Here is a 1,150,539-nt window from a genome sequence, read left to right as displayed (position 1 = left end):
TTTTTTTAATGGTCTTTTTAAAAAAGGTAAATTGATTGGGGTGACATTGGTCAACATGAACACAGGTTTCAGGTGTGGGTTTCTGTGTGACAAGGTCTGTATCTTACACGTGTGCCCACTCCCCCCCCCCCCAAGTCAGGTCTTCTCCGGTCACCTTATATGAGGACCCCTTCTCCCACTGCCCCCTCCCTCTGGCCACCCCACCCGCTGTTTGTGTTCCTGAGCTCCCTGAGTCACGTCGGATGGGTCTCAGCTTTCTCTGACCGGCTTGTTTCACTCAGCACACTGTTCTCAAGCTCCGTCCTGTTGTTGCAAATGGCGCAGTTTCACCCGTGCTCAGGGCGGAGAGAATCCCATTGTGTCACATGGACCGCATCTCCCGTGTCCAGTCCTTTATTCTCTGTGAAATGGGTCTTCTCTACTGTGTTTTGAGATCGTCTTCCTCCATTTTTGGAAAGATCATCTATAATCGTTCGTCTACAATTGAATGGCAAAAAATCTAGGGCTTGTTACTAAAAAAATTATGTGGATGAATCTTGGTCATTTTAGGCAACATCCTTTGCAAGGAGCAATCCAGAGAGGAGAGGGTGTGGCTGCGTGGCCTGTGGGGAGAGAGGGCAGGTCAGCGTTTCTGTGAGAATCAGGAGGTGGGGGGGGGGGGGCGTAAGGGAGGGGGTGAGACACTCTCAGCAGGCACTGCCTGCAGCGATTCGAGAGCCGCGTTGCCGGGGCAACTGGGAACTCTGAAAGCACTGCTGGTCCTGTTTTACTTGGAACGTGGACTCAAAACTATGCGACAGAGTTCAGTCCCATGAAATACCAGGTCACAGTGACAGAAATGGTGGCTCCGGATCCGCAGAGAGGAGGAGAGCCGTGTGCAGCGCGGCCGTGGCCGGGAGGCCCGGGTGCCCGCGAGTGGCTGTGCCATCAGGGGCGTGTGCCCCTCTGTGCCTCAGGGTTCTCGTTATTAAAGGGGGCAGCAATAGCACTTCTCCCGTGGGGTGTGTGTGCGGATTAGGTAAACGGTCAGAAAGGCCGGTAGACAGCAGTGGGCGTGAATTAATTCTCAGCAGCTGCTGGGCCTTGGGATGCTGACCGCCTGCAGCTGACTATTCCTCGCCGAGCAAAGCCCTAGGCTACGTGGGAGCTGGGGCCGCGAGTCCACTCCCGACTCATCAGGACCCAGCCGGAGCGTCGCTGGCAGCGGCTCAGTTACTCAGAGGTCGGGCTTGGGCCCGTCTTGCATTGAGACTGGAGGGAGGAGGCTGGGATGGGGGAGCCAATCAGGCCTTGGCACTGGCGCCTCCCACCGGCCGTCTTGAGTCCGTGTGGACACAGGGAGCTGGTGTGATGGCGCCCAGCTCTGGGTGAGGTAACTCACCAGGAGGCAGCCGGCCATTCACTCCCAGGAGCGGAGGAGCAAAGCCCAGCGGTTCACCTCCGGGCGCCCAGGCCGCTGAGGGCGGGGCAGGTAGGAGCCGGCGGGCGGGGGGTGGGGGGTGCCAGGCCTCCCAGTGAAGCCACCTCGCCCCCTTCCTTTTGCTTCTGGAAGACGACAGAGCACAGGTGAGAAACGGGGGAGTCCAAAGCCAGCGTCAACCCAGAGAGCAGCCCTGAAGGGCGTCCTTGGTGGATGAGACAGGAACCCGGGACAGAGGGAGACGCCGCGTGTTGTCAAGCCCCGGTTTCAGTAAGAGGCCCTCTGCCTCGTCAGCTCCACGGCTCAGCCCAGAACAGCCCTCGGGCCACGGGAGCCGCTCAGGGCCCAGCCACACGGCTGTGCGGGCCCAGCATCGGGAATGGTCCCTCCTGGAAGGCTTTACATTTTGTTTTGACGGTAAATTTCATGCCGGCTCACCCGGGGTGCACACAGCCCGGCACAGCCACCCCCCAAACCCACTCTCGGCCACAGGAGACGGGCGGCACATTGACCAGCCGCTTCCTGGCCACCTGCGTCCGTGTCACCCGGCACTTACACTCAGCAGGTACCTGGCCCCTGCAGGCCCCCTGGACGCCCAGCAGCCCACGCCCTCCAGGCGATCCATGTGAGCTCAGGCGGGAGCCACGGCACATCCGGAAAGATCGGCTGCTCTGGGCACTCCATCAGGCACTGTTTAGTGTGAGTCCTGCCTGTAGGCCACGTGTCACTAAGCTTTCCAGCCGCCACATTTTAAACAGTGAGGGAGCCGGGCTGGGTAGCTCAGCTGGTCGGGGCATCACCCCCATAGACCAAGGTTGCCCGTTCCATGTCCAGTCGGGCACACACAGGAAGCAACCGCTGAGAGTGAGTAAACGGAACAACAAGTCGATGCTTCTCTCTCAAATCAATGACAAACATAAAGGAAAACCCAGGTGAAATCAGTTTTACTAGCACCATGGTTGGCAACGTGCGGCTTGCGAGCTACATGCGGCTCTTTGGCCCCTTGAGTGTGGCTCTTCCATAAAATACCACGTGCGGGCGCGCGTACCGTGTGATTGAAACTTCATGGCCCAGGCGCAGAAGTCAGTTTTCGGCCTGGGCGAGTCTATTTTGAAGAAGTCCTGTTGATATTTGCTAGCACGTTCCATTTCACACGTTATACTCGAATTATCACTCCAACATGTGATCGGCATTAACATGTTTCCGGATGTCTTACGGGTTGTGTGTACACTGTCATGGAGATGCAGCGTGTTTCACACGTACAGCTTACATGCATTCATTATGCTAATGAGCAGAGCTCTCCCTGCTCCGTTTTATTCTGTAGGATAGGACTGGTCTCTGTCAGGAAGGGAGCACCTACACTCCTGATATCCCGCGTCTCCCGCGGTGGAGCTGGTCTTACTCGTTCCGCCACTGGGTCTGTCGCCGGCTTTCAGGGAAGTCGTTCCTCTCCCACTGCACCCCCCTCCACCTCGGGTCCCGTGCCCCCCCCCATCCTCACAGAGGGGGCGCCTCCCAGGCAAGGTCTCGGGGCTCAGACGTGTTCCTTCGCCTTCACATGCAAATGGCAGCTCAGCGCGGGTCAGTTCTGCCTTCCCCGTCCTGCACATACGTGGACGTGGGCAAGTGACTTCTCGCCCATGTGCTCGGTGGCGTCTCCTCTGAGGCCGGCTTGGTGTGCCGAGCGTTTCATCTATAAAAGATCACTTGCCCGTGTCGCGGATTCTTGGGTCACATCGTTCCCTGTCGAGGCTCAGATCTGCCTGGGTTGTCTCCTTATGTTTGGGCCTGAGAGCAGGCGGGTTTCTCTCCCTCTGTGGGTAACGTTTGATTAACGCCTGGATGTTTTAAAAATATTTTCTGCGTCCTTGAATCCAACCACTTCCAGGCTGCGTTTGGCTGGCATTAACTTTCTCATTATTTTTCTGGAACTTGGAGATCACGCTAGATCTGAACGCGGAGAGCATTTGCCAGAGCCGGTGTGGGTGTGAGTCTGGCGCCTTCAAAGGTGTCTTTGAAGTCCCTCCCCCTTCCCCCACCCGCACCCCACCACAGTCTCTCAGGTAAAACCCTGGCCTGGTCCTGGCCGCTTCCTCGCTCACCCACCCGGCCAGCAGCAAGTGCGGCTCCTTTCTCGGCACATGGGGACCCGCTGCCTCGGACCTGCTCACTCAGGGGGCTCCCCTCCCTGCTGACAAGACCTCAGACGCGTTCCCTGATTAGTCTCCTATCTTTTCCCCGGAGTTGGTTTTCGCCGTGCAAACATAGTTCGCTTTCATGGTCAGTCTTCACTTTCACGGCGTCTAAACCGAGGGTCTTACTCAGGAATGACTTCTCTCGGAGGCTGTCACGCACTGCGTGCTTTGCTAAGACCCTGTGTCTCCCTTCTCACGCTGTCTGTCTGTCCAGCTGGTGGTGCTGGGTGTCCCTGGGGCTATGACTCCCCCGGTGTTTATCTGGTTATCGTAACAGCTTTATCGGCACGTTCCCCACCGACCTGAAGTGGTGTCTTTGTTGCTAGCGTTGTCTCTGGACGACACCTGTGTCTCGGGGTCCCGTCTGCTTCCGGGGTGTCTGTCTAACCGGCTGTGCTCACGCAGTGCCAGGAGAGGAGCGGCGTTACCGTAACGATCGGGACGCACTGGCGGTTTACCATGTTGGTTCCTGGCCTTCGCGGGCTCGCCTTTTACGTATGTGAGGCCCCTCCCCCGGCGTTCCCCACGGCTCGGCCGCTTTCCTCAGTTTCCTGTTGGCTTTGTTGGCAGTGTTTTCAGCGATACTTGTGTGAATGGGATGTTTTTCGTTGTGATTTCCTGATTATAATTTCTGGTGCGAAGGGAAGCTATTGATTTCTTGTGTCATCTGTGGAGCCCTCTGAGCCCTCACATGCGTTTCCACTTGCTCTCTTGAAGGTGGCTGGCGTCCAAGCAACCCGTCCGCGTTTGGATGGGTTTTCCATGTGTTGTTTCTCTAAGTGTAGACGCGCCATGGGTTGTGTGACGGGGCCCTTTCTGCCCATCAGCTTCTCATTTTAAACAAATCAGACTTTGCGTGATATGTTTCCACGATATCTCTATGTGTTAGCATCATACAGTCGTGTGGCACATACATGGGGTGGGCAGAGGCAGGTTTCCCATGCTGCTGAGAATCCTTTGAGTTAATAAGTTATTCTAACAGCCCTAACTGGTTTTGCTCAGTGGATAGAGCGTTGGCCTGCGGACTGAAGGGTCCCAGGTTCGATTCTGGTCAAGGGCATGTACTTGGTTGTGGGCACATCCCTAGTAGGGAGGTGTGCAGGAGGCAGCTGATCGATGTTTCTCTCTCATCGATGTTTCTAACTCTCTATTCCTCTCCTTTCCTCTCTGTAAAAAAATCAATAAAATGTATTTTAAAAAGTAATTAAAAAGAAGTTATTCTAATAATCAACCTGCACGCCTTTTCCCATGAGAGCGACTGTCAACCACCCCTGCGTTTGGGGCAACACAGACTCCTGTGGCATCTCCCGGCTAGGCCACGCCCATGCACATAGAATCTTTCTGTTTAACTTTGACTTCTGTCTGTCATTCTTGACACTGGCGATCCTGCTCTCATTTGGTGATCATGGCCTGACCCAGCGTAGGACCAGTTTGCTTTAGCTTTTGTAAGTTGTTCTGCTTGGGCGTTGGTGTTGACTAAGTTTGGAAACCAAATAATACAACGTGAGATATTTGCCCTTGAACGGCTCCCGGCTCAGGAGGTTCCTAATCAATATTTGCTGAACAAAAGAATAAACAATAAAGCTCTATGGGAGGAAGGAGAGTGGACGGAGGAGACACGTGGAAGTGGCTGGGCCGGTGCCCGGATGGCGAGGGGAGGGCATCTATCCGTTTATTGCCCGATAGCTACTCCGTTTTAGGAATTGCAGCCCATTTTCCTTCGATTGCAAACCCTTCCCTCACATGAAAATGCAGGAGGCACAGCCGAGAGAGCTGACTCACCCTCCGTGGAAGGGCAGCGTCTGGTGCGCACCGGGCTGGTCAGGATCTGCCCGGGACTCTGATTTTGGGTGGGATGACAGGGCCTGACAAGCAGCGGCCTGTTCGTCCGGACGGCGGCTGAGGAAGCCACTCCGCAGCCACAGGCCCCTCCGACCTCGGCGTTTGCTGAATCCGGGATGCTCTCTGCCTTGTCTCAGTTCTCCTCGCTACGCAGACCCTGCCAGCCGTTTACGTATTAGCCCGCGTTCGCTTCTATTGCTTTCGAATTCAGTAGCCCTACAGGCCTCGGCAGATTGTTACAAAGCTCACCAACCCTCTGCGCTGATTAGAAGCCACTCAGGAAGGTCTGTGGGGACCGGGTGAGCGGGTACGTTTGAATTTCCCGACCATCACTCCATTGATTCCTGCAACAAATACTTATTGCACGTCCGTCGGAAGCGCCCACGATGCTCTGCATTTACATGAAAAGCTGTTCTTTTTCTTAAGCGTCTCCGAGCCTGATGGGTTGAGTCAAGTTGAAGCAAGTCTGTGCTGGTCCCAGTGTGGGTACAGAGACAGGAGTGGCTGCGCCGACCAGGAGGCTGGGTGGGGGTCGGGGAGGGGGCCCCGCCTGGAGCTGGGCCTGGAAGGTGAGTGGACATTGGCCGGTAACGGGGAAAGGCAGGACCGGAGGGGTCGGGAGGTGTTCAGGGCGGCGTCCCTCTGAGGAGGTGGGAGTTCCAGGGGTGCCGGCAGCTGAAGCGAGGTTCTGAGATGGCGGCATCTCTTTATTGTCTCATTATTCTCCATGGAAGATGGGGATGGTCTTGAAACGACTTGGAAATTCAGCGTCCATCCCCTCCCCGCCCTCCAGGTCGCCGCGTGCACGTGAGGCGCGGGCGGAAGCCTGGAAGGGCGGGCGGGAAGGCAAACGCCCATCGCTCAGTGTCTGGACGCTTCCAGGAGGAAAGGAACTTCGTGAAATTCTCTCTCAAGGGCGTTCTTCCCGAGGATGTTTAAGAGGAGGGGCAGGTGCTGTGAGCGGCCGGGACCCCGAAACGGAGAACTGAGCAGCAGGAGGCGGCTGCCCGCCCGTCCCTCAGTCCAGCTCAGAACGAGCAGCTGTGCTGGGGGGGATGGGTCCACACAGCCCTCATCTTGCTGGACTGACTTGGTGTGTAAGTTCATGACTAAACAGGGCCAACGTTCACACACCACGCAGGAGAGCATGCGGGAGGCACCTCTTGGTGAGAAGAGCAGCGCACCCAGTCCGGGCCATTGCAATAAACACTCCCCCCCCTTTTTTTAACAATCTGTAGAAAATTGAGGACCTTGGGGACCACACCAAACAGTGCAAAGAGGGAAGCCTAGAAACACAGAGATCAGCGTCAGGGTTTTCCTCTTCAGGCAGTTGGCTGAGCAGCAGCCAAGGAATTAGGTGCAACAATTTTTAGCGGATCTCCCGGACCCTTTCAGGACCCACATGCCGAGCCCGTGAAGAACAGGAAGACCAACGTCTGGCTCCCGTTGAACGTCTCTGGCTTCAGAGCGACAGGTCAGCTGAGGGCCAACATTTCCTGTGAAGTGTGGGTGACCTCCTCCAGGAAAAGAAAGCAAATATCGATGTGAATCGCCAATCATGTGGTCTAACCCAGAATACTAAGCGCGGACCCATTCTAGACGCAGCGTCCAGGGTACAGGAACTAGAGGAGCGAGAGGGGACGCTCAGTGACACCACAGGACACGATAGAACAACCACGTGAAGGTGGGATGGAGAGGGTGAATGTGTTCTGACCCAGTAAAGGGTGCGTCACCCACCTGTGAGCGCCTGCAGGTGCACAACTGGCTTCAGCTGATGAGCCACCTGTGCTAACGTTGGCGTCCTTCACAAGAAGCCTGGATTATACTCTTGTATGAGAACATGCGAGACTTACCCTGTAGCCCAGTGGTCGGCAAACTGCAGCTTGAGAGCCACATGTGGCTCTTTGGCTCCTTGAGTGTGGCTCTTCCACAAAATACCACGTGCGGGCGCGCACGTACAGTGCGATTGAAACTTCATGGCCCACGCGCAGAAGTCGGTATTTTGTGGAAGAGCCACAGTCAAGGGGCCACAGAGCCACATGTGGCTCTCGAGCCTCAGTTTTCCGAGCCGCAGTTGCCAACCACTGCTCTAGCCCATGCCAATCGTGTAGTGCACAGTGTTACCAGCTGCAGTGGCCGTGGCTCACAGCGGACAGACGCTTGGACCTTGGTCACCGCTTCACGATGCAGCTGGAAGTTTACCTTTCCCTGGCCTCTCCTGGCTCCCCGCCCTGGCAGCCACTACACCCTCGGTGCTTGTACTAAGTTTGGCTTTGTTTTTAGATTCCACATCCAAGGGCGCAGTGCGGTGTTGGGCTTGTTTTGCTTAGCACAGTGCCCTCAAGGTCATGGTTGAACAGCACGGGGGGGGGGGCGTGCGGGGGGGGGGGTCCGCCTGCAGGTGACCAGGCCTGGCTCTGGCCTTTACACGGCACCAGCACCACCAGGACCCCCCTCCCCACCACCCCTAGCTCCACTCTGGTCTGGAGTCGGGGAAACCCTTGTAAAGGGCCGTCTCCTGAGCAGCTCCCAGATCTCGAAATCGATGTCGGACACATGGCGGTTCGGAAATAAAGACACTGTTTCACTCGCACTGCCCGCTTCGGCGCCGGAGAGTTTGCGCAGTAAGGAGGTGATGGCGTGACGGTCCATGTGGACACATGACCTGCGGGGCTGGCGGGCTTTTGTGTGTGAGAACGAGGACCTCGGAGAAACCGGCTCAGCTGCTCAGCGAGGAAGCGAAGCTCTTCCCATCCCAACGGCGGCCTTTGTTCTGAGGCAGGAGGTGTTGCCAGGGATGCTGGGCCTCTCGGTGGGGCTCACACTCACCCAGAGCAAGGCTCTTCCTGCTCCTACAGTTAGAGAATTGCCGGGTGCTCGTCACACTCAAGAATTCTCGTTTCTGTTTTTAAAAATATGTTTTTATTGATGTCAGAGAGGAAGGGAGAGGGAGAGAGCGAGAGACATCCATGATGAGAGAGATGCATGGATCAGCGGCCTCCTGCACGCTCCCTACTGGGATGGAGCCCACGACCCGGGCACATGCCCTTGACCGGGAATCGAACCTTGACCTCCTGGTTCATAGGTGAATGCTCAACCACTGAGCTAATGAGCTAAATGAGTCTGTTGAATCTTGGCAAATCAGCAAGCGTGGATCAAGTCATGCGCGTGGGTGGAAATACTCTGCCCACAAAAGGTGGCACGGGGTCCTTGGCATCTGTCCTTGCGTCAGCGTTATGCCAGCCTGTGTAGTGTGTCCTAGAGGGCTGCGTGTGTGTGTGTGTGTGTGTTGTAGAGGGCTGTGTCTGTGTGTGTAGAGGGCTGTGTGTGTGTGTGTAGAGGGCTGTGTGTGTGTGTGTGTGTAGAGGGCTATGTGTGTGTGTGTGTGTGTAGAGGGCTGTGTGTGTGTGTGTGTTGTAGAGGGCTGTGTGTGTGTGTGTGTGTAGAGGGCTGTGTGTGTGTGTGTGTAGAGGGCTGTGTGTGTGTGTAGAGGGCTGTGTGTGTGTGTGTAGAGGGCTGTGTGTGTGTGTGTGTAGAGGGCTGTGTGTGTGTGTGTGTGTAGAGGGCTGTGTGTGTGTGTAGAGGGCTCTGTGTGTGTGTGTAGAGGGCTGTGTGTGTGTGTGTAGAGGGCTGTGTGTGTGTGTGTGTGTAGAGGGCTGTGTGTGTGTGTGTGTTGTAGAGGGCTGTGTGTGTGTGTGTGTGTAGAGGGCTGTGTGTGTGTGTGTAGAGGGCTGTGTGTGTAGAGGGCTGTGTGTGTGTGTGTGTGTGTGTAGAGGGCTGTGTGTGTGTGTGTGTAGAGGGCTGTGTGTGTGTGTGTGTGTGTGTAGAGGGCTGTGTGTGTGTGTGTAGAGGGCTGTGTGTGTAGAGGGCTGTGTGTGTGTGTGTGTGTGTGTGTAGAGGGCTGTGTGTGTGTGTGTGTGTAGAGGGCTGTGTGTGTGTGTGTGTAGAGGGCTGTGTGTGTGTGTGTGTAGAGGGCTGTGTGTGTGTGTGTGTAGAGGGCTGTGTGTGTGTGTAGAGGGCTGTGTGTGTGTGTAGAGGGCTGTGTGTGTGTGTGTGTGTGTGTAGAGGGCTGTGTCTGTGTGTGTGTAGAGGGCTGTGTGTGTAGAGGGCAGTGTGTGTGTGTGTAGAAGGCTCTGTGTGTGTGTGGGAGCAGAGGGGCATAGCTGGGACGGGACTTCAGAGTCTCAGAGGGAAGCTGCCCTGCAGGCAGATGGCAGACAGGCCACCTGATGCCGGGGAGATCAGTTTAAACAAGAGCACCAGGACGGTTAAGGCATTTGGAGGGACATCAGAATTCCATTGCTCCATTAAAATCTCAGTGTATTGTATCCTATGAATTCTCATTGTGAGGAAATAGCCAACATAAACTTTAATACCATTAGGTACATGTGGCATAATTTAAAATTTCGATATTGGATTTTAATCGTGCGTTTTTCCTTCTAAACTCAAAACCCCGACTCAGTGTAATGACGGGATAGCATCCCCCTTTGCGTCTCGTGCAGCCTGTTGAGAAGGTCACGCAGGCACCCCTCTGACCCTGCGGGGGGAGTCCTTTCACTCAGGGTGCTGTGCCATTGGTGAGTGAAATAGACAGTGCGGGGGGAGGGACACAGGATGCTCACGGCACAGGCAGCAGCACCTGCCCATCTGCTGGGCCCCCCGGGAGCTCCCGCAGCCGAGAGGAGCGCTGGACCATGTCCAGGGAGGCTCCAACTGCTCGGTGCAGTCCTCCGGGGATGCTCACTCCCCGACATCTGCCGGCTACGGAGACAGCGACCAGATGCTCCCAAGTCACGTCAAGGGCAGCTTTATGGTGGAGCCGGCGAGGGGGGACCTGGGGGAGTCGCTCCGACCAGCCTGGAGGAGGACAGGGAGCATTGGCTTCAGAGTGTGGGGTCCCCGGAGAGGGCGGGTGGGCTCAGCAGGCGAGGTGGGGGCTGGGCAGCGCCGGAGCCCAGGTGTGGGTCAAGCAAGCGCCTGCAGACACGTCTCCCGCGGGTTCTGACATACGTGCACCTGTGGGACGTGTTGACGGGGACAGAGCTGCCCTTGTCTCATGAGGATCATGAATGTTAATAAGTCAACTGTTCAAAAATATAAAGATTGAAGAAAGGCCTTTATCTGACAAAGGAGGCAAAAGCATACCTTGGAGCAGAGACTGTCTCCTCCGTAAATGGTGGTGGGAAAATCGGACAGGTTCATGCAAGAAAAAAGATAATGGAACTAGACCACCCACTCACACCGTACCCAGGAGCCAACTCAAAATGGATAAAAGACTTACATTTAAGATGTGAGACCATAAAAGTCCTAGAAGAAACCATAGCAATATGTGAGCCGACACATCTCCTAGGACAAAGGAAACCAAAGGGGAAATAAACAAATGGGACTAAATCAAAAGAAAAAGCGTGTGCACAGCAAGAGAAACCGTCAACAACAGGAAAGAGAATCCACTGCCTGGGAGAACGTATTTGCCAACGTTACATCCGATAAAGGTTAATCTTTTTAATATGTTTTTATTGATTTCAGAGAGGAAAGGAGAGGGAGAGAGAGAGAGAAACATCCATGCTGAGGGAGAATCATGGATCGGTTGCCTCCTGCACGCCCCACACTGGGGATGGAGCCCACAACCCGGGCCTGTGTCCTGAGCCAGAATCGAGCCATGACCTTCTGGTTCATAGATCGACGCTACACGGAGCTCGCAGGCCAGGCAAGGGGTTAACATTGTTGGACGATTTCAAGGGGAGACACTTACCTCTAAGGAGCAGATACTTCTGTTCTGGACCCAGACGTGAATGACGAGGGCTTCGTTCCGAGGAGCTTGGCAAAGATTTAGGAGAGTCTCTCCCAGGACAGACGTTAAGATGCATCATGAGGAGAAGAGGGTCATTTCTGTGTCCCTGACAGCGTGGCTTCCATCCGGCTGTTTTCTCTCCTCTCTGGTCATCCCCTTCGTCCATGCATCTCAGACTCCTTCCCGGTGTGGCCGTTATGTAGCTGATTTCTAGCTGCAGGTGTCTTCGCGTCCACTGGCTGAACTCAGGATGCTGGGCCTGGAGGAGGAGAGATCCCAGCTACTGGGAGCCTGGCCCTCGCTGACCAGGTGGCAGGCTACCCCCTCGCCCCCATCCCCCTCCCTCCCCTTAAGGAAACCCCCCCGCCCCCACCACGGACACCCCTCGGAGCTTCCTGCGGCCTGACGTGATGACCACGTGTTGCAGCGGTTGGCGTGTTCCTGTTACTATTCTGGTCAGAACTGTTCATGCGAAGGATGATCAATGACTGACAATCATCTATTAGGTCAAGGACACGATCACGTTAGTTCTACACTCACTTTATCTGTTTATTTCACCTGGCGCTCGGAGAGCGGTTCAGGCCAGTAATGTTCATGAAGGGCTTTTCTCGGGAGGCGCTGTCCTTGGGGCTGGGAAGGTGGCATTGGAGGGGCTGGTCACGTCGGGGTCAGAGGGTCTGAGAGTTGCGAGAGCGAAGGCGTGAGTGAGCCTCCGGGCACGTCTCCACGGCCTGCGAACGGGGCAGGAGTATGTCCGCGGGTCTTCGCGGCCCTGGCCCCTCCTCAGCTCGTGGCCTTTTCTGTGCCGTTGTTTTATGTGCACTCTCCGTACATCGCGCTTTGTGGTGCCACGTCCTGCTTTCTGAATTAAAAAAATTGTATTTTTTCCCCTGCAAAACATCCAGAAATCACAGCTATTTATGTTCCTTTGCTTTGAACGGACGGGGGATCTCGGAGAGTGAGCGCTGCTCCTAGATTGTCAGGAGACCACGCCCGCCAAGGCCGCTGCTCACGTGTTATAAGACTCCCTACGGGGGTCAGTGGTGAAAGGCGCACAGCACCTGAGCATCTGCGCGAGCTGGATGAGAGTCAGGCTTGGGCCCTTGATCTCTAAGAGGCTGTGAGTCACGTCTGAGCTCCTGGAACAGAACTGAGGAGCTCCTGTTGCGTGCGACGCTCACTGTCAGGCCTCACGGGGGTGCGAGGCGAATCAGAACCACATCTTCTCTGAACGCGATCCCCTAGGGATTGTGCGTCTTCAACACACGATGTTAAGTGCACGGAAATAAAGAAACAATTCTCTGGGTATTTATTTGTGCTTGACTTTTTATTCATTGACTTTTAGGGAGAGAGAGAAAGAGATTTGTCGTTCCACTTCTGTAGGCATTTATTGGTTGACTCTTGCCTGTGCCCTGACCAGGGATCGAACCTGCAACCCTGGTGGATTGGGACGACGCTGTAACCCACTGAGCTGCCCGGCCAGGGCTCTCTGGGTTTGAAAGCAGGAGAGCTGAACTCTGCCACGCCACGACATAAGAAAGAGCTCACCCTGCGAGCTGTTCCCGCCCCGGAGGAGGGAGTGCCGCCCACAGACCCCACACGGACAGGCGTCCTGCAGGCAGCCTGGCCTTCAGTGGTGCAGGGCTACTTCCCACACAGACAGTCCGAGAGCAGCACGTCCCCATGCAGTCATGTCAGCCCAGGGCGCAGGGGCTGACCCCACAGGCCTCTCACCCCCAGAGGGGGCTCAGCACTCCCCAGGTGGTAGCTTTTGTCAGACTTGCCCCCCCACCCCGGGGCGGGGCCTGCGGGACAGCCAGTGGAGCACAGGGCAGTGTTATCAGCTCACTTCCCCTGTGTCATGCGGGCGAGTCAGCAGCAGCGGGAAACCCGCCTGCACTGGATGTTGCTGGGGAAGAGGCAGGACTTGCTGAGAGCGCGTGGAGGCCAGGCCTCTCCAGACGCGGCGAGCAGTTGGCTTTGTTGACGTTGGGAAGAAATTTCTAGAATTCAGCTGTATGCATAGTCATAGAAATGAGATGACACTCTAAGAATTTCCCCGCACGCTGACTCCTAGCTGATGCGGGCATCTCAGAGCTCAGGACTATTTCCGCGCTGAGTCCCGTCAGTGAGAGTCAAGAGTGGCGAGAAGCCAGGCGAATGTGTGTCATAAGTGGGACATTTTGTTTGAATTATTTTCATTCACGAACCAGATTAATGCTGCCTCACACACTAGAAATTGCACTGTCGTAAGACACTTAAAATTTTTGCACTGTTTTCGCTGGAATCATGTGAGGCGAAGTGCTCACATCTTGCTGAAAGGGGTGATTGCTCTAGAAGCCGTGGGTCCACGGAGGGCGGTCTCTCCAGTGGTATCTAGGAATGTCTGTGGAGGAGTCAGGACGTACCACTCTTATTAGTCTTAGCAGAGACGTTTCCTCTGAGTACGTGGCTCAGGCAGTTCCATCAGTTTATTCGGTGTAACCGTCCCACGTCGCCTGCACCTCGTCCTGTGCACTCCTCGGGAAGTGTAGTTACCGGCGGTGTCAGCGCGTAAAGCACAGCTGCATCTCTTAGGGAATCTAGGCAGTGTCTCTGATCTTTCAGGGAAACGTGACGAAAGCGATGGACGCGAAGCAAGCGCCCTTTTCGAAAGGACGCTCTCCCGCCTCTGTTGTTATCAGCCAATGTGCTTGTCCGGTTTGTATTTGCTCTTTATGTTCATCATATTAGCTGTCACCATATCGCTTAAGGGAGCAGGGGTGGTTTTGTTCAGAGAAGATGGATATCTACCCTTTGACTAGCTCTTACTTAGCAGAGTAAACAGCTCTACCGCATGCAGCAGGCGGCCAGCATCCCAGCCAACCTCGCCGCCTGCCTTCCCCGGTTCACCACGGCCAGGGACCGTCTGCAGCAGGCCAGTGGCTGCTCATCACAGCCTCCCTCACAGGCCGTGCTCTGCCCGTTCTTCTTGTGGCGTTTCCCCGGGGCATTTTCAGATAAATTTTCCAGGCAGAGTCTAGCCTGACTGTACCCCGGGCTCTGGGTCGGCGGGGGAGCCAGAGGAGAGAGAGCGCAGCGTCTTTGTTTCTTGGCTCATCCCCTTTCCCTTCCCACCTCACGTGGCCGTTTAATAAGGGGACTCCCTTTCTGAGCTTTGCTCCCCTTTCATACATTGTCCTTGGATGTACTGGCTCTTAATTTCCTTCTCGTCGCGTCTTATCGTCCAAAAGATATGCATGAAGCCACTACAGGAGGCCAGGCACTGTACATGTGATGGAGGTGCGGCCCTGAGCAAGATACACATGGTGCCTGGTCTCGGGGGATGTCTGTCTATGGGAGAATTCCCGTTTCCTGTTCTCTTGTAGGAAGAGTTCAATTGAACGTCTGGGCGCCATTGATGACTCTGAAAGCGTCCAATCGAGGTCTGTGGAGAAATTTTTAACGTAGCCTTTGTGTTTGTTTGCTTAATATCCTATATAATAAAAGCCTAATATGCACATTGTCCCCTTGACCAGGAGTTTGACCAGGGGTTGGGGCTGGCCAGCCAACTGCCCGAAGCCCCTGCCTGGGGCGGGGTGGCTGGGTCCCACCTGTCCACAAATTCATGTACCAGGCCTCTAGTCCTATATAATAAAAGGCTAATATGCAAATTGACCAGTCGCTATGATGCACACTGACCACCAGGGGGCAGATGCTCAACGCAGGAGCTTCGCCCCGGTGGTCAGTGTGCTCCCCAGACAGAACCTAGGCTTACAGCTGGCAAGCACAGTGATGGTGGCACTAAGGATGTCCGACTAACGGCTTAGGACCGCTCCCCATGGGAAGCAGGCCTAAGCCAGCAGTTGGACATTCCCCGGGGGCTCCCGGACAGTGAGAGGGAGCAGGCCAGGCTGAGGGACACCCCCCTACACACCCGTCAGTGCATGGTTTTCATGCACTGGGCCTCTAGTCCTATATAATAAAAGTCTAATATGCTAAGTGTCTGGTTGTCTAGTCATCCATTCAACCACTCAAAGCGGAATATGCTAATGATATGCTAAGGTCACTCAACTGCTCGCTATGACGTGCACTGACCGCCAGGGGGCAGACGTCCAACCAGTAGGTTAGCTTGCTGCTGGGGTCCGGCCAATCGGAACTGAGTGAGATGGGCTGGACACACCCTGGAGCCCTCCCGCAGTCCCTCCCTAGCTGGCCAAACTCCCGTGTCCCTCCCTGGCCCCAATCGTGCACCAGTGGGGTCCCTCAGCCTGGCCTGTGCCCTCTCACAATCCAGGACCCCTCAGGGGGTGTCAGAGAGCCGGTTTCAGCCCAATCTCACAGGCCAGGCTGAGGGACCCCAGCAGGCCTCTAGTATTTTTATTGATTTCAGAGCAGAAGGGAGGGGGAGAGAGAACGATAGAAACATCCATGATAAGAGAGAATCATGGATCAGCTGCCTCCTATACACCCCCTCCTGGGATTGAGCCCACAACCCAGGCATGTGCCCTGACCTGGAATTGAACCATGACCTCCTGGCTCATAGGTTGATGCTCAACCACTGAACCACACCGGCCGGGCTGACCTAGCCTTCATTGTAATGTACGGTGTATTGTTTGCTATATTCTGAGACCCGCCTGGTGCCAACAGAAGAGGAGTTAGCAGCAGACCCCTGCCCCCCTTGCTCCCCAGTCTGTGTGTGGAAGGGCTGTGAGGTGTGGTGAGGCCGGGGGCTGTGTGGGCTCCAGTTCCCTCTGTCTGTAAGACCCGGTGGCCTCTCCCTGGTCCTGCTCACGTCGGGTCTCTGGCCCTCACTCCTGACATGGAGCTCCTACAGCCTTTGCCATTTTCTCCTTCACGGTGATGATGAGCATCTTCAGCCAATCTCCCCAATCCGTGGCCCGTCCAGGTCAGGAGCAGCTGTGGTCCAAGAGCCGCCTCTGGCTGGGCTGCGGGGGAGGGGGTGGGGGTGGAGGGGGGGGAGCTGGTCCCAGGAAAGGTCACGGGCTTCCTTATCATAATAGTGAATATTTTCCTTAAAGCTGGATACAGTGACCCAATAAGAGAATATTATGTAAAAAGCTCTTTGTACAGACAGACACACACACACATGCACACACACATACAAATATACATACACATATACACACATACGCATACAAATACACACATACACATGCACACATACACATACACACATGAACACACATACACATACATACACGTGTGTGCAAAGCACTCACACATAATATTTTCTCATTGGGTCATTGTAACAAAGTTAATAAATATGTTTATATATAAATAAACATATCTTTAATATATACTTATGATTTATTTTAAAGTATATATATAAATGCATATTTTAATATATAAACATTTAAAATATATTTCATTCATGCATTTATTTCTATATATTATATATTTTCTATTTTCTGTAAAAATAAATGTCTATTTATGTAAAACACTAGCAGCACAATGCACAAAATTCGTGCATGGGTAGGGTCCCTAGGCCTGGCCTGTGATCAGGGCTGATCTTCCCCGGCTGCCGGCTGCTGGCCCCATCCCCCACCGCTGATGCTGGTCGCCTTCTGTGTGTGGGGCGACTGGCGGGGTGATTGGGGCCCCACTTGCTTGCACCCTCTTTGGCCTGGCGTCGCCTGTGTCCGCCGCCACCACCACCCACCCCTGGTTCCCCGTTTCCCATCGGGCAATTGGGGCCTGCAGGCTGGGTACAGCTCCTGCATTGAGTGTCTGCCTCCTGGTGGTCAGTGCTCATCATAGCGACTGGTCGTTCCACCGTCCAGTCAATTTGCATATTACGCTTTTATATATATAGGTAGATATTTGTCTATTTATCTTCTTGTTTACAAAGCACAAATGTTCTCATTGTAATACCTGTTATATATTCCATATGTTAGTATATGTTACACATATAATATATATTTCATATACGTGTGTATATTGTACATACATGGCAATATGGATGTATGTATGTGTATGTATATGTACGCCTTTTCTTAGGGTTTATTTATGTGCAATGACACATGCAAAGGAGAGAAAGGGAAACGCAGTGAGCCGCCATCTGTCAAGCGGGAACACAGAGGAAACAGATCAGGGGCCGGGCATCCATCTCTCACCTGCGTCTCTGCTTCTATGCAAATGACTGCCTGGGCTCTTCCTTCTTTCCCACGCGTCTCCTCAACGTGGGGATGAGTTACAGGCCTTCCTCCAGGAGCACCAGCCCAGGCAGTAAATCAGCCGCCTGCACGCTTCTCCGCTTTTCTCTCTGTTTGTTGTAGGGATGCCTCCCACAGGCAGCAAAGACACTCTCCGTGGTGGGCAGGAGGGGGGCTGAGAGCCGCTGCCTGGTGCACGCGGGGCAGCTCCTGTCTGCCGGGCGCCCGCCAGGGGCCAGCAGGGGGCTGCCCAGGGGCCAGCAGGGGACCTACCCAGGGGCCAGCAGGGGACCCATCCAGGGGCCAGGAGGGGCCACCCAGGGGCCAGCAGGGGGCCGCCCAGGGGCCAGGAGGGGCCACCCAGGGGCCAGCAGGGGACCTGCCCAGGGGCCAGCAGGGGTCACCCAGAGGCCAGCTGGGGGCCGCCCAGGGGCCAGCCGGGAATGCTGGGCTCATGGTGTCTGTCTTCCCTGCTGTTCACTGAGCCTCGCGGGACCTGTGCCTCAGGCTTAAGCACTGTCTTGCATCCGAGGTTCACGTGGAAGCGTGAAGAATGGGGCGCAGACAAGCAAATGCAGTACTTGGGGGGGGGTACACCTCTGCACTGGGGGCCTCTGTGTGTGCGTGATGGCGACTGAAGAGGTCGCTCAGAAGTTTTTATTTTGTGATTTTCTTCTTTTGTTCTTTGCTATGTCCAGACAGACACGGATATTGGACATGCAAGTTACAGACAGGATACATTGTGTGCTACACGCATGTCCACATCATCTAGGCACGTCCATAGGACGTCTTCCCATCACTCTTGTATTTCCGTGATTTTCAAACGTGCGCCTATAGCCAGCACATCCGGGACAGGTTTCCGCTGCTGTAAACGCTCGAGGTCAGGGGATGAGGCTGGGCTGCTAGAGGCCATAGTAAACCCCAATTTTAGTGCAGAGCCGGGAACTGTGAATTCCTGTCCTGCCTCCCCGCTGTTCCGCAGCACACGCTGCCGCGGCTGCTTAGAGACTAGAGGCTCGGAGAAGGCGATGATAACTTTGTCGTGTCTGAGGCACAATTTAACATTAGCTTTCACGGGCGTTGTACTGCGGTCGCTGCTTTTCAGAGAGGTGCCCTTTGGCAAACGGGCTGCAGAGCTTCCTGTGCTCTGAGCGGGAGAGAATCCGACCGTTTGAGTGACAGGCGCGGGTGGGACGCGACGTCACCGTCATTGCAAGAACTGATGGAAGTTGTGTTCAAGTCAATATGTTGCCCGCTTTCCTGAACTTTCCAGGCTGTTCCGGAACATTCACAGCAATGTTGCTGTGTGCGTGAATCTCGAGGATTTACTGGGCCGTTAAGCATGGCCTTTCAGACGGCTAAGCCCAGCAGGAGGGAGAGACCGCCTCTTTGCCAGCACCGTTATCTGTCTTTCTCGCACCACCAATTTCTCTAAAACCTAAAAGCAGTTTCCACAAACAAAAACCCATTCGAGGTCAACTCCGTCCTCATAATGACAGGGGAAATGTTAAATATAAAGATCATCAGGTCAGTTAAAATTTTGGAACTTTTGCCAAGCATTTAGGCAAAGACTGCAACCAGCCTGCCTTCACAATTACATAGAGTCACTGATCGGCTGCCTCCCGCACACCCCACATGGAGGATCGAGCTCACAACCCGGGCATGTGCCCTGACCGGGACTGGAGCTGTGACCCCCTGGTTCATAGGTCAACGCTCAATCACTGAGCCACACCAGCCCCTGCTTCTTTATAAACAAATGAATCGAGTAGAAAAGCAGCCGTACACCCACTGAAGGTCACGGTGCAGCTCTAAGGTGCTGACGTGGTGGTGGTGGCTTCCTGTCTTTGTAGACGTCTACAAATCGATTGGTTCTGTGCATGGATCCTTTTTCCAAGGCGGATGGTCTGCGGGCTGAGCCTTGGTCACAGCAGTTAGTGGATGAAATGTGTTTGCGTTTGCACCTGTGTTTACGTTACTCCAGTCCCGCTTCCTCACCAGAGAGCCCTAAGTTCACAGTTGTGCTCAAGGTCAGCGACATCAGTACCCCTCAGGCGTGGCTGCACAGGCAGCCCATGTTCCCTGCTGGGGAAGTGAGGCTGGTTCTCCCAGCTGCTATTTCATTTAGAAAATTAGTTCATAAACAATAGCCTCACTCCAAGACCGTGGTGAATAGGAAGCACCCTTCCTACCTTCTTTCTTCCTTCCTTCCTTCCTTCCTTCTTTCTTTCTTCCCTTCCTTCCTTCCTTCCTTCCTTCCTTCCTTCCTTCCTTCCTTCCTTCCTTCCTTCCTTCCTTCCTTCCTTCCTTTATTTTTAATATATTTTTATTGATATCAGGGAGGAAGTGAGAGAGAGATAGACACATCCTGATGAGAGAGAATGACGGATCGGCTGCCTCCTGCATGCCCCCTACTGGGATCGAGCCCGCAACCTGGGCATGTGCCCTGACCAGAAATCAAACCCAGGACCCTTCAGTCCACAGGCTGACGCTCTATCCACTGAGCCAAACCAGCCAGGGATATTTCATATTTATTTATTTTGTGTTGCAGTGGACATTCCATATTCTGTTAGTTTGGGTGTACAGCATGGTGGTTAGGTATTTATATAACTTATGAAGTGATCCCCCTGGTAAGTCTTATACCCACCTGGCAACATAAATAGTTCTGACTCTACTAGAGGCCTGGTGCATGAAATGCATGCACAGGTGTGCATCCCCCTTGGCCTGGCGCCACCCACTCACCTGCTCCACCATCCCACTGCGGTCCCGCTCTCATCAGGGCCCATCGGGGCCGGCAGTGTCTCCACTGCCACCCGCTGCCAGTGCCGCATCGCCGACACCCACCATGTTCTCTGCCGCCCCCTGGTGGTCAGTGCATGTCATAGCGAGCGGTAGAACTCCCGGTCTCCTGGTCGAACTCCCAGTTGAACAACCGCCTGAGGGGACAATTTGCATATTAGGCTTTTATTAAATAGGATGCCGTGTGCTGTGCTTTGCATCCCCATGACTATTTTTATAATTGCCAATCTGTGCTCCCTAACCCCTTCACCCTCTTCACTCAGCCCTGCGGTTCCCCTCCCCTCTGGAAGCCGTCAGTTTGTTCTCTGTGTCTATGAGTCCGTTTCTGTTTTGTTTGTTTTGTTTTATAGATTCCACACACAAGTGAAATCACGTGGTATTTGCCTTTCCCTGTCTGACTGATTTCACTTAGCGTAACACCCTCCATGCTGTCACAGCGGTTTCATTCTATGCTATGGCCGAGGAATATTCCATTGTACGTATGTAACACTCCTTCTTTAACTTTAACACACTCTTGCCTGTGGATGGACCCCTGGCTGCTCTCGTATCGTGGCTGTTGTAAATAATGCTCCCGTGAGCATAGGGCTGCATGGATCTTTTAGGATTAGTGTTTTGGATTTCTTCAGATAAAGACCCAGAAGTGGAATTGCTGGGTCATAAACTAGACAAACTAAAAGGTTACTTCAGACCTCATGCGTCCCTTGCAGCTGACATGAAATTTAAAGATTGTGTCGCATGTACTGCTTTCAGAGGCATGCACAGGGGCGGCCTCCTCACGTGTTTTTCTACCTGTTCTCAAGGAAAGATGACACATTTAACAAAAGAAAGTTAAGAGAAAACAGTGGCTGTTTTAAGATAGTAGAATCACATTAAATTATCATCGATTTACTCTTTTCTTTCTTTATGAGCTACCTAGAGGCCTGGTGCACAAATTCGTGCACAGGTAGGGTCCCTAGTCCTGGCCAATGATCAGGGACCATCAGGTTCCCCGCCTCCCCGCCTCCCCACCTCCTTTTTCCCTTGCTCTCTCAACTCCCCACCACCACTGCTGGTCCCCTGCCATGTTCCATGTCGCCCCCTAGTGGTCTGCACACGTCATAGCAAGCGATCGAATTCCTGGTCTCTTGGTCGACCTCCCGAGGGGACACCTTGCATATTAGCCATGTATATCTATAGATGCCTGCGAATTGCCTGAGTTTCCAGTGTCTCCTGCAGAACAATGAGCTGTGCCGTCTGCTTGACGGTGGTCCCTGAGCATTGTGTCGGGGACCAGTGTGCAGGGGCCCCATGGACGTGCCAGGAGGGTCGTACACAGTGGAACGGCTCTCCTCTGACAGAAACAAGCAAAACAAAGAAAAACCCCAAATTTAAATGAAAGGAGCCTTTTCCTCCCCAGATCCAGTGCAGTAACCCCACCTGGGCTTCCTGAGGGATGGACCCCAGTTCTCGGAGGTTGGGGGGCTGTGGGTAGTAGAGCTGGCGGCTCCTGGGGAACCACCTGCCGCAGTACTCCGACTGCTTGGAGGCTACAGAGCAGCTGTTCCAGCCCCAACCATCAGATTCCCAAGACACACTGTATGGCGGGGAGGGGGGGGGGCAAAAGTTCCTTTATATTTGTGATGTGAACAAACAATACAACAATGAATAAACAGGACAAGAATATTGCCCTCTTTATTAATAATTAATATTAATAATTGGACACTGGCTTTTGCCCGCCCGTATAACACGTTCCGTGGAAGGGTAACCTATCGTAGTTTTTGTGTCAATATCTAAACGGGGCTTTCAAATTATTCTTTCCTTTTCCCACCTCAGGCCCTCGCCACCCTATTGTCTGTGTCCATGGGCCATACATATAAGTCTGTAAATTATTTAGTTAATCTCTTCCCATCCCTCTCAGATTAGTTCCTTATGTAACTCAAGGCCGTCCAGTCTTCCATCTCTGAACTCCCATTTGAATGCAGCCTCAAGGGCGTGTGTGTAAACACACACACACACACACACACACACACACACACACACGCTTTCTCTCTCTCCTTTAACTCAGTCACTGCTGAATGAGGCCGGCAGGGTTATGTTCAGCAGGGAAGTCACTGTGCAATGGCATTTTGAATTATTCTGGTGCTACATGGGCCTCACACGTACTGGAGAGAGGGATGCTGGGAAGCGACTTAGCCCGAGACTCAGGCTGGAGTTTGCGGGTGATGCCACGCTTGGTCTAAAAAGAACCATTTGAGTTTATCTGCCAGCACAGCACATGACGGAAATGAGGGGTATGGAGAATGGCGCCAAGAGAGACGGCACAGGAATACTAACAGGTGTCCCATGAATACAGACAGGAACTGTTATAACTTACTTCCTATGCTTATTTTTTTAATAAAACATTTTTTTAACGATTTTCATTAACGCATCCTTGCCCTCCTTGGTTATCGTGTTATACTGTAAATCAGCGAGCTGGACAAGACGCCTTAATGAGCCAATTAGTTTGGAGTCACCTTTATTGCGCGTGGGTTCAGAGCAGAATACCTCTGACAAATTCAGAACCAAAACATAGAGGAAGTTCTCTCTATTTATACCTTTTGATCTCTTTGTCTCTGTGGGAGTTATTCTTTCAGAATGTTTGTAACTTTGGATTCATAATGAACAAACACTTGGCATGAGAATATGGGAATTATGATCAGTATCGCCTATTATGTTAGACGGCTAGCTTGCAAGGTCAGACAGTTAAGTTTTTATCTTTTCCTATTATTCAAACTAAAACAGTTATTTAACAGCATAAGGGAATATGGAAACATTACAGAGTTGACCTATACAACGAGGGGCTAAGAATAGCAGAGTCGTTCGAACAGCAGTTTCTGACAGCAGTTTCCCAAAGGAGGGATGGCTGTGCTTCAGTCGGCCGGGCTGCCGTGTGTCTGGCAGTGGGAGTGCGGCATGGAGACGAGAGTGGGATCCACAGCAGGGGGAGGCTGTGGGCTCCGTGGCTCTGGGCTGGGTGTGGCGGCACACGCTGACTTTCCTGTGTCTGATAAAGTGGGTTTGTATGGTCTCCAATTTTAACCAAACCAGCCCTCAGAGAATGACACGGTGAAGTGAAAACATCGTCCCAGGAGGACTCCATGGGATGAAAATAAATCCAGCGAGGCCAGAGCTCGTGAGGACCAAGAAAATAAACAGAAACAAAACAGAAGAGCAGGAGCTCATCGGAAGCCCCCGGCGACCTCCAGCCCTTGGGGTAGCCACGCGTTAGGGTGCGTCCGAGAGCCAGCGCAGTGGGCAGGGCACAGGCATTGGAGGGGGCATTAGTTAGGAAAGAACTTTGAAATTGGATCCATTTTTTCCCATGATTTGTGTTTTAGAAAATGATGCCAGCCTGTCTACTCTAAAAGCTTGTTATATTTACACGCTGGAAACAGTAACCTTGACAAGAAACTTCAAAATCTTTGCCTGGCAGCTTCAGTGGTTGAGCGTCAACCTATGAGCCAGGAGGTCACGGTTCGATTCTGGGTCAGGGCATGTGCCCGGGTTGTGGGCTCCATCCCCAGTAGGGGGCGTGCAGGAGGCAGCCGATCCATGATGTTTCTATCTACCCCTCTCCCTTCCTCTCTCTGTTAAAGTCAATAAAATCATATTTATAAAAATAAATTTTAAAATCTTTGAAATGAAGAGCTATATTAAATATTTTTATTACTTAATTGGTTTAGATCTACAAAAAACTGCCCCCATAGTGCAGAGGGTTCCATATATCTGACCAGCTCCCCCTGTCGGCACAGCTGGCGTCAGTACCAGCATTCATTACCATGAATGGGTAGTAGTGGCACATTGTTGTTAACTGAGGTCCCTACTCATCACGTTTCCCAGCGTTCACCAACGTTCTTCATTCTGCCCAGGATTCCACCCGAAATACCACCCCGAGCGTAGTTGTCAGTCTCCTCCAGGTCCAGTGGCCACGAGCAACCTCAGCTGGTTTGTTTCGACACCTGGACAGTGTGAGGCCTCCCGGCCAGGTGCCCCTCAACCGGGAGTCACTGGATGGTGTTTCATGATGAGATTTTATTCGTTAAAATGTATTTTCTTTTACGTATGTATTTCATTTGTTGAATTTATTAATTAAGCAAAACCATGTTATGTTTCTGAACGAGGTGAAATAGCCCTAGTTTTGAAGACTTCTCTGTCTACCCCTTGACAAGGCGCCGAGTCGGCCGCGTGGCTGTAAATCAGGGCTGCGCCATCACGGCACCCGCGGCCGTAGCCTCTGCCGCCTCAGGGCGGAAGGAGGGGTATCCGCTCACGGCTATCCCATCAGCCAAGCGCGCAGTTTATGAGGGTGGCTCCTCAGAGAGCGTCGTCCCTCATGGACATCAGTTGTTCTGACAAGTGGGCTCAGGTCTGTTATTTCATGTTTGTCAGCAACGTGTTCGAGGGGGGTGTACACTCACTCGGCGGTCAGGGTGGGTGTCAGCAGGGGTACGTCCGTGGGCCGGACAGGGAATCGGACGGTGACCTTTCCATGCACAGGACGACCCTCAGCCAACCGAGCCAACTGGCCAGGCCTACAGGATTTCTTTAAAAATGTTTATAACAGATGATTTTAAAATGTATTGCTTTAGGGTAACTTTATTGTTAAAACAACACTGGCTTGGCGTTTGTGGGCTATCTTCGTGTGGTTTTGGTTGATTCCTGGGGATTTAAATGACTGGCAAACATTCTCACTTCCATGGGAGATGAAAATCCATTAAAAAACAATCTCATCTGACAGTGAACCGCATGGGTTTAGCGTTACGATGCGCGATCCCAGAGAGAAGAGGGCATTAAGCAGGCTCTCCCGCGGGGGCTGGGATTGGGGCACCCTGAGACGCCCCGTAAACACGGACTCCATTTCCACCTCCGCCCGCCCTCGGAGATGAGGCTCCGTGTGGCTTCTCACGCCCCTGGAGACAACACCTCTGGGCGCATCTCCTCGGAATGTGTGCCGGTCGCTAGCCTGAGCCCCGGTTTCTGGGCCTGTGGTGAGGCGTTTAGACGGCACCTCCGTCTTCCAGGTGGGCTGGGTCCCTCCAGGGAAACGGCAGTCACCTTCCCCGCCCCGAGGACACCGCACTCACCCGCTCTTACTGCCGATCTGAGCCTGACAGGAGACGTCGAACGGGTGGCAGTCAGGTAACACGTCTCTCTAAGTAGCTGTGGCCGCTGCATCTCGTCACGTGGCAGTGACACACGCCTTTGCTTTATCCACTCACCATCCCCCCTGAGACTTTCAGAGTGTCTCGAACCTCTGTTCTCTGTAATTTCGTGGGAAATGGGTCTTTAGAAACTTGCAGCGAGGCGAGGGGCCTCTCGGAGTTGACAGAGCTACTTCTCCTCGTTCTGCTCTCCTCTCGCAAGCGCAGCCACCCTGACGTTCGGGGTCGGGCCTCCAGACAGCAGATTCCGCCCTTAGTTGTGGCCGTTGGAGGTCCCCGAGTGCCGTCCACGTTGGGGAGTCGGTGGTTTTAAAACATGCGGATGCCCCCGTCCTCGCGGGAAGAGCCCAGTGGCTCCGCGCAGGCGAGATGAATGAACGGCGTCGATACCAGTCCGTCCGAGGCCATAAATACCGACAGTGCCAGTTGCTCCCTTAGAGCGAGTGGCCTCCACAGACGCTCACTGGCCTCCAGCCCGCGTGGGGGATGAGGAGACAATGTCCCCTTTTCCTTCCTCGTCACTTCTGTGTCTGTGAAGAGGCATTTCTCTCATCTGGGTGACGCTCAGCCTCACCCCATGGGGACGTGCCCGAATGGAGACTCAGGAAAGTGTAGCGAGAAGCGTGGCGCCGCCTTAGGAAGGAAAACCCCGCTGGTTCACTGGGACGTGGCTCTGGGCGTCTGAGCCTGCATTTTGCATTTGACCCTCAGCTTCAGGGACGTGAGCTCCAAGCACAGGGTTGTCGCATCAAGAGCAAAATGGAAACCCGCTGGGACTGGAGGGACCGGGCCGCGAGGCCTGTCCTCTGAGCCGGCGGGAGCCGTGTCCGGCAGGTGGGAGGGCTGGCTGAGCAGAGCGCTGCTGTCTCCGCAGAGGAAGGTCCCTAGTGGCGCGGGGACGGCACTGGAAAAGCTGCAGACGCCTCGCCTTCCTCCTCAGGCAGGTCGCGCGTCCTTTCCCCTCTCATCCGTTTTAATCTTCGATTCTGCTTCATCTTGGGCTCCACTTGGCTTCACAGGCGGCCTCTTACCTGCCTCCGACTTTATTCACACGGAGCCACGGAGCCATCTCCACCCGGGGACCAGGCCTCCCCCTGTGAGCCCCGCGGCGGCATCAAGAAGGCAAACGGTGGGCTGATTGCTTGTGGAGCTGGATCCGGAAGGCCCTCTGTGGGCCGCAGCAGGTCCCCGCTGCTGCCCGGAATGAGGACCCTGACAGGGCAGGAGGCAACCTGGGCTAAGGGCTGCCCTCTGCTCCTTGGCTTGTGTAGTCAGACCCTGTGCTCCTAGAGGTTGTGTGGTCACATCATGTGCTCCTTGGGTGGTGATGGTGATGATGATGATGGCGATGGTGATGATGGTGATGATGGTGATGGTGATGACAATGATCACAATGATGATGATGTTGATGTCGACATTGAGGATGCTGATGATGCTGATGGCATAATGATTAGTGGCAGCAGTAGAATAGTGACAACTCCCTTACTGAGTGTTTATGATGTTCCGAATCCTATTCTAGGCGCTAAGCATATATTAGCCGTTACTTTAAAATAATCGATGTGGTTGTGATCTCCACCTTCCTGATGACAAAATGGACCACAAATCAGGTGGTAACTTGGCCAGGGTTGCGCTGCTTGTAGAAGGTTAAGACAGGATTTCCCCCGATGCCCTGGTTCCGGAGTTAGCGCCTTTACCCAGCACGCTGACATCTCACCAGATTTATTTCAAATTTTATTCCTTCCCGTGTCTAATGGTTATTGAGTACCTTCTATGACACATAAACATAAATGACCTCTACGTTCAGAGACCTCATTTTCTAGGAGAAGAAAAATATCTTGCTGTCCTGGAAATTTTAATAGCTGCACAAGGCAATAAAAGTTGGGTGCCTGACTCTTTTTTACTGCCCTGAGCCTCGGGTGAGGCATTTAACCTCCCTAAACCGCACTTTCTCAGCTGTCAAGCGGACTCCCTGCCATGTTGTCACTGAGTGACACACTGTAGGCGCAAGCACTTTGCAAACTGAAAAGCCACACATACGACCGGGCATGTCAGGAGGCTCTGTTTAACCCAAACACACAGGTTGCTGTCCTTGTTCAACACTCGAGTTTGTTTTTATGTTCATTCATTCAGAAGTAGCCGAGTCCCACATAGAGGTAGTCCGTTACATATCTTGTCATTTAATCTTCATAACACCAGGGCTTCTGTTATTACTCAACTCTTAAGATTAGGGTACTGAGGGCCACAGGGGTTAATTAATTCGTACACGATGACGCTGCTATTAAATGAAGGAGTAAAGGAATCCAGTGCTTTTATCCCAAAGCTGTGCTTTTTCTATGTAAATCTTTCTTAAAATTATCAATAATACACATTTTTAACCTTCAGGAATCTCACTTTTTTTTTTTTTAAATCATTGGATAATGGTATGATTGGAATACGTGTAATATGTTAGCAACAGGGCAGTGACCGAACCGTGCCCTGGTGCAGGTTGTCGGTTAGAGCATCTCCCTGAGGCCTGTTTTCTTGGTTCAAGCACAGAAGCGGTGCCAACATGGAGTTGGGGCCCCAGGCATGGCAAAGGGCAGCCCCGAGAGTGTTATGCAGAGTCAGGCGCCCGAGGTGCCCCCAGCCGGGGAGCCTCGGGGAGAGCGGCCATGGTACTGCAGGGGCGGAGCTGCCATGGAAACGACCTCTAGCCCTTCCACGGTCCTGGCACTCCCCCCAAGAGTTTACGTCTCGGGGTAGAAGGTCTGTCACATGCCCACTCCTTCCATTCGGGGCTGGTCGAGAGGGTGCCTGGCTCTCCCGGCATCCACAGCGGGGACTGGGCTTGCAGTTTACTGCCAACAAGGCAGGAGGGAATGAGGGTGGCAATTCTTCTTTTTTTTTTTTAATGTATTTTATTGATTTCAGAGAAGAAGGGAGATGGGGAGAGATAGAAACTTCAATGATGAGAGAATCACTAACTGGCTGCCTCCTGCACACCCCACACTGGGGATCGAGACCACAACCCAGGCACGTGCCCTGACAGGGAATGGAACCGTGACCTCCTGGCTCATAGGTTGAGGCTCAACCACTGAGCCACACTGCTGGGCAAGGGGACAATTCTTTAATGGGGTTGGCATGCTATTAGGAGGATTGTAGATGCAAGACAGAGGCCAACCGACGCCACCACATTGTAAGAAAATGAGGGAGAGCCCTAAATGGTTTGGCTCAGTCGATAGAGCGTCAGCCTGCGGACTGCAGGGTCCAGGTTTGATTCCAGTCAAGGGCATGTACCTTGGTTGCGGGCACATCCCCAGCAGGAGGTGTGTGGGAGGCAGCTGATCGATGTTTCTCTCTCATCGATATTTCTAACTCTCTATCCCTCTCCCTCCTTCTCTGTAAAAAAACAATATAATATATTTAAAAAAAGAAAGAAAAGAAAATGAGGGAGAGCCGTCCCGTGGAGGAGAAAGTCGTGTGTTCCCGGGAGAGGGCCAGGAAGGAGAGGGAGCAGGAGTCTGGAGGTGGTGGACTGCAGGCGGGCAGGCTGGGTTTGGGTCTGGGAAGGTGAATGGATTTGGGAGACGAAACCTTGTATCCTCCTGCCTTTCAGGCACCGTGATGACAGGCCTGGGAGAGGCGTGAGCATGGACATGGCTGTGGGCCGATCGCTGGGCTGTGTCCCACCAAGGTTCATGTGTGGAAATCCTAACGCCCCATGTGATGGTGGTGGAGGCGGGGCCTGTGGGTCACGATCACACCATGCGGGTGCGCCCCCTGGAGGGGTTAGTGTCCTTATAAAAAGGTTCAATTGCAGGACACGTGAAGGAATAGCTGCATGATGAGCGAATGGATGTACAAACACACTCGGGTGTTGAACAGGGAAAGCAACCGACGTGTTTTGGGTCTAGAGACCCCAGAGCTCTTGCCACGCGAGGACAGTGAGAAGGTGGCGCCTCCGCCCGGGAAAGCTCTCACCAACGTGGAATCTGCCAGCGCCGTGGCCCTGGGCTCCCAGCCTCCCGACCGTGAGGGATCACCCTCTCTTCTGGGGGAAGCAGCCAGTCTGTGGGGCTTTTGTTTCAGCAGCTCAGACGGACGGAGACAGGCTCTTGCTTCACTTCTTCCTCTGCAGGGGATGGTTGAACGCCGTCTCCCCTGGCAGGTCAGGGAGCGGCCTGCACTGAGACCAGCCCGAAGGTGTGGGGTCGGCCTGCACACGGGTCATTCACCCCCAGGAAGTGCTCCTCACAGCAGAGGAGACGCAGCAGGTGCTCCCGGGAGCCGGAGTGGAACTCAAAGTGAGTCCACACGCAAAACATGCACAGCATTCCTTTACGCCTCCTGCTGGATCTTAAATTTTATGTGAGTTTTGAAGTTTTCATGGATTTCTTTCTTCTCCTCCCAAATGTCTTTTAATTCCTGAGACCATAAATTCTAATTCTGTAGAATGAGAGGGAGTATGGTTACTTACTCAGCATCCATTTCCTCCTTCTTTACTGATAAATCCGTAGCTCTGTCCCCGAGCCTGCCCGCCCAACACAGCCGTGTACAGAGGAATTCTGTTTCCCAGGAGCAATAAATATTCGTCTTACCCCGTCACAGGCGCCCAGCACTGCCAGGCACAAATGGAGGGGGGCCCTGCTACCGGAAGGGCAATGCTGAACATTTGTCCTTTTTATTTTAAAATACATTTTTATCAATTTCAGAGAGGAGAGGGAGAGAGAGATAGCAACATCGATGATGAGAGAGAATCATTGATCGGCTGCCTCCTGCACGCCCCCTACTGGGGATCGAGCCCACAACCAGGGCCTGTGCCCTTGACCAGAATCAAACCTGGGACCCTTCAGTCTGCAGGCCGACGCTCTATCCACTGAGCACACCAGCCAGGGCTTCCTGGTTCTTCAAAGAAGATGGTGACAGGCCAGTCTCATTGCCCAGACGCTCTGGGGGGAGCCAAGAACGGAAGGAATCCAGGGGTTCGATTGTTCATGACACCCCGAGCCTGTGGGGAGCCACCTGGGAGCCACGGCCCTGAGGCCTGCTGCTCCGGGAGGGGATGGGATAACATCCGAGGCCATGAGCTCGGTTCTCAGACCCCACAGGAGGCCGTGTTCTGACTGGCCCGGAGCTCCCAGAGAAGCGGGGGGAGGCGCAGGACGATGCCCAGCATTAGCCACAGGCATGTGTCCCCCCACAGCCTCTGAACCCCGAGATTCTCACACCCGCACGCGGGAGCGCAAACCTCCCCTCCTCACGGTGCCGGGCCTGTGGGTGGAAGGCGTGCACGGCCTCGTGATGAGTGAGCAGGAGGCAGACGAGCGGGAGACGCCCCGTGGGGCGGTCACGATAAAGTAACCGCCCGGCACGCCCACTGACCCGTCCCTCCCGCGTGAGCCTGTCTTGGGGTTCATCAGTGCTGGCAGCTTCTGTCCGTTCACACCGTGTCTAACCGGACCCTCCCTCATTTTATGTCCCCGTGTCTTTTCCTAAACGGCCGGTTCCCCCCTTTTCTGTCCGGTATCAGTTTCAAGGTTCCCAAGCTCACCTGGCGCGACCCCCTCCCCCCTCCCCTCCCCTCCCCTCCCCTCCCCTCCCCTCCCCTCTGCGCTGTCCCCCTTCTCTCCTGACATCCATCGGGCTGTGGGAGCTGCATGATGCAGTCCTGTCCCACAGACCCTCCCCTCACTGCCTCTCTTCTCTCTGGATCAGAGGTTCTCAACCTGTGGGTCGCGACCCCTTTGGGGGTCGAACGACCCTTTCATAGGGGTCGCCTAAGACCATCGGAAAACACATATATAATTCCATATTGTTTTTGTGATTAATCACTGTGCTTTAATTATGTTCAATGTGTAACAATGAAAATACATCCTGCACATCAGATATTTACATTACGATTCATAACAGTAGCGACATTACAGTGATGAAGTAGCAACGAAAATAACTTTATGGTCGAGGGTGACCACAACATGAGGAACCGGTTAAAGGGTCGCGGCGTTAGGAAGGTTGAGAACCGCTGCCCTAGTAGCTCAGACAAGTTGTGTTCCGCACGCTGAGAAGGAAGGCATCTGGGTTTGAGATGGTCGCTGTTTATTTATGAAAACCACCACCAAACCCTCCAGCATTTCTGAGCAGCAAGCAGCTCACCCCTCAATAAGGGAGGGGCGCCTTTTCGTTCTGTGGAAATTTGGAGCCATCTGTTCCTTATCACATTGTGTCGAATTCATCTGTGAGGCCGTTGGACGCAGCGTGGGAAGTTTTATGCAATTTCTGTTCCAATCTTGTCAGTGGAAGTCGTTTCACTCAGACGTTCTTTTTCCTCTTAGCTAGCAGTCCTGCGATTTCATTTTCTCTGATGTCTCCCTTTTACCATTAAACTACACACAAGTCCAAGTGGCATTGTCTTAGCAGCCGGAGATTTGGCTGCACCAGAGCAGAAATGAACTCTTTTGTTGTTAATCTTCACCCGAGGGTATTTTTTCCGTTCATTTTCGGAGAGAGTGGAAGAGAGGGAGGGAGGGTGGGAGAGAGAGGAGAATGAACACTCCTAAGCCAGGGCCTGAGCGGCCGGCCGCCTGCCTTTCCCAGGGTCCGTGAAATCAGGGGGTGGGGGGAGGGCGCACCCCAGAGCCAGGGCCCCGGCGCCCAGAGCCTAGTCGTGATGTGGACAGGCCGCCGGGTCCTGCGGGGAGTCCTGCGTGAGGAGATGCAGAGGCTAAGGAAGGAAAGGCCACCCCCAGGAGCGGCAAGGAGGGAAGGGGCATCCACCCAGGGATGAGGTCACCTGTTAGGGGGTCAGAGCGGGGCCTGAACTGCTGCGTCTCACAGCACCCCCCCCCTTTGTTCCGCCTGCACCTGCTGCTTCTGCATCTGCACCTGCACCGGGGAGCCCTTCCAGCACGAATGTTACTCCTTCGTCTCACGGCGCGAACACTTCAATAGCAGGGTCCTGCTCTTTTACTTTTTTATACATTTTCATTGACTTCAGAGAGGAAGGGAGAGGGAGAGGGAGAAGCATCAATGCTGAGAGAGAGTCATGGATCAGCTGCCTCCTGCACGCCCCACACTGGGGATTGAGCCCGCAACCCAGGCCTGTGCCCTTGATGGGAATCGAACTGTGACCTCCTGGTTCTTGGGTCCATGTTCAACCACTGAGTCGCACCAGCTGTGCCCTTACTTTTTAATGCTGTTAAGCAATTGTGATCTTTACCCTAACTGACTTTTAGTTTCACATCACATATATTTTACAATAGAATCTTGTTTACTTTCCTCTTGCAGACAGCACAGCCAGCTTCTCCGACGTAAACGGTGCGAGTGGCTGAACGCCCATGAAATGAACATGGTTTTATGTTTCCCTCACGTGAGGAGGCTCCCAGTGAGCGCAGCCAGCGTCCTCACTGTTCCTGAGAACCCAGGGGCCGGGGGGCCACAAGTGAGCTTTTCCGATTTCTTCGGGGGGTTTTAAAGGAAGAGAAACATTCTCGAAGCACAAAAGCAGACACTCCTCACACCAGGAAGCAAAGCATGCGGGTTCCGTGTGACAGGCCATCGAGGGAGCCGAGTGGGTCCCGTGTGACAGGCCATCGAGGGAGCCGAGTGGGTCCCGTGTGACAGGCCATCGAGGGGGCCGAGTGGGCCCCGTGTGACACACCATCGAGGGAGCCGAGTGGGTCCTGTGTGACACGCCATCGAGGGAGCCAAGTGGGTCCCGTGTGACACGCCATCGAGGGAGCCGAGTGGGTCCCGTGTGACACGCCATCGAGGGAGCCGAGTGGGTCCCGTGTGACACGCCATCGAGGGAGCCGAGTGGGTCCCGTGTGACACGCCATCGAGGGAGCCGAGTGGGTCCCGTGTGACACGCCATCGAGGGAGCCGAGTGGGCCCCGTGTGACACGCCATCGAGGGAGCCGAGTGGGCCCCGTGTGACACGCCATCGAGGGAGCCGAGTGGGTCCCGTGTGACACGCCATCGAGGGAGCCGAGTGGGTCCCGTGTGACAGGCCATCGAGGGAGCCGAGTGGGTCCCGTGTGACACGCCATCGAGGGAGCCGAGTGGGTCCCGTGTGACACGCCATCGAGGGAGCCGAGTGGGTCCCGTGTGACACGCCATTGAGGCTGCAAAATGAAAAGCACGTGACCACCCACAGAGGTCTGTGTGTGCGGCTTTGCTGATCTGTTTTCTTTCCGAGGAACAGGCAGACTGTCACATAAGGTCTTCAATGTGTGTAGAAAAAGACGTAACTTATGGGAGTCAGTATCCAAAGCTGATAGACTCACATCATCGAGTTTCACAGGCAGCTGGTCGGCTCATTTTAATGTCTTAGCGACTTTTCCTGACGGGAAAACTGTGAGAAAGAGCCAAGTGGGAACCCCACAGCGAACCGTCCAGTAGCTGAACAGGAACTGCAGTGGGCGGGGGAACGTCAGGGTGGATGCTGCTGAGCACGAGCAGATGAAAAGACCTGATCCCAGAAAAAGGGCAAGAAAAATAGTGGGGAACCTGGGCCATAGGAGCCAGTGGGACGGTCTGGGATGGTCAGCATGTGTGTGATTGCGGGTTTAGTGTGTGTGTGTGTGTGAGACTGTGGGCCTGGGGTGTCTGTGACTGTGGGCCTGGGGTGTCTGTGATTGTGGGCCTGGGGTGTCTGTGATTGTGGGCCTGGGGTGTATGTGATTGTGGGCCTGGGGTATATGTGATTGTGGGCCTGGGGTGTGTGTGATTGCGGGTCCGGCATGTGTGTGATTGTGGGTCCAGCATGTATGTGATTGCGGGTCTGGCGTGTGTGATTGCGGGTCTGGTATGTGTATGATTGCAGGTCCGGCTCACTCAGGGGGAGAAATGGAGGAGTCCGAGGAAATATTGTGAATAACGGTGGGTGGATCATACTGAACTAATTTTCAAAAGTCAACTTATAAAGCCAAGAAGCCCAACCATGATAAACACCAAACATAAATACAGGCTGAGGCACATGTGAACTTACAGCTGTTCATCTGGAAAATAACACAATAATTAGTAAGTAATAATATCAGAATACACTCTGGGTTTCGCCTACTCACAACTGTAAACCTACTTTTGCCCAACCTTGTATATCTAAACCAATATAAATACAAAATGCAAGAATTAGCAGCCTTGGCATAGCATAGTCCTGTTGTTGTCAAAAGAAAAAGAAAGATTTAATTTAAAAAGCAGCCAGAGAAAAGTAACACGTTTCATCCGAAAGAAAGCGATGAAAGTGATGGATGACTTGTCACCAGGGACAATGGATGCCAAGTGACGTATGCAAAGAGCTGAAAGGAAAAAAGCAAAACCCCTGAAACGTACTATTTATTTCACTCGGTGGAATTTTCTTCAGGAGGAAATGGAGAGGAGATGTGCTGGAAGAGGACGGGGGTGCAGGGTGAGCACACGCACGCTGGGTGGGAGCAGCAGGCAGTTCTTCAGGATGAAAGGAAATACACAACACCCACGGGCGCTCAGACCGCATGATAAGTGGGTGAATGTGAAATAAAATATATTTGAACAAGAACGGAGTGCCTGATCCTATACAATAAAAGCCTAATATGCAAATCGACCGAACGGCAGAACGACCGGTCGCTATGACGTGCACTGACCACCAGGGGGCAGACCCTCAATGCAGGAGCTGCCCCCAGCCCGCAGGCCCCAGGCCAGCCAAGGCGGGTGCCAGCGGGCCCCCTGATTGCCCTGCCAGTCGCCCCACAGAGTGGCCCTGATCACCAGCCAGACCTAGGGACCCTCCTGTGCACGATTGTCATGAAGGCTCCACTACCTTCAGACAAAGGATCTCCAGCAAGTTCCTTAGCTTTTCTGAGCCTCTGTTTTCTTCTATTTCACCAAAAACAACCCCCCCCCAAAAAAAAACCCCCATAAAATCTCTATGGGGAGGCTTGGTTAGATCCTGCGTATAAAGTGCCACTACTGTGACCAAGGGGACTCGGTCTGTGAGGGCATTAATTTTACATATCATTATTTTCTCACGGACCCTTTGGCTGCACTTAAACCGTTGCTGGTGAGCTGAAGACATAACCGGGAGGAACATCCTGGCTTACGTGGATCCTTAATCCTCGGGCGTCAGCGAGATGCTATCACACGTGGGCATCGCGAGTCCACGGCCCTTTCCGGCTTTAAATCTTGGGGTTTTAAGTGCATTTGAAGCTGCCTCCCACCGACGCGATGAGTGAGAGCTGGCTCAGTTCTCCAGGGCCATGCGGTGAGGCCTGCAGAGTCAGCGTTTGAACTCAGTGGCCTGATGGCTGGTCCCAGGCATTCGCGCTAAAACCTCTTCTCAGAGTTTTAAGGCTCTGAATGCCTACAGAGCCGCTCACCCACCCTCCCAAGGGACCAGGAGTGAATGCTGCCCCCTTGGAGGTATGTGCCCCACCAGCTGTGTGCCCCCCATGGGGCTGTGTGCCCCCCGGGGCTGTGTGCCCCCTGAGAGGCTGTGTCCCCAGAGAGGCTGTGTGCCCCCCATGGGGCTGTGTGTCCCCTGAGAGGCTGTGTGCCCCCCATGGGGCTGTGTGTCCCCTGAGAGGCTGTGTGCCCCCCATGGGGCTGTGTGTCCCCTGAGAGGCTGTGTGACCCCGTGGGGCTGTGTGTCCCCCCATGGGGCCGTGTGCCCCCCCAGGGATGGTCTGTAACGGGCTGGGTTCCCGGTCCGTCCTTCTCTGGGAACCCGCCGGGGCTCATCCTTTGCTTTGGTCTGAAGCAGTTGGTCTCGTCTCGGTTCTCAAAGTATCACAGGGTTTCTGTCTCGCTCACATTCCCTATACTGGGGGTGACTGTTCATTTCATAGTTTACTTAGGTCCTTAAAAAACCACAGTTGATTGACTTTCCCAAATGTAGTGCTTACTCGCCTGAGTGTGTGCGCCGGACTCCTTCACCGCCCTGGGAACAGGGCAGGACCTGCCGCTGTCTCGCACGTTTCATACGCACTCAGTACCTGTGGCCCAGATGCCCTTGTTAGGCACGGACAGTCTCGTGCTGGTGCTCTGAGGATCCCACGGCTCCCCTCTCCTTGTGGGTGAAAATAGTCAGCAGGTGCCGGCCGGTGTGGCTCAGGGGTGCAGCATCGACCAAAGCAGGAGGTTAGGGTTCGATTCCCGGCCAGGATTCAGGTCGGGTTGCAGGCTCGATCCCCAGTGGGGGGCTTGCAGGAGGCAGCCAATCCATGATTCTCATCACTGATGTTCCTATCTCTCTCTCCCTCTTCCTTCCTCTCTGACATCAATAAAAATGTATTAAAAAATACTTGCTAGAAAGAAAAGAGAATTACCATTTATACTGCCTCTCTCATGTGGGCAGAACTCTACGAAGAGTTCCCCATGTGTTGCTCATTATACACCCATGTCACCAGGGGCAACTACTCACATTGTGTAGAGGAAGGCCTGGCTCACAGCAGCTGTCCTGTCTTCAGGTGAAATGTCTGCTTGGTGAAAACCGGCAGTCACAGCCCTCCCCTTCCGCTCTTGTCCCCAGGAGAGGCATGCGGCCTGCTTCAGCGCTCAGGGTGCCGTGTTGTAAGTACGGAGTATTGTCACCAGGAAACCCAGGAGGGGCTCGGGCTGCTGTCTCTGTGTCCAATCACGAAGGCAGGGTTGAATCCTATAAGTCATTTACTGAGAAGGCCAGCCCACCAAGAAGACAGGTGCTCACAGGCATCAAATCCTGCCTCCCAGTGGGTGCAGGGGACGGGACTATAAAGGGGAAGGGGCTGGGGTGAGGCTGGGAACTAGGTGCAGGCCTGGGGTCCGCAGACGTCAGCTACTCTCTTCAGGCACCAGGTGATGAGATGGTGTGGACAAGATGATGGTGAGGAGATGATGTGGATGAGATGATGGTGAGGAGATGATGTGGACGAGATGATGGTGAGGAGATGATGTGGATGAGATGATGGTGAGGAGATGATGTGGATGAGATGATGGTGAGGAGATGATGTGGACGAGATGATGGTGATGAGATGATGTGGATGAGATGATGGTGAGGAGATGATGTGGACGAGATGATGGTGATGAGATGATGTGGATGAGATGATGGTGAGGAGATGATGGTGATGAGATGATGGTGAGGAGATGATGTGGATGAGATGATGGTGAGGAGATGATGTAAATGAGATGCACCACACAATGCACCACACACATGCACTCACACATGCACCACACATACACCACACACATGCACCCACACATGCACCCACACATGCACCCACACATGCACCACATCCACACACCCACACATGCACCACACATGCACCACACACACACACCCACACATGCACCTCACAATGCACCACACACACACACACATGCACCACATATGCACCCACACACACACACCCACACATGCACCACACACAGTGAGGAAGAAGGAAACCCCGCCATCCCCAACAACATGGATGCATCTTGAGGACATTCCGCTGCGTGAAGTGAGTCTGACAGAGAAACACAAACCCTGAGACACCAGTTCCAGGTAGATCCTGAAACGCCCAACTCAGACACAGAGAGTGACAGGCCCGTCACCCAGGGACGGGGCGGGGAATGGGGAGATGCTGTTTTAGGGGCCACAGTTGCAGCCAGTGGGTAAGTGAGTCCCAGAGGCCTGAGCACAGCGTGGCGGTGGCGGTCGGCAACGCTGGCCTCCACTGGGGCTGCTGGTTTGGAGGAAAGACTGCTCAGTCGGTCACCCGCACATTCATGCTGCCCCCCGCCCCCGCCCTGCGGTTCACTGGACTTGGGCAGAGCCTCTCTGTCCTGCCCGATCCAGTTTTCCCTCTGATACCCGCCGTCTCCCGACCTTCTCAGTGCCCTGCGTCCAGCTTTTAAGTCGGACATAAAACGCACCTTTCCTAGAGGGCTGCCCCCACCCCCCCGGGGGGTTATTGAGTTCTGTCTATTGATCTAATTTGCATACACAATCCTGGAGGCCTTCAAATGGTGACGGGTTTTAAAAGAGAGAAGGATTAAGAGGAGAACGTTTATGTTATTCTCGTTCTTATTGTTTTCATGCCCAAGTCTTTTCCTGGGGCCTGTTTCCCTGGGCAGCCAGCCTTGGCACAGGAAGCATTTCTTTTAAAGGCGACCGCACCTGTGTGTCTCTCAGTGCATATGGCGACTCCCGGAAAGGACGCCTGTAGGACTTGGGAGGGAAGTAAGCTACCTGTGAGCTGTCAGGTAGAGGGAGGGTCCGCTACCTGCGTGTCCGAGGTGCTGACTGTGAATACAAGAACGTTCAGGTGAAGCCAGTGGGATAACCGGGCGTGTCCTAGAAGCGAGGCCGGGTGAGGTGTGGGTGGCGCGGCTCTGCCCGGGGACCTGGGGGTCCTGAGACCGAGTGGGGGAGCCAGGCGTTTGCTGATGGACAGGAAGTGAAATGTCACAGCTCAATGCAGGCTGTGACGTAAAAGTCATGGACACGTGTCCTGTCTCCGGGAAGCTGATCTGAGCGATAAACGAAGTGTGACAGGGAGGGAGGCGCCCGCAGGCTCCATGATGGGAGGGAGGAAGCCACGCCCACGCCCTGTGTCTTCTCTAACAAACCTCTCCCAGCCCTGGCCCTGGCCCGTGCCCTCCTGGTTCACAGGTCCACACTCAGCCACTGCGCCACGCGGGACAGGCTGGAGGACTCTGCTAACAGCCTGGGCGGCACTGCCTTCTCCCACCGGCCCCCGAGCAGCAAGAGGGAAGTGGTGGCAGCCCCCCGGGGGGCCTGACTACGGGCTGCCTCTCTGAGTCCCGAGTCCCAAGTTGACAGGCTCTGCTCTGTGGCCTGGACCGAGCTCCGCGTGCAGATTTGCGACGCACAGTCAAGGAGCCGGAAGGACGGGCTGCGCAGACCCGAATCATCACAGATTCCCAGAGGGAAGGGCCAGTGCTCTGGGACGGAGGGCCGTGGAGCCGGCGGCCGGGTGCTGTGCGGGGCTGGCCGGTCCTGCCAGGGGCACCCCAGTCTGTGGCACCCGGGGCCCCGGTTTCCACCTGCTTCCCCAGCTCACAGGGATGGAAACGATGACTTTCTCCCGCCAAGTGTAGGAGCCACGGAAAGTCGCCAGAAAGTCTGATTTCTTTTTTCTGCACGAAAAGCGCCGTCAGCGGGGACTCGGCGCTCTGTGCTTCACGAGGTGGGGGCGGCGCGTTTCGGCCCCTGCATGTTCCCGTCGTCGTCATGGGTGTGACAGCTGATTGGAGAGACGTGCAGTGGACAGCACCCCCGGCAGCTGTCGTAAGGCCTTTATCGCAGGTCATAGACCGGGCCCGTGATGGCTGTGCTAAGAGAGAGAGAGAGAGAGAGAGAGAGAGAGAGAGAGAGAGAGAGAGAGGAGAGAGAGAATGCCAATTGGCAGGTGAGGGACGGAGACGGGCCACAGGGCTGGGAGAGGAGAGCCTGGGGGAGGCACGTTTTCCCGGAGGGGCTTCTCGGGTCCTCCCCCGCCTTCCGTGTAAAAGAGTGAGAATGAAAGCAAGCGCCTCCCTTTAGCTCAGACCCTGTAACCCCCCGAATCTGACCTAGAATTTCCAGAGCCGTTTCCAAAGAGGTTCCTTGGGACCAGGACCCAGGTCACACACCACAGTCCACCTAGTTTTTAAAATAGTTTTGTATTGAGTTTAGAGAGGAAGGGAGAGGGAAAGGGAGATAGAAACACCAGTGATGACAGAGAATCATGGATCGTCTGCCCCCTGCACGCACCACACTGGGGATGGAGCCCTCAACCCGGGCCTGTGGCCTGACCGGGAATCGAACTGTGGCCTCCTGGTTCCTAGGTCGACGCTCAGCCCCTGAGCCAGGCGGGCTGGGCAGTGGGAGGTCCTATCTTCTCCTTTACTCCCGCGTGGGAGCCGGACCAGACCTCCGGTCACGCAGCCCCGTCTTATTTTGCAGCGAATTTAATTCGGGCGGGAGTTAGGAGGGAGGAAGGAAAACGTTTACTCAGGTTGTTGGGGGAAAGACAGACTCTGGTAGCAGCGAGGAGCACGCATGGAGGAGTTACTTCAGGTCCTGGGGACGGGGAAGCCGGGCGCTCCGCTTGGGGACGTGCCCTGTGGGTGGAGGAACCTGCAGGGGTGCGTAGCTTTCGTAGGTGATGAGCCAGGGAGCAGGCGAACCTTGTTTCTCCAAAGCGAAAGTCTGAGCCCCAGGGACACCTGCCCTCATGATGAGATGAGGGCCAGGACCGCACTGGGCCCCTGTCCCCAGGAAGCCGACAGCAATGGACGGGCATCTTCCATGGCCTTCGCCTGGGTCTTCCCGACACGCAGGGATGTGGCTGCTGCAGACTTGCTCTGCCCTCGGGGCCTGCCGGTTTCCAGGGCGACTGCCTGCTTGTCCCAGAGGCTCCCTAGTCACTCCCCCAGGGCCGCGCGGCTGTTTGCAGAGATGAGACCACGTGGCTCTGGGGTGGAGGCCGGTGGCCTGTGAGACCTCTTACAGTTAAAGGCAGCTCTGGCTGCACAGTCACTATGATCAGGAATCTTCGAAGGAGAATTAAACCAGGAGGCACCACAGGCCCTTCACGGAGATGAAATCAGCCGGCGGATCCATCGCGGCACTTTAGGACGCGCGAGGACCAGACGGGCTGCGAGGTGTTCCCTCGCCTCCTGGGAGGCGGCCCGAGCCGACAGCCTCACGTGGAACCCACAGCGCGAGCTGCGCCTGTGCTTGTCCCGTGTGGCGGCTGGCTTGTGGCCGGCGTGCGTTTACGAAGGTTTCCCTTCTCAGTGCGCGGTGCGCCCTGTTCCGCCTCTACAGCGGGTAAGACGCTCAGGCTCCTCTGGGTGGTGACGTGGCGACGTGGCGCCGGGGGATTCGTGGTGGAAAATGAAGACAATGTCATGTTTTACAGGTTTTTCCCTCCAGTGATTGATTTACACAATCTTATGTATCAGAAGTGAACACTGCACTTTGAAGTTTAAAACAATGCTTCTACTGATCTATCCGAATCCCACTTTGTCCCAAATATGCCCCAATTAGTTAATTATCTGCCTAGATTTAGTCCAGTGATGGCGAACCTTTTGAGCTCGGCGTGTCAGCATTTTAAGAAACCCTAACTTAACTCTGGTGCCGTGTCACACAGAGACATTTTTTGATATTTGCAACCACAGTAAAACAAAGACTTATATTTTTGACATTTATTTTATATATTTAAATGCCATTTAACAAAGAAAAATCGACCAAAAAATGAGTTCGCGTGTCACCTCTGACATGCGTGTCATAGGTTCGCCATCACTGACTTAGTGGGACAAACGCAGGTGACCAGGGGTCAGCAATAACGTCCTGTCCCCTGGTGCTTCAATGTCTAGACTGCCGAGCTGACCCAACCACAGACAGAGTTAGTGTGCAGTCGCACAGGGTTTATTTACCTGTTCCTAGTTGGTCCTAGGCTCCGGCAAAGGCCATGCGGCGGTGCACACCGAAAGACGGACGACAAAGTCGGAGACAGACAGGCGGCCGCATTGGGTCAGGCTCACACCGCACAGGAGTCATCAGGGGCTCGTCTCACGGAGGACGTGGAGTCCTCCTCTGAGGCAGGAGACGTCCCCTGAAGAAAACCTGGTGCTTCTATAGCCGGTGGTAAACAATTTGTGTCTTATCCGTGTGGGCCAGACGGTGTGTCTTATGCTAGGAGCAGGGTGTTTACGCTTTAAGGGCTCAGAGCATTCACATCAAGATAGTGGGGAGTTCACCAGATTTCGGAAGTTACAGAGTATTGGGGTCTCCACACAGCAAACATTTCACACAATAATCATTTCACACAATAATCAGAGGGGTTTCCTTATGACCATAACATTATAACACACTTGTTTCTGGGTCCATTTTGGGGGGGGGGGGTGTTGCAGGAAATTTGGGAAAATGGCGCCACCTCCTTTCTGGGCTGGTTTCAGGCCAGTGAGAGGAAGATGCTGGGACGGGCTCCTCGTCCCCCTCCTTCTCCGGGGGTCGGTGAATCACACTCTCTTCCGAGCGGCAGCCCCGAACAGGTCAGGGACCTCTGGGTGACCTCCAATCGCCGCGGGTTTCCGTGTGATGAGCTCACAGCAAGGGAAGATGCCGGTGACACGGTGAGCGAGTTCAGGACGCGCACTGGGTAACAGAGGCAACGCTATTGGGAGAAACGTGGTGACCTTATTGAATAGCTGCCTTTTAAAGTGTCTGATAGAAACGAGCAGAACTTGGCAGGAGCTCAGATTCACGGGATGGCATTTCCGCTCTCGTTTTCAGCTGAGGTTCCACCAGCGGTTAGGACCTGGGGGATGGAGGAGGAGCACCACTGACATAGTGATGAGCACAAGTGGGAGTCGCAGGTCATTTTTATTCATTTATTTTCTAAGTCTTTTATTTTTATTTTTGTTAATCCTCAACTGCTGATGTTTTCCCATTGGTTTTAGGGAGAGTAGAAGGAGGGAGGGAGGAAGAGAGAGAGAGAGAGAGAGAGAGAGAGAGAGAGAGAGAGAGAGAGAGAGAGAAACAGAAACATCACGCATCAGTTGGTTGCTTCCCACACTCGCCCCAACAGGGCCAGGGATTGAGCCTGCAATCAAGGTTCGTGCCCTTGACCACAATCGAACCCAGGACCCTTCAGTCTCAGGCCTATGCTCTGCCCACTGAGCAAACTGGCCAAGGCACAGGCTGTGTGTAGACCCGAGGTCATCTTGGTTTTAGATTGCTCTGTGTGTGCGTGTGTGTATGTGCATACGTGTGTGCGTGTGTATGTATTTATGTGTGTGTGTGTGTGTGTGTGTGTGTGTGTGGCGTGTGCAAGGCTGCCCCATATAGAGGACCCTTGGTGAGCTGGGGGGAATCCAGGAGGGCCCAAGAGCGCCTATGGCTCCCCAAGTTATGGGGTCACCCAATCGACCGCGTTTCAGACCCTCCTGGGCTAGGACCCTTCCAGTGGAGGATGCTGAGACGGAGGATACCGAGAGCAGGAATGAGCACCTCTTCCCAGTCCCCACACTTGGGGTCACTCAGGCATTGACGGAAGCTCGGGCTGCCCGGCTCCTGCTCTCCTACGCCCCCTGCAGGGTTGCCGCAGCAGTGACCACAGTGAGCGTGAACAGTGACCCGCAGACACTCCACCCCATCCCGGCCTGCAGAGATTTCACGCAGACGGACGTCCGCCCTGTCGTTGCCAAAGGTACTTTGTTCTCTGGTATCTTACATGCTCTTATCACAGCAAAGAATAGAACCCCAGGGGCTCACAAAACCGTTTCCTCTATGAATAGGTGCGTGTGTGTGATACATGTCCGTGGCGCTACCCAACCCCAAATAGAGGGCATTGCAGGAAGTGGGGGTGACCTACCCTGACCTCATGCCCCTCACTTTGCTTCGAAGAATCCGTGGTGTGTCTCTAGGTGGTTTGAAACGCCTGCAGTCCCCGGGGAACGGCGACGCGTGTGCCCTCAGTCGGCCTTGCTTTGCTGTGCAGTTTCCATGGAAAGCCGGCGTTCGGGAAGCGAGCCAGAAAGAGGCAGGAGGCTCCGTGTGGCCTCCGTGGGTCAGTGTGCTCAGCATGTTGTCTGTCGGGAGGGATTGATGTAAAGATGATGTAGGAACATTCCTTCAGTTTAATGTTACGAAATCTTTTTAAAGTTGGTAGTTTTAACACATAAGTGACTTTCATCTAGAAATCGTCCCGTCATCCAAGCACACTCAGCTTGCAGTCTCAGGACCGACGCTGTGTTTAGGAGCAGAGGAGGGCTTAGCACTAGTGTTTGCAAAAAACCCCAAAACTTAAAAATAAAGTAACTCTGTAGTCTAAAGCCGAATAACCGTCCCTGTGGGGCTTAGAACGTATAATGTTGTTCGTGAGATTCCACACAGGAGTGAGACCTTGTGAGACTTGTCTCCTCTGACTGGCGATTTCACTCAGCACGATGCTCTCCAGGCCCCTCCGTGCTGCCTCAGAGGGTCAGAGATTCTTCTTTTTTACAGCTGCATAGTGTTCCCTGGTGTAGATGTACCACAGGTTTTTGATTCACTCGTCTCCTGCTGGGCACGTGGGCTGTTTCCAGATCTTAGCTCTTGTAGATTGTGCTGCTATGAACACAGGGGTGCACATATCCTTTCTGATCGGTGTTTCTGGTTTCTTGGGATTTATTCCTAGAAGTGGGATCACTGGGTCAAATGGCAGTTCCATTTTTAGTTTTTAAAGAAAACTCCATACTGTTCTCCACAGTGGCTGCACCAGTCTGCATTCCCGCCAGCAGTGAACAAGGGTTCCTTTTTCTCTGCATCCTCGCCGGCGCTTGTCATTTGTTGATTTGTTGATGGTAGCTATTCTGACAGGGGTGAGATGGTACCTCATTGTTGTTTTAATTTGCATCTCTCTGATGGTCAGTGACAGTGAGCATGTTTTCATGTCTCTGGGCCTTCTGTATGTCCTCTTTGGAGAGGTGTCTATTTAGGTCCTTTGCCCATTTTTTTAATTGGATTGTCTTCCTTTTGTTGAGTTGTATGAGTACTTGATATATTTTGCAAATTAACCCCTTGTCACATGTATCATTTGCAAATACGTTTTCCCATGCAGTGGGCTCCCTTTTCATTTTGATGCTGGTTTCTTTTGCTGTGCAGAAGCCTTTTAGTTAGATGCCCAGTTACGAAGGCACCGTAATCCAAACAGCCTGGCACTGGCACCAGAACAGGCATGTGGAACAGAACAGAGACCCCAGAAATCGACCAGAGCCGTTACGCCTCCATTAATACTTGACAGAGGAGGCAAGAGCACGCGTGGAGTCAGGACAGTCTCCGCGTTCTCGTACTTCTTCACTCCCGTGCATCCCACATGTGTACACAGAGCTATAGGGCCCACGAAGGTCTCAGTAAACCTCTCTGATGTGGCTCGAGCACCGCCACGGAAAGGCGCACTTTGGGGCCAGCCTATCGCCAGCCTCCTCCTTCTACCTCCACATGTTCCAGCGCAAGGCAGAGCCGTGCGGTCAGGAGCTCTCCTTGGCCAGGATCGAGTCTGATTACATCACTGACGTTAACATCCATTCATCCTGCTCGATGCTTGTTGTTGCTCCCATGGGGGACAAGCCAGACGGGTCACTGCTCAATCAGATCAACAAGGTCACCGGCAAATGGACTCTCCACCCTGCGGTTATTGAATGAGAACCAGAAACGCTGCTTCGATTCTGTCTGGGCGTCTCTTCACCCGCCGATCGGGTCAGCACAGCGTGGCAAGGGGCCCGGCGGGCCGCCGGCGGAAGGAGAAAGTCTTTTTGGCCCCCAGAGCAGTCACTCTCTTCATTCGGTAAGAACTGCCGATCCAAAAACAGAAACAGAGAACTAAAGGCAAACCCCAGCAACAACCCTCTGTGATGCTCGTCCGGTGACAGACGGCCGTGTGAGATCCAGGTGGGGCCAGGAGCATGGAACGGGGCTTTGGGGTGACAGGGAAACCTGTGTTTTCCACAGTTTTTCGAGTTGATAGGGAGGTACTCAGCCCTCGTCCGGGTTGGACCTGGACGTGACCTTGAGGAGGAGGCAGAGCTGCCCTGGGGAGCCCCGGGGGCCTGCACAGCCGAGCAGCGCCTGCAGCACCGAGGATGCGTGACGCTGATCGAAGGTGGCAGGTGGCACTCGGGGCCTCTGAACACAGACCCCTGAGACGCATGGAGGACGGGAGGCGGCGGAGAAAATAGAATCTCTCCGCTCCACTTCCCGGAGGCCGATTTCATTGCGGACCCAAATCCAACTCTCTCTGTCTCTGTCTCTGTCTCTCTCTCTCTCTCTCTTATTTACTTATTTTATTGTGTCAGCTGGTTCTTTGTATCGACATAGAATCACAGAGGCCCACATGGGAGGTTTGGGAAGCTGAGTCGGAACCAGACAGGGAGGCCTGTGCTGTGATCACAGCAGGGGGTCGTGCCTCCTTACCAGGTTAATGCCTGGTCGTGGTGGCGTGGAAGTGAGGGGCGTGGGCCGGGTATGGGCGCCCAGCAGAGGGTCCAGGGAGACCTCAGGTGGGGCGGGAAGAGCAGCTCTCAGCTCTGTCTGGAAGAGAGGCTGGTGGGACGTGGAGTCACAGCAAAGTCCTCACTGACGTGTGCATGGTCTGTTGTGCTCCCCGTCACAGCGCACCTGTGTGTCCTTAAGGAGGCGGGTGTGGCTGAGTTTCCGACGAGTGGCGCTCTGTGCCCATGAACTGCTCTCCGGACCATGGAGGCCTCCGCACGATGACTCTCTTTACAGCTGTCATAATCAGACGCACTCACCAACAGCCCTGCTGCACATCTATATGTATACAAGCCTAAGCGACCATTATGACTGGTTGACCAAACAACTGTTCAACCAGTTGCTATGACGTGCACTGACCACCAGGGGGCAGACACTCAATGCAGGAGCATTGATCACAATCAGCCCTGATCACAACTAGATGAGACAGCCCCTATTGGCCCCGATTGCTGGCCAGGCTGGGGGACCCCACCCCTGCACGAATTCGTGCACCGGCCGCTAGTGTTCTAATAACATAAAATGGCAACACAAGCTGAGCTTTATTCCTGAAGGGCCAGCGTTCAGGTCATGGAGGTAGAGGGTCCCCCTCCGTGGGACGCTGACATTGTGGGCGCCAGTCCTGTGGAACACGAGTGCTCCCACCTGGGTGTTAGCGGCCGGCCACGGGGAGGGCAGGTGCGCACTGGGGAAGGCAGGCCTTGGCCGGGACTCCCCTCTGCCACCATCTCAGCTTCTGAAAAACAATTACCAAGAATTAGGACGTGCTTCTGGGTGTACGGGGTCCCCCTCACCAGCACCCCACGTGGTGGGAGAACCTCCTCCTGGCGGTGCAGGAGGCTTCCCCGGGCGGCCCTGGGTTCTGTGTGCTCAGTCAAGGCAGACAGAGCCCGGCTGGTCCCATTGCAACGCCCCTCGTGCTTCTCTGCAGAGCATCCTGGGTGGGGCCTAGAGAGCACCACAGTGCGGCCTTTGGAGCTGAGTGTCAGCAGCGGGCATCCGCAGGCCAGGGGCAGGTGGTTTCCAGCCCCAGGTGTCTGATCCGAGGCCCCAGGTGCCTGCGTTGTGGGTGGGCGTTTCCATCGCGGCTTCTCGGAGGTTCGGATGCTGAGAAGGACGCGCAGTGGCTGAGACCACATCCCGAGGCTGCCAGACCCGCTGACCGAGCACCCATGATGGGGTCCGGGGAGCTGTCTGGTCCAGATGCTCTGCTTACTGTTCTCAGAAAACTGTGAGGAGCCAGGCTGTGTGCCAACTGCAGAGGGGTCTCTCTAGGTGGCTAGGGAGCCAACACCCTCTCCTGTCCTGGAGGGGCCAGCGAGGGGAGGGCTCCTGTCCTGAGGCTTTGAGCCCCACCCTCCCCACCACTCCCCCTCCACCTCCCCCCGCCTGGCCTCTGCTGCTGGTAACATCCCTGCACAGGCCAAGGGCCTCTTCCTCCTCCCAGTGCGGGGCAGGGAAGCCAGGGGTACCTGCCATCAAAGGGGAAGGCAAGAGCAGACAGAGCGAGAGAAAGCCTCTCATTAGAATTCCTGGTGGGTCACAGGCCTCGCGGCTCCGAGACCACAGGCTGCGTCAGGCTCTCACACTCTCCTCTTCTGAGACCCAGAGCTCCTCTCTCCACGAGGTCAGAGCCGCGCAGCGAAGGCGGGGCAGGCGGAGGGAGCCGAGCTGGGCAGGAGCCGCTTCAGGTGCGACCCAGCTCAGATCCCTGGTGGCCACCAACCAGGAGGTCAGGGTTCGATTCCTGGTCAGGGCACAGGCCGGGGTTGTGGGCTCCATCCCCAGTGAGGGGCGTGCAGGAGGCAGCCGGTCCAGGCCTCTCTCATCACTGATGTTTCCCTCTCCCTCTCCCTTCCTCTCTGACACCAATATCTTTTTTTTTTTTTAAAGAAACTAGCAGATCCAGTGCCGCCGGCTGTTTCTGGCGAACGTGGTGAGAATCTCTTCATCACGCTCCCCGTCGGGAGGACGGGGCTGTGGGTCCCGCACAGCAAAACACCCCGAGTTCACAGCGCGTTTGCTCAGAGGAACACTGCCTTCCACCGCCTGGCAGGGAGCTGCTGGGGGGACGTGGGGAGGGGCAGGAGCAAAAGAATCTTAAACATGAAAGGGGAGATGGGGAGGCAGGCAGGGAGGAGAGAGAATACAAACCGATATTCAGGAAAGAAGTGGATTAGAGAGAGGGTGGGGGGAGCAAGCAGGAGAGTCATCAGCTGCAGGGAGCACACCCCTCGCTGTCCCTCTGTGTCACGTGGGCACACCCCTCGCTGTCCCTCTGTGTCACGTGGGCACACCCCTCGCTGTCCCTCTGAGTCACGCGGGCACACCCCTCGCTGTCCCTCTGTGTCACGTGGGCACACCCCTGGCTGTCCCTCTGCATGCAGGTGGTGGGCAAGGAGAATGATCACCCGTTGTCACTCCTGTCGAGTTCAGACGAGCTCTCTTGCGTGTGGAACCACTCTCTGTGCCATGCAAGGTAGGTTCTCCGACGTCCACGTTCAACCGTCACGTGCTTGGAGACAAAGGTTTGTTTCTGCCTGGAAATCCGTGAGCCTCTGCCGGTGCCGAGGTGAGGGGTTCACGTGACACTGCGGGAGACGTCCCGGCGGCGCCTGCCTCTCCTTAGAATGGAGCTGACTTCCCTCCCAAGGTTTATGTGCCTCTTGCTTTTCTTTTAAAGCTTTTAATCGACTGCTGAGTAAATTTGGAAATGCAATTTAAAAAATCTGCACTATTGGAAATAAAATAGAAAAATGACAGAAGTTCTCAGTGGAAGTACCTTTAAAATGGAATATTTAGCCCTGGCCAGTGTGCTCAGTGGATAGAGCTTTGGTCCATGGACTGAAGGGCCTTGGGTTCGATTCTGGTAGAGGGCATGTACCTCGGTTGCGGGCTAGATCCCCAGTCCTGGCGGGGGCATGTGCGGGAGGCAGCCAATTGATGTGTCTCTCATATTGATGTTTCTCTCTTGTGTCTCCCCTATCTTTCTCTAAAAAAAAATAAAAAAAATATTTGATCAATTTCTTAAAAAACACACACAGAACATTTATAATCTTGACCACTCTTCTCTAACAAAGCACCACTGAGCCCAGGGTCCAGGGGAGGGGCAGGCGGCCTCCGCTCTGAGTCATCTGAATGAACGCGGGCGTGTGACATGGGATGAGGCTGGGTGAACGCGGGTGTGTGACACGGGACGAGGCTGGGTGAACGCGGGCGTGTGACACGGGACGAGCCTGGGTGAACGCGGGCGTGTGACACGGGACGAGGCTGGGTGAATGCGGGCGTGTGACACGGGACGAGGCTGGGTGAACGCGGGCGTGTGACACGGGGACGAGGCTGGGTGAACGCGGGCGTGTGACACGGGACGAGGCTGGGTGAACGCGGGTGTGTGACACGGGGACGAGCCTGGGTGAACGCGGGCGTGTGACACGGGACGAGCCTGGGTGAACGCGGGCGTGTGACACGGGACGAGCCTGGGTGAACGCGGGCGTGTGACACGGGACGAGCCTGGGTGAACGCGGGCGTGTGACACGGGACGAGGCTGGGTGAACGCGGGCGTGTGACACGGGACGAGGCTGGGTGAACGCGGGCGTGTGACACGGGACGAGGCTGGGTGAACGTGGGCGTGTGACATGGGATGAGGCTGGGTGAACGCGGGCGTGTGACTGGGGACGAGGCTGGGTGAACGCGGGCGTGTGACACGGGACGAGGCTGGGTGAACGCGGGCGTGTGACACGGGACGAGGCTGGACAGGAGCAGGCTGTGCCGCCCGTGAGATGCACTTCGTCGTGGGTAGAAGACAATGAGCGTCGCTCCCCAAGGACTTCGGTCGGGATGGCTCACGACGAGGAGGAAACCCGGGAAGACAGCTCAGGCAGGTGTGTCCCCCCCCATCTGCACCTGGACTCGGTTTATCCATCCCAGGCCCCCCCCGCCCCCCCGCATCCTGTGGTTAACGTCGTCCACCTGCTGGTGTGGGGCCTGTGGGTGCACCTTGGATGACGTGATGATGTTCTGGACAAAAACAAGGGCGCCCTGGCTTCCTGCCCACGTTCGAGGTCCGTGCCCCCCGCCTGTGTTTAGTGTGGAGGTGAGTCTGCGGGTCAGGATAACGAGTCTGGAACTGCCATCGCGGCTGACGCGGGTGAAGGCCCTGGGCCGCGCGGTGGTCGGGCGTCTGTGTACTGAGTAGCCGTGGCATGCCTTCGACTGGCAGCTGGCCTGGCAGCACTTGCATTTCACCACCAGAGAGCTAACTCCTGAAGTCCATTTCCCAGGCCGTGCTCGGTGTAGAACTCCTTCCTGCCTGTAGTTTCGATATGTGCCTGGCGCGGTGCCTTCTCTGCCCCTTGGCAGGGGCTCATGTGATGGGAAGGTATTGGGGATGGCGGATGCTGACACCGTCGCTCCACACCCTGCCTCCGCTCCGGAGACACCCGATCGATAACGTCTCCTCCGATTGATTCTGGACAGAGGTGCACGGTAGGCGCAGACACACATCTGCTTGTTTTGAGAAGTCAGATGGAAATATTGGGCTTGAGGAAGCGCAGAAACAAAGCATGCGGGTGAGGGGCCTGGTGTCGCTGGGCACGGGATCTCGGGTGGCTCTGACGGCACGCAGCGGCTGCAGCCATGGGAGGTCAACCTGTGGAAACACAATGAAACAAGGCTGCGTGCACACCTCTCACTGAGCCCCACTCTGCACCGCGCGCCAGGGGTCGCGGGAGGGCTGCTGGGGACCGGGGACGGTGCTTGGTCCGGGCCGTGCCTGATCGGCCATCCCCGGAAGCCTCACCGCCTGTGGGTGCCGAGCCCTTGCTCAGCTCCCTGCCCCGGAGGGTGCGGCCGCCTTCCTGATGTTTATTCCTAAGAGAGTGAGGCTGACCCAGCCCAGGACCAGCATCTGTCCCTTGATTGCCACGCGTTGCCTGAGAGCTGTTCACAGGGCGTCGGAGGTAGTAGCTGCTGGTGTATTGGGGGTAGGGGTGGGGGGTCCTGCAGCCACGAGGCCTGATCTGGTGCACTGAGCTCCCCGGGGACCCTGTGCGTTGCTGTTGGCTGCCACCTGGTGTGTCTGGCTGACGGCGGCCCCAGTGCCCCTGAAGTGCTCTGCGGCGGATATAAAAGACGCACACGGCGTTCCTCACGGTGGAATGGTTGCTTGGGGAAGAGGGTGAGGTGCCACGTCTCACAGCCACAGCTGCTGTCCGGGGCCTGGCTCAGTCCCTCCTGGCTCGCGGGATAGTTCCAGCTGCTCGTGCAGATGTTTCTTCGTCGCAGGCCACTGTGGCGGGCGATGGGCCATTCCTTCCTGACGCGGGGCATCGAGTGCGAAACACGGTATCGCTCCAGAAAGTCTCGTCGGCACGGTGGCCGGGCCCGGAGGACCTGCTCCCCCGGCAGCTGGACCATCCCAGGGACAGGGCTTCCGCCCAGCAGCCCCCAGGCCCCAGGACACACACACAGAGGGGCCCGCTGTCCCCTGTGGCTCCGCGTGACGGCGACCGGTCAGTGCAGGTGTGTCGGTGTCCCCGGGGCATCGGGAGCAGGCGACTCAGGCTCCAGCTGGAGGTGAGATCCTTTGTCTTCACAGAAACAGGCCCAGGAAGGTCATTGGGCGGCGCAGGAGACGTGGAGTCTGAGTTTTTTTCTGGACTGAGAGGCGACCCCTTGGGAATCCGCATCGTGCCTGACCCCTGGCAGCCGTGTGACTGTCAGACACGGGGAGAGGACGGGGAAGACCTGGACCCAGACTGGGACTGGGTTTATGTCGCCATTTAAAACACACCCATGAGGCCCGGCTGGTGTGGCTCAGTGGGTGAGTGTTGACCTATGAACCAGGAGGTTGTAGTTCGATTCCCGGCCAGGGCACCTGCCCGGGTTGTGGACTTGATCCCCAGTGTGGGGCGTGCGGGAGGCAGCTGGTCCGTGACTCTCTCTCATCACTGATGTCTCTCTCCCTGTCCCTTCCTCTCTGACATCAGCAGGAATCTATTTAAAATGCTCTCCTGTCGACTAGTCGGAGGGTCTGAACAGGCAGGCACAGGGGAGTCACTGTAGACAGGGGACCAGGCTGAGGCTGTGACTTGGGGACCCCCTCAGATCAGTCATTTCCTGGACTGGGGACCACAGTGCTGGGATTGGGGTCCCCATCCTCTGAGCGACACATGGAGGTGAAGGGGGGGCCCTGTGATGTTCCGAGGGCACGGAAGAGCCTGCTCGTGTGGGAAGAGGAATGTTTCTTCGTTTCCTGGTTTCTTTCTGAAATCCACTCGCAAGGGGCCCTGGGAGTCCGTCTCTCATAGCTTCCTGGGCCTCCCTGCACACGCCCTCCGGTCACCGCCCACAGCCCCGACGCCAGCCTTCCCTGGCCAGTCAGCCCTCATCTTGGCTTTTCAGACATTAACGTTCGACCAAACCCCTTCCGCCCCCCTCGGCCCCGTTGGTTCTGGTCCCTGCAGTGAACACACTCACGGGCCTCCCAGCTCGGCTGGGCGGGAGCCGGTGGGAGGGAGGTCTGGCTAATCCTCACTGATCCCTGTGAGAATCGGTTTCTCTGCAGGAGTTCCAGCCCTGCCTTTGAAGTGAGGACAGGGGGGCGAACAGGACCCCGAGCAGGGATCGGCTCGGTTCTGGGCGAGGCTGCAGGACGCGGGCCGCTCTTCGCCTTCGCGCAGGGAGAGGACGGAGCCATGCAGGGAGAGGACGGAGCCACGCAGGGAGAGGACGGAGCAGCCTCAGTGGCTCCTCCTTTTCCCCCGGTGTAAGCTGTGCAGGCCTGGGAGGCGTCACTCATGCCCGAGCGATGGGGGCACCTTAGGGAGAAGGAGAGGCACGCGGAGGACCCGCCTGGACACTTTTCAAGGGAGAAACGGGGAGAAATGGCGGCAGGATCGTCCCCACGGCAGGTCCCTGGGTCAGCGAGGAGCTAGGAGTCTCAGGCCTCCTGACGCTGGATTTTAAAGGGCATGGGGTGCCCTGGCCGGTGCGGCTCAGTGAATAGAGCATCGGCCTGCAGATGGAAGGGTCCCGGGTTCGATTCGGTCAAGGGCACAAGCATGGGTTGCAGGCTCCTCCCTGGCCCAGGCCCAGGCCCTGGTCAGGGCTCATGCGGAAGGCAACCAATCACTGTGTTTCTCTCACATCGATGTCTCTCTCTGTCTCTCCCTCTCTCTTCCACTCTCCCTAAAAATCAGTGGAAAACATCCTCGGGTGAGGATAAAAATAAATAAATAAACAAAATATTTTTCCTTGGACACAACTGTTAGGAGGCCCGTGTGCCCGCTCTATGTCTGGGTGGGAGTCTCCACAGGACACGGGTTTGTGGTTTAAAACTTCTTTAAAAATATGTTTTTTTTGATGTCAGAGAGGGAGAGATAGAAAAATCAGTGATGAGAGAGAGCCATGGATCAGCTGCCTCCTGCACCCCCCACATTGGGGATCGAGTCCATAGCCCAGGCATGTGCCCTGAATGGGAGTCGAACAATGGCCTCCTGGTTCCTAGGTCAACACTCAACCACTGAGCCACGCCGGCTGGGCTTAAGGCTTGTTTTTGACCAGAAGATGGAATTCTGTCAGGCCTCTGCCTTCGCTCTCCGCCCTCGCTCTTGCTGCTCCCTCTGCTCTCTAATCACCGTCTCCCTTCTCTCTCTCTCTCTGAGCACAGCCATGAGGAGGGCTAAGAGCTCATTAGACCGCAGTCTCCTCGGAGTAAATCCAAGATGCACAGACGCATGTGAGCCATCACAAAAATTTCCGCTGAATTGCAAGTTCTTTGAGGATGAAGTAGCTGTTCCTTTGTCTCTGTTGGAATCTGAATTCTCCTGTCAGTGCAGGGTCCTCTTGCATATGCAACAGCAGAGCCGGGAGCCCTTCCCTTCCCACGCTGACCACTCCCCGAAGTGGGGCCAGGCCAACCCCCACAGACCACATTCAAGCGCCCCTGCCCTGCCACTGGGCTGCCCGTGGCCTCGCCTCCCACAATATCCACATCGAAAGGTTTCTTGAAAGCTACTTAAATTTTCTAATATTTCTTGAGAAAAGAACAAGGGGTTGTGATTTATTTTCTTATTTATTTTTGTATTTTAAGCATATATTTTTATTGATTTCAGAGAGGAAGGGAGAGAGAGAGAGATACAAACATCAATGATGACAGAGAATCATGGATCGGCTGCCTCCTGCACGCCCCCTCCTGGGGATCGAGCCCACAACCCAGGCATGTGCCCTGACCGGGAATCCAACCCTGACCTCCTGGTTCATAGGTGGATGCTCAATCCCTGAGCCACACTGGCCGGGCAGACTATGATTTTAAAAATAGGTCTGTATAGAGAAGTGATGGAGAGTCTGGGAGACTGAACTTTAATGAACCAGGAAGGGGAAGGATGCGTGAGGAGACGATCGTGATGAGTGGGGGATGCAGAGTTTAGCAGCTCTCAGAGCTCCTGGCTCCAGCCCCAGCCTAGGGGGACGGAGGCCTGATGCTGCACGTGAGCACGGGGCCCCGGGGACCCACCTTCTTGCTCCGTGGACATAACTCTCGGCAGAATGTTCAGCACTAGTGGGTCTTCCATTCGTTTTTGCCCCTGAGGGTCCTCTCGGTGCCGTGCAGCGTGATTTCCCTGCAGGAAACCTGAGCAGGAGGCTCTCAGGCTGCGGGAAAATGACTCAAAGTGGGCTGGGTCTGGGAGACCAAGCTTGCAGCCCAGAGATGCAGTTTCGACCACTGAGCAAGACGCGGTCGGGTCTGCGAAGGGAGGGGTGGGAAACAGACGTGTGAACCATAAATGGGAATATGCCCGTGAACTGGAAGTGGGTTCGGTGCGCAGACAAACTCTATGTCATGCAGAATCAGTGCCTGGAAGTCACACTGGCAACAAGAAAACAAGGGAATTATAGCGTCATCCTTGCTCCCGGGCAGGTGCACAGAGAGATCCCAGGGACGTCCGGGCATTTTCATGAATGGATGTCCTGACGTGACACCTGCTGAGGTTCCAGTAACAGCCCCGAGAAAGTGCCTGTGGGGTCAGTGGGCAGTGGGACCTCCCGGCTGTGACACACAGGGACTCCGTAGGCCTCTCAGGACGCTGCTCAGGTGCCCACGCGCAGTTATGTAACAGGGAGTTGGGAGCCTGCCCCAGCCTCGCTGCCTCTTCTCTGAAGTGTGGGCGCTGACCGTGGCAAGTCCCACGGTTGTTTCCAGCGCTCCGTCTCGAACATCAAGGCACAGCCCCTCTCGGGCACCCCAGGCTTCTCCCCTGCCTGCCCGCTGGCCACTGACACGGGTCTTGGTATTACCGCTTAGTTACCAATTGTAACTAAGTTACCGATTTCTCAGTGCACTTTTCCTGAGTACCTTCCCATGACCTACTTTCCTCATGTTAATATCGAGCACCCGTGTGTCGAGGTCTCCTAGGAGGCAGAGCCCAGGCCCAGGCGGCCTCCCCTCCTCCAGGCTCCGGTGCCCCCTCTAGGTGAGAGGGCCGGTGTGGGTCCCTTCATCTACGACGGGACAGGCAGGGCGTCATAAGTCCACAGGACCTCAGGGAGCTTCCTCAGGCGTCAGGGCCAGCTCCAGGGTTCCCAGCAGGCACGGCCTCCCCAGTCCCGGGAGTGTCCCCCGGGGTTGAGTCTCCCCACGCAGTCCTGCACCCTCTCCCTGCTGCCCGCGTCCTGCCCCTGTGCCACGGAGGCGAGTCCTGGTGCCGTGGATGCTCTTCCTTCTGGAGCAGGGCTAGGGCCTCCCTCCCCCAGGTCTTAGGTTCCGGGCTCTTTTCCTCAGAAATGACGTGAATAAAGAGGCAGCTGGAAACGCTGGAGGCGAGGGAGATGTGCAGATTGTGGTGATGGTTCCGCGGTGCCGCTCCGTCTTCAAGCCACCACGCTGTGTGCACTGAATGTGCCGGCGTTCGGAGCCTTCACCCTGGAAATTGTGACAGTCACACGGGCCAGCGAGTCTCCGTGTGAAGCCTGGGGGTGAGACGTGTGAGGGTTAGGGGAGTCACCATCCTCCCCTGCCTCCGTGACTCTTTGCAGCTCAGAGGGGAGCCCCAACCCCGGATTTCCTGCAGGTTCCGTAACCGATGCATATGTGCTTATATGCTCTTGGTGCCAATGTGCCCTCAAATGCTTCTCTCTATTTGGCCACGTTTTAAGCTCATAACAGGCTGCACCTAAGAATAAATATGGTTTTGTGCAATAATGTTAATCCTCACCTGAGGATGTTTTTCCATCGATTTTTAGGGAGAGTGGAAGGGAGAGGAAGGCACAGAGAGAAACATGGATGGGAGAGAAACACATTGACTGGTTGCCTCCTGCACGAGCCCCGACCAGGGCCCGGGCTGGGGAGAAGCCTGCAACCGAGGTACGTGCCCTTGACCAGAACCAAACCCAGAACCTTTTGGTCTGCAGGCCGATGCTCTATCCACTGAACAAAACTGGCTAGGGCTTGTGCAATAATTTTAAACAAATGAAGTAACTAGCTTAGAAAACAACATAACCAGTTTTCAGAGACCTTTTGTCACTTGTCGCACAATTATAGAGCACGCTCTTTCTTTTCCCATTTTTCTATCACCTTTTTCTTTCTTTTATTTCCCCAAACACCATTTATGCCCCCTGCACCCTCTCCCACCTTCAGCCCCTCTCCTTCTGCAGCCACCACACTGTGGCTGTGCCCACGAGTTCTTAGAGCAGCTCTTTTCAACAGATGACACTCCTTTCACTCATCCAACCCCACATCCGCGATGCCCGTGTTCTGGTTGTCAGAGATGTTAAGTGCCTTCCTGAATACCTTCCCATGATCTACTGTTTCCTTGCGTTAATATTGAGCACACATGTGCCACACAGGCGACACTGCAGACTAACATGTGTTGATAAATACACGCATCACTGCACATACCCTGGCCAAATAGATACCTGGAGGGCTGGATGACAGGTGATAGGTAGATGGGTGAATAGATGACTGATGGATTAACATAGATAGGAGATAGATAAGCTTACCATTTCTCAGAGCCGAATGGGCGTACAGAGTCCATGTGCGCACATGCGTGTTTGTGTGTGTGCGTAGATATTGTAGATCAACCACTAATGAGATGTGCGTTGTTGGAGCCTCATATGGAGTCAGAAGGAGAGAAGAGGCCACGTTAATGTTTTGAGCTTAAACCACGACCGATAGTCCACGTTTCCTGTGCAGTGGAACTAAGGAGCGAAGGGGCCAATACACGGCGAGGGGTGGAGACTGGCCTCGGGCGTGACCCGCAGCAGCATGTGCAGACCCTGATTAGAGAGGGGGCGCCTGAGGAACGGAAGCTGCTGACCTGGGGTCTGGGGTTGGCCCTGGACGGTCAGGCGTCCGACTGATCTGGCGCGTGGACAGCTCACCCTCGGGGCGCCTCTCCGCATTGCTTCAGGCAGCACTGTCCTCAGGCCCACGTCGACCCAGACGCCCACCGAGTGCCGAGTGTTCACCGATGGCGAGAGGCCATGCCCCGCTTTGCTCCACCGCCAGCAAACGTCAGCCGCGGCAGGGCCTTGTCCGGGCTCCAGGCTCTGCTCACGGCGTAGTGAGGGCTCGTTTCTCTGTGTCGCTGGGCAGTGAGGAGGGTGAGCCTGGAGCTGGCCGCCTTCTCCCTGTACTGGTCCCGTGGCCTTGGGCTGTCCCCCCCTCCCCATGTCCTCATGTGTAGGATGAGGGTGACGGCGGCCTCTCCTCACCGGCCGGAGGAGGGAGTGCTGAGTCCGTGCGCCCGTGCCCCGAGGAAGACTCGGGAAGTTCCGTGCCTGTGGCCACGGCTGGGACTCCGGGAAGGTGCTCAGGCCCAGGTGGCACCTCACACAGAGGTGCCTGCTGCCGGGCCGTCGGAGCAAAGCGAGCCCAGGTCGTGTTCCCGCATCCTGCTCCCCAAAGAGACGCCGGGGTGTCTCCTAGCGCAGAGGTCACTTCGCGCTGTTGTTGGAGAAGCGGTGATGCGTGTACACAGATTCTGGGGGGCTGCCCAGTGTCCATCGGGGTGACATGAGGGTCGTGCCCCATCCCTGGGCCACTGGCATCTCCCCGAAGGCGACAGTGGCCTTCCTCAACTCCCGCGTGTTTCAGGCCCCTTCACGTCCTGGATGATTTGAGAAACAGGATTCTCAAGCTGAGCTGACGGGAGGGGAAGGGCGAGTGCCCCGTGCAGACCGCGTGGCTGTCCTATTTATACGGCGGGGAAGGGACGCCTTGCTCTCCTGCCCAGCCGCCCGCCGCCATCCACTCTCCTGCCAGCAGGGAGCCCCTTTTCCACCTTCCACCGGACACACCATCTCCACTGGGAGGGAGAGGAGAGAGCACCTGCCAGCTCCTGATCGGTGGCAGCCTCCATGCAGGCAGGCGGGCAGGGGAGAGGGCTTGCCTGTGCCCTCCCTTCCCTGGATCTGAATTGCAAAATGTAAACACTTTAAGGCAACCTGGCAGGAGGGAGCGGAGTTTGATTTTAGTAAACAAGGACCAGGGTTCCTAGCAATCCCCCTCCTCCCGCCTCCCCATCCTTCTCCAGCGGGCAAGGTCCCTGCTGGGCAGCTGCTCTCCTTGCTGAGTGGGGGTGGGGAGTGGGGGTGGGCGTCCAGCCACGGCAATTCTGAGTGCTCAGCAGGCCTGGCTCCGTGCAGAGGGAGCTGGAGCAGAGAGGGGCCTGGGCAGAGAGAAATAGACAAGTCAGGAGGGTGTGCACTGTCCACCGGGCAGTGTGGGTAGCTGCTCAGCTGTCCTTGCATTGGGCTGGGAGCCCGTGTGAGAAGCCTGCTGCACGTGTGTGCACTGCAGAGCCGTGTGAGAAGCCTGCTGCATGTGTGTGCACTGCAGAGCCATGTGAGAAGCCTCCTGCACGTGTGTGCACTGCAGAGCCGTGTGAGAAGCCTGCTGCATGTGTGTGCTGCAATCCCATGTGAGAAGCCTCCTGCATGTGTGTGCACTGCAGAGCCATGTGAGAAGCCTGCTGCACGCGTGTGCACTGCAGAGCCGTGTGAGAAGCCTGCTGCATGTGTGTGGGCTGCAGGAGCTGCCTTGCTCCGTGGGGCGACTTGCGCTGCTCCCAGGCCCCTGTATGTGAAGTGCCTGCACGTTAGTGGCTTTCGTTGTCTCCCTTCCCATCCACGGGCCTCGGTGGCTCGTTGTGTCTGACTGTTCTGGCCCCTCCAGGACTTCGTTCTCCCTCCTGGGAGGATTTCCCAGACCCTGAGCCCGTCGGGTGCAGGATGGGCCGCCTTCTGCAGTTCCCTGGTGAGTCCTAGGAGGTGTGGTGCCTGCTGCCCCACCCCCAGCGACGAGGGCAGCGACGACATGACACTCACCATCCCCCTCACAGCCCTCACGTTCCCACTGCTTTTTGCCTGTCATTTCCCTGCATCTCGCTGACCCCCCGGGTTGAAGGCAGGTGGCAGGCTCACCAAGCCACCTGGAGCTGAAGCCACAGCCTGGCGCCTGCACAAGGTCAGACAGCTGCTGGGAAACTCCCGGACCCTAGCTGCCCGCACCCCCGCTTAGATGATCGGAGAAGAGCCATGTGCGGAGAAAGCTACCGTGTGTCTCCCCTGCAGACTGCAATAGTTGACGCCCGGGTATGACGGCCGCAGGTAAACAATCCCTTAGTGATGCAGCGTTCATGACCTTGGCCAGAGTGAGCCCCTGAGGTCTGAGCGCCCACTGTGCCCTCAGAGTTTTCTCGTCGGCTGGCTTAGCTGTAAGGCCATGAGTGCTGGTAGCAGGCGGATCTGACGGGTTTGCTCTCATTCACCCTGATTAGCACGGATTCTGAAGGCCACGCTGGCATTTTAAATGCACGCTGTATTTTGCCTGTACGTGTTCAGACAAGAAGGCAATTCTGAAACACGGAGGCCTCGTTTCTGCACACCCTCATGCCCGCGGGACGGAACGCTGTTCCCACAAGAACCGAATCCCATGGAGGAGATAATCCCCCGCCGTGTCCGCAGCCGACAGCCACGCTCCTGGCTAAGCCGGCGGCCGGGGCCTCTCGGTGGGAGAGGGGAGATAAGGGCTGACAGTGTCAGCTCCGCCAGTGCCTCCTCTTGGCAAAGCCCACAGCTCCAGCTCCTCACGCGCCGGCCGGGCTCCATCTTCCTCAAGGACACGGGTCCGTGGCTTCCCGTCCCCGCAAGGAACGGGGCTGTCCACGTTGTTCCCGAGGTCCCTTTTGTCTGCCGCGTGGACTGTCTGTCCTGGTCTTAATCCCTGAGCATATCTTGACTCGCTGTGATGAAGGGAATCCTGGAATTGCATCTGTCAGACCTACAGGCTTTCTCTCTAGGAACCTGAAATATAGAAACAAAATTGTTAGCAGTGTTTCAGGAGAACTCGGAGATGAGTATGCTTTTGTTTCTGCCTGAAAAACTGTCTGTGAAACACCCTTCTAAGGTGACCTTCCATGTGTCCATTGTACAGTTTTCAGCGTTTGGGCGGCATTACTGTCAGTCTTCAATCACACACACACACACACACACACACACACACACACACACCCCTACCTATTAATGTGCTTCCCATGTAAGCCCAGCCCCACACATGTACAACCTCCCCCTTCACCCTTGACCCCACCAGGTGGTACATGTGTTGCAATCATGAACCTACATGGGCGTGTCGTCGTCAGCCCGTGGCTTCCACTGGGGTCCACCCTAGTGCTGTGCGTCCCGTGGGCTTGGACAGACGTATAATGACGTGTCCACCATGTTAGTATCATGCGAGTAGCCACTGCCCTAACCCTCTGGGCTCTGCTCGCCCCTCCCCCCTCCCTCCCAGTCTCTCCCTTAAGCCCATCAAGTCGGAAGGAAACCCATCAGAGAAAAAGACTTTGTGCCACAAAGAAGTGGCCAGAAAGAGCTATGAAAACGCGGCTCTGCTTTTAGGAATCAGAGGGAGCCTCAGAATCGGTCGTGTCTACGTCGGACGGTAGAGAAAAAGGGAGGGATCCCAGGTCGTGAACGCTGTACCCCAGACTGTACCCAGAAAGCGCTTTAGGGGGTCCTGGTGTTCAGAGAACGTGGACCATGCAGGGCAGTTTCCTGCAAGAAAGGGGGGGGGCGGCTGGGGAGGAAGGAAGAGGTTAGGGGGCCAAGGGGGAGGGGTCCGCGCCCCACACGCAGGCGGCAGCCACGGAGAGACGGGGGAGCTTGGGCAGAAGGATGTGAGGACAGTTCAATGGGGAGAATCCAGAGGTGAGAAACTCGAAGCAGATGATCCGACAGAAGTGAGGACAGCAGAGCCGGGAGAGCTCTCACTCCAGAGACGAGCCCACACCCACTGTGACGGTTATTTCCGCTACAGTCTGCACGGCGGGCGGGGACGCACGGCTGTGGGTGCAATGGGAGCGTTTGGCTGCGGGTTCGCCTTTCCCTGCATATTTCTCTGCTCTCAATGACCCCTACGCACCTGAAGAGAATGTCAGACACCGTCGTTCAGGATAAAAAATGCAAAACCCCCAACACCAAACAAAGCAACCTAGACCCTGAGATACACCAGGGGCACCGGCTAGTAAGGTGGGATTTTCCCAATAGATGGAGTCACACGTATGTTCATATCCATGCGATGTGATGTGTGTGCTGTTTTGTTGTATGGACAACAAGCTTCAAAACTTCATATGTCAAATTTGCTGAAGGGGTTAACATCATAGATGTTTTTACACTTAAAAATGTCGAATTTCATGCCAAAAAAAGAGAGCATTTGTGGGAAGTTTTAATTCATTACTTTATTTTGAAGAAAAGTGCTGCTGAAAGTGATCGTATACTTTGGGAAGCTTATGGTGAACATGCTCCATCTCCAGATACTTGTGAATGTTGGTGTAGACGCTTTGAAAGGGATGATTTCGATGTGAAAGACAAAGAACGTCCAGGTCAACCGAAAAAGTGTGACGACCAACAATGACAAGCATTACTGGATGAAGGTGCATGTCAGACTCAAAAACAACTCGCAGAAAGATGAAACGTTGCTCAGCAAACAATTTCCGATCGTTTACAAGCAATGGGAATGGTTTTAAAGGAAGGAAAACGGGTGCCACATCAACTGGACGAAAGACAAATGGAAAACCGAAAAGTCATCAGTAAAATGGTGCTTCAGCGGCAAGAAAGAAAGTCTTTTTTGCATCGAATTGTGACTGGGGCTGAAAAGTGGATTTATTTTGAGAATCCCAAACGCACAGAATCATGGGTTGAGGAGGGAGAGAGAGAAACATCAATGCACACATCGACTCGTTGCCTCCCTGCACGCACCCCGACCAGGGATGGAGATTGTACCCACAACCCAGGTGCATGCCCTTGAGCCTGTGACCCTTCAGTCTGAGGGCCGACACTCTAACCACTGAGCTCACCAGCTAGGGCAACACCCACCCCCTTTCTTACTGCTTTACTGGCTGTGGACACTGGTGGGATTAGGGGCGCCTGCATTGCATCTGAAGACACCGTGTCTCATGTGCACCTCAGCCAGTGAGGAGCAGAGTTACCACCCCAACACCGACAGCACCAGGGACGCCGTGGCCCAGCAGAGGGCGCTGCAGGGACTAGGGCACAGTTCCATGTCCCACTGTTCCTCTGGAATGGTTTCTGGGTTGACTCTGCCATCTTCCAAGGTCTCTTGTTGATGAGCAGATATTAGTGGTGTTTGCTTTCTTCTCATATAGGGGCCTGGTGCACGGATTCGTGCATGGGTGGGGTCCCTCTGCCTGGCCTGCTCTCCAGGCTGAAACCGGATCTCCAACATCCCCCAAGGGGTCCCGGATTGGGAAAGGGTGCTGGCCAGGCTGAGGGACCCCACTGGTGCACTACTGGGGCCAGGGAGGGACCACAGGAGGGCTCCAGGGTGTGTCCAGTCCCCATCAATCGGATCCCAGCAGCAAGCTAACCTACTGGTTGGAGCGTCTGCCCCCTGGTAGTCTGTGTGCATCATAGCAACTGGTTGAACGGTCAAACGGTTGGACACCTAGCACATTAGGCTTTTATTATATAGGAAATATTTTTATTGATTTCAGAGAGGGCAAGGGAGAAAGAGATAGAAACATCAATGATAAGAGTCATTGATCAGCTGCCTCCTGCACGCCCCCTACTGGGGATCAAGCCCACAACCCAGGCATGTGCCCTGACCAGGAATCAAACCATGACCTCCTGGTTCATAGGTCACACTCAACCACTGAGCCGCACGGGCTGGGCTGCTTTCTTATTAAGGACAGTTTTTTGCCTCAGGGGTGATTTTAATGAAAGTGTAAAATTCTTAGTCCAGGATGGAGTGTAGGTTTAGTGTTCTCGGTACAATGACCGGCTCTCAAGCCACCCAAATCCTCGTGGATACTGACTGTCGAGAATTCAGTGGCGTCTAACAATCTGACATAAATAAGCCGAACGGTGGCAAAGCTACTATTGCTGTAACCCCGGACGTCTATGTAGACCAGTGATGGCGAAGCTGACACGCGTGTCAGAGGTGACACGCGAACTCATTTTTTTGGTTGTTTTTTCTTTGTTAAATGGCATTTAAATATATAAAATAAATATCAAAAATATAAATCTTTGTTTTACTATGGTTACAAATATCAAAAAATGTCTATATGTGACACAGCACCAGAGTTAAGTTAGGGTTTTTCCAAATGCTGACACGCCGAGCTCAAAAGGTTCGCCAGCACTGATGTAGACTGTACATTACTTGGTAGGCTTGGGCTGTTTGATAAGAGCCTAGAATTTAGAAATTGGGGTCTGTTCAGGAAAAAGCAAAGCCTGATAACACGTGTTCTCTCCTCTCGCCTCCCGCATCCGTGGCCTCTGGTTTTTCTAATGACTCTCGCCGTTTGCCCATCGATTCTCCATGACAGCGTCACGTGGATCCTTGTCAGACGCCCTGTTTTTCTAGTCCCTCAGCCGTTCCTTCATGGTCTTTTCGTCGTGTATTTATGCTGCGTTTCCCGCTCCCAGCACCGGGCGGGGCTGTGGACATGCCAAGACGTGTGAATCACAGCATCCGGCGAGCACCTCAGCGTCCAAAGGCTTCACCGGCCAGCGGGGCCAGGGGCACTTGACAATGAGCAGGTGACTTAATAAATACCGTCTGCCCCCCGGCTCCGGCCCTGCAAATAGCGGGGGTCAGTCACTCAGTAAATGAGCGCTGGCTGGCCCGCCCCTGGGTAGCCTCTTGCTACTGAAATGTACAGAGTGCTTTCGATGGAAGAACGTCGCTGGGCATCTGCTAATAGAAATGGGGAACCGCAGGAAAGACGAGCTGACACTGGTCACGGGTGTCCCCCGCGCATGTGGATCCGCCGATAGAACCCTGCTCCGGCGCCTGACACAGTTTCCTGAGAAAGACTTATTCCGGCGAGGTCTGGGGTTTCCCGTTTGTCCCTTGGGACCCAGGAGCGCGCTCACCCGTGTCCTGCCGGGACCACGCTCTGCTCCGAGCGCTCTGTGTGCGGATACGCACCACGCGGATGGCCGACCTCCTGTTATTTTTGTAACCTGATTAGGCAGCACTCAATATGAACTCTTCTTACTCACGTTAATACATTCGATTCACAAATTAGTGTCAGCTCTGACCTGCAAATGGGAGTTAATTAGAAAGTCCGAATTCAAGCCTCAGAAAAAGGCCAAAGCACTTTGCATAGAAATAGCCAATTTAGAAGCCAAGGTCTCCCAAGGCTCTTTGCAAACAACAATTCCCCCGAGCTGTCCTCCATCAGAGCGAGGAGAGAACGTTCATGGAGGTGGGAGGCCTTAGGCAGTGAGCGCAGCGCCTTTCTCCTAGCACAGTGATGGCAAACCTATGGCACGTGTGTCAGAGGTGACACGCGAACTCATTTCTTTTTGGTTGGTTTTCCTTTGTTAAATGGCATTTAAATATATAAAATACATATCAAAAATATAAATCTTTGTTTTACTATGGTTTCAAATATCAAAAAATTTCTATATATGACACGGCACCAGAGTTAATTTAGGGTTTTTCAAAATGCTGACACGCCGAGCTCAAAAGGTTCGCCATCACTGGTAAAGTCTGTGCTGGAGAAGATTTCATGACCCTTGAAAGGCATTTTTACCTGCTGTTGTTGGCAGAATGCTCTGTAGATAGTTAGATCAAGTTTCATGATCTATATATTTATCTTTCTTGGTCTTTTTTGTCTTAACTATGTCGATCATTTCTGAGAGGGGTACAAGACCATCCAAGTATAACTGTGTTGATGATGCCTTCGTTTCGATTCTTACTGATTCTGTCTTATGGACGGGGTCCTTTGCCAGGCTTTTCTGCAGATATCATTGCCTTTCTGATGCATTAGCCCAAGGCTTTCTAATGGTCTGAGTCCGGTGGCCTCACGAATTCATGCCTCCTGCCCACTCTCTGAAGGCGCGTGGACTCCCGCGGCATTCTCTGTAACGCGTGGACTCTGGTCCAGTGGCGGGCACATCGCCTGGGAGTCGAGTTCACAGGTAGAAACACCACGGTACATTGGAATGTCGATGTGCAGGAAAGAAAGTTGTGTCTTTCATTGAGAATCTGAAATTCAAATGCACCTGCAGGCCTTGCGTTGACCTGCTGGCCTTACCTGGGAGCATGTTAGAGACTCAGACTCAGAGCTCCACCTCCCACAGAATGGAGCCTGCGCATCAGGGAGTCAGGGGCTCTGTATGATAAGGCCCATTAGCAAGCAGCCCTGGTGGTGACCTGGGAGACCCCGCAGGAGGGCTTGGAGGGAACAGGAGGGGGGGCCCACGGCAGGGGCAGGGGAGTGCGAGCCTGGCATTGGCTGTGAGTGTCCCTGCAGCTCTCCAACTAAACACATAATTACCGAGTTGGTTAATGGCACATTAAGTCAGAACAACCCCCCAATTAGCGTTGGCTCTTGCATCAGTAAGTGCCATGACAGGGAAACAGCTCAGGACGCAGCTACTGGGACACCATTGGTTTGAACAGGTCTGTTTCAACTTTAACATTTTTGTGTCTCTAAGTCGACATTTAATGGAATTGCACACGCAGACGAGAATGTACACGGGGTTAATGCTCTAGATGTGTGTGATGTTGGTTTACTTACACATCAAATCACACTTACTTCCCACTATGTCAGGGGTTCTCAACCTGTGGGTCGCAATCCCTTTGGCGGTCGAACGACCCTTTCACAGGGGTCGCCTAAGACCATCCTGCATATCAGATATTTACATTACGAGTCATAACAGTAGCAGCATGACAGTTATGCAGTAGCAACGAAAATTTTATGGTTGGGTCACAACATGAGGAACGGTATTTAAAGGGCCAGAAGGTTGAGAACCACTGCACGATGTCCTGCAGGTGGGCATTTCTGCATTTGGGTTGTAAACCAAGATTAATGTGAAACCCGTTTGAGCCAGTGTCTGGACCGGACCCCTCCTCTCTCCTACGCCTTCAGCAGTGCTGCGATCAGCGGTATTTGTTCTCTCTTATCACCTCTTGACACATTGTGAACAGAATAAGGAGAAATCAATTAGCTTCAGAGAACAAGATTTCCTTTGCAAGCGTTTTTTCTGAGTAATTGCTTTCCGCGGCTAGATTTATAAATGCTGGTTGTTTCTACATCTTATACATCAAATGCTAAACTACGATATAGTTTTACAACTTTTTTGTTGTTAACATATTCCAGTGCTACCCTTCAACATTTCCCCTCCTCCCCCTCCCCCTCCCCCTCCTCCTCCTCCTCCTCCTCCTCCTCCTCCTCCTCCTCCTCCTCCTCCTCCTCCTCCTCCTCCTCCTTCTTCTTCTTCTTCTTCTTCTTCTTCTTCTTCTTCTTCTTCTTCTTCTTCTTCTTCTTCTTCTTCTTCTTCTTCTTCTTCTCCTTCTCTCTCTCTCTCTCTCTCTCTCTCTCTCTCTCTCTCTCTCTCTCTCTCTCAGTGGGGTGTTGATGCCTTGGGTACATCTATTAGGATTGCAGGCAGGGGCTGTGTGCTCTGAGAGATTAGCCTTTGTATGTGACATTTAATTTGTGGGTGTGCTAATGAAATCTGGGCAGTTCCAGTTGGAAACAGAGCTATTTTCCTTTTTAACGTCTATATCCTTTAAAGAGATTGGGACAAAATGTGAGACCATACCCATCATTTAAAAATTTTTCTTTATTTTAGAGGGACAAAACATTATTTTCCCTCTTCCCTTCTGGGTTCCTAGCTGGGACCCCTGTACTAACAGGCAGAAGAGGAAGAATAAAACAAACAGCTGTTTGATAGACGTGTGTGCCTCCTGTGGAGTGGGGGACACGCAGAGACAAACGAGGACCTCAAAGAGGCGGCTTGGAATTCAGGCTTAGCTCCCATCTCAACGGGGAAAGGCCCTGAGGTGAGAGATTAAAAGCCTGGACAGGCCCTGGCCGGTGTGGCTCAGTGGGTAGAGCGTCGGCCTGCGGACCAAAGGGTCCCGGGTTCGATTCTGGTCAAGGGCACGTACCGTGGTTGCAGGTTCCTTCCCGGCCTGGGCTCTGGTCAGGGCTCACGCAGGAGGCGACCCATCGATGTGACTCTCTCACATCGATGTTTCTCTCTGTCTCTCCTCTCTCTTCTCCTCTCCCTGATCATCGATGGGAAAATATTCTCCGGTGAGGATTAAAAAAAAAAAGTGCACACGGCAAGACCCATCCCGGGGAATTAGGAGCCGAGCGGCGCCCCCTCTTGCCCCTGGAATCAGCACACTCCTTCAGCAGCTCCCCAGGCTGAGACGGGAGACAGGCGTGCAGCGCACTCTTCGGAATAAATCATCCTGGGCCCGAAGCCGCCGGGAAATAATTAGCCGTGTCCTGGCTAAGTGGAATAAAAAGCTGGAAGCAGAAGAATCAATAAATAACAAGGGCGGTGAAGCCAGCTCAGCACGGAGGCCTGAGACCCGCCTCTGCTCCCTGTGAGTCCAGGGCCAGGGTCCTCATTAGCAATTAGCTGTTGGCTCATCTGCCCCCTGGGCCTGCCTCAGGGCCTCAGCTCTGTCAGCCTGGGCACCGTCTGCATGGAGGGTGGCCGAGGTGTCTGTGGGCTTGGTTTCTTCCTTCTTTCCTTTCTTGGGCTGTTAACTGCTTTTGCCAACAAAACCTTTGCCAAGGAGTTGGATGGTTTCAGGCCCTCACATGGTCCTGCTCACTGCGTTGCCCTCAGGCAACACCTATTTCACTGCAATTGTCACGTAGACGTGTGGGGAGTCGCAGCTAAAATGCGCACCTGAGCACAGAGGCGGTGACTGTGGGTGAGGGGCTGGTCCCTCACGCTCGGGCGACCGTGGCTTGATATGCATTCTGGCAAGAAGGGGTGCATTCCTTGGTTGGGTGGGGGCTTCATTTTGTCCTCTCTCTCAGCCATAGCTTTTCACGCCGAACTGGAGAGGGTTTCGCGGCGGCTGCTGTTAGCGTGCACTCTGACGATGGGCCACAAAAGAATTTCGCGGCGGCATGCCGTTGTCCGGAGCGTTCTGTTTGCACAGCCGTCGTCCCAGGACCCAGGAGGACGGAGGCGTCGTCCCGGGTGAGCAGCAAGCGGGCAGGCGGGGGACGGAGAGGAGGGGCCGCCGGGTGTCCCGAGGGGCCCGGGGACCCTGAGCCCAGCCCTCTCTCCTCTGCCTTTACCAGGAGGGGCCCGTCCCGAAAGCAAGGTTTCCGTGAACCTCCCAGACGGACGGTGTGCGACATCTCCCTCTTTTGCTTGTTTGTCTGACGGCCTCAGACTCCAGGTTGCTCTGCCGGCTGCTTTGCCCTCAGGTAACACGTATATTTTACTGTGACCGTCAAGTCTGGGAAACGCGAGTCCATCGTCCTCGTTATGGGACCCACTTTGGCTGAGAAAAGCACCTACAGTTCAACCCAGGAGGGTTTCATTTTAAAGCCTCGGGGGCTCCTGAAGCACGGGAGCAGTTTCTAGAAGAGTCTGACGGGTGGTCGATAGATGCCAGAGCGGAGAAATGGGTCTCCTTCGGGTAAGTATGTGGGCCCAGGGAGGGGAAGCCCAGCCGAGGAGGACACAGGAGGACCTGTTCGCTCTGAAAGAAGAGCTGGTTCCTGTTTTAAATGGAAACGCTGAGTCCAAACAGCCATTTGACAGGGACTCAGATTTCACGGAATATAGTCAGAGACGGCGTAGCCGCTGCGTTAAATCCCGATGCCGGCGATGTCAGGAATCGCGCCCTTTGCGACTATGTCCGTGTGTCACAACATCTTGGATCTGAATGAAGAGTGTGAATGGACAGGTCGTTTTTCAAATTCTTTTCGGTTATGAGAGTAGAACAATTTGATGGCCCTTATTGTAGAGAAAAGCGGTCTCAACAATATGCAATACTCAGGGCCCTGGCTGGTCTCACATGAGTGATGCATGAAGTGTCAACCAGTGTTGTGAAAATAGTGTGATGTCGGAGACAGTGTGTTAGTGTGTGTGTGAGTGTGTGTATGTGTATGTGTGTGAGTGTGTATGTGAGTGTGTGAATGTGTGTGAGTGAGTGTGTGTGTGTGAGTGTGTGTGTGAGTGTGTATGTGAGTGTGTGTGTTTGTGAGAGAGTGTGTGTGAGTGTGAGTGTGTGTGAGTGTGAGTGTGTGTGTGTATGTGTGTGTGTGAGTGTGTATGTGAGTGTGTGAGTGTATGAATGTGTGTGAATGTGTGTGTGTGTGTGAAAGAGAGAGAGAGAGAGGATAAGGTTGTCTGAGTACATAGTCCCCAAGGCAGGTGAGGTCAAAACCTAGGCTGTGTGGTGCCTCTCCTGTTGGCATGGTTACGAGCCACAGGTGGACATTTCGATGTAAATCAACAGATAACGGAAAATACAACTCAGTTCTGCTGTCACACCAGTGAGTTTCAAGGTCCCTGTAGCCACATGTGTCGGTGGCGCCCCCGAGGGTGGCAGAGAAGACACTTTTCTCACTACAGACAGGCGTGTGGGAGGCAAGTACCCTGAGGGGGGCTGGGTTGTGTGAGGGTCACCGTCCCCAGATGGGTCTGACCTCAGCGGAGGCCGCGGGACCCATCGATCCCCACAGTGAGGGCCTGTGCAGGGCAGTGAGGAGGCATCGTGTACTGCGCCCGGGGAGGGCCCGCGACCTGCCAGCCGTTCTGCGCACATGGAAGGTGGACGGACTTCGAGGAGGAGGCAAGAACCTGACATCGGGCAGATTTGGAATTTGCCAAGTGGGGCGTTCCCGGAGGCCTGACCTTAAGGATGCGATGGCTCCCAAGATAGCACTTTGCTTTTGGTAGAATCAGAGAAACGTAAGCATTAAACTTCCACATTTGTACTGATAAATTATTCACTGTTCTTAACACAATCTTAATACTGGCCCTCGAAAGACAGGCCTTGAGTCTGCTCATCAAATGTATGATTCTTTGATTTATTATTGATTCATCTCCTTGGTTGAATTTTGTCTTAGGGTAAAGGTGGTACAATGTATTCCAATTTGACACCAATTATACTCATTTAATTTTAGAGAAATGTTTCCAGCTTTCCATGAGCTATTATGAAAATTAGTAATTTCAGAATACTTAGCTTTGAAGCCTCTCATTTTAAAAGGTGCAAATGAATATAATTAATTGAGCATATTAGCAGTGATTAGAATGAAAACTTTTGTACGTCACACAAAAGTGAATCCACGCGGTTTTTAAATGAATGAATTTGAAGAATTGGAAATATCATTTATAATAGCAAATTTCAGAAAATAAGCAGAAAGCGTGGTTGACACGCTCTACAGAAAACGGCTACTGACTGGAGCGACACGGACATCTCGTTGATTTGTACCAAAGGGGAGATTGATTGAGGTTATTAAGGTCAGCACTTACCTCGAGTGAAAAATAAGTCTTGAGTTTTCCATTGAGCCGAAATGTCAATGCATGTTTTGTCACCAAAACACTAAAGCCCCACTGTGGTCACATGCTAATATTTTCTCAGGCCAGTGGTGTTCAGGGACGGCCACTATTTCTCTCCCTGTAGTTTTGAAATAAATAAATAAAATCTATGAAAATATCGGTGAGGAATTTCCAGGGCCGATGTAAATGCACCTGTCTTTGCTCTGCCCCCGTTTATTTCTTCTTAGTTGTCCCCTCTGAGAAGCATCTTTGTGCCACCCCTGGGGAAGTGTCCTCCACGAAAGAGCAGAGAAAGGCCTGTGATTTTAACTACGTCTTGAATTTCCTCCCTCAGGTGAAAGCTAGTGCTGTAGGTGGGCTGTCATGTGTGCAAAGGGTGTGCATTAGTGTGCGCATAGATATGCACACGTGTTGTGTGTAGGCATGCACACAGATGTGCATGTATGTGTATTTGCATGCACAGCCATGTACACCTGTGTGTGGGCGTGTGTGCACATGTTCATGTATGTGCATGTGGGTACACACAGATGTGTACATGTGTGTACTTGAGTGCACATGTGCGCAGACATTTGCAGATATACATACATGTGTTTGAATGCATTTGTGCAACATGCTTGTGCAGGTATGATGTGCACGTGTGTGCGGGTTTGCGCACACATCTGTATACACGTGTGCGTGCGTGTGAGTGCAGGCATGCACGGGTGTATGAACTGGTGTGTATAGGCATTGTGCATGTGCATGCATGTGTGTGTAGGTGTGTGTGCAGGTGTGAGTGTGTGTCAGGCACACAGGGGAGGAGTATGGGACGGATTAGAAATCCCTGCCTCCTGGAGGCCTGTTGGCTTGCCCAATGGCTTGTTTGTTTGGGAGATGAGTCAGGGGTGGAGTGTATGGCAGGGGGTGGGCTGTGAGACAGAGGGAGCGGGTGCTCCTCAGGGTGAGGCTGGGGAATCCGCAGCCCTGCCAGGCCCCTCCTGACCTGGAGCCGCACACTCCCGTCGGGGCTCAAGGCTCTGTTTCCGCACTTTGCTCTGCGCTCAGGCCCCGCTGGGGAGGGACCGGCATGTATGACCTCCTCATATTTTAAAGGATTTTCCACCCGGACAGGCGGGGAGCAGACTCGCCCACTGCGGCCTGGAGATGGCAGGTGCTATGAGCACCGCTCGGGGGAGACTGGGAGGTACATCAGGGTCTTGGTATTAAGTAGCTTTCAAATGCCTTTTCATTAATTTTTTAAACAAGGAAAGGACCGACTAGATCTACACACAATTCGATTCCCCAGGAAAATGGAAGTTTCACCCAGTTACAGCCAGGCTGACGGAGTCACGGGGGATGGCTTTGCACTCGGACCCCAGTCCTCACGGCGGGTCATCTTCAGGGCTCAGGGGTCGCCATGGGCTGAGTATTGTTTATTATTATTTATGTTTTACAACCCGATTCTAACTTGAGAAAACGAAAGTGAGGTTTCTGCAAGGTTTTAATAAGTGTAGTTTTTTCTCTGCAAATTTTAAAGGCATTACCTTAAGTTCTGTAAGTAGGGAAAGTAGAGACGATTGCGGAGCAGGTGGGCAGTTCGGTTTCTGGGATAAATCGCCGCGTCTTGCTCCTTCAAGGCAGCTTCTGTTAGTCCTGGAATCGTCTGAGCTGCTCTCCTCCCTCCCCCACCCCCATGTCTTCCCCTCAGGCCTCCGCCCCACCCCACCCCACCCCACTCTCCACACGGTTCCTTGGAGGACTTTTAATCCCATGGCAGATGGACATGTGTACATGTTCCAGCCCGTCCACCACCTCCCCGCGGCCGCGTGGCTCCTCATGGCTGTGGGGGTGGCGCAGGGATGGTGGCCTGCCCGTCACTGCTCTCCCCCATCTACTGGGGTTTGGTGGGAAAGACCCAGGGTTACTATCCGGGGAGTCTAACGGAGCCAGGGATGTTCTCAGGGAAGGTGGGAGGTAGCTAAGGAGACAGGTGCGGGAGTTGATGCAATAATGGACCATACAGGGCGTCCCCCCAACAAATGTACACACTGCAGCGGCTGATGGCTCAGTTTTCAACATGAAATGTCTTTTAATAAACGCTGCCTTTAATCACCCACAGTGCATGTCTACATTGGGGGGGGGGGCACCCTATGTATCGCATATGTTTGTCTGGCTGCACCATTCTTGTCTCAAACTTGAGTTCCATTTCTAACAGATGAAACAATACATACATCCAGCGGGTGACATAACCCAGCACCTGAAATTAAAATACAGTCCAGCACATTCTCTCGCTCGCTCTCTCTCTCACTCTCTCTCTCTCTCTCTCACACACTTTGTGAACAAAGGTAGCCAACATATCCACAATTAAAATTATATAATTTATTCTGTCTTCAAGCATATATGTACATGTAAGGTATATATATACACGTGTAAAGTATATACATGTACTTCACATGTGCATACTTTTATGTGTATGTATACAAATAAACTAGACATGTAGATTTATCTGAACTGTGTCACATGCCATAGCAAGTGTTGGGAGCCTGCCTCAGGGACTTCTGGAGGGTCCCGCTGGGGCAGCTGAGATATTTTAATCCACTCGGTGTCTGTTAGGTCCGACGGGATTTTGCTGAGACGGCTTTTGTTATCAGCAGGATTATTTTGTGTCAGTGTCACATTTCAAGGACAGTTGGGTCGCCCGTGAACGACAGTCAGGAAAAAATATGTCCCATAAGCAATGTATCTGCAGGGTCCATGGAGGAGTCCAGCACCCCTTCTCTCTGTGACACAGAACAGCCCAGGACCACAGCCCCCCCCCCCCCCACACACACACACCGGAGCCGGGAACACACCCGCGCTGAGCCCAGCCAACGGTGGGCATGCATCGGGGGATCTGATCTTCAGCGACATGCGGACTGTTGTTTCAGAAGCAACGCCGCTGTGCGGAATCCGTACCCGGTCGCTGAAACAGAGGGTCTGGAACCCCGTGAGGCTGGCCTTCCCCTGGACGCCGTTTCCTAAGGGCCCGAGGGGCATGAGCGCGGAACGGCCGCAGGAGCCCTGGCCGCGGGTCTGGGAGTCGGTGTGGCAGCGTGGTGCCCGCTCCCGGGCAGGAGAAACGTGGCGATCTGCACATTTTCTGCTCGGTGGGCCCTGCAGGACGGTCGGGTGGTTGGCACCGACGGACGCTGACCCAACAGGACATCGTAAACAAAAGGAGCTGCGAAGCCAAAATTATGTGTTCCAGCTGGCTGGTCCCGCTCTCTCCCGCCGTCATTTTTGCTCGAATTTGACAGCTAATCATTGGGACGCATATGTTGCTTGTGCGTCTCGATCTTAGAGTGACGAGGCCGGCGCCAAATTGACAGCGATTGCATTTTAAGTGCCTGTCAGCTCAAGAATCCGCACATGTCCACACGGTTCTGCGGAGATGCTGACCGTATGAGGCCGAAGTGCTTTGGAGCGTAACGGCGTTCGTGAACTCGGAGGGACAGCAGGCGGGTGATGGAGCCAGAGCCCAAAGCTGGTCCTGTTCTACGGACCCGCAGAGGCCTGCCCTGCCGCGTGCTGGCTGAGAGCTGAGACCGGGCACGCATGTCACTACCAGGCAGGCATGTGCGGTGAGCACGGTAAGAGCTGCTGCGGGCCGCGCTGACCCCAGTGGACAGCGGGCCATCTGGTCCAGGCGGGAATGAGAGGAGATGATTTATTCACGAGGCGGCAGCAGGACCGAGCCAGAAGCACCCGTCGGTGCATTGACTGCTGATAAAAGCAAGAGGAGGTGTTGGTGAAAGCCCGGATGGAGGCGCGAGGGCAGTCATTCGAAAGCGTTGAGTCGTTCCGGGCAGGTGTCTGAAGACAGTGACAGAAGTGAAACCTGAACAAAGTGCAAGCAAATTCAGGAGAGAAAGGGGGGTGCCGAGCAATTGTGTGTGGTGAGGCGGAGAGATTTGGAAGGGATTGTAAAGGATGGAAACGGGGAGACAATCCAATGGCAGGAAGCTGTGCAGACAGAGAGGGAGAGGGAGTTATCTGAGGAGTGTTTGATTGAACGTCTACCGTGACCATTCATACCCACAGTGTTGCTGTACCCACTGTCTAGAGGCAGATGGCAGGTTTTTGAAAAGGAAGGAGAATGCTATTAGCAGTCACACTGTGCGCACAGCACACACGGCGCCCTCCTGACCTATGTGGTCCTTTGATTGAGGGCCCACGGAGCCCCGACAGTCATCCATGAGCAAGAACTGAATCATGTTTTCCGAAGGGCAGGAAAGGAACAGTCCCCCACACCATCTAGGCAGTGAGGTCGAGAATCCCACTCTTGTCTCGAAGCAACGATGGAAAGAAGGAGATGGTAAACCCTTTGGTTTCTGTTAAAATCAGCACCTTGTTCCTATCCTGCCATGTTGGTGATAAAACCACCTTAGAACAAGGCATCTGGATTGCTCTGGGGGGACAAATGAAAGGGAACACGAAGGAACCCCCATAGCTCTTTACACCCCTGGAGGAGTGGCAGCAGCGTGTTCAGAAACGAAGTCCGACCCAGAACGCTGGGCGGGTGGCAATGAGCATAGCTTTCAACGGATGAGTCATCGAAGTGTGGCAGCAGTGCTGGGTTGGGTATAAGAGAAGGTAAGGTGGTTCCAGTGGGCACTGCTGGCTCCAGCCGGGGCAGGGGGTGGAGGGTACAGTGCGAAGATATCGATGGGAGACAGGAGGATGGACTGTTGGCCACATTCCTAACAGCAGCATGAAAGGAGAAGAAAAGCAAACCAAGGTCGAAAGAGCAAAGTCAAAGGTGCGGAGGGTGGGGGAGGCAGGAGGCACGCAGCCGGAGAAGCCAACACTGGGCATTCCCCGGTCCCCCCCTGTTCTGCCCTTGGTACCTGTGTCCTGGAGGCTGACCTGCCATGTGTGAGGGGGACGAAGCAGAAACATCGGGGACCTACAGGGTGGGAACGTCAGAGCGAGAGGCACCAGGTAGGACAGCGATGTCCACAGTGGAGACTGGAAGAGACCACTGAGCTAGAAAAAGCTCCTTTTCTTGATAAAAACACGAATTGGCAAGGACGCGTTTCCATTTTTTATCTCCAAAATGGAAATAGTAATCCTCGCATCCGTTGCACCACTCGAAATGTTCAGGAGAAAGTAATTTATGGGGAAAACTTTATAACGTGACAGAGAAACAGTCTTCTGAGCTAGAAAACAGACGTTCCGCTCTCAGACCCCTCCTTCCCGAAGGCACAGGTTTGTGTGAGCACCTGTCTTCTGGTTGAAACAAAATAAAATAAAAGAGGGAGGTGTCGCTGGGGGAATTCCGAGATGCTGCCGCTGCCTCGTTCAGTGACATTAGACAAGGAAGCGAAGCCGCTGGGACTCAGTTTCCTCAGCTGGAAAATGAGGACGCTGTTCCCTGACGCTCCTGGAGCGGGGAGAGGACCCACGTACATGCCTGACACACGGGGAATCCAGGTACAGAGGCAATTAGGACGGTTCTTTAAACACACACACACACACACACACACACACACACACACACACACACACACACATATATATATATATATGGATGTCAGAGAGGAAGGGAGAGGGAGAGAGAGAAACACCAGTGATGAGAGAGAATCATGGACCGGCTGCCTCCTGCGCATCCCCACTGGGGATCGAGCCTGCAAGTTGCGCCTGTGCCCTGACTGGGAATCCAACTGGTGACCTCCTGGTTCCTGGGTTGAAGCTTAGCCACTGAGCCTCACCCGCTGGGCGAGGATGGGTCTTTCCAGATGGCTTGTCCCCCGCACTGTGGAGGGCACCTGAGCTGGCTCACCCGTGCCTCCTGTTCGCCACTTGAGGGGCCAGGTAAGACACTGGGGGTGTCTCAGTGGAGCCCCATTGCCGAGTGGGGGCTGCGACGAGCAGGAGACTCGAGGTTGGTTTGGTGTGAGGGATGCGTGTGCCAACGGACAAGTACAGACACTGGTGACATGTTTTGCTTAATATGCAAAAGCTTTGCAGACTGTTTGGTGGAAGCGCAGGCCCAGAATCAGAGGCACCGTCAGTGAGCTCCTCGGCTCCAGGCGATGACACGCCATGTGGCAATGTTAATGGAGGGGGGCTTACATGGAAACGCACCACACACGCCACCGTGGCCTGAGTGCGGGGGGAACGGGCTCAGGATCTAGTACAGACACTGAGCTTCTTATCCGCTGTCTGCGAGCACAGGAGGTCCTCACACAGCGGGAGCCTTTCTGCAGGGAGCTCCCAAGTCAGCAAAATCCAGGGGCTGGTGAACTGGTGAGCGCTGCGTCAGCAGCTGGAAACAGGGCCGCTGACCGTTCTGAGGGACACGGTGCGCAGGGTTCTTTAAAAAACAAAACAAAACGGGGATTTGAAGGACCAGAAGGTACCGGCAAGGATCTCTGTGTCTAGGAAATGTGTGAATTTCAGCAGTTGTTCTCCCGTCCTCAGTGAGGGAATGCTGGGAGCCGGTCCATCCTTAATGTTTCAAGGGACCTGGCATATATGGCATACTGTTCTTAATATGTTTGCTCACCTTCTTGGCACTATGTGTTTTAACCAAGGTCACCTCTCTGAGAAAGGTTGTTTCCCCAGGTAGGGATTTTTCCCTGAAGTTAGGGAAGGAATAAAACCCCTCAACTAAGTGCCAGGCGGGTAATTAATCACTTTAACTATGAACAATCACGCTTAAGCTACATAATCTTTACTCCCTGGAATGGAGATAAGAAATGCCCTAACCTTTGGAATAGAGATTGATAGGATTGGAATCAACTGGTATAAATACAGATGTAACAAGACAGCAAGACACAGAACCTAGAGACAGAACCTACACAGAACCTAGAGACAGAAGAACTTCGCTGGAGAGAACATGGCAAAAGATCCTGGACTGAACCTGACTACAGAAATTGGCAAGAGAACCTGACTAGAACCTGGTGACTGAACCTGGCAAAAGATACTGGACAGGACCTCGCCACAGAACTTGGCTGGAGAACCTACAGAACCTGGCAATAGAACCAGGCAAGAGAACCCAACTATGCTGGTCAACTGAACGCTGCCTCCATGTCCTTCCTTCTTTGCCGACTCCGTCCACACCTTTGGGGACCCCTGGACCTGCTGGGGTTGGACCCCAGCATCTGGCGCCCAAACAGGGACCCTTAGGTAAGTCCCCCCGTACTTGGAACGGATAGGACTGCACTGTAGGGTGCTGCAGACCCCCCCCCCATATAGGATAAGTAGGGTAAGCGGGTAGTTAGTACAGAACTTAGATTGACAAGATGGGTCATACTGAGTCTAAAGAAAAAAGAGTGTCATTCCTTCTTCGCCGACTCCGTCCACACCTTTGGGGACCCCTGGACCTGCTGGGGTTGGACCTCAGGGCCTCATCCTGAGGAAGTGAGAATGAGCAGCCTGCACAGCACGCCTCCCGCTTAAGCAGTAAGAGGCAGTGGGCTCTTTATTTAAAAAAAAAAAATTGATTAGAGAGAGAGAGAGAGAGAGGAAGGGAGGAAGAGAGGAAGAGAGGAAGGGAGAGGGAGGGAGACGGAAACATCATTGATGAGAGAGAAGCATTGATTGGCTGCCTCCTGCATGCCCCACACTGGGGATTGAGCCCACAACCCGGGTATGTGCTCTGACCTCCTGGTTCATAGGTTGATGCTCAACCACTGAGCCATGCTGGCCGAGCTTATGAATTTATTTAAATTCCTTAATGAAAATCGCCCTTCCTGGTTCACCATGTTGAGAATTAGGCATATTACTTAACCCAACTCTTGAAAGCTCTGCTACTAAAATGGGGTGATGTGTTAGAAATATTTGCACAAATGAGCACATACACTAGACTCGTGTAGAGGGACATTTGAACGTCTGCATGTTGAGAAACTGAAATCAGCCTTGGTCTGTGGGAAATTAATAAACCCAGTCATCATTCATCTTCATTAAGGACGTCTCTGGTGAGTATTTGAGATTCAGATCAGATATCGCCTGACCCTCATCATCTTACTAAAAACCAGTCCAAGCACTGAGGTGGAAATACGTTTTTGTCCAAATAAGTTCTCTCCAGTGGTTTTACATGTACGGGCAGCAGGTTTTAAACTCTATTTGTTTCTATTACCCCAAAAAGGGTCCTCACCGATCTGGTTTTTTCAGTGTAAACAGAACTAGCACCTCATGCCAAGGAAAGAGTGAAGGAGGAGGAGCGGGCACTGTGATTTGCTGACCCAAGACCCATTTGCAGAGCCCGGAGGTACTCTGTTTCTTGGGTCTCGACGACCTCTCACTGGACACGCTCTGTCAGGCAAGGGTCTCCATGTCCTTGTCAAGGCGAGTGTTTTCCCTCCCACTTCCGTGCACGGCTGTTCCGTGAAGACCCCCAATCCTTGCAGAATGGGGAGACATGAGGTGGGTGGTTGCACCACGTCTGCTGGTAGGACTTTCTTCTCGGTTCCGCCTCTGCTGAGGGGCTCGGAGCAAACATTTGAGAAAGGACGAGGCAGTGGGCGTGGTCACTGGGAGGCGAGAACTGGGGTCCCAGGTGGCTTCCCACTGGAGACAGGGGTCCCCTTACCCAGGACTCAGGTTGTAGCAAAGAGCAGAACTGGGGGGCAAATGGGATTCTTAGTGCATGAGCAGGCCGGCAACAATCACCCCAAATTTATGGGAATCCAAGACAATGACGGGAGCTGTAGGAAACTCACAGAGAGTACATATGCCACGCACATTTCTGTGCATTTAAAAACACCGGAGAAGAGATTGATAGATTTCAGCACAGAAGGAGGGCCATGGCCCACAGAACACTAAGACATTCTGATGGAGAGATCCACGCGAAAAACACTGAACCCAAAAAAGTGAAGCATGAAAGAAGAAATGTCATCCAAATATAACCTAACTGACGAATTAAGTTTTCAATGTTCAGTAAGGACCAATAATAACAAAGACTATAAATGAATTAAATATGCCCAATGACAGGGATTCTCAGTCTGGATTTAAAATCTAGCTATGTGTCATTTATAAGCAACACAGACGAGTCTAATGGCATAAGAAGACTGGGAAGAAGAGACAAATCCAACCCAGGAAAATGCAAGTGAGAGCACATTTCTTTGTTGTTGTTAATCCTCACCCGAGGATGTTTTCCATTGATTTTTAGGGAGAGTGGAAGAGAGAGGGAGAGACAGAGAGAAACATCGATGTGAGAGAAACACATCCATTGGTTATCTCCTGCATGAGCCCTGACCAGAGCCTGGGCCCAGGAGGAGCCTGCAATCGACGTACGTTCCCTTGATTGGAATCAACTGGTATAAATACAGATGTAACAAGACAACAGGACAACAGAACACAGAACCTAGACACAGAACCTACACAGAACCTAGAGACAGAAGAACTGACCCTTTGATCTGCAGGCCAATGCTTTATCCACTGAGCAACACCGTCCAGGGCGAGAGCGAATGTTAAGATGAGCCCCAGGAGGCCTAGGGGGGAGCCTCCCCATCCTGATTGGAGCACAACTCAGGTCACGTAACGATATGAAGCCGCATCCCCACGTCTTGTCGGGGGCAATCGCACCTGATTTCGTCTAAGTGTGTGTGTGCCCTGTGACCCCCAACTCCATGCCAGCACAGGGCTCAGCGAGTTGCCTCAAACGCGCTCAGAAGGCAGGTTCCTAGGGCAGTGGTTTGCAAACTGCGGCTCTCGAGCCACATGAGGCTCTTTGGCCCCTTTAGTATGGTTCTTCCACAAAATACCGACTTCTGCACATGGGCTACGAAGTTTCAATCGCATTGTACGTACGCGCCCGCATGTGGTATTTTGTGGAAGAGCCACACTCCAGGGGCCAAAGAGCTGCATGTGGCTCACGAGCCGCAGTTTGCCAACCACTGTCCTAGAGCCTTTTACCCACACATCCGTGGGGTGGGAGGGGGTCGTCGCTGGGGGAACGGAGCAACTGAAGGTGATGGGAAGTGGAAAGGCCAGGAGGTCTCAGGATACCCAGACTGAGTGCACGCAGATATAACTAGACGCTAGGAACACAGAGCTTAAAGAAACAACACCCAGGAACTGAGGGAGGACAGTAATGTCACGCCATGTCCATGAACTGAAAGCCCACGAACTCCAGAGCAGAATGAGGGGTGGGAAGAGACAGTGGGTTCGAATGGGCTCCTTCATGCGTCTGCAGAGAAAATGCTCACAGACCAGTGCTCTCGTGTTTGTGATGGTGAAAGTGTGGGGTGGAGGCACCCCTACACCTGAGGACAGACAGATGGGGCGTGAACCTGGCCCCACTTGGGCCTGAAGCAGCTGGCTCCTAGCAGGGCAGCTTTTCAATGAAACCTACGGCAGCAGAACAATAAACAGAGAAACTCCAGAGGCCCTGGAGAGGGACCGGGGCAGCGATGGTGAACCTTTTGAGCTCGGCGTGTCCGCATTTTCAAAAACCCTATCTTGACTCTGGTGCCGTGTCACATATAGAAATTTTTTGATATTTGCAACCATAGTAAAACAAAGACTTATATTTTTGATATTTATTGTATATATTTAAATGCCATTTAACAAAGAAAAATCAACCAAAAAATTGAGTTCACATGTCACCTCTGACACACGGGTCATAGGTTCGCCATCACTGGACTAGGGGCAGGAAGTTTTTTTTTGGTGGCACGTGGGGAGGGTTGGTTCAAAGTTGGAACATTCGATCTACAGTGGAAAGCTGTTCCTGTTCTGCGGCTTTTTCTCTGGGTGGGTCTGTCTTCACAGCACAGCCTGGGACCAACTGGAGAGTCCAGGAGAGGGAGCCAGGGTAAGAAATGACACACTGATGAGGAGAGAGAGAGAGAGAGAGAGAGAGAGAGAGAGAGAGAGAGAGAGAGATATTATTATTGAATCCATAGCATAGCTCTGTTAGAGAGTAAGGGAGCCACAATAAAATGCTACTGCACCCCTAGTAAGATGACTAAGATGACAAAGGCCACGTGCGCTGGGATATTTATAAAACCTTCATTCACAAAAGCCAACCACTGAAAATGCCTGAGTGTCTATCTGAAGGTGAATTGATTATTAACAGAATAAGGCACCCCGGACCCTTTCTTTATCCACAGAATGAAAAGGAGCTACTGGTACCTGCAAACATCTGGATGAATCTCTGAACCATTGCGCTCAACTGAAGCAATGCCACAGGGAACAGCCATGTGTGTGAGTGCGTTTCTAAAAGGTTCTAGGAGGTGAGAGGTAACCTGAACTGAAACAAGCAAATCATTCGTTGTTGACGGCACGAGGGTGGGGTACACGTTGACCTGGGAGGGAGACTGGGGGTGGTGTTGGGGGTTTCTGATTTGTATTGTGGTTTCATGGACACACTTATCTGTCAGAGCGATTGGCTTGTGCACTTAAATAGCTGCGTCTCAGCACATCCATGGCACCCAGTGAAGAGGACTTTGAAAGGGACCCAAAACAGGATTACTTCCAGCAGATTCTAAAAACACATAATCCTGTTATGTGCAGATGTTTAATATTTCCTACAACTTTTGGGATACTACACTATGTTAGTACAGTTTTGGTAATATTATTATACTTAAAATCTTTTTTTCTTGGACTATTAATGTTATTGCATGTAATATTATTATGTTTAAAATTGTTTTTCTTGAAATATGCATGCTTATTGCATGTAAATGGCTAATTATTTTCTATCTACAATCTGGTAATAGATTTATTTTGTATATTGAAAAAATAAAATAAAAAAGACAAAAGACTATGAAAATCATTAAAAATTTGTAGTCATTAAAAAAAAAAAAAGGCATCTAAAAGTATGTACAACAGCCTGGACAGGATATAAAGTTACAGCGAAATTCGCTTGACCCTTCTCCCAGAAGTGGATAATGTATGCCAGAAAGAGCACGTATGGGAAACTTGAATTATCACTCTAACGCGATCTGAGCATCTCTGTGTGCGTTTGTGTATCAGATCTAGAGGGTCGCCAAGCAGTCTCACTCCATTTGAAAGCATCGACAAAACAAACTTGTTTTTAGTCACGAAGCAATAGAGTGAGAAATACATGATTCAAAATAGCACAAACCACCTAAGTTTTGAAACTTGAATAAAGTGGTTCTAATTAAGTTCTGGATTTAAAAATGTTTTAAAAATAATATGTTTTTCAGAATTTAATGATCATGGAGATCCTAAGTATCAAAATGAGCAGGATTCTGTTTGTATGATGTGAAAGGATGTTAAAGGATTGAAACCAAGGAGGAGAAAAAAGAGCAAATATTAACCACCAAAGAGTGTTAAGTTAGGGAAACAACACCTAACCAAGGCAAGTTGGACAGCAATAATGATTATGATAAATCAATGAGGCAGGAAACAAAGAGATGATAGTCAAGATCAATAATACCACAAGGCCATTTGTTTAAAAAATGATAAAATATGTAAATGTAAAAATCTGGGAAAACTGAAAAGGAAAAGAGAAAAATCTATATGCATGCAAAGTAGACACATGCTCTAAGAGAGTAAAGCTGTAAAATAATAACCAAGAACAGATTTCAACTTTTTCACTCTAATTAAAAAAGATGAATGCTTTTGTACAAAATCATGACAGACACATAGAATTTGATTAAACTACTATCTATCGAAATTATGGAATGGTAATAAATTAACTTCTGACTCCTCCACTCTCAGCTATAACAAAACTAATCAGGCTCAGATGGTGTGATAGAAACATTGCACCAAAACTCCAAGAACAATGTTTATGGAAGACAAATGATTCGGGTGACCCTAAAAGAATAAACTTCATAGAGATATTGTGTGATAATGTATCATAAAATGTATGTTTTTTTAAGTACTTTAAAATTTAAAATACAGCTCTACCATTAATATTTTGAAGGTAAAAATTGTATTGTTTTTTCAATAGATACAGAAAATGAAGTTTAGAAATCCATCAGGAATCCACTTAGATGTATGTTTCATCTGCGGCCAGAAAATTACAGACCTTTCCCGCCTAAGGCTCAGGGGTGCGTGAGGGTCACATGAAGAATGCAGGTGCCAGGACTCGGGAAGCCGCCAGGTGGGGCCGATGGGATGGTGCCTTATTATCAGAACCCGGTGGTTACATTTCCTTCAAAACATATCAAGTGTTTATTACCCACAGTCCTCTGTGCAGTTCCAGTTTCCTGCTTAAAAGCCAGCGGGTCAGGCCTCTTCAAAGCTAAGATAATTACACTCGCAAGTGCAAGCCCTTCTCCCCGATGGTCACTTCCTCATCCTGGGCCCTTTTCCCATCACTCACCGGAAGCCTCTCCTGGCTTTGAGAATCCCTTTTAAAAGCCATGAAAAGCTCCCGCACAAATCAGGCAGCCCTGTGGCTCTGACAGCATAACTGTCCCAGGCATCAGAAAAGCGCATTAAGGCTACCCAGGCGGCCACGCAGACACCACCCCACAGAGCAGGCTCCGCTTTTGCTCAGCGCACCCGGTAGGGAGGGCCCCTGCGCGCCGCCCCCTGGATGTGGGAGCCCCCCAGATGTGGGGGCCCCTGCCCCACGCTGAGGACCGGGAGGGTTTCATGAGCACAGGGAGCCCAGGGCCCGGGCTGTGCGAACAGCCCTCCAGGGAACGTGGGGATGGTGGTCGGGGGCGGATCAAATGGTGTCTTCACTCTGGCTTCCAGATTTTAATTTTAAGAAAACAATCACCTTTTGAGTTTTACTTTTTATTTTAAGATAGTTCTCAGTATTCTTCCCCCCCCCCCAAATACATGTTTTTATTGATTTCAGAGGGTGAAGCAGAGAGCGAGAGAAACGTCAATGTTGAGAATCATTGATTAGCTGCCTCCTGCCCGCCCCCTCCTGGGGGCTGAGCCTGCAATCTGGGCATGTGCCCTGAGCAGGAGTCAACCAGGGGCCTCTGGGTGCATCGGACAATGGTCAACACCGAGCCCCCTGGCCAGGCTTTGGAGAGTGACTTTAAAGCCGTGTCCCAGGAATGGGCGCAGCGGACACGCTCACTGTGGGGTGATAACTGAATGAATGCAACCTGTTTCCGTGATGCGGCGTGTGGACACACTGCTTGGCTTTCCCTTCCTCAGGCTCACGGAGACGTCTCCGATCTGAAACACGCATTTCCTGGGGAAGCGCTGAGCGCTCGTCAGCCCTGGGAGGGCAGAGGGCAGAGAGGAGCCTGCTTTCCCTGTCCTGTCCCAAGGCCCGTCGGCCTGTGCAGCGTTTGGAAACCACCGTGGTGTGTGGGGACTTGAAAGGGTTTTGCAGTTACGACTGGAGACCCACCTCCCTGCCTCCCACAATGGATCGGAGTTCCACCCCAGCTCAGAACCGGGCCAGGAGCCCACCAGGAGCCACTGTTCCTGGGATCTTCCCATTGGACTGTGCCACGTGGAAGAGCAGGCAGCGGGCACACAGTGGGTGCAGGGAGCAGCTAAAGCAGCGGGCACACAGTGGGTGCTCCATCTGAATGAACAGGGAGGGATGTCAGCACCAGGGACAGCGTCCCCGCCCTGGCAGCAGGCGTCTCCTGGCCTGGAAATGCTGGTTCCACAAAGGCCCAAACAAGAAGGGCCTCTGATCAAGGGAGAGCAAAGGAGAGGAGGGTGTGCAGGAAGCTGAAGGGATTAGTGCCCCCTCCTGCCCACACACAAGTCACACAGACAGGACAGCGGGGTGGTGCTAGCCAGCGGGAAGGCCTGGGAGGGGTGGAGGTGGGCAGGGGGTCAGGGATGGAAAGAGATTTGCCTGGGTGGTGGGCGCACGGCGCAGGGTGCTGATGAGGCTGGTTGAGTTGGGCACTTGGAACCTGTATGGTTCTGTGAACCAGTGTCACCCCAATAAATCCAATGGAAAAGATGCTTGGGAGATTCATTCATTTAGTTATTTATTTCTTATTTTTCGTTGGTCAATGCTTATAAGTAAGACTTTAAAAAAATATTTTTGAAAGCATTACATATATTCTCCCTCCCCCATTGACCTCTCCTGCCCACCCCTCTGACTATTCTACAGGAGCGTATTTTAAATATGTTTTTATTGATTTCAGAGAGGAAGGGGGAAGGAGAGCGAGACTGAAATAACAGCGTTGAGAGAGAATCATTGACTGGCTGCCTCCTGCATGCCCCCTACTGGGGATGGAGCCCACAACACGGGCATGTGCCCTGACCAAGACTTGAACCCTGACCTTCTGGTTCATAGGTTTATGCTCAACCACTGAGCCACACCGCCTGGGGGATGCTTGTGAGAGTTAGATCCCAGGAAACTCTTTGTGAAGATCTGTTTTGCAAGACACCATCACCTCTCCTCAGTTGACCTTCAATATCCCTTCTTCTTGGATGTGGGCTCTGGGACTCCACGGTGCAGCAGACACACAGGGTGTCCCCCAAAAGGTACACACGCTGGAATGCTTCATTCTGTGGGCTAAAGTGGAAAAGAAAGAAACATCCATTGAGCTGTCAGCCGCTGAAGTGTGTCTACATTTTTGGGGGGACACCCTGCACTTAAAACTGTAGGAAGTCACTTCTGACTTGTATTTCACCCCCAACGGGGTCATGGGCCTTCCGGTGTTTCCAGGGCTGTCCTGGGTTTAGTCCTAACAACCCCAGGTCTGGGGCAATTTCCTTCTGGGATGTAAAACGTCCCGGGTTGGGGGAATGATGACCAAACCCGTACGAAGGCCCTAAAACGAGGTGCTGGAAGCCACGCTTTGCGAGGTGTGGGGTGGGGTCTTCCCTGGGCCCTGTGGCCGCGTGTCGGGACCACGGATGCTGACGGGCACAGTGGCCTCCTTGCCGCGTGGGGCACACCCCGTGGCCCTACAAGTGAAGCAAAGGACGTGCCCTGGTCGCAGGGGCGGGGGCTCTCCTTGTCGGTGCTGAGCCGCGGGCTTTGTGTCGACATCACGCCGGTTTAACGTCAACGCTGGGCACAGTGGAACTATTTTGTGAGAGTTCAGATGCAGACAGCAACCATGAGCACAGCGACACCCCCTGCGTGACCCAGACATCGGGGAAAAGAAGTCGGGACGCCTGTGTTATTCTCATGGTGGACAGAGGCCATGGGGGCCTGACCAGGGAGGGCAATGACCCAGAGGAACTCACTGCCCGGTGGGCGCAGGAGGGATTGGGGGCTGGGCATGGAGGGGAAGCGAAGATGGGGACTCACAGTACAAGGAGACCCGCCAGGACTTCAAAATTAACCAAACCCGGCCCTGTGGCTCGGTGGTTGAGCACCCACCCATGAACCAGGAGGTCACGGGTTTGATTCCTGGTCAGGCCACAGGCCCGGGTTGCAGGCTCGATTCCCAGTGTGGGGCGTGCAGGAGGCAGCCGATCCATGATTCTCTCTCATCATTGATGTTCCCATTTCTCTCTCCGTCTCCTTTCCTCTCTCTCTAAAAATCAATAGAAATATATTTAAAAACAAAGACTGACCGGCCATAGAAATCCGATAGTCACAGTGTAGCAAAACTCGACGAGTACTTTCCTCCTGTTTATCAGCACATTGAGGTCGACGGTGGAGAAATGGTAGAAACCAGGGATTTATGTGCTCTGTCTCCAAACATTAAATGATCGCCGAGGAGACCTTCGGGGCTCGGGGAAGCGGTGGACGGGCTGCCCTTGAATTACCAGTTCAGGGTGATGTCTGTGTTGCAGCAGAAACTCCCAGGGCAGAGCACACCCCTCACCTGAGGGAATGAGATCGGGCCCCTGAGGCCACACGGGGCCGGGTACTTAGAGACCAGGGACCCTAACGCTGACCACCTGCTCTCCCCGGAGGGCGGGCCCTCTCGCCTGGGAGGGATGCTCTTACAGAAACCAGGGGCCCATTAAGCCTTCGCGGCTTTGCAGTGCACAGCTCCTAACAAGCCTGTGCGGTGTGGCTGTGTGCACCGTGTGAGCCGGGCGCCCGATCCCACAGGCCCCTTCCTGGGCTCGGGGACTCGCGCCTCCTCTGCCTGTGACCTTGCTTCTGTCGGTGAGTTTCTTTCGTTGCTTCTTCTCCTCCTCCTTTTTTTTTTTTTTTTTTTTTTTTTTGCTGCAAAAAGCATTATTGTTTCCATTTGGCCCCTTGCATGGGAGAGGGCCCCAGGGGGTTAAAGAATGGCTAGTAGTTTCGGGGAGAGGCTCAGGCAAAGTCAGACACCAGGGGGTGCAAGGGGCCCCGCAAAGGCCTCGGGCTCCACAGGCTCCTGGTCGTGCTTGAGGGGGAGCCTTTCTAAGAGACACTCGCCCCCCAGCCTGGGGCCGGCAGCCTGTCGGGGGGGAGGCAGGTGCTGCCCATCTCCTGGATGAGTCTCACCTGCTCGTCCGGGAAGCGGTTCTGCAGGAGTCACAGGATGAGCGTCTGCGGAGCCAGAACCTGGGGGTCAGCTCCGAGGGGTCCGGCTCAGGCTCTCTCCCAGCCAGGGCGGCCTCCATGGCGGCCTGAGGGTCACCCCTCACCTGGGGAGGCCTCAGCACGTCCTGAAGAGAGTGCGGCCACCGCGCTGGTTTCACAGCTTTAAGACGCTCAGCGCTCTCGGCTTCTTCTCCGCCAGCTCACGCGGACGTGCCCCCCACCCCCACCCGAGCCACGTCATCCCGGTGGGAACAGAAGCCCCGAGAGAGGTGGGTGTGGAGGCCGCAAGGCCGGGCCAGGCGGTGACGCAGCCCGCCTGGGGAAGAACTCTGACGGGGTTGGGAAGTCATGGGTGTTGGGCCCTGAGGAGTTAAGGTAGGAAACCGTGTGTTGGCTGGTCTGGGAGGTGGGTCTGAGGGTGGTGACTGTTTAAGACGCTGGAGGGTGGTCGGGGCTGGAGAAGGGGCGTCCCTGGGTCCGTTCCGTCCACACCCGCTGAAGCAGGAGGCAGACCAGGGGCCGCCGAAGGCACTGCCTTCCGTAGCTTGTTGACGTGATTCTGAAACGGTCAGCGTCTCTTTGCGGTCTCTTAGCTCCGGGAACTGTTCCAAACACTCAGGACTCAAACCATTTCACAAGAAAAGGGCAGCCAATGGAACAGGACACTCTAAACCTGCCGTTCTCAACCTGTGGGTCGCAACCCCTTTGGCGGTCGAACGACCCTTTCACAGGGGTCGCCTAAGACCATCCTGCATATCAGATATTTACATTACAATTCATAACAGTAGCAACATTACAGTTAGGAGGTAGCAACGGAAATAATGTTATGGTTGGGTCACAACATGAGGATCTGTATTTAAAGGGCCAGAAGGTTGAGAACCGCTGCAAACGCTTTCATTAAAACTGAAATAGTTGGAAACCCACATTAGTCTCGCCAACCCAGGTCACATCTGTGTTTTAAAAGCATTTTCCCGGAGAAAGAGGGGGTTTGCTGTCGACAACGCCCAGTGAGCTTTGGGGTGCTCCCAGGTGAGGGCCGTCTGGACACGGACGGTGGCTGTGGTGCATGTAGGCGCCACGGCTGTTCTCCCTGAACAGTCCTGCAGCGGAGACGTGAGCTCGGGGCGTTTCTGGGGAGGAGGATGCTAGCTCTTCCCTTAACACACTGCACACCAGTGGTTTCATTGCCAGCTTTACCCAGCGGCCAGATAAGTTTCTATTGAGCGAGTACAGAAAATGTTTTACATAAATGTTAAAGGCAGGCTTTAAAGCTAAATACCCATTGCATTTCGAAGTTATTTATTACGTGTTCTTACAAGCGAATGTCTTTCTTAAAGCATGATCTTTGTAAAACACTGTGTGATATGGGCGAGAATTCTCGTGATCCGTCCGCAGTTTAACAGGCTGGGCTCTGGTTGGTCAATTCCTAAGTTCTTGCTGCTCAGACACGCATTTTTTAAAATATGTTTTTATTGGTGTCAGAGAGGAAGGGAGAGAGAGAGAGAGAGAGAAACATCCACGATGAGAGAGAATCATGGGTCGGCTGCCTCCTGCACGCCCCCTATTGGGGATGGAGCCTGCAATCTGGGCATGTGCCCTTGACTGGGAATCGAGCCATGACCTCCTGGTTCATAGGTCGGTGCTCAACCACTGAGCACACTGGCCGGGATCAGATGCTCTTCTGAGCATTTCGCTAGCTGTCGCTGGGGCGGACCCAGGAGTCGGATAAGGGCCTGGCTGTCCCACTGCGTGCAACGTTGGGCTGGTTCTGGTTCTGGCCGCATCCAAGGTCGGGGCGGCCCACAGTCACCCAGCGGGAGACCAGGTCAACCTGCTGAGGGTCCCGGGCCAGCGAGACACGGCCATTGTCCCTTGGTCGTTAAATGCTTACATACCTCCTCAGTGACTCCAGTCGTCCCTATATTCTTGTTTAGAAAGGCACGCTTATGGAAAGATCATGCAAAAATACAGCCGGCAAATGTCTAATGGGGAGTTTAGAGAGTTAAACCAAGCGTGTGTATCCGAGGACAGAAAGAAGACGATAAACTATGCTATGCTTTCCCCATGTTATTAGCTTAGGCTTGCTATTGTGCTCCGAATAGCAGCCTCAGTGCACAAAGAAAGCCACTCCTGAGAACGATGGATGGTTTCAAGTGAATTTCCTTTATGTTCATTTGATAACTGGGTGTGTCACTTATCACTGTTGCGATTCTCTGGTCTGTTGTGATATGGCCGGGTAATTATTCAAGCCTGGACTCAGGTGTGTGAAGTGTCACGTTGGTTGCGACTCGAAAGGACGGTTCGGCTCTGGGAGCCCCTGTGGGCGCCTGGGCAACCCTCACTCGGTGGACCCGCCTCCACTGCCCGCCTGGTGGCCCCGGATCATCCCTCAGAGTCCAGCGCTCCCGGCCCCGAGGGCCGCCTGGCCCTCCCAGGCTCTGAACGGGAGCTCTGAGTTCTCTGTCCAGACTCATCGCCAGGCGGACCCCGGCTCTCCTGCCTCTGCTCCCCCCTCGACGGCGTGGGCTCGTTTGCTTCTGGCTTATGGGGCGTTCCTCCAGGATTGTCCGGGGCTGCCCAGCGCAGCTTCTTGCTGAGCAGCGTGTAAGACCCCCAGGGCTTCTCCTCCGCCCTGTTTGTCCTGCTGTGTGATGAGCCTCAGGGTTCCCCCTTCATGCTCATGTGGCTCCTCATGGATGCAGGCATGTTTGCCTCTGCACCGTGTGGCATACGTAGACGTTACATATGAAGGGTTTCCTTGCTGGGTGCCTGGAAGTGAGCCAGGCAGGTAGCGAGGGGAGGTGACATTGCGGCCTGATGGAGTCTGAAAGGTTTCATTCTCTGTGGTCAATACTGATTGGAATGAGGTGAACGGGGGTGAGACCTTCAGGGTTCGGGTGGACACTGCTGTGTGGAGCCCCAAGTCTGTGGTCAGCCCACTGACCTGGGCCGTCCCCCTGGTGGGCGTTGGGGTGAAGCGGGGTGCCCTGTGCCCCCAGTGCCCAAGCAGGCCTGTTTAGAAAGGAAGAAGGTGGCAGAAGGACACAGGAGAGGGAACTCACCTCACATGGCTGAGTTTTGGGCTCACACGAGCACGCAGGAGGAATTTCAGAATCCCAGTTCTGGAGCCCCCGCTGAGGGGAGTAAACCCAAGTCGCTGGGCACACTGTTCATTTGGGATTTGGAAACACTGGCTCCTCACTTTACTCTAAAAGCGTAAACAATTGGATATTAAAATGATGGGGTGTGTCCTGGCCGGTGGCGCTTTTGGTTGGAGCATTGTCCCGCCACCAAGAGGTTGTGGGTTCGATTCCTGGCCAGGGCACGTATCGAAGTTGTGTGATTGATCCCTGGTCAGGACGTGCACAGGAGACAACTGACCAGGGTTTCTCTCTCACATCAATGTTTCTCTCCCTCTCCTCTCTCTCAAATCAATAAAAACACAATCCTCGGTGAGGATTAAAAAAAAAAGATGTGATGTTGAGAGTTCAGAGATAGTGCGGCCTGTGGATGGTCACTGGGATGAATCTGGGCAATAAAACATTGGCTATATTCTGTTTTTAATTTTTAGAAGTTTTTATTGTAACGGTGGTAGCGTCACCTCCAGGAAGAAGGGGGAGGAAGTGACACGTTTTGTTATTGCTCATCTCCTGATGAGAGAGGAGAAAGTTCCTCAGCCACCTTCCACCGAACCCCCTAAAGGCTGTGGACATAAACCACATTTGGTGCGTTTTTTGAGAGACATCTAATACATGTACTAACCAATTTACATACATGTAACTAAGTATATTTACATACATTTTATATGTTCATCATAAGTTCACTGCATGCATATGAACTGTCCTCTACACACATACATTTGCACATAATAAATGTGTACATATGAATTTGCATATAATGACTTTATTATTTAGTCGGTTTTAATAAGCAGAATCAATTAGGAGCATTCATTTAATTAACATCAGGTATGTATCTCATGACTTTTTAGTGTACTTATGCATAATCTATATCATATGCGACATGCATATACAATATGCACATACTCCTCTCCTGGTTAAAAAGTGGTAACGGCCTGTAGCCGCTCCCGGGTCCCCGTGTTCAATGAGCGGTTCTTGGAGGTCACCCATCCATGGACTGTCCTGCTTGCTCTCCTGTGAGGCCGTCGCGTCTCGGCCAGGTTGTCCTCTTTCAGTTCCCAGTGTCCTGCTATTGTCAACAACGCTGCAAGGAACAAGCGTGCGTGTGCGTGCGTGTGCATGTGTGTGCACATGTGTGTAACTTGTAATTATGGCTTTATGCCGGGGCACGGTTGGCTCTCTGTGGCTTTCTCTTTGCTCGTCTATGAAGTCGGGGTAACAGTACCCCCTGTGCATGCTGGCTGTGCAGCAGACACAGCATGAGCTGTCTATAAATCAGACTGGAACGTGCCTGATAACAGCCATTAATGTGCACGAGGAGAATCCTGCAGCACATGGGTTTGAAGTCTTCCCAGCGGGGCAAACCCAGGCATTTGCTTGTTGGAAGAATGAAGCGGAATTTGAGGCTTTCATAGAGCGTGAGGCTGCTGTGGGCCCACCTGGGTAGGAGTCACACCAGCTACAGTCCGAGGGGGGAGAAGTCCCAGGTGAATGTGGGCTGTGTGAGGCTGTGCATCTGAGGGACCGCCTTGGCTCTCATCACTGTATTCACTCCCAGGCTGACCTCAATCTGGACTGTTTACATCATGTTCTTGAGTGAATTAAAGGTGGCTTTACTTCATATCTGATGCTCAGTGTGAAGGTGAATGATGTTTCCACCGCTGCTCCTTGCTTTCTGGAAAGAAAGGCAGCTGAAATAGGAAGCACTACATGGGAATTTTAGGATTAGAAATACAGGACGCAAGCCGGTTTGTGCTTATTCATGGGATCATAGACATGAAAAGGTCTATTAACTCTCTGGTTCCTTCTTTTCAGTCCTATGCGATGAAGATCACAGGGTTAGTATTAATGTGGAAAAACAACTTACCGAGAAAATGTAATTTGGAAAGTTCACTAATATGAGCCAGTACTTTCCAGGCTGTCCTTAATATCCTCTGAAAGAGGAAAAAAGGTCTCCAACTCTATTTAGCTTCAAAACATTTAATCAACTTCCCCCAAAAGAAAACTACCCAGTCATCAGTTGCTCCCTGTTCTTACTCCTCACTCTCCCCCGACCCCAGCTCCTGGCAGCCACCGACCTGTGTTTTCTCTCTCTCTCTGATTTCAACTCCCTGGACATTGAGCATCAAGGGAATCACCTGCTGACGCCTGACTTCTGTCACTTCGCATAAAGCTTTGCTAAGTCCACCCCAGCTGTGGCCTGAATCAATGCTGCATCCATGTCTATGGCTCCCTAACATCCCCCTGTGTGCATGGGCCAACATGTGTTTATCCAGCCATCCCCGATGGACTCTTGGGGCCATTGGAAAGAGGCCACTATGAACATTCGTGTATCATTTGCTTGAACCCCCGTTTGCAGTTCTTCCGCGGAGTCGTGTGGTGGTTCTATGTGTAACTGGCTGAGGAGCCATCCCGTGGCTGACCACGGTACATTTCTAGGGTGCAGTGACCACTTCCCCAATTTCCCTCCATCCTCAGCCAGCCCTTTCCGAGGGGGGGAAATGGGTGCATCAGGGGCTGGGGTGTTTACTGCACATTGTGCATCCCAAAGGCAAGGAACTTCTCAATGTGAAAGAAAATGAAGAATGCATTGACCCTTTGACCCCGTGGTCTTTCTTGTAGGAACTGATTCTGTAGAAATCCCTTTACAAATTGAAAAAGTGACAAACAAATTTAATTCTTGTATTTGGTATTCAAAAATAAAGGATTGAAAACAATACAAATTATGATATATTTACAACTTATACAAAGAAATACATTTCCATAATATAAATACAATGCAGCTTTTATATCAGGCTTTATATTTCATTTCAGTTTTATAATTTTACTGATTTTACATCTGTCTTATCAGTTGAGAACTGAGGGACATGGGTTTAAATTTCTTGCTAAACTAATAGTTTGTGTGTCTTGGGGTTAGAAATGCAATGGATTTTTTAAAAGAATTAAGTGGCCTTGACAATTTATCTTATTAGTTTAATTACTCATGGAATACTCTGGAGTTTTTATATAGTAACTAGAGGCCCAGTGCACAAAATTCATGCACTTGCGGCAGGGGGGTGGGGGGGGGCGGTCCCTCACCCTGGCCTGTGCCCTCTCACAGTTCCAGAGCCTTAGGTCGGGGGATGTCCAACTGCCAGCTTAGGCCCGCTACCCACAGAGGCAGGAGAGGCACCTGCCACTACCATTGCACTCACCAGCCATGGGCCCGCACTGACCACCAGGGGGCAGCTCCTATGTTGAGAGTCTGCCCTCTGGTGGTCAGTGCGCATCACAACGACTGGTTGTTCCGCCATTAGATTGATTTGCATATTAGCCTTTTATTATATAGGATATGCAAATAATGCATTCTATCTTCTGTGATAATTAGATGTATATGTCAACTGGGCTAGGCTCTCGTACCCAGTTGTTTGGGCAACCACAAGTCCAGATGTGGCTGTAAAGGTATCTTTAATATGTTTTTACTTATTTTAGAGAGAGACTTATTTTATAGAGAGAGGAAGGGAGAAGGATAGAAACATTGGAATTTCCTAATCATAATGCAGTTGACTTAGTGAATCATTTTCGTTCTAAACGATCTGAGCTTATGTTATATTCTGTAGTTTGTATTCCACTGAAAGCACCCGGATGTCTAGTTCCTTATCTTAAAGAAAGTGTCTTCAGACATTTTGTAAAGTAACTAGTGGAGAAATTCTTTGCAAGTTTGAAGTGGCTTTGCAAATACATTTATAATTCATATGTATGACAAAAACTGTTCAATGGTCTACTCTTAATTTGATACTATAGTCATCATTTTTGTTGGGGTCATCATCATCCTCCTCCTCCTCCTCATCATCATCCTCATCATTATCATCATCCTCATCGTGTAATGAGGCCCCATCTTTCATCGGTATCCGCATCCTGAAGGCCATTTTCAGTCCTTTATTGCAGGATCACTTCTATTTTTTAAAAAATACATTTTTATTGATTTCAGGGAGGGAGGGAGGGAGAGAGAGAGAGAGAGAGAGAGAGAGAGAGAGAGAGAGAGAGAGAAACATCCATGATGAGAGAGAATCATGGATCGGCTGCCTCCTGCATGCCCCACACTAGGGATGGAGTCCTCAAAACAGGCATGTGCCCTTGACTGGACTTGAACCCTGACCTCTGGTTCATAGTTTGATGCTCAACCTCTGAGCCACACAGGCCAGGTGTATCTTTTGCTTTTTTAAGCAATGTAGGCTGAAGCAACGTATACGCTGGAACTGTGGGGATGATCTGTCACCATCAAAGGTGCTGAGTCTTCAGGGAGGAGCCGAGTGGGAAGGACCAGGAGAGGAGCGTGGCAGGGAGGACAGTGCGCCCGTCAGAGATGGAGAGACTTGCTGCCGGGCACGGTCACCAGGGACCGTGCACAGATGTCCAGGAGCAACTCGCTCTGCCTTCTGAACGTCAGGGTATCTTCAGAGCCCTAAGCGCACAATTAGTTTTAGGCGACTGACCGTTACGACCAGCCTAGAGCGTTTCCCCTGCATCAAGCATTTAATAGGAAGATTTCACAGGACGGTTTCACTGCTGAGTTCCCGGAGCAGAGAACGGGGAACGGGAAGCAACGAGGACCGTGGAGCAGGAGGTTGTGTAGACTCGCTGGTAAAATACTTGTAGAACCAGGAGGAGGGCTGGGGCTCACACGGAGGGGTCGGTGAGTTAGCATCCTCGCATCTCCTCTCCTCTCATAGATACGCTGTGGCACTACCTATCTTTCTCCTCTGTTTCAAAAATTAGATTTTTGCTCTGGCTGGTGTGGCTCAGTGGATAGAGCATCAGCCTGAGGACTGAAGGGTCCCGGGTTCCATTCCAGGGAAGGGCACATGCCTGGGTTGGGGGCTCAATTCCCAGTGGGGTACGTGCAGGAGGCAGCCGATCCATGATTCTCTCATCATTGATGTTTCTATCTCTCTCTCCCTCTCCATTCCTCTCTGAAATCAATAAAAATACTTTAAAAAATAGATTTACTGGGGGAGACATTGGTTAATAGGATCACATAGGATTCAAGTGCACACGTCACTGATACGTTGTCTGCATTTGGCATTGTGTGTCCGCCACCCAGAGGCCAGTCTCCTTCTGTCACCACATATGTGACCCCCTGTACCCTTCACTCTGGTGCCCCTGCCTTCCCTCTCGTGACCGCCATGCTGCTGTCCGTGCCTGTGAGTTATTGTTTCTCGTTTGTGCACTTGTTGCTTTCGGTTTTCTATCCCACACTAGTGGCCCGGTGCACAGAATTTGTGCGGGGGGGGGGTGTCCCTCAGCCCAGCTTGCACCCTCTCCAATCTGGGATCCCTCGGGGGACATCCCTCTCACAATCCGGGACTGCTGGCTCCTAACTGCTCACCTGCCAGCCTACCTGATTGCCCCTAACCACTCTGCCTGCTGGCCTGCTCACCCTCAACTCCCCTCCTCCCCGCCCCCCGCCAGCCTGATCACCCCCAACTGCCCTCCCCTCTTGGCCCCTAACTGCCTCTACCTCGGCCCCGCCACCATGGCTTTGTCCAGAAGAATGTCCGGAAGGTCTCCTGGAAGGTCTCCCAGTCTAATTAGCATATTACCCTTATATTAGTATAGATCAGAGTGAAATCACGTGGTTCTCAAGACTTTCTGTCTGACTCACCACGGAGAGGTGAGAGGATGGTCAGGGACGATGGAATGTCCTGCATCTCAGTGTGTGTGACAGGGTGACTGTGTGTTGTTAAAAGCTCAGAGTGTGTGACGGGCCCGTGGTGATGGTGTGTGTTGTGCAAAGCTAAGCGGAGGCATATTGAGATTTCCTTGAGCAAACACTGGTTTGATCGGGGCAGCCCCGCAGATAAGAAAGAGAGCTCCAAGGAGCTGTACACATGGGAGAACTTTATAGGCAAAAGGGAGCAGATTAAGGCGTTTACTCCAGGCAAGAGATGCCGGCGGTTATTTCAAGGTTGGTTTCCTTCAGGAGCCGGTGGCGGTCCCTTGGGCAGTGGCCTTCCCGGCGCTGGCCAGGGGGGTCAGCTTCGCGGCTGGGAGAGCAGGACTACGATTTAGTTGCAGTTTGGGGACATGGGGCTTACATAAGTGACTCCATTTTGGGCCTGTGGTCTTGGTTTTAACAATTGTCAAAACTCATTGAAATGAACCCTGGAGAGCAGCATTTTATTGACTATAGAGTATACCACAAGGACATGTTTTAAAAATACAAAACTTCAGAACTAAAGCCGTAGGTTGTTTTCATATCCTCGTTACCATCGAAGCTTCCCAATGTAGTAATTATCCACCTAGATACGCGCGATGATGGAATCATCTGTTTAAGGATTTCTGTTTCCCGTTCAGGTCAGAGAATGGAGGCGGAATATTTTTAAGCTCTTTGATCAATTAGAGCCACGAATGTCAAGTGTAAAGATGTTAAAAAAAAAAAAAGAGAGAAAAACTTGTTTCCATTATTAAAAACGGCAGCACACAGCGACATTCAGATTTTAACTGCACACACTTTACTTTGCCATCATTCTTTTGCCTCCGACCAAGCAACCCCCGTGGATGGAGCGGAGTCATTACTAATGAGTTAGCGCTTCATTCGCGCTGACAAGGACAGATGCGGGCTGAGCTGTGAACGGAGAGTTAATGATGGCTCGCCAATTACCACCCGGTCTGTCAGCGGCGGCAGCGCCAGCCTGCCTGCTTGGGATACGCATCATACCTGCTCATTAAACTTCCTCCTCTTCTTCTTCTTCTTCACTTTTTCTCTTTCCCAGCAGACTTCACTTCACTTCTCGCCAGCCTGCACGGAGGCAAAACCTATCCCTTCTCTAGAGATTGGATTTGTCTTCCGTGAAATCAGAGCCTCGGCCCATGTCAGTGAGCATGGCAGGCCTGTCCCCAGGTGAAGCGAGGGGCTGGGACAGTCCCCTCACCACGGAGCCCGGGGGTGGGTGGGTGGGGGGGGGACGAAGCAAATACAGGGTCCAGTGAAGGGTCCAGGACAGGGCTAGTGCAAGGCGGGAGGTGAGCTGCCTGGAGCCCACACCTGACATCGCTCACACCATGTGGCCTCAGACAAACACTAGCAAACACAACAGGCTCCATCGTTTGGCTTCCCGGCTCCTGAGGTCACATCGCAGCTCAGATCTGTCTGCTTTTCTTGACAAAGAACAGCAAGTCCAGCGGATCTAACAGGAATCTCAGACCAGGTAGAGGTGAGCAGTACCCGTCCAGGGAAAGGAAGACAGGCTACAGGGCAGATAAAATCGTGCTGTTTCAGCCTCCTCCACGTGCCTGTGGGCCATTCGGTTCCTTCAGCAAACACGTAGTCACACCTGCAGAGGCCAGAGCGCGCTGGGAGCTGGGCGAGGGGAGAGGCAGGTAGGGAGGACCTCCACGGGGAACTACATACAGCACCCCCGTCGGAACAGCAGGGAGAGCAAGAGCCTTACCTCCCAGGAGTCCGTGGAGCTCACAGAGGAGGTGGGCTGACCGGGAGGGAAATGTGCTCACGACGTCCCCGCAGGAAGGCCCTGCCCGGACTTCGCGTGACTCACAAGCTCACAGGAGCATAAGCACACGTCGTGTGCTGGGGAATGTCAGTGAGTTCCTGTGGGCATGGAACATCCCGGAACGCTGAGGGGCCTTGAGATGAGGCTGGAGAGGTCATCAGTCCATTTGAATAGGTCCCGAGAGACTGATGTTTTGTTTGTGTTTCATCGGATTCCATAACTAGCATCTAAGCGTGTGCCCATACTCCCCGTCTCAGAACAGATTCGCGTAGGAAAGTCTCGCCGTTGCTGTCGTCTTCCACGTTAACCTTTTGCTAAACCACAGACGTTCATCTCTCCTTTAAGAGACGGTTTCCCTCCCTCTCGTTTAGTCCCGCCGGGACCCTCTCACCCGGGACATCGCCCTCCATACCCTGTCTGGCCTGTTCTGTGAGAGCTGCCACCACCCCCAGCTTTTACCTTCTGTTTCTTCTCCTTCCCTGGAACTTACCGTCCTGGTGTCTTATGCCCATCAGACTGCGTTCTGTAAACCAGTCTTGCCATGACTTCAATTACTCAATATGGAAGTCTTCAATACCTTCACACGTCCTGTCCTGCTATTGGTATCTTTTATTTCCAGGATTGCAGGCGTCTTTGCTGACCAGAGTTCTGATGCGTAAATGGTAGAAACTGTGGGCGTCCCTGGGTAGATGATGAAGGAGAGATTTTTCATCTCATCTCACATTGCCATTCAACGCTCGTGGCTCAAACAGCTGTCTCTGTGTCTATAGAAGGCGGCCCAGCTTGTTGACCAAGGAAGGTCACTTGTAATTCTGGTATAATTTGGAATTATTTTTAGAGGCCTATCTATTTTGGGGCTAGTGGTAGATTTCCATAAAATTAATCTTCCGTGTGAAGTGGGGAATGTGTTCTGTGCCATTCGTCATTACAGCCAGGCGCCCTGGGCAGGGTGAGTGTGGTAATGAATGCCCGTGGGGTAACCGTGTCCTGGGCTTTGCTACCTACTTCATGTAGTAGAGACACATCCTTCACCACCAATGAGCGCGTTGCCTGCTGTATTTTATTTCTTAATTACATTTCAGCTTTTGCGAGCTTCGATTGTAACTCAAAAGAGAAATTTGAAATTAGAAACTTTCAGAGCATATAAAAACCACTTGATTTGTATACAGAACCCATCTGGCCATCTTCTGAAGCAATAAAACACGCCTGGAACTCAAGAGACCGGAGTCCATATCTCTAGATTGCTCTGTTCCCTGAAGATATTAGTATTCCCAATGCAAAGGATTTTACTTATAATGAAGCTGCACTTTTTCTATGCGTGGGAACTGGAGTCCAAAAGCGTGAATAATAACCTTAACAAAAAGCAGCTTTCAACTCCAGCCGCTGTACTGTAAGTCACCATTATTAACCTTGGAATTAATTTTCCTTGCAAACCTATTGAGATGTGCATCACTTCAAATGTTAATTTTGGTTAACGGTGTAAGTGAGGACTGCCTTTGGGGTATAGCTAAAGCTTGGTGGATGGAGCTCAGTTACCTTAATTAAAAATATGCAATTAACTCAAACCCAGTTGACTATGAGTCCAGACAACATTAAATTTCTGATTAATAATTACTAAGTAAATAAATAATAAATGGAGGATGATTGATTTTTCCCCTGGAAACCTGAAGTCAGATAAATTGCTCTTTGCATTTTCTTTTCAAGTAATTAGTTCGTTAAGAAAACACCAAGTTTACAAAGAAACTCACTTTAGAATCAGAAGACAAACTTGGAAATACAAGGAGAAAACATAGATTCCGCTGTCAAATTGGAATGGGACTTTTAAAAGTGAGTTTGTACTCTATCCCTGAAAGGCTAAAACATGAGCAACTAGTGGCTATACCAAAGAAATAATTGCTAATAAACATAAATAATATTAATTGAAAAGAGAAACACTGTTTAATGCATGTTAATACACAGTCAGAAATGTGTAATCATGGCATGTGGTCTGGGGGGAGGGAGTCCGCGTGGAGAACGGGGTGTCTGAGGGACTAGTCTGCGGGGTCAGTGCCTAAGACAAGGGGGGCATTCGGATAGAGGTTGCGTCTAGGACTTCCATGGGGAGCTCCACTGGGCCCCTGGCTAAGTGTGAAGCTTCAAACCTTCGACTGAAATCCAAGCTGGGCAGGCAAAAGAATTTCTAGGAAAGAAAAATCGCCAAGTAGCTGTGAGACAACAACTCCCAGAGCTCACACCTGGTCAGACATTTTCAAATTCTGAAAAGTCTGAGTAGAGAGACCTCTTGATACCAGAGACATTGAGGAGCGCCCCCATGTGGATGTGACATAAAGTGTGGCCCAACGAAGCTAGGAGTGATGCTACTCCAGCTGCATCAAAAAGAGCATAAAAACAAGGTTTCGTGGGATGGAACGTATCTGCAAGTAACTCCAATTCCTGGTAGAACAATGTACAGTATTAAAAAATACAGCAAAACCCGAATTTCAAAACATTAAAAACTGTCAAGCATCTAACAAAAATTAATGGGCACCTGAAGAAGGAGGGAATGGAGACACATAACCTGGGGAAAAATCAGTCATTAAAAATGGAACCAGAAATAGAAGAAGATGGATAGACATAATTATGCTCCAACTACTCAAGAATGTGCAGAAAAATATGAACATAAATAAGAGTTAAATATATATATATGGAATTTCAGGCGTTGAACACTATAATATATGAAATGAAGGTATCATTGAATGATATTAGCAGCAGAATTGATAGGACAATAAGTGAAAATTAGTGACCTTGAAGACAACAAAACAGAAACTCTTTAAAATGAGACACATCAAGAAAAGGAACTAAAAATGCAGTAAGAGGAAGAAAAAAAAAGAAAGGGAGAATTTCAGGGAGCTATGGGAAATATCAAGTATTGCAACTTCCATATAAGCGGAGTCACAGAGCAGGAAACTAGGAATAAGATGGAAGAAATAATTGTCAAATTTTCCAAACATGATTGAAACAATAGCTCACAGGTCCTAGCTTCTCAATGACACATAAGTAGAGGGAACACACAGACACACAGACACACATGGTTATCCTTGAATTCTATGCCTGGTTAAAATATCCTTCAAACATTATGTGACATAAACACATTTAAGATGTGTAATATTTATGATCATTTTTCATTGATACACTTGCCCTATAAGAAATGCTAATAAAGTTCATTAGGCAAAATTAAAATTATACCAGATGTAAACTTGACTCTAAATCAAAGAATGAAAGTTTCTGAATATAGCAAACATGTGATATTCATATAATTTTAAAATTTCTTCTAAAAATAATACTTAAAGCAAAATAATAATGTTTTCTACATGGTCTGTAGAACACACAGAAGTACAAGTATTCCAATAGTTACAAAAGCTGAGCTTAGAAAATATATGTATACTTTGTAAGCTTCTGATGTTTTACATAGAAAGGTATAACATCATTTAAGGGTGAGCTAAGTTAACATGATGCATATTATAAATCCTAGAACAATCACTACAAAACTAAACAAGAAAGAGTAGTCAGTAAGACATTAGTATAAAGAAAAGGGAGTCACACAACTTATCAAATCCAAGCAAAGCAGAAATCAAGAATATATTAGCCCTAACCGGTTTGGCTCAGTGGATGGAGGGTCGGCCTGCGGACTGAGGGGTCCCAGGTTCGATTCCGGTCAGGGGCATGTGCCTTGGCTGCGGGCACATCCCCAGTGGGTGGTGTGCAGGAAGCGGCTGATCGATGTTTCTCTCTCATCGATGTTTCTAGCTCTCTGTCCCTCTCCCTTCCTCTCTGTAAAAAATCAATAAAATATATTTTTAAAAAAAGAATATATTAATATGGCATATTTAAGCCAACCATATCAATAATAGCATAAAATCTCTATATAAAATCCTAATATGCAAATTATCTCCACGGGAGTTCGACCTGGAGACCGATTGCTCACTATGACATGTGATGACCACCAGGGGGCGGTGCAGAACGAAGGAAGGCCCTGATTGGCCCTGACTGCCAGCCAGGCCTAGGGACCCTACCCATGCATGAATTTCGTGCACCGGGCCTCTAGTGTAAATATAAACACTTCTGTTTCAAGATAGTTAGATTATAAAGGGAACCCTTGCCCTAGCCAGTTTGGCTCAGTGGATAGACCATCGGCCTGCGAACCGAAGGGTCCTGGGTTTGATTCTGGTCAAGGGCATGTACCTCGGTTGCAGGCTCCTCCCCAGCCCAGGGCTTGTGCAGGAGACAACCAATCAATGTGCTTCTCTCACATTGATGTTTCCCTCTGTGTCTTTCCCTCTCTCTTCCACTCTCTCTAAAAATCAATGAAAAAATATCCTTGGGTGAGGATTAAAAAAAAAAAAAAAAAAGGGAACGCTAACTATATACTTGCTCAAAGAAACCTACTTACATTTAAAACTAGTAGATTCATGCACATTGAAAGGAAATTAATTAGAAGAAAGGTTCGTGCGGTAATTATATTACTGCAAAAAATTACATTTCAAAATAGCATATATAATATAGTGTTATAAAATTAAAATACAAAATATTTTAATATCACTATTTGCCCTTTCTCTATAATAGGAGTGTCAGAGATGAAAGAAAAATAGTAAAATGTATATGAAAATAATATATCAATTGATTAATAAATAATAACAACATGACATAAAAACAAAGACATGGTATAAAAACAACATTGATAAAATCTGTGACTGATAAATTGATTAAGCTAATTCTAATATCTCCCTGTATACCACAGTAAGAGTGAAAACACTTTCAGAGTGCTTGACTAATTTCCCTTGCGATGAAGTATTTACAACTTTAACATCACATGCTCTTTGGACTCGAGAGAAAGCAACATATAACTGACCATGTGGGGAAATGGGTTCAGGTAGGAATATTCCTTCTCTGTCTAGAGTTTGTCCTTGTGATTTATTAATAGTCATCACAGGTGCTGGCATCACGGGAAACTGTCGTAGAATTAATTTCAATGGGAGGCCAGTGTCAGATGGGGACAAATCAATTCTTGGAATCAGAACAACGTCTCCCTCTGCAGATCCTGTTAATATTTCAGCTTCTGTTATGTTAGGTTGCAATCTGTTGTGTCAATAGTTGGTCTTCAGACATATTCTGTCGATGATACCACTTTCTTTCAGCTTCAGAGGTACGTGTGCCAATAGTTGGTCTTCAGATACATTCTGGCTTCACATGCGATTGGTGCCAGCAAGAGCTATATATGTATCGTGCATGCGTGAGTCAACGTTTACTTTTAAATTGCCAGTGTGTGTCATATGTGCTGGTCAGTCGGTCAGATGGTCAAATGGACGATCGGTTAGCCTTTTATATATATACTAGGGGCCCGGTGCACGAAATTCATGCACTGGGTGTGTGTGGGGGAGTGTCCCTCAGCCCAGCCTGCCCCCTCTCACATACTGGGAGCCCTCAGGCGTTGACCCCCATCACCCTCCGATCGCCTGATCGGCCCCTTGCCCAGGCCTGACGCCTCCTCCAGAGGTGTCAGGCTTGGACAGGGGACTCCCATCTCCCCCCGATCACTGGCTCTGGCCCCCACCCAGGCCTGAGGCCTCTGGCCCAGGAATCATGCCTGGGCAGGGGACCCCCATCTCCCTCTGATCGCTTGCTCCACCCCCCGCCCAAGCCTGACGCCTCTGACCCAGGCTTCAGGCCTGGGCAAGGGGACCATCATATCCCCCCAATCCCCGGCTCCGCCCCCCGCCCAGGCCTGATGCCTCGGCCAGAGGAGTTGACCCTCATCACCCTCCGATCACCAATCACCGGATCGGCCCCTTGACCAGGCCTGAGGCCTCTGGCCTAGGCGTCCGGCCCGGGCAGCGGGGACCCGCAGCTGCAGCGGCCCCGTGATCGTGGGCTACGCTTTAGGCTCAGGCAAGGGACCCCTAGCTCCCGGGACTGCCAGCTTCGACCGTGCCCAGCTCCCATCGCTGGCTCCATCCCTACTTCCTGCTATCACTGGCCAGGGCGGCAAAGGCGCCTGATTCTCTGATCATGGCTGGGGGGCAGGGCAAAGGCGGCCCCAGGGCCGCCTTTGCCCTGCCCCCCAGCTCTTAGCTCCCCCCTGGGTTTCCGATCACTGTCAGTGGCAGGGGGCTTCTTCCTGCTTTCCCTTTCGCCTCCCTGCATTGTGCCTACATATGCAAATTAACCGCCATCTTGTTGGCAGTTAACTGCCAATCTTAGTTGGCAGTTAACTGCCAATCATAGTTGGCAGTTAATTTGCATATAGCCCTGATTAGCCAATGAAAAGGGTATCATCGTACGCCAATTACCATTTTTCTCTTTTATTAGATAGGATAGATACAACTAGGTTGCCCATCTGGCATGGCTCAGTGGTTGAGCACCGACCTATATATCAGATGTCAAGGTTCAATTCCTGGTCAGGGCACATGCCCAGCTGTGGGCTGGATCCCCAGTGGGGGGTGTGCAGGAGGCAGCCGATCTATGATTCTCTCTCATCCTTGATGTTTCTATCTCTCCGTCTTCCTTCCTCTCTGAGATCAATATAAATATATTTAAAAATAAATAAAAATAAAACACAGGTAGGTAAGTCATTACAGGATGAAAAAGATTTGCCAATGCAGCTAGTCATCATGAGAAAACTCAGGGGCCGATGTCAACATCAAACATAGCATCGTCAGAACTGGGAATGTATTTTGGTTTTGCAAAGCACGTTCCATGATTATAGGGCCAGCAATTCATCAGAAAGTCATAGCACCTATAACCACCTCCCCCAAAAGGAGGAAAATAATTATTCTGATTGAAAGAAGCCAGATGAAATAAGTGACACACTGCATGATTTCATGAATATGAAAATCTAGGAAATGCAAAGTAACCACTCGAGGCAGGAATCTGGTTGCCTGAGGATGAGGTGAGTGTTGAGATGGATCACCCAGGGCATAAGAAAATTTGGGGGAAGACGGATGTTATTTTAAGTATGATGATGGCTTCCCAAGTAAATAATATGTCCAAACCCATAATATTGGGCATTTTAAATGTATGTAGTTTACTTATTGTTAATTACAACTATAGTGACATACCATTACACACCCATTCCAATGGCTAAATTACAAATACGGACAATACCACATACAAAGATTTGAGCAATGAGAAATTTTATAGATTGCTGGTGCCTAATGATGTGGGCACTTTGTACAGAAGATTGACAATCTATAATAATAAAAGCATAATATGCTAATGAGACCAGACGTCCTTCTGGATGACCTTCCGGACGAAGGTTGTGAGGAAAGCCCGGGTCCTGGGTGCAGAGGAAAGCCGGTGCCGGTAGCCGGGGGAAGGAAGGCCTATTCTTGCAGGAATTTTGTGCCTCAGGCCTCTAGTGTCTTATAAAAAGACACACGTTTACAGTATAATTCAGCAGTTCTGCTTCTGGGTATGGTGGTAGCTATGAAAATTACCTCTCAAATCTCCTATAGTGACGAGTATGACTGCCCGGTGGCCCCAGCTGCTCAGAAGCCCAGCCCTGTGTGTGTGGACACCACGTGTCCTACCAGTTGGTTCTAGGCGGTGGGAGTGAGACGCACCTGCAGGCTCATTCCCAGGGTTGCGGGCCCTGGGCAGAGATGGCCGCCTCCCTGGGGGACTGGCTCACAGACTTCTTGTCGCCTGCCCACCAGACTCCCTGCTCTCCTCCCCTCTCTCTCGCACAGAGACAGGCCCTGCTCTGGGACTGGCTGGCTTTCTCCATCCGCAGTGTGTTTTTCATGTGTTTCCACCTGTTAATCTTTTGTGCATCTTGCACTTCCCCTGGTGCTTGCTTCTCCGTGGCCCTGGATCCACGCGGGTCACTTCCCAAGGCTGGTTTCACAATGCTTACAGCAGCTTCACGGGTAATAACCCCACGCCGGGAGCAGCCCGTGTCCCCCAGTAGGCAAGTGGGTGAACCATCGGTGCCAGACAGCACAGTGGAGCACTACTCAGCAACGGGTGAGAGTGGGAGTCAGCTGCCAAGACACGCAAGTCGTGGGTGGATATAAAACATGTTATGTGAACTGGAAGGTACAGAAGAGTGCCGATGGCGTGACCTCACGAGTATGAAACCCCATCACAGACGGCTGGTCTATAGCGACTGCAGGAGACTGGTGCCGGGGACAGACACTCTAGGCTTAGCGACGATTCTTTGTCTTGACGGGACCGTGACTTCTGGGTAAGACACATTTGGGCCAAACTCACCCAAATGTATGCAAATTATCCCTGAAGTTAATTTTAAACATCTACACAACAAGCAAAGTGGACTTAAACCAACTTTAGGTGAGATATTGAGAGGAACTTTCTTACATAGTTCACTGTCCCAGTCCTATTGTTTCATACTTGGTCAATAAAACACACGCATGTCATCCATCCACGCCCACCGTTTCCCCACCGACTGATGAGCCCCGAATCACTCATCTGCGCCCGTTCCCCTCCCGACGGCGGGTTCTCTCTGAAACGTAACAAACGTCCCTTCGCGTTTCCTCTTGGTTTCTCGGCTCAAGGCCTCACCTTCTTGCTCCCGGGTGACCGTGGCTTCCAGCGAAGTGAGTCAGCCTCTCAGGGGGATTCACCAAGTGAAAGTCCGAGACGAAAAGGGTTCCTTATCTTTGGCAGAGAATGGGGGGCCCTGTGAGGGGGCCTCCCTGGGCCCAGGTTAAAGGTTAAGTCTAAGCTACAAGGGGAAACCTTGGCCTCAGGGGATGAAGCCGGGACACCGAGAAGCCGACAGGAGATGCTGGTGCGGACCCAGCGTCCTGGGGCCCTACGTCCGTGGCAGCCACCCGTGCCCGGACCTGCCGAGGGCGTGATGCGCGAACGTCACTGACAAGGCGGCCTGTGGGCAGGAGCGCTCTCCGCCCGCTCCACAGGAGGAGAACGCAGCCCGGGCTCAAGCACCCTGCCCGCCGCAGACTGGGAGGGGGGACACGCCCCTGCCCAGTGTCTGAGTCTCAGAGCTGGTGGTGTCCAGCCCAGAGCGGCCACTGGCGGGCAGGGCTCATCAGCAGGCCGACGGGCCCGTCCTCGGGGAGTGGGTGGAGGTCAGGCGTGGCCACCCCACAGGCATCTTAGAAATGGGCTCTGCGGGCCTCGCCTCTCCTCTCCCCCATCACCTTTCCCCTAAGGCGGCATCACTCTTGGGTAATTTGTCTTGTCAACTCCGCTTCCTTTCTCCAGAGGGTGTACCCTTCCTCACAGCCTTTCTCCTCTCCCTGCACATGTAAGAATGGCATAACCCCCCCCCCCCCTGCCCAAACGTGTGTCCATTGGAAATAGACATTTGCCAAGAAAGATATTATAGAATCTCCCATTCACCTCCCTCCACTGTACACTTACAGCCAGGTCACCTCTGCGCACGCGGAGCGGATTGTCCCCAGGCACCTCCCCTGTGCAGGACCAGTCCCCAGGACTGAGAAGGAGGAGGGGAAGGAGGGGGAGGAGGAGGAGGAGGGCATCCCAGCGCTTGCCTGCAGGGGGCGCGGTGCCAGGCGGGAGTACCCTGAGGGACAGTCCTCCTGGAAGAATCCCAGCAGTGGACTCCACTCAACAGAAACAGGTCTCACTTGACCACTTGGAAAGAAGTGACACTTCAGGAAAGCACGCGTTCACGTGACAGGGCTGCTTTACGGATGGAGAGAGAAAGGTGACTGCCATGCACGTGGGGAATGTGCATCCGTTCCCAAATAGGCTCAGTGCTGCGCTGGGCCCTGGAACGCCACAGTCTTCCCGCCCTCCGCATCAGGGTGGCACCCTCAGGGGTTTCAGGGCAGACGCTGCCCTGCACAGGGGATTGGGCCTAAACTGGCAGTTGGACATCCCCTGAGGGGTCCCAGATTAGAGAGGGTGCAGGCCGGGCTGAGGGATACCCCCTTCCATGCACGAATTTTGTGCACTGGGCCACTAGTATATATAAAAGGCTAATATGCAAAGTGTCCCCTCGGGAGTTTGACCAGAGACCAGGAGTTCAATTGCTCGCTATGATGTGCGCTGACCACCAGGGGTTGGCGCAGAATGAAGGAAGGCCCTGGCCAGCAGCCAGAAGGCTCCAATTGGCCCTGGTCGCCGGCCAGACCTACCCTTGCACAAATTTCGTGCACCAGGCCTCTAGTGAGTGAATAATATATAAACACACGGATGGACTTTAATAGGATAATGCGAACATTTCTGGTTCTTTCTTGGCAGTTTTCATTGGCACCTGTTTGGAGGAAATCAATGAGCCATCAAGCAAACAAATACTAAAGCTCACCTAATCCACATTTAATAAGAATGTTCTGAACAAACAGATTATCATAGATTAATTCTGCAACAGTCTGTATACTTTAATGTCATATGATATTGAATAAAATTAACACGTTCACTGTAATAGAAGAAACATACCTACGTCTCTTCTGTTAGTGGATGTAGGAAAATGCATGGATTTCATGTTTTAGCTGCGTCCTAAGGCTGTCCGCTCACATGTGACCATGGCAACGTACTTCTGAAACCCAGCCTCGTTTCTTTCTTTTTTTTTTTTTTAAATATATTTTTATTGATTTCAGAGAGGAAGGAAGAGGGAGAGAGAGATAGAAACATCCATGGTGAGAGAGAATCATGGATTGGCTGCCTCCTGCAAGTCCCCCCACCAGGAATCGAGCCCACAACCCGAGCATGTACCCTTGAACCGGAATCGAACCTGGGACCTTTCAGTTCACAGGCCGACGCTCTATCCACTGAGCCAAACAGGTGAGGGCGAAACCCAGCCTCTTTTCTAACTCCGTGGTGTCTGCACCCCCAAAACAGCATGACAGTGAAGGTTACTTTTTCTTGGGAGGAAAAGGATTGCACCTTCACGCTGGTGCTATTCTTGGCCATCGGCCATTGGAAGTCCTCCTCTGTTATTAAACGCTTGACTTTAAAGCATCTGATGAATCCGACTGGCAAAGGGCGTCTGCAGCCACAGATGTTCTGCACACAAGGCTCCCTTGAGGACCACGGTCTGGTCTCCACACTGACTTCCCAGACCAGCCTGGCATAGGTACCACACCTCTTCTTTATTTGCTGAATGAGGCTTCTTTTGTCCAAACATTTTATTTTGTTTTTAAAGCTTGTTTGCATTTCATACAGTTAACATTGTAGGGTGGCCACGGGAAAGCACGTGCTAATCACAGGACGATGAACTTACCCCAAGGATTTTAAAGACTCAACGAATTTGTTGGCGAGTAAGAAGTAAGAGTTGTGCCTTTGTTCAAAGTACCTCATTTAATTTTCGAGTAAACTGGAGTGTCTGAGGCAATCCAATCCACAAAACTAAGTGAATGAGATCAGCATGTGCAGTAAATATTTTAGGAGAAACAAGCAAAATAGAAACCTCACCCTGTTTCATATGAATGATGCTTTTATTAGTATTAGTATATTAGACTTAACATTCTGGGGGATTTGATATGAGCTCCGTCGAAAAGCATCCCTAAGAGACATGGGACATGGAGAAGGATGGATGCCTTCCGCTCTGAAGCTAGAGCCGAGATTGAAATGCCAGTGTTTGAATTTTATTAAAAAGTAAAATACTAGTTTTTCTTTTTATGTTCTAAGTGTATGTCTTCTACAGCTAACATCCCCCATTCATTTGAGAAAGAAACAACTGTTATGAATATCACAAACACATTTTCCCAGGGCGTGGTGTTTATGAGATGTGTGGTTTACACTGGCACATACGCTACTCAATATTGATTTCCATTATTACTCTTTCTTGGCACTTCAGTATAACTTTCGGAGCTATTGGCCAGTTCGAAGTAAGGAAATCTGTCCTTGACTTCAATACATTCTTTTTAAAAAGCAATTTAAGACGCTTATGACTTGCGTAACTCAGAGCCAATAGAAAGTTTGGATTTTCAGACGCTGGGAAGACGCTGCCCACCGTTCACGATGTGTTAGGAGATGGCCTTTTACTCCGAACCCCACTTGTGCTCGACGATATCCTGACTTCACTTGAGAGGGCACGTCTCTCAGGCTGATCTGGGTCGGGCACATCCGTTCAGGGACGGTGTCCGTCCTTAGAAGTAGCCTGGAGTCACTTTTTCCTACCCCGTGGGTGAAGTCTGCACTACGGTTCAGGACGCCTAAATGTGAGCATCTTCTTCTTTAAAAAATTATAAAAAATATTTTATTTTCACATTAAACATTTTTTACATTTAAGATCATTAGAAAAAGATAATTATTTGGTTATGCTGTTTGAAGTATCTAGCTTTTCTTATAGTTAGTAAAGCCTTCCCCATTTTATATTAAATGAAAACGATGAATAAGGGAAGTAGAGGAAATACCTGATAAGAGAATGAATCCCCATCTACATCCTCCTGTGGGCACATGGCCACGGTGGACACGCTAGTCGCTTCGTTTCGCTGTTTAGAAACGAATCTCTATTTACCACGTGCTGACCTGTGTGTATCGATCTGGGTAATTGGAACAGGGGACAATATTGCTTAGTGTTTTCCCTGACGTAGCCCGGGTGACGCTCAGGCGGGAGGCTGTGCTGTCCCAGCCGGCGCGGCATCCACGCTGCCGGGGCTTGTGGCCGTCTTCCTGGCCGTCGTTAACTTCTTCCTCTTGCTCTTTCTTTCTCTGCTTCTTCCTCTTTTGTCTTAGTCGAGTCCCCGGTCAACACAGAGGCTCAGCTGCAAAAAGAAATGAGAGATTTTCAAGTGAATTCAATGTTCCCTTTGTAGGCGCCGGTCAAACTTGAGGCAGAGTGTGACAAGGACAGGCTGACTTCTTTAAAAGGTAGAAAGACATTTATCCAAATTAGTCGTCTCTTCAGTTAGTTGGGGAAGGTGTGCTACTCATTGCAAAGAGTATTCCAGAAGAAACAGAGTCACCACCCACAGGAAGGAGGCAGGGGGTGCAGAGCCAAGGAGACCGAGCATTTCCCTGCCGGGAGGGTGCCCCCCCGCCACCCCACGGCCACAGGGAGACGGGCTGGCGTTGAGCGGGCCCCATCGAATGAAGAACTGCTCTTAGCTCAGGGCGTCGTTCCTCCACACCGGAGGCGTGAGGCAGGTACCTGACTCCACACACAGGGCCGGCGAGCTCTGGATCTGCCCGAAGCGTGAGGAAAACGTGTTCTGTTCATGTCATGCTAGAACGTTCTCTGGGTGAGAGTTCACATCTTCCCTCAGGTTCTTGCATGGCCCCAAGGCCAAGGAGGGTCAGGGGCCCCCATCTGTCCGACTGGCAAACCCCTTGACATGGCTGCAGCTGGACCCACGGTGACGTGGCTGCAGCTTCCCCGGCCTTTGTGGTAACTGACCGTCTCCCTCCTGCCAGCTGTCGCCACGGCCTCATGGCTGCGGGTCTGCTGGGAGCCGGGGCCTGAGGCCCGCACGTATGTCCACCCCAGGACATGAGAAGGAGTAAGTGTAGAGTGAGAGAGTGTGGGCCTCACGGGACGGGAGTGTGTGGACTTCAGGACATTTAACTTTAAATGTAACTAGTTTAGCGGGGGCCCTAAGTATTGTAAACGTGCTCCCAGAATCCGCACTGCAATCTGCTCATTCCCCACACCTTTGATTCATTTTTGAAATGATTTAATGTTCATGTAAAAATATAAAACTCTAAAAGAATCTTTGTGTTTTCTATGAATAGAAAATATATTACAATATACCCGGCTGGCGTGGCTCAGTGGTTGAGCGTTGACCTATGAGCCAGGAGGTCACGGTTTGATTCCCGGTTGGGGCATAGGCCCCGGGTTGCAGGCTCGATCCCCAGTGTGAGGCATGCAGGAGGCAGCCGAACAATGATTCTCTCTCATCATTGATGTTCCTGTCCCTCTCTCCCTCTCCCTTCCTCTCTGAAATAAATAAAAATATATTTAAAAATATATTAAAATATCCAGTTATGGATAGGAAGTTCCTATCCTCCTCCCGACAATAACCATCACTGAAGTGGGAAACGAGATGGACCCTCACATTTACCTGCGGGACTTATTTCTTTTTTTAAACCTTCATTGTTGAAAGCATTACAGATGTCCCCTCCCCACCCCCGCCCTTTGACCCCTTCTAGCCAGAACAAAATAAACCGACGGACTTTTTTTTTCTCTTAAAAGCAAAAAAGAAAAAAAAAGGGCAAGCCAAAGATGCAAGGAAACTATCAATTCTGAGGGAGAGTAGATATTTCTTCAAGAGCAATTCCAGCGATTATTAAACTTCTAAATGTCTCCTTTTCATGAACATGTGAGTGCTCTGAGATTTAAGATGCAAATACAAACAATACCTCATAACGAAAACCCCGATGTCTTCCCGTGCTCCCCGCCCTCAGGGAGGGAGGCAGGCCCTCTCCACCGAGAGCTGATAGGTGCGTGCCCACCGCCTTCCAGAACTCGGCGATGTTGCCAGGATCGCTGGTGAGTGAGGTCTCTGTTAACAGGCACAAGCCCCTTTCGTACCTGCGGTGAATGACACCCTGTCTTCCATTCTTTTTCCTTTCTTAATGGATCCTTAGAAGGACAATAGAGTTAATTTTGAAAAAGTTCAATTTATTTTTTTTCTTTGTGCTTGAGAGTTTGGTATTATATCTAAGAATTTGCTGGATTTAATTTTAACTGGTTCCTGTGACATCATTTATGTAAATCAATGCATATTCATTAAAAGATTAATTTCCTATTCCACATAGGAGATCTCATTGGACTTTTCTCTATGAAATAACAACGATGAGATCCATAACAGTGTACCTGTGAGGAAACCCTTCACCTCGGTGTAAATTATGGAGAATTGCTCAATGGACAGGTAGACTGTGAGGCATGATTGCCTGGAAAGCGTATTTCCCGGGCACTTCCATGTTTGCATCAGTGCCATTTAGGCAGCAGGACTCAATATATAGCAATAGTGGACTGTTTCTTATTTTGTTTTCCATTCGGAACACAAGTTTTTCCTCGAACCTATTTTTCCATGTAAGACATTTTCAACATCTCCCCATCCTGATTACATATTAAAAGCAATTGAAACCCTATCCTTTATATTCTATTGAGAGAATTTCCTCCTGAATTTTATTTTCCTAAGAGCACAGCAATGACCTCCTATTTTTACAATTATTCATCTAATGATCTTTATCTTGGTCCTGCGATATCATTCCTGAATTTTGCCCAAGAAATACTATTTAATCAGGTTGAAATAAAGTTGTGAATGCCATTTACAGGCAATGGTCACCTGGAAAGTTGGTACGTGTCTTGCAAGATCTGATAGATTGTGCGTTGCTGTTAAATGAGAATTGGATTTGCAGCCAACATTCCATATTGGGGCTACTTCCTCTGTCACTCCCCAGCCATGTGACTTGGGTCCTCAGCTGTAGGAGCGAAGGTGAAAATAACTTTATCATGTGATTCCGTAGAGATTGCCCCAAATACCGCCTGGTAGGTGAGGGCTTAAAAACACGTGTTTAATGGGGATTGCCAACCCAGTGCCCAAGGGTGTCCATCACACCGTCCATACAGTTTCAGTCAGAGACTGAGAGGGTTCTAATGTTATAGTTGCTGTGGCTACAGCAGCTCTAGATGCCAACCCTGAATATAGGGCAGGATACAGAACTAGGAAAGATGCTCTTTGAGTCTTTAAATCACGCCCTTTACGGGGAAGATCATTTAGAAATCAGACTGCATCTGTGCTCGCTGTCGACTGTGAGTCTGTATGGACACTGTTTGCTTACACAAATATGTAGTGTTAATTTCAGAAGCTGAATTACTGACAAACCACAGCTACACATCAAATTACTAACCACCTGTATATCCAACATATAAAGTGACGCTGCTAGGAACCAGTGAAGGACGTTTGTGCCTTCTATTTTCATAGGAAAACCTGGCCTTTACTCATCCAATCAGGTGTGACTTCTGCTGTGAGGGAAGAGCCAGAAATCATGGTCCCTGAGGTTACGTGCATCTGGTATACCTGACCGTCCGAGTGTGTGCCCCCCGTCACTTCTTTCACAAGTGTGTCCTGAGTGAGCGAGGAAATGGTCCCAGGGCCACTCGGGAGTGGCTGCCCTGGGAGAGAACCATCTCACTGTCGTGTTTGGGGCGAATGGCAGGCTGTTTAACAAAACCCTCACTCCCCCCGTGAAAGGAGGGGATACTCTACCTGGTGGGGTTTGGAGGAGAATTAGCTGCTGTGGAACGATCCCCGGTCTCCAGGCTTCCCTGTGCCGAGAGGGTCACTTTTCCTCGTCTTCATCTTCTCCAGCTTTTCACTGTCTATGTCCAGCAGCCAAGGGCTCATCCTCCTGTGCACACATGTGTGTGCGCGAGCACGTCTGTGTGCATGTGTGTGTGTGTGTGTGTGTTCGTCCCTAAACTGTCAAGCATCTATCAAGCCATATATTTTTTATTCCCAAAGGAATTATTTCACCCTCAGCTATATTGGATTTAAATGGCATTGATCTCAGTAGACAGAACAGAGTTTTTGGTCTTCTTACTAGTACACAGTGGGGGAGACAGTCCTGGCTGCTTAGAGATACACAGATGCCGTGGCCACCCTCCCTTGTAATAGACTAACAATCGTCATCTTCTTTAATATATAATTACATATATGATTATATATATATTTACAGATATGATTACACACACACACACACACACACACACACACACACACACACTGAGTGGCCCGATTATTATGGCCACCCCATCAGTTCTTCATTGACACTTCCAAAAATACTGAATATTGAAAACTTCCTAAGTAAACACTCTCAAGGTTTTATTATTGTTATTATTTGCATAACTAATTCACTTCATTGTACTGATGGGGTGGTCATAATAATCTGGCCGGTCATAATAATCTAGCCACTTAGTGTATACACTGAGTGGCCAGATTATCATGACCACCTGGCGTTTGTAGGCAAATTAGCTATAATTACGCACTGAAGTTGTTAGAGGGCCAGACCATTGTAAATAGGGAAGCAGGTTGTTTACCACGACAGTAGAAGTGATGTTTTTTCTGAAGATATGGGTAAACAACGTGATTTAATAGCCTTTGAACGTGGGATATATTTGAACGTGAGAGGCCAGATTATTATGACCACCCCATCAGTACTTTGTTGGGCCACCTTTTGCCTTCAATACTGCGGTGATTCTTCTTGGCATTGACTCCAGGAGATGTTGAAAGGTGATGTGAGGAATGTGACACCATGCCTGATGAATAGCACTGTCCAGTTCTGTGAGATTTGATGGTTGTGGAACGAGCTGCCTGATGGCTCTTTTAACTTCGTCCCACAAATGCTCAATTGGATTGAGATCTGACAATTGTGGGGGCCACCTAAGCAAGGTAAAGTCTCCCTCATGTTCTTGAAACCACTCCTGCACAATACGAGCACTGTGGCATGGCGCGTTGTCTTGTTGGAAGAAGCTATCTCCATTGTGATATGCCATCAACATGATAGGATGAACTTGATCAGCAACAATACTTAGGTATGTTGTGCTATTCAGACGTTGTTCCAGATGAATTAAAGGACCCAAATAATGCCAGGAAAACATGCTCCAAACCATAACACTGTCCTCACCAGCTTGAAGGGCTGTACTCATGCATGTGGAGTGCATGCTTTCTTGCTGTTTCCCCCAAATTCTCACTATGCCATCTGCATGATGCAACTGGAAACATGATTCATCAGACCACATGACTTTTTTCCAATGCTCGACTGTCCAATCCTTGTGTTCCTGTGTGAATTGAAGGATGCAGTGATGGACTGAATGCTGTGTCCCCTCCTCCCACCCCCACATATTCCTCTGTGGGAGCCCTAACCCCCAGGGTGGCTGTACTTGCAGATGGAACATTGTCTGAGGAAGTAATTAAAGGTGAATGAGGTCACAAGGGTGGGGCCCTGGCCCCATAGGGTTAGTGTCCTGCAGACCAGGCTCCCGGGAGCTCTCTCTTTGCCTCTGTCTCTCTCTGTCTCTGTCCCTATCTCTCTGTGTTTCTCTACCTTTGACTGTCTCCCTGCCATTTGAGGGCATAGCAGACAGGGTCTATCTGGACAATAGGAAGAGTCCTCATCAGAGCCTTACCCCGCGGACACCCTGACCTGGGGCTTCCAACCTCAGGAGCTGTGAGACATAAGTTTCCGTTGTCTGAGCCCCCTGTCTGTAGACCAAGCCCAGCTCTCTCCTCCTCTGTCATTCCTCTGTGCAGCCCTTCTCCGGAGACACAACGATTCTTTCCCAATTGCCCATGCAGCGGTTCTGGCTACGGCAATTCTCCTCTGATTATATATTCCTGGGGAAGTTGAAAAATAATAATGTTTCTGATACTATCAACTTTCTTCATTTAGTGATGCTCTTTTGCAGATTAGAGAGAGCTTCTCTCTGCTTTCTCTCCCTTTCTCGTCTCTTGCCTTTAGTTCCCCTTCCTCCTCTCCCTTTCTCTCTCCATCAATAGCACCCTGGGCTCTGGACTCACTTTCCTCCTGTGAATTCTACCCCTTTAACAACAGGATTGTTTCGTTGCTGAAATTGGCCCATGTGTTGATAGAAGAGACCACTTCAGGCCGGTGCCTGTGAGCTTAGTTCTCATCCAAAACAGGGAGGAGAGATGCCAGCAGCCCCGAGGGGTGAGCCAGGATAAGAAAACACGCCTGTAAACATGGCTCTTTATATGCAGGTTTGTCCTATGTTTACTACACGGCACCGCGACGGATGTGTGACACTCTCACCATGGTAATTCACTCTGGGAAATGCCTCAATAGCTCCATGGGGCTGACTCCATGGCCAGCGCCTGAGGGCAGGGAAGGGAGGCCACTGGGCTGAGGCCTGTGCACCAGGCGCCACAGCCACGCCTGCAGGGTGTCCCAGGCACCTGCTGCTCTGACTTCTCATTGCATCCAAATCTGCGCATTTCCCAGCACTCAGCCCCCGTCCACATGACCGTGGGCCCCTCTCCAAGCTCATTGCATTCGAGGTCGGTCCGTTCAGATCTATTGGTCATGCCGTGCGGAGGCGAGCTCACAAAAAATACACACGGTTATCGACGGCAGCACTGCACACGTGGTTTCCACTTAATGACCACAGGAAGCCACGGCACGTGGTCACTGTTCAGGATGCCCTGGCTGGGTCGCCCGACACCCTAATGCCCTGAACTGTTTGGTGGCGGCAGGGTCCTCTCTGTGGCCGCTGCTCTCTGTCTGCCCGGTTCCCTCGGCCTCCAAGGAGGGCGCTCACTGCACACTCTGTGCACCGTTCCCAGCAGCCTCACCACCCGCGGCCCTGCTTTTGCAGAAATGCGTGGGTTATAGGGAGACACGGCCACTAGGACATTCGGCAGAGCTCTGTCACTGTTCCTTTCCGCTCTCTGTTCCTTGCGGTTCTCTGGGTCTGTGCTCGGTGCTCAGAGCAGAAGCGCTGCAGGAAAGAGGTTTTCTGCTCCATCAGGTGGTGTGAACGGCGCTGTGATCAGCACAAAGGCCTCTCCTCGGCCACAGGTCCCCCCGGGGTGAGAGGCACCGCGGCTCCGGCCTCCCATCACCCGATATGCATACTTCCCTGCACTTTTTCAATAATATTTACTTTGACAAAAGCTTTAGGACTTCACACGCTGCTGTGAGGAAGGAGACAGGCAGTGCAGGGGGACCAATCACCCTCTAAGTGCAGGGAGGGGCGGCCTCATCCTCTGATTTGGGTCCTGCTCCAGCGAGAAGCCGTGCAGCCTCGGGCCACAGGCGCCTCTGATGAGGTAGATACAGATGCTTGTCAGGCTACGCAGGGGTGGGCAAAAGTGGGTCTGCAGCTGTGATACCAATAGATAGTACAGTGATTCATCAATAATAATATAGTACCTGGAAAATGTGAAGCTCAGTGAAATAAGCCAAAATGAGAAAGACAGTATCACAGGACCTCACATACTTGCGGGATCTAATGAACAAGATGAATTGACCAACAAAATAAGACCCAAAGCAGGGAGTCATGGAACAGACTGACATACCTCGATGTGGGGGCGGGAGGACGAGAAGAGATAAACCAAAAAACTTATATACTTATGGGCACAGTCCATGGACACGGGCAATAGGGTGGTGAAGAGCTGGGGTGGTGCGCTGGGAGGATAAGGGGCCAGGGGTAATGGGAGAGATCTATAATACTGTCAACAATAAAAATATATATATTAAAAATAACCTATATATATATAAAAAGCCAATGTCTGTGACGACCAGGGCGACCAAATGACCAGTCACAATGAGGTGACGAGGTACATTGAGCACCTCTTGGTACCCCCCACCCCTCCCCGGCCCAAGCAGCGGCTCTCACAGCACAGTGTGGTGGGGCAGCTCTCACTGCGGCGAGTAGCAGCTCTCGTGGCGGCAAGCAGTGGCGGGCTATTGTGTGCGATTTCGCACGCTGGGCCTCTAGTAATCATATAATAAACCCTGTGCTTTGCATACTCATCACCATAAGCCTACTTTTTCCGACCCCTCTACTTCTCATTCTAGGATGGCATTGATACTAATACTAGAGGCCCAGTGCACGAAAATCATGCACTTGGGGTGGTCACTCAGCCCAGCCTGCGCCCTCTCACAGTCTGGGAGCCCTCGGGGGATGTCCAACTGACGGCTTAGGCCTGCTCCCTCAGGAGGCGACCGGTGGGCTGATCAGGAATGGCACTGGCCATCACTGCCCTGCCACCACCACTGGTGGCTTCCCTCTGCCGGAGGTGACCGGCGGGCCAATTGGGGGATAGTGCCGGCTGGCAAGCGGACAGCCCCACCCCCCATTGCCCCACCGCTGCCGGTCACTGCCGCCCCCCGATTGTCGTCCATTCCCTCTGCCCACTGGCACCCGCCTTGGCTAGCCTGGCGCTGCCTGCTTGCCAGCCCCACCTCCTGCCAACTGATGGTTCTGCCATTTGGTCTATTTGCATATTAGGCTTTTATTACATAGGATTATTGAATTTAGAAATAGGAGGAAAACATGTCTTATAAACTATGTTTCATTGTTTTCAACCTAAGTGTTTGTAATCACTTCTCAAACAGTGTCCATTTAGAATTGTCTTAAACGTTATTTCCATGTAGAATCTCCATCGAACAACACAGAAGTCAGATTCTGTTAACATGGATACCTTTCCCAATACTGACGTGTTCCAGGTCTCCGTTAGATGAATCCCGTGGTAACTACAAAGGCTTCTTATAAACAAGAAAGGCGGGTCCTGTGTCTCCACGGGACTAAAGGTTAACATGAGCCACGGTAACGTCTTTGAATCTATCCAGGGTGGTGGAGGGACTATAACTTCGAGTTTCCGCCCAATGGAAATTGTAGCACAAAACCACCCCAGGCAGCATTTCATATCCTAACGCAGGAAGAAAGGTCATTCCACCTTCTCTCTGCTGTCTGTTTGCCGGCAAACTACCTGGAGGCATGATCATTTAAATAACAAAACTATAGTGGGGGTTCCTTTAAGGTTTTGAGGAAACTTGAATCATCCAGGGGGATATTATATCATAAATATTATTTTAACACGTAACCTGGTTAATGAATATGATCACTGGATGTGTCATAATATGTATTGTCGTCAATGGCAGTTGGAAAAAGAGGAGAGCAAGCGAGGGGGTGAGCACTACTGAGAGTCACACACAGCACAGCCTGAGGCACAGCCACCCTATTGTTTAATTAACCTGCTCATTAATTTACATGAAAGCGCTTTTCGTCTTTTTGCATACAGTTATGCAGCTCTCCACACAGCATGACCGGAATTCCATAACAGTGTTTACTTTGCAGTGTTCTCCCGGCCTCCTCTTCCCAGGTGACTGGGTCAGCCTCGCTCTGGGCAGTTCAACTTGACCTTGCAACGGGCATCAAGGTCAAAGTAAAGGCAAATGTGTGTCTCCAGGCCTGGGCTCGGGGTCCCGCAGCGTCTCCTCCCTGGCATCCCTCATCCAGCCCAGCCACACGCTCGCCCAGCACAGCAGGAGGCACATGGGCTCCAGCTCTTTTTTTTTTCCAGCTCTTTTTTTTTTAAATATGTTTTTATTAAATTCTTCATTGAATAATTTCTTCAGCACTAGTTACTCTCCAACCAAGAATCTTAGCTCATTCAGGACAAGAACATGTACTGCTCTTCGTCCATAAAGAGGCCTGCAGGCCAGGACTGTGTGTCTCCTGGCATTTGGTTTGTGGGGCCCGTGGGAATAGACATGGACAGCCTGTGTGATGTGCTTGACACTGTATTTGGCTCAACAGAAAAAAGAAAAAAAGAGTTCCTTCAGGAGGGAGTTGCAAGAAATTTTCAATCACATCCAAAGCTAACAACCTAGAAAAATCATACTTAGGCATACTTATGTCCCCAAAGGCATGTGTATCCTTATAATGCTTTATTACATACTTATGCACAGTTTATCCATTTAATTACCAATATTTAAAGTATGAGTATATAAAGTTTTAAGAGTATATAATACATCACGATATTCACTATAATATAAACAATTTGTCATAATTGAGCATTCATGTTGTTTCAAATGTCTCAATTTTCTATCTTTAACTATATTATCTTTGTTTCCAAGAATTTGTTTTAAGATAGAGTTTGATAAGTAGAATTATCAAATAAAAGGCATGAATTTTTATGAGACTACTGATATAGAACATTAAATTATTCATCTGTGAATATTCCCCTCACATCATATCCTACCAGCATTATGCATATACACACACCCATGCATTACCAATCGTTATTATTTTAATTTGCCTGTAAATTTTATCAAAGTAGTTTCATATTGCTTTGCCCAATTCAGATGGCAAATATCACCTAGAATTTTAAGTAATAATGTTGCCAGGAAAAGTACAGTAATCTTTAAAAGAGGTTAAAATCTACTTCAAACCATAGTCCCGTGTTTAGTTTTCTGCACAGAACTTGGTTCCTGTGCTTCCCGTAAGCAATCACGTCTCGGCAGCCTTCACCTTTGAGGACACAAGTTTATCCTTTAGGGAGTGAGCATGTTCCCAAGGCCCCAGCTCGGGTGGGAGTGGGAAGTCACTGACCTCGTCTCTCTCTGCTGTGAACTCTTGGTCACTCAGAGGCAGGGCACTTCTCAGAATGTCTGTTTGCTTCATTTTTTAAAAATAGGTTTTTATTGACTCCAGAGAGAAAGAAACATCTACGAGAGAGAAACCTTCCGATTGGCTGCCTCCTGCATGCCTTCCCCACCCCCCTCCATTGGAATCAAGCCCACAGCCCTGGGTAGGAATGAACCCTGACCTCCTGGTTCATAGGTTGATGCTCAGCCACCGAGCCACGCCGGCCAGGCTGCTTGGTTCTTTCCCTAGAGAACAGGTGCCTGGTCAGGAGGCGGTTTACGAAGAAACCAAATTTTCAACTAACAGTCTCCTGTGGGAAAGGAGTGTAGAGAGTGGAGCAGGAGCTAGCCTGCTATTCGAGCGTCCAGGTCCCGGGAAGGGCCTTCCCTCCGTGTTGAGATGTGATTCCCACGCTGAATCGCAGTGCGCTGTGTCTGCGAGCTGGTCCCGGCTGTACAGTAAGTCACCTTTTCTGAATGAGCCGTGCACGTCACCGTCTCGGGAAAAGAGGTCCAGTCACGCCGTCTTTTCATTTTCTTATTGAACCAAACCGGAGCCCAGGGCTCGTAAACCCCACCCCACCGGGCGACCTTGGAAGGCACAGACTTGCTTTATTTCTGTGGTGCCCATCCTCTCGTGTGCGGGTGGCTTCCATTGGCCCCAGTTCAGAAGAACAAGCAGGTCCCTGCACCCAGAGACAAGGGTACAGCCGCGCTCCATGCGTTCTGTCCCGGAGTTTCCATCTCGCCGATGATCCATGGGGAGAGCTCAGTGGGAGCCTCCGTGATGAATCTGGGCTGGGAAATACATAGGGTGCCACCAGCCTCAGATAGGGTGGAGTCATAGGCATGGAGAGAGGCATTTGGGGCAACACACCGACTGGGATGCACATGAAGGTAGACCCAGAGGTGCTCTTGGGTGAGAATAAAGGACAGAAGAGTTCATCTGTGAGACTGCAACTGAACGGATGGAGAAGAAGGTGAGACACACAGGAGGGCGGCCTGAGATGCCAAAGGAGAGGGATTTCCGGCCGGGGTCAGTGTTGTCAACGTGTCTGTGGGGAAAGACCGAAAACACCCATTGACTTTGGCAACAAGCCAGCTGTCATCCTTCAGGTTTAGTCAGTGGGAGCTGGAGATGGAGCCCCAGGGAGGCAGGCTGAAGGGTGATTGGTCCAGGGGTCGCAACTCTCCATATCTGATGTATCATAAGAACCTACTGATGAAACATTTGTGCACAATTCTCAGCTCCGTTCTCTTTTCTCCTTTCCACCTCAATACAATTGACCCAGGTTATTGTTTCTAATTGGGAGTGCTGCAGCATCTCGCCAACTGGTCTACCCGCCATCTCTCTGCCCCCCTTCCCCCAGGTACACGGAGCTGAGTCAGGCTATCTATGCTGCTTGCACATCTCTCCGGCAGATATATCTTTAGAGAATCATATATCCAACTGAAATGCTTCCAGGAGTTCCTCTTGACTTCTCTCCTCAACTTGGCTTAGAGACAAGGGTTTTTCATGGTCTGAAAACACCACTTCGGTAACTTTTCACGAGAATATGGCTTTTGAACGGAAAGGAAGCTCGCCGGTCTGAGAACTCTGAGATGTTGGGAGGAAGTTTCCCGTAACGGTTGAGAGCACGCTGTGAAGGGAGCCCTACGTCCACCGTTACTCACCGTGTTATCTTGAGGAGGTCAATTTCTAGCCTGTAAGCGGTACGCTTTCTACCTCTTTAGGTTGCTAACAGTTTATTAAAGTAAAATAAATAATATGTGAAATTTCCTAAAATAGTTAACGGCTCCTAATGATTGTTTCACAGGGCCTGGTAGTGGGGAGGCAGGTAGATTTGGGAAGAGAGGTCTTGTAGCACCTTTAACCACATTTAGAAATTAAACACCCTTTTCCTTATAGCTCCTGTTCAGCATTTTTTAAAAGGAGATTTGAAGGTGAAATAGTGAATTCTAGTGGAAGCAAATACTAGAGAAAATTACTACTGCTCTGAACATTCAGGGGAAAGCCCTACTTGTCCTGGTTTCCTCCGAGCTCTTGCCTTCCTGGCCACAGGGAGCTCACAGGGCCCTGCAATTGCCATTGCAGGACACAGCCCTGGGTTTGAAGACAATTACAGACTCTCAGGAGTCCATCCCCGTGATAATGAGCTGTGAACACCTTCCTCAGAAACCACAGACTCGCCAGAAGGGCAATTTAACACCTCTTGAAGGGACAGATGCGCCATGAATTATTCACGGGAGCCCAGCCAGACTCCCTGTCCACCGGCCTCCTGCAGGACACCCAGGGGGTGACAGGAACTCCCTCTCCTGGAATGTATGGGTCTTCACCCCCAGGCAAAGGTCATGTCTTCAATCCACTCAATACTCTTAGAGCAAGGGTGCTGAGCGCTCCCTCTCTCAAGTTCACTGTCTCCTGTACCATTTCATCTGGGACGTCCGTGTGCATGTGCACCCATGCAGATGCCATGTACAGAGCACATCCCACATTTGAACCCAAAGATCGGCAGCATTTCCTGTTGCGTCTTCCATCCTTCAGGTCTGCCTCCCGCATGCTCTTGACTCATGATTCTGTGCATAAGATGAAGCTCAGAGGGAAAGCACAGCTCTTTGTTCCCACCAGCCGGGCTGTGTCGGGCCCACCCGGGGTCCACGGAGAGGCAGCCGTGGCCGTGAGGCAGCCGCTTACCCCAGTGCCTCTGAGCGTGGGAAATGCTTTACTGTGTTGAGTCGGTTGATGGATACGCGGCCAGGGTCTACTCTAACACTGTGTTTGTCAAACAATTTCATGGAATCCCAACGGTGCCACGCAAACGACGTGCCCAGAGTTATTTTGCAAATAACGTTTAGTTTTAGATGATGAGGTGAAATACATTTTTTACTTCACTGGTAGCTTTGTATGAGGTCCTTCTTTATTATTATTCTAGTCTCTTATCCCTCTGAAGCAAAACTCATTGTATCTAGTAGTTTTTCCCCGATGAACTTAAAATTAGGCTAGAATATATATGTTGGAAATATATCAGCACCACTAAGATGGACATTCAGATGTTACCTTTCCTGAGATCTGTCTATTTTAAGGAATTCTGAAATACACATTGAACAAAACTGTTTGTCTTTAATGATACATAAAATTGAAGTCATAGTTTTCTTTTAAGGCTCTTGTAATTTTTTATTTGTCAACTATATTCACATTCAATATTATTTTATATTTGTTTCAGGTTAGGCTTTTATATAATTTACGAAGTGATTCCACCGATAAGCAGTAGCCCCCTGACACCATGTACAGTTATTGCCATGTTTATTGCCTGTATTCCCTGTGCTGCACTGTACATCCCGGGACTGTTCTGTAGCTACCAATTAGTACTTCTTAGTCCCTTCACCTTTTTCCAGCCCCCCAACCCCCTCCTACCTGGCAACCATCAGTCTGTTCTCTGTGTCAATGAGTCTGTTTCTGTCTTGTTTTATTCCTTTATTTTGTTCTTTAGATTCCACATGTAAGTGAAATTACTGTCTCTGTCTGCCTCATTTCACTTGGCATAATGCCCCCTGGTCCACCCATGTTGTCACAAACGGTAGGAGTTTGCTCTTCTTTATGGCCGAGCACTATTCCCTTTCCTGTATGCACCACACTGTCTATGACGGCGCATAGTTCGCCCCCACATCTCAGTTATTGTAAACAATGCTGCAGTGGTCACAGCGGTGCATACCTCTCTTCAGGTCAGCTCTATGGAGTTCTTCAGAAATTGTGCCCAGAAATGGTCATTTTTAGTATTGGTACATTATGCCAACTTTGTTTTTTTATTTTGAATTTTAGGGTCCTGTTGGGAGAACAGCTAGAACATTGATGCACAGAGAAGGCGTGAGAAGCAGAGCTCAGCGACAGGGCGAGGCCAGCTCACCTGAGATGCAGCATCCTGTGCATCCAGAGCTGCTTCGAACCGAGGACAGCCTCACCCTGAGCCTCCATCTCTCCCTCCCTGTTTTCCAGGTAAAAGTCAGCTTCCTTCATCACATCGAAATTCCATGTGTAGCCGAGGGAACCTCTCTCTTGCAATTAATCTATTGACCAAAACTCTGTAACTGCTTCTGTTTTTGTCATGTTTAATTTTGTTCGTGTGTTCTCTTTTTTGCTCATTATAGTAATGTTTTCATGTCAAGACACCTCCAACTTTAAGGAAACCCATGTTTTAAAGAGTAGATTGGGGAGGGGAAATAATTCATTATCAATTAAACATACACGTATACATTGCATGGCGCCCCCTGACTTTTGAAAAAGGAAACTTTAGTGAGAAAACATGCATCCTGGAATTCAGAATATAACGATATTGCCCTAGAAGTTTGACTTGCAGATTTTTAATTTTAAAAAGAGTAAATTATTGTGACAATTTTCCGATTATATTATTTTTAACATATTTCAAAAAGGTATGATTTTGCTTGTTCAGCTTTCCCCGGCCTGGCTGGTTTGATCTGTCTTCTTACAGGAGCTCTTCTGTAGGTTAATTTGACTCATTTTAGTTAATTAAGGAAGCAGCCAAGGACACAGGCTTGTTGCTGCGTGAAATGTTTCCTGGATTTCAAAAGTGACGCTAGGAAGTGTCCCTGTTTTTATCGAGATGAGCGTGTCCGTGCATCTATTAAAGGGGAGTGGTCCCCGCCTCCCACAGGGGAGGTGCTACTCCGGGTGCTCGGGGTACAGCTCGGAGCTCGAATAAAACCCGACAGGACGTCCGGCAGGGCTCACAGCCATGGCCCTGTCACCTGAGGACGTAAAGCTGAAATGTGGCGGTGCTGCCGGGAAGAAAGGCCGGGCCCGGGACCATTCTGCGCGTAATTGAACCCAGGGGGTCCCCTTTCAACAGGCGACGGAGGGTCGGCGGGAGGAGCTCAGGCCGTTGAAGCAGAATTTATGACTTCCATTTCTCTCCTTTTTTTAAGTTACTGAATTTATTGGGGTGACATTGGCTAATAAAATCATATAGGTTCCAGGTGTACAATCCCATAATGCATCATCTGTGGATTGTATGTGTGTTCACCACCCTACGTCAAGCCTCCCTCCGTCACCATTTATCCCCTTTTACCTGCTTCTACCTCCCCCCCGGCCCTCCCCCCAGCAATCACCACGCTGCTGTGTCCACGAGGCTTTCATTCTTGGCTCAATCCCTTCACCTGTGTCACCCAGCGCCCCATCCGCCCTTCAGCGGTCAGTCCGTCCTCTGTGTCCATGAGTGTGTTTCCATTTTGTTTGTTTGTTTATGATGTTGGTGACATCTGCGGGACAGTGGGACCGCGTGGCACTTGTCTTTTTCCGCCTGGCTTGTGTCACTTAGCACAAGGCTCTCCCGGTCCCTCCTGCTGCAAAGGGCAGCATTTCCTCCGTGTTTAGGTCCGCGCAGTCTCCCACTCCGTAAACGTGCCTCTGCTTTCGTCCCCACTCGCCCTCTGATGGGCACAGTCTGCTTCCAGGCCTTGGCCGTTGTAAACAATGTCGCCGTGAGCGTAGGGGTGCATGCATCCTATGAATCAGTGTTCCGGGGTTCTTTTACGCGTTCTCAGACGTGGAATGGCTGGGTCGGGACTAGCGTTGCTGGAAGGAGGGGGAGGCCATGGCGGCGGCCATGGGGGAGGCACAGGGTGATCCAGGAGGCGGCAGGGATGTGGGGAGTGTGTCCCCGGCAAGACAGGAGGGGCAGGTTAGGCCCGGCTAGTGTGGCTGGCGCCGCAGGCTTTGGGCGACGGGTGACGTCCGTGCCTGTCACCAGCCTGGTCTGCGTCTGTGCAGCCCGTTTCCATTCTGTTCTGAACTCCACGCGCATCTCAGTGGGAAGTGGCGAGGCTGGAGCATTTTCGACGGCGATGCGAGAATGGCGATTGAGTCGGACAAGTGTACATATGCTGCTTGAGAGGAAATAATTCCCAATTCCATGTCTCTGTTGCAAACGAATGGTTTCAGGTAAATTTATACAGAGCGGTATCTTAAAAAGATAACTGAGCCCCACCCCCACCGGTGTGGCTCAGTGGGTGAGCATTGACCTATGAACCAGGAGGTCACGGTTCGATTTCGGGTGGGGGGAATGGGAGATGGCTGTAACCGTGTCAACAATAAGAAATGTTTTTAAGAAGCGATGGGAGACCCCGGCACATAAGACTGTGTTCATGTTGTGAGTAAAGGGAGAAGTCCCGAGTGAGCCACGGGCACCCCGGCCTCTGAGGGCTGGTGGGAGCCCTGTGCACGCTGAGGAGGGGATGATGGGGGGCAGGAAGCACATTCTGTGCTGAACGGAGCATTGCATTCTGTAGCCAGAGAACGTGACTCAGAGTAGGAGTGGGTGCGGGTGGAGGACGCTGAGAGGGTTACAAGCAGAGCTCTGAGAGCTACCCGTTCGCTTCAGCAATGAGGGGACGAAGGGGCAGGAGGAGGCCACGGGGAGGCCTGATGTGTGCACGTTCCAGAGGGGAGAGGCGGGGAGTGGAAGCCAAGACTGTGGGTACAGACCCCGAGAGTGAAGGACGGAGTGAAGGGGCCGGTGACAGTGGTCAGCTCTTCAGTTTACTTAGATATTTGTTCAGAGAGGGTGTGTTACTGCGTGTGGGTTTGCTGATGGCGGGGATGATGATGCCAGAGATCAGAGAAAAGGCCCGCGTGCTTTTAGCTGGTTGAGCAGGTAAGGGCGCACCTGACCCAGGACATGTCGTTGTTATTTATTTGTTTTAATTTTTCTTATTGTCGTGGAACCTTTCTTAATATCTCGGCGGCTCATAGATTGCCAGTGTGGTCTTGAATTTTTCTGGTCGAAGAAATGATGTTTAGAAAGCTTTATGATGATTTAAAGCAGGGGGAGAGGGGAGGTGATCATCTTTAACTGACACGAACAGGCAATTGAAATTACAGCTCACCGATGACTCTGCCTGAAGTTATGTGTGAAGGAGGCTTTATAAACGTGCGTCTCTTACTATATTTCTCCAGTCAAGGAATGTTTTCCCTTAATGACCTGATTGCATGCAAATTCACCAAATGTAAGCCGCGTCCCCGCATGAATAAATAATATAAACCGCCTCTTTGGTGAGAGGAGCCGGGACATATATGCTGCCCAGGGCATTATGAACGAGTCGTTCTGATGATAAAGAGACCCACGCACGGGAGCACGGTCCCACGTGTCCCCTACCAGCCATCCCTGCCATGAGTCTGGAGAGGAAACAGAACATACGCAGGAGAGGCGCTGAGCCAAACATCAGCTGTCGCCTCCCACGGCGGAGAAACGTCTGCTTATCAGAATTCCATGTTCTAAATTAAGGTCTCAGTTTTGATAAAGGCCTCACAGCTTTAAAAACCCTTTTATTCACTAATTACATTCATTTATTTAAAACTGTATTGCATAGAGATCACAATTGAATTAAGGTTTAATTGATTTGTAAGCTCTTGAGATTGGACTATGTGTATAACGAACTGGGGCCCAGCTGGTGTGGCTCAGGGCTTGAGCATTGATCCATGATCCAGAAGTCCTGGTTCAGTTCCCGGTCAGGGCACATGCCTGGGCTGCGGGCTTGATCCCCAGGAGGGGGTGTGGAGGAGGCAGGGATGGATGATTCTCTCTCATCATGGAAGTTTCTATCTCCCGCCCCCTCTCCCTTCCTCTCTGAAATCAATAAAAAACAACAACAACAACAAAACGTTTAAAAAATGAGCCAGAATGGGTTGGAAGCACTGAAAGTGAGACTAGACTACATATCTTCTGTCCACAAACATTAAAGATGGGTGACTTTGCGGTCAATATCAGCATCTTTCCAAATAATTCTTTCCCGTAAACCACAAAATATGTGGGATTCCCCGAGCGGTTTCATTGCGGCCCTCCCCCGATGGTGAAGGAAGACGGGCTTCTGCTGGCTGTACGCGCTCCCCTTCTGCCCCCCCACCGCCCCCTGGGGCCTGCCTGGACCTCCGCGGTCTCCCCGTGTTCGAATGGGGGTGAACCCCGTGCTGACTCACGTCTGTGATGGTCCCAGTGCGCTCCTAGCTCAGCTCTTCCACCTTCTGCACACGAGGGCCTCCTGTTCTGCTAAGAGCTCTCCGCTGTCACCCCCGCAGGCGCTGGAGAAGACGTAAGTTTTCTGTGGAGCCACAGTAGCAACATCGTTGACGTCTCCAACGCTATCTTCGTGTTGCCTAAGGGAAAGCCAGACACCGTTTGAAGGAAAGGATGGACTCTCCCGAGCTGTGTAATTTTGGACTCAAAATGAAAACCATCTCATTTATATTCACTTATTTTTTCCAGCAACAACAGTTTACTCAATTCCTACGATGTGGGAGGCAAGGTATTAACGTTGGTTGCTATAGTGATGAAGCAACGCCCTTCTCGCCAACGGGGAAGTGAGGGACCACAGGAGAGAGCTGTGAACGAGCCATCACACAGCCAAGCAGCACAGAGCGAAACGGCGCTAATGGCAGGACGGCCGGCACGTGCAGTGACGGTGCGATGAGGGGAGATCTGACCTGGCCTAGGGGCTAGATGAGACTCATTAAAGGTGCGACGGTTAATGTACATCCTGGGCACAGGACACTGCTCACTCAGACGCCCCAAGTCACATGGAGCGTGACACACCTCGGTGTGTGTGTGTGTGTGTGTGTGTGTGTGTGTGTGTGTGTGTGGTGGGGGGGGAGTGAGAAGAGATAAACCAAAGAACTCAGATCCTCACTGGAGGCCCGGTGCACGAAGCTCATGCAAGGGCCTTGGCCTCTGCCCGTGGTGGCTTTGTCTAGACCAGCGGTTCTCAACCTGTGGGTCGCGACCCCTTTGGGGGTCAAATGACCCTTTCACAGGGGTCGCCTAAATACATCCTGCATATCAGATATGTACATGACGATTCATAACAGCAGCAACATTACAGTGATGAAGAAGCAATGAAAATAATTTTATGGTTGGGGGTCACCACAACATGAGGAGCTGTATTAAAGGGTCGCGGCATTGGGAAGGTTGAGAACCACTGGACGTCCGGAAGGATGTCTGGTCTAATTAGCATATTACGCTTTTATTAGTATAGATAGGCACTGCCCATGGACAGGGGCAATAGGGTGCTGAGGACCTGGGGGGAGGGGAGGGGCTGGGAGGAGGGGGCAGGTGCTGGAGGCTAAGGGCAGTCGTTAGCATAATAAATTTGAGAAGCTCTCAGAGGGCTGATGGGCAGCCTGGGTTTTACCCTCGGCCGTGGTTCTAGCCGTGGGTCTGATGAGTGTGCCTGGAGGTACCAGACCACCACGCGGGGAAGAGGGGCTTGGACTGAACGGCGGGGGTCCTGGTGTTCGCTGCCTGGGAGGAGAGGGCACGTTTCCCATGGAGCTGGGCAGGAGGGGCCACAGAGGGAGGCGGTGAGCGTGAGTCCTGCGAGAAAGCCGTGTGGAAGGAACACCGGACATTGTCCCAGACCCTTCCCCCAGGGCAGCACTGCACCGTCAGGGCAGGACGCAGACCTGGACCCACGAGGGCGGGTGGGGAAGCAAGTGGGAGCGGGAGATGGAGAGAGTGATGTCGGAGGGAATAGGATGTGAACGGAGGGGCGGGGGGGGGCAGAGACAAGTCGAATTTTTAAAATAATAATTGGAGCCACTTGAGCAGATTAAACAGCTCAGGGAAGCCTAGCACTGACAGGATGTTAAAGAAAAAGGGCCGACCCGCCCTGTCCTGTCCAGACGCAGCAGATGGGAACCTTGACCTGGAGCAGGTGCTCTGAGGAGCTGAGAGTCTCAGTGTATGAATCTGCTTTTGTTCTTTTATCTTTTAACTGTTTTAAAGGTGTGTGTGTGTGTGTGTGTTAGAGTGAGAGAGAGAGACAGAGAGAGAGAGAGAGAGAGAGAGAGAGAGAGAGAGAGAGACAGAGAGAAGGAGAGACAGAGAGAGACAGAGGAGGAGAGACAGAGAGAGACAGAGGAGGAGAGACAGAGAGAGACAGAGAGACAGAGAGAGACAGAGAGAGACAGGGAGAGGAGAGACAGGGAGAAGATGTGAGTGATGCGCTAAGACGCACACAGTGCCACGCGGACAATCGAGCCCGAGCCCTGGCCACGTCCCTCTGTTGTCCCTTCCGCACCCGCTTTGCTGCTGGAAACACTTTGAGAAGCACATTCTCTGTTTCTAACTGAGGCCGGCAGCAAGGCTGTCTCCGTCTTCAGCTCCAAGAACACGCTCATGCTTGTGCAGACAGCCCTGCACACAGGCCTCCGACCCCCCGAGGTGCCGGGTCTGGAATTACTTCTGGCTTCAAGGGCCCTGGATGCGGCCCCGGCCCTGACATCCCCGTAACCACCGGGGAAGGCATTGCTCACCGCAGGCGTTGTCTGGCACCTGGTGCGCATCGTGGTGTTGAACCCATTTCCCTCGCTCTGTGCAGAGGAACAGCTTGGCTGCCAGACGTGAGGCGCCATGATTTCCCGGGGAATGTGAGCAGTGACAGCCTCCGGCCGATGCACGTGGCCGCCTGGGAAACCAGGGCGTGGGCTCCTGCCCCCTCAGCCTGGCGCCGGGAACGAGATCAGGCCTGGAGAGCGGCTGCCAAAGTGGGAGGGACGATGGACATAAGATGCTCAGAGAGACAGGGTGCCAGCCATTCATCCACCCCCTCAGACATGCGCTCAGACAACGGAAATCTGGGAACCCTTTGGCCCAATACTCATCCCCAGCCATAAGGTGTTGGGGATGGAAAATAATTGAGCCCATGTTTCTGCTCGCAGCCGATGAGCAGTCTCTTGGGCACACAGGGAAGTCAATAGATAGCAGAGCCCGGTGGGCGACCTGATGGTAGTTTGGCCAGGTTTCTGGAGCATTCCAGGAGGGTGACCCCACCACCCTCCGCAAACCAGCCATTCTTCGTAAGAGGGCAAAGCTGGTGCAGAAAAACACAGCGGCTCAGCTGTGTGCTCACATTCACTCACGCCGATCCCGGCAGACAGTTACCTCTCATCCGAGCAGCGTGCACCCAGCCTCTCCAGGCTGTGGCTCTGCCGTCGCTTGAGACCTCGACACCATCGCACCCGTTGGCTGAATGTGAAAACCGCGCCAGCGCTGGGCTGGGTTCGGCTGAGCCCGCCCTGGATGTGGCCCCGGCCCCGACATCCCAGAAGTCAGCCCCCCCGCCCCCGGCTGCCTACCTGTCGGGGGAGCAGGAGAGCCCGCCTGGCCCTGGAAGAAGGAGAAGCGGACTCGCGGACCAGCTAGCTGTTTCGGTGTGTTGTTCATGGCACAGAGGCTGAGAGGAAAAGTGCTTGGAATAAAAGTAGGCACGAATGCGTGGCGTTGGAAGTCAGAATCCAACACGGCCGTTTTCCTAATTACAATGCACGTGTGCAGCGGCAAGCTGTTCAACAAACACGTTACCAGGAGTTAGAACCGCAGATGAGGAGAGTGATTTAGGTTATGGGCTTCAGATTAATTCTGAGCATAAGGAGTGATTAATCAACACACTGTATGCTAATGAGTTATCGCTGGCCCTGGTAGAAATCTCATGAATAAAATAACCAATTAGAGGATGGCTGTCATCGTTTCATCGAGTAGAAGCGTCGATCCAGAAGCATAGATCCTTCAGTCCACGCACGTGGTCGCATGCATGGGCCAACGGGGAGCACACGTGGAGAGCCTGCCCCTAGTGTCATGTGGCTAGGGGTGGCAGCAGTGGATTCCGACTCGCGGTTCTTGAGCTCTGATCATTCTCCTAGCATATGAGACCTTGCACGCCCTGGCTGGTGTGGTTCAGTGGGCAGAGCACAGGCCTTCAGACGGAAGGGTCTCAGGTTCAATTCCAGTCAAGGGCACGTATCCAGGTTGCGGGCTTGATCCCTGGCCCTGGTTGGGGTGCGTGTGAGAGGCAACCAATCGATGTGTCTCTTCCACGTCAATATTTCTCTCCCCTTCCCTTCCACTCTCTAAATATCAATGGGAAAATGTCCTTGGGTGAGTATTAACCAAAATAAGAAAAAAGGGAAGGAAGGAAGGAAGGAAGGAAGGAAGGAAGGAAGGAAGGAAGGAAGGGAGGGAGGGAGGGAGGGAGGGAGGGAGGGAGGGAGGAAGGGAGGAAATGAGAAAAAGAGAGAGAGAGAGAGAGAGAGAGAGAGAGAGAGAGAGAGAGAGAGAGGAGAGAGAGAGAGAGAGAGAAAGAAAGAAAGAAAGAAAGAAAGAAAGAAAGAAAGAAAGAAAGAAAGAAAGAGGAATTGCAGAGTAACAGGCCTCTAGAGCTGCCAAAAACTAGAAACAGAAATGGGCGCTGCTCTGCGTGACCCCACGGGTTTGGCGAGCGTGGTGCCGAGTTCCGCTCAGTGATCAGGGTCTGCTATTTGTAAAGTTTCCTTACATACAGGCGCACACATTGTCAGTAGAAGTTCTTCCAGCAAAGACACGGAGAACCCATGTGTAACGGCTCCTCTGGTCTCCCAGGTCTAGCGAGGCTCGGCCACAGATGGAGACCTCGGCCACTGAGCCCGTTTGGTCTGGGGGCCGGGCACAGCCCGAGGCTGGCACTAGGCCCTGCCTACGGCAGCTGGTATTCTAACGTTTTTGTTTTGTTTTTAATCCTCACCCAGGGAGGAGATTTTTCCATTGATTTCTGGAAAGAGTGGGAGAGACAGGGAAAGACAGAGAGACCTCGATGTGAGAGAAACACATGGATTTGTTGCCTCCTGTAGGCGCCCTGACCAGGGTCCAAGCAGGGGAGGAGCCTGCAACTGAGATACATGCCCTTGACTGGACTCAAACCCGAGACCCTTCAGTCCGCAGGCTGAGGCTCTATCCACTGGGCCACACTGGCCAGGGCTATTCTGAGAAAGTGTTGATTTCTTGACTAATTAAAAAGAAGTTTAAGTGTAACCTTTTGGGGCGTGCATGGAGTCTTTATCAGAACACACAGCCCACTTCAGGCTCTATGTGAGCATAGCATTCATGGTTGTTTATCTTTCCAAGTATTTCTCTGCCATCAGTGTACCCGGGGGAGTCACAGTGGACATTGTCATGTGACCATCAGCATCTCCTCTTGCTGTCAGCTTCAGTAAGGGACCCACAGTTTGCTCAGAAAGGTAATAGAACCAGCGTTTTTAAAAAATAGAACAACTTGGTTTGGGGGAACTTCAGTTTTTGGGGTACATTCTCCCACAGCCCATGTGAAAGGAAGCCTGTCCATGAGGGGGTAGGAGGTGTCTGGAGTAGGCCCGATCCTGGGGACCTCCTAACTGCTCACCTGCCTGCCTGATCACCCCAACCCCTCTGTCTGCCTGCCTGATCACCCCTAACTGCCCCCCCTCCCGCCTGCCTGATCGCCCCTAACCCCTCTGTCTGCCTGCCTGATCGCCCCTAACCGCCCTCCCCTGCTGGCTTGATCGCCTCTAACCGCCCTTCCCTGCTGGCCTGATCTCCCCTAACCACCCTCCCCTGCCTGCCTGATCGCCCCTAACCGCCCTCCCCTGCCGGCCTGATCGCCCCTAACCTCCTCTGCCTCACCCCCACCACCATGGCTTTGTCCGGAAGGAAGGCAGGACAACCAGAAGATGTCTGGTTGACCCTGTCTAATTAGCATATTACCCTTTTATTAGTATAGATTGGGAATTTGCATCTTCTATTTTACTTGCTTAGTGTGTTTAGGGGTTTATTACACTGATGTTTGCAATGGAAAACTATATTGATGTTGATATTCTTTATTGTCTTTCTGTTTGTAATTTCATATATTTCTTCTTTATTGTTTATTATTTCCCCATTTGCTTTAAGCATAAATTGCTCTTATTTCTCTAATTTTCAGAAAAAGATGTTTACATTATTGATTTTAGATTTTTTCTTTTTTTTTTTAACATATTCATTTAGTGCTTTAAATTTTCTACACACTGTTTTCCAAGCACCTTCCATATTTTGATGGGTTGCATTTTCATTTTAAATTAGTACAACATATTTTTATTACTCTTGGGACTTCTTTGACTCCTGGGTTTTTAGAAGTATTTTGTTTAATATTCAAATATTTCAAATTTTCCTGGTTTCCTTATGCTGTTATTTTCGACGTTATTCCCGCTGTGGTATGAGAACACACTTTGTATGACTTCTATTCTTTTAAATTTGTTGAGGTGTGTGCCATAACCTGCAATTCGTCCGACCTGGTGAATGTTTCAAGTGGTCTTAAGAAGTGGGTGTTATGCGCCAAATTGGTTTGGCTCCGTGGATAGAGCGTAGGCCTGCGGACTTGAAGGGTCCCAGGTTCGATCCTGGTCAAGGGCATGTCATGTACCTTGGTTGGGGGCATATCCCCAGTAGGGAGTGTGCAGGAGGCAGCTGATCAATGTTTCTCTCTCATCGATGTTTCTAACTCTCTATCCCTCTCCCTTCCTCTCTGTAGAAAGTCAATAAAATATATTTTTTTTAAAAGAAGTGGGTGTTCTGTTGTTGGATGGAGTGTTCTGTGAGTATCGCTACATCCAGCTGAACGATATTCCTCTTCATCCGTATCCTCACTGGTGTTTTTTACCTGCTTTCTCTGTTGCTTCTTAAAGGAAGGCTTTAGAAACCTCCCAGTCCAGTAGCTTCTATTTCTCCTCCCTGTTGTGTAAGGTTTTACCTCACCTGGTAGGTAGATGCTCTGTTGTTGGGTGAGGATTCCCAGGTATTCTTGGATAATTGACCCTCTTTATCATATGTAACAAAACCCTTCTTTGTCCCTGATGTCTGCTTTTTGTGATATTAATAATACAACTTCATGCCACTTTAGATTAATTTTAGCATGATATATCTTTTGACTATTTTCCTATCTTTTACTATTAACCTATTGAGCGTTTATATTTAAAGTGGGTTTCTGGCAGACATTTAATTTGGTGTAGATTTTTTAAATGGTGCTATGACAATCTCTGTTTTTCATTGCTGTATTTAGACCATTCACATTTAAAATGATTGTATTTTAGGAACATGGGTACCATGTTCATAACCATGTTTTCCATCCATGACATTTTTTCTTTCTTCCTTTCTTCCCTAATTTTCTACCTTCTCTGCGTTTACTTGAGCATTTTATGATTCAATGTTATCTCTTCTCTTGGCATATTAGCTCTACACTCTGTAAAATCATTTCATTGGTTCTTCAATATACATTTGTATCTAATCTAAGTCCACCTACAAATGACCCCATACTGCTTCCTGGGTAGGGCAGGCCTCTGACCGCATTGTACTCCCTCCCTCTGGTCTCCATGGCATCCTGTCATCCATGTCACTCATCCAGGCTCCTTCTGCTTGCACTGAGTGGCTCTCTCCGGTGCCTCCTTTATAGTGTGTGGATCTGAGTTTAAATGGGTGAGATTTTCAATCTCCCTGTGGATTTCTCCTAAATCTCTCATAGGGCAGATCGCTCCTTTAGAATTCCTTCAGTTTTTGTTGAAATAAGAGCGTCTTTACTTCCCTTGTTTCTTTGAAGAATAACTTCTCTGAATATAGATTCCTGGGTTGTTGTTTTATTATTTTAATTTTCACATTTAACCTTTTAAATATGTTGCTTCTCTCCTCTTCCTGACATGGTGTCTGATGAGAAGGTCTCTGGCGTCCACGTGGTTACCGGGTGCAGATCACCCGAGTGTTCCCAGGGCCCTGCCTCCGGGCTGAGCAGCCTTGACCTTGAATCCTATGGGCCTCTCCTTCCCCACGGCTGTGGGCCTGGTGTTCTGACGCCTCCTAGTTAACGTTTTATTGCTGTTATTTGAGACGAGGCACTTGCCCTCTCTGACCTTCCCTCTCTTCTCCTGTTGAATGACAGCGTTGATTGTATAATTTCCAGGATCCTATACTTTTCTAAAATTAACCTCAGGATTTGCATTTAAACTAGAGAGACTTGCAGCCTCAGGCTGAGTCACCTCAGTTCATCGGCTACAACACGAGTCCTCCGTAGCGGTTTTGAATAAACCGTGTGCATGCTAGACGTGGGTTGGGGAGCACCTGTGGGGCAGCCCGGCCTCCTCCCACGTGTCCTCCGACAGACTCGTCAGCAGTCGGACCAGTAGGACCGTGTGGAATGGACAGAACCTAGGAGAGTGGAGGACATGTACCCGTTGCGACGGGAGGGCCGTGGGCCAGCCAACGCCGCCTTTCATTCTTGCTTTCATCACCTGTTGTGACTACTTGGAGCCAAAATATAAAAATTCTGTGTGTTCACGTGTACCTACAAAATCAACTCCGGAACGTGAGTGGCTAACGTCTCTGTCTGTCTAACTCGTGTTTGACTTTTGCATGCTTGCTGCTAACTGACTTTTAATTATTATTTTTGTCATTCACATTCTCTTTTAGCTTCTTTTTAAAATTTTTAAAAGATCATCCATTATCACCTGACTTTCTCCTTTTTTAAAAAAATATGTTTTTATTGATTTCAGAAAGGAAGGGAGAAGGGGAGAGAGAAAGATCAATGATAAGAGAGTACCATGGATCAGCTGCCTCCCGCACACTCCCTACTGGGGATCAAGCCCACAACCCAGGCATGCGCCCTGACCAGGAATTGAACCTTGACCTTTTGGTTCATGGGTCAACCCTCCACCACTGAGCCACGTCGGCCGGGCTCTTTTAGCTTCTTGCTGACTAATGTGTTTTTCTGTTTCCTCCTCTTCCCACATTGCATTCTGTTTTACAGTAACCCTATGCTAGAGGCCTGGTGCATGACATTCGTGCACGGGGGAGGGTCCCTCAGCCCGGCCTGCACCGTCTCGCAGTCTGGGACCCCTTGTCAGCCATCCCCTGAGGGGTGCTTAGCGTATGCAAATCAACTGAACAGCAGAACTACTGCTCGCTATGATGTGCACTGACCACCGGGGGCAGATGCTCAACACAGGAGCTGCCTCCTGGTTGTCAGTGTGCTCCCACAGGGGAGCCCCGCTCAGCCAGAGGCCGGGCTCATGGCTGACAAGCACAGTGGCGGTGGGAAGGAGAGAGGGGTCCCGGACTGCGAGAGGAATGTCTGACCTAAGCTGGCAGGCAGACATCCCCGAGGGGTCCCCGACTGCGAGAGGGTGCAGGCCAGGCTCATGGCTGACAAACACAGTGGCGGAGGTAAGGAGAGAGAGGTCCCAGACTGCGAGAGGGTGCAGGCCGGGCGGAGGGACCCCCCACCCCAGCGCAAGAATTTCATGCACCAGGCCTCTAGTTTAGTCATAATTAGCTCAGAACCTTGCTACGACTCTGCCCTTTCTCCTCTCCTCAGAGGCTAATGGGTGAATGTATATAATTTAAGTTGTTGGAGCTCTTTGCTGAGCCACAGAGGTACCTGCCACGAAGGCGGATGCAGTACGGCTCCTGATTGCTATGCTGTGGACAGCACTTACCCAAACACGTCTTCACAACTGACGGGCAGCCACCGAGTATAGGATTGTGGAAATTATATAATGAACACTGTCATTCAACAGGAGAAGAGAGGGAAGGTCTGAGAGAGCAAGTGCCTCAGGGGAGGGGGGGGTGGGCGGGCATCTCTTCTTTCAAAATAAATATAAACGATAATTGTCCTGGAAAAAAGTGTGTCCTAAGAGCTATGGACACGTGGATGTGTGTTCTGGGGCACGTGACCTGAAGGGCCCTCGTCTTCCCGGCTTGGGGGCGTGGCACATTTCCTCTTCGGCCTGCTGTGGGCAGGGGCAGCGGTGGGCATCTCAGTGGGCGGGTTGGAGGCGAGGGGGCATTGTGGGGGGGCGGGCGGAGCTGGGTCTGGACCCTGATGCAGTGGCTCATGAGTGTGCATCTGAGGTCAAAATCCCAGCACAACCTCTGGCTTCACAGAGTGCGTGGCTGCCACTAGCCTGGAGCAGCCAGTGCCATTCACAGCGCAGTTCAGTGAGCGGCCCATCCATCAGCGCCAGTGGTGAGGGCGCCAGGCCCTGGCTCCAGGCGCCGTGAGCATTGCTGTCCTTCTCCACACCCTGTGTGTTTCCTCCCACCCGGCAAGGAGGCCCGCGGCCTGGGCCGCCCAGGGCCAGAGGCCGTAGCACTTGCAGAAGTGGCCATGGGTGGCCGAGAACATGAACCATGTGAGTAGTGATGCCATGGACATTGCAAAAGGGAAGGCCACGCGTCCTCTGGCCAGTGATGGGGAATTCAGCTGAGGGCTGAGCCCGGCCAGCTCCGGATGTTCAGGTTGCAGCCCGCGATCCTGTGAGGCTTGGGTGCCACACACCGTCCTTCTCCGTGCAGATGACAGTGCACAGAGGGAACTGAGCCCGGCCCGTGGCTCCGTGGCTGAGCGTCGGCCTATGACCCAGGAGGTCAGGGTTCGATTCCCGGTCAGGGCACAGGCCCGGGTTGTAGGCTCGGTCCCCAGTGTGGGGCGTGCAGGAGGCGGCCGGCCCATGATTCTCTCTCATCATGGATGCTTCTATCTCCCTCCCCTCTCCCTTCCTCTCTGAAATCAATATGTACATATACACGCTTTTCAAAAGGTACAGGAATCACACTAAGCCGTCATTTATGGAAGCGAATCAGCTTTCAAATATTGCGACGGGCTCGCGGCAGCCGGCGGACAGGACGGCACGTGCACTCCGGTGGCCGGTGTCGCAGGATCTGGGCGCTCTTTGAGGGTCTCTGAAAACCCGCCCACCTTCTTGGTCCTTAAAGAAGCTTCTTTGGCCGAAACTCAGGCGAGTTCAACGGATCCCACATCTCTTAAAACAATTACACACGTTTGTACGGGAAGGTACCCTCGGACTGAGCCCCGGGACTCAGGGACCACGACCGCAGCGCTGGCTCGGCCCTCGGTGGCCTCGGGCTCCCCGCGTTACCTTCCCAGGGACTGATCGGCAGGCAGACCTCTCGCTCTAAAACCGATACAAACATATTTAAAAAACACAGTTATGCGATCTGCAGGTAGTTTACAAACTAAAGTAAGTTTTAACAAAGAAATCCTCGGCCCTTGGCCTCTTCCGCCACCGCAGGCTCCCTCGCCTGTGGGCTGATCCCACGCGTTAGCTGTTGCGAAGCTCGAAGAGCGGTTCCCGTTCTCATGTTGTGAAAAACACCCGAAGTCTAGACAAGGCCTCTCCCTCTCCGACAACGTGAGCAGCACCGACACCTGCTGTGTAAAACGGAAGGGGCGCCCAGGCCTCACATCAGGCCACCTTCCTACGGACGGCGACAGCCCTGCACCCTCTACGAAAATTCCAAGTAATTAACTCCATTCTCTGATTAAGCTAAGGGCTGGTAGGCTTAGTTTGCTTAAAGGTTATAGCATTATTTTCAAGTGCCATTAAATTTTTCTGGAGTTTTATAATCTTTTATCGATCAAGTATTACTTTGTTGGTGGATAAATAAGACTCTACTTACAGTAGATGGAACTGGCATTTTAATTCTCCGCTCAAAGCTGGCAGATGCAGCCCTGTTAACAACATGGGACGGGCGAGACATGAGAAAACATCACTGAGTTGTAGAGAGTGCTAACCACATGCTATACTCTAACACAGTTTTACTACTTATTTAACCTTCACAGCAACTCTATTATGCTATTTTGGTTTTATTTTAATATTGCAAAAGATAAGGCTGAGTGTGGAAGACTTATAATAAAACTATAACACACGGCAATGCCTCCTGAATAACCTGAATTAGTAGAAGTGGTTTGGGATCTTCTAGAATCTATTGCTCATGTTCTTTCCAGAACGTGCCTTTTATACACATACGATCACAAAATGTAAACACAGTATTATAAACGCATTTTAAGTGAAAAAAAGTAGTCCTGGCTGGTAGCTCAGTTGGTTAAAGTGTCTTCCTGATAAGCCAAGGTTGCAGGTCAACGCCCAACCACTGAGCAGATAACTGTGCTTTTAATGTACTTCCTTAAATTAAGTTACAGATGTCCTAAGATGGACACTATGATAAGAGTCAATTTCCAAAAAAGGAAACATTGATTTTCCAATTATGTGTTTATCATCCAGTCAGCCTTGTCTCTAATTCCAAACTGTGTGTTGCTGCTAAACTGTAATTTTGCTTCAGCAAATACCGCATACCCGTAACATGATCATATTCTGTGATTCTTTTTTAAAAAATATATCTTTATTGATTCCAGAGAGGAAGGGAGAGAGAGAGAGAAACATCAATGATAAGAGAGAGTGGTTGATCAGCTGCCTCCTGCACACCCCCCACTGGGGATCGAGCCCAAAACCTGGGCATGCGCCCTGACTGGAATCAAACCGTGACCTCCTGGTTCATAGCTCGACGCTCAACCACTGAGCCACACCGGCTGGGCTGCAACCCATTGTCTAAAGTCACGGTGCTCCGAGAAGGAAAGGAGAAAGTGAGGCGGGGTGAGCGTGTGAATACTAAGGAGGCAAACCGAGGGAATGAAGAGCTGGAGGAGAGGCGGGAACAGGGGCAGGAGGAGGTCGGAGCGCCAGGGGGCGTGGAGGGTGTTCCTGAAGAGCTAAGCGAAGCCCTTTGCTCTCCTCGCTCGGTCATTGCCATCAAGGGCTCTCGTCCTTAAGAACCCTTTACTGCTCTCGTGGTAATTTTCCTGTCAAACTATTGTCTCTGAACACAGGCTCTCCTCATAGAAATAAATGCACCCAAAGCCGCGCTCACCACTGGGTCACGCTGCGCTGTGCGGGTCATCAGAAATGTGGGTCAGCCCTGGCCGGTGTGGTACAGTGGATAGAGCGTCGGCCTGCAGACCAGAGGGTCCCAGGTTCGATTCTGGTCAAGGGCATGCACCTTGGTTGCAGGCTCCTCCCTGGCCCCAGGACCCTGGGTGGGCGAGTGCAGGAGGCAACCTATCGATGTGTTTCTCTCACATCAGTGTTTCTCTCTGTCTCTCCCTCTGTCTTCTGCTCTCTCTAAAAATCGATGGGAACATAGCCTCGGGTGAGGATTAACAGGCAAAAAAGAAAGGTGGTTCATCTACATGGTAATGACTCTGACACAGCTGAACGACTGTCTTTGCAGAAGTTTCGCATTTTCCGCTTTTATCCTCTTACACGCCAACTGGGGAGTTGACTTCCTGTAGAAAAGGCACCTCGGGTCCTGCCAGTGTGGCTCAGTGGTTGAGCAGGGACCCATGAACCAGGAGGCCACGGTTCGATTCCTAGTCAGGGCACAGGCCCGGGTTGTGGGCTCCATCCCCAGTGTGGGGCATGCAGGAGGCAGCCGATCCATGATTCCCTCTCATCATTGATGTTTCTATCTCTATTCCCCTCTCCCCTCCTCTCTGAAATGAATAAAAATATATTTAAAAATCAAAAAGTTAAAGGGAACATCCTTTTATCAAGACTCTGAGCCACCAGACTGGCCAGGAGAGCCGTCCACACCGCCTGGCGCGTAGGAAGGCCGGGCACAGAGGGAATGGCCTCGTGGGCTCCGTGCAGGCCCATCTCCACCTGAGGGCATGGGCTCCGCAGGCCTCTGTTTCACCTGCACCATTGTCCTGCCTGCGGAGAGCCTGGGCCATGGCAGCCTTCCAGCCACGGATGCTGGGGCCCGGCCCCTGTGCAGGTGCAGGTCAGGTCAGGTCAGGTGCAGGTGCAGGAAGGCGCAGGTGCAGGTGCAGGTGCAGGTGCAGGAAGGCGCAGGTGCAGGTGCAGGTGCAGGTGCAGGCGCAGGTGCAGGTGCAGGAAGGCGCAGGTGCAGGTGCAGGTGCAGGAAGGCGACTCCTTCCTGGTGGACAGTCCTGAGCTGAGCAGGGTCAGCCTCACCGCGGAGGCCCTTCCTGGAGGCATACGCAGTGTGTGCAGGTTCCGCTATTTTAAAGCCACTGGAGGGCCAAGTGCATTATGGGGGTTGGCGTGGTGTCAGGGACTCGGTAAACAGGCACGTTCCTTAAATCACAGGGGAAACGCCCGAAGCTTCGCTGAGATTTCCTCGTCATTCCGCCGCCGTGGCGTTTCAGGAAGCAGTTACATGCCTCCCAGCGCAGGAGGCGAGGCGCGGGCTGGCTTCCCCGCCAGGAGGCCGGGCACGGCTCATCGAACAGTCCGGACGTTCCTGGGACCCGCAGCGACCTGGGACCCCATCTCCTGGGCGTGTAAAGTCAGTTACACGTGGAAACGAAGGCGCCCTTGAAAAGGAAACATGCAGAAACCTAGTGGGAGGGGCGGTGTTTACCTCTGAAGGGGTGTTCGCACTTTTACACGCTCCTGACTGCGCAGAGGCTAACAGTGCCAAGTGCAGGCGCAGTGGGTGAGTCCACCAGGAGATTCAGTAGCTCCTGCTGCGCCCATGCGTTTCCTTACACACACACACACACACACACGCAGGCACATATACACACACACAGAGACACACATGCAGGGACACACACATGCACACAGAGACATACATGCACACATGCACACACACATATATGCAGGCACATATACACACACAGACACACATGCAGGGACATACACATACACACAGAGACATACACTCACACACGCACACACGCACACACACACAGGCACATATACACACACAGACACACATGCAGGGACATACACATACACGCAGAGACACAGAGACATACACGCACACACACTCACACATATATGCAGGCACATATACATACACACATAGACACATGCAGGGACACACATACACACAGAGACATACATACACACACATGCACATATACATACACACAGACACACATGCAGGGACATACACATACACACAGAGACACACACGCACACATGCACACACACATATATGCAGGCACATATACATATACACAGAGACACACACAGACACACAGAGACACATGCAGGCACATACACAGACAGACACACAGAGACACACACACTTTCACACACAGAGAGACACACACATACATACACAGACACACACACACAGACACACATAGACACACACTCACACACAGAGAGACACATACATACACACATGCATACACCTCACAGACAGACACGCATACATACACACACAGCAGATGCAGAGAGATGGACACACATGCACACAGACACACACACACATGCACACACAGAGAGACACACATACATACACACATAAACACACACTCACACACAGAGAGACACATACATACACACATGCATACACCTCACAGACAGACACGCATACATACACACACAGCAGATGCAGAGAGATGGACACACATGCACACAGACACACACACGCACATGCACACACAGAGAGACACACATACATACACACATAGACACACACTCACACACAGAGAGACACATGCATACACCTCACAGACAGACACACATACATACACACAGACACACACTCATACACACACACACACACAGACACACTCTCACACACTCACAATGTGTTCTGTCTTCACTACCTCTTTCTACTGTCTTTGAATTTAAATTACTATGTTTTCAGGTTCCGGGGGAAAATGTTGATTGTTGATCTGCCTTTCCTTTAAACAAACTGAGCTACAGCCACCAGGAAGTGGAGGCCCTCGTCTCACTCCCTCCAACTGGAGTGCCCGCTGTCTGTTTCGGAGAACTCCGCACCCACTCCATCGTTTGGCGGTTTTTTGCCCAATTTCTACACATTTGATGATTTACTAGTTACATTTTATTTACCGCGTCTAGCTTATTTGCACTTGGTCAGATTGCAAGCTCTTAGTCCAATATTTGACATTCGAAATTTTCTGGGATTTGATTTATTCCGCAATAAATGATTCATTTTAGAAAATGACTCATATCCATTCAAAACAAGTTGTACTTCTATTTGGTGCATTTGGTGACTAAAAGTCAATCAAGTCAGTTGCACTTTTCAATTTATTAAAATCTTTTATGTATTTTTTCTATTAATTAATTACAAAGAGGGGGCTGGTCACTCCTTCCCACTGTCATGATTACTTCCTATAGTTTTTGTTTTAATTTGTCACTTTCCACTTCCCAGTCTAATTTGCATAACATTATAATGGCTGCACCAGTTCTGTTACGACTGGAGATTAAAATGAACATCCTTTTGGGGTTTGCTTGTACTTCCAGCATCTCCGTGTCCCCATATCATGGTGTGTCGCTTTTCAGCAGAATAAAGTGGATCGTTATTGGAAATTAAGTCAGTAATAAGGTGTTTACCATTTAATTGACAAATTGAGGTTATTTACCTTTAATGTAATTATTGATGTATTTGGGCTGAAAGACGTGATCAAAATTTTGATTTGTATTCGTTGGAACTGCTTTTTTTCAAGTATTTGTCAAGTGTTTTCTCTTGCTTTGTTATATACACACTGTTGAATGGCCCTTTTTATAATTTTTCTTGAGATTAAACATGCATCTTTGACTTATTATGCCTGGCACACAATATGTCTTCACATCTCAATCACTAGGATTAGTTTCCCGAGTTCCAGAAATGAATAATAAAAAATAGACTGTAATTTATTCAGTGAGTCACCTTCATACAACTGCATTTCCCATGAAACTTGACAGTAGTATTTCATGTTTTGGAGTGAAAGGAAGTCATAAAACACGACAGAGATATGTGAACACAAAGCAGAAAAAAAATATAATGCACAGCCCATTTCCATCCTAATTTTAGTGTGTGTGTGTGTGTGTGTGTGTGTGCGCACGCGCTCTCTAGCAATCAATATGGAAAATGACCAAGTATGAACCCCTATTAAAGCACAATCCACAAGACATGGTGGGTCTGTAAGGGCATTAAATGCTAAACTATTCCAACCTAATGTTTTTCTAACTTTCCGAACATTAGTGCGGGCGGTTTTCTGCTCTGTGCACCTAAAATGCTTTTAAGCAAAAACATTATCTCCCCCATAATGTTTGCAAGATCAATGCTGCACTCTGTGGCGGCTCCTCCCCAGGGCCAGGGTGTCTGTGGTGCTTTCGATTCCTGACTATTATTTCTCTTGTCCACGGACATCGTGTCTCGTCACTGCCCTGGGACTGACAGCCATTCCTGGGAATTCTGCTCAGCGATCTATCGTCTTCGGTGCCTGATCAGCTGTATTGATTTTCTCCTCACCCACAGGTGTCCCTTCCGTGGCCTCCTGTGACACCAGGTCAACATCCTCCTCCTCCTCACCAGCGAGCTTTGCAAAGGCGTCGGGACTGTGAGTACCACGTTCATGGAAATATTTCCGTTTTTCCATTTAAAAATGTTAAAGGCCATGAAATTTGGGGCAAGAAAATAAACAAGTGTTCAGATATGAAAGGACATGAGTTCTTACCTGAGAGTAATGTACCAATTTGCCGAAACTCAGGGGAGCGGGGGAGAGCCGAAACCTTCCACAAACATTTTAAAGGGGCAAACTAAGAATCAAACATATTGTTTATCTGTGAATGTAATCCACTGGACACCCAGAATATGTCAGAAAGAGTCATAACCTTTATAAATACCCAAAGAGAAATTCGAGAACGCTGCAACCAATGAAGGTCTTGTTTCTTGGGCAGGAAGTTAAGCAACAATTACAATATGACAGAAGTCCTCCCATCGCACGTACCTGGGCGGGAGAGCTCAGGGGGCCCTTACCACCTGCCTCGCCTGGTGACGGAGGACAGGAAACACCGAAGTTACAGGTTTTGGATGAAGTGGGATGATTACAATCCCACCATGTCTCAATCGGCTAGTATGTGTGTGTGTTTTTCACAATAATCTTTCAAATGACAATGTTTTTAATAGGTCAAGAGGAATATCTTTAAATTTCTTTTAAATTAAATCTTTATTGTCGAAAGCATTACAGATGTCCCCCCCTTTTCCCCATTGACCCCTCTAGCCTGCCCCACCCCCACCCCAGGCCTTCACCACCCCATTGTCTGTGTCCACCTGTTACGCCTACATGCATACAAGTTCTTTGGTTGATCTCTTCCCACCCGCCCTCCCCCACCTTCCCTCTGAGGTTTGAAAGTCTGTTCCATGCTTCTATGTCTCTGGATCTATTTTGTTCGTCTGTTTATTTCGTTCATTGGATTCCATGTATGAGTGAGATCCTGTGGTACTTGTCTTTCTCTGACTGGCTTGTTTTGCTCAGCATAATGCTCTCCAGGTCCCTCCATATTGTCTCAAAGGGACAAGAGAGCCTTTTTTTACTGTTGCATCCGATTCCCTGGTGTAGATGTTCCTCAGCTTTTATCCACTCCTCTGCTGATGGCCGTGTCTAAATCTTAGCCATTGTAAACTGCGCTGCTATGCACACTGGGCAGCGCGTGTCCTCTCTGGCTGGTGTTTCTGATTTCTTCGGACATATTCCTCGAGGCATGGTCCTGGCTCAAATCCGACGCCGTCTTTAACGGAGCTGTATCTGAACCTCTCAGCCGTTGTTTCCCGAAAGGCGCTCTGCACTTCAGCCGCCGTCCCCTCTGTGTCCTGCGGATGCCTCGGACTCCTCCTAACGTCCGTGTTTCACTGGCTCGTTCTACTTGCCTGATGGTTCCTCTCGCATCCCTTCACATACGTGCCCAGCTCTCCTCAAAGCCCCACTCACCAGCCAACCAGCAAACTGGTTGTCCCCACCTAGGAGTCCTTTCCACGTTGTAAAGTATTCCAACAGTTAGAGTGGAACTACAAAACATGTGTAACACACGTGTAACATGTGTGAAACACACGTGTAACACAGTGTAATACATGTGGTTACATGCCATCTGAAACCTTCTGTTGTGTTGGAGAGGATGCCCCCTCAGTGCATGCAGGCGTATGAAGGGCAGAGGCCATGTTCTGTGTCCATGCGTTACCCCGAGGAAGCAGAATATTGCGGTGACTTAGACGCATTCCTAAGGGGCAGATCCCTAAGAAAATCAGAATCTCCGCAGCTCTCGGAGCCAGGAGCTGTGCTTGTCTGATATTTTACTGCCCTACAAGCTAACGACTTTGCCTGCCTGGATTTCATGGCTCTTGGAGGAAGGTATGAGACTTCGACGTCAGAATCGGAAACAAAGAACTATTACTCATCGAGGCAGCATAGACGCAGGCTGTCTGTCCAGAGCCCTGAATTTACGGTGGTGCCACACTCTTTCTTTCTCCCGGCTACATCCATTATCGGAGTCTCACAATATCTCTTCGAAGTGGTGACATCTGTCTCCTCAAAAAAGTAGTTAAGCTTCTATTACTTGTTACTTCAAATATCACACAAGCTCCCCCCAACGGATCTCTCTAGATTCATTTCCTCTTCAATTCTACATGTGCCTGTCAATGATCTTTCATTTTTAAAATTATTTTTATGTTTTCAGTTACAGTTGACGTGCAATGTTATATTAATTTCAGGTGTCCAGACAGTGGAGGGGCCATGGGTGGATGATCAGCAGGCTCCGCCCCCTGGTTAAACTCCGGGTCGAGGGGACAAGTTACATATTAGCCTTTTATTATATAGGGCTAGAGGCCCGGTGATTCGTGCACCGGTGGGGTCCCTCGGCCTGGCCTGCACCCTCTCGCCATCTGGGACCCCTTGGGGGATGTCGGAGACCCGGTATATGGATGCGGCCCGATACCTGCAGGCCAGGCCGAGGGACCCCACTGGTGCATGAGCCAGGGCACTGGGCCTCAGGTGCCTGCACTTCAGATGATGTACCACCAAGTGGTAAAATATTTATAAGAAAAAATATTAGAAAGTATTCTGTTTTTAACAATATGCTAACCTTTAGGGGAGTCTGTGGTGGATGACACTATTCCGCAGTTTGTTAAGAAATGTGTGGGCCTGTAGTGATTTGCTGTTCAACACGTATCTTAGGTTCCTTTAAATGTGAATATGATATCGATGTGCCCAGGAGGTTGTGATTTCAAATTAAAGATATTAGCTTCACAAAGAAGCCCGAAGCTCATCGGCTCGCAGAAGCCTCTCGGGTCCTCTCCCCAGCTTTGTCGCTCCTTAAATCTAAATTACATTAAACCTCTAAGTCTCCATCCTCATAAAGCCGACCGCGGGAGGACGGTGCCCTGGAAATAAACACGCTTTCCACGCTTCCTCCAAAACCACCTGTGCTATCTCTCCTTGTTCAGCGGGATGGAGAGTGCTTTATGCAAGCGACTCCTGCTTCTATACATGTGATCGAAAGAGATGATCGATCTATCTAGATACGCATCTTCCCCTTTCACACGTGTTGCTTTGTGCCTGATCCTAGAAGGAAAGCTTGAAATTTCTCACCAGAAAGTGTGATGTTAGCTGTTGGGTGTTTGTCGATGCACGTGATCAAATTGAGGAAGTTCCCCTCATTCCTGGGGCGGAAGTATTTCAGCACGAAGGCCGCTAGACCCAGGCGGCCTATGGGATGTCCTGGCAATCTCTGTAATCAAAGCAAAACCCAAGCGGAAGCCACTGCACTCCAATATGAGGCAGGGACACTTAAGACCAACCAGTTACCGTGCAGCCAGCATGGCTCAGTGGTTGAGTGTCACCCTATGAACCAGGAGGTCACAGTTGGAGTCCTGTTAAGGGCACAGGCCTGGGTTGCGGGCTTGATCCCCAGTGTGGGGTGTGCAGGAGGCAGCAGATCAATGATTCTCTCTCATCATTGATGTTTCTATCTCTCTCTCCCTCTCCCTTCTTATCTGAAATCAATAAAAATATATTGGAAAAAAAGAACAACCAGTTACAAACAGCAAAGTAGACTTTCCAAAACAGTGTCACCGCTGAAGCTATAACCAATCAAATGTGTTTGCTTTGCTTCAGTGTAGAAACCTTCCCCCTCGCCACTTTCAGGGGAACGTGCCTAACTACCTTTGGACCAGTTTGAATCCATGCAATTCATATAAACTCTTGAAAATTTTAATGCTCCTCAGTTTATCTTTTCATTCTAGTTTACTGAGAGTCTTTGTCATGGATGGGTATTAGCTCTTGTGAGATTGTTCCATGTATTGATATGATCATGTGATTTTTCTAGGTTAGGTGATTGGTGGGATGCATTTTAGTAATTGACTTTTCACTCTTGAACCAGCCATGCACACCTGGAGCAGATCCCACTTGGTTATCGTTTACAATTCTCTTTCTGAGGAGCATTTTTGGGTGTGACTTACTAGCATTTAATAGAGCACTTTTGCATCCATGTTCATGAGAGATAGGGTCTACGGTTTTCTCTTCCCATAATGCTGTACCTGGTTTGGGTACTAGAGTAATGCTGGCCTCAGGTGATGAGTTAAGAAGTAGTTCCTGTGCTTCTATCCTCTGGGAGGCATTGTAGAGAATTGGTATAATTCTCCCCTAAAGTTTTATAGACTTCATCAGAGAACCCATCTGGGCATGGTTCTTTCTGTTCTAAGAAGTCATCAATTATTGATTCAATTTCTTTAATCAATATCAATCTATTTCGACGTTCTATTTCTTCTTTTGTAAGTTTTGGCAAATATTATCTTTTGAGAAATCGGTCCACTTCAGCTGGGTTATCAAATTTGTGGAAATAGAGTTGCTTATAGTATTCAATTATTATCCTCTCAATGGACATGGAGTCCATGGTGAGATCAGCTATCATTACTGCTACTAGTAATTTGTGTTCTCTCTCTCTCTCTCTCTCTCTCTCTCTCTCTCTCTCTCTCTCTCTCATCCTGGTTTAAAGCATATTGAATTTATTAATCTTCTCAGAGAACCAAATTTGGGGTCAATTGATTGTCTCTCTTGATTTTATAGTTCAAATTTCACTGAATTCTTCTCTAATTTATTTATTTTCCTCTTCCTTGGATTTATCTTGCTCTTCTTTTTTTATTTTCTCAAGGTAGCAATTTAGATTATTGATGTTAGAGCTTTCTTCATTTCTAATATGTGCAATAACTAATATAGATTTCCTTTTAAGCACTGCTTTTGCTGTGTTCCATAAAATTTGTTAAGTTGTGTTTTCATTTATATTTAGTTCAAAATATTTTTAGTTTCACTTGAAATTTGTTTCTTTGACCCACATGTTATGTAGAAGTATGTTTTTAATCTCCATGTATCTTTGGGATGTTTAGGTTATCTTTTTGTTATTAACGTCTAGTTAAATGCCATTGCATTCTGTGAGCTATGTATGATTTCTGTCTTTAGATTTGTCAAGATGTATTTTTATTGCCCAAGAATGTGGTCTTTCTTGATGAATGTTCATTGTGAGTTTGGGAAGAATGTGTATTTGGCTGTTTTTGGATGAAGGTGTCTGTAGACATCAATTACATTCAGTTGATTGATGGTGTTGTTGAGTTCAACTCCGTCCTTACGGATTCTGCCCTCTGGAGCTGTCCGTTGCTGATAGATGGTTGTTGGAGTCTCCAACTATGGGGATGGATTTACCTAGTTCTCTTTGCAATTCTATCATCTTTTGCCTCAGACAGTTTGATGCTCTGTTGTTGGGCACATACGTGTTAAGGGTCGTTAAGTCTTCTTTCAGAGAATCAACCTCTTTATCATTATGTACTGGCCTTCATTTCTGGCCACATCCCTTGCTGTTGAGGCCTCTCTGTCTGAAATTAATACAGCTACGACTGCTTCCTTTTCATTAGTGTCGTGATGGCATGCTTTCTCTATTAATTAGTTTTAGTCTGTAGATGCCCATATTAAAGTGGACTTTCTGTTGATTTAACAATCTGTCAATTTAACTCGTGTTTAAAGGGATAAACCTCCTGACCACATGTACTTTTATGTTTAACATGTACCAACAATTTCTTTTCTTTTTTTTAAAAAAATATTTTTATTGATTTCAAAGAGGAAGGGAGTGGGGGAGAGATAGAAACATCAATGATGAGAGGGAATCATTGATTGGTTGCCTCCTGCACGGCCCCCTACTGGGGATTGAGCCCACACCCTGGGCATGTGTCCTTGACTGGAATCAAACTCTGGACCCTTCCGTCTGCAGGCCGACGCTCTGTCCACTGAGCCAAACTGTCCAGGGCCCAACAACAATTTCTTTAAGGGAAAAAATGCATAGGAAGTCATCCACTTTCTAGTTGCTGTATTTCCTGGCCTCAGAAGTCACATGTAAATGCTTAATATTTGAATCTGTCACATAAAGGGAAAAACGCTGGCCTTCACGGTCAACCTAAAAAGATAAATAAATAAAGTAATATCATACCTATGATTTTCTATCACAGAAAATATTCTCTAACTATAGAATGCCTCAGAGAAAGGGCACACAGTGTGTGTTCGGGACACAGAGGGTCTTTTTTTTTAATTTTTAAACTCTAATGCAGGGAAGGTCTTCTATTTCACCCACAAATTAAAAAAGCAAACAAACACAATTATTTAAAAAAAAATTTACGATTTTAGAACCAACCTTGAGTACCAGGAGATGGTGCCTGGATGCTAAGATAACACTTATAAGTCATAGGAAATACTGTGATTTTTATCATCACTTTGCTAAACAATTTTTCCTGGTCTAGTTTCATTATTATTTTTACTGTTCAATAAGTAATAAAAAAATCTGAGGGTTTTTATATTTTGGTATTTTATTTTCTATTGCACAGTTTGGGGTTTGGATCAAGTTTTCATGGAAAGATCTAGAAAGGTGACAAGCAGCGAGAGGTGATTGTGCTACAGAGGAGGCACTCTGCTTGGGTTAGTTAACTCGATGCTGGTCAAGGAGCGCTAAGTTGTTTTTGAAGAAAACTCTACTCAGGAAATCGTAATTTTTGGTGCGGGAACAGCTCAGCTAGATCAAAACCAACGTTTTCAAATAAAAGGTCTGTTGCTATTTTCAGTCCTGGTCCAATTCTGTGCTTTCCATGTCTTGCCTCTCATGAGCCTTCCTTTCTAAATGGATACTTTCTCTGTGACCATCGCCACTTGATCAAAGCTGGCGTTTGCAATGTGAGCCGCGATGCATCTGCTATTTTTAGACTCTGCCCACTTTCCTATTTTCCTTTTTAACGAGTCTGTCTTTATAGAAGTGGGTTAACTTTAGAGCATTTTGTCTGGAATTGCAGAGTATTTAAGCTGTTTAATAAATGAAGAACCATGGCTGCTCTGAAAATTCATGGGTAGCTGTCAAAAATAAACCTCAGAAGATATGTAACAAAACTCATGGCATTATTCAAATGTTTTAGACACTTTACATCTATGCAGACACATGGAAAGTGATTGAAGAAAACAGCAGGAATCCAAGCTTGTGACCGTATCTTCTACAAAGACATGGTGTGCCATACGCTCCTGAAAACGGCACAGGTACATGGTGGTGGCGCAGTCGTGGCCTTTGGCACGGGGCCCTGCTTAGGACTTCATGGCTGCTGCCCGCGGCTGGCTGTTCACAGCACACATGTCCCTCGACGTCCCTCCTGGCCCCTCGCCACCTGCACTCGGGACGCCGCGCATTAGCTCTTGTCCTTGATGGTCCCGGGGTCTATATCCTGCCACCGAGGGCTATCAGCAAACACGAGGGTCGTCCGGCAAACGTGCCTAAATTCCCAGTCGCTGCATTCATGCCGATAGGTGTGAGATCAGATGAGCCTGAGGGGCGGAGCCAAGGAGTGACCCCCTCGCAGCCAAAGGCCCTGCTCTGTGCCTGTCACCTCCTCAGAGGAGGGCCACGGGCAGTGAGCAGCGTGTCGGGGGGATGGTTTGCTCAGCCATCGGGGCTCGGGTGGCCTCTGTCACGCTCCGCCGCTGTAACTGGAATAGGGGGAGCGATGATGTCCCTAAAACATACCAGCATTTCCCTTTCTCCCATGTGTGCTGCTATGTCATTATCCATTTATTTATTTGTATCTTGTGAAAATACATAAGTGGGTTTGTAAAGCGAGCTGATATAGCTTGTTCGTGCTGTGGGAAAAAATTACTCTGGCTGGTCAGCATCGACCTATGAACCAGGAGGTCACGGGCCAATTCCCAGTGAGGGCACACGCCAGGGTTGTGGGCTGAATACCCATTAAGGGGGCGTGCAGGAGGCAGCGGATCAGTGATTCTCCCTCATCACTGATGTTTCTCGCTCCCCCTCTCCCTTCCTCTCTGAAATAAATAAAATATATTTGTAAAAATAAAATAAAAAAGAAGATAAATGACCATATTGATCTTGTTTCTCATTACCTAATATCAAGGGCTACATGCTTCCAAGTAGTTTTCATCAAATCCACCAAATCGGAGAGTCATATGTCCCTTTAATTGTATCATCTGGAAAATCATCTTTTTTCCCCTGTCGCCTGGCCATGCTCACAGCGCTATCTATCGTTAAAACGCCAGCAGACCCTGAACCTGTGTTCTGGCAAGAGGAACTTTGGGGTACACCTGCAGATGCCTAAGGAGACGGACTCTCTGTGGACACCATTTGCCACTAACCTGCATCTACGTCCAAGCCCACGTCTCCGTCTCCATCTCTCGGTGTCTACCGCTTGTCTCTGTCCATCCGCCGTCTATGCCATCTGTCATGTAACTGGCACCATTTATAGTAGATACGTTGAAGGTCTACCTAGCTGAGGCGAGATTGCACCTGCCAGCCCTGTAGCTTGCTATTCTCTCTGTCTTCATCTCTACCACGTCAGTCAGTAATATTGGGATAACATCTCCTGCCCAAATCACAGGATTTTAGTAGTATTTCAGTTTTTCATATTTATTTTTTTGTGTGTGAGAGAGAGAGAAAGAGAAAGAGAGAGATACGTAGATCCACTGTTGATGCATTCATTGGTTGATTCTTATATGTGCCCTGACCGGGGATCAAACCCACAACCTTGGCGTATCAGGACGCTGCTTTAAGCTACTGACCTACCCGGCCAGGGCTCACATGACAACATTTTATTGCACTTTCAAAGCACTTTCATGACCTTTCCTGGGAGACAGCGTATTTGAATCGGCTTTGAGATATGCAAACGCAGCGACATGATTGAGAAAAAATAAGTGCAATTACCTTATAACCTCGAATGTTGCTCTTAAAACTGTGAGCTATTTTGCTTGGAGGCATTTTCCTCGTTCTCTAATGGGCGTTCTCCCTCCGAGGAACAGGGGTTTGGAACTGGAATTGGCAGTTATGACTTGATGAAATCTGAAATGAATGGGTGTTTGGGGACGTTACGTTAATGCCTTGTCAAGTGGCGAAGACACATGCTCTTACCCTTTAATCATCCTCTTTATGGATTAACTGGAGAGGCCTTGCGCTGTACATAAATTACATGTTAATATCAAATAGTCTCTGTGATTTTATTAGAAATCCCTCTCTATGTGCTGTTTGCACTAATTTTCATCAGAACAGTATCATATTTCATCCACTCAAATCCCAATAAATTATAGTGGAGGCTGCAATTCTCTCTCACTACTGTTTATAGGGATTTGAAGTTTACAGAGGATTTTATTTTTTTATATATTTTATTGATATTTTACAGAGAGGAAGGGGGAGGGATAGAGAGTTAGAAACATCAATGAGAGAGAAACATTGATCAGCTGCCTCCTGCACACCCCCTGCTGGGAATGTGCCCGCAACCAAGGTACATGCCCTTGACCGGAATCAAACCTGGGACCGTTAAGTCCGCAGGCCGATGCTCTATCCACTGAGCCAAACTGGTCAGGGCTTTAAAGAAGATTTTAAATATGCGCCATATAGTAGAATATGTTATGAAAGTAAAAATATGTGTGTAAAGCACTAAAGGATGCAACTCCGTGTCTCTCTGTGTCCCATATGTGAGCCCAGTGACCCTGCTGCTCCCGGTTCCCACTGATGATCTTTCATTTATTCCCAAAGGGGGGCAGGGTCCCTTTTTAGGAAAGATCAGGAGTTCCTTAGCACGATGGGTAGATGTGGAAATACACTTCTGATGAGCTTACTACACCTGCCAACGTTACAACAAAACAACTGAGGATTTATGACCAGATAAACCTAGAAAAGCTATGAAATCAACCAGTTGTCTGATTGTCTCAGTCCTTCTTTATTTGCTTAAGGCTTTATTTTAAAACTAGAGGCTCAGAGCATGAATTCGTGCACGGGTGGGGTCCCTTGGCCTGGCTGGCAATCAGGGCCAGCTGGGGGGAGGGACCATGGGAGGTTGGCTGTGGGAGTGCATTGACCACCAGGGGCCAGCTCCTGCATTGAGCATCTGCCCCCTGGTGGTGAGTGCACGCCTTAGCTACCATCCAGCTGGCCGGTCGTCCGGTCGTAACAGTAGCTTAGGCTTTTATATATATAGCTAAACTAAGTCCCCTAAAATGTTGAAAAATAATACCAAGAATCCCCGTGTCAACTCAACCAGGTTCCCCAAATGGGAGCATGTTGCCACATTTCCTTTATTTCCTTATCATTTTCAGCGTCATTCTATTGACTTGTCTCTGTCTCTCATTCTCTCTTCATCCATGTGTCTGACCCAGGGGAGCCCCTGGCTCCTGGGCACTGCCCACCTGCCATCCAGCCTGTGAGGGCAGGCGAGTGGCACAGCACGGCTCTCTAAAAGGGCTGGGCCTGGCCTGGCCGGCATGGCTCAGTGGCTGAGCCTTGACCGAGGAACCATGAGTTCATGGGTTTGATTCTCAGTTAAAGCACTTGCCTAGGTTGTGGGCTCGATTCCTAGTAAAGGGCATACAGGTGGCAGCTGATCGATGTTTCTCTTCCTTTTTCTCTCCCTTCCCTTATCTCTAAAATCAATAAAAACACATTTTTTTTTTTTTAAAAAAAGGGGCTGAAGCCTGTTCAGAGACGTGAGGCTCCTGGTCCCGACTGGCCCTGAGCTGGTGAGCAGGTTCTGATTGTGGGCTTGTGTGAGGTGCCCCCGGAGGTGCACCTGGGCATGGCCTCCACCTGACGCTCTGAGATCTCCTGCTGGTGTCCCCAGGGGTTCCGGAAGGTTGTAGAGACGCCTCCTAGATTTCGGGGCTGATTGATGGAGCTCCACTGCCGGGAGCCCCTGGGCAGGAGCCTGCAGACCTGGGCTCCCGCCAACATCGCTTCAGGAAGCCTGCTGGGCCTCACGTCTCTGCGTGACGGAAAGGGCGAGTCAATTGCTTCCCATTAGCTATGTCGTTAATTGCACTCACGGCCGCAAACATCTAACTGAATCTTCAGGAATCTGCCCCAGCCTTTCCCTTCGCGGGGCCAGTTCTCTGCCTGCCCCATCTCTTCGTTCTTTGCGTTCCTGGCACAGGACTGTCCTCAGAGCCAATTCCAGTTCTTCATTTTTAGGTGGAATTTCGAGGAACTCCTCACATTTGCCCACTTTCACCAACGTGAATGAGGCTGACTGATTCCAATTCCGTTTTAATGGCGCATTGCATCTCCCCTGTTTGCTCCTTTTGTAAACATCTCTTTCCTTTTCTCTCAGTCAGGTGTCTTATGACCCCAGTCTGTTACCTTCTCCTGCCATTTTAAATTTGCTGTTGGTCAAGGTATACTATATATTTTAACATTTTGTGTGCATAGCAGATTGTCTCTCCAATATACTTTAATGGGAATTTGTTAGAATATGCTGCTGAAGGCTTTGAAAATACTGCATTGCCTTTCATCACACGTGCACGAGGTCTCTGCTTTCTTTCTGTCGATGTTCACTTGCTTCCCCTATAGTGATACCCACCCACCGAGCAGCTAAAGAGAGAAGCCTGACAACAGCAGGTGCTGGTGAAAGTGGCCCAGTTGCAACGTCTATGCTGTGGGGCTGAGTGTGTGTTTCCACAGTGAATTCTGTCTGAGAGTGAATCGTCACAGGCTCCAGGTCCCCCAGATCCTGTTTCTTGAAATATGTGTGTAGATTCACCATAAAACATGTGCAGTATGTTCATGGCAGGACAATCTGAAGTGCTTGAAATGCACACAGCTCAAATGTCCATCAACAGGAGGACGGATAAAGACATGTGGGCCCTGATGGTGTGGCTCAGTGAGCGCTGACCCAAGAGCTGGAGGTGAGGGTTCAATTCTCGGTCAAGGGCACATGCCCAGGTTGTGCGCTTGATTCCTAGTAGGGGGTGTACAGGAGGCACTAATCCATGATTCTCTCTCATCATTGATGTTTCTATCTCTCTCTCCCTCTCCCTTCCTCTCTGAGATCAATAAGAATATATAAAAAGAATATATATATATGAGGCCCAGTGCATGAAAATTTGTGCACTGGGGGGGGGGTCCCTCAGCCTGGCCTGCCCCCACTCACAGTCTGGGAGCCCTCAGGGGATGCCCTACTGATGGCTTAGGCCCTCTCCTCGTGGCCTCCCTTTGCAGGAGGCAACCAAACCAATCAGGGGAAGGCACCGCCCCCATTACCCCACTGCTGCTGCCACTGCCAGCTGCTGCAGCTGCCTGCCTTCCTTGGCCCTTGAAGCCGCTGTGTCTTTGTCCGGAGGGACATTTGGAAAACGTCCGGTCTATCCGGTCTAATTAGCATAGTACCCTACTCATAAAAGGGTACTATGCTAATTAGACCGGATGTCTTCCAGACATCCCTCCGGACAAAGCCACGGTGGCAGGGGCCGAGGCAGAGTGGTTAGAGGCGATCAAGCCAGCAGGGGAGAGTGGTTAGGGGCTATCAGGCAGGCAGGGGAGAGCAGTTAAGGGTGATCAGGCAGGCAGGCAGGCAGAGTAGTTAGGGGCAATCAGGCAGGCAGGCAGGTGAGTGGTTAGGAGCCAGAGGTCCTGGATTGTGAGAGGGTGCAGGCCAAGCTGAGGGACCCCCCATGCATGAATTTTGTGCACCAAGCCTCTAGTATATATATTGGCCCGCTCCTCATGGATATACATGTAACATCTACGTCTCTGAGAAGCTGTGGCTTGAGAATGGGTATGGATAGTCTCCACACAGATGACATACCCACGTGGCACACCTGGGCTCCTGCCTAACAGTCCACTCAGGAGGCAAACAGTGTGCATACCACGGCTGGGCACAGCCAGGTTAGATTCGACCCACATATGCAAATAGCAGAGGAAGAAAAGAGAGTGCAGAGAGGAAATGCTACCTGTGACACGGGGTCTGAGACGCTGTAAAGGCTGAGCCTGCACCTGTGTTAGGAGATGCGGCAGATGCAGATGTCATCATTGCCTCGCTGTGAGCACGTGGGCGTGTCCTCAACATCGGTTCCCTAGGAGGAATTTTGTGCAAATTCAATGTGGCAAGTGTCTCCAGTGGCTGTAGATTCTTTTTTAAAAAATATGTTTTTATTGATTTCAGAGAGGAAGGGGCGAGAGAGAGAGAAACATCAATGAGAGAGAGTCATGGATCGGCTGCCTCCTGCACGCCCCACACTGGGGATGGAGCCCGCAACCCAGACACGTGCCCTGACCAGAAATCAATCCCTGACCTCCTGGTTCATAGGTCGCTGCTCAACCATTGAGCCATGCTGACTGGGCTATAGATTCTTTTTTTTTAAATAAGTCTTTATTGTTGAAAGTATTACATATGTCCCCCTTTCTACCCCACTGGACCCCTCCAGCCCCCTCCGCCCCCGCCCCAGGCCCTCACCACTCCCCACTGTCTGGGTCCGTGGGCCATGCATATATGCACACCAGGTTCTTTGTTGATTACTTCCCAGCCACTCCCGCCTTCCCTCTGAGAGTCCGCACTCTGTTCCCTGCTTCCCTGTCTCCTGATCCATCTGTTCATCAGTTTACTTTGTTCCTTAGATTCCACACATGAGTGAGATCCTGTGATACTTGTCTTCTCTGACTGGCTAATTTCACTCAGCACGATGCTCTCCAGGCCCCTCCGTGCTGCCTCAGAGGGTCAGGGACCCTGCTTTTTACTGGTGCCTAGGATTCCCTGGTGTCCCTGTCCCACAGCTTTTTACCCATTCGTCTGCTGATGGGCACTCGGGCTGTTTCCAGATCTTGGCTGTTGTACATTGTGCTGCTATGAACTTCTTAATGAATGTTAGACTCCTTCCCTTTAACACCAGGCAGTGATCCCAGATCCTCAGGGGCCACGTGCGAAATGGAAGGCACTTACAGATAATCCAGAACGTGCACAAATGCATAGCCACAGAGGCTGAACCCCGAGGACGCCTGGCCCAGAGGCGAGGGCTCTCTGTGCCCGTGAGCCTGTGCTGGGGCAGACTAGGGACCGGCCGCAACCAGAGCAGCGACAAGGATCTCGTTGTAACATTTAGTTTCAGTTCTTCCGCGTGTGCATTGTCTGGGACGCATTTTCTCTTTGCTGCTTAAAAACGCAGAGTAGGAGCTGCCCCGCAGCAACCGCCCCCCTAAGGACTGCGGGCCCTTATTTGGGTTCCTCTGAAGCAAGGAGGCCGGGGAATCAGTGCGGCTGGTTGTCTGCAGGGCACAGACATTGATTTTCTCATCCTTCATCTTGTCGTGTAAAGATTACTAGGATGCTCTTTGGACAGAGCCGCCCCGCCGGCCATGCCGCGGTATTGGCAGGAGCAGTCGGAATGCGGGCTCCGTGCGAGGCCTGGGACAGGAGAACCGCCGCTTCCGGGGTTGACGAACGGTGGCTTGAATGTGCCCCCGACTCCGTGTAATGCCAGGGTGCGTTTGTTTTGCAAATCAAATCATCTCCTAAACCCTGTGTTTAACATCCATACTTACTGTGTCGGCAGCGTGCCAGCCTTCCTAACACGGCGGCCTGTGTTTATGTCTCTAATAATAGCGGAATCTTTGTTTAGGAGACAACAGGATACTTCCACCCGGCAGGCGTGGCTCAGGGGTTGAGCACGGACCTATGAACAGGAGGTCACACTTTGATTCCCGGTCAGGGCACATGCCTGGGTTGTGGGCTTGATCCCCAGTAGGGGGCGTGCAGGAGGCAGCGGATCCATGATTCTCTCTCATCATTGATGTTTCTCTCTCTCTCTCTCCCTCTCCCTTCCTCTTTGAAATCAATAAAAATATATTTAAAAACAACAACAACAACAAAATACGTCCCCTCTGTCACTGTCCTTAGCTCGCTGCGTCGTAGAGGAAGCGGAACGCGCCATGTCTGTGCTGTCGATCCTGATGTCAGTCGTTACACGGGGAGCGTGTCCACGTGTGTCTCCCTTAATGCCGAGCTCCCAGGTGAGCGGACGTCCCAGGCCACCCTCTGGTCCTGTCCAGGTCACACCGAGCCTCCCCCCTGAGAGAGTGGGTGACAGGAGAGCCGGGCTTCGTGGGAACAGGGCGATTTTGTTGACTGACAATGCACTCAGCGCTCTCTTCCCTCCTTTTGAACTGCGGACGTCACAGCAGGTCCCTCAGCCCTGTGGTCAGTGAGAACCACCTGAACCCCTGTGCTTTCAGAAACCAGTTTGGACCCTCCCATCCTGTGCCTACAGCGTCTTCAGACCCAGACGTGTGGGAGGACATTCGTCATCCCTTCCTGTGATCTCTGGGGTTAGAGCTCAGTGAATTCCCTCCCAGCAGGCGCCGAGCACAAAATAAACCCAGCTTCGGAAGGTCTCACACCTGACACACATGACGAAAGAACCCCAGAGCTCTTTAGTTTGTCCAACTATTTATAAATTATATTTACCGAGTCGCTGAAGTGAGCCCCCACCACTAATGATGGTGAATCTCAAAGATGCAGAGTGTGAGCTTTATTGCTTTAGTGGATATTCACTTGCTTCCATCCCATGTCACCAAATAGTCTCATATCTATGTATAAGTTCATTAAGTACGTGATATTTTCAAATATTCAATCTGCCTGCATTTTATGAAATCAAACAGAATAATTTTATGCTCTTCAGAATGTATGCCAGATCTCCGTGCCTAAGTGACACAATCTGTTCCACATTAAGTACATGTTCTAATCAAGAAATTCCGAGATGTTGATTTTGGAAAGCCGCGCGGCTTATATAAAACAACGAATAAACTACGTGAAGATATAAAATGTGTTAGAAGATTTAAAAATGTTTGGGGAATGTACCCCGACCGACACCTGAGAGGCAGACAACGGGGCGGGGGTGTCGGGGGGGGGCGGAGCGTGAGCCCCTGAACTAACACTGGAGGCCTCCCTGGAGAAGGAGGGCCTCTGAGCTGGGAGGCGACTCCTAGAGTGAAGACACAGGAATGACCAGATCACGGGCAGTGACGTCTCTGCCTCCTGAGCCGGAGGACCAGGGAGGGGCTGACACAGCCCCCGTGCAGGCTGCCTGCCGGTCCAGACCTGGCTTCTCACCCAGATGGCCCCTGGGAGGATGAAGGGAGCTTTGTGACTATGCAAGTGTCAGAGACGGTGATGCCTGACTGAGGAACCACAGTGGGGGGAGGTGGGGCGGGAAGAGATGAACCCTAGATGGTATGTGGGCATGTGCCTGGCCCATGGGCCCAGAGGATCGTGTGGGGAAGGCCTAGTGGGTTGGGGGCGGGGGGCTGGGAGCAGGGTAGAGGGAGGCCATGGAGGGGGGGAATGGGTGGGGACATCTATAATACTCTCAGCAATAAAGATTAAAAAAAGAAAAGGAGAGGAATGGGAAACAAACAATAAAATAACGATAATAGAACAGCAGGCAAGTTCTAACATACCAAGAGTTAGCGTTAAGTATAAATGACCTGAATGTTCAGACAGATTTGTAGTGTGACATAAAGGAGTGCCCATTGGATCTCTAAAACGTGTTCCTCTCACATAACTGACACTTTGACCAACACCTTCCCATCTGCCCCCCTCCCACCACACCTGTACTCACCACCCTCGGCCTCTATAATGTGATGTGTGTACGTACAGGTGAGAGCAGCTAGGGGAGAGCCGGGTAACGACAGTTAGTATGCTCTGCTGTGCACGTGGAATTTGCTGGGAGAGCGGGTCTTAGGTGTCTCGGCTCCCAGAATGGACGTGCACATTAGCTTGACTGTGGTAATCACTTCACAACATATGTGTACATCAATGCATCATGCTATCCACCTTACAGATGTACATTTTATGCAATCATTTTAAAAGTAAATAACAACTTAGGTGAGAAAATAAAAGACCCCACCGTATGGGGTTGATAAGAAATGAATGGCGAAGGCAACACGGACAGTTTGAACATAACAGGAAGACAAGTTCGTGCAACGCTAACTCCAACCAGAGCAGCAGGAGGGGCTGGGCTCGCATCCAACGCCAAGCAGCCTCCGCAGAACAGAAAGGACTGTACAGCGATGGCTGAGGGTGGAGGCTCAGGAAGGCAGGGCAATCCTGTGTCCTCACCCAGCAGGAGAGCGTCAGAGACAGGCAGGAGCTGACGGTGTTTGCAGGAGAAACAGGACATTCCCGTTAGATCTGGGGAGTCACTGCATCAGTGTTAGCAATACATATAAAGTCAGCCAGGGCACCAAGTAACCAAGCAACACAGCCCACTGCCATCATGGGGCTGACACACACAGCGCACCCCACCCGCAGCAGCAGGTGAGGGATGGACTGCATTCTGGCATAAACCAAACCTCAACCAACGAGAAGACGTGAAGTCATTCCAGTGTTTGCCAGTCATGGGGTCGACCTAGAAAGCAACAGCAGAAAAGGGACAGTTCAATCTCTGAACGTTGGAAATTAAACGAGACACAGCTAAGTCAGTCATTAGTCTACAGGAAAGTCTGAAAGAAAATTTAAACAAAGAAAGTACATAGGACCACATGAAAACAAAACCATAGCCTCTCCTAGTATAAGGGAGGCAGTCAACACAGTGTAGAGAATAGAAATTATTGCACAAAATGCTCAACTTAGAAATGAGGGACTGGATGAAACTAATAAAGTAAGGTTCTAGCTCAGGGGTGGGCAAACTTTTTGACTCGAGGGCCACAATGGGTTCTTAAACTGGACCGGAGGGCCGGAACAAAAGCATGGATGGAGTGTTTGTGTGAACTAATATAAATTCAAAGTAAACATCATTACACAAAAGGGTACGGTCTTTTTTTTTTTAGTTTTATTCATTTCAAACGGGCCGGATCCGGCCCGTGGGCCATAGTTTGCCCACGGCTGTTCTAGCTACATCAGAAAACTACACAAAGATGTTAAACTCAAATAGATGGAATAATGAGAAATGAAGACAGGAGCAGAAGTCAATGAAATTGAAACGAGGAAAGTAATAAAGAAACTAAAACAATAAAGCTGATTATTCTAAAAAAAAGTCAATAAAATTGGCAAACATCCTGAGAAACAGTCGCAGGAATGACCTGGGAGAGCTCTCTGCACTCCGTCATCATCAGAAAGAGAATAAGGCAGCCCTACGGGCACTTCGTGCTGGTGACGGAGCTCACACAGGACAGGCCCCTTCTTCAGACCCACAGACCGCCCGACTCAGGCGGCACACAATGGACACTCTGAAGAGCCCCATGGATATTAAGGCGACGGAATCCATCATTTAAAAAAGCAGTTTGGCCGTTTCATAAACACACTAGACACACAGTGACCCGGTGGCCCAGCGGTTACACTCCGGGCATTTTTCCCAGAAAAAAGGATGACTTATGTTCACCCCCAAACCTGCAGAGAAGCGTTACAGCAGCTTTATGCGTGATAACCGTCGCAGAAGCAAGCCCGACGCCTGTCCCCAGGAGGTGGCTGTGTGCACCCTGGCGCCTTGGCAGCGGGAATGGTGCCCGGCCGAGTGAGGGAACCGCGGGTTAGAGGGACCGGGATGCGCTCCAAAGAGTCCTGCGAAGGGAGTGAAAAGGCCACGCTCAAGTGTTAACCACTGTGTGATTCCGTTTGCATAACATGCGAAAATAACAAATTAATCTTATGGACAGAGGTTAGAGATTGCCAGGATTATTTTAAGAAGGGGGAGGGGGTGGGAGGACAGGGCAGCTAGTGTGGCTCAGTGGTTGAACATTGGCCCACACACCAAGAGGTCACCGGTTCCCTTCCCGGTCAGGGCACATGCCTGGGTTTCGGGCTCCATCTCCAGTAGGGGGTGTGCAGGAGGCAGCCGTTCGATGTCGATGTTTCTCTCTCATTGATGCTTCTATCTCTCCTTCCCTCTCCCTTCTTCTCTCTCTAATAACCAATAAAAACATTAAAAAAAAAAGGGGGGGGTAGGAGGGCGATGGGTGTGGCTGTGCAGCGCGGTCGGGTTGAAATTGCTCTGCCCTGACTGTGTCCGGTCTGGTTTGATTTTGTTCTATGGTTCTGTGAGACACTGACACTGGGGGGGGGAGGAGGAGGGGGAGAGAAATGGGTAAAGGCCTGGGATTTCTGGATTATTTTTGACAACCACATGTGAATCTACAATTATCTCAAAGTTTCATTAAAAATGAAGGAGGTGAGACTCAGAGACATTCTGGCATTTGATCAAAGAAAACCTTGTGCAAAATACCCAGACATCACAGAAGAGGCGGCACGAATTAAAAACCACCAAACTTACCAAGTTCCTCATTCCCAAGCCAGTGAGGGCTGGATGGACATTGAGAGGAACAGCACAGACCAGAGAGAAAAGAGCCTTAAATCACCTGAAGGTCCAAGTAAACAACTGAACAGAGAAAAACCGTCCACGCCGAGTAAGAGAATGGAGACTCGGCGAGTGATCCGTGCTCCTGGTATATTTTTATCAAGTCGATCATATCTGGGCTTTTCTTATTATTTTTTAAATTGCTTGGTTCTTTTGCTTAAAGGAGACGCACTGAACCTCCCACTGATAAACACAAGTCAACACACGTAGGGACAGGTCACCAGAAGGCACTGGGCTCAGGTAAAAGAACTCCCGTGAGGTTCGTGTGGGAGCACACGCCCCTTTCCTACAGAATTGAGGGGCGGATCCTTATACGTCGGGAGTAGCACCCCGTATGATGTCATGTGTCGTCACACCCCGTGTGCTCGGACCCGGGAAGGTGCCACCACGTGATGAGGAAACTGACCCGCCCGGGATGCTCGGACATCGACTGTGATCAGTAGGGGAACGTGCCACCATCTAGACCAGTGGTTCTCAACCTTCTGGCCCTTTAATACAGCTCCTCATGTTGTGACCCAACCATAACATTATTTCCGTTGCTACTTCATAACTGTCATGTTGCTACTGTGATGAATCGTCATGTAAATATCTGATATGCAGGATGGTCTTAGGCGACCCCTGTGAAAGGGTTGTTCAACCGCCAAAGGGGTCGCGACCCACAGGTTGAGAACCGCTGATCTAGACCTTTTCCAATGAAAATCCTGCTTTTGATTCACTTTCACGTGGGAAGTGCAGCGAAGTGACTCCGAGGTCATCGCTGAAAGGTGGTCAGGAGGCAGAGGAAGAGAAACTCCAACGGCCACGCGGCCAGCGTTTCGGCCTTGGCTTCAGCCCTGCCCCGGGTTCCGTGCGTTTCAACCAACCCTGTAAGGTCCGCTTCGTCTTTAAATTGTGGTCACTTTTACTAAAGATTTCGTTGATTTGTGTGGAGGAAGCCAACCATGAGGAGCAGTGCACACATCATCCCAGCGTCCCCCTCCGTCTGGGTCCTGGCTCCGGCCTCAGGCAGCCCAAGACGGTGCTGAGCTGGAGGGGCCACTGTGAACCCACCTATGGGTTTAGGGCCACAGGGGGAGGAAGGAACCTTCAGACAAAACTGGGTTCTGACCTGGGTTCTGACCCTGCTTCCATGTGCCCTGTGCCCATCACTGCTCCCTGGGCTCGGACCCCTCACCTAGAAACAGGGACAGGCACCCTGTCTTAGGAAGTGTGAGGATGGAAGACGGAGGGGCTTCTCTTCCCCAGCTGGCCTGGCCTCGCCCTCGGGCTGATGTGGAACGGGGCCCTCCTGTTCCTAGCTGTGCCGATCCCCTCACAGCTGTGTCTGCGCAAAAGCCAGACACATCAGCGGAGCCGGTGCAGCATGTAACACTCTCTACGTGTTTCCCGTCATTATCACCATCACTGTGACACGGGCACAGCGGGAGCAAAGGCCAAGGGAATGTGGGATCCCGAGAAGCTGCAGGGTCAGAGGCTCATGAGCGAGGGCGCCACCTAGGAGAGCCCCCCCTGCTTTGGGGAGCCCCCCCCCCATGCCCCACCCTCAGCACTTTCTCTCTTGACGGTTGGATAATCCGGCCTATATCTTTGAGAGGAGAGTGTGGGTAGCAACGTAGGAGAAGTTAGTTTCTATCAGGGAACAATGAGAGCAACCATACTGCGTGTTACACCCCCCAGAGAAGACACACACATGCATGCACACACGCACATACATGTACACACGCATGCACAAACGTGCACACGCACACACGCACATGCGCACACACGGTCCTAGGTCATCACTAGCCTTTCTGGGCGTAGCAGGTGTCGCCGCACAGAATTACCAGGTGGCTTTTAAACTTCAGCTTTAAGGAGCAGATGACAGTGTCTGCTCCCTGCCAGTGACACTGTGGGCGCCGAGGCCTGTGGCCGAGCCATTCTGGGGGGACGGTGCCATCCGCACGCCAGCCTGGCCTGTGACGGTGCAAACAAGGGGTGGCCATGAGACGCCGGAGGAGAAGCCACCACGAGAGAACGGTGCGAGGGGGCGCGGCTTCTCCATGTCATCTCCCTCTGGGGCCGGGCTCACGGTGCGAGGGGGCATCAGCGCCCGCCTCCGGGAAACATGCTGTTTGAACCGCCGAAGCTGCGGCCTGAGGCAGCGACGACCGTATTGATCGACGCGCTCACAAGTAAACAGTCTGGGAGAGGAGCGGCGGGCGCTCCGCGCGCTGACTCTGTGGGAACTAAAAAAGGAGACGTAAACATGGCAATTAAAGGGCTGCTCTCGTCCTTCCTAGTCAAGAAGGTTGTTGCTCGAGATCACCCTCATGCAGGCGTGAGCGGATCAGGGGGAGAGCTTTGACCTGCTGCTGCGCTACCGGGCATCGTGGCCGGGGTGCCTGACCACGTGGAGGTGGGCATGGCGGCTGGGGAACGGCACCACCCCTGCCTCTGCGCGCTCAGGGCGGGAGCTCACCTCCGTCCCACAGTCCCTCCTTCCCTCCGTCCCTCCATCCCTCCGTCCCTCCGTCCCTCCGTCCCTCCGTCCCTCCGTCCCTCCGTCTCTCCGTCCCTCCTTCCCTCCGTCCCTCCGTCCCTCCGTCTCTCTGTCCCTCCGTCCCTCCGTCCCTCCGTCCCTCCGTCTCTCTGTCCCTCCGTCCCTCCGTCCCTCCGTCCCTCCGTCTCTCCGTGCAGCTTCATCCCCCGTCAGCGCCAGACACTCCGAGTTCTGAGGCTGCAGGTGACAGGTGTGCACCCAGGACCGCGACGGCAGCTCCCACATTGGCTGCACCCACTGAGGTCACTGTTTCTCTACTGACCCCGAGGGTTAGTCTCCCCTTCAGACGTGAGGAGGCAGCGGGTGATGTGAGCGGTGAAATGGAGCGAGGGTGACAGCTGTAGCTCCTCACAGTCGCTTGCAACGCCTGAGACAGAAACACAGCCCGGATGTGACCCGGGGGGCTGGGAGCGGCTCGCCCACAGGGCACTGCTGAGTACCAGCGCGTGTCTGTTCTACGCGGCGTCCACGGCTGGCCCTTCCCCCTGGTTTGCCCTCTGCCATTCTGAACCCCAGGGCTCGGGCGCTGCTGGTAGCCAAACCGTGAATAATGGGCGCCTGGGACAGAGACGTCCGTGCTCCTACTTCCCAGCTGGTGGTATCGCACCAGCAGCTGCTCCGGGAGGCACGTCGGTCAGTGTGGTCCTCCCACCTGACCCTCATGTTGTGTCTCAGACCCCGCTGAGGAGTAACACAGAACGCACATCAGCAAGTGCACGCTTCTGTTTGTTGTTTAAGCCCACGTTTTGATGAGCCTGAAAAATTCCAGGAACATAGATCGGCTGCATTACGGAAATCACTCCTTCTTTCTAACCGTGCGGGTCTGCCCTGCGTGACTCTGCGACGCTGTAAGAACTCCAGGACGGGGATGCCACGCCAAGAGAGGGGCTGGCCGTCACTCCCCCTCCGACGGTTGGGGGTGCTCCTCGCTTCCTAAAGACCGAGCTGCTGGAGGAAGCTCTCTGGTGGATGAGCTTGTTTTAGACGAAAGGAAGTCTCCATCGCTGCAGGATGAGGGGCCCGTTAGGTGTAACGTTCCCTCCACCCTCAACTGAAACGAGTGGGTGAATATCAATGTGGTGGATTATGATGGCATGTTTCCTGAGGTTGAACTGTCCCTACAGGCCTGGCCTAAAACCAACCTGCCAAAATGGTGTGTGCGCACCTGTGTATGTGCGTGCATGCGCGTGCGTGCATGCGCGTGTGTGTGTGCGCATGTGTGTGTATGCATGTGTGTGTGCATGTGCGTGTGTGTGTGTGTGTGTGTGTGTGTGTGTGTGTGTGTGATACGTGTGCTGACTGTGCTGTATTTAACACCGTGTGGCTTGGACTACGGAGAGCCGGGACCTGCATAAATGACTCTGCTCCCGCCTGGTGGGATGCGCGTTTGGCCTCAATGGGGCGGCTCCGGTAGGTGAAGGTCACCTCTCCGTGTGCTGTGGAGGAAGCAGGAGAACAAACCCTATCATAGCAGTGACGCCTGGACTTAACGTTGACGTGGCAGGAGGGCTGGCCTGAGGTGACGACCCCCGACCTGTGCATGAAGTCATAGAAACGCGACGAGCGGGATTTTTTGAAATCATATGAACAAGCAAGGAAGCTGAACCTAACGGCCCATCTTTGAAAGCGGCCCATGATATGAACTTGCCACACATGCCACTCAGAGGGCCTCCGAGGTGACAGGGACTTACCTGCTAAAGCCACAGCCGCACCTGAAGCAACCAGAGTACCAGGCTGTCCTGGGGGCCCCGCTGAATCGTCGGGGAAGCCCTGGGTGATAGCTGAGCTGGACGAATGCCTCAGAGTAAGGTGTTTGATTTCTCAGCAGCCGCCCATGCCCAGCGGTTACTGCCTCTCACACCAGCATTTAGAGCTGGTCAAATGGGAACCTGACAGAAAGCCATTTCTTCCCGAATCACAGCCACTTAGGATATCCCAGGAGGCCACTTGTGAATAAATAATCTGGGAAGGATACTGAGTGAGGCTCAATTCTCTGAGTTTCAAGATAACAGGCCAGAAATCTTACAGTTTTTAAACTGTGAACAAAGCGATATTTTCAGAGCAAAGAAATAAACCGATATACATATTGTTATAATTAGTGTCTATAATTAGGGTCTATGCTATCACGTCTGATATTGATTGTAACGATAGACTCTCTCACAGCTACATACAGAGGCACCTCTATATATAAATACCACTGCCTTTCAGGCTATGGGGTTACTCAGAATTTTACTTTTATTGCTGGAAAATAAAGGGTTATTTTTACTTTTAAAAAATAAGATTTCAAGTAATCTTACCTTTCTGTTTTAGAATGAAAATAAAACACATTTAACAAGAAGGATGAGAAATGAAGTCTGTGGCATCGTAGCAAACGGCCTGAGCGTCTGAGATTATAGATGTACAAACACCTTATTTTGGCTTAATTTCTTTGGATATTTTACTGTCGACGCAGATTTTGCCCACTATGGCTAGACTCCCACATCCTCCTGCCCTTCCCACATTGTACAGTTGGCCCTGCTGTGATGCCACAGATCTGTCCCCCAAATCACCAAATCATACAAATAACACACACACACACACACACACACACACACACACACACACACGTCAGGGGTCCTGATGTTTATGGCATGTGTCTGGCTGGCTGTGTCCAGGACACTGGGGTACACGGCCGAGGTCCCCCCTGCACTGGGGTCCTGTGGATGGCCCCCAATCTGGTGCCATCTGACGCCAATTGAACGGGCTTTGTCGCGCCTCCAGAGGTCCTGTCCATCAGTGGCTTCGGAGTGGCTGACTCTTGGGAACTGCCAGCCAGGACGGCGAACAAATGAGCGGTTCATCATGAGCGACCATCCCCCGTGGCCTCTCGGATTCCTGCTTGTCCTGCACTAACGCCGAGCCCTTGTTCCATATCATCTTCCCTCCCGAAGGCCACGGCTGCTTTCCCCCGACCCGTCTAGGGAGAGAGCCAGTGTCTCCATCCAGAACCAGAGGCGGTTTGCTCACTGGCCACGAGGAAGCAGTGATGGTCCCAGAGAGCGACCTCTCTCCGGGGAGGCCACCCACTTCCTGGGTGCCGCCTCCACTGCTCCCGGGGAGTGAGGGCTTGGCACCCTTTGCAAAAAAGCCAGCCGACCTTCTGGCTGTTCCTGTGAGCTGTTCCTGCGCGCCACCAGCCCTTTCTCTCTGACCTGGACTCTCACGTGTCAGCCAGCATTCCTGCCCCGGCAGCTGAGTTGCAGCTTGTGAGGAGGATAAACTAGCAGACCTCTCACAGTTCTGCACATGGGTTCCTCTGTTTCTTGTAACTTTCCCCCATCCACTCATTTCAACTCTTTGCTTTTGCTAACAAGCGAGGAGCAGGAGCGGATAATGCATTGGGGTGTGCAGGCGATGCAAAATATCAGAGAGAACACTCCTTTTCTGTAGGCGCTCGCTGTACCGAACATGTATTTATTGGGTCAGGTAGCAAACAGCTGTAGGTTACCAGCAATGCACCAGAAGTTATAGGAACACATGCAGTGCAGCCCCATGGAGTTAGGCACGTCCTGTCTTCACTGCATTAGAGCCGCGTTGATAACGGGTCCGTGTGAGCGCTGCACACACTCACCTGACTGCAGGGGCTCGCTCAGTCTGGTTGGGCAGCAGACAGATTTGTGCTTAAAGAGATAAACCACTGATGCTTCTATCTCTCTCTCCCTCTCCCTCCTTCACATCCTCTTAGCCTCACTAGACTCTGTTTGTTTTTTGAATATATTTTTATTGATTTCAGAGAGGGAGGGAGAGGGAGAGAGATAGAAGCATCAATGATGAGAGAGAATCCTGGATCAGCTGCCTCCTGCAAGGCCCACACTGGGAGTTGAGCCCACAACCCGAGCCTGTGCCCTGACCGGGAATCGAACCGTGACCTCCTGGTTCATAGGTCGATGCTCACCCACTGAGCCACGCCGGCTGAGCAGACACCCAGGTATTTTAACCCCATTCACACACGTGGGTCTCACTATCGATACACCGACGCTTTCGCCGTAAATATAATCGCGGTTTCCATGTCAGGACGTTCCAGGAAGACTCCTCAGCTATGCAGGAGGCCTCTGTGGGGCATCAATATTTCACGACGCCATCAGATGCACTTAGGCGCTCCGCTCTGGTGTTCAGCATCCCTGCCACTGTGTCTCCTCCTGATAAGAAGATTATTTTTGCCCTGCTATTAAGTTTTCTTCGTCATTAAATTTTTATGAATGATGGATGAGAATTGATGGTTTGCCTTAAAGTAGGAAATGGAACATGGAAGGCATCCGTCCACTTTTGGAAGGTAAGATCCTGGCAATATCCAGGCAACATGTATGTGAAGACGCAGGAGGAAAAATGAAAGCCAGGACTAAGGTGCGAACCCACGGGAGGTGGCGTATGTTGTGGAGTGGACTCCTCTAGACATAAGGACGTCGGGGACCATGCAGTTCAGAGTGAAGAAGGTAGATTTAAAAAACTCTCCTGGCATCAGCGGCTTAATTCAATATTCTACTGAGGATCGATGGAGCGAGCTCGGGAAGCTTCAGTTTAATATAATTATATCCAACTCCCCCCAAAATTGGTGGGTGATGTCCTGACTGCAGGCCATGTTCAAAACTGTGTTGCTCTAATTCTGTTAGACTCGGTCAGTGAGAGGAGAGGAGCGTGAATTAAGAAGAAGAATGAGATCCGAGGAGCACGCTGCTAGTTGAGAATTTCAGAAGACCCACCAGCCTGAGGACACAGGACAGAAAGTGAGAAAGCGTCGTTGCTGAGAAACAAGAGTCTGTGTCCCTCCAGAACGCGCTGACAGCCTCGGGCCTGGCCTGACGTGGCCGGCCACCTCCGTGTCCCACAGCCCCCGGGCTCTGTCCTGGCGCTGGGACCATCCTGAAAGCAGGGAGGCACAGGTGTGCACTGAGCCCATCTTTGCTGCCCGGCTCGAGGGCTGGGCCCTGGTCCCGGGGTGTTTCCGGGACCCACTGCCCAGTCCCCCGCATGTGCTGACAGTCATTCCTGACCCAGGGCCCCCGCTTCTCCCTCAAACTGACGGCATTTTCTTGTCCAGAGAGTCATGTCCACGCCCTCTCCTGGCCTTTGCTGCTTCGGTAAGGAACAGGTCTGGGGCTAGTCTCCTAAACTGCCTCGACCCCTTCCCCGGTTCGGGCCCGGCCGCTGGCTGACAGGCGGAGGGAGCCGTGGAGACGGCCAGGGCCCCAGTGGGACATGTCCATGCGTCGTCACCTCCCCCGCGTCTACATGTGTGTTCATCCCTGTCCTCTCCCACGCCCCATCGTGGTGAACAGGTGTCCACGCAGGACGGGTCCCTTGCCACCTGAGCAGACGGGAGCAGGGCCTTTGCTGTGGCCACGAGAGGACTGCAGTCTCCACTCTGAGACCCTCAGCTGTGAGGCCCGGGCCACCCTGACAGCGTGGGTGCAGCCCGGCCAGCGAGGCTCAGGGGGTGAGTGTCCACCTAGGAGCCAGGTCACAGTCCGATTCCCGGTCAGGGCACAGGCCCCGGTTGCGGGCTCCATCCCCAGTGTGAGGAGGCGGCTGATCCATGATTCTCTCTCATCACTGATGCTTCTATCTCTCTCTCCCTCTCCCTTCCTTTCTGAAATCAATAAAAAATTAAAAATAAAGCAGATTTTCAGGTATTTAAAAACATCCATCCCTGGAGTCTATTGGGGCAGATTTGTAAATTTCCTACATTTTCTTAAAGCTCATTTCTCACCAAATCAAAAATCTAAAGGAAAGGTACCTTGTGAAATTGACAATTCAGGTGCAGGTTCCATTCCTGATGTCGGAACAGGGCCTGAGATCCACACACTCCAGGAGCGAGGACACACCACGCCCCGACGCTGACCCACAGCCAGGCAAAGCGCTGGGCAGCGGACTCACCACCGGCCAGGAGCAGAGGGCGGGCAGCGTCTCACCCAGAGCCAGGCCTTGGGTAAGAGATGCCCTGAGAGCCTAATGAGCAGGGTGGGAACTGTTCTTCCTTCTGCGAGAGGCAGGCAAATCAATCCACCATTTCCTGTGACGAGTTAGAAAGGGGAGCCCATAGTTCAGGGGAGCAATTGTGTTTTATTGTGAGTGACACGTGGGTCATACAGAAAGATCAGGGGAAACAACATTGAAACAGCAACTTGTCTCACGTTACAGGGTTCGTGTGCGGTTCCCTCGCTGAAGATACTATTAATTTCTAGCCAATAACTGCGTGTGAGGTCTAATAAATCCAGGGATGGTCTCGCTTTAATTCTCCAATTATTGTGGTCTTCCATTCTAATGGCTGCCATTCCTGAAGGAATGAAAGTACAATACTCGGGGTGCTGAGCTATGACATGGAAACACTGAAGAAGCTAGACACGTAGCTCCCAGTCCCCCTTATTCTGTCGCTCTGTGGCCTCTTGCTGGTGTCTGCTGAGTCTGCGCCTGTCACTCAGGGTGCCCCATCCCCCCACACGATGGCCACCTGATACCCCAGTGGCTAGTGTCATAGAAATTCAGTAACAAAATCAACCTCACAGACAAACTCCCAGCGTCCCTCAGAGATCAGACAAAGGGCCCGTAAGAAGGCACAGTGACTTCCTACTTCACATGGAGAAGTAACAGGCGACCTGAGGCTAGACGTGTCTTACGCTGGGCCTTTGGGCCATTCAGGAAAAGCACTTAAAATCCCGACGATCTCCCCCGCCCCACCTCCCACTGCCAATGTTAAGATGCGACACATTTAAGAATCGATGCCTGAGTGTAGGAGACGGTCAGGTTCTATTTTGTGCTCAGAAACTAGGAAAGTGCGAATATGGAACCTTCTCTTTGGTTGAGGAAGCAGGTGCACATTCGCAGTGTTTCCTGGTCCCGCATAACCGTGTTGAGGTGTGTTTCCTGGTCCCGCATAACCGCGTTGAGGTGTGTTTCCTGGTCCGGCATAACCGCGTTGAGGTGTGTTTCCTGGTCCGGCATAACCGCGTTGAGATGTGTTTCCTGGTCCCGCATAACCGTGTTGAGGTGTGTTTCCTGGTACCGCATAACCGTGTTGAGGTGTGTTTCCTGGTCTGGCATAACCGTGTTGAGGTGTGTTTCCTGGTCCCGCATAACTGTGTTGAGGTGTGTTTCCTGGTCTGGCATAACCATGTTGAGGTGTGTTTCCTGGTCTGGCATAACCGCGTTGAGGTGTGTTTCCTGGTCCCGCATAACCGTGTTGAGGTGTGTTTCCTGGTCCCGCATAACGTGTTGAGGTGTGTTTCCTGGTCCGGCATAACTGTGTTGAGGTGTGTTTCCTGGTCTGGCATAACCGTGTTGAGGTGTGTTTCCTGGTCTGGCATAACTGTGTTGAGGTGTGTTTCCTGGTCTGGCATAACCATGTTGAGGTGTGTTTCCTGGTCCGGCATAACCGCGTTGAGGTGTGTTTCCTGGTCCCGCATAACCGTGTTGAGGTGTGTTTCCTGGTCTGGCATAACCGCGTTGAGGTGTGTTTCCTGGTCCCGCATAACCGTGTTGAGGTGTGTTTCCTGGTCTGGCATAACCATGTTGAGGTGTGTTTCCTGGTCCGGCATAACCGCGTTGAGGTGTGTTTCCTGGTCTGGCATAACCACGTTGAGGTGTGTTTCCTGGTCCCGCATAACCGTGTTGAGGTGTGTTTCCTGGTCCCGCATAACCGTGTTGAGGTGTGTTTCCTGGTCCGGCATAACCGCGTTGAGGTGTGTTTCCTGGTCTGGCATAACCGCGTTGAGGTGTGTTTCCTGGTCCCGCATAACCGTGTTGAGGTGTGTTTCCTGGTCCCGCATAACCGTGTTGAGGTGTGTTTCCTGGTCCGGCATAACTGTGTTGAGGTGTGTTTCCTGGTCTGGCATAACCGTGTTGAGGTGTGTTTCCTGGTCCCGCATAACCGTGTTGAGGTGTGTTTCCTGGTCCCGCATAACTGTGTTGAGGTGTGTTTCCTGGTCTGGCATAACCATGTTGAGGTGTGTTTCCTGGTCCGGCATAACCGCGTTGAGGTGTGTTTCCTGGTCCCGCATAACCGTGTTGAGTTGTGTTTCCTGGTCTGGCATAACCGTGTTGAGGTGTGTTTCCTGGTCCCGCATAACCGTGTTGAGGTATGTTTCCTGGTCCCGCATAACCGTGTTGAGGTGTGTTTCCTGGTCCCGCATAACCGTGTTGAGGTGTGTTTCCTGGTCTGGCATAACCGCGTTGAGTTGTGTTTCCTGGTCCCGCATAACCGTGTTGAGGTGTGTTTCCTGGTCCCGCATAACCGTGTTGAGGTATGTTTCCTGGTCCCGCATAACCGTGTTGAGGTGTGTTTCCTGGTCTGGCATAACCACGTTGAGGTGTGTTTCCTGGTCCCGCATAACCGTGTTGAGGTGTGTTTCCTGGTCTGGCATAACCGTGTTGAGGTGTGTTTCCTGGTCTGGCATAACCACGTTGAAGTGTGTGGGAGGCAACCAATGGACGTGTCTCTCTCACATCAATGCTCCTCTCTCCCTGCTTCTCCCCCTCCCTTCCACTTGCTCAAAAAATCAATGGGAAAAAATATCCTCGGTGTGGATGAACAAAAAACATAAACAAACAATAAACAAACAATAAAAATGCACCCAGTTTCGGAAGCTGGAGGGCGCACTCCTGGAGGCAAAGCACAGGTTGCCCATCGTGCGGGGGCTCTAGGGAGAGATTTAGATGACACCTCATTCTGTCAGCGTGCACCCCACAGGGACACGCCTGCACTTCCATTAAAGGCCTTTCCGTGTGGCTGCTGCAGCCCCCTGTGTCCGCAGACGCACGTGGACGAAACCCTGACCAGGACCAAGTCCTCGCGGTGACGGTGCAAATGTCCCACCATCAGGCCCAGTTTCCAGATACAGACCCTGAGCCCGTTCACCGGACGTCTCAGGAGAACAGCAGGTGGGGACCGGATGCGAGACCACGTCCCAGACCCGGCTTCTCCGTGCCCAGCTCACGGCCGCCTCCCTCCCGAATGGCTCCCCACTTCAGAGGCCTCTCACTTTGTTGGCAACGCATCTCCGGGAACATGTAGGTGCAGATCCCAGATCACTGATGTGCAAGAGACCATTTGTAAGCAGATGGAGAACTGAGGGAGCTGCTTTGATTTCACGATTCCCTCTTCCCTGACTTGTGCGCAGTCGAGTGTTTTGCCATTATCGCTGCGATGTTCAAGGTTGACTTGGCCTTTTCAGTGCGGGCGGTGTGGTTGTCCGAGTAAAACGCCCCGGTCATTTGTTTGAATAAGTGCGATGTCAGCCTTTGCTCTGAGGTCAGACGCAGCCTGTCCTTCTCCTAGAAAGTCTCCACTTGGAAGGCTTTGTAAGGCTTCCCAGCTGAGGTAGAAACTATTGTAAGGAAAACCATTTTGAGGGAAGGATCAAAGATTGAACCACGGTGACGTCATGTTTAGCTTTTGCACATGACGGCTGGCAAGCCCGTGAGCTGAGACTAAACACGGCCTCTCGCTCTCCTCTCCTTTCTAAGCATTAGACGTTGGGGGGTGGGGGTGGGGGGGGGAGAGCAGGGCGATGAGAAAGCCACATGTTAGAAAGGCAGGAAGGTCTTCCCTCGCTCTGCTGTCCAGGGGGCTTGATGGCTTAGGGTCAGGACGGGAGGAGAGTTGGCGTGTCCCTGGGACGCACATGTCTCCCGAGACTCAGGGTTCATTGGTACGTGAATTAAAGGCCCCGTTGGGTTGGCATGTTGCCCCTTCATGGGGCACCCAGAGGGTGAATCTTCAGTTTTTCAAAAGATAAGAGACTCCTGGGTAAACTAATTACAGAGTTGTTATTCATTTAACCTGATACGGCACACAGTGTCCAATAGAATAGAAATAGAAAGTTCTGGGCTTATTTCCAACTCAGTCTTCGGCCACGATGTTGATCACCATGGGCACCTTTGTTCCGTTCCTAGGAAACCGACCCCCCGCCGAAGGGTACCCACACATCACCGAGCTGCCAGGGAGCCCACGGGCAGGGCGCCCCAGAGGGGCGATGAGCGGCACACACACAGACGGACACAGGGCTGGGATTATGCACGTGAATGTGCTGTATCTGCTCCCCACTTTCCTGTGAACAGGGGCACCACACAAAATGCCGCGACCGGTCTGCTAATCCTGCTTTTGACTGTCGCCGTGTGGAGCCCTGGGCTGCGAGCTTTCGCCTCAGCAGGAAGCAGTAAATAACCCCAAACCCCAGCGTTTCCCACGGCCCTGCTCCCGGCTGCTTGCAGATCAGGCATGAGCGGGTTGTGTCTGAAACCCAGACAGACGGGGGACAAAGACACACTTGCCCGGGATGCTTTTCGGGATCCGTGTGCACCTCCCCAGGGATGACATGTGTGGCAGTTGCGGGGGGAGCATGTGTGGGAAGCAGAACGGGTGGCGGGGCAGAGGGGGGCCCAGGGTTGCTGCTCTGTGTCTGGGAGGCGCGGCATGCCCAGGCCTGGCGCTGGGCGAAGCTGGCTGTGACCGCCGTGGCCTACTGCTCCGTGGCTGACACCCCTAAGCTAATGGCTGTGCCTTCAAGTTGTGAGTCAACGAATGCTAATGAGGCTGTGAACTGGCTGGTTCCGGATCTCCAACTCAGTACCCGAAACCACTGCTGCCCTGCAAGGCTTGCTGTCTCCACGTCTCTTTACAGCTGTGCACCCACAGGATTCCGTTATGTGTCTGGGTTTGAGGCAGGACAGTAGGAAGTTGGGGACATTCCTTGGGAAGTGGAAATGGGGGAACTGAGATGATGGCTGATTCAACTGGCCCAACAGCACCGGACTCGCCTGCCCCCTTCTTTCTTGATGACCCTCCCTGAAGCGTTGAGCCTTCGGACGATGAGGTTCTGATCAGCACCAATGCTCTTAGGAACAAAGCCCCGGGTCTGCTGACAGAGGCAGAGCTTGGTCAAACTAGACGTACATCTAGGCCTCAGCTGTGTTTTAGCTCCAGGCCCAGAAGAGCAGCAAAGCCAGATGGAGCGACACCCCGGCTGCCTCCGGACCGGCTGCGCTGACTAAGGACCCCTCTCCGTTCGCACCAACCAATGAGTGGAGACCACAACTCTGAAAACACACACCTGGAAAGCTGATGAATATTCTACTGAGACCCTTTCCTGAGATCTCCCCTAAAATTCCTGCCTTTAGAAAACATAAAAACCCTTAAGGCAAGGAACCCAATGTGCTCTCTCTCATCTACAAAACACCTAAAGTTAAGACCGTATTTCTTGGTGAGAAAGAGGACACTTTCTTCCTAAAACAAGAAAAATGTCAAGAATGTTCAATCTCAGCACTCTGACATTACACTAATGGTCCTGGGTGGCACCATGAACCAAGGGAAGGAAATTCAATGTGGAATGTTGGGACGGGGGAGGTAAAACAGGCCTTGCTTGCAGATGGCATAGCAGTCCATGTAGAGAACCCCCAAGATCAAGAGCAACAACAAAAATTTCTGAACCTAATAAGTGGGCACAGCAATATCACAGGATCCAAGGTTAATATACATGAGTCAGTTACTTCCTACATACCATCAGCGAACAATCCGAATTTACAATTAAACGTATGACTTACAGTAGCACCAAAAATGGAAGCTCCTCTCCAATAGAACAATGGTTACAAATGCTGTAGTACATCCATACAAGGGAGTGGTTTTTCAGTTATAAAAAGAAATGAGCTATCGGACCACAGAACACGGAGGAATCTTAAATGCATGTGACTGAGCGAACGAAGCCAATCTGAAAAGGCTCATGCTGGATGATTCCTACTACATGGCGTTCTGGAAAAGGCAGAATTACAGAGACCGGAAAAGCATCAATGGTGGCCAGGGACCAGAGGAGGGAAGAGGGGTGAAGAGGGGGAGCCCAGGGAAGTTTGCAGGGTGGTGTCTATTTTGTCTGATATTGCAATGTTGGAGACATGGCATCATTCATTTTTAAGCCCAAAGAAATTTATAAATTTACAGCACAGCAGATCTTGTTGTTTGTACGTGTGTGTGTGTGTGTGTGTGTGTGTGTGTGTGTGTGTGTGTGTTTACAGGATTTCAGGATGGAATGCAGAGTGAGACTTTAACTCTATTACAAATGCAAGAAACGAACTCACTCTATGTGTGGAGGAAAATGGTGCTGACCTGGGTAACTTTGGATATGACCATAGTGTATAAGCGAAATGCACAGGGAATTTGACATAAGCAACATATTCTCATGGAAGAAGTTGTTTCGCAGGGGTTGGGCGTTAATTCTGGTTCTGCCTACATGTGTGCTGGTACACGGATGGCTGCTGATCGGGGTGAGTCCTCAGTGGGAGTGGGAGTCTCTAGGTGAGCAGAGGAAGAGACCAGCACCACCCATTCGCTTCTGGGTTAGAGTTGGGCTCAGTAGGAACTCATGTGGAATTTTACATAGATACCGTGGTTACATATAGAAATATCTGTAGACACGTGCATAATACATAGGTTAGTAACACACTTGGATTTTCTTCTGAGACGTCCTAGAAGCAATGAGCACACCCAGTTCTCAGTTCTTGACTTTTCTTGTCCAAGAAAAATGACCAGGACTCCTGGAGGGTTGGCTGACTTTAGGGCAGGGGGAGTGTATATCCAATGAGCCTGGAGTACCTTGTAGTGCGAGAAAGAAGGAAATACTCATTAAAAACAGCACACACACACACACATAATGATGGAAGTGTGTTAAAAGGACACAGGTGCCAACTAAAAACCTCTCCATAGTCAATGCTGAAATAATCTAAGCATAATAATAATAATCTATAATAATAAAAGCATAATATGCTAATTAGACTGGACGTCCTTCTGGACAACCTTCCAGACAAAGCCGGGGCTGAGAGGGAAGTCCGGGTCCCAGGTGCCAGAGGGAAGCCCGCCGGCTAAGTTATCCTTGTTATGCTGACTGGAGACTTGCAATGAAAGGGATGAAACAGTCTCCCCAGGACACGGCCAAGAGGGTGCGCAGCTTCAGTTCGGACGGACGTGGCCTGGAAGTCTTCTCACCACTAAACTGGACCGCACCAGCCCCACGGCTCCATGGCAACATCAGCAGTCCCCGGCTCCTCGTCTCCATAACCCATTTCTGCTGAGGAGCTACAGCCCCCCGCCCCCCGCCATCCTGGCACGTGTCTCCCCAGCTCTCCCGCTCCCTGTCCCCTGCGTCCACTCTGCATCTCAGCATCTTTCCCAGTCACATGTTCCCACCCTTCCTGTCGCCTCCACTCCCCAGGCTGTGCCGTTGTTCACTCTCCCCGAGGTGTGAACTCACGGGCGCATCGCAGGGGGATGCTGGCCGCACCTCAACGCGCCATCTTCGTCGCGTCCCAGGAAACTTGCTCCCCTGGCCTGTGCGGCGCTCGGTGGGGTGTAGATGTGAGGAGTTTTGCAGGAGAGAAATGGAGACGGGACATACTGAATCCTGTGCCTGCCACAGGCACCAGTGAGTGGACAAGTGGGATGAAACCTGGCAGGTGCAGATGTTTGAAAAGACTCTGCGGGTGACATCGTTTCTGAGTGTCCCTGCGCGTGTCGCAGGGGAATCCCCGGGGACCATGGCCTGCACAGGGCTGGGGTATAGGAACGCGGGGTGGAGCGTTACAAACGGTAATGAGAGTGAGCCCGGCGCCCTGGATGGTTACATTCTCAATTGTCTGGAACTCTTCCCAGGACCCCTGTGAGGTCGTAGTGAATGGTTATGGACACATTTGGATGATGTGTCTCTAAGGGCCAGTGGGGAAAGACATCCCCGATGCTGCATGGAGTGAGCAGGGAGAGAGCCTGTTCAACGAGCATGACACGGACAGATGATCCATAAAACGGGAGAAGACGAAAGTCCCTTTTAAGTCGTGAAACTAGCGCTCGGTGATAAAATGTGAAATGCATAGAAAGGAGCCCAAACTCAGGCGCTCACACGACAGGAAATCATGACAGAGGGTCTGTAGCCCCGAGAGGAATTGCTCATCCACCCCCTGTGCTTTGCGTTTTCGTAATTTCCTTGGCGTCATGTCGTCTTTATCCTGCTGACTGTTGTCGTTGGAGATCCCAGGAACAGATGAACGCTGGCGAGCTGCACTCAGATGCCTGCGACCTCGCTTCATCCTCTCGCTTCATCCTCTGTGTCTGAGTCGTGGGCCTTAAAGGAAGTCCTTCGCGCTAGGATGAGGGGAGTCGCAGGGGTTTCAGTCACACCTGGTGCCTGTGATTGCAGGAATTCTGGGTCAAGAGGAGCTTTAATGTTTTAGACTTGACACTCGAGTAAGTGAATGGATTTGCACTTAATCGCGGCGGCCGCCTCATCTCCAGAAACATCGTCTGCTCAACCCGCCTTCATTACCCGCCGTGCCAGGCAGAGGGGGGCTGGAGGCCGCCGGTTGGAGGAGGGGTCCCTGAAGATTTCCTTCAAGGAGCCGAAGCACATTTCCGAGGAGCAGCCACGACAAAGGCGACGCGAGTTAATAGAGGAGCAGGTTCCGACTCTGTATTCCTAGAAGATTCAATCCCTTGAGGTCCTCCCTCCATTTGTGACAAAGACAAAGTTAGGTCCCCCCAACGTGAAAGTATATTTACAATATTCTTATTAAATGATAATGAGCGTCTAAGAGCATCACAAGGGGGTAATATGGACAACGTACGACAATCAATCCAACACCAGAGATGGAACAGGCGCGTGTCCTCGGGGGCACAGCCCGTGTAAGCTCACGCGAGAAGGAGTGGGCCCTCTGAATGGCTCTGCGTCTACTAGAGAAATGGGATTTCGTGTTAAAAACCTTCCCCTGAAAAATAAGCACATCCAGGGCTTTGCTGGTGAATTCTATGAACCTCTCAGAAAACCGAAGAAAAGGGAAAATTCACAGCTCATTCTATGAGGGCGACGTTCCTCTGATATCAAAAGCCGAAATAATGTTACAAGAGAAACATTAAAACAAAAACAGAAACGGTGCCTCTGTCATTGGGTTCCACAGCCTCGGGCTGCCTGCTGGCTGAAGGATGAGAATAATAATCTCACAGGTTCTCTGAGGGGAGGAGCTGTTCCCTGCGGGAGTCGTGCCCACCACAGCGGTTGGTGGTGAGTGTAGAGGCCATGCTGATGCGTTCTGACGAGATGCACTGAGTCACACTCCCCAGGCTGTTGCCCCCGGTTGGCACGAGAGACAATAGCACCATGACCTCCCCATGCATGTCTCCTCCTGCAGGTCCCTCAGAGTCGCTGTTCATGTGTCACTGGGCAGTGGCACCCTGGCTGGGGGATAGAACCCTCCTCAACATCACTCACTTTCACCAAATTTCTCCCCAAAACGTCGGTCCTCATTCCACTGCCCCTGGCAGAGTTGGAAGGTTCTTTCTGCTCTGTCCTGCGGCCCATGTTCAGGTCTGTCCTTCCCAGGGGTGTGCAAGCCCACCTGGTGTGCGGAGGACAGAGGGAGCATCTCCATGGCCGGTGCGCTGCCAAGGAGATTGAATAAGTTGCGACGTCATGAGGACCCAGACATTAATGGGGTGCAGTCGAAGGTGTTACTAAAAACAGAAAGAGGGGGGAGGTAGTCCCGCTAAGGGGACAAGGTGACAATATATGGGGGGACATCAGTCCTGTGACTAAGGAGTGGAGGTGAGTAGCAGTGTTATCAAACCACACGTGGAGGACGGAGGACGGAGGGGGAGCAGGTACAGGCTGTGCTCAGCAGGTTTATTTTTAAATTATGTTTTTATTGATTCCAGAGAGGAAGGGAGAGGGGGAGAGAGAGAGAAACATCAATGATGAGAGAGTCATGGATCAGCTGCCTCCTGCACGTCCCACACTGGGGATTGAGCCCATAACCCGGGCATGTGCCCTGACCGGGAGTCGAACCAGTGACCTCCAGGTTCACAGGTCGACGCTCTACCACTGAGCCACGCTGGCTGGGCGAGGGGTTTGTTTTTGAAGAAAAGTATGTATGTTCTGGGGGCCCTGAGTGTCTCTTCACCCCTAGAGCCCATAGAACTCAGCACGAGTGCCCAGCACGCCTACGTTTTTAGAATCGGTCTGTTGTCGGTGGAGGCCCCTCCTCCCTGCCCAGGGGGCTCTTCAGAGGAAAGTGGGGGGGGGAGTTCTGACTGTGGAGGTGCCCCGTCCATAGGACCCACAGACAGCCCTGAACCTGAACCCGCGCTCCCCTTGCTCCCCCGCCCGGGGCGCGGCTCGTGGGGGAAATAAATAGAGCCATGATCTGCGAGGCTCATTATGCGAGCTCTCTCGGTAATTATCAGAAAATTATCAGCTACAGTGATGCTCGGGGCGCCGAGGGGAAATGAAGTTGCTCTGAATCATAATGCAAATGAGATGATAGCAAACATGGGGGGCCTAGTGATCGGGGTCGCTGCTGTGTGTGCTGTGTCATCATCCGGTTACTAAGGCCTCCGGGCCCATGTTTGTCGGGAGAATAGGCAACGGGCCCAGGGGGTGACAGAGTGATGGCACGCGTCCCGCCCTCGCAAAGGAAGGGTCCTGGGCCGGTCCCAGTGGGCGGGGCTGAGTGTGTCCCCCTGGCTGTGGTGTAGGGGACCCCCTGGGAGTACTGGCTGGGAGGCTGGGGTATGGGGGACCCCCTGGGGGACCAGGCTCACTGAATGGGGTATAGGGGACCCCCTGGGGGCACTGTCTAGGAGACTGGGGTGTAGGGGACCCCCTGGGAGTACTAGCTGGGAGGCTGGGGTATGGGGGACCCCCTAGGGGCCCAGACCCACTGGCTGGGGTGTAGGGGACCCCCTGGGCTCAGAGGCAGGTGGTTTCTGGGATGGACAGCGGGTCCCAGCGGCAGGCGGGACCCCTTAGGGCCAGCTCTGCGAACCCTCAGTGAAAGCCAAGCGGAGGAGGTTCCTGACTTCGGGGAAGCAAATGGTGGTTTTACTGGGAGGAGCCACCGAGTGAGCCCCGGGCACACAGTTCTCTCCGGGTCTCACATTCTCGATCTCGAGCCTGGGTTAAACGCCCGCTTCCCGGAGCTGCTGGGGCACTGGGACTGCCACGTGTGGGTAAAGGCCCCCCACACTCTTACTGTCTGTGTGTTTACAATCCACATCATCTCGTGTGTATTGATCGGCTCCCAGACTAACCCTGGGTGAGGGTGTCCGTGAAGCGCGATCTGATTGGAAGCAGTTCCCAGACTCGAAGCCGCCCTGGGGCGCTGAGCGATGCTGAGTGACGCCAGCGAGGGCCGTGAGCAGCCTCCCGGTGCGCGGAGGCCGCGTGCCATCAGGCCCGGGAGGTCGGGGTGTGTCTGGGCCGTCTCAGCCTCTGAGCAGCTGCTCGCCGAGCGCGTGGATCCAGCGCCTCCGCGGGGACACCCATGGGGGGGTCTGTGGGAGGGGTCCCAGGGCATGTGGACACCTTGGACCTTTCTCTCAGTTTTGCCATAAACCTAAACCCTAACATATCAAGGCTTTAGAAGCGCCAAAGCATAGGACCCATTTGCCGTCCTAACCCCTGTGTGGGGTTTGCATCTTCTCCTGCCCTGGACATAATCCAGGACCCCAACCAGCAGACTGTGTGGCTGCTATCATGAATGATAAACTATTTATTAGGCGAAGAAATGCAATCAACAAATCATGTTACTAGAACTAATTAACATTTGCTGAGCCAATTACATCTAAACCCTGAAACGAATTAGTTTATTTATTTCAAATGATGTATTTATTTTCCAAATGTCAAAATATAGATAGACCCGCCCCTCCTGGTGTAGCTGTGATTAAAGACTCAATCGGAGCGAGCGGTTCCATGGGGAGAGTACAGGCCTCGCAGAAGCAGGAGGCCAGGGGCAGGCGCTGCAGAGCTCAGTGACCACTGACCATTTGGAGGACACTGAGGACAGAGTGATGCTAATTTCATGAAGGATTGTGGTTGCTGTTTCCATGAGAAAAGGTGTAAAAGCATAAAAGGATGAAAGAGGGAGGATGTGTGCGATGCTTCGTAGACGTTGCAAACACATGGTCAGGACTCGGGGCTGCGGAGCTATGGCAGGTGCCACGGCGTCAGAGTGGAAAGAGCAGATGCCACGGCTGCGTGGGGATAGCCTGGGGGACGATCTTGACCTCACAGACCAGCTGTGTGATGGGACCACTTCCTCTCTTTGTGCCTCAACGGCCTGCCCAGCTCACCCCGATCCCTGGGAGGGACCCCAGGAGGCCTGAGGACGTGCCTGGCATTTGGCCTGGGCTCAGGGACCTGCTCCCTAGGCTGGGGTTCACCCATGAACCATCACATCCCCCAGGGAAGGGGTCCCGGCTATTTGGGAGTCAGCAGGTCTTCATCGCAGTGTGGTTGTCTCAGTCCGTTCTCCTTCAGCAGGAAGTACGGTGCGATCCCCTCCCGCCTCTTCATCCTGGGAGAGGCCGCGGGCCGCGATGTCGCTCCCCTCTGCACGCCTGCCCGGCCGAACAGCTTGTTCAATCAGCTCCGCGATTTGCCGGGTCACGTTCTAATATGTCAGCTCCATCCTTGGTTCTTACTCCCACGCGTAGTGCCCACAGCCTCCTCTCATCGCTGCTCCTTGTTTCTGTTCCACTGGAGTAACTTACGGAAACGGTTAGACTCCAGCCCCAGTCTTTTTTTTTTTTTTTTTTTTTTTTTTTATTGCTTAAAGTATTACAAAGAGTATTACATATGTCTCCTTTTTTTCACCCGCCCTTGACAATCCCCTGGCCTCCCTGACCCCCCAGTGTCTTATGTCCATTGGTTATGCTTATATGCATGCATACAAGTCCTTTGGTTGATCTCTTACCCACCCCCCTCCTGCCCTCCCACCCTCCCCGGCCTTCCTGCTTTAGTTTGACAATCTGTTTGAGGCAGCTCTGCCTCTGTATCTATTTTTGTTCATAAGTTTATAATAGTCTTTATTATCCAGAAATGAGTGAGATCATGTGGTATTTTTCCTTCATTGACTGGCTTATTTCACTTAGCATGATGCTCTCCAGTTCCATCCATGCCGTTGCAAATGGTAAGAGTTCCTTCTTTTTTACAGCAGCATAGTATTCCATCGTGTAGGTGTACCACAGTTTTCTAATCCATTCATCTACAGATGGGCACTTAGGCTGTTTCCAGATCTTAGCTATGGTGAATTGTTCCAGCCCCAGTCTTGACCATTTCGGAACCACGAGAAAATGTAGCTGACGGATGCCATCACCGTCAAAGAGAAAGCAAACCGATTAGGAACTTAAACACTGTGGCCTCAGCCAAATATGCCAGGACCTGGGCGACCTGCTCGCTGTTCCCTCCTCAGTCACCCCTTGTGACAGTTCCCCTGCGACTGGCATGGTGACCCCCTGTTTTTGGTCCCCCCTGGTTCTGTGGTCACCTCTTCGTGCTGTGGTTAAGGACACACGTCATTTTCACAAGTATCCTCCTGGCTCCATTCCTCAGTCTGAGTTGGGTTTTCTCTGCTCCCCTTACTCCCTGGGCATCGTCTAGCCATGTCCTTGGCATCTGTCATCATCACCTGTTGTGTCCGTTCATCTGACCAGGCGTGAGGGAGGCCCTCTGCGGGCAGGGGCCATGTGCTGCGTTTCCTGCGGCGTCCGTAGCCCCCGCCCGAGGAGCCAGTCCACACCCGGTGAGGAAATACAGCATTTTGCCCTCCACCTGATCACTGGGGGACATTTCACTTGCTTACAAGGGTGTTTGGGATCCTTTGTGAATGTTCTAGAAAATAATTCTCAGAAAATTGTGGCATCCACGGGAATGAAAGTAACTTTGAGTTTCTGTACATCCATTTGCTAAGCTTCAGAGTGTTATAGTCACATGGGACGTGCAAAGAGAAGAGCTTATTGTCGGAGATATGAATATTCGTGACACACGCGTGTTAGAGTGGTCAGGCCCCTTCCTGCTGGGCAGTCATCTCAGGGGCGGGGACCTCCCCAGCCGGGCGGGGTATCCGGCTCAACTCTGGAGGCGGGTGGGAAGGCGGCTCTATCAACACAGAGCAGGGCGGGGCCGGGGGGACTGTTACTGAAAGAAGCACTTGGAGTGGATCCTCCCTGCGCTGACTCAGCAGGAGTCTTGCTGCCCACGGGCCCTTGAGGAGGCCCCCAAGGACGGTGCAGAGTTAAAGGGGGCTCGGGGCCCTGAGGGGCCCGGGTGAGAATCCAGGGGGTCGGTGTCCATGTGCCGTTGGCCATCCTCATTATTACACACAAGGAGGCACACGCATGTCTCTGTAGGAGAAACTTTCCCCAAGAAGCCGAGTTCAGGTTACACAGAGACCGGGATTTGGTTCATCTTCCCTCAACTCTACAAACATGCTTTCGACCAATGACGATATAGCACAGACCATCTTCCCGAAGGAGACTTAAAAGTTCAGAGGCAGCGATCCTCCTGCAACGCCAGGGGCTCCCATTCCCCCGGGTTCTCCGGGCTCCTTCGGTGAGTGGAGTGAATTCAGGCTAATATTTTCACTTGCTGAAGAGTGAGCAGGGCCCGGTATACAACCATTAACCTTAGCTTCCTGCGTGGACCTGCTGTGATTGGAGAACAGAGGCCAGAGCCCCACTCCTCTGTCGGCTGGGATGACAACGTTATTCATAAACAAGCCCTGAACAGCTGTTGGCCTGATGATAAATGTAACAGTCAATTCATCATCAGTTATTCAAGGAAAATGCCCCTGGTTAAGACTAATGTGGGGGAGTTTAACAGTATGATCTGTAAACATTCCTGTTCGATCTGCTCAGATGTTTTCTTCCACGTCTTTGCTTAAACCTCTGTGAGGAGAGCAGGCGCCGAGACCCGCTCTCTCTGGTGATGTCCTCTCTCCATGCCCAGCCCTCAGTGGAAATCACACAGGATGGAAAAGAGAGTTTGGCTGGAGAGGAGCAGCAGCCCAGCCTCAATGTTGTCCCTCGTCTGGAAAGCGCCGGGGTGGCACGCGGTTCGTTGTGTTTCCTGAAAACATTTTGCCGTCGCGGGAGATCCCATACAATTGATTTAGACCACACGATGGCTGGGGAGTGATTGGGACTCACTCCAAATCTAAGAAGTAACAGGACATGCAAAATGGAAACTCACTGACTCGTTTTATGACAATTGAATTTCATTCGGATTCAGTCATGAAGAATGAGCAATAAAAGAACTGTTTCCAATGGCAATTTCCAGAAATGACTGGGATGGTGGGAATCCAAAACACACGTTTCCCACCTACACTCGGCACCAATTTTGTCTTCAGCTTTAATCACATGGCAACACGTATCCCCTTATTTTCAGAAGAAATCTCCAGACGTAAGCCTGTCAAACACGTGATTACAGAGGAGAAAGGCTTTTCAAGGTTTCGTGTCTCCACGGCAGCAAACTCTCCAGGGACCTTTTTGACAGATGCCACCTGAGCGTCAGTGACACCACCACCTTCCCTGCGGCCGATGCTGGGCACAGGTCTCCTCGGCAGCCCTGTTGTGTTGGCTCATACACTCGATCGGCCAAAGGGACACGCCCTGGCCTCGTAACAGCAGCCCTGGCTGTGCCGCGCCGGCGTGTTTCCGAGGGTGAGCGCCGCGTCTGCTTCTAGTGGGAGCGTGTCTGCTTGTTTATAGCTCAGATTCACGCTGACACGTTCAACGATAGTTCTAGAGCATCTGCCTTTGCTTTATTTTTAAAAATATATTTTTATTGATTTCAGAGAGGAAGGGAAAGAGAGAGACAGAAACATCAATGATGAGAGAGAATCATTGATCAGCTGCCTCCTGCACACCCCGCACTGGGGATCGAACTGGCAGCCCGGAAATCGAACCGTGACCTCCTGGTTCATAGGTCAACACTCGACCACTGAGCCACACCGGCTGGGCCAGAGCATCTGCCTTTGGAAGTGATGGTGGCTGCGGAGGCCATTGTTCTCTACTGAGAGCACTAGAACACATGACACGTTTTATCACGGATCTGCACGCACCTGAGCAGACCTGCCGTGACACAGAGTGTCTGTGGGGACAATATGCTTCAGGGGTTCTCGTAGTATGAACTGTTACTGTCACCTCATCCCTTCGTCCATTGTCACCCTCTACTTCCCCTTTAAATGGTTAATCAAATACATAGAAGGGTTGTGGGGATGACACTAGACAAGCCCGTTCACCAGTAAGTGCACCGCCCAGGCAGACTCCCGGCTGTCCGGAGGGCCATTCAGACAGGAAGCGCGCGCTCGTGTCCAGCTGTGGGCACGCGCAATCGAACCCGCCCCCAGGAGCCGGGCGTCTGGCAGCTGCTGGGAGGAGCAGCACTGAGACGTTCAGCCCTGAGCCGCCATCGAGAGGAGCGAAGCGGTCATTTCAGCTCTTGGCTCGCTTCCCTGGGAAGTGGCGCAACAGCAAACTGCATTCTTCAATTTTCCAAATGAAACCAACTTTTACCAAAACTGCCATTACTTCTATTAAAGCAAGAGGCACCCAGAAATGTCCGTAAAAAGATGACACTCCAGATCTTTCCAAACTTGCAGTTATTTTCGTTGTAGACTTTTCTGTGTTTTATGAGCCTGGTGCTGGCTTTAAGATGTGGGCACTCTGTTATACATTAGGAAAGAATTCCCGATTTCACAGTAATAGATGGGCAGCAGGTGCTGACCCCTCACAATGTTCTTCATGGACCAATACGCGCTCATTTTCACGGGCAGATACAGAGAGCACCCGCAAAAGAGAATGTCCCCCGACCGGCGTGGCTCAGTGGCTGAGCCTCGACCTATGAACCAGGAGGTCATGGTTCAATTCCCGGTCAGGGCACATGGGTGGGGGGGGTGCGGGAGGCAGCCGATCAATAATTCTCTCTCATATGATTCTCTCTCATTGGTGTCTCTATCTCTCTCTTCCTCTCCCTTCCTCTCTGAAAGCGATAAAAATATATTTAAAAAATAAAACCTACCCGTGGCTTGAAACCTCTTAAGCTCTCGGGGGTCTTTCCACCAGGAGCAGGTTGTGAGGCCCAGGGCGCCCCCACCCTCACTTCTCTCTGACCTTTCACAGCCCCCTCTCCCTCCCCCGGAGCCCAAGAGCGAGAAAGGGTTTTGTCTGACCCTCCTAAGAAGGGAGGAGCTGGCCTGTTTCCCACTGCGCCCCCCAAGGCCGGGGGTCACAGTGCAGAGGCCACGCTCAGCCCCAGGCTCCTCTCTCCTGAGTCAGAGCCCAGCCCTGGGGTTCTTTTCTCTCGAGTCTCATTGGGTGTCGTCTCTCCTGGTGCTTTTAAACGTCCACTTCAGAAGCGAAAGGCGAGCAGTGACCTCTCTCCCGGCAGGAGTCCGCCTCTCCCAGGCGATGTCTAGTGCTTCACCAGGGGCTGGTGTTGGGCCCAGGACTGGACTGTTTGGATCCTGTTCTGCTCCATATCAGCCATATTTTTAGATATTTTCACCCAAGGAGCTCCCAATGGCAGAATAACTGCAAGCTTGACTCAGCCTCAAGGCCTTTGGGGTTATTTTCTAGTTGGTAGGGATACAGGCATTTCATATGCCGATGGGTAATGGCAGCTCAATGCGGTGCTGTTATTACATGACACGGAACCAAATTGGCAAAGGTGTGAACGGCCATCACTGTGGTGTCTGTAAGTTCTGTGTGGCCACGATGTGTTCCTGAGGATACAGCCACACGGTGCCCACTCTAATCTAGGACTGAAGAGGTCATGCCGCCATCATTTGTGAAATGACAGTGAGTCATTCTTCAAGCGTCACAGAGGGATTGGGGTGCGTGGTGATGAGAAATCCTTGTCAGCGAGGTCTGTTCCAAAGGCCGTGGTGCTTGGACTCCAGCATAGATGGTTTCCCGGGATGGACACGATAAGTAGTTCATTTCCTGTTCCTCTCAGAGAATCCCACGGGGCCTGACAAGATAGGGAGCGAGCAGGTGACCCTGTACATGGTGGGAAATCGGGGCCAAGCTTTCTAACCCTTTTGTAAATTCAACCCTAAACACCAGCTTCAAGATTGCACTTTATTTGTAAACTAGGGGCCCAGTGCACAAATGTGTGCACCTTGAAAGGAACTGTGTGCCCCGAGGCTGCGGTGGGCACAGGGGCGGGTCTCCACCCGTCCTCTGCGCCCCCACCCGGCCCCTCCCACCACAGCCCCAGGTCCCCCCTCTGCCAGCAGCCCCACTCCCGCTGCCGCGGCTCCCAGATGCTGACAGCTCCGCCCCGCTCACACCCACTGATGGCGTGGAGCGGTTGGGGCCAGCGCCATCAGCAGGTGCGAGCGGCTGCTGCTGCCCCGATCACCCTTCAGGAGCAGGGGGAGGTGGAGAAGCCCTGAGGGGTGATCGGGGCTGGCAGCCCCCACTCGCACCCACTGACAGCACTGAGCGATCGGGGCTGGCACTGGGTGCCGGCAGCAGGTGCAAGTGGGGGCTCCAGCACCAGCAGCGGATGTGAGCAGCCAACACCAGCAGCAGGTGCAAGTGCCTGGCAGGACTACGGTGAATGGGAGCGAAGAATTTTCAGTAACCACCAGAGGCTCACACCAATGACAGTGACTGGTGCCCCGCCTCGGTCTGGCACCTTTGCTCACCTGCTCCACCATCCCACTGCAGCCAATGCCCACCATGTTCCTCGCTCTGCCGCCCGCTGCAATGCCTGCCGTGTTCCGCACATGCCCCCTGGTCGTCAGCGCACATCATAGTGACCGATTGTGTGGTTGTTCCGCCGTTCAGTCCATTTGCATATCCGGGTTTTATATATATAGATGGAAACAGAGCATTTTACATGACCGTGAACATAAAACCAGCTCTTATAGGAGAAACGCCGGCCACCTTCATGTGTAAGACAGCCAGTAGAGGTGGGCTCACCTTGATAAACAGGGCTGAAGTTCACCCTTTCCTCTACATAGAAAACAGATAACTAAGACAGTTAATAATGAAGATAATGAGGGAACTTAAAAATTGGAAGAGCTACAAATTGCTCTGTAATCCCCAAGACTCTGCCAGTGAACATTTAAGGGGCAAAGCCATGGTGTGCAGCCAGTTTTTGCTGGTCATTCAAGAGTCAAGGCCACTTCTTAGGTTGATTTGAATTCTGGCTTTTGACACTCATAGATTGTCGGGGCTGGAATCTCTGACCATCTCCCTCCATTTGGTGAAGGAGAAACCCATTTCCGCTGGGTTTTAGTTTGAGATCCAAGTCGAGCTCATCTAGACATTGGAGATACAGATGAGATTCAAACAGACCAAAGGACTGTGATGACATGAGCCCAGACAGTCCCAGCTACTCATCTACAGATACAGAAACCACATCCCTATAAGGTGGGGAGTTTCTGAATATCTCACAGCCCATCACTCATGTTCTGGAAAAGACTAAAAGGTGAGCCCCAGTTTCTAATTCGTTGTCCAACGAATCTTTCATCATTAGCATCTCCCAGGGGATATGGATTCCTATTGGCTACGTGGTGTTTCGTCAACATGGACCTTCTTGCCATAAAACACAGCTGTTGATTTCGTGTTTGTGTGAGCCACTCAATGATACTTTCAACCACGTGATTCCTGTTGATGCTGAGACAATATGGTAGAATGTACTTCTTTGGAAACATTCTAACCGTATATATGATGCTCAGTTGGGTAAGGGCTGACAGCTTCCGACAGCAAAGACTCACACATTCTCAAATTCCATTGGAATTTCCTTGTAAATGGCACATTCTGACATTAATAAAGAATTAAATATTTTTAGATTATATTTTGGATTGTATAGAGTACATGTCATTATGATTCGGTGCAAGGTACGTGGAATTGCCAAGCCACATTTTATTCTATTCAATGAACCCTAAAAGACTTCCTAAAGGCACCAGGACATACTTAGCGAAGGGTATTTTTTGCCTGAAATTTTCATTTGGGAAACTAATTAGAGAGATGTTTGGTGGTACACAGGTGGTGCCTTAGAATAATAAATCAGGGGTAGGGACATCATTGTAGTTTATTTGATTTTGTCTTGACTTCTGAATATTTTCAGCTGATGGGGAATCTGCTATGAGGGTGATTTCTACAAAAGCATACTTCCTGGAATTTATGTATTTACTGGCTTGTTTCTCTACAATAATTTACACTCTTGTGGGTTGTGACTTTCACCCGCATGTCGGGGGAATTTGCAGGCGAGACCACCGTTTTCTGGGGAGGAAGGGAGAGACGCGGAATTCCCGGGAAGCATGAGAGAGCAAGGTCGCAGAGGAGTTCAGAGTGATGTCCGGTTGTTGCAAAAGCACATGGACCCTGACTCAGCTTTGGAACGTGTTGATCTGTATTATCGTCAAGATGACCTGAAAACGACCCCTTAGACATCTTAGAGCAAAAGACACTCGAGAGCCGTAACCGGTGTGGCTCAGTGGATAGAGCGTTGGCCTGCGGATTGAAGGGTCCGGGTTCGATTCTGGTCAAGGGCATGTGACTTGGTTGTGGGCACATCCCCAGTGGGGGGTGTGCAGGAGGCGGCTGATCGATGTTTCTCTCTCATTGATGTTTCTAACTCTCTATCTCTCTCCCTTCCTCTCTGTAAAAAATCAATAAAAATATTAAAAAAAGATACTCGAGAGCCAGGCCTTGTCTGCACCCCTGGGTGGCGTCCCCAGCAGTCAGTACCGATACTTTTCGGCTCCTCTGGGGAGACCGGTATCCGGTCACATTTCCAGGAATTAGGGGCAAAGAACGTGTCTTTACCAAAGAAGATGGCAGAAGCGGGAAAGCTCGAGTGTTCCTATTCCTTAAACCCCTGGGAACGATGGCTCCCGGGGACGCTTAGTACGCAGCTGCTGTTTGTGTTGATCTGAACGCGTTTGAAGGAACGGGTCGCAGAAGCATTCTTAGGTCAGCCTTTCTCGTCAGGGGAGAGCAAGTCTGTCCATGGCACTTCAATAAGCTCACCCGTCACGGTGAGTCGCTGAGGTACACAATAGAACCGCAACCCGGTGGACATAGCAAATAGAATGCAACGCCCGGAAGGACAGACTGTGGGACTCACGCAGCGTGAACGGGATCCCGAGACTACGCCCTCCCCCCCACCCCCCAAATGCTTCGCCGGGAGAACGGCGTGTGTAGGCATCACACTTGATGGCGATGTCAGGCACCGCGGAGGAGAAGCGCTGATGAATGTGATAAGTTGGATAAAAGGTTCCATTTGCACTCAGACCCTCATGTTCCAAGAACTGACTGCAGAGGGAAAGTCGTGAGTGATGATGATTGTGCTGAGGACACGTTAGTGTTTGTATCTTTATGAACTGCTTCATGGACAGAGAGTCAGGGGAGACTCTGCAGAGAGAGGGTCCTTATAAATATGTTACTGGGAAACGTTCCCCCGAGAGCCACTTTTCACTCTCAGGGCGATGAAAAGGGGAGACCCTTCATAAACACGGCAGATGGAAATATCTTTTCTTCTTTCCTTGCTGGCCGTAATATTTTTTCTTCATCACGGAAAAGTACACATTAATGGGAAAACCTAGACATGAAGACAGACGTAACTGCATGAGCTAAAGAGAACCATGCATAACCTTCCAACATGTAATTCCAGCAAATACCAAACATGTACTTGCATATTAATTTTGATGGCATTGTAGTGTATAAATAATTTTACAAGCATGTCAGTTTCTTCTATAATGGCTTTAGCATACTTCTTATGTTAAGTGGATTTATTACAATATATTCAACAACATTTTTAAAATTTGCATCTCCCTATCAAATAAGAAAAAAACAATCTTGATGGGCATTCCTGTGAGTATATATTTGCTCCCTTGTTGAACTTACATGTTGACCAATGACTGGCATGTTCACACATAGTAAGGAGGCCTACAAGTTAATGGTGCTGTTTCGGCCGTGGTTTCCTCGTTATCAGTGGTGTATAACAGAAAAGAGAGCAGGTGTGAGCTGGCATTTCTGGACTTAAATCTCTGCTGGGATCCATTCTAGCTTTGGAGACTTTATTTATTTATTTTAAAATATATTTTTATTGATTTCAGAGAGGAAGGGAGAGGGAGAGAGAGACAGAAACATCAATGATGAGAGAGAATCATGGGTGGGTTGCCTCCTGCACGCCTCCTATTGAGGATCAAGCCCAAACCCGGGCATGAGCCCTCACGGAGAATCCAACCATGACCGCCTGGTTTACAGGTTGATGCTCAAGCACTGAGCCACGCCGGTCAGGCTGAAGACTTCACTTAGAGACTTTCTTTCTCAGCTTATTTGGACATAAACCTAGTGTGATGTGGTGATTTATAAGAAATACTCTGTATTTGTTCATTCAGGTGACCAAAATATATATCCCATAAATATTTGGACTTAGTCCACAGTTCTTGGCTCACAGCTCCCACGCCCTTGGGATTTCCTGCGTGGTCAGAGCACTGGGAGCACCTTCTGTCATAGTATTTGGTCCCTCGGGCCTCAGCTCAAACTTCGGTCACAAGGAGAAGCCCCCTCCAGCACAGCTGGGTTTATGCTAGTGAGAAGACTTTGGGGAAGCACCTAAGGATGGTGGCTGGTTGCCAAGAAACCATCAGGGATAGGAGGATAGAACTCCCCTAGTCCTTAACTGCCTTTTCTAATAAAGAAAACAGATCTGACAGGTCGCATGGCTCAGTGGTTGAGTGTCGATCTATGAACCAGGAGGTCACAGTTCGATTCCCGGTCAGGACATATGCCTGGGTTGCAGGCTCAATTCCCAGTAGGGGGCGTGCAAGAGGCAGCCAATCCATCCATGATTCTCTCTCATCATGTCTCTCTCTCTCTCTCTCTCTCCCCCCCCCTCCCTCTCCCTTCCTTTCTCTCTAAAAAAGTCAACAAAAACAGAAGGGTTGACCTTTCAACCCAACCCCTTGGCCTCCGGTGAGGGAGAGGGGCTGGGGGTTGAATCAATGACCCATGGAGAACCCACCAGCCTGTGTGATGAAGCTGCCACAACGCCCAGTAGGCGGGGCCAGAGAGCTTCGGGCGGGGGAACCAGAGCGCTTCCCGTGCCCCGTGCCCAGCCCCGGACTCCGCAGGGAAGGCAGCTGCTTTGTGGGGACTCACCCTCTGAATCTCTTCATCTGGCTGTGGATTTGCTTCCTTTACTATCCTTTGCAATCAGTCAGTAAATTAGTGAGTGGGCGTGTTTTCTGAGTTCCATGAGCTGTCCTAGAAAATTAGTCAAACTCAAGGAGGGGTCCTGGGAACCGCTGACTCACAGCCAGGGGGTCAGAGCGCAGGTGAGAACGTGCAGGTAGGGTGGTGCCTGAGTGGAGAGCAGTCTGTGGAACTGCGCCCTCTGCCTGTGGGCCTGAGGCCACCCCAGGCAGGCGGTGTCAGCAGTGCCTGGAGCTGAGATGGAGTCTTGGAGGCACTGCCCGGGGGCGGGTGTTCGAGGACGGCTCGGAGGTGGGTGACTCCACACTCGGTGCAACGGGTCCAGGCGCCAACGACCCAGGGCTTCAGGTACTTACTCTCAGGACCCGTCTCGACTCGCCATCCACCTCGACTTCCGCCTTTTGTGAAACAATGTCTTTGGAAATGCTTTTCTGGTTGTAACCACGCATCTTCCTTGCGCTCTGTCCCAGGCCTTCTCCTCCGCGCCTTGGGCGACGTCACCCTCGTTCACACCTCTCCGCAGCTCCCACCTTCTCTCTCCTCCTCACGCACCTGGTGGCCTGAGCTCGCTGGACGTCGTCTCTTCCCAGCATCCTTCGCTTTCCTGCTCGGTGACCCTCTTCCCAGGGAAATTCAGAGAAGGTCCAGCTCAGGCGACTCTGGCTTCCCACCTCCTTTCCCACCCACAACAAAGTGTTCCAAGAGACAATGTTGCTTGTGTGCTTTACCCTGAAACCTAACCAACCGCCACGAACACCACCAAGTCCCCCCTAATCCCCTCCCCCTGCTCGCCTCCCGCCCTTCCTCCTCACAGTGGCCATGAGCACTCCACTCTCCTGCGAACTCTGGGCCCCTCCCTCCCCGCCATCTCCAGAGGTGCCATAGGCCAGAGAAAGTGAAAACCAGCGTGTTTTCCTTATAACTTTCTGTCCGTCTAAAAGCATTCCAGGTTCCATCGTTAATTCCCATCCTGAGCCCTCCGCCTCCTGTGCTGTGAAGCTGTGCCCGCCCGGAGTGGGGAGCACCGGCCGTCCCTTCTGGGTTTGGTCATCCCGTCTCCATCGCGAGGACTAGTCGGGGACTGGGCCGGATTGCAGAGCTGGTCACAGAGGTAGCAGCTCTCCCCGTCTCCCTGGATGTGCAGGGAGCTCCCTGACCCCTGAAAGGGTGTGGGTGGCAGGAGCTGAACGGATTCAGTGACCGGTGTCCCCATCAGTGAATCATCATCGGATCCCACGCACTCCCAAAACCCCAGCGCCTTCGCATTGAGGAAAACATCTTCAGAAAGAGAAACTGTAGACTCCCCAGCAGTTCCTGGGAGAGATGGTGCTTTAGCGAAGTAAGATGCTAGTTTCATCCAGTGCATACCATGCGGGTCCTATCAGATAAGGAGCTTCCTGGAAATGCGTGAGGTCATACTTTAAAATAAACAAACAGCGACAATGACATCTGTGCCTTTACATGTGGCCACACCACGGCCACACCTCAGCCCCACCCCTCTCTCCTGTCTCCTTTCCGTCTTTTCTCTGTCTCTCTCTCTGCGGCCCGGAAACCAGAGCTGTACGTCTAGACGTAACATCATTGATTATCCTGCCGAGTAGTAATGCATGGACCACTTAGGGAGGCACGGAGGCGTCCGACGCACCTCAGGCCCCCGCGCACCTGCCTATAACCCTTTCAGCTGCCTTGTGTATTGGATTTCTACCTGTGGGCTCCGTGAGTACCTTTTCAGTGCCTCATCTAAAGCTCATTTGTGCATCGAGGACTGAGGTGCAAAGAGGCACCTTGGGGCATGCAGTTATTTGTCGGAAAAGGATGATTCCAGGATGATCAGGGAAATCCCTGGGAGATGGAATGAAACCAAAATAGATACGGTGATGGGGCGAACGAGACATCGGGGTGGGGAGTGTCAGCGTGTGCTCAGTACATACCACAGAGGCTAAGAATTCCTCCCCCCCCCATTTCCTGGGTGCCCTCGCCCAGGCGTCCCCTCCAGAGTCAGGGTCCATGGCTCTCACGGGGACTCTGCGGTGACTGGGACTCAGGGAGACCGGCCAGGATCTGCTGGTCCTCCTTCCGGGCCTGAGATGCCCACGCACCGTTCAGGGGGGAACCGCAGACCCTGCTCAGGTGGCTGTGGGTTCCATCCTGAGGGGCCTCTGGGGCGTGTTTATGTCTTTTACCGATTGGACTTGTAAGCAAGAATGTTCTTTAAAAGGAGCGACATGGCTGAACTTGGTGCACACTGCTCCTCAAAACACGATTATTTTGGATACACTGTTATTTCAGATATTATGAAACTGAGGTTAAAGAGGTGACATACCACGAATCATGTAGTTTATTCATTATATTTAATTTTACTTAAAAATTGGATCAAGCAAGAACATCTACAGGGCAGACCAAATGCATGCACAGAAATGCCAAGCCTTCCGGGTTAGAAACACATGGCGAGAGTGGTTGGCTTGGTTTCTGATGGCTCCCGATGCAGATCTCAACCAAACACTCTGCCCTCTGCTTTCTGGAGGTGCCCAGATGCCTTATAATTAATTCTCCTTGAGCTAATCAAAGCATCTGATTGGTCGTCTGGCAGCCATATATATATAAATAAAAGCCCAGCGACCAAATGGCAGAACGACTGGAACAACTGGAATGACTGGTTGACCAGTTGCTATGACGCACACTGACCACCAGGGGGCAGACGCTCAACGCAGGAGCTGCCCCCTGGTGGTCAGTGCGCTCCCACAGCGGGAGCAGCTGCTCAGAGGGAGGGTCCATAGCTGCTTGGCTGACCGGCCATGGCCTGTGCATGAATCCGTCCACCGGGCCTCTAGTTATTAACTAAAGATACAAGGGAATCTTATGGAACCAAAGAGAAAGAGTAAATGGAGTCAGTTACATCGTCCTTACTTGGTTTAATTGTTCACAGTGAGCACAGTTATTCTTTATAATCATAAGGGATCCCCTGGGACAATTCAGAGAATAACCTTGATGTAATACGGTGAATATCATCCCCAGGAAAATCCTCACCATCGCACCAGTGAGCTTCGCGGGGATCGTTAGTAAATGTATGAACATAACCAGGCACCAATCCATGCCTCAGGGAAGGTGACACAGGTGGTTCCGAGAGCTGCTCTAGGCACACATCCTCGGTGGAGCTCACGATGGCGCCTGATCCCCCCACCACGCCCCACACCGAGGAGAAGCCACGGGCATGTATGACAGATATGGCTGTGTATATAGGTGTGAGCCGTGTGTGTGTGTGTGTGTGTGTGTGTGTGTGTGTGTGTGTGTGTGTGTCACGCATATGCTATAGCAGGGAGAGTCAGAGATTGACTTCCACATGCTAGTCACATGCCACGATACATTATTTTTAAAATGTATTTTTATTGATTTCAGAGAGGAAGGGAGAGGGACAGAGAGAGAGAAACATAGATGTGAGAGCGAAATACCAATCGGCTGCCTCCTGCACGCCCCACCCTGGGGATGGAGCCAGCAGCCCAGGCATGGGACTTGAACTGTGACCTCCTGGTTCCTAGGTCCGTGCTGAACCACGGAGCCATGCCAGCGGGCACTTTTATTTTTTCCTTGGCAGCTCGTACTGGATCTTCCATTTAACCCCCCCAGGTGCTAACTCCCAGGAAGCGCTGGTGTTGCTGCACCCAGTTCTAAGGGTTGGCCTGTGGGACCGACAGGGGCATTGTAGGTGGTTGTCACAGATGTGCTCCTGGGAGGGGGCGGGGGGGTGCGCAGACACCTGCAAACTGGATTCAGCAAGGACCTCTGACGGCGACAAAGCGGAGGGTCTGGGAGGGAGGCCTTGGCCTGGCTTTGGCAGCATGGGGGGAGGTGCCGACCGCGCCTCACTCTCTAGAACCGCGCTGGCAGCGACTGCCCAGCCTCCGGCTCCTGTTCAAAGGGCCCTTTCTCCCGCGCTGCTTGTCATGCTGCCCGCACTCCCTCGGGGCACGCACAGGCTCCCTTTCTCTCGCGTGGCATTTCATCAGCACCCACTTCGCCCTCCTTCTTCCCTCAGCCTGAGAGAGAGGCACGGAGCCCCCAGCTCCTCATGCCCCCCACGCCCACGGCTGCGCATGGCCTTGCTCTCCTGGGACGTGAATGGAAGACCCAGGTTTAGGTCCACACCTCGCAGTCCCTGGCATCCCCTCCGCCTCTGACCCTCCGATCGCCCCCTGGAAGCCTCCTCTCTCCTGGGGGGGCGGGGGTAGTTGGGGGCATTGAGTCTTGCTTCACCCCTCACCTGGGCTGTGGCTCCCCGATCTGCCCCTGCAGGTGGGGATGCACAGTTTCCCTTTCAGTGGTGGCTTCCTGTCCTCTCCTCAGAGTTCCCACCCGCGGCCTTGCATTAAGCAGCACTGCACACAGAGGAGCCTTTGTGATGGACACAGCGTCTTCGTTACCGCCTTAGCCGGTGTGGCCCAGTGGTTGAGCATCGACCTATGAACCAGGAGGTCACGGTTCGATTCCCGACCAGCCTCCTCTCTCTTGGGATGACAGCTGTCATTTCTGTGTTCTCAGTCCCATACCTGCTCTGCTGAATTGCGTCTCAGGTACAGCGGTGCCTCAGGGCAGTGCCGCTGTTTCAGAAAATGCCAGGAAGCGGGATCGCCTATCATGTCTCAAGATGTTGGTGAATTGTAAAGGCAAAATGGTCGATTTATCACTATTTTTCCCCGAACGCGACCCCTCTGAGCAGACAGCGCCATGCCTGGAGCCCCTCTCCGCCCCCCATTCTTGGAGCAGGTGTGTGGGCTGCACATCTTACAGAACCTCCTGGAAACACAGCACCCTGCAGGGCAGGGGGCAGGTCCCCAAAGGCATGTACAGGCAGAGAAGCCACTTTGTCCCGCACTTGGGACGTGAGCAAAGCGGCGATTACTTCTGAGCTGCACACGGGGTCCTATCCAGCCCCCAGTCCCGTGCTCCGTCTAATGATCCCAGTAGATAAGTGACTTGCAGACACCAGTCGGGCTCAAGAGCAGATGTGTGTGAGGCCCTGGGCATGAGAAGGGGGTTTGCCACCCCCACCGGGGACCGAGCCTTCACCCGGGGTCCCCGCGGGCTGTGGTCATGGGCAGCTCTGTCCCCGGGTCCCTGGCTCCCAGACGAGCCCACTGTCCCCGCAGGGTCCTTAGAAAGATGCAGAGTCCGACCAGCTCCGCCCGCTCTGAGGCCGCGTTTTTGTTTCTGTTTTTTTAAAAAAATTAAATATATTTATTAATTTCAGAGAGGAAGAGAGAAGGAGAGAGAGAGATAGAAACATCAATGATGGGAGAGAATCATTGATCGGCTGCCTCCTGCACATCCCCACTGGGGATCGAGCCACAACCCAGGAATGTGCCCTTGGCTGGAATCAAACCTGGGACCCTTCAGTCTGCAGGCTGGTGCTCTATCCACTGAGCCAAGCCAGCGAGGGCTGAGGCCGCGTTTTAACCCTGTTCATGAAGGTGGTGATGCTGCCGGTGGAAAAGGCGGGTGTTAGGAAGAATGGTTAGACTCCACGCGAATTTCATAACCAATCTCCACCGAGTCCCAGTTTCTGTCCCGGCTGATCCATTCCAGTCCACGTTGGGAAATTATCCCTGAGAAGAAAGGCAGCTTGAGAGATCCTCAATCCCGAGACGTACCCAGGCGTCCTCTCTGTTTTAGGGACTATAAAACTCCAGCATGGTTTCCGCCGACTCCAAAATTATGTTAGCTTTTTGGTAAAGTTAAAAATAAATAATATTTAATGCCAGAGGCAGGGCTCTCTGGGTGACGATAAATTGCAGACTCTCTAGTGACCCCCTCCGCCTTTTAGAAATGCAAAGAGGAGAAGCCGAGGCCAAGCAGAAGGCGCTCACCGCAGGGTCGGCAGGAATTTACTGCCGAGCAAATCTGTGGTAACCGGTTGGAATGGGGGTGAGAGGAAGCCGTCCCGCCAGCCGCACTGGCTTACTCCACGTCTGGGAACCCCATCACGACCAGAGCTGAGCAATGGCCCCCAACACCCAGGAGTCTAAGTCTGACGCCTAACAACTCAGCAAACAAAGGCTTTGGGGTCTCTCCATAAAGGGCCAACGTTGGCCTAAGGCCCCCTGCTCTCTTTTTTCAGCTTAATAAACATTGAAGTACCTACTATGTGCAAAGCATTATAACAGGCACAAAAGTGAACAAGATATATTTCTCTTTTTTAATGTATATTTTTTCTTGTTGATAGTATTTCAGATGTCTCCCATTTACCCTTCATTTACTCCCCTCCTCCCAGCCCCTACCCACCCCCCAGGCTCACCATCCTGTTGCCCATGGCCATGGGCTGTGCATATCCTGTATAATAAAAGGCTAATATGCAGATTGACCGAACAGTGGAACGACCGGTTGTTTTGACACACACTGACCACCGGGGGGCAGACGCTCAATGCAGGAGCTGCCCCCGGTGGTCAGTGCGCTCCCACAGCGGGGAGTGCCGCTCAACCAGAAGCCAGGCTCATGGTGCAATGGTGGCAGGAGCCTCTCCCACCTCTGTGACAGCGCTAAGGATGTCCGACTGCCAGCTTAGGCCTGTGGGGAGCAGGCCTAAGCCGTCAGTCAGACATCCCCGAGGGCTCCCAGACCGTGAGAGGGCACAGGCTGGGCTGAGGGCCCCCTGAGTGCATGAATTTCGTGCACGGGGCCTCTAGTAGGTCTATAAGTTCTCTGGTTTATCTCTTCTCGTCCCCCCGCTCCCACATTGAGGTATGTCAGTCTGTTCCATGCCTCTCTGCTTCGGGTCTTATTTTGTTGGTCAATTCATTTTGTTCATTAGACCCCCACAGATAAAAGCCGAGGGTCATTTACACAATGGGATGCTATGCAGCTATAAACAGGAGAGGTCCCTTACCCTCTGGGAGGACGGCCTGGATGGACCTGGAGAGTATCGTGCGCAGTGAATAAGCCCATCAGAGCACGTCCCCCTGCTCTGAGCTTAGCTTTCAGGATGACCTTTTCTTGGGGAAAGAGAGGGCATCCTCCAGAGCCTGAGAGGTGGGGACAGTCTCTCACCTCCACAAAACTGCGAGCCAAAGCCTCCGTCTATCAAAGAGGAAGTGGTCCCACTTGTAGAGATAGCTCCTAAGAATCATGAAACACTATCAGAAAGGATATATGCGCCCCTGTGTTCATAGCAGCACAATTTACAACAGCTGAGCGCCATCAGCAGACGCGTGGATAAAAAACTGGTACATCTGCACCAGGGGTCCTCAAACTTTTTAAACAGGGGCCAGTTCACTGTCCCTCAGACCATTGGAGGGCCGGACTATAGTTTCAAAAAAAACTGGGAAGAAATTCCTATGCACACTGCACATATCTTATTTTGAAGTAAAAAAAACAAAACGGGAACAAATACAATATTTGTATTTGCATGTGGCCCGCGGGCCGTAGTTTGAGGACCCCTGGTCTACACCATGGAATACTACCCGGCAGTGAAAATGAAAGGACTCTCACTATTTGCAACATGGAGGGACCCGGAGAGCATGATGCTGAGTGAGATAAGCCAGTCGGAGAAAGACAAGTGTCACAGGATCTCACTCATATGTGGGACCTAATGAACAACAGGAACTGATGAACAAAATAGGTCCAGAGACACAGAAGCACAGAACTGAGCGCAGAGTCTCAGAGGGAAGGTGGGGGAGGGTGAGTGGGAGGAGATCGATGAACTTGTGTGCAGATATGCAACCCATGGTCACAGACAGTGGGGTCGGGAGGGCCTGGGGCGGGGGGGGGGGGGGCACAGGAGCGGCTGGGAGAGGTTAATGCGGGGAAAGGGGAACCTATGTGATACTTTCAACAATAAAGATTTTTTTTAGGGGAAGTGATGACAGAGAGTTGCCTACAGCCGATTGTCTGCCCAGGAATGGGTGTGTTTGGGCAAAAGAAGGAATCGATTTCAATGGGCGCGGAGACTGGCGGATGCTGTAAAGGGACGTTTAACCCAGTAAATGCATCGCTCATTTGGGAAAAGCGACTTTGCACGCGTGTGATCGCTGTAACATGCGTACCTTTGAGAACACACTGCGAAGGGCGTCCATTTGAATAAGCAGAGCGACCCTCCCCACCAGCGAGTCGTTCACAGCACTTTGTGCTGGGTCCATGGGTGTTATAAACGAGACGCCGTTGGAATACGCCATCTCTCTACGTTCTCCACGAAGTCCTTAGCGTTGCTCGTGGCCAGCGAAACCTCATTTTTTTTTTTTAATGGTGCGTGATGGAACCTGGAAAAGCCAGCTTGGGACTTCGAGACAAATCACCGTGTTCCATGCCGTTCCCCCTGGGCCTGTGTGTGTGGGAGGGCTCCTCCTCTCCAGCCTCAGGAGGAGAGGAGTGGGTCTGGGCCCGAAGGAGGCCTTGGGGATGGGGCCTCCGGGCCGGCCGGGAGGAGAGGCTGCCAGACATGTAGGAAGTGATTTTCAAGAAAAATCCTCAAGAGGGTGATTTCCCGGTATTTCCGGCGCCTGGAGGGAGGGAGGAGGGGGCACGGTTTGTGTTGGGGTTTATTTCCCTCGGGAGATGGCGTTGTATGGGGAGCGGTTGTCCCTGAGGGACACAGGGCGGCTTTTCCAGCCGGGCGTGGGTGAGGACTTGTTGACTTTGCAGGAAACCTGTGCTGGTTCTGGCCGCTGAGGGCGGGGCAGCTAACGGGCGCCTCTGGGAGGCAGCTGGCTGGTGGGTGCATCAGTTCTGTGTGTCGGCCTGGATGCCAGTGCCATGGTCCATGGCGGTCTATCGGCCACACCCACTGGGCGCCAGTGAGAAACCCAGATGCTTACGCTTCTCACTCGGGAATGTACCCTCCGCTGGTTCCGGCTGAAATCGGGAGACGATGTCATTGCCATCGTACGTCTCTCTTCCTGGCGTCCAAGGAGCGAAAGATAAACTCTGGTGTTGTTCTCCCGGTAGCTACAGAGCTGCCTGGCATACAAAATGGAAAATGCAGGTATGGCTACTTAGTGTATGAGATATTGTATGTATTACACACACACAGAAATGTGCTTGTTTTACATTAAATTTTATAGAGTGATAACATGATTAGAAATTACTTTGAACAGATTTCAGTAAGAGGAAAGAGATGCAGAGACGAACAGGAAATTTCAATCATATAACCCCTCGCATTAGCCATGCCAACCTGGCCATGATCTCGTTTTTGTGTGTGACGTGATCCCTGAGATTTTGAGTTTAGGGTAAGTGTTCCTGGGGGATGTAGTTGGTTCGAGTTGAAGCTGTGTGGGAACAGTATGTGACATATTTACTTCCTGATTATAGTTATGTGTGACTTGCGTAGGTTAGAATGAAATAATAAATCCCCATATAAACCCAAGTGTTTCTGAGAAAGTAGTCAAAATTCAGAGTTTTGTAAAGGGACATGCAATCTTTAAAGTGGATTATGATACTGGGTTATTTGTCATGTCTAAAAGCAAATTATTGGAGCAAAGCTTTGCTGTGGAATGCTTGTATGATCTATATATCTATATATACATCTCAAAATCTAAGGGGAGAGAGGAAGAGAGGAGAGAGAGAGAGAGAGAGGTCTTTGTCCTTCCATCAGCGATGACACAGAGTCCCCGTGCAACGGAAATGGAACCATCACATCCGATGACCGGTGAGAAGATGTGGCCTGTGGTGAACTGCCTGCCTCTCGGCTGAAGGATGTCGTAGGCACAGACGGGGTGGGGTTCTGAGGAAAGCGGAGGCCAGAAGGGAGTTGGAAAGAGGGAGAGAGTGAGCAGGGGCGTCGGGATGAGTATGTGGGGAGGAGGAGGAGCGAGGCTCGGGCCTGGGCTCCGGAGCAGAGGGTGTGTGTCTGACTGAGCTCTCTCCCTCTCCGGCCTCTGTGTCTGATGGCCCCTACGTGGGTCTTTGCTCTTGGCGCAGGGCTGGCCCTTGGCAGCTCTCACCTGCCCACAGGTGAGCGTCTCTGAACGCTCCTCTCACCAGTCCCTCCCCACCTCCTTCCTGCGCGCACACCACGCGTCCTCGGTACCTGCCGCTCCGTCCACTCGTGTCCCTTGCACATTCTATTGTGTCTATGGGCTACTTTGACTCGTCGGATGATGGGCACTCGGGCAGCTCCCATGGCGTGGCTGTTGCAAACGACCCTGCCGTGGACACGGGGTGCCTCTGTTCTCTCACAGGGTGTCTGGGGCTCTTAGGGTACATCCCCAAGAATGCAGGTGATGGGTCTGAGGACTGTCCATTGTGGCTGCCCAGGGTGCTGACTTAGAACAGAAAACAGGGTGAAAGGGGCGCCAACGCAGAGACTGCAGAGGGGAGACGCCCCAACAGCTGCTGGGCTTCTGCGAAGAGGGAGAAACCGGGTCGTTGGCATCTTCGGGTAAACAGCCCGCGGTGAGTTATAGCCCAGGAGACAGCTTTTGTGTGTTTTCTGTTTTTTTGAAAGAGCAGCCATTTCATTAGTGAGCACACCTTCCAACCTTTGTGTGTTAATACCCGTGAATATAAACATAGGAAGGAAGGAAACAAAAGACAGAAGTGCAAGGGAACCAAGAACATTTTACGTTTAGAGATGGGATTCAGGAGCATAAAACGGCCAAAGTGAAGTATGGACACAGCATGTCCATGGAAAACTGGGTTCAAAGTAAAAAATGAAAAAGGAGTTAAGACGTGATCTCAGCTGCAGGGTGAGGCTGTGGCAGCTGAGACTGTGGGGGGCCCCTGTGGGGCGAGGCTGTGGGGCTGAGACTGTGGGGGGCTCTGCAGGGTGAGGCTGTGGCAGCTGAGACTGTGGGGGGCCCTGTGGAGCAAGGCTGTGGGGCTGAGACTGTGGGGGGCTCTGCAGGGTGAGGCTGTGGCAGCTGAGACTGTGGGGGGCCCCTGTGGGGCGAGGCTGTGGCGGCTGACACCTTGGGGGGCAGCTGCAGATCTCCCCGCCCAGGGCAAGGCCACAAGCAGAGATTGAAACACATTTGCTCGAATTGAGCTTTTAAACAATGTTTGCAAATGTGTGTTGAATAATACAAGCCGCATGGATTTCATTTGGCTCATGAATATAGAAGACGAGCTTTCATGGCAATTAGCTGATACAGAAGGCCAAGGTGTTGGATGATAACAGAGACGACGACACCCTGTTAAATGAGACCGAACGCTCCAAGGAGCACCCCCATGCGGGAGGATGCAGCACCACTGGGTCAAGTTAGTCCGTGTTGTTGGTCACTTTTTGAAAACTAGGAAACACACATATTTCAGAAGAAACACATCGAGCACCATGACCGGGTCACTTACATAAGCCACGTTTACACGACCTGACGCACAGCATCAGTCCCATCCCAGACGTGGGACAAGATCACTGTCACCACCACGTCTCTTCAAAACTACATTCGGCAAAATACACAGGCCTGGTCATGACACCTGGCTTCCTGAGAGCTTACTGACAAGTGGACACGCCCCCTCCTCCTCCCTCAGTGACAGTGGACACGCCACCTCCTCTTCCCTCAGTGACAGTGGACACGCCACCTCCTCCTCCCTCAGTGACAGGTTGACACGCCCCCTCCTCCTCCCTCAGTGACAGGTGGACATGCCCCCTCCTCCTCCCTCAGTGACAGTGGACACGCCACCTCCTCCTCCCTCAGTGACAGTGGACACGTCCCCTCCTCCTCCCTCAGTGACAAGTGGACACGCCCCCTCCTCCTCCCTCAGTGACAGTGGACACGCCCCCTCCTCCTCCCTCAGTGACAGGTGGACACGCCCCCTCCTGCCTCAGTGACAGGTGGACACGCCCCTCCTCCCTCAGTGACAATTGGACACGCCCCCTCCTCCTCCCTCAGTGACAGGTGGACATGCCCCCTCCTGCCTCAGTGACAGGTGGACAAGCCCCTCCTCCCTCAGTGACCAGTGGACACACCCCTCCTACTCCCTCAGTGACCAGTGGACACCCACTCCTCCTCCCTCAGTGACAGTGGACACGCCCCCTCCTCCCTCAGTGACAGTGGACACGCCCCCCTCCTCCCTCTGTGACAATTGGACACGCCCCCTCCTCCTCCCTCAGTGACAGGTGGACACGCCCCTCCTCCTCCCTCAGTGACAGGTGAACACGCCCCCTCCTCCTCCCTCAGTGACAGGTGGACACGCCCCCTCCTCCCTCAGTGACAGTGGACACGCCCCCCTCCTCCCTCAGTGACAGTGGACACGCCCCCCTCCTCCCTCTGTGACAATTGGACACGCCCCCTCCTCCTCCCTCAGTGACAGGTGGACACGCCCCTCCTCCCTCAGTGACAAGTGGATGCACCCCCTCCTCCTCCCTCAGTGACAGGTGAACACGCCCCCTCCTCCTCCCTCAGTGACAGGTGGACATGCCTCCTCCTGCCTCAGTGACAGGTGGACACGCCCCGTCTCCCTCAGTGACAAGTGGATACACCCCCTCCTCCTCCCTCAATGACAAGTGGACACGTCCCATCCCGCTGTCCTCACTGTGTGTCCAGCTCCATCCACTCAGAGCAGCGGCTGGGCGGTCATCGACAGAAAGGGCCCCTGAGCCCCGGCCTGTGTGCACCCCCTAAAGGGAGTGAAGTGGGAGGCCCTGCCCCTGATCTTCTCCAGGAAGAAGACCTCAGACATAACTAATGGAACCCAGATGCCAGGAACTGTGAGCCGAGCCACCTGAAGCTCTAACCACAGGGAGAACGCTTTTGAGGAATGTGTCCAACTCCCACTTCACAGGTGTGGGTCCTGGAAGCCATGGTTTTAGCTTTCCCCTCCCCCCCTGCCCTACAGATAACAAATCAAGGTGTTTATCATCATGACCCGTTGAATATACGTTCTTTTAAAATTCATGGTAATCACTTGTACTTGAGCCAAACCATGAGAATCAGAAAGTGTATCATGGCTGGCAATTTCCATGCATGTGATAGAGAACCAGTTCTTCTATAGTAAAAATGAAAAATACGTCTTTCCTGTCATTCCTGTGCAGGCCCTAAAATAGCCATAAAATGGTGCTACCGCAGTGGATGGCACTACAATAGGAGCTTCACAGGAAGCTCCGCTGACCACCTCCCGGGAGGAGGCGCTGGCCCTGTGGGAGGGAGGGATGTGTCGCGTGATCCTTGGCGTTTATAGCAAGTTCTTTGGCTGATCATTCTCACTTCTCTGCACATGAAGTAGAATCAAAGTCTCCTGGAGGCATCTAACCCACTCGGGGCCAGCAGGTGGGAATGAATGATTCTATCTAATAAAGAGGTAATATGCAAATTGACCATCACTCCAACACCCAAGGTGGATGCCCCCATGTGGTCAAAAATGGCCGCCCCATGTGGACACAAGATGGCCAGCAGGGGAGGGTAGTTGTGGGTGATCAGGCCTGCAGGGGAGGGCAGTTAGGGGTAACCAGACCAGCAGGGGAGGGCAGTTAGGGGCAATCGGGCTGGCAGGGGAGCAGTTTGGCATTGATCAGGCTGGCAGGCAGAAGCGGTTAGGGGCAATCGGGCTGGCAGGCAGGCAGGTGAGCGGTTGGGAGCCAGCAGTCCCGGATTGTGAGTGGGATGTCCTAGATTGGAAAGGGTGAAGGCTGGGCTGAGGGACACACCCCCCATGCACGAATTTCATGCACCGGGCCTCTAGTTAGCAATAAAACATAACGGAAGATATAGACGTCCCAGCATCCCACTGTCCTTTAAGGAGATGGGATCTCGATTTGGAGACTACCATCCATGCTCACTCTTCCCTGAGGACCCAGTCATACGGCGTCTCCCATCACTCTCTCAGATAATACTCCTCTCTCTGGCAGCTACACAACTGCTCATCTTCATGCCACACAAAATGGGCTCAAGAGTCCTTACGTGACTGGCATTTCTGACAGGAGGAAAAGATCTGGAATGCAATCTTTATCTCTAGGTCACTGTGAGGCATGATTTTAATTAATGACATGATGTTTGTAGGTGTTATCATCCTAGTGCGCTCATTATGAATATTAATGATAGGAAGAAAGCAAAGGGGGGAGATGGACTCGTGGGCAGTGCAGTCGGGTGATGTAAGGATGCACTTGCCTGGGAACAAGGTCATTGGCTGGGGGCGTGGAGCCCCCCGCCCCCCGCAAGGGGCAGACTCCGGAAGAGCTCACCGGCTGAACTACACTCATCGTCCCCAGACAAGGACTTCTCTCTCTCTTGCCTCTGGCTTCGCTCTGCCCGCTCACTCCTGTCTTGCTCTGTGACCCAGTGCGCTCACCCATGTGCTGACCCGCCAGGTGGCCTTAAGCAGCTGCGTGGCCCGTGGCCCCGTGGCCCCCCACGCCACTGCCTGCAGCTGGGAACACAGCTACGCTGGCCAGATGCGGGACCGGACTGGGCTTTGTTGTTGTTTTAATATCTTTTTATTGGTTTCAGAGAGGAAGGGAGAGGGAGAGAGAGAGAAGCATTAATCAGCTGCCCCCTGCATGCCCCCCACCAGGGATCGAACCCACAACCTGGACATGTGTCCTTAACAAATCTCGGAACTGACCACATCGCTGAGTCACCTTCCATGGTGACTGGGGTTCCTTTGGCGGCAGCTGTGCACATGGCTCCTGTCTTGTTTTGTCCCCACAGCTCCTCCCCACGGCTCTGGCCTCCCCCTCCCTGTCCTGCACAGAATAGACCAGCTTCTCAGGGACCCTCTCAGGCAGGGGTCACAGGGGTTGCAGAGGTTACAGGGGTTGCAGGGGTCACAGGGGTTGCAGGGGTCACAGAGGTCGCAGGGGTTGCAGAGGTCACAGGGGTCGCAGGTGAGACCCCCGGCAGAGCCAGGGGAACAGCTTCCTTCCTTCAGAGCTGAGCAAGTCCCTTGATGTTGGGGCTACTTTTCAGAATGCAGTCGCTGTCCTCTCTAAATTAAAACTTTTCTTTTTTTATGGATTTCAGAGAGGAAGGGAGAGGGAGAGAGAGAAACATCCATGATGAGAGAAAATCATGGATCGGCTGCCTCCTGCACGCCCCACACTGGGGATGGAGCCCGCACCCAGGCCTGTGCCCTGACGGGACTGGAACCCTGACCTCCTGGTTCCTGGGTCGATGCTCAGCCGCCGAGCCGGGCGGCATCGTCTGTGTCCAACTGAGAAAACAACGCACAGAGTTCCTGGGCCTCACCCACCCGGGGACGCAGTGGTAGATTATTTTTGTATGAAAACGTCTTTCATGATGAAGAGGAGCCCTGACTCCCGGGAGTGGAAAGCTCAGCTTTCAGGAAAGTCTGTGCCCGTGGGGTGCGTGGGGTCGGAGAAAGACCTGATGACACAGCTCGGCCTGGAGCTACACCAATGGCCAAACAAAGATGTTTCCCGAGAGGGAGTGGCATCAGGCTCCCTGGAGGGGCAGCGTCCTCTCTCCTTTCCTCCCAGGCGCAGACAGGCTACCCGTATGCACCCTCCATGCAGCGCGACTTGAAAAAACTAACGAGAACATCAAAACGAAGCACTTGGTTTATCCCAAGAGCTGTTATTTTTTCTTAAGAAAAAGGCGAGCGGTGCTGAGGGAAGTCGGTGCGAGTGGAAGGCAGTGGAGCTTCAGGAACTCGGCCTTGAAGGCCCCCAATTAGCGCTGCAGCCTCCCTCCTGCCTGTGGGGGACCCGGTGTCTGACCCAGAGGAAGAGGACTTGGTGGGGTGCAGCTGCCCCTGGCACCCCACCGCCTCGCCTGGCAGTCCTGGGGAGGGGGGGAGGATTGTGTGATGACCGGACCAGACCGGACCGAGCAGCAGGGAGGCTCTGACCTGAGCCCTAGTCCGGTTGGAGGAGGATGGCTTCCCGGCCTGAGACTGAGTGGGGGAAGCACAGCAAACACCAGGGCCGCCTCCAGGGGACAGCTGCGGTGTGGGCTCCGGGGCTTCTGGTTGCAACCTGCACCCCAGCAGCTGCTGGCCTGGGGGAGCCCCCCCCCCGCCCCTCTCACACCCCCACCCTGCCCTGCACTGTAATGGGACTCAGGGCGGTGCCCACACCTGGGTCTGTGAGGCTGCATTCCTGTCCACAGGGCGCTGAGCAGCCCCTGGGACCTGGCTCAGCCTTAGCCCACTCAGCGCCTGCACACGCAAGGCCTCCCCCCAGGGCACAGGCCTCCCTGCAGCCACAGCTCCGCACGGGGAGTGCGTGGTTTCCCCTCCTGATGCGTGTCCGGGGCCTGTGGCCCTGAGCGCCGCTTAGGGGAGGCCTGTCCTCACTCAGCATCAGCGACTCCACTCAGGAAGTTAGGGTTCCAGCGCCCCAGCTCCCCGGCTGCCCTGGGAGCCCGAGGCCCTTCCTGCCTTTCACTGGGTCCCCCACCTTCACTGAGAGCCGCGTGGACGGCAGGGGAGGTGCTGGACAGGAGGAGGCTTTGCCTGTTTGGCTTCTGCGTCGCCAGGAACCGGGCAGACCCCAGCCAGCCTCCCCCGTGGACGCAGGGAGGGGCCCCTCTCAGCCCCTGGTTCCTGAACAACGTGTGGTATCAGCCTGCAGCCGCCTGTGCTGCACATCATCTGAGAGGCGTCCCCCGTTTCTCCCTGGCTCCCCCCCTCCCCTCCTTCCTCCTCTCAGGGCGTGAGACACCAACTCTCCACCAAGACCCTTGTCCCCCAGCCAGTGATGGTCCCTGATGGCAGCCCTGAGTGACACAGGCTTGTTCTACCCTCACATGAGGATATGCTTATTGATTTTAGAGAGAGGAAGGAAGAGAGAGAGAGAGAGAGAGAGAGAGAGAGAGAGAGAGAGAGAGAGAGAGAGAGAGAGAAGACATGGCTGTGAGAGAGAGAGACATGGCTGTGAGAGAGAAACACTGATCGGTTGCCTCCCACATGCATCCCAACCAGGATTGAACCTGCAACCTAAGTGTGCCCCCTGATTGGGAATCGAACCCTCAACCTTTTGGTGTAAGGGGTGATGCTCCAGCCAACTGAGCAGCTGGCCAGGCCACACACATGCTCTGAGAGCGAATTAGGCACCAAGAGGTCTCAGGCATCAAAAGCAAAAGTCTAAAGAAGGCCTGGAAGACCCAAGAACAGAAGACTGGCCGCCAGTCCGCCCATTAATCCAGTTTCTAGCTGATGCTCCGTGCACACGTCTGCGTGCGGGAGGGTCAGTGTCCAGGGTGCTGCCCACGACACTGCTGTTCGGCCACCACGACCGACCGAGAGGATGTGATGGAGCCCCTTGCAGAGACGGAATGGACAAGGGCTGTTCCAAGCATCCATGTGCCCAGGGCCACCCACAGGTGGTCATTAATCCCCGTGTAACCCTGTTCTCTCCTCACCTTCTCCTGAGTCTCACCTAGAGGGGGCTCGACCACCAGGCGTGGTTGGGTCACACTTGGCGTTCTGGTCCGCACAGAAAGGTGGGGAGTCCAGGACTGAGTTTAGGAGAAGCGCAGAGCTCTCCCTCCATGGGGGCACCGTGTCTGGGCTGTGCTTTTCTCTTGTTCTGTCTGTCCCGAGGACGTGGCTGCCATTGCGGCCGTTTGTCGGGAGGAGTAACAGAGGGCCTACTCCTCAGAACATTGAAGCTAAGCGTCTGCTGTCAGACTGTGGAGAGAGCGGGTCCTGAGAGGGGCAGCGTGAAGTCCCGCGGAGGATCAGAGAGGACAGGCGTGGCTGACCGGCCTGGGGGGAGGTGGGCCTGAGCTGCCTCTGCAGTGGCCGCCCTCCCATCTCCACCTCCAACAGCCCTCACTGTCATTCATGAGTGATTCTCAGCTTCCCAACCTCTGCGCTCCCCTGTGCGTGTGTGGGGCCTCCCGGGGTCAGGAAGTCCCAGTCCCTGTCCTTCGTCCCTCAGCTCAGCTTGGCTGTCTGCCCTCACCAGCCACGGCCCCTGCTCTCTCGTCATGGCTGCACCTTCACCCTCTGATTACCTCCCGGAGGCACGAGGATGCACACAGTCAGGCCTTTACGAAGAGCAGAGTCTGTCTTTCCAGGAACCTGTGGCTTTGACCGGGCTGCCTTGTATGTTGGGATCCAGCTGTTCAGTGTCTCTGTTCACTCTGTTTACTTCTGAAAGGAGGGACTGGCCCCTTTCATTTCTCACGTGTGTAATAGAAGTCTTCTTTGTTTTCCTTTTTCTTTTCTTTTTTTTCTTTATTATTATTATTATTATTATTGCCAGTAGATGCAGGTTTGTTGATTTTTGTTAATCATTTCAAAAATACCTATTTTCTTTATTCACAATTTGGTCTGTATTTCATTATTTTTTATGCTAATTATTTTTCCTCCATTCTCCTTTCATTCTGTGCACAGGACGGCATGCCAACCCACTGAGCCACACTGGCCAGGGCTGATTTTACATTCTTTGTCATACAGGTGTTTTAAGCTAAAACTTCCCTCTCAGCGTGTATTAATGTGGTTAAAATACACTTTGGTATTTTGAAAACTCATCTTTAATTACTTTCTAATTATTTCTTATCTCCTTTTTAATCTTTATTCGACTACTAAATATGCAGTGTGTCTCATAGTTTTTAAATAGTTTCAAATGTCCTGTTATTCATTTCTATTTTCATTCCACGGAGGCCAGAGAAGATGCACTTTAGGAGTCAATCTTTTTAAAGTCAGGAGGGCTGTCTCCCTAAGGTCTGGTCGGTGCTGGAGAACCTTTCAGGATCACGGCGAGGCCTACCCCTGCCGGGTACTTCCAGTCCGTGTGGAGTCTTCTCTTTCTAGAAGACGTTCTACCGGGATTTCTGTCTACGACTGGAACTGTGACAGGGAGGTCTCTGAGTATTATTGCTGAAATGTTTCTCTATTTGTGTCCGTTTTGCTCTGTGTTTTGGTCTGGGTTGGTAGTTGTGTATGAGTCGATGGTTGTCACAGCTGCCTGGTGGAATGGAACCGTGATAATTATGAGAGGCCCTTCCTTTCCTTGCTGGTGTTATTTTGCAGCCTGTTTTCATGGTATTAGTAACCACCTTCGTGACTGTTGCCTGGCGCGTCTATTGTCTGTACTTCACCTCTGCTTAACCTATTCGTGCCTTGGACTCTGAAACTGGTCTGTTGTGAACATCATACAGTTGGGTCGTGGTTTTCATCCATCTCATCGGTCTCTTTTTAATTGGTGCATTTAACTCATTGTGCTTAATGCAATTACAAGCCAAGTGGGTTTACATCTTTTGTTACTTGCCATATATATCTCTCCTGTGTGTTCTTGTTATTCGTCCATTCACCCATTGCCGGGAGCCAATTCCAGCGTGACAGCAGGGCTGAATCTGGAGCAGCAAGGGCATTTCCCCAGACCTGGAAAGGGATGATTGTGGCTGCCAGACAGCTCAGAGCATCTTCATCTACATGTTATTGCCTCCTACTGGCCAAACACCTGAACAGCAGAAGGCAGTTTCTCCAAAACCTGATAATCTGACAATGGACTCTGTACAGAAACCTGACCCTTTGATGTGTATATCTCTGCCTCGCCTCAGGACAGATTGTGTTAATAAAAAGCAAGGGGTCCTGAGATGAGGACATCTTAGTTTCTTTAGCTAGGCTCCTCTGACCCCCAAATGCCTTTCAAAATTATGCTTCGTCTCTGGGCTCTTTAGTAAGTTACACACCGCCCTTCTCCAGATTGCTGAGCCCTTCTAGATGCTGGAACAAGAACCCCGAGAGTCCATCACTACCTTATATTTTATACATAGACATATTCTTATGTAGCTTTTTAATTTCCTAGTTGTTTATTTTACTACATACTTTTATTAATTTTTGTCCTCACTCAGAGGATTGCAATTGCATTTTAAAATAATCTTGCTCAGATTAATACCAACGTTATTTAAAAATATACAGAGTATTGCCTGATATAGCTCCCTCCTCTCCTCTCCTGTGCTGTTGTTGTTAGTCAAATCACACATTCATACCTTTTACACCCAACAGCGCTAGTTTATAATTCTTGCTTTGTGCAGTTGTGTTTAAATAAGATGGGAGAAAACAGCTACAAACCAATGTGCATCTATAGTGCTATCACGCTCACCTGTACCCCTTTACCGAGCTCTCCAGTTCTCTGTGTCAATGCGAATTGCTGGCGACGGTGCTTTCATCTCGCCCTGGAGGAGCCCGGGTGCTTATGGGAAGGCAGGGCTGCAAGAGACACATCTCCCCTGTGTTTGTTTATCTGGGAATGTCTTAATTTCTCCTTTATCCTCAGAGAACGGTTCTGCTGACTGTGGAGTTTCTGGTACGCAGACCTTCCCTCTCAGCACTTTGAACATGTCATCCACGGCCTTCCGACTGCACGGGCTCGGAGGAAATCCATGGTTACTCCCACCGAGGACCCGTCTATGTGACGGGTTGTTTTCTTGGGCTGCCTTCATTTCTGTCTCTTAATCTTTGGCCCCGGACGATGTGGCTACCTTCACCCAAGAAGAGGGCCAGCGATCACCGAGAACAAAGGCCTTTCTGCGAGCAAACGCGTTGCGGCTGAGCGATGCAGATTCAGGGTCACAGCGCCATTGTGCTCTGGAGGGAGATGAGAGGCCACGTGGATAAAGGCAAATCGACAAAATATCATCTTTTCATTCAAAGAAAGGACTGCTGGCTGGTTGACAGGGATGGCTCTTTCATGGCCAAGTGCCGGGGGTGAAAGCTACAGGACGTGTCCATGGGCCGTTATATTTTCCCATATTCCTTCTGCCTCGTACTCTTGCCTCCTTCCTGGGACTTCACATGCTAACCCTGACAACGTCCTTCACGGTCCCCTTCCTCCTGACTTGCCGACTTCTGTTACTCAGGCTGTACACCGTATCTTTCCGTGTGTAAGACACTATTTTTTTCTAAAATCCTTAGACTGAACATCGAGGGGCATCTTACACAGGGAAGTCAGCCAAGGAGGGAACGTGTAGGTGCACAGCTACTTATACCTTGTCAAACAGGCTTCCTCCAATCATGAGCCTGATTGTTGCTGACGTCAGCTGATGCCGTAATTGGAGGTGGAGGCAGAGAGTGCGCAGCAGCAACAGGGACCGGAGCGTTCTGAGCCCATAAAGATAAAAAAATAAAAAGATAAACACCGGTAAGCGATGGTCTTACTCTGCAAAATTCAAACTGAATGCAATCTGCTCTGCAAAAGAGCATGGAAATAGAGCTGCAGAGAGACAATCTGACCTCTTCCCCCTGAGGGTGTGAGCAGACAGGGGAGAGAACAGGAAGAACAGCTCCTGAAGATGCCAAAAAAGAAAAAGCCTTCAGAGGAGAACCAGCAAAATGTTTAAAATATTGATTTCTTAATGTTGGGTTGGAAAAGTGGGGGTATCTTATACACAGAAAAATACAGTATTCACTTTGCCTGTCATGGGGTTGAGTGACTTGCTCTTCTTCCACTTAAATGTGCTAGTGAGTCGCTCTGGTGAACACTGAATTTTAGTTATTGTGCTTCCCACACCAGTGTTTTAAGAATTTTATGTCTTTATTTCTGTCTCCTTATGCTCTTTCCCTCCTTGGCCCTTTGGAAGTTGTGTCCTGTAGGTTATTGAACGTATTTAAATAAGCTGATTTAATGTCTTTAACAAATTCAGCAGCTGGGCTTGGTCAAGAACAGTTTCCGTTGACTTTCTCTTTTCTTTTCTTCTGTGAATGAGCTACCGTTCTTGCTCCTGCGTGAGGCTGACAGTTGTTGCTGGAAAGGGGACGTTTGGATGGTCTGATGTGGCAACACTGGACGTGAGTGTTGTCATCGCCGCTGCTCTTCGTTTGGTTAATGTCTTTGCTGATCTCCTTTGGTCAGTCTGTGTCTTGTCACGTGACGTCTCTCACCTCTGCCTGGTGACCTTGGTGGGCGTTAGCTGATGGGACCCCAATGTCCCCAGCAGCGTGCGCTCTTTGCCGCGGTGCTTTGCGCGTGTGTGGTGTGTGCCCTCAGGGCTGTGGGTGTGTGCTGGTCTGCCTCAGCCTTGACTTTCAGCTCCTGCACAGACTCAGGGTCAGCCAGGCAGGAAGCGTAGGTCCACCCCAGGCTTCTCCCAGGAATGCCTGAAGCCCCCACTCACATGTGACTTTCTGGGCTCCCAGAACTTTTTAAAGCCCCACTGATACCCAATTTCCACAATTTCCCTTTCGTTTGTTGCAAGTGTTTTGTTTGCCATCTTAGGGAGCTTCCACGTTAGACAATTGCCACTTGTTTATTTCAACAAGGGCCTCGGGCATAGAGTTTCTCAGTGAGCAAACGCTCAGTGAAAAGCCCACGTGAATAAATAACTCGAACCCAGGCTCTTCTCTCTCTCTGATCGTTTACCAAAATCAAATGAGTAGCAGAGACACAGGAGCCCAGGGACCCCTCCTCACAGGTCAGCCCGGTCACAGAGCCCAACAGCGCTGGCCCTGCACACCTACCCACCACGGAGCACAGCTGTCACCAACGTGCACGCCCAAATCAGGCTACAGTTTGATCACGCAAAACGGAGAAACACAGAATAACAGGAACAGACTTGTATGTATCACTCCTCATTAATAACACATAAGTGGACCAGAAACCAGGTTAGGATGTGGAAGGTTGAAGCTGCATACGTTCACATGATACCCCGTGACAGCATGCACTCATTGTAGGCATTATGCTTGGTTAGAAAACATGCAAAGGAGAAAACCTACAAATAATATTTAGTTGCCAAATAAATCCTGACAAAATAGATCAAGGAGGAAAATTTTACACACACACACTAACCTGTTAAGACAATCAATCAATACAGTATAGGAGCACACAACAAAACCACACATTGATGACCAAGCAGTGTTTGTTCAAGTCAGGAATACAAGGCAGGATGCATGAAGGGAATCCAAAGGTACCATCTTCCAGTGATAACATAGCTAAGTCCTGGGGGTGGGGGTGCAGCAGGGACCATGGTTACCAAGGCAGTGCTGCCTGTTGGAAATTTGCTAAGAGAATAGATCTGAACCGTTCTCATCACAAGGAAAATAACTAGACTTATAGTGATGATTGTTTTGCAATATATACAAATATTGAATCATTATATTAAAGAAAGAAAAAAGAATGCAAGGGTGATTTGGTATATAGACAACTAGATAACACTATATAATGACATAATTTGAATAATTAAATTTAATTTAGTTGCAAAGCAGCTAATACTTCTGTCCAGATGTGTGAATATAATTACATTATGCATAGTAATTAGACAGAGAGGTGTCACCATATGATTGCTTGAACAGATGTAAAAAATGCCCTTGGCTACATTTAACATGAATTTTAATGAATCCTGGTCGACTCGGAGAAGACTGATGCATGGGCTGAGCAGGGACACTTCTTTGCCTCTCACGGTTCGTTATTTCATGTGTATCCATGGTGTCATCATTCTGAAACAATCCCAGGCTTATATACGGGTTGGGATTACTCTAAGATTTGCAGCAGTGAGGGTAAGAGAATTTATGAAAAAAATTGTGATTGTTTGCTCACAGAAATAACCCTGACGTATTAATTCAAGTGGATCAAAAATCAATATAATTAAAACATATAAGATATCAAAGAGAGTAGAAACATATGTGCACACACACATATTCTTTGGATTAAAGTTCTATTAATAGTAATAAAGTCTAAAGAACATTTAGTACATGTTATCAATCATGAATTATTCTAATTATTCTAAGGACTTTAACATTAAAAATATTCAATGTCTTTTAGACGATACCATTGCTAACACAGTGCCTGGGGAAAAGTTCATAAATGACATGAATTGCATGATAGGTATTACCATTAATTCCCTTCAGTGACAACAAACGTATGCAAATCTGTGAAGAAAAGAAACGGCTGAACAGAAAACTGAGCAATTTGTGTGACTGGACGTTCTCAGGGCAGACAGGCGGACAGGCAGACAGGCAGACAGGCAGGCCGACGCCCAGTAGACACACGGAGCGGTGCCAACCTCGGGCAGACCACGTCTCCGGACACCAGTGAGGGCTCACCCTGCCCCCCGGGCCGAGGGACGCCTGCGAGTGTGGGGCCAGCGCCGCGCCCTGCACTTCAGGCAGGAAGCTAGCCTGGCCAAGCGCTGTGGACAGCGGCCATTAGATCTCTGCATTTAAATGCACATTAAACTTGGATGAGCGATTCCAGGGTCAGGGATTTAAATTATGGATACACTTTGTAAAACCGCGAGATGGGAGCAAGGGTGTGAGCAGAGCGCGGTGGGAGAGTCTAAAAAGATGACAGCAAAGTGATGCCCATGAAGAAGCAAGTGGGCTTCAGGAGTGTTTGCCCCGAGACCGCGTCACGAAACACCGTGCAGACGGCAAAGGCCTGAGCCGGAATTTGAGAGAGGAGTTTGGGACCCTATCGGCAGGAAATAAAGACAAGGCCAAGGAATGGTGTGTGTGTGTGTGTGTGTCCCTGGGGTGCACTGTGAGTGGGAAAGTGTGATTGTGTGGATTTCTTAGGCGTGTACTTTCCCACTATCAGGAGAGGCCATCACATGGACGGACCATCAAATTACTGAACATATTGTAGGGCCCCCACCTAGTTTTCTATTTAAAAAAATGCTATTTCTAAAAAGTGGGTGTGGCTCAGTGGATAGAGCATCGCTCTGTGGACTGACAGGTTCTGGGTCTGACTCAGGTCAGGGCCAGGCCTGGGCTGCAGGCTCGATCCCCAGTGTGGGGCCTGCAGGAGGCAGCTGATTAATGACTCTGTCATCATTGATGTTTCTATCTCTCTCCCTCTGCCTTCCTCTCTGACATCAATAAAAACATGTATTAAAAAATAAATAAATATAAATAAAAAGTGCGAGACAAAAGATACAGAATAACCCATCAGCAGTAGGACAGCCCCAGCAGAAGGGACCGGGCAGCGAGTCAGGGCCCAGGCCAGCAAACCGGAGCTACACACCCATGTGTCCCTGCACCAGCTGAGTGCCCTGTGCCTCGTGCTGTGATCCTTTAAGAACATGTATGTGCAGAAAGTGCTGATCCGCACAGACATGTGTCCTGTCTGATGTTCTGGGCCGGACCTTCACGCCTACGGCTTTGTGCAGCCTGGGGGCCCTGTGAGCAAGGACACCCCTTCGCGGGCCAGGCCTGTGGTTCCTCCCCTCGGCTCGCGTCGGCCTGACCGTGCGGGGCAATGAGTGTGGAAGGTGCAGAAACCCTGAGGGAGACATTAGGGTGCGGTGAGGCGGGCGTGCCTGCCCCTTGGGGCTCGCCCACGCTCTCAGGAAGGGCAGGGCGGGGGTCCTTCGCGTCTGTTTTTATTGGTGAGTGAAAGCAGGTCGGCATGTGAAGACAGGAAAATCCAGACAAGAACAACATGGGAAATCCTATTTTTAGGGAGAGATCAGAATCTTGATAAGTAATGAATCACCGGTGTTCTCTCGTTCATCAGGCATAACATTCGATTCTATTTCCACCTCATTCACACGCTCCTCCCTCCCTCTAACTCATCTTTCAAACGTGCGCCTGCGGAATCCACCATCTTTGAAACTCAGAGACTCTACAGGCCCCGTTCAGCCGAAAGGTGCAGGTGTTTCCAAAGGCGCGGACAGGGAGCCCAGCGACTGCTTTCTCTCCGTCCTGCTTGCTCCCGGGGAGCCGCATGTCACTGCCCACCCAATTGTTTATAATATTCTGCAATATGAGGGACTATTGCTGAAATATTCCACCTGACTAAATTCCTATTTTATTTTTGACCATAATTCTCCAAAAAATTTTTTTTTTTTAGATTTTGTAGGCTTTGCAGGAGAACATGCATGCCTATGCATTTACAGTGAAAAGCAGTTCCAGTAAAATTTACATTAACTTTGCCCTTTTCAGCGTCACAAAAATGCACCAAATACATTTAAAGGGAGTGCCTACACTTGGCGTGTGGAACCTTAATTTTCAGTGTAAACATCTTCAGTGGTCGGCAAACTGCGGCTCGCGAGCCACAGGCGGCTCTTTGGCCCCTTGAGTGTGGCTCTTCCTAAGCCTGAGGAGGACCCTCATTAAGTTACTAACACTGTACCGACCTATATAGTTTAAGTTTAAAAGATTTGGCTCTCAGAAGAAATTTCAATCGCTGTCCTGTTGATATTTGGCTCTGTGGACTAATGAGTTTGCCGACCACTGCTTTAGCTCATTTCTTTCCGTGGCTCTGACTTGGCGTGAGTTTTCCTGGCCGGTTCCGGGGCCCAGAGCGAGGCTCCCAGCCCGCTCACCGCACCCCACGCATCGGGCAGAGGCAGCCGCCGGCCACCGGGAAGCTGTTCCCCACACACTCGGTGTCTGAGAAACAGAAAACGCGCTCCTCCGGGTCTGCTCCTTTCACGTCACATCCCCCTCTCCCCCTGCCAGTCCCCGGGGGACATCACTGGGGAGGCCAGGCAGCGGGTGGAAGGGCGGGCGTCCCGCAGGCTCTGTGGGGGGCGTCCTCCCCGGGGAGGGCCTCTGACCCGCGGGGCCAGGGCAGCGGTTCCCTGGTTGTCAACTGAGGGCCCTGCTGGTCCTTGGCCTTCTGAGTGGTGTCTGCCTTTCCGTCCCCACTACACGCCCCTGACCTTGGAGGTGGAGCGGCTCCTCCTTGGTCCTCACTCCTGACAGCCGCCCCCCTCCCCGTGGGCCCTCCTTCCCTCTGAGTCCCACATGGCCAGGCCACACTAAGAGGCCCAGCTGGGCGCAGTCGCTCCCCCCACCCCCCTGCGTCCCCCCAGTCCTGCTCCCCCTCCCTGTCTGAGGGTTAAGGAGCTGGCCAAGCCTTTGTTTATCACCAGGGCTGCTGTCCTTGTTGGGGGAGACAGTGGCCCAGCAGACAGCCTGTCTCTCCCGGGCCTTTTAGCTCCTGCCCTGCGCACTCCTATCGATTTTGTCTTAAGTTCCCCTCTCCCAGGGGTGAACCTCCGAGACTGAACCAGACTCTCCAACGTCCTCAGCTCCCGCAGAGAGGATGGCGTCCTGGCCACAGCCGCCGGCCCCTCAGCCACTCCTCACGTCCCCTGATTCCAACAAACATTTAACCCGCAGTCTCCCAGCCCACTGAGCAGTCTTGCCTACTCATCTACTTTCTCTCTCTTTTTAAAAAATATATTTTTATTGATTTCAGAGAGGAAGGGAGAGGGAGAGATAGAAACATCAATGATGAGAGAGAATCATGGATCGGCTGCCTCCTGCACGCCCCCCACTGGGGATCGAGCCCACAACCCGGGCCTGTGCCCTGACTGGGAATCGAAAGGTGACCTCCTGTTCACAGGTGGACGCTGGCAATACCTCCTTTCTTTACTCACTGCCCAGGCGGTACCAGGCCCCTCTGCACCCAACCTGGACTCCAGGCCGCATACCTGGAGGGCCCCTCTTCCCTGCATGAAATCGACATTGGCCAACTGTGTCCGCATCAAAACACCTGAAAACGACTGGGGGGAAATACACACCTGTGCTGACTGTGCTCACAGGCATGACACACCTGTGCTGACTGCGCTCACGGGCACGAGACACCTGTGCTGACTGCGCTCACGGGTATGACACACCTGTGCTGACTGCGCTCACGGGCATGACACACCTGTGCTGACTGCGCTCACGGGCATGACACACCTGTGCTGACTGCGCTCACGGGTACGACACACCTGTGCTGACTGCGCTCACGGGTATGACACACCTGTGCTGACTGCGCTCACGGGCACGACACACCTGTGCTGACTGTGCTCACGGGCACGACACACCTGTGCTGACTGCGCTCATGGGTATGACACACCTGTGCTGACTGCGCTCACGGGCACGAGACACCTGTGCTGACTGCGCTCACGGGCACGACACACCTGTGCTGACTGTGCTCACAGGTATGACACACGTGCACTGGCCCCTCGCTGCCCACCTGCTTTCCTGGTCACCTTCCCGCTGAAGTAACTGTTCACATGTGGTCTCTGTCCTAATGACCAGCCCCCTTGGCGCTCCCAGCGGATGGCCTGCTTCTCCTTTTTCTTTCAGTTCTTTAGTGTTGAAAGTATTACATATGCCCTTTCCCCCCTTGACCCTCCTGAGAAAATGAGAAAACAAGAGCATTCCTGTCACTCATTTAACTTCTCGGCCTCCCTCTCTCACAGCAACCGTTCCATTTCTGCAATTGCTTCCTGAGTCCTGGATCCGACTGCACAGAGGCTTGTGTGTGTGTGGGGGGGGGGGGGGGGGAGGAGGTGTGTGTGTCCTCATACCAACAAGGGAATCTCTGGCCACCAGCTGGGTGCTGACAGTTCAGCTCCATTGGGACAGTTTACCCAGATTCCACAGGTGCAGGGCAACCCCACCCCCTCCTGCAGATGCCAATCACAGGGGCAGGACAACCCCACCCCCTAGGGCAGATGCCAATCACAGGTCCAGGGCTAGCCCCACCCCCTCCTGCAGATGCCAATCACAGAGGCAGGACAACCCCACCCCCTAAGGCAGATGCCAATCAGAGGTCCAGGGATAGCCCCACCCCCTCCTGCAGATGCCAATCACAGGTCCAAGTTGTCACCTGGGATCCTGACAGACCCTATAGATGGAAGGTTCAGGTCCCCCCGGGGCTGGAATACTTTTCTAGAAGAGGCTCACAGGACTCGGGAAACCAGCTTGCTCACTGGTGTGCTGGTTTATGGGGGAAGGATGTCACCCGGAGCAGTGGGTGGAGGGGTGCACAGGGCAGGGTGTGGGCACAGGTGGGGTGCAGAGCTCCCCTGTCCCCTCCTGCTCTCCCAGCATCTTCACAGGCCCCCAGCCCGGGAGCTCCCAGGGCCTCCTTTCTGGCTTTGCTGGAGGCTTCGTTACCTGGGCAGGGTGGCTAGTCATTGGCCACTGGTGATTGGTTGACGCTCTAGCCCAGTGGTCCCCAACCTTTTTGTGGCCACGCCCCACCTAAGCATCTCTAACATCCGGATCCCCCCCTCCCCCCCCCCCCCCCCCCCCGCCACACACACACACACTGTGACATATAATTCTTATTATTCCAAAAGTGACCTCCTGGTCACATGGAGGAAGCGCAAAAGGCCATGAACTTGGTCTAAACAAGCTTCCAGGGAACATGGCATCCATGAAAGAGAAAAATAAAGAACGAAAGGACAGCTGACATACTGAGGAAGAAGTCATTAAGAAATTGTTAAATAATAATAATAATATGAAGTGATATGAAAAAATAGCAAATACGGTTTCAAAACACATAATAGAGAACTGAAATGCATAAATGGCACAATATGTATTTATATACTGTATACGATACCCCTAGAACCATTAGAAATGCAAAAAATTCACTGTGAATAACTCATTCTCGAATGGCCCCCTTAAACATCCAATTGCCCCCTGTGGGGCAGGTGCCCCATGTTGGGAACCACTGCTCCAGCCCCTCTGCCATGCCCGTGGCCCAGGGGGTGGGACTGACAGTCTGATCCTCCAATCACATGGTTAGATCCCAGGGCAGCCCTCCCCCACCCATGGGGGCAGTCCCAAAGCCAGCTCATTAACACAACAAACACACTTCACAGTTTCACACACAGGAAATGCCAGTGGCCCGGGAGCTCTGTGCCAGGACAGGGGTGAAGCCCACACTCACTTCTTATAGATCAGTCTCCTGGGTCCTCTCCAGGCGTGGCTCCTCCTTCATGACCCTCGTCTCCACCATCAGCTTCCCTTTCTATGGGCTCACCCCGCAGCCCTGCTCCAATAGCTCCCGTAGCTTAGGAACTCCTCTGCCCACATGCCCCGGAAGCAGGGACCCCATTTCTTTTCTCCTTTACAGCAAAGCCTCTCCCCGCAGGTGCCTAGACTTCCTGTCTCAGCTGCCTCACTTCCTGTGGTGCTGTTTTTTTCTCTTGAACTCACACTGATTCCGATTAGGGTCTGACCTTGGAATTCCACAGGGAAACCTATTTCCGAGTTCACTGGAGAACTGCCTGTGGTCAAGTCCAACGATGAATTCTGCTTTATTCTACTCCGCCTTTCACCATTGAGCACAGGTAACCGCATGTTATTTTCTTGAAAGACGTGGTTACCCTGCCTGCTGGGGCAATACATGCTCTCCGTCTGCCTCCTGTCCCCCTGCCCCTACCTTCCCACAGCCCTTTTTCAGCTTCTTCAGCGTTTCCCGCTCCCTAGATGTTGAGGTGCCCAAGGGCTCTTTGCTTGGTTCTCTTTTCTCTTCTCTGCCTACACTCCTGTTCTTTGTAAGCCCAAAGCAATGCGGGGGCTTTCAATGCCAGCTTTACACCGACAGCTCCCAAGTTTTACGTTTTAAATTTCCATCAGTTTCCTAAATTTCATCCTAGAAATTCCAGGTGCCCTCAGACATATCTAGCTGGATCTTTAAGAAGCTTCTTGATGATAACTTGCCAGTAAGGTACAGTGTACCCTCACCCCACCAAGGAGATGAATGGGATTGGAGGTCTGCCTGGGGCCCCTTCAACTGAGCCACAGCCCATGAAGCCACCGAAGGCTGGGCATCAGCCACTCTCTGGCTCCCCACTCCCGAAATACACTCCTCTCCGTCCAGTTTCTCCCCCTGGACGCCCCTCACACATAACAATGTCCTTTGTGATAGACTCTTCCACCATCTCAACAGCCTCAGAGGGAGGGAGTTTCTTCCATCCTGCAGATGGGAGAACTGAGGCCTCAAGGACTTTACCTGGTTGCCTCATTTCTGCAGCTCATTAGTGGAAAGGCAGAAAGAGAAGGTGAGAATGTGGCTCCCGCTGCCTGCCTCCAGGCCCAGAGTTCTCCTCACCCCACAGCCCAGTGGTTCTTGCTGGGGTGGACTTGGTGGTGGGACCTTCATGCTGCTGGATCACAGGGTCAACCCAGCAAGCCCCAGGGTTTCCTCTCGCGGACTCTCATGTAGCAGCCAGATTCTCCATCCTCCTCCCTCATGAGGGAGTCCCGCTGACCAAGCAGAGGAAACCTTCAGATACTGTGGAGTGACCATCATTTAGTGGCTGCATGACCTCGGGAAAGAGGTGTTTCTTTTGGGCCTTCAGTTTACCCAGAAGTAGAAAGAGGTGAGATGGATGGATGGATGGATGGATGGATGGATGGATGGATGGATGGATGGATTGGTGGATGGATGGATGAATGGATGGATGGATGGATGGATGGATGGATGGATGGATGGATGGATGGATTGGTGGATGGATGGATGGATGGATGGATGGATGGATGGATGGATGGATGGATTGGTGGATGGATGGATGGATGGATGGATGGATGGATGGATGGATGGATGGATTGGTGGGTGAATGGGTGGGTGAATGGATGGATGGATAGGTGGTGGATGGATGGATGGATGGATGGATGGATGGATGGATGGATGGATTGGTGGGTGGATGGATGGATGGATGGATGGATGGATTGGTGGGTGGATGGATGGATGAATGGATGGATGGATGGGTGGATGGATGAGGACTCTCTGAACTTGGAAATCCTTTTGCTCAGCTCATGTTCTTGAGGTTGTTCTGAGTCCCTGGTTGCTGACAAATGCAGACATTCTGTCCTTACTCAGCTCCATTCAGCCCTATGTTCTGCCCCTGACTGTCTCTGATCTCATCTCCTGTCCCTCTCTCTCACCCTTGGCCCTCCACCCGCCTCACCACCCGCCTCGCATCTGCCTTGCTGGTCCTCACTCACTTCAAGGCTGCGCCCAGGACGTCTTGTGAACTGGCTGTGCCCTCAGGCCGATGCTCCCAGCTGGGGAGGTTAATGCCACTTAATTCCTCAAAACATTTCTGCTCCTGTTCAAATATCATCTTTCTAGACAAATCTTTGTAAATCTTACCTAAAAAAGCACTCCTGCCTTTCTTTAAAAAATATTTCTTCATAGCATTTATGGCTACCATAACTTACATATCTGCTTACTTTTATTGTCTGTCCCTTTTTATATCATTCCATAAACATAAAGTTTTTATTTTTATTCTCAGCTATTTCCTGAAGAAATTTCAATAACTTCTCAATAAATATTTGTTGAATGGATGAATAAATATTAGAACCCTTACTGACCTTTACACTATTCTGTACTCATGAAAATTAATCTGGCCGGCACAGACCAGAAGGGAGGAGGCAGTATCAGCAGGGGTCCGGTCAGAGAATTACTGCAGAAACGCACAATGAGGTAGATCAACCAAAATCAGGGTGGTAGGAGAAATAATGTCAAAGAGACCTGGGGCTTTAAAAAAATGGAAGCACAAACATTTCTGTTAGTTTTATTTTATTTCTTTGTTTTTACTGCATTCTCTTTCTTCCAAACTGGGGGAAAAAATCAAAATAGGAAAAGAGAAAAACAACCCCTTTTTTCAATGAAAAAATGGGATACGCCACAACCCCCAGCCACTGTGATGCGCAGCCCCTACTATTGTGAAATGTCGCCTGAAACAAAAGGTATGGGGGCTCAATTGCTAAATCCCCAACCCTCAGGCCTAGTGAAATGCATTTATTGAAAAATAAGAACCGAAGTCTTTAAGGTGATCTTCGGTGAAAAAGTGTCTTAACTGTATGGATAGACCAGCCGTGGGCAAACTACGGCCCGCGGACCGGATCCGCCCGTTTGAAATGAATAAAACTGAAAAAAAAAAGACCGTACCCTTTTATGTAATGATGTTTACTTTGAATTTATATTAGTTCACACAAACACTCCATCCATGCTTTTGTTCCGGCCCTCCGGTCCAGTGTAAGAACCCATTGTGGCCCTCGAGTCAGAAAGTTTGCCCACCCCTGGGACCCTCCCAGAAATGTGTGTTTTCCCTCTAGAGCAGGGGAGAGGTTCCCCACCCCTGCTCTGGAGTTTGACTGGGACGCAGGGAGAAGAGAAGTTACGCTACGTCCACCTCTAGGTTCTCAGGCCACAGCTGTGAGGCCCGGGAGCCCCTAAGGTGATGGGGAAGATGCACAGACATGAGGAGACATCGGTCCTTTCCTCGAGGGGGCTGCTGTAGACCTCACCTTTTTAATTTAGGTTCATAGTTTTTTTAAAATAATTCTTTAGTGTTGAAAGTATTACATATGTCCCCCTTCCTCCCCCATTGACCGCCACCCTCGCCCCAGGCCTTCGCCATCCCATGTCTGTGTCCATGGTGTATGCATTTCTGCATACAAGGGCTTTGGTTGGTTACCCCCCTCCCTCCCTGTCTACCCCTCCATCCTCTGTGTATGTGAGGTAATGGTGCTTGGAGCTGTTTGCGGGTCACACATGCCTCTCCCCTGCCCCTCCCCTAACCCTGCCCCTCTTGTCTCTACCTCCTTCCCTTGGGGTCCTGGCTGGGCTACCGTACAGCACGCCCTCAACGGCTTTTCCTGCTTGTGCTGGGCCTGGGGTCAGCGTGGGGCCTTCTCGGGTCATGTCTGAGGGTGCCACGTGTCTGGGCGTGGCCGTGGCTTTCCGAGTCCCGCAGCGCACACGGATGCTCCTGGGGCCCTGTCCCCAGAGGAGCCTCCCCTAACCGTCCTCTGCCCACGTGGCTGCAGGTTTCCCTCGGCTGGACGGGGCTTTCCAGGACGTCCCACATGTCCCGCCCTAAGTGGGCTCTGAGTTGTGTGAAATGTGAGCGAGAGGCTTGTATCCAGCCTCCAGAGACCCCACCCGGGTCAGGCCAGACGTGCACAGTCATTAGTGGGAGTTTCCTCCGTTTCCCCCTGAACTGGAGACCGGGCCCACCTGACATGTGGGACCCGGGGGTTGGGGGTAGGGGGGAGGTAGACCCAGGCAACTGGACCTGCTACCCAGCACGCTGCCATGTGCGGCGGCCTCCCCTGACTCCGCACGGCTGTGCTGTGAACGCTGCCTGTGTTCATTCCTGGCACATGGGGGCTGACAGCTTCTGCTGCCGGCTCCATGGCTCTGTGACGTGGCTGGAGCTTTCACCAGCATTTTAAGGTCATGCCCTTTGCTCTCACCGTCAAACCCCAAGTACCAGGAGCTTCGCCCCAGCTCCCTGGGCTTCCTCTGCTCCCCGCAGGAGTCACCTGTCAGGCCCGCCTGATGCTCTTCCCAACAAGCACCAACACGCTGTACGGCGCTCCCGGCGACGGGGCTCCGCAGTCCTTGCCGAAGCACCATCTCCCGAGTCAGGCAGTTCCAGGTGCTTCTGCAATGTCCCTCGGGGGCTTAGCAGTTAAACATGCATCTCGGCTTCACCGTCAAACATGACCTCCAGGGCAGACATGATCTGAGTCATTCCTTGTTTATTTTGCGTGTTTGCTTGCTTCTTTAGTGAAATATAATAAAAGGCTAATATGCAAATCGACCGAACGGCAGAAGGACTGGTCGCTATGACGTGCACTGACCACCAGGGGGCAGACGCCCAACACAGGAACTGCCCCCTGGTGGTCAGTGCACTCTGATAGGGGGAACGCCATTCAGCTACAAGCCGGGCTGACAGCTAGTGAGCACAGCGGTGGTGGCGGGAGCCTCTCCCACCTCCGTGGCAGCACTAAGGATGTTCAACTGCCAGCTTAGGCCTCTCCCTGTGGGCCTAAGCCATCAGTCAGACATCCCCCGAGGGCTCCCGGACTGCTAAAGGTGCAGGCCAGGCTGAGGGGACTGCCCCGCCCCCCTGAATATACGAATGTCGTGCACCAGGCCTCTAGTTGACATATAACACTATATTGGTTTCTGGTATTTGCATAATGACCTGATATTTGCCTATGTTGTAAAATGACCACCATAAGCCTCGTAAACATCCGTGTTGCTCTGTTTTATTTTAACATGCAGAAAAAACATGGTCTCACTGTCTCTCCTTCTTCCTGCTCAGCTCCCTGCCAGGTGAGTGGATCTGACCTTGAACGTAGGGACACACGCAGACACGTGCCGTCATACACGTATATCCCAGTGTCTGACTCAATTCCGTCAGTGACCTAAGGGAGTGGCTTTTGGTCACGGGGAGTGTTCGCCCTCACGACTTGCCTCATCAGCGTTGTTTAGATGTGGCTTCGCCCCCATGCGGTACAACTGGCAGGTACCACGGGGCGAAGGGAGAACATGTTCTGAGAAACAGCTAAGCTGGGGTATCGTCATCGGCTACCTGAGCTCCCCTCTGTCAGGTGCGATCCTCAGTGAAAGACTGAAGGAAGCCAGGGGTTGCCTTTTCAGGAAATTAAATTATCATCTCGAGACTCTTTCAAAACTCTGACTTGGAAGGGCAGATGCAGACGCGCGGGCTCTCGGCTCTCGGTGGCTCTCGCGGGACCCCGCGCGAGATCAATGAGCTGTTGTGCTTGTCTCGTGTCTACCTGTCCTCCTGATCAGTCAGGAAGGCACTCCCCTGGGCAGAGGCCCCGCTCAGAGCCGGCGAGTGGCTGCGCCCGCTTTGCAGGGTGACGGTCGTGCAGGACCTCCTGGGCTCTCAGAGCCGCACGCGGGGGTCCCTCTGCGTCTCACGGTTTGGCTGTGCGATAACTAAGACAGTGACGAGCACTCATTTCTCGGCACCCGCCCAGGCCTCCGCTCCTGGTGTGGTGACGGGATGAGTGAGGTCTGGCGTGCTTCCTCAGTGGGCCAATGTCAGGTGCAGAATACCCGAGTTCTGGATTCATTGGAACACGATGGACAACGCGCCACGTTGGCACTGAGACGGGAAACGGGACGCCAGGGAGCCTGCTGGGGGCAGAGGAGGGGGGTCGCTGAGCCCGTGTCGCTGCGTGGAACGGCGTTTGCATGTACGTCTCCCGAAGTCTCTGAATTGAAGGCCTCGGGCATTAAGGTTCTTTTCAGCCGGCATTTCGCATCTTGTTTGGCTCATGCTGTTTATGCAGAAGCCAAGGGACAGTTAACCTTTGAGAAACCTGCCTTAAATCAGTATCACATTACCGTCCTAATGCCATCCGCTCAACAGCCATCTGCCCAGATATAGTCTCCACTCGGGAGGTTACCGACCAGTAAATAAAAGTGAGATAATGAGTGCTGCATCCCTGCGACTCACCTCACTCTCACACGACATGACCTCATTCCACTCAGAGCTTGGCATCAGCACCCGTCATTCCAGATGTGGGCGCTGGGGTGGAGGAGGCCTCGGACCAGGAGGGTGGCTGGAGCTGCGCCAGGGGCGGACCACCCATTCCTGTCAGTGACCGTGTCTCACCTGCATTTCCACACCTTCCCTGGGACACAGTGGGACCCAGGCCGCCCTCCTATACAAACATGGTCCCTCCTCGGTGACTGCAAACTCATGTGAGGATAAACAAAGCTGGGTTTGTGCATAGAAACATTTTTTAAAAGTCACATGACTCCCGGCCGGCGTGGCTCAGTGGTTGAGCCTAGACCTATGAACCAGGAGGTCACAGTTTGATTCCTGGTCAGGGCACATGCCCAGGATGCAGGCTCGATCCCCAGTGGGGGGCGTGCAGGAGGCAGCTGATCAATGACTCTCTCATCATTGATGTTTCTATCTCTCGCTCCTTCTCCCTTCCTCTCTGGAATCAATAAAAAAAAATTGTTTTTAGTGTCATGGCAAAATATAAGTTTACTAGAAGACCTGTGCACAAAATTCATGCACTCAGGGGTTGGGGTGGGGGGGGGGGTTCCTCAGCCTGGCCTGTGCCCTCTCGTGGTCTGGGAGCCCTCTGGGGATGTCTGACTGCTGCAGAGGTGAGAGAGGTTCCCACCACCGCCACTCCGCTAGCCAGCCATGAGCCCGGCTTCTGGCTGAGCAGCGCTCCCCCTGTGGGAGCGCACTGACCACCATGGGCAGCTCTTACACTGAGCGGGATGGGGCCCAAACTGGCTCTCCCACATCCCCCGAGGGGTCCCGGATTGCAAGAGGGTGCAGACCAGGCCGAGAGATCCCACTGGTACATGATCAGGGCTGGGGAGGGACGAGGGAAGTTGGCCAGCCAGGGAGGGACCGTGGTAGGGCTCCAGGGCATGTCCGGCTGTCTCGCTCAGTCCTGATTGGCCGAAACCCAGCAGCAAGCTAACCTACCAACTGGAGCATCTGCCCCCTGGTGATCAGTGCACCTCATAGCAACCGGTCAACCAGTTGACTGTCTGCCCCCTGGTGGTCAGTGCATGTCATAGTGAGTGGTTGAGCAGTCTTAGCATATCATTAGCATATTACACTTCGATTGGTTGAACGGACGACCAGATGACCGGACACTTAGCATATTAGGCTCTTATTCTGTAGGGTCTGAGAATTCATATGTATGTATCCCTCTGCGTGTGCTTTCCTCCTGCCTGAATGCAGCCCCCCCCCCCCAAGTCCATGTGTAACTCTCCTCGCCCTTTGGGTCCCTGAGACCCTGGTGGAGCCCAGCCCCCGAAGCAGCTTTTAGAACCTGCATAAGGGAGTATGCGACACACAGTAGGGATGTTATTGAGGCATCTTCCCTCTGCTAACTACGGGGAAAGGACCCCGGCTCCGGCCTCGGCCATGGCACACTCAGAAGCCTACACTTTCTGAAGCTCCGCTGAGAGGCTGAGAGGCTGAGAGGCCGTCCTGGCCGCTGCTGGGGGCGAGGTCAGAGCGGCTGCTATTTGAGACCGGAGGCTGCGGGAAAGGGGAGGCCAAGCCGTGCTGCTGTGGCGCCCCAAGGGCGTCGCCGCCGCTTTAAAAAGGCTGTTCCGATGGGAAAGGCTTTGTACGCGCAGTTTCAGGAAATACTTTAACGGATGTTATTTCAATCGATGAGAAAGAAAGGACCATCTTTCAGGGCAAGATATCAGAATGTATTTAGACTCGGCAGCAAGGACAGAGCGAATGGGGAGGGAGGGGCTGGCCTTGCTTTTCCCTCATCCAGGGTCCCCATGAGCCCTCACAGGGTCCTGAGAGGGAGAGATAGACACTCCAGGGGCTGGGCACCTGCGGCCGGGGGCTGCTCAGGCTCCGGCAGGAAAGGGATTGGTGGGGCCCTGTCCGAGGCCAGTGAGGAGCCGCATCTCCCACAGGAGCCTCCCAGCCACAGGTGGGACCCCGGCAGCTATGAAGGGCGGGGGCAGGGCGTGCGAGGTCCCTGACTAGGGCGTCTTGTCCGTTCTTGACCTTGGGACGCCCTCGTGGGTGTGCTTTTACTGGACGAAAGGTCAGGTAGGTCACAGGAGTCGACCATCTCAACTCAAAACCCTACAGGCATCTGCAGCCCACAGGGCGCCTTCAACACCAAACCCTCCCGGACTCAGGGGACAAGGCTGACACGCACAGAGTGGGTCTTCCCATGTACAGTGCAGAGGCAATCGCATGAGCTGCCTGCCTTCAAGGTCAGTCACGAGAGAAGTGGGCGAGGACAGAAGAGAACTCATCGGTGGTGGAGGCAACAAGGGGGCGTGCTGAGCGGCCCATGTCTCCCCATGAGTGGGCTGGGCAGCCCCAGGCCCTCCCCTCACGGCACCCAGAGTCCCTCTGCTGACCACAGGGTCTATGAAATCGATCGGGGGGAGGGGAAGAAGACGGGGCCATTCCATCTCCTCTGGGCTCCTCTCCCACGTCAGACCTGCAGGATGACAAGTGGGTGATGCAGACACATGTCCACGGTGACAGCCACAGGGTCCGCCTGCGAAGCCACCGGGTCCGAATGCCTGCTTTCCAGCGGAATGATGGCTGTGCCCACGCGTCCCAGAACCTAGACGAGGGGAACATGGTCCTTAAAGATTTTCTCAGATGAGGGAAACCGTCAAGTAGGCACCGCTGGCGAGGAGAAATGGACGCCACTCAGTGGATGAGGTCACAGCCCCTCTGGGCTTCTGAATCTGAGACATTTCTGGGCAAAAAGGCTGTGTGCAGCATTGTGATCACTGCACAGCTCGCTGACTTTTTATGAAGAAAATACAAAAAAAACCAGAAGGCTTTTATTTTACGGATGAAAACAAATGCAACAATCTGCATTCAAAAGCTACTGCAGAGACCACATGCACGCGTGTGTGTATGTATGTGTATGCGCATGCATGTGTATATGTGTGTGCACGTGTGTGCATGCATGTGGTGCGTGCATGTGTGTGTGGGGAGGACTGCTCCTTCGCAGCCCGTTCTGGTAAGTACAGATTTTTTAATATTATAAGTTTGGAATGCCTGTCCCTTAAATAACTCCCTGAGCCTAAACAGAGACAGGCAACACAGGTGCTTCTATCGTGACTGAGGGGCGGGGCAACGCTGCAGAGAGGAATGCAGGAGGGAAGAGAGCAGCCTTTAGAGCAGCGGTTCCCAGCCTTGGCTGCACATTAGAACCACCCGGGGATCTTTTAAAAGCCTGATTTCTGGGCCTCGTCCTCCGGAAATTCTGTTACTCTGTTACTCATGTTGTGGCCCCACCCCATAACAAAGACACAGAATTTCCAAAGGGTGAGGCCCAGAAATCAGGATTTTGAAAAGATCCCCGGGTGATTCTAATGTGCAGCCAAGGCTGGGAACCGCTGCTTTAGAGGCAGCATCCACATTAGCACAAACTCTGCCCACAGGTGAGGGGCGGAGCCTCGAGGGGCAGGGTTTCCCCAGAGCACCAGCCCCAGCGCCCAGGGACCGCCCTGGCCCCGCCCCGCGATGAGGAGAGACCTTCCCCAGCTCTCCAGTCCCCATCCATGTCCAGGGTGCGCACCAGACAAGCCACACAAGGCCCATTTAGCGATCACGGCTCCCGCCATATTCTCCGAGGTTCCCACACACGCGTTACGGCTTTTCTGGATGATTAGCGTCCTCTTCTGTGCAAAGTTTTTAAATTTCTAATTAAAAAAATATTTTTATTGATTTCAGAGAGGAAGGGAGAGGGAGAGAGAGACAGAAACATCCATGATGAGAGGGAATCGTGGATCCGCTGCCTCCTGCACGCCCCCGACCGGGGGGAAAGCCCACACACAACCCGGGCACGACTGGGAACCCAACTCCTGGCTCCTAGGTCGATGCTCGACCACTGAGCCGCACCAGCCGGGCTTAAGTTCTAATTTTATCTGTGGAACCGGCTCATGTTTCGGCTCCCTCCTTAGATGAGGCCACTAAAATAGAACCACGCTCCCCCGTCAGTCACGGCGCTTTCTCCCTCCGGCTGAGGGAGTCTGGCTTCAGCCCTTGCAGGACTGCCTCTCCTTCCCTGCGCTCCGCTTTCGTTCATCCACCTCAGCTCTCCCGGAGCCGGCATGTTTCCAGTCCTGCTCAGCCAGACCGCGAGGCCACAGCAGTAACGCCTGAGCCCAGCACAGGAGCCGACCGGGGTCCCACAGCGCCCGGCGGGCATTCCTGGGGCACCCACCCGCCCCGACCCCTTCGGTTCAGATGCCTCTACATGCCTGGCATTGAGCTGGCTTTCACGTCCATTCAACATCAAAAGGGGACGCCCCTGGGAAGCTGGCAGGCGTTCCCACGCCCCAGCCCCACCTGTACAGGGCCCAGGAGAGGCCAGGGGCCCTGGGAGGGCGGGCAGGGGGCTCAGGGCAGGTGGGAGAGGTCAGGCCCTGGACCACCAACTTCTGTGCCAAGGCCCAACCAGAAAGCCTGGCCACTAGATGGCAGCAGGGCCCCACGCTTTCCTGCACAGGAACCTGCAGGGAGATCCCAGGGAAATGTGGGAATATTAACGCAGATTCAACCAGTTACCAGATCAGAAGGGCTTATTTGACACCCGCCTCCCCCCCTCCCCACCCAGCGTCCCTAGACGAAGAACACTCCGGCTTCAATCACCGTGACTCTCTGACCTACAATCTGGTTAAAGAAAACACCTCCCGCAAATAATCGCAAAAATGGGTGTTTACCGGTTACTTGGGTCATTTTTCTCAAAGAGGGGAGCCAAGTGGACGCTTTGCCCAGCAGAGAGGAGGGGGCATCGGAGAAGTGACCCAGAGCCCAGGGTGGGCCCGAGCCACCTGCAGCGGGTCCCGTTTGCTGGCAGGAGCTGGGTGCCCGGTGACAGGCGCCTTGGCTGCGCCTGGCAGTGGAAACCCCTGTGCGTCCCCCAGGGCGGGCGGTGCTGGGAAGGGTTTCCTGGCAGAGGCCCCCCCCCCCTCACCCGCCAACGTCATCCTCGAGGAGAAGCCGGCTCGGCTCCTGCAGCTCAATGGCCTTGTCTCCGGAGGGGAGCTGGAACTGGGGGGGTCCCTTCATGGGCCTCCAAACGCATTGTGCTCAGGTGCTGAGTTCCAGGGACCTTCTGGCCTGATGTGAAGGCACAGAGGGGGACCCTCCCTCTGCAGGCCTGGTCCAGCCTCAGGGCGGGGTCCCCGGGCTCCCCCTGCTGTCTCCCTCCCTGTCCCCCCCTCACCCCCAGGCTGGGGAGGCAGAGAAAGGCCCTTCAGCAGCCTCAGAAGCTCCCTCCGTGCGCAGAGAGGAGGCCTCGTGCACACAGCCTTTCCTGGGGGTGTGAGGTCAGAGGGAGACAGGCATTGGAGCTGACATTCAAGGTTGTCTGCATCCACCATGGCCCTTTGGGAGCCTAGAGACCCGGGGACAAAGGGACTCCAGGAAAAACAAGACGGAAGTAACACAGGATGGACTGGTCAGCTGTTTCCTCTTGAAGACTGGGACACATGCAGGTGGATTGAGGCGCCAGGACCTTCGCCCACCCAGGTGGGGTCTTTGTGCCGCCCACCGCGCCCAGTGTCCAGTGGAGCAGAGGACAGGGTTGCACTCAAGGGCCCTCCTGGGCCTGCTCCCTCCCCCCCAGGGGGTCACCTGGACCTTTGGGAGAAGAAGGCAAAGGCTTTGCTCTCCCTCTGAAAGCCAGCACTCACCTTGCCTCCTCTCTTCCTGAGAAGGTGCCACCTGACCCCAAGATTGCCCTGCCTCCTGCCGTCACTGTTCCCCAGAGACTGCATCTGGGGGGGGCCTCCTCTACTGGAGAGAAGCTGGGGTGACCCGGTTCCTGCCATCAACTTCTGGGGCGTCCCCTTCTGTTCCCGGGCTGCGGGTCAGGCCCTTGCAGATCCAGAGAGCTTGGCCTCTTTGCTGCCAAAGCCCCCACCCCGTGGCCTGTGGGTGGAGTTCAGCTCAGGGGGTGCCCTGGCCGCCCCCATCCCAGCCAGACCGCCAGCACTCCCGGACTCTCTTCCCCATCTGAATGGAAGGTAACCTGCGTGTGCAGAGAGCGCCCCCAACCCCAGTCGGGAAGGGAAAGGCGCTAACTCCTGCACACAGTCCCCTGGCGAACCTGGCCAATAATAATAATAATAATAAAAATAATAATAATAACAACAACAACAATAATAATAATAATAGTTTTAAGGCACGTTTCCCTGGGGCTGGGGCGGGGCTGCGCCCTGCCCGCCCGGCTGGCTAAGTTATGCAGGGACCTCTTGGTGGTCAGCAGGGAGCAGAGGTGGCGAGACGGGGGCACAGCGCTGCCCCCCAGGTCCCTCCCGTTTGCAGGAGTGGCCGCTCCCGGTGTGGCTTGGGGGTCTCCCCCGCGCACCCAACAAGTCCGCCTCCCCAGCCGGCTCGCGGCGGCGCAGGGGCGGGATGGGCGCAGCGGGCGCGGGGCCGGCGCCGGGCCGGGCGTCTGGGTAGCGAGCCCGGCCTCCCGCCCGCTCCCTCCCTCCCCCGCCCCCTCTCCGCGGGGAGGGATGGTTGAGTCCGGCCGCCGCGGCAGCGGCTCCGTGCGCGCCGGCAGCCCGTCGCCTGCGCTCCCCGCCTTCCCCGCGCCGGCTCTCCTCCCCCCGCCCCTCCTCCCGCCCCCCGCGCTCGCCGCCTCGCTCTCCAGCTGCCTCCTCCGGGCTCCGGGCTCCGGGCGGCGCGAGCTCCTCTCTCCGCGCGCCCCTCCCGCCGCCTCGGCCGCGGCGCCTCCCGCCGCTCGCCCCGCCGCCCGCAGCCCGGCGTCCGCGCCCGCAGCTCAGCCCGCAGCGGCTCGGACCGGCGATGCTATGAGAGCGACGCAGCCCGGCGCCCAGAGCTGCGGGAGGCGCCGGCGGCGCGGGGCCGGGGCCGGGAACCGGGCCCCCTGCGCTGCCCGCCGTGCCCGCCGGTGACTGCCCGGCTCGTCCGCCGCCGCGCCCGGGAGCGGCGCCTGGAAGCGCCCTCGGCCGCCGCTCGCCGCCCCGGGGACCATCTGCAGCCATGACGGCGCGGAGGGAGCGCCGGCCGCCGCGCCCGCTGCCGCTCCCGCTCCCGGGGCCCGCGCTGCTGGTGCTCTGCGCGGGGCTCCTCGCCGCAGCGAAGGGTAAGGAGGCGCCGGCCGCGGGGAGACCGCGAGCCCCGCGGGGGAGGCGGGGGGCCGGGGCGCAGGTGTCTGCGGGGAGGACCGGGACCCGGCGCCGCGTGCGGAGGCGCGGAGGCCGGGGAGGCAGAGCCGGGCAGGAGCCTCCATCGCGGGCGGGCCGACCCCTCCCCCGCCCACCCCGGCCTCCCCCTCGCGGGCCGAAGGGAACGTGGCTGCGCTCGGGGTGCGGGTTGTTGGGCAGGAGAAGCCGGAGCGCGGGGCTGCCTGCGCCGTGGCCGCCTCGCCTCCATGGAGACGTGGGCGCAGCGGGTTGGGCGGCGGGGGCTGGTGCCCAGGACTTTCTCCGCCCGGGACGGCGGCGGGGACAGCGGTGCCGGGAAGCCGGCCTCTCAAGTCGGGGCGCTCGTGGGCGGGGGTGCCCCCTGCAGCGCAGCAGCTGGCCCAGCTCCCCGCGCCCTGCGAGCGCCCCGCGGTTGCTCCCCCCGGCCCCCCATCCCGGGGGTGAGGGGCCGCCTCTGCGAGGTCGCCCCCTGTGCTCCCAGCACTTTGCTCCCTGCGAGTTGGAGGGAGCGGGAGCTGGCGGGGATCCTCCTCGGGGGTTCGCTGCGCACTTGGGGTTCTCCCCGCTTGGGGTCGCGCCCGGGCCGGGAGCCCCGCGAACTTGTTTTTCTCCTTGGAACGAGTTGGGGTGTTTCCCACCCACCAGCCCCCAGGCGTGAGTGCGGGCAGGGCCCGGCCCGGTCCATTCCCGGCGGAAAACAAGCCCCTTTGATTGGGGGGGGGGGGGCGGGGGAGGGGGGAGGGGGAGCGGTCACTCCGCATGGTGGAAGTGCGTGCCCGCTCCGCCCGCGGGGCTCCTGGATGGGGCCCGTCCCTCTCGCCGGCACCCGCGCCGGGGAACAGCTGTCGGAGGTCTGTCTTCCCTGTGAAGCTCCGAGCCAGTCCTGTGTGTCCTGATCGCTGGTCACGGCTGTTTCCCACTCGAAGTTCCCGTCCTCCCGCTTCTCCCGTCCTCTGCTCCGTCCATGTTCTGCCCCGTCCGTGTCCGGGTGTCGGGGTGTTGGGGTGTCCCCGCGTCTAGGCGAAGGGCTGTCCCTGTGCCTCCAGGGCCGCCCGGGTGGCCGGCCTGGGGGATGGACAGGAGGGCAGATGAGGCGCTCCCTCCACGGCTCCTCTCTCTGGGCGCGGGCTGGGGAGAGCTGGCCACTGGGGACCGGCCCGCCTGCCATCGCTCAGCCCCCCAAAGGGCTGTCGGAGGGAATGCGTCTGTCCCGGCCCCCAGCACCGGGGGAGCCAGGGGCTGGATGGTGGCCCTGTTCCCATGCCCTGGGGAGGAGGAGCTGCTCTGGACACTGGCCTCTGCCCACCCACCTGCTGGGTCCCCAGGCCCCAGGCCAGCCCAGGGCGCGGGTGCTGGCGTCACTGGGAGGCACAGCGGGGCACCGCAGGCCGGTGGGCGGCAGGGCCGCGGGGAGCCCGCCTTGGCCGGGCAGGGACACCAAGCTGCAACCCGGAGAGCGCCCAGGGGTCGTCCCGGGAGGGTCCGCCCATCTGCGTGGAGGTGGGGCCGTGGAGGTGGGGCCGAGGCCGGGATGGACCGGGCTTGGCCCAGCGCAGCCCCTGGTGGAGAGGAAACACTTGCTAAGCAACCGCAACTCCACCAAACTTCCCGCCCCTCCCCCGCACCCTCAGCCCGGCCCAGCCTCGGGCCTTGGGCCCTTGGTCCCAGCTGTTCCTGCCCAGCACCTTCCGGGCGGCGATTAGCAGGAGCTGCTGCTCAGAGCAGGCAGCGGCCGCCAGCGCTGCTTGGTAATCCGCACACGTGTGCGGGAGGAGGCTGCCCCCTCGCGGGTGGGCCCGCGCTTCCTGGGGGCGGGCGGGGGCGGGAGCAGTAGGGGGGGCTCTCTGGGTCCGGGGGGGGGAGGCAAAGTCCTGGGCTACCCTGAAGCCTGGAGAGGGGCTGCAGGCCAAGAGCGCCCTCTGCTCCAGGGAGTCCCGTCCCGGCTGCAGGAGCCCTCACTGCACCTTGGGGCTGCTTGGCACGCAGGGTGCATAGCAGGGCATGCGTGCCACCTTTGTGCGTGTGTGCGTGTGCATATGTGCGCGTGTGTGCATGTTCCTGTGTGTGTGCATGTTCCTGTGTGTGTATGTGTGTGCGCAGGCGTGCGCGCTCTAGTGCCTGGCCCAGGCTGAGGTGGGTGTGCAAGTGCCTTCATCTCCCCAGTGATGGGGCCTGGTCTCTGCTCCTCCAGGGTGGGGGGGGGGTCAGTGTCCCCCTGGCAGTGGCTGCAGGCAGGAGGCTAGTGACGCCAGCGCAAGGGTCTCCCCTGTTCTCTCTGGCTCCTGGGGCGGGGCTGCACCCCTTCTCCAATCATGAATCCCTGGTGACCAGGTCCAGCCCTGCTGGGGGCATGGGCAGTGCTGGGGGCTGGGCCGGCAAGCACAGGGCTTCCAGGGGGAGGGGGAACGAGGCTGGGGGGCCACTCAGGCTGCAGCTGCTGCCACAGGAACTGCGCAGCTTGGCCTGGGTGGCGGCTCCCACTGTGGCAAAGGCCCTGGTGAGTTTCTGGTGCGCGGGGCGTCCTTCGTGATCTGCTGGGGAGTCCCGCGGGGCTGGAGGCAGCTGCAGCTGTGGCCACTGGAACCTGTGCCCTCCACCCCTGGCCATGGCTCTGGTCATCAGTGGTTCTCAACCTTCTGGCCCTTTAAATACAGCTCCTCATGTTGTGACCCAACCATGAAATTATTTTCGTTGCTACTTCATAACTGTCATGTTGCTGCTGTTAGGAATCGTCATGTAAATATCTGATCTGCAGGATGGTCTTAGGCGACCTGTGAAAGGGTCATTCGACCGCCAAGGGGGTCGCGACCCACAGGTTGAGAACCGCTGCTCTACTGCTCTAGTTGCTTGTGTGTTAAGCTTCACTAAGGCGTTGGGAGCGTCCGGAACCTGCTTTTTCCTTTTGGCATTAACGCCATCGGAAATGAGCCCCGGCACATCCTAGTTCTGCCTTAGCAGAGACCAAGAAGAGGGGGAAAGGGGAGGAGGCAGCCAGCAGTTTCCTCCAGTTCCTAGGAGGAGGGATTCTCTCTCAAGAGCTCAGATTCAAGCCCCTCAGTCCCTCAGCCCCTCACCTGAGGCTGATCTGAGGACTGAGGCCAGTTGGGGAAACTGCTTCTTAGCTGCTTGGGTGCAGGGAATGGTGAGGGTGCAGGGGATGGTGAGGGTGCAGGGGATGGTGAGGGTGCAGGGGATGGTGAGGGTGCAGGGGATGGTGAGGGTGCAGGGGATAGGGAGGGTGCAGGGGATGGTGAGGGTGCAGGGGATGGTGAGGGTGCAGGGGATGGTGAGGGTGCAGGGGATGGTGAGGGTGCAGGGGATAGGGAGGGTGCAGGGGATGGTGAGGGTGCAGGGGATGGTGAGGGTGCAGGGGATGGTGAGGGTGCAGGGGATGGTGAGGGTGCAGGGGATAGGGAGGGTGCAGGGGATGGTGAGGGTATAGGGGATGGTGAGGGTGCAGGGGATGGTGAGGGTGCAGGGGATGGTGAGGGTGCAGGGGATGGTGAGGGTGCAGGGGATGGTGAGGGTGCAGGGGATAGGGAGGGTGCAGGGGATGGTGAGGGTATAGGGGATGGTGAGGGTGCAGGGGATGGTGAGGGTGCAGGGGATGGTGAGGGTGCAGGGGAAGGTGAGGGTGCAGGGGATGGTGAGGGTGCCCCTGTTAGCAGCATCACTCAGACGGCCTCCCAGAAAGGACCAAGTAGTCCCCTGGCAGCCTGGACAGAAAGGTGTGTCACAATTCACAGTCCCAAAACTCCCAACCCTCCTAGCAAAGAGATGTAGCCATGCATTCACCACATTTCCACAGAAACCAGGTAACCCTCCCCCCCGCCCCCTCCCCCCCACACACAGAGGGAGGGAGAACATCCAAGCAGCCAACCGACCTGCGTGCTTCCACATGTCACCTTTTGACAGTTCATGTCTCCGAGGAGATCCCAGACCTCTCAGTGCCCAACCCTATCCTCAAGGCCAGTCACGCCACACTCTCCCTCCCCTGGGGCAGCTGGGAACCGCCCCTAAGTGTCTGTCCAGGAAACCCCTAGCCCGTTGGACTGAAAAGGTGGGCCCTGCTGAGGAGGCCGGAGTTTCTGCAGCCATGTCTGCCTTGGCAGGTCCTTCTGATCGCGTGTCGGGGGAGTGTGTTTCTCAGAGCGGCTCGGCCAGAACACGCTGCTGTGCCCCCGGGGCCTCTGCGGCTCTTGGTTTGGGCTTTTACGCCTTTAAAAGGGAAGAAAAGGGGAGGCCTTCTAACCACGTGGCAGGTTTTGTAAACTGAACCCTGTGACTGTGGGTGGGGAGAAGCCAGGGGTGGAGAGGCCGGGGCAGGCGAGGCCATGGCGGTGGACGCCCTGGTCATGGCCTCTGGGCCGGCTCAGGCCTGCGGAGAAGGGGAACCCCCAATTCACATGGGCTCTCAGGCCGCCAGCTCAGATGTCCGGCCACAGGAGGGGACTCGGAAGTCCCTGCTGGGAAAACAGCCCCTCCCGGGCCTCAGGGGACTGCGGACACGAACAGGGCTTTGAAAATGTCAAGAAAACGCTGCTGCTTCCTTTAAGAAATAGATCAGCTCCGCTCGGGGCTGGTGCGGCTCCCTGCAGGCCAGACAGCAGCGCCTGTAGACATTCCTAAGCCGTCCACATGCAAACCGCATGCTAAGTGCTCCGTGCTGGGCTGGCGCTCCGTGTGTCTCCAGTAGGTGTTCTGCTGAGCTCTGGTGGGAGTCAGCCACACCCCTGGCATACATGTAAGTTTCTCTCCGTTAATCCTCACCCAAGGCTATTTTTCCATTGTTTTCTAGGGAGAGTGGGAGAGAGAGGGAAAGACAGAGAGAAACATCCATGTGAGAGAAACACATTGATTGGTTGCCTCCTGCTTGTGCCCCAACTAGGGCCCTGGCTGGGGAGGAGCCTGCATCCAAGGTAGGTGCCCTTGATGGGAATCGAACCCGGGACCGTTTGGTCTGCAGGCTGACGCTCTATCCACTGAGCCGCACCGGCCAGGGCCTACATCCACCCATTTAAACTCGACGTTCCCTCCGGCTTTTTGTATTTCTTCTGGTCGGGTGCACTGCCTTCTCCTATGAGTAGCTGAGAGGTACTCCTTGCTCAGAGTGGGCACACACCGTGCCATCTTTTATGTTAATTGTCCTTGTTTGGCTCATCAGTCAGAGGGAGATGCTTGAGCAAAGGCGTAGACGTGCCAGGCCTGCTGCTCCCGCCCCTCGCGTCCCTGGGTCCCTGGGGGCTGTGTCCCAGCCTCGCCCCCTGCGCTGGTGGAGCTGGAACTGGGCTGCTGGACAGCAGGGGTGCCTCATGGAACAAAACCAGTGCCTCCCTGTGGCAGGGCCACTGCAGGGACCACAGACGGATCTTGTTTCAGACCTTGGGACGGGCTTGGATCCCCCACCTGAGGCACAGAAAGCAGTTGTCGGCTGGACTGCAGGCACAGCGGGTCCCGAAGGCCGTCAGCCCGAACCTTGCCTTCGGCCGTGCAGCCCTGCGCTCAGACCACCGACGTGCAGCTCAGGACAGCCGGCAGTGTGAGACCCCGTCCTCCTCGGTGTTTGCCGGAGTGCAGGACCACGGCGCTCTGCCACAGTGACCTTTCAGTGACCAAGTGACCTCTGACTAAGGAGGAATTCCTTGCCTAGCACTGCGGTTGCTAAGCAACAGGATGAAGCCTCCCTTTATGTACACAAACTAGAGGCCCGGTGCACAAAATGCGTGCCCTCAGCCCAGCCTGCACTCTCTCCAATCCGGGACATCCCTCTCACAATCCTGGACCGCTGGCTCCTAATCGCTCACCTGCCTGCCGGCCTGGTCGCCCCACGCAGCCTGCTTGTTCAGTCGTTTGGTCGTCCCTCACTAACCCCCCTGCCGGCCTGGTTTAGGCAGCCATCTTGTGAGGGCGTGAGGGTTAATTTGCATATTACCTCTTTATTATACAGGAGAGGTGAGAGTTGTTTCATTGGATTGGCTAAAAAGGGCATTGTAGGCGCTTGGTGGAGATAATTCACATCTTGTAAGCCATTGTTTTCCCCCAAAAGATCACCCTTACTTTTGCAGAGCACGAAACACTTTCCCCCCTTTGTGAGTTCAGCGGCAATGTCTTGAAACCCTGTGAGTCAAACACTAATTTTTGCGAGAGGAGAACGCCATCAGCTTTAGGGAAACCGCCCAATCTTTCTTTCCCCTCAGGCATCCAGCCGGCTGCGAGGTTTCATCATCCACACACAGGGTCTCATGTTCCAAAACCTACTTCTGAAAATGCGCTAAACGTTCGCCAGAGGAATTAGATTTCAGCAAGTTCACTGGAATTAGAGCCAGTGTAGAAGCTGACCCGCCGTCGCAACTTTTACCTCCACTAACACTTCCTCTTGTAAAGGAGAAAACTCACAGGCGCGAACACCTATTAAAAATCACTACCGAACCTTTTATTTCTCTCAAACGTTTTGTAATTTACTGATAGAAATCTCCGTGTTTATCTTACGCTGGTGTTGGCTCGAAGGCCATGAGAGGGAGAGGGCTTTCACTGTTGTCATTCTCTCCAAACGTAAGTAGAGTGAAGGGCAGACTTCCTGCCGATGCTGGTGTCTGAATGGAGATTTGCCCGCGTGGTTTCGAAAGAAGCAAGTCCTGAGTGATGCTTCGGGAGTTAAACATTATTCCTGTTACTCACATGAGATCAAGGGGAAGAGGGGCATGAGGGAGTCCAGTTGTTGGTGGCACTTAGCAGTGTGATCGGCCACGGATTGCTTTTAGAATATGATTGCAGCCTGAGATGTAAATTACATAAAATAGTGGCTCAGTTCCACGTACCTTTTATTTACTTTTTGTTTTATGTGTTTTGAAGACCCTTGATCTCAGTAAAATTCAAGGAACATGAACACCCGGATCAAGGAAAATCTGACTTTCTATCTGAACTATCCAGGGAATTGTAGCCACAGGAGTCCCAGCAGAATCCAGCAGGTCCCCAGTGTACGGTGGCCACACTCTGTCTTATGTACTAAACATGCCCTCCTTGTCAGTGGAGATGCTGGCATTATGACCATGGTGTCAAGCCTTTGAATACTCTCTTGCAAACGTTGTGTGCATAAGAATCACTTGAGGCCTGGCCAGTGTGGCTCAGTGATTGAGTGTCGATCTATAAACCAGGAGGTCACAGTTCGAGTCCTGGTCAGGGCACATGCCCAGGTTGTGGGCTTGATCCCCAGGGTGGGGTGTGCAGGACACAGCCTATCAATGATTCTCTTTCAGCACTGATGTTTCTCTCTCCCTCTCCCTTCCTCTCTGATATCAATAAAGTTAATATTAAACATTTTTTAAAAAGAATCACTTGAGGTCTTGTTTTAATGTAAATTCCAATGCCTCTCCCCCAAGTGATTCTCAGTAAGTGGGTTTGGATGGTGTTAGAAATCTGGATACGTATGTATGTATATGTATGTGTATATATATGTATGCACAGTGGGCCCTTGACTTACGAGTTTAATTCGTTCTGAGACCAAGCTCGTTAAGGAGCTCGTTAAGGGGCTCGTTAACTCAAATTTCTCTGTCAACTCAAGGCAAAAAATCGGCCCAGAGACAGCTGGTATCTCAAAACACTCGTTAGTCTGGACACTCGTAAGTCAAGGCCACACTGTATATGTATATATACATATATACATATATACATATATACATATATACATATATACATATATACATATATACATATATACATATATACATATATACATATATACATCCACCCACCCACTTATCCACCTGTTTATTCACCTCTCCATCCATCTATCCATTTGTTTTGTCTATCCATCTACCTACTCATTTATCTATCCATCTATCTCTCACTCCCTTTCAATAAAAACTATCAAAATCTAATACCCTATTTATTGAGCCTTCACAGGCTACTTTCCCCATGTTGATTTCATGACGAATGTACTATATTATGAAATTGTGCAATTATTTCCAAAGATTTCTTCATCATCATTAGTGCCTCCATTATCAGTGTTCATCATTCTATGTTATTTAATCTTTTTTTTTTTTTTAAGAAAAAACACGATTTAACAACGAAGTTGAGATTCAAACTTCTCTGTCCATAATGCTTATATCTTAGGATGTTTTCAAGGGATAGTTATGCGCTTTCATATAAAAACACTGTACCAATGAACTTTTTCTTTTACTGTTTCTTATACTCTGATTTGATTGGTCTTATGTTAGGAAGAGCTCAATGTTGGATTAAAATTATAATTATTTGGGGAGTGATCGCTAATGTATTAAAAGCCTTTGAAACTAATTGTGAATTCTGCGCTGTCTTCTCCCAGATGCTTGGTGCATTCCTATGCCCTGATTCAGAGAAACGTCTTTATTTCTCCTCTTGTCTTTAGTGGAAAGCATCTTTATTGATCTTTCACAAGAGAGTAATTTTCTACGTGAAGTTGACACTCATGTAAAATGTATGGGGAACTCTCCTCATTCATGTTCCTATAAACTCCCACACCCTCCACGTGCCTGTGGTTCTTAACACCTCGCTCCTCGACTCTCTTGAACTTTCACTTCTTCTGCCGTCAGTGGATGGATGGGTGACACCACAGACATTCCACTTCGGGGCCCAGGGTCACCCTCAGGGTCGCCGAGGGTTCGGCACAGCTCCTTCTGGGGAAGGCTTCGGTTTCCCTGAACTCACGGCACTGGGCACTGGGCGTTCTTTCAGGAAGCGAACGGGAGTGCGTGCAAAGGCCGTGTCTCCGTGTCACAGGGCCTCCTTTCACGTGCTGGTTAGGAAAGTGGCGCACTGGCCGCGGTGCATAACACAGCTGTGCAGGTTGCAGGCACGATGGGCGCTTCCTACAGCCAAGAAGAGGGGCCCTGGGCACCTCGCAGGTCCTGTTTCTGGGAGATGCTAACTGCACTGACAGACGCTTCTCTGTGGTGGAAATGGGAATTCCTTCCGCGTCCACCCTGCATTTCTTTCTTTTTTTTTAAAAATATATTTTATTGATTTTTTACAGAGAGGAAGGGAGAGGGATAGAGAGTTAGAAACATCGAAGTGAGAGAAACATCGATCAGCTGCCTCCTGCACACTCCCTACTGGGGATGTGCCCGCAACCAAGGTACATGCCCTTGACCGGAATCGAACCTGGGACCCTTGAGTCTGCAGGCCGACGCTCTATCCACTGAGCCACACCGGTTAGGGCTACCTTGCATTTCTTCTTCTATCGCATTCGTTTCCTCCTTCCTTTGCAGAATGTAATGATTGTGAACAACCTAAGACGGATCTGGCCATTAGGAGTGTGTTTTTGTGCTCTTGGCTACAGACATGAGGTAGCTGGTCACTAGCTCCTGATGCCTGCTCCATTTTACATGAACATGATGCACAATTTTTAAACATAAATCCTAGTACTTTTAATAAAGTTGTAGATGCTATCAAGAGAAAGTCAAGTGAAAGAAAAATCATCTCGTTACCGTTAAGTGGAATTACTTTTATTTAGTGATCTATTTAAGTGTCTATGTTGAGCCACTATCATTTGGAGGAAACAGACATCTGTTTAGTCTCAGCATCCTTACCAATGAAGACCTGGGAACCAAAGAAGAGATGTGCGAAGTCTAGCCTCTTAAACACGATTATAGTCGCCTGCTCACTTGAAGAATTAGGCCATGGGCGCTAGGCCGGGGTAGTGCAGTGGTTGAGTGTTGGCCCATGAGCCAAGAGGTCAGGGTTCAATTCCTGGTCAGGGCACATGCTAGGCTTGTGGGCTCTATCCCCATTAGGGGGTGTGCAGGCGGCAGCCAGTCAATGATTCTCTCTCATTCATGTTTCTCTCTCTCTTCTCCCTTCCTCTCTCCCTAAAAAGCACAATCAAAACATACTTTTTTTCTTAAAAAAAAAAAAAAAAGAATTATGCCCTGGACTTACTAGAATCGCTCAAGTCAGTAAAACAGCAATTCGAGATCCCTTACTGTTTCCCTGCATACTTTAATAAAGAAGTTGAAATGTGATTTCATTCTTCCATAAAACAAAACAAAAAACACGTAGTCACTTGACTTAATTAGTATTTATAATCAGCATTTCTTGAAATACTAGACTGTGATGGAGACGTTAAATGCCATGCAGGTATCAGAGTGGAGTTCCTGTAAGAGGCGCCCAGCTGGTCGTCCCAGGGAATGAGGAGAAAGGGGCAGGGGCCGCAGGCAGGAGGGTGTAGATGAGAGCTGGCCGAGGACAGACGGGAGTAGATAGCCCTACAGACACTTCCTCAGTGACCACCTGGCACGCGTTCCTGCAGGGCTCCAACCTGCCCCTGCCCCAGGCCTTCCCTCCTCCTCCCCTGCAGGGCAGTGGGCCAGGCCCTGCTTGGATTGGGAATCTGTTTCTTAGAAACAGACGTTTTGTCACGTTAAACTGTCTTCAAGTTCCATGCCCTTCCTTCCATCTTTGCTGCAAGTCGCTAATGGAACAAACAAACACACAACACACCACACACAGCCCTGCCTGGCCCCTGGCCTCCTGGCGGCGTGTCCCTGCCTTCAGTGCCGTGTGCCTCGCACCCTGTGCACAACACCCCTGCTTCCTCACGGACCTTCACAGCTCTTCCTCACTGGCCCGGCCTCTCCTCCAGCTTCTAGCCTGAGCTTCCTGCTAGTGACACGCCAGCGTCCGGCTCACCCTAAAGTCATCTCCTTGGATCTTCAAGTCCCCACGAGTGAAAGACATTCCTGCCACCAAAAAACACCATAGGGCTTCCCTCACTGCCCGAGTCTCCACGTGCTCTCATGACCTGGTTCTGTCCCTTCATTTAATGAGCCAAAGGCACGTGTTGTCAACGATTCGTGAAAAAATTCATAGAGAGAGAGAGGACCTGCGGAAGGCGTCAGGTGCAAGACCTTCCAGTCACTGTTCATGATGCATTTGTCTATTCACACACCTGGGTGAGGACTTGATTGGCTTTGAAACCTACATCCAAGCTATTACTCTGCTGCACGTATCGGATTCGTTTGTGTTTCCTTTTCCCATTTTTTTTTTTTTTTTTAGATTCCAAGCAAGGTATCTGGTGTTGGCATTTTCTTCTCGTGAAAATGATGTCATGCTGTCAGAGCTGGCTCAGATGCGTCAACCGACCTACCACTTGGATCTTCATGACTGTTTTATCTCGCAGCTTTTAATTTAAGAGACTTACATAAGAGGATTATGGCACAAAGGAGAACTAATCAGTCTCTTTCTTCTACCCCTGCAATTACAAAAAGTACCTTTCCGGCATTTTTTTAGTGGCAACGGGAGATGAAGACAGGACGGGCTGTCTGAGCGTGTAACCGATGGGGGGGTCTCCTGACCTGGACGCACGGGCTGGACTCCCCGGGATGATTGATGTGTCCTGGCAAATGTGTTTTCTTCCGTTTTTATGATGGATGGACGACAGGAGGCCTTTTAAGGAAGAGGGTGCCACATACCGTCAAGTGAGAGAGGACAAGGTGAAGTGCTGTCACTCCCACTGGGCGGTGGGTTCCCTTTTACATGCGAGAACGGGACGGTGAGCGGGACGAACACAGAGCTGCTCGCCTTAGAGACCGGGCGTCCCTGACTGTAGCCTTAGCTCGATTGCAGAGATCCGAGCTTCTGTCCTCGGGCCTTTTCGTGGCCGCTTATTTTTTGCCCCACGTTGAGGAGAGGGAGGGCAGGAGCCAGAGGCACTTAGGGCAGATTGTGTTGTTCTGTCTTCTGTTCCCTTGTGGACCCCCTGCAGGAGCTGCACCACCCGGAGCCACTGAAGGGCTAGGGCACAGTTACAGGAGGGAGAGGAGGGGTGGCCTTCATCCGGTGCCGTCTGCACTAGCTGCCTGTTGCTGCTGCGTAACAACACACGCCAGCTTCCAGCAGCGCACAGTAGGGCCTCCCAGATTCTGTGTGTCCTGTGAGTCCCCTGTTGCTGGCCTCCCAGGCTGGGACATTATTCTCACCCGAAGCTCAGCTGGGGAGGGACCCATCCCCCCAGGGTGCCTCATCTCCAGTGGTGGCAGGCATCCCCCTCCTTGTGGCTCACATTCACTGCTTCAGGCCACCTCAAGTTCCTGATGGCCATCCACATGACCTCTTTACATGGGGCTTCCTAATGTGGCTCCCATCCCGGGGCAGAGAGAGAGACTTGGGGAAGTCAGGAGCCACAGCGTGTTTGTAATCACATGATTATGGACACATGATTCTGTTACCCTTTTCTATTGGTTAGAAGCAAGGCTCAGCCCAGTGGGCGTGGCTCAGTGGTTGAGCATTGACCTATGAACCAGGAGGTCATGGTTTGATTCCCCATCAGGGCACATGCCCAGGTCTCCGTTTCGATTCCCAGTAGGGGGAGTGCAGGAGGTAGCCGATTCATGATTCTCTCTAATCATTGATATTTCTCTCTCTCTCTCTCTCTCTCTCTCTCTCTCTCTCTCTCCCCCCCCTTCCTTGCTGAAATTGATAAAAAGATATTTCTAAAAAATAAAGAAGCAAGGCCCCAGTCCTGCCCACCTCAAGCAGAGGAGAGTTACATGGGGGGTGGCCACAGGGGGCTGGGATGGTGGGGCCACCTGCCCACATGAACGTCCTAGAATGTGTCCACATAGAAAGAGCCTCATAGTCAACAGGCAAAGGGCCCTGGACCTGAGTGAAAACAGTTAAGTTGTATTTTGCAGAGAGAACGAACCTAAGCAATAAAGGTAGGAAAAGATCCCCAAGCTTGTTATTTATCTAAGACTTGTAAATGAAACAATGCTGTTGTTTCTCCAGTGCAGTCTGGAAACAACTGATGCATCAGGTGTTAGCAAGGGCGTGGGGAGGGCCTCCTGCAGGGTCCTGCTGTGTATGGAGAGCAGGTGTCTGTGGGGCTGCAGATTACTGGTCCACGCCCGTAAGTATTCTTCACAGCCGCTGTATTAGCCCAGACACTAGCATCGCCTGCAGTGACCAGTGCAAGCGTTTTAGCTCTCTCCCTCGTAGTGAAAAGTTGGGCAGAGCTTACACGCCCATCGTCCTAAAATAGCTAAGCAGACTGTGTGACACGCTGCACTGCCCACATGAGAGGGCTTCCGTGGTGAAAGCTTGAGTTGAACATTCACACGAGCATGTGTATTTCATTTTCGTTTCTCGGTCAGGAACAGGCAAGCTACACCGATGCACAGGTAAAACTAGCTATGAAGCGAAGGCAAAACTGTGGAGAGCGAGCGGCTACAGAGTTCGGACAGGATCAAGCCTCGGACTGACTTGTGGCCAAGCCACACCCACGCCCCAGCTTGGAGGGTAAAGCCAGCGGGATGGCTATGGTTGTGAGCTTCGCCTTACGGCCCAACCCTGCAGTCCCAGGGAGCTAGGGATGTGGGCTGCAGGGGATGGTGGGGGGTGAGCAGGGAGCGCTGCCTAAACAAGGCTTGGTAAAGTTCAGAGAATGGCAACAACAGGAAAGAAGCAGATTGGAAATTCGCGAGAACATTGTAAACATCTTGCCCTTGCTTTGCTTCCTGTGCTCTGACTACAACATAAAGCGTTGGCTTGCAGACCGTGTCCCTGTGTCCTCATCCAGGCACAGTGGTCCACCTGGCCCCAACAGCATTCTCTTGTCTGACTTCTTCAACCCTTCACCGCCCTCCTCAGGCTCACCCCTGGCCGGGCTGGACGCCGTCCATAAAACTAAGTTCACACACAAGGCAGCGTCGGCATTTCAGTGTGTTTCCATCCTTTGAAAACTGTCGTACTTTTTACCTAAAATAATTGTTCTTAGAAAGGATTCCTTGAAACAACCACGACAAGAAAGACAGTAGCTCTCCGTGAGCGAGTTGATGCGCAGGCCACAGACGCGTGATACAGTTTTTGAACGTGCAGTGACCTTCAAGTTTCTAGGTCCAAGGGGCTGGCTTTACTTGTGTCCAGAGGAGTGGTGTGCCTTGCACAAATGCTTTGGGACAAATGCTTTGGGACAATTCAGACCGAGCTCAGCCCAAGTAACTGATCTTCTCGTGGGAGCCCAAATGCCTCTTTAAAAATAATACTGATTTTAGAGAGAGAGGAAAGGAGAGGGATAGAGAGAGAGACGTTGATGAGAGAAAACATGGATGGGCTGCCTCCTGCACGCCCCCTACTGGGGATCAAGCCGGAAACCCAGGCATGTGCCCTGACCGGGAATCCAGCCCGTGACCTGCTGGTGCATGAGGGGATGCTCAACCGCTGAGCCAGGCTGCCGGCCCAGATGCCTCTTGATGACCCTCCGCACCTGCCTCCCTCCGGCCTCTCGATTCCCTCTCTGCTGCACCCGAGTCCTGGGGAGGATGGGATGGCTAGGAGAGCGCTGGGTGCACATTTCAAGCCTGAAGTCCTGGCAGCTGGGGAAGTGGAGTTGGCACCTGTGAGCTGCTGAGGTGGAGAGGACCACAGGGCCTCAGGACCCCCTGGTAGGGGAGACTGTATTTCGTATCAATACGGATCGAATGGCATGTTTGTCGCTGCAGAATACTTCATTCGAAAGGGCCAACGCTGAACTGTTTTACGTGAGGGCGGCTCAGACTAGGACCCTTAGCCGCTGCAGGTTCAAGCTTCTGAATGATTGAGGCCTTGCATTAGGAGATCGCTTTCAGGAGGGAAACCAGCTCATCACGTAGATGGCAGCTGGTGTTGGGAGAGGCGTGATCAGTCTCCGTGGTCATGAGCTCGGGGTTCGTTCCGGCGAGGACAGCCCCTCAGAAACGCTGTGTTTTGTGGGTTTGGAGGCCTCCTCGGGGCCGCTGGACAGTCAGGTTCGGTTCCTGCGTCTGCCATTCACAGCGGGAAACAGAACTTGGAAAATAGAAGCTCCACACCGTCGTCTCCTCTTCGCAGAGCGCTTGTCAGCCAGGCCCAACACTGTCAGGACTTGATGCATTGGCACCAGGAAAGGCTCGCACTGCGGCCGCCAGTGACTCACCTTAAACCATGTTATCAGCCGTTTCCTTGTGGCGACTAGAGGGTCAGACCCTCCCTTCCAGAGGCGATGACCTGGGGATGTGGGGGAAGCCCTGTGTCCGGAGAGCCGTGTGCCGTAAGTGGACACTAATCTTTCTATTTGGATCTGACTGGGTGTCTTGTGTTTGGACGGATAATCCTGACACTAGGCCCTAGACTTCTGTAGGGAGTGTACAGTGCTGTCGCGTTCCTTACCGTGTTTACAGGTAAAAATAGAGATCGCCCGTGAGGCCCAGTGATCATCTGACCTTGTGGGTCACATTCGTGTCAATACAATTAGATGCTCAGTCATGTCACCTGGAGAAGGTGCCCTCTCGGGCCAGGAAGCCGTGGGCATTTGAGGTGGCCCTGAGGGGCCAATGGCAGGGAATAGGGAACTTTCCCGGGGAGGTTGCTCTGGAGACGACGCTGTCGCACGGCCGTTGTGCTGGTGTGCGCATCGCACAGCCCGTGGTGCTCCTGTGCCTGGGAGAGTTCACCTGTGTCTCTCACGGCTTCTTGTTGCCCAAGAGAAGTGGCTGCGGCTGTTTTTAGGAAGAAGGTTGGATGGTGGGGCCTGCTGACGGAGCCGGGGAGAACGGCTCCGTGAGGGTCCACCGGGCGGCGTGGTGAGCTGTGACCTCTGACCGTGCGGGACGGTGGGTCAGTGGGCCTGGCGTCATTGGAATCTTTAAAGTGCGGAGGGCCTTGCCCTGACCCCAGCTCCCTGCCCGTCCCAATGAAGCTGGCGTGTCCCTCAGCACTCAGGCAGGAGCGTCTGGCATTCTCCTGGTGTGGGTGTCCCGGCCCAGGGGCTCCCGACTCAGGGATGGTTGACTTGGCATTGAAAAGCCGCCCATCCCGCACCTGCCTGCTCACGAGAGTCCGAGGACCTGAGTGGAGATGTTAACGGGCAGGGCCATACGCCATACGTGTGAAATGCCAAGTTGTAGCATCGTAAAACCCCCCACATTGTGACTTTAGGAGGAGATGGTCTTTGCAGGGTTGCATGATGGAGAGATGGGGAGAGCTTCAGAGCAGATTACCTAGAACGGAGTGCAGGAGTCAGTGCAGACTCCCCAGGCCCAGGCTCAGGGAGGGGGCTGGGGTGGCTCCGTGGTTGAGCATTTACCTAGGAACCAGGAGGTCGAAGTTCAATTCCCAGTCAGGGCACATGCCTGGGTTGTGGGCTTGATCCCCAGTGTGGGGCGTGCAGGACGCAGCCGATCCATGATTCTCTCTTATCATTGATGTTTCTCTCTCTCTCTCTCTCTGTCTCTCTCTCTGTTTCTCTCTCTCTCTTTCCTCTCCCCCTGAAGTCAATAATAAAAAATAATAGTGTGAGACAAGGGATTGCTGCCCCTTTGGAGGCAGTTAGCACAATATTTGTAGTTAAATTGTTGGCGAGAAAACCAGGGTTTGGGTAGCTCCATCATAACTAGGGCCTGATAACTCACCCTGACATTTAAGAAATTCTTACTTGAAACTAAACAGGAGTTCCGTTCCGTCTACTCACAAGGCCCCTTTCTGAGCCGATGCCTCCTGGTAAATGCAGTGACACTGTTCAGCGATGGCCGTCTGAGCCAATCAGGAGACAGTATCCACCCTTCCCCTCAGCCCACCGCAGGCCACTCTGGGCGCCCCAGGCAGTATCTGCTTCCCCCCCCCTTTTCTGTGCACATAACACTCACAGGTTGCCCTGGTCTCTGCTCCTGGCCATTCGGCTGCTGTCCTGTCACATGGTCCCTCAGGCGGAGCCTCCAGGAGCCCAGGATGGTGGCTGCCCTTCGGCCCACATCTTGAGTCTCCATCCATCCCACGGAGTGTCACCTGTTCCTCCAGAGGCAGCACCTGCACCTGGGGCCTGCAGGGTGTGTGTGTGTGTGTGTGTGTGTGTGTGTGTGTGTGTTGGGGGCGGGGTTCTGGTCCAGGCTCTGTTCCCTTCTGGGTGGAGACTCCCGGGCGTGAATGTCTTCATCGGAACAGGAAGTGGTTTGAACCTCCCCCCCCCCCCACTCCCTTACTCCTAAGGCCAGCAGCGATCAGCGAATCGATACGCACTTAGAGGGTCACAGCCGAGTGGCCTGGAATTCAATAAGGCCACTCGCCGCCAGGAGGGAGAATTAATCCATGTTGTGTGTGTGCTTAATTTTCCCTTTCCCGTCCTTGTTTCCAATGCACTGGCCTCAGCACTCTGCAGTTTTTCTCCTCGAATGACATAAAGTAGATACTTATTTTAATTAGTAGAAGTTGAAATTAATTACTCTTGGAGCCCATTTCTCCTGATATTTCACTGCGCCTTCCAACGATAAGTCACCTTGGTGTGTAACCATCTCACTTCGCGGGGCCCGGGGTCACACGGATTATCTCTGTTCCACGATCTTGCCCTTCTGGGAAGGTACGTGTCACTGAGCTCTGGGGAGAAGCCTCCGTTCGCAGCCTTATCACTCCACGTGAAGACGCGCCGGGAAACGTGTCTGTTTTCTCAAAGCATTTGCCCTCCATCAGTTTTGGAGTTGAATCTACTGCCTAATAACTTTCTCCTCCTTTTCCAAACCCCAGTGCCGACTGAGCAGCTACTTAATTCTGTGGGAAGGTTGGCACCATCGCACAGTTCTGCTGCGGAGCGGCACGCGGCACCTCGGGGTCGGCTGGGCGCCGTGTCTTGGCTACTGGTCTCCCGACAAGGGCTTGAGGCCCCTCATCGCTGCGTTGTGTTGGAGAATGAAGAGCGCGGACGCTATTCCTGTCTCTGCCTTGATCGTGGGTCTAAGTCTCATCGCTCTTCTCCTTGCCTTCCCCATGTCGCCGCGAGAGACCTCCAACCGGTAGAGAATCTTTACAGGAGTTCATTTGGGGCAAACGGAGGCCCTGCTGGGGAGAAAATTCTTGAATGGATCAGAGAATGGCAGTTTTGCAGCTTCTTTTATGCATTTGGAATGAAGGAGGGATCATAAGGAAGAGGAACAAGCAAGGCTGGGAGTCTCTCATTGGATGACAGGCTGGGAGTCTCTGTGATTGGATGACAGGCTGGGAGTCTCTGTGATTGGGCGACAGGCTGGGAGTCTCTGTGATTGGATGACAGGCTGGGAGTCTCTGTGATTGGAAGACAGGCTGGGAGTCTCTGTGATTGGGTGACAGGCTGGGAGTCTCTGTGATTGGGTGGCAGGCTGGGAGTCTCTCTGATTGGAAGACAGGCTGGAAGTCTCTGTGATTGGGTGGCAGGCTGGGAGTCTCTGTGATTGGGTGGCAGACTGGGAGTCTCTGTGATTAGATGACAGGCTGGAAGTCTCTGTGATTGGATGACAGGCTGGGAGTCTCTGTGATTGGGTGACAGGCTGGGAGTCTCTGTGATTGGGTGACAGGCTGGGAGTCTCTGTGATTGGGTGACAGGCTAGGAGTCTCTGTGATTGGATGACAGGCTGGAGTCTCTGTGATTGGATGGCAGGCTGGGAGTCTCTGTGATTGGATGACAGGCTGGGAGTCTCTGTGATTGGGTGACAGGCTGGGAGTCTCTGTGATTGGATGACAGGCTGGAGTCTCTGTGATTGGGTAACAGGCTGAGAGCCTCTGATTGGATGACAGGCTGGGAGTCTCTGTGATTGGATGACAGGCTGGGAGTCTCTGTGATTGGATGACAGGCTGGAGTCTCTGTGATTGGGTGACAGGCTGGGAGTCTCTGTGATTGGGTGACAGGCTGGGAGTCTCTGTGATTGGGTGGCAGGCTGGGAGTCTCTGTGATTGGATGACAGGCTGGAGTCTCTGTGATTGGATGGCAGGCTGGTAGTCTCTCTGATTGGATGACAGGCTGGGAGTCTCTGTGATTGGGTGACAGGCTGGGAATCTCTGTGATTGGGTGACAGGCTGGGAGTCTCTGTGATTGGGTGGCAGGCTCATCAACAAGATCTCTTGCTGTCTTGAGGGATGGTTCCCTTCTGAGGGTCTGAAAAAAAGGCATTTCAAAGGGGTATTTGCCTGGCTGCAGAAACAGTGATCAGGGCTGGCTCAAAGCAGAGAAACCTTTCATGGGCCTGGGGTGGGACTGCCCACCCAGCCCTGCCCAGGGAGGAATTCGTGATCAGACCACCTGGTTAGCTTGACCACAGAGCCGCTTCCTGTCTGCATACAGACGGTGAAGCTCTACGTTGTTGGTTTTATTTGTTAGACAGTTAGCTACACAATGTCCACTAGGGTTTTCCTGAAGAATCCTGCACAGAGAACTGCCTCTCAGGGGAACTCATTTTTCTTTGGTGATCATTCCCTTCAGCACCGAATGGTGCATATACATACCTGCAGAACCGTCTAATGTCCAATCAGAAGCTGTAAATAGCCCGCCAGTGTTGCTCAGTGGTTGAGCATCGGTTCGATTCCTGGTGAGGGCACATGGGTTGGACTCGATCCCCAGCGTGGGGCATGCAGGAGGCAGCCAATCAATGATTCTCTCTCATCATTGATGTTTCTATCTCCCTCTCCCTTCCTCTCTGAAATCAATGAAAAAATATATTTTTAAAAAGCTGTCAATATGTCTAAGTTTTAACCATGCAGACTGGACATGGTCAAAGGCCCTTCCTCCCCCTTTAATACCGCAGCTCAGCTCTGTGTCCGCAGGCGTGGGGGTCAGCTCCGCGTCCGCAGGCGTGGGGGTCGGCTCCGCGTCCTCAGGCGTGGGGGTCGGCTCCGCGTCCGCAGGCGTGGGGGTCGGCTCCGCGTCCGCAGGCGTGGGGGTCGGCTCCGCGTCCGCAGGCGTGGGGGTCGGCTCCGTGTCCGCAGGCGTGGGGGTCGGCTCCGTGGCCGCAGGCGTGGGGGTCGGCTCTGTGGCGTGGAGCGTGTCCCTACAGCCATGGGCGGCTTCATGTTAAATCCTTATCTTTTTTTTTTTTTTTAAAGATTACATTTCCTTTTATTTCAGGAAACAGGTAGACTTTGGGACAGAAGGTTTGAGCGGGTTGATGGGGTTGGATTTCCTTTTGGTGGGAAAGGCAGAGGTCTGAGCCTCCTCATGGAACCCCCAGATTCTCTGTTCAATCCGGGGTGAATATCAGGGAGGTGTGGGCCGGTGCAGCCAGCCCGTCGCCATGAGGGCTGAGGTTACAGGGCAGGCGGGGAAGGGGTGCCCTTCCCGGGAGAGGGTGCTGAGACGCCTCGCAGGGGGGTATCTGTGGGGACAGGAATTAAAGGCTTTGCCCATCTTACGTCTGATCCCGGAGGCGCTCTGATTTCTTGCCGCGTTCCGCAGGAAGGACCCTTCAGGTTTCAGAAGTTTTCGCGTGTTTATGTTGGTTTTTAAAGTCACATGCGTCACTTCAGTGCAAGAAAGATTCCGTAATCTGAACTGGGGAAAGCGATGCCTCAGTACAACCAAATCTCATTTTCCGTTCAAGGAACTTTCACATCGGCTGCTGAAATTAATTTAAATATTGATTCGGTTAACCTCACTGCGCACCCCCTGTAAGTCATGTCCTCTGCTAGCGGCAATAGATCAAACGTGAATGAGGTGAAGTCCCTGCCCTCAGGCATTTACAATTACAATAAGGAGACTTTCTTCTCGGTAATACGATCAGAGCAATCAAACAAACTCTAAAAAGATTATGAAGTGTGCGACAAGACGCCGGCTCTTCAGAGTCAGTGATGTGTTTCTCCGGGGGCTGTTCCGCTGAGTGAACACCAGACAGCCTGCGCGTCCTGTGACTGCCCGAGCGTCCCCGGTCCTGGAGGTTTCACGCACTCTCCTGTCTTCTTTGTAAAGAGGAAAGTTGTGGAACCGCAGGATCAAATCCCAGAGAAAATCCAAGTGATTTGTAATTTGTAATAATGGTAGCTGAACGGACGAGTTAACCACAGGATACTTACAAAAACGCCCTCCAAAATGAGGCGTCAGTACCGCCATTGATGGAACAAACATCCATGCAGTATCATTTTCCCCAGACATCAGGGGCAAAAATCCGGGGGAGAGTGTGGTTCACAGGGCGGAGTAGAGCTCCTGACCTCGCGGTTCCTATCACGTAGATAGACGACGTGTCATCGTCACGGCTCCTCAGGAACAAGGCTCCCTACCTGAGGCCAGACTCCACGCAGGGTCCTGTGACCATCTTATTCCTGCTGCGGAATATGAGGGTGCTACTCCTTTTGTCAGATAGGCCCCAAACACCTGGGAACAGGCTGTCTGTTGCTCACCCACCTTGTCTTAGCTTTTTTCTTCTTCTCACATTTCCCCCCAAGTCCCTCCAGACGTCTTCCCGTTGTTGGCTTCTGCTTCGGAGCCAAATGCTGGTCACTAACAGCTCATTATCGGATGGAGGACGTGTCATGTCTGCTCCCCGTGCATTGCTTTTATGGGAAATTCGTTATAAACAACCACGCACTCACGTGTCGGACTTCACAAGGGTTTCACGGCGATTTCCTCCCTAAGAGGAGCCAATGGAAGCAGTCACCTCGCCTCTGAGTTCTGTGTGTCGCCGTCCAGGAACGATGATGCGATGAGTTCCAGAGGAAAGATAACTTGCGAAGGTTGATAGCGTTTGAACAGAGTCTAATCATAGAGCACAATTCGTCTCAAAAAGTGTCCTTCAGCCGTAGATGTGCAAGGAAGTAAGAATAATACTGTATATACATTTTCAGTGCGTGCCTCTGCCACTAGAAATTACAGTCTTAAGGGGGTGATTAGCATAGCCTACTGCTAAATCCATTGCTGACGGAAAACTCGAGAAATCATGTCAGATAAAAATAAGTCCCCTTCCTTTCCTTCTTGAGTTTCATAATTACGGCAGCGAGCACCTGCCAGCCAACTTCACTCCAGAGACCAGATTACGGCAGCTTGAGTCAGTAGATGGGGAGCGGGAGGAGGCCCTCCTCAGTCAGCCCCCGGGGGGTGTCGGCCGGGACGGTTCTGTGGGGTCGGAGTTCATTCCAGATCGAGGATGAATGTGGAGGAAATCCACGTTGCAGTCATTCCTAAGAGGTTATGTAAAAAGTTTTAATCATTTTATCAACATATAGGTACATGATGGTATTAAATCTCTCTCTCTCTCTCTCTCTCCCTCTCTCTCTCTCTCTCTCTCTCTCTCTCTCTCTCTCTATATATATATATATATATATATATATATATATATATATATATATATATATATAATCTCAGAGAGGAAGGGAGAGGGAGAGAGGGATAGAAACATCCATGATGAGAGAATCATGAATCAGCGGCCTCCTGCACGCCCCACACTGGGGGTGGAGCCCACAAGCCGGGCCTGTGCCCTGACCGGGATTCGAACCCTGACCTCCCGGTTCATAGGTCCACGCTCACCACGGAGCCACGCCGGCCGGGTCCGTCTCACAGGCTCGGCATCGCCTCACGCTCTGGGGCTGCTTCTCGTGACAGAACCACAGTCTCTGGTCCCCGTTCACGTCGCCTGTCGCCAGCCTCGTGGTGTTGCAGCACCTTTCTGACGACACGGCAGAGGCACCGAGTGGGTCCTGGTGGCTCGCTGTGCTGTTCATACAGGGCAGGGCGGAGAGCACCCGGCCCGCGGGCCTATAGGACCCACAGAGGCTTGCGGTCTGGCCCTGCCAGGGCTTGGGGTGCGCTCATGGAATGTCTGACCCAACAGAGCAGTAGTTTTTAGGGGGTGATGGTGTGCGGCCCGTGACGGATGTAAATGCCCACATGGCCCTGGGCGGGAGCAGGTGCCCTGGTAAAGCCCTGCATCCGCGGGTCTCCTTCGTGTTAAGCCTTTTCTGGGGGTTCGCCGGCGAGCGCGTTGTCTAGCGTTGCCGCCCTTACGCACAGTACAAGGCGCTTGCCTCACGAAGCCTCCGTGTCTCTCCTGGTTTGTCAGAACCGTCCCCCCTTCACCTGGGACCGGAGCTGCATCACCAGCCGCTGCCCCCCCGCTGCCCGGGGCTCTCACTGGGTGGCTGGCTGCTTCGTCAGATGCAGTTACACGAAACGGTGCCACTTCACAGCTCTGGCTGCGTCTGCGCGAGGACAAGGCATCCCTTTCGATCATCCGGGGGAGGTTAGGTGCCCTGCTCTCGTGTGTGCCGTAAGGAGCCGTGGCACCTGCGTGTCTTCCCAGTGTCACCTTGTTAGTCCTCGGTCTGTGCTTTGGGCCTGGCCCCGTCGGGTCCAGTTCTAGCCGCTCCTCAGCTGGCGAGTCCTGCAGCCTCGACGGCGGGTGAGACAAGCACCCAGCTCAGCTCCTGGAGGCGCAGACCGCAGGCCCGCAGGCCGGTGCAGGTCTGGCCTGGAGGCTGTCGGGTGGTAAGCTCCGCGGCAAGTACAGGTGCTTCTCGTTGTGGGTATCCCTCACCCGCGGGTATCTTCCCGTTGGCTTTCAGAGCGATTGGAAGGAGGAGGAGAGACGGAGAAACATCACGTGAGAGGGACACACGGATTGGTTGCTTCCACAGGCGCCTGGACCAGGGCCTGGGATCCAGCCTGCCACCGAGGTCCCAGGTACATGCTCTTGACCCGAATTGAACCCAGGACCCTTCGAGGGTCTGTGGGCTGACGCTCTATCCACGGAGCCAAACCGGCCAGGGCCAATAGGGACTTCCAACTTGCGGTGGGGAAAAGCGTTGTTCTAAGCTGTAGATGCGATGGTGGGAGGAGGATTTTATGAGAGCGCGTTCAGGAAACACCGGGCGAATTCCCTGGCACGGCCTGGGCTGACAATTAGTCATAAACTAATGAAGTTGTCGCAGAACCGGTTGTCAACATGTGCTGTGGCCACAGCGGCTGTCACGGCGGAGACCAGTGCTGCCTTCTCCGAATCGCTGACCGACGGCAGGACTAACCATTCCGCGGGGGCTCATTTGAAGATAATTAAAAGGCGACAGGAAACCGCAGCATCGATCACGAGATCCGAGCGCGTGTAGCTTCGGTTCTCCCGCACGGCCGTGCCCTTTCTCTGCAAACAGGTGAGGAGGAGCAGTTCTTCGTCTTTAAAACCACTCCCTGAATGCAGCAGCCTCTTCCTTTGATTGGTTCCACAAATTTTTTGGAAGGAAGTTCATCATCGGCTCAACCACTTCCAACCAAGGACGTCTCGCACTCGCCGGTACCCCCGAGAACGCGGGGTGTCTGCTCAGCGTCTCTCCGTGCGATCACATCCCGGGGCCAAAACCACATGGAATGGAGCCTCCATCTGTAGAAGGCAACGCCTGCCCAAGGGGGTTTGCAGCCTTGACTGCCAGCGCCCCCGTCGCCCGCGTTGGTTTTATAGCTCCCGGCGCATCAGGGGAAATGCTCTCACGCGGCCCCTGCAGTCACGTGAAGGGCGTGCTGACCGTGTGCCGTGTGCCCCCTGCATGTCTTACAGTGTAAGTGCATCCGAGTTATTTTCAATCAAGGGCCATGTTAGCCAATCCCACGGTTCCTTTAGGTTTTCTTCCAGGTACAGTCGTCGCAAGGGTGGGGTGTGGGCCTTTGTTATACGTGTGCTGAGAACATCTATGTGATTGCTCTCTCACAGCTCGTCTGCTTCCACAGGGAGCATCAGACTCCATCTCTCAGCCCCAGTTCTCGGTGTGTGAGCCTTGGGAATGTCCCGCTGGGGTCTGGAGATGAGAGTTCCTGTGAGTGTCATTAGCTTCGTAGGTGAACTTGGTCCAAATACCAGGTCGCTGGGCACTCTTCCGTTCCAATTCGGGTCATCGCGTTGTAGCTCAGTTAAACGTATTTGAATCATAGGGTCCATCAGCCTGACCTGCATCCGGGCACCAGGCTGGTGGTGAGCTACGCGCACGGGGCCTGGGGTCACGCTCACATGGCCTGCGGTCCTGGGTCAGGTTGCCGTTGTGTGTGTCCACATGTCCGGGATGGGGCAGAAGTCGGTTCCCAGTTGTGAGTGCAGGAGGCACCGCGTGCTCTTGTATTGTTACTTATGGTTATTGTATTACTTTCCACATGAACAGCTGGGCCCTCTGGTTGCCCTGCCCTTGCATCCTCTCTGTTGTAACCTGTTACTCTCTCTTCTAGTAAATGGGCAAATGCATTTATTTTGTCCTCGATGTCTGTGAAAGCTCATAAAAGTAGATTCACATCCAGGCATTTTTCCTTCCTAAATAGCCATAAAGTTAAAAAGTTCATTGTCTTCCATCACGTTCTCGGAGCTTCCAGAGGACCTCCGGGGAGAACTGGGAGCCTGTGGTCCATTCCATTTATACAGAAAACAAAAGGGGATTTCAGGAAACCCCAGGGGTAAACCCGATCCTCTCATTCATGAATGAAAAAAATACTGAGTCTCAAATAAATGAAGTAGCTTGGCAGGGCCCGTGGGGTGGGGCAGACACAGCCATCCCTGTGGCTCTGAAGGCTCTAATCTCTCCCTCAGACAAACCCTCTGTTTTCCAAATCATTTGGATGGATAACCAGAGTGATTAGAGAGGCGGGTGATGTTTCATTGCTTTAAGTAGAGACTTGGCTTCATAGAGGTTATGTGTGTAAAGCGTGTGTAACTGTGTCTGACACGCAGTAGACCCCTGGTTAGTGTTAGCTAATATTTATCAATGGTGGCCTCATTTCACTTCAAATATTTTTGAATCCTTTTTTCAGAGACACCACACACACACACACACACACACACACACACACACACACACATAATTGACTTCAGAGAGGAAGGGAGAGGGAGAGAGAACTAGAAACATCCATGATGAGAGAGAATCATGGATTGGCTGCCTCCTGCGTGCCACACTGGAGATTAAACCCACAACCCAGGCATGTGTCCTGCCCGGGAATCCAACTCTGACCTCCTGGTTCATAGGTCCAAGCTCCATCACTGAGCCCCGCGGGCTGGGCAGCCCTTAATGTATATTTAAGTCAGATCCATAACTCATGACTTTCTGTCCATGATATAAAAATACTTGCGAGTGCCCCCACATGGAATGTAGGCTCCCATTATGGTCTGTTTCCCGACAGTAGATCCTTGGAGGCCATTGGCAGACACTGGGCTCCTTGTTCTGAAATGAAGAGAAGGTAGCTGTGGAAGGTCGTTTTTGAGGTGAGGAAACACCCCAAAGAGCCAGGAGGTAACCGGGCCTGGTGTGAGGAGGGACTGGGACGGGTTGTCAAGGCCCAGGCGAGGGGCATCCCGGCCCCCAGATGCCACACGCCAACAGTCAAGGGCGGCTGCATCAATCAAGTCAGGAGACACTGGCATTGAACGGAGGCTGTGCTGGGTGCCAGATGGGTGCGGAGATGATGGAGAAGAATTTCATTCGCTAAGTAATTTTTTCTCTGATTGAAAGACAATTTTTTTTTAAATTTATTGATTTCATAGAGGAAGGGAGAGGGAATGAGAGATAGCAACATCAATGATGAGAGAGCTGCCTCATGGATCAGCTGTCTCCTACACGCCCCTCAGTGGGGATCGAGCCCACAACTGGGCATGTGCCCTGACCAGGAATCGAACCTGGTTCATAGGTCAATGCTCAACCATTGAGCCACCACAGCTGGGCTATTTTTTTTATCGTGGCTTTGGGGCCACAATGGGGTTCTAGAGCCCAGAGAACGGAGTGGCTCCGAGGAGCTTTTACCGAGTGTCAGAGACGTTCTCCGGTGGGTGCCACACACCTCAGAGCAGCTCAGTGAGCAGGAGGGTCCCTGCCCAGCACAGGTGCGAGCAGGTGACTCAGGTGTGAGCAGGTGACTCACGTGCTCCCCATTTATTTCCCTTGAATCTGCGTCTTGGTCCCCGCCTTGGAAATCATGAGGAGATGAAGAGAGGCTGTGCCCCTTGAGCCAGCAAAGAGCCAAACCAGACAAGCCAGAAATCAAGACACGGGCTGCCAGCTGCACCCCAGAAATGGTTCATTCTTCGCGTGGCCCCCGGGGCGGCCCTGTGATTCCAGAGTGCTCCCTGCGCAGGCACACACTCCTCTCACTGGAGGAAGCTTAGGGTAGGAGCCATTCCGCAGGAGCTGGAACGTGGAGAAGGCGCTATAATCTCCTGGTTAGGTAGGACCCACCCCAGGGAAAACACCGTCATTAGTGGCAGATTCATTAATTGGATTTCTCATTATTTGGAGATTGCCATGCAAATCCTGTTCTTTTTTTTTAAGTGACCAAAAGAAGCTTAGTTGAGTATTGAAACTACCTGGTCAATAAGTGTTTTCTGAAACTCCCGGCTACACAAAGCAATTTCATCACAAACGCACTCTGTTCACGTTAACTCTCACCCAGAGCACTACCTTAGAGCCAACAAATGATGACAGTAAAAAGAAGTGTGTGAACTCACGAGTACCAGTGAGCTTGGGTAGGAAGAACCGCCAGGGTCGTTGTATTTCTGGAAGGTGGACAGTGAATGAAGGACTCAGAGGATTTAGCCAAGCATATGGCAGGCGAGGACGTGCCTGCAGGTGGGGACACCCTGGAACTAAGCCTGTGACCCAGGGAGGCCTGGAGATGCTCAGCAGCTGGAGGGGACTGGGGAGTGGCAGGTGAGGGAGGAGGCGGGGACTGGTGAGTGGCAGGTGAGGGAGGAGGCGGGGACTGGTGAGTGGCAGGTGAGGGAGGAGGCGGGGACTGGTGAGTCCCCCCCCCCCCCCCAAGCTGAGAAGATGGAAGTGCCCAGTGCCCCCCATCCTACTTGTCTCCCTGGGGAACTGGAAAAGCCTTCAGTGGTAAAGGCGGAAATCACACAAGCAGAACAAAGACCACAAACACAACGAAATAAACAAGAAAACTCCAAAATGCTTATTAATCTCCGAGATAAGAGGACTCTATCCACGAGCAAGAACTGGCCACGGTAACAGGACGGTCAGAATAGGGAGCAGCCACGGGCAAGGAGTAGTGTGGCCGAGGAAAGCAGCGGAGAGGTGGAAGCAGCATCCACAGAACTCGCTCAGATGGTGCACAGGTGGAGACCCTGGGCGAGGCCGGGGCGGGTGGGTGAGGGTGGGGGGGGCCACGGGGGAAATGGATTGCAATTAAGTCAAAGCATGTGAAAAGTATGAACCAAACAGGAAGAAGAAATCAGAAGCAGAAAAACATCGGAAATGAAGTCAGGGAACAGGCAGTAGGGAATAGAGGATATGAGAGGGACTGTATTAATCAAGTCAACGGCACAAACAGATCTGAGAACTACGGGACAGAAGCGACCCGATTGAAAATACCACCCGAATTAACCCAAAATGTCCCAGCCGCATAGAACCACACTGTTAGGAAGTTTAAAGAAGTGAAGAGAGACAGGAACATGTTTAGGGAAAGCTGGGCAGACCCCGGGGTGTGGGTGACAGTGGCACTGACTTTATGGCAGAAGCGGGAGCGCCAGGTGGCAATGAGCAGAGCCGTCCGCGCTCCGGGAAGACACGCACGACCGCAGAGGAGCGCTTGCTGGGGGTGCACACCCGAGACCTATGGGAGGAGGCCTTCCGTCGCGTGGAAGGGCTGCAGACCAGAAGGGGCCCTTCCAGGACACGGAGCCTCTGAGGGACCATCAACCGTGGCCTGTGACACGTGTGTGTTTCCATGTGTTGAGGGCGAGAGTGTCATTTAAAAAGGAAAGTCCAGGGCAGGAGAAGGGGAGGTGGTTGCCTTTTGAATGAGGCAGGTCATCGCTTTGGAAAACGGTTTAAATGAGTCGTCGAAGGTCACGTGTTTGGTGCTGCCGATGCCGGGACAAGCAGCCTACGGGAGAAGCGGCTGCCAAAGCCAAGGCCGCCTGCAGATGCTGGTGCAGGTGAGGGTTCTGCTGTTCAGGGGACGGCGAGGCCAGGGGAGTGTTTCAGGCAGGTCGACGAGATGGCTGCATGTCCAGAGCAGAGTATTGTCTGAGGAGACCCGGTGGCATCCCGCTGGGAGCCGTGCCTTCTCGGTAAATGCTGAGTGACATGGCCCTGAGAGGTCCTGCAGTGGGCGATGGTTTCCCTTAGCTGTGCTAAACCTACGGCCTCAGTCCTTTCAAAAAGTGCTTCATGTTCCCTCACGTCGATGTTCCTCTCTCCCTGCCTCCCTTCCTCGCTCTCTCAGATCAGTAAACATATCCTCGGGTGAGGATTAAACAAGGTGACTGTTAGGTTGTGGCACTAACGCTGCACAGGCCATGTTTGGAAATGCGGTCATAGAAGCCAGGACACACGCAGAAGGCAGCATGGCCCGTGTCTGCAGAAGCGTGTTCCACGTGACGTGAGACCTGCTGTGTAACGCAGCTCCGTAGTTTCAGCAACACATGCAACTAGGATTCCACATGTTCTTCATTTCAATTTTGTAATTTTCCCAAAAGAAGCAAAGTACAGCTCTTCATATTTTTTTCCCCTAAAAAATAGTCTTTTCTCTTTATCGAGTGAATGAGAAGTCAATCAGTTATCTACTTTCTTTGACTAAAGGACATGCATTTTTCAGATACTTGTCAAGAGCAGGAGGTACTTTTCTCTGCACGACAGGCCTGTTTCACTTCTGGTTAAAAAAGGGATAATTGCTGATGGCTTATAGAAAGTTTCATTTATTTATTGAGTCACTAAATCTAATTAGGTCTATTCTTCTTAAAGACTCCATGGTAACCCACAGAAAGGGGAGGACCGACGCGCATGGATCCCAGGCTCGGAGCGCTGATTGTCACCCGGCAGAGCGTGGCGCGGCCTGCTCAGGAGCTGTCAGCCCGCTATTCATCGCGGGAGCGTATAAATTAACTATGGGGGTATTTCTGGCTGTGGCGCGGTTGGTTCTGAAAGCCTTGGTGTCTTCAGTATCTACTGCATCTCCCCCGAACAGTTTTATCCTTCGTGGGCCCTTATTACAGATTCACATCTTTGAGCGAAGCTCACCAGCCACCCAATTCATTAATTGCGGTTTTCAAGTAAATGGGCGAGGCCCAGCCGCGTCAACCTTTCAGCTGGCAGCGGCCGTCGGAAATGTTTCCAACAGATGACAACATCCGTGTCGATGCGTCAAGTGTGTGGACTTTTGCTGAACCCGGTTTTCTGACCTCAGAGTGAATATGTGGACTGTGAATGGGCAATAGGAGGAGCCTGGTATGGAGACAGCATGGGTGACGCAAAGCAGATCCCAGGGGAACTCTGTATATTTAGGGGCATGGATTTGATGTGCACAAGAGCCCTCCCAGAGCTCCAGGGCTGCCGTCTGTGGGTTAAGAAATAGCAAGTGCTCACAGGGCTGCAGTATCACATGGATGCTAAGACTCTCTCTCTTCAGCTTTGTGACTGTGCCATCTGTTGACATCACCCAGGGATGGGAAAATAGCATTTACTCAGGAGAGAGGAGCAGGGGACTCCTCAGGCGGTGACTAAGGGTCTGCCACACCCGCTTCATCACGCGGCACACGTGTGCTCCCAGGTGATGGCATGCGTGTCCTGTGCAGTTTGCTTGTGAGTTTTACATGTAGCACCATTGGCCCTTCCACAGAAGGGGGAGGGGAAAGCAGGTGAAGAAAGGTAACCCTGTCTTGCCCCTGCCACGACACAGCGCGCCCACCGCCCCGCCCCCAGCCTGCGGACCCCATGGAGAGCCTGAAGCCGGGGAGGCGGGCGGTGAGTGCTGCCTCTGGCTGTTCGGTGAAACCTGTTCCTTCGTCGTCTCATGAACTTGTTCTTGAAAATCACTGAGCTCACAAGTGGCGGGCAGTTTCTGAAGCGTCTCTGCAGTGGGAGCCCTTGGCACAGAGTGGGGGGTCCAGCCGGCTCCCCAGGCAGCAAGTTGGGTGTCAGCCCCCGAGTCCCCTCCGCAGGGTGCTGACCCTGCTTGTCCCAGGCCCCCCTGAGCGCCCCCCACAGCCACTGCAGTTCAGGGAAGGAAGTGGGGTCTTTTCTGAAACAGGGCGGGCAGGGGCGGGGGGCCCAGGGAATGAGAGGGGACCCTCTCGGAGCGGAGGGTGAAGGCAGTGAAGCGGGGCTCCACGTCTTCCCTGGGCTGTGCATCCTAAAGATCTCCGGTTCCCCCACGCGCCGGCCGGGGTACAAACTCGCCAGTTCCCAAAGCCAAAAGCACGCGTTTTCTCCTTCCAGTCGGGTCCGGAACCTGAGCCAGTCCCGCACCCACTGCCCCGGCGCCCCTGGGATTGCCAGGACGCTGGGTGGGCCACAGGCGGGAGGGAGCTCACAGGGAGCCGGGGAGGAGACCTGGCCCTTGCAGGGTTCTGTCCTGTGGCTCCCCTTCTTTCAACAGACAAAGTTCAACACAGGCCAAATGCACTGACTTCCAAAAGATACTGTGTGGAAACAGGCCAGCCACGGATACGTTAGGGCTACTCTCTGCTCTCTCTTCTGTGCAAAGTGAATGGATTTAACCACCTAAGTCACACATGTCCACTCCCTCCCTGAACCCAGCAGCTTCCCTCAGAAACAGCCGAACCCCAGAGGCAGGGACTGGCATCTTCAGTTACAAATGGAAATGTCACCTTTTGTTTGTTATTACTTTTTTGGTAATGAGCTTCCTCTATTTAGAACCTGCGATTGGCACTTCTGTGGTGACACTTACCGCATCGCACCGTCTTGTAGCTGGTCATTGTCTAAAGTCAGCCCTGAAGCCATGACTCACGGAGGTTGGGGAACCTGTCACGCGCTTTCTGTTTGCTCGTTTTACTTTTTCTCGCCAAATAATACGTCCTTTTAAAAAATATTTATTTATTATAAATGGATCGGGGTGACATTGGTCAACATGAATGTAGAGGTGTCAGGTGTGGGTTTCCATGTCACAAGATCTGTATATTGACTGGAATTCGTGTGATTTTGTGGACGGAATAAGTTAATGAAATTGGGAAAGAAAAAAGCGACCTTGGTGTCTCAGTGCCCTTTGGCCGAGGGGTGGGAGGATGAAACCTTCATTTATGCCACACCCCTCTGAGCCGCACCCCTCTGAGCCACACCCCTCTGAGCCACACCCCTCTGAGCCACACCCCTCTGAGCCACACCCCTCTGAGCCGCACCCCTCTGAGCCGCGCCCCTCTGAGCCACACCCCTCTGAGCCGCACCCCTCTGAGCCACACCCCTCTGAGCCACACCGCTCTGAGCCACACCCCTCTGAGCTGCACCCCTCTGAGCCGTGCCCCTCTGAGCCACACCCCTCTGAGCCACACCCCTCTGAGCCACACCCCTCTAAGCCATACCCCTCTGAGCCGCACCCCTCTGAACCAGGAACCCCTCTGAGCCATGAACCTGCCTCTGATCTCACGGGGCCCCCAGGCTGCAGGAGCTGTTAGAATATCGGAAGCCTGGCCCGGGCCCCAGGCAGCCTCCTTCGCTCAGCCCAGGGAGTTGACATTTTAATAAGAATCCCAGGTAGTATTCCTGACGCAGGCCTTTCAGATCCCAGCTTTGGGGAAGTTACTGAAGATGGGGAGACGTCGAGGGCAGCAAACAGGTGTTGCCTGTCGCTGGGGTCTGGATACATACAGGCAGACGGAGCACCATGTGAAAACGGTGATAGCTCCTTTGAAACACAAGATTGAGATGTAATCGGATGGTGTTAATGTTTCCCACGAGTATTACCAACCTTTTCTTCACTGAATCTTCTGGCGGGGGAGGAAGCGCTTGTCACTGGTCACCAAGGGATGACGATGCGGCTTTATCAGGACCCTTAGTGTCCGTCCCTCAGCAGCTCGGATGGACGGACGGACGGGCAGGTGTGTTCAGCGCCGCTCGGAACACATGTGTTTCTGAGTTTTAAGTGGTGGCGCCCACGGGAAAGGGGCCATCGGCCAGTCCTGTTGTGACGGCATTTCAACAGAAGATGCTCCGCGGTTTCGTATTTGTGAGTGGAGCCTCACCCACAGTTCAGTTCTGAATGGGCATTGCGCTGTCTGACTCGGTGACCCGCTGAGAAGTAGATATTCTACACACAGGACTGGAGACGTCGGCCAAAGTCTTCAGGGCAAAGTCGGTACCAAGCGGCCAGCTGACACGGGAACACATTCCCTGTTCCCCACCCTCACAGCTGTAAGGCTGCGCTGGCCGCCCTGTACCCAGGGCCCTGCAGTGAGTTTATTCACCGTGGGCACCGCTCTCAGCGCCTGTTTGGGGTGGGTGGGCAAAGCCCCCAGGTCTGTTCTGCAGACGGGAGGGTCCAGGGCTCAGGGGGACCCGCAAAGCCCACTGATAACACAGAGGGCGCAGGCGGCCCCACGGCCGGGGAGTGCGCGTTTCCTGCTAAATGTGAGAAAAGCTCATAAAACTGCTCAACACCTGGCAGCCACTCAGGGCCTCTGCAGGCGCTCTGGGCCGTTTTGTTTTTCTCAGCACTCGGTGCAGGGCATTCTCTCCCCCACCCCCGCCCGGAGCAATTAGCACTGAAGCTGAAATAGCTCGAGTGACAGGAACATGTTCGTGCCGTCAGTTCTTCAAACACGGGGCTCAGAGAGCGACTTCAGACGGAGACTCGGGGTCCTCATCGGCGATGACAGGACGGGGCCCGGTGCTGCCGAAGGTGACTGCACTGCTGCGGATCAGCAGGCACCAAGGCCCAGGGCAGGCGTGGGTGGGGCGGAGGCCACGGAGCAGGTGCCTCCTCAGCAAGCCACCGGGCAGCATCTCGGGGAGAGGCGGTGCCCAGGGCATCCCCCGGTAGGAGCCATCTCCATGTGTGACTTGTATCCGTTGGAGCCAGTGTTCAGGTTACACTGCAGCAGCCCATCCTCCATGATCACGCTGTCTATGCTAATAACAGGGTAATATGCTAATTAGACCGGGAGACCTTCCAGACGTCCTTCCAGACAAAGCCATGGTGGTTGGGCTGAGGCAGAGGCGGTTAGGGGCAATCAGGCCAGGAGGGGAGGGCAGTTGAGGGTGATCAGGCTGGCAGGGGGTGCATTTGGGGGCGAGCAGGCCAGCAGTTGGGGGCCAGTTTAAGTAACAATATATTTAAAAATTAAAAAAAAAAAAGACAAGCATTGCCACAAAAATGATGTCATTTCCCCCTTAAATGGAGTAATGTGCTTTAGAGTAATGGGAGTTTTACTTTAAAAAGTACATGTTCATCTTAAAAATTATGTATGTTTAATAGATTGAAGACGATTGGTCTTTTTTTATTGCTACTGCATAGCTGTTTTATTTTTCAATCAAGTTGAATTGATATGTCTAAAATGATAGAATTCTAAAACTTATTTTTATAAGTTACATTGGCTTTAAATTATCTATTTTTTTGCTTAATTTTTTAAAAGAACTTTCTTTGTAAATACTATCCCTTTCAAACATTCACTCACAGATCATAATTAACAAGAAAATAATGGGAATATTTGGGTAAACTATTGATTTTGTGTTTTTGATTGATTTTTAAAAATCATCAAATGCTACTCAGAATACATTTTTATAAGAAACGGTGGTAACACCATTCTGCCCCCAAGCAGCCTGCATGCCAGGAGCCTGGACACATGAGAGCATTTTCATGGCAGTAAGTTGTGAATTCTTCACCTCTGGGGGTCTTGCTGTTGTCATTCTTCCAGCCATTCGCTTCCATCGTAATCTTCATGATGAATAAATCAAGACAGTCTCCGCCAGTTGTTTGCAGGACTATTGACGCATATATAATCTATATTGCAATAATGTTGTAGACCATTAGTGAGAAACATTCATACTGTACATTCTAACATTAATTCATGCAGAATTTGTCCACCTTGGCGCTCTGACACGCTGGGCCACACTTCAACGTTAACTTAAAGAAAGCAGTGGCTGCACTTCTTTTTTCACAAAGAAAACGACATCCCAAATAGTTTTCTAGATTCATTTCACCAAGTGATGAGGGCACAGATGACTGCAATTTTATACAAATGCTTCCAAAGAATTGGAAAAGAGATGTCAACTTATGAGGTCAAGATCACTTTGATACAAAATCAACACGAGTAATATGAAAAAGGAAATATCTCAGACCATGGTCAGCTATGAAGGTGGAGCAAGAATCCTGAACACAATTATTTACAAATCAGATGCAACGGGGTACGAGACACGATGACACAATGGAGTTGGTCCCCCAAACACAAGCAGGTTTAATCCTAGAAAACTATTAACAGTTCCCACATTTACGGATTGAAGCAGCTCACGGAAGTCACGCGGTCATCCCCACGGGAGCAGAAACGGCAGGTGAGGAATCGCCATGCTCGTGGGATGAAGACATTTGGCACACCAGGACCGAGGAAGCCTCCTTCGGTGATGAATTGCTGGTAGATCAGGCCTGCTGTGCGAAGTCTCTGCAAAAGCGTGTCTACAAATTCTACAGGAAACATCATTCATTGTAGAAAAACACGACCTTTTATTTGGAACAGAATAAAAAAGATCTATGCCATCACCTTTTATACAAATATTTTTATTGATTTCAGAGAGGAAGGGAGAGGGAGAGAGAGAGAGAAATATAAATGATGGGAGAGAATCATTGATCGGCTGCCTCCTGCACGCCCCACACTGGGGATGGAGCCCGCAACCTGGGCCTGTGCCCTGACTGGAAATCGAACCCTCACCTCCTGGTTCATAGGTCGATGCTCAGCCACGGAGCCACGCCACTGCCGGGGTCCAGCCCCAGCAGGTCCAGGGATCCCCAAAGGTGTGGACAGAGTCGGCGAAGAAGGGATGGCACGGAGACAGTGTTCAGTTGATCAGCAGCCTAGCCAGGATCTCCAGCCAGGATCTCCAGCCAAGTTCTGGTCTGGATCTCCAGAGAGGTTCTGCTTCGGATCTCCAGCCAGGTTCTGTGGCCATGTTCCCTCGCTAGGTTCTCCAGCCAGGTTCTGTCCAGGTTCTCCAGCCAGGTTCAGTCACCAGGTTCTAGTCAGGTTCTCTTGCCAATTTCTGTAGTCAGGTTCAGTCCAGGATCTTTTGCCATGTTCTCTCCAGCGAAGTTCTTCTGTCTGTAGGTTCTGTGTAGGTTCTGTCTTCTTGGCTCTCTTCTTAAGTTCTGTCTTCCAAGCCCTGTCTCCTAAGTTCTGTGTCTTTCTGTCTTCTGAATTCTGTCTGTTGTTGTCTTGTTGCATCTGTATTTATACCAGTTGATTCCAATCCTATCAATCTCTATTCCAAAGGTTAGGGCGTTTCTTATCTCCATTCCAGGGAGTAAAGATTATGTAGCTTAAGCATGATTGTTCATAGTTAAAGTGATTAATTACCCGCCTGGCACTTAGTTGAGGGGTTTTATTCCCTCCCTAACTTCAGGGGAAAATCCCTACCTGGGGATTCAACCTTTCTCGGAGAGGTGACCTTGGTTAAAACACAGCGCCAAGAAGGTGAGCAAACATATTAAGAACCGTATGCCATATATGCCAGGTCCCTTGAAACAGCAAGGATGGACCGGCTCCCGGCACGCCACCTGGGCAACCATCACCTTTTCTAAACAACCTCATGCGGCAGCCCGCCCCAGGGCAATGGGGAGATACACAAACACGCAGAGTTCAGGACTATAGAGGAAGAAATCAAACCGGTCTTACTCTTAAAGGATATTGTTGCCTACCTTGGAAATCCAGAAGATCATACACTGGCTATTAGAAATAGAAGAGATTTTAGCAAGCAAGTGACAGACATGTGTTCGTCATTCTGTACTTCAGCAATAACTTTACAATTGCAATTTTGAAAGGCACCTTTCAGATGGCAATGAAACAAAGTAGGATTACATCTGACAATACATTTACAAGACCATGACTTTAATGAAAGTCATTTAAAAATCGGAGGAGATGGGAACATTGCCAGTGGTCTCATATAAGAACGCTCAGTATGAAAACATATCAGCAGGCGTCATTTCCTCATTAAACCATCCAAAACCTGGGACCACTTTCCTCTATTTATCTGTGTTGTTGCCAGTCTACCTGCACAATACTCATTGCCTCAAGTTCCTGCAAATATTTAAATTTCCCCAATTTGCATTTATCTCTTCAGACGTTCGTTCTGGTTATTCTAGTCTTCACTTTCCTCTGGCGCTTCTACTCAGTGCCACATACTGTTTTGCCTTTGAATTTTCTCCAGGTTTTAATTAACTCTTTAATTATTGTATTTATTATTTACTTACTTAGTTGTGACTGGCCTTGTTTAAGTTTTGGTAGAATATACATGACACAGAATGTACCATCCGACCACTGTGAGGTAGGCTGTTCACTAGCATTAAGCACATCCACACTGTTGGGCAGCTGTCACCCCGCCACCATCTCCAGAAGCCGTTCATCTTGAAAGCTGGAACTCTGTACCCATCGCACACTCTCCTCTGAGCAGCCCCCGCCAACAGCCATGCTCCCTTCCGTGTCCATCAATGTGACGGCTCTCCACACGGTACACACGTGGAATCACATCCTATTTGTCTTTTTGTGGTGGGCTTATTTCACTTAGCATAATGCCCTCGAGGTTTACCCCTGTCGTAGCATCTGTCAGGATGTTCTTCCCTTTTAAAGATGGGTAATATTCCATGATTTCATTACATACTCGAGGCCTGGTGCATGAAATTCATGCATGGTTAGGGTCCCTAGCCTGGCTGGCTATCAGGGCCAATCTGTGGGGCAACTGGTTGGGCGATGGGAATGGGGGCGGGGGGGCCCTCTGGCACCCACCTCGCTGGCCTGGGGCCTGTGGGCTGGGGGCAGCTCCTGCGTTGAGCGTCTGCCCCCTGGTGGTCAGTGCACGTCATAGAGACTGGTCATTCCACCGGTTGTTCTGCTGTTCGGTTGATTTGCATATTAGGCTTTTATTATGTAGGATACATACCAGCCTTTGCTCATTCATTCATCTGCAGAGTGTCGTTGGGGTTGTGTCCGCCTCTCGGCTGTCGTGAATCATGTTGCTATGAACATGCGTGTGCAAATACTGCTTTGTGCTTCTGCCTTTGAATCTTTGGGGGATATGCCCCAGAGTGAAATTCCTGGGTCTTATGCTAATTGTATTTATGCTAATTGTCCCTTCCCTAAGGATGAAGAATGTTTAGCATCTTTTCATGTGCTGCTGGCCAGTGTCACCTGGAGTTTTTAATTGGCCTTTTTGTGTATTTCTTGTGTGAGTTTTGTCCCCTCAGGTGGACTGCAAACTCCTTTCAGTAACTGCCTCTCATCCTGGCACCTCTGGTAGAGTCGCTAAGTCTTCACAAGCTGAGAGAGGTGTTCAGTTAGTCAGTGAGGGTGTCAAAGGGAAGAAAACTGTATTCCAGAAGCTTCTTACCAGAGCATTTCTGTGCCATCTGACCAGGTTGTGTGTTAGTTGGTGACCCTTGTGCCTGACCTTGGGAGTCACCGACAGGCCTCTCCTGATCTCCGCAGACTTTGCATTTACCCCCCAAACCCTCCCGGGCTGAGCCGTCCGAGCTCTGTCAGGTCTTCCCGCTTGTACACAACCTCCTGGTTTTAAACCATCAGATCTACCGAGGACGTCCCACGCTCAGATCCTGGATCTGTCTTTGGCGAGACGTCCCAGTAATCCAGACGCTTAAAACTCAACAGAATTCTCCTACCCCACCGTCCCCAGGGGTGTCAAACCCTCCCTTGGAAGACTCCAACGTTTTGACCTTATTTTTGTCTCCCTCTTCCTGGTTTTCCGGATTAACTCCTGTGCATCCCTACTGCCCCATCAGATGGGCAGGAAACAGGCAGTGTTCTCACAGTTCCGATACATTAACCCACATTTGTTAAATGAGTTGTTTTTAAAATGTTAAATGCATTGTTTTATTTCTTGAGAAATAAAATGGCCCACAACTCTTGTTCATATTCCTTCCTGAATACACGTTCTCTTTTCCACAATGGAGATCCCAGCCCCGTCCTCCGTGACCTCGATTCTGTGTGCCTGTAAGAGTCTCCGGCTCGTCCGTCTATTTGTGGTTGTATCTTGGCTTTGATTTGCTCCAAATACTGCCGCTGCCAAGTCTCCCTTCCTGAGGGATGGTGTTTATCATGTAATTTTCTTGAAGAACAACTTACTGGCATCCTTTATTTGCCTATGGTATCGAGATAGAGATTTCAAATATTTCTAAGAAGTGACATCAGGCAGAGATAGGATATATAGTCTTTAAAGTTCTAGGCTGATAACTTGGACCACATTGTAGAAACCACAGAGCCAATTTTCACTTGATATGTGGACTTTATTTGGAATTATTGGAGATATTTATCAAGGTAATTGGTTCCAGAAAAGGGTACATTTTCGAACCAAAGGCTAACTGGTCCTGGCAAACATGGGCCGTAGGAAGAGCTTACTGAGTGAACAGAAGTGGGACTAACGCTCTAGGGTTCCTTCGAATTATGAAGTTTACAGAGTCGTGCGGGGAGGCCACTGATGCCATCACGAAGCCCCGCATCCCATATTCCTGCCTTGACCCTGCTCGGGGAAGCCAGGCTCTGCTCAGCATCCGGGAAGCCCTCGCCCCCTCAGGACATGCCTTCCGCACTCCACCCCCTTCTCCATGTGACCTGCCCCCTGCCCTGCTTCACTCTCAGACCTTCCCAGACACTTCTCGTAGGACAGCTTGGACGCGAGTCCACCGCTGACTCTCTCGGATTCTCTTACACGTATCATCCCCCCTTCCTCCGTGTTGCCGTTTGTAATGGCCCAGCGCGGTCATACGTGTGCGGCGTTTCTCCCTCGCCACGCTTGTCGGGGTCAGCGGCAGGCGCTGTGTGTTGTGTCAGCCGCCCCCTCCCCATCGCAGCGACGCACGGTGCCCCACATGTGCCATGGGGTGGGGAGACGGAGAGACACAGCGAAATGCGCGTCAGAACCTGAGTTATCAGTGACTTGTTCGTCAGAGCGGAGGCACGCGTTTAGAGAGGTGAGAATGACGAATCCCTCGTTTACTAGTCGGGGGGGGGGAACATTTTAAAACAATGCGTTTAACAGTTGTGGACTGACTGTCGGAACTTGGAGAACGCTGTCTGTGTCTGCCCATCTGATGAGGACGGTAGGGGTGCGTAGGAGTGAATCTGGCAAACAGCGTGAGCGTAACGAACGCCAGCAAGCGAGCGGTGGATGTGAGGGTGCAAAGCAAGTAGGGGTCCTTCTCTGTGTGGGCGTCAGGCACGGCTTAAGAGAGAAATTATGTTGAATTGAAGGAGGTTTATTCAGGTAGAGGAGGGAAGAAGTGGTCTCTCTCTCTCTCTCTCTCGGATGAAAATAGTGGCTTGAAAACTAAATAGGGGATATGTTATAATTTTGTTATGATTGTAATCTTGGAATAGAGTACTTAGGAGGTTTGAGGTGTTAATGGTGAAAATTGAAAACTAAGAAAGATGTTTAAAATAAACAAGTGGCACGTCTTATATATGGAGAAGGACACTGAGGACTACAACGCTTGGAATCCTGTTTATTTGGGATTTAAAAGCGACGGGTAAGACACACACTCACACCTTCACGCGAGCAGCCCGTGGCCTGTCCTGTTTGCACATTCAGTGTGATCAGATTTTTGGTGGATTTCACAGGCAGAATAGAAATGAGAAAATGAAAAAGGGCTGCAGAAAAATAACGCATACATACGGACAGCTGATTTTTGAAAAAAAAAAAAAAAACAACCTCAAGTGTCCACTTTTGCGGTCGTGAGAAGTTCATTGGCCAGCGTGGCGTGCGTGTGAGCCGGGCTGGCACAGAGTCTGCGGAACCGCTCCGACCGTGGGGAGAGGCGGGGTTACCGCGAGCATCCTGCCGTAGCGCGCGCACAGCCCCGATGCTGGACCCGCTGCAGAGGGCACTGCGCCTCTCGTCAGAGGGACTTGCTGGAACAGGCCAGAGCTTACTGGTTTTCAGCATTTTTTGTGTTTAATTATTGGGTAATATGAGTGCGTAGATTATAATAGCAATTAAGCCCCAGCCAACTGTCCCCGTTCAATGACCTCTCAACTGCTCACCCTGTTTCACTTCTGTCCTCTCAAGTGCGCCCTGAACAGGGTGGCCGAGGATTAATAGATGAATCTTAATTAACTTAAAATATAAAACAAAATAATTCAGCTCACTGACCCCACAAACAGGCCCTCTGTGCTCAAAGTGGGAACCGGTGGGTGAATTTCTCGCTTCAGATGCTCCCGTGGCCCCCGTGGCCTCACTGAGACCCAGGGCAGCGGGGTGGGTGCTGGTCCGGTCTCTGTAGGTCCCCCCTCTCCCCCCTCCCCAGCCTCATCTCCCAAGCTTACTTCCCCACAGGCCTGCTCTGAGGGTTTTGCAGGCTCCCCCTTCTTGGCATATGCCTCATCCGCCTCCCTCCACAGGCTCAGATGTCACCTCCAACACCCTCTGCAAGTCCTTTCGCCCCCATCCCACCCCCGCCCACATGACGACACCTGTGGGTTTGCGTAAAGTCATGTTGGTATAAATGTGTCTATGCATGTGCCTGTTCCCACAAGAATGGACGTCCTATGGGGGTAGGGCACATCTCTATCTTTTCAACAAGGGTCCCGGCAAGGAATTAACTTTCTGAAAACCCTTAGAAGACGGTCCTTCTATCCCCGGAGACGACTCGGCGTGCACACCTCGCTCGCTGGAGGGGAGTGGGCGGCTGTGATGCCAGGCAGATGGCAAGGACGGGGTGGGGGCATTGGGCTGGGAAGCCTCGGCAAGTTTCCTGAGGTTTCTCATACATTAACCCATCGCCCTCCACTGCAGGGGACTGTGACAAAAGCCCTGACTTGCCCCATCTTCGGAGAAGCTGCTGGAAGGGGCGAGCACTCCCTGTTCTGAGAGACGGGGTAACATCCCTGAGCCTCTGCTGGGGACCAGGTGCTGCGAATAGGGGGGTCTCCCCATTCTCTGGCCTTCGAACCTGAGTTTGGTAAACAGCAGACCGAGCCCCTGCATGGCCGCTCCTGCTCTCTGTTCTTTATTCTGAATCACAGAGGCATTTCTGAGGACTCATTTTTCCCATCAAATTACCTTCAGTTCATTAAAGAAATGTAAGTGATTCTTATATTTATACTAGGGGCCCGGTGCACGAAATTCGTGCACTGGGTGTGTGTGGGGGGAGTGTCCCGCAGCCCAGCCTGCCCCCTCTCACATACTGGGAGCCCTCAGGCGTTGACCCCCATCACCCTCCAAACGCAGGCTCCGCCCCTGCCCAGGCCTAACGCCTCTGGCCTAGGCGTCCGGCCCGGGCAGCGGGGACCCACAGCTGCAGTGGCCCCGCGATCGTGGGCTTCGCTTTAGGCCCAGGCAAGGGACCCCTAGCTCCTGGGACTGCCAGCTTCGACCGTGCCCCGGTCCCATCGCTGGCTCCACCCCTACTTCCTGCTATCACTGGCCAGGGCGGAAAAGGCGCCTGATTCTCTGATCATGGCTCGGGGGCAGGGCAAAGGCGGCCCCAGGGCCGCCTTTGCCCTGCCCCCCAGCTCTTAGCTCCCCCCTGGGTTTCCAATCACTGTCAGTGGCAGGGGGCTTCTTCCTGCTTTCCCTTTCATCTCCCTGCATTGTGCCTACATATGCAAATTAACCACCATCTTGTTGGCAGTTAACTGCCAATCTTAGTTGGCAGTTAATTTGCATATAGCCCTGATTAGCCAATGAAAAGGGTAGCTCGTATGCCAATTACCATTTTTCTCTTTTATTAGTGTTGATAAAATACCTACGGAGTATAAACAGTGATTGTCAGAGGTTAGACCATTTCCATACACACATAGAAATATAGTCACTCTCTTTTCATTGTTGACACTATTGCAGATGTTCACAAACCCCCTTTGCCCACTCACCCACCCACCCATCTATCCATCCACCCACCCACCTATCCATCTATCCTTCCATCCATCCATCCATCTACCCACCCACCCACCCACCCACCCACCCACCCATCGATCCACCCACCCACCCACCCATCGATCCACCCACCCACCCACCCATCGATCCACCCACCCACCCATCGATCCACCCACCCATTGATCCACCCACCCACCCATCCATCCACCCACCCATCCATCCATCCACCCACCCACCCATCCATCCACCCACCCATCCACCCACCCACCCATCCACTCACCCACCCACCCATCCACCCATCCATCCATCCTTCCATCCATCCACCCACCCATCCATCCACCCACCCATCCATCCACCCATCCATCCATCCATCCATCCACCCATCCATCCATCCATCCATCCACCCATCCATCCATCCACCCACCCATCCGTCCGTCCATCCATCCGTCCATCCATCCGGCACACTAGGCTGCCTGACACGAGGCAGGTGCTGCTCAGCTTAGTGGACTCGGGGTGCCAAGTGCTCCCTTCTGACCACGGGTGCTCCCCCTGGGGGAAGCATGGGCACAGAGCGGGGGCGTGGTCTCGCCAGGACCCTGTGGATCACCGCAGTCACCACGCTGCAGGTGGGCTGTCTAGACCATTCATCCCACACAGCCGATTCTTTGTGCATGTTTATAGCAAATACGCTTAGCCGACAGACACAGGGGCCTGGCCTCCCGGTGCACTGCGGACAGAGGGGGGCATCTGAGGATCCCCATGAGTCAGGAGGTCTTCCCCTCGCCGTGCGCCCTCTGTCCCTTCCTTCCCCACAGGCTCAGTGCTCAGCAGGGCCTGGTGGGGCCCCGGGGAGGCGCTGGGCAGGGCCCCCTGCTGGACAGCTCCTGTGTGATTTTTAAGGAAGTGCCGTCTTCGGAAAGTGTTTTTCTTTCTGTCTTGAAGGCCCAGAGCAGCTGCTGGCATTTACTTACCTTCTGCGCTGGCAGCTTCCTCCTGGTCGGCTTTGCAATTCATTTTCTTTATCTTGACACAAAGACCCAAAATATGATGATTTTTCCCCAGAGGAACAGACGGTGAGGAGGCAGCAGAACTTATAATTTACCAAAAGGGGGGGGTGCCTCTCCATCCCGGCAGATTAACGCGCGATTGTGCAGCTGGGCAGCCCCTGTGCCGGGACGGGAGGTGCTGTGGCTTCTCCAAATCCACTGGTGCCTTCCCAGCAGGCCCAGTGGGAGCGGCTGGTGGGAAGGTGGGAGGGAAGGAGGAGGCGGGAGGAGGGAAGAAGGGAAGGAGGGAGGGACGAGGGAAGGAGGGAGGGAAGGATGAGGAAGGGAGGAGAGCAGGAGAGAAGGAGAGAAAGACAATCTGGGCTGGACAGTGGACAAATCAAGGCGAGGATGAAAGTGAGGCAATGCTTATGCCCCCAAAGAAAGCTGTGCTCCTCGCCTGATTCCTTAGCGTGGAAACTCGCCAACTCCTCAGCCACGGGCGGTGTTTCTAGGGTTTAAGACCCGTCTTTCCTGTGCCCCTGCCTCTCAGGCCTCAGTGCCGGCCCCAGCTGGGAGCCGCAGCAGAGCTGATGTGAGTGCCCGTGGGGGAGGGCATGGCGGTGGGGATGGTCTGAGCCCCTGTGCAGGGCGGGAGGACAAGAGACCGACTGGACGTCTCGCAGGCGTCCTTCCTCCACGATGGAGACAGTCGCTTACGGTGGCACCCAGGCTGCCGCGTCGGTGTGAGCCCCCGTGTGCTGCTGGCGCTGACCCCTCCGAGCCAGGCGTCCCGTGACCTTGCCCACAGCCCCCCAAAGTGTAGAGAAAGACGTCACCTGGGGACAGGCTGGGCCAGCGCCTCCCAGCCACAGGGGGTGACAAACCCGGGTTTATTCAGTCAGCTCCCGGCACACGCTTTCGTGTGTATTTCGTGCTAATTGAGCGAGGCTTCCTGAGGGAGCGGGTTATTTTTTCAGGACAGACGGGCAGAGAGGGGAAGCTGGGTCTCCTCGACCCCTGGCTGCTCTGGCTCCTGACGTCGGACCCTGGGGCTCACTGTTCTCTCCTGGAAGAAACCTGGCAAGTGCCTAGTGACTCGGCACCAAATGCTGCTTCTTAGAACAATTTTATGCGAAAGTCACATTTCCCACTGAGACAAGTTCTATTTAAGAGGCCTCCCAAAATAAAACGGAGGCAACCCATGCAGTTCGCACTTCTGATCAGAGCGAGTTCTCTCTCCACTGACCTACGGGCCGGCCCTGGGTGTGGCCGGGAGGATTGACAGCGGGCGGTCCCGGTGCCAGCGGCGTGAGCGCGATCGCGCCTTGTTTACTTGTGACACGCAGCTTATTAATGCGTCAGCCGCACACGCTCTCGTCACGCGTAGCCGTGTTGCGTGGCCCTTCAGAGGAGAAGGGTTTGAACTGCGCTGTGGCTTTGAACAGCGAGTTGCGCGCATGGGAGGCTGTGGGATTTAAGCATCCCGGGGCCCCGGCGCATTGGACAGACACACATGCCCACAAGCCGGTCAGCAGACTCGGCTTCCGGAAACGCCCTGAACATCGACGGCCTTTTACCACGTCTAACGGGCCAGACCACCTGCCGGTGTGCCCGGCGGGTCTCCCTGGCTTCGCAGGACACCTGACTCCACAGCCGCTCACATGTGAGACTGTCCCGGGAGCAGCTCCCTCGTGAGCGGTTGGTGAGCGTCGCTGCACAGGGTCCTGAGCAGGAAGGTCATCTACCCCTTTCTCCAAGGGGGATGGATCAGAGGTTCGTGGGAGCACGAGGAAGCTGGCTGAGGGGGGAGCAGCAGGTGGTCCCCAGACGCTTCAGGTGAGAAGAGCCACCCACCGCTGGGCGCATCTCCGCGGCGACCCGTCCCCTGGAAGGCCTAGTGTCGGGCAGTTTCCAGGGTCCTGAGCGGAAAGAGCAGGGGCTGGGGATGGACATGGGTGAGGAGAGGCAGGGAGGACTCAGTCACTCTCATCTCATTGGCTGGAATGAGACACGTGGCCGTGCCTGTCACCCAGGGGGCGGGAGGTGTGTTCCTCACCCTCACCCCCGGGGAGGGACCCGTGTCTGCGCCCAGGAGTGAGGTCCGCACAGAAACGTTCAGCATCGGAGGAGAAAGCAGTGCTCCGAGGCCAGGGGTGCAGACTCCGCTCTGCTAGCTCCGGGCCCATCGTTTCAGGGCAGACACAGGTGAAGAGAAAATAAACGACTCAGCGAGGCCGATGGGCGGGTTAGGTCAAGGATATTTAATGGCAAAGTCACTCCTCCTCCTGCCTCCCATTGGCGATGCCATATAATCGTAATGGGTTTTTACTTTTAACTCACAGTCCAATAAACATCTATGACGCGGGGTTCTGTAGGAGGCTGAGCTCGGCGCGAGAGGGCGGGGTGCATAAAGGGACTAGACACGGCATCAAGGAAACTGTACTAAGAAAGTCACGACGTAGCTTGGACGCATGCTGCTGTCCAGTCAAAGAAATGGGAATGTTGCTGTTGGAATCTCTCTCTCTCTCTTTCTCTCTGTCTCTCTCTCTACACACACACACACACACACACACACACACACACACACACTGTATTTATACATATATGTGCACATATGTATGTGTCTACCTATCTATACAAATAAAAGGCTAAGTGTCTGTTCATCTGACCGGTTGCTATGACACACACTGACCGCCAGCGGTAGGTGCTCAACACAGGAGCTGCCATGACACGCAATGGCCATTTAAAAATAAATGGCACCACGAACCTGATGCTGACAAACCAACACTCGGCGTCCCCCAAGTGGGACACAGGCCCCCCACCATCCGGGAGCGACAGCCCACCAAATCACAGCCAACGCTGCCAGGACCTGATGGCACAAAATGCGGCCCAGAGCCCAGCCCAGCCCAGAAATGGTGGCTGTGGGCAGCAGGTAATGATGTCACGTAGCAACGTGTGGCTCCCTCTCCCTAGCGACTAGCCTCCTTGGAGTTTCTTCAGCCCAGGAACCCAGCTTGCTATATAGCCAGGTGCAAACATTTCACACTCTAACCAAACGTCTGTGAAGCGTTTTCCCTGCCTCATCTCGTGTGATCCTCACAGAAGTCCGGGAGGAGGTAGATGGGAGACTCGGTGGAATCCTATTTTCTTTTCATTAGCCAGACGTGAATAGTGATATTAAAATATTTCTCCTAATTAATTTCCTTTCAATGTGCACAAATCCGTGCACCAGGACACCAGTGCACATATATACACACACAAACACAGAGATGTACTCACTTTTCTAGAACCTGTGCCCTTCCTGTGTGCAACGTAAGAATTAGCTCGTATCACTCACAATATCAGTGACCTAAAAGGTGGTCCCCAGGCAGGAAATGTTAGCTTTTCCGGGTTTGTATCCTTGCCAGTCACGGTGGGGGATCGTAAGCTGGGTGGAGACTGTGCTGGGCTTGGGATTGGCTCACCCAGCTGCCTACCGACCGCAGCTCCCAACCATGGTCAGCACAGCTGTGCGGACCCCGCTGACACCTGGGCGCATGTCACAGCCCTCTCTCTGGCGGGTCCCAGTAGGAACATGTGCACGCTCACTCACACCGCCTCTCCCGCCTCTCACCAAGAGCTTCTGTGTTATTCTGTGCAACACACACTTTTCTGCATTTAAGGTAAATACAGGTACTCAAAGATAAGAGAGAGCTTATATGTCAAAATCGTGTGTGCACATGCAGTAACATATATGTGTGTATATACACACATGTATGCACACATATCACCTATATATGTATAAAATCAGGGTTATTACCATTTTGTTATATCACTAGGTTACAGTGGTCAGAATGCTGTGCGCATTAGTTACACTTGGTATTTTTTGGGTGAAACCCATGACTTTGGTGTTGTTACGAATGACGAGTAGAAAGCTGGGGCGCTGGTCGCATGTGGAATCGGGGGCCTCGCGTCCTCTTCTGTGTTTTCCGTGACCTGAGTGTGGACCCTAAAGCGCGTGTGTGAGCTGCACACAAGGTCCCAGAGAGGCAGTGACCCCTGGCACTGGGGCTTGCCCAGTGGCGTTGCTTGGCCGCCATGTCTCCCGTCCCGCCCCCATCCTGCTCGCAGTTACTCACATTGTCACGCTGACCGTTGCGCCTCCACTCAGCAGGATCGCTTTTCTAGGAGCCAATCGCCCTGGAAACGCACCTGCACACGTGGCTGGCCCTCGCTGCTGCTCGAGGCTGCCGCTTGCCTGACCTCATCCTCCCCGCGGGGCCCTCCTGGCCCCTGGCTGCGCAGCTGTGGGTGGCGGGCTCCTCCTGCCCACTCCCCTTTGCTCCCTCGTGGCCGTGGCCTGTGGGTGGACATGCACAGGGGGAAACAGCGCCCCAGCCGGGCCTGGGCGATGGGCAGAGAGGTGTGTCCATCAAGGGGACCAGATGGAAGAGGTGACTCTGAGGTGCATAACAGGCGGGGTTCGCAGGAGGCGCTGATGGGACTGGAGGAGGATTCGAGCCCGAATCCAGGGCGGTGGGTCTGAGCAGATGGACGCGTGCCCTTGCATCGTCCTGTTCATCTCACCTCCCAGACCCGTCAGCCTGGCACCGTCTCCATTCCCTGCCGTGGCCTCGGCTCACCATCTCGGTGCCCCTTCTCGGCCAGGTCACCGGAGGGCGGGGTCCCTCTCGTCAGGTGGGCGCCGCCGGGACGTCCCCAGGGCGCCTCTCTGGCAGGCGGCCCCCCCTTTCCGGGCCTGGTCTCTGAGAAGCCTTTGGAGGCGGCAGGAAGGCAGCAGCGCACTGTCCTGCGTGTGAACAGGACCTGCTGTCACTCCGCGCTGGGTCACCCGGCCGGGCTTCTGTCGCGCTGTTTCGGGTGTTTCTGTGAGTTCACTGCTGCGGCAGGGGTCGCGGCAGGGGTGCCCCTGAGCCTGAGAAGTGCTCAGGCAGCAGTGGGGGCACCGCGGGGGGGGGAGGCTCTGTTTCAGGACACACCTGGCCTGTGCCTGCTGGGAACTGGGGGAGGGGGGGGGAGCGAGAACTGGGGATGGAGAGAAGGCTCCGTGGGACCCAGTGGCAGGAGGACTTAGCGCGGGAACTGGAGTCGCGGCCCCTGTGGGAGCAAGCTCTGCTGGGTGATCGGGCGCTGGGTAGCCTCCCGAGGACACGGCTCGTTAATAACAGGACCCCGAAGTCTCAGCGTGGATAATGCGTGAGGGGCGGCTCTAACCCGAGGGTCTGGGCCCCCAGGGCGGCCCCGCAGACGGTGATGTGTTAGACAGGGACAGGGCGTGGCGCTCCCCGTGCGTGCACAGCTGCTCCCCAGAACGTGCACGCCGCCCCGCAGGAAGCAGGTGTGGTCTGGGTGCTGGAACCCGCAGGATAAGTGAGTGTGTGGCGGTCCTTTAAAATAAGGCCGTTTAAGAAGAGGGCGGAGCCTGGGCGGCGTGGCTCAGCAGGAGAATCGTACCCGGAACCAGGAGGTCACAGTTCAATTCCCGGTCGGGGCACAGGCCTGGGTGTGGGCTCCATCCCCAGTGGGGGCGTGCAGGAGGCAGCCGGTCCATGGTTCTCTCTCATCATGGATGTTTCTATCTCCCTTTCCCTCTCCCTTCCTCTCTCTCTGAAAATTAATAAAGAAAAACATGTGAAAGAGAGATGAGGGAAGACTATGAAAGATTTAATGTCAGGCCACTGAATGCTCTTATCGCTGAATGTCTCCTTAGCCTGCACGTCCTCATGTGTGTCACCGCATTTGGAACACGATTTGGCGCCTATAATTACATACAGTCAGACGCCCTGGCGAGGCGGCGAGGAGCGGAATCAAGGATGAATGTGCCCATGCGTGCGCGTGTCCTGCTGGTGCTCACAGCCCCTGTCCCGTGTGGATCCTCTGCCGTTAGAACTGAAGGCAAGTGCACAGACACACAGCTCTGGCCCTTCTAGAATTTACTGTCCAGTGGGAGACAGATTCACGTCGATGGGTAATGGCAACGGAAAGGTGTCCTTCTAGAATACGCTACCGGGTGGGGGATGGATTCACGTCAGTGGTGATGACCATGGGAAGGTGCTCAGGACTGTGGTACAGAAGCCCGGAGCTCGGGGGAGGGGGCGGGGGGTAGTGTGTTCACGCTGGGGCGTCTCAGGGGCCTTTCCGTGGGAGGGAGGCTGAGATTGGAGCCGAGGCAGAGCTGGGAGGCGAGGGAGCAGACAGGTGTGCCAGGCCGAGGGCAGGCGTGCGCAGCGGCCGGGGGCTTGCTACCTGCCTGAGGTGCCCCTTTAGGCCGCGTTCAGTCCTCCGGGGGCTGTTCCCGGGCGAGCGCCTTCCTCCCAACCTGGGAGGCCTCTGTGGGGTCTGTGAGATCCGCGCGGGGGAACGGCAGGCGGAGAGGAGTGGCTATTGAGGGCAGCAGCGAGAAACACACTTCTCCAGTGTGAGCACACATGACCTCCGCCCCCCGCTCACTCACACACACACGCACGCGCTCACTCACACACACACACGCACGCGCACACTCACACACACACGCACGCGCTCACACACACACGCTCACACTCACTCTCACACACTCACACACACACACTCTTGCACACACACGCACACAGTCACACAAAAACACACACACACACACTCTCACACACACACGCACCCGCAGTCACACAAAAACACACATTCACACACACACACCCACAGTCACAGAAAAACACACATTCACACACACACAGTCACACAAAAACACACATTCACACACACTCATGCACACACACACACACACTCATGCACACACACCCACAGTCACACAAAACACACATTCACACACACTCACACACACTCACACACACCCACAGTCACACAAAATCACACATTCACACACACTCATGCGCACACACACACACACACACACTCACTCCCACACATGCTCCCACGGTCACATACACTCTCACACACACACATTCACATACACACACACACAGCACTCACACTCATGCACACTCATTCACACACACTCATACACACACGCTCACAGTCACTCTCACACACACACACACACACACACTCCCACAGTCACACAAAAACACACATTCACACCCCACACTCATGCACTCACACACACTCACACTCACACTCATGCACTCACACACACACACATACTGCCACCCACACGAGGAATTAATATTCCTTAGCTATCCTTCAGTTATCTGAGTGAAATAAAATGCATTTTTGAAAATACATATTGCGCATTAGTATGCATCTCCATTTCCACATTCACAGTTTGAGGTATTGTTTTAACAGTTCTTAGTGAGTTTGGTTTTATAAGTACACTAGAGGCCAAGGGCATGAAAATTCATGCACTGGTTAGGGTCCCTAGTGGCTGCCCGCCAGGGCCTCCCTCCCTTCCCCTGGCCGGCCCCGCCCCCGGGTCAAACTCCCAGACGCACTCCCGGTTGAGGGGACAGTGTGCATGCTGCCCTTGTATTACATAGGGTGTATTTATACATAACACACGTCTATAGGTACACGCACAGGCGTGTGAAGAACACTGTGTTGTCAGGGGACAGGGCATAGTAATTCCTTCTTTAAAAAATACATTTGTATTGATTTCAGAGAGGAAGGGGGTGATAGAAACATTAACAGAATCATAGATCGCTGCCTCCTGCACGCCCCCTACTGGGGATCGAGCCAGCAACCCGGGCACGTGCCCTGACTGGGAATCGAACTGGACCTCCTGGTTCCTAGGTCGATGCTCAGCCACTGAGCCACGCCGGCCGGGCAGGGCGTAGTAAATCTTATTTAGAAATGACCATGAAGAACATACCCTCCCATAGACTCACACTATACGTAAGTTTAGTGTAAGACAGTCATGCGTTGTGGAAGCTTAAAGAGTTTACGCTCGCGTTAGAATTGTCCTGAGCTGGCTCTTGCACGTGGCCACGCCCATCGATGGGCTGGCTGTCCAGGCCCCGTCGCTGGTGGCGGCCGCTCAGTGGACAGGAGGAGGAAGCAGGTGAAAGCCGGCTGTGTCGGACCCTCCATCGCAGGCCGGTCTGAGACGAGGTCCCACGTGGCTTCCTTCATGGGCCCGGAGAGAAAACGATCTTCCTGGAGGAACGTATTTCTCTGTTGAAAAATAGATTTTATTAGACTTCATTTTCAAAATACGACCGAATATTACGGACTCATCATAGCCTTCCGGGCACATTTCCTCTCTAAGACTCTGTTACAATTTTAAAATTTCCCCCAGTGTGGGCTCCGCCAGTCATTGACCGAGGCGATTGGAACAGTTATGGCGATAACGTTATTTGTAATAAATGGGAGTGTAGTCGGGGCAAAGCTGCGGCCGCTGAAGGCTGTGCTGATTAGCGTGTGATGCTCAGAGGCACCGGCTCAGCTGACAGCCTCGCAGACGCCGGCGGGTCTGTCTCCACGCTGCCGTTCCCCTTCGTTCCCCCCCTGAGCTGCGGAGGCGGGTGTCAGGGTCTTGCCGGGGCTCACGGAGGAAACGTACCCTTGGTTTCTAAGAGAATAAGGGATGACGTGCGCTCAGGGGCCAGAGGAGGCTCGGAGGGAGTGCTCGCTGAGCCTCCGTCGTCGTTGTTGTTAAACTGAGGATATGGCCATTTTTCTACTCTTCCAAAACGGTTAGTACATTCGTTTCTGCGAAGCCTGAGAGCCAGCGCCTTGGTTAGCGAGACAGATAACTTGGCACTTTTATCTAAGTTTTGGTTCTGAATATACTTAAATTAGCAGGATTATTGTTGTTGTTTATTGGGTGGTCATATAGTTCTGGATTATAGTTATGCCTGAATTACAATGCGTGTGTGTTTTAAGTGTAATAACCTTTGTGAGATGTGACTGTCACACCAGAGACTCTAACTCAGTAGATGCATTTCTGGGTTAGCCTTTCCTCCGCGAACTCCCAGGCCTCGCTTCGCAGCTGCGTACGCCGTCAGCTTCTCCATGGAAGCGTCGCTCTGTGGAGGCAGCAGCTCTGTTCTTCGGCCCCTGTGTGGCAGGACGCGCACTCAGGTGCCCGAGTGATAGATTCAGGTTGTAAAGACCCAAAGAAAACAAAGGAGCCAAAACCACACTCACTCCCACACGAGAGGCTCACTCATCTCCTCTGGGCATCACTTTGTTGCCTTTAATATGTGGGTTTTTTAAGTCGCCTTCGATTGAGTTATAGAAAGTTGCATTTCGTAGGCTAGTCTGTGTGAGATGGTCTTATGCATCATGTACATACTAGAGGCTCAATGCACGAAATTCATACAAGAGCAGGCCTTCCTTCCCCTCCTGCTGGCACCAGCTTCCCTCTCGCCTCCCTCTGGCTGCCAGCAGGCACCTGGGAGCCATGCTTCCCTCGCAGCCCTGGCTTCGTCCAGAAGGTCGTCTGGAAGGACATTCGGTCTAATTAGCATATTATGCTTTTATTATTATAGATAACTCACAGAACATGTAAAATACATGTTGCATGTCCATGTGTGTGCACACAGTAACATACATGCATGTGCACCCCCCCCCCACACACACACATTGTAGAACAAAGCGTGTGCCAGGCTAGTCCCTGTGTCCCGGACTGAGTGATGAGTGGGTGCAGGAAGCCGTGGGCGAGGTCGCTGCTCTCAGCTGTGAGATTGGTGAGGGGAGGGCGCGCTCGTCGCTGGAGGGACCTGCCTCTGCCTGGGTTTCACCCCGGGGCCTGGTGAGCCCGGCCACGGGTCCGTGTGGGCAGGGCGGGTGGCCTGTGCTCGCTGCCCATCTCCCCCTCCGAGAGCTCAGAGCGGAGGTGCAGGCCGTGCCACGCGTTAGGAAGGGGTGACGTCCAGGTGGCTGGCAGGGCAGGAGGGGGGCGGCTCCCGGCGCTGACGCCCCGAGGGCAGGCCCGGTCACCGGTTGCTCAGAGGCACCTCCCCTCTAGCTGCTGCCACTGGAAACATGCTGTTGTCTGTTATATTGTGCAAGTTCCCGTCACCCTGAAAGGCTCACAGCCGGCTTCGTTTCACGGCTGCGGCCCGCGGTGCTGCCTGGAGGTGCCGCCCTGGAGAAACGCCACTTTCTTTTATGGGAACAGTTCTACGCCCCGAGGTGGCTCCCGACTTCATCAGCCGCCTGCCTGCCGAGGCGCCACCTGCCTGCTGGCACCGCCCGCTCTGCCCTCCAGGCGCATCCGTCTGTCCCGCGAACCAGTGTCAACAGGTGCTGCGCAGCGTGGGGCCACGGCGGGGAGCGGGCGGGAAACGGGCTTCCCGGCGGGTCGGTGACACTGTGGTCAGACACGCTCCCCGCGAAGACCCGGCCTGCCTGGCCCCACGCCCGCCGCAGGGACCAGCCCTCGCGGAACAGGCCGGCTGCCGCCGACAGATGGGCCCCAGCGTGGCCTCGCTGCCAAGGTTCTGAGCATCAAGTGTCTCCACGAAGCGTCTGCGTCCCGCCAGGCGTTTCCGGGCGCACGTCTGCCTCCTGGGCCGGGTGAGCGTGGCGGGAGGCTCTCAGGGTCCCCCTGGCGCCAGGCGTGACTCCCACTGTTGAAAGCTCTGGGCGGGCACCGGGCCGTAACCCAGCATGGAGCTGCCGCAGACCCCGCCGCTGTTCCGCCTCCTGCCCTTGGCCCGCCGGAGGCCCTGAGACGCAGAGCTGTGCCCCCGGGTGAGATCTGTTCTCGCAGACACAGAAGGAAGTGCGTGCTGAGGAGGGGGCTGTGTGCAGACACGTGGTTTTTCTGTGTTTGACAGCTCAGCGTGGACACTTTCATATGTAAAACACGGGCAGCACCAGTGACAGACGGTCGGGGACACAGCTCACCAGCAAACGGCCTTTTCCCTGACGGTGAGCCAGGCAGGGGAGGCTGCTGGTTGGGGGGTGGATTATGTCCATGGACAGGAGTGTGTGTGCCCTACACTCAGACACACACACGCACACGCACACACATGCACACACAATTGCACACATGCACACACACGCATATCCTATAGGTTTCTTTGGTGCTCACGTTACATATATTTACATATATTTACATATAAACATAATGAGCAGACAGGCTCCATATCTTTGTCCTGCAACCCCCTCCCGCTCCCCCCAGCCTCAGCGCTGATGGAGCACAGCCTCGTTAGCGTCAGGACCGACCGCGCCTTCGAACATTTACCAAAACGAAGCGAAGCCGTTGCCTGGTAACGGGACGTGAAGCACAAAAGCCGTTGTCTTCTCTGCATCAAATGCTCTTGTCAGATTTTCTTTGACTTGGGATGGGGTGACAGGCACACGGCCGCCTCCTGTGCGCCTGTCTGGGTGTGTCCCGGGCAGTGGGTCAAGCTCGGCGAGGCCGCGGGCCTGGCCGGCACTCTCCCCACGCGAGGCTGGGAGCGGGCGCTGACTCGGCAGTTTCATAGGCTGAGAGGGTACCTGACGCTGTGGACACGGGGCGTCCAAGCTGCTGTGAGTCGTGCGTCCTCAGGTTCTCCGTCGCGGATTAGTGTCTGCACAGAGAACCTGTGAGAGAACATGCACGAGGTAAAGGTGGCTGCTTCATTTTATTTTTCGAAATGAAACGTCCCTCCCCCCCCTCCATACACGCATATGTGTCACTCTGTCCGGTGTTCAAGCCAGTCATCCAATCGCACTACTACAGTCGACTTATTTTCTCTTTATTTTTTAAAATATGTTTTTGTTGATTTTGGGGAGGGCGGAAGGGGGAGGGAGAGAGAGAGAGAAAAACGGATGAGAGAGAGTCATGGATCGGCTGCCTCCTGCACGCCCCCTACTGGGGATGGAGCCGCAACCCGGGCAGGTGCCCTTGATCAGGATCGAACGTGACCTCCTGGGTCCTGGGTCGATGCTCCACCACGGAGCCACGCCGGCCGGGCGAGTCTCGCTACTTAAATTTATTGAGCCTTCAAGCTCCAGGCTGGAGGAAGCTCCTCAGGAAATCAGTTCGAGGCGGCACTGTGGTTCCCGGGCCCCGCCCTGCCCCTGGCGGTGTCCTGTCCTCACCTGTCAGCACTCTGAGTGTTTTATAGGAAACCCGCGTGGCACCGCCTCCCGCAGTGGCAGTCACTGGATTGATCATTGGCAGCCTTGATTGGATGCAGTTAATTGGAGCCCCCGTGCACGGGGGCCCCTGAAACCACATTCGCTGGGGAGGACTCACAGCCGTTGGGCTCCAGCTCCTGGTCAGGGGCCCGCAGGCTGGGCGGGAGGCGGCTGCTTGTTGGCAGTGGCACCTCCTCCCATGGGCTGTCCCTGGCGCCCAGGCTTGGCCGTGGCTCTTCCCAAGATTAATTACCTTCGGGAAAGCTCGGGCAGGAGTCCTGATCTGTGCCGTGCAGCTGGCGGACCCCGGCGTGTCCCGCCCGGCAGCGGGCCCGGACGCCTTCGGTGGGGACCTCACGCGGTGAGCGGTGACGGGTGGTGAGCGGTGACGGGTGGGGACGTGTCCCCCGGAGCCTGGGAGGCCGGCCTGTGTCAGTGAGGCTCCGGGAGTTTCCATTCTCTCATGCTGACTCACAACCCGTCATTCATGACGTCGGGAAGCATCTTTGCGGGCGTCTGCCGGGCACCATACTTCGTCCTGGGAAGGAACCGGGGGCAGGAAGGGGCAACCCCTGGGAGCTGCTCTGGGAAGGGACTGGGGCTGTAGACAGATGTTTTAAAAAATATATTTTTATTGATTTCAGAGAGGAAGGGAGAGGGAGAGAGATAGAAACATCAATGATGAGAATCATTGATCCGCTGCCTCCTGCACGCCCCCCACCAGGGATGGAGCCCAAAACCTGGGCATGTGCCCTGATTGGGAATCGAACCGTGACCTCCTGGTTCATAGGTCAACGCTCAACCATTGAGCCAAGAATTGTCGTTGGATCCCACGTGTGGCCGTGTTATTCTTCCGTTGACGCGATGGGCCTGCGTGGGGGCAGCTGGGTCACAGTCGCCATCCTTCATTTCTGAGTTGAAGACCCGCTTCTCAAGCATTGAGCAGCCATGGGGCCGCCACCGCCTGTCCCTGTGTGTGGACGGAGCAGGTGGCAGAGGAGGCACGCGGCCCAGGGGTGATGCGGGCTGTGGGGCACACGGAGCCGAGGCTCCTCTCAGCGCGGTGATGCCCGGGTGACCCTCACCTCTCTCCATCTCATCTCATCGTCCAAGCAGGAGCCGGGCTAAGACAGCCTCTGACCCCCGCCCCCCCGCCCCCCCGGTGCTCCGAGGCCCTGGCGTTAAAGGGGGGCAGTGCGGCCGAGGACTGAGGGTGCTGATAACTGATAAAGCCCAGGCACAGACACACGTGGGTCACGTCACAGCGGGCACATGTGCTCCCGGGACCTGTGGGCTTGGTCAGAGGTCAAGGGCGTTGCCTCCCACATCTGTGACCCCAGAACTTCCCTGGAGGCTTCAGGGGCAGGGGCAGCATCCGGGTGTCTGTGAGGCCGTCCCCTCAGCACCTCAGGGGCCCGCGACCCAGACAGCCCTGCAGAGGGATCCCCACAAGTTGACAAGGTCGTTTGAAACGGAGGGAGCAGCCCTGAAGCCCGTACCCTTCGTATACAGTGACCACATGTTTATGAACGTGGGAATATGCACTTCACTTCTGTGTGTCCACATCACATGCGTATGTAAGTCACACATATTTAAATGACATATGTAAGTATATATGTGAATATGCGTAAATATTAATACAGTAAATCCATGGGAAACAGCCGTGGGCGAACGCAGGTTTGCAGTGGAGCTTATATTTTTGTTCATTCGCTGCCGTGTAAGGATTGCGTTGTTACCTGTGAGCCTACTTTTGCCCGCCTTTGCTCGCTCACTGTCGTCTCATTGTTTCCAATGTCAACAGCTCAGAAAGAGTCGAGGGTCAGAGCTCGGGGTTGTTTCGTGAGGTGTCGATCGTGGCGATGGGCCCCACGTCCTGAGACCTGGTGTGTGTGGGGCGGGACTTTCTGACCTTCCGGGGAGGGTCTACCTGCAGCTCAGGTGTGACTTCCTTCTGCGCTCGGGGTGGGGACGCAGGCGCCCCCACAGGTGGTGGCCCTCAGAGCTGTGGGCTCTGAGAGTCCCTGTCCTCGCCAAAGAGCCCATGTAACTCGCTTTAGAGAGCGGAGTTCCTGCCCCAGTGGTCGAGCATTGACCTGCGAACCAGGGGGTCAGGGTTCGATTCCCAGGCAGGGCACATGCCCAGGTCGCAGGCTCAATCCCCAGTGCGGGGTGTCAGGAGGCAGCCGACCCATGATTCTCTCTCATCATTGGTGTTTCTCTCTCTCTCTCTCTCTCCCTGTCTGTGAAGTCAGTAAGAATATATTTTAAAGAAAGAACAACGTTCCTAATCAAATTGTAGTTTACTTCAAAACGTATGATCGTGGAGCCAGGGGGTGCTGACAGGTATTCTTTAAAATTTGCTTTTTTTTAAATTAATATATTTTTTTATTGCTTAAAGTATTACAAAGAGTATTACATATGCCTCCTTTTATTTTTTCCCCTGCCCTTGACAATCCCCTGGCCTCCCCTACCCCCCATTGTCTTGCTTTTATTGATTTTTAGAGCGAGAGGAAGGGACAGGGACGGAGAGACACATCAGTGAGAGAAACATCACCAACAGCCACAGACCGACATGACGGGGCTCGGGGTAAAAGCGGTCACTTCGTCCGCAGAGCGATGGCTTAATGGAGAGGAAAACAGCTGCGGTTCTCGCCGGGACTCCGGCTTCAAGCGCTCACCGTGGCCGCAGGGCTCCGTTAGGCGCGGGAACAGGATGCTTTTAATTAAATCAGGCGTCTTTCTGCGGGAATGTGGCCTGAAATCCAGGCCCATCGGACTGGAGGGCCACCCTCCCTCCGGGTCCTCAGCGGGGTCCCGGCCTCCGGCGCTGAGGATCCGGAGGGAGGCGTCGGGGACCAGGGCAGCCAGGTCACAGGGCAGTGGGCGTGGCAGTTACGAGTGACAGGCATGACCGCGCCCCGTCAGCATCCTGGGTCTTCGCTGGCTGTGGCACATCCATCGGGTTCGCTTTATGGCTCCCTGGTCATCAGCGGGTAACGGGCGTCCGTACGGAGCTGAGCCTTAGGGCACGGTGGTTGCATTTCTGTAGTTTCTGTTCCTTCAGGCTACACTCTAATGTCTTCGGGGCTGTTGTGACCGTGGAGATCAGCGGATTCTCAGTCTCATAAAATACCACAGATCCCCCTTCTCCCGTTGGCCCCTTGTCGCCCGTATCTGCCCCCACCCCAGGCCTCACCACGCTGTGCTCCACGTGCACGGCTGTGCTCACAGGCCCACGAGTTCTTGGTTGATCCCTTCCCTCCCACCCACCCACCCGCTTCCCCACCTTCCCTCTGAGATTCTACCGTCCGCTCCATGCTTCCCTGTCTCTGGATCTGTGTTATTCGTTCATTTTGTTCTTTAGATTCCACACATGGGTGAGATCCTGGGGCAGGTGTCTTCTCTGACTGGCATCATGCTCCCCAGGTCCCTCCGTGCTGTCTCAAAGGTATGAGATTCACTTAACTTGCAAGTTTGGCTCTGGTTTCCGGTTTCATGCTTCAGGACTATACATTTTTAAAGACACCTGTAGGTCCTATCAAAATACCACTTGGATGGCTATAGCGTTACCTATACCAACTTCATTTTGCGTTCATTTCCTGTGGTAACACAAACAAAAGCATATATTATGGCCTTTGTGTGAGACCTGAGCCTGGGTTTTTTTGAACATTGATTTTTTTTTTTTTTTTTTTTTTGGTAGGAAAGTAGGTTGTTGACTTTTTAAAAGTGGATGTGATTTTGACTTGGTTTCTGAAATTGAGATGCCTTTTAATATTTGTCCTCAATGAGAGGGATTTTTTTTTCTTTGTCCTAAGTAATAAAATAGACATTTGTTAAAAAAAATTCCAGTGTTATGGGCATATGATTGACATACAATTGTATTAGTTTAAGGCATACAAATTAATGATTTGATATATGTGTATACTGTGAACTGATTACCACAGTAACCTAGTCTAATATTTTAGTTTTCTCTAATTTACAATTTTTGGAAGATCATTCCAGTCACTCACATGCCACTGGAAGAGGCTTGATTTTGACATTTTTCTGCGAGTCTCGAGCACTAACAAGGGTTGTGTTCCAATTCCTTTATCCATAGAAACGTGGGGGGACAACGTGGACGTGGGAGCCGGGGTGTGTGACATGAGAGGAGGCGGGGCGGGTGGCAGGGGACGGCCGGAGTCACCGTCTGTGTCCAGGGAAATGCTCGGGCCGGGCTGACAGGAAGCGACACGGCTCGGCAGGGGGTGGTGAGGAGGGGCCAGGAAGGGAGAGAAACTACATTGTCCTGTAGGAATTTAGGGGCGACCGTGGTGGGACCTGGTGACGGCTGAGACGTGGGGACGTGGCAGGAGGATGGTCAGGGACACACCTGACGCTTCTGTATGGAGACTGACCGGTGACGTGACTGTTCGTGGGGATGTAAGACATGGCGCCACGAGCGGCCCATGCCCGCTTTACCGTGCCAAAGCCAGGCAGCAGCTGGGCAGCAGCTGGGCGAGCGGGGCTCAGGGTGGAGGGCAGACCAGGGAAACCCTCGGGGCCAGTGCAGTCCTGCGCAGTGAGAGGTCCGGGGTGAGGGGCCCGCCAGAAGCTTGCGCGTGAAGAGGACACGATGCCGGAGAGGGAGGACGCACCTGCGGGGGGAGCAGAGGTGCGGGGCGCACAGAGACCTGCGTCGTTTGGAGAAGAGAGAGGGACTGTTTTAAGGAGAGAGGTGCTGTGGGAGGACCAAGAAGAGCCCTTCATTCTGCAGCTGTTGTGTCTGAACAGAACCCTGGTCACGGGAACGGCCAGCATCCCAGCGGCTGAAATGCGTGTCCCCGAGGACACGCCAGGGAGAGGTGACCTGAAGGCACACGGGCTCGTCCACCGCACGGGGCCCTGTGCTGCACCATACACCGCGGGAGGACCGTGCGCACGGCTTTCTCCCCCGGATGGAGTGGGTGTCCCGTGACATGGTTCTAAATGCTTACATCACTGACTTTAAAGTGCACTGGGGAGCCCTGGCTGGTGTGGCTCAGTGGATAGAGTGGCAGCCTGTGGACTGAAGGGTCCCTGGTTTGATTCAGGTCAAGGGCACGTGCCTGGGTTGTGGCTCGATCCCCAGTGTGGGGCGTGCAGGAGGCAGCCGATCCATGATTCTCTCTCATCATTGATGTTTCTCTCTCTCTCTCCCTCTCCCTTCCTCTCTGAAATCAATAAAAACATATTTTTTAAAAAGATAGAATGTGATTGGAGAGATGATCACACCGTATTTCGGCAAAGCTGCGGATGACACGGTCCATTACGGAAGCAGAGGCCACTGAACTGGGAGGACGGGTGCTGACTGTCCGTGTGCGAACAGCCTGGACAGGGAAGTGTGACTGAGTTCCTCTTTCGTCAGGTAACGAGACCTGACATCCCCGCTCTTTCTTTTCTGTTGGTGTCAGATACGCCGCCCAGTGTGGCTCCCAGTTGCATAAAATACGTGTTGGGAGAAGTACCTTCATCTCCCTCTAAATAATTCTCAATATTCTAAACTTTATTTTGACGGACACACGCCTTTATGACCGTGAGCCATGCCAATTTTAGAAGCAAGAAAAAACAGTTATCGATCAATTCCTGCTTCGGAAATGATGTGTGCAGGGCAATGTCTTCCTGTTTCAGCCAAAATTTCTTGGAAGCATTTGCCTCCGATGATATTTCCCCCAAAGGCACACACCTTCCCCGACATAAGTGCAGCGAAGAGAAAGGTTCCAGCCCAGGGCAACGTGTCGTTATTACGCGTGTGGCCACACTAGCATGTCAGAGCGAGGGAGTCATCGCGTTGTACTGTTGATGTTTGGCTCTGTTGACCAATGAGTTTGCCGACCACTGCTGTAAGCCAATACGTGGGATGATACCCTGCATGTCTGTCAGCAGGTGAAGGGGTCAAGAGCAGGCGGCGTGGGGACCCAATACCAGGTGTTCCGCCGTGAAAGTGGAAGCCCCGCCCTTTGCAATTACATGGGTGAGCCTGTAGGTTGCTGTGCTAAGAGGAGTAAGACGGGCAGCTGTGCACGCTCCCACTTCCATGTGGACTCTCTTCAAAGAGTCAAAGTCATGCAGGCCGAGAGCAGAAGGGGGTTGCCAGGGGCGGGGGCAGGGACGTGGGGAGGGGCTGGTGGAGGCAAAGTTGGACGCATGCAGGATGGAAGCGCTCTGGAGGCCTGATGTTCAGCCCCGTGAGCATAGGGGACAGTAGCATGTGGCATCCTTGGAACCTGCTGGGAAGGTAGATGGTGAGCGTTCATACACACACATACATGCACACATGTGCTTACACACATGCGCATGTGCGCACACACAAATAAGCGGCAACTGTGTGAGGTGATGGGTATGTCCATTATTGTGCGTGTGGCATCATCTTATAACATGTGCCTATGTCGCAACATCCAGTGGTATATTTAAAATAAACGCCATTCCCGTGTATCAGTTTTAACTCAATAATTCAAGCTAAAAAAATTAAACAAGCGAAGGTCAGACCAGATGTTCTAAAATGGGGCAGTGTATTTAGTGCAAAACTCACGCTTCTCAATTTTCAATCAGATGTGATTATCCCAATGTGTGAAAATAATTTTATAATTGTATTCTCAGAATAATGGTCATTAAATCTAACTTCATCAAACTGCAACGGACATGTCTTACTTATCCTAAAACCTCGCTAAATGAAACATACTAGGATTTGTATTCAGCCCCAACTTCTAATAATATTGGTATAAAATATATTATTTGCTATTCAATTTGGATTTGGTCACTTCCCACCTCCTCTGACAATGAACTACATTAACACTCCACGGAGAGCCGTTTCAAAGGACTAGGGTGGAATCTGTTTCCTGCGTGTTTCTCAGACGTCCCTGCTTGTATAACGTGACAATTCTTGCATAAACATTTTCATTTTGCCGATGGTCTTTGTTAGGCATTCAGAACACTCGGGTGTGATCCGGGAGCGGTGCCCGCGGTGGGTGTAGCAAACACAGGCACTGTGGCCCGTGGCACCGCCTGCTGGCACGGGGACAGCACAGCCCTGCAGCGGGAGTGGGTCAGCCTCACTCCGCACCTACCTGGTCCCCTGGCGTCGCTCACAGGGTCACGGTGGGGCCTGGCCCGCTGCGCTTGAATGCATCCAGTGGCAGGTGTGACATGCAGCTACGACCATTATAACTATAATGGACGCTGTCGCTAGCTGATGGGTGTCTTGCATGCAACCTGAGCCACCTGGCACGTGTTCACACGTGTGTGGCAGTCGTCCACGGGCAATGTGGAGATGCGTGTTGGGCTCCCCATTCCACATCTTCCAGGCAAAGGACACATGCAGAGCGAGGTACACTATGTAGGTACTTATTTACTTATTTGTCGGTTTACTTTTGTTTACAAATAATCTATGCGTACATATTCTCAGTGAAGAAAACTAAAATTTCGTAAGTTTTCTTTGGCTTCGTAAGCAGGAGCTGTTCTTCCAAGATGGAGCCAGCAGAGCCTGTTCTGGAATCACTGACTACCAGGCAGGCTGTCACAAACAGAGTCATACCACGGAGTGCAGTGTCCGCACTGAAACCCTCGCTGCTGCTGCCAGGGGCTGACGTGTGGACGGCCCGGGCGTTCACACTGAAGGCAGATGTTGTAAGTTGAAAGGCAGAGACTCCACAACCCAGACTCTGTGTTTGTTGCAGCGTTAGCAAGAACGTGAAGTCTCCCCTCACCTGTTCATCACCACGTGTCAGCCACCTCTCTCTCTGCATCTGCCCGTCCGTCTAGGATGGGAATCGCACAGTGTCGCTGGGCATTCTTCTCTTATGGAGGCTGCACAGGCGGCCCATGTCACAAACACTCAGGTCACATCAAGAATGGGATTTAAACGGTTTGTGACTCGGGTTTCTAAGGACGAGCAGCAAATCGCACTCCACGAAACATCACCAAGTGCATACTTACATTTGCGAGGACAAGTGCATGGGAGGTTAGAACCGGAGTCCGTAATGCGCCCAACGGCTTTTTAAAGATGCTCTTCTCAGTGAGAGGAGAACAGTTATTTATTTTTTGGTTTCTTAGTTGTCGTCGTAACTTTATCTTGTTGAAAGGGACTCAGTGATTCCTGTCTTGATCCTGGCTTATAGAAATCATGGATATTGCTATGCTTGATAAAATGCTATTTGTGGTACCTTTTAAAAAATACTCCTTTCTTCCCTTCCCTAAATAAAGCCTTATATTTTGGGTTGACCTTTCCCACGGATTTGGGCACATAGGAATGAGACAGCCCTGGTGTGACTGCTGCTCTCCCTCCACTGGCACTGAGCAGCGTCCTTGTCTGCACACTAGAGACGTCAATAGGTCTTGTCTTGGTCATCGATATATTTACATAAAGTTCCCAAAGTCAAGCCTGACATTGCAGGCCCTCTGTGAAGGCCGGTCATGAGTTTGCTCCCTTCTATCTTTAACTAATGGATAAAACCTCCTGTAAGCGGAGAGGGTGGAGTATGAGGAAAGGAAAGATCAATTAAACGTTAGGAATATGGATCCAGCGTGTCCCTGGTCTCTGAGCTCCCGGGGCATCTGGTCGACCCTGGAGGAGGGGCAGCCTGGAGACCAGAGAGGCCAGAAGGTCTGTCACTCCTCGCTGCCTCGCCAGCGTCCCCAGAGCTGCTGCCACCAGGCCTCCGGCTCCCGCAGGACACTGTCCTCTGCCTGCCCTGGCTCCGCCTGCCCCTCCCTCTCCTCACCCAGTGGGCAGGGAGCTTCCTGGAGCCTAGACCTGAGGGGGGCTTGCCACCCGTGCTTTGCTGCGGGTATCCTCCCCCACCTGTCTAAGCAAACCCTGACCCGCCCCCCCCCGGCCCGCCCCCCCGCTGACAGACTTAGGGTGGCTGCTGTTCTCCTGTTGGGGCTCACAATGAATAATTAATAAATATGCCAGGCCGGCGTGGCTCAGTGGCTGAGCGTCAACCTCTGAACCAGGAGGTCACAGTTCGATTCCCGGTCAGGGCACGTGCCCGAGTTGGGGGCTCGGTCCCCAGTGTGGGGCATGCAGGAGGCAGCCGATCAAAGATTCTCATCATTGATGTTTCTATCTCTCTCTCCCTCTCCCTTCCTCTCTGAAATCAATGAAAATATATTTAAAAAATAAAATAAATAAAAGGAATGAAGAGCTGTCTGAAAGCAGACCCTGACCTGTATGTAAGGGGAGGAAGTGTGGGTGTTTGTGGAAGTGAAAGGAAGATAAAGGACGTCCCGCGGAAACCCCAGCTTCTGGGGGGACAGTCACATTGACCGAATGCCTCTGCCCATCAGTTTCAAAAAGTGTTAATATGTGTGTTAAAACTAAAGCAATTACCTGAAGCATAGAAAGGGTGTGTAAGCAGCAAAAATAACAGGATCAAAAAGCTAAACCACAGCAATAAAACAGCAGGAAAGAGGGTAGCTTTTTGGAAAACAGAGCCTCAACAATGCAGCAGCCGCACAAGGTGGGAATACAGCAGCCCAGCGCACCCGGGACCATCCCCTGTGAGCCAGCACAGCCTTCACCATCGGCTCACTCTCAACCTGGGTTGAAAACAGAACGACTTTCGTCATGTGTGTGCGGTATCTATGTGGGCCAGCACCGGCTCGCTTGTTTTTAGATAAGACGCATGTCCTCAGAAACCGATCAGAGGGCTCACACGGAAGGAAGACCACCTCTGGACAGGTGTTAATAATTGTAAGGCAGGATGGGCATCGATATCAGGGTATATAGAGAAAAGAAGGTACTTAGGAAAATCTGTAAGAACTAGAGGCCCGGTGCATGAAATTCGTGCACGGGTAGGGTCCCTAGGTCTGGCCGGTGATCAGGGCCAATCGGGGCCTTCCGGCTGCTGGCCGAGGCCTCTCTTTCCCGACTGCCACCTGCCAGCTGGGGCCTTCCTTCGCTCCATGCCGCCCCCTGGTGATCAGCGCACGTGACAGCGAGCGATAGAACTCCAGGTCTCCTGGTCGAACTCTGGAGGGGACACTTTGCACATTAGGCTTTTATTTATGTATAGATGTAGCCAGGCGATTGAAATCAGAAATACCAATACCAGCACAACTATTTTATTGATTTTATTGGGTTTATTGAGGCGATAAACCCAGTCCACGTCCAGGAAAGGTGAATAATAAACCCCCAGGGCCCTTTCCAGCCGTCACAGGATGAGGATGAAGGGGACGGACAGGACCCGGTGCTGAGGAAGGCGGAGGGGTCGCTGCCATCGCCTCGGTCCCTGGAAGCCAAGGTCTCAGCAAGGACGTGGCTTTGGAAGGAGCCGGTAATGGAGCATCCGGCAGCTTCACTCCCAGGAAAGCTTCCCAGACGGCGCTCCTATTCATGCAGAGGTGATAGCACAGGTGGAAACCACACCCACATTTCACAGAGCGAAAGGGACCACGCCTCTTGCCTCTGCATAGAGGGGCCGTGCGTCGTTAAGGGGAGTTCACGCCACGACACCGCACACGGCAGCCAAGAGGCGCCTCCAGGCGCCGTTACTGGATCTAAGGATGCGGAGAAGATGCCCATCGGAAAATGAACTTAATGGTGATTCATCAGCAGATGTCCAATCATGTATGCAGGTGCCCGAGGGGATGCCCCAGGAAGGGCAAGCCTGAGGGAGGAATAGGAGGCGGGTACGGGAGGGTTATAATGGGGACCTTCACGTTCCTTTGTCTTTATGTTAGGGTTTTGTTTGGCGATTAGGCAATATCTATGTAACTATTCTAAATGCTGCCCTAATGCGACCATCTTATCGGTGCTCACCCTTCCTGCTCTAGCCCTACGCTGCGGGGGGCAGGGCAGACCTGGGGCCCCCAGCAGGTGCTGTGTGGGGAAACCGAGGCTGAGAGGCATCCCGTGCTCGGTCACCTGCCTCCCTGTGTGCTACCCGGAGGGCTCTGCGTCCCAGGAGGCGTGGCTACACCCCCACTTCGGGGCGCACCGTCCTCTGTGGGCGTGGTTGCATCGCACACGTGGAGAAGGAAACTATCACGTTTACCACCAACCAGTGCGCGTGGCTGATTCCTCCTCATGGGGACGGAGGCCGCCTGGCTGGCACGCCCCCTCGCCGCCTTAGAAGAGCGTGTTCGTCGACAGCGTATGTCGGTGCCCCCGAAGGCTTTTGCGGCGCTGCTCCCGTTAGTGGGAATGAAAGGCTGCGTTCAGGCTGCAGGGGAGAGATGGAAGAGCCACGCTGTGACAGGGACTCAGACGGGCTTCCTCCTGCCTCCCGCACCTTCCAGCGACGCAGACGGGTCACTCCCACGTGGGGTGCCGGGCGGGCGCCCCCCTCATCCCGTCCCACTCTATTTCCATCCACCCCTCTTCCGCAGGCAGCCCCCCCTTCGATAACCTGCATCTCTGCATTTGCTAAAGGAGAACCTGATGGAGGGGGTGCGGACTGACACAGCCGATGGGTCAGGAAAGGCGGCGTCTACTCAGATCATGCCAATGGACGTCACTCACTCGGCCGTCATAGCTCGCTGACCAAACGCTTGACTCAAATAGCTGGGAGCTTTAGGACACAACGGGGTCTCAGTTCTAATCATTATTAAAGTGCCGTGTCCACTGATAGGAGCCTTAAAGGAAAGACATGCGTGTCCACTGATATGAGCCTTAAAGGAAAGACATGCGTGTCCACTGATAGGAGCCTTAAAGGAAAGACATGTCATGCTTGCTATTTGAAGAAACTTGAACCCAGCATCTTTCAACCACCAACTGGTTAATGCAGTAAAGGCAGGTCCTAGAAGAGACGATAAATAAATAGTACGAGGCTATGAGTTCAAGACAGACTGCGTGGAAAAATACAGTGTGGTCTATATTTTACATATAAACTTAAAAACATGTAAATACCGTCGGAAACTTCAGGTATGTTCACGCACAGTAGGACAACTCAGGATATTAAAAATCAACCTACACACCTGATGGTTACTAAGTCTTCAGGGGATAAAACGCTCTTCGCTAAGATGCAACCCTCGTCTTTGAAGTCAGGTCATGCTGTTGGCTGGGTGTCTTCGCTTCTAAGGTTTTGTTCTTTTCCATCGGGACATAGAATTTCACGTGTAAGCAGCTGCTGATGGGGCAGCAAGATGGTCACGTGTGCGGATCACAGACACGTGTTCGGGACACTGGTTGCCTTGGATGCAGCTCGCGTGCAATGGCGGAGACAGCCCTGGGCCAGGGCCCTCCTAGTCCGGAGCTGGAGTTTCCCGTCATCTGTTAATCCTACTCATGTGGGTGTTTCATGACGAGAGCCACGTCCAGGTTTCTATGTTGGAGGGTTTCCATCTCCAGCCGTCTTCCTTGCTCCGATCCACTGGAGCCTGCGTGCTCTCCTCCTCCTCCCCCTGCCTGCCCCGTGTCCCTCTGGGCCAGCTCACCCTGCATTCGCCCACCTCGTTCTTTCTAAAGCAGAAGCTACCCCAGGCGGAGGCTGTCTTCGCCGGGGTGAGCCGAGACCAGCCAGGCTTACGAAATTGTAATTAAGTGACTTAGATGATTTCCTCAACAGGGATTTATGGGAAAATGACATTCTATGTAGGTCATCCAAAAAACCACATTTTCAATTTTCAAACCAGTTTCTGAAATAGTTGCAGGCGGTTTCAGCACTCTGCCTTTCCGACGTGGGAGCCCGCGTCCCGTGTTCACTGCTAGTTAACGCGCGGACACGGTGCCCTCCTCCCATCTGACGCTCTGGTTCCCCACCTTGTGGCCAGGCGAGCACAGGGGCTCCGACCGCGGTTCTGCCGTCCAGTCTCCACAGACGCCCCCCACCCCCCGAGTCCCGCCGCAGCCGCGTTCCTCCGGCATTTCTGTTTCCACCACAGACTCGCTCTCAGCGTGCGGCGCGCTGTTCCGTCCTTGCCGGCGGCCCTCGCTGGGCGTCTGCCGTGTTAAACCCCACCCCTCAGCCCTGGACTCTGCGCGGGGCCTGATGTGCCCGCGGCTCCCCCGCATCCCCGCTCCCACGGGCACGCACTCTGCTCTGATGGGCCTCCCTACAGCCATGGTTCCCTGTGCCCGGGACACGACCCTGTGGTGTGTACAGGTGATGCCTTCTCAGCCCTCGGTTCTGTCACCTGGGAGCGTCCTCCCCCCTGCCTTTCAGTCCAAGATACGACCCTGAAATGACAGGTCACGGTGGGTGTCCCTGAGGCAGAGGCACTGTGCTGTCTGGGACGCACAGATGTTGTCACCCAGAGCAGAGGGCCCCACACGTGCAGTGGCCGTTCCCTCCAGACACGGCTGAGAGCGTTCCGGACGCGGGGAAAGCGGTGCTCTGTCGGGGGTCATGTCTGAGCACCTCCAGCGCATTCCTGGGCAGTGCACACCGAAAGGCGTGCAGAACTGGGTGGAATACAAGAAGCCGTGTTCCCCCACCAGTCTTCTGCCTGCCTTTCTAACAGTGGTTCTCAACCGTCTGGCCCTTTACATACAGTTCCTCATGTTGCGACCCAACCATAACATTATTTTCGTTGCTGCTTCATAACTGTCATGTTGCTACTGTGATGAATCATCATGTAAATATCTGATATGCAGGATGGTCTTAGGCGACCCCTGTGAAAGGGTCATTCGACCGCCAAAGGGGTCGCGGCCCACAGGTTGAGAACCGCTGCTCTAGAAGATGGAAGACGTAGCTAAGTGTGGTCTTTAGTCCTCTGTGGGGTGACTGAGGCATAAGCCGACCGGCTCCCAGAGCTGCCAGTCAGCCTGCCCTCTGGGTCCCCTGCGGCCACGCCCTTCAACAGCACCCTGCTCTCCCCTCCCCTCCTTCCTCCCTCCTGCTTCTTAGCAGCACCTCAGGGTGACTCCTCACTCAGGTCCCTTCCTGGAACCTGTTCTGGAGCAAACCCAGAGCAGCACCGCGGAGCAGCTGGTCCCGACGGGGTTGCTCCCAGGCAGGGCGCACGCCCGGGTTGCGGGTTGCGGGCTCCAACCCCAGTAGGGGGCGGTCAGGCGGCAGCCGATCCATGATTCCATGATTCGCTCTCATCATTGATATTTCTCTCTCTCTCTCCCTTCCACTCAGTAATCAAAAATATATTTATAAAAAAAGCATAGCTGGTAATACCCTCAGACACTGGTAGCGTATCATAGGGGTTTTATCCTCCAGAAAGTAAGTGGTGTGTTCCCCTGTGATGGGAAGTTAGCAGGTAGTATTTGTCGGGGACAGGAGCTCATGCTGCGTGTGTGTGTGTGTGTGTGTGTGCGTGTGTCGGATTTTATTGATCTGTTAGAGTGGTGGCTTTTCCAAGTTAGTCAGTGATACCCGTGTGCCCCGCCTGGAAAGCTGTGCTGGTCAGAGCAGCTGGGTGGTGTACGCCATTCACTGGGAGCAGAGAAGGTGGGCCTGTTAGCGCGAAGGTCTGAGCCTCCAAGTCGTTGGAGTGTCCTGTGCAGCGAGCGCCGGCACCTTTCAAAGAGCAGGCACGTGGCCCTGGCTGGTGCAGCTCAGTGGATAGAGCGTCGGCCTGTGGACCCAAGGGTCCCGGGTTCGAGTCCAGTTGAGGGCACGTACCTTGGTTGCAGGGCCGGGCCCTGGTCAGGGTCCGTGCAGGAGGCAGCCCATCGATGTGTCTCTCTCTGTCTTTCCCTCTCTCCTCCACTCTCACTAAAAATCAGTGGGCAGATATCCTCGGGTGAGGATGAACAGAAAACCAACCCATCGATCAATCAATGAAACGAAGAGGACGCGCAGCCAGTCCGTGGTCCTCTTTGCAGATTCTGGTTAAATGCTTCCTCCCTCTGGCCCTGCAGTTCCTCCTCAGGACCAAGTCTGCCAGGAGCCCGATTTCCCCGGTTTGCAGGATGAAGTGGTTCCCAGTGCAGCGGGTTCCGCCTTCCTGTGGCCACAACTCCGGCACAGAGCGGCTCTCCTCCCATCCCGGCCTCTGCGGGGACCAGCTGCAGCCAGGCTGGCGGGCGGGCGGGCGGGCGTGGCGGGCAGGGTGGCCCTGCCTGGGAAGGCTGCGCCCTTGGAACAGGAGGAAGATAAGGAACAGCTTAATCCTCCCGGTGAGGCAGCGAGCACCTGCGGCTGAAACAGCTGCTCAGACTAATCCTCAGGCGGGAAGAGGAGAGCTGGGCCTCCTGTCTGTGAACGTCTTTGATCTTCTCTCCCCGCCTTTTATTCTTAATTTATTTATTTGTCATAAGTTTATGCAACGGGTAAGCGTGTCTGCGTGAGCATTAGGAGGAAGCGAGCCTCCTCGGAGCCTTTGTTCTTAGTCTTGGCTCACCCTCCCCACTGGGCTGCTAATAGCTCCTTCCTCTCACACTCGCTGCCTGGATTCCTTCAGACATAAGAAGGAGGGAGCCACTCCCAGGAAGGAAGAGGGGCCCCGGGGGCCTGGAGCCTCAGCCCACAGTGGGGGGGCTCAGGCTGCTCACTCAGACACAGCGCAGGAGCGGCACTTACCGACACGCACGTGTCCAACACAGACCCCGCGCTGTGCTTCCCTCAGTGACCAGTGACCAGCAGGCTGCAGAATGGAAACAGACAGATGAACTGAGGACGCACTGGGACAGGCCCGTTTCTTTCTGTGTCTATGCGGACCCCAAAGAAACCGCGTCGGAAAAATTGAAGCATAAACACACGAGAAGAGTTTCGAGTCTGTGAAGTAAAGGTCTGCCCAGAAGCAGGCGGCTCACACTCCCTTGACAGTGTTTTCCGTGTGGGTCCTGGCGCGTCCTTTCTGGTGGATCTCGGTGAGGGTGGTGCCCGGAAGGCGCCTTGCAGCCTGTGAGCTCCTGTCCTGGAGGGGGGACCGCATCCCAGTCACTGCGATGGGGAGACTGCGGAGGGGAGGGGCCCGCGCGTCCGGGGGGAGTCATGGTTGCCCAGCGGGAGGAGAGCCAGGGCCCTCATTGGCGGCCCCACTTCCGCCATCGCTGGCGCCCGCTGGACTGACTGCACTTTCCTTACAGCCCTTGAACTATGTGCTACTTTCCTGATGGACTGCAGTGAATAGTTTTCTTCAATTAACCAAAACTCATATTTTTGACTCTAGATTATCATAATAAGAATTTATTCAAAGAGAAATATGAAATAAGGTGCCCTGTGAGTGAAGTACATTCTTCTTCGAATCTTAAAACAAAACAAAAACTTACTCTGATCAACCAGATGTTGTTTTCTTTATAATCCTCACCCAAGGATATTTTCTGTTGATTTTTAGAGAGAGGGGGAGGGAGAAGGAAAGACAGAGAGAGGCTCCAATGTGAGAGAGATGCCCATGGGTCGCCTCCCACACCCCCCCGAGTAGAGCCAGGAGCCTGCAACCTCCGTGCATGTCCTCGACGGACTCGAACCCGGAGCCCTGTGGTGGAAGGCCGATGCTCTAGCCACTGAGCCAAAATGGCTGGGGCAAGCAGATGTTTTTCAATGCCATTCACCCGTTATTTAAGGCTGTACTTCTGTGTGCGCGCGTGTGTGTATGTGTGCGTGCACGCGTGTGTGCGTGCGCGTGTACGTCTGAATGTTTACACACACAAAACACTATATTTAGAGGTTCTTGACCTCTCAGTTTATGGTTTTTTTAATGTGTGTTGGGGTGTGTGTGTGTGTGTGTATCTTAGTCCCTCCACTTTTGCTCATGGCCCCTTCGGTTTTCCAGTGCCATTGCGTCTAATTTCTCCTTCCCCCACACAGCCTGTTGCCAACTGCTTAGGCCAGGACACAGGGCTGCCCATAAGGGAGGCATGCCTGTTTCTGTGGCGTGGGCAGCAGGTGGCGCTAGACAGATGCGAAGCTCCTGCCGGAGGCTCCCTGCCAGGCCTGCAGCCACACGCCATCGCTCTGCGCTGTCATCGCACTGGAAGTGACACCTGCGTCCGGTCCGGGCATTCGTTTTGGTGAAACGGAGGCTTTGGTGGAAGGCAGCGGGTCAGGTTTTAATTCGAAACTATTAAACCACTGTCACGTATGTTAAGGTGAAAGCAGGTTTTCAAATTGAGCCTGTGGGCTTGTGGGTTGTGGGGTGACTTGGGGTAACACGGCCCGTGGGCAGCTCTGATGCTCATGCAAAGCCAAGCTGCTGAGGGCTCAGTGTACAGAGAGGAGGGGTGCGTTCCAGGCCTGCAGGCAGGGCACGGAGCGCCCCACAGCGAGGGAGGGGGCGCGGGACCTGCTGTGAGCTCTTAGCATCAGGGCAGAGCGCCTTCCCCCCTCCCTCCCTCCCTCCCTCCTGCCCTCCCTCCATCCCCTTCTCCCTTCTTTCCAGCTACCATTTCTGAAAGCCATAGCAACTGAAAAAAATTCTTCAACTACACATCTTTGTTCGGAATAAAATATTAGGTCACTTATAGGAAACGCCCTTCATGGTGCTCCAAGCTTCCAGCATGGCACAGCTTTCTACAGAAGAGGTGGCGTGGTCTTTGAAAATCTGCCTCCCCCGAACCTGGGCTTTCGCCCACGTGACTTCCCCCGAGCACCGTGTGGCCGTGTGGCCGTAGCGATGGGCACAAGGTGGTCCCAGATGCCGCGGGGACGGACGGAAAGGCCCCGTGACGGCTGCGGGGGGGAGGGGGGCTGCCTGCACTTCGCGCCTGCAGAAGGGAAGGCGTTTTACACCTGAGTGTGGCTTGGAGAGGGCGGGCTGGCCTCACTGCTCGCTGCCTGGGAACGGCTCCCGCTCACGGGGAGGGGATGTCGGGGCTGCATGTGGTAGGACCTGTCGTGGAAGATGGTCAGGTGTTGGTCCTCTGTGTAAAGAGGGGCCTCGGGGGACAGGACGTGCACCGCGGGCCACCCACTTCCCAGACGCGGATTGCCGGGTGGGGAGCGTCCGTCTATTTGCAGAGGACCCGGCGGCCCAGCTCTGGGACGTGGTTAGAAGGCCCGTCCACAGCTCCAGCTGTAACAGTGGTTGTAACAGATGAACGTCAAGGGCGTGTGTACACGTGTTACTGTCTTAAGTTCCAAGCAAAATGCTGTTTTCCAGATGGTGTATTTTTAATTTAAAAAGTTTAGCAACTGGCCCAGCCAGTGTGGCTCAGTGGTTGAGCCTAGACCTATGAACCAGGAGGTCACAGTTCGATTCAAAGTCTGGGCACATGCCCTGGTTTCACGCTTGATCCCCAGTCGGGGGTGTGCAGGAGGCAGCCGATCCATGATTCTCTCTCATTATTGATGTTTCTAGCTCTCTCCCCCTCTCCCTTCCTCTCTCTGAAATCTACAAAATAAAAAAAATGAGAGAAACGTATTTTGCCAAGTTTAGCAACTTGTTTTCAGACACTTGATTAATAGTCCAACATCTGAAATCTCCCTACTATTCAGCATGTTCCATATTCAATACTAAGAAAAGCGCAGAATACCAGGGTCTCTGTGAGGACGAGGGTTAGAATAATAAGATCATGAGACGAGGATTCTGTGTGGGGACTGGGTACCCCTCTCGTCGCGCTTGGCCTTCGGTTGTAAGAGCTGGAGAGGAAGGACTGGAAGCCAGGCTTTGGGAGGATTTGCCAACATTGAAAGTTGCGTCTTTGTGTGCGTTGCTTTACGCATTGGGAAGGGAAGCGCATGGAGATGGTGGGGGTGGGGACTGTGTTTCACGCTCAGACTCCGCTGCAGAGAAGTGGGCGTGTGGGTGGGAGAGCACTTCAGCTTCTCTGGCTGCTGTTCGCCCAGAGGTGACTGTTCGGGTGCTCATCTGTGGGGTGGGCGTGTCTCCCCGGAACGGGGGTGGGGAGAGAGGCCTCTCTTGAAGGAAGGAAGGAAGGAGGAAGGCAGGGGCTGGCTCCCCCTTCGCTCCGGGGCACCGTGGAGGAGCGAGTAGGAAGCGTGGTCCTGGGGTCCCCCTAAAGGGAGCAGCCTGTCAGCTGTGTGTTCCGTCCTTTGGGAACGAACCCGGTGAGTTCGGTCGATTATTGGGTATTGACAGTATCTGCAGAGCAGCTGAGAGCCCAGGGAGGGAAGCTGGTCCTGTGCTCTTCTGATGTTTGCTTATCTTCTCCTTGGTCTCCTTTGCCCCGGGCGACATGTTGGCAAACATTTGCTGGGGAGATGCCTGCCGTTTCGCTGCCTGTGGTGTCTGCCACTTTCCTTTAAGGCTTCTGTCCATTTTGAGTTTGTCCTTGTGTGTGGTGCCGGCTGGTGGTCTCATTTTATTTCTGTGCCTGTACCTGTCCGATGGGACCCAGGGATCCCGCTTCTGGGAGTACAGCCTAAAGATCCTGAAACACCGACCGGAAGGAATGCATGCACCCCTGTGTTCATAGCAGCACAGCTTACAATGGCTGAGATCTGCAAACAGCCCAGTGCCCATCAGCAGACGAGTGGATAAAAGGCTGTGGTACATCCACACCATGGAACTCTATGCAGCTGTAACAAAGAAGGATCTCTTACCCTTTGAGACAGCACGGAGGGGCCTGGAGAGCATCGTGCTGAGTGAAGTAATTCAGTCAGAGAAGACAAGTATCACATGGTCTCACTCATGGGTGGAATCTAATGAACAAAATAAATTGACGAACAGAATAGATCCAGAGACAAAGAAGCGTGCAACAGACTGTGGGATCTCAGAGGGAAGCGGGGGAGGGAGGGATGGAGGGAGGGAGTGGGGAGCGATTAACCAAAGACCTCCCATGCGTGTAGACGTAACCCAGGAGCACGGACGATAATGTGACGAAGGCTGGGGGTGCGGCAGGTTGGAGGTGGAGGGGTCAATGGAGGAAACATAAGGAACATCTGTAATACTTTGAACAATGAAGACAGATTTTAAAAATAGGGAAAAAGAATCAAGGAAGGAGGGAATTTCAAGAAATCCTAGGAAACTGCGTTTTTGTGGGAAGCTTTTCATTTGAGGTGAAATGGCGCCGTCCACCTCTCCAACCCGTGTCGGGACCCGGCCGTGGAGGGTGTCACAGCTCCGGCCCCTTCCTGGTCGCCGCGCCGGGGGAGCCGCTCCCGATGGCACCGCGGGCAGGGAGGGCCCCGTTAGGGCTCCGGGTCCTCGGGGGCCTGTATGACAGGCGGCCAGTCCTCTCCGTTTAGCTGTGGCGGCTCTGCTCCATCTCAGGGATTTCCTGGGTAAATATAAACTGACAGGCACAATTTTCGTGAAAGAATCCTCACATTATCTGCACGGGGAGATGAAAGGCCTTCATAACGATTTTCCTCCAAGCTCATGATTGAGTTTTGTGAAAATTAAGTGGGAAGTCTCACCCCCAGCCTCAGGGAGGGAGGGAGGGGAGCTGGGGGGAGTGGATGGGGAGCCCTCACCGAGGCCTGTGACCCAGCCCACCGGCCTGTGCAAGGAGCCCCTTAGAGCCCCAAAGCAGGTGGGCGGCCGCCGGGGGCCGGCCAGCGACTCCTGGCAGAGGGGGTGGACACGCGGCCCCTCCCCCGACCTCCGGACTCCTGCCTCTGCCTTTATAAGAGACGGGTGACAGACACGGTCACACTGAAAGGGAAAATGCCTGCTATGCCTGAAGTGGAGAACGGTGGGTCACGGTGCCTTCGGAAGACCTGGGCCCCTGGGAGTGAGGCTCTGGGGGAGGTGGGGGGACCCCGGCTCCCTGGGAAGGAAGGGAAGGCCCTGCCTCCACCATGACAGCAAGAGTGCCCTGGACTTCATCCATGTTCAGGCGTGTCACACGGGCACTGCCGCCATCGGTAACAGCGGCCGCTGCTGTGTTCTGCGGTTGGCGTGATATGCGACCGTCTCATACGTCGGAGCACCGTTCGGTCAGTGGGAGAGTCACTATGGAGCTGCATGTTTATGGCCAGGCCCTCAGTTCAACTCATCGGGGGAGGAGAGTAGGGGAACGATCGCAGTGTAAGCAGCGGCTGCTGTGGCCGTAAATTCACAGTGAGAGTCCCTCTTCATTCAGGGGCAGGAGGCGTGCTTTTCCTGGTGACTCTAAACCAGGCACTTTCTGTATCTGCGAGTATTTTAATTTTCCAGATAACGGGTTCATGTTCATGGGTGGCAACCATTTAAGTTCAGGTCACTGAGATATAACCAGAGTTAGGCAAATGGTGTGCAGATGTTGATTTTAAAATATCAACGTACATTCAGATTACACACACACACACACACACACACACACACACACATATGCAACTCATAAAACACATGTATGATTGTTGGGTGATATTAATTATGCTTTGCAGGACGCCCGTGTGCTGTGATGGGGTGCCAAATCTGAAAGGTGTGTGTTGTGTGTATGCATGTGTACACATGTATATCTTTGTGCATATGTGTACATGTGTGCGCAAATATGCATATGTGTATGCATGTGTGTTTGTGGGGCTGTGTACATGTATGTACGTTGTGCACTTATCTGCATGAGTCTGTGTTTGTGTTTTGTGCACATGTGTGCATGTGTCTCTCTGTGTGACTATGTTTATATGTGTGGTTGTGTTCATGTGTGTTTTCATGTGTGTGGTATGTGCACGTGTGCCAATGTTTATGTGCACACACATGTACACATGTCCTCTATTTTCATATGTGTTTGTGTGTTTATGGTTTTGCGTACGTGTGAATGTTTGTGTGGGGGGGGTGCGTGTGTGTGTGTGAGTGTGTGGAGACAGGTTGAGTCTGATGTTTCTAGGACAGTAGGTCCTCCCTTTAAAAATGTTACGTGAATTGAAGCTTCGCAGGGAGGGAAGTTGCATGTTTTAGCTGATGCAGGGACACGGCAACTCTGGCTTCTCCGCCTGAGAGTCAGTCTGGGGGTTTTCTGCTCCCAGGGCCGGTGCTCTTGGTCCTGCAGAGGCATTTGCTGACCCAATTCCGGCCCACAGGCCTGCTGGGGACTCCTCCTGGCGGAGCGCTGAGAGTAGGAAAGCCAGTACCTTAGAGATGGCAGCGATGATGGGTGACCTCAGCGCGACGGAATTATGATGACTCTGCCCGTGAAGATCACCTGGGCAAAAGCTGAACAGAAGTTAGACACTGTGTGGGTTTTCTGAGAACCGAGTCCTGCAGGTCTACGGGCAGCACAGCCACGAAAAGCACACCGTTCATCCAATGGGGAGATGACGCATTGTAAGTCATTGTTTGTGAAGTTACACTCAACATGTATCAGGCATTTGCATAATCATTCAGAGTGTGTGTGTGCGTGTGGGTGTGCTCGCGCGCGCGTGTGTGTGTGTGTGTGTGCATGCCCTCACGCCGGCCGTGTGTTACTTTGGACACTTCCGTGGCGACGTGGGGCTTGGCGGCTTTGTGTGCGCTGTCATCACCTGGGATTTAGAAAGCACAGGTGCAGGTTGAACGCCCAGGGGTGTAGGCTGAACTCTGCAGTCACATCACTCTCTGCAGGTGCAGGCAGAGGTGGGCTTGCAGTTGTGATAAAACGAGTGGTACCATCACACAAACCACCCGAGAGCAGGCTCCGTCTTGCGTGCTCACAGCTGTCACCCCCTTCCGCGCCCCGAATGTAACATGGAGACATGAGGCCAACTGCCCAGGAAGGAGAACCCTGTGAGCAGGAAGCGTAACAATGTTGGAGGAGCAGGAAGGTGGGAGGCGGGATAGGAGCCGTTTCTGAATGATGCCTCGACATTTATTTTGGGATCCAATCAGGAAGAGAAGCAGCATCTCCATTGCTTTTTGCTTTTATTTTAATTTGCACCTTTATCAAAAGGCAGCTTTAGATTAGGAAAGATTTCTTCTTGATGCCTTTTCCCACAGGGCTGCGTATTCTATTCAAAATTACCCCAAAGAAAGGAGACGCACAAAATAACCTTCTTATCAGATGCATCAGTTGTGTGGTACATATGTGCATGGATTCAACATTAATTTCAGTGAACTGTGATACGGCTCTTACTATTGATCAGTCACATTCTCCGATCCAGACGCGACACTTGCCGGGTTTCCTCAGTGGAGACACGGAGGGCGTGCTGCTCTGAGACTCTGAAACGGCTGGAGAAGTGGTTGCCAACCGTGGCGAGAACGAGAAGATGCGATAAAAACAGAAGCGAGTTACGTTTTTCACTGGAACCCTCAGCAGGGCCTGAGTGTTCCTGGACTTTGTCGGTGACTTGAGCCCGATGCTCCGGAACCCGGCGTGGGTTCTAGATCATCGCTCCCGGGGGGAGGGTGCCCCCCGACTCCTCCGGGCGCCCCGGCCTTGGTGCGGGCCAGGGTCCCCGGGACTTTGCAGACGCGTTATGGGGAGCACCCTCTCTGCCCCTCGCTAGGCATTTTCCATGTCTTTGCTCAGCTGATTCTCAAGTCACATTTCGCTCTCACTTCCCTCCTGTTGTGGAGATTGGAGCCCTGAGGCGCAGAGAAAGGAGGGAGGTTCTGAGGGGGTGTAGCCGCCTCTGAGCGGGACCAGGTCATTGGAGATGCCGCTTCCATGGCCTCACCCCTGCGCTTCGGACTGAGCCACACGGTGTCCGCCCCGAGGCTCACGCACCCCTCCCTTTGCTCTCCGAGAAGCGCATGCGGTTCCCCCCTTCCCAACACGCCATTGCCCTGGCTCCTCTGCTCCAGGCCCTCACCTTCCAGCTCACCCTCCTCAGCTTCCTGACTCCTGAGCAGGCCAAGTCTCTGGGCTCAGAACTGGGGGTTCTCCCCCTTTCGAGCTGCTCTCTGTCCCCCTGTAAGTCACCCGATGTCATGGCTTCAGCCCCTCATCCACGGGCACCTGTCACACGTCGACACCTGCAGGCACACACCTGCCCAAACGCTCCCTCCCCCGCCCTCCTCATGCCCGTCAGTGGCAACTCAGGGTCGTCAGTCAAGAAAGTTGAGTTTCCATATTTCTCTAAAACTGTGCTTGGAATCTTCCGTCTTACCTTGTTGGTTCTCACATGAAATATACCCATCATCTATAGCCACTTTCATAGGGTCCCCGTCCAAACCATTACCTTTCACGGTTAATTACTAATGAGGTTTTTTTTTTTATTATTTGTTTTCAATTACAGTTGACATTCAGCATTAACTTGTACTCATGTCAGGGGCACAGCTTGGTGGGCAGACAGTCACATGCGTTACAAAGTGCTCCCCCTGACGTGCCCCCTGTCAGCCTGGCACTGTGCGTAGTCTCTGCAGTGCTGTTGTTGATCACTGTAGACTCTTGACCTGTCTTCTTTGAACTCGCACTCCCCACTGTGAAGAGGCCTGAATATTTGTGCTCGCCTCCCCTCCCCGCCCCCCCCCGCCCCCGCCATTCATATGTTGAAACCCTAACTCCCAAGGTGCTATGTCAGGAGGTTTCTTTAGAAGGAAAAGCAGGAGTGGGAAGGTGTTTAAAGGGAAGATTAAGTTAATGAGAACAGGTAGCTGTGACTTGGTATCATGACAGTGTGGTGAGTAATGAGAGGGGAGGTATGCAGGGCCTGACCGCGGGGAACATCGTGAGCCCTGCGAAGGTACTTGTTTTACCCTGAATACAGGGAGGGGCACCCAAACAGGACGCGTTGTTTACTATCGGAGCATTACTCTGGCGGCAGTAGATGGGAGAGGGGAGATTTACGGTGTGCCCCGGTCGGTCGGAGAAAGGAACAGTAACACAGGTAATAGCAAAGGAAAGTCCTCACTAAGGAAGTCAGTAGATTTAAGGCGCATGGAGGGGGGATATGGGTTAGATCTAGAGGCAGATTAAATGTCAGGAGGGAGAGTAAATCTCCAGGGAAACGAGATGGATTGGGGTCCCCTGGCGTGGGGGGAGGGGTGATGGAGAACGTGGCCATAGAAAACGGGGACAGGCTTTCTTTTGGGATGGTGAAAGCGTTCCGGGATTGGGGACGCGAAGGTGGCCCCTCTCTGTGAATATGCAGAAAGAAATTTAATTGCACATTCTTTTTTAAGGCGGAATTTCAAAGTGTGTTAATCTTGATGAAGTGATTTAGAAAAATGTCTTAACAGGGTGCTCGCTTAGTCATATGGGCGATTGGTGGAGCCAGTCACTGGAGATCTCAGCTCAGGGGAGGACGAGGGGGGTTAGGACTCGGTGATGTCAGAGCTGATGGAGGACCACCCAGGTGGAGCTGGAACAGGCATGGAAGCCCAGGCCCAGGCATCAGAAGTGCCATCTAAGGATGCCAGCCGCCGGTGTGGTCCACGGGAGTGGATTACCTCGCCCTGAGAGTCTGCAGACGAGCAAAGAGAAGCTCTTTAAGAGGGAGACTCGAAGATTGTTAGGAAACAGGGACCAGCAAGGGAAGAAGGACTGAGGAGAGTAAGGAGCAGGCAGAGAGCCAAAGGCAGAGCAGGGGTCAGGGGTGCCACTGGTTGCATTTTTAAGAGCAATTTTGACAAAATGGGGGCCTGCCGCTGGGTTTAGAGTTGAATGGGAATGGAGGGAAGGGAGCAGCTTTCGTCTGTAATTCATCCAAGGAGAGGGGGCGTTGCTGGTAAAAGGTTCGGCAAATGAAGATGACGTCCTGAGCAGGAGTCATGGACGAGGAGCGGGTGGTGGAGACACAGAGATCAATAAGGCAGGCTCCCAGGCTCTAATGCACTGAGAGACGTCTGCCTGTGGTGAGAAGTGTTGGGTGAAAGGGGAGAAGGGGGTGGGGGAGGGATGGGAAAGCATAAGGTAATGACCTAGGCTTGAAATAGATATTGATTGAAAAGAGAGTGGGCTTCCTGGGACAATCAGTGAAAAAGAGAAAAGATGTTTATATCTAAAGCACAAGAAAAAATAGATACAGTAAACCTCATCCAAATTAAAATAACATTGTCCTTCAAAGGGCGCCCTCAAGAAAGTACAAAGACAACCACAGAATGGGAGGAAGTATTTACAAATTACTTGTCTGATAAGGGACTTATGTTCAGAAGGTAGAAAGGAAAAAAAGGGCACATATGTAATACCCTTTGTAATACTTTAAGCAATAAAAAAAAGAAGGTAGAAAGAACTGTTATCTCACAATAATAATAATAATAATAATAATAATAATAAAGGGAAATTATGTAATTTAAAAATTGGGAAAGGATCTTAAGAAATCATTCTCGAAGGAAGGTCTACAGAGGGCTGGTAAGCACACAAAGAGACGCTTGGCGTCATTTGTCATCAGGGAAATGCAGGGCAAAACCGCAGGGAGGCACCACTTCCTAGCCCCGAGGATGGATGAGGCAAAGAGGGAGATAACAATAAGTGTTGACGAGGACGAGGGCATGAGGATTGAAACCTCAATCGGCTGGTGGAGTGGAGTGTAAGAGGAGCAAGGCCTAGGAAAACAGCTGCTTAGCTTAAACAGGCACCCCCTGCCCAGCAGCACCACGCCAGATTCATGCCCTAGAGAAATGAAAGCAGGCATCCACACACACACTTATTTGACAGGTGTTTAAAGAGACATTACTCATGATAGCCAAGAGGTGGGAGCATCCCAGTAGCCCGCCCATGGGTGAAGGGCTGGACAAGGGTGGTGTGGCCACACGAAGGAGAAGCATTCAGCCATAAAAGCCATGAGCTACTGTGAGGCCTGGGTGAGAAGCCTGAACTCGGGGTTCTCGTTCCGGGTCCCCACTGGGGGGCCTTGCCTGCCTGACACAAACCCTGTGCCCTGTGGCCAGCGGCACGGCAGGTGTGAGGGCTGCGGCCAGAGACTCCCAGCCCCGAGGCTAAGATGTGGGCTCCCGCCCTGCCTTCAGAGGCCCAACGAGGGCAACAAGAAATGAAGCACAGCCTATGTCAGCACATGGATGACTGTGCACAACACTGTGCCAAGCAAAGCAAGCCAGTCCCAAAGGAAGACCACACACTCTCCGATTGGGCGATGATTGGGTTATGAAACGAGCAGCCCAGGGAAATCTGCAGACGGGTCGGGGCTTGGCGGCTGCCCGGTGGCAGGGAGGACGGGGGACGGGGGACGGGGGGCCAGGAGGGAGCAATGGGAGGGTGTGGTTTCTGTCAGTGGATGAACATAATTTACAGTTGATGGTGGTGATGGTTGTACCAGTCTGTAAACCCACTTAAACCCTTGACGTGTAGGGCTTCCCTGGTCAGGCGTACGGTGTGTGGTTTATATGGCAGTGATGCTGTTAAAAATTCTCAGGGCAGGGCATTCTACTAGAGACCTGGCCAGAGCCCTTCAAACCTGCCAAGGTCGCGGCAAACAAGAACATTCTGAGAGCTGTCCCAGCCAGGGGACCCCGCGAAGCCACGCTGCTAAACGTAAGGTGGTAACATAGACGAAATCCTGAACAGAAAAGAAGAAAATGGGTAAAAGACATCTGAGTGGAGTATGGGCCCTGGTTGTAAAATGTATCAGCGTGGCCCGGCCGGCGTGGCTCAGTGGTTGAGCGTCGAACTAGGAACCAGGAGGTCACGGTTCGATTCCGGTCAGGGCACAGGCCCGGGTTGAGGGCTCCATTCCCAGTGGGGGGCGTGCAGGAGGCAGCTGATCCATGATTCTCTCTCATCACTGATGTTTCTGTCTCTCCCTCCCTCTCTCTTCCTCTCTGAAATCAATACAAAAATATTTTTAAAAATATTATCGGTATTGGTCTATTAACCATATTATAACAATGTTTCCATGCCAACGGAAGATATTCATAGTAGGGGAAACTGGCTATGAGGTACATAGGACTTTTTCTGTAAATCCAGATTTTCTGTAAACACAAAAGTGTTCAAAAGTAAAAAGTTTATTTTATGAAAGATTTATTTTTTTAATTTTTCTGTTTTAAAATGTGACGTTCGAGTCTGTCTCTAGAATTAAGCATCCAAGCTCTGTGGTCAGAAATTGCTGTCGGCAGTTAATTCCCTTAGGGCCCTCTCCGCACTCTGCAGGGGCTGCGGCGATGGCCCCCCCTCACGCCCCTGAGTGGTGTGCGCCCACGGGCGGGCCTTGGATTCGCGTACGGAACCAGAGGCTATGGCCTCTCTGGTCCTTTGGGGACTCGCTCCGTGTCCTAACGTAGCCGATTATTAGGACAAAACTGCCTCTTTAACAAATGCTGCTGCCTCTACTGACAGACCGTCGGACGATATAATTAATACGGACCTTGAAGAAAACCACCCTATAACTTCTTTTTCTGGACAAGTGGTCTATTTTAGAAGCACGTGCTTCCTAGGTTCCATTCCATTTCAGTACTATTCTGCCGTGTATGGATCCATTTCAGATACGCTAACAGCCAGAGCCGACATGCAAGTATGCTTTACTCTGTAAACCTACAGGTCAGTGGAGCTGTGTGGACACACTTCCTCTCTAACTTGATTACTTCTTGACCTGGAGGTGTGTAAGATCAGAGCCGGGTGACACACCTGAAATGCCACCAAGGTCACACGGGGGCCTGTGACGGGCTTTGTCCCTGCTGAGCTATTGGCACGTCTGGGGCAGCCGGGGTGCAGCAGGAGAGGAGCTTGGAGCCCCAGCAGCCCCCCGAGAGCGGGGGCACAAGGGCAGGCTGCCATGTGGGAATGGCCCCAGGAGGCGGGAGGGACCTGGCACCGCCTAAGGACAGCCCAGCAGAGGCCTGGCTGCCTCTGAGAGCTGAGGAAGCCGAGGGCATCGGCCAGGGTGAGGACCCACGTCTGTACCCACCTGTTCCTGTGACTGCAGGGCCCACAGCAGGTGACACACTAGAGGTCTCCACTCATGTGTTCCCCAATCTGAAAGGAAGGGCTCCCCTCGCTGCCCCCACCAGAGGAGATACCCCTCAGGAGCTGGAGGTCGGGTGGGTGCGGGCCTTCCCGCAGGGCAGGGCCTGGAGCAGGAGAAGGAATAGCCGCTCAGCGGCCACGTGTCTGTTCCGGCGGCCGCAGGTCTTTGACATGGAGGTCACAGGTGACGGTCAGGTTCCTCATTCTGGAAAATGGAAATGAGGAGGGGGCTGTGGCATGTAATGTTCTTCCTGACTGAGGACATCCACGGAGATCCTCTGTCGGCTTGGACATGTGTGCACACGAGGCCATTGGGGTCACCCAAGAAGACTGAGAAAGTGCAGTTCTGTCCTGGGAAAGCTCAGCTACAAATGCCATTTAAATGTCGATGTGAGTATCCACGTTCTACAGCCGAGTCCGCCTTCCGGACACAATTTAACTCAGGTCCTGAGTGGCTCCTGACAGACTTGCTCACGTGACTTCCTCCTCCGAGAACCTTCAGCCCACGGCATATGGTTCCATCCCAACAGGACTCGAACTTGAACGCAGTCCCTCACTTAGCATTGTCGGGAACTTGACCGTGAAGCAGGGCCATGCTTTCTCAACTTCAAACTCAAAGCTCCTAATATAGTGCCTGACAGTCAGAAGAAACCCGGTCAATTTGACGGATTAGTCAAAACCCAAGACGCAAACGCAACTGGCTGCCAACGTTGAACCGTGGCCACACGATGTCGGTGGGAGTCTTGGTTCAGAGTGATCTGCCACTCAGACTTACTGCGTCTTGTACATGCATGTCACTGGCTGATTCAAATTCTTTGTGACTGCGAAGGGAATGCAAACATGTAACAAAGATGATAATGTGTACATGTGTGTGTACATGTATGTGTACAGGCATGTGTATGGGTCTTTTGGGTACATATGCCCCAGTTAGATAGTCTCTACCTCCAGAAAACCAACCAGTGCTGTAATGATTCCATGTTCATTTTGTGTTAATGCGAAAAAGTCTTATTTTATTGCATGCAATAATGACAAGCACTATTACCAAAATATATAGTCAACATGCTTGTATAACAATTTTTAGTACTTTACTTATGAGACAGAATCATTATTTTAGTGACAGTTTAATATGCTAATAGGGCCTCGTGAGAGAGTCGTATATAGTTGTTCATGTTTTCATGATCTAATAAAATGCATATCCTAAATTTCATGGAAAATGCCAGGTATTCTGTGAAAGATTTTTAAAAACGCCTTGGGGCTGTGTCTACTTACGAAGCTTCACAAGTTTCCAGTGGACTCCTGTGAATGGGGGTGCAGAGCTAAAGAGGACCCCTGAGCCGTGCGTATTGTTAACTACGGGAAACACCCGGTACCTCTCACCATACTGAGCCTAAAGGGCTGTTCTGGACCGCCCGGCAAATCAGACGGCTTTTGCCAATCGGTGGATTTGCGTGAGAAATCTATGAGGACATCATTGATTAAATGTGTAAGTCGGATATTATAGAATATTACTATCATTATTATTCAGTCTTTATAGTCTAGACCAGTGGTTCTCAACCTTCCTGATGCCGCGACCCTTTAATACAGTTCCTCATGTGGTGGTGACCCCCAACCATAAAATTATTTTCGTTGCTACTTCATCACTGTAATGTTGCTACTGTTATGAATCGTCATGTAAATATCTGGTATGCAGGATGTATTTTCATTGTTACACATTGAACATAATTAAAGCATAGTGATTAGTCACAAAAACAATATGTAACTATATATGTGTTTTCCCATGGTCTTAGGCGACCCCTGTGAAAGGGTCGTTTGGCCCCCAAAGGGGTCGCGACTCACAGGTTGAGAACCGCTGGTCTAGACTAATAATGAGGAAAGGCTACTTCTTTTTGGTTCTAAGAAAGACTGTCTTGGGTGTGAGTTGTTCGGAAGGGATGCTGTTAAATGGAGATACAGGAAAAGCGATCTGTGTCCATCTATTTGCGAACCCCCCCCACACACACCCCATGTTGCTCAGTGAACTGCCAGGGCATCTCAGCAGGCGGCCCAGCCTCGAAGCAGCAGGAGCTGATTGAAGCGATGATGAGCCGAAAGATGGCATTCTGCTGAGTAAATAAGAATCCAAAATAAAAGGGGTGGTGAGAGCTCCAGCATCCATGTGCAGATCCACTCCTTTCCTCTGGGACGGCCAGAGTCCCTGCCCATTGATCTTTTCTGCCATAAATGATTCAATCAGCGGCCTGTGCACGGCTGCTGGGGGCGTTTAGGTAAACACTGGGTCCCAACAGCGCTAGTTTGGGTAGGAAATGCAACCTTGGAGAGCTGCTGGAAATTACCAGGTGGCCACAATTAATGCCTTTTTTCCAGCGCCATATATAGCTCAGAACATGATTCATATTTGGTGGAAAAAATAGAACTTGTAAATCAGGATCAGAGATTACATAAACACTGCGTGGACCCGTTTCTCCTCCGAGGATGAGAATCTGAAGCGTGTATGTGCCCGCAGTGAGCTTAGTCTGCGGGGGAAGATCACCTTCTCAGACGCCTGGCCATCTCCTCCCTCCTCTTCCTCACAAGAGGCCCCCGCTTCCTCCTCCGTGGCCTTTGAACCTCCCCTCTGTGCACCCAGAGCACCGCTGGCTGGGGGAGCTGTGCGAAGGCCTCCTGAACCTCGTGGCTCCACACTCAGTGTCATGTCTTCCGTGCTTTCCTTGTCAGTTTTTACTGTATTGCTCATTCGGCAGGTGCTTCGTGGACACACTGTGTGCCGGCTCAAGGCGCTGCAGCCGGCAGTGATAAGAGCCGAGCATCCTGCTCAGGTTGAGTTGGTAGAACATGTACCTAAGAAACCAAGGGATAGCGAGGCAGTCAGCCCCTTAGGCTGGGACGTAGGGCTGGCTCCGTGGGGGTGGGAAGCTCGGTTTCACTGGGACTTGAAGACACCGAGGATTTGGGTCTGCAGAGATGGGGGGTGAGATGGAACTGCTGGATGCAGTTTCCTTCTCTTTCTTGTTCTAATGGATCAAACTGCACTTTCAGGACAGAACCATGTGAACACTGCAAAGCAGCACGGGTTCGTAAGGTCTTCCTCTTCTCCTGTGCATGTGCATTTAATAAGCTATAAGTTCGCAAACCTCAGGAGTGAATCTCTGATGGTAGAAATACTAGCCCAAGTAATAGGACCTGCCTGGGTTATTTCTGGTGAGGAAGACATTATCATAGTCCCTGCAATTACAATAGTCAATGTAGTGGTGTGGGTGTTCCTACCCAGAGAGCAGAGTGGGGGTCTAGCTTTGAGTGTGCTTATGAATTTCTTTGACTCAACTGCCCACACCCTTACCAATTAGGAAGGTCCTATTTATCCCTGGGACGGTAAGCTAGCATCCCCTCTCTTCGTTGCCTCAACAGGTAGTGGACTCCTGAAGTGCAGGTTAAGATCTCTGACCACACAGGACAGGGCAGTTCACTTGTTTTCATGCCCAGGGGTCCCATTTCCTGTGTATTTGCTAACCGTGGATTACATCAAGTTCTACGTTTCTTGTGTTCTGCTGGCGAGACAGCAAAGTAGAAAATGCTCTGAGTTAAAAGCTATGCATTTTGAGGAAGTTACTTAACTTTGTTGAAATTCAGTTAATATTTATGTATAATGCAACTATTAATTGCTGCTTTTCAAGGTTTTACAAGGGATAAATATCCTATATAATAAAAGGGTAACATGCAAATCCATCGGAGGAATGACCAGTTGCTATGATGCGCACTGACCACCAGGGGCAGACGCTCAACGGAGGAGCGGAAACCACAGGCATGGAAACATGGGACAGACTGATGAATCTCAGAGGGAAAAAGGGAGCGGGAGGGCTGGAAGAGATTAACAAAGATCTTACATGCATACTAGGGTCCCTCAGCCTGGCCTGTGCCCTCTCGCCATCCAGGACCCCTCGGGGCCTCTAGTTAGTATATATTAGGGAAAGCTAAGGACAGTGGCAGGCATCTACAAGGTATTCCAGAAGTGGCTGGCACTTTCCTTCCTCCCCTCCCCCCCCCAGGGTTCCTGTGGGCTGTGGGTGCTCCTGGCCACGGAGAGAGGCAGCCATCCAGGCTTGGCGTTGCCTGAAGCAGCCCAGTCCTGCAGCAAGGCCCACGGAAACTGCCTGTGACTCCTTTCCCCTGGTCCTCAGCAGCTCCCTCAGGAGGTTTCTGTGCTGATCCGTGTAGTGCACCATGTAAACACTTGATATCCATTTCAGTGAGGCTTTTCCTTGGGTGATCCATCGCATCTGGAAACTTATGAAAGGTTAATAAAAAGCAGTTTAGGAGATAAAAATCATTAAAATTGGCTTGTACTCGAAGTCCTACGGATTGCAAAGGGGGTAAAAAGCTGCGAAGAAGAGACTTTAATTTAAACGAGAGTCAAATATGAAAATTCCATTATAGAATCTTGGCAAATAGCTTCCAACCAAAGTGAAAATTCAATCCATTTGGAAGGTTCACATTTACATGAAAATTAGCTTTGACTCCTTTCCCCCTCGTACTCAATAACTCACCTTTTCCTGTTGCTACAGATCTTTTCATATGTATATGTCTTATCTCCCAATAATGCAGGCTTGCCTCCCTTTACTTGCTGTTGCTTTATTATGCTTCGCAGACGCTGAGGTTTTCACAAACTGAAGGTTGTGGCAGCCCTGTGTCAGACACGCCTCTCGGGCCCTTTTCCGACAGCATCTCCCACTTCCTGTCTCTGCGTCACATTTTGGCAATTCTCGCTATGTTTCAAATGTATCTCGATGTATTTCAATATATAGTTCAGTATTTTTCATTATTATGTTCTTAGTGATCAGTGACCTTTAACGTTGCTACTGTATGTGTTTGGGGTGCCAGGATCAGTGCGAGCGTAATGGGTGAATGTTGTGTGTGTTCTGACTGTCCCACCGATCAGCTCTACCCCCCCATCCCCGTCCCTCTCTCTCCTCGGCACCCCTATTCCCTGAGACACACACTATTCCCTGAAATCGGCCAGTTCATAAACCCACTGTGGCCTCTCAGTGTTCAAGGGAAGGGAAGGGAAGAGGCACAGGTCTCTCACGTTACATCAACAACTAGGAAGGCCAGGCCGGCGTGGCTCAGTGGTTGAGTGTCAACCTATGAACCAGGTCACAGTTCAATTCCCGGTCAGGGCACACGCCCAGGTTGCGGGCTGTATCCCCAGTGTGGGGCGTGCAGGAGGCAGCCGATCAATAATTCTCTCATCGTTGATGTTTCTATCTCTCTCTCCCTCTCCCTTCCTCTCTAAAGTCACTAAACACACACACACACACACACACACACGCACCCCCCCCCACACACACACACACCAACACCTAGACATGCTTAGGCTCAGCGAGGGCGGGACGTGGAAGCTGAGACAGGCCGAAAGCGAGGCCCCTTGTACGGGAGCCACACTGTGACGCAAAGGCAAGTCCTCGAAGGAACCGGACCCGCTGCTCCGGGAACCTGCCTGTCCCGTGCGGACATGGAACCCTTGGGCTTGGTGAGACGTGAGAATATCAGTGAAGCCCCAGTGATTCCTGTCCTTCTGTCCCACACCCTGGTCGTCTCCAGCCCCCACCCTCATGACCTCTGCTGATTGCTGCTTTCTTTCCCAGAAAATGCAGGTGTGGCGCAGAGAGAACAGTCCTAATGGAAAAATCCGTCTGTGACGTGGAGGGTTTGCTCGGATGATGTCCAGGCAGGTCGTGTGGACAGGGCGGCAGCCTGGATCTCACCGGGAGTGCCCTTCCCCGCGCCTCTGGCTGCAGGTGGCACCCGCCTCCCGCACCGCAGACCCTCCTGTCTCAAGATCCGCGCCAGCGGCCGCGTGGCATCCGTGTGCCGTGTGCCCAGGTGGCCGCTGGGACTCCTGGGCTCTGGGTAGAGGAGCGCAGAGGGCGAGCTGAGTTGTAAGGTTCAGCGTCGGTTCGTAGTGACTGGCTTGTTGGGGTGCGAACAGAAGCAGAGGGTGCCGCTGGGGATCAACATTGATTCACAGAGTTCAAGTTCAAGCCTCTCGTGTCTCAATATTTCCGCGATCACATTAGCACCTGCATGACTCACGGTACCTGCCTTCCTTATTCACGTGCGCCCGCCCGTGGGAGCGCAGGTCAGCGGGATCTGGACACGCCTGTCCCCCAACGGTGACCCCAGCCCTGCCCAGCTCCCCCCCTGCCCCCCCACCCCCCGCGGAGGCTGTGCCGTCCCCAGGGGCAGGGTCCACGCACCCGATGGTGGTGCCTCGCGCCGATGGATTAATTAGGATCTTAGAGGCAGAGGTAAGGAAAGTGCGTCGTGTTATAATTTGAAGAATGAGTCAGGTAGTTAATTAACCTATCTGATGCCTCGAGGTAAATGAAAGCCTGAATCAGCTCACAATTAACAACGAAAATAACTCCCCTTTGAAAGGAGCCTCGTTAGGTCGAGACTGAGCGTTGGCACCGGGAGCTCGGGTCCGTCCTCTCTGGTTCCCTGCGCAGGTGTCAGCCCTGGGCCCTGGCCCCTGGGGAGTCGGAACCCCCGCCTCCTGTCATTGCTCACCTCCCGCTGGGGCAGCTGGATGCTCAGGGCCTGGGAGGCGCTTCATGAATTCCCCATAAATGAACTCTGTGTGCCTTCTTTATACTCGTGGTTTGGGATGAAAATCTCTAAAAAAACACTAAAAAAAATAAATAAAAAAGAAAGAAAGACAGAACAAGACATGGCCTTTAAGCCAACCAGCACTGTGCGCGTGGCCGTGGGCCGGCTGGGTTGTGCATGTCGCCTGAGTCCCCAGGCGGTTTAGGTGGTCGAGAGTCACCCGTTGGTCAGGCCTCCGTGCCCAGCACAGTGCGTGCCCCCTGGAGGGTGGGGTGAATGTCGGACTGGTAAACTGACCGCATCGAAGGAAATCCAGGGGCCAAGAAAGGCAACCGCGTTTACTTGTTCACCGTAAACTCAGACGCGGGTGAAGTGTTCCTGGGCCCGGCGGTCATTCGGGTGTGAAGTTGGGAGATTTGTATCTGGGTGATTTCCAGACCCTCCGCCCGCCTTGCCGTCTCTCAGTGGCTCCGCCTGGGAGTGTGCACCTGTGTCCGCAGGTGTGGCGACTTCCCACAGGGGAGCCAGCCCGCGGCCCACCCACTTCCCCAGTCTCCGGTTCCGGGTCTTGTTCCCTTCGCCTCCGTCAGTGGTGTCGCTTCCTAACTTGGTGCGTCCGGTCTTCCCAGACGCCAGCTCTCGGCCTCCCCCTGCTCATGACCGCCTGCCCCCCCCCGCCCCGCCCCTGCAGTGCCGTCCTGTGCCCACCTGTTGTCCTTCACGCGAGCCCCCACCCCCTTGGGCCCACCCCTCCCTGAGTAATCTTCTTATAAAACACGCGACTCCCAGTCCCCCAGTATCTCCAGGACAATGTGTAAATGTCTGTTTGGAATGTCAGAAATTTCATCTTTTCCCAGATGCTGTTTTTTCCCCTTTTTCCATCCTCCACCCACTTCCTCCGCCTCCTTCCCCGAGCCCCGTAGTCCTGGCCCCGCTGGGACGGGGCGTGCCTCTCCCTCCTCCGTGGCTGCTCCTCACCCTCTTCCCCATTCATCCTTCACGGCTGAGCTCCAACTCCCCTTCTTCTGTGCAAATTCCGGCGGATCTAGAGGCAGGCACCTTCTCCGTTGTTTTTGTGTGTTCTCCCCACTGTTGTTAGGGTTTGCACCTACGAGTGTACTGATTGTATTCCTCGCCGTGTGGCTGTCACCCATAGATCCTGCACCTTTACTCTCCGGTAAAATGCTTCCCTAGCCTTTAGCCCCGGGGCCCAGTGCGTCCGGTACGTAGTGTGCACTCATCGATGTGTCCCTTCCTGCCTCCTCACTGTTGTTCCTTCCGCTCTCTTCACCAGGAGGCAATCTGAACTCTTCTCTGGGATACAGGTTGGAATCTGGCCTCCCCTCAACCCGGCTTTATCTGTATGGATTCGATGTCTATAAAAAGGAATCGTTGCTTCATGCCATTTGCATAGACATGAGAATAATTCATTTCAGAAATCTCCAGGATCCCAATGTTAAAATCGTGTGGCTGAGGGTGGCGCCTACTGGCCAGAGGTGGAGGTGCACCCCGGAGCTATTTTCCTAAACAGGAGGCCCAAGGACACAGCCTTCTGGGCTCCAGGACAGGGAGCTGTGGGGACTGTGGGGTGAGGGTCCCCCGGGAAGGCTCTGCACGGCTGCAGGTGCCGCATCGCCCGCCTCCTGTGCTGTCGGCACGGCCACCTTCACAGGTGCAGGTGGGCTGGAGGCTCCGTCCTGCTCAGTTGACGTTTCCCTTCGTGGGCCCCTGTTAGGTCCACGCGGCAGCCAGGTCAGTCGGACGCGCTAACTGGTGCCTGTGAAGCGCTCCCTCCCCCCAGGCGGTGCCGGCTGGGCGCTTGCTATCAGGTGCACCAGCTGCGCCTCAGGACCCGCCATCACCGTGCCACATCCTTGCTCCGATCACCTGATAAGCCGCGTGGAACACAGCAGTGAGACCCCTGCTGTGGTCGCCGGCCATGGAGGGTTTCAGTTCCACTCCTGTCACGAGGGACCCGGGAGAACTCGCCTGCCTGTCCAAATGCAGCGGAACCAGACGACGCTACGCTCTTCCCACCTGGCGTTTTATCCTGTGAACCGAGGAGGTGCGGGTCCGCTCAGGCCTCTGCAGTCGGAGACGGTGAGCAAGACGGGCCCAGCAAGTTCCTCCCTGAGGTCAGAACAGAACCTTCCGGAGCGAGGACCTGGGCCCGGAAGCACGAGAAAGGAGCTCGGAGCTGCCCACGACCCAGCAAACCTCCACTCCCCCCCTCCCCAGGTGCCCTGTCCACCGCGGGGTCCGCCCCTCACAGGGGTGAGCCTGCCGGTGAGGGGCCCTCTCGGCTCTGGTTCCCGGTCAGTGCAATGGCGATAGCGGTGACGTCCGCTGGCGAGTAGGGAGAATGCATGCGGTCATGGAGGTAGAACATAGAAGGGAAGGCTGGCACGTCCTCTGTGCTCAGGAAGCCTTACCTGTGGGCACGGCTCTCTCCAGTGAAGCCGCAGGTCCACCCCTAAAGTCTAGGACCCTCCGGCCCCGGGCCCGGCTCCTGCAGTCCGACTGCCCCGTCAGCTCCCCTGAGACCCAGTCCTTCCCCCAGCAGGATCCTCTCCCCACGACCATCCGGCATCCTGGCATCCTGGGCGACGTCTCCCATCGCGGGGTTTGGGTTGATGCCTGAAACCACCCCGCCTGGAGCCCGTGGCTGAGTCCAGGAGCCTCACTGCCTGTGCCGCCCCCACTTGTCTGAGCTCCTGCGGGCCTTTCATGCGGGCCTGACCATGGTACCGCCTCCCGCCCAGCGCCAGCCTCTCCCTCCACGGCCGAGCAGGGGCCGAGTGTGAGCCAAGCATGAGCGGAGCCCTGGGTGGGCTGCTGATGGACTCGCGTTGAACGCAGGCGCACAAGCGGGGAAACAAGCCAGGCGCGGAGCGGGGCACTCCAGGTTTTGGGGGGGAGAAACAGCAGCTGGCTTGGTGATGGGGTGACACAGGAAGTAGCTCCCAGGGGCCCCCTTTCTTTCGGAAACGACTGGACCTGCAGAGGTTTGGGGCTCCCGTGGCTCAGGTCTCGGGGCCTGGCCCTTCGGGGAGCTGTCTGCTGTGTAAGCAGCCTCGACGTCCCCTCAGTGCCCTCTCTGCTCTCTGTGTGTGGGCATGGGGGTGCCCTGTGTGGGGGTGCACGGGGGGCAGTTGGTGTCAGCACAGCGCCTGCGACAGCACCTCCCACAGACCAGCCTGTAGGCCCAGGGCAGGAGCGGCCTCGGCCCCAAATCTGTCCTGGTGACCGTTGCACTAATGCGTGCAGGACCCCAGTGCCCTCCCTCCATCCTCTGACAGTGAGGACGAAAGGGCCGCCACAGGGCCACGCAGACCTCGGTCCCAACCCTGAACGGTAGCCTCTTTGGGGAACGTTCCCTGGGCCCCCGTGACCCGTTTGCTTCTCTGCGAGCGGGGGGTGATGGGATGTACAGGGTTTGACACACGGCGTAGGAGGGAGCACGCGTCGCCGCTGGCAGGCGTCCGTAAGCGGCAGCTGCTCTCATTGTCACTAACAATGCGGACGCTGATTGAAGGGCCTTCGAGCCTGTGAGGATGCGAGTGATAATGGGAATGAAAGACCGCGCGGCCGGCTCCGGGCTGGGACCTGCTGCCCCTGTGCTGAGGCAGGAGGCCGCGCACCGGGCGCTGGCAGACTCCACGCCCTGTCCGCGAAGCGCTGACGCTCCATGGAGATCGGGCAGGTGCTCTGGATTCAGGGCCCAGACAGGGTGGGACGCCCCGCCTCTGCTGGGCGTGCTTGCGGGGCGAGGGCCGGCTGGGCCCTCAATGCTGCCTGATGAGCCGCTCCTCTGCTCGGCCCCCCTCGCCCAGGAACAGCGAGTTCACCGGAAGGTCACCAGACTCCCTTCCAGCGCAACTTTGAGGATGTTTACTTTCCCAGAATTCTCGTCTCGAGTATAACTGTCTCCGTAAAATGCAGAGTCAGCTCTGCAGCCGCTTCGCGGTGACGTGGCCTCCTGTCACGGTCCCCAGCTGCCCCAGCGCGTGCAGGGATGTCGGTGCTGGGGTCAGCGGGCAGGGGGCAGGAAGGAGCCGTGACCTCGCAGGTGCCTGGGGCCGAGTCTGAGGCAGGGAGGCCAGCAGGGGACGCTGTCGGAAGGGCGTTTCCTCTCACAAGCCCACGGGGAAGCAAGGCTGCGCGGCTGGACACGGCAGATATTTGGAAGACCCAGCACAGGTTGTTTTTCTGCGTCTCTAACCCACACAGGGTGGCCTCTGCGTGGGGCCACGGCGGCCTTGCCCGCAGGATGGGCTCAGGGAAAGCCCTCGCACGCCCTTGGCCGGCCCCTGGTCCCCAAGCAGAGAGACCGCCTGCTCTGGGTGCCTTGGCCCAGCTGCACGCGTGTGAGCTTCCGGGCTGGGCTGCAGCTTCCGGCAGTGAAGTTGGTGACCCCGTCGTCCCTGCGTCTCTGTCCCGTGAGCTTTAGCATAGGGCTGCCCCCTGCAGATATTTAATACAGGCCGTCGATGAAATAAAGAGCAGGTTGTCATGTGAGGTTGGCAGGTTATAGCTTATGAGTGGACGTCCTATATAATAACAGCCTAATATGCAAATTGACCAACTGGCAGAACAACAGGTGGAATGACCAGCCGCTGTCTTGCACACTGACCACCAGGGGGAAGATGCTTAACGCAGGAGCTGCCCCCAGCCCGCAGGTCCCAGGCCAGCCAAGGTGGGTGCCAGCGGACGCCCCCTGATCACCCCACAAGTCACCCCACTGATCAGCCCTGATCGCTGGCCAGGCCTAGGGATCCTACCCGTGCATGACTTTTGTTCACCGGGCCTCTAGTTGCAACGTAAACTCTGAACTGAAAACAATGAGAATGACCATTGTGCCTGACAAAGTTCTCATCGGACGACGTTGAGAAATCTGTTAAACGGTGTAAAGGTGACGTTATGTTGGATTCAGGTCTCAATAGGCAAGATCAGTCATCCACCAAAAGGATGAAGCATCACTGAACTCCTAGTCCATCCCTCTGTTAACTTCAAAAGTCATGGAGACACTGCTGTTAATCAGCGTCCTACCGTCACCTGAAGGAAATTAATGGTGCAGTTTTGGAGGCGTCGTGACTCCTGAGGCTGATGTTGCAGGAAGCTCCCCCGTTCCACAGTCATCTTCTCCGTCCTCCACGGCTGACAAGCCCGGGGCCCTGGGCTCATTCATTCACTCTTGCCCGTGGGCCGGGTGGCAGGTGTGCAGGGGGTGCTGGTCACCGGCCGAGCCTCGCACTCTGCAGGCATTCCCATCCCGTGTTAGGGGACGGGAACCGAGGCACGGGGGTATGGGTAACGTACCACGGACAGCCGCGTTGCGATGGTCAGCCGTGTCGCTGTGACTTCTGTGCCCCTGAGCTCTCCTACCCTGTGTTTGGCCGAGCCCATGCCATGCGCCCAGGCGGTGCCCATGGCTCGGAGGCGGCAGCTTGGGGAGAGGTTTTGGAGGAAAGGTGCAGCGGGGTCTGGGGTGTCTCATTCCTCAGACGGGCAGGGAACAGCACCCTGAGCCCGGGGCCCGCAGGTGCTGGGTTGGACACCAAGACGGGAGGAACTCCATGGACAGAGCACCGCTTCCTCTCCGATTTGACTGAGAGATGGCGCGTCAGGTCACCTGCCTGGGGGCCTGAACTTGCTCATATTCCACAGGTAACTGTAGGCAAAGCATCTCTTCTTCCATGTGCAGGCTCACAGTTGGGCGTACGCTGTCTTGCTTTCTTGTGCCTAAACGAAGACAGAACATCTGTGGGCGTCATGGAAGTTAACAGCGGTATAGAGCAGTGATGGCGAACCTTTTGAGCTCGGCGTGTCAGCATTTGGAAAAACCCTAATGTAACTCTGGTGCCGAGTCACATATAGAAATTTTTTATATTTTCAACCATACTAAAACAAAGACTTATATTTTTGATATTTATTTTATACATTTAAATGCCATTTAACAAAGAAAAATCAACCAAAAAAATGAGTTTGCGTGTCACCTCTGACAACGCGTGTCATAGGTTCGCCATCACTGGATAGAGGGCAGGAGGCCCAGTTTCCCCCATGACTCCGGCTTAGCGTGGCGGGTGTCTAGGGACCGTAGCACTGGTTTTTGTTTGTTTGTTTGTTAATTAGTTACAATGGAACTTTATTTACTTATTTTTAAATTAAGATGTATTGGTTGGCATTGGCCAACAAGAGCACACAGGTTCCATGTGTGGGTGTCTGAGTTACAAAACCTGTAAGACACTCAGATGCCCTCCGTGCTCGTGACCGGACGTCAGCCGCCTTATGGAGTAACCTGCCGTGTTGGAAATCCAGCTTCATATAGTTTCGTCATAAAAGCTGAAGTACGTTTTCTTCATACAACACAGACAAACAGACGATGACCCAGTAGGCTGTTTGCAAACCTGTCTTAAATATTTGACATACGTTTCATGGTACAAAGTTTAATATTGTGCGAGCGCTGAGATCCCGTGTTTCCATCCCCGAGGTTAAACCCGAAACACAGCATCCGCCTCCCTTCCTGGCTTTCAGTTGCTTGAGGGGAAGAGAAAGATCTTAGATGTCGGAGCTCAGGTCGGTGAAGAGTTTGAGTGGCTTTTGCCTGGAAGGAGCTGAGAGGGTTCAGGGGGCCTCGCAGCAGCTCAGACTGCGGGCAGGAAGGGAAGGAGCCGTGGGGACGTGCGCGCCTCCCCCTGGAGCGAAACGCGTTCCCGGTGACGCTGCCCCTGGAACAGACGTGCCCGACGCGGTTTCTCGTAAATGAGGTGCAGACAATGGCGGTGCCTCCCGTTGCCCTGGCAGCGACGCCCCCGAGACGTTGCTGAGCACGAGACGGGCGGGTTTCATGGGCAGTTGAGGCCTTGATGGCTGCCGGCAGCTCCCAGGGTCCTGGGAGAAAAGTGTTAGACTGTGAACTATTCGGCTCATCGAGGAGCCCCTTATTTTTACGGAGTGAAGAGGCTTCTGCGAATTAAAGATAATTCCTTCCGTGGGGCCTGGCTACTCGCCCACCAGTGGTGGGTCCGGACGAGGACGGGGCCCTCCTGTGACCCAGTGAGACCTCGAGGCCGCGGACTCGTCGGGCGCCAGGCCCCCGGTTTGCTATCTAACCAAGTAGGTTTCCCGAACGTGTATGTTAAACAGTTAACAGGTGGTTAGTTCACCTGTTTTTACTTTGAAGACACGTCTTTGTAACTAAGATTCCGCGTGCATGACGAGTGTGATTTCCCAGTGTAACTTCCTGTGTGTGTGACTGTGACTGTAAGTGAATACTGACAGGGCTAGTGAGTGTGTGCGTGCACCTGGCCGGCCGCAGGCTCCGCACTCGCTGAGCACTGATTCTGAGCGGCGACTCTTGGGGTTAATATGCAGAATATGGTTGTGGATACGTAATGTTTACTCACGTCCGCGAACTCACTGCAGCGTTTTCTCCAACATACGGCCTCTTTGCTAAAATTTGTTAAAAAATAACAGTGAATCGATAGAGAAAATAACTTGTTCATTTAATGATAAGCAAATCTTGGTTAGAGGCATGTTAGGATTAATAGCGTATTAATTTTCACATATGACAAACGGACCAGAACTGTTGTCCCTTAGATCCAAAGCCCGTTACCGCAGGCCTCAGAACCGGGGGCTTCCTGACGGCCGGTCCTCCGGCTCTGAGCTCAGAGGGACGCGCCACCCTCACGCGCCTGGACCCCGAGTGGCCGGCGAACCTCAGGCCGGGATGGACTGCGCTGCAGACTAAATGCAGAGAAGCGCTGCTCCTCCCAGGCCTGTGCATCGCGGGGCAGGTGAGCCTCTGCCGGGACAGCTGGTCTCGTCAGGGTCTCTGATGGTCCAAGCAGGTGGGACTCTTCATTTCCGGAGAGAGGGCGGGCCCGTCCATGGCCTTGGGAAACGTCCCCCTCACTACCCCACCAGGAAGGGGGACAGCACTGCGTGCGGGGACGAGAGCCCGCCCGGGAGCTGCGTGTCCTCCGCTCACTGTCCTCAGGCACACAGACCAGCATCCGGCTCAGAGGGCCCGTGACGAGCCCACGGGGTGAGCGCTCACATTCGGGGGGCGTCCCACGCGCTCTCAGGCTTGTCCTCCTCCTGTGCACACTGACTCTGAGAACATACATGTCGCAGTGGGTGGAGGGTTGGATGCGTGTAAACCCGGCGTGTCCGAACAGCAGACCGAGCACCTGCATTTAAAACAGAACTAACTGCCTCTCGGTGTGAACTAAGGTCTGAGATATAGGGGGCGGCACCGGGGGCCCAAGGAGAGAGAATTACAGCAGGAGGGGCGTGTATGTGGTGTCATCAGGAAGAATGAGTTCTGGAAAAACCTGATTGACACACTCAGAGGCAAGAACACTATTATTGCCACAAAATTAAATTACCTGTGGAAAGCCAACATGCAGGAAGCTGTCTATAGTTTAGATATTTCCTGGAAACCTTGGGCAAAGGCTCCCAAGGACCCTTCTATGTTCCTATTGGTGCGTTGCCAAAAGCAAGCTTCACCTGACCCTTCCGGTGCCTTTTCCCTGCAAATGGTTTGCTAAGCCAGGAGCCGCCAGTTGCCCGGCAATCCCCGTCCATGCAAACATGAAACACGTTGCTGAAGTTCTAGTCCGCGTATGCTGGCTGCTCCATTTTTTAAATCCTCCCGAACTCCTGTAGAAGATGCATTTTAAAACCCTTGAACTATCAGAGTGAACTGAAGGTGGCAGAAGCAACGGGCACACTTTGTGTCGTCACTACACACACGCCTGTGATGTGAGGTCTGACCCGGCGAGTTTCAGTGGGGCCTGGGGTGTGGCTCAGCCGGTTCATAACTGGCTCTCGCTTCAGCGTTTGCTCTGATGAAAATGAGTCAGGGACCCCCCTCACCTGGCATAGCTGTAGTTGTCTTTTCTGTGCAGACCTCGAGGCAGAGGGAAGTTCCGGGGTGCGGTGTTCAACGTGGGGAAGGGGAGACAGGCGCATCTGGCAGTGGGAATGTCACCCCGTGAACAGGAAGAGGGAGAGTGATGGGGGTGAGCACAGCGATGCCTCAGGAGCCCCCGCACTGAGCAGCGTTTTTTATTTTACGTCGTAGTCGTACTCGCACTTTTTGAGATGCTTTGTTCAGAAGGATTCTGTGAAGAGCCCTGGGGCAGCCGGGCAGATGGGGTCCCCTGCTCTGTATGGTCACAGACGCTGCGCTGCGGGGCCGCGACTCGGGCGTTCTGACTGTGCGCCGGCCGCTCGCTGTGCAGTAACACAGTGTGTCACACACCCCGTGCTCACGTCGGCGTGAGTGTCAGGAGCCATCCTGTCCCTCAGTTCACAGAGATGCCCCCCGTGCTGGGATTTCGCCGTAACTTATATGGCTCTTTCTCTGAGGAAATGGACTCCATCATTTCCTCCTGCAAAATACAAATTCCTTTCGGGTGGTGAACCTGCCTGTGTTTCTGAAAAGCAGGGGTTTCGGGAGACCCCGTGGGAATCGCCTTGCTTGCCGGGAGTTCGACGATGATCTGGACTTTATTTGCGTATTGCGTCCCGGGCTCACTAATGCATGTGCAGTGTGCGTGGGAGAGGAGAGGACGTGTGTTATCTGAGCGGGTTGATTGCCTGGGATGAGGTTTTAAAATGAAATCTCCATGGAAACACGCAGGGAGCGGCCCCCGAGAGCTTTCTGGGGGCGGCCTGCACTCAGGAGCGAGCTGGGTCCTGATGGTGCTGAGCTCATTAACGGGCCTGCTTCCCTCAGTTCAGCGGCATTTCTACATGGGAATGGGAGCTGACCCTCCACCTGACGGAGAGCTCTCCCCACCCCCTGGTTACCTGGGACAGGGGGATGTCACATGACCTGGTTACCTGTGAGGACAGAGGGATGTCACATGACCTGGTTACCTGTGAGGACAGAGGGATGTCACATGACCTGGTTACCTGTGAGGACAGAGGTCGCGTGGCTGGGGGCCCGTGTCCTGCCTGGGGCAGCCCAGCCCTGACGCTGCCAGGCCGTGTCTGTTTTCACGCTGTGGGAGGCCCCCGGTGTGAGATGCAGACCACGGGCGTGCGTGAGGGACTGGCTCCCACGTCCCAGCATCAGGAGAGGGAGCCCCGGGAGGGAGGAGCCGGGAGATGAGACAGCACCTAGCGAAGAACGGAGCCAGGAAAGCACTAGAGACAGGAACGTGGCTGAGGTCCCGGAACCGCCCAGGTGCCCTGGAAATTCAGAACAGCCCAGGTTGCACACTAGCCCTTCACGCGTCTCCCCCGCTGCCTGACGGAGGCTGATGGCCATGTACGCGTGGCTCCTCCGTGGGCTCTGGGCGACCGTGGGCAGGGGGCCGGGGGAGATAGTTATCCTTTCACTTGGCCGCGTCTGTATTTGCATCGCGATGTTTCTATATTCCTCTCCGCACCCAGGCTTTGCCGGTCCGATCATGGTGGTCGGGACTCTGTCTTCGCTTGGTGTGGCCAGACCAGGCCACTGCCGATCCGCATCCTTCCGGCCGCTGGGGAGGACGGAGGCCAAGACAGGGAGTGTGAAGGGGAGTCCGGTTCTCAGAGAAGGGGGGGCATGCCCATCCCCCGCCTCCCACCCCTATCCCCCATCCCCCACCCCCATCCCGCATCCCGACTGGACTCCCACACGTTTCTCTGGTGGTTTTCCTGGGGCCAAAGGCAGGAGGCCGGGGGAAGCTCCCACCACTCAGGCCTGTAGTTTGGGAACAGACGGCTCCGTAAGCCTGATTGCATCAGACGGACGTGCTGGTCAGTGAGGACCTTTCAGCCGCTCAGGGTGTGTCTGATTCTTCACACACGGGGCAGCCCCCAACCAAAGCGCCCCCCACCCCACCCCGGGCATCTGCCTGCTCCTCTCCTCGCAGCTCCGGAGCGTCTCCTCCTCCAAGCAGACGCTCAGCCCCGTAGCATTGAACCCTGTGCCCAAGCAGCCGGCGCCTCAGTGAGTGAATGTGAGGGGATCCCACAGAGACCCTGCCCCCCACCCCCACGCTCCTGTCAGTCACTCACATACGGACCGAGGGCCGGGGAGAGGCCTGTGTTGGTTGGATGCTTGACATTCCAATCTGAAGAGGAGAAAATTTGAAGACACAAACCAGGGTACGTCCTTTTCATGCCACAGGGACCAAAACATAAAAGTTGAGTGCGCCGGCCGGTGTGGCTCAGCGCTGAGTTGTCCCATGTCCCAGGAGGTCACGGTTAGATTCCCAGTCAGGGCACGTGGGTTGCGGGCTCCATCCCCAGTCGGGGGTGTGCAGGAGGCAGCCGGTCAATGGTTCTCTCTCAGCACTGATGTTTCTATCCCTTTTCTCCTCTCCCTTCCTCTCTCTGAAATCAATAGAAACATATTAAAATGTTTTAAAAAGTCTAACATAAAGACAATCAGAGACCAGAATAACATAGGACAATATATACCATATAATTATATGTTGGCCATGAATTTGGCAACAATATTCTTGGAAGTTAATCAGGAAATTTTATTTGCTCTACAAACCTGGCAAAATAAGTACATAAAGTGAAACAAATTTGGGAAACCTATGTCCATATCAAATAAATGGACACAACAAATAAACTCTCCACTCAGGCATGAGGTGTGTTTGATGTAATCCTATGTAATAAAAGCCTAATGTGCTAAGTGTTCAGTCATTTCAGTCGTTTGTTCAACCAATCAACGCGTAATATGCTAATGATATGCTAAGGCCACTCATCTGCTTGCTATGATGTGCACTGACCACCAGGGGGAAGATGCTCCAATCAGTAGGTTAGCTTGATGCTGGGGTCCGGCTGATTGGGACTGAACGAGATGGGTCAGACATGCCCTGGAGCCCTCCTGTGGCCCCTCCCTGGCTGGCCAACCTCCCATGTCCCTCCCCTGCCCGGATTGTGCACCGGTGGGGTCACTTGGCCTGGCCTGAACCCTCTCGCAATCCAGGAACCCCCTGGGGATGTCGGAGAGCCGGTTCCGACCCAATCCCACAGGCCAGGCCAAGGGACCTCACTGGTGCAAGAATTTGTGCACCGGGCCTCTAGTTGTTCTATAATATAACTTTTCCTTAATTAGTTTCACTTTTATTTTAAAATGTCTAATATCAGTGGGCATTGTGACCATCATTATTAGTATTTCTTCCATCAAGAAAGGAAAGCTGCCGAAATCGGTTTGGCTCAGTGGATAGAGCATCGGCCTGCGGACTGAAAGGTCCCAGGTTCGATTCCGGTCAAGGGCATGTACCTGGGTTGCGGGCACATCCCCAGTGGGAAGTGTGCAGGAGGCAGCTGATCGATGTTTCTCTCTCATCGATGTTTCTAACTCTCTATCTCTCTCCCTTCCTCTCTGTAAAAAATCAATAAAATGTATTAAAAAAAAAAAAAAGAAAGGAAAGCTGTCCTCGTGGCACAGATGGGCAGCCGTGCAACGGAGGGCAATGCAGTCCACGCGCCAGGATGCATTTCAGGGTCAGGGCAGCAGGTGCCACGGAGGCGGCCGTGTCCTCAGGCGTGGCCTCGTGCGTGTGTCTCCTACGCCGTCTATTTCTCACCAGCCGGGCGCGTGACTCGGGTCGTTTCCCCACTTCGGGACCGAGGTGCTGAGGCCCCGTCGTCACGGAGATGACAGGCTTCGGGCTCAGAGACCGAGTCCCGAGCTGTTCTCTCACTAACAACCTGGGCCTTTCGGCCTGATTCCTGCCTGGAGGGGAGGCTCAGGCACCTGCATGCGTGGTGGGGAGAGGGAGGCTCAGGGCGAGGGACTGCGTTGTTGGAGATAAAGCGACAAAGCGAAACGGAGACTTTACTGTCATATCAGACCAGGGCTTACCGCTGCACCGGCAGCTCCTCGCCACGTAGCGATGGTTTTTCTATAAGCATGTATTTATTTATTTATCTATAGCTTTGATCTTTTTCTAAAGATATTACCTTGTTTTTAAATATCATATTCCCCCAAGCGTTAGCATGTGCCCTGATACAAGATTATTCAAGGAAACATGTATCCATATATATTTTATTCATCTAAAGTTGATATGTAAATATGAACAACATGTATGTATGTATATATATGGAATTACACATGGTATATACATGTGTAATCCCATATATTTATATCTGAACATACATAGTAAATGAGTATTTTATATGGCAATCTATATGAAAAATATATCCATGCACATATTTCATTATTTTTCCATGTATACACATGTGTCTGTGTGTATCCATGCAGGCATTTAGTTGTATTCCCATGTACACATATGTGTGTATACTTGTGCATGTATTTCATGGTATTTCCACACACACATGTGTATACACGTGTGTATAAGTATGGAGATCATGGCTAGTGGAAGTGAAAACATGAACAACAATGTTAAAACTTAACCTTGCTGCTAAAAGTGAATCTAATTTTGTGTTCTCTCGGTTTTCTGGTTATCAGGCTGTAGAGAAAAAACTCAATATTATGGGGCATTTGTACTTTATTTAAAAAATGAATTACCGAAGGAAAAAATTAACATAGAATTTATTTAAGTGCCATCATGATGTACCAGGCAATGTACAAAGCTATGGTTTTGTGGTTTAACTGTAGTCCATTTTGTAAAGCCATTAGCCGACTCCTAGAATAGATCAGGCTCACATGGAAACATCGTTAGGAAGTGAGAATGATTTTCCGATCACTGTCCGTTTAAACACACTTGGTCAGGACGTGCACGGTGCTGGGAGAGATTATGAACTTGTAAATCTCATTTGTCACGTAAGCTGTGCAACCCCGCGAATAGGTCTGAGCCCTTAGTCATGTGTTATGTAATGTCCTTGATTGCTTATGACACATTATTATTCAGATATGGACGAGGCCAGCCACGGAGTCGCTGCCTGGATGCCATTACGGTGAGCGACGCATACTATCTGGACGTGACGGTTAGTTTTCCAGCGCCGTGGTAATGGGAGAGCTGACAGGTGAGAGTATAGTGTTGGAGCAGACACTCTCTGTGGCTGATTGTTCTAATTTTCTTTGCCAACATTTCATCAAGTCATTAACTATTTTCAATTTTCACCGAATGATCCCACAGTCATAAGCTGCCTGCATTACCATATTATCCCTGATGACTTACTTCTAATCATATTGCGCGCACATATTTAGTGTGAGAGCCGAATTAGATTAATTTGCCTACAAACACGATGCAATTTAAGATATTGATTGCAGTAGCATTCTCTTTTCCCAAATCTGCCTTGTAATTCCATCAGTTTTGAGTATGTGAGTAAATTGTTTGGTTTGGTTTAGAAATTGTATTTTGACGTGAGGAAACTCACAACGTGGGACATTATACTTTTTTTAAAATACGTTTTTATTTATTTTTTAAAAAAATTCTTTACTGTTGAAAGTATTACGCATGTCCCCTTTTCCCTCCATGTAACTCTCCCATGCCCACCCCCACCCGTGCCCCCAGCCCAGGCCTTCACACCCCCCCGCCCCCGTATTGTCTGTGTCTACTGGTTATGCTTATTGCATACAAGTTCTTTGGTTGATATCAACCTCCTCTCCCCGCCTTCCCTATGTCTCTGGATCTATTTTTGTTCATCAGTTTATGTTGTTCCTTATATTCCACAAATGAGTGAGATCATGTGGTATTTTTCCTTCATTGACTGGCTTCTTTCACTTAGCATAATGCTCTCCAGTTCCATCCATGCTGTTGCAAATGGTAAGAGTTCCTTCTTTTTTATAGCAGCGTAGTATTCCATCATGTAGATGTACCACAGTTTTCTAATCCATTCATCTACTGATGGGCACTTAGGCTGTTTCCAGATCTTAGCTATGGTGAATTGTGCTGCTATGAACATAGGAGTGCATATATCCTTTCTGATCGGTGTTTCCGGTTTCTTGGGATATATTCCTAGAAGTGGGATCACAGGGTCAAATGGGAGTTCCATTTCTAGTTTTTTGAGGAAACTCCATACTGTCTTCCATAGTGGCTGCACCAGTCTGCATTCCCACCAGCAGTGCAGGAGGGTTCCTTTTTCTCCGCATCCTCCCAGCACTTGTCGTTTGTTGATTTGTTGATGACAGCCAGTCTGACAGGTGTGAGATGGCACCTCATTGTCGTTTTGGAGAGGCATGGAGAGATAGAAGCATCAATGATCAGAAAGACACACCATTGATCAGCTGCCTCCTGCACGCCCCCTACTGGGGATCGTGCCTGGAACCTGGGCATGTGCCCTGACCCAGAATTGAACTGTGACCTCTTGGCTCCTGGGTCAATACTCAACCACTGAGCCACCAGCCAGGCAGGTCATGATAATTTTGAGATGAAAAGTGAACCACACCCACTGAGGCAGAGCAGGGGCCTGGCATGTGTGTGATTGGGTCGCCCCGGGGTGACCTGGACAAGCCTTCGGTCACCTGCAAAGCGGCATCTCCATCGTCCTCCGGGTGACACTGTCCTCACGGGGGCAGGAGGCAGGGACATTCCCACGCAGATTCCATCTCCATTTTATGGCACGTTTTTCCTTTGCCTGCGAGGATGCGAGTTTAAAGAAAATAACAAACTCGCAAATGCCTAGGGGCCCCTGCACGTACCTTGTGGAATGAGTCCTCATCTGCTCTCGCTAACCACGATTCTAGTTAACATCACAGTCCCACAGAGATCAAGCATGTATGTGTGTGTGTGTATTTGTGTATGTATTACAACACGTTTACGTGCTCATAGACCAATATGCCCACAGTGTATAAGTACATAGTAAAGCTACACAAACAAGCGGTAACTCTGTGTACGGGATCGTCAAACTGATGGGAGCTTTCCATTCCAGAGCCTCGGAGCCCTGTCCCATCTGCGTGGTGCGGCAGTTCTTGGCCTTTACATGGGCGTGCGTTGGCTGGTGGTAGACGGGCGTTTGGTATGCTGGACACCCAGGGCCACACGTGTTCCTTTCTGAGGCTCCCACGCTCCGTTCCGTGGTCACCAGCGGCCCAGTCCATCAACGTGGCTGTGGCCCATGTCCATCCCTCGTTCCTCTGCCCCACCCTCGGCCTCCTGAGTCCCGCCCTGGCCCCACCCTGACTGCCTCCGGGGACTGGTCCCTTGTGGAAGGTGTTGTCTCGCTGTCTGGTGGAATTTCACCTGAAAGCTTAGGGTGATGGAGGCAGGGGACACATGCCCTCTCTCCCGCCTGTCCCAGTCTGAGGCATTCAGAAGGCCATGGGTGCTGAGTTAAAAAGGAAGGGAACCTGGCTGGCGTGTCTCCCCTGGACCCGTCCAGGAAATGCCTGGGCTGCCTTTCAGCTTCCTGACCCCCCTCTGTGGCCTCCGTGCTCCGGCCCCTTCTCCATCCATCTCCCCGATTCCACGTGCACACCCTCAGGGGTCTGGCCCCCCAGGCCCGGCCCTCCAGCTGCGTGGGGTGGCCCTTTTCCCTCATGAGAGTCCGTCACACTTTCCCACACCCACCTCCATCACCTGCAAGGCCGGGCTCAGAGCACCTGGAGGTCGTTCTGGGTCAGCAAAGCCGTCTCCTTGCCTCAGTCACAGCACTGCCCTGCTCAGGAGCCAGGGCCCAGGACTGACATATTCTTTTAAATATATTATTATTTATTTCAGAGAGGACGGGAGGGGGGGAGAGAGAGAAAGAGAGAGAGATAGATATATATATAGAGAGAGATCAACCATGAGGAGAATCATCGATCCGCTGCCTCCTGCACGCCCCCTACTGGGGATGGAGCCCGCAACCCCGGCATGTGCCCTGACCGGGAATCGAACCGTGACCTCCTGGTTTATAGGTTGACGCTCAGCCACTGAACCATGCTTGCCGGCCATGACTTAGATATTCTTAACACAAAATGACTAATATCCAGAATACGTGTCCTCATCTACCAGTTCCTGCAAGGAAAGACTTACCCCGGGCCTGCTCCCTGGGCTGGCCTCACCCTGGGCGGAAGGGCAGGAGGCTGGCTGTTGAGGAGAAGGATGAGCAGGCGGAAACACATCCAGGTGGGCCGGCTCCCTGTGTGCCTTAGCCACACCCCTCCCTGCCCCACAGATGGCAAATCCCAGCATTAGCTCAGATGGCCACCTCGTCTACAACATCCCTTCACTCCTTTTCCGGCCCCAGGGCCCCAGCAGTTGTATCGATGCCAACACCCATCTTCCCTTGTTAGCAGAGGGCCACGCACAGACCCGGCCAAGGCCTGTGTCCACAGGGCTCGGTCCACCGGGGACTGTCATGACGCGCCCTGTGCCTCATTCAGGAGGCGGAGAGGCCCGTGCCCAACATCAAATGGATCAATCTGCAGCCAATTAAAGAGGATTGCGGATGCAGTTGCTCAAATGGTGAAACCACAGAGCTCTGCCCTGACACGCTCACCTCTATTGATCGGAAGGCCCACATTGTGACGCCCTCCGACCCTGGGAGGGACTGACGTGGGTGCCATTGATCGGCTCAGACCCATCGGTCAGATCGAGGTCTCCCCGGGGAGCAGGGCTGGCTTGCCTGCCTGGCCGAGTCATGATGGAGAAGGAGATGTAAACCACACCTACTTAATTAATACATTTCAAAATAGAAAGCGATTATCTATGAAGTAGGAAGATCAATCAAGAGCAATAATATACAGATAAAATGACCTTGAAATTATCAATGTATTGAACAAAACATGGTTATGTGACTAAATATTTGTATCAGTTTCATATTGATTAATAATGGTTAAGAGTTCCAACACTATGGTTTTGGAGGATCTTTATTCAATGAGCTGAAGTTAATACAGGCAGACTCTGCTATTTTAGGGTATTTTGTCACCAATAATAGCTATGCTGATACAAAACACTGAAAATATGTCGCAGGGCACGCCTGCAGGACCTGGTTACCTGCTGTGTTCACCGGGATGTGCCCGACCTCCTGGGGGTGCCTGGCAGCTGGTAGCACTTCATGGCTATTTACTAAAGGAAAACAATAAGGCCCATCATCTGCACACAGAGGCCTTCTGTAGAACTGAGTATTTGAAACATAGAGTAAGTCTAATTTCCTGCAATTTCCAGGAAATGCGTGATATATTCTAGGAACTAGGCTGCAGCTGCCATTCATGTCATTCAAATGCTGTTTGAATTATTTTCTAAAGGCGAGTGCCCTGGGAGCTTTCCATCAGGCCCGCGGTGGCCTGTGGTGGAGGGGCTTGGCAGTGGTTGGGTGCAGCCATACAGGCACCACCGAGCGCGTCATCACCTCGTGATCACAAACATCTAAGACACCAGAGAAGGGGGAATCGATCGCGCGCCTCGCAGACACCTGCCCGCTGTGGCTGACGGGGTGAGACTGGCCGGACGGGAAGGCTTCTCTCTGTTCCGGAGAAGTTCTCGTGCCTGATGAAACTCAGTGCCGCCCTAGACCTTTCCAGACCGCGGTGTGGCTCCTCCCAGCACAGTTCCCCACGGCTGCGTGTCAGGGGTCATCTCGGCCGTTTTCGTCCTGAGTCCCGAGGCTTCTCCCATCTGCTCACAGGGCGCCTTTCTCTCCTGCGTGGGGCCCATGGAAGGTCTGAGAGCCGGAGACCCGCTCAGAGGCTGGGCGGGCGCTCGGGGACCTGGACTGGGACCGGCCCGTCCCTCAGGTGCCGGGGAAGAGCGAACACCGTCACATTATTTATGATGAGAGCCAAGAGCCAGTCAGAGAGCCCCTGGCGCTTATTTTTAGAAACTCCCTTGTGAGCAGGAAACACAGGGGAGCAGGCGCGTCTGTAGGCCATCGATTAAACGTTTGTTTTCGGAAAGCGTGGCGGCAGGTTTACCTCCCTCCGGTTTTTATTTTAAGAATCCGAGCAAGCTTTATTTCCCTTCCAAACCCGGCTCCGTGCGAAGGGCCTTTGTTTAGGGGAAAGGCTTCCCGCGCAGCCTGGGCGTGTGCTCCCGGCCGCGTTTCTTCGAGAGGCTCTTCCCAGGACCACACTCACAGCTCTCCTCCCGCCGCTGCACCGTCAGTGACGTGTGCGTCCGCGTGTCAGTGACTTCGAGTGAAGTAGACGTCGCTTTAAAAACCGTTTTCTCAACCGTGTAAATCACACGTCAGTACCGAGGTCTGCTAGCGAGATCTTAAAAGCAGGTACCGTCTCTCCCTGCTGGAGCCCGGCGGATGTGAGTTCGGCAGATGCACAGACAAGGCTGTTTTGGGAGGAGTGCGCATGCTTGGGATGGCGTCCAGGAAGGTTTGATGTGCTGTCTTCTGACATGAGCAGCCCCGTCCGCTGCTCAGGGGTCCGAAGAGCCTGGGGGCGCCCATCGATGGCGGAGCTGCCCTGCAGACGGGGGGGTGGGGTGGAAATGTGTCTTCTTCTCCAGGAATCCACGAGAGCAGACACTGTGGCCTTTATCCCGACTCCTTTAGGGAGAAAGGCCGTTTCTGAAATAGCGTCGCCCTTTCTGTTCACGTTACGGCTTATTTCCCTGAGGGCCTGGGTGTGCAGAGTAATTAGGCCCTTTCTCTGTTGGTCTGCAGGGTGCCCAGGCGCGTGGGAGTCCCGTCACAGGGACCAGAAGCCCCTCGTCTTCGATGGGAGGCAGGCAGGATCCCAAAGAGAGAAAGGAAACCCCCTCTCCCCCCAACTCAGAGATGATCCTGTGTGAAAGGTCGACTGGGCCATGGCAGCGTCTGGCTCAGACACGCAGGGCGGGGGCCGAGGGCAGTGGGTTTACTCATGTGCACACGTGGGCGCCCACTGAGCCCCCCCCCCCCCCCGGCAGAAAGCCACAGGCCCCGTCCCATCGCTGATAGGCCGTCTAGCTGTGCACGGATCGTCAGGATGTCAGTGTCGAAATTGTGCGAGTGAGCCCTGGCTGGTGGCTCAGTGGTTAGGGCGTCGGCCCTGGGACTGGAGGGTCCCGGATTCGATTCTGATCAAGGACAGGTCCCTCTGTTGCAGGTTCCCCAACCCAGATTGGGGTGCGTGCTGGAGGCAGCCACCCCATGTGTCTCCCCGCATCAGTGTGTCTGTCTTCCTCCCCTCCCTCCCATTCGCTCTAGAAAATGAACGCCTGGCTCTGCGGTGACTGAAAGCACCAGCTGTCGCTGTAGCTGAGCCGACGCCCCGTGAACCAGAGTCTGAGGGCCGTGCCCGCGACCAGACACATCGTGGCAGAGGCTCCTGGCTCTGTGGGGAGAGAGGTTTCCGGGGAGCAGTCGGCGCATTTGTGTGTACTGCCGATAGAACGGTTACTGGAGAGGTGTGTTTGGACACGGCTATCGTGTGTAGCGTGTTATTCTTTAAGAAACACCCAGAGAAACAGTAGCCGTGGGCTCTGACACTTAATACATGAAAATGCTGAGGACTGGTCGCCACAGAGTGGTCACGGGGATGTGAAGACGGCCGAGGATGGATGTCCAGTGACACTGTGACCACTGAGTGCGGTGCCAGGCGGGCCCCGGAGTCATGGGGGCAGCCACTGTGCAGGCACAGGACTCTCTAGCCCAGCCGTGGGCAAACTGCGGCCTGTGGGCCGGATCCGGCCCGTTTGAAATGAATAAAACTAAAAAAAAAAAAAGACCGTACCCTTTTATGTAATGATGTTGACTTTGAATTTATATTAGTTCACACAAACACTCCATCCATGCTTTTGTTCCGGCCCTCCGGTCCAGTTTAAGAGCCCATTGTGGCCCTCGAGTCAAAAAGTTTGCCCACCCCTGCTCTAACCCCATCCTGTGCACCTGAAACTAATGCAGGGTCATATCCAATGTCAACTGGAAATAAACATTAAAAAGGCTGACAGGACAGCAACGCACATGGCATTATTAACCGAGTGAATTAGCAGCAGCTACGAGTTGGGAGGTTTCCGCAGGGCCTGGGGGATCAGGCTTGCGTCTGGAAAGACCCAGCGTAGCTGTTGGGCGGAAGGAGGTGAGAGGAGGGAGGCCCTGGCCGGCGAGGCTCAGGTGGTGGCCGTCATCCGGGCACCGAGAGGGGGCAGGTTGGTTCCTGGTCAGGGCACCTGCCTGGGCTGCAGGCTCCATCCCAGCAGGGGCTGTGCAGGGGCTGTGCAGGAGCAGCCAGTGGGCGGCGTTTCACACTCACATCAATGTTTCTCTCGCTCCCTCTTCCTTCCTCTCTCTCTAAACATCAATTTAAAAACGGGATGAAACAGGAGGTCTCATTAGGAAGTCCAGGGGGGAAACGCCTCAGATGCATCACCCTGCTTCCTGCCTCTGTCTGCACCGGTGCTCGACCTGCACGTGTGTGCCTGTGTGTATGTGTGTGCATGTGCATGTGTGTGCCTTTGTATGTGCCTGTGTGTGCATGTGTGGTGTGCCTGTGTGTGCCTGTGTGTGCATGTGTGGTGTGCCTGTGTGTGCCTGTGTGTATGTGCGTGCGTGTGTGTGTGTGTGTGTGTGTGTGCAACTCTGTGTCCAAATTTTCCTCATTTATGGGGACATCGTCCTAGTGGACTGAGACCCACCATGATGGCTTCATTTGCCCTAGCTGACCTCTGTGAGGAGCCTGATAAAGCCACATGCTGAGGCGCTAGGGTTGCGACTTCTACATGTAGTTTTGGGGGGCACAGTTCAACACATAAGGAGTCGATGAGATGGAAGATGCTACGTCGATGAGAACGATCCCGTTACCAGGAATCAGTAGACGGATGGTGCAGGGGAGAGGAAGAATAGGAAAGGAGATGTATGCAGCTGGTAGAAGGAGCTCTGTGTGAGTCCGTAGCTCTTCAGCACACCGTCCGCTCAGCCTGGGTGAGGTTTGGGGGTTCATGTGACGCTCCCCTCGGCGCCAGGGCCAGGGGTTGCCTGGGAGACTGTTGAAGCGCTGCTTGATTCGTGGTGATGCCCTGGAAACTCTCCGTCTGGTGCATAAGGGGATTGACATGCACTCCATCCACTGAGCCAACCCTGCTGGGGCCAAAGTCCAACTTTCTAACTTCCTCCCCCTCCTCCATCCCCTTTCCTCCCCCATCTTCCCTCCTCCTCCCTCCCTTCCTCCCTCCTCCTTCCCCCCTCTTCCCCATCTCTCCCTCTCCCCCTCCTCCCTCCCTCCTTCTTCCCCCCTCTTTCCCATCTCTCCCCCTCCTCCCTCCCTTCCTCCCCCCTTCTCCCGCCCTCTTTCCCATCTCTCCCTTCCCCCCTCCTCCCTCCCTCCCTCCTCCCCTCCTCATCCATTTTTCTGTTGAAAACACAAAATAAGTCAGGAATTCCTTCTTACATTTAAAAAAAATCACATTTACGCTGAAAGAAGTACATGATTGGCAATTTATTGAGTAAATGCACAAAAAATAGTGATATGCCTTCTTAGAATATTTTAAACTCAATTGAGGTTAGACTCCAGCAATTTTCAGCTGGTGTGGCCGCAAGAATTTTTCTATCACACGCAACCCCTGAAGAGTCAGAGACACTGACCCCTGTTCCCTTAGATTGTCAAATAAAACAATGACAACGGCCAAAACAACAATGTAACTATTGCATGAATCAAAAGTATATCTATTTTTTTCAGTTCCGCAAAACTATATTTTCTGGTGAGCCGTAGTCATGAGTTTCTGTGTGCCACGAGGTGAAAAAGGTTGAAAATAGCTGTTCCAGTCTGTTGGTTTTTAATCTCTGGATACCTCCCAGAATGGCTTTCCCTCGTTCACTGCTTTGGTTCTGTTGGTTTTCCAATGTGGATGGTTGGAGGCCCCATAGCCAACGAGTTGTATTTCCTTTTTTTAAAGATATGTATATGTGACTTCAGAGAGGAAGGGAGAGGGAGAGAGAAACATCCATGATGAGAGAGAATCCTGGATCGGCTGCCTCCTGCTCGCCCCACACTGGGGATGGAGCCTGCAACCCAGGCCTGTGCCCTGACCAGGAATCAGACCGTGACCTCCTGGTTCCTAGGTCAACACTCAACCACGGAGCCATGCCAGCCGGGCTGACAAGTTGTATTTTCACTCACCCAGCTAAGCCTGGCCTGAATTTCGTGGAAACTCACTCATTACTGATGTCCATTCAGAATCCAGGCTGCAATGGAAACAGTTTTCCATCATTATAGGCATAAGATTAACTGTTAAACAAAACACGGAGGCCCCGTGCAATCAAACCCCTCCCCCGCGCCCTTTTTCGCACGTCGGGGCTGTAGCTCTGCTTACGTGAGGACGGCGGAGTCTCTGGCCGAGATCCAGGGCCTTTGACATTTGGAGCACTCACTGCAGACGTGTGCTGAGTGGGTGAGAGGCTGAGTCTGAGCTGGTGACTCTCAGGCAGGTGACACCTTGCTCTGGGGAGACCCTCCCTGCACCCAGCGCCTGGGGGGTGGGGGGAGCCCAGCCCACAGGAGACCAGGCCCTGGGGGAGCAGAGCTCCCCAGCCCTGGGTGGCTCCCCTCACTCAGCGCGTCAGTCACTAGAACAGGCATCAGTGGGAGAATGAGAAAGAGCCTATCTCACTGAAGGTGAGTTTCATTTCTCATTTTGAACTAAAGGAAGTGCCCTTGGAAATGTGGGTCTTCTCAGTTATTCAAATGCAGAAGGGGCCGGTAGAAAGCAGGGCTTTAGTTTGTTGTGTTTTATTTTTTAATTGATTTTGGAAAGAGAGAAGGGGGGAGAGAGAGAGAGAGAGAGAGAGAGAGAGAGAGAGAGAGAGAGAGGCTGTCCCGCCCACGTGTGCACTCATTGGTTGATTCTTGGATGTGCTGACTGGGGATTGGACCTGTGACCGTGGTGATGGGCTGAGCTTCCAGGGCCGGATATGCTCTCTTTTGTGAAGAGAAGGACCGAGATGGAATGAGTCCAACTTGTTCCTGATGAGTTTGGTCTAGTGAGTGTCAGGGTCAGATTTCAACGCTGGGCGGCCAGGCCCGTGAACAACACCCCTCCTTAGAAGAGAGACAAGAGCTAGCGTGTTGAATATTTAATAACTTGTATTGAGTGGACAATTAGTACTCCGTAGGGAATGCCACCGAATGGATGTTGCGAAGGTCGTTTCCGTCAATGCGTCACTGTCCGCTAGGCACCGCCTCCCGTCAGTCTGTGGGGAGGGATTGGAGGCGGCCCTTATCCATCACTCCAGACCCAAAATCGGGAGTGATCCTCACCTTGGGACGGGCCACGGTCTCCAGAATGTGTGTAACAATGAGCCGGTGTCAGCGACTCGTCCATGTCCCGGTAGGAAATCATCCCACACTTGGCCTTTAAGTGAGGGCACGCACACGCACCTGTCGGTGAGCTGTGACTGGCCTGTGTGCAGACGTCACAGGCCCTTTTCGTTGGCCGGGGAGGGAACCGAGGGACATCTGGTGGCCTCGGAGCTCGCTCTGCCGACAGCAGGCTCCGGAAATAGAACCCAGCGCGTCAGCGGCATTCGGGTCGCTGGATCCTTCCTGGTTGGTGCCAGGCATTTGCAGCATGTGCAGCTGGCATCGTGTCTGCGTCCGGAAGGACATGGGACATGTTCCCAGAGCCATGTTGGTTCCAGCCCCGCTCTCCCTGCAACGCCATGGACACGCCTGTGTCGGGAAGCGAGGACCACAAGGGCCTCGCGGGTGTTCAGACACCCACATGCCTCTTGGCAAGAAAAGGTCAGAAGTGAGGAGAGCCCTTCCCCAGAGCGATGAGGCGTTGACGGCTCACAGCAGTGACCGCCTCGCCGGGCCCTGCGAGCGGCCCTGTGGGCACCGTGAGTTCGAAGCGCTGGTACAGTGGAGTCCGAGGTGCCGGGCTGCTGGGCAGCCCGGGGAGCAGCGCCTGGAGCGATGGCGTATGACTGAGCAGGCGTGAGGTCCCGCTGCGGTACTGTCATGTGCGTTTCTCTGATTGTGCGTGAAGGCGAGTCTCGCTCACAGACTTCCTGGCTGATTTACCGCCCTTTTCGGAATGGGCCGGCTCCATCTGCTCTATCATCTGCCGTTTTTATGGCTGCAATTTTCATCTCTTTTCTTATTGATCTGTGCGGCCCTATCATATGGGAACCTTATTAAAGCGCATCTTCCACGTTTTAAATTCGTCGGGATCCCGGGGGGGGTGAAAGCAGAGGTTCAAGTGGCTGATGGGAGGGAGCCTGATGGATGCTGAGCAGCACTGTCAGTCCCCCTGCGGGGAGGCAGCCCTATGAGGAGGGAGGGCAGGCTGCAGGGGTGAGTGCCCCAGCCACGCAGAGAGCCAGGGGCTGGGGTGGGAGCCTGCAGGAGCTGAGACACACAGGGCTCGGCGACGCCCCCCAGTGGCCCGACAGGGAAGGGGCTGGGCTGTGGATTGCCTGGGCTTCCCTGCCCCCCCCCCACCCCCAGCCTGGTTCTCCTGCCCCGCCTGGGAATCCTCTGGAAACCAGGGGCACAGGGCGGAGTGGGGAGCCCTGGGAGGGGCAGTGGCAGGTGGGGAGTGAGCAGAGTGGATGGGGAGGGCAGACCAAGGTTTCCCAGTACCAGCACCAGGAGGGTTTCCTTGTCTGAGCTGCTTCGTCCTTAGTTTTGTTCACGGCATCTAGATACGCAGAGGTTACGTGCCATGGTCGGTGGTCTCCACGAAGAATCTTTCCCTCCCAGCTTCTTGTCTTGATGTTTCACTAATGAGGTCTTTATCAGCATGATCCTACAGAAATATTAATTTGCTAGAGGCCCAGTGCACAAAATTCATGCATGGGGGGTGTCCCTCAGCCCGGCCTGCACCCTCTCCAATCTGGGACCCCTTGGGGGATGTCCGACTGCTGGTTTAGGCCTGATCCCACAGGGCATCCCTCTCACAATCCAGGACCACTGGTTCCTAACTGCTCACCTGTCTGCCTACCTGATCACCCCTAACCACTCTGCATGCTGGCCTGCTCACCCCCAACTTCCCCTCCACCCCGCCAGCCTGATCACCCCTAACTGCCTTCCCCTCCTGGCCTAATCACCCCTAACCGCCCCTGCCTCGGCTCCGCCACCATGGCTTTGTCCAGAAGGACGTCCGGAAGGTCTCCAAGAAGGCCTCCCTGTCTAATTAGCATATTACCCTTTTATCAGTATGGATGGAAGTTTCTAGTACTTTCAAAGATGCTCTTTTTCCAGAAAGTTCTTTTGGAGTCCACCTTAACTGGTGTGTGTTCCCCGAAGTGCAGCCAGTGTTTAGACGCACTGTGTAGTCACGTCCCCGTCTCCACAGGCTCACGGGTGCCCTTTTGGTTGGCTGTCCCCTCAGCCCCGCCCACACCTGGGCAGGCGCTGACTTGTCTGTGAAAATTCCAGGACCGACCTGTGTTTGGTTCCATATGTTTTAAAACTGATTTTACATATTTGGGCATAAAATCTCTTTTTCTTTTATAAAATTCTTCCTTTAAAAATAGGAAAAAATATATGGCAATACACTCTGAAACCAGATGGGATCACTGGGAGCGTGTGGGCTCACGTGGAAAAGGGCCTCCTGGGAGCCCTGCGCCCTCGTTTACTCAGACCTTTCACGCACTCCCGCATCAGCGCACATCCAGGGCCGTGTCTGGCCGGTTTTTAGGCCCTAATTCCCTATGGGGAAGGGGAGGGGAGAGAGAGGAGGAAAGAAATTAAGAAAGAAAGCAATTGCCCAGCCAGTGGGTCGATGGCTCCGTGGTTGAGCATCGACCATGTAACAAGAGGTCACGGTCTGATTCCTGGTCACGGCACAGGCCTGGGTTGCTGCAGGCTCAGTCCCCAGTGTGTGTGTGTGTCGGGGGGCGGGGGGGTGCAGGAGGCAATGGATCCATGTTTCTATCTCTCTCTTCCTCTCCCTTCCTCTCTCTCTAAAATCACTACAAGCATATTTTTAAAAAGAAAGAAAGATCCCGGGCTGGTGTTGCTCAGTGGATAGGGCATCGGCCTGCAGACTGAGGGGCTCCAGGTTTGATTCTGGTCAGGGCACTTGCCCAGGTTGTGGGCTTGATCCTCAGTAGGGGGCGTGCAAGAGGCAGCAGGTCAATGGTTCTCTCTCATCATTGATGTTTTTCTCTCTCTTTCCCTCTCCTTACCTCTCTCTCTCAAATCAACAAAATCATATTTTTTTAAAAAAGAAAGAAAGAGGAAGGAAGGGAGGTTAGAAGGGAGGGGAGGAATGGGGCTCCCTTAGGAAGGACAGAGAAAAATATCTGCAAATATTAAGTGAAAACACACTTGATCTTGGCTGAGATGGATGGTCCCTCGTTGTCTAGTGAGGGCAGGATCCAGCAGTCACCTGAGGCCTCCCTGGGAAACCTGTAAGAAGAACAAACCAGCAAACAGAGAAACTCGCTAAGCCACTGGGAAAGCGAGAGGAGTCACTCCTGCTCAATGAGACCGCAGAACGGAATAGCGTCACGGACGGGTCGAAGGTGTATCTCTTAGGAACTTTTTCCAGGTCAAGGGAGAGGAGAGCCCACCCAGTTCGAGTGGATCTTAGCAGCGGATCACAGCACCCTCCAGGCTTCCCCTCTCTCACGTCCGGCAGGAGGGCTGCCAGGTGAGCAGAAGGGAGCTTTACCAACAGGTGCGCCCTTTCCCCGGCCACCACCCAGCCCACCCTTCCCTCCAGGAAACCAGTTCCATGTGCGGCGCTTGTGCTGATGGCGGGAGGTGCTGAAGGTGAGTCCTCTGGGCCTCAGGTCGGGGTCATGCTGGACCCACAGGTGGGACAGGTGGCCGCGCCCGGACTGTCATGAGCCTAAGAAGGAAACCACTTGCGAGGAGCAGCAGTAGCGTAGACACGGCTCCGACTGGTCCTTCTAGGAATCGGGTTTTACCTAAAACGCCTTCGCTCATTAAGTATATTCCTCTGCTGAGACATTTATGTGGTCGTGTCCAATTCAAGCTGCACACTGACCCTCAAACTCAAGCTTTAAAACTCCCAAAGCTCGGATGTTCCTCCTGGGCCCGTCCCCGTGACTGACCGGTCGCGGCCGGTGTGGGTGTGGTCCACGCTGGGATCGGTTTAGTTTCACTGACGGGGGAGCTGCCACAGGAAGGGGTGCCCTCGAGCCTCTCGCTGTGAGCGAAGCACAGCGCCTGGCACATCGTGACGATCAGAGCAGCTCCTGGGGGACGCGCTCCACGCTGCTGCCTGCTGCTGCCGAGCCTTCCACTGGGAGACGCGCCGCGGTCTCGTGTGGATCTCCCGTGACCTCAGTGAGCGAGATGCGTGCTGCCGGGAAACGTCGCCAGGTCCAGGCGTGCTTCCTGGACGGGGAAGAGACTGAACACATTTAAAGAAGAAGAAATAAATAGAAGCCCCATGTCCTACTCTAAAAGCCGTCTCCTGTTTGGAAGAAGACCAGATAGGACAGGGTTTTTAGAGAACACATTCCAGGTGGGATTCAGACTCAGGTCAGAGCGGCCCGAGCATCATGATGGCACTGACGCTTGAGCCGCTGCGTTTTCCGTGGCCTCTAAGTGCGACTGTCTTCTCTGAAAGGAAAACAAACGCCCTCCCAGCCCCCCGTGCCCTGTCATGGCCCAGAAGGCAAGACGAGGCGGGGAGGGGGGGGCCTCGGGCAGCACATCGGAATGTCCGTGAACCTTCCTAGCCAACGCCTCTGCCGCACACACCACCCTAACCTAAAGCTTTGCAACCAAATCTGTGCATTTTTAAAAATAATGGGATTCCAGGAGTGTTTCCTTTTTAAAACAAAGAAAGATGAAACAACGTCTAAGTGGGTATTGTTTAGCTCCTGGGAATGGGATCGGGTCATGTTTAAAAGCAAGGTGGTCTCCCGGCCGGTGTTCCCGAGTGGTTAGAGTGTTAGCCCGAGCACCAAAGGGTGTTGGATTTGATTCCTGATCAAGGGCACTTACCTGGGTTACAGGTTCATAAATGGTGTTCCGACAATTCCTGCCAATCAGGCCCTCACTCTGTAGGCACTGCCGAGCCTGAGTGTGTGTTGCTCACCTATAGCATCTCCGGTGGGAGGTGGACCTGCTGACCTATAGCATCTCCGGTGGGAGGTGGACCTGCTGACCTATAGCATCTCAGGTGGGAGGTGGACCTGCTCATCTATAGCATCTCAGGTGGGAGGTGGACCTGCTCATCTATAGCATCTCAGGTGGGAGGTGGACTTGCTGACCTATAGCATCTCAGGTGGGAGGTGGACTTGCTGACCTAAAGCATCTCAGGTGGGAGGTGGACTTGCTGACCTAAAGCATCGCAGGTGGGAGGTGAACCTGCTGACCTACAGCATCTCAGGTGGGATGTGGACCTGCTCACCTATAGCATCTCAGGTGGGAGGTGGACCTGCTGACCTATAGCATCTCAGGTGGGATGTGGACCTGCTCACCTATAGCATCTCAGGTGGGAGGTGGACTTGCTGACCTATAGCATCTCAGGTGGGAGGTGGACTTGCTGACCTATAGCATCGCAGGTGGGAGGTGGACTTGCTGACCTATAGCATCTCAGGTGGGAGGTGGACTTGCTCACCTATAGCATCGCAGGTGGGAGGTGGACTTGCTCACCTATAGCATCTCAGGTGGGAGGTGGACTTGCTCACCTATAGCATCGCAGGTGGGAGGTGGACTTGCTCACCTATAGCATCTCAGGTGGGAGGTGGACTTGCTGACCTATAGCATCGCAGGTGGGAGGTGGACTTGCTGACCTATAGCATCTCAGGTGGGAGGTGGACTTGCTCACCTATAGCATCGCAGGTGGGAGGTGGACTTGCTCACCTATAGCATCTCAGGTGGGAGGTGGACTTGCTCACCTATAGCATCGCAGGTGGGAGGTGGACTTGCTCACCTATAGCATCTCAGGTGGGAGGTGGACTTGCTCACCTATAGCATCTCAGGTGGGAGGTGGACTTGCTCACCTATAGCATCTCAGGTGGGAGGTGGACCTGCTGATCAGCAATAACGTTAACTTTGTGCATGAAAAGCTCTGCGTTTGATTGGCTTAATGGCCACTCCTGTCATGTCTGAGGGCCCACCCCTGTTATCAGAGCAAATGAGCAGCTTCCAGGTGGCCACCCATGTGGGCCTCACACTCGGGCCAATTCCTTCTCATCTGAAGTCCTTGTTCTCCTTCAAAAGAGAAAAGAAATCAGATTTTTTAAAGCATCTTTTGTTGGTAAAAATCCACATATGGTCCTTTGTCCTTTTTCTGGAATCAGAATATGTATGTCCTCACACTTGTTGGGGGGGCGGTGCTCATCGAACAAAGGGCTTACGTGTTTCTAGGTTCAGCTGGGGGGCCGTGTGGGATGCACGGAGGCAGGGACCCGGTCGCCAGGATTAGCCAGCAATCGTGTCAGAGTCTCTGCACTTTCATTTTTTCGTTTGAAATTAACTAGAGAGAAGGCTGAGCTCCTCATCGGCAAGAGCGTGAGTCACGGAAGGGCCCCCATGCAAAACCCAGTAAAAATAGCTGCGCGCGCATTTCAGCATCGACAGGAGCACGGGAGGCAGGTGTTCCTCAGCTCGCGGGTGCAAAGTGAGGGGCTGAGAATGTGCGGACGGTGTCATTACAGACAGAAGCCTCCAGTTCCAGTCCTCGGACGAGATTTCTCTAAACCAGAACTGTTCACCGTGCTGCGAGCCGGGCAGAGGGGACTCTGGGAAGCCGTGGCCTCCGTGGTGCCGCTGTGGTGCGGAGGGGTGGGTGGTTAGTGGCTCCACTGAGGGACGCGGGAGCCCGGTGCGGAGGCGAGAGTGGGCATGCTGGACTCCCAGGATCAGTCGCCTTTGCCATAGTTTGTACGTTTTCTTAAAAAGCTGGTGTGTGGTTTTTTTTATTGGTAGTTTGTTTTTATTAAGAATTTACTTTTAGTCTGGCCAGCGTGGCTCAGTGGCCGAGCATCAACCTATGAACCAGGAGTTCACAGTTCAATTCCCGGTCAGTGCCCAGGATGCGGGCTCGATCCCCAGTGTGGGGCCTGCAGGAGGCAGCCGGTCTATGATTCTCTCTCATCATGGATGTTTCTGTCTCTCTCCCCCTCTCCCTTCCTCTCTGAAATCAATAAAAATGTGTTAAATAAAAGACAGGGCACGGTGGTCAATTGTGCAGTGAGTCTAGGCCTCCAGTAACGTTCGCGAGCTGTAGTTCACAGGTGCCTCGTTGGGGGTGGACAAGTCGCGGGTGGTAAACACACGCAGGCCCAGTGTGGCCTCAGCGCCAATGGCTTTTCATCCTTGTTGCCAACACAGAGGAGAAACAGTTTTCTGATTAAAACGCAGCGCTGCCCTGACCGGTTTGGCTCAGTGGACGGAGTGTCGGCCTGCGGACTGGAGGGTCCCGGGCTTGATTCCAGTCAGGGGCATGTGCCTTGGTTGCAGGCACATCCCCAGTGGGGGGTGTGCAGGAGGCAGCTGATCGATGTTTCTCTCTCACCGATGTTTCTAACTCTCTATCCCTCCCCCTTCCTCTCTGCAAAAAATCAATAAAATATATTTAAAAATAAATAAATAAATACAACGCAAGCGCTCCCTGCACACCTGCGTGGGGCGCGGGTATATTCACTTTCTTGGTAAAAATAAAGAGCAAAGCACTAGCGGGGGGCGCCTGGGGGGAGCCATATCCCTGAGCTGTTGGGGTGAAGCTGGCGGACTCCTCCGCCTTCCTGCCTGGAACCCCGGGTCCGCGCTGCCCGGACTCCGGCGTCACAAACCCCAGAAAGCAGGGTTATTGGTGTTTGCTCTCTGCTTGCCCACACTCACGTCTGGGCGTTCCCAGCGATGGGTGCGGGGCGGAGACTATTTATGAACCTCTTGCCCCGCTCCCGGGACACCCACAGGCTGCAGGCCGCGCCCCATGTCGCCCGTGTTCCCCCCAGAATGAACCTGAGGCCCCGGGTTCTGACTGGACCCTGGAGCGGTGCGCCCGTGCTCTGCGTGCCCGGCGCTGGGGAAAGACACTGTCCGTGCGCCCTGCCTGCACCTTCGGGGAGCGCTGTCTTTCGTCTTGAGTCGGGAAGTCCCCTGAGCCCCTTGGGCGGCCGCACGGACTGTTTAGGGAATAACAGCGGTGGACCCTGGAACCATCGCAAAGGCTACGCCCCGAAGTCCACTGTGCGTGGAAGGGAGGCGAGTGATGTGGGACCCGGGAGCTGGGCGCTCGGGGATGAAGATATTAAGGAGCCCATGGGCGTGTGTCGGCCACCCCTGGGGGAGGGGTCGGTGACCTCCTGGGAAGGTTCTGGAAGTCTAGAGGGCTAACGCGGTTTGGGAAATCACACGCCACTCACAGCGACCTCGTCTGCGCGCCTCGGGCCAGCCCTTGGGGTGTTGGTTGGGAATGGCGCCTGGTAGGGTCTCTGCACCCACCACCCCCGCGTGCAGATGCGCTCCGAGCAGGGAGAGCAGCCTTCTGGTGGCTTAAAGCTCACAAGGAAACCCGTTTCTTCAAATAGCATGATGCTTACGGGCCTTGTCTTTTCTCACGTGCATCTGGACTTCGTTGCAGCCCCTGCTACCCCGGGGTTGTCCATCATACCATCACCTCTGCCACAGACATGGCTCAGATAGAGGGCCCAGGATCCCCGAGAGTCCGGTGCGGGGGACGCCCAGCCCGCAGCCATGTGAGGCCCCCGATCATGTGGCCTGGCCCAGCCAAGGCACTCACATGCGTTAATCAGCGCCGGGCCCAGTCGAGCGGGCTCACGTTTAAGCGGATAAATGTGCGCGGCCTGAGGAGGGTGCTCTAAATCTCCACGTGGCCCTTGGCAGGAGAGAGGTCCCCACCCGCCCTGGGCCAGCCACAGCGAGCCTTTCCTCCAAGTGAGGTGCGGCCGGCCGGTCTAGACCCCTCCAAGCGGTTCCGGTGGTGCTGCCGCTGGAGGTTCTGGGACCCAGACGGCCCGGTTCCCCCGAAGGCCCCTGCCACGTCCTGGCGCAGAGCTGCCTGCACCGGGCACAGCCGCCGGAGCTCCTGCGGAAAGCGTCCCTGACGTGAGATGCTGGTGTGCCCGGCGCCTGCCCCCTGCGCCCGCGGGTGCCCGTCCTCACAGGGCGTGGACGGGACTCCAGGGATCCCACAGAAACTCCAGGTGTTCCCGGGGCTCCAGGGGCGCCAAGAGGCATCCATCAAAAGGGACTGAAACACACACACAAAACAACAGCAATAGAATCAGGGTGTTTAGCAAAATAATCAAAAGGCTGCAGTCTTGGAGGGCAGACACAGTGCCGTGGGATGGCTCTGGGCTTTGTATGCAAAAGCTGCCGCCACCCAGCATGTCCAGCCTCGACCCGGGTGCTTCCGTAAGACGGCCACTGCGAACATTAGTTCCCATTAGCGATTTCAACAGCGTGAGGGTCACTGCATAATAACTGGCTGATATTCGGTGCATTTAAACATATTTTATGTTTTCTGTTTGGAGAGAGGGAGAGCGGGGGAGGGAGAGAGGGAAACACTGAGTGAACATGGAGCGGCTGCCTCCTGCACGCCCCCTCCCCCCCACACCCCTCCCCACCCCGGGGTGGAGCTCGCTGGGAACGGAACGGGACTGGCAGCCTCTGAGCACGGGATGCCGCCCAACCACCGCAGCCCCGGCCAGGCTCGTCCAGGACAACCCTGTGTGCATTACAGGTAGTTACGGCGTCCCTGGCACAGCACCAGTCCCCCCATGGCGGCGGCCGCCGGGGGCTCGGCCATTCCAGATTGGCAGCCACGCTGCTACCTGCTCTTTGCCGCTGACATCCGTTCCGGAAGGCCTTGACATGCAGGTGGTTTTCTCCTTCAGGAGGCATTTATGGAAACGCCTGCCCCATGGCCACGGCCACGGCTTTCTCCGGCCCCTGGCTCTCCCGGTGCCTCTCCGTCTCCGCGTGCCGGCCGGGCCCTGACTGTCCCCCAGCCCAAGCTGGGTCCTTCCGCCCAGAGTCCGAGGTCTGAGGGCTCCCTTCCAGGACCATCACGTCCTAGAAGCTCAGGGCTTGAGGCACCAGGTTCCTCATGGGGTTGCCTGGCGCCCTCCTCCCCGTCCCTGTGGAATGCAGGGTATTGGCTAGAACTGTGTTTGCCAACCCAGAGTGGCTGTGCGGTTTGCCCCTCTCTCTCTCTCTCAATCTCTCTCTCTCTCCCCTTCCCTCCTGCCCCCCCCCCCCGCCTTCCTGTGCCTCTGTCACTCATTCTGTGCTGCCTTAGAGGAAAGGGATATTGTCCCACCAAATTCTTACGACTTTTGGTGGATTCCCATCACCCACTCTACACGGGGGTGGACAGAACAGGGACGGTGTGGCGTCTCCTAGGAGGGAACCTGTGTGTCCCTTGGGTCACATCACACCCCACCTTCCTTCAGAATCTGTCCTCTTACACCGTCTCAAGGAAACTTGAGAAAAATTAGAGTGTTATCTAAAGTGTTCTTTTAATTAACACTGATTAGCTAGCTGTGAAATTGCATCTGGTGTCTGTGCGTGTTTCTATCATTCATAAAGCGATTCTCATCCAAAATTCTTGATCCTCCAGGCAGAGGCCTCTGGGGTCCTGCAGGCACACCGAAGTGTGTGTCTGCTTCATGTCCTCCTGTGGCACGATTTTATTTCGAACTAAATGCAGGAAGAAAATGGAGATGAGCAGCAGGTAGTGGTGTGACCTGTGGAAGCACTTTCTAGACCAGCCGTGGGCAAACTACGGCCCGTGGGCCGGATCCGGCCTGTTTGAAATGAATAAAATTAAAAAAAAAGACTGTACCCTCTTATGTAATGATGTTTACTTTGAATTTATATGAGTTCACACACACACTCCATCCATGCTTTTGTTCCGGCCCTCCGGTCCAGTTTAAGAACCCAGTGTGGCCCTCGAGTCACAAAGTTTGCCCACCCCTGGGCTAGACCCGTGGCTTCTTGTTCTGTCATTCATGACATTCAGAAACGCCAAACACAGTGTCGTTAGTAACATCTCCGTTTAAAATTGCAGTGACTCCTGCATCTCCGTTCTGGGACATGAGACCTTATTCCCCTCGAGATTTTATATTTGTGTGGATTTAGCCTCCCTGTTTCCCTCTGGCTTCTCTTCACGCTCTCTCTTTCCTGACTCAGTTACGTGTCCCCACGTTGGAAAAGCAGTGAAATTCCAGCGCGTGAAGAGAATAGGGGAGCACCACGGCAGGGTTCCCTGGGCTGACCGTGTCTGCACGTACGGTTTTAATGCTCCCTCCTGCTCGTTCTCGTATAGGAAGACATCTCACAGGCCTTGATGTAGATACTCACTTAACCCCCAGCCTTATAGTGTATATTTGTTCCGTATTGCTTATACATATCGCCCTAGGGGAAGGCATTTTTGAATTCTTTTAAGTTATTTGCTATCTGCAAATAAATCTCCAACCTGTCGCCCTAAATGGCATTAGTTGATTCCTGTTACTAACGTGATTAACCTCTACGTCTCTGCTGATCTTTTCACATGGAGCCCGAGCTGAATGACGTTGCGGCTTTCTGCTCTCGCCCCCTCGCTTCCTTGCTGAGCGGTTTGAGCGCGTCCCCCGTAGACCCGGTTGCTGTGACTCACCCAGAAGACCAGCGCCCCAGTGGCCATGTGACTTTTCCTAACAAACACTCAGTGTTTGAGAGGCAAACACAGCTCCTATTGGGCGGCTCAGCAGAGGCGGGCAGCGGGCTTTTCTAACAGCCACGGATGCCGTCAGGATCCTCGTTGTTGTGCATGTTTTGAATGTGTTGAGTTTCTGTGTTGGAACTCCTGGCATCGCTGCAGGTTAATTGTACTAATTCCACCATGAATATTGTGGCGTCGGTATTTAGAGGAGAGGGTGATGCCCACATGCGAGGGTGCGTACACACCCATGCGCTAAGGAGGGCTGTACCATAGCCGTTCGGTGCCGGTGCAGTGAGCGCAAAGCCACCGGCAGGAAGGCTCATCAATGAACCCTTGGTTCCCGCTGGTGTGGGCGACAAAGGTCTTCAGTGTGAACGCAGAAGGGACTTGCTTTCCGTGGAATCAAGAAAACGGTGCGGAAGCGGCCCCACAGGCGTCTCTATCCGGGAACAGAGGGCGTCTGTGCGGCTGCCCAGCCCCCCCGCGGGGCCGGCATCAGGGAGCCACTGTTCCCGGGACAACGGGAGGCTGTGGGGATGCGGGCGGCCACAGACTCCCTGGGACCCAAACACACCAGTTCGCTCTGAGGCAGGACTTCCAGTGATCGCGTCACTGGCAGTGCGGTGTGGGTTTCTCAGCCGCCAGCCAGCGCTAGTGATTTGGAAACATGCACCTCTGAACACTAAATGTTTTCTGTGCTCACAGTGTGTGTGTGGGGGGGGGGGAGTTTTTTTAAGGAAAAATAAAAACAACACTTTTTTTTTTACTTTATCTATTGTCAAATCTGGATTTATAATCCAGCCTTCATTGAATGAGTCCCAACTGGCCATGTGTCAAATCCACAGACTCGCTTCGGAAACAGTGTCACCCCAACTCACGGAGTGCGGGCACCCACACCAGGGGGGGCTGGCATCCTTCCCAGGGGACCCCGCGGCCCATAGCAGAGACCCAACAAGATCTGGAAGCCCCCCCCCCAACTCCGACACCCAAACACGTTCGATTCCGGGACAACCTCTTCCATAGAAACGTTTTGTTTTAATGGTTTCTTTCCTGCTCCTGCACATCCTGTGTCTTACATGTTGTCTATTATGAAAATACGTAGTAAGGAAAGTTTTCAATATTAAAAGCTTCTTTAAGGTTTCGCAGTGCACCTTCTTCAGTGACGTGTGTGCTGGTGGCGATGGCCCCTAAGCCGCGTGGACAGAGTTTGCACATTTACTGAGATCCCAGCTCTACCCAGGGCTCCTGATGGAGCTCGATATTTATTGTAATCAACACAGCTTGTCATGTCCCCAAATATCTTCAGTAAAGTTCACACCTTGGAAGCAGCCCGGCCAGGGTGGCTCAGTGGTTGAGCGTCGACCTACGAACCAGGAGGTCATGGTTTGATGGTCAGGGCACATGCCCGGGTTGCAGGCTCCATCCCCAGGGTGGGGCGTGCAGGAGGCAGCCGATCAGTGATTCTGTCTCATCATGGATGTTTCTATCTCCCTCTGTCTTCTTCTCTGAGGCTGCAGGTGAAAAATAAATAAATCTGTCAGTTTATAGGTTGTATGGTATAAGATTTTAAATAATTGGAGAATAAACATGCTTAGTAAGTCATTTTGAGATTAAAGTATTTTTGTTGATATTTGTGTTAAGATATTGAGTCAGTAACAGTTATTGCCAAGGAGGGACAGTACTCCAGACCTGGCGGATATTAAATGAAAAATATCTGGGAAAATTGACATAATTTAATCAAAAAAGAATATTACTTTTTTCTTTAGAGGCCATTACATATGTGAAATTTCTTTATTCGTTTTTATTTAATTTATGTCATATTTATTTTTCATTGTTGAAATTAAATACGGAAACTTCAGCCCCAGCTGGTTTGGCTCAGTGGATAGAATGTCGACCTGTGGACTGAAGGGTCCCAGGTTCGATTCCTGTCAAGGGCACATGCCCAGGTTGTGGCTTCGATCCCCAGTAGGGGATGTGCAGGAGGCAACTGATCAATTATTCTCTCTTATCATTGATGTTTCTCTTTCTCTCTCCTTCTTCCTTCCTCTCTGAAATCAATATAAAAAATATAGATACTGCATTTTCTTTATTAAAAATATCATATGTAACCTTAAATATAGGTGAGTAAGCCACACAATTAAAAATCTGTTTTGGGATTTTAGCAGGAATTAAATCATGAAGTACATGTGCTAGGGCAGTGTGGTTCCTGGTACCTCTCCACAGAACAGTTCAGTTATAAGGACTTCTTGTGTTTTCTGTTGTTGATTATTTAATTTTTTGTTTTGTTTTGTTTTTCTTAATCCTCTCCCAAGGATTTTTATTTTTATTTTTTGCTATTGATTTTTAGACAGAGGGGAAGGGAGGGGAGGAGAGAGAGACATCCATGTGAGAGAGATCATTAAAACATGGTCCTGCACACACCCCAACTGGAGCCGGAGATAGAACCTGTTACCCAGGCACATGCCCTTGCCTGGAAATTGAACCCACAACCCTTCAGTGCATGGACCGTCACTCTAACCACTGAGCAACACCCGCCAGGGCAGGACTTCTAGTCTTTTTAACCATCGTTTCAAATGATGGAACATGCTATCCTGGCACCTGTTATGCATGTGCTGTACATGTCTGTGGGAGACATGTGCACAAATGATATGCTGTCCTCACGCCACTGTCACCCAGGTCAGAAGGAAACAGGTGTTAGTTATAACATCGTTAAAGTTAATAGGACCACTGGTGTCGCTCAGTGGTTGACCATTGACCCATAAACCTGGAGGTCAAGGCTTGATTCCCAGTCAGGGCACCTGCCCAGTTGAGGCCTCGATCCCATGTGGGGCATGCAGGAGGCAGCCGATCCATGATTCTCTCTCATCATTGATGTTTCTCTCTCTCTCTCCCTTCCTCTCGGAAATAAATAAATAAATAAATAAATATGAAAACACAACGGTGGTCGCTGTTTAAGGAAATACACTCAGACCTCAAGAACATGAGGAGGTGGGGTCAGGGAACTCCCACGCATGGGGAGAGGCGCGGGGCTCTCCGGTGTAACTGCTCTTTGTCCGCTCACATGCTGGGTGCGGGGCGGGCGCCAGACTTCCCACTGGGCTCAGCTCTTCCTTTGGGCTGACGCGCCGTGTCCTCAGCCCCCGCGTCCCCGCGCCCCCGCGTCCCCGCGCCCGTCCCTCACTGCGCACATGTCCCAAGGGTCCCCGGCTTCTCGTGGGCTGGAAAGCGCCTGGCGACAAACTGGACCTTCTGCGTGAACCGGGGACGCTCGGTCCCTGCGGCTCCCGGACGGCTCCTCGGTGAGACTGCTCGTTTCAATCACACTTGGATTCCCGACTTTGCAGAGAAACCCACGTGTCCCTGTGACCGGCAGGGAGTTTCCCACAATACAGTCCAGGGTGTGGTCTTCTTTTCTTTCTTTAAAAACTATTTACATATATTTCAGAGAAGGAGGGAGAGGGAGGGAGAGAGAGAAACATCAATGTGGAGAGAGAATCCTTAACTGGCCGCCCCGCACGGGGGACCGAGCTGCACCCGGGCCTGTGCCCTGACCGAGAATGGAACTGTGACCTCCTGGCTCCTAGTGACGCTCACCCACGGAGCCGCACCGGCCAGGCCAGGCTTGGTATTCGCCTGAATCAACTCACCTGCCACCAGCGAGCCTAGGGCTTCGTGCTGGGGTCGTGTGGCCGGGGTGTTGGGTGAGAGGGTGGTTGGGTGAGAGGGTGGATGTGCAGGGCGTCTTCTCCTCGGCCGTGGCCGTGCCTCCAGCTCTCGGCATGATCGTAGTCTGAGCAGCAGATGCCGGGTGTCTGTCTGCTCCCTGTGAGGTGGGGTCCCCGAGGAAGTCTGAGGAGCCTGCCCAGGCACCGTCGGCCTGCGTTCGCCGGGCAGATGCCGTCTGAGAGCCGTGCAGTGTACAATGTGCAGATTTGGGTCCGTCCATCTTCCTGGTGCTCAGAGTCCTGAGAGAGGCATCGATCAACAAGATAAATACCAGCTGGACGTCCAGGCCCTGCCGCTAAGTGCCGTAGGTCACCCGGGAGCTGATGTGCGAGGGGAGACGTCAGCCAAGTCAGTGGGCAGGTGGGGACGGTGTGGGGACAGAAGCGCCTACAGGGGCCAGGCCCTGTCCCGGGGGTGCAGGGACCCCGCCCTGTGCCAGGTCCATGGGGCGCATGCTCCGGGGCCCGATGAGATGGGCCAGCAGGAGGGGGTGGTGTTTGCCAGGCACGGAATGCTCTGCCAATGGAGCACACGGTCCTATCAGGGTTCCGGGAACCTCTGACTCCAGAAGGAATGAGCAAATGTATGGAGGAAGGAACATGCTCCCCACAGGTGCTGTTGAGGGGCTCCTGAGGGCTTTCGTGGGGAGCGTGGCAACGTGGCCTGGCGTGGAGTGGGGCGTGTGGCAGCGTGGCTTGGCGTGGAGTGGGGCGTGTGGCAGCGTGGCCTGGCGTGGTGTAGGGAGCGGGAAATGAATTGGAAAGCGGACGGAGATGGCAGGTGCGTAGTGGGGCGGGGAGGGCGGAGGCCCAGGAGGCCCTCAGGGGCAGAAAGGACCCAGGAGTCTCCCTCTGCACACAGCGAGGGGCGTTCCCGTGCGCGCTGGGTTTCTGGAGTAAATAATGTTTTGAAAATCGCAGTGAACACATCATGGGAAGCCTTGACGTTGAACAAAGAAGCAGAAGCTGAGGGCAGATGTCCTTTAAGAGAACACGTGGGTCACAAGGAGACGTCCTTGTTCATGTGGACGTTGGCCGTGGCCGTGACTCTGTGCCTGCGCCGCTGGAAGCAGCTCTGGGGCAGCACTCGCCTGGGTGTCCTGGGGGAGGGCAGACTCCACGCTGCTCCCCGTCTGAGGGCCGAGACTCCGATGCGCGTCGATGGTCACGGTCGGACAGCTCTGTCCTCCCATCGACCTTCCTGGGCCCGTTGCCTCTCAGCCGGTGAGTGACGGTCACACGCCTCCTCGGCTCCTGCAGATCCACGGTCCCATGTAACTGTCCAGGATTAATTCATAGACATTGGTGTTTCATAAAGGAGCTTCTAGAGTATTCTAGAGAGTAACTCTGCATACAGTGGACCCCAAGATGCCGTGTGGTAAATTTCAGTTTAGTTGTCCTGTTTGCAGAAGCCCTTCCCTTAATACAGCGGTTCTCAACCTGTGGGTCGCGACCCCTTTGGGGGCCGAACGACCCTTTCACAGGGGTCGCCTAAGACCATCGGAAAACACATATATAATTACATATTGTTTTTGTGGTTAATCGCTATGCTTTAATTATGTTCAATTTGTAACAATGAAATTGGGGGTCACCACCACATGAGGAACGGTATTAAAGGGTCGCGGCGTTAGGAAGGTTGAGAACCACTGACTTCACACATTGTTTGCGGGTAGTTTTTATCGCGCTAACAGGTGGCGCGGGCCATTTTTGCAGTTGAATAGCTTGATTACCGTTATACCTGGAAGTACATACACATAATTCACCATTGTATGTGTTAGAGACCCAAATTTTGTCCTTTGGAATTCGTATATCTGCCTGTTAGCATCCCTTTAGAGCAATAAAAAAGTATAAAAATAAACGTATTTATACGTTACCCGCATTCTACCGCTAGTCTATAAAAAACGTATAAATCCGTTTCCCGCATACAATGTGTTAATAGAAATGCTCGCTGCTCACTGTCTCCACGGTCGCTAGCAAGCATGTTGCCGACTAGTCCCAGCGACGAAGCGTCCCCCAGGCCCAGCGCAGGGCACTGGGACGTGTGGAAGCCACCCTCCCGCCCCTCTGAGCACGTGACCGGAATCATTTGCTTCGTCTTCTCTGTCAGCCCCTGCGGCGTGTGATGCTGTTACCCTCCTCCGAACACTGGAATCCTGGGGCGAGAGGAACGGTCACGGGCACAGAACAACCCAAGCTATTAAGCGTTTGGCCTCCGGGCGTCTGAATATACACGTGCACTGGCTCTGTTCATAGCCTCACGCGCTGGGTCTGCCATATGCATTCTCCACAGGAAATAATAACGTAGCCACAAATGAACCCATGTACGTAATTTCCAGGTAAGAGATGGGGAATCAGAAACCTGTCATTGTGGCTAGAATTGGAGGCGGGGCCGGTCACAAAATCAGGGACGGAGCCTATCCCTTCGCTCCCAGCCCTTCCCCGTGAATAAGGACTGTGCACACCCCGCTGGTCTGTCAGCCTCTCGCTGACCACGGGCTGAGGCCAGACAGCGAGTCCTGTCCGCGCGCCCAGGACGCAGGCGGAGGGCCGCCCTGGGCAGCCACAGCCCCCCTCCCGCAGGATGGGGGCTTCCCAGCAGACACCCCGATCTCCACGCTGAGAAGAGCAGACAAACCGAGCAAAGAGAACGGCCGTTTTCCTCTGTGTCCCAACAACCGTGGGCCAGGCCCCGCGCCGGGCAAGGCAGTGGCTGGAACTGCGCCTGCTCCTTGCCCTTGTGCTTCTCCGTCACCTGCGTGTGCACGCAGACATGCTCATTCACATGAAGACTCGAGGAGGGCATTTCTCTTAAAGACTAAGCCATGTGAGCTTGGAAGAGTTACACCGTTTACTCAGAGTCCATTTGTCTCGTTTGTAACGTGAAGAATTTACTCCTCTGTACCCAGTGCCTGGAGACAATCACACAGAGTTGGCCCTTAGACATCTGTTGAATGAATGATGATGCACTAAAGTCTTTTTAATGACCACCGTGTGGTTCTGTTTCATAAAAGCAAAACTATTTAAGCAGTAGAATATTTCTGGAGAATGTGTTTATGAATAGAATAGCCCTCTTAGGAATAATAAAGAAAATAAGAATGATGAAGGCATTCCTTTCTAACATACGGCTCTCGGCATTCTCCAAGCCGTTTTAACCTCGCATCCCACCAGGGCAACTGACGGACACTGAGCCCACACCTCTGCCGTGGGTGCCCTCACGGTCCCTCGGATGCTTGTTCTGCGAGAGTCACTGTGAAACGGAGTAAACACTGTTCGTCAAAGACACGGAGATAAGAACTCAGGGCTGGCGTCTGCGCATGGTTAATGAGTAGTAACCACACTGAGGCAGGTTGTCACAGGAATTGGCATCCAGTGTCTGTAAGCATGAACTAGGTAGCCGCAGGTAAATATCCAAGATGGGTACTCGGACCTGCTACTGTTCTTTCTAGTCCTGGCCAACACCTGTCTGTTGCTAGGCAACCAGGGAGCACCAGTGGACACCGCATCTGGCCGACAGGACCAACACGGCATCATCCTGCATTTTAACAAAACCGAATCGGGTGTCAAATATTGAATTGTGTTCAGGAAAAATGTCTTTTTTGAAGCTGTTTTTCAGATAGCTTCAAAAGATTAAGATAAAGATGGACACATGTTTTTATACATTGCTTAGCATTCATTCAAATATACATTAAATGTTTTACTTTAAATACTATTAAATAGTTCAAGAAATAGATGTTGAGAGCTTGATTTTTTAAAACTGTCTTTGCATTTGATCACATAACATGTTTTTATTTTTAATTTTTTCATGTTTATTGTTGAAAGTATTACATATGCCCCTTCCTTCCCCCACGGACCCCCTCTAGCCTGCCCCCGCCTCCCTCAGGCCCTCACCACCCTATTGTCTGTGTCCATGGGTCATGCATAGACGCAGAAAAGGTCTTTGGTTGGTTACCTCCCACCCTCCCTGCCTTCATGTTTTTATTTAAAGCAACAACACCAAAAATGTTAAGTTGTCGGTATGAATCTGTGTTACCTGAAGGTCTGTCAAACTTGTTTGGGGCTGAAGAGCAAGCAGCCCAATTTCTAAGCTCCCGGGGGAAGTCTAAAGGTGGTTAGCTCACCTGGCTGGTGTGGCTCGGTAGTTTCAACATTGACCTATGAACCAGGAGGTCACAGTTTAATTCCTGGTTAGGGCACATGCCCAGGTTGCAGGCTCGATCCCCAGTAGGGGGCGTGCAGGAGGCAGTTGATCCATGATTCTCTCTCATCATTGATGTTTTTCTCTCTCTCTTCCTCTCTTTCCTCTTTGAAATCAATAAAAATATTTTAAAAACACAGATGGCTAGCTGGATATTCAACTAGCTGTCCCTGAACTCTGCCGTCTGCCTCCATGAGGGGAACAGATGAGCATTCACAGCCCGATGGGGCGCCCCGTGCTCGGCGCCCGGCTCGCTGGGCACACCCTGCCCATGGACAGCTGTTCAGAAGCTCCTCTCTCGGCTCCCCACTCTCCCTCGTGTTCTTTTTGTTCTCGCCTGCTCATTTGGTTGATCTTATTATCTATGTTTTAATTAACTAATCAGCTAGTTAATTGCATTCCTCTCTTTCCCTTGCATTTTCTTCCCGATATTATAATTTTGAACACAGTAGGTATCCAGCGAACACCACTGAACTGCACTGAACTGTGCTAAATTGAATTATGCATTGCAACTCTGCATAGTCAATTATCTTGAAAAAATGATCTCCAGCGATTCATCACCCGCCAGTCTGATGGCGTCTTCTTTCAATTTCATGGAAAACAATGAGCTTAAGACGAACTGACTCTCAGGAGGCTCTGCTCCCCCGAAATTAGAGCCATTTATCATCCGAGCCCTTTGCTTGGCACGTCGACAGCCATCACCGTGTGACTCAAGAGAGGTGGGCAGCGTGTCATTTTTTTTTTTTTTTTTTTTGCAAAATGGAAGAAGTTAAAAACAAGATAACGAACAAAAGTATGAGATAAACATTATGGCGCTGTCTCGGGCAAATTGAGTTTAGAATAAACATGTGCAGAAGGCCACGGAAATGATTCTCTAAGTTCTCCTCCTCTCTGTGCTGGGAGGTCTTCAGGGGGCCCAGGCACCGGGCTCCCTCATGGCCAGGGTGGGGCTGTGCCATCCGAGGAGGAAATGTAGGGCGAGATGTGGGCTTTCGGAGCTCACCTGCTGTGAGGGGAGCAGCACCGGGTGCCCATTAATCACAGGCTAAGCCGCCCGTTACCGAATGAACAGAAAAGAGATGGTTGGCGAGGGAAATTCGGAAAATAAATTGGAGAATGGTTTTAGAAACAGGGTTTCGAATGGGCTTTCCAAGGGGCAGAGCGGGAATCGGCTCGGAGGCGAGGACACAGGCTGAGCTGCGGCAGGCGAGCGTGGCCGGTGAGTGGGCAGAGAGAATTGTTGATCCGATGGAAGGAGAAGGCCTGTCTGCTGGAAAGAGAAGCCTTAGCCCAGTGGTTCTCAACCTTCTGGCCCTTTAAATACAGTTCCTCATGTTGTGACCCAACCATAACATTATTTCCGTTGCTACTTCATCACTGTAATGTTGCTACTGTTATGCATCATCATGTAAATATCTGATATGCAGGATGGTCTTAGGCGACCCCTGGGAAAGGGTCCTTCGACCCCCAAAGGGGTCGCGGCCCACAGGTTGAGAACCGCTGCCTTAGAGGAAGCCAGGGGGTGGCTGGTGGTGGGGGCCCAGGGGCGCAGAGAGACAGGAGTGACATGGCACACCTCCATCGTGCTGAGAAACCCCCACTTGAGTGAGAGCATCTCCACTGGAGATAATTACTTTCCATCCGTTTAACCCCCGGGTGGGGAAGGAGGCGAACCGGAGGCCGATGGAGCCTGGGAGTGATGCGGGCACCGGCGTGGACGGGGCCTCCCCAGGGGCCTCCGTCACAATAGGATCCTTTACTGGGCGCATCGCTGGGTCAGGGGCTGCCCAGCAACCCCTCTGAGGACATCCCGGCTTTCAGGTTATTTTTGTTCGAAAGCTGAGAAGACGGAGGCTCTTTGCCTGTGTGGTTGCGGGGCCAGCGGGCGCGATGCCTGGCACAGCCGAGCTCAGGCAGCGGTGGGCAGTGCCTTCCTTCCGCACCAGGACCCCCTGCAGGAAGGGCCGCGCACGGCAGCTCTCGGGCGTGGGTAGAAGAGTCGCAATGAAAAGGTCTCCTTCGCATGACAACCTGGGCCCAGATGTTTCTTAACACGGACCCTTGTGAGGAGCCGCTGCCTCCGCTGCGTGGAGAAACGCCATTTCAGTTCTGTTTCTGTTGCCGATAGGACTGGCAGGTGGACGGGAAGACCGTGCTGCGGCCTTGGCCTGGCCTCGGCCTCCCCTGTCTGCATCCAAGGACAAAGATAGGGGTTTCCGAGGGCGGGGTTCGCAGGGGCGGCTGGGGGTTTGGGCAGCCGGGTGGGTGGGGAGAGAAGATGCACTTCGTGGGCCACGTCCATTTGTGTGCTGATGGCCGACGGGCGCTGCCATTTGAACCTAGCGGCGCCTGGTGCCTGCCCTGTTAGAGCCTTCTCCTGGCTGGGGGAGGAGGACCTGCTGTGACCCACATGGAACTTTGGGGGGGCCTTGGCGAGGGGGCTCCCCGCCTTCCTCTCCCTGCAGGGCACGGTCGGCAGCACTGCCCAGTGTGGCTGTGGCCTGTGCTTTTCTCTCTGTGGATTTAGTTACTGACGGATCCTCACCGGGGTCTGAACTCTGGTTATTGGAAAGGGCACCTGCTGTCAACGTTTGCTCCATCGAGCACGGATTTATTTTTAAAATCCTGACAACAGTGCCTTGCGCATCCTGGGGAATATTCCCACTTCCCGTGGGGACCCTCCCCCGGCTCCTCCCACCCAGAGAGGCGGGCCCCCACACAGAGGCGGTTCCCACAGGATGAGCTGCGGCCGCAGGAGGGAAATGGTTTCAGGGCCTGAGTTACAGGAGCGAGGACACCATCAGGACACACATCCCGGCGACGTTCTCCCCGTCTCTCTCTGTGGACACGTCCTGGTGAGAGTGGAGGGTCCAGTGGACGCGTGGGCTTAGGCGTGCACCTGAAGGGACTGAAAATTAAAGAAGAGAAAACAAACAAAAAAACAATAGAAGCTGAGAAACCTGGACCTCCAGGCCTCTCACACCACTGAGGCCTGACACCCCCAGGCGCTCAGGGGTGCCCGCGGTGGGAACAGGGAGACACCTCCACCCAGGACAGAGCCCTCCCCGCGCAGAGAACGGGAGTTTCAGAGGCTGTTTTTAGGGAGCCGCTTGGCCGGCTCCCAGCCCGCTTGGCCGGCACTTAATTTGAAAAATGCCTGCTCCCTGGAATGGTAATTGTCTTTCCAACTGAATACTCCAAAGAACACAGAGGAGAATGTAGACTTACCTTCCGTTTCCTCGGACCCAGGCTCCCTAGCGTGTGGGATGGGAACACGTGAGGACGCCATCAATCCCGGCTGCTCCTCCGGGCCCTGGCGCTCATCTCTGGGTTTCGGAATCTGTGGGCGGACGGCGATCTGCTGTGTCCTCCAAGGAGGGACGCCTGCCCCCCGGATGCCCGCGGCAGCAAAGGCCTCCCTCGAACCCGTGCGCGAGGCCAGCGCTTACTGACGTCTGTCCGGCGCCTCCCGGAGGCAGGGCCGCCCGCCCTGAGCTCCTGACCTCGCAGCGCTGTTTCCCAGAAGCAGGAGAGGCCACAGGGCCTGTGACAGCGTCTGGCTCCCGTGGAGACGGGAAGAGGATGACTTCACGGGGCCGACATGCCGCGTGGGGGCCCTTCCAGGGGGGCTGCTGGTTAGAGATGGAAGGGAACACGTAGACGCCGCCTTTCTCCGCGTGTCTACCGTGTCTAACATTTGGCCCTCGTAAATCGCCCGAGGAACGTGATGGCTTTCGGAGCCCAGTGCTGTGGCGACAGCGGGTCTCCTGCCTCATATGTGTGTGCGTGTGTGTGTGTGTGAGTGTGAGTGTGTGTGTGCGCGCGTGTGTGTGAGTGTGAGTGTGTGTGAGTGTGTGTGTGTGAATGTGTGCGTGTGTGTGTGTGTGTGTGTTCTCCTCAGGGAAGGCCCTCCAGTGGGAAGGAAAGGGCTCTCCTCCAATAGCATCGATTCTAGTGCTTCCGGTACATGAGCATCTATGACACACGGTTGCATGGGAACTCTTCAGCTAGTATTGCATCGCGTGCTTTCTATGTCATTAATAACATATATGTATATACTTCCATCGGGATTCCCTTGCAAGATGCCGTATCATGCACCTCCCAAGGACCATTCATCTTTTCAATGCCGTCGGTTAAAAAGGAGTCAGAAAGTAGAGAAATGAGTTATTTGGAAAGTGAACAAGTGGTGAGAGAACGTATCTTCGTCCCCGTGTTAACCCGCCGCACAGGAAATGACTGGCCTGGTACCGTGACCACCAGCAAGTGCTGGGAAGGGGAGGGGCCCTCTAACCCCCTTACGATGATGCTGCCCTGAAGACTGGCCCGCATTTCCCTCTCAGGCGATGGAATGAGGTCTGGACACCACAACGGGAAGGACTCTGGACAGAAGAGGGAACCGTGGTGATAGGGGTGAAAGGAGCAGGAGGGAAAGCGAGGCGCATTTTATGTGGATTTTGAACCCGCAACTTTGTGTATCGGGAAGACACTCTTAACCAACTGAGCTACCGGCCAGGCCCCAGATCAACATTTTAAAAATGGAAGTGCCGACTTAGTAAAGTGGTGAATTGAAGGGATTAAGTCGGGTTTGCTACGCTGAAATGCTCTATGGTGATGCGTTCCGCGGACGTGACTTTTCCTTTGTCCGGATCACTGGCACCGTCCTGGGTAAGGGCCCCGCTGTGGGAGGCAGAGAGGAAGTGAGGACCGAGTAAGCCGGCGGCCGACCTGTCGCAGTGAGGGGCGATTCGGGGATTTCCATTCTCAAAGGCTTAACTGTGTTCCCACGGCCGCCTGCCGGCTCTTCTGACCGGCTGATGTGTGCCCCTTCGCTCCGTCGAGGCCGCTGGTAACGGTGCTCAGCATTTAAGGGGCTTTTATCTTTAATCCCAGATTGGATTGCACTTCAGGGGAACTAAGACCAACCGGGATTATTCCACAGTCAAGTGTGTAAACTGTTCCCGAGCATTTCCTCCGCAGACCGAGACATTAACCCCTTCCCGTGTGAAACGGGTTCAGTCTTCTAATCCGGGCCTGCGACAGAGCCCCTCTCTGTATCAGCCCGTGGCTCCGAGCGTGTCTGCGTGGCCGTGGATTCAGGAAGCAAAGCCCGGGAAAGCCGAGCGAGCACGCCCGGTCCAGGCTCAGAGCCGGTGGCCTGGGGCAGAGGCCAAGGCTCCTTCATGTCAGCGGCTCGTTACTTGTCTTTTCCTGCAGCCCCTGCACTTGATCCTGCTTTTTACTTTGCCAGTTTAAGTGAAATATGGCCTCTGTTAGCGTAAAAGCATTCAGGCCTGTAAAGCACGTTTGTGTTTATTTGTCGGCAATTGCCGGGAAGCAGTATCTCAGCGGACTGGGATAGCGCTCTGGAGAATGCTGGGTTTTTACCTTGTTTTTATAAATTACCATCAAAGGGGAGCCATAAGTGGTTTACATGAACTCCATTGGTGATAGATTGGGGGGGTGGGGGTGGGGGGGAGAAAATAAAAGTGAAATGATGGACACATATTTAGCTACTAGTACAGCGATGGCGAACCCTTTGAGCTCAGCATGTCAGCGTTTTGAAAAACCCTAACTTAACTCTGGTGCCATGTCACATATAGGAATTTTTTGATATTTGCAACCATAGTAAAACAAAGACTTATATTTTTGATATTTATTTTATATATTTAAATGCCATTTAACAAAGAAAAATCAACCAAAAAAATGAGTTTGCTTCACACTTCTGACACGCGTGTCATAGGTTCGCCATCACTGGACTAGTAGGTGCGTAGTTAACAGTCAACAGTTAACATGATAACATTTACAGTGAGGGAGTTAGTGGTGTCTGTCTTGGTCTGTTTGTTGTGCCCTGAGGGGTCCTGGAAAATGGAAGTTAAAGTTCCCTTTCCTGTATTCCACAGGTGTGTTATCTTAGATGCAGGAAAACACCAGGCTCAGTAAAGATCAAAGTTGGTTTTTGTCAGGGAAGATGCTGGCTTAGGACATGACTACCCACCATAAGTGGCTTTCAGTTAAACTTTTAATTTCAGGCCATCCTTTGTGGTTATGTTAGGTCTTTGAGTTTGCACGGCCACCACACGGGCCTCCCCTGAGCTGGTCAGGTCAGCAGTGGCCTTTTTTTCCATCCACACATCTTATATGGTCTTGATGTATAGATTTAAAGTTTTGTTTTCTCGTGTGCTCATACCACTTTTTATTTAAATTTATTTTAACTGGAGTTGATATACAGTATTATAGTATTTTCAGTTGTATGCAGCGTAGAGATTCCACATACATGCCTGTCACCCAACACGGCTGGTAACCACCTGCCACCGTGCGTGGCTACTGCCCTGTTGTGGACAGCATTCCCTGTGCTGTACGCACACCCTCGTGACTTATTTCGTAGCTGAAAGTTTGCATTCCTTAATCCCCTTCCCTGTTCGGCCAACCCCTCCCTCCCCTCTGGCCACCACCAGTTTGTTCTCTGTATCGTTGACTCTGTTTCTGTTTTGTTTTATTCGTTTACTTTGTTCTTAAGTGAAATCATATGATATTTGTCCTTCTCTGTCCAACTTATTTCACTTAACCCAATACCCTCTAGGTTCATCCACGTTGTCACAAATGACCAGATTCTACTTTGATGGCTGAGTCGTATTCCACTGCACACATGTGCCACCACTTTCTTATCCACTCATCTGCTGATGGGCGTCGCTTCCATATCATGACTATTGTAGATTTCCGGGGCTGGCCAGCAGCCCCTGAGCGGCGGATGAGCAGGTCACTCCGACACGGTGTGACTGTGGGGAGAGGACACGGTGTGACTGTGGGGAGAGGACACGGTGTGACTGTGGGGAGAGGACACGGTGTGACTGTGGGGAGAGGACACGGTGTGACTGTGGGGAGAGGACACGGTGTGACTGTGGGGAGAGGACACGGTGTGACTGTGGGGAGAGGACACGGTGTGACTGTGGGGAGAGGACACGGTGTGACTGTGGGGAGAGGACACGGTGTGACTGTGGGGAGAGGACACGGTGTGACTGTGGGGAGAGGACACGGTGTGACTGTGGGGAGAGGACACGGTGTGACTGTGGGGAGAGGACACGGTGTGACTGTGAGGAGAGGGCTAAGGGACGGCCCAGGCCAAGGAGCCCGGCAGCCTCGATCGCCTGCCTCCTTAGGCTTTTTTTGGAATTTTTATCTTCAGATGCAGTCGGTAGGGTGAGTCATCTCGGGAAGACCCGTGTGTTTACATTGTCCTCCAGGCAGGGCATCCAGGGTTTAAGATTAAGGATCCCAGTAAACACCCAGGGTCTGCACGGGCACAGACTTCTTGAAAGGTCAAGGAGTAATTAGGGCGCCGCCTTCGACACTCCCCTAGAGGCTGTTCCTGAACGCTGGCAAAGCCCGGGTTTTGTCCGATCCAAAGAAAACTAATTCCTATGCACGTGCATTTCCAGCTAAGACGACGCGCTCTCCGTTCTTGTGTAGAAAGTGACTTCTATATACTAGACAATACATGCTTTATATGCTTAAAAAACACACACACATTTTTATTGATTTCAGAGAGGAAAGGAGAGGGAGAGAGGGATAGAAATATCAATGATGAGAGAGAATCATGGATCGGCTGCCTCCTGCACGCCCCCCAGTGGGGTCAAGCCCGAAACCCAGGCCTGTGCCCTGACCAGGAATCCAACCGTGACCTCCTGGTTCATAGGTTGATGCTCAGCCACTGAGCCTTGCTGGCCAGGCTGCTTCTCTGCTTTTTAAGCTGTTTTGCTGACGGATCTTTTTGTTCCTTTATTCCCATTACAGCAAAAGCAACCTGGGGTGCTGTCCGTGAGCCAAGGTGACTCAGTAGACTTAGTGGAGGAGGCGGTGGGGCTTAGCGGGGCTCCGTCTCCTGGGCCCGTGAAGAAGGGGTTCACCCATACCTGCCAACAGGGGTGGGGCCTGGCCGAGCCCTGTGTGTCTGCTCTCGCTCTGAAGAGTGGTAGGGAAGCTGGATAAGTGGACTCAGTGATAAAAAGTACCAGCAGAGCCAGCCCAGGGCGTGGCGAGTAGAAGGCGGGACATATGGTGGGCACAGCAAGAAGTGGCTGGCGTGTCACTGATCATTCCTTCCCGAGAGCAACAGCAAATCCTGGTGTGTGTCATGACAGGAGCCACCTGCCCACGCCAGGAGCTGGGGCGCTCACAGACGAAGCTTGGCTGCCGTCGGGAGCCTGGGATTAGCCTGTGACTCGGTCTTTTAAATGGTGTTGATGTGCGTGGCTCCGAACCCTGGCGTCTCCTTCATCGTCGGCCAGCGGGACGGTGGGTGGGAAACCAGCATGTGATACAGTGCGTACAACCCAGAAAGCTGAGCCCGGCCGGCGTGGCTCCGTGGTTGATTATCGACCTATGAACCAGGAGATCCCAGTTCGAGTCCTGGTCAGGGCACAGGCCCGGGTTGCAGGCTCGATCCCCAGTGGGGGCCGTGCCCGAGGCAGCGATTGATGTTTCTCAGCCAGGTTTCCATCTCTCTCTCCTCCCTTTCCCTCTCTCTCAAAAATCAATAAAAAATTATTTAAAGTAAATAAATAGCTGCCTGTAAAGGGCAGCGCGATGCTAACTCTGGGAGAGATGTCTGGTGAGAACCACAATGTTCGGGGGACTGAGCAGCGACGGAGAATCTGGGGGCCCCCGCAGCCTCACGCATCACCCCGCGTCGGTGTAGACTGACCTGCTGGGAGCTGACCACGGGGACAGTACCCCCGCGTCCCTGCTTGATGTTCCCCAGGATCCACACCACCCCTTCACACACTTTGCTTATTTATGTTGGGAATTGTCTATCTCCCTCAAGGAGACCTTATTCTAAAATACTAACCTGCCTGCACTGGACTCCGTGCACATTCCTGAAATGAGTGACCTCATGAGTGAATGAGGGAATGAGCAGAGTGTGTCATATTCTGATTTTAAAAAGCAGGGCATGTTCCATGTTTTCGGTTCTATTCATGAAGGAGGTATGTGCCAATGTAGCACTGTTGTGTGGTTTTTTTTCAGATATATATATGATAGATAGATAGATTAATTTCAGAGAAGAAGCGAGAGGGAGAGAAAGATAGAAACATCAATGATGAGAGGGAATCATTGATCGGCTGCCTCCTGCGCGCCCCACCCTTGGGATCGAGCCTACAACCTAGGCATGGGCTTTTGCCCGGAATCGAACCCGGGACCCTTCAGTCGGCAGGCCGATGCTCTATCCACTGAGCCAAACTGGCTAGGGCAGCATAAATTATGTTTTTTCATTCCTAGAACCTAAGAACTGGCAGCTTTATTTAAATAAGTGAATATTCAAATGAGCAAGTAAAAGCGGAAATGGGTGTTAAGCAATGTGAAAATGGGTAAGGGCTGCGTGCAGTTCACACCCAGCGGTGAATGGTGCCCGCAGCTCCCCGCAGCTGTGCACACTCTCACCCAGAGTGTCTGCCCTCCTTTAATGCTCATTAAAGCCTCCGTGCTGCTTACCATTCATTTTTACCAAAATCGCCTTCAGAAAGGAAAGGAGTAAAACCCATTAGGCCGCACAGACTTTCAAAAAGCCTTCATTGTTCTTCCAGACCAAAAAAAAAAAAAAAAAAAAAGGATTCTGTGTAGGAGCCGCCAAGTGCTGAGGAAATTAAATATATATGACTTTTATGGGCCTGTCACATTAACACTTGATTGGTTAGAAGTTATGTGCATAGTTAAATCTGATTTTAAAAGTATGCGTTAACGTTTCGTATGGAAATTCTATGTCTGTATTAAGATTTGAGTCACAAAATATAGGCTGCGTTTGCATAAAAAAAGAGTTATCAGAGCCTCAGTTCTGTTTAACAATAGTTTATTACAAAGTGCTGATGTTGAAATAATCGTATGCCTTTAAATTTGTCTAATTTGAAGTAGTTGAAGGAGAGTTTTTCTAATTTTAATTTTAATTTTTATATAGGCTGAACCATTAGAATTACATTTTTAAAATTTGGTTCAATTTGAATGCTTGACAATATGAAATATATATTGGGAAAATATATTTTCTTAAATAAATTATATACCTTTTTAATTCCTGGAAGTTAATCAATGAAGACATTCTACAAGATTTCATTGAATAACAATCCTGCGTTCAGGTACGAACTGGCACAATGATTATCGTTAAAATGTGACCTGGGAAAAGTATTCCATGAGACGATTTCTGATAAGGTCCAAATGTTCATTCTTGTAAAAACTGGAAATCACAATATTGTTAGAAATGCTTCTGTCAGAAGTGAAGTCCTTTTGCTGCCACGGCCACAGGTGACTGCCGTGGCTTGTGTCTGTAAGTCACAGAACTAGCCGCTTTGATAAGAGATGGCATAGTTACATACAGTTATCACAAGGAAGGTCTAGACCAGCGGTTCTCAACCTGTGGGTCGCAACCCCTTTGGGGCCTGAATGACCCTTTCACAGGGGTCGCCGAAGACCATCAGAAAACACATATATAATTACCTGTTGTTTTTGTGATTAATCACTATGCTTTAATTATGTTCAATGTGTAACAATGAAAATACATCCTGCATATCAGATATTTACATGATGATTCTTAACAGCAGCAACACTACAGTCATGAAGTAGCAACGAAAACAATTTTATGGTTGGGGGTCACCACAACATGAGGAACTGTATTAAAGGGTCTCGGCATTAGGAAGGTTGAGAACCGCTGGTCTATATGAAGGAACTACAGACCCCCACTCACACGGCACTTGAGCATGTGTTGTCCTGTGGACCAGGCACAGAATTGAATTGCGAGTTGGCTTGGCGTTGTTTGGAACTAAACTGAAATGTCTGAGGGACAACCTTAAATATATGAAAAGGTGGTGAGTGAAAAGTGGGATCCGGCCGGCATGACTCAGCGGTTGAGCGTGGACCCCTGAGCCAGGAGGTCAAGGTTGAATTCCTGGTCAGGGCACATGCCCGGTTTGGGCTCAATCCCCAATAGGAGGCGTGCAGCCGATAGATGATTCTCTCTCATCATGGATGTTTCTCTCTCTCCCTCCCCCTCCCTTCTTCTCTGAAATCAATAAAACAGATTTTAAAAAAGAAAGAAAAGTTGTAACCTAAAAATAAACGAAAATTTAAAAAGTGGAAGTAACTTATTTGTAATGTAGCAGGGAAATGAAGATGACCAGGGGAGGGGGATGGAGGAGGACAGTAAAGTCCTGAGAAGGGCTTTCTGAGTGGGTGTTGTGAGTGCCCCCACACCCTGCGGTTGTGACCTCAGGCAGGCCTGGCATGAGCCTCATCGGAAATGCTCTGTAAGGAAACCCGGGCACTGGCCACATTGAGCATCTTCCTGTGTCACCCACTGAAGGTGCCCTGCTCCGCGCTCTGGCATTGCACCATCATGACAGAGCCCTGGCCGGGGTGGTGCTGTAGGCGGGCATCATCCCTGGGGTGGGAGGTTGCTGGTTGGATTCCGGGTCAGGGCACCTGCCTTGGGTGAGGCTAGATCCCCAGTAGGGGCGTGCAGGAGGCAGCCAATCCATGTTTTGCTCTTACTGGTACACGCATGTTTTTCCTCCCTCTCCTTCTACCTTTCTCTCTCTCTCTCTCTCTCTCAAAACAAAACAAAGAAATCTTTTTTAAAAAAGTATCTTAAGAGCCCCATTGCAAAAACGAGGCTTTTCTGGAGGCTGTGGGCCTCTAAGCCGCCTCTCCAAGCCTGTGGTCACCCGGTGGGATCAGGCAGTGGGCGTGGCAGGGTCCTGCGGTGGGCGTGGCAGGGTCCTGCGGTGAGCATGGCAGGGCCAGGCGGTGGGCGTGGCAGGGTCCTGCGGTGGGCGTGGCAGGGTTCTGCGGTGAGCATGGCAGGGCCAGGCGGTGGGCGTGGCAGGGTCCGGCGGTGGGCGTGGCAGGGTCAGGCGGTGGGCGTGGCAGGGCCAGGCGGTGGGCGTGGCAGGGTCCGGTGGTGGGCGTGGCAGGGTCAGGCGGTGGGCGTGGCAGGGTCAGGTGGTGGGCGTGGCAGGGTCAGGCGGTTGGCGTGGCAGGGTACGGTGGTGGGCATGGCAGGGTACGGTGGTGGGCGTGGCAGGGTCCGGCGGTGGGCGTGGCAGAACCAGGTGGTGGGCGTGGCAGGGCCAGGTGGTGGGCGTGGCAGGGTCCGGCGGTGGGCGTGGCAGGGTCAGGTGGTGGGCGTGGCAGGGTCAGGCGGTGGGCGTTGCAGGGTCCGGCAGTGGGCGTGGCAGGGTCAGGCGGTGGGCGTGGCAGGGTCAGGTGGTGGGCGTGGCAGGGTCAGGTGGTTGGCGAGGCAGGGTACGGTGGTGGGCATGGCAGGGTACGGTGGTGGGCGTGGCAGGGCCAGGTGGTGGGCGTGGCAGGGTCCGGCAGTGGGCGTGGCAGGACCAGGTGGTGGGCGTGGCAGGGCCAGGTGGTGGGCGTGGCAGGGTCAGGTGGTGGGCGTGGCAGGGTCAGGCGGTGGGCGTGGCAGGGCCAGGCGGTGGGCGTGGCAGGGTCCTGCGGTGGGCGTGGCAGGTCAGGCGGTGGGCGTGGCAGGGTCAGGCGGTTGGCGTGGCAGGGTACGGTGGTGGGCATGGCAGGGTACGGTGGTGGGCGTGGCAGGGCCAGGTGGTGGGCGTGGCAGGGCCAGGCGGTGGGCGTGACGGGGTCCGGCGGTGGGCGTGGCAAGGGGGAAAGGGCAGGGAGAACAGGCCATGATTTATGAAATTCTATCCTATGGACCTGCCTGGATGCAGGGAGAGGAGCGAGCCTGTGCGTGGATAGGACGTAAGTGGAGCCTGAGTGGCTGCACAGAGCGAGGGGGGGGGCAGCGCTGGGTTTTGTCTCGGAGCTGAAGCCTTAGAACAGCACGTGAGGGCCTCGGGCGGCCCGGCTGTGGGACCGGGCAGGTGTGATGTTCGCGGTCCAGCTGCAGACCGAGAGGCCCAGGGACAGCCAGTCACGCACCAGGAGCTGGGAGGTCAGGGGAGAGCTTTGACTGGGAGCAGCTACACTCGCAGGTGATTAGTGTTCACAACTGATGACCATGCACACACCCCTCCCAACACACGGCTGTCGGGGAGGCCCCGTGTCAGCGAACAGCGTCTGGCAGGAAGGTCACGAGTTCCCGATGTTTCCCCCCCAAGTGGGTCAGGTGGGAGCACGCTGGACTCTGGCCATTCTTCAGACACACTCACTCACGTACTCACACACACAAACACACACACACACTCACACACTCACATACACTCACACTCACTCACGTACTCACACACACACACACACACACTCACACACTCACATACACTCACACTCACGTACTCACACACACACACACTCACATACACTCACACTCACATACTCACACACACAAACACACACACACACTCACATACACATACACTCACACTCACACACACACTCACACTCACTCACATACACACACAAACACACACACACTCACATACACTCACACACACACATACACTCACACTCACATACTCACACACACAAACACACACACACATACACTCACACATACTCACACACAAACACATACACACACTCACACACACAAATACACTCATTCAGACAAACACTCCGATACACACTCACATATACACACATACATACTCTCACACATACTCACATACACAAAGACACTCATTCAGACACACTCAGACACACATTCACACACTCACACTCACACACACACTCACACACACATACACTGACACATACACACACAAACACACTCACACACTCATACTCACCCATACGCAGACACACACACACTCATACTCACACATACACTCACACACACGTTCTTGATTTGGAGACACCGTTTCCTGGTTCTGTGTTCCCCCTCCCAGGTCTCTGGAACTTGTCTCACTGGCTTACCTGCTCCCTGTCCGTCCGCTTCTCAGAGTGTAACAGAGATGGACCTGGGACGTTTCCTTCACTGGCACGTGGGTCTTCCTCAAATTCCTCAGACATTAAAAAAATTACTTCTAAGCATGTTTTCTACCACACTTGTTGTGTTTATCCTCATTTTGGATATAAAATACCAGATACATTTTTCAACCTTCCATCCTTTAAGAATAACAAGATGCTATTGACACCTGGTCATTTATCATCGAAGTTACTTTGTGGGGTGAGCAGCGATTGGTTCACAATATCACACAGTCGCGTGGAACGGAAACGGTTGTGACTGAGGGACATTGCGAGCTTCTGAATTGCAGTACGGATCCTCATTATGCTACGACGACAACAGTGAAATTCCACAGTGATGCTCCCCTCTGCGCCCACGTAGAGGGAGGTGAGTGGACCGTGTGGGTCACTGGGGCTTTCTACTCCAGCTGCCTTCTGCCAGCGACACAGGCCCACGCACGTGAAGAGCCACATCCACCTGGTGGGGAGGCATCTCCGGGAAGAGGGGGAGAACGGACGTGAGGAGCGGCGTTTTTATTCCTTGACTCTCACTCAGGAATGACGAGTTGTTGAGGCCGGGCTGGCAGTTCCCGGGTTCCAGTAAATCATTTTCTGTGCATTCCCTTATGCTTATTTGTGTAAGAAATAGCGCTAAATGAGGATATGCGTAGTCCCTGCTAAGAACTTTATCATGTTCACTTCAAACGTCGTGCGTGACATGAGGTGCTTGTCTAGCAGAAAAGAATGAAAAAGCCGCTGTGTTGGGGTAGGAAGTTGATGCAAGTTTAAGTGTGATGACCCGTCCAGGGGCCTCCAGCAGAGGGCGCTGCGCCTGTGTCCCAGTGTGCCTAGAAGAGACCTGGTTCTGGTTCTGCATGAGGTTCTGGTCTCTCTCTGGGTAGAGAGCGCCTCATGGTCGCCATGGACACATCTCCACTCCCTCCCCTCACTGGGGCTCCTTCTTCCATCTGAGATGCTAATGAAAAGGAGTCGATGTATCGCTTCCCCACCGCCATCTTGCACACAACTGGAGACAGAAAGCAGACCCCTGCCATCCACTGTCCTGCTCTTCTCCCAGCGCACCCCCTGGCCTCTGTCCCAGGACTCACCGCGCTCAGACACCGAGGGGCCCACGCCCTGTAGACGGGGCCGCTCAGTCCTCCTGAGCCTGCGTTTCTGCGGCGGCTGGAAACAGCTGTCTGATCGCTCCGTCCCACACGCGGGAATGGCCGAGTGGGCATTTCCCCTTTCAAAGCCAAACTCCCTCCGGCGTTGGTGCATTTTAAATGATTAAAGTGCCTTTTGCTGTGGAAAACATGGAAACGACAAAGGCCGCCAGGTACAGTAATGGGAGTCCAGGCAGCCGTTCCAGCCCCTGAACTGGGGGCACGTCCGTGACAGGAAGAAGGAATGCTGGTCCCAAGGGGGAGCATGACGGAGTGACCGCACCCAGAACGAGAGGCACAGGGGAGCCAATTCTAACTGCACCCGGAGGCGGGACCGGTCCTCCATGCGGGTGATGCTGAACGCAGAGCCCTGCTCTAAGCCATGGGGTGCGTTTCTCCTACAAACACATCAAAGCCAGGTGACCAGGAGCCGGTGCAGCAGGCACAGACCCCGGGCGGGTCCCCTGCCATAGAGCATCTGTAGTCATCTTTCCTTCCAGTCGAGACAAGACTGTAAACCAAGAGTAAAACGCCAAAGCTCTCTGAGCGACTGGACTCCAGTCACCACCACGCGCCAGGCCCGAGCCCTGCTCAGCTCAGAGGTCTGACGAGGGAGCCCGAGTCGCTCTCAGGAAACTTCGCTCAAGGTCCATTTCCCACCATGGCTCATAGGTCTCCAGGTGTGGAATTGGGCATAGAAATTAGGGAAATCGGTGATTGCCCCACCCGCTCACTTCCTTTATTCTACCTCCCCCCCTCCCCCGTTTTTATTGGTTTGAGAGAAAGAGGGCGGGGGAGAGAGAGGGAAGAAAGACACATTGACCGGTTGCCCTCTGCACCCCAGGCCCGGGGTGGAGCCCTAAGCCTTCTGGTGCCTGGATGACGCTCCAATCAGCCAGCCCACCCGGCCAGGCCCGTCCTATATTCTGGGTCCTGGAGTTCTTGGAACCGCCCCACCTGACTCTGCTGCCGCTATCCTCAAGGTTACCATTGATTTTAGATACATTTTCATCTCCCAGGGCTTTGCGGCGCAGCCTCAACTATTTCTGTTGGGCGTAGTGTGTCTTCTGATTAATGAAATGTCTCCCAAATTGTTCTGAGTTTCCTCCAAAGGAGCTGTTCTCCTCCGTCTCCCTCCTCCCCACCCCTGTCTTCTCTGCACTGTGGCCGCACTCGGCGTTCTGGGAAGCCGTCCAAGTAATTTCCGAGGCCTGGGAAGGGGAGAAGAAAGGGGTGATAAAGATGTCATCCCCTTGTCCCTGCCCCCTGGGCCCTGCGAGCGCCACTGAGACATGATTGCGGTGGCCGCTCCTTCCGGAAGCAGGTGGCTCAGGATCTGGCTGTGACGGGCACCGTGACCCGCCCTGCAGGGCACGCCCGGAACGCAGCCTCTTCAAACGCTGGGCATCGAAGCCTCCCGGAGTCTCCGATGGGCGACGAGGTGGATGACGGTTCGGACTTGGGAGAGTGGATTCGCGCCGAAGAAGAGCTCGTGTTCTCAGGGCGACTGCTTGGGGCGAGTCTCGCTCCATTAGCTGCCATCCGTTCCCTGTTCCAGTTACTCATGACCCACCCCCCAAATCTTGTAGGAAGTCATGTGTGAGCACAGCTTTTTAAAATATTTGTATTGGTTATATTGATTTCAGAGAGAAAGGGAGGAGAAGGGGAGAGAGAAAAACATCAACGGTGAGAGAGAATCATGGATCGGCTGCCTCCTGCACACCCCACACTGGGGATCAAGCCTGAAACCCCGACATGTGCCCTGACCTGGATTCGAACCATGACCTCCTGGTTCATAGGTTGATGCTCAACCACGGAGCCATGCCGGTCGGCCCGGCAGAGCACAGCCTTCAGTAGCCACTGGCACCTGAACGCCCTGGTCAGTCTCTGTCACGGGGGGCTTCCCAGTGGGATGCACAGGCCCCGGGGTGGCCTCCGCGCCCTCGGCTCCGCTCTCTCCTGCTGCGACCCTGGGAGAAGCAGTCAGTCCTGCTTCCCGTGTTCATTCCCCCTCATCCTCTCCCCGCCCCACTCCCACGGGGAAACCACCCTCGGTGGCCCGCGGGGACCACGTTCCCGAGTAACGATCCTGCCCCGTGCGTCTCCTTTCCTCCCACCTGGCTCGGAGGAGCTGGAATTCCTCCTTCCACAGTGTGGCCGTTGGTCCTCTGGGGCCCCTGGCTCTTGTCCTGCCGCCTCGCCACTCTGAGTTCACCGCCGAGTCCTCCTGTCTGTCCAGTTCCCTGGCGGAGTGACCGCGGGCTGCAGACTCACCTCCTCTCCATCTCCATTCGCTCCTAGGGGGCGGCTACCTGGTTCCTTACCCAGGTCTAATGGCTTCCGCGGTCACCGCTCCCTGGTCATCCTCACCCTTCAACTCCAGCTGCCCATTGAGCCTCCACATGGGGTCAGGCAGGCCCCGCGTTGCCCTCAGACCTCACCCGCTGCAGGCCCCCTGCCCGCGCTCCCCCTGCAGTGACCCGCCTCCCCTTCTTTCCTGAACCCCCGCCCACCCAGCCCTTTCTCTCCAGGCGGTTCCAACGGAAGGAGTTTGACTCTTTTCTAGCGGCCGGCGAGCGTCCAGGGTTCTGTCCAGTGGACACTTGGGAGTGCTCACTGAGCACGGACTGAATCCGCCACGAGCAGGACCGTGTAGAACCGCAAAGCCAGGGGTCCCTTCCCTCGGACAGAGACTTCACTCGTGCCTAGTTAGGGTTTTCTAACCTGGACGGGCCTGGAACCTTGCTGTGGAGTCGGGAGGGCGTACGTGAACGGTTAGAGGGATAGAGAGTAGATATGAAGGCCGGACGGTGGCGTTCATTATCAGCTATCCATACGGCAGGAGGAATGAGCCCTGTGTGTGAATCCTCGAGCCGATGTGGCATCGAGTAGAAGGCTCTCTTCTGATGAGGGATCATGGCTAGCGCCTCAGGGACCTGCAGTCCTCTTGGTCCGGGTGATAAATGCGCTGACACACACTTTGGATGCTGCCTTTAAAACGGCCCCGTATATCCGTGCTGATTTTCCGACCTGCGGTTCCCAGCCTGCAAGATTCCTCCTCTTGTTACAGCTGCCGAGGCCAATCTGTGGCTGTGGGATGCTGGCCATTCTCATTAAAAAGTCATGGAATGGGTTCTGAAGCTGCATCTTTCTTCTGTTTTATTTTCCCGCGAGGAGGTCTGTTAGGAAAATGCCAAATGATGGAGTCTCACTCATATGAGAGGTTTTCTTTCCCGTTCAGTGTCCCACAAAACGACTCACCGTGCTCCTGGGGGACCCGAGGCAGGGGGCGCGGGTGAGAAGGAGGCCCTCTGTCCTCGGAGGCTGCCGGTCAATCGCACCCCGAGGCAGCCCCCCGGCTCCCCCGGGACAGTGGGCGTGTGCCTGGCCAGGAGGAACCACGCTGCCCTCCGCCCTTTGACCCTTTGTCTGGGAAGACGGGGTCCCCTTTGGCCCCCTCCAGGGCTGCGGGGGGCATACACCGCCTCTGTGGACTCCTCACACTCAGGTGTCAGGTTCTTAGAGGAATTACCACAATTCTTTGGATGATTTTCAAATATGTCCATTTTCTGGGCATTTTCACTAGAATTAGAAAAAGGTGTGGTGCAGCTCTGGCCGGTGTGGCTCAGTGGCATCAGCCTGCGGACGGAGGGTCCCGGGTTCGAGTCCCGGTCAGGGCACAGGCCTGGGTTGTGGGCTCCATTCCCAGGGTGGGGTGTGCAGGAGGCAGCCGATCCATGATTCTCTCTCATTGTTGATGCTTCTCTCTCTCTCCCTCTCCCTTCGTCTCTGAAATCAATAAAAATATATATATTTTTTAAAAGTGTGGTGAAAGTGGACACAAATATTTGACCTTTAGCTAAGCAAACGGCTAAATCAATACTTATTTGCTTTGAAAAGTTTTTTTTTCATGAACTGTCTAATATTAGGCATTTATATTGGTTTTATATCCTACAGGCAATTACATCCAAATTGAAAAAGTCATGCTCCAGAAAGGAATTTTTGTGATGAGAAGCGGTTTCTTTGCCTCTCTTTATCCCACTCTGTGATTCTGTGCCGCAGTTAAGAATAGCGTTCAAACCATTTTATCAGAAAAAAAAAAAAAGACTGAAGAGAAGGGGTCCTGTCTGGAGAGCCACCGGCTCTGCCCGCGGTGCCGGTCTCGCTCGGGGATATTGTGTTTGGGTCCCCGTGGCCAGCGAGGACGAGGTGAGGGCCGGCAGGGACATGGCCCGAGATGCCCGTAAAGTGGGCCTGCAGCCCCTCTCGCCGCCCGCGGGTCCCTCAGGAGCCGTGTCACGGATCCCGTCCCCACTAATGCGCTCGGTAGGTCCTAATGGTGTTGGTGTCCGCGTCCGAGGGAAGGCTGGCAGGTCCCTGGCGGAAAGGAGATCGATGTTGTTGGGCCAGAAACCACCCCCCGAGTCCCCCGACACCGGCGATGCCTCAGGAAGGAGGCAGGACCCGCACTCCCGGCTGATAGCCCGGAGCTGGGGCTGCGAGCTCAGCTGGGCACAGAGTGGAGAACGCGGGGCCTGTGCGGACAGGGCGGCCCAGTGCGTCTCTCTCCCCGTGGCTGCGGGTCCTGAAGGAGGACAGGGTGGCAGGAGCCGTGGGTGTGTGAGGAGGCGGGAGGAAGGAGTGTCCTGGAATGTTCCAGGCCTGGAGTTGAAGTCAGTGTCATTTTCCTGACTGAGTGCTGTTGCTGCTGTCGCTGTTCTGTGAATTGAGCCGATTCATCACATTTAAATCAAGAAGGTTTCTTCCCAGGGCAGACAGTGAGGGGACACCGAGACTCTCCTCGCCTTCCCGGCGGGCGTGTGCCCCGGGCTGGGCTGCTCCTGGAAGGAGGCGCACCTGTTCCCTGTGGTTCGGGGCGTCCCACCTGTCAGGGCGCCGCCCGTCTAACCGGTCCCCAGGGAATCAGGGCTGGCCACTCGGGAAGGAGGACAAACGGGTCCCCCTGTGTTTAGAGGAGGGGCAGGATTCTGACTCAGTCCGCAGGCTGCTTTTCTTTGGATGCGACTGAAATCTGTATCTATTAAATACACTCGGTGATCTTCTTCCCTCAGCATAATGTATATATTTCATAATCGTCCAAAAGCCAGTAAATTACACGAGTCAGAGATACATTGGTTTCCATTGGATCACAGTTCAGTATGTGATATTCCTGCCCCCAAGCAGCTGCATAAAAATAGAATGTTTCTCTTCATCTCCACCGCCCACACTTTTATTACATAAGGATGACAGCAGATGCAGCTATGTCTTCACTCAACATGGTGAGCACGACACAGGCGCGGAGCTACACGGGTGGTGAAAACACCGGCCCACGTGTGAGCTGTTCCACGTCTGGGGACAAACCATACAGAGGTCAGTGCAGCTGGGCAGCTTGTGCTCGGAGACAACCGTTCCAGTGGCATGGAGACTTTCCAAGCCCTTCTCATCCCCCCGGGCCCACCCGTGCTGACCGGAGAAGGTGCTCACAGCACAGGCTCAGAGACAAACCGAGAACCTGAGACCTGACTCTGAACTGGAACTCTCTCTGCGTAGAGCTAGTCCTCCTGCCACGCAGGAAGGCCGGCTGTCGGGCTGGGGACCGGCTCCTGGAGATTCACGCACTGCGCCCCGGCCTCGCGGGATGTCCCGGCCGCGATGGCTCCAAACCTCGCTCCCTGTGGGCTCGGGGTGTTTCTCTGCTCTCCCATAATGCCCTACTCATGTTTACCACAATCCCAAATCACAAGATATTGGCCGAGATGATTTTTCTGCAGTTTATAAACACAGAGATTTAGACGATTTTTTTGATGTTATACTTTGGGTAAGAAATTATTAGTTTTGCGTTTAGTCTGATGCCTCATGTTTTCTTTAAGAGAATAGATTCACCATGTTATTCTGGTGAAATATACTTTTTTAAAAAGAAGGAACCCCACAGGCCTGTTTTCTATGACATTCGTGAAAAGAAAGCCCTTCGGATCGTCCAAAAACTTTATATTCCATTTATATACTAATTACTAAAACACGGCAGGAGGCCGAGTTCCCTTTTAAATATATGCGTGTGCCTGCCTTTGAGGACCCGGAAGATTAAAACCCTGAACCCTGCACTAAGGGGTGGGATTCACATTATAAAAATTTTTCCGTTTCATAAGAAGGTTCGCCCCAGGAATTCTTCCTTTAAAAGGTTTAATGATCCGTAAGTAAGCACTTAAATTCAGTAAGAATGGCTCATTATTTTCCAGGTAAAATATGGGAGAGAAACAGCTCCAGTGGAGGCGGGAGTCGCTGCAGCAGCTGGGGGAGCCCGTCGCAGGGCCCGGCTGTGTATACGCGAGGTTGTTCCCTGGGCTGTCCTCTTCCCTGCCCTGGACTGCTGCCCATGAGGTAGAATTTTACTTACAAAAGCGAAAGGCAAGGGCCAAGGTCTGGAAGGCCAAAGGCAATGTATCCTTTCAAAGTCCCCAGTGCACTGAGACTGTTGTAAGGGGTGTGAAGCTCCCTGGCTTTTAATAACATGTAAGTCGAGTGACTTTATCTGGGAAGTACAACATAAACGGAAAGCGGGCTTTTGAATGTGATAGGAAAAGGAGACGAACTTTTCTTTACCTCCCCCTCTAAAAGGAAACTCACCCATCCAGGTACGAACCAGGCCCGGCCCGGCCTGATCCAGAGACGGAGAGGCATTGATTGGACTGTCGGGCCTTGGAGGGAAGGTAGGGGAGGGTGGGGTAAGAGGGAGAGATCAACCAAAGGACTTGTATGCAAGCCTATAGGCCTAACCAATGGACACGGACAACAGGGGGGCGGGGGGGGTGAGGGCATGAGCGGGGGGTAGGGGATAATGTGGGGATAAGGATACATATGTAATATCTTAATCAATAAAAATATATTACAAAAATAAAAGCAAACTCACCCCAGATTGCTAGGGTACCTTGGAAATGTTTTGATAATTCTTGAAAATCATGACAGAAGTTGGCTGTCAGCTTTTTTGTTTGCTTGTTTGTGTAAGGACACATTTACTTACATTTGAAGAAAATGAAATACCCAGTTTCAGAAGAAATGAAACAATAAATGCATGAACCTTATAAGAATACTTTTAGTTAATTGGGGGGGGGGAAAAAAACATGAGGAAGGGGGGGAAAGAGGGAGATGACAGAGCTAGAGAGAAAGAGAGAGACACAAGGAGAGAGAAAGAAAGTATTATCACAAAGTTAACGTTTTTATTAAAATTCATTGATTCATTCCCTCAGTCATGGCAGTAACATGCACAAATTGCCAGATTTTAGATTTTAAAATGTGTGTTGTGTGGTCCCCTTCCCACCCCCCAGCCTTCTGCACCTGCAGGGAACTAACACCAGTTCTCACTCATCCCTCTTGGTGCAGAAACAAACTGCTTTATAAAAAACGTTCGAAATCGCCCTCTCTCTCCATAAATGATAACATAGGGTAAACGTTCTCTTTACCATGTTTTCTCGGAATATCTTGTTTGGGAAGCATTTTAAATATCGATATTAGGAACATTCTGGCACTTTCATAAAGTTGTATAGTTTCCAAAAAGCGTCTCTTCCTTCACTGATATCTTGGTGTCTCTAGGGAGGGTTTTAAAGGTGCGGAAATTCGCGCTTGCACATTTCTCCTTAAGTTTATCACCTCCTATTTTAAGTTTTTATAGCGATTGTAAACGGGCTCTTTTTCCATGAAATCTCCTAACTGGTTGTTGATTTTTATGTAAAAGCTAAAATTTTTTCATAATAATGGGGTACCTGTTATCTTGTTAATTTTTTCTTAGTTTGTAGTAGCTATTTTTAAAATTGATTTTATTTGCCTTTTTGGTATATAATCATATCATAAGCAAATAGAGCTATATGTTTCTCATTTTCGTGGCTGACAAATTCGGTTTGTTTTATTATCTAGTTGCCTGACTACTGATCCCTGTGAAACAGTAAGGGATGCAGAGGCATTAGCAGGACTTGCCTAATGCCCTTTTTAGCAGCGATGCCTCGAAGATCTCACTATATAACATGAGATGGGGTTTGGAGGTGAATGAGGTATTTTTATCATGGAAAATGCGTGCCAGTCTGTGAATACCTGCGAGAATGCCAGCAAAAATAATTGTGGGATTCTGATAACGTAAGAAGTAAACCCAGCCCTCTGCCCGTAAGTCGACGGATTTGTAAACTTGCTGTTTCCCACCCTTTTCCTCCTACTATGTTTGTGTCACTATTTAGTGGACCTATTTGTTATTCATAATTGAGGAATGAGGCGTTGGGTGGGCGTGGACCCACCGAGCGATTCCTGGATGGGTGAGACCTGGGGGAGCCAGGGTGGGTGAGACCTGGGGGAGCCAGGGTGGGTGAGACCTGGGGGAGCCAGGGTGGGTGAGACCTGGGGGAGCCAGGGTGGGTGAGACCTGGGGGAGCCAGGGTGGGTGAGACCTGGGGGAGCCAGGGTGGGAACCCTAATCAGAGTTCGCCGGGCATTCAAGGCCAGTTTGCCACACGCGTGTGCAAGGCAGTGACGCGGCAGTTTCACTGCGCACACTGGGCAGGCGCCTCTCTGTACCCAGATCCGGACGCCCCGTGGGCAAGAAGCCGCCTTGTCTGTGTTGGTGTGAAGGTGTGTGACCGACTGGCTGTGCGCGTGCTCGGGGGCTGCTGGGAGGAGCTGCCTTGTCTGATGGCTCCTCGCTGGCTGTGCTGCTTTGTGCGTATTACGGTCTCTCCCCCACGCCTGCGACCACTCCTGCCGGCTCATACCCAGCGTCCACGGGGTTCAGTTCCCGGCCGGGGCCTGAGCCCGACAGCCAATCTCCTGGTCGGATGATATCCACAGACTGGAGCCCTGCTCTCTGCAGACTGACTGCTTCCTCCCAGGATGGCCGCCCTGTGGGACTCAGGTCACCCAGCACCGTGGGTCACACAGACCTGTGTGCCAGCCTCCCCACCCGCCCCGTCCCTTCACCATCAGCTGGTCTCCCCTGGCCCCTCCCCACACAGGTGTGTAGGTACGTGTTCCCTGGCACGTTCTCGGTCTTCTCACTGGTGGACCATCTCCCACTCTGTGCCTCTCCTCTGTCTCTGCCTCCATCTCCCAATCTGTGCCTCTCCTCCATCTCTCTGCCTCCATCTCCCACTCTGTGCCTCTCCTCTGTCTCTGCCTCCATCTCCCACTCTGTGCCTCTCCTCCGTCTCTGCCTCCATCTCCCACTCTGTGCCTCTCCTCCGTCTTTCTGCCTCCATCTCCCACACTGTGCCTCTCCTCCGTCTCTGCTTCCATCTCCCACTCTGTGCCTCTCCTATGTCTCTGCCTCCATCTCCCACTCTGTGCCTCTCCTCCGTCTCTGCTTCCATCTCCCACTCTGTGTCTCTCCTCCATCTCTCTGCCTCCATCTCCCACTCTGTGCCTCTCCTCTGTCTCTGCCTCCATCTCCCACTCTGTGCCTCTCCTCCGTCTCTCTGCCTCCATCTCCCACTCTGTGCCTCTCCTCCATCTCTGCCTCCATCTCCCACTCTGTGCCTCTCCTCCATCTCTCTGCCTCCATCTCCCACTCTGTGCCTCTCCTCCGTCTTTCTGCCTCCATCTCCCACTCTGTGCCTCTCCTCCGTCTCTGCCTCCATCTCCCACTCTGTGCCTCTCCTCCGTCTCTGCCTCCATCTCCCACTCTGTGCCTCTCCTCCATCTCTCTGCCTCCATCTCCCACTCTGTGCCTCTCCTCCGTCTCTGCCTCCATCTCCCACTCTGTGTCTCTCCTCCGTCTCTGCCTCCATCTCCCACTCTGTGCCTCTCCTCCGTCTCTGCCTCCATCTCCCACTCTGTGCCTCTCCTCCGTCTCTGCCTCCATCTCCCACTCTGTGTCTCTCCTCCGTCTCTGCCTCCATCTCCCACTCTGTGCCTCTCCTCCATCTCTGCCTCCATCTCCCACTCTGTGCCTCTCCTCTGTCTCTGCCTCCATCTCCCACTCTGTGCCTCTCCTCCGTCTCTGCCTCCATCTCCCACTCTGTGCCTCTCCTCTGTCTCTGCCTCCATCTCCCACTCTGTGCCTCTCCTCCGTCTTTCTGCCTCCATCTCCCACACTGTGCCTCTCCTCCGTCTCTGCTTCCATCTCCCACTCTGTGCCTCTCCTATGTCTCTGCCTCCATCTCCCACTCTGTGCCTCTCCTCCGTCTCTGCTTCCATCTCCCACTCTGTGTCTCTCCTCCATCTCTCTGCCTCCATCTCCCACTCTGTGCCTCTCCTCCGTCTCTGCCTCCATCTCCCACTCTGTGCCTCTCCTCCGTCTCTGCCTCCATCTCCCACTCTGTGCCTCTCCTCCGTCTCTGCCTCCATCTCCCACTCTGTGCCTCTCCTCCGTCTCTGCCTCCATCTCCCACTCTGTGCCTCTCCTCTGTCTCTGCCTCCATCTCCCACTCTGTGCCTCTCCTCCGTCTCTGCCTCCATCTCCCACTCTGTGTCTCTCCTCCGTCTCTGCCTCCATCTCCCACTCTGTGCCTCTCCTCTGTCTCTGCCTCCATCTCCCACTCTGTGCCTCTCCTCTGTCTCTGCCTCCATCTCCCACTCTGTGCCTCTCCTCTGTCTCTGCCTCCATCTCCCACTCTGTGCCTCTCCTCTGTCTCTGCCGCAGCTTCCAAATACCTCATCGCAAACATGTTTTCCTGGAAGATGCGTCCCCGTGTTTTGATGGAAATGGCACGTGGAGGCAGGGAGGTGAGAGGGTGGGTTTTCTTTGCCTCGTTGATGTGTGTGTGACGTTCACAATTAGACAAAAACCCTGTCTCCTGCCTCATGCCCATACCCCAGAAGTCTGCCTTTTCCCCGAGTTAGAATTATTTAAATGAAGGTTTCTTTGACCCCTGGAATCTCATTTTTATAACCTAGATGCCAGTTCTTCTCCCGCGTTCCTGGAGAACGAATTCCAATCTGCACGCAGGCAGGATCTGGTTGCTTCACAAATGTTGAGTTGCTAAGAGATTTCTGAAAATGGCACAGAAAATAGCAAGGCACTGACTTTTTTCCCTTATTTATTCAGACCTCATTTTTTTAGTTAATTCTCCTAAAATGACAGAATTAACTCCTCTTGAGTGGAGCTCTAATTATGCAGACTTCTCCTGAATTTAAAGTAACCGCTTTCCGCAGATCTCGGGCGGCTTCGGAGACTGAGGCTCACCCTCCCGCCTCCACGCCGTGGCTGTAGGCATGTAGACGGTGATCCAGTGACCCCTTAGACCCCAGCGCCTGTGCTGCCAGGGAACCACCCTTCTCGGCCCCTGGTGGGCGTGGGGTTCGGGGGCGTCTCTGGAGGGAGCGCTTCCTGAGGCCCCACGGGAGGAGGGGATGTGGCAAAGGCTTTGCTTTCTGGGCGTTGCTTTCCTGGGGTTCGCCGTCCCGCTCCCCTGGGCCCCATCCTGGAAAAGGTGCGGCTGGGGCTGTGGAGCCCGAAGCAGAGCCAGCGCCCGAGCTCCTGCTCCCGGGCAGCTGGTCCCGGAGCATCAGGCTGGACTCAGACCATCGGCCCCTGTGTGGGCCCAGCGTGCCGGGAGCCGCGTGGGGAGGGCAGGGGGTGTCCCTGCACCAGGAGAGCCAGGAGCCCGTGGGCAAGGGAGACAAGCGCTGGAGGGAGAACGCCTCTGGTCAGGGGTGTAAATGCTTTAGACCAGCAGTTCTCAACCTTCCTGATGCCGCGACCCTTTAATACAGGTCCTCATGTGGTGGTGACCCCCAACCATAAAATTATTCTCGTTGCTACTTCCTAACTGTAATGTTGCTGCTGTTGTGAATCGTCATGTAAATATCTGATATGCAGGATGTATTTTCATTGTTACACATTGGACATAATTAAGGCATAGTGATTAACCACAAAAACAATATGTAATTATATATATGTTTTCCGATGGTCTTAGGCGACCCCTGTGAAAGGGTCGTTCGACCCCCAGAGGGGTTGCGACCCACAGCTTGAGAACCGCTGCTTTAGACGTTGTGCCCTGGCAGTGGCCATGCCTCCTCTGGCCACTGACTGGCTCCCAGGGGTGACTGACAGGTGAGGCTTTTCCCACGTCATCAGCCCTTGCCGGGCACCCTCTCAGCTGCCTTTGTCCACCCCCCCCCCCCATCGCTCTGCGGGGAGTGGACGTGACGGGTTAAGTGCAGCTTCCTGGCAAAGCCGTGTCGATGGCGGCCTCCATCACTAGTCTCCCCTTCACTGCTTTCCGGTGGTTAACAACCAGGCGACGAATGGCGTCACTTGGACTTGGAATTTTCAGTTCTCTTTTGATAACATTTATTCTCTCATCCTGGCACAGCTTTTCCTGACACGCGTGTGCGTGTCTTCGTGGCATGTACTTGCGTGCCTCTTCGTATCCCCACCCCGATGTAGGCTGTGTAAGAACGACTTAGGTTTCCTTTCAGAGCCCCTCGGCACTCGACCTGCATCAGATGTTGGTCTGCTGACACCTTATGAGAGGAACCGTTCTGGGTCTGAGATCACAGTTCTGCTGCCTATGGGTGAGCGTCCCTGTGAGCTGGCTGAGGAAGGGGGACCTTAGCCGGACGTTGAACTAGTCAGGCGGCTCCAAAGAATCTGTTTGCAGCTCCTTTCGACTCTCCTCCTCCTCCTCTTCTTCTTCTTCTTCTTCCTTCTAGAATGTTCCGGGTGCAGGCCCGCCCGTCGGAGCATTTAGCAACACTGCCTTCTCTGCTTGGTGAGGCTGGGATGGGCGTCCGGGATAGTGTAGAAGAGGAAGGGCTGCGACATTCACTCGGTGTGTCTGTGTGTTCTGGCTCCTGGAGGTGACTGAGCAGCTCTCAGCCCAGCGAAGGCGAGGGGCTTCGCCACGGGACCCCGCACTCCTGGTGCCCTTCGGAGCCCACATCCAAGCCCTACCTCCGCCTCCACCTTTGGCTTCTGTTCAATGAGTGGTAAAAGGGGGGCACAGGGGGCGTGGCCACGGGAACAAATGCATTAACAGAATGATTTTCAAAGACCTTTCTCAGAGGACCCTTCTCTGGACTTGCCTCAGAAGCCACGTGGGCGGTGGGGGCGGGGGTGCCCCCAGAGCTCAGGGGCCTGACCCTGGTTTTGTCTAGAGACGTCCCACTTTTTTATTTTTTTGGTGAGAATTTTGCATGCCCCAAACTACTGAATAACAACAAGATCAGAAGCCGTGGCAAGACCTCCGGTGGTCTGTCCATCTCTCAGTTCCCTTCAGACCAACTGAGACCAACCTGGCCGGCCTGGCGTTCTTGCTGTGCTGTACTTTGAGTAATTGGCTAATAAATCTGAAACTAATTTGGACTAAAGTGTTAATGGCTGATAATGATTTAACGTGTTTTCCCGCCCAGGGAACACATTTGCATTTTAATGGAGGTCTTACTGGCAATTTTCTTAACTCAAGTGAATGACTTTAACGGTGGGCACTTGGGGGGCAGCAGGGACCGATCGTGGCAGAACTGTGTCCCCGACATCACGCCACGTGGTCCAGGCAGCCAGTGTCACTGCACCGGTGCCTCCGGGCTCACTCCTGTGGGAACTGTTACTCTTTTTGGAGCCTAGCATGTCGGTCAAGTGCGGTTTCTGAGAATTGCATGGTCTCGTCTGGTACACGTCGGTGTAATGAACCTACATCCAGATTAAACCGCTTCCAAATACGCAGTTAGGGGTGATAGTCCTCTGTGCACCTCAACACGGGGACAGAGGCCAACAGAACAGAAAGAGACAGAGAAAGAAGACAAAGGGGATATTACAACTTACAATGGAGGAAAGGGTCGCCTACCAGCCCTCAGACCTGTGACATTTCACCTCCTGCTGTTAGAGAAGGCAGTTCTGTGTCCACGTCTCAGAAATAAGTCATTCCTCGTTCCGAATGCCCTGCTGTTCCAAAGCTGCCTCCTGCTGCCCACTGTTCTCCCTTCTTCACTCGTGGGGCAAACTTCCCCGCGAGCAACCGGCCGCTTCTGATTGGACATGGAAACAGAATGAATTAACACTCACTTCAGAGCGAGAGCTGGTGTCTGTGTGAGCCTTCCTCTGGGTCCTCACGGGGAGGTCATGATGGCGGATCCGCGGTGAGCCTTCTCTTAGACCCTCGGTTGGCAAACTGCGGCTCTTTGGCCCCTTGGGTGTGGCTCTTCCTAAGCCTTAGGAGTCCCCTAATTAAGTTAATAACAATGTACCTACCTATATAGTTTAAGTTTAAAAAATTTGGCTCTCAAAAGAAATTTCAATCGTTGTCCTGTTGATATTTGGCTCTGTTGATAATGAGTTTGCCGACCACTGTCTTAGGCCCGTGAACGCTGGGAGAGGGTGGGAGTGACCGCGGGAAAGCGATGCTCCCGGCACTCGGGCACCCGCAGCCCCCGTGGGCCTCAGCGACGTTGAATAATGAGGTGGTGCTGGAAGCCGTGAGTGGAGGGCAAGGACGGGTGGGTTCACAGGCAGTTGAGCCCAAAGAAATGAAATGGAAGAGGCTCAGGGGCCCCTGTCACCCACGTCGGTCATGGCCAGGCCCCTCTGGTGGGCTCCGGGAGGCGGTCATCTCCTCTTCATGGCGCTTCATGTGCATTTTGTATCGTTCCTCGTGGGAACAGGTCCTCTAGGCACCTCCCTGAGGCGCATCATCTAAGTCAGCGGCTGGAGGTGGCGTGTCCCTGGAATGAGGTGGGTTTGCTCAGCGCCGAGCCCCTGGCAGGCCCTCATGACCCCCTGCCGCCATCTGTGGCCTCCTCACCCCCTGTGCCCAGTCATAGTTGTTGGCACAGAACATCCCCCCGCGGCCAAGGTGCTTTTGTAGCTGCTTGCATCCTGTCCTGGGGGTGAGGTGGGGGTGGGTGAAGAAATTTCTAGGAGAATTCTTTCAGAATGGTTCTAGGCTCAAAGCCTGTACAGAATCTAAAAAGGAAAAACAACAACAACAACATACCACCATCAGGAGTCAGAGGTGCATTAACGCTCTCCCCACGGTGAGCACAGTTTGTAATATTTCTCATCTCACATTTAGAACGAGCTTTGTTCTGTTCCCGCTTTTCTGCTCTTGGTTGAAAAACGAGCACATTTTTCTCTTGTACCTATTTTAGGATGGTTGTCCCAGAATAGCTTCTCTTGAAGTCAATTTTGCTTTGCAGAAATGAAAAGTACTATTCATATCTCTTTTTAAAATATATGTTATTGAATTTTTACAGAGAGGAAGGGAGAAGGATAGAGAGTTAGAAACATCGATGAGAGAGAAACATCGACCAGCTGCCCCCTGCACACCCCCTACTGGGGACGTGCCTGCAACCCAGGTACATGCCCTTGGCCCTTCAGTCCACAGGCTGACGCTCTATCCACTGAGCCAAACCGCTTAGAGCTATTCATATCGTTTTTAACAAATGCAGCGAACCCCAATCCTTTTACCTTAGAGTCAATGCGAGTAAAACCTCCGGCACTGTGGCTGCAGCTTCTTGGGGACGGTCAACTCCGAGGTGTCCTCCGGCCTCAGTTCGTAGGATAAAGGGAAAACGACTTAAACGCAAATGACCTTATGAGTGGGATCATTCCTGCAGCCTGATTTATAGTGAGAGTTGCATCTTTTCCTGCCGGGAGCCGGTCCATCCTTGCTGTCAAGGGACCTGGCATATATGGCATACTGTTCTTAATATGTTTGCTCACCTTCTTGGCGCTGTGTTTTAACCAAGGTCACCTCTCCGAGAAAGGTTGAATCCCCAGGTAGGGATTTTCCCCTGAAGTTAGGGAGGGAATAAAAGCCCTCAACTAAGTGCCAGGTGGGTAATTAATCACTTTAACTACAAACAATCATGCTTAAGCTACATAATCTTTACTCCCTGGAATGGAGGCAAGAAATGCCCTAACCTTTGTAATAGAGATTGATAGGATTGAATCAACTGGTATAAATACAGATGTAACAAGACAGTCAGACAGAACTTAGAACACAGAACTTAGAACACAGAACTTAGAAGAGAGCCAAGAAGACAGAACCTACACAGAACCTACAGACAGAAGAACTTCGCTGGAGAGAACATGGCAAAAGATCCTGGACTGAACCTGACTACAGAAATTGGCAAGAGAACCTGACTAGAACCTGGTGACTGAACCTGGCTGGAGAACCTGGACAGAACCTGGCTGGAGAACCTAGCAAGGGAACATGGCCACAGAACCTGGCTGGAGATCCGAAGCAGAACCTCTCTGGAGATCGAGACCAGAACTTGGCTGGAGATCCTGGCTAGGCTGCTGATCAACTGAACGCTGTCTCCGTGTCATTCCTTCTTCGCCGACTCCGTCCACACCTTTGGGGACCCCTGGACCTGCTGGGGTTGGACCCCGGCATTTTCCTTCATCTTTGACTTCTGGGACGGGGCTAATGAAAGAGTCGTATGGCAAACATGGAACAGAATTTTTTTCCGTTTTCCAAAGACTTCTCTTATACTAACATGAGAGGCCCAGTGCCCAGATTCGTGCACTGGTGGGGTCCTTCAGCCTGGCCTGCACCCCTCGCCATCCGGGACCCCTTGGGGGATGCAGTAGTACGCGAAGCGGCCGGTGGCCGGGGAGGAGCCAAGCCTGGACTGGGCTCCACACAGCTCCCCCTCATCCTGGCCCTGCCTGCTTCCACCACTGGGTAGCACTGCCGTGGAGGCAGGAGAGGCCCGCACCGCCGCAGCTGCGCCTGCCAGCCGTGAGCTCGGCATCTGGCGCCCGTCGGTCAGCTGAGCGGCGCTTCTGCTGTGGGAGTGCATTGACCACCACGGAGCATCTCCGGCACTGAGCATCTGCCCTCTGGTGGTCAGTGCGCATCATAGCAACCGGTCAACCAGTCTTTCCGTTGTTCGGTCGGTTAGGCTTTTTTATATATGTATACATACACACATATTATATATATATGAAATTGTTTTCTGAAACACCATGCCACTGTTCTCCTGAGTTTTCTGTTTTCAAATAAATTAAATTCTTTATTGTTTAAAGCGTTACATATGTCTCCTTTCCCCCGTGGACCTCGATGGTTAAGGAGCGCCAATGCCTGAGGCCCACTTCCCGTCAAAGCAGATGTTCAGGCTCACGCCCCAGGCCTCGGGGCCAGGCGGGGCTGCCGTGCGAGGACACGGGCATTTCATGGGAATAAACCGTGTTTTAGCCGTTTCACCTTTACCTATATGTGCCCTGGCACTCTCAGGGGACGCATTTAGAAATTTCTCATTTTCGCCTCCATGCCTTCTGACATGTTTTCAAAAATTACGTTCTACCTCATGATCTCCCTGGGATGCATGTTCTGGGCTTTTCTCAAAATTCTCCAAATGCCTACATGTCTAGCCAGCTGGGTTGCCTATGCGACTCTCCAGCGGCGTTTATGTCATTAACCACGTTCTTATCACTAGGATTCCTCCATGAACCTGGCACTTTCTTCGAAGGCTTTTGTTTCTTCTTACGGTTTCCAGCCTTTCAAGGCTTGGGCAATGCGAGTATATTTATTTTCAGTTTTGTTCAGATTTCGTCTTGAGTCTGTGCTTTAGTCTGCGGCCTGGGAGGACGGTGTCTTTATTTCCCCAGCTGCTACCTCCCAGCCGGGCCTTTTCTCTCTCGGGCGGTCAGGGCACTGGCTGGGCGCCCCTGCCGTGGGGGCCTGGCTGTGTGACCCACGTTCACCTTAGCCCTTGGCCTAGGGAACGCCCCCCCAGCTCAGGGAAACGTTTATCTTTGCTGGGTCTCCAGGAGCTCATTGCTCCCTGCGTGTCCAACTCACTGCCTCCTGCATGAGTGTCTTCCTTAGTCCTGGAACCTCCACGCCGCCCTGTGAACCTTCACTTCCAGCCGGTGTTGCTCAGTGGTTGAGCACCGACCTAGGAACCAGGAGGTCAGGGTTCGAGTCCCGGTCCGGGCACACGCCCAGGTTGCCGGCTTCATCCCCAGTGTGGGGCGAGCAGGAGGCCGCCGATCCATGACTCTCTCTCATCATTGATGTTTCTCTCTCTCTCTCCCTCTCCCTTCCTCTCTGTCATCAATACCAATATTTTAAAATAAACGAGGACTTAATGCTCTTACCGCCTGGGATTGCTGTGAGACCTGAAGTCAGACAGCAGGTGCACACTTTCGGGGGGCTGGTGCCCCGAGTGGAAGCTGTTGTTCGGTGACGATGCTGACCCAGGCCCCTCTGCTGCTGGTACTTCGTGTCTGACTCGTGTTCACAGACCTGCTGGCCTCTGTCCCGTTCAGACCTGACCATGCCAGGTCCCAATGTCAAGGCCAGTTCCTCTGCAGCAGCTCTGACTCCTCAGCCCCACCCCCAGCCTCACCTCCCCGAGCCCTGCCCCCAAGCCCCACCTCCCTGAGTCCTGGGTTCTGCCTCCTGAGCCCTCCTGGCCCTGCTTGCTCCCTGCAGGCGCCCACCCGGGGCCCTGCCTCACACCCATGGCCGCTGTGGGCTCCCGGGCTCTGCACGGGGCACTATCTGGATGCTGGCGGCGGCGCATGTGGCAGCAGATGGGCTAAATGCCATCCATCGGCATAAACCTGTTCTCTCCGGCTCCGTCCAGTGCAGGGTGGACCCCGCATGGGGAGGGCCCTCACGCGGAGAGGACTTGTTGACTCCGCGTGTTCCAGAGGCAGGTGGGTGGAAAGGGAAGGGAGAGTAGCCAGAGAGATGTAACTGCAGGGTGTTGTGAAACAATGACCACCATCCACACACCCAGAGCCAAGTGGGCCGGGCTGAAGAAATGAATGAGGCTTAGTAGCGATGGGTAGGCCCCGGCAGAGGTTGAGAGGGGATCCCTGTGGGCACGGGAGGCACCCCTCGCCTGGGTTCCTCGTCTCCCACTGAGCCAGGAGCCTGCAGGTTCCAAGTGCACCCAGATTCTCACTACTGCAATGAGTGCTCCGATCCAGGGCTCCTATTGGCAGTAATTGGGTGCAGGGGCTCGGAGAGCACATTCAGAAAAGTATTCCTTCATGCGATGAGTGATGGCTGGTCGCCTGCTGAATTCAGTCGGATAGGAGCTGCTGGACGGGCTAGACAGTAAGAAAACAATCCGTGCCCCAGGCGTGCCTGGGGAGAACACAGGGTTACGGATGGGAAGTGTTTACATTGCCTGTGAGGCATGGCCAGCACGCTGACCGGCACAGTGGGTGGACTGTAAAGCTCTGTGGGGGGCGGCGGGGGGAGAGATGAATGAGCAACGAGGACTGGAACTCCAGGCAAATGGTCAGGTCACTTCTTATCCTAACACCTTCTTGTATCCGCATGCGTTCAGGCTGAGTGGGGCTACATTGGGGTTTCTTAGGCAATCTTTTAAATCGAGGCTGTGGGAAAGCTAAGCCACCTGTTCCTCATCCTTACTATTCCCTTCTCTATAAATACACTAGAGGACTGGTGCACGAAATCCGTGCACTTGGGGGGCGGTCCCTCAGCCCGGATTGTGAGATGGCGCAGGCCAGGCCGAGGGACCCCACTGGTGCATGATCGGGGCCAGGGAGGAACAAAGGAAGTTGGTCAGCCGAGGATGAACTGCGAGAGGGCTCCAGGGTGTGTCCGGCCCATCTCGCTCAGTTCCGATTGGCAGGACCCCAGCAACAAGCTAACCTGGTCAGATCATCTGCCCCTGGTGGTCAGTGCATGTCATAGCGACTGGTCGACTGGCTGACTGTCTGCCCCCTGGTGGTCAGTACACGTCATCGCAAGCGTTCGAGCGGCCTTAGCATATCATTAGCATATTACGCTTTGATTGGTTGAATGGCCGACCAGACAGCTGGACACTTAGCATGTTAGGCTTTTATTATATAAGATAGAAACCCCTAGTCTGAACTGACTAAAATACTTCCTGAATATCAAGCATCGTTCACTGAGTATACTTTATTCCTAATTCATGACCAAGTGGATAGAGAGAGATGTCGATTTTAATAACGGTGATGAAGCGCCGCCCTTTAAGGAATTATGACCCCACATGCTGCTGCCTGCAGGAAGCCTTGTCACGCCCAGGCTGTAAGGGACTGCAGGCGCCTGGGCACAGTTCACGTCCTGCCCCTCTCCGCCTGCCCCCAGACCTGTGCGTCCTTCAGAAGGGGTACGGTGTCCTTCACGCACCCCTCTGCTCCCCAGGTGATGGTGACACACACCCTTTCCCTGTTCTCCCCACGCCCTCCCCGCACTGCGCCAGCACTCGGAACCGTGGGCTCACACCACGCAGGCAAGGGCATCGAGCTCTCCGTTTTGCAGAGAAATGTGGAATCTCTTTCGATGGTTGTGTGCACGTTTCTCGTGTGTTTTATTTTTCCTGCCAGATTTGTCATCTAATTGATATCACTTATTCTGGCACGGCCCGCAGATGCGCATTATACATGGTATGCAGTGATTCAGACCATCACCATGTGTGACCATCAGAAATAGAAACATCACCAGATTTTCCCCCAGGATTTCAAATGCCAGTCCATTTTGGGAAACACATATTTTCACGGCATATTTTGAAATCCTGGGGGCAATTTCTCATTTTTAAAATATTTTTGAAACTATACAATCCACGATGAGAACGTGTCATTAGTTTTCAAGATACGTTCTACCGACGATAATACACCTGTTTCAATGCTGCCTCCGTTGAACGTATGACAGTGAAAGAGGGTATGATGGATCCCTAACATATCGTACACTTTGCCCCCTGTCATTTTTTTTTCTGGACATGACGCCCTTTCGTTTATCAGAATGGACAGAAGTCCCGCATTAAGGGATTCCGAGTATCGGCCTCCGGAAGAGGCCACGTTGATGGTGATTAGCAGTGTTTCCTGGGAAGCCCTCCTCGTGATTCTAAGTGTGCTGTGGACTAGGAGTGGCGCTCATTCAGTGACGGGCAGGGCGTCCTCGTGCTAAACCGACCAGGTACGTCGTCAGTCAGGGACGAACGCCCTGTGATGTTTTAAGCCCCGGAATATTCCTATTTCTCGAGTCACTAAAGTGAAGTGACTTCACGGGAGGAGGCTGGTCGCCCGGCCCCGTCACCTCCCATTCGGCTGAATCTCTGTGGGCCCCACGTGGCTGCGGGTTCGTGGCGGTCCCCACTTTCCTTGGGAACTTTCTCCGATCCCCTACGTCCCGTGATGCTCCGTTAGCCACCTGCCATTGTGCCATTTCTGTCCATCGTTAAGATGGAATAAACGTATTTGAAATTTTAAAGGCGCCTGTTTCATGGTGTCCTCTGACGAAAATGTCAAGACTTCAGGTCCGTGTAAAAAGGCGGCCAAATAATCATTCCGTTGGTAAAGTCAGATTGCAGACGTTGGCCTGACTCTGCTGACTGCATGCCTGGTTCACAGGCATGCATACTTCTGCTAATCGCAGACCCCTGGATTTAGTATGTACCCTGTTTCTGGAATTCTCCACCATCACATAGATAACATTTTCCAAGGAGTGTCAGACAAAAGATCCTAACGTACTAACCCATACAAATCTAAAAATCAAAGAGTCTGGCATTTCCTCAAATTCTGAGACCATCTTGTCTCTTTAATCACTTAAGATTCTGAGCATGCTAGCAACACTCCTCTGTGTAGTCTGTGCCGCAGGAGAGAGAGTGGGCAGTAGCCGCTTTAATTTTCACGTAGCTTTTTACTTTAATTAGGCCGTAAAGTGCTGAATAGCCCACTCCAGGAGGGGCCAGGGCGCCTCTGTCAGTGTTTATGATTTCCTGGTGCCCTGGAAAGGGCGGCAGGCCTGGACTGGGACCGAGCGAAGGGGACGTGTGATGCGTGGACCAGTGACTGCCCTGCAGGGTGCGCCTCAGTTATGCGCATGGCTGTCAGTGTGTCGCTGTGGAAGGAAACCCTGAAACGGAGCCAGGGACCGCGGGCTCTGCCCTCCTCGCCACGGACCTGCGCTGTGCCTCAGGCATGGTCTGTCCTCTGAACCCGTTACTTTTGTTCATTTATTTTTAATTTGTTTGCTTTACGTTTGATGTGATGATGAGACCCACGTCCTGAAGAGGGCAGGTGACGATGTTTGTAGCGAGTCCTTGAGTGGAGGTTTCCCCTTCAATCTGCCTAATGGTCTCAATCATCCTTGTAGACCTACTAGAGGCCCAGTGCATGGAGTTTGTGTATGGGGTGGGGGTCCCCTCAGCCCAGCCTGCACCCTCTCCAATCCGGGACTCCACGGGCGATGTCCAACTGCAGGCCCAATCCCTGGGCCTAAACTGGCAGTTGGGCATCCCTCTCACAATCCAGGACCACTGGCTCCTAATAGCTCGCCTGCCTGCTGGCCTGATCGCCCCTAACCACCTCTGCCTACTGGCCTGATCGCCCCTTAACTGCTTTCCTTCCAGCCTGATTGCCCCTAACTGCTCTCCCCTGCCGGCCTGATGGCCCCTCACTGCTCTCCCCTGCCGGCCTGATGGCCCCTCACTGCTTTCCCCTGCCGGCCTGATTCTCCCTAACCACCTCTGCCTCAGCCCCGCCACCATGGCTTTGTCCAGAAGGATGTCTGGAAGGTTGTCCAGAAGATGGCTGGTCTAATTAGCATATTACCCTTTTATTAGTATAGATGACGACTAGTAAGGAAGGCGCCGTAAGAGGCCCCAGTGGGATTCCATAGAGCAGTCCCCGCGTTGTCAGCTGGAAGCCTCTAGCAGGTTAACGGGAGACAAACGTGAGGTAGAGGTACGCCTAGCAGAGACGCTCCCTGGGGTCTCATGGGGCCGGGAAGCCAGACGAAGGTATTTGTCAAGGAAAAGATGGCTTTGTTTTGTTGCATCCGACCTGTTGTACCCCTTACATCTTATTTATTTATTTATTTGTTTGTTTCCTGAACTACAAAGGATCTGATGGAATGTGTCCTTCAGCTTTTCAAAAACTATACTGTACCATGAATATTCATAATAATGCAGATGGCGCTTTCAACATTGTCCAAGAATGTGTCTGGGAGACATCTCAGCAAGAAAGCTGTGGACCAGCCCTTTGCTGCTATCATTTATATGCAGTAAGACATGCTTCCTCGCTTCTGATGAAATATGCAGACACGTTAAAACTGGCACTGTGGCTCTTCAAAGTTATCCCCAGTGCCCAAAAGCGCTTTCCTTCCTATCCAAAGTGGAGAAGCCAGTGAATCGTGTTTCTGTTGATGCTGCCATCCTCCGGTGATTACGTGCAAAATCCCCCAACAGCTAGGACTGAGGAGACCCCATATTCATCCCCAAAGTCCAAGATTCGGAGCCTGCTACGCATGTTCGCTGAACCCAGGAATCACGAGATTAATAAATTATCTCGCGTTTAGAGCAAGTTTATCAGTGCCTGCTCAGTGCATTCATGCGCTGCTTACAAGGGGATTGTTTTGTGGACACCAGGATGTTGTATTCATGTGATCAGAGGATTTAGTTCCGTCCCTTCCCACGGGTCATTGAAATCGATTGAGGAAATGGCTGTTTCTTGGAAAACTGGAATGTGAGTGCTTGAATGGCCACCACTTTGGGGTGTGCTGTGGAACGCTGTCATAAGCTAACTAGTGTCTATCCAACTGTATTTCCCAACTGAAACCCATGGGACACGAGGCCGCTGGTGCTGTGGAGAGAGCCAATGGCAGGGAGCTCCAAGGCCCGGCTCCACCCCCGGCTCCGTGATTGACAGGCTGTGTGAGGTGGTAGGTGGCATTTGTAAAGCACTGCAGGGATCTCCTGTGGAAGGAACCATGTAAACAGGAAGCATTGTTGCTGGGAACAGTCCCCGTGGGCGTCGCAGTCAAAATGGCATTCAGGTGAATGGAATCGAGGGAAAGCTCGTGTTTTGAAGGTTGCTTAGCTGGAGACCATCCCACTAAGAACCATTTCAGAGGGTCTCCCTCGGTCTTTTATGAAATTCAGTCTCGCGGGCTTACAGTCACAGTGCGCACGCTCCTCCCCGTGGGCACAGGGGGCAGGGATCGCCCCTCCCTGGCCGGGCACCATGGGCGCATGGCACTGGGCCAGGCCCAGCATCACGTCCAGTCTGTGTCCACGTCGAGCTCCTCAGCCCGAGCCCAGCCTTTTCATTCCCGTGGAGGTGGGTGCGCCTGTTAGGCCTACGTGCACCAGGGAACCTGCATCTACGTCGAAAGTTAAGACCTAAGGACTGTTATTGAGCACCAGGGCGTGGCTCGGGCTCCAGCATCAGCTTAGGAACCAGGAGGCACCGTTTGATTCCTGGTCAGGGCACTTGCCCAGGTTGCGGGCTCGATTCCCAGTGGAGGGTGGGGTGTGTAGGAGGCAGCCGATCCTTGATTCTTTCTCCCTCTCTGAAATCAATAAAAATATACTTTTTAAAGAACTGTTATTTAGGCTCCGAAGAACAAAGACCCTTCCAGGTGACCTCAGAGCAGGCTCCTAGCGTCAGTGCTTGGGAAAGGGTAGTTCAGTCCCCCTGTTTCTGGTGATTTTTAGGAGAACGAAGACCTGGGGGAGAAAGTGAACGGACCTCAGGAAACCTAATAATCAGTGAAATATCGTCCCGTAACGGGGCAGCATTTTGAAATGCCCAGCAGATGGAACCACGCAGAGGGGAAGGAGAGCTTCGCACGGACAGGGTGGCACTGTCGGGGTGTCAGGCATCAGCCCTCCCATTTCACACAAGGCCTACACTCTCCCAGGTGGGCCTGCCTCAAGGCCTCCGGAGAGAGGAGTGCGTGCGTGCGTGTGTGTGTGTGTGTGTGTGTGTGTGTGTGTACATGCGTATGTGCATGTGTGTGTGCCAAAGGCACTAGTGAGGAGGAGAGGACACGGTGAGAGAGCCAGAAACTGCAGAGGAGCCCAAAGTGAAAAGGGAAGAGGACTCACCCTCTGCAGGGTCAGGAGTGGGAATCTGCTTTGGCCGACACTGACTGAGGTCCGAGGAACTTCGTTACACATCACGGAGGAAAGTAGCTGAGATGGAGTGCCCTCTGGTTCCGTCCGTACACGGCTGCTGATGCGCACTTTTTGCAGATTTTATTCCCGTTGCCCCAGAGCTGGTGCCTGAGCCCATGTCGTCTGGAACGGCCTCCACACTTTGCTTCTAACTCGCTGGTTGGAATCAGGATTGATATCAATCCACACGTTTGTATGACGGCTCTTTATTTCCTCTCAATTTGAATACGTCTTTTTCCTCTGCCAGTTGCAGGATAGAGCGTATTACTGAAAATCCTGAGTCCAGTTAAATCTGGCTTCGTCATCACCCCCACCCCCACCTGACTGACAGTGTTTGCATAACGAGTCTTCGGTGAGGCCCCCACCCCCTTTATTCAACATGCAAGTTTCCTATGGGGGCAGGGGCCAGAACCAGGGTCTGCAGGGGGCCCATCCTGGCTTCTGGGTGCCCCGCCGTGGCCTCCGCCTCTTTGGGTGCTCATTCCTGCTGAACCCCCATCATCTCTTGTTACTGAAACTCTTGGAGAGCAGAGAGCTGGCCTTGATGGGAATGGGCCATGGGAGCCCAGCTCAGGAGACACTTTTCACACAGCTTAGAATTCTAGCGTCAGCCACCTGCCAGTCCCACCAGTTCACGGCCATGTCCTCCGGGGCCGCCCAGGACTGGGCACAGGTGACCTCCACCTCCACGCGCTTCTCCACTGGCCGGCCCAGTGTTGGGAGGGCACAGCCGCTCCTCCGACTTGGGCCACAGTCCCCTCATCGGTCCCCTCCCACCCTCATCCACACCAAGGGCCCCTGTCCTCCCCTTCCAAAGAGCACAGGCTGGGAAGGGTGTTTGCAGGCACGTTTGTCCTAAGCAGCCCCTGGGAAGAAGGGTCTGTTAACCTTTATAATCTTCATACCTGCCACCAGGAAGCACACGGCCCCTCAGGGAGCAAGGCTTTCCTCCTGTGCACGTGGAGGGAGAAGCCCGTGCGGGGGGGGAGGGGGGAAGAGGGGTCAATAGCTTATTCCCACAGGAAGCTCCGAAGGACAAGGTGAATGAGGCCCCGGAGTATCCCGGGTGGAATGGAATTGCTAATTCCTTCCCTTTGGAAAGTGACCTGCGGGAGTTAGATCGACAAAGTCAGGTTATGAAATGCACAGGCTCTGCCGTCTTCACTCTTGGTGATAAAGAGCTTCGCTGGGAGAGGCCCACCATCCGCTCCCACATCCGGGCACCCGTGGGAGAACCGAATGCCCCAGCCCAAGGAACCTGCCTCCTTACCAAACTAGAGATCAGGTGCTGTTCTCACCCACAGGTCGGAAATCCCATTCTTTAAATTTATCCTCACTGTCGAGATTTTACAGATGTCCCCTTTAAATAAAAAAAAGTGTGTTAGAGTTTCAATGAGGATTTCAATTCATTAGACTAAATTTAAAATGTAATTGGTCTTATCATCCTCTCTCAGCTTAAAATATTGACCAGGTGGTCATCATATATTACATTATATAATGTTCATGTTATATTGTTTTCATTTTATACACACACACACACACACACACTAGAGGCCCGGTGCATGAATTTGTACACAGGTGGGGTCCGGCCGGCCAGGGGGAGGGGCGGCGGGTGGTTGGCCGGCTGGCCCCGCCCCCTGGTCGAACTCCCGGTCGGACTCCCTGTCGAGGGGACAATTTGCATATTAGCCTTTTATTATATAGGATATATGTTTTTCCCACCTGTCCATTATGTTCTTACCTGCTTCTATTTCCACTTGAGATCCCATCCCTTTCTCCTCACTAAGCGTTTCTGGGGTTCCCGTGGTAGGTTTTGTTTTTACTGACATTTGCGGCAGTGAATGTGGGGGGAGTAGACAAGGGTTGTTCAGTGACCCCTGAGGCGCCCCTGGTTCTCCCTGTGCTGGTTCCCCACTGTTCCCCACTGGGGGGACTCACTTTTATTTCAGCAATTGGAGGTAATTGGTAAAATTTAAAAGGTGTTATTAGTACTGAATTTTATAATTTTGTGAAGTGATGGATTAAGGTAAGAAGAAGAAAACTTTTGGTCTGTTATTTTCTTTTACATAAATAAGCAATTATTGTTTTTTTCACTTAATGTTTTCAAGAGCTAAGACGCAGAGTCAACTCACCAGGAGTTTATGATGAGTTCTTCGCAGTTCAAGGCAGGTTTACATGGCCACCCTTCCCCGGAAGGAGGAAGGAGGCCAGTGTGAAGGCATTTTACTTACATTCTGCTACTTCGTCGCTTTAACAATCCTTAGACTCTGGTCCTGTCAGCCTTCATTTACACAAAAGTGTTAAGTGGGTTATAGATTAACTAGGACAGAGCCCTGAGTGTGTCCATGGCAAAACCTGGGCTTGAAAATAGCTCTCTCTGTACAGACAGCTCATCTTTGAAAACCATGGCAATGTGGGGGCGGGGGGGAGGTATTATGTCTTACCTTCAACAATAAAGATAAATTTAAAAAGAAAAAGAAAAGAAAAATCACTACAAAAAACATTGCAAATGAATCTAATCCTTAGGGAACATACATGACATGGGGACCCCGTCATTGGCAACAGGCCCATCATGGTAAAAGCTTTGGAAAGTCACAGAAACGAGATGCGAAAAGGCAGCCTGTGTGTGACACAGACAGAAAACCCATGTTGCCAAGTCATCTTTCCTATGTTTTTTTTATTAAAAATCAATAGAAGCTTTTTATGGAAAGATTTTCAAAATATTAAGCAGAAAACAAGTTGTATCTGCAATGTTCTCCCTCAGAAGCAGCGTGCTGGTCCCTCAGGTACGTGTTTCCTTTCGGTCCCGGACCTCGGGAGACGGGAAAAGCGCTTTCATAGTTTGCTTTTTCCTGTAAACTTTGTAAGCTTCCCCAGATTTCGCCTTTTTGAAAACATTAGTTTAAGCCTTCTCACATGCTCCCGCGGCGATGCCCAGGACTGTGTTTAGGCGACTTCTAGTCGGCGACGTGAGCATTGCCCCGGATTTCCCCTAATAAAGAGCCGTCTGGTGGAGGCCTGTGCGTGGCGCTCTGCTTGCATCACCGACGATTTCTTCGGCTCCTGAATGGGATCAGTGATCCCCAGGGCATAGGTTCATGGTCTGGAAAGCCGGTCTCTACTCGTTCTGGTTTTCTCTGTCATTCTGCAAATGTTTCAGTAAACTTAGGATCTAGAGCAGAGGTTTTCAACCTTGGCTGCACATTAGAATCGCCTGGAAATCTTTTTAAAATCTTGATTTCTGGGCCTCATCCTCCGGAAATTCTGTTTCTTTGTTACTAATGTTGTGGCCTCACCCCATAACAAAGAAACAGAATTTCCGGAGGATGGGGCCCAGAAATCAGGATTTTAAAAAGATTCCCAGGTGATTCTCACGTGCAGCCAAGGTTGAGAACCACTGCTTTAGAGCAGCCGTGGGCAAACTACAGCCCGCGGGCCGGATCAGGCCCGTTTGAAATGAATAAAACTATTGAAATAAAAGACCGTACCCTTTTATGTAATGATGTTTACTTTGAATTTATATTAGTTCACACAAACACTCCATCCATGCTTTTGTTCCGGCCCTCCGGTCCAGTTTAAGAACCCATGTGGCCCTCGAGTCAGAAAGTTTGCCCACCCCTGCTTTAGAGGAACCTGGACAACAGGAACAGGTCTGAGCAAATTGCACAGGAAGCAGGGGCCCTGACTCAGCGCACCAGGCTGCCCGGGCACCTGAAGGAGACTGTGTGCTGGCCGCCTGCTAGTCCCAGCCTCAGGCGGCCTCGTGTCGGGGTGAGGGTGGGGTCATGACCTTGGCCCTCAGCTCCTCTGAGAGTGGTCTGATGGGCCTTGGTTGCTTCGGTTTAGTCTCTCGTGGAAGTGGGGCTTCTGGGTCTTGACTCCGCCCCTCCAGCCTGGAGGCTGGCAGCCTGGGATCAGGTGTGTCCTGGGTCCATGTTTGCGTGTGGACACAGGGCTGCACTCGGAGCCGCTCAGGGAGAGGGTGCTGGCCTGGAAAGCACCTCCCACTCACCTGGTGGGACGCCAATGAGCCGTCCCGTCTGCCGTGGGTCTGCGTGTTTGGTTTGCAAGGACACTGCATTCGCCGGCATGACTTTTCATCTGTCTTTTGCTCTTTTGATGAGTGGCCTGGGAAGGAGACCGGGGTAATTACACTCTTTTCAGCAATAATAGCTGTTCCTGGGCCTAGACCCGCAGAAGGAATGACAGCGGCTGAGACTCGTCGCCAGCTCAGAAGGCGCACCCTCAGTCATGGCCTTGGTCACATGCCAGTGAAAACCTTCTGGAGGAGTTAGCCCTTCCCTTTCTTCCTAGGGCTCCCACACGGAGGCCTTGGGCAACTTGATTCGTTTACAGCCGAGGAGCGTTGAGGGAGCTTGGGTGTGTGTGATGTGTGAAAATCAGCATCTGTTAAAGAATACTCCACTTCTAGGAGACATGGGAAGGACTCTCTCTGAATAACTCCCAAAGTTATTAGAAATATTAGTGAAATATGCATTTAATACTTATTAGACTTTAAATAGAATATTTGAATATATTTGACACAGTGAAAAATCATTATTTTATACATATTAACTTAAATGCATGTATTGAAACCTTAAAGATTTTTTTTTTTTTTAGAACAAGGCATGCATTGAGCCAATATTACCAAATTCAGGAATCTTTTCATCGGAATGAAGCGCTGCACACAGTTCTGACCTATAGCACCCTGCAGTCCGAAATGGACAAACTTTCTCAAAGCCTTTACATTTACATAAAGGGGCCTTACAGGCAGTGCGTGCTCATGTATTACCTTGTTTGCTTTTAAATGTTTCTAGATAGGAAGTCCAAAAACCATGATAGGAAATAAATAATTCTAATTTGGAAAGTACCAAATGTGTAATTCAGGTCATAAATATATAAACCAGCCATTTCCTTGCAACTGTCTGACCAATCAGGGGATGTGTTTCTCAGGAAAGGCAGCTTGAACAGCCAGTCCATGGCTGGGTCTCCACGGGGAGCAGGGAGGGAGGAGGGGAGTCACGGTGGACGGGGCCCCGCCGCGTGGCAGGGGTGCGCCCACAGTGATGCCGGTGTGGGGGCAGAGGTCATTGTCTCCCACTCCCCACGGCCCCGTGACCACCTCAGCACTGACATCTGCTCTGTCTTTCCCAAGGACCTGCCTTTCTTGGACCTTCCGCCTTAACGTGTGGGGTCTGTTTGGGGAGAAGGACAGGGAGGCAGCAGGACTGGGCTGCGGGCGACCGGTGGCTCAGGGAGGGCCCCCGGGCTCTCAGGCCACCCTGGCACCGGCAGGAATCAGAGGACACGCCTGGCACTGGCAGGAATCAGAGGACACGCCTGGCACCGGCAGGAATCAGAGGACACGCCTGGCACCGGCTTACACAGCAAGGGCACACGTCAGCTTACCTGACAGCCGGGCTTCAGGCAGGGCTGGGGCCGGAGGATCGGGGTGTTCAGGGTGCCTCCGGGCTGTTTCCCTGGGTCCCTCAGCTCTGCCCTCTGCGTCGGCCAAGGGCCACTCCTCCGGCTCTGCTCACAGTGGGGAGGGGCTGCTGGAAGCTCCAAGAGCCACAAGACACCACACACACGGCCACACAGTAGGACCAGTTTAGGCTGGACTCGCGGTCACAGGCACAACCATGGTGGGGCCAGCTCAGATCACAACTAGTCACATGGCACCCAACCCCTGCAATGGGGAGCTTGTGGCATCTTGACGGAGTAGAGACACCATAGCACCAGCGGAAGGTGTGTCTGTTGCTGATTGGCTGACACTCTCTCAGGCCTCTGTACCTGGGCACGAGGGTGTTCATTTCACCCAGGCCCACTGACGGGAGAAGGGGGGTTTGGGTGAAAAGAAAAAAGAGGGAACTAAATGCAGGGAGGCAGCAGGGATGCCCACAGACATCAGCAAATCGTTGGGCGGCTTCAGCTGTTCCTAAGTCAGACATGTCGTGCCTCTCACCAAATCCAAGAAGACCGAGGAGGAGCAGACAGCAAAGCGCGGTAGCTTTATTCATCTGGACGTCGAGGGTCTTGTAGCAAATGACCTCTCATTTCTTAACAATAATTCATTCGTCAAGGGCAGATTGCCTTTAGAAGACATCTTGCTGGAAGTCATGCCTTTGTCAAAAGTTTTTGTTTTCAGAGGAGACTTTCATTGCTTCTGATAACATAGTCACAAGATAATGTTTCTGAACTTAAAAAACAAAACATGAATATGTGTGTGCATTCCTGTATCCACTCTATTTATTTTTAAATATATATATTGATGGATTTCAGCAAGGAAGGGAGCGGGAGAGAGAGATAGAAACATCAATGATGGGATAATCATGGATTGGCTGCCTCCTGCACACCCCCTACTGGGGATCCATCCAGCGACCAGGGCGTGTGCCCTGACCTGGAATCGAACCATGACCTCCTGGTTCATAGGTCCATGTTCAACCACTGAGCCATGCTGGCTAGAACTGTATCCACTTTCAAAAGGCTGTAGACACATGTTGGCCACTGTCAGTGGCTCAACAAGTCCCTTCCTCCTCCCGCCCACGCCCCGTAATTGCACACACTTACCCAGGTGGAGTTGAGGGACCCAGCTCTCAGCGTCCTGTTACTTCCCCACTCTCTGGGAGGTGGCCTTCTCCTGTGAAACTCAGGGACGGTGTAGCCTGCTGTCGGAGGTGGCCGATGGCAGGCCCCTGCGTGCTGGGTGCCCAGGCTGCTCTGAGTGGAGGCTGAGCTCAGGGCCGGCTCAGAACCCACCCTGGTGCCTAGGACTGCCCTTCACCACACACTGTGCACCTCACAATCATTAGAAACACGTGTGTCCTCTTCATGGCGTGTCTTGTATTCACATCACTTGCGTGTGTGGTCAGTGTCGGAAGTCGCCGAAGAATCTTCAAACAGCTCGCAAGCTCCTATATGTACTGTTCAGGAAATGCGATTCTAAACCCACCTTTTGTAGATAAAATCCCTAGTCATTACTTTGAGAAATGGCCACAATATATAGATAAAATTAGGAATTAATGGAGGAATGGCCATCTACTTTTGAAGTCAGGCAGTGAGCATTTCCACCTCTTATGCATTTTGTATAATTTACACGCATGTTATTTACGCATAAAACTTCACTTGCGGACATCGAGAAGGCGGGACGTTTCCGGACGTTTCTGGTCCAGCAGCATTTGCGGAGCGCGGGGCTCTTTAGGTAGCGAGGGGCCCTCTGAACAGGGCAGCAGGAGGACATGGTCCCAGCCCACGGTGGGTTCAGGGCCGCTCGGCCGTGACTCTAGGACAGTGACGCGTATGTGTGGGGGGAGGAAGGATGGTCTGAGAGTAAACGGCTGAGTTACTTTCATTGTAGGTAAACATGACATCTTTCAGATTTGGAATTTCAACAGCACTCAGGAAATGTTTAACTTTTTTTTTTTTAATTTACATTTTATTTATTTATTTTTAAAATATGTTTTGTTGATTTTCCACAGAGAGGAAGGGAGAGAGATAGAGTCAGAAACATCCATGAGAGAGAAACATCGATCAGCTGCCTCCTGCACACCCCCCACTGGGGATGTGCCCGCAACCCAGGCACGTGCCCTTGACCGGAACCGAACCCGGGACCCCTCAGTCCGCAGGCCGACGCTCCATCCACCAAGCCAAACCGGTTTCGGCACGTTTAACATTTTAATGTTTATCAAAAGTGAGGATGCGCTAAAGACAGTGGTAAAGCATCAATCACTAAGAAGTTCGGTTTTTTAAAATATATTCTTACTGGAGGCCCGGTGCTCGAATTCGTGCATGGGTAGGGTCCCTAGGCCTGGCCAGTGATCAGGGCCGACCTGTGGGGCCACTGGCGGGGCAACTGGCTGGGCGATCAGGGGTGGGTGGGTGCTATCACCCTCCTTGGCTGGCCTGGGGCCTGTGGGCTGGGGGCAGCTCCTGTGTTGAGCATCTGCTCCCTGGCGGTCAGGGTGCATCATAGCGACCGGTCAATCCACTGGTCATTCCGCCGTCTGGTTGATTTGCATATTAGGCTTTTATTATATAGGATTGATTTCACAGAGGAAAGGAGAGGGAGAGAGAGATAGAAACATCCATGATGAGAGAATCATTGATCAGCTGCCTCCTGCACGCCCCACGCTGAGGATTGAACCTTCAACCCAGGCATGTGCCCTGACCGGGTCTCAAACCATGACCTCCTGGTTCGTAGGTTGATGCTCAACCACTGAGCCACGCCGGCCAGGCAGTAAGAAGGTTGTTCTGACATGAACACTGTTTACCCAGCAAGTGCGCACACGGCTGCTAATGTGGCTGCTGAGGGCAGGGCTGGGGACCTGCGAGGCCCGCACCTCCTGCTCGCTAAGGAACACCTCTTTGCTCGTGTTGAGCAGTGGGGTGCGTGTGTCCTGAGAGACCCCTGCACAGGGACCAGGGAAGCGAGGTCACAGCAGAGCGCTCCTAGCCGATCCCGGCTGCCCCAGGTCAGGGTGAGGGGCCGGTGGTGCCGGCTCCCCTGTCCCTTTACTGGTTGGTGGTGTCCTCTGGTCCAGGCCCTTGGTTCCTGCATGGAGCATCGTGGTTCTTGCCTGTTGTCGAGGAGAGGATGACGCCCACGCTGTGACTGGGTACCCCCTGAGCAGCCAGACCCTCGTCCCATATGTATCAAAAGTAACTAAAAATCTGCTGAGAGACAGTCCTGCTGTTGATATTATTTTTTAATTTAAATTCTTTATTGTTTTAAGTATTACCTGTGTCTCCTTCTCCCCCATTGACCTCTCCCCGGCCACTCCCACCCCCAGCACATGCCCTCACTCCCTACTGCCTGTGTCCATGGGTTATGCTCACATGCATACAAGTCCTTTGGCTGATCTCTTACTCACACCCCTCCCCGCCCCACCCACCTTCCCTCTGAGGTTTGACAATCCATTCGATGCTTCTCTGCCTCTGGTTCTATTTTTATTCATCAGTTTATGTTGTTCATTAGATGCCACAAATGAGTGCGATCACGTGGTATTTATCTTCCTCCGACTGGCTTATTTCGCGCAGCATAATGCTGTTATTTTTGAATTAACTCTGTGGTTAACGATGGGCTTCCTCACAAAGTCTTTTCTCCAAATGCTTGATGTTGAAACGTCGTCACATTATCCGTTTCCAGAATAAGTCTGTAGGCAGCCAATGTCTTTAATGGCGATCTCTGTACTTGATTTATTGCTACACTCTTGTTTCTGGCTGTATTATCTGATTCCTACCACGAAAAGCATTCTTTCTAAATTCACTGGTCATGGCTTTACAATAGCATAAGAACTACCATGTGTAGTTGTCCGGCTTCATATGAGACGGTAAGCACATGGTAGTTCTTAAACTGCTAAAACATTTCCTCTCCCTAGATATGGTGACTTCATCCAGCCTGACAAGATAGTTTATTCAATGCACGTATGTGCATGTGTATATTTGTGTGTGTGCATGTATGTGCATGTGGGTGCGTGTGTATACTATTACTAGTATAGTCATCATGTATTCTTATAGTCATTCACTTATTATTGCCAATGAGATGGAAGGATTGTGTCTTATTCGATTGCCTCTAGTGCTCTATACCTAGGGAAACAATATATAGTTTCATCAATCTCTAGTTACTGTGCAACATCGCAACGATAAATGATAATATATCATTTTAGAGACTTTCTTTAATTTGCATTCGTTCTCCTTCTTGTCCAGCTATCCTTCTCCTTCCTAACATCTTTCCTTGCATTATTCTTTTCTTCTTCCCTCCCCCATCCTCCCCTCCCTCCTTCCTTTCCTCTCTCCCTCCTTCCTGCCCTCCCTCCCTTCCTCTTTCCCCTCCCTCCCCTCTTCTCTCATTTTTCTCTCTCCCTTCCTCTTTCCTCCTTCCCCCCTCCCTTCCTCACCCTCCCTCCTTCCCCCCCTCCCTCCTGCTCTCCCTCCCTCTCTCACTCCCTCCCTCCCCCTTCCCTCCTCTCCCCACAGGAATTTCATGAGTGTCTGTCACCCCAGTGGGGCCCAGGATACAATGCTGATTAAAAGCAGGTCTCATGGAATTTACGGTCTAGCTGGAGAGACACTGATTGATGATCACAGGGAGGAATGTAATGTTGCCGCCGTGATGATGTGATAAAGACAAAATATGCAGCCTATGGAGGCATCAGAGCAGGTGGACTCGATGGGGTCTGGGCTCTAAGGGGACCTGCACTCAGAAACGATGTGTATGGGAATGGGGGGGTGGAGAGAGAGCCAGGGAGATGTGGTAGGGAGGAGAGAGACAGGGACAGTGAGAGATGGAGACAGAGATGGGGGGAGAGAGAGAGGAAGAGAGAGACAAAGAGAGGGACAGAGACATAGGTGGGGAGGGAGAGAGACACAGATGGGGAAGGAGAGAGACACAGAGATGGGGAGGGAGAGAGACACAGAGATGGAGGAGGGACAGAGACATAGGTGGGGAGGGAGAGAGACACAGAGATGGGGAGGGAGAGAGACACAGAGATGGGGAGGGAGAGAGACACAGAGATGGAGGAGGGAGGGAGACACAGAGATTGAGGAGGGAGAGAGACACAGAGATGGGGAAGGAGAGAGACACAGAGATGGGGAGGGAGAGAGACACAGGGGTGGAGGAGAGAGAGACAGAGATGGAGGAGGGAGGGAGACACAGAGATGGGGAGGGAGAGAGACACAGAGATGGGGAGGGAGAGAGACACAGAGATGGAGGAGGGAGGGAGACACAGAGATGGAGGAGGGAGAGAGACACAGAGATGGGGAAGGAAGAGAGACACAGAGATGGGGAGGGAGAGAGACACAGAGATGGGGAGGGAGAGAGACACAGGGGTGGAGGAGAGAGAGACACAGAGATGGGGAGGGAGAGAGACACAGGGGTGGAGGAGAGAGAGACACAGAGATGGGAAGGAAGAGAGACACAGAGATGGGGAGGGAGAGAGACACAGAGATAGGGAAGGAGAGAGACACAGAGATGGGGGAGAGAGAGACACAGGCCTTTCATAAAGTGGACAGTGTGGGAAAAGGGGAACAGGCAGTGTTAGTGCTCAGAGAATAACACAGTAAAGGAACACGGAGGGGGGTAGCCCTGGAGACACAGAGGAGACAGACAGGGGAATGGCCTTGGTGGGCTGTGTAACCACAGAACACCGTTCCCATCCTCTGCCTGTGGCTTCGATGGCGGAGTCTGCAGGTGAGGAGCAGGGACGCGGTGTGTCGCTGTCCCTCACTCAGAGGACTGGGAGCCTCCTCGTGGGCCAGCTGGGACGACTGAGGCTTAGAGACCATGAGCTCCAACATCTGCAACCAGGAGCCAGGAAGGACAGGTGCCGCCAAACCCGGGCGCCCAGGACACAGCTGGCTCACCTCAGCCCGGACCTCGCCTCCCGGCTCTTCCTTTTGGCCTGACCATGCAGCGCCTTGGCCTTGAATCCGTTAGGCACCTTCATAGGCTGCCCAAGGGCACTGGCCGCGCAGCTCTGACCCCCACTAGGAGGGGCTGTGGGTCACGGACAGCCGGGGCCAGAGGAGGTTACGGCCAAACGTGAAAACACACAGGGCCTGGCTGGGGCTCAGTGGTTAGAGCACCGTCCCATGGACTGAAGGGTATCGAGTTTGATTCCTGTTCAAGGGCACGTACCTGGGCTGCAGGCTGGATCCCTGGCCCTGGCCAGGGTGCTAATGGAGCCAACCAATCATGTGTCTCTCTCACATCGATGTTTCCCTCTCTCCTCTCCCTTCTCCTCCCTCCCTTCCACTCTAAAAAAAAAAAAAAATCAATGGAAATCCTTGGGTGAGGATCAAAAAAGAAAGCGACTCAGCGCCATCAAGTAAGTCAAGAGTGACCGGCTACTCATAAACCGCGCAATCAAGAGAGAACGACACATAGAAACGAACAAACGAAATTGAAAAAGACTCGGGGACACGGAGAGCAGACTGTTGCTTGCCCGGGTGGGGGACAGTCACAGGACGTGAAGGCCAGCGATGGAGTCGAGCCCGTAGCATAGTGATAGCCGCTCACGCTGCCGGGCGGGGGGGTGGGGGGGGTGGGCTGGGGGATGCTTTGCAAGGTTTGTGATTGCCTGACCGCGATGCCGTGCCCCCGAACTAACAGAATAACATGGACTGTGAACTGTCATTGGACCAAGACCATTTGAATTGCCTACCAATATATCCCCCGCCCCCCGTGTCCAAGTGGCCAGCAGCCGCCCGCTGCCCCAGAGCACGCTGGGAGCAGGCTGGCTCCACGCTTCGCAGGGTGTCAGTGGGTCTGCCTCCTGCGTGGGGAGCAGGAACTCACCCTGAGTAACCTTCCCTTCTGGGAACTTCTTGGTCTCCCTCCTGCCTCTCATTTTGGAGGCACACTGTCCCCAGGTTTCGGCCCCACCAGGCGTCCTGCCACAGAGCGCGAGCTGCGGGCTGGTCTGCTTCAGGAGCCTGCGTCCCCGGGCCGGGCCAGAGGGCTCCTGGGGGACAGGGAGGCGGGTGTCTGTGCAGGGCCGGGGGGTGGGGATGTCCCTGAAACAGGACACAGGGCAGGGGGTAGGGGGCCGGGGAGGGGGCCGGGCCCCAGTGACCCTGGGTGCTGAGCCCATCCTCACATTAGCATCGCCAGGCCCCCGGGCAGTGCTGGGCACAGATGGGCTTTCCAGGATGGGAAGGCACCAGGCTCGAGGCAGAAAGTGCGGGAAGAGGGAATAAAAGAGAGGAGGGTCATTAAAGGCAAAGTGTGTCCACGTGGGCTTTCTGGGAACCCTAGTCCTTGTCCTCAGCAATTTCCAGAGCAACACCTGCTCCTAACAAGGCCCTGTGTCTGCACTGCCCTCCTCGGGCCACGGGGGCTCCTGTGCTCAGAAGCCCCGTTGTTGTCTGCCAGGTGAGGGGTCCCTACCATTCGCTGTTAACCATGGAGCAGTAGTTCCCCTGTGACTCTGAAAGCGCCAGGGATTGGAGGCCTGCAGAGGGAGGGAGGGAGGGAGGGCCTGGCCTTTGCGCATTGCATCCCCATCTGCTTGGGAAGTCAGGGAGTTGGTTGTGGGGCTTGTCCCGCCCCCAGTTCCTCTCTTACAGTCTAAACACATGATTTGTTTGCTGATGAAGTGTGAGCCCACCTAGCAGAGAAGCGATGGCGCGATGTCACAAGGACAGTTAGTGTGAGTGTAGAACTGCTGTCTGCTCACGTGACCGCCTGAGAGGAAGCGCTTGTGAGCATCCACATTCATTCTTACGGAGACGGCACTCTTTTTCCGTCTCGGGGCTCACACTGCGCCCAGGCCATCTCTGTCGCCTGCCAGCACGTTCCCAACCCCCACGCTGTCTTTAGGGTGAGCAAACTCAATGTTCTTGGGAGAAAGAAATCCGCCTTCGTCTGCACTACCCGTCCTGGTCAAAATGGCTGTTTTGAGAAAGATTAGGCCACAGGTCGTTACATCTACAGCTATAATTTGCCGATGACCACTGCTTTCATTGTTCCATATTTTTCTGGTGTGTTGTGTGTTTGTGTGTGTGTGTTTCATTCATCCCTAGGTATTTTTAAATTTCCCTTAAGATTTGACCGGTTGGATACATTTCATGTTTTTAAATCAGTTGTTTTATTTGTACCTATTTGTGGATTCCTGTTTTCCTTCTGTTATTGATTCTAGCTTAAATCCATGATTACTTGAGCAGAGACTTTTAATTATTTCAATCATTTCAACTTACGTAGACTTCCTTGTGGCTTAATGTACGGTTTGTCCTGAAAAGGATTCCATTGGCACGTGAGAAGAAAGCCGTTCCGGGTCGGGGGCTCTGCAGAAGCCACTGCATCTCCCTGATTCACAGGCTGTTCGACGCTCCGTCTCCTCATTGGTCTTCTGTCTCGCTGTCCTGTTCATTATTCAGTCTCCACGCGTCACTGTGTGACTGCCTCTCTCTTTTCATCCCGTCAATATTTGCTGCATATGTTTTACAGCTCTTGTGTTTGGTGCGTATATGCCTATAATTGCTGTATCTCGATGAATTGCCACTTTTATTAAAGGTTTTATTTGTCTCATAACAGCTTTTGAATTAAAGTCTATTTTTGCTGACATTAGTATCTGCTGCCATCAGTTCCCTTTTAGTCGCTATTTGTATGGGATATCTTTTCTCATCCTTTTATTTTTCAACCCATTCTTGTCTTTGGGCATCAGTTGAGTCTCTTATAGGTTGGATATAATCTGGTCAGTTTACTCTTAAAAATCCATTTTGTCAGTCTCTCCCTTTTGAACAGCAGAGTTTAATCCATTTGCATTTAAAGAAATCAGCAGTAAAAATAATTTGCTTTTGACATTTACCATTTATGCTTTATTATGAGTTATAACTTTTTGGTTCCCCACTTCCTTCACTACTGCCTTCTCTTATGTTTGATGAATGTCTGTACCATATCATTGTGATTTCCCTCTCATTTAATTTATCTGTGTATATTTTTTGGTTGTTTTCTTAATGATAACTGTAGAGATTATAATTAACATCTTAAAAAGTTAGCTATCTAGTTGGAATTGATGCCAACTTAGCTTCAATAGCGTGTACCAGTTTTTGCTCTTACACAGTTCTGAAACTTCCCTTCTCACAAACTATGTCTTCATGCATTGTTTGATGCTTAAATTTATAATTGTTTTATACATTTGTATTTTACATCATGTAGTAAAAAGGACTACAAAACCAAAAATAGAATAATAGTAACTTTAACATCCTATATAATAAAAGCCTAATATGCAAAGTGTCTGGCTGTATGTTCAACCAATCAAAGCATAATATGCTAATGATATGCTAAGGCTGCTCACCTGCTCACTATGACGTGCACTGACCACCAGGGGGCAGACACTGAATGCAGGTCCTGCCCCCAGATGATCAGTGTGCTCCCACAAGGGGAGCACCACTCAGCCAGAAGCCGGGCTCACAGATGGTGAGTGCAGTGGTGGTGGCAGGAGCCTCTCTCACCTTCGAGTCAGTGCTAAGGATATCCGACTGACGGCTTAAGGATGTCAGGGGAGCGGGCCTAAGCCGGTAGTCAGACACCCCCTATGGCTCCTGGACTGTGAGAAGGCACAAATTGGGCTGAGGAACCCCCCCCCCCAGTGAATGAATTTTGTGCACCGGGCCTCTTGTTTAGTTATATACCTTTACTAAAATTCTTTATTTCTTTGTATGACTTACTGTCTAGCTTCTTTTTATTTTACCCTGAAGGCCTCCCATGGGCATTTCTCCTGATGTTTGCTTATTTGTAATTTTTTTTAATTTCTACATTTTGAAGGGCATTGTGCTGTAAGAGCACACGTTGTTGTCAAGTTGTTTTACGTTCCCCAGCCGCTTCCTGGTCCTCTGGCTCCTGGGGAGACAGACGCTGCTTTCGGTCGTGGTGAGGCGTCTGTGTCTCTAACGGGTTTCTGGTCTCGTGCTGCTCTTGAGATTCACTTTGGCTCTCAGCAGCTTGAGGATGATGTGCCTCCGCGGGAATCTCTTTGAATTTATCCTCCTTGGCGCTGGCTCAGGTTCTCGAACGTGTGGATTCACTTCTGTGAGCAAATCTTGGGAAGTTTTGTCATTGTTTCTTCAAATATCCTTTCCCCCTTTTCTCCCTCCTCCTGGGTCTTCACTGCACGTCCTGCAGTGCCTGGTGGTGTCCATCTGCCTCTCTGTTAGGTGTGTTCTCTGAAGGCTTTGTCTCTGCAGCTTGTGTCCAACTCCCGCTTTGTCAGAGATTTCCCTGAATGCAGGGAGGGAGGGAGTCAGACAGGGAAGGAGGGAAGAGAAAAGAAAGGAAAGGAACAGTAAAGAACAGAAAAATGAGAAAAGACAGCCGCTCCCAGTCTGCAGATCGGCACTGTCTGGCTGGGGTACCCCTTCACTGCTCACCCACACCACTGCTTACTCTCTGTCTTTGCTTTCCCTTCTTGCATTGACTCTAACGACCAATAGAACATGGAAGACAGGGGTCTCCTCCGGTGTTTCCCGAGACGGCACCTGCCCAGCCACAGCACGACTTCCTACATCCCGTTACGCATAGACTTCTGAACGTGCCCACTTTCCGAAGACACTCTCTGCAGCCCCTCTTCCCGGCCTTTTCACGGGGTGTTGTTCGCCTCAATATAGCATTTCCCCAGGTGCCTTTGGTTGTTCACTTGCCTTAAAACGGTTTGACATTTCTCCATCCTTTTTCTGCCTTGAGAGTAAGTTTGGCAAAACAAAGACCAGCCCTGCAGGTCAGTCCTCAGGTAAGCCCCCTTGTAGAGTCAGACAGAAAAAATAATAATCTGTTTGATGTGTTCGATGATTATTGACTCTCTCAGTACACATTAAAGCCAAAGGTATTAGAGACTGTTATTGATTTGTTCTGTAATACATTCAAGTAATTTTCTATTTTCAACACTCAGATTTTAATGAAATGATTACTAGGTGTTCTCTTTAATTAGGCTACTGGCGGACAATGGAGTTGGCATCTACAGACACTTGAACTTTCCAATAGGAAGCTCTTGCATTAGCCCATCGTCCTTTCTCTCGCCCTCATTAAATTCCACCAGCACCTTTACAAGAGCACACACCCTCCTGGCCCAGCACAGAGGAAAGCGTGCTGCCTGGAGGGGGAGGGGAAGGAGCGGTGCTCCAAATTTCTAACTCCCCCTGGCAACCCCATCAAGCAAATACTTACCCGACTTTTCCTGGGGCCGCATGTGTGAGGGAGGGAGAGGAGAGAGACCAGGGATCCATACTGTTACAGAATTTACCAGGCGACCGGAAAATACCCAGGAGCACTTGGAGATACAGGAAAACCCATGTATTTTCAGATGTTCCGCATGTACTAGTACAGTGACTCAGGGGAGACTGTTTCTCTCCAAATCCTGAGCAAACCAATATGGAGGAAGCTCCCCCTTTATCCCCTTTGGTTTCTTTGTCCCCCAAATATGGGTGGGACTTCCGGACCTTTCTCAGGCTTTGCAAAAAGCCCCGTGTGTGGGGATGGGGGCCGTGAGACCATATCTAAGGGCCTGGCCTGGCGCCAGCGCTGATAACCCCTCCGGGGGTTGTGTGTTGTTCACGGACTGTGGCCTCTGTGAAATGGGAGCATTTAGGTAACAGGCCTCGCAAGACCAGACTGTGGGAAAGGGGCAGTGACTTCACTATAGGCCATCGAGAGTGTGCACTCGGCTCCTGCCCAGACTCGGATTGCCAGCCCCCCAAAATGTCTTATTTCCCCATCAGTACGAATGGGGTCCCCTCCATGCAAGGAAGAGGCATCCCAGAAGCTCTGGTGTCCTCAGCACCTGCGTCTGCATTTGTTCGAGTTTTGCCTGAGCCGCTCTCCGGCTGAATTCCTGAGGATGTTTGTAGATGCTTCCGGAGTCCTAGACCCAGGCCAGCCGAGAGCAATAGTTTAAAGAGGGGACGTCAGGCAGTGCCATGGACACAGAGAAATGCACCCAGGAAATGAGCGTTCTCCCAGTTTGCCCAGGGAGAGGGAGGAGCTTCTGAGCTTTGCGATGGGATATGGATGGGGTTTGTGAACCTGGGTGATTGCAGACACATGCTGGGCAGCACCCACCTTAAACCTTCGCCATCAAAACCCTGATCTCGATGAAAGGCACCCAGCTCAACCCTAAAATGCCCTCAAGGGCATCCTTGGAGAAAAGGGGCCCTGAGGGGTTGTGTATGAAGAGCTACATGAAACACGTGAGCCTTCGTCAGGGTCCTGCAAGCCTACGTCAGGGTCCTACAAGCCTGGCAGTTGACAAAGACCCCTGGTTTGCAAATGTTTCCATTCACTTTCAGAATGCTATTTACCAGGCTCTGGAGTCCCACAGAGATGTGTTTGCAAATAGGTTCCCCCCATCGTTCCTTTTTGCCATTTGCCATGATCGTCTTCAGCCCGGGGCCACTTCTCCACCCGAATACCGATTGGGATCAGGACCCTGCGGAGGAGCGACTTCACTGAGCTGTTATCTGGGTCCGTTTTAATGTCTGTCATCAATCACAGAGAAAACGCTCTATTTTGAGACAAATAGAAACAATCCTTGTCCATTGGTTGTGAAGGTCTATTTCAGAACGTCTGCTGCCTGTAAGTCTCTGCTGCTTTTAAAACAGATTTTAGAACTCGCCCGGAGAGAAAATGGCAAGTTGCTGTTGGGCATCAAACCACAATTACACTGTTTCAGTCCCAGGAAGAAAATCCTGCATTTCATGTGTTTTCGGTTTTTGTTTTTAAATATATCTTTATTGATGTCAGAGAGGAAGGGAGAGGAAAAGAGAGATAGAAACATCCATGATGAGAGAGAATCATTGATCGGCTGCCTCCTGCGCGCTCCTCACTGGGGATCGAGCTGCAACCTGGGTGTGTGCCCTGACCAGGATCAAACCTGGGACCCTTCAGTCCCCAGGCCGACGCTCTCCCACTGAGCACACCAGCCAGGGCCATTTCATGTGTTTTCGCTGCTGCGTGAAAAAGGACCATTAATCCTCGTAATGATCTACTGAAAGCGGAACTTGTCCCCTCCTTCGATGGCCGTGGTTCATTGGAAGGTTCTTAGTACAGCAGCCTCTTCTTCATTATTGGGGGCAGAAGGCATCCTTCTCCCCACTGGCTGAGCATTGACCTATGAACCCGGAGGGCACGGTTTGATTCTTGGTCGGGGCATATGCCCGAGTTTCAGGCTGGATCCCCAGTGTGGGGCGTGCAGGAGGCAGCCGATCAATGATTCTCATCATTGATGTTTCTCTCTCCCTCTCCCTCTCCCTTCCTCTCTGAAATCAATACGAATATATATTTTACAGAAACACGGAGACAAAACAGCCCAGCAGGACAGAACGCATCCTCATTCCCGTGGGTGGGCGCTGAGGCGGTTGACCAGGCCATGTTCCATCCCCCACGTCCCGAGTGGTCCGTGCTGGGAAGTGGCCACGGCTTTGTTTGGTTGGACCCAAAGCTCAGGGTCCCTCTGCACCGTGTTCCTCCCACGTGTCTCCTGGGAGGGGTAGTCGCTGAATGACTGGGGCTGTGAGCTGTGAACGGACCATTTCTCAGTGGATGGGAGCAAGGTGGGGCCGCAATTAACTCGAGACCCTCCCGGGTGCAGTTCCGAGGAGCCATGGGCGTCACCACACGGCTCTGTTCAGGCTGCTGGCCAGGCTCCTGCCCGCCCTCCAGGGGCGCAGGTGGAGACGGTGGGCTGCAAGGACACCTGGGAGGAAGGGGCTTGAATAATGCAGAGACTATGGATGTCTCTAAGGAGTTGCCAGCGATCAGGCTGCTCACCCTGCGGACTGAGGTTGCCAGCTCCCTTTTCTGGGATGAGAATGGCAACCCCAGGCTCTGAGTGTTCTAGGTCACCCCTGACTCAGCGCAAAGAAGTCCCCGCCAGGCCCACTCTGTGGTATTTTTACAGATGCTTTCCACACGTGTGCACTTAGATTTAATTCAAGCCACCGTCATCGCTACCTCCCCGCACACGCCCTGACTCAGCCGCTGGCCTCGGTAATTAAATCTGAGTGCTGGGCGCTATTTCAGGCCCCTTGTGAGAATAAAGATTGTATCTCCACTCTTGGAAGGGCGGCATAAGAGTTACAGAGCAGGAAAACAGTCCTATATAATAAAAGCCTAATATGCAAATCAACTGAACTGTGGGACACCCGGCAGAATGACCGGTCACTATGACGCATACTGACCACCAGGGGGCAGATGCTCAATGCAGGAGCTGCCCCCAGTCCGCAGGCCCCAGGCCAGCCAAGGTGGGTGCCAATGGGGGCCCCCCGATTGCCCTGCTGGTTGCCCCGCAGAGGGAGGCGACCAGCAGTGTTGGCGTGGCCAGCACTGACAGGCCAGCCAAGGCAGGTGCCAGCAGAGGCCCCCCAACTGCCTCTCCGATGGCCCCAGAGATCCGCCCTGATTGCTGTCCAGGCCTAGGGACCCGACCTGTGCACGAATTTCATGCACTGGGCCTCTAGAGCAGTGGTCGGCAACCTCATTAGTCAACAGAGCCAAATATCAACAGGACAACGATTGAAATTTCTTTTGAGAGCCAAATTTTTTAAACTTAAACTATATAGGTAGGTGCATTGTTATTAACTTAATTAGGGTGCTCCTAAGGCTTAGGAAGAGCCACACTCAAGGATCAAAGAGCCACATGTGGCTTGCTAGCCGTAGTTTGCCGACCACGGCTCTAGTGAGTAAATAAGCCAGTGAGATATTTTCACAAAATGACTGCAAGGGCACAGCAGGGAGCAGGATGGGGAGCAGGGAGGGAGGTCGGGGGCAGTCAGCCTGCCACCCGAGGGGGAGATGTCAGAAGGAGACCAATGGGGAGGAGTGTATGCATAGGCCCTGAGTGGGGCCACGCTCAGTGTGCTCCAGGCAAGGAAGGAAGGCAAGCAGATCAAACCTGAGTGTGGGGACCACAGGCTCTCGTCTTGTGGCATGAATAGAGGCTGCTGCTATCCACACGGTCTGGAAGAAACCCCATTTGCTTTGACCAGCAATAGAAACGAGGTGTTCCTGGCTCATTCGCAGCATAAGCGCTCCCCGCAGGGCCTCGCGGGGACAGCCGGGGCCTCAGGGAGGACTGGCCCTGGTCCCTCTCTGCCCAGTGCTGCTGGCTTCTCCACCTTCTCCACCTTCTCCGCTGCTCGGGTGTGAGCCATCCTCCCGTGGGTGCGGGGATAGACCTGAGCCAGGCACCCTGAGGCGCCAGCCACCTGGTCACCTGAGAGACAAAAGCGTTCAGCCTCCCTCGGGGGTGCTTCCTGGGAAATGCCGGAGACATCAGTTCTGAAAGACGTCATGCAGGGTCTAGGACGCGCATTGCACGTGCGATTCCTCTGCAATTCGCCGTTTCCCCCAAAAGGCAGACCCCGAAGTCATCGACAGACCCGGCGGAGACAGTGCCCAGCTTCCTGCACGTTGGCTTGGCTGACTGATTCCCGAAGTCCTGCCGGGAACATGGAAAGATCCACGTCCATCTGTGCGCGAGGGGAGTCGGACGGACCCACCTAACCGCAGGGCCTCTCCTTCGTCCTTAGAGCAGACGGACAGTTCACGTGGAGAACACAGGGCCCTTTCCTCCAGGGGAGGTGTCTGCAGTGGCACAGCCACAGGAGCCACGGGAGCCACGGGAGCGGCCACTTCCACCCGTGGCCAACCTGCAGCGTTCGCATAGCTTTGTCACAAAGGTCAGAACAGGGGGCGCGTCGGGGGTCAGAAGCAGCCCTTCATCTGCGTGGACGTCTTCCTAAACATGAAGAATGTGAAGGGTTGCTTTTGCAGAGCGGGTGTGGGAGCAGGACGGCCTCTGAGTGTCACGGCTCGCCGTTCTCCCCTGAGTGTGTTGCTTTCTGAATAAGCCCGGGCGGCCCCCAGGCCTGCTGCAAGCGGGTTGTGAGATGGTTCATCTTCTGCGTCTCCCACGAGAGACAGTGGTGCCGACAGTGTCACTCTTCACACCCTGTACTCACACCCGGGTCTACTTGCTCCTTCAAATATCCGTCAGGCGCTGGCGGGGGCTCCGCTGATGGGAACATTCTCCCATAGACCAAAGGGCTGCCGTTCAATGCCCAGTCAGGGCACACACAGGAGACCACAGACGGGTGTTTCTCTCTCACATCAATGCTCCCCTCTCTCCCCCGCCTGCTTCTCTCTAATGTATATCTCATCGGGTGAGGCTTACAAAGAAAGAAGTAAACGTCACTCAGGCTGCGGGAGGCCGTGGCATGCTCCCCGGCTCTGCTCACCCCCGGACCCTCTTCCGTGGCCCCTTCAGCACGGGCCGTGCGACTCGTCCCCTTGTGGGAGGGTTGGGCATGAGGACCCTCTCCTGCGGGCTCCCTTCACCTGCTGGGCAGCACCGACCACATCTTCCTGCAGCCGCTGGGCCAAGCCACGTGGTCGTGTATCCCCGAGAGCAGACCCCGTCATCTCAGAGAGATGGGGTTCCCCCAGGAAAGGCCCCGCGCTGTCACCAGGCTCCGCCGGAATAACAGCCGGCCCCGTATGTGTGACCCCTTCGCCACTGACCACCCCCAACTCCTTCCCTCGGGTGACCCCTCACTGCGGCCAGGTCTGTGAGCTTCTGTTTTTATTGTTTGTGCACTTGTTGCTCTCAGTGTCCGACCCCACGCAGGAGTGAGGTCACGTGGTTCTTAGCTTTCCTGTGCGCCTCACGTGACTCAGCGTGATGTTCTCACGATGCGTCCTTGCTGGCACACGTGGCAGTGTTCCGGCTTTCCTTACGGCCGAGTGGCAACCCAGCGTGTCTATGGGCCACACGAGACTGACGTTCCAAGCAGGGACTCCTCAAGGGACACGGGGAACCTGTCCTTCCTGAAATGTGTTCCCGGCCTTGTGGGGGGGCAGCCCTGTCCAGCCGCCGGAGCCCCCTGCTCCCCAGGACTCGTGGTGGCCACCGCGGCAGGGCGAGCTGTCGACCTTCTCAGAATAAACCCAGCACCAACCAGCCGCCCAGCACGACCCTCCCGGATCAGCCCTCGGGCGTCCTGCTCCTCCCGCGGGGCTGGCCGACCTGTGGCCTGGACACGCTGCCCCCCCTTGTACATCAGGGAGGCAGCATCATTGAAAAGCGATAAGTGTGGCCCGGCCGGTGTGGCTCGGTGGTTTGATTCCAGGTCAGGGCACATGCCTGGGTTGTGGGCTCGATCCCCAGTGTGGGCGTGCAGGAGGTAGCTGGTCGATGACTCTCTCTCATCATTGATGTTTCTGTCTCTCTCTCACTCTCATTTCCTCTCTGAAATCAATTAAAATGTTTTTAAAAAGCGGTGAGTGCAGATTAGAAACGTGGTCAGGAGGCTGATGGCACCATTGTCTCTGGGCTGGGGCACGAGTGTTTTCATATTCTCGGGTGGGGCTGTACCCTTTTCCCTGCCAGGCGCTGATTGTTAGAAAGAAGGGCTGCTGTAGAGTTCCTGAACCCCAGGGTCCATCCTGGTCGTGTGGGGGCATCTGAGCTGGTCACTTTGATGGACACGGGGGTTGGGTGAGTCCTTGCAGGGGAGGATGGCTTGTGGGCCATGCGGTGCTTGTCTCTGGTGACACAGCTGTGATTTGGTGGAACAGACACTAGTATTTGGTGTCAGAAGACCCCACTTTCCTTCTTGGAATCGTGGGCCAACCACTGCGCTGCCTCCTGCACGCCTCAGCTGCTGTTCATCAGGGAGGGCAGCATCCTTCCGTGTGCATATCACATCTATGCGGTCACGTGGGCCTGCAGCCGTGGGTGACTGGGACTCTGGGGGAATCGCATGTGGAAGCACCGCCTTGCTCTGAAGTATGAGGCAGCAGGGAGATGATGCCGGAATCCTGTGTATCGGGAGCTGTGGGGCTGGGAGCTCTGGGATCGGCGGAATCTAGGCTGAGTTAACTCTGTATGAGTCCCCGGAGCCTAATGTTCTGTTCATCACGTCAGAGATAGACCAAGTATCTCATCAGGTGCAATTCAACTGCTGGGCGATTTAGACAGCAATTTCCCGGCTTCGCTGAGACAGAATCTATATATACAAAAGGATAATATGCAAAGTGTCCCCTCCGGAGTTTGACCAGGAGACCAGGAGTTCGATCACTCACTATGACGTGTGCTGACCACCAGGGGGTGGCGCATAACAAAGGGAGGCCTCTACCAGCAGGCGGCAGCTGGGGAAGGGAGGCCCCAGCCAGCAGCCAGAAGGCCATGATTGGTCCTGATGGCCGGCCAGGCCTAGGGACCCTAACTGTGCATGAATTGTGTGCACCAGGCCTCTAGTTGATATATAATACGGTGACACCAACTTCTAAAAATTACGCCAGGTACTGAAATGTTCTGATAACAATTTGCTTGAATGATAGCAAGTGAACACAAACATGCATACACTTCTGTGTGATGTGTATATCTGGTGCACGTGCAGTTTACACGCAGACTGCACGTATGCTTCCTGTTCTCCCAATGGCTTTGATGTTCCAAGGCAGCTTCCATCCTCAGAACTTGTAGAAAGACCATTAGGCATTTCCTTCCATAATACTTGGGTTTCCAGGCCTGCGAAAAGAACACGAGTTTCACTGAAATATTAAAATTCTCCCAGGAGCCCTGCGGATTCGTTCCTTGCCCTTAGGAAATGTAACAGGCAAAGGCCCTGCCTGCAGATTCCTGGTGGGCAGTGTGTTAACGCAAGGTTATAATTGCAGGATCTAAAGGTCTGTTCATTAAAAGTGTTTCCAGCTCCAATAATCAGCTTACTTGAAGCTGTGTTTCAGGCCAACATGGAAATGGAGCATAGATGTCAGCCACTTGGAAAACATCTGTAGGAGGTCTGAGGGCTCTCTGCCTCGGGAGGGCCCTTAGAGTGCAAGTACCGAGGGGACGGTCATAGAAGGAGACCTGCTGGGGACCTGTGCCGAAAACCCAACCTTGGCATTTGCTGGGGTCGGGGGAGCAAGCCCCATACTCTGTGTGAAAGTGCATGTAAAATAGGAAACTGTACACCCATGTCATCTATAATCTCCTTGCCTATGGATTTATTTATTCAACTAAAATTCCTTATCTCCATGGAAGCAGTCTTTTTAAATATATATATATATATATATATATATATATATATATATATATATATATATATATATTGATTTCAGAGAGGAAGGGAGAGGGAGAGAGAGATAGAGACATCAATGCTGAGAGGGAATCACTGATCGGCTGCCCTCTGCACGCCCCCCACTGGGGATTGAGCCTGTGACCCCGGTATGTACCCTGACTGCGAATGAACCATGACCTTCTGGTTCAGAGGTTGACACTCAACCACTGAGCCATGTCGGCCAAGAGCAATCTTTCATCTCAGACATACATTAGCATGCTCTCTGGATTCAGTTCTGGGCCCAAGAAAGAAGCTAAGTGCTACCTCATTTACATTCATTAATTACAATCACTTTACCTCTTGGGACTTCCATTTGGAGACCATTTTCATTGAACTATCAATGGCCTCAGCCACGATTTTTGCGAGTGTCTTAGGCAGCGTGAACCTTATATGGATGCTAACGATGCTGAGAGCCACGGCTTTGGGGTAATTGTAATGAAGGAGGCGTCCTCCAAGTCAATTCGGTATAGATTTTCACTAATGCGGCTCACGCTAATGGACGCCGGTCAATGCCGCTGTAGGACTATTGCTTATACAAGTGATGATTTCATGAGGCTCGATCTTTTTTGAAGCCGTGACACTATCTTGAGTCTGAAGATACCAAGTTGCCGGAACATCCGCATTTTCCTGGTGGGTCCGAAAGTCACAAGGAGTGAGCAGAGCCACGAGGCGGGCTTGTTGTTTCACACAAATCCGGCTTTGCCTTCCTGTCGTACACGGTCAGGACAGGTAGGGCCTGCTGGGCCCTGCCCCGGGGACGAAGCTTTGGGATCATTTCCGTTTCGTGATCCATCTGTCTCTTTCCAATTTTAGAAAAGTCATTCTCCGACGCTGAATCTCCAGCGGCGTGTGATCTTTGCTTTCTGTTCTGTTGCCTTTTTCCTATTGATTTGCAAGCTTTCTCCATCACGTTATGGCCGTGTCCCTGGTTGGATCTGTGGACTGTGAATGCGTCCTAGTTTCCTGGAGTTCCTTTCACTCTTACTTTCATGATGGTCACTCGGTGTGTTCCCTGCAAGGCACCCTGACTTACCACCCGGTTCCGAAGACACTTTCTAATGGGTTCCCATCCGGAGGTTTCATTGCTTCGCATTTCATTGGCACCTGGGTCTGCAGTTCCTCGGGAAGAGATGTGTGTCTACCTTGTGAGGTAGGGACCAGCCTTCCTCGCCCGTCTGGCTGTCTAGTTGGCGGCACCGTCGGTGAGAAGACGGCTGCTTCCCGCACTGAGCCGGCTTTTCATCAGCCCGCCATCTGCCTCTGTGCGGCTCTAGCTGAGGGCTTTATTTTTTTAAAGATATCTTTTTATTGATTTTTAGAGAGAGAGGAAGGGAGAGAAAGATAGGGAACATCGATGAGAGAGAAACATCGAGATTGATCGGCTGCCTCCTGCGCGCTGCCTGTTGGGGATCAAGCCCACAACCAGGCATACGCCCTGACCCGGAATTGAACCATGACCTCCTGGTGCAGGGGTCGATGCTCAACCACTGAGCCACACTAGCCGGTTGCGGGGCCTTTCTGTTCTGTCCCACTGGCTCTTTGTCGAGGTTTGCACCCACTAAACGCTGTGTGCATTGCTACAGCTTTGTAGTCAGGCATGATATTAAGTAGCATAAGATCTCCCTGTTCGTCTTCTTCAACCTCGTCTGGGATGTTCTTGACCCAGACCATCTACCTCAGATCTATCTCAGGAACAGACACCCGCACACTCTGCCGCGGTTGACTGCCATGTGCAGCCAAGCCAGAGAGTCCCCGTCTAAGAACTTGGGAGAAGTTTGCCAAGTTTCTAACAGGCCCCGTGGAAAAGTCTACCTACTGATCAAAAGTGACTCATCTGCAAAGTGCATTGTGCTAATTGGTCCCCAGAGACAGCCTGGGCGTTATTCCCTGGAGAAAATCTCATTGATCACCTGGTTCACCATCACGGCCTGTCACCATGAGCTGCTCCCAGCGGACACCTCTTCTCTTCAAGGCATTCATTTACTTCCTTCCGTTTATCATCACATCTTCCCTCTCTGACTCACGTCGAAGTGAGAATTGCTAGGTAAACCAGGAAAGCTCTTTTCCTGAAAGCCCTTTCAAACCCCACAGCTTTAACATCCACTTGCTACTGAGTTATTGTCAGATTTAGATTTAGTGGAAAATGGGCTTCCTATTAGTCCTTTGGTTTTTAAGCTCATAAATCCCTTTCATTAAACCCTTTTTATGAAGATTTAGCGCACTCCCACAGCACTTGATAATATCGCTGTGAACAGCTCGAGCTCACCGAGAGCTACTGTTGTGAAATGGGTTCTAAGAGCAAAACGTCCTTGGCAATCATTTCCTGTTTGAAGTGGGAGAATAAAAGCCTGGATGATACTTGTGCTCAGGTACCTCCACTACACGCAATCAGCCAAGTGTCCCGGGCTCTCTGAAACTTTCTTATTCTTACCGTCAGACATTTCCATTCAGATCCTTTGCCCATTTTTTAAATTGGCTTCTTTTTGTGTGTGTGTGTGTGTGTGTGTTGAGTTGTAAAAGTTCTTTATATAAATTTTGGATATTAACCCCAAACAAATAAAAAACACTAATTTGAAAGAATATATGCACCCCTGTGTTCATTGCAGTGTTATTTACACTAGCCAAGATGTGGAAACAGCCCACCTGCCCATCAGTAGACGATTGGATAAAATGGCTGTGGTACCTCTACACCATGGCGGTAGAAAAGTAGGGTCTCGCCCTAACCCGTTTGGCTCAGTGGATAGAGCGTTGGCCTGCAGACTGAAGGGTCCCAGGTTCGATTCTGGTCAAGGGCATGTGCCTTGATTGCGGGCACATCCCCAGTTGGAGATGTGCAGGAGGCAACTGATCGATGTTTCTCTGTCATTGATGTTTCTAATTCTCTATCCCTCTCCTTTCCTCTCTGTCAAAAATCAATAAAATATATTTAAAAAAAAAGAAAAAGAGAAGGGTCTCTTACCCTTTGTGATAGGAGGGACCTGGAGAGCCTCACGTCAGAGAAAGACAAGCACCATGTGACTTCACCTGTAGGCAGAATCTAATGAACAAAATAAATGAATGAACAAAATAGAAAGAGACTTAACAGATACAGAGAGCAGACAGGCAGCTGTCAGAGGGGAGGCGGGAGGGGGCTGGGTGTGAAAGGTAAAGGGATTCGGAGAAAACATACACAAAGAAACCTCCTAGACACAGACTGCATTGCAGAGATTACCAGAAGGAAAGGGGGGGTGGGTAGGAGGGTAAAGGTGGCTTAAATGGTGATGGAAGGAAACTTGACTTTGGGTGGTGAACACACAATGTAATATACAGAGACGTGTTTGAGAAGTGTACATCTGAAAACCTGTATGTTTTTATCAAGCAATGCTCACCAATATATTCAGCACATCCTATATAATAAAAGCCTAATATGCAAATAGACCAACCGGCAGAACAACCAGCTGCTATGACATGCACTGACCACCAGGGGGCAGACACTTAACATGGGAGCTGCCCCCAGCCCTCAGGCCCCAGGCCAGCCAAGGTGGTTACCAGCAGGGCCCCCCCCCCCCCATCACCCTGCTGGTCACCCCACAGAGGGAGGAGACCAGCGGTAGTGGTAGGGGGTGGGCCCAGCGAGCGGGTAGCACCAAGCTGGCCCAGGTGGGTGCTAGTGGCGGGGGGGGGGTAGGCCCTGATCGCCCCGCCGGCCGCCCCACAGATCAGCTCTGATTGCCAGCCAGGCCTAGAGACCCAACCTGTGCATGAATTTCATGCACCGGGCTTCTAGTTTTTTTATAAAATTAAACACACACACACACACACACACACATTTTACTTCATTTAAACCTATTGGTGGGAAATGGCCAGATGCAGAAAATAAAACCCAGCTAACAGTGTTTGGTGGCTACTTAATGCTAACCTCAGACGGAGAGAAGTGGGAGTGGTGTGACAGCTGTTGTTCTGTCCCCTCCCATGACGGCTGTAATTCCAGCTGACGGCGAGTCAGGTGTGTTAATTTGACAGCACCGATGGTCACGCTGTCTCAGCTATGGTCTCCACTCGGGCGTCAGCCTAGTTGACCCCGGTGTGGCCCTGACAGGCACACGGGGAGGTAACAGTGGGTCAGAACACATTCCGGAAACACAGGGACCAGATTCCCCTGTCCTGAGCTTATCCTCAGGAAGTGGTACCTGGGCAGAGGAGGGGGAAAGCAATAAGCAGGGCACAGCGCTGGCTGGTGTCGCTCAGTGGATAGAGCGTCGGCCTGTGGACCGAAGGGTCCCCAGTTTGATTCTGGTTGAGGGCACATGCCTGTGTTTCAGGCTTCATCCCCAGTGGGGAGCGTACAGGAGGCAGTCGATCCATGATTCTCTCTCATTGCTGATGTTTCTATCTCTCCCTCTTCCTTCCTCTCTGAAATCAATAAAAATATGTATTTTTTAAAAAGCAGGGGATAATGGCACAAAAGAGGCAGCTGTGGGAATATTTCCCCAGTTCTCCCCAAGGTTAGGTCCTAACCTGCTTCTTGGTGTAGGGGCTTCTGGCACCCAGCTGCCCTCCCCCCTTCCCCCCTCCATGGACTTATTATTTGGGTTTTGTACCCGATTCTACCCTGGAGTGAGGGGAGGGGTCCCCACATCCACCCACCAACAGGCAATGGTCAGGACACCAGCTGCGGGTCCTACAAGGCATTTGGTTGAGGGAGCATGAGATTCCCCAGGTCAATGGCTCAGTCCCCCAAGACCCGCCTCCACCTCAGAGACCCATGGTCAGGCCAGCCCAGGCGGGACGCTGTGCCCTGACCAGCGGGTTATAAATCAGGGGTCGCCACGGCCCCTCCTCAGGCTCCCCCAACTTGCTGGAGTGACTCACAGAGCTCAGGACCCCCCCTGACTCGCTGGTTCATTACCGAGGATGTGCAAGGACATGCGGTGACATAGGGAGACGGGGGCAGCGTGTCCCTTCCTCAGAGCCTCCACCTGCTCACCCGCCGAGGCTCCCCAGCCTGCCCCTCCGTCTTCCCAGGGGATCCATGGCACGTCATGGCCATTCCTGCCTCCGCCTTCTCGTTAACGGTGCCCTCAGGGGGACACGCATCTCTCTTCTCCACAAGGAAATCTCACCCCTGCCAACAGGAAGTCGTTGATGGGGTGGTCCCTTATCGTTCTGGGCTGCTCCTTCATGTGGGGGTAATTTGATTTCTCTTCACACCTTTCATTTTAAACTAGACTACATCCCGGTGGTCTTGTTTTATTCCTCGTCTTTGTGGGACCTCAGCCTGCAGAGCTGCAAATCGATAGTTTGCGTATGGTGTGGGTTTCCTTAATTATTCAAAACAACGCCGAGGGCAGCCATTGAGGTGAATTAGTGTGTGTGCATGTGTGTGTGTGCGTGTGTGTGTATATGTGTGTGTGTGTGTGTGTGAATAGTTTTATGATGTTTATTTTATCTGCCAACTTCGTTACCCCCAGAAACTGAGGGGCTGAGTTACAAGGTGAGAGTCTGCAGGTGGGCGGCCGGGCCAGGTCCTCGCACAGGCGGCCTGGTGGGACGGAGCAGCGTTGGAAAGACAGAACCGGTCCCCCCGTGCCACCATGAGCCTGCAGGTGTGGGGCGCGCCCCCTTGTCTTCTGTGTGCGTGCCGTTCCCTCTCGCTCAGGCCGGGAACACCATCGCGGTTCACCACGCGGCGCAGGGCGGGCGAGGCAGGTTCGCAGTGGGCACAGGGACAAGAAAACGACGACTCCTCAGCAACAGGAGGAGATGACAGTGCTTCTCTGTTCACACTGTGAACCTACTTTTGCCCCGTCTGAATGATCACAAATAGGTCATCTAACATTTGGCCAAAATGGTTGGGAATTAAAAAAAAAAAAAAATCACAGATCAACAACAGCCAAACTAAGATGCTGGCTTTTGTGTTTGTGTTTCCAGGTCAGAACTGCGGAGGCTTAGTCCAGGGCCCCAACGGCACCATCGAGAGCCCCGGGTTCCCGCACGGGTACCCCAACTACGCCAACTGCACGTGGATCGTGCTGACGGGCGAGCGCAGCCGCGTCCAGCTGTCCTTCCTGGCCTTCGCGCTGGAGGAGGACTTCGACATCCTGGCGGTCTACGACGGGCAGCTGCAGCAGGGCAACCTGAAAGTCAGGTAAGGCTGGCGCTGCGCGGCCAGGGCCGGGGCCCTGGGTGACCTCCGTCCCGAAACCTGATTGCAATGCGTAGCTGAATGCCATTCTGAGCAGGAAACTTTCCTGCAGGCGCGCCAAAGGGGGATGGAGACTGTAGCTGCAATCACAAGTCTCCCGGTAGTTAAAAACCTGACTCCTCCTGAAAGCAGCCATTGACTGCATTTATGAGCCCCAAATTGCTCAGGATCTGGTAAACAGGGTTGTCAAGGTAATTGAAGGAACATGATCACACGCCATTGTTTTTAAGCAACTGTGGATCTAAGAGAAAAGGCACAAAGATAAATGAGTAAAATCGAGTGCTTATTCAGAGTGCAATTCAGAAAAACACACAAAAGGAACCTTTATATTGTCAGAGAAAACATTCAATAAGAAGAACATGAAAGAATACTGCAGTCTTTGAAGAACTTTTGTCTTACACAATCATAATATACTGCATCCCCCATTGGTTTTCTCTGTTGCTGTATGATTTGTACGATGGAGAAATGGAAATAAGTTCTGGAGGATTTTAACTTACATTTTTCATTTATCCACATAGAAAAATTGCAGCTGTACAACTATTCCATTTTTTAATTATTTTGCAAAGGGAAGACAAATATCTTTTCAAAGAAACTGGAATTTCTTAGCTAGCCTGATGAACATATTTAAATGCATACATATCTATATATAAAGAGCCAGGGGCTGTCACATCCGAAACAACCAAACAGATGACCGAACAGGCTGCGTGGTTAGTGAGGGACGACCAAACGACTGAGCAGCAGGCTGTGTGGGGTGACCAGGCCGGCAGGGGGCAGTGAGGGCTACCAGGCTGGCAGAGGGGGCAGTGAGGGGCGACCAGGCCGGCAGGCAGGTGAGCAGTTAGGAGCCAGCGGTCCTGGATTGTGAGAGGGATGTCTGACTGCCGGTTTAGGCCAGATTCCCAGCAGTCGGACATCCTCCGAGGGGTCCCAGATTGGAGAGGGTGCAGGCTGGGCTGAGGAGATCCCCTCCCATGCATAAATGTCATGCACCGGCCCTCTAGTCTATATATATAAACGCCTAAGCGGCCGTTATAACCAGTGAACCTGGTTGACTGGTCGCTATGATGCGCGCTGACCCTCAGGCAGCAGATCTCAACGCAGGGGCTGCCTCCTGGTGGTCAGTGCGCTCCCACAGCTAACCTTCCATGACTGGCCAACCTCCTGAGATCCCTCCCCCTAGACTGGGCGAGACGGCCCCCACAGGCCCCACTCACCAGCCAGGCCGAGGGACCCCACCCGTGCACGAATTCATGCACAGGGCCTCTAGTATGCAAATAAAGCTTAATCCTCCGGTTTTAAATGTTTGTATTAATTAGAAGTTAAGTCTTTGACTAAGTCACATAGAAAATCGGGTAATAGGCAGAAGAAATTATACTGCTCAGACAAATAACCTGCTGTTAATGCCAAGTTTAGCAGTAATGCACACCATCTTGTATTTTGTTCAAGATTGTGTGGACTGAGAAGGTCTCTAGCTATAAAATTATGCAAGTATCCCTGTATGTCTAGTTAATATAAATATATATTAACAGTATATGAACTACATTATATTACTATATTCCAAATATATTTTATTTGCATTTTCTTTTCTAATTAAATTTTATTGGGGCGACATTAGTCCACATGAACATATAGGTTTCATGACATTTTCAAATGTCAAGCATCTTCTAGTGTTTTCTGGACCCTCGGAGATACCTGCTGTCTGTTCTGAGAAGCACGTTTCCGTTTTCCCTGCCCTCTGTCCTGCACTGCGCACGGCTATGTCCGTGTGAATTAGGTGAACGTTGTCCTCCTGTCTGACATGCAGGGTCTGCATTCAGTGTTTGGACAGAGCATCTGCCTACACAACCCTGGCTCATTGGAGGCAAGCGTTCTCCTCTTTGCTGCTCTTCTAAATACAAGTCACTCATTTGCTTTTATTTTACATACAGGATGCCGGTAGGGAACAGCGGTGCATTGTAATAATAAAAAGAATTGTGAGAGGAACTGCATAGAGTTATGATGAAAGGGGGGTATCGTTTATTCACTTATCAAGGCAGGCCTGGCTGGGTGCTTTTTGGTTGGTTGGCACATCACCCTGATAGGCTGAGGTTTCAGGTTTGATGTCCGGTCAGGGCACATACAAGAACACAAGAATCAACCAATGCGTGCATCAATAAGTGGAACATCAAGCCAGTGTTTCCCTCTCCCCGTCTCTCTCTCTCTCTCTCTCTCTCTCTCTCTCTCTCTCTCTCTCTCTCTCTCTCTCCCATCAATGAACAGAGCTCAAGGCAGATGACTCCGGGTCAACAGTAACTCTCTTTGCAGCTCACAAACACACCTAGCAAAGACGTGCTCTTAGAAATTCTTCTTTGTCACTATTTTCATGTCCTAGAATTCGATCCTAGTCTCAAGGAAACTTGTCGTAAATATTAATTTGATTGACAACTGTTTTAAAATAATGCCCTATCCTCTTTTGTTCTCATGATGATATGCTTGCTTTATATGGTAACGACCGTAAAGCTGAGCAAACAGTGATCCTGAACACAGTTGGTGTTACGACGAGGTCAGCCCCGGGAATGTGAAGGTTAGAACCATCCGGTTCACCACACGTTAGCGGAGGCTCTGGGGACGGAGTATAAACTGACACCGGGCCTCAGCGAGCTTTACAAATATCGGGGAGCTACAGGGTGGCACCGTGATTCCTTTACTCGCTGATATTTATTCCAGAGAAAGCAAGGGAGGCTGATAGGAAAGACACTGCTGGGTTCATATAAATTCCTGCCAACTACAATTTCTCATTTGAGACAGAGGACAAAGATGCCATATTTCTGCCTGTTTCATGTCCTTAAATTAAGGAAGATGCTCTCATCCCTACATGACACTATATAGCTTGTGCCCAGTGGCATGGCTCTGTGGTTGATGAACCAGGAGGTGACAGTTCCATTCCCCGTTAGGGCACAGGCCCGGGCTGTGGGCTCGATCCCCAGTGTGGGGTGTGCAGGAGGCAGCAGATCCATGATTCTCTCTCGTCATTGATGTTTCTCTCTCTCTCCCTCCCTCTGCCTCTCTAAAATCAATGGAAATATATTTTAAAAATTAAAAATTAAAAAATCAATATAAAACCACATTAACCCCCCCTAAGCTATATAAATTCTCCTCCTTGTCTGCACTTAGAACCCCTTTTGGAGTGGACGCTCCGTGCGTGGGGAGCGGCTCTGGGCACGGTGTTCACTGGCCGGGCTGCCATAGCACCTGGGGGAGCAGCTCAGAGCAGGTCCCTCCAGGGCGCTGAGAGCAGGGTCTTCACTCATAAACGCGTGGATCAGCCACGATGGGGACTGAGGTCTGAGTGCTGAGGGCGCACGCCTTGGAGGCCGCAGCACGCCCACGTCAGCCGGGGCCGGGACTCAGGACCGGCAGTGCAGCCGCTGCACGGAGACCCTGCGGGATGTGTTCCCACCCTGCGGGATGTGTTCCCGCCCTGCCCTGCAGCAGCGGCTGGTCTCTAAAGGCAGCTCGCTCAGAGCGCCTCCAGGGCCGGAGGGCAGCGAGGGCCTTCCACGGAGGCTGGTGCAGGAGCCGCTGGCCCTGAGCTGCCCCCAAAGCCCTTCCTGAGACGGTCGCCGGCTCCTGTGTGTGTCACTGCTGCTCTGACGTGTTTTCAGCAGCGAAAGGTGCACCGACAGCCAAGTGAACACCAGCTGTGTCTGAAACAACTCGAGCGTTTCTGTTACAACGCATTTCTCCTGTCTCGCCACAGGAAGACGAATTTTTCCAAATTACATACGATTTAGATCCGATCCCCAAATCACAAAACATGGAATTTGGAGATTAGAATGATTGATGTTTACATGGCGACTTGGTGTTTACTGAGAAATGGATTCTTTACCCTAATTTTAAAAAAATCTTTAAAGGGAAAACAGTCATGCACAGGTCATGTTGTCGTCTTGGATCGTTCTGTTAGGAGCACACGAAGGCAGAGTGGTGTGCGCCCGTCACTGAAGTCAGTGCTAACACGTGGGGTGTGCAGGAGGCAGCTAATTGGGAGGCTAACTAAGACCTCCCTGACGCACAAGAAGGCTGCGACCCACAAAGAGAAATAGGAATCTGTCGAGTTACCTGCAATTAATGCCACTGATTGGATGAGCTGTCACAGCACTGCTGTTTTTTTAAAATATGTTTTTATGGATTTCATAGAGGAAGGGAGAGGGAGACAGAGAGAGACATCAGTGATGAGAGAGAACCATCCATCAGCTGCCTCCTGCACACCCCACACTGGGGATCGAGCCTGCAACCCCGGGCATGTGTCCTGACTGAGAATAGAACTGTGACCTCCTGGTTCATAGCTTGATGCTCAACCACTGAGCCACACTGGCCGGGCTCCTGCTGTTGTTTAAATCTCTGGCCTTTATTGACCCTGCGCCTGCTCTTGCTTCTCAAATATCCACAGAGGTCCAGCCGTGTGGCCATAAAATCCTACACTTTCGATTCTGCAGCATCTGACAGTGTTCTCTGGCAGGTGGACCGATGCACGTGGGTTGACCAGAACGCCAGCACCTTGCCGTTCCGGCCCACGGCTCACCCCTCTCTGACCCTGAGACGCTTGCCACAGTCCCGTCTCCATTCTGTTTTGCCTGTAAGAGGACCGTTCCTAGCAAGCAGGGCCCTGATATTGAAGGAACTCGCCGTCTCACTGCAAGCGGCACTCCTGGCCTTCCCTCTCGCCCGTGTCGTCCCTCTGTGCCCCGCCCGCGTGGCTGCGCTAACAGACTGCTGTAGCCGAGGCGTCTTGTTTATTTCTCTCTCAGAGCTCTGGAGGCTGGGAGCCGACCAGGGCCCTTCCCATGGTCCATAGGCGGCATCTGCTCAGAGTCTCCCCCGGCCAGAAGGGCAACGGGACTCTCCGGCTCATTAATTCCCAGGAATGAGGACTTCACCCTCCTGGCCCACCACCTCTAGGCAGTGACCTTGACTGTGCCTCTCTAACTTTCCCCAAATTTCCCCTCAATTCCTGCAGTGATGGCCAGGCTCCCCCTTCAAGTCCCAACCCATTGGGTGAGGGTTTCCGGCTGTGAGTGTGGGAGGGAGGCAGACCTGGAGTCTCTAGCCTGGGGGACAGCTCACGTTTTGGATGGATGGATGGATGGATGGATGGTCTAGTCCAATATGTCAAACTCAGAGGCTAACATGGGCCAAATAAATGAGGCATGCGGCCCGGGGGCTGCGAGTTTGACACGCGTGGTCTAGTCCAGCGGTCGGCAAACTACGGCTCGCAAGCCACATGCAGCTCTTTGGCCCCTTGAGTGTGGCCACGAAGTTTCAGTCGCACTGTACGTGTGCTCCCGCACGTGGTATTTTGTGGAAGAGCCACACTCAAGGGGCCGCCGTTTGCCGGCCACTGGTCTCGTCCTTGACCTGCCCTTACAGAGAGCAAGCTTCGCCCCTCTGCTTCCCTGTCCTTCCCGCTGCCACTGAGCCTGGAAGCCTGTGCTCCTGGAAATAGGACGGTCTCTGCAGTGGCCTCTGGGGGGGGGCTGCCTGGCCCCCTGTTCTGCGTGTCGAGCGGCTCACTCATCCTCTGAGGCAGACGACGTGCCCCGAGAGGCCTCCTCTGGGAGGCAGGCACCTGACTTTCAAACAGCAGTGATCTCGAGGGCGAGCTTGACCCAAAATACTCTTGACCCGAGCGGCTTGGCTCAGGGGACAGAGCGTAGCCTGCAGGCTGAAGGGTCCTGGGTTGGATTCCCGTCAAGGGCACATGCCCAGGTTGCAGGCTCGCTCCCCACTGGGGGTTGTACAGGAGGCAGCTGATCGATGATTCTCTCTCATCATTGGTGTTTCTAGCTCTCTCTTCCTTCGTCTCTAAAATCAAAACAAATATATTTTATAAAAATAAAATACATAAATAAATAAAACAGTCTTGATTCAGGGACCTGGCTGGTGAGCTCAGTGGATAGCACATTGGCCCACAGACTGAGGGGTCTCCGGTTTGATTCCGGGTCAAGGGCATGGACCTCGGCTGCAGACTTGATCCCTGGTCGGAGTGCATGCGGGAGGCAACCAGTAGATGTGTCTCTCACCTCCATGTTTCTCTCTCTGTGTCTCTCACCCTCCCTTCCACTCTCTCTAAAAATCAGTGGGAAAGTTATCCTCAGGTGAGGACTAACTAGAAATAAAAGAGTAAAATACTCTTGATTCAGGGCTACACACCCCTGGCCTCTGTGTCTGTGTGTGTGTGACCCGACAGGACCTAGTAGAACCATCTAGAAGGGCATGAGCATCTGTCCCACACGGCGCCTGCTGCCCAGACCACCTTCTCTCCCGGTGAAGTGGGGTGGAGGTGGTTCAAAATCAGAAAGTGATTGACGACGACCTCGCTTTCCCACTGCGATGACGTTATCATGTCAGACTGACAACGGGAACTCTGCTTGTGGCTCAGACCGTGGAAAAGGCGGCCGAGGGAGGAAGGTCCTGCCACGGGACGTGGGAGACCAGCGTGCCGGCCCCACGTGGCTGTGGAGCGCGAGCCCAGGAAATGGCTGGCAGGCACTTATCCTGCCTCTCGGCCTCTCTCACGTTCCCAAAATTACCCCTAAAGGTCTGCCGTGAAGGTGATGAAGAGCCGACAGAGGAGCGTGAGAGGGCCGTTAGCACCAGGACGTTATGAGCACATATTGCTAAAATATCACAGTTTTCTTCCCAATATTTTTATAAGCCGCAATAATGTGTTTGAATGCATTAATACCTAACTTCGCAGCCTATGTATTATTAATGACGGCTGGTGATGTTTATAACTTGCCAACTGTTAAGGGCCAGGACGGGTCTGAGTTGCATTCCGATGAGATGGGAGGCCTGGCCATGCTGACTTCTGCCTTCCTGCCCCCACGCTGGTGCAGGCCCGAGGGAGCCATTCGCAGGTCAATAGTGAGACAGAAATGAAAGCGCCCTTTTATTTTTAGCTCAGCTGGTGACTAAGGCCCCAATTAAGATCCCAGAAATGTAGGGTGAAGTGTGGCTAAAGCTTCTATAGGAGCAGGTCTCATCCTAACCACAGGCACGTCTCTGACATCTTATCACACCCCCGCTGCGGGGAAGGAAGGAATGAGCAGTGACTGGGCCAGCATGCGGAGTGGGCGGGTGCAGAGGGATGGATCTCGGAGCCTGAGTGGGGACGCCCTGCTCCCCGCACAGAGGGGGTGTCTCAGCCTAGAAAGCCAGAGCCCACCAGGACCTCGGCTTCTGGCTGGGGAGGTCCCGGACCCTCGTGAGGACACTGGGGGGCGGGAGGCAGGGGCCGTGCTTGGTCCTCTCATCCCAAACTGTCGCATTCCCATCATCACGTGACTGTGTCAGCCATGCTCACTATTCTGCGTACACGTTTCAAGATGATGAAATTAAAAAATAATTTTCTTTGATGCATCATTCATCTTCCCTTTTCTCAAATAGGCTTTAAAATTAACAACTCATAGGCAAGCCCAGTAGTTACTGGGTAAGGCTGAGTGGCTTGTTTTTACGTTGTCTCTCTACAGTTGACTAGATGGGAGATACGACCAATTAAAGGAGGCATTTAAGGCCTAGACAATTGATAAATGTAGTAGAGATATAGATAGAGATATAGACATAGGTATATAGATTAGATATAGATATGGATATGGGTATAGATATAGATAGATATGGATATGGATATGTATATAAATATGGATATGGATATAGATATAGATGATATAGATATAGATATGGGTATGGATATGTACATGCATATAGATATGGATATGGATATAAATGATATAGATATAGATATAGATATGGATATCAACACTAATAAAAGAGAAAAATGGTAATTGGCATACGAGCTAACCTTTTCATTGGCTAATCAGGGCTATATGCAAATTAACTGCCAACTAAGATTGGCAGTTAACTGCCAACAAGATGGCGGTTAATTTGCATACGTAGGCACAATGCAGGGAGGCGAAAGGGAAAGCAGGAAGAAGCCCCCTGCCACTGACAGTGATCGGAAACCCAGGGGGGAGCTAAGAGCTGGGGGGCAGGGCAGAGGCGGCCCTGGGGCCGCCTTTGCCCTGCCCCCCAGCCATGATCGGAGAATCAGGTGCCTTTTCTGCCCTGGCCAGTGATAGCAGGAAGTAGGGGTGGAGCCAGCGATGGGAGCTGGGCACGGTCGAAGCTGGCAGTCCCGGGAGCTAGGGGTCCCTTGCCTGGGCCTAAAGCGAAGCCCACGATCGCGGGGCCGCTGCAGCTGCGGGTCCCCGCTGCCCGGACCAGATGCCTAGGCCAGAGGCATTAGGCCTGGGCAAGGGGCCAATCCTGCGATTGGAGGGTGATGGGGGTCAACGCCTGAGGGCTCCCAGTATGTGAGAGGGGGCAGGCTGGGCTGAGGGACACTCCCCCCCACACACACACCCAGTGCACGAATTTCGTGCACCGGGCCCCTAGTAGATATATATATAGCTATGGCTATGGATATGCATATAGATATGGATATGGATATAGATATAGATGATATAGATATATATGTAGGTATAGATATAGACATAGTCATAGATATGGATATATGGTTAGAGATAGATAGATGATAGATTTCTCTCCCCAGCTGATTTGAATATTCAGCTTTGATTGAGACCAACTATATATATTTTTCATAAAAGTCTTATTTATTAACAAAAATGATGAAAATGCTAGTAATTAGAGATCTTGGAGATAAAGTAATAAAACATGTAGGAGTGAGGCAGGACTGTCCGAAACACTGCAAGCGGATCTTAACGTGGACTTGAGTTCTGACGCCTCCTCTTCGTGTGTGGGTGTTCTTTCGCAGTCGCCAAACACGGATGGTTCTTTGAAATGTCCTGCCATTTTCAAAGCAGCAGAGCATAGTCACCTGGGCAGACAAGCCAGGGTAGTGCCACTTGTATGTGTAGAGAGACTCAAAAACTCCCCCTTTCTGTGACGTCACATACCCATCCCCCTTCTTTTCACATATACATAGGACTTAGCATCTGACTGTCCTAACAGTAATCCACAAGGCACGTGTTTACCTTAGGAGGAGTCTCAGTGCAGCCTTTTAAAATGTTGCTGTTATTCTGGCACAGTTTTGATATCTAGACATGCTGTGAGTTTGCACATTTAACCGGCTAATAGGACTTTAAGGACGAATCGCAGGAGCAGTGAGGAGTGGTGGCAGCCCACACCTTTACACCTAGAAACGTCCCCCAACCTTGGCTTCGGGGAGAGAACCTGCCCCTCTCCCCAAGCCCCCTCCTCGGGCCTCCACCTGCCCTGCAGCTCTGAGAACCCAAAGCTTCAGGCAGCAGGTCCAGGGGTCAGCGCTGGGCATCCGGGGTGGTGGGCGGAAGTGACGCAGCCTCCACAGCTTTTTGGAGGATGGATGACGCCGTGGAAGGGCAGGCTGCCTCTCGGCCTCGGGAGTGGCGTCGGCCACACCGTCCGCTGGAACCGGTGGGTCCCGGGTGACCTCGGGCGTGAGTGTTCTCCTTGGTTCATGGAGGGGTGAGGCGGGGAGGGTGACGCGGTCTGTGGGGGTGTGGGCCTCGGGGAGGTGGTGTTTGGGGAGTCAGAGCTCAGGTCTGGAGGAGGGGAGGGGGGTGGACGGGGTGGAGGCCCGGAGGTTGACAGCCTGGAGGGGGGGGTATCAGGCAGGCCTCCAGGCAGGTCCCCGCAGGCCCACGGCCTCCATCTCTGACTGACAAATAAAGAAGCAGCGCAGGCCCAGGAGAGGCGAGCAGACAGCGCAGCCAGTGAGCCCCGCACAGTGAGGTTAACTGACATGTGCGCCCGTCAGCTCCAGGTGGTGCCAATTCCAGGAAAGGCCCCGCCACAGCTGCCCCAGCGTGGCTGCCACGGTTCCAGGTTGTTCCTTCAATTGGGAAACAGATCAGATGCTCTCAGAGGTGTTTCTGGAAGGAGCTCAGCTTGCCCATTTGACCTGCTGTCCTGAGGGTGTGGTCGGATGGACCAAGAGTGGGCGCGCTTGCTGTCCGTCTCTCTCAGGACGTGTGAATGGCGGTGAGGGAGGTGATGGGCCGCGTTTGGTGAACACCTGCCCTTGGGGTTTCCTGACTAGGACCTGGTGTGTGAATGGACCTGCGGAGGGTGACCTGCAGGTCTGTGCACAAGACACAGGGGGTTGTACTGCGGGTGTGGCTTTAAGATGCGCCCCAACTCGGCCTGAACTGGGTGCGTCTGGCCCTTTAAATTGTCACCCTTCTATTGGATGTAGAAAGAAGTTATCTTACTGAGGCTTAAGTTCGCATTTCCCCGATGATTAGTGATGTTAGCGTCTTTTCCTGTGCCTGCTGGTCACTTGGAGAGCTGCCTTTGCCACGGTCTGTGAACGTCTTTCCCACTGATCTACGTGTGACAGGTCATTCCTCCCAGATTCATTCTCTCCGTGGAGCATTTTGAATGATAAGTGGTTCTTTTAATCCTAATAAAGTCCAGTTTACTAACATTTTTGTTTTTATGATTTTCTGCAAAATAGAAGAAATATGTGCATATTCTGAAACCACAAATACTTTCCTCTATGTTTTCTTCTAAACGTTTAGTAGTTGAGCTCATTGTTGGCCCGTGTTCCATCCTGAGTTAATTTTTCTACGTGATCTGCATTAGGTCAGACATTGATCTGTTTGCCCGTGGCCATCCAGCCCTGTCCGGACCATTTTGACAATCAGTGTTCCCTATGAAGTTGACTTTTTGCGTGTGAGGTACGTGTTGACGCTGGGGGTTTGGAATTCAGGTGCCTGGCATCGTGTTGGAAAGGGCTTGTTTCCCTCCCTGAGTTGGCTGGACACCTTTGTTGAATCGATTCCTGGTCCGTGGGGGGGACTCTGTGCTCTCTGCTGTCCCGTTTATCTGTTTGTCCTTTTGCTGGGTTGATTGTCATAGCTACAGACTCATGCTTGTTCAGGGAAATAAGAAATAAAAATGTAAACATGAAAATAAATTTACATTTTCCTGCCTCCTGACACAAAATAATGCTCATGCAAGAAATGCTGCTTAGAAATTGATCTTTCTAGTACCTTTTCCCCATCAAATTGCTGGGGTGGCTTCTATCTCCCGATGGATCTTGGCTGACATGTTGATGGTACATTTTTTCATAAATGTTCTTTATCAGTTTGAGGGAGTTCTCCACTGTCACTGGCTTGCTGAGGGTTTTATTATGAACGTGTTAAACTTGTGAAATGGTGATCCTGCATCCACTAAAATCGTGGTGCCTTTTAATATTTCTATTAACACGGTCAGTTACATTGATTTGTGTTTTTGTTTTATGTTGGTCCAAACTTTCTAGGATAAGGGTCATAGATGATTTTGTATATCTTTGGGTTGAACATCTTACATTTTATCATGAATTTATGTGTATGTATGTGAGGGATTGTGGTTTTTGATATTTTGGTAACCTTTTCCAGGTTTTGCTGGGAGGATTGGGGCAATCTCTACAAAATGGAATAGGACAGTTTCTTAAAATGTTTGTGCAGTTGGTGTTGTTTTGACAAATTTCAACAGGGAAACACCTGTGTCTGGACTTTGCTTTTTGGGAACCTTTTTATAAAAAATTCATTGTATTTTATTAATGTAGTGCTATTTAGATTTTCTATTTCTTCTGGTGTCAATTTTGGTAAATGGTATTTTTCAAGATATTTACCCACTTAATTTCCTTCATAAAAAATTTATTAATAGCACTAATTTAAATCTTCTTAAGGTCTATAGAGTCTGGGGTGCTAAACCATTTTTCATGTTGATATTGAGAATTTGTATTCTCTCCCTTTTAAAAAATTTCTTGATTTTTCAAAGACCACACTTTAGCTTTGTTATATTCCCAATTATCTTTTTTTTGTTTCACTCATTTTATTTTCCCAATTCCACTCCTTCTACCCATTTTGGTTTATTCTGCTTTTTTTTTCTCTCTAGCAATTTAAGGTAGAATATGAGGCCGCTGATTTAGCTCTTTCTTCTTTTATAACATGAATATAAGCTTGTAACCATGCACTATTTTATCTGTGCCATATATTTTCTATTAATTTCACATAATACATTTTTCAGTTTATCTTAAAATTCCATCTCTGACAGATGAAATATTAAGAAGAGTGTTGTTTGATTCAGAATATTTGGGAGTCCTGACAATTTTACTGTAGTTCACTCCTCATTTGAGACTGTCAGAGAATACACTGTGCTTGATTTCCATCCTTTTATATTCATTGAAGCATGTGTATTTCATCAACTCGGGGTAGCTTTTTCATACTCGAGCCATCACTACAGAGAGGAAACCATCACCCATGACCATTTACTACATTTCAGACTGTACAAGTCGCTTAACTTTTCAAAGAATACTATACATAAATATGAATTTTTGTTTTAATCTTATGTATGTGTATATGTATGTATGCAAATATGTATATATAATCTATATTTATTGAAAGAGAATGGGTCTTTCTATAGGGTATTTGTCATTAGCATAATTTTATTCGGTACTTGGTTTTTCAAACATTTCTGGGTAGTGTCTAAAATTACTTTTTGAACACCAAACACAATTGATACAGGATTTTATAGATTTACTATTACAAAAGGAAAAACTCAATAATATAAATCTTCTATTAACTCGCCCTTAGTGATTATAAGTTAATAAAATGTACGTGGGAAATAAGTGTTTATGAACATATTTACAATGCTGACTCTTTTGGCTGTCTATGCAAATATCCCAGTGTATAAAGTATAAATCTATTAAGTCATTTAACATTTTTATGTTATTACCTTGATAATATTTATACTATTACTATTATTTGTCCCCAAATAAGGAAGCAAATAATGTAGCTTTATTATGCAGGTACTTAGTCCCTAACAATAGTGTTCCGCACCAAATCCGCCATGTTGCGTCCTGTGGAGGCCAAGGTGGTTAGAACATGCCTGGTTTTCCATGAGCTTCCGTGTGAGGAGGGAGCGAGAGGACACGCGGTCACGCAGAGGCAGGAGCCGAGACTGTGTACCTGGCATGTCTGTCACTGAGTCCACATGGAGTCCCTGTGGCAAGAGCACAGCTCCCTGGGGGCCGAGAGCAGGAAATACCGCAGCTCGATGCATCTAGCCCGGTGGTTCCCAGCGTGGGGCACACGCTGCACAGGGGGCAGTTGGGTTTTTAAGGGGGCAATTCGAGAATGAGTTATTCACAGTGAATTTTTTGCATTTCTTAAACCGGGCCGTAGATGCCAGTGTGGCTCAGCAGTTGAGCATTGACCCAGGAACCAAGAGGTCGCTGGTTTGATGCCTGGTCAGGGCACATGCCAGGGTGTGGGCTCGATCCCCAGTAGGGGGTGTGCAGGAGGCACCCCATTGGTGATGTTCCTCTCTCATCGATGTTTCTATCTATTCCTTTCCCTTCCTCTCTCTCTAAATATCAATAAAAACATTTTAAAAAATAAATGCCCATCATTTCAAATAAAATAAAATGGGCCATAGTCGGGTCGTATCTTAATGGGCCATAGTCGGGTCCTATCTTAATGGGCCATAGTCGGGTCACACATACACTGGGCCTTCGATGGGGAGGAGGGGACATGGTGGTGCCAGAAGAGGCAGAGCCAGGGAGCAGCTCAGCGCTGGAGTCCGGTTGACACATGTCCACCTGATGTTTGGGTCCCATGTTCACGGATAGGCATTTGCTTGCCCGGAGGTCAGTCTCATTGATAACAGGGTCTCAGTCTGGATGCTGTTCAGTGGCATCGGAAACGGGTCTAGTTTCCATTTAATCTGAGTAGTGTTTTCTTAAATATCAACGTTTGTACTTTATCAAAGGAGAGAAATTAAAGATGATAGCCGCTCTTAAAGGATTTTGTTCATATTGCCTTTCTCCAACTCTTTTTATACCAAAGTGCAGCAGTTGATGAAATAAATCAAAATGGCAAAGGAGCAGATGGCGATAAAAAAAATACAGCTCGCCTTAGGTCCTGTAAGAATTCTTAAACACGTTTCAAAAAATTTATAAACAACAACAAGAGCACAAGTTACCAGTCTGTTTCTAAAATAACAAGCCTAAACGATAATCGATTAACAAAAATTAAAACCCTGGTAGGAGTCATTTATGGAATGTTCAGGAGAACATCAGCTAAAATACATACAACTAGTACTGCTTTGAGTCGGTTTGCAGTCAGCCTTACATAGGCCTATTGTATTTTTAGTGGCCAACACAAAATCAAAACAAGGTCAGCTGAAAGTCAATCAAATGTCAGAGAAAAGAATGAACCAGCTCAAAGACGAGAATGCGTTTCTTGTCTCTCACCTTTTCCCTTGGTGCATTCACATCGGGGAGAGGGACAGGTGTTGTGGGAAGGCAGTGATGGCGGTGGCCACGTGGACATGACCGGGGCAAGCCCACGTAATCCACCGTCAGTGACTCTCGGGCCATGTGATGGCCACCCTAGGCTGGTGTTAGTTGCTAGACCCTGTTTCTTACACTTTAGGTTTTTTTAAAACCAGAGTCCACGAACATGTCACACGAAAACACCATTTTATCAAAAACAGGACTTTGCTGGTGTAGGAAGGAGGCCGTCTTGTTATTTCGTGTTGCTTAATGTCTTCAGCACCGAGCATGCGTGGAGGGCGGCTGCAGCCCGCTCTAAGGTGCTTTGCACACAGATGGAGGAGCCAGGCCCTCCAGCTGCACCGAGCAGGGGGCGTCCTTCGCCTCCTCCGTCCTGGTTCCTTCCCCTGGGACAGGCAGAGGCGTGGGAGGAGGGGGCGCCGGCGTCTCTGCCCATTTCCTGACCGAGGTCTTCATTCCCTCAGAAGCTCAGGGTGAGCCCATGGGGGGCTCAGCTGCTCCTCTTGCTCTTCCGGGCGCACCCACTCCTGTGCCGAATGGGGAACTTCCCGGAGAAAGCAGGACGGGGGGGGGGGGGCCTGCTTGCTTCGGAGATGATGTTACCTCCGACCCCAGGCGCCCCTGGCAGGAGGCCTGTGCAGCCCCGCTCAGACACGCCCCCTGGGAGCTGAGAACACTTAGCATTTCTGCTTCTCCCTTCGACTGTTCTTCCCATCTTACGACTGTTTGGTTTTGCTAAATGTGAGCTATGTCTTGGCTATTTTGGAATATCTTGTACATTAAGACCCCTGAGAATTTATAGCAGCTAATTCCATTAAACTCACAAGATGTTTAGAGCAAATAAACCAGCTCAATAATTAAAAAAAAAAAAAAAAGAAAGAAATCCCACAGAAATCCTCCTGATCTGGAGATGGGTGTGAAGTCCTTAGGCCTCTCCAGTTTAATTTCCAGGCGTAATTACTTTGTGCTCCAAATACCATTGCTTTACAGATAAATCAGAGGAAACTAGAAACATTTTGTGAATTCTCTGAGGTTGGACAGTTTTTACTTTAAAGGAAAGATTCAGCTTTTAGTTTCATGTGAGACTAAATTACTTTGTTAAAAGCTGAGTGTTGGATGTTGGAAGACGGATGCCCTGTAGGTGCCGTCGATGCGGCGGGTTTCACATGTTCTTAGGAGAGAGACTTTCATCTTCCAGCCCATCGAGGGCTTTAAGGAAGTGTCGGCCACATTATCTGGGGCTGAGCGCCTGAGAGTGTAAGTGTGTAAGCCTGAGTGTAAGCGCATGTGTGTGTGCGTGGGGGGGGTGTTGTGTGTGTGTGCATTATGTGTTTGTGTGTGAGTATGAGCATGTGTGTGCGCGCCCATGTGTGCGTTATATGTTTTCATGTGAGTATGTCTGAGCATGTGTGTATGAGGGTATAAACCTGTGTGTGCATATGTGTGTTGTGTGTTATGTGTTTGTATGTGAGTGTGCGAATGATCATGTGTGTATGTAAGCATGTGTGCTATGTGTTTGCATGTGAGTGTGACTGTGTGAGTGTGACCATGTGTGTGGTGTTAGCCCCTGTGTGTGAGTGTATGTGGATGTGTGTAAGATGCATGTGCATGTGTGTGTAGTCATGTTCAGCTCACTTCCAGCTGGTGGTCTCCATGGCCTGCGCCTCCATGTTCTGGGTGCTCCCACACGGACTGTCCTACAAAACCCTCACTAGTGTCTCAGTGACAATGAGGAGCTCAGGTTGGAGGCAGAAGCAGGTAGACAGCAGGTGATGGGGGGTCAGGCTCGCTCTCTGACGTCAGGCCTTGTTCTTGTCAACATGCCCACCCCCTCCAAAAGCCGCAGCGCAGGCGGGGTGCTCCCGGCCGACGGGGCTCTCTGCGGGCTTCTAGCCTTCGGTTCCGTCTGTCCAGGCCCACACTCGACTGTCAGGAGACCATTGCGGAGCCTGGCTGACCCTGGGCCCCACCCCTCACACACGCGTTTCTCCCGCGCCCGCTTTCCTGCAGTCACTGCCTCTGAGGGTCATTGCCCTGTTGCCTCTCACGTGGGCCCCAGTGAAGTCCACGCTCTGATAGTTCTAGTTTCACACCCGCGGCTTTCCGGCTTCCCCTCCCTGTCCTCCAGGACTCGGTAATTAACTCCAGTCACGTCAGGCCCAGACGGGGAGGATGGGGGGTTCAGGGCGCGAGATGGCCCCTGCCTCAGAAGTGGTACCCTCTCCCCCCACTTCCTGTGGGACCCCCCCTGTGGCCCCATGCTGGGCGGAGACCGGTCAGCTAGGACTCACTCAGGCTCCCACTCTTCCCTCCTGGGGACGATCCCCTGCCCATGGACAGGACATCCACTCTTGGTTTCACCTTTTGTGTTGAATGTATTGGGGTGACGCCAGTTTATACAGGTTTCAGGTACACAATTCCACATCATGTCACCTGTACACGGTACTGTGTGTCCACGCCCCAAGTCAAGTCTCCGTCCATCACCACTTATCTCCCCGTACCCTCCTCCACCTCCCCCATCCCCACCCCTGGCAGTTGCCACACCATCATCCACGTCCCTGCTTCTCTCTCTTTTTCTTTCCTTTGCAAGCAGCAGGAGCGGAAAGGCAAATGGGCCCAATCCAGGGCTGCAGGCACAGTAGCTCACTCACAGCCAGAGGGAGGATGGGTCCAGGTGACGCGTAAGCTGCAAACCCAGCGTGCCCGGCGCCCCGTGCCTGGCGAGGAGCCACCCTTTAGCTGGGATTGAACTAGCCCAGTGCTGGCGAACCTTCTGAGCTCGGCGTGTCGGCATTTTGAAAACCCTAACTTAACTCTGGTGCCGTGTCACATAGAGACATTTTTTGATATTTGCCACCATAGTAAAACAAAGACTTATATTTTTATATTTAGTTTATATATTTAAATGCCATTTAACAAAGAAAAATCAACCAAAAACATGAGTTCGCGTGTCACTCTGACACACGTGTCATAGGTTCGCCATCACTGAACTAGCGCATTGGGCCCCAGCAGAGGGAGTGACCTTACGGAGAAGGCAGAACCATCTTTAGTTCTGGTGGAAACGCCCCGAGAGGACTCTAAGAGCCTGTTTTCCTCAATAAAACGATGTACCTTCCTCAGAGGAGAAAGGGGGTGGGGGGAGGCGTTGATGGAGAGACCTCGGCAGCAGGGGGGAAAGTCGTCCTGAATTTGTAGTTTCACCCGGTTCCTCGCTCCGGCCTCCACTAGAACCGCGGCCCCTGCGGGCACAGATCCCGCGTCTCTCCTCACCGCATCCCCAGGGCTCACAGCCGGAGTCCCAGTGCGCGGCCCTCGATACCGGCCCAGTGAGCGGACAGATGTACCAACGAGCGGAAATGATGCCGGAGCGGAGCGTCCTAGTTTCAGACATTCCCTTGAGTGGCTGCCCTGGGGCCCAGCACAGAAACTCAACTTGCACTTCCGCGAGTTTCCAAAAGGCAGGCCCCGCACATGCAGGGCGGAGGGAGCAGGTGGACAGTTGCGAGTCTGCGGAGCACAGAGTTCATTCTGCATTATTATTTGTTAATTATTGTACTATGTCCTTTTTCCGTTGATTTTTGATGCTAATATAATGGGAAGGACGATCAGGATTTGAGATATTTTTGTAAGTTCCTTTTTCTATTTTTAAAATATTTTTATTGATTTCAGACAGGAAGGGAGAGAGAGAGAAACATCAATGATGAGAGAATCATGGATCGGCTGCCCCCTGCACGTCCCCTCCTGGGGATCAAGCCCACTACACGGGCATATGCCCTTGACTGGGAATCAAACCCGGGACCCTTCAGTCCTCAGGGCGAGGCTCTCTCCACTGAGCCACACCAGTGAGTTCCTTTTTAATTGGAGGGTATTATGTCTGGATTTATCCAAGTGGTTTTCCACGTGGGGTGGGAGGTGCTATGGTTTCCGTTAGGGCTGCTGTCGATGCTGTTTGTGCACCAGGAGTGAACCTGAAGGAAAGGTCAGATCAATAGGAAAGGGTCACGGGCAAGGCCCGAGTGAGCAAAGCCGGGCATGGCTCATTCCACCTTCAGCGCATCTGCCTCCGCCTCCCACATGGCAAGGTGCCCCCGGGCTGCCTGGCCCTGCGAGAGCCGAACTGACTTATCAGCTGACAGCCGGCTGCCCTCGCCCCTCTCGGCCTCGGCCTCAGCCCCAGGGAACTGGCATCGGGTGATGTCATGACAGTGAGGACCGCAGTGCCCATCACCATGGCGACACAGGGCCAGGGGGAGCCAGAGCCCTGCCCGGCACAGGGAGCGTCTGTCTTCCTCCTTCGTGTCCTTGTGTCCTTCCCACTTCACGATGCGCCAACTCCACACAGACCCTGGTTTTAGACACCACCTTTGTCTGAGGCTCCGTTTATTTCTAAGTTCCTTTCTTTCCTGTTATCCTCACCGGAAAATATTTTCCTTTGATTTTTAGAGAGAGTGGAAGGGGGGTGCAGAGAGAGAAACATTGATGTGAGAGAGACACATCGATTGATTGCCTCTCTCACGAGCCCCGACCAGGGCCTGGGATCGAGCCTGCCACCGAGGTACGTGCCCTTGACCAGAATCGAACCCGGGGCCCTTCAGTCCGAGGGCTGGCGCTCTATCCACTGAACCAGACCAGCCAGGGCTGAGCTATTTCTGGATGAGGCCTGTTCTCCCCTCCTGGTGCTCCGACATGCAAGCGCGCCCCGGCGAGTGGGGCGCCCGGCGTCCTGGATTCAGAAGATGCACAGGAGAGGGACTTGCTTCTGCGTCGCCACTGTGACTGCGACGGGCCGCACCCCTTCCCCTCGTGCCCCCGGGATGGGAAGGCCCTGGCCTTTCGGGACCCGCGGGGCACTGGAGTCTGGTTTGCCCGTTGGCGTGGCCGCTGTCCACCTGGGACATGCCGGTCACAGGCATGTTCCCCTCTGTCATCTCTGCCGGGGGAATAGCCCCCACGCAGCTGCCCAGCCTCACGTGGCTGCGCTCCGACTCGCAGCAAAGACACGCAGCTTCGCCCGGGCTGGTGTTGCTCAGTGGATAGAGCGTCGGCCTGCGGACTGAAGGGTCCCGGGTTTGATTCCAGGTCAGGGCACATGCCCGGTTGTGGGCTCCATCCCCAGTTGGGAGGTGTGCAGGAGGCAGCCGATCCATGATTCCCTCTCATCATTGAGGTTTCTATCTCTCGCTCCTTCCTCTCTAAAATCAATTAAAAAAATTTTTAAAAATAAAATAACAAATAACAAAATAAAGTCGAAAATAAAAAAAAATAAAACGCGCAGCCTCCCCAGCGTGGACTCCCTCCTCCTGCCGCCATGTCTGGGAGTGGTGGGCGCTCTGAGCAGAGCCGGACTTTGTGCCCAGATTTAGAGGCACCAGCCTCCGGGAGGAGGGAACCGCCCCGTGTTGAATTCCAGAGACGGAAAAGCAGGTATTGATAAGTGATCGGAAACATCCTGAGAGTGTCTGTGAAGGCAGCCAGGGTCCTGGGCGCCTTGGGTGGACTGTTCCCGTTTAGCTTCCCGTCCCGTGTGGCTGGGTCCCTGAGGGGACTTTCCTGGGGCCGCTGTCCAGCGCAGTTCGCTCAGACCCCTCATCATGCAGGGGGCTGTGCGGCGGGGGGCGAAGTGAAGGTGGGGCCACGGCCGGGGTCATGCTGGGGCCACTGCGGCTCATTCCAGATCCGGGTGCCGTCCTGTTTCTGACAGACGGAGTCAGGTCTGCGGGCTCAGCCCCCACGTGGCGCTGAGCCACAGACGCTCTGCGTGAAAACATGAGAAGGCAAAGCCGCCCATGCGTGTCCTCTGCTCCCTCACGGCACCCCTGCCCGGAGAGAAGGCTTCCCCTCCCTCACAGGATCCTCCTGGTGGTGGGACTGACCCACTCGTGCCAAACACGGGCTGCCAGACAGAGCAGATTGTTGCTGCCGGTGCCACGGCCCGGAGCAGCTGTCCCGTTCCCATGGCCACCTCCACCCCCTGGTCCTTGACTGGGGACGCCTCGCAGAGCTCAGCCTTGGTCAGAGAGTTCCGTTTGGCTTCATTGGTTCAAGGAGCCAACCCTGTGAAAATACCCTGTTTTCTTATTTCTTTCCTGTTTTCTGTAAATAAGCTCCGTTAGGCTAACATTACTAGTTAGGACCATTGCCCTATTTGTGAAGTTACCATGCCCATAATTATTGTCATTAATTCAGAGCATATTTGTAAGCACTCTCACTTTGTTTTCTTACAAGTTGTGATGCCAATGATATGATAATTATTTCTGTCATTGTGTGTGTGTGTGTGTGTGTGGCAAGCACTTGCTAAGGCCCTGTTAGCTTAGCGGAGCGAGGTGGGGGCTGATAGCCGGCCACTGCACATGCTGCTCAGGACAGCGCCGCTGCAGGGGCCTTCGTCATTCCTGGCGCAGAGCCTCGAGGACAAATTGCCTATTTGGCAAAGAGCTGACAAGTGTAGGCATGACTGAGCCCCAAACATAGTCAACAGTAAATCTTGAATAATTACCCTTTACTATCAAGAATATTCTGTTCTTAACATATCGTTGGCTGAGCAAAAGAGACATAACTCTTTATCAAGAAGCATATTTGTATCAGAACTTCAGAGTTAGCTGCAAACCATGTTTTGTGCATAAATGTTCCTATTAAACCCATATTGTGATCAGTCCCGACGCAGGGTCCTCCTCTGGGAGGTTGAGACCAGAGGGAATGGTTTCGATTAACTTTCTGTCTGAGATGACTTTAGTTTCATTTATAAGCGAACAGGGGCATCTTCTAGAAAATGCTCATGGTGCACTTAGCTCCATTTTCCATCGACACATTGACGATGTAAAGACTTTCATTCAACTATAGCTATCACCATCATCATCATCACCATCTTCGTCATCACCATCATTATCACCACCATCACCATCACCACCATCCCCACCACCATCACCATTACCATCACCACCATCACCATCACCACCATCACCACTGTCATCACCATCACCATCACTGTCATCACCATCACCATCACCACCATCATATCATCACCACCACCATCATCATCATTATCACTACCATTATCATCATCACCATCATCACCGCCATCACCATTATCATCATCACCACCATCACCACCACCACCATCATCACCAGCACCACCAGCACCACCATCACCATCATCACCACCATCACCATCATCACCATCACCACCATCAACATCGCCATCATCATCACCATCTTTATCATACATCACCACCATTACCATCACCATCATCACCATCACCATCATAACCACCATCACCATCATAACCACCATCATCACCATCACCACCATCACCATCATCATCAAGGCAGAGCTAATGACCACAAAAAAAACCCTACACAAAAGTATCTGCAGAAACACATGGACTTGCCCATCGCCTTCCTTCCTGGAGGCGTCAGTCTTTAGTCTCCACATCTAAGGCCATCCCCGTGGAGAATGTTTCATGAAGATTCCTATTTTGTCATTGAGACATCTGGGTTTTGTGTCCACTGGACTTCATATGCACTCGTGATAAAGATGTCAATCAATCCAAGCCCGAAGCTGCAGGACAGGGCACTCGGGGCTCAGGCATGCTTTTCTGATTATCTGAGGGATTGGTCATTGATTTACTACTGGAAAACTACATTTGGGATATAAACGTAAGTATGAAGAAATTAAAAGCATTTATGTACCCATGACCCAAAGTTAACAGTTGTCAGTAAAATTAATATGTGGCCTCTGGTTCCTATAAAATAATTTACATAATTAATGGATTATAAAATAGGCCAACTTTTTAGATTATTTAGATACATATATAAATACAGTATTTAGAAAATATAATCACTTTGGAAATTCAGTGATACCTGAAATTCTCAAAAGCAGGATTTTTAAATGAGAAACCACTCCCCCAAAGATGTTAAAAATGTGCTTTTTTCTATCAAACACAAAAAATTAGTCTGTTTTATTCCAAGGTCACTGCCGCCAAAATTCTCCTTCACCTCCTTCCTGAAGAAGAACCTTCCTGATAAGCTTGCTACCCAATACTTAGAAACTGAAAAAAATCACAGCATTTGAGACCCAAAACATTTTGAGGTCATTTTGACTGAGGTGGTGGTGATTTTCATTTCGTTTTTACATTTCACACTAAATATTTTGCAAAGCTAAACTGTGAGGTCCCTGAACATGTTTTCTTTTCTGTCTACTGAACTCCTTATGACTGGGCCGATGCTTACCTTTATCTCTCATGCGGTCTTTCTAGGGATCACACAGGTTAGCTCATGTACATTTTGAATGGAGAGTTGCTTTCATGTATAAGCTTTTGGTATCAGTTATTAAAAAGCTGATGCACTAGAATTTTAAAATGAAAATGAATAAAAAAAGAATTGATTGACAGTAATCATAAAAAGAAAATGACAAATAAACCTGCATGGTAGACCCTGAGTCAAATTATAGAGCTTCCCTCTGCGTCCCAGGGGTGTTAGTACACGTTGTAAAGCCTGCGATTGGGATTCATATTTGTTTAAACTCATAAATGCAATCAGAATTCAGATATTTGCCTTAATTCGGAAATATAGCAATATGTTTCCATAAAAATTTTTGGCCCAAACTAGTCTTATTAGAGTTCTCCTTTCATTAGTTACTTAGAATAAGAATCATGCATTTAGTTAATTCTTTAGAATTTTAACTGTAGAATCAATAATATTTAATTATTAAACTACTTCATTAAATTATCCAATCATTCCAATAGACTAGTGTTGCATTCTCTTCCACCAATCTGCATAATTCTCCCAGTAATATGAGGAAAGGATGGTCCTTCTCACCATTCTCCATTAATGCAGGATAAAGTTGACATTTTTATACCAAAACAGTGATTCCGGGGGTATCCTCTAGAAAATGCTTATTCTAGATTTTTCTACAGCAGCTCTCTCTAAATGCTGGGCACTTCTTTGTGGGTTACAAGAACAATAAATATATTAAAACAAGACATTTCAAATCAAGAAGTATTTGCAAGTAAAAATAATATCTTTACGAAAAAAACCACCAGTATTTGCATGAAAATAAAGTAGATTTTCCAATTCCTCAGCGTGTCATACAAGTCCCTTTCCTTGTGAGGTTTACTTCCATCCTGTCTCAACGGCTGTAATAACAAAGGCATCCCCTGATACTGAGCATTGCGTTACACGCGTGCCTACGAGCTCCGTGACTTTCCTGACGTTTCCGGCTGAATTAACTAGGACCTCCTGCGTGCTCCTTATAACAGCCAACACCCTGCTCCCCTGGCTGCCGAGACCAAGATGCACAGTCATTCCCCGTCTTTACAGAGTGAGCACTGGCTCTGCCAGGAGGCATCTTCAGGGCCCACTTACAGCCCCTCTTCTTCCCTCAGGAGCATGCCAGCCCCTGCGCCTCCCCAGCCACACCCCTCACAGCGGCCTGGGGAGCTCAGGGCCCGGGATGTCACTTCACAGGAGCAGCTCTCCTTCGGGGCGGGACCAGCAGCGCCTGTCTCTGCTCTTCTCTCTGAAGGCCATTGGTCTCTGTGCTGCTCAGCCCTTATCTGGCCCCGGATCGGGCTTCTTTGGGATGCCTGCCAGCGCGTGTCATCTCGAAGGAAGGGCCACACTTCCAGGGCGAAGGTGCTGGCTCTAAGGCGGCCCCTCCACCCTGGACCGGCCTGCTCAGACCCGTGGACTGGTCTTCACGGCCCTTCAGACTGGCCTGCACGGCCCCGTGGACCGGCCTGCTCGGACCTGTGGACTGGTCTTCACGGCCCTTCAGACTGGCCTGCACGGACCGCCTTGCTCATGAGCTGTCTGGATGGCACTGCTCCAGGCTGGTCTTGCTCCACGTGCTTGTTGTTCAGAACCAGGGACGAAGCCCTACCCTGAGCAGGGATGAGCCCTGGGGACGTGCCAGGCCTGGGACAAAGACAGAGAGGGGACACATTGGCAGAAACTCACAGTGTCTCCCATGGGTTTTTGCTCAGATGTGGACAAATCCAGTCACTCACTCCCCAGGGGGCAGCATTAAAGGGGCCCAGGTATCTTCTCAGCCTCCGGGAGGCGCTGTGAGCCCCATGTGATGAGCGCAGGTTGTCTCCCTTCACAGGGAAGAGTGGGAGACACTGTGAAATCGCTCACTTAGGAATCCTGCCATGTTGAGCTCTGGTGGAAAGGACTGCACCCAAATTCAGCAGCTAGGACGCCAGTAGATCCGCCGTGGGACCCGGAAGGCCACTCACCACCCCTCTACCTCCTCCTCTCCGGCCATGGCACGCCCGTCTATGGGTTCGCCAGGCCCAGGGCAGATGAGATGAAGGCTATGGAGACGCACCAGAACAGCGGTGCCTGCAAATTACAGAAATGTCAGCGGGAGCGGTACTTCCAGGACCCACGGCGGGGGGGGGGGGAGGGGGGGGGCGCTGCTGGAGTCTGGACCCCAGAGACTGTGAGGGCCTTGAAATTCAGGGTGCAGAATGGAGGTGAGGACGAGGGTGCGGCCTTCTGGGGCACCCACAGAGCGATTTCATCGGGGTCCAGTCATCCAAAGGGACAGGGCTCAGGCGCTGAGCTTTGGAGATTGCTAGAACTCCCCGATCAGAACAACTGTCTGTGTGCAAATTATGAAAATGTATCTCATTTGTGATATCTCTCTTCTCCCTGAGTTGTCCTTGTACTTTTAATCTAATTAAGAGGGAAATTGTCTTGGGGAGCATTTGCCGTGGTGCATTAATTTTTTTCTTATTAGGAGAACCTCCTTAAAAATGAATTTATGTGCGGTGATAAGGAAATGTTTGCTTAAAAGTGAGATAGAATATCTTTCTTCCGAACATCTAAACTGGTCCATTTGGGGAAAATATTTCTCCCAAAATTTCAGACTACTAACCACTTATCTTACGCATGGATTTTCATAAAGAGCTGATAAGACCACTTTTATCTTTCCCTGAATAGAAAAGAACGCGTCCCCCATCTTTGTGAAATAGTTTTCTTAGCTTCTCATTTAGTTTATGGTAATGTTTGGTATTTAATTTGACAAATACTATGTGATGTTGAATTCAGGCCATAGAATTGCTTTCTTTGGGATGAAAAGCACATTAAGAAGTAGTTATAATCCACTGCGTTCAGTTAGAATACACACACTAAAGTGGGTATGCTGTATATTTGGCCTGTTATATATATTAACAGAATTTAGGGAAAGGAATTTAGGGAAAGGCACTGATGATCAGCTGAATTGCCTTCTGAAAAAACAACAACGAACATATCTATTGATAGCTATTCCTCCCTATAAAATTGACTGCTCTTTAGAGCTCACGTTTTGCAGCAAATTTCTAGCTGTAATCACATCCGCATCTATACCCGTTCCTCTCAGCTACGTGAGCTCCCAGGGAAATCCTGGAGGTGAAACCCAGCGGCGGAAGGGAAGGGGCAGCGGGTGGGGGTCACTGGGAAACAGAAAAGGTGCAAAGGACCCAGGGATGAGACCGGATGAGAACAGGATTCTGCTGGGTGTTTCTAGGAAAAGCTGTGATGTTTAGGAAGAACATGGAGAAGGTTCAACCGCTGCACCCCCAGGGTAGCCTGTAACCTGGGAAACATCTGCTGTTGGAGAGGCTTCCAGAAGGAGGTCCCAGAGTCAAAACGGCCCCAGCAAGCTCCCATCCCTGTAGCACAAGGTGATGGTTTAGGAAACAGAGGGAAGGAGGGAGGGATGGATGGATGGACAGATGGGCGGGTGGATGGACAGAGAAATGAAAGCAACCACAGTAGGTGATGAGAAGTAAATAGATATTTGAACCTATTCTTTCAGCTGTGGCGGATGTATGGAAGGTTGGGTGGATGGATAGATGGATGTTAGATGGACTGGTGGATGGACAGATGGACAGATGGGTGGATGAATGGAAGGATGGGTAGATGAGTGGATATGTGGGTGGAAAGATGGGTGGATGATTGGATGGACAGACAGATGGGTGGATAGATGGATGGATGGGTGGTTGAATGGATAGATGGATGGATGGGTAGATGGATAGATGGACTGGTGCATGGATGGGTGGATGGGAGGATGGATGATTGGATGGATGAAAAGAAAATTAAAGTAATGCATGAATAAATAAATGAAAAGGTATCTGGAGAAATTGTCAAAGCAACACAATTACATTTTACTATAGGATTTGTGTTTTGGAGAGTCCTGCCTTCTTATTTCTCGCCGTATCTCCTGTCTTGGAGTTACAGAGTCATAACCAACTCAAGCCAGATGAGCTCTGTTCTCACGTACCTATGTGCTGCCTGTTTCGCAATCAATCACCAACACTGACTGTGGGAGCCAAGCAAGGGCTGTCAGAACGCCTCGGGCCTTTTCAGTGCGAGCTCCATGCTAGCTGTAAGGAGGGCCACACCCACGCTGACTGCTCTCAGCTTGTGAAACGGTTCCAAGCAAGAATCCCAGAACAGATTCCACACTGTGTCCCCGTCGTCTCGTTTCTTTGGCATCTATTTCAAACAGACCCAGTCACTGAGGTATAATCTGTAATTTCAATGCAACATTCAAACTACCATCTCTACTGGATTCATTTACATTTTTGCCAAATAACAGTTCTGTTCGGCACAATAAACAGTTACAAAAGGATGCCCTGGGCCTCCTCTGTGGGGTGCGGTGCTCCCCTCACTAAGATGGTAGACCTTCCTGGGAGTCTCAGGAGGAAGGACAGCCAAGTGCGTGGGCACTGAGCAGCTGAACTGAAAGATATGCCCTCGTAGACTTTACGGCTAGAGTGTGGCAGGGGCAGCAGAACAAAATACAGGTTCTGAAGCTGAAAGAACAGGTTCAAATATATATTTGCTTCTCGTCACCTACTGTGGTTGATTTCATTCCCCTTAAAAGCCCCGTGTGCAGGTCTGAACACTGGAGACTCGGAATGTGATCCTGTTCGGAAGGAAGTCTGATGGAGGTGGTCATGTTAACGTGAGGTGGTGAGCCTGTGGCCTCGCCCAGCAGGACTGGGTCCTCGTGAAAAGGGACCAGCGGGCAGAGAGGGAAGACGGCCAGTGGATCAGGCAGAGCGGGTGATGCATCTACGGGCTGTGGGATGCCACAGGTGCAGGCACACCAGCTGCCAGAGCGAGCGTGGCCCTGCTCACACCTGACTTTGGATGTCAGCGTCCAGATGACCTGGTTCGGTTGCTTTAAGCCAAGTCGCCTGTGGTGCTTTGCTATGGCAGCCCCGGCAAATAGCCCGTTTTCTGAAACCTTTTCCATGATGTCACGTAAGCTCCTCCATGTTCCGTAACCTCCCCGAGGGTGCTGACTTCTCTGTAAACTGGACACCTGTGCGCGATAGCGATGGGGTTCGGGTGAGATGAGGAGACCCCGCCTGTGAGGGAGCCGGTACCCACCGGGCTCGACATGTGGGAGTCGTCACCGGGACACTTTCCAAATAAGATCTTCTCAGAGCTCCCTGAGCCCTGGCCATCGCCACTCCTGGACATGTTTCTGCCATTGGCTATCCGTGTCCCATTAGGAAGGGAAGTGTGATCGTACACAGACTTTTATTGCCACAAATAATCGCTGCACGAGCTATTTGTGATTGAAAATGAACCCGAGACTGAAAGCATTCACTTTTATTTTGCGATTCCATTAAATAACCATTTCCTGTGCTTAGGGATATTTCTAGTGAGAGAAAGAGGATGCCATAGATATATAATTGGCACCAACATTATTATGCTAAATGTCTTATCGTGGCAATAACGAAGAGTCCGCGGTGCCTCGCGGTGTTTAATTAATCTGCGATGTGCGTGTTAGAAGGAGGGGAACGAGTGGGGAAGGCATACGAATGCTCAGGAACCTGTGGAAATTCTATGAACCTGATTTTCGGGGATGTAGCAGCTTTTCCCGCCATTTGCATTCACTCAGATGAACACCTGCCCCCCCCCCCCACACACACACCTGAGAAAGGATCATCCCTGCCCCCCTCCCCCGCCCTGCAAGGGTGGGTCTGGGTGAATTCCTGAAGGCAGCTCTGGTTTCCAAAAACTCCTCCAGCACAGAAACTACAAGAACACTTCTCTACATACATTTCTCAATTTAAAAGATTTAATAAAAACCTGAGAAAATGCTCCTAAGAAGAGAATTATAGCCAGTGTCACATATACATGCTGACTCAAAATAGCTAGAGATTAATCTAAAATTTGGGAGTAAATTAAACAATGAATGTATAAAAAGTAAAGGAGATTCAATTTAGTAAAATTGCAGTGGGTTCAATGTTAGAAAATTAAATATATCAGTAGATTATAAAAGCCAAATTGTTAATGATATATAATACTTTATTAATTTATACATATAAACCCTAAAAATAGTAAATAAAATTTAGCACTCATTTCTAGCTTATAAACTTAGTCAAATATAAGATGTAAGATACTTTTCAAGAACTTACTATCATTTTCGTAGAATATTTTCAAAGCATTCTAACCAAAGAAAATATACCACTTTTGCTGCTATTCTTTATTAATCATCCAGAAATGTTAATTAATGCAGCCAATAAGAGTATAAAATAAGAGTATAACTTTTTTAATTTTTATTTTTATTGGGAGCTTTAAATTCACCCTCCTTGGATCGTGTTCTTTCAAATTGTTTCATATGTATTGAGGTGTAATTGCCACACAGGACTGCACACACGTACGGTTCACAGTGTCATGTTTCAGCTGGAGCGGAGTTTACACCACAGTGCTGGGGCTCAGGGCCTGGCCCCCGGGGAGGGTGCTGGGTGAACACTGCAGGCCTCGCTGTGGGTGGGCAGCGGGGCCTGTGTGACCCGGGACCTCAGATGCTGCGTCAGTAAAAATCCCTCCTCATCCGGCCACATCACAGCACCTGCGTGGGTGCTGCCATCACTGCCCTCGCCACCCACCTGGGCTCGGGCACTGGCATCTGCCTTTCTCACCTCATGAATCTCTGAGAAATGCCTGCCTGCCTCAGCCCCCTTCCTCTGTCCTGCTGTCAGTGCACTGTGGCCGATGTCTCTCTCGTGGCTTCCCTGCAGCCGCGGCCTCCTTCCCGAAGGCCATCCACGCGACACCGTCCCAAGTGTGCACTCAACCCCCGTAACTGTCCGAGGACATTTGCACACGTGCAGGCCTGCCCCCGCCTGAGGCCCCTCTCCTCACCGAGCCGCCTCCTGCTGCCGGCAGAGCCCAAACCTGCCCTCGCTGCCCGTGGGCCGTTCACTCGGCTGCCCGTCCAGCGGCTTCTCCTGTAACGGTCCCTCTCTGTCCCCTCAACCTATGAACCAGGAGGTCACACATAGTTCCATTCCTGGTCAGGGCACATGCCCGGGTTGTGGGCTCCACCTCCAGTGTGGGGCCTGCAGGAGGCAGCTGATCAATGATTCTCTCTCATCATTGATGTTTCTCTCTCCCTCTCCCATCCTCTCTGAAATCAATAAAGATGTTAAAAATAAAAGATATGGCACTAGTGGGAATAGAGGAGGGATAAGTGTTAACGTGATGGGTTCGACATTTTATAACTTTTATATAAATGCCCCCCCCCCCCGGTTTTATTTAAGAATCATTGTGCGAACATGAAGAGTGGAGGTCCTTCAGGGAATATGACTTGCTACACCATATTTTCAAAACGGTTGTGTGATTTCATAAGCAGATATGGGGAGACATTGTCTTGAGACTAAGGTCTCTGGTGTGAGCACCTAACTGTGGAGTGAAGGCCCTGTAAAATAGTCCATATTTACACAGGAAATGAGCCAGCCGCCTGGGGCAGGGATATTGACAAGTTTGCTGAAGGAGTTTTAATTCTTTTAATGTGTCTAAACCCACAAACAGGACTTCCATCGTTGCATGTCCTTGAAGTCCCTCCATATTTCCCATCGGCGTATTCACTGTTCCCACTTCCTCCCCGTATCTCCCCCCTTCGCCGGGCATCATCTTTCTCCCCCTGGAAGGCCCCCTAAGGATTTTCTGTTTTGGTTGATCTGACAATGTCTTCATTTCTCAAAGGTGCTGTCGGAGGTGTAAGCTTCCCGGTTGGCAGTCATTTCATTACAGTTCTTTCAAGATCTCCTCCTCCTCCTTCCACCTTCCATTTTTCTGTGGAGAAATCAGCCATCAGCCTTATTGTTGCTGTTCGGACTGAGTTTTCTGTGACTGATGCCGAGATTGGCCTGGGAAATTGGATTTTCTCTGTGTCTCTCCTGCCTTTTCACGTCGGTGACCAGATGTCTTTAATCAATTATGATAAACGATCTGCCGCCGTCTCTTCAAACAGCGCCCTTCTCCATTTTTCCGTGTCTCTCGTGGAGAGATGTTATATTTGCTGTTTCCTCTAATGTCCCGGGTTTCCCTGCCAATCACTCTTCATTTCCGACTGTTCATCTCCCCGTTCGGTACGTACCTGTCCTCTGGCTCGCGATCCTCGCTCAGGCACAGGTGGGCGCAGACACACAGCCTGACCGGGGAGCCTGCACCCTGGCTTCGCCAGGTTGTCATCGCGATGTCCGTGGATTGGCAGGCCCTCTGGGCCTCACTGTCCTCACCTGTAAGCGAAACGGTGACTCAGGTTACCTCGGGAGCTGGCAGAGCTTCAGGAGGGAGGGAAGGGCACGGGGCGAGGATAATATGTCTTCCTCTGCTGAGACAGGAGGCAGGGTTCCCGCCCGAGGGGACAGAAGGCTGGGCCACGGGCCAGGGTGGGGCTCGATGGGCTGCAGGAAGTACGCTGGCCAACTTGGCAGCCAGCAAACAAGGAGGGGAGGGTGGGCCAGGGTCCCCATGGATCCTGGAGTTAGATGGGTCACTGCGGGCAAGGAGTCTGTGTCCAAAACGAAAAGCTGCCCTCACAGACAGAAGACCCCGACTTGGGGGAGATTTAAAACATCCACAGGCTTGGAAGGTGATTCAGGAATAACGACTCCAAAGTATTCAGGGGCCTCGTTGTTATAATCAATTATAGTGTCTCCCAGGAGGACAGCTGTGAACTCTGCCCATTTGACGAGCTTAATTAACACATTGTGGATGGATCACGAGAATTCTCGTGTTTTCTGTTCTAAGGCTTGTGGCCAACCACGAGAATTCTTTAAAAAGGTATTAGCTTGTAAGAACACGTAATAAATAACTTCAAAATGCAATGGGTATTTAATCTTAAAGCGTGCCTTTAACATTTATGTACTAGTAAAATGTTTTTTGTACTCATTCAATAGAAACTTATCTGGCCACTGGGTAAAGCTAGCAATAAAACTCCTGGTCCACAGTGTGTTAAGAATATTAAGTGAAGCCCTAGCCAGTTTGGCTCAGTGGATAAGAGCGTCGGCCTGCGGACTGAAGGGTCCCAGGTTCTATTCCGGCCAAGGGCACATGCCCGGGTTGTGGGCTTGATTCCCTGTAGGGGGCGTGCAGGAGGCAGCCGATCAATGATTCTCTCTCATCGTTGATGTTTCTATCTCTCTATTCTTCTCCCTTCCTCTCTGAAATCAATGAAAATGTATATTTTCAAAAAAGAATATTAAGTGAAAATGTCCCCTCTTCCCTCATTTGGCTTTGAGACATTAAAAAAAAATCAAATCTAAGAAATTAAGTGCAAAATAAAACAATGAAAACTTAGAGATTAGCATATAGTTTATGCACATGGTATATAGAGTACGAATTATCCTGAAATTCTTGTTGACCCGTTCATAATAATCAAAGCAATACGGAAGAAGTGAATACCCATGATCTAATATCTGTCACCATGGAGACAGGGCCCCCTGTGCCCACTGGATTAGGACACTTAGCGAGGGCCTTGGAGGCTTGTACATGCATAAATCTAAATAATCATCCTGTTAATTATCGAAGAAGTCTTTAAACGTAACTGAAATATGTGCCTCAAAACACAAAATACATGAAACAAAAGTAGGTTGTTTTATGTATTAATATTTAAGTAAATTTCTACAAATATCTTAATATCACTGGAAATGGAATGTATTTGGATAGATATTATCATATTTATTAAAACTTTAGGATAAAGTTTGGGAAGCAATTTTCAGTCTCCTAGCTATTGTGCTTAAACATACATGAAACAATTAAGCAATCGTTTCGTGTATTTTTCCTTTTATGTATTCAACACTGTGTATTGAGGACCTACTGCATGTAAAGTTGAAGCTCAACACTAATATAGAGCGACCCCACTCCCATCGCAGCCGAAAGCCAGCGGCCAGTTGTGGTCTCACTCTCTCCGTAGAGTGGGGTGGGGTCACGGGTCAGAAACTATAGGAGTAACCATGTCCTTCCCACCCACGATGAGGCCTGTGAAGGGACGGCTGCCAGAGGGTTTGCCAGAAGACATCCAGTCTGGGCTGGGGTGAGGAAAGGTCCCTCCTGGCCAAGCGTGTCTCTCTCTAGACTGAGCATGGGCAAGAAAGAATTTTGGAGAAAGGCAGGAGGACACAGACTCGCAGGCCAAACCCCGTGGCAGGAGGAAGGTTGGGACTTTCGTAGAAGACCCGGAAAGACCCCTGGCCCTCAGATGGTCAGGAGGAGAGCGGAGCAATAGTCTTGAGCGTTCGAGGGGCACAGCATGCACAGCTCCAGGGCCCTCTGTAGCCTGACCAGGATTCTAAGAACAGCGATAGGACGACAGGAAGTGGAGACTGCCTCGTGGAGAATCAACGAGAAAACGAGAGTGGGTGTGGGGAGGTCACTCAATGAATGAATGCAGGTGTTCACCCAAGAGATCATGGCAGAGGTGATGGTGGAGGTAGATAGAAGCAAACGGACTGAGAAATTGAAGTGTCGGTGTGGTGGAGGATTGTGTGATGTGTGTATCCACAAGACCATGGTGGCTGGTATAGGGAGGAATCAGACTGCAAGCAGTTAGAAAGCTGTTGAGCTTGTTTAGCCTAAAGACATCAATGGCTGTGGATCAAGGTGATGGTGAAGGAAGAGGTCAAGAGGAATTGTTGATAAGGGTTGTGGAGTAGAAGAAAAAGAGGAAAGTCAGGAAATAGCACTTAACCATGTAATGAGTTAATCAGAAAACTTAGCTAATATTATAGCGGCATTAAGGAGAGTTTATGTTGCCTGGCTGGGTGGCTCAGTGGTTGAGCATCCACCTATGAAGCAGAAGATCACAGTTGATTCCCTGTTAGGGGACATGCCCTGGTTATGGGCTTGATCCCCCGTAGGAGGCGTGCAGGAGGCAGCCCATCAATGATTCCCTCTCGTCATTGATGTTTCTATCTCTCCATCACCCTTCCTCTCTGAAATCAATAAAAAACATATTTTAAAAGGAACAGCTCATGCACAGTAAATGCTGACATGCTCTCCTAAAAGTGCACATCGTAGTTTATCCCAGAGAAGCATCCTTCAGATGACACCGTGGGCCAAGACGCGCTGGGATAGCAACCGTGTTTGTTGTTTCCATTCTGTTTTGGTTGGAGGTGGCCCAGCACGGAGACTCCGGGCCCCTGTCACTGAGACTCTTCCTGAGGAAGGGCTGCTCCTGGGTGAGCTGGGAGGGGGGACGATTTCCCCACAAATCTGGGAGAGTTTGTGCCGTGAGCTAGTCCTGACATCTGTGATCCTTTAGCTCACCCCTGCTGACGCATTCATAAACACATCCTTAAGGCACAGAGAACGTCCTCAACGTGAGCAGGCTTTTGCATATGACTATTTTATTAAGGAAGAGTTGCGTGTTACAAACTGGTACCCGTGTTCGGAACAGGCTCTGAAGGGACCGCGCGGCGCCAGCACCCAAGGCTGAGTAGGAGCCCCCGTGCTCTGGGCCCCTCAGCTGGGAATGAAAGGTCGCTTCAGGTCACTGCATAGTTGAGCGCATTAAAAATTAATAGAATGAGAACTCTGAGCAAGCACATTGACGGAGTCTGGATTGATGGCAATTGCTAATTGGCCCGTGCAGTCTCATTTCCCCTTCCTGGCATATCACAATTTCATGGCCAGCAGTAATTTAAAGTAAGTGCGCTGTAGACTGTGCACACCATTCACGGTATAATCCACCCAGCTGACCGGGTTGGGCAGTCAACGCTGCCCATGGCAACCTTCCCCTCCTCGGGGAAGCGCGGGGATTACGTTCGCACGATCATTGCCCAGGGCGCTCTTTCTGGGGGTTTTATGCTCAGTTTAGGGATGAATTTGGATACTGAGTGTACAAATCCAGGTGTATTTTCACAGTCTGCCTGTGATCTGTGAGGCGTAGGTGGAAGATAAAGTGGGTTGGAAGTGTACGTTTTTCTCCTTCTAAGACTCCGGGTTTGGGAAGGGATACAGACCCTCCCTTATCTCCACTCCTGACCCCACTGTGTCTAGTTTCTGGGACAACTCAGGTCTCTTCCAAGTGAATGTTTGTCCTTGTTGGTTTCATTTTTAATAAACATTGTACGATATTACAGGCTCTGAGAAATCTATAATAATAAAAGCATAATATGCTAATTAGACCGGATATCCTTCCAGACAGCCTTCTGGATGAAGCCTGGGCTGCGAGGCAAGCCCGGGTCCCAGGTGCCTGCCCAGGTCCAGAGGGAAGCCGATGCTGGCAGCTGGGGGAAGGAAGGCCTGCTCCTGCATGAATTCCGTGCATCGGGCCTCTAGTAACACAATAATTTATTGTAGTTAATAAAATAAACTATTCCCTCAGTCATTTGTACATCTCCTCACTTATTTAGTACATTAGAGGCCCGGTGCATGAAATTCGTGCACCGGTAGGTCCCTAAGCCTGGCCGGTGATCAGGGCTGACCAGGGCCTTCCAGCTGCTGGCCAGGGCTTCCCTTCCCCGACTGCCAGCCGCCGGCCAGGGCCCTCCTTTCTTCCCGCCACACCCCGGTGGTCAGCCCACATCATCATGAGCGATCAAACTCCCAGTCTCCTGATCAAACTCCTGAGGGGATAATTTGCATTATTAGGCTTTTATATAGAGATTGTGAAATAAATAAAAAGTGGCTGCACAAGTAATGTTATATGTATCCATGGACCCCTCTGCGCATCACCACGATGCTGGGATGTATCTTTAACATCATATATTTGTGAGTGTTGGTTAAGTTTTGTAAGTTTTTCCTAATACTTTCACCACCAGGCACCTCTTAGTTGCTTGACTACTAAGGCACACAGGGTTTGATTTGGGAAAACTGTGCTTTTTCTAAGGTTTGCTCCAGTCTTGCTTTTGCTGGAGTTAGCTGAGTTTTAGATATCCCCCAAGTCATATTTTTGGAAAGACTTTTAGGCCAGTCAGTATTTGTGAGAGAAATTGTTGACCTGTGTTTAAACAACAAGACCCAGGGACACTTGATACAATAATTTGCAAAGCAATTTATACCCAGATTTTTTTTAATTGTAATATTTATTAAACCGTTGGGTTCATCAAAAATATTTGGACTAGTCTTTTTCATTATTCTAAATTTTAATACTAAGATTAAATTTCTCATAAAATATTCCACTTCCATGGACTCTTGTCATACCTTTGATAACAGACATGTCCCTATTTTTTTTTTAAGGAAATCTATTTTCTCATTATCTTACTAGAGGCCATGTGCATGAAATCCATGCACGTGGCGGGGGACCCTCAGCCTGGCCTGCGCCCTCTCACAGCCCAGAAGCCTTTGGGGGATGTTTGCCTGCCGTGGAGGTGGGAGAGGCTCACGCCACCGCCACCATGCTAGCCAGACATGAGCCCGGCTCAGGTCTTCTGGCTGAGCGGAGCTCCACCTGTGGGAGCGCACTGACCACCAGGGGGCAGCTCCTGCATTGAGTGTCTGCCCCCTGGTGGTCAGTGTGCGTCATAGCAACCGGTTGTTCTGCTGTTCGTTCAATTTGCATATTAGCCTTTTATTATATAGGATTGGACAGCACCAGCTACCAGTGTGGTAGAGCAGCTTTCGTGTCCATGTGGTGGAAAATCTCTACGTAGACTAGGCTGTTTATTGAAGATCAATTTTCCATATCATTCAGGAAGCATAACACAGTGCTTGCTTATGTCCAGGTAATGTCATGCATATTCTTAGAAATCACAATTTTGGATAATTACCTTAAAGAACATTGTAGTTAACATAATAGGCAAAATACCTTATAACAGTGTTCCTAAATCTCCTATATGAAAATTTAAATTAAAAATTCAGAGTTGGGTCGACCGCACTATAGACGATGCTGTGAAAATGTGGGCCTTTAAAGACTAATAATTTTCTACTCAGTGTAACAATGGCACTGATTCTAACATGAAAAATTAATGTCTTCCAACAGAAGAAGAAGATCTCGAATGACTAAATCACTTTTAAAATCTGTTTTCCTGGGAAAATTCTCAGAGAATGGCTCCCCCTGCGATGTAACATGCAGGGTGTGTGGGCAGCACCCCAGCCGGGCTGGTGTGGTGCTGGCCACCCCGAGGCCAACTGGGTCCCACAGCTGCCTCAGGCTGGCTCAGAAAATCACAGCCCTCCATCCCCTCTCCACTCCATCTTCGGCCAAAATCCTGAGACTGAAGCGTTCTTAGTGTATGTTCCCTGACTTTATTACAGAGGACACAGGCCCTCCTTGTTTTCATCACGTTGAGACCGAGTGATAAGGGCTCTGCTTAGAAGAAAACTAAGAGGTAAGACGGTTGCTGGGCAGGAAGCACAGTGAGCGTTCTTCTCTCCTGCGTATCTCAGCTGTGGGCCCCAGGGCCTCTTCTCCACGAGGAAACACCTCTACACAGTCCCTCCCAGGCTGCCTGTGGGCCCGCCCTCCATCTGGGCGTAGCTTTCCCGTGCCTTCGGACCTCGGGGACCGGCCTGGTGTCCCATCGTGGGCCGTGTCTCTCCTCCCGTGGGGGTAGGGGGGGCATGGGTGTCCTCCGTGGAAACTGTGTGACTCTCGGGGCCCAGCCCAGGTCTCTCCTGCGTTCCCCCTGCTGTGCTCACCCGGGCCTCCCTGCTCCCCAGCTCTGATGGGGTGTCCCTGTCCTGCGCAGCCCACACCCCTTCACAGTGGCCTTCCTGCTTCCCTGTGATTGTAGATCAGCTCTGATTCTCTGCCTTTCCCGGGGGCACCGGGCGGGGCTGACAGGCATGAGTGAGCACCTGGTGTTTGCCACTAACAGCGCTGGCTGTGGTCCTGGCTCACCTCGCTGGCTGCGTGGCTTTGAATAAGTCCCCGCATTTCTCCCTGCCCCGCCCCGTCCCTGGGGGCCAGGCACGCGCCCCTGCCGCCGGCTGGACCAGAGCATCCAGGTCGGTCCGGGACAGGGAGCGGGGCTGGTGTTCGCTGTTGCTGGCATCACCTCCTTTCTCGCATCGTCCTGGGCGACCCACGTGCACGATGGGAGTGAGTGCTACACACCAAGCCCTGGGCGAGGCCCTGGAATTACAGGCTGGGAAGAGCGAGCCTTTACGCCCCAGAAACGTCCCAGGGAAACGGGCCTTAGTTGTGTGGATCCGCCTGGGTCTCCTGAGACCTGAACCCCAGGACCGGGATAGAGGTGCAGCGGGGACCCCTGTGCAGGACAGAGGGGAGCGAAGGCCGTGGGGCGTGCCTAGACCCCGGCAGCTCTCCTAGGGGCCGGGGGTGGGGTGAGGAAGGACTGGGGGGATGTCTCAACCACAGCCCAGCACAGAGGGGCCCGGTCAGACCCGCTCCCAATGCTGAGCCCTGAGTGAGGGAACCAGCGTCAGCCCCGGGAGGGACCGGCCTCTGCTCTGCAGGATGGGTACCTGCTGGGCCCAGGGGGGCGGGGGCGCTGTCTGTCCAGGATATCCCACCACAGGCGGGAGGGGCCTCCCTGGCAGAGACATTTCATCACCGGGTGGCTGGTGGTTCACGCCCGGAAACCCGGTGCTGAGGGCCCTGCGTTCTTCGGGGAGAGAAGGGGAGGTGATCGGGTTCAGTCCAGTAAAAGGAGGTTCAGGGCGTCTCAGGCAGAGAACAGGCCACGTGGGGAGGCGTGGTGTCCCTGTGGGAGCTGCTGGTGGGGACGCCCGGGGCCAGCCAGGTGTCCTGAGCCCCTCCCGCTGTCGCCCCTGCTGTCTCCCCTGCAGGAGGGGTGGAGGATGAGGGTGCCAAGGGCCTGTATCTTGGATCAGGGCAGGAAGGGGGAGATGAAGTCTTGGGGGGCTGGCCGTGCCAGGGCTTGCAGACCATGTTAGGGACGTTGAACTTTGAACCACAGACAAGGAAGGGTGCTCTGGGAGGCGTTCATCTTGGAAACTCGGGGTCCTTGGTTTGGAAAGGGTGCTCGCAGGGTCCGCGGAGAAGGGGTCACAGGAATGAGACCGAAGGGCGGAGTTCGGGTTCACGGAAGTGAGAGTGGCTTGTGCTTTGGAATTAGGAGATGGATTTGAAATGAACTGTGTTGCTGCCCAGCCGGGCAGCTCAGTGGTTGAGGGGCGACCTATGAACCAGGAGGTCAGGGTTCAATTCCTGGTCAGGGCACGTGCCCGGTTATGGGCTCCATCCCCAGTGGGGGGCGTGCAGGGGGCAGCCGATCCATGATTCTCTCCCACCACTGATATCTCTCTCTCCCTCTCCCGTCCTCTCTGAAATAAACTACGTGCGTTTTGTCGTTGGGGTATACGACCTGGGTGGGTCCAGGGGTGCAGGTATTTCTGCCAGGAACACGGATCCTCCCAGATGAGAAGGGGGGGAAGCTGGTGATGAGGGGCCGCTCCCTGGCCTGTGAGCTGTTAACTCAGCGGACGGGAGGCTGTTTGTGGGAGACAGACTGACGGGAATCTCTACTCAGCATCCCTGCTCTTTAATTCCCCGACCTTCAGGTCCGGGTTACATAAATGTGAATTATTTATAACTTCCTGTATCCTTGGAATCTGAGGGGACAACCTTTATACAACATTGAGGCAACTGTGCAGTTTCCTGTCTGTGACTTGAAGAGGAAAACACACGAATCTAACAAAACTGGATATAATGTCCCAGAACTTTAATATGAACTCTCGTCTTCCACTTCCCTAACAGTATTTTACTTATTTTGTTATTTTCAGGGCATATTTCTCAGCCCCTTCTTTCTTCATATGACCTCCCGAATGTTACACTGTATTGTATTGATCTCAGACAATCTCAGGATTTTAAATATGATCTTATAAAATAGTGAATTAATGACATAAATGAAGAGTGGGGAACAGGCAACTGAAAAACAAATGCCCAATAATTTCACAGCTCAGCTCAAACCGGTCATTTGTAAATGCCTTTCTGGACTTCTCCCCCTCGTGTGCATTTATCCAATTTAAGAAAATAACAAAGACAGACTATGCTCATAAGGTGACACTATGGAGACTGCCTCGGTCAGAAGCAAGTGCTTATGTAAATGTTAAGCGTTTGCTTAGCACCCGCCTGGCGGGCTCTGTGGTTGAGCACCGACCTATGAACCAGGAGGTCACGGTTTGATTCCCGGTCAGGAAATCGAAGGTGGAACGAAGCATTTATTGTTCTTTGCCTCTCAAGACAAGAGGCCGCCTCAGAGTGTGTGGGGTGCAGGTGATGCTGAAGTGCAGGTGGGTGAGACCCTGCCAGACACGCGGGTGGGTCCTCGCTGGCTCGCAGAGAAGAGGCCAGGCCGCCCTGTAGCTGCGGTTCGGTCTCCCTAAGCCCTTGGCAGGTGCCGGGGCCTGGGAAGTAGCCGGTTGGGTGTGGTCTGCCCGGCCCCACCTGGCTCCCTGCTCGTCTTATCTGCTCTCAACACATTTCAAATGGTTATGAAACCACCTCGACCACTTTCCTGCCCTCCAGTGCTATTCTAAAGGAGTTGTTATAAACCGTTTGGCTGTTGAGATTTGTGAAGATGGCTGAGATGCGATTTTAGAGAAAAGTATGGCGGGATGAGTTTTTTCCCCAAGAGAAATCATAACTTCGCTGTGACTTATTTTAAAAAGGTCTGTGATACAAGGTCCCCAATTCAGACGCGTGAATGGAAGCGCAGCCCCAGAGATAACGCCCTGACGCAGAAGGAGGGCGTGCTCTCTCCTCTGAGCGGGACACGGGCGCACAACAGGCAAACCCGTTTCATCGCAGCGTGGCTTTCATCCGTGGCTCTCGTGGAAACGGTGTGGTCACGAGCGCTTTGGTCTAGAAAGGGACTAGCTTCACATATTTTAAAAAACAGCTTTTACTTGGTTAAAGGAAGTCCCTTTCAAAGCTTGGCTTCATAGTCTATGCAACAAGCACGTTCATGGAAACTCCTTCCGATGAAATTGCTGTTTTGGACACAGCTTTTGTTGTCCGTCGCTGGTTGGAATCATAGGATAGCCAGTGGGCATTTCCTTGTCTTTTCCAGGCTCGGAGCACCTTGAGCCTCTGGGACCGGACACAGGCCCTGGGTTAGCCTCACCCCGAGTGCGGCCACAGAGCAGGCACCGCTGCCGAAGAGCCCTGTCCCAGCGGGTCGTGTCTCTCTCGTGGCTGAGGGAATTCTCTTTTTAAAAAATATTTTCATTGATTTCAGAGAGGAAGGGCGAGGGAGAGAGAGAGAGAGAAACATCAATGATGAGCGAGAATCACGGATCGGCTGCCTCCCGCACACCCCCCACTGTGCATGTGCCCTGGGTGGGAATCGAACCATGGCCTCCTGGTTCACGGGTAGGTGCTGAGCCAGGCCGGCCGGGTGCCGACGGGATTTTAGAAACATTCCCCCTGAACCTGGCGTTGGGAGTTGGTGTCCATGAGCTGCTCCTGGAGCCGCGCTCTGTGCTCCCGCTGAGAGCCTCAGACTCCGTTCGGGGCTTCTCTGCTGGGGGACCTGCTGGGGAGCCTCCCGCTCAGCCGCCCTGAGCTCCCCTGGCCTGAGCCCTGGCTCCCCGCCCTCCGATGTGAGGGGACAGGATCCCGCTCCTCCCGGAGAGCAGCCTCCCCCTTCCTGCGCCTGGGCCCGTCCCTGTGGCTGCGGGCGGACTGCGTGGAGAACGGCCATGGGCCGCCTCCGGGCTCAGGGGAAAGTGTCCACATTGATTCTAAGTGTTTGACACCGTGGGCGGGAGAATGGAGAAGGCGGGGGAGGGTGGGGAGGGGGGGGTCCCATCTATCTGCCATCCTGGGCTCATCTATTGAGTTCCTTTTCCGTCCAGATACCTATGGTGCAGCCCTTACTTACAAACAGTACTGACTCTCATGGCCTCTGACATATAAAAACGCCCGAGAAATGGAGCGAACTGTCTCCTGCGAAAGCAGTGGGAGTGTTTAGCGAAAACCTCTCCCGTGTGGGGAAGGGAGTGAAGCTGCTCTGTCACAGAGCACCAAACATGCCCTGGGTTTCATGTGTGTTCCCTCCAAACAGCCGTGCAGGGCGGGCAGGCCAGGCTGGGGCGGGCGCTCGGCCAGGAACCTTCCCGGGACCCGGGACTCCAGACCCTTCTCTGTGGCGTTTCTTCTCCTCCCAAAGGGCGCTGCGCTCCAGTGACCCCACCGCGGGCCCCCGGCCACAGCCAGGAGGTGGAGGCTCCGTTCCCTCAGAGGTGATGTAGAGCTGTTGTCAGCCCCAGCCGGTTTGGCTCAGTGGATAGAGCGTCGGCCTGTGAACTGAAAGGTCCCAGGTTCGATTCTGGGCAAGGGCACATGTCCTGGTTGTGGGCTTGATCCCCAGTGGGGGACTTGCAGGAAGCAGCCAAACCATGATTCTCTCTCACCATGGATGTTTCTATCTCTCTCGCCCTCTTCCTTCCTCTCTGAAATCAATATATATATATATATATATATATATATATATATATATATATATATATATATATATATATATATATATATATATATATATAGCTGTAGCCAGTCTCCTGGCCATGCCTGGGCCACACGGCCACGCCCAGCGGGAAGGCAGAGCTGGGAAAATCAGTTCCTAGTGGGTGGCCCTTAGCCTATCCGGACATGGAGATGCTCTGGGACTAAAGAAAGATCTAAAGATGGCTCCCGCCCCACCAGCATGACTCAATGGTTGAGCGTCCACCTATGAACCAGGAGGTCACAGCTCGGTTCTGGTCAAGAGCACATGCACGGGTTGTATATGGGCCCGATCCCCCGTAGGGAGCGTGCAGGAGGCAGCCGGTCAATGTGTATCTCTCCCTCTCCCTTCCTCTCTGAAATCAGTCCTATATAATAAAAGCCCACATGGCATCACGCCCCTGTGCAACATCTTCACAAGGTGGCTGCCGCGCAGGGATCGGGCCTAAACCGGCAGTTGGACATCCCCCAGGGGGTCCCAGATTGGAGAGGGTGCAGGCCGGATTGAGGGGCACCTCCCCCATGCATGATTTCGTGCACCGGGCCGCTAGTAAAAAATATATTTTTAGAAAAATAAATAAATAAATAAATAATATATAACAAAAAACGCTCCAGCCATCATTCTGCTCCACTCTTGTGCTAGACGAACACAGACACAGGACTCGAAAGCTACTATAGCTGCAGGGTGCGGTCAGTGGCCCGCCAGCACGGGCTCGTGTCTCGGGGAGACCCAGAGGATGGGCACAGCTGGCTGCCCCTGGGGTGGGTGGGGATGAGCACACTCCGCTGGGGGTTGACGCCGTGGGAAGGGCGGTCGTGAATAGACAGTGAACAGGGAGGAGAGGGGACTTGTGTCTTATGGTGACGTTATTAACATTGACGTGAGATGTTACAGGAGGAAACAGGAGAGCATTGCCCTCTCAAAGGCTGTCATGGGAGGAATTGCTCATTGCTGTTTTGTTTTTTAACTCAGCGTGAAGTAATTATTAGATGCCAGTGTTGGACGGGTGCCGGAAGCCGGTCCATCCTTGCTGCTTGACACAGTCGCTGCAGGAAAGAAACATCTGCACAGCATATGTTTCAAGGGACCTGGCGTATATAGCATACTGTTCTTAATATGTTTGCTCCCCTTAGCGCTGTGTGTTTTAACCAAGGTCACCTCTCCGAGAAAAGTTGTTTCCCCAGGTAGGAATTTTTCCCTGAAGTCAGGGAGGGGATGAAACTCCTTAACTAAGTGCCAGGGGGGTAGTTAATCACTACAAACAATCATGCTTAAGCTACATAATCTTTACTCCCTGGAATGGAGATAAGAAACGCCCTAACCTTTGTAATAGAAATTGACAGGATTAAAATCAACTGGGATAAATACGGATGTAACAAGACAATAAACAGCAGAACCTCTCTGGAGATCCAGACCAGAACTTGGCTGGAGATCCTGGCTAGAGATCCTGGCCTGGCTGCTGATCAACTGAACACTGTCTCCGTGTCCTTCCTTCTTCGCCGACTCCGTCTACGCCTTTGGGGACCCCTGGACCCGCTGGGGTTGGACCCCGGCAGACGGGGTTATGTCAGGCCCCACATGAGCTTTCTTAGGAGCCTACAGTCCTAGCGATGCAGTACTTTCCAATCCATCATCCTCACAGCAGATAAGCCAAAAGTAGCCCGGCCCGTGTGGCTCAATGTTTGAGCATCAACCCACGAACCAGGAGGTCACAGTTCTGTTCCAGTTGGGGCACAAGCTTGGGTTGTGGGCTTGATCCCCAATAGGGGGCATGCAGGGGGCAGCCCATCAGTGATTCTCTCATCATTGATGCTTCTATCTCTCTCTCTCCCCCTTCCTCTCTGAAATCAATAAAAGTATATTTTTTAAAAACAGAGTTATTGATATGCCACACTGTAAGCACAGGAGTTTCTCTTCATTCTACAGTGATTTCCGCCTTCCCCTCCCTCCCCTCTCTCCCCAGGAACGCTGGTGTCTGGTCTTTTTTGTCCTGGCGGGCGGGGGTTCTGAAAATGACATGATGCATGAGATGACGTGGCTCCCAACAGGACGTTTTCAAATCTCCATCCCACTCAGAGGCCTCCCTGGCTCCTCTGTGTGGAGGAGACACAGGCACCTGTTTCATTTCTTTAATGTCCATTTACTCTTATTAAACTACAAAGTCAGGGCAAGTTCTATTAAAAAGGTTTTTGAAATTTAGAGCAGTGAATGAAGAATAGAAGAGAATAAAACTTACTTAACCACTTGTAAGCTCACAAATATACAAGCTAAAACCCGATCTACACGCTAGAATCATGTCTCAGAGCTTCATGCAGAATTAACGCCCAGGTCACACCTGGGCCCAGCATGCCGGTCTGAGACATGCGTTTCCTCTGGCCCAGGGCACAGTCGGCTTCCCCTGCCCCCGTGTGGCCTCATCTCGGGGAAACTATGTGACCGCACCTGGGGACACACCTGCTTTCCTGTAGGCCCTGAGATCGCACTCCCCATCGGGGGCCCGATAAGATGGGGAAGTGCTATGTAGACAGGTAGACGGGGAATCAAGCACCTAATTGCAGTGTTTTGTAAACCATTGGGTGGGGAAAGCCATTTGCATCCATTACTGATCTCTTCCCATTTAATTGCACATCTGAAAGGAGAGCGAGCGCTTGGAAATCGCGTGAAGCAGAGGCAGTGTTGGCGGCATCTCCTGTCGGGCTCCCCGCTGCGTTCCGGGAGCACAATTAGAGGGGCCGTGTGTTTACGTGAGAGTGAAATGTTATAGGAAAACAGAGCCATAGTCGGCCCCGCCCTCGGCACCGTAAACACTCAGGAACAGGGCCAAGGGGCGGGAGTGCCGCTCAGGGTGACGGGATTACAGTGAAAATGAGACGTTTAGGGGCGTAAACATGAGTGTGCTGCTCAGTGGCTTGCGCAGGGGGAGGTGCTGGGCTTGCACTGGGCATGGAGGGTTTGTTTATTAAACGCCAGGGCCCGGTGGGCTATACTCGGCCCCACACGCTCTCCTGGGCCCCCGCTCCTGGAGGGGCCATGCTCTCCCACCCGTCCCCCTCACAGCAAACAGCCCGCAAACAGCTCCCGCCGGCTCTCCGCGGCTGCACCCTCATGGACGGAGCCTGGCCACCGTCCACGCGTGACACGGGGAGCGACGCGGCGTTGGGCGTGCGTGGCCTGCATTCGCTCCATAAATGTACTTACTTGGCCGTTTCCCTCTCCCGGCCCGAAGCACGCTCTCTCAGCCGTCACTGAGTCATGACTGAATCACCTCAGGTTCTGCGGGGACGCCCCGTCCAATCTCCCCAGGATGACAACAGCCACAGCACAGCGAGCCTGCGTGCCCGGCGCCCCTGCCCTCAGCGTGGTCCCAGAAGGTGGCTTGCTGGTGAGTCAGCTGCTCACTTTCAAGAGCGCTTTCACATGAGTCACCTGCTCAGAGCTCCCCCTCGAGAGAGGACCCCGTTTTTATGTCATTTCTTCTTCTTTTTTTTTTTTAGAACTTTTTACTGATTTCAATTAGGAAGGGAGAGGGAGAGAGAGGAATAGAGACATCAATGATGAGAGAGAATCATCGACCAGCTGCCTCCTGCACAGCCCCACACTGGGAATCGAGCCTGCAACCTGGGCCTGTGCCCTGACTGGAATTGAACCCTGACCTCCTGGTTCCTAGGTTGATGCTCAACCACTGAGCCTCGCCGGCCGAGCTGAGCCATTTCTTCAGCAGAACCCAGCCACTCATTTTACAAACACGCTTTGAGTGTAACGCGTCCAAGTGTACGTTTTAACCCTGAGAGACGGCGATGAGTGAAACTGACATCATTTCAGAGCTCATCCTTTATTCAAGGGTCTACAAGCAGCTCCGCCCACTGGGCCAGCGCTCGCGCAGGGCCGCCGACCAGAGGGACCGCGATGGGGGCCAGCGCAGGGAATGAGGGCTTGTCCTGTTGTGCTAAGAAATCGCATTTTATCCTCCAGTCAGTGACAAGTGTGCTAGCAGGAGGGTGGGGCTTTGTATGGGTTTAGGAGGGCCATGCTGTGGGATGGGGACGGGGACTGGACAGAGGCATGGCATGGCTTTCTTAAAAAATTATCTTTATTGTTGAGCGTTACAGGTGTCCCTTTGTTTTTTCCCCGTTGACTCCCTCCACCCGCACCCACCCGGCGCCACTCAACTGCCTGTGGCCATGGGCTATGCATGTATGCGTACAAGTTCCCCAGTTAATCGCTCCCCACCTACCCTCCACACACCCCTGTCCCCTGAAATTCATCAGTCTGTCCCATGCTTCCATGTATCTGGATCTATTCTGTTCATCAGTTTAATTTGTTCATTAGATTCCACATATGAGTGAGGTCCTGTGATACTTGTCTTTCTCTGACTTGTTTCACTTTGCATGATGCTCTCCAGGCCCCTCCATGCTGTTGCAAATAGTGAGAGTTACTTATTTTTCACAGCTGCATAGTATTCCACTGTGTAGATCTACCACAGTTTTCTAATCCACTCGTCTGCTGATGGGCACTTAGGCTGTTTCCAAATCTTAGCTATTGTAAATTGTGCTCCTATGAACATAGGGGTGCATATATCCTTTCTGTTGGTGCTTTTGGTTTCTTGGGATATATTCCTAGCAGTGGGATCAATGGGTCAAATGGCAGTTCCATTTTTATTTTTTTGAGGAAACTCCATACTGTTCTCCACAGTGGCTGCACCAGCCTGCATTCCCACCAGCAATGCAGGAGGGTTCCTTTCTCTCTGCATCCTCACCAGAACTTGTCTTTGAGAGTTCATTATTGGTGTATAAAATGCCATCAATTTCTGGGTGCTAATCTTGTATCCTGCTATGTTGCCAAATTCATTTATTAAATCTAGTAGTTTCTTTATGGAGTCTTTAGAGTTTTCTAAATAATGTCATCTGCAAATAATGACAGTTCCACTTCGTCCTTTCTAATTTGAATCCGTTTGTTTTTTCTCGTCTGATCGGCATGGCTAGGACTTCCAGTACTATGTTGAATATGAGTGGTGAGAGTGGACAGCCCTGTCTTGTTCCTGTTCTTAGGGGAAATGGTTTTAGTTTTTGCTCATTGAGTATGATGTTGGGTATAGGTTTGTCATATAAGGCCTTTATTATGAACTTTCTATCCCCACTTTGCTGAGAATTTTTATAAAAAAAAAAAAGGATGTTGGATCTTGTCAAATGCTTTTTCTGCATCAATTGATATGATCATGTGGTTTTTTGTCTCTCAGTTTGTTTATGTGATGTATCATGTTTATTGATTCGCGGGCATTGTACCAGCCTTGCATCCCTGGAATAAATCCCACTTGGTCATGGTGTATGATGTATTTAATGCATTGCTGGATCTGATTTGATAGAATTTTATTGAGTATTTTAGCATCTACGTTCACCAGGGATATTGGCCTATACTTCTTTCTTTGTAGGATCTTTATCTGGTTTTGGAATTAGGGTAATGCTGGCTTCATAGAAAGAGCTTGGAAGTGTGCCTTCCTCTTGGGTTTTTTGGAGCAGTTTGAGGAGGATAGCCCTGATAGTATACGTACACCATTGGACCAAAAGGGCACCACCCTTTATACTCTCATTTAGAATGCACCATCCTCACTGCGTTCTGTAGGACTGTGTCTCAGGGAGAAACCCTGTGAACGTGACAGGCAGTCTATTCAGCTTCTCCTTTCTTGCTCTGTCTCCCTGCGGGATACTCTATATCCCATCGTTCATCAAACTGTGAGATACTTTTAACGATTATTCTTCAGGAAGGAAAAGCCACTTAAATTATCTTAAAGTGTCGCCATACTTACTCTCTTTTGGAGAATGACAACTTATATTCACGTGTTGATGGCTCTACTTGACTTGGTTTAGCTTAATCTTTCCCCCTAAAAAAGTATTGAGAGGAAGGATTGAGAAGTACAGACTGGCGGTTACAGAGGAGTCCTGGGATGGAGAGTACGGCACAGGGAATACAGTCAGTGACGCTGCAGTGACTGTGGATGGTGCCAGATGGATATGAGCTTTAGCTGGATGATCACTCAGCAAGTTATATTTGGTCTGATCACTGGGTTGTGTACCTTAAACTAATATAATATTATATGAACTGCAATTGGGAAATAAAAAAATTATTTAATGTAAAAAATATTTGAATTTGAATGTCTTTGCCATGAATTGTGTTGTGGAAGGGAAGAGGCAGAGAAAGATAGAAACACCAGTGATGAGAGAGAATCATGGATCAGCTGCCTCCTGCACGCCCCCAACTGGGGATCGAGCCCACAACCCAGGCATGTGCCCTGACAGGGAATCGAACTGTGACCTCCTGGTTCATAGGCCAATGCTCAACCACTGAGCCACACTGGCCAGGCTATTCAGAAACGCAGTTTGGGAGGGACTGAGAGCTAATTGCTGTCAGGATTTGGGTTCTGAACGGTGAGTTCAGTTCTAAGCAGGGCATTGATTTCAGGGGTGGGACCTGGAGAGGGCGCTGTGGACACCGGCTTCCCTCCCGGGACCACCCTGCTCCCGGGGCCCTGCAGCTCTGCCCACTCACGCAGTCGGGCACAGCCTTCAGCCTTCGGCCACTGTCAGCCTTCTGAGAACAGATGGCGGCGACTGCAGGCGTGTCCCTCCGCCTCGCAGGGCTGGCTGTGCAGTTCCGTCAGGATTTACTGGGAACGATGCTGGCGTGTGTCATACCAAGTGACAGGGAAGTGATTTCTCACAGCGCGAGGCACGCTGGTCGCAGGAGAGCCCACGGGGCAGTGAAGGGGACAGGCTCAGGCCCACAATAAACAACACCAGCGCATGTTAGATGCTGACAGGCGGAGCCTCCCCCACGCCACTGTCACAACAACACACAGAGGGCTTCAGGGACAGCCGTCACTTCAGGTTAAGAGACTGAGCATGACACGGAGTCACCTGTTCATCCTAAATCTCACCCAGGTTGCGGCAAAGCGGGGGCCTGGACGCCCGGAGATTCGCAGTCAGAGACTCGTTTCATTTCATGGACTTGCCCTGGCCCCTGTTGGCTCATTCTGAGGGCAGAAAATCAATTCACCTCCTTCGCGGTCTCCGGGCAGTCATCTGTTCTAGTGGCCAGTCGTAGAAAGTGCTGTGTGACATGAGGCATCGAAGAGTTTCAGCTTCTGCGTTCCAGATCCCCAGACCTTTCCTAGGAGGGGACTGCCCCTTATGCAGGGACTGCAGCCACTCATGTTAATCCTCACCCGAAGATAGATATAGATGTATAGACATATAGATGTATAGACATGTAGACATATAGATATATAGATGTATAGATATATATACAAATAGACATATAGACATATAGACGTATAGACAAATAAACAAATATACATATAGACATATATACACATAGACAATAGACATATATACAAATAGACATATAGACATATATACAAATAGACATTTAGACGTATAGACAAATAACAAATAGACATATAGACACATAGACATATATACAAATAGACATATAGACACATAGACATATATACAAATAGACATATAGACACATAGACAAATAGACATATATACAAATAGACATGTAGATGTATAGACATATAGACATATAGACAGACATGTAGACATATAGACAGACATATAGACAAATATACAAATAGATGTATAGACTTATAGACATAGACATATAGACATATAGACATTAGACACATAGACGTATAGACATATAGACGTATAGACATATAGACATATAGAGAGAGAGAGGTTACATGAGGTCAGTGAGGCGCTTAGTGCCGGCCTGTGACAGGTGATTGACACGCCAGCAATGCCGGGGACGGGATTCCTCAGTGCCCCCGCAGCCTTTCCCACCTCCTGAGGTTGCCATTTGCTCCCCTTCTTGGCGCTCCCAACGCGTCTTTCCTCTGTTATGAGGACACTCGCATCTGTCATTGGAACCGTCCGTTCCGTTTCTGCCGCAGGCCTGTAGGTTTGAGAATTCCGTGCTCCAGGGTCACAGCTCACACTGTGTCACCAGGACCTATCGCACTGTCTGCCATGGAGCTGAGCTCCAGCCCATTGAGTCCTGCTGGCTCCTGCCCTGACCCGAGCCTAGCTGTCACCCCCTCCCGCCACCTCCGAAGTGCGTGTCCTCATGAGCTCACACCTGGGAGAAGGTGAGCACCCTCGGGAAGCACACGGGAAGGTGTCAGGTACATGTCCATCCTCCACACGAACACCTTCCAAGGAACACGGGTGCGCCCGTGTCTACAGAGGGACACACGCTAAGGAGGTGCGTTTTTGTTTCTTCTGCTTGGTGTCGGCATGATATTTTTTAAGAACTGAGACAGGGAGGGGTCTGAGGAAGAGTGATTCTGTCTGGGGATGGGGGGGAGGGGATGGAGAATGCGCGTGGCCTGATTGGGCTAGAGCCAGTTTGCGGAGAGAAGTAACTGAGCACCCCAGACCCACCCCGGCGGTGGATGCCTTGGGCGTCTGATTGGCACGTGGTAGACAGCATGGTGCTGTTGGATGCAGACAGCCAGCACCTCGGCCGGGTCCAAGGATCAGGGCTTAGAAACATGGGCGCTCAGGGCTGGGCCCTCCCGGCCCCTAACCCGAGGCAGAAGCTGACCCCGGAAAGGCCGTGCGAAAAGCTAGGCCACATCCTCCTTCAGAGGAACTAGATATATAGACATATAGACGTATAGACATTAGACACATAGACATATAGACGTATAGACATATAGACGTATAGACATTAGACACATAGACATATAGACGTATAGACATATAGACGTATATGTCAGTTCCTTGTCAGGGTGAGTCTCACCCTGAACCTGCACGGGAGACAGAACGAAAACATCCCCAAACATCGGAGATGAGGTGACTAAAGGGAACCATTAACCTCTGGTACCTCAGCGATTCGGGGAAAGAGGAGGCGATTTTTCCCTCTAACGCCTTCGTAAGCAGCAGCCCCGGTGCTCCCATCACTCAGGTTTACTGCGCACTTAGGATTTTATCGCTTCACCTTTGGAGTCTCCTTAGCACCGCCCCCCGGTGTGATGCTGGGGAAATGTCAGGTTTGCTAACTATCCTGGCAGCTCCTCCCATAAGGCAGCAGCACTGAAATGTCATGGGCAGAGCAGTTGGGGGGAAGCTCTTTGCTTCCCTGTCCCCCACCACGTGGAGGTGAGTGTTTGGAGGTTGATTAATAGTGGGGTCCGTCGCGCATGATGTGACTTCTCTGTGGCCCCTCCGAGCGCATCACTGCGGGCCCAGGGCTCAGCCAGAGGGGTTGGGGGGCCATTTAGTCTCGGGATGTCTCCAGATGCAGGTTCCATCCCACACACGCATGCCACCTTCCGGAAATAGAGCTGGTGAGAGCCTGAGGCTATATTTGCCGTCTGGTAACTTACGTCACCGGCAACCTGGACAGCACCCACGGCAAAGTGGTTCAGGCTGTGTGCGAACTCACAGAAGCGCGTGTCCAGCCTCTTTTCACAAATGCACTGAGCAAAGGTCACCATACAACATTCCTTACAGCAAAAGAAGCCAGACCTCCTACACCCTGGTCAGAAGGGATACGGACATCTGGGCTGGTTCTTGCTTTATTCTAACTAGATTTAATTTTTAAAAATATATATGTTTATTGATTTCAGAGAGGAAGGGAGAGGGAGAGAGATAGAAACATCAATGATGAGAGAGAATCATGGATCGGCTGCCTTCTGCACACCCCACACTGGGGATCAAGCCAGCAACCCGGGCCTGTGCCCTGACCGGGAATGGAACTGTGACCTCCTGGTTCATAGGTCATGCTCACCCACTGAGCCACACCGGCCAGGCTATTCTAACTAGATGTAGAACTGAAGCCAGAATTTGCTTTATTTTTTTTTTTAATCCGAGCAAGTAAAGCTTTCTATATTCATTATGAATTTTAGGATCCACATACAATTTTCAAACATTACCATAAAATCATATATACATAACACACAGACACAGGGAATGGGGCGGTGACAGCCAGAGGGAAAGGGGGTGGGTGCAGGTGGAGGTGGGAGGAAGGGGGGGACCGGGATGGGAAGAGACTTGCTCAGGGCGGTGGGTGCAGGTGCAGGTGACATTTTATTGACTTGGACACTTGAAACCTCTGTAGTTTTGTGAATCAATGTCACCCCATTACATTCAATCAATAAATGGAAATAAATAAACAAAGGGGGACTCTGGCCACGGACAGACATGCATTAGAAAGTCATTCCTGCTCCCCAAGTCCCCGCGCTGAGCCCTTCCTGCCCTGCCCCACGGGGTGGACGGAAGCAGCACGCAGGGCTGGGAGGGGGCCGGCGGGGGTGTGAGCTTCTCACCCAGCGGCCGGCGCCAGGCGGGATGCCGTGGCTCTGTCTGGATTCTAGACCCGCAGAGACCCCCTGAGCCCGGGGAGGTGGGCCTGGCGATCTGGTGGTGGTGGGATCAGGACTTGAACTCAGAACACGAGAGGCAGAGAGGGGTCGGGACACCCCTAACCACGTCCTAAATAACAGGAGAGGCGAGAGCGGCACCGCCAGTGCCCAGCGGCCACTCCCCAGGCTCATGGTCACTAGAGAAGATGCACTGACACGCAGCACACACCCCTCCTGGCGTCGCTGGCAGTGGGAGGAGAGGGAGGCCCATCGGTTCCCCGAGAAGCGGTTTCCATGGAGAGCAGGGCTGGAGCGGGATCTGGCTATGGGGACAGCGGTTGAGAGCCCAGGGGCCTGTCAGGACACGTTGGAGACGTCGGCTTCCTCCCAGAGAGAACAGCTGATGAGAGGACCAGCATGGCGGACCCCACGCGCTCACCGTGCGATGCAGATGCTCGGAGTGGCAGGCGGCCTTGCAGGACGTGCTGGCCCAGGGGTCGCACCCACCCGCCTCCTCTTCCCAGAGCCCCCGTGGCCTTGCTGAGCCATCGATGCTTTGGGGGAACATAAGCCGGTTGAGTCTGCAGGGAGGAAGGAAGGAAGGAGGGCCGTGCAGCTCCGGCCCCAGGAGCTCAGGGACCAGGGCAGCATCGGTCCAGGCAAAGCCGCTCAGAGCGTCTCTAGGCTCCGATAGGGGGTTTGTTACCAAATGAAACACTTTCCTGAGCTCGCCCACAGGAGCTCTGGGAAATGCCAACATTAGCCACACAGTAGTAATGAGACTATCGTGAGTGATCGCAGGAATGGGAATAGTGATGATACAGACACAGGGGCTGCGGAACCTGTTAACACTTCCCTCCAGCAAACAGGACCCAGCTTCCCCACACGCTGCTCTTTCCTTGAACACGTACCGGCCGCGTCAGCGATAGCCTTCGTTGCTGTGACACAGCCCCCACAGCGAGGTCCTGGGCAGAATACTTACTTTTCACAAACACACGTTGCAATCACGCTAAGTTGCTTCTAAATCAATATCTGTCAGTAAATTGCATTTCCCTTGAGTTACTATTCTTAAATAATGTTTTACTTTTGGATCCAAAGTATAATAAAATGACGCCTATGCATAAATGCACCTTTAAAAGGCAGTCATATGTCCTTATTTTCATCGACCTGCCTTTCCTTGCCAAGTCTGGCTTCAACAATCCACTACCGGTATGTAAAGAACTTACCAACACGTATGCGATGTGTTAAGAGAAATCAAAATTAAAATTGGCAGGTTGCCTCTCACTTGTCAATTGGGGATACTGTCTATGGGATGAAACCGCCCATCTAGGAAAGCTGGGGGATATCTATGTCTTATCTATAGCTGTATCTATATCTATATCTATATCTAATCTATATCTATATCTATATCTATATCTATATCTAATCTATATCTATATCTATATCTAATCTATATCTATATCTATATCTATATCTATATCTATATCTATATCTATATCTATATCTATATCTATATCTATATCTATATCTAATCTATATCTATATCTATATCTAATCTATATCTATATCTATATCTATATCTATATCTATATCTATATCTAATCTATATCTATATCTATATCTATATCTATATCTATATCTATATCTATATCTATATCTATATCTATATCTATATCTAATCTATATCTATATCTATATCTATATCTATATCTATATCTATATCTATCTATATCTAATCTATATCTATATCTATATCTATATCTATATCTATATCTATATCTAATCTATATCTATATCTATATCATCTATATCTATATCTAATCTATATCTATATCTATATCATCTATATCTATATCTAATCTATATCTATATCTATATCATCTATATCTATATCTAATCTATATCTAATCTATATCTATATCTATATCTATATCTATATCTATATCTAAAAATACATGAATGCAGATGCCTCAGGATACCAAGGCAAGAATTATTAACCATACTTTGAAGAGAGTTGAACATTTCCCTAAAGTCTTCCTATTTGGGGGCGGTGCCTCAGTCAGCCAATCTGGTTGTGGTGTGTACAAGGCCTTGGACAAGATGCCTCTGGGAGTTTGCGCCCCAGCCCCCCGCTCTCTGGGCGCTGTGTTTCTCTGGTTTGCAGCCCCCAGCGTGCTTTTCATTGTCACGTGCCGGTGCTCTATGGTCACGTAAGATAAGTCATGTGATTCCACGTGAGATCGACAAAGCAAGGTCTGTTAAGAGAAAGCCAGATCCCATCCATTCCCTGCGTAATATCTTTTGTGGTTGCTGATTTTATTTATCCTTTCAATTTTATACTTCCCTGAATAAACATACAGGTATAGATTCAGGTGTAGATACAGATATAGATATAGATGTAGAGCTATAGATAGAGATATAAATATAGGTATAGGTATAGGTGTAGGTGTAGCTATAGGTGTAGGTATAGGTACAGGTGTAGATAGAGATAGAGCTAGAGATAGATAGATATAGATATATAGATATAGATATAGATATAGATATAGATATAGATATAGATATAGATATAGATATAGATATAGATATAGATATAGATACAGATATAGATAAGACATAGATATCCCCCAGCTTTCCTAGATGGGCGGTTTCATCCCATAAACAGTAACCCCAATTGACAAGTGAGAGGCAACCTGTCAATTTTAATTTTGATTTCTCTTAACACATCGCATACGTGTTGGTAAGTTCTTTACATACCGGTAGTGGATTATTGAAGCCAGACTTGGCAAGGAAAGGCAGATCAATGAAAATACGGATCTTCGTGCCTAAAGACCTCCTTCTACACGGAGGGACCAGCTCCTTGGAAATGCCTGGATCCAGGGCTTTGGCAGAAAAATGAACAGTGTGACCCAGGAATCTCTGATCACTTCGCCAAGCACAGCTGTCGGGGGGGTAGGGCAGGGGCACTGGGCTAACTTCGAGGACACCCCGTTGCCCCCAAATAAAACAGATTGAGCGTCTGAAGGTCAAGGACGGAGGGTGGAAGCCCATCGAGTGCATCCACGATTCTCCTGAAACCTTCCCGCCTGCTCACGTGGGTCTCTGTGCCTTGGGGTGGCGGAGAGAAGGAGACCGCGATTCTGGGCGAGTTCCTGAGGCTCCGGCCACAGCCCTTTCCTGTGGCCTCAGAAGATGACCTGCGGGAGAGCCTCCCTAGCGAGGGCCTGTGAGGGGGGGCGGGTCAGAGCCCGGGGGGGCGGGTCAGAGCCCCGGGGTTCGGACTCCCAGACACCATCTGTGAACCCGGGCATTTGCTGCAAGAGCAGGGCGGCGGCTCACCGCACCCAGGCGTCCTGAGTGTCCGCGGTGCCTTTGCCCCAGTGAACAGTCATTCCCCAGGACCTACTGGAGAACGGCGGGGCCACGTGCCTGGAAGACGTCCGCCACCTGCCAAGGGCCGGATCCCCGCCCTGATGGCTCCCGTGGGGTTTTAGTGACGGAGACTCCCCAAACCCAGGCTCCTGCCTCTGCAGGTGGAGGCCGGCGAAGGCTGGGCATTGCTGCTGCAAGTCCAAGGCACGGGCGGGAATATCTGCCTCCAGAATATGAAGTAAATCCCAGCTCCATTGGCAGCTCGGCCGGTGTGGCACAGTGGTTGAGCATCTGCCTAGAAACCAGGAGGTCAGGGTTCGATTCCCGGTCAGGGCACAGGCCCGGGTTGTGGGCTCCATCCCCAGTGGGGCGTGTAGAAGGCAGCCAGTCCATGGTTCTCTCTCATCATTGATGTTTCTCCTCTCTCGCCCTCTCCCTCCCTCTCTGACATCAATAAAAATGGATTAAATAAATTCGTTGACAGTTGCCTATAGCAAATCCTCTAAGGCAGAAGGTGTGGAACTTAAATGTTGGGTCTTGTCCTGCAGTTACTGCCACGTGCGATCGACCCCACAGCCTGGATAAGACAGGAAGGAGGCCAGTTATCTCGGTGCGTGTGTGCGGACACGGACCCAGAGCCGAGCCCGATGACTTCAGCTCTGCCACTTCTACTCTTTCAGAAGAACGTAAAAATAAAAACCAGAACATCGTGGGCAAATGTGGTTTATTCTAAACTTAACTGAAAAAAGATCTTTGAGTGTTGAAGGGTAGAATATATTCCAGTTTATTTCTGGCCATTCTCTGCGTTATTTCCCTGAGTGGCCTGTGGTGGAATGAAATCTGTACAGACAGGAGTATAGGGTGTGAGAGAAGACATCTGCCTGGCATTCTCTTCCCCGTGACTCGAACTCGAGAGCAGCTCACCCTCAAGGTCTCTCCCACTGCCCGACCACGTGCCCAGGCTTGGCCCAGAGAGCGGCACACCCCCTTTAAAGTCCTTCCCATGGCTTGTAAACGATCGGAAAGTGTTTGCTGAGCAGCGTTTCACCTTTCTGCGAGTTGTTTTTGAGTCTGACACGCATCTTCACCCAATACTGCTTGTCATTGTTGGGCTTCAAACTTTTTCGGTTGACCTGGACGTTCTTTGTCTTTCACATCGAAATCATCCCTTTTAAAGCGTCTACACCAACATTCACAAGTGTCTTGAGATGGAGCGTGTTCACCATAAGCTTCCCAAAGTATACGATCACTTTCAGCAGCACTTTTCTTCAAAATAAAGTAATGAATTAAAAGTTTTCGCAAATGCTCTCTTTTTTTGGCACGAAATTGGACATTTTTAAGCCTTCATCATAAAATGCAGAAAAACTGAGATCAGAATCGTGAGTGTCCCCAATCCCGGACCACATCTGGGGCTCCCATTTTCCACGGGAAAAGCCACAGCAGCTGAACCATTAACTGTGTCATGAGATCCGTGTTCATATGACGACGTTCCATCTATGTTCACCCTGCGGTTACAGGAAAGGAGAGGATTTTGCTCCTCGTGCTGCAAATAACCAAAACAAATGCATTTAATAAGTATTCCCTGGGCTGATCAGCACCACATTTGCATGAATTTATGCAAATGCAAAGGTGCCTTGGTAGCCAGACGCTAATTTGCACAGATTCCAGACAGGGTGTGTGAGGGACTGGGGGCAGTTGAGAAGAACAGGGGTGACCAGGAGGCGTCATGGCACAGTCTTCAGGGCTGCAGCTCAGACGGGTTGCAGGAGGGGGCGTCCTGCACCTCAGGAGATGGTCCAGGGCCCAGAGCAGTGACCAGAGGCCCAACCGAGAGGGAGGAGCCCGAGGAATTCCTGCGGGAAGGAGGTGGCGGGGTCACCTGTCCAGGTGCTGTTCTGTGATGTTCTTATTCAGGAGGGAGGGATGGCCCCAGAGGGCCCACCCTGGGTGCGAGGGCCCCCACCCGCTGCCTTCAGTGTGTCTGTGAGAAGGAGGCTGCAGAGAGAGGCCTGTGGGCACATTTGTGAAGCGTCATGTTAAACGTGCCCTGGCTGTGCCCACATCCGCAGCCCTCCCCAGAGAACCGCGCCCCCCCCCGCCCCGGAGGCTTGGCCCTGGGTCCAGCCGGGGTGGTGGCGGGGTCCGAGTTGTTCCTCAGTCCCGGCCCCTCTGGCGCCATCTCTCCCATCCCCGCTCTCCCATCTCTGCGACGTCTCCATTTATTGGAGTGGCCTCTCACTCACCCGGGTCTCCTGAATGCACAGCTGGCCTCCGCTTGCAAATGCAGAGGGCATGGGTGATCTGGCTAAAAAAGAAAGGGACAATCGCTGAATTACATTCTAGAATAAAGCGTGTTACTGATTTCATTGCACTGGGTCCTGTTGACTTGGGAGCGTAGGGAAGCCTTGTATGTTGAACTCTGCTCCACAGTCATGGGAGCTGGGATTTGAACTCCGGGGAGGTCCTGGCCCTTACAATCTGGTCGCTGCCTTGAAGAATAAACATCCTGGGTTCTGTACCTGCCTCCCCACCCCCACCCCTCACCCCCACGCACCCCCACCCCTCACCCCCACGCACCCCCACCCCTCACCCCCACGCACCCCCACCCCTCACCCCCACCCACCCTCCACCCCCACCCCCCACCCCCGCGCACCCCCTACCCCCACCCCTCACCCCCACCCCTCACCCCCACCCCCACCCCCACCCCTCACCCCCACCCCTCACCCCCACCCACCCCTCATCCCCACCCACCCCCACCCCCACCCCCGCACATGGGCAGGAGAGGCGCAGCTGATGGAAAACACTTTCCTTCAGGAACCGAGTTGAAGCAGCGTCGAGAGACCATAGCAATGGCGCCTCCTGGGGACACAGTGATTCGTTTTCACTGCGTCCTGGGTGGCAGGGTCACTGCTTCTTCTCCCTCCAGCCGCTCCCCGTCTCCAGGAGGCTGTTCCATGAGAACGGCTACGTCCTCTCTGTGGCCGCGGACAGTTGGACAGTTCAGTTCTCTCCAAGTTCTTAGTGTCCTTGCTCCGTCACTCCGTGTGCTCCCTTCTGCTGACCCCGTGTCCCCCTTCACAGTCCCGGGATCTCGCCTCACAGGTCGCAGCTGTTAGCCCAGAGCAGGCTGATGTCCACCGCCCTCCCTCCTTCCCAGAGGAGCCCTGACCACTGAGACCCGTGGCTGCAGTGAGGGTGCTGTCCGTTACAGTGCGTGCTGACCATCGGCACGAGGCCTGTGGACAAGGGGCCTACACCTCTCAGCTTGAAATTGCCTCCTCCTCTTCTGCCCAGCAAATACTTACCCATCTTTGATTGCCCTGCTCAACTATATCTATCTATCTATCTATCTATCTAGGTAGATAGATAGATGATAGATGATATATAGATAGGTAATAGGTAGATAGATGATAGATAGATGATAGCTAGATAGCCAGCCAGCTAGATATATGATAGAATGATGATAGCTAGCTAGCTAGATAGATAGGTAGATAGATAGATAGGTAGGTAGATTGATAGGTAGATAGCTAGATGATAGATAGATAGATGATAGATATATAGATAGATAGATGATAGCTAGATAGATAGGTAGATAGATAGATGATAGATGATAGATAGATGATAGATATATAGATAGATAGATGATAGATAGATATAGATGACAGATAGATAGATATGATAGATAGATATAGATACATAGATAGATAATAGATAGATGATAGATAGATGATAGATAGGTAATCACCACTTCTATGAAACTGACTTATTTGTTTCAGTTGGAAATCGATGTTCCCTCCCATGAGCCTGCCTCTAAGCCAGGAGGACAACACACATCTCCAGGCTGGGCACTTAACGATGTGTGGTCGGTCCCCAGCCCTGCTATGAGCTTCCGCGGGGAGAGTGAGCCTGGTGCTGGTGTGGTCACGGACAGAGTGGGGCGAGTCCGCCACCTGCTGAGGTTGCAGAACACACCCATTTGGGCATGTACTGCGTGTAGCGCCACCGTCATCTGAGAGGAAGCCTCGTGAAAGGCTGGGGCAGCGTTGACTCGACAGTTGTTCCTCAGGAGCTCGGCATGTGCAGGGGCTGGAAGGGACGCATTTGCAGAGGGCAGAGGGGCCCTGGGTTAACTTTACAGGGGTGTCTGCTAGCGCGGGCTCTTGCATTGGAGAGCTGTGAACACATGGCAATAATTCACTTCAGAAAACTTGCAGAAATTGGGTCACTATCAAAGGGCAGTCTTATGAAATGCATTGAAGTATAAGGTAGAAATTAACACAGGACCAGGGTGAGAGTCATGTAATATGTGCTGTTTCCTCGTAAGCAGGCATGCACATATGAGGATGTCTAGAAGAGCACTCTACAGACCTTGTCATGGGTGCCATTTGGTTTAGGACCAAAAGGGGTTTGATCATTCACCTCCCTATCATCTAAAGACAGAAAAACAACCTCACAGACGGACATGGAATGTGTCCGTGTTATTGTATGGAGTTATTTTCTTACAAATATCAGACCTGACTTTCTCGATTAAAAAGATGTGTGGTTAGTCTGTAAGTCAGAGGTTGCCCTTTGGGGAGCGGTTGCTGGGAGTGTGGATGGTTATGTAACCACTATAGGCCCAGTGCATGAAATTCATGCATAGGAGGGGTCCCCCAAACCCAGCCTGCACCCTTTCCAATCCAGGACTCCTCGGGGGATGTCCAACTGCTGGTTTAGGCCCGATCTTGGGGGATGTCCTGCCTGCCTGCCCGATCACCCCTAACTTCCCCCCCTGCTGATCTGGTCACCCTTTACTGCCCCCCCACTGGCCTGGTCTCCCCACACAGCCTGCTGTTTAGTGGTTTAGTCGTCCCTCCTAACCCCTCTGCTGGCCTGGTCACCCCACACAGCCTGCTGTTTGGTCATTACTGTTAATGTGACAGCGCCCCAGACAATTTGCATATTCCTCTATTATTAGTATAGATGGTTACTGAGCAGTGCATTCTGGGGAACAGGGGGAAGCGGCCCTATGACTCAGAGACCAGGGACCCCACAGGAAGCTGGGGGGTCTGGCCTCGCTCAGCGAGGATGGGCCTTGGGTCACGGATGAGGCCTGGACTGTGTTTAGATCCGAGGAGCCTCCCTCCTCCAGGCACCACTTGCTCAGTGGCCTCCACACACACTCCGGCCCGGGTTCAAACCTGCAACCTTTTCAAGCACAGGACGAAGCTCCAACCAACGGAGCCACCCGGCCAGAGCAGTTACTCTTGGCTTTTATTTTATGGTCTTTTATTTTAGTTTTTAATTTAATTTTTTACTCTTTTTATTCAATCTTTGTTGAAAGGTTTACGTAGGTCCCCTTTCCCCCCATTAACCTTTCTAGCCTACCCCCCCCCAGGCCCTCACCGCCCCATTGTCTGTGTCCAGGGGTGATGCATGTATGCACACAGGCCATTGGCTATCTCTTCCCGCCCTCCCGCCCCCCCCGCCTTCCCTCTCAGGTCCCACAGTCTGTTCATGCGTCTCGGTCTCTGGGCCTGTTCTTGTTTGTCAGCATATTTGGCTCATCAGGTGTTAAAAGTGCTCTGGTTGTGAGCACTTGGGTTTTCTGAAGATGCAGTCACATCACATACAAACCTTTCTCCTTTCTGCAAATGTACTTGTGGGCACACTGGGAATGTAGATACCAGAAGCAGAAGTCTGTGGGTAAGTTGGGAATAGGATGCTTTTTCCTTCGTGACGTGGTGTACGTGACCCTGTGCTCCCGCCGTGCTGAGAACACCGAGTCCTGCGGCTGCAGGGAAGCTCTCATGGGCAGCTCACCCCATGGAGCCCTCGCCTCCCTCTCCATCAGCCGCAGCTCCCAGGACAGACGCATGCGCCCCTCAGCAGAGGTGGGGGCACTGGGCCACCTCCCGCAGGCTCGCCCCCTGTCATCACCGGTGGGGCCCACCTTCCGCATATCACCCTCTCGTTCCTACTCCCAGGCCTTTCCGTGCACTTCCTCTCACCCAGCCCCTCCCTCCTTCGTCATGTGCGGAGCCAGGTGCTGTCCTGAGAGGTGTGTACCACTCCCTACCGGACGTCTCCCCTTATTCCTCCATGGCGCCCAGTGTTTCTGCTGCCTCCTTAACTTGGTTTGAATCTGAACGGAAACGGCTCCACCTTCTATCCCTTCTGTGTCTTTTCCCCTAAGTTAATGTTGTGTCCTTAGTGTGTGGTTATGGGATGCCTCTGTGACTGAGCTGGGAAACCTTTCACGTTTCTCTTTCCTTTCCTTTCATCTCAGGATAACTGGGCTCTGCGGTTTGTGTGGGGCCAAAGGCCCTGGGCATACACTGCTGAGCCCTCTGAACTCATTCTACTCTTTATTGTATTATTTGATTCCTGGGGGTGAATTACACACACGAAAGCAGAAGAAAATGTACCCTTAGATGTGCACCCTGAGTCATTACCCGGAGATTTCGCGGGAGTTGGCACTGAGGCAGGAGACCCCTGTGTTTGTTGGTAACTTTCCTCGACTGTGGAACAAAGGGGGAACCTCCCCTCGGAGCCTGAGGAGGTTGGATGCGATGCGTCCAGAGGGGTGACCGGCGGCTGGGAGAGGGAGATCGGAAGTCAACAGACATTGCTTCCTTTCCCCGCACAGAGTCAGGAAAACACAGCTCTTCTTATCATAACATGACTTCAACTTTTAAACCCGAGTCATTTCTCTCCAAGCTACAGGGGACTCCACACCTTTCTGCACGTCCCTCCTTACACAAATGAAATAAGAATTTATGCCCCACATTATATAGAACTGCATAGCATGTGTCATATGTGCATAACATAGAATTATGTGAAATGAAATGATAGACAAGTAAAATGAATGTGCACATGGAAGTTTAAATAAAATAGAAAGCAATCAGCCTCATTCACAGGCAACCTTGAAAACAAGTCGCTTATGCTCTTGACTCTGAGAGTGGAGGCAGCCGCTCCTGTGCTGTGAGGCGGGAGCCCTCCCTGGCACCTCAGTGCATTCTGGGAGGAAGGAGAGAGACAGGCGTCCCCCACTATCACTGGGGGATGCATTCCAAGACCCCCAGTTGATGCCTGGAACCGTGAATGGTACCAAACCCTATATTTTCCCTATACTTACATATCTGTTATAAAGTCTAATTTTATAAATTAAGCACACTAAGAGATTGATACCAATAAACGGAAGATTATAGCAATTCACTCTAATAAGAGCTTTGTGCCTGTGATCTCTCTTGCTGTGTATCTATCTGCCTCATAGCCGATCTGATAACAGGCGGGGGCATGTGCAGCTTGGAGAAGCTGGACAAGGTCATGAATCCCATCCTGGGAGACAATGTGTGTGTGTGTGTGGCAGGGGGATGTTTAGTCACGCTACTCAGACCCATGTGCCATTTAGAAATTATGGATTGTTGCCCTAGCTTCTTTGGCTCAGTGGATAGAGCGTTGGGGTGTGGACTGAAGGGTCCTGGGTTAGATTCCTTGTCAGGACACATGCCTGGGTTGTGGGCTAGATTTGCAGTGTGGGGCGTGCAGGAGGCAGCCGATCCATGATTCTCTCTTATCACTGATGTTTCTATCTCTCTCTCCCTCTCCCTTCCTCTCTGAAGTCAGTAAAATATACATATTAAAAAAGGTAAAATAAAGATTATGAATTATTTATTTGGAATTTCCATTTAATGTTTTCCGATCTTGGTGGACTGCAGGGAACTGAGGCCACAGGAATGAACCTCTCTGAGGCTGGAAGGGATGTGTGCCCAGGGGTGTGCAAACACAGCACCTCTCCGCGCCGGGGCCTGAAGCTGGGCCGGGGGACTTCGTGGTGATTGTCGCGTTGATGTGAAAGGGCTGCCCAGCCTTGGGAGGCACCTGGTGGCTCTGGCTCCGTGAGATCTGAAAGCTGGCCAGGTGCGCGGGCAGGGGAACTAGGAGGCCAGGGCAGGCTCCTGCCGGGCATGCCTGCACCTCCTTCCTCACACCTCACGCCTCATGCCTCACGCCTCACACCTCACGCCTCACGCCTCACGCCTCACACCTCACGCCAAAGGTCACACTGAGGGAGAAGAAGCTGCCTTCTCTGAAGGCTGTGGCCGCTGCCTCCTGCCAGGCTCAGGGCTGAGGCACATTTCGGTGTAGCTGTCGCCAGGAGCTTGTGCTGAAGGGTCTTGTGTGTTTAGCTCACACTCCCTTTTCTCTGCCTCCCACTGAATCGGGGTGCGGTCATTTCCTCCCGGGGGCACGGGGCCTCTTCTCCTCTGTGCCTGCCTGTGCCCACATGGCAGCAGCCTCCGCCTCTAACAGCCGGTCGGCAGGAGAGCTGCTCCCTGTGGACCGTGCTGGGTGTGCACAGGGAAGTCGGAGAAGGAGAGGAAAGAGCGTGACGGGTTAGCACTTCACGGAATACAGTCAGGCCTGGAAAGGTGATGCATGAATTGAAAATCACTTAATATTTCCTGCAAAATATGACCATCAACAGTGTCTGTTGAGGACTATTTTCATGTAGCATCAAGTCAGAAACTGTATAAATAGACTTATTCTGTCAAGTAGTAGAAAATCGTTTCCTAGTTCCCTGCTTGTGTTTCAAGTGAAGTTGAGAGACTCAAGGTCATGGTGAAGTTGAGAGAGTAGAGGTCATGGTGAAGGTGAGAGAGTAGAGGTCATGGTGAAGGTGAGAGAGTAGAGGTCATGGTGAGGTTGAGAGATTTGAGGTCATGGTGAAGGTGAGAGAGTAAAGGTCATGGTGAAGGTGAGAGATTTGAGGTCATGGTGAAGGTGAGTTGAGAGGACTGGCATAGGCCGGAGGTCAGTGAAGGTGGAACACCATGTGCTCTGGGGTGTTTTGCAGAAAGAGGTCAGAAAAGATGGGTCCCAGGGTACCCAGGCAGCGATGTGGGCGTCACTGCTGCTGAGGGGCCGGGGGGATGTAGCAGGTCTCAGTGAGGAGGAAGAAGCGGAAGGCGGGAGCTGGCATCTTCACCTCCGCTCAGTCCTTCTTCTCCAGCTCTCACCTTCCTGGGCCAAGCAGCTCCGGGAGCCATTGGGCGGCTTCCTGCAGCCTCGCAGCCTCTTGCCTTTGACTCACAAGCCCCGCCCGGGGTGATGCCCGGGACATGCAGCTCTGCCGCGGCTCCTCCCTGGGGACCGTGATTGTCCATCAGCTCAGCGCCCTCGCAGGAAGCGCTTTCTCCGTGACTCTGGCTTTGTTCCTACAAGGGCTTCTGACTCCTCATGGGCTGCGATTGAGCAGGTGCTGCGCTCACCCCTCAGAGCAGCAGGGCGGGCGGGGGGAGTGGGTCCCGGAGGGACAGCAAGCGGAGAGGTGACGGTGATGCACCCTGCGGAGACACTCGTCTGTGCCTCTCACAGCAAGTAAGTGGGTGGATGGATGGATGGATGGATGGACAGGTGGGTGGATGAATAAATGGACAAAGAAACATAAATAAGTAGCATGCATTTCAGGGCGCTGCCATAAGGAAGTGCCACAGACCGGGCACCTCAAAACCATAGAAACCTATTCTGTCACAGTCTGGAGGCCACGGGTCTGTGATCATGGTGTTGGCAGGACCAACCACACTCACTCCGACAGGCCAGGGGGAGGGTGGTTCCTCACCTGGTCCCAGCTTCTGGTGATGGGTCCACCCTTGGCCTTCATCCTTGACTTGGGGACACATCCCAGCCACCTCCGCCTGCGTCCTCACGTGGCTTCTTCCCCAGGCGTGTGTCTCTGCGCCTTCATTTCTCGCCTCCCAGGAGCCCCGGTGACTGGATGGAGGCCGCTGCAGCCCAGCAGGGCCTCGTGTTACCCACCTGCGAAGCGCTGGCTTACCCGGAGGCCACGTGTGAGGGACTGGGGCTAGGGCTTCGGTATGTCTGCTTTGAAGACACATTTCAGCCTACCACACACACACGTGTGGGATAGAGGGACAAGGACTGGAGGGCGCCCCGGCACGATTCACGACGGGAGGGGAGGGTGGAAACGCAGGCTCAGACCTGCTGAGGAGCGCGGGCTGAGCACCGAGCCGCTGTCAGCTGGCACCAGGGCCGGACAGTTGACACGTTGCATAGATTTCGCTCTGTTGTCTGTTTTCTGCTCGGTTATCAGAGCAGTCGCTCTGCATTTGTCCAGCTTTTATGAAGTCCATTCATGATGTTGAAGTATTATCCTTTTATTCAAATTCCCAGAGAATTCGCATGGATTGTGGGGCAATGTTAATACCACAGAAAGATCCGTTGCTACTCGATGCAGTATATTTCGATGGGCGCTGCCTATTGTTTGCGTGTTTAGAAGCATGTAACCAGCTCGTCCCAGGCATGTTACCGTCTACTGCCCCCCGCACACATGCTTTTTCGTCACGGTGCTAGCGGCTTCCTGCTCCTTTTAGGCTTTTCTGTCCTTTGCTTCCCCACCCCGCACTTCCTCCCCGTGTCCCGTTGCCTTCCCGTCGCCCCGTTTCATCATGTGGACACCTGCCTGGGCGTTAGGTCCTTTCAATCACACTTGACAATGGGAGTTTTCAGCTTTTCTTTCCGTTTTCCTGGTAGAATTGCTACCTACTTTGTCTTTCTTTCCTAAATGCATTGTTTCATAATTTTCCTTAAAATCACAAAAGGACATATTCTCAGTGGAGAATCGGTAATCAGCGAGACAATGCGTGCCGCGTGCTCGCACACTTAACCCCACTGATTGGGGTTCAACAAATGTGTTTCTTTTAAACGGTAAGAACACTGACGAGGACTCCAAGTAATGTGAATGTGAGTAAAGTAAACTTTCTTTGAAAACCTGTATTTCAAAGCAATTTCTGACGTTTTACCGACTTGTAATATTCCTAGGCCAGACGATGCCTGGTCGGAGGAACACATCGTTTTGATATAATCTGGGCAGAGCTGTCTCCAAATGGAAGTGGTCAGACTCTTAAATGAACACAAACTCATCTGAGGGAAATGGACATGTGACTGTGACAAATAAAAGCTTTTCATAGTTCACGTTCAAAAGACATGCCACTCCCCATGCCATTCTTCTCCATGCCACTCTCCATGCCATGCTGTGAGCTGCGAGGGTGGGATGGTCAGATTGGAGACAAGAGAGACAGGAGGCACGGGGCTGAGTGGGACACAGCTGGGACAGGTGCTCATGGGAGGTGATGGAGGCCTGGTAGTTGAGATGCAAAGAGGAGTCAGGCACAGGGGAGGTGGGCAGGGGCAGAGGGGAGGAGGGAGCACAGCGGGCACCTTCTCTCTGGTGGGGACGTGCCCAGGGCTTTTGCATATGTTCCGGAGGCTGAGGTTTCTAAGTAAAGAAACTGGGTGATGATGAAGCCCTTCACCGAGTGAGGATGTAGGAGGAAGCTCCAAGGATGCATTATGCAAAAATGTGCAGACATAGCTGCCTCCCACTTCTCGCCACTGTTTTTCTCCCCCTGCCCCCCTTTGCTCCCGCTCTCCACCCCCCTCACTATTCCTCCCTCCCTCCCTCCCCTCCATCCTACCCCCTAATTTCTCCCCCCTTCCTCTCCCCCTCCCACGCCTCTCTGATTATCTCCACGATGTACGCAGATCGCGCGGAGTTGTACTCCGGCTGCAGCGATGCCTATGGGTTGGACGTGTTAGGAGAATGGCCGGTCGTTAGAGGAGGTAGCGTTAGCCCGGTCCCGTGGCTGAGAGAGAAGTGAGGGAGTCGGTTCCTCTTCCACTCCGTGAGGATGGCTTCAGTACTGAGCTACATCCAAATAGGAAAGACTGTGGACTTGCAGGTACTTACTCTAAATGTGTCCACAGCATCCTTCCTTTCTAACCCATTAGAACATTCTGGGGGAAAGGGGGAGGAGCTTAAAGCCCGGAGACTCATTGGAGTCTTTCCCTAATGTTTTCTGGCTTAACGTTTCTGAAGGTTCTTCCAGTGACTGAACCCTGCTTGAAAGTGCACGTGTTCCTTTTAATAATTCTGAGGAAATGGAAATAAGACTGGGCTGTGAGAGAACATCCTTTTCTGCGGGGTCTGAGTCGACTTTATTAGCTGGTGGCTTTTCTTTCTTTCCTTCTTCTTTTTATTTTTTACAAATCACTTATAAAGTATTCGACCTCTTTCAAAAAATATTTGCAGTCTCCTCACTGCAGCCCTTTTAGCTGAGAGCCATCAATTGAACTAAAGGTACACAGATAAGTAACATGGACGGAAATCCATTTATAGCTCAGGACCCAGAGAGAAAAGGGGACCAGTAGTTTATCAGTGAGCTTAAAACCACAGAGGTGGGGTGTGTATGCTGTGTGTGTTCGCCGAGCAAATAAGAAAATTGGAGAGCCATCGGGAAGACGGGGAAATTACCCCCTATGTTGCCCTAATGTTTGGTTTGCGCATCTTTCGACCATTTGTGAATGACAAGCCTTTAAGCTCCCCAGCGGGCCTGGCAGCGTAGCAATGATGCCGGAACTCAAAGGTGACATTAGGATGGAATGAGCTTTATGAATGTCAACAACGATACACATTATCTTTCCCGTTCGAGGACAGAGGGTGGGCATTACCCATGGCGGCAAAATCCAATTATCAAAATGTGCTGGCTGGGCCGTTCCTTTATCAGCCATGACACTCATCCATTGAGTGAGGCCAGGGATTTCAATTACAAAATTCACAAAAGGGAAAAGGGGCCAGCGACCCCGGGGAAATGTTCGCATGATCAGAGTGTTATTGGTGGAATTAGACGCGAGTCTGAAATTTAAAAAAAATAGGAGGGTGTGTGTCCGGTGTGCTGGTGTCTGGACAGTGAAGTTGTAGAAAATAACCCTGAAGGGGGACTTTTCCCCATCTGAGGGCGGGAGCACAGAGTCACTGAGGGGAGGACATGCTCCCAGTGGCCCCAGTGGAAGTTCAGGAATGTTTGTGTCGAAAGTCTCCCAGGTCGGTCCATAAAACGCACCCCTTTTGTAAACTGTACTTGGAAATGTTATACTAAGTGGGCATCTCTGAGTCTTTCACCTTTGAAAGGGTGAACGCAATTTTAAAGACGATGTCACAGTTATGTTCTCATCCTAGGATCCCACGATGGTAGGAATGACAGGAGCGAAGGGGACTGTGGAGGAAACTGAGCACAGAGATGGGGGAGGGGGCGGTCCCTGGACAGCTCAGTGGGGGAGGGGCTGATCAGGAAACCTCACCCACAGTGAGATGTAACTTCGCTTTTAAAAATGTTGCCACGTGTCCTTGCCAAAGATTTCCAAAGCGCTTTTCACACAACTTCGTTTGCCTTTAAGATAACGTGGGGAGATGGGCCGCTCCCACAGGCAGCACAGGAAGAACAGCGCACTCATTAGCCAGGCGTGTTACCACACGCTCATTAGCACACGCACATCCACGTGGGCACCTGCCCCGCTCTTAGACCCGCATGAGTCCTCAGTTGTGTTTGCATCTTTGCTTCTCCTTCCTCGACTCTGAAAATTCCCGCGAAACTTTAACTTGGAGATTTAATTCCGATGCCATTAACCTTGGGGCAGTTCCCCAACAGGAGGCCAGGGGAGCGTTCACGGAGCGCCTCTCCCCTTCTGCAGCGTCTCCGTGTGAGCTGGGCAGAGGGAGGGGTGCGTGAGGCATGTTCTGCTGACAGAGCACCCGCTCCGTTCATTTTCCTGTCCGCACCCTGAGCGCTGGGGTCAGAACCTTCCCAGGGAGGTCAGAGCTCAGGTGGGGGTGCTGCTTACCTTCTAGGAAGAACAACTCAGCTTGCGCCCTGAGGTCCTGCCCTGTCACCTATCAATCCCTCCCCCAGTCCTTCAGGACTTGAGGGTTTTCTCTCTTGTGTTAATGTGGAGGGCACTGGGAATGCCCACCTTTACAATAATGGCTCCCGCTGCCTCCACCATTGGTCAGCCTCGGTCCCAGATCCCCTGAGGTCCCCTGCACCTGGGCTGTGCTCACTAACAGACGGTGGTTTGGGAGGATGGAAGGTTTGCACAGCGATTGCACTTTGACACTCTCCATGCCACTCTTCTCCCACTGCACACTCATCACCAGGAGGGGGACCATGACTCACTTTTAAGAGTTCATCAAATGCCGACCAGCATGGCTCAGTGGTTGAGCATTGACCCATGAACCAGGAGATCACGATTCGATTCCCGGTCAGGGCATTTGCCAGGGTTGTGGGTTCGAACCCTTGCAGGAGGCAGCCGATCCAAGATTCTCGCTCATCATTGATGTCTCTATCCCTCCCTTCCCCTCTGAAATCAGTAAGAGCATATTTTTTAAAGAAGTTCATGAAATACTAACAATTGCATTACTTTATAGCCTGAGTTCAAATCGCTGAAAGAAGGGCAACTTAGAATTTCAGTGTCAGAAATTATATTCAGGAAGTTCCAGCCTTTGCATTATGTACAAACATAAAACATTCACTTATTCTGGTGTCAGAAGATGCAAGTTCCAGGGAACTGCCAATTTAGTGGCACTGAGTGAGGGAAAACCAACTGAATTATCAAAATATGTTAGGGCTGATAGAGCCCAGAGGGCTGGTTTCTGTTTTTCTGGTTGTGAGGGAAGGTCTGCAAGTGAAACTGATGTATCTTTAGGCACATTGGTCCGAGCTGGTCTCGGTAAATCTACGAGGAATTATATCTCATATAAAAGCAATATATTTAACATGTGTGTGCCTAAGCATAGAAGCATGTGTATCTATGACAGTGGTGTGTGTGTGCACGTGTGTCCGTGCGCGCGCGCGCGCGTGTGTGTGTGTGTGTGTGTGTTTGTGTGTGTGCAAAGGTTTAGGACGCATTGTTAACGGGATGCCCACGCCATGTGGCCGTGGAGTGGGTCAGAGAGCTTCCCCCCTTTACTCTGCACACGTGGGGTCCCTACTCTTTAGGACTGTGTGGGGCTGTTGTAACAGCACAGGAGCAGCGGCCGTTTTAAAGGAAGTGCGTTTGGAAATGGCCCTGACCCCGCAGATGAGGTCACGCCCCCACTGCGGGCGGCACCAGGATGGCCTCCTGCCCGCGTTTGTTCACGGCTGTGATTCAGACGTTGCTGGATGGAGGCAGCCGGGCACAGGGCGAGAAGATAAGCATCGAGTCACGTGGCTCAGTCACTGGCACGCCTGGCGGCTCACACACGAAGTGGTTTCCTGGAGCATCTTGGAGAGTAGACGGTCCGGGAATGGCTCGGGGCAACTCGCCCGGGTTGGCTCCTTTCGCTGGAGAACTGCTCACCACGGAGTTTGCCTGGACCGGTGGGTTATGTCGGAGGCTGAACCGAGACTCACAGAGAAATGCCCTGAGCTGGTAACCCCTCGTTGGGTGGCGGGTTCTCTCCTGGCGGCCTGGGCAGGGTTTTCTTGGAGGTTCACTCTGATTCGATGGGCACCGCGTCGGCCAGAACCGGGGAGACTCAAACCCGCCGGTGAAGCAGCCGCCGCATCATCTGAGTGAAGTGCCGCGTTTCCCCGGTGCGCCGCCCGTGTTTTAATCGGCATTGGCATAACTCTTGTAAGTCGTTTATTTTGGGGCCAATTATGGCTTGTCTGAGAGAGAAAATTGAACATGTGGGTGATGGAGGGCGGTGCCAGCGTCACCAGGAGCGTCACCGGGACAGGGGGACACGGCTGCCTGAGCTGCATGAGCTGCAGGGAGACTGGGGTCGTGACTATGTTCCAGCGACATCCACGCGGCGGAGCTGAGACGGCTTCTCCTGACGCTGAGGCTGCTCCTGCCTCCGGCCTCCTGCCAGCACCTCGCCTGCCGGACGCCAAGGCATTGGCTATCGCTGACTCCATTTTACGGAAATCGTCTTAAAGGTAGTTGGCGTCGCATGGCCAGAATTTTTAAAAGAATAGTGTACTTATTAGAAGTTATAGATACATATGTTCCCATTAATATCTTCAAATACATAACTTTAAAATAAAATGCCCACATGATGAAGTTTTCCAAAAGCAGAAAGAAGCGAATACAATGGGGTGACTGTTCCCATGCACCCTGCATCACCTTCTTCTCGTCAGAGCCAGTGACTGCCTGGGAAGTTCCTTCCGCACCTTCCAAGATTGCACATGCACACGTGCGTCAGCTGTGACATGGACGCATGTGTTTATATGTATGCACGTTACACACAAGCACACACATATGAATCGTGCTTCTAAAAGGAGCGCCTTGTCCAATACCCTCATCCGAACTGTGTGTTGGAGTGTTGAACGCTGCCGCTGTAGACCCCTTATCTTTACATTAGAATCGTCTCGCTGTTGTGAAAATCGAAAGGTGTAGAATGTCTAGGGCGGCTCCAGTGTGCGGGGCTGCGTGTTCATTCGTTTACGGAGACTCCCAGCACACATTGCTGCTCACTGTTCTGTTTGCTAATCGGTGTGCAGTGTTTCTCTATGTCTTATTATACATCTTATTATCTTTAAAAGATGACATTCGCTGGGACCTGTGTGTCTCTGTAGCTTGGATTTACAGCTCTGGCCCAAGGCGGTGTTTATGGCTCTAGGCTCCTCCATCCGTAACGACGCTGATCTGTACCTTCCCTGTGCCTGAGAATATGGAACTTGGAATGATGCCTGGCCGGTGTGGCTCAGCGGTTGAGCATCGAACTGTGAACCAGGAGGTCATGGTTTTGTTCCCAGTCAGGGCACATGCCCAGGTTGCGGGCTCAATCCCCAGTAGGGGGTGTGCAGGAGGCTGTTGATCAACAATTCTCTCTCATTGATGTTTCTATCTCTCCCTCTCCCTTCCTCTCTGAAATCAATACAAATGTAGTTTTTTAAAAAATAATTACACGTGCATCCTCCCTTGAGTAGGTGTCAGTCTTTGCGATGTGTTTCTACACAACAGCTATTCTAGCTTGCCTTACAAGTGCTACCTTTTTTCTACCTTGGAACAGATAAATACAGAAATACATACTTCTTTACAATGAAAAGTACAGAGAAGAAAGGCATATTCTGTTACACATTTACATGCATATACACGGGTACTTCAGTATACAATTTGAAATGAGTGTCCACATGTGCATATGTACATATATGTACACGACAGTCTCAGCTCAGCCCAGGCAGACCTGGCAGACCTGGACAAAATAGGGCCTCGCAATAAAGCAAGTGCAATGACATGAGTGTGCCTGCATTCAATGTGAGAACACGGAGGCATTTTAAAGGGTGTTAGAAAGAAATGAGCTGAAAAGAATCACTGAATTATTAATGACCAATTATAGATTTAGGTAATGAATGTGTGTGGAATAATTTAGTAATCCATAAAGTTGTATACTGATGTTATTTTTATAATTTTTGTAATTTGGAAAAGGGCATTTTACATGGAACTGACTGAGGGATGTGAACGGGCAGGCGGGGATAAGGGGTAGGGGGGAGAGATTAGCCAGAGAACCTATATGCGTATCTGCACAGCCCTTGGACATGGACAATAGGGTGGTGAAGGCCTGGGAGGGAGGGTTTGGGGTGAAGGGGGTCAATGGAAAAACAGAAGGACATATGTAATACTTTCAACAATAAAGATAAATTTTAAAAACAGGGGGAAAGGGGACATATGTAATATTTTCAACAATAAATTTAAATAAGTAAGTAAATAAAATATAAGGTCAGAAACATCTTACACGTTGATTCCTTGTTACATTTGGCATCAGTAAAAGGTTGTTTTCAATTTGTTTAAGAAAAATGACATAATTCGAGTAACTGTAAAAATGTGACTTGGTGAGCCATTCATCGTTAGCCCAGGGGCAGCTGCTCTCGGGGATGGTTGGTGCCTGGTGAGCAGTGAGTGTGGCTCACGTAACTGATGCCCGAGGGTCACCGAGCAGACCCGGTGGCCAAGGTCTCCCAGGAGAGCTCACCTGTAACTTAGCAGGAAGAGGAAACGTGCCTCCCATACCGGGCTGGCGGCCTCCCAGGCCTGTACCCCTTCATTTATGGGGTCCTCCAGCATCAGGGCTGCTGACGATGCACCCCTCAACCCTAGGAGGTCGTGTGTGCTGGTTCATAGGAGGTCGTGTGTGCTGGTTCATAGGAAGACACATGTGTGCTGGTTCATAGGAGAACCGTGTGTGCTGGTTCATAGGAGAACCGTGTGTGCTGGTTCATAGGAGAACACATGTGTGCTGGTTCATAGGTGGGCGGTGTGTGCTGGTTCGTAGGAGGACACGTGTGTGCTGGTCCATAGGAGGACATGTGTGCGCTGGTTCATAGGAGGACACATGTGTGCTGGTTCATAGGAGGACACATGTGCTGGTTCATAGGAGGACCTTGTGTGCTGGTTCATAGGAGAACACATGTGTGCTGGTTCATAGGTGGACGGTGTGCGCTGGTTCATAGGAGGACACGTGTGCGCTGGTTCATAGGAGGACACGTGTGTGTTGGTTCATAGGAGGACCTTGTGTGCTGGTTCATAGGTGGACGGTGTGTGCTGGTTCATAGGAGGACACGTGTGCGCTGGTTCATGGGAGGACACGTGTGCGCTGGTTCATAGGAGGACACGTGTGTGTTGGTTCATAGGAGGATGTGTGTGCTGGTTCATAGGAGGACACATGTGCTGGTTCATAGGAGGACCTTGTGTGCTGGTTCATAGGAGGACACATGTGCTGGTTCATAGGAGGACCTTGTGTGCTGGTTCATAGGAGAACACATGTGTGCTGGTTCATAGGTGGACGGTGTGTGCTGGTTCATAGGAGGACACGTGTGCGCTGGTTCATAGGAGGACACATGTGTGTTGGTTCATAGGAGGACCTTGTGTGCTGGTTCATAGGTGGACGGTGTGTGCTGGTTCATAGGTGGACACGTGTGCGCTGGTTCATGGGAGGACACGTGTGCACTGGTTCATAGGAGGACACGTGTGTGTTGGTTCATAGGAGGACCTTGTGTGTTGGTTCATAGGAGGATGTGTGCACTGGTTCATAGGAGGACACGTGTGTGTTGGTTCATAGGAGGATGTGTGTGCTGGTTCATAGAAGGACAGTGTGTGCTGGTTAATAGGAGGACACGTGTGCTGGTTCATAGGAGGGCCTTGTGTGCTGGTTCATAGGAGGGCCTTGTGTGCTGGTTCATAGGAGGACACGTGTGCTGGTTCATAGGAGGACGGTGTGTGCTGGTTCATAGGAGGACAGTGTGTGCTGGTTCATAGGAGGACACATGTGTGCTGGTTCATAGGAGGACCAGGTGTGCTGGTTTCAGCCTTTAAGGGGGCGCAGATGGATCAGGTAACGCAGCTTTAATTTGATTTCGGAAACCAGACGGGAGCAGTAAGCCAGCCACTGTGACCCTCTACAGGCCTCGTGCAGGAGAGCAGGTGGCTCCAATGGTTTCATTTGTAGCCAAGTATTTGCAGGTGATTGTGGGTAATCTCAATGGCGTGTTGGGAGGGGTGGCGCCTCAGGGAAATCCCAGTGAACACGGACGCCCGGATGGAACGCTGAGGGTCAGAAATGATGGGAGAGTGAGTCCTCACAGCCTCGCTCTGCGGGGCCTCCCTCCCCTCTGTGCCCAGAGATGGGGAGTGGGGCTGAGACAAGCGAGGTTCCGCGCTCTCCTGGGCAGGTGCATGTGCTGAAGGTGGTCTCCTGCTGGGGCAGGGGCTGCTCTGGGGGTGGTCTCCTGCTGGGGCAGGGGCTGTGCTGGGGGTGGTCTCCTCCTGGGGCGGGGGCTGCACTGGGGGTGGTCTCCTGTTTGGGCAGGGGCTGCGCTGGGGGTGGTCTCCTCCTGGGGCGGGGGCTGCACTGGGGGTGGTCTCCTGTTTGGGCAGGGGCTGCGCTGGGGGTGGTCTCCTGCTGGGGCGGGGGCTGCGCTGGGGGTGGTCTCCAGCTGGGGCGGGGGCTGCGCTGGGGATGGTCTCCTGCTGGGGCGGGGGCTGTGCTGGGGGTGGTCTCCTGCTGGGGCAGGAGCTGTGCTGAAGGTGGTCTCCTCCTGGGGCAGGGGCTGCACTGGGGGTGGTCTCCTGCTGGGGCGGGGGCTGCGCTGGGGGTGGTCTCCAGCTGGGGCGGGGGCTGCGCTGGGGGTGGTCTCCAGCTGGGGCGGGGGCTGCGCTGGTGGTGGTCTCCAGCTGGGGCGGGGGCTGCGCTGGGGATGGTCTCCTGCTGGGGCGGGGGCTGCGCTGGGGATGGTCTCCTGCTGGGGCGGGGGCTGCGCTGGGGGTGGTCTCCTGCTGGGGCGGGGGCTGCGCTGGGGGTGGTCTCCAGCTGGGGCGGGGGCTGCGCTGGGGATGGTCTCCTGCTGGGGCGGGGGCTGTGCTGGGGGTGGTCTCCTGCTGGGGCAGGAGCTGTGCTGAAGGTGGTCTCCTCCTGGGGCAGGGGCTGCACTGGGGGTGGTCTCCTGTTTGGGCAGGGGCTGCGCTGGGGGTGGTCTCCTGCTGGGGCGGGGGCTGCGCTGGGGGTGGTCTCCAGCTGGGGCGGGGGCTGCGCTGGGGGTGGTCTCCAGCTGGGGCGGGGGCTGCGCTGGGGATGGTCTCCTGCTGGGGCGGGGGCTGCGCTGGGGGTGGTCTCCTGCTGGGGCGGTGGCTGCGCTGGGGGTGGTCTCCTGCTGGGGCAGGGGCTGCGCTCCGGTGGCTGTGAGGTCCCACAGCACGAGCGGCTCCGTTGTTAGGCAGTGGTTCCTGGGGGCAGCAGCGATGGAGGAGAGAACCCAACACTAAACTCCGGGCGTTCAGGGAATGACAGGTCTGGGTCTGGGGCCCTGTCTAAAAGAGAAGGCTGCTGCCCTGGCCGGACTCAGTGTTAGAGCGTCGGCCCTCGGACTGAAGGGTCTCGGGTTCGATTCCTGGTCCAGGGTATGTACCTGGGCTGCAGGCTCCATCCCCAGCCCTAGTTGGGGTGCGTGGGGGAGGCAACCAATCGGGGTGTCTCTCTCACCTCGATGTCTCTCTCTCTGTCTCTCCCCCTCCCTTCCACTCTCTAAAAATCAACGGAGAAAAGACCCTCGGGTGAGGACAAAGCAAGGCTGCTGGCCAAGACCGTGTGGCCGCCCCTGAACACCTGTCTGCGTGTCTGTGACGTATGCATGTCATAAACTCGGGTCTAAACAAACACGCACATGGTTCGTGTTTTCCGTGATGAAAACACGCCTGTCGCGTGGCGTGGCTGGAGAAAGCACCGAGGGGGCGGCTGAGGCGCTGGGCGCGGTGCCGGCCTTGCTCCCCCAAAGCTGAGCCTCTGACGAACCCTGTCCCCTGGGAAATGGGCCACAGGGCACCCCATGGGGCTCCTGTGAGGCCTCGGGCAGTTGTCTGGGAGGACGTGGGGAACTGGCGTGGGCAGGTTGACATTCCGCCTGGCACCTGGCACCTGGGCTCTCGAGTGGGTCAGGGGAGTGTGGGCACCGGGTGGGCGGCACCTGCACCCACGTCCAGGGGGCCCAGCGCCTCTGCCCAGCCCGCGATCACTGTCACTGACCCGCCCGTCGGTGGCAGAGCGGGCGCAGGTCATATGTCACTGCGGGCTCTGCTGGCCGCGGCTCTTCCCTGTGGTGAGAAGGGAGAACTCCCTGGTGTCACTGTCACTCGGGGTCCCTGAGAGGCTGAGCGAGCAGGTAGAGTAGGAAACAAACAGCACCCTAATAGTCCGCTCCACGTACTCCGGACCCTGAGGTCGTGTGTGGGAGATCACAGCCACATGGGTGCGCACGGGACCCCAGAGGAAGGCGCTCGCGTCTCTCACTGTTTCAGGAGCGTGTGTCCAATTTATGGATGATTTCACCGTGACCAGGAAACGAGGCTCAGTTCTGTGCGGTGTCCTTGGGGTTTCCAGAAAAGCCTTGGGGCTCAGTCCCTTCTCAACGCGGCCTGGAGGTTTCGCTCACACACCCTCGCCCACCATCCTCAAAGGGAAGACGAGTTTCCTACCTTCGGAAGCAGGTCTTCGCTTTCAGATGCGATTGGCCATTCATTTCGGTTTGTCCTGTAGCGAGAGCTAAGTTTTGCTTCGTTTGGTTGAATTGTCTTTGGCAAATAAGGTATTTATTTTATTTCCAAAATAAGATCCCTGAAAGCATTCTTCTGGAGAGACGCCTGGGGGACATGTCCCGCCCGCGGCCCTGTCACAGGCTGTCCTGCCATGACCTTGTGGAGGACGCTGCACTCACGCTGGGGGCCGAGGGGAGGGTCGCGGTGAGCGGTGAATGTGGAGGCTGCTCCTGCCCCTGCAGGGACCCAGCCCAGCTTCTTCAGTAAACCTGGGGCTGACCTGCGGCAGGAGAGGGTGACCTACCGTCACCCACCACCAACACCGATTCCCACGGGCTGGGCCCACACAGTCTTCTTATAAATTATGTCTATATTTTATTGACTTTAGAGAGAGAGGAAGGGAGAGGGGGAGAGAGAGAGAGAGAGAAACATCCGTGATGAGAGAGAATCATGGATCGGCTGCCTCCTGCACGCCCCCCACTGGGGATGGAGCCCACAACCCAGGCCTGTGCCCTGACCGGAAATCAAACTGTGACCACCTGGTTCATAGGTTGATGCTCAATAAAAACATATATTGTAAATAATATGAGAAAAAATCAGGCTCAAATAAGGTGATCAGAGAGACAACGGACCTTAAAATAGTAATAAAGCTACAAAATAAATTGTTTGTAAACCAGTAGCCCCATATTTCACCCCACGGCCTGGGAGCAGTCGCAGGCACTCGAGGGTCTCCCCTGTCGCCTCGGTGCCTTCACACACCAGCAGGGCCGACGGAGACTCCTCCTCAGGAAGCTAATTTAATTGGTAAACGCTGGGCACGGTCAGATCTTGGCTGACGGGAGGGTCTGACCTCACGTCCCGCGATGCCTGGCCAGGCCCTTGCATCAGCCCGGCGACCGCGGCCGCCGCAGGCGGGCGATGCGATGCTGTTAAATATTGCGCAGTAACGTGCGTTTGGCACCATTTGGCGTTACAGAGATTTTCTTTCAAGCAATTAGCTCGCTGGAATAAGACTGAATTCGGTGATTTTCTTTTCCTAATTTACTTAAAATACACACTTGACATTTTAACTAAACTGTCGTTTGAAAGAGAGTTGACATTTTGGAATCACGAGCCTGTGGGTGATGGAGTCTGAGCGTAAGGAGCCTGGCAGTGCGGCCCAGTGGAGCCGCCTCCCTCGTGCCCGTGGACCTTGGGCTCCAGGCTGCCGTCTGCTGGGCGGCTGGGCGCTGCGTCTCTGATGCTTTCCTTCAGCAGCCTCACCCCTAACATCCAGGAGGCTGCCCGGGGGAGAGGGGGTCTGAGGGTCTGGGAGGAGCGTGCACAGTCTGTGGGGGTTCCCCAGGGCAGTGCACAACCTGCAGGGGTTCCCCAGGGCAGTGCATCCCAGTCATTTGTTGTGAGACGGATGCAGAGTAAACGTGCTCAATTCCAGAGCTCATGTTTCTGCCGGATCCTGGGGTCTGAGGATGTGGGGGCGCCACAGGCCCTTCTGCTCCCCTGAGAATCACTCGCCTCTCAGGGGCCTGCCCCGCACATACACTGGGCTGAGAGGGGACCCCACCTCCCCCACACACTGCGTGGGAGAGGGGCCTGCCCACAGGCACACTGGGCTGCCAGGGGACCACTTCCTCCAACTGGACGCGCAGAAGATGGGGTTCCAGAGGACAGAGGGGCGCCTCTAGAAAGGGGCAGACAGAGAGGCGTGTGGGTCGGAGCAGCCGTGGCCGTTTCACTGAGGAGGTGGAGTTCTGTCCGTGCTCTCCAACTCCATGGCCTTCTAACCCTTGTCCTCCTCCTCAGTCCAGGAGTCAATAGGGCGTCGGTGCCGCCCTGAGGGGTTGGATGGGATGCAATGGTGTGTTTTCCGCAGTGAGTTATGGCGGGGAGGGCAGGAGGCTGGGCCCCGGTAAGCCGACCCCCTCCAGCCCAGCGCAGAGGCCAGCATAGGTTTTCAGGGGAAATTATGGCAGAAAATTTCTGGTAGAGAGATACACGAGCATCTGTGGGTTGGTTTCTATTCTGGTCACTCGGTGGTTTAAATGCACCCCGCATCCTCTGAACTGCTCCCTTCGGAGTCCCAGTGTGAGAAGAGGCAGTCGGGTGCCCCCAGAGGCAGTGGCGGGATGGGGGGCAGGAGGGAGGGAGAGAGAAAGGGGGCGCGGACACGCCTTTCTTCTTTCTCGTTTCTATAACCCCCGCGTGGCAGCACCCTGGCAGGTATGGCCGAGAGCAGGTGCCTGCAGAGGGACCGGCAGGGCCCGGCCAGGCGGGCAGGGAGGGGCAGGTGCTGGAAGCAGAACCAGCTCTGCACATTCTCACGCGGCTCCGGCTCTGGGAAAACTGTTTCCTTTCAGCCAACACTCAGAGAGAAGCAACAGCTCCCTGGTCTGCAAACCGACCAAATGGGTTGTTCAAAGACAGTGAGATGACACTCACAGGTGTCCCCAGGGCTCAAGGAAGAGCACAGGAAGGAAATAAACAGCCTCCAGCCGCCCATCAGCAGGGAGCCTGGGAGGGAGGCCCACCAGCCATTTTTAGGAGATTCCTCCTTTTTATAAGATGGAGTGATGGCTGTAAACATTTGACCCACCAACCTAGCTCCCCGAGGTCCTCTAGGATCTAGAAGAGAGGATGAGGTCAAGGCATCGGCCACCCCCAGTTCCGAGCCAGCGAGGGGCGGTCTGTTCCTCTGCCAATAACCTTCCGGCCGGTCGTCCACAGACACCGTGTATCTGTACTTAGCACCTGACTGGTTTCTTCCTTCAGCGTTCGTCATGTTTAAAAATATATTTTTATTAATTTCAGAGAAGAAGGGAGAGAGAGAGAGAGAGAGAGAGAGAGAGAGAGAGAGAGAGAGAGAGAAAACATCCGTGATGTGAGAAAAAATGGATTGGCTGCCTCCTGCACGGCCCCTCCTGGGGATGGAGCCCGCAACCCGAGCCTGTGCCCTGACCGGGAATGGAACCGTGGCTTCCTGGTTCCTAGATTGATGCCCCACCACTGGGACGCACTGGCCAGGCCTTTACCATTTTTAGGACATAGTTCTGTCCATGATTTGTTACACCTTAGCCTTTTATTTTATTTGTTCATGGTTATAAAGGCCATCCTCGCTTCCGTCCCGTGTCCAGGAGCTCAGCGCTGTCAGATAGAAACGGCTGTTTTCCGTGGTATTGTGTTTCCTATGCGTGGGCTTATTTCCCATGTGAGCTCTGGGAGGCTGCTCATGGCTCTGTGACACAGTGTGTGTGGATGCTGGTACCACCTGCTAGTCGGGCAGTTTGATCGCAGCCTTTCGGGTCTGTGTACGCTTGTCGCTGTATACGCTCAGCCTGCTGCGCAGCCTTGGATCAACACGGTGCGGCCGCCCGGCCTTAGTCGTCAGTCCAGGGCTGAGCATGCGGAATGTCCCTGTGCAGTGTCATGTCCGCAGCGGGTCCCTGTAGACACTCACTGTCGGTGGGGCAGTCGTCCTCCATGCCGATCACTGGAAGGTATTTTTGTGATCGGATATTCTCCTGCGTCGATTATGACAGCCTTCCGAGTTAGCATGGTCACCGCACCGGTTGACGTTCAAGTATTGGATCATCTTTGCGTCCCTGGAATAAACGCCACTGGGTCCTGGTGACGAACTCTTGCTATACCTGCACGCGGCTTGTGTCTGCTTCCTTCTGTTTTGCTAGGGGTGTTGTGCAGATGTATTTATTAGGTAGATCCGTTTATGGGTTTCCTTTGCCACTGTTGGCCTTTAAACAGCAGGGCTGTACTTCTCACAGTTCTGGGCACTGGAAGTTCAGCACCCAGGGGCCAGCTAGCTCGGGGCTGTGGGAGGGCCACTTCCTGTCTCACAGGTGGCATCTGCGTGCGGTCTCCCATCAGGAGGACGCAAGGACACCACCCTTTTGACCTGACCACCTCTCAGCGCCCCCACAGAGGGGGGTTCATCATATGAATTTGGGGGGACCGTGAACCTTCTGTCTATGGCAGTAGAATTCTCCTATGAAACCCCGTGCGCCTGCAGCTTTCTGTTGGGGGAGTTTCATGGTTACACAGGAGATCTGTTGTGTCGTGTGTTTTTAAGCAAGCGGCCCCTTTTTAAGTTGACAAATGTATGTGGGTAGTTTTTGTAGCAGATCCATGTTGGTTTTTTTTGTCTTTGGTGTTTCTAGTAATATGTGCTATTTTATTCCTGAAATCAGATATTTGTATCTTCTCCCACCCTCTCCTTATTTTGTCAGTCTTGCAGAATGTTTGTTGACTTTGTCAATATTTTCAAAGAATTGTCGGTTTTTAAAATTGCTTTTCTCTGTTGCTTCTCTGCTTTCAATTTTGATTGATTTCTGCATTTGTCTTTTCTTTCTTGCCTTCTGTTTGCTTACGGGTAATTTTATTCTTCTCTAAGTTCTCGAGATGGGAGCTTGGATTATTAATGTGAAATTTTCCTCTTGTCTGATGTATTTTTCGTGCTATTAATTCTCCTCTCAGCCCTGCCCCGCTGAGCCCAGAGCTTTGAGAAGTGCAGCCCTTGCACTTGTTTCCCTCGAGACTTCCTCTCTGAGGCCTGGGTGACTTGGACGGGTGCTGGCTAGTGACGAGTGTCCTTTCATGATTCTCTTCCATCGTTCCTGTTTGAGGCTGCAGCCCACAGAGGCTGCAGTCAGGGTCAGTGCCGTGGACGGCACGGCAGTGGGACTTCTCCTGTGGGGACGGGGCTCAGGCTGACTTCTAGCATCGGAGGTTCTGGTTCCGACCAAATGAACCCACAGGTCTGTACACAAGCCACTTGATTGGGCGACGTTGGGGAAAGTACAAAGTGGTGAAGTGTCTCTTTGACTTTTTCCAAGGCTGTTAACTCGTGGAGGATGACGATGTCATGATACGTGCTCACGCATTCTGAGCGGTGGCTTCGCCCTCAGGAACGTTTGTAAATAGATCCAACCCAGTGGCACGTGAAAGACGGGTCTTAGAATTCAAAAGACGCCTCATGACATCCAACATTAACATCGATCTCTTTGACCCCGGCTCAAGGTCGTGATGACTGGTTATGACTGCATGACGTGCATGTTCCCTTTTCAAGAGACACTGTGATTGCTTTCAGGGAGACGGAAGAATAAGCACACGACCTGTCAGATGAGACAACCCCTAATCCAGGAGGGAGGCAGCACACTCAGAAGCAGGCGCAGTGGCCTCTGGTTTCACGGAGCTCCTGTGAGGCGCCCACGGCGTCTTTGTTCCAAGTGTTTTCTTTATGTCACTGGGTCGGTGGATGCCTCCTTCAGAAAGAACATTCCCAAAGGTGGTTTAAGTGGACAAACTCTGGTGACCGGAGTTGCTCAATTACCTAGCAACGCCTTGTGCACGGGTCATGTGATTGCCCAACGGTGTATCTCAAATGAACATGCCCCGTGAAAGAGGAATTGGATGTGTTCATTAATCGGCATCAGTGACACATTCCCGCGTGGTAACCGCATCCCTGTGCTTCTCTGAATTGCAGGCTATCGGGGTTCCAGCTGCCCTCCGCCATCGTGAGTTCCGGCTCCATCCTCACGCTGTGGTTCACCACCGACTTCGCCGTGAGCGCCCAGGGGTTCCGAGCCCTGTATGAAGGTAGGACACCCCATGCGTGCTCGGTGCCCCCGACGGCCGGGCCGATGGCTCACGCCCGTCGCTCTGGGTTGCAGGTTTTAGTGTGAATGTGAATCTCGGGTTCCAGGGGCTGAAATGTTTGAATCTGGAGCAATGCATTGAAGATTGGAGACTGCTATTTGCTATAATTGCCAACAATTTTTTAGAAAAAGGTGTGTTTACAATTCTCCTTTAACGATAGAACTCTTTTTTATTGGAAAAGCGGTTTTCCTTGTGACGAAGGGGAGTTTGGAGAAGTTTGAGTTCTAAGGGGCAGCACCCCTTTACCGTGGAGAATTTATTCTTAATACAGATGAGTTCTCTTAAAAAGGCTGTTGCATAAGAATGCTGACAGTGCTTACACAAAGGCAGTTCTTTTTGATGAACATTAGTTTTCAAAGTTGAAATTGTTCATGGAGACGGTTATTTTGACTTCAGTGTTTGGTCATTGGCAGGCCTCGGGGCTTGGTTTTGTGTGTGTTCGGACTCGTGTCTCGGTACCTTTGGGCGCGTGAAATCGGTTTTGAAGACTCCTGAGCAAACATGTTAAAAAGAGCACAGAGAGGTCGCGCTCTGAGGGGAAATGCCGCAGGAGGGCACAGCGCACTCAGCTGAGGAACAGGACTGGTGACCCTTTCCTTTGTGTGTGAACGCCAGCGTGGGCCCGGTTTAGTTGGTTCACAGAGAAGTCATACAATCTCTTCCGTGTGTCACACAAAGGCTGTTATGTTTAACATAAGCTCCCGTGAGTTGCTGAAAGACTTTGGATGGGGTGGAGGCCATCCCTGGCGGCAACACGCACCTTTGACCTCGGATGTCCTCTGGGCTCAGTCACACCTTCATGTTCCTGTTGGGGGAACTGGCTGCGCTCGGGCAAAAGGCATTCTTCGCGGGAAATAAAATCGACGTGCGCTTTCTGCCACGGGACTGGGCTGCCACGCAATTACCAGAGAACATACGGCCGACTGCCCTCCCTGCACGTGTTTAAACAAGCCAATGTACCCTTTCCCTTAAAGTTTTATGTGGAATAATCCTTAGGATGGTCCACAGTTCTGACTTCCGTGTCTTCTGGCCTCGGCGTTTATGCCTCCACCCACATCCGTGGCTGAAGGGTGGATAATCTTTAAGTAGATCGTGGACCGTCAGGGATGCTGTCTTGTTCAGAGAGGAACAGGCCGTGTAAGATGGACAGGTGTTATTCTGTTTCACGTTTATTGTGTCTACCACTCGCGAGGCAGCCTAAGGTCACACGATCTGATCTCTTTTTTACAAAAGAGGTGTTTCTGAGGCCGCCTGTGGTTACCAGCGGAACCTGGCTGGTCCGCCCGTCGTGTGCTACTTGCTGAGAAGGTGATGCAGCGCCCGCACGTGGGAAACCCGGGCGCCCCCCTCCCTCCCTGAGAAAGCGGAGCCTGGACAGTGTGCTGTGCTGGTTTCCTGATAGAAACGCTGGGGGGACGCTGGGATGGGTGATGGCCAGGTGCACAGGCCCGTGAGCTTCCTGAGCTGTTGTTGCTGGAATTATTGGCTGCCATCGTGGCTTAATGTGAAGCCGTTGGGGGGATTGTGTCTGCTGGAAAAATCTTTGCGTTTCTTAAAAAAAAAACACACAACTAGAAATATGACTTGAAAAGGGAACAGGACCGTACTTTAAAGGTAGTGTATTTAAAGAGTTGATATTTGGAAATGCTACTGTTGTAAAGTTTACATTTCAATAGGAACATTAAAAGAATATAGTCTCTTTACCAGTGGCTGCAAACCTTTGTTTTGAAAGGAAAAAGCTAATCAGAAAGTGCTTTGTCAGCAGAATCAAAATTGCAGAGAGAATGAATATCAGTATTTTAAACGTGCTGCTCAATTAGCTTAAAGGTCTCCCGAGAAAATGAGTGTGTACTGTCTGCAGAAAAACCGTAATGATCGTCTGAACAGAAGGATAAAGAGCAGAGAATGTATCTAAAAGGAGCAAAGCCCCCAGCGCCAGCGCCAGCTGACGGATGTGTAAATCTGCCCCCACAGTGAATTGAAACACAATACCAAGGCAATGTCACCATGAAAAGTGAGATGTTGTTACGGACAGAATGCATAAAGTATAGCATTTAAATATAATAGAAAGCAGAAACAATGTAGTTGGCAGAAAAAAATCTAAAATACTTTGGAACCAGCACATTAGTCCTTTTGATGAGTCAGCTTTCCTTCTTTCCCATTCGGTTGTACTTGGGTGGGACTGCCCGTCACATAATTAATGTCAGCCAGATAATAGAATAACATGTCGATGTCTTATTCAAGACATTCAAAATAAATTTAATTTATTAAAAAACTAAATCAGCATTTAAAAATATAATTCACTCTACTCCTTAATCTAGTATTATTTTCTTCCAATTAAAAATTAGAATTTATTTAGTATTATCAGATTGGTATTTCATTTTTCATTTAAACTTATTTGCTTGAATTGGAGAAAATCTTTCAAACTTAAAAAATCTGCCTAAACACTATGCCCTTGGTAAGAAACTTAATCTGGGCACAAACTTTTTAGATTTCTGGCAATACTTTGGAATAGTTAATATTTATGTGAATTATTATTTATACATGGAAATATTAATCTAGATAACAAATATGGAAATAATAAATTGAAATATTCTAATTAATATGTTCAGTCATTGAATTTAACCCTGATAATCAAATGGGAATATTTATAAGTTTCACACTAACTTATTAAATAGGGAGCCCTTCAGGGTGTTAGTAAGTTTGTAGATTGTTGGTGAAATCAACAAATTTTAACCCATAAATATGGAATAATGAAATTGAAGTTAAAAACGTAACAGGGTGTTTGTAGTAGTTTATATGCTAGTTTCATGGTTAGACATTATTCTTTATGGGAAACCAAAGAATTCACATAATTTTCCTTGGTGAATTTACAGCAAAAAATATTGGGGTTGCACGTAATTTGCAGTGAAACGGAGCACTGTCGGAATTCTTGTATTTGTCCAATAGTGAAGTGCCGTGTACGTAAGTGGGACTTACTTCTCTATTTCTATTTGTCGCCCTTCCTTCATCAAGGTCTCAAATACTATATATATATATATATATATATATATATATATTTGTTTATCAAGTTTATGATATGAAAAAGACATGTGGGTCAGAAAATAGGCATGACACGCCAACACATGGGAGGTATTGCCATAGGGAACATACATGACCAGGCGTGGCCATCGTTAAGCGTGACTCTAGAGACAGTGCCTGAAGCACCTGTGGCTCAGCCCCTCCCACCTTCCGTGTTTGCACGAGGTGCTCCGTTCCCTCTGCAGTTTGCTCGCAAGGGACCCAGCGACCTGGATGCCGGGCCCCAGGGAGCGCATGGTGGAAGCTCCCAGCTCCACAGCCGCGTCACTTGGGCCTGCTTTCCTTTGAAGCGCCATTTCCTGTGTCAGCGCACATCCTTATTTCTGTCCCGGACATCCCTCCAAATGTTCCATAAGCTATTGGGCCATTTTTATGCTCTGACCTCGGGTTGTATTTTAAAATTTGAGGTTGCAGGAATTATGTGTCACATGTCGGGTGACTTTGTCGATGTTTTCCGGGTGAGCTCAGTTTGCGTCGGCACTGGCTGGATGTTTCCAGGCTCTGGTGGGAGGCAGAGTGTCTGTGTGTAGCGCAGCTTCTATTTGGGTAGAAAGCTCCCTCTGGGAGGGCGCTGAGGCCGCTGTGTGCTCACCAGGCCGTCTTTTCCTCGTGGAGAACAGAACGCGGCTCAGCGCAAGGCGGGGCTGCGGGGGAGCTGGGTTTCCGCCCGGCAGTCCGCACAGGCTTCATGGGGAATGAACTTTACAGAGAAACGGGGATGGAAATCATATGCGTATTTTGACACAGAAGCTCGCTTTTGCAATCATCATTTGGCAAGGCGGAAGGAAGGTTAAATTAGATTCATGTTTAAGACAAAGCTGATAAGAAACAAAGGAATCTAGTCCTTTAAATTTTCTTTAAACAGGCTGGCAGACACCGTGCTTAGGAATGGAAACATTTAACCACAAATGTAGACAGTCAAATATTTTGATCAAAAGGCACTAATTTTACACCCTCGGCATTTTTCTTAGCTTCCCAAGGTGCCATCTTTGAATTCATTGGCCTTCCATTTCATGCATGAAATCTATAAGAATCTAGTGCATGAAGATCTAGTTTAATGGAAAAAATACAGGAGGCCTATGGAGGGGGAATTGATGTTGGTCAACAGTAAAAATGTGCTTGTGTCAGAAATCGCGTTTCATACAAAACATCCATTACAGTGAGAAGAACAGTTGCCCGTGAAGATGGCTTAGGAGACTCCTGGGTTAGGACATGTTCTTCTAAGAGTTTTCTCTTTCAAGTGTATTTTTATCTAAAAATCATTCCTTCTATCAATCATGGCATATGTTCTGCTGACTGAGGTATATGTGTCCTTGTGAGTGATAGGAACAAAGAAAGGCAGATATGTAAATGATAGATAGGAGGATAGATGATTGGTAGGTAGATAGGTCGATAGATAGATGATAGATAGACAGATAGGTAGATGAGAGATAGATAGATGAGAGGTAGAAAGATAGAGGATGTGCCTAGAATGGTATAAACACATATACATTTTGTTATTAAATCCTCAGATGATATCTATGAGTAAAGTAAAATTACCTCATATTATCAGTTAGAGAACCTGAGGGAGTGACCTCCAGCAATTGAAATTGCCAGGAGCTCATAGCTAATAACTAGCTAATAAATACTGAAAGCAGCAATTAAACACAAACCTGTCTTTTGTCAGAAGTTGTCATTCTTAAGCAATCACTATACCAGTATATCCTTTTATATACTTGTTTATTTGTGTATACACAGACATGCCCATACACACATAACTGCCTGCATATGCATGCATGTGCATGCACACAGATAATTGCATGTTCCACACGTGCACATCTAAGATGCACACACCTGTGTAGACGTGGTTATGTAAGTGAGCACACAGTTCTGGCCATTCATTCTCCCTCTCATTCATCCCTGAGCTGTCGCTGAGCGCCTGCCCGGCCCAGTGCCGACTACGCATAAGAATGGGGAGGGAGGTGCGGGCCTGCGGGGCTATGGAAGGGCAGCCTGGGGGTGTGGAGAGCCCGTGGAGTGAAACTGGTGCCAATGGCAGGAACGGCGTCGGACAGGCTCGGGGACCAGAGGGACATCGGGTCTGTGTGAAGCCGGGGCCATGCGGGCTGTGTCCCAGAACCGCTCAGAGCACGCCCTGCTGCTCGGCCTGGGCGCTGGGTGGGGTCCTCCAGGGGACACATCTCCCGGCACCTCCTCCCGTTTCACAGCCCTGTCACCGGCCGCCTGGGCGTCGTGGTTGTAGTGTCGGCCATGTGAGCAGAGAGCCGTGGGCTGCACTGGATCCGGCCGCACCTTCAGCGTCAGCCTTCAGAGGGCAAGTGCGCAGTGTGGGCGGCCATTCTCCCGGGGACCCTGGGGAGCGACGAGGGGCGCCTGGGGTCTGGCACAAAGGAAATATTCAAAAATGTTTTTGAGCCCTGGCTGGTGTGGCTCAGTGGATAGAGCGTCGGCCTGCGGACTGAAGGGTCCCAGGTTTGATTCCAGTCAAGGGCGCATGCCCCGGTTGTGGGCTAGGTCCCCAGTAGGGGGCGTGTAGGAGGCAGCCGATCAATGATGATTCTCTTTCATCACTGATGTTTCTCTCTCTCCCCCTCCTCCCCTCTCTGAAAGCGATAACAATATATTTAAAAACATACTTTTCATAAAAAACCTGCACTCAACCCCGACTTGCCTGCACCCTGTGGCTGGCATTTCTTCCCCTGGAAACGGAAGGAGGACTGCTCCCTGCACCACAGAGAAGGATGGTCAGCGACTCTCCGGGGTCCCTGCGCCTTCTCGCCCAGAAGCTTCTAAAAAGCACCGAAACGACTTCAGAACAAGCAGGTCACGGGGTCCCCAGGGACACGAGCTGCCCTCTTCATAGGGAACAGACGCCACACGGTCACACGTTCACCTGGGGAAGCCTCAGCCGCCTTCAGGTCATTCATGTACCTTCATCTCATGGCAGCACATGGCTCACCTCTCCCTGGGACCTGACCTTCCCTCCCAGGTCTCACTAAGGGATGAGCTGGGGTGGGCGGGGCTTCCTCCCAGGTGGGCGGGGCCTCTTCCTGGGGTGCTTCTCCTTCACTGGATGCATTTGGCATGTCCCTCTGACACTCCCTCACGCAGAATTTTCTTTTCTCTAACATCCGTGAATCCGGGCTTTAAAAGAGCAGCTAAATTATTACCCTTCAAGCTCAAAGCTCTATTTAGAATGTCAGCCCTGATTTCTTTCCTCCTGGAATTGATTATCCAAACTCAGCCTGCATGAGAGCCTGGGCCACGGGGGACGCGCCTGGCAGGAGAGGAGCCCCCCTGAAGAAAGGCGCAGCGGGAGCTGTCGGCGAGGCGGGCGTGTGGCCTGCCTTTGGTCCCACAACAGTCACTGGAGCTGAAGCCGCCGGTGGGAGCTCCCAGCATTAAGGTCCTCTTGACCTTGGCTGCACAGGTGAAGCCGGTGCGGGCGTCCCTTGGCTGACCGCCCTTTCTCTCTGGAGCCACAGAGCCGCTGGTCCCGGGCCAGCCTGCTCCCGGCTAAGTGGTCTTTTCCGTCCCCGATGGCAGATTGTCAATGGTGAGCCCATTGGAACCCCTAGCGAAGGGGTCCAAACTGGCGCTTGGAAATACTCATTGCCTTAGTGACGTCGCTGTCAACATCTCCAAAGAGCTCGGACATGAGGGAAAGGGGGTCCTTTCTGAAAGGTCAGCTCTCAGGCATCAAACGAGGGTCGAAGCAGAGAGAGGCCGAGGCTCCGTGAAGAGGGGGTCGGCCAGTCCACAGGGTGTGTCACCGTCACCTCTGATGGAAGGAGAAAAGACCAGTGAGAGCTGGAGGTGGAGCCCTGCAGTCACGCGAGCCAGGAGCAGGGACGCTCAGCCCAGAGCTTGAGTCCTAGGGACCAGTGGGCAGCATCCCTGTGCGGGTGCGGGTGAGGGTGAGTGAGGGTGAGTGAGGGTGCGGGTGCAGGTGAGGGTGAGTGTGGGTGCGGGTGAGGGTGAGTGAGGGTGCTGGTGCGGGCGCGGGGGAGGGTGAGGGTGCGGGTGAGTGCGGGTGCAGGCGCAGGTGAGGGTGAGTGAGGGTGCGGGTGCGGGTGAGGGTGAGTGAGGGTGTGAGTGCAGGTGAGGGTGAGTGTGGGTGCGGGTGAGGGTGAGTGTGGGTGCGGGTGAGGGTGAGTGAGGGTGCGGGTGAGGGTGAGTGAGGGTGCGGGTGCGGGTGAGGGTGAGTGAGGGTGTGAGTGTAGGTGAGGGTGAGTGTGGGTGCGGGTGAGGGTGAGTGAGGGTGCGAGTGAGGGTGAGTGAGGGTGCGGGTGCAGGTGCAGGTGAGGGTGAGTGAGGGTGCGGGTGAGGGTGAGTGAGGGTGCGGGTGAGGGTGAGTGAGGGTGCGGGTGAGGGTGAGTGAGGGTGCGGGTGCGGGTGCGGGTGAGTGAGGGTGCAGGTGCAGGTGAGGGTGAGTGAGGGTGCGGGTGCGGGTGAAGGTGTGGGTGCGAGTGTGGGTGCGGGTGCGGGCTCTGCGCAGGTGTGGGAGCATAGAGCCATCCCTGTCCCCTCCTCTGATACCTGGCTTCCTGAGTTTGGGGTCAGAGACCCTCAGTTCCTAAGACCCTGTGAGTCCTCTGAGTGAGTGTGAATAGACGTGTGCTTTATTTTGGGGGAGTTCTCCAGTGTTTCATCCCCCATGAAAAGGCCAGAGTGACTCCTGCCGACGGAGGATATGAGCTCTGCGCACCGGCATTAGGGCGTGGAGTGTTCGGTGCTCTCATTCCGGTCGCTCAGCTGGCTTCCTGTTGCAGTTGTTTGGATTTCATGTGCGAGGAAGCGGCCCTCGAGCCCAGCGGGGCCTCACACGTCGGCCCCGAGTGGGGAGAGAAAGGACCGGGCTGTCAGCAGACACAGTCCCGGGTCTTAACCTGACACTGATTTCAGGTCTCGGTCTGTGAACTTAGTGAACGTGCATTTACCCGAGCGATGAACCCGCCGACTGGGCGCCAGAGATCGTGGTTTCGATGCAGGAGAAGGGTCCCCTCCACCCACCGAGGGGAGGAACTTCATTCCCAGTGCGTCCACCCTTTCTGCTGGCAACACACCAGCTCACAATCAAGTGCACACACACGCACGCCCTCGTTATCTGGCTGCGAATGACCGTCCTTCGAGCAGCCTCATGTATGAGAAAGCCCTTTCCTCTCTGTGCCAACACCACTGAAAAGCCCTGGTGTTAGTCCTACATGTTTGGAGCAACGTGATGTCCCTGGTACATGAAAGTGAGACATGTAGGATGATCCATTGCAATGGAAATACGTTTTAAAGTGATACTTGTGTAAGTAGCTAGGTGCACATATGTGTGCATCCATGTATATGTTCGCACACACATATGTAAGTATTCAGAAAGGGGGGGAGATACCGGAATTGTTCAATAAGGTACTCCGGGGAGGGACTGAATGATTAGGAAGGAGGATCGCTCCGCGCGTCTTTGTATAATTGCATTATTTCACTGGTTGCCATGGGCACTAAAAATATCAGATAATGGACATCATGAAGAGAAATTTCTAAAGATGATGTGGAAATCAGTGTGCTTACAGGATCCCCGGTTCTTACCGAGAAACTGGAAAGTGAAACCAAGTAACTGAGAGTCTTTCACTATTGTTTTCGGACGCCGGTCAGCGGCAGCAGCAGCACTGAAGCTGAAAGCACAGGAAACGATGTGTGTTCGCTGGAGATCCCGCCCAAAAGCACAGCTTCGCCGAGGGTTGTAGGCAAGCGGGTTCCACGGAAAAGGCGACTTCAGAGTCTGCCGTCGGTAACAAATGCGCGTCGGCTCGCACTTGCCCTTCAAGGCTATGCCCAAGCCCCGCGACTGGAGCTGCATTTCTTAATGGGTTTCCTCTTGGCCACAGTTCAAGTTTCGTCCTTTGTGCCCACTCATCTCCCAGCGTTTTTTTCTAACTTTTCATTGATTTTTTCTCTCCATAATAGCCTGTGTCATAGACAAATTACTCCAAGCTTATATGCATATGCATTCGGTGATAATCAATCTCAGGTAATGTTTGAAAAAAAAATGGTTATTACTCAAAGTGAACGTTTATAAGCAAAAATGATGAGATGAAGGAATTGATTTTAATAGCCTCCCTCCTGCTCTCGCGGTCATCTGTCCTTGATGAGGGACACACCGCGTGACTACAGAGCAGGCGGCCTCGCCATTTCAGCACCAGTAGCCTTCGCTGCCCGGCTCGGACACGGATAAGTCCCATGTTTGCATGTGGGGGAGGGCGTGGTTCTGAGGTCTGGATAGTCCAGTGTGGGGGGCGAGACCCTCAGCCAGGGACTGGGCCCCTCCGGGAACAGGGGTTGGAAGGACACACGGGCGACAGCAGGCAGGGGGGGCAGGCTTCATCGCGTCCCTGAGTGCGGGGGCCGCACGGGTTGTCTTGCTGCCCTCTGACGGCTGGGCTCCTCCTGAGAAGACCCTGGCTGTCGCTTCCCTAATGGACCCAAAAGAAACCCGTGGCCTGTGTCCACGGCTGCCCTCCCAGAGCCAGAGCCCGCTACGGGGCTGGCGCCCGCCTGGACGTGGGCCCCTGTCCCGGGCCAGCACCAGCGGACGGCCCTGCTCGCTCCTCAGCCAGCGCGAGGGTGCTCCTGGGCGTGACTTCACTCGGCCCCGACGGTCAGTCAGATGTCCCCACGGGGCGGGCGTGGGCTGCCTCTCAGGGGGGCCTCAGAGGCACCGCGCTGGCCCAGCCCTCGCCGGTGGACCCACGCCTCCCCGTGGCCGCGGCCGCCCCAGGACGCTCGTGTGGGAGCCACGTCCTGCCCCGTGAAGCCGCTGCCCGAAGGGCCACGCGCCCTGCACAGGACACGCAGCGCTGAGCTCAGCCAGGCGCCTCTCTCTTCTCCATCATCCACAGAAACAAGTCAAGTTTGTGCAGAATCATCGGATCCAGGAGGTGGGGGCATTTATACTGTGATTATTTTTAAAATATTCTTATTGATTCTAGAGAGGAAGGGAGAGGGAGAGAGAAACATCCATGATGAGAGAGAATCCTGGATCGGCTGCCTCCTGCCTGCCCCCCACTGGGGATCGAGCCCACAACATGGGAATTGAACCCTGACCTCCTGGTTCGTAGGTCAACGCTTACCCACTGAGCCACACCGGCCGGGCTGTATTGTAATTATTCATTAAACTCCTAGGCTTTCACACCGCATTTTACTCTTAAACCACACGGGCACCGGTGGGCAGTAAACGCCTCGTTTTACCAGTGAGTAGCGAGTTAAGCAACGTGTTTGTGCTCCTCTGCGAGCAGGGCTGGGCCCAGGGGCACAGCGCTCCCACCCCGAGAGCCGAGAAGCCAACGACGCGGAGTCTGAAATTAGGGACGTCCCTCCCTCCATGAACATAATTATTATTTTCCTTTCGACGTCTCCTTCCCGAGCTAAACATTCTCCGTTCCCACAAAGCCATCACTGGGAACGGAAAGACCCAAACCCTCCCCTGAACACAGCGCTGGAGTGGGCGGTCGTGTCTGCAGCGGGCGCTCCGGCCAATGCTGTGAGATCAGGGGGAGCAGAGGCCCGAGACCCCTCTCCTGAGTCACACACTCGTACCAACGCGGGGGCACAGCTGGCAGAGCCTATGGCCCGAGGGCACACGTGGGCGACCGTGTTCAGGGACACGTGTCGCTCTCCAGTGTATCCTGCCTGTGGATCCCGGCCCGTCACTGACCCCTGTGCCGCCCGGTCTCTGCACCTTAAAACCAGGTGACGAGGTGGAGCTAGGCATCTCGGGCTGTGGGAGAACGTGAGAGACTGGAGCTCACACCCTCAGTGGAGGCCCCGGGGCAGGGCCAGCGCCCCCTGCTGTTTAGTTTAAGTCTCTGACAGCCATTCACATTCCAAGTAGCAACATTCATCATCCTAATATCAGCCATGCTCCGCATGGACATTCAGCATGAGTATGATGCTGCCAAGAAAGTGGAATACTGCCCGGCCAGCGTGGCTCAGTGATTGGCACCAACCTATGAACCAGGAGGTCATGGCTCGATTCCTGGTCAGGGCACCAGCCCAGGTTGCGGGCTCCATCCCCAGTAGGGTTGAGCAGGAGGCAGCCGATCCATGATTCTTTCTCATCATTGATGTTTCTAGCTCTCTCCCTTCACCCCTGAAATCAATAAAAACATATTAAAAAAGACAGATAACGAGTTTCCCTGTTACACATTCTTCTAGCATCCTGAACCTCTCTGTGCAGTTCTGTCGTTTCCACTAAAAAAAGGAAAAATATTAAGCACAGAGTACATATAAGTAATGTAAAGAGTGTGAGTACTGCTGCAGGGGGAGTGTGAGGAGGAGCCGGGACTCAGAGGGAAGGCAGCTGAGCCAGAGCCGGAACTGGGGGGAGGGCGGGAGTGGGAGTGGGCCCTTCCTGTAGACGTGGGGGTGGCGGGGAGCCCAGCTCAGGGCGGCCCAGGGGGAGCAGGGGGGAGGGGCGTTCATCGTTGGGGGAAGAGGGGCCCTCTTCAGGAGCTGGGATGAGGGTGCCCTGGGACGGAGTGGGGTACAGCGGGCCTGTGAGACGCAGGGACCTGCTCTAGCAGCCTCAGTGCTCACCCGTGGGCCAGGCTCCATGCAGGCACGGAGGGAGGGCGAGGCTGGCCCCATGGTCCCAGGACTCGAGGAACGGCCCTCTTTGGATGAGGGAAGGGACCTGCTCAGGGAACTAATGGTTTGAAATCATGTACGTTTTTAGAAAAACACACACACGTAATTTAAAATAACGTTATGGCCCAATATCATACCACTGGGAACCCTTATGCGGTGCGCACGCTGCAGTGATATTTGGGGTTCTCGGGGGCCCCTTTCATTTTCTCGTTGTGTAGAGACCGTTGACAGAGTTTTAATTACGGATTTCAAGACATCGCGTCTGAGGGGTTGTGAAAAGGATGCGAGGCCTGAATGTGTGCGCTGTGTCGGAAACCATTCATTCCCAGAGGCTTCTTACGCTCCAGGTTGAGGAACGTTTGAACTAACAGGAAGCGATCGCGTGTCCCTCCAGCTTCAAACAGGAGGTTGGTGCGGAGCTGAGAGCCTCCGCGTGCAGGTGCCTCATTGGAGAACCTCCTCGCCGCCAGCACCGCGTCCGCAGCCGCTCAGACTGAACGGAACAGGAGTCCTTTCCATCATAGAGGCCTTTCCTGGGAAATACTTTCGGGACTCGCCCCTCTAACCTTCCCTGAGGAGGACCGAGGACCGGGGCGCGCACAATAGGGTGTTCCAGGGAGTAACCTTAGAATAGTAGCCGTTCAACAGACTCGGTGCCAGTATAATCGTGAAAGGAAACTTTTTTAATTAGACAGAAGGATTCTGACGTTCATGTGTGGCTATCCATTGTGTATGATTACATGTAATTTGTAGTCACATGTCCCTGGTAAAGTTTTTCCATTCATCTATGTATGATGTTTCTAAAACATCAGCTTGAGGATCAAGAGGGGGAGGATGATGCAGAAAATAAGGCATTTTGGGGAGAGACCAGCATCCCGACGCTGTGCCTAGTTCATCAGTATCCCTAATGCACACTCCTGTTAGCCTAGAGTGTAGGCCAGTGATGGCGAACCTTTTGAGCTCGGCGTGTCAGCATTTTGAAAAACCCTAACTTAACTCTGGTGCTGTGTCACATATAGACATTTTTTGATCTTTGCAACCATCGTAAAACAAAGATTTTGCTATTTATTTTATATATTTAAATGCCATTTAACAAAGGAAAATCAACCAAAAAAATGAATTTGCGTGTCACCTCTGACATGCGTGTCATAGGTTCGCCATCACAGGCCTAGTCACTGCCCCTTCCTTAATTATCTGGTCTTGCAAGACCCGTTTACCTAAACGCTCCCATCTCACAGAGGCCGTAAACCATGAACCATACACAACCCCCGGAGGGGTTATCAGCGCTGGCGCCAGGCCAGCCCTTTAGGTGTGGTCTCACATCCCCCATCCCAACACGGGGCTTTTGCAGAGCCTGAGAAAGGTCCGGAAGTCTGATCCTTATTTGGGGGACAAAGAAACCAAAGGGGATGAAGAGAAAGCTTCCTCCTTTTCGGTTTGCTCAGGATTTGGAAACAGGCTCCCCTGAGTCACGGTGCTCGTACAGCTGTAAATAAATGTTCCTTTCCTGTATCTCCGGGGACTCCTGTGTATTTTTCGGTTGCCTGGTAAATTCTGCAACAATAATCGTGAAAGAAAACTTCTTTAATTAAACAGGAGTATTCTGACATTAATTTGTGGTTATAAATTTTGTATGATTGCATGTAATTTCTAGACACGTGTCCCTGGAAAAGGTTTTCCATTCATCTCTGTATGATGTATTCTAAAACATTTGCATTTTTATAGTTGAACTGAGTGATTAATGTGAAAATATGTTAATATCTATTTCCCCATTTTATATTGACACAATTCCTAGCATAATTTTAGGATAAGTGATATATTTTGTCTGGTTTATTGCAAAAAAGATGATGAGCACTTGGGCTGTTTCCAGATCTTGACTATTATAAATAGTGCTGCTACGAACATTGGGGTGCGTACATTCTTTCTGATTGATGTTTTAGAATTTTTAGAATATATTCCTAGAAGTGGGAGCACTGGGTCAAAGGGCAGTTCCATTTTTAGCTTTTTGAGGAAACGCCACACTATGTCCCACCGTGGCTGCCCCTGCCTGCATTCCCACCAGCAGTGCAGGAGGGCTCCCTTTTCTCCACATCCTCGCCAGCACTTGTTGTTTGTGGATTTGTTGATGGCAGCCATTCTGACAGGTGTGAGATGGCACCTCATTGTCGTTTTGATTTGCATCTCTCGGATGTCTCTGGGCATCTGTCTGTCCTCTTTGGAGAAGTGTCTACTCAGGTCCTCTGCCCGCTTTTTGATTGGATTGCCGTCCTTCTGTTGCGTCGTATGAGTTCTTTGTATGTTTTGAAATCAGCCCCTTGTGGGATGTATCGCTGGGGAGTGTGTTCTCCCATGCAGGGGCTCCCTTTTCGTTCTGTCGATGGCTTCTCTTGCTGTGCAGAAGCTTTTGTTTTGATGTGGTCCCATGTGTTCATTTCCTCCTCAGTTTCCTCTGCCCCGGGAGCTGTGTTTGCAAACATCTTGCTGCGAGAGATGCCTGAGATTTTCCTGCCTATGGTTTCCTCCAGGCTTTTATGGTTTCATTTAAGACTGTTACCCGTTTTGAGTTTCTGGTGGATGGTGTAAGTGGGTGGTCTACTTTCATTTTTTTGCATGTACCTGTCCAGTTTCCCCAACACCATGCATTAAAGAGAGTGTCCTGACTCCATTGCACGCTCTTGCCTCCGCTGTCAAACACTAATTGAGCATAGTGGCTTGGGTTGGTTTCTGGGGCCTCTGAGCTGCTCCACTGGTCTGTCTGCCTGTTCTTGTGCCCGGACCGGGCTGTTTGATCACAGTGGCTTCGTAGTAGAGCTTGAAGTCTGGGGTTGTGATCCTCCCAATATTGCTCCTCTTTCTCAGGATGCTGAGGCGACTTGGGTTCTTTTTCTGGTTCCATATACATTTTTAGAGCATTTGTTCTAGATCTGTGCAATATGCCATTGCATCTCTCTGCATTTTTAAGCCGCTGCTCACACGGCGCACGCCTTTGCAGTAGCCTGTGTTCTGTGTACCTGGATGGGTGACTGGCACGTCTGTCGGTGCTGTTGTGGCTCACACAGTCCCTGGGCACCGACGGGCTCCCGCTGCATCCAGCTTTCACAGGTGCGTGTTGGCGTCACAAGGACAATGGTTTACATTTTCTCCTGAAATGTGTTTTGAGGACGAGAGAGTAGAGAGGAGCTAGAAATATGAGTTTGCTGCCCTGGCCGGTGTGGCTAGTGGATAGAGCCTCGGCCTGCGGACTAAAGGGTCCCAGGTTCGATTCTGGTCAAGGGGCACATGCCTGGGTTACGGGCTCGATCCCCAGTGTGTGTGTGTGGGGGGGGGGGGGGGTAGTGTGCAGGAGGCAGCTGATCAATGATTCTCTCTCATCATTGATGTTTCTATCTCTCTCCTTTCCTCTCTGAAATGAATCAAAATATATTTAAAATTAAATTAAATTAGAAAAATAAAATAAAAACAGAATGCTGTTTGCAGAAGACGATCAGCCGCCTGGGGGTCCTGTCTCCGGCCCCAGGGGAGGCTACGCTAATGACCCTAACAGACAGCAGCGCCCACACAGCGAGGGGGTTCCACCCAGAGGGCCTTCCCTCTGTGAATTCTCACACTGGGAGCTAAGATCAGCGCCCTGGCCACGGCCACATGGGGCTGGGGGAGCACCACGCCACGGCCACGGCGGCCATGACTCGCGGGCCCAGGAGGAGCCCAGAGGGCCTGGCGGAGGCGGGATGTGCTAAAGGCGCCGCAGCCAAGGGCAGCTGGGGCAGCGGGGAGATGCTGACGGATCTCGGGGAGACCAGGCACAGTGGAACGGGGTCTGGCTGGTGCCCAGGGCAGAGAGCGACCGTGGGTGCAGCCACACGCCCAGGGCCATGCGGAGGGACCAGGGGAAACGGCTGCTGGCAGGGATGCCCCAGCCTTGGGCACGTCCGTTCCCTGCAGCCACACCGGGAAGCTCTGAGGATTGGACCAAAGTCGCTGCCCCAGGCAGTAGCTGAGGTGGCGGAGGGCCTGGATCTCCCTCAACTACGACCAGGCCCACGGCAGGAACAGCAGAGCCTGAGCAATTCCCCCAACAAGCAGGGGGCTGCCCTGGAGAAGCTGGAAGGGGTGCAGCCTGTGTGCGTCGCTTTTCTTCCTGGTGTAGGCTCCGGGGTAGCGTTCAGTGTCCAACAAGAGCTACATTCCCTCTCTATGGAAGTTTTACCTACATCCTGTGCACAGCAGGTTTTTAGAAAAACCAGTTTTCTTTATTGTTCAAAGAAAGAAAACAGGGCTATGGTTTCGTTCTGAACCAGGAACGCCTCCTTTCCTCAGTGCATGACACGCGGCCGCCTGCCTGATGGCACTTTACGTTAAACAGTCCCGGCCCGGCCCTGGGAGCAGCTTCCTAAAGGTTCACCTTCGTGTTTGCAGCGGAGGTTGAGCATCTGCTCCGATAGAAGCAGCTGCGCCTATTAGCCCTTCGCTGGCGAGTTCCCTGCGAGCAGCCGGCCCACTGGGCGCCTCATCTCCCCAGCAGCCCGGCCTGCACGGCCCCCGCTTCGCCCTGCAATGCGGCCCGAGCCTCGCCCTTCCCCAGGACCACCTCAATGGCAACTTATGCGCCATGTGTCCTAGGGCTGCTCCGAAGGGGGGGTCTGGGTGGAGAATAGGGCATACCTGTCACTGCCGAAAAGTTCCTGCATCTTAGGTGACACGGCTGCTCAGAGGCCCACTAAACTCGTTCTCTTTCTCCGACAACAGATGTTCTGAGGGGAGATGGTGGGGTGTGGCTGAGGCTGGCCCTAGGGGGCCATGTTCTTGGTGAGTTATGTCTTGAACACGCGTGGGGGGTGGAAACACTGGTGGGGAACAGTCCACAACCTTGTGATGTTTGCGGCGACAGAGATGCCAGGCGTGGGGAGGTGGCCGCCCTGTGAGGGGGGTAAACATGGCACCGAACTGTGTCCTGAGTGAATGTAACCTGGTCGACCAGCTGTCCTTTGGAAAAAGCAGTGAGTCCATACATAGCTGACACTAAGTCGGTAAACGCTGAATATCTAAGAAAATGGAGAGTGTGGAATGGGAACTCCCAAACGCGGATGGGGTGCGAATCAGCCCCAGGACTTCGGGGGGCGAAGCGGTGCTTCCTGTTTCCGGGAGCACGTGCTGAGGAGCCAGTGGGTGGCTCATCCGCACGGCGAAGGCCGGGCAGCATCGCTCATTCCAGGACGGGCGGGAAACACTGGGAGCAGCCGCCTGTCGCGGGCGGTGGGTGTGTAAACCCTATAGTGCTCATGTGCGCATTATACTTTCCAGCAAAGCCGTTGCACAGCTTTCCGTGTTGAGTAGATTTCAAACAAAATTAAAGCGTGGCAGAACAATATGTGCACCATTATGAACTGTATGACTGACCTTACGAACACTTAGGACATACGCATGCCGCATTGATAATGGAGCTGTCACTCCATCTTTATTGTTTTGGGGGAGAGAAAGGAGAAACTAGGATTTGCAGAGTGAGTATGGCACACTTCGATTTAACTTAAAATCGTTATTTCTTAAATACCTGACGCACTTCTCATAAAAATCGTAACACTTTAAATGTCTTCCTCTGAGAGCATGAAGGATGAATGGGCTTTGCATTTTTCTGTTAAATTTCTACTCATGCACGTGGTGTCTGGCTTGTTTTCTTTGCACCTTGTCACTATGCCTCCTTCGCTCCAATCCTGGGACCTCACTGAGGGTCAGTTTTGAGTGCGCCCCCAGATGCGGGCGTGGGCAGCTCCGCCCGGTGGGCTGTGAGGGTAGAATAGAGGCTGGGCTGGCGCTGTCCACTCTTAGTCCTGGGTTCTTTGTTTACACTCCATCTATGCTGCAGATGCCAGGATAGCCTGTGCTGACTGAAATAGCCCACTCCTTCCGAAAAAAAAGTAATTGGCCGGTTGGGATGCGTTTGTGTGTCTAACTTTAATGAAACACTTTGTCATACATAAATGCATTGTGCTCTGAATCCCCTGCCCAGGCTCTGGCGGAAACATCCCCGTGGGGCAGGGAAGGGAGAAACGCGAACATGAACACACAGGCGTGTAACAAGGAGTCGGGCTCCTCGGGGGGCTGGTCCCCCCTGAACCATGGGGTCTGTGACAAAGACCGCGGACACAGCCGGGGTGTGAGATTGGCGACACCAGGAGGGTCGCGGGTCAAGGCTGGGAGGACTTTGAGCAGACGGCTCGGTGAGAAGCGATGGGACCAGACATCTGGCGGCCAGGGGAGCTGAAGGGTTCCCTTGTCCAAGCCAGGCCTGGGCTCGCCGGCTGCGGGGCGGAGGGCCCAGGGGCCCAGGGCACAGAAGGTGGGTCCTCATTCTGAGAGGAAGGGCGTTCTCACCAGAGGCAGCCGGCCCAGACCGTGGACGTGGGGAGACTGGACTTGACCCCTGGGACTTCACCTTCTCGTCTCAGGTTCCACGTTGTCCACTGACCAGACAAACCCACGGGCATTTCTCGTGAGTCATATTTGTAAATATATTTTTGCTGATTTCAGACAGGAAGGGAGAGGGAGAGAGAGACAGAGACATCAATGAGAGAATCATGGGTCAGCTGCCTCCTGCACGCCCCCCACTGGGGACCGAGCCCGAAACCCACGCCTGTGCCCTTGACCGGGAATCAAACTGTGACCTTCTGGTTCCTAGGTTGATGCTCAACCACTGAGCCACCGCGGCCCAGTGGGAGTCCTAGTTTGTACTTGCTCTCACCCGGCGCCAGGATTTGGAGTAAGAACATGAAAGGATGTGAGCTGGCAGCTGTCGTTCCTGACTCTAAAGAGAAAGCGGCAGTTTTTGAAGCACGTTTTCAAAGCTCAGCCTTTCCCTTCCCCTCAGCGTCCAGATACCCTCTCAGCACGGTGAGCGAACGTGTCCGTTGGGCCGTAATAGCGTGCCATTGCCTCAAAGCCGCCTCCTGGGGAAATATTTTAATTGATGTAGGTTTTAATCGTTAGTCATTGTGAATAGTGTCTCATATTAAATCCTTGAAAAATCCCACTAAACGCTCACTGTATGTTCGCCAGCTTGTATTTCCAGCCTCACGGGGTGTCGTGTTGTGAAGACGAGCTCCTGTGGGTCAGGGCACGGTTCTGCAAATGTGACCTACAGCGGGCAGTTCTCTCCTTATGTAGGTCGAGGCCAGCCTGACACTTAGATTTGAATCATAAAGATTTTGAATTATTATTTAGCAAAAAAACAGAGGGAAGAATGTGCGCCACTGAATATAGGCTAACGTGCCATGTATTATACGTCTTTTAAAGAATCAGTATCACACATTAGAGTCACTACATTTTAAAATAACCTGCCCCCGCAGCGTGGGTGAATAGGAGTGGAAACGTGCAGTATTTAAATTTGTTCAGACAGAGCGGGGCGCACCCTGACGCTCCCGGCCCCTGTGGCATTCCAGGAATCCCTTTTCCAAACGAAGGCTTTCCCCTTCAGTCTGGTTTAGAAAATTCTCCAGTTTTCCCTAAACCCAGCAAGTGCATTCTTAATGTGATCCAGCCATTTTGCTTTTTTAAAATCTCATTATCCCACCAGCATGTCAACAGCCGATTTCAAATGGGGCCTGTTGGTGCCACGCCCTTCCTACAAGTCACAGCCCATCCCCGCACGTTGCTTTTCCTGAGCTCTGCTCCCTATTGTGATCCGATGCCTGGGAGAGACCTGTTGATATCAATAAACCATCTTTCTTGTGGTCAACCAGGATTCAAGCTGTGATACCATCTTGCTTGTTTTTTTGTTTTAAATTCTAAGAGCCCAGGAGATTTTTTTGTTCCATCCCCAGTGTTTAGCCTCATGCAAGCCTTCGTTACCTCTTCCCTCCTAACTACCCTCGCCATCCGCACCCCTTGCCTGACATACATTCCTCAGCACATGGTCAGGGTCGTCTCCTGAACGTCTACACGCCTTTTGTGGCTGTGGAGTCTGTGATTAGATGGAAACAGTGCACCTGGCCATGGTGCCGTCTTCTGTTATGAGCCCCGTCTCCTCTCCCGGACTCGCCTTTGGATTTGTCTGCGGGGACAGTCAGCCACGGATGTGCTGGGATTGAGCGACAAGGTGCACTGGATGGAGATGAAGCAAGTGGAGAGCATGTGGCGCTGGGTGTTGTTTCAGTGGAAGGGGAGTCGGTGAAGGACTGGAGACTCCCGGGCAAAAGTCAAGATTCCCATTGAGGCTGGAGAGCAGCAGTCTTCTCTGTGGTGCCACAGAGAAGATGGATGGAGGATTCCTGGTGTCAGCAGTGGGACCAGAGCGCAAGGCGTCACTGTGCCCGGGGAGCATGGAAAGGTGACGGAGAAGGTGCATGGGAAGGAGAGAGGCTGTGGTCAGAGTAGGACCTGGCTTTCGGAAGGGAAGGGTGCACACAGGCAAGGCAGAAACCCACTGAGAACGCGGCGAATTGCATTCCTGAGAAAATGGAGCCAGTCCTCAGGGGGAGGCTCGGGGGTACATGAAGCCAAAGACCACGTTGATGATGAGGGAGGATGGGAGCATGGATCCATCAGAGCCGGAGCGAAGGGGATCATTCTGAGCCCAGCACACATCCACCGAGGGCCAAGGTGCCCTCCGTCCTCCTTGAGCAAATGATGCACCAGTGGTGGGTTACTGAGCGCTGTTTTCTGAAACAAAATGTGCTTTTCTTCACAACAGAACACTAAGGAACATTAGGCGAGTGTCTGAAATACACTGAGAGAGAGACTTTCCTTCTGAAATCCTGCTCAGGTCGACGCTGCTATTTTCAAGCTCCACTTTTGTAAATGCCTGGTATTAAAACATGTGCCTTTTGGAGACATGGTGGTTCGTCTTTGAGAAGGCAACGGCTGGATCGGCACAGGCTGACTTCCCCGTGGGCAGAGGACTGGCGGGATTCCCCGCGCGGGAGCCTTGGGTTTCTCCCTGGGATGTGTGTGTGAGCGCTGACCTGTGTGGCTGGCTCCCATCCAGCTCACGCAGCAACCTCCCAGTCAGCACTCCGGGTGCAGGGCCCACCTCCAGGGCCTGAGCTGCAGACACATTCCGGGTGCGGGACCCGGGGTGCCGTGGCCGTGGCCTGTTGATGTCCTGGGATAACATGACGGAAGACACTAGGAACTCATGCTGAGCTCCGGGGGCCGGGTGGACTTCCTCAGAATGGGGCGTGGATGGCTGAATGCCGCTCCAATGTGGGTGTTTGACCCACACTTCCCGTGAGTCAGAGAGAAGAATGAGCTCATGGAAACCTCTCTTCTTTGACTCGGTGACCCCCCCAGGCCTACCCTCAAATCCCCTCTCCCAGGGAAAGGCCTGTGGACGTCATCGGACTCCAAGGTGTAGATGCTTTCTCCAGAGCCACTGTTAACAACCCAAATCAGCACTTGGAATTGTATGACCCCGCGTGTCGTCTGGAACCAAATGCGATATGAAACCAGGGCGCCGTCCGATTGTCCAGTTTGACTGGGTGGAAACAGTAGCAGATGGTAGCGCTGTTCAATCCTGAGCAGCTGTCTGCCGGGACCCTACTGCTTGAGCGTGGGGTTGGTGGTGTATGTGTGTGGGTTTGGTGGTGTGTGTGAGCGTGGGTTTGGTGGTGGGTGTGAGCGTAGGGTTGGTGGTGGGTGTGAGTGTGGGGTTGGTGGTGGGTGTCAGCGTGGGGTTGGTGGTGGGTGTGAGCATGGGGTTGGTGGTGTGTGTGTGGGGGGTTGGTGGTGGGTGTGAGCGTGGGGTTGGTGGTGGGTGTGAGCGTGGGGTTGGCGGTGGGTGTGAGTGTGGGGTTGGTGGTGGGTGTGAGCGTGGGGTTGGTGGTGTGTGTGCGTGTGGAGTTGGTGGGTGTGAGCGTGGGGTTGGTGGTGGGTGTGAGCGTGGGGTTGGTGGTGGGTGTGAGCGTGGGGTTGGTGGTGTGTGTGCGTGTGGAGTTGGTGGGTGTGAGCGTGGGGTTGGTGGTGGGTGTCAGCGTCGGGTTGGTGGTGGGTGTGAGCGTGGGGTTGGTGGTGGGTGTGAGCGTGGGGTTGGTGGTGGGTGTGAGCGTGGTGTTGGTGGTGGGTGTGAGCGTGGGGTTGGTGGTGGGTGTGAGCATGGGGTTGGTGGTGTGTGTGGGGGGGTTGGTGGTGGTGTGAGCGTGGTGTTGGTGGTGGGTGTGAGCGTGGGGTTGGTGGTGGGTGTGAGCATGGGGTTGGTGGTGTGTGTGGGGGGGTTGGTGGTGGTGTGAGCGTGGGGTTGGTGGTGGGTGTGAGCATGGGGTTGGTGTGTGGGGAGGGTTGGTGGTGGTGTGAGCGTGGGGTTGGTGTGTGTGTGTGAGCGTGGGGTTGGTGTGTGTGTGTGTGAGGTTGGTGGTGGGTATGGGCGTGGGGTTGGTGGTGGGTGTGGGCATGGGGTTGGTGGTGTGTGTGGGGGGGGTTGGTGGTGGTGTGAGCATGGGGTTGGTGGTGGGTGTGAGCGTGGGGTTGGTGTGTGTGTGTGAGCGTGGGGTTGGTGTGTGTGTGTGTGGGGTTGGTGTGTGTGTGTGTGAGGTTGGTGGTGGGTGTGGCCGTGGGGTTGGTGGTGGGTGTGGGCGTGGGGTTGGTGGTGGGTGTGAGCGTGGGGTTGGTGGTGGGTGTGAGTGTGGGGTTGGTGGTGGGTGTGAGCGTGGGGTTGGTGGTGGGTGTGAGCATGGGGTTGGTGGTGTGTGTGGGGGGGGGTTGGTGGTGGTGTGAGCGTGGGGTTGGTGGTGGGTGTGAGTGTGGGGTTGGTGGTAGGTGTGAGCATGGGGTTGGTGGTGTGTGTGTGTGGGGTTGGTGGTGGGTGTGCATGTGGGGTTGGTGCCAATAACCTTTAATGTGTTGGTCATGTCTGCTTGATGGGACTGAGTTTCTCCCTGAAGGGGCGTTTTCATTGTCCCAGGGATGGGGAGCATCGCACCATCAACTCCTTTCCTTTCTTTCTGAGGCTCAGACACATCGATCCCCGTGCCGTTCGTCAACGAGGCCCAGAGAAACCCAGAGGCACAGTCAGTCCTGAGCTGTGTCCACAGCAGGGCAGCTTTGGGGATGTTGGCCGGTTTGCTTCTGGCAAACAGGACCGTGGACATGGGTCCCGGGGGAAACTGAGCAGGGCCAAGGGCGAGGTGGAGCGGGAGGGGTGGACGATGAGGCGAGGACGGCTTATGTATTTTGAAGGTTAGATATGACTCTGAAGGTCACTGGTATTTTGTACGAAGTCTCTCCATTTGAGTCCGCCTGCTGTTTGCTCATGACTTGGTTGAACTGTGCACTTGGGGGCAGAGTGCCACAGACGTGGGGACCCCTCTTTAGTGCATCGGATCGCGGACTCCAGGACCTCGCTGTGACTTCTCACACAGGACGTTACCATGATGAGGCACGAGGGATGAGTGTCGTGCTGGGCGGGGGCTGGTTTTACCTGGAAATGAATGACTATCTGGGGGGGGGGGGGGAGAGAGAGAGAGAGAGAGAGAGAGAGAGAAAGTTTCCAGGAAATATCTCCAACTCATCCTACGTTTACGCTTATGTTGTAGATCGACTTGCAGACAAATTATGCCACTAATTTCTCATAGTTGCACTCACCTCGAGTTAATTGAATATGTAATACTTTAATTAGCGCTGAGTAATCTATAGCAACTAAATTGTGGCTTTGTAGGGGTTACTTGGCGTAGCTGTTTTAGAACAAACAACTTATTTACGAATGTTAATAGCGAGCCATGGGGAATTTAAACATAAAATCTCGTGAATCAATCCCTAGCACAGGGAGTCTGTCGGAGGCCGAGTAGAATCGCACAGAATCCAGAGTGGATGTGACCGGTGGGTTCCCGCGTGGGGTCTCCACGGCCCCGCCACGTGAGGAGTCTAACGCGTGGTGGGGGTATACTCTCCTGGGGCGCAGAGAGAATCAGAACCAGGGACCACAATGCAGTTAAGTGTGTGGTGAGCACTTCAGGTCTATCAGCTCTGGCCACCGCCCCCTCATGAGAGCCACACAAGGACCTTTCTTAGTAAAGATCGTCCAGGGTAAGTCAGGGTGACTCGTTACTGCACTGAGGCACCCACCCCGGGGCCAGGGTGCCCATCCTTGTAGGCAGGCAGTTCTATAACTGTTTTCCTGGGTGCTCTGGGGTTATCACGGGCCACCTAAGAAGTGTCATGACTGAAATCATGTGTTGGATGGAATTGTTAAGAGCTCACAAGTGCACGCCCATGTTTAGTGAAGCTTTGGCGTATCTCCCCTGGGTCCGGGCTAAGGGGTGATGCCATCCAGGCACCCGCTTCCCGCCTGTCCTATCCCCGGGCTGCATGGTGGCCGGCTGGGCTCTGAGAGCATCCGGGTTCCCTGCGCCCCAGTGGGCTCTGTGAGCTCCTTTAAAACGCACTCAGATGGATGTGTGGGTGGGAAATGCTTGGCCTCTCGCGGTGCAGGGCAGACCAAAGTAGAGCCAAGGCAGTTTGGATGCAATCACGGAAAGGGAAGAAAAGGAACAGAACATCTGCAGCAGAACTGGAGTGAGCTGTGCCCCCGCCCGCTGTGACTCTCCAGGTGGTGGTATGTGCCCCCTTCCCAGATGCCTGCTCTGCCCAGTTCCCCTCCTGCCTCCAGCCCCTGCTGCCACCCAGAGGCCACCCCTGAGGGACTGGGCAGTGCCACCTCCCCCTCCTCCCCCTCCTCCATGCAGCCCCTGGTGAGCGCTTTCTGAACTCACTCACCTCTGACTAATTCTCAGCATCGCTCTCTCCACCTCCCAGAGGCCGGCAGCCACCTCTGTGCATGACAGTCCCAGGGTGTCAAACTCATAGGACACAGAAGGAAAGGCAATGTCCCCACATCAGCATTGAGAACCAAGAGCATGTGAAGGTGCGAACGCAGTAGAATCATGATCAAGGCAGAGCGATCGGGCTCCATCCATCCGCTCCTCCCTGATCCCCCCCAGGGACTCCTCACTCTGTGGGTGCCCATGGGGCTGGGGCGCTGTGTGTGGGAGGGAATGTTCCTGAAGCAGCCCTCAGAGGGCCCAGGGCAGCGGGAAGCCCAGGAAGTCAGTCCCTGTGGCCCAGAGGGGAGAGGCCCCCAGGAGGGGAGAGACCCCCAGGAGGGGAGAGACCCCAGGAGGGGAGACACCCCCAGGAGGGGAGAGGCCCCCAGGAGGAGAGAGACCGGGCAGGGAGGCCTCCATCTCATCTTCCTTGAGCCGCTTCCGGGGTAACGGCATGTTCTGTACGTTCCAGCTCCGGGTCTCTGCCTCCTGTCCTGGGAGCTGGAACCGGAATATTGCTTTTCCTCCTTATCTGATTCTCGTGCTGCATAGGCAGCTTTCTAGTGCGGCGGGGTTTTGTGGCCACTCGTGCGCGCCTACACTCTTTACGGCGTCGCACCGTCCTTGGCTGTGAGCGTCCAACCTGCCCATCGCTGCCTGACAATCCACCCCCCACAGCGGGCTGGGGGTGTCCAGGAGTCTCCCGTTTTCTCAGTTCCCTCAGGGCTCTCCGAGGCCCTCGGGCTGACCCCCTGGGACAGGTCACTGATTCCGCCTTCAGCCCCACGCCCTGTCCTCTCCGGCTGCCCCCAGGTGGCCCCCGGCGGCCTCCCCACCAGGGCCCGTGTGTTAGAGAGGACCCTCCACTGTCTCTCGCTCCTGCCTCCGTCCTGGATGCTGATCCGCGTTCTGTTGTTTGTTTTCTGTTGCTGTTTTTAACTTAATACTGCCCTTCCCATTGCCCCACTCAGGACACTTCAAGGTGCTGGCCAGCAGGGCTCAGGGCTTGAGCATGGACCTGTGAGCCAGGAGGTCAGGGTTCGATTCCGGGTCAGGGCACAGGCCCGGGTGACGGGCTCCATCCCCAGTCGGGGCGTGCAGGAGGCAGCCGGTCCATGCGTCTCTCTCATCACTGATGTTTCTCTCTCTCCCTCTCCCTTTCTCTCTGAAATCAATAAAACAATACTTTAAAAAAAGACACTTCAAGGTGAAAACCACTTCCCTGTCTTGAGTTCAAGCCCCTCCGTGTTCCCCAGTGTCTGCTAGGCCCGCAGCAGTGCGGCTCGGACCCGTCGACTGACCGACTGGCCCATTGTCTCTGATCGGCCGTGGTCCTTGCGCTGGGTCCTGCTGGCCGCTCCTTTGTGGCTCTGGGAGCGTCATTCCCCCCCAACCGTGCCCCCCCCCCAAAGAGTGTGAGGGGATCTGGGCCCAGAGGGGCCGCCCTGGTGCTTTTCCCGCGCCAGGGGACCTGCAGTCCTAGTTTCACCCTAAAGCGATGGTTTCTGGCTCCACCCCGCTGGCGTGTGTCATGTTCTGTGTCAGCGGTCGCCTGCCTTTCGGAACCTCAGGGACCACCTGTGGCCGGACCACCGCTTGGCAGCCACTGCTCTGTGCTGATTTCCTTCTCAGTTGGAAAAGGCGGCTCATTTCTGTGTCACAGCAGGGAGGAGGTCTGGGCACTCCTCTTGCTCAGGGGGACCCGGAAGAAGGAGGGGAGGGAGCTTCTCAGCCCAGGCTTGGCTCCTGTCACATGGGAGACGCTCCCTGGCGGGACCTGTTCAGTTTTCGGTTCAGCCTGGCCTGGCCTCTGCGGGAGCGCTCGGGCTGCTCACCGTAGAAGATGGGCTTCTCCTGAATAGTGTGTATCGAGTCTGTTCAGAAAAGCAAGCGCCGGCTCTAAGCAAACACAGAAACGGGGGGTTCTGTCCCGATGACTCAGGAGCAGCCTCTGATGTAAAACAGGGAGACTATTTGCAGGTAGAACAGATGGGCCGCTCTTGGCCATCCCACTTCCTGGCTCCTGCAGCAGATTCCCCAAGGGGGGGAGGCCCAGGGATGGGGGACCCCTGCTCCCCCCTGGGGCGGGGGGTAGAGGAGGGCGTGCTCCCTTCTCATTGAGTTAAAGTGAAATCCTTCACTCAGCGTTCACAGCTCTGTCATAGTTTTAGAAGAGACACACGTGCGATGTTCATGACTCTCGCGCACATAGGAAAATGACGCAAGATGAAGTTAAAGGATAACCGCTCGGTGCCGGTGAGGAGGGAGCGGGCTCTGTCGGGTTCTGGGAGCTGTGGGGTTTTCACTGATCATTTGGGGGGACAGCCTTTGATGTACAGAGAGCTGCAAAGAGTGCTGAGGTTTCACAGACTCCGTCTTCATTTCCCCCCACCGACTTCTCACATTAGCAATTCATAAACCCACATGACACCCCAAACATCATACTTCCTTTTTCCCTTTAAAAAATATTTTTTATTGATTTTAGAGAGGAAGGGAGAGGGAGAGGGAGAGAACATCAATGATGAGAGAGCATCATGGATCAGCTGTGTCCTGCACACCTCCTACTGGGGATGGAGCCTGCAACGGGGCATGTGCCCTGACCCGGAATTGAACCAGGACCTCTTGGATCCTGCGTCAAGGCTCAACCACTAACCCCCACCAGCCGGGCAAGAATGGTCCTCTTTTCCTTCCTCCCAGGCCCTCGCCAGGCAGAATTAAACTTTTAGAAAGAAAAGCAGATGTAGAGAAACGTGCAAAAACTCCTGTACAACCGACCATCCTGGCCCTGCAAATAGCTGTGCATGTCCAGGGTTGGGAGTCACTCTATGTACCTGCATCTCCAGCCTTTCTTTAAGGAAGTGAAAGTGAAGCACAGACTGTGATGGGTACAGCATCAGCAATGCCCATTTCGTTTCCATGGCAGACGGGGTGCAGAGCATGTATTTTGAGCAAAACTACTAAATTAGGACTTAGATGTGAATAGTCTGTGTGTAAGTGCATTTTCTCCTTTAAAGCCGTTAAAAATACGTGAGCCCTTTCAGCAAGCATCCCGTGGCCACCGATGAAGGTGGAGGGCCTCGCAGTGGAAAGAGAGTCAATCTAATGGACGACACCTGAGCTCCAGGAGCACACGGCGTTCGCAGGCGGCCCTGGAACGTTCTGTGTCCCCTCCCAGCTGTGTGTTGGGGCCTGGACTCAGTTCCCACATCTGGTAGCTGTCTTACCCAGAGACATCCTCTTGTTGCCAGCATTTGGGGTGCTGGGTTCCCCAAGACAGAAATGGAGAGGGAACCCCAGAGGACTTTCCAGACGGGCTTTCTTTAGCTTGTGCTCGAGCACAGGGGAGGCAGCCCAGAGAGGAGTATAACCGACAACCCAGGGGCCTGGCTGCCTGTTGCTACCAGAGCCAATTCAGCAGCCACAGGGCTGGCTCCTGTATGAGCGTTCATTCCAGTCCTGCCGGCAGCGAGAGAGCAGCAGGTCACCCCCACACATCTGCTCTGCCCCCGTAAGCCAGCTGCTGACATCGGGGAGAAGGGCAAAGGTTACCGGGGAAGTAGGCAGAAGGGCAAATGGGCAATTTGCAGGTAAGCAAAGGGCTGGGGATTTGCAATGGCCTGTGGGTGTGCAAAGGGCTGGGGATTTGCAATGGTTTGTGGGTGTGCAAAGGGCTGGGGATTTGCAATGGCCTGTGGGTGTGCAAGGGCTGGGGGTCTTCAAAGGCTAGTGATATGCAAAGGGCCGGGGTCTTCAGTGGGCTGGCAGCTCTGGTCTCTGCAACAGGTTGTGAATCTTTCCATGATAACAGGCAGCTCCCTGGTGGGGAGGATGGGCTGCGCTTCCAGGTGAGCCCCCTGGTCCCCTGTGGTCCAGGTGAGGATGTGCCTTCTTTAATCAGAACAAAGCAATCCCGGTCACAGAGCCTGACTGATATGTCTGCAGTCAGCTGGTCCCCAGGATTCCACTGCTGCCCCATCAGAGGCCTCCACACCGCCTGGGGCCGGCTCTGCTGGCTGCTCTGACGCTGGGGCTGGGGAGGAAGCGGGTGGTGAGGAAGGGAAGGCGGCTTCGGGAAAGGTAGGCTTGGGGATTTTCCATGTCAGGGTTGGGAGCCTGCATTCCCAGCTGTGCTGCCTGGTACCTGTGTCCACACCTGGGCTGTGGGGCAAAGTGGCAGCTGCTCATCACCCCCAGGGCGGGCGCAGGTCAGCCCTTGCTCCCCTGCACACAGGGCCAGCAGCAGTCCCCGCCCTGCAGGCTGTCAGCAGGGAGTGACCTCAGCTCCCCGGGTGGTGTCAGCAGGGAGCGGAGGGCCCTCACATCCTGTCCACCGCCCTGGCTCTCCCTCTGCCTCCTGGTATTTCCCATCCTGGGCTCAGGTCCCTGTGCTGTCTCACTAACGTCCTACATGATGGTGCTGATTTATTTATTTTCATGTTTTTTTTAATGTATTTCTATTGATGTCAGAGAGGAAGGGAGAGGGAGATAGAAGCATCAATGATGAGAGAGAATCCTAGATCGGCTGCCTCCTGCAGGCCCCACACTGGGGATGGAGCCCACATCCTGGGCCTGGGCCCTGACTGGGAATCGATCCCTGACCTCCTGGTTCCTAGGTCGATGCTCAGCCACTGAATCATGCGGGCTAACCAGGCAATTCTGATTTATTTTTAAGCTAAAAAAAAAAAAAAATACAGAACTTTCTAGAAAGCAGATAGGAGCTTGCATTACTAAAAACGTGTCACTGCAGAGAGAATTTTGAAATGCAAATTCTCTTCTTCTACCAGCTGGGTGGTGGCAGGAGGCGCACTAGTGACCGGAGCCAAAGGCGCCAGGTGGTCTCTCGGGCACCAGTTCTGGTTGTTTAAGGGATTGGCTGCGACCAGGGGGGCTTCCTGGCTCCGGGGCTTGAATAGAGGTGTCCTGTGGCCCCTCCCCTTGCCCCCTGGAGATGGGAATCCCTTAGACCTCTGCCAGGCTGACTGCCGGGACTTTCTTCCTGAAGGACCTGGAGCCGTCCTTGCGGTGCAGTCACTGGTCACCCCGGAGAGGGACGCCTCCCCGGCTCTGAGGAGGGCGGGGCCCACCTGGAGCCCAGCAGCTTATTCCTCCGCTTTCCTGGCGGCTGCATCCAGGACAGTGCCCTCCCTGCGCCAGAGGGAAGGAGAGGAGGGGAAGGTGGGCAGGGGAGGCCCTGGGGGTGGGCAGGGTGGACCGCTGGGGGCGGGAAAATATCACGTTTCCGTGTGTGACGCGCACACGGGGTGTACCCTGGAGCAGCTGTTGGCATGGTAACCGGCTCCTTTATTAACAGTGAGAACAGGAAGAGAGCGAGGGGAGGCGGGACATCGTAGGCATGTCACCTGGGCCGCCTGGCCAGGGAGCTACAGCCTCACGGTCCCCAGGGAGCCCCGAGTCCCCCCCAATGCCAGTGAAGTCGGGGTGCGTAGGGAAGGAGCTGGCCCATCAGTCTCTCCAGGTAAAGGTCACTGGCCTGGAGGGAGGACCCCATCGGAGCACGAGGAACCTTGCCAGGGTGACACCCCGACAAAGCGCGCGCCCCTCTGCCTCCAGTCCCCTCACTCTCTTGCTCCTGAGCTGCGGGCCACCAGGTGCCTTCACAGCCACAGGCCCGGCTGAGCGACCCCCAGGGGGCACTGCACCTGTGCACGGGGAGCAGGAGCCCAGGCAGATGCGCTGGGCTGGACGGCACGCGGAACAGAAACCTGGGCCCGATTTCTCGCCTGTCCCGCTGCACAGACGTGGACGGCTGCCATGGTGACAGGCGTGGACGGCTCCCATGGTGAGGCGGACAGAGATAGGACCTTAACTGTCTTTCACAATAAGCTATCCCCGAAGCCCCCCCCCCCCCGCCCCTGTCCTTGGAGCCTGAGGAAGTTCTCTCCGGGGCACCCCCAGGGCCCCACGCCCACCAGCCACTGCGGAGACAGCATGGAGGCCCCTCAGCAGTCACCCAGAGCTGCGTGCGCTGCAGCCAGTCCACGAGGACAGTTATCCGAGGAGCAGAGAGAGGACGTGGAGGAGATCCGTGCAGCCCCATCCCCTGCAGCGCCGCTCACACGGCCAGATGTGGAGCCGCCGTGTCCATCGGGGGGGGGGCAGGAGGAGGAGGTGATGTGTGAGGGATGGTTGAACCCTGGCCATCTGCAGGGGGCACCTGGAGGGCATCATGCCAGGGGGACATGTCTGAGGACAAACCCTGCCTGTCTCACTCACTGTGGGATCTAAACAAGCGGAACTCATAGAACCAGAGTCGCTGGTGGGTTCCCAGGGCCTGGGAGGGGCTTTGGGGAGAGGCTGGCCCCAGTGTATGAATCCAGTGGTGAGACGGGCAGGCCTGGGCCCTGATGGACAGCACGTGACTGTAGTGAGTAATACTGTGTCCCTAAAGGTGGACGAGAGAATGGGTCACACGGTCCTCAGTACAGAAAGGAAGTGGGCGCTCTGTGCCATGAGCAGGTGGGTGCTGTGTGCCATGAGGCAGGTGGGCGCTGTGTGCTATGAGGCAGGTGGGCGCTGTGTGCCATGAGCAGGTGGGCGCTGTGTGCCATGAGCAGGTGGGCGCTGTGTGCCATGAGCAGGTGGGCACTGTGTGCCATGAGCAGGTGGGCGCTCTGTGCCATGAGCAGGTGGGCGCTGTGTGCCATGAGCAGGTGGGCGCTCTGTGCCATGAGCACGTGGGCGCTGTGTGCCAGGAGGCAGGTGGGCGCTGTGTGCCATGAGGCAGGTGGGCACCGTGTGCCATGAGGCAGGTGGGCGCCGTGTGCCATGAGCAGGTGGGCGCTGTGTGCCATGAGGCAGGGGTAGCAGATGCTACAGTGCAAGTCATATCAGGAGACGGGCATCACTGTGTCCCATTAGCCTGTGGTGCATCTTCAGCATCGACAAGGGGACATGTCAACTCTGTCTCAAGGAAGCTGGAAAGCCCGGCCGGCTGGCTCCGTGGTTGAGCGTCAACCTATGAACCAGGAGGTCATGGTTCGATTCCTGCTCAGGGCACATGCCCGGGTGGTGGGCTCGATCCCAGTAAGGGGAGTGCAGGAGGCAGCCCATCAATGATTCTCTCTTATCACAGAGGTTTCTCTCTCCCTTTATCTCTGAAATCAATTTTTTAAAATGTGAAAAAAGAAAAGGAAATTCATGGAGCACCTACTCCATGGGCTGCACGCAGGTCTGTCCGGGATTTCCACCACACCCACGTCTTGTGCTTTTGGTTCAGAGACGGAAAAGCAAACAGACAAAACCCAGGTCAGGTGAGGCACCGGCCATGCTCTCAGCTGGAGCCCGTTCCAGAACGCCCTCTGCAGGAGGCCCGCTGACCTCTGACCTCGCAGCGTTTGCATATTTGTCATCTCTAAAGAGGCTGGAACTTAGGGAATTTAATAAAGGCTTTATGAGAGCAAGTTAGGAGGGTAAACTCATTTTCTGCAGGGCAGGGAGCTTTGATTTATGGAACTTCCCCCTGGCCTGAAACACGGAATTTCCCCAGGGCCGGAGGCACTGGAGTTCTTGGAAACAAGAGGAGCAGCAGCGGGAGGTGTGATGGGCGCCGCTGACTGTGTCCTGCAGGGAGGCTGCAGGGGGCACGCTTCCTTCAGCCTCCTTGGTTCCCCTCTCACACTTGCTTTCCAAAGTGTCTGGTAGGGTTTTGGGGAAACGTTAAGTTTCTTTTACTGGGTGTCACGGGGCTGGGGGCCATCCCTGACGGAGTTCTCCCGGCTCTGAACGAGTCGCCTAGATCTCATGTGAGAATCCTCTTTCAAACACTGCACCTTAGGCCTCAGAGGGTCTCTCCTGAGGAGAGTTGAGCACAGGTGACGGGCAGGGCCTTGCTTTCCACCGTCCGTGTGCCGATGGCTAGTTACGTGCTTTCTGTCGGCCACACGGTCTGTTACAGGAGGAAGCGCCTCTCGGCCCTCATGACAAGGCAAGGCGTTTCAGAAACACACACGAGTGAAAACGGCACACACACAGGTCAGGGGCAGCTGGAAACATGCCTCATGCCTTCCTCTTAAATAACGTGATGAAGCACCCTCCTGCCGGGGTCCGACCCAGCAGGTCCAGGGGTCCCCAAAGGTGTGGACGGAGTCAGCGAAGAAGGAATGACACAGAGACAGCGTTCAGTTGATCAGCAGCCTAGCCAGGATCTCCAGGGAAGTTCTGGTTAGGATCTCCAGCCAGGTTCTGTGTCCATGTTCTCTTGCTAGGTTCTCCAGCCAGGTTCTCCAGGTTCTCCAGCCAGGTTCAGTCATCAGGTTCTAGTCAGGTTCTCTTGCCATGTTCTATCCAGGTTCTGTAGCCATGTTCCCTCGCTAGGTTCTGTCTCTAGGTTCTGTGTCCAGTTTCTGTCCAGGATCTTTTGCCATGTTCTCTCCAGCGAAGTTCTTCTGTTTCTAGGTTCTGTGTAGGTTCTGTGTCTAGGTTCTGTGTCTAGGTTCTGTGTCCTGTTGTCTTGTTACATCTGTATTTATACCAGTTGATTCCAATCCTATCAATCTCTATTCCAAAGGTTAGGGCGTTTCTTATCTCCATTCCAGGGAGTAAAGATTATGTAGCTTAAGCATGATTGTTCATAGTTAAAGTGATTAATTACCCGCCTGGCACTTAGCTAAGGGGTTTTATTCCCTCCCTAACTTCAGGGGAAAATCCCTACCTGGAGAAACAACCTTTCTCAGAGAGGTGACCTTGGTTAAAACACATAGTGCCAAGAAGGTGAGCAAACATATTAAGAACAGTATGCCATATATGCCAGGTCCCTTGAAACAGCAAGGATGGACCGGCTCCCGGCACCCTCCTGTTGTTATTGCATGTGCACACATATGTACACGCGTGTCCACACATGCACATATGTGCTTAGCCGTTGGTCACATGTTAGCTGTGGGCATTGGAAGGTCAGAGGGTAAGATCCACCTTCCCATCCTTCACATTTAAACTATGTGGGACTCGTGCATTAATGCCGTTGGGAAGTAAGCGTTATTGTTATAAAACTAGAGGCCCGGTGCATGAAATTCTTGCACTCAGGTGGGGGGCGGTAGGGGGCCTCCCTTCAGCCCAGATTGCGAGAGGGTGCAGACCAGGCCGAGGGACCCCACTGATGCATGATTGGGGCTGGGGAGGGACGTGGAAGGTTGGCCAGCTGGGGAGGGACCATGGGAGGGCTCCAGGGCATGTCTGGCCTGTCTTGCTCAATCCGGATTGGCTGGACCCCAGCAGCAAGCTAACCTACTGGTCAGAGCGTCTGCCCCCTGCTGGTCAGTTCACGTCATAGTGACTGGTCAACTGCCTGCCCCCTGGTGGTCAGTGCATGTCATAGCGAGCGGTTAAGTGGCCTTAGCATATCATTAGCATATTACACTTTGATTGGTTGAATGGCTGACCAGACGACTGGACACTTAGCATATTAGGCTTTTATTATATAGGATCCCTATTGAGTTTATGTCTACAGGAAAGAAATCAATAATCATTTTTCCAAAATGAGGACAAATGGAAAAGTCGTTACATTTCATTTCACCTTAATGTGTTACAGTTAAGAAGGATGGTAGAGGCCCTGGAATTCAGGCTCCTGGCCGCCGACCACAGGGGTGAAGATTGAGACCCACTTCTCCAAGGGACTCAGGTCTCCTTTCGCTTTACTCCAAGCTCTAAGTTATAGGTCGTAACCCTTTTCCTATAATGTTATTTTCAGAAATCCATTAAATACAGTTCCTTACGTGGTAAAAGGAATTAGCTCTGTGGAAGTTCTCCCTGCTTCCTGGGGACAGGGCCTTTTTTAAAATCCCAACCCCCTCCCCTCTGGCGACCATCAGCCTGTTCTCCGTATCTGCGAGTGTGTTTCTATTTCGTCTATTTATTCTGTTGTTGTTTTTTTTTAATATTTTATTTATTTTTTACAGAGAGGAAGGGAGAGGGATAGAGAGTTGGAAACATCGATGAGAGAGAAACATCGATCAGCTGCCTCCTGCACACCCCCCACTGGGGATGCGCCCGCAACCAAGGTACATGCCCTTGACCGAATCAAACCTGGGACCCTTCAGTCCACAGGCCTACGCTATCCACTGAGCCACACCGGTCAGGGCTTCTGTTGGTTTTTGAGACGTCACACGAGTGGGATCGCACAGTATTTGTCTTTCTCTGTCTGACTTACTCAGCAGAAGAACCTCCAGGTCTGTCCGTGTTGCTGCGAATGGTGAGATCTCATGTTTGAAAGGGTTAGTCAAGGAGCAGGACCCTAGCCCAGCGGGGCTAACACGGGAAGCTGGTTCTGGAGCCTGGGCCTTGCACAAGCCTGCTCCCCGTGAGTGGCCATTTTACAGAAATTCCTGAAGACCATCACCCTGAACAGCCCCAGGGGAAGGACGACCGGTGCCAGCAGAAGGGCGAAGGGCAAGGCCGTAACATTTTGACGGGGGCTCGGGCTTGCTAGTGAGTCAGAACCTTTCCATTTTCATTGTCAAATAACATTCCGTTGCAGGTATGTCCACCTCATCTTCCTTGCCATTTGTCCACTGAGGGGCCTTGGGCCGCTCCGTACCTGGGCTATTGTGAATGACGCTGCATGAGCACAGGGGTGCACATATGTTTTCGAGTTAACGCTTTTGTTTTCGTGGGATAAATCCTCAGAAGCAGAATTGCTGGAGCCCACGGTAGTTTTTTGAGGAACCTCCATCCTGTCTTGTAGGGCTGAGTCGATGCCTTGGTCACAGAGGACGTTCCCCCCGAACCTCAGTGAGGACCTTAGCGATCCATACCTCACTCGACCACTGAGTTCAGGGCCCTCAGCACTAAACAATTCCCACTGTAGGTGAATCATCGCCTGCAAGTTGAATGCAAAAGACATTCACCTGGTGAAGGGATTGATTGGCTAATATATTCCAGCCTGAAACATGCCCGGATGACATACAACTTTGTTCTAAAAATGCTGGGGAAACAGTCATGCCATCGCAAGTTCCATGGAACTTGCCTTCGCTGCAGATTTCAGTCCCAAATATAGACGATCCCGCCTCCCGATTCAGAACGCGCAGACGGCCCATCACCTAGGCAACGGTTATTGGAAATGAGATACCCGCATTCTTGCACATTTCTTTCCCCAGATTTTACCTTTTTCCGTAGCTTTAGAGTGTGGATTTTTAAGTGGAATGTGTAATTTTCAGAGAAATAGGATGATTACCACAATCTTGAAATCCATCAGCTTGAAATAAATCCTCTAAGTACCCTTCTGAGCCCAGAAAGCTCTGCGTGTTTCCCTTTGAATTGTAGGTTGTGTGTTCTTAATAGTTTGTCCCAGGCACAGTAGTCTCATTAGAAACCCAATCATTGAGACTTCACAAGTGGGACTAGAATGATCAAGTGGTTTTGTGTGTGTGCATGTATGTGTGTGTGCATATGTGTGTGCGCACGTGCATGTGTGTGAGCACATGCATGTGTGCGTGCGTGTGCGTGCGGGTGCGCGCAAGCATTTGTGTGTGTGCGTGTGTGTGTGCATGTGTGTGTGAGCGTGTGTGTGTGTGCGCGCGCGCGCGCGCGTGTGTGTGTGTGTGTGTGTGGTTTTTCTTTTTTTGTAACTGTTACTACATTGAGTAACGACCCTCAGATTTAGGACTGACATGGGTAACACAGACAAGCACTGAAGTAGCTGGAGTTTATCCCTAAGATTTTGTTCCCACTTCCCCTCCCGGAGTCCGCATGTTCCATCTTCTTCACACCCCCTTTCTGGTTAAAATGTCCGAGGACACCCTCGCCCAGAAGGCTCTGTGGTCCTCTCTCCCCGTTTCTTCTCCATGAAACAGGAAGTTGTTTCACTTTCACTTGAGACCGGCTGCCTGGGTTTTCAGGGCATCGCCAGCCAAACCCTCCCCTGGCTGGGAAGAGGGGCAGGGCTGCCACGGTCAGGAAAGGGCTGACGACGTGGAGACTCAGCACAGGTTTGCTTCCGGCCCTGGCTGACCAGGAAAGATCTCGATTCAGCTCTTCGCTCCTCGGGGGAAAGATTCCCAGTGTCTCTGGGGATGATGATGGATCCTTCGTGGCTGAGTCCCCGGTGTCATGGTGGGACTCACTCAGTGCATGTTGAATGACTCAGTGGCAGCATCGTCCAAGAGTAGGCGACTCTGGGGCACAAGGAGCCATGCTGAGCTCCCCCCAGGACTCTTCCTGGCAGCTGCTCTGCCCCGGAGCCCGGAGGACTCACGCTGAATTACATTGCAGCCGACATGCACACGCTACCAGGCTAATATATCAGCCTGGACATGGACTAAGGGGAACATCGTCAACACAAATATCAGCATATTGTGACAAACCGAGGGTTTATTTGCAAATCTGACAATCACCAAGGAGCCTGGCGGGTGTGCGAGAAGCTACAGAGATGTTACTATGACAACTTCTTGGAATTTCTAAGTGAAATGCCTTGGGAGGAATGGCTGCTGCTAGCCAGGAGTCAGAAGGCCTTTGTTCCACGCGCGGGGATAATGCTGCTTCCCTCTGGGACCGGCGAGCCACGCCAGTGACCCTGCTCCTCGTCTGACTGTGGCCCCTCGAGGCCCACGTCCTGTCTGCTTCGGAAGAATCGGGGAGGACGTCCCTCTCCCCCCGGGCTCCTTCCCCTTTGGTCCCTCCTTTCTCGCTTCCTGTACCCTCATCTCTGCTTGTGTTCTCTCGCCCACTCACCCGGACACCTGGTTGCCATCATGCCTGGCCTATTGAGGGCTCCGATGCGTGTTTTCCGACCTGGGCAGGGAGTCACTGGCCGAGATTGCCAACCTGTTCTGGGCTCTACAGTGAAACCACCAGCGTTAGTGAAGAAGTGTAACTGACAATCAAGTCCCTACTTGAGCCAGTTCAGCAGCCACAGGGCTGGCTCCTGTGTGAGTGTTCATTCCAGTCCTGCCCACAGCAGGGAGAGCAGCAGGTCACCCCCACACATCTGCTCTGCACCCCCTAAGCCAGCTGCTGACATGGGGAGAAGGACAAAGGTTACCTGGGAAGTAGGCAGAAGGGTGGGCCAAATGGGCAGTTTACAGGTAATGATGGCTGGGCATTTGCAAAATCTTTGCAGGAATACAAAGGCTGGGGTTCTTTAAAGGGTTAGTGATATGTAAAGGACTGGGGGTCTTCAAAGGCCTTATGCTATGCAAAGGGCTGGCTGTTCCGGTTTCCACAGCAAGGTTATTCTCTTTCCATGAAAATAGCTCCCTGGTGGGGAGGATGGGCTGCACTTCCAGGCAAGCCCCCAGGTCCCACCCAGCCAGGTGAGAATGCCCCTTCTCTAATCAGAACAGCACAATCACAGCCAGCAGAGCAGGATTACTATTTCTTACAACTATAGTTGGTCCCCAACATTCTATTCCCGCCTCCATCAGAAGTAGGCTCAGTGCTTAGGGATGTAGGAGGGAAGGTGATGCCCTGCACATTAAAACTCAGCTGTCACTCAGCTCTGGCCCCACAGCTGCTGGCCCTGCAGCTGACTCCACAGGCTCTCATTTGCATGAGAGAGAGCCTGGCTTAGACCAGCCCAGGGCAGGGCAGGAGAGAAAATAGATTCATTATCTAACCAGCTGAGGAGTCTGCCAGGAGGGCTTGTGAATTTAAATCACAAACGAGGGAGAATGGGAAGGTTTTAAGGTAGTTACCAACCCACTACTTTTGTTCCAGGCAGGACCATCACTCAGTTCTTTCCTATAGATTATTGCCCTTGGCATTCTTGCAGAGCTCACTGGGAGGAGATAAAGCCTGGCTCTGAAACTCATCCCTTTGCTGATAACATCCAATCCCCCTGCTGGGGAGGGAGAGGGGCTCTCTGGGAGAGGTGGCAACCAAGCTCCACTCCCAGGAAGAATCCCTCAGAGTTAGGACTCTGAGATGCTACTTTAACTGAGGCCCCATTTTCTTGTCACGCAGCCTCTGGGCATTTTGGAACACCCAGACTGATGCTGAGATTGATGTTTACTTTTTAAATATATATATATATATATATATATATATATATATATATATAGAGAGAGAGAGAGAGAGAGAGAGAGAGAGAGAGAGAGAGAGAGAGAGGAAGGGAGAGGGAGTGAGAAACATCAGTGATGAGAGAGAAGCATTGATGCCTGCCTCCTGCCCGCCCCCCACTGGGGATGGAGACAGCAACCAGAGCATGTGCCCTAACCCAGAATCCAACCGTGACCTCCTGGTTCATAGGTCAATGCTCAACCACTGAGCCACACCGGTCGGACTACTTTTCACTTTTCTTTTTTTTTTTTTAATCACATTGGAGCTTTCAATGCAGAACACCTATGTTACAGAATTTACCAGGCGACCGGAAAATACCCAGGAGCACTTGGAGATACAGGAAAACCCATGTATTTTCAGATGTTCCACGTGTACTAGTGCAGTGACTCAGGGGAGACTGTTTCTCTCCAAATCCTGAGCAAACCAATATGGAGGAAGCTCTCCCTTTATCCCCTTTGGTTTCTTTGTCCCCCAAATATGGGTGGGACTTCTGGACCTTTCTCAGACTTTGCAAAAAGCCCCTTGTGTGGGGATGGGGGCCTTGAGACCACACCTGAAGGCCTGGCCTGGGGCCAGCGCTGATAACCCCTCCGGGGGTTGTATATTATTCATGGTTTACGGCCTCTGTGAAATGGGAGCATTTAGGTAACACGTTTTGCAAGACCAGACTGTGGGGAAAGGGGCAGTGACTTAATTATAGGCTATAGAGAATGTGTATTAGGTTCCTGCCCAGATTCGGATTGCCAACACCCCACAAATATCTCATTTCCCCATCACCTACGCATTGAAACAGTGCAAGAGCCACCAGAGCATGAAAGAATGGAACTATGACTTAATTTGGTTTCGGGAGATTTAACATTTGACTGTGGATTTGCGGGGAAGAAACCTGAGTTATGAGCTATGTTTGGGCCTAAGGGCCAGGAGCCCTCATTCCTGGTCCCGGCTCTGCCACTGGCAGTCGGTGAAAGCCGGATTCATGAGCCCCGTTACACTGGTATTTAGTTTCTGTTGTTCCCATTATCAGTTTATTAGGTGACTTATCAAACCCAGAAGTCGGCTGGGGGCTGGGATAGACTCAAAGCAAGGAAAGAACAAGAACATGAAAGATACGGATCCATTATTGGCTGGGCCCCGCCAGAGGCCCGAGGACCCCCACACAGAGCAGCCTGCGTCTGTAATTTGCAAATGTCAGGTATTTCTGTATTCTTCCTCTTCCGGTTGCTGAGTATACCCAGCATCAGCTGATGTATGCATAGCTCTACTCAGCTGTGGCACTCAAGTCGCATCTGCATTCAACCATGGAATATTGCAACTATTCCTATCCTACACCCAGACATTCAGGAATCGCAATGGTATACACGTGTGTGCGTGTGTGTGTGTGAATGTTTCTGATGTGGCTCGTAGCATTCATGCCTACATTAATGCAATCCGTTACTACCAGGCATTGGAACAGAAATGATAGCAACTCTCAAAGTCATTGTAGACACAAAGGAAACATGGGTGTGCGCATGTGGGAGGAAATAGTTGAATAGCTCTTTACTGAAGCCAGTGAGCTACCTGACCTTTCTCATTTAATATTCGGAAAGTCAGGGGCTCGTGGGGATGATGCCCTTAAAAGCTGGGGAACCTGCAATTGAGCGGGTTAGGAAGTTAGTGAGAGATGGTCACACAGGGGTAGGACCATTGTGTTGTGAGAGCACAGAGTGGGACCACACTACCGGCCCTGTTGGGAGCTCACTGGTTGGGGGAGTCCCTCCTTTGTTACTGGGGAGGAAAGGTCAGAGCTCTGCTCCCCTCCCTTCCGCGTCAGTGCCCAGCCAGGGTCCCCCACTGTAAAATTGTGCTCACCCAGGGAAAGGCTTCCAGAACCATCCGCTGTCCATCAGCTGAGTAGTGCAGAGACCATGTGGGGGTGATGGTGAGGCCTCTGCCATAATATAGTCTCTGGTTGTAAAATTCAAGTGAGACCCTGGGGTTTGAGCCTGTGCACATGGCAGTCACAGCCTCGCACTGACTGAGCTGACCAGGGGAGACTGCAGGTCAGAGGGACGGCTCTCCAGGGTCACGTTCAGGTTGAGACGTCAAGACTGACAGGAGAGATGGCGCAGTCTCCCACCGACTGCTTGCTGCCTGGTTGTGGGATGACTAGGACATTAACTGAAGGGATGGAGGCAGTTAGGGAACCTGGGAGAGTCTTTTCTAGGGATAACCTCACAGGAAGAATGAGTTAAGTAGAAATGGGAGGTGAGGGGTGAGGGTGAGGGATGAAGGGGGAACCCCTTGTGAAGACCAAGCCCACTCACCCCTCATTCTCTGGGTACAGGAGGGGGGCGCCTCATGCTTCTCATTTGAAGTTCAGTTGGTCCTCAGAGCCCATCCCCCGGGGGTGGGACCTGAACACACACTCACAGTTTTCTGCACGGACTCATCTCTGAAGGTTTTATCTCCTCAAGGAAATAGACATTTCTCACTTGAAAAGACCTGTTTTTCTTCTCCCCCAAAAAACCAAAAACAAACCAAACCAAACAAAACCCATGCGTCTCAACACAGGATGAGCACACGGACTTGGTTGTGGACAAAGCTCCTAGAAATGTCACCTGTGCCTCTCAAGGTCATAGCCAGGACTTCAGTTCAGAAACCCTCTGAGCTTCCGGCTCCTTCTCTATAAGGAGCTTGGTCTCCTCTGCTCTGGGCTGGGAGGGTTCCGTGTGGTGATGTTGGAAAAGTGTCGGTCATGCCTGGCCGGCGTGGCTCAAGATTGAGCATCGACCTGTGAACCAGAAGGTCACAGTTCAATTCTGGGTCAGAGCACATGCCTGGATTGAGGGCTCGATCCCCAGTGGGGGCCGTGCAGGAGGCAGTCGATCAATGATTCTCTCTCATCATTGATGTTTCCCTCTCTACCTCTCTCTTCCTCTCTAAAATCAATAAAAATATTTTTTAAAAGAACTATATGCCCATGCATATAAAAAGTGTCTATGCAAATGTCAAGCAATGACTTTTCTTTGAATTTACCTAAGAAACACTTGTGTTCATGGAGTTTCAGAACCAGCTGGGTGCACCTTCCACTTGCCTTTGCATGCAGGCTCTGGCAGGTCGACTCTGCCTTTTATTCTATTTTCTTCAGGAGGATGAGTTCCCCTCCCTAAGGTTGGTTGTATAACAACAAAACTTCCACCAGGACGGAAGTGACCCATTCCTCCGCACTCACTAAGTGCACCCCCATCTGCACCTATTAATGAGGACTGGAGCGACAGCTGCGTGCTCTTTCTATAGATATGGATCCGATAAGTACTCGTGTCTCCTGGGGAGACATACATGGAAAACATGTGTAAAGGCAGTCACAACACATTGAAAAACATGATGCTTGTAACTAGACAACTGATAATTCTATTTAAACTCGTGGAAATTATTAGAACAGGTTTTATGAAACTTATTTTTTGGCTAAAAGTGACACATTTTAATATACTGTAAGACTTCAATGGAAATGCATTTCTTTCCACCTCGTCTCTGGTTGAAATAAGTGAAGGGAAGATTTGCTGTTAATTTCTTCCTTTTGGTTGGCAGTGAACAGATGGGATCGGGGCTGCCAAGCACCACCCACCCTCTCCATGGTATTAACGTTCACATTTGTTTCATGGTCTATGTTTATTATGTCTCTTTTTCCATCGCAACTAAATTTTATAGATGTACTCCAGTACCTCGTAGAGTTGTATCTTTTCCAAACACCCCATGTTCATTTAATATCAGCGAGAACTACATAAAGTTTCAGAAATTTAAATGAGATGCATTGTTGAGATTTTCTTTCTCTCTTAACAAAGACGTTTAATTTCATGTGGAAGGAAAACGTCTCAAATTAGTAACTGTTAGGTATGAGTTAAGGTGATCCTTCCTTCGTACATATGCACACACTTTCTGGAGCTTCCCCAGTACCAACACGTTGGAATTATTGGGCATGAGATGGTTAGTGTGTGAACATTGCAGTGTGCAAACCCTTGTACAAGGATAGTCCATCCCAGCATAGAGGGCATTTCCCCTTCTATGCCCACCTGTAAGCGGTCCAGCTGTAACAGCAACCATCAGTTTTAACAGTATTTTTCAGGGTGATAATCTGAGTGACAGTCCCTCCATCCTCCCTAATACAAAGGCCATCAGTTATCATTGTTTCTCTACAGTTGATTCAGGCTATGGGAGGTAATAAACATATGCAATGTTAGTTGTAGTAGAGAGATGGATGGATGGATAGGTGGATGGATGGATGGGTGGGTGGATGGGTGGAGGGATGGATGGATGCATGGATGCATGGGTGGGTGGATGGGTGGGTGGATGGATGGATGGGTGGATGGGTGGGTGGATGGATGGATGGATGGATGCATGGATGCGTGGATGGGTGGATTGATGGGTGGATGGATGGATGGATGGGTGGATGTACAGGTGGATGGATAGATGGATGGGTGGATGGATAGATGAATGCATGGATGGGTGTATAGATGGGTGGATGGATAGATAGACGGATGGATGGATGGATGGATGGATGGATGGATGGATGGATGGATGCGTGGATGGGTGGATGGATGGATGGATGCATGGATGCATGGGTGAGTGGATGGGTGGGTGGATGGATGGATGGATGGATGGATGGATGGATGGATGGGTGGATGAAGAAGTGAGTGAAAGAGTGAGTGAGAGAGTCTCATCTCTGAGAGGAGATCATCTCAGATCTCACCTGTCTTGATTACCTGGCTTGTCATCACACTTCACCTTCTAAGGCTTCTCACATCCTATATAGCACTTTCTAAACTTAATTTGCTGTAAAAAAAACGGAATGTGGCACCTGAAGTAAAGTGTTCATTGACATGGGCATAATTTTGGAGCTTTTGTCACTCTTTTCCTGAGGTACCTGCCCTTCCCACTTTCCTTCCACCATGTGGGCACCGTGTCCTCATGGCGGCCTTATCCTGACGTGGACCCCACACTCGTGCTCCCACGTCATTCCCTGCATCCAGTCAGTTGGGCAGAGTTTATGAATTCTGTAACCACGTTTTTCTCCTTCAAAATCCAGCGTTTAGAGCAGACGTTTGGTTCATTTCTTTGCTTGCATTTTGTTTTGTTCTCTCTGACGCGTCTGAAAAGCACAGCTTGGGAAATAAATTGTGTCTGATTATATAAAGAATGGGGTGAATTAAAACATGAGGAAAATGGCTGTGCCCCTCACTCTGTGAGTCTGTGGAAAAGAAGTTTTACTCAGGAAAAAAGTGTCCTTCAAAGGCCGGGCAGAGGTGGAAGGAACAAGGAATGTGGTTGTTGGGTGAACAGGAGAGGCCATGGCAGACGTGGGTCGGGGAGGCCATGGCAGACGTGGGTCGGGGAAGTCATCCCTGGTCCAGCTGCTCTCTGCCCTAGAGGAGCACTGTGGCTCAGGCTGAGGGTGGGCCTGGTTACGTGGACCTGGTGGAAGGAGACTGTGCTGGGTTAACATGGAATTTGTCCTGACTGGTCAGGGGGGACAAGCAGTTCATCGGATCTTGAATGAGACGAAGAAAGAATGTGGAAGGGCTACCTCCAGCCCCGTCCCAGGCAATCAAATGGACTAGAGGGCCATGTCAAGCTCAGAAAGGAGGGTGTTTCTTTGTCCGAAGCCATTTCTAGACACAAAGGTGGTGTGGGGTTAGGGGGCTACTTACCTTCCCACTATTTCCAGGATCACGGGGCCCTGGTGAAGGTTCACATGACCAGCAGGGCCTCAGGGACCTACGGGCTGTAACAAGAGTTCACATTCACGTCTTCAGGGCAGTGGTGCAAGTTAGAGGCAGAGACCAAGAGTCAGACACATAGAAACAGACAGACAGACACACACACACACACACACACACGGAGACTGAGATGTAGAACAAGTGCTCAAAGAAATGACAGACACATCCCCACATTTTATGAAAAACAGACTCGAGAAGGAGAGGGAACTCCAAATAGCCTAATCCCCCCAAAATCACATAAAAAAACATCCTAATTTGCCATCTATAATCATAAAAGCATAATATGCTAATTAGACCAGATGTCCTTCTGGATGACCTTCCAGACAAAGCCGGGGCTGCGAGGGAGGCCCAGGTCCTGGGTGCCTGCCAGCGACCAGAGGGAAGCCAGTACCAGCAGCCGGGGGAAGGAAGACCGACTCTTGCACGGATTTTGTGCATCGGGCCTTTAGACTAATAAAAGGGAAATACGCTAATTAGACTGGACATTTTCCGGATGTCCTTCCAGACAAAGCCATGGTGGCAGGGGCTGAGGCAGAGGTGGTTAGGGGAGATCAGGCCGGCAGGGGAGGGCAGTTGGGGGCAATCAGGCCAGCAGGGGAGCATCGTCCTGGGCACCAAAAGGTCACCGGTTCAATTCGTGGTCAGTCAGGGCACATGCCCAGGTGGTTGTTAGGCCCTGGGTGGGAGTGAAAGCCATCAGTGTTTCTCACCTCTCTCTCTCTCTCTCTCTCTCTCTCTCTCTCTCTCTCTCTCTCTCTCATTTTCTCTCTCTCCCCTTCTCCCTTCCTCTGTCTCTAAAATCAATTTTAAAAATATTTTAAAAAATAAACAAATAAATGGAGTTCTCTGAGCAAAAAGAAAACTGTACTGGAAGAAGGCTGGGCATTTCAGAAGGAAAGACGGCCATCAGAGTGGCCGGACATGGGGTAGATGCCGTGGGCTGTCATCTTCCCATGCGTTTCCCACACCCTCTCTTATGGCTGAAACACATGTCAGGCCTTCGCTGCGGCACTGCGGGCGCGGAAGGAACACCTAAGACAATTACAGTTGAAATGTGGGCGAGCAAAGGGTGGCAATGAGAACGAGTTTTCTCCGCTGCACGTGGGGAGGTAAAGCCCTGACCTCCGTAGCCTGGGACGGGTGTATCGCATTTCGCTGCCATCCCCACAGCAAGAATGTAAAGCAAACAAACCGCACAGCGGACACACTCCAGGCCGGTCGGTCTGATTCCCGCAGGAGTGGGCGCGGAGTGGGACCCTGTGGGGGTTTCACGGCACCTGAGGAGTTGGCTTGTTGATTGTCAGCATGATTTATCCTTTCCATGTGGGCTTCTGGGATTCCTATTTTACTTGGAAATTTTGATAACAAGAATATAGTCCATATTTTCACTTCTTGTCGGCTGTAAACTTAAATGTAGGCATTACACACAGCATTATACCCGGCGCTTCCACTGTTACTTTCAGCTGTGAGAACGTTTACCCCACACGCAAGACCCTAATTCACTACCTTTTTCAGTGCCTTTTCCAAACAACCCAAACCCAAAGTTTTAGAAACTGATCGTAGTGCGTGTATGTAGGGCACAATGAGCTTTCATCTGGGGAGGGGGGGGTTGATCACTGTTTATCACAATAGAATTTACAGCCAATGCCCAGCCGGCGTGGCTCAGTGGTGGAGCGTGAACCTGTGAGCCAGGAGGTCACGGTTTGATTCCCAGCTGGGGCACAGGCCCGGGTTGAGGGTTCCATCCCCAGTAGGGGGCGTGCAGGAGGCAGCTGATCCATGGCTCTCTCTCATCACTGATGTTTCTACCTCTTTCTCCATCCCCCTTCCTCTCAGAAATCAATAAAAATATATTTAACAAAAAAAGAATGTGATTTAAAACCATTTCTGCTATAAGCAGCCTAGTGGCCAGTCTGTGAATACAGAGGAACACCTGCTACATATCCACCCCACTGTGTGCCTTTACCCAACGTCTAATCGCACGTCCAGGTAACAATGGCACAAGGTTACCCTGTGGCATTAGGTTAGTCTCCTGGGTGGCCAACTCCTCAGTGGTTAATAAAAAGTGACTCTACTTACGTTAAATTTATGCGTCATTTTGTGATTCCTCATTCACGACTTCATCTTTTTCTAAAAATAGCCGTAATTACCTAATGTCACCTTTTATGACACATTTCTTACTACTCTACTGCTTTTATTTCTCAGAAAATAAGATTTCATATAGATCTACAGTTGCCTCACATTTAATTTCATTTTGTGAGCCAATACGTATTCATATTTTATATGGTTTATAATTGCATAAGTCAATTTACTTATTAATTTTGAGTCAACTATTCATCACGTGGCATATTATTAGACAATATCACTATATCTTTGACACTCTTGAAGCTTTAAGCTCCACTCGTTGAAGACAAAACTGGATTTTAATTGTTATATATCACCGACCACGTACCACGCCAAGAGTCTATTAATTACTGAGATGATATGTAAATTATGAGGTGCCTCTGAAACTCACAAACAAATGAGATCATTTGGGGAAGCTATGCGAACATAAAGAGAAAGAGAACCTTCAAGGAATAGATGGAGGCAAGGTTTAAATGATTATAGTTAGCGAGGAGTGCTAAAGGTATAATTAATTACGCTAGCATTTTATGTGTAAGGCTTTCCTCGGGCTCACTCGTGTTTAAATACATACGTGTTCCAGATGGACGAGCTCGTTCTGCAGGTCTTTCGAATGCGGTGCAAGAAAAGGTATGATCGGCTGGCAGGCGTGGCTCAGTGGTTGAGAGCCCACCTGTGAACCAGGAGGTCAGGGTTCGATTCCAGATCATGACACAGGCCCGGGTTGTGGGCTGGACCCCCAGTGCGGGGTGTGCAGGGGGCAGCCCGTCCACGATTCTCTCTCCTCGTTTCTCTCTCTCTCCCTCTCCCTTCCTCTCTGAAACCGATAGAAATATATATAAGAAAGAAAACCAGAAAGAAAGAAAGGAAACGTATGATCACCTGGTGAAAAATCTTATGTCTTAGTAAGTAGCAGCAGGAGTTTTCTGTCTGTCACTTCTAAGGAATTATCCGGATATGAATGGAAAATACGGCAAAATCGGGAAGTAAAGATGTGCTTGCCTACCGCAGGGCCTTCCAGTTGAGATGTGCTGAGGGGGTGACTGTACGATGACGGACACCCTCTCTGCTGGGGGAGGAGCCCTGGCCGGGGTGGGGAGGGGGTGCAAGTGCAGATGGAGAAAGAAAACGCGTTTCAATGCCCGGAGGAGGGCCACAGTCTCCCAGCTGCCAAGCAGGTACCCTCACCTGTCTAGTGCTCACATTCCTTGCTTTGAAAAATCTTTCTCCTTTTTTATTATTTTTAAATGAAATGTATTGGGGTGGCATTGGTTAATAAGATTCTATAGGTTTCAAGTGTACATTTATACGATACATGATCTGTAAATGACTCTGTGTGTCCCTGACCCAAAGCCAAGTCTCCTTCCATCACCGACTATGTGACCCCCTTTATCACTGACCACCCCCCCTCCTCTTCCCCCTGGTGACCACCACCCTGTGCCTGAGTCTATGAGCTTGTGTTTGTTTTTCCGGTTTGGTCACTTGCTGCTTTCAGTTTTCCACCCCACATGGGAGGGAGGTCACGTGGTTCTTAGCTTTTCTGCCTGACTCGTTTCGCTTAGCATGATGTTCTCAAGATGCAGCCGTGTTGTCACAGCGGCAGCATTTCCGCTTCCTTAAGGCTGAGTCATAGCCCATTGTGTATTCGAACCACTTCCTCTTTATCCATCGTCTACGGAAGGACTCTTCAGTCGTTCCCATGGCTTGGCCACCATGAGTAATGCTGCAATGAACACTGAGGTGCATATAGTTTTGCAAATAGATGTTTTCATTTTGGGGGGTAGATGCCCAGAAGAGGGGTTGCTGAGTCACATGGAATGTATTCAGAAAACCATTGACTAGCATTTTGGAGATACTGACACAGGCATATACATGTATAGAGAGATTGGATATAGTTATAGATAGTGTTAAATTAAACCATAACTTTTACGGTAAGTGTTTGTCGGGAAACCAGTTGTTAAGTAATGCCAGTATTACCAAATACCATGTATAAAATGGATATTCTGATGGCATCTTGGTAATATTTTGAACTCTCTTCATCATTTACATTTATCTACAATTTATGTTTCTTTAAAACTAGTCCTTACTTTCATTAGATGAAAATACAGGCTATTTTGGAAGGGATTCTGATACTCTGTTACCTATTCTTAATGACAGACACTAATATTTTAAATTGAATGCTTTTCTGATTACGGAAGTAAAAGGTCTTGATGTTTCTTTTGGACAGAGATTTAGTTCTGAGAGAAACCACTGCCCTTTCTTTCGAAAGGTTATTTCTTCCGAGTTATCTTTCCTGTATATGCAGACACACACACATACATCCTGTCGTCTTTTAAGCATTGGCGTAGCACTGTACCTACACTTTGTCTTGCTACTGTTATTGAAAGCTATATCAAGATAATATCCATATTTTATTACAAATGTATAAATTATTTTGACCAAGTAAAGTTTGATTTTATGTGAATTGTTATTTAAATAATCCTCTGTTTTTGTGCAAGTTAATTTGTGTTTTCCCAGTTACATTTGATGCTTTGATAACCAAATATCTACAGTTTTAACAAGGCCTGCCCAGCCTGTGTTGCTTAGTAGTTGGGTGTCCACCCATGAACCAGGAGGTTAAGGTTCTAGTTCTGGTCAGACACATACATACCTGGGTTGCTGGCTCAGTCCCCAGTAGGGGGCGTGCAGGAGGCAGGTGATCAATGATTCTCTCTCATCATTGATGTTTCTATCTCTCTCCCACTCCCCTCCTCTCCCTGAAACCAATAAAACGTATTTTAAAAATATATAACAAGACCTGGTTTCATTAGTATAGATTTTTTTTTTAATGTCAAAACCATAGCTTTTTAGGGTTCTTGGTTTTGTGGCTCAAGTAGCTTCGACACAGTTGTCCAAACCCACCCTTTCCCAGCAGCGAAGGAAAGCACACCAAATATCGTCTTAGGAAAAGCTGTTCACATTCAGACCGAAATGTGTATCAGGTTCCATTAAGTTGCCTTTTGAGAAAGTTTCCTGTATGAATCCTTTTGCACACTGAGGTGTACCAAGAATATTGCGTTCCCGTTCCGGGGGGTCGTGTACCCTCAGAAGGTCTGAGTGCGGATGGCCGTGCACTAGCTGTGAGGCTGGTGTGGGTGTTGGTTTTTGGCGCTCCCCTCCCCGTGGTTGTTGTAAGCGCTGAACAAAGGCCATTCTTGTCTGCGTAAATCAATATGTGCATTTAGTTTGTCCTTCATGTACACGGGGAAGGAGATTCCTTTCATCTCCGCATAGAATTTCTTTTAACCACAACACAACACACGCCTACATCTTCTGATCTTTCTCCTTCTGTGTTTTTAATCAAATATAAAAGAGAGGTTATAATTCTCTAATTCCTTTCATTCCTCCCATGTTTACTTACCAGCCGCATCCATAAAAGTCAGGGGACACGGATTAAACATGAAACCTGAGGGGAGGGAGCCCAGAGCACAGAGCTGTGCCCACACCCAGCCTCCCACTGAGTCCCCCCTGTCCCTCCCAGGCCCAGGACGCTGGCCTGACTGACCTCACTGATCTTCCGGTGCTGGGAGCGTCCGGTCCAGTGTCATAACCCCCTTCAGTAGGTTCATGGCGAAGCCTGCTGCCCTACTGTGTGTGGCCTGTGTCCTGGAGACTGTGTGGGACCCGCACCTGGGGAGCCCTTTAGGAAAGGCTTGCGTAGGCCCTTCAGGCACTGACTCTGGGCATGGCGACGGCGGGCGGACAGTTTCAGGCGTGGTAGATGCAATCTGTGGCGGTGGCAGCATTTCTCCATGTGGTAAAGCTTCTCATAACCTCCAGTGTCCTGCTAAGGAGATGGGTCAGTGACACAGGTGAGGCCTGGGACTCTGATGCATGAGAGAGAGAGAGAGAGAGAGAGAGAGAGAGAGAGAGAGAGAGAGAGAGAGAGAGAGAGAGGGCCTAACACACGAGAGATCTGGGAGCCACACAGACAAATGTTTGAAGATCATTTAGATCGGTTATCCTCTTGGGTGATTAGCGAGTGCCATGTGCTTACGCTCGATCAATAACACTTCTGCAGTTCTGGGCACCAGGAAACACAAGTGCGTTATGAATGCTTAAATCCTGGCTCTCCTAGCAGCATTTAAAGGACTGAAACGTGAAAAAATACCCTTGTCATTCCCATGTGTACTGGGTGGATGGTATCCCCTGATAGGTACCTGGGGGTAAGAATCATAGGACTAGAACAGTATTATTCTACTCCCGTAGGATGTAGGATTGTCAGTGTCAGCGTAACTGGTGATGTTGGACATCACCCACCTACACATTTGAGTATTTAATTAGAATCCACATATTAAGACTGAAACCTCTCCTGATTAGTGCATAAACTCAAACTTAATTGATAAGCTTGCTTTTGTGTGTGTGTGTTTAAGTACTTAGAAAACTGATTATTTCAGAGCTTAAAATGCTTACTCCTCTTTCTATTTTGGCGCCTAACTTAACTTTGCAGAAAATACACTAGTTTGTATTAGAGTAACTTCCAATGCAGTGCTGGAGGGAGTACTATTTAATGTGTTCAATTATTAATCAAGTATATATGCTGGGCCCAGTCAGCGTGGCTCTGTGGTTGAGCATCGACCTATGAACCAGGAGGTCACGGTTCCATTCCCAGTCAGGGCACATCCCCGGGTTGCAGGCTCCATCCCCAGTGTGGGGCGTGCAGGAGGCAGCTGATCCATGATTCTCTTTCATCATCGATGTCTCTCTCTCCCTTCCTCTCTGAAATCAATTTAAAAAATGTTTTTAAAAGGTGTATATACTGGGATAAAGTCATGGCTCTATACTTCCACTCTGTGTTTAAAGTGACAAGTAGAGGGTGTAATGGGAGAACATGTTCAGTTGTCGCTAACAGCGTAGTCAGGTCATTCTATGACCCCAAGTGCCATTGAAGAACCTTCTAGAACAGGGAAACCATGGCCATGACAACAGTCCACACGTGCTGGCACCCGCGCTCTGCGAAGCACCTGCCTGAGTGTCACCCACGCACCCTCACCGCACCCTGTGGCGGAGGTGGTGGCCCAGCGCCACCTCCCATCTGAGCAAACCGGAGCTCAGGGAGACCCTCACCTGTCCGGGCCCTGATCCCGCCTCCTGTCCGAGGACTCTCACGGCCTGTTCCCGGGAAAAGCCATTGCCAGGACCCGCCTGTTTCCTGGGGTTGCCGGGGATCACACGGGAAACCCAGGTGCATGAGAATCTTAGGTAAACAAGGAGTGGGAAGTGCGGATCTTAAAAGTCTGTCACTTACGTGGATATTCAGTTTAACTTCTTAGCTGCTATTCAGTTTTCACTGTGAACGAGGCATCTTCCGTACTAATAAAAGGGTGATATGCTAATTAGACCGGACATCTTCTGGATGTCCTTCCTGACAAAGCTAGGCCAGGGACAAGCCGCTCTCCCCATGGTCCCAGGTGCCTGTGGCCGCCGGAAGAGGGAATTCTGGGTCCCGGGTGCGGGGCCGAGGCAGAGGTGGTTAGGGGTGATCAGGCCAGCAGGGGAGCAGTTAGGGGCGATCAGGCAGGCAGAGGTGGTTAGGGGCGATCAGGCAGGCAGAGGTGGTTAGGGGCGATCAGGCAGGCAGGTAGAAGGGTTAGGGGTGATCAGGTATGCAGGCAGACGAGCGGTTAGGAGCCAGCAGTCCCAGATTGCAGGAGGCAGTCGGACATCCCCTGAGGGGTCCCGGATTGGAGAGGATGCAGGCAGGGCTGAGGGATCCCCACCCCCATGTACAAATTTTGTGCACCAGGCCTCTAGTTTATTATAGCTTCCTACTAAAGATAAGGAAGTTGAAGGTGGCTTGCTCCTGTGAAACCCAGAACCTAACCATGTCTCCTTTATCCCTAAACATCAATCACCGGAAAAGCAATGTTCCAGGGCTTCTGGTATTAGAGGGGGAAACCTGGGCAAATATGCTTATATGTGTTTGTGGACTAACACAGATACTATCACTGCATGTTTACAAACCGTGTGTGTGTGCGTGTGTGTGTGTGTGTGTGTGTGTGTGTAAGACTGCCATGTTTTCAGGATGATGTTCCTAGAATGTTCTTCAAACCTCTCCCTTAAGATAGGAAGGGGAGAGAAAAGGGTATTTTTTTCCTGTCGTTCCGTTCTTTTCGGTGTGCATGTTTGTTTTATGCAGACTCTGCCAGCAAAATAAAGTAATGGTGACAGTGTGGCCACCGACCACTGTGAGTGATCAGTGACGTTCAGGATCTAGCAGTGTTAGACTTCAATGTTTCTTAGTGTGGCATGAAAAGCAGCATCGGCTACTAGTTTTATTTCTCACAAAATACTTACCTTTCATCTGGTCTCTGAATATATACGACTCCAACTTCTGAAGAAACTTTTACCAGTCAATCGTCTGTCTTCCATCTGTCTTTTTGTGGTCGTGAAGGTGTGGTCATGGCCATCTTGTACCAACCTCATTTCGACGAGTGAGAGCTTATTGGGGATGATAGGCGACAAACTTAATTTCACCCAGTGCATTTTACACGAACCCACGATAGCTTTGAAGGACGATAAAGAGCGCAGTTATTTCTGACCTAATTTAGTGAAAACGCAGGAGAGAATCCTGACATCAGAAAGGCGAGCTGTGGGTGAATCCCCGACATTACCAACCTGAAGCAGGGTTCAGAGGCGTGGGGCTTCTACGCCTTCGTTAAGACAGATGACACTGCTGGGCTACTCGGATCTGTGCGGGTGCTCACGGAGGCTGGCGTGGCGTGCTTTTCCTGATGTAGAATGAGAACAGTTCCCCTGCTGAGGACGCGCCGCGAGACCCGGGTGCGAGGCTGTGCGCATTCTCGCCGTGACGGTCCGTGTGCGGGGATCGCAGCCTGGGACCGGGTCACGTCACGCTTACCCCTGGAAGGGCAGCGGCGATGATCATCATCGTGACCCATGACCGACTTCCATTGTTTTTGAGCTACGGCCGGGCACCGCCTGGAAATGTGCCTCCTTGTTCCTTCAGCGTTTACAGCGCGAACCTCACACTCACTTCCTCCAATGAGCACTGGCTCCTCCATCCGTCGCCCAACCATCGACCTAAACCCCTTGGCGCAGACGCCAGGCCCCTCCCTGCAGCAGCTCACAGTGCGCCTCCCCGCCTCCTGCCCGGGGCTCACCCAGCCGCCTCCTCCCCATGCCTGTCCCCTGTTGCATGTGTGGCTCAGCGACCCGCACTCCGCACCCTCCGGGCCATGCTCCTGGCGTGAGGAGAGGCCCAGGTCTCTGCCCTGAGGAGACGTCTCTAGCCCGGCCCAACCTCGCGGCCTCGCCATCGCGGTCCCCGGGACACGGCGGCACAGGGTGGTCCCTGGTAGACGCTCCTTTGCCGAAGCTCCGGGTGCTCGGTCACCGCCGGGCACCCAGTGGTCCTCCGTGACCTTGGACCTGAGCTGAGGGCTCAGGAGTCGCCGGGGAGCGGGGCTGCCCCTTCGCGGTTAAGCCCCGGGTTCTCGTTCCAGGGGACCGTGAAGGGGGCGCTGGCAAGGCTGGTTGGGTTTCTGGGTCTTTCAGGGAACCAGCAGCGCGGACACCTGTGCTTTAGGTGGACACCGCATGCGTGTTGTGTGTGCTGGAGGTTACACCTCAGAATGGAGGCATTTTCATAAATTTTCTTCCTTTTATTGTACAGAAGAGCTAATTTTCAGGCTTGTGAGGTTTTTTGCTACCTTTTTCTCTTTTTAAATATTATAATGGTAACATTTAGGTTCATTTTGGCTCCTCTGATTCGGACTTCTTCTTTTCTTTTCTCTGCAAAATTTGTTAAATTCTAGTGATTTCCCCCCAGTGAACTATAAAAAAAATCTACGAATTTGCCAAGATTTTTTATCAGGAAAAACTGGGGGAGGGGGATTAACTTTTATTATTTTTTGACATTTTCCTAGCACGGCTAGTTTTTACTGCTGGTGAACTGCTGGTCATGGATGAACTCTTGCACAGCCTGTGAGAACCTCACAGCCTTAGGGTCTCAGCACACATGTCCTGGGATCACACACATGGCAAAGCAATGAACATGCATGTTCATACAGGCAGAAACCTCACGCACACGGCATTATCTACCTACTACACGTTGGGGCATTCATAAAATTCACGTCAATTTTATGAATGCCAGTGAGCCATCTGCAGTCTCGCTGTCCAAAATGACAACGTGTGATTTATGGGACCGAGGGCCACGGGAATACAGTTCAGTGTCACTCCGGGCAGAATGAAGGAATGCCAGCAGGCGCGGGCCTCCCTCTCTGCCCCCTTCCTGTTTCTGGGGCGCGCCCTTCTTTTCTCTGGGGTCCTGCCCCAGAACAGAATGCCAGTTTACAGGACCCCTCTGTCAGGGAGCCTCATTTCACCAAGATTGGCCTGGAGATGGAGGCTGAATCCTGGAAGGTGGCTGAGGCCCCTGGGCACTGGGCGGAGTCAGGAGGCACCAGGCGGGGGTGGAGGGAAGTCCTAAGCCCAGGGGCCGGCCGAGGACTCAGCCTCTGAGCCAGGCTGGCTCAGCCCCAGGCTCTCTGTCTTCCAAGAATAGCTGGAAACAGGACCTCCTGCTTCCCATAGGAGAGAGAGTGGGCAGGGGTCCCGCCTGCATGGAGGAGGGGTTCAGGCTGAGCGGGAGGAGGAGGGAGGACTGCACCCTGGCCCTCCGCCCCCCCCCCACCCACCAGGGAGGAGGAGTCAGGGGAGAGAAGATGTGAGGCGCCTGGAGGGATGCCCTGGAGGCAGGAAGCTGCATCCTCGGAAGAGCCTCACCAGCACTGGCCCTGAGAGGAAGCAGGTGCCCAGGGAGGGGAGCCAATGCCAACAGGCCCCAGGGAGAGGCTGGGGGGAGGGGAGGGGAGGGCGCCCAGAAAACCACTTAGAAAGGAAAGCTGAAACTTGGGTGCGAGGCTACAACTGAGCTCCAGTGTGAAGAATGTAAAAATGCGGAAGAAATAAAAGCGGGAAATAGTCCCTAAGAGAACCGGGAGGGAGAGTGTGACGGCTCCAGCAGACAGCTGATGCTTCTGTGCCCCTCGCGCTTCTCCCTCCGTCTCTCTACCCGCATCTGCCCCTCCGCCCCGTCACAGCCGCAGGAAGATGCTTCTGAAATCAGCGGGGGAGGGAAATGTTTCCCTTCTACCCTCCAGGCTCCCGTAGGGTCCGAGAATCCAGTTGAAACGAGGCCGATTAGGAAGAGAAGGACACATTTTGTGCACCTGGGACTTCGCAGAAATACGAGACGTAAAGCAGTGACGGAAGCAGCAGCGTTCGTGCCTTCCAGACAAGGAAGCAGACTTGCAAGGACTCCCTGGGACCCAGGGCTCCAGTAGCAAACCAGGGAGGAAGTGACAGGTGTGTCTGTACAGCCTGTGGCCCGATTCCTGCCTCTGGGGATGAGGGTGCCTTCTCCCCTGGGGCCAGGGAGGGTGCCTCTCTCAGGGGGCATTCACTTCCTGTCTCAGGAGGACGGCGGAGGTCAGAGGCCGATTCTGAAGCCACTTCAGTTCAAAATGCCCAGCGTAGCTGAGTGGCATGTCCTGGGGAGTGTAGTCTGCTCGCCTTCAGTAGTAACCTGATGTGGTTACTCGCCCACAACGTTCTCGCAGTTCCGTGCTGATGGTAAAAGAACACCCATTGCACAGAATTTATTTACGGAAGGGGTGGGGGTGGGATATCCGAAGGGAAGGGCTGGATGGCACCAGCCACGGGGACAGGGGGCGATGGGGCCGCCCCGGGAGCTGGGGTTCCGTCCTCACGTGCAGTCACAGGCGGGAGCTCATCAGGGTGGGTCTGGGGGAGCTGGGCTGGGCTGTGGGGGGGACGGGGGTGGCGCAGGAGCCTTCAGGGAGTTCAGTTCCTCACAGGGTCTGACGCCCGGCATCCAGCCAGCTTTTCCTGGTCCTGTCCTCCTGTGGGGGGAGCTTGCACGTGGCCCTTAAGGACTGAATTGCCCCACAGCCTAACAGGAAGCAGCGATTTTGACAAAGTGCTGAGGGGAGGGCGGGTCGGTAACTGACAATTCTAGAGACGCCGTTGGATGTCACCCGCCTTCAAATTTGCAGTATTTCATTAGAATATATGTGTTAGGACTGAGACCTCTCCTCGTTAGTGCACAAAATCACACTTGATCGATGAGCTGCTTGTGTGTGTGTGTGTGTGTGTGTGTGTGTGTGCAAGTGCTAGAAAACCATTTGGCTTCAGGACAAGTAAGAGTAACCCTGATGGACCCGTCACCTAGACTGCGTTTCTGGGGGGATGAGGTGAACTGGTACACGTGGAGGCGGCCCTCCCGCTCCCTCACACAGGCTGTGGGCAAGGGGACAGGCTGGCAGGTGAGCCAGGCAGACTGGGCTTTATTTTAAGAGACGAGCACACTCCCCTCTCACATGAGGGGCAGCGCTGACTAAGGTTTAAAATAAAAAAGAAAATTACTTTTCTAAAGTATGATTATGAAGATAAAAATTATCTAGTTTTAAATTTATTGGACTCATTATCAGAATTATAACTTTTTATATGTAGCTTCTATCTAATTAGTCATTAATATAGCACTACCTACTATAATAAAATCAAAATGAATTTATATCCATATTTTCAAGTTGTTTGCCCATTATATAAAACATTGTGTTTTTTCCCTACTAGTAGGCAAAGTGTTCCTCAGACCTAGTGGTTTTTCTTCACTAGAATAAGAACTTTATAAAGCTTCCCTGTGGCATTACATGTTTATGTCCATTTTGTAGGAATCTGTTACTACTCTATTCATAAAGTGGGAGGTTAAAAGCTTTCAATTCATTGAGTAGCCCTGGATGTTTGGTACCTGAAGTAGCTTAAATAAAAAGTCACTTAAGCCAGCGCTGAGTGGTCACTCCTGGGGGTACTGGGGTACGTGTGGCTCCCAGAAGCGGGATTACTGACTAATGACCCCTCGCCCAGGAGAGGGGTGTGTGAGGAATCAGTGCCTCCGTCCTCTACCCTCTGAGCACTGGGGGAGGGAGTTACTGTCTCGAACCTCATCTTGAATTTTCCTGCAAATATTTACCTGAGGGGAGATCATGGATGGATATAAGTAGCCAACTTTCACAGTAGCCCACGCGGGGTAAGGCGATGGGCTTATAGAAGTCATTGTTGCATTAGGAGACCTCTAAGTACACATGTCAGCACAGCTGGCATGGCTCAGTGGTTGAGCGTCTACCTCTGAACCAGGAGGTCAGGGTTTGATTCCCAGTCAGGGCACATGCCTTGGATCCCCAGTGTAGGGCATGCAGGAGGCAGCCAATCAGTGACTCTCATCATTGCTGTTTCTCTTTCTCCTTCTCCCTTCCTCTATGAAATCAGTAAAATATATATCTTCTAAAAAGAGACCTCTGAGCTCTGACATAATGTATTTAAAAGTATTAACACAGTTACATGATCATTGTCTGTTTCTAATCTCACCTGTGGGCCCATACTCTCCAGGCGCCGGGCAGTCATCCCAAAGCTGATCGGAGTGCTTGGGTATTCCCTAAAACATTCATATTTATCTTATAATTTTAAATCATTTCTATGTTACCTATAATATAAAAGCATGTGTATATAACTCATAAAGAAACACATATAATTTTGGAGTTTTACTCCAATTTTTGAAACAGGTTACATCTGTTTTTTTAACTGAGAATAATGGTGGTTAAATCAAGTGAGAGACTGGTTTTTCATTTGACACCTAAGAGCTCTAAATGGTATGTAATCCTATATAATAAAAGGCTAATATGCAAATCGACCGAATGGCAGAACAACCAGTCTCTATGATGTGCACTGACCACCGGGGGCAGACACTCAATGCAGGAGCTGCCCCCTGGTGGTCAGTGCGCTCCCACAGGGGGAGTGCTGCTCAGCCAGAAGCCCTGAGCCAGGGGGAGCGAGCTTAAGCCATCAATCGGACATCCCCTGAGGGCTCCCGGACTGCGAGAGGGAGCAGGCTGGGCTGAGGGACCCCCCCCCCCCACCCCTGAGTACACAAATTCATGCACTGGGCCTCTAGTTCTAGATAAGAAGCAACTTTTGATCCCAGACGCGTCTGAGAGAACACTTATCTCCCAGACCCCCTAAAATGAACAGATCGACATTAGTCCATGGGTTAGCCATTTCTTTCCTTGACACATAGATAAGTGTTCATTCTGAATAATGATCGTTGTTATGCATAAATTACGAGTGAGAGTTGCTGCCGATTCAGCTGCATATTTTGCCCTGTGTCATATTTTGGATTCACCCAGTGAGTTTGTCAGTGGGACTCGTCCCCGGTTCGTGTGCCCATGCTCTGGTCATCACCCTATGCATGCACTTTCTTCTTGCAGGCGTGATAGTATCTTTAGTTTTTAGAGGAGTTCATGAGTGATGTTGGCCAAAGAAAGTTCCAGATATTCCTGAATTGTCACCTACTCCTGGACTATTAATTGGTATCGATTGTAAGGCCTTGGCTGCCTTATTTTGGGAGAGACCAGCCTGGGCAGAGATGACTGTCAGACGCCAGGGTAGGAAAGCAAAGACGGGACGTCTCCATGGTCCTCTCTGCAAGTCCTTGAAGTCACCAGCTTCAGAAGAAAAATGCTCAGTCGGCTTGGAAAGCAAAGAGCTTCAGACAAGAGAAACTGTCGCCCTGGCCAGTGTGGCTGTGCTGGTTGAGCATCACCCCGTGGACCAAAGGTCTGCCCCTTGGGTTCCTGGTCAGGGCACTTGCCCGGGTTGCTCAATCCCCAGGAGGGGGCGAGCAGGAGGCAGCAGGTAGATGGTTCTCACATCGATGTTTCTCCTTCTCTCTCTCTCCCTTCTTTCCTCTCTAAAACCAATAAGAACATACTTAAAAAATAGAATTCTCAGATTCAGGGGACCACCTATTAGTTAATGAATAAGATCCATGGGAGGGAAGTTTTGGACCAATAATTATTTTTGTACCCTGGATTGAGACATACAACCTTCAGAAACTTCTCATGTCATTTTATAAAAGGCAGCAAGGCAGGGCTGGCGCCTCACTAAGGAATATCATTAATAAAAAATAGAATATCTGAGGGTAAACACTGAGGCAGAGGGACGTGCAGAGTACTAAGAAGCAGAAGGATTCTGTCCCTAGTCCGCTGTCTCCGCGGCCCACACGTGAACCTCCAGGCTGCATTTTGAAACAGTGGGATGCATTCTCCACCTGAAGTTTTTATTCACCAAGAGCAGTTTTTTTATAAGCCTCTAATCCCTAATTTAAAAAAAAAAAGACACATAGTTGAAAGCATTTTGTGCATAACTATATTCCAAAAAGACTAAGAAATATTAAAATTGCCTGAAAAATATGCATCCTTAAAACTATTTAAAAAAGGAATTCTTAATCAACTTAAAGAGAGGAAAAAAGTACAAACCCATGATTATACAGAAGATGAAGAAAAATGGTTATATTTAATTTTCTAAGAGAGAAAATTATTCAACCCTTGAATGGGTGGCTAAAAATAGTTACTTAAAATTGCATGGTGAAATAATAAGCCATAACAGAAAGGGTACAGGAAGACGGGTATAATAAAATTAAAATACACGGCGGAATGATATTAGTCTCTTTCAATAAAACTCCTCATGCTTAAAAATGTGGTACCATAATTTATAACTCAAGGTCAAACTTTTAGCGATTTGCCCTTAAGTCACAAATGTAGTGTGTGTGACTCACAGAGAGGATGGGGAACGTGGTATTAAAAAGTTCTAAGAAGAGACCATCAGTTTTAAAACGATGACACAGGCAAGTTTCCTCGATGGCCGGGCACCAAGAGCTGCCGCATTGGGAAAGGGCATTCCTCTCCCAGACAGAGAGCCATAGCCAGTGATGAGAGGTCAGAAGATGGGGCGGGGCTGGAGGGGCTGGAGACAGTGGCTCAGAAGACAGCAGGGACACAACAGAATTGGAGAGAGTGATGCGTCTGGAACTAACAGTGATGAAGAATAGAGCAGGGATGCAACAGAGGCTGGATAAAGGACATGCCACATAATATCATAGCCCTGTACGTACAGCTGGGGTCCAACCCCAGCAGGTCCTGGGGTTCCCAAAGGTGTGGGCGGAGTCGGCGAAGAAGGAAGGTCACGGAGACAGTGTTCAGTTGATCAGCAGCCTAGCCAGGATCTCCAGCCAGGATCTCCAGCGAAGTTCTTCTGTCTCTAGAGAACGTTCTGTGTAGGTTCTGTGCCTAGGTTCTGTCTCCTAAGTTCTGAGTCTTTCTGTCTTGTTACATCTGTATTTATACCAGTCGATTCAATCCTATCAATCTCTATTACAAAGGTTAGGGCGTTTCTTATCTCCATTCCAGGGAGTAAAGATTATGTAGCTTAAGCATGATTGTTCATAGTTAAAGTGATTAATTACCCGCCTGGCACTTAGTTGAGGGGTTTTATTCCCTCCCTAACTTCAGGGGGAAATCCCTACCTGGGGATTCAACCTTTCTCGGAGAGGTGACCTTGGTTAAAACACAGCGCCAAGAAGGTGAGCAAACATATTAAGAACCGTATGCCATATATGCCAGGTCCCTTGAAACAGCAAGGATGGACCGGCTCCCGGCACATGACCTGCAGTAATCACGAAATAAAATGTGTTCTGTTTTATGTTTAAAACTAGAGGCCCAGTGCACATAATTTGTGCCCGGGGGGGGGCGGGGGTTGTCTCTCAGCCCAGCCTGCACCCTCTTGCAGTCTGGGACCCCTTGTTCCTTACCACGTGCCTGCTTTCTCTGGCTGTCTGTGTATAAGATGCCCCCATGTATAAGACGCCCCCTCCCTTTCCAACCCAAAATTAAGAATTCAATATTCTATATAATAAAAGCCTAAGCAACAGTTATGGTGGAATGACTGGTCACTATGATGCGCACTGACCACCGGGGGGCAGACTCTCAACGTAGGAGCCGTCCCTTCGTGGTCAGTGCACTCCCACAAAGGGAGCGCCGGTCAGAACACATTTTATTTCGTGATTACCGCAGGTCATGTTTAGGTCCAGGGCTATGATATTATGCGGCATGTCCTTTATCCAGCCTCTGTTGCATCCCTGCTCTCTGCTTCATCACTGTTAGTTCCAGACGCATCACTCTCTCCAATTCTGTTGTGTCCCTGCTGTCTTCTGAGTCACTGTCTGTATGTGTGAGATCCTCCTCACCAACTGGTGGCGTGTGCTGAGCTAACTTCATGTTCTCATGGCTAACCCTTCTCCCCTCATGAAATGGATGCACCATTTGCCTTTCCCGTAAAGTCAACCACGTCCATTTCTCTGGCCATCGTCCTTGCCTGACCTTGAATAAGCGTGGCTGACACACACACGCCACTTGGCGCTGCTCCGTAGTCCAAGCCTCAAGCCTCTGCTCCACGTTTGCCCATTCTGCTGGTTCTCCGAAGGCTGCTTCTTTGTTGGCATCTTCAGGAGCTGTTCTTCCTGTTCTCTCCCCTGCCTGCTCACACCCTCGGGGGGAGGAGGTCAGATTGTCTCTCTGCAGCTGTGTCCATGCTCTCTGCACAGCGGATGGCATTCAGTTTGCATTTTGCCGAGTAAGACCTTCGCTTACCGGTGTTTATCTTTTTATTGTTTGACCTTTATGGGCTCAGAACGCTCCGGTCCCTGTTGCTGCTGCACACTCTCCACCTCCACCTCCAATTACGGCATCAGCTGACGTCAGTAACAATCAGGCTCGTGATTGGAGGAAGCCTGTTTGACAAGGTATGGGCAGCTACGCACCCTCAGGGCTCCCTCCTCAGCTGACTTCCCTGTGTAAGATGCCCCTCGATTATCAGTCTAAGGATTTAGAAAAAAATAGTGTCTTATACACGGAAAGATATGGTATTACATATGTCCCCTTCTTCCCCCCGTTGACCACTTCCAGCCCATCCTCACCCCTCACCCGAGACCCTCGCCGCCCTATCGTCTGTGTCCATGGTCATGCATATTTGCACACAAATTCTTTGGTTGATCACTTCCCACCTGTCCACGTGCTCCTTCCCTCTGAGATTCCGCAGTCTGTTGCATGCTTCTTTGTCTCTGGATCTATTTTGTTCATCAGTTTATTTTGTTCATTAGATTCCACACATGAGTGAGATCATGTGATACTTGTCTTCTCTGACTGGCTTATTTCACTTAGCATGATGCTCTCCAGGTCCCTCCATGCTGTCTCAAAGGGTAAGAGATCCTTCTTTTTTACAGCTGCGTAGTATTCCATGGTGTAGATGTACCACAGCTTTTTTATCCTATCATCTGCTGATGGGCACTTAGGCTGTTTCTAGATCTTAGCTATTGTAATTGTGCTGCTATGAACATAGGGGTGCATATATCCTTTCTGATTGGTGTTTCTGATTTCTTAGGCTATATTCCTAGAAGTGGGATCACTGGGTCAAATGGCAGTTCCATATTTAATTTTTTGAGGAAACTCCATACTGTTTTCCATTTAATTGACATGTTCGCTCCCATTTATTGTTACTCTAATGAGCTCCTCCCACTCGCCAGCAGGGAGGTAAGACATTTGCACATGGGGTCTTTCGGCCTCACAATTCTATCCTTTTCTGAGGAGGAAATGGAGACTATGGGGCTAAGCAGTTTGAGCAAAGTGCACTCTTAGGCTGAAACGGGAGCTAGTGATTTAGACACAAATCTGTCTGCTTAATTGTTGTATGTTTCACCCCAAAATGCCCTGGTAGCCAAACACAGGGCGCGGGCGAAAAGCCAATATGGAGCGAAGGGAGTTTCGGCCCTTAGGCACGCCCAGTGGAACATCAGGAAAAGCAAAGTCAGCTTGCACCAGAAACACCACTGGCTGCGCGTGGCTTGTGTCCGTGATTGTTGCTCAACAAGCATTTTGCAGAGAAGCAAGGCAGTTGCCCAGTCGTCATCTCAGCACGCCCAGCATTCATGGAGCCACATCATCTCTGGGCCAGACAGCAGCACCCTTCCCGCGCTGCACTCAGCGGACCTTCCTTTGACCTTCCTTTCCTACAAAGCTTCCTGGATGCCCTGGAGGCAGCGGGATGGAAGGGGGTGGGGGGCGGGACCCATGCAGTTCCTGTCTGGGGGTGACCCTTGGCGTGGAGATCTGAGGGGCCATCTATAACGTGTCGGGGGTCCGAGAGGCGAGTGCCACACCGGCCAGGCCCGTGGAGGCCGGACACTGTGCTGGGGTGTTGTCTAATCTGTGCAGTTTATGATCCTCAGTGTTAACTGTGCAAAGGGTGCATATTACCATCTGTTTGTACAAATCACTTACAGTGTCTGAGACCATCCAGTTATTTTACACTCAGTGTCTTTATTCACAGTAACTGCCGAGTCCAATGGAAGGCGGGTTCCTTGTTGCTAAAACCAGATGTAACCAATTCCACACGCAGCTTATAAAGTGAGGACCCGTAAGGGGTGAAGGCGATGGCTTTAGCCAGGTTACATTTGAAAGTGGGATTTTCTATGTGAGCGAATCCTCAGCCAATCATCTTAATGTCATTACTGCAAATTAAGTGGAAAATGGCCCCTTCGTCCTCCCTGCATCTGCGTCCTACCCGCGTCCTTGCTCACATCGGGCCGCGGCTGAGGGACAAGGACTGCGTATGGCAACAGTCCCACCTCTGTGGGCTTTACTGACATGGTGGGTCTTTGATAATTAAGGTCCAATAAAGAACCTGTTCCCAGGAATAAAAACTAACATAATGCCCACCAGGGAAACATGCCTCTGAAGATCAGCGGACGCCCCCACGGCTCTCCCAGCACCGCCCAGAGGGACCTCTGTCAGGGCCGCTGTGGCGGGGGAAGAGGAGATGGCAGCCTCCTCCAGGGCCCTTGGTATCAAGGACCACAGAGTCCAACACTTCGGGGTCAATATTCAGTCTGGTTGGCTGAACGCTGCCCAGAATTGAAATCTGCTCCGTGTTCTGAGGGAGTGGCTCGCACAGCGTGGCTGACTTCCCTGGGCCGGAAGGGAACGGTGCAGATGTGAGATGGCAAGGAGGACTGGTCTGGCACACAGAGGCCCGGGTCCCATATGCTTATTCCTTTGTGGCTTCCATCCGTATACTTTTATGAATCACAAAATTGATGTGTACAGAGCTAAGAATCACCAGGGAGGCAAATGTTGCCTTGGAGAATCAGGGAATGTTTCCAACAATCGTGTGCCTGTTGTGTGAACTTGGCCTCCATCCTGCCACACCCAGATTCTAATTCTCATTCTCATTCCGCTCCTCTTGCTCCATCTCGCCGCCCCTCTGGATGGGACATAGTCTCTCTCCTACAGAACTTTACACAGTCCTACTCTTACACTACAGTTCCCTGTGGATATTTCTCATCATCTCATTCCACTGCTTTCCATGATCCCAAACCATGCTTTCCAAGATTAAATATCCTCTCTCCTTCCTCTGTATTCCAGAGCCTACCTAGCGTTTGGCTCATAGTAAGCACTGTCCTTCATTCAACCAACATTTATTACATATTGACTCAACCATGTAGGTACTGAGAATACAGAGACATGTAAATTCTAGTCAATGGCTCAAAGCACTAATGAAGGAGACATAAATATGTTTACACACACATAGGATGACAACAGAAGATGACACATTCTACGGTAGGAAAAATGTGAAACCATCTATAATAATAAAAGGGTAATATGTTAATTTTAACATCCTTCCTGATGAAGCTGGGGCAGGAGGGAAGCCGGGGTCCTGGGTGCTGGAGGGAAGCCGGTGCCGGCAGCCGGGGGAAGGAAGGCCTACTCTTGCACGCATTTTCGTGCATCGGGCCTCTAGTGTATGAATAAAGAAGCAAGAATGACGAACTCTGTCTCAGGTATTGAGGACATAAATTGTTTAGAGATCTCAGCACATCTGCTTGTTGAAAAAGTAGGAATGTGATGGGATTGGGGAGGGGAGGGTAAGATAAGCTAGGCCCATGGATCATTTCCTAATTGTTTTGTCATTTTATAAAATATGTAGTCCATATCTGTGCGATATCAGGCACTGTGCTAGGCTGTTTCACAAGTCTCTTTCTTCTAAGGGTTTGCAATCTCGTTATAAGTCCTGGGCCCATGAAAAACTGTGTTCAGCTGTGGGAGCAGGAATGTACCAGGGCCCTAAACCTGTGAGGGCTCATCTGGCTGCCATTAAAAGTGAGGTCCAGATGGCGGTTGTTGCTGCTGTTGGCTCAGTGACTCCAGCTGGTCTGGACCAGGTGCCTGCAATCTCTTTGCCTTCCCTGCATGGTGTCAAGATGGCTGCCTCCTCCCCAGGCCTCCTGGAGGTCACCTCAGCCTGAAGGAATTGCAGGGAGAAAAGTCTTAAGTGTCCTGTTGCGTCTGCAGGCCTGGACAGTCCCACTGGAAGTGTCTCCCTGACCTCATCCAGCCCTGGGGACCTTCGATAACGTCTCATTGGCTGACCCACTCCACGCGGACGTCGGTTTAGACCAGGGGTGGGCAAACTTTTAGACTCGAGGGCCACAATGGGTTCTTAAACTGGACCAGAGGGCTAGAACAAATGCATGGATGGAGTGTTTGTGTGAACTAATATAAATTCAAAGTAAACATCATTACATAAAAGGGTACGGTCTTTTTTTTTTTTTTAGTTTTATTCATTTCAAATGGGCCGGATCCAGCCCGCGGGCCGTAGTTTGCCCACGGCTGGTTTAGACTCTAAGCTGGGTATTGTATCCCCAGACTATAACTGGATCCTGTTTTAAATAAAGACCTTTAAGACCGAGTACTGCATGGACAACTAGCACTTCCTGACATGTGCTCAAACTATCGGGTGCATTGCATGGTGTGAGACGGATCAGGACATGCTTCTGGGGGGTAAAAGCGATGCATTAGCCTCCAGTGAACTTTCGCACTCGGGTCCTCTGGAGTTTCTCTCTTTCTTGATCTCAGTTTTTGTTTTGTTTTTTAATAACTGGGAAAGGAAAATATATAATTTAAACATCTATCGCTTAAACATGCCAGGTATAGGCCAGCTGGCGTGGCTCAGTGGTTGAGTGTCCACCTATGGACCAGGGAGTTACAGTTCCATTCCCGGTCAGGGCACATGCCCAAGTTGCAGGCTCCATCCCCAATGTGGGGCGTGCAGGAGGCAGCTGATCCATGATTCTCCCTCATCACTGATGTGTTTACCTCTCTCTCCCTCTCCCTTTTCTCTGAAATCCATAAATATATACATACTAGAGGCCCGGTGCACAAAAATTTGTGCACTCAGGAGGGAGAGGGATCCCTCAACCCGGCCTGTGCCCTCTCACAGTCTGAGACCCCTCAGGGGATGACCACCTGCTGGCTTAGGCCTGCTCGCCAGGGGATTGGGCCTAAGATGGCAATCAGCCATCCCTCTGGCAGCCTGGCAGCCCTCGGGGGATGTCCACTTGCCAGCAGGGAGCAGACCTAAGCTGCAGTTGGACATCCTTAGCGCTGCTGAGGAGGCAGGAGAGGCTCCCACCACCACCGCTGTACTGGCAGCCATCAGCCTGGCTTGTGGCTGAGCAGAGCTCCTCCCATGTGAGAGCGCCCTGACCACCAGAGGGCAGCTCCTGCATTGAGCATTTGCCCCCTGGTAGTCAGTGTGTGTCATAGTGACCAGTCATTCCCAGTCTTTCTGCTGTTAAGAGTCAGTTTGCATATTACCCTTTTACTATATAGGATAGAGGCCTGGTGCACGGGTGGGTGCCGGCTGGTTTGCCCTGAAGGGTGTCCCGGATCAGGGTTGGGGTCCCGCTTGGGTGCCTGGCCAGCCTTGATGAGGGGCTGATGGCTGTTTGCAGCTGGTCACACCCCCTTCAGGGTGGGGGTCCCTACTGGGGTGCCTGGCCATTCTGGGTGAGGGGCTGAGGGCCGTTTTCAGGCTGGCGGGCAACTGAAGCTCCCAGCCTCTCCTTTTTTTCTGTTTTTTTGGTTTTGGTTTTTTTTTTTTTATTATTATTATTCTGGGATTTATTTACCTTCTATGGCTGTCACTGGAGCTGAGAGCCGGCTCCAGCTCTGAGGCTACGGCTGGCTTAAAGCATGTCTCTGGGTTAGTTTAGCTTCTATAATTGAAACATTGTTGCCATCACTGCCGCTCTAAGCTCTGAGGCCGAAGCTGGCTGAAAGCAGGTATCTGGGCTTTGTTTAACTTCTATAATTGAAACACTGTTGCAACTCCAGCTCTGAGGCCCGGATGGCTGAAAGCAGGTTTCTGGAGCTTGTTTAGCTTCTATAATTGCAACATAGTTGCTTAGAGTACAGCTCAGAGGCCGGCAGCGGCAGGCGGGGAACATTGGCTTCCTCCGTCACTGGAGCAAGCAAGCCTCCTGTTCGCTTCAGCTGCCTGGCTGCCGGCTGCCATCTTGGTTGGCAGTTAATTTGCATATCGCCCTGATTAGCCAATGGGAAGGGTAGCGAAGTTATGGTTAATTGCCATGTTTGTCTATTATTAGATAGGATATTTAGAAAGAAGTGCTGTGTTGTGTACATGTTTGAATGTGTGAGCACCTTCCTCAATGAGACTCGAGGCAGGCTGATGCCCGGAAAGAACAGGGCAGAGCCTGTGTAGTCCTGCGTCCTATGCTGAGCTCGGCCATGCTCCTTCCCCCGGTTTCTCCTGACGCCGGGGAAACAGCACAGATTGAAATTGTACTTTGCGGTGACTCCCATCTTTTGGATTGTTCCCACACCCATCAGTTTCCGTTTAAATTGCTGATGACAATCTTCTATTCTTGCAGTTTCAAACAAACAGGACTCATATTTCAGTAAGTTCTCTCTGCCCAAAATCTCTTCCCCACCTGCTCACCTCTGTGAAACTCTTCCTGCCTTCCCCCTCCCACTGCTTCTCCCCTCCTACTCAGCATCTCCCCTCCCTCCCCCCTCCCCATCCCTCTCCCAGACACACTTGTATTTCCAAGTCCCACCAGGACATGGTATACATGCATTTAACCGTCCGAGTTCCCCGCTCCTGCAGATCCCAGAGCATAATGTGTTAGAAGCATCCTGCTACCTAGAGCAGTGACGCCCACTGTGTCCTGTGTGTGGCTACTCGGACCCCTTGGCACTGAGGGTGGGAGGGGCCTCATTCTCTCCAGTGGTTCTCAACCTTCTGGCCCTTTAAATACAGTTCCTCATGTTGTGACCCAACCATAACATTATTTCCATTGCTACTTCATAACTGTAATGTTGCTACTGTTATGCATCGTAATGTAAATACCTGATATGCAGGATGGTCTTAGGCGACCCCTGTGAAAGGATCACTCGACCGCCAAAGGGGTCGCGACCCACAGGTTGAGAACCGCTGCTCTAGTGTGTTCTGGCTCTGACAGCTTCCTGGGAGGACCTCCAGGCCCTTAAATAAACCTCCAAATCCTCACGAGATGTGCGTTCAACACAAAACAGGCTGTGTGCGAACGACCAGGGCGCTTATGAGCCGGCCCCTTTAACACCATGCTCTTAGGGAAATAAGCCCTTCATGGCCCGAGTCATTGGAGGGGAGAACCGCCCCCCTGCCCCGCCCCCCCGCCCCCCCACCCCGGGTGCCACATTTTCCATGGATTGCAAACGCATAGTCTTTTTTCCCCCTCTATTATACATTCTCTTCTCGGTTGGCCGTTCAGACCACAATTCTGTTCTTTTCTTGTGAAATTGATGTATAGGTGCCTCAGAAATTGGCAGGCAAACGGCGAGCACAGCTTTCCACGCACCTGCATGTGCCTGGCTTGCATTTGTGTCCAAAGCTAAAAATATGCCTGTCATTAGCTGGGATTTAAGGACCATCAGCGTCCAATCACTTCAGCTGCCAGCACCCGGGGGGAGAGGGCGTCAGAAGGGACACGGGGCCTGATGACGGCCGCATTGTCTGCGTGGCGGCTCTTCCTCCGGTGGGGAGCAGCACCGTGTGGGCACAGGCTAAGAACGTTGTCCGCCCCGTGCATCGCGTCTTTTAACAGAAAGAGGGTCTTTGCGTTCCTGGCACAGTTACACATGTTTACACTTTCATCTTTCCAGACTTCCTTTCCAGATGCTCAAGGAAGGGACGCTGTTGAGGAGGAAATGTTTACTGAGACCTAACTTAGACGCGATTGTTGGGGTGGCATCTCACACTCGGGTGCAGAAGGGACAATTCCACCACTGGGGTGAATCATCCCATATAATAAAAGCTAATATGCTAATTAGACTGCATGGCAGAACGACCTTCCGGAATGACCTTCCAGAAGGACCAGTGGGCGGGGCTTCGAGGGCCGAACCCCTTGCACGAATTTCATACATGGAGCCTCTAGTGAATTATAAATCACCTGTAGTTTTTTTTTAAATATATTTTATTGATTTTTACAGAGAGGAAGGGAGAGGGATAGAGAGTTAGAAACATCGATGAGAGAGAAACATCGATCAGCTGCCTCCTGCACACCTCCCACTGGGGATGTGCCCGCAACCAAGTACATGCCCTTGACCAGAATCGAACCTGGGACCCTTCGGTCCACAGGCCGACGCTCTATCCACTGAGCCAAACCATTTAGGGCTCACCTGTAGTTTTTAAAAGAAAATTGGTTTTCCAGCCTACAGTTTTGAGGGTTGACCTTTCACAAGGTGTCTGCAATTCTCCAAAGTAGTCATTCCATCCACCACCCAGATATGACCCATCCATCACCCACGTTCCCACGGGCAGGTGGCTACCATCTTGGATGTCGGTCAGCTTTCTTCCATGGGTCCTGTGTGTGCAAGTTCCTGTTAAGAAACATCCTTCCTTCCTTTTTCCCTCCCTCCTTCCCTCCTTCCCTCCTTCCCTTCTTCCTTTTTTCTCTTGCCGCCTGGCTGCCTGCCTGCCATTTAACCCTGTTGTTCTCCTTTTAAAAATTTTATTTATGTTTTAATTAGAGCCCTTTCTATAGAGCCATGTAAGCTTCAAAGCACCATTGAAGGGGCAGATATACAGGGTTCCCACACACCTCCTCTCCTCCATAGACACGCTCCCCCCAACCCAAATTATCAACAGCCCAGGGGAGTCCATTGGCTCCCATCGCCCACCCTCCTCCTGGGACCACCGCCCTGGAATCACGGTGCCCCACCGGCCGGCCTGACCCCCTCAGCGTTTTCCGTCTTCATCGTCCTGCCTTTTCCAGACGCCGTTGGGTGGGGATCGCACAGCACGTGGCCCTGTCAGGTGGGCGGTGGCACCCGGTGGCCTGCGCTGAAGGTGGCCCTGCGCCTTCCCTGGTTGAGAGCTCGTGCTGTTTCCATGGTGACGCGGGGTCCCTGGCTGGACCACAGCTCAGTCAGCCGTCCGCCGCTGGAGGGCACCTCCGTGGCTTCCAGTCCGGGGGCCCTGTGTGCAGGTCTCGGGGTGAAGGTTTCCGTGCCTTTGGGCAAACACCCCAGAGTGCAATCGCCGGGCCTTTTGGTAAAAATGCGTTGCATTTTGTAAGCAAAGGCCAGACCGTCTTCCCAAGCAGCTGGAGCGCTTTCGTAGGAGCCTGGGGAGCTGTTCCAATCCCCTCAGGACTCCCAGGCTGGGCGTATACGGTGCCAGACGGACTGTCTGTGTGACACCCGCACGAGGACACCTGAGCTGACGCCCCGTCCGTCAGCTCCTCAGTCGCTCTGTCCATTGCCCCTCGCCCGGCGCCCAGGATGTGCCCCGCAGTGCCTCTCCCTCCGTCTTCCTGCCTCCTTTCCTCCCTCCATTCTTATATGAAGCACATACTTCCCTCCAGGCAGGCGGGAACAAACTTGTAATAAAACTGTCTCACGTAAGGGAGGGCGGTTTCATATTTAAGTATTTGTGTCATTTTATCATGCGCTTCCTCTCCAGCCTTTTATTTTACAGTGGATCTGCTTTAAAAAATGGAAGAGAGACGTTTCCATCCATCTACCTATCTACCTATTTACCGATTTATTGATCGATACATAGCCTGTCAATTAGACACGGGGGCTGTTGGGGCGCCTGCGTACAGTCCCCGGAAGGGAAAGTGGAGAACTTCCCGGCACCTCCTGGCGTCCTGGGGAGGGAGTTGTGCTGAGAACTGCGTGTCCCCCTCCTTCTGTTCAGCTGGTTACTCCTTCGCTGTAAACACCTGTCCTTGCGGAACTGAAAGGGCAGGTTTCTCCTGTAGAGGGCGCTGCGAGGGAGGGGACCTCTGAGTCTGTGCTTTCACACCGGGTGGGAGCAGTGGCTTCTGAGGAAATCCCTACAGTGCCCTCTGTCCTTCTCCTAAAACCTGTGGGCATAAACCCCAGCTGTCCTGTCCCTCCTGGGGCCTGAGACTGAGCCCTGCAGCTGAGCGCCCCCCCCCCCCGTCCCCGAGGCTGGCGTGCGCTCCACACACTGAGTGGGGAGCCGGGGTGGGGGGCTCTGTCACCTGGAACTGGGGTGTCTGCTTCCGGCCGCACAAAGATGCCATGAGGACAGCAGCAGCCTGGGGCAGGTTCATCGATGTCTCTGTCTGGCTCTGTCGGTGTCTCTCTCTAGCTCTACCTCTATCCCTACCTCTATCCCTACATCTGTGTCTGTGTCCGCTCCTCTCTCTCTACCTCTATCTCTACAGCTATCCTGACATCTGTGTCTGTGTCCGCTTCTCTCTCTCTCTCTCTCTCTACCTCTACAGCTATCCCAACATCTGTGTCTGTGTCCGCTTCTCTCTCTCTCTATCTCAACCTCCACCTCTATATCATACCTATCTATGTATATCTATATCTATATCTATATCTGTATCTGTATCTGTATCTGTATCTATATCTATATCTGTATCTATATCTTTACCTACATTTATACCTATCTATATCTATATCTATATCTACATCTATATCTATATCTATGTCTATATATCTATGTCTATGTCTATATCTGTGTCTATATGTCTATCTATATATCTATATCTTTTTTTTTTTTTTTTTTTAATTAAATCTTTATTGTTCATATTATTACATTTGTTCCTTTTTTTTTCCCCCCCATAACTCCCCTCCTCCCAGTTCCCGCCCTACCCTCCGCCCTCACTCCCCACCCACTGTCCTCATCCATAGGTGCACGATTTTTGTCCAGTCTCTTCCCACATCTCCCACACCCCTTTCCCCCCCAAGAATAGTCAGTCCATTCCCTTTCTATGTCCCTGATTCTATTATAATCAACAGTTTATTCTGTTCATCAGATTATTTATTCACTTGATTCTTAGATTCACTTGTTGATAGATGCATATTTGTTGTTCATAATTTGTATCTTTACCTTTTTCTTCCTCTTCCTCTTCTTAAAGGATACCTTTCAGCATTTCATATAATCCTGGTTTGGTGGTGATGAACTCCTTTAGCTTTTCCTTATCTGTGAAGCTCTTTATCTGACCTTCAATTCTGAATGATAGCTTTGCTGGATAAAGTAATCTTGGTTGTAGGTTCTTGGTATTCATCACTTTGAATATTTCTTGCCACTCCCTTCTGGCCTGCAAAGTTTCTGTTGAGAAATCAGCTGACAGTCGTATGGGTATTCCCTTGTAGGTAACTGAGTTTCTTTCTCTTGCTGTTTTTAAGATTCTCTCTTTATCTTTTGCTCTTGGCATTTTAATTATGATGTGTCTTGGTGTGGTCCTCTTTGGATTCCTTTTGTTTGGGGTTCTCCGCGCTTCTTGGACCTGTAAGTCCATTTCTTTCACCAGGTGGGGGAAGTTTTCTGTCATTATTTCTTCAAATAGGTTTTCAATATCTTGCTCTCTCTCATCTTCTGGCACCCCTATAATTCTGATGTTGGTACGCTTGAAGCTGTCCCAGAGGCTCCTTACACTATCCTCGCATTTTTGGATTCTTTTTTCATTTTGCTTTTCCGGTTGGATGTTTTTTGCTTCCTCGCATTTCAAATCATTGACTTGATTCTTGCGCTCCTCTGGTCTGCTGTCGGGCGTCTGTATAATATTCGTTATTTCAGTCCGTGTGTGCTTAATTTCTAGTTGGTTCCCCAATATAAGATCGAGGGTCTTATTAGTTTTCGTGTAGAGCTCATTAAGTTTATCGGCAGCTTCTAAACAGTTCTTGAGAGACCTTAAAAGTGTGGTTCTGAACTCTATTTCTTCCATTGACAATTTTGTCCTGTTTCTTTGTCTCCGCATTTTGTTATGCTTCCTTGGTGCACCCCCTAGTGGTCTTTGTTCGCAGTCTTATAGATAAATCTTGATTGCTGTAGCTAATTCCAGGGAGGGTTTGACCTCCAGGCCAAGTGGCTATGAGATTCAGCTGTGTCAGCGGTGAGAGAACTTCTGTCCTCTAGGGAGGTGCTAATCTAGCCTTTGCCTGAGGCTATCTGGCAAATGCCTCTGTGCAGGGCTTGGGCAGGGCGGGTCGAACAGGATCAACAGGGTGGGCCGGAGAGAGCAGTTATGGCGGCTCTCAGTCCTGTCCCAAGGGGCTCTGCCTCTCTGAGTCCCAGCACCCGCTGCAAAGCTCGGAGAGAAAGCTGCACTCGCTCTGACCGAAGCCAGACAGTCCCGCTTCTTCCGCCTGAGTCTGGGTCCCTAAAGACTCGCCCGGATCTGGAGCTCAGAGTCTGCGACTCCCTCCCGATTGAAAACAACAACCGCGCCCTCCGCCGCCAGCCCGCTCCGCACACTCCGCACCTCAGAATTTGACTTCAGCACTGCGCCTCCTCTGAGTGTCCGTATGCGTTTCTCTTTCCTCCTAGTTGTAGGACTTCCACTCAGCCAGCGCCCCGGTGGTTCTGGGTGATGTCCCTTCCGTTTTTTGGTTTCACTTTTGAAGTAGTTGTTCAAAGCAGCAAACTCCGGCGTTAACCTATGCCGCCATCTTGGTTCTCCTATATATCTATATCTATGTCTATATATCTATGTCTATGTCTATATCTATATCTATATCTACATCTATATGGGTCTATATATCTATGTCTATGCCTGTGTCTATGTCTGTGTCTATATCTATATCTATGTCTATGTCTATGTCTATGTCTGTCTATGTCTATGTCTATGTCTACGTCTACGTCTACGTCTACGTCTACATCTACATCTATATCTATATCTATGTGTCTATATATCTCTGTGTCTATATATCTATGTGTCTATATCTCTATATATCTATGTCTATATGATGTCTATATGTCTATATATCTATATCTATAGCTGTGTCTACATCTGTGTCTGTATGTCTATCTATATCTATCAGCCAGGCATCTTTACTCAGGTTTTTGCGTCTTTCTAAAGACAACTTATTAGGACAAAAGGGGGAAATGCTGGTTTAAGTTACTTAATAAATATTGGAAAGTTGCTTCCCAGCTGTCAGTATGAATTGATATGCTCACTGCGCTGTCCTATTACAGCTTGGAACATTGTTTGTGATACATTTTATTCTTTCTCATCTGCTAGGGATTGGAGCATTTTCCTGGTGAATTTACAGCCTTTGATGAGGAGGGAGGGCGCACTTTGTGTCTGGTGTCTGCGAATCGTTGTAATCACAGTATTCTCAATGCTCTTCTACCCCCCCCCCTGCCCCCCCGCCCCCGGCCCAGTATCTGCATAGCCCGGCGTTTCTAAAGTCCAGCGGTTTTCTTATCTAACTTCCCTGAAACACTGCGCGTCTTTGCCGTCAGGATTCTTTTCAGAAGCGCATCCAGTGAGACAGGTGTGATCCCCTCTTCAGGTGCAGACATCCGGCCCCCAGGCAGGGGACTGACTGAGGTCAAAGGTGAAAGTGGGCAGGACTCTGAGCCTGAGTGCTGGCAGCATGGCTGCCCTGGGGAGGGCGGCCCCTCGGGGTCCTGGAGGAGCATCTGGGGGGCGTCTCCTGGGGGAGCGTCTAGGGAGGAGGCTGCAGCTCAGACCCAGAAGCTGGGCTCACAGGGCCTGGAGCCGCTCCCCGAGGAAGGCGCCGCCCCTCCCGGCTTTCAGGGCGCCCCCCTCTGGCGCTAGTCCATCCTGGAGCGGTTTCCTCTCTTGTTTTGTTCCTCGGGCAGCAGATCACGGAGCCGCGGGTGCGTGGCCTGTGCGTGGCGTGTGCGTGGCGTGTGTGTGAGTGATGACAGCTGAATGCTCGTCATGATGTGGGGAATTAAGCAGCCTAGTGAGTGCGACTCAGAGACAATTGACAACTTGAAGAATCATAGGTACAGTGTGGAATCGTGTGGCAGCTCACAGGATGCCGTTAATGAAAATATAATCTGTTTTCACTAAACGTAAAAAATAGTGACAGTGCAAACACTGCACAGGTGAGAGGCTGCAAATCAGTAAAAGTTAAAAAATAATAGAATGGCCCGGCCAGTGTGGCTCAGTGGTTGAGCATCGACCCATGAACCAGGAGGTCATGATGTGAGTCCTGGTCAGGGCACATGCCCAGGTTGCAGGCTTGATAACCTGTAGGGGGCGTGCAGGAGGCAGCTGATCAATGATTCTCATTGTTGATGTTTCTCTCTCTCTTTCCCTCTCCCTTCCTCTCTGAATAAAATAAAAATATACTTAAAAATAATAATGGAATGTATTCCAAGAGCGTCTCCACCGGCTATATTCCTGTGCTTAGTCATCAGTGGTCTGGAGGACCCACCGAATGTTCCCAATGATGCTTTCATCCATTTATGAAGAAAACTGTAAGCTGTTTGGAAATCACAAATGTGGGGGTTTAAAAACCTGTTTTGTGTACAGACTTAATTACTGAGCAAATAGTCTAATTAATCACGTGCCTAAAAAAATGCCCTGTTGATTATGTCCCTCTGAGCACAGCTTGATTCTAACTCCGTCTGCTAGGAGATAAGTGAATAGAGATTTCAAGACACAGGTGTCAGCGGGGAAGGCACCGGGCTGCGTGCAGGACCTGGGGTTTCGAGTTGTGTGAACTCGGCCATCACCTCCATGTGCTGCACGCACCCTCCTTCGCTCCAGGTGGGTTCTGTGTAGCTCATCACAGCTCTAAGGGCCTCCTGCATTAATAGATATATCCCACTTCCACCGCAACCCGCACGTCTATGAACATTAGAAGGAACTCCTGAATCTTAGAATAATTGGCCCAGAACATTCATTCAAAAATACCCAGCATTATAATTTTCACTCACTGGCCTAGATGCTTGAAAAAGAGGCTTGAAAAAGAAGGGAGGGAGGGAAGAATGGGAGAAGGGAGGAGAGGAGGGAGGGAGGAAGAAGAAAGCCCTCTTAGGCTTGGACCCTAGACCTGTTGCATGTGACTGGCCCGTGGTTTGAGGGCTCGTCTGTGGAGCAGAAGAAAGTGCCCCTGTGGCATTTCCATGCCCGTCAGCGGGTAAAGCTGCTGTGCCAGTTCGAGCAGCTGGAGGCGGTGGGGCCACCCATAGACTGAACTGTAGCTGCTCTCGGAGCACAAAGCGTATCTGTGTCCTCGCTGGTCACCTGGGGACCTGACAGGACAGCGGGGAGTCTGACCGCTGAGCCCGCAGCTCCTCCTGGGCGGCGTGTGCTTCCTGCTCACCTTCCTGGTGTGAGCCTCCCTCCTCTTTGCAGGCTCTGAAAAGCAGTCTCTCCAGAACCTTCCACACTGTCTCCCCACATATTGCGGCCAGGGCTGCTCCCCAGCACACTGAGATGCTACCAGTTGTACAAGGCATTCACGTCCTGCTTCTCTTCCTTATAGCTTTGCCACAATTAGAATAATTGGTTGTCACATGGTTGTCAATGATATTTGGTAACAAACAAGTAATTAATGAAGAGATGATGACTCTCTGGCGACATGGAAGATGTTAGATTAACCTCAGGAGAAGAAGTCACCCCACAAATGAATGTTCATTGCGAAGGCAGGCCGAGGGGGCTGGTTAAACTCTTGCCTGTGCGTGGCGATATTCTCCAAGGGCCTCCGTCGTAGGCATGAACGCCAAATCGCTTCCAGTCGCACAGTGTTTGTGGCTTGGAGCCAAGCATGGGAACTATGACCGATATCTTTAATTTATGTTTCACAGAAGCATAAACGCTCAAGTCGGATGTGGGTGGTATGAGAGATGCCCGCAGAAACGCCCAGGTGGCGGGTGGGATGGAGGCCGGGGCTCAGAGGGAGGCTGGGAGCGAATCGGGACCGAGAGGCTATTCCTACAATGGCCCTTTGAGTCATTACTCTTATAAACGTTTATCAGACAGTGTTGTGTGCCAAGTCCTGGTGGAAGTCACGGAAGGGAGTGAAATTCCCGAGGAACATGCATTACACACAAACAGAAGAGGAGGCCCGCGGTGGAGCCGGGAGGGAAGTGCTTTGTGGGAAAGAGTAACAGCAGAGGAGGAGACTCGTCAAAAGAGGGCGAGGGGGGAGCTTTACAGCAAAGGAAGCTCCGCGTGAAATGGCGCAGTGAGGACTGGGCTCAAGGAGCCAGCGGGCCTGCTCACGCCCCGGGATAAAGACGGGAAAGCTGTGGACTGGAGGGCGCGCCTGTGAACGGGCCCGTTCAGTGGGAAGCCGTAGAGGGAATGATCAGGATCGTTTGCTCAGCAGCTGAGCTCGTGGATTACCTGAGCAGGTGAGCGTGTCCTGTGGGAAAGGGGCCCGAGGGGTGGCTCAGGCTCAGACACGAGGAGGGAGGAGTCTGCCTGTGATGTTTGCGAAGACGACAGAGAGGACGCGGTGCCTCTGGGACTGTCTTAGGGGAAGTAACTGTCAGAGCACAAGGCTGTCTGAGAAGAGAGAGACCATCTGTGCCCTGTGGCGATGGGGCCGCAGGAAGAAGGTGCCGGAAACAGCCCGCCCAGGCGGGGAACGTCCCGTCACTGTGGCCACGTGTCTACGAATAGACACACCCGATCGTTGCCAGGAGGCCTGGCCGCCCGTCCCAGGCATCAGTGCTGGAGTCAGTTACGCCTGTGACTCAGTGAGAATCACACCTCCAGTGTGTGCAGTGCTGTCATCCCTACAGAGAATATGGACAGTTTTCCTTGATTCAACAAGAAGCCAATCTGAGCATCGGTGGAGGGATACAGCGAACGTTGTTTGTGGGGAAATGACATCCTAGAAAGGAGGTCCCGGTTCTGGAGGGCAGCCGGAAGCACGCAGCGCGGGACGGTGTGCGACAGAAGGTCATTTCAGAATCGGGACGAGGAAGCTCGGACGGAATGATTAGAAATGACCAAGCGAGTGCCGTCTAGACTCCTGCCCCGAAGACCAGTCGGATGATTCCGTCCATGGAAACTAAACGGCTCGTGTTTCTGTCGCCATGTGGTTCTGAGAGATGGCAGTAGTCACTGCAGAATTACAGTTTATCAACAAAATAACTCGAGGGCCAACCCCGGGCCCAGCAGGCCGCCATCAGCACAGCCTGCTTGGCTCTGTCCTTCCCGTTCCCTTCGCCCAGAGGAGTCACCGGAGACTGTGTCCTGCCTCCTCTGCGTCCCTCCAGGCAGCCTCACTCGCACCTCCTCGTCCTCATCCCATCGTCCTTCCTGGCTCCCCGCCCACAGGTCTGTCTCCCCCGAAGCTTAGCTGGAGGTGAGACACCCCCTGCGGTCCCTGCACCCTGTCTTCTCGCTCCAAACGCCCTGTCCTGCGGGGCCTGGAGCGTGGAATTTATGAGCCTGCATTTTCTGAAACTCTAAAAGGGGCATTCCACCTCAGCAAGACCAGCCTGCCACACACATTCTCTCTCTCTCTCTCACACACACACATGCACACACACTCACACACCCGCCCCCATAAACTCACACACACTCACACACTCACAGGCACACACGGGCACGCACACATGCACACACACACACACACCCGCCCCCATAAACTCACACACACACTCTCTCACACATGCGCACACACACACCTGCCCCCATAAACTCACACAGAGAGCCGCTCACTGTTCCAGGCACGGCCCATTTCTGCGTTCATCTCAGTTGCCAAGCAACAGTCCTCCAAGTTTTAAAATTCATTAAAAGCAGAGAAAGCCGGCATTTGATTTTCCTTTTGAATTGCAAGAGGGGAGGCAATGTGTTTTATTTCTAGACGCTGGCTGCCGTGTCTGTGTTAAGGCCGCACGCAGTCCTATCAACACGCTTCCTCACTCCGGTCGTTAGAGCCCAGGCGTGGCCCTGAGAGGGCCCAGCTCTCTCCGGGGGTGGCATGGCTCCGAGCATGTAGGTTCCAAGCCAAGAGCTCCTTTGCACAGGCCCCTGAGGGACTTCCCAGAACCACCCACCCAGAGCATGAGGCCTGGTGTGAGTGGTACTGATGGACAGACCCGATGGGACCTGTGTCAGCGGCCACTGGACTGAGCGACATCAGCTCCTAGACAGCAGGTCCCTTCAGTGGAATACGGGCCCACACTGACTCGGGTTCCCATGTGGCTCACCCCGGAGAGGGTGCCCCGGGTCACACTGGTGTGAGCTGAGCCCGGCTGGGTGAGGGTCCTATCTCCCCTGTAGACAGGAAAGAGCTGAAGAGGCTCTACATTGAGTCTTAAAGGGGTGGCGCCCTGTCCAGGACTAAGAAAGCGAAGTCTGGGGGACCAGGCCGTGGCCCTCACACCCAGGCCTGTAGCTGGACATGAGGGAGCACCCGCTGCAAAGAGTGCGGAAGGTCCTATTTCTCTTCTCTTCTCTTCTCTTCTCTTCTCTTCTCTTCTCTTCTCTTCTCTTCTCTTCTCTTCTCTTCTCTTCTCTTCGCTTTTCTCTCTCTCCTCTCCTCTCCCCTCCCCTCCCTTTTCTCACCTTCCCTTTCCCTCCCTTCCCTTCTCTTCTCTTCTCTCTTCTCTTCTCTTCTCTTCTCTTCTCTTCTCTTCTCTTCTCTTCTCTTCTCTTCTCTTTTCTTCTCTTCTCGCTTCTCTTCTCTTTTCTTTTTTTTTTAATGTACTGATTTTTAGAGAAAGGAAGGGAGAGGGAGAGAGAGAGAAACATGGGTGTGAGAGGGATACTGCACACCCGCTACTGGGGATCTAGACTGCAACCTCAGCAGGTCCCCTGACCAGGAACCACCCTGCCACCTCTCTGTGCATGGGACACTGACCCCACACCCACCCCACACCAGCCAGGGCAGAGAGGGTCCCATGGCTGCCTCAGCTCCCTGTGGCATGAGAGACGTGGATGCCATGGTGGCCGGATGCCAGGCCAGGCACTGTCCTGGGGGAGAATGACTTTTCACAGCCTGTGAGAAAGGGAGGTAATTGGGGTAATTCTGTATAATTTCTAATAAATGTTTATCTATATGTATAAAAGCCTAAGCGACCATTACAACTGGTCAACCGAACAACCAGTCGACTGGTTGCTATGACACGCATTCATCACCAGGGGGCAGATGATCAGTGCAGGAGCTGCCTCCTGGTGGTCAGTGCGCTCCCACAGCCAACCTTTCACAGTCAGCCAAACTCCTGCAGTCCCTCCCCCTGGCCGGCCGGGTAGTCAGTGTGCTCCGAAAGCCAACTGCCCTCGGTCCCTCTCCCTGGCTGGCTAGCCCCGATCGGCCCCTATTGGGACTGGACGAGATGGCCCTGATCGGTCCTGATTGCCAGCCAGGCCAAGGGACCCCAACCGTGCATGAATTCGTGCACCGGGCCTCTAGTGTTGTTACATAAAACTAAGTATGTTTGTTCTTAAATTCTTTCCTTCTTAAATGAAATGCTGGCTGTTTGGAGGGTGTTGCTGCTGTGAGAACTGTTATCCAGGGGTCTGTCGGCACCGGCTACCTTTCTATACTTTGGAAGAAGTTACATTCTCTGACAGACAGGCTTGCTGGGCTCTGATCTGCATGAGCTGGAAGACCTCCTGCGTCTCCCCGTCCGCAAGGACCGCGGGGGCCGAGCGAGCGTCTTACCTTTTTCTGAAGTGCCAGCAGCACTGAAGTCCAACATGAAAAGGGCCTCCGCACCCCGGAGAGTCTCTGTGCAGGTCTCTGAACTCCCTGGAACGCTCCAGAAGCGCTTTAACGCCTGCAGCTCAGTGTGCTTGCCCCTCAGGCGGGACTTAACCTGGGCAGCAGAGAGGAAAGCGGGGAGCGGGAGAGGGGCCTGGCGACGGAGGACGCTGTGTGCCATGAGACATGGACTCTCCTCCGTGTTCTGTGAGGGCAGCAGGGCGGTCGGTCGGCAGATGCTGGCCTTCCATCCCCACCAGCAGCGCCTCCCAGGCCCGTTCTCAGGCCCCGTGCCTCTGGGGCCGGAGTGCCCTGCGCTTCAGTCACTTCCGACGCCTCCTCCTCGCTGCAGATGGCTTTCTGTCCTTGGGCTCACATCGCCCGGGTTCTATGACTCTCCCCTCGTTTTCTTAAGATGATTTTCAGTAAGAAGACGAACACAGATCGAGTCCAGTCAGTCTGACGCTGGAGTTAAACGTACAATCGACGCTCCCAGCGCATCTTAGATTAATAACCCACAGAAGGCAAGTGAGTAGGAACATCAATTATCAGCCCTCGGTGGCCCTGAAAATGCGGAAAGCAAGCGTGATAGGGTTTTAATAACAAGGTGATTATACCAGGCCAGCCCCTCAGTTCCCTGAGGAAATGCTTTCCTGGAAACGATTCAAATAGGACCTAGTTCACTCTTATTCCCCCCTCTCTTTCTCTTCTCTTCCTCCGCGTCCTCTGTGGATTTGACTGCAAAAGTAGTTACAACAGCAGCATTTTCTCGAAGAGGAAGAAGTTATGTCTTTGCCTGATCGCTGTATCTGTCTTCATTTCTTAAACTTGCCCCATAAGTTCAGATATTTCACATCAATGAGATCAGACTGTGCACGGACATTCGTTTCTGACATCGTACTCAGTAGATGAGAAATCTGCTTTTAAGTGTGAAAAAAGCTCAGTGGCCCTTAAGAACCACCGTATGGTTAACTGTTCCCTGTGGTTTGGATTCTAGGGTTTACACTTTTCTCCATTTAAATATTTCAGGCTCTCATAAAATCTAAAGACAGATTTCCGGGAATGGAAAAATTAAACTAATTAGTGTGAACATCATTAGGTTCTTGCCCCATTCTGACCTATTGCTCCCAAATATGAATCTATTGGTAAATAACATCTGTAGGCCTGCCGTCATAGCTACTTCCACTTAATTATTTAGCCTTTAGCATTATCCGTTTTAATGGTTTGTTATTCTAAAAGATTGTGAAGTTTTACATTATCTCTATTGATTTTTACTTATTTATGCAGTCATTGTAAAAAAGAAACACAAGACAACCTTTTATTTGAAACTTAGATGTGAATGTTTTATAATTTATGTAGCAATACATACACTTCCAGTTCATAATAAAAATAATGTTTAAGGATTTTCACTTTAAGAAATAGTAATAGCTTGCTAACAGTTTTAGATGAATAAGTAAAATAAAATTAACTTTTAGAGAAAGTTCAATTTCCGAAATAACTATAAAAGTTGATCAAAGAGAAAATGTGATTGACTTTTAAAAATCTTCCTTAAATGTGTGGAAAAAAAAAAAATTGCTATTCTACTTGAGCATTAGATAATTGCTCATCCCAGCCGCTAAAATTAATGTCAACATGGTTCAGATCACCCATAATTGTGCAGTTTAGTTCTGTCATCTATATACATAAAAGCCCAGCAACCGTTATGGCAGAACCACCAGGATGACCAGAATGACCGGTGGCTGTGACGTGCACTGCGGCAGTCAACCAGCCTGATCCGGGCCGTGATTGCCCCCCCTCCCGGCCGGCCCAGCCCCCGATCGGCCCCCAACACCCCTAAATCACTGCCTGGCTCCCTGGTGCATGTACATTTAGTGAAAGCACAAGGAAATAATTATCAGTCCCTTCTGACCCCAACCAGAGTCTCCAGAGGGCTCTGCTGATCCTGCAGCCAAGGTGTGGAATTATCCCTCCAGGGCCAGCAGCCCCAGGAGACCTTCCACGTTAGCCAAAAAGGCGACCTAAGCATTAACAGGATGGCAGCCCGTTGCTGAGGAATGTAGAGAGGCTGCGTGGGGATTTTGTGAAATTGCGGTGCCTTGCAGATTAGGTGAGCTTTCAATCTCTTTTTAAAAAGGGGCAGCGAAGAGGACCCGCAGGCTGTCAGGAGCAACAGCGAAGGGTAGGCACATTCAAAAATAGAAAAACTTTTAAACAAATATACATGACGATCATATTGGGAAACTGAGGGCTGAGCCCCGGGAAGAAAGCAAAAATTGTTAAAGGGCCATCTTCCATCTTGATATACGTTTGCAAACGACACATAAACAACTTCATCTCATGGCATGTGAAATGCAAAAGAGTTCTGGTGTGGGTTTTCCTTTGGCCATCCTTAAAGGATAATTAGATCCAGCTGGGGGAAAGCTATAGCTTCCAGCATTAGACCCCCCGGCCGGCCCCGCCCCCGATCGGCCCCCATGGGGGCCGGCTGGACGAGCCCCACCTGTGCACGAATTCGTGCACTGGGCCTCTAGTTTGAAAATAATAGTGATGTTTGTTCATTATGTAACTTTCACCTTACTTCATATCTCTCTTATTTTGTCATCTCCTATCTCCCACTCTACAGGCAAATTACTTTTAACAATATCATTGAGAAAAGTAGAAAATGCTTCCTTTATCTGGGGTTAATAATATGCCTCTTGCACATGTGGAAAAACAAGGATATGCACATTTGAAACAGGGATACTGTCTATATACTATTTACTAAGGCATTTTTAAAGGGTATTAATTTTATAAGTTTACTAGAAGCAACATTTCTGCACTGGAGGGGGCGGATACCTCAGCCTGGCCTGCGCCCTCTTGCAGTCCAGGACCCCTCAGGCGATGTCCACTGCACTTGCCAGCTGTGAGCCTGGCTGCTGGCTGAGCGGCATTCCCATTGTGGGAGCACACTGACCACCAGGGAGCAGCTCCTGTGTTGAGCGTCTGCCCCTGGTGTTCAGTGCATGTCATAGCGACCAGTCCTTCCACTGTTCGGTCAATTTGCGTATTAGGGTTTTATTATATAGGACAAGATTGGCCTACAGTTATGTACATTGTCCTATTAGTTTCAGGTATACATCATAGGGATTCAAAATCCTATATGATAAAAGGCTAATATGCAAACTGACCAAACAGCAGAATGACCGGTCGCTATGACACGCACTGACCACCAGGGGGCAGATGCTCAATGCAGGAGCTGTCCCCCTGGAGGTCAGTGTGCTCCCACAGGGGGAGCGCCACTCAGCCAGAAGCTGAGGTCATGGCTGGCCAGCGCAGCAGTGATAGCGGGAGTCTCTCCCACCTCCGTGGCAGCGCTAAGGATGTCCGACTGATGGCTCCCGGACCGTGAGAGGGTGCAGACCGGGCTGAGGGCCGCCGCCCCTCTGAGCGCACGAATTTTGTGCACCGGGCCTCTAGTGTACATATAACAGGACATGTTTTCCATAGACTATGCCCCGTCTGTCTCCGTGTAACACTATGACAATACTATTGACCGTGTTCCCTAGGATGTACATGCCAGCCCCGTGACTTATATATAACTGAAAATGTGTGCTTCTTAATCCCCTTCATCTCATCGAACCTGCAGCCTCTGCCCTCACCGAGAGCCCGTTGTGTGTCCTGGATCTATGACTCTTGGTTGAGTTTTGTTTTTTAGGTTTCGCATATAATGCAATCAGAGGACGTTTGTGTCTCCCTGTCTGACTCATTTCAGTGTAATGCCCTCCAGGTTCATCCACATGGTGGCGTGTGTCAGGATTTCAGCTGGCTGGCGTGGCTCCGTGGTTGAGAGTTGGCCTATGAACCAGGAGGTCACGGTTCACTTCCCAGTCAGGGCACATGCCCACCTTGTGGGCTTGATCCCCAGTGAAGGGCATGCAGGAGGTAGCCAATCAATGATTCTCTTTCATCATTGATGTTTCTCTCCCTCTCCTTTCGTCTCTGAAGTCAATAAAAATGTATTTTCAAGAAAATTTATTTCATTCTTTCTCTGGATGAGCGATATTCCGTTGTTCCATTTCTTGGTTATTGTAAACAATGCTACAGGGAACCTAGGGGTGAATATATCGTTTTGAATTCGTGTTTTTCATATTCTGGGTAAATACGCAGGAGAGGAATTGCTGGGTCACACGGCCGTTCTGCTTGTCATTTTTGTGAGCCTCCATGCTGTGTCGCATACTGGCTGCGCCATTTCATAGTCTCGCCAGCAGTTTGCCAGGGCTTCTGCGCCCTCCCTCACGCTGCTGTTTCTTGTTATTTTGATCATCGCCGTTCAGACAGGTGTGAGGTGACCTGAGCAGGTCGGTCATCTTTGGTGAAAAGTCTGTGCGAGTCCCCTGCCATTTTTTAAGTGGGTTGCTTTTTTCATTTGAAGTCCTGTACCTTCTTTATACATGGTGGATGGCAAACCCTTAGCAGACATACACTTTGCAAAGATTTTCTGCTGCTCAGTCTTTGCCTTTTCATGCTGTTGGCTTGCTTCCCTGTGGGACAGCTTTGTAGTTGGAGGCACCTTGTTTATTTTTGCTTTTGTTGCCCCTGCCTGTGGAGACTGCTCCAAACAAACATCCCTAAGAGAGAGTTTTGTGGTTTCAGGTCTTCCATTCAAGTCTTCAATCATCTTGCGTTTGTTAGTGTGCGTGGTGGAAGACAGGGGCCCTGTTTCGTTTGGCCTGAAGGTCTGTTTCTATCTCAGCGACCAATGAATTCAGCTGAACTACAGAAAGCCTTTCAGCCTCCTCAGCCACAAAGTGCATTAAAACAGCCCCTTTAGTGGGGCTGTTTGAGCAGCGAAGTTGCATTTATAAGCCAAGACTGTGGCGCATAATCAACACTTAAAGAATATGAGTTTGATGAGATGAAAAAGGGATGAGGCACATGCCAAAGCTGAAATAATTTTTAGAACTTTCACCTAATAGCATTTATCTGAATTATCTAACTTGCCCGGCCGGTGTGGCTCAGTGGTTGAGCATCGACCTATAAACCAGGAGGTCACAGTTTAATTCCCTATCAGGGCACTTGCCTGGGTTGTGGACTCGATCCCTAGTAGGGGGTGTGCAGGAGGCAGTCAATCAATGACTCTTTTTCATCGTTGATGTTTCTATCTCTCTCCCTCCCCCTTCCTTTCTGAAATCAATAAAAATATTGATTTCATATTTAAAATATTTAAAATTTTAAATAATTTAATCTTTAAAATTTTGGGGTAAATAAGAATAAACAAAATCCTTTTAAAGGGGCTATTTTAAAAACTAAACGACCAGAAATATATAATTATAAATAGTATTTTACTTCGGATTTAACCAAGTAGAAATGGGAAGTGAGATTTTTTTTTTTAAATCTAGGAATTTCTTCACCAAATATTCTATTCTAGTCAGCAAATTTTAATTAGCTGTTAAATGCTCGTAGGTACTTAACTTCCTCATTTTAATTCACCTCGCATGAACATATCTGTGTGTAAGCATGTGAGTATGCATGTATCAGCTACCTCCACCTACCATCCCTGCTTCACACATGACCGTGGACGGAACTGACATCTGAATGTGCAGCCGCTACTGATCCCAAAACCCCAGCCTCCTCCCCTCACCGATTCCCCTGCTCAGACCTCAGTTTAACCGCGAGACACTGGAGCACGAACTAGGCTGGGCCTCCCTGCACCACTGCGCACAGGGCTCTGGGGTGGTGGGAGGAGCATTCACCGTCCTTCGCTGCTGCGGTGACTGTCCCCACGTGAAGCGGCTCTGCATCACAGGCCGAGCGTGGTCACCTCCGCGCCCGCAGGCTCAAGCCCAGGGGTGGGCAAACTTTTTGACTCGAGGGCCACAATGGGTTCTTAAACTGGACCGGAGGCCAGAACTAAAGCATGGATGGAGTGTTTGTGTGATCTAATACAAATTCAAAGTAAACATCATTACATAAAAGGGTACGGTCTTTTTTTTTTTTTTTTAGTTTTATTCATTTTAAATGGGCCGGATCCGGCCCGCGGGCCGTAGTTTGCCCACGGCTGCTCAAGCCCCACAGAACCCGGAGCCAGAGCTGGTGTCCAGGTGGGAATTCTTTCCTGAAAGAAACACCAAGAACCCACTGTCTCCCCGGCTTCTCCTCGCTGCCCACATCCATGTGCCCCGCCCCGTGCCCCCCCTCACCCCCTCACCTCCACCTCCAATGCCAGGAGGTCCCCTCCCCACCCTGGTTTAGTCCTGCCATGTCTCCCTGTGGCCATGGCTGGGAGCGCTCGGATCTGAGAACCTAGGTAACCCGGCCCTCAGACACCAGGACAAACCCTCCCTCCACGTCGGAAAGACCCTGCGCTTGGCCACCACCGGGCCAGGCGTCAGGCTGTGGGCACCTGGCATCTCAGGAAGGAGGCGTTGTTCTGCCCCAGCAGATGCTGGAAGAGACCACACCGGGCCTGGGCTCCTCCAGGCGCCCCCGGCGCTGCCTCTCCCAGAGCAGCTCTTCATGCCTGGCCAACCGGTCCCAGGGGCCCTGCTTTAGTGGTGTTTTCTCATGTTCAGGTTCTCACTCTTATTCTCTCTCTCTCTCTCTCTCTCTCTCTCTCTCTCTCTCTCTCAGGCTCAAGGTCAACTACAGAGAAGGTGGTGGGTGGAGCTTGAATTCCTCCATCTCTGAGTCTGTCTTAATTCTTAGATCCTGAGCAGCCAAGAGGTGTCCCTGGATGGTATTAAATATCATTTTGTTCAGGTAGTTTAAGCGGAGGATTTGAGCCCTGGACGGGCCGCTCAGTGGGTTGGAGCATCCTCTGATACCCCAAGGTTGCAGGCTGGACCCCCAGTCAGGGCACATGCGAGAGCCAACCAGTGAATGCATCCATAAGTGGAACAACAAATTGACGTTTCTCTCTCTCCCCTTCTCTCTCTCCCCTTCTCTGTTCTCTCCTTTCCCCGCTCTCTTGAAATCTTAAATAAAACATTTAAAACAAAAGAGGCACGTGCGGAATCTCAGACTCCCACAACCGTAGTGGAAGCAAATCTCATTGGGATGTTCAGACTTCAAATAAATTATTGCCGGAAAAATTGTAATGATGATGATTTGTAGGTACACAGACTGAGTGATTGTTCAGGATTTCATGGCAAATCAAGACGATTTTCCAGATCTCCAAAGCCCTTGAAATGTTAACAGTCACCGTTTTTTCATTCGGCTGATTTTTCTTTTTCATGTTGCTTGAGAATTACAGGAACCGCACATGGGTTGTAAGATCTGTGTTCTATCTGGTGATGCGTACTTAACATTTTGTCGGAGTGAGCCATGGTGGAGGGGAAATTTCTTTTTTGTTCTCTAGTGAAAGCTACCAAAAAAATAATCATCCAATTTCCCCCCCAAACAGAGTGCCATTCTTGAGTCTTGAATTGGTGGAAATATTTTAAGAGGATCCAAGCGCCTGGTCCCTGAGAAATGGCATCAGCTTAGCAGCGTTCCCTGATTCCACTCTCCGCTGCTCGCATCCTTGGCTTATTCAGGGCGCGGCTCAGGGCTGCAGGAAGCGGCGAGGGGGAATCGGCGAGTCTGGGGCACAGGCTCTGGGGGAGGAAGGCCCATAGTGCTGAGGGCAGGCATTTGGGTGACAGCTGGCACTTCAGGACAGTCTCTGATTTGCCTTTTTAATTTGCTATTTTCCGGGAGCTGAGAGGCAGCAGAGTCACAGGACTTGACAACTGAAAGCGCGGAGCATCTATTTTTGTCTTTGGTCTGTCACGCTTTCCTTCACTTAAATCATCGGTGCGTTTGGGAAGTAAACTCGCGACAGATCTCAAACCCATAAAAGCATCCCAGGAACCGTCCGAGTGTCGGCCACGGGAGCAGGGACTGCGTGTGTGCAACGTGTTCGCACAGGGAGTGAGCCCCACTTTTCCTCCTCTTTCCGCTCCCCTGTGCCTTCCTCTCCGCACGTGACCTTCGATGGCCGGCACGGTGGCTGATGGGGACGTCCCCGCATCCAGGTGTGGGGTTAGCACAGCTGTGGGCAAACTACGGCCTGTTTGAAATGAATAAAACTAAAAAAAAAAAAAAGACTGCACCCTTTTATGTAATGATGTTTACTTTGAATTTATATTAGTTCACACAAACACTCCATCCATGCTTTTGTTCCGGCCTCCGGTCCAGTTTAAGAACCCATTGTGGCCCTCAAGTCAAAAAGTTTGCCCACCCCTGGGTTAGCAGGACGCCTGCTCCAGGGACCTGGCCGCCCACCCAGCACGCTATGGGACACGGGTTCAGGACGGCCTGTTGCTTTTCTCTGGCTTGTACTTAACCGCACACATAGCTGGGCGCCTTTTCTGCACACGGTTGTTAACGTGGTGTCATGAGACCTGTGTGGTTCCGAGGCCAGAGCTGGCCGTGCGGTGAGCCACTCCTGCATTCCGTGACCTCTTCACGCTTCGGTTCTGTTACCGGAGACAGAGTCCATAACCTCGGTCTCTTCCTTTCATTAATTAATTAACATGTTTATTGTTGATAGTATTACGGTATCTCCCCTTTTCTCCCCCTCCCCCTCCCCCCAGCCCTTCCCCACACCAGGTCTTCACCACCCTCTTGTTTGTGTCCAGGGGCTATGCCTATCTATGTATATAAAAGGCTCATATGCAAAGTGCCCCTTGGGAGTTCGACTGCTCGCTATGACATGTGCTGAACACCAGGGGGTGGTGCAGAACAGGGCAGGTGACCAGCAGTGGCAGTGGGGGCTGAGGGGACGAGGGAAGGAGGAGGTAGGGAGGGGGGCGCTGGGGGGAACAGTGTGGTGGTGGTGAGCAGGTGGTGAGGGAAGGAGGAGTGGGGAGGCGGGGAACCTGATCAGCCTGATCACCGGCCAGCCCTACCCGTGCATGAATTTTGTGCGCTGGGCCTCTCGTAAGTATCTAAGTTCTTCAGTTTATCTCTTCTCATCCGCGAGTCTCTTCCATTTAAAAAAGCTGATGTTTCTGGGTGGTTTTAAATGGTAATTTGCATTTCTAATTGCAGGGTGTGACTTATTTCATTACTTATTACATACTCTTCTGTTCGTGCTGGGCTTTGCTTACGCCAGGAACCCATGTAATGAGCATTACATCATTCACGACGCAGCGCTCTGGGAAGGAGCTGTGTTTTGTAGGTGGGGAAGCCGGGGCCCAGGGAAGGTGACTCGCCGGAGCCCAGGAGCCGAGAGAGTAGGTTCTACTTTGAATCGGGTGAGAGGAGCCCGGGTCACCTGCTCTGAACGGGGGTGCTGGGCCTCCGACCTTTTGTTCAGAGAAAAAACATGAACGTGTCTCTTGAAATGGCAAGACTGAATAGCTGAGACTCGATTCAAAGCGACAGATCACACACCAGCTAAACCTTAACGATGTTGAAAGCTGTGCCCGTCATGGCTCCCACCTGAACACCTGGCCACAGGATTGCATTGTCCCTGAGGGGCCCGTTTCAGTTCCATGATTTATCAGGATACGTCTCTTCATGTGAAAGGGAGTAATTAGGACATACATACAGAACCACTTTGGGGCAGTTTTGGCATCAGAACCCACCACCTTATAAACCAGGGTCAGCGGCTTCGGGTGGGGCCTCTGCCAGGCACGCAGCAGGTTGACCCGCGGCCGTGTGAGCAGAGGCACCTTATCCCTGGGCAGATCGGCTTTGCCAGGCTTCAAACTTCCACGCGCACAGCCAGGTCTGATGGCAGCGTCTTCGAGGGAAGTGTGGGGGCAAGTGCCAGGTGAAGGCAGCTTTCATATTGACTGACATGAAGGCAGTGCCCTCTCAGTGGAAATAGTGTGATGTTTTGGTGACCACAGAAACACACCCTGTTACACTATTACTTCCTTTATGTTGTTGTTAATCCTCACCCGGGATATTTTTCCCACTGATTTTTAGAGAGAGTGGAAGGGAGGGAGGGAGGGAGAGAGAAAGAAAGACATTGATGGGAAAGGAATGATTGTTTGCCTCCTGCTGGCTCGGAGCAGGGGTGGGACCTGCGATCGAGGTACGTGCCCTTGACCAAGAACCACACCTGTGGCCCTTCAGTGGTCGGGCCTACACTCTAACCACCGAGCACACGGGCTGGGTGTATTTGCTTGGTCGTCACAGCGTTAGGGCCATTGGGTTTTTATAATATAGACTAGAGGCCTGGTGCATGAAATTGGTGCACAGGGGTGGGATCCCCTCAGCCCAGCCTGCACCCTCTCCAATCAGAGACCCCTCAGGGGATGTCCTCAGAATCAGGCCTAAACTGGCAGTCGGACATCCGTCTTACAATCCGGGACCACTGGCTCCTAACCACTCACCTGCCTGCCTGCCTGATCGCCCCTAACAGCCTCTGCCTACCAGCCTGGTCGCCCCTCACTGCCAGCCTGGCCGCCCCCAACTGCGCCCCCCCCCCCCGTGCCGGCCTGGTCTTCTCTCACTGCCTCCCTCGCCCATCACTGCCCCCCTACTGGCTGGGTTGCCCCACGCAGCCTGCTGTTCAGTGGTTGCATGACAGCATCCTGGACAATTTGCATATTCCTCTATTATTAGTATAGATAAGTGCCGTTGGCATCGAGTTTCGTGTTGAGTTACTCAGAATCACTTCCTTAAGCAAAGGCATGATGAGGGTCTCTGCACATCACATGCAGAGGGGGCTCACATCACAGTGGCCGCTGGGATGTGGGCACAGGTAAGTCTGCAAGGGCCTGTGTGAGGGGTGGTCCCTCATAGCAGAGAGGTACCTGCACATCCCACCAGGGCTCTTGTAGTAAATGGAAATGTTAACGTCAGGAATTGTCTTGGCAGGTGATTGACACCAATGGTAGCCAACCAGAGCTGCCAGGCCAGGTGTTACCCAATCAAACGTCATGTCTGTCCCCACCCTGCCTGCCCTCCCCTGGCTGCAGTGTCAGAATGAACTGGACAAGCAGAGGCTCATGGGTGGACATTACTCCTCAGCCCATAGGTGTGTCAATGACAGAGACGTGCCCTCTCTCAGGTCCCATAGCAAGCGCACGGAAGCTTCACATTTCCTAGTTTCCCCCCCTTCTCCCCCTAAGTCACAGGCCCAGGGTCCCCTCCCTTCCCTCCATGGAAACTGCGTGTCTTCCTTCTAGATGTGATTTAAGTCGTTACCCGAGTATATTTCTATGTATTTATTTCTCTTCTTTACAACCTGGAAAGTTTAAAACTATTTTTTTAAAGTGTGTTACTGTCTTTGTTGGATGAAAGATAGGGATCTTAGCCATAGAATCTCAAGTTTGCATTGAGCTTCAGGACACATTGGTTGAAGGTGTCTCCCTAATTCTACCTGAATTGCTAAAACCAACCTCAAGCTCTTTGGAAAAAATAAAAATAAAAAAAAGTCCAACAACAGCTGTCATGATAGTAGTAATACTGAACCTTTGCCAAGAATGACCATCATGCAATGGGGGAAAGCCATCGAGTGTGACGGGAAGGGTGACAGCAGGCACCAACTTCTGAAACCGCATCGTTCCTGGACCCCAATGCCTGATGGCATTCCCGGTTTCCACTGTCAACCACTTCCTGAAGCAGAACTTAAAGGTTTCCTCTATGGGTAACAATATGCCTTCTCGAAGCAACAGAGCACTGTGGTTAAGAAGGGTATGAACTCAGGAGCCAACCTTCAAGTTCAAATCATGGCCACGCCTTCTATTAGCTCTATGATATTGGCCACAGAGACTAACCTTTCTGCCCCTCAATTTTCCCACCTGTAAAATGGGCTACTAATAATCCCTGCCTCTGAGAATGTTGTGATGAACATATGTGTTAATACATATTACATATAAAGTATTTGGTATGTTCCCAGTGTCTTGTAATATACCAGATAAATGGTAACTATCCTGATGATGATAATGATAAATAGGGAAAAAACACACAACTGTCATGACAATATTTAACAATAATGAAAGCGAGACCCTCTTCCTTAGTAAAGCCCCTCTTGCTTTATTCCAAAACTTGTCATTGCAAAGATCATCTAAGGCAGTGGTTCTCAACCTTCCTAATGCCGCGACCCTTTAATACAGCTCTTCATGTTGTGGTCACCCCCAACCATAAAATTATTTTCGTTGCTACTTCATAACTGTCATGTTGCTACTGTTATGAATCGTCATGTAAATATCTGATATGCAGGATGTATTTTCATTGTTACAATTTGAACATAATTAAAGCATAGTGATTAATCACAAAAACAATATGTAATTATATATGTGTTTTCCGATGGTCTCAGGCGAACCCTGTGAAAGGGTCGTTTGACCCCGAAAGGGGTCTCGGCCCACAGGTTGGCGACCCACAGGTTGAGAACCGCTGAAGGTAATGCACTACTGGTTCCTGTCCCTGGCGGTCATGCAGGAGGACCCAGGGCAGCTGGACTCCTCTGCACAGAGAAACCCCGACCCCGGGCGCCCAGGGCAAGAGCCGCCTTCGAGAGTTTGGCTGCTGTGTTCCCCGCCATCAGAGTCAACTTTCCCATAGATTAAAGGGCCCCTTTCTGCCAGCATCACCTTTAAAGGAATTACGTGCAATTTACATATTTGAAGATGGATGCGGTGCAGCATACGTGTTTAATTAAGTGCTGCGCACACTGCCAGCAAGCCCATCTCCATCTGCTTTAAATTAAATCACCTGTGCGACTAGGAAGACGTGCGCACACTTCTCTTTTTTTAGATCTTCCGGCTCAGAGGAGATAAATGCTGGGAGCGAAGGCCTCGCGGGGCGCTGTTTACTGCGTGTGATTTGAACTGTGTGCGTGCCTGCGAGGACCTGAGGTTCAAGTGTGAGCGCCCCTGGGAGGCGGTGTCCGCAAGAGGAGGCTGCTACTTGGGCGGGATCCCTGCTCCTTGTGTTACGGTCAGGCGCGGGGAGTCGTCTTTCCTGTGAGGACTAAGCTGTGGCTCCTTGCTTTGCCCTGAACAGAACACGATCCGAAAGCCACTTACCGTGGACGTCTGCCATTTAAAGGGCGTTGAGTCCCAGCGCGGCCTCCCACGGCTGTGAAGGGCGGGGCACACACATTCCCTAAGAGGCACTACAAATTCTCTAGTGGAAGCTCACGTCAGATTACAGTACAGTGTTTGCTGCGCTCCCCTCCCCCCCACCCGGGCTTCAGAGCTGCCCCAGAATGCTGCAGGCAACTGATTTTCATCTGAATTGAAAGAACAAGGATACAACTTAGATGGCATCAATAGTCAGCATTAGTCCTGAATAAATCCTTTTCAGTAACTCCAATTATTCCTGATTTCCTATTGTGGCATTATTATTATTGTTGTTATTGGTTCTCCGTTGTTCTTTTTGTTCTTTAATATTTTCTTGGTGTATTTGAGCTTTAGAATTGGAGAATGATTGAAATATATGTAAAATGTACGTGTGCATGTTTATATAGACAGCTATGTCTCCGTGGGTGTGTATGAGATTGCGTGACTTATAAACATCACTCCCCTGCTCCCCCTACCCCCACATCAAACCCAGAATCGCCTACTAAATACTTGTCCCGACTTTGTGGCTATCGCTGTGACACCCTGTTAACATCAGATGAGGCAAAGGAAAGCGGGAATGTTAACCGTGCCAAAGCAAATTAAAAACTGCCTTTGCTCAACAGTCAACTCGCCAACTAAACAGTTAATGCGTTCTGTGTCGTTCTGTGTACTTTGCTTTATAGTTGGCATGCTCTGGGGCAGCCTTATATGGAAAAGGAGTAGGAATGAATGGAATGAATTGTACTCAACTAAGCCACAGCTTTTCTTATAGTCAATGGGATGGAAAGATAAAGTAACATAAGAATCACCTTTTAAGCACTCAAAATAACAATAAGCCGTATCATTGTGTTTATATTCAGGGACATTATATATGACTAGTGGCCTGGTGCACAAAATTTGTGCACATTAAAAGGGAATTAATTAGAGGAAATATTTTAATATTGTTATTTGCCCTTTATAATAGAAGTGTCAGAGATGAAAGAAAATTAGTAAAATGTATATGAAAATCTTCCTCCTGTCAGAGTCTGGGGCACACCGCAGGACCCAGAGTCAAGTCCCCGCCCACCCGTGTATACCTTGAAATAGCATGAGACCCAGACCCAGCCGGTCCCACCCACATTGGGCGAGATCCAGACCCGGCCGGCCTCACCCCTGTCAAGCCCCGCTGGGTGGGGGGCGCATCCTCAGGTCCCTGCTGACCACTCATTACAGGTCGTTACAGGAACCCTGCCTCTGCTGTGGGAGCAGACATCTTGTGATGGTGTGATGGAGTGAGGGTCAATTTGCATATCACCTCTTTATTATATAGGATTATTATTAGGAGGGATTTATAATAAACTGGAGGCCCAACACATGAAATTTGTGCAAGAGTAGGCCTTCCTGCCCCCAGCTGCTGGCATCGGCTTCCCTCAGGCACCTGGGACCCGGGCTTCCCTTGCAGCCCCAGCTTCACAGGGAGGGTCATCCAGAAGGACGTCCAGTCTAGTTAACATATTACACTATTATTATTATAGATATGAAGTCAAATGGGCCGTGGTCCATGGGAGTCTGTCCATGTTCCATGGTCTCGTTGGTTTTTTCATGCAGATCTACCCTAACCATGGCTCCATGTCTCCACACACGGGTCCACCAGTCATTCCCATGCTGGACGGCTTCCTGCACCTAAGGGTCTGCTCCAGCTGTGGGACCCTCTGGGGTTCATTGCCTGCTTTGGTTTTCAGGGGGTCAGTAGGCGTTGAGTCGGGGAGTCATTGCTTTGGCCGTGGTGAGCCACTGTCACTGGGTCGTTCCCTGGCCAGACACAGGGAAGGGCAGCTCTGGCCACTTGCAAACTTGGGAATAAATGCAGAGGCATCGCGATCACAAGCTGAGGAGTGAATGTGTGTGGGCGGTGGAGGGAATCTCTCAGGAAAGACACAGCTTAATGCCACTGGAGGGTGGAGGACCCCGAGGTGGGAGCAGTGCCATGTTGCTGCGGAGGCGAGACTACTGAGATTGTGGCCTTGTCCAGGGTCACCAGCGGTGCAGGACGAGGCCTTCTTCTTTCTTTCTTTTTTGAAAAATGTATTTTTTATTGATTTCAGAGAAGAAGAGAGAGGGAGAGGGAAAGGAAAAAAATCAATGATGAGGGAGAATCATGGATCGGCTGCCCCCTGCACAGCCCACACTGGGGATGGAGCCTGAAACCCAGCCCTGTGTCCTGACCGGGAATTGAACCCTGACCTCCGGTTTCATGGGTCGACACTCAACCACTGAGCCACACCGGCCGGGCTAGAACTTGTTCTTCCCATGTTCCTTCTTCTACTCTCTGCTCTGCAGGGTCAGTGGGTAATTGGTGGGACGTGGAGCAGTGATGGAGCCGCCCCAGCGGAGTGCAGAGCAGCCGTGTGTGAGGAGATACCTGCAGTGATAGAGGCAAGAATCAGACACTAACCAGAGGGGAGGAGAGCTTCTCAGGGAGAAATGGTGGTCGATTAGAGAGAAGGAGGGAAGAGGCTCTGTCTGAACGTGTCCTTGTTGATCTTATGTCCGACATCAATGGGTGAAACAATAAGCGGACAGGTTGCTGTTCACTAGTCATCGCAGGTACGTGAGCTGCAGGCGATGGCAGGGGACGGTCACCTGCCTGCCTCCAGTGAGAACCCTGCCGGCTCCGCTTGTCAGAAGCCCCGGCCCCAGCGGCTTCCTCGCAGTGAATTCCCACCCACCCACTCGCCCTGCTCCTTGGATGTCAGTGTCCACTTCCCAGGCTGCACCTGGACTCGCCGCCATCTCTCCCCTCCGCCCCCCTCCCCCACTGTCACTCCATAGCCTTCCTGGTAGCTCCACCCCCCCAATCTCCTGAAGAAAGGCTCCCTTAGGCCTTTAACAATCTCTTCAGCTCAAAGTCCCCGAGGAATTCTCCAGGAGCCCATCACCCTGTCTGCAGTGTAAGGTCTGCACTGGGTGGGACCTGTCTCCAGCTCTCCCTCCGCTGCTGGCTGCCTTGGTCTGGACCCCCCGGCCCCCAAAGGGCCGCCTGGTGTCATGGCCATGGCGGTGGGCTTCTCCAGGGAAATGACCCCAGAGGGAGATGGAAACCACAGTCTTTCTATAACCTGATCCTGAGAGTGACTCACACATCACAGGGCCTTATTCTAGTTGGCACAGGCCAGGCCCGGGGCAGCCACAGCTCAGGGAGGTGGGTTAGAGAAGGTCAGGAGCCCAGGGCGCGGGATCCCAGGCCACCCTAGGTGCTCAGCGCCCTGCGGGTCGGTGGGTAGCTCTGCACTACAGCTGAGCCCCCCGAGCTGGGCTGCTGATCCCTTGTCTGTGGTTTGTGCCACAGGAAGGAGACGTGTGTGTTGCGCCTGGAGGTTGCGTGAGCTAGACTGGCGTGCCCAGTTTGGGAGCCACGAAGCGCGATCACGATGTAGACTTAAATTGTATTTAAAATTAAATGGAATTTGCCTGGCTGGTGTGGCTCAGTGGTTGAGCATTGACCTATGAACCAGGAGGTCACAGTTTGATTCCCGGTCAGGGTTGTGGGCTCGATCCCCAGTAGGAGGTGTGCAGGAGGCAGCCGATTGATTGACGTTTCTCTCTCATCGATTTTCCGTCTCTCCATCCCTCTCCCTTCCTCTCTTTCTGAAAAATCAATAAGAATTTATTTTTAAAAAATTAAATTGAATTGATTAATGTTCTCGATCGCATTAGCCGTCTTTCCCATGCTCCGTAGGCACCGCCGGGGCCCGGGCTCCTGTCTCACACGGCAGCGACAGAGCAGCCACAGGTTCCTGTGACAATGGAGAGCGCTGGCGGGGCCTGGTGCCGGGTCCAGTGTGATACCATAGTTCTCAGGGAGCAGCCCTTTCTTACAAAGGCACGTGCATATCCTCCATGCTCTTCTGTTCGTACCTCAGGTAGCGGCTCACCTGCTCACAGGATTTGCATGATAAACTGTCCCTGATGAACCTGTTCCTGAGAGGGGGCATCAAACAATGCGCATTGCTTTTCCTTTTATTTGGAAACAGTATCTATTTTGTTGGTGGTATTAAGCTCTGATATTCAAATGCAGAATGCTGATTATTATATTATGCGGAAAAGAACACAACATCTAGTGTATTGCACACAACATAATTTATGTAAAAACATGCAGACAATTGCACTCAAGTATTGATGTAAGTAATGAGAGAATCACACATAATGGGCATTTTTTAATAAACCGAGATTTAGTTGATTTGTCTTATGAATGAAGTTACTCAAGCAAATTGGATTGTGAGCACACACACACAAAGAGGATAAATTAAAGAGATGGAAATCTCAGAAGCTCAGCTCAGACATGCCAGGACCAGCAACCAACTTGGCTGCAAATATTCTACCCATTTATCTGCGTAGGAAAGAATGGGCAACTCTGGGGAATTCTTTTAAGTAAGGACGTACTTAGTGGCAAGGTGTCCCTCCATGTCCAAATGCTATTGGACACTTTCTATGTGTCCCCTAAAGTGACTGTGGGTGCGAAGATTGGTCAGATACATGTCTGTTCTCACGATCTCCACCCTCAGAAGCGGGGTGAGTCAGCAGAAAAATGATTGCAGTGCAAATGAGCAAGCGAGTAGTGCAGCCAGATTTTTATATTATACTAGAGGCCCAGCACGCAACATCGCACGAGACCCAGACCCGCCGCGCCCGCGGGATCCATCAGTGCACCTCCTGGTGAATGGTCGTTTGGTCGTTACGGCATTACAGCGTTAGGGTCACTGGCTTTTTATAATATAGATAAACTCAAGGAGGGCAAGGAATTTGACCTTTTACTATCATAATGCCTACACCTGGAAAAGAGCCAGGTGTGGAGTCCACATTCAACAAATGCAAGGTGAGCCTGGCCATGGTGGCTCAGTGGTTGAGCATCCACCTACGAACCAGGAGGTCACGGTTTGATTCCTGGTCAGGGCTCATGCACGGGTTGCGGGCTCCATCCCTAATAGGGAGTGTGCAGGAGGCAGCCGATCCATGATTCTCATCATTGATGTTTCCATCTCTCTCTCTCTCTGCCTTCCTCTCTGAAATCAATAAAAAAATGTCTTTAAAAAAATAAATAAATGCCAGGCGAGTGAGTGAGGTGGGGAATCTGCAAGGCCTGAGGTAAGGTCAGCTGGGAGGAGGGGGTAGACTCGAAGGGGCTGGACATGCTGGACCCGTGGGCGGCTGGAGCCCAGGCCGCGAGCACAGGCGTGTGGAGACCGAGGCTCTGACTGCGGAGAAGCGTGTGGCGCAGGTAGAGGCAGGGGGAGTGGAGAGGAATAGAGCGCTGCGGACAGAGAGTGGGTGGTGCCCGTCACAGGAGAGGGCCGCATGCCACGCTGACGGGAGGGAACTTGAACTCAGGCCCGCCGCATAGCACTGGGATGAGGACTTTCCCTAACAGCGTGCACAGACAGCGCCATGCACAGACGAGGGCGATGTGCGTGCACTCTGGGGAAAAGGCTGGAAACAGGCGGGGGAGGCAAGCTGGCATTAGAAACACGCACAGATGGTGGCAGACCTCCGTCCTCCCCAAGCAGGACGGCCGGGAGCCGTGTCCCCGCTGCCTCCACCGACAGCACAGCCGACTGGAAACGCACAGACCCGTGAAGCGCCTCTCCTGTGGCCCCCGCCTCCCGTCCCCCTCCCCTGAGCGGTCTGCTGGGCCTGGGCTCCCCCGGATCTGTGCGTGGGGACCTCGTGCGGAGGGGCCCTGCGTCGCGTGGATGCCCACGCTCCCTCTTGGTTTCCCCTGCGGTGGCAGAGGTCTCCTCTCACAGCCGCCCTCACTCCCCTCACGGGGCAGGAGGAGCCTTAGGCCCAGAGAGCAGCCTGTGTGTAACCTGTCGCTTGAGCTGCAGACGTGCTCCTTTCTCATGTTGGACCTACATCTCCTTTCTCACAAATCGTCTGAAGGGAGTGAAGCGCCTGCGTTAAGAGGGAGCGTGTTTCCCGTCTGTCTGTCGCTGAAATGCAGGTGGCAGAGGGAAGCGGGGGGGAGGGGGTGGCGGAGGATAAGGTGGAGGCGACACTAAGCCCCGGTGGCCCTGTGGGGAGGGGAGCGCCTCTGCTGTCCCTTCAAGGAGGTCCTGGCAATGGTGACGGGCAGGGGGGCTCCTGGAGGGAGGAGGTGACCAGTACAACGAAGGGCAGGGATGGACATTGGTCATGGGCTGAGCAACACTGCAGTGGCCCGACCCGAGCCAGCCCATGCTGAGAGGATAGGGGCCTGGGCGGCCATTTAGGGGGAAATGAAAGAGGATCTGGTTTTGTTGTAAAGGAAAGAGGGGGAGTGCCATTTCGCTCGAGGAGGAAGTGAGGTCACGGGCATTCCTGTTCACTGTCTTGTTGCGTTTGCAACACCCAAGGGCGTGGTGCCCCAGGGATGTGTGTCCTGGAGACACAACGTGGACCCCGTGTCTCCTCAGAGCTCCCCTTCTCTCCCCTTTGATTGGCCGCTGGGTTCTGGGTCTATAACCGGTGCTGAGCCAGCCTTCCAGTCGAGGCCCCTTTTGGGTCACTTTTACTACGTAACCATTTAAAACACAGAACTCTGCAATGTGTCACCGAATCCTTAAGACATGGAATACTCTCAATTACAGTCGGTCCTTTGAACCAAGAGCGTTGCTCATTTCAAGCGGGCCCTGTGGCCAGTATCCTTTCTCCTTGGCCAGCCTACGTCTTCCACACAGGCCCCTGACCTCAGCCCTCCGCACACTCCTCTCCCGCCCACGTATCTTTACGTCCTGGGATAGTGGCTGTTCAGGTCCGGGGGGAGCAGGCGTTGCTGCAGACCAGAGGCATCTGGTAAGTCTCAGAGAACCTGGTAGACTTGCTTTCCTGGACCCAGCCTCTCTGTCACCCCGTGGTGCGACCCAGCATTTGCATTACATTAATCTCCTGATCTGTGATGCTTCCTGACAGTTTCTTATTGAGATTGGAGTTACCTGGCAACCTTACAAAGCCTTATTTGGAGACCTCTGGCTCCCACGAAAGGCTGTTTTTTACAGAAACTAGCAAGGTATTAAGTAGAGAGAGAATGTGATTTATGGACCCACGGTCTCCAAGCTGCTACAAGAACCCAATTTTCTGCCATGCAAAGAAAATCTTTTCCAAAAATTAGAGCTTCAGCAATTCCGAGCACAGGTCCTCTGGACAAAGCTCTCCCCTCCGCTGCCTCAGAGGGAGACGGAGACAGTGATGCCGGAGCCACACCGCGGGCTGTGCGTGGACTGAAGTGTTTGACGTCTACATCCACCTGTTTCAAGAGTGACCTCTCCTCTCTCCTTTGCGCTTCCTCACACGCACCTGCCTTTCTGTGGTGAACAGAGAACGGCGTAACCCCCACGGGTGGCTGGAGAGAGGACGCTCCCTCCAGAAGGATGCTCTCCAGGGTCCAAGCAGACACCTCTGTCGGCCAAGCACTGGAAATGGGACCGGTGTGTCCGAGGAACTACATTTTGAATGTTATTTCATTTTAATGAAGATTAATTCAAATGTTATGAATATATTAGAGGCCCGGTACATGAAATTCATGCAGCGGGGGGTCACCTCAGCCTAGCCTGCACCCTCTGTCCAATCCGGGACCCCTTGGGGGATGTCTGACTGCCAGTTTAGGCCCAATCTCAGACATCCCTCTCAAAATCCTAGACCACTGGCTCTAATCGCTTATCTGACTGCCTGCCTGGTCACCCCTAACTGCCCCTCCACCCACTGGCCTGATTGCCCCTCACTGCCTCTGCATGCTGGCCTGATTGCCCCTAACTGCCCCCCTTCTGGCCTGGTCACCCCTAACTGCTCCCCTGCTGCCAGCCAGGTAGCCCCCAATTGCCCCCTCCCTGCTGACCTGGTTGCTCCTAACTGCCCCCCTCCCCCCGCCAGCCTGTTTACTCCTTACTTCCCCCCCCACTAGCCTGGTCACCCCCAACTGCAGCCCCTCTCCCTGCCAACCTGGTTACCCCTAACTTCCCCCCACGACCAGCCTGGTTGCCTCTTACTGCCCACCCCTGCTGGTCTGGTTGCCCCCAACCTCCGCTCCCCCCTCCCCCCCGGCGGCCTGGTCACTCCTCATGGCCCCCCACCCCGCCAGCCTGGTCGCCCCACGCAGCCTGCTGTTCAGTCATTTGGTCATCCCCCACTAACCCCCCTGCCGACCTGGTTGTAGGCAGCCATCTTGGGAGGGTGTGATGGTCAATTTGCATATCACCTCTTTATTATATAGGATCTTTGGATGTTGTATCTCTACCGTTTTTATTCCTTTTGCTCAAAATTTCTGTTTGTCTAACTGCTCTCAAACATCAAATATTTTGACTATATCTTAACATATTTTCTTCTAAAATGCTATATTAATTCATTAAAGTCATAGTAACTTTTGAAGTTTAAATTTTAGAATGTAACATGATATAATAAAATTTAAAAATGATTCTTTTTCGTAGGTTAGTTGAAATGTTCTGTTTATTTTTTCGTTCTGTTTTTGTTTGATATGTTTTAGTGAAGTTACGCGGGTAACCTTGGCTAATCGCTGTATGAAGTCCAGATGGCAGCCTTATAATCCACCGCCTCCTACTGCACCGTCCGCTGCCCCCGCGGGCCCTGTCTCCGGCTGTCACCAAAGACTGGGCCCCCTTCACCCCCTTTCGGCAATTTTGTTAGATTTCAAGAATCAAAACTGTTCATCCACCTGGTTTAAAACTTTTTGTAAATACTGACTTCACCTTTCCTGTCCCTTATTCATGTCTCATCGATTCTGCTACATTCTCAAAGGCTGACTATTAAGTTAGCACTGAAAACATTTGTAGATCTAAATTTACTTAAGAAGACTAAGAAATAAGATTGTATTTGTTGTCACGCCCATCCATTAAACTCGGCCGAGTTTTCTTAAGCAAACTTTATCATTAGGAAATCTCCTACCGTTCACTGAGGGATGCTTCTTAGATGAATGCTGCTCAAGTAACAGTTAAAAAGCATACATCAGACTCGGGGAGGAAAATGGACTCAAAGCAAGCACTGAAGCTAACCATGATGAGGTCCCAGGCTGAGTTTATTTAGGGTCCTTTTCCATGTGTCACTTCAGTGTTTCGGTATTGCCTGAAGGCTCACTTGTTCACCAAGGTGGACATTAAAGACAGTTGCTCAGCTGAGCGGAGTCGTGTGCAGACATAGGATGGAGAATCAACATGCAGGAAGCCACATAAAGAAGCCACTTCCCAGGCACGGCTGTGCCACAGCGACCAGCTATTTCACTTCGAGGAGTATAAGCTGGTGACGTCCTGATGTGGAGAGCCACTGTCACATCTTCTAAAATAAAGATCGAAGGAATAAATCTATAAAGATACACGGTGAGGCGTCGCATAAGAAATAGGTAAAAACAAATAAAACGTGTCTGTTTGACACCGATCATACCTGTGATTGGATCGTTTGCTCCTGCTATCGGAACCAGTAGAACATTACGCCGGCAGTCTTTTCACACACTGCACTACAGATTGTGTCTGCAGCGTGGGAATCGTTCGCATGGTGTTGTTGTAGTTGGGAGGAACGTGTTAAAACATTGATGTTTCAGAGTCAGGGGTGTATCCAGACGCGCCCTCTGGGGATGGGTCCCCACAGGAGACCAGGCCCAGTGGGAGGAAGCCACCGACATGGTGACTCAGCTTGAATTTGTTCCTTTTCTTTGGCTCAACCACTGCAGGGCCTAGCGCGAGCCACTGAACACTTTCTCGGTTTCAATTTTCTCTTCTCCAAAGTGAAGGAGGAATGACAAGGTGACCTCCAGGCTTCCTGCTGATTGTGGCGAAGAGCCTACACCAGTGATGGCGAACCTATGACACACGTGTTGGAGGTGACACGCGAATTCATTTTTTTGGTTGATTTTTCTTTGTTAAATGGCATTTAAATATATAAAATAAATATCAAAAGTATAAATCTTTGTTTTACTGTGGTTGCAAAGATAACAAATTTTTGATATATTTTGATATCAAAAAATATCACAGCACCAGAGTTAAGTTAGGGTTTTTCAAAATGCTGGCACGCCGAGCTCAAAAGGTTCGCCATCGCTGGCCTACACGCTCACCGCCAGGGCGACACGGGGCGGTCCTCATCTGTCACTTGGTGGTCATGTAACCTGGAACGTGACATCACCTGGCTGAGGCCCAGGCCACAGTGGTGTTCCTAGTGCCCACCCTGCGGGGCTCTGGGGGGACTGAGTGAGACGCCTGCAGTGCCGCCCTGCAAGCCCCCCTCAGGCCTCTCGTCATGTGGGTCACAGGTTGCCCTCACGTTGGGGGCATTCCTTGGAGCCCAGCGGGCGGGGGGTCAGTCTCCAGGCTGGGCTGCAGCTGCCTTAAATTGGAAGAGAAAAGGGAAAGGAGTGAGGTTTCTAAGGAATGACAAATACTTTTAAATATAGATATTGATGTCGGAGAGGAAGGGAGAGGGGGACAGAGAAACATCAAGGTTGAGAGAAGCATGGACCGGCTGCCTCCTGCACGCCCCACGCTGGGGATGGAGCCTGCAACCCGGGCCTGTGCCCCGACCGGGAATGGAACCGTGATCTTCTGGTTCATGGGTCGATGTGCAACCACTGAGCCACACGGGCCGGGTGGGAAGGGCCAATCCTTGAATTGCCATGGGATTTGCACAGAATGGCTGATCTTACAAATACATCTGGTGGTGTACGTGGTCACTGTGACGATTCGCCGTTTCCTCAGTGGGATCTCTGCAGAGCCTCCATGCCGGGCAGCGTCTGTAACGGACGTCCTGGCCTTTCTTCGCTTCCGGGGCCGAGACCGTGCCGCTAGCCCTGGTCAAGTGAGAGGTCCATGAGCCGGGGACTGACGGCGTTCAGCCTCAGGCTGCGGAGAGTCACTGCCACTCCCCGGCGACGTCAGAAACGTCCAGCCGGAGGGAATGTTTACAACAATGCGTTTGAGCCAAACAGGGCTCACCTGGAAGCCAGGGCTCATCAGGCAGAGGAAAGAGCTTCAGGACAGTTTGCAGCTTCTTTTATGTTTGTGAGATGAAGGATGAAGGAAGGAGCCTAAGGGAGATGACAGGAGGGAGGGCAGGGCAGGAGGGAAGGGAGGGAAGGTGGGAGGGGAGGGCAAGAGGGAGGGGAGGGCAGGTGGGACTCTGTGCTCTCAGAGTGGTTGTGGCTGATTTCAAAGGTGTGTTACCTCCATGCATGGACCCAGTGGGTGGGGCCTGCTTATGGCCTTTTACTGAGTTACCTGCCTGGGGCCTCACGACTCACCGGGACCTGCCCCACTAGGAATTTTATTTTATTATTTTTTAAAATATATTTTATTGATTTCTTACAGAGAGGAAGGGAGAGGGATAGAGAGTTAGAAACATCGATGAGAGAGAAACATCGATCAGCTGCCTCCTGCAAACCTCCTACTGGGGATGTGCCTGCAACCAAGGTACATGCCCTTGACCGGAATTGAACCTGGGACCTTTCAGTCCGCAGGCCGACGCTCTATCCACTGAGCCAAACCGGTTACGGCTGGGAATTTTATTTTTGTTACTCCTCACCCGAGGATATCTTCCTATTGGTTTTTAGGGAGAGTGGAAGAGAGAGGGAAAGACAGAGAGAGACACCGATGTGAGACAGACCCACACACGGGGGACTGGTGGACTGTCACCAGCCCGATGCGGAACGAGGCCCGGCTCCACCCAGAACGGGAACTCTGGACACGGGCTGTGCCTCTAGCTCTCCTGAGACCCCGGCTGCATGTCTTCTATGGAACACACATCACTGAGCAACACCAGCCGGCTGGAAGCCATTTCTTAGCTTGGAAATTAGGAAGTCACATGACAACCCTTTCTTATTGCACAGGGAGAAGACAAACAATTGGAGTAAGCCTGGCCGCGTGGCTCAGTGGCTGAGCATCGGCCTGTGAACCAGGAGGTCAGGGTTCGACTCCCGGTCAGGGCACCTGCCCGGGTTGTGGGCTCCATCCCCAGTGGGGGGCCTGCAGGAAGCAGCCCACCCATGATTCTCTCTCATCATTGATGTTTCTTTCTCTCTCCCTCTCCCTTTCGCTCTGAAATGAATAAAAACGTATTAAAAACCATTGGAGAGAGAGTATAAAACGTGCGAAGGATCTTTTGAACGTACCAAGTGGGAGGGAGAGGCAGTCCCAGATGGCATCTCGAGGGCGACTGCGGAGGCTTTGTCAGCACCCTGCCTTCGCCTCATCCCCTTTCCTGGGGATGGCAAGCCTGGCCTTTGCAAAGCCCTGCGGAGCCTGCGCTGCCATCTCCGTTTTAGTGCTAATGAAACTGCCGGGAAAAGCGGAGGGTGTGCTGTGGCCATGGGAAGCCTGGCCTCCCCCCGCCGCCCGCCAGCCCCCTCGCCTCGCGGACCTGCCTCTGGGTGTGCAGCCCGAGTCCCAGGGCCGGCGTTCATCACGCTCTGATAACCCGCAGCCCGGCCGCCCCATCTGCGAGCAGTCTCTGCAGCTCAGCCCGGGAACTGGGCCGCGGGTCCGACTTCATTAGGCTCCGTGATGAGCACCCGCAGACCGACCGACCGCGGGCTCCGTGACAAGATGTGCCATTTCGGGCACCTGGGGCCGCGCTCCTTCCCAGCGCATCCCCGCCGGGATCGGGGACACGGAGGGCTCCGAACGGCACTTTCTTTCTTCTTGCCCTATTTTCAAAGCTCTCACTTAATTTGCAGCCCTGCCTGTTACCATTTGCGGTTCTTAGGACACAGCGAGGAGTGCGGAGCGGGTGGCGGGAGCCGACAGGCGAGGATGCCTGTGACTGGATCAGCCTCCCGCCCCCTAAGGGAAATTAGCTGGCGATCCCGCCGGGGCTGGACTGTGCGCTGCGAAGGAGCCAGTCGGGAGGGCAGAGTCGTCAAAACGTGTCTTTATTTGCAAAAGGATATTAACAGATAAAGCCTTCATTACGAGACCTGGCGCGAGATTAGTTATTTCTTAACCATTTAAGCTTTGCCACGGAGACTGGCATTTCCTAGCGGAACATGATTATCAGTCATATGTTCATTTCCTGAGCAAGGTCCCTGCCAGGCGGGGGCAACTTCTCATTTGAGAAATGAAGCAATCGCCAGGCTGCGTGGCTCCCTGGTTGAGTGCAGACCTAAGAACCAGGAGGTCACGGTTTGATTCCCGGTCAGGGCCCAGGCCCGGTGGTTTTCAGGCTCGATCCCAGTGTGGCGTGTGCAGCAGGCAGTCAACCAGCGATTCTCTCTCAGCATTGATGTTTCTCTCTCCCGTCCTCTCTGAAATTAATAAAAATATATTTTTAAAAATAAAAATAAATAAAAAGTGAAGCACGGGGATAGGCCCATGTCTCGCTTATAGGAACAGAAAGAACTCCGTTTCTAGAACATTCTGCTCATGTTCCCAGTTCCCACAGCCGGCCCCCGGGGCCTGGGGAAAGGCCCGGCCGTTGTCCTGAGCTTATTGCATGGAGATAAGTGTGTCCGTGTGACTCCCAGGGGCAGCCAGCGGGATGGCGGCCGGTGATCGCTGCCCGCGGACAGACAGGGACCAGCTGCGATTGGAGGAGCGTGCTCCTGGCAGGAGCTCGAGGCAGGGGGACGCCCGCAGTGAGCACAGGGTGTGGGCCGGGCGGCGTCACGTGGTGGATGCTGAGGGTGGGAATGGGCCTATGGCCTGGCCAGTGTGGCTCAGTGGTTGAGCTTTGACCTATGAACCAGGAGGTCACGGTTCCATTCCTGCTCAGGGCACAGGCTGGGTTGCAGGCTCAATTCTCAGTGGGGGGCGTGCAGGAGGCAGCCGATCCGTGATTCTCTGTCATCACTGATGTTCCTCTCTCTCCCTCTCCCTTCCTCTCTGACATCAATAAAAACATATTTTTAAAAAGGGCCCTATGTGCCTGTTATGAAAGGACAGACGCCTCAGGCCCAGCTGGCTCACCCCCTGCCTCGAGGTACTTCAGTTTCTCCCCTGGGCTGTGTAACCTTCCAAGTTACAATCCCTAAAAAGTTCCCTTCATTCACCTTCTCACCGGCAGCCACAGGCGTCTTCGAGCTGCAGCCGGCGGGGTTCTGTGTCATCCGTCCGTCCTGCTTCCCTCCATGGCTGCCCCTTTACCCGATCGCAGACCCTTTTATCCGATCGCAGACCCTTTTATCCGATCGCAGGCCCCTTTACCCGATCGCAGGCCCCTTTACCTGATCGCAGGCCTGTTTACCTGATGCAGGTGTGCCTGGTGTTTGCAGCTAAGTCCAGCAAAGCTCTGAGCGGTAGATCACCAGTCATCACCACGGACCTGGGCAGCCTGCACAGCCATGGTCACACTCCTGACTTACAGAGAGAAGGACTCCACTAAGTGGGCATTTTAATGGCAAATTCTCAGCTGCCCTTCCCTTCTCTTTGGCCAGGCGGCCTGTGCACCTGGCGGCCCCAGGGGTACTCTGGCCAACTCCCTGGGTGCTCTGGCCGAGGGCGGTGAGAACATATTTCTGCTGAAACGCAGCATCTCTTAGTGGTTTGCCCTTTAGGGTCGGCCATTCCCCGGGGTGAGGAGGTCGCTGGCTCTGCAGCTGAAAGCCTGCTGTGCCCCCTCCTGGCAGGACCCCAGTGGGGCTGCGGTTGGGTTCCCAGAGCGGCGAAGGGCAGTCCTGCCACCAGCAGAGCTGGCGCTCACAGAAGGCCTCAGTCAGGATCGCATCGCTCGCTCCGTCCCAGGAAGCACCCCGAATGTCTGTGGAGTGTGTTCTCTTTGCAATTGTATGGAAATAACTGCTAACCTCGCTGAAAGCTCTGGAAGTTATTACCTAATATTTTTATTAGATCAGATGTTGCCTGTATATGGAAGGGAGCTGCGCTGGTTTTTCTTTAGAAATTCAATGAATCCGAGCTTTCTTTCCATTTCCCTCTGGCATGAGGAAAAGTGAACGCGTAGGTTTTCTGACCCGGGCACCGGCGCAGGTGTTGCGGGGGCCAAGCCTCAGTGAATGCTCACGTTGGGAAGGTGTAGGCACAGCATGCGCACGTGTGACCTGGGCCCCAGGCGCCAGGCCAGGCCGAGGGGTCTCATTACCGTGATGCACACAGCGCTGCCCTGGCCATCGGACACGCCAACTGGTCTTCCCCTAGCGAGAGGCGTGTGGCCCCAGCGGCCACGGGGCTTCACGTCATGAAGGTCACACACAGAGGAGTGGCCAGGACTGACCCCAGGTGCACACACAGAGCCTGGTTTCAGACACACCGTCTACGCGCGACTCTACTGCACCCGGGGTCAGAGTGTCCAGAGAAAGGAGCCAGGGGGACGTGTGTCTGTATGTGTGTATATGTGTCTGTGTGTAAGTGTGTCCGTGTAAGTGTATGTGTCTGTGTCTATGTGTGTATGTCTGGGTGTGTCTCTCTGTGTGTGCATGTGTGTGTATCTGTCTGTGTGGAAGTGTATATTTGTCTGTGTGTACATGTATGTGTCCGTGTCTAAGTGCGTACAAATGTATGTATGTGTGTGTGTGTGAAGGTATGTGTGCATCTCTGTGTGTCTGTGTGTACATGTGTGTATATGTGTGTGCATCTTTCTGTGCATGTGTCTTTCTGTGTGCATGTGCATCTGACTGGGAGTGTGCATGTGTATGCCTGTGTGTGCACGTGTGTACATGTGTGTGTGAAATGTGTTTGTGCGTGTACATGTGCACATGTGCAGAATGAGAACTGGCTCAGGTGACCATGGAGGCTGAGGAGCCCAGGATTGCCTTCCACAGGCGGGGCCCAGGGAGGTGCTGGCGTGCCTGTGGGTGAGGGCAGGGGGAGGAAACAGGGCGTCCGGGCTCCAATCATGGATGGGGAGGGGCGAGTGCTCCTCCCTCCACGTTGGCCCATTCGGGTCCTGGCAGCCGATGCCGTCCCCTCACTGGGAGGAGGCCACGATCCCCCACTCACCTCACCCAGAGACGCCCTCCTGACACCCTGAAGCCATTTGACCTGGGCGCCCCACGGCCAGGCAGGAGGCCCCATGAAGGATCCCTCACACCTGCCACCTGCTCTCCATGCACCGGACAGGTCCTTCCCACGTGCCCTAGGCCCGTGGTCGGCAAACTTTGGCTCGTGAGCCACAGGCGGCTCTTTGGCCCCAGCAGTGTGGCTCTTCCTAAGCCTTAGGAGCACCCTCATTAAGTTAATAACAATGCACCTACCTATATAGTTTAAGTTTAAAAAATTTGACTCTCAAAAGAAATTTCAATTGTCGAACTGTTGGTATTTGGCTCTGCTGACTAGTGAGTTTGCCGACCACTGGCCTAGGCTGTGCCCTGGGAGCAGCTCAGCCTGAGAAGAATGACAGCCCCGGGTGCCAGCGGCCGTCAGTGTCCCGGACGGAGACGTGTGCGTGGTGTTTAGTGTGCGGATCTGTGTCCCACCCTTAGGTTAGGCCGCGCCGTAAACCTTCCGGGACCTGCCCACATCAAGACGCTCTGTGACCACGCGCTCTCCACCTGTAAAGGCCACGACGATGCTAAATGTGTTCGAGAAACGAGTTCCCAGCGAGCCGGCGCTCACGGTGACTGCAGCCCCGCCGCCCGGTGCAGGCTGCGCCGATGACTCAGCTCCGTTATTAGTGTCGCTGCGGTTCCTCAGGAGAACGCTATAAATCCCCAAGAAAATGCCAGAGAAGGCGACTTCGGTTTCTTTTTTATGAGCGGAAAGCAGAGAGGAGGTGTTTCCTTTAGAGAAAGTGAGGACCTCCTATCGGCCAGCCGGTGTGGCCGCCTCTCCTTTCGCGCAGAAGTGGCGTCCAGGCTCCGGACTCTCCCTCGCTGACGGAGCCCAAGGCCCATGCACTGCCCCAGGGGCCAAGATCATGCCCTGGTGCCCCATCCCGTGTCTGCGCGCAGCTCCCTGGCAGACAGGGTTTGGCGCTGCCCTTCCTGCCGCCCACCTACCCGGCCTTGTCCCTCCTCCTGCACCCCAAGGAGGCTCTAGACCAGCGGTTCTCAACCTGTGGGTTGCGACCCCTTTGCGGGTCAAACGACCCTTTCACAGGGGTCGCCTATGACCATCGGAAAACACATATATAATTACATACTGTTTTTGTGATGAATCACTATGCTTTAATTATGTTCAATGTGTAACAATGAAAATACATCCTGCATATCAGATATTTACATTAAGATTCATAACAGTAGCAACATTACAGTTATGAAGTAGCAACGAAAATAATTTTATGGTTGAGCAACTGTATGAGCAACTGTATTAGAGGGTCGCGGCATCAGGAAGGTGGAGAACCGCTGCACTAGATGGTGGGAAAGCCCGTGAACAGATCTGTGCAGGTCCCTCCTGTGTCCACGTCCAGGGAGGCGGGGCTCAGAGGCGCCTGGGGGCCCCGCAAGACAGAGGCCCCAGGAGAGCAAGTCAGGGCTGTCCTCCGGCCTCTTCTCGCTGTGAGTGACAGGGAGGAGGTGGATGGCGATTCGGAGAATCTAACCCGACTGGAGGGGAGAGACGGATGTGAAGGCTGGAGACACGTGTGCCCGTCCAAGTCAGAGGAACCCTACTCACAACTTGAAGACGAAACAGGAAAGAGAAATGAAGTTATGAAGGGCGGGAATCAGCGTGTGAAGGGTCGGGATCATCAAAATGCAACAGAACAGGAAGACAGAACAGCAAGCGCATCTCTCCACGTGGCCGACAGCCCGCATCCCACTGGCAGACAACCCGTGAGGACGGCGAGGGCCACGGGCTCTACCCAAACTCGAGGGCTGCGCGGTCAACCGAAGGTAAACCTCCTCTAAACTCTGGATCCTTTCACCAGCGTTAACAACGGGCCGTGCTTTATCTTAGAATAGAACCATTTCCACAGATGTTACGTGTCTGCCTGGCGCCACCTGACCGGCTCGCTGGTGGCCGAAAGGGGCAGACTATTTCTTTCCAGAAGGTCATGATGCAAATCTGAAAAAGCTAGAAATACTTTCAAGTTCTGCAAAGTGAAGCTGTGACCCAGAGGACGAGTTCACGCAGCCGGCGGGGAGCAGGGCTGAGCACAGCATGGCTCCCGCCCGTTACCCGGAGGGTCCCGGCACCAGGGCTGTGCACACACGCGGCTTCACCATCCACCTGCCCGGCCGTGTCCCCCACGGCCGCCCCAGGAGAGGGCGCGGGTGTTCCAGGCCTCTGCTGCTGTCACGGATCCATTTTATCTATAACTGAAGTGAAACTGAACCCTGCGTCTTGATTGGAGAACTCTTTTCATTCAATTGCTTTGAAAGTGCTTAGGCATCTGACATGTTCTGTCTCTGATGAAAATACTTCAACAAATGACCTCAAAATCATGGCTCTTCTTCGTTTTTATGTTTCATCAGCCACAGATCATATTAGCAAACGATCGAGGGTGAAACAGCATGGCTCCTTTAAAAATAACTCATCGTCCCGTGTTGGAGGGGGCCCAGTGCACGAATCCGTGCACCTTGAAAGGAACTGTGCGCCTCGAGGCTGTGGTGGGCACAAGGGCGGGTCTCAGCACATCCTCCGCACCCCTGTCTGGCCCCTCCTTCTGTGTCCCCCAATCCCCTGTCTGCCCTTGGAGCTGCTGCTCACACCCACTGATGGTGCGGAGCAATTGGGGCTGGCACCAGCAGCGGGTGCGAGCAGTGGCTGCTGCCCCGATAGCCCCTCAGAGCAGGGGGAGGTGGAGAAGCCTTCAGAGGCGATGGGGACTGGTGCCAGGTGCCAGGCACCAGCAGCGGGTGTGAGAGGTGGCTGCTGCCCCAGTCACCCCTCACACCCGCTGATGATGCTGAGTGATCAGGGCTGGTGCCAGGCGCCAGCAGTGGGTGCAAGCGGGGCCATCGCCAGCAGTGGGTACAAGAGGTGGCATCTGGCCCTGATCGCCCCTCAGGAGCAGGGAGAGGTGGAGAAGCCCTGAGGGCCGATCGGGGCTGGCAGCCGCCACTTGCACCCGCTGACAATGCTGAGTGATCGGTACCAGTGCTGGGTGCCAGCAGTGGGTGTGAGGGGCAGCTCAGGTGCCAGCAGCAGGTGCGAGTGCCAGGCAGGACCATGGCGCATGAGAGCCAAGAATTTTCAGTAATCACCAAAGGCTTGCCCCGATGACAGCGACCAGTGCCCCGCCTTGGTCTGGCGCCCCCGCTAACTTGCTCCACCATCCCGCCTCGGCCGACACCTGCCATGTTCTGCATGCATCCCTGGTGGTGAGTGCAGGTCGTGGTGACCGGTTCGGTTGTTCGGTTGTTCTGCTGTCCGGTCTGTTTGCATATTAGGCTTTTATAGAGAGAGCTAAGGTTTTGCTTGGGCCTCGCTGGCATTCAGCAAGCGATTAGCATGGTCAGTGTGTTCTACACAGCAGGTCAGTGTTGTCTACACAGCAAGTCCGCCACTGGGAAGGCGGCTCTCTGAGGACACGGGGAGCCGGGGGACCCGACCCTGGCCTCTTCCTCAGGATTTATGGTGGAGCCGCCCACGCAAGCAGCTGTTGGGAACTCACCCTTTCCACCCTCTAACCAAGATGGTGACCTTACCGTCTGCTAAGGTAGCTAGACTGGATGGCACCTTGGACAGCTTACCTCCACTGGCCTGTGACTGGAGCAAGTGCCACGTGGAGGGACCCCAGGGGGAGGAAGAGAAATGTGGCCTCTGTGGTCGCAGGCAGGACTGTGGACCCGAAGGAAACCCTCGCTCCCTGAGTCTCAGATCTTTGCCCAGAGGCGGGACCAGAGCCTCTGGGTGGAACATGCAGGTCTAGAGAGAGGGAAGGAGTGGGGTGGGAAGCCGGCTTTGTGTGAGCTGCACCTGGAGTGAACCAGGCTTCCTGGTCACATGGCTAATTATGGAAATCACTGCTTCACGTGGGGTATTACCTCCCGTCGTCGGACGGCCTGTCACCACCCTCTCTGCCGTGTGAGCCTCGGTGGCACTCGGTGACACGGCTGCTCAGCCCCAGGAAACGGCCCAGAGCGGATGGGGCTGCCTGTGTCCCCACAGTAAACTGTCACCTGTGCCAGGGAGGGAAGTGGAACTTCCTCGTTTATAAATGAGTTAGTAGAGGCTACGAGTTAGTAGAGGCTACTATTTGGGGCTGTGCCCCAATATCACACATTATATCAACTTCTCATTAGCCCTGCCAGTGTGGCTCAGTGGTTGAGCGTCTACCTGTAAACCAGGAGGTCACGGTTCCATTCCCAGTCAGGGCACATGCCCGGGTTGTGGGCTCTATGCCCAGGAGGGGGCATGCAGCAGGCAGCTGATCAAAGATTCTCATCATTGGTGTTTCTATCCCTTTCCCTTCCTCTCTGAAATCAACAGAAATATAAAATAAAATAAAACAATAAAATAAAGATGGGAGGTTCCCACAGCCGTTTCTGCCTCCTTCGCCGATGGTGCTGTCTGTCCCTGAGTGGTGCCCTGAATCGGGATGAGCACGGCTCACATTTCTAAGTCAGCACTGGAACCTCCAGTTCACACACGACTCCCTCGCATCATGTCGGCAGCGTGGGCTGAGCGGCTGCCTTGTTAACTGGAGAGGTGGACAATCAGAGTTGCCGATTACATTCACTTCCAGACAATTTCTGGAGAAGCTTGGGGCCTTGGAGAGTGAAAAGAACTGTCGAAGTGAGGTTGCGTGGAGGAGGAATCATTCCGGCTCGTCCTCTCCTAGAATCACCCGCGGTGAAGTGTGCACACCTGAGAGCTGTGAGCAGCCACCCGGGGTGACAGTGACACCAAGGGCACCACGCTCACCAAGGCTCCTCACACCGGGAGGCGCTGTGACCGCGACGGGCAGTGTCGCGCTTTCTTTCTTTAGCTGCTTAGTATTCGCGAAGGATACGAGCTTTTTAAGGCTCTGACTTTGTAAAAATGTAATTTCATTTCCTCCTAATTTTCGATGTTCTGTGTGTGGCTTGCCCAGTCCTTGGCGACGTCTGGAATTGGGATCTAGCTCACTCTCTGGCATCGTTTTGAGGCGAGGCGTCCGGGATCACAAGTCTAGAAATAGGTCTGAAAATTGTGGGACTCGGGTCCTGAGGCACCTGGCCCCCTGGGGAGGACACGTAGCTGAGTGACATCTATGGGGTCTGAAAAGGCCTCGTTTCCCAGCTGCTGGAGACATTTGGCAATTTGTTAGGACTCAGTAAATAACAGGCAATTTCTGTAAGAAGTATCCTCTTCTTTCTTTATTGGCCGTTCATTTGTTCCCGTTTATAGAGGTATCGTATTTTTCAGTTATTTTTTCTATGAAGTCCTTGCTATTAAGTCTGCACTACTGAGCAAGGGGATCGGGCCACTTACAGGCGCTCAGCACCCTGGGACAGGGATCCCTCTGGAAACATAGACCAGGGAGCCCAGCGCCCCCTACGGGCAGAAGAGAACAGCCCACAAGGGGCACAGCCCTGGGGATGAGGGTGCTCGGAGGGAGGCTTGGGGGTCCCGGGAAGGAAGCCGAGGTTGCCGCCATATTTTAAAAGTGCAGTTCCCTCCCTTAGGTCCCTGCATTCCCACAGGGGGAGCTCCACTCAGCCACAAGCCAGGCTGACAGCTGTGAGCGCACAGTGGCGGTGGCAGGAGCCTTTTCCGCCTTCTTGGCAGTGCTAAGGATGTCTGACTGACAGCTTAGGCCCGGGAGCCTTGGGGGATGTCCACCTGCTGGCTTAGGCCCGCTCCCTGAGGGCTCCTGGGCTGCCAGAGGGATGAGCAGGCCTAATCCAGCAGGTGGACATTCCCTAAGGGGTTCCAGAGTGTGAGAGGTTGCAGGCTGGGCTGAGGGCCCCCCCCCCCAGTGAATGAATTTCATGCACCGGGCCTCTAGTACTGTAATAACCACATCCGGTGCCAGGTGGGCACTGGGGATATCTGCGGAGCACGGAGTAAAGCACATGGCTGTCTAGTCACCACGCTCTACAGCGAGACTAATGCAAAACAACACTGAGTGAAACCCTGATGGGAAATAAATTAACCTGAAAAGTCGAATGCACTAGAGACACATATACTTTAAAGTTCTCCTTCTGAAACTTCCAAATAGTTTTGATTCTATGAAGACTTTGTCAGAGGAACGTCAGGATATGCTGACCTCTAGTGATGGGCGTAGTCTACCATATTGGCATTGACTATATCGGCATCACTCTCATCGACTGCCCCTTGTTCTAGCAGGGTGCGAGTCCAGGAAGTTATCATCCGTCCAGTAAGCAAAGTCCTTGGACTTCCTCCTCCTGCATTGCCCCATCCCCGGCCACTGCCAGAGCCCTGCTCCTTCTTCCCAAGCTCCCCCCTTCCTACCCCAGAACCAGGCTCCCCCCTTCCTACCCCAGAACCAAGCTCCCCCCTTTTTAGCCCAGAACCAGGCTCCCCACTTCCTACCCCAGAACCAGGCCCCCCTTCCTACCCCAGAACCAGGCTCCCCCCTTCCTACCCCAGAACCAGGCCCCCCTTCCTACCCCAGAACCAGGCTCCCCCTTCCTACCCCAGGACCAGGCCCCCCTTCCTACCCCAGAACCAAGCCCCCCCTTCCTACCCCAAAACCAAGCTCCCCCCTTCCTACCCCAGAACCAGGCTCCCCCCTTCCTACCCCAGAACCAGGCCCCCCTTCCTACCCCAGAACCAAGCCCCCCCTTCCTACCCCAGAACCAAGCTCCCCCTTCCTACCCCAGAACCAGGCTCCCCCCTTCCTACCCCAGGACCAGGCCCCCCCTTCCTACCCCAGAACCAAGCCCCCCCTTCCTACCCCAAAACCAAGCTCCCCCCTTCCTACCCCAGGACCAGGCCCCCCTTCCCATTCCACGCTTGTTCCTCGTCTCCAGAGCATTGTCATCTCTTCTTCCTTGGCCTTTTCTGAATGTTTGGTTTTATATTTTGGGGAAATTCTGTTGAAGGAACATCTCTTTGCTCCTATAATTCCCCTTCCTCCCTTTCCCCTTCTTTCCTTAGTTCAGCGGTTCTCAACCTGTGGGTCACGACCCCTTTGGGGGTCAAACGACCTTTTCACAGGGGTCACCTAAATACATCCTGCACGTCAGATATTTACATGACGATTCATAACAGCAGCAACATTACAGTGATGAAGTAGCCACGGAAATAATGTTATGGTTGGGGGTGACCACCCCATGAGGAGCTGTATGAAAGGGTCGCGGCATTAGGAAAGTTGAGAACCACTGCCTTAGTTGCTTCCTTTCTTCTATTTATTCACTTTTGGCTCAGAAACTCTGATGAGGAAAATATTCCCGTGGAGGAGCCCGCTTCTCCACAGGCTGGTCCGGAGGGTTAGATAGCAGCTGTGTCTGAGCACGCCTTTCCCTCGACTTCCGGTCAAACTTCTAGCATCGCTGTACCTTCACGTGTGATACTCCGTGTGGCTCAGACACATTCGTGCAAGGCTTCCTCACGAAGACGTTGTTCAGGGGGCACCGGGTGAAGGCACGGTGCTGACACTTTCAGAATGGCCGCCCCTCCCAGCAGGGTCCCAGTGCATTCTGACCACGGGGCCAGGGGGGCGCTCCTAACTTGAGCTCCTCTAGACCCGCATGAGGGAGGCTGGTGTTGAGAAATAAGACACGGATGTTCACAGTGGCCAGGCCCTTAAGGCGGCCCGGGCATCTGAGTGACTATCTTGGGAGTAATTGGAAGCTATTGGTGATTTCAAACTGTCCAGTTCGAGGGTTCGCTCGACGGTTAATACAGCCCTCTGACCCCGTGCTGAGCGGCCGGAGCACGGCCAGAGGCTGGGAGACCGCTGAGGAGCCCCGCACCCTCCAGGGAGCAGGATGGTGGGCAGGTAACTAGGGCGACGGGGATGGGACGTCTTTCAAAGGGGGAATCAGAGAGCAGGTGGCGTGTGGAGGTGTATTGGTGGGAAGGTGACTGCGTTTGCTGGGCTGTGTAACAGGATCCCACGGAAGCGTGCTGCCTCGTGGTCTGGAGGCCGGAGGTCTGCGATCCGGGGCCTGGGGGGCTGTGTCTCCTGGGGCCTCGCTCCTTGGCTTGTCGACGGCCGTCTTCCTGCTGTGACGTCACATGGCCTTCCCTCTGTGCACATGCACGTCTGTGTCCAACTTTGTTCCGATTTTAAGGGCACCGGTCATTGGATCAGGGCACATCCTGCCGGGGTCCAGCCCCAGCAGGTCCAGGGGTCCCCAAAGGTGTGGACGGAGTCAGCGAAGAAGGAATGACACAGAGACAGTGTTCAGTTGATCAGCAGCCTAGCCAGGATCTCTAGTCAGGATCTCCAGCGAAGTTCTGGTTAGGATCTCCAGCCAGGTTCTGTCCAGGTTCTCCAGCCAGGTTCTGTCTGAGATCTCCAGCCAGGTTCAGTCACCAGGTTCTAGTCAGGTTCTCTTGCCAATTTCTGTAGTCAGGTTCAGTCCAGGATCTTTTGCCATGTTCTCTCCAGCGAAGGTCTTCTGTCTGTAGGTTCTGTGTAGGTTCTGTCTGTAGGTTCTCTCTTCTAAGTCCTGTGTTATAAGTTCTGTCTCTCTTAGTCCTGTCTTCCAAGCCCTGTCTCCTAAGTTCTGTGTTCTGAATTCTGTCTCTCTGTCTGGTTACATCTGTATTTATACCAGTTGATTCAATCCTATCAATCTCTATTACAAAGGTTAGGGCGTTTCTTATCTCCATTCCAGGGAGTAAAGATTATGTAGCTTAAGCATGATTGTTTGTAGTGATTAACTACCCGCCTGGCACTTAGTTAAGGAGTTTCATCCCCTCCCTGACTTCAGGGAAAAATTCCTACCTGGGGAAACAACCTTTCTCGGAGAGGTGACCTTGGTTAAAACACAGCGCCAAGAAGGTGAGCAAACATATTAAGAACCGTATGCCATATATGCCAGGTCCCCTGGAACAGCAAGGATGGACCGGCTCCCGGCAACATCCCAAAGGCTTCTCTTAACACTAGATTGCCCAAGGAAGTCATTTTGACTGCTTTTTAATTTCAATTAGAAAAACAATTATGTATATAAGGACACAATGTCTTAGAATTTTGTGACTTTTTGTACAACATATAAATGCGTTTATTAATAATTGTAGTTACCTCCCCCTCCTTCATTTCTGGTATATATATATATGTGTTATACCTATATTGCCCAAAAGCAGTCATTTTGACTGCTTGGGAAATTTTAGACTCTTATTATTGAATTGAGTAAATTTCTTATACGACCAGTTCGGCTCTGTATTGAAATAACAGTTTTCATTTTTTTTCGATTAACGTCACATGATAACATACAAGTACATGATAAATTATCGATACTTGATAAGTTGCAGTTGCTCAATAAGCTAAACTAGTACTTGTTATTTGAATCTTTATGCAGTGATACTTGTTCTAATAAGTTGTTTATTTTATTTCTTTTGAGCCCTAAATTCATGAAAGAAATGTCGAATAGAAGTGAGTTATTGGAAAAGCTAAGGAACATAAGTGAAGAGTGCTCCGATATTATTCTTTCACAATGCAGTCATTTTGACTGCTTTGGGGCAATATAGGTATATACTAAATTTCAGTCTTTCTAGTGTTAATTACCTTTTAACAATCCTGAGTCACTTTTCTGGGCACTGAATGTCGGCCTCAGCATGTGCCTGGGGGCGGGCACAGCTCATCCATGGCAGCCGGACTGTTACACTCTACGGAGAGAAGTGAAACGAATGCGCGTAGTTAGTGTGTAAATTAATTCAGCCATGAATTCGGGGTTGATGCTCTCCCATCACTGGTGATAATGCTGATAACACAGTAACTGTATTATAATATTTGCCCTCGTCTTTTATTAATGGATCCTCGTCTTTAAATGTTTTTAAAAATCATGAGGTATCCTCGCCCTTACCTTATGCATAAGGCACTGACGCTGGGGAAGGTTGGTGACTCGGTCGTGCCTGGCTAGGAAGCGGAAAGGCCAGCTTTTCTCTGATTTCCCCGGAGAACTCTCAGCTGAGATTCTCATAAAAACGTAGCTCCCCTGCAGGTCATACTGGTCGTCAGTGTGGCAGGTATTTCAGTCACATTATGTGAGACATCCTCTAACTTGATGGAAACTAGCTGTGCTATTGCACGGCCTGGGCAGTGCACTTACCACATGGGAGGGAACAGTGCTCTGCATCTTCATTCATAAGTAACCTTCCCTGTAGAGTTTGGAGCGGTTTCCTCGGTCGGCACGGTGCTTGGCACCGGGAATGTGTCTGCTACACACGTGGCCGCCGATCCCGGCTTCCCGTCACCGTGACGCACGGAAGGGAGGGCGGATGAAGGCGCCAGCAGGGCAGGCTCTCCCTCCACTGGCCGAGGTGTTGCCAAGAAACTTTGTTCCTAGAACATTTCCGTAATTCACCTTGGGAACTAGCCACAGAGGGGAGTGTCATCTGTGCTGTGAGGTGCTCCTTCCATGGGTTACAGGAGCGCTTACCGTGCCAGGCAGCGGGCATTACCGGGAGGCTCACTGTGCCAGGCATCAGGCATTACCGGGAGGCTCACTGTGCCAGGCAGGGGGCATTACCGGGAGGCTCACCGTGCCAGGCAGCAGGCATTATCAGGAGGCTTACCATGCCAGGCAGCGGGCATTACCGGGAGGCTCACTGTGCCAGGCAGCGGGCATTAGCGGGAGGCTCACTGTGCCAGGCAGCGGGCATAACCAGGAGGCTCACTGTGCCAGGCAGTGGTCATTACCGGGAGGCTTACCGTGCCAGGCAGGGGGGCATGGCTGGTCCTCAGTCCGGGGCGAGCTGAGCTTTGGGGGCAAAGGGATGTCTGCCGAAATCTTTATAGCACCGTGTGACATCAGCATGCTCTGCGGTTTTCATGACTAAGCTGTAATTTTATAGAAATGTAATATTTCCACTATTCCATGTACTTCAGTTATATGTCTATGGATTTTATATCTAAGTCTATATCTATCTATATCTATCATCTATCTATCTTCTATTTCTATCTGTCACCTATCTATTTATAGCTATCATCTATCATCTACCTATGTATTCCTATCATCTATCTGTCACCTATCAATACATTTCCTCTTTATCCTCAGACATACTGTATCAGTGCCTCTCTGAGCCAGCCGGCATCACCCCATATCTCTGTTAAGATTCTGACTCGGGACTGAGGACGCCGGCACATGGAGGGTCCAGGTCTCGTTGACATGCACGTCAGGTTGCCGTGAAGTGTGAAAATGAAATATTTATTTGGCTTCGGGATAAATGCCAACGTGTTTGCTACAATACATTATAAGCCGCTGCTAATGTATGCCAGATCACAAAGGGTCTTGTTTACCGCCACCTTTACATTTTTAAACTATACACAGGGATGGGAAAATGCATAATAATGTGTATCAAATCACCCAAGTTCTTGTAAAATGTGAAAATTAATTTCGCTTTTTTAAACTGTAGTTTCTATAAATAGGCTCCTTTTCAGACACCATGCTGGAGACGAGGTGTGAAGAACAGACTCATTTTTTAAGAAATAAAAAAGGTCATTTCCATTCTCCTTAGCGTCTGACTCTGATTTTACCTCCAAAATATAAACGTCGCCTGGGATGAGGTTGCCGTGATCCCGTCATAGTCGATGTCGGACCACACGGTGGTGGGTCGCTGGGGGTGAAGGGAGAAGGAACCCCCTGACGTTTTTAACCAAAATGTTTGTCTAACTTTACACGTATGTTTTTAGGGATGACGTCTAAAGCTTTTGTGTAATTAAAAAAGAATTTTGTGACTAGAAAAAAAAATTAAAAACAGACACACGTACAGAACATGAAGCAGCAGACGCGGAGAGAAACGGCAGATGGTTGAAGGTCCGTGTCTCTCCGCGCACGTGTGCGAAGAACCTGATCGGCAGGCCAAGTGCAGAGCCGCCGCCTCCAGGGGTGAGCGCTCTCCTGCCGGTGACAACTAAGCAGTCGTTTCCAGGGGCTGAAATTAGAGCGAAACCCATCAGTTTGGGGGAAAGCGTAGCTGTCGGTTAAAAATGCGTTTGGTTGGCCAATTGCGTCTCATTCCCTTTCATTGCCACCCCGGCCGGGTGCTGTGCTGCGTCCGTCCTTCGGCTAAGTACCTGGAGGAAAAGGCGCATTTGTGTACTCAGGTCCTGTTATTCTCAACGCGTCTCCATCAGCCGGAGGGAACGGTTCTCCGTGACCATCGGGAAACCTCACCTTCCCGGGTAGCCGCCTGCATTTCCTCTCCGCCCTTTCACTCCGCACAGCGGGTTTCATTCAGCCCCCGATGGGCTTCGCTGCAGAGTGTTAGTCCCCAAACTGTCTTCTTGATTTCTTTGTGTGTGTGTGTAATTCATACTGCCCAGAATTAGATTTTTTTAAATATATTTTATTGATTTTTTACAGACAGGAAGGGAGAGAGATACAGAGCTAGAAACATCGATGAGAGAGAAACATCGATCAGCTGCCTCCTGCACATCTCCTACTGGGGATGTGCCCGCAACCCAGGTACATGCCCTTGACCGGAATCGAACCTGGGACCTTTCAGTCCACAGGCCGACGCTCTATCCACTGAGCCAAACCGGTTTCGGCAGAATTAGATTTTTTTTTTTTTTTATTAATCCTCACTTGAGGATGTTTTTCCATTGGCTGTTGTTAGAGAGAGTGGAAAGGAGGGGGAGAGACAGAAAGAAACATGAGAGAGAGAGAGAGAGAGAGAGAGAGAGAGAGAGAGAGAGAGAGATGTCAATTGGTTGCCTTCTGTGTGCTTACCAGGATCAAGCCTGCAATCAATGCATGTGCCCTTGGCCGGAATTGAACCTGGGTCCCTTCAATGCATGGGCTGACGCTCCAGCCACTGAGCCAAATTGGCTCGGGTTTGGGAATTAGAGTTTTAATGATCACAATGGAGATCATTTCCCTGCCCTTCCTCCTCCTTTGTATGTGTGTTCTCTCTCTCTCTCTCTCTCTCTCTCTCTCTCTCTCTCTCTCTCTCTCTCTTGTTCTATTAAAACCTGTGTGGTTTAGCCTATCCATCCAGGAACACAGAATCCAACCCGCCTCACGTTGGTATATCACACTTTAAAAATAACAGACAACAATAGCTGAAGACGTTTCACAGCATTTTCTGCTCGGGAGCCTGGTGACAGGTACGGGTGACACTGAAAAGCAGAGACATACGTTTGATGGTGTCTAGGGCTTTTCCTCCTGGCAGTGTGGAGGACGGAGGTTTCTGGGCGGCCCCTGGTGTTGGTGGGAGGCCGGGGTGGGCGTGGCTGATGGCTGACCGGAAGGCCCACGGCCTTTCCACCGAGCAGCCTGCCCGTGGAGGGCACCCACGGGAGAGGCGGACCGTTAGGGCGCGTGACCGCACTCTCAGGAAGGTGAGACTTCGATCCAAGCTGGGATTTTCTTCTAACAGGTCGTTACATAATGTGTCTAGTAAAGCTGTAAACCGTTTCCTCCATGAAAATGATAGCTTAACCTGTGGAGTTGGCATAAAATGGCTTCTAAATTATACATAAATGGGCGATTTCTAAAGGGGATGGGATTCCTTCCGTCACCGTTTCTTACGATTTCAGGCTATTTTTGTTGAAGTGACAGATTCTTCCAAATAGGCTGTGAGGCCCAGACGCTCCGGGGTCAGTGTGCCCTGCACGGCACACGGCCAGCAGCCGGGGATCTCCCACAGCTGCACAGCCACCAGCAAACACCGGGCTCCCTGGAACCCGGACAGAGTCCCGGAGACCACGCGGGAGCAACTGGCGCAACGCACAAATGTGCCGCAACAGAGCCTGCACGGCTTTCAATGGCTTGGACTCCTTTCCCGAGAATATGACCCGACTGAACAGAAAATCTCCTGGCCCTGCCCTCTCGCCCCCTCCGGTCTCTGCTCTCTTTCTCTGACTCCCCCGGTTGGTGCTGCTTGTATGCTATGCTCAGACCCCAGGAGGCAGAAATTTGATGAGAATTGTTTTAAAAAATTTTTAAATATATTTTTATTGATTTCAGAGAGGAAGGGAGAGGGGGAGAGAGAGAAACATCAATGATGACGGAGAATCATCCATCGGCTGCCTCCTGCACACTCCACACTGGGGATCAAGCCCGCAACCCGGGCATGTGCCCTGACCTGGAATCGAACCCGGGACCCCTCAGTCTGCAGGCTGATGGTCTATCCATTGAGCCAAACCAGCCAGGGCAGACTGTTGTAATTTAAATTTGGCATCGAAGACGAGGGAATAATGGCTTGTATTTCCATGTGAGGACGTGGGCGTCTGACCTCCTTATCTTATTAGCGCTATCAGATGGCGGGCGGTTATGGCCAGGGGGGCGGAGAGCCATGTGCACCCACATGACAGCTGCACGTCCCATCTCCCTAATGACAGCTTCTGACAGGGGGCGTGTCTGCCGTGTGGTCTCCCCGTCTCACGGGACGGATGACGGATGGGCGCGTGCAATGAGCTGGGGTGCTCCTGGGGCAGCGTGAGTCCCAGATGCCCTGGGCGCATCCCGGGGAGCGCTGTCGTCAGCCGCCGCAGGTGCTCCCGGGTCGCTTAGACGCGGCCAGATGTCCACGGGCCTGTGCTGCGGCCCACGCCTTGCCACTCTGCACGCCTGTCTGCTGCTCGGAGACAGAATCCACGCAAAGACCCTCAGTCCGCAGGCCGACGCCTACCCGCTGGGGCTGGTAGATGCCTTTAGAAGGGCACCAGTGGTTAGTACAGCGAATTACTTACGTCCGGGGAGGCTATGCCAGGGAGGCGTCCGAGTGGGATTAAGTTGGACTGACTTCCTCCAGACCAGGGAGTCCTTCCCCCGTGAAGTGACACTCCAGGTGTCACGGCTCCCCTGTGGGCCCTGGGCTTTCGGGGCCCTGCCCTCGTCTGGAGCTGTGGCGTCGGCCTGAACGTGACCGAGGATGCTCTTAGACGCACTATGACAGGTCTGGGGAGGACATGCCCGAAGGGGGGGTGGTGGTGGGCATGGTGCAGTATCCAACGTCAGGTTCCTGCTGTAGGAAAAGGAAAACAGACTCCATATCTTTAACAGAAATAGAAAAGGCCAGGGCTGTGCAGTGCTAACCTTGTCTGTAAGGCAGAGGTGCTCACACATCTGGAAATAACGGCTTCTGGACGCGGAGGAACACGGGGCCTACAGGTGAGGAGGAGCAGCGCATGCGACACGGGAAGGGACTCCAGGTGCGTGTCCCGACCCCATGTCCTGTCCGCTCGCTCATGGTGAGGAGCCCGCACTCGGGAGAAACGCCGTGGGCACCCTCGGGCACCGCGTGGATGGACCTGGAACCCGCCGTGGAGGTGAAGCAACCAGGACAGGAGGACGTGTGCTGGGATCCGCGTGGAGGAGGCCCTGGGACAGGCTCACAGCAGCTAGAGCCCGCGTGGGCGGTTGCCAGGGGCTGCGAGGGGCACAGGGTTGCCAAGCAACAACACAGGCTCCTGAGGCCGGTGGCTCTGGGGATGTCTGTGCAACATGCTCCCGCAGTCATGGCCGCGGTCGGTTCCTGAAAGTTTCATAAGGGCGGGTCTGGTGCTCCGTGTCCTGGCCACATGCTGACCCGCAAAGGGAGGGAAGCAGGACAGGCATGCAGGCGGCACGGTGTGCGGGTGCGAGGACCCCGAGGGAGAGCGCCTGCTCGGTGTGTGGGGTGCGAGGACTCCGAGGGAGAGCCTCCTGCGCCGTCTCCTAGGAAAAGCCCCGGGTGGGACCAGGCGAGCTGTCCTCCAGGGGCTCAGAGACGGACAGAGACGTGCGGCAGCGAACTGGGAGGACAGGACTCCGAAGGGACCCAAAGGGGAGCACTGTGGCGGGAAAGGCCGAGGGGGCAGCTGCGGGGAGCTTCTCCTCTCAGGAGCAAAGAGGCCAAGTGGCCTGGGAGGGAAGTCGCCGGGAGATTGTGGTGTGTGTGTGTGTGTGTGTGTGTGTGTGTGCGTGCGTGCGTGCGCTTTGTTTTTTATTGATTTCAGAGAGAAAGGGAGAGAGAGAGAGAGAGAGAGAGAGAGAGCATATCAATGATGAGAGAGAATCATGGATCAGCTGCCTCCTGCACGCCCCCCACTGGGGATCGAGCCCGCAACGCAGGCCTGTGCCCTGACCAGGAATCCAGCCCTGACCTCCTGGTCACAGGTGGATGCTCAGCCCCTGTGCCAGGCCAGCTGTGGATTGTGTTGTTTTTATCTGTGTTTTTACTGAGATGCAGTGGGTTATTCAAAACCCAGGGAAGGAAGTGTCCCCCAAACTGAGTGGGGCTGGTTTTGAAGGACACATGAACTCACCGAGTGATGGTTGACTGACTGATCTGTGCCTTACCTTATTCCAAAGGGTATTCACATCTGTTAGCAAAGGGGCTCCCGAAGCCACAGAGAATAGCGGGCGCGCTGAAGGCTCAGAGCGACGGGGAGGGTGTGAGGTCTTGGGGGGAGAGAGAGGGGTCACAGGTGAGGCCTGAGTCGGAGCTGGGGTCTTGGGTTTAATGAGGGAACAGGCGTTGAAGGACGAGGAAGTGAGTCCAGATTCTTCAGAGAATCTGGAGACAATAGGAAGGAGACATAGGGACCGATTTTGAGATTGTGTGTGTGTCTGTGTGTGTTTAAACAGATATGTGCTGATGTGAGGGTTAAAGAGAGGAGCCAGCATATTGGAGATGGAGGGCAGAGAAAGGTGATGAGGAAACGCCTGGAGGGGCGGAAGAGATCGGCTACATAATCCCTGTCTCTGCTTGTGCTGCTCCGTCTGTGAAGAGAGCTGCTCGCTCTTGGAAACCTTCACTCAGCACCAGTCCACAGGTGTGGGGTCCCCCCACCAGCCCCCACAGGGCCCACATCCTTGTCCATCCCCAAGTGGGGGGCCCAGGGCCTGCTTCGCAGTTTGCACGTAGACGTCAGCACAGGCGCCCAGTTGAACACCCATCTCATCCCTGCGATGCCCCTTGTGGACGCCTGGGCAGGTCGTGTCCACCTCCGTCTCCCTGGCCCTGACTCGGAGCGTGTACTCACCAGCTGTGTAACGGGTCCAATGAAGTCCGCTTGAGTTCTCGTCTCATCGAAAACACTGAAGCTGTTTTAACTTCTCTCTATATCAGGCCAGCTCCTACCACAGGCTCCGTTTCCTCGTCAGTTCCTAATGGCTTCCTGGATATGAATAAACTAGAGGCCCAGTGCACGAAATTCGTGCATGGTAGGGGGGGTCCCCTCAGCCTAGCCTGCACTCTCTCCAATCCAGGACCCCTCAGGGGATGTCCGACTGCTGGTTTAGGCCTGATCCTGGGTATCTGGCCTAAATCAGCAGTCAGACATCCCTCTCACAATCCAGGACCACTGGTTCCTAATTGCTCACCTGCCTGCCTGCTGATCACCCCAAACTGCCTCTGCCTGACGGCCTGGTTGCCCCTAACTGCTCCCCACGCCCCCCCCCACCCCCCGGCCTGGTCGCTCCTAACTGCCCCCCTCTGCCGGCCTGGTCGCCCCACACAGCCTGCTGTTCAGTCGTTTGGTCGTCCCTCACTAACCCCCTGTCAACCTAGTCGCTCCACACAGCCTGTTGTTTGGTCGTTACTGTTACTGTGATGGAGTCCTGGACAATTTGCATATTCCTCTATTATTAGTATAGAAGATTGGAAGGACGGGATGGATCATGTGGCTTCGAACTTGGAAGAGCCTATTTGTTATGATGTTCTCCTCCTATAAGGAAGGGTTGGTGTTGTGAGTGTCTGAAAACAGGACCCTTGAGGCTCCGTGCTGCTGAGTGAGCAGAATTTAGGGGACTGACTACGGGGAGGAAGATCGCTCATGGCCCATAGAGGAAGTGGGCACGTCACCACCTTCAACCCTTTCTTATGGAGGATGTGGGCTTCCCGCTCTTGGAGCCCCAATCAGTTGACTTCGGGGTCCAGGCCTCAGGTGACTGACTTCATAGGTGAGCACCTGCCTGAAAATCAAGCATGGAATCTACAAACATTCACAGCCCCCCAAGACACGGCACGTGCCCCACTTTCAGTCTAGGACCCTGAGCAAAGGAGGAATGAGTTGATGAGAAACTAAATTCTGTAGGAAAAAAAAAGGGGGAGTGAAGACAAGTGCGCGGTGTCATTTCTTGGTATGATTCTTTACAAAAAGCTTTGTTGTTTCAGAATTTCTCGCCTTTGTTCTGAAATGCCATCACATCTGAAACTCATTGTGTGTATTTTAATACAATTAGGTTCTATTCAAAGCTCGTGGACGGAATTGTGTTGCAATTAGCTTCATTCTGAAGCGCAGCCTTGTAATCTGTGAGCGTTTTAGGTGCGAGCTGCCTGGTGGAGGGAATCTTAGTCCTGCTTGTGTCGCGCAGGTCTTCCATTTAACAACAACGCTCAGTGGGCATTGTGTGCCCTGAGCAAGCAGTTACTGGCCACCTGGGCGCACTGCTCCCTGGCGGGGGGTCCCATCCGATTTGCAGTTGTCACAAACTGCAATTAAAGTGTACCTTCAAGTCTCGCCTCTTTCTTTCAAAGTTTCAATCCATGAACTCCCACGGGAGGGGACGAAGCTTCACGCCCTTGGAACAGCCCATGGTACAAAGCCACGCACCGGCTTTTAGTCAGGCTGAGGGGAAGGCTGGCATGTACCCAGAGCTGGGCAACTCCTTTGAAATTCTTTCCATATTTGGATCTTGTGTCCACTGGGCTTGCATCCTCCCTGTATTAAGGCTTCAGGGCTCCCTAAGACAAGTTCATCCACTGGCGTGTTACTAGGGTCATATTAAACGGGACACTCTTCTCATCCACTCTCTCTATGGCTTTGAATGGGACTCACGAGGAGTAATTATTACAACAAGGGGGTGTGAACTTCTGAATCAGCAGGAGTCATGGCAACCGCTTCCAAGAAGAATGAGCGTGGTGAGCACCCATTCATACATCTTTTCATGGTGCCTTGCTCACTCCTGTAACTGCACTGCGGCGTGGGCATCGCTCCTCGTCTCGTTATACAAACGAGGCAAATAGAAATAAGTGGCCCAGCACCACGGGGTTTTAGGAGACAAGCTGGCGGAACCCCGTGCTCGGTCCCAGGCTGCCTGCTCCGCGAGCGCACAGAAGAGGGACGTGTCCTGCCCCGGCCATTTCCCAGGAGAGCTCATTTATCCAATCAGCACTGATTCACGGAGCATATGCTATGCCCTGACATACAGTGACAAGCACAGGAGAAAGAAACGAGTGAACGGGCCATCGTAGCGTAGGGCTCAGTGGGGGAATGGCGGAGCTTCTGTTCTGTATCTTGTTAAATATATTGGATAGACTTTATTTCACATCAGTTTTAGACTCACCACAAAATTGAGAGGAAGGGATAGAGATTTCCCTTACGGCCCTCCCCTAACCCCCCATGCATGGCTTCCCTCACAATCAACATCCCCAGCAGATGGGGCATTTGTGATAGTCACTGAGCTTGAAGGAAGACGTCATCACAGCCCAGGTCTGTAGTTTACACCAGGTGGACGCTTGATGCTGTACATTCTAGACCAGCCGTGGGCAAACTACGGCCCGCGGGCTGGATCCGGCCCGTTTGAAATGAATAAAACTAAAAAAAAAAAAAAAGACCGTACCCTTTTATGTAATGATGTTTACTTTGAATTTATATTAGTTCACACAAACACTCCATCCATGCTTTTGTTCCGGCCTCCGGTCCAGTTTAAGAACCCATTGTGGCCCTCGAGTCCAAAAGTTTGCCCACCCCTGTTCTATACGTTTGAAAATGTCTGAGGCACGTGTCTATCATTGAGAATCATATAGAGGGTTGCACTGCCGGCATGTTTCCTATGATCCCCCTCTCCATTCCACCCCATCCAACCCCAGGCAGCCCTGACCAGTCACTGTCTCCATCCTTTGCCTTTGTCAAGTGTCATAGAGTTGGACTCACAGTGTGTAGCTTCTCGGATCGCCTCTGTCACTTAGCCACGTGCACTTAAGGCTCCTCCGTGTCTTTCCATCACTCGAGAGCTCATTTCTTTTTAGTTGCCCTTGGTCTGGATCCGCTGGCTCACGAAGGGCGTCTTGGGTGCTTCCAGGGCCCGGCATTGCGAATGCAGCTGACGCAGCGCTCCGAGGGCGGGCTTCTGGGTGGACACGGTTTTCGGCTCCTTTGGGGAAATACCAAGGAGGTGATGAATGACAGCCTCGCTGCCTGATGGGTAATTAGGGAACACACACATATGAATAACAAATTTATTATTTCAATTCACTCAATTAATTAAGAAAAAGATGGAGGATGGACAAATCATCACCAGCTATTGCATCTCTGTCCATGTCTTTGGATCGACATGTAGACTCTTGCCTATAAATTTCCAATGGAGAGGCCTTTTCTCTGCAATTATTGAAGAAATTGAAATAACTCCAAAATCCACGACCTGCCGGGTGACACTGGATGGATTGCTCGCCTGCGACACCCGGCACCATGGAGTCGGTTACAGACGCTGGGGCACCGGCTCACCCCAGGGTGCACAGGTCCGCCTCCTTAATGCAGTAAAACCCACACTACGTGCTCATCGTGCGCCCAGAAGGGCAAATGTGGGGGATGGGGACTGCGTGTAGGGCCTTGGTTGGTTTGAGTTATGCCCTTTTCTGAATAATATCTTAGCAAAGATTTTAAAAGTATCTGACCACTTTATATTGTCCCCCCACACACACACACACACAAGAAAAGTTGCTCTTTAATGATATGCATGATCCTGCCTTCACAGAGGATTGTCAAAGTCCAACATTTTACTCCTCGCTGCTCTTAAATGTGGAGTCTGCCTACGGCCTCCGCATGTTTGCTCCCTGGACGGTGCTCAGCTGCTGCGCTTCCTCCTTCCTGCTTCCCCGGGAGCCTGGCCCCAGCACAGGCACCGCAGGCAGGCCAGCGCGGGAGCTCCGCAGGGAAACCCCAAGTCCCAGGGCCTCCTGCCTCGGGGGGACCGCTCCTTAGGCAACGGGTGATGACTCCGCCTCATCCCAGCCCCTAAGGCCTGCCCCCCCACCCCCCCTACCCCCCCCACCCCCCGCCGCCTGGGGAAAGGCTGCGACTCCTTCATGAGGGTTTACCCTGGGCTCCATCTGAGGAGAAGCCTGTGTGAGCCTGGCTGCTGCCATGGGCCGTAGGAAAGCCAGGACCTTGGACATCCTCGAGGGACCAGCTGATCATGCGTCATCATTCATTTCGTCTCTGACAGCCTTCCTTTTCAGTGCAGAGATGTTTCGTCTCGAGCGAGTGCCTCTTCTAGCAATCGCACCTGCAAAGTCTCCAAGCGAGGGTGCGAGTTTCCATCCCGTCCTCCTCTGCCCCGGCCTCCGCTCTCAGCACTTTGACTCTAAGGCGTTTGCAGAGAGAAGCAGACAGGCAGGCCCCCATCAGTGGCATCCGTCGGCTCCGCCTGGGGCCTCCCTGTACAGAGCTCTGGGACTGGGACCCCGGCATGGGTGGGTTCCTGTGGCTTTAAGTTCCCGCCTGCACCCCTGCTCCCCCAGATCTCGGACTCCTCTTCAAGGCCCCCTCTGCCGCTCCCACTGCAACCCAGCAGGCCATCCGTCCCTCCAACATGGCCTCAAACCTGGGACACCCCTCCGCTCCCCCCACCCTTTTCCGGGGGGGCGGGGGAGACCACAGCCAGGTCCCCTGAGTCCTCAGGGCTCCTGCCTCTCACCCACCTCCTCGGTGTCATCTGACTTCCAAGGTCACTGTGTCCCAGTGAGAAGGGCCGGTGATACAGTGCGGACACAAAGGTGACAGCCCACCCGGCGTGGGGGCCACCACGCCACCCTCCCAGGCTCCTCCAGGGCTCTCACCAGTGCTGCCTTCCTGACCCCCTTTCCTCCCCCTCTCACCTCCCGACCCTCCCCACCCTGCTGCCCTCCCCCTCCCACCTCCCCACCCTCCTTCCCTCCCCCTCTCCCTCAGAACCAGCCAAGATTCCATTTTTAAACACAAAGGAAGAACTTTCCTGGCGGGTTCTCAGTGGTTAGAGCCTCAGCCCAGGGACCAAAGGTCAAGGGTTCGATTCCCGGTCCAGGGCACACACCTAGGTTACAGGTTCCACCCCTGGCTTAGGTCAGGCCTGTGTGAGAGGCCACTAATCCATGTGTCTCTCTCACATTGGTGTCTCTCTCTCTCTTCCCCCCATCCTTCCCTTCCACTCTCTCTAAAAATCAATGGGAAAATATCCTCAGGGGAGGGTTAAAAAAAAAGAGAGAACCCTCATATCCATCCATATATATTTTTTCAATTGATCTTTTTATTATGAAATAGTAAACTCCAGTAACGTGAAAATTTTTTTCTACATAATCCTACGTCATTTCTATTTAATTTCTCAATTCAAATTCAAGGACATTCCATAAAAATTGTATCGATTTGTCGGCTTTAAATAACTAATTTACCTTTCTAAGCATCATGTTCAATAAAATCTTAACTTTCACTACTACATTTGTGTTTACCTCAGGGAAATTAAAAGCTCATTAATTTATATTGTGTAGGATAAAGAATCACTTTTATGTAAATGTGGCTTAATTTAATTAGCAACATATTATGCAAACATATGCAGATTATACTTTACATATTTACATAATGGGAAAGTTAAAGTTTTCTGTTTGTTTGCTAATGGGAGCCTGGGAACAGTCACTAGGGCTCGCATAATTTATGGGAGGGCTGTAGAGGCAAGGGCGACCCAGCTAATTACCTGGTTAAAACATTCACAGGGAACTCGTTCACACTCGGGCACGTGCCATGAACGTGACCCTGTCCACAGCGTTTCCAAGTGGTCTTTTCTGAGAGGCCACCTTGCCAGCTCCCCACATGGACCCCACCCGGAGAAGGGGGGAGGGGGAGAGCCGGGAGTCGCAGGCGCGCCTGCAGAGAAAACCTGTGTTTGGGAAAAGCCAGGAGGATGGTGCAGAGGCCCCTGGGCAAGAGCATCCGCCCCCCAAGGCTTGGAGCAGAACACAGATGGACAGCACGCGCGGCTGTTAAAGGAAGGATTCGTGGCGACGCAGAGCGGAGGAAGTCCGCTGAGGGAGAGTGCAGGGGCCCCTGTACTTGAGAAGCTGGGTTACAGTCAAGTCCCTAGAAACAGTGCCAAGGGAATTACCGTCAGACTTTTACAAAACGATGGCATCACGGCCATTGTATGATGGTTCCCCACCCATTCTTCTTCCAGTCCCTGAAGAGTGTCTGCTAGTGAGCAGCAGCGTCGAGAAAGAGAATCGCATTTAAAATATAACTTCCCAGCCTTCCTCTCCTCATTTGGTGTGCGCACCGAACCTTAAAGAACTGTGTTCATGATCCTTTCACCACGACCAGGGCCAGTGGCTGTGAGAGCACTTCTCCTCCGGGTCTTAAGGGGTGGAGAAGCCGGAACTCACCAGAGGCTGGGGAGGCCCGGGCCAGGGGTCTGGCTGTTCCCAGGAAGTCAGCCCCTGGCTGAGGGACGAGGGGTCCCTGCATGGGGGCCTCCAGTCCTGGAACAAAGGGACGGATGTGCATCTCCCCTTCCCATGGTCCCCTAATTCATTGTGTTATTTTGTTTTTAAACTGATTGCGTCCTCATTGTAGTCCCGATCAATAATGCCAACAGTACCTGTTAGCAGAATAGTACGGCATCCTCCTCCCCAACGCTTCCCTGTCATCGTCCACGTGAGAAACGTGTTCTTAACTTTTTATTCATTGTTTTAGTGGTATACGTTTTTATGTTTCTATTGATTTCAGAGAGAGGAAGGGAGAGGGAGAGGGAGAGAAACATCCATGATGAGAGGGGATCGTGGATCGGCTGCCTCCTGCATGCCCCACACTGGGGATCGAGCCCACAGCCAGGGAATGTGCCCTGATGGGGACTTGAACTGTGACCTCCTGGTTCATAGGTTGCTGCGGGGCAAGAACTGTGTCCTTTAATCATCTGGCAGATAGCAGTGAATTGTAACCCACTATGCCAGGCTTTCCTATCCGTGTTGGTTTGAGCTTTGAAGACAATTCCTTCTAAAACTGCCCCAGGAAGCAGGAGCGGAAACCCCCAGGAGGAGGGCCTGCAGCTCTCACTCCTCCAGCTCCTAGCAATAGCCATCGGTCAGGGACCCGCTTCAGTTCTGGCCGTCGGGGCGTCCGATGGAGTGCAGGGCCCGGCCTGTGGCTCCGGTCTGGCGGCATTAGGAGGGTGTTGCAGGGGTGGGGAGGCCTCTGGAGCGGCCCTGATGAGTCGGAGCTATTCCTGGCCGCTGGGCTCTGTGTTCCACTTCAAAGCCTCCCCGTTCTCGTCCGGAAGAACCGCACGCATGCAGCCGAGACACGGTGTTAATTAAAGAGGCGAAGGTGGCGAGCCTGACACTCAGGAGTTTATGCTGAACGCAGAGCAGATCCCGGCTCAGGCTCAGGGTTCTCCTCTCGAACAGCATTGCCTGGTTGTGAGAAGTCTCCCTAATTACAGTGTGAGCTCAGCCAACGGCGGGGCCTCCACTCCCGGCAGGACCGGCCTGTGTTGCGTGTGGCCGATTGCGGACGAGTGCCTGGAGCTCAGCACAGACACAACAGCGGGCGTAAGCGAACCTCAGGTTAGCGTTTGGGTTTTAAGATCCCCTCTTCCATGTGAATCAGTGTCAACGGCCTTCCTGCCCGGGGGCTGCGGGAGGCAGTCAGTTCCTGGGCGTCGTCCACCTAACACCCAGCCCAGTGGTCAACAGGGTGCATGTGCTGTTCTTCTAATGAAAGGCGCTGGGGCCCGCCGGCGTGGCTCCATGGTTGAGCATCGACCTAGGAACCAGGAGGTCACAGTTCGATTCCCAGTCAGGGCACAGGCCCGGGTTGCGGGCTCCATCCCTAGTGTGGGGCGTGCAGGAGGCAGCCGATCCATGATTCTCTCTCATCACTGATGTTCCTCTCTCTCCCTCTCCCTTCCTCTCTGACATCAGTAAAAACGTGTATTTTTAGAAAGAGCGCTTGGTGAGCGCGCCCCACAGGGAAGAACGACTGGGTGTCAGCAGGGAGGGCCGCAGCCCTGGCAGCCTCCTTTGCGGAGAACATAGAATGTGTGAGCCTGGTCTGAACACTTTGTCCTTAAGTCCTGATAACAATGTACTGAGCGTCGTCCCCCGAGGCCCCCCGGGAGCAGGGGTGACAGCTAAGCGAAGTGGGGGTGCAGATGGTGCAGTCAGTGCGCTGCAGGCTGGGGTGCCTCGCATCCATCACGGCCTCTGTGGTTCCTTAGAAATTAGGACAGAAGGGGACGCACGAATGGTGGGCAGTGAGCGCCCCTGTGTGCCTCGATTATTCCTCGCGGGGCTCCCAGAAGGCTGCTCCCCAAGACCCAGGCCTTCCCCAGCCTCTCCTCCTTCAGTCCCTTCTGAGCAACATCTACCATGTGGGAGGGAACCCCCCAACTTCCTCCATAGAATGTTCAGACCAAGACAGACATGCCCTGGAGCTTACAGTAGAAGGCAAGTGGCCAAACCTTCATCCTCACAGCGAGTGAGGAAGGTGAGCTCTGAATGCGGCCGCTGGGCCATCCCCTGGGAACCAGGGGTGCCTGAGCCAAGATGAACCCGTGAACCCCACCTACTGCCGTTCCTCAGAAGCTCTGGCGGCAAGACCTTGGGTCTTCCTCCTCCACAGGGACCCTAATCGGTTAGACTGGAGGCCACAGCACAGGGACTGGGGAGCCCCAGGAACACGCAGGAGGCCTAATTCCATCCTGAAGACCAGGAAAGACATTCAGGGGCAAAGGATGTGCAGAGACCATCAGGAGGGGAGGGGGAGCCCATGAGGAGGGGTGCAGGGACCATCCGGAGGGGAGGGGAGGCCCGTTTGGGCAAAGCTTGTGCTGTGGAGCCTGAACAGTGGACCCGGGGGGCCTGGTGAGCCCCGGGATCTGTGTGCCTGACGCCGGAGGGCGTGGGGCTGTCCAGGGACCTCCACAGGTGAGCTCACCTGCTGACAGGGTCCCAGGGCAGTGGGGACGGAGGTGGGAAAAGAGGAGAGGGTGGGTTAGAGGGACCTGTGGGGAGGCCTCTAGCAGAGAGGGATGTTCTCTTCAGAGCAGAGGCCCCCTGGGCTTCTCACCTGGTCTAGAGGGAGGAGCATGGAGACATAGAGGAAGGTGATAATCAAGGTGGGGGGAGGGGAGAGAGGGGAAAGAGGAGGGGGAAGGGGGAAGAGGGAGAGTGTGAGACAAGGGAAGGACATGCTGACATGAATGCGGAGACTGTGGGAGAGCGAACACAGGAAGGGAACGCAGGAACCTGGACGGCAACACCAGAGGAGGATGAGGACACAGTGGAGGGAGCGGGGTGTCAGGTAGAGGACATGGGAGCTGGAGAGCGTGGACAAGGGGTGGGTGCTGGGGGGGGGGCAGTGAGAAGAGGGACCGGACAGGGAGGACACTGGGCCAGAGAGAGGCACACTGTGTGTCTGGACGGTGGAGAGGGGAGGAGTGGGTCTGGGCAGAAGGAGAGGGAGGCCCAGGAGCTCCCACTTACCCCCAATGAGAGGGGGTCCTCCCTCAGGGCAGAGGGTGCACCTGTGAGGCTGTGCTCTGTGAGGAGCAGAGCTGCACTGGGAGGCTCACCTGCAGGGGAGGGGCGTGCGTGCAGGTGGGGGGTGTGCGTGCTTGTGGGGGCGTGCGTGCTGTGCATGCCTGTGGGGGGCGTGCCTGCAGGTGGAAAGTCCTGGTCAGTGAGGAGGTGGCCCGGGGCTGAGGAGGCTGAAGCAGGTGCAGGTGCGGGCGTAGTGATGCCCCCGGAGCCCCAGGTGGGTGCGGAGGGGCTGGGTGTGAGGGCAGGCCCGCTCTCCCCCTGCACCCGGGGTCCTGCTCCAGGGCGGCCGCGGTGGCTCCCAGCGGCCTGGAGGGGCAGAGGGGAGAGGCCGGTCCACCTGGGGACCATGTGGGTCAGAGGCTGCGTGAGCTCCCCCCGTCCCCCCTCCCCCGTCCCCCTACTCTCCCCCCAGCCCCTCATTCCCCCCCAGCCCCTCATCCCCCTGCTGACAGCCTCGCTCACCTCCCCTGCGCCCTGGGAGACGGGGTGGAAGCGGCGGACGAGGCCTAGCTGGGTTCCCATGAAGAATCCGGTGCAGACTCGGCCTCGAGCTAGAAGGGTCCCTGGAGCAGGGGCCTGGCACTCGGGGACCAGCATGCTGGGGGGATGAGGTGCGGCCCTGTGGGGTGTGGTGGGCATTGGGTGAAGGAGGAAGGAGCGCCATGGGGGGGCAGCCTAGAGTCCAGCCGCGCTCCCCTGGAGGCTGAGGGGGACAGGGCGGTGGGGTGAACCAGGCCTGAGTGCAGAGCTGCACCTGGGAGGGTGCTGGCAGGTGGGCGCATCCCAACCCACGTGGCCTCGCGGTGCCTCAGCGGGAACTGGGGCAGCCCTGGTGCCACTGGGACGGGTGGGCTCGTCCTGGAATGTTCTGGGCTTCAGCCCCGCGTGGAGGGGCGACCAGGAGACCCAGCCTGGCTGTGAACATGGGCAAGATCCGCCCCTCCGGCTTCCTGGTCCTCGTCTGGGGCGGCCCCGGGGCAGGGCGTGCTGGGCAGGGTCCTCCCTGGACCCGCCTCCGGGAACCTGCGGGGGGGGGGGGGGGACTGTTGCAGGACCACGGGAGGCCACCACGGGAGGCCGTGGGTGAAGGAGCCGGGACGGGCCCAGGGGTGCCGTGCGTCCTTTGCAGTCCCGGCCCCCTACCCTGAAGGTGCCCGAGCCGGGCTCCGGGTCGGAGACAGGAGGAATGGGAGTCACCGAGGAGCCAGGGCCCCTGACACGTGGGAGCAGTGCCGGCTCCTGGCTCCGGGGAAACGGAGGACAGCTTCGTCCTCTTGGCTTCGTTTACTCCAAGTTTCCATTCGGACACAATTACAGATTCGCAGGCAGCTGTGAGCACCAAGGCAGGAGTCCCATCGCCTCACCTGGGGACACCGTGCAGAGCCAGAGCGTAAAGGCAGGTAGTGGCGGGCGGGGGGCGGGGGGACCCTCCAGGTAGAGACCATCCCTGCCACGGCCGGCCCGCCCCTCGGCTCCAGGCACCCAGGCCCCGCTCTGGTCCAGGACTGGCATCTCCAGGCGCCGTCCCGAGCTGTGGGGACGGTGGTGAAGTGAGGCGCTGGCATCGCCGGCGTGCGTGTCCTGGTGGCTTTCCTCGCTCCGGACACGCCTTCTGCCACCTGTCCTGCGGCTGCCGGAAGGGTAGCGGCTTTTTTTAAAATAGCATACTGAGGCTACAATGAATGACTTGGATAAAAATTACACGAAAAAGCAAGTGGAAGCCCGGCCGGGTGGCTCCGTGGTTGAGCGTCCACCTATGACCCAGGAGGTCACGGTTCGATTCCCAGCCAAGGGCACCGGCCTGGGTTGTGGCTCGATCCCCAGCAGGAGGCGTGCAGGAGGCAGCCGATCCATGATTCTCTCTCTTCATTAATGTTCCTATCGCTCTCTCCCTCTCCCTTCCTCTGAAATCCATAAAGTGTTTTTTAAAATATCTTTTAAGAAGGAAGAATATTCAGGCGAATTGCTGAAGGCTCATCCTTCGAGACCTCTTTCAGCTTCACTGAGGAGCTGGGGCCAAAGTCCGAGCCCCTCCCCTCGCAGGAAGGTAGGGAGACAGACAAGAGTCCCTCCTGCAGGCTTGCTGGAAGCTGTCTGCAATGATGTGGTAAAAACAATCATTTAAAGGTAAAAATTCGTTTAAGACTTGAAGACTTAAACAGTATGAATCTTGCATTGATGAAGTTATCGATTTTGATTTATGATGTTGTTAGTCTCCCATAGAGTTTGCTCTACTTTTTTATAAACGTCAATAATTTTTGTCTGTGTTCACGTTCAAGGTTTTCTAATTTCTGGCTTTTTTGCTTTCATTTATTTGCTGTTGTCGTTGGGGGTCACTCGTCCACAGTTAACGAGCTGGGATCTTCTCTTCATTACTTGTTTTCTTTGCTTTTAGGAAAAATAGTGGAATCGTAAGCAAAACCATATCACAAAGCGCACTTATAGAGATGAAGAGACCAATCGTGTTCGCCATTGTCCACTTATCAATGCATTGGATTTGCTAATCTTTAAAGAGTGTTTTTGCTTCTGTGTTCATAAGCAAAATGGTCTGTTATTTTGTGGGGTTTTTTTTGTTCATTTCTATTAATTTTGTTGGTAACGTCTTTGACATGTTTTATTATCAGAATTATGTTAGCCTCTTAACACTGACTGAGAAATAGTGCCTTTGCTGTTTCCTAAAATGTTTTGGATAAGATTGGAGTTTTTTTATTCTTAACTACTGGACAGAATTTGTCAGTGAAACCATAGGGGCCTATCATTTTCTTTGTAGAAAGGTTTTCTTAAAATCAGAATTAAATGTCTGTCATGGCTATACATCTACTCAGATTTCTCTTTCATCCTTTGTCAGCTTTAGTAGTTTGTACTCTCCTAAGATTTTGTGCATTTCATATAACCTGTCATGGGAAAATGTATTCCCAGTACTTCCTCACTCTCTTTCATGTTATGTTGTGTTTTACTGGCTTAATGTGTTAGCTCTCTTCTATTGCTATTGTTGTCAATTCATGTCAATTCTTTATTCCTGGTCAGTCTAGCTAATTTCACCAATTTTTTATCTCCCCCTAAAACCACCTTTTAGCTTTGCTGACTTTATCGTTTGCCTTTTTAAAAATTATTTATGAATTTATATTTATTATTTTCTCCTTATATTGGCTTTAATTTTTCCCCTTTAACTTTCTGACGCAGAATCTTAGGAAACTGGTTTTATGATAAAGCATTTAAAGCTATACATTGCCCTCTACACATTACGTTAGCTGAATTCTAGAACTTTTTATATATTTTAATTTTATAATAATTTGATTGTTTGTAATTGTTTCTTTGATCTATTGTACATTTAGACCATACGCTTTATAACTTATGATCTATTCATTCGTCCATTTATTTATTCATTTACCAAAAAGCCCACCCAAACTGTACATATTTACTGTATATAATTTGATGAGTTTGGACATCTGTATCCACCATGAAACCATGGCCACCACCAAGGTCATGTCTGTACTCACCGCCCCAAGCGTCTCCCTGTGCCCCTGGTGTTGTGGCTGAACACCTGTGTGACAGGAGGCGTCCGGATCCTCCAAGGGCCAGGACAGTGCTGTTAGCTGCAGGCACGGTGCTGCCCCTGCTGGTGTCTGTTCTGGTGAACATCCCACTTGTCCGTAAGCAATGTGTGTTCTTCCGCTGATGGATGTAGTGATCTGTGAGGGCAGTTTAGTGATTGTCCAGGTCGCTTAGGTCGCTACCACTCTGGTTTGCTGTTCTGAACGTTCGTGTCTGTCTCAGCCCTTGTGCCTGTGTCACAGCTCGGCGGCCGAGCCACAGTGAGTGTGGGTCACACGGTTCCTGTGAGCTCCGAGCGCAGGGCCGGCTTTCCTGGTCGTCACAGCGGGGCAGGGACGTGGCTGAGTAGAGCTTGTCATCTTGACCTGGGGCAGGGACGCTGCCTCCTGAAGGCTCCCTCCTGATGGCTCCCTCCTGATGGCTCCCAATGCCCTATTGAGAAGACGTGCCCATGGCTCCCTGCCGTAGGGACCCCCCCAGGGCGGCTTCAGGGTCATCTTCACAGGGTGTCTGAGTTCCCCAGAGGGAGGGGTCCGAGCGAGCAAGAGCATGTCCATATTCAGAATTCCTGTGACCCCGGTGGCTGCACAAGGCCAGACCTCTGCAGTGTGGGAGGGGCCACACGGGATCTGCAGGCGGCCACCCCGTCTCCCAGAATCTCCGTCCAGTGTTGTCAGGTACCCAGTGAGGGATTTGGTAACTTACATTCAACGTGCACTGCCTCATAGCTCAAGGCCATGCGTTTGATATGGAAATGAGTCAGGTTTTATCTCCTATGACAGGAAGGCAGCAACAGGAAGTGGCAACTCGTGTACTATAGACCAAGCATGTCAAACTCGTGGCTGGCGGGCCACATGCTTCGTTTATGTGGCCCGTGTTGGCCTGTGAGTTTGACATGCTTGCTGTAGACCTTAACACGGACGCAGTGACACTGGAAACGGTAGTGCGTGACTCCAGGAAGGGCCCGGGGGTTACAGCATCGTTCATGTGCCTAGGACTTCGCGGCTTTGTCTCCTTTAGACACGTGTGTGAGAAGAAACCAGGTTATGTCATTTTCTTCGGTTGCAGATGAGACGTTTAAAGGCCAGAGAGCTTATGACACTCCAAGTCCTGCCGTTATCAGGTCGCGGAGCTAGAACTTGGGGCTCAGGTCTCGGACATGCACCCAAGCATACTCTATGTCAGCGGTTCTCAATCTGTGGGTCGCGACCCCTTTGGCGGTCAAACGACCCTTTCCCAGGGGTCGCCTCAGACCATCCTGCATCTCAGATATTTACATGACAATTCATCACAGTAGCAACATGACAGTGATGAAGTAGCAACGAAAATAATTTTATGGTTGGGTCACAACGTGAGGAACTGTATTTAAAGGGCCAAAGGTTGAGAACCACTGCTCTATGTCATACAAACAGCTAGAGGAATGAGAAAGGAGAATGACTATGCGCCACTGTATTATAATGGTTTCCCAGCAGAACGGAAGTTGGCTAATTGGGGATACTGGTGCACCACTTTCATAAAATAGCAATAACTATTTGTATCTTTTTTTCCCTTCGTTGGCATTATGTTAGATAAGGATGAATATCATTGGACACCAGGGACATAATGAAACAGCTATATACTAGCCCGGCCAGTGTGGCTCAATGGTTGAGCATCAGCCTATGAACCAGGAGGTCAGGGTTCGATTCCTGGTCAGGGCACATGCCCGGTTGTGGGCCCAATCCCCAGTAGGGGGCGTGTGGAAGGCAGGCGATCTATGATTCTCATCATTGCTGTTTCTGCCTCTCTCCCCTCTCCTTTCCTTTCTGAAATCAATGAAAACATACTTAAAAATAGAAGTTATAAACTACATTTGTCAGAGGGAGTGCCTCCGGCCCTCCCCAAAGGTGCTACATTCAGAATCCGAGGCGTTTCTCTTCTGGATTGTGTCAGGAGTTAGAGCTGCGTCTGTGTTTTGAACAAATAAAGGAAAGGATAGATCAGCGTTCCGAAGTTGTCCATTCAGGGCGGAAAGAACAGTTATTGAACAGAGAGCCGCGTGTCTGCTGCAGGAGCCGCATCGCTGCTCGAGGGCTTGGCTCCCACCTGTCAGAAGCCGCCCTGAGACAGGTGCGAGAGTCAGGTCTGAATGTGCCGTTGCCCGCCTCCAGGGGGAGGCCGAGGCCCTCCCGCCTTCTCCCAGGACCCCACTGCACCTGGAAGCCAGTGGAGTCCCCTGGGTGGCAGTGCCGGCCTCTCTCGGGAGGTGCCCCTCTGCCCCCAGCGGGACTCCTTTCTACATGAAGGGCCGCTTGGCAGTAAACAGCTGCTGTGATCACCGGGGACACGAAAGCTGCCTTTGCCCTCTGCCAGGGACCTGGGCAGACTGAGGGCCGCCCCGTCTGATGGCTTGTGTCTTACTTTCACGATGGGTTTAGCAGATGGGCTTTTCCCGACAGATGTGCAGGAAGCCCATTAGAATTAGAGCGTGCGGGAGAAATCGGGCGATTTGGGCCCCAGGAGGGAGAGCAGGCTCCGACAGGAGGGGTGATGCTCGTCCTGTGAGACTCGGGGGGGTTGATTAACGGGGGGCTGGGGACACCATGAGCAGCAGGAACAGTGATGCGCGCTGTGCTTGGAGGTTTATTATGAAAAAGTGTTTACTTCGTCCACTTCGTTAACCAGCACGTTGCATGTTACGGTCTGCACGCAGCTCACGTGTTTAAAGCACCCAGTCCTGCCTGTGGCTGCGAATCCACCAGATCCCTGTTCACGGAGGTGCTCTGAGCCCAGCGATGCCGGCGGGACCGGCCCAGGGCCCTGGCGAGCCGCCTGGCCTCTGCGCCAGCCAGACCACGTCTCAGGGGGTCCGGCGCTCACACGCCTGACTGTCCTGACCGGCTTCGTCCCTGTAAGCGAGACCCTCACCTACCAGAACCTCGGCTTCGCGGCTGTGACATCACAGCTTATGGTGAATGAAACACGAGGACACACGGAGCGTTCAGGCCATTTGCCGAGGTCACTTACTACCACGTGGCCTGTCGTGGAGGCGGGTGTGGCCCCGAGACGTTGTGACGGAGCTGCCGTGGCGCTTTGTTCTGTGGGCACCTGGGCACACCTGCCTTCGCCGCCGTGATTCAGGGGCAGGTGCTTGTCTAATGCAGAGTCCTCGGGGAGTGACGGCTACCCAAGCGGACACTCGTTCTCCCTGCTCTTCAGTGTGCGTGCCCATTTCCTTTTCAGTTCTCGCTAAGAGTCCATCCCCTCCCCTTAGGAACGGCCCTGGAACTCCCAGGGAAGGGCTGGTTCCCCTCGGAGATCTGTGTCCATAGCACACATGCTCACGGGCAGGCCGCTGTGTTCTTTTAGGAAAGAGCCCCCGTGGGAAGAGCAGGTCTTTGCAGGACACAGACTTGAATTTGAGGTCGACTCCCTTTCCCGTGACCGTGGTGGATGCTTTCGAACATCTTGTCCTCCGGTGGCTGTCTTAGTCCATTGGTGCTGCTGTAACAGTATCAGGAGCAGCGCTTCGCTGGTATTTATGACTGTTACCGGGAACCCCCAGGTGGGCTCGAGCTGCCCGTCTCTGTGTCCAATCACACAGGCGGGGCTGCATCCTATAAGGTTGAGAAGGTAGCCCACCAAGAAGACAGGTGCTTACAGGCATCAACTCCTGCCTTCCAGCAGGTGCAGGGGACGGGACTATGAAGGGGAAGGGGCTGGGGTGGGGCTGGGGACAGAATGCAGCTACGTGTCGGCCTGGGGTCCACAGACATCAGCTATTGTCCTCAGGCATCAGGAGATGAGATGGTGTTGACGAGATGATGGTGAGGAGATGATGTGGATGAGATGATGGTGAGGAGATGATGTGGACGAGATGATGGTGAGAGATGATGTGGACGAGATGATGGTGAGGAGATGATGGTGAGGAGATGATGTGGACGAGATGATGGTGAGAGATGATGTGGATGAGATGATGGTGAGGAGATGATGGTGAGGAGATGATGGTGAGGAGATGATGTGGATGAGATGATGGTGAGGAGATGATGTGGACGAGATAATGGTGAGGAGATGATGTGGATGAGATGATGGTGAGGAGATGATGTGGACGAGATGGTGGTGAGGAGATGATGTGGACGAGATGATGGTGAAGAGATGATGTGGATGAGATGATGGTGAGGAGATGATGGTGAGGAGATGATGTGGATGAGATGATGGTGAGGAGATTGCTGGGGTCCAACCCCAGCAGGTCCAGGGGTCCCCAAAGGTGTGGATGGAGTCGGCTAAGAGGGAAAGACTCGGAGGCAGCGTTCAGTTGATCAGCATCCTAGCCAGGATCTCCAGCCAAGTTCTGGTTAGGATCTCCAGAGAGGTTCTGCCAGGTCCAGTCACCAGGTTCTAGTCAGGTTCTCTTGCCATGTTCTATAGTCAGGTTCAGTCCAGGATCTTTTGCCATGCTCTCTCCAGTGAAGTTCTTCTGTCTCCAGGCTCCGTGTAGGTTCTGTCTTCTGATTTCTGTGTTCTAAGTTCTGAGTGTTTTTGTCTTGTTACAACTGTATTTATACCAGTTGATTCAATCCTATCAATCTCTATTACAAAGGTTAGGGCGTTTCTTATCTCCATTCCAGGGAGAAAAGATTATGTAGTTTAAGCATGATTGTTCGTAGTTAAAGGGATTAATTACCCGCCTGGCACTTAGTTGAGGGGTTTTATTCCCTCCCTAACTTCAGGGGAAAATCCCTACCTGGGGATTCAACCTTTCTCGGAGAGGTGACTTTGGTTAAAACACAGCGCCAAGAAGGTGAGCAAACATATTAAGAACCGTATGCCATATATGCCAGGTCCCTTGAAACAGCAAGGATGGACCGGCTCCCGGCAGGAGATGATGTGGACGAGATGATGGTGAGGAGATGATGTGGATGAGAGGATGTTTTGACTCCTGGGGGGTCGGCCTGACCCTGTGTATCGGTTCTGCTTGCTGGATTCATAGCTGTGTCACCTCCTCAATCACTTTGCACAGGCCTTGAAAAGTATAATGGGGTGACCCGCAGAGACGACCACCAGGCACTCAGATCAAAATTTAGGAGCCTTTATTAAGCTGGCCAGCGACTACAGTTACAGCACCCTGCCGAAGCAGAGGCTGAACTGCAGCGCCAACTACAGGAGTTACAGCGTTTTTATTTGCAAAAACCACAAAATTAGTTACACAATTAGCTCCCGACATAGTACTGTGTCAGTACAGTGACTGCCTTCTTATCTATGTGTTTTAGGAACAGACAGCACAGCGCGCCCCATCTGGCCGAAGCGCCAGGTATGCAGCCCAGCACGATAAGGAGACTTAAGCCCCTATTCACATAAGTACATGTGCTCTAAGATTTTAAATAATATGATTAAATTTCAGATAAAGCCAGGTGCTCTGTCTATCAGGTTATAGGTCCCCCCATCATGAACAAATTCATTTCCATAGTCTGCTGCCCGGGTGCCGGCATGGCCAGGTTTGGGGGAGGGTTCTATCAGGTGTGGACAAGCTACTTTCTTGTGTCTTCACATGGTAAAGAGAGAGATTTCTCGTAGGGAGTGTTTATAAGGGCACTAGTCCCGTCCACAGGACTCCATCCGCATGACCTAGCCAGCTCCCCATACAATTGTTATCCACCGATTTTAGCTCACAAAATGAATACATACATACATACATGCATACATAAAACCCCAAAAGCAAAACAGAAATCTCTGAATGGGGCCTGGCCTCCCCTCACCCTGGTCATGTTGCTGCCTGCACTGAACTGATAGAGAGAGAAGCCGGGCCTTTCACTGCATGAGCTTCTTTTCATCGTTCACAAGAAATCCATTGTGTTATCAGCGCTGTACAGAGTCAGGGTGGGATGGAATCACTTCATGGCCACCAAAGGGTAGAGAAAGCAAGCGCCTCCTGTACCAACTCGGCCAGTTCGCTGTGAGGAAGCCGGCCAGGCTTTCCCCGAGAGAGAGTATTTAATTAGAGCAAAACACGCCCACAGCCTCTTCAGGTCCGGCCCCAGACTGGCCACTGGCTCCATTGCTTCAATGGCCTCGAGGACAGTTTGATGACAGCCGGCCTGTCGGGAAGTCAGAACTCGCAGGCTCGGCCCCTCCTCGGCGTCCGCGTTCTGTTTGGAGACATTGCCCTGCCGAACAGAGCGGCTGCTGCATAAACCCTTAAAGACCGCAGTGGCTTTAACCAGGGACCGGCACGGCCGGCTCACATCCCTCCTGCCTGCTCACGGAGCAGCAGGTAACCAGCTCCCACACGTCACTCCCCCGAACCACGTCTGTCACCGGCAGCGTCCCACCGTGAGGGAGCGTGTCCCCTGGCGGCGGCCTCATCTTCTGTGGGCTCTGGGCCGTCCCCCTTGCTCAGGGTCAGGGCCGCACGGAAATGGCCTGGGCTCCACACTGTCCGAACGTGAGCGGACCTCACCTGCAGGCGTGTGCGGGGTGTGCTCTGAGCGATCTGGCTCCCGCAATGAGACCGGACGTGTGGCCCAGTGACAGTGTGGACACCCCCTTCTGGGGGAAACAAATGTAGGCGTTCACGTTGCGCCCCAGCAAGCCAGCAGACACAAACCGTGTAAGAATGTTATCTCCTGGCAGGAAGTATTGCAACTTATTTTTCTAAAGTATAGGTAGGAAGAAATGCCCCTGAAATATGGAAAAAATAAAAGTACTCTATTTCACATGTAAGATTCTATGTTAAGAATTACTACCCAACTCTCTTATTATGACAGGTAGGTATAGGTTGTTAATTTATGGCTCAAGTACATAGTAAACTGAAATGTGTAGGAAAACAAGGAAGAGAATAAAGTGAAGGTAACGTGCAAACTGAGGGTGGAGAATAGCAAATGGAACTGCCCTTGGAAAAGTGTAAGCTGGTTTTAAAGTCGTTATAGCCTTTTCCATGTCAGTTATTTGGATGCTGCTGTTTTTGGCAGACAGTCACTTATTACAGACTTACTTTTCCTCTTCCCTCCCGGCGGGTCGCGTTTCTGGAAATAGCACTATCTTTTTCCGACTGAGAGACAGGAGAGGCATCGAGGAGCCTGGAGACACAGGCGGGGTGACGGCGGCCAGGGAGCGCCGTGGCACGGAAGGTCGTCGGCAAGGACGCGCTATATTAGGAGTCAGGTGCCCGTCAGAGTGGCAAGCGCACAGCCGGGCTCAATTAGGTGCATGACTGGGACTCCCGGGGGACAGGCTGGGGGGCTCGGGGAGGGTCACAGCCCTGCGGCAGAGAAGGAAGAGCACACTGGAGAGTCAGGAGGCACAGGCATTAGACTTGGTGACAGGAAATGAAGAGGTGGGAGCTCAGACACACCCCGTCCTGCTGGCCAGGTGCCCCCATGATCCGCAGTCCAAAGACAGATAGCCCTGAAATATGGACAAGCTAGACATGCTGTACTTCACGCATACAATTCCATGTTGAAACTTAATACCCACCTCCTCTTTAGGACAGAGTTAGACATGGGTTATTAATTCATGGCTCAGTTACATAAACTGAAATGTGTAGGGAAATAATGAAGAGAATAAAGTGAAGGGAAAATGCAACTGATGGAGGGTTGAGAATATGAAACTGAATTGCCCTTGGAAACGTGTGCATGGATTTTAAACTCACTGTACATTTGGGGCTGTTTGTTTTGTGTTGAGCTGTTGACTGGTTGATGGTGGGCACCCATTTATACAGAGTACTAATAGTGGGAACTCAAATTAACAGTTAGAGACTAGTTACTGTTCAGGATCAGGCGTCGCTGAGGGCACCTCTGACGATGATGGAAATCAGGGTGGCGCTCCTGGCAGGGCTGATGGGCTTTTACTCGGGAGAATGCTCACCTAGGTCCTGCCCTGAGCTGATGCGACCCTGAGCGCCCGCCCAGATTCCCAGACATTCCCCCTGGGAGCGGGTGTCACCTACTGTGAGCAGCTGGACACCTCGTGAGCTTTCGGGATGTCACTGGCTCCTTGCTAAGATGAGGTGGTGGCTTAAACTGCAGATTGTCTTCCTGGACTGATTTGCATAGAGAGGGAGGGCGGGCTGCTGAGCGAGGAGTGGCCCGGGCTGCTCGGGCGCTGGGTTGTCACCGCTGGAGGCCCTGGCTTGGTCCTCACCAGGGAAGCCACTGTGCCTGTGGGAGATGTCCCAGTAAATGCGGCTCAGAGTGCATCAGATCGCTCCTAGCGTTTACTTGTCCCAGGATGCAAAGTTAGGGAGCTGACGTCTCATCCATCTTCCCGTCTTCCTAAGCAGGCGGAGAGCTGGTGTGAGGAGTGAAAGCAAAGCAGGTACGCTCAATAGGCTGTGCATTCTCCCACGTGGCCAGGATGGAGTGCAGGGTGGGCATGGCCAGGATGGAGTGCAAGGTGGGCGTGGCCAGGATGGAGTGCAGGGTGGGCGTGGCCTGGATGGAGTGCAGGGTGGGCGTGGCCTGGATGGAGTGCAGGGTGGGCGTGGCCTGGATGGAGTGCAAGGTGGGTGTGGCCAGGATGGAGTGCAGGGTGGGCGTGGCCAGGATGGAGTGCAGGGTGGGCGTGGCCAGGATGGAGTGCAAGGTGGGAGTGGCCTGGATGGAGAGCACAGGGTGGGTGGGACCTGGGTGGAGCACAAGGTGGGCGTGGCCTGGGTGGAACACAGGGTGGGTGTGGCCTGGGTAGAGAGCAGGGTGGGCGTGGTGCACTATGTGGCTGAAGGCAATGTCTCACAGGCTGAATAGAGTCTTATTAGGAAACTAGTGGCCCAGTGCACAAATTCGTGCACATTGAAAGGAAATTAATTAGAAGAAATATTTTAATATTGCTATTCGCCCTTTCTCTATAATATAGTGTCAACCACATTCATGATCAACAGTGACAGATCAAAACACACGTGCGACTGGCACCAGCGAGAGCTTTATATGTATCATGCATGCGTGAGTCAACTTAGCCTTTAATAGATATAGAATAAACTTGCTTAATTAGACCTGCTTTCTGATGTAGCTAAGCTTTTTCCAGCCCAGTGAAGCACCCCAGCTTCTCTTTCAGGTAATTGTCAGCAACACAGCAGTAAATATCAACATGAAGCAGGTTGTTATTGTAGTTCACGCAGGGAGAACAAAGGGTGAAATAGTTAACTGCAGCAGTGTTTGACTATATTCTGTGCAGTGAGAAAACCTGAAGTCACTTTCAAGGTCCACCATTTCTTACTTCTTTTCAGTCGGGTTAAGTTTCTAAACTTTCTAAATCTCCATTTTCCGGCTAATGAGAAGAAAATAGGATTCCACCAAGCCTCCTATCTACCTACTCCAGGACTTCTGTGAGGACCAAATGAGATGAGGCAGGGAAAACGCTTCACAGACATTTGGTTAAAGTGTGAAATGTTTATACTTGGCTATAAAGCAAGTCGGGTTCCTGGGCTGAAGAAACTCCAAGGAGGCTAGTCACTAGGGAGAGGAAGCTGGGCATTGCTACGTGACATCATTACCCGGCACCCACAGCAACCGTTTCCAGACTGGGCTGGGCTGTGGGCCGCATTTTGCTCCATGGGGTCCCAGCAGCATTGGCTGCGATTTGGTGGGGTGTTGCTCTGGGGTGGTGGCAGGGCCTGTGTCCCACTTGGGGGAAGCCGAGTGCTGGTTTGTCGGCACCAGGTCTGTGGCGCCATTTCTTTGAAAATGGCCAGTGTGCATCATGGCAGCTCCTGCATTGAGCATCTGCTCCCTGGTGGAGAGTGTGTGTCATAGTGACTGGTCAGATGGTTGAAGGGATACTTAGCATATTAGCCTTTTATATATATAGACTAGGGGCCCGGTGCACGAAATTTGTGCACTGGGTGTGGGGCGGGGGGGGGAGTGTCCCTCAGCCCAGCCTGCCCCCTCTCACATACTGGGAGCCCTCAGGCATTGACCCCCATCACCCTCCAATCGCAGGATCGGCCCCTTACCCAGGCCTGACACCTCTGGCTGAGGCGTCCGGCCCGGGCAGCGGGGACCCGCAGTGGCAGCGGCCCCGCGATCGTGGGCTTCGCTTTAGGCCCAGGCAAGGGACCCCTAGCTCCCGGGACTGCCAGCTTCGACTGTGCCCAGCTCCCATCGCTGGCTCCACCCCTACTTCCTGCTATCACTGGCCAGGGTGGAAAAGGCACCTGATTCTCCGATCATGGCTGGGGGGCAGGGCAAAGGCGGCCCCAGGGCCGCCTTTGCCCTGCCCCCCAGCTCTTAGCTCCCCCCTGGGTTTCTGATCACTGTCAGTGGCAGGGGGCTTCTTCCTGCTTTCCCTTTCGCCTCCCTGCATTGTGCCTACATATGCAAATTAACTGCCATCTTGTTGGCAGTTAACTGCCAATCTTAGTTGGCAGTTAATTTGCATATAGCCCTGATTAGCCAATGAAAAGGGTAGCTCGTATGCCAATTACCATTTTTCTCTTTTATTAGTGTTGATGTGATCTTTCTAGTACAGGCATCAGGGGACCAGCAAATAATAGTTATGGGCAGATGGTACCTCTCTTCATTTACTTTTTAGCTAAGTGTGTTTTGGGGGTTTCTTTTAGACTCTGTACTTTCATGTTTAATAAAATTTCAAAGCCTCATCCTTTGCTATTATTAAAACCAGGGTATGTGCATGGGGTGAGTCACTATAATTAACCCCACATGCTGGGGGCTCGCAAAGGCACGTTTATTTCTTATGGTCTGGAGGGGGGCAGTCCAGGGGGTGGGGCGGCAGAGGCAGGTTCTGGTGGGGTCCCCTTCCACACAGGACTGTGAGGGCCGTGCATGCTCACAGGGAGGAGCACCGATGGGGAGCAAGCCCTCTCCTGACCCTTGTGAGGGCACTGACCCCCTTCAGGAGGCTCCCTGCTCAGATCTCATCTCATCCTAATCCCCTCCCCACAGCCCCATCTCCTAACACGGTCACACTGGGGGGTCGGCTTTCAACATGCGAGTGTTGGAAGGACCCAAACATTCATGTCATAACAGTCGTCCGTAAACCAGAGAATGTCTAGACCTGTTTCTCCATCATATTTTTGGACTTAAAATAGCCTCCTACCCCCAAAGAAGAAACAATAACACATTTTATATGTTTGTTTTAGTTGATTTTTAGACAGAGAGGAAGGGAGAGGGAGTGTGAGAGAAACATTAACGATGAGAGTGAATCATGGGTGCACTGCCTCCTGCACGCCCCCCACTGGGACCAAGTTCGAAAACCCAGGCATGTGCCCTGACTGGGAATCCAACCGGTGGCCTCTGGGTGCACGGGACAGGGCCCAACCCACTGGGAACACTGGCCAGGGCATAGTTGCACATTTTAGAGTGAAGAATGCTGTCTCATTTTCTTCCAAGTACATACGCTGGGAGGTAAAGAATCCAAATTTAAATTTCTGAAGGAGAGCAGGTAGGCACTGGGCCACTGGGAAGAGCTGCCGCCTTGATGATTGGTCCTGGGAAGGAAGGGCCAGGGTCACCACAGGCCCCTGAGAAAACAGGACCTGCCGGGAACACGCAGAACCGTGAGGAACAGCAGGGCAAGGAGGCGCCTCTGCACGGACCGTTTCACACCCATAAAACAGACGGAATGCTTCCACAGGCCTCACAAACCGAGCTAGCTCCCAGGGCAGTGTGAGCTCCGCTGTAAAAGTAGATTAGCTTCGCTCTAGGTGGGGACTCAGCGAGTCGCTGTCCCACATTTCACCAATTACCGGTATTCTCCAAGGGGACACATGGCATTTGGAGCTATCAACTCCCGTGTAATTCCAGAGTCACTTTATTTGACCTGTAACCGATTTTTTGCTCAGATAATTTGCATCAGTAAATGTTAGTAGCTATGAAACCTATTTGAGTATTAGAACTAATGAAGACTGTACCTTCAATCAGTTTGTTTTAGAACAAACCCACAGAGGTGATGTCGGTACTTGAGCTGTTCAGACCCCCCATCACTGGGCTGCATACACACATTCTTTTTCTTCCTACACAGATTCATAGCTGTGCGTAATCTTTATTTTGTGGTGTTATCATAACACGGTCTTTATTCTAAACCCTTAAACTACAAATATCAGAATCAAGCATCATGTGCATTTATTTAATGGGCTGCGGGAAGGATTTTCAGCGTAGCAACATGCTATCCTTGTCATGTCCTCTCCCCGCTTCTCTGCTTGGAGTTTGCAAACGAATTGTGGGCCTGACCATTCTTTAAACCCCTTTCAACCCACCGTGGGGGCATTGTTCTCGCAACAGCCGCACTGGGATTGCCCTAGTGAGTCAAAACAAGCTGGGTCTCCTGTGGAGTTAGTGGTAGGAAAGGAAGGGGCAAATTGCCACGCCGAAAATCTATCTATCTAAAAGGCTAACATGCAGTGTCCCCCCAGGAGTTCGACCAGGAGAATGGAATTCGATTGCTTGCTATGACGCGTGCTGAGCACCAGGGGGCGGCGTGGAACATAGTATGTGACCAGCGGTGGTGGCGGGGTGCTGAGGAGGCAGGGTGGTGGGAACCTGATGGGCCCTGCTTGCTGGCCAGGCCTAGGGACCCTACCCGTGTGCGGCTACGGTGCACTGTGCCTCTAGTCTACGTATAGAGTGTGATCCGTCAAACCTGGTGGGAAAGAGCTGAGAAAGCTCTGCCTGGAAGATCCAGGCAGCTGTTCCAAACAGCCACGGCCCAGAACTGCTGTGCAAACGGCGCCCCTTTTCAGACCAAGAAATGACCTGGGAGGGCGAGGTCTCACTTCCTGCCTGGACGGGGCTCCTGTGGTCCTGTTAGCGTTGAGCTCTTCTCCTGGGGGGAGCTGCAGTGGGAAGTGGTTTTCAGTTGAGCAGTTCCTCCCGACCCCTTAGCCCAGTGGTTCTCAACCTCCTGGCCCTTTAATACAGCTCCTCCTGTTGTGACCCAACCATAACATTATTTCCGTGGCTACTTCATCACTGTGATGTTGCTACTGTGATGCATCGTCATGTAAATATCTGATCTGCAGGATGGCCTTAGGCGACCCCTGTGAAAGGGTCGTTCGACCGCCTAAGGGGCCGCGACCCACAGGTTGAGAACCGCTGGATTAGAGGGAGTTAGGAGGAGAGTTCAAGTCAACTCAGTATTTGCTCAACACTGATGGGTGCTGGAGACATGGAGACTCGCCGTCTTCAGGGAAAAGGGTTAAAAGTGACTTACAGGGAAATTGGCAGAAATGACAGTTGGGTTGGATTTATTTATTGTGGATGAGTTTTCCAGCCACTGGAGGCTCACGTGTTAGGGAAGCTCACGTGTCTAAGATGCCAACCTTCACATGGACCTGGAGACACGTTCGTCTGTTTTTCACAACATACGGTGTTTTGATAATTTTTGAAACAAACATGCTAATGCTTTTGTCATATTATGTGCATGTTTATTTTTTGCAACTGAAAATAAGTATTTTAGTGTATCCTCAACTATTTCTATTTGCTTGATGGCATTGCTCACCTTAAAATTTTATTTATTTTTTTCTACACGTAATTGGTTGAAAATAGAAATCTTCATTTCCTGTCATACATTTATCTTTCCACTACCAACCACTGGCTTTAAACTTTATAAGTCAATTTTCAGTCACTTCCCCATTTGCTAACTTATTTTGCTTTTTATAAACTTCAGTTCATTCTCAGCCTGAGGCCTATTTGCATGTTTAACCTGAGGTGGAAAAAAATGTGACTTAACGTTATAAGTTGGTCCTGATTCCTTGTTTCCAAAACGTCATTCTGTCCGCCTGTGTGTTTTTAAACGTGTTGTTTTTCTCGTTCCCACCAATCCATGGCCTGCATACTAGTAAATCTTAGCTATTGTGCACATCGGGCACTGGATGGACGCGCTGTGCTTTTATTGCTAATGACCATCCAGTGGATTTGTATTTGGCAAGTCCCTGCTCAGGGTTAGAGGTTACCTGGATGTTACAGGGACACAAATGAAATAGATCGCCCGCTGTACGCAGTGGGCGGCCCAGCACCCGGACTACAGAGTCCACGGAGCAGAGAGGGGAGCCCTGTCCCCTCCAATCCCACCGCACCCGGGGATACACACTGAGGACACGTAGGAGATGGACGGGGCCCGGGAGGGTGAGGAAGAGACTCAGGTCCAGCTCTTTCCCTCAATTCCAGCCAATTCCAAGGAACGCCGTTCAAACCATAGGTGCTGGGTGGGTGTTTCCAGATCCTGGAACAATTGTCCAGACGTGAAGGGAAAGGCAAGCCGTGGACAAGTACAAAAAGGAGCCCAACCCGTGTGGCTCAGTGGATGAGCATCGACATATGAACAGGAGGTCACGGATTAATTCCCGCTCAGGGCACATGCCCGGTTGTGGGCTCCATCCCCAGTCGGGGCGTGCAGGAGACAGCCAATCCATGACTCTCTCATCACTGATGTTTCTCTCTCCCTCTCCCTTCCTCTCTGAAATCAACAATATATATTAAAAAGAACAAAAAGGAGACCATTTGCTGGCCCAGGAGGCCAGGGGTGGTTTGCCGAGGAGGAGGAGGGAAGGCAGAGGTGGCCCCAGACCTGGAGTTGGCGTGGCTGCGCGGCTGTGGGCTGAGACGGCTCACAGCCGTGGATGCTGCTGCCGGTGACCTGCCCCTGCCCCGGGAAAGGGGTTCTGTCACATCAGCCACGACTCACGCCTCCATGTAACCATGGTCCAGGGACACCCTCCATGACGTACCTACCTTCTCTGCGGGCAACCGTTCATTTTAACGTCGACGTCGTTTCCTGGGAAAGTAGCTCTCCCAGCTAGAGGCTATGGAACAGGAGGGCTTACGTTGCCTTCTGCGTTTCCCAGTCATCTCTCTTCCCGGATGTGACACTGAAGTCTGCTCAGGGTTGTAAGACGCGACTGTTTTCTTTCCAAGAGGCCCAGCCTAGTCGGGGAGACCCTTGTTTTCAGGAGTGATAGGGTTTTTTCTCAAATTTTGTGAAGTCAGTACAATTCCGCACTTGCTGGCGACATCAGGGCGCGGTTGAGCCTCACAGATGGTCTGTCCTTCCCTCTGGCCGAAATGCCTGGAATCAGCTGAGATAAACCAGTGGCGTTGGCCCGCGTACCCCGGCACCGTGTTCACGTTCATCGTGTTTCTGTGTGGTGACCGCGGTTCTGTGCTGAGACTTCTGTGTGGTGGTCTTGCTGTCCGCGGTTCTGTGCTGAGAGGATGTGAGAAAGCCCCTCCTTCCATGTTCAGGAGAAACGTGGTGGGAACGCTCTGCAGCCGCGTCCGGTGTGAGAAAGGCCCGTGTTTCCCGGGTGTGGGAGCAGCGGCGTGCGGTGTCCGTCGCGGGCTGTGAGGCCGTTCACAGGCTTGTACTGACGACCCCTGACTTTGGGAGCGTGGATGTGGACCCTGCACAGAGATGCCGGCCTCCCGGTGAGGGGCGCCCTGACGGCTGGTGGAGAGAATAAAGGCCCGGAGAGAAGGGAAGGGCTGGTTGATTCCACACGTTCCCGGGCCAGGACGGAAAGCCCAGCGGCGTTCATCCTCCGTCCCCTCCTGCTCCTGTAAGAAACGAACTGCCTGGCCTCTCCGACCACGAGGCCCGAAGGCCTGCGGAGCCCACACTCCAGGGCTCCTCCCGGCAGAGCCGAAAGCCTCCTCCCCCGGAGGACCCAGGCGGGCAGAGGCCGACGCACTGGAAGGTGCTGTCAACACCCTTTTTAAAGACGCGCGGACTTAGAAGTAGTGACTGTGATAGCGAACAAAGAACTTCCTTTTTATAAGAGAAGCAAAGATGGTTGCAGAATAGGGCCGGCCGGCCCTTTTCATCTCGCGCACACAGACTGATGACTAGAATCCCGCCCGCGGCACGCCAGAACATGTATTATAGTTTTTTGCCGATCTGACAAAAAAAGAAAAATCGGTTTTATTTGATTCAATCACACCAGACGGCTATTGTGTGGGCTGTGTTCATCTTTTACTTGACGGTTGAAGGGAAAGGGGTCGGTGCCCCTGACTGGATAGCCAGGTGCTGCAGGCTTTAAAACGTCTTGTCGCACAATGGTCGAAAATCTCTTTTCTAGACCAAAATTAACTATTTCTTATTGTGTCTCAAACAGTTTTTTTGTTGTTGTTTTTTTACTGTTTTTGGAAACTATTATTTTTTTTAAACTAGAATTGAACACACTTTGCTATGTAAACAGTGATTTTATAAACATATCAATTATATTAAGTATCTAAAAGGTAGTATTTTTTCTAAGTGTTTCTACATAGCTTACTTTGTTCATATTTAATGTTATAATATAACAACTTTAGGAATACTGACATTCCCTTTCATTCACTGAACAAGATCTATTTCTTGACTTATAAAAGAACAAAACAAATAATTTCACTCTACTATACATATATTAGAGGCCTGATGCACGAAATTCATGCAACAGCAGGTCTTCCTTCTCCCAGCTGCCGGTGCCAGCTTCTCTCTGGCACCTGGGACCCAGGCTTCCCTCACAGCCCTGGCTTTGTCCGGAAGGTCGTCCAGAAGGATGTCAGGTCTAATTTGCATATTATGCATTTATTATTATTATAGATTTATATGGTTATTTTTATACATGCACTCAAAAGCATATAATTTTCATTCATTTAAAACCAGTATTTGTTTTAACCATTCCCTAACAATTTGCATTGTTCATTTGCTTATATGTACAAGTTCCATGTTAGTACATCTATTCCCAGAGGACTCATGTTTTCAGTATATCCTTAAGTAATAAAAGCCAAATCGACCATATCATGTAGACTAGTCAAGAATTAGATTAATAGAATAGTGTAAGAAAATTATGATGGAACTAGAGGCCTGGTGCAGGACATTCGTGCACTAGGGGTGGGGGGGGGGGCGGTCCCTCAGCTCGGCCTGTGTTCTCTCACAGTCCAGGACCCCTCGGGGGATGTCTGCCTGCCAGCTTAGGCCTGATCCCTGCGGGCAGTCAGACATCCCCTGAGGGGTCCTTAGTGCTGCCTCAGAGGTGGGAGAGGCTCCCGCAAACACCGCTGCACTCGCCAGCTGTGAGCCCAGCTTCTGGCTGAGCAGTGCTCCCCCTGTGGGAGCACATTGACCTCCAGGGGGCAGCTCCTGTGTTGACCTGGTGAACAGTGCACATCATAGTGACCAGTCATTCCGCCGTCTGGTCGATTTGCATATTAGCCTTTTATTATATAGGATATCAACCTATCCTCTGTACCCATGCCCAAAAAAAGATGGATTCAGATATGAAATAATTGGCTCTGGCTGGGTAGCTCGGTTGGTTAGAGTGTCGTCTCCACAAGCCAGACTTGGGGTTCACTCTCCAGTCAGAGCGCATACAAGAAGCAATCAACGGAGGCATACATCAGTGGAATGACAGATCAGCGTTTCTCTCTCTCCCCCCCTCACTCTCTAAAACCAGTAAATAATATTTTAAAAGAAGATAAAATACTGTACTTTTACTCGGAAACCATTCCTTTGAACAGTAGGACCCTTGGTTTATTGAGCACTGCAGGGGAGCAGGAGCCTGATGGGTGGCAGGCTGACTTACAGCGCGAGGGCAGAGACAACAGCCAACCACGGCCGACGGCCTCTAGTCAGCACCCAATCACACCCACGAGGTCAGAGACGATGCTCTCGGGTGCGACGGCTTCGTCTCGAGGAGGTCTCGGGGCATCTGCACGAGGAAGGAACCCTACACATACACAGAGGGAGCCGGGCAGGAAGGGACAGCGTCAGGGCCGGACTGCGAAGCAAGCGAGTGCAGTACTTGCGTTGTGAAAGCCGTGGTTACCACTGTGTTGTGAGTCAGACACTGTATCCATGCACAGACCCTCACAGCTGACTGGACTACAGTAATGGAACAATTTTATTACAGTCTGATAGATTAACAAATGATCTTTAGTTTTTTAAGTTGCTTATCCACCAGACATTGATTAAGCATTGATTAGTGGTGTGTACAGGCAGTGCTGGTCGTGGAGTACATGTGGCATGACTATTCATGTATGCTAATTGCTTTGTCAGAACCCCAGTCCCACTGCGCTGTCTGATTGCTGCCTGTAGGAGAGGGTAGACCCTCACGATTAGAAAAGTGGTCTAGACACCGTTGAGGATGGACACTCTCCTCCCCCCTAACCAAACGCAGTCGTTTGTAGCTAAACACGATCTGTACAGAAGTGCTAGGTGGCGGATGGGAAACATGCATGCATGTCCCTGGTCACAGTCAGGCCGGATGGGAGCACTGCTGGCTGCTGTGCTCACTGTCATCTTCAAGGAGGAGCATGTTTTGAGCGACAGACCGACCTGAATCCAGGGCCGTCATTCACTGTCCTTTCCTTTCTCCTCCCCAGTGCTGCCCAGCCACACGTGCGGGAACCCCGGGGACATCCTGAAAGGGGTGCTGCACGGGTCCAGGTTCAACATCGGAGACAAGATCCGCTACAGCTGCCTGGCCGGCTACGTCCTGGAGGGCCACGCGACGCTCACCTGCATCGTCAGCCCCGGGAGCGGCGCCACCTGGGACTTCCCGGCCCCCTTGTGCAGAGGTAGGTCACCGGCGCCAGGGGCTGGCCTTGTCCGTTTCCGCTGATGACAGGGGACTCGCCTGCTGGCCCCTCCCCAGGTCATCCATTCTGTTCCCCACAGTCGTGTTCTGTTACCAAGAAACCGTGTGTAAAGTCAGGAACACATGTAGTGATGCTCCTTAAATCCCCAGAGCTGCCTTCATTCTTATTCTCAGACCCTCTCAACCTCTGCACCGTTGATCACTGTTTATCAGGGGGCCAGTCTCCTCTCAAGGCTGCATTTTCTGAGCTTTAATACATACCTTTATGTCCACGGTGATGTGGTCTTTCCTTCTAAAAATATATTTTTTTATTGATTTCAGAGCAAAGGGGAGAGGGAGAGGGAGAGAGACATCAATGTGAGAGAGACACATGGATTGGTTGCCCCACACACACACCGGGCCCAGAGCTCAGGGCCAGGGATTGAGCTTGCAACCGAGGCATGTGCCCTTGACTGGAATCGAACCCAGGACCCTTCAGCCTGCAGGCCGACGCTCTATCCACTGAGTCAAACTGGCCAGGGCTCTGGCTGCTCTTTCGAGGAAAGAACGTAGAGGGGGCAGGGCAAGTGGCAAGCCTACAGGACGCCATGGCAACCGTCAGGATGGGCGGGGGGCCCTTGGGGAGTGAGGCTGGCGATGCCACTGGCTTCTGGGCACGGTTTGGAAAAAGGAGCTCGAGGGTCGTGTTTCTAGGAGCTCAGGGTCTGAGAGACACGGGGGCGGTCAGCCAGCCCGCGGCGGCTTTGCCTCTATCGCCACGGGAGGTGGAGCTGGCGTCCCTGCGAGTGAGAAGGCCGGCAGTTTCAGACTGGGGAAGGGGAAGACGGAGAATTGGATGTGGGGCCGCTGGGCCTAGCACGCTCCTCAGACATCCCCACGCTGTGGCATGCGGGTCGCTGGGAAGAGCACGCCGACATTCAGGAGGGGCGTCTGGAAGTGAACTAGAAAATTCCAAAACGCCAGCACACACGTGGCATTTAAATCCGGACAGTGGAGCCTGGGCGGGGTCCACAGGGATGAGGTGCGAGGACTGACGCTGAGGCTGGAGATGGAAGGAAACGAACAAGGACGCTGAGACGAAACGGCGAGGAGATGAGCGGAAGCCATGTGAGCAGTGAATGGAAACAGCGGTGAACAGAACTCTGTGTCCGCCGTACAGCGGCCATGGACGCTCATTCTGGTCTTGTCTGTGTACAAGGAGGGAAGCGGAAATCATGGGGGGGCACAGCAGGGGGGCACACGGGACCCCTCCACTCCATCTGCAGCTTCCTACGGACTTGCTCCTTTCTGAGACCCCAGAAAAGCGTGAAACGTCCAGCGAAAAAGTCTTTTGAGGAAGCGGAGATGGAGGACTGTCCACGGTGCTGAGCGCTGATGGAAGGTGAGGGCTGAGGGCTCTCTTGCGAAGGGCAGGTGCGATGGCCAGTGGGGACCAGTCGTGGCTGAGAGGGCCCAGACGAGAAGGGGGATAAAGGGCTGCAGCTGTGGGCCCTCCTCAGGGGTGTCGCCGGGAAAGGGGTTTGGGAAACAAGGCGGGAGGGAGGTGAGGGCCCCGGAGGTAAAGGTGTTTTCTTCTAGGTTTCGGGTCGCGCCCGTCAGATTCATGGCCAGCAACAGGTGTGAACAGGCGAGGTGTGCACTCACCTTAGCGATGCTGTTTAGACACGCGGACTGGGGACAGTTATCATGGGTTTGCAGCTAAGAACGGTCCCCGATGAAAGGGGAGTGACCATTCCGAGAGGGGAGAGAGGCACAGCTTTGGCTGAAGATCCTGGTCAGGGATGAAAGCAAGAACCCAGCTGCGGGGGAATCCCGGGCCGGAGCGTGTCCGTTCACGCAGGAAGGACTTCTGTCGGCGGGAGTGTGAAGGCGATCAGAAGGCGGTGGCGGGTGATCAGGCTGCTCCGAATGGTGTGTCTGTTCGTGTGGTGGGAACCACCGCACCGAGGAGTGCGGATGTGGCAGGAGGCGCCCCCGGGGTGAGGAAGGAGGTGGGACATGGACATCGCCAGGGAGGACAGCTCAGAGGAGGGACGTGGAGTAGGGGCGCCATCGTTGACAGCTAGCCCAGTGGTCGGCAAACTCATTAGTCAACAGAGCCAAATATCAACGGGACAACGATTGAAATTTCTTCTGAGAGCCAGATTTTTAAAACTTAAACTATATAGGTAGGTACATTGTTATTAACTTAATTAGGGTACTCCTAAGGCTTAGGAAGAGCCGCACTCGAGGGGCCAAAGAGCCGCCTGTGGCTCGCGAGCCGCAGTTTGCCGACCACGGAGCTCGACCCACGAGCATGTGTTTTTGGTTTTGGTTTTTCTCCAGCCACACATACCTGCAGGGGGGACATGTGCATTTGGTTCAGATTTGAATTCAAGAGATTGACACTGGAGTTTCGGCACGTGCGAGGGGGTGATTTAAGTGATGACGTGGCCAATCAATCAATAAATAAATGAGGGCCATGGAACCTAAGGATGACAAGGGGACAGTTGAGGGCGCAAAGAGGCTGAGAAAGGACAGTGAGAGGACAGCGAGATCAGAGGCCTCTCGGTCCTGTGGGGCCAGAGGGTGGTTGGAGTGAAGGTGTTCACCACATGACCGGGAAATACAGAGCGTTAAGGTGGGAGCACGGGGCATCGGGAGGGCAGCTCGGGGCGGTACCCACTTCCTGGTAGAGAGAGGATCAAGGGCGACGGTGAGAATGGGTGGCTGAGCAGGAGCTGGGTTGTTGGGAGAGGGTACAGGGAACGAACTGAAACCAACATTCAAAGGATCAGCAAGAACTGAGATGAGTGTGGACTCGGAGAGCCTGACAGGGAGCCTTCATGCGGCCTGGAGCTGACCAGGACTCAGTGGAGGACCTCAAGGAGGAAGGGGCGAGGTTCTGAGGAGCAGAGGTGGCCAGCTGGGAGGGTTTAGGGAGAAAGAGCAAATGTATCCTGGAAGTATGGTCCAGCCCCAGGCCCGGGGCCACCTGGGCTGTGGAAGCAGAATGCTGACCGCTTGGGAGGACTTCCTGGTCCCAGCTCTTCAGGAGACGTGGGGTTTCCACGGGGAAAGGGCACGGATACCAGGGACGTGGTTGTGATGTGGAACGTGCTGCTCATGGTTGACCTTGACTGTCAGGGACCTTGTGGAGGGTTTCAGGAGCTCGGGAGGGGGAAGGGTCCGACATCTGAGATGTGCGATCTTTGAGGGGGTTGGGGGGGGCGACCCAGGGGGAGGAGGGCGACCTAGGGGGTGGGGGCGACCTGGGGGGTGGAGGCGACCTAGGAGACCAGTGCTTCTTACAGAGACCTCAGTAAGCGGGGAGAGTGTGAACGCCCCATGATCTCAGCACACGCGTGGTGGTGAGCGCACCGGAGGAGCAGCCATGGAGATGGGGGTGTGTGTCCCATGTCTCTGGGCCCCTCTGAGCTCAGCCCCTGGAGGAGTGTTGCCCTGCCCCCACCCCAGCTCCTTGTCAGCCTCTCCGCCCTCGGAGCAGCACCCGCTCCTGGTGCAAACACTGTGTAGACCAGGAAGGCGAGTCTGACCTGAAGCAGCAAAACCTTTAAGCCCTGAGATGAAAAATGCGTGTCAATAATTTATCCAATAAGCTATCACTGTGTGATCACTGCATGCCAGGTGGTTGGAAACAATAATAGCTACTTTGATCAGATACTATTTGCCTGCCTAGTTCTAAGGGTTCTGCCTGGATCAATTCACTTCACCTCACACCAACCCTCAGCAGCGACACCTTCGTTCTCGCCAGTTACAGAGAAGCAAACAGGTACAGGAAGGGGCCGAAAGCTGGTTACACAGCAAGCGGGCGGCTCCCTCAAGCCCGGACGGTCGGTCTGGCTTCTGGGGTTCACTGGCTCCCAGATTCCGTGCGGCCCCAGGGAGGGTCAGCGCGTTAGATAGTATCTCCCAGGTTAGAAAACAATGTGATGAGTGTGTGTCTGCATGTGTGTGTGCATGTGTGTGTGCATGTGTGTGTCTTTCCTGGAGTCTCCCCCACAATCGTTAACACTGCGAAGAGACTGCATCTGGTTGCATATCCTCCGTGTGGTAAATTTAACACACTAATTTGGGAAGCCACTGAGCCATGTTGAAACCCTCAGATGGTTGTGTGGTGCAGACACATCATACTTTAATGATTTACAGCTTATTAAACATTTAGTTGGTTTCCATTTTCCCTTCTGATAAATGTGCAAGGGATGTCTCTAAATAATGTTTTATTCTGAATTTTGTATTATGCCCTCAAGTTATATTCCTAGCAACGTCTATACCCAGGCGAAGCCTGTGATACTTTCAGAGTTTAGAATAAAGCTTCTAAAAGTTTTGAGGTTCCTTGGGAGAAATGGCGAGCTGTGATTTCCTCTTACATTTAGAATATTTCCCCACTTACGGGAATCAGTAGACCCAAACGCATCTTTTATTAAAAACCTCATCTTCTTGGATTAACGAGATGACATTCACACTTTTTTTTTTAGCTGTAGAATCATTTTTTCCAAGTGCAAGATTTTGTGAAAACTCAGTACAGGAAACCGAGCTAAAGAAATAATTGCTCTGCCGAAACCGGTGTGGCTCAGTGGATAGGGCATCGGCCTGCGGACTGGAGGGTCCCGGGTTCTATTCCAGTCAAGGGCATGTACCTGGGTTGCGGGCACATCCCCAGTGGGAGATGTGCAGGAGGCAGCTGATCGATGTTTCTCTCTCATCGATGTTTCTAGCTCTCTATCTCTCTCCCTTCCTCTCTGTGAAAAATCAATAAAATATATTAAAAAAAACAAAAAAGAAAGAATTGCTCGGAGGGAAATCGGGTGTCGGAGCCAAAGCCCACCCACTTGGCAACCGCTGACTCCTTCCCTCAAAGGTCCTGGGGGCACATGTTTAAAATGCTGAAGTGACTCCATCCTGGTTCTCATCATTTTCATCATTTCGTGGACAAATACTTGTTGTGTGCTAATTCTCATGGTCAAGTATTTGCACGACAGTTTGACCTAACTTAACTTTCTTTCTGTATAATGTTTAAAAAATATGGGGGGGGGGATTCTAAATAGCATTTACTTAATTAGCCCTGCCCCAATTCTTCAGCTTTTAAATAAAAAAATTACTCTGGATATAGCAAAATTAATAATATAAAAGTAATAGTTTTGATACATTATAGTTGCTTATTAATATGTATGGATTAAAAAGAGCTTTCATTATATTAATACTAGAGGCCCTGTGCATGGATTTGTGCACTGGTGGGGGGCGTGGCCTGCGGGGATCAGCCGCTGTGGGAGCACCACTCATCCTGGTCAGCCTAGTGTGCTCCCACTGGGAGCGCACTGACCAGCAGGGGGCAGCTCCTACGTTGAGCATCTGCCCCCCGGTGGTTAGTGTGTGTCATAGAGACTGGTCGACTGATCATTCTGCCATTGGGTCGCTGGGCTTTTATTATATAGGATAACTGTATTATTTAAACATCGGCCAGAATTGGTTTATTTTTAATAGTTACTTATTTGTTTTAATACATTTTACTTTTTATATGTTATTCCTGAGTTTACATGCTTAACTGTGGAATTTGAAATAATTCTTCCAGGCCCAGCCAGGTGTGGCTCAACGATTGAGTATCAACCCAGAAGCTGGGAGGCCACCGGTTCAATTCCTGCCAGGGCACATGCCAGGGTTGCAGGCTTGATCCCCAGTGTGGGGCATGCAGGAGGCAGCCGATCAGTCATTCTCTCTCACCATTGATGCTTCTGTCTCCCTCTCCCTCTCCCCTCCACTCTGAAATCAATGAAAATATCTTTAAAAAATAATAATTCTTCCGGGTGCCAGGAAGCTGGCTCATAATCTCATTTTCTTAATGTTTTCCTTTGATTACTTTGCTTTCTCTGCCTGCCTGACTTTATCTCTTCTAGAAACTTCCTTGCTGCTCTGCTGAGTGTAAAGGAAAATTGCCAGGCGGCAGCTTAGCTACTTGTTGTAAACAAACAGCCACACACACAGGGGCCCTCTAACCCTGGGGATTCCTACAAGGACCCACCTTGCTTCTCCACAGTTAGCTTTTGTCTAACATATGGTTCCACGTAGTCTTGCGCAGTTGTTCTAGAATACTCTTTCTTAAACCTTGCATTTGAAGATGCCTCTATATTTCCATGACTCGGTTAACCTACTTCCTGACGTCTTTCCTTAGAAATAGCATAGTTTGATGCCATGCGTGAGCCCAGACATGTGTTTTGTTACAATCTCACTTCTAGTACGAAGGGTGGCCGCATAGAGGCTCACTGCAGGCAGCAGAGCTGTGGGAATGCTGCAGGCACCCACCCAAAGAGGAAAAAGCAAGACCGGAGGCCAGCTGCTGGTTCCAGGCTGCCTTCTAGGATGGAGGGCACAACCACATGGCCGAGTCCCTGAAACGTGCGGTCTAGGACTTTGCACGTCAAGAACTGCTGAGAAGCAAAGCACAGTGAGGGGACAGTGACGAAAAGGGGAGCCTGTTTGTACCTGGCGGCCCGGGAAGGCGGCCCAGGAGTATGACTGACGCAGACGCCAAGGGCAGCAGGCAGGCCATGGGCAGCGTGACGAGTGCAAAGGGCCTGGGGCAGGGACATACAGGCGCTGGTCCCGGAGGCAGGGTGGCCCCCCCAGAGCGAGGAAAGGGAGGGAGAGGGGACAGAGCGAGGTGGGTGGGCAGGGGCGCGGGGAGGCAGGCAGGAGTCAGCACACAGTCCATGCCTCAGGGCCTGGCCACCTTTGACTTCAGTCTCAGGGTGACATGGGAAGTTTAACAGTTTAGGACAGAAAATTTTAAGATTCAAGTTCAATTTTAAAATGATCAATGTTGCTGATGAAAGTGGACATACTATAGAGAAAGAATGGATGAAGCAGGGGATCCCTCGGGGGTGAGGACGACAGGGCCCCAACGCGCTAGGGCGTCTGCATGCACGACCCCGGGGACCAGGTTCATTGACGCAGATCCGTTTAATTGAGGAACTACAGGGGTATATATAGCATGAGGGGACCAATCAGAGGGAGACACGTTGCTATAGGTGACCAATCAGAGGGAGACACATTGCTATATTCGACCAACGGCTGAAAGGCTGGGGTACTGTGCACGTGGCTCTAGGAGTTGGTTCAGGCGGGCGTTGCTACTTCCTGGTGTGCCGAGGAAGCATGTCATGGTGGAGTGTGCTCACACCATTGCAACAGCCACAGCGCTGAGACATACTTCCTGAGCTCTACTACAGATGGAAGCAAGAATGTCCGTTAGTTTTAGGTGCTCCTGTGTGTTGCGTGCTTGCAGTGCACACGTGTGTGTGTGTATGTGTGTGTGTGTAAACAGTGTAAGGAATGGTTGCTGAGGGTCTGTGGCTCTGATTTTCCTACTTCTGGCTAATGAGCTCCCATTTTCAAAAGCTTATATGTGTTTTTTAGTAGAGCATTTGTTTTTAGTACAAATGAACAATTGGAATAACATGTTTAATAAAAACATGTTACTATATTTCTGTATTATTAGTTTTTGCATAATGAGTGAAGCTAAGGCCGTGAAAACACATCTCAGAAACTATAAAGTTATGAATTTCAAAATATAATCTATAATAATAAAAGCATAATATGCAAATCGACTGAATGGCTGAGCAGCGGAACAACAGTCTGGACGACCTTCCGGACGAAGCCGGGGTTGCAAGGGCCTACTCTTGCACAAATTTCGTGCATTGGGCCTCTAGTTGGTCTTATAAAAGAGTTACATGTATCAAATCCACTTTCCACCCAAATAGGATTAGAGGTATATTAAATAAAATCAACCACAATGGATCTGTTATAGCTATACTGATGTTTAGGTTTTTCTAAAGAGTTAAAAATAGTTTAGTTTAGGAAATTTAATAGTTGTTTCCTAATTAACTTCATTTATCTGGGCTTATTCTTTATGGGAAAATTGTATAACGTCTGTCCAAAATGAAACCGTTTCCAAAGACAGCTGCAGTAACTCTCATCCCTTTAATTAAGTTACGGAACATAAACAGATTATTTAGGGGAAAAATGCCATGTAGGTCTCTCTCTGTTCTAATACATTTACATAAGCCAAATACCTCACAGTAAATTATTAACCTTGACGCAGAGAACGAGCAGTGCTGGCATGTTAGTCTGGCTCGAGGCCTCCTGTCCCGAGGGCTCTGGGTAACCCCCGCGGGAGCCGGGAAAGCACTGCCCAGTGACCGGCGTCGGAGTCTGAGGTGCTCAGCCGTACCCTGTGCTGGGGAGGACGGCCGGATCCGGGTCCGAGGCATCGCTGGTCAGCACGCTGCGGGGGCAGTTTTGGCCGTTGGTGGGCAGAGGCGGGGATGCTGCGGAACTTCCCACGCCGCACGGGCAGCCTCCCTCACAGAGAATTAGGCCCCACAGGGCAGAGGACAAAGGTGAGAAGCCAGGATCTCAGTCATCTGTTAATGATCCTCCGTTAACATAGGGGGCGTGCAGGAAGCAGCCAAGGGATGCTCTCTCATCATTGATGTTTCTGTCGCTCTCCCTCTCCCCTCCTCTCTGAAATCAATAAAAGCATGAAAACATCCCTGTCCTGTTCGGCTCAGTGGATAGAGTGTGGGCCTGCGGACGGAAGGGTCCCGGGTTCGATTCCGGTCCAGGACACGTACCTCGGTTGCTGGCTCCTCCCTGGCCCAGGCCCTGGTCGGAGGCTCATGCCGGAGGCAGCCCATGGATGTTTCTCTCACATCGATGTTTCTGTCTTTCCCTCTCTCTTCCACTCTCTCTAAAAATCAAGGGGAAAATGTCCTCGGGTGAGGATTAAAACACAAAAAAAACCACGAAAAACGAAAGAGGAAACGGCTCCCTCCTTGCCCCTCCTTTTTCACAGGAGGTCTCTGCAGGGGTGAGTAGATTCCCACAGTCCATGTCCATTAAAACCCGGCCTCGGCCTGCTCACTCCTGGCAGGGATGGGGCAGTGAGATCTTCGAGAATTTCCCAGGTCCTGGGTGTCTCCATGGTCACATGGCCCCTGGCTGTTGGCGCTGTAATGAACTGCGGGCAGAGGTGTGGGGGCGGGTCTCTCGGGTCCTCCGAGCCTTTAGGTCATGGGTGGGGAACTTGTTTCCTGCTCCCTCTGTCCTTCCCTCCCTCCCTTCCTCCTTTCCTCCCACCACTTAGCACCATATCATTTACATCTTATATGTGTTTCATCTTTATTGACGTTTTACTTGGCATTTCCCCAAGACATTCCCATTTTTACGTTCCACACAGCTGTTTCCTCCTTGGAAACTTTGGATGAGTCCATGTGTCTGTGTGTTGCCATCTTATGGTATTAGCTTATCTGAACTTCAAAACCGAAGGCACCTTCCAAACTCCCTGGGGAAGAGGGGTGGCGCCCTCCCCTAGGAGCACGGCCTCTGAAAGCCGGCATCGCAGCGAAGGGACGGCGGCCACGAGCACTCAGGTCTGAATGTGGCCGCTCATCTCCTTCCTCCAGGGCTGGAGAATGTCTTGGAAACCGCTGTCCACCTGCCTGTGACTGTGGATGGTGACAGCGACGCAGCCCGGGTCTCAGCCTATGGCACCCTTTCTGAGGGGGGCCGTTTCTTAGCAACAAGATGTGACCCTAACCCTGTCCCTTCCCATAGAACGGCAGGCGCAAACCCGCAGAGACCCTCAGAGGGCGTCTCGGTCTCTGGTGAGGAAATGCCGTCACTGACCCCGGTGACATTGCCGATGCCCTTGTGTCCGAGACAATCCCTAACAGCGTTTTCCCTTTCCTCTGTCCTCCAGCCGAGGGAGCCTGCGGGGGGACCCTCCGGGGCACCAGCAGCAGCATCTCCAGCCCCCACTTCCCGTCCGAGTACGAGAACAACGCCGACTGCACGTGGACCGTCCTGGCCGAGCCCGGGGACACCATCGCGCTGGTCTTCACCGACTTCCAGCTGGAGGAGGGCTACGACTTCCTGGAGATCAGCGGGACGGAGGCGCCGTCCGTGTGGTGAGTGCGGGAGGGTGCGTCCCATTGCCACACCGGGCTTCCGCGGTGCCGTGCAGGGGCCATTGGAGGTTGTAGGAGGTCATTGGAGGTTGGAAGTCATGGAGGTGGTTGGAGGTCATTGGAGGTCGCTGGAGGTCATTGGAGGTCGCTGGAGGTGGTTGGAGGTCATTGGAGGTCGCTGGAGGTGGTTGGAGGTCATTGGAGGTCGCTGGAGGTGGTTGGAGGTCATTGGAGGTCGCTGGAGGTGGTTGGAGGTCATTGGAGGTCGCTGGAGGTGGTTGGAGGTCTCTGGAGGCCATGGGAGGGCACGTGTGTCCTTTCTCTGCCTTGCTCTGTGGGCTACTACAACGTCATCTATATCACAGCTGAATCCAGAGTCGATCAGATGTTGTTAGACTGTGGCCATGCCCTGTCCCTGACCCGCCGGCTGCAGGTGCACGATTGCAGGATGCACACTGGTCTCCTCCCTGGAGATGCTGCACGAAGTCATGTGACCACTGTGGGGGTCACGGGAAAACTGTGTACACGGCTCCAACACGGTACAGAGTCGGGCCCTGGTGCGCTTGGCGTGGAGTCACTGCATCTGGTCAGTTGCGCTGGACTTAGGTTCATGGTGTTGGTGCAAGAACAGGGTAGCTGCGTCTCTGAGTGCGGTTGGAAAGGGAGAATTTAGAGAACAGATGCTGCAAGGCCTCCAGTGCGTCTTGGGTTAAGTCATCTGTAGGGTGAACTGCTTCCTTGGGTTTAATTATTTAATTTCTGAGCTTTTTAACAGTGGCAGCAGAAATCGAGCTCAGATGTTGAAGTAACAGCTAACGTGGATACAAGTACGTTCAAATTCAGGCAGAACACACAGGGGAGGTGGCGTTGTGTGCGCTGGTGGGAGAGGACGTGAAATGCGTGGTGCGGATATTTCTCTGCATTTCCGTTGGCATTGCAACACCAAGACTCGAGGGCAAAGGCGTCATCACTGGGGCCGCCTGTTATAAACCAATTCCTGAATTTCACTTCCTTTCCTGAGACTCATGGCTCCAAGCAGAGGGCTCCCGTTCACGGGCACATCATCTCCCCGCGTCGGTTTTGCTGCGCGTATGTTCAGTGTCACTCCAGGGGAGAGAAGGTGACCACGGCCTCTGTCGCCTTTGCTCCACAGATTCTGTATCTTGAGGAACAGTTGAGATGGAGCCAGTTGGCCCATCTGTCGATTTAATGATACAGTTTTCACTTAAACCCTCAGAGCGTGTTGATATTATCGGGGCTCTCACTCAGCCTCACATCACAGTCCGTGGATTCTGAGCTGAGAACTGAAAGTCTGAGATAATCCTCCACGTTCTGCCGCGAACAAACCTTGTGGCCTTGGTCAAACCACGCGACTGTCCACTCAGCAAAGGGCGTCCTGCGTGACCTTGTAAACGCACCCATCACCGCCTGCCGGGCCGGTCTCTGCCGGGCACGGTGGAGAGTCCGCGGTGCCACATCCTCTCGGGGGAACATCGCAGGGTTCTGGTTCAGAACATCATTGTGATGCACAGCACGGGGTGCCTGGGCCCAGAAACGATGCGGTCAGTGGGGAAAAGGCCTTAGTGATGAGGAAACCTCAGGATGGTGGGCACTGGGTCTCACATGTCAGGCGAGGAGAGAGGGAAATGGGTGATGTGCTGTGCAGCGGGCTGAGCATCCACCGTGATCAGGAAAGTGCTCGGACAAGCGTGGTTCGTGAGGGAGAAGCTGCAGGGCGCACATGCCCACACCAAAGTCTCCAGGAAAGACGGGTGGGAAGCAGGTGCCCATCCAGCTGGACACAAGCTGCAAAGGGCACGCGGCCCTGCCCGCACCTGGCATTCCTCCTGAAGAGCAGGCGCCCTCCTCCAGGCGCCGGGAGGGAGCGGGAGGGGGAGGTGTTTTCTGAGGGTCCTGCTCCTTTCTCCTGCCCCGCCTGCGGGTTCTCTGCTGCCTGCTTCGCTCACGGTACCTCCCCGGACACGGCCCGAGGGCGTGAATAGCAGACCCGGGAAGTGTGTGTGGCAGGGTCATGCGTGGGCACAAGTTGGGTTCTGGCTGAAATGTCCCGTGGGGCTCACGACAGAGGTGGGGCCCATAACATCGTTGTCATGGGGAGAATATGGCCCAGCAGCCGGGACCGGCCCCCTGGCTCCTTGGCTCTGGGTCAGGCTCACCTCTCTGCAGCCTGCCCAGGGCCCTGCCAGCCCCCGAGGCTGGTGATCTGGGAGCAAATTGGAAACACGGGCGGTTGCTGGGCAAGTTCTGGACCCTGTGTGCCTCCTGGTCTGATGGGCGGGCCCGCCTGTGGGCTCCCTCCGCATGCGTTCTCTCCACAGCCATCAGCAGAGTTTTGTGTTCATATGTATATTCTTTATTTTTAATATATTTTTATTGCTTTCAGAGAGGAAGGGAGAGGGGGAGAGAGAGAAGCATCAGTGATGAGAGAGAATCATGGATCAGCTGCCTCCTGCACGCCCCACACTAGGGATCAAGCCCACGACCTGGGCATGGGCCCTGACTGGGGATTGAACCATGACCTCCAGGTTCATGGGTCAACGCTCAACCACTGAGTCACACTGGCCGGGCCCGACATATATTCTTACATTGGTCTGGCCCCGAAGCCGGGTTGGTAGTTACCCCTGAGGAAGCTGAGAGCGCAGAGGGCTCTGACTCCCAATTACACGGTCTCCCCTCTCCTCCCGCCCCAGCAGGACAGCCCTGGTGAGGGGCACGCCGTCAGGAAGTCCCCTCTGCTGGGTCTAGGGCTCCTGCTGCATCCTACAGCCTTGTGCACGTGACCCCACGGGAGGCGCCCACCCACAGGGAGTTTCGCACACACGCTGCGTCATGGGCGGTTGGGGAAGGCAGAGAGCCCTCTGGGTGGCATGTTGTCTGGAAGGCGTGGCTGTAGGGCCTCTCGTTCACGGAGCTCTCGTCTTTCGGTGACTGCAGTGGAGGCGATAGGAGGAGTTTTCCCTAAAGAGCTTGAACGTGCGAGCACATTTACCTCTGAAACGGAATCCCTTGAGGTGCCCTTTTCAGACAGACATGCATGCACGACGTGGCTTCTCCCTAAAAGCGTGTCTGGACGCGATCCTAGTGTGACGGTCTCCGGCAGGTCCCAGGCCCACACGGTGTGTGTCCCCCAAGCGCCCAGCCCTGAGCGGCACAAGCACCCGGGTGGCAGCGTGGGAGGCTGTGCCCGACTCCACACAAGGTCGTGCGCTGTCACCGCTGGGGGATGCTGGTGGCCACCCGTGGCCTGGGTGCGCCCACACACATAATTCCCAATAATCTATTTTTAAAAAGACAGGACCTACAAGCAAGGGCACTCGAGAAGAAGCTACTTGGAAAACTATTAAGACCAATAATGGGATTAGCCCGATTTTCATTTAATTTGGAGTGAAATTACCAACTCAGCTATGTTTTAGGGGAGGGTTGCCATGGCGACGGCGGAGGGGTCTAAGTGTGGCGGATGATGTCATCGCCGAGCTGGCTGCACTGTCAATGTGAGGCTCCTGTTTCCCTGTGGACTGTAGGTCATCGCAGGAGGAGGTGTCCCTCCCGATCCTAACTGTGCACAGGCCCACAGGCCGGCTCTCCATCCCCACCCTGCCCCAGCCCCTTCTCTGCCACCGGCCCAGCCGTTATGGGGTTTCTTACAATAAAACCTGGTGGGCGGCGAGGCCAGGTGGGTGGCGAGGCCAGGTGGGCGGCGAGGCCAGGTGGGCGGGGAGGCCAGGTGGGCGGGGATGCCAGGTGGGCGGCGAGGCCAAGTGGGCAGGGAGGCCAGGTGGGCGGCGAGGCCAGGTGGGTGGGGAGGCCAGGTGGGCGGGGAGGCCAGCTGAGCACCCTATCTCCCCAGAGTGGCTGGGTGGTGGCCATCTGACTCCTGACTGGTAAAGACGCAGAAGAAAGCAATGGCTTGAGGCAGAGTTGAGCTGCTGTGGTGTCTACACTAAGATGTGGTGGGAAAGGCTCAGGGTCCGTGTGCGGTTTGGACAGGAAAGAGCAGGGGCACTGGGATCTCCCCAGTGTGCCCTCGTGTAATGGCGGCTCCTCCCTGCTCCCTCCTGTGGCAGGGAACATGTGGGTGGAGGAGAGGACACAGGACAACAGCGCCTTTAGCACCCGTCAGTGTCTCAGACCCTCCGATGACTGAGCTTTGAGCCACGAGAATAAAGCCCAAGGTGATCCCGGCGGCGTGGCTCCGTGGTTGAGCATCGTCCCAGGAACCAGGAGGTCAGGCTCGATCCCCTGCAGGGCACACGCCCAGGTTGCAGGTGTGATCCCCGGGAGGGGGCGTGCCGGGGGCAGCGATGGATGTGTCTCTCTCAGGCACCCTCCAGCCCTGAGAGGCGAGAGGCGGGAGGGATGAGCGATGAGCAGCACAGTGTTGCAGTGACGCCCACAGGTCCAGGAGCATCCGCGTGGTGTCAGGCTGTTCATAGCTGTGCGTTGGGGAGAAAACTGTTCTCAGCTCTTTCAGGGAACACTGGGCTAGGGAGATACTAGTAAACAGGCCCTAGACAGTGTGGCCAGTGGATAGGGCATCGGCCCATGGACTGAAGGGGCCAGGTTTGGTTCCGGTCAAGGGCATGAACCTGGGGTGCAGGCTTGATCCCTGGCCTCCGTCGCGGTGCATGTGGAAGGCAACCAGTCGATGTGTCTCTTTCACATCCATGTTTCTCTCGCTCCCCGTCCCCTCCACTTTCTCCAAAATTAATGGCAAAATATCCTCGGGAGAGGATTAACAACAACAAAAACAACAAATATATAATATATATACATATATACATATATATATATATATATATATATATATATATATATATATAGAGAGAGAGAGAGAGAGAGAGAGAGAGAGATGAGAGAGAGAGAGAGAGAGAGAATAAACAGGTTTTTTTTGCCATCGATTTCTCAGGGCTTTCAACATCATCCTGGCCAGTAGGACTCAGGATCAGGTGACGATGTGCGAGCCATCGACACTCTGTGACCGGGGAGCAGTTCTGGTTGGTGGGACTCAGGTCACTGGGGTGTGGGTGTGGGCGCGGCTGTTCCTGCTCAGACAGCACAGACCCTGGCCTGGCCCTCGCCTGGCGCCATTCACACTCTACGTCTCACTCTGAGCCGACAGTGACTGAACCAACCTGCGCCTCGCCCACACCCCAGCGCCCTCTCTCCCGGGCCATCCCTCTCGGGCCAGCAAAGCCCAGCGACCTCACAGGCCAGCAGAGGCCGACGCACGAGACGGCGTTTCCGTCTATAGCTGGGGAATGTGGCTGGTTAGTCGAATCCTCGGAGTTTTCGTGTCCTGACCATCAAATGAGGTTAATGATCCTTACCTTGCTGGGCGACGATTAAAATATAGGCCAGAAACCTGCCCCGGTTCCGGCCAGAGAGGCCCCGTGAACCGCGCCCATTAGCCCAGATCCACTGCGGTGAAAAGGACGGATCAGGGACAGAGGCCAAAGATGCCCTCGGCGTGGGGACAGGGGGACGTCCCCGTGAGGTCACCAAAGGCTGCCTCATGGAAAGAGGGTGCGAGAGGCCCCGAGGCTGGGAAGGGTCTGGGTGGCAGATGCAGGGTGTTCTCAGCCGGGGGTGCACCCCGCAGGTACAGACGCGAGGACGCGCAGGCCCTGCAGCCACAGCGTCACCACGGTCACCCCAGCGACGGAGCGGCAGGGAAGCAGTGTCTGACCGGAAGCCGGACTTTCTCGCGATGAAACAAACGCCCATTGGGTCCTCTCTCTGGGCGCCAGGAGCCAGGCGCTTTGGGAACGTGAGGCTGACATTAGCTGAGTGTGATAATATAGACCCTGAGCCCTGGGCCAAGGATGGGCAGTGGGTTCCAATCCAACCCTGGCTGTAACTCTCCCCTCTTTGAGTGAGGAATCAAACCCCGGTCCCATGCGTGCATCTGTGCTGGACGCACCTGGACGGACACTCGCCCCGTGACCGTCTGTGAGCCGTGACCCCACGTGCCCGCGTTATCTGAGGCCACGTCCGTGATGGAACATGTGCTGACAGGCCTGTATCTGTCACCACCTGCACCCGAGGACCCCATGGCTTGGACACGGGACACGCTGGGCTGGAAGACGGCCACCAGCTCCAGGCCGGTCCCTCCTCGGCCGCCGGTCAGATTGTGGGCGCCGGGATTGCGTGGAGCTTCCCCGGGGGCGCCGGCCCGGCGTCTGAGTGAGGCCTCCACCGGCTGCGCCTTGAGTCCAGGCGCGGGCCCTGCTTGGCGAGTGCGTGTGCGGGTTTCTGAGTGGGATCCGCCGGGGCTGCTCCGAGCTGCGGCTGACTGTCCCCGAGGTGATTAGAAGGCCCCCGAGGGAGAGACCTAACGCCGTCCCCAGGGCCATGATCATGAACTTGTAATGAGGACTCCCTCCGCGGGGCCCTGCTGAGTCACAACACGGCTGGAGTCTGAGAAGCAGAGGCTGACGAGGGAGGCGCTGGAGGAACAAGAGCGAGAGAGGAGTGAAATAAACGGGGCTCCCCACAGCTTTGGGGGGGGGGGGTCGGCCTCGGGCAGCGTCCTGCTCCCAGCTCTGCAAGGGACTCCGTTATCTGCCTTCACCGATGCTCAGTGCATGCGCGGGGCAAGGTCTGATGATAACGGGGGTCATTTTAAATGCGGGGGGAGCAGAGGATGTTTGCAGCCATTTATACATTTTAAATATATTTTATTGACTTCAGAGAGGAAGGGAGAGGGAGAGAGGAAAAACATCAATGATGAGAGAGAATCATGGATCAGCTGCCTCCTGCACGCCCCCCGCTGGGGATGGAGCCCACAACCTGGGCATGTGCCCTGACCAGGAATTGAACCCTGACCTTCTGGTTCATAGTTCATGATGCTTAACCACTGACCCAGGCGGTTTGCAACCATTTAGATTTCTGGACATTCATCCCACGATCCAGAGCCTGCAGACCTGTCTGACCTGGCTCCACTGGCTTCACAGAGCTGCGTCTGCTTCAGGGTGACCCCCTCCCTGTCCCTTTGCCTGAGAAGTCTGCCTTCTCAGGAGGTTGTGAGGGGGTGGGCTTGGGCTGGGCTAGCTCTGCCCTTGGGTCTGGCCGTGGTAATACTGAGAGTCACTGTCCTGTTGCCAGCGGGACCCTCCCCCGCCCCCTTTCCTCTGTCGGCCTCTCCCCCTTTTCCCTCATCAGCTTCTCCATTCCCCGGCATCCCCCAGGGGTGCCTGGATGTCCCCCCACCTCCTGATCTTCTGGTGCATCCCCTGATTGTGTTCTGGGACGGGCCTCTCTGGGCAGCCTCTGGCCCCGCAGGACTTAATACAGCTTTTTGTAAAGTCGTGCTTCTTAATGACACGGAAACTTCTAAATGGACAGGGCAGATCTAAATGCTATACAAGGAACTTGGGGTGAATCTGCGCCCTGCTCCTCATGGCGCACCTCGTAACGGCGACCACAGCAGGTGGGATCTGTGCATTGACCCCAGGAGCCGGCCTGTGGTGCGTGCTTGGCACCCATGAGTTCCTCTGCCTCCACCATCGGCCCTCAACGTCTGTGCAGTTTCTACCCCGTTTTGCAGGTGAGAAGACTAAGGCTCAGAAAGGTGCACAAATCGCTCCACATCAGACCTTCCAAATGCAGAGCCAAGACGTACACCTGAGCCTGTGATGTCAGCAGATTGAGGTTGGCCTCATCTAACCCCAGTCATTGCAGCCTCCCCTCCTCACGTGGGTACACTGGGCACGGGGCTTCCCCATGAACTTGGGGCACAGCTTGTCCCTGCCCCTCAGACAGACTGACCCAGCCCCCGGCCTCTCCCTGTGGCCCCTGGCCATGCGGACGCCTCCCTGCGTCTCCTCGATTGCCTGTCACATCTCCTTGCGGCAGCCTGCTACCACCTGCCTAGCTCCTCCGAACTGTGTCCAGAATAAACGCCAACAGATGGCCGTCCGCCCTCAGGAAAGGGGCGCCCTACATTCTGACCTCAAACCCAGGCTGCATCGTATTGCACTGTGTGTGAGCGGAGCCGCAGGTGGGAGGAGGGACGGCGCGTGCTCAGGGGGAAGGAGAACATCTGACCTGCCGGGCCCTCCCCTGGGCGCACCCTCACCTGGGCGCACCCACACCTGGGCGCACCCTCACCTGGGCGCACCCACGGGGGACCCGGCCCTGCCTTTCTTTTCCGCGCTTCTAACCTTCCTGCAGCGCAGATTTCCAGGAGGCGGTAGAAGCGGGCACCTGTGGCCGCAGCCCAGTGCATGTCATGGCCCAAACCCTCTGGGCTCCCTGTTCCCGCCCCAGTTCCCTTCATTAAAGCTGATGGGGCAGCCAGTGTGGCTCAGTGTTTGAGTGAGGACCCATGAACCAGGAGGTCACGGTTCCATTCCAGGTCAGGGCACCTGCCCCTATTGTGGGCTACATTCCCAGTGTGGGGCGTGCAGGAGGCAGCCGATCCATGATTCTCTCTCATCACTGATGTTTCTCTCTCTCTCCCTCTCCCTTCTCTGAAATCAATAAAAATAAATTTTAAAAAATAACAGCTGATGGGAAGGTCTGGCGGGCAGACGAGGCCTCAGTCATTAGCGGGAGCTTCCGGAAAGGGGAGCTGTGTCCCCTTTAAAGCGTTAGCATGTAAGAGGCGTGTGTGGTACCCCGGGCACACACCTCTCATGCCAGCCCCCGTGTTCAATTGGTGGTCATTACAGCCCAGCTGGCGGGAGGCGTGTGGCCGATGCGGGTGATGCTCTTCATTCAAATGATGCCCCACAAACAGGCCGCGTCCGTCCATTAGCCCGGGAGGAGGGCGCCGCCTGCTGAGGCCCTTTGCCAGGTCAGCCGTGTGAAGGCTGCGTGGCCAGGGCAGGGACACCCTTAGGGTCGCAGAGGCCTCCCGGACTCTCGCAATCACGCCTTCAGGGTAGGTAGGTTCTGCATCCGGAGGAAAGAATATGGTTGAATAAATCTGTGAATTATGAATATTTTATAAACGAGGTGAAGTTATGTGTGCTTCGGGAAAGGAACAGATGGGAGGAGGGAGAGCAGTGTGTGAGCGGCTGGTCCCTGGGGGTGTGAGTTTCTGGGCCGGAAGCGCCCCGTTCAGTGTTGCCAGGTGCGTGGGGTCGGGCCCCTGGGGCCGGGGCGGGCTGTCCCTCCGATCTGATGGTCACACTGCCGACGCGACGCTGTTTCTCCGTTAGACGGGACCTCTCCTTGCAGGCAGCCTGGCTTTGGTTTTTCATCCCCAGGGACGCTCTCGGGAACCTGTTATTGAGGGTGGAGCGGGCGGGTGTAAAATGCAAACTTGCAGCCACCAGGTGAGTCTTGCTCAGGGCGGGTGTTGGAGGGGAAGCTGTAACGTAAGGACAGGAGGCGGGTGTGCACGGAGCCTCTGCGCCTCGTGTGGGAGAAGGGACCCACATGGCTAAACGGCCTCTTGTTTATTAGATTTGCTCGTGACCTGTTTGCAGTTACTCCCAGTGACCTGGCTGAGCAGCGCAGGCCGCATAACATCATGAAACAGAAGCAAGCCGGGAGCAGTGGGTTCATTCACTTAAGTGGACACGAACGGAATCGCAGAGGCCAGAATGAATATTTAATTTTTAATTTCCAGGAATCTATGGCAAAAAGAGGGAGCTGGCCATTCACCACACGCTCGTCAGCAGAAGGGAGGCGTGCCAGCCCCTCTCGGGAGTGGCAGAGGTTTTCCCTGTTATATTGGAAAATAAAATTTAACCTGGACTTTATGCCTGGCCCCAGAAAATTGAAAATATTTGCTGTTCTGAACAAAAGGATATGAAAGTCAACAGTAACATACCCATGAGTCTCCCTCAGTATGATTCTCAGTCAAACTCATGCTGTCCCAGGCCCTTTAGAGAAATCAATCTCTCTCTCTCTCTCTCTCTCTCTCTCTCTCTCTCTCTCTCTCTCTCTGTCTCTCTCTCTCCTTTGTACATTTTCCTTCAGCAAGATTTATTTATAAAATATACCTTTATTGATTTCAGAGAGGAAGGGAAAGGGGGAGAGAGAGGAGAAGAGATAGAAGCATCAATGATGAGAGAGAATCATGGATCGGCGGCCTCCTGCACGCCCCGCACGGGGAATGTAGCCCACAACCCTGGCCCGTGCCCTGTGCCCTGCCTGGGGATCGCACTGTGACCTCCTGCTTCGTAGATTGATGCTCAGCCTCTGAGCCTCATGCCAGCGGGACGATCTGCTTATGTCTGTACCTTCTGCTCTAGGTTGTCCTGGGGGGGCAGGGTATTAAGGAAGGAAGGAAAGCTTTTCCCTCGGGGATCCCGTAGTCTAGTTGGATCGTCTTGTAGGAATTCCTAGAGCCTACTAGGTAGAATATGATCAGTATATGCACCTAGGGCTCAGTCATGGGTGGTGAGTCTGGGTGATGTGCACTGCACCGGACAACTCCCGTTATGATTATCTTGTTATTCATGAGTAACGGGCACTGTGAGCACCGTCGTTCTGATATTGCAGACTCCGTATGGAAGGGCCCGGACTCATTCCAGCCGCGGCAGGGACCCCTCAGACAGGCGTGAAGCTCAGCTCTCAGCGGGTGTGGCCCTGGCCTCCATGTCACTGTCGGCTCCTTTGAGAAATGCGTCTCTTGATGAAGATGATCATCTCTTTCAATACTTTGCAAACGAATCGTGCTTTTGTGCGTCCCTTTCCTTGGACCTCGTGGGGCCACTCTCCCCCGTGCAGTGAGCTTTGTGTTTTGGGAAAAATCAGCATCGAGTGCACAGAGTGAGAGAGTGGGTCATCACGGCCAGCCTAGCAACGCATACAATTTGTCTGTTTATGGCATAAATACCTGGGAAGGAAACCCAATACGAGGCAGCTGTTCTCTCCTAATAACATCTGGCTTTGACATAAATCTCATCTCTAAACGCAAAAATAGTTTTAGGCAACAGTGTAGCACTGGGAAGGTTTCTCATCTTGTGCGAGGAGCAGGGCTTGGCAGCCGGAGGAACCCCAGTTCACGTGCAGGCGAGGCCCCTCGTGCAGCTGACATCAGCTCCACCTCCTTCTCTGGCAGGGAGATGGTCTACTGAGACCACGTTCATTCATTCATCCATCTCATCTTAATGTGCACCTGCTCGTCGACCACATTCATTCATTCATCTCACCTTAAGGTGCACCTGCTTGTCTAGGCTGTGGGCAAAGTCCTTGCCTTCGTGGAGTTTTCAACCTAGAAACGTTGTCATCACCCACAAATAGCACCGCTCATGGGGACAATTGCACGGGTCCCTGTGGAGACCAAAGGCGTCGATGACAGGAAGTCTTGGACAGAGATGCTTAGCCGTGGCAAAGCCCGGCATGTCTGACCAGGCATCAGGGTGTCGTCAGGGTCCAGGGTCACAGTGTAACTGCTCTCCTGCAGCTCCTGCTGTGTCACTTGCTCCTGATGATAGGATGAGAAGGATCCCGCAGAGCTGGGATCAGCTGTATCCATGACTATGTATTAACCACCATGGGCTGGTCACCTGCCTAGGTCCTGGAAACAGATGCATGATCCACGAAAGGGGAGCACCTTGCCCCAGTGTGGGTTTCACGCTAATGATAGTAAGCAGCTTGACAAAGACCTACGTGCCTTCGCCTGCGCTGGGATGGGCACCTTTCTGGTGTAGGAACGGGGTGCTGACAGCCCTACAGGTAAGCTCAGTGGGTTGGAGCATCATCTCATGCCCCGGAAGGGCGTCCGTTCGATTCCCAGTCAGGGCACATGCCCGGGTCAGGTCTCCAGCTCCATCCCCAGTAGGAGGTGTGCAGAAGGCAGCCGATCCATATTCTGTTCTCAAATGGATATTTCTCTCCCCCTCCCTTCCTCTCTCTAAAAAAATCAATGAAAATATTTTTAAAAACACACAGAAGTACTGACTGTGTGAGGAAAATGTATGAGTTTACTCTGTCAGGTAAGAGTAACGTAAAAAGATAAATTTTATTAATTTTTAAAAAACTCATTAAATATTCACAAAACCAGTACATCAGTGATTAAAAAATAAACACCCGTCATTTCTTATTGAAAATCTTGAGCTGTGCCGCTTGCTGTGGAGTTTCCACTCCAGAGTTAATGAGTTTTCTCTATTAGGTTCTGACCAGAGGCAGGCAAACACGTCTCCCCGTGAGGCGTAGATTTCTATCAGTTCATATTAAATACACCCCCGCTTCATTCTCATCGTATGTTTAATGGAATGACTGGTAAACATGCCGCCAATACCTTGTGTGAGCCTGGCATTCGCCCCTGTGCCAGCTGATAGAAACAGGATATTGCTTTGTTGGTTAAGGAACGGAGGGCGACAGTAGCTCGGAGTGATGGATGAATAATGCGTTTCTGAGTGAAGACTAGACAAGCGCCTTTGGAGAGCAGGGTGTAAGAGGACCCGTTTGAGAGCTCGCCACAGTGCCCCGTCCTCTCTGTCCTCTCTGTCGTTTGCACATGAAGTCGGGGCCAACCCTGGCCTTAAGTCCATCCGTGCGGGACGCTCCCTCAGTGAGCGCTGTCCACCTGCTTGAAGACTTGGCGTTCCCTGCACAGGAGCCCTGCCCCCAGGTCACGGGACTGTGCAGCCCCATCGTCCTGATGAAGGCTGGACCCTCCCCAGGCGGGGACCCCAGGCCCGCAGCCGCCTGTGGGGGAGGGTCTCCATCCTGCTTCAGGCCACGGCAGTCATTCCTCTGTGACTTATTAGTGCATCGTATAGTTGGGTTTATTTTTATCCTCATCTGAGGATGTTGATTGATTTTTTTTTAGAGTGAAAGGAAGGGAGAGGGAGAGAGGGAGGGGGAGAGTGTATCTGGTCCCAGAGCTGCGTGGGCCCAGGCGACCTCCTAGGTGAGTGGCACGGTAGGGACAGCACAGGGAGCACCAGTGGCCTTTGTGTCCGTCACTCGGTCGGACGTTGGCTAACAGCGTCTCCTGAGTGACAGGGGTGGGGAGAGGGCTTCAGTACGGCAGGTTTTTAGATGACATGGACCTCGCATCCCATCTGACAGCTTTGCAGAAATCCTCTCATCGCTGAGCACTTCACGTAAAAGCCCCCTTTCTCCTGGGTGGTTAGGCTTCTGCGTCAGTAATTACAGTCATAATACCTATGATTCTCTTGCGGCAGCGGCAGCTGGTCATTTTAGTGTCAAATCACCGTTTGACGTGTCAGTAATGCCCACCAGTGCATCGGACCAAAACCAGTGCAGACGCTCCCACAAGCATGGAGTGGACGTGTTCCCATAGAGTCTTAAAAAAACCCATTACGTTTAGAATCCAGTCTGGGTAGTAAGCGGCGGTCACTTCCACCCAACATGGTGACCTCCACCCAACAGGGTCACCTCCACCCAGCACAGTCACCTCCAACACGCTCACCTCCAACACCCTCACCTCCAACACGCTCACCTCCAACACCCTCACCTCCAACACGCTCACCTTCAACACGCTCACCTCCAACACCCTCACCTCCAACACGCTCACCTTCAACACGCTCACCTTCAACACGCTCACCTCCAACACCCTCACCTCCAACACCCTCACCTCCAACACGCTCACCTTCAACACGCTCACCTCCAACACCCTCACCTCCAACATGCTCACCTTCAACACGCTCACCTCCAACACCCTCACCTCCAACACGCTCACCTTCAACACGCTCACCTCCAACACCCTCACCTCCAACACCCTCACCTCCAACACCCTCACCTCCAACACGCTCACCTTCAACACGCTCACCTCCAACACCCTCACCTCCAACACGCTCACCTCCAACACCCTCACCTCCAACACGCTCACCTCCAACACGCTCACCTCCAACACGCTCACCTCCAACACCCTCACCTCCAACACGCTCACCTTCAACACGCTCACCTCCAACACCCTCACCTCCAACACCCTCACCTCCAACACCCTCACCTCCAACACCCTCACCTCCAACACGCTCACCTCCAACACCCTCACCTCCAACATCCTCACCTCCAACACCCTCACCTCCAACACCCTCACCTCCAACAGGCTTACCTTGGGCAGCTTTTTATTTTTTTAAATTTTTACATTAAGTTTTGATAAAGAAGAATGGTATTTCTCAGGCAGGCACTGAAATTTTTGAAGCAATATCATTTTAAAAAAGCAAATTTCTTGTGATATGAATTGCATGAATCTTACTTGAACGAAAAGACTTTGTGTGATTAAATACAGTTAATGGCCAAATACTAACACAGTGGGTCAGGACCTTTCTATTTCTTTCTCCTTATAATTACAAATCCCCCCGCCCTTCTCCCCCTTTGTGTAGGTGAGGCTGTGAAAATGCTGCATGCCCTTTAGATCCTACATCTTGTGCAGGAGCCAAGACGTGACTCACACTAACCGAGCAGTGACTTCCGTGAGTCAGTTCACCCTGAAGGTGTCAGCTGAGATAGTAAAGCACTATTCTGTGTTCGTTGTCGGGACAGACATCTGCTTTAGCCAATATTCTGAGAATAGTTCCCTCTATAAGTACTAACATTTCTTATGACCTAAAACAAGGCCTTAGCAGTATGTGGACTTACTATGTTTTTCTATGTGAGATGCATTTAACTCAAAAGATGTTTTGAAAAAAACAAAACAAAAACAGCAGCCCAGCCAGCATGGCTCAGTGGTTGAGCGTCGACCTATGAACCAGGAGGTCACGGTTCCATTCTGGGTCAGGGCACATGCCTGGTATATGGGCTTGATCCCCAGTGCGGGGTGTGCAGGGGGCAGCCCATCCATGCTTCTCTCTCATCATTGATGTTTCTCTCCCTCTCCCTCTCCCTTCCTCTCTGAAATCAATAAAATAAATATTTAACAACAGCAGCAAACATTCCATAGGCTAATGGCCTAGACCACAAGCTGAGGGTGGAGCAGGAGACTCCCGCCTCCGTCTGTGTGACACTGAGTGTGTCCCCCAGGGTCCGGGAGCCATGGCTCTCGTCCAGAAACTCCCCATCCTCCCTGCACCCGGCGGGCAAGGTGAGTCACAGTGGGGTTTTTTGGGAAGGCCCTCGTCAAGAACAGGGAGTTCTTCCAGGATCCGTGCTCCCACCTAGAAGGATGCAGGATGCGAGCCTAAACAGACGGCCTTCTGGGAACAGGGATTGCCTCTCGAGTAACACAGATGCTTTCTGCCTTTGTGACCCTCCTCAGACTCACCTTTTACCCACCGGCCCATGTCCCGCTGGAGTTTAATTCCTCATCGACGAAGGACAGGAGCCCGGCTTGCGCACAAGTTCAGGTCTGAGTGGAAAAGGCCCGGCCTCTCACTCAGTGTATGGAAGGAAACGAGGAGCCCGAGGAGCGGAGGAAAGAGGGGAGATCATCAGATCCGATTAGGACGATAGCGGGAGGGAAAAGCTCAAAGCAATTCAGAGACGCAAGTCAGAAGATGAAGGGAAACATGAAAGGTTTAAATGACAGGGAAATGCAAATAGCCCGAGTCTTTTATGCTCCCTGAGAAACCACAGCCTTCCTCCCCTGTCACGGCTTCCTCATGTCCGACTTTGATTCCTGGGTTGTACAGTTCAAAGCCGCCTTTGGGAGCCTGTCACCAATTCAGGAGGTGACGCTGCAGCGTCGGACTCATCTTCAGATCTTTTTGTTTGTTTGTTATAGTTGTTAATCCTGATCCTGGGAGATTGTCCATTGATTTTTAGAGAGAGTAGAAGGGAGGGGGAGAGACACAGAGAGAGGAGTGTTGATGTGAGCGAGACACGTTGATTGGTGCCTCCTGCACTTGCCCTGATCCTACAACCCAGGTGCATGCCCTTGACTGGAATTGAACCCGGGACCCTTCAGTCTGTGGGCCCACATTCTAACCACTGAGTAAAATGGTGGCCAGAGCTATTCTAAGCTCTTTAGAAGTGGATGGAGGACTTGGCTTTCTGGATCATTCTCTATCATACCACCGACCTTTTAATTCAGTTCACTGGCATTTAATTCGAATAAAAAATGTGATACATCAAATATGCTGTATCCATGATGAGATAACTCAAATTAGCATCTGTATAGACTTGATTCAATGGATGAAATATTTTTGAGATTCATTCTCCGTCCTTCCAGTCGGACTGTGTGTGGGCACGTGTGTGTGTGTGTGTGTGTGTGTGTGTGTGTGTGTGTGTGTGTGAATGTCCATAGCCTGCCAGCGCTGTCTGCTGTGGCTGCAGATACCAAGCAGCACATGCCTGGTCCTGCCTCAGGGACCGTATAGACGAATTGAAAAAGGCATGATGTGAGCAGTCCAGGCCCAAACCAGGAGCCAGCGTTCACAGAGGAGCGACCGCTATCGAATGAGCCTGACAATAACAACACGCGTTCTTCCCCCAGGACCTGGCTTTTCTGTTTCTCCTGGAATAAGGGTGATGGAGTAGAAAAGAAGCAACATGTCAGCATTGTTTCAGAGGCCCTGCGCGTGTGTGCATGATGCGAAGAGTGCATGACGGAGGGAGTGCACCTCTGCGCCCCCTCCTCTCATTAGTTAAGGTCCCTGTGTCCGTGCGTGTCTGTACCGTGCTGATTACCTGTGGAGGGAAGCCCTGTCGCTGGTGACCGCGATGACCTGAGCGGAGGGCAGCGGGGCTCTGCAGCCAATGGTCCTGCCCTGGCCCATCTCATCACACTTCCTCAGGCCTCTCTGGCTCTCATGCTAGAATGGTTTTCTTACTGGCATCTCCTGTTGGGTATCAAATTGAATCTATTTTCATTTTATTAGCATTTTATTTTCCATCAATCATGATTTTCATAGCTCTTATTTCTTATAAAATGATAACAGTTAACTCGAAGCCGGGCATTGAACACTGTCTTTCCATGACCTGTTCCTTCAGGCTCTGTCATTCAGCCAAAGTGCCAACTTTTAAGATTTAGGTGTGTGTGTGTGTTTAGAGCATTTTAGATCCACATCAAATTTGAGAGGAAGACAGATTTCCCAAATACCACCTCCATCTCCCGTTGCATATCCTCCCCGATTACCAACACCGCCACCAGCTGGTGGGTCTGCCACAGCCCGTGAACCTGCCTGACACGGCATCACCACCAGAGTCCACAGTGCACACCAGGGCCACTCTGTGCTGTACGTCCTGTGGGCTTGGACAGCTGCGTGATGATGTGTGTCCATCATCACAGCATCACACGCAGTCGGTTCTTGCTCTAAAAACCCTGTGTTACTGCCGCTCATCACGCCCCAGCCCCTAGCAGCCACTGATGGTTTTCCTGTCCCGTGGTTTTGCCTTCCCCAGGATGGCACGGAGTTGGAATCCCACGGCGTGTACCTCTCAGGTGACTTCTGGCACTTAAGGTTCTTCCCTGTCTGTTCACTTCTCAAGAGCTCGTTTTGCTTCAGTGCTGAGCAGTGTCTCCTGGTCCTGATGGGCCACAGCCTGTGGATCTGTCACCTTCTGAGCGGCGGCATCGTTGATAAAACTGCTATCAGCATCCGTGTGCAGGTTTGTGCGTGGACATCGGTGCTCAGGTCCCTTGCGGAAGCAGCAGGGAGCACGGTTTCTGGATCATGACGAGAGCATGTTTAATTTTCTAAGAGATTGCCCAGCTGCCTTCCAAAGCATGAATCCTGCCGGTGGGAATCTCATGCGGTCCTACCGTGCGCTCCCACCAGCGATGGAGAGATCCCTGCTGCTCCGCATCCTGAGCGTCCGGTGTCGTATGTGCGCTGGCTTCCAGCCATCCTCATAGGTGTGTAGCAAACGGAAATTTAAAAAATTTTGTGTTGTTTTGTCAGATCCTCTAATCAAACAGCAAATGCTACCAGCGATACCCTACCTGATCTTGCAGGGCAGCTTTAAAACCAGGTGTTGGGAGTCGCCCTTGATGTATATCATCTCACTTAATTTTTACAGCCATATTAGACAGAAATCACCTTCACTTCATGTGTGAGGACAACATGGACAGTCTGCGGTGACTCGACATAGATTATGTGTTGAAAACAAAGTGCAGCGATGCAAATGTAAAAGGTGATTTTAATTTATTAAAATACTAGAAGCCCAGTGCACAAAAATTTGTGCACTGGGCGGGGGGAAGTCCCTCAGCCTGACCTGTGACCTCCCACAGTCTGGGACCCCTTGGGAGATAACCACCTGCTGGCTTAGGCCCACTCCCCGGGTGGCAGATGGCAGGCCCGAATGGCAGTGGGTGGTGGCTCGCACTGTGTTGCCTTGCCTGCAGTATGCAAATTTAACGGCCATCTTTGTTGGGTTAATTTGCATACTCTTCTGATTGGCTGGTGGGCATAGCAAAGGTACAGTCAATTAGCATATTTGTCTTTTATTAGTGTAGATGAATAATGCATAATTGTACTTGTCTCAAAGGTGGAAATTCCACTGGTGAACAACCATGTTTGACTCAATCTGTGATCTTTACATTTTCAACAAGTAGTTGTTGAGCATGTTAGTCTTTCGTGAAAGACCCGGGATTTCAAAAATTTTATTTCTTTAATAGTTTAGATCAGTTTTTATTTAAATAATAACACAGGGAACTCTCACCTTTATTGGATAAATTTAAACCTTTTTTTGGAAACTACTGTTGACTCTTGAGCGATGCAGGAGTCAGGGCACCAACACCCACGCAGCGGAAAATCCATGTGTAACTTGGGACTCTGTCCAAATGCTCAGTGTCCCGCAGACCCTCAGGGGTGGGTCATCCCTGCACACAGCGGCCTCCTGGTCGACGGACTCCCAACCACGGGTGGAAAATGGTGCCGGTCTTTATTCCACAAATCCGTGTGGGAGGCCCGGCGTGCTCACACCGTGTGGTGTGGTTCAAGTGTCACCTGTAACCCAGACATTACGTTTGGATTTGAAAGGAGAAGGAACTGAACCTGGAAGCATCCCTCAGTGCCCCTGGTTCTGGGTGCTTCTCATTGCTTTCTCTCCTTTCTTTCTTTCCTTTTCTTCTTCTTCTTTTTTAAATGGTAAACGATTGTTTTATTAAGCTGCTTAGGTCCCTGGTTAAGTATATTTGAAACTTATTTTCTCCCTACCCCAAAAATGTTTTTATTGAATTTATTGGGGTGACATCATAATAATAAAAGCCGTGATGCTGTAATGCCGATCAGCAGGGACCTGAGGCTGCGTGGTGCTGGGCCGCCCTGGTGCCGGGCAGGGGGACCTGAGGCCGCACCCCCTGCCCGGAAGGGCTTGACGAGGGTCAGACCGGCTGGGTCTGGGTCTCTCCCAATGGGGGTGGGACCGGCCGGGTCTCGGTCTGGTGCGATTTTGAGGTGCATGCGGGTGGGCAGGGACTTGACTCTGGTTCCCAGAGTGCGCTCCAGATTCTGACAGGAGAGAGATTTTCATATACATTTTACTAATTTTCTTTCATCTCTGACACTTCTATTATAGAGAAAGGGCAAATAGCAATATTAGAATATTTCCTCTAATTAATTCCCTTTTAATGTGCGCGGATTCCATGCACCGGGCCACTAGTTGGTTAATAAGATTAAACAGGTTCCAGGTGTACAATTCCACATGCATCATCTGTATATTGTGCTGTGTGTCCACCACCCACGCCAAGTCTCCTTCCATCACCATCTCTACCCCCTTCCCCCGGTAACCACCACGCTGTTCTCTGTGCTTAGGAGACGGCTTTTTTCTCTCTTAATCCCTTTACCTTTTTCACCCAGAGCCCCGCCCCCTGCCCTCTGCCAGCTGTCAGTCGGATTCCTGTCTCTGAGTCATTTCTCCCCTGGAGTCTGTGGGAAACTGAGTTCATGCCAACCAGCATTTGCTTCTCTTTCCACTGAGAACAGGCCTGCGTCGGACCCAGGACCTGCTCTATTACATCCTGGAATGAAAGCCAATGCCTGTGCGTGTCCCCGTGTGAGCAGTCGGCTTGGTCCCGGGGAGCTGACCGCTCCGTTTCTCTGAAATGTTCCCAGAGCCCCAGGTTGCCGGGGGAATGGGAGGGTGTGGGCGCTACGTCTCAAAGGGGGATGATTGGCCCAAAGCATAACTTAGGAAATTGCTCCGAATTACACAGGCTTTTAAAAAATGGCTGTGATGTTTATGTGTTAAGATGAAAATTAGTTGTCACCCTGTTCTGAGAATTTTACGCCCAGCTTCTCCTGAGAAGGCAGGCTCTTCTGAGACTGTGGACAATGAAGTGATTGAAGCAAGCGCCTCCTGCTGGGCCATTAATGAGAAATAATTTATGCAAAGCAGGAAGGCTCACTGTACATTGTGGCAATGTTCAAGTCACTCTGACTAAGTAGCTTTTAAATTCAAGAAGTCTCTCTTCTAGGAGAAAGAAGATTAAGGTTCGAGGGAGTGAGAAACTTTTCCAGGAGTGAGTTAACACATCCCCGCACCCTCAGTTCTTAAACTGAAATTGTAAGATTCAGTTTGGATTTGTTTAAAAATGGAGATTTATGCAGCGTTTACTTCCAAATATTAAGTGTCAGTCTGACTTAGGGTAGAAACTGTGTGATATGCATGTGATGTTTGTTTTCTCATCAGAATTACTGCATTTTGTCTAGGAAGACATATTTAGGGTCAATAGTCTCAACTACAATGACCTACCCTGTCTTTTATTATGTTTAAACCTCAGGTTAGTCTTTTTTGTGATCTCAGTATATTGTAATGTATTTAAATTAATTTATGGCGAATTTTATATTTTGAAAATATTAAGTGTCTCACTTAAAATGTTTCCAGCGCACCACTTTAAGTTCAGAGACGCCCGGGTCCCGGCGGGCGAGCAGCCCTGCGAGGTCCTGCCCAGTGTATGAGGACGCGTGGAGGGGGGGGACATCCAAGGATCCTGATGTGTCACCAAGCCAGCACCCAACACCCTCCCAGCATTTAGCTGGCTCAGCTGGATGGAAGCCATTCATTTGTTCATTCGCTCATTTGTTCATCCCTCAGGACTGCTAAGCCAACAAAAGGAAATTAAAACAAGCACAATCTTTGGGGTTCTGTGCCTGCAGGCTGAAGGCTTTGCTGAGCAGCAGTCCCCTGGCCACACAGGGACATGGTCAGTGGCACCAGCCCACATCAGCCTTCTCTTATTTTTTACATGTTCATTTTTTATTGACTATGTTGACATATAACAACGTGTAAACGTAAGGTGTACAGCGTGTTCCTTGGGTACACTGATGTGCCATTGTAAGATTGCCGTCGTAGCAATGCTCATCGGGTGACATAGCTATAAGAGCGCTGTTGTCTGTGGTCACCTTCGTGCACTGGGTCTCCATGCGTATTTCCTACTTATAATAAGTTCATGCCCTTAAACACTGTCCATGTGGCCCCTTCCCCCTTCCCTGGTAACCGCCATGACACCCTCTGTTCTGTGTAAATGTGAGTTTTTGATTCCACATGTGAGTGACAGCATGGAGTATTTGTCTGTCTGACTTACATCACTGGCACCGTGTGTCAAGGTTCATCGTGTGGTCACTGGGAGCAGGTGCCTTCACTCTCGTGGCTGGACGGTCCTCTGACGTGTGTGTATGGACCACGTCTTCTTCCCACTCATCCGGGCACTTCGGTCGTTCCGCATTTTGACTCTCACAGATAATGCTGCAGTAAGGGTAGGAGGGTGGGCCTCTCTGAAACCTGCTTTTATTTCCTTTGAGCATATGCCCAGCTTGGGATGGCGGGTTGTATGGGAGGTCTGTTTCCAATTGTGGAGGGAATTCTGTATTGTTTTACAGTGATGGGACCAGTTGCCAGAGGGAGGGGCGGGTGAGGGAAGAAGGGGGTGCTAGTATGAGGTCACAGGAGAAGATTTGACTTTGGGTGGTGGGCACATGGTCCTATATACAGATTTTGTAAATTAGTAATCCGCACATGAAACCTATATGTTCATGTTGACTGTCACCCCAATAAAATTTTAAAAAAAGAAAATACAAAAAATAAAAAAAATAAAATAAAATAAAGTGATTGGACCAGTTTCCATCCCCATCAACTGGGCATGAGGGTCCCTTTCCCCACGTGCTCCCTGCACCTCTGGCCTCTCGTCTTGGTGTCGGCCGTCCCGGAGCTGGGAGGTGCTCGCTCACTGAGAGTTTGGTTTGCTTTTCTGTGACGATTGGTGATGTGAGCGCATTTCCATGTGCATGTCGGTCACTTTGAAGTCCCTTTGGAAAAATCTCCATCAGTTGATCTGCTCATGCCTACATGTGTGTATAACATATGTAACATATACGATAAATAATATGTGGGGGGTTATATATATACATATCTATAGATATAAAAGCGTAAGCGACCATCACAACCTAAACAACCGAACGGACGACCGAACAGGTTGCATGGGGCGACCAGGCCGGCAGGGGGGTTAGTGAGGGACGACCAAACGACTGAGCAGCAGGCTGTGTGGGGTGACCAGGCTGGCAGAGGGTCCAGTAAGGGGTGACCAGGCCAGCGGGGGTGGCAGTTAGGGGCAACCAGGCCAGTGGGGTGGGCAGTTGGGGGTGACCAGGCCGGCGGAGGGGAGGGGAGTTAGGGGTGATCAGGCAGGCAGGCAGGTGAGCAGTGAGGAGCCAGTGGTCCCAGATTATGAGAGGGATGTCTGACTGCTGGTTTAGGGCCAAAACCGGCAGTCGGACATCCTTCAAGGGGTCCCAGATTGGAGAGGGTGCAGGCTGGGCTGAGGTGCCCTCCCCCCATGCACGAATTTCATGCACCAGGCCTCTAGTGTACATATATGTATATGATAAATAATATGTGGGGCGGGGGAGAGAGAGAGAGAGAGGTTGAGAGAGAAAGGGATTGAGAGAGAGATTGAGCAAGATTGAAAAAGAGAGGTTGATAAGGACGGAGGTAGAGAAAGACAGAAGATTGGGTAAAAGATGAGAAGAAGAGACACGGACAGATGGAGAGAGTGGTGGAGAGATATTGAAGAGAGGTTGCTAGAGATTTTGCGGGAGACTATGAGAAAGAGATGGATATAAGGAAGAGAGACAGAGATATTGAGAGAGATGGAGAGACAGAGAGATAGATGGAGAGAGGAATTAAGAGACAGAGAGAGTGAGAAAAGGATACACGGAGAGATAGTGGAAAACAGAGAGACTGAGAGACATTGAGCAGGATGGAAAGAGAGAGGCTGGTGGAGATGGAGGTTGAGAAAGAGAGATTGAGAGAGTTAGGTATTGGAGAGAGGTAGACGATGTTAGAGACTGAGCTGCAGGCAGACATTGCGAGAGATTGAGGCACAGAAACATTCACATCATACATATTCATAATTTGCCTGGAACATTTTTCTGCGAGTCATTTTATTTCTCCGGGTGTGTGGCATGATTCTGTCTACCCTTGGGCTGCCTGTATTTAGATATGTCACCATTTTTCGTGCTTAATTTTGAGGGCTCCAGGGCAATCATTGGTATGAAAGGGGTGAAACCCCACGTGAAGAAAAGTGGGACATTCCATGCCTCTGAGGACAGAGTACGTGGCCGTCAGCCAGCCCCTGCCCGTCCATGCGTTCAGTTAGGAGGCACTTGGGTGGAGTCCCTCTCTGTGTGTGGGCTGGGCTGCCCTGTGGAGGAGGACATGCCTGGGGCATGCAGACTGGGCAGCCCTGTGGAGGAGGACATGCCTGGGGCATGCAGACTGGGCAGCCGTGTGGAGGACATGCCTGGGACATGCAGACTGGGTAGCCGTGTGGAGGACATGCCTGGGACATGCAGACTGGGTAGCCCTGTGGAGGAGGACATGCCTGGGGCATGCAGACTGGGCTGCCGTGTGGAGGAGGACATGCCTGGGACATGCAGACTGGGCTGCCGTGTGGAGGAGGACATGCCTGGGACATGCAGACTGGGCAGCCCTGTGGAGGAAGACATGCCTGGGGCATGCAGACTGGGCAGCCCGGTGGAGGAGGACATGCCTGGGGCATGCAGACTGGGCAGCCCTGTGGAGGAAGACATGCCTGGGGCATGCAGACTGGGCAGCCCGGTGGAGGAGGACATGCCTGGGACATGCAGACTGGGCAGCCCTGTGGAGGAAGACATGCCTGGGGCATGCAGACTGGGCAGCCCGGTAGAGGAGGACATGCCTGGGGCATGCAGACTGGGCAGCCCTGTGGAGGAGGACATGCCTGGGGCATGCAGACTGGGCAGCCGTGTGGAGGACATGCCTGGGACATGCAGACTGGGTAGCCGTGTGGAGGACATGCCTGGGACATGCAGACTGGGTAGCCCTGTGGAGGAGGACATGCCTGGGGCATGCAGACTGGGCTGCCATGTGGAGGAGGACATGCCTGGGACATGCAGACTGGGCTGCCGTGTGGAGGAGGACATGCCTGGGACATACAGACTGGGCAGCCCTGTGGAGGAGGACATGCCTGGGACATGCAGACTGGGCTGCCGTGTGGAGGAGGACATGCCTGGGACATGCAGACTGGGCAGCCCGGTGGAGGAGGACATGCCTGGGACATGCAGACTGGGCAGCCCGGTGGAGGAGGACATGCCTGGGGCATGCAGACTGGGCTGCCGTGTGGAGGAGGACATGCCTGGGACATGCAGACTGGGCTGCCGTGTGGAGGAGGACATGCCTGGGACATGCAGACTGGGCAGCCCGGTGGAGGAGGACATGCCTGGGACATGCAGACTGGCGAGGGCCCGGCAGAGGGCAAAGTCTGATCTACCTCAGACCCTGAGAACCTGGGTCATTTCCCACCACCTCCTCCCAGGTTCTTGTTTCAAATGGCAAGTTTTTAGCTTAAAACATTTTTAATTTTTTTTTTTAATTTTTCAATTAGAGGTGAGGTTCAGTGTAGTTTCAGGTGCACCGCCCAGTGATTGGACGTTTGTATAACTTACAAAGGGATCACCCCCTAAGCCTCGTGCCATCTAGCACCAGGCCTCGTTAGCGTCATATTATTGACCGTTTCCTGTGCTGTGCTTGACATCCCAGGACTATTCTGTGCCTGCCAATTTGTACTTAAAAGTATTTTATTATTGGAAGTATTACCTGTGTCCCCCTGTCCCCCGCTGTCCTCTCCCAGCCCGCCCCCGCCCCCGCCCCCAGCCCACCCCCTTATTGTCTGTGTCCACTGGTTATGCTTATATGCATACAAGTCCTTTGATTGATTTGCTTAAAACTTCTTTCTTCTGAGGCAAACAACTCTGAGATGCTCCCTCCTTCCTACGCATAGAAATATGCTGCCATCCACACATATGAAATCCCCGATAGTATTTACAAATACCTGGACAAGCTTAAAAGCAAATCCACTCCAGGTCAAAAGTAAGACTCGGTGGAGCTGTGCTCCCGCTGCCATGGCGATGTGACCAAGGAGACAGCGCGGCTCTGGCGGCAGCTCAGCGCTGTGGGGACAGCAGGTGCTCCGGTCGCATGAAGCGGTTTTTAAAAGCAAAACAGAATGAAAGTCACCATTGTCAAAGGACTCGTCTGCGTAACAGGATTCTGACACGGTTAAATCTACTGTGATTGTAGAATCCCTCTGCTCGGTGCTGTCAGTGTGGGTTAAAAATAAAGCATGGAACACGTCAACTAGAGGGAGAAGGCATGTCACAGGGTCTCAGGAATGCCCGGCTGACGGGAGGCGCCGCCGCTGCTGAACCCGAGGCAGCACAGCTCAGCTGCTCCGCAGCACCGCCTGGGCCGCAGGGAAGCGGGGCGTGTGCGCTGGTGCGTGTGCTGGCCCATGTGCTGGCCCGTGTGTTGGCCCGTGTGCTGGCCCATGTGCTGGCCCATGTGCTGGCGTGTGTGTGCTGGTCCGTGTGCTGGCCCGTGTGCACGGGCCCGTGTGCGCTGACCCGTGTGCTGGCCCATGTGCTGGCCCGTGTGCTGGCGTGTGTGCTGGCCTGTGTGCTGGCCCGTGTGCACTGGCCCATGTGCTGGCCAGTGTGCTGGCCCGTGTGCTGGCACGTGTGTGCTGGCCCATGTGTTGACATGTGTGCTGGTCCATGTGCTGGCCAGTGTGCTGGCGCGTGTGCTGGCCCGTGTGCTGGCCCATGTGCGCTGGCCCGTGTGCTGGCCCATGTGCGCTGGCCCGTGTGCTGGCCCATGTGTTGACGTGTGTGCTGGCCCGTGTGCACTGGCCCGTGTGCTGGCGCATGTGCGCTGGCCTGTGCGCTGGCCCGTGTACTGGCCCGTGTGCTGGCCCGTGTGCTGAGGGCGACAAGTTTATGTGAGCGGGAACCGAGGGCACCACCACCTCCGTGCAGTCACTGGGCACAGGGACCGCTCTCTGCTCGGACACTGGCCCAGGAGCTGGGGCTCCACGCGGGTCCCATTCCCGTGGCGGCGATGAGACCGGACACACGGGCTGAGCCAGTGGCCCCTCTGACGGGCATCGGCGCCTGTGCTTTCATCACATCTGCGTACACGTCACGCTCCCAAACGTGTCAGCTTCACGCTTCTCCTGCGCGAGGGGCCCCGGGGCCGGCGGGCCTGTCTTCTCACAGGAGGCCGCCTGCTGATACGGCGATGCCCAGGCAGCTCCTGCCCATTGCCCAGCAGCTCGGTTCCATTGTCAGCACGAGAGCAAGGGGCCCTCCTGCCCACAGACGTGCCGGCCCTGGCATGGCAGGGGCAGTCCCCCAGCTCAGAGCTGCCCGCCTGACTCTGCCCGGGCCCTGGCTCCAGGCCTGTGGCTCTGCAGCCTGGATGTGGGCGGGGGGGGAGGGGCGGGGGGAGACCGTGACCCCAGGATCCCTGGGGGGGGGGGGGGAAGCCGTAGAGAAATACCTGCTAAAAAAAAGTGAAATATAATGAAACCTCCAGTCAGAACTGCAAAGGTTACGGACGCTGAATGTTAAGTGCAGATAGAAGGGTTTTCATGATTTTTTAAATTCCATTTGCTTCTGTGTATTTTAAATGCATTTATTTATAATAAGTTTCTTGTGGTGACGTAGGTGCATGGGATGACTAGGTGTCGAATGAGCCCTCTCTCAGCAGCACCTGCCCAGCGGGCCGTGCCCGCCAACCTCAGCCCTCCCGCCTCAGGTGTCCTGTGCGAGGATCATGGGGAAGGCCTGTGGGGAAGTGAAAAGTGCTCTGGATGCCATTCCGAGGAGAGTGCGCCCTCTCCAGGCAGGAAAACGTAATCGTAGGAAAGTCCCTGCCCTTCTGCTGTCCGCAGGGCCTGGAGGAAAGCAGGAGGCACAGCTGGTGGGCTCTTGGCCATCGGCGGCCCCTCGTCCTTGAGGGGGGACCCGGATGCGATGGACGCAGGTGCGAGTTCAGCGGGGATTCTAGATCCTGTGACGGCAGGGCCTCCTCACTGGGGAGCCCGTCATCCGTTAAGTCTGGATTCTTGGTTTTCGGAGAACTCCTCCACAAGGAAACTCACCCACCGGGAGGCAGGGAGGCAGCGTCCTGCCCCTCACAGGGTGTCGGGGCCGGGGCGGCGCTGGGCCTGGGTCGGTCCAGGAATGTTTGCCGGAAGCTGTTCCCCTCTGCGCCCGCTTTCTCTTCCGTTTAACCTGCGCTCAGCGGGGGCCTGGCGCAGGTGGGAAGGGAGCTTGGTTACATGAGACAAACTGGGTCAGCGCACAGCAGTGTATCTATTTCGGACTAATTGGTTCAAAACACAAGAACTAAATTATAAAAATAAAACGAAGGCGTGCGTGTGGCACCTGCATGCCCCGGCCTCCCCTCCCCGTCTCGGGGCGTGTGCAGGTTCTGATGCCGGGAATAAACTCCAGGTGGATGCCACACATTTTAAAAAATAGTTCACTCTTTGCTGAGATCCCTCGACATAGGAAATGCCAGTGTCTCCCCAAGAGCAAAGCTTTATGGAAACCCTCCAGGCACATGGCTCCTGGCCTGGGCAGGACGCTCCCTTCTCGCCAAGGCCCAGGACTCCCCCCGGATCCCAGAGCGGGGAGGCAGGGCGGAGGCCAGGGCGAGCTGGGCATAGCGGGAAGTAGTGGGTTTCTCTCTGAGCCACACTCCTCCGTGATACTCGTTTTATGTCTTTATTTTAGTGAGAACTAAGCACTTAAAATGGATCCTGTGATTTAATAATACCTTCAGGGTTGGAGTAAACATGTTCAAAGTGAATATAGCCGACTGTTTCAGGATCACGGGTATGACACGCGGTTTAAATGATTTCTTCTGTCTCTGCCCCACACACGTTGGGGAAGAGGGAAAGTGGTGCGTTCCCGTGTGGAAGGTGTTCTGGGTAAATGCGTTATTACGCTGTGCAGACCCCAAGCAGGGCGGCCGGGTGGTGAGCAGGAACATAATGCCCTGCTTTCCCTTTCCTTTCTAACCAGGCACTCGATCACGATTATTTTAATAAAACATTTCTCCTGCTCGGTGCACACTCAGTACTTACCACGCTTCAGGATATCAGCAAGCAGGGAGTGAAGAGTGCGTGTATTATTTTCAAGATTTAGTATTTCTTACCAGATAGAGATACGTTCTCATTGGAATAAGGAATTGAAAGCCTTTTCAATTTCCCAAAAGAGGTGATTATAATAATAGTGTGAACACGTGAAATGGGAGCCCTGCCTGCAGGGGGCGGGCATACGATGCACCACACAGACCCCGCATCGTGGATGTTACCCCTGAAACCTGTGTAACTTCCTAACCATCGTCACCCCAATTAACTTCATACAAAATAAAATAACATTGAAAAAGCAACTAATTGAAAATTACAAAAAAAAAAATGAAATAGCTTCCCTCTGCCCTTCACATCCAGCATTCACCACCTTTGTGATGGTTGTGGCCGTTCATTCCATTTCCTTTTATTTTCTTACCGATTAAAAGGAAACCCACCTGAAATGAGTGATGTTCTTAGACGTTTACTGGGCAGGCGCCTCGAGGTTCCTTAGCAACGTGCAACATGTCGGTATAACAGTTGGACGAAGAGGCTGTTGCCGGGGGCTCCTGCCTGGCCACGTGCTCCGAAGGTGGCCCTCAGGTGTGAGACAGGACTGCGGTCGAGGGTGAGCTCTGCCACTTGCCCAGGCTTCGTAAGGCCGCACCCGCCAGGGTCTCACCGCCAGCCTCCCCTGGGTGCCAGACCCGCATCCCGGTGCTGATGGTACGGGAACCGCTGAGCAGGAATTCTCCCGGGGCCTGGCCCACAGGCCCTGAGGATGAAGCCGTGGACCCGAGGGGTTCACGTGAGGCAGCAGCTTATTGCAGACAGACGGGGGCTCCCGCTCGGGGAGGGGGCCCGAATGGGCTGCCCCAAAGCATGCTGCTCCCCCCGACATCTGCCCCAGGCCCACCCTGTCTGTGCTGCTCCCCCCGACATCTGCCCCAGGCCCACCCTGTCTGTGCTGCTCCCCCCTGACATCTGCCCCAGGCCCACCCTGTCTGTGCTGCTCTCTGATTGGTTCCTGGCCTTTTTGCAACACTCTATTTTGCACTTGCAAGAAAAGCATCCTTGTCTCAGAATGCCCTGTTTTTCTGCAAAATATTTTTGGTTTCAGCTCGCTGCTTGCTTCCTCCTCCTTCCACCCCTGACCCTGCCGCCTGATCCACTGAGGCAGGAGCCGGACACGGGACCCGCCGGTCTCTGTGTCACCCCCCAGGCTCAGCCGGGGAGGCACAGCAGTAAGAGATGGGCGCGCGCTGCATGAGCGACAACACTCCCTGGGAGTTCTGAGTGAGCCACGACTCAGAGGCTTGGCCATCCCGTGTTTGGTGTCGCTGTAACACGACAGGACGGCCACAGCACTGGGGACCACTGTCCACCCCAGTGTCGCTCCTGCGCCGCCCGCCCTGCACCGGCTGGAGCATCCCACCTCCCACTCAGCCTGGGCGTGAGGGGCGCACACAGACCTGCCTCGCGGGTCCCAGGGCGGGAATTGGGGCTGGAGTCCCAGCTTCCCGGGCTCCTCCCACGGCCCCCACCGCAGAGCCAGATCTGGTGAGAACAGGATTTAAATCCTCCCGCTAGCGTGAGGTCTGTCCTTCCCGACTTCTTCCCTAAGAGCCTTGGAAAACAAAACCACGTCTTCCCCAGCGTCTCTGCCTGAGAGCTCCCTAGGTCCCAGGCTCAGCGGGCAGGCACAGGGCCCACAGGCGGGCACGGACAGGGCTCCTCACCTCTCCTCCTGCCTCTTGAGCTCTGCGGTCCAGGCCAAAGCCTTCTAATGCCTTCACTCTCTCCTGCTCAGTTCTCAGTGAAAGGAACAAATCAGGTATACAGGCCAAAGGAAAAAAGAAAGAAAAGAGGAAAGCAGCGATACCAGATGCTTGGTTTGGCCTTTTCCCCTAGGGCTTCTGACGCTGAGACAAAGGGCTCAATCGCTAAGATGCACGGCTGCTCTCGACCTTCCCCCGAAAGAAGTTTCCGAAACCAGCTCACGCTGCTGGGACAGGCCTGGTGAGCGGCACCCTCCTGTTAAAGGTGCGGCAACCGGCTGAGCTGCCAGCGTGAGCCCCACAGGCCCTCCGTCTCCCGTGGCTCCTCACAGCACGGCACTGCCCTCAGAGTGTGCGCGTGGCAGGGACCTGCCTTCTCCTTTTTAATATCTCTTTATTGATTACTAGAGGCCCGGTGCATGAAATTCGTGCACAGGAGGGGGGGATCCCCTCAGCCCAACCTGCACCCTCTCCAACCTAGTATCCCTCAGGGGATGTCTGACTGCCGGTTTAGGCCTGATCCCAGGGATCGGGCCGAAACCGGCAGTCGGACATCCCTCTCACAATCCAGGACTGTGGCTCCTAACTGCTCACCTGCTTGCCAGTCTGATCACCCCTATCCACATCTGCCTGCTAGCCTGGTTGCCCCTAACTGCCCCCCTTTGTCGGCCTGGTTGCCCCCAACTGTCCCCCCGCCTTCCCCCCTCCGCTGACCTGGTTGCCCTACGCAGCCTGCTGTTCAGTCATTTGGTCGTCCCTCACTGCTCGCCCTGTCAGCCTGGTCACTCCACGCAACCTGCTTTTTAGTTGTTTGGTCATCCCTCACTGGCCCCCCTGCCAGCCTGGTCACCCCACACAGCCTGCTGTTTGGTCGTTGTGTGAGGGTGTCCTGACCAATTTGCACATTATCCTTTTATTAGTATAGACTAGGGGCCCGGTGCATGAAATTCGTGCACTGGGTGTGTGTGTGGGGGGGGGAGTGTCCCTCAGCCCAGCCTGCCCCCTCTCACATACTGGGAGCCCTCCAATCGCAGGATCGGCCCCTTGCCCAGGCCTGACGCCTCTAACAGAGGCGTCAGGCCTGGGCAGGGGACCCTCATTTCCCCCATCACTGGTTCTGCCCCCAGCCCAGGCCTGATGTCTTGGCCAGAGGCGTAGACTCCCATCACCCTCAGATCGCCTGATCGGCCCCTTGCCCAGGCCTGACGCCTCCGCCAGAGGTGTCAGGCTTGGACAGGGGACCCCCATCTCCCCCTGATCACTGGCTCTGGCCCCTGCCCAGGCCTGAGGCCTCTGGCCCAGGAATCATGCCTGGGCAGGGGACCCCCATCTCCCTCTGATCGCTTGCTCCACCCCCCGCCCAAGCCTGATGCCTCTGACCCAGGCTTCAGGCCTGGGCAAGGGGACCATCATATCCCCCCAATCCCCGGCTCCGCCCCCACCCAGGCCTGATGCCTCGGCCAGAGGAGTTGACCCTCATCACCTTCCGATCACCAATCACCGGATCGGCCCCTTGACCAGGCCTGAGGCCTCTGGCAGAGGGGTCAGGCCTGGGCAAGGGACCCCCAGCTCCCCGTGGTTGCAGGCTCCGCCCCTGCCCAGGCCTAACACCTCTGGCCTAGGCGTCCAGCCCGGGCAGCGGGGACCCACAGCTGCAGCGGCCCCGCGATCGTGGGCTTCGCTTTAGGCCCAGGCAAGGGACCCCTAGCTCCCGGGACTGCCAGCTTCGACCGTGCCCAGCTCCCATCGCTGGCTCCACCCCTACTTCCTGCTATCACTGGCCAGGGTGGAAAAGGCACCTGATTCTCTGATCATAGCTGGGGGCAGGGCAAAGGCGGACCCCCAGCTCTTAGCTCCCCCCTGGGTTTCCGATCACTGTCAGTGGCAGGGGGCTTCTTCCTGCTTTCCCTTTCGCCTCCCTGCATTGTGCCTACATATGCAAATTAACCGCCATCTTGTTGGCAGTTAACTGCCAATCTTAGTTGGCAGTTAATTTGCATATAGCCCTGATTAACCAATGAAAAGGGTATCGTCATACGCCAATTACCATTTTTCTCTTTTATTAGATAGGATGTTGATCTCAGAGAGGATGGGAGGGGAAGAGAGAGGTAGAAACATCGATGATGAGAGAGAATCATGGATCGGCTGCCTCCTGCACACCCCCTACTGGGGATGGAGCCCATAACCCGGGCATGTGTCCTGACCGGGAATCAAACCTGGGACCTCCTGGTCCATAGGTCAGTTCTGCACCACTGATCACACTGTTGGGCAGAGACTCCTCTTTTATAAGCGGCTCTCTCTGCTCACTGGTGACATCCCAGCACTTCCTTGGTGATCCCTCGGAGTCAGTGAGCAGTCACCCTCCAGCAGGTGGCTCAGGGGTGAGCCCCTGCTGGGGAGGGGGGAAGGGGTGCCCCCTGCAGCTTTGCTGTGGCTGCGTGTTCCTGCTGCTCAGTGTTAATCACACCGAGCTGGCCCCTTAGACCAGCACCCTCTTCTCTCAGCTCCAGTCCACCTTCCCAACGAGGTCCCCACGCCCTGCAGCCGACGGGGGAATCACCAGGGGCCGCTTGTGGAAAAGGACCTGACGGGCACCCCCTGACCTTCCCTGTCGAGCTGTGGGTCGAGTGAAGGTCACACAGAAGGTCGCCTTGGGAACCATCCTTCCCCGCGGGTGGGGCTTCCCGTCTCACTCTCTCGTGACGGGAGCGGAACCTGGGAGAAACCCCTGAAAGAGGGGGCACTTCCATGACCCCCACCCCCACCCCTTGCAGATGGGGCTGTGGGCGTTTCCCCTTAGGGACACCCCTCTCCACCTCCGTGGCCCCAGCCCCTCCAGCCTCACCCCCGTCCGTCTCGAGTGCCCGCCAGACTCTCAGGCTATTTTTATATTTTTAGCCTTTTCGTTCCAATCTGTTTCCTCCGCCTGAGTGTCCAGGAGTGTCATTGAAATCCTGTCACTTTTTTCTGCTCAGAAACCATGGCATTTCCTACTTATCAGCGTTCCCTCATCAGGCCACTGTCTCTGGAGTCACTTCCATTTCGAGTCGCACCCCCCACAGCGCCTGCACCACGGCCCCGGTCCCTCCACTCTAAGTGGGTTTCTGGGCGTCCGTCCATCTCCGGGGTTCCCCACAGGACATCCCCCTCTAAAACTCCCAGCCACTTCCCCGCTTTTCCACGCAGGCCCTGTCCCTCCCGTCCCCCGGCCCGGGCCCTCACCTCGGGCTCTGTGCTCTCAGCATCTGCAGGCCCTCAGGACTCAGGGCTGGTGGGGAACGCGATCACTTGTCTGTTGCTGCTCTGCTTGTGCATTTTTGCATCTTTCTCGGTCCTCGGTCCTCTCCCTGGAGCTGGAGGGGTGACCTGAGAACAGAGACCAGCCCCCCTCCGCCCCCCCGGTCACTCCCGGGGACTGAGGTCAGGGCCTGCACTCAGGGGTCACCTGATGATAATGACTGGGTGACGGGAGCTGCTCAGGCTGCACAGGTCGGCCCTTTGGCATGGCTGTTCCTCTCCTGTCACCCTCCCCCCCATTAGAGCACCTCCCACCAACACCAGCGAGGTACTGCGGACAGGACAGCCCCTGAGCCCATGGAGAGGGCTGCCCCAGCCTCAATCCTTGTCTTCTCATACAGATACATCTCTAGGAGAGAACCACACTGAGTGAAAAGCCAGTTTCTTAGAGCCCCTTATTGAAAAAGCTAAGAAAAGCAAGTCTATCCATCTGGCTTAGAAAGCACAGCCTAGGGTCAGGGTCAGGGTCAGGGTCAGGGTCAGGGTCAGAGTCAGGGTCAGGGTTAGGGTAGGGTTAGGGTCAGGGTTAGGGTAAGGGTTAGGGTAGGATTAGGGTTAAGGTTAGGGATAGGGGTAGGGGTAGGGTCAGGGTCAGGGTCAGGGTAGGATTAGGGTTAAGGTTAGGGATAGGGGTAGGGGTAGGGTTAGGGAAGGGTTAGGGTAGGGCGCTCAGCTAATCTGAAGAGCGAGCTGGATAGGGGTCTGCAGCATCACACACCCTCCTGGTACGGGGTCCGCAATCCCCCGATGAACACTTCGGTGCAGATGAATTCCCGGGTCCCTGGTGACTTGGTGGCAGCCTTCCCAGAATTCCTGAGAAGCACCTGTAACCTGATCTTGCCAAGCCCGAGGCCGCTGGCTTCTCTGCTGAGAGAGGAAAACGGCCCTTTTCCCTCCCCCTCCCCTCCCCTCCCCTCCCCTCCCCTCCCCTCCCCCCTCCCCCTCTGCCTCCCCCTCCCCCTCTGCATTCTCTCCTCAGGAGGGTTTTAGCCATTTGCCCCTGTGCTGGGCTGGGGGAGATAATGGCTTGTTGGTCCAGGCTGGCTGCACGTTGCCCACACAGATGGCCTTGTGTCCACTTTCTCTCCTGCCTCAGTGTCCCTGCCCCTCCTGCCCTGGGACCTGTCATGCCCTCCCCTGGATAAAGGTCTCGCCCCCTCCAGCATCTGGGCTTGTCATGTACATGGACAGGTACTTGCTGCTTAGTGAGACGTCAGACGTCATGGGCTCCAACTGGCTCATGTTAAAATGCGGATCACCAGGCCCCATCACGCCCGCCGTGGTCACAGTGTCCCGGCAGACGGCTGTGGGCTGTACACGCATAACGCCTGAAAAGCGTGGGTTAGGCCGTGATTCTCTTCTCCTCGGGAAATCCCCCCTCCCTCCATGTGCTGGGCATGCGTAGCTGGAGCTCCCGCCTCTCTGTCCTGAGTGTAAGATGGAGGATGTGCCTGGGCGAACTTTAAACTGAATTAGTAGGTGGCGACTCATAAAATGCTCCGTGTCGTGCAGTTCCACCCACGTGGTTTTCTGCATCACCGGGTAGTCGATATCTGTGTTGTAATAGTGAGCACTGAATCAAACTGATACCAGAAAATCAGCAAATGGATAACTAGCTTTTTTCCTTAAATTCTTTATTGTTGAGAGTATTACAAATGCCTCCTTTCCCTTCATTGACCGCTTCCCCAGCCTCTCCTACCCCCCAGCACATGCCCTCACCCCCCTGTTGTCTGTGTCCATGGGTTAGGCCTATATGCTTGTATATAAGTCCTTTGGTTGATCTCCCCCTCCCCCCTTACCTTCCCTCTGAGGTTTGCCGGTCTGATTGATGCTTCTCTGTCTCTGGATCTGTTTTTGTTCATCAGTTTATGTTGTTCATTATATTCCACAAACGAGTGAGATCATGTGATATTTATCTTTCTCTGACTGGCTTATTTGGCTTAGCATAATGCTCTCCAGGTCCATCCATGCTGTTGCAAATGGTATAAGTTCCTTTGTAGTATTCCATTGTGTAGATGTACCAGTTTTCTAAGCCACTCATCTGCTGATGGGCACTTAGCTGTTTCCAAATCTTAGCTATGGTGACTTGTGCTGTGTCCTTTCTGATTGGTGTTTCTTGGGATTTATTCCTGGAAGTGGGATCACTGGGTAACTAGTGCTTAATCAGCTGCTCTGTGCATCACAGAGTCTTGTGTATTATGGTAATAAAATAAGTATTCAACACGCCTCCCCTGTCTTCAACAGGCTGTAACCAATTGGCTCATTTACCTATTTTATTCTACTACTAGAGGCCCGATGCACGAAATCCGTGCAAGAGCAGGCCTTCCTTCCCCCGGCTGCCGGCACCGGCTTCTCTCTGGCACCCGGGACCTGGGCTTCCCTCGCAGCCCCAGCTTCATCCAAAAGTCTAATTAGCATATTATGCTTTTATTATTATAGATAATGGGAAATACTTGATTTATACAATGAGTGTGTAGAAATTCCATAATTACTTGAATTATTTCTTCTACCAAGAGTTTAACTCCTTGGATGCAAACCTAGCAAAATCCCACCCAAATCTGATGCTTGTCACTTCCAGGTCAAGCTGGTCACCCCCAAGTGTAGGTCAGACATCTCTACAGAGAGAAGAAACCTGTCATCAGTGGTGACACTTTACCTCTGAAGGTGCAGTTGTCAAGGAACCTCTTCACTTCTCATCCTTCCTCAACCCGCCTTCCTCCCCAAGATGCCCTGAGTCAGACAGCAGCGACATTCCTCACCGGTGTCAACGGTCCCCGGCGTGTCCTCAGCCCTCCCGACCTTCTCCACGAAGGGAAACCTGTTGTCAGTGGTGACAACTCCGTGCAACCTGTTGGTCATCAAAGCCATGCAGTGTCTTTCCACTGAAGCTGATGGTGCCAATGAAACACGTTAGGGGAACCCTATGACTTTGGCGACATCCTACTTGCATTTGACCTACAAACATGTCAGTTCTACAGGGTTCAGCCTAATACCTACGACATCCTTTCAGGAGTTTGGAATAAAGACTCACTCTGGTTACTCTGTAAGGAGGAAGAGCTACCACTGAATAATTCCCAACAGCTAGAGGACAATTTGTCTCTTAGCAAGATAGTCTTCTACTTTAATAAGGTACAATGGGAAACCAAATAAGAGGAAATCCTATCTAATAAAAGAGAAAAATGGTAATTGGCGTACGACGATACCCTTTTCATTGGCTAATCAGAGCTATATGCAAATTAACTGCCAACTATGATTGGCAGTTAACTGCCAGCTATGATTGGCAGTTAACTGCCAACTAAGATTGGCAGTTAACTGCCAACAAGATGGCGGCTAATTTGCATATGTAGGCACAATGCAGGGAGGCGAAAGGGAAAGCAGGAAGAAGCCCCCTGCCACTGACAGTGATCGGAAACCCAGGGGGGAGCTAAGAGCTGGGGGGCAGGGCAAAGGCGGCCCTGGAGCCGCCTTTGCCCTGCCCCCCAGCCATGATCGGAGAATCAGGCGCCTTTGCTGCCCTGGCCAGTGATAGCAGGAAGTAGGGGTGGAGCCAGCGATGGGAGCTGGGCACGGTCGAAGCTGGCAGTCCCGGGAGCTAGGGGTCCCTTGCCTGGGCCTAAAGCGGAGCCCACGATCACGGGGCCGCTGCAGCTGCGGGTCCCCGCTGCCCGGGCCGGACGCCTCAGCCAGAGGCGTCCTGCAGGGGGCAGGGGCGGAGCCTGCACGATCGCGGCACCCCCCTGCTGCCACTGCAGGTCCCCGCTGCCCGGGCCGGACGCCTAGGCCAGAGGCGTCAGGCCTGGGCAAGGGGCCGATCCTGCGATTGGAGGGTGATGGGGTCAACGCCTGAGGGCTCCCAGTATGTGAGAGGGGGCAGGCTGGGCTGAGGGACACTCCCCCCCGCCCCACACCTAGTGCACGAATTTCGTGCACCGGGCCCCTAGTAGTGAAATATACAAATGAAACAGTTAAGTATAATTTAACTGTAAAGATTCAAAAATTTAAAGAGACCCAGGCCTGTCCACCTTCAGAGCCTGAGTGGCCATTGAGATGAAATGTGCTTACACACAGTATCACCAAGAACATGAGAAGACAGTCCACAGGAGGGGAGAGAAGACTTGCCAACGACATACCCAACAAAGGTCTAATATCCAGAATACGGAATTCTTACAAAAGGACGACAAAAGAACCGCACGATGAAACATTGAGCAAAGGCTATGAATAGTTACTTTTCCTAAGAAAATATGCAAATGGTCAATAAGCATGCAGATATGCTCAACATCGTTAGTCATTCGGGGAAATAATTGAAAGCCACAATGAGATAGCACTTCCTGCCGCGGTTAGGGCTGTCGTCAGACAGCAGGTGGCGCAGGTGCGGACAGGGATGCAGAGCTGGAGCCTCTTCATACAGGGCTGGTGGGAAATAAAATGGGAAATCGATCTCAATCAGTGATTCTCTCTCATCCTTGATGTTTCTCCCTCTCTCTCTCCTTTCTTCTCTGAAATCAATAAAAAACAAAACACAAAAAACAGTGCCCCCTACAGACAGTTTGCATTTTAAATGTTTTTTATTGATTTTTAGAAACAGAGGAAAGGATAGGGAGAGAGAAAGAAACATTGATGAGGGAGAAACATTGATCAGCTGCCTCCTGCACACTCCCTGTTGGGGGTCAAGCCCACAACCCAGGCACGTGCCCTGACCAGGAATCAAACCAGCTACCGCTAGGTGCCTGGGTCGACCCCTGAGCCACACTGACTGGGCACCAGTGCGGATTTTTATAATGACATCCCACCCGCATGGAATGATGTTATGTATGTGTATGCATCTGGGTTTGTTCATATGTTTCATTAATAGGCTTCGTGGCGCATTTTCAAAATGTCTTCATATTTTAAATGCATGTTTTTCTAGTAAAATTGGCCGCCTTACACCAAGCGCCCACCCCCCGTGTGGCATGGCCGTGGGCCACTCGCTGGGCTCGGGGGGGAAGGCGCTGGGCAGAGGAGGTTGCCACCTGCTTAGTCAGGGAGTGGAGCGCAGACTTGCCGCGGGATGGTTTCACAAGCCACCCGTGTGACCCTCAGCCGTCGGTCACGACGCCATTATGAGGCTGTCACTTCACTGCTGTAGCGGTGACACTGCAAAACGCGGTCAGATCCAGCTCTTGGAGAGCTTCTTCCGTTCTAATCGCAAGACTCCCCAGGAGGACAGTGCGCGGGGGGCGGGGGTGGACGGGCAGGGGGGAGGCCTTCTTCCCTTTGCTGCAGCCGCCAGAGATGCTCTGCCTCCTCCACTGAGCCAGCGAAGGGCCTCTGAGAACCCACAGCCCCACTGACCCGACGCGGCCCTTACCAAGGAGCTGATGTGACCGAGGGAAACGAGTTGTGGAAGGGCTACCAAATATATATCGGTGACATTTTCTAATGTGAAGCTTTGTAGCATTTCCTTTTGTAACGACGAGGAAACAAAATCCAGAGAAGTTAATGTCACTCGGATGTGCGATGTAAAACAGAAAGCACCAAGTCGGTACACGGACAGTCAGACCGCAGAAGGGCTGTTGCCCGAGGGAGAGGGTGGGGCAGGAAGGAGAGGGCAAGGGGGTGAGCCTTGCGGGCGGAGGGAGACTGGATCCAGGCGGTGAGCTCACTTCCACACGGGGACGAACAGTGGTCTCGCTCCATTCGTTCCCCAGTGGCTTTCCCGTTTTCCCAGCACCGTTTCCTGAAGAGGCTTCCCTTTCCCCGTTGTGTTACTTTGTCAAAAATTATTTGCCCGTTTCCATGTGTTTTCTCTCTGGGCCCTCAGGGCCGTTCCCTTGGTCCGTGTGCCCGTTTTTCTCCCCGTGCCGGGCTGTTTTGATGATGGTCGCTTTGTGGTGTAATTTGTATCAGGGAGCCCGGCGCCTCCAGCTTTGTTCTCTGTTCTCAGGATTTATTTGGCTCTGCAGGGTCTTTGGTTCTATTCAAATCTGATGAGTTTTTTTTTTTGTTCTGTGTCTTTAAAGAATGCCATTGGGATTTTGATGGAGATTGCTTCAAATCTGTAGATTGCTTTGGGTAAGATGACCATTTTAACTATGTGATTCTTCCAATCCATGAACATGGAATATCTTTCCATTTCTTTGTGTCTCTTTCAGTCTCTTGTAATAGCTCTGTGGTTTTCAGTGTATAAGTTCTTCCATTATTTGTTAAGTTTACTCCTAGGTACTTTATTCTTTGCTTTTTTCCATTTCCTCTCCTGCGATTTCAGTTGTTCGTACATAGGAAGGCAGGGGATGTTTGTACGTTGATTTTGTGTCCCGCAAATTTATTTGTTCCTAATCGTTTTTTAGTGGAGTCCTTAGGGATTTCCATATAAAGCATCGTGTCACCTGCAAAAAGTGACAATTTTACTTCTTTCTTCCCAGTCTGGGCGCCCTTTACTTCTTTCTCTTGCCTGATAGCTGGGTAGGACCCCCAGCATTCTGTTGATGAGCGTGGTGAGAGCAGGCATCCTTGTCTTGTTGCTGATCTTAGAGGACATGGTTTTGGTGTTTCACCATTGGGTATAATATCTATTAGCTGAGGGCTTGTCCTGTGTGGCCTTTATTAGGTTGAGGTTCCTGTAAAATATTTATTGTAATTGACCATCACATTGAACTTTGAATTTCATAGCAGCCAAGAAACAAAGAAAATATGTTTGGTCACGTAATCCTTAGTATCCGACCTTCGAGAGGATCGGATTATTAAGAAAGGAGGGTTATGTTCCTGGTGGCGACGGGTCGGGAAAGACGATCGCATAGAGGTGCCGGTTGGGAGGGCTGAGGAGGGCATGTTCCCCGCCTCTGTGCGGAGCTGTACCCATTCTCCCGGGGGCTCCTCCGTGGGCTGGAGAGCTGTCTCCTGGTCAGAGGCGTGGGCAGCCCCACGGGGCAGCGAGCATTGGGTCCTGGAGACGGCATGGTAACTGCCAGGGAGGGGCCGGGGCTGGACTGGCCACAGGTGCCCCCAGGACGCCAGGATCCCGGAGGACATTGTTCCCAGAACACCATCTCGAGGGGGAGGCACCGTGTTCTCGGGAACGCTGTGCGGCCAGGAAGGGCCCCGCTCACCTGAGCGCCCAGGGTTGGTCTCATGGAGGCCTTGCACACGCAGAGGCCTGCAGTGACCACAGGGTGGCCTGAAGGTAAAACCTCTAACTAAAAGCGGTTGTGGTGGGTGGTCAGCTCCCAGGCCGGTATCTTCCCTGACAAAGGCCCATCTTCACCCTCACCCAGCTGCCTGTTGTCTTTTGCGTCGACGATAACAGAATGTGGGAACGTCCAAGTAATGTCCCTTTTCCGGGCCCTCGAAGCGCAGGCCCCTGCAGAGACCACACACCCCTCGCTGTCATCGAGTTAAGTGCCGACTGTTAACTGTCCTGCACCCTCCTAGTGAAAGAAGCATGTGTCTATCATTCTACTTCTTATCCAATCCCAGAGGTCTCCCGGCTTGGGTTTGTCCCGCCCCCCTAATCTGTCACCAGTAGATTTCATGGGACCCACCCACGTCCCCTCCTGTGACTGTGATGTATAAAACACGGCGAAAACCCGCCGTTCTCCGGAGCACTGTACCCACCCATCCCATGGGATCGTCATGTGATCGCACCCTTTCAGAGATGGGAAATTGAAGCTTAATTATGAGACGAAACACCTAACGAAACGCTTTCACTATTAAACACCAGATAAAACACATTAGAGTCATTTTATCCACCTCGTTCTAACTGCTAGAAATGACTTAGCCTCGCAGCAGATTAACACAGTGACTTACTCTGACTTCGTCCAGGAGCAGGTAGATACTGAATCTAATGACCAGAGGGCCGTGACCTAACTCCCCACCGACCACGGCGTCTAGTGACTGACCCGACGGGAGGCCTGGAGCGAGGCCTGGAGCGTCTGTGACCCAGGCTCTGAGTCCAGAGTCCAGAGCCTCACCCCCAGCTCCCTGGTCTTGCCTTTGCCCCGGGAGGGTGACCACCTGGCCAGGCTGTACCCCCAAGGAGAGCTTCACCTTTCCCCACAGCCTCTCATTTCCACCTGTGAGCCAGGCGGTCACAGTCTGATTCCCGGTCCGGGCACAGGCGAGGGTTGGGTGTTTGATCCCCAGTGTGGGGCGCGCAGGAGGCAGCCGATCGATGATTCCCTCTCCCTCACCCCTCCTCTCTGAATCAATAAAAACATTCATGAAACATGAATGAAAACGCGGGGACACTGGTCAACCCGTGCTTCCACGCCCTAGTGACTTCTCTTCCACAGAAATGCGAGCCGTTTACGCGCCCGCCGGCAAAGGGCAGGATCCCATTTTCTCCGGGACACACAGGACCGTGACAGGAAGTGAGAGGGCGGGTGCTGCAAGCCCTTTGGGGTGATCCAGGGAGGGCTGTGGTGGGGGCGGCTGTTTCCTGGGGATTTCCATGCTCCTGAGGGGAGGTCATCAGGCCAGAAATGGCAGGTTGTCTTTCAAAGACCAGTGCGGTGGCTTCCTCTGAGCTTGCAGGATCCTAATGACGTGGTAATTGGTTAATTGTGCATTTTAATAACAGACTCCCAGAGCCAGGGTTTCTTTCTGTTTAAATAAAGGGATTGCGTGGCCTGTGCTTTCAGGAAACAGGAGGGCGGGGGGTGCCTCCCCTGCTGCTCTCTGCGGTTCCACTGGGCTTCTCCTCCTCAGGCTGGGATGGGCCTCGTGTCTGGATTGGAGGGGCTCATCCTGAGTACAGTGTCCAGTCCCCCTCGGAGATATTGAGACCGGGGTTCGGGCTTGCGGAAACGTGGGCCGCCCCTGCTGAGGGCTGGTGCGTGCCCAAATGGAATTGCTGTCCTCCGGGGCCATTGCCCAGTCCAGAGCCACCCCCTCTGGCCGAGTGATCCCATCAAAAAGGTGGATTATAACTCTGCGAGGTGAGGCGGCTGGCATAGGCGTCCCACAAGATACGCAGCCCAACCCCATGGCACTTAAAATGCTCTCAAGCCCCCCAACCCGCTTCTGTTTCTAAATTGCTTTTCCTCGGAAGCAGCAGCCGTTGTTGGAGGAAACGGTTTGATGATCGAAGTCCTGTGAGCCACCGGCCGTGTCACTCTGGAGCGTGTCCCTCTGGAATCACCTACAATCTCTCCAAAACTTTTTAAAAATCTATTAAAAGCCGGTTTTCAAGACATTTTTACCATGAAATACACCGAGATGCGAGGTACACGATGCAGCATGTACAGGCACCTTAGAAAGGGGGAGACGTGTCCCTGTGCTAATTGGAACCTCTCGTCAGCAAAGAAAAACGCTGGCAATCTTTAGAAATTAACAGGTTCAGAGGGTCGGCTGGGAGATAGAAAACTGTTATCAGAACAACGTTTTAATCTACCCAACACAACATCTGGGGGATGATTCTTAAAAATTGTGCGTACCTCTCTTTAAAAGTTTATAATCGCACTAAGTTTCAAAGCAGAGAGGACAGTACCTGTCCCCGTAGTCTCCGCCTGTCCCCATGGTCTCCGCCTGTCCCTGAGGTTTCTGCCTGTCCCTGTGTCCTCTGTCTGTCCCTGTGGTCTTCGCCTGTCCCCGTGTTCTCTGCCTGTCTCTGTGGTCTCTGCCTGGTCTTAGGGTCTCTAGGACTCATCGCGCTGCAGCACTTGCCGGCTTTAATTACCTGAGGGTCAGTCAGCAGGAGCCACAGAATTAACTGTCTTTGCTCCGAGGTTGCGCAGGGCCTGGAAGCATTTATTTAATCAGCTCCCAGATTAGGCCCCGCTTGGTGACACGCCTGCACTTTCGTGGTCATAATGCGTTTTGTCCGATTTGATAACATCAGGGATCCATCACCACCAAGCAAGGAAGCAGGAGATTTCTTGGGAGGAAATTGGAAATAAGCGTAGAGGTTACTTAGAGGAGTCTATGTCCCCATCGAAGCTGTAACACAAATACATCTCTGAGAGATTCCGTGTAACGTTCTTATTAACGTGGTCATCGTTAATATTCAAATTAGAATATTAGAAAGCTATGCAAATCGCCTTGGAAAGATATGCAAATGCGCAAATACCTTTCAGTGCCCGTGTTCAGTGGACGTGCTGAGACAACGTGGGATCGGACACACTGGGCTGCATGGGTCATGATTTGGGGTAAATGAGACCCAGGCCACCGGAGGAGGCTGGGCTTTTCTTAGCGTCCCAGACAGGAACTATCTTAATGGTTTCCATGAGCCCTGTGTTCCTTCAACCTCGTAGGCTTTGGAATAATGTCTGAGTTCAAAGAGTGGCCGTGTGATTCCTCTGGCTCGGGGGTATCTGAGGGTCTGTCAGTGTGTGAACTTGAAAAATCGCCTCCTATAGCAGGGACTACAACGCAACTCGGCTGTGTCAGGGTAGTTCCCAGGCATAATTCCTCAAGCTGCCTGTGTCCTCTGGCGAAGCTCACACGCTGCTTGCAAAGTGTTCCAAGTGGTGAAAAAGCCCGTAGCTGACCCGTGCTCAACTCTTGCCCTTCACCAAACTGTGTGTGTGTGTGTGTGTGTGTGTGAGAGAGAGAGAGAGAGAGAGAGAGAGAGAGAGAGTGAGAGAGAGAGAGAGGCGCGTGGAGGGAGGCAGAGGCAACGGGAAAGGCTGTCGCTCTGCTCACACCTCCCATTCTGACCGCGCTTGCAGTCCGTTCCTGTAAAACTTGGGCATTTCTGTGTTTCTGTCGGGCAAGTTCAAAGAGGAAAAGGACAAATGCTTTCCCTCCTCTTGCTGCTCCTTTCACTTAACAAGTCTCTGCTGTCGGGGCCATTGGTGACAGACCCCGTGGGGATTGAAAATGTGCGCCCTGGCCTGCGGGCTCAGTGCTGAGCATCGTCCGGTGCGAGGTTGCAGGTTGATTCCCGGTCAGGGCACATGCCCGGGTTGCGGGCTTGATCCCAGTAGGGGGCATGCGGGAGGCAGCCGATCAGTGATTCTCTCTCATCATGGATGTTTCTATCTCTCCCTCCCACTCCCTCCCCTCCCTTCCTCTCCAACATCAATAAAAATGTATTAAATTGGGCAACTGTTAAAAAAAAAAAAAGAAAGATAGAAAGCAACGCCACCTGGACGGACCAAGCCTAGCCTCTCTCACTGATCACAAGTTTCCTCCTCTGGGTCCGCCCAGCGCCCTCTCTGCGTCTTTGAACTTGGAGAGGCTCACACGCAGCTGACAGATCACGGCAGCACGCTGTCCCTTTCATCAGTGGCCGTGTGTCACTGCAGCGTCTCCAGAGCCTGGGTTCCAGCCTTTGAGTCACTGCAGGCAGCTGGGACACTAGAGCCCGTTTCACTCCACACTCATTAGCCAGAATTATCACCAAACGCAGGCGGCGAGAGGAAGGGGCGCAGTGACTCCTCGGGCCGGGAATGCCGTGATTCTGCTGCAGGTTTGCCTGGTGACAGCGTGGCAGCTTCACCGGAGACGTTCAGCAAGGCCTCGCTGAGCTCGGGCCCCCTGGGTCCTCTCTCCGTGAGCATCCCCCCTTCTCCATGGCTCTTGGCCGCGTGCTTCCCACTCGGCCTCTGAGATGAGTTAAGTGACAGCAGCGAGAGCCCAGGTCTGTGTGCGGAAGGACTGGCCCAGCAGCTGAGCAGTTACGTGTGGCCGACTCACCTCTTCTCCCCCAGCGAGAGGGAGCCGGGAGCTAGACCAGGGCCACCCTGTGCTCTTTGAGGCTCTTCAAATTCTTTAAAAAAGCACATTAACAGCACAAGTGGCTGATGGTTTATATTGCCGATAAGGACATATAGGGCCCTTTCTAGGCAGTTCCTGGGCAGCCCCTGACAGCAGCATCCTCATAGGTTCCAGTCCCGCTGCCTGATTCTGCATGTAACAGTGTCCCGCGTCCACGCAGCAAGAACCATCCCCGTTCAGCGAGGCCAGGAGAGAGCCCTGCACCCCTTCCCCCAGAGCTCCGCCACATGGAGGAGCTCAGCGGCTCCTGCAGAACACCCCCGCCCCCCGACGCCTGCTCTGAATGTCAGGAGAAGCAGCGTCAAGCCCACAGAGGTCGCCTCATCCCTGTGGGACGGCCAGCCCCTAAGAGCAGGATGGGGGGAGCATTCTGAGGCGCTGGCACCCGGGGGCAGTGTCGGTGGGAACGTAAGACAGAGGGCCGCTGCGGAAACCCTCACGGAGGTTCCTGGAAGCAGTCGCAGCAGCACCAGCCGTGGCCCGCAGCCCCGCTCCTGGCAGTTCATCAGGAGGAAAAGCATCAGGGACCTGGGCGAGCTGCCCGCACCCCACAGTCCTGCAGCCTCTTCCACAGCAGCCGGACGTGGGAACGCCCGGCCGCCCATCGGAGTGCGCGGACACAGGAAGTGCTGAGCCCTGCAGTGGGGGGTACCCAGCCTTAGAGGAGGCAGCCCTGCCCTGGGGACACGGGGGACCCTGTGGGACATCTGCCGAGGGAAATAAGCCAGCGACAGAGGGACAAGTCCTACATGACTGTTCACATGACGTTTCTACAGCTGTTCTTCTATGGAAGCCGGGAGCAGAATGGTAGCTGTGGGGAGGGGTGGGGAGCAGGGAGGTGGTACAGGGGGAGGACTAGCTGTTGTCCGCGATGCAAGAGAATAAACTCTGGAGTTTTCTGTAAAACCTGCACCCTGCACTCAATACTGTGCCGTGTAAACATTTTTGGAAGCTAGATCACATGTTAAGTGTTTCTACCATGCACACACACATGCACACACATGCACCCAGGCACACACGTGTGCACACACACAGGCACAGAGGCACACACCCAGGCACACACATGCGAGCGCACACACACATATGCACACACACAGGCACAGAGGCACACGCACACGCACACGCACACACACACACGCACCCAGGCACACGGACACACAATGGACACAAGGACACTGGGAGGTGGTGGGTGTGTCTGCTCTCTGGTGGGGGTCCCGGCGTCACGGGCACACACATATGTCCGTACCCATCGGGTTGTGCGGGTTCCACACGAGCAGTTTTCTGTGTGCCGGTTAGATGTTAATAAACCTGGGTTTGAAGGGCACCAGCATGGACTTGGAGATGGGCGAGGGGAGGTAGACGGCTCACGTTATCCCCTTTTACGTTGTCAGCCCCCCTGTTGTTTTGCTGAAGAAAATTAAAGTTTAGGGCCTTATTTACCCAATAAGGTTGCACAGGTTTAAACCTAGAGGTTCATCTCCGTGGCATGTTGGAGCTTAAGCCCTGGCCGTCACGCTGAAAAGGTCAAGCAAGACAAACACAGGCTCAGAGTTAAGCTCAGCCTCACGTCCCCTGCACAGCCGGGCTCAGCCGCCTTGGCTCCTGTCCACAGAGTCACAGTATTTCCACCCTCTTCTGCTCTGACCGCCAGGCGCCCCGCTCAGGACAGGGGCCTGGTCAGCGCTGGTCCACACTGGCCTCCGGTGGCTTCTCACACTCTCCAGGAGACGGACTGCCCGGGCACAGTGTGGCACTGCTCGCCCTGCAGACACCCCAGCCGCGGCTCCTACGGCTCTCAGAGCGCCTGCGCCTGGGGTGCTGGTGCTGGTGCTGGTGGGCGCCTCCTCGGGAAGGGACTGGGCTCCGGGAGGCGGGTCAGCAGTGGGAGAGCCTCACAGACCGCTCCCCACCGTGGGGCCCATGGCAGTGCGCAGTGTGCCCAAGAGCTCGGCGGGCAGGTGACAGCTTCGGTCGTGCAAATGCTGGGGTGGATGCCGGGTTCAGGATGGTATCAGACCGTGGCTCTGGGCCCTTTGGGAACAAGGAGCGGCCGAGTGACTGATCCGTGAACAGGGCTACGGGTTACTCTGGATGAGTCCCCCGACCCTGAGCTGTGCCTGTCGTGTGTCGGACTCCGAGTGTCTGACCTGAGCCAGAGCCGCGCGGGCGGAGGGCGGAGGAGTGGACGCGCTGCGGCTCTGTGGCCTCGCAGAGCGACTTGTGTGTCACTTCCACCGGGGGGCCCGGGTTCCCTGTGTCCATGAGGCTGAGTCAGCCGAGGGGGGCTCGGCGTCCTGCCCTGCTCCCGGTGGACATGGCATAGGTTTCAGGCGGAATGAGCCCCCTCTGACCTCAGGAGCCTCATGCACAGACACGAGCGCCCCTGGGAGACGGAGCTGTGGCTGCGGACCCACAGCCTGCGTGTCCGCCTTTGCGCAGTGAGCCACCCCGGCTGGCACACTGTCATGGGCTGTTGGTTCAGGTAAAGAAGTAAATAGTTGATAAACTCAAAATGGTTTGATTCGCCAAAAAGTGGCAGGATTCCCTCTGTGCTGGGAACCCCCTTTGCTTGTGGGAGAAGCCGGGTCTGACGCCCACCCCTGTCGCTTTAGCTCCTGGGAAGGTAAATGTCTGCAGGTTTGGGAAGAGGGATGAGACGTATTATGCAGACTTATTATTCAGGAGGATTCTTATTCAGGAAGGAAGGGTGAAATCTTGACACCTCTTATGCAATGTATTTTTGAACCATTTAACTTATTTTTTTAATATATATATTTTTTATTTCAGAGAGGAGGGGAGAGAGAGAGAGAGAGAGAGAGAGAGAGAGAGAGAGAGAAACATCAATGATGAGAGAGAATCATGGATTGGCTGCCTCCTGCATGCCCCCCACTGGGGATGGAGCCCACAACCTGGGCACGTGCCCTAACCCCCTGGTTCATAGGTTGATGCTCAACCTCTGAGCCACACTGGCCGACCCACCCCTTTTTTAAGCAGTATTTTCTCCACATTGATGGCCAGTTACATATAACCACACTCTTTGTGAAATATTTCCTTTTCTTTAGTCCATACACTTGCCTTTGGCTCTTGCTATGGACTGAATGTGCATCCCCCCAGAATCCACAGGTTGGAGCCTAACCCCAGATGTGACGGTCAGGGGTTGGGGCCTGGGGGAGGTGAAGAGGTCAGGAGGGTGGAGCCCCCATGAGGGGGGGTCAGTGCCCTTGTGAAGGAGACCCCGGCTCCCTAGGCCAGTGATGGCGAACCTTTTGAGCTCAGCGTTGTCAGCATTTTGAAAAACCCTAACGTAACTCTGGTGCCGTGTCACATATAGACATTTTTTGATATTTGCAACCGTAGCAAAACAAAGACTTATATTTTTGATATTTATTGTATATATTTAAATGCCATTTAACGAAGAAAAATCAACCAAAGCAATGAGTTCGTGTGTCACCTCTGACACGCGTGTCATAGGCTCACCACCACTGCCCTAGGCCCTCCCACCGTGAGAGCACGCGGGGAGGAGTCAGCAGTCTGCAGCCGGAACCCCCCCCACGGGCACCCTCACCTCTGACTGCAGCTTCCGGAACGACCAGAAAAAAGTGTCCGTTTTTCTAAGCCTCCCAGGCGATGGCGCCTTATCCCCAGAGCCCAAACAGCCCAGCCGAGTCCTGGCTTTTCTGCCAGTAGCTGAAATGGACTGTACACACCTTGCAAAGTGATATTTGAACAGGTGACTGGAATCAATGGCTCCGTATAAATAGAAATAATTAATCATGAATAAAGATGAAATGATCTAAAAGACAAGCTGTTTAGGTAGCACCTGTATTTGGAGACTTTATATTTATCTGCTTGGGGAAAAAAAACACATTTTATTAAACTCTTATTTTAGAAGTTCAACACATGCCTGGCCTCTCAGGGTGTGCTTTTAAAGTTGCAGCTCCTCCACGGCGTCTAGATTTCCCTGAGACGCTGTCATATGCCCCAGATGCGTGCTGCTAGAGCAAAGCCCAAGATAAAATGTCTGTAGCATCCATGAAACGAGCTATTCACGGGGAACCCATCTTTCTATAAAAACCTTCCAAATAAAGACGTCATTTGGGAAAGGCGGTTAAACCCCAATTCTCGCCTGATGGTGCATTTTGTTAGGACGTGTGCTGCCAACACCCTTGGGCGTGTCCAACAGACAGCCACGGAGCGTGGGGCGGGGAGAGACCGTCCTGGAAGCTGTTGGCGCCACGCGGAGACGCGGCCTCAGACGCGTTCCCCCTCACCGCTCCCGGAGCTCGTTACTGAAGAGTCGTTTGGACGGGCTCCATCCCAGGAGCATTCCACGGGAACAATGCAGGGAGCACAGTCGGAACACAAACATCTCTCTTGACGTTGCTGCAAAGATAGGGATCCCAGCGTATGGGGGAGCCCCCTCGAGCTTGGCACGCGTTTACAGCTCAGTGGATTTGTGGGGGAATGTATGCCACCTCCATTTGCAAAATCTCACGCCAAAAGGAGCTTAATTGCACCCTACACAGGACTAACAGCCCATATGGCAGCCCCTGGGGGCGTCCTAATTGAAAGTCACTTAGCATTCACAAAGACAAGCGCGTCTAAGCCGCAGGCGCCCGTGACGTCGGCTGGAAGCGGCGCCCTCGCCCTCCTGAGAAATAACTGTAACGCGGCCCGGTTCTCAGCGCTGCCCAAGTGTTTATTTCCATTACCAACACCTGTCCCGGCTCCACTCGATTATAACGCATCTATAATTAAGAATCTGCTAGGATTTTCATGGACCATTTGGTTTTTAAAAAAAGAATGCATTCACATAGTGTCAGATTCCGACAGCCTCTGACTTGGAACAGAAAAGATAAAAAATAAGCGCGAGTAAACGCAGAGCCACGGGAAAGAACTTGATCTTTACTGGTGTTTCCCGACCCGTCAGCCTCTGGCCGTCCTCCTCACCTCACGTCTGATTGGCTGTCTCTGGGAGGCATCTGCCATCTGCCTCCCTCTCCTCCCTCCCAGCCACAGTCTCCACGTCTCCTATCCCAGCCCTACCCCCAGCATCATGGTCTCTCTGGGAATCCTTTTTTAAAGTATTTTTTTAATATATTTTTATTGATCTCAGAGAGGAAGGGAGAAGGAGAGAGAGAGACAGAAACATCAGTGATGAGAGAGAATCATGGATCCGCTGCCTCCTGCACACCCCCTACTGGGGATGGAACTTGCAACCCAAGCATGTGCCCAGATCAGGAATGGAACTGGGTCCTCCTGGTTCATAGGTGGATGCTCAGCCACTGAGCCACACTGGCCGGCCCATCCCCATGTTTAAGGACGGTGGCACCCTTAGTACTTGACAGAGACCCTGGCACAAGGAGGCGCTCAGTAAGAGTCCGTAAAAGTTTGCAAAAATATTTTGATGTAAAATAACAATTTAATTCTCTACCTTGGCCGTTAGCACAGTGCATCACAGTTCATGTTCAGACCAGAGGGCGGGGCAGGAGGCCCTGGAAACTGCCCCCAGGTCTGCTCCCTGTTGTGCTTATTCAGATGGAATCGTCTGTTGAAGCGGGCGGTGAGTCTGAAGAGGCGTGCACGCCGGTCTGATGCCGACGGAAATAAAATAACCAGAGACTAGTGCAGTGGTGGCGAACCTATGACACGTGTGTCAGAGGTGACACGCGAACTCATTTCTTTGGTTGATTTTTCTTCGTTAAATGGCATTTAAATATATAAAATAAATATCAAAAATATAAGTCTTTGTTTTACTATGGTTGCAAACATCAAAAAATTTCTATATGGGACACGGCACCAGAGTTAAGTTAGGGTTTTTCAAAATGCTGACACGCTGAGCTCAAAAGGCTCGCCAGCACTGGACTAGTGAGCTGCTTCCGTAACGCCAGCGAGCATCGGGGGTGTGCGTGGGGCTCTCCGTGCTCACTAAACCACATCCCCGCGGTTTCCCCTCAAAGTCTTTGTTGCTAAAGCTGTGCCGGAGGCGGGTGGGTTACCAGGACAGCCAGCCCACCCGCCCACAGGCAGCTTCCTCTCAGGTCTGCTCCTGGCTGGGAGGGGAGCTTGTACCCAATCCTGACCCGGCAGGGGGCGGGGGGCAGTGGGGAGAGTGGTGGCGGGGATGACTGGGACATCCGGAAAAGCCATCAGCCGCTGAAATCTGACGCTGAGAATGAAGGTTCACAAATGCTTTCACCACTCAGGAGGGAAACCATGTATCTGGGGACTGCACATCGAGGGATAGGTTTTTCACAAAATCATGTACAATTTAAATTTTACAAAGGTTGAGAGAGAATCCTGTTATTAGCTGTGTCTGCCCCGCGGGGGAGCTGACGCTGGAGTGGGCGTGTGGTGTGCATGTGGCATGTGTGTGGCGTGTGTGCGGCATGTGTGCGGCGTGTGTGCAGCGTGTGTGTGGCGTGGATTCGACTTCTCTTGTAGAATTATTGTCAGCAGCCCCTGTGCACGTGCCTTCTCGGTACAGATGGCTCTCAGGCTGCCTCACTGCAACCCAAACCACATCAGCTTCTGGGAGGAGAGGCCGGGACCCTGTTAGTGCGAGTGAGGAGCTCACCAGGCCGGGCAGGCGCTTAGAGATTAACATCAGGACGGGCAGGCGGTGGGCTCCCATCACCTCCCTGCGCTCCCACAGGGTGCAGCTTCCAGAATGTCCGTCTCCTCGCCTCCTTCTCCTGCACCGCTGCTGGGTTTGCTGCCAGATGTGTCAGCCACAGACTCAAACCTCCCCTGGAAAGGCAGGCGTGGACGCCAGCGTAGTGACCCTTGTTGGGGGCCTTCTGAGGCTGCTCTCGGTGGGCAGGGCACCGCGTGGGGAGCCAGATCTCCGCTCACGCATGGGGATGGGAGTGCTGACGTGAGGCCTCAGAGCGCCTGCCGTGACGTCACTGAAGCTCCCAGCAGCGGTGCAGCCAGTTCTAAGGCCAGCCACCCAGGGACCCCTGCGCTCAGCTCCTCTCCTGGCTCAGCCGGCAGGGTCTGCAGAGTCATTAGGTTTAAGCATAGGTGTTGGGCCCAGCCCAGGCTGCTCAGCGGCTGAGCATCAAACCCTGAACCAGGAGGTTGCTGATTCGATGCTCAGTCAGGGCGCATGCCCGGGTGCAGGCTGGGCCCAGTGGGGGGCGTACAGGAGGCATCTGATGGATGATTCCCTCTCCTCACTGATGCTTCCGTCTCTCCATCACCCTTCCTCTGTGAGATCAGTAAAAGCTATTTGTTAAAGGAGGGGCATTTGGACCGTCTGTGGAGCCTTTCCCGGAGTGAGTGCCTCCACAGGCGGAGCCCACAGAACAGACACGGACCCGCCTCCCGTGGGCGCGGGGGTGGGAGCACTGGGTGCCAAGCCCAGGGACCCCACTTCCTTCGTAGTTTAGCTCTCGTGCATGTTCATGAACATGCTCTTTGCTGGGGAAAGGCCTCTCGCGGGCAGCGGGCTTCCCTTAAGTCCTGTGTCCTCACCACGCCTGCCCACACAGAGGCCTCCGGAGGCCCGATGCCGCTGCCACTTTGTGTCTTAAAAACAGAAAGAAAGACAACACATCAGCCAAACACTGAGACAGGTGTGCAGGAAGGGACACCGGGGGAGGGCGCTCAGGTGCCACCGGCCCCGCGGTCCCTGTGGCGGAAGTGGCCCGAGCGCTGAGTGCACATGCAGTCTGAGGAGAGCAGAGTGGTGATAAGTAAAGTAGATAAAGTTGTTTTTTGTTTTATTGCCTGAATAGCATAAACGACTATTTCCATGAACAAAGAAAGCATTCATCAAGTTATTGGTGGAATAAAACAAAGTTACGCACATGCAAAATGAAACGGTAGAGATACATTCACGTGACTCAATATAATTCATGTATGCAAATGTGCCTCCTATGATTTCAGGAGAAAGCGTGTCTGTGTGTGCATGTGTGTGTGTGCATGTGTGTGTGTGTGTGGGGGGGTGTTTGGTAAATGGTTACCTCGATTCTTTGATTCATGGGAGTGAGATTTTAATGTCTGGACACGTGCTAATTCTCCCCACAGACCTGAAACCAGCCTTAAAAGGGGGATTCGCTTCTGGTGGCCACCCAGTGAGATGGAACAAACACAATAGAATTCCCAGGAAAAGCTCGCATCGCGTAGGTGTAAATAGCCCATGAGTGTGGTTTTGAACTCTCCTCTCGCTGGCAGAGCAAACTGCCATCAGATGTGCGTCTGAGTGATGCCCCAGTCTTCCCCGTGGGTCTCCCAACCTAAAGCCGAGGCTTTTAACAACCTTAGGGGCGGGGACGATGCCGACATTATTTCACAGCGCAGACCGTGGACCAGGCGCCCACTGCGTGTCATCACTTCCTGTGCTTTGCAAGGGCGCCGCGCTCTTACAGTCCTACAGCTGCATCTATCCATTCGATTGCTTAGGACGAAAGCCACCCAATCTTACATTCAAAGAGATAGTAGGTGGGTAACCGGTTTTTCAGATCCAACCCTTTTACCGTTAACAAACACACCCCATGGTGGCCAGTCCAGTGTAGGGACCTGTTTACGGAAGCACCATCGTGTCGCCGAGCCACACAGCTCCCTGGGCTTTCAGCGAAGGGTCTGAATGACAATGTGCACCGAACGTTCGGAGTTCCTGACCAGGAGCCGTGGTCCAGGGTCGGGCTCCAAACCCGACCTGAGGGCTGGGCCGCTCTCCCCATCAGCCTCCCCATCACTTTCTCACGTGACTTTTATGCTGCGTCTGAGACGCCTCCTTAGTCCCCTTGTTGCGAGTTCTCACATGTGATGAGACGCAGAGTAAGTACAGCTAGAAAAATGCGGCTTCACCCTGTGCAGCTCAGCCCCATCTCCACTCTTCAAACAGTTTCTTTAAACCCTTCGTGATGGCGTGGTTCCGAGTGCCGCCGCGTTCAGGCCTCTGGCGTAGATCATCCTGGCTGGTTAGTGTCGTCCTGAGAGATTCCAAAGGAACGCCTATGAGCCTCTCAGACTTCTCATCTAGAACATTCTACCAGCACACCCTGGCTGTGTTCTGTTGTGGAAAACCGTGTTAGTAATACTTCTATTTCCTACTGAATAACAAAGACCCCTGTGCGTGGCCGGGTGTGTTGTCCTGTTCTCATGCCTCTGTGTTTGAAGCCGAGCTAACGGCTCATCCTCCCTGAGCTCACGTCCTTCCACACTGTCCTCTCGTGACAGCGTTGCCCGGGCGTCCGAGGTCCGGACCCTCGTTTGTTTCTGTCAGCGGCCATGGTAATGTCGGTTTCATTACATGCCATTTCCCTGAACGTCACAGACGCTATTGACAGCCTGAAGGGAGGACTTACTGTATTAACTAGTTTTCAGAAGATTTCTTTAATTGATCTTTAGAGAGAGAGGAAGCGAGCAGGACAGAGAGAAACATCAACGCCAGAGCAAAACATGTATCGCGGCCACCTGCAGGACCCCTGCCAGGGTCGAGGCTGCACCTGGCATGTGCCCTGGCTAGGAATGGAGCAGGCAACCCTTAGGTGCACAGGACGATGCCCAACCACCGAGCCACACTGGCCAGGGCCGTAGTAACTGTGTTTGAAACTCCACTTCTAGGGGGACCTGGGTTCTAATGTCGCATTCCTGTAGGAGATTCCCAGAGATCCTGGGGCCTAATAGTAAAAATAACACAGCGCCCTCTGCCTGCGTGGGACCCACGTGAAGATGCCGACAGCTCCCCTGCCTCTCACTGGGAAGATGTGTAAGTTACATTCGATTTCAAAGAGAAAGTGAGACAAAAGCCAAACTAGTGAGAAACCAGACAAAAACAAAACAAAAACACAAACAAATATGTTAACATGCAAATTTGGGAAACAGCAAAAAATAGTGACTATTCACTTTCAGAGTTAATTTCTTAAAATGTGATAAGCCCGGTGGGCGTGGCTCAGTGGTTGGGCGTCAACCTATGAAGCAGGAGGTCATGGTTGGATTCTTAGTCAGGGCACATGCCCGGGCTGCAGGCTCGATCCCCAGTGTGGGGCGTGCAGGAAGCAGCAGGCCCCATGATTCTCTCTCATCATGGATGTTTCTATCTCTCTCTCCCTCTCCCTTCCTCTCTCTGAAATCAATAAAATATATTTTTTAAAAAGTGGTAAAATGTGCCGGTTCTCAAAAATGCAGCCCCAGGTGGTCACTCTCATGAGTGGGATAAACAAACTTGATGTTAAAAGTAAAATGTACAACCTCCTCGGTGAGCTAAAGGCATCCAGGAGCTGGGAGGCACTGCCAGTGGCCCACGTGCGTTCGCCCGGTGGGTCAGCTCACCAGCTGGAATTCTGAAGCAGCTGCAGACAGGACGGGCGCCCACCTCCCATGGAAGGCGGCCATGACAGTGTTCCTTCATGTCGGCATCATCCCTTGTTTAAACCACACAATGCGTGCACCTGGTTCAGCTGGCATCTGGAATGGCATGCGCTCTCAGTTATCTGCTCTGTAAATGCCTACTTTCCTGGAAGGTCTGTCTGCCCATTTTTTGCAGTTAACACAGCATCGATCGCCTGCGTCACTTACAATCCATTACTTGCTAATGATTTTCTCCTTTTAGACCATTTTTGCCTAACAGGCAGGACATGCTTTGAAGGCCCATGTATTTGATATTTATTGAACGCCTACTCTGTGCACGTGGAAGCAAGACTATTTAGAGCGCTCATGTCAGTCAGAGTAATTGGCAGTGAATGGCTGTCCTAGGACAATGATGGCGAATTATACCCGACCCTCTGCACGGGAAACATGTCCCAGATGGGACAGACATATGGAGAGTGGAAGTGCTATTTGGCTGATTGGTTTTGAATAAAAAATAGAATAACTACAAGTGAGGAGTGCATCTGTGACATCGTGTAGTGTTCCTTTAATGAACGCCGGGCAGCAGAGCTATGGAACGGAGCCCACGGTGCCGGGACCGGACAGAACCTGCGGGCTGCTGGGAGCTGCTTGGTCTCGGGACATACGTGAAGCGGGCACTGCGGGGGGCTGTTGGAGAAAGCCCATTCGATGCGCCCTCGAGAACCATAAAGAGGACGCATCTTGTGAGTAAAAATTAGAGCAATTCAACTTACAGAACTTTCCACTGCATCCCATCTAGGGTGTGTGAGGATCATCAAGACACTGAGTGCAGGTGCTCAGAGTGCTCAGCCCTGGAGACAGGCCGTTGTCATGACGATGGCATGAAGTTAACACAAATCCCCACTCATTAACCAAGGCCATCTAGAGTGAGGACCCCCGCCCACATTTGTTATCTCATATATAAAAGAGCATCCTTGCTCAGCCAGTGTGGCTCAGTGGGTGAGCGTCGACCCATGAACCAGGAGGCCATGGTTGGTTTGGTTCCCAGTCAGGGCACATGCCCGGGTTGCGGGCTCCATCCCCAGTAAGGGGCGTGCAGGAGGCAGCTGAGCAATGTTTCTCTCTCATCATTGATGTGTCTCTCTACCCCCCTTCTCTCTGAAATCAATAAAAATATATTTTTAAAAAGAGCCATCCGCGACGAATAAAAAATCTATGGTTTTAGTGTAGGAAAGATCAGGTTTTATGTCTTTTCTTTAAGAAGCAGATGAAGTGTGGGCCTGGCCAGTGGTTTGGATCTGGAACAAGATCGACAGCGTGGCCAGCCAACCGGTGCTCTCCCATGAAATAAGGACTTTGGTAGCTCAGCTCAGGTCCTTGGGGGGAAGGGAGTGACAGGCACTTGCAGAAAACCCCAGAAGCTCTGTTGGGTAGACAGACGCATACCTCACTTTGCACGCAAATTATTAAAAAGGAATGGTTTGAGGGCTCTACTCCGTGGTCCACCGTGGGAGCGCCCGGCGTTGATTTATGTGCTCGGAGAGTCCAATCTGTTTGGCGATGGGACTAACTCTAACTTTATCATTTTTTTCGCCGACTTGTCACTGGGAAAAAATTGGATTTTTAAGAAAGTAATGACTAGAGACCAGTGTCATATGACCAGGAGCAGGAGGAGACCTCATCTCTGCAGGTGGAGGGGCTGCTCGGGGCGAGCCCCGGGGAGAGCTCCCTGTGTGAGTGCATCACTGTCAGGAGGGAGGAAGCCCGCGCTCCATCTGCGCCGGTGTGCGACCTCCGTGACTTCTACCTGCAACGTCCTCTCCTTCCGAAATAATCAGACAGACTTTTCTTTTTTCTTGAAAGGGAGAAAATGTCCCTGAAAGGTTAGAGCTGGTTAAAGTGATGACGCCGCCTGAAACGCCTGTCAGCACTTCCCTGAGCATTGAATGCCTTGGATCCCAATGCATCATGTTTCTTTCAATTATAATGTCAAGTAAGGAACCGATAAGCCAGCACAGAGGTCAAAAGTCAAGGAAAGGGGCCTCCAGGTGATGCCACTAACGCAGGTCCCTCATGACCCCACTCGTGTCGGACGCAGAGGTGTGTGCGAAGATCAGTGTCAAGCGTGAGGGACGTCGGTCAGCATGGGTTTGCAGCCAGGGGCAGACCTGCTAAGAATCTGCAATCGCATGTTCTTAGGGAGATGAGGAAGAGAGCACATTGAAATACACACTGTTATGTCTGCATCTTGATTGGCACCAGCTGACCAACTAGACGGCTCAGGACTGTGAGGTCAGCCCCTGGCTTTCTGTGCGACCTCATCACCATCCGCCCCAGCGGACGGAGAGGCGGACACACCGGTTAGGGCCGGTCACACACGCAGCTTCACATGGAAGAGGGATAGCCGCAAACATTAGCTGTTACTATTAACTCCTTCTCCCCAAAGACCAAAACGTCAGCTGAAGAACTCATTTTATAACTGCATCCTCCCGTCCTCACAGAAGACCTCGTAGGTTCTCCTGGCAGTGGGGTCTCGGGCTCAGAAACTATCAGAAGCTGGGAGCAGAATTCTGTGAGGAGTTTCTGTCCTATAAGCCCCTTCCCAGGAGGGCCTGGACTTGAACTTGCTTCTCACCAATGGTGTGAGCCCGGGGGTGGTTGTCACTCCCTCGATGATGCTGTCAGAGGCCAAGGTGCAGGGGTTTTGCAAATGGAAGGCCCCTAGTCAGTTGACTCGAAGTTATCACAAGGAAGTAAGTGAATGGCAATTAAACGTTTTTTAAACATTGATTTCAGAGAGGAAGGGAGAGGGAGAGAGATAGAAACATCAGTGATGAGAGAGACTCATGGATTGGCTGCCTCCTGCACACCCTACACTGGGGATCGAGCCTGCACCTGGGCACGTGCCTGACCTGCTGGTTCAACCACTGAGCCACACCGGCAGGCTCAAGTTTGTTTTATCATAAAAATTAATCACTTTACAGACACGGTGAGAGCGCTCTCCTGGGTCTGAATTTTTGAACTTGGCTGTTGGCATTGATGTGCTTCAAGTGTAACGTGGGCAAGTGCTTTTGAAGACTAATTTTAAGACACAGTTCAACCAGAATCCTTCCCATCTCAGTATTGATGAGGCCGGAAGGCGGGGATGGAAGCAGGAAGGATACTGTGGAAGGAAGGAGCCTGTTGGGTGGCTCCGCAGAGCCGCGCCCCTCTGAACGTTCCCATAACTGAGCACGGGCCACAGGCACACACCCCAGCCAAGGTTAGGTGCTGGCCACCTGCCTGCAGGCGCCACAGGGGACCTGGCTCAGGGGCCACAGCCAGAACCCAGCACGCTCTCCACTGGGCTACGGGCCCAGCAGGAGGAGGAGCAGGCGGCTGGCGGCTGCAGGACGTGCCTGTGTGAGGACTGACTGTCTCTCAGGAAGTCACACGTGGATGGGAGGCGTCCCTGCGCCCTCCCCGTCTGGGCGACGCTGGCCCACTGACTCGTCGTGGTGAATTCTGAGGTAGAAATAAAAAGCAGACGGGAGCAGCACGTGCCCGTGAGTGTCACTTCCCTCGGACTTCGACCTCCAGAAGTAAACGTGGGGGATTCTTGGAGTATTTACGGGCAATTATGGGCGTCAGTGAAGATGAATAGTTTTTTCCATTTACAGTAAGGTTTCTGACGAACCAGTGGGCGGATTATGATATTTTCATAAAAATGAGCCTGCCCATGATTACAGAAGAGGACGTCTGCAATGAGGAAGGTGTGACAGGCGTGTGATTGGAGCCCTGGAGTCTGTTTCAGGGCTGGTGTATCCCACAGGCGCTACAGACATGAAGGTGGGAGGAGTGGCCCTGGCCAGTGGTGCTCAGTGGTTAGAGCAGTGATGCCGAACCTTTTGAGCTCGGTGTCTCAGCATTTTGAAAAACCCTAACTTAACTCTGGAGCCGTGTCACATACAGAAATCTTTTGATATTTGCAACCATAGTAAAACAAAGACTTATATTTTTGATATTTATTTTATATATTTAAATGCCATTTAACAAAGAAAAATCAACCAAAAAAATGAGTTTGTGTGTCACCTCTGACGCGCATGTCATAGGTTCGCCATCACTGGGTTAGAGCGTCGCCCTACCCACTGAAGGGTTGTGGGTTCGATTCCCAGTCAAGGGCACTTACCTGGATTGTAGTTTGGATCTCAGGAGCTGGTCGGGGCCTGTGCAGGAGGCAGCCAATTGATGTGTCTCTCTCACATCAATGTCTCTCTCTCTCTCTCTCTCTCTCTCTCTCTCTCTCTCTCTCCTCTCTCCTCTATCCCCCCCACCTTCCCTTCTTCCCTTCCACTCTCTCTGTAAACAAAAAATCAATTGAAAAATATCCTTGGGGGAGGATTAACAACCAAAAAAGTAGCATATATTCAACCGTATATATTCCAGTGATTCTTGCAGAAGGAAATGCCATCCTGTCCACTATGTGGAAGGCAAGACAAAAACAGCGGAAAGCAAAGCACACAGCACCCAGCACCCAGCACACAGCGTGGGGAGCCCACAGTTCACACCTCGGAGCTGTCCTGATGGAGACGCGCAGGAAGGGGAGCGGCCTTCGCACACGTTAATGAGTTCAACAGCGATGCTGATGGATGGACATCGCATGGGCACCGCAGCAGATGACTGACGGGCTCATTCTTCGTCTAGTTTACTGCTGGAAACATGAATTTAATTTCCCGATGCCATTCAATATGTGCCATGTAACAATGGAACCACATCTTTGCCTCACAATGTCACGTTAAGGGATACCACCGCCCTGAATTTTTGTCAGCCCATTTTATGAGCAAATCGGGCTTTCTGTGGGGTTCTCCCTGCGCGCCCTGCGCAAGCGCCACGGACTTGGCATCTGCCTGCCTTTACCGTGGCCTTGGGCACAGTCTCGTCTGCTTGCTTTATATTTATACTAGAGGCCCAGTGCATGAATTCGTGCATCAGTGGGGCCCCTTGGCCTGGCCTATGGGTTCGGGCTGAAACCGGCTCTCTGACCTCCCCTGAGGGGTCCTGGATTGCAAGAGGGTGCACGCCAGGCCTAGGGACCCCACTGGTGCACGATCATGGCCAGGGCAGGACGCAGAAGGTTGGCCAGCCGGGCAGGGCGGGCTCCAGGGCATGTCTGGCCCATCTCGCTCAGTCCCGACCAGCCGGACCCCAGCAGCAAGCTAACCTACCAGTTGGAGCGTGTGCCGCCTGGTGGTCAGAGCACGTCACAGCAAGCGGTTGAGCAGCCTTAGCATATCATTACCATATTATGCTTTCATTGGTTGAACGGCCAACCTGATGACCGGACACATAGCATATTAGGCTTTTATTATATAGGATGTATGTGTGTGTGTCTGTGTTGGGGACAACAAGTCCATGGGCCTCCTCCTGTGGGTGGGTTAGGGTCAGGGTTAGGGTTTCCACGTGGTTGAGGTTAGGGTCAGGATTAGGGTTAAGATTAGGTTCAGGGTTAGGGTTGTGGGTTAGGGTTAGGGTCAGGGTTAGGGACAGAGTTAGGGTTGTGGGTTAGGGTCAGGGTCAGGGTTAGGGTTAGGGTCAGGGTTAGGGTTAGGGTTAGGGTTAGGGCTTCCACGTGGTTGAGGTCAGGGTTAGGATTAGGGTTAAGATTAGGGTCAGGGTTAGGGTTGTGGGTTAGGGTTAGGGTCAGGGTCAGGGTTAGGGTCAGGGTTAGGGTTAGAGTTAGGGTTATGGGTTAGGGTTAGGGTCAGGGTCAGGGTCAGGTCTATGATTTATGGTTAGGGTTAGGGTTTCCACGTGGTTGAGGTTAGGGTTAGGATTAGGGTTAAGATTAGGGTCAGGGTTACGGTTGTGGTTTAGGGTCAGGGTCAGGGTCAGGGTTAGGGTTTCCACGTGGTTGGGGATGGCAAGTCCATGGGGGGTCCTCCTGTGAGTGGTGAAGGGGAACTGGGCGGCAAAGACCTGGTTTCTCAGGAAAGGGGGACGCCATCTGCCCTGTGCTTCCTCCTGAACACGGTGCTCAGCTTCGTCTTTATGTCCTTCGATCATACGTCTTACTTTTATTGTCTGATACTGACTTATTCAGTCCTTTTCTGTGCCTCCATCCCATCCCTTTAGCAGTATGTTTAGTCGTCCTAAGAAAATAAGAAATGAAAAACCAGGAACATGGATGTTGTGTTAGGAAGGCTGAGGAGATGGAGGGAGGGAGGGGCCCCTCTGAACCCTGGCATCACGCCTCGCCCTATCCTATATAATAACGAGGTAATATGAAAATTAACTGTCACATCCTCAAACAAGATGGCTGCGCCCATGTCGTCACAAGATGGCCTACAGGGGAGGGCAGTTAGGGGGACCAGGCCTGCAGGGGACAGCAGTTGGGGGGACCAGGTTGGCAGGGGAGGGCAGTTGGGGGCCATCAGGCCAGCAGGTGAGGGCAGTTGGGGGGAATTGGGTCGGCAGGGGAGGGAATTTGGGGGTGACTGGGCCAGCAGGGGAGCAGTTATGCATCCATCAGGCTGGCAGGGGAGTGATTAGGGGGTGTTCGGGCTGGCAGGCAGGTGAGCGGTTGGGAGCCAACAATCCCGGATTGTGAGAGGGATGTCCGACTGCCGGTTTAGTCGGACATCCCCCAAGGGGTCCCAGATTGGAGAGGGTGCAGGCTGGACTGAGGGATATCCCCCAGTGCACGAGTTCCATGCACTGGGCCTCTAGTCTAAACTAATAAAAGAGAAAAATGGTAATTGGCGTACGACGATACCCTTTTCATTGGCTAATCAGGGCTATATGCAAATTAACTGCCAACTAAGATTGGCAGTTAACTGCCAACTAAGATTGGCAGTTAACTGCCAACAAGATGGTGGTTAATTTGCATATGTAGGCACAATGCAGGGAGGCGAAAGGGAAAGCAGGAAGAAGCCCCCTGCCACTGACAGTGATCAGAAACCCAGGGGGGAGCTAAGAGATGGGGGGCAGGGCAAAGGCGGCCCTGGGGCCGCCTTTGCCCTGCCCCCCAGCCATGATTGGAGAATCAGGCGCCTTTGCCGCCCTGGCCAGTGATAGCAGGAAGTAGGGGTGGAGCCAGCGATGGGAGCTGGGCACTGTCGAAGCTGGCAGTCCCGGGAGCTAGGGGTCCCTTGCCTGGGCCTAAAGCGGAGCCCACGATCGCGGGGCTGCTGCAGCTGCGGGTCCCCGCTGCCCGGGCCGGACGCCTCAGCCAGAGGCGTTAGGCCTGGGCAGGGGCGGAGCCTGCAACCGCGGGGAGCTGGGGGTCCCCTGCCCAGGTCTGACACCTCTGCCGGAGGCCTCAGGCCTGGTCAAAGGGCCGATCCGGTGATTGGTGATCGGAGGGTGATGAGGGTCAACTCCTCTGGCCAAGGCATCAGGCCTGGGCGGGGGGTGGAGCAAGCGATCAGAGGGAGATGGGGGTCCCCTGCCCAGGCATGATTCCTGGGCCAGGGGCCTCAGGCCTGGGCAGGGGCCAGAGCCAGTGATCGGGGGGAGATGGGGGTCCCCTGTCCAAGCCTGACACCTCTGGCGGAGGCGTCAGGCCTGGGCAAGGGGCCGATCAGGTGATCGGAGGGTGATGGGGGTCTACGCCTCTGTCAGAGGCGTCAGGCCTGGGCAAGGGGCCGATCCTGCGATTGGAGGGTGATGGGGGTCAACGCCTGAGGGCTCCCAGTATGTGAGAGGGGGCAGGCTGGGCTGAGGGACACTCCCCCCCCACACACACCCAGTGCACGAATTTCGTGCACCGGGCCCCTAGTCTATATAATAAAAGCCCAGCGACCCTTATGAAGAACGACCAGAACAACCAGTTGCTATGATGCGCATTGACCACCAGGGGGCAGACGCTCAGCACAGACGCTGCCCCCTGGTGGTCATTGTGCTCCCACAGCTGGAGCACCGCTCAGCCAGAAGCCGGGCTCAGGACTGGCGAGGACAGTGGCGGTGGCGCAAGCCTCTCCCGCCTCCACAGCAGTGCTAAGCAGCAGTGAGCCAAGCAATAAGGAGCAAGCAGATGGGCAGTTATGCATGAGGGGTCCCGAATTGCAAGAGGGATGTCTGACTGCCAGGTCAGGTCTGATCAGGCCTAAACCAGCAGTCAGACATTCCTCGAGGGGTCCCGATTGCGAGAGGGCACAAGCTGGGCTGAGGTTTCGCCTCCCCTCCCCCTGCACGAATTTCATGCATTGAGCCTCTAGTTTTTAATAAAACCCTCTTGTATGTTATTCCGTTTCCTTTTGGAGTTCTTGTTTTTAAAGCGAGGGAAATAGTGACACATATTTCAAAGTCACAATAACCGCCACATCCGTCTCCGTGTCTGCGCTGTCCTGGGCTGTGCGTCGCGTTTTTGTGGTGATAAAGAATTTTGCATTTAAAGGCTTGCGGACACCATTCTCTCCTATTATGATGTTTTATAGGTGGGTCCTGACAGGATTTATGGAATAATTTATCAGCAAAGATTCACTGTTTTGTTTATTCCTGGAAAAAAATACTAATTCCGAGAAGAGGCAATAAGTTTGTAATGTGCCTGGTCTTTTATCATGGGCGATTAGAAGTAGAACAAATAACGCATAACTCATAGCGCGCTCTCCCCGACAGCGCAGTTTATGGGGATGGCACGCTTTTGTTTAAAATGTTAATTAAAGCAGCGTGTGTTCTCCTGCCCACCAGGGCGCTGGGGAGAGCCCTGCAGCCTCAGGAGGCTCAGCTCCTGGTGGAGGATCGAACCCCACATTTCTCCACCCGCTCCCCCTTCTCCCTGAAGAACCCGGGAAGGTAAGTCTGGAAGAAGGGACTGTCGCTCAGCCCAGCCCTGGCCGCCCCTGGCTTTGGGGGCTGCGCCCGCAGGTGGAGTGTGTCCCTCTGTGCTCTCTGCTCTGCGGCCAGGGCTCTGCCCTGTGGCGAGGGAGGCCCTGTGTGCGAGGCCCTGAGCACTGTGTGTTCTAGGGATACACTGGCCTAGGCGGCTTTTTAAATAATTATTTTTTAATATATTTTATTGATTTTTTACAGAGAGGAAGGGAGAGGGATAGAGAGTTAGAAACATCGATGAGAGAGAAACATTGATCAGCTGCCTCCTGCACACTCCCCACTGGGGATGTGCCCGCAACCAAGGTACATGCCCTTGACCGGAATCGAACCTGGGACCCTTGAGTCCGCAGGCTGATGCTCTGTCCACTGAGCTAGGCGGCCTTTTAAAACACACAGAAGGGTCCCGGGCTCGATTCCGGTTAAAGCCATGTACCTCGGTTGCAAGCTCCTCCCAGGCCCAGGCCCTGGTGGGGGCTCGTGCGGGAGGCAACCAATCGATGTATTTCTCTCACATGGACGTTTCTCTGTCTTTCCCTCTCTCTTCCACTCTTGTGTGTGTGTGTGTGTGTGCATGTGTGCGCGTGTGCGTGCGTATGAGTGTGTGTTTAGTCTTATGATGGGGATTGTTCCTTTCATCTTTATTTCCATATCAAGGACACAATACTCGGAAGATGGTGAACACTTACCTATCCGTTCAGCACATACAGTTTTGCATACGATAGATCGGTTGAATTTTATACCAAAGTTACTGACTGCTGCAAAGTAATAAAAAAAATGTTTTATAAACAGAGCTCCTGACCTAACAAGCATAGCGCTGCTCAATTTCATTTCCTGCCAGACGTTTCAATTGTGGCTCCTAATCCATCCGTCCCCGCTCAGAGCAAATTGGATTCCGGAGCAGGAGAGGCGGTTAGGGGAGAAGGCAATTTTAAGTCAATTCTACATGAATTACCTTCTCTGGGCGTGCGTTCCCAGGCAGATTCTCTGGCTGTTTGTGCTGAGATTAGGTTACATTTTAAAACTCTCCCCAAACGCTGCCTTCGTCCGTTATTAAGCGCTGAGTGGAAACAAGATTCCGGATTGCCTGTCACCGATCTGCCTCCCCGAAAGCAGTGAGGTTCGCAGCATCCGAAAGTTTATTCGCTGTGAATTTTAATTCTCCCGGTACTGCTCCAGGTTAATTTCCTTATCTTTATGGTACAACTTGGTTTTCCAGAGCAACACAGATCAAGATTCCACTTACTGCTTCTGAGTAGGACAGGAGACTTACCTCCCGCTGAACAAATACTGCATTTTCCCAGGGTTCTCTGGGGACAGGAGCAGAGACACACACGCCCATTCACAAGGCAGAACGCCACGGGGGGATGGAATGGACCCTTCCAAAGGCGTGTGCCTCTGCGATGGCACAGGCGAGCCGCTGACCCCGTGGAACAGTGACCCAGACCCTTGACACTTCCGACTGCAGATCTGAAAGCGAAGGGACGCATTTTCTAGCACCAAACACCAGAGAACATCTCCCTGACCTCTGAGGAGGAAGACATTGATCAAACACCAAAGGTTTGGCTCTAGAACAGGTATCCTTTCGCTTTCAGATCTGCAATCGGTCTGCACTTGTCAAGGGTCCCAGTAACTTCTCCATGCGGGCATACGATTCACCCAGTGCCATCGAGCGCTGTAGACCTGTGTTGTGTACGCCGTTTCGTATCGTGTGATGGAGGATGACTTATGGGAGAAAGATGGACCGCCTCGAGTGCAGGCGAGGTGGTGGAGCAGCAGGGGTGCCCTGCACGGCCCAGCTCTGCCCGTGTGTCCACATATTTTGTAAAATTGTCGGACATCCTGTGACTCAACACTCCTATTCCAAGGCACACATTCAATATATATGTGTGTGTCCATTTAGTTACCCGAGATCCGTGCAAGAGCGCCCAATACACCTTGCTTTTTGCATCGGTGAGTTGATTGAAAGCACCCTAAATCACAAATTACATACATGCCTTTCTGCAGAAGGAGAGTAAGTGATGGAATGGAATACAATGCAGCAAGGAAAGGGGGACGTTTCAGGGGTGCTCAACTCTTAGACGGATGTCACAAACATACCTGAGGGGAAGCAGCAGAAGGAGTGGAAATATATGAATAGATTTCCCATGTAAATATACTCGCATATGCATGTTTATTTACTGTAAATTACAAACAGACAAACACAGGCATGGAGGCTCCCACTTGTGTAGGCGCCCGATAGACCGAGCTCCCTCTGCTGTGGGAGGCGGGGGCAGCCACGCTGGGTTGGGGTTTGGATGTGAAGAAGTCACTGCACAGGAGGGTCTCAGGGGAAATGTTTTCTTTTACTCGACCTTGAGCTGAAGTTTCACAACATTTCGGTGTGTGAACAGTTTTAACTCTAAATGTCTGACAGGTGTACACTTCTGCATATTTATTTTATTCTTCTGAACGGATCAGAAGCCTGGAAACATTGGAGAACCACCGAAATTAGTGTCTTGGATTCTCTGTAAGAAACTCTAAAAACTCTCCCTATAGATAAAATATAGGATGGAACCTAATCCGGCAAATGGTTAAAAACCCTCCCTATAGATGATATAGGATGGAACCTGATCCGGCAGATGGTTAAAAACCCTTCCTATAGATCATATAGGATGGAAGCTAATCCGGCAGCTGGTTAAAAACTCACAGTGCATCACACCAACCCAGGAAGTGCAGCTGCCTGGATAAGGGTCTGTGAGTGGTTTCCATAACCTCTAAATGCCCTCCTATGAAAACTAGAGATGAATTATTCTCTACTTCCTCGGCTCATTGTGAGCTCTGAGTGACGAGTGGGAGATTCACAGAGACCTGGGAGCCTGGGGTACCCTAGGCGCCCATGCACCTGGTACACACACACACACACACACACACACACACACACACACACACACACATGTTCACAGTTGTCCTAGTTGAATCCTGGGGATTTATATGCCTTTTAGTCACTAACGCACATGGAACCAATGGCCTCGAGGGGCAGCTGCAGAAGCTGCAACCCACTGACCATGTCAGTTTTTCGCACAAGCCCGTCTCCACCCCGGGCCAGGTGTGGCTGGTCTGTCACGGTTTGGGAAGGATCAATTGAAACCAATTATGGCAAATCCACAGGGAGGTAATTGCTACCAGTTTTCAAATCATGTTACACAATTCCGCTTAAGCACTGCTCAGAGGAAATAAATCTATTTACCAAGTGGGACAGAAAAGAAGAAATAATTGTCTCTATATAAATATATCCGTATACAAACATTTTATATAAACATATATACATACACTTTATATATGCATATATTCACCTATAAATACATATTTACTGTAAATCATAAAAATGTAAACGGAATACATACACACCTACATGCGCACCGTAGCGGAATAAACAGGCACAGGGGATGGTCAGAATTCACTGGCAGTTTCAGCTCCTGCACTGAGGGTGAGACGCCTTTCCATAGAAAGCTGCCACGCACAGATTTCCCAATAAAAGTAAACAGTGAAATGAGACAAACCCACCGAAGTCAGGGGGACACTGTGCCCTTCAGCACGTCCCTGAGGAACGCGTGTGGACAGTGAGCTCGCTCATGTGTCGTTCAGGTTCACTGTGGGCGGAGGTGAGTGCTGAGCACGCCCTCCATTTCCTGCCTGCGCCAGGGGCTGGGTGGCCCCACCCGGGATGTGCTGGCGATGAGGTGTACTCTGTGGCACCTGAGTCCCAGCACCTGGGGTTCAGTCAACAACCAGCCAGACACACAGAGACACCCAGGCATGGAGGGACCCTGAGGGCACAGGGGGGACCCTGAGGGCACAGGGGGAACCCTGAGGGCACGGAGGGTGGCGCCCCTGTCTGTGGACAGCCCAGGCATAACACACGCAGTGACCTGCAAGGCAAGACAGGCCCCTGTGTGTGAAGAGAATGCGTGGCCACAGGGGTTATGCACCCAAAAGAGGCTGTGGGTCGGGGCCTTTGAGTCGGGGCCTCAGGAACAGGGCAGTGAGGTAGGAGTGACGCCGTGGCAGGACCTCGTGTTAGTAAAGGGTATGTCCATTGGCTCTGACATGCTGCTCATGGTGATGAGTGACAGGGCCACCTGGGGAAGGGGAGGGGCAGAGGCCCAGATGCAGACAAGAGGTGAGCCTGGGACTGGGGGGGAGCTCTGAACTAGGAGGGGAGCCCGGGACTAGGCTGTGAAAGGGGCACTGAAGGTGGAAAGCAAAGAGGCAGTGCCATTGGAGGCAGTGGGGGGTTCTGATTGGAGCCCCGTGGGGGGTTCTGATTGGAGCTGCAAGGGGGGTTCTGATTGGTGCCCCATCGGGGGTTCTTACTGGAGGATTCTGATTGGAGCCCCATGGGGGTATTCTGATTGGAGCCATGTGGGGGGTTTTGATTGGAGTCACATTGAGGGCTCTGATTGGAAGGTTCTGATTGGAGGGTTCTGATTGGAGCCCTGTGGGGGATTCTGATTGGAGCCCTGTGGGGGATTCTGATTGGAGCCATGTGGAGGGTTCTGATTGGAGCCCCATGGGGGTTTCTGATTGGACTCACATGGAGGGCTCTGATTGGAAGGTTCTGATTGGAGCCACAAGGGGGGTTCTGATTGGAGCCACATGGAGGGTTCTGATTGGAGCCACAAGGGGTGTTCTCATTGGATCTATGTAGGGGGTTCTGATTGGAGCCGTGTGGAGGGTTCTGATTGGAACTTCATGGGGAGTTCTGATTGGAGCCCCATGGGGGGTTCTGATTGGGGCTGTGTGGGGGGGTTCTCATTGGAGCTGTGAGTAGGGTTCTGATTGGAGGGTTCTGATTGGAGCCGCGTGGAGGGTTCTGATTGGAGCCACAAGGGGGGTTCTGATGTGGAGGGTTCTGATTGGATCTATGTAGGGGGCTCTGATTGGAACTGCAAGGCGGTTCTGTGGGCCCTCCAGCCCTGGAGGAGGAGGAAGGGGAGGTGGAGGATTCTGGGGAACGTGAGTGCAGCAGGAGATGCGGAGACCCCACCCCCACGGACGCAGGGCTGGGGCAGGGCTGCCTGGGGAGCAGAGTTTCACGCTGCGGCCCGCGTCCTGCGACGGAGAGGAGGACATGGAGTTTCTAGTCAGGGAGAGGGATTGCTGCGGGGTGACAGTGCCTTTGGGAAAACAGTGGATGTGGAGTTTCAGGGAAGAGGAGACAAGGAGTGAGCCCAGGCACGCTTACATGGGTACGTTAAGTGAAACGTGCCATTGTATGACCCGCGCCAACTGAAGCGTGTTCGGTTCCATGACCGTTCCAATCAGAAGCCAGCGGGCCTGGTTTTAGGAGGGTCACACCTGCAGGGAACAGAGGCTCCTTAGAGGAGACGCTGATTTTGTTGTGTTCACAGAAAGCTCCTGGAATCCATCCAACAGGGGTGTGCGCTATGACGGGTGGGCTATGACAGGGGTGTGTGCTATGACGGGTGCGCTATGACAGGTGTGGGCTATGATGGGTGTGTGCTATGACAGGTGTGGTATGACAGGGGCGTACACTCTGACAGGTGTGCTATGACAGGGGCGTGCACTGTGACCGGTATGCGCTGTGACAGGTGTGTGCTATGACGGGTGCGCTGTGACATGTGTGCTATGACGGGTGTGCTGTGACAGGTGTATGCTGTGACAGGTGTGCACTGACAGGTGTGTGCTGTGATGGGTGTGTGTTATGACAGGGGTGTGCTATACAGGGTGTGCTGTGACAGGGGTGTGCTGACAGGTGTGCACTGTGACAGATGTGTGCTGTGACGGGTGTGCTGTGACAGGTATATGCTGTGACAGGTGTGCACTGACAGGTGTGTGCTGTGACAGGTGTGTGCTGTGACGGGTGTGTGTTATGACGGGTGTGCTATGCAGGGTGTGCTGTGACAGGGGTGTGTGTGTGCTATGATAGGTGTGTGTTATGACAGGTGTGTTCTATGACAGGTGTGCGCTGTGACAGATATGTGCTGTGACGGGTGCACTGTGACAGGTGTGTGCTGTGACGGGTGTGCTGTGACATGTGTGCTATGACGGGTGTGCTGTGACAGGTGTATGCTGTGACAGGTGTGCACTGACAGGTGTGTGCTGTGACAGGTGTGCACTGACAGGTGTGTGCTGTGACGGGTGTGTGTTATGACAGGGGGTGCTATGACGGGGTGTGCTGTGACAGGTGTGTGTGTGTGCTATGATAGGTGTGTATTATGACAGGGGTGCGCTATGAGAGGGATGTGTGCTATGGCTCCTCCCACCTTCCCTAGGGTGCTTCACTGAGTGACATTTCTGTTGCTAAATGAAAACATAGACGCTGGAAGCAGCCAGAGGGGTGGTGCAGAACAACACCAACCAGGAGAGCTGTAAATTATCGGAGCAGAGCTGTGTTTCAAGTTTTTCCTGTCCCCGAAGATGAACGTAAATTCCTGGAAAATACCTGCGCAGTCACTCTATCGTCAGGGGATGGAGGGAGACAGCACTGTGCTCCCTGTTGGTGGAATTACACAGACTGTCATCTGCATCCGAGTTGCTGACATCTGAGCCGGGGTCACTCATCTCCCCATCGCGAGCGTATGTTCATCCCTTGTTTTCTGTTCTCTCTCCTCTTTGTCCCCCGTTTCAACATTCATAGCGATCATCAGTGAGGTCACGAAACTGCGTGCACACACCGCGATCTCGCACACCACACCCCCGGCTGGAAGAAAGCTTGTCTAGAGCTTAGCACTCACGCTCTGAAAGAATCAGTTCTAGAACCAAGCTGTTGCTGACCCGGCCACAGTCTCCAAGTACAGAGCAATTTGCTCTTTTGCTGGAGTTTGTTTATGAAGAAGGGTGTTGCTTTCCTATGAATCAGAATCCTATATAATAAAAGGCTAATATGCAAATCGACCGAACGGCTGAACGACCAGTCGCTATGACGCACACTGACCACCAGGGGGCAGACTCTCAATGCGGGAGCTGCCCCCTGGTGGTCAGTGTGCTCCCACAGGGGGAGCGCTGCTCAGCCAGAAGCCTGGCTCGTGGCTGGCGAGTACAGTGGCGGTGGCTGGAATCTCTCCCACCTCCATGGCAGTGCTAAGGATGTCCGACTGCCAGCTTAGGCCCGCTCCCCCCATGGGCCTAAGCTAGCAGTTGGACATCCCCCGAGGGCTCCCAAACTGCAAAAGGATGCAGGCCCGCCACCACCAGTGCACAAGTTTCGTGCACCAGGCCTCTAGTAAAATGATAAGGTTCTAACTTAAGCTACTGACTTAAATCACAACATGGCTACGTTAACACGAATCTAATTATCTCTGAAGAACCTGTCACAGTCCATCGTTTGCCTGCTGAAGGAGACGGCAATGACGGCAATGCTAGAGCGTCGTGTGTTCGTACAGGGCCAGATGGACATAGCTGGGGATCGTGGGTCTGTCTGTTTCCATCACGACCCTGCTGTCGAGGTGTGGAGGCCATCAGAGACGCCAAGTTCACAACCAGGCGTGGCCATGTGTCAGTAAAACTACAGGAGCCAGCGGGGCCAGTAGGGCCACCGGCTGCAGTGTTGGCGCCCAGGACACATCCTGTAGCAATTGCTCTGGTCCCTTAGGGTCCAGCACAGGTCACACGCCTGCTGCCCCTCCATCTGGTGCCTAAGGTGGTGACATCATCCCTGCCCCCTGAGGGGCTGAGGGCTGGGAGGGAGAGGGATGCAGTGAGGTGACGGGAAGAGAGGCCGAGCTGAGATGTGCACCTGGGTCTGTCCCACACGCTTCCTCCTCAGGCCGTGCAATGACTCAGGTCGTACAGCCTCACGAAGCACAACCCGACCCTGACCCAGCCCAGTCACTGCTCTCTGCTCCGGTGGAGCCGGGGGTACGGATGCTGTTCAGCCGCGGAGCTGCAGGGAGAGCCCTTTTCCGAACTCTTCGGAGTTCAGGGGAGCGATAAGGTTAGAACCTGCCCAGTCACCCCACACCCTTCCCCCTGGGCCTTACGACACACTTCCGCTTGATGAGAGGCGACCATTGGACCCAAACGGCACCCAGGGGCGAAGGCGTCAGCAGAGAGCATTCCAGCCAAGGACAGGGTCCGAGCTCCTGAAAGTGCTGACTCACTTGGCGAACCGTTGACCTTGCACCTGCCGGTGAGGTGAGGACAGAGCCACCTGGAGACACGGCCCTCCTCCCACCGCCAGGGGCTCCCCTCCTGAGACCTCGGGGGACCGGTTAGAAGCGAGAAAGCAGAGGTTCCTTGGGGATGTGTCGGGAATGGCACCTTCTCCCTGGCCTGACAGGTACATGCGACGAGGTGATGAGTCCGCCGAACTGGGACTGAGTGGGTGCCAGACCCCGGGTCTCCCCGCACCTTACAAACAGCGCTGCCCACACCGGCTCCCGAACTAATCACATCAGGGTGCTCCACGAAGCCCTCCAGCTAAACCTCAGGTGAATGCGGAGCTGAGAGCGCAGACGGGAGTCAGTCACAGGACCTCTGTAACGCGGGAGGCGGAGGCTGCAGGGTGTGGAGGCAATAGCCTTATGGGGGGATCAGAAGACTCTCATGTGCCCGTGAGCTGTGCCCTCTGTGCTGGCGGGACAGGCGCTTTGTGGCCACATGCCCCGGATTCTTTGCATGTGCACAGAAGGAGAGGCAATGCACGGACTACTTCATGCTCCCGTGTGGGGTGAGTGACACACAGAGAACCCGCTGGCCCCAGATTACAGTCATGAAAACGATGCTTGCAGTCTTCTTAATGACAGGATGCATTTAAAGGAAACAGGAAAATACGTGCTTGTCAGGGTTTGTGTCAGATTCCCCACGGAGCTCACCTCCTGGGAGAGAATTGAGAGCACAAGGTACCTAAAGCAGGGCACGGGCATTATTCTGCGATACTGCACAGGAAAGGACAGATTGTCCTGCGTGGAGAACAGCATCTGTATGAAACATCTGCCCCCGGAAAAATCGCATCAGACCTGACCTGAAGGCTGCGATCAAAGCCTAAAGGCCAAGTCTGGGTGATGCGCACAACGTCGTGACGAGCTCAGTCCACCCAAAAGCCGGTAACCGGGGCCTGGCAACGTGACCTTCAGGGCAAGACTGTACTGGAGCTCAAACATCGGTGACCATGCGCTGAGCCTCCATCATCCATGCTGAGCCCCCTTTCTGCCTACAGGCCAAGTTCATGTGCACAATGCACAGTGAAAAGGGGTATCAGCCAGGAGCTGCGTGTCGGCCAGTTCCCAGAGACCGCACAGGTTTGGCCAGCACCCCCCTGGCTTTCCCCTGACCCTGCCGTGATTCCCTGGATCAGCGCCAGCTGGAGAACCTGAGCTGATCCTGGGCCAGCTGCACCCCTAACAAATCTCCGAGACACAAGCAGGTCAAGTGCCTGTCGCCTGGACTATTAATCACATTGTGCACCGCGCGAGGGAGGGAGCTGCGAGAGCGGGTGGGGTTCTGGGTGGGGACGGCCAGCCGGACTTAGACTCGGCAAGTAGAAGAGAGTGCACGTCTATATCCTGACGAAGACATCATTCTAGAGATCACGCCCGTTTGTAAATGCATAGCATTCGTTTAGCTTCAGTGCAAACAATATCTATCACACAGTTAAAAGCACCTTTACACCAATTTGGCTCAGTGGATAGAGTGTCGGCCTGCGGACTGAAGGGTCCCGGGTTCGATTCCGGTCAAGGGCATGTACCTGGGTTGCAGGCTCCTCCCCCGACCCTGGTCGGGGCTCATGCAGGAGGCAACAGATCGATGTGCTTCTCTCACATCGATGTTTCTCTCTGCCTCTCCCTCTCTCCTCCTCTCTCCCTAAAACTCAATGGGAAAATAGCCTCGGGTGAGGATTTAAAAATAATAATGAAGAAATAAAAGGGCACATGGGGCGCGCTGTGGGATGAGCAGGGACGTCTGAGGCGCGGGTGGGTCGGAGGCTCCCCGTGACTGAGCACAGCCGCCTGGCAGGAACGTTCACGAGAGACGCCCCTACACCCTGCGGGCAGGCTGGGCGTCGGCGATCCCCACGCGCCCCAGGGACCCAGCTGTTTCTGAAATTCCCCCAACACCCTGCCAGGCCGACGCTCTGGCTGGTTTTCAGCTGGAAAACGAAGCCGCTCGGAAGCCCAGCAGGGCCGGGCGAGGCCTCTGAGTGTGCAGCCGCGTCCCTGTCCCCGCCATGGCCGCCAGCTGCCCTCCGCCTCAGACCTCAGCCGTGGTTCAGGCCCGTGGGCGGCTCCTATGAGCCGGTCCTCTCTGCCGTGTGAGCCCATGGAAATGCTCAGTAAAGGCAGCGACGGGCGTATTGCTTGTTCCTGCGTGTGTGTCACCCAGTGATCAGCACGCCAACTCTGAGAGAGAAGGGGGCGTTTACAATTACAGTGCGGCCGTGACTTACGAGTGTCCCGACTAACGAGTATTTTGAGATACCAGCTGTCTCTCGCAGATTTTTTGCATTGACTTGACAGTAATTTGAGTTAACGAGCTCGTCAACAAGCTCCTTAATGAGCTCGGTCTCGGAACGAATTAAACTCGTAAGTCAAGGCCCCGCTGTAGTTTCCAAACGCGTGTCATCAGTTATTCTGCTACGGGTGCCGGTGACGTTACCCACACGGGAGCAGTGGGTCCCGCGGAGGAGGGTCTGTGGAGCGGGTGCTGAGCAGTCCGTCTGCGCTCTGGGCAGCACAGACACTTATATGCTAAGATGATGTTAGCCGGGACACAGAACAGCCCGGAATGCCCAGGTCTCAGGGGGCAGGTGGTGTTACCAGGTTAAACCAGAGAGCTGAGGCCAAGCCCTTGCTCAGGTACCGGAGCCTTCACTGACCCAGCGCACCCGCCACACACCCTCCCCCAGCACTGCCCCAAAGGGGACCTGTCCCCCTCCCTCTTCCTGACAATGGGGGGATGATGTGCCTTTTGTATCTGAGCACAGAGCTGCACAGACGGTGGGAGGAGCAACCCCTGAGCTGAGGCACGCTGAGCCCAGCACTCACAGGCCTCTGGCTCGGTCTGAAGTCCTCCCAGTGGGTGCACAGGGCCACGTGATCAGGGGTTGAAAAAGCAAGATACACCGGGCGGCGTCGACCTATGAACCAGGAGGTCCTGGGTTCAATTCCTGGTCAGGGCACATGCCCAGGTTGTGGGCTGGATCCCCAGTAGGGGGCGGGCAGGAGGCAGCTGATCCATGGTTCTCTCTCATCATTGATGTTTTTCTCTCTCTCTCTCCCTCTCCCTCCTTCTCTGAAATCAATAAAAATATTTTTTAAAAAAAGCAAAAGCAGGTTACCTTGAATGCCCCTGCTCAAGGAGGCTCTCTCCATTGAAAGGGCTGTCTGGGGCCCTCAGACATGGAGTGGGACCTTTGGGGTCCGACTGCAGGGGGTGAGGCTCCGTTATCTCAGCCTGTTTCTGCGGTTGCCATAGCACCTGAGAATGACTGTTACCCCTCAGGACTGCGTGCTGTGCTAGGAACTCCTGGGGTCTGGGCCCAGGGGGAGTGGGGACAGAGCTGAGGACATGGCTAAGTCCAGATCCGGGAGAAGGCGGGCCGGCAGGAGGGGAGGGTGGTAGGGGCCCAGCCAGGGGCCTGCCTAGGAAACTGCCTGATGGGAGTTTTCTCAAGTTCGACCGCAGGGCGAACAGCGCATGCCCTCACCCAAGCGCGTCCCCAGATGACATACAACCTGCTGGTCATGGTGACCCATGTGAACGAGCCGGGCGAAGTATTCGAGTAAGAAGACCCCAGATGTGCTTCCTGTTCTCGCTACAAAAACATCACAAAGCCACCTGGCCTCAGGGCGGTGCTCCATCCGCACCGGCCCAGGAAACCCCAGGGGAAATTTGGTTTTCAGAACTTTTCCGATATCCCTGATGATGAGTGTTTTTCAGCTTTTCCAGTTCGTGAGCTGTGTTTTCCTGTCTTACTCTAACAAAAATAGGCACTTTCCAAACTGACTGTAATGTCCATAACTTCCCTCTCCCTTTGCTGGAGGGCCCCCCACGCCGTCCGACCTTTAGGCTCTGAAACCATTGACGGTTTGCTGTCTTGTTCCAAAGGATGAAGGAAGGTGGGACCATCACATCCATGAAAATTCCTTCTGGTACAACCGGAATTGGAGCATAAGGAGCAATGAAAGGCAGATGCTGGGGGGAAAAAAGAAAAAGAAAAAAAAAAAAAAAGAAAGGCAGACGCTGGTCCCGTGCTTCCTGTGCCTGCGGCCTGCCTCCTTCCAGTCCCCCTGGGAGCGTGGCTCTGGGTTTCTGCTCCTCCTGGTGGCACCTGGGTCATGCAGGGTCATGGGAGCCACAGACCTCGTGGCCGTGACAGTCAGCAAGGCCAGCAGGCATGCAAGTGTGTCCAGCGAATGGACAGCAGCTCTGCACGAGTTTGAGCTCTCAACTGCAGCAGGACGGAGCGCTTACAATCCATGCAGTTTACACAATACTCAGAGCCCGGCTGCTGGGCTCCCCTGGTTGAGTGTCTTCCCATGGACCAAGAGGTCACAGGTTCCATTCCTGGTCCGGGCACATGCCCGGTTGCTGACTTGATCCCCAGTACGGGGTGTGCAGGAGGCAGCCAATCGGTATTTCTCTCTCATAGATGCTTCTCTGTATCTCCCTTCCACTCCCTAAAAAAAAAAATTGGAAAAAAATTTCTGACATTTTTTTACTCAAAAATATGCTCTTTGAATAGTTTTTCCACCAGCTATCGACTTGTTGTCTCCATGGGGCTGTTTACAGGGGAGCGGATGCTCAGTGCTCAGGCGGAAGGAAGTGCCGGTGTTCGCGGGAGCCCGAGTCTAATTGAAAGGCGCATCAATCGATCTCTGTTCCTGCCTCCGACGCTGCGGACCACTTCTTGATTAACTGGGATTCCCGAGGAGCCATCAGGCAGCAGCGCAGTGATGTGGGTGTGCAGGTGCCCGACTCACACTCGCTGACGGTGTTTGGCTTTGGCTCTGTTAGAAGGAGCACTATTCTCACACCTGCCTTCTGAGCCCACGGAATGACCACGTGGTAGCAGAGCCCAAGTCTGAACGAATAGTGACTTCATTTCCAGCATGGTGTCACTCGGGAACGGCCATGGGCCTGGCCAAGGCCCTCGGTGGGGCGTTTGCCGGCTGGTGGGTGCAGGTGATCACAGACGATCGTCACAACTAGGCAGCCAGCGGCTCCTCATGGGCCGATGCCCCACCTAAGGGCGGCTTCACCTCAAGCCACAAAGCCAGGCACAACAGATGTTCCCTGCGCCCAGAAAATGGATTTTATTGAATTGATGGGTTTTCACATTATAATGGCCTCTCACCACAACACAGCGTGTCTGCAGCACGTCACTCATGTTTCTGAGGTGACCGTGTGTGGCATTTTATTAGCATAGGCTCACACTTGACATTTTCCCTGAGAGGATTTCTATCCCAGGGAGAAAGTCCTATTTTATCCATTAAATGGAATGCCTCATGATGGTATTCATTTTTGTCCACACAATTTAAATCCTAGCAGACAGAGAGTGGGAAGTCTATATATGAGGTCTCTTATCAATGTGTGTGCACCTATCCTTGCAACATGTATACATAAATGTATTCCTAAAAGAACATAAGCCCGTTTATGATGCACACATGGACTTCATTGATAATGCTCCCTTTCAGAGATTAGCCTGATACCTTCTCCAAAAGGGAAGAATCCTATGTTACATGACGAAAGTCACTATATGTTGCCCACCGATATTTATAGTTTGAGACTTTCATGTAGTTCCTACCTCTCCCATTTATTTCTCAGACCTTTGTTTAATTAGAATTCACTTCCACAAGAAGTCCCCACGGCCTAGTGTTCACACTTGACGTTGCAGCCCAGTGACCACACGCGAGGGCCTCCCCGTGAATTGTTGCAATAATCGTGACGTGTTTTAAGTAGCATTAAATCGCCACTCAAATCAATGGCTCTAGCTCGGCTGGCGTGGCTCAGTGGTTGAGTGTCTACCCATGGACCAAGAGGTCAAGGTTCGATTCCCTGTCAGGGCACGGGCCGGGTGCCTGCGAGCTGGGCGAGGTGGCCGCTCTCTGTGTGGCTGTGACCTTGGGGGCACGGCCCGCTTGCTGGCTGTGGCCTTGCTCTCTCTCCTGCCCCCCTGCATCCAAGGCCCTGCGGAACACCGAGATAAAACCTGGGAGGCACAGAGCAGCGCGCAGAGCATGGCTGCTCGTCGCTGTCAGTGCTCCCGCGACCAGGGCCAGGGCCGTGTTACTGCCTGGGTGCTGGGGGGAGTCTGAGCCTAGAGCACACGTGTGTGTGTGGCGAGGCGTGAGCGTGCCCGCAGCGCTGAGCAATGCACGCAGGTCCTCGGGCAGCAGCGGGAGGTCTGTTTCAGGTCATCAGCGATGTCCTTCCCCAGGGTTACTGAGAGGCCGGGCCCATTCTCTCCTTTCTGTGTCAGGAACGTCACGTGCTCCTCCGCCCCAGTCTCCAGCTTCCCTCTCTGGAAGTTTCTGCCTTCCCAGGGCAGGGCAGCGTCTTTCCCGAACCCTCCCCATGTGCCGGCACGGTGCTTGAGCATGTGTAGGTCGTCCTCTGAGGACTTCAGCTCGTTTCTCCCTCCGCACACCTCCTAAGGCACTGGCAGTTCTTTCTATATCTATATGTTTATTGATGTCAGAGAGGAAGGGAGAGGGAGATAGAAACATCCATGATGAGAGAGAGTCGTGGATCGGCTGCCTCCTGTAAGCCCCCTACTGGGGACTGAGCCCGCAACCCAGGCCTGTGCCCTGACTGGGAATCTAACCACGACCTCCTGGTTCATAGGTCGACGCTCAACCACTGAGCCAGCTGGCCAGGTGCGTAGTCAGTTCTGAACTGGACAGTCAGCCTTGGAAAGTCTGCAGAACGCCGTCCTGGGCCACTGCTCCCACGCCCTGGTGCCTGGTCCCTGGGCCCTGGTGCCTGGTCCCTGGGCCCTGGTGCCAACCCCCGGGGATGAAGCTGGCTCCTCAGACTGGGGCCGTGAACGGGATGTTAATGATGTTGTTAGATGTTGAAACGGCAACTAACCCAACAGCTGTCTTTACCTCGGCTTAATGTTCCTGGATGTGGACAAACCAGCCTTGTGCCTGGCATCACCCTGCACCTCATGCAGCCCCTGAGGCATCACCACCTGCTCCTCCCTGCGCCTTCGCGGCCGGGCGTGGGGCCTCGCCTCTGAGCGCCCCCAGCAGATTGGCGTGTGGTGACCAGCACGCCACGCGATGGTTTGTGACTAGAAGCAACAGGACAAGGCGCGTCGTAGCTCAGTGCCCAGATGGTGTGGAGCGGCTGCTTGCTTATTTTGCGCCTCTTTCCCTTCTGTCTCACGGCATTTATTCTGTTTTGTGCTCCTTTTCTCCGGTGGTTTGTACAAGTCACAGTCTTGTCACCTCCTCCCGCCACGTCCCCAAAGCCAGCTGACCGCACTGTTCAAACGTTAACAAGACAGAAGTTGCAGAACAGCCCTGCCCGGGCGGCAGCGTTGCTGGGAGCACAGTGCAGGGGCGCCGCTTCGGTACTGCAGGTTCCCCTGCGCCTTCAGGTCACCCCGCCTCCGAGGCCGCAGGGGTGCGCTCCCAGAGCAACCTGTGGTCATCTCTGTGGGTCTGTTTGGGGGTTGTGGGGGAAGGGGGGCAGAAGGCATGGCAATCCCCGGGCTGGAAGGCACTTCGACTTGTCCTTGGTTTGCTCTCGCCACTAGGGGGCGCCACGGGAGTTTTACCTTTAATAGAAGATGGAGTCGGAACCCCAGATTGGGAGTCCCTGAGAACCCCAGGGCTGTGCTTCTGCCGACTTAGAGGATCCTCTGAGCACAGCAACTGTGGGAATCCCTGCACCCCTGGGTTTAGGGGGCCCTGGCGTGAGGCAGGCCAGACGGGGAGCAGGAACCACTGGTTCGCCACTTTAATTGTTACAACCCACAGGGAAGGTAAGAGGAAACTGAGCTTCAGTTAAGAAGTGTCCAAGGCCAAGAACTGTGAACGGAAAAGTGGAAATTCTCAGAGGGCGGTTCCGTCACCGCCCGGGCCTTGCCTCTGCGGAGGGAGACGCCCAGTGGGCAGCGACGGGCCCTCCGGGGCCACGACAGAGCTGGCTGCAGGTGCTGACTCACCCGCGCCTGAGCCGTCAGGGGCCCCGTTCCCTGGGACGACCCTGCCCTGAGGGACGCCCTCCCCTCTCTGCTCTGGGCCCTGAAGCTGTTTCAATCATCTTTGCTCAAAACTGACTTTCTAATCCGCTCTGCGGGGTCCACTCCAGCATCGCGGCCAGCGCAGCTGAAGCAATACTTGGGGGCAGCCAGGCCTCACAGGTGTTATCCACGGAACGCCCCCCAACCTCCTGCCCAGGCGTCCCCCTCCCCCCAAGGCCCCCTTAGGAGGGACCCTGGCTCTGCTGTCATTTGACAAGATCAGGCTGAGGGTCACAGCCCTCGGCGTCTGTGTGGCTCGCGGAGCCTGGAGGGAGCATGTTCTTAGTGATGCTGGTCCCGTGAGACGGGCCGCCCCTCCTCATAGCGCCAGGTGAGCGGAGGGAGGCGTGGGGACCGGCTCTGGGGACTCTACAGGGAACAGGTGTGCTGGCGGGAGACCTGAGCCACGTCCAGCTGAGGCCGGAGGTGGGTGGTGATTGGATGATTGGGTCCAGCTGTGGTTGGAGGTGGGTGGTGATTGGATGATTGGGTCCAGCTGAGACTGGAGGAGGGTGGTGATTGGACGGTCCGGGATTGGCTGAGGTTGGAGGTGGGTGGTGATTGGATGGTCTGGGATTGGCTGAGGCCGGAGGAGGTGGGTGGTGATTGGATGATTGGGTCTGGCTGAGGTTGGAGGTGGGTGGTGATTGGATGGTCTGGGATTGGCTGAGGCCGGAGGAGGTGGGTGGTGATTGGATGGTCTGGGATTGGCTGAGGCCGGAGGAGGAGGGTGGTGATTGGACGGTCCGGGATTGGCTGAGGTTGGAGGTGGGTGGTGATTGGATGGTCTGGGATTGGCTGAGGCTGGAGGAGGTGGGTGGTGATTGGATGATTGGGTCTGGCTGAGGTTGGAGGTGGGTGGTGATTGGATGGTCTGGGATTGGCTGAGGCCGGAGGAGGTGGGTGGTGATTGGATGGTCCGGGATTGGCTGAGGCCGGAGGAGGTGGGTGGTGATTGGATGGCCCCGCATTGGGTCCGGCTGAGGCTCAGAGAAGCCGCTGTGACCAGCGAAGAGGCGTCTGCTCAGCCCGGTCCCTCGTGGGTGGGAATCGCAGTCGGCATGCAGAGGTTTGTCGGTGTGAGGCATGTTTTCCACGTGCCTTCTGCCTCTTCCCATCTCCCGTGGGTCCACGTGGAGCCTTGGCGGGGAAGCCTGGTCTGCCTGATGGCCGTGACCAGACCCCAGGTGGGGGAGCTGCGTGGTGCCCACAGGGTCGGTCGGCGAGAGGTGAGCGAGCAGCCCCTGCCGCGGGGGACCAGGGCGGAGGCCCGGGCTCTGGGCTGTGACGTAGGCAGGGGTGTCGCCAGAGTGGCCGCCGTCCTGAGTGCCTGCCTCCCAGGCTCACTCAGACTCGCTGATTCCTGCGTGTCCGGGAGCTCCTTGTCACCTGTATCCTGGTCTCCAGGAGAGGCCTGGCTAGAGACAAAGCCAGGCTAGTCGCCGTGCGAGGGCTAAGGCGTCCATCGGACGCGCTGGTTATGCTGGGAGGGAAGGGCTGGGTGGTGCCGGTCAATCCACTGAGCAAAGCCCAGCGCATGTTGGTGGAAGGGAGTGCCGGTCAGAGGTCACTGGTGTCCAGCTGCTCTGAGACCCCACAGCTGTGCTGGGGGAGATGCTGGGATCTGCCGGCCTTTTCCCGCCAGCTGCAGTCCTTGGAGGGCCCGGAGCGCAGGCCAGTGTGCCCCCGCCCTGGGGCAGGTCCCCACGGCCACAGGTCCCCCAGGTCCGCGATGCAGCCACACCTTTAAGTTTACTGACTCATCTTAATCTGGCATGTGGTTTAGAAGTGCGCCAAGCACACATGCTGCGTGTGCCCAGAGGTGGGATTGGAATGAGGCCCTAGACCAGGGGTGGGCAAACTTTTTGACTCGAGGGCCACAATGGGTTCATAAACTGGACCGGAGGGCCGGAACAAAAGCATGGATGGAGTGTTTGTGTGAACTAATATAAATTCAAAGTAAACATCATTACATAAAAGGGCACGGTCTTTTTTTTTTTTTAGTTTTATTCATTTCAAACGGGCCGGATCCGGCCCACGGGCCGTAGTTTGCCCACGGCTGCCCTAGAACCTGGACAGGGTTCCCGTGGCGGCACGACTGTTAGGGTCTAACAGGGCGAAGACAGATGATTCCAAGGTAACGCCATATGGTTAATGAGAAAGCGAACCCGTGTTGCTCATTGCGGAATGCCTTTTTCTCCTCTTTCTGGGAGAAGCTTTTCAGGCCAGGGGGTGTGAAAGCAATCCCGTGCGTGGGGTGAGGAGAGGGAGCCGCCGCCCCCGGGGCCGACATGCGAGCCCAGGTTGCTATTGGAAAGCACATGTGACACTTCCATAGGCTGCAGCTCTGCCCACTCTCTGTCTCCCTTGGATACAATAAATTCCAAGAGAAACAGAAAAATCGGTGTTTCCCACAGGCTGCCTGCAGGTGCCCGCCTGGGCGCGGCCGACCGTGATGACCAGCGCTCGCAGGGGCTTGTTCGGTAACCAGGTCCGGGCACAGGAGCCCAGTCCCCCACCAGGACCCCAGCCGGCCCCTAGGGACACGCTATGCTCCAGGAGCTGGAGGTGGCCAGGGCGCGCTGCTGGATGGATCACCTTGGCAACCGTGGTTCCCTGAATGGGACGCCAATCTCAGACTCAGGGCTCCCAGAAAAGGCCAGTGTGCGGCCCTGCTCCCGCAGGTCTCTGGGGCGGGAGGTCCTAGTCCGGCTTGGACGCTCATTCCAGGAGTAAATCCCATTGTCCTTAAGGGCCTTTTTCTTCTGTTAAGTGAAATCCCTATTATCGCAGAGTCTGTTTTATTCTTTTCTCCTTACTACACGGCCGGGGAAAACCAGCTTGCCTTAGTTCGGTTCGTTTCCTGGCCAGCCCTTCAGCAGCAGCGCTCCCAGCCAGGAAGAGGGTTCAACCAACAGAGGAAAAGGAACGCCCAGATGGAGGAAAGAAATCTGGGGAATGTGTCCCAAAAGTGAGGGAAAAAGATTTTTAGTGGAGGGACTGGCGGTGAGGCAGTAGATACCATGACTACTGAAGCGTGTTCTCCGTGAGGTGGGGCCGGAATCCAGTCATGGGAAGGTGGAGATCGGGACACACAACTTTAACACGTGTAGACGGGAGCATGCACGGAAGGCAATGGCTAGTGAAGGGATTTGGGTCTAAGGATGAGTTGTTAACGATACAAGCAACTCGAGTTCATGTAAAGGCATCAGGTTAGGGAAGAGACTGTGTTCTTCCGGGAAAGAGAGCAGATTGTGGATTCCTGAGGACGTGGGGGAGACCAGGATCCGGAGGCCAGGGGAAGGTCCTGGCAGCTCGCGTAAGTGGAGGCAGAGCCGTGCACGTGGGGATGTCTGGGGAAGGAGCAGAAAGCTCGTTCCGAATCTTCTGTTTCTGCTGTGGGTCATTGGGCGCGATGAAAGGAGGGGTGTGTTACATGTAAAAGTATAATATTTTCAGCTCATAACTAAATGTCACAGTAACATTTCCACTGTTGGAATGGATATTTCCTACTTATGGTTCATGTAAATTAGGAAAATTGTACCATTGGCCCTGAAGTCAACTTTCGTTTTCTCCCCAATGTCCAACCAGTGTACAAGAGGGTACATTAAGTCAGTCTAGCTGATAGAGGTCTTTGTTTTCTTATATTCCTCCTTATTTCCGTTCCATTGACTCATATCTGTTTTCAGTCCCTTCTTCATCCATGACTGGCTTCTTCCCTCGATAAACGTTCATGGAGCATCTGCTCCGCCATGTGTCCTGTTAGATTTTACATCCTCAAGAGGCACAGAGCAGACAGTCCATCATGTTCTGCTGCTTAAACCTTACAGGGAAGCTCAGGAACTGTTTGTTGACCTGAGAGCATTAGCAGGGGCACCAGCGTGGCAACCCAGGGACATGGAGTGAGGAAGGCTTCATGGGTAACAGGCGTGTCCACGGTGGCAGGTTCCACATCGGCGTCAAGGGAGGTGAAATGAAGATGACATAGACGAGGTCATTAGAAAACCCCTGCTAATGAGGAGAGAGGACTTCCCGTGGTGCAATGGGGTCAGAAGACCAAGAAGTTAAGAAAGGGGGCAAATGACAGGGAGATATGATGATGCCTAATCTATCACTCAATCATCAATCAAATTCTAAAACCGGTCTTTATATGGGATGAGTAAGCATGTAATTCTCTGAATAGTTCATGGAATTCTAACGAAAACATCTGAAAGGTTTACCACATGATTACTTTTAATTTTAATATAAATAGCGTGCTTAATAACGTATTAACATTACTGATTATGTAGAACTCCATCTCCCTCATAATTTATAGGTTTAACATTAATGAAGTTAGTATCTCAAATATTGAACTCTCTCAATTTCCATCACGCCTGTTCCTAAGAATTTCACATCAATTTCATTATAGTTCTCTATCTTGCCTTTCAAGGTTTAGCATTTCAAATAGCACCCCACCTAGATCATTTTATTTGTTTTGGAATCAAAGTGAAATTAAACGCCAGATGAAGTGTCTGGCTGAATTATTTGAGGTAGAACTATGGGAACTTGCTCTAAATTTTAGGGAAACGGGCCCATAGCATTTCAGTGAGGCTGTTAAGATTGATACAGTGCAATTAGTTGGGAAATGTCACTGCAGACAGGAGACAAATGAGCAACATAATGCCTGGCTTTTCAATGTATCTGCTCGGGAAATGTCTCTGACTCAATGATTCTGTCAAGCTAGGTAAGTTGCCAGTAAATTTCAATGCAAACAAAACACTAAACACTCGATCGCTACGAAAAATAAAGACCCCACTAAAAGGATGAAATAGTGGCTTCCATATATTGCCAGCAATCTCATTTCTGGAGGCCAGGGAACCATACCCCCAAGAGCCCAATAGACTTGCTGTAGGAAACGCCATACTGGTAGGGAATACCACTCCTCTACTCACACTGGTTAATTCCAGGAGCATGTAACTCCCAACTTTGAAAGTTATTTTTTAAGACTTTGTTATTTTAGAGTAACTGCAAGGGAGCTACAGACATTCCCCATACACCTCTTGCCCCCTCCACACACAGGCTCTGCCATTATCGACGCCCCCGCCAGAATGCGACCTTCGTTGCAATCAATGAACCTAGGGTGTTATCAGCTAAAGTCTACAATCAACATCAGGGTCACTCTTGTGCTGTACATTCTGTGGGTTTGGACAAATCTGTAATGACATGTGCCCACCCTTACGGTGTCATACAGAGTATTCTCATTGCCCTAAAACCCTCTGTGTTCTGTCTATTCATCCTCCTCCCCACTAGGCTGGCAACCACCGATGTCGTCACCGTCTCCCTAGTTCTGCCTTTCCCAGGGGGTCACAGAGTTGGAATCACAGGGTGTAGCCTCCTCACACTGGCCTCTGTCACTTGGTCCCACACATTACTCGGGGCTCTGACACTTCTGGGTCCATTCCTGCCCTTGTTTCTAAAACCCCAAACTCACGTTTCTCAGCAGTTAATTCCAATGGCCATGATTCCTGAAATGAAGAAATGTGGGCATCTTCTGTTAAAGACATCTAGATATCAGAAGACCAAAACAACTAAAAAAATGGGCCCCCCCAAAGTCACAACTATTATCTTTCTCTATTTCATAGATTCAGAGAAACCTTCAATAGGTTGTTAATGTTGATAAGTTGGTATTGCAATGTGTAATTATATTATAAACCAAATACGTTTTTGAACACACACTTTATGCTTAAACCTATTGTCAACATGGTCATTATCATCATCCTCATTATCATCATCGTCACCCCCCCACCTGTGAAGCTAAACCCAATGGGTGCACATGACCTGTTTTCTTTTGTTTTCTGTTTGTTTTTCATTACATAAATATGCATTTCCTCCCAAAAAGGTTTATTTTTTGGAGGGGCAGCGTTGATTGGCAGGGCACCTCAGAGTTCTGAACAAAGACAGAGATCTAGAACAAGGCACCGAAGCCGGGCGGGGGAAGGCGGGGACGGTAATTTTTTTATGTTTTAAAATAGCAGTAAGCAGTTCTCTGATACCTTCATTTGATATATAACAGGTCTTCAACAGCATTCTGTAAATGCTCACATTGTTACTAACCATGACGACTTAACATTTTTGATAAACACTAAATAGTCATACTTGCCTTATGAGGCAATTTTGAGTTTTCACCATTTTATTCTTTAGAGAATTAAGTCAAAGAATGAGAGAAATGTTTAGCATTCTCTCGTGGATGGATAGATGGACGGATGAATGGTGGACTGTCAGGCATGAGATGAAGCAAACAGCCGATCCTGAGGTTCTTCGTTGGAAGGGAGACGACTCTCAGGTTCTGTTTAGGCTCCTGCCTCTCCTCTCAGCCATTCCGTTACCTGTGCCTTTAAACCAGGAGCCCTCGTGCGGGTCTCCGAGCCTCAGCTGGGGTGGCTAAGATGCAGAGGGAGGCAGGCACAGCTCGGGGAATCTAAAGTCGCATTCCTTCACCTCCTACTTTTTCTTTTTAATTAAATTGCTAAGATAAAATTTATCAAGAAGGGTGACCTAAATGTCTTAAAAGCATTGATCCCACTATCCGTAACTCGGAGTTGTGCAACGCCACATGAATCCCTCTTACAAGTGACTTCCTCCCAGCTCTCAGGAATATGGTTAAGAACATGTAGAGCTAAGCGCTGGAGGGGACATACGAATCCATCTAATGACCCTTCTCCCCGATGGATAGGCTGCCTGGCTTGGCGCGTGAAGTTAAGACTTTAGCCGAAGACGCACTCCCCTTTTTCTTGAGCTGAAATTCATGGCTCTCCATTCATGGTGCAAGAATGACTCCAATCGAGACCCCTCACCCCCCGCCCTGCCATCTCACAACCACATACAAGCTTTGATTTGTGTGAAATAGGATGACACCATCACATTCTGGAACTACTGTGTGAAGTTGGCATCACCTTCTGGAACATTCCAAGTACCAAAAAGTCCCAGGCACATGCTTGTGTGATAAGATTCCCCAACTTGTCCATACAGGGCCCTTGTTTGCCTTACGAATATTACAGAGATTTCTAGTCGTCTGAAAGCTTAGAATAACTTGTCCGCAGTGTCACATTGGAATTGCTGGGCTGCCAACGTCTCCTTGGGATCAAGATGATCACCCAGCTCTGATTGTTGTAACAAACATGCCTGTGGGTTCTTATAGTTTCAGGGATATTGATATCATCCTAATTGGGATAAGCCTCTTCTGATAATCTGACACTCTACTTGATGAATCATTATTTTGTTTTCACAGGAACACTTACGCATCATTCAGAAAAATAATTGAAATTCATAGATTGCTTCCATGTGAGATCCTACTTTTCTGCTTAGTGAATTGATTTTGAAAGTAAAATAGTGTCAAACATGGGACTTCTCTCCCTACACCTTCCAGGTCCAAATATTTATAAAACCTGTTTGTTTTTTTTCTGTAAAAAAACTATGTATGACTCTTTTTACAACCTTTTCAACTGCTTTTTAAAATTGTTTTTTTTTTTTTTGATTGGGTGGTGTGGTTCAATGGTTGGATGTCGACCTATGAGCCAGGAGGTCATGGTTTGATTCCCCGTCAGGGCACACATTGTAGCGGGGCCCCCAGTGTGGGAGGCCGTGGGAGGAAGCTGACAGGTGCTTAGAGTGAGAGTTTGTGGGCAGAGCCACCCCCAACCACGCACCCTAACTCGGCCACCCTGTGGCTCCCGGGTTCATTCGCCCCGGAGCTCCGTGAAGGCACCCTGGGGTCCGTGTGGCTGCATGAACCCTATGGAACGCATCTCCCTGACTGGACTGCATGGCACAGACGGGAAACACACGCTCACTGAATCCCAGGGGGTTCGATGTGTAGGGAAGGAGGACGTAAGCGTGGTGTGAGCGTTCTCTTGGTCTTGCACGTTCTCATCTCTGGAAATTGGCAGGAGTAATGGATTTTAGGACTTTGCACGCTTGCTCACCTGGGACTTTACGTTGGATGGCCGCACGTCTTGTGTTGGGGCTGAGTTGTGAACGCCTGGACAGTTGAGACGCATTTCCGTGCCCAGTCCCGTCCAGGGTCCAGGGTGCCCCATGGAATCGGCGTATAACTCCGCGCCACTTGGCTTTGATCTGATTTAAATTTCCCTTCTGAGATGCTTCATTCCAGGCGTCAAACAACACGTCAGGGCTGCTTCAGCACCAGGAGCCGGATGCCTTTAAGCCTCCTGACATTTGGGAAGCTGCCGTCTGATCTAAATCCTGCAGCGTTGGCGAACCCCCCCGCCCCCCTGCAAGTCACAAAGTGTCCAATAAACAGAGTCAATTATTGGGGAAATGGTTTCGAGATAAAGCGCTAGGGCCGCTGATTGAACCGTTTTCTCTTAGATTGATCTGTCCATGGGAATGTCACTGGGACAGTCGATGGGCGTCAGGTGACAGGCCGTGAGCCCCCTCCGTGCCGGGCGCCTCTGTCTGTTGTCCACGGGAAGGGCTGGGAGCAGGGAGGAGGCCTTGCTGTCGCCTGCGGCGGCTGCAAACACAGCTGCTTCAGCATCAGATTGAGTGAGCTGAGGTGCGCTTTACTGAGCGTGGGCTTGTGATAGGAATTGTGATGCTCATGACCAAGGTAATTCGATACTAAACCTGACCGAGCCCTGGCCAGTGTGGCTCAGGGGATAGAGCATCGGCCTGCGGACTGAAGGGTCCCGGTTCCATTCCTGGTCAGGGCACAGGCCCTGGTTGTGCTCAATCCCCAGTAGGGGGCGTGTAGAGGGCAGCTGATCAATGACTCTCCTTTATCATTGATGTTTCTATCTCTCCCTCCTTCTCCCTCTCTAAAATCAATCTATATCTATATCTATATCTATATCTATATCTATCTATCAATCTATATGTATATATTTTAGTTTTTTAAACTGACCTAGTGGCCCTGGCTGGCATGCTCAGTGGTTAGAGCATGGAAGGGTATCGGGTTCAAGTCCCAGTCAAGGGCACGTACCTGGGTTGTAGGTTCGATTCCTGCCCCCTGTTGAGGTGTGTGCAGGAGGCAACCAGTCTATGTGTGTCTCTCTGTCTCTCCCCCTCCCTGACACTCTCTATAAAATAAATAAATAAATAAGTAAATAAATGAAGGGGAAAATACCCTCAGGAGAGGATTACAAAAAGAAAGTAAGAAAACTGGACTTCATGGCCCTGGCTGGCGTGTCCCAGTGGTTAGAACGCCATCCTTTGCTCAGGAGGGTCTCAGGTTCAATTCCTGGTCAAGGACACATACTTGGGTTGTAGGTTCCATCCCTGGCCCCAGTCGGGGCATGTTTAGGAGTCAGTGAGTCTGTGTGTCTCCTCACATCGATGCTTCTCTCCTTCTCTCGCCCTCCCTCCCTTCCACCCACTCTCTCTAAAAATCAATGGAAAGATCAGGTGAGGATTAATAAAAACAAACAAAAACGCTGGCGCTGATACTGACTCAGGGCGCAGTTCTGAACCACGGAAGCTGAGAGCGCCTTGTCCACTGAGTCAGCGGCGTCTGCCCTGTGCGTGGAGACGGGGGTCAGGAGGGACCAGGCGGCCCCTTGCTTGTTGGTGACCCCAGAACAGTCTCCCGGAGCCACTGTGCCCCGTGGGCTTGCCTGCGGGATGGGCACTGGCTGCCTCCTCCTTGGGGTGTTTCTGAGGGAGAATGGAGGCAGTTCTGAGGGGATGGCCCTGGTGGCTGGCACAGGAGAGGCGAGCGCGGCCCCTCCCAGCTCCGGGCTATCATTTTCTTATCCAGACGGTACCACTTCATATCAGATGAGCCTCCTGATTTATTACCAGGCGGTAAAGCAAAAGGATTTCAAATGGTACCAAGGATGCTTTTCAAACCGTGGATGGGGGAGGTGTGAATACCAGATGCATCTTTGCATTTGGAGAAGGAGCTTGGAGTTCACGTTTTTGGTAAAAAATAAGATTTTTCAGTTTTTCGATATGCAGAGTTTCGGAAAATATAAACCTTCAAAATATTCAAGAGCATCCTGAGCAGCTATTTCCTGTTCTCTGTTGGATACATCCCCACACGTGACCACGCCACACTCCTGGTCACCGGCCTTGCGTCTGAATGAGCATGAGGGCAGCTCAGGGTAACAGTCCAGGAATTTCGCTATCATCTCTGTTCTGCACACATGCAGGTTCACCTTGGGCTCGTTTCCTTGTGTCTCCCTCTCATCATGACATTGTAGAGTCTAGAATATTAACCCCGTCGTCATCTGTATTTCATTGAAGCACCAACTTATTCACCAACACAGTTGCTTTGGGAGAGCTGAGCGTAATTCACTGCTAGGTTGCATGGCTCCTTTAGTTCAGTAAATTTATGTCGAGTATGGAATAAAGTCAGTGAACAGTATAAGAAGATTATTTTAAGACTCAGAAAGTCCTGAAAGAATGACAGTTTAGACAGCGCTGCCCTGTGTCCTCGCAGGTATGCATCCATGGCAGGCCCTCTGGGGGCCATTACGGTGCATGGCTATGTGGCTGCTGTAAATGGTGAGCACTTTGGAAACCAACAGGCAACTCGGGCCTTTCAGAGCTCAAAACAGGCAGCGCCCTGGCTTTTCCTCTCCTGGTAGCAAGTTCGTGGTCACTTCTGCTCAAATACGTCACCAAAAAAATGGAGGAAAATATCTTATTTCTCTGAAAACCAGATTGAGGGAGTCTTTAGCATTTGGAGGAGAATAGGGATGGTCATGTGTGATAAAGCCTTGATCACGCTTTGTTGGTGTCTGCAGTTACATGGTCCCCAAAATAGTGCCACGAACCCAGTTGTGCTCCGAGAACCAGCATCTTAGATGCTCCTCCTGAGGGTGGGTCTTCTGCCCACCCTCCCTCCGATGCCCCAGCAGCACCACTCTCAGCCACAGAGCCACCACAAATCACAGGCGTCTACTCAGTCAGGATGTGCTCAGGGTATGAAACAAGGCAGCCAAACCCCATCACAGATAGTTACATCCCTATCTACCTATCTACCCAACTACCCATCCACCTACCTACCCATCTACCCATCTACCCACCTATCCACCTAACTATCTACCCATCTAGCTATCTACCTATCTACCCATCTACCCATCTACTTATTTACCCATCTACCTATCTATCCATCTACCTATCTACCCACCTACCCATCCACCTATCTATCTATCATCTATCTACCCATCTACCTATCTACCCATCTATCTACCATCTATCTATCATCTGTCTACCTACCTATCTACCCACCTACCCATCCACCTATCTGTCATCTATCTATATGCCCATCTATTTATCTATCTACCTACCTACCTATCCATCTACCCATCTACCTATCTACCTAAATACCTATCTACCCATCCACCTATCTATTATCTATCTACCTATCTATCTACACTACCTATCTACCCACCTACCCATCTACCCATCCACCTATCTATCATCTATCAATCTATCATCTATCTATCTACCTATCTATCTGTCTACCTATCTGCCTATCTACCCATCTATCTATATACCTACCTATCTACCCATATACTTATCTATCCTTCTACCTGTCTACCTAGCTACCCATCTATCATCTACCTTCCTATCTACCTATCTACCCATCTATCATCTATCTACCTACCTTCCTATCTTCCTATCTACCTATCTACCCATCTACCTATCTACCCGTCTATCTATCATCTATCTACCTACCTATCTTCCTATCTTTCTATCTACCTATCTACATACTGGATTCTCACAGATGCTGAGGAGAGGACGATGCATGGCTGGGGACTAGCAGCCCCAGGCCTGGAGCTGCAGGAGGAAGGGGAGGCAGGAGAGGGGGCAGGACACGTGGCTGTGCTCTGTCCTGCACCTGTCACCTCAGGAAGGGGGCTGAGGGAGGCGGGCATGCCTGGCAGGGTCTTACAGAAGGTGCAGGTGGGGTGGTGGCCAGGTCCCAGGAGGACTCCGGGTCAGGTGAGGCACCTTGAAGTGAGTGGACATGGAAAGCTGTCGGGTTGGCGTTGTTGGTTTTCTTTCTTTCTTTCACCCTCCCGTCACAGAATGTTCTCCGGAGCTGGTATTGGCATATGCTGCCTAATTAGAGAGAGGCAATAACAGACAGACATCCGTTCAGATGTTTACTTGCTGAAAGTTAAGGTATGATGCAGTAGACATGTCCGAGTCAGAAACAGAGCAAGATTTATCAGCCTCTAAGGGGAGACTGGCCACTTCCCTGCTCCTGTGAAATTAGATGATGTGCATGTGTGTAGTATGTGTGTATCTATGCATCTATCACCCATCTGTCTATTATCTATCAACTTTGTACCTAGCTACTTATGTGCCTACCTATCTTCCTATCTACCTATTTATCTATCTTCCTATCTACCTACCTATTTATCCATCTATCCATCTATTCCCCTATCCATCTACCTATTTTCCTATTGACCTATCTTCCTATCTATCTATCTATCTATCTATCTATCTATCTATCTATCTATCCATCTATCTACCTATCAGACGATCTACCTATCTACCTATATTCCTATCTGCCTTTCCATCTATCTGTCTACCATCACCTACCTATAATCAAGTGGTGACAGCTTCCTTGGAGGAGAAAGAAGGAGAAGAGGTTGGTGATCACAGGATATCGATACTACAGTTTCAGTGAGTCTCAAACCATGTCCCAAAGGAGAAATGGAGCCCCTTTGGGAATATCTGGAACTCCCAGCAGTGGGTGTAGCGATTTCAAAGGCCCAGGTGTGTTCCAGCCATAATGAGAACCCAGTGTGCCTGGAGCTGGGTGCTGAGCAGCTGGTGGCAGGGACGGGCCCCCAGGACAGGCGTGGGGTGTCGGGTTCCTGCAGAAACCTTCAGAGTTGAGCTCCACTCTCGGGGAGATGGGAATTCACTGTGGAGCTTTGTGCAGAGACGTCTTCTAACTTACGATTTCAACAAACCCTCCTGGTGCTGTGCTGGGAATACTGTGTTAGCAGCAAGGAGGCAATGATAGCAGCGAGGAGGCCGGGGAGCATTGCAGAGGAGGCCCTGCGGTGCTGGGAAACGGTCAGGTGTGATCTGTGTTGCAGGCGGAACCCAGAGGATGTGCTGATTGATAGCGTGTGTGGAGTGTGAGGAGGAGGAAGGCAGAGGAGGAGAATGGGACGGGGCGCACCTGTATGGAGACCGGCATTCAGGAGATGGGCTGGTTCTAGCGCTGCTGGACGCTGAAGGCAGCGCTGGGGAGGACTCGGGTCTGTGGGCTGGAGTTCTGGGCAGAGGGCCAGGCTGGCCACACAGGTGGGCATCGTCAGGGGACAGGTGCCATGTAATGCACGGCCCAGATGATCTCTCTGAGAGGGTGCGGAGAGGGGGAGAGGCCCAAGGAGCCCGGGCTGGTACTGCCCTGCTCCTGGCAGAGCCACCGGCCACGTGGTGGTGTTAACACGCAGGGCGTTCTGTGGATTTCAGGAAGAGCGAGGAAAGAAAGCCAGTGGACGCACAGGCATAGTCATCGGATGCTATGCTTCACTGTTTAGGAAACAGAACCGGATTCACCAAGACTGTGCTGTGCTGGCCCCTCCCAGCCCCTACGACTCCTCAGAACCACACTGTGACCAGCTCCGGGTCGGGAAGCAGGTGAAGGCGCCTTCGTGCCCAGGCTGGTGTGGCTCAGTTGGGCATCAGAAGGTGGAGTGTTAGATTCCCAGTAGGGGGCGTGCAGGAGGCAGCCAGTCGATGTTTCTCTTTCATGTATGTTTTTCTCTTTCTCTCTCCCTCTCCCTCTTTCTCTAAAATCTTTTTTTTTTTTTTTTTAAATAAAGACGCCTCCTTGTCAAAGTTCTTGCTTTTCTTCTGCGGATCCTATTGGGCACATCACTCATGACCTCAACCAAGGTCCTTTTCATGACGCCCATGGGTGTGGCGCTTGCTCTTCTGTCCCAGAGGGTGGTGGCTCGGTTGTGCGCACAGAGGCAGGTGCCGGCCCGCCTGTGCGCTGAGCTCTGTCTGCTGGGAGGCAGGCACCCTCAGGGCATGGCTCCCGCCTGGACTCCTCTGATCTTATGTGTTTTCCCTTTGCTGAAAGGCTTCTGTGTTTCATGTAAATTTTGAACATCTCTTGCAATTTTTTTTAAAATATATATATATTTTATTGATTTCAAAGAGGAAGGGAGAGGGAGAGATAGAGACACCAGTGATTAGAGAGAATCATGGATCGGCGGCCTCCTGCACGCCCCACACCAGGGATGGAGCCCACAACCCGGGCCTGTGCCCCGACCGGGACCCGAGCCATGACCTCCTGGTTTATAGGTTGATGCTCAACCACTGAGCCACACCAGCTGGGCTCTCGCAGTGTTCTCTGTAAACCTCCCGGAATCCCCGTTGGGACTTGTGTTGTGTGTGATGAAGGAACACTGGTTTACAAATGGGCCCTGAATCACCCGTCCTGCCCTGACTGGAATCGTAGGTACAAACCGCTCAGCAAAACATCAGCCCAATCCGCAGGAATCAAGACGTTATTCTCTTTAACCTCAGCCCGGGGCAAACTGACTTCCTTCAGTAATCTCCAGCGACATGTCCCCTAGTTCAAAACGGAGAGTGAGGATTCGAGAGATTGGGAGCTGAAGACTGACTTGGCGAGAGCGGAGGAACGGGCACTCTGGCACTAAGAGGGGCAGGAAGGGTCCGCACAGCTTCACGGCTGCAGCAGCATCTATGTATTTATCCAAACCCTGCCTCGGCCCGTGAGCAGCTGGACCGGAGGCTGCGCCGGCCTGTGCAGCTCCGGCAACGGGCAGCAGGCAGCAGCCGACAGCAGGCGGCGGCCCCGTCTCTCACAAGGTCGGGTTTTGGATCCCGGGGAGGGGACAGACATCCGCACGGCCGGCCCTGTTATAAAACCTGGGGCATGCTGCTGACACCCAGAGGCCGCGAGGACGCCAGAGGTGGATGCTGACAGAGGGAATCTGAGAATTCATGCGGAAGGTGGCATTTCACCTCCTATTGACGGATAAGACACAGAGGGGAGTGAGGTTGCGGGGTCAGGTGAGGCCAGGGATGGAAGGGCTCAGGTGACATCCGAAGGCGGTAAATTTATTCTGTGTCGCAGAGGAGACGAAGGGTGAGTATTTTTGGACACGAGGAGGCATGCGTCCACCTGGACTTTGGAAAACAGCCAGAGCGTGAGAGTTCCAGGCAGTGCGGCGGAGACCCGCCTGCAGAGTAAGAACACTCAGAAACCACCGATCCGGCGTCCATCCAGGCGCAGGCCCCTGCGAGCCCTGCCACCTCTTACCGAACCTCACAGGTCCCCAGCCCTTAGCATCAAAGTAAAATACTAAATGAGCCCGGCCGGCGAGGCTGAGTGGTTGAGCATCAACCTATGAACGAGGAGGTCAGGGTTTGATTCCTCATCAGGGCACAGGCCTGGGTTGTGGGCTCGGTCCCCAGTGTGGGGCGTGCAGGAGGCAGCTGATTCATGATTCTCTCTTATCGCTGATGCTTCTCTCTCTCCCTCTCCCTTCCTCTCTGAAATCAATAAAAATATATTTTTAAAAATACGAATTGGCCTGTGGGAACCATTGAATGATTAAGTTATGACAGGGCTGGCACTTGGGTAGGACTCACTCTGGGTGAGCATCCATTTCCCATTTTCCTCCTCCTCCTCCTCATCATCATCTGTTTAGAGTGAAAGATGAATTAAGGTGCTACTGCTTTCATCCAGCAAACAAATAAGACCGAGATCTAACAAATCTGCCTGAGTATTGACAGTGGACGCAGTCTGTCTTCGCTAAAATTATGTAAGGCGCGTCCCGTAGGTGCCCCATTTCACACGGAGGGTCAGACTGATGGCGCTTGGAGACGCGCTGCAAGGGGCCTCCTGCCCACACCTGTGTCCAGGGCCAGGTGCCGTGACGGGTGACGGGGACCTGGGTCTGCAGCAGCTGCGGTCTCCAGATGTGCCTCAGGTTCCGATGGTTGTGTCACAGCTGCACCTGGGCAGCATCAGAATCAGAAAGGTCCCCCCCCACCCCGTCCCAGACGGGCAGACAGCAGGTGTGGCGCCTGTGGCGAGCTGGTCGCGGACGGTGCAGGTCATTGCATCATTGCGCCAAGTGATGGAAGACATTTGTTACGACAAAAGCTGACTCATTTCCGGACCTTGAATGGGGCTGGGCTGAGCTGAGCTCACCTGGGGACTAAGGGAGAAGGTGGGGTTCACCGTGTCTGAGAGAATGTGTTTCTGAAGTCATGGCACAGAGAAAGCGATCGACCGTGAGGAAGCCCAGGTCCTTCTGCTCTGTTTTTAAAGTTCGTCTCGGAGCATCGACTGTGTGTGTGTTTATTACAGAAATCTGTTTGCGTTGTCTTCTTTAATAATCAAAAAGCAGATGGGTGCTCAGCCATGCCTGGTGCGGACTGGGTCCCCTGCACCAGGAGGCTCAGTCCCTGTGTTCCCTGGGGACACACCTCGGGCGCTGTCCTCGCCGCTGGTGCTGAAACCAGCAGCCGGGTTGTCGCAGGCTCCGGATTAGACACACCCTGAGGACTCTTTCCCAGCCTCCGACTCTGAGACACACTGTTGGCTGCACCCAGATTGTTCCTCCCTGAGATGACCTGTGAGCACCTGGCCCAGGTCCCTCCCGCCTGAGAGGAGCCCCAGGGCTCTCCTGCAGGTCGCGGAGAGAGAAGATGCTGGAGGCTGAGGCTGCCTTCTCGGCCTCCTTCCTCCCGGATGGAGAGGCCTGGCTTGGAGGACTTCCCTGAGCAATGCTGTCAGGGCTGCCTCTGGACTGTCTCATCCGATTGCTGGTCTGTCCGAGCCATTTCCAGGCTCTGTTCCCCGCGATTCCCTGACGTCGGGTCCTTAAGCTTCAGAGGACGGGATCTGTCACCTTCCCTCCAAGGGGTCCCCTGCGCGACCTTTAGGTCCAGCCCAGTTTGCTGAGTTCCGGGCATGGCTGGGACCCACACTCAATCCCGCTGGTCCGCCTTTGTGTCTGTAGGGTCCACGGTCCTGCTCCGGCCCGGTCCCTGGCACGACCCATTCTCACTGTCCAAGGGCATCCCGCTCACCGTTCGGGCTCCATGGACGGCAGATCCCAGCCACTTGGCATTCACACTCACCAGTGTTTCCACTGGTGGGAAATCGCATCCACGAAGAGATCGGGTGGCCTTTCTTAACCGTCCAACCTTGTCTAGTCTCAGGGCTCGCTGATGCTCCGTGGATCACACTGGGAGCAAAGCATCATGGGGCCAGGATGCTTAATTCTACCGAGATGCTCACACGAGGAAGCTCTTTGGAGGGACATCATGCGGGAAGCATTTACACAGGCAAACTGAGTCCCGGGGCTCTGATGGAGGCGCCCCACAACACAGTCATGGGAGCACGAACTTGTAAGTCGGTCGAGGGGGCACCGGAGTCCTGTGTCTTGGTTTTGTCTGGAACGGGCACTGAGAGGGGAAGGCAGGAGCGGTTGGCCGCAGCAGGCTGCGTCTTCACTCCCCCGCCTCTTCTAGGGAGGTGACAGAGCGACGGGTGTTTACAGGAGGGAGGGTTTGTCATGGGCGCCCCCAACCGCAACCACTGCTCTCCAACGGCACCCCTGTCCCATCTCGGCCGACCTCTCACGGCTCAGCTCCCCCATTGCCTGCTGGGTCTCCGCCTGCGGAACCCCTGTGGGCGCCGACAGGGGCCTGGATTCCCCTTTGGAGACACTTGTCCGGCGAGTCTCTAGCCCGCGGGCAGTCTGCTCGGTTAGGCCGGAGCACTTGGTGCTCAAGGCGGCCGCTCCGTGTCAGGACGGTGCCCGGCGCTTGGTGTCGACTGGGTGGCACTGTGCGTATGGGGTGGATGTCCGAGCTGCAGAGCGGGTGTGAGTGGAGTGGGCAGGGAGCTGAGGCATGAGAGGGGCTTTCTGGTCTCCATCGTTCAGGACGTTTAAGGACAAGGAGCACCCAGGGTTTATGGCGATTTCCTAAACACGGGAGAAGTCGGCCTCATTGTCAGGAAGCGTTCCAGTGCAGCTCTCCCCAGCGTGGCGGGCGTTTCTAAACACAGTTTGGAAAATGGTCTCGGCAAGTTGACTCAGTAGCTCCCAGTTCCATAAGCAAGTGCATGGGCAGGGATGTTTCCAGAAGGTGTGCTCCGCCTGACACTCCCAGTGAGATAGGGAGGCTGAGCGAGGTCCGGAGAAGGGGGGGTCACGGGTGGTGTACACAGACCCTGAGGGGACGCAGGGCTGTGGGAGGGGCTGGAACGGACTGGCCTGCCGTTTTGGCCCATGGAGGTCATCTTAGCGGAAGTGCCGTGAGCCCGGTGCCCAATTCCACCGCTGCCAGAAGGAAACTCTTGCTGAACCAGGAAACAAACTGGCCTGGATTCACGCGCTTCACTGGGCAGACTCAGGAAATGCAAGAGGGAATAGGGTCCCCTTTGCGCCTCCACGGGAGTCTGGGTTCCCGCTGCCCGCCCAGCGACATGGGGCTCCCGACCCAGTTTGAGGGGCTCCAGAAATGAACCACGTCTGAGGCCCCCCTTTCCAGCCAGTTACTGAGACGTGTCTTTCCCTCACCTGCCTCCTTTCCTTTCAGTCCAAATGCCTCTGATTAGCCTGATTTCACCAGTTCATTGTCCTTGGTGTCTATACTTTGATTATTTAAATAGTCAGTTAGTTTGGCTCAGTGGATAGAGCATCGGCCTGTAGACAGAACGGTCCTGGGTTCAATTCTGGTCGGGGCACATGCCCGGGTTGCAAGCTCGATCCCTGAGAGTGGGCGTGCAGGACAGCCAATCCATGATTCTCTCTCATCATTGATGCTTCTCTCTTTCTCCCTCTCTGAAATCAATGAAATGTATATTTTAAATAATAATAAATAGTCAGTGTCTTGTGCGCAAACAGGCCCAGATTCCGGTCCCGTATTTCCTCTTTTCTCTCTAAAATGGTCTGCGTCTTGCTCATGCTCGATTCCTGTCCATTCTCCACTGTGGCCTGTGGCAGCTCTCGCTGCCAAAGCCGTTTCCGAAAACCAGGGCCCAGACTCAAGGCCGCGCAGCGAGGACCGTGGAGGCGCCAGGCCCTCTGCTCCCCGCACCTCCCTTCTTCTGCCTCCTCCTCCTACCTTTGAGGTTCGTTCTGATTACATCGGGCCCTCTGATAAACAGGGCAATCTCTCCATCACAAGATCTGTGACTTGGTCACACCTCCAGGAGGCCTTTTCCACATGAGGTGACGTCACCGCAGGTTCTGAGAGGAGGCCGGACACTTCCATGGGAGGAGGCATTTCCATGAAGGTGTTCAGTGATTCTAAAAATATATATATATGTACACAGCACACGGCACACGGCATACCGAACACTGCACACAGCAAACGCCTCATGGCACACGGCACATGGCGCACAGTGCCCTTGGCTCCCGGGAGGCACGGACCCCCAGTGCCCACAGGTCCGCCGGCGGGAGGTAACCCCTGGCTTGGCGCTGACAGCCGGGCCGCACCGGGGAGTGGGCTGGTCTTCCGTCAGCGTCACCGGGAAGGACCGGCCTGATGTTTGAGAGGCCGTCCTGTTGAAGCTGCTGCTTTCCCCAGACTCGCCGTTCTTCCAGGTCGCAGCTCCTGGCCCGTTCTCGTCATCTCAGACACGCCCGTCCTCACGTGTGGAGGGGCCGAGTCCTGATTGTGCAGAAGGCGCTGCGCCCACCGCGTGCTGTCTATCCAGCGCGGAAACCGCTTATTAGAGTCTCCTCCGGCGAAACCCTGGCTGAGGGTTCAGACAGGGAAAGGCCCGTTCTGTCACTTGTCTGTTCTCCCTCAGAGCCCATCACATTGCGGTTCTGGTGAAACAGTAAGACACGGGAGACAGTGTTCTCGCGTCTGTGTCGCTCATAAAGGAGAATCAGTGTCAGGTGTCTGAGAGCCCTCACCCCCCGGGCACACACCTGTGCGTTGGGCGGAGATGAGATACCTGATGGGCCCGGGCTGCACACGCCGCCCAGAGCGAGGGCGTAGCCGGCAGGGGGTTTGGCGCGGTGTGACGTGGGCCGTTGCCCTGTTGGTTGACACGGCATCTCTTCCTCTCTTCCAGGCTCACGGGCATGAACCTGCCCTCCCCCGTCATCAGCAGCAGGAACTGGCTGCGCCTGCACTTCACCTCCGACGGCAACCACCGGCGCAAAGGCTTCAGCGCCCAGTTCCAAGGTAAGAGCCTCCCTCGTGAGAAAGCACGGAAAGGCGGCCAAGGCCTGGCTGGGCCTCCCCTCCCTGAGAGCGGAGGATTCTCCCGCTAAAGACCGGACAGGGGATGTCAGCTTGGGAATTCCTCTGTCTCTTAATGAACCGTTAGCGTGCGAAGTTCTGTGGATGGCAACCAGTGACTTCCTTATAAAGCTTTCCTGCTGCGACGTGCGCTGTCCATTGCTCTTGTTTTGCCGTAACTGTTGCTAAGTTTTGGTGCAGTGATGGCGAACCTTTTGAGCTCGGCGTGTCAGCATTTGGAAAAACCCTAACTTAACTCTGGTGCCGTGTCACATATAGAAATTTTTTGATCTTTGCAACCATAGTAAAACAAAGGCTTATATTTTTGATATTTATTTTATATATTTAAATGACATTTAACAAAGAAAAATCAACCAAAAAAATGAGTTCGCGTGTCATAGGTTCGCCATCACTGTTTTAGTCAGTGAGTACCGATGAGTATTCGTTTTAATTTCTCTACGCCTAACGGGGTAAATCTATGTCCCAGTGACCCGGTGATGTCTTACCCCTGCCCTGAGGCTGGTCTAGCACAGAGTCTGCATGAAAACGCGTAAGTGTGTCATCACGTGGCTCCTACCTCTAAAATATATTCGAAGGACATAAATCCAGTTACCTGATCAGTTACGCGATTCAGTGATTTGCCTATAAATGAACCTCAAAAACTGTAGCGGGTTCTAGGTAGGGTTGATCCTCAAACTTTCTCTCCGTATCCAGTTTCTCGTGTTTGTACCTGTCCAGTGCTGTATCGTTTCCTGTGTGTTTCTAACAACCCATAATCCTCATCAGTGCCTCGAAAAGAATGAAGTCTGGTAAGAGGTCCATTGAAAACAGTTCCACTTTCATTTGCAAATAAAGACTGTGACTGTTCAAAAGTGAGATGGTTTCCCAAGCAACGTTCTCCAGTGTCCCCAAGACACGGCCTGGCTGCCAAAACCGGTTTGGCTCAGTGGATAGAGCGTTGGCCTGCGGACTGGGGGGTCCCGGGTTCGATTCCGGTCAAGGGCATGTGCCTGGGTTGCGGGCACATCTCCAGTGGGGGATGTGCAGGAGGCAGCTGATCGATGTTTCTCTCTCATCGATGTTTCTGACTATCTCTCTCCCTTCCTCTTTGTGAAAAATCAATAAAATATATTTAAAAAAAAAAAAAAGACACGGCCTGGAGAACATCCATTCAGCTGAGGCCACGTTCTCTGACATGAGCCCCAAGGGCACCAGGACCCCCAAACGAGAAAACGATGGGCCGCCCGCCCACCCCAGAGCCTAGTGGGTCAGAAGGCCGGACGATTGGTAAGCGGCTTCCGTGAAAGGCAGAGCACCAGCCAGTCGTGCCGGCCCCCCGGGGCAGATGGCAGCCCTGCTCCATCGGGTGGGTCTGAATCATGAACCGTAAGGAGAACGCCACCCACCGCCATGCAGCCAGGAAGCTAAGTCTGTGCCCTGGTTTCCCAGCCACGGCCCCCTCTCCTTCCAGGGCCCTGAAGGGTTGACTGGCGCCGACCTGCAGGAAACTGAGGGGAGCAGCCCCCCGACGGCTCAGTGCCTCTGGCCTCTGCACAGGGATCCGGGAAAGGCCCGCAACAGAGCAGCCAACGCACGGAGACTAGACGTGGGGGATGCGAGGGACACGTGGCGACAGAGTGGCCAGAGCGTAACCGTGTCACCAGTGTTTCCAAGGACATATGCAATGACCGTGGTGAGCGGAAACATTTGCACACAAGTCCAAGGAGACAAAAAGGCGCTAATTAGGACGTAATCTACACCTGGCTTCACAGCGATGGCTCCGGAAACCTCTGCAGCTGCCTTGGAAGTTGGACTCAGGACCCCGTTTTGTTGTTGTTTTTCATTAGCACGTGGGCCTCGTTTTCCAGGGGCTCCAGGCCCAAGACCCGGGCGCAGCCGATGAAACATGGAGGAGTGGCTCCGTACTGCCCCCTGGTGTGAGGAACCCAGATGTTAGCGACAAGATAAACTGACCAGCACAGCAGCTCAGAGGCGTGGGGACATGGAACAGACTGAGGAGTCTCCGATGGAAGTCGGGGTGGGGCATGGGGTGGTGCGAGAAGAAATTAACCAGGGAATCAACATGCATATCCGCCTGCCCGTGGACACAGACAGTAGGGTGGTGAGGGCTTGGGGCGGGGTGAGAACCAGGTAGGGGGGGGCAATGGGGGGAAGGGAGGCATTGGTGGTACTTCAACAATAAATATTTTTTTAAAAAAAAAAGAGGAAGGAAACATGCACCAGAAGACCCCCAGGGCCTCCCTGGAGGGTGGCGATTCCGGTGGGAAGGCTGGGCATTGGCCGTCCTGACTCCGAGGGCAGAAGGACCCCGATGAATGGAAGCTTCCGGCGGGTCCCTGCTGAGCCCAGCACAGGCCGGGGGCAGGGGAGGCGGGAGACAGAGCAGTAACTCCTCTGAAGTTCACCTCCAAGACCACGTGGTGCGGGGCTGACAGGTCCCTGCAGCTGCTGTCCTCCAGTGGCCACCGCGGGCATGGGTTTATCCTGGGAGGCCAGTGGGAGGCCTTCTCCCCATAAGGAAAGAACATCGCTCGTCTCTCTCCCACCGGACGCACCCCAGGGAGCCCCCGCTGGCTCTGTGCCTGCATCTCAGGGAAACAAACCAGGAACAAAGTGCCCTTGTGGGCACCTGCACCGTCGCGAACAGGAAAGGCCCAGCGAGGAGCAGCCAGGACGGCACGAGGACGCAGTGACCACAGCAGTGAGCACGCACCGCCTTCCCCAAATGCCGCCCCGTGTCCGTGCCCGTGCTCAGCCCCAGAATCCGAATCCCCGGGCGATGTGGGAGGAGGGCACCTTCTGCAGAAAACACGCCTTTCTCTGCTCACGGTGCGTTTGCAACATCCGGGTCCCATTCACATCCGTGGTCGCACTCAAGGCCAGAACCATTCCATCGGGGTACCATTCACATCCGTGGTCGCTCTCGAGGCCAGAACCATTCCATCGGGGTCCCATTCACATCCGTGGTCGCTCTCGAGGCCAGAACCATTCCATCGGGGTCCCATTCACATCCGTGGTCGCTCTCGAGGCCAGAACCATTCCATTGGGGTCCCATTCACATCCGTGGTCGCTCTCGAGGCCAGAACCATTCCATCGGGGTCCCTTGGAGAAAACAGGATCGCGAATGGGCTGGATTTCTCTGGAACCCTCTGTGGTCCCTGCGCTGCGCACGCCGCCCAGGGCGGCATCTCTCCACCAGAAGTCGCTCTCCATCCAAGACCCCAGTGGCTGCGGAGAAGGTTATCACTTCAAAAGCAAGGAACGCGGTCGTCGCAACGCGGCGCTCTTCTCGGTCAAACAAGCAGCCACCACCATACAAATGTCCTACTTCCCTTCCCTGATGTTTTCAGCTTTTATCTCTACATTCTTTATTCACCGAATCTCACACTTTCTTCCTTGGCTTTTATCTCTCCCGTCACCCAATCACGTTACGGCAAAAGCAGTGGTAAGGTTGATTGACAGGTGCTGCTCCTCAAATACATCCCCTTTCTAAGCAGCACTGGGAGCAAGCGAGGCGGCAGGTGCAGGGCCCGTGGACGTATCTGCAGTATCTGTGCATGTGCTGAGCGCGTGGGCTGAGCGATCCATGTAGGACGCATTATTTTTTTTTTAAATCAGCGGAAAATTGAGCCCATTCTTTCTGTGTTGCCTCCATCATTAATTATCATTAAATAATCACCTTGTTAGTGCCATCTGTCATCTCAACGTGTTGGACGACTACAAGATGGATTTCTGAAGGTGAATTAATCCTGGACAGCGGATGCCTCTTCCCTGTGAAGGAGCCTGCTATGTGCTGAGCTCTGGTTTTACGTACGTTTCCCGGCTGTTTATAAAAACACAGTCTTCACAGATTGCAAGGCCATTGATTCTTGTGGCTGATATATCACTTTGGAAGCGTGTGTCGGAAATTTCCATTTTACAGAGGACACGCTGTCTCATAAATCATGGAAGAGCTTGGCCACGGATTTACATCTCGCGTCGACGCAAATAATTAGCGCTCCTTCCAGGCGATGGTTCTAACGACCATTGATTTCCCCGTTCACTCAAAACGATGGCCTTTCCAGACGATGAAGAGTCCCGGGCTGTTAACATGTGTTTTGGAAAATCAGCAGCTTCGTCTTTTCAGGTGAATTCCTGTTTGGATGTAACGTGTGCGTTCCCTGTGGCCCTTCTCCCTGACACAGGTTCTATGGCCCCTCCTGGGCCACCAGACCTCCCGGTGCTGACGGACCCTGGCTGCCCATTCCCGAGGTGGAGGGCACCCCGCGCCGAGGGGCTGAGCGGGGTCACGGGTCGGAGGATGAGCTGCCTGCAGGCTGTGGCTGCTCCGGTCACACGGCTCTAGGCTCCCATTGGACAAACACCTTTGGCCCCAAATCCTCACCTTCTGCACAGTGTGACCTCAGGCTGGCCGTGTAGCGGGGGTTTCTTAGACCGTCCCCACTTGTCCTGTGGGAGAGGGTGAAGCAGGTGTGATGTGGGTGTGCCTCTCAGGGCAGTCAGACACCGCGAAGGTGAGACTTCCCCCGAAGAGCCGTGTGGTGTGCACCAAGGCAGGACAGAGAACCTGCCTCTATTTCAGGAGCACTTTGCTGACTAGACATTGGGTAGTTTCTTGCTGACGCTGGAACCTGTGTCTGAGGCGGAGTGTGCGATTCCATTCATGAGAGCTGGTGCATCGATGGCTCAACGCCTCACCCAGAGGCCGCCTCGGGGAGCAAATGGACTTCTGAGTTCGTTCCAGGCTTTTAATTCAAAATGCTTTCATGTTGTGGTTTATTCTTAAAGTTTTGTTTAAAATGTTAAGACCTGCCACATCTTCGCCATTGCACATGAACCACTTGCGCTAAGGCCTTCCTTTCTCTCCACATCGCGTGAGTGAGGCTCACGCTGGTGCACCCAGAGCCCACGGCGTGGTCAGTAAAGACAGAAGTGGAGTGGAGTGAGCTGTGGCCGGGCGGCGAGCTGCGCTCTGGGGCTCGAGGAGCACACAGGCTCGGAGGGCATCGTCCGTGTGAAGTGTCGTCCTGCGCTTCCATTGGCTGCTGAGACCGGGGCTCTGGCTCTCGGGTGGCGAGCGCTCAGTGCCCTCCCTCCTCAGCTCGTCTCTGTGACTGGCGGCCGAGCCCTCGGGTCTGCAGACCAGTTAGTTTGCCAGATGCTGGCATTCACCCCGGTGGCAGCGCGGGCGAGTGCAAGCGTCTCCCTGGGCTCCGCACAGTCCAGGAGGCTGTCAGCCACGTTGCCAGCGATTACTCAGGGAAGGGGAGATCACAGGGGGGTGAGGGGGCGGGTGTCTCCTCCCGCCGCTCCTGCCGAGATCGCTCCCCCAGGCGTCCCCCGCACGGGACATCGAGCTCCATCCCAGCTCCATCGCACCCCGAGGCAGCGGTCAGCTCGACAAGGCCCAGGCCATGGCACTTGTTCCCTGGGTCACCACGCTGAACAGCGAGGCACTGCCTCCTGTATGAGTCACCCAACCAATAGCAATAACACATATACGGGGTGTCCCCAAACGCGTTACACACTTCGAATAATTATAAAGGCAGTGTTTATTTTTTTTTTAATTTTTTATTGATTTCAGAGAGGAAGGGAGAGGGAGAGAGAGAAACATCAGTGATGAGAGAGAATCATTGACCGGCTGCCTCCTGCACACCCTCTACTGGGGATCGAGCCTGCAACCAGGGCGTGTGCCCTGACCAGGAATTGAACCCTGATCTCCTGGTTCATAGGTCGATGCTCAACCACTGAGACACACTGGCTGGGCCACAGTGTTTCTTAAAATACATTTCAGTTTCAAAATTGAGCTATCAGCTGTTAAAGTGTGTATACATTTGGGGGACACCTTGCATTAAGAATATGTAAATCAGATACAGCCAGCATACTGTTAGCCTGGGCTGTAGACCAATGATTAATCACCACTGCCACAGCCTTCAGGAGCTCATAATGGAATTAGTGGCTCTCAACATATTTGGGTCAGAGGCTCCATTGAAAATGTAGCAAAAGCTACGAATTCTCTCCATCCATCCTAGACTTCACAGGCATTTTTATGAACTACAGGTTTGCCTGACATCCTGGGGTCACAGTGGGGTTTCAGGTAAAGAATTATGTGTATTTATAGCCACACGGGGTTAGAACGCGCGCTCTTAGCGGTGGGCCGAGGAAGACGCGTGTGTGGAGTGGTGGTGGATACAGCAGGGACAGAGGCGGGTACGGGCACACGGAGGTTTTGACAGGTGTCTGTCGGTGGAGCCGGCGACAGTGTGACGAGGGCAGCGATGGGCCGTGGGTGGATGTGACGCTGAGGAGAAAGGAGAAAATTTACCCTGAAAAGAGCAATCTGGGAGGTGAATTGGAAAATCGCGAGCGCTTGGAAGAGGTGGAATTAGATCTGACATTTGTAGAAGATGATGGAAAAGTGTGTGTGGGCCAGAGTGTGACTGACACGCTAAGGAACTGGAACCGGGCCGTTGGGGACAAGAGGTGGTGGAGAACGCCTAGGCAGGGGAGGCCTCACAGGGGGGCAGCGGGGGCAGAAATCAGCGCGTCGTCGCCACGGATAAATGCCCTACGGAGGGCGCTCTGTTCTTTCAAGGACGGCGACATTCAGAGAGCAGGAGGCCAGGCAGGGCTGGTCCCCCGAGGTGGGGCGGAGACCCTCCTTACTTTTCATTCGGAGGAAGTGTCCTGCCTGCATTATCCGACTACAGTGCACAATTCAGGTTTTAACATAGAGCTACTGCTACAGTCAAACAGTGCTGAGCAGAAATACATCTGCTTTACCGAGAACCGTAAACACGGAAATTGTAGCCCATTTTTAAAAAAATACGTTTTTTTTTATTTTTTTATTTTTTTACAGAGAGGAAGGGAGAGGGATAGAAAGTTAGAAACATTGATGAGAGAGAAACATCGATCAGCTGCCTCTTGCACACCCCTTACCAGGAATGTGCCCGGAACCAAGGTACATGCCCTTGACCGGAATCGAACCTGGGACCCTTCAGTCCACAGGCCAAGGCTCTATCCACTGAGCCAAACCGGTCAGGGCAGCCCATTTTATACACTGAGATTTTGGTACGACCGTTGCCATGTCATGGGAAGTGAACAGTGAAATGTTTGCCTTGAGACTTGGGTGAGAAAACTGAGCCATGGCCCACCTGGTGTGGGCTCAGTGGTTGAACGTCGACCTATGAGGCAGGTGGTCACAATTTGATTCCCAATCAGGGCACATGCCCAGGTTGCAGGTTCCATCCCCAGTACGGGGCGTGCAGGAGGCAGCCGATCAGTGATTCTCATCATTGATGTTTCTATCTCTCTCTCCCTTCCTCTGTCTGAAATCAATAAAAACATATTTTAAAATAATAATAATAAATAAAAACATCTGAAAAAAAGAAAAAAGATGACCTTGAACCAGCCTTAGACACCCTGACTGGTACGCTGTCAGCTCCCAGGAGGTCCCGAGGCCGCGTGCCCTGGGCCAGCACCGGTCTCCTTCCTCCCCCAGCCTCCCGGTGGACTGCCCACCAGCGAGGTTTCCTGCATGAGAGGGGAGACGCTCTCGCTGTGGAGCCACTGCCCTGGGAAGGAGGAAGCGGGTGGTTCGAAGCTGGGTGGGAGCATGTTGCACGCGGGCAATTCAAAATCAACATTTAAGATGGAAATCCGTCCGTTCTTAGGATGGTGGGCGCGTCCCGGACACCCCATGCGCAGAGCCCCCCGCGGAGCTCAAAGGCTTGGTCTGGGAGGAGCTGGCTCAGCTGAGCGCCCGGCTGCCCCTCAGCCCCTCGGAGGCGATTCTCAGGATTCTTTCTGTTAGGACGGCACCGTCATCTGTAAAACCTCCTGATGACTGTTTCTTAGAAAATTCCATTTGGGTTGCAATTTTCTAATTGACAAAAAGCCTCAGAATCCAGGTAGGAAGTAGTCACTCCACTGAAAACATTGAAAGCATTACTGTGAAGCCTTTGGAAGGCGACCACTGGGGCGAACCAAAATTACACACATTTAAACGCAGCGACATTCACACCTCTGCTGCATTTCTGTTTTGTAGGTGGGTCTGTTTTTCCACTTCTTTTGTGTCTCATGGGTCCTTCCGTGGCGCCCGGGGTGTCCAGGAGAACGTTCATGACGGGAATTCTGGAGATGAAAGCGCTTTGGCATGAATTCGTCTCCGCTTTTTAAAGAAAATGCCATTATTGCCCCAAGACCAGAGGCAACATTCTTTACCTCCTGGGACTCGTCCAGTGACCTACCTCTCTGAATTGCCCCTAATGTAATACGTCTGCATTTTTATTGCTAAAAAAAAAGAAAGTATTTTAATATCGCACCCCTTGATCTGAACTGGCTATACAATCTACAGATCTTGATGTGTGTGGATCATAACTTAATACTTATTAATACATCTTGCACCGTTCAGTGTCTTTTTAATGTTCCTTTCCCAAATCTCATATGACTAGCAATTTTCTTTGCCTGGGCAGCTCTGTTCTCAGAGCCGTTCCTTGTGAATGGAGTCTGCACGCGGCTGATTGCTCTCTGGGTCTTATTTCATTAGCGGGTTTAATCTGATGGCTTCTAGGCGGGAAGCTTGTGATTCCTCAGGCTCATGTAATTTTCTCAGCAACAGGTAGTCAAGAAGCGGGTCAGGTCCTCCGTGCAGCGTGGCGAGCGTTTGCCAGGCAGGTATTGCAAAGGGAAAACGAAATAACGTAAAATAAAACTCAGGGGCCATCCAGAAAAATGTCAGGTTTGCTAGTTGAAGGATCGATATTTGAAATGGAATTTGTGGACTGGCCCGCTCCTAAGCCGTCAGTTGCACATCCCCCAAGGGGCCTGGGCTGAGGGACCCCCCACCCCGAGGGCATTAATTTTCATGCACCGGGCCTCTAGTCTTAAAATAAAAGACAAGTCACACTCATAGGAACGGAGAGTGGAGGCCGGTTGCCAGGCGCTGGGAGGTGGAGAGCACAGACCCCCTGATAAAGGGCAGGACCTTCAGTGATGAGAGGAGGGAGCGCAGACGCAATGCACAGCCTGTGACCGCGTTTCCAGCACGGCACTGCTCACTGGCAACTGGCTAAGTTAGATCCACCTGGTCGTAGCACAAAGAAGGAGAGGGAACCGCACGGATGGGTGTGCTGGTTGGCGTGAGGTGGCCATCCTGTCACGAAGCTCAGGGAGAGCAACACAGCATGTCTCAGCTGGCCAGCATGGCTCAGTAGTTGACTGTCCACCCAGGAACCAAGAGGTCATCAGTTTGATCCCTGGTCAGGGCACATGCCCAGGTTGCATGCTCTGTCTACAGTTGGGGGCGTGCAGGAGGCAGCCCATCAATGATGTTTCTGCAGCCAAGGTCCATGCCCTTGACTGGGAATCGAAGAACCCGGGACCCTTCAGTCCACGGGCTGGTGCTCTAACCACTGAGCACAGGCTAGGGCTCTGCAACCTCCCTCAGGTGGTTTAGTTGTTTCTGATGAGAGTCTCCCAGGACGGGCACTCCCTGCAGAGGTGAAACACAAGCCAGAGTTGAAGGACACCCTCACTTTGCAAAGGCAGGCGAGGCCGACAGCACCGCGTGGGTGTCCCGTAGCTTTAAGGGGACCCTGGCGGCTACGCTTTCTTTTCTCCTTGGATTGCAGATGACTCCTGCAGACGCGGGAGCTCCCGGGAGTGCTGGCGGAGAACCCTGATCTTCACAGCACCCAGCACGGCCTAAGCTTGGAAGGCGGAGGCCTGGGCCTGGGCAGCTGCACTCCATCTTCCTGGGCCGGGCAAAGGGCTGGTGGGCAGCCAGGGCGGCGGGAGAAGCTTAGCCACCCAGCGGGGCCCCCGGGACGCGGTTTGTGCTGCCCACATCAGGGGCTCGGTCAGGAGAGACCAGCCACAGAGCACGGAAAGCGGGGAAGGTCTGTACGGGGCATTTGGCAAAGCCAGTGGGTTGCAGGCTTGATCCCCAGTAGGGGGCGTGCAGGAGGCAGCCAAGATGGTGTATAAGAATTTATGTTAGCATCGCCCTTTAATTTAATTCCAACTCAATCCCAGTGCCTGTTCCTAAAGGAGTCCTGGAGATTAAGAACTGAACTTCTCTAGGAGGACGGATTTAGGTCGGACGGGAAAACTGGGTCGGTGCCACGCTGAGGTCTTTTTCCCCGGAGGAGAGGCAGGCCCGTCTCCCCCGGCGGGATGCAGGGACGGGTCATTACTGCTGATCGGCTTATCGCTAGAGAGAGAGAGAGGTGATTATCCCTTCAGAGAGCAGCTGTCTGTGATAAAGTCGGCAAATTCCTTCACAGGAGGTAAAGGAAATGCAATTTTCAGTGAAGCAAAAACAGCCCCATTCCCATCCGATAGAAGGTCAAGGTGGAGTGGGTGCCCACGGGGGCCGTGAGTGCTTTATGTGAATTGGTGCAGACCCTGGGGTCACTAAGGCCCTTTGCTCCATCCCCCCCTGGGTGGGCCCCTCCCCCAGTGGCCCCAGGGGAGGGCCTGGTGCCCTGGGGAGAGTGACCTTGCAGCTCCCCGTGAAGCTGCCCAGGTGGCCGCTCTCACCTTGCCCGGCCTCCCCTCGCCTCCCTGAGATCATCCGCCACCTGGTTACCAGGGGAACGAAAGCTCTGCCGCCTGGGAGGTGGTGGTGATATCACACCACGTGGGATTAGAGCTCTGAGAGTGATAGGAAATTAAAGCCGTCTGCCCAAGGACCTCGAGTTATTAATCCAGCATGACATGTTACGTGAGTGAGTCTAGTTGGGTAACGCCTGGCCTGGCTGGGAGAAAAAGAAATGTGACGTCATCCAGCCCCTAATGAAGCCACGGGCCTGGAGAGCGGTCAGGGGCTCCGCCAGTCGCAGGGAGGGGCGGCCCTCCTCCGGGGCCTCCTGAGAGAGGACAGAGGAGCCCGTGCTCATTTCCTGGTGGTTTTCTCGCCAGGGAATCACACCTGAGCCTGTCCGGGCTTTATCCGGCGGACGGTCTGCAGGACGGTCACAGGGCGGAGAGCAGCAGGAATATCTCCACGGGGTGCCATCGGCCGGCGGCCAGGGAGGTCTCTGCAGGCCCGGAGCTCATGCCACTCAGGAAGCACTGGGTACGGCTGGAGCGGGCAGACGTGGGGGGAGCTGCAGCTTCAGGGGGCACTGCAGAGGCCTGGCCACCAGTGGTGCTGTCTGCGCCCTATGTGCCTCCTACAGGGATCACGAGGTTATTTGTTGAAGTGCGATAACGAGGAAACTCTGCATCCCGACCTGAGAGTGGTGGTGTGAAGGGTTTATTGGGAGTGTGTTTACACGTGATAATGGCATTAGACTCATTTATGCTGGAAAGCATCATGGTTTTTCCGAGATGCATGCTGACGCATTTATGGGCTTGTGGATTGACGTTCTGATATTTGCTTCCAAACCAGCTGGGTTGGGAGGGACGTTTGTATAAGATATACCTAAAAACAGGAAGGAAGGAAGGAAGGAAGGAAGGAAGGAAGGAAGGAAGGAAGGAAGGAAGGAAGGAAGGAAGGAAGGAAGGAAGGAAGGAAGGAAGGAAGGAAGGAAGGAAGGAAGGAAGGAAGGAAGGAAGGAAGGAAGGAAGGAAGGAAGGAAGGAAGGAAGGGAAAGAAAAGAAAAGAAAAGAAAAGAAAAGAAAAGAAAAGAAAAGAAAAGAAAGAAAGAGAAAGGGAGAAAGGGAGAAAGGGAGAAAGGGAGAAAAAGAAAAGAATAGCTACGAGTGGTAATTACTGCAAATGAGCAATGGGTATATGTGGGGGCAGGACACTTGTACCTGATTTTTTACGTCTGAAGTGACTGTTTCATGCAATAAAGATAAAGAAGACAGCAACCCCTGCAGCACCGGAGAGGAAAGCAGTCGATCACCCCCGTCAGCTGCCTGGACGCCCGCTCTCCTCTCCCCTGCAGCATGTTGTCCTCGCATCCTCACAATGTAAACGGAGCTGTTTGTGAGCGTGTCACAGCGTCGGGGTGGGGGCTGCGCCTCCCCACCAGTGAGCCCCAGCTGCTTCCAGGAGGTGGAACGAGGGAGGGGACGAGGTCTGTAGATGGAAGGAGGGCAGTGCCTCCTGGGAGAGGGGTGGATGCCAGGGAAGGCCACTCCTCCAGGCGCAGTCTCGGCTTCTGGGGGGAGGAGGGCAGAGGGAGCACCTGTAGGGCTGAGAGCTCTCAGTGTGCAATTCAGTGGTGGGTGCAACCCATCCAGTCTCATCGCTGCCGCTAACAGGTGGACAGAGTCGCCCACAGGCCTTCGAGGGAGAGTGGCTCTGGGAGCCACATGGGCACGTCCTCTGCTCCCACCACCCAGAGGGCTGCTCCGCCCGTGCTCAGTGGAGACCATCCCAGAGAGAGCGAACCCATCTAACTAGTTATCCAGGAGCCGGAGGGCATCAGGAACCCACCTAACTAGTTATCCAGGGGACTGGGGGGCATCAGAAACCCACCTAACTAGTTATCCAGGGGCCTGAGGGCATCAGGAACCCACCTAACTAGTTATCCAGGGGCCTGAGGGCATCAGGAACCCACCTAACTAGTTATCCAGGGGCCTGAGGGACATCAGGAACCCACCTAACTAGTTATCCAGGGGCCTGAGGACATCAGGAACCCACCTAACTAGTTATCTAGGGGCCTGGGGGACACCAGGAACCCACCTAACTAGTTATCCAGGGGCCTGAGGGCATCAGGAACCCACCTAACTAGTTGTCCAGGAGCCTGGGGGACACCAGGAACCCACCTAACTAGTTATCTGGGGCCTGAGGGCATCAGAAACCCACCTGACTAGTTATCCAGGAGCCGGGGGCATCAGGAACCCACCTAACTAGTTATCCAGGAGCCAGGGGCATCAGGAACCCACCTAACTAGTGTTATCCAGGGGCCTGGGGGCATCAGGAACCCACCTAACTAGTTATCCAGGAGTCAGGGGCATCAGGAACCCACCTAACTAGTTATCCAGGAGCCAGGGGCATCAGGAACCCACCTAACTAGTTATCCAGGGGCCTGAGGACATCAGGAACCCACCTAACTACTTATCCAGGGGCCTGGGGGCATCAGGAACCCACCTAACTAGTTATCTAGGGGCCTGGGGGCATCAGGAACCCACCTAACTAGTTATCCAGGGGCCTGGGGGCATCAGGAACCCACCTAACTAGTTATCCAGGGGCCTGGGGGCATCAGGAACCCACTTAACTAGTTATCCAGGAGCCTGAGGGACACCAGGAACCCATCTAACCAGTTATCCAGGAGCCAGGGGCATCAGGAACCCACCTAACTAGTTATCCAGGAGCCTGAGGGACACCAGGAACCCATCTAACCAGTTATCCAGGGGACAGAGGGACATCAGGGACATTCCCACCAGCAGTGCCCGAGGGCTCCCTTCCCTCCACATCCTCCCAGTATCTGTTTGTTGGTTTGTTGACAGCCATTCTGACAGGTGCGGGGATACTGCACGGTCGTTTTAACCTGCATCTCTGATGGTCAGTGACGTGGAGCGTCTTTGCGTGTCTCCTGGCCACGAGGGAACATGTCCTGAGACGCACGTGCCACAAGGTGCCGAGGGGGCGCCCGCGTCGTTGACCCTGTGGGGCTCCCAGAGGGTGTGAGGGCCCCCAGACACACAGTCACATGTTGAGGATTTCCTCACATCTGGAACCGGAAACATCTGTCAGGGCAGCTTAGAGGGAGCGTTGCCCCCACACGCCCACTTCCTGCTGGAGTGACACCCCTCCCCTCGGCTGCCCTCCTGGGGTTCTCTCTGGGAAGTCCTGGGGTTTCCGGGTCTCGTTTATAGATCAGGTGAGTTTCACAGACCAGGAAGCGGGTTCCGTACGTACGGGAGGGATGGCAGCCCTGTCTCTGGGGGGGACTTACGGCCCCGTCCACATGGGATGCCTCGGCGGCTGTGGTTTCAACCTGTTAGAGCTGCTTTCAGGTTCCCTACGTCAGTGGTTCTCAACCTTCCTCACGCCGCGACCCTTTAGTACAGTTCCTCACGTTGTGGTGACCCCCAATGTCATTGTTACAGATTGAACATAATTAACGCATAGTGATTAATCACAAAAACAAGATGTAATTATATATGTGTTTTCCAATGGTCTTAGGTGACCCCTGTGAAAGGGTCGTTCGACCCCCAAAGGGGTCGCGACCCACAGGTTGAGAACCGCTGCTCTACGTCGATGGAAGGTCGATGCCATCATATTAAAACCCTTGTCTTCAAATGTGTGCCTTGCGGCATCGCCAAGGTCTGCGTGTGACCCGCACAGCAGCTGCTCGCCTGCCTGTCCACCCTCCCGCCTGTGAACGGCACTAACCCCCAGGCTGCCCGGGCCCGGTGACCTGGGCGCTAACCCCCAGGCTGCCCGGGTCTGGCGATGAGGGTGAGGAGGAGAAAGGCTGTGTCTGTAGCGTCAGTGGGGTTTGCATTTACCCGCGATGCCTGTGGAACTTGTCAGTGCTAACCAGACTTTACTCTCCGTTTCCTTGCGCGGCGCCTCCCAGAAAGCGCCTGTAATTAATTTCTCAGCGACGCGCTGACAGGCGCTCACAGAGAAATGCTGTTATTCCCACGTAAGGAGCATACCATTCTGTCCTTCCTTCACCACATTGAGTTTGATTTAATGGAAGCGAGGAGGCTCTGAAGGCGCTGGGGAAACAGCGCGGTAATCGCACTTACACAACAGGAATAATTAAAGCAAAAGTGGGAAGAGGAGACACGTTTACATTGGAAATGCCATTGGGCCCGCGTGTGGCCCAGGGGTGAGTGCCCAGCTCAGAGCCAGGTCACGGTCGAGGCCGGGCAGGGCGCATGCGGGTTGCTGAGGGGCAGTAGTCAGGGCTTTAGCGGACACAGCTGGGGGGGAGACACGGTGGGGGTTATCCAGGCGGCACTTTTATTTTCTTCCTGATCATTTTTAGGTTTTTCCCAAATTCTCGGGAATGTACAGGGAGTGGCATAATCATAAGGAAAGTACCTGTAGGAAAGTAAAACCCCCATGCGTTGTGGCTTCGGGCATATCTTTCGCTGTAAGAGGTTCGATATTAGTAAACATTCAACTCAGGTCTAAGCAAATTGCATACAAATTCATCCAACGATTAGTTAGGCGATGGTAAATTCTGACTTGGGAGATGAGCGTTTGAGGAAGCACACGGGGTGTGTAGAACAGTTTCAGTGTGACATCACATCGCAGTCACACGCTGTAGAAGAAAAGCTAAGCTGTGAGTGTGGTGAGAGCAGGCAGTGAATCTGCAGGAGGCAGCGCTACCTGATGAACCGCGAGCAGGAGCCAGCTGAGCGGTGCCCGCCCATGGGGCTGAGCCGCCCTGGGGTGTCCCCTGGGCCGGCACTGGCCCCGCAGCTGGAGTCTCTCTGTGGGTCACTGTGATAACGGCGGACCCTGCACGCTGAGGCGGAGGGGGTAGGGGTATAGAAAGCGCGTGCATACTGCCGCATGCACAGTATTCGTAGACACATTGCTCATTCGTAGTGATGTGATGACATTCCCTTCGGTTGCCGTCCTCCCACTGGATGTGCTGTCGAGGGGTGACGTGGGCACGTGAGCTCGACGGCGTCAGGTGCTAGCACTTCGCAGGGCGACACGCGGCTGTGGACAAGGGCGCCCAGGGAAGGAGGAGGAAAACCGAGGGAGTGGTTTGGTGGCAGGTGCGGGCGGCCCAGGGGAGGGAGCCTCGGGGTTCACTGTTACTGCTGGCATGTTCCCTACGAATAATTAGCATCTATAATCATAAAGGTGTAATATGCTAACTAGACTGGACGTTCTTCCGGATGACTTTCTAGACGAAACTGCCGTGGTGGGAGGCCGAGCCCTTGCACGAATTTCATGCATCGAGCCGCTAGCACAGTGGTTCTCAACCTTCCTAATGCCTCGACCCTTTAATATAGCTCCTCATGTTGTGGTGACCCCCAACCATAAAATTATTTTCGTTGCTACTTCATAACTGTAATGTGGCTACTGTTATGAATCATCATCTAAGTAACTGATATGCAGGATGTATTTTCATTGTTACACATTGAACATAATTAAAGCATAGTGATTAATCACAAAAACAAGATGTAATTATATGTGTGTTTTCCGATGGTCTTCGGCGACCCCTGTGAAAGGGTCAGTCAACCCAAAATGGGTCGCGACCCACAGGTTGAGAACCGCCGCTCTGGTAGGAAGTTACAGTTCATTGGTGGCAGTAGGAGAGTGGACATCCCTCCGGCGTGCCACGTGGATGGAACGTCTTTGGCCTAGAGGGGCTTTCATGGCATTCTGACAATCCTCTGAGTTCATCGGTTCAGTGAACAGGCTTGCAGTTTTAGCTACAGGACCAGCTTCTCTGTCACTGGCGGCTTACGTGAACGTTTCCTCCGTCTGAAGTTTCTCGAGGGCCCCTGTCCCCGCGGACGGCAGTTCACTTTGTTTAAAGCAGTTTCCATCCTGGCTTTTCCTTTGGAATTTCCGAGCCGTATTGTGGGGAAAGCAGGGCTCCGGGCGCCGGGTCACGTTCCCTGGCGCAGGCAGCTCCAGGGACTGCAGATTTTTAAACTACGCAAGGAACGCAGGTCTCACCCCAAGCGCCACACCATGGAGAGGCTGGAGTGAGGGCAGCTGATGCAGAAAAAGAGGGAGGGGGGGGGGGGAGAGAAGAAGAGAAGGAGGGAGGGAGAGAGGGGAAAAAAGTAAATGAAACAGAACAGCTGTACTCCCCATGTGTCGTTATTGTGTTTTTCAGTCTTTCTTGCCCGCAGTCTGCAGGCATTGCCCCACAGTGTCCCCTCCGTCTGTGTTGCTATAAGGAAGGAGGGCGGCTTATATGCTGGAAGTTGTTGAATCTGAATTACAGAGAAATGATCCCCGTCAGGGCAGACAAGTGAGTCTCAGACAAAAACATGGCATGTGTGGAACCTTCCCTCAGAAAACACAGGAACAGAGTGAAAGGAAACAGAAGAAATTAAACAAACAAATAAGAACCTGGCCTCTGGGCTGATGACACTGAAGCTTGCAGGGGCCCCGCCCCAGTTCCTCCTTGGTGGGTGGAGGCGGGACCAGGGGCTCTTATCTGTCAGGACAGGGATCGCGCCTCCCTTTCTGAGGCCTGGCCTGGCCCTGGGTGGCTCTGTGCTCGGATCGGGGACCTGCAGGCTGTGGACAAACGCACCCTGTGAGGGACCCTCCTGAGGTGCACCCAGCTCCCTGTCTGCAGCCGCACCCCTGCCGCACGGCCCCCTGGGGATCTCTGTGCTGCTGAGGGAGCTGCAGGGAGGCAGGAGGAGGGCAGCGGGGCGGGGACCCAGGGAAGAGAGGAAAGGGCCCTGGAGGGTGAGGGGCGCCTTCACTTCCACAGGGTGTGAGCCAGCTGTCCAATCAGAAAAGGGCGGCCCTGGAGGTGGGAGGACCCTTCGGGGACGGTCCAGGGCGGAAAGCCCCCCCACCCACCTTAGTATTTTCTTTAAGGAAGAGGGAGAAGGAGAAACATCAAGGATGAGAGAGAATCATGGATCGGCTGCCTCCTGCACGCCCCACACTGAGGATCGAGCCTGCAACCCGGGCATGTGCCCTCACAGGGAATCGAACCCTGACCTCCTGGTTCCTAGGTGGGTGCCCAACCACTGAGCCACGCTGGCCGGGCAGCACCTCCTTACCAAAAAAAAAATTCTTGTTGCAGATGAGCCGAGCTCAGCCACACACACTTATTTGCAAAATTAAATCGATGGTTAGACATCAGGTGGGTCCCGTGTGTTCAGATCCAGTCACTGCACCGAGGCTGACTCTCTTCCTCTCCCATTTACTCTCTGAGAGCAGTGGCGTGTTTGTCTGAGCTGTTTGCTTTGGGTGACATTTGCTCGGAGGAGTTCATGATCTCCACCGACTCTGTTCGGCAGTCACGGCGTCCATCTCCTGTCTCCTGAGTGAGCGCAGGCCACCGGATGTCAGCAGGAGGGGCGGCGATGGGCCAGGGAGCTGGCCGGGTCACTGTAGAGCGCGTCCGGGGAGATGACATGGGCCACGCGCAGCCGGCAGGGCTGTGGGCCAGAGCAGGTCCCAGGCCCCTTCCCTGTTCTGTGTGGTCCTGATCACGCGTCACAAGCAAAGATTTGAGCCCCGATCTCCATGTCTTCAGCTCCTCCAGGTCCAGGTTCCCACATGTCAATCAGAAATGTGTAGATGAAATATTGTTTTCTATTTCCGCCACAAACGCCACCCACATGTTTTCCCAGACGTGAACAGGAGCCTGAGCTTCTTATTACGTGTGAGGCGGGTCCTACAAACATGGAGACACCTCCCCAAGAATCAGAGCAATGAGTCTAGAAACCAAGTCCTATATGTTCCCTTTAGAGGCCTGGTGCATGAAATTAGTGCATGGTGTGGGGGGTCCCTCAGCCCGGCCTGCACTCTCTCCAATCCAGGACCCCTTGGGGGATGTCCGACTGCTGGTAGTTGGACATCCCTCTCGCAATCTGGAACCACTGGCTCCTAACCACTCGCCTCCCTACCTGATCACCCCTAACCACCTCCACCTGCCGGCCTGATCGCCCCCAACTGTCCTCCCCTCCTGGCCTGAAGGCCCCTAACCACCTCTGCCTCAATCCTGCCACCATGGCTTTCTCCGGAAGGACATCCGGAACTCTCCTGGTCTAATTAGCATATTACTCTTTTATTAGTATAGATTGTGTCCCTGATACGTAGAGGATGCTTGTCTCCTACTAGCTCTCCGCCTTTGCGTCTCTGCTGAACTCCGCGTGATTGCATGAATATATGAATAAGTAAACGTGCAACTTTCATTTTATCTAAAATTTGTCGTGACTGTAGCAAATTTAGAAAACTCTGTTGTCACTACCCTTAAGCTGAGGCGGGAATCTGCCTGAACACTACGGTGAAATGAGAGCGGTTTGTGGAATCGGCCGTGGCTGGTGTGAGCAGTTTGGGCGAGGAAGGTGAAGTGTGTACGTGATTTTTAGCTTTCGAAGCTGAGGCTGTAAGACATGGCCCCGCTGTTTGATGGCTGCTGTTGCTCGTTCACGAGCCCTTACACTTCACTCACTTGGCATCACGGGCCTCTCAGCCTGTGGCCCTTTCCTGGGCGCCGCGGGAAAGCGCCGTGACGGAGCGCTGAGGGCGGACGCTGGCTGCCTTTGCCCCGCTCACGCTCTGTTCTCTCTCTTCCAGTGAAAAAGGCCATCGAGCTCAAGTCCAGAGGCGTGAAGATGCTGCCCAGCAAGGAGAGCAGCCCCAAGAACTCCGTCCGTAAGTCCCTCCTTTCTGTGTGGTCGGTCGGTCCGTCAGTAGAGGGGGCGGGAGTTCTCCCTGGGCTGTTTCTGGAGAAGTGGGTCTACGAAGGGCCCTCCCACCTCACCTCTGTCTACTTCTCTACCTTCCCCACCTCCGTCCGGGGTCTTTTCTGGAGAAAGAATGTGTGTGACCTCACACTCGGGGGGCGGGGGGGAGGTCCTGTTGATTGTGGATCCTGCCTCCTGAGTGGATCTCAGCGCTGCCTCCTCTCTGCCCTCACTGGTCACCGGTGCAGCCCGAGGTTTCTCTCTTAAATAGATGTTTCCCTCCCAGGTTTTATCCCACCTTCTCTCTCTGTCCTAGTCGACCCTCCTTACCCCCGACCCCCCACGCACACTATATTGATCTCTGGGACATAGGTGTCAGGGTCTGTAATTTCTAATAAAATATCCCTGGTTGGACCGCCGGCGTGGCTCGCTGGCTGAGCGTTGCCCTGTGAACCGGGAGGTCATTCACACTCCCAGCTCTTCTACTGCGGAGCTTTCAGGCACGAGCCCTGTTGTAAGGAGGTAGGTCTTCTGTTCTTATCTGAACACAACGGAACAGATTCGTAACTGCTCACTGGGTGTTAGGAAGCGTCTGTCCTTCCTCCCCACAGGATTAAACTGTCTTTTTGTCTGACATGAGAATTAATCATTAGAGAAAATGAGGAGTTGAAGAAACGGTGAGCCTTCTGAGATCAGTGGTGAAATAAAATGGTAATGTTATTTATGCAGAAGGTGTGACAAAACTAAATTAAATGTTTCATGGAGAAAAGGGCACGGGCTTTGAAGCCAGAGAGACAGGGAGGCGAGGCTGTAAAATTATTTACCTCCTCCCAGCATTTATCAAATTAAAATGGAAATGATTTTTGTCGGCCAGATAGAGCAGGTTGTTTGTACATTCCTGCTCCAGAGGTGGCATTTCGTGGGCCTTCAGCAAAGCCGAGCCGTGGGGAACTTTCCAGATAACAGTGGAAAGAAGCAAAGAGCGTGCGCGTACGTGGCAGGTCAGCCGAGAACGGAGATGGCGCAGGGCCTCACTTTCGGAGCAGGAGGAGGTGCAGAGCCTGAACTTGGTTTGTCAGATCTTAGAACACAGGTTCAGTCCCGGCGGTGAGGCCGGAACGCAGGCCTCCCCGAGTCCGTTCGGCCACGATCTGGGCTCCGGGGCTCTGACCTGGAAGCCAAGGGCCATTCCTCCTCCGGCTCCAGGGACCCTGGGGACGTGAGTTGCCCGTGAGCACAGTGAGACGGCGGCTGCGGGGGCTTCCCGGGGGCGAGTGTATGGAGACAATCTCACCGACTACAGCTCAGGGTGGATGTGGAACGTGGACCCGGGTGCCAGCTCATCCTCACGTGGGCCTGCGTCTGGGCAGCTGGGTCCAGCCCGGGCGCCGGGGCTCCGGAGACCCGCCTCTGAGGCCCCCGGGGAAGTGCAGGCACCGGGCGCTCTCCGTCCTGCAGGGCATGTCTGTACCTGGGCTCCCACCTGCAGGCCTGGGCAAGGAGGACATGGTCATGAGCACTGCTCAGCGCGGCCCACGGCCGTTGTCACTGCTGTCCCACGCGGGCCTCTGCTGACCCGTCTCACCGTGTTCACTCCCTACGGCTCCCTCTGACTCATGGACCCCCCCGGAGGCTGAGAGGGCAGCAGTGGCCGTGAGCCGCCTTTCCCATCCAGAGGACAGGGCTGCCCACCGAGGTTCCACCTGCTGTGTCCTGAGCCCTGGCCTGAGGGCTGCGGGAGTTGGCCGGGCCGGCAGCTGAGCGGGGAGTGGGCATGTGAGGGCGGCACTGCTTCCTCCTGGTACCCCCGTAAGGCCCCTCCAGCGGGCTGTGCTCCAGCTCAAAGGCCAGAGGTCACTGCTCTTCTCCAAGGGTGGACGCTGCATGACCCCTGTTCTCTGGTGTCAGCACCGTCGCCCCCAGTACTGACACTCCGAGCCTGGGAGGAGCCAACCCGCTGTCACTAAGTCTGCCTACCGCCCTGTGCCTGGCCCGTCTCCAGGTTGGCTCTTATATATAATATATATATATATATATACTGATTTCAGAGAGGAAGGGAGAGGGAGAGAAAGATTGAAACATCAATGATGAGAGAATCATGGATCGGCTGCCTCCTGCACGCCCCCCACTGGGGACCGAGCCCACAGCCCGGGCCTGTGCCCTTGACTGGAGTTGAACCTGGGACCCTTCAGTCCGCGGGCCGACACTCTATCCACTGAGGCACACCAGCTAAGGCTCTTCCTAATCATTTTAAGCTTCGGAAAGATTGGGGCAGAAAGGGGCACATGACGCAGCAGCGAAAACATCCGGAATGAACTTGGAAACCCTCCAGCCCGCCTTCTCCGCTTGCTGAGTGACGGTGGCATGGCCGTCTCCATCCCGAGACTGGGCCCCTGGACGCTGAGCCATCCCACCCCCTCCGCTCGGCGTTTCAGCGATGCAGGCAGAGCCTTCTCCTCTTCCTCGCCATGCCCTTCCCCTCGGCAGGAAGAAACTTCAGTCTCTAACCCTGTGAGTCGCTGTGCCCGCCCACCCCTCAGTGCCTGCCCACCCCAATGGCCAGAATGGAGGGAGGAGGAGGGAGGCTCGCTGCTGTTTCTCAGCGGGATTGCTTTCCACGTGAGGGAAGACGGATGGCTGTACACACTCAGTATCGATTTGCTGTCACTCACCCGGTGAACGGATGCCCGCCCCGAGTCCCGGCCATTTGCTGTAACAACAGTTTGTGCCCGGCCGGACGGGCCTGTGGTTCAGAACATTGTGTAATGGGAAGCCGCCGAACAACAAACTGCAGGAAAATGGAGCCCGTAATGCATGGCCTCTCAGGCCCTGAGGGAGAAATAGCAAGGGGACTTTATGGGACAAATGGCCCTGGGATTCCCCGCCTTTGACTCTGAGCCGTTCTGTCCTCGCTCTTCGTTTCCCAGGGCGATCTGTCTCCCCTGCCGTCGGAACCACCTGCAGGGAAGCTGAGTGACACTCCTGTCAGGGTGCCGAGGACAGCCCTGTGAATGAAACGCCGGTGACTGAACGCTGTCCTCTGTAATGTTGCCTTCCCTCTCCCCTGCCTTTCCTCTGTGACAGACGGAGTTCCTGGGGAGGGCTGATTCCAGGCTGCCTTCTGCAGCTCCCTTTGTGGCATGAAACTGCAAGTGGTGTCTTCGCTAATTTGCACAAAGATGCCGTTGTAACAACTGGCGGTCTGAGTTGTCTGTGTGGCCTGGGGTGACCCGCTCGCCCAGCTCCTAAACTCGGCCGTTCTAAAGGATTTCTCCCCCCTCCAGCCACACTGCGTCCATCCACCCATCGGTGCAGTGGCTAGATTCACAGTTGTGTTTTCTCAAGTTTGGAATATGAGATCTGCTGGTGTGTAACCGTCTCTGTCTTTACACCCAACGTGCTGAGGTTGAAAGGGATCGTGAATCTTAGGTCTCTGGCTTCTTGCCGTCCCAGGAGCCTCCACACTTAGCGACAGTCACACACCTGGGCCGTTGCTCTCTGGCTCCCACCCGCCCTAGTCCCCTGGGCCCTGTGTGCAGGGGCCCAAGGTCTCCTGTCCCTGCCTCTCTGCCTCACCCCATCAGGGACCTTGGAGGGAGGTCAGTGGATTCCTGTCCTTCTGCTGCAGTTCCCCTCACAGCCCTACAGGCTCCACACCTCTGTTAACCTGAAAAAAAAACTTGGAACCTGTGAAGCATGTTTGTGAGCTTATTTGAGCCGAACCGTGGACAGTGGCCGGGAAGCAGAGTCTCGGTGGACGGGGACGATGCCCCGGAGAATGGGGGTTCACCTTGTTCTCTGCGTGACAGTCAGAGGAGGAGCAGTAGGCGGTGACAGGAACTCCACTGGGGGTGGGCTAGGGGGCGGTAGAAAGCAAGGGGGCACCTCTGGGATTGGATGAAGAGTGAGTGATGGACACAGGCTCTTTCACTGGGTGGGCGCAGGACAGTTCACTGTCAGCACTGAACTCAGTGGCAGTGAGGGGGTTTGTGGTCACTGGTTGCACACTGAGGGGTCGGGAAAAGGGAAGTTACAAGTTCCCCCGCCTCCCACAGGCGTGTGATCCTAGAGGCAACAGGCTCCGTGAAGATGGAAGTTGGTCTTTGTCAGGGAAGGTGCTGGCCTAGGACATGACTGCCTGCTATAAACGGCTTTTATTTTTTTAATTTAAATTCTTTATTGTTTAAAGTGTTACCTATGTCTCCCCCTCCCCATTGACCTCTCCCCAGCCTCTTCTACCCCCAGCACACGCCCTCACACCCCTACTATCTATGTCCATTGGTCATGCTCCTATGCATGCATACAAGTCCTTTGGTTGATTTCTTAACCCCCACTCACCCTCCCCTGCCTTCCCTCTAAGGTTTGATAATCTGTTCGATGCTTCTCTGTCTCTGGATCTATTTTTCGCATCAGTTTATATTGTCATTATATTCCACAAATGAGTGAGATCAGGTGATATTTATCTTTCTCCGACTGGCTTATTTCGCTCAGCATAATGCTCTCCAGGTCCATCCATGCTGTTGCAAATGGTAGGAATTCTTTCTTTTTTACAGCAGCATAGTATTCCATTGTGCAGATATACCACCGTTTTGAATCCACTCATCTGCTGTTTCCAAAACTTAGCTATTGTCAGTTGTGCTGCTATGAACATAGGGGTGCATATATCTTTCCTGTTGGGTGTTTCTGATTTCTTGGGATATATTCCTACAAGTGGGATCACTGGGTCAAATGGGAGTTCCATTTTTAATTTTTTGAGGAAACTCCATACTGTTCTCCACAGTAGCTGCACCAGTCTGCATTCCCACCAGCAGTGCAAGGGGGTTCCTTTTTCTCTGCATCCTCCCAGCACTTGTCATTTGTTGATTTGTTGATGGCAGCCATTCTGACAGGTGTGAGATGGTACCTCACTGTCGTTTTCATTTGCATCTCTTTGGTGATTAGTGACTTTGAGCATGTTTTCATATGTCTCTTGTCCTTCTGTTTGTCCACTTTTGAAAAGTGTCTATTTAGGTCCTTTGCCCATTTTTTGATTGGATTGTTTATCTTCCTTTTGTTCAGATGGATGAGTTCTCTGTAAATGCTGGAGATTAAACCCTTATCAGATCTAACATTGCCAAATGTGTCCTCCCGTGCCGTGGGCTCTCTTGTTGTTTTGTTGATGGCTTCTTTTGCTGTTCAGAAGCTCTTTATTCAAGGTTTAACTTTCAGACCATCCTTTGTGGTCACTTTAGGTCTCTGAGTTTGCAAGGCCGCTCGCTACACAGGCCTTCACTGAGTTAGTCAGCTTAGCACATGGCCCCTTTTCATCAACACCATCTACATAATAACCCAGTGTGGCCCCAGCTGGTTTGGCTCAGTGGATAGAGCATCAGCCTGAGGACTGAAGGATCCTGGGTTCAATTCAGATCAAGGGCACATGCCCCAGTTGCAGGCTCTATCCCCAGTAGGGGGGATGCAGGAGGCAGCCGATCAATGATTCTCATCATTGATATTTCTATCTCTCTCCCTCTCTCTTCCTCTCTCTGAAATCAATAAAAAGGTATTTAAAAAAGAGGTAAAAACAATAATAACCCCTTGTGTTCCCTAGTGATATTGTTAGAGTCACTACGTCTGTGATCCACTTGCTGGAAACGCAGCTTGTGGCCAGTTTTGCTTTTGGGGGACCTCGCTGCACCCTGACCATGTGACGTAGGGAACCGGGATGGAGGCAGTGGTGTGCGTGTTGCTAAGGAGGAACAGGCTGCCGGCCCCTGGCTGGGCAGGTCGCTGCCCTCCGGCCCTAGATCTGGCTTGAAGCAGATGTGGACAGTGGGGAAAATAAGGGCCCCGTTAGCTCTGCGCCCTGTGAAGGTTAGTAAAACTCCAGGGGCACTTGCTCCAGGCCACTGGCTCCACCATAAAATGCAGTCATCCAGTTCTGCAGTTGTTAAAGGTCCCAGTTCTCTTAACAAAGGCCTGTCCTCTGGTCCCCTGGTGGCTTGAGTATTGTGTGAATTGCTTCATAAATCTGGTGAGTAAATTATGCTTGCAGTTTCTCACCAGGCCTTTGTCACCACAGGAGCTAAAATATCTGTGAAAGTGCTGGGGGGATCCCTGCTGGGCAGGGGACTGTGGTCTACCAGCTGGCCTCCCTGGTCACTGGAAGGTGCTCCACAATTATTTAACACCCCATTTACATATATAATTCCTTAAGTAACTAGGAAAAAGCGTCTATTAAATGTGTAAAGCCAGGAAGAGGATGATGCATTATAGATGATGAAATTGTATTGTACCCCTAATAGGCGGTAAAATGCTTTTTTAAAAATACTTGTGACCAACATTTATTAAGTTATTAATATATGGAAGGCATGTAACCCTTACAGTTACCTGTGAAATGATGCTTATTAAACGGATCCAGCATACAGTCTTGTAACCAGGCAACCCAGGGTCTGGCTGCCTGTCACTACTTGAGCCGATTCGGCAGACACGGGGTTGAATCATACATGAGCGGTCATTCCCATCCTGCCGGCAGCAGGGGGAGCAGCAGGTCAGCCACACACATCTGCCCTGCAGCCCCCTCTATAGGGTCGGACAAGGAGTACCTGGGGAGGAAGGGTTACAGGCATGGGGAGTAGGGGGAGGGGTGGGACCCACACCCGGGGCCACAAGACTGTGAATCTGGCCATGATGACAGGCAGTTCCTGCATGGGAGTGCTTCCAAGATTGGTTCCCAGGTTCAAGGTTGACTTCCTGGTCCAAGATGGACTCCCAGGTCCTGGGGGCGTGCAATTCCCAGCCAGGCCAGATGCCCTTTCTTTTTTTTTTTTTCTTTTTTTTTTTTTTTTTTTTTTCAGATGCCCTTTCTTAACCTACACAGGACGATCAGGTTAACAGAGCATGATTACTATTTCCCACCATCAGAGCTGGTCCCCAATATTCTAGTTTTGCCCCTGACAATTCCAGAGCATAACTGATCAGCTATGTGAAAACTTACTTTGCAAAATAAGTAGAGAATGCATGCTTTTATTTCCAAAAACTCCTGGAAAACAGCCACGGTTCTGAAAGAACCCTACAAATCCTAGCATTTCCGTCATGTTTCTTAGCAGCCCAACATGTCCCGATGGATCATCAAATTGTATAAAGTGACTCGCTCTTCCCCTCTGATGGTGACACCCCCGCTGCATGCAGGGCCTTGAATGCAGCCCAGGTGGTTCCGGCCGCAGTCGGAGGGGGATCGCTATTTTTCTAATTAAATTATCTTCTAAGATCGAATGTTGGTTCGCGAGTAACTTCAGTCAGAAAGTCGAAAGATGAAACTAATTAATTGCGGGAGCTTCTTTGAGAATTCAATCAAAGCTCTCCATTTTAGTGCAAGGAAACGGAGTCGGCCAGGTAACTCGGTTAGCTTGGGTGGAAGGAGAAACAGAGCAGGTTTGGCACAGTCCTCAGGACGTCGGGAATCAGCCCACAGCATCCCCAGGCCGCCTCATGTTCTTTAAAACCCGTTAAAGTTGCAGGAGGAAACAGAACCTTACAGCACGGTGCTGGGTGGCCTGCTCATGGCTTACAGGGCGATGGAGGGAGTGGCCCCAGCTCTCAGGGAGAAGCCCCTTTGCCCAGAGGGACAGCTTTCCCCCGGGTGAGATATGAAGAGGTGAGGGAGCACTCTGACCACGTGGGACTAGGCTGATAGGAGCTGGCTTTTAAGGGGAGTGATCAGTGAGTTCAGTAGCGTGGACCGGTCAGAGGAGCAAGGGCCGAGTGCTCCTGTAGATCGAGGGGTGGAGGAAACCCCACCCTCCCTCGATGGGGGACAGTGCCTGGAGCATTCCCACACAGAAAGGCTGGTGGCTCAGCCCTGCCTACAGTGCAGGGGACCCTGGGAGGGGACCCCTGGGTGTGGCCTGCACTGTGCCTTTAGACATTGACATTCCTTGCTTGGTCTGCAGGCTGTTTCTGTGTAGAATGTGTTACTGTAAGAAAACATTCAAACCTGTAAAGAATTTTGTGAGTTTATTTGAGCCAAAAGAAGAGATGTAAGTGGGTTACATGGAATCCATTGGTGACAGATTAGGGAGGCGGGAGAAAGCCAAGCCAGGAAACCTCTGGGATTGGGTAAGAAGTAGAATGATAGACACATGCTTCTTTCACTAGGTGGGTGCAGGACAGTTAACCGTTGGCACTTAACTCAATGACAATGAGGGGTGTGTGGTCTCCACAGAGCAGTGCCTGTGCTTTGAGGGCCTGGAAAAAGGAAAATTGCTTGGACATTCCCACATTATGTAGGTGCAAAAGACAACAGGCTCCGTTAAGGTAACGATGGACCTCGGTCAGGGAAGATACCAGCCCAGGATGACTACCCACTCTAACGGCTTTTTAATTAGAAGGTTTTAATTTCAGACCATCCGTTGTGGTGACTTTAGGTCTCTGAGTGTGCAAGGCCACCACACAGGCCTCCCCGAGCTAGTCAGGTTAGAATGTGGCCCCTTTTCATCCACAAATGTAGAACTCTACACCGTGGCAGGTGATCTGGTCTATACACAAAGGTGAAGAAACTCAGAAAAGGTTCTCACTCATAACCTCATGATTGACTAATCATTCTCATGAGGATTCATGTGAGATCTTATGGTTCCATATAAATTTCTGGAGTGTTTGTTCTAGATCTGTGAAATATGCCGTTGGTATTTTAGCAGGCATTTCATTGAATCTGTAGATTGCTTTGGGTAGTGTGGACATTTTAATGATGTTGATTCTATCAATCCATGAACACGGTATACTCTTCCACTAGTTTATGTCTTCCTCTATACCTTCTTTCAACAGCCTGTAGTTTTCCAAGTACAGGTCTTTTACCTCCTTGGTTAAGTTTATCCCTAAGTATCTTAATTTTTTGTTGCAATGGTAAGTGGGATTGGTTTTTTAGTGTCTCTTTCGGAGAAGTCATTATTGGTGTATAAAAATGCCATTGATTTCTGAGTATTAATTTTGTATCCTGTTACATTGCCAAATTCATTTATTAAATATTTAAGGTTTTTTTTGGTGGAGTCTTTAGGGTTTTCTATGTACAATATCATGTCATCTGTGAATAATGACAGTTTTACTTCCTCCAAGTGAGATATACTAATCTTGAAATAATGGGATTTAAATTATGAAAATGAAGTTTAATCCACAGGATTTAAAAAAAGAAGAAGAAATGTAGTTTACAAATTGGTATTGTTTTTTCCCCCCCAAAATTCTTAACCATATATTTCTAGTTTGGCTGCACATTTTTAGGTTGAAAATGGACAATTCCGGTTCCCGTTCGTTCTCTGCTGTCTTGGCTGCAAAGGGAAGAGCATTAGCATTCATCGTCAGGCACAGGCAGGGACGATGGCTCCCCCGCAGAGTAGCTCACTGTTTGTTGGGGGTTGTTGTGTTTTTACCATCTCTCCAAATTAATCACCGCACTAATTGGATTAAATTGGAGGATTTAATTATGGGAGTGATTAGATGGATTAGGCAGGGTCCTTATTCGGTCAAGTCCCTAGAGTTCAATGCATTTGCATGACTTTGCTGAAGAGAAGGCAGAGGAAGCAAAGTGCTAGGAGGGCATTTACGCCCAGAAGGAAGGTGACCCTGAGTCCGGGTGAGACTCAGGGGATGAGCAGGATGAACAGAGGGGGTCCGTCGGGAGCACCCCGTCTGCAAGCACTGCCTGTGGTCGTCGTTCTCAGGACAGTGGAGGGCAGCCCTTGGGCTTGTTACACCCCCTGCTTCACAGGGTGGACTCTCATTTGAAAGGTCAATGAAATAGTGCAAAGCCTGTGACATCCTGGCGGGACTCTCTCCTTGTGTGCCTGGGAGAAAGAAGCATAGCATTCAGTAAACGACCGTGTTCTGTCACTGACGTGTGAGAATTTGCCCCCAGCCCACCCCACCCCACAAGAGGACGCCTTTGCAGCTTTTGTGTGGGAACTTGCACAGGATAGCGTCCCGCACGCTGGGAAGGCTCTGCCGTTGGGTAATGACCCCGTATCAGTTCATCACGTGAACGGCCGTGTGGAGCGTCCAGCGGCCGCCTCTGCGAAGCAGGAGGAAGTCCCTCCCACGAGGGGCATGTTTGCGGGTGGACTGCCATCTCCCTCGGGGTGTCCTGTCCTGATGCTCAGGGTGGGACTTCGCTGCAGACTGCCCTTCCAACCCGGCCAGTTTTCCCACCTCCAGGCACACTTTTCTAGGCTCCACAAACAACGATTTATAACCCAATTTTAATTGTTTTAATATATATTTTTATTGCTTTCGGAGAGGAAGGGAGAGGGAGAGAGAAACATCAATGATGAGAGAGAATCATTGATGGGCTGCCTCCTGCACGCCCCCCACTGGGAATTGAGCCACAGCCTAGGCATGTGCTGATGACCTGAATCGAACCTGGACCCTTCAGTCCGCAGGCCAATGCTCTATCCACTGAGCCAACCGACCAGGGCATATAACCGATTTTAATTTCACAGTCCGTGCTATTGATAGCACAGGGCCATAGTGACACTTGCTTTAGGTGAATAATGAAGTTGATTTCTGTTGTTCGTGCCTTTTAACAAGGTAAATGACAGACTGCAATCTCTCCTCTGGGGTCCCTGTGAAACACAGAACATTCTAGTCTGGGCCGTCACCTGCAGGATCGCCTTCTATCTGGCGGGAAACAAGTACCCTATCCGCGTTCTCTTCCGTGTTGGCGATGCACTGCAATGATCCGAGTGTGAAGCCAGGCGTGTGTTACCCCTGATTTTCGTAGTAACAGTCCTTCTAATAAGAGGATTCACTAGAGTGGACCTTGTTAAGAAGAGGCTCAGTGTACCCGAAGATGTGAGCGAGGCCTTTTTATTTCTTGTTCCTCCGCATTTCTTCTGGGGCCTTGAGTGCTTCGGGTCAAGGACATTAATTGGCAAATTCTGACCGGCAGCTGCACTCTATCCGCTTGAGGCCCTTGCCCTTCTGCCGAGTCTGCCCAGGCTCCTGGCACCCGGGAGGCAGGTCTGACTTTTCCACAGTGTCCTAACGGCGCTTCCTGATCGGGTCTCTCTCTGCTTCTCAAATAGCATCGCCCAACACGTCAGCTGCAACCACATGCACACACACACACATATGCATGTGCCCTTACAAAGGCACTCACGCTCTCACACACATATGCACACACTCTTACATAGGCACTCACGCTCTCACACATATGCACACGCCCTTACACAGGCACTCATGCTCTCACACATATGCACACGCCCTTACACAGGCACTCATGCTCTCACACACATATGCACATGCCCTTACACAGGCACTCATGCTCTCACACACATATGCACATGCCCTTACACAGGCACTCACGCTCTCACACATATGCACACGCCCTTACACAGGCACTCATGCTCTCACACACATATGCACGCACCCTTACACAGGCACTCATGCTCTCACACACATATGCACGCGCCCTTACCCAGGCACTAACGCTCTCACACACATATGTGCGTGCCCTTACACAGGCACTCACGCTCACACACACCACATACTTTCCATAAATATAAAGGTATCTCCTTCTTATCTCACAAAAATGAGGATAAGGATTTTAATGTTGTGTTCACTGTCGAGCTGGGATATGGCAGGGAAACAGTAGCTACAGGTTGAATGAATGAATGAGTGAATGAATGAATGTTCTTGGAGCTGCCTCCTTCTCACCATCTTACTAACAATTCCAAACCCAAGTTCTCAAACACTTCTTCCCTAAACACTCTAGCAAGGCCAGCCCACCTCAACATCCTAACAAGTCTGACAGGACATTTGCCTGGTCTGATCACATACGTGAATGACATCTGTCAATAGTGGAAAATGTTTACTGATTATTTTAGGTGTTTTCTTTTTCTCTGAGAATCTAAGCTTTCATCTTCTGGATGAAAGGCTTTGCCTATACTTGGTTGTACATCCAGAACACTGTGCATGTCACATAATAAACATGCAGTGAGTAGGAGTGATGTATGGACTGTCTTCCCCATTTATCACCATAGCGTAGTGCCAGGCACATGGCAATTCACTTTGTCATCTATCTATCATCTACCATCTACCTACCTATCACTCATCTATCTGTTATCTATCTATATCTCATATATCTATTGTCTGTCTATTATCTCTCTATCATTTCATTTGTCATGTGTATGCCATCTACCTACATACCTACATACCATTCATCTATTTATCTATCATATATCATCAAGCTATCATCTATATGCTACCTACTTACATATCATGCATCTATCATCTAATTATATCTCATTTATCTACCTATTATCTGTCTATCTATCATCTGTCTACCTGTCATCTATCATGTATGTATTTATCATTTATCTATCACCTGTCATCTGTATGCCATCCACCTACCTATCTATATCTCATGTATCTACCTATTGTCTATCGTCTATTTATCTGTTTATCTCTATCATCTCTCTGTATTGTATGTATCTATTCTATGTCTGTCTATCTATATCTATAATAATAAAAGTGTAATATGCTAATTAGACCAGACAGCCGAATAACCTTCGAGACATCCTTCCAGATGAAGCTGGGGCTGTGAGGGCTGGGGCAAGGCATGGTGGCTGCGAGGGCCAAGCCCCTTGCACAAATTTCGTGCATCGGGCCTCTAGTCCTATATAATAAAAGCCTAATTTGCTAAGTGTCCGGTCGTCTGTTCAACCAATCAAAGCGTAATATGCTAATGATATGCTAAGGCTGCTCAACCGCTTGCTATGATGTGCACTGACCACCAGAGGGCAGATGCTCCAACTAATAGGTTAGCTTGCTGCTGGGGTCTGGCAGATCAGGACTGAGTGAGATGGGCTGGACATGCCCTGGAGCCCTCCCGCAGTCCCTCCCCAGCTGGCCAACCTCCCATGTCCTTCCCAGGCCCGATCATATACTGGTAGGGCCCTGGGCCTGGCCTGCACCCTCTCGCAATCCGGGACCCCTCGGGGGATGTCAGAGAGCTGGTTTCGGCCCGATCTCACATGCCAGACAGAGGGACCCCAGTGGTGCACGAATTCATGCACTGGGCCTCTAGTATCTATATATCTGTCTATTTCTGTCTATTAATCACATGGAAATGGGATCATCTCTCTTATCTTTAAGACATAAAGAACAGGTCTCAGAATATGCTACAGTAGAAGGCACAGGGCACAAGTCAGACTTCCCATCTTTTCCTCAGGGAAGTTCCTACTCAGAATTCTTAATTCCAGTGTAAATGTCAGGTAGCCAGGTGGTGAAGACACACTACAAGATGCAGGTGATGTATTACAGAATCGTACACTGGAAACCGCTCTGATTTTATTAACTAGCCCCACCCTAATAAAGTCTGTAATCGTGAAGAGGCGTGTTTGGGCTGACAGCTGCCCAGAGAGCTGACCCCTGAGTCCCTCCCCTGGGGGGCGGGAGCCACGCCGAGGTGAGCAAGGATGCCAAGCCAGGCTGGCGGCGGTGGCACCTCCGAGGCAGGCTTTTGTGCAGGGTTTGTCCCTGGCACGAAAAGGAAGGGTGCGAACGTGGGCAGCAGAGGCAGGTTACTGTCTGGTAGTCAGCGCTAATGGTAATAAAGAGCTAAGGTGAAGGTGTCAGATGTGGCGGGACTCACCGTCGCTCTCTCAGGGAGTCGCGCAGGAACGCAGGGTCCATGTGAGGTCTGGACAGAGCAGGCACGTTGCTGCCTCGCAGCTCTGCCCACCTGGGACAGGCCAGGCCTGCACCTCGTGGCGGGCAGTGGTCGTCACTCAGAGGCATCTCTCAGGCCATCAGCCATTGTGTTGGGGCTTGGGGAGCCCCCAGGACAGGCCGTCAGAGCAAAGCAGCACACGGACAGCTCAGTCCTGGTGACCTCTGCAGGGGACCCCCGGGACCCGCTGTTGACACGTGTGGAGGGGGTGGCGGTTGCTCTCAGTTCACGGCTGGGTTGGGGATGACCATTCAGTCACATCTTTACTAAGATGGTCCTTGAAGTGCAGCCTATGAAATGAGTCCATGAGCCTCGTTCCACACAGGGCGGCCACAGGGAGCTGGCTTTCAGGGCTTATTAATCTTCACCTTCTTATTAGGGGTCATTTTCAACGTGCACACAAGTGGAGAGAGCGGTGCAGAGACCCCTGTGACCAACATAGGAACCGCAGTGGTGTTCCATCTGCCACCCACTCACAGTTTCCCCTAAAGTGTCTTAAGGCAAATGCCGACATCCTATTATTCTACTTGTAAGTGCTCACATATCTCCCAGCCTGCCATGGAGCTGGAATCATACGGTGTGTGGCCTTGTCAGACGGGCCTCTGTCACGCAGGGATATGCATGTAAAGTCCTTCCATCTCTCTTCGTGGCGGGGAGCGCTTCTTGTCTGAGTAATATCCCGTTGTCCGGACGGACCCGGCTTATCCGTCACCAGCTGAAGGGCACCTTGCTTGCGTCCAAGGTCTGTCCCTGATGAGCCAGGCTGCTGTGAACATCCCTGTGCAGGCTGCTGTGTGGACATGCGTGTTCAGCTTTGGATGAACACCACGGCGCCCGTAGCTGGGTGTCCCAGCAGGAGCAGGTGAGTCTCTGTACGCAGCCACTCCCATGGCCCCAGGTGGCCGCCCGCCCGCCCAGAAGTGGCCAGTGAGCCGCGCGGCTCCCGTCCTGGCTGGCACTCGCTGTCCTCAGGGCCTGGGTGTGGGCCCTTCTGATGGGAGCCCGGTGGCCTCGCTGTGGTTCCGCTTGCATTTCCCTGACGAGCTGTGACGTGGGGAGCGTTGATGTGTCATCCGTGTGTCCTCTCGGGCGAAGAGTCTCTCCAAGCCTTTCGCCATTTTCATTGTTTTTTGTTTTTCTTATTGTTGAATTTTAAGATTTCTGTGTGTATTTTGACTAACAATTTTTATCAGATGTGTCGTTTGTAAGTATTTCCCGCCCGCCTGTAGCTTGCCTCCTTATTCTCTTAACATGTCACAGAGCTCACATCTGCTTTTTCATCATCGCCTGCGAATGTGGTTTTTCTTTCATTTTAAAATTTTTCTTAATTTTATTTATTTACTCCTCACCAGAGGACATGTGTATTGATTTTGTTTTTCAGAGAGAGGAAGGGAAGGAGAGAGAGAGAACCATCAAATGGTTGCGTGTGATACACTCCTCAACTGGGAATTTAACCCGCAACCCAGACGCGTGCCCTGACTGGGAATGGAGCCTGTCAGCTGTTGGTGTTCGGGCACGGCACTCCAACCACGGAGCCCCCGGCCAGGACACGGGACACGCGTTTTACATGTCAGCGATGTCCAACTTCGCGTTTTTCCCACAGACTTCACACGCCTGCTGTTGTGTCTCAAAGACGTTGCCACGCCCCGGTCATTTGGGTTTCTCTCGTGTCACCGTCCACACAGCCGTACGGGTTTGCGTTCTGCATGGAGGTCTGTACCCTCCGCAGTTCACGTCTGTGAAGGCTGTGAGGTCTGTGTTTCCAGCCAGGGTGGCTGCCTGTGGCTGCGTCTGCTGAGAAGGCCCCTCGGCTCCAAGGCCTCGCCGTAGCCCCGGGGTCGGAGGCCGGCGGGCTCCCCATTCTGCTCCCTGCCTCTGTGGCTCCACCCCGCCGCGCTCGGGCTGCCCCGATGAGGTAGATTTATAGTGTTCTTCCTTCATAATCGCCTGTCAGAACCCGTATCACGCCACAGCTTCACCCAAACTTGGAGAATGTAAATGTGCTTCTTAAATTGAGGGTGAAATTGAAATTCAGAGTGAGGCGCGACACCGAATTTCAGTTTATTACAAAAGCCAGAATTGATGTGTGTTTTCCAAGTTTCTTTCCCAACATTTCACGGTGCATGTGGTGCTTGTAAGCGGTTTCTAGTAGCGATGGGGCGCATGCATGCCGCAGAGGCTTACACATCACGGAGGACACGTTTTACTGAGCGGCAGCCATGGGGTCCGTTCTGCAGGCAGGACCAGAGGCGCACAGTAGGGCAGCGTGCCCCAGCGGCGTGTCAGGTCCGGGCTGCTTTCCGAGGGCCAAGCCCTTCTGCACAGTAGCCCCTCCTTGTGAGGACCAGCCCGGGAGGAAACGAGGCAACGGCCACTGCATTGGCAGAAGGGAGTTCAGGCGTCTCCACACTTCACAGCGGAGCCCTGCGTTTCAGCTACGCTCCATTTCCAAACTAAAGGGGCAGGACTCGTGATTGGGGACAAAAAGTCCTATTGGTGCATTTCCCGAATCATGCAACAGGTGTGTATTGCGCCAGCTGGTGTCCAGGGCGCCAACAGAGTTTTGCTGTATCTATTTTTTAATCTTTTTGTTTTGTTTTTAATTGTTGACTCTATTAGAAGTGTCCCCACCACCCTGTTTGCCTCCCTCCAGCCTGACCCCCCCCCCCGGGCCCCACCACAAGATCCTCTCGCGTTTATTGCATCTGAGAACGAGGTGGGGGTGAAAGCACCTCACAGCAGTTCCACAGACCCGGGGTCAGGGGCTCGAGCGCATCAACAGAGAGACGTCTGTCCCGTGAGCAGACAGGCCCCTGGCCTCTCACTACAATGCTCAGGGTTAGAGGGAAGGTCTTAGCATCGGGACAGCACAGCTGGGGAGCAGAAGGGCAGGTGGGATTCGTGGGACGTGGGGAAGGGGACCTGCTCAGGGCTGACCTGCTTCCTGTCACACGAGGGGGGCCCCAGCCTGTGTGGACGGAGGGTGACCGTGGACTTGGACGGAGACCGCTGCCTTCTCTCTGGAGGGACCCAGTGGGGCAAAGGTCAGGTGTGTGACAGGTGGACGTCGCCATAACTCCAGGCCTCACGGTCGTCCAGGCAGCGCTGGTCTCCAGCCATCAGCCTTGGACCCCAGGGCTTGGGGTCCCCAGGATGGGCCTTCAGAGCAGAGCCGCAGAGGGGGACACCCCAGGACCAGCTGTTCACACTGGAAGGAAATGGCTGCACAGGGGAGACCGGGCGACAAGTAGAGAAAATTAAAACCGAGACAGCGGCCCTTGTAAACTATGTTTTTATATATTTTATCAATAATGCCTCTCCTTTCATCATTTAATGTAAAGGAAGCTTCATACCCTTCTGTTGAAAGTAGAGTTGAACTTCCTTTTATTTTATTTTTTTAAAATATATTTTATTGATTTTTTACAGAGAGGAAGGGAGAGGGATAGAGAGTTAGAAACATCGATGAGAGAGAAACATCGATCAGCTGCCTCCTGCACACTCCCCACTGGGGATGTGCCCGCAACCCAGGTACATGCCCTTGACCGGAATCGAACCTGGGACCCTTCAGTCCGCAGGCCGACGCTCTATCCACTGAGCCAAACCGGTTTCGGCATGAACTTCCTTTTAGATAAATCATATTAGTCAGGACAGAGACATGTTCTCTGTAGTCTACTCTGACCCACGAGTACATTGCAGTGCTGATTTTTATCTTCAGATGTAAAGTAACCACATACTTTCTGTCCACACTGGGGCTTGGTCTTGTCCACGTACTGAGCTGGACATACGACAGGTCTCAGTTGGGACTGTCCCTGGGCACTGTTCCTTCAGGGCACAAAGCGAGATGTCACATCGGTATCCATGGTTTTATTTCTTTATTTTTAATTAATTTATTTTTTTTAATCCTCACCTGAGGATATTTTTCCATGGATTTTTAGAGAGAGTGGAAGAGAGGTAGAATCAGAGAGAAACATTGATGTGAGAGAGACACATTGATGGGTTGCCTCCTGCATGAGCCCCAACCAGGCCCTGGGCCAGAGAAGAGCCTGCAACCAAGGCACGTGCCCTTGACCGAAATCAAACCTGGGACCCTTTGGTCTGCAGGCTGACGCTCTATCCACTGAACCATACTGGCTAGGGCAGTGTCCATGGTTGTAAATGGGTCAGATCCTGCATTTTATTGGACATAGATTGTATATTTTATATCAGATACTGGAATGTCTTCCACAGAACTCCTCGTCTGCCACCTGCGTGTCACCAAGTACACCTGCCCCAGGGCCTCATGTGTGTGAGTGCACCAATTCGTGGGTGTGGAGAGGTCACTCCTGTGAGTCCTTTCGGCCAGACCTCCAAACAGAAGAGGCTGACCGGACATTTCTCTTAGGATCTACTAGAGGCCCGGTGCATGGATTCATGCACCAGTGGCGTCCCTTGGACTGGCCTATGGGGATTGGGCCAAAACTGGCTCCCTGACATCCCCCAAGGGGTCCCGGACTATGAGAAGGCAGTTCTTGGGTGACGCACCCCAGAATCGGGCTCCCTCCTCTCTGGTTCCGGGTGCATCACCCGTGAACCACAGCTGCCAAGTCAACACAGCTTGACAGCTCCTACGTCGAGTGTCTGCCCCTGGTGGTCATTGGGCATCATAGCTACCGGTCGGACGTCAGACGGTCGCTTAGGCTTTTATATATATGGATGTGGTGTCCCTTCCCTACTTTGGAAAAGTGGAAACAAGCCAGAGCCCTGAGGCCCACCCCTGAGGTCACCTGCGGTCACGCTCCCAGCACCTTCCTGGCGAGTGTCCAAACCGCTGTCCATGTCTGGGCAGCCGAGAGCACAGATGCGAGGCCGCTCCCGTCACAGAGCAGCCGAGCTCGGAGTCCAGTGCGGGGCTGGGCCTGTGAGCAGTTTCAGTGATTTATGGAGTGGAATGGACGGGTAGGCGGCCGAGTCACTGAACTCCGTGAAGTGGGTGGGATTGGCCCGAGGCGAGGGCATTGTGTAGTGCCTCCCTGGGGGGACGGGCCGCCTCCATTCCACAGGCCCTGGGGCGTGTCTGCCTCCTGCAGGCACCCGACCATTTCTCCTCGGAATGGGATTTTTCGATATTTTCGCCACGGGTTGGTCGGAACCCTGTCGAGTCAATTACTTGATGAAAATGAAGTTGGATAATAACAAAGACAAAGACGCTGATTGTTTTCCTGACAAACTGTATCTCGTTTGGTCAAAACAATACAGAAGTAAAAGACTTGCCAAAACCTCACATTGCAGCAGTAACTTGGTACCGATGGGTAGTCAGAACATAAGGTTCTGAATCCATCAGGAAATTCTTGCTGTTGTCGCTTATACTGCCTACATTCCTTGGATGTCATTTAAAAATCAGTTCCATGGATAGATTATAAATACACACGTGTGTGTGTGAGTGTGAACTTCAAATGTATAGGGGGTGGCAAAAACAGGCTTGCAGTTGTTCATATGGGAAATAGTACAGTCACTAGTAGATCATAGTGCAAGAATAAATGTTTCACGTACTCACAACTGTAAGCCTACTTTGGCCCCACCCTGCACATGTACAAATACAAAAGGAACCTCTAAAAAGTACAATGAATCGTGTGATGCGCAGGCAGAAGAACAGACTCCTGGGGGAATGTAATATTCTCCCGGGATTTCAGTCCGAGGGCAGCCTGGAGACTAGGTGTGTGGTTGGTTGCCTTAGTGACGGGCTCTCGCCCCGCGGGACCCTGGCCCTCTGGGGAGCCAGCTGGGTGGCCGGCGGTTATCTTACTTGTTCTCCTGGACGCGTTTCCAGGCAGCTGTGCTCACACCGAGATGAGAGGAAGGGCTGCGCATGTGCAGCTTCTGGGTTTACCGGAAAGGAGAGAAAGGGCCCACTTTCCCGGGGCCACTGACCTGCTGGCAGAGCAAACAGCAGAGCCCAGGGGCATCCAGAGCCCTTGCCCTCCTGGCGTTTTCCTCACAGAAAATAAAGTAGAGACGGACGCGATGGACCCCCCTGAGAACTCCCCGTCGGACGTGCTGTGGGTCCTGGGACCATGGGTGCTGAGCGGCCGGGCTTTCTCCCCGATGGCCCTTCCGGCCACACTGACAGGGTCCGAGGGAAGCACTGACGGAGGCGATTGACAGGAAACGGGAGCAGAGAACCGTCCTGGGAGAAAGAGGAACGTTGTCATTGTGACATAGAAACCTGACGCATCCACCGGCTGATGGCTGGGCGTGGCCAGAGCTGCAGTGCGGGTGGGCGACACCTTTGTGTCCACGGCGCCACATGTGCCCGGACCCCCTCTCTCCCGGCCTCACCCTGTCTTTTCTGAGTCAATTAGAACTCTCCCGCTGCCTTCTGACTGGGTCCCGCATGGGGCGCACGCCCGCCCCCGGACGAGGCCCCCCTCCGTTTTGTTGGTCTGGCGATGGGATCGCGTTCCTCTTGCTCTCGGGGAACGGCCTCTTTGCTCTTTGAGACCCTGGCTCTGTGTGCGGACACGCGTGTGTACCGTTTCTCCCGCCCGCTCTCCAGCGCGCTCTCTGCCCGGCCTCCTCGCCGCCCCTGGGGCTCTGGTCTCGCTGATGCTCACGTGTTTCTCCGTCACGTCCTCCAGACACGGAAGATGGAGTGCTGACATGTGTGGGTTTCAGTTAGAGATGGAGAGGGAGAGAGGGGATAGTTCAGAGAGCAAAGGTTTGTAAACTATGAAGACACAGAGCCTTCCCTGGGTGGGGAGGCCTGGGGGACAGAGAAGGAGCGGCGTGTCTCCCGTCGCCACGGCTGACGGCTGGTGGCTGTTGATCACGTGGCATTTCACTGAATTCGCTGTTGACTCAGGGCTGTGCCGACGGCGCCCTGCGCTGCGCTGTGGCCTGTCGCTGGAGCCCACGGCGCGTTCGGATAAACCGTCACCGCAGCCCTGAAGGGCCCGTGCGCGGCTGCTCCCCGTTTACACACAGCGTCCGCGCAGAAAGCATTCCGACCCGCAAAGCGTTTCTGGGAGTTTATTTGAGCCAAACTGTCGCCAATCGCCGGGAAGCAGAGATTCAATGGGTTGGGGTAGTGCTCCGGAGAATGGCGGGTTTTCCCCCACTTTTATACATTACCATCCAAGGAAGGGGGGGCCGAAGTGGGTGACAGGGACTCCATTGGTGATGGATTAGGGGGGCGGGAGAAAGCAAAGGGGGGACCTCTGGGATTGGATGAACAGTGAGATGATGTGGGCGCAGGACAGTTAACAGGCAACACTGACAGGATAACAGTAACAACAAGGGAATCTGGTGTGACCCAGGCACATTGGTTGCACGCTGAGGGGCCGGGAAAAGGGAAGTTACAAGTTCCCCCGCCTCCCACAGGTGTGTTATCTTAGATGCAGAGCCAACAGGCTCCGTGAAGACGGAAGTTGGTCTTTGTCGGGGAAGGTGCTGGCCTAGGCCGTGACTGCCCGCTGTAAACGGCTTTAGTTAAAGGTTCTCATTGCAGACCGTCCCGTGTGGTCCCTGTAGGTCTGAGTGTGCACAGCCGCCACGCGGCCTCCCCGGAGCTGGCCGGGTCACATGTGGCTCCTTTTGTCCACGGCAGCCACGAAGCCGCTGTCCCCGGTGTTTGGCCGCTGGTAGGAACACCTGCTGCCTGTCTCCACCGGGTCTGCCTCAGCCCCTCGCTCCTGCCCCCCTGGCCCATCCTCTGTGTCTGTTCTCCCCGTCGACTTGCTCTGCCTCCGAAGGGATGTGTCGGCCTCTCACTCCATGTACAGACCCTCTATGAGCCCGATGCCCATCTAAAGGGTCACGTGTTGCTTTGTGAGGCCTGTCCCCTCCCAGCCTTTGCTGTTTCCTCTCTAAGCATCTCCAGCCGCATCGACGGGCAGGAGACAGGGCTCCAACCTGCTTCCTCTGTGGGTTTGTTCTCACCTCTGCTCCCTGCTCACCTCTGCTTCCTGCTCACCTCTGCTCCCTGCTCATCTCTGCTCCCTGCTCACCTCTGCTCCCTGCTCACCTCTGCTTTACGTGTCAGTCTTGTCTGCAGCACCAGGAGCAGCCCCGTGGGTCAGCGGTGGCCCTGTGTACGTCTGTCCTGCCAGCTGGCTGGCTCAGTGGTTGAGCGTTGACCTAGGAGCCAGGAGGTCACAGTTCAATTCCTGGTCAGGGCACATGTCCCGGTTGCGGGCTAGATTCCCAGTGTGGGGCGTGCAGAAGGCAGCCGATCAATGATTCTCTATCATCATTGATGTGTCTATCTCTCTATCCCTCTCCCTTCCTCTCTGAAATGAATAATATGTATATTTATATTTATATTTTTAAAAGTCTGTCCCAGAGTCTAAAGGAGCAAGAACGGTCCACGTCATGGAGCACTGGCCCTGCGCCAGGCACTGGGCTGGCCACTCCTGCTCCTCTCAGTTACCCCGCGAGGTAGACATGGCACCACCCCCCATTCACAGATGGGCGGACAGGAACACGAAGGGGAAGGGACATCCTCACGATCCCAGGGCCCCGAGTGGAAGAGGGGGTTCGAGCGTGGGTCCCGGCTGCAGAGCCCTCACTCCGAGCCACATCCTGCCCCGTCTCATTGCCAAGCACAGGCAGCGGGAACGGCGTCTGAAGCTGTGCGACGCCAGGCACGTCCGTGGCCTTCGCAGCTCACTTCTCCGGGCGTCCGTGTCGTCCGTCTCTCAGCCCCGGCAGCGCCCAGCGACACACGCGGTGGAGACCGTTGTCCGACATCCCCCGCGTGCGGGCTGCTTTGTGCTGACAAGTTCGGCTGGTTGCATTCTTCCAGATCACACAGCCAAGACAGGCTCTCACCCGGAAACTTCATGTTCATATTTGAAATGCGGGCGCCGTCATTTCTCTACAGAAGTTGAATTTTATAGTCCGTTTGGCATCGTCATTTTACGCCGCGGTTTTCCTCCCGAGGCCGGCGCGTATGGGAATCGAGACATTGGCTGGTGTTTCTCCTCGTGGCGTTAAGAGAATTAATGTAACGGCGTCTGAAATCGGTTAGAGCTGCTTGACAAAAGCCACCCGGGTGATGAGACAGCAGAATCCCCTCTCTGTTCACGCACCTCCCACCCGGGGCCCGCAGGCGGGGCAGGGTCTGTTCTTGGTGCAAGAAGGAGAAGGGGTTCCGGGGGGCGATTGGCGGAGGACGACTGCCCGACTTGGCTGCGGGGAGACTCCTGTTTGTGTTTCAAAGATTTGCTAACGACACGGGGCTGGGATACTCGCAGAATCGCTTCCCACACCCAGACAAGCCGTCTGCACCCCAAGCAGAGAGCCCAGGGCCCCCGTGTAGCAGCCACGACCCCGGTCACTTCCAGGGGGTCTCTACTCCACCGGCGAGTCTCTGTGTGAGAAGCTTTCGGGGTCAGGCTGTGCGGCTTTACTCCCGGAGCCTCCCCGCGTCCCTCATACCGAGTCCCCGGACCCGCAACCCGTTACATTGTATTTTCATGGCATGAGTGCCATTTACTCACGCAGCTGTTCACAAACAGTTACATCACCGTCGAGGAAATTGGAACTAACGTCAAGGCAATGTTACTGTTCCATGTTAAATTTAACCATGAGGCTCTAAAGACCTGATTAATTTAGGGGGCACATGCGAGCTCTGCTGTTAGCATGTCTGCCGTCACAGGCCAGGCATGGAATTACTCGTCTGACGCACAGAACGCGGGACTCCAGAGCAGTGCCCAGGGCCCCGGTAGGAAATCCTGTTACAGGTGGAATTGAAGTAAATGTGCTGAAAAGCTCTAAGTTAATCAAATGAATCTGTAAGGAAAGCATGTCATAAAAACATTACTGAAACTCACTTTTAAGATCAAAATAATTCTTATTAAGGAATGTTATTAAACATTTTATGAAGCTTATTAATAATTCTTAAGAAAAACTATGTAAATGAAGCAGTTATTGCAGGAAGTCTATTTGTCTGCTTAGCCACTTATACTCATAATGCCATCATTCATAAGGAAAAAAAAAAGCATTCCACTTGAGTATTTCCCACATTTGTCATTTAGTTTTCATTCAATAAGTGTCATGTTTAAACCAGATTTTCATAGAAGTGCCCTCTGGTGGGTGCCATATTGCAACGAGATACCCCCTGGGTGCTTGAGCCTCCTTTTGCGTTAATGTCATGGTGTTGGCGCCCACTGTCACCTGCCTCCCTGTCGGCCTTTGTTCCCATCTGGGTATTTCACGATGAGAAGGGCATGAGCTGCTCTGCATCCTGTCCCAAAAGTCTCTTTACGTGAAAATATTGTTTAAAAAACGGGGGTCGGGCGGGAGGTGGGGGGAGGGGGAGCCCGGCCGGTGTGGCTCAGTGGTTGAGCATTGACCTCTGAACCAGGAGGTCACGGTTCGATTCCCAGTCAGAGCACAGGCCCGGGTTGCGGGCTCCGTCCCCAGTGTGGGGCGTGCAGGAGGCAGCCGGTCCATGATTCGCTCTCATCATTGATGCTTCTATCTCTCTCTCCCTCTCCCTTCCTCTCTGACATCAATAAAAATATATATTTTTTAAAAGGGGGGGAGGGAGGGAGGGAAGACGGAGGTAAAAAAATTTCCAAAGAAAATCCAGAATGACTTTAAAGGGTATTTTTTCATGCTTTTTGAATGGTTCTGGCTTTTCCATGCTTAGGACCTTATAACAGAATCCCCCCCCACACACACACCCGCCCGCACACACAGGCCTGGCCAGCTCCTCCTCTTGCTCCTCCTCCTCCTCCTCTAGTTCCTCCATCTCCTCCCCCTCCTCCTCCTCCCCCTCCTCCTCCAGCTCCTCCCCCTCCTGCTCCCCGGGACTATGGGAAGAAGCTCTCAGGCTCCATGCTGCCCGCTGGCTCCTTTCCACTCTGCCCCCACCTGAGCCCCCCAGGCCCTTAGGATCCCTTGTCCGAATCCCTTGCTACACTTCACCCCATGCCAGCTCTGTGCCTGACATGCAGTAGGACCCGAGTTTTTGGTTTTTTAAATATATTTTTATTGATTTCAGAGAGGAAGGGAGAGGGAGAGAGAGAGAAACATCAATGATGAGAGAGAATCATGGATCAACAGCCTCCTGCACGCCCCACACTGGGGATTGAGCCCGCAGCCTGGCAAGTGCCCTGACGGGAAATGAACTGTAACCTCCTGGTTCATGCGTCACACTGGCAGGACCCTGGTTTTTTAAGTGAATATAGGGAGTGAGCGAATCTTACGCTGCGTTCAGGAACCTGCCCCCAGAAAGATGGCCTTTGTATCCGATGCGCTTTTCAGTGAATGGGCGATAGGGGGCCAGGCCTCTAACGTGAAACCCCATCTCAGCTGCGGGTAAGTTAGGCCAACAGGGGAAGACGGCACAGGGAGACTCAGTGTGTCTTCCTGGCACCAAAGAATGCCATGCTTTGGGAGGGGATAAGGTCCATGAAGCATTGTATTTTCAAGCATTTTATTATTTTCAACAGCAGGGCCCGGTGTACGCCTGGTTTCCAAATTAATACTGAAGAGAGAAACTCTACTTTTCAGAATTGCCTCCCTCTTTGTTTACAAAACGTCACTTTGGTGTTTTCTTACATATTAATTTAAACAGCTAAAGAACTTTTCAGAAAACCTCTTGCATATCTATTTGTGAGCCCCCAAATTTTATGGTTTATGCATAAGAAAAAGTTAACAGTATTTGTAATTATTAATTCAAAGTATTATTTTTTCTTCTTACTCTATTTTTATTATTACACAGCTTGTGTTTTTTCCTTTGTTTTCTTTTCTTTCTTTCTTTTTGTTGTTGTTGTTGTTGTTGTTGTTGTTGTTAATCCTCACCCGAGGATATTTTCCCATGGATTTTTAGAGAGAGTGGAAGGGAGGGGGAGAGACACAGAGAAAGCAACATCGATGTGAGAGAGAGGCATCGATTGGTTGCCTCCCGCATGTGCCCTCAACAGGACCGGATGGAGCCTGCAACCCAGGTACATGCCCTTGACCGGCATCGAACCCGGGACCCTTCAGTCCAAGGGCCAAGGCTATATCCACTGAGCAAACCTGGAGAGGGCCCCAGCTTCTTTCTTAAAAGGAATAGAGGTTTGGACAATCCCTGATGCTCTGTGTGTGGCTGACGCGTGCTTTCTGGGCAACTGGGATGTTGGGCAGCGCGAGGGCAGAGGGGGCCTCTGGGCCGGGGCACCTCACTCCCGAGTGTGGGCCTAGGGGTTAGGGCTCAGGTGACATGACCAGGCAGGACTGGGAGGTGAGGGCAGGAAAGGCCACAGCTTACCCGGGTCCCGGCCGGTTCTCTGAGGACGGCGTTGGCGACCTCGAGCCCGCGGGGCCCGGTGTACGCCTGGTTTCCAAATTAATACTGAGGAGAGAAACACTCGTTTTCAGATTGGTACCTAAATAGGTTCCGAACGTGTGGCTTTTGAGCAAACGTGTTGTTCATTCAGCTGCCTGGCTCTGAGCAGCGTGTCCCCGGGTGGAACAAGGCTGCTATTTATAACCGAGTCCACGCGGCCATGAGAGGGCGCGGGTGAGGGTCCATGGATGGAGCCGGACCGCCTGCGGCTCTTATCATCCCCGGCACCTGGATCAGTTTGGAAACTGGTGACGGACAAGTTATCGGGGAAGATTCCCGGAGGAGGGGCCGTGGCAGCTGAGCGCATGATTGCGCGGCAGGGATGCCACACTGAAGCCGGGAAGGAAGGCGGGCGCCCACGTCACGGCGGGCAGAGCAGGGCCGGGCTGCTGGGATTCGCTGACCCACTTGCAGCCCTCTCCCTGTTCCTTGAGCACATGCCCCGCGGCACAGTGCTGCCCACATGCCCAGGAGCAGCTTCCAGAGGACTCCTTCGCTCTCAGGAGCCAAGTGCAGGGTCAGAAACGTCTGTTTCCATAAAATCACCTCTCAGAGCCTCTCAGAACAGCCTGAAGGCACATTCCCCCTCAGCACACACCGGTGGTGGTTTCATTGGCCCCAGGCGGAGACTTACCATTGTTACTTAATTACTCCTTTCTCTCTCTTTTGTCATCTTTTACTGTTTTCAGACCATTTATCCTGCAACCGGGCATGTGCCCTGAACAGGAATCGAACCGTGACCTCTGGTTCATAGGTCCACGCCCAGCCACTGAGCCACACAGTCGGGCCGAGGCAGTCATTCCTGGGAGTGAGAAGGGCCGTGAACTTACACTTACTTCTGTCCAGCGCCTGTTGGTCATTCGCCCTGTGCTGCCTCTCAGGGATGTGGCGTTTTCAGGACCCTCACGGGACGCAGTGAGATGTGGCCGGACTGCCACTGTTATTCTTCTAACTGGCGCTGCTCTCAGCCAGTGTGGAGGGGGGCTGTCCAGGCTGGGCGACTGAGGGAGGCTGAGCTGGAATCCCTCTCGCCTCCCTCTGTTTAAATAGCCCCTGGCTTCCTCCTCCATGTTTATTTACCTGAGACAAGGTATGAATAAAGCTCTAGGAATAGACTGAAAGTATGTCTCCATACATCCATAGGTAGGTGGGTAGGTAGATAGATAGACAGCTAGGTGGTTGGATAGATGGATGACAGTTAGGTGGGTAGGTAGATGGATGACAGCTAGGTGGTTGGATAGATGGATGACAGTTAGGTGGGTAGGTTAGATGGATGACAGTTAGGTGGGTAGGTAGATGGATGACAGTTAGGTGGGTAGGTAGATGGATGACAGCGAGGTGGGTAGGTAGATGGATGACAGTTAGGTGGGTAGGTAGACAACTAGGTGGATAGACAGCTAGATGGATAGGTAGACAGCTAGATGGATAGGTAGACAGCGAGGTGGGTAGGTAGGTGGATGACAGCTAGGTGGATAGGTAGACAGCTAGGTGGATAGACAGCTAGGTGGATAGGTAGACAGCTAGGTGGATAGGTAGACAGCTATATGGATAGGTAGACAGCTAGGTGGATAGGTAGACAGCTAGATGGATAGGTAGATGGCGAGGTGGGTAGGTAGACAGCTAGGTAGGTAGGTAGATGGATGACAGCTAGGTAGGTAGGTAGACAGCTAGGTGGATAGGTAGACAGCTAGGTAGATAGGTAGATGGATGACAGCTAGGTAGGTAGGTAGATGGATGACAGCCACTCTTAACCTTCGGCGTAGATCACTCGATACATAAAGGAGCCGCCTGTTGATGGATGCTTACAGAGGAAGTGCTCTTTGCTGACAGAAAGTGTTTTTAAGGATCTTTCATTGGCTTAAATTGAATTTGAGTGTCATTAATAGTGCCGAGTGCTAATTATGCTTTCAAGTGGTTAAAATAAAGGGCTTCTATCTCCAGTTGTCCCTTCAGTGAGTATCTATCGTTCGAGTGCCAGCCGCTTGCCTCCTCCATGCTGGGTCCTGGGACGGCGGCCGGGACCAGGACAGATAAGCTCCCCGTGCTCCGGGAGTCATGGCCCCGTGTTGGGGGAAGGCATCATAGACCAAACACGTCAGGGCAGCGTGTCCTCCAATAGCATCATTTCTTTCAATGTCATTTCCTTACAATGTTATGAGACACAGGAGGGACTAACCCCTCGTTGCTCTCGGTGAGCCCATGGTAAGATCGACTTTGTTGTACATCCTTGTGCTGAGAGTCACAGAACCTCTCTACGATGTCGGTGAGGACTCACCATATAGAGTATAGTGGAAGGCGGTCCATGTGCTGACATAGAACAAACCTGGGTAAATAAAGGTTAAGGGAGATAAAGTCGAGGGGAGGGAGCACCTGGGCTTGGGGGTCCTAGCATTTGTGTGCGGTGACAGCAGAGACATGGCTAACGAGGCAGCACTGAAGGAGAGATGGGAGAGGTGAGGGCAGATGGTGGAGGGAGCTGCACCGGGAGGAGGGGCAGAGGAACCAGGGCCCGATGGACGACGTTCTCAGCAAGCCCAAGGCAACAGTGTCTGCAATGTGGGATGAGATGGAGGCACAGATCAAGGTGACCTCTGACGAGTGGGGAAGGTCGAGCCCATTGGCCACGAGCAAATGTAAGGGTCTCGGCTTCTGCTCGAGGTAACACAGGAACCCTTTTAGGCATTTGGAAGGAAATATGGCTTTATCTGGCTTATGCCTCACAGGGAGCACAGGGGTTTTGTTGAGAATACACAAGACAGGGCAGGAGGAGGCCAGGCAAAGCTAGAAAGACCAGCAGGGACGCTCTTGAACTGAGACAGCACGGGGTGCGGGTGCTGGGATGGTGGGAAAGGCCACATGACGGATGTGTTCTGAAGTAGAACTCATGTGATTTTCCGGGCGTGAGCTGTAGGATGGAATGAGCCAAGACTCACTCCACGGTCTGTGGTCCAAGTGAAGGATGAAGCCACATATGGGGCCAGCACAGTGGATGGAGAGGTGGGAGCAGACTTGGGGATGGGGCAGGGAGATCAGAAATCGGCGGAGATTCTCAGCTATTCAGAAGGAGGTATGAGTGGTCTGTGAGACACAGGAGTTTCAGGCTCAGGGCAGATGTCAGGATTGGAGAAGCCATAAAATATTCAGTACCATGAGGAGGAGAGAGGGACTCCCTTTTCTCTGTGGGCCACGATGGCTGGTCTTTTCATTGAATCTCCAATGTCCTCTCCATGTGTAGCTGATGACTCATCACTTTTGTCATCAGTGGGCAGCTCTCCATGTCCCCACCTGTTGCCCGGGGAAGTGGGCTTCACAACGTCACGAGAAAAAGCATTTTCTGAGACTGTCATGAGAGGATGAAATATGGTAAAAGGTTTGTTTCTGTGCATTTAAACCCCTGAGTTTCTGCTGCAGACTTTTCGCGGCAAGGGTTCAGGAATCTGGAGAAGGGGCTGCGACATAAATGAATGCATTAGACAAGAAATATAAATGTGGAAGGCATGGGGAACCGGGGGAGGCTCACCCTCTCCTGGGGTAGCTCTCTGACTTTTCCATCCCCTTTGCTTTTATTTACTAGAATATACATATGCCCTTTAGCAAAGCAAACAGACATCAATGGCAAGATTTGGTAAACAGTAAAGGATTACCAGGTTAGGGGAATTGCCTTCAGCTGTTCAGCCAGCAGCAGGTAATAGCATGCAGATTTTCAGCCCTGCTGAATACCAAAGTCCATCAGCCTTCTGATGGATTTCTCGAATTTATTATGCTAACTACTGTTGGTCTTGGCTTCCAGCAAGTTCCAAGGTCCCATTGCCGTCCATCCCAGCAAGAAAGAAGGCCAGTCTGCTTTCAGTAGAGCCATTGCCCAGAGTTGTGCTCCACAGTCTCATCTGGCACCCGGCTGGCTTAGCCTGTGTCTCCCCTCCACCCCCTTCCCCGCCGCCCGCCCATCAGTCCATGGGGGTGGGGTCTGCAGGGCCACATGGCTTGGAGAGAACATGGCGGAAGCAAAGAAGCAGAAACAAGGGAGCCCCAGGAGCCCAGAGCAGGCCCTTTGCCTGAGGGATTATGCAGCCCCACATTCTCACCCACTTGCATTGGCTCCACCCCCTCTGACCAATGAGCTCTGTTTCCAAGTTTGACTGACAGGCACCTTCCCTAAGTCAGCCAAGCTTCACTGCACGTGTTCCATCTCCCCATTTGTGGTACCGCTTACCCCAGTGATCGGTGGGAACGGGCCGGCGGTTCTGGGGGTGTGCAGAGTTGCAGCTTCCTGGTGAAGGTGCCCAGACGACATGCTCCTTCCTGTTATTAATAACCAGCTCGTCCCCCCGGCATCTCCGTGTTGGTGCAGTGATGGTGGTTTTGCTCTTGGACGTCCACAGTCAGCCCTTTCATGAGACACGTCACGCGTGTTGAGAGTCACGACAGGTGTGCAAGCGGGGAGAGCAGAACGGGTCAGGGCCAGCAGCCCGTGCAGAGAGGGAAGCCTCATTCTCCCCGGGTTCCAACCAGCGAAGCCGAATTGAGTCCCAGCTTCAGTTCTTTCTTAGGTCTCTTCTTCTTGCCCCGTCATGGTCTGTTCCAACCACAGCACTCTCAGTGCTTGTGAGGAAGGGGTGGCTGCCTCTCTGTCATGATCGAGGCTTGCTTACCCGTGTGTCAGCTTCTCATCATGTAAGATTATCTCCTAAAACGTGGCCGGTGTAACAGGATCGCAGGCTGTGTGTGGGGGAGGCATCCGCTAAATTACAGTCATTTAGGTGTGGACACGGGTTACACATAGAAAAAACATCCAGCAAGATTACGGCAACATTTGACAACCGAGACGGTGTGTAATAAGGCCGGTGCTTTTACTGATGGATTTTAATATGTTTGAAAAGTAGACATTTGGACCTTCTCTAATATTTCATTACATGCAGGTCATATTGGAAAGGTGTCTTTTATTTTTTTTAAGTTTGCTCCAAGATTCATATTAAATTTGAGGTCTAGATTCAAGTTGCAGAAAAATGCCTAAATCAGAGAAAATGTTGAAAGACTGTGGTGCGAGCATCCCGTTGCCTGGGAGATATTTGCTGAGACCGAAGGTTGTTTGTAACTGGCGTTCCTACGACTTTCCCGCCGAGTCCCCGAGGGAGAGGCTGTGCCCGAGGGGAACGGAGGGAACGGCGTTTTCCATGTAACCCTCCCGTCTCTGAGCCGCGTGACCTTGGCAGCCCGTGTCGGAGATCGTGACCGTACAGAGAACATGCCAAGCACAGGCCTGGGCACGCGGCCCAGATGTTCGTAGATGTGGTCTTTCCGATAGAAGCACGCCAACACCGGACAGAGCAGATGACGTGGGTCCCCCTTGGTCACCCCGAGACATTAGACAAACGAGCAGTGGCTGTTCTCAGGGGGCCGCCTCGGGGAAAGCTGTAACCACGGCGGGTCCTGCCCGGGTGAAGATGTACAAACGGTCAGCCTTCCTCTGGACCGAGTTTCTGGCACCTGCCGCGGCTACGTGTCCCCGCGCGGTCAGCGTGGGGCTGCCTAGAGGGGAACCTGCTGTAGGAAAAGTCATTAAAATCTCCTCCAAGATCTAGACGAACTGCCAGACTTAGGTCTGTCCTCAGAGACCAAAAGGGGAAGAAATCGGACGACTCCCAGCTGCCTTTTCAGGGCCCCCGAGTCTCCATCCGCTGCGCTGTTTAAGGCCCTCTCTCCCTCCAAACAGTGGTGCCCAGCCATGCACACCGTCGTGTGAAAAGTCCCCTGTCACAACCATTATGTCATTTAACTTGGTAACAGTTGTTGGTTTGGAAAGGAAGCTTTCAGGATGGATGTAGGTTATACTACTTTAGAGAAAGGAAGAATATGGGAAATTGCAAAATAAAAGGTAGTTCACTTCTCTAACCATAGTGAAATATGTACACATGGTGCAAAAATGTGTGAATATTTAATTCATGGATCTATATAGATTTATTTTTAAATGTGCTTATATTTTTTAATTTGTCAATTTGTAGAAAATATATAAAATTGATATATTGAACTTATAAATCTATAAAAATATATCCTATATAATAAAAGGCTAATATCCAAATCGACCGAACAGCCGAACAACTGGTCGCTATGATGCGCACTGACCACCAGGGGGCAGACGCTCAACACAGGAGCTGCCCCCTGGTGGTCAGTGTGCTCCCACGGGGGGAGTGCCACTCAGCCAGAAGCTGGGCTCACGGCTGGGGAGCACAGCTGCTGTGGTGGCAGCCTCTCCCGCCTCCGCGGCAGCACTAAGGATGTCCGACTGACGGTTTAGGACTGACGGTTTAGGCTCGCTTCCACCTAAGCCGTCAGTCGGACATCCCCCGAGGGCTCCCGGACTGCGAGAGGGTGCAGGCTGGGCTGAGGGATCACCCCCCCCCCCCGAATGCACAAATTTCATGCACTAGGCCCCTAGTTTAATATATAAATACATATATGTATATTTAGCTAAACATATGTAACTAAATAAAGGCATATATAGAGTATCCTCAAAAAGGTATACACACACTTTGAATAATGATAAAGGCAGTGTTTATTAAAATATATTTTATTTTCAAAATTGAGCTCTCAGCTGTTACAGGACGAGTGCATTTTTGGGAGAACACTATATATATATATATATATATATATATATATATATACACACATATATACATTGTTTCTGCATGCTGACGATTGTTTGCCCTCATACTCTAAAATACTTCAAGAAAAGTATACAATTTTTCAAAATATTAATAACTGAGGCTGCATGTGCACCTAACATAGGAATGTGCCACATAAAACTCTCTTCATGATGATGATAGTGACATGGACATTGCTCCTTAGTTGATGGTGAGTGGGAGGCAGGCGTGGATGCTGGTGGTGGTGCAGGGTGGACACGGCTTCCGCAGCAGCAGCCCCCCCCCACCCCCCACCCGTTAGGCGCCTGCCCCTGAGAGGGGCTGCCTGGCCTGGGTGGCTGTGACAGCATTCCTGGCTCTGCGGTTCCCTCCTGTGGGGGGGTAGTGTGTTGTCATCCTCAAGTGTGATGAGGTGGTGCTGGGAGGAGAGGGAGGGACAAGGAGGGGAGCAGAGGGAGGGCGCCAGCCGGTTCCCTCCAGGTGATGCGTGCAGCCCAGGTGGAGGCACAGGCTCCCATGGAGAGGACCTGAGTGCAGGCAGGAGCCTGGAAGGCGGTGGGAGCGCTGAGGCTAGGCTTTGAACAACGAAAGAGAGCTGGGGCCCTAGCTGGTGTGGCTCAGAGGATAGGGCATCGGCCTACAGCCTGAAGGGTCACAGGAGCGGGGTCACCCACACGTAGGAGCAGGGCCTGCCCCCCGCAGCCCCCCTGGACCCTGGGCCTCAGCGCAGCGGGCAGCAGAGGCTGAGCCCGGCCTCGGGCTGGGAGTAATCGCAGAGCATGGTGTGTCGCTAACCAGGATTCCTGTGGATGCCATCCCCCCCTCCCCACGCCCAGGCAGGGCACCCCCACACTGAGGCAGGGAGGGATGGGCAGGGGAGGAGGGCAGGCAGATCCATGAAGGGAAAGGGAGGGGTGGCAGGGGCACGGCTGTGGCCCTGGGGACCCCCCCCCCCCGCCCCAGGAAGCAGGGCCAGGCTGGAAGCTCTGCCTGCAGAAGGCCTACTAGTGAGGCTGAAGCTGGTAGTGCGGCCCCTGAGGTGCCTTTGGCGGGAGCCTGGGGTCACTCCTGTTTAGTGGCCTCCTTGCTGCTGCCTGGGCGGCCCATGAGGCCCAGGGAACACGGTCCTGCGTCTGGAGGTGTCACCTTGCCCTGCATCCCAATTACCACCCAGAAGATTTTTATTGCATCTCAAAAGCAATGATTATTCTCTTAACAGGGGCAGTTTTCCCTGATTGTCAAACGAGGCAGTTAATTTTTTGAATTAGAAAAGGTTTTTGTTTTGGTTCCTTATTACAAAGCAGTGTGGGCCTAGAGGACATGGGAAATGCAAATAAGAAACAAGATATTTAACAAAAACCTCCCATTATGCAATGATACACGCTTACAGTTAACAGACGGGGTACGGCTGGCTTCTTTATGTGCGTGTCATATTTTTTCATAGATGACAAAACACTGTCTAACTGTTCCTGTTGGGTCTTGCTTTTTATTTGATCTATTGTGAATATTATTCTATGTGGACAAACATTCTTTTAAATACACTTTACTGGCTGAACGGTTTTCCATTGTGTAGCTGGATCCCAGTTAATTGAATCCGTTTTCTTTGGTTGGGAGCTTGGAGTATGTCCAGGTCTCTGATGTTATTCTACTGAAATGGTTATAAATAGCATTATAGCGAGCATGGTTTAAACAAGTTGTCTTAATTATCTCTTTATAAATAATACATTTTCTTATTGATTTCAGAGAGGAAGGGAGAGAGAGAGAAAGAGAAACATCAATGATGAGAGAGAACATTGATGGGTTGCCTCCTGCACGCCCCCTACTGGGGAAATTGAGCCTGCTGCCCGGCCGTGCGCCCTGCCCGGGAATCGAACCACGACCTCCACATGGGCCAGGCCTAATGATTTCCTTAGGATAAACCCTGAGATGTAGAATTGATAAGTCAAAAGCCAGGAAAGACATGTTTGAAGGTAACAGAATCCACACCAGGTGGTCCAGCATCTGCATTGTATAACGGCGACTCCCTCTCTCTCAGGAGCGTTATTTGGTCACCCCCTTTCTGTGAGTGTGCACTGAGCATTGTTCGGTTTTGCTTTTTGAGTCACCTCACTTCCACGCCATCACCAACGCCAGAGCCAGAGAAGGCCTCTGTCTGCACAGCCCAGCTCTCAGCTCAGCTCACAGCCCAGGCCTTCCAGGGCCCCTGTCCTGCCAGAGGTAGAAGCCGCACTCACTCCGCAGCCTCCTCCGTCCCAGCTGCGCACTCGCCCGCGACCTCTGTCCCCGCTGCGACCCCTCCCGCACCCAGGCCGCACCCAGGCCGCACCAGCGTCCCTGTTGTCTCTCGCCTCATCTGGTTCTTAATGACCTGAACGTGACAGCGTGTCCTTGCTGTGTCATCCCGTGTCCTTACTGTGTCATCCCATGCCCTTGCTGTCTGTGTCACCCCATGTCCTTGCGGTCTGTGTCACCCCATGTCCTTGCTGTCTGTGTCATCCGGGGGCCTCTGTCAGGCCAGCCCAAAGCCATGGGAATTGCTCTCTCCCAGCACAGGCGCTGGACCTTTCTGCACAGCCTCCGGGGTGCCCGCGGGGGCCATGTTCCAGGGCCCCACACTGCAGCCCGGGGCCTAATGGCTGCCTCATGGGCACAGGTTGGTGAGCTGCTTTGTCTATGCTGGTGGCCTCACTTTCTGCACCTTCACACTGGGGACACCAGAGGGTCTCGAGGCTGCGCTCCCCAGGATGTCTCTGCCCCCCACTTCCTCTGCTCACTGCTGAAGAGCACGTTTTGAATTCTGGTCTCAAGGGGAGATGTTTAGGGCCTTGTGGGTCCATGAGTTCAGGTTCTGAGCCCGTAAATCGCCTGCTTAGGGTTCGCAGGTCTTGGCCATCATTTCTTCTTCCGCACACGCGAGGTTGGAAGGGCAAGGGTTCTGTCTCTTCATTGTTTGTTGAGTCCCTTTTCGTGGTTTAGGCCCTGTCAGCTCTTTTACTGTGTGAGTGACTCTCCGGGCTCCTCGCTGTAAAACACGATATAAAATATACTTAAATGGTTACATGCGTCTCGTTACACGTTATGTATCACATGCTGTGTCACAGGCATGTCCTGTTACATGTGCTCCAGCTGCCTGGACTCGCTCAGACCTCCTGTTCTGGGGGCCCGGCTTTGCGTGCTGTGCCCCGTGCCCGGGCAGAGCCGTGGGAAGGAGGGCGCGGGGCCCAGGCTGTGCGGGTCTGGGGGCTCCGTCCTGCTTCGCCTCAGGATGCCTGCTCCCACCTCCTCTGCCAGGAGGTCACGCCGCGTTAGTCCCTGGCTGACCTGAGTGAGCATCGGGCCCTCCGTGGGTCCGCCCGGCCCAGGACAGGACATTCGCCGGACATAGGGCCCGTGGGGAGGCGCGCACCTGCGTGGGCATCATGGGGGCCACGCGTGCAGCCGCTGGAGGCTGAGCTCTGAGAGGGGGGGCGATGGAGAGTCTGGTCTGGTTGGCAGGTGAGCCCCGGCTGTTCCCAGTCCCCGGCTCCCGTTTTACCAGGAAACGGTGGATGTAGGATCCCTGGCTGGATAGAAACACCAGCACTCCATCCGAAGCCGGCCCTGCGGCCTGGGGTGGGGCGCCCTGCAGAGGGAGTGCGAACCGCGCGCAGATTCCGCCCTGGCCTGGGCGCCCTTCCATTTGCACCAGAAACGGACCTCGCCCAGGGACCCGGTCCTGCCTCACTCTCGTCTCAGAGGGACCCTCAGTGAAAACCAAGCCACGGGAGCCCCTCCACGCAGAAGCAGGAAACCCCTGCGGTTTCATCCCCGTCTCCTCTGCTCCTTTGCCCTGTGGCTGGGGAGTGAAAGAGATGCCAGCTGGGACCCTGGCTCTATTAGCAACTCATTGTTTCTCCAACTGCGGGAGGAGCAGGCACTGCCAGCACACCCCCCCCCCCCCCGGGATCTGCGTGGGGATTCATGAGTCACAGGGAGGAAGCGAATGGAGAGTCTGAAAGGCAATTTACTCGGCAAAGTGATCACCCAGCTCACGTGCGTGTGCGTTTTGGAGCGTCAGGCCCTCGGAGCGCCTGGCGGATGAATGGAAACAGGCGCCCCACCAGGCGTCCTCGGGCAGGAGACCCCGTGAGGACCATGCTTAAGGCCACTCCTCACGCACTGAAAAGCGGCCTGCACTTGGCGAAGCTTATCTGCCTGTGATCGCCCTTTCTCTTCCCTCACAAACACGGACACGTCCACCCAACATGCTTGGGACTGAGCCCTGACTCCTGGAAGCATTTACAGATTTTAAAAACCCTCCACAGAGACTCCTGTGACGGAGCCCCTCTGGGTCCCTGTCCCCGAGACCAGCCCCATCTCCCCTCAGGAGCCCCCTCCGGGTCCCTGTCCCCGAGACCAGCCCCGTCCCCCCTCAGGATCCCCCTCCGGGTCCCTGTCCCCGGGATCAGCCCCGTCTCCCCCTCAGGATCCCCCGCCAGGTCCCTGTCCCCGAGACCAGCCCCGTCCCCCCTCAGGATCCCCCTCCGGGTCCCTGTCCCCGAGACCAGCCCCATCTCCCCCTCAGGATCCCCCTCCGGGTCCCTGTCCCCAGGATCAGCCCCGTCTCCCCCTCAGGATCCCCCTCCGGGTCCCTGTCCCCGAGACCAGCCCTGTCCCCCCTCAGGATCCCCCTCCGGGTCCCTGTCCCCGGGATCAGCCCCGTCTCCCCCTCAGGATCCCCCTCCGGGTCCCTGTCCCCAGGATCAGCCCCGTCTCCCCCTCAGGATCCCCCTCCGGGTCCCTGTCCCCGAGACCAGCCCTGTCCCCCCTCAGGATCCCCCTCCGGGTCCCTGTCCCCGGGATCAGCCCCGTCTCCCCTCAGGAGTCCCCTCCGGGTCCCTGTCCCCGAGACCAGCCCCGTCCCCCCCTCAGGAGCCCCCTCCGGGTCCCTGTCCCCGAGACCAGCCCCGTCTCCCCCTCAGGATCCCCCTCCGGGTCCCTGTCCCCGAGACCAGCCCCGTCCCCCCCTCAGGAGTCCCCTCCGGGTCCCTGTCCCCGGGATCAGCCCCGTCTCCCCTCAGGAGCCCCCTCCGGGTCCCTGTCCCCGAGACCAGCCCCGTCCCCCCCTCAGGAGCCCCCTCCGGGTCCCTGTCCCCGAGACCAGCCCCGTCTCCCCCTCAGGATCCCCCTCCGGGTCCCTGTCCCCGAGACCAGCCCCGTCCCCCCCTCAGGAGTCCCCTCCGGGTCCCTGTCCCCGGGATCAGCCCCGTCTCCCCTCAGGAGTCCCCTCCGGGTCCCTGTCCCCGGGATCAGCCCCGTCTCCCCTCAGGAGTCCCCTCCGGGTCCCTGTCCCCGGGATCAGTCCCGCCTCCCCTCAGGAGTCCCCTCCGGTTCCCTGTCCCCGAGACCAGCCCTGTCCCCCCCTCAGGAGCCTCCAGCTGCAGGCCGGCCGCCCTCTCCTGGCGCTGACCTCGAGCCTCTCTCGGTCCGTTGACCTTCTCGTCTGCAGACACCTTTCCAGACGCAGGAGCACAGTCTCCTGCTCCTACGAGTTTCTCTGCCAGAGGAGCCCAAGGGTGTGATCCTCTCCAGACGCTCCCGCAGGGAGTTAGCGCCCTCGTTGGGCTCCTCTCCTGGCTGCCGCTGGCCGCCCCTCTGTCTCCGGGGCTCAGGGTTCCAGAGCAGCGGGGGGAGGGCGGGGAGAAGGCCAGCCATTGAGTGTACTCCTCCTGGTAGACCCTGGTATAGGCTTTATTACATTAACACCAGGGGATTCCGGCCGGCATGGCCCCGTGGCTGAGCGTCCACCTGTGAACCAGGAGGTCACAGTTTGATTCCCGTCAGGGCACAGGCCCGGGTTGTGGGCTCCATCCCCAATAGGAGGCGTGCAGGAGGCAGCTGATTCATGACTCTCATCATTGGTGTTTCTGCCTCTCTCTCCCTCTCCTTTCCTCTCTGAAATCAACAAAAATACATTAAATAATTTTTTTAAAAGACCAGGGGACAATTCGGAAGTTACGGTAAATGATATTGCCTTTATTGGCGATTAGTAATCTCAGTAAAATTAGTAACCTCAAAGAGATTATGGGGTGCATTTCGGTCAGCAGGGGGGTTGGCACGTGAACTCGGGTCTTCATACATCAGAGACACAGGGGTCCGGGACAGAGGTCACAGGAGGCTCTAACCAACAACAGGACAGGCTCCAGCCAGCACGCTTGACCTAAGTCTCAGCGTTTCCATAAGGAAATGGTCCTAGCACCACGCCCTTACACGCCAGCACTAGAAATCCTAGTCTTTTTTTTTTAAAGTCGCCTAAATATGTTTGCTCTCCCAATATCTTTTTGTGTTTTTATTCGTTTTCTCTAGTGAGGACTTTAAAAGCTTGCTAAATGTTCTCCTGGTCGTGACACAAACAACAAAAACAAAATCTGACTCGGAAAGCGTCACTCACCCACGGGTATGGACTCAGCAGTCCCAGGAGCTGCCGTGGGAGGTGCAAGAACTGGCAGCACCCGTGGCGGGCCCTGTGGTCCCGGGGCCAAGGCGGGGCGGGGGGAGTCGGGGTTGAAAGATGAGAGCTTTCAGACTTGTGAGTGCCCAGGGCAGAAAACCCCGATTCGCCTGAAAATAAACCCTTTGAGGCACCTCCTTTATTTGCTCAGCGCCGTAGCCAGGACTTTTTCCTGGAGCAGTGACTTGCCGGCCTGCGCGGCGGCCCTCAATCTGCCGTGTCCAGCCCGGACCGCACTTGCTGAGATCACCAGTGGTCGCCGCTGCTGCCGAGCCAGGGCCCGGGTTGGGTTCTCCTCGGTGAGAATCTCCGCAAGCTGCTCACAGCCTTGGCGTCTGGAGAGACCCCCTTGTCCCCCGTACGCCGCGCTGCCTCTCGCCCCTTCTCCACACCGGCTCTGGGTGTACCACCCTCTCCTGACCCCGGGTGCTGAGCTGCTGGGCTCAGCTGTGGGTTGGCTTCTGTGGTTTCTCACAGCAGCCACCCGCGAGTCTGTCTTGTCTTCCCACCGGGTGCGGTCCCCACGGAGAAGGGTGAGCAAGATAGTGAAACCCGTGGCCCCAAGTACAGGACTGACGTGACTTGTGATGGTGTTAGTGCCGTGAAGAAAGGAGTGTGGAGCCCTGGGCTGGAGGGAGGAGGGTGTGGAGGTGGCACTCAGCCAGGGGCAGCCCTGGGCCCAGGAGGGTGCGGAGGTGGCACTCAGCCAGGGGCAGCCCTGGGCTGGAGGAGGGTGCAGTGGTGGCACTCAGCCGGGGGCAGCCCTGGGCCCAGGAGGCGGCAGGGATGCGCTGCTGTGGCTGAGGGCATTGCAGGCAGCAGGACGGCACAGGGCAAGGCGTGAGCTCGGTCCTTCGAGGATGGGACAGCGTCCGAGTCTCGTTCTCGATCACATGGATGATCCCGTGATTGTCAACATCACCCACATGGCAGCAGCCCCACGTCCCTGACAGAGCCCGTCCCCCGGGTCAGACGCGCATTCCCAGACGCGTGGCCGTGTCCACGGGGGTGTCTGCTGGCGTCTGCCGTGGGGCAGGTCGGAAACGGACGCTTCGCTTCTGGTCTCCATCTGCCCCCTCTCGTCCCCTCACCGTCCCTCCACCGGCACCCACCAGCGCCCCATTGCTCCCTAGCACCCATGGCTTCAGACAGACAGACAGACAGACAGCTCCCCTGCCCTCAGTCCTGGTGACCAGACCAGTCACGGGAGGTTTTCCGCTTTCTCTCCAACGCAATGAAAATGTGTGGCTGCCCCCCCCCCTTCACCACGCCTCCGTGCCCACCCACGCCACCCCAGCGTGTCGGGCCCGCGGACGTGTCTTCCCTCTGTCTGTGTCCAGCCTTCTCCTGCTTCTCCCCACCCTCACCTGCTGCTCCGTCCGCTCTGCCCAGGTCTCTCCCTGGCTGTGCTGCTCCCTGCTCCGCGGCCCCTGCTCCCGTGGGGAGCAGAGCGGAGCAGGCCATTGGGTTGTGCTGCTTGGTGAGGTCCCCTTGCCCCACCCCCACCCCCAGCTGACAGGGCGCCTCCTCCCGGGCAGCAGCCAGTCCCTTGGGCAGCGTGGACGCCAGAGACCTAAGGGAACTGGCCACCAGTAAGTGGCTGCTTCTATTTCAGGTGCTGTTTCCATGGCGATTTGATTATTTTAATATTTCAGAAAACCGCCGTGGGAACCGTTGGCTTATTGTGAATCGAAATGCAGGGTCCCTTGAAGAACCGCCTTCACGTCTCAGCCAGCCTCTCGCCGTCAGGGCAGCACCGTGGGCTGAAGGACCAACCCGGACATGCCATCCTCTGCCCTCTGAGGCGCAGGGTGTGGCGCCCACGGTCCTCCCTGCGTCTGACACGCAGCCCCGTGGTTCTGAGCGAGGAGTGTGCCGCCTGGGGCCTCTGCTGCCCCGCGAGCCTCTCTCCTCCTACCGCGTGGGAAGGGCGTTGGGCTCCGGCACAGACTCTACCCGGGATCACCGTGTCCCTCAGGGCGCTTCCCAGCTACCGATCATCTCTAAAATAGCGCGTGTCCTCACCCCCACACGGCGTCTCCCCGAGGATGGGGCCCAGGCACAGACTCTGCGTGTTAGGGCTCAGGGACGACCTGGCCAGCTCCTTCCGCTCGAGGTGTTTCCCGGAGGGGAAGGAGCGGGACAGGCACACACAGCGGATTCTCTGTGCGAGGCGTCCGCACGCCGGCATGCGGTCTCCCCGTGATGGAGCGCGGGGGTAGTTCAGGGGAACGGGGCTCACAGAGTGTACCCCACACGCAGCCAGGGTCCGGCAGCCTGACCCCCATCTCTGCTCGCTCCCAGCCCCCCACCCCGACCCCAGAAAGTACTTCACCTTCCGGGACTCAGTCTTGGACTGAAACATAAAGAACTGGGGCTGTGTCATGTAAATTTTTTTCATTGTTATGTGTCTGTGATTTTCCTAACACATGCCTTCTATCGAATTCTGAGGTTATGTCCTCTCACAGCACCTGCTTTCCCTCCTCTTCTTTCCTTTTCACTTTTCCTTAGTTATCAAACACTTTACATCCTTTTAGTGTGAAAGGTGCTGCCACATGAACCTAAACGTTGCCTTTCCACCAGCCACTTCCCAGATGGTGGCTACACAGGGACCAGGGGCACCCACTACCCCTCTGCCCACATACACCCACCCCTCCGCCCACACACACCCTTCCACCTGCACACACGCTTCCACCTGCACACACCCTTCCACGTGCACACACCACCCCTCCGCCCACACACCAGGGCCGGCTCAGGACGAGGGGTGGGTGGGTGGGACCCATGGAGGACAGGCTCGGCCTCGTGTACAAACTGTGGGCTGTCACCTCTGCCGAGGTCATTGGTGCTGATGCCTCCCAGCGAATTCTTATTTTCCATTTGATGGGAGGAGCGGGGACACGTCTCAGGGTGATTTGAAGACACTGCAGCGCGTGCTCCCCTCCGAGCGTTTGCTGCCGGGCGATTGGGCCGCCGCTCCCCAGGCCACGGCTCACCTCAGAGCCCCCGAGAACAGCCTGCTTTCCCTCCGCCAGGAAGACACAGGGAGGGGAGTTCCCATCAGTTGTATTCATTTCAGAGGGAGAGGGGGAGAAACATCAATGATGAGAATCAGGGACCGGCTGCCCTGCACACCCACGGGGGGATGGAGCCTGCAACCCGGGCCTGTGCCCTGACCAGGAATCGAACTGTGACCTCCTGGCTCCTGGGTTGATGCTCAGTCACTGAGCCACGCCGGCCGGGCCGTGTATGGGTTTTCAATCCAATCCCCAGGCCTTTTCCAGCCTCTGTGTGTCTGCACCGGGCATGATGGTGCCTCTCGGTTCATGTCGTTAAGGATGGCAATGAGCCTGCCCGCGGAAGAGTCTGGTTTTGAGTTGTATCTCTGAGGTTATGACTAGAGTTTAATACTTTTATTAATCTATGTCACATGCCTCCTGAGACTTGAAAATGTAAGATCCAACTAAATTAGAGCCGAGATGATATTCACACCGTCCCTTCTCCTCTTGGCCGCGTTTCTCGGAGGCGCTGGGACCCTGCGCAGCTCAAGGCCGGCTGAGCCCGACTCTCTCCGACCCTGAAGCTTCGGATTTCAGGGACATTCGCGCTCCCGATGGCTGCTGACGCAGGAGTCGGGGTTGATGGAGCTCGTTGTTTATGGCACACGCTCGGCCCCCTGAAAGCCTGTCTCTGTTTCAGAACCTCAGGCAGGCTTTAAAAAACTTCCCTGACTGTACTGGGGCGACATCAGTTAACAGAATCCCATAGGTTCCAGGTGAGCGGCCCTGTGACAGGCCAGCCGTGTGCTGTGCTGTGTGTTCACTGCCCACGTGAAGGCTCTTCCGTCACCACGTACCCCCTTCCCCTCTCCCGCCGTGAGAAACGCTCCTAACTGATCTCTCGGGAAGGAGACAGACGCTGGGAAGCGGAGGGACAGGGCATTCGCTTCTGCATGGGCGGGGGGCGGGGCCGCAGTGCACCAGCAGCATGGCGGGCAGCACAGAGGATGGCCGTCCTCCGCCCCTGCCACCCAGGAGCCGCTGCCCTGTGCGGTGTCCCTCGGGACAGGGCATGGTTTCGCACTCTGAGGACCACCTGACCCGAGGAGGGGGTGCCCAGGGTGGGGGCTGTCCCCGTGCCTGCCAGGAGAGGTGCAGAGCCATGTCCTGCCCCTACAGGAACGCTGCTGTTCACTCCTGCACCTGTCACAGCTGTGGGGGCGGGGAGCCATGCCTGTGTCCTCACCGGGAGGGGCCTGGGTGGATCTGAGACACAGTGAGGGTATGAAAGGGCAGTGGGGTTAACACCTGGACCAGGGCTTTGGTAGAAAAGACGTCCTCGTTCTCATGCTACCTCCCCGCCCTCCCTCTGGGAGCCCCCCCCCCACTGTTGTGTGTGTCTGTGCTTTATCTGTCCTTCCCTCCCATTGCACCCCGTCCCTTTTCTGCTCTCTCCTGCCATCCGGGAGCCGCCCGGCCTGTCCCCCGTGTTCGGGCTCTCAGACCCTCCACCTGCCCTTTCTCTCATGAACGAGCACCTGGACATTAGCTGTGAGATGGGGAGTGCTCTCATCTGACTTGGAGGGGGCTTCCCGTGCCCCCCACTTCTCTTCACTGCTGTTCCCGCTTCAAGACGGAAGGGGCAAGGGGGCCGTAGGCCTGGGAGCCTTTCTGTGCCGTGGACCTGTGTGGGGCTCGGAGATGGCACCAGGAGCCCGGCTCTGGCTGAACAGCCCGGCCCGTGCCCCTCGGTGAAGCCGTCTTCACTTCCCACAGGGAACCGTTTCGCTGGGGAATGTAGGCGACACGGAGCAAATGATGGCGGGAAAGCAGCTGGATGCAGCGTTCTGCACTGGGGCATAAACAGTTACCACTCGAATCTCCATAGATGACTTTGAGAGGCGTTCGTAGGCCCTGCCTACGGACTGGGAGACGCGGTGGACTAAACCCAGGGGCGGAGGAAACCCAGTGGAACGGTCAGATGGATCACGTGGAGTTGCTGGTAGCTTACATGCCCATGCCTTGTTGGATCTCTCTCTCCCCCCGCCCCTCTCTCACACACACACACACACACACACACACACACACACACAGACACACACGGTGAGATGCACGAACAGGAAAGTTACTTTCCCCCCACGTGACGCACACAGTTCCGCAGCATCAAGTGCGTTCACGTCCTGGTAACCCGGCTCCACCATCATCCCCAGAATGTGTTCAGCGTCCCGGACGGAGCCTCTCTGACGTGTGAACAGTCATTCCGGCCTTCCTCCCCCGGCTCCCGCACCGCCGTCCTCCCTTCGGGCTCCGTGATGTCAGCTCCTCTCCCCTTTCCACCTCTGTGTCTGTAGGTCTGAAGTGAGTGTCTGTGGCCAGCAGGTAGTTGTGCATGTCCTTATGTTCTTCTTAGCCCACTCTGCCAGGCAGTGTCTTTAGATTAGGGGGGCGGGGGGCGGGGGGTCAGTCTGCAGATGCTGCCATCTGCGCGGCCACAGTCTGGGCAATGAAGCAGGAGGCATTCATTTCCTCTCGGCTCTGGAGGCTGGACGTGCAGGAGCAAGGTGGGGCGGGGCTGGTTCTCCAGAGGCCCTCTCCGTGGCTGACAGGTGCCGGCTTCCCCCGCGGCCTCGCCTGGCCGCCCGCCTGCGCGTGTCTGCGTCCTCACCTCCTCTCCTTAGCAGGACACCAGGCGTGTTGGAGCAGGGCCACTTCTAATGACCCCGTTCCTGTGGAACCACTTCTTCAAAGACCCTCTCTCCGAAGCAGCCGGATTCTGTAGGACTGAGAGTTAAGGCCCCAACATGTTTGTAATATTTTATTGTGTGGTTGAGAGAGAGAGAGAGAGAGAGAGAGAGAGAGTGATTTTGTTTCCCCACTAATTTTTTTTTGCATTCATTCGTTGCTTCTTTTATGTCCTCTGACCAGAGATCAAACCTGCAACCTTGGCGTTTTGAACAACGCTCTAAAACCCACACCACCCACCAGCGCTAAACATAGGAACTTTGAAGGGGTACAATTAGAGTAGCTTCCATTTACATTCAAAGCAATTACAGCTCAGAAGGCACTCACATGGACCATTTCATTTGTTTTCTGTGTGTCTTGTAGCTTTCTGTTCCTCGTTTCCACCATTACTATCCCCCTTTGTGTTCAGTTTATTACAATCGTCTCTTTCCCATTTCCTTCTGTGTGTATTCTGTAGGTTTTCTTTGTGGTTGCCATGGAGACTACACTTACAGAAAACTGCTTTTTTACAGCTTTCCCAACTATTTTATACTATTGTTGCCACAAATTGCATCTCTAGCATGTGCTTACTAACATAGATTTATGATTATTTGTATGCATTTGTCTTTACGTTCTGCAGGAAATACAAATGTGGGGTTGCAATTCACGTTGACAGAATAGTGGGTCTTTAAAAGTATTTCCCCGTGTTTACTTTTACCGGAGAACGCTGTATTCCCGTGTGGCTTTGAGTTGGTATCCAGTGTCCTTTAGCGTTTCTTAGAGGGTCGGTGACATAGTAATGACGTCACTCAGCTTCTGCGTGTCTAGTAATGCTCTAACTTTCCTCTCATTTCGGAAGGACCATTTCGCTAGAGGCAGAATTCTCAGTTGACGGTGTTTTCCTCTGAGCAGTTCCAGATCTCGCCTCACTGCCTTTTCATCTGCACGGTTCTGGCTGAGGAACCTGCTGACGGTGTCATGGGCATCCCTACGTGAGAGGAGTCCCTTTCCTCGTTCTGCTTCAGGGTTCCCTGTCCTTGTCTTTGATGTGTGTCTCGCTGCGGGTCTTTGAGTTTTCCTACTTGGAGTTGGTTGAGCTCCTTGGATTCGTATGTCTATGCTTTTCCTTAGATTTAAAAGCAGTCCGGCTGTTCTGCACCCCAGTGCACGTTGAACACCTTTGCGCAGGCAGTCCGATGCGTGTGTTTCTTCGGGGGTATTTCTGGAGATTGCTTTTCCTTTGCCGGGACCCTGCTTTCTTCTTTCCTTGTAGGCCTCGTGCTCTATCTCATAAACTGGGCCTTTGAGAGACAAAGCTGCCTCTCCCAGGCCTTGCAGGGTGGTATGGAGGACTTGTACAAACTCCTGGGTCCCTGGGCCTGGGAACCAGCCGGAAACAAAGGCTTTCGATCTCCTCAGGTCTTTCCTGGGCATGAGTCCGGTTGGTCTGTGTGTGTGCTCCCCTTACCTGCTAACTCAGTCACTTTAAAAGATCTTAATACCCAACAGCCCCGCCCCAGCTTCTTCACGGGTCCTTAGGCATCCTGTTGAATTCTGCCGCCTGCAGTTTCCTGCCCAGGTGTCCACACGGCTGCCATTCCTGTGCACCTTTGACATGCAGGCGGCTCCTCCATTCATTCCGTGGCGTCCACTCCTATTGCCCATCTGAGCTCCAAGTCAGGCAAGACAGACACCAGTCCCTCAAGCAGCCCACAGGGGGGCCAGCACATGGCAGACCAGGTCCTCTCAGCTCCTCTGTCTCCAGTAAGAAAACCAGGACTAGGCTACTTCCTCCCACCTGCCCTGCCACAAGTCAAGGAAGGTGTGAGACGGGCCACGTGAGAAGTCCATGGCATTCTCTCCCATGGACCAGGTGACTGGGTTTCCTCACGGGCATGTGCTGGGTTGCTCTGAATCTCTGCATGGTGTGCAGAGCACCTACAACATGCCTTTGCCTGTGGTTGTTTATTTGATGTTTCCACCATGGAATGAGGGCATGGAGGTTCCTACTCCGACCTCAGCTTGTGGAATTGCTTTTAAATGAAATGGAGGAAAGGCAGTTCTGTCTTTCTTGCCAGCAACTTGCTCATCTGTTGACTTGTGGCTCGCTTCCGTTCTCTGAGACTTGAGCAGAGGCTGTAGGAGGGTCTCTGGAAGAGGCCTCTGAGCTAATAGAGACCCTCTGGCTTTGCCTCCGTCCTAGCTTGGAGTGGACACGTTAAATAGGGGGGGGGGGTGAGGGTTGGAGTGGCAGCCACTCTGTCTAATAAGCAATAGAGTCCTTAAGACACTGTCCTGTGACTGGACAGCATCCCCCCAGGGGACAGACGTTCCACGGGCCAGTCAGGAGGTGAATGAGCCCATCTGTGCGAGAAAACTGAAGCTCGCTGAAGGTCAGTGACGAACGTGTTTGATGGCTAAAGTGTAACGGTCCATTTTTTAAAAATCTCTTGTCTAGGGCTTCATCGATAATGAGCACCATTATTTCCTCCCTGGGGAGTGACCGAAGTCTTCCTTCTGATAAACTTAGACATCTTCCCGGGCAGCTCTCTTTTCTTGTCACTGTAGCCGGCCACAGAGTCAACCGCAATGAGCAAATAATAGAGCCCTTCAGTCCAGAGCAGCTCAAACCAATAAAACAGGACCCTCTCATGGGATGAGGATAAGAATAATCGTTCATTTTATTGCAGCTCAACTGTCTTGATCCTTAAAGAATCGCATTTTAAGTCATAACTTAAGAACCGAATCTGCCTAATATAAGTGCATTCTCTGGGCATTTCCCCAGTAGCTGCACACAATCATAATATTGTTTCTCTCTCTTCTATTCCAGTGAGTCAGGGAGGCGAAGCCCTCGTCTCCGACATGTGCCCAGACCCAGGGGTTCCAGAATTCGGGCGACGAGCAGGAGCTGACTTCAGGTGGGAGATACAGGCATGACTTGAAAAGAACATTATTTTCTAACGCACGAAATGTGAGCTTGCTGTCGCTAATCTTTTTCTTTTCCTTTCGATTTAAAGATACAACTTCTCCATTATTAGGCAGCTATGTTATTAGTAGAACTCTACATCTGTGCTGAAAATTCCAGGTGCGCTAGAGTTGCCACCTTTCACTGTACGACCCAATATGAAAAATTAACTCAAAATGTATATAATCAAAATGCATCTCTAGGTTTTTCCCCCCTGTTTTAATTTCTTCTCATAGTCTAATGCATTTGGGTTAATGTGTAAAAAAAGAAATAGATGGAGAGAAAATTTAACTGTCGCTTCCCAATTATTTCATTAAATAAGCTTTCGTGTTAATGCGTGGAAGTGGCCTGCTGGGCGTCTCATTTAGAAAATGTTATCATTCATTGTACGAGGGTCACGATGACCTAGAGACTGCTTTTCGGTCAGCGCATTATGATTGTGGTCCTGGGAGCAGTGCTGTTGGCTTGGATATTTGTATCTTTTCATTTATTTCAAGAAACTTAAACCTCCCTGGCCGGTGTGGCTCAGTGAACCAGGAAGTCACGGTTCCATTCCCGGTCAGGGCACATGCCTGGGTTCTGGATGGATCCCCAGTAGGGGGCGTGCAGGAGGCAGCTGATCAATGATTTTCTCTCATTGATATTTGTATCTCTCTCTCTCTCTCTCCCTCTCTGAAATCAATAAAAACATATTTTTTAAAAGAAACTTAAACCTTTTCAAAATGACTCAAGATGGGAACACATATTAGGGAAAAGCTTCGCAATCAAACACTGCAGGGGAGCCAGAAACTCATTTTTCTTTCCCATTATCTCACTGGTTTTTGAGAGAGGAACAGAAAAGACACGCAGCAAGTTAGCCCATGAAGGGAGCTAACAACTGAGAGAAAATAGCGGAGGAAGGGGGGCGAGTATTTCATCGGACTCGCTGCCCAGGGGATACTTTCAGGTGCAGTTAGAGGCGTTTTAATCCTGTCTGTCCAACCAGAATGCCTTTTGCTTCCTTTGTTGCCCGAGGACACTGGGTGGAGCCTGTGTCACAAGGCGAATAGAGGTAGCAGGCGTTCCTGCTGTCTCCCTGATCCTAGGTGAGCGAGCGCATTCTGGATTTCATCTTCCCGAGCGGTTTTAGCGTCACGATTTTTATTGGTTCCTTTTATCAGGTTGAGGAAGTACCCTTCGTGTTTAGGTTATGGGAAGTTTTTAATCTGAAGCGGGTATAACATTTTGTCAAAAGCTTTTCTACATCAAGTGACATGATCTTTTGGTTTATTTGGTTTGTTGATAGGAATTGCATAGGTTTTCCTGACTCTGCACTCCGGGGTGAAATTCATTTGGTTTTGATGTGTGTGTTTTTATAAACGGTTGGTTCTTATTTGGTATTTTTTTAGATTGTTTGCATATATGTTCAGAAAAGTTACTGGCCTGTACACTTTCCTTGTAATGACTTAATCTAGTTTTGCTATCAGAGTAGTACTGGTCTCAAAAAATTAATTGAGAAAGATTCTCTCTTCTTGAATAGTTGGGAGAGTTTGTATAGAACTGGTAATAAATAAATATATAGATATAGATAGATAGATAGATAGATAGATAGATAGATAGACATTTTAATTCTGGGAAATTCATCAGGGCAGCCATCTGGAATTGATATGTTCTTAAGAGAAAGTTTTTAAATTACAAATTCAACTTCATTCCTTCAGACAGGCCTACTCGGGTCATGTATCTCTACTGGAGTGAGCTTGAGAGTTCATATTTCAAGGAGATTTTTCACTTCATCTAAGTTGTCAAATTTAATGTCATAAAATTATTCATATCATTCCCTTCTCGTCCTTTACATTATTAATGATGTCACAGTTCTCATTCCTGATGTTGGTGGTTTCTGTTTTCTCTTTTACCGGATCCATCGCCCTAGAGAATGTGAATGTGTTGATGTTCTCAACACACACACACACACACACGCACACACACGCGCACACACACACACACTCAGTGTCCCTGATTTTTTCCTGTTGGCCTCCCTCGCCTTGTATCCCATCGATTTCTGCTCTAGTCGCTCATTATGCACTTGCTTCTGATTCCTGTGTGATCTATGCGCTCTTCTTGTTCTCCATCCCTACGATCCACGCTGTGATTTAAGGCCTTCTGACTTCTCTAACGGGGCTGTTCAGTGATAGGAGCTGCGCTCAAAGAACTGCTTTAACCGCATCCCATAGAGTCACATTTCCCTGTTTTTGCCGCGCACAGCACTTTCTCGTTTTCCGGGGACCACGTCTCTGATCCGTGGGTTATTTAAAAGTTTCCAAATATCTAGGGATTTTCCAAGGATCTTGGTGCTCAGAGAGAACGCTTTATATTACTTCACTTCTTTTGAATTTATGGACCATTATTGTCTGGCCTAGAAATGCTTTATCTTGGCAAACACGTTGCGTACCTGGAAAAGAACTCACATTGAGTCACATTTGGGTGGAGAATTGTACAGGACGCCTTTAGAGCGAGTGGGTGATGGAGTTGTTCAGGTCGCTAACACCCTCGTGGGCATCTTGCCACTCACTCTGTCACTGAGAGAGCGGCACGGGATCTCCGGCTGGAATTGTGGATTTCTCTGGCTCTCATCGTAGTTCACCTGTTTCCGCTCCGTGGATTTTGAAGCGGTATTATTAGGTACATGCATGTTTGAAATTATGTTTTTTTAAGAAATTCACATCTTTAATACGACAAAGTGCCTGTCTTCACTCTTGATAGCACCCATTGCTCTGACACCAGCTTTGCCTTGTCTGAGCATACCACTCCAGCTTCCCTTTGATATTGTTAGTATGGTCATGCTGTATACGGACACTAATATCTGCTCTTGCACTCAATCTGTTAAACTGCATTTTGGGGAGGGTTAAAATATTTTTTAAAACTTTCTGCCCTCACGTACTGTTGAAAAAGGAATGAATATTTTAATAGCCTTTCAAACAGTTATGCTTATTCATATTTAAACTACCATAAAAATTGACAAATGATACCCACGTAAATGTTACCTGCAATGTGGAATTAAATCATCACAATGAACACTACAATTTGTTCCTCTGGCTTCCACATTGAATTAAGGCTTTATCCACGCATGGTCTTGTACCACCACGCATGGGCCATTCTCTCAAATGTTCGCGTATTTCAGAATATAATAGCAACAGCGTCACATGTATTAGCATGGCTATACAGGGGGACCTCAGTTTGTGAACTTAATTCGTTCCGGAAGGCTGTTCGACAAACAATTTATCCGAAAATGGAATTGTTTTTTCCTGATTAGAAATAATGTAAGTTGAGTTAATCTTTCCCAGACCCCGAAACGATGCCGTTTTAACCTTATATATAGTACATGTTTCATGTGCTGTTTAATCTATAAATAAGCACTTCTTTTCTTAAACCTATGGAACCGCCCCTACTCGCCTCAACCACTTTCAGCACCAGGTCCTCGTGCAGCGTCGTCCTTTCTTTCCATGTCGCTGCCTCCGAATGCTGCCACCCGCTCCCTGCTTTTCCTCCACCCAAAGCAGCCACAGGCTCCCTGCCTCTTCTCTGGCCTGTGACCACTGTTCCCTCATGCCCTGAGCAGCAGTAGCACCCTTGGCGGCCCCTTTATGACTTAAAACTGTGCTAATCTTGGATTCCCCAGCAACAACAGCACTCCCTCCTTTGTTCGTGGCCTGAGGGACGCTTTTTGCCCACTGAGGTTTCAGCATGAAAGGGTTGTCTGTCTGGTGGAAAACTGAAGCTTGGGTCGACAACCGAGACATTTTTTTCTGTGAACAACTTAATTGAGAACTGAACTGTTGGAAATGGAGACCTTGGGGAAACGAGGTGTGAATGTATTTATCAGAAAACTTTCTAGTGCTTGGTCCCTAGCACCTCGGCAGGTGTGAGGCTGCTGTCAGTTTCGCTCACCCTTGCTTCTATGCCATTAACACATGGAAGAAAGCACGGGCATCTTAGTATTGTTATCAAAATGCCACACCCTCCGAGAAGGCCCACGCCCCACCAGGGACCTGCAGGCCACACCTAGAGAAGAGGTGCACTCCATGTGGGAGTTGACTCCATCGGAATAAAATCATTGTTGGAATTACAAGGAGAAAGAACACATGAAGAAAGCGTTAGTGTAAAAAAACAACAGCAACAACAAAAACATTCAAACCTGTAAAGAATTTTGTGAGTTTATTTGAGCCAAACTGTCAACAATTACCAAGAAGCAGAATCTCAGCGGATTGGGATAATGCTCCGGAGAATGGCGGGTTTTCACCTTGTTTTTATAAATTACCATCAAAGGGGGAGCCGTAAGTGGGTGACAGGAACTCCATTGGTGATGGATTGGGGGGTGGGAGAAAGCAAAGCTGGAAAGCTCTGGGATTGGGTAAAAGTGAAATGATGGACACGTGCTTCTTAGGTGGGTGCAGGGCAGTTAAAGGTCAACAATGAACATGGTGACAATCACCAGGAGGCAATCTGGGGCCCCCCATGGTGCCATTGGCTGCACGCTGAGCGGCCCTGAAAAAGGGAAGTTACAAGTTACCCGACAGCCCACAGGTGTGTTGTTATCTTAGATGCAGAAAGACAACAGTTCAGTACAGATCCATGCTGATCTTTGTCAGGGAAGATGCTGGCCTAGGACGTGACGACCCACCATAACTGCTTTTAGTTAAATTTTTAATTTCAGACCATCCCGTGTGGTCACTTTAGGTCTCTGAGTTTGCACGGCCGCCACGCAGGCCTCCCCGGAGCTGGCCAGGTGAGCAGGTGGCCTTATGTTTTCGACCATAAAAGCACAGTGCCGTTCTGATATCGACTTTATTGCAGCTACATTAAAACTCGCTGCCATTCCTGCCGGCAGTCTGGGATGTGTGGTGCCCGTGGGCATCGGGCGGGCAGGACCTGAATCTGGGTATTGGCTGCCTCCACCCGCGTGAGGGGGGAGCCCATGTGCGCTCGTGGGTGAGCCAGGAGACCACAGCCGCGTGATGACACCTCGTGCCCCTTCGCTGCGATGGCGCGGGACGTGCCCGGCCTGGAGCAAATTCACTGCGAATGCTGGTGTTTTGAGCAGGGGGAGGCTTTTCTGAACTGTTTACAGTCTTTCTGAGACTGTTTTGAATGAAAGGCAATTCAGTTTCATCTAAATTCTTATAATCAAACCTAATGGCCAACATTGTCAAGATGAGTGGATAAACCTCATTTGTCGTTTGCGCTGTAATTATAGGTAATTTGGGGCTGTTTTTATTTGCAAAGACTTCACTTTATTAAGTTGCTAAAATAGTCCTCATCCAACGGTATTTATGCTACTATTCTTGTTTCTTTGGAAATATTTCTCTCCATAGACGGTCTAGATAGTAACTGCAGTGTCATCTCTAAAGAATCGCAGATAAACGCAGCCCCAAGTGCAAAGCTTGCTTGTTTGAACCCAGATACATCTGGGGACAGTTTTCTTCACATTGACCAACACTCTGCAAGACAAGCACACTCTCTAGTGCCAGAGACTGCAATGGGGACTGAGGGAGACATGCAGGTGGGGTGCAGGGCGGTGGGGACTGAGGGAGACATGCAGGTGGGGTGCAGGGCGGTGGGGACTGGGGGAGACATGCAGGTGGGGTGCAGGGCGGTGGGGACTGAGGGAGACAGTGGATGGGGTGCAGGGCGGTGGGGACTGAGGGAGACATGCAGGTGGGGTGCAGGGTGGTGGGGACTGGGGGAGACATGCGGGTGGGGTGCAGGGCGGTGGGGACTGAGGGAGACAGTGGATGGGGTGCAGGGCGGTGGGGACTGAGGGAGACATGCAGGTGGGGTGCAGGGCGGTGGGGACTGAGAGAGACATGCTGGTGGGGTGCAGGGCGGTGGGGACTGAGGGAGACATGCTGGTGGGGTGCAGGGCAGTGGGGACTGAGGGAGACATGCGGGTGGGGTACAGGGCAGTGGGGACTGAGGGAGACATGTGGGTGGGGTGCGGGGCGGTGGGGACGAGGCTCCGCGGGGGCCCTGGCCTGGTCATGCCTCTGTTTCCTGTGCGGGTAGGACGTCCCCTCAGCTCCAGGCGACACTGTCATCTCCAGTGTTGCGGATAGAGCTGTTGAGATGGTTACTGAGATTTGAAATGGGATCCGCTTATTGACCTCAAAGCCCCTGTGGGCCCAAGTAGTTTGTAATAAGAAAATGAGGTGCAAAATGTTCACACCTACAGGAGCGCTGAGTGGGGTGCGTGGGGTGTGCTGGGTGCGGGGGTGCAGGGGGTGCGGGGTGTGGACATCACAGGCAGCCGCGGAGGCTCAGGTTTGCTGGGACCAGCCTGGAGCCCAGCCTTCTCGGCGTGGGCCCTGGCGTGGGCGTCCCTCCCGGCTGGTCCTGGGAGGGTTGGGACGCACTCATTTGCACACAGGATCCGCATGGGCCGGCGTAGCCTGCTCCTCACGGCCCGTGTTACAGGTTCCCTAGAGAGCACATGGATGTTGTCTGTGTCAGAGAGTCCCATGTGAAGCATATGCAAGTGAGGCAAAGGTAGGATTACCTTTGTGAGTACACAACAGAGTCTATTCTTGTAATATTACTTATTAATTGTATTATGTTCCATACGGACAACTGTATACCTACTTTTGCCCCACACGCCCTGACATGTGTGTGTATGTATATATGTGTGTGTACACTTATGGTAAGTGTATATAACATACATTTAAGTTATACCTACTTGTATATACTTACATGTCATATTATGTGTAAGTATATCCATTCACACGTTATGGACTCCTAAGGTCCAGTCTTTAAAGAATTCTGTGTTCCATGTCATCGATGCTGAGAGGGAATCAGAGGCTCCCCTGGTTTCTCTGAAACACGGCTCCGCACCTGCCTCCGCGGCAGAGCCCCGCGCACCCCAGTCCTGGGTTTCTGGGAGCCACGTCACCCCTCTGGAAGTCACCCCCTCCCCAGGGGCCATCGCTGCCCTGGGGTCTGTCTTGCTGCTGCCACGTCTCAGTCCAGGACCTGACCAGGAGTGGCCTCCCCTCCTGCCTCACCTTCCGGCCCTGGAGACTTCGCGGGTGTCAGAGCCCCCACCTCCGGGAGGAGCATGGGCTGGTGGGGAAGGAGGGCGGAGCTCCGGGAAGCGGACTGGGGGGCACTGGCCAGCACCCCACGGCCCCCGGGACCTGCACTGCGTGAGATCCCTCGCCCGCCTCCCGCGTCATCACGCCCACTTTTCCAGGAGCTTGCGTGTGCTTGTGGCCACACATCTGTCAGCGCAGAGCCCTCGTGAGTGACGGAAATACGCATTTGCCTCCCAGTTATGTTTCTGTCAGGTTGGATCGCGAGGTTCTGAGGAGAGAGGACAGGCTTCCTTGATTTTACTTCTTTTTTTAAAAAAATAATGTTTATAGATTTCAGAGAGGAAGGGAGAGGGGGAGAGAGAGAGAAACATCCATGATGGGAGAGAACCATGGATCGGCGACATCCCGCACGCCCCGCACGTAGGATCAAGCCCGCAACCCGGGCCTGTGCCCTGACCCGGAACCCAACCGTGTCCTCCCGGTTCAGAGGCTGATGCTCAACCCCTGCGCCACGCCGGCCGGTTAAGGCCCTGAAGCTCGGGCCCCCGTGGAAAACGTTCCTTCCACATGACACGCCTCGCACTGGCCCCCACAGGGCAGTCAGAGGACGAGCTGCGGGTTTCTGGGAGACCCAGCGCTGCCTTCGCTCGGGAAGCAGCCTCGGGCCTGTAAGCCGCCGGCACCAGGCCAAGCGGAGGAAGGAGGACGGTGAGGGGCGGCGTTGCCTCGGGCCTGCGGTCACTGCGGCAGGCCGGGCGCCCCCTCCTCGGCCCCTGCCTGGGGACGGCCCCCCGGCTCCTGGAAGGTGAGAACACATTGTGAGGAACTTACACTTTCTGTGTCCTCTGCACGCTGCGGCTGCTTCCCTAGGGCGTCCCGGCCACTCGGCAGCCGCAGTTGGAGGACACGTCCGCGTGGTCACTGCTCTGCCGGGACCGTTGCGCTTCTAAGGACTGCGTAGCACGCCCTCCTCGCTCGCACTCCTGGAACCCGGGCCGTCCCCTGAGAAGGGCACCTGCGGCTGCTTCAGACCCCGTCGGCCCAGCCACAGCTGCCTCCCATAGGGCACCCTCCACGCAGCCGCCGGCGTGGCTGAGGGGTTGAGCCTCCTCAACCCAGGAACCAGGGGGTCACGGTTGGATTCCCAGTCAGGGCACCTGTCCGTGTTGGGGGCTGGATCCCCAGTGCGGGGCGTGCAGGCGGCAGCCGATCCCTGATTCTGCAGAGCAAAGAGAACAGTCAGTGCAGCAGCTCCTGGCCTCCTACTCCCCAGGGAACGGGCAGGAGCCACGGGCCTCGGTGCCTGGGAGACGGGGTGGGGCCTTCGCCTCTGATCTTGGCAGCAGCCCCCAGGACTTGGAGAAGCGCCCGAGGACAGCCCTGCCCCAGGGACCAGCCCTCCCAGCCCGATCCCCTCCCCACTGCCCGCCCTTCCCTTCACCAGTGCGTCCTGTGTCGTCATGTGGACGCGCTTCCGCCCTGTGTAAACGGGGTGAGTATGGGGTGCACTTTTGCTGCTTCGTCAGAGAACCCTCCTCTTTCAAAGACTCCCGTGCACGCGTCACATCACAGGAGAATCCACGCGTTCTCTGAAGGCCTGGCTTCCGCGTTGGCCAGGCACGGACGCCCCTTCCCAGCTCAGTGTCCTGCTCTCGCGCTGGACACGCCTCCCGCCGGGCCTGCTGGGAGGGTCTGGGTTGGGCCGTTGCTGACACGCAGTATCTAAAAATTATGTGAAACACCCGTTGCTTTCCCTTCCTGAGGCCAAAGAGCTCCCTGGCTCCCTGATGCTTTTTTGTGGTGCGCAATTGCCTCAGGCCGGGAGGAGATGAGTCTGGAAACTGTCCCTATAAAAAGGGAAAATGACCCAGAAAGGGCACGTCATGTGTGCAAATCGAAAGGGCAATGGGCATTTCAGGGCTCCCTGGGGCCCAGGATGTCTGTGATGGTGGCGCTGTCCAGGGTGCTGAGCAAGCCCAGGCCAGACAGCGGGCAGCTCACTGCCAGTGGTCCAGTAGCCTGTTACTCAGCGACTGGAGGCCATCAGCGACTGGAGGCCATCGGCTAAGCGTCGAAGCTCCTTTCTGAGCGGAATGAAGACTCACTAACTGGTAAATCCGCGAGGTTTTCTACCACAGAGCATTTTACAGCGGAAGCCGGTGACCACAGAGACGCAGCGCAAGGCCGTGGGGGGTGCCCTTCACCCCGGCTGCTGGGCGTCGGCTCCCTCCCGCCCCCGCGGGCTGCTCCGTGCTCTCTGAGGAGATGGTCTGAATCCGTGCCTCTGCCTCGGGTTGTCCGCAGGTTTTTGCGGCAGGAAGAGCGTCACTCGATACCCCTGCTGGAGGCCGTGAGGGGCGTCAGAGTGCGTCACACACCACGCAGGCCTCCGGGCTTTGTCCTGCACCTGACGCCGTGCGGCCGCTGTCTCCAGCCCCAGCCCTCTGTACCGCTGGGCCTTAGGCCAACATTCCTGAATAAAACACCGGAGGGAGCCCTGAAAGAACTAAGTCTTTGCCCTAATGGTGTGGTTCAGTGGATAGAGCATCGGCCTGCGGACTCAAAGGTCCCGGGTTCGATTCCGGTCAAGGGCATGCACCTTGGTTGTGGGCACATCCCCAGTGGGGAGTGTGCAGGAGGCAGCTGATCGATGTTTCTCTCTCATCGAAGTTTCTAACTCTCTATCCCTCTCCCTTCCTCTTTGTAAAAAATCAATAAAATATATTTTAACCAAAAAAAAGAAGCAAAACGAAGAACTAAGTCTTGTACCTCCACGGGAGAGAGGGAAGAGGAGCGAGGAGAGGAAGGCGAGGTCATCATGTCTCGGGGGCGTATGGGAGCCGCCGGGCTGGGCACCATCCGTTCTGGGCAGGACGATGGGAAAGCCACGCTGCACACACAAGCCACCGACTGTCACCGACGGGCTTCCTGTGGGGGCTTTTAACCTGCAGCACATATGGTCACCGTGAAAACAGTGAGTCAATTGCAGAGACCTCTCCAACCCAGCCCAAGCGTTAGTTTCTGAGAGTATTGTTTCGTGGCATTTTTACTAAAGGCGAAATCGGTTTTTCCATTAACATTCCCTAGCAGTTTCTGTTCTTCTTATGCATCGGCCAGGACTGTGTGACGGAGCTATGCTGCCCCCACCAGTACCTCCTGAGACACCCACAGCCCTCGCCCATCAAAGGTGGACCAGGGGCAGTTGCGGAACATGCAAATGTCATAGAGGCCACCAGGGGGCAGTGAAGAGCAGACGGGTTTCTTTGCCAGCATTATTTCTCAGAGCTGTTTCACCAAATATTGTAAAGATTTTTTTTTTTTTAAGTAAGAAGGTAAAAGAGGAGGAGAGAGAAAACTGGAAGAGAGAAAGAAGGGAGGAGACGGGGGCAGCAGACATGGGGAAGGAGTGGGAGAGACCTGATTCCCCACCGGGGCACATGCCCGGTTGTGGACTCTCCCCAGTCAGGGGCGTGCAGGGGGCAGCCGATCCATGATGTCTCTCTCTCATCAATGCTCCTGTCTCTTCCTTTCCCTTCCTCTCTGTCTCAAATCAATGAAAACATATCTTAAAAGTTATTAAAAATAAGGGGAAAAGGAGGGGAGAGAAAACTGAACAAGGGATTAAGAGGAGGGGAGAGGTGGAGGGAGCAGAGATGGGGAAGGGATGGGACAGACCCGACCAAAAAAGTAATGTTACTGCAAAGCCGGGAACGATATAGGATGTATATCTGAGGCCCGTGAGGTCAGGTGTGCACGTGTGACTAATTTTTGTTTCACTGTCTATGTGATCAGAGTCAGAAAGTGTTATTGATTCACTCTTGAGGTTTGGGTCAGGGGGTTCTCTGCCCTTTGGTTTAAAGTCAATTGTTTATGTCCCTTCTTCCCAGGTTCACCACACACACACACACCCTTATACATTCATACACACGTGCCGGGGTCCAGCCCCAGCGGGTCCAGGGGTCCCCAAAGGTGTGGACGGAGTCGGCGAAGAAGGAAGGACACGGAGACAGGGTTCAGTTGATCAGCAGCCTAGCCAGGATCTCCAGCCAAGTTTCTGGTCTCGATCTCCAGAGAGGTTCTGCTCAGGTCTCCAGTCAGGTTCAGTGTCCAGGTTCCAGTCAGGTTCTCCTGCCAATCTCTGTAGTCAGGTTCAGTCCAGGATCCCTTGCCATGTTCTCCCGCTAGGCTCTGTCTCTAGGCTCCGAGGCCAGTCCCTCTCCAGGATCCTCCGGCATGCTCTCGCCAGCAAAGTTCTTCTGCCTCTAGAGAACGTTCTGTGCCTAGGCTCTGTCTCTAGGCTCCGAGGCCAGTCCCTCTCCAGGATCCTCCGGCATGCTCTCTCCAGCGAAGTTCTTCTGTCTCTAGGCTCCGTGTAGGCTCTGTCTTCTTGATCCTGTTCTAAGTTCTGTCTTCTGAGTTCTGTCTCTTGCTGTCTCTAGATTCTGAGTTCTGAGTCTTTCTGTCTTGTTACAACTGTATTTATACCAGTTGATTTAATCCTATCAATCTCTATTACAAAGGTTAGGGCGTTTCTTATCTCCATTCCAGGGAGAAAAGATTATGTAGTTTAAGCATGATTGTTCGTAGTTAAAGGGATTAATTACCCGCCTGGCACTTAGTTGAGGGGTTTTATTCCCTCCCTAACTTCAGGGGAAAATCCCTACCTGGGGATTCAACCTTTCTCGGAGAGGTGACCTTGGTTAAAACACAGCGCCAAGAAGGTGAGCAAACATATCAAGAGCCGTATGCCACACATGCCAGGTCCCTTGAAACAGCAAGGATGGACCGGCTCCCGGCAAATTCCCCCTTTTTTATTTTTTAAAAGCAGCCATTAAAAAGAAAAACCTGAAATGCTCTCTTGTATCCATTTTAAGAGTAGGATTGGCGCTTTCTGCTATTACCTGAGTCCTGATCTATCACCCCAGGGAGAGCTTGCCAATCCTGCACTTTCCCAGGGTGGAAAGGCTGCAGTGGGGTTAAGGATAAGGCTCCTTGGGCCTACCTTCTCCCATGCCTCTACATTTACCTTTCCTGCACCTTTCCTTCCTCAGAAAAGCATGGACGTATTTCTTGTATAAAATGTTCTGTCTGACTGGGAGTAACCTTAATTCCTCTGCTAACAAGCATATATGTTAAAAGATCAATACAGAGTCTTTTTTCTTTAGACTCAGTATGGCACATCTTCTTAATCTAAAGATCAATACAGAGTCTTCTTTCTTTGGACTCAGTATGGCACATCTTCTCAATCTAAGAATCAATACAGAGTCTTCTTTCTTTGGACTCAGTATGGCACATCTTCTCAATCTAAGTTCTGTACTATCCACCTTCTTACCCTACTTATCCTCTATAGGGGGGTCTGTAGCACCCTGGTGGAGTCCTATCCGTCCCGAGTGTGGGGTTCTCAATGGGGGGGGCTTACCTAAGGGAATCCTGTTCCAGGGGTTCCCAAAGGTGTGGACGGATTCGGCGAAGACTATCCACCCTCTTCCTACGGTGGAGTCTGATCCGTCCCGAGTGTGGGGGTTCTCAATGGGGGAGGGGGGCTTACCTAGGGGAATCCTGTTCCAGGGGTTCCCAAAGGTGTGGACGGAGTCGGCAAAGACTATCCACCTTCTTCCTACGGTGGAGTCCGATCCGTCCCGAGTGCGGGGCGCTTACCTAGGGGTCCCTGTTCGGGCGCCAGATGCCGGGGTCCAGCCCCAGTGGGTCCAGGGGTCCCCAAAGGTGTGGACGGAGTCGGCGAAGAAGGAAGGACACGGAGACAGGGTTCAGTTGATCAGCAGCCTAGCCAGGATCTCCAGCCAAGTTTCTGGTCTCGATCTCCAGAGAGGTTCTGCTCAGGTCTCCAGTCAGGTTCAGTGTCCAGGTTCCAGTCAGGTTCTCCTGCCAATCTCTGTAGTCAGGTTCAGTCCAGGATCCCTTGCCATGTTCTCCCGCTAGGCTCTGTCTCTAGGCTCCGAGGCCAGTCCCTCTCCAGGATCCTCCGGCATGCTCTCTCCAGCGAAGTTCTTCTGTCTCTAGGCTCCGTGTAGGCTCTGTCTTCTTGATCCTGTTCTAAGTTCTGTCTTCTGAGTTCTGTCTCTTGCTGTCTCTAGATTCTGAGTTCTGAGTCTTTCTGTCTTGTTACAACTGTATTTATACCAGTTGATTTAATCCTATCAATCTCTATTACAAAGGTTAGGGCGTTTCTTATCTCCATTCCAGGGAGAAAAGATTATGTAGTTTAAGCATGATTGTTCGTAGTTAAAGGGATTAATTACCCGCCTGGCACTTAGTTGAGGGGTTTTATTCCCTCCCTAACTTCAGGGGAAAATCCCTACCTGGGGATTCAACCTTTCTCGGAGAGGTGACCTTGGTTAAAACACAGCGCCAAGAAGGTGAGCAAACATATTAAGAACAGTATGCCATATATGCCAGGTCCCTTGAAACAGCAAGGATGGACCGGCTCCCGGCACACACGCAGACTCACATGCACACACATGTTCTGTAACAGGTCACATAATCATCAGGCCACAGGGCCCTCATTCTCAAGAACGTAGCTCATTTTATATATTTATTTATATTTTTAATAAAATAAAATTTAAATCTATATACATATTTTATTGATTTCAGAGAGGAAGAGAGAGATAGAAACATCAACAATGAGAGAGACTCATTGGCTGGCTGCCTCCTGCACGCCCCGCACTGGGGATGGAGCCACAACCCGGGCCTGTGCCCCGACCGGGAATGGAACCGTGATCTCCTGGTTCATAGGTCGAGGCTCAACCACTGAGCTATGCCGGCCAGGCTCTCGCTCCCATCAAGCTCAGGGCTTGTCCAGTGGGAGGCACATGTGGAAGGTCACCCTGTGCCATGGCTTGTCCAGCTGTGACGGAACCCACTCACCTCCCGCAGACCCGGCTGGAAGCCGCCTGCGGGGCCTCGCACAGGGGCTGCCGCTCGGCAGCCAGAGCCGATGTGCGTCTCACTGGAGGCCGACGGGCCTCTTTCTACAGCAGGCGATGCTCTCCCGCGAGGCGCGATTGTGCGACACGCGTCACTGGCCTTCCTCTGGACGTAACTAATGTTTATGACAACAACACAGACTCCTTCCTGGGAAATTTCCCGTTTATTTGGAGCAAGTGTTTTCTTGTGAATTTTACTACAATCAAGACACTTAACAGGAGATTTATCTTCTTAAAGATTTTGAGGTGTTGACAGTCGGGGCAACGTGTACAGCGGGTCTGTGGAACGGACTCACCTCGAACCTCGTGCCTGCTCTTTGATAACCACCGTCCCTCCCCCCTCCCCCCGGGGCCCCCCTCCCCCGGGCCCACACCACCGCGCCAGCCTCTGGTCTGTGAAGCTGGCTCTTCCCAGACCTCCTGGGACCAGAGCTAGTGGCTCAGCCTTTCTTGTGCTGAGACTTTCTCGTGACCCGGACCTCTTCCACGTGTTACTGTGAGATAGTTGTTCGCAGGGGATGACATCCACCTGGGTTTTGTCTTCGGGATACACCGTTCACCCCATTCCCCCTTCAGCACCACCCCGGCCGCGTCCCTCATTCCATGTGTGTCACGGAGGGGACAGGGAGGTTCCTAAGCTCTCCAGCGACAAACCCGGGGGTGGGGGGTGGACTTTGAGCCCCGTGGTGTCTCCTGCTGTGCCCGCTGCTACAGGACAGGGCGCATGTGGGCAGAGCCCCGCTGGTTGCTCAGGGCCAGCGTTGGTCTGACAGCACGAAGGCAGCAGGGCTGCGCGGCACCTGCTAAGGCATCCTCCCAGGTAACGGGCTGTTTCTGTTCTCTGGCTGCGCAGGGTCGGCGCGAACGTGCAGTTCTCCTGTGAGGACAACTACGTGCTGCAGGGCTCCAAGAGCATCACCTGCCAGCGCGTCACCGAGACGCTGGCCGCCTGGAGCGACCACCGGCCCATCTGCAGAGGTGAGCGGGGCGGCGGGCGGCTCCAGGACCCCCTCTTGCTTTAGGGTTCCCGGGTTTTTCCGAATCCGCCATGAGATCACAGCACAGAGCCTTGGGCGGCGACAGAGCTGAATTTGATGGTGTATCTGTTCCCAGGGACGTGGGTAACAGAAATATTTCCTTGACATTCGTTAGGAGGCAAACATTCCCAAGGACATAGTTTAAAAATTATGGTTTAAAAATTTGCCAAAACCGGTTTGGCTCAGTGGATAGAGCGTCGGCCTGAGGACTGAAAGGTCCCAGGTTCGATTCCGGTCAAGGGCATGTACCTGGGTTGGGGGCATATCCCCAGTAGGAGATGTGCAGGAGGCAGCTGATCGATGTTTCTCTCTCATCGATGTTTCTAACTCTCTATCTCTCTCCCTTCCTCTCTGTAAAAAATCAATAAAATATATTAAAAAAAAAATTCAGCCCTGCTGGTGTGCTCAGAGGTTAACTATCAACCCATGAACCAGGAGGTCACGGTTCGATTCCGGTTAAGGGCACATGCCCGGGCTGTGGGCTCAATCCCCAGTGTGGGGCGTGCAGGAGGCAGCCGATCCATGATTCTCTCTCATCATTGAGGTTTGTATCTCTCTCTCCCTCTCTCTCCCTCTCTGAAATCAATTTTAAAAATCATTTAAAAATTCAGAAAAGAAACGAGCAAATGGAGTCATTCAAACTCACACACGCATATGCAGTGTCAGTGGGCCTTCCGCGAGCTGACCGTATTTAAATGCCCAGGTGGCACATGTATGAACTGTTTACATAACCAGACCCCTGCTGATGTGGAAGGGATCGCCTTCAACGGCAGTGGAGCGAATGCTTGGGTTGTGATGTTGTTACCATGGTAATGAGCTGGTTGCTAATAACAGGAAAGGAGCAAAGGTGAGGCCGTGCATTAAAGACGCGTCAGCCTGGCAGCTTCACCAGGAAACTGCAACATCACTGTCCCCAGGGAACCACCTGTTCATTCCTTGCAGGTCATTGCGGGGAGGGGTCCAAGGAATGGGGGGATGGAGGTGTATGCAGTGAAGTCAGGGTGAGGTAGGGAAGGTGCCTGTCAATCAAACCTGGGAACAGCGGTTGTTGCTAGAAGGGGTGGGGCCTCTGCAGAGTGCAAAATCGAAGGTTAAAATCCCAAACAGGTGGGGACATGAGACGTGCAAAGGGTTGAGTAGCAGAAGCGCAAGCTACTATTTCATTAATAAATTATCTTAAACTAATCTCCGACCTCGTTAATGGCACCTGAGACCTAAGTTGAATCAAGCGTGTTTGTAGGAGCAATCAAGTGTGTTTGTACGGCATGAATTGCACTTGCTGCCTCTCACATGCACTGTGCCTGGCAGTGCTGTGCATGGCCCAGGGGCATTGTACCGCCTCTCTTCTGGGTGAGCCCGGTCAGCTCTGGGTGTCAGGGGCCTCCAGCGGTCCTTGCCTGGTCCCCGAGCCCTTAGTCTGGGACCCTCTGGGACGAGAGAGATTGCTCTGCTTCGGGGGTTGTGTTACGTGGTGTCTGAGGTGGACGGACAGGGAGCCTGGTGTGAGGCTGGTCCGTAGGCCGTGCAGACCTGTAAATGTCCGATATAATAAAAGCCTAATATGCAAATCGACCGAACAGCAGAACGACCGGTCGCTATGACACACACTGACCGCCAGGGGGCAGACGCTCAATGCAGGAGCTGCCCACAGGCCCCAGGCCCCAGGCCAGTCAAGGCGGGTGTCAGTGGTGGCCCCTGATCACCCCACCGGTAGCCCTACAGATTGGCCCTGATCGCCGGCCAGGCCTCGGGACCCTACTAGGCACGAATTCCGTGCACCGGGCCTCTAGTTGTATACAGGAGGGTCTTTGTTGGTTGTTTCTTTGTGTCTCTGTTGTTTGGTTTAATTTGTTTAAGGAAGGGGCACTTCCCGTGTTGCTGGGGGCCCGGCTGCTTGTGGCAGGCTGACCCGTGGCAGGGCGTGCAGGAACTTCAAGGCACCAGTCGCCAGAAACTCTTTGCTGGGGAGGGTTCTTGTCTGTCTGTCTGTGATGGAACTTTGGTTGCTGCTGTGCTTTGCTTGCTTTCTATCTTGTGGGGCTTAGCTTGCTCCTCGCTGTTCAGGGACGTGGGGAATCCTCTGTCCCTGCGATGTGGGCTGTGTGCCACTCAGAACCCATTTGCTGAGCTGGGTTCGTGAGATCCGATTCTCAGGCCAAGGTCCCAGTCCACCCTTCGCAAGCACTCGCTTGTTTACTGTGGGGGTTTTCGTTTGTTTGTTTCTGTTTTTAAGATCTCTTCTGATACGCAAGATTTCATATCATTGCAGTCCATCCAGAAAGAAAAATATGGGAAATAAAACCTTCTGGGCCCCCAAGTCTTTTCCTAGGAGGACCAGCTCTGCAGAGGTGCCCTCCAGCAGGCTGCACCACAGCAGTGGGGGCGGGGGGCCCTCCCATCTCATAAAGAAAAATAAAATAAAGTAGTACTTTCCCATTAAAGCCGCTGGAGGCCGGTGAGTTATTCCTGTTACAAAACTTGCCAAGAAAATGCCTTGGGTAATAATAATCGGCTTTAAAATCTCCAAGTTGTTCCGACATAATAAATAGATGTAACTAGAATGAAGGATTTATGATAAAGCTTTTCAGTGATAATTACATATGCCTGTACATAATTTTCCAAAGTCCTTGGCAACGTAAAACCCTTTTTGTTGAGCCGGTAATGGTTGGCTCCCTTCACGTAGAAGCAACCCAGCTGGCCTGCGACCTGGTGAAAGCCCCAAACGCCACCTCCAGGGCTGCACATGGGATACATCAAGAGCTGAGCCAGGCCAGGGAGGCAGTGCGAGAGGGACGGGCAGCCATAGATTGTTTGCTTTTGCAGCATAACCACGGTGGTGAGGAATTCAAAGGAATGTGCCCTTTTAATCTTTTGGACAATTCTCAATTAATAGAAAACAACATTCAACAAATTAGGGAAATCATCTCCAAGGTAAAACAATGAGAAGGGCTTTTTGGATTTGACTTGTCCAGCCCGTCTGGGTTGCGGGAATTCTTTTTACTTTTTCTCCTGTTTATTTTCTGTAGCCTGACAGCTCGCTGCTGTAATCAACGTCTTCCTCTTTTTAGATCCTGTATTTGCTGTATTCCATCCCCAAGAACTGCTTTCAAGGCAGAAGCAAATGGAGTCCAACAGGCTGAGAGTTTTCTTCTAAAACTAACCTCATAGACACGAGAGGATAAAAACGGCAGTGGGGGAACGACAGGGGCAGAAATAGAATATTGGGGACCGGCTCTAATGATAAGAAATATTAGTCATGCGCCTTTAACTGTGATTGTTTTGTTCTGATTAAAGAAAACACATGCTGCCCAGCTGACGTGGCTCCGTGGTTGAGCATTGACCTGTGAACCAGGAGGTCACGGTTCAATTCCCGGTCAGGGCACATGCCTGGGTGACAGGCTCCATTCCCAGTGCAAGGCGTGCAGGCAGCAGCTGATCGATGATTCTCTCATCCTTGATGTTTCTATCTCTCTCCCTCTCCCTCTTCTCTCTGAATTTTTTTAATATATATATTAATTTTTAATATATATATTAAAAAATTTTAAATAAAGAAGACATATTCTCACCTGGCTGGGAGTTGTATGGGACCAGGGGACTCACCTGGAAATGCAGCCCATCCACCCCACCAGGGAGCAGCCTGTTATCATGGAAAGATTCACAACCTGTTGCAGAGACCAGAGCTGCCAGCCGACTGAAGATCCCGGCCCTTTGCATATCACTAACCTTTGAAGACCCCCAGCCCTTGCACACCCACAGGCCATTGCAAATCCCCAGCCCTTTGCACACCCACAGGCCATTGCAAATCCCCAGCCCTTTGCACACCCACAGGCCATTGCAAATCCCCAGCCCTTGCACACCCACAGGCCATTGCAAATCCCCAGCCCTTTGCACACCCACAGGCCATTGCAAATACCCAGCCCTTTGCTTACCTGCAAACTGCCCATTTGCCCTTCTGCCTACTTCCCAGGTAACCTTTGTCCTTCTCCCCGATGTCAGCACCTGGCTTATGGGGACAGAGCAGATGTGTGGGGGTGACCTGCTGCTCTCCCGCTGCCGGCAGGACGGGAATGAGCGCTCATACAGGAGCCAGCCCTGTGGCTGCTGAATCGGCTCCGGTAGCGACAGGCAGCCGGGCCCCTGGGTTGTTGGTTACACTTGTGGTGTTGTACGTGTAGAGCACACAGCTGGGCAGTGCCCCTGGCACCGAGGGTGTGCTGGGGCAAGGCATGGTGTGGCTGGGCTGCAGGTGGGTGGCGTGGTGGGACATGGCCAGGCTGCAGGGGGGTGGCCGGGGCAGCTGGCAGTTTCCCGGGCGGGACACTCACCTCCAGTCAAACAGCTGCGACTGGCTGTGCCCTGGCCTGTGGCCCCTGGGCCGCTTGTATGCAGCCTCATCCTGCACGTGACGTTGTTGGCTTTCAGAGGAACTCGGGGAAGCTGATGTCCCGCCCGGGGAGGTGATAGACAACGTTCCAGTCATTAATGAGGACGGCCCAGGTAGGATGGTTCCCTCGAGGAAAATAACGCGCTTTTATCCTTCAATGCGCTCCCTGCTGTTCTACACCAGAGCATATGTCACAGCTGTAAAGGCCAGGCGAGACAAAGCTCGTCAATCCTCACCTGTCCTCAGTGCTTACAGCAACACAAAGGGAAGGTGTGGAGAGGGTGCTCCTGGACTCTGACCTGATTTATGAATCCATAACTTTCCCTCCGTGGCCCTGAATCTCATCGTACACACAGACGCTGTCTCGGTGTCCGCCCACTCAGACGCTGACGTGCTGCGAAGCCCTCAGGCCTTGGCCCTTAGCCCACAGCTCCTGCATCCAGGCCTCAGGCACGTCCCCCCACACTCCGCCTCGGCCCCCTCACGCCCGCTCAGAGGGGCAACGAGAAGAGGCTGTCTCCCCCACTCGCCGAGCCTCCCTGTCCCCCCGAGTCCCAGTTTCCTGGAGAAAAGCCCCCCCACGGGCCTCTGGTGGTGGCTGGCTTGGCTTGGGGTCCCATGAAACTCTCATGGCTACTCTGACCCCCACGTCCGTCTTTTATGCTCAAAGCAGAGGCTCAGCGTCTCCTCCCCGTCTCCTCCCGGCAGGAGTCACTCATGCTGCTTAAACGGGAGGCCCCCTCGTGTCCGTGGCCACCCCCCGCAGTTCTTGCTCATGTGTTGCTGCTCGCTTTCTGCAATAAAGAGCGGTCATCGCTGGAAGTCATTCCTAAGTGTTTGCATGGAAGATGGGTGTCTCAGACCAGGGCCTACACCCGAGCTCACTGTGCAGGCACCATGACACACGGCGCTGCTGTGAGGACATGGGTAGTTTAGTGCCTTTGGATAATAAAACATTGGACACAAAGATGGAAACATACTTCCTGACGGCTCCGCAATAGGACAATTGGAGTAACTCTTTAGAATCAGGTCAGGAAATCAGGCGACACAAAGCCAGCCCAAGAGAAGCATAGGCCCAGGGGAAAGCGCTCTCTCCTACAAGATAGTTCTGAGCAGGCGGTAGCAAGCAGGCCGCGCGCTTCGTGTAAGAGAGGACACTGCCCCCAAGGCACTGCCATTCCCATGGCTCCATCCCGTTCCCATGGCTCCATCCCGTTCCCATGGCTCCATCCCATTCCCATGGCTCCATCCCGTTCCCATGGCTCCATCCCGTTCCCATGGCTCCATCCCATTCCCATGGCTCCATCCCGTTCCCATGGCTCCATCCCGTTCCCATGGCTCCATCCCGTTCCCATGGCTCCATCCCGTTCCCATGGCTCCATCCCGTTCCCATGGCTCCATCCCGTTCCCATGGCTCCATCCCGTTCCCATGGCTCCATCCCGTTCCCATGTTCTCCATCCCATTCCCATGTTCTCCATCCCATTCCCATGTTCTCCATCCCATTCCCATGTTCTCCATCCCATTCCCATGTTCTCCATCCCATTCCCATGGCTCCATCCCATTCCCATGGCTCCATCCCATTCCCATGTTCTCCATCCCATTCCCATGGCTCCATCCCATTCCCATGTTCTCCATCCCATTCCCATGTTCTCCATCCCATTCCCATGTCCTCCATCCCATTCCCATGTTCTCCATCCCATTCCCATGGCTCCATCCCATTCCCATGGCTCCATCCCGTTCCCATGTTCTCCATCCCATTCCCATGTTCTCCATCCCATTCCCATGTTCTCCATCCCATTCCCATGTTCTCCATCCCATTCCCATGGCTCCATCCCATTCCCATGGCTCCATCCCATTCCCATGTTCTCCATCCCATTCCCATGTTCTCCATCCCGTTCATTCCCATGGCTCCATCCCATTCCCATGTCCTCCATCCCATTCCCATGGCTCCATCCCATTCCCATGGCTCCATCCCATTCCCATGGCTCCATCTCATTCCCATGTTCTCCATCCCATTCCCATGGCTCCATCCCATTCCCATGTTCTCCATCCCATTCCCATGGCTCCATCTCATTCCCATGTTCTCCATCCCATTCCCTTGGCTCCATCCATTCCCATGGCTCCTCCCATTCCCATGGGTTCCTTACTCTGTTGGCGGCTTCATTGATTAGAGAGGAGCTGATAAAACATTTCAAGGAGCTTTCCTCACTCTCTCTATAGAAACATCGCTAATCTCTTCCACCTCCCCTCTCCCCGCTGAGGTCTGTCAGTCTCTCCCAGCCTCTCTGTCTCTGGTCCTGTTTTGTTAGTCAGTTTATTATGTTCATCAGATTCCACTTTTAAGGGAAATCGTGTGATAATTGTCTTTCTCTGACGGGCTTATTTCACTCAGCATAACACGCCCCAGGATAACTTTTCCTGTAATTCCGGTGAAGATGGAAAACAAATTCTGTTGCTGTTTATGGATTCCTAAGGTTTCCTTGAAGTCACCTGGGAAAAAAAGCATCTTCTCTGTATTTGTATTAAGTTGTTGGAAATGATGAAGCTATTATTGTAACTACTTCCAAACCCCAGTGACATGAAAGTCCCTGAAAACGGGGGTTCACTCAGCGCTCATCGTGTCCCCAGGACCTGCCAGGGCCTCTGTGGCTTGTCCTCACACCCAGACCCTGTTCCCTGTGGTCCACATGGCTCCCCCGCAGCCTTCCTCAGCTCGCATCCCAAATCCCTGCCTGCCCTCCAGCTCCCATGGTCACCCCTCTCCAGATGCTCGGAACCCCTCTGCCTTCTGGGAATGTCCTTCTGACCTCAGATGCTCCAGTATAACCTGTCCACTGCCCAGTGAAGAGGGAACTTGGCTTTGTTCTCTCTCTGCGCATCCTCAGTGCTCAGCACGGCGCCCAGCCCATCGCCAGCCACTGGCGCACGTTTCTCTGATGCACCGGCCAGGGCAGTGCTCACCGCCTTACCTACCCCCTTCCCTTCAGCCCTCACAGCGATGGTAGGTGAAGGTGTGATGAGTTTTGGAACCGAGTAAAAGGAGGAGCTTAAAGTGACACAACTTAAGATGAGACGCCCAGGCACTGCCTACCGGTGGCGGGAGCCGGGTGTGATTAAGGGAAGCAGTCTCGTCACCCGTGACATCCCGTCTCCGTTTGGGGTGAGGATATGGACGTGGACATAAGTTCTGCAGTCGATGAAAGCACTTTCTTCTAAAGCCACGCAAGGGGTAGAGGATGCAATTTAATTACGAGTGTTCCTGAGAAAAGCTGCAGATGTGAGTTCGGATATCAATTAATTTAAATATAGTCAATTGGGATGTAATTTATTTAATTAAGCAGTTACGATAGAACAGCAAAGATTCCTGGAAGTGAATTCACATAAACAGATAAATTATTACTTCATATTACACGAGAAAAATTAGGTGACACAGAGGGGACTTATATTTAATATGTATATTGATTATGTAGAGGAATGGCATACATTGGCGCACACCATCACTCATTTCCCCTTTACACTCTCCCTCTCCATTGATTATGTTGCCCATTATCATTTTGTGATTCTCATTTTATTTTAAAACAGAGACGATATCAGTAAGACCTCAGCTCACAGGTGCAGCACCCTGTGCCCGGAGTAATGTTAGCTGAACACAGGTCACAGTTATTCCCTAAGACCACTCATCACGCATTATGAGCACTCTGCAGGCATCACGTTAGACGAGACATTATAAATCCCCAACAAGGCCTGGAAAAGGGAAGAGGCCTGTAGTTACTTAAGTATAACATGTACCAACATGCACTTATGCATTACATGTATTGGACTGTTTTTAAATCTTGCTGTAAAACTTGAGTGGCGCTGGTACACTGTAGTCAATCATGTTGGTCGATTTAAGGCTTTGGTGGCCGAATGGAACCGTGCTCAGTATACCAGCTGCATTTGGGGAAGAAGTCCCCCCATCCCTGAGGACCCCTGGAAACTGCCTGGCCATTCTCAGGGCAGCTCTGCCCCAGGAGGTGTGAGCAGTGCCCACTTCGGGGTGGAGGGGGGGAGCGAGGAGCCAGCAGAGGGTCCAGCGGCAGGAAGGGACGGCCAGGTGATGAAGCCTCAGTGTCTGCCTCCGCGTCCGCCTCCGGCGATGCCTCACGAGCCCCCAGAACATGCGTTCGTGCTCCGTGGCAGCTCAGGGCAGCTGGCTCGTGGCACGGCTGTGGTTGCTGATAACCCACACCGAGCACCCTCCTCCAGAAGGGTGAGAGGTAGGCCCCAATCCCCCCATCACTCCCTCTTCCTGTGTCAGACGGCCCGCTCCTGCACCCCAGTCACAGGCCAGGATCTGAGGGCAGACACCCCAACATCCCTCCCGCGGCTGAGACCACACACACTCACCGCGTGCGTTTCCCGGGAGCTCTGGGCCTGGTCCTCTCCCCCCCACCCCCCGTGGCTGTTCTGGGTTCTCTAGCTCTTCATCTTCCCGAACATGGGGTTTGTAAGGACTGTAACGCCCAGGGGACATGAGAACGTGAGCCTTCAGTGCTGGGTGCTGATGGAGTGGACGATGTGGCTCTGAGAGGACCCACTGTGGCTTCGCTCCTCTCTCTCTCCACTTGGAAATGTGCAGTTTTCATAGAACCTCCCTGCCCTGGACCACACAGGAGAGAGGACCTGGAGGAGATGCCCTGCAGGAGGCGAGCGGTTAATGGGAGCCGGGACTTAAACCGCCATGCGGATGTGGGTAATTGCTCACGGAAATCCAATCCTGGCAGCTCCATGGACATGGGAGTTTGGTAAAGACTGCACGTGAGGGCTTGAACTCCGAGTAGTTGCTGGGGAAATCTGAGAGTCCTCTGTGGAGAGTAGGGAAGCCTTGATACAAGACAGTGTTACCTAGTGGGTGGGTCCTAGGGTATGGTGGAGAAGCAGGTGGGAGATGGTGGAGAAGCTGGTGGGAGATGGTGGAGAAGCAGGTGGGGAGATGGTGGGAAAGCAGGTGGGGAGATGGTGGGAAAGCAGGTGGGGTGATGGTGGGGAAGCAGGTGGGGAGATGGTGGGGAAGCAGGTGGGGAGATGGTGGGGAGATGATGGGGAAGCAGGTGGGGAGATGGTGGAGAAGCAGGAGGGGAGATGATGGAGAAGCAGGTGGGGAGATGGTGGGGAGATGGTGGGGAAGCAGGTGGGGAAGCAGGTGGGGAGATGATGGTGGGGAGATGGTGGGGAAGCAGGTGGGGAAGCAGGTGGGGAGATGATGGGGAAGCAGGAGGGGAGATGATGGAGAATCAGGTGGGGAGATGGTGGGGAAGCAGGTGGGGAGATGATGGGGAAGCAGGTGGGGAGATGATGGGAAGCAGGTGGGAGATGGTGGGGAGATGATGGAGAAGCAGGTTGGGGAGATGATGGAGAAGCAGGTGGGAGATGGTGGGGAGATGATGGAGAAGCAGGTCGGGGAGATGATGGAGAAGCAGGTGGGGAGATGGTGGGAAAGCAGGTGGGAGATGATGGGAAGCAGGTGGGAGATGGTGGGGAAGCAGGTGGGGAGATGATGGGGAGACAGGTGGGGAGATGGTGTGGAGATGATGGGGAGATGGTGGGGAGATGGTGGGGAGCAGGTGGGAGATGGTGGGGAAGCAGGTGGGGAGATGGTGGAGAAGCAGGTGGGAGATGGTGGAGAAGCAGGTGGGGAGATGGTGGAGAAGCAGGTGGGGAGATGGTGGGAAAGCAGGTGGGAGATGATGGGAAGCAGGTGGGAGATGGTGGGGAGATGATGGAGAAGCAGGTTGGGGAGATGATGGAGAAGCAGGTGGGAGATGGTGGGGAAGCAGGTGGGGAGATGATGGGGAGACAGGTGGGGAGATGGTGTGGAGATGATGGGGAGCAGGTGGGAGATGGTGGGGAAGCAGGTGGGGAGATGGTGGGGAGCAGGTGGGAGATGGTGGGGAAGCAGGTGGGGAGATGGTGGGGAAGCAGGTGGGAGATGGTGGGGAAGCAGGTGGGGAGATGGTGGGGAAGCAGGTGGGGAGATGGTGGGGAAGCAGGTGGGGAGATGGTGGGGAAGCAGGTGGGGAGATGGTGGGAAGCAGGTGGGGAGATGGTGGGGAAGCAGGTGGGGAGATGATGGGGAAGCAGGTGGGGAGATGATGGGGAGACAGGTGGGGAGATGGTTGGGAGATGGTTGGGATATGATGGGAAGCAGGTGGGAGATGGTGGAGAAGCAGGTGGGAGATGGTGGGGAGATGATGGAGAAGCAGGGGGGAGATGATGGGGAGATGATGGGAAGCAGGTGGGAGATGGTGGAGAAGCAGGTGGGAGATGGTGGGGAGATGATGGAGAAGCAGGGGAGATGATGGGGAGATGATGGGAAGCAGGTGGGAGATGGTGGAGAAGCAGGTGGGAGATGGTGGGGAAGCAGGTGGGAGATGGTGGAGAAGCAGGTGGGAGATGGTGGGGAAGCAGGTGGGAGATGATGGGGAGCAGGTGGGAGATGATGGGGAGCAGGTGGGAGATGATGGGGAGCAGGTGGGAGATGATGGGGAGCAGGTGGGAGATGATGGGGAAGCAGGTGGGGAGATGATGGGGAGCAGGTGGGAGATGATGGGGAGCAGGTGGGAGATGATGGAGAGCAGGTGGGAGATGGTGGGGAAGCAGGTGGGGAGATGGTGGGGAAGCAGGTGGGGAGATGATGGAGAAGCAGGTGGGAGATGGTGGGGAAGCAGGTGGAGAGATGATGGGGAAGCAGGTGGGGAGATGATGGAGAAGCAGGTGGGAGATGGTGGGGAAGCAGGTGGAGAGATGATGGGGAAGCAGGTGGGAGATGGTGGGGAAGCAGGTGGAGAGATGATGGGGAAGCAGGTGGGGAGATGGTGGGGAAGCAGGTGGGGAGATGGTGGGGAGATGATGGAGAAGCAGGTGGGGAGATGATGGGGAGCAGGTGGGGAGATGATGGGGAGCAGGTGGGGAGATGATGGAGAAGCAGGTGGGAGATGGTGGAGAAGCAGGTTGGGGAGATGATGGAGAAGCAGGGGGAGATGATGGAGAAGCAGGGGGGAGATGATGGAGAAGCAGGTGGGAGATGGTGGAGAAGCAGGTTGGGGAGATGATGGAGAAGCAGGGGGGAGATGATGGAGAAGCAGGTGGGAGATGGTGGGGAAGCAGGTGGGAGATGGTGGAGAAGCAGGTTGGGGAGATGATGGAGAAGCAGGTGGGAGATGATGGAGAAGCAGGGAATGGGTTAGGAGGCAGAGACACAGGCAAGGACGAGCTGAAGTTTCTGCCTCTTGCTCAGAAGGCGGTTTAAATTACACACCTGTGGTTCGACCACATCGTTTGAAGTGTTCCTCCTGTTCAGAAAGTGAAGGTGTTTATGCGGGAAACTGCCCAGTGCCAGACGGTCTCATTGCTGAGGTTCTACTCCTTCAGGAAGACATTCACGTACTGGTAGTTCCCGTCCGCTGATCATTTCAGCGGCTTGATTACAAATCTCGGCCAAAAGGGTTAAAATGTTAACTTATATAGGGAAGCGTCTTGTAAACGTAGGGACACATTCAGGAGAAAGAAAGAAAAGCTCTTCTAAGGATCGTTTTGGTGAGAGGCGAGGAAAGCCTCAGAAGGGCCTGGGCCCAGGATCGCTTCATGTGGACACAGTGTTACGTGCGCATAAAGGGTGGGAAATGGGCCACTTCCCATGAATATTCAGCCGATAGCGTTGTCACCGGCAATCCTGTTTCCCTGAGCTCCGCTCAGAGGGATTTCCGAGAGCCGGGAACCGATTTCACAGGCCAGGCTGGAGGTCAGCTTCAAAGCCGCCAGCGGGACCGGCACTGAAGGGGGTCAGAGCGCCGGCATCCCTGGCTCCCCATGAGGGGACGGCGGGCACAGATTGTCCCTGGGAAGGTAACCAGTTCATTCCCGGCGTCACACATTCCTCAGAGGAATCCTTCCCGAGTCTGAGGCGCTGACAGTGGCGCTTAGAGAAGACCAAGTCAAAATGAAGCCAACAGATAGATTCTGAGTAGGACATCGTGCTTCACACCCGCCGTCAGGGGAGGTGTGACGCGGTGTGAGCAGGTAACACAGGTTCTGTACCTCATGTCGCATGGATGGACTTTTCCCCGAGGGCTTTCTAATCAACGCCGTCAGCGTGCTGGGGCGTCGGAAAGACTTTACACCCGCGTTCCGCTCCCGGACCCGCTGAGAAGGCGCTTCTAAAGACAGCCCGTCAGCGAGGGACCTGTGAGCGTCCGCGTGTCCCGTTCACCCTGTTGCATGGCCCACCTACTGCATTTGGAAAACCAGATGCGTCTTCAGCTAAGAAATGTTTGGCTGGAAAGCAGCTGCCGTTGTCGCTGTTTGAAAGCTCGGTGACACGGGGCTTCGTTCATCCATGTGGTGGGTAAATTTTCAGGGGATTGTCTTCATGGTGGGTAGGTATCCATCCGGCAACTGAAAAGCTGCCTGAGCGATCTCACATGTTCACCCGAGGACAGCTGTAGGCCTGGGCATGACGGTGGCGACGCCCAGGAGGGCGCTGTCTCCCAGGACGAAGAGCTCACGCTCAGGAACCAAGGCCTGTGAGGGAGTGAGCGCGGACGGAGAGCGGGTCAGGGTGGCCGGCCGCATTGCCATTATTTCCGTGTCCATGGGAATGGAAAGGAGACATGTGCTTCCCTGGGGGCAGTGCGCAGCAGGGAGGGCAGCGTTTCTCCAGACCCCGCCCATGTGGCCCTCGGAGCACAGGATCCTGCTCTATTTTGTTTTGTGTGTTTTTTAATATTTTTTTATTGATTTTAGAGAAGGGAGAGGGGGAGAGAGAGAGAAGCATTAATGATGAGAGAGAACATCGATCAGCTGCCTCCTGCACGCCCCACACTAGGGATTGAGCCGCAACCCGGGCCTGTGTCTTGACCGGGAATTGAACTGTGACCTCCTGGTTCATAGGTCGTCACTCAACCACGGAGCCACGCCAGCTGAGCCCTGGTGATGGTTCAATCAGTTTGCCTGACGTGGTGACTTAGGAAAATGAAGCTGACCTTCTCTCCTGTTAGTTCTCACTTGTTTCGTAGTTTCTCAAACCAAGTTTATATGATCAATGTTAAAACTGGGGCTCAGGCTGACATTTGATTTCCTATTATGGACTATTGATTTGAAAGGAAAACGCCTCCTCTCCTACAGAGGAGGTCAGTTGAAGTGTTTTATATTCCAAATGTCACATGTGTTGGGTCTCAACATTCCTCTGATTTGCTTGGTCTTTCCACTTGAAGGTACTTTTTCCTTTAGAGCTACTGTTTCTTTTTTTTTTAAAGAAATATATTTTTATTGATTTTAGTGAGAGGAAGGGAAAGGGAGAGAGAGATAGAAACATCCATGATGAGAGAGAGTCATGGATCGGCTGCCTCCTGCACGCCCCCTACTGGGGATGGAGCCCACAACCCGGGCCTGTGCCCTGACCAGGAATCGACCCGTGACCTCTTGGTTCATAGGCGGATGATCAACCACGGAGCCATGCCGGCTGGGTTGGAGCCACGATTTCCATTTTCTTCCTTTAAACTCACACCTGTTTGAAGCTCCTGTTTGCCTTAAGGGGATGGGCGTGGGTTGCTGTAGGAGGGAATCTAAGGCTTGAGGGAGACATCGCAGCCCCCCCCCCACCCACCACGTGCAGTGGGAGGGACAAAGCTGGGGGGCTGGGTGCTTATCTGGGGTCGTATGTTGGTGGTTTGGTTGAGACTCTGGTCTTGCGTCTCCCTGCACCATGCTGTCCACTCTATCGTATGCACCTGAGGCCACCCGATGTGTCCACCACTGTCTTCGAGTCAGAATGGGGCTCAAGATGGGCTCATTGACGTGACATTGTCCATGGCGCTGGCATCAGCTGGGCCGTTGTGCGGGGGAAAGGCTGGGCACACGGACTGGAATAAAGAGTTTCAGTGGCAGCTGCAAACCGGGGTCCTGAGTGCTGAGCGGCACCCACTTGCCAACGAGAGCTCAGGAAACTGTTCCTTTAACCACCGGATGGGATGGGTTCCACGCGGCTGTCGCCTTCCCCGGGCGGGCGGGCGGCAGTGACTCTCCTCTGTGTGTTTGCAGCTCGGACATGCGGGTCCAACCTGCGGGGGCCCAGCGGCACCATCACCTCCCCCAACTACCCGGTGCAGTACGAGGACAACGCCCACTGCGTGTGGGTCATCACCGCCTCGGACCCCGACAAGGTAAGGCTCGCGCCTCTGCGGCGGGCGCAGCGGCACACGGGCTGGGGCAGTGGACGGACAGCCAGGCGGCGTCCCGCGCCCTGACCTTTGGCTGCTGGAGCTGAACAGTGAGAGCTGGGCTGTGTGTCCGTCCGTCCCCCTGGGCTGGAAGCCAGCCTGGAATCCCACCAGGGTGTGGTGGGTGTGTCCTGTTCTCTCCTGGGTGTGGTGGGTGTGTCCTGTTCTCTCCTGGGTGTGGTGGGTGTGTCCTGTTCTCTCCTGGGTGTGGTGGGTGTGTCCTGTTCTCTCCTGGGTGTGGTGGGTGTGTCCTGTTCTCTCCTGGGTGTGGTGGGTGTGTCCTGTTCCCTCCTCCCGCCTCACGGAGAACGTGGACGGCAGCGCTGCTCTGTCCCGGTGCAGGACATAGGATGTGACGTGTGCACAGATGCTGAGGCGGTCGCCACGCGCACTGAGTGAGCACGCATCGCTCACATAGTTGTGGATTTGCTTGTGCTGAGAACTTCAGTGTCTTCTCTCTCAGCAACGTCCAAGCGCGTCCATGAAGCAGCGCCACGTCCAGGCGGGCCTGGCGGAGCGGAGGTGCTGAGGGGGGTGTCTTCTGCGAGGCTCTGCAGACCCCGCTCCCCGCCCCACGTGGCGTGGAACACTGCTGGCCCGTGTGATGGGGGATCTTAGCTGGGCCGAACCGGGGAGGCGTGGCAGCATGCCCAGTGCATCCTCACGTTCTGTGTGGAGCACGGGGGGCGGTGCTGGTGCGGCCATGGGGAGAGCACCCCAGGTGACAGAGGCCGGGGGGCGGGCGGCTGGGAACTGCTGTGGGTGCAGAGGTCACCCTCGGGTGCGGGTGGGAGTCCTCTCCCCCCTCTCTCCAGCTGCGTGGCCAGGCAAACAGCTGACCGCGTGGAGCCCGGCTTTGCCATGGAGTCACCGGCACTCACCCCCACCCAAATCCCTGCAGCAGCTGACGCTGGCCGCCCCGCCCCCTCCTCTTCCTCATTGTTACTGAGTGACCATTAAAGCGACGTGACCCACCGGGCCCTGGAGGCCAGGGGATGGCTTCCCGTTTGATGCCAGTGGAAGTGGGAGCCTGTGGTGCCCAGGAAGGAATGGTGGGCGGTGTGTGGTGCCCCAGGAGGTCCCTCTGCCGACAGTGAGGACAGAGCGGAAGGGCGCAGTCCACTGCAGGAAGCGCAGGCTGCAGGATAGAGATGGGAGGTGGCAGGAGCCGGATCAGGACAAGAACTTGGGTTCCGAGGGAAGGAAATGTACCGGGGAGACTTGAAGGGCGAGGCAGACACAGCGATGCACACACTCACACCGCGCCGTCTCCCGGACGGATAACTCGGCAGCTAAGGAAAAGGAGGAAAGCCGCCGTAACTGTAATGCTCGCAGGAAAAGGCAGCTGATTAGTGCTCTTCGGGGAAGGAGCGATTACCTCTTCAAATTATGAAATTATTCCGGGGCGTTTCTGCATAATTTTAAGTAACAGATTCATAGGATCCAGAAAAGGCGCTCATTTGCATTGAGATTATGGTGAAGGCAGAATTAAATAGCATGTAAAATAGCTCACGATGTTTGAGATGGGATCTGAGTGGTGATGGTTCCACAGGTGGTATTTACACGAGGAGACCGACGGATGCTGCGAAGCAGGGGTGGGACCGGCTGCTACAGCCCTGGCCAAGTGTCCTTGGTGTCGATCCCGGACCCTGTGCAGCCCAGGGACCAGGGTGGGTCTGTTTTACCTGCACTCACTCTTTAAAAAAAAATGTTTATTGATGTCAGAGAGGAAGGAAGAGGGGGAGAGAGAGAAACATCAATGATGAGAGAGAATCACGGATCAGCTGCCTCCTGCACACCCCACACTGGGGATCAAGCCCGCAACCTGGGCAAGTGCCCTGACCGGGAATCAAACCGTGACCCCCTAGCCACACGGCCGGGACCACACTCACTCTTGTCACCTGTCACTGGACGCCTGCAGAGTGGGCTGCAGGTCCAGTCTCCTCTGTGTGTGAGCCGCCCCCTGGTTCTGGGCCATCCCACAGTTCGTCCCTGTCACCTCCACATATCCCCGCCTGTGCCAGCCCGTCCATCCTCACGGCACAGATGGCCGCTTTCCAGGAACCGCGTGTGGCTCTCGGACAGTCTGGGGCTCAGGTCTGTGACTGTCCTTCCTGTGTCCTCTCCCTTCAGACTCAGGGCACCCGCGTGTCTCCTTCCCACTCACCGGGTTTTCTCGGGACCCGCGGACCCCGACTTCCTAAATCAGATGAGCTCATGTTATCACCTCTGCTTGCTGCTCCCAGGGAAGGAAGAAAGGGCCAGGCCCACGTTTTTGATTTGCTTGCAATTTGCGCTAAAACCTGAATCGCACGCACACACACATGCACACATTCACACACGCATGCACATTTGTGCATGCACACACATGCTCACACACTCATGTGCACACATACACACATGAACACACGCATGCATGCACGCATGCACACACACTGCAGACAGCATTTTCAGGACGGGTCTGCATGCAGAAGACACTGAGGAGATAGGGAGCCATGACAGAGACTAGAGGAGACCCCAGCACCTGCCCACTCCCTGTGAGTGAAGGGCCAGGGGGCGGGGCTTCGGGATGGAGTGGGCGGGGCCAGGAGCCTGGGGCAGGCTCTCAGAGAAGCCATTTACTGATGGGTTTTTCAATAAAAGTGCCTTTAGGGGAGGACACTTCCATCACATGCGGGTGCGGCGCAGGCATCTGGGATGGGGATGGAATGGCTCTGAAGTATCTTCTCTGTGCAAGTCTCCGCCCAGAGCGGCTGAGCGTCCCGTCGCTGGAATGGCGGGCGTAGCGTGAGGCCACGCTTGCTGAGGAATGAAGAGCTGCATCGATCTGATCTCTGAGGGGCACAGAGAGCGGGGCATCGTTAAGACTCGCTTTACAAATACGCCGCTGTCTCCCAGCCAGAGTCCCACGAATCTGCATATTATTTCGGTCCTAAAAACAGCCAAACCCAACATGCTCTGTGTTCCCAGCTAAGCAAGGCCTTTTCCCAGCAGCGTCTGCTGCAGGGAACGCAGAGTCCCTGGTCGCCATTGGCTGGGCTGTGGTCGCCACTTTGCAGGCTTTGGCTGTTGTATTTCTGACCTGCCCTTGGGCCCACAGTGAGCAAACCGCATCTCCACGTGGGGCCCGTGACCTGCCTGTCTGCCCGTCTGCGTGAGGCGCGCCTGGTGGGTGTGAAGTCTGTGCTCACGGCCTGCTCCCTGTCTCTGGGACGCCCTGACGGGGGAAGTGAGCTGGCAGCCGGCAGCAGTGCCCGCGGGCCCGGGAGGGGCCAGGGAGCCCAGCAGACGTGTCCCCCTGGGCTCCCTGTGGTCAGAGGGGAGCAGTGTCCTTGACCTGGACACGCCCCGAGGAAGTGGGCCGTCCGCCGCCCCTTCCTGTGAAAGCTGCTGGCAAGGGCGACATGCAGGTGTAGGTGCCATCAGCAGGGGCTCCAGCGCCCCCTCGCTGTGCCTGGCTCCGTGGGCCTCAGTGAAGGGATGTGAATGTTTCTATTTGTAAAATGCATCTGTTTTGTTGTTGAGAAAAAGGCTTCTGTTTCCTTTGACACGTTTTGCTAAAGGACTGAGCCAATTCTGTCCTCTCCCGGGATCACTTCTGAATCCTAACATGACAGACAAAGGGGTTCCTAATTAAACATCTCATGTTTAGAATATCCATGTGGGCACTCATGATTCTGAATAGTTCCCGTGTGGGATGCCATGGGCACCGCCAGGGGCCGATGTAACACGTGTGAACGTGGAGTAACGGACTTTAAATCATCCAGAGCCCAAGTGTGGGTCCCACACTCCTCTCCTCCCGGACTTGTCCTCGGTCAGCATCACAAGCTCCCGTTGTGACATCATCCATTTAACACCCGAGAAGCACCGTCCGTCCACATCTCTGCTCTACGAAAGCAGCTCTCACCCCACATCGGGCTGACTTGCTCCACAGATGCAGTGCGGTTAACATGTCCAGCTACAGCCCGGCCGTCGTGGCTCGGTGGTTGAGTGTCGACCTAGGAACCATGAGGTCACAGTTTGATTCCTGGTCAGGGCACATGCCTGGGTTTCAGGCTTGATCCCCAGTGGGGGGCGTGCAGGAGGCAGCCGATCCATGATTCTCTCTCATCATTAATGTTTCTATCTCTCCCTCTCCCTCCCTGAAATCAATAAAAACATATTTTAAAAAATAAATAAAATGTCCAGCTATAACACTTCATGGAAAAAAGGTCTGACACTCAAGTTGCGAGTCTTACAAAATATGCATATGTATGCAGATAGCTAAATGATGGAAATGGAGAGAAAATTCAAAATATGATTGGCACACTTTAAAAGCTCACATTTGAATTAAATGTTATCAGAAGCAAATGTATATCTACAGACACACATATTTTAAATTTATATGTAAAACAAGTTTATCTTGATGTGGGATTAAAGAAAATGAGCCACAATTATGTAAAACCTTCCCGGAAGCAAGCTTTTAATAAGCTCCTTCAGATGTGGAATTTTCCAACTGGAGCTCAGGTACCCGAGCTAGGTCCCTGGGCACCAGGCATTGGCCACCCTCCTGCACCCAGAGCTCCGTCCTCCCCACCCAGCCTCAGGGGGGAGGGCAGGACGCCTCCGGGCTGTGACCTTCCCGTACCTGGCCAGGTGCACTCTGGCTACCCCTCCAGGAGGGCAGGGAGCCTCCAAGTTCTCAGGCTTCTGCCCCACACCTGTGCCTCTGCCCTTACCCAGCCCTGCTCAGGAACGCTCTCTCTTGCTCCCTCCAGTCCCCATCTGCACACCCTAAGCAGGTCCGCCCTCTGCTGGGCATGGCAGCCTGGCTCACCCTGCTTCTGAGAAGAGGAGAGGGACCTGTAGCCCTCCTTTCCTAAACGCAGGCAGCTCTGAAGCACTCAGCCTGGCCTCTTGCAGCCTGGGGTTCCCAACCTTCCGATCTCCTCTTACATTCATAGTGTCAAAACAGTTCCGCCCCAGCCGGCGTGGCTCAGCAGACAGAGCGTCAGCCTGTGGACTGAGGGTCCCGGCTTTGGTCTGGTCAGGGGCACATGCCCGGGTTGTGGGCTGGCTCCCCCGTGTGGGGTGTGCAGGAGGCAGCTGTAAATGATTTCCTCTCATCACTGGTGCTTCTCTCTCTCCCTCCCCCTTCCTCTCTGAAACCAATAAAAAATATTTTTAACAAATGATGGAGCCGTGGACCTTTGCCGGTGTGGGGACCCCTGAGCCGCCGCATCCACTTGTAACGGACGAGCAGCCCGCTGTCCGTGTCCAAGTTTCACAGCAACCCTTCCCATGAGCGCGTATGTTACCCAGGGAACGGAATGGAGCCCAAGGCAGCCTGTGAAGTGAGATGCGTGATGAAACGCTGCATGAGAAGGCGATGTGGCTCAGTGACGGTGTCTCCTCCTAAAATGCTTCTTTGAAAACCACTTGTCTGAACTCAATGTAACAAGAGCAAACTCAACTGCTCCCCAAGTGCTCATGGACCCTGCTCCAGGATAGACCACCTGTGAGGCCACAAAGCAATTCTTAAAGAAGTTAGAAGCTTGAAATAATAAACAGTCTCTTTCCCCATCACAATGGGAGGAGACGTAAAATAAATAACAGAAGTACAACTTGAAAATGCACAAATATGTGGACGTTAAACAACACGCTCATCAACAACCCATCAGTAAAGAAGAAGTCACCAGGGATCTGGGAAATATCTCAGACAACTGGAAATGGAAACACACCAGACTGTATGGGTGCAGCAAAAGCTGTGCCAAGAGGGAAATTCATAGCTATCAGCAATCCCTTTAGAAGGTCTCAAATCAACAAGGTAACATTGCATCTTCGGGAATAGAAAAAAACGAGGACCAACCAAATCCAAAGCAAACAGATGCAGGCATCTCATATGAATTAGAGCTGAGATAAGTAACATGGGAAATAGGAAATAATAGGAAGAAATCAATGTAACCCAGAGTGGTCCTTTGAAAAAATCAACAAAATTAACAAACACCTGGTGAGATGGAAGATGACAAGTGTATGTTTTGGAATTCAGTATTCAAAGTACATGATCGTCCTGTTCTTTTTATTGGCATGGATCACGTTAAAATGCCAGGAGGAAATGGACAGAGGAGAGGCAGGCCACGTCATTAGGTACACACATGTGTCGTGTACACGCTTACAAACGTCCCTGCTGTGACTAAAGGCACTGATTTTCACACGCAATGGGCTCCCCTCCCCATCAACCACAGCAGACACCCTGCCCACGGGAGCTGTCACTCACAGATCATCGAGGCTGGGACATCCAAAGGAGAGGATGGTGTGGGATGGGGAGGACAGGGGGCTCCGCTGTTAGGATCCATTTCCACTGTGTGTGGGCAGAGCCACAGCCCGGGTTTCCAAGTCGTTTATAAATAGAACCCCCTGGGGAGCTGGCACTTCCCCCGTCGCCAGCACCGAGCTGCTGACAACTCGTGAACAGGGAGTCGGAGGAGGTGTGTTCTCAGCCGGTGCTGCTCCCACAGCATGAGGGGGCGGAAATCCTGTGAAATCACCTGCGTGTGGATAACCCGTTTCTCCCTCTCACCCGCACTGTGATGTTTGTAAGAATCCTGCTGGACTCTCAGTGCCTGTCACCTTTCCCCTTCCGTGTAAAGATCCCATGACTCTCCGCACGAAGAACTCTTTCTGGAATTAGTTTGGTACAAATGGATGGTCTTTTCCGTGTGCAGGTCACATGCAACTTGAAAACGGCGTGTTTTGCACTCTTGTAAGGGTGCCAGCAACCACGAGAAAGAACCGGCATTAACATAGGAGTGAGTGGCCCTGGCTGGTTTGTTCAGTGGTTAGGGTGTGGGCCCACGGACCAGAGGATCATGGGTTAGGCTCCCAGTCAAGGGCACGTACCTGGGGGCAGGGTCAATCCCTGGCCCCTGTCAGGGTGAGGCAACCAATCGCTGTGTCTCTCTCACATCGATGTTTCTCTCTCTCTCTCTCTCTCTCTCTCTCTCTCTCTCTCTCTCTCTCTCTCTCCTCTCCCTCTCCCCCTCCTCCCTCCCTCCCACTCTCTCTGAGAATCAGTGGGGAAAATACCCTCGGGTGAGGATTAACAAAAAATATATGAGCCGGTGGCACTTGGCATTTTAGAAACACAACGCTTGGCTAGGGTCCTCTGACTCGATTGAGAAAAGCCAGGCCAATATTGTATGTACCACTTCGACTTTATAATTTAAAATTTTGATGACATAATTATAAGTCTAGTTTTAAACAAATCAGTATATTACACTGAAAGTGTCTAGGTGGCAGCCCTCCATCCACTGTGTCAGGAGGGGCAGTATTGGGGGCGCCGGAGGGGTCCCCGTGACCATACATGGCCGACTTTTGCCTGACACTCGGTTGTCAAAGGCTCAAATCACTTACCCTGTTTTTGCAGATACATGCCAATCAGATGCACATTTATATGCACAAACAGTATTAAACCTTAATGAGTCCCAGTAGCCTCATATTGGAAGAGAGGACTATTTCCAGAAATCATTTCTGCAGGTGTTTTCTGTCTGTCAGGTTTCAGTGTTGGGGGCAGAAAGAGTCACTGATCTCACAGCCGCGGTGTCCGCCCAGGCTCCTCTGTCCCCGTACCCGTGGCCCCACAAACCCACGTGTGCAGGGACCCATTCGCTGGCCAAGCTGCTCGGGCCCAGGGGTGCCCTTTTGAGGCCTTTTACCCCACTCGATGGTTTCACGTTGGGAATGCTTTGAGGCAGATTAACGCGGCGGCTCCGGGGGATCTCGGCTTTTTCTGGTATCTTCTCTGCTCTCTGAGAGCGTCTCTGAGGAAGTCTGTCACCTGGTCACCCAGGGGAAAGGCATGCTGGGAAAGGTGGATTTTCAGCACGTGGGCGCGACCGAGCAGACGGGGAATCGGGTCGCGGAGAAAGCAGGAGGTGACAGTGTGGCTGCGTGGAGGACGTGAGCCGCTGGCCCCCAGCCTGTGCCCTGAGCCCCACCTGCCCCGGTGATGAGAGGGAGGGAGTTGAGGGGGAGGGTTCGCTGGTGGCACGGAGGCCGTGGCTGCGTTTTGTTCGGTCTGAGTGGTTCGGTGTGTGGCTGACACTGGGCCCGGACGGCACATTCCGCAGAATAACCCGTCGTGGGCATCTCTTTGCTGTGTGTGCAGTGCTGGGGCTTTCAGCCACTTCCTAGTAAAACGTAAAATAGACTGACCGTCCGGAGGGTTCCTCCCGCTCCCGGGCACAGAGGGGTGGCTCCTCCACTGGCACAAAAGCATCATCACGGAGGCATGGTCCCCGGGGAGAAGGCGCCTCTTCCGATTTGCTCTCACGGGGTCACGTCGTGCTTGACGACAATGCACGTTCTGTGGAGGTTTGGGGAAGCAAACACTGGTTACCTGACGGGTTGTGGAGACCTGTGGGGCGTGCCCCCATCGCTCTCTATAGACACATGACTCCAGCTTTCAGTTTGCAAGGTGAGAATCGAGGTGGCGGTTCTAACCTGACCGACGCCTCACCAGGGCGGCTCCGTGAAGCCGCGTGGAGCCCGGTCATGAAGCGGTCAGGTCTGGGGTGAAGGGCGTAAGCTCTGGCCTGTCCCCATCTGTGCACGGGGTGGTCCTGCCAGCGGTGAAGGCACCTAACGCTGAGAACGATGTCTGTGCGGGCGTGGCACGGGCCCCACGTCCTGGCACGGCTCTCGGACACCTTCTGACGGAGGCCCAGTGCGGCGTCTCACGTTAGAGGCGCTGCTGCAATGCCTTGCTCCATCCTTCCCACGTGCAGATGTAGACATCAGAGCGGGTCGCAGGCAGCGGGAAAATAGAGCGGCAGTGAAGCCACCGCTCGCTGCCGTGATGCGATGGATCGGATGCCGGGGAGATGCAGAGGGCGCCCGGGACGGGCTGATGGCCAGGCGCCCAGGCTGGCCGGGAAGGCAGAGCTCCCGCGTGTATCTTCAGGTGGAATCCATGGCCCGATGCCCGAGTCTCATCTCCGAGGACAGCCCTCCAGGCCCCTGCCAGTGACCACGCCGCTCAGCGGTGAACTCCTGGCGCCTGGGCCTGGCCGGGGCTGCATTCACCCTCTTAGACGCCTGGTCCTGGCCCTGCTTCTCAGGGGCTGCTGAGCGCCGTCTTCCCAGAGCAAATGGCATGTTCCCTGGGACCCGCTCACGGCGCTGACGTGGCCCCTGCTCTCTCTCGGGGGCCCGCAGCCTGCAGCCGCGCCCTGGCCTACGAAGGCCACGTCCCGGGGGGTCCCGGGGGGTCCCGGGGGGTGAGGCCCAGGCAGACCAGAAATCGCTGCTAAACCCGGGGCTGGCTCACTGCGCCAGGCGAGGGCTTTACGTGTCTCTGGCGGTAAATTTGGGCTTAAGAAGGACCTTTTCGACAACATCGGATGCCACGCCCCACCTGTTAGAAAGGCCCAAACCCAGGCACTGACCACGCCCAGCGGGGAGGGCGCGGGGCGGCAGGAGCGCACACACTGCTGCCGGGGCCGCGGGGGGCAGCCGCGGAGGAAGACACTGTGGGGTGTCCCACGAACCCGAACCCACCCCCCCACGCGGCCGGCAGCTGCACTGGGCGCAGTGAGAACAGCGTCGTGCGGGGCCAGGTATGTTCTCATCACTTCCCGCCTGACGCTTAGAGCGGCCGGTTCAGAATGTCCCCCACGTGGGCGTGACCGGATGTCTCAGCAAGTGATGGTCAAGCTGCGGTCCGTCCACCCATGGAACGTTACCCAACTGAACAGAATGAGCGCGCACACCAGGGGAGGTCCAGGTCCGACCACGTCCCTGGGCTGGGGGTGTCCAGGTTGTTCGTACCTCGCGCATCCCCTCGCCGTGGAGGCCCCATGGAAGTGGCTCTGAGTATCCCGCCTTTCTTTGGGGGGTAAGTGTGACTGAGCATGAAGCACATGGGTAGGAGCCATTTTTAGTTTTTAAATATATTTTTTATTGATTTCAGAGAAGACGGGGAAGGGAGAGAGAAGATAGAAACATTGGTGATGAGAGAGAATCATGGATCGGCTGCCTCCTGCACACCCCCTACTGGGGATGGAGCCCATAACCCAGGCCTGTGCCCTTGACTGGAAATGAACCTGGGACCCTTCAGTCTGCAGGCGGATGCTCTATCCACTGAGCCACACCAGCGAGGGTGGTAGTAGCCAATTTTAGAGACAGAAGCAAATGAAGAGATAGTAAAACCGGGAACATTTAGTGGAGATGAAGGAGGTGGCCAGTCTGGTGGTCTTGACAGCCCGCTCACGGCCAGAAAGGAGGAGGTGGAGGCCGTGCCCGTGGTGGGAGGGAAGCTCAGACGATTGGGTGTGTTTTCAAAGAAATGCAAGAAGCAGGAGAGAGCGTGTCTCACCCGTGGGCAATCGCGTGCCCAGCCCGCACTGTCTCAGAGCCCTGCCCGCAGGACTGAACTGAGAAAAGGAGCGAGCGGCTATTTTAAGGGAAAAAACCCAACACATTCACTGATAAAACACAATTCCCATGTGTGGGGGGGGGCAAGGAAAAGAGTTGGCCGTTTTGCCCGTTGGGGTAATGAGTCACTGTGTTTAGGATTACGGTGGTTTAGCTCAGTGTATCTTCCTCTTTAATTTGAAAGTTACCCCAATGTTCGCACAGGGGCGGGGAGCACACCAGTCCGAGTCTGTAACTTCGGTTTAGGAAAAGCGTGTTCAATGTGGCAAGAGCAGCACGTCCCGTGCGCCTTGTCTGGGGACAGCGACGTCCCTCCGTCTGCGACGCGCTGCCGTTCCCGTCTGAGGCGGGAGGGGCCCGGTGGCCGCGGTGACCCTCCCAGGGCTGCCTGGCGCGTCCTCGCTCCGATGGAGCCGAGCGGCGGGCGGGTGGCGTCGATTGGGGTGATTTATCTGAGGCGGGCACGGAGTCTGGCTGCGACTAATAATTAATTCCAACAAACAGGACGTGTAATGAAGTGTTCCGTCCCGCGGCCCTCGCGGGAGGCGAGAATCACACCAACAACTTATTGAAAGGGTTCTTTGGGGCGTGATTAGCTGTTTCTCATCTGTCTCCCCGTGACATCCTACATTAACTCCGGCTCGGAGTGGTTTTGCTGGGTCGCCTTGTCCCCTTTTAATCGCTCCTCCGTGGGGCCCTGCGTATCGCTGCGCGGAGAGCGTGGGTCCCTGCTGCTCAGTCGTTCTCCGAGTTCTTTCTCGGGCGTCTCGATGCCACGTCCCAGAAGCAGTGTTGTCCCCACACATCATCAGCAAAGAGCGTCTCCGTGTGCAGCTGCATAGCACCCGCATGTCTGCCCGGCAGTGGGCGTTCCCGGGGACACCGACCGGCCCGCTTCTCACGCTCTGAGCTGCAGAGGAACGTGCAGCTCCCCCAACCTGTTTGCCGAGTTAAATTATCTTATTTAAAATGACATATTCATGGATGGACATGGATGGGGCTCAAAAGGAGGAAAAGAATGGAGCAGGGGACCATCTGTCGGTAGCGATGCCGCGTTCTGGGGTGTCTCCATCCTTCTCTGCTCCTATAAAGCACACGTGTCACTTGCCAGGTGGGGCGCTGATAGGGCCGCTCCGCAGGGCGGCTCAGAGGTTGGGGAAAGCGCCCCTTCTAGGCAGGACGCGCGCCTGGCCCTGTGGGCATTACTCAGGGTCGCTGATCACAGCGATCTTCTCCCCCCATTATGACCAAGCGCCAGGTGTTCTGTGTGTCCTGGGTGCTAGCTCCCCCAGGACCCCCTCTAACTTGGTTTCCATGTGCACAAGCCCTTCAGTGCGTAGGGAAGTGAGGGCGCATAGCATATGTTCACCCAGAGGTTGCTCAGTGGACGAGGGGCCTGGCGTGCCCGGGAACGGATGTGCATAGCATGCGGATTTCCCCTGCAGCCCCTGTTCCAGGTGAGTCCCGCTCCCCGGGGCCTGGAGGCACCTGGGCCCCTCATCCGTTAAACACGGGCACCGTTCTAGCTTCTCAGGCAGATGGGCTGGCGCGGGCCTCCCTCCCGACGTGTGTGCCGTTTCTGTTTTGAGCAGAGAAGGGAATAATAGCTAATTCCACCCAACGGAACTGCTAATAGAGCCTTCAGCCTGCAGCCTCGCCACACTGTGTCTATTCCTCTCCCGTGAGTTCCCGCTAGCTCATCCGTGGGAAAGGGGTAGACGACCCCCCCGCCATGGCAACACCCACAGAGTGTAGTTTCCTGTCCCACGGGCGACTGCGGCTGCTCCGGCGTCAGGGGCAGAGCCGCCCCCACTGACGCGCCCTTATTTACATCACCGGTGCCAGGAAGACCCAGAGGGGACTGACTTCTGTGGGGCAGGCAGGGTGGCCAGAGGGACTGTGCGTGGCATTGGATTCCTCAAATCCTCAAAACCACATAGAAACAGGATTTCACAACTTCTTGATTGGGGCGTGACCTCTGTTTAATATGAAAGTCTCATTGCAGGTGTTGATTTTTAAAAATATGTCTAATCTTCATCTGCCGGGTCTGGCTCAGGGGTTGAGTGTCAACCTATGAACCAGGAGGTCCCAGTTGGATTCCCAGTCAGGGCACAGGCCCGGGTGCGGGCTCGATCCCCAGTAGGGGGCGTGCAGGAGGCAGCCGAGCCATGACTCTCTCTCATCATTGGTGTTTCTCTCTCTCTCCCTCTCCCTTCCTCTCTGAGATCCATAAAAAATAAGCACACAGAGCAGTGTCCTCGGAGCTCACCGAGCTCTGGGCGGCTACCCCTGGCCCTGCAGCCTGACGGGCCTGGCGTGGGATGGGAGGGGTATCGGAGGGAGGTGGTCACTGCCTGATGAGACGGCCCTGTGAGAGCTTAGTGGAGTTTGTCGGGGTGGCTGAGCTTAGATAACTTCTCCGATGGTTTGCTCGCTGCGGTTGGGCTGTGAACCAAGTGTGGATTTTGTGCATTGATTGTTTCTGTCCTGAGCTGCTCTGTGGGCAGGAGGAAGGTTATTTTTCCTCATTATTTCATGACTAGAGGCCTGGTGCATGACATTTGTGCACGGGGGTGGGGGGGAGCGTCCCCTCAATCCAGCCTGCGCCCTCTCCAATCCGGTACTCCTCAGGGGATGTCCGACTGCCAGTTTAGGCCCAATCCTGGTGATAGGGCCTAAACTGGCAGTTGGATATCCCCCTCACAATCCTGGACCACTGGCTCCTAATCGCCCCCCTGCCTGCCTGTTCGCCCCTAACTGCACCCCCCCCACTTACCAGCCTGATCGCCCCTCACTGCCCCTGCGTGTCAGCCTAGTCGCCCCTCACTGCCCCCCCCGCCAGCCTAATAGCCCCCAACTGCCCCCCTTGCTGCCTGGTCACCCCCAACTGCCCCTGCCCCCCCTTCCGGCTGAGGGAACATGCTAGCATCAGCCTTTCTCTGTGGGTCTGGGACTCAGTCGTTGATCCATTGCCTCTCGGTTTGATTGCATCCGAAAAACACAAAACACACTTCGATTTGCGTTTATTTACACAGAGCCACCTACTCTTCTGCGTTAGGCATGGATTTTGGGGGGGCTGGTCCTGAGGGTTAAACAGTCCGTTGAGGGGGTTCCTGCTTCCCCGGCCGGTATGTGTGTTTCCCGGGAGCCATAGTGGCCATCTTTAAGCTCTGCCCTCAGCGGGAATTGGCTGCCAGAGCCGTGCCTCCTGGGCCGCGTGGTGACGGATCTGCCCGTGTCCCAGGTCTTCCATGACCCACGCCAGTGCCTGCTGCCTCCGTCTACAGGTCTACGGTTTCATCTCGCCCCGTCAGCCTTCGCCCCTCACACCTCCAGCTCAGGGACTCCGCGTGTCTCCGCGGATGGAGGCCCAGGCCTGTCAGTGTTCATTCTGCATCTGCCACATGGAATGCGCTCTGGTCTGTTCCGTGGCGGTTACTGTGCTGTGGCCTCACATCCCTGCCTCTCGTTTTTAATAAACGGCCGGCCTCTGCCGTCCATCCGAGGACATATTGGATGATTTTCTCGATAGCGCGGGGTGCGCTGGCGCCTCGCCCCAGGTTTAATAAGACGCTCGGAGGGCTCCGCCGCGGAGCCTCTGCCTTCACCGCAAACATCTCCCTGTTTCCCGGGGCCTCGCCTGCGCTCCCCCCGGGAGCCCGTACCTGTGCCTGCGTGAGCATCCCTCCTGCGGGCAGTGTCCTCTCTCTTTCTCTCTCTCTCTCTCTCTCTCTCTTCACCCTCCCCCTCTTTTCCCCTCTCTCTAAAATCAATAGCATGTCCTCAGGTGAGAATTAAAAAAACAAACAAGCACCTATTCTGTCGACATCGCTGTTCACCTGCGTCTCCGGAAGGAAGGCTGTCACTGAGACCTGCCGGCAGCTTCCTTACGAATGCGTTTCTGCCTTACTTTCCCCGGCCACGCTCATAGCACAGAGAGAAGGCCGTCCTTTGACAGTAGCCGCTGGCGATGGTCCAGGCTCAACCCCGACAAAAGCCTCCCCCTTCGCCTGCGCTGGAAAGAATCACCCCACGGCCACGCACCCCCCAGTGAAAGCCCTCATGCAGGGGGAGCCCTGCAGGGCGTCCCAGCTGGCCAGCGCGGCGCTGGGTGTGACTGGGTTCTGGGCGCCTCCCTGCGGCCTGATGGGGCGGAGCCAGCATGCGGGAAGGGCGCGGGGAGGGAGGCAGCCCTGGGCCCTGAGAAGTGGACCAGTGGGAAGAGAGCAGCTGAACCCAAACCGCCCTCGGGCCGGCCTTCGCAGGCGGTGGCCACGCTGGGCCCCAGCGGCTCCAGCCTCAGGCCTGTTTCGAACCGGATGCTCCAGTCATGTGTCCATGCTCATGCTGCCTCGGGAAGAGTGGATGTTACACACAGACGCTGAGGCCCGTGTCACTCCCTCCGTGAGGATCTCAGAAGGCAGCGCGGCTGTCCCACGCACCGCCCTGCCTGGGACACAGCTGGGTCAGAGCCGCCGCCCGCGTGTGGCCCTCAGGCCTTTCCCCACAAGTTTAACCAACAGGCATCTGACGGCGTTTTAATAAGATTCCAGACATTCTGATTCCTCTGATACAGATCCATTCACTGTCTCTCCAGTTCTAGGGTTTCTGTGCTTCCTGTTCCCTCTCTCTCACCTACTTACCTGTTTCACCTATCTTTCTATCATCTATATCTATCTGTATCTCTATTTTCATTTATATATTGTCTGTATCAATCTATTTCTTTGATCTATTATATCTATCTATCATATCTATCTATTGCATCTATCTATCTACTTATCTATCTATCATCTTCCTCTATCTATCTATCTATTGCATCTATCATCTATCTATCATCTCCTCTATCATCTCCCTCTATCTATCTAGCTATCATCTACCTATTTATCTACCATCTATTTCTATCTACCATCTATTTCTATCATCTATGTATCTATCATCTATCTATATCTATCTGCCTATCTATCATCTATATATCATCTATCAATCATCTATCTATCTATATTTATCTGTCTATTTATCATCTATCTATCTATCTATCTATCAATCAATCATCCATCTATGATTGTCACCTGACTGTCCCTGCTTGTCTCCCTGGGTTCTAGTCTACCTTTACGACCCGTCCTGTGCTCTCTCCCCTTCATCACACGTTGGTCCCTAACGGAAGCACCCTCCCTCAGGAGAAAAGGCCCGAGGCTGCGGAAAGGTCAGAGATCGGGGTCAGGTGTGTCAGAGAGCAGCCGGTCTTGCCTGATGGTCGCACGCTCACCCGCACGACAGAGCTCTTTAAAAGTAAAACTTAAAACCAGCCCTCAGGGCTGTGCAGAGCTACATGCAGAGGACAGTTTTCTAGTCTCAGAAGTTCCTTTTCATATGTTAATGTAAATAATTACATACATTATGCATATATTTCTCTGAAAGTATTCATTTCGTGGAGTTCTAGGTATCCTTCAAATGTATTTTCATTAGTTATAATCAACATTGCTTTTGATTATCCTGAGTTTTCTTCTGTCATTCCAAGCACTAAAAGTGTTAGCATAAATATTTGATAGATATTTGACGTGAAGCGTAATGTGGTTAATTTCGCTTGTGGGGCTGATGGTGCATGTCTGGAGTCACGCGATGCTGAGTTCTGAGATTCTCACCTGTCACCACTGTCTGTACTGTTACTCCCAGGCAGCGCGGGAGCACGGGGATGCAGTGGGTTAGGGAGCGGAGTGGACCCCACTGTCTGCACTGTTATTCCCAGGCAGCGTGGGAGCACGGGGATGCAGTGGGTTAGGGAGCACTAGGATGCAGTGGGGCAGGGAGCACGGGGATGCAGTGGGTTAGGGAGCACTAGGATGCAGTGGGTTAGTGAGCACGGGGATGCAGTCGGGTAGGGAGCACGGAGATGCAGTGGGTTAGGGAGCACGGGGATGCAGTGGGGTAGGGAGCACGGAGATGCAGTGGTTAGGGAGCACGGGGATGCAGTGGGATAGGGAGCACGGGGATGCAGTGGGGTAGGGAGCACGGGGATGCAGTGGGGTAGGGAGCACGGGGATGCAGTGGGGTAGGGAGCACGGGGATGCAGTGGGTTAGGGAGCATGGGGATGCAGTGGGGCAGGGAGCACGGGGATGCAGTGGGGCAGGGAGCACGGGGATGCAGTGGGGTAGGGAGCACGGGGATGCAGTGGGGTAGGGAGCACGGGGATGCAGTGGGGTAGGGAGCACGGGGATGCAGTGGGTTAGGGAGCATGGGGATGCAGTGGGTTAGGGAGCATGAGGATGCAGTGGGGTAGGGAGCACGGGGATGCAGTGGGGTAGGGAGCAGAGTGTACCCCACTGTTTATGTTGTTATTCCCAGGCAGCGTGGGAGCATGGGGATGCAGTGGGTTAGGGAACACGGGGATGCAGTGGGGTAGGGAGCATGGGGATGCAGTGGGGTAGGGAGCACGGGGATGCAGTGGGGTAGGGAGCACGGGGATGCAGTGGGTTAGGGAGCATGGGGATGCAGTGGGGTAGGGAGCACGGGGATGCAGTGGGGTAGGGAGCATGGGGATGCAGTGGGGTAGGGAGCACGGGGATGCAGTGGGTCAGGGAGCCGGGGATGCAGTGGGGCAGGGAGCACGGGGATGCAGTGGGTCAGGGAGCCGGGGATGCAGTGGGGCAGGGAGCACGGGGATGCAGTGGGGCAGGGAGCCGGGGATGCAGTGGGGCAGGGAGCCGGGGATGCAGTGGGGCAGGGAGCACGGGGATGCAGTGGGGCAGGGAGCACGGGGATGCAGTGGGTCAGGGAGCACGGGGATGCAGTGGGGTAGGGAGCACGGTGATGCAGTTGGGTAGGGAGCACGGGGATGCAGTGGGTCAGGGAGCCGGGGATGCAGTGGGGCAGGGAGCCGGGGATGCAGTGGGGCAGTGAGCCGGGGATGCAGTGGGGCAGGGAGCACGGGGATGCAGTGGGGCAGGGAGCACGGGGATGCAGTGGGGCAGGGAGCACGGGGATGCAGTGGGGCAGGGAGCACGGGGATGCAGTGGGGCAGGGAGCAGAGGGAAGCCTCGCCGTGCGTGCTGGTCCGAGGGGAAGGTTTCTGGACGCTAAGTGCCTCGTGTCCCCGCAGGTCATCAAGCTGGCCTTCGAGGAGTTCGAGCTGGAGCGCGGCTACGACACGCTGACCGTGGGCGACGCCGGCAAAGTGGGCGACACCAGGACCGTCTTGTATGTGTAAGTGTGTCACTCCCTTCTCCAGCGCGTTGGGGCGTGTGCCAGCGCGGGTGGGCGCAAGGCTCCAGGGCAGACTCCTTTCTACGTGCGTGGGATAAAGGCCACGTAGGCTGGTCTCACGGGCCCACATCGCAGTCCCGGGAGAACTCCTTCGGGGTGTTTGATCCGCACCCCTGCTTCTTCCAAACCATTAAAAATACGGCAAACAGCCCTGGCCGGTGTTGCTCAGTGGATAGAGCATCAGCCTGCAGACCAAAGGGTCCCGGGTTCGGTTCTGGTCAAGGGCAGGTACCGTGGTTGCAGGCTCCTCCCCAGCCCGGGCCCTGGTTGAGGCTCATGCAGGAGGCAACCGATTGATGTGTTTCCCTCACATCGATGTTTCTCTCTGTCTCTCCCTCCCTCTTCCGCTCTCCCTAAAAGTCAGTGGGAAAATATCCCCGCAGGGGACGCACTTCTCCACTTTCTTTCATTCTCACCTGGGCTCTGGCAGTCAGCTTTTTGTAAGGACCAGTGCTTTCTAGAATGAGGCCACGTGCCTCCGGAAAGCCCTGCGCCGGGGGAAGCTGCGTTGCCGGCAAACGGGACTGTGGGAGACGGTGGCTCAGGTGGGAGCCCGTGGGGCACACCTGGTGCAGGTGGGAGCCCGTGGGGCACACCCGGTGCAGGTGGGAGCCCGTGGGGCACACCCGGTGCAGGTGGGAGGTGGCGCTCACACTGGGAAACTCAGCTGCAGCGTCCGGCTTCTCATCAGTCCAGAGGAGGTGCCCTGTTCTCTGATTCTCACTGGCAGCCTCGCTCCCCACCCCACCCGCAAACAGCTGGCCAGATACAGTCTCCTCTCTCCTCTGCCCGCAGGAGCCCCAGCAGGGAGCCTCAGGCATCTGGGAGAGGGTGTCTTCATGTACACGCACGCTTTCCAGCAGCCCCAGGAGTTTCTATCATTTTACCATTCCCCACACTCACCAACCACTATTCTTTGTTGCCAAATTACTAGCTGAAATGACATTTATTCATCAAAACGCGGACTCCTGCCGGGCCCGGCCAGGACTCGGTGTTACATGAGGCTCCTGCTGACTGTGCGCAGCCTGCACGGCCTCGCCTGTCACTCCCTGTGGCCCGCGGGCAGTCACTTGGGCTCCGTGCCCGTTCCCCACCGTGGAGTGTGTGCAATAACCTCCTCCCGCCGCGGCCGGAGAAAATGATAAACTGCGGGGGAGCTCCGGAGGGCAGGGGAGGTAACCCACACAAATGGCTTCGTTACCACCGAGCGCCCGCTTAAGGAAGATGCGGCGAGACAAACGAGGAACTTCCTCATAACGGGGACTGTAAAGCATGAACCTAGCGAGCGAGGCCCAGGCAGTCCCCGCGGCCACCGTTCATGCACCCACTACCACAGCCAAGACACAGAACAGTCCCAACATTGCAAACCTCACCTGGTCAGCATTTCATCATCACCTCCATCTCCTTCTGCTCCACTGGTCCCTTAATGACAACAATTGTCTGTATTGCATCTGCAAAACTGTGACATTGTAGCAATGCTGCATACTCCCAGCTGTAACACTGTGACATTGTAGCAATGCTGCATAATCCCACCTGTAACACTGTGACATTATAGCAATGCTGCATACTCCCAGCTGTAACACTGTGACATTGTAGCAATGTTGCATACTCCCAGCTGTAACACTGTGACATTATAGCAATGCTGCATACTCCCAGCTGTAACACTGTGACATTGTAGCAATGTTGCATACTCCCAGCTGTAACTCTGTGACATTGTAGCAATGCTGCATACTCCCAGCTATGACACTGTCATTGTAGCAATGCTGCATACTCCCAGCTGTGACACTGTGACATTGTAGCAATGCTGCATACTCCTAGCTGTAACTCTGTGACATTGTAGCAATGCTGCATACTCCCAGCTGTAACTCTGTGACATTGTAGCAATGCTGCATACTCCCAGCTGTGACACTGTGTCATTGTAACAATGCTGCATACTCCCAGCTGTGACACTGTCATTGTAGCAATGCTGCATACTCCCAGCTGTGACACTGTGTCATTGTAACAATGCTGCATACTCCCAGCTGTGACACTGTGTCATTGTAACAATGCTGCATACTCCCAGCTGTGACACTGTGTCATTGTAGCAATGCTGCATACTCCCAGCTGTGACACTGTGACATTGTAGCAATGCTGAATACTCCCAGCTGTGACACTGTGACATTGTAGCAATGCTGCATACTCCCAGCTGTGACACTGTGTCATTGTAGCAATGCTGCATACTCCCAGCTGTGACACTGTGTCATTGTAGCAATGCTGCATACTCCCAGCTGTGACACTGTGACATTGTAGCAATGCTGCATACTCCCAGCTGTGACACTGTGTCATTGTAGCAATGCTGCATACTCCCAGCTGTGACACTGTGTCATTGTAGCAATGCTGCATACTCCCAGCTGTGACACTGTGTCATTGTAGCAATGCTGCATACTCCCAGCTGTGACACTGTGTCATTGTAGCAATGCTGCATACTCCCAGGTGTAACTCTGTGGCATTGTAGCAATGCTGCATACTCCCAGCTGTGACACTGTGACATTGTAGCAATGCTGCATACTCCCAGCTGTGATACTGTGTCATTGTAGCAATGCTGCATACTCCCAGCTGTGACACTGTCATTGTAGCAATGCTGCATACTCCCAGCTGTGACACTGTGTCATTGTAACAATGCTGCATACTCCCAGCTGTGACACTGTGTCATTGTAACAATGCTGCATACTCCCAGCTGTGACACTGTGTCATTGTAGCAATGCTGCATACTCCCAGCTGTGACACTGTGACATTGTAGCAATGCTGAATACTCCCAGCTGTGACACTGTGACATTGTAGCAATGCTGCATACTCCCAGCTGTGACACTGTGTCATTGTAGCAATGCTGCATACTCCCAGGTGTAACTCTGTGGCATTGTAGCAATGCTGCATACTCCCAGCTGTGACACTGTGTCATTGTAGCAATGCTGCATACTCCCAGCTGTGATACTGTGTCATTGTAGCAATGCTGCATACTCCCAGCTGTGACACTGTCATTGTAGCAATACTGCATACTCCCAGCTGTGATACTGTGACATTGTAGCAATGCTGCATACTCCCAGCTGTGACACTGTGTCATTGTAGCAATGCTGCATACTCCCAGCTGTGACACTGTGTCATTGTAGCAATGCTGCATACTCCCAGCTGTGACACTGTCATTGTAGCAATACTGCATACACAAATCATATGCGGCGTGACCTTCTTTGATTGCCTGTTCTCACTCGGCACAGTGCCCTGAGTACTGGTTGCTTCAGTGGATCTTTCCTGTTCCTTCCTGAGTCGTAGTCCACAGAGTGGGTGGCCCGCAGTCTGACGCTCACCCCTGAAGGACACCTGGATGCTATTGTAATGACTGTTGTGAAAAAACTGCTATCTGCGTGTGTTTGAAAGTCTCAGTGTGAACAGAAGTGTCCACTCCTTTGGGCAGAGTCCCCGGAAGTGTGGTTGCTGGGTTACAGGTTAGTCAGTTGCATGTTCAGTTTCGTGAGAAACTGCTGGTCTGCCTTCTGGAGTGGCTGCGTTTTTTTCATTCCCGCCAGCAATGTGAGTGACCCAGGCCCTCACACCCTCACCAGCATTTGGACTTGTGGCAAATTATTTCTGCTCTAATCAGTACGCAGTGGTCTCCCTCTGTGGCTTTCGTTTGTGTTGCCCTTAGGGCTAAGGATGGTGAATGTATTTATGTGCGTATTTGCCAGCTGTGACTCCCCCTTGCTCTCTCTTACCCATTTTCTGAGTGAGTGTTTGGTTTCTTACCTTTAGCATAGAGAGTTCTCCTGTTTCTTAGAGACCAGTTATTTGCCGAACATGTGGTTTGCAAATACTTTTTCTCCGTCTGTCATGGGTCTTTTTCTCCTCTTCACATGGGTCCTCACAGAGCAAAAGTTTTTAATTTTGATGAGGTTCAATTTATGCACTTTTCTCTTTATAACTTGTGATTCGGGGTCAAGTCTAAGGAGTCTTTGCCTTTTTTATTTTTTATTTTTTTAGCTACTTAGTCTTTTTAGCTAGTCTGAGCCTGTGCCATTCGATATAACTTTTAGAACAACCTTGTGTGTGTGTCTGTGTAGACCTTGCTGGGCTGTGATAGGAATTGCATTAACCCTGGGGCACAACTGGGAGAGAATTCATTTGTTTACCGGGTTAAGTCTTCCACTTCATGAGCACAGGGGGTCCTGTCATTTATCAAAAGCTTTGTTGTGTCAACTAACATAATGTTTTCCTTCTTCAGTTTGCTCATGTGATGGATTGCAGGGATTGATTTTTGAATATTGAACCAGCCTTCCATGACTGGAATAAATTCCTCTTTATGGTGGAGTATAATTCTTATTATACATTTTAGGGTTCAGTTTGTCTAGGATTTTGTTGTTGGATGTGTGCCCCTAAGTTCATGAGAGACTCTTCCTTCCTTCCTTCCTTCCTTCCTTCCTTCCTTCCTTCCTTCCTTCCTTCCTTCCTTCCTTCCTTCTTTCCATCCTCCCTTCTCTCTCTCCTTCTTCCTTCCTTTCTTTTCTTTTCTTTTCTTTTCTCTTCTTTTCTTTTCTTTTCTTTTCTTTTCTTTTCTTTTCTTTTCTTTTCTTTTCTTTTCTTCTCTTCCTCTCATTTTGGTATCAGATTAATACTGGTCACTTTAAATGAGTTAGCAAGTATTTTTCCCTCTTATTTTCTGGAGATGTTTATGAAACACTGGTGTTGATATTTCTGTAAAAGATGGTAGAATTCTCCAGTAAAACCACCTGGGTTTATACGTTTATTTGGGGAAGGGCTTTTAATTATAACATCAGTTTCATTATGGTATATGGCTATGCAGACTGACTAGTTCATTTTGGTTGAGTTTGGTAGTTTGTGGTTTTCAAGGAATCAGTTTATTTTTAATAACTTTCAAAATTATTACTCTACTATTGTTCATGATACTTTCTATCATCTTTTTAATGACTGGTGAAGTTGTTTTATATCTACTATTTTATTCCCAATACTACTAATCTCCATCTCTCTCTTTCTTCTTCTTCTTCTTCTTCTTCTTCTTCTTCTTCTTCTTCTTCTTCTTCTTCTTCTTCTTCTTCTTCTCCTTCTTCTCCTTCTTCTCCTTCTCCTCCTCCTCCTCCTCCTCCTCCTCCTCCTCCTCCTCCTCCTCCTCCTTCTTCTTCTTCTTCTCTCTCTCTCTCTCCTCTCTCTCTCTCTCTCTCTCTCTCTCTCTCTCTCTCTCTCTCTCTCTCTCTCCCCCCTCTCTTTTTAGAGGTGTATCAGTTATATTGATTTTTTAAAACTAGAATATTTTCTATTAATTCTGTATTTGAATTTTTTGAGTTTGGATTTTTATCATATTCTTCCTCCAGCTTGCTTTGTGTTTACATTACTTTACTTTTTATAATTTCTTGAGGTAGGAACCTGGGTGATTATTTCAAGTACTATAAGTTTTCCTCTTGGAACAGTTTTAGCTGCATTCAACATATTTTTGTTTTCATTTCATTCAGTTCTTAGTATTTTTCTATCACTTGTGATGTCCTCTTTAAATCATGAATTGTTTTAAAAGGTGGGTTTTTTTTTAATTTACACATGTTTTGACATTTTCCTATTGCTTGTTTGTTAATCGTTTGTGGTTTGATTACATTATGGTTAGAGAATACATTTAGTATCATTTCAATTCCTTTAAATGTATTGAGGTCTATTTTCTGGCCCAGGATACAGTCTACTTTAGGGAATATTTTTTCTCTCCCCTTTTCTCTTTCCTATCTCTTATTTTTCTCCTTTTTTATTCAGTTTCTCTCTCTTTTCTTTTCAAGGTTTTTCTTTCCTAATTCTATATTTTATTTTATTCATTATTATTACTTTTAAAAATTATTACTAAGAATTTTTATTCTTATTCTTTTTTATCTTCCTTTTTCTTTTGCATTCTCTGTTTTGTTTCTTTCTCTTTTTTTAATTATTTTTTAAAATTAATTGATTTTTGAAAGAGTTGAAGGGAGAGGGAGAAATAAACATTGATGTGAGAGCATAACATTTATCTCCTGCCTCCTGCACACCCCCTACCAAGAATCAAGCCCATGATCCAGGCATGTGACCTGACGGAATCAAACCAGCAATCCCCAAGTACATGGAACAATGACCAACCCACATAGCCACACAAAAAGGGATTTTGCTTTGTTTCTTTTTTTCATCTCTAGTTCTTGTGGTCTCTTGTCTTTTGTTTTCTTTTGTGGTTGTTTTTCTTGGGGTTGTTGATTTGGTTTTTATTTTGTGTTGTTTTTGGTTTGGTCTTGTTTTGTTCCAGCAGCTCCTGTATTACAATTGGCACGATGTGGTCAGGTTGAGCCTCACAGTCAGCCAGCCCGTGGGCCCAGCCCACCCATTAACAACAGCATTCAAGACCCAGTTCCAACAGGAGGGCCCTCCTCACCCACACCAAGGACATTCCTAGAGCACCTAGCACAGAAGATCAAGGCAGCTAGACCACTGGATCCCACAGGACATCCACAAAAATGGGGTACTCCACCAAGACTGGGAGTCAAAGCAGTCCTCTCCAATATGTAGAAACAAACACAAAGAAACAGCAAACGTGGGGAGACAAAGAAAAGGCCCCAATGAAAGAATAGGAGGAATCTCCGCAAAAGGAGCTAAATCAGATGGAGGCAAGCAACTTATCAGAAACAGGTAGAAAGCAATGGTTTTAAGAATGCTCAACAGCATGAAAAAGTACATAGAAACCAAGGAAAACAACCAATCAGAAGTAATGAATGACATATCTGAAATAAAAAATACACTGGAGGGAATAGACTATAGGTTAGAGGAAGCAGGGGATCAAATGAGAAGACAAGGTAGACAGAAATCACTCAATCGCAGCAGCAAATTATTTTTAAGAAAAGCATGAGGATAGTTGAAGGAAACTTTGGGAAACCATGAAAGGTAACAACATCTGCATCATAGGAGTACCAGAGGGAGAAGAAAGTGAGCAAAGTGTGGAGACCATGTTTGAAGAAATAATGACAGAAAACTTCCCTAACCTGAAGAAAACAATCACGCAAGTTCAGAAAGCACACAGAGTCCCAAACAAGATGAACTCAAAGAGACCCACATCAAGGCCCAGTATAATTCAAATGTCAAAGCTTAAAGACAGAGAGAATCTTAAAGGCAGCAAGAGAGAAACTGTCAGTTACCTACAAGGGAACTCCCATAATGCCGTCAGCTGGTTTCTCAGCAGAAACACTACAGGCCAGAAGGGAATGGCATGAAGTACTCAAGGTAATCACAAGCAGGCATCTGAAACCAAGACTACTCTACCCAGCAAGGCCGTCATTCAAATCTGAAGTTGAAATACTATTAAACAATGGATGGGTTACCGAGAAGAGCAAGGAAGAAATTAAAAAAACAAAACAAAAAGAAGCCTTATGGAAACAAATGAAATTGTACATAACAACAACCCCAAATCTATGGGACACAGCATAAGTAGTTCTGAGAAGCAAGTTCAAGCATTACAGGCCTGCCTCAAGGACCAAGAAAAACCTCAGACAATCTAACCCGACAACTAAATGAACTAGAAAAATATCAAGAATAAAAACCCAAAGTAAGTGGAAGAAAGGAAATAAGAAAAGTCACAGTGGAAATAAATGACATAGAGATTAAAAACAAAAACAAAAATATCAATAAAACCAAGCATGGTTCTTTGAAAACATAAAAAAAATGAAGATAGACAAAAGTAAAGTAAGCCACCTAGACATTGCAGTTAACACTTGGGGACTTTTATAATTAACTATAATTCATATGTCTAAGAAAATAGCTGAAATGATGACTTTTCCCAGAATACAGTATCTATAACAAAAAAAATCAAACAAATGTAAAAACTGAAAAACAGAAAATTTGCAATACAGAACTCAACATATATGGTTTGAACTGGAAGAGATCTTAGTAGAAAATATTCAAGGTGAAGTAGGTGTGGGGAGGGAACATACCTACAGAAGATATATGTGTAACTGGACTTTGGGAAGAAAGTGAGAGAAAATGGGACATAATCCATACTTGAAGACAAATCACCATTAACTTTTTCAACACCAACAACAGACCTCAAGATGGAGAGTCAAGGAATTCTCTAAGCCCATCAGGTTAACGCTGGAAAAACCACACCTGGCACTTTATAGTAAAGCTTCTGAAATCAGGACAAGAAAAGTTCTTACACAAAGAAACATTATTTACAAAAGGCCAAGTACTGGGCTCATAGAATTCTTCACAACAGAAACAAACAAATAAGACAACAGAATAACATCTTTTAAGTGTTGGGGGAAATAAATGCAATTAAAGAAAAGGGATAATTGAAAATAACTAATACAAAATGGAAAACAAAAATTGAACTTTAGTTCATTAAATACTTTATAAATAAGACAAAACTCTCTAGTTAAAAATACTATAAAATAAAAGGCGAATATGCAAATTGACTGAACGGTGGAACAACCAGTCTCTATGACACACACGGACCACCAGGGGGCACACGCTCAATGCAGGAGCTGCCCTCTGGTCCTCAGTGCACTCCCACAGGGGGAGCACCACTCAGCCAGAAGCCCAGCTCACAGCTGGTGAGCGCAGCGGTGTTGGTGGGAGCCTCTCCCGCCTCCATGACAGCGCTAAGGATGCCTGACTGCCGGCTTAGGCCCGTCCCCACGGCCTAAGCTGGCAGTTGGACAACACCCGAGGACTCCTGGACTGTGACAGGGCTCAGACCGGGCTTAGGGACCCCCAAGTGCATGAATTTTGTGCACCAGGCCTCTAGTGATATAAATAAATCAGAATAATATAAAACAAATATAGGATGCTTATATGAGACACATACATGTAATATGCTTGCGTAGAATAGTTGCAAGTGAAAGATGAAAGATATTCCTTGTGTGGTTTACATATTACAGCTTTACTATCACTAGTCAAACTAGACATCATCTGCACACTTTCGTGTATGTTACACGTCAATACAACGTATGATGGGGAAGAAATACTTCTTTCAAATCAGATACGTAGATAGGACAGCCAGTCCTAAAAGAACAGTCTTTCTAACAAAGAATAAAAATGTTCAGAAAGAAATCCATGGTTACAGACGGCACGTCACTCGCTGAATCCTTCCTTCATTTCCACATGGTGTGTGGCGTCGTGCGGGCTGCTCCAGGCTTTGAAGGGACAAAGCAATGACTGTCCTTCATCTTCTTGGAGCACCAGCCCCTGCCCTGCCCCACGTGAGACTGTGGGGCTGAGGGGTGAATGAGATGATTGACAGTGCAGGTCACCCGTTCGTGTTCCCGAATCTACTTTGCCGACGGCAAAGCTGCCTCCTTGACCAGAGACATTTGTACGCTGCACTGACTGGCTCCACACACTCGTTCCGCTTCCACACGCTGCTCCATCAGCATGTGGAGCCCCGTCATTGGGCTCGAGTTTCCTTACACGGCGGACAGCTGGGCCGTGCAGCTGCTCTGTGAAGGCACAGCCAGTGCCTCACAGAGACCCCAATGACCCGGCCATTACCGTGCCGAGGGGACGCCCGGGGCCTCTGCCAGCTCTCAGCCGCGTGCTGTCCGTCTCCAGAGGCGCTCCGTGTGGGGTCGCCGTGGGCACCGAGATCCAAGCTAAACGTTATCTTTAGAGCAGTTTTAGGTTCAGAGCAAAATGGAGGGGAAGGTACAGAGATTTCCCATCTACGGTCACCCCCACCTGCACGCCCCCTCATCCACACCCTCCAGGTGGACACCTGTCAGTCACCACGGAGGAGCCTGCACGCCCCCCCCCCCATCCACACCTTCCAGGTGGGACACCTGTCACCACAGAGGAGCCTGCACACCCCCCATCCACACCCTCCAGGTGGGACACCTGTCAGTCACCACGGAGGAGCCTGCTCGCCCCCCCCCATCCACACCCTTCAGGTGGGACACTTGTCAGTCACCACGGAAGAGCCTGCACACCCCCCATCCACACCTTCCAGGTGGACACCTGTCAGTCACCACGGAGGAGCCTGCACGCCCCCCATCCACACCTTCCAGGTGGACACCTGTCAGTCACCACGGAGGAGCCTGCACGCCCCCCATCCACACCTTCCAGGTGGGACACCTGTCAGTCACCACGGAGGAGCCTGCTCGCCCCCCCCATCCACACCCTTCAGGTGGGACACTTGTCAGTCACCACGGAAGAGCCTGCACACCCCCCATCCACACCTTCCAGGTGGACACCTGTCAGTCACCACGGAGGAGCCTGCACGCCCCCCATCCACACCTTCCAGGTGTTCACCTGTCAGTCACCACGGAGGAGCCTGCACGCCCCCCATCCACACCCTCCAGGTGGACACCTGTCAGTCACCACGGAGGAGCCTGCTCGCCCCCCATCCACACCCTCCAGGTGGACACCTGTCAGTCACCACGGAGGAGCCTGCTCGCCCCCCCCCCATCCACACCCTTCAGGTGGGACACTTGTCAGTCACCACGGAAGAGCCTGCACACCCCCCATCCACACCTTCCAGGTGTTCACCTGTCAGTCACCACGGAGGAGCCGGCACACCCCCCATCCACACCCTCCAGGTGGACACCTGTCAGTCACCATGGAGGAGTCTGCACGCCCCCCATCCACACCCTCCAGGTGGACACTTGTCAGTCACCATGGAGGAGTCTGCACGCCCCCCATCCACACCCTCCAGGTGGACACCTGTCAGCCACCACGGATGAACCTGCACGCCCCCCATCCACACCCTCCAGGTGGACACCTGTCAGCCACCACGGATGAACCTGCACGCCCCCCATCCACACCCTCCAGGTGGACACCTGTCAGTCACCACGGGGGAGCCTGCACACCCCCCATCCACACCCTCCAGGTGGACACCTGTCAGCCACCACGGATGAACCTGCACGCCCCCCATCCACACCCTCCAGGTGGACACCTGTCAGCCACCACGGATGAACCTGCACGCCCCCCATCCACACCCTCCAGGTGGACACCTGTCAGTCACCACGGGGGAGCCTGCACACCCCCCATCCACACCCTCCAGGTGGACACCTGTCAGTCACCACGGAGGAGCCTGCACGGACACACCATCGTCACCCAAGTCCACCGTGGACGTCAGGGTCGCTCTGTGCTCTGCACCCTGGGGGCCTGGACGGATGTGTGAGGACATGTGTCCGTCATCACAGCGTCACCTAGAGCAGTTCCACTGCCCCACTCCTCTGGCCCCCCCTTCACCCCTCCCTCATCCCCATGGCAACCCCTGACCTGCGCCCATCCCCATAGTTCTGCCTTTTCCAGGATGTCACAGAGCTGGAGTCACACACTGTGGCCTTTCAGACTGACTTCCGTCACGTAGCCACATGCATTCAGGTTCCTCCTTTGTGTTTTCATGGCTCGATAGGTCATTGCATTCAGTGCTGAAGAGTATTCCATCCTTGACATGTTCTAAAAGGGACCTTGTGGTGAACATTCTGGATGACTCCAGGCCAGACAACCAAGCATTTTGTTAACGAACCAGAGCATCCCTCAGCGTGGGTGTGCTTTCATGTGGACGGTGTGATGTGGTGTCCCCCACGGCCATGGGTGCGCCTGTCCCTCACAGCTGACCAGCCCCCAGCCCTTGTCCAAGACCCGCCCCTGTTTCAGTGCCGAAATCCTGCCCAGGACATGCCCTATCGTTCCAGACTGAGGGGGCCGCTGGTCACCCCACATTTATTGTTAAAACAAAAGGTACATGTTGGCACCATGGAGAATAATGAATGTGAATCCCCTGCGATACTGAGTTTAAATGGGAATATGGGTTTCACGTGGCCATCGATTCTTTGAGTGAGGGTCTCACTACATGTAGGTGTCCCCCCAAATGTGCACACGCCCGATGACTGATTGTAAAGGGCTGTTTACGACAGTGCATTTCGTTTCTCAGCCGAGCCACCAGCGTGACCAGCGGGGCACGTGTTGGGATGCCTGCGTCTGGCTCGTGTGTCGGAGCGCCTGCGCCCCCGGGAGCGGGCAGAGGTGACGGTGCCTAACGGACGCTTCCCGCTTCCCTCCCGCAGGCTCACCGGCTCCAGCGTCCCCGACCTGATCGTGAGCCTCAGCAACCAGATGTGGCTGCACCTGCAGTCGGACGACAGCATCGCCTCGCCCGGGTTCAAGGCCGTCTACCAAGGTACCCACCGCGGGGACAGGCACCTCTGCCGGGCGGGGCCCCCTGGGTGGCAGACACAGGACAATCCTGTCTCCTTGGCCGTGGAGACAGGGACTAACTTTCTGCCGGGGTCCAACCCCAGCGGGTCCAGGGGTCCCCAAAGGCGTGGACGGAGTCGGCGAAGAAGGAATGACACGGAGACAGCGTTCAGTTGATCAGCAACCTAGCCAGGATCTCTAGCCCGGATCTCCAGAGAGGTTCTGCTTCGGATCTCCAGCGAGGTTCTGTAGCCATGTTCCCTCGCTAGGTTCTCCAGCCAGGTTCTGTCCAGGCTCTCCAGTCAGGTTCAGTGTCCAGGTTCCAGTCAGGTTCTCCTGCCAATCTCTGTAGTCAGGTTCAGTCCAGGATCCCTTGCCATGTTCTCCCGCTAGGCTCTGTCTCTAGGCTCCGAGGCCAGTCCTGGTCCAGGATCCTCTGGCATGCTCTCGCCAGCGAAGTTCTTCTGTCTCTAGGCTCCGTGTAGGTTCTGTCTTCTGAATTCTGTCTCCTGAGTTCTGTCTTCTTGATTCTGTTCTAAGCTCTGAGTGTTTCTGTCTTGTTACAACTGTATTTATACCAGTTGATTCAATCCTATCAATCTCTATTACAAAGGTTAGGGCGTTTCTTATCTCCATTCCAGGGAGAAAAGATTATGTAGTTTAAGCATGATTGTTCGTAGTTAAAGGGATTAATTACCCACCTGGCACTTAGTTGAGGGGTTTTATTCCCTCCCTAACTTCAGGGGAAAATCCCTACCTGGGGATTCAACCTTTCTCGGAGAGGTGACCTTGGTTAAAACACAGTGCCAAGAAGGTGAGCAAACATATTAAGAACAGTATGCCATATATGCCAGGTCCCTTGAAACAGCAAGCATGGACCGGCTCCCGGCAACTTTCCATCCTCCGCTGCGGGGACGCCTCGTAGCTGTTTGCGGAGCAGAATGTTTAGCTTCTCGGGAGCGTGGCCTGCCGTGGCACCTGCCGTGGCGCCTGCCGTGGTCACGTCAGGATAGAGAGCGAGACCCCGTGTGGACTGGGAGCCGAGCCCGTGACACGGTGAATCTCGGGGTTTTACACGCCCCAGCTCGGCCCCTGGGCGTGTGGCTCAGGGAGACTGCTTCTGAGCAGAGGGTGCGAGTCATTGGCGGGTCACCCGTGCCCTGCACCCCTGGGGTTTATGGAGGCAGCGGGACCAGGGCTGTGAGGAGGAGAGCAAGCCCGTGTGGAGGGGCGGAAGAGTAACGGTGCGGGGAGGAGGGGCTCCGCCCGCAGGGGGCTCACCTCCCAGCTCACTAGGGGGCTGGGGAGAGAGGGGGCACCCATCTCAGCGCTGGGTCCGGGGCGGGCTCCCTGGGCTCGTCACCCTGCCCCCTGCTGCCCGGGCCCCGTGTGTCAGGAGGGTCTCAGGGAACAGAGCTTCCCCCTCAGCGTAGGCAGCATGCTTTCCAAGGAGTTTTCTTATGAAAAATGTCCCCAAATAAACAGAAGTAGAAAGTGACAGGATGAACCCTGAGGGACTGGGTGAACTGTGCAAGCCCCGCCCCCTCCTGCCGCTGCCTGGGCTGGGCTGGGACCCCGCTGCTGAGTGCCTCCCCAGTGTCCAGGGCGCCTGCCGGGCAACCAGCCACGTGTCCTGTACGGACACCGGCCTGGGCGGGAGTCCCAGCCACAGTGACTTGTCAGGGGGAGTCTCGCCAGCGCCATTCCCACCCCTCAGAGGTGACAGATGACCAGGACGGGCAGGGACTTGATCAAATCACCCAGAAATGACGTCTGCCACCCACTCGGCTCCCTATACTGCCCCCCGGAAACACCGTCATTACAAAGACAGTGCTACTGTGAACCGCAATGTGAGGAATCAGCAGGCACTCAGGGTGAAACATGAGCGTATGGTCCACACACCTCTCTAAATCTTCAGAAGTCTATATACTGCCCATAAATTGTTGGTTTTTTTGTTAAATTTCAAAGAACTGTAATCCGATAAGCTGGCGATGATCCGGGCTGTTTACTGTCGGGGGGCTGCTGAAAGGAAGGAAAGAATCGGTGTGTGAGTTGCTGTCAGGAAAGGTTATGAGGCGGAGCCGTGCCAACTGAAGTCCCCAGTGCCCTTCCCGTGCCTGGTCCCGTGGCCGGTCCCCACCCCTGGGGGTCGGAGCCCGGTTGTCCCTGAGCGACTTCCTGAGCTGGGCGTCGGAGAGAACGGATAGCAAAGCCGGGGTCCCCTGAAATACGGGTGCGGGTGCGGTTGTGGGTGCAGGTGTGGGTGCGGGTGCGGGTGCGGGTGCAGGTGTGGGTGCGGGTGCGGTTGCGGGTGCAGGTGTGGGTGCGGGTGTGGGTGCAGGTGTGGGTGCGGGTGCGGTTGCGGGTGCAGGTGTGGGTGCGGGTGCGGGTGTGTGTGGTACGGAGGCGACGCAGTGGCTCGGCCTCTGTAGCAGGAGCATCTGAGCCACCGATGGTCCTGGGGCGTGTCCTGGGCCTCCCTCTGAGCCGCCCCCAGTGTCACCGGCTCCTTCAGGAGGTGCTGAGCCCCTGGAAGACTCTGCGAGATGCAGGGCAGGGGGACGTGAGCCCTGTGACGGGGGAGCCGGGAGGTGATTGCTCTCCGACTGTGTGAGGAGGCGAGAGACCGGCTGGCGTCCAGGGGTGCTGTCCACCCGGAGCTGGAACACGTAACCCAGCGGCTCTCAACCTGTGGGTCGCCTAAGACCATCCTGCATATCAGATATTTACATGACGATGCATAACAGTAGCAACATGACAGTGATGAAGTAGCCACAAAAATAATGTTATGGTTGGGTCACAACATGAGGAACCGTATTTAAAGGGCCGGAAGGTGGAGAACCGCTGAATTGTCACCAGAAGCCATTGCACATCCAGCCCCCGAGGCAGGTCGTTAAGAAGCGTCTGCCTGCCCGGGGGCGTGGCTCCGTGGCCGAGCATCGACCTAGGACCCAGGAGGTGGCGGTTCGATTCGTTTGGATTCGTTTCATGTTAGCTATGAGAGCTCGTTGCGGTCTATAAGGGCCCGTAGGCCGCTGTAGTTTCACTGTGGTTTGCAAACAGGCGCGAGTGCTGCAGGTCCCTGAGAAAACAAGGGCGAGTTCACAGCAGCTCAGCGATGGGTGCGGGAGGGGGTTTGCTTCCCGCCGTCTCCCCGGCCTCACAGAGCTGAGAAAACACATTCACACAGACCCCCACCCGTTCCTTATCCCCCGCCCTGTTCCCCATGACCCCCACGCCCAGGCGGAGGCGATTGCCTGTCTGAAAGGTAATTCCATGGCAACACACTTTTCACATCAGTTTTCAGTCCATTTCGACGTGACGGTTATCTCTCCAAACTTTTCACTTCCCTGTCAGAAATGCAATTACCCACCAGCCCGGACGGTGTGGGCGACTGCTGCTCCCTCCCAGCGGCGCCCGGAGGAGCCCATCGCATCCCTTCCTCTTACAAGCTCCCTCCCAGCCATCACGGTGGGTCTGAATCTCGTGCTCCCCTTTTCTGTCACGTGCGGAGCTGGATCATACGCCCTGTGGGAGGGTACGCCCTCCGTTGCCTTTGCTGTTCTCTTTCTTGGCTTTTGCTCAGAGTTATATCCTCTTCCGAGGTGGATGGCTTTGTTCTCATTCCCGCAGTTTTATGAAAATCGATCAGAAAGCCTCGCCTGCTCCCGGGCTCCCCTGCCCCCCATTTGAAAGGCATGTCCACGTGGCTTATGGCAGGCGTCTCCCCACTGACCCCCTCTCCTCCAGGCTCCTGCCCGTGGCCTCACCCCTGAGGCCTCTGCTCGTTAAATAACCACAAAGCGCGTGGGAGGCCGTGGGCATCGCTCTCCCCGGCCCTGAGCTGGGGCTGGAGGTCGTCTCTGTGGTGATTTGTTTCCTCTTCGTCTGAGCCATGGACCCCATGACACCTGCCTCAGGGCTTTGGGGGGTCAGTGAGGTGACGGTGCCCCCGCGCCCTGTGCCATCTCCCACCTGTCAGTGCCTGTGCTGTGAGGTCACAGAGAAACCACCTCTTCGCCCGCCTGCGAGACCACATGCAAGTGAGGTCCCCTCTCCAGCCTTCCAAGGCTCCAAGGACTGAAATTGTTACTAAAATTCAGTGTTTAGCGCTTGTGATTGGCTGGTGGTATTGAAAATACCTTAGTTTATACTTGTATCCTGTCTGTCTTTTATTCTTGCCGTTTATTTATAGAAAAAAGAGCATCCGTCGGCCTGTAGAGTCTGCCCAGTGTGCATGTTCTGATTGCATTTCCACGGCGTGTAAGGAAACTGCTCCGATTCTCCCTCTACCCCCACCCTCTCCTCTCTCTCTCTCTCTCTCTCTCTCTCTCTCTCTCTCTCTCTCTCCTCTCCATCATGCTACACAGCACTCTATAGTGTACTTGGATGCGGCATAATTTATTCATTCAGTCTTCCAAACTCATAAATAGCCTTGTGAATTTCTCTTTTCACATATTTTTAAAGCACAAGGTGTGCAGAAAATACCTCTTTCTAGTGTATATCTAAGGTTTTTCAGGAAGCATCATTGGCATAAATACAACCCTTGATTTCCTTTTGAAAAATTGTCACCAGCCCTGGCCAGGTTGCTCAGTGGGTTGCACCGTTTCTTTTACACCCGAAAGGTTTTGGTTGGATGCCTGGTCGGGGCACATATGGGAGGCAACTGGCTGATGTTTCTTACATCTGTGTTTCTCTCTCTCTCTCTCTCTCTCTCTCTCTCTCTCTCTCTCTCTCTTTTCCTTTCTCTCTCTCTAAAAAGAAAGCAAGAAACCTACCCTCAGGTGAGGATTAAAGAAAATTGTCACCTAAACACACAGTTAATTCATTGCAGTTGTAAGTTTAAAACAGAATACTTTGATTCATAGGGGGACTGAGCCAGTTGAATAATCGCAAATAATAAACCATCTTTAAGGAAAAGCGACGCCGATTCTGCACAGTCGGTGCAGCCCGTTGAAGAGAGAACACCTGCCGGTTCTCGTGGAGCCTGATGGCCCCGAGTCAACGGCACGAAGGCACCGCAGAGGAGAAGGGCCGGCCGTGCCCTCAGGACTGTCGGAGTCTCTCTCCCAGGGTGGAAGGCAGCTCAGCACCTGAAAGCCAGCCAGCGCCATCCAGCCTGGGGACGGGACAGGAAGGAGAAAATGGTCGCATCAGCGGATGCAGAGAAGGCACCTGCAGCATCCACCCCCAGCGGCACTCCCTTCCCGAGCGCAGGAGTCCCCGGACCCCCGGGCTCCTGAATGTAGGGACATGGGCTTCTGTGCTCCCGGAGGCCCGTCAGACCAGGGTGGGCGTGCTCTCAGCCCCAGGGAGAAGCTCTCCTGGCTTCTCCCAGCACCTGGGTCACCCAGCGCCCTGGCCTCCTGGCCACGTGGCTCCTGGCCTCCTGGCCACACAACTCCTGGCCTCCTGGCCACATGGCTCCGGTAGCTGCCTGTCTTTACTTCCTCTTCTCCTCTGTGCGTCTTGGGTTCAGGTCTCACCCAGAGAACACAGGCAATCTCTTTGTCCGAAGACCTTTAACCAAATCGCATGTACCATGACCCATTTTCCGTGTGAATTCCCATGCAGTTCTCCAGAATGAGGAGGTTGCTGGATATTTGGGGGGGGGGCACCCTTCAACCAGCCACAGCCCCCTGCTGATAAAAGTCTTCGGAAAAATAGGACCGAGGGGACTCTGCTGAATTTGACTGAGAGCAGCTACAATAAACCCTCCTGCTTCCAGGGAGCCGAGTGGTGAGGGCTGTGTGCCTCCCTCCAAGACCAATAATAAGGCCGGTGGTGCCCTCCACACCCTCCCGGTACCGGAAGTCCTACTCATTTCAAAGAGGAAGAAAAGCAGTAACAGCCATGCACATGGGAAAGCGAGAAATTAAACAGACTCTGTTTTCAGATGATATGTTTGTCTAGAATGCTCCCCAAAACTCACAGAAAAGCTCATAGAACAAGAAAGCCAGGCTGGGAATTGTAGGACACACGACGAGCATCTGCACACCATTGGACTTCTGTATTCTAGTAATAAACCCGCTATCACCCAAATCAGAAGTCCAGTACCATTTACAATCACTCAAAACGATGAAATGCCTGGGTGGACGTTAACCCAACGTCTAGGACCTGGGGCTGAAAATGACAGTGTTCTGGGAAGAAATCAAAGATCGACTCAAACGGAGAGACCCGCCGTGGCCGACTCCAACAGAGGAAGGTGCCAGCTCTCCCCAGATTGGCCTATGTGGTTGCTCTGAAGATCTCAGCCAGTTTTTTTTTTTTGGAAGAACTAGACAAGATTACCCTAGAATGGATGTGGAAAGGCAAGGGATCTGGAGTAGCTGACATACATTTGAAAAATAGTAAAATGGGAAGACTTACTATGCAGCCACAGTGACCAGGGCGGCGTGGTGTTGGTGACCAGGGCGGCGTGGGGTTGGTGACCAGGGCGGCGTGGGGTTGGTGACCAGGATGGCGTGGGGTTGGTGACCAGGATGGCGTGGGGTTGGTGACCAGGGCGGCGTGGGGTTGGTGACCAGGGCGGCGTGGGGTTGGTGACCAGGGCGACGTGGGGTTGGTGACCAGGATGGTGTGGGGTTGGTGACCAGGGCGGCGTGGGGTTGGTGACCAGGGCGACATGGGGTTGGTGACCAGGGCGACGTGTGGTTGGTGACCAGGATGGTGTGGGGTTGGTGACCAGGGTGGCGTGGGGTTGGTGACGAGGGTGGCGTGGAGTTGGTGACCAGGGCGGCGTGGGGTTGGTGACCAGGATGGTGTGGGGTTGGTGACCAGGGCGGCGTGGGGTTGGTGACCAGGGCGGCGTGGGGTTGGTGACCAGGATGGTGTGCGGTTGGTGACCAGGGCGGCGTGGGGTTGGTGACGAGGGTGGCGTGGGGTTGGTGACCAGGATGGTGTGCGGTTGGTGACCAGGATGGTGTGGGGTTGGTGACCAGGGTGGCGTGGAGTTGGTGACCAGGGCGGCGTGGAGTTGGTGACCAGGATGGTGTGCGGTTGGTGACCAGGATGGTGTGGGGTTGGTGACCAGGATGGTGTGGGGTTGGTGACCAGGGCGGCGTGGGGTTGGTGACCAGGGCGGCGTGGTGTGGTGACCAGGATGGCGTGGTGTTGGTGACCAGGGCGGCGAGGGGTTGGTGACCAGGGCGACGTGGGGTTGGTGACCAGGGCGTCGTGGGGTTGGTGACCAGGGCGGCGTGGGGTTGGTGACCAGGGCGGCGTGGAGTTGGTGACCAGGATGGTGTGGGGTTGGTGACCAGGGCGACGTGGGGTTGGTGACCAGGGCGGCGTGGGGTTGGTGACCAGGGCGGCGTGGAGTTGGTGACCAGGATGGTGTGGGGTTGGTGACCAGGGCGGCGTGGTGTGGTGACCAGGATGGTGTGGGGTTGTTGACCAGGGCGGCGTGGTGTTGGAGGGTGGATAGATGCGTGGATCAGTGAAATGGTAGGGAGGGCCCAGGAACAGACCAGGCACATACGCCCACCTGATTTTTGAGAAGATGCAAAAACAGATCAATAGAGGAAGAACATTCCTTTCAACACGGCACTGGATCTATTGGACATAAATACAAAACAAACAACTGCAAGCTTAACCTATGTCTTATACTTTATACAGAAATTAACTCAAAATGGACAAGAGCGTTAAATATAAAATGCAAAACTATAAAAGTATTAGAAGAAGATAAGAGAAAGGTTTTATGAGTTGGAACTTGGCAAGTTCTTAAACTTGGCATCAAAACACCATTATAAATTGAAGAACTGACAACATAGACCTCACGGACATGTAAAAAGCTTGCTCTGCAGAGGACGGTGCAGACGATGAGCACACGGGCTGCCGACGGGAAGCAGAGAGGTCGAACCATCTGCCTGGTAGACCGGTACCTAGAGTGTGTGAGGAACTTCCAAGCTCAGCACTGACGCACACGGGGAACACATGGGCAGAGGAGGGGGGCAGAGAACGCTCCCCAAGAGGGACAGCTGTGCACAGCACAAGAAAGGCGCTCCATACCCTTTGCCGCGAGGGAGACACAAATTACAACAAAAACGAGGCATCGTTACACAACTCTCAGAACGCGTGTAATAAAAAACAAAATGTCCAAATGCTGTCAAGGATGCGGAGAAACTGGATCCTTCAGACCTGCTGGCGGGACTCGCCCAGGCGGGCGCTCTGGGAAGCCGCTCACGCTCCCACCACATGATGACAGGACAGGGATATCCAGGAGGCCCTAGAGCAGCTCTGTCCCTGACAGTGAAACCTGGAAACTGCCCAGAGGCCCTGGGACCTGCGATGGTTGAAGAACCAAAGGGGCCCATCCCCCCCGGAGGAGTTTTCAGAGTAAAAGGGGAGGCGCTATGGTGCCCACAACAACTGGGGGCGCCTCTCAGAGCTGAGCGGGGTGCAGGGGAGTCAGTCCCCCGCTGCGTGTCCGGGGCAGTGGGAGTGACCGAGCGCGGGAATAGACGGAGATGTGCAGGGCCGGGGCCGGGAGCGAGGCTGGGAGGAAGCGAGGGGGGTCCTTGGGCGGAGGGACTGGTCTGTCTCAATATCCTTATCAAGTGATAGATGCCCCCTCGGGGGACGGGGGGCGGGGGGCGGTTACGGGGGCTCTCTCTGTATTACCTCTTACAGCTCCAGGCAATCCGATTATCTCAAAATTCAAAACAAATTTTTTAAAATATATTTTATTGATTTATTACAGAGAGGAAGGGAGAGGGATAGAGAGTTAGAAACATCGATGAGAGAGAAACATCGATCAGCTGCCTCCGACTGGGGACGTGCCCAAAACCAAGGTACATGCCCTTGACCGGAATCGAACCCGGGACCCTTCAGTCCGCAGGCCGACGCTCTATCCACTGAGCCAAACTGGTCAGGGCTCAAAATTCAAAACTTAATTAAAAATGATAAAACCCCATAGTAATTCATTACCAAATCACAGACGGAAACGAAATGTTCCCACATTTCCAGTCTCCACCTCTGTGACCCGTCTATTTAGCAAGTTCTTGCGTTTACCTCTGACGAGGGGGAGCCTTGCTTTTATTGTAGAAATGTTTCAGTGAGCTGCAGCCAATGGGAGCTGGCGGCAGCCTGGGCAGGGTCTTGCTTTTAGTTTGCCTTTTACTCTTATTAGAAAGTAAAAGCTGGCGTGGCTCAGTGGTTGAGCCTCGACTTATGAACCAGGAGGTCAGGGTTAGATTCCCGATCGGGGCACAGGCCGGGGTTGCGGGCTGGATCCCCAGTGGGGGGCGTGCAGGAGGCAGCTGGTCCGTGACTCTCTCTCATCGCGGATGTTTCTCTCTCTCCCTCTCCCTTCCTCTCTGACATCAACGAGAACATATTTACAAAAGGGAAGTAGAAGCGCCGATGCTGCCCGCAGCCTGTCACTGTAGTGCCGCTGGTGGTCCAGGACGTGAGGAATCCTTTCATGGAGGAGCAGTGCCCCACGGGGCGTTTCCTCTCCTGGGGTTTCTCCCGCGGCTGAAGAAGCTGCGGGGCTGGTCCTGCCCCCACGGTGCCCCTGGAGCAGCAGTGTGCTCAGCCTTGTCTGCACATGACACAGCCTGGCGGGCTCAGCCCGAGAAGCCCGCGCTGTGTGCGCTGTCCCGGAGCGTTTCCTGTGAGAGCAAACCTGCCGCTCAGAGGACAGCTCCTGGGGAGACGGGCAGAGGGAGGCCTGGGCCGGGGGTGCTGTCATCAGGTGCGTGTCTCCTCCTCCGTCACCGATGGCCGAAGACAGGGACGCAGGGGATCAGCCGCAGATGGGTTTCCAGGGGTTTCCCCTTGGACAGTGTGAGGCTGAATCCAGGCAGTCGCAGTGGATTCCCTCCCTGCAGGGAGGCTTGGGCCTGGGAAGGGAGTCTGCCCTTCAGCCTAGGGAGCTTTCTGATGCGTGACCAGCGCCGTGAATCGGGCTCCAGCTGAGCGCAGGAGCCCGGGCCAGGCTGCGATCCGGCTCCCGTCTGCTCATGCTCCTCCCCCTCATCGTCAGCCTCACTGAGGTTTTAGGGAGCAGGACCCACAGCGGCTGGTAGAGCAGGGATTGCCGACACCCCTCAGACCTGCTCCTGGTTCCCGGGGAGAGGCTCAGCCCCGAGCCACGCCGGCCGGCTGGCTGCACCTTCGCCACCAGCGCCGCCCGCCCCCTCTGACGGCTGGCCGTCTGCTCTCTGTCTGAGTCTGCCTCTGTTTGTTTGCTGGTCCGTGTTGTTCACTAGACGCCCACCTGAGCCAGCGCGCAGGGTCTGTGCGTTCCTCAGGTGAGGCTGGGAGCTCCGGAAGCTGTTCCTCCCTCGGGTCCTGAGATGGGGCGGCCCTCAGATCTCCCCTTTAGGGAAGCAGGGGCTGGCTCCATCCCTGCCGCCTGAGCAGGGACACTGGGTCCCGGAGGGAAGGTGGCCCGGGGACCTCCACAGGGTGAGGCGCTGCTCATCTGGTCCCTGAGGTGACCAGAGGCAGGGCCCAAGGACCAGGCAGGCGGCCACTGGCCACACCAGCCGTCTCCCTGCCCGGGATGCGGACAGTAAAGAATCTTCTGGGATCTGCTCTCAGGGATGGAAGTAAAACCCAGGGACCCCCCCAGCCAGGTCGCCAGGTGGGTGGAGTGTCCGCCCTCTCACCGAAGGGTCATGGGTTCCCTTCCGGGTCAAGGGCACGTACCTGGGTTGCAGGTTCGATACCCAGCCTAGGTCGGAGCACGTGCAGGAGGCAACCCATTGACGTGTCTCTCTCACATCGATGTTTCTCTCTCCCGCCCTCCCCTCCACTCTCTCTAAAAATCGATGGAAAAATGTCCTCCAGTGAGGACTCACAGAAAACAAAAGAACTCTTAAAAAGCCAGTGCAAACCGCAGTTTAGCTTGAGACGGAAAGACACTGGTGGGAGCCGGGCGGCCAAGGCTCGTCCGGGAAGGCTGAGTGGCTGCCGAGCCAACACCCAGGACGCCGTCCAGTCCGCTCCGCACGGTGGGTGGCCTTGGGAGGTGATGGGGGCTGCTCAGCAGCGGTTCGGGAGCTAATTAGGAAAGAGAGGCCGCCGCCCACCCCACAGGCCCCACCACAAACAGAAACCACTCCTCAATTTAGGAGCACAGGGAAGCTAAGAGAGCCCGCTGTTTCCCCATTCCCAGCTTGGGAAGCAGAAGGAATTCCATAGGAAATCCTTAGAGGAAGAAGGTGGAGCAGCGGGAGGCTCTGCCAAGGGGAGAAAAGCAAGGCCACGGGGTCAGAAATCCGGAAATGAAGCGGAGAACTTTAAACAAATAGAAAAGTAACTTCATCTTTTCAAAAAACGTATTTTTATTGATTTCAGAGAGGAAGGGAGAGGGGGAGAGAGGGAGACCTTTATGAAAGAGAAGCATCAATAGGCTGCTCCTGCTCGCCCTACCCTGGGGACCGAGCCTGCAACCCGGGCATGTGCCCTGCCTGGGAATTGAACCTGACCTCCTGGTTCATAGGTCGATGCTCACCACTGAGCCGCACCAGCCGGTTCCTCAGAGTCCCTGTCTCCAGACGCAGCCCATGGGCTCGGGTCCCAGCACAGGAGTGGTGAGGAGACGCGGTTCTGCGGATGGCCTCCCTGAGCAATTGTCGACGAGCAGTTGCTTCAGTGCTGTGCCCAGATACACGCGTGCCAGGCAGCTGTCTGTGGTGCCCGTGGAGGGCAGAGCCACGTGCCAGCAGGAAATGGCATGGCCCTGGGAGAGGCCTGACCAGCGCACACCCGGCAGCCGGCTCCCCGGCCAGCTGGGTGCGGGGCCTGACCAGGCAGAGCTGGGCTCCAGGGCACAGATAATTGGATAATCAAGTGCCCACACGTCCCGCCTAATTGACGAGCAGCGTCGGCAAAAGCAGCCGGGAACGTGGGGAACTGCACAGCGAAGTCCGCCTCCCCCACCGCAGGTCTTCGTACAGCGGGCGCAGGGCACTCATCGCGGAGCAGCCACGGAGCAGCACCTCCAGCGCTGAAGGTGGCCGTCACCCGGCAGCACCGAGGGGCGAGATGAAAGGCCATCTCTCTCTGTACAGAAGGTGGAGGGTGCCGGTCTGCAGGCGCGGGACCGTCCGTCTCCGTGGAGCCTGGAGGAGGAAGCAGTGGGTTCATGTTCGAGGGCCAAGAACTGAGGCGTGTGCAGGGCCAGGCAAAGGAGAGCTTTCACTTTGTACAGTCGCTATCTTCTGAGAAAAACAGTTGACAGAGCCAGTAATTTACTAAACCTGCTCTCTCGTTTCTAAAGTTAAAAGTCCCCCCCCCCCCCCGCTTAAATATGCACCGTTTTCTCTTCCTTCGGGACAACCACGCACATGCGCTGAGAAGCCCAGGAGATGCCCGGACCGGGAAGCGGGCAGGTCAGAGGGCACCCGCACCGGCCAGCTCGTCCACCAATGGTGCCAGGCCGCCTGGCGGTGACGGCAGGAACCAGGCGGAGCAGGGACTGAGCAGCTGGCTTCATCCCCACGCTCTCAGCGCGCTCACGTCTTGCCTCCTTCACGATTTCTGTGTGGAAGCCACTCCAGCCACAGTCCCATTTTGTCTCGTTTTGCATTTTAATTTATCTCCGCTGACCTCGCAGCTTATGTCCAAAAGAACTTAGAGACGCGTCCTTCCCTTTCCGTTCTGAGCGCTGAGCACAGATCAGCGGGATATCCGCGCCCGGGCCAGCCGCCCCTGCCACAGGGTGACAAGATCGGGCGGGCGGCTTTGTTTCCACTGACACCGCGCTGTGCGTAGAGTTCAGTTCGATTCCTAACCCTGCCAGCGTTCGGCGGCAGGTGTTCGGATTGGCTGTGCAAATATCACTGTTATTTACTTTTCATTTTAATTTTTTAAATCCTCACCCGCGGATGTTTTCCCATTGGTTTTTAGGGAGAGTGGAAGAGAGACAGAAAGACAGAGAGAAACAGTGACGTGAGAGAAACACAGTGATTGGTTGCCTCCCACACCAGCCCCAGGATCAGGGAGGGCTGGCAACCGAGGTACGTGCCCTTGACCGGAATCGAACCCGGGACCCTTGGGTCCGCAGGCCGACGCTCTGTCCACTGAGCCACACCAGCCAGGGCCAGATACCACTTTTAGAAACAGCTCCTGTGCTCTGTGTTCCTGCCCGAGGGCCTGGGCCGCTTGCATAGGACGTTTCCCGGGTCCTTCTGAGGCCACACCAGGCACAGGCTCTCGTCTGTGCTGAGCCAGGCCTGCTGGCTGGTGTCGATGGGAGAGACGTGGTTCAGGCCTCCAGGCTTCGGTTCAAGTCTGGCCCTGCCTGGCTGTGCTCCGTCGAGGGCCACGCCTGAACCCCGCCCATCCTTAAGGAGGTGCCGCCTGCAGCTCAGTGGCCCGTGTGCCCCCGGGCACGCAGCCCCTGTTGCTGGAAGGGGCCCTTCCTCCTGTCACGGCCCCTGCGGTTAGTGACGCGTGAGCCTGTGCCCGGAGCGGCCTTTGTTGTGTTTTCTGTTCCTCTTGCTCTGCTGCTCGAGGAGACAGAGGTGGTCCCACCCCCGCAGGGGGTCTGGATGCCTTGTGACCCAGTGAGCTGACCCCTTCCCAGGCATCCCACCCCTCAGGGGGCAGCCCCTCCTCCCGCGTGGACTGGGCCACCCCTGGACCCATCTCAGTGCCCACACCGTGGCACCTACCTTAAAACCACCCCGAAACCCAGCTCCGAGTCACCCTCCAAGCACCCCTCAGGAGGGCTGGGTCAGAAGGAGGTTAGGTGGCTCAGAAAACCCAAGTCCCAACGTGCCCCGGGCCCTGAGTTAACCCGGTGCGGCCCGTGAAGAACTGGGGCAGGCGGACAGCAGTGCGCGTGGGAGACGCAAATCCACCCGCGGACGTTAAAACTCACTCTCCCACCCGCCGGCGTGGCTCCGTGGTGAGCGTCGACCTATGAACCAGGAGGTCAGGGTTCGATTCCCAGCCAGGGCACAGGCCCGGCTTACAGGCTCCATCCCCGGTGCGGGGCGTGCAGGAGGCAGCCCACCCATGATTCTCTCTCATCACTGATGTTTCTATCTCTCTCTCCCTCTCCCTTCTTCTCTGAAATAAAAAATAAATAAAAATAAACACCCCCTCCCTTTGCCCTGCGCCCACTCCGCCAGCCTTGTGCCCTCCCCGTCAGCCCTGCGGACGATCTTTGAAGCATGTGCTCACCCTGACACCCTGCCATGCCTTCTCCCACACACTCAGCGAAAAACCCCACCCAGCCACGTGGTGCGTGCCCCCTGCGCCTCCCCGCCTCTTCCCAGGCATCTCTGCTGCAGGCGCTGACCACATGGGCTCGCCTCTGACTCCGCCCCTCCCAGCCACTTATGCTGGTCCCTCCTCCTGGAACCAACCCCAGGTGTCCACTTGGTGCTCATTCAGGAAGCCACGCTGGCCGACAGGGAGTTGTGTGGACTTGCCGCAGGTACAGGGGATGGCTCGCACCCCAGCGCCGTCCGGGAGGCCCCGCCACGGCCTGTCCTCTGTGTGGCTAGTTGCCATGGTTTCCTCGGTGCGGTTACTCACCGGGGCTCCCGTCACGCTCACCCTGCTTGCAGCCGCGTCTGTGAAACCCGGGCTACTGTTGACCTTGAGCATTGAGCAAGGGCTGCATCCAGCCAGGGTCCTGCCGGCCCACACTCCCTGCTCTCCTCTTGCCCTTTGAACCCGCACTGGGCCTCGCAAACTGGTCTTCACTGAAATTAGGTGCATTTTAACTATTTTGTCGTTTCCCTCCAAGTACTGTAACATCCCCCCAACCCCCCCGAGTGCGTGCATCTTGCCTTCCCCGTCGTCCGCGTCCTCGCCGCTCATTTCCAGAGCAGGGCCTGACCCCGCTGACCTTCCGACAGGGTGTCTCCGTGGAGAGTAGCTGGGCTCTCAGTGGCTGCGTCCTGTGGTTAACGTCGGAGGCGGAGCCACGCTGGGCTCTCTGCCGCGTTCGGCCTCTGTGTCCAGGTGTCACTGCCATCAGGTTTTCGGGAAAAGAGGTCGATTCCACATAGTTTCTTCTCATCCGGAGGCCATACGTGTTTCACTTTGTCTCATGAATGAGCTCTAGCCTTCATTAAAGGAGAGCGATCACATGGGCCTGCGGACTTCTGTGCTCAGTGGGGAGGGCACTCCCCTGGACTGTAGCCATGAGAACCGCCCGGATCAGAACGAGGCTGGGGCCTGCCCGTCGGAGGCAGCGGCTGTGGGTGCCTAGCGGCCGTGTGTGGCCAGGAGGGCTCGCTCACCGTGCTCATCGTCACGTCCGCATCGTGGGCTCCTCTGTGTAGCCACGCGTGTCCCTGAGGACCATCAGCTAAAGCCTGTCCCTCACGTTTACATGGCGCCTTCTCCCGGCTCTTGTAACTGAACGCGGGTGAATCGAGTCCCCGTGTTAAACTGCTGATGGAAATAATGTGGAGACCAGCGATGGTCACCATGTGTTCATGTTCTAAACCAGGGGTCCTCAGACTACGGCCCGCGGGCCACATGCAAACACAAATATTGTATTTGTTCCCGTTTTGTTTTTTTACTTCAAAATAAGATATGTGCCATGTGCATAGGAATTTGCTCATAGTTTGTTTTTAAAACTATAGTCCGTCCCTCCACCAGTCTGAGGGACAGTGAACTGGCCCTGTTTAAAAACTTTGAGGACCCCTGTTCTAAACGGTTAAGCGCTGTCCGTGTGCCTGTGTAACAGTCCATCTGTCCCTCCTTTTGCAGAAATCGAGAAGGGGGGCTGCGGGGACCCCGGCGTCCCTGCCTACGGGCGGCGCACGGGCGGCAGCTTCCTGCACGGGGACACCCTGACCTTCGAGTGCCAGGCGGCCTTCGAGCTGGTGGGCGAGCGCGCCATCACCTGCCAGCGGAACAACCAGTGGTCGGGCAACAAGCCCAGCTGCGTGTGTGAGTGTCCCCAGGGCCCTGCCCAAGGGAGCGAGACAGGGCAGGGGCGGGCGGGGGGGGCTTCCAGGCCCAGGACAGCCTCATGGAGGGGACTGCCCACTCTTCACGCCCCGCCCCTGCCTCGTCTCTCACTGGTCCCTGCCTGGCCCCTCACCCACACGGTCACCACTGTCACCTGTGCTAGTTAGTGCACCCGAGCGTCGGCCAGAAAGACCGTGGTCCCAGCAGCGCCTCCAGCAGGCGTCGTGAGCGCGGCAGGTGTTGGCGTGGATTCCATCCGACACCTGCCCGCCTCCCGCTGAGCCAGTGACGGGGCAAATGGGAGATGGACTTCAGCCGCTGATACAGGGTGCTCTTTGTAACGACATAGAACGAAGGGAGGACGTGCAGGTGCAATCATGTGGGAGAAGAAGAAAACCTCCCCCTAGAAATGAATCCAGCAGGTGTTCCCTCCATAAGAGAAAAGTATACAGATACAGGGCGCTGCCCCCCCAAATGTGCACACACTTCGAGTCACTCTTCATTCCAAGGGGTGACATCGGAAAAGAAAGAAAGATCGATTGAGCTGTCAGCTGTGAGTGAGTACACACTCTTGGGGACACCAAATAGGAAGGTTTTTCAGTGCACATTCTTTTTTATTTTATATTTATCTATTTGTCTATTTATTTTAAATCTTTATTGTTGAAAGTATTACATGTGCCCCCCTTTCCCCCTATTGACCTCTTCCAGACACCCCCACCCCCACCCTCACCCCGGCCTTCCCCCGCCCCATCGCCTGTGTCCGTGGGTGGTGCTTACATGCAGACAAGGTCTTTGGCTGATCTCTTCCCACCCCCCGCCCCCGCCCCCGCCTTCCCCCTGAGGCTCCACAGTCCGTTCCAAGCTACCACGCCCCTGTACCACAGTACACTCTCTTCAAAGGAACTCTTCCAGGAGATTTTTACAGCAGCCACCCAGACGGGGTCTGATTTTCCAAGATAACGTTTCTCAAGAGCCACCCGCGACCAGTGACACACGTGGGTGCCTTGAGCGATGCTCACGCGAAGTGGGGAGTGAAAGGCTGGCCCGGAAGCCCGAGTGGAGCCTGGGACTCCGTGTCGGTCTCTGCTCACTAGAGAGGCCGACGCCTGCCCACGTCTCAGCCAGCTGGATGGGTCGGGTCCGAGCCCAGCCTGTGCTGGGTCTGTGCAGGCTCAGGGGGCACCCCACACGCTGGGACACTCTATTTCCAGTTCGGGAAAGAGAAAGCGTTAGGGTCCAGAATTAGCCATTTACCTAGCGGGACGGCCTCGAGGGGCAGGCACGGGCTCCCTCCCCGTCGGCCCCCAGCTCCGTGCCCCGGCCCTGGGCCCCGTGTGCGACGGGTGAACCCTCCCTCTCCCCTCACAGTCTCCTGCTTCTTCAACTTCACGGCGGCCTCGGGGGTCATCCTGTCCCCCAACTACCCCGAGGAGTACGGCAACAACATGAACTGTGTGTGGCTGGTCATCGCCGAGCCCGGCAGCCGGGTCCACCTCCTCTTCAACGACTTCGACGTGGAGCCGCAGTTCGACTTCCTGGCGGTGAAGGACGACGGCGGGTCCGACGTGACCGTCCTCGGAACGTTCTCCGGCAACGAGGTGCCCTCCCAGCTGGCCAGCAGCGGGCACGTGGTGCGCCTGGAGTTCCAGTCGGATCACTCCAACACCGGCAGGGGCTTCAACATCACCTACACCAGTGAGTGCCCGCCCGCCCTCCCCCAGGCCAAGCTTCAGCGTGCTCTGTGCTCGTTGTTTTCTTTTGGTTTTGATTTTTTTTAAATATATTTTATTGATTTTTTTTACAGAGAGGAAGGGCGAGGTATAGAATTAGAAACATCAATGAGAGAGAAACATCGATCAGCTGCCTCCTGCACACTCCCCACTGGGGATGTGCCCACAACCAAGGTACATGCCCTTGACCGGAATCGAACCTGGGACCTTTCAGTCTGCAGGTCGACACTCTATCCACTGAGCCAAACCGGTCAGGGCTCTTTTGGTTTTTAAATGTGTTATTGATTGGCAAGAGGAAAGGAGAGGGAGAGAGAGGACATCCATGAGGAGAGAATCATCCCGTCAGCTGCCTCCTGCACGCCCCACGTGGAGATGGAGGCTGTAACCTGGGCGTGTGCCTGACCGGGAGTCAGACCAGCGACCTGTCGCTGCATGAGATGATGCTCAACCAATGGGCCTGGCCATCTCAGAGGGTTTATCATCACAATTAACATCATGAGAACGCAAAGCGATGCATCGTCACCCTGGTGACCGAAAAACACACCTCTCTGTTAGGTTCCTGGCTCGGTCACCCTGCAGTAAGGACTGAGTCTCTCACATGTCTTTTCTCTTCTTCCTCCCTCCCTCTCTCCCTCCTTCCCTCCTTCATCTCCCCTCCCTCTCTTCCTCCTTCCCTCTCTCCCTCCCTTCCTCCCTCCCTCCCTCCTTTTCCCCTTCCTTCCCTCCCTCTCTCCCTCCTTCCCTCCTTCCCTCCCTCCCTCCCTCCCTCCCTCCTTCATCTCCCCTCCCTCTCTCCCTCCTTCCCTCTCTTCCTTCCTTCTTCTCATCTATCCATCCATCCGCCTATGCCCCCTCCATGCAAAAGAAAAAGAAATCGTGTAGGGACAGGATGGAGGGTTGGGGCCAGGAGCCCGCCCTGGGACACCTGTGGCACTTGGTGATCTCTGATGCGACAGCTAACGTTACCTTCTCTTTACCTCTGACTCCTCCTTGGCAACATGGATTCTATTGGCGAGCACCCCCTGCAGTGCACGCTGAGGAGGGGGGTGGTGTGAGCTAAGGGCTATGGTTTCCTGGCTGCGGCTTCTGGGAGGCTCTGTGCTTAGCCCTGGCCAGGGCTCCTCTCATTGGACAGGACAGCGTCTCTGGGGGCGGCTGGCTAGTCCTCGTTCGGTGAGGGAGGGGCGGGCGCTGCCCCGGGCGGGGACTACGCAGGAGCCGGGACTCCGGCCAAGATGTGTCCGAACCACCCACCCAGCCTCTCCGTCACCCTAGAGGGTGGGGCACGGCTGTCGAAGCTCCTGGGTGGCAGTCACGCCGCGTGCCCACCTCTCACTAGGGAGCAGTGTCCTGCGGAGCCTCCGTGTGTGTCTGTCCGTAGGACCAGAGGGCTGAGGGCTGGGCAATGCGCTTATCAGCAGGTCTGTCCTGTGTGATGCGCAGAAGTGATCTCAGTCCGCTTTCCTGTCCAGCGTTTGGTCAGAACGAGTGCCATGACCCCGGCATCCCCGTCAACGGGCAGCGCTCCGGGGACCGCTTCCTGCTGGGGAGCTCGGTGACCTTCCAGTGCGACGACGGCTTCGTCAGGACGCAGGGCTCCGCGGCCATCACCTGCGCCCTGCAGGACGGCAACGTGGTGTGGAGCGCCGCCGTGCCGCGCTGCGAAGGTGGGTGCCCCGCCTGCGGTGCCACCACAGGGGGCCGGGCAGCACACAGGGCACACATGGGCACACACAGTCACAAGGGCACATGCCGGGCTTACACCAACACTGGCACACAGGGACTTACACCAACACGGGCACACAGGGGCACACAGGGACACACAGGGGCTTTTAACCACACGGGCACACACCGGGCTTACATCACACGGGCACACAGGGGCACATGCTGGGCTTATACCACACGGGCACATGCTGGGTCAGACACAGACCCGCAGGATCCTCAGCACTGGAGCTGCACTCGGGGACCCTCCCAGGCCATGGGGGCTCTGCTCAGCCTGGCTCCGGTGTTGGAGGCCGACGCTCCCCGCCCTGCTGGAGACGGAGCGGCCCCGGGGGCAGACTGCTCTCCTTGTTGTGCGCTGACCTCCCGCTGCCCTGCACAGCTCGGTGTGCGTAGGAACACCAGTGACCAGGCTGTGGGAGGAGGGAACTGCACACGAAACGTCACTCACTCCACGCAGCACGTGTTCGAGTTCACGGGGACTTGGTGATTAACTAGCAAACGATGCATCACCCGTTAAAGTGCAGCCCCTGAGTCCACAAAGGACCAGAAAGAGAGGCGATGAAGGGCTGGCCATGGAGAGGGCCACAAGCACCGAGGACCCGAGAGGCAGGTCCTGGGGGTCAAGTGCACGCGGGGAGCACCCCCACAGGGCCGGGCGCTGGCTCCTGCGGCCTCTCATGACCCAGTGTTCCTGGAACAGGCCCGCGCCAACGGTCTGCATGGAGAGTCAGCCACAGAACACACGTCGGGTCGGGGAGGCTTATTTTAGGAACACGGTGGCAGGGGACACGCCAGTGCAAATGGTCCGTACGTCCAAGGAGGATGGCGTCCGCGAGCCCTGACGCCCACGCTGGCAGGTCGTCACGTGTGTGAGCACACATGTCACTGGCACACGTGTCTGCCTCCCGCTCTCCACCACACAGTCTTGGCTTCCTGCGCCCCCTGTGGTTGGGCAAGACCCTGTGCTGGGTTCTGGCCAATTCGGTGTAAGTGGCAACGGAATTGTCAGCTTCCTGCCCGAGTGCCGACATCATCACTGAGCACTGGAGGGTTCACCTTTGTCGCTGTGCCATGTAAAGACCCGCCTGCCTTTCATCAGGACGGAGTGACACACGGTCCCAGGGCCCTGCACAGTACACAGTGATGTGCAAAGACGCCACAGGCGGCAAGAATAATGTGTGGCAGGCTAGGCGCATCCCATGAGGGAAAGGAGACCCGTAGGAAGTGTTCATCATGCAGATTTAGGAACGTCCGAGGTAGTGAAACCACTCCTCCGTCTGTATTGGCTGTGTGTCTTTCTCGGATAGTATCTGTGGGTGTGGCTGACACATGAAATGAGTGTCATGAATGTGCTGCTGAAAAATCTCAGTGCAGCGCGCTGCATTCACTCGGGAATCAGTTTTGCTTTAGCGCTTGGGGGCTTTCACTCCGCAAGCACAGCAGGGCGCCTCCCTACTGCCAGTGGGGCGTGCGGGGTGGGGTGTGTGGGGTGGGGGTGTGCAGGGTGGGCTGTGCAGGGTGGGCCGTGCAGGGTGGGGCGTGTGTCCACTCTACACGCAGTCAATGACCTGCGACCCCTCTCCCTTACAGCCCCATGTGGTGGCCACCTGACCGCGTCCAGCGGGGTCATCCTGCCCCCCGGGTGGCCAGGGTACTACAAAGACTCTCTCAGTTGTGAATGGGTCGTCGAGGCAAAACCAGGGCACGCTGTCAAAATCACCTTCGACAGGTACGGAAACCCTCCTTCCTTAACGGGGACCGAGGAGCCATGGGGCCCAGCATCCCGTCTAAATGGGCCCGGAGACTGTGGAGTATGGTCCTGCTTTAGTGCTCCCCAGGGGTTCGCTTAGAGGAAATAGGCACGTGCTTGATATGTTCAGTTCTTGAGCTTGATCCTCTGAGTCTCAGTTCAGAAGTGACAGTCTAGCCCCCGACCCTCACCCCCCACTGCTGCTGCCCAGAGTCCCAGTGCCCAGCCCTGAGCCCCTCTGGACGCTCACCTGCAGGTGGAACCCACTCTGCTTGGTTCTTTGTGCTTGTTTTTTAAATATATTTTTATTGATTTCAGAGAAGAAGGGAGAGGGAGAGAGAGAAAGAACAACAATATGAGAATCATTGCACACCCCCAATTGGGGATGGAGCCCACAGCCCAGGCATGTGCCCTGACTGGAATCGAACCTGGGACCCTTCCATCCACAGGCCGGCGCTCTACCAACTGAGCCACACCAGCCAGGGCTGCTTGTCTGATTGTGCATGCGCCTCCTTCAGACCCTTAGCACCCCCTGGAAGCGCAGGGAACAGCGCCCCTGGTGGCGGCGGCGGGTAACTGCCAGGCAGCGTCAGGGGCCTAGCTGGCCCTGGGGAGGGCTGCCAGGTGAATGGCCAGGTGACTTACCTACAGGGAGAGATCCCAGGAGTGCCGCGGGCGTGGCTGCGAGACAACGTGTCTGATCACCTAAAACACGATCACGCTACTAGAATTTTTCATAATGAAACGTTTTACCATTTGTCTCAACAACGAAATCCAGCTGAGGATTATAAAGCAAAAGCGGTTTGAAGGAACCACGTGTTTTAAAATCGAAGGGAGCGCGGTGGGTGGTTGGGGTGTCCAGCCTGCCCTCCGCGCCGCCTGGGGTGTCCCTGGCAGGGCCTCCTCTGCGCGCAGGGGTCGGGGTTTGATGTCAGGGTTATACTGTCTCGCAGGGAGTGGACGTCCTTAGTTTAGTTTAGGTGTTGGTACTTTTCTAATAATCGATGGTGACAACCGCCCAGGGAAGGTCTGAGCAGAGCCGCCTGATCTCGTGGTTACCTGCCTTTGAAATGGGGAGCGATGCCATTGTTTCGTTTTGGTGGGACAATAGCAGTCTCCGCAGGACGGTCTCTCAAAAGAAAAGAAGTGACTCGGTTTACGTGTCTGTGATATGGGAGAGCGGATCCGGGCGCATCATCTTAACCCTCCGGAACACATGGGGTGCGCCCTCCCTCCCCCGGCTGTCGCTAAAGAAACCGTGAGCACTGTGGTGCACGTTTGAGATGGGGTCTGCTCCCTGCTCACCCAGACTTCCGAGTTCGAACTCCGGTCACGGAGAACCTGTAGAGAACATTTAAACAGTGAGAGACGAGGCTGCGCCATTCAACCCAGTGCCCAGCCTGTGACCTTGGATTCCAGCCCCGCCCTGTGAGCCATCCATCCTGTGAAACAGAGGATGGTGACCGTCGTTTGAAAAGGCAAACTGATGGATTTTCCAGTAATTGTTGATTATTGGTCCATCCATCTATCAATTTTATGAAAGCTAATCTGGTTGACGGGTATTTTTTAAAATACATTTTTATGGATTTCGGAGAGGAAGGGAGAGGGAGGGAGAGAGCGAGCGAAACATCAATGATGAGAGAGAATCACGGATCGGCTGCCTCCTGCACGCCCCACACTGGGGATCGAGCCCACAACCCGGGCCTGTGCCCTGCCCGGGAATCGAGCAGTGACCTCCTGGGTCCTAGGTGGACGCTCATCCACTGAGCCACGCCGGCCGGCCTGCTTGAGGGGTGTTTTATTTAGAGCCGACCAGCGCCCTCCGTCCGTTACATTTGGGTACGGAGTGGCAGGGAGGGGTGTGGGTGTCCTTTTCCTCTAGTAAGAAGCTCTGTTCTGGAAGACTGCAGGTGCCCACGTGGTTACAGGCACAGGGACCTGCACTCACTTTATGTCTGTTGCACCCACGGGTCTGCCATCAGCGACTAAGGTCCCGCGGGGATGTCTGCGGGTCACATGGCTGTGTGCATCTTCCCGACTGGCGTCCTGTCCCCAGGTTCCAGACCGAGGTGAACTACGACACCCTGGAGGTGCGGGACGGGCCGGGCAGCTCGTCCCCGCTGATCGGGGAGTACCAGGGCACGCAGGCCCCCCAGTTCCTCATCAGCACCGGCAACTCCATGCGCCTGCTCTTCACCACGGACAGCAGCCGGGCCAGCGTGGGCTTCCTCATCCGCTACGAGAGTGAGTCCTGGCCTGTCCCCGTCCCTGTCCCTGTCCCTGTCCCCATCCCCCTCCCTGTCCATGTCCCTGTCCCCATCCCCATCCCCATCCCCGTCCTCATCCCTGTCCCCATCCCCATCCCCGTCCTCATCCCTGTCCCCATCCCCGTCCCCGTCCCCATCCCTGTCCCCGTCCCCATCCCCCTGCTCCAGCAAGGTGCCCGGGGGCTCAGGACACCTGGGCTGGGACACAGCATGTAGGTGACACCACTGCCTGATCTCCGAACTCTCTCTCCTACCCAGGGAGAAGCTTGGGGAACTTTGCTTGAAAAGGCATATCCGTTTATCTTAAAGTAAAACAACACAGTAATTAAAACAATGAAATGTGCTCTCACTACATAATGTAATCACAGACCTGTGCTGTCAGAAAGTCACCTGTTAACAGGGCACATCCCAGAGATGGCTCATCCTGAACAATAGTGTTTGCTGGAAATGTGACTACCAGGTGTGGCCTCAGCACCTGCTGCTCCTGGGAATATACACCCTCAGGGGTGGCCTCAGCACCTGGCGCTCCTGGGAATATAGACCCTCGGGTGTGGCCTCAGCACCTGCTGCTCCTGGGAATATAGACCCTCGGGTGTGGCCTCAGCACCTGCTGCTCCTGGGAATATAGACCTGCAGGGGTGGCCTCAGGGCACCTTGGATAAATGACTCCCTCCACTCAGGAGATCCCCAGACTCTGGTTGACCTCCTGGAGGCTGGCTCCCTGTGGATGGAGCCACACCCTTACCACGCATTTCTGAATCGTGGCCCAGACGGCCTGCTCGTGTCTCCTTGCCGACTGAGGCACAGGTCGCTGTGCTAATGAAGAAATGCCGTCCCACTGCTTGGTCTGAAATGTCCCTCCTTAGCTGCGTTTCATGTCCTGGACGTCCTAGAGGAAGGAGTAGCCACCCCAGACTTGAGCTCAGTATATGCAGCGCTTAGACTGTTATCCCACAGGTCATCGCCGGGGAGTGAGCAGTAGGAATGTTGGTAATAATTTAGGATTTCTGGAGAATACTTCATGTCATAATCGTAACTTTCTGAACTTTATTATAAGGTTTTGTATAGCAATAATGTCTTTTTTCTTTATTTGCATTTATAAACATTGCAATGATATTCTCTTTCCTTCTTCCCATTTTCCTTATTTTCAAAATATGTGCTATTCTAAGAGCAAAGAGCCATGTGAGAGACAGAGGAGAGAGGGTACGATGACATGAGCCTGATCCTGTGACTTGGGACAGCACTTCCGTTCACACCTGTGAGCACAGGCTGATGGAGCCCCCTGGAGAATGGCCGGCTTAGTGCCCATTGCAGCCAATGTGTGGGTGTGTGGAACGCAGTCTCAGGATCGGCCCGGGCAGCCTCACTGTGCATCATACGTGTGGGCCTGGGCCTGGGCGCCGCTACAGGAAAGCTGAGCGCGACGGCCCAACCCGGCGGGACATACGATGCCCAGAGCGGGGCGAGGAGGGGGGGACGGGGACGGAAACAGCACAGACGGGGCTTCCTCGGCGTCCTCACTGTCCGTACTGAGCGTCCAGGGAAGCGAGTGCCGTCCAGGGCGGCGGCGGCTGTCCGGTTCGCACCGGCGGGGTCGCCCGTGAGCAGCACCGTGCGCGTCTCCACAGAACGGCAGGGCCGGCGCCCGGGACTCTCCCGTGTGCAGGTGTAGACGCGGAGTGCACACACGCATTCCCAGGGCCGACCTCTCGGGGTTCCTTCCCAGGTTCCAGGCACAGACACTGCTTTCTCTTCCATAAGCCAGAGGCCCTCCCTCCTGACGTGTTCTTGCCGGGCGTGTCCCTGTAGGTGTGACGCTCGAGTCGGACGCCTGCCTGGACCCCGGCATCCCCGTGAACGGCCGTCGGCATGGCAGCAACTTCGGCATCGGGTCCACCGTGACCTTCGGCTGCGACCCCGGGTACACGCTCAGCGATGACGAGCCACTCGTCTGCGAGAGGAACCACCAGTGGAACCACGCGCTGCCCAGCTGCGACGGTAGGGGCCGCGCGAGCGCACCCCGAGGAATGCAGGGGCGTGCGTGTGCAGTCGGGGGGGGGTATTCTAGGGGGTGAGCCGCACCCCAAGGAATGCAGGGGCGTGCGTGTGCAGTCGGGGGGGTATTCTAGGGGGTGAGCCGCACCCCAGGGAATGCAGGGGCGTGCGTGTGCAGTCGGGGCGGCAGGGGGATTCTAGGGGGCGGTGCGAGGTGAGGAAGTGGCACTTCCATCTGACAAAGTGTCACCTTAAATGCTGTCCCCATTGAACATCTCACAGTTACTAGCGCGTTGTGTCTAACGGGGAGCGTGGGCCTAGCAAAGAAGAAGGAATAATTAGCTCGGCCTGCGTGGCTCATTGGCTGAGCATCACACCTGTGAACCAAGAGGTCAAGGTTCAATTCCAGGTCAGGGCACAGGCCCGGGTTGCGGGCTCCATCCCCAGTTGGGGGCGTGCAGGAGGCAGCCGGTCCATGATTCTCTCTCATCATTTCTCTCTCTCTCCCGCTCCCTTCCTCTCTGAAATCAATAAAAAATATTTTTTAAAAAAGAAGGAAAAATTACGGGCTGCCCTTCAACTCTATTCCCCCAGACACTCAGCCTTACAGAGCTGAGTTATAGCCCCGCCCTGAGGCAGGGCCTCGGACCCAGGGCCAGGCGCCAACAGCCGCAGAGAGTTTACTGTCACAGGAGGGTTCTGCTTCAGCTGCTCCGCTCGCTGTGTGATTTTTCTGGGTTTTTGTTTTTTACAATGCGGGACACCTGTAGATGAATTAGCATATTGTGATTACAGTAAAATAAAGTTTTGGCTTAGTTTCAGTTATTATGTCGCTGATAGTAGCTGGTCCTTCAGTCCTCGGCCAGTTAAATGTCCCTGTACGTGAATTTCATTCTCGCAGCCGCTCTGAAATGACTTCTGAAATGAACGTGCAATGACCTTGTCTTACTGTTTTCAGCCCTCTGTGGAGGCTACGTCCACGGGAAGAGCGGGACCGTCCTGTCTCCGGGGTTTCCAGACTTTTACCCAAACTCCCTCAACTGCACCTGGACCATCGAAGTGTCCCACGGAAAAGGTAGGGACATGGCGTCCATCTCCGACCAGCGGTCATTCACCGGATGCAGGCGCGGGGGCAGAAAGGGTGTGAGTGTCTGCGTGAGTCAGCGGACAGATCTCGCGTGGTTTCCCTGCGAATGTTTATGTTTTTACACATTTTAGAAGAATAATGGTCTTTAAGTGATTAGTGCTACGAGCAGAAGTGGATTTCTTGTTTTACTGCGTATTTGTCAGATAAACCGGGGTTGTGCATGTGAGTGTAGACGTGAAAATTTGGCATAATGTACGGAAAGGAGGCGGAGATTGTGTAAGATGTGACTATTGAATAGATAAGAGGAAGTGAGAAGAAATGGACTCAACTTCCAATTCCCTGAGAGACCTGGGCTCCCTGGGTGCCGCTGGGCTTCGACGTTCCCACATCAGATCTCCGCCTGACACCCCCCCCCCCGCCCCGGTGGCTCATGGCACAGCCAGCCTTTCCCCACTGCACAGGCACACAGCGGGGACCCGGGAAAGGCCCCTTTGTGCCAGGACCGGAGCTCACGCACACAGGAAGGGCACAGGGCCGCCACGGGTTTCCTTTTAGGGTTTTTTTTTTTTTTTGAGATGTCTGAATTTGTTGTTTTTGACAAAATAATTTGGGGATTTGATCACATAAGTATCATGTAGACTCTCCTTGAGGTTGGAGTGACACGTGTATGTCACTCCAGTGCTGAGCCGCCCGCCCCCAGCAGGCTTGGGAAAGGGTCGGCCTTGAAGAAAGTTAAGAATAAAAAGAGCCACATGACGAATGCCATCACATGGAGACGTTTTTTGACAAAAGAACCTGTTCATAGCTCATTTCACTGACTTCGCTCTGGGGATCCAGAAAGGATGCTGTGCAGGCGCCGTTGCTGGGGGAGCATGTGTGTGAGGCACATACACTGCGCCTTCCCGCAGGTGTGGGGGTGCGTGCTGGGCAGTCCAAGCTAAGACTTCCTCTAGGGCATCTGTTCAACGCAAATGGGGAGGTTCTCTTCTCCGTCATTACAGATGCTCTGCTGGAGGGCCCAGCGACCATTTCTGCATGCAGGCCATGGTCAAGTCCGTCACGTGTACTCTATCCCTCACCATAAATCTGTATCTATGTCTATATCTATATCTATATCTATCTATACCTACATCTATATCTATGTCTATGTCTATATCTATATCTATACCTACATCTGTATCTATTTCTATAAACTGTATATCTATATCTATTAGTAAGTATATATCTATGTCTATATCTCTATCTATATCTATACCTACATCTATATCTATTTCTATAAACTATATATCTATATCTACTAGTAAGTATATATCTATGTCTGTATCTGTATCTATATCTATACCTACACCTATATCTATTTCTATAAACTATATATCTATATCTAACTCTATATCTATGTCTGTCTAGTCTATAACTATATGTCAATATCTAACTATCTCTACATATATATCTGTGTCTACATCTTGCCTACACTGGTATTATATCTATGTCTATATATCTATTTCTATATCTATACCTACGTCTGTATCTATTTCTATAAACTATATATCTATACCTACTAGTAAGTCTATATCTATGTCTGTATCTATATATCGATATCTAGCTATCTCTATATCTGTATCTATATCTGTGTCTCCATCTTGCCTACACTGGTATTAGATCTATGTTGATTGATGTCTATGTATCTATACCTACATCTACCATTACACTTATATATACTTAAACATTTATTCATTTTTGCTGTTTACCTCGCTTATTTCTTTCATTTCTAAAGCCACACTCTTTCACCCATTGTCTGCATGGACTTCAAAGCTTAAGGTTAAATTTGGATTCCAGACAGATTTCTCACAGCCCCAAAGGAGGCATCTCCAGCAACGTTCTCCCTCCCCTGCTCCGTGTCTCTCATGGATCCCCTCCGTGTCTCTCATGGATCCCCTCCGTGTCTCTCATGGATCCCCCTCCGTGTCTCTCATGGATCCCCCTCTGTGTCTCTCACGGATCCCCTCCGTGTCTCTCACGGATCCGCCTCCGTGTCTCTCACGGATCCCCCTCCGTGTCTCTCACGGATCCCCCTCCGTGTCTCTCACGGATCCCCCTCCGTGTCTCTCATGGATCCCCCTCCGTGTCTCTCACGGATCCCCTCCGTGTCTCTCACGGATCCGCCTCCGTGTCTCTCACGGATCCGCCTCCGTGTCTCTCACGGATCCCCCTCCGTGTCTCTCACGGATCCGCCTCCGTGTCTCTCACGGATCCCCCTCCGTGTCTCTCACGGATCCCCCTCCGTGTCTCTCACGGATCCCCCTCCGTGTCTCTCACGGATCCCCCTCTGTGTCTCTCACGGATCCCCCTCTGTGTCTCTCATGGATCCCCCTCCGTGTCTCTCATGGACCCCCCTCTCATGGGTCTCCGTCATCGTGTCTCTCACCTATCTCCACCGTTGCTCTCAGGGGTCCAGATGATGTTCCACACCTTCCACCTGGAGAGCTCGCACGACTACCTGCTGATCACGGAGGACGGGAGCTTCTCGGAGCCCGTGGCCCGGCTCACGGGGTCGGTGCTGCCCCACGCCATCAAGGCGGGCTTGTTCGGCCGCTCCACCGCCCAGCTGCGCTTCATCTCGGACTTCTCCATCTCCTACGAGGGCTTCAACATCACCTTCTCTGGTGCGCTGGCCCTCCCGCTCTTCCGAGAAATAATAGCACTGTGTGTAAGCGTGTGTGTGTGCATGTGTGTGGGTGTGTGGTGGGCGTGAATGTGTGTCTGTGTGTGAGCGTGGAGTGTGTGGATGTGTGTGTGTGAGTGTGTGTGTGAATGTGGGGTGTGTGGATGTGTGTGTGTGTGTGTGTGTGAATGTGGGGTGTGTGGTTGTATGTGTGAGTATGGGATACGTGGTTGTGTGTAAATGTGAAGTGTATGAGTGAGTGTGTGTGGTGTGTGTGAGTGTGGTTGTGAGTATGGTTGTGTGTGTGTGACTGGAGTGTGGGGGTGTGGTTGTGTGCATGCGTGTGGGGGTGTGGTTATGTGCATGTGTGTGGGGGTGTGGTTGTGTGCATGCATGTGGGGGTGTGGTTGTGCGCATGCGTGTGGGGGTGTGGTTGTGTACATGCGTGTGGGGGTGTGGTTGTGTGCATGCATGTGGGGTGTGGTTGTGCGCATGCGTGTGGGGGTGTGGTTGTGTGCATGTGTGGGGGGTGTGGTGTGTGCATGCATGTGGGGTGTGGTTGTGTGCCTGCATGTGGGGGTGTGGTTGTGTGCATGCGTGTGGGGGTGTGGTTGTGTGCATGCTCCCGCTCCTCTCAATTAGAACTCTGGCGGCACACAGCTTCCCGCCAGCGTTGCCTCTAGGAGTTTGTGCCCACGTGTGGGGCCCTCAGCGACGCTGTGAGAGGAGGGGGAGCTGGCCTCAGCAGTTAGAAATCGTAGAATTCTAGTAGCTTCCCGCCCTTCGAGCGGCCGCTGTGAAGGGGCCGTCTTCCCTGATGAGCAGTCTCCTTAAACCCTCACGCTGAGGCCACGTGTGCGAGCGCTCACGGCAGGAGGGACAGGACCGCCCGCGGGCACGGGGTCGGGAGGGCCCTCTTCTGAGTGAACGGACTCCAGAGCCGGAGCGCCCGCCCTGTTCTGAGTGACCCGACCCCCCCTCCCCTGCAGAGTCCGACCTGGAGCCGTGCGAGGACCCCGGTGCCCCCGCCTTCAGCCGCAGGGTGGGCTTCCGCTTCGGGGTCGGGGACGCGCTCACCTTCTCCTGCTTCGCGGGGTACCGCCTGGAAGGGGCCGCCGCGCTGACCTGCCTGGGCGGGGGCCGCCGGGTGTGGAGTGCGCCTCTGCCAAGGTGTGTGGGTAGGTGGTCGCACGCTTTCATTTCATTCATCCGGGGGGCGGGCCGGGCGCAGTGGGGACGCGGGGCCCTGCGTGGTGGGAGGAGGGCGAGGGCGAGGGCGAGGGCGAGGGCGGCGTGGACCCACCACGTAGCTGCCTGCCAGGGGGCGAGCCTCCGGCTGTGCCGTCTCAGCTGGAAGGTCGGCTCCTTCCGCCCCCCGTTCATGACTGAGGGAGAGCGACGCTGCGTCAGTCACATTTATACCAGGAGACGAGGTAAAGTAACAGCTGGGAACCACGCTGTAGGAACACGACTGCTGACACGCTGTAGGAACATGGCTGTTGACACGTGTAGTAACACAAGCTCTGACACGCTGTAGGAACACGACTGCTGACACGCTGTGGTAACACAACTGCTGACACGCTGTAGGAACATGGCTGTTGACACGTGTAGTAACACAAGCTCTGACACGCTGTAGGAACACGACTGCTGACACGCTGTAGTAACACGACTGCTGACACGCTGTAGGAACATGGCTGTTGACACGTGTAGTAACACAAGCTCTGACACGCTGTAGGAACATGGCTGTTGACACGCTGTAGTAACACAAGCTCTGACACGCTGTAGGAACACGACCTTGACACGCTGTAGGAACACGACCTTGACACGCTGTAGGAACACGACCTTGACACGCTGTAGGAACACGACCTTGACACGCTGTAGTAACACAAGCTCTGACACGCTGTAGGAACACGACCTTGACACGCTGTAGGAACACGACCTTGACACGCTGTAGGAACATGGCTGTTGACACGTGTAGTAACACAAGCTCTGACACGCTGTAGGAACACGACTGCTGACACGCTGTGGTAACACAACTGCTGACACGCTGTAGGAACATGGCTGTTGACACGTGTAGTAACACAAGCTCTGACACGCTGTAGGAACACGACTGCTGACACGCTGTGGTAACACAACTGCTGACACGCTGTAGGAACATGGCTGTTGACACGTGTAGTAACACAAGCTCTGACACGCTGTAGGAACACGACCTTGACACGCTGTAGGAACATGGCTGTTGACACGTGTAGTAACACAAGCTCTGACACGCTGTAGGAACACGACTGCTGACACGCTGTGGTAACACAACTGCTGACACGCTGTAGGAACATGGCTGTTGACACGCTGTAGTAACACAAGCTCTGACACGCTGTAGGAACATGGCTGTTGACACGTGTAGTAACACAAGCTCTGACACGCTGTAGGAACATGGCTGTTGACACGTGTAGTAACACAAGCTCTGACACGCTGTAGGAACACGACTGCTGACACGCTGTAGTAACACGACTGCTGACACGCTGTAGGAACATGGCTGTTGACACGTGTAGTAACACAAGCTCTGACACGCTGTAGGAACATGGCTGTTGACACGCTGTAGTAACACAAGCTCTGACACGCTGTAGGAACACGACCTTGACACGCTGTAGGAACACGACCTTGACACGCTGTAGGAACACGACCTTGACACGCTGTAGTAACACAAGCTCTGACACGCTGTAGGAACACGACCTTGACACGCTGTAGGAACACGACCTTGACACGCTGTAGGAACATGGCTGTTGACACGTGTAGTAACACAAGCTCTGACACGCTGTAGGAACACGACTGCTGACACGCTGTGGTAACACAACTGCTGACACGCTGTAGGAACATGGCTGTTGACACGTGTAGTAACACAAGCTCTGACACGCTGTAGGAACACGACTGCTGACACGCTGTGGTAACACAACTGCTGACACGCTGTAGGAACATGGCTGTTGACACGTGTAGTAACACAAGCTCTGACACGCTGTAGGAACACGACCTTGACACGCTGTAGGAACATGGCTGTTGACACGTGTAGTAACACAAGCTCTGACACGCTGTAGGAACACGACTGCTGACACGCTGTGGTAACACAACTGCTGACACGCTGTAGGAACATGGCTGTTGACACGCTGTAGTAACACAAGCTCTGACACGCTGTAGGAACATGGCTGTTGACACGTGTAGTAACACAAGCTCTGACACGCTGTAGGAACATGGCTGTTGACACGTGTAGTAACACAAGCTCTGACACGCTGTAGGAACACGACTGCTGACACGCTGTAGTAACACGACTGCTGACACGCTGTAGGAACATGGCTGTTGACACGTGTAGTAACACAAGCTCTGACACGCTGTAGGAACATGGCTGTTGACACGCTGTAGTAACACAAGCTCTGACACGCTGTAGGAACATGGCTGTTGACACGCTGTAGTAACACAAGCTCTGACACGCTGTAGGAACATGGCTGTTGACACGTGTAGTAACACAAGCTCTGACACGCTGTAGGAACACGACTGCTGACACGCTGTAGTAACACGACTGCTGACACGCTGTAGGAACATGGCTGTTGACACGTGTAGTAACACAAGCTCTGACACGCTGTAGGAACATGGCTGTTGACACGCTGTAGTAACACAAGCTCTGACACGCTGTAGGAACATGGCTGTTGACACGCTGTAGTAACACAAGCTCTGACACGCTGTAGGAACATGGCTGTTGACACGTGTAGTAACACAAGCTCTGACACGCTGTAGGAACATGACTGCTGACACGCTGTGGTAACACAAGCTCTGACACGCTGTAGGAACACGACCTTGACACGCTGTAGGAACACAAGCTCTGACACGCTGTAGGAACATGGCTGTTGACACGTGTAGTAACACAAGCTCTGACACACTGTAGGAACACGACCTTGACACGCTGTAGGAACATGGCTGTTGACACGTGTAGTAACACAAGCTCTGACACACTGTAGGAACACGACCTTGACACGCTGTAGGAACACAAGCTCTGACACGCTGTAGGAACACGACCTTGACACGCTGTAGGAACACAAGCTCTGACACGCTGTAGGAACACGACCTTGACACGCTGTAGGAACACAAGCTCTGACACGCTGTAGGAACACGACTGCTGACACGCTGTGGTAACACAAGCTCTGACACGCTGTAGGAACATGACTGCTGACACGCTGTGGTAACACAAGCTCTGACACGCTGTAGGAACACGACCTTGGACAGGCTGTAGCAGCACAGCCTTTGACAGCTGTGCTGATGGAAAGCAGGTGTCTCCCCTGGTACAGGACGGCGACAGTGTAAAGGCTGTAGTCCCGCTGTCTCTCAGTTTGACCGGCTGACGGGCACGGCCTGTAAGTGGGCACTGAATCTGGGCGGGAGTCCGCACGTCCAGGTTGTTCTGCAGCATCGACGAGGGGCTCCCCGACGCCATTGGGAGGGTGCAGGTGCTTGGAGACGCGCTGGGCCGACGGTGGTTAGGGGGGCCCAGTGGTCACATCCCTGCGACTCTGGGCTGTGCCCCTGGGAGGAGCAGCAGGAGTCGGGGCTGCAGGGCTGAAGGACAGCGTTTTGCCTGCACGTCACAGGGCCTGGTTCTCAGCCCAGACACGAGCCGCGCACCTGCCGCCCACCTGCTGCTGGGCACACACGGCCTCCCCACCTGCCCATGACGGGCAGAGAACGGCTGAGGCATAGCGAGCCTCAGGCATTTGTCTCAGCGTCCCCGCGACTCCCCTGATGGCGAGAACACTGAGCCCACGGCGCCCGCCCACAGTGCCTATGCCAACCTCCCAGGACACCTCGAGGCAGGCGGGGAAGTTGTGGAAATAAGATTCCTTAACCCTCCAAACACTGCATTGTTAGCTGAGGAAATCCTGGCTTTTCCCGTGAGGAGAGCCTCTTCCACTGTCGATTTATTTAGGAAAATCCCCTGATTCCAGAGCCAATTCGGTCTTTCCCTGTTTCATGAGGCACAGATCGTCAGCGAGTCAGGACTTCCCTGTGCAGACAGTTCAGCAGTGACCTTGCGTGGAGCCCCTCATCTCCTGCCGGGGCACATGCTGCACACGTCTACCACCCGGCTTCCTCCCCGAATAGCCCTTCTTCCTTCTTTGTGGTTTTGATATTTATCTGCGAATTGGGTGCGCGGTTTGAACATTCCCTCGAGGAAAACTACACACAGTGCCTATGGATGCCCCGGAGCTCCCAGAATCCTGGAGCCGTTCCCCTCAGGTCGGAGATTACCGACCCACAGAGTTTAAGGTCTCAGAAACCCTCACCTCAGGGAAGTCACAGCATCGTTCTACACACGCAGCGCGAAGCAGCCTGTAGATTATCATAATCCACTCGCCGTTATTCTGTTTTATCTGGATTATCTCTGCATCGCTACCCTGTTGCCTGGGTGTTTACACCGTTGCCTACCATGTAAGATGAGAGTAACTGGGGCGGAAATAACATCGGCATCCTATTAAGAGAAATAAAATCCTGCGTGGCCGGCGTGGCTCAGTGGTTGAGCATCCACCTAGGAACCCAGAGGTCACAGCTCCATTCCCGGTCAGGACACAGGCCTGGGTTGTGGGCTCGATCCCCAGCGCGGGGCGTGCAGGAGACAGCCTGTCCATGATTCTCTCTCATCACTGATGTTTCTATCGCTCTCTCCTTCTCTGAAATCAATGCAAATATTTTCAAACAAGAAAGAAGAACATCACCTGCCTGTGCCGCTGGGGAAACACTCAAGGTCAAGGTCACGGATCTGTGGCTACAGTGTATCAACCACAGACCCAGTGAGAGGCGGGAGGGCTGCCGCGGCGGCTTTAACTGTATCTGTCCGCACCCGTCCTCTCACGTCAAATCCTCTCCCCTTCCCTTTCAGCTGAGTGTGGGGCGAGGGTCACGGGCAGCGAAGGGACGCTGCTGTCGCCGAACTTCCCGTCCAACTACGACAACCACCACGAATGCATCTACAGCATCGAGACGGAGGCCGGCAAGGGCATCCGCCTGTGGGCGCGCACCTTCCAGCTGCAGGAGGGGGACACGCTCCGGGTAAAGGCTCCCCCGGCACGGCGCCCCCCCCCAGGGCCCTCCCTCCACGGGCAGATGGGCGGGGTGCAGACGGGCGGGGTGCACACGGGCGGGGTGCACATGCACCGGTCTATTCCCATCAGCTCCTTCTCCAGTGGATCTCTCCCCCTGGGATGGCGGCCGGAGGTGCCACTCAGTGGAGCGAGTGTGGACCTCGGAGCAGCTCGGTCTGTGGCCGTGGGCCCGACGGTGTTAGCTGTGTATCTTGGGCAAATCATTTCACACTCTGAGCTTCCCAGTGTGTGAAACATGCAGGCTGCCTGCCACCCGGGCTGGTGGGAGGGGTAAGTGGTGGAATGTAGGGCGTGGTCCAGCCCTGTGCCCAGCACTCACAGACACTGTGACAGCTCAGGGGCCCCAGCCAAGCCCTGTGGCCACTCCGTGTACACGCGGTCCCGGCATTCAGAGCTACGATGACCGTGATGTGACTGTGGACACATCGCAGCCACGGTCAGGGGACCACACAGCCGGCTCCCGTGGAGGAGCCACGCGGGGACTGGACAGACTCAAGGAGGCAGGCCCGTGGGGTGAGCGGGCCCCGCAGCAGGGCTCCGTGTTTCCTGTGATGGCGAGTGCCGGGCTTGGGAAGGGCCTGTGGGGTCTGCACCCAGCACCCCCACACCCCGGGGGACTCCAGGGCACAGGCAGGGGGATCAGGTCCCAGGCGCCCAGGTCTTGCCTTGACCTAGAACATCCCGCCTCCAAGTGGAGATGCCCCGTGACCTCAGAGGCTCCTGAGAGCTGCCCCCTCTCCTGGGACTGCGCAGGGAGCGGGGCCTTCTGGGGGCCGGGGCCCAGGGAGCACCCACTGCAGAGCGAGCCTCGGGCATCACATTCAGGCCTGGAGCAGCACAGACGAAGGCCAGACCTCGTCCCGTCCACAGCCGCTCAGTCCACTGAGACGTGGCAACTTGTCCAGGTCCCACAGCTGACCTGTGGCCAGATGGGGCGCGTCTCTCTTCTCGTTCCCTTTGCAAAAGTCTGGGGGGTTCATTCTTTTTTTATTTATTATTGATTTCACACAGAGAGAGGAAGGGAGAGGGAGAGAGAGAAACATCAATGATGAGAGAGAATCATGGATCGGCTGCCTCCTGCACACCCCCCACTGGGGATCAAGCCCACAACCGGGGCGTGTGCCCTGACCGGGAATGGAACTGTGACCTCCTGGTTCATAGGTCAACACTCAGCCAAAAACATCGGCCGGGCTGGGGTTTTGTTCTTACAGGCACATGACACTCGTGCTGACACGCTCCCCCCCCCCACCCCAATGCTGTGGGTCCCGCTGTTGTTTAGCTGTGAGGCTGAGAGAATGTGCAAACCCAGCTGCAAGGGACAGTCAGTGCCCCCCTCCCCCCAGTCCTTCATCTGCTCACACAGGATGGAGCGGTCTGGCCGGCCTTGACCCCATTAGCAGCCACGCGCTCCGGTCAGGAGCTCCGGACAGAAGCGCCTGCCTCCCTCCTGAGTCCCCGTGGGACGCGTTTCTCTGCAGAACCCGGGAGGTGGCTGTCCCCGGGTCCTCGCAGTGGGCGTGTCTGTGGGCGGCTCACGCGCAGCACAAATTACTGCTCAGCTGAAACCACGGGAGTGACAGGCTCTCGCGTGACCCCCCCCCCAGGTGTTCGATGGGCGAGACGGCGCCTCCCGACCCCTGGGGACCTTCACAGGGCGCGAGCTGCTGGGCCTGACCCTGAACAGCACCTCCAACCACCTGCGGCTGGAGTTCGACAGCAACGGCGCGGACACGGCCGCCGGCTTCCAGCTCAGCTACACCAGTGAGTAGCCCGGGGCGGCCCCCCCCTCCTCCCCTCGTCCCCCGGTTCCTAGAGATGCGATGCTTCAAAGTCTCTCTGACACCAAAGGCCACGGTACAGGAAATTAAGCCCTTTGGTTCTGAGCATGAATATTTGTTAGTGACCGTCAGGGTTAATGTCTCTATTGGACAGATAGGCGAGTAACGGCCTGGAAAGATAGCAGTCACCCCAGACCCAGCGCATCAGGCCCCAACGAGGAAAATGAGCGACTCAAATCCCGCTTAGTGGGGAGATGACAGTGGAAGTGTCGGTTAACCTTGAGCAGAAATGCAATTAAAGTGGCCGACATCCTGAGAAAACCGTCCACGGCCGTGGAAATGACCGCTGCAAAGGCTCAGTGAGAAGAACGCATGTGACGTGTGTTGTGTGCAAACTGCAGTAGCGATCGGCTGTAAGCCGCCCGATAGCCCGTATTTTAACCTTTATTGTAACCAGGGCTCCACGCATGGAGTTCACTGCCCAGAAGGCTTTCTTATCAAAGCCATGGGCTCTGACTGCAGATGAAGGGCAGGCCGTGGCCCCCTGATGTAGATTCACGTGACTGTGTCCATTGTTGCTTTGCTCGCTTGGTTCCTGGAAGGTGCTAAAGCCACTTCCTGCTCTCACCGTCTTCGCGCCCCGGAGGCGTGGTGCTGGGAGGAAGGGAAAGGTCTGAGGGAACATGGCGTTCACTGCAGCTCCCAGGATGCTCCGTGCACCGTGGCTCTTGCATTCCTGCTGCCTCAGGGAGCCGATCGGCCAGGCCTCCCCGAGCCTGGTCCCCAGGGCGGGGGCCTGGGCCTGGCCTCCCCTCTGCTCCCTGTGCTCCTCTGTGACCCATGGCCAGTGGGGGCCTCTCCACGCAGCTCCCAGGAAACGCGCACCTGAGCTGCCGTTTCACACCCCATCGCCTTCCGGCCTCCTCGCTGCCTCCTGCTTCCCGCCCACTCTTTCCAGCTGGAGTCGTGCAGGACGGTGCCTCGAGTCTGTATTCTCACGGTTGTGCAAGAGGGCAGCAGACAGATCCACGCCGACTGAGCGCACACCGGGGCTGTGGGGGAGGCGCTGAGCTGTCCCCGTCTGCGCTACTAGCCGCCCAGAGTCCGCGGCCCCCACCCAGCCGGACGGCCACAGGCTGCGGCTTCTCTGTGTCGGTCTCTCCTGCTCTGTCCAGCGGACTGGCTCCATGGCCACGCTCAGCCCCTGGGGACCCCGTGTTCTCCACGGTCCCAGCGCAGCCTTCCACCATTGCCGCCCATTTTTCTGAGTGATTTTGAGAAACCTTGAGACTGTGGATCTATTTATGGGCACTTGGTAATTTTAAATATATATTTTATTGATCTCAGAGAGGAAGGGAGAGGGAGGGAGAGATAGACACATCAATGATGAGAGAATCATGGACCAGCTGCCTCCTGCACGCCCCACACTGGGGATTGAGCCTGCAACCCGGGCATGTGCCCCGACTGGGAATTGAACCGTGACCTCCTGGTTCACAGGTTCACGCTCAACCACGGAGCCACACAGGCCGGCCAGCACTTGGTAATGTTTTACACAGCAGCGCAAACTTCTAAAAAGTAGGAGAAAGAAATACTGGGGATCATTGCTGTTGAGCTCCTCGTACAGTCATTTTGACGAGAGTAATTCCTTTTTCTGCCCGGGTCCCTCTTTGCCTCGCCTACAAAAGCAGACTCTCCAGTAGGTGAGGATTAACAAAAACTAACAAACAATCAAAACAAAACAAAAAACAGGCGCTCCGGGTGCCGCCAGCTCCTGAGACTGTCCCGGAGCTGGACACGCCGCCCGCCCGGCGGGAACCGACAGGCATTATACAGTCGGCGGTGCTGACGGCTCGACAATCAAAATACGATTAACTTCACATTAAATTCTTTGCTTTAAACACTGAGCAATTAAGTTTAGGAAACCCCACGCAGCCACAATGTGCTCGAAAACCTAAGTGAAATAATCGCCCCCCAAAGATGCCGCGCGAATAATGGCTATGAAAGGTTTTGAGCAAATGATTCAAGCTGAAGTCTGTGTAAGGCACCTCCCACTCTTTCCCAAAGACTCGCTAATTGCCTCTTGCTAGTTAATCGCATTCCTTAAGAAACATTCCTGCGCAAATGCTTCAGATCCATAATTAATCTACCCACAGGAGCGGATTAGAAAACGCCGACAGAGTAAATACATAGTTTACTAAACATCCTCAAGTTTGGGAATGGTCACAGACAGCATCCTCCGTTCTCTTTAATACTGTAATGGACCCGCACATGCTTCTCATCGTCCATTTGACATATAACTTTATTTATGGTGATGGCGACAGGGTTTTCCCGAGGGGTGAGAGATCCCGGGTGCTGGAATAGTCCAGAAGCCTCCAGACCTTGCCACCTCACTGCCCGGCACTTCTCAGCCGTGGCGAGTAGCTCCTTTCAGTCGTGTTTGCGAGGCAGAAGCCGTGTGCCCACAGGGTGAGGGGGTTTTCTGAAGCTTCCGGGTGGGGCGTGGCCAGGCCACAACCACCTGCAGGTCCCCTCGGAGCCAGGACTGTGCGGAGCGTGTTCTCAGACACTGCAGGGCCCCCCTGGATGAGCTGCAGGTACACTGACGGGTGTCAGCGACCTGAGGGCCGCGGCCAGGAGCCAAGGCAGCCTCGGGGACACGGCGCAATACGGCCGTCCACGCTCACTAAGCAGCTCGTGGATTCTGATCAGCGGGCAGGGCAGGCAACCAACAGCGGGAAAGGGGACGTCCATTCAAGCCCCGCTCTTTCCCGGATCAGCCTGTTCCTAGAGCCGATGGCTGCCTGCCGAGGCCGTGGTTACGTGGATGGGATGCTTCGCGCAGGAGCGCCTGGCGGTGGGGACGACGTGTGCGTTTCGGATCCCCCTCTGCACCTCGCATGTGGTCTGATTCCTGATACAAAAGGAGTAGGTGGGGCACCGAGTTCTGGGAGCTGCTGGAGACTAGGAGCCGGGCTCCCCTCGGGGGACGTAAGCCGCCCCTTTCCTCCTCCGGCGACGGAGACGCTCAAATGGCGGGGAGAGTCCTGCTGAGGACGCAGGTGTTTTCTAAGCGTTTCAGCAAATATTTGCACAGAGAAAAGGATTCTGGGCACCCGCCCTGCGTTGAATTCAGGATTTATTTAACAATCCGCTGACTCTTCGGTGTTTCACAAGAACGGCCCCAGAGCAGTTACTCTCCAGGAGCAGGACGTGGGAGGTGCGGGCAGGAGGCAGGCCTTCTGGATTGTACACTCCGTTATCGGAGCAGGTGACCAGCCCTTCCTCAAGCTCACAGGCCCACTGCCCGCGCGTGGGCACCCCTGGGCCATCTCCTGGCCGTGGTCTGGAGGAATCGGCGATGGTGGGAGGCCCGCCGTGTGCAAGGGGGAGGCGAACGCTCCTGTTCGCAGCGACGGGCCTGGATGGCCCGCGGGCCCTGGCGGAGCCTCGCTCAGCGGGCACGCGGCTGACACAGTCCCCGTGACGGGCAGGCGGCGGGGAGGGGCCCCATCAGTGGCCCTTCACGTGGCTCCTCTTGCGTTGAGCTCGAACCTTCGTGTCGTCTTATATTTGAGCCTTAATTCATCTCCTCTTTACCTGGGCTTGTTCTTTCTTCCCAAATGACTGACGAGAGCTTTTTTAAAAAATATATATTTTATTGATTTTTTGCAGAGAGGAAGGGAGAGGGATAGAGAGTTAGAAACATGGGTCAGCTGCCTTCTGCACACTCCCCACTGGGCATGTGCCCACAACCAAGGTCTATGCCCTTGACCAGAATCGAACCTGGGACCCTTCGGTCCGCAGGCCAACGCTCTATCTACTGAGCCAAACCGGTCAGGGGCAAGCTTTTTGGTGATGGAATGAGGCCCTTGTCACGTGAGCTGTAAATGCAGGCGTCACGCATGACGTAGGTCACACTGACACACACATGTTTATGGTGATGGCCACTGGGTTTTCCAGAGGATGAGCCATCCGGTGCTGGGACAACCGGAGACGCCCCGGACTGCCCCTCACTGCTGCAGGCCTTCCCGGGGGACCCCCACCCCCCGGACTGCCCCCTCACTGCTGCAGGCCTTCCCGGGGGACCCCCACCCTCCGCCCCGGCTGCCAGCTGCATTGCGTTTCCTGTTTCAGTTCAGACGGACGTGGGGTACAGGGAGGGCCAGCTCTGCACGGCTGAATGAAGAGACACTTGGGGCGAAGGGCGCATGAGAATAGATAGGAAGCTGGGGGTCAGGCTGTCTTCCAGGCCCAGCAGGAGGCTGAGGGCTGCAGGTCTGCCGGACACAGACCACTGGGCCTGTGGCCCTTCCTTTGAAAAAGAGGGGGACAAAGTCCTGGCTCGGGAAACCAGCATTTTCGGAGCACGCCTCGCCCTGGACGCTCCGGGAGGGCCAGCCCGCAGCTGGACCCCAGGCCGCCAGCCGGGTCAGCATCGTCGCACACGAGGGAGTTTCCTTGGGAAACAGAGGCAGGGACTTCCGTGCCCCTCCCTCCCCGAGCACGTCTCTCGCAGCTGGTCAGTGCCCGTTCTCCACCCCTAGAGCCCCCTGCTCCACCAGGAACGGGCCGTTCCAGAGCCCAGAGAACCCTCCGTGTCTCCACAGAAAGGAGTGCGCGTGGCTATCCCACTGCTCCCCTGTGGCCCGCCACCCCCCATCCTCAGCCTCCCATTGTGGCCCAGGTGCCTCGGGCAGTAGGGGGCGGGGGGCGATGTCGCCTGGTTGACAGCTGACTGAACCAACTACAAGGCGTTTCCCAACCCTTGTCATCTCAGCGCATCCACAGACTAACCACTAAAAGCTGTGGGCACTAACAAATACATTACTTTTTTGCTGATCTGGCACAAGAAATAGGTATGATTTTGATTGATTTACCAAATAATAATAATTAATAATAACGACCTACCCTTTTTGCTCCAAAGTTGCTTTTTTAAAAATCAGGAGCCTTGCCCGGCCGGGGTGGCTCAGTGGTTGAGCATCTACCTATGAAGCAGGTCATGGGTTCGTTTCCCGGTCAGGGCACACGCCCAGGTTTCAGGCTCCATCCCCAGTGTGGGGCGAGCAGGAGGCAGCTGATCCATGATTCTTTCTCATCATCGATATTTCTCTCTCTCTCCCATCTCCCTTCCTCCCTGAAATCAGTTTAAAAAAGCAAAATCAGGTGCCTATACTGGTGTATCAGGATTTCTGGTCCCAAGAAGCAACCAATCAGACGCAACCTTATTACACCACGTGACCAGTAAGGGGCAGCTTGTTGTGTGACCTGCCCACTTAGGTTCAGGACGGGCACTCACACTTCTGAGCTGAGGTCTGAGGGCAGAGGCCTGCCTACTGGGTGAGGGATTGAGGGTTCCAAACTGCGACTCATGGTGGAAGCCGCTGGACGACGGCGCATTCCCTGGAAGAGGAAACCGGAGCTGGCCCTGGGCCCGGCGCTGCCTGGGTTCTGTGAGCAGGTGGACGGGATGGCAGTGGCAGGGACCGCCCACAGCGGGCGAGAGGAGGCCGGGGCGGGCGAGAGGGGGCCGGGGCGGGCAGCAGGAGGGCCACGACCTGGGCTGCGAGGGCGCCATTGGAAACCTGCTCCATCCACATATGGAGACACATCCCTGCATTTGTCCGAGCTCACCTTCCTGGGAGGATGCTGGAAGCTGCACTTTCTCTGCTTCTGCGAGAAGAGAGAGCCCCTGAGCCCCGCTGCGGACAACACGCTCTGCACCCCAGACGCCGGCGGGGGAATCCCACGTGAGGGGCCCTGGAGGCGGTCCAGGTGTGATAGGGAGGCCGGCGCGGGGTCCCTCGGAGGGACGCCGAGTTCATTGTAACAGGAGGGACAGTGGATGATGGGGAAGAACACCCCGGAGAGGAAACGGTCCCGTCCCCAGTCCCCACACGGCTCACTGTTTGCGTTAGGAAGTGATGCGCTGTGGGCACACTCAGGTAAACAGCAGACTATAGTGAATATGGGATTATTGTAGACCATCACTAGAAAGATCCTTGGGGCCCAAACCTGACGGATTCTCAAGGCGGGCGGCGCGGGTAGTTGTTTGGGACCCGCTGTGCCGACCCAGGTGCGGCCCCAAACCGCAGGACAGACGTGGCCATCGCTTCCAGAGGGAGGGCCTTGCCCGCATGCGGTTCAGGAAGGACATTGACGCGTGGGTGCTGAGCTGGCTGACTCATGCCCAGAAGCGCGGGGAGGGGAGCTGGCGTGGCCCGGGTCTCGGGCTCCTCCGGGATGTTCGTCATCGCCCGCCTTCCTGCCAGGAGAGCATCCGGGGCAAACGGATCAGCGTTCACGGAGCTTTAAACAGGCCCCGAGACACCAGCCGACTTCCGTCTCTGCCAAGTGAGATTCCCTACTCGTCGCCTGAGCCCCCACCCCGATCCCAGCCTCACACCCCACAGACGTCACTGCCCGAGGCGGGTCTGGAAGGGTCCGTGTAGCTTTGCTAATTTTCCAGGAGGCTTGGTTGTGTAAGTGACTGTGTTTTAGGGTGGAAGTCTGTCCTCGGTCGGGCGACGGTGTCCTGGGTGGTGCACGCAGCTCTGTTTTCCTCCTGCAGGACTGATGTGTGTGCTGCGGGCCAGCCTTCGAGAACTCCAGGGGCCTAGAAACAGGAGACACGCATGACCTAGTTACAAGGCTCCGGCTAAAAGCAGAGGATCTGACTGTGAGCTTAATCAGAAGCTGGCAAATGGTGTCACCAAGGCTGCAAAAATCTAACCTTTTATGGGAAGAGTGGGCACATTCCGTTTTTCCGTAGGGAAACTAAGAAGCAGTAGTTCCCATGCTAGTCAGAGTCATAGATCCACTGTGCCCACACAGGGTCCCTCACAGGAGATGGGGTCTCGGGGCGACCTGATCGTCAGAAAGGGTCAGAGGTCGTGGTCGCTGCGGTCTCGCCCTTCCCGGCACGTGTGGCGGGTTCTTCCTGCTGCTTTGAGAGGAAAAAGGCGTGAGAGCTACCGGGCTGGCGGTTACCGTTTCTCTCCCCACGGATGGATTTTGCCCTGAGGACGTGCGCAGGCCGCTCGGGCCTCCACGGCACCAGCGATGAGTCCGGTTAGCTGGTTCCTGAGTAAACATCTCGGGAAGCGCTGCTCAGAAGGGGACCCGTCTGTTGAATTCCAAGGGGAGCAGGCAGATGGGGGACGTGAAAAAACACGAAGCCACGGCGCATCCGACAGGCACTCCGCCAGGCTCTGCAGGGATGACGGGAGCCACTCGATAGCCGGGGCCGAGGCTGAGCCCTCGCTGTGGGCACTGCCCATCCCCATGTGTGCGTGGGGGAGGCCGCACCGCCCTCTCTCCCACCAGCTGCTGGTCGGTGGTGCCCAGAGCGAACGTTTGTCCTGGGATAAGTGGCTGGTGTTGGACACACTTAGCTCTGACGTCCCATGAAATTGGGGAACTCAGAGCATATTTTAGCTGTTGTTCGAAGGGGCGTACATTTTTCTTGGGGTGATTTTGAGAACGCCGACCTCTGAACTCCTGTGACAGTCGGCGAGTGAGGCTCAGGTGGGGGTCGGAGACCCCAAGGAGCCGAGGGCTTTCTGGGTGACTGGGGGGGGGGGAGGCGGGCGGGTCTGCAGGGGGAGAGGGAGGCTTTAATTCCGGGACACGGGATGTCGGCGTCACTTGGCCTTTGGTGTCAGGTGGTCCATTTGCTGTTTGACGTGGCAGCCAGGCCGGGTTCGAATGCACTCGGCGGACGTAGTGTGATCTGATTCGGACGTGATGGCGCGAGAACGGGTGCCAGAGGGGATAGAAAGGACAGAGAAGAAAGCGCTTCGTTCCAGGGTCCGAGGTGAGATGGGAGGGGAGTGAGATGACGGTGAGCAGTGACTGGGACGCGCGTGGGGCCTGCCTAAGGCCCTGTGTGCCCCCTCGGCCATCGGAGACCTGCTTCCTCCTTCAAATGGCGAGCAGATGGGGCGGGAACGGCCGCCGTGAGAGAGTTTGAGGCTGGGGTTCGGTGACGGTCAGTGTAGTCTGCAGCCGGGTGGACGCGGTGAATATGGTCACAGCCGGGCCGTGTCGGGACGCTCCCTGAGCTGCAGGCGGGTTATGGGGCCCGGTGCTCGTCCGTCCCGGTCAGTGAGACGTCGGGGAACCGCGGGCACACATCCCAGAAGGAAGCGCGGCCTGCGGAAGGGCTTTCTCCTGTGGAGCCACCGGGAGGGAGTCGTGCGCCTGCGTGGAGGGAGGTCCCTGTGACGTGGCCCTTCGGGGAGAAACCCTGAGCCTCCCCTGGCCGCACAGCGACCCCGGGGGATGCGGAGAGCGGCGCGGACACTCGGTCACTGTGGGAGCGCTGGGTGCCGGGGCCGGACTGCGAACGGAAAGGACCCGAGGAACGACGTGGTTCCGACGGGAAATGTCGGCAAACGAGCCAGGCACCAAGCGGGGAAGCCGCTCTGCTTCTCGCCGGAAGCGACTGTCGTCCAGGCTTCTGGCCGCGAAGCTGCCGGAATGTCTGCCGTCGGCTCATCTACATCCGACCGTTTCCCGGGACCCAAGTGGCCCTGCTTTGTGTTCTCGGCTCTTTCCATGTTGACTTTCATATAATAGTAACAACAGCAACAACAATAATAATAACGGCCTGATGGGACTTTCCCATGGGACGGCCGTCTCGTCATGTGAGCACGTGCCACCCGTTCCACAGGGACGGTGTGTGCAGGGGGGCGGGGGGGGGGGCCTGGGGGGGCCTCCTCGTGGGAAATCAGTTCAGGGAGGAGCAGGAACCGTGTCGCCCTCAGGCCAGGTTTGTAAGTCACTATGGGATCCGTTCCGGGTCCCGGTCACTCATATTCTGACCAAACGCGATTTTAAACCTCCCGGTGTTTTATGTACCAGCGAGTATTAGTCGGAGACACGCGTTTACGTTCACGATCTTGAACGCCAGGGTGCAGGGTTTTTTGGAACGGGTACGCGCGGTGAATGTTTTAATGGCCCTGAATGCCATTCGAAGCTGCCTGGTAGATGTGAGCCGAAGGCACTTACTAACACACAGGAATTAAAATAAGAGCCAGTGACACATACTGCATGACTGTGCTTCCTGTTCGCACCTGGGGGCGCGTGGCGCAGTCCCTGCCGCCTCCTGCCTGCTGGGAGGTGAGCTCCCGTGGGGGTGAGTCACGCGCCCAGGAGCCCCGAGGATGAGATACCTGCCCACCAACCGTGCAGTCCAGGGACGGAGGCTCAGGAGGAGGCGCCAGGGCGGCCTCGCGGGCATGGGCCAAGCTTGGCCCGGGAGTCGGTGTGGTCACTGCAGGGGTCTGGGCTACACTGAGGCACCCAGCTGGGATGCGGGAGCCATGGTGGGTGACAGGATGTCACAGGCTGTGACGGAAGAGCATCCACCGGGCCTCCTTGCAGATCCTGCTGGAACCTTCCAGCGGGGAGGGCACGGCCTCTCCCGGTGGCCCTACCCCAGGCTGCGTCCCGTGTGGCCCTGCTCACTCTCCCCTCCCCCTCCCCCGCAGGCTTCGACCTGGTGAAGTGCGAGGACCCCGGGGTGCCCAGCTACGGCTACCGGGTCCGGGACGATGGCCACTTCGCGGACACCACCGTCGTGTTCAGCTGCAACCCCGGCTACGCCATGCACGGCAGCAGCACGCTGACCTGCCTGAGCGGGGACCGCAGGGTGTGGGACCAGCCCCTGCCCTCCTGCGTGGGTGAGTGGGGCCCGCTCCTGGGGGACCGACCAGAGCCCAGGGCGCTCGCACTGCTGTCCCCGCCGCCGCGTCCGTGTTCCTGACGTCTGTGTAGGATTTAAAATAAATATGTTTTTATTGATGTCAGAGAGGAAGAGAGAGGGCGGGAGAGATAGAAGCATCAGTGATGAGAGAGAAGCATGGATCGGCTGCCTCCTGCACACCCCCCACTGGGGGTCACGCCCACAACCCGGGCCTGTGCCCTGACCAGGAATCCAACCCTGACCTCCTGGTTCCTAGGTCGACGCTGAGCCCCTGACTCACGCTGGCCGGGCCGTGTGTAGGCGTTTAGGTGTGAAAGACAGATGTTCTGGTTCCGTTTTATTGAGACCATCTGCAGGGAATTATTAGAATTACAGCACGCGTGTCTCGTGGTTTTATGCTCTCCGCTGTAATTTCCTGAGAGACAATGTCTTTCCTTCAGGGCGATGCTTGGGAACAGGAACAGAAAGAAGCGATAGAGACGAGGAGGTGACTGTGGTGTGTGATGCATAAAACACAGACAGGCGGGCTGTGTCCTCGTAGCTAAATAACCCGTGACCCCTGTGTGACCCCACGTCTGTGTCTTGCAGCGGAGTGCGGTGGGCAGATCCACGCGGCCACCTCGGGGCGCCTGCTGTCCCCCGGCTACCCAGCGCCCTACGACAACAACCTGCACTGCACCTGGGTCATCGAGGCCGACCCCGGGAGGACCATCAGGTGCGTGTCCGATTCTGCTCCGGAGGTTTGGGACTAGAGGTGTGTCGGCTGCTCTCCCCATCGTGACCCCTGGGGGGTGACGTATGAGGTTGCTGAACTACAGGAGGGAGCGTGCTGGGGGGTGAATGGTCCGCGGGCCCATTTGTTGACACCGTGTTCCTTTGATAATGTGCGGTAACCACGTATAACAAAGGAAAACAGAAAGTGTATCCATTAGCGTTGGCTGCGTAACAAGCTGGGCCCCCAAACTCAGTTGCTTTAAATAGTTAGTGATGTGCTCAGGGCATGGTGGGTGGTCTGGGCAGTCTGGTCTGTGCGCGCCCAGCCAGGTGGTCCTGGTGGCCTCACGCCGGTGTGGGGCCTCTGCCGGACGGTTGGGAAGGCAGGGTCCTCTCCACCCAGGTTGCCGGTCCTCCATAGCTGGTCGCAGTCGAAGGTCCGCAGCAGCAGGAGATGACGGCTTTTCACACTCACGCTTGCATCGCATTTGCTCACGTGCCCTTTGCCAAAGCAGATCTCACGGTCTCAGGAGCAAGAGGGTTTGGAGAGAGACTTTCCACCCCTTAATGGGGAGAGAACAGAGGCACAGTGATGGGCCCCAGGCAGGCGGGGAGGACACAGCTCATCCTCATCTGTGCAACACGGACGTCACCATGGGGCAGACCAGGACCCGCTCCAGGCTGGAGGGGCACACGCACCAGACAACCATCAAACATGCAGCCATTTAACACATTTCGTACGGCTCAGGAGTTTTCTCGTGTTTCGTGCGCCATCTGTTAAGGACCGCTCACGAGTGTTCTCGTTTTTCACGCCCATGGAAACAGGAGCGAATCTAGATACTTATGTGAATTTGTTTGGTCCCTCTTCATAGAGGAAAGTGTTTTACGCAGTACCATACGTTAAAAAAGTACTAGGGACTTTAATTGTTTAATTGCTTTTGTAAATAAAAATGTTGCAATTATTGAAAAACAACACCTAAAGTGCATTATGATGATTTAAATAACGTGCAGTTTGCCCAAAAACGTGCGGTCCCTGGCGTATGCCTTAGAGATTTCTGTGCGGTACGCAATGTGTTAAGAGAAAGTGTGTTTCGATGAATGGGTCCGGGTTGTGGAGAGCAGTTTGTGAAACCACTGAGCAAACCAGCAAAAGGAAGGTTTTTAAAGCAGGTTGTCCGTGTCCAGTGGGAAGGCCGTGTCGGAGTCCCCAGTCCGTCCAGCGAAAGGTCATTTCCAAGCGAGCTGGCCTTGGTCACGTCCCCATGGCCGGGAGGGAGCGCACGGTCCTCCGCCCACTTCCCCCCTCTTCTCCGCCCACTGGCCGTCCCGCGCATCGCAGCGCTCTTCACCGTATCCACATCATTACTATTTGTTTTCTATGCTGTTACCCTCCATCTGTTTTACTGAGGCGTCGGGGGAGGGTGCACGTGCTGGGAGGACACTGAGACCTGCCGTGCGGGCCCGGCCTGGTCGCCGCAACCCACCACGTAAACGGCCTCACCTCACACGCTCACAGCCACGGAAGCTCCGCAGCCTTTCTTAAGACTCTGCCTACCCGCCCCCCGCAGCCCTGACCCCCATGACTCTGGTCCCTGTGGCCCTCCCTGGTGTCACTGCACCCTCAGAGACGGAGCGGCCGGCCTCCGTGGCCCTCTGTGGACACAGGAAGGGCAGAGAGAGGCCACAGCCAGGGCCTTGGTCGGGCAGTCGGTGGACGGAAACACTCCCACTCTGGTGATCTGTGTCCTGTGGACAGTGGCATCCAGCGCCCTCAGTGACGTGTGGGAACAGACGCCCAGGGAAGGGGGGCGGACCCACTCCTCCTGGGCCTTCAGCTCCCGAGTCACCACCCCTGTAGGAGACACCTCCCGGGCCGGGCCGAGCCCTGTCCCCTTCCAAAGCCCCCTCCTCGGTCCCTTCGTGTACAGACAGCAGTGTCACCTCCGTCTCCCCGGGATACGCCCAGGACGTTTACAACATGGATCATTAGGGGGGACTGGCCAGGAGGTGCACGTGCAGGACACATGCCAGCTGCCCGCAGGAGTTGGGCCTGAGCCACACCGACGGGAATGACGGGGGGGGGGGTTACTGACGGGGACGCTGGGGCCACCGCTGCCCCGGGGAGGGGACGCTGACGCCTCCGAGAGCCCATGTGCCGCGGCTTCCTTAGCCGCCTCCTCCCAGCCCTGTGTCCGCTCACCCTCCCGAGGATGCCCGTCCTGCTCCTGGAAGGTTTCCATTTTCCGAAGTTATTTGACTCCTATGTCCTCCATCTCCAGTATTTCCCCCAGACCTGGGCTGTGCCTCCTGGTCTGTGGGGCTGACAGCCTTAGATTCCTTTCTAGGTCCAGTGGTTCTCAACCTTCCTAATGCCGTGCGACCCTTAATACAGTTCCTCATGTGGTGACACCCAACCATAACATTAGTTTCGTGGCTACTTCATAACTGTAATGTGGCTACTGTTATGAACCGTCATGTAAATATCTGATATGCAGGATGGATTTTCATTGTTACACATTGAACATAATTGAAGCATAGTGATTAATCACAAAAACAGTACGTAATTATATATGTGTTTTCCGATGGTCTTAGGTGACCCCTGTGAAAGGGTCGTTTGGCCCCCAAAGGGGTCGCGGCCCACAGGTTGAGAACCGCTGTCTAGGAGGCCGTGGGAAACCCTGTGGATGAAAGCGGTGCGGTGGGGGCCCGTCTCCCCCTCCCTCTGACCTGCGTTTCCAGTTCCTCTCTCCCCTCACTTCCCTCGCACTTTAATTTTCTCCCTACTGACCTCTCCAAAGCCTCTACCGGCTTGCGCTCTGCCCCGGCGCGTTATCTCTGATGCTCACCTGGGCCTGTTTCAGAGGGAGCACTCGCCGCCTCCATCCCGCGCTCGGCCTGTGCACCCAGGGCCCCTGCCTCACCCGCAGACCCTCCTCAAATTCTAGGCCTCAGTTACAACGTCAGGCCCTCAGCAAAGACGCCTTTTCCTGATCCCGCCTGAGAAGGGTGCCGCCTTCCCCGGCCTCTGCGCTCTGTGCCTCAGCGCCTTCCCTCGCAGCCGGACATCTGGGTGTCAGGACAGCCAGGCCCTCTGACCTCCACCCTGCTGGCCTGCCCACCCGTGACCTCACTGTTCATCCCCCCTTCTCCCCAAGCCTTCCACTCACCACCCACCCATCCAGCTGCCACGCCTGGATCCACGCCCGTGGCCACGCCCCCAGATTCGCCAGGCCTCCAGCCCATGGCCAGAGGGTCTTCTCTCCGCGTTCCAGTACAGAAACAGTTTCTGTCCATCTGAATGCCATCTCTTATTGATCATATATAGCAATAATGTGTTATATACAGCACATACAGAAGTTATCTATTTTATTTTATTGAGAAAGAGAGAGGGAGAGAAAGAGAGACAGAAACATTGATGTGAAAGAAAACCATCATTGGTTGCCTCCTGCACGCCCCCTACTGGGGATCGAGCCTGCACCCCAGGCATGTGCCCTGCCCAGGAATCGAACCAGCGACCTTTGGGCGACAGGACGATGCTCAGCTAACCGAGCCGCTCAGCCGGGTGTAACTTACGGACTCTTACACCCTGTGGGCAGTCGTTTTAGTCTCATAACGATGTCTTTGGATGCTCACAGACTCTTCTTTTCCTTGAGTCGAATCCATTTTAACTCACTCTCTCTCATAGTTAATGGGTCCCTGTACGTAGATTCTGTCCCATCACATACTTGTTGGGAATGTTCATAATGGTTTTGTGTTCAGATTTAAAAGTGTTGCCTCCCCCACGTTAGAAGAATGTTACGTTAGGTTATTGTAGCAGGAGGTCTACTTTCCCTCCACATTCGTCCCCACTCCACCCGGCTGACTTCTGCACGTGGCGTGAGGAGGGTCCAGGTGCTGTTTTGTCCATAGGGAAGCCGATTGTCCATTTGTGGAACAGCCAGTCTCCATTGCAGGGCAGTGCGGCCTTCGTCACAAGTAATTCATTCACTTCGGCCTGTTTCTGAGCTTACTTTCGTCCATCTCTTCGTCCATCTGTTCACCCATCTATCCGTCCATCCATCTGCCCATCTATTTGTCCATCCAGCGCACGACCTGTCTCTATTGGCTCCTTACTTGCCTTATTAGAAGTCTTGAGATTCCGTAGTGTAACCGCCACCTTCGTTCTTCTGCGTTAGATTGCCGTGGCGGTCCGTGGCTCTGCCTTTCCATGTGCATTTTACAAACACGTGTCACTTCCTACCACGGAAATCGCTAGGATTCCTACTGGAATCGCCGTCGATCAATAGACAAGTTGAAGGAAAGCTGACATTGCGGAGGGAGCCGAACTCCAGCCCCCAGCACGGTGTGTGGTCTGGTCACGGAGATCTGAGACCGTTTGCCTCAATCTGTGCGCCGTGTCCTGTGCGTGGGCCTTGCCCGTCTCAGCAGGCTCCCCGCTCTCGCCTGCTTTCTGGTGATGATGTCAGTCGTCATTTCATTTCCTCTTCTGTGTGTGACTCCCTGAAAGTGACATTCCCCAGGGCAGAGCGGTTCTCTCCGTGCCGATATGAAAAGCAACTTGAAGGCAATACAAACCCACAGCAAAGGGACCATGGATGATGTCATTATTGGTGGACACACCAAAGGGCCCCGTGCGTCGTCTGGGGGTAAGCGTGTGCGCACGTGGATGGAAATTGGGAAAACATCAACGGGACGGTCCATCTGAACTTCAGAGCGCAGGCGACCGGAAGGACACAAGACCGCGTGGGGGAGGGCGTGTGAGAGTGTCTGTAAGATTTTATTCTTTAAAAAGATCTGGATCGAATGGGGCTGACTGTTACCACCGGGGCAGGGGAGGGGTACACACATGCCTGCTGTAGTCTGATCTTTTCTGTGGAATAAAAGTATATTTCATGTTGGACATTTAAAAATGAACTATGTTTCTGACTCCATGCAGGTGAGAGATATTTTTAAGCTTATAATACACACAAAACAGGTAATTGAGATGTGTGTGCAGTCTTTCCTGTGTCATCTGTTCCGATGTTTTTATCTCCCTTACAAGTCTGTGTGTTGAGCAGTAAATAAAATGCTGTAAATCAACCGCTGGCATCGGCTCCGCTCTGATCTGTCTGAATTGCGTAAATAGGACCGGATTTCTGCCGCCGCCTCTGACAGCGAGCCCCCTCACAGGGACGCGGGAGTCGCTCTGGAAAATATCTGTAAATCCAATGAAAGTGCCGTAAACTTTGTAAAGGAAGGAGTTGGTATTGCACATCTCTGCCTGCGCGCTCTGCGAATTCTAAATGTGATAAAGGAAGGAGTTGATGGGGCCCACTCCCGCCTCCGTGTTGCTGTTGCAAATAATGCATTTTCCGAAAATGCAATTTATGGGAACAAATACAACGTCAGACCCCATCATAGAGGTTCAGGTAGACAATCTCCTGGCGTCAGCATCCCTTCCTGAGGGCGTGGGTGCTGCCCCCTCCTGGGCATGACGAGATCAACACCGACACCACATAATCACATAGAAAACCTGCGGAATCAGTTTCGCACAAAGCTCTGTCCCCTGTGTCTTCATGCCTGAGAAGCCCAGAAAACTTTGTGTGAGAGCCAAGGGCTGACAGCCGGGCCCGCGTGGCTCCGTGGTTGAGCGTCGACCTATGAACCAGGAGGCGATTCCCCGTCAGGGCACTTGCCCGGGCTGTGGGCTCGATCCTCAGTGTGGGGTGTGCAGGAGGCAGCCAACCCATGATTGTCTCTCCTCATTGACGTTTCTCTCTCTCCTCCCTCTCCCTTCTCCTCTGGCATCGATACAAATATGTATTTACAAAAAGAGCTGACAGCCTCAGAAGGGATGGTTTCATCCTGAAAAAGTGGCCCAGGATGTGGCTCAGGGCTCTGCGCATCCCTGGCAGGTGGAGTGGGCCCTGCCAGGGGGATCCCGCTCCGCCTGGGTGTCCCTGCGGCCCAGTCCCTGGGGCACACCGGCCAGGTGCCGGCAGGCAGGTCGGGGTGGGATGGAAGCATGTGCCGTGGCTGGTGTGCACCGCCGGGGCCTCCGTGCGCCCCGGGACGGGAGGGGTCCCCTGAGTGACGGCCTGTGCTGTCTCCGCAGCCTCCACTTCATCCTGTTCGACACGGAGAAGAGCCACGACGTCCTGCGGGTGTGGGACGGGCCGGCGGACGGCGCCCTCCTGCTGAAGGAGTGGAGCGGCTCGGCGCTGCCGGGCGACATCCACAGCACCTTCAACGCGCTCACCCTGCAGTTCGACAGCGACTTCTTCATCAGCAAGTCCGGCTTCTCCCTGCAGTTCTCGAGTGAGTGCCGCGCCCGGGCCCGGCCGCCTCGGGGACCCGAGCTGCGTTCTGGCCTCCCCAAGGGAAGGCGTGGTCCATGAGCACAATGTGGAGGTTTAAAGAGCGTGTCAAAGAGAATGCTTATCCTGGGAAATGCTGCTTTATTAGAATAGCTATATCTGTATCTACATCCATGACATCTATAGCTATATCTATAATTGTATATCTACATCTATAATATCTATATCTACATCTATAATATCTATATCTATAACTTCCATATCTATATATATATCTACAGCTATAATATATCTATATCTATGTCTATATCTACATCTATAATATCTATATCTATAACATCCATATCTATCTATCTATATATATATATATATATATATATATATACTAATAAAAGGGTAATATGCTAATTAGACCGGGTCAACTGGCCATCTTCCGGATGCCCGACTTCCTTCCGGACAAAGCCATCGTGGTGGGGGCCAAGGCAGAGGCAGTTAGGGGTGATCAGGCTGGCAGGGGAGAGCAGTTGGGGGCAAGATCAGGTTGGCAAGGGGTTGGGGGCGATCAGGCCAGCAGGGGAGGGCAGTCAGCAGGAGAGGGCACTTGGAGGTGAGATCAGGCTGGCAGGGGAGGTCAATTGGGGGCAAACTGGCCTGCAGGGGAAGGTAGTTGGGGGTGACCAGGCCTGCAGGGGAGGGTAGTTGGGGGCAACCAGGCCAGCAGGAGAGGGCAGTTGGGGGCATTAGGCAGGTAGGCAGGTGAGTGGTTAGGAGCCAGTGGTCCTGGATTGTGAGAGGGATGTCCAACTGCCAGTTTAGGCCTGATCCCGGGCCTAAACTGGCAGTTGGACATCCCCCAAGGGGTCCTGGATTGGAGAGGGTGCAGGCCAGGCTGAGGGACACCCCCTCCCCCATGCATGAATTTCATGCACCAGGCCTCTAGTATGTATGTGTGTGTGTATATATATATATATATATATATATATATATATATATATATATACAGCTATAATATATCTATATCTATGTCTATGTCTATATCTACATCTATAATATATCTATATATATCTATGTTATCTATCTATGTCTACATCTGTCTGCACATGTGTAGCTTTACACAGCGATGAAGGTCACACTGTGTGTGACGGAGACCGGCTTCTCAGCCAGTGGACAATTGAGCTTCACTGTGGAGAGAACAGTCCCTTGCCTCTACCTCACACACAAAAGCCACTCGGGTGGAGCAGAGATGCGGCTCCATGCGGCTCCATATGTGTGTGGACCTTTAAAGGCTGGCGTCTGCCTGTTCACCTGACACTGAGCCAGGTGTGGGTCTCCCTGGACCCCAGGTTGACCCTGGCGCTCCCCACGCCTGGCTCCAGGGCAGCTCCCAGGCGGCTCTGGGTGATTCCGGAGCCGCCAGCCGCCAGCTGCCCTGCTTTCCCTCCCCCACCTCCCGCACGGCGAGCCGGTCTTCGCCTCCTTGGGCTGAGGGCCACGTGTTAGAGGGCGAGCCCCCTCCCTGGGTCCTGGGGGCCTCCACCAGGCCCGCGGCTCTCCCAGCTCCCGGAGACCCGTCCACCGTCGCGGCCCGGCCTTCAGTAAGGGACAGTTCCCGGGGTGGCGGGGGGGGGCGGGGGAGGAGGGGGTCGGTGCGGCTCCCCCTTTGAGTGCCTTTAGGGGGCCCCATGTGGAGGCGCCATTTAGTTCAGTGGCACGCGGGGTCAGCGGCATCGAAAAGCAAGTGGAACTCACACGTAAACACGTTCCACCTCCATTTACCTCCCGGCAGGTCCCTGGTGAGCCAGCGGAGGATTTACAGAGAGAGTGAGCCTCGGTCAATGCGAAGCTTAAAGAGGTTGCTCTAAATTTGAGGTCACGGGCTCGCAGTCCCTCCCCTCGGGGCCCGCTGGCCTGGGCGACGTCGGCACGGGAGCTGGCGGGGCAGTGCCTGCGGGAGGGGGTCGTTCACTGCGAAATACCACGCAGGCTTGCTCTTCGGGAAAATGTCCCTTACGTAAGGGGATGTCAGTTTTGCTCGTTTCTGTGAAGTAAAAGTGCCTTTTCTTTAGAAGCGATGGTGAGAGTGCACTGCAGGCGTGTGATCTGCGGGCTGTATGATCTGCGGGCTGTATGGGTACGACCGAGAAGCTGGTAACGTGAGGAGAGGGTTCCTGCGCTCTCAGGCCATTCCTGCCAGTAAACAGGCTCCTTAGAGCAGTTTAGGCTTCGCAGCAGCGCTGAGGGGAAGGAGGGAGCGTTCCCACCTCCCTGCTTCCCACCCCCCCACTCCCCGACCCCCCGGCACAGCTCTCTGACGAGGCCCCCCACTGGGGGCAATCGGCATTGACACAGAGGGTCACCCAGAGCCACAGGGGACACCAGGGCTCACTCGTTTTAAAAAATATATATTTGCATTGATTTCAGAGAAAGGAAGGGAGAGGGAGAGATAGAAACATTAGTGATGAAAGAGAAGCATGGATCGGCTGCCTCCTGCACGCCCCACACTGGGGACCGAGCCCACAGCGCCAGGCATGTGCCCTGACTGGGATTCGAACCCTGACCTCCTGGTTCATCGGTGGGCGCTCAAGCACTGAGCCACGCCGGCCGGGCAGCGTTCACGCTTGTGCTGTGCACCCTGTGGGTGTGGGCAGCTGTGTGATGGCCTGTGACCGTCATCACGGCGTCACAGGGCAGTGTCACTGCCCCGCGCCCTCTGGGCTCCACCTTCACCCCTCCCGTCAGCACCGGAAACCCCTGACGTGTTCACTGGGCCCACAGTGGGAGTCGCACAGTGTGGCCTTTCACACTGGCTTCCGTCCTTAGTCGCCCGCATCGGGCTCCTGCCTCCACAGCGCCTTTCTTTCCGCCGAATAGCGTGCCCTTATTGCCCGGGCAGGCGAGTGGATAAACAGCTGGGCAGACGGCCGCCCCCTCCCCCGTGCAGCTGCTGAGTGACAGGCACGGGCGGATCCGGCTGCTTCCCAGGTTTGCCAGTTGCCGTAAAGCTGTGGCCGTCTGTGTGCAGCTTCTGCGTGGACGGCGTTAGCGCCTGTGCGTGGAGGCCGAGAGCTGGTTGGCGGCTTGTGCGCTGAGAGCTCACTTTGCTTTGTTTCTGGCCTTTAAAACGTCCCTTTTTTAAATTTGTCTGGAGCCTAGCAGCCACTTCCCCCGTATTCCATGATGATTCTCTCTTTTTAAAAGGGATCTTCCTAGTTTGGGTTAAAAAAGCAGCCCCTCCTTGTAGTTACCCGAGGACAGAATTAATGCTCCTCCCACAGGTGATGCCGATGCTTGAGAGTGGTGAGTACGCACACACCTGTTAAATGCTGAGAAAATCACAAGTTAATGTTTAACTCTTTTTTCAAGTGTTCTAGACTGAACCGCAGGGCTTGCCGTTTTTGGGGAGCGACCTGGTAGGATGCTGGCAGTGGCTGTGGTTGCCGTAGACGTTGCCGGGCGTTCTCTCCCCTGCGTCCCCAGTTAAGAAACCCCTGGGTCTGGGATGTTCTTGGGAAGCATGACTTCAGGGGGGAACTGTCATGGGGGCTCGGTGTCTCTGATGGATGCCTCAGTGACGGAAACACGCTGGCATTTTCAGAAACCAGCGGGGAAGAGAGTCTGAATTGGGGGAACTTCGTAAAATTCAGAGCCACTTTCTTTGTTTGGGAGTCCAAGCTTGAGCGCACGCACCCCAACAGGATTCTCTGCATTTTCTGAGCTTTTTCAGCCCTGGAGGCGTTGATGCCCCAGCAGGGAGCCGGCTGCAGGCCCTGCCCAGCCTGCAAACAGCCCTTGGCCCCGCCTTAGGCGGTTTCCTGCCCAAACCCAGGGAGCAGCTTTTCAGATAAATGTTTCCGAACAATAACTGTGCCCTGAGCGCACTTTTCACCCCGGAACTAATGACTCAGTCCATATGTTTGTTAATGTTTCAAGAAAATCCAAGGCGGACTCTATGCATTTCCTGGGCCATGGCCGTAGTTCTTCATTTCCGTGTTAGTGGGATGAGAAAAGATCCCACTTGCTATGTAATTAAATACAGAGGCCCTGGCCGGGCCGCTCAGCCGGTTAGAGCGTCATCTGATTGCCATGGTTTCGGGTTCAATCCCCGGTGAGGGCACAGGTAAGAATCGCCCGAAGAATGCATAGTTAAGTGGGGCAGCCAGTAGATGCTTCTCTCTCTGGCTCTCTCCTTCCTCTCTCCAAAATCAGTAAAAACAAAAATGGAGCCCAAACGGCGTGACTCAGTGCTTGACTGTTGACCTATGAACCAGGAGGTCACGGTTCAATTCCCGGTCAGGACACAGGCCCGGATTACGGGCTCCATCTCCAGTGTGGGGCGTGCAGGAGGCAGCCAATAAGCGATACTCTCATCATTGATGCTTCTATCTCTCTCTCCCTCTTTCTTCCTCTCTAAAATCAATAAATAATATATTTTACAGGTCCCCCTTGTCTACAGTGGGTTAATATGATGGGAGAGTGTGTGTCCCTGCAGGTTATCATCCCACAGGGTCTGTGTGTCTGGCCCCGCGACACTCAGGGTCATGTCCATTGCTCGTATGTTAAGGGTGTGGGCTGCTCGAACTGGCCCAGATGGTCCCAGCTTCGGGTGGACAAGGATCCAGATGACAGTAGACCCCCGGAGCCTGTGGGAAGTGTCATTGTGACCTGCAGAGCCCAGAGCCCCTGTGGGAATTGACAACCAGTGTCCATCCGCTCGGCCCCGCCTCCTTCCTCAGGCAGCCGCAGGCAAGGCCAGTGGCGCTGAAATCCCATTTACTCGTTCGTGGCAGAAAGTGGAGGGACTCAGCGTCACAGATTCCCCTTCGGAGGAAACACATTTGAGGGAAAATGAGTGAAAGGTGCGCTGTGGCCCTGAAAGCACACGATCAGCACGGTCGTAAAGAACAGATGAGCGGCCATGGCGCCCGGCTCTGCGTGGCCCTGGAGGTGCAAAAGCAATTTCTGACGCAGAGAAATGCCTTCGGTCAGTCGGGGCCTGGTGTGTGCTGCTAAGCAAGCTTTCCTGCCGCCACCGGCACGTCCGCCTGCAGGTCCTAACCAGGGGAGCGCACACCATTCATCCCAAAGACCCGGCCAGGGACAGCCCGCGGCCTGGCTTCAAAGTGCGCTTTCCCCTCAAGCCTTCTTACTGCTTTGTGAGTCTAATCCAGGCACCCAGGCAGCTTTTCCTTGTTATGTCCTCGTTCTGAAAAGAGGGAGTCAGACGTTGGGGTCCATTTCCACGGGGCCGGGACCGAGCCTCCGTGGCTGACTCACTGGTCGTTTCCAACGCGCCTTGGGGCTGGGCCGGCAAGCCGGGCGCCCCCTCTGAGCGCACGCGGGGCCCTGCACCGGCTCACACACTCACGTCGGGCGTCAGCAGGGTCTGCAGAGGCAGCACTTCTGTCTGTTGCAGCATGAACTCCGCGGGGGTGTGACGTTTCCATGGAGCGCTCCACCGTTCTCACACATATTCCGGAGGGAAGTGCGGATTAGAAGTAGGGAAGGTACTTTCCGAGAGGAACTAGACCCCCACCATGCAGGGAGGCGTGACCGACAGAACGGGCCCACATTCCACGCACTGGGGGCCTGCGGATCTTTATGGAGAATGTGGAGGTTTGTTGGGAAGCATGTGCTGTTATTATAAAACTGTAGGATACGCTGGGTTAAACCATTTTTTAAATGTGTTTCCATTGATTTTTAGAAGAGAGGAAGGGAGAGGGAGAGAAAGAAACATCAATGATGAGAGAGAATCATGGATCGGCTGCCTCCTGCATGCCCCCTAGTGGGGATCCAGCTTGCAATCCATCCGGGCATGTCCCCTGACCGGGAATCGAACCATGACCTCCTGGTTCATAGGTCGATGCTCAACCACTGAGCAACACTGGCCGGGCTGGATTAAATTATTTTTAAAAGGGTTTTTGACTGTAGGGCTTCTCAGAGGCTTTGACCCCTAATGAGGACTCTGGCCTATACAGTGTTTGCCAGTCCTGTTTGACCAGATTCCTCTCAATAGCCCTCATAACTACACCACGTAGAACATCTGTTTCCCAACGTTGCTGTCTGTGGGGATTTTCACTCGTGTCCATGACTAGGTACAGAAGCTGGGACGGTTGCCGGCCGTCCCAGGCCTCCCGTTTCTGGGAGGGGGCAGGGTTCGAGTTCAGTACGAAGTCTGGGTCCAGTGTCCTCCTGGATGGGACTCGCGCAGGGTTGGTGACACGCATGTGCCCTGATTGTAGGAGCACGGGTCACACGTGTGTGCCAGAGCCCCACGGGGTCCCCAAACGCCCTCCCCTCTTGTTGGGAGGCGCTGGCCGCCACCCACCCGACATTGAAGTCCTGATACTCCTGTTGCCATGAGGGCGCCACTTCCAGGGCCTTTGCTGAAGTCGGGGGATGGGGGATCCGCGGCCCCTTGGACCTGTGCTGCGGGTGGAAGTGGGTTTTGGGGATCCTGTGAGGGCGTAGCCCCCAGGGGACCCACGCCTCCTGGGGAGACTGAGCTGCAGCCTCGGCGTGGCCCCGTCATGGCGCCCACGGTTTCAGGGGGCACCTCAGCCGGCACCTGGGAGGGCACAGCCTCCAGAGGGCTGCCCTGTCTCCTGTTGCTCAAGGCTCCAGGGGACTGCACTGTAATGAAGGCTGAACATTACGGTGCCTGTTTTCATTAAATCCTGTTCACAAGGAGCTTGGGGGAGTGTGTGTGTGTGTGTGTGTGCGAGTGTGTGTGTGAGTGTGTGTGTGTGCTACAGCTTTACTCGGAGGGGAGTGTGTGTGTGTGTGTGTGTGAGTGTGAGTGTGTGTGTGCTACAGCTTTACTCGGAGGGGAGTGTGTGTGTGTGTGTGCGAGTGTGTGTGTGAGTGTGTGAGTGTGTGTGTGCTACAGCTTTACTCGGAGGGGAGTGTGTGTGTGTGTGTGTTACAGCCTTAGCAGCTGTGATTCTTGGTCTGTTCCATAATCACTTGCATTTGCCACAAGATTTTGCAGGAATCCCTTCAAAGTAAGCGTAATGCAGGCGCCATTAGTGCATATGACAAACAGACTCTTTTAAAAAATCTTTATTGTTGAAAGTATTACCTATGTCCCCTTTTCCCCCATTGACCCCCTCTGGCCCCACCCCCACCCCAGGCCTTCAGCACCCACTGCCTGTGCCCGTGGGCCGTGCATGTGCACACAGGTCTTTGGTTGATGGCCTCCCTCTCCCCGCTGCCCCCGCCTTCCCTCCGAGATTCTCACTCTTCCATCTCTTCTGCGTTCCTGCGTGGACAGAAGGCTCCCGGTGCCAGCCCGGGGGCCCTACAGGCCGACATATGCACAGGCCCCCCTTCCAGTCACGTGACCTGCTGTTATCTCCTCTCCCAGCCTCGGTAGCGTCCACCTGCAACGACCCGGGGATGCCTCAGAACGGCACCCGCTACGGGGACAGCAGGGAGCCGGGCGACACCGTCACCTTCCAGTGCGACCCCGGCTACCAGCTGCAGGGACCCGCCAGGACCACCTGCGTGCAGCTCAACAACCGCTTCTTCTGGCAGCCGGACCCGCCCACCTGCACAGGTACCGGCAGCGGCCTCGGTCCGCTCCCCGGGCAGTGGATTGCCTCTTCAGAATCATTTCTTTCCTTTAAATAGACTTTTATTGATGTCAGAGAGGAAGGGAGAGGGAGAGAGAGAGAAACATCCATGAGGAGAGAGAACCATGGACCGGCTGCCTCCTGCACGCCCCGCACTGGGGATGGAGCCCACCACCCAAGGCAGGTGCCTGGAGCGGGAGTCAAACCATGACCTCCCGTTCCTAGGTTGACGCTCAGCCCCTGAGCCGCGCTGTCAGGGCCAGAAACATTTCGTAAGGGTTCCTCTCCGCCCGCTGGCGCTCTGAGCCCATGCTGACATTTCATTGCAAACCTTTAAGCCCCATTTTATTAGGTGAGATCAGGGAGTAGTCTACTTAATATACAGCCATTGACATTTATCTAACAGTTCCTATCCTGAGCTCATCTTGTAAAAATAAGAATTAATCAAATTACTATAATTTAAAATTCTGGGTGGCTAAAATTTCATAACCCTCCTATTGCTCTTCCCATTTTTTAATATAGAAACTTGCCCACGAGCAAAACCAACTAGATAGAAAGTACTTTCTCTTTTGAGATGGTTTTTCTATCGTCTTGTTACATTTTAATCGAGTTCTGAAAACTAGAAATCATACTGCTTTTGTCCAAATGAAGATACCAGGAGAAAGTTGTCTCTGAAATGCGCTGGAATGTTAGAGTTTGGCCTTATTAACATGGAAATGGGTTTTGCAGACTTTAATTTGAATAATAATCCAAGCTGTTCTTTCGCAAATATGGCTTTCAGGTAATGCGTGTTTTTATAGAAAACAGCAATGCCATGTCGACTGTCCCTCCATTCAATTAAACATTTTACCAAGAATAACTATTTAGATGATTTCAACTTAATTTTAAAAAGAAATGCTACTGAACTTTATTATCCTAGTGAACGATCACAGTGCAATTTGAACTTCTTTATAATCGGCTTCCAATACGTACAATTTAATTAATCCGTGAAGAGAGACCGTGATCATGAAATGAGGGGCACGGGCTGTCATGTCAAGCCCAGTCCTCAGGAGCACCCACAGATTTCTACCTCTTCCTTTTTCTTTTTTTTTTTTGCACTGGAAGATGCATGAATTTTTTAAAAATATGTTTGTATTGATCTCAGAGAGGAAGGGAGAAGGGGAAAGAGATAAAAACATCAATGATGAGAGAATCATGGATCGGCTGCCTCCTGCACGCCTCACACTGGGGATGGAGCCCACAACCCAGGCATGTGCCCTGACCGGGAATATATCCGTGACCTCCTGGTTCATAGGTCAATGCTCAACCACTGTGCCACACTGGCCAAGCTCTACCTGTTTCTTTTTAAAAGTGGAGTAATTAGCCCTAACTGGTTTGGCTCAGTGGATGGAGCGTCGGCCTGCGGACTGAAGGGTCCCAGGTTCGATTCCAGTCAAGGGCATGTACCTTGGTTGCTGGCACATCCCCTGTAGCAGATGTGCAGGAGGCAGCTGATCAATGTTTCTCTCTCATCGATGTTTCTTCCTCTCTATCCCTCTCCCTTCCTCTCTGTAAAAAATCAATAAAATATATTTTTAAAAAATAAAATAAAAAATAAAAGTGGAGTAGTTACCTATAAATGCACCAACCATTTTTTTAAATATATATTTTATTGATTTTTTACAGAGAGGAAGGGAGAGGGATAGAGAGTTAGAAACATCGATGAGAGAGAAACATTGATCAGCTGCCTCCTGCACACCCCCTACTGGGGATGTGCCCGCAACCCAGGTACATGCACCTGACCGGAATTGAACCCAGGACCCCCGCAGTCCGCAGGCTGACGCTCTATCCACTGAGCCAAACCGGTTAGGGCTGCACCAACCATTTTAAACCACTGTCCTGCTTTTAAGTGAAGAAAGGCACCTTTAAATGCTGTTTTCAGGATTTCCGCTCCTGGGGAGGGACATCCGAAGCCAGGCCACCAGCAGTTCACCTCCCCGAGACCCCTGCTCAGTTGACATTCACTCAGACCAGTTTGCCGACCATGGCCTTAGACACGTCACTGTAACATCTGACCCTCTTTTCACTGAGCTGTGGCCTTCGGCTGGCTCCTCTCTGAGTTGCCTAGTTCTGGCCCGTGACTCGGTCATCTGTCCTCAGCAAAGACACCAGGCAGCACTTCACCCGTCTCGCGTGTCAGCTGCAGGGACACGCCCCCGTCACTGCAGCAGCTGCAGGCCCTGTGGGCAGCGGCCTCCCAGGAGAGGGGGCAGGCGGGCCACCTGCCTGTTTAGTTGAGTGACAGTCACGCTCAAACCGCAGCGAGTACGTCCACGGGTCCGCAGTGTGGAAAGCCCTCCTCAGCTGGAGGGTCATGGCATCCCCTCTGCTCAGTCACGGATGTGCCCACCTCCTGGCCGCGGCCTTTCCGCGGTGAGTGAGTAACCGCCAACAGGCAGCACACTGACCGCTGTCCCCACTCCCTTGTCCTCCTCATTGGCAGCCACCTGCGGCGGGAACCTGACCGGCCCGGCGGGGGTCATCCTGTCCCCCAACTACCCGCAGCCGTACCCTCCCGGGAAAGAGTGTGACTGGAGAGTGAGGGTGAACCCCGACTTTGTCATCGCCTTGATCTTCAAAAGGTACCTCTCCCGTTGAACGCCTCTTTTTATTTTGTTTGATTTCTATTTATTTATGTATTTTGTTACTCCTCATCGGAAGATTTTTTTCCCATTAATTTTTAGAGAGAGTAGAAGGGAGAGAGAGGCAGAGAGAGAGAAACATCGATGTGAGAGAGACACCTCAGTCAGCTCCTCCTGCTCACCCCCCACTGGGGACCGAACCTACAACCTGGGCCTGTGCCCCGACAGGGAATTGAACCCTGACCTCCTGGCTCAGGAGTTGACGCTCAGCCACGGAGCCACACGGCCGGGCATACCCAGCTCTTGAAACCTCATTTCAGTCCGAGGTCCCGGTGCAGGGAGGGACCGTCTGTTCCTGAGCCCCGAGCCCTGCCGGCCTCTCTCAGGGATGCGTGTACATGTGACAGCCCGTGAATACGGGTGCATCCGTGGCCGCTGCTGTCTGTTATCGTTCTTCCTGTCCCAACATTTTGGTTCTGTCACTTCGGGATTGTTCTGACTTTTAAAAGCCACAGGAAAGGCAGAGCCCCTGTGCCGGGAGACTGGCCTGGGCGGGGGAGCGCACGGGGAGGCCCCGACGGGCGGGCTTCTCTCTCTTTAGCTTCAACATGGAGCCCAGCTACGACTTCCTGCACGTGTACGAGGGCGAGGACTCCAACAGCCCGCTCATCGGCAGCTTCCAGGGCTCGCAGGCCCCCGAGCGCATCGAGAGCAGCGGCAACAGCCTCTTCCTGGCCTTCCGGAGCGACGCCTCCGTGGGCCTGTCCGGCTTCGCCATCGAGTTCAAAGGTACCATGTCCAGCGTCCAGCGTCCAGGCCCCTCCGGTCACTCCTGCGGGAAGAGGGCCGGGCCGGCGGGCGCGTGCAGGAGGCAACCAATCCCTGTGTCTCCCACATCGGTGTTCCTCTCTGTCTTTCCCTCTCGCTCCCTCTCTCCCTCACAGAAAAATATCCTTGGGTGAGGATAAGAGATAGAGAGAGAGAGAGAGAGAGCGAGAGAGAGGGAGGGAGGGAGGAGGAAGGGAGGGAGGGAGAAAAGAGAAGAAAAGAAAAGAAAAAAGAAAAGAAAAGAAAAGGATTAAGGAAAAAGCCCATAGACACAGACAAGAGTGTGATGACTGCCAGAGGGGGAGGGGTGGGGCGGTCGGGGGGAAGGGGGGTGAGTGGTGATGGAGGGGGACTTGCCTGGGGAGCGAACACAGGACACAACGCACAGATGACGTAGGTAGAATTGTACACCTGGGTTCTGTATGATTGTCTTAGCCAGTATCACCCCTATGCATCACTGTTCTTAACGAATGGACCAGTCCCCTCTCGGGAAGTCGGATTCCCGCCTCTTCCCAGGCAGCTGAGGTGACTCGGTACAAAGTCAGGAAGTGAGCTGCAGTTTTTCCAGAATCAGTGTTTTTGGTCCAACACTAAGGTCTGTAGTTAATGGAAGGATGGATGTAGAAAAAGGAAGTGCTGTCTTTTCTTTTAACCAAGAATAAGTAATGGAATAGCAAGTGTGCAGTAAGATGTAGTTTGAAAACTGGGAGCTATAATTGGATTAAAAGTTTTTCTATGATATTTAGTTATTAACTGGGTAATTAGTAACCTGATCATCTTTCCTAGTATATGTAATTATTAACTTGATAATTAATTAACAACTTGGTCCTTGGTTGATTGGTAAATATTTTTTGAGCATTTCTCATATGTTGGGCTCTAGTCTAGGCATTAAAAAACAATCAACCAGACAGCTAAACACACAGGAACATTAAGGCCCTCCCCCACAGGGGTCACCCGCCCCCATAGAGGTCACCCGCCCCCACGGGGGTCACCCTCCCCCACGGGGGTCACCCGCCCTCCCGGGGGTCACCTCTATTTCTCCTGCAGAGAAGCCCCGGGAAGCCTGCTTTGACCCCGGGAACATAATGAACGGGACCAGAGTCGGGACGGACTTCAAGCTGGGCTCCTCCGTGACCTACCAGTGTGACTCCGGCTACAAAATCGTGGACCCTGCGTCCATCACGTGTGTGATCGGAGCGGACGGAAAGCCGGCCTGGAACCAGGCCCTGCCCACCTGCAGTGGTACGTGCGTGTGTGTGACAGCTGCCCCGCCTCACCTCCGGCAGGCCCAGCGCAGTCACCGAGGGCCCTCAGCACAGACTATCCTGTCCCCATCCTCACCTCCGGCCGGTCCAGCGCAGTCACCGAGGGCCCTCAGCACAGCCTCTCCTGTCCCCGTCCTCACCTCCGGCAGGCCCAGCACAGTCACCGAGGGCCCTCAGCACAGACTGTCCTGTCCCCATCCTCACCTCCGGCCGGTCCAGCGCAGTCACCGAGGGCCCTCAGCACAGCCTCTCCTGTCCCCCGTCCTCACCTCCGGCAGGTCCAGCGCAGTCACCGGGGGCCCTCAGCACAGACTGTCCTGTCCCCGTCCTCACCTCCGGCAGGTCCAGCGCAGTCACAAGGGCCCTCAGCTCCGTTCCCTAGTCTGCGGTGGGGATCACTTGCTCGCAGAGCTAAGGCAGGAAATGCAGGCGACCTTGAATCAGCCAGGCCTCAGCCATCCTCCCAGCACCTGGGGGGGGACTGTTTCTCTCCCTCAGAGCGTTCAGCATTTTTACTCCCATCTTGTGTATCTGATCTACATAGAGGTACCGATGAGCAGCCCCTAGGTGCGCTCTCTCTGTCTCTGTCTCCTTCCCTTCCTCTCTCCATTTATACATACGCAATATACATAGATGACACATGTAACATTAAAATGAATGTGTCACTTCCCCCCACAGTCCAATAGCTTGTAACTCCTTATGTAGATGTCAAATTAATAAAATCACCTATTGAAGGTCAGATCCAGGTGTGAGAACAGACAAGAGTCCCCTCAGTGACAGGAGCCAGAGTAATGCCCCTGCTCTCATACATGGGGAAGGGCCTGGGGAACATTGTTCATCTCAAATCATTAAAACTCCCGTTTCTCTATTTATTATTGTTAACGTTATAGTTGGAATTTTGAAGATTACATTTTACTAAATTGATCTATGTATGTATATATATACACACACACACACATACATACACACACACAGACACACATATATATACACACAGACACATGCATAAAGGGAAACATACATTTATTATATGTTTAAATCTATGTTAAATATATGTATATCACATATAAGTACATGTATATATAAAGAGTAGTATGCATATATGCAATGTTGATTGATAAAGGAATTCTGTGAATTTGTTAGCACTAGATAGTGTGTGATTTTTGTAGCAAATCATGGTTATGAATTATGAAGGCTGGTTTATGAGCCAGCGCGTTCTGTTGATCTACTTCATGGAAAATGCTGACCAACAATGAATGTAAGTTGTGTTGACTGCATTAGGATGTTTATAAAGCATGCACATTTTAGTCCTTCCCCGGGTTTATACATAACTGGAAATAACGACACACATGTACACTCACACTCACTCAGACACTCACACACACACAGACACACACTCACATAAACACACACACTCAGACATACACACTCACATAGACACATACTCTCACACACATACACTCACACTCACACAGCACACACTCAAATAGATACACACACAAGCATACACACACAACTCACACATACACACTAACTCAGACACATGCACTCACATAGACACACACACAATCACACACACATGCTCACAAACTCACACACAGACATACACACTCACATAGACACATACTCTCACACACATACACTCACACACACACACTCAGACACACTCTCAAATCCACACACAAACATAGACACACACACAACTCACACATACACACTAAGACACATGCACTCACATAGACACACACACAAACATAAACACACAATCACATACTCTCACACACATACACACACACACAAACTTACACACACACACTCAGACACACACAATCACATAGACACACACTAACATAGACACACACACTCACAAACTCAGAAACATTCACAAATACAGACACACACAGCTCTGTTTGTAATTAACACCCCACCATCATATTGCCCCTAACTTTCTAGGTTTCAATTGCTTCAGCTTTAAAGCAATCTTTTGAGAGACCACCCCCACATTAGTAATTATATATGTTGCTCTTTAACTGAATCTAAGGTATTAAAGGCTGAAAAGAACACAAAAACTAGAAAGAAAACTCTTTTCTTTGACTCCCATAGTAATATAAAAACAGAAAAACAAAAACAGAAACCCTGAAGTAATCCATGTATCTGAAGACAGTGATTGACAGCGACCAGACATGGCTGGTGAAACTTTAAATAGCCTAACAATTTGCCTTCATTGAGCCCGTTATTGTTATTATTTGAGCTTTTTTCCCGATTATTTTATTTTATTTTATTTATTTTTTTTGATTGCTTAAAGTATTACAAAGAATATTACATATGTCTCCTTTTTTTTCCCCCTGCCCTTGACAATCCCCTGGTCTCCCCTACCCCCCAGTGTCTTGTGTCCATTGGTTATGCTTATATGCATTTTAGCTTGTCTGAGAAAGGCTTAAAATGATATTGTCTTCCTGCTAAATTAACGTACTTTTATTCTAACTTGGTAAATACTTGTGTTCCTTTTTCTCTGACTTTGGAGAGCAAAGTGAAGTCGGCTTTGGACGGTAACACCCTGGACGTTTTAGGTGACACCCTGCTCCCTGACGGGGCCTTGGCCTCCGGCCCTGTCCCAGTGGTGTCCTCCACACACATAATTCTGGTCGCTTTCCCTTCCAGCTCCCTGTGGCGGCCAGTACACGGGGTCCGAAGGCGTGGTGCTGTCCCCCAACTTCCCCCAGAACTACACGGCCGGCCAGACGTGCCTGTACTCCATAACGGTGCCGAAGGAATTCGGTGAGAATGTCTTTGTACTTTTAATTCATTGTCATGCTTTTCATCGGTGTTCATTGTTCTACCTTTGTCCACCCTGTATGATTGAGTACACACCCACATACACACACAGGCTGTTACAGTGGGGTTGCCTCTGTTACACACGCACACACACACATACACGCACACACACAGGCTGTTACAGTGGGGTTGCCTCTGTTACACACGCACACACACACACACACAGGCTGTTACAGTGGGGTTGCCTCTGTTATACACACGCGTGCGCGCACACACACATACACACACAGGCTGTTACAGTGTGGTTGCCTCTGTTACACACGCACACACACACACAGGCTGTTACAGTGTGGTTGCCTCTGTTACACACGCACACACACGCACACACACGCACACACACAGGCTGTTACAGTGGGGTTGCCTCTGTTATACACACGCGCGCACACACACATACACGCACACACACAGGCTGTTACAGTGGGGTTGCCTCTGTTACACACGCACACACACACACACAGGCTGTTACAGTGGGGTTGCCTCTGTTATACACACGCGCGCACACACACACACATACACACACAGGCTGTTACAGTGTGGTTGCCTCTGTTACACACGCACACACACACACACAGGCTGTTACAGTGTGGTTGCCTCTGTTACACACGCACACACACACACAGGCTGTTACAGTGTGGTTGCCTCTGTTGCACACGCACACACACACACGCACGCATGAGCTGATACAGCTCGATTCGCCCCGCTTGCTGGCGCTCACCTTATTCTTTCATTAGAGCTTGTGACATGCGTTTGGCACACGTGCCTCCACTTACTGCTCATGAAGGCCCGATATGCTATTGGTTTGAGTGCAAACCTGACGAGACGTGAGGTAGGAAAGTCCGCGGCAGGGACCTCCGTGGAGGAGCTGAGTGCTACGACCCTCCGGCCGGGAGCGAGACAGAACGCCCAGCGCAGTAACAGCAGCCGTGTCCGCACTGTGTTGCTGAGTCACGTGTACACGCTGCAAGGAATACAGGGATTTGGCATGAAAATAACCAGCTCTTAAGAGTTTCACATCCCTTCCCGAATGAGCCGGCTTCCCACCCCAGCGGTGTCTTGATCCCTGTACTAGTGCCCAAGCTCTCACCTAAACAGGCCCCTTTGTGGCGACCCTGCCAGCACCCTAAGGTGAAATTAAACAAAACCCGCCTCGTTAATGTCAGACACGCAGACACCGATCGTCTTACGCCTCCCACTCGGCACCAAACATCAAGGAACCACGCACAGTAGCTTCAGCCACGGAGAAGCTTTCGGGAGCTGAGGACCGAGTCCTGGCCCCGGCCTTCAGAGGGGCCGGTCCCTGAGCGGGACAGCCAGAGCCCCTTTCCCCGCTAAGCGTGCTGCGCCCCTTCGTCCGCAGTCGTGTTCGGGCAGTTCGCCTACTTCCAGACGGCGCTGAGCGACGTGGCCGAGTTGTTCGACGGGACCCACCCGCAGGCCCGGCTCCTCAGCTCGCTCTCCGGCTCCCACTCAGGTAAACGCAGGAGAACCCGCCGTTCCTTCCATTCACATGGGCGTGCGACTCATTCTAAACTCGGTGTGTGTGCGTGTGTGTATGTGTGTGTGCACGCGCATGTGTGTGAAGGAGAAACTTAGTAATCCTTGAGTGTGTTTGTTTGTTTAGCAAAATTTTATCTTTGATAAGAAATGTCCAGTGGACCTTTATCCCATAGATAAAGCCGTCTGCTTTGATCGTTGCGCTTACTAAGATTATAAAAGTAGGATATCCATCTCAATAAAAGTGGAAAATATCCAAGAGAAAGGATGAACTGGGATGTTTTTAAGTTCTATTCTATGTGTTGGGAGCTTCTTCCTGGAGCTAAACAGTATGGACATTTTGGTCTCACTCAGTTAATCCCTGCAAATACATAGATTTAGACCAGGGGTCCTCAAACTTTTTAAACAGGGCCAGTTCACTGTCCCTCAGACCGTTGGAGGGCCTGACTATAGTTTAAAAAAAAAAACTATGAACAAATTCCTATGCACACGGCACATATCTTATTTTGAAGTAAAAAAACAAAACGGGAACGAATACAATATTTGTATTTGCATGTGGCCCGTGGGCCATAGTTTGAGGACCCCTGGTATAGACCCACTACATCCACACGTGTAACAGTACATGTGTTTATCACGTGTGTATGCACGCATCCATGTATGTGTGCATGTAGACATAGTTGGGCTTCATGAAGCACAGGATATTGGTTCACAACTTACTTGTTGTCCATATTTCCACTTAAGAGGACCCGTGTAGGTCTCCCCATCAGACCACACGTGCGGCCAACGTCACTGGTGTTTGTTCCGAGTGGTGTTCAGACGGATGCGCAAGGCGGGTGTGTTCCCTGGGCCTCGTGACCCCGGCTCCTGTCTGAGGCCTCTCTGTGTCCAGCAGCCACCCGAGCACAGTGGCCCCTCTGTGGCCATCGGTCAAGGCCTGGCGGCTCCCAGTGTCCACTGTCGTTAACCAAAGGTCGCAGGGCCCACGCCTTGATCATTTCTACTCAAGTCCAACGGGGCGCTGTCAGAACGGCATCAGGAGACGCCATTGACAACACGGACACATTGAAATCCCGCATCCCTTAGGGACCCATTGAAATCCCACTTCCCTTAGGGACCATTGAAATCCCACTTCCCTTAGGGACCATTGAAATCCCACTTCCCTTAGGGACCCATTGAAATCCCACTTCCCTTAGGGACCATTGAAATCCCACTTCCCTTAGGGACACATTGAAACCCCACTTCCCTTAGGGACCATTGAAATCCTACTTCCCTTAGGGACCATTGAAATCCCACTTCCCTTAGGGACACATTGAAATCCTACTTCCCTTAGGGACCATTGAAATCCCACTTCCCTTAGGGACCATTGAAATCCTACTTCCCTTAGGGACACATTGAAACCCCACTTCCCTTAGGGACCATTGAAATCCCACTTCCCTTAGGGACCATTGAAATCCCACTTCCCTTAGGGACCATTGAAATCCTACTTCCCTTAGGGACACATTGAAATCCCACTTCCCTTAGGGACCATTGAAATCCCACTTCCCTTAGGGACCCATTGAAATCCCACTTCCCTTAGGGACCATTGAAATCCTACTTCCCTTAGGGACACATTGAAACCCCACTTCCCTTAGGGACCATTGAAATCCTACTTCCCTTAGGGACCATTGAAATCCCACTTCCCTTAGGGACACATTGAAATCCTACTTCCCTTAGGGACCATTGAAATCCCACTTCCCTTAGGGACCATTGAAATCCTACTTCCCTTAGGGACACATTGAAACCCCACTTCCCTTAGGGACCATTGAAATCCCACTTCCCTTAGGGACCATTGAAATCCCACTTCCCTTAGGGACCATTGAAATCCCACTTCCCTTAGGGACCCATTGAAATCCCACTTCCCTTAGGGACCATTGAAACCCCACTTCCCTTAGGGACCCATTGAAATCCCACTTCCCTTAGGGACCATTGAAATCCCACTTCCCTTAGGGACCCATTGAAATCCCACTTCCCTTAGGGACCATTGAAATCCCACTTCCCTTAGGGACACATTGAAACCCCACTTCCCTTAGGGACCCATTAAAACCCCACTTCCCTTAGGGACCATTGAAATCCCACTTCCCTTAGGGACCATTGAAATCCCACTTCCCTTAGGGACCATTGAAATCCCACTTCCCTTAGGGACCCATTGAAATCCCACTTCCCTTAGGGACCATTGAAATCCCACACCCTCACGGGCCGGCAGTGTGCTCTGAACCGGCTTTAATCCGAAGGCGGACGTGTATTTTGTGAGGTTTTTCCTAAATCCTTTCATTTTTAAAATTGCAGCTTTGGACTCAGAGACGTTTTGTTAAGTAAAACCTCAGCGAGTAATTGTCAGACATGGTTGATTCTGCGTCAGTGATTAGTCAGTTCTTAGTTTCCCGCCTGATCGGCTGCCAGGCCCATCACCCCTGAGCTTTTCCAAACGAAAGCGGACATGAGATCCCGGTTGGAACAGCACCTTCATGGGACGCGTGGGCGAGAGCAGAGCCGGACAGTCCTTCTGGAAAGGACGGGCGGGGTTTGTAAGCCCAAAAGTGCAGTCCCGGGAGAGTTCAAAGCCTGCACCTCACCTTCCAAGCGAGGGGCTTCTCGTTACCGTCGCCGTGGCGGCGTGCACGTGCGGATGTGCGCAGTGTCTCTGTTCTCCCGCAGGCGAGACGCTGCCCTTGGCGACGTCCAATCAGATTCTGCTCCGATTCAGCGCGAAGAGCGGGGCGTCGGCCCGTGGCTTCCACTTCGTGTACCAAGGTAACCCTCCCGGTCGCCCTGCCGCCTCCCACCCCAGACCTCGGGCTCCCGTGGAGGCACAGACAGTGCCCCACTTCCATTTTTTTGTTTGTCTTTTAAGAAATTGAAGCCTTTCATTCATTTATAACAAAAGTACTTTATCAAAATATTAAAAATTTTAGTTTGACCCAAATCTGTTTCTACTGCAAAGATAACTGTCCCCTGATTTCTCTGGCCCGGGCAGGCAACAGATAGTGTGCAGATTACTTTTGCACGGCACCTCGCACTTTGCAAAATGATTTCAACTATATTTCAGTTTAAGAAAAATATTTCAAACAAGTTTAGATTTCAGTAACTTTTAAGGGAATACATAAATGGTATGTTTCCAAATCGTATTGCAAAAGCTAATTGAAAAGGCAATTTAACAGAACCCAGTAGGTGTCCCTGCGTCTGTCCCTCTAAACAACTACTTCGTTTTGTTGGTGTTCTGTTGCCTTTAGGATTTCTGCCCCGTATGTTTATTATTTAACGTGGGGCTTGTCCACAGCGTGTGGGGTCGCCCCGAGTTCCGGGAACGCGAGGCCTTTTTCCTCCTCCTGTCCCCCTGTGCGTGGATGCTCACCCCGCGCTTGGGCCCAGGGCAGGGGTGGCTCTGCTGTGCCAGGGCCTCCAGGCCGGGCCAACAGGCTGCTGCAGGGAGAGCTGCGCCTCAGACGGGAGCGGCCCTTCCTTTCCCGGTCCCGGTTCTGCTTGGGCCTGGAGAGCTGGCCCGGCTCCGGCAGGTTTTCCTCGGGGCCGGAGTCACCCCCCAGCAGGGGCTCCTGCAGAAACCGGTGACGTCATCGGGATGTTCAGAGAGTTTCGGAGAAGGACAGTCCTGTCATTTACATCCGGGGCATCTCCCACCGGGAGTCCCTGCCCTGCACGTGGGTCGCGGGAGAAAACCCTGGGCATCCAGAAATCCAGGGCCGAGAGGTGATGGGCAGGGAGCATGGTGTTCGCGCGAGTGGGAGGGAAGGCCTCGGAGCCAGGCCACGTGGCCGCGGCTGGGATGAGGCTGAGACGCTGCGGCCGAGTTAGAACCAATCCCTTCGCTCTAGGCCAGTGGTTGCCGGCCGGTGGTCCGCAGGCCGCTGGTGGTCTGTGAGGCCCGGAAGGCCGGCGCCCGCTGCTACGCCTTTTGTTAAAATGTAAGTAACTCACCGGGGATTTAAAAATGGACCCGAGTGGAGGGTGGCCCGTTTGGCAACTCACCGCTCACCACTACAGACTTTCTTAAAACAAGTTCAGTGTCCCCTTCTGTGGAAGCAGGTGTACAAACCGCGGTCCGTGCGGGTGACATACAGAGGATCTACACGTTCAAGTGCATTTCCATCTGCAAAGTTTCAGGTTCCTGGCCCCGTCGGCCTGACCACAGCTGCCTTTGATTTTTTTTTTTTTAAATAGAACCTCAATCAGATCATCGCATAAAATATCCGAGGCTAATGTCTATCCTCTTTGCAAAAGCTACACTTCAAAGCCATCGTTCTTAAAACGGGTTCCTCTTTAAAGTAGCGTATTATCATTAAAATGGATAAAATACAGGAACATAGGCACCAAAGGCAGCGATGTATAGCGAACGCCTTCTCCTTGTACTTAAGAATCATAATGACTTCCGCATCCTCACTGTTTCACAAAATCCCAGCATACCCTCTCGCCTTGCTGTGTTCCTCCCATGAGCTTATGCAAAAATGGACGTGTTTGTATCAGGGCTAACCCCTTCAGTCCTACACATGAACGGTCAGATTGAGCGTTGCCTCCAAAAGATGGTAATTCTACGGAAGCCTGGAGGTGACGTGACCGTCATTGTATAAAAACCTCCCGCCTACGGCCCCCAGGTACCAGGTTGGCGGCATTCTTTCCCGCTATTAAAGTATAAGGCCGCACGGGGACTTTCTCGCATCCTCGGCCACGGGATGTCTGACCAGGTTAGCCGACGGGTCTGTTAGGGAGAGTGAGCCGGGAGGGATGGCGGGGAAGACGGGGTGCAGGGGGCGCAGACGCAGCAAACCCGCAGGGGAGCGGCAGGAGCAGTGTGTCACTGTCACGGGAGGACGGCCCTGGGACAGCGCAGCTCTGCGCGGTCGTTCATTCTTTACGTGTAGACGGCGCACAGCTCTATGGACTCCCTTCCCAGAGACACTGTCTCACCTCTGCATGGAAGTGCAGTTTCATCAGAATAAGCGTCTGACTCTCATTCACATAAAATTGCTGCCGCACCGAGTTGCCCACGTGGTGTCTGTGCCACGGAGGCTCGGTGCCCACAGGAGGAGCGTGCTGGGCAGAGCCGTGGAGGAGGGGGTCGCCGCTAGAGCGCGTGTGTGGGCGTGTCTCTCCGAGGCTGTGCTTTTAAAACTATACTTTTCTTGGTTTCAGAGAGGAAGGGCGAGGGAGAGAGAGATGGAAACATCAAGGATGAGAGAGAATCATTGATGGGCAGCCTCCTGCACACCCCCCATTGGGGATCAAGCCCACAACCCGGGCCTGTGCCCTGACCTGACGGGAATGGAACCCTGACCTCCTGGTTCACAGGTCGATGCTCCACCCCGGAGCCACGCTGGCCCGGCAGAGAAGCTGTTTCTTAGTCATCTCTTCCCCACGAGCACAGGGCGAACTCTAATTGCCCAAAGGCCCCTGAGAGGCAAGGGGCCCCCGGGTCCGCAGGGCGAGGCTGTGGACGGCACGGTTACCCTCCACGCCCGTGCTCCTGCGGCAGATGCCCTCGTCCTCCACGAGGCCGTCATGGTGTGTTGTGTGCTTTGCCCCCAGCGGTCCCTCGCACCAGCGACACCCAGTGCAGCTCGGTGCCCGAGCCCAGGTACGGCCGCAGGATCGGCTCCGAGTTCTCGGCGGGTTCCATCGTGCGGTTCGAGTGCAGCCCCGGGTACCTGCTGCAGGGGTCGGCCGCCCTGCGCTGCCAGGCGGTGCCCAACGCCCTCGCCCAGTGGAACGACACCATCCCGAGCTGCGTGGGTAAGAAGGGTTCCTGGGCGGAGGCCGGGGCGGCGGCCCGGATGGAAGTGGCCGGGTGGAGGCGGCCGGGAGGAGATGGCTGGGAGGAGATGGCTGGGAGGAGGCCGATGGAAATGGCCGGGTGGAGGCGGCCGGGAGGAGGCAGATGGAAGTGGCCGTGGCCGGGTGGAGGCGGCTGGGAGGAGATGGCTGGGAGGAGATGGCTGGGAGGAGGCGGATGGAAGTGGCCGGGTGGAGGCTGCCCGGTGGAGGTGGCCGGCCCCCTGCAGTGCGTTGAAGGGCTGTTGTCCACGCTCTGCGGGCTCCATCCGTCCACCTTCCTGCAGACCTGGCCAAGGGGCAGTGTAGTTGTGGAAAGAACCGAGTAGCAGCAAACCCTGCAGATTATTGTTCCAGGAAACTACTTGTCAGATGGACACGAGGAAACACGTTTTCCTTCTCAGCCCTTACCCACTCCACCATCAGCCCTCAGGCCATGAGTACGCCACGTACTTTCATTTTAGGGGGAAATCATCACACATTGATTTGTGTAATGCCCTTTTATTTATTTTTAAAAAACATCTATTGATTTCAGAGAGGAAGGGAGAGGGAGAGAGATAGAAATATCAGTGATGAGAGAGAATCACTGATTGGCTGCCTCCTGCACGCCCCCCACTGGGGATCAAGCCTGCAACCTGGGCATGTGCCCTGACCGGGAATGGAACCATGACCTCCTGGTTCATAGGTTGACGCTAAACCACTGAGCCGCACTGTCGGGCTGTAATTCCCTTTTAATCAGCATGTGCTGATGAGAATGCACAGTGTAGCAGGTGAGGCAGCCCGATGTGGCGACCACGCTGTGTAAGAACCTCCCGCAGAACCGTGATTCGAACTTGAAGTCATTTGTATGTTTCCAGCGCCCCCTCCCTTCCCTGGACCTGCTCAGAGACGGCGTTAGCATGGCTGGGAGTTAGCCGCGCGTCTGTGTGGGGAGAACAGTCCGGAAGCTCCCGCACGTGGGGGGTAGATGATCCCACACGCAGGTCCCTGCAGAGCCGCCCTAGCTAAACTCATGGCGTCTTGGGGCCTTGACCAGATTTCTCTCCCGACACAAGGTCTCCGCTTCCCAGCATCGTCAACAATAACCCACGGCATTGCCGCTTCGAAGATTAGACCTGAGCCCAAAACCCGCTTAAGCCCGGCCGGCGTGGCTCAGTGTTTGAGCATCGACCTATGAACCAGGAGGTCACAGTTCCATTCCCAGTCCGGGCACAGGCCCGGGTGGCGGGCTCCATCCCCAGTGGGGGTGGGGGTGGGGGAGGGGAGGACGGGTGTGCAGGAAGCAGCTGATCCATGAGTCGCTTTCATCATTGATGTCTCTCTCTCTCTCCCCCTCGGCCTTCCTCTCTGAAAACAATAAAAATAAATATTTTTTAAAATGCTACTGAAGGTATGGCAGTCCACGTAAAAGTTCTCTTAGTGGCTGCTCACGGGGAAAGAATGCTCCGCTCCAGGTAGCGCGGCCTCCCCGGCCTCACGCGCCCTCCCCGTGTCCCCAGTGCCCTGCAGCGGCAGCTTCACGCAGCGGAGGGGCACGGTCCTGTCGCCCGGGTACCCGGAGCCCTACGGGAACAACCTCAACTGCGTCTGGCGGATCCTGGTGGCCGAGGGCTCGGGCATTCAGGTGGGTCCTCCCTCGGCCGGGCTGGCGCGGCCGGGCCCTGGGCGCCTTTCCTCGCCTTGGGTGTTGGTTGGTTTAAACCTACAAACCGAGTCGGCTTCTCTCTTCTTCCCATTTCCACAAAGGGTCTCTGGGCACGTTTCTGCGTGAAATTCAAACCATAGATTCTCACCATGTTGACGTTGTGGGAAAGAACAGAGTAGCAAACCCCACAAATTATCCTTGCTTGAAACCGCTGTCCGTTCAACATGTAGGAACACATTCGCTTCTCTGTGTGGGCAAACTCTGTGTTAATAGCCCACAACCCGCGGGCAGCGCCTGTGGAAGTGCCTGTGCCCTCCCTGCGGTTGGTTCTCTTGGCTCCGCCTTCCTCTCGTGTCCACGTTGAGTTTCATAAAAGCCTCGTTGCCGTGGGCCGGTTTTTGCACCGAAGACACACGTTAACCCCCTGTTGCCTGTGGCAGATCCAGGTCATCAGCTTCGCCACCGAGCAGAACTGGGACTCCCTGGAGATCTACGACGGCGGGGACGCCACGGCGCCCAGGCTGGGCAGCTTCTCAGGTGAGACGCGCCGGCCCCGTCCCCGTGGGCCAGGTCATCACACCAGCAAACACCCTGCCTGGCACTGCCCACGGGCCGTGTCCCACGCCCTCATCCTAGGCAGAGGGTCCTAGGTGTCGGCAGTCCGGGAGCGGAGCGCCCACGGCGGGAGGAGAGGGCTCCCTCCTCAGCGAGCCGGCGCCCTCGCCCTCATCAGATGCCCGCAGCAGACGGGACCGCGGTGCAGGCTCCCGGGGGGCGACGGGCTGAGAGTCAGGAGCCCAAGTCGCCGACCTCCCTTTCCCGCATGGTGTTGAGGGTCTGGTCAGGGAGGGACGGGCAGGGTGGGCTGGCGCTGTCGGGGGGTTGGGGAGACGTGTGGGAACTGGGACACAGTGAATGGACGGAGGTGTAAACAGTCACCCCCCAGCACTGCTCCCCCGCCCCCCGCCCACTCCCTGCCCTGGGGTCAGTCTCTCTGCCCTTCACCCTGAGGAGCCAGTGCTGCTCCGGAAAAGAACCTGCAGGAAGCACAGGGCGGGCTCCTACCCCCAGGAGAGCTCAGGCGGCCACAGTGAGGCAGCAAGAAGCGGAGCTGAGGAGGGGCGTCCTCAGGGGAATTCAGGGAGCAGCTGGCTGCTGCCAGGTGGGGTGGGGTCAGCCGGGGACGGGGTGAGCGCTGATGTCCTGGAAGGAGAGGCAGGGGGGTGGTAGGAGGGCAGGGCGGCCGGAGGAGATGGAGCCCATTCAGCAGGGCACAGCGGCCAGTCCGGGGGCTCAGGCCACAGGCAGCACGGGCAGGTGGCCTCGGTCAGATGCGCTGGGCCTGTGGTCAGCTGTGGGTCTTTCTGCAAATGTCACCCCCAAATCCACAAGCGGTACAGGGTGAGGAGCAGCCAGCGTCACCCAGGTGGGACAAAGGCAGGTGGAGTCGGTCTCGGGGGCTCTTTCTCTTTCCTTTTCTTTTTCTGTTGTTGTTATTCCTCACCGGAGCATGTTTTCTCATTGATTTTTTGAGAAAATGGAAGAGAGAGGGAGAGATAGAGAGAGAGAAAGACGGATGTGAAAGAGACACATTGACTGGTGGCCTCCCGCACGGGCCCTGACCAGGGCCAGAGATCAAGCCTGCGACCCAGGTACATGCCCTTGACCGGAATCGAACCCAGGACCGTTCCATCCGCGGGCTGACGCTCTGACCATTGAGCACCACCAGCCTGGGCGGTGTCTCTTCCTTGTGTTGCTGGTGAATGGGTCCTGAGCTGGGCCCACACAGGTGCAGCGGCCATCCCAGGCCTCCTCCCTCCCCTTTTCCTCCGAGACGCGCTGAGGCCGGGCGGTGCCCTGCTCGCCGGCTGCCTGGCCGGCACGTTCCCCGGGCGGAGCCTGGGGTGGGAGGGGTGCTCCTCAGAAAGACTCCGTGCCTTTGTGGAAACGGGCCAGGCCACCCCACCTTGCGGGCTCCACCATTTCCAGGCAAGGAAACGTTATGTAAGATAAGCCTGTGTTCTTCTCTTCACACGTGATTGTCTGAAACCCCCCCTCTCTCGGCGGGAACATTGTTCCGTGTGACTCCCCCAGGGCTGCAGAGAGCACAGCGGGGACAGGGCGTCCTGGGAGTGACTCCAGCCAGGCTGCCACGGCCCGCCTCCAGGAGCTCGCGTGGCCACGCTGGGTCCCTGCTCTGCCCCTGGGTCCCTGCTCTGTCCCTGGGCCCCTGCTCTGTCCCTGGGCCCCTGCTCTGTCCCTGGGCCCCTGCTCTGTCCCAGTGAAAAAATACCGGTTATATTGTCAAAGGAAAGCGAGTGAGAAGCCCCGAGCACAGTGAAATAGAAGGATGTGTGTTCCTTCTTAAAGATGTATAATTTTATTGATTTCAGAGAGGAAGGGAGAGAGAGAGAAACATCCATGATGAGAGAATCACTGACCGGCTGCCTCCTGCACGCCCCGCACTGGGGATCGAGCCTGCAACCCGGGCATGTGCCCTAACCAGGAATCGAACTGTGACCTCCTGGTTCATAGCTCGACGCTCAACCACTGAGCCACGCTGGCCAGGCAAGCACGTGTGTTCTGACCCTGAGATGTAGACAGAGGGACTGAGGAGGGCAGAGAACATGTGTGAATTTCACTGCCCCCAGGGCAAGGGACAGGCTCAACGTAGGAACATAGAAGCTGAGACTCAGTGTGAGCCTGTGGGATCAGACAGCCCTGCGCTGGTCAATGTGGACAGACTTCCCCAGGCCCGGCCGGCGTGGCCCAGTGGGTGAGCACGGAGCTGGGAACCAGGAGGTCACGGTTCAATTCCCAGTCAGGGCACAGGCCCGGGTTGTGGGCTCCGTCCCTAGTGTGGGGCGTGCAGGAGGCAGGCGATCCATTATTCTCTCATCATTGATGTTTCTCTCCCACTCCCTCTCCCTTCCTCTCTGAAATCAATAAAAACCTATTTTTAAAAACCCCACGGCACACTATCCCCACATGTTTTGCATCCGGGAAAGTGGGTGCACGCGTGATGCTCAGTGGCCATGTCCACCCTCCTTCCAGGGACCACGGTGCCCGCCCTGCTCAACAGCTCGTCCAACCAGCTCTACCTGCACTTCCAGTCGGACATCAGTGTGGCCGCCGCCGGCTTCCACCTGGAGTACAAAAGTAAGGCCCTCCCGGCACCTGCCCCGCCACCCCCTGGCACCTGCCCCCTCCCGGCACTTGCTCCCTCCCAGCACCTGCCCCCTCCCAGCACCTGCCCCCCCACCCCCTGGCACCTGCCCCCCCACCCCCTGGCACCTGCCCCCTCCCGTCACCTGCCCCCTCCCGGCACCTGCCCCCCCCACCCTCTGGCACCTGCCCCCTCCCGGCACCTGCCCCCCCCACCCTCTGGCACCTGCCCCCTCCCGGCACCTGCCCCCCCAGCCCCTGGCACCTGCCCCCTCCTGGCACCTGCCCCCACCCCCAGCACCTGCCCCCTCCCAGCACCTGCCCCCACCCCAGCACCTGCCCCCACCCCAGCACCTGCCCCCACCCCCGGCACCTGCCCCCAACCCCGGGACCTGCCCCTCCGCCCCCCGCCCCCAGCACCTGCCTCCGGTTGCCCAGCTGGGGAGTGTCGTTAGAGGAAATGAGCCCAGCCCCTTACTCCGCAGTGAAGTGTCTCCTACATCCATGTTCCAAAGTGGAGTGACACCGAGCTGAACCGAATCTTCCTCTAGGAAATATGTACTAGGAAAGACAAATTTCCGGGGAGGGTGGGTGGGAGGGCCTGGAATAATTAGATGAAGCAAGGCTCCATTTCAGGTTGTTTGCACTAAAAGGCATAAAAAGTAACCTTTGCGATGTCGCCGGTCCTCCTGTGATAGTGACTCTTCCCGCCAGCACCCAGGAGAGAGAGAACGGCAATTTCCAAGCAGATTATGGCCACGCGCCCTTTCGTTCCGAGTCTCCGCGGCTGTGACTAGGGGCCCAGAGCCGCCCCTGCGCTGCCGGCATCCGTGCATTTTTCATTTTAATTGGAAGAGCGTATCGCGGAGGAGCCGCTAACCTTTTAAAAATGGATGCGCAGCTGAGTTAATAGTCCGCTAAACGGATGACAAAGGTCAGGGTCACAAATCTCCGGGGCGGTGGGTGACGCAGGCAGACGCTGCGAGAGCGAGCGGTGAGCGTTTCCCATGCGCGCGGGTTTATTTCAGGACGCGCTTCCAGCACTAAAAACGCTCCATGCGCACATCTCTCTCCTTTAATGAGCAGTTGCAAACAGGCGATGCGTGGCTAAGCAGCAGGAAGTGGTCTTTGGACCCAGATAAACAGTTTGCCAGACGCCACGGCACATGCGTCTCCGAAAGGCCAGGGTCCCGGCGGACGATGCATCTTCTGCCGCAGACACGGAGCCCAGGGCTGCTGCTCATCCCGTGGGAACTCCCCGCTTCTGCACGGGCACGTGTATGCAATTCCTCGCCGTTTGTTTGACGAGGACTGCTGTGGCGACAGTGGGGACGGTGCTGTGGGTGTTACTGATGGAGGATGTGTCTGGGAAGACCTGCTGCTTGGGTACATCACGCACATGTGTAGGTGGGGAGGATAAGCCTTCTTTATGTCAGGGTTCGTAAATCCGATAATATCTTCAGAAGTGTTAGAAGTGAGGGGTCCTCCTCTCTTTTCCTCACAAGGTTGTTATCTCGTGTTTTCTGGCGTGTCCCTCACTTCTGACGGGTGGAGGTGCGAGTGGAAGAATGAGCCCACAACGAGTGTCCTGTGCACTTAGCCGTGGACTGGCCACTCCAACCACGCAATCATCTCCTTTCCCTGAATTCCCGGCCAATGTGCTTTCTTACAAGAGAGCGACAGCTATTTCTCAGAGAAATGACTCTTGTTCAAGGATCTGAGGCCTTATTTAATTGCTTAATGTAGTTATTTATTTTTTTAATGTGGCCGAACGTAATGCTACGTTTTTGTTTGTTTGTTGTTGTTGTTTTAGTGGCTCCTTTCAGATGCTCACACCATCCTGATAGCTCGTGCCATTCCTTGTCTCTGGATCTCCAGGCAGGCCTTTCTCTGCTCTCATTCTCTCAGCCAGGTCACAGCGTGGATTCTAGAAAGTGTACCCAGGACTAGGTCAACACGGACAGTGGAGGGGGTGGTGAAGGAAGTGGCCAAGAGACCATCCTGTGAGGACAGGGAAAGTCCTCTCTTTTTGCTTGTGGGGGCCTTCCACCATTTATGAGAAGTACCTGGTAATTAAACACAAGGATTGTTGTCTTAAACAGCCGCTCTGTTCAAACTGAGGGACAAGATAGCTGCTCTCAAGGCTACATTCTTGCTACACCTCCTCCCTGCTGTTTTCACATCTCGGATAATTCCCACCAAGGAGTCTCTAGTTAGAAAGTTTCCTCCCTCGCCCCCCTTCAAACAGGCCTCTTTTGAATTATTCATCACGTTTGCTCTAAGCGTGTGTTGCAGGCGTGGAAAAAATACTGATAAGACACTTCCTAGGACATCTGTAGGACTGTCTCCCAAAAAACAAACTCCACTTCAGCCCTGAACCCTCCTCCCTTCCTTGTCACTTAGAAACAGCCAAGGCTTACAAAGGGAAGCCGCCCTTTTGTTTCTTGCCTTATGTTGATTAGTGACACTTGGCCCTCTCCCTTCGTGGAAAGTAAAATAAACTTCCTCTCTGTATCTCCTCCTTTGGTTGTGCATTCGTTCACAGCCCGTGTTGGCAGCCAAACCCCAACACGTCCGACATTTGTAATCTGTTGACATAGTTCTGCATCTGCCTTGAAATATGTATGGCCAATCGGCAAGTTTCTAAACTCAGACTTTTCACTAAAAATTCTATCCATGAAATAGTAATAAAACCACCAACAAGCACGCACTCAGTGCCAGCTCGAAGCGTGTCACAGCTGTTGGTGTATGTCCTGTCTTGGAGGTGTGCTCAGCTTTCAAAGGAGACGGAGCCGAACGTGGGTGTTCTCTGTGGGCCCAGGTCTCGGTCACCCTGCTGATACGTGACTGAGAGACGGACACGAGTGCTCCTCATCGTGAGGAGGGATTTCCACGCATGAGCAGGTGTGTGTGGACCCCAGCTGTCCTGTTGCACCAGCGATGACAGCGAGGGTCCCGTCATCGGATGGTACGAGGCAGGTCCAGGAGCCTGTGGGTCAGGTCCAGCGGGCCTGGCCCTGAAACCCGAGCTGATCCGGGTCGGCCACACCAGCTCCCTGTTCTCTCAGTGGAGATGAGGACGAGGCCCCTTCTGATCAGCACGCTCTTCTTTCCGAAGGACCGCTGGTCCGTTTCTCTAACCAGGAGACAGACCCTTTGGTGTGGAGGGATGGATCATAAAACAGTAAGGAAACCAAAAGCTTCTAAGGTGGTCTGGCCCCACGGTGTGACCCAGATTTCTGTGAATTTACAGAATCCACGTAAAGGCTGAAAATCGAGCATTTTCCAATGTCCCTGCCTTCACCAGCCTCTCCCCCCTACACCGTGAGCCTCACTGGACGTGGGACATGTTACACAGCAGGATCCTCCCCTGTCACTCTTGCTCTGGGCTCTTTATCCAGAGAAATAATGCAACAAAAACAAAAAAATGAGCAAACAAATATCTGGGAACTTCAGATTATAGACATGTAGATAGTGATGATGCTGGTTTATCCTGAAAATACAAAATCAGACCGAAAGGTGTATGAAATAGAACCTGCTACTGGGGACAACATGGGGAGAACTATTCTTGAATCAATAGGAAAGTATTATATAGAAATGTTTGCATAGAAGTATATAAGCGTCTAGCTATAATAATAAAAGCATAATACGCTCGTTAGTCCAGACTGCTGAACAGCGGAACAACCATCCAGGCGACCTTCTGGCCGAAGCCAGGGCTGCGAGGGCCGAGCCCCTCGCACGAATTTCATGCATGAGGCCTCCAGTTGCTGTATGTGCTGACACATTATATTAATCGAGAATATACTGCCTTTCTCCCAGCCGGTGTGGCTCAGTTTGTTGGAGCTCCATCCTCTTCACCAAAAGGTGGCAGGTTTGTTTCCCGGTCAGGGCACATACCCAGGTTTTGGGTTGAAACTTCTGTCCAGTGCTTACAGGAGGAAACCATAAACAGGTCGATGTTTCCCTCTCACATCGACCTCTCTCTCTCTCTCTCTCTCTCTCTCTCTCTCTCTCTCTCTCTCCCTCCCTCCCTCCCTCCCTCCCTCCCTCCCTCCCTCCCTCTCTCAGTTTTTAAAAAAACTGCTGCTGTGATGTATGTGATATATCACATATGCCATGTGTAGAGCACTAGACATGTGCTTGCTGAGCTCAGTGGGATTTGGGGAAGAATCGCTAATGAGATTAAACATATGGGTTCTGTTGGATTGTTTCCATTTGTCGTATTTGTAGTCTGTGGATTTTCCCCTCTTTTCCTGCCAGCTTTGGTTTAATTGAGTCTTCTTATTGCTCCAATCTGTCTCCACGATGGGCTCATTGGATGAAACTGTTTAAAACTTTAATGGTCTCCCTAGAATTTAAAATATCCGTCATTAATACAGCACAGCTTACCTTCAGATGATACTCTGTCACTTTGTGAATATTACAAGAACCTAAAAGGCGTATATGTTTCATTTTTTTCTTCTTTTATGGCATTCTTATTTCATCTTTTATTTTTACTTGTTATAAAGCCCACAGCATATTTGAACTATTTCAGTGTGCATAGTCAATATTCTTTAGAGTAATCAACTCTAAGAAAATATATTTCTATTTGCCTTTATTTCAGTGACTTTACAGCTTTTGATGTCTTGGGGGAGACCCGGCTTCTCTTTGATTTTCTTCCGTCTGAGGAACTTCTGGGACTTTTCTGTGGGTCAGGCCCACTGACCTGAATCCTCCAGCTTCTGGTGTTTCCTGAAGGTTGTCATGTCGCCTTCGGTTCTGAGAGGGGTGGGGCTGGGCGTCGGAGCCTGGGCGGAAAGGTGTGCTTTTCGCCTGTCAACAATGCCTCCCCCTGGAATTCTCACTTCTTAGTTCATGAGGACAAGCTGCGTTTCTTAGGCACTTGTCCCTGCTCTCTGCCTTCCTTGAAGCTTTTTTTTTATCTTGTATTTTCAGCAGGTGGACTAGGAGGTGTCTATGTGTGTGTGTTTGTGTGTGAGTATGTGTGTGTGAGTGTGTGAGTAGGTGTGTGTGTGTATGTGTGTGTGAGTGTGTGAGTAGGTGTGTGTGTGTGTATGTGTGTGTGAGTGTGTGAGTAGGCGTGTGAGTGTGTGAGTGTGTGTGTGTGTGTGTGAGTGTGTGCACAGGCGCGATATTCATCCTGCTGGGGGCATGCTCCCCTTCTCGGATCTGTGGTTTGGTGTCATTCCTCATGAACAACTCTTAGCCATCACCATCCCACACGTTTCGTTAGCCCTGTCTCTCTCCTGCTTCTTCTGGGACCCCTACCTCTCCCCGTGTCCGGACCATCTGCGGTGGCTGCACCTCCTCTCCCCGTGTCCGGACCATCTGTGGTGGCTGTACATCCTGTCCCGTGTCTGGACCATCTGCGGTGGCTGTACATCCTGTCCCGTGTCCGGACCATCTGCGGTGGCTGTACATCCTCTCCCCGTGTCCGGACCATCTGTGGTGGCTGTACATCCTGTCCCGTGTCCGGACCATCTGCGGTGGCTGCACCTCCTCTCCCCGTGTCCGGACCATCTGCGGTGGCTGCACCTCCTCTCCCCGTGTCCGGACCATCTGTGGTGGCTGTACATCCTGTCCCGTGTCTGGACCATCTGCGGTGGCTGTACATCCTGTCCCGTGTCCGGACCATCTGCGGTGGCTGCACCTCCTCTCCCCGTGTCCGGACCATCTGCGGTGGCTGCACCTCCTCTCCCCGTGTCCGGACCATCTGTGGTGGCTGTACATCCTCTCCCCGTGTCCGGACCATCTGTGGTGGCTGTACATCCTGTCCCGTGTCCGGACCATCTGCGGTGGCTGCACCTCCTCTCCCTGTGTCCATCAGGCCATCGGAGGTGGCTGCACATCCCCGTGTGCTCAGCTCTGTCTCATCCGCGTCTCTCCGTGGGTCCCAGTTTGCGTAATTGCTATTAACCTTTCTTCAGAGTCACCGCGTCGTTCCTCAGCCGTGTCCATCCACTAATGAGCTCATGAAGGCCCTTCCTCCCGGGTGCTGTGGTTCTCCCTCTAGATTTCCCGTCTTTCTCTGTCTTATAATTGTTGCCGCTGCAGTAATTACTCCAGCCCCTCATGCCTGCTGCCTTTTCTTCTAGATCCTTTCACACGTTTCTCAGTTATTTTAATGTTATTGCTTAATATTTCCATTATGAGGGTGTACGCTGAGTCTGGCTCTGCTACTTGATCGCCAGGCAAGAGGTTGTCTTTTTCTTGGATTTACGTGTGTCGCACAGTGTCTTACTAAAGCTGGACACTGGGAGCCCGGCCAGCCTGGCTCAGTGGTTGAGCATCGACCTATGAACCAGGAGGTCAGGGTTTGATTCCTGGTCAGGGCACATGCCCAGGTTGCAGGTTCAATCCCCAGTGTGGGGTGTGCAGAAAGCAGCCGATCCATGATTCTCATCTCATTGATGTTTCTCTCTCCCTCGCTCTCTCTTCCTCTCTGAAATCAATAAAAATTTTATATATATATATATATATATTTTATGGACACTGAGTAAAACTGCAGAGACTGCTGGTCATGTTTGTGCCCGAGAAGGCACCCACTTCTGTTATGTCCATCCAGCTGGACTGGAGTGGGCTTGAGTCCTGTCGTTGCTATGGTTACTCCCCTGCACCCCAGGCTTCAGGTCCCTTGAGGCGAGGGGCAAGGGGGCGAGGGGGTGGGAGCTGCCACTGCCGTGTGCTTAGTGTGAGGGCTTTTTCTCAGTGTCCGTCCTCCACCTTCAGCGTTCAGTCACCCCTAAACACCTTCCAAAAGAGGTGGCCTCCCCCACGCCCTGCCCTGCCCAGGGTGGGCTGTGAGTCCCCCGGTGCCGGCTCACCCGGAGGCCAGGCTGCTCTGTGCTGCTCTCCCCGCCTCTGCCCAACCTGAGAGCCTGCCCCCCCTCGCAGCCCTCGATCTCCGCCTGTGGTTGAATCCGGGGCCTGCCCTGCATCCCCAGCCCAGGAGGCCACAGCCTTGAATGACAAAGGACCACGCGGCCTCCTCTCCAGTCCAGGTGGAGACGGTCTTTCGATCCATCCTTCTCCAGACGACGCGCCTCTTTGTGCCCAGGAGGTACACGTCTTGCTGCCCCTCTCCCAGCGGTTAACGTTTTATTTCCTAAAAGTGAGGGACCCCCTGGAGCACACCCACTTCATGCCCTTCCGTCCAGAGACAGGTGATGCGGTGGCTGATGTCCCCAGTGCCTCCCTGAGACCCTGGAGGGGCCGGGGGCGAAGGACACGCTCCCCTGCCCGGGCCCTGAGCTCCGGGTGCGAGGGCTCGGCAGGCGCTGAGACTGAGTGTTGGTTCTTCCCAGGAGCGTGACAGTCGGTCCCCTTTCTCCTGGTCCTGTCAGCAGCAGGTGCACGTCCCGTCTCTCCTCGAAGGGGCTGGTCCTTCTTAAAGGGGATGTCACCTGGGTGCCTGCAGCCTCACCTCTCTGATGAGTTCAAACAGTGATGATTCGTAGTTTACATTTTTCTCGTTGTTCACTTGAATGTTTTAATTTTACGTCATTCTGTTTCCAAGTAGAAGTGGAAATCCTCTTATGGTTTTATTTTTTAAAATATGTTTTTATTGACTGTAGAGAGAAGGGGAGCGGGGGGGGAGAGAGAAACATCAATGTGAGAGATAAATACCCGTCAGCTGCCTCCTGCACATCCTCTACTGGCGATCAGCCTACAACCTGATCCTGTGCCTGACCCGGAACTGAACCAGACAGCCACTCTGGCTGGGCTTTTATGGGCTTTACTGTGGCTTTAGCTCAGGGATAAGTTTATGGTCACCAGGATTATATCACATCCACCTTGGAGAAGGGTTTCTCACACGCTCGCTTTAAAGTGAAATGACCTATCCGTCTATCTGTGTCTACCATCCACTTAGCTAATTCACGCATTAGTTTAACGTAGTGATACACCATCTCATAGCGGAACAAAATTCAGAGAAATTTGCAAATGCATTACAGAATTAAATTCAATACATGGTTATATTACAGAAACACTATGGGCAAAAATACGCCCATCCTACTAAGACTCGCTCCTCACTTAGAGATTGCTGGTATAGAGACGATTCTGATTTTCCCATGTGGCAGTCCTTGCTTAGGAATCACATTTTCCTAATAAAACCTTCTCTATTGGGTGAGACCACCGTCGGGATTGAGCGTATGCGTATTTCTGTCTTGCTAAGTTGGGAGTTTTGTCTGGGTCGGCGTGAGCCATACGATGGCCTGTCTGATGCGTTATTACTTGCCATTATAAAATATATAAAATATTTTGCTATCATACGGGATTCAGACTTTGACTTTTCCGATATTAACTTATCTAGAGCCAACTGTGATATTGTTGTACAGGTACAAAAGTTCAAAAGTTATTATTCACAATTAAATGGTTTGTGTATGTACTTGTGTAATTGGTAGGTATAGTGGGAAAAACTTGTAAATCATGAAAATATAAGACCTCACTGAGAAGATGCATAGTGAAATGAATTTAAAAAATAAGATTACTTATATTTAAAGAAAGAAGAGTTAACCTGTACACTCTTTGGGTATTTCATGCAACTTCAAAAAAAAAAAAATACATGCAACAGGGAAATCATATAACAAAGATAATTTTAAAAGGCAACCAAACCAAAGAGAAATACATAAGTATACCAGCCACTTATTTTGAGAGAACTGATATTATTCGGCACTAAACTTAGCTTTTAATTTCTGGCAATGAAAGCGGAAATGATGTAGAACTTTTTATTTAATCGCTTTAAAAATGAGTCCGAGTCATCCAGAGAGCTGAGCGCCGCCTTGTTTATTGTTCTGGTTGATGTTTATAATCGCAAGGGAAGGGTGGCCACCGAAGGTTTCCCGGGAGGTGCAGAAGGAGCGTCCGCGGCCGTCACGCACATTGTTGATGCGGTGCCCAGAGCGTGCTGCGTGAGCGCGTGGACGTCTGCGGGGCCTGGGCCCTGGGCGGCAGAGGTTGTCCCTGCTCACTCCTGTTGTCACGAACAGGCTCCCAAGCGCTTCCCTTCGTGCTGGTTCCAGGGCCTCGGTCTCCCCCGCTCTCCACCCCATTTCCCTTGGGGCCTCATCGGGGAGCAGGCGCTCAGCGGGCAGTGTCTACAGGGGATGAAAGTTCTGGAAAACGGCTCAAGTCTTGTGAAACAGAAAGTCCTAAGAGGAGGCTGCCCCAATAGAGCAGGCTGACTGCTACGTGGACGCTTCTGTGCGGCCGGCAAGTGATGGTCTAAACATCCAAATGGCCCTTGGCCGGGAAAAGGGTCCCGACCCGGAATAAACACCTTTGAGCGGCCGAGTGCTACAGCTGTGTGCGTCACCGTGCGGCTGCCGCGGGGAGTTAACATTCCACACCCGTCTCGCTGGACGGGACCTTTTTCTTCGAAAACTCGGCCCCGAATGAGCATCTGCGGCTCATCCTTCTCTGCAGACGCGAATGAGCGTTGTGCACAGCGATGGCTGAGGCGCCTCCTCTCCAGGTGTCTGCTGGCCCCGCCTGCCTGCTCCCCTCACCTCCATTTCCGCCGGGACTAGAATAACGATGAAGAGCAAACAGCCTAGCTTGTTCTTCCCAGAACTCCTCCAGCCCCGCCGCTGTCCTGAGGTCAGAGTTAGCGGCTCTGTCTCCTAAGGTACTAGGTATATTTTGTTTTGTTTTGTTGTTGTTAAATTTATTTTTATTGATTTCAGAGAAGAAGGGAAAGGCAGGGAGAGAGAGAAACATCAATGATGAGAGGGAATCATGGATCGGCTGCCTCCTGCACACCCCGCACTGGGGATGGAGCTCACCACCTGGCCTGTGCCCTGACCGGGACTCGAACCTCCACCTCCTGGCTCCTGGGTGGACGCTCACAGGTTGACCCTGGCCGGGCTCGGGCACTAGGTTTTGTGTCCTGCTGTTGCCGCCTGCCCCTTTCTGATGTTTGCGTTCTGGGTCGTGCACATGGTGGGTGTTTCTCTAAAAGGGCTTCCCCACCCCCAGCCCCCTATCCTTTCAGGCCCAGGGAGGGCTCCCCCTGCTGGGCGTGTGCTTCAGCCAGCGCCTGGCTCGGTGCCCTGTGCAGGAGGCATGGCTTCTGACCCGAAGTAGCCCCACCCATGACATAAACCCGCTCTGCACTGCGCTCGCGTCACTCCAGGTGCCTGGGCACTGCCCAGCTCTGGCCCAGGGCCCTCCATCGTCCGCAGACGTGGTGGGTCATCCTGTGAGTCCCGCTCCATCTGCAGCTCCGTTCCCGGGCGCGCTTGTATGGGTGTGTTTGTCTCCAGGGTGTCACTAGGGGATGTGGCCACAAATGCCAAGCATCTCCGTGTCCTCAGCTTCTAACCTACACGGCTACACGGTGATGCCGGGATGGGAGGGGACGGGATGGGACAGGACAGGACGGGACTGGAGGGGAGGGGAGGGAGGGGAGGGGACGGGGGGAGGGGAGGGGACAGGATGGGAGGCGGCTCCATCTGCATTTCCAGCACCAAGGCCTGAGGGAGCGCCCCTGGGACTTCTCTGATCGCGCACTAATTAATATATTTTTTGTTTCTATTTTATTTATTCCAAATTTTTTTTTATAATATATATTTTATTGATTTTTTACAGAGAGGAAGGGAGAGAGATAGAGAGTTAGAAACATCGATGAGAGAGAATCATCGATCAACTGCCTCCTGCACATCTCCCACTGGGGATATGCCCACAACCCAGGTACATGCCCTTGACCGGAATCGAACCTGGGACCTCTCAGTCCGCAGACCGACGCTCTATCCACTGAGCCAAACCGGTTTCGGCATTCCGAAATTTTTTTTATAATTTCTGCAGGTACAAATGTAAATGCAAGTTACTTCTATTACAGGATGAGTTGGATTTACACATAAATTTCAAGGAAGGAGAAAATGAAAATAAATTAATACACAATAAATGCACTTAAATCAGCATGTAACAAACAGAGCAAATAAGTAAAGAACCATTATTTGTGAAGCAAGGGGGATTGAGTAACGGAACTTAATGTTGAATCATGTGTCACAGTTGCTTTCTTTTAATTTAAACACCTTTTTCTGTGCTTTTGCACATGTTGGGGCTATGCTCTGGCCCGGCCTGGCCTGGGGTGACCTGGATGTGTTATCACCCTAAGCAAGCTCTTCCCTGTCCCACTCCGCAATTAGACATTTTACACTGAGAGGCTTTACGCGCCTTTTTTCCGGAGCCAAATAAAACACTAGGTGATCTACGGGAGTTGATTTTGCCAATTTTTGATAGAAGGGAAACGGTGAAATTCAATGTAGCTGTGATCTGTATTCTAACGTTAAAAGATGGAGAGAAATGAGATGTAAACCAATGAAACAAGGTAGAGGCCTACGTGCTCTATTTTTTCATATTTAGCAATTTTACGGTCCATGAAAAGCCCCAAATGTGCTTGGAATAAAAAAAAAAAATGCCACTTAATGCCTCTGGCGCTCTCTGCCTTTAACGTGCGGCCGTTCAGGGAGACACCAGCTCTGACGTGGGGAGTGAGACGTGGCTCAGCCCTGCGCCAGCAGACAGACCGATGGGCTCCCAGCCCCTCCTGACCAGGTGCCCCCCGAAGCCTCCGGTCACGGTGGGGGGTGAGGGCACCGCCCTCCCGTCCTCCCATCTCCCAGGTTTGGGGGAAGCTGAGGTGACGTGGCGGATCTCGGACGTTATCCCCAGGGACCGGGGCCTGTCCTGGGCAGACTGGACTCGGCAGCTCGGGCCAGCACAGCCCCCGGCTCCCCACGCGGTGCTGAGGGGCTGGGAAGTGGAGGAGATGGCTCCCTCCTCCCCCTGCAGGCGGGTCTGCAGGCTGGGGCTGGGCAGCTGACCGGCCGCCTGGGCTTCCCCGAGCCTTTCCTTCCGTCAGAGGCCAGAGGCGGGTGCTGAGCTCCCGGGGGAGGAGAGTGTACCCCGTGCCTCTCCGGGATGAGCGTCCGCGTGTGCCTCCCCGTCCGCACGCGCTGCCTGTCCAGCGCGAGGCCGGGCCCAGCGCCCGCCGTGTGCGGACACCGTGGGTGGCTCAGGCTCCTGCCCTCAGCAGCGGGCTGCGCTGTCCGCCTCCAGCCTGGGACCTGTTGAGAAGTAGGTCTCCGGCTTTATGTTCCTTTTGTTCATCCTCACCCGAGGGTGCTTTTCCATTGATTTTTAGAGAGACCGGGAGGGAGGGGGAGGGGGCGAGACAGAGAAACATCGGTGTGAGAGTAGCACATCGATGGGCTGCCTCCTGCATGCCCCGACCAGGGCCCAGGCCGGGGAGGAGCCTGCAACCAAGGTACGTGCCCTTGACCGGAATCGAGCCTGGGACCCTTCAGTCCGCAGGCCGATGCTCTATCCGCTGAGCCAAACGGAATAGGGCTCTGACTTTAGTCAGTGAAGTCCGATGAGACAGTGAGCATGCGTGTGAGCAGAGATGGTGGGCCAGGTGTCCGCGTGTGGACGGTCCGTGGGTGGGCAGACAGCATCCTTCTCACACGCACACGGGCGCCAGCGGGCCCTGCTGGTCGCCGCTCCAGGCTTAGCTAACGTCTCCCCCACCTTCCCATCCAGCCCACAACTCGAGTCCCGGTTCGTTGGTCCTCGTGTTGGGGGAGAACTGAAGTGTAAGTCCAAGGCCAGCTGGGGATTTAGGCGGACCTGCACCAAACAGACCCTTCTCCCCATTTCTCACCGGAGTACGCTGCTAGCTCTCCAGGCCTGGGGTCACCTGGTCCGTGTGGCTCAGTGGCCGAGTGGCATCGTGGGCCCTGAGAGCCACTGGTTCAGTTCCCCATCAGGGCACATGCCTGGGTTGCAGACTTGATCCCCATTAGGGGGCGTGTAGGAGGCAGCTGGTCGATGTTTCTCTCTCTCATCAATGTTTCTCTCTCCCTTCCTCTCTCTCTAAATTTTAAAGATATATTTAAAAATGAAATAAACCTGGTGTCAGGGAAGACTTCCTAGGGTGATGGGAGAGATTGCACTGTGCGTACAGTCTCCAGATCTTCAGTGCCGTTCCCCATGCACTTCCGGTTTTATAAAATGCCATGGCCGCGTGTTTTGTTATTGGTATAATAGGGGTTTATACAGATAATTGTTAAACAATATCAGCACTAATTTACCTGACATTTTAGGCTGAATCCCTGTCTCCTGTGACACATTGGGAATATTGTTAGAGATCGTCTCGTCGGGCAGGTCCCTGGCTGCAGCTTCAGGCGGAAGTGCTGGCCCTGCTCACCGGGAGCAGCCTGTTCACGGACAGCTCCCCGATGTCTTTAAATGAGGGGGAGCGGGACACGACGCATCTGTTCTCATGTTGGTTTTCTGAAAGAGTCAGGCTCCCAGGTTCACACTTAACACTTTTCACAAAGACTGTTAATGTTTGTACCGTGTTATCTGAAGAACAACAGACAAGGGAAGCATCATGGCGGCTGCCTCTCACAGGGCCGTCATTCTGTAAGGCCTTTTCAAATTGTGTGTGGGGGATCGAGGCGTTCAGATGGGAGTGGAAGTCACAAGTTTTACTTGAAGAAATCGAGAATAGAATCCGTTAATATTTAAAATGAAATCCACCACCATTAAAACGAAACGAATGAACACGGAGAACGAGCTCACAGCTGGTTCCGGGTCCCTCACCGTCTTCTCGGGGGCCTGCGCTTCCTGCGGGGGAGCAGGGGGGCGCCCGGACGAGGCAGGTGCGAGAGCAGCGTTGGGTGCCCACCTCCTGTGTCTGTGTTTCCGCAGCCGTGGGGCTCGCTGCGTGCCAGGAGCCGGCCCTGCCCAGCAACGGGCTCAAGACGGGCGACCGGTACATGGTGAACGACGTGCTGGCCTTCCAGTGCGAGCCGGGCTACACGCTGCAGGTGAGTGTGAACGCTGCAGGTGGGTGTGCACGCTGCAGGTGGGGGTGAACGCTGCAGGTGAGTGTGAACGCTGCAGGTGGGGGTGAACGCTGCAGGTGGGTGTGAATGCTGCAGGTGGGGGTGAACGCTGCAGGTGGGTGTGAACGCTGCAGGTGAGTGTGAACGCTGCAGGTGGGTGTGCACGCTGCAGGTGAGTGTGAACGCTGCAGGTGGGGGTGAACGCTGCAGGTGGGTGTGCACGCTGCAGGTGGGTGTGGACGCTGCAGGTGGGGGTGGACGCTGCATGTGGGTGTGAACACTGCAGGTGGGTGTGAACGCTGCAGGTGGGGGTGAACGCTGCAGGTGGGGGTGAACGCTGCATGTGGGTGTGAACGCTGCAGGTGGGGGTGAACGCTGCAGGTGGGGGTGAACGCTGCAGGTGGGTGTGAACGCTGCAGGTGGGGGTGAACGCTGCAGGTGGGTGTGGTCGCTGCAGGTGGGGGTGGACGCTGCAGGTGGGTGTGAACGCTGCAGGTGGGGGTGAACGCTGCAGGTGGGTGTGGACGCTGCAGGTGGGGGTGGACGCTGCAGGTGGGTGTGAACACTGCAGGTGGGTGTGCACGCTGCAGGTGGGTGTGCACGCTGCAGGTGGGTGTGAACGCTGCAGGTGGGGGTGAACGCTGCAGGTGGGGGTGAACGCTGCAGGTGGGTGTGAACGCTGTAGGTGGGGGTGAACGCTGCAGGTGGGTGTGAACGCTGCAGGTGGGTGTATAGGTTGTAGGTGGGGGTTACACTGCAGGTGGGAGTACATGCCGCAGGTTGGTGTCAGGAGGGGTCCCCTCAGGGTCCTCCCACTCACAAAGGTGAGAGCCCAGGTTCCCACTTGCACAGCGACACCTTTTCAAACCCCAATGCTGCCCTGCTGACCTTTCACCCTTCCATGGAAACTTCGTATTTCCTGGCCCTGTCCAGCCTCTGAGCCTGAGAGCTGTAACTTCTGGTGATGGAATAAAGCGACACACAGACCTTTGCTCAGTTCACGTGCCCCCTGCGCCCCAGGAGAGGGGTCGGCGGGGCCATCACTGCTGACGGGGGCATAGGAAGTGTGTTAAATGAGGAGAAAGAGTCAGGTTATTCTCTTTTGAGTCAAAATACGTGATTCGTGAATGACAGTGCTATAGGGACACGTCCAACTTCTGGAAGAGTGTCGCCCTGGCCATGACCCCCAGAAAGCATGGCCCAGGCGAGGACAGTCTCGTTCCAGCACCGACCCTCGGGCCGGCCCGGCCGCGGCCTCACTCACCTCCTCTCTCCGCAGGGCCGCTCGCACATCTCCTGCATGCCCGGCCCAGTGCGCCGCTGGAACTACCCGCCGCCGCTCTGCCTCGGTAGGACCCCGTCCGCGGCCCGTGGCCCGTCCAGACCACTGGGCGGCGCCCTGAGCCGCTCTTCCCCCCTCCTGGTCCCCACAGGGAACAGCCAGTCCTGCCACCCCCACCCCCGCTCACTCCCTCCACGGGCAGCGCCTGCCACCTTAGGACCTGACACTAGAGGGAAGATCAGCAATAGCAAACCTGTCCTTTTTAAAAATTTTTATTAATTTCAGAGAGGAAGGGACAGAGAGAGAGAAAAAAACATTGATCGGCTGCCTCCTGCACACCCCCCACTGGGGATCAAGCCCGCAACCCGGGCACGTGCCCTGACCAGGAATCGAACCACGACCTCTTGGTTCATAGGTTGACGCTCAACCCCTGAGCCATGCCGTCCGGGCGAGCCATGTCCGCCTGGGACTCCGCAGCAGTCAGTGTGCCTTTGGAACGGTTTTAGGGCTTTTTCAGGTGACGGCACATTTACGTTTGTTTTATAAATTAATTTTTTCACTTTAGAGAGAGGAAGGGGGAAGGAGAGAGAGAAACATCAGAGAGAAACATCCTTTTTAAAAGTGTCCATTATGTTTATCTTATTTTGCATCACTTTTGATTTTTCCAAAGATGGCACTGACATGTCAGTCAGGGCAGCACCCTCCTCAAGTTCACACGGAAGGAAGGGCTCCTGAGCCTGGCCTCCCTCCCGCACACCCTGGCTTCTAGGGGTTTCTGTCACACACAGCGTGACTGCCCTGAACAGGAAGCGGACGGAGTGTGCGCGGAAGGAAGTAGACCTGAGCCCAACCACTTAAACAACAAACTCCCGCCGTCAGAAGTCCGCCCAGCAGCGCACCTGCGGGCTGTGCTCACGGCATCGTATCTGTTGCCAAGGGAACAGTGGTCCTTGGTGACCAAGGCTTTATGAGGGACAGTGACTTCTGGGTGAAAATAAACGTCTAGACTCCAGGCCCCGCAAACATGTGAAGGTATCCGTGTGGGATTTAAACTCCCGGCTCCATCTGGACACGGGGACCAGGGTGGGACCTCGGGGACGCCTGCTCCCTCCACGCTTCCTCACTCTCATCGCCCTTCCTATTCGTTTCAAATGAACAACTTTCCCTTAAACTGGGAATTTGATATTTTAAACCTTGAGCTGAAATTCACTCGCAAAGGGTACGCAGTCAAACCTTGTGCCATTGCTGGCGTGTGCGTTCCTGGAGGAAATGTCTCCTTTGAGTCGTTACCCTGTACCGGCCAAATGTAGTCGGTTTGTATCTTTTCCTTAACGTGCCTCGCGTGTGAGCACAGATGGAAGGTGCATGGTCTCCCTCACACCTGCTGGCTCCGCGCCCCTCACCAGGCACAGGGAAAGGTGGTCCTTAGCGACGGTCGCAGGGGCCCGAGAGCCGGCGGTGACGGGAAGGTCTCAGCGCTTTGCTCCCCATGAGCCGGGGGGGGGGGGGGGGGGACGGTCAGGACTGGGAATCACACAGAGATGACAGTGACTTCCGGACTCTCGGAAATCTCTGTTTTGAGAAATCATAGTCCTCAGGAAGAAACTCACATGTACCCTGTGCTCCCTCCGGCAGCGACGTGCGGGGGGACGCTGAGCAGCCTGGCCGGCGTGATCCTGAGCCCCGGCTTCCCCGGCGCCTACCCCAGCAACCTGCACTGCAGCTGGCGGATCGTCCTGCCCGTGGGCCACGGTGAGTGAGCACGGGGGCTCTGAGCGCCCACTCTCCACTCCCAGCCGGGCATCGCGGCTGAGGGAGAGCCGCCTGGTGCTGCTGACGTGAGGGCGGCTGTCCCTGGAAGTGGGGATGGGTTTCCACGAGGCTGGGGCCGAACACTCAGGGTAGTCATGTATTACTAATAAAAGCGTAATATGCTAATTAGACCGGACATCCTTCCAGACGACCTTCCGGATGAAGCCGGGGCTGCGAGGGAAGCCCGGGTCCCGGGTGCCCGAGGGAAGCCGGTGCCGGCGGCCGGGGAAGGAAGGCCTCCTCTTGCATGGATTCGTGCCCCGGGCCTCTAGCCCTCAATAAGTCCTGCTTTTAGCTGCTGTGCAGCTGGCAGCTCACCTTGGCCTTCTGCGGAAACACATGGTTTTTGCGAAAGTTGGATTTCCCATCATGCCTCTCCCTGACGCCTCGTGGTTGCCTCTGCATTCTAGTTCATCGCTGGGGCTGTCCCACCGGCGACTTTCTGAAGAGCAGCGCCTGCGATGGGCGTGTCACAGACACTCGGGTCTGGGCCGAGTCCCTGAGGCTCGCTCACTAAGTCACGGTCGCCCGGGGATGCTGGGCGAGACGCGTGAGCACGGCACACGGACATCGCTGCCTGGAAGGAGGTCATGTCTGTAGAATGTGCTCAGAGCTTTGCCCGGAGGCCTGTGCCGGGGGCAGCGCGGCTGTTTGTGGAAGGACGGGCTGCGGCCCGCAGGCGGGGTCAGGCGTGAGGACGTGAGCGTGCTGTGCACAGACATGGAGCGTTACTCCAGGGAAAGATGGGGGCCTGGACGGGCACTCCCAAATGTGAGGCTCATGTCCACTGATGGGCACCCCACGTGTGAGGCGCATGTCCACTGGACGGGCACCCCACGTGTGAGGTGCATGTCCACTGGACGGGCACCCCACGTGTGAGGCTCATGTCCACTGGATGAGCACCCACGTGTGAGGCGCATGTCCACTGGATGAGCACCCATGTGTGAGTTTCATGTCCACTGGACGGGCACCCCACGTGTGAGGTGCATGTCCACTGGATGAGCACCCACGTGTGAGGCTCATGTCCCTTGGTTTGCTGGGTCTGATTCTCGCTGTGGGGACCTGGGGGTGCGATGTGGGGGTGCAGTCGTCTGACTCGGGAATCGGGGGTGGGAGAGACAGGGCTGTGTTTCCTTCTCAAGCTTTCTTATTGAAGTGCAGTTGACGTGCAATTGTATGTGACATTCAGGCGTGCCCCTAGTGACTCAGCACCTATAGAGCTTACCCTGTGATCACCCCCAGACGCCTGGCAGCCCCGTCACCCTGCAGAGCTACCACAGCCCTGGCTCTGTTCCCGGGGCTGTGTGTGAATTCCATCCCGGACGGATGTGTGCATAACGGGAGTCTGTCCTTATTCTCACCCACCTTTTCCAGCCATTCCGTCTCCTCCCCGCCTGGCGACCCCGTCTGTTCTCCGTGTCCCTGAGTCTGTCTCTGTCTGGTCTGTTTCTTCTTTGTGAGGTGCACTCACTCCATTTGCCACACCCAGGCCAGGGCTGCCGTGGGCCCAGGTCCCCATCTCCCCTGCAGCCGCGGCGGCATCTTCCCCAGAAGTGAGTGGCCCTGAGTGGTGACCCCTCCCCTGTGTGGGGATCCCTCCCGTGTGGGGACGCGTCTGAGTGGTGACCCCTTCCGTGTGTGGGGACGCGTCTGAGCGGTGACCCCTTCCGTGTGGGGGCGCTTCTGAGTGGTGACCCCTTCCGTGTGGGGGCGCGTCTGAGTGGTGACCCCTCCCGTGTGGGGACGTGTCTGAGTGGTGACCCCTCCCGTGTGGGGGCGCATCTGAGTGGTGACCCCTCTGTGTGGGGGCGCGTCTGAGTGGTGACCCCTCTGTGTGGGGGCGCTTCTGAGTGGTGACCCCTCTGTGTGGGGGCGCGTCTGAGTGGTCACCCCTCTGTGTGGGGGCACGTCTGAGTGGTGACCCCTCCCGGGGTGGGGACGCACTCGCGGCGCTGACCCCAGCCGCCCCTGGCTTTGTGCCGCTTTCTTTCCATTCTCACAGTCGGGTGCTGGTGCGTGTTGCTTTCGCAGCCGACTCAGAATTTCTTTGTTTTCGTGAGTGAGGGCGGACAGTGCGGGCACCGCGGTTCTCCACCCGCGAGTGCGCACCCAGAATACAGTACAGTGAAGGAGAAGTATGTCAGTGTTAAGTTTTCAGAAATTAGTAACCGGTTTGGCTCAGTGGATAGAGCATCAGCCTGCGGACTGAAGGTTCCCAGGATTGATTCTGGTCAAGGGCAGGTACCTTGGTTGCGGGCACATCCCCAGTGGGAGGTGCGCAGGAGGCAACTGATCGATGTTTCTCTCTCATCGATGTTTCTAACTCTCTATCCCTCTCCCTTCCTCTCTGTATAAAATCAATAAAATATATTTTTTAAAAAAAAGAAAAGAATTAACTGCACAGCCCGGCTGGTGTGGCTCAATGGTTGAGCACCAACCTATGAACCATTCCTGGTCGGGGCACATGCCCCGGTTGCGGCTCGATCACCAGTAGGGCGCATGCAGAACACAGCCCATTAGTGATTTTTTCTCATCGATGTTTCCATCTCTCTTTTTAAAAATCAATTAAGAAATATAAAGCGTGTTTTCCCAGTCTTCGGGGAGGTGATGAAGGGGAGCTAGGTTATGTGTATCTCAGTCCCAGGGTGCTCGCTCTGAGGTGTCAGAGTGGACCCAGCTGGCTGAAGAGGAGAGCGCGAGTCACCCCTGAAACAGATCAGGCCCGGGCGCCGCTGTCCCCACGTGCCAGGGGCTGCTGGGTGTGGACGCTGCCCTGCTCCCCATGCTCATGTGGCTCATGGGGCTGCAGTGTCAGCACTCCATTCCCAGCTTAACCCCACGTCCGTGGGCGGCTGTCACTGGCCCCCGTGCGCTGGCGGCCTGGCCACCTCTAGTAGTTTCCCCGGATCGGCTGCTTTCATTTCTTCTCGACGGTGTCACCCGTGAATTTCAGCCCGTCCCCTGGATAAGCCATCTGCCGGCTGCCACCAGGAGCAGGCACCTTGCACCGCTTTCCTGTGATTTGGCTTCTAACCCAAAGTGAAAGGGTGTGAGTGTCGGCCGGCCTGGCCCCTCCTTCCCGCTCAGATGGGCGGGCGGGCTGCGGCTCAGCAGCTGTGTCTGCTAGTCCCAGGTCCCATCTCATCCAGCTCCTGGCGACGGCGTGATGGCGTTGAGGGAACTGGGGGCCACAGGAGTCCGGGGCCTGCAGGGTCTCTCTCTCTCTCTCTCTCTCTCTCTCTCTCTCTCTCTCACACACACACACACACACACACACACACACACACACACGATGGCTAGACTGTGTGTGTATTAGAGACAACACTCTCCCTTAGAGTTGGGACCTCGCAATAACAAAGGCGGGTTTTATGGTAATTCAGCAGCTGGTGAGCAGCCGCACCGGGCTCTGGGTGCGGCTCCCTAAGTGGCGGGGTGTCCCCCATCACAGCCTGTGGGGGGACAGGCCAGAAGTGAGGGGCGGAGAGGGCCACTGGCCATCCTTCCCTCCCCCTTTCTCTCCCCCTCCCCCTCCCCCAGCTTCTCCCGGTCCCCAGCCAATCTCTCCATCTCTCTGCCGCTTTGTTCCCTGCTTCCGACTTCCTTTTGCGTGAGCACATTTGCTGGGATTTAGCAGAAAACGGCCGCGCATCGTTGTCTCTTCAAGGAAACCCTGTTTGCTGTTCAAGTCGTCTCGGAGCTTCAGGTCCACAGAGGGGCTGCCTTTGGCGGCACCCGTGCCCCCAGGTGGAGCCCCCGGCCCCTGCGGACCGGGACCTGCCTCCTGGCTGCGCCCGCACGCGTGTAGAGTCAGACGGCCCATGTGCATTGCACCCCACCTTCTGAAACGATGCTACATTGTGGTTGACGTTCAAGGTCCCTCTTCCCTCCCGTTTCCTCTGCTCCCTGCCCCCTTGGCGTCTCCTGGTACCCCACGTGCTCCTCCTCCCCACCCTTCCTCTTCCAGCCCCAGCTGGGCCTTCGGACAGGAGTTTCCCCCGGAAGGACTGGCGACCGCTGTCGTTCCCGCTCATGAGGCTGTGGCTCTTGTCTAGCACGTCGCCCGCTAGGCAGGGACAGGGCAGGGCGCTGTCCGCCTGCTGCCGTGGGCACCCCACCGCGCCCCTCTGAGCCTGGGCCTGCTCCCTGTGACTTTGCGAGGACAATAATAGTGAGTTCCTGGGGAACTGGGGGACAAGAGCTCCTTGGCACGTTGGATCCCGGACAGGCAGCTGGCCGAACTCTGCGCCCAGCCAGCAAGGGCTGTTTCTTCCTCCTCACATTCCCGCGTGGTTGAGTTGGAGGTTGGAGGGCGGTGCATTGTACTGAGCACGTGTGGGCTCCTCTTCCCTCCAGCTGTCCCCCGAGGCTTTCTCCTTCCCTCTCTCTGCTTCTGGCCCAGCACAGCCCGGCTTCCTGCCAGCACACGCGGGCAGGTCTGCTTTCCGTTCTCAGCACTCGCCCTGGAGGGGGGGCAAGGCGTGCGCGTTATCTCCGGCCTCCAAGCCCCGGAAACGAGTCTGCGAGATGGAAAGAGAAATGAAAGCCCTCCTTATCTTTCGAGAGCAGGAGAGCGGCACGAGGAACGCTTTTCCGAGGCGCCGGGGGAGCAATCCGTGAGCTGTCGAGCTCCCGGGAGGCTGTACCAGCCCGCGTCCCTCGCAGCGGTTCATGTAAACACGCACGCTTCAGGCGCTGTCTCAGCCGGTGAGCGAGCCGGGCCTTCAGACCCAGTCGCCAAGTGAATGTTCCGGATGCCACGGCCCAGCATCCTGACGCCGCCGCGCGCCCGCCTTACCCACCGTCCCCTATCTCGCGCCCGGGTCCCGAGGCCGCAGCGGCCGGGCCACCTGGACTGTCTCCCGTCCTTCGCCCGGGCCAGGCTGGGAGACTGGGTTGTGGGAGTGACGGGTCCAGTGGATGGGTTTCCTGCAAACAGCTGTGACTGGCTTTGCTTGCAAAACCAAGTGAACGCACGGCTCGCTGACCGGGCAAACCCCTGGCTGCGGCCGGGTGTTGAGAAGCCCCTGGACCAGGGGTCCTCAAACTACGGCCCGTGGGCCACAGGCGGCCCGCCGAAAACATTTGCTTTTTTACTTCAAAGTAAGATATGTGCAGTGAGCATAGGAATTGGTTCATAGTTTTTTTTTAAACTATAGTCCGGCCCTCCAACGGTCTGAGGGACAGTGAACTGGCCCCCTGTTTAAAAAGTCTGAGGACCCCTGCCCTGGACGGTCTGCTGGTTTGTGGCGCTGAGTTCGGGGCTGCAGCGGTCCGTCCTTGGTGCCGCTGGGTGACCCGGCAGCGCGTCCCACCGGCCTGCGCGCTGTGAGCCTTAGAGCAGCGGCGGGCAGAACCCGCCTCCGCCCCAGAGCCAGGCAGCGATGCCCGCGTCCCTGTGGCACAGCTGGTCGCAGGCCTCTTTCATAGAGAGTCACTCGGGACTCTCATGGCACAGATGAAGGGCCCACAGCTTCGAGGGGGCGGCGGGGACGGAACCGCGTCTATTTTAATCCGAAACGAGCGAGCAGCCCCCTGCGCGGCGCCCTGGGCCCCCGGAGGGACAGGACGGCGCTTGGGGACGCGGATCTGGGGCAGTCACTGCTGATGAGCTCGGCCTCTCAGCGCCGACGGTGACGCTCCCTTATCTCGCACGTGTTCCCGTAGGCGCGCACATCCGGTTCCTGAACTTCTCCACGGAGGCCAACCACGACTTCCTGGAGATCCAGAACGGGCCGCACCCCACCAGCCCGCTGCTCGGCCAGTTCAGCGGCCCCGACCTGCCGGCCGCGCTGCTCAGCACCACGCACGAGACCCTCGTCCGCTTCTCCAGCGACCACTCCCAGAGCCGGCAGGGCTTCCGGCTGGCCTACCGAGGTGAGGCCCACCCCCACACTCCTCCCCCTACCCCCCCACACGATGCACGGACACTGTACCGCTGGACTCATTTGGGGGGCTCTGCTGACCCCTGGTGGGGTCACTGCTGTCCTCGTCCTATCAGGAAGGACACAGACCCCGAGGGCACAGTCCATGTCTCCCTCACCGCCCACCCGCTGCCCTCAATCTCCATGGCCACCGCCACACTCCTCCAGCCACGTGGCTTCATGGTCACGTTGTCTCCTCGCCTGCCATGTGTCCGCCTCGCCACGTGGAGGTCGGGTCCCGCCAGGACGGCGGTGTGGGCGTCCCTCCTTCGCGGCCGTGGGCGGGGCAGGGTCTCCCACGCGCTGGCCTCTTCCCAGCCTGGAATCAGGGCCCTGTGTGCTGTCCAGCCCTTATTCCAATTACGCCCGGAAAAAAGGCAGTGAGCGGACTGTATTCTTCCTTGAGCGATCAAAGTATGAGACCCCTAAGGAAGGTTTGGATCAGCCATTCTAGCGTTTTTAACGTGTGAAAAAGTTCAACACGTTCATTCCATTCCAAATAATTCCGCTGGCCTTTTCCTGACTATTGTTAAGTCGGATGAAGTTGAAAATGTCAAAAGTAGGGCCTGCTTCTTTGAAGTGGCTAAATCACTGGTTTTCTCGAAGACAGAGCTACACTCTTTCATTCCTGAAGGGACTTTTGGACCCGATTGCCGAAGTTGTTCCTATGAATTATAGGTGTAGATTTCCAGAGCTGGGGCCTCTTAAAACAGGAACCGGACAGAAGGGAAACTGAAGAGGGAGGTAAAGGCTTGTGAGGAGGACTGTGACGCGGCACCTGCCAGCACGGCTCCACGTGCGCCCCGCGCCTGCCCACTTCTCGTCCCCACGTCACCCTCCCTCAGTCCGACCCGTTCACACCTACAACAGTGACAGCTCAGCATCGATCGGCTTAGATTCCGAGTGCAGATCAGGGCGTAATGGTTCCGATATTTGACAAACTATCCTGATGGTGTCTCGTAACGTACCGAGTTCTCCGTAACCTCCACCTGTTGTCATGTATGTAGATTTTCTTGAAGGGTAGCTACCCATTCCTTAGGCCGGATCTGGAATTCAGTGTCTGGGCTAAGAGGCAGGGGTTTCAATAAGATGAGTTCTGCATTAAACAGTTTCATTGTTTAGTGGGAAATGCATCTCCTTAATGCAGATCTTCGAGACCAAAGCAAAATCCAGTGTGAGACTTCCTGTCGCTGAGGAAATAGCAGGCGTTTGAGGGAAACACCTTCTGTGGCCTTGGGGTGGGGGGTTGGGGGGGGCGGGACATGGCAGATGCCCCCAGGGAGGTTGTGAGTGAGGAGGCCCTGGTGCCTGGGGGGCGTCTCCAGGCCAGAGCTGAGCGCAGAGCGGGGAGGGGGGAGAAGGGAGGACATGAGGCTGTGCGGTCACGCTCATTCCTGTTAAGAACCTGCCCTCCCTTCTCGGGAGCCCTGATGCTGAAGGCAAGGGGCCAGGATGGGTGGGGCACGGGGTCTAAGCCAGTGATGGCGAACCTTTTGAGCTCGGCGTGTCAGCATTTTGAAAAACCCTAACTTAACCCTGGTGCCGTGTCACACATAGAAATTTTTTTATCTTTGCAACCATAGTAAAACAAAGACTTATATTTTCGATATTTATTTTATCTATTTTAATGCCATTTAACAAAGAAAAATCAACCAAAGAAATGAGTTCGTGTGTCACCTCTGACACGCGTGTCATAGGTTCGCCATCACTGGTCTAACCCATCACGCCTAGACCTCTCCCACCCGCAGCGGGAAGTCCCTGGAGGATGGGTTAGCTCAACGTAACCATTTCTAAAGTGTCTAGATTTGGAACTGGACGTCACATAGTCTGCGGAATGCCCACAGACCCACTCTCCCTTTTGCTCTTGCAATGTCAGCATCGGGACTATTTATCCAGCAGCTACACTGGGGACAGCCCCTGGGGTGTCAGCGTGGAGGCCCCTTTCCCAGTCGGAAACCACTGGCTTCCAAGTTCCCTTCGCTCCTGCCGGCCGTGGCCACCGGTGCCGTCGGCTTGGCCTTCGGGCCTCTGGGCTGGGCGCCCTCATCGAGGCCACACCTCTGGTTGGCTGAGTGAACGCTTTATTTACTTGACACCTGACTCTAAGTTTAAGGATCCACATTTTAAAAACCCTAAACAATATATTTTTATTGTCAGTAATGAATTTGCTGCCCTTGAGAGACTCCCAAATAAAACAGAAGACAGACGGGGCATGCGGTGGAGGCGCTGTCACTGCTCCCGGGCGCCATCTCTGACAGGGATGGCAACGAGACCGTTCATTTCACCAAAAGCATAGATGGTTGAAGTGACTCACCTGGGCTCGTATGTCACATCAGAATTCTTCCTCAGTGCCACGCGCAATTTGTAAGTTAAGCGCCTGCTGAATAACTCGTGGGAAGATGTATGAATCACGCAGACAAGCCTTGTCATTCTCGGCGAGGTCTGTGTGGTACCTCTCCCTCCCCCACTTGTCGTATATTGATGGCCCCTTGAAGGTCAAAGATGTCGCTTGCAGATGTAGCTGCCGCGGAGCTAAATGACTCCTTCGAGATTGAGAAATGGAGTTCGAGAGCCATGCTCCATAAAACCGCGTTCACGTGCCCTACTCCTGACTCAAGAGCTGGAGAGCAGATGAAAGGGTGGAGATTTGTGTCAGCTCATGAGAGAAGCGTCAGGAAACATCATGGCTGTTAGCAGGCTGGCTGCGTGGCCCTGTGGGGGTTACATCTATCATTGAAACACGGGGTGACATCAAGCACCGACCACTGAAACACGGACGCAAATCCTGCGTGAGACGGATAGGTGGGAGGAACAGAAGCTTTCCTGGTCCCAGCGAGGGGACCCCTGGGAAAGATGAGGTTCTGTGAGCTAGCTCCCACTTGTGGCATTGGAGTAGCCATATTGGTACTTGCGTTTTTTTATACTATTTTTGAAATGGAGGATTTTAGGGGCTTTCCTTACTGTTTTGGTTTCTTTCATTTGACATTTGGAGGAATTGAATATTTATCTCCTTCCTCCCTCCCTCTCTCTCTGTCTTTTTCTATTTTACGTCATAAAGCATCGTTGCTCAGCGCCGAAACACTTGAGTGGGAAGGGCTTGGGCCCCAGGAGACGAAAGGGCTTGTGGTCAGAGTCCCGCTCTTCCGTTTTCCTCCTGCTGTATGTCCGAGTGCCTTTAAACACAAATAACAGCCCTGGCCAGCGGCTCAGTGGTTAGAGCATCGGTCCGTGGACCACAAGGGTCTAGGGTTCGATTCCCAGTCAAGAGCACATTCCTCAGTTGTAGGTTCATCCTCACCTGTCAGGGCTCATGAATGGGGTAGGCGACCGATTGATGTTTCTCTGTCTGTCTCCCTCCTCCCTCCCTCCTACTCCCTCTAGAAGTCAATGGAAATAATATCATTGGGTGAGGATACACATTGTCAAGTGTGTTTTGGGTCTGGGTTGTATTACTTCTAATGCACACAGTACGCATAGCTGCAAATTGTTATAATTCTACCAATAGTTAACTGTTTTGCTTCGCATGGCAACTGGCAACTTGGAAATTTTATTTTTTTAAAGAAAATATCTAAAAGTTCATCTCCAGAAGCAAAATGTAACCGTTCTCCTCCTCTGCATTCCAGACTAACTCACGTGGCATTCATGACCTGACTGTGTGTTTCAGCCCGTGACTCACTCACGTGGTATTGATGACCCGACTCTGTGTGTTTCAGCCTATGAGCTGCAGAACTGCCCGGACCCACCCCCCTTCCCCAACGGGTACCTGGTCGGCTCCGACTACAGCGTGGGCCAGTCCATCTCCTTCCAGTGTTACCCCGGGTACATTCTCATCGGCCACCCAGTCCTCACCTGTCAGCACGGGACTGACCGAAGCTGGAGCCACCCCTTCCCCAGGTGTGACGGTAGGTCAGCCGTTCCTCCCGGAGCCAGGTAGCTCCTCTCGTAGATAACAGTGCCTTGAATATTACAAGAACTCATCCGAGAATGCATTAATTTGTTCAACAAATATTTATTGGGATCTGTTATGTCCAACTCATTCTACTTAGGATTCAGGAACACGTCTTGGGCCAGTAGGTTAAGAAAAGATGCATAAATCAGTCTTGCCCCCAAGGAAATGACAAGGATGTCATAATAAACACAAATATTTGTTATGCAAAACCAGAGACGAGCAGACTGCTTGGGTGGATTTCAGACACAGAAGACGGTGTTTGCTTGGGAAGGGAAGGGAAGGGCCGTGTTTAGGGTGAGATTAGAGGCGGGAGGGTGGTTATCAGTTCCACCCCGGAGATTTTTTACGGCTTAACTTCTGTCATCATCGTATATCGCTTCTCTGGTTCAGAAAGCTGGTTTTATTTGGGGAGTGGGGCTGGAAGCACACACACCATTTTGCTTCTGGGAGGTGGAGACTGTCTGGGGAAAAGCAAAGGGACTAAGGCATGGGGGCGGTGGGCAAACTTTCTGACTCGAGGGCCACACTGGGCTCTTAAACTGGACCGGAGGCCGGAACGAAAGCATGGATGGAGTGTTTGTGTGAACTAATATACATTCAAAGTAAACAGCATTACATAAAAGGGCAAGGTCTTTTTTTTTTTTTTTAGTTTTATTCATTTCAAACGGGCCGGATCCGGCCCGCGGGCCGTACTTTGCCCACGGCTGGTCTAAGGCTCCTTAGACCGTTTAAGCAAAGGGTTGATGTGGGACCCTCTTAGGGAAAATAATGCTGCGAATCCACTGGTGGTGAGGAGGGCTCCTGGAGCCCCTGGAATCAGCTGGTGGGCGTGGCAGGGGGCGGTGTCTGCGTCCCTGGGAGCCTCCTGTTGGCTGCTGGACGCTTAGGATAACAGGGGAATGTTTGCAAAGTCAGGTTAATGTAAACAGATCGAGGACTTTGTTTCTGAAGATTGCATTTCAGACAGAAAAGTTACTGGAGCCCTGATATTTCCACATTATAAATACAGTAGCTCTGAGTGAAAACATAATGAAAATGCCAACTCTGTGGACCTTTGAAATGTTAAATACTCGTGTCCCACTGCGCAGAGGGAATGGGGACTGGCTGTGCTTGCATTTCTACTGAAGAAGGAAAAAGAAAAAAATCAACATCAATGGGTGCTTGACAGCCTCGTTTTCAGCCGTGTTTTTCCATTCTATGCCGTTATAGAAACAACTATAGCAAACTTTAGCTGTGTTTTATTTTACGTATTTATTTTTTAAAATGTTTTTATTGATTTCAGAGAGGAAGGGAGAGGGAGAGAGAGAGAGAGAAACATCCATGATGAGAGAGAAACTTCAATCGGCTGCCTCCTGCACGCCCCCGGTTGGGGATGGAGCCCATAACCGGGCACGTGCCCTGACTTGGAATCAAACCCTGACCTGCTGGTGCATGGACAGCAGCGCTCAGCCTACTGAGCCACACCGGCCAGACTTTAGCTGTATTTTAAAAAATTATCTTAGCCTAATACAAATTTAATCATTTCAAATTACTAGTCATAGTGTGATGCAAATTTAAAATAGCATATTAAAATTATATTTTAAAACTAAGAATAGCAATTGCATACCTGGTGTTTCATTAAATCACTTAAAAGAACTTTCATCCTATTCCCCATTATATTTATATGCATAAATTACTTTGAATAGTCAGGATTAAACCCTTTCTTTTAATTTGTAATTTTTGCCAGAATCTTTTCATATGTAAATGGGGACTTCTTGGCTTGCTGTAAAAAATAGAATTAAGTATTTAATTAGATTTCATTGCTTTTTCAAGCCCAGTTTCCAACATGGAGAAAACTGCTGGCTCAGAGTTATCTGATGGGTTGGCGGTAACTCACCGCATCTTCTCTGTGGCCTGAGGGTGACGCCATCTCTTGCACCTGCATCAGGGCTGCAGGGCCACCCAGAGTCGGCCACACTGCAAAGCTAAGGTCCTCCTGCATCCAGGCCGCCCGCCCCCAGGGGTAGTTTGGGGGAGTGCCCAAAGCCACCCCGAGGCTGGACAGCACACTGGGACGCAGGACCCCTAAGCTGTTGGACTCGGGGGGTGATTTACAACAGGGAAAGGCCCAGTGAAATCACCACAGGAAAGAGGGGCAGGCGAGGGGGGGGGTGGGCGTGGCGGGTCCAGGAGGCCCCTGGTTCTCGGAACTGACCTGGGACAACATGCACAGACCATGACCAACCTGGAGGCTCGCTGGGCTTCGTGTCCAGGTTTCTACTGGGCGCCGTGACATGGGAGGGTCCATAGATCGTCCGGTGGTTGATACCCGTTTCCAGACCAGCTGATATCCTGATGGAGGTCCCACCCAGGTCCCCTGGCTGGACTTCCTGGGTGGCCAGTCCTGCCCTCGGCCGGTTGGGTGTGGCCAGCCCCCAGGTGAAACACAGACAGTCCTGTCAGGGGGGCCATACATGACCTTCTAGAACCCACGGCCAACCACAGGCCTGTCCTTGGGCAAGGTCAGATGATTTAATGCACAGATGCCTTTACCGTAACATCCCTCTCCATGCCTAGAACGCCCTACACAGAATAAGAAGGGACATAGAAGATCCATGTAAAATCTTGTCCTAAATAAATTTTCTAAGCATCACCCAGTGTGTATATAACATCCTCCATATTGAATTAAATTCAGAACTTCCGCAGAGGGCATTGTTTTTAAACAAGTTCACTGTATTCCTGGAAGGCGTGTCTCCAGAAAGCTCTATAACAAAAAGGTGCTTTTCCCGAGAATGGAGGTCTGTGCAGGGATCGGCGGGGGCAGCGGGGACACAGGGCCCCTCACAGGACAGGCGCTCGGCCGGCCGCCCGTCAGCTTCAGTGGCACTACCTTTATCAGCCGAGGGCTCGGGTCCGCAGGGCTGCGGTGGGGCACAGGGCAGCGGTACTGAGCGGCCACCTCGCAGGCCCAGCCCCCCGCGCCCCAGGAGGGTCTTAGGGAAAAAACAGAAGCTCCAAACAGCCTCTGGGGGTCTTTATTAAAAACGGCAATTCAGCAGTTGAGATTCAAAATTCTAAATCTGAAAGCATCAGCCTCCCCAGAATATGTGAAGCCAGTTTGTCTGGACATGCGTAAAAGAGCAGTATCTTCATTTGCATAAGGATCTGTTGTGTAAAGTTAGTATATTTCCAACCCATCTGGGAAAAGTAATAGACCCAAAGTGTGATAACCTTGAAATAAATAAGAGAGTATGTCTGACAGTGACGAGAAAGTTGAGACTGCATTAATTTTGCCAGTAACTTATAATTATACCGAAGTCTCCGTTTTTAAGAAAAGTGGGTGATAATTGTTACAGTAGTGTCTAAAAGACTGTGGTTTATTCATGCGCTAAATGTAATTTGGTAATTGCATATGCATCTACACTTACAAATGGTAGCTCAAAAACAAAGTATTTTGTTGACCTAAGTGATCCTTTTCCACTGAAATATTTATGTCAACATTCTCTTATGGTTTTTTTTTACAAATTTAAACGCTGTCACCTGACACCTCACTTTACATGCATTAGCGCCTGTGGCGGGAGCCACGGGGACAGAGGGAGTGACCAGGACAACACCTGGCAGCTTCTTTTAAAGTGACAGGTTTGTCAGCAAGAAACCCCTGAATTGCATAATAACATGAGAAGTCCAGCCGGCCAGAGTATATGCTGGCCCTGCGGTGTGGCTCGGGGGTGAGGCTCGTCCACGCACCAGAGGTCGCTGGCATGGCCCCGGGTCAGGGGTCAGAGGTCAGGGCACACGCCCTGGCTTCAGGCTCCATCCCCAGCCGGGGGCGTGCAGGAGGCAGCTGCGCCCTGTGCCTCGTTCCCATCCGTGTTTCTCTCTCCTCCATGTTTCTCTCTCTGAAGTAAACGGTAAATTATGATGTGCATATTGTTAACGTTAAGGTTTACCAAGTTGATTGATAGACAGGAAACCCCTCCCCCAAGGGGTCAGAGGCTGACGTCTGCGTGAGTTTTAGAAGGAAGAGGCCGGTTCTCCTGGAGGCCCCGCGGGAGGCCAGCACTTGGCCTCCGCAGGCGGGAGAGGAGCGGGACCTGTCCCGGGCCACCCACCGGCCTGCGTGACTGCAGGGGGCTGCGTGGACCCACGTGGCAGGTTGTGAAGGACTTTCTAGGTTATCCAGCAAAGTTTATCCGACTCCAAACCCCACTTATAACCGCACCGTGAAACTCGCCGAGTGTGTCCGCAGCCCCTGCTGCTGATGGGTTTACCCCAGAGCCCAGCCAGGCCACCCGCCTTGTGGTCCCACTTCTCCGAGACCAGCTGCACCTGCACCTGCACCTGCACCGTGATGCGGCCACCACTGCCCCTCATGACTTCTCATGGTCAGGGAGCTTTTCTTCCTATTATTTTCATCTATTTTGGCCTCTTCGTTCCCCTTAAACGCTGCACCGCTGGTGGCAAGTCTTTGAAAGCCCCACACATGCTGGTAACACACGCGTAGCACACCCGTTGGGTTTCCGTTCCATGAAGTCTGCTGTCTCCGGTTCTGCCGTGGGATGCTGCCATGTGAGTGACAGATCGCATCTCAGGTGATCCTGCTGACGTGTGGCCATTGCATCGTTTATAAACAAGAATGACGGTTGCCATGGCGACCGCGGATAGCATGGGAAGTGAACTAGGAGCGCCTGATGGGTGGCGCTGCCTCTCCCGGCTGAGCTGGCGGGACCAGCCGGCAGTGACGCCCGCGCATCGCTTTATCTCCTCCCTCCAGGCGCAGATCTGCGAGGCGGCGATAGTGCTTCTGTCTCAAAGCAAATAGACAGGATGCTCCGGCCTCAGCCCATGAAATAGGCTTGAAATCTCGCTTAGACAAGACAAGTCGGCTTCCTGCTTAAGCGTCATCCCCTCATCCCGCCTGGGACAGCCGGGGCTGTCCACTCCCCGCAGGAGACTGGACCCGGCGCTTCCCCCTTAATGCTGGGAGGACTGTGGCCGGAGGAGGCGGGAAGTTTGGCGGTGTGTTACCCGAACAGGCAGCTGAGAAGCACAGTCTTCTGAGGCTTTAGGGTTTAGGGGGATTGTTCTGGCAACGTGGTTCCCGGGGACCCCGTGGGCTGAGGGCGCCAGGAGCTCCCTGTGTCCCTTTAACGCTGACCATTTGTCTCCGTGGCCTCTGCCCCCCAGCTCCCTGTGGCTACAACATCTCGGCTCCCAACGGCACCATCTACTCACCCGGCTTCCCCGACGAGTACCCGGTGCTGCAGGACTGCCTGTGGCTGCTCACCGCGCCGCCCGGCCACGGCATCTACATCAACTTCACGCTGCTGCAGACCGAGGCCGTCAACGACTACATCGCCGTGTGGTACGGCCACCCCGGCCGTGACCTCCCAGACACCCCTGTGACCTCCCAGACACCCCTGTAACACCCCCCAGACACCACTGTGACCTCCCAGACACCCCTGTATCCTCCCAGTCACCACTGTGACCTCCCAGACACCCCTGTGACCCAGAGACACCCCTGTGACCTCCCAGACACCCCTGTGACCCACAGACACCCCTATAACACCCCCCAGACACCCCTGTGACCTCCCAGACACTCCTGTGACCCACAGACACCCCGTAACACCCCCCAGACACCCCTGTATCCTCCCAGTCACCACTGTGACCTCCCAGACACCCCTGTAACACCCCCCAGACACCTTGTGACATCCCAGACACCCCTGTGACCCACAGACACCCCTGTAACACCCCCCAGACACCCCTGTAACCCCCAGACACCCCTGTAACCCCCAGACACCCCTGGGACCTCCCAGACACCCCTGTATCCTCCCAGTCACCACTGTGACCTCCCAGACACCTTGTGACATCCCAGACACCCCTGTGACCCACAGACACCCCTGTAACACCCCCCCAGACACCACTGTGACCTCCCAGACACCCCTGTATCCTCCCAGTCACCACTGTGACCTCCCAGACACCTTGTGACCTCCCAGACACCCCTGTAACCCCCAGACACCCCTGGGACCTCCCAGACACCCCATGTGACCTCCCAGACACCACTGTGACCCCCCGACACCCCTGTGACCCCCCCAGACACCCCTGTGACCTCCCAGTCACCCCTGTGATCCTCCAGACACCCCTGTGACCTCCCAGACACCCCTGTGACCTCCCAGATACCACTGTGACCTCCCAGACACCCCTGTGACCCCTCCCATGTCCCTGAGACCCAGACCCCCAGCTGAGGAGGGGCGTGAGGATGTGACTGTCCCTGAGGAGAGGTGGACAAGTGGAGAAGGACCTCAGGTGACCTGCCTGAGCGTGCTGTGTGGTGCATGACCCAGGATCGCTCTAACTCAGGGCGTAGTGGAGGCCATTTGTTTTACCGACTGAGTGTGATCTGTTTCTTACAGAAAAGCTGGTAGGCTCCTCTCGTCATGAGACAGGGATGCTTCCAGAACCACAGTTTCCCGTAGATGCTAACATTTCATTCTGTGTTTTAAAATCATATCAATCCAGTAGCCAGACCTCCATAAACCTCCCCCAGGACCACGGAGATGCCCTGGGGTTGAGGGCTGAAAGTGGGGCTTTGGAAGGAGGGTGATACCTGGTATCGCGGGTCCTGGCATCCGTGGCCATGGCGCTCCCACTCCCTGGGAAGGCCAGCGGGGTGCAGGGGGTCCGTGGGCATCTCCAGGCGCGTCCACAGCAGCGCCCACCCGACAGAGGAGCAGGGGGGCTCCCAGGAGCCCCCGGACCTCCCTCCAGCGGCTGGCGCTCTCCCCACAGGGACGGCCCGGACCAGAGCGCGGCCCAGCTCGGCGTCTTCAGCGGGAACACGGCCCTGGAGACCGCACGCAGCTCCACCCGCCACGTGCTGCTCGGCTTCCACAGCGACTTCTCCAACGGCGGCTTCTTCGTCCTCAACTTCCACGGTGAGCCCCCCGCCCCTCCCCCCTGCGGGCCAGGGCGGGGGTCCCTTCGCCGCTTCTCCTGTCCCCACCCACCCGTCCAGCAGGAGCCTGCAAGCTGGTCTTGCCTGGGATGCCTTTTGAAAAATATAGTTTATTGACTTCTGAGAGGAAGGGAGAGGGAGGGAGGGAGGGAGGGAGGAAGGGAGAGAGGGAGGGAGGGGCATCCATGATGAGAGAGGCCCCCGGGAGCAAACCTGTGACACGGCCGTGGCCTGACCGGGAATCGAGCTGCGACCTCCCGGTTCACAGGTCAGCCCTCACCACGGAGCCAGGCCGGCCGGGCGCCCGGGACACGCTTTTGCTTAATGTCTTTATTATTTCCGCCTTTCTGAGCTGTGCTTTGCGACCAGCTTGGACTCATTCCAGGAGAGGTGTGCGGGCGTGAAGCTCTGATGGCCATGCGCGGACACGCGTGGCGATCTCATGGCTGCCCTCATCGCTCTGCGGTTACATACGGGCGAGAGCCAGCCCTGAGGGCGTGAGAGCGACCACTAGGGACGGGAAACGCTTGGGGGTGCCTCACATCTCGTGAGGATGAGGATGGCCACCAGGGAAGTCGTGGGGGCAGCGACCTCATCCGACCTGAACATGGACGTGGGACCAGGCACGGGTGGACCATTTCCCTTAGGAATCCCACGTGTGTCCGGGACGTGTGACGAGGTCATCGTGTTTAAATCGTAGCTTCTGTCTTCGGCGGTAGATGCTCTGGGCACTAACTTGTCCTGTGAGCAGTGGAGCTGGGAGCTTTATAAATCCACGGCCTCCTGGCACGGACACCGCGGTGTGCCCAGATGCCAGCAGCACAGGGCGTGACGGGGATCATCGTGTTTATGCAGCAAAAGTAACTGCAGCTTTTCTTTCTCGTCAACCCCGTAGCGTTTCAGCTCAAGAAGTGCCCGCCGCCCCCGGCCGTCCCGCAGGCGGAGCTGCTGCGTGAGGACGAGGACTTTGAGATCGGTGAGGGCGCGTCCCCGTGAGGCCATGGGAGTCACGGGCTCTTCCCCCCAAGAGTGGGTGTGTGTCAGAATATCCCACTGCCCCGCAGGGGAGCTACACGCCCAGGTCACGCGCCTGACACACATGTTTCCCTCTCGTCATGTCCGTAACCTCTGGGTTCCGCCCCGTGAAGTTCACTTCTGTCACTCGCAGCCCATCCCCCCAGGCACTTACTGTCCATGTTTCTCTCTTTATTAAAATATATTTTTATTGGTTTCAGAGAGGAAGGGAGAGGGAGAGAGAGAAACATCAGTGATGAGAGAGAATCATGCATCGGCTGCCTCTTACACACCACACGCTGGGGATGGAGCCCACAACCCAGGCATGAGCCCTGACCAGGAATCCAACCGTGACCTCCTGGTTCATCGGTCGATGCTCAGCCCCTGAGCCACGCCGGCCGGGCCGTGGTGTCCTCTTGAGTAACATTTTCCGAGGCAGACACACAGATATGTGGTTCCGTTATGGAGGCAGGATCCTAACCTAGAACCTCGTCCCCTGTGGCTACAACAATGGCCGGTGTCATGGGCCTCCCGTCCCGCTGGGCCTGGTGAGCGTAGTGAGTGATGGGCATCCCGCCCTGTGGCTTCTGTGAAAGGTCCATTCATTCCACCAGCACTCTCCCCGTTAGGAGTCCAGCCCGGGACCTGTCCGTGGAGCAGTTCCCGGGCCCAGGGCTTCTCGGTGGCAAGGACAGGCGCTCCGTCCTGTCTGTGGTGACGCCGTATCTCAGACCTGGTCCAACGCGGGACCTCCGTTCTCCTACTCAGATAACAGAGTGGGGGCGCCGTGTGCCCATCAGGCCAGGTCCTCTCAGGAAGCCGAGAATCCCAGCGCCCAGTTCCCGTGCCTGCCCCGTGGCCCTCGGGGAGGGGGAGGACCGGGACAGTGGTCTGGAATGGACGCCGCCCATCACATCCGTCCTGACGCTGCTTGAGTGTCAGGCCGCGTTTCTATGAGCGAGGCACTGAAAGGCGGGTGTTTTGTCTACAACGAGGCTGGGCCTGGCTGGTTTGGGATAGAGCATCAGTCTGTGGACTGAAGGGTCCCAGCCTCCATTCCCAGTCAGGGCACATGCATGGGTTGCAGGCTTCATCCCCAGTAGGGGGCGTGCAGGAGGCAGCCGATCCATCATCCTCTCTCATCATGATGCTTCTATCTCTCTCTCCCTCTCCCTTCCTCTCTGAAATCGTAAAAATATATTTAACAAATAGAAACAGATAGAAAAGAGGATGGGCGTTGGCCGGACGGACATGGTTTGCCCGCTGACGTCGCTGGTTAGGTCGGCGCCTGTGTGTGGGGCGCCCACACTCTGGGTGTCGCAGAGGCCAGTTTCCGAGTGTCGTGTGGACTCTTGCAGGGGACTCTGTGCGGTACCTCTGCCACCCCGGCTACACGCTGTCGGGCTCGGACACGCTCACCTGCAGGCTCGGCGCCCAGCTGCAGTTCCAGGGCTCGCTCCCCACGTGCGAAGGTACGTGAGCGAGGCCACGCGTCCGTGTCCCACGTGGAACACACTCCCTGCGTGGGGGGCTTCCGTGTGTGGGTCTGACCTTGCCCTTCCTCCTCGCCCTGAGCCCCTGCAGTTACAGTGCCCGCGCACAGACACCGCCCCGGCCTCTCCCGGTGCCAGAACCAAAAACCACATCAGCCAAGAGGTCTCGCTGCCCCCAGCAGGGCGTGGGGGAGGGGGAGGTTTCAAACATACGGCAGCGCTGAAAGAAGTAGAGTGAGACCTGAACGCCAGGCCCGGGTGCTGCCGCCTGTGTCCACCGGGAATCCGTGTCCCGTGTCCCTGTCTCCTTCCACCCGTCTCCTCCTCTCGCTGAGATTTCTGACGCATTTCCAGGCTGATGGGAGCAGTGCTCTGTGTCCCTGTCCTCCCGCCGTGTGTCCACGGCCAGCTGGGGCTGACCATTTGTTTCTGGGACGTCAGTGAACGCACCCGTTTCTCTGTGACAGGCCTTTAAAGGCGTGGGCAGGCACAGGGGCAGAGACAACACACACCAGCAGAGCGAGGGCTGAGGCGGAATCGAGGGGTTCAGGGTGTGGATATCATCAGATCACGTTCACAATGTCCTTTAAAAGACACCACGCGCAAGTGTTACAGGAAGAAGGAGGACTTGGAACAATGTAAATAAGTAACAGGGCCCGACACCCGCGGGAGAAGTGCTGCTCTGCCGGCCCAGGCGCTGGCTGGCCCGGGGGCTCCGCTGGTGGGAGTGTCGTCCCGCACACCAAAAGGTTTCGGGTTCGACCCCCACTTCGGGCTTGTAGGAAAGGCAACCAATACTTCTCTCTCTCTCTCTCTCGCTCTCTCTCTCTCTCTCGCTCTCTCTCTCCCTCCCCCCCCCCTTCCTCTATCTCTAAAAAAAAAGAAGTTAAGCTCTGGCTGGTTTGGCTCAGTGGATAGAGCGTCAGCCTGCTGACTGAAGGGTCCCGGGTTCGATTCCGGTCAAGGGCACAGCCCGGGTTGCGGGCTCCATCCCAGTGGGGCGTGCAGGAGGCAGCCGATCCATGATTCTCTTATCATAGATGTTTCTCTCTCTCTCTCCCTCTCCCTTCCTCTCTGAAATCAATAAAAATGTATTTTTTAAAAATGCAAAAAACAAAAAAGCTCAGCTAAAGTAAATGGTATTTTACGGTTTCACATCAGGGGGCACATGGGTCCTTTAAGGAACGGAGGCTCCTTCCAGGCCGCGGAGGCTGGGCTCCTGGGGGACCCTGCACCTGAGGGCCCAGGTTCGGGGGGAGCCGGGTCTCAGCCCAATGGCTCCTCGGCCTCCGACAAGTCCCAAAGCCCGAGCCCAAGCGAGGGACCACCTCCCTGTGAGTGTCTGGGATTGGCCTGGCCACGCAGGGGGCGCGCATGAGCTCTCCTGTGCGTGTCCTGTGAGGTTACGATCTCCCCTGTGACAGCCCCCCGCCCCGGGGTGCAGCGGTGTTGAGAGCAAGGCCGCCCTTGAACGGAGGCCCTCAGTGTCCGCCGCCTCTGCTCATTCTCATCGCAAGCGTGGCAGCACCCTCACCGGAGAGACAGGTGCTCACCATCCGACAGCATCTGGCAGGGCTGTGACTCACGGACCACTCACTTAGAGGATTCTGAGGACAGTTCACTTCCAAATTGTGCGGATGTGAGAGCCGTGCGTGGGGCGTGGGAAACCCCGGGCAAGCAGGGAGCAGCCCTTGGTCCACTCTCCCCCTTCAGTGCCCGTGGGACAGGGCGGGTGTGGGGGCAGGGACACTCCACCCCCGCCTCCCCTACCCTGGACATGGGGTCCCTGGGGGCGCCGAGGCAGGAGACCGAGGCGTCATTTTCTTGGGAAAACCAGTCGGGGCGCCTTCCAGCAGCCACAGTGGCCTTGAGGGCCTTTCCCCAAGGTGTGGGTCAGGTGTCAGCTTTTGCTGTCTGATGGAGAAGCTAACTGGGGCGATTCTTCACATTTCAATCCCGACAGAGGCAGCCATCTGTCTCGCATAGCGGACCCTGAGCAAACCTGCCTCCCGTGGTGAGAGGAGGCACCCCTGTTTGTTCAGGGACAACTTCAGAGACAGAGAAGCACCTTCATGCTGTTGTCCCCCCCCCAAGTCCGGCCTCATTTCAATCTGAGTGAGATCAGTTCACACGGACCCAGGGGCAGAGCAAATGGACGCCTCGCTTGTGGCCATGTGCCCTGAGTGGCTTCGCTGGCACACACATTTTGGGGCAGCGTCTGCCAGCGAGACGGGCTCCGTGGACGCGCCCGAGGTCCCTGCCCTCTGCCCGAGCAGGGCGCCCAGCTCCGGCTCTCCCGTCCCGTTCAGCAGGCGTCTCTGGGAGGAGCGGGGCGGTGGCCAGGCTGTGCTCCCCGATGCGCCTTGTTCAAAGGGAGCTCGCGCTCAGGTGCCCGGACCCGGGACTGACCCCGATGGCGCCCTCTCGCTGTGGGGTGGGCATCACTGGGCTCGCGGGGGCTGGTCCCCCAGGACATCCTTGGCGAAGAATCGCCTGGGCCCCGAGCTGCCTGGGAAGACCCCCAGCCCCTCAGGCGCTCGCTGTGGCCTGGCCTCTGGGCGGGGAGGGGGGCCCTGGGAGCACAGGTGACAGGTGGGTCCTGGGGGCCGAGCGCCCTCTGCGGGGGGGTGACCTGGTTGGACACTTGTCTTCATTTAGACCCAAATGGGGCCCGGGAGGCCTGACGCCAGCAGGCAGTGCCTTGGGATCTCTCGCACCCGCGGGCCCTGCGGCTGGACCCAGTCCTGACCCTCTCCCCAGAGACCCCAGGGACGGCCTCCAGTTCCTCAGGCCAGGGCCCCCACTTATTTATTTATTCTTATTTATTTTTAATTTAAAAATGTATTTTCATTGATTTCAGAGAGGAAGGGAGAGGGAGGGAGAGATAGAGACCTCCATGATGAGAGAGAATCATAGATCGGCTGCCTCCTACACACCCCACACTGGGGATGGAGCCCACAACCCCGGCATGTGCCCTGACCGGGAATCAAACCATGACCTCCTGGTTCATAGGTCAATGCTCAACCCCTGAGCCACGCTGGCCGGCGAGGTCTTGCTTTTTAGTGGAGGGGGGAAGCGTGGGATGCTGGGTGGGCCCCCCACACCTGCCCTGGGTTAGGGTGTGGGGGTTCAGTCTCCATGAGGGAGACAGCAAGGCAGTCGCTGCTCCCACGTCACTCCGGCTCCACTCCAGGGCAGGTGGGCAGGGCTGGACGTCCGGTCCACCTGGTCCAGGTAAGGAGGACTTCCCGGCTCAGTATTTCCTCTCCATTTGGCACCTGCGTCAGATTTGGCAGCCCTGGGTCGGGTCGATGACTTGGCCGCCTTGAGCCTGGAGTTAAATAGGACCTGTGCACCCTCCTCCTGTCATCGCCCTTCTTCCTGTCTATCATCTGCCCATGTCATCTAAGCGCCCTGCGTGTCAGCATATGTCATACATGTACAGTTCTTTTACATGTTGTACATATATGATTCTCTTAGTGCCACACATGCATCATTCTCTTATGTCATATACGTATCATTTTCTTGCATGTCATACATGAACCGTTATGTCATATGTGCATCATTCTCTTATGCCACACATGTATCATTCTCTTATGTCATATACGTATCATTTTTCTTGCATGTCATACATGAACCGTTATCTTATGTCATGTGTGCATCATTCTCTTAAGCCACACATGTATTATTCTCTTATATGCCACACATGTATGAATCTCATGTAGGTCATGCATGTATAGTTCTCTTGTGTCATGCATGCAGCATTCTCTTACGTGTCATACGTGCGTCATTCTATCCTGGGTGGCAGGGCGATGTTACAGTGTCACTATTGTCGGTCAGGGCCGGTCCCCTGCCCTGTGCCCCGCCTTCCGTGGGTCCAAGCGCAGTGGGAATGCCGCTCCCTCCCTGGCCTCGCACACACAGGGAGGACGCTGACCCACTGAGCGTTCCCTTTGTTAAGGAGAACTTTCCGTCCCTCCTCAGCCCAGTGCCCGGCCAACGAGGTCCGCACGGAGTCCTCGGGGGTCATCCTGAGCCCGGGTTACCCCGGCAACTACTTCAACTCGCAGACCTGCTCCTGGACCATCCGCGTGGAGCCCCACTACAACATCACGCTCTTCGTGGACAGCTTCCAGAGCGAGAAGCAGTTCGACGCCCTCGAGGTGTTTGACGGTACGTTCCTCCTCGTGGCTCCCGGGCGCTCACCCTGCCCGGTATGCCAGCGGCACCCTCGCCAGGCTGTTCTCTCACAAGAACGTGATCTATGACCGAGTGACACGACACGCCCCCGGACAGGCAGTGCGCTCCTCTCACGCTGTGCAGTCTCGGACCCGGTGCCCGTCAACCATGCACATCTGTCAGCGCCCACCTGTCACCCAGTTAGAAACCGGGCGCTACACCGGCGATGTGCGGACGACGCTTTACTCATCCTCCACGTGGGGATTCAGGGCACAGGCCCTCGCGCAGCTCCTCCTTTCTCGCTAAGAAGTATATTCATTCAGAAGATCTTTCAGGAAGTTTAAGATTTTGAAAATAAAGGTGCTCGATCCGATGTAAATAACGATTTCACTAGAAATATATAAATATAATGGCTCACAGATTTCTAGATGATAAATGCTACAGGAGTCTTCAATTAACAGTTTTTTAAATTAGTCTTATATATTTTTATAGAATTCTAATAAACTTCTTAAAAATCCTCACCTGAGGACATGCATTTCATTGATTTGAGAGGGAGAGGAAGAAAGAAGGAGAGAGAGAGAGAGAGAGAGAGAGAGAGGAACATCAATCGGTTGCCTCCCACACGCACCCAGACCCGGGATCAAGCCCACAGCCTGGGCATGTGCCCTGATCGGGAATACACTGTGACCCCTCAGTGTAAGGGCTGATCCCCTAACCATTGAGCAACCCCGGCCAGGGCTCTAATAGACTTTTTTTAATTGGTTTTTATTACTTTGTTTTTCTTCTTTTTTTAAAATTGACTTTAAGAGCGAGAGGGAGAGGGATAGAGAGATAGAAACATCGATTGAAAGAGAAACATCATTAATCTGCTGACTCCTGCACACCCCTCACTGGGGATTGAGCCCACAACCAGGTCGGGAATCGAACCCGCGACCTCTCGGTTCCTGGGTTGACGCTCAGCCACTGAGCCACGCCGGCCGGGCTAGCAGACCTTTTAGTAGAACAGTGCGATGCTTGGGATGAAAGTGTGGCTGAACCGTCAATTTGGACTGAAACCGATGTTAATAATTTTATCATACCCCAGGAAATTAGACCAACATAGAATCATGCTGCACATAATAATAGGGTTTTCACATGTTCTGAAAAATGTGTCATTACGTTCTGGTAAACAATCAATTCAGTGAACATAAATTTGCTGTAATTGATTCCGATTCATTCTATGGGTGTTCATATGCCTTTTACTGGCTGACGAACAGTAATAACCGAATTGCTCAGATGGATGGATAGCACATGAATTAGCGTATGAATTGCCAAGATGAAGTGCTAAGTTGGAAATTAAATTTACACGCGTACACATAGAAACAGAATATTTCCATTTTCAGAGGTGTTTCCTTGAGTGTGCAGTAATCCCCCCTTATCCACCTTTTCAATTACCCACCGACAACTGTGGTCCAAACATATTAAATGGAAAATTCTAGAAACGGTTGGTAAGTTTTAAGTTGCGCTCTGCTCCCAGTGGCGTGATGGAATCTCAGGGTCCTCCTCAGTCCACGGGATGTGAGCGTCCTCTGCCCAGCGTCTCCCTGTGGCCCAGCCTCCCTGCCGGCGGCCAGCCCTGGTCCTGGGGTCTCGGGCTGCGCCCCATCACCTTCCTTCACTTAATGCCGGTCCCGCAGCGCAAGGCGGTGAAGCTGCGGTTCAGGGGTGCCAGCGAGGAGCCCGGGTCCTCCCTGCAAGCGGAAAGGGGGAAAGTACAGGGAAAAGCATAGGAATGCGGGTCCGGCACTGTCCGTGGTCTCGGCCCACGGGGCTGTGTGTGGTGTACCCCGGGACTGCTGCTGTAAAGCTGGGCTCCATGTGATTTTAGTGTGAGGGTGTGGCGAGCACCCCCTGGAATCGCTCCAGGGGCCGTGCCTTCGCATCGGGGAGGCGCCTCTGCTGTTGTCACCAGGAGTGTTTCCTCCGCCTCGGGAGGAACCACTCTGTGCGGAACGTGTAGAGCCCACGGCAGTGATGGCGAACCTTGTGAGCTCGGCGTGCCGGCATTTTGAAAAACCCTAACTTAACTCTGGTGCCGTGTCACATACAGAAATTTTTTGATCTTTGCAACCGTAGTAAAACAAAGGCATATTTTTGATATTGATTTTGTATATTTAAATGCCATTTAACAAAGAAAAATCAACCAAAAAAATGAGTTCGCGTGTCACCTCAGACACGCGTGTCATAGGTTCGCCATCACTGGCCCAGTGGGACACGGATGACAGCATCCGTGTGTGCGGCCGTGTGCGGCAGGTGCGTGTCAGCGTCTGTGTGTCCGTTTCGCAGGCTCTTCCGGGCAGAGCCCGCTGCTGGCGGTGCTGAGCGGGAACCACACGGAGCAGGCGCGCTTCACCAGCAGCGGCAGCCAGCTGTTCCTGCGCTGGTCCACCGACCACGCCACCAGCAAGAAGGGCTTCAAGATCCGCTACTCAGGTGAGCGGGAGACGGCGACTGCGTGGACAGGGCTCTCCACGCGAGTGATCGCATTCCAATCAAATTAGACTGCCCGGCCGGCGGTCAGGGGCTGAGCGTCCACCTCTGAGCCAGGAGGTCACGGTTCCATTCCCGGTCAGGGCACAGCCTGGGTTGCGGGCTCCATCCCCAGGAGGGGGCGTGCAGGAGGCAGCTGATCCATGATTCCCTCTCATCATTGATGTTTCTCGCTCGCTCCCTCTCCCTTCCTCTCTGAAATCCATAAATATATTAAAAGGAAAAGAAATAGGTAGACAGAAGCCTGATTTTTGAAGATGAATAGTAAACTTGGATAGAAATGATGTGACGGGAATGCTCTGAGTGACGTCTCCAAATGAATTTAGGGAAGATAAGCTGCCTGTGGGTTAACGATTTAAAACGATGTTGCTCACATCCTAAACCATTGAGCCTCGTATCATGGAAAGCAAAGACATTTCCCCAAAGATAAAATTCTATCCATTAACCTTAAGCTAAGGGCACAAACAGGAAGATATGGTCACGATGATGTTAACTTCACAAGTCATCCTGTGGTGAGAGCTGGTGTCCTTTCCTCAGAAACCGGCCATTGGCCCTCCGTGGGGGGCAGCCCCCCTGTGGCCCCTCCCCACCTCCCCACAGTGAGTGCGGTTCCTGCTCCCCGCGTGCCCCGGGCACGGGTGTTGGGGGTACGTTTCAGAGCCGGCTACACACTGCAACTGTTTTCTTGTTATTCGAACAGCAGAGCTGTCCTGACACCCTCGGAGCAGGGAGATGGCGGCTCACTTACACTTGTCTGTCTATCTGTGTGTCTGTCTGTCTGTGTGTCTGTCTGTCTGCATGTCTGTGTCTGTCTGTCTGTCTGCGTGTGTGCGCCTGTCTGTCTGTCTGCGTGTGTGCGTCTGTCTGCCTGTAGCCCCTTACTGCAGCCTGACCCACACGCCCAGGAACGGAGGCGTCTTGAACAGGACGGCGGGGGCGCTGGGCAGCACCGTACACTACTCCTGCCAGCCCGGGCACCGCCTGGTGGGCCGCAGCAATGCCACGTGCACCCGGAACCCCGTGGGCATGTTCCAGTGGGACGCCCTCCCGCCGCTGTGCCAGGGTAAGACGGGTCCCTCCCCTCCGGACCCCTCACTGCGATCTACCGCGCTGACAGGGTCGGAGCCGGGCTGGGCTGAAAGGGGAGGCACTGAGCGGGCCCAGAAGCGCAGGTCAGCTCTGGGCGGCCGTGCACAGTCCTGGCCTTTGTGCAGCTTCATCGCCCCTCGGCTGGAGCCAGAGGGCGGCGGGCAGTCACGGGGCCGGAGGTCATCCTAACACCCACTGTGGTTCATTGCAGACCGAAAAGTGCGTTTGCTCATTTAGGTTCAAAGTAAGTTTTTTACAGTTGAAGTCACTTAAAAAGCCAACTCCGAATGCTAACTTTCCTTCTTTTAGGTTAAAACTCATTCTGGGAGCCGTGTGCTGTGGATTCGTTTTCCTTTGGTGGCTCACATCTACAGCTTGTTAAAGTCGATTTCAGTATTTTACGCCTTTTTCTGTATTTTTTTCTGTCAAGCGCATAAAAGCCAGATTTTCAAAGGCGGCATTTTAATTTTTAATTGAGGTCTTTGAAGTCGTGAAGTGTTCGGAGTTTTGTCTGATTGAGGTTTATGTTCGTGAGGAGATGTGTTGGCCTTTGAAAGCTGATTATGATTTATAAATAGAGCCTCCCACTGGTTTCCTCTCTCTCTCCTTCCTGGGATGCGAGCTTTTCTGGCTGCACAGGAGCCAATGGCAGGCAGGCATCTCCCTCAGAGCTCCGCCCCCTGGCTCAGTGCTCACACAGACTTCCCCCCCTCACCCCCGCCCCCCGAGAAACCCTCTGTAATGTGGGGGCTCACGCAGGGCCAGTGTGCTGTTCCACTAGGAATGGTGATGCTTTTTCTTTAAAACAAAAGTAAATTTTTTTTCAAAAGAAAAAATGCTTTTCATTTCCTTTAAACGTTTTGTCGCTCTCCGCCTGTGACTAAGCACCAACTGCTTGCGTGAAAGCAGCCGTGGGCCGTGTCCTGGGCCTGAGACCGAGGTTTAAATGCCCGGTGGGAGCATCTCGGATGCGGGCTGATGAAGGGTCCCGGTGTGGTCCTCCGGGGGCTTCCTGGGCAGAGGCGCCCTGCCCTGCTCGTGGCTCCCTCGTGGACCTTGTAGCCATTTCACCTGAGAGTTTATTTAGTTACTATTCATTCTTTCATTCATTCTTTTTAAGGGAGCCCCAGGTGCATGCTGACAGAGCAGGAGAAGTGTTGTTATTGATCTTTAGAGAGGGAGGAAGAGGGGGGGAAACATCTATGGGAGCGCAAAGCACTGATTGGCTGCCTCCTGCACACTCCCTCACCCCCTGGCCATGCGCCCCAACTGGGATCGAACCAGTGGCCTTTGGGTGCATGGGAGGGTGCCCAACCACTGAGCTCCATGGGCCAGGCCCAGAGACCCCGCCTGTGCCTCGCAGACAGGGCGGGGCCGGAGCTGGGGGCTGAGGAGAGAAGTGCTCTGTGGAGTTCTGCCCGTGGCGGGCTCTCAGCTTCCCTCCTCACGGCAGCGTTTCCTCGCCGGCCTTCACCATCGGAGTGATGGGCACCGACCTCTGGCCCAGCTCCTGGCCCCGTGTCCCCCTCAAATCCCCTGTAGCTCAGCCCCAGGCCCAGCCCCCGGGCAGGTGACCTATAAAATAATAGAGGTTATGATCGAGGATGCCTTGTAGCTCTTTGTTTGCCTTTAATAGAACTTGTAGGAACACGAGTCCTGGGGACGGGGCAGGGGGGGGGCCTCTGGGGAGGGGGTGTGTGCAGCGAATAAGAAGGAGGATTTGGAGCCCTGAGGCGGGACCGCTCGGGGCGAGGAGTCCGCACCGCGACGGGTTCTGTGACGGGAAGATGCTATGCTGTCCCTTTTCCCGATGTTAAGTGAAGGGGGTGGGCTCTCGCTCATCTGACAGAGCGCGTGGGTTGGTTCCAGGGCCACAGCCCTCAGCTTAGTCCTGGAAAGCAGCCCTGGGCGTGTCATTCTGATCGGGGTCTCGTTGTTTCTCATCAACCCCGACGTCCCTCGGCGCTCCGGCCTGTGCTATGCGTGTGCAGTACGTTAGAGACAGAAATGCCAGCGGCGCTGACGCCCGCTGACTGACCGCCTTGCCTCCCTCCCCAGCCGTGTCCTGCGGCATCCCCGAGGCCCCGGGGAATGGCTCCTTCGCGGGGAACGAGTTCACCTTGGGCAGTAAAGTCACCTACGAGTGTGACGAGGGCTTCACGCTCGAAGGCAGCCAGCGAGCCACGGCCGTGTGCCGGGAAGACGGGTCCTGGAGCCACGGAGGGACGCCGCCCGCCTGCAAGCGTGAGTGGGGCCGGGTGCCTGTGGGGGGCTCCTGGGAGGGGCTTCCCTGCGAGGGTCCAGCTCCAGCCGCAGGGGTGAGCACCTGTCACTGCATCGGGGTCACAGCCCATGTTCCCCACAGAAACACACATTCCCCACACAAACCCACGTCCCACACGCACCCACGTCCCACACGCCCACGTCCCACACATACACCCACGTCCCACACAAACCAACGTCCCACATGCGCCCACATCCCACACGCCCACGTCCCACACACACACCCACGTCCACACACACCCACGTCCACATGCGCCCACGTCCCACACACCCACGTCCCCACACACCCACGTCCCACACACACCCACGTCCCCACACACCCACGTCCACACACACACCCATGTCCCACACACACACCCACGTCCCACACACACCCACGTCCCCACACACCCACGTCCCACACACACCCACGTCCCCACACACCCACGTCCCACACAAACCCATGTTCCCGCAGAAACCCTGCGACGATGAGAATGAGCCTCACGGGGCTGGACATGGTAGGTGGGACCTCTCGGTGTCTCGGTGCCTGGACCGGGTGGGTCAGCCACAGAACCGAGCTGCCTGCCACTGAGTGTGGAGGCATGGAATTGAGAGGAAACTGAGCCCCGCCGGTGTGGCTCAGTGGTTGAGCATTGACCTATGAACCAGGAGGTCAGAGTTCGATTCCCAGTCAGGGCACATGCCTGGGTTGTGGGTTCCATCCCCAGTGGGGGGCGTGCAGGAGGCAGCCGATCCATGATTTTCTCATCACTGATATTTCTGTCTCCCTCTCCCTCTCCTTTCCTCTCTGAAATGAACAAAAATATATTTTAAAAAATTGAAAGATAGGGACGGAGGAAGGAAGAGAAGGAAAACTAACAATTAAATATTTGTAAAAATGTTAAAAAAAAGTAAAAGCGGAAACTGCACCCTGACCCCGGCGACCGCACCTAAGGAAACGCTGAAGCGTCCTCAGGTCTGCGTCCTCCGCCTCCTCAGTCCCCTTGGACTTAGGGTCTTTGATGTCCGGCAGCTCCGCGTGCAGCCGCCTGGTGCCTGAGCTGGTGCCCGTGACATGGCCGCTCCCAGGAATCAAACCCTGACCTCCTGGTTCATAGGTCAGTGCTCAACCACTGAGCCACGCTGGCTGGGCCACACACACTTTTATAAACACGTGGCCGTGGCACCTGCTTTAAGTCAGGCGTGACTGACACGCAGAAAAAGTGAAAGGGCAGCACTGTTTGCAGGGAGAGAGCGGGGGCCTTGCGAGGAGGGAGAGGCAAGCAGACACAAAAGGGAGAATCCGATCTTGCAGCGCAGGCCCTGAAGGGGGGCGAGTCAGGAAGAATGGGGGGCCATTGCTGTAGACACCGGCGGCTCCCGGAAACCCCGATTCCGTCGTCTAAGCCAACAGCCGTCCTCTGGGCACAAGTAGGGTTTGTGGGAGGTCGTTTAGGTGACGAGCAACAATCACGTGGGTGCCAGAAGCGCGCTTTCGGGCCTGAATGAATCTTACCCAACGCGTGTCCTGGGATGGGGGCGTCGTGGGTTTACTAAAGACTTTTCAGAAATGGCGGCTTTGCCTGGAACTCTGAGAGGTTCCGGCTGGAGGAAAATCATATTTATATGATTAGGTAGAACTCTGGGATAGACGTATGAATTCCAGATAACGGTTTTATCTAAAAAACACCTACAAGAAAGATTTGGGATGACTTTTAAATGTACAAATGCTTTTCCCATTTTAAACCTCATCGATAGTATTAGAATACGAAAAGACCTATTTTTTTTTTCAGTTTATTTGCACATAATACTGGTAAATTACGGAGAGAAGATTAAATGCGAGTTTTGTAACGTTTTGAATATGCCTGATTCGATTTTAATGAGCGTGAATAGAATTTTAAAAGTAAAATGTATTTCTTCGTATCCTGTAAAAACTTAGGGCGTCTCCAGCCAACTCTTCCAGGCCCAATAATTAACCAGTCGGGTCAGTTTTGTGGGTGGTTGACTGTGGTGTTAACTCACATGTAGAGAAATGGGGCTCTGGGGGTGATTGTGCGAAAGCCGTTTTAAACACGATCGCACTTTCAGAAAATACGAATCCTCGCATCCGCGGGACGGTGCACACACGGTGTTGTCAGCGTCTGTGCGAATCCCTTGCAGTTGATGCTGGTGGTGACGCAGTGGCACTAGGAGGGCTACTGTCATTACTGCTGTCATCGCTGCTGGGGCTCCTGAGTCACCCCCAGAGCCTACCCCCCCCCCCCGCCCCAAGCCTCGGCCTCTGTCTCAGAGCACGAAGAGACGCCTCCTGTGACACCTGCTACACGTGCTCTGCTCGGTGATGGCACCGTGTGCGCGTGACCTTCTCCCACACGGGAATCCCGGGACGGGCAGCCCTTGGCACAGTGAGGGGCGTGGGGAGGGAGGGCAGCCCATGGCGCAGTGAGGGGTGTGAACGGGGGGGGCAGCCCATGGCGCAGTGAGGGGTGTGAACGGGGTCGGGGGCAGCCCATGGCGCAGTGAGGGGCGTGAACGGGAGGGGGGGGGGCGTCTCATTTTCCAAGAATCGGTGTCCACCTGCTTCCCCGTGATTCAGGCCCAGCCCGGCTCCCTGGAGGGCATTGAGAGAAATAGGTGAACCGTGTCTTACACGCGTGTTCCCTCACCGGAAGGGCATGTTCCTCTTCACATGAACCTGTGCCCTCGGGTCAGGGACTTCCCCTTCCTGGCGGTCTCGCTGCAGGTCTCCCGAGCACGATCCATGGGCCCTGGCGTGCATCGCCCACGTGAGACCACCACGTGACAGTGGGGATAGAGACACCCGAGTAATAAGTCCTGGCACGGGCTTTCCCAGTGAGAGGGCTGGGAAGGAAGGTCTCTCCTCGGAAACGCGGGCCCGATCCGGGCTGGGCGGGGGGAGTGGTGATGCGGGCTGTGACTCTTTTCCAGCCGTCACGTGCCCCGGCATCGAGGCGCAGCTGGCGGAGCACGTCACCTGGAGGCTGGTGTCGGGGGCCCCGAGTGAGTTCGGCGCGCAGGTGGTGCTGAGCTGCAGCCCCGGCCACTACCTGGAGGGCGCCCGGCTGCTGCGGTGCCAGGCCGACGGGACGTGGAGCACGGGCGAGCAGCGGCCCCGGTGCAGAGGTGAGTGAGTCCCAGGCCTGCTCCGGGCCGCCCCGCCCCCCAAGTCAGGACCCCAGGGGCTTGGATCCCACCGAGCAGGTGGGAACCCTTTTCCCGCCACGGCCAGGTGGATATTTACAGCATCTGCAGGCCATACGGCATCGCCCGCTTAAAAGTGAGCCTGCTCTGTCCGACCCAGCGCTCGATTTACCTGCCCCTGACGCTCTGGCCTTCTCAGGCCTTCAGCGGCCGCCGGACGTCCCCACCCCCGGACGTCCCCACCCTGCTCTAGCTGAACCCAGTGGCATCCCCTTGCGCTAGAATGAAGACGGTGTCTGGCGATGTGACAGACTGAAGCACGTGCCTTTCCCTGGCTGACATCAGTGTACTAGCGTCAGAAGGCTCCCATCGGCCAGGGTTTCCGAGCAGCTCGGAACGGAGCCCAGGTGATGCTAGAGAGACGCTGTCCCCCCCGGGGACGGCCCCCACTCTGACGGGACCTGTGTTCCCCCATCACAGCCGCCTCCCAGGGGCTCATGATGCTCGTAGGCACCAGACAAGCAGGACCTGGAGGTGGTTTCATAATAAATGAGAATAAACAGAAAAACACACAATATCGCTGTTGCTCAGAGCAGGACTCGATTCCGTCACCCGGGACACAGCCTCCAGCGACTGTCCCCAGGAAGCCCCCTGCACAGAAACCAGTGCAGACGGGTCAGACTCCGAGCGCAGCTGAGCGAGGGCACCCGGGATAAGCGTGGGAGAGGAGCGGAGTCAGGGCTTCCTGTGGCTCCCAATCCTGAGGGCAGTGGGGGCCTCCGATGCCAGCAGCGGGCGCCTGGCGGGCACCAGGGTCCCCGAGAAGGCAGGGGAGCTGGGCGTGGTCCGGCTGCCTTGCTTGCCAAGGGAAGGAGCCACTTAGTGAATCCGGTAGAAGCTCCAATGAGAGGGGCCGCAGCCAGGCCTTCCGCGGCGTCGGCAAAGGCTGGTCCCTGTCTCCTGCGGGCGGGCTCTCCTGCCCGGCTGCTTTCCTCACTCACGTAGCAGGTAGGGCCAGCGCACCCCTGCCCACCGGCGGGACCCGTCACCCCGCGGCTGGAGCTGGGCTTCCGCTCCACCGGGCTTTCTTCACGACCCAGGGGGCTGCATGGAGGATGAACTGAACAGGCCGCCCCCACAGTGTCAACAGCCGCCGGGAGGGCAGCGCGGACCAGAGCGATGAGCCGTCCCGTCCAGCGCCGACCAGGCACACCAGGCCTGGGAAGAGGGGGTGTCAGACCTCCCGCTGTCCCACACGTTTCTGACCAACCCTGATGGTTAAAACACCGTCCGATGATCCGCAGTGGAGGCAGGTGGGTCTCCAGACACCATGGCTCACGGTGAAGGTCGCGCTGTGTTTGGGAAAAGGCTGAATGAAAGGTTCATGAGAAACTGTGAAAGCTACATCCTGGTCGAATGCATTGACACTTGGCTCAGCAAAAACGTTGGCAATATCACCAAATGCCCGGCTGTGACCGGCGAGAGCTCGGCATCCCAGCGGGCGGTGCCCTGTGGACGCCGTCTCCACCCCAATGACATCTGCTGGACTCGCTCTAGGGCACAGCGTCCCCGTGCCTGGCGAGCGGCCCGAGCCTGCGGCGGCTGGCCGTGTGCCTGCTTGTCCCCTTAGATGGAACCGGGGCGGCACACCTGGGAGAAAGGCTGCCTGTTTCCAAGGCTGGTCTACGTGGCACACGCGTCCATTTCTCCTCGTGATTGCTCTTCGTGGGATTCACCAGTAAAGGTTTGCACACATTTCACTCAGGTATGACCAGGTCCTGAGAGCTTAGTTCCCTGAAGGAGCCCGGACACATGCAGGCTCTGCTGTGAGCACCCAGCACACGTGTCCTCTCATGAGCCCGGACCACGTGCAGACACCCCTGTGAGCACTCAGCACACGTGTCCTTGCCACGAGCCCGGACCACGTGCAGACACCCCTGTGAGCACTCAGCACATGTGTCCTCGCCACGAGCCCGGACCACATGCAGACACCCCTGTGAGCACTCAGCACACATGTCCTCTCATGAGCCCAGACCATGTGCAGACATCGCTGTGAGCACTCAGCACACGTGTCCTCGCCACGAGCCCGGACCACGTGCAGACACCCCTGTGAGCACTCAGCACACGTGTCCTCTCATGAGCCTGGACCATGTGCAGACACCGCTGTGAGCACTCAGCACAAGTGTCCTCGCCACGAGCCCGGACCACGTGCAGACACCCCTGTGAGCACTCAGCACACGTGTCCTCTCCACGAGCCTGGACCACGTGCAGACACCCCTGTGAGCACTCAGCACACGTGTCCTCTCCACGAGCCTGGACCACGTGCAGACACCGCTGTGAGCACTCAGCACAAGTGTCCTTGCCACGAGCCTGGACCACGTGCAGACACCGCTGTGAGCACCCAGCACACGTGTCCTCGCCACGAGCCCAGCACACAGCCTGGGGCAGGGCTCGTAGGTGTCGCCCTTTTGACAGGGACTTTTTTCGACAGTAAGAAAGGAGTTGTTTATTTTTAAAATATAACAATTTTAATTATTTATACACCTGAGAAGGAAGCTTCAAAATACATTCAGCAAAAATGAGTAGAATGGTGTGCCGCGCCAGCATGGCCAAGGGTGAGCCTGAGGAGGGGCGGTGAAGGATTAAAGAAGACAGACAAAGAGAATACAGCTGGGGCTGGCGGATCGCCCGTGCCTGGATGAGGACACAGACCCAGCCTGCAGGCTGATGATTTATTTTATAGTCTGAGTAAAATGAGGGCAGATGAACACATCTACAAATGCTCTTGTGTTGACAACACTGGCTGCACCTCCCACAGCCCATTAGCTACTTGGGAAGGAATTAGGGAGGGCTACGAGGTCAGGCTTCATTGTGCTAGGAGAGCTCTGCCCTCCAGGAAGGGACTTGTTTGTGGCCCTGCCCCAGGTCAGCCCGAGGCTTAATCCTATAGCCGCTCCCGACAGAAGGGTAAGGAGAATGGACCGACCTAAAGTCACAGTCACGGAGTTCAGTGCTTCCCCTCAGCAGTGCAGGAGGCAGGTGGGCAGGACATCAATAGGATGGGATGTGGAGCACAGCACTGTCGGATTCGACCTCCTTGGCATTGACGGACGGTTCTCCTAGCAAACAACAAAGTACACATGTTCTCTCAGTCCCCATGGAACATTCTGGAAGAGGGTGGTCGCTCTCGGCAAGGGGTCTCCCTCCCTGGACCACAAACAGGAGCTGACTCATCTCCAGACACATCGGCGTCAGCGGGACCCGAGGATGTAACAGCCACGCCCTCGCTGCACTAGGCCTGGCCCCCACCTCCAGGACGGGCTCCCCGGCCCCGGACACCCTCATCTGTTGTTTATTTCAGGGGTTCTCCCCACAGGAGTCGGGAGTTGGGAGGGAAGTCAGCCTTGATAGGCGACCCCGGAGACGGGGGAGATTGGCCAGCGTCCCAGCTGGTGACCCGCCCGGCGAGGCTGAGCCTGGGAGCCTGCGGCCAGGAGCTGTGTTCTCGCCTCCCTGTGTGACTGCTTCCTGTCGGTTGACTGTTCACACAGACTCAGTCATGTCTAGCTCCTCGCCAGCCCTGCCCCCAGCCCTGTGCCCCGCGTGACTCCACGCAGCACTTCACACCTCCCGTTCTCACCTGCTCACATGCGTGTTTGCCCCTGGTGAGCGGGTGGCCCCGGGGACCTGGCGATGTCTTCGGCCGTGAGACTCCACGCCTCCCTGTGCTCACACACGTGCAGGGACCCGGGTGTGTTCACTGTCTACACTGAATCCAGCTCCCACGGGCGTGGGCGTGAGGTGCACGTGGCACCCGCGATGACTGTGCTGGGAAGGCGGGTGCAGCTGGGACACACATGCCTCTCTCTCCAGCCACCCAGGGGCCAGACTGTATCGTTTTTAATTGTGAGGAAGACTCCACATGCCAGCTGTCCAGTCAGCAATGCTGTGGGGTCAGGATCCCAAAAGATCACGCCCGTGAATGCGAGAATGAGCGCTCTGTCTGCCGTGGGGGTGGACGTCCTGGGCCGTCATCCCACGCTGCCTGGTCCCGGCACGTTGACCGGAGTGGCCGTTCTCCATCCCCCGGGCCCACGTTGGCACACCCCCCCCATGACTGTCACGTGGGCCTCGTGCCTGGTACAGACAGGGAGGTGGACAGGATGCCCGTGCAGGTCGCAGAGGGGCTTGTGTGTGAATAAGTGGGTCTCCTGAGTGTTTTTTCGAGAAAGGCTTAGCTGCCTGTGAGGATGGGACCATAGCAATGGGCCTGGAAGGACCTAGAAGATTCTGGAAACCACGCCAAACGTGCACTCTTCCTTGTCAGGGACATAAGAGAAGGGAAATGAAGCTCCCAGCTGGTTGCCTACCCACCCTGAGTGGACAGATACACCCCCCCCCCACCGCCCTGGTGAGAACCAGGACTGACGATGCTCACTGAGCCGAGCCGCGCTCTGGAGGCGCGGGGACACTCACTCTATTCTCGCTTTCCTTGCAGTGATCTCATGCGGAAGCCTGTCCTTCCCCCCCAACGGCAACAAGATCGGGACGCTGACCGTGTACGGGGCCACGGCCATATTCACGTGCAACACGGGCTACACGCTGGTGGGGTCCCACGTGAGAGAGTGCCTGGCGAGCGGGCTGTGGAGCGGCGCCGAGACGCGGTGCCTGGGTACGTGCCCCCCCCGCCCCCCGCGCCTGCTGCACTCAGTGACCTGAGGCGTAGAGGGAGGCCCCCCACCACCCCGGAGCGGAGACCCCCCACTGTGAGGGCTCCGGCTGCGCTCACTGCGTGAGGCTCACACAGGCACGTTCTCACCTCTGACCATACGTGTGGTTCCACCCACCGCTCAGATGTGAGGAAAGTGCCCTGAGCGATGTAAACACTATTCGCAGGTCCCTGGGGCTAGCCCTGTGCTCTGGCTTCAGGGCGCGTGGAAATGAATTTCGAATGTGCGCCTTTAAGGATTATAAATTACATCGACAAGTTACAGGGACGTTCCTGTCGCCCAGTGTGAGCACAGTGGGTTGTTTAAAATGGCAGGCGTGCGCGATGACTTGGTCTTCTTTTCCCAAGATTAGAAATGTCGGCATGACGATGTTTAAACTGAGCTGCACACCTCCCCTGGGGAAGCCTTCCCGGAGACTGTAACCTGGTGACCACGCAGCGTGGAGTCCGGGTCTCTGAGGCTCCCTGTGGGTCTCCGTGAGCTGAGGGGATGGGTGAGCTGCCCGCAGACCCCGTGATCTCCGTGACATTCAGTCACGTGAGCCGCAGAGGCTGAGAGTCTGAGCCTCTGGCTGTCCGTGGCTGGGACACGCTGGGGTGTTGTGAACGGTATAAGTATGTGCTTTCCACTCCGGAGAACTTGTAGAAAGACCCGGAATTGGAAGACAGGACGGAAGGAAAGTAGGTAGTGATGCCAGAGAGCAGCCACCAGAGAAAGACAGCTTCGGTGTCGGGAAATGACACCGTCGCCTCTAATTTCCAGAAGGAGATGAGGGATTCTTGAACCCTGTGTGTGGGTCCAGACCAGGGATGGGAGCCTTTTTCCTGCCAAGGGCCACTGGATGTTTACAGCATCGTTCACAGGCCATGCACAAAGACCCACATAAACAGGAGCCTGCCCTGTTGGGTCAGACGTTTAATTAACTCGTGCTTAATGCCTGGGCGGGGCCAGACCAAATGGTTTCACAGGCCTCATATGGCCCGCGGGCCAGCGTTCTCCACCCCCGGTCTATGCGTTCTTATTGGGTGCCGTCATTCCAGCGCTCAGGACGGTGGCCTTCCCTGGGACTGCGTGTGGTGCCCCGCAGTCGGGATGGCGTGGCTCTGGGATTGTCTGCGCATCCCTGCATGTTCTCATGAGATCGTCCGTTCACTGAGCAGCGCTCTCCTCCGCGTGGCTACAGGCTGGGTGGGTCTCCTCTGTTGGCTACAGGGCCCTGGCCCGGGACGGAGAAGGGGTCTGGGGTCTAAGAAATGTGCATCTGCACTATCAGCTGTAATGATGGAGAGAAATAAAGTTCAATTCCAGCAGAGCCTTCGCTGCGGACACAACACATATCCATCGTGGCTTCCCCTCGAGTCTTATTGACCCCAAAGACTCCTTTGCCTGTTTTGTTTTGTGTTTAATATATTTTCATTGATTTTAGAGAGGAAGGGAAAGGGAGAGAGAGAGAGAGAGAGAGAGAGAGAGAGAGAGAGAGAGAGAACATCAATGACGAGAGAGAATCATTGACCGGCTGCCTCCTACGTGCCCCTCACTGGAGATCGAGCCCACAACCCAGGCATGTGCCCTGATTGGGAACTGAACCTGTGACCTCCTGTTCATTGGTCAACGCTCAACCACGGAGCCACGCCGGCTGGGCTACTCTGCCTTTTGTGGTGTCTGCCTGCAGGTTAGGCTCTGGAAGGGTGAGGAGTATAGTGAGTCGTTGTCTTGACCTCAATGGGATGGACGCTACAAATCTTAGAAGCTTTGGCAGAGGGAGTGCTCGGAAGGCACTTAAACTGAAAATAAAGAGGAAGAAGAGCGCCCGTGTTGTCACGGAGAACCATCGGTGTTGTGGAACTTGGACACAGCATGTAAGCGACGATAATATCGAGGGAGGCACAGGGTAGTTAAAAGAAAAAAATTAGAAAGAATGAGAAGTGACACATGACCACATGTTTAGAAGCGGATGAGCAAAAAGAATGGGTAATACATTTAGTATAAATATTTTATGAGTAAAAATATCTTAAAAGTAAATATAGCATCACAGCGGCCGCTGAGATTGTGGCGTTAAGATTCACAATGACATCGGTGAGGGCCATTCCAGTCTCTCCCAAATGATAGGTTGCTCGTGAGTCGGTGACCAAGTGTCACCAGCAAACACGCGCACGGAAGCAGAATGGGAATGTGGGGGAGGGCGGGGGGAGGGCGGGTGACATGCTGTGAGGGTGGAGAAGACTCCAAAGTGCTCAGAAGACAGAGGGACAGAAGCTCCCATCCCAAATCTGCACGGAGAGTTGATAGAGCGGATGAGGGCTCTCCCGCCGCCGTGCCCCGAGGATTAACCAGACGCTTCCTGGGTCACAGAAATTGTGAACAGTGCTGTGACTGATGACAGACAGCGCACACGCCAGTTTTGAGCTTTGTCTGTGGAATCGCCTTGGAGCTACGGGAAGGGCTTATTATTCCCGTTTACAGATGAGAGAAACCTTTGAGCGACGAGGAGTTTGCCCAACATCTCGAGGAAGAGAAACGCCCCCACAGGGTGAGCGCAGGCAGTGGATCCACAGAACAGGCTGTGGGCTGGGGCTACGACTAGGGGATCGAGTGTCCTGCTGCGCTGCCAGCACCTTTCTCTCGGAGGAAGATGGAGGAAGGTGTCTGTGCGCCATCGCGCCCCCTCTGGCCGGCGGGTGGCCATGCTGGGGAGCCAGGTGGGGGGCCCCAGCGCCAGGCTGCACCCCCATGGCCGGTGCCCGCAGGGGGCTTTGTGCCCAGGCCTCCCACTGGGGGGAGTTGTGTCCTTCATCCCACGCCGCCCCCAGGGCTCGTCACCCATCTTGCTCTCCTTCCGTGTCTTGTCATTTCCACTCTCTCTCTTTTCCCATGGTTACGAGTCTCTTGAAAATGGCTCTGGGTTTCCGTCACGCTAAATGACCTTGGGCGACCTTCGGGCTTATCTGGACCCTGAGAGGGTCAACCACCTCGTCACGGAGGGAGCGTGGCGTGTGCTGCCGTGGAGGCAGTGGGAGAGGAGATCGTCTAAGAATCCAGAAAGCAGCCGAGAGAAACCGCGGCTCCGTTCTACCAGAGCTGCCCCCTCAGTCAAACCAAACAACCCAGGCTGACTCGGACAAGCAAGTCCCCCCAAGGAGGAGGGGGCGGGACGTTGCCCGAGAAAGAGACCGTCCCCCGATGGCCTGCCCTGACCTCGATGGGCATCGGAGCAGCTGCCAGGACGTGGTTAAGAGAAAGGAGTGGAAGGCGCGTGGCCTCCAGGACAGAGCCATCAGGAGCTAGAAACAGTGACGGGTGGCCACCGTGAGGGAGGGCTGCGTCCAGGGTGTTTGAAAAAGACCCGGTTCCGCTCCCTGGAGTTTATGGAAATAGCGGATGGCGAATGCCGCCTCTTCGCGTTGCCTTTCCTGCCTTGCAGCCGCGCAGGCTGCAGTGCAGTAGAAGCTGGGGCTCCGAGGAAGGGGAGTCGTCCCGGGACCAGAGTCCAGGGAGAGAGACGCGGGGGGCTGGGCCGGCGCCCGGGGACGGTGTGCACAGGCCGCGCCCGGAGCTGGACAGACCCCCCTGCGGTTCTCACGCATGAAGGAGGGAGGCAGCGTGGGCGGGAGGGGCTCGCTGATCCCACACACACAGCAGATCAGCAGGCCTCGGCGTCAGCGTCGCTGCTGGGGGTCTAGGAAGAGCTGACGTTCCGCAGGGGGGCCCCGGCTGGGGCCCCTGGTCTGTGTCACGTGCTCTCGGGGGGCGTGGAAACGCTCTTCAGGAAGGCGTGGTCCGGGCTGTCCATGCGACTCACAGCCACGTGTGGGTGGGCCGTGGGTCGCCTCTTTCCACCCCCTGAGGGGCTCGATGCTCGTGATGATGGCTGTGGATCCAGGGGGCTTGGCAAAGAGGTCCCCTCGCTCCAGACCTTCCCGAAGCGTCACTCACCTCTGGGAGAGGGCGTGGGGCCGAGCAGCGGGAGGAGTGAGTCAGAATTGGCGACAGATTCGGGACGTCCCTGTGAAGGGTGCCAGCCACGTGAGGAAGTGACGGGTGAGCGTGAGTGACAGAGAAGATAGTTCATGACACCACCGCCTAGGACGGCTGGGGGGTCTACCCCAAGGCGGCTCCGACCCAGTGCTGCCCAGCCCCCGAGCGGGGCCCGGCCCATCCTCTGTTGGCCAGGGAAGGCAGCCCCGGTGAGGGTGCTGTCTGTGCGGTGGTTCCCGGGCTGTGGAACGGGCTCCCCTCTGTGCTGAGGGGCCTGGTCGCCATGGAGGCGGCAGAGTGGAGGGTGCAGACACGTGTGACCATCAGTCCACGGAGAGCAAGGTCAGGAAGTGACTTCTGAGTTGTGTCCGGTGCTGAGGCTGCTGCCGGGGAGGGGTGGGACGAGCGGGGTGGCCGCTGTGCTCCATGCTGGCCCAGCCCCAAGAGCGGGCAGTGCCCCCCACGCGTGGGGCTCTGTGGGTCCTTTTCTAAAACACCCCTGAGGCGGGAGGACGATCACATGAACCCGGGCCCCTCCCAGGCGTCCTGCCCACACCCTCGGGGCCCGCTGCCCGGGCGATCCCGGGGAAGGGGGGGGCCCTGGTCCCTGGGAGATGGGTTCTCGGGCCTCGGAGCGGCCTGCGCAGAGCATTGATGTATTTGATTAAATGATTTGGTTTGATATTTTGTTTCTAAGCCTGCGGCTGGCCTCCTCTGGATTTCTCTTCCCGTCATTTTCTTCCTTTCCCCCAGTCAGCAGGTTTTCTTACCCCCTTGCTCCTGTCTGTGCTCAGGGGAATGGTAAGGGGCTACACGCACGGAGCGGACGATGCAGAGCCGAGCGGGGGTGCGCCAGGCGGGAGCCGGAGATGAAGGCAGCCCCCCCCCCCCCCCCCGGAGATGGGGGACTCGGTCCTAGAGCCCTGCGTCCGAGACTTTAAAAATAAATAACATTTGTCACTTCCGTGACCGGGAGGCCTCACCTCCCACCCCCCCCTCCCCTCCCCCGTCTGGCTGGTAGCCTGTGTCCTGCAGGCCTGGGGGCGCCTCTCTCGGGGTTTCAGGCACCGAGTGCGGCCGCATGTCCCTCCCTCTCCATCTCGTTCTCTCCATGTTAGACCCTCAGCTCCCTTCGCTCTGCAATTGCGTCTCCTTCTCCATGGAGCCTCCGGCCCCAGAGCATTGCTGGGCTGTAGCCGGTCGTCATTCAATCTTTGTCGGGTAAATGGCAGTCACCTTGGAGAGAATGGCTTAGAAATGCTCGAGAACGGGAAGGCCATTGCCGAGAGCGTGAAATTACTCTACGTCTGCTCCCTCCCTGGCATTTCATGGGTGACGGGTGGGTGTCAGACACGGGGCAGAAGCGTGAATATAGGCCCATGGCATCTACGGGAGACGGGGAGCAGTGCTTTCTGCGTGGGGCGTCTAGAGCCAAGCCAGGGCTAGAGGAAGAGTTTAAACAGACCAGGACAGAGCGTGACAGGGTCACTGAAGAGCAGGATCTGACGTGCCAGGCGGAGCTCAGAGGCATGGGGCCACACTGCAGGCCGGGCTGTGGGCACCCCCAGCACTGGGCGGTCGCCGAGACGCTGGCTAATGCCGTGGGCGAGACTGGAAATGCTGTATTTGTGAGTAGCCTGGGCTTGGTCGAAGGCAGCGGTTTTTGGCCCATGGCCACAAGCACGTTTATACCGTGTGACGCCTGCCTGTTCGGTAGGGCCCGGAGCTCTGCCCCGAGATTGTCAAATAGGGAAGTGACACCAGCCGGCCCCCAGCAGCCCCAGGGGTGAAGGGCTCGGAAGTGCACCTGTTTGGTTGTCAGGTCGGCAAAAGAGATGCTATTTGGAGTGCGGGGGGTTTTAGGGATGAGTGAGGGCCGGGGGGGAGGAAGTTGGCAGTCACTGGTCTGAGTGTTTTAAAAGGAATGCAGCTGAGGGCTGGAGCGACACCTCGGAGACGGGTCAGGAGGCCGGCAGCGCGGCCAGGCCGGGGTCTCTGTCCCGCTCCGTCTGTCCTTCTGTCCGTCCGCCCCAGGAGAGCTGACACCCTGGGCCTCCTTCCCGGGCTCTGCTCTCCGCTGCCATCCGCTCCGTCCATCAGCCCCAGGAGAGTGAAACCCCTTGGGCCTCCTTCCCGGCTCCGCTCGCCGCCATGGACGCGTACTGGACACCAGTCATCTTCTCACATCTCAGACCCTTCCTGTCACGGGTCTTCCCTCCCCCGACTGCTAACCTGCACCCGATTCATCTCGGATGTTTCCTCTCCCACGAGCGGGGCCATCTGCAGCCTCACCCCCTCTGGGCTTGTTTCCCGTGAATCTGCTCGGGGCGGGCACCTCCCTCCCCCGGGCCCAGAGGTCACTTGTCCACTGGCCACACCCGCTGTCACCTGGATGTTGGCCCAGGCTGTCCGTGCCTGAAATGGAACCGATGTTGTGACTCTGTCTGGCCGTTGGAATCTTGCATAACGTTTAGCAATCTCTGGCCTGGGAATCCTTGTCCTTGGCCGTCGCTTTAAGGCCCGTTTTCCGTGGGTCTGAGCCTGTTCACGTGGAGCCCACGGCCCTTCCTTTCTGTGGCTGCATTTGCAAATAGAAGGACAAGGTCACGTGGACTTCAGACAAGGACAGTGGGTAACATGACGAACTCGGAAACCCAAGCTGGGGGGTGACCCATCGACAACTTCGTCTCGGAGATGTTACTTCTGTCGCCCACAGTCGTTGAGAAAAACGAACACGTTCAAAAGAAAACCATATCCAGGAAACATGAAAAGGGAAAACACTGAGTGCATTACGCCCCCGATGCTGTCATCCACTGACCATGAAGTTCAACAAACATGAATGTAGTGCTTTTAGCAAAGATGGATTTGGGCCCAAGCCCGGCCGGTTGAGCACCGACCTATGAACCAGGAGGTCACGGTTTGATTCCCGGCTGGGGCACCTGCCCGGGTTGCGGGCTTGATGCCCAGTGTGGGGCGCTCAGGAGGCAGCCAATCCATGATTCTCTCTCATCATGGATGTTTCTATCTCCTTCTCCCTCTCTCTCTGAAATCAACACAAATATATTTAATAAATAAACAAACAAACAAATAAATGTTTAAAAGACAGAGTCTCCGGAACGTGGGTGTGGGTTTTCTCGCCCCTGCAGCCGGCCACTGCGGCTCCCCGGACCCCATCGTGAACGGCCACATCAGCGGAGACGGCTTCAGCTACAGGGACACCGTGGTGTACCAGTGCCACGCCGGCTTCCGGCTGGTGGGCACCTCCGTGCGGATCTGCCTGCAGGACCACAAGTGGTCGGGACAGACCCCGGTGTGTGTGGGTGAGTTCACCAGCCCGGGCCGGCCGGCGCTGCACCGTGCCTTTTGGGTTTAAGTCAGGGCACAGAGGGGGGTAATCTTCTGAGCGAAATGCATGGAGAAATCTCCTGAAGCAGACCATCCAGCTCTCTCTCCTCTTTGCTTCCCGATGCTGTACCCGCTCTGTGTCCTCCCCCTGCCTCCTCGGACTCCTGTCCACAGGGTACTGGCTCCTCAGCTCCCCGGAGATGCATCCTAGGACGCGGAGGGCCATGTGCACCTCCAGACCCCACCCCCCGGCGAATGTGGACGCAGAGGCCGAGCCTGCAGCTCCGGCTGTCTCTGCCGGGTCCCCACACAGCCCCACCCCCTCTATCGGCGGGTGGTTTTGTGTGTTTGTCATCCATTCATCAAGAATACAGGGCGCAGTCCTTTCTTGAATAGAAAGAGGTGAATTGTATGTAATGATAGTCCTCAGACATGATAACCTCACAGGTAAATATTGACTCATACGTGTAGAAGAGATTGCACCCTCACTGCAGAGTTTGTTTTAAACCATTTTCCCCTAACATATTCTTTATTAAAGGGCATGTTGATGTAACCACAGCGAGGTGGCAGGCATTATCTGAGAGAGGGCAGAGGGTGAAAGAAAACATTGTGACAAGATAAATGGGGAGAAAGCACCAGTTTGGGGGTGGAACGCTGCCTCTGAAAGGCTCTTTGTGCTCCTGTGCCTGGGGGCCTGACGTAATGACAGCTCTCCACAGCCACAGAGCCACACAATGGGCTGGTCAGGGACAACGCTATTGGAGCTTGCACACTTTTCTCTCCCTTTTCTTTTTTGGCCAATTCCATGATGTTTAAATTGATATTGGATTAATTTATCTACACACAATTTAAAGCATCAGACAAGTCCCTATAATATTGCAAAATGAGAGTTCCACCAAATTAGCTGGTGTTCAAAGGGGAAAACAGTCAAAACTCACAATGAGTGCAAGAATTTTAGCATCTCGTGTTTTCACTGCCGCCTTTGAAAATTACTTGTTATGCTGTCAGAGTGTGAGCTAGAAATAGTAATTATTATGATTGTGGAGAAGGTACATTTTTCTGATGTGTTTTCCAGAATTACTATAATAAAACCTGAGGGCTCAGCCCGCAGGGTTGTCCCAATATTTCCTTCTGATAGAATGTGGGACGTGTGCCATCAGTTCACACCCTGGAACCCACACCCTCCACACCTGCATGTGTGTCAGTGATGTGATGACTTGCTGGTTGGTGATGGTGACGGGGACCTGTCTCCCTCTGCAGCCATCACCTGCGGGCACCCTGGGAACCCTGCCCACGGGCTCACTAACGGCAGCCAGTTCAACCTGAACGATGTGGTGAACTTCACCTGCAACACCGGCTACGTGCTGCAGGGGGCACCGCAGGCCCAGTGTCGGAGCAATGGCCAATGGAGCAGCCCCCTACCCACCTGTCGAGGTAGGAAATGGGGGGGGGGGCTGCCCTAGAGGTGCAGAAGGGCTTCCTGTCGCTGGTAACGCTCCTGAGAGCAAGGACCAGGTCCCTCCCGGCCTGTGTCTGCCTGTGGAAAAGGCAGGCAACGAGAAGAAACCTGGGGTTCTCTACTTTAAGGACAACGCACCTCCCATTTCTCTTCGTATTCACGCGCTCACCCGCTTGCCGCTACCACATCTTTTCAGCACCTCTGTGCCCTCAGGCTTCTAGATGTATGGGGCGTTCCTGTTTCTTTAAGAAATTCTTCTTGCTTTTAAATCTTCATTTCTCTAAAAATTGTCACAAAGATCTAGGCAACAGTCTGAGTTCCAAACACATGCTGTTTTGTAGTTTTGTGTTTCTAGACGTTTGAGCTCATAACATTGAAGGTTTCAGCTTCAATTATTTCCCATTTAAACACCCCTGATGGAAGGTGAGTCATACGTGAGCAGGAAGGTGCGGTTTGTTTCATGGTAGTGACACGGGATGAAAGCCGGGGGCTCATGAACTACCCTTGACACCCACCCACCTCCCCCAGGGCTCCCAAGGGAGCTTTGTTCAAAGGAGACAAAGCCGAAAGGGAGCCCAGCGATGTTGTTATAGTGGCAGCCGTGTGACGTTGGCTACGAGCCGTGGAGTTCTGGCCCCAGGGTACCGCCCAGGGCTTGGCTTCAGCTCAGTGACCAGGTACAGCCTCCCAACCCCACGGCCCAGGAAGCAGGCTGCCAGGGCCAGGATGTCCAGGGAGGAAGCAGAGGCACCAGTGAAACTCAGGCACTCACTGACGCAGCTCAGAGCAGAGGGGGCACCCTTGGGTGACAGGGAGGAGTTGGACGCAGCCAGACCTGCCACTGTCCTGAGGGCAGCATTTCCGGCCGTGGCAGCAGTGCCGGGCCAGCCAGCACGCAGGGAGAGCTTACTGTTTTAAAAAAGGAAACAGGTCACTTTCCCTCCCAAACTACAACCTTTCTCTTCCTGTTCCTCATGTCTTCTTCCTTGCCCCTGAGCATTAAGGAACATGGGCCTAATGTGCTGAGCGAGGGCTCACATTGTTATTCCACATTGACTTCCTGGGCCAGAGATCTGTGGAGAGGGTGCCGCCTCCACAGCAGCAGCTGCCTCATCCATACCAAGTGGGGTCAGAGGGCGATATAATTGGGGACTTTCTGTCCCCCTGCACCTGTGGGTACACATTGCACATCCCTCCTGATGCCAGAAGATTCAGGCTGCCAGAGAGCCATTCACACCCACCAGGGTGCCATTCACACCACCCAAGGCACCATTCATCCATCCCAGAGCTCCATTCACACCACTCAACATGCCATTCACACTTCACAAAGCATCATTCACACCCACCAGGGTGCCATTCACAACACCCAGGGCACCAGTGACACTACCCAGGGCAACATTCACACTCCACAGGGCTCCATTCACACCACCCAGCATGCCATTCACACTACCCAGTGCGCCATTCATAGCACCCAGCACACCATTCATACCAACCAGGGCTCCATTCACACCACCCAGCACACCATTCATTCCACCCAGGGTGCCATTCACACTCCCTGGAGCCCTATCTTCACTGCCCAGAGCGCCATTCACATTAGGCGCATGTGGAAGCTGTGTGCACGTAGGGTAATTAATTACTTACAAAGACTGCCCTAAAGTATCACACTTGATGGGGGGAAATATTTAAATAAACGAACTTCCACGGGTTCTGTGCTAACATCTTCATAACATAAAACGTAACCATGAAAACCGATCCTAGACTTTCCTTGAAGAAGCCTGTCATTAGGAAATAGGTCAAGGAAATGAGCCGTGGATTTCATCGAGGGAGGAGAATTGCGGGAAGGGCCCTGGCCCTGCTGGCGTCATCTTTGAACTTTCTGAAACGACGGCAAGTTTCCTTCTCTTCGCACCTGTTTTGTGTATGAACGCGCAGCCGCCTCCGGGCATGGGAGGAGGTCCTGCTCTCTGCGTCTCTTAGGCTCCTCTCATCTCTCCCCAGTGGTCAACTGCTCAGACCCCGGCTCCGTGGACAACGCCGTCCGCCAGAGCATCCCCGAGAGCCTCGTCTACGGGCAGACTGTCGTCTACCACTGCAAGAAGGGCTTTTACCTGCTGGGCTCGTCAGCCTTGACCTGCACGGCCAGTGGCTTGTGGGACCGCTCCCTCCCCAAGTGCTTGGGTACGTGAGGGTGGTGTGGGGTGCTGGTGCCACAGAATCCGGGAAGAACGTCAACAGCACAGATGTTATTGTTTCTTTTTGTCACATAGTCAAATAGGTCTCTACCCCCCAAGTCCCCAGGTATGTCTTACCGATGGGCAGGAGGTCACACACTATAGCTCAAGCTGGGTTAGGGGGATAAGCGTGAGGATGCTGGCTGCTCACCGCCTGGCCCCGGGGGGAAATGGACACAGAAATGGACCCACTGGGCCTTGTTGTCCTCATCTCTGTTCACACTGCTCGTCTCCTGCTTCACCCCGGTGGACACAGTCAGACCTGGCAGCCTCAATGCCCTCCGCCTCTCACTGCTCTCCGCGGAGACCCAGGGTGAGCAATATTGGCCGAGCTCTGGTACGGAGGGTCCGGCTAGTGACCTCCTGCCTGTGACCAGGGGGGCAGTGACTCTAGGGACTGACTCGGGTCTTGTGAGCATCTCTGGTCCAGTCAATAGTCAACACAATAGGACAGGTGGTCCCTGGGACAGTCCTTCCCCTGGCCCACCTGGGTGTTTAAATCGGGGGGAGCACACTGATCTGAAGAAGGGGAACACAAACCAACAGGTAGGTCCCCACTCTGGCCCCCGGAAACGCGACAGTCACTACCTTAGACCACGCAGATGAGCAAGAGCACTTTTTAATCTACATAGCTCCAGTTGTTGTTTTTTTAAATATATTTCATTGATTTTTTACAGAGAGGAAGGGAGAGAGATAGAGAGTTAGAAACATCGATGAGAGAGAAACATCGATCAGCTGCCTCCTGCACACTCCCCACTGGGGATGTGCCCGCAACCCAGGTACATGCCCTTGACCGGAATCGAACCTGGGACCCTTGAGTCCGCAGGCTGACACTATCCACTGAGCCAAACCAGTTGGGGCCATAGCTACAGTTTTACCTCCTTCTCCTTGAGCAAGCATATTGTCCTTGAGCTGAACGAGGATCACCTGGTTAGAACATGGTCTGAAAGTTAGGAAAAGGGGCGTCTCCCCTGGGTTTGAAAAACAGTCCAATGAGTAGCCTCTCACCACTTGCAACGGCAGCACTTCCTGCGTATCCAGATGGATCAGGGCTGGGGTTTCCCTGCATGTCAGCGTCCCACGCAGCCCCTTCCGACCCACGTGGGCACGCGTCCCCGGTTCCCACTGTGGCCATAGGTTCGGTTTCTGGGAGAAAGAGAGGGGTCTCTGGAACTCAAATGCACGGCCTCACGTGACCAGCAGTGCCCTTCAGTGTCACCGTGTTAGCATCTCCACCCAATGGCGTCCGCTTTCTCCGCCTCCACACCCGGGGTTTGGGCAGAGAAGGTCGTGTCTTTCCTTCTCCTCCTGAGCATCCCCTTGAGCCCTCCGTGGCTCCCGGGGGACGCCCTGTGTCCGTACCGATGCCTGTGGCCCTGCAGCTGCAGGAACCAGGTTCTCCTGGTTCTGGGCCTCCGGGGCTGCTCCCCACCTGTCCAGTTGGGAGCGTGGGACCCCGTGGGCGTGGGGCGAGGCACAGAGGATCCCCCTGCCTTCCCACGCTCCGCGGCGGCGAGGTTCTGCTTTCCTCCTCGTCTTGATCCTTTCTCTCTCATTCCCTGGGAACTGGCCCCTTAGCGACCATGTCACTGACTCGGGTCAGATTAGCTTCCTTTCGGCACACTCTCTAGATCAGTCCATGCTCTCCAACCACAGGCCGTGTTGCTGGCCCATGGCAGTGGCCAGGGTCCATCCAGGGCCGACGTGGCCGGCTGACTGATGCCTCCCGCTGGGCGTCACGTCGGGCTGCCCGTGGCCACAGGCAGTCCCTCTCGTGGCCGTCGGTGTCTTCGAATGCTGTGCCCAGAGCTGACTGCAGGCAGCATGCCGTGTGTCCGCTGTGCACCCCACTGTGGGACTTGATCAGAAGGGAGAGAAATCCCTACCATCCCGTCTTAATCTGGCATCCAGAATGTGGCTTTCTGAGGGGGAATTAATGAATAATTATGGGCCCGATGTGGTGTAATTGTAGAAAGTGACTGGGATACTGACATTATTTTACAGAACAACTTGAAGAACAAATCAGTCGGTAATTTGTTATTATTACTTTACTTAAACATGTTATTTTATTATTACTTTGTTGTCATTGTTAATCCTCAGCCGAGGATATTTTCCCACTGCTTTTTAGAGAGAGTGGGGGGGGGAGGGGGGGGGAATGAGTAAGAGAGAGAAACATTGATGTGAAAGGGACACATTGACTGGTTGCCTCCCACACCTGCCCGACTGAGGGCGGGAGTGAGCCCACAACCCAGGTGCAGGCTCTTACTGGGAATCGAACCCGAGACCCAGCACTCTAACCACTGAGCTACTGGCCAGGGCCTTCCCCACTCCAAGGGCAGGTGTTGGGGTGCCTTCCTGGACTTGAGAGCTCGGGGGGAGCACATTCGAGGTCTTTTCCGCCGGCAGACGGTCACCTGCCTGAGACCCCGCGGAAGCAGCTCTGAGGGCGCCACGCTGGCCACAACGTGTGGGATAGCCCTGCTGGTGTGGGAAGCCGTGAAGGGCCGACGGGCAGTTGACCTGGGGGGACTCTCCTTCTGAAAACCTAAGTGTGAATGTGCACCCCAAGCACAGCGACCCCAATCTAAGATTTCGAAAAGCCCTCACTGGCGAGCCTTTCCTGGGGTCCGTAACGTCCGCCCGGGGGAGGGGAGCGAGTGTAGGAACCGCGTGCTCTCGTGGGCAGGGACGAGCAGGGAGGTGTCATCATTTCACTCATCTTCCTCAGCCATATCCTGTGGGCACCCGGGCGTGCCCGCCAACGCCATCCTCACGGGGGACGTGTTCACGTTCGGGGCCACGGTGCACTACTCCTGCCAAGGGGCCCGCAGCCTGGTGGGCGACCGCAGCCGCGTGTGCCAGGAGGACGGCCACTGGGGCGGGGCCCTGCCCCACTGCACAGGTGAGCACTGGCGGCGGGAATTCGGGGTCGGGAGCGGCTGCTTTAGAAGGATGGTTAGTGCGTGTCCACCAACGACGCCTTCATTCTGTACCAGCCCCATGTTCTTCCCCGTCTCCATGAGCGCCCAGGGGCCCGCCGTTCTGTCCCGGCTCCCAGGGGCCTGCCGTTCTGTCCCAGTGCCCAGGGGCCCACCGTTCTGTCCCGGCACCCAGGGGCCCGCCGTTCTGTCCTGGCACCCAGGGGCCCGCCGTTCTGTCCCGGCACCCAGGGGCCCGCCGTTCTGTCCTGGCACCCAGGGGCCCGCCGTTCTGTCCCGGCACCCAGGGGCCCGCCGTTCTGTCCCGGTGCCCAGGGGCCCGCCGTTCTGTCCTGGCACCCAGGGGCCCGCCGTTCTGTCCCAGTGCCCAGGGGCCCACCGTTCTGTCCCGGCTCCCAGGGGCCCGCCGTTCTGTCCCAGTGCCCAGGGGCCCACCGTTCTGTCCCGGCGCCCAGGGGCCCACCGTTCTGTCCCGGCACCCAGGGGCCCGCCGTTCTGTCCCGGCGCCCAGGGGCCCGCCGTTCTGTCCCGGCGCCCAGGGGCCCGCCGTTCTGTCCCGGCACCCAGGGGCTCGCTGGCGCCCAGTTGTCCGGCTGGTGGCTTCGGCCCCGTGAGTCCCTCTCTGCTCTTTGTCCCTTTTCTGTGTTTCTTCCGAATCCTCCCACGTCTCCCCTGCCTCTCTGATGGATAATCACATTGGTCTTCCCCAAAAAAAGTAATCGTCTTAATTCTTCCACGAATGTTTTTTAAATAAATAAAACGCAGGAATCAACAACCCTGGACGTAATTCAAAGAACCCGATCTGGCAGGTGCCTGACCTCCGCATCCCCACTGCGCGCAGCACGTGCCTGACCTCCACATCCCCACTGTGCGCGAGCCCACACCCTGCGCATTTACCCTGCCCTTTTCACGGAGCCCCGCACCCTCCCAGCATGTGACCCTCCCCAGTACCCACGACCACCTGGACCACATCCAGTTGTTGTGTTTGTTACACAAAAACAGTTTATTTTTAAATATATTTTTATTGACTTCAGAGAGGAAGGGAGAGGGAGAGAGAGATAGAAACATCAGCGATGAGAGAGAACCATGGATCGGCTGCCCCCTGCACACCGGGGATCCAGCCCTCACCCTGGGCATGTGCCCCGACCGGAAACCAGACTGTGACCTCCTGGTTCATAGGTCGATGCTCAACCACTGAGCCACGCCGGCCGGGCTGGAACAGTGTCTGAAGGTCTCCCATTTCTGTGCCAGAATGAAACCGTTCTCATGAGCCCTATACCCGTAGCTGGGTTCAGTCCTCATGTAATAACGTTGCAGTCTCTCAACTCGGCGGCCTGCGTTCCCACGTCTCACCGCCTGTGCGTGGCCACGTGTGTCTGTGCTCACAGGAAACCACCCCGGATTCTGTGGAGACCCGGGCACCCCCGCCCACGGGTCCCGGCTGGGCGACGAGTTCAAGGCAAAGAGCCTGCTGCGCTTCTCCTGCGAGGTGGGCTACCTGCTGCGCGGCTCCCCCGAGCGCACCTGCCTGCTCAACGGCTCGTGGTCCGGGCAGCAGCCAGCGTGTGAAGGTGAGTCACCGCAGCCGGGGCGCCGGGGTGAGGACCGCGCAGTCACTAAAACAGCGCTGGCGAACCGTTGAGCTCAGCGTGTCAGCATTTGGAAAAACCCTAACTTAACTCTGGTGCCGTGTCACATATAGAAATTTTTTGATCTTTGCCACCATAGTAAAACCAAGATGTGTATTTTTGATATTTATTTTATCTATTTAAATGCCATTTAACAAAGAAAAATCAACCAAAAAAATGAGTTCGCGTGTCACCTCTGACACGCGTGTCATAGGGTCGCCACCACTGCACTAAAACAACCAGTAACGCCGCCCAGACGTCCTGCAGGTTCAGGCCGTTCGTACAACGAAGCTGCTTCCCCAAACGTAGACGAGGTTCCTACGAAACATGACTGACTGTGGGGAGACCCCGACTGTTCCGAGGAGCCTCCGACAACACGCTCACCCTTTGACCTTTATACCCGAGAGGCCCCGTGTCTTCCCCCGAGGACAGTCCCCCGGCGGCCTCGCCACGCTCTGTGGTTGCTCTGGGGGCAGCTGAGCTGAGGGGCCGGAATCAGGGCGTGGAAGCCGCTGGTGGAATCTCTGCAGCAGAAATAGGTTCCAGTCCACCTGCTGTTTCCCGCCCGCCGCGCCCTGGGCCGGAGCCCGGCGCTGCCCATGGAGCGAGGCGGTGCTGAGTGCTGCTCTGAGTGAGTGTGTTGCTGTGACATTGGAGAGGCAGGCCCGGTAGGACTTGGGGAGATGGCCCAGTGACGGCAGTGACGACACCAGGGGTGCTTTGCAGACACTGCGTCATGTGCAGCCCGGCTCCCCGGCACAGTGACTGGGAGCCTGCACCTGCTCAGCATCTGGGAATAAAGAATGCGACTGGTGACAGGACCCGGCAATCCGCAGCTCACTGAAAAGCCACCAGGACGAAACCCAGCACCTGTCACAGAACGACATCGTCCGCGACACGTTTCCTCCACGCTGTGCAGCAGACAGGACAGTACACACACGCAGAGCACACCGACCCCGTCCAGCACACACTAGACGCTCACCCTGAGATGGCCCCAACGTCGGAAGTGACACCCACACTTAAAGCAGGTGTCAAACACATGGCAAAAGACTTACGTTAGAACCATAAACAAGGGATGTCAACAGAGAAATGAAAATAAGAAAATAAAACAAAATGGAAATTCTGAAACTGAAGATACATATTTTATATTAAAAAAAAAACTTTGCTGGGTGAGCTTAGCAACAGATAGAATTGGCAGAAGGGTCACTAAACTTAAAGACGGGTGACGGGAAATCATTTAATCTGTAAAACAGAGGAAAGCTCATGGCAGGGTGATGTACTACCGAGGAACATCGAGCAGTGTAACGCGCTGTACCTGGAGTTTAGAAGGAAAAAGAGAGTAACAATGGGGCAGAACAATATTTGAAAAATTGTTGGTTATAAATGAACCAAATTTGGTGGGAAAATATAGCTCCCAAGAGCGCCACACGCCTCGCCCAGATGCTGCTCAGGATGGCCATTCGCTGGGACGGGACGTTCTAAACTGGGTTTCCCGCGAGCAGGGTCCCGCTCTGCAGATTTGAGAGGTGAAAAATGAGAACAGTGAGGAGCATGTGTTCCGCGCGACCCCGTTTCGGGGGGAGATGACACGGAGTTCCGTTTCAGGAAAGCGTAAGCGAGCTCAGCGATTCGCTTAAGAGCTTAATTGGGTGTCAGTGCATAGCGGCCCCAGCGCAGAATATGCAAAGTGCTGTTGCATGACGTGTAAAAGCTGGGTGCAGGGGACGGACAGGTCGCTGGCACATTTCAACACAGAAAATGTGTCTCAGATTCGACCCCTCCAAACCTGCATCGCCTGGAGACCACGGGAGGGAGCGCAATAATAGAGTGTGTCACACTCAGTCGCAGCAGAGACGGATGGTGAAGTGTGCCCCCGCCCCCACCCCCCCCCCACACACACACACACTGGAAACCTTCTGGGGCTTTCTATTTCTTCTCACTTGTTCTCATAGGTGCAAATCCTGGGGACACATATTTTCTATGGAAAAGGTGTTTCCCGGCGACGTTTTCATTTCCACAACCGTTTGCCATAACCATATATTCCATACCCCACCCGGTCACCTCCCACGTGGCCAGAGTGTCTTCTCAGAGCTTCCCAGAAGCATTAGGCCCCGACAGGCAGGTTCAATAAATTGTTAAAAGAAGGAGGACTTAATGAGTCTCAAAACAAAAACCTCAAAATTCTTAAACATCAAAGAATTTCTATTTATAATATATCTTCATCACTTTTTAAAAATATATTTTTATTGATTTCAGAAAGGAAGGGAGAGGGAGAGAAAAAATTAAAACATCAATGATGAGAGAGAATAATTGATGGGCTGCCTCCTGCACGGCCCACACTGGGGATTGAGCCCACAACCCAGGCATGTGCCCTGATGGGTAATGGAACTGTGACCTCCTGGTTCATGGGTCAATACTCAACCACTGAGCCATGTCAGCCAGGCCCTGTTATCCTATACAATAAAAGCCTAATATGCAAATCGACCGAACTGCAGAATGACTGGTCGCTATGACACGCACTGACCACCAGGGGGCAGACCCTCACCGCAGGAGCTGCCCACAGGCCCCAGGCCAGCCAAGGCAGGTGCCAGCGGGGACCCCGGATCACCCCTCCGGTAGCCCCGCACATCAGCCCTAATCGCCAGCCAGGCCAAGGGACCCTACCTATGCATGAATTTCGTGCACCGGGCCTCTAGTCTTTTAGTAATGACCTCGTCCATTGCTCTGATGCCCTTCCGTCTCCCACACTCACTGCCTCAGGGATGTCACTCTGTGTCTTTGCTCCATGTCCCTTGCAGCTGTGTCCTGTGGGAACCCCGGCACGCCCACCAACGGCATGATCGTCAGCAGCGACGGCATCCTGTTCTCCAGCTCCGTGGTCTACGCCTGCTGGGAGGGCTACCGGACCTCAGGGCTGACCACCCGGCACTGCACCGCCAACGGGACCTGGACCGGCACCGCTCCCGACTGCACAAGTCAGTAACTGGCCATCAAGGGCAACTCAAGGGCAGGGCCATGATATGCACTTGACCGGGAGCAGCAGGTTTATGTTTCCAAGTGCTGCACTGTGATCTTAAAACATAGAGAAAGACACACAGAGGGTTGATGTTTTGACTTTATGTATTTGACACTTTTAGATTCTTTCCTTTCTTGTTTATATGGTTGAAACTATGTTAAGTGGCCAGCTGGGCTGGACATTGTCCAACTGAGGCCACAAAATGTCAAGGCGTGTTCTCTCTGTGGACCACCGAGTCTGCAGGGAAGGAGGAAGGAGTCGGGCCCTCTGGTCACAGACTGTCTCTCTCCTTGGCTTTGTGGTGAGATCACACCCCTGCCTGGTCAGGGTCAGAGTCAGGGTTAGGGGCAGGGGCAGGGGCAGGGTTAGGGTTCAGCATTAGGGTTAGGGTAAGGGTTAGGATTAGGGTAAGGATCAGGGTTAGGGTTAAGGTAAGGGTAGTATTAGGTTTAAGGTAAGGGGTCAGGTAACAGGGTTAGGGTCAGGGTTAGTGTTAGGGTTAGGGTAAGGGGTCAGGTAACAGTTAGGGTTAGGGTTTAGCATTAGGGTTAGGGTAAGGGTAAGGGTTAGGGTTAGGATTAGGGTAAGGGTCAGGGTTAGGGTTAAGGTAAGGGTAGTATTAGGTTTTAGGTAAGGGGTAGGGTAACAGGGTTAGTGTTAGGGTCAGGATCAGGGTTAGGGTTAGGGTTTAGCATTAGGGTTAGGGTAAGGGCTAGGGTTAGGATTAGGGTAAGCGTTGGGTTAGGATTAGGGTAAGGGATAGGGTTAGTGTTTAGCATTAGGGTTAGGGTAAGGGTTAGGGTTAGGGTTAGGGAGTTACAGGATGGCATATCTTCAGCACAACCAGGCACCGATGGGATAGAAATCAGCGCTTCCAAACTGGTCCATGGAATGGCCAGAGAACATCCCTGCTGTGACCACTCATGGAGGAGCCACTCTGAGTGGAACTGAGGGGAGGGGCTGCCTAGAAGACAGTTCTAGTTAATCCCATGCTCATTGTGTTTCTCGGCTTCTGCTTTGTTATGGCATCTCAGTCATCAGCTGTGGCGATCCGGGCACACCAGCCAACGGCATCCAATTCGGCACCGACTTCACCTTCAACAAGACCGTGAGCTACCAGTGCAGCCCCGGCCACGTCCTGGAGCCGGCCTCGGGGGCCACGCTCCGCTGCATGGGGGACGGCGCCTGGAGCCACAGCAGACCTGTCTGCAGAGGTGGGTCCCTGTGCGTGGTCAGTCTCACCCAGGGAAGTGCTTGTGGAATTGCACTTCACTCTGTCTTGCATGAGCGTAGTCCCTCTATGCACTAGGAATGCTTGTAAACAAATTTGCAAATGACAGATTACATGATTTTCTATTTCTTTTTTCCCTTTTTTTGCAAAATGATTGGAAAACATTTATGGTACTAAAATGTATACATCCCACTGTTAAAAATCAAAGTAGCCAGTCGCTGGTGCAGCCCCTGAGCTTGTTTCTCGGAAAGACTAATTGGATGGGAGTGTTCCGTCCGTCCGTGGCCGAGTGTGTACCGAGCTCACGTCACCTCCAATCACTCTCCTGACGGTGCGCTGGCCTCGCTTCTCTGTCCTTGATCTAAATTAACGAAGAGAGATTAGGGAAAGGTTGTATCGATCGAACATACTGTCTCCCTCAATCATTCTTTTATTAAAACTTAAATGACTGCATGTAGGCGTCCCCTGAAATTCAGGTCATGTTAAAGCATGGATCTTGCGGGCGGGCGGCCATGGGGTTGGTCTGGCCGGTCTGACCTGTGTCCTCTCCTCCTGGGCAGCCGTCCTGTGCAGCCCGCCGCCCCCCGTCCCGCACGGAGAAGTGGAGGGCACCGACTTCCGCTGGGGCTCCAGCATCAGCTACAGCTGCGAGGCCGGCTACCAGCTGTCGCACCCCGCCATCCTGTCCTGCGAGGGCCCGGGCGTGTGGAAGGGGGAGACGCCCCGGTGCCTGCGTAAGTCCCCCCGCAACCCTCCCCTGCGGGTCCCCTTTGCGTCCGTAGGGGCGTGAGCACCTGGGGTGACGATGGAGGACGCGGCCGTGTGTCCCTGTGACCAGGCGGGGACAGTGCAACGTCCAAGTGGAGCCGCCACTGCCAAGGGCGAGTTCTGCCCTTCATTTATTTTTTAAAATATATTTTCATGACGTCAGAGAGGAAGGGAGAGGGAGAGAGAGAAACATCAGTGATGAGAGAGAATCATGGACCGGCTGCCTCCTGCACGCCCCACGCTGGGGATCGAGCCCGCAACCTGGGCCTGTGCCCTGACCAGAATCAAACCGTGACCTCCTGGTTCATGGGTTGGCGCTGAACCCCTGAGCCACACAGCCGGGCGGATTCCATCCTGTAAGCCGCTTACTGACCTGAGGGTTGTACCCTAAGGCAGAGCAGAGCGGGGTGAGGGTTGCGGTCACCTAGCTCGGGGCACCTCCGCGCTGACCCTGTGCTGTCCCACCAGCTGTGTTCTGTGGAGACCCGGGCACCCCCGCAGAGGGCCGGCTCAGCGGCAAGAGCTTCACCTACAAGTCTGAGGTCTCCTTCCAGTGCCGGCCGCCCTTTGTCCTGGTGGGCTCTCCCCGGAGGACCTGCCAGGCTGACGGGGCGTGGAGCGGCGTGCAGCCCACCTGCATCGGTAAGGACTGCGCTGCTCTCGGGCATTTGGGGTGAGGACATGGCGGGTACCACCGGGTCATTTGTGAGGGCAGTGTCTCCTGGATCGTGCCCTCCCTGGGTAGAGACCCACAGGGTAGGTGGCACCTCTGTTAAATCGTGCAAATGAACTGGGAGCCCCCGTCCGCGCTGTGCTGTTAGCCCCGCCGGGCTCTCTTGCCCAGTCTCCGCCCCTGGCTCATCACCTGGCAGTGGCCTTCCTTAGGGGACCCCAGCTTCCCAGCAGGCGTCAGGTTCCGGTTCTGGAAGCAACCACAGCCCGGAGCCAGCCACGCCTTGCTCTCCTGTCCCAGCGCCTGCCTGTCTCCCCACTGAGTCCCCGTGGAACCCGCTGGGCTGTGAGCGATGACAGCCAGGGTCACGTGGGCACTCAGGTCCTGGTGACCTCAGGGAATGGGAGCGAAACTTGCAACAGAAGAGACCTTCTACGCGCCCCCATCCCCGGTGTGGGGTGACCCCGCCGCATGGGCAGGCTGGGGTAGAGATGGCATTTGTTCCTGTGAGCGACGTGGACACCAGCCCCTGACTCCCCACTCGGGCCACTGCCGTAGGCACAGGGCGTGGCCGGGGGCCCCCGCTGCAGGGGACAGGCCGCTGCCTGCGGGCCGTGGGAGCCGCTCCTGATTCACAGACAGTCTCGGTCGTTCTCTCGGAAATGGAGCGACATCTACTTACAAGCGACGGCTGAGGCCCCCTCCCGCAGGCAGGCAGGCTCGCTGCCCTTCGCTTCCCGTGCTGCTGACGGTAGCGCTCCGTCTGCTGAACACATGCTTCTCCCCTGAGACGGTGCCGTCTGAAAACACTTTTTTTAAGTTTTCCACGAGCAGCTGGAGGGAAGCAAGTTGAAGAGCGTCCACGTTCCCCGATGGCCCAGGTCCTGCGGCAGGAAAATGCCACCGTTGTCTGCCAGGGGTTCCATCCTGTAGCATCAAATACGCATCCTCCGTTTTGAGGAAAATTGACTTAAGTAAACGGACGTCACGGAGGTTGGAGGAGTGGCCACTGATTGACTCCTTAAACCTGGGCCGTGCAGGTGGCTGTGGGAGAGGAGTTTATTAACCGGCCGGGATAGGAGGTCCGGAGAGAGACCGTGTCCAGGCAAGGATGGAGCAGGCGCTATGCTGATCAGACTGTGGGGTGATAAAGCACGAGAGACCCTTATCTAAACGACGTCTGAACAGAAGGTGGAAAGAGCAATTTCCCTTAATTCCCAACGTGCACACAAAACATCGCGCACATGTGTGTAAAGGCAGTTGTCTCGATTATGTGCGGCCCGTTAGTGTCCTGCCCCGTTTTCAGTTTGTGATTGTAAATTTCAGATCCTGCTCACAACACCTGCCCAGACCCGGGGACCCCACACTTCGGAATTCAAAACAGCTCCAGGGGCTACGAGGTGAGGCCTTTCTGTTTCATGGCATCGTTCTGTCAGGACAGCAGGTGCTTGCTCCTTACACACAAGCGTATGTTTCCATGTGCCACGTCTCATGCCATGTTTGCCCACACCAAACTCACTCAGGCAGGATGGATCTCGGGGTTTTAGCTGCCGAAACCGGGGTGACTGTACACCATTCCCACGGGAGCAGCTGCTCTGGTTCCTATGGGAACCGTGCCTCTGGCGCTTGGTGTCGGCTGAGCTGTGGGCTCCCGGGTGCTGGTGCTTGGTGTCGGCTGAGCCGACGGCTCCCGGGTGCTGGCGCTTGGTGTCGGCTGAGCTGACGGCTCCTGGGTGCTGGCGCTTGGTGTTGGCTGAGCTGACGACTCCCGGGTGCTGGCGCTCGGTGTCGGCTGAGCTGACGGCTCCCGGGTGCTGGCGCTCGGTGTCGGCTGAGCCGCGGGCTCCCGGGTGCTGGCGCTCGGTGTCTGCTGAGCTGACGGCTCCCGGGTGCTGGCGCTCGGTGTCTGCTGAGCTGACGGCTCCCGGGTGCTGGCGCTCGGTGTCGGCTGAGCTGCGGGCTCCCGGGTGCTGGCGCTCGGTGTCGGCTGAGCTGCAGGCTCCCGGGTGCTGGCGCTTGGTGTCGGCTGAGCCGACGGCTCCCGGGTGCTGGCGCTCGGTGTCTGCTGAGCTGCGGGCTCCCGGGTGCTGGCGCTCGGTGTCGGCTGAGCTGTGGGCTCCCGGGTGCTGGCGCTCGGTGTCGGCTGAGCTGCAGGCTCCCGGGTGCTGGCGCTTGGTGTCGGCTGAGCCGACGGCTCCCGGGTGCTGGCGCTTGGTGTCGGCTGAGCCGCGGGCTCCCGGGTGCTGGCGCTTGGTGTCTGCTGAGCTGACGGCTCCCGGGTGCTGGCGCTCGGTGTTGGCTGAGCTGCGGGCTCCCGGGTGCTGGCGCTCGGTGTCGGCTGAGCTGCGGGCTCCCGGGTGCTGGCGCTCGGTGTCGGCTGAGCTGACGGCTCCCAGGTGCTGGTGCTTGGTGTCGGCTGAGCTGACGGCTCCCGGGTGCTGGCGCTCGGTGTCGGCTGAGCTGACAGCTCCCGGGTGCTGGCGCTTGGTGTCGGCTGAGCTGACGGCTCCCGGGTGCTGGCGCTTGGTGTCGGCTGAGCTGACGGCTCCCGGGTGCTGGCGCTTGGTGTCGGCTGAGCCGCGGGCTCCCGGGTGCTGGCGCTCGGTGTCGGCTGAGCCGCGGCTCTCGGGGAGCGTGAGCGCCTGAGCGTCCGTCTCCCGGCAGGTGGGCAGCAGCGTGTTCTTCAGGTGCAGGAAGGGCTACCACGTGCAGGGCTCCACCACGCGCACCTGCCTCGCCAACCTGACGTGGAGCGGGATCCAGACGGAGTGCATCCGTAAGTGGGGCCCCGGCCTCAGCCCCGATGCCGGGAGGTGCTCAGCTTCGGGGGACAGTGGGGGGCTCCTCGTGTCCGTTTGAGTGTCTGTCACTCCCACACCAGGGTTCTCTGAGTTTGACTCACTGGGACCAGGGGCGGCAGCGTTCCCTGGGGGTTTGGGGGAGCCCTGCTGAGTGAGACCCCGGGGCTGGGTGGCCGGAGGCGGACAGGGCAGGGTCACCTGGCCCTCCAGGTGTTCCCCAGGCACCTGCGGTCTGAGGAGCCGCCTCCCCCTCACTCCCATGGACAGCATTGTAGGGACATCACAGAGGGAAGGCGGGCCTGCTGGCGCCGCTCTATGGCTCCTGCTAGGGTTCCTTCCCCTGGGCAAGGGGCAAACTGCTGAGGGAATATGCCCCATAAATGACAGGAATGTTTAAAGTGTGCTTTTAAAATATATATATATGTGTGTGTGTGTGTGTGTGTGTGTGTGTGTGTGTGTGTGTGTAATTATTTATTTCAAAGAGGAAGGGAGAGGGAGAGACACATAGAAGCATCAGTGATGAGAGAGAATCACGGATCGGCTGCCTCCTGCACACCCCACACTGGGGATGGAGCCCGCAACCCAGGCCTGTGCCCTGACTGGAATCCACCCGTGACCTCCTGGTTCATGGGTCGATGCTCAGCTACTGAGCCACACTGGCCGGGCCAAAGTTATTTTTTTTATTTAGCTAAATAGTAAATTTGCTAGTTGCCTTCAGACAAAAATCAAGGCATGTCTAAACTCATGTCCATCTATTTGTGTTTTGTTCATAGCACTGGTCTTTTAAGGAAATTTAACATAGTCTTTATCTTAACGGTAACCAAATGTGATCAGTGTATTTCAAAGCTTTGGTTTCTAGTCTAATTTCCTACACGTGGTAATCACACATGCGTCTGTAGAAGGAAGACATTCATATGTGTGTATGGCAGTTGGCATAAGAAGGTCTACAGTTGTTTGTATGAAAAAGACACAATACTTAATGAATAACAATACAAAAGGAAATGGTGTTTTGCGTGCTCACAACTGTAAGCCTACTTTATGTGGGGAGACAGAGAACAAGAGAGCGGAGAGCGAGACGGGGCGGAGAGGGGGAGGGGGAGGCAGGCGGGAGCGGGCACCCCGCCTTCCTTCTGCTGGAAGCGCAGAGGGAGACCGGATATTGTTGGTATTTCGGGGGATACCGTGTTCACAGTTTTAATTGTAAAGTGACGGCATGGCCATTCCCAGACGGGTGCCCTGCTTCTGCATTTCTCTAGACACATGTTCCCTTCCCCGCGAGCCAGGGTTCCCGTGTCCTAACGGAACTCATCCCGTTCCAGCTCACGCCTGCCGACAGCCCGAGACGCCGGCCCACGCGGACGTGCGAGCCATCGAGCTCCCCGCCTTCGGCTACACGCTGGTCTACACCTGCCACCCGGGCTTCTTCCTGGCCGGCGGCTCTGAGCACAGGACGTGCAAGGCCGATCTCAAGTGGACCGGGAAGTCGCCCGTCTGTAAAAGTAAGTCCGCGGGGAGGAGGCGGACGGGCCTCCCGCGCGCAGAGCGGAACGCAGGCGCCATCGGGCCGGCGTGGGGTGTGAGCTCCCGGGCGTCAGCCCCCGCCCCTCCGTGCTTCCCGTGTGGGCCTGTGTGCACGTGTGTGCAGGACGTGTGTGAGGCTACGGAGGCAGAGGCCGAGGGCAGACGCAGATGTTATGATCTGCGAATCACACGTTCACCCAAAGAGAAAAGCGATTTGGTTGAAGAGAAGCATGGCGAGTTAAGAGGAAGATAATGTATGTTTTTGGAAAATGTCTCTTTTAATGAAAAGGGACAGACGTCACCAAGTACTATATTTACATCAAACCAGACCCTGTGAGTGTACAGACCACAAGCTGTTTGGGGGTGGAATATGAGTTTATGTGTTCTTGACACTGGTTCTACCTTTGAAATTACAAAAGCTATTAACATGGAAATGATGCACTAATCGCACACAAATTTGCATATTTACAAATGAGAGTCATAATTCTGGGTCAGACTTGATGAGAGCTCACCTTCCGGGTTCCCCACCTACTTAGGTTCTACGCACATTGAGTGCCAACCACCATCGAGAAGGGTTAGGGAGCGTGACGGAGCCCACCCCTCAGTGCTCCTTTCCTGGAGCTTAGAGTCCTGCAGTTAGGAATCCCTAGGGCACTTTTCCTGGCCTTTCTCTCTCAGAAATAGAAGTAGACAGACTTTTAAAAATGATGATTTGTAGTTTGATACAAAACTAGAAACGCTAAGAGATTCTAAGCTAAATGTAACTTGATAGACCAAATTAAACCTTCTGCAGGAGACATACTTTGGCGGTATTTAATATTTAACATTCACTTGCAGGTTCATGGATGTGGGGGGGGATGCATAAGTGAAGAGGAGTTATGAAATCTTAGCTATTTGGTTAACCTGTGGGCTGGGGGGCAGGGTGCGGGGCAGGCAGCATGTCCCAGACAGGAGTCGGAGGTGGACGAAACCACCCTCATTTGCAAGGCTCTCTGTTGTAGCACAGAAACGCCAACACACGTGCTAGGCCGCCTGGTTCCCAGCAGGAGATTCTGCTGGGCACAGAGGGGTTACCATGGATACGGAGGAGACGCGCTGACTTTGTACACACAGGAGATCCAGAGCAAAAAACTGCTTCCATTTGACATTTTTTCAAACTTATTCCCAAATCGATGCTCTTGAAAATGACAGTTTGTCTCTTTACTTGTAGGTAAAGGAGTGAGAGGAGTTAATGACACAGTTACTAAAACGCCAGGTTTGTATTCCAGACCAGGTCGCGGTCACGCACAGCGCGTCGCTCGGCCCACGGATGCGCATTTTGACAGTTTCCGATGCCCCGAGCCCGCCACCACGCGCACGATTCAATCCTGGCAAACGCCAAGGCCACGCCAGTTTCTATCGCTGTCACTCCGTGGTCGGGGGCATCACAAGACGCACAGGCAAGCCCGTGGCAGCAGCACGGGGGTTCGTGCGAAGGTGCCTCGGGCATCTCGTGGGCAGCAAAGGACACACTTTGGCGCGAGCCTGTGGTATAATGGAGAGCCTTCTAAAGAGGGTGGCCACCCTGGCCGCCCACGGGCGCGGGCGTGAGTGAGGCGTGGGGCCGCGGGCCGGGTGCGAGCAGTTCAGGCGTGTCGCTCCGCGTCCTCCCAGGCGCCTCCAGGGTCCAGGCGTCCTCGGCCTCCAGCGCTCTATGTTGCGTGCGGTGCCTGCCTAAAGTGCAACCAGGCCCATCGGAGAGATGCAGGCCGTGCCCGGGGACAGGCGTCCCTTCCGCCTCCCTCAGCCGCCTCTCCTCCCCCTCTTGTAACTCTAGGGAATGTTTAAACAATACGATGTGCCCAGATTGTACTGTAAGTCAAGCTTTTTAAACAGAATAGATCCTCTTTGTAAAGATATAGGGCCAGCTCCGGCTGGTTTGGCTCAGTGGATAGAGTGTAGGCCTGTGGACTGGAGGGTTCCAGGTTTAATTCCGGTCAAGGACACATGCCTGGGGTGCGGGCTCGATCCCCAGGAGGCAGCCAATCAATGATTCTCTCTCATCATTGCTGTCTCTCTCCCTCTCCCTCTCCCTTCCTCTCTAAAATCAATAAAAATATATTATAAAAAAAAAAAAAAAAAGATCGAGGGCCATGAGGCCGCTTTCCCAGAGTTCTCCGTGCTCCCCTTTAACCCTGATTTCTGGACCTGGATCCCCCGCAGGGCTCCCCTGCGGCCGCGAGTGGCCCGTGCGGGTAAGGTAGGGTTTAGCCAGGGCTGTGTCACACTATCCTCAGACGAGGCAGAATGCCCCACGGGATGAAAGGAATGTCTCCCATGTCCATCGTGAGGCATGAAAACTACTCTAAAAACATCCGGGCCATTCTGTTCAGATGTTATTTACAAATCCAGCGCGGAAACCCATGCTCCTCGTCCAGGCAGCAGCGCCTCCCAGGAGGAGAGGTCTGTGGTGGTCGGTGCTGTTTCCGTGGCTTGTTTGTGGTTGGAGAGACTGAGCTATCGGCCCCCTTTTCTATGGGGGGGGGTGCAAGCCTGCTCATGGCCACCCCTGACCTCGCTCCCGCGGAGGGAAGTGCTGCTGAAATGGGGTCTTTATCGCGGCAGCGCCGTCTCACACGCCTTCGTGTTGCTGCTGCATTAGCCACCGGCCGCACCCGTCAGATGACAAGGACCCAAAACGACCCTGTCCCCACATGACCAATGGCCACACCTGGAGACAAACAGGCCGCTCTGAGCCCCGCTCGGGCCGCGCTCCCAGGCTGTCCACCCCTCCCAGGCCAACGTCCGCCAGCGGTTACAGTCAGACAAGCAGCCCCGCCGAGTGTGCGAATCTCATCAGGGAAAGAAGGCATCTTGATCTCCCCTTACTATTTTTAATATCTTTATTGATTTCAGAGAGGAAGGAAGAGGGAGAGAGATAGAAACATCCATGATGAGAGAGAATCATGGATCGGCTGCCTCCTGCACACCCCACACTGGGGATCGAGCCCACAGCCCAGGCCTGTGCCCTGACCGGGAGTTGAACCGTGACCTCCTGGTTCCTAGGTCGATGCTCAGCCACTGAGCCACCCCTCCGGGCTTGATACCATTTTAAAGGCTATTGATGTGAACAAAGGAAACGCAGTCACGTGGGTGGGCTGGGTAGCCGGGCCCTGCGGCTGCTGATGGAGGAGGCAGCGATCGAGGTCCCTGCTCAGAGGCCTCAGCGCCCGTGTGGACACCTCCGCCTGGATCTGTTTAACTCCTGAGGGAGTCATTGTCAGGAGGGCAGTCTGCTCAGGGCCATGGCCGTGATGCCCTCTGTCCTGCTCGGGCTCCTGTGGTGCGGGCTGTGTCTGACAGGGGCCGCCTGTCCGGGAAGATGGGAAACGGCCGAGTGGACAGTGAGCGAAGCAGGAACACGGCTCAGTGTCCTCGGTGTGCGTAGCTCTAAGCCAGGGATGGGGTCCGACCTGACCCCGGGCCGTGTGAGGCCCGTGAAGCCATGTGGCCTGGCCCTGCCAAGGCATCAGGGTGAGGGAGGTCAGTGTTTGGCCCGCACAGAGCAGCCCATTTTTAAGGGGGTAGTTTTGCATGGCCCAGGAGTGATGCTATAATTGTCCGAGTGGCACTTGCAGAAGGGTCCCCACCTGCGCCGAGTGGATTAAGTGAAACGGTGCGTTCCGGTGGATTCCACTCACGGTGGGTCTCCTGTAATGGCCTGCGTGGGCCCGCCTGGACAGGGAGCCAGGGAGACGGCCCAGTCAGGCCCCGCTCGCAGCAGCTGCCGGGAGTGTCGTCTGATGTGAAAGTGGCGTGTTTCATACACGTCTGCTGGCAGAAATGTGAAAAAGTAGGTTTAACGTTCTTAACCGGGGGGGGGGGGGGAGAATATTTCAATAATCATCGCCAGTTCCCCTGACCAAGGTGAATTTTAAAGTTTTAAGACGTTTTGCCTTCCTGAATTGTGTGTGTGTGTGTGTGTGTGTGTGTGTGTGTGTGTGTACACATATAGATACATACAGTATGTGACACCATTGGATCTGACTTCGGGCCAATGGTGGGATGTCCTCACATGGGGAAGAGAGGAGAGGACGAGGGGAGGGGAGGGGAGGGGGGTGAGAGCGGCTGGCTCAGTGTGCAAAGACTTCAGGAAGCAGAGCCCAGGGCCTCCTAACGGGCCCGTCACGTCCGAGCGGGGCTGCGAGACTCAGGCTGTGAGGGCAGGAGACCCTACCCCTGTCACCGTCAGCCCCTCTGAGCCCCCTGCCCTTCACCGTGGCGCTGGAAGCTCTAAATATCAGCCGTGATTTCACGGTCAGTTTAACACACTTCTTATTAAGCCCGATAAGCTCTAACCATGGAGCCGCCTCAGCACACTCCGCCTCCGCCGGCCGGCTTGGCATCTGGAATATTCCTCCCCGAAGTGCAGGCGCGAGCTGGCCCCTCCCAGCGGCCCCGCCCAGGTGCACTTGGTCTCACACCTGCCACGCGCGCGGGGCGGGGCCCTGGGTCGCCGTCCTCACCCCGTCCCTGTCTGTGGTCGCCCTGCGCGCCGCCTGCCCGGCCGTCACACCCACGCGGACCGCTCTGCGCCGCTTACGCCCGTGTCTCCCGCCCGCAGTTCCTTCCGACGTGTTCTCCGTGGGCTCCGTGTGGAAGGGGCACTACGAGCACCTGGGGCAGCGGCAGCCGGCCACACTCACGGTGGACAGCTTCAACGCCACCCGCAGCCGGGTGGACGCCACCTTCGCCGCAGCCTCGCAGGCGGAGCTGAAGCTGACAGGTAGGCGGCCAGGGTTATGGACGGGCGACCGCGGCGTGAGCGTCAGCCCGACCCCTCACGGAGCGGCGCTGGCTCCCTGGGCCGCCTCGGGGCAGCTCCGGGACCTGCCGGGCAACTCAGCGGTCACAAGCCCGTCCCAGCGGCACGACTCAGAGGCTGAGCATCAACCCGTGAACTGGGAGGTCAGGGCTCCATTCCCGGTCCGGGCACAGGCCCGGTTGTGGGCTCCATTCCCAGGGGGGCGCGTGCAGGAGGCAGCCGATCCATGATTCTCTCTCATCATGGATGTTTCTATCTCTCTCCCTTCCTTCCTTTCTCTCTGAAATCAATACAAATGTATTTTTACCAAAGGATCAAAAACCAGTACAGAAAAGTCGATGAATTCGCCCAAGATCACGCACACGGTCAAGGATGTGAGATCTGTGTTTGTGGTGCCACTCAGGTCATCTCAGTCGGGGAAATGCCTCTTTCTGTGTGGCTGGTGTGGGGTTATGGTTATACCCCCATCCTCAGCAGTGAGCACAGTATAAATGTTAAAATGCTTGATTTCAGAAAGTAATATAGTTGAAAGCATATACCTGTTATTCTTCCTGTGGGTACACATGCTGTTGTCACTCACCAAAGGGAAGTGGACTCTACCCATTCAAGATAGACAAGACTTTAATCAGAAGTGATTCTAAGGGGAATAAAAGGGAGGGGTGAGGCTAAAATTAAAAAGATAACTGGGCTGGTGTGACTCAGGGACTGAGCGTGGCCCCGGGACCTCGATTCCCAGTCGGGGCGCACACCCAGGTTGCAGGCTCGATCCCCAATAGGGGGCGCGCAGGAGGCAGCCCATCGATGTTTCTCTTTCCCATCATTGTTTCTCTCTCCTCTCTCCTCCCTTCCTCTCTCTCTGAAATCAATGACAACTTATTTTAAAATCACAACTTCCCTCCTCTGTGATTTGTCACCACTGAACCGTGTTCCACTCCGGGGTCGCCTGCCTGAACCCCTGGCCCGTGTGTGCCCCTGAGACACGCGCCTCTGTGCTCTTCCAGGCGTCTACAAGAAGGAGGAGGCCCACTTACTGCTGAGGGCCTTTCAGACCAAAGGGCCCGCAGACGTGTTTGTCAGCAAGTTTGACAGCGACCCCTGGGGCCTGGACGGCTACGTAAGTGGCCCCTGTGGTGGGGGGCGGTGGGGGACCGGGGGCGGGGGGCAGGGCGCCAGTTCTGAGTGTCACTGACTGCAGAGGTGCGGGGCAGAGGACGCGTCTGAGAGGAGCGTGCGGCGGGGTCTGTGCTGAAAACCCGGCCCATCCGCTTCGGTTTCCAACGTTAATATAATGAGAGGCCTCTGACGGGAATCAGCACGGTGGCCCTCGGGCCCTCGCTTGATGCTGCAAGAAACCGAGTCCCCAGACGAGAAACTGCTGGGCCTGGAGCACGTGGGCTGTGGCCGCGGGGACCAGACCCTGCGCTCACTGCCACCGCGCCCCTGGGAGTGGCCACCAGCTCCTCCGGAGGCCTTTGGCGGCTGCTCAGAATGTCCTAGCAATGCCGCTGCCAGATGAGCAGGGCTGCTCCGTAGCTCTTTGCAGGTTAACAGCTGTGCTCTGATTCTCTGCCTGACGGGCACGCAGCCTCGCCTGCTGCTCATCGGCCCTCGGTCGTGGCAGGAAGCGAGTGTAGGCCCCGGGGCTCTGGGAACCCGGTGTCTGTTCCCTGCACAGGGTGGCTGGCCGAGGAATAGGTTGTACAGTTACCACCCCGTGGGAGGCCACGGGGAGTGGGATGTGTCTGTTTGTTGAACTCACAGCCGTATGTGTGAGAGGGTGACTAGGAAAGTGCCACTGGGAGGAGCGGCGAACATGAAGGCCTGTGACCCCGTGAATGAGAACATAGCAGCCGTATGGAGGGAACAGGGGCCCTCAGTCCCCCTGTGCCTCTCCCTCCTGTCCCCCCACCAGGTCTCCTCGGGGCTGGAGAGAGGAGGGTTCACCTTCCAAGGGGACGTCCGTGGGGAAGACTTCGGGAAATTCAAGCTCGAGAGGCAAGGTGAGCTGCGGGCTGCTCTCCAAGGAGACGCCGGGTTGGCCGTCGCGGGGTTGTGCTGAGAAATCATGAGAAAGGCCAGGACCCCTGAAGGGAAAAACCGAAGGGAGCCACGGGCACGTGGTAGAGCCGAGTGAGCGCCAAGGAGACAGTGCCCAGCGGGGGTGCAGTGAGGACACAGGTGTGGCATTCATGCCCTCGCCTCGTGGAGAGGTTTCAGACGGGGGGAGAGAGGAAGGCAATGCTCGCTCAGACACGCCATCGAACTCCGTCACCAAGAAAATTGTAAGTCAGGGTAACTAGAAGCCACCAAAGAGCCACGGAAAGTATATACAACAGACGCAGAGAGGGCAGGGGAGGGGGTTAATGAGCAAATGGCAAAGGCTTCAGACGCGTGGTGGGTGAGAGAGGCCCTCGGTGTTTGCTGTGGGAGCTGTGATGAGTAGATTCAGACAATTTGGCAAAACTCTTTCATCCGGCAAGTCTATCTTTATTTTATTTTTTTCTGTTTAGCCATTTCGTACAGAAGGAGGACACAAACAAATCCTCCCCCTTCAGATCAGGGCAGTGTTCACCTATCCCATAAGAGCAATTCTGTCTTTAGAATTTTTTTAAATCCTCACCCAAGGATATGTTTTTGTTGATTTTTAGAGAGAGGGGAAGGGGCGGGGGGGGGGGGAGAGAAACATCAGTCGGCTGCCTCCCTTCCTGCCCGGACCGAGAGCAAACCCGCAACCTTGGGGTGCAGGGGGCAGAACGCCAACCATCCGAGCGCCCGGCCAGGAAGCCCTTAGCATCTGTAACAGACACGGGTAAGAGCTGTCCTCTGCCTGCTCAGGAGAGTCTGACGGGAGCTTCTAATAGTTGAGATAAGAGTAACCTCCAACAGGGCACACATCTATCACGAAGGAATCGCCTCAATACGTGATCGTGTGGTGTGTGGGACGAAGCAGAAAGCAGTGATTTCATTCCGGGGACTTCATTACAGCCGTGAGGGCTGTACATGACGCGGAAAGACACCCGGGACATATGTGAGGGAGCGCTCACTGGAGACGGACAGACAGACGGGCCCTCCTCCGTTCTCAATCCCTTCTGGGAGTTACAGGGGAGAAGACCCGCTGTTCTCGCATCCAGGGGAGCCCAGTGCTGCTCCTCTGGCTGTAGGCTTCCCGGGGAAGTGGTTCCCAGGGTGGGAAGATGAGGCGAAGGTGCAAGCATTTGCTTGGCGCCCAAGCTCTGTCCACACGACAGCCCGCCGTCACTCCCATTGCTGCTGACACAGAAGGGGGCGCGCACTTTCCTGATGAATCGCGCCGCGCATCCTCTGAACCACAGCAGCCGCAGTAGATGTGTCTTGCAGGGCACCCTGAGCGTGGTCATCAGCTAGAGAGCACGGCCATTAGGCTTGGGAGCACAGCGCCTCCCTGAGGCACGTGGCGGTAATACCTCGTGATGCTGTCACGGATGAATTCCTTGCCACTCCTGAGATCTTTATCAAACCGAGGGATTTTTAAGGGACGGCACCAACCTGCATATCATCACACTTTTAAAAAAACCCAATCAGAAAGGTTAATTAACCATAAAATACTGTAATTCCCCCGCCATTCCAGACTCGGTAGGCGATGCTGTGCAAGCTGGGCCACTGTATGTGCAGGTGGGGAGTAGAGCAGAAGCGTTAGCTGCAGAGGCATTGGAGCTGCGTGTGTTCAGTGTGGGCACACTCTCTCCGGCTCTCACCGGACGTGTCGTTAGCTGCCCTCCTCCCGCCCTGGGGCACCTGCCCCTGACTTCCTCCCAGGCAGGCCCCCCGGGCTCTGTAGGTGTCGGAGCTGTCATCAGATGACCCGACCTGGACTCTCCCTTTGCTACGGCCACTTCCCTCTGCGTGTCCCCAGGGCGTTCTAACCTAACAGAACACCAGCTCGACTTACTACGCGACCTCCATTCTCGTGTGAGACGAGCTTATGTCAGGAAAAGCGATGTGCTTCACGGAATGATCTGAACCCCAGGCGAGTCTCCCACTCAACGAACTAGGGACGTCTGTGTGTGAGGATTGACTGAAAACGCCCGTTCAGTTCAGAGTGAGGGCCAAGCCCTGTTTTATGGACAAAACAAATGACCTCTTGATTGTCTCCAGCCAGTAGATGGACGGGAAAGAGGGGATTGTCCTAAAGGGACACTGAACCGAGGCGGCTTGAAGCACCCGTCTCATGCGAAGACCCAGTAGCACTAAATGTCGCATCTCCTGTTGGGCGAGGCGGGTTCTGAGACGCCCCCCTCCCCCGCCCCCCGCCCTCACCCCCCACGTCCCCCCGCCCCCGCCGTGTGCGCAGACCCGCTGAGGCAGAGCTGCGCTCGCTGAGAGCTCCCAGCTCTGCCGTGGACTTTGAATCTACACACACACTCACACGCTGGGTGCGCACTGCCTTCTGCACAGAGACCGGGGCGGCCAGGCCCTCCGTGACCTGCACCTGCGGGTCCGAGCTGAGGACGGAGTGGACAGCAAACGCGCCCGCGTCTGCAGAGGCGACGCCACAGGGTGCCCTCTGCTAAGGCAGGCGGCGGGAGCCACGGGCACAGGTCGGAGTGTGAGACCCGTTGCCTGGCCCAGCGGGAGCGGGAGGGTCATAGGGCGTCCTGCTGGCCTCTGGGGGTGGGCGGGGCCCTGGTCAGAAAGATGTCCATGAGCTGCAGTCCTTCCGAATGAGGACCAGGTGGTCCTTGTGGGCTTAAGCTCCCACTTCTTGAAGAACGTGCTTCCCTTTATAAACGTGCCCCGCGCGTGTGAGTGAGTGTGAGCGTGAGGACGTATCCCTTCTCTTCCAGATGCCCTGAGCTCCGACCAGGACACTGCGCACCGCCACCTGGGCACCAGCAGCGGCTCCGTCGCCGCCGCCATCCTGGTCCCGTTCTTCGCTCTGATCTTGTCAGGGTTTGCGTTTTACCTCTACAAACACAGGTACGCCTCTGTGTGCCCCCGTGGTGGTGTGATGCGTGCCCGTCCTCACACTCACAGGCACATGGATTTGCTGTCGCTATGCAGTATTCTCCTTGACATTGAGAATGCTCACTGGCAAGGACTTTTGGGTTTTTTAATCCTCACCCAAGGATATGTTTATTGACGAGAGAGAGAGAGAGAGAGAGAGAGAGAGAGAGAGAGAGAGAATCAGTGTGAGAGAAACATCCATCGGTTGCCTCCCACAGGCACCCGCTCAGGAATGAAACACGCACCCAGGTGTGTGCCTGTCCAGCAGCCCACCCCCCTCCCCTGGCACCCAGGACGATGCTCCCGGCAGCAGAACCACCAGCCAGGCCATCGCGTGGAGGCGGCGTTGCTTTCTTTCTTTGCCGCGCTTTCCCAGGGAGACGCCTCTGAGGATAAACTAGGAGAAAGATGGGATTAGGAGTAACACGCCATGTCTCATGTCCATTGAGAGGATGGTATTTCTACCTTCACGCGCCACGGCCAGCTGGCGGGACCATGGGGCGGCATCTCCCCTCCGGGGGAAGCCCGAACCGGGGTCTCCATGGCTGCTTTCAACGGTGATTTATAAATTGTTGATTTCTTTCTTTCTTTCTTTAACAAATACAAACTGAGTCACTACTCTGTACTAAGAAATATTGCACGTTCCAGATCTTGAAAAAGTGTTCCAACTACATATCAACAGGAAAACGTCAAAACTTGGAGAAAAAAGCTTAAAATGAAATTGCTCCTTTCCTTGGGGTTGACATGGATGTCAAAAAAAAGCAAAAATAAATGTCGAAGGACATATAAATCCATGTACATTTTGTCTCCAGGCAGAAAGTGTTATGTGGAGGAACTTGGCATGGCCAGCGCACTGTAAAATACGATTTGGGATAGTAGCACTCCTTACAGATAATAACAAAAATCACGATCCCATGAAATAAGATTAAGGCACGTTAAATGTGTCTCATATTTATTTATAGACTCTAGATATTTCTACATAACCCTGGCTTTAAAAAGAAAAAAACCCACACTGGGGTGAGGGGGTGGTTTTATTTATTTATTTTAGTGACGCAGGAAACAGCTTTTAAAATGTGTCCTTATGCTCTTTTGAAAAGTAAGAATGAAACTTCAAAATTAAATTGTAATGGCTGCTCGCAAGGCCGTCCCCGCTCTCTCCTGGCTGGCAATGTCCTTGCTTTAAAGCTGTGCCCCGGGGAGAGGAGTCTCAGTGGGTCTCCCAGAATTAAAGAGGGGCGCCTCTGTGCTCACTAATTATTTCCCGGAGAAGCGAGTCCCTGCACACAAGCCGCACGAGCCCGATCTCAGGTTTCTGCTGGGGACCAGCTGAAACCTTAGTGCAGGTAGAAACCTATCCCACCCCCTTCTCCAAACCTCCCCTCGCCGCAGGGACGTCTCTCCTTTTCATGTGCATTTTACAAACACCTCCCCCCCAAGTTTCTCCAAGAAACCCACCTCCGACAGACACGGTGCAGCCAGGAAGCGTCTGTCATTCCTGCGCCGTCACCTGTGCCCTTCGTAGCCCCCAGGAACCCCCGGAGCCCTGTGGTTCAGGAACGTTCTCTCCCACACCTCACTCAGCGGGAGCGGGAGGGTCATAGGGCGCCCTGGCTGTGGGTGGGGCCCCCCTGTCAGCGGGCCCGCCGGGCGCTCCCTCTCCCCCATGTGAGGGCGTGTCTGACCCCGGGAAGGAGGCCTCAGCACGTCTCCTCCTGTGTTCTTTCTCTCGCCCTTTAAAAGGAGAAGCTCACGGAACTACACGTACTCACATGTGAATGAAACAGCCCTTCTGATTGTATCTTAACTTCACGGCCGGGCACTCGGTCCTTTGTTCTTGAAACCGGGGCCCTGATCACCTCTCGCCTCTTTTCCTCTTAGAACGAGACCAAAAGCTCAGTACAACGGCTACGCCGGCCACGAGAACAGCAACGGGCAGGCTTCCTTCGAGAACCCCATGTACGACACAAACTTAAAGCCCACGGAGGCCAAGGCCGTGCGCTTCGACACGACACTGAACACGGTATGCACCGTGGTATAGCCTCCGCGTGGGACTGGACCATAGCCATACCTCGGACGGGCAAGCCTGACTGGTGCCATGGCCCTTCTCCCCCGGCTTGGCCGCAGCCACCTCCACATCTTCCGATCCATGCAGCGGGTGTCCATGGAGCACACAGGGTGTCCACAGAGCATGCAGGTGTCCACGGAGCGTGCAGGTGTCCACAGAGCGTGGGGTGTCCACAGAGAGCGTGGGGTGTCCACGGAGCATGTGCTGTGTCCACAGAGTGTGCAGGTGTCCACAGAGCGTGGGGTATCCACAGAGCATGTGCGGTGTCCACGGAGTGTGCAGGTGTCCACAGAGCGTGAGGTGTCCACAGAATGTGCAGGTGTCCACAGAGCGCGTGGGGTGTCCACGGAGCACATGCGGTGTCCACGGAGTATGCAGGTGTCCACAGAGTACATGGGGTGTCCACAGATTGTGCGGGTGTCCTCGGAGTGTGTGAGGTGTCCACAAAGCGCGTGGGGTGTCCATGGAGCGTGCAGGTGTCCACAGAGCGTGGAGAGTCTTCTGAGCACTGGCCACCCTGTCCCTTCATCCTGCCAGCAGAGTCTCTATGTCTGACTTTGCCTGCTTGGGGTCAAGACCGCCCGGCCACGCCGCCCCACGGTACTCAATGTCTCCGACCACCTGTGTCCGTGAGGCGGGGAGCCTTCCCAAGCACCTGGGCCCGGTTACAGCCTCGGGGGCACCACGACACATTGTGCGCGTGTGGTTCTCCAGCCCGTGAACCCAAGAACTCTGCAAAACACACATGCTCTCTGGACGAAGACACTTCCCGGCCTGCACACACCTGCACACGCTCCGCCATCCTTCTGGCCCCGCCTCGCCGCTGCCGGGACTCCAGCGGCCCTCCGTGCCCAGGGCAGCCACAAATCACCCGCCAGCTGTCCTGTTGCAGAATTTTTGATGCACAATTTTTGCACTAGTGTGTGATGAATGACTGAGTAAGATTCTGATAAAAAAAAAATATACTATTTACAGGGTTTGTACACCCCCCATTGTACATAAGCACCCTCTCATCTCGAAGCTGAACATCCCCCCTTAGGTGAGTGGAGGTGTGAGAGCAGGGAGACGTCCAGCCGTGCCCAGGCGGGAGGGGCGCGGGCGTGGAGAGAGGCGCCGTGTTGCTGCTGCTTTAGCTGCAGCCCGCATGGGAGTATGAGCAAACAGAGGCCTTCGTTCCCTACAGTTCCTCCCCCGCCCTCGCTGGCCCAGGTGTGTCCAGAGCAGGTGACAGCATGCTGTCCGCCTGTGCACATGTGAGCAGTCATGTATTTCAGTGGCTGGCGGACGTGTGGCTAGGGCTCCGGGACAGTCCCCCCCACCCCCTTAGCACTGTGTGTTCTCTTTGGCTGTGCCCCCTGCCATGTTGCAGCGAGGCCAGGACGCCTCAGGAGCCTGGACCCGATCCTGTGCCCACAGAGGGCCCAGCACTCCCGGGGGGGGGGGGGAGGGCGGCAGGAGAATGCTCACACCCGCCTCCACAGCGCCCCATCCCCAGCATTAGCTTGTCTGCTGCTTCGCGCTTCCCCAGGCGGGAGGGAGGTCAGAGCGGCCAGGTTTAAGCTCATTCTTGGTAACTGACAAGCGAAGGCACAAATGAAGGAGGTGTGACCCCCAGGGCGGTACAACCAGAACTAGGGCCTGGCAGGTGCGGCCATGCGTGTGGACGCCACCAACTCCGAGCGAAAGCCATGTTCATCTCCACATAGCGCCATGGGAAACGTGTTCTGAAACAGCGATTCTTCTTTCATCATTTTGCTTTGACAGCCCGTTACACAGGCAGCCAGTTTCCCTTTCTCCATCGCATCGGCGCTGGCAAGAGTGTGGGCGCGGCGACCCCGGTTCGGGTGGCAGCGCTCGCACCTGCTTCAATCTGACCCATTGGCTTGTCCACTGCATGTTGAAATGCAGGGCTTCGTGAAACACGAAAACTAACACAAAACCCTGTCGGGGTCACAGGATGACACTATTTCCAAGCTGCGCCTCCCCAGCCGAGCACCTGCCCATCTGTCCTGCTTGGTGCGGGCCCTGCAGCTGGCGGGCAGCGCCGGCCCTCCAGCTCCATGGCCCCTGCAGCTCTAGCTGTTGTGCTGACTTCTCCACGGTTCTCTGCCACCCGACCACAGGACAGAGCTCTGCCCCGCATCCCAGAGCTCACACCTCTTCCCACCCGACAGCAGGGCAGAGCTCTGCCCCACATCCCGGAGCTCACACCTCTTCCCACCCGACAGCAGGGCAGAGCTCTGCCCCACATCCCGGAGCTCACACCTCTTCCCACCCGACAGCAGGGCAGAGCTCTGCCCCGCATCCCAGAGCTCACACCTCTTCCCACCTGACAGCAGGGCAGAGCTCTGCCCCACATCCCGGAGCTCACACCCCTTCCCCTCCTCAGACCCAGAGGTCAGCCAGGCCAGGCCCCGGCACGCAGGGTGTGTGGGCACAGGGTCACTCCACAGCTTAGGTGTACATATCACACGCACACACACTGTGTACATATCCGAGTGAGTCATTCGAGCAGGTGCAGGTGCCCCACCTCAGAGCCTGAGCACGCATCTCCGTCCCCATGTCCCTGCCCACAGGACACAGGCCCAAGACCCCCACGTCAGATGAGGCATCACCCCCAGGCGCACAGAACTGCCCTGGTAGGTGGGTCTAGACTCTAGAGCCCGCTCCATAGACACAGTCACTCCCTGAGCTAGTCTCTCCTCGGAACTTACTAGAAGGCTGTCCCGGCCCGTGGGGACCTGGTGCGGGGCGCCCATGCTACCACAGGTTATGTGCTTAAAGCTCTTCAAAGCTGCTGCTTGGCCCACACATCTTGCCTTCCTTCAAGCTAGCTGCAATAATCTTTTTCTCCTGTAAAATATTTTGTAAGCAACGACGACACAGCAATGATAACGAAGGGGAAGGAGGAGGCTGGCTTTCGGAGCAGGCCCGTGTCACTGCCCGTCCGACATCTCACCACATGCTGCTGACATGAGTTAGGTGCAAAAGACCTTTTTGTACAGAGATATATTTTTTATGAAGAATTTGTAAAATTATTAAATATGCTGTAATTTTTTGATTAATGTAGGTAAATTGTTAAAAAAATAAATGTTTTTACAACACAAAACTGTAATTTTCCCAATAATGTACATTGTACTATCTCTAGCGGATTTTTCAGTTCCAACCCATGAATTAATATTACTGTGGCCTGTTAAAATGAACAGTATCTTTTTTTTTTGTCAAAAAAATTATAAAGAGAGTGTAATATAGCCTGTGCAATGCCACCTATCTTTAAAGCAAATCAGAGTTCTAATTAAATATTTAATTTTACATTTCTGTTTCTGGTGTGACTTCATTTGAGCTTCCCCCTGCGTGGCGGGTGCGGGCCTGGGAACAGGACTCTCTCCCCTGCGTGGCGGGTGCGGACGGGGCAGCTGGACTCGCCCCCTGCGTGGCGGGTGCGGGCAGGGCAGCTGGACTCTCCCCCACTGTGTGGCAGGTGCAGACGGGGCAGCTGGACTCTCCCCCTGCGTGGTGGGTGTGGGCAGGGGAGCAGTTGGGGGAGGCTCGGGGTGTCCGGGCACATGAGCACCAGTGTCGTGATTATTAGCCGGCGGCCCGAGAGGAGCGGGGTCCACTGAGCAGGGCCCTCAAAGGTGACAGGTTCCTGTGTGGGTTTTGCCTTCAAATGAAGGCGAGTATCAGGTCCCTCCCAGTCACAACCCAGGCTTCATTTTGGTGATAAATACTGTGAACCTGTTTCTGTAACTTCCTCTGCACTGGGAAACGACATAAGAAAAGTGCATGTGGCGGGCATTGCGCATATCAGCCTGGAAGAGGCTCAGGAAGAGGGGCCCCGGTCAGGCACCTACCGCTCGGAGCGGCCGCCGCCCTTGGGTCCTGGGCTCACAGGAAGGTGCTGCCCGCGTCCTCCCTGCCCCGGAACGGAGCCCCTGCAGGCGTGCAGAGTGAAACACCTGCACTAATTCTCTGGGGAGCCCAGTGTCACCACAGGAAACCAGCCCACGGAATAAAAGCCCCCCTGTGGCTCTCCACGGATCAGCTGCCGGCTTGAGGACCTACTGTGTGCCAGACGCTTGGCGGAGGAGGTGTGTGCATTCACAGAATCCCAGTGCACAGTGGGTCTCACCATCCTCATGTTGTAGATGACGAAGCAGAAACTCAGGGAAGTTACTTAACTGACCCAAGAAGGCACAGGGGCCACCCTGATGTCAGAAGTTGGCTCTCTCACGCATCAACATTCTTTCTTACAAAAGCAAAACAACAACGTCACCACTCAGCTCACCAGTGTTCCCTTCCCTGCACTCGCAGTGTTTCTATCTCCCAACTCTAAATACTTTGTGTCTCATGTGAGCAATGACCTCAGGGAAGCATTCCGGGGGCAGTGGCTATGCGGGAGCACGGCAGGGTCCCCGAGGCTCTGTCTCACACACACGCGTGGCCCTCCAGCTGTTCACCTGGGAAACTAACCAGCTTATCACTTACTGACAACATATCCCCCGGGGAAGTGGGGGAGGTTAACACAGAGCAGAGGGGGATGGGCAAGTTCTCACAATCCCTGCTGTGGACTCCCTGCAGGACAGTGTGCACCCTGTGTCCTGGGAGACCTCACCACAGCAAGAAGTCCTTCACCCTGACCCTGACCCTAAACCCTAACCCTGACCCTAACCTCACCCTCAGCGAGAAGTCCTTCAACCTAACCCTGAACCTAACACTAAGCCTAACCCTAATCCATAACCCTAACCCTAACCTCACCCTCAGCAAGAAGTCCTTCAAACTAACCCTAACCTCAACCACAAGAAGAAATCCTTAACACTAACCTTAACCCTAACCCTAACCTCAACCACAGCAAGAAGTCCTTAAACCTAATCCTGACTCTAACCCTAACTTAACCTTCAGCAAGAAGTCCTTCAACCTAAACCTGATCCTAACACAAACTAACCTCAACCACAGCAAGAAGTCCTTACCCCTAATGCTAACCTTAACCCTAACCCTAACCCTAACCCTAACCCTTAACCCTAACCTTAAACCTTAACCCTAACCCTAACCCTAACCCTAACCCTTAACCCTAACCCTTAACCCTAACCCTAACCCTTAACCCTAACCCTAACCCTAACCCTATCCTTAACCTGATCCCTACCCCTGGCCCTAACCCTAACCACAACCATAGTAAGAAGTCCTTAACCCTAACCCTAGCCCTAACCCAAAACATAGCAAGAAGTCCAACACTAACCTTAACCCTAACCCTAAACGTATATCCCAACCCTAACCCTAACAACACAACCTAAACCAGGGGTGGGCAAACTTTTTGACTCGAGGGCCACAGTGGGTTCTTAAACTGGACCGGAGGCCGGAACAAAAGCATGGATGGAGTGTTTGTGTGAACTAATATAAATTCAAAGTAAACATCATTACATAAAAGGGTACGGTCTTTTTTTTTTTTTTTTTTTTTTTTAGTTTTATTCATTTCAAACGGGCTGGATCTGGCCCGCGGGCCGTAGTTTGCCCACGGCTGACCTAAACCCTAATCCTAACCCTAACACTAATGCTAAAACCTAAACCTAAACCTAAGCACAAATCCTAACTCTAACCCTAAACATAAATGCTAAACCTTAACCCTAAGGCTAACCCTAACCCTAACCTTAACCCTAAAGCCTAAAACTAATCCTAAACTTGACCCTAACCCTAACCTTGACCCTAACCCTAACCCAGTGGTTTGCAACCTTGGCTGCACATTAGAATCACCTGGGAATCTTTTTAAAATCCTGATTTCTGGGCCTCATTCTCCGGAAATTCTGTTTCTTTGTTACTCATGTTGTGGCCTCACCCCATAACAAAGAAACAGAATTTCCGGAGGATGAGGCCCAGAAATCAGGATTTTAAAAAGATTCCCGCCCTGACTGGTTTGGCTCAGTGGATAGAGCGTCGGCCTGCGGACTGAAAGGTCCCAGGTTCGATTCTGGTCAAGGGCATGTACCTTGGTTGCAGGCACATCCCCAATTGGGGGGGGGGGGGGTGCAGGAGGCAGCTGATTGATGTTTCTCTCTCATCGATGTTTCTGACTATCTCTCTCCCTTCCTCTCTGTAAGAAATCAATAAAATATATTTTTAAAAAAAGAAAAAATTCCCAGGTGATTCTAATGTGCAGCCAAGATTGAGAACCACTGCCCTAACCCTAATCTTTTTTTAAAAAAATATATTTTATTGATTTTTACAGAGAGGAAGGGAGAGGGAGAGAGAGTTAGAAACATCGATAAGAGAGAAACATCGATCAGCTGCCTCCTGCACATCCCCTCCTGGGGATGTGCCCGCAACCAAGGTGCATGCCCTTGACAGGAATCGAACCTGGGACCCTTGAATCCACTGAGCCAAACCAGTTAGGGCCCTAACTTTAATCTTGACACTAACCCTAACAACCATAAATCTTAACCCTAACACTAATGCTTAACCCTAACCCTAAACAGAAATCCTAACCCTAACACTAACCTTAACCCGAACCCTAAACCACAAACATAAACCCTAACCCTTTCTCCATTGGTATCGGGGCATCTTCTCCTACACAAAGGTCCAGGCCCCGGGCCGGAAGCAGGTCTCAGAGCAGGCCCTCTGGAACGCGGGAGGGTTCTGCTCCATCCCCTACGGTGTGTGTAGAGAACCCACTAACACCACACTTGGGTTCGATGCAGAGCGCTCAGAGCAAGTCACGCAGGGCCCAGGTCCCCGGAGAGTCACAGCCCCGGGGAGCAGGTGCGAGGAAACCGCTCTGGCCATTCAGCCAGCGCCTTCCTGCGTCTGCACGGGCGGCCCAGCAGGTGTGGGGGCAGCGAGAGGGGAGCATTGATGGAGACCCTTTCCCGGAGCTGCCCGCTCTCCTGGAGCACGTCCTCCGTCAGGACCTGGGGCTCCTTAGCAGACGAACACGTCCCCTGGGCATCGACACTCACTGCACTGGCTCGGTGGCTCCCTCCCCAGCTCGCCAGCTCCTGGGTCCTGAGACACACAGACCCCGACACTTGGGGCCCCACACGCTGCCCCGGTTCTGTGACGTCGCCTGACTCCTCTGGAACGAGTTTCCATGAAGGGCTCCGCGAAGTAGAGACCAGGCCTCTCCATGGCTGGGCACTGCCCTCCCCTCGCGGCTGTGCCGGGGCCGCACGCGCCAGCCATCGGCCAACCGCCACTCCTGGGGGAGCAGCAGGAGCTGACCAGGGCCGCACCGTTCTGTACCAAGAAGCCAAACTTCCACAGAAGTTCCTCCCGCTCCCACCGCCCTCAGCGACCTCCATGCCCGCCTCGCTGGCTGGCATCTGGCCTCCGGCCCCCACACAGCAAAGGGAGCTGAGGGGAAGGACAGGGAAATGCCAACGTCATGACCGCTCCGCACGGAGGGCTGGTCACGAGCCCCCAGCTTCGGTTTGTGTTGTGAGGAGAACAGAAAGGGGGGAAGTGACTTGTTGGAAAAACGTTTCCCTTTGAGAGGAAATGAATGACCCCATGTTTCCCCTCGGAATGGAAACTGGACCCCCGAGCCCAGCACGGGAGGGCTCTGCCCCGCTCGGCGGCTCTGCGTCGCTGCAGGTCTCTCGACGGTTCTCCCACTCACCCCCAATTTCTTTTTTTTCATATATTTTTAAAATCGATTTCAGAGAGGAAGGGAGAGGGAGAGAGATGGAAACATCAACGAGGAGAGAGAATCATGGACCGGCTGCCTCCTGCACGCCCCACACTGGGGATGGAGCCCACAACCCGGCCTGTGCTCTGACCGGGAATCGAACCCTGACCTCCCATTCATAGGTCAACGCTCAACCGCTGAGCCCAATTTTTTTTTTTTTTGGTTCATATTTTTGGCTTCAGGACAAAACAAGACACAGACAAAATACTTTTTAAATACATTTTCATTGTTGGTAGAAGTACAGCTCTCTCCCATAACCACCCTGGGCCCTGCCCAGGAATCCATGTGCTCGCTACCGTTCAGGTCGGGCTGTGTCCTACTGTGAGAGAGAAACACACAGAAAGAAGCCTGTGAGGGGAAAGGATTTACACTGAAGTTGCCTTTTCATTTACTTATGGTTCCGAGGTGTGTGTGCGTGTGCATGTGCATGTGCATGTATGTGTGTGCATGTGTGTGCACGTGTGTGCATGCATGTGTGTGTACGCACGTGTGTGTGGAGACCCGAGCAGATGCGGTGAAGGAGGTGGGAGCGCTGGAAGGGTGCCTCAGACAGCAACTGAGCAGCTTGTGACAAAACCAAACGTGGACCCGCCCGGAGTCAGCTCAGACTGGCCACGAGCTCCCTGTGGGCTCCCTGTGGACTCCCTGCGGGCTCCCTGAGGGCTTGTTTTAAATCCCAGGCCAGACGCTGGATTCTCCTTCTCTCATCGCTGCATGTGACGCCAGTTCTACGATCTGGAATGAGATTAAAAACTTAGACCTTGACTTCAGAACTTCGTATCCATTTTATCCAAATGCACATTGAAGGGTTTTTAAAGCTGGTCCAGAATGTGCTGACGCCTTTAGGCCTCGTTTACCTTCGAACACCAAGCAGCCGGCGCCGCCTCTGCACCGATAGAACAGCGTCCGGCACGATTCGCGGAGCGCGTTCGCCCTCAGGGCTGACCCTGGGGAGGGACGGAGCCACGTCCCGCGCTGAACCTGACAGGTCAGGAGGCGGGGACACAGCGCAGGCAGCAGGTGGAGGCGCTGCCTCACCGCATCGGTGAGAAGTCAGCTCTTCCTGGCCGGAGGCTGCGGGGCGGCCAACCCGACGCCATCTCCACGCGCGGGCAGCTGGGCCTCGGTAGCCAGAATCCTGCGGTGGGACCTGACCTGCTCACATCGGAGACGAAAACAAACCCCAGAGAATCAACTGGAGAGAAAAGGCCGCACCGGCCTCTGTGCCCCGCAGAAGAGCGACGCACAGGGGCACACCATGCCGAGCTGGGAGCAAAGGGAAATACAAGAACCACTTGCGGGTGAAAATGTCACATCTTTACAACAAGATCGGGGAAGTCCACGCCACGCAGCCAGGAGCGTGGGAGACGCGAGGCCTGTGGCTGCGAGCGGCTGGAGGCGTCGCCCCATCAGGGCCGATGGTGCTGCAAGGTGACCGGCCAAGCGCAGCCGACACGCAGGTCAGCCCATAAGCGACGGCGGAGCAGCAGGTTCTGGGCGTTTTTATTTCCTGCTTAATGTGCTACTGGGTTTGCTATAATCATGTTTGAACAATGAAAACGGGAGAATAACATTTAGAAAAGCCATTGAAGAGGAGTGAAATGATCATGGTTTCCAAACATCAAATTTGTCTGTAATTAGTGAAAATGTGGTTTCTTATCAAAGACTCGCCCACTAGCCGGTTCCCGGGAGCAGCACTCATTGCAAAATGCACCTTCGTGAACCCGTGCGTTTCAGGGACCGTCCTGGAGTTCAAACGCAGATGCGCAGACGGGAGCTGCTGCCTTTCTGGAAAACAGGGAGGAGCGAGGTCTTCGCGGCTGCTGGTGAGGAGGCACGCGGGGCAGCCAGGGGACCCTCCATTGGCTGAGGAAACACAGGAAGAACACCAGTCACCAAAACAGAGCCTGGCTCCCTCAACCACAGCAAAATTACAGCTAAACTGCAGAACAACCATCATCCAGAACGGCCTGAACTCTAGCTGAAGAAAGCCCTACCACTAGAGAGTTAAAGAAGCCACATTGAGCCTCGGAGAATCAATAAACCATATCCCCAGGTGAGGATGTAAAGATACGCAAACCCTAAAAGGGGACGTAGACACCACACATGGGGATGTGGACACCGTACGTGGGGACGTGGACACCGTACGTGGGGACGTGGACACCATACATGGGGATGTGGACACCATACTTGGGATCGTGGACACCGTACATGGGGACGTGGACACCAAACATGGGGATGTGGACACTGTACATGGGGACGTGGACACCATACATGGGGATGTGGACACCATACATGGGGATGTGGACACCGTACATGGGGTGTGGACACCGTACATGGGGATGTGAACACCATACATGGGGATGTGGACACCATACATGGGGACGTGGACACCATACATGGGGATGTGGACACCGTACATGGGGTGTGGACACCGTACATGGGGATGTGAACACCATACATGGGGATGTGGACACCATACATGGGGACGTGGACACCATACATGGGGATGTGGACACCGTACATGGGGTGTGGACACCGTACATGGGGATGTGAACACCATACATGGGGATGTGGACACCATACATGGGGACGTGGACACCATACATGGGGATGTGGACACCGTACATGGGGTATGGACACCGTACATGGGGATGTGAACACCATACATGGGGATGTGGACACCAAACATGGGGACATGGACACCATACATGGGGACGTGGACACCAAACATGGGGACATGGACACCAAACATGGGGACGTGGACACCAAACATGGGGACGTGGACACCGTACATGGGGACGTGGACACCATACATGGGGATGTGGACACCGTACATGGGGACGTGGACAGCATACATGGGGATGTGGACACCATACATATATGAAAAATTTACTAAGACAAATGCTTATTGTTACAATACATGTTTATCTCACTCTATTGCCACCATGTCCTTATATATTTTTATACACTTTTACTAAACTTCAGGAAAAAATACTTTGAGAATAAAATGACCGAAATTCCAATAGTTATTTTTCTTTTAAAGTTGGTTTATAAGAGAAAAATATTATAAGTAAAAAATGTAAAGCTTAAATTATTTTATATTACATATTTCTATTTCTATGTAACCAGACTAAAGTTATAATATTCCTTTAAAAAATATGTATGTGTGTATGTGTTTATATCTATGAGGGTGTATATTTATGTCAAAACTTTCAATGTACTCCAAGTAGTTGAAATTCTATCTCTGTATGGTATAATATTTTTTCTATGGAGAAAGAAAAATAGTCCACAGCAATGATTATAGTAGACTATGTATTTTTTTATGTCCTTATGGAGATAACTTCAAATGGGTAAACATCAAAGAATAGTTTAAAATTTCACAATAGAATGCTGTAAAAAATTAACCAATGCAAATGAATAGTTTTGGAAATGTCTAATTAGGCAAATACCGAAAATATAAACTAACTAATAGTCTAGAACATGCTTAATTATCTATTTCAGTTTAAGATCAATTAGCTATGGATAATTTAACAACAGTTGTTATCATATGTAAAATTTTAAATTAGATGTAGAAGATATACTACCATTCAATTGTGTCTGTGATTTCTTTTCTGAGTTTAATACTGCTGTAAAAGAAGTAATAAATACATTTTCTAAATATATCCTTTTTAAATTTTTATTTAATTTATTGAGGGAATATATATATAAAACGCCTTAATATGCAAATTGACCCAACAGTGGAACAACTGAACAACCGGTCGCTATGACATGCGCTGACCACCAGGGGGTGTGCGTGGACCATGGCGGGCATCAGCAGCAGGCGGCAGAGAGCAGAACATGGCGGGCATTGGCCGCAGTGGGATGGTGGAGCAGGTGAGCGGGGGCACCAGACCAAGGCGGAGCTCCGGTCACTGTCATCGGGGTGAGCCTCTGGTGGTTACTGAAAATTCTTTGCTTCTGTGCACTGTGGTCCTGCAGGGTGCCCCCACCCACTGCTGGCCCCAATCACTCAGCACCATCAGAGGGTGCGAGCGGCAGCTGCAGGCCCTGATTGGGCTTCTCCACCCGCCCTGCTCCTGAGGGGCAATTGGGGCAGCAGTTGCCACTTGCACCTGCTGACTGTGCTGGCCCCACTCACACCCGCTGCTGGTGCAGGCCCCAATCGCTCTGCACTGTCAGTGGGTGTGAGCGGCTGTGGTGGGACCAGGGCTGCTGGCAGACATGGGACCAGGGGCCGTGGTGGGAGGGGCTGGGCAGGGTGCGGAGGATGGACCGAGACCTGCCCCTGTGCCCACCACAGCCTCTTGGCCCACAGTTCCTTTCAAGGTGCATGAATTCGTGCACTGGGCCCCTAGTTGGTTAATAAGATTATACAGGTTTCAGGTATATATTCTATAGTACATAATTTTTATATTGTGCTGTGTGTTCACCACCCCAAGTCAAGTCTCCTTCCATCACCATTTATCCTCCTTCACCCTCTTCTGCCTCCCGCCCCTGTCCCCCTGGTCATCACCTTACTGTTGTCTGTGTCTATGAGGTTCTTTCCTTAATCCCTTCACCTGTTCACCCCGCCCCCACCCCCCCTCCCCTCTGACAGCTGTCAGCCTGTTCTCCATATCGATGAGTCTGTCTCTTTTTATTAGTTTATTCTGTTCATTAGAATCCACACATAAGAGCAATCATACGGTCCTTGTCTCTCTGGCTGGCTTATTTCACTTAGCCTAATGACACTTTCTCGTTTCCATCGATTGTTGTCTACTTGTTATGCAGGCTAAACCCAATGGAAATGGAAACCGTCTCACAGCAAACCCTGTGGCACTCTCTCAACCAGACAAGTAGACAGTAGATATCTTCCCCCTGGACTTTTAATATTTTAAACTCCATGTCCTATAGCTTCTCTGCAGAGGAAAGTAATTTTACATGCAAATCACCCCTTTCTCATTCTGCATTCACTGGGGAGCAAGGGGATGAACTGTGATAAGCACATTTAACTTCAACTTAACTGTGACGGACCTTTGTGGTCTTTTCATGGGATGGGTTTCAAGTTTTCTAATAGAATAAAATGCCATCAATATTAATGGGCATCTCTTTATTTTGAAAAATTGCTATTGAACAACCACAACAAAAAACATCTAAAAGGAAACCGGGAGCCAGGTAACCCGGCAGAGTCAGGTATTAACAGTAGCAGGAAATGTTAAAGTTAAATCTCACAACAGTGACAGGAGACCCTGTAGCTGTCCATCCCTGTGGCCAGACCAAAGGCCGGGAAGACAGTCATTGAAATACAATCGGGGGCCAGGGGGCAGCCACAAAAGGGAAAAGACCAAATCACTTCCACGATGTTTAGAAAATAAAGATGGTGACGGCTCACGAAGACACTGGTCTCACGGGGCCGCTCGAAGTCGCACTGAAACTCGCGCTACTCGCCCCGAGGCCGTGGTCGGGTTTGCACGTTCGCCTCCTAAAGGCTCTGGTCCCGGCGTCATTAGATCATCCTTTCAACATGTGAACTGGGGTCACCGTATTTTTATGTAAAAACGAACGTATCCACGTATCTGTGAAGTCAGTGCCCACATCACAGGGCACCTGCCCGGAGACCCGGAAATCTGCGGCTCCCCCTTCAAAGCGGAAGGATGGGGCGCCATCCCTGGGACACAGCGGGGGACACGCCATCCCGTGGGAGCAGGAGTGCAGCCCAGCTTGAGAACCACTGCTTTAAAAGAACCAGGAGGAAAACCCGGCAGGGCGCTGGCTTCCATAGCGGGGCATGGGAGGGTTTTGATTCCTGACGGCAGGGCCCTTGGTGCTCCTGGCAGAGAACCCTCCGCTCCTGGAGGCCCCGGCCGCTGAGGGTTGATGCACAAACTGCTCCTGACAACGGAGGGCGGTGAGGAGTCCGCTTGCAGAGCACACCTGTGGGCACGTCACTGAACAGGAGGCAGAAGCGAGGCAATTCAGGAAGGCGAGCCGGGCGAAGGGAAGGCTTGTCAGCGTGCACTGTCTCACGATGAGAAGGCTTCCCGTCAGCTGCTCGCTGAACTCACTCCAAGGCCCAAGAAGCCGGGAGCACGCGCCACGGGAGCAGCCAGCGGGCAGGGGGGTGTCTCTGCGCTGCCACGGAGCAGGGCTGAGACTCCCCGGGGGCAGCAGAGGACGTGGCCCCGACCGGCAGCTGTCACTGGAACCCAAGTGTCGACGTGAACTTGAGCAAACCCTCAACCACGCTGGGTTCAGCATTTTCCACCTAATGGGGCTGTAGCTTAAGGAAGAAATCTCTACGCCCGGCCGGCGTGGCTCAGTGGCTGCGCATCGACCTATAAACCAGGAGGTCACGGTTCGATTCCCGGTCAGGGCACGTGCCTGGGTTGGGGGCTCCATCCCCAGTAGGGAGCATGCAGGAGGCAGCCGATCCATGATTCTCTCTCATCACTGATGTTTCTCTCCCTCTCTCGCTCTCCCTTCCTCTCTGAAATCAATAAAAAGTATTTTTTTACAGAATAAAATCTCTGATAGCTCATATCTCTAGAATTCTTGAATTAAAATAAGGAAATAAAATCTGATGTCGAGTAGAATAACCCACATTAGCAATTGAACGGTGTGACGTCACTTTAAAGGTTTTTAAACCAGCTTTCTCCAGTATTTGAAGGCTATTATGTACTTGATTTCTCTGGTTGCTGCTCATGCTCTAATTAAATAATGATTCTCTGTTTTGGCAAAAACCTCAAGCGCACGCCCATGTCTCCGGGTCCAACACCATCGGTTCCGAAACGCGTTGTTCTCCTCCACCTTCCAGGAGCACCATCTCTCAGGAGAGCTTCCAGGCCGGTTTCTCGGGAAACGTGACGAGGGAGGTTTCACACAGGCCCTTCGGAAGCACGCCTACATGGAACCACGCGGACCCACGTGGAACTCGTCCTGGGAAGGGCCCACGAGCCTGCCTGCACCGGCATGGGGGGGGGCGGGGGGAGCGGGCCTCTCGCTGCAGTGTCCACGGGGAGTGGACTTCAGTTCTAAGGAAAGAAGGAGCCGGTGTGTCCCGCACATCACACAACATTTAGAAAACAGGTTTGTTTTCTTCTCCTGCTGACCGTTAAAGTCAGGAGCATGTGGTGCTTGTCTTTCACTGACTGGCATATTCCACTTAGCAGAATGCTCTCCAGTTCCACATGATCTCACTCATTTGTGGAATATAAAGAACATTATAAGCTGATGAACAAAAACAGATACAAAGGCAAAGAAGCATCGAACAGACTGTCAAACTACAGCAGGAAGGCCGGGGCGGGGGGGGGGGGGCGGTGGTTGAGTGGAGAGGGGGTAAGAGATCAACCGAAGGACTTGTATGCATGCAGATAAGCACAACCAATTGACGCAAGACACTGGGAGGTGGGGGGGCGGGGGGGGGCATGTGCCTGGAGTAGGGGAGGCCGGGAGGTCAATGGGGGGGAAGGAGACATATGTACTACTACTTGTTACTTTAAACAATAAAATAAAATTTAAAAAATAATAAAGTCAGGAGTGTACACAGGAGCTGTGAGGCGCTCACTGCCATCGAAGGTCGTTTTTCTTGGGGGACGTGAGTGTCCTTCTGCTGAAACAACTCGAGGCCCGATTGCCGGGGCCTGTGGGGCAGAAGCGGGTCTGTCAACGCTGCGGGGCCTCTTCCGTCTCTCCTGGGAATTGGATTAACTCAAAGCTTTCCCTTCTCCTTTTTAACTTTCCCCCTATTTATATTTCTAAGACCCTGAGCGACGTCTTTCATCTGAAAATCCATAGGCCAGCCTCCTTAAAATGCTCGGCGGAAGGTCTGAATATCCATTTGGGCGGATATTTCTAAAATTTCCTCTGTTCGACGTTATTTGAATTCTTCTCAAAGAAGTTCAAAGAAGTTCTAGGACACACAGTGTGCTTAGAGTCTGAAGAACTCGTTTTGAAATCTCATATTCATTAAACGGGCCACAGACATGACATGAAACAGAATGGAAAATGTGACCGGGAACAGTAGGAAACGATCTAAACCTTGCAACGCTAGCCAAGGAGTCCTGTTTGATATGAGATATTTTGGAGCCAACTATATTTGTCCAGACTGAGATTGCCCGTCCGCACCATCTAATTCAATTCAGTGAGTACGGTCGACCCTCAGAATCCAGAGGGGACTAGTTCCAGGACCCCCACAGATAACAGAATCTGGGTGCTCAAGCCCCTTATGCATAGAAAGAGTGTGGTGTTTGCATATGGGATCTCACATGCTCCTGTTTACTTTAAATCAGCGGTTCTCAACCTGTGGGTCGTGACCCCTTTGGGGGTCGAATGACCCTTTCACAGGGGTCGCCTAAGACCATCCTGCATATCAGATATTTACATTACAATTCATAACAGTAGCAACGTTACAGTTATGAAGTAGAAACGAAAATAATTTTATGGTTGGGTCACAACATGAGGAACTGTATTTAAAGGGCCAGAAGGTTGAGAACCGTTGCTTTAAATTATTGCTATGTTACTTATAACACCCAATGCAATGTAAATGCTCTGTAATAGTTGTCATACTGTATTGCTTAGGGACTAACATTCTGAAATTATTTTTCTAATATTTTTGACCCACAGTTAGTTGAATCTATGGATTTGGGACAACAAATATGAAGGCCTGATTATATAAATTTATTTTACTCTATTCCATTCTATTGCATGCAATTCCACTCATCCATTCTATTCCACCCATTTCATCCATCCCACTCCATCCATTCCATTTCATCCCTTCCATCCCACTCCATCCATCCCACTCCATCCCTTCCACTCCATCCCTTCCATTCCATCCATCCCACTCCATCCCTTCCACTCCATCCATCCCACTCCATCCCTTCCATTCCATCCATCCCACTCCATCCATCCCACTCCATCCCTTCCATTCCATCCCTTCCATTCCATCCATCCCACTCCATCGCTTCCATTCCATCCATCCCACTCCATCCATCCCACTCCATCCCTTCCACTCCATCCCTTCCACTCCATCCCTTCCATTCCATCCATCCCACTCCATCCCTTCCACTCCATCCATCCCACTCCATCCCTTCCATTCCATCCATCCCACTCCATCCATTCCATTCCATCCCTTCCACTCCATCCATCCCACTCCATCCATCCCACTCCATCCCTTCCACTCCATCCCTTCCATTCCATCCATCCCACTCCATCCCTTCCATTCCATCCATCCCACTCCATCCATCCCACTCCATCCCTTCCACTCCATCCCTTCCACTCCATCCCTTCCATTCCATCCATCCCACTCCATCCCTTCCACTCCATCCATCCCACTCCATCCCTTCCATTCCATCCATCCCACTCCATCCCTTCCACTCCATCCCTTCCATTCCATCCATCCCACTCCATCCCTTCAACTCCATCCATCCCACTCCATCCCTTCCATTCCATCCATCCCACTCCATCCATTCCATTCCATCCCTTCCACTCCATCCATCCCACTCCATCCATCCCACTCCATCCCTTCCACTCCATCCCTTCCATTCCATCCATCCCACTCCATCCCTTCCACTCCATCCATCCCACTCCATCCATTCCATTCCATCCCTTCCACTCCATCCATCCCACTCCATCCATCCCACTCCATCCCTTCCACTCCATCCCTTCCATTCCATCCATCCCACTCCATCCCTTCCACTCCATCCATCCCACTCCATCCATTCCATTCCATCCCTTCCACTCCATCCATCCCACTCCATCCCTTCCACTCCATCCCTTCCATTCCATCCATCCCACTCCATCCATCCCACTCCATCCATCCCACTCCATCCATCCCACTCCATCCCTTCCACTCCATCCCTTCCACTCCATCCCTTCCATTCCATCCATCCCACTCCATCCCTTCCACTCCATCCATCCCACTCCATCCCTTCCATTCCATCCATCCCACTCCATCCATCCCACTCCATCCCTTCCACTCCATCCATCCCACTCCATCCCTTCCACTCCATCCCATTCCATCCATCCCACTCCATCCCTTCCACTCCATCCATCCCACTCCATCCCTTCCATTCCATCCATCCCACTCCATCCCTTCCATTCCATCCATCCCACTCCATCCATCCCACTCCATCCCTTCCACTCCATCCCTTCCATTCCATCCATCCCACTCCATCCCTTCCATTCCATCCATCCCACTCCATCCCTTCCACTCCATCCATCCCACTCCATCCCTTCCATTCCATCCATCCCACTCCATCCCTTCCATTCCATCCATCCCACTCCATCCATCCCACTCCATCCCTTCCACTCCATCCATCCCACTCCATCCCTTCCACTCCATCCATCCCACTCCATCCCTTCCATTCCATCCCTTCCACTCCATCCATCCCACTCCATCCCTTCCACTCCATCCCTTCCATTCCATCCATCCCACTCCATCTATTCCATCCATCCTACTCCATCTCCTCCACTCCATCCATTCCACTCCATCCCTCTCCATCCCTTCCACTCCATCCCTTCCACTCCATCCCTTCCACTCCATCCCACTCCATCCCTTCCACTCCATCCCACTCCATCCCTTCCACTCCATCCCACTCCATCCCTTCCACTCCATCCCTTCCATTCCATCCATTTCATTCCACTCCATCCATTCCATTCTACCCCACCCTACCCAACTTACAGGTGCTCAATGTGTTCAAGGGAAGGTGCTGGGAACTGTGGAAAGCAAGGTGATTATAGCGCCAGCTGTCAGAAGTCCACATGTTCATGTTTTGCAGGGTTAGGGCATTCTGAACAAATTCAGCCGGGGCCTGGTTAAGGTCCTGTTTATAGAAGATATTGTAGACAGTAAGAATTGGCCTCCCTCAGCGTGTATGCTTACATTTCCAGAGAATGAGCTTCGGAGCCACAGGACATTCCAAACAGCTGCAAACTCAGAGATGCGGGTCTTGTCTCCCCTGCTAGACATCCCTTTATATTCAAAGGGACTCCCCCTCCCCTTCCCCCCTCCCCTCCCCGCCTCTCCCCTCCGGAGCGGGGGCCCTCTCACCTGAGCTCCAGCTTCACACCTGGGGGTCCCTCGCCTGTGGTGTGGGGGGAACATCCATTGGGCTCGCACATCAGCCCAGATCGCGAGCATTAGGGCAAGAAAGCCTACGCAGCTACTGCTCTGAGCCGGAGATAACAGTCTGTCTTGGGCCAGAAACCACTTTCAGGACAATTCAAATGCCCTGACTGAGTGACCGATGGATGGATGGCAGGTTGATAGACAGACGAAATGGATACTACAGAAGGCAAACTGTACAGTCCCAAGAAAAACTAATCAGAGGAACAACGGGCCAGGTCTCTGCAGAGTCTAAATTGCAGCCCCACCGTCCATGGAAGATCCAGTTTGAAGATAGAACCCACGTGTGGGAGGCACTGAAGTCAGATTTGAGAAACGTGTAGTTTTGAGTAAATTGGGAGATATTACCAATTACAGAAAGAATGACATGATCAGAGATTTCATTTTTGTTCAAAGAATGTATCTCACAGAGCTGAGCCAGCCTGACATTCTGTATGCTTATGGGTATTATTTAACTGAAAACAAAAAAATTATTTCAAGTTACCCCAATCCTGTGATCTTCTGTGTCGGTCCAATCGCCTCATGCTTTTACAAGAACCCTGTTCTGAGGGGAGTTGCTGGGAAATACCGTCAGATTATTGACTGGGATCTCCAGGTGTTTTGGATTCCGCTGATCTGCAAATTAGCAATCTCAGAAATGCCTACTAGTCAATAGTCCGTGTCCTGGAATAGTCTCTATCATCTTAAAGCTGCCGTGTCGAGGAGCCACAGACCAGGTGGCTGACAAACGGACATGTACGTCCTCACAGCTCTGGGGGCTAGACGTCCAACCAGGTGTCAGCAGGTGTGGACGGCCGGGCCTCGCTGCGGAGCCTGCGGACAGCGCTGGGCCCCGGTGGTTTCCTCCGGCACGTCCCCAAGGTTCCTCCTCCTCCGGTAAGATCCTCAGGGGGAAGGCGTTAGGGCCCAGTGCAATGTAAGCTCCCCATTTTCACTTCATCCTCTCCTCACAGGCCTGTCTCTACAGGCAGTCACACTGGGGGGCAGGGCTTCAATGCATAATTCTAGGAAAACACAGCTTGTGTTCCTTGCGTGTTTGTGATTCTTAAGCCTCGTTTCCTGAAATCCCCAAGCCTGTGTGCCCACAAATACAGTGTCGTCTTCTGCTGGGCGCCTGTGCCCCTGGCCTAACTCAGACCCTTTACTCCTAAACCCATGTGCAGTGTCAGGCACAGGGGGAGGGAGAGGAGAATGCGAGTTAGAAGGTGGCCAGAGTCCCTCTTTATTCTCTTTCAAATCCTCATGCCGCCCCTTTCCCGCACGGCTTGGTGGAACATGAGCGAGGGTCAGACTCTCCATGACGTGCGGAGTGTCTTCAAGGGACACCTAAAGGAAAGGACTCCCAGCGTTACTCTGCTGGTGTTTATCTTATAAGAACGAGGGACACGAAGGCTTGGGGACGTGTGGCTCAGTTACCATCACATAATTTATGGGAGTAATTTTCTCATTTTTGGAACTCGAAAGTGGGTTGCCTTTGTTTTACCGCCTCTCTGTTCGTAACGATGTTACAGCTACTCTACATCCCCTTTGCGCCCAAGTGAAGACGTCCTTTCTGGGGGCACGGACGTGCGCTGTGTGAACCACCAGGCCCCTGCCCGGGGCTGGCGTCCACCCCGTGATGTGGGTGCAGGTGGGAAGGAGTGCCATTAGCCCAACGCCAAGAGGAGAAGGACGGGTGTTTGCCTAAGGCATCCCATCCCCTGGTGGCCTGTGCAGAGTGATCTGAAACTCCTTAAAGCAGCAGAAGGATTTGCACATGAGCTGGTAATTCAATTACTTTGCTGGACAAAAGCCTTAGGAATTAAAAAATGCAAATGATCCACTTGGAAATAACAACAAATCAATTCTGTTTCCGTGTGTTTGCAAGTGACTGCTTGTCTCATGACCCTTGACTGACCTTTGAGCCTGGACCCTCTGAGGCGGAGTGTGAGGCGGGCGGGGCAGGTGGCTGGCCCCTGGGATAATCCACTTAAAGGATGTGTCTCCCCAGGCGCTGGGAGCTCCCGACCAAGAACAAATATGTCAGGAGTTCAGGGCCCAGCTGGCCGGTGTGGCTCAGTGGCTGAGCATCGACCTATGAACCAGGAGGTCAGGGTTCCATTCCTGGTCAGGGCACGTGCCCGGGCTGCAGGCTCCATCCCCAGTGGGGGCGTGCAGGAGGCAGCCAGTCCATGATGTTCTCTCTCTCTCTCTCTCTCTCTCTCTCTCTCTCTCCCCTCCTCTCTGAAATCAGTAAGAATATTTTTTAAAAAGAGCGTAGTGAAACTTTCTAACATTCATAAATCTTACTGTGTAGGTCTCTAGGGCAATCGCTTCCCAGGTGTGGGGAAAGGGCATCTCCAGAGAAGAAAGCACTGATTTCTCTGGATCTGCGATGGAAGGAACAGTGGTGGGAGGATGGGCTAGACTGTGGGTGCGGCTGGGCGACGGGGCGGGCGGCACAGGGCAGGGAGGTGCCTGGGGAGCACAAGTCAGGTGGCCTCGGGTTTTCCTTCTTAAGCCACCGCTGCAGAGAGCTTCACCTACAGAAACGCGCCGGCTAAAGGAGCGAATGGGAAGCCCCCGGTCTCCGTGCCCGGCCACAGGGGTGTGGCCAGAGTTGCACGCAGCCTCGCAGAGTGAGAGCTACCGAGCCTGACAACACGCGAGCAGTCATGGTCTACAGGCCATGGACACCCACCCGCGGCCTGTGAATGTCAGGAGACAGCCCCTCAGCTGCCACTTAGTCACGTGTGGATACAAGTAAGGGAATGCCCACGGGCTGTTCTGGGGACACGGCCATCGCGGGCTGGGAGACCCCGCAGACGGGGGGCACTCAGGGGGCGGCGGGAGGGGGGCTGTGGGCTATTCTGAGACACACAGGTGAATATTGACAGCACAATAAGAAACAGAAAAATCCACAGCGATAGCGGCCCACAGAAGTATAGAGAGCACACGTGTGTACACAGCTGTGGGTCTGAACAGCTCTGCGCACAACCTTGTTGCTATAGCATGATGCATGTACACACATACATGTGTCATGGCCATCCCGAATGATGACAGAATTCCAATTCGTTTCGAATGCTCTGAGAGGACGCACTGATATTTTCCCTGTGCCGGCTCATAAAACAACCCCCAAGTGTCCTGGAACTGCAATCGTTCAGACCACGGTCTCTGAGGAACGGGATCCAATGAGAAACCAGCCCAGACGGAGAAGCAGAAAGGCACCGCCGCTTGGAAAGGACGCCACGCGGTTTAAAATCACCCTCCTGAAAACGCCACGGCAAAATGTAGACAAAAACAACATTGTAAATAAATCAGAATGAGATTTCAAAACATCAGCGCGTGGATGACAGTAAAGTCATGCTCAGGGGAACTTTTAACGTGAACACAGGAGAAAGCAGACCAGAGGCACACGTCTCCCCTTCCACCTGAGGCTCTAGAAAAACGGCAGCAAACAAACCACAGCTGCACCATGAAGATGGGGTGAGGGGAGGAGCCAGTGAACGGGAGGAGCCAAGGGCTGACGCCACCCTGAGGACATGCGCAGGGCCTGCCTGAGGCGCCTTCACTCACCTGCCACTCTCATCCTTAAATAACGGCCAGCAGCTGCAGGAGGCATCGGCTCCCGGAGGGAGGTGTGGCGCCTGGACCCGAGTGGCATCTGGGGCCGGAGTGGCATCTGGGGCCGGAGTGGCGCCTAGGACCCGAGTGGCATCTGGGACACGAGTGGCGCCTGGGATCCGAGTGGCACTGGCTGGCAGAAGCGTGTGTTCTGAGTGCTGACGGCGGGTCAGACATTGTATGAAGACTCACTCATTCCCGCAGACAAGCCCGGAGAGGTAGGCCCTGTGGCCTCCCATGCAGGTGACAGCAGAGACCTGCAGACACTCCGAGGCCCTTGTCCACGGTCACATGACTGAGAAGCAGAGCCCACCTGTCAACCTTGACAGTGCCTTCCCCTCAGCCATGCACATTGCTGCTTCGTGCTCCTGTTTGACACCTTCCTGTGCTACTGCGGCCAGTTCCACTTCTCCTCTTCCTGACTTGGTACGTTCATCTAGTGCAGAAGGACTCCCACAGCCTGGAGAACGTCTTCCTGTGCCTGAGAGAAGGAAATAGTATCTCTCTGCCTTTGAGTAAATTATCAAAGCAGCAAGCACATGACAGTGTCTATTTGTCTGCCTGTGTGTCTATGTATGCATGTATCTATCCTCTATTCTCTGTCATCTATTATCTATCGATCATCTATTATCTACCATCTATTGTCTCTGTCCATCTATATTTGTTGAGGGAAGAAGGACATGTGCCTATTGGTCACTTATCTCAATGAAAGTTAAAAGAGCCAATGGACACAAGACACTGGGGGGTAGGGGAGGCGGGGGAAGGTGAAGGGGGGGGAGGAGACATATGTACTACTCTTTGTAATATTTTAAGCAATAAAACAAATTTTTTAAAAAGAGCTTTAGAAAAGAAATAAAATCATTTTTTATAAAAAGTGAAAGTTTTTTCTCAGTAATTAAAATAGTATGACATCAACATATTTAACAGTCATTGAATTTTTTAATGTAACCATCAATGTTCTAAGTGATTTATGTTTGTCTTCTGAACTAATGGGAAAAAATTAGTAAACAGTTTATTTATCAAACTAGAGGCCTGGTGCATGGGTCCATGCACTGGTGGGAATCCCTTAGCTGGCCTGCGCCCTCTCGCAATCTGGGACCCCTTGGGGGATGTCAGAGCCAGTTTCAGCCGGATCCCCACAGGCCAGGCCAAGGGACCCCATCAGTGCACAAATCCGTGCACTGGGCCTCTAGTATGCTTATAATATCTTTGGTTAATCTCTTCCCGTCCTCCCCCCTGCCCTCATCCCCCTGAGATTCATCTGTTCCATGTTTCCATGCCTGGTAGTCATAGCTACTGATCAAATGGTCGAACAGTCGGACAGTTGGACGGTCGCGCAGGCATATATATATATATAGATGATGTTTACCAACAAAAGACACATTTTACCCAGTCTTAATGATCAACTAGATTTGTTAACAATAAATCAATAACCTTCATACCCTTTCCCACAAAGAGCTCAAAATGTCATTTGAAAGATGAATTGCCCCAGATTTGACTTTTACTGTGAATCGGCAAACGTCTGCGATTCCCTCGTAAGCAGCTCGGAGGCCTGCACGTCTGAGGTTCCCCTCGTAAGCAGCTCGGAGGCCTGCACGTCTGAGGTTCCCTCGTAAGCAGCTCGGAGGCCTGCACGTCTGAGGTTCCCCTCGTAAGCAGCTCGGAGGCCTGCACGTCTGAGGTTCCCCTCGTAAGCAGCTCGGAGGCCTGCACGTCTGAGGTTCCCCTCGTAAGCAGCTCGGAGGCCTGCACGTCTGAGGTTCCCCTCGTAAGCAGCTCGGAGGCCTGCACGTCTGAGGTTCCCCTCGTAAGCAGCTTGGAGGGTCCGCTCCGCCTGCGTGGTGCCGGCAGGGAATGTCCATTGTAACTGTCTTCATCTTCCAAAGGGTCCAACCCAAGGTTAATAGAATCGCACTGAGGAATGAGAGAGGCTGTCCACTGCATTTTATTAAAAAACATGACCCCTTACAATTCAATTATACCCATGCTCAGCAAAGAAGTTCAACTCAATTACACAGGCTCATCAGAGTGGCACGAAATAAGCCACTGGGCCTTCTAGGCCCATGGAGGCATCATTCTGACTCGTCAGCTCAGCCTTACGATGACATGGGCAAACACATTGCTCCTCTCTAGTGTGATTCTAACCTTTTAGGACATGGGTAAGTCAAAGGTTGTGCAAGCTGTTACCTCACGTTAAGTGTTAATAACCCATGGATCAAAAATGGAGAAATATTCATTTTTACTTTCAGGTGCACTGAAGAGGGGTGGTCGGGGCCACAGTTAGTGGCAGGCATCATCCTATCTTCTACTCTTCTTTTTCCCAATGTTTCTCCATGTCTCCAAGGCAATGTTATTCGTTCACCATAGCAACCTCCTCCTTCATGCAGTGGTGACGCACTCTCCGCCGGCCCGGGCCTGATTTACCTGCGTCTGCGTTGGCCACGGAAGTGCCACGGCACCTGTGTCAGCTCCGTGTTCATCCCCTCTACCAGCCTCATGTCTTAATCCGATTGAAAGGACTTCCCCCGCCTCTCACCCAGCTGAACCCTAATCCTCACTGAGGATTCATTTAAGAGGAAACCTTTTGTTCCCCCAAGAAACTTTAGAGCTCATGTCTGAGCTCTGCCCTGGCTGGTGTGTGCCTCCCTCTGCTTAGTCAGGCAGCGTTGCTCTGTGGAATCCACGCATCTCTGCCCTTGGAGTTCTCCGTGCCCTTCACTGACTCCATCACTGAAGGGCCAGGTTACTGAGTAGCTGGCCTGGCCATGTGCTCATCTCAGCTCTCACCAGCCATCAGCAGACGGCGAGCACACAGTGGGGCTACAGAACCTCCCGCGGATAAAGAAACAGTGTCTCGGTCACGGTTCCCAGCCGACTCTGCCTTGACCACGATGTGTGGGTCCCATCAGGCTCCTGGCCTGAACGCCACACCCTCTTTCGAGGAGTTTGACCTTAAGGCGTCTGTCCTTGGGCTTGGTCCATTTGTTTGCTGGTAAAAGACCAGCTCCTTCAAGAATGATGTAGTCATCGTGTATCTAATATCTTCCATTTCAAAAGGGCTATAGAAGGAATAGTTTTTGACAAGGAATTATTATAATAAGGGAAAGTTATTTTCTCTTAAGATTTTTAGAAATTACAGTTTGTTCCAATTATGCTGTTATTGATTTCTACACACCTTAATGAAAAACCGTGCAACGCATCACACATGAAACAATAAGGCTTCATGTCTACCTTGGGAAATTTATTTTATTATAAGTTTATCATAAAAACAATACTGCTTTGTTAGCTATAGCATTTGAAGCTCTCTTTGGAAAAGGAAAGTTTCTCTTTAAAAAACAAAACAAAAGAATTATTATTTAAAGGGAGCAGTTTTCTCATCCTGGCCAGGAGCTCAGCTGGTTGGTGCACTGTCCCAGTACACCAAGGTTGCAGGTTCAATCCCTGGTCAGGGCACATACAAGAAGCACCCAATGAATGCATCAATAAGTGGAACAAATTGATATCTCTCTCTCTCTCTCTCTCTCTCTCTCTCTCTCCTTTCCACTCTCTCTCTCTAAAATTAAAAAAAAAATGTAATAAAAAGGACTGTTCCTGTACCACTCAGAATCTGTTGCCTGGGTTTCAGGACACTCGGGGTTACGGCACAGGAGACCCCACGGCCAGTCCCCCTCACTGACCAGAGGTCAGTGTCCCTTTCCATCCTCCTCCTCCTGCTCCCGCCGCGTGGCTGGATCTGGGTGAGGGAGATTGGCCCTCCTCCTGCTCTCAGCACCCTGCCTGGGCAGGTGGCCTCCAGGGAGCCTGCCCTCACCCCACACCAGCTGGCGACCCCACACCCGACCTGGTGGCCACGGGCAAGGCGGCAGGAAGGAAGCCAGCATCACCCGGGGATGCAGAGCTGAGCTGCAGGAGGAGAGCCTGGAATCTGTAGGCGTCTCTCAGTGCAAGTCAGGACTGGCCAGTAACCAGCCTTTTATTTATTTACTAGGGGCCCGGTGCATGAAGATTCGTGCACTGGGGGTGGGTCCCTCGGCCTGACCTGCACCCTCTCCAATCTGGGAGCCCTCAGGGGAGCCCTCTCCAATCCAGGAGTTTCTGTCTGTCTTTGCAATCATATGAGCAAATTGTCTGAGACCCCAACCCAGTTTGGTTTGTTGCTCACAGAATAATAGAGGCTTTTTTTTTCTTTGCTTCATTGGTGGAGATTTCCTGGAAGTTTTAGGATACCTTCCCTTTAATTTTTCCTAGACTCTCTGATTTTACTTATGTCTCTCACCTTTGCTTTCCCTCCATCCCCCACCACGACAGTAACTTGCTCCAGGCTCACTTTGCTCTAGTGCAGTGATGGCGAACCTTTTGAGCTCGGCGTGTCAGCATTTGGAAAAACCCTAACTTAACTCTGGTGCCGTGTCACATATACAGATTTTTTGATCTTTGCAATCATAGTAAAACAAAAGACTTATATTTTTGATATCCTATCTAATAAAACAGAAAAATGGTAATTGGCGTACGACGATACCCTTTTCATTGGCTAATCAGGGCTATATGCAAATTAACTGCCAACTATGATTGGCAGTTAACTGCCAACTAAGATTGGCAGTTAACTGCCAACAAGATGGCGGTTAATTTGCATATGCAGGCACAATGCAGGGAGGCTAAAGGGAAAGCAGGAAGAAGCCCCCTGCCACTGACAGTGATCGGAAACCCAGGGGGGAGCTAAGAGCTGGGGGGCAGGGCAAAGGCGGCCCTGGGGCCACCTTTGCCCTGCCCCCCAGCCATGATCGGAGAATCAGGCGCCTTTGCCGCCCTGGCCAGTGATAGCAGGAAGTAGGGGTGGAGCCAGCGATGGGAGCTGGGCACGGTGGAAGCTGGCAGTCCCGGGAGCTAGGGGTCCCTTGCCTGGGCCTAAAGCGGAGCCCACGATCGCGGGGCCACTGCAGTTGCGGGTCCCCGCTGCCCGGGCCGGACGCCTCAGCCAGAGGCGTTAGGCCTGGGCAGGGGTGGAGCCTGCAACCGCGGGGAGCTGGGGGTCCCCTGCCCAGGCTTGACACCTCTTCCGGAGGCCTCAGGCCTGGTCAAGGGGCCGATCTGGTGATTGGTGATCGGAGGGTGATGAGGGTCAACTCTTCTGGCCGAGGCATCAGGCCTGGGTGGGGGGCGGAGCCGGGGATTGGAGGGATATGATGGTCCCCTTGCCCAGGCCTGAAGCCTGGGTCAGAGGCGTCAGGCTTGGGCGGGGGGTGGAGCAAGCGATCAGAGGGAGATGGGGGTCCCCTTCCCAGGCATGATTCCTGGGCCAGAGGCCTCAGGCCTGGGCGGGGGCCAGAGCCAGTGATCGGAGGGAGATGGGGGTCCCCTGTCCAAGCCTGACACCTCTGGCGGAGGCGTCAGGCCTGGGCAAGGGGCCGATCCTGCGATTGGAGGGTGATGGGGGTCAACGCCTGAGGGCTCCCAGTATGTGAGAGGGGGCAGGCTGGGCTGAGGGACACTCCCCCCACACACACACACACCCAGTGCACGAATTTCGTGCACCGGGCCCCTAGTTTATTTTATATATATAAATGCCATTTAACAAAGAAAAATCAACCAAAAAAAATAAGTTCGCATGTCACCTCTGACACGCGTGTCATAGGTTTGCCATCACTGCTCTAGTGTCTAGGAGATCCGTCTGCCACCAGAACTACGATTCCCAGCATTCCTGGTGCTCCCCACACTCTGGGCTTCCACTTCAGGTCCTGGGGCTGCCACCAGAACTACTATTCCCAGAATCCCTGGTGCTCCCCTCGCTATTGGTTTTACCTTCTTGCTCTGTCTCCATCCCACGGCCTCCCACTCTGCCAAGTCCTCCAAGCTGCCAGCTCTCCTTCTCTGCTCTCTGTCTGGTGGCTTGGGGAGCCAAGTTCCCCAAGCCGCTCCACTCTCCACCAGCTCTCCTGCTCTGCTCTCTGCCTGGTACCTGTGTATGCAAATTAACCTGCCTTCTTTGTCAGGTTAATTTGCATACTCACTCCTGATTGGCTGGTGAGCATAGTGGAGAGACGGTCAGTTTACATGTTTCTCTTTTATTGTATAGGACTTAGTTTTTCATTGATCAGAGAGGAAGGGAGAGGGAGAGAGAGAGAAACATCAATGATGAGAGAGAATCATGGATTGGCTGCCTCCTGCATGCCCCCTACTGGGGATGGAGCCCACAACCCTGGCATGAACCCTGACTGGGAATCAAACCGGGTTCATAGGTCGATGCTCAACCACTGAGCCATTTAGCTTTTATCAACTTGTGATGGAAGCTGGGAAATCTTTAACATCTCTTCCAACTCTAAAACTCCGAGAACCTATGGGTTATTAAAATGGGAAAATACTTCCTCAAAATGGACATGAAACACAAAGATCCTTAATTATTTTTGCTAATCATTACACTGTGATACGTTAATTAATCTTAATATTACATTTCAAGAGCCCAGTGGATGATATCACAGTATTTTCAGCAATACTTTGAAAGCTCATCCATTTGCAGAATTTCACAGCCTTAACTTTTAATCCATCACCAAGGGCTGACTTTTCCCCAGATATTTTTACATAATCCCCATTAACATGCTGTTGTGAATGAATACTTAATTAAAACGTATAATCATGTTCTAATTCCTTGTTTGTTTTCCTAAATTTCTTGTTATTTATTAATCCATAACAGAGCATACTATTTGCATTTTAATTAACTTTTCAGGCTTGATAATCATTTGTTATTGCCGTTGTTATCTGCTCACACACAGGAGCCGAGTTGCCACCAGTCATCTCACGCCCACACCCACTCGGGACAGCTTCCCCGCGGCTTCCCCCATCCTCCCCGCTAAGGGCTTCGTAGAGCATCACTCCACGCCTCGGCAATGCCCACCAGAGGAGGCTGTGACATCGACTGATTTGCTTAAATGTCTGTAATCCGGGCGAATGGGGCCACATGAGAAAGCAGAAGGGTGCGGACCAAACCGCTGCCGGACATGAATGCTCCGTCACTTTCCACGAGGACTCCTTTCGTTTGGGGATGAGCCATCGAGGCTGCTCTGATCCGAGTGACGGCCAAGCTCTCCTGTCTCTTCCACTGATTGGAACTATTTTCATTTTTACTGGGAGAGAGAACTTTATAAGCTTACCTCTGTCCGTACAAAGTCATCAAATAGTTCATTTGGGCCTCTCTCTCTCTCTCTCTCTCTCTCTCCCCCCCTCTCTCTCTCTCTTCCTCTCTCTCTCCCCTCCAACCCAGCCTTTCCCTGCTGGCTGAGCTGTCAGCGGAGCATGGGCAGGAGTCCCTCCCTCTTTTTTTTTTTTTTTTAAATATATTTTATTGATTTTTTACAGAGAGGAAGGGAGAGAGATAGAGAGTTAGAAACATCGATGAGAGAGAAACATCGATCAGCTGCCTCCTGCACACTTCCCACTGGGGATGTGCCCGCAACCCAGGTACATGCCCTTGACCGGAATCGAACCTGGGACCCCTCAGTCCACAGGCCGACGCTCTATCCGCTGAGCCAAACCGGTTTCGGCGAGTCCCTCCCTCTTGCCCGCCGCTGACCACTCCCCGCCTCTTTCTGTTTGCCTCCCTGCCCTAAGGATGCCCAGGAGCCCGCCCCTTGCCATCCAGTCCCCCCCTCCCTGCCCGGCCGGAGGGAGAACGGAACCGCCTCTTACTGCTGCTTCCAGACCTCCCCCTTCACCTCCACCTTCTCTCAACCACCCTCCAGTCATCATTTTTTGAAATATGCAACTGGCTGCAAATTAATATGAAATGGAAAATGGATTTCCATGCCTTGCTCACGTTGATAAAACCCCACCGTTTTCTGCTGAATGGCCGCCGGGAGTTTGTTTGCGGAGCTTCGGTGAGGAGCAGCTGTGTCCGGTGCATGAAGGGGCACTCGCTCACCTATGGGAGCGGCACGGCTGGGCGAGTGCGGAGGAGGCAGAGGGTGGACACGGTGAGGCCTCCGTCCAGCTCCGCGCTGGATGCGGTGGAGAACGTGGCTCCTCTCCTGAGTCTTCCTTCGGGGGGGCTGCTGGCCTGGGCCTGTCCCCTGCGGCTGCATCCACGGGGCTCCCTGGGGCTGGGCCCTGCCCTGCCTCCTCGCGGCCTGCCTCGTGTCCCCGGAGACATGGGATGGAAAGGAGGTGCCAGCCCACCCCGGTCTTTCTGGGACCTTCCTGACAGAACCGATCGATGGTCTCCCACTTCGGTGGGGCTGGTAACGGCTGAAAGCTCCACGGGCCCTGGGCCTGCGTGCCCTCCTCCTCCGCAGACGTGGGGTCTCCACTGCGCAGAGGGCGGGTCTGGGGCCAGCACTGGGGCTGACACCTGGGCTGTGGGGCTGTGGGGCTGCGGGGAGTCAGGCCTGCCCTGCACCTGAGGCGTCCGCTACCCTAATCAGCATCTCCTGCTCCTTCACCAGCTGGTGACCATCCAGCTCTCAGGAGCTCAAGACATGGAGCAGCCCGGCCGGCCTGGCTCAGTGGCTGAGCATCAACCTGTGAACCAGGAGGTCATGGTTCGATTCCCAGTCAGGGTACATGCCCGGGTTGCTGGGTCCATCCCCAGTAGGGGGCGTGCAGGAGGCAGCGGATCCATGATTCTCTCTCATCACTGATGTTTCTCTCTCTCTCTCCCTCTCCCTTCCTCTCTGAAATAAATAAATAAATAAATAAATAAATAAATAAATAAATAAATAAATAAATATTTTTTTATTGTATAAAGTTTTACATATGTCTCCTTTTTTCCCAATTGACCCCCACTCCCCCAGCCATTCCCAGCCTGGGCAAGCCCCCACTGCCCCAGTGTCTGCGTCCATTGGTTATGCGAATGTGCATGCATACAAGTCCTTCAGTTGCTCTCTAAACGCCCCCCACCCCACCATTTGTCTCTAGATCGATCTATTCTTGTTCACCAAATTATGTTGATCATTACATATATTTTTCTAAAAAAGAAACAAAGCAAACAATCAAATAGCAGATGGTCAGTGTATGTTTCCTCTAGACTCGTCCATCTCCACAGTCAGCCACTCCCCACCGCCCAGCGAGGTCTCCCGGCAGTCGCCTTCCTCCGTGTGGTGTTGGATCACCCGTTTGTCTCGTGAATCAAGGTGTCCTCACTGAATCCTCACAACATGAAGACAGACATGTACCCCCATGTGACACACAAGCAAACTCGAGAGCGGGAAGGAGACACGTTGGCAAAGTCCCGCCTCTGGCACCTGGAAGGTCGGAAACAAACCTGAGGGGGCCTGTTCCAGGCCTGGGCTCCCACCCGCTGCGTCTGAGGAACGGGTGCGGCTCCCGCAGGTCCTCAGCAGGAGTCCCGGCCCCGCGGCCTCCGAGCACGCCTGCCTGGCCTTGCCGGCCTCGCTCCTCCCAGGGGCGCCCTGGGGCCAGCAGAGTCTTCCCACCAGGAAATGAAGGGCGGGTCATGGAGGGGGGCCTGCAGTCTCCATGGCAACCAGGCTCCCACGGGGATGAGCCCAGGGTCAGGTCCAGCACCCGCCCTGTGGTCAGGCCCCTGACCAGCTGCTGCAGTGCTGAGGGGCCTTCCGTCTGGAGCGAACAGACCGATTCCTCCCACCACCCGCACCGCCACACTGTGGGGGTGACAGTCTCTCGGGCAAAGCAGAGTCAGGGACCGTTCATTTAAAAAAAAAAATCTGAAAGACGGAGCAGGAGTCCGTTCACTGGTCCAGTTTGCGGGTGAGAGCTGCTGCCAGCTCCTGGCTCTGGCCTTTCAGGACCACCCCTCTCCTGAGCCCGCACCCGGGAGAGAGCGGCTCCCCAAGTGCCACACGGCAGGCCCGGCGGCTCCTAGCCCGCTGCCAGCGCGTCTTTCGGGAAGGCTCGCTCCTGAGGGGCCGTCTTTCCAGAGAAAAGACTGAACAGGTTACCGACGCTGCCGGGGGACCGGGCCCGGAGCCAGGTTCACTCAGCTCCGTCTTGTTTGAATGATTCACTATTGCTCCCCGTTCCTTCTACTGAACGTTTCAAAGCGAAATTCGCCAGGAATCCCGGCCACAGAACACAAACCTCTCAGGGCTGCTGCCCACATCGGGTTTGAAGTTTCTCCAACTGGGTCATTGAACCGACGGGGGAAGGTCCCCACCCGTGTGCTGTCCACGTGCGTCTTCACAGAGCGGCCACGTGCCCCCCGTGAGGACAGAGGAGGATCCGCACCGACTTCTTCCTCCCAAGCCTCCCGCTTCATCACGACCCCCGATGGCTCCCCCCAACCAACGACGACAAAACACCCCCCCTTTCTGCCACCCCCACGCTGACCCACGTGCGCACATGCTTATGAAAGACCAGCCCAGAGCTCCTGAAATTACTCACTGAACCTGGACTCTCCCCTCAACCATCCCATCACCACCATCACCCAAACCAGATCTTCTGCCGAAGGAGCCAGGAGCCCCGGTCGCCAGGCCTCAGGCTGCCCCTCAGTCTCCTCCTGATTGGGCCTCCGCTCTGTCCAGTCCCCCGACAGGATCCTCTCTGCTCCCTGCGTCCCTCACTCCCTCTTCCTCTCCGGCCTCAGCTTCCTGCCAGGCACCTCTTCGGTTTCCCTGTTGCTGTCCCTCCAGAGCATGTAGCAGCCATTACCCCACTTCCTCCCAACTCTCCCCTCCCCCTCCCCCTCTCCTCACCTCTCGCAGCTCCCAGCCTCCTGGGGTTCTCTGTGTCCTCTCACCTGGAGGGGCCACAGCAAGCGCAGGCCGCCCGTGGCACGGGGGTCAGGTGAGCGCCGAATGCACGCCCCGCAGAAGGATGTACCTGTTCCAACGCGCGGAACCTACCAACAAAAATAGTCACTCTTTACCTGGAGCGTCTATCCGGTCAGGTACCTGGCGGTGTTTATTTGCTGCGTCTTTTCCTTGCAGCCCTATTCCCGGAATGGGGGGGGGGGGTGTTCATCTCCTCCCGTGGCTCCCAGGAGCACCCGGCTGGGGGCTCTGCACTCCCACCCCCAAGACCTCGAATGCGCAGGTCCACCTGGTTTGGGGGAGGACCAAGTGCAGTCCACCCTCTTTCCGGAACCGGCCCTCTTTCTGTCCCATTTTTGTTAACAGGTGACTCACACCGTTTCCCGGACAGAAAACAGCCCTCCATCCCCCAGCCTTCCCGGCCTCCCCGGCCCACTTCCCGCGTGTCTTCCTAGAGCGGCCTCCAGACGTCTTCAACCGCGTCCGTCCCCATGGCCGCTGCCGTAGTGAAGGCCCTGACCTTGCTCCCTGGGGTGGCCTCGCCTCTTTCAGGCCTCCTGACCCTTCGTCCCTCACCCCTGACGTGTAACGTGGAACTGAAGCCGCTCAGTGACTTGCTTACACCTCTGCTGGCGTCATCACTCCCAGCACGACACTGAAACGATACTTTTCTGGCCACTCAAACTGGAGCCACAGCCAACTCGCTCAGTCACCCCAGAGCTGTTTTCTGAGCTCGGATCGTCCAACCCAACTTCCTCCAGCAACCACAGGCTTGGCCTTCAATCCTGCCGGGCCCAGGGACCAGCCTGTCAAACCGTCCCCTGTGGTTGGAGATGTTTCTGACTGCAAGGCCTGCTCCAGCGAGGACTGACTGTCCTCCCCTCCTTGGGAGATGGGTTTCCTGCACGTGACCCAGGCTCTCACAGGAGACTTGGGTTGACGAGATACAAAATGGGTGTGAAGACTGTGTGTCTGAGACATTATGTATTTGGAGGGTTATTATTTTTATAGCCATTGTCCTAAACCAAATGTTCATTAGTTTCCAGTAACTCTCCCTCCACTTCTAATCCTTTACATTGAAGGAAGCACACTACCTGATAACAAGTTGTACTGCAAGGCGATCGTAATAAAACAGCACGGCACCTACCGCCATAAACACAGACAGGGAGACCCATGGGACAGAATAGAGGGCCCGGAAATAAACCGACCCTTCGTGTTCAATTCATATTTGACAGTGGAGGCAGGAACATACAATGGGGCAAAAGCAGTGTATTCAATCAATGGCGTTGGGAAAACTGGACAGATTCATGCAAAAAAACAAACAAACAAAAAACTGGACCATCTTCTTATACCATACACAAGGATAAACTTAAAATGTCTTAAAGACTTAAATGTTAGACTCAAAACCATAAAAATCCTACAAGACAAGATAGGCAATAAAATTTCTGACATTTCTAGTAGCAATATTTTATATATATCTTCAGGCAAGGGAAACAAAATAAAAAATAAACAAATGGGACTACCTCAAACTAAAAAGTTTTTGCACCACAAAGGAAACCATCAACAAAATGAAAAGACAGCTCACTGAATGGGAGAACATGTTCACCAATGATACGTTAGATAAGGGGCTACTTTCCAAAATATATAAAGAACTTATAAAACTCAACACCAAAGAAACAAACCACCTAATTTAAAAATGGGCAAAGAGGACATGCAGATGGCCAACAGACATATGAAATCATGCTCAATGTCACCCATCATCTGAGAGATGCAGATGAAAACCACAATGAGTTCTCACCTCACACCTGTCAGAATGTCTGTCATCAACAAATCCACAAACAACAAGTGCTGGAGAGGATGCAGAGAAAAAGGAACCCTCGTGCACTGCTGGTGGGAATGCAGACTGGTGCAGCCACTGTGGAGAACAGTATGGAGTTTCCTCAAAAAACTAAAAATGCAACTGCCTCATGACCCAGCCATTTCACTTCTGGGAACATATCCTAAGAAACCCAAAGCACTAATTTGAAAAACATATTCGCACCCCTACGTTCACAGCAGTGTTCTTTACAATCGCCAGGATCGGGTCCTTCCGATGGGCAGTGAGCCTGCCCTTGGCTCCCGAGGCTGGCAGACCGGCTCTTTGTTAGACCAGCTGCTCTTGGTTCTGGACATGGATTCGATGTCTCCTACAGCTCCTCACTAAACAGCACCCGGGGAATGACAACCCAGAGTTAAGGGCAGTCGGGTCTCACTGTTGAGGGTGCAGAATGTGAGAAAACACTGGAGAATGGTCCCTCAGCAAGTAGGACTCCTAAGATGGCCAAAGACAGAAATACAAGTTGACCAGGACCAAGCAAAACTGGGCTCACCGGTTCATACGACAGGGAACTAAGGAAGGTTCTGGATGCAGAGCTGCCTTGCTGATTAAGAAGATCAAATAATGATCTTAGTCTCTCAATCATCTATCATCTATCTATCTCTCTATCTATCTATCTATCTATCTATCATCTATCCATCTATCATCTCTATCATCTATCTAATTTCTCCTTATTTGTATTGGTTTGCCTTACTTTCTCCCAATTCATACCAGTCTCCACACTTGACTGATACAGGTGGATGTCATTCTTAGTGATCTCACAGGAAATGAGCCACTTCCCACGGTCCATATGTTTGTTTCGAAGACTGGGGCCTGCGTGGGGTGTGTGCTCATGTGCGAGCTGCCACGTACCCAGGGGGCATGTTACTGTGATGGGCCAGGCCCAGGGAGGGCATGGCCTTGTCTCCCAGGGAAGGTCTAATTCAGTAAGAAGGAGAAACGTGGAAGAGCATGTCTATGTGCCACAGCCCATTGATAGTCCCTACAAGGGGACAATCTTCTCCCTGGAAACGTGGTGGTTTGGTAAGAGCTACTGTAAGAAGATACTTTTATCGTGGAAAATTCTGAAGAGAGGGAGGGCACCCAGCTCTTTCAGGGATAATGGAAGATTACTTTGTTCAACTCGGTATCACTTAGGGATGAACAAGGAACATGCTGCGTGCAGGAAAAATGATAAACACGATCGCAAAGGACCTTCTCTTGCGCTTTCAGGAAAATGACAGGCAATTTCCCCCCATTATCCAAAGCCATACAATGCTTTAGGAGGTTGACATTTATGAATATGTTACATCACCATTTTCTCTCGGTGGTTTTAAAGTCTCGCTGTTCATGGTCCTCGCTTTTCATTTCTGTAAGTGCTCTTCATCTCTAGCTTTGTGGAATGCCTTAATATTTAACTGTCCTTGTGATTTACAGTTACATGTGGTGATGGGTTTGCGAGGGCCGCCTGTCAGCCTGAGCCTGAACAGCTTTCTACCCAGGGACTTTGTGCTCTCAGCCCAGCAGCACTGACTGTCTGTCTTTTGTGTCTGTGATTTATGGATGTTCTTGTCTCCTGTCTCTTCTGTCTCTGTGTCCACCTCTCTCGCTCTAAAACACACATGCAAACATATAGACATTCACAGGTACCGCACTCATCTGCACACGTTAAACTGACACGTCTGATTCCCACTTACTTTTTCAATCCATGAATTTCTTCTTATTAATCTACTAAAGGCTTGGTGCATGAAATTCATGCACAGGGGGATCCTCTCAGCCCAGCCTGCACCCTCTCCAATCCAGGACCCCTTGGGGGATGTCTGATCGGGTCTAACCCGGCAGTTGGACATCCCACTCACAATCCTGGACCCCTGGCTCCTAATCGCTCACCTGCCTGCCTGCCTGCCTGCCCCTAACTGTGCCCTCTGCCAACCTGGTCACCCCTAACTGCCCTCTGCTGCCGGCCTGGTCATCCCCAACTGCCCCCCTCTGCTGGCCTGGTCACCCCCACCTGCCCCCCTGCCAGCCTGGTTGCCCCTCAAAGCCCCTTGCTGGCCTGATTGCCCCACACAGCCTGCTGTTCAGTCATTTGGTCATCCCTCATTAACCCCCCTGCCGGCCTGGTCATAGGCAGCCATCTTGTGAGGGTGTGAGGGTTAATCTGCATATTACCTCTTTATTATATAGGATAGTCATAAAATCATCCTTGTCATTCTTATCACTCATAACATTGACTATATGCATCTCCAGTATTTCTATTATGTCTATTAATAAAATAGTATAAACACTCATTCTATAATTAACAGAAAAGCTATCCACTCATTGGACTAATATATAAATCTATCCAATGTCTGTGTAGAAAGACCTTTATTAATCATCATTTGCCCTGAGAAACAGTTATCAGAGATTACAGAAGAGATCTACCTGGCAAAGAGATATTAAAAATGCTAATGTGTTTCCTCTATGTTGGGTTTAAATGGTAACATGCTTGCCCGATACTCTACAAGGGGCCAGATGTTTGTGATCTTCAACATGTGTGGGTTGAAATCCAACTCCCACTGTGACAGTGTGAGAAGGTGGTCCCGTGGGAAGTGATTGGTCCTGAGGCTGGTGCCCTCATTGGGATCAGTGCCCGTGTAGAAGGTGCCAGGTCATGGGATCAGTGCCCATGTAGAAGGTGCCAGGTCATGGGATCAGTGCCCGTGTAGGAAGTACCCAGAGTTCTCCTTTCACCAGGAGGAGATGGAGGGAGAAGCGCCTCTGTGACCAGGAGGTTGGTCTCCAAGAGCCACACCTGCCCTTTGATCTCAGACGTCCATCCGGACTGTGGGGGTAAATGTGGGTTTCCATCGGGGCAGCCCGGCCTGGGACACTGTCCATCCTAAGATCCATCGTCCCTTTCTGTGAGGCCCTCCTGTCCCAGCCGGCCCCTCTCCGATGCTTGTCCCCCAAACTCGGCCGGGCTGTTTTAGACTCTTCTGATGGGGATCCCATGACCTCTGACCCCACAGCAGAGTGATGGTGCTGTCACACCTGAACCAGTGACCCTACCCGCATGTCCCTAGAACGGGGCCCCTGCTCAGCCGTCACCGGGACCCCTCATCCCCCACTCCCCACCCCCCGCCAGCACACAGAACTGCGTTTGTCAGAAGCTGACTTCCAGGCTGGGAATATGTGACGGTTCCAGTGCTGTTCCCACACCTACATAAATAACCATAATGCATTGCAACCCTCAAACAGGCAGGTTATTTTCTAACTTCTCGGACTCTCTCAGAATTAACTTAAAATTGTTCTAGCTATGTATTATGTACATGTTTTATCATCGTCGCCATCATCTCACTGAGGAGGACACTAAGGCTCGAAGGAATTAAGCTCCTGCCTCAGTGATACCGGACGCAGAGAAGATCCACCCCAGGCCACGTAGTTGAGGTCATTAACTGCTCCCCAGTGAGTGTGAGAGAAGAGCGCGGGGTGAGAGGTGCGAGTCCGTCTGCGTTAAAAACTTCAACGAATAAGCAAAAGTTATTATGACTCAATGGGGTTTTTTGTTGTTGTTTTTTACTCATTCAATTTTTGCAACACAATAAATGCTCATTCATGAAAATCAACAGCCTGGCCATTGTTGCTCAGAGGTTAAGTGTCGGCCTATGAACCAGGAGGTCATGGTTCAATTCCTGGTCAGGTCACATGCTCGGGTTGTGGGCTCCATCCTCAGTGTGGAGCCTGCAGGAGGCAGCTGATCAATGATTCTCTGTCATCATTGATGTTTCTCTCTCTCTCTCCCACTCTCTGAAAGCAGTAAAAAATATAAAAAGACATTTAAAAATAAAATAAAGTTTAAATAAACACTTTGTAAGAAATAACAATGAAATTTCAATTCATGCTATAGGCATAGAACTCTCCATTTTCTTAGGTACTTAAGATACAACACTGGTTAAGATGGAAAGATTTTTTTTGCACCCGAATGTGGGCATTTTAAGAACTTATTACAATAAATTAATCATTTAAAATGATAACTTATAGCTCAACCTGGTCTATGGGGCACTTAAGCCACACTCAATGCATATGCATGACTTATATGCATATTCACAGGTGGGAAATACTTCCCTTTAATTAGAACTGCTGTAGTCCCTTAGCAATTGGTCCTTGCCATATCGTGGAGTGTACCCACTTATTATGAAAGAAAACCCACATTAAACTTTAATAGGAGGACAGCGTTTGCATGATTTTAAGCCCAGTGGTAGTACTTAAAGGATTCTACTTGTGCTGGTGTTTGGAGAGGTTTGTTGTTGAACTGCACTTTGCATAACAAAGAGGCTGTGGGGACTGCTTATCACAGGTAAATGCATTTTTTTTTAAAGAATCTAATGTTTTCAGTTTTCTTATTAGTGAACCAAAAAAGATCACTGCTTCTCTCCTATGAGCTCAGTCGCCTGTTTCTAAACCCTGCGGGCTTATGTAGGCTGCAGGTACTAAGAAACTAGTCATTGCTGATGACACAGAACTAAGCATCCTAGATAATTATCATCTCCCATCAATCATCATCTTTTCACCAGGTATCAGGACAGAAATGTTCTCAAATTTTGCATGAAATGTGTGATCACGTCTAGGAAAGAAGAGGGGTGTGTTTAGCCATGCATGCCTTCATGCAGTAACAGGACCAGTGTTTACTGCTCACTCACATGCCGTACGAAGAGAAATGCTAACGTGGGAAGAGTAAGGCTTGAAAAAATAAAACATTCAAGCATTGGCCAGACCCCACCCGTTCCACGGGAGACCTCCAACTTCCTTCTTCTGTGTCTCATCGTCAGTGTTTCCTGCGTGGACACGAGACAAAATCCCCTCCTGTGGCCCCGCACAGCTCATCACGCCGCCGTGTTTGCTCCCACGGGGTCTCATGTTGTGTGAAGGGTCACCTGGTGTCCACGGAATCCAGCAGTGACCTCCTGGCTCATGGTCTGTGCTCAGCTGCTGAGCCACACCCTAGTTCTATGTAAATGTACGTCATGGCGTCGTACTTTAATAACCCTTAGAGCGTACATAGTAGATGTTAATAAAAATTACACTTATCAAAATGCCAACTCTACTGATAGGTTTTGCTAACTTGGACTTATTATTTATTATTTTAAATCTTAGAACACGTGTACTTATGTGACTAGGAGGTTACGTTTTTTGTATGTGAATGGGGGTTAAGTTTTTCTTAAGTTTCCTTTTCAAGGCCCATGGAAAGCGATTAGGGAGGTGACTCAGCTGTGAATCCAGCAAGCAGAGCCAATAAGCAGGGTCAAATATCATCTCATCCACATCATCTCCTCACCATCATCTCGTCCACATCGTCTCCTCACCATCATCTCATCCACATCATCTCCTCACCATCATCTCCTCACCATCATCTCCTCACCATCATCTCCTCACCATCATCTCATCCACATCATCTCATCACCATCATCTCATCCACATCATCTCATCACCATTATCTCATCCACATCATCTCCTCACCATCATCTCATCCACATCATCTCCTCACCATCATCTCATCCACATCATCTCCTCACCATCATCTCGTCCACATCATCTCCTCACCATCCTCTCATCCACATCATCTCCTCACCATCATCTCATCCACATCATCTCCTCACCATCATCTCATCCACATCGTCTCCTCACCATCATCTCGTCCACATCATCTCCTCACCATCCTCTCATCCACATCATCTCCTCACCATCATCTCATCCACATCATCTCCTCACCATCATCTCATCCACATCGTCTCCTCACCATCATCTCGTCCACATCATCTCCTCACCATCATCTCGTCCACATCGTCTCCTCACCATCATCTCATCCACATCGTCTCCTCACCATCATCTCGTCCACATCATCTCCTCACCATCATCTCGTCAACACCATCTCATCTCCTGATGCCTGAGGACAATAGCTGATGTCTGTGGACCCCAGGCCTGCACCTAGCTGCATTCCGTTCCCAGCCCCACCCCAGCCCCTTCCCCTTCATAGTCCCGTCCCCTACACCTGCTGGAAGACAGGATTCGATGCCTGTAAGCGCTCATCTTCTTGGTGGGCTGGCCTTCTCAGTAAACGACTTGTAGAATTCAACCCTGCCTTCGTGATTGGACACAGCGACGGACTGCCTGAGCCCACCCGGTGGTTTCCCAGTAATAGTCATGAGACACAAACTTACTTTCCCTCTGGTAGGAAGTGAGAGGCAATGAGCTCGAGTCCTTCATGACAGACACATGGAGGGACACTGCCCTGTCATGTCAGGTGCAGAGAACAGCACCGAAGGGCTCCCTGCGCCCAGCAGGCCCAGGGCATCTCAGGGCCGAGTGTCAGGGAAGACTCGCCTCTTGCCCCATGAGCGTCCTATGGCTCCCTCATTGCTCAGGGCCTTCAGCACTGAGCGGTGTGGGGTCACTCATGCACGATGCCCAGACCCTGTGGTACCATGGGCTGGCTCTTCAAAACCAGTAGGTCCACCCTGGCTGGTTTTGCTCAGTGGATAGAGCATCGGCCTATGGGCTGAAGGGCCCTGGGGTCGATTCCAGTCAAGGGCACATGCCCAGGTTGCAGGCTCGATCCCCAATGTGGGGCATGCAGGAGGCAGCCAATCCATGATTCTCTCTCATCATTGATGTTTCCATCTCTCTCTCTCCCGCTCCCTTCCTCTCTGAGATCAGTAAAAAAATAAATAAAATAAAACAAAATAAAACAAAAGTAAGTCCTACAAAGAAATGAGGCTTTCTGAAGGGTCTGCATCTCTCTACATAATGAAAACTACAGATGCGGATTCGTGTCTTCCGCTATTTTGAGAATACTGATTAGGAAGTTCTTTTTTCCATAAATCGGTTTTTTGTTTTGGGGTGTTTTTTTTTTTTTTTAGTTATAAAACTACAACAGTGACATCCAGTGTTGAGTAAAATCAATGGCAGGTTGTCCCTGTGGGTGGTAAGGGCCCTCGTGTTTTGAATAAAGGTATTTGCGCTTATTTTCCACAGGAATGTGTGCATGGAGATATGCTGATTGTTCACAGCGGTTTTATGCATGTGAGAGGGCGGTGGGCATCCCTGTGGGTGGGCACCCAGATGGCTCGGCTCAGTGGGTTTTCGAACTAAAAGCCTTTCCTAAAACACGCAAAACCGTCACTATCCAGAGAAGGCAGCTCTGTGTGTGGAGAACTCTCCCCCGGATTTAATAAAAATAAGCACAGAAACTCATAGATCCATTCAGTGAGATGACAGAGCACGGGGCCCGTGTATAGAGGTTCGTTATATTTCGATGGACTCACGAATATTTGGAAAATGTGACTTTACACCTACCACTCTCTACAGCATAAAACGGAAAGGTCTAGAAATTCCTCTAAGGGGAGCCCGGGAAATGGAGAGGCCGAGTCCGGGGGAGGGGCCTTCCGAGGCTCCGATGGAGTGTGTGTTCCTGTGACCGTTTAAAGGCGCTGGCTCCCCCAGCCTGAGTGCCAGCAGCCGACCCGCTGGGTCTGAGCGATGCGGCCACGCGGGGCCTGGGACAGCTTTCACGGGAAAGGAGCAAAGCCGCGGGCGTGTCCTCCGATGGCGACGCGGGGGCCTCCTGTGTGGGGACAGACAGGGCCCCGGGGGCGGGCCCAGGGTCTGGACAGGGAACACACGTGCGCGGTCGGTGGGTTTTTGACAACGTGCTGAGGTGCTTCCATGGAAACGGCGGGCTCTTTCCAACAAACCGGCCGGTCACAGGACACGGTGTGGAGTAGAGCAACTGCCCGACCCAGCCGCCCTCCCACAGCTCCACTGACGGGACCGGGACCAGCGTGCTTCCGGGCCAGGGGCTTCCAGAACATGCACCGCCACTGGGTTTAGGTCAACATTCCTAGGAGACACGCACACGTGCACACACACACACACTCACACACATACACTCACACACACACATACACACACGCTCACACACACGCTCATACATACACATGCACACGCTCACACACATGCTCACACATGCACACACATGCTCACACACACATGCTCACATACACACATGCACACACATACACACACGCGCACACACGCTCACACTCTCACACTCACACACGCTCACACACGCTCACACACACACATGCTCACACGCTCACACACACACATGCTCACACACACACACATGCTCACATACGCTCTCTCACACACACACTCACACATGCTCACACACACACACACACGCTCTCACGCTCACACACACTCACACACGCTCACACGCTCACACTCACACACACACACTCACACACACACATGCTCACACATGCTCTCACACACACTCACACATGCTCACACACACACACACATGCTCACACATGCTCTCACACACTCACACACACTCACACGCTCACACACACTCACACACACGCTCACACGCTCACACACACTCACACACATGCTCACACACGCTCTCACACTCACACACGCTCACACACGCTCACACACACACGACTGTTAAAATGAGCACACTGATCTTCATCAGCATGTGCTGTGTCTGCTCTTCACCGCCTGGTGGGAACTGGCCAGCGCGGAGCCAGGGAAGGGTGGCCTGTGTGCGCGGGTCTGACCAGGGCTGTGCCCAGAGGGTCTAGCCCCTGCACAGCAATGAGAGAAACCCCGCAACAGAAACGCCGCCGAACCAACCGGCGAGCCCCGGGCAGGAGGCGCACAGCAGCAGGAGGCCAGCGACCGGGTGCAAATCACAGCGTCTGCGGGGCCTCCGTGTCCTGGACCGGCTGGTCCCGCGTGTGCACGCCCGGCGCCCGGAGGGAGGGACCAGGACCCCCCTTGCTCTCGGGAGGCGGTCACCGGGGAGACGGCCAGGGCCCTCCTAAGGGAACCATCATCCCGAGACCTGGCCACGTCGCCAGGTGCATTTGAGAGACAGGAAACCGCTCGCCCAGAAAAGGGCGCACCCATCGTCCACAGGTGCCCCCGACTCCCCGGGAAGAGCTGACTGCGTCCAGGCAGCTCACAGGCCCCGGTGGCAGGTCACTGAGCGGACACTCCTTACCCTACACGGGCAGCGACACCCACACACGCAGCCACGCGGGGACCGTCCTGAACATTGTGCCGAAGTGGCGCTCAATCGCTGACCACACGGTGTTACCACGCGGCCACGCCACGCAGACTGGCTGTGGGTGAGACCCGAGGGCGCGGTCGCTGCCGGGAGGACTGCTTGGAAATGGCGTGAGAACCCTCTGGGCTTCGTAGCCACGCCCTGTGCCCTTTCTGTGCTGGCCTGTGTGCCCGAACCCACCACGTGGGCCACATGATGCACGCTTTCTCGCATCCGAGTCAGACCAAAGGAACAACATGTCATTGAAATGGCTCCCCCCACAGGAGGTCACGCCCCGTGGCGGCAGCGAGAGGCAGCGTGTGGCTGGGGGCGGCCAGCAGGGCACCTGCACCGGGAGGGTCACCATGAGCCCCGTTGGCTCCAGGGGGACACGCAGGTCATGTCCTCCCGCCTCCGCGCCGTGGTAGGTGGGGGTGGTGAGAGCCAACCTTGAAGGCGGTTTTCAAACCCGCAGATGCGTGTGTTCCCAGGCAGGGGCGCTGTTGCCACCCTGGGACCTTGCACCATCGGGGGACATGGTCACAGCTGGGGCCCAGGGGGCCCTGCTCGGGTAGAAGCGGAGATCCGCCCGACAGCAAGGCTCGACTCCGCCCCCACACCCGGAGGCGCCTGCTCCAAGCCCAGAGCACCTGGCTTCCCCATGACTCGCTCCTGGTTCTACTTTCTCCTAAGACATATTTTCTTTTCATTATTTTGTAGATTTAAGAGAGAGAAACATCGATTTGGGGTTCCACGTGCTGATGCATCCATTGGTTGCCTCTTGCATGTGCCCTGACCGGGGATCAAACCCGCAACCTTGGCTCATGGAGACGACGCTGTGAGCCTCTGGGCGGCCGCCAGGGCCCCTGGGACGGCCTCTTTGCTCTTTAGGGTGCGAAGTGTTACCTCCTGGGGTGTGAGCTGTGTACCCCTGTGTGCCTGCAGGTGGGCTGGTGTGTGTAACCCCAGTTCGCCAGCACGGGAGCTGGGGGCAGTAAGGAGTCAGGCCCACTGGGTTCCCTCCCATTTGCAACCCATCGGCGACCTGTTTCCCAGGGAGACCTTTCCGTCCCACTGGCGCCCGGTGGCAGACTTCGGTAAACACCGAATTACTGTGTCGAGGGGTCTGTCTCAGAGTGTGCCGTTTCTTCTAAAAAGTTGCGTGGGCCACACTTCCAAGAGCACCCCTGCCTTCTGTGCCTCTCCCTCTGCCCTGAGCCGGCTGCTTCCACGCCCTGAGCGGCGGCAAACACCGGGAGAGTCACCTGGCACCGAGTTCACAGCGATTCGCTTTAAATTGTTCAAAAGAGCTTTACGACCTCGCTTACCCCCCCTTTTCATTCTCCCGGGTGAACTTTAAAACCTGTCCCACGGCGGATCGAGAATCCCAGGAGCCCACGTGTATCTTGGAGACCCGAGCGCCCGTATTCTCGTGGGCGAGCCCTAAAACTCGGACAGGAGTTCAACACTAAATGTAAATGCGAAAGTGACCCCCAGCGCTGGGAGCCCTTTCCCTGGGGAGCCGAGCGGTTTGGCTGGGACACATTCTGCTCTGACAGTGAATACAGGCTGTACCTGCCTCAGCAGTAGCTGTGGGCACTGGGCTCCGGGTAAATGCTGTCCTTCACTTTGATCGTGACGTACACTGAACATATGTCGACCTGGTTTTATAGATGAAGCCACTCGGCTGGGCGGCTGTGGTCTTGCTTTTGAAACTCGCTTTTGTCGTCACCTGCACAGAGCAGCCTTTTCAGACAGAGCGTGCGCCTACCTCATCAGAGAAACACCCCTGGGGGAGGGCTTGCACGCGAGTCTGGAATAAACTGCCCCCACGGCTCATCATGCGATGCGCACCGGCCTTTAACTCTCCTATCTCCCCTGGGAACCACCCCAGGACCCAGACCGCCCCCCCTCATTCCGCCCCTGACTCAGGGAGCCGGTCTCCGCCCCCCGCGGTGCTGTTCCTCAGGCGGCCACCAGGTGCCGCTGTTTCTACGGAGAAGTTTGCAGGGCTTTGGGGGTTTCCTCCTGTGGGATCCTAAGGGGCCTGGAGAGGGGGGGTCAGGACAGGGGACCCCCCTCCATCTCAGCGTGGCCAGGCACGCGCCCCCCTGGGGAACCTCAACCCACAGGGCTGCTTTGATTCGCTCTTTAACGTTACAGACCCGCACGGGGGCCAGAACCTGACCCAGCCTGGTCCACTGTGGGCGAGCGGCCAGCAATCTAACTCAGGCCCCGGGGCAGTGATGGATGCATCAGTACGCGGAACCCCAAATCAGTGTTTTCTCTCTTAAACCTAGACTCTGGCTCATCCACAGTCCCCGGCGGACTCTCCTGAGGGACGGTCACAGCACCGCGTGGGCAGCTTTGCTTTCAAACCTCAAAACACAAACAAATGGCCACTTACCTCCTTCTCCGTGACTGTGGGTCGGCTGGCACCAGGGCCCCCGAGGGGCCTGCTCTCTGGGAGACAGAGACGGCCGCGACCCTGACGACCCTGACGTGCCTTCCCTGCGCCTGGAGTCGGGAGGTCAGGGCAGACAGGCAGGAGGAGTTCCCAGCTCCCTCCTGGGCTCAGCGAGGCCTTGCTCTCCTGGGAGGAGCTCAGGCTCCTGCAGAAAGGCACCGGAGTGAGAGCCGCTGTGGAGCCTGCAGCTCCCTTTGGGGTGTTGATAAGGGGGAAGGCCTGGGGGGTGCATCTGGGGCGGGGGAGGGTGGGCCTGAGCCAGCAGCAACCAGAGGAGCTCAAGCAAAGCTGTGTCCTCAGAGCCCGGAGCTCAGGGCGTCCTCAGGATTGTTGGGCGGGACCTGCTCTCAGTCCTCAGGTGCAGGTTGTTGGGTCTGATCACATAATGGAATCACTGCCCTCCCTGCGGACTGACCTTCAGGCCCCTCCACGGGCAGCCCACCCGCTGAGACCACATCCCACTCGCTGAGACCGTTCTCTCTCCCCTCCAGGACCCGCGCCTGCGGAGAATTCTCCTCCAGAAGAAGTCGCCTGGAGTCCTTAGAAACCTGACTCCCGTCGTTGGGGGCGGCAGCCATCAGGGCTCAGCCCACCTGGTATCCAGATGACATCAATTCATAATCAATGCATCATCCCTCAGCACTTTGGCCCGGTGCCTTCCTCCAGAAGCAGGGATGAGCTGAGCGACCCTGCTGGTCCTGGTCAAATCCTGGTCTTTCCGTCCATTGTCAGGGCTGTGGTGGGGTCTCCTGGGCTGTTGCTGCAGACAGAGGTCTGCTTCCCACAGGCCTGCTGGTTCCCAGGGGCAGGTGCTGAGGGTAAGAGGCGGGTGCCTGGGGGCGGGAGGCAGGTGCTGGGGGCAGGAGGCAGGTGACGGAGTGGGAGGCTGGAGGTGGCCCCATGGGGTGAGGCTGGGGTGGGGAGCGGACTCTAGACACAGATGGACGAGTTGGTGTCCAGCTTTCTTGTCCTCGCTGGGGAGATGCAGGCAACCCCACCCGTGTCTGTGTCTCTTGGCTCGCGTGCCAACAGAAAGGACAGTAAGGGAGTGTAAAGATTTGCAACAGATGCCTGGCCGGTGTGGCTCAGTGGTTGAGTGTCGACCTGTGAACCAGGAGGTTATGGTTCGATTCCCGGTCAGGGCACATGCCCGGGTTGCGGGCTTCATTCCCAGTGTGGGGTGTGCAGGAGGCAGCCGATCCATGACTCTCTCTCATCAGGGCTGTGTCCCTCTCTCCCCTCCCTTCCTCTATGACATCAATGAAAACACATTTAAGAAAAGTTGCCACCTGCACGCTGTGGCATTTCAACGACGTGGGCATTCAGGAAAGGCCAGCCGCTGTGGTCACCGTGGGCGCAAAAGGGCAGGTGACCGGGAGCGTGGGGACCGCCCTGGGTCAGGTGCAGCCCCTGAGGCCGGAGACAGAGCGCCCCGCAGTCCTGGCCCCCAGGTCCCGCTGCTCTGAGCCCGCGCTCCCTGCGCAGCTTCCTCAGCACCCCTGGCGGTGTGGCTCCTCTCCTCCGCTCAGGGCTCCTCTGCCTGTTCATGAGCCTGAGGCTAGCAGCTGAGAGCGTTTGAACGTCAGAGGCTCCCTCCTGTGCCTTCTGCTTCCTCAGGCTCCCGCCCCTGTGCACACCTGTGTGGATACCCCTGGATCCCGGGGTCCCTGCCCCCTGAGTGCACACTGAGCGCACACACTGAATCCAGGTGTGCCCAGCGCGGTTCATTGCTGCCTGAGGATGGACTTGCTGCTCCCCATAGGCAGCCCCCCCGCCCCCCGGCAAGGAAGGATGCACCAGGCGGCCCCTCCCCTCCTCCCCCCACTCAGCCAGGCAGGAGGGAGGGCACCTGGCCAAGGCTGTAGGGTCAGGGTCGCTAAGGACGTAGTGGTGCGTGTCCCTGCTCTGGGTCCGACTCCACAGCTCTGTTTCCTTCCAAACCAACGCTAGGCTTCCTGCCAGAGAGAGAAAAAGACGGAACAAAACACCAAGTCGGCAGGGTCACGAGGGAAGGAAGTGCAGGGCCAGCGAGTGACTCGGGGTCCTGAAAGGACCCTCAGCGCCCGCCCGCAGGGCCGTCCAGCCCGGATGTCGGCCCCGGGGGCGGCCTGTGCCAGCACCTCCAGGCAGCAGGGAGCGCCCCACAGGGACTCCTAAGCCGCCTCCACCGTGTCGTTTTCTGACCCAAATGTTCTCTCCTCACGTCTTCTGCTCTGAAGGTGCTCTTTGTTCCCTACACGTGTCTCCGTGCAGGGAGCACTGAGACGCCAGCTCTCTCCCTGTCGGCCGTGTCCTTGTCCTGTTTGAGGAGAGAATGGTCCTGGGTCCTCACTCCACCGTCTTCCATGACGTCATTTCACAAGAAACATCCTTGGAGCTGCGTGGACACGTTAGCTCGTAAAACGGGCCGTTCAGCTACAAATAAGGCCTCGTTCCCCATCGGAACCTGAGGGACAGAAACGTGAGATGGGTCTCCTGGGAACGGCCACCCTTAGCCGCTCCCTTCACAGCTGTTCCTCCTGGCGCCTCGTACCTGTCCCCGTGCCTGTCCGCGTGCCCCTGTCCGCGTGCCCCTGTCCCCGTGCCTGTCCGCGTGCCCCTGTCCCCGTGCCTGTCCGCGTGCCTGTCCCCGTGCCCCTGTCCGCGTGCCTGTCCCCGTGCCTGTCCCCGTGCCTGTCCGCGTGCCCCTGTCCGCGTGCCTGTCCCCGTGCCTGTCCGCGTGCCCCTGTCCGCGTGCCTGTCCCCGTGCCTGTCCGCGTGCCCCTGTCTGCGTGCCTGTCCGCGTGCCTGTCCCCGTGCCTGTCCCCGTGCCTGTCCGCGTGCCCCTGTCCGCGTGCCTGTCCGCGTGCCTGTCCCCGTGCCTGTCCGCGTACCCCTGGTCCCCGTGCCCCTGTCCGCGTGCCTGTCCGCGTGCCTGTCCCCGTGCCTGTCCGCGTACCCCTGGTCCCCGTGCCCCTGTCCGCGTGCCCCTGTCCCCGTGCCCCTGTCCCCGTGCCCCTGTCCGCGTGCCTGTCCACGTGCCCTGTCCGCGTGCCCCTGTCCATGTGCCCCTGTCTGCATGCCTCTCCGCGTGCCGGCATCTAGCTACCCCAGGCTCCATTTCTGGGACTTGGTTAAAGCCTCTCTCACCTCTTAGTCCGACTGGACATTTCCATGTTTCAAGCTTGCGTTGGACTCAGGGTTTCGCTGAAGCTTTCCCGGGGGAGCCGTGAATGCACGCAGATGGCCCGCGCCCAGCGAGCGATGGCTTTGTAAAACGAGGCCGATTCCAAGGACACCCGGTCTCTTTGCCCCGGACCCTCACCCCTCCCAAGGGCTCTCTCCTCGCCTTGTCACACCCACCGGCACTGAGTGTCTTCACTTTATGGGAAGGCAGGACTTGACTTCTTTCCATTTCACAGTCGCATTACCAAGTGGAGCTACTCTGCGCAGTGTAACGGGGAACAACTGGGCCTCCCTTTAGGACACTGGACCCTTAGCCTGCATCCGGGTTCTGCTGGCTCCCCCGTCACATCAGCGCCTGCGGACCGTCCTCCGCACGCACAGGCTGAGCGGACGCCCTGGGCCGCGCTGACCGGGTTCGGACCCGCATTGTGTCCCTCTGTTCCCTGGCTCTGCTTTCTGCCAGGCGCGCCATCGTGCCCTTATCAGCGAGCCGCAGGCCCGCGCTCCCCTGGGAAGTGACGGTGCCTGGCTGAGAAATGTCCTGGCTCCTCTGACAAAGTCCGGGCTGCCTGGGAGGTGGGGACTTTAGAACAAACTCCACAGCATCTCAGCTATTTCCGTCCCGGCCGGATGCGAGGGAGTTTAAGCATAGCTTCACCCTGCGCGCTGCCGCCACCCCTGGAACACTGACCGTGTAACAGCGCCTTCCCTGGGCTCCGCAGGGTGTTTCCTAGTTCTCTGCCACCAGGTCGCAAACATGGAGCAACAGGGGGCTCAGGCCGTAGAATGTTTCTATGGGTTTTAAAAAAGACAAAGAGCCCGGCGGGCGTGGCTCAGTGGTTGAGCATCAACCTATGTACCAGGTCACCGTTCGATTCCCTGTCAGGGCACATGCCCAGGTTGTGGGCTCCATCCCCAGTGTGGGGCGTGCAGGAGGCAGCCGGTCAATGATTCTCTCTTATCATTGATGTTTCTCTCTCTCTCCCTTCCTCTCTGAAATCCTATATAATAAAAGGGTAATATGCAAATTGATCCTAAGGAGAGAACGAACCATCACTATAATGCACACTGACCACCAGGGGGCAGACACTCAATCAGGAGCTGCCCCCTGGTGGTCAGTGCGCTCCCACAGGGGGAGCTCTGCCTGCCACAAGCGGGGCTGACAGCTGCGAGGGCAGCGGCCGGTGGAGGGAGCCTCTCCCGCCTCCTCAGCAGTGCTAAGGATGTCCGACTGTGCCTGAGGCCCGCTCCCTGCAGAGATCAGGCCTAAGCTGTCAGTCGGACATCCCCTGAGGGCTCCCGGACTGCCAGAGGGATGTCTGACTGCCAGCTTAGGCCTAATCCCCCAGGAAGTGGGCCTAAGCCGACAGGTGGACATCCCCTGAGGGGTCCCAGACTGCGAGTGGGCACAGGCCAGGCTGAGGGACCCCTCCCCACCCTGAGTGCATGAATTTTATAGCTAAGCCTTTCTTACAGGGCTCTCCACACTTGCCGCCTGTACCAAGTCCAGTGCCAGTCATCACGGAGCTGGGAGTGGGTGCAGAGTGCTTTAAGGCATCCTGTTGAAGAACCATTTATTGTGCCCGATTCCCTTCCTTAATTCCCGCCTTTTCTCTCTCCCTGTATGGACCCTTTCAGTCACGTTTTCAACAAACTCCATTCCATCTCCTCTTTGAAAGGAAAGAATTGGGGGAGGAGGGAGAAAGGAAAGAAAACCATTTTTCTGAACTATATTCAGCGCCTCCTCCTGCTCTGAAAGCTGTCTTCACCCACGGAGAGATACACTACGCCAGGGAGCGGCAGAGCCCCTGCCCAGGGCAGCCTGTGCAGTAGCCATGGGGAAGCCACCCTGGAACACAGCTTGGCCGTTTTGAAAAACAATTTGTGCAGTTGTCATGGGACCTGGTGTATCTACCTATGTTTTTTCTCCCCCCCAAAAAATGAAGACATAGTCCTGGCTGGTGTGGCTTAGTGGTTGAGCATTGTGCCATGTACCGAGAGGTCACTGGTCCAATTCCCAGTCAGGGCACCTGCCAGAGTTGCAGGCCAGATCCCCAGTAGGGGGCAGGCAGGAGGCAGCTGATAGATATTTCTCATTCTCATCTGTTCCCCCCTCTTTTCCACTCTCTGTAACATCAATGAAAGCCTATTTTTATAAAAGAAGACAGACCCTCACAAACCCACACAAGCATCCATGGCGGCTGTGTTCACAACAGCACAACTGAAACCAACACCGCTGCTGTCAAGGACAAAGGGTCAGACAGACTTGGTGTCTGTTTCATGGACCACGACTCAGCAATATAGGGGGGGGATCACAACACACACCCCAGCACCCCGAGTGCTACCGGCCTCTACGTCCATCCACATCTCCACTGGGCAGCTTTCAGAAACGGAGGCTCTGGAGACACACCGTGGCTTCCGGGTCCAGAGGGAGGGGGAAGGAGGGGGGCCTACACACCTGCCGGTGTTCCCTGTGTCCATGTAACCAGCCTCCCGTGAGCTTGTCCTACCGGTTTGCAAGACGTTACCACCGGGAGAAAGGGGTGGGTAACGGGCCATCTCCACAGTTTATGTCCTTCAGCTGAATGTGATTATACAATTACCTCCAAGGAAAAGCTTAGTTAGAACAGGAGGGACCTCACTCTGTCCTCCTGCAGCAACTGAAAAGCCCCTGAAACACCTGTTGTCTTCACTCGCCTGCCGTCCTCACAGGGGACGGTCACCGGCCATGTGTCCTGCCAACCGTCGTCCCGCCATGGCGTACCCCTGCTCCGCCCGGATTTGCTGCTCTTGAGTTTGCCTATTAACTGAGAATGCCCTAATTACAATGTAACACATGTATTCACCTGACTTTTCTCTTATATAATAGAGTTATACAATCTATTTTTATGTTAGGATTTTCTTTTCAAATCAAAACTTTTCCCCGAATGATATGTGTAACATGATGTGAGGAACATCGATCAGTTGCCTCCCATACGCGCCCCGACCAGGAATTCGACCTGAAGCCCAGGGCAGTGCCGTGACTGGGAATCTCACCGGGAATCCCACCGCAAACCTGTGGTGGAGGGGACGATGCTCCACCCACTGAGCCACCCGCACGGCTCTCAAAATTATACTTCAGAACCGTGGGTGCCGTGTGCGGCGCGGGCCTTTGACTTCTGGGATACCTCCAGGCCCCAAGTCCTCAGCGTAAAACACAAATACTCTTACAGCTGGACATACATATCTCCTTTCTTTATATCCTTATTCTATGAGCTTTTTCATGCCCTTAAACATTTTTTTACTTATTACCTTTTCCTTTTTTGTCAAAAGGTAAGACACAGCCCAGCCAGCGTGGCTCGGTGGTTGAGTGTCGATCCATGAACCAGGAGGTCACAGTTCGATTCCTGGTCAGGACCCATGCCAGGCTGTGGGCTCCATCCCCAGTGTGGGGCGTGCAGGAGGCAGCTGATCCATGACTCTCTCTCATGGATGTTTCTACCTGCCCTTTGCTCTCTGAAATAAATTATATAGATATTTAAAGGCTAAGATACAAGCACCATCTGAGGCCCCTGAGGGTCAGGGTCACAGTCTTCGCCTCCGTGGCTATGATGTCAGGAGGCAGCAGACGTTTCAGTTCTGTTATACTCACAGGACCATCGTCATCCGTGCGGTCCAGCAGGGACTGGAGCGCCCTGTGCTGTGCGGAAGGTGCACTGTTAGTCAGTCCGTTTCCCAAGCAAAGGAGCTGAGGGACGACCCGCCCAGCCCCGATCACAGGGCTGGACTGTGACTCCATAGTCGACTCGGGAGCCCCTGACCCCAAACACTACCCTCTGGGCAGCGGCCGCCACCTTTTGGACCTCACTGACCGACCACCAGGGGTCCGCGGGCCACCCGTTGGCGGCCGCTGCCCTACTGCCTCTGAATTCTGTAGATGTTCTTCCATGTACTGGCTTTTCCTAAAATCTGCATGCTACACGGTTCATGACGTCCGGTTGTGGGCACTAGATGGCAGATTTATGGAATTCTGCTACTTTAGAATAATACTAAAGAAAAGGGGTGGGAAT

The 1,150,539-nt window shown here is 53.4% G+C and overlaps 1 protein-coding gene and 1 pseudogene across 1 annotated transcript; one reads left to right on the top strand and one right to left on the bottom strand.

Moving 5' to 3' along the window:
- Positions 1-240,196: 240,196 nt before the first annotated feature.
- Positions 240,197-1,098,251, top strand: CSMD1 (CUB and Sushi multiple domains 1). The gene is made up of 70 exons (XM_059685840.1): positions 240,197-240,664; positions 445,039-445,255; positions 528,385-528,497; positions 686,835-687,029; positions 696,804-697,011; positions 797,367-797,479; positions 816,714-816,791; positions 864,514-864,601; positions 879,507-879,631; positions 894,153-894,274; positions 911,842-911,945; positions 924,047-924,159; positions 939,864-940,046; positions 941,436-941,762; positions 943,270-943,464; positions 945,113-945,251; positions 947,329-947,516; positions 949,349-949,537; positions 950,493-950,609; positions 953,069-953,284; positions 954,273-954,461; positions 959,198-959,367; positions 961,025-961,181; positions 970,690-970,881; positions 971,493-971,619; positions 977,713-977,915; positions 985,278-985,469; positions 987,968-988,106; positions 988,708-988,895; positions 989,982-990,176; positions 992,861-992,977; positions 994,392-994,505; positions 997,223-997,318; positions 1,000,106-1,000,309; positions 1,001,848-1,001,972; positions 1,002,434-1,002,530; positions 1,005,048-1,005,152; positions 1,018,875-1,018,993; positions 1,020,291-1,020,360; positions 1,021,929-1,022,045; positions 1,027,770-1,027,979; positions 1,031,740-1,031,928; positions 1,037,142-1,037,319; positions 1,038,744-1,038,889; positions 1,039,805-1,039,885; positions 1,041,282-1,041,395; positions 1,045,401-1,045,589; positions 1,047,921-1,048,067; positions 1,048,999-1,049,187; positions 1,051,272-1,051,457; positions 1,054,425-1,054,619; positions 1,059,136-1,059,309; positions 1,066,489-1,066,662; positions 1,067,948-1,068,121; positions 1,070,145-1,070,324; positions 1,073,106-1,073,279; positions 1,074,705-1,074,887; positions 1,077,743-1,077,919; positions 1,078,995-1,079,174; positions 1,079,752-1,079,925; positions 1,080,428-1,080,601; positions 1,081,959-1,082,032; positions 1,083,297-1,083,408; positions 1,084,753-1,084,932; positions 1,086,165-1,086,209; positions 1,089,558-1,089,719; positions 1,090,760-1,090,872; positions 1,091,671-1,091,758; positions 1,094,582-1,094,714; positions 1,096,620-1,098,251. Exons 1-70 carry the CDS (start codon positions 240,562-240,564, stop codon positions 1,096,777-1,096,779), a joined length of 10,704 nt encoding a protein of 3,567 aa, XP_059541823.1. The 5' UTR covers positions 240,197-240,561; the 3' UTR covers positions 1,096,780-1,098,251.
- LOC132229023 (small nucleolar RNA SNORA29) lies at positions 1,092,255-1,092,418 on the bottom strand (annotated as a pseudogene).
- Positions 1,098,252-1,150,539: the final 52,288 nt, after the last annotated feature.

This window comes from Myotis daubentonii, chromosome 2, assembly GCF_963259705.1.
Source record: "Myotis daubentonii chromosome 2, mMyoDau2.1, whole genome shotgun sequence".
Taxonomy (NCBI): Eukaryota; Metazoa; Chordata; class Mammalia; order Chiroptera; family Vespertilionidae; genus Myotis; species Myotis daubentonii.
The sequence above is the reverse complement of the archived record's forward strand: the minus strand, read 5'-3'. Positions and strand labels throughout refer to the sequence as shown.

Coding starts and splice junctions, on each gene's coding strand:
- CSMD1 (XM_059685840.1), top strand. CDS start 240,562: ATGACGGCGCGGAGGGAGCGCCGGCCGCCGCGCCCGCTGCCGCTCCCG. Junction 947,517..949,348: donor CTTCCTCATCCGCTACGAGA/GTGAGTCCTGGC, acceptor GTGTCCCTGTAG/GTGTGACGCTCGAGTCGGAC. Junction 994,506..997,222: donor GCTCTCCGGCTCCCACTCAG/GTAAACGCAGGA, acceptor GTTCTCCCGCAG/GCGAGACGCTGCCCTTGGCG.